Source organism: Hyla sarda, chromosome 2 (assembly GCF_029499605.1).
Source record: "Hyla sarda isolate aHylSar1 chromosome 2, aHylSar1.hap1, whole genome shotgun sequence".
Taxonomy (NCBI): domain Eukaryota; kingdom Metazoa; phylum Chordata; class Amphibia; order Anura; family Hylidae; genus Hyla; species Hyla sarda.
The window spans coordinates 252,303,739-253,457,171 of record NC_079190.1 but is presented as its reverse complement, the minus strand read 5'-3'; the positions used below and the strand labels follow the sequence as shown (position 1 = coordinate 253,457,171).

The 1,153,433-nt window shown below is 42.5% G+C and overlaps 2 protein-coding genes and 3 long non-coding RNA genes across 13 annotated transcripts in view; 3 read left to right on the top strand and 2 right to left on the bottom strand.

Moving 5' to 3' along the window:
• COL16A1 (collagen type XVI alpha 1 chain) overlaps positions 1-83,415 on the bottom strand; it is a 220,089-nt gene extending 136,674 nt beyond the window's left edge. The window contains exons 1-8 of the mRNA XM_056556974.1: positions 82,784-83,415; positions 76,592-76,706; positions 69,116-69,184; positions 45,212-45,329; positions 38,045-38,168; positions 37,168-37,443; positions 36,992-37,072; positions 36,252-36,395 (exon numbers count right to left, since the gene is read on the bottom strand). Of these exons, the coding sequence (XP_056412949.1) occupies positions 36,252-36,395; positions 36,992-37,072; positions 37,168-37,443; positions 38,045-38,168; positions 45,212-45,329; positions 69,116-69,184; positions 76,592-76,670 (891 nt within the window). The 5' untranslated portion in view covers positions 76,671-76,706; positions 82,784-83,415. The remainder of the gene's footprint in view (positions 1-36,251; positions 36,396-36,991; positions 37,073-37,167; positions 37,444-38,044; positions 38,169-45,211; positions 45,330-69,115; positions 69,185-76,591; positions 76,707-82,783) is intronic.
• Positions 78,253-82,773, top strand: LOC130356000 (uncharacterized). Of its 2 annotated transcripts, none has more exons than XR_008888729.1 (3): positions 78,253-78,485; positions 80,545-80,682; positions 82,002-82,773. It is a non-coding gene; the product is annotated as an uncharacterized LOC130356000 (long non-coding RNA). The 2 variants fall into 2 exon arrangements; XR_008888730.1 differs by lacking the exon at positions 78,253-78,485 and adding an exon at positions 79,444-79,721.
• A 108,840-nt stretch (positions 83,416-192,255) lies between the features above and the next one.
• ADGRB2 (adhesion G protein-coupled receptor B2) lies at positions 192,256-763,985 on the bottom strand. Of its 8 annotated transcripts, XM_056556966.1 has the most exons (31): positions 763,251-763,985; positions 552,364-552,485; positions 498,100-498,841; positions 392,726-392,812; positions 373,118-373,282; positions 344,911-345,069; positions 343,824-343,988; positions 339,939-340,040; positions 339,570-339,676; positions 294,847-295,041; positions 289,942-290,010; positions 283,595-283,703; positions 280,866-281,012; positions 280,574-280,752; positions 280,359-280,402; positions 275,511-275,637; positions 266,199-266,302; positions 259,971-260,073; positions 238,098-238,248; positions 230,222-230,291; positions 229,132-229,198; positions 227,994-228,079; positions 218,855-218,950; positions 217,745-217,916; positions 217,060-217,155; positions 211,525-211,603; positions 209,720-210,357; positions 209,360-209,431; positions 209,111-209,206; positions 208,218-208,274; positions 192,256-193,067 (listed from the first exon to the last, which is right to left on the bottom strand). In XM_056556966.1, exons 3-31 carry the CDS (start codon positions 498,824-498,826, stop codon positions 192,906-192,908), a joined length of 4,431 nt encoding a protein of 1,476 aa, XP_056412941.1. In that variant the 5' UTR covers positions 498,827-498,841; positions 552,364-552,485; positions 763,251-763,985; the 3' UTR covers positions 192,256-192,905. The 8 variants fall into 8 exon arrangements, with proteins under 8 accessions (XP_056412941.1, XP_056412940.1, XP_056412943.1 ...); XM_056556965.1 differs by lacking the exon at positions 552,364-552,485; XM_056556968.1 differs by lacking the exon at positions 552,364-552,485 and having other exon boundaries at positions 209,360-209,395.
• Positions 663,288-668,310, top strand: LOC130355998 (uncharacterized). The gene is made up of 3 exons (XR_008888728.1): positions 663,288-663,489; positions 664,817-664,884; positions 666,626-668,310. It is a non-coding gene; the product is annotated as an uncharacterized LOC130355998 (long non-coding RNA).
• Positions 763,986-947,179: 183,194 nt separating the features above from the next.
• Positions 947,180-956,508, top strand: LOC130357837 (uncharacterized). The gene is made up of 3 exons (XR_008889292.1): positions 947,180-947,364; positions 953,430-953,468; positions 956,197-956,508. It is a non-coding gene; the product is annotated as an uncharacterized LOC130357837 (long non-coding RNA).
• Positions 956,509-1,153,433: the final 196,925 nt, after the last annotated feature.

Sequence of the window (1,153,433 nt, the reverse complement as noted above, 5' to 3'; positions counted from 1 at the left end):
TGTGGCTAATGGAGGACATAACTGATCGCGGTGATGCCCAGCATTAACCCTTTAGATGCCGTGATCTAAGATGATTGTGGTGTCTAAATTGTAAATAGAAATTATCCCAGCAGCTCAGTGGAGCTAACCGAGACCACCGTGGTGCATGTAGTAGTCCCCTATGAGAACTAAAATATATTGTAAATAAACTTTAAAAAAGTTAATAAATGTGAATTTGCCCCTTTCCTAATAAAAGAAACTTCTCTTTTCCCAATATATATATATATATATATATATATATATATATATATATATATGTAAACAACAATAAACATACGCCACTTGCGTGAATGTCTGAACTATAAAAATATATTGTTAGTTAATCTGTTCAGGATGCAGGGCGTATGAATCCCGAGTCCCGTATGAATACACCCTGCATCCCGAGTCCTTAAGGACGTAGGGCGTATGGATACGCCCGTGGGAATTCCGGTCCCCGCCGCTAACCGGTTGGGGACCGGACCGGGATGCCTGCTGAAATCATTCAGCAGGCATCCCGGCACATCGCCGAGGGGGGTCCTGAGGAGAAAATCGCATGTTAATTCATATATATATATATATATATATATATATATATATATATATATATGTAAATATATACATGCTGCAACCACCTCCTATCCCCTGCCATTAGTCAGCAGTGAGTGCTGACCAATGGCACTTGAAGACGGGGGGTTGCCATGGAAACCCATCGCTCTGCCCACCCCTGGATGTTGGGCAGAACGGGGGGAGAAGATGGCGGCCGGTACCTGTGGAGAAGATGCCGTGGGGACCGCCGATCGTCGGTGACATCAGCGGAGATCAGCGGCGCAGGTAGGGAGGCGACGGCGTGGTAGATGAAGGGAGGTGGCAGTAAAGCGATCTTTACTGCTGCCTTCCTAGTGGAAGCCAAACTGCAACTCCCAGCATGCCCAGACAGCCAAAGGCTGTCTGGGCATGCTGGGAGTTGTAGTTTTGCAACATCTGGAGGGTCACAGTTTGGAGACCACTATTACAGTGGTGCCCAAACAGTAGCCCTCCAGATGTTGCAAAAAGGCATGCTGGGAGTTGTAGTTCTGTAACATCTGTCCCTTCAGATTTAGCAATTTTCATGAATTTTTTGAAAATTGCTGCTCTACTTTGAAGCCCTCTAATTTTTTCAAAAAGCAAAAATATGTCCATTTTATGATGCCAACATAAAGTGGACATATTGTATTTGTGAATCAATATAAAAATTATATGGAATATCAATTTTCCTTACAAGCAGAGAGTTTCAAAGTGAGAAAAATGCTACATTTTCTAAATTTTAACAATGTAACAATGAAAATTTACCACTAAAATAAAGTAGAATATGTCACGAAAAATAAGTAGAATATGTCTCAAAATCAGAATGATCGGTAAAAGCATCTTAGAGTTATTAATGCTTAAAGTGACGGTGGTCAGAATTGCAAAAAATGGCTCCGTCCTTAAGGTGAAAATGAGCTGCGTCCTTAAGGGATTAAACCACATGGACAATGGCGTATTTATAACAAAGTCCAGAATTGCGTATTTCTGGTCCATTTGTATATTCTCAAAAAATGTATAAAAAACAATCAAAAAGTCCCTTGTAAAAAAATTAACAAAACAGATCACAAAGCAAAAAATGAGGGCCCACACATCCCCATATATGGAAAAATAAAAAAGAGTTATAGGGGTCAGAAAAGGAGGTTTTCAAGCTTACAAATTTTTGTACAAAAAGTAATCTTATTTGACTTTTTTTTTTTTTTTTTTTTTATAAATTAGGACTTTTTGTAAGGCTATTAATATGCCTAACATTTCAATATCTGACCCTTATAACACTTAAATTTTTCCGAGCACATGTGAGGACTTTTTTGCGCTGGGATCTGTAGTTTTTATCATATTATATTATATTAATTTAGTTTAGTTTTTCTGGACATTATATATATATATATATATATATATATATATATATGTATGTATATATATATATATATATATATATATATATATATATATATATGTATTAATTAACATGAAACTTGTAACACATGTTACTTATTTGTCAACAACAAACATAGGATAGCTAATTTAACCCTTACTCACCCCCATTTGCCAGGGTTGGCATTTTTGTTTAAAGTTCCAAACAAGTCTATGGGAAATATATGTTATTGCATACCGTATGTACTCGAGTATTAGCCATTCCGAATATAAGCTGAGGCCCCTTATTTCACCCCAAAAACCCAGGTAAACCTATTGACTCCAGTAGAAGCCTAGGGTGGGAAATACATCATCCCCCCCGGTCATCATTCCCCCCCCCCCCAGTCATCATCCCACCCTCCTCTGTCATCATTCCTACTCCCACTGTCATCATCCAGACCCACCTCATCCTCCCATCATACAGATTCCCCTTACCCCCCATATCATTATCCAGATTCCCCTCATACCCCCTGTCATCATCCAGACCCCTCTCTCTTGTTCTCTACTCACCTCCACAGTTGCAGCTCTGTCGGTCCTTCCCTAGCAGCCGTCCAACGTCGCTGCAGGGACCGTCAAACTTCTAGTGGGGAGGGTGAGCCGGTTCGGGCCATTCAACTTGACCGAGAGGCCCTCTTCTCCGCTGCAGGCTGGCCCCGGACTAGTGATGCTGTATTGACGACGACGCGTAGGGACGCCCCTGACGTCACAGACATCCCTGCATGGCGGTGTCAATGCAGCGTCACTAGTCCAGGGCCGGCCAGAGCGGAGAAGAGGGCCTCCTGGTCAAAATGGACGGCCCGGACCAGCTCACACTCCCCATTGGAAGTCGGACAGTCCCTGCAGCATAGATGGGCGACGATGGATGGCCCAGCCCATCCCCTCACCACCCCCACCGGTATGCCTGCGATTTTTTTTCCCCATCACTCGAGTATAAGCCGTGGGGGACGTTTACGGCATGAAAAATGGTGCTGAAAAACTCGGCTTATACTCGAGTATATACGGTAATTTCCAAACGGCAGAAGATATTTTGATAATACTTGGTCACATGTTACATATATGTCCACTTAAAATATAGAATAGTCAATTTAACCCTTAACTACCCCCATTTGTGAGGGTTGGGGTTTTTGTCTAAAGTCCCATGCAAATCTATGGGAAATGTATGTTCACACATTACTTCCGTACGGCTGGAGATATTGCAATAATACCTGACACACATATTACTTATATGTCAAATAAAAATATATCATAGTTAAATTAACCCTTAACTACACCCTTATATAAAAGATGGATTTTTGTTTCAAGTCCCATGCACGTATATGGGACTTCTGTTACCTTACTCCACAAGCTCCGCTCTGCATCTCCTGGTGAAAGTGTAAGTCCGGCTTGCAAGTCACACCCCATGTCACAAAGACACACCCACTTTTTAAGTCCCACCCCTTTACTATCTACCCTTTATGTGCATCGGCCTGGCTTGCAAATCACGTCCAGTCCCACAAAACCATGTCCCCTTCTATTTTATATCTTCATCACAAATAAGTCCCACCTGAGGACAGGATATGAGGATGGGACATAAGGACGGGATATGAGGAAAGCATATGAGGATGGGATATGGGGTCGTGATATGAGGTTGGGATATGAGGACGGGATATGAGGACAGAATATGAGGACGGGATATGAGGACGGGATATGAGGTTGAGATAAGAGGATGGGATATGAGGACGGTATATGAGCATGGGATATGAGGTCGAGATATGAGGACGGGATATGAGGTCGAGATATGAGGACGGGATATGAGGTTGGGATATGGGGTCAGGCTATGAGGAATGGATATGAGGTCGGGATTTGAGGACAGGATAGGAGATCGGGATATCAGAACGGGATATGAAGACGGGATATGAGGATGGGATATGAGGTCAAGATAGGAGGATGGGATGGGAGGTCAGTATATGAGAAAGGGATATGAGGTCGGGATATGAGGTCGGGATATGAGGACGGGATACGAGGGCGGGATATGAGGTCGGCATATGAGGACGGGATATGAGGATGGGATACGAGGTCGAGATTGAAGGACGGGATAGGATGTCGGTATATGAGGACAGGATATGAGGTCGAGATAGGAGGTCGGGATAGGAGGATGGGATATGAGATCGAGATATGAGGATGGGTTATGAGGACAGGATAGGAGGTCGGGATATGAGGTTGAGATATAAGGATGGGATATGAGGACGGGATATGAGGACGGGATATGAGGTCGGGATATGAGGAAGGGATATGAGTTCGAGATATGAGGACGGAATATGAGGACGGGATATGAGGTTGAGATATGAGGACGGGATATGGGGACAGGATATGGGGTTGGGATATGACTACAATATATGAGGATGGGATTTGAAGTCAAAGGATTAGGGAGGATAAAACGGGAAACGCCAGGTACTCAGCTAGTATTTTAATAGTTCAGACATTATGCACGTGGTGATACCTCATATGTTTATTTTTGTTTACATTATTTTAATGGGAAAGGGGGTTAGACTTTTATTAGTGTGGGGCTTATTCACCTTTATTAAAAATATTTTATTCACTATTTTAGTACTAGTTTTGGGTCAGCTGCAGAACCATAGGCTGTGCTAGGGTAGTTCCTAACTACAACTCCCAGCATACCCTGATACAGTCTATGGATCTGCAGCTAACCTAAACTACAGCTCCCAGCATGTGGCACTATATGGTAGAATAGTATAGGTTATGGTGCAACATGCTGGGAGTTGTAGTTTTAGGTCAGCTGCGGAGCCATAGGCTGTGTCTGGGAATACTGGGAGATGCAGTTAGTAACTATAACTCTCAGCATGCCCTGATACAGTCTGCCGCCCCACTGCTCATCCAAGCAAAAACTAAAACTCCCAGCATTGCAAGGCCATAGGCTATGTCAAGGAATGCTGGGAGTTGCAGTTCCTAACTACAACACCCAGCATGTGTTCACCTTTATTAAAAATATTTTATTCACTATTTTAGTACTAGTTTTTGGTCGGCTGCAGAACCATAGGCTGTGTCAGCGTTGTTCCTAACTACAACTCCCAGCATGCCTTGATACAGTCTATGGATCTGCAGCCAGCATATTGCACTACCTAGTTATATAGTATGGTTATGGTGCAACATGCTGTTAGTTTTAGTTTTCGGTCAGATATAGAGCTATAGGTTGTGTAACGGAATGCTGGGAGTTGTAGTTACTAACTACAACGCCCAGCATGCCCTGATACTGTCTATGGCTCTGCTGGGGGGTGGGAATGCGCTGCGCTGGCTGGGTTGTGATTTAGATGGGCTGAATGTAAAAAAAATTATAATAATAAAAATGGTCCAGGCAGCGGAGGGCACCCCCTCAGGTACAGGCTCTCGGGCAATGCCCGGGTGCCCAACCTGTCAGTCCGCCCCTGGTGTACTTATGTGTGTGAATGGCTGAATTAAATAGAGTAGTGGAGCTGTGTGTATGGCTAAATTGTGTATGTGTGAGTAGTTGAGCTGTGTGTGGCTGAGTTGTATATGTGTGAGTAGCGAGGCTGTATGTGTAATGGGGCTTTGTAAGTGTGAGTCGCAAAGCTGTGCATTTGGAGGAGTTGTATATGTGTGAGTAGCAGGGCTGTATATGTGTATATACCGTAGTTAGCAGAGCTACCCAATACCAAAAGACAATAGGTATTTTGGGATTGTGCATAAAATGATAGGTACACTGAAGGCTTTCAATTATATATGTATCTTTATTGATAAAACTTGTAACTATTTACCATATATCACTTATAACTATATACTAAAGCCAATATTTCTTTATTGGGTTTTTTCTGGTGGTACATGGATGCCAGGAATTATTCTAGCATTCAGCTCATTGGTTTCCTTTCCCCACTCCAGTGTAATAATCTATGCTCTGAAGCACTGAAATTACATGAATCTTGCTTAATCAGCACTGAGTTGGATCAGTGAGTGGTAGATTCCCATCCAACACTCTCACCACTAATGGTTTTTGAGGTTTGCACAAAACCTTTTGGAAGCCGCACACTTTATATCATTGCTCTTTTATTTCCCTTGCATTTTCATTTTGCTTTCATGCTCATTTTTATATTCTGTGCCTCTTCACAATGCATTGAATCCCAGACAGTATGTTCCATACACGTGGCTTCTCGTAGGTGACATAAAAGCCTGAAAATCAAACACAAGCTCTGGAAGAGATCTGCATTTTCTAAGCAGCATATCTCTTTGCTCCATAATAATTTTCAACTGTAGCTGCATCTTGAGGATGTAAATACTGTTAAGTGTTAAGTGTTATGGAGGGCTGGTGGGGGCCTGGTGCAGAAGCACTGTTTTGATGCATCCAGGAGATACCTGACTGGAATTTTTAAATATTGATGGGAATGAGTATTAATCCTTACATATGATTTAACAGACAATAAAAATAATTATTTTTCTTTTAAAGGGATATTTCAGAGGTTTTCTTTCTATTTAAAGAGCACCTGTCATCAACAAAAACTTTTAATATGTTGTTCATAATAATTAATGAAGAGATATTGTAATATATATTCATTAAAAAATAATAATATTTATACCACTCTTCTATGCCTGGTCTGCAAGCAGCATCCTATGCTTTTCATAGTAAGGGTACAGCTTTTAGGACTAATGCTGAAGGGCACTGGTCCTTCCACCGGAAGTTCAGTACTCTCAGCTCAGGACTTGCTCCCAGCCTGTGAGCTACAAGGCTGCACATGCCTCTCATATAACAGCCAGTCACCTCCCCCTCACCATCACCACATGTTATCTTATACATTGTATTATCTCACTGCACTCCCTGCTCTGTGCCCCCCCCCCGACATTCATCCTAATTACTGCCTCTGCAATTGCTCCCTCAGTCCCTGGTTCTCAGCATTGACTTTTTAGTGCAGAGAGACACAGGAGAGAGAGAGACAGGCTGCCGTCCCTTCCCTGTACTTAGTCTGTATGCACACTGCAGAGCAGTGTTTCCCAACCAGGGTCCCTCCAGCTGTTGCAAAACTACAACTCCCAGCATGCCCGGACAGCTGTTGGCTGCCTGGGCATGCTGGGAGTTGTAGTTTTGCAACAGCTGGAGGTGCCCTGGTTGGGAAACACTGCTGCAGAGGGAGAGCAGCATACAGGAAGACTGGCAGAAGCAGAGTCCCGGCCAGGCTTCATATGACATCATGCCTGCTGGGACCCGCCTCCTTCCACCCAGAAATACAGTGTTCCTGAGCTAATGAAGAGGGATAAAAAAAAGGTATTTCCACAGCGTTTTAAACCTCAATAAACACAGGGATAGGCATAGTTAGAGAAGGGGACAGATGAGAAGGGGGATCAGGGAAAGTTTAGATGATGACAGGTACTCTTTAACTCGGCTCATGGCACAATAAAAAAAAAACTCTATACTTATCCTCCTCGTTCCCTTACAGCTGTGTCTGTATCACTTCCTGCTACAAGCATCTCCTTTTATACTTGTTGAGGTGGAACACAGCTGTGGCGACTGATTAACTAAGCGGAAAGGTCCTTGTGCCCACCCAAGGAAGTGCACCGCAGCAGGGACCAACACCCAAACACCAGCTGCGGCGGGAGATAAGGAGGGTAAATGAAGTTTTTTTTTTTTTTCTCCTTTATGTGCGCCCAGAGACAAGATAGATAGTGGAAAAACTCCATAATACCACTTTAAGCAATGTCCCTCCCCGGCCTGCAAGTAGCAAATTTGGTTTAGTCTTCAATGAACCGTAACAACAAAGGATAAAAAGAGAATAAAAAGCAAAGTAATTAGTGAGAATGAGAGTATTACACTTATTGCACTCTCAACTACCAATTAAAACTTCATCTCTAAGTTTATCTTTGGTGAAACTACATTAATACATTAAGGGAAACGTTAATAGGACTTCTCTAATATTATGTTATTATTAAAATTGTGCCCTTCAGCAAGAGGAGTGTTCTGATAAGACACATTAACTGATTCAGGTCCAGAATATTTAGCTTCTGTAGAACCAGATGCAGTTTAGCCTTTTGTTGTATGCATTAGCCTAAGGACTAACTTTATAATCTCTTGGAATGCTGATGCTATTTTTATTTGAGGGTTTTTTCATGACCAATGCAGTTTTTATTTTAAATAAATTTACACATCAAATTTGCATTTATTTTATTTTATAGGATGTCTAGGTTTATCATCTAAAAAAAAAATAATTAACATGTACATATAATAAGAAAAAAACAGGTTCAATTATATGAACAAAATAAGTGATAGACTTCTAGAGATAGACTGGTGGGCAGAAAAAACAAAAAAACTATAAAATAGCTTTAAATCATCATATTCTGACGGCTCTTGGAATGTGGCAGCACAAATATTCTTTCTTAAAACATTTTTACTGTACTAAAACATGCAAAAACTGTTCATTGCTAATCAACAATGTCCTCACGAGGGCAACACAAAAATGCTTTGTCTGTGGGGTGGTGTGGCCAGGGGCTTGGTCGGGCAGCAGTGGGGCTGCCTGGCCACTGGGTTGCTCCCCCTGTGGGCATGGTGTTGCGGTGGTGGTAGTTGCCACCCGGGACTGTGCCTATGTTGGGTTAGAAACCCACTCTAAATAGGTGGCCTTTACGTGGCGAGTGGGCTTGTACTTTTTGATCAAAATGTATACTAACAACCTGTTAGTGTTTGAATTTATGCTGAGAAGCAAGTAGATCGAAATACAAATTGTAGATGTGCAGCTGTGTTTATTTTTCTCTATATGTGTTTTAGAATTTTACATAGTGCTGCACCTGCATATAAAGAGAATGCTCTTTAACACCTCACTAAACTCTTCATACTTTAGTATTTCCCTCACACAGAGCTGGCAGAGGATACACCGAACTAAGGAAGGTAAGGAATGGTATGTGTAGATGATCAAAGGCATATTGGCACACTGACAGAGAGGAACTTGGCAGACTGCTGGAAGATAAGGAGTGATCAATGGAATGCATCTAAAGACACACGTGAGAACAAGTTTCACACATATAGCCTTGTACGCAAGCTGTCTTCTTTGATGCCTACTACCAAATGAAATCATCTTGTATTATAAATATGAAGCATCTGTAAAGCCAGTGCAAGCTATGAAGACCTGAAATGTGTCCAGCGAAGATTTACTTGAATTGGCCATCAGATTAAAAAGACAGGATTCTCTGCTTCTGTACACTAGGCTGGGTAGTGCACTCACCCCATCAAATGTCAAGAATATAAGTGGTGATGCATATAAGTGTTAACTGAATGGTGAAGCAAACCGTGTATTCCCGGCACCCTACAGACCCAGTGCTACTAAATTGATGCTACTTAACTCATACATGAGGTGTCAATTCATGGTTTATTTCACCAAGGCATGTTCACCGGTGTAACAGGGTGAAGAGAAAACAGAGAATGGTGTGATCGAGGAAGAATCTACACCACAAGGGGATGTGAATGTACATTACAAAAGGGTCAGAGAGGGATGTCATCAAACATTTATGTCATGCAAAGCTGAATACAACTCTAGTGCTCAAACTATTATATCTGAACGCACATCTCCTTGTTCTCTAACACAGATAGGCTACAACAGCGGTTGATCAGTTCCAATGCCATCTCTGTTACTGAAGCAGAAGGGTAAGGCTCTGCTTAATGAGTAGTGGAAAGACATTGCTTGGTCAGATAAACCCAGATGTCTGTTGCACCATGCTGAGGGGAGAGTCAGAATTTGGTGTAAGCAACACCAACTGTTAGGTGCAACAGTTGAGAAAGATGGAAGTCGAGTAATGATGGGGGTTATGTTTTTTGCCTCACCCTGGGTTCTCTGATTCCTGTATTTATGATTGCATTTGAGCATGTTTGGCCTTTGTTAATGCTATGGCTCATTTGCACTTTGTGGATTATCATGTAGTCTTAGCCGGTATACAGCACTTTTTAAAAAATACCTTTTGTAAATATGTTTTTATCAGGTATACTGAATACACTGCAGACCACCAACACATTAATAACAATGTTGTTCATACATGACCTAGACTGAGTTCAAGTCACTGCCTAATTTTGGTTTATTTTTTCTTATGATAAATACTGCCATATGTAGCTATTGTTTAAAGTCCAAATAAACAGGATGTTAAAGTATTTCTGTAGAATTGGAACATACCAATAACACATGGGATTATTTTGGAAGTGAAAGAATAAAGAATGTGGTGACACCATTAAGGAACTGAGCATATGTTCCCTCTATTAGGCTAAATTCACACTTCCAAAAATTTCCTAAAAGTTTAAGTTTTTTTTAAATGGCACATTTTTTTTCATGTAAAATAAAATACACCAGGAAATTTTACAAAGTGTTTCTGTGGTATATGTCACCAACCATGAAGAATGGGATAAAGTTGTATAACACAGCATGCCCCTGCTATTTTATTCTATGTGCTAAATGTAATCGAAAAGTGACTTGGGCAGCAATTATAAGAGAAAGGTTTGCCTTATCCCTATGCACTCACCAATATTTATTTAAACTACAGTGTCCTTTTATTAGCTCCAACCACAGATACTCTATACAGATACCACATCTTTTACCAGGGCTGATTATGGGGCAAGTGAACGTTCCTAGAAGCACCCATTCATATTATTCTGGCCTGTAAAATACCCAGGAAATGCTCATTCTTTGGCTGATTGGATCTTTTGTGCACCCTTTTTAATTATTGTTATCAGCCCCACATTACCTGTGTAAACAGAGGATGTGCATCTGACATTGATGAATTTAATGTGCCACATCAAGAATCCGGCTGGGCTACATGACTGAAAGAGCCTTGTGAAGGCTTAGCGCTGATCAGTTAAATTTATTATTTATTGCCTGCCTTCTGTTGGCCTGTCTAAATGGACCCTCATACATACTCACTTATGTGCACTATGATTACTTAAAAACATAAACTCATACAAACTTTGACAACTTACACAGATAAAGGCATACGTACTTTGACCACTTTCATGGACGCACTCATACACACTGTGACCACTTACATAGACACACTCATACATACTTTGACTACTTACACAGACACACCCATACATACACACTGTGACCACAAATGGATGCACTAATACACACTTTGACCACTAAGGCTGGGTTCCCATATATCAGGCATCCAACATAGTTTCCCTCTGACGTGCACCGGAGGGAAACTGGTGCTGGAACTGATCCAATTCATTTGAATGGGACAGTTCACAATCATCCAGTGTCTCAATTTTGATGCCAGATGGTTGGACACACCAGAGAGAAACAATGTCCGCCGTTCAGAAACAATGGACGCCAGATGCCATACAACTGATGACAACTTGTCATCAGTTGTGGCATCAGTTGCATCCAGATCTAGGCTGAGTTCACCTATGCCAGATGCTGAACATATGTGAACCCAGCCTTATACAGACACACTTATATGCACATTTATGACATACATGCACACACTTATGCACATGATCACCATAGTCATGGGGGCCCTGTCTATGATCAAATTGTGTTTTCAGTTCCCACAAAGAAAAGAGTATAGGCTTGCAAATGGGCCGAACGCAGACCCTTTTAGACTACATTCCATACATAGAAATGTGTTCCTCACATGTTCTTGTTTTGTGGCTTTTTTTTTTTTTGTTTGCTTAAAATTGCTTGTAAAACCCAAGTGTTGTTTAACAGTTAAGTTTTGTGGCATTTTTCTATTCATAAACTTTGTTACATGCATTTTCTAAGCAAAAAAAAAAAAGAAAGAAAGAAAAGTGACAACAAAAACGATGCCAGATAAAACACCACAAAGCAGGTTTTCATTACATAGTGTGAAGTATAGGACTGGCAATAATTTAGGAATAAACTAAGAGCAAATATGAGACAAGATGACCATATTCCCAACCAATTTCATGGGTTCAACATGTAGCCACCATTGTCAGGCTTCATAGCAGAATAACCCAGGTAAAGACAAATGTGGAGATGTATTAAACCTTATGCAAAGAAACGGTGAAACGGCTTCCCCTTTCACCGTTTCACCGTTCCTTTGCATAAGGTTTCATAAATATCCCCATATAGCCAAAAATGTCAAAACTAAATTATGAAGCGATCTAAAGGCTCATCCTTTATTTGTGAGATTTTATTATTGTTCTACTAATAAGTATTGGGGGACATTGATAACGCAAGAATAATGTCATAGTAAAAAAATTAAAGTATTACATAGAAATCAAGATCTGCATGTGGCAGAGTGGCAACACTTGTACTGATGTAAGTTAGCACAAGTGCCGTCCTTGATGTACACTGTTCTGAAGCTCAAGGGTAAGAAGTGTGTGTGCGGGAGCATTGATAGTCTCTTTTTATTTTTAAATAAACAAGATTATGGGATGTGTTTAAAGATCAAGGGAAGAGAAAAGTATTTAAGGAGATGAAAAGGGATTTTCAAAGGCAAAAAAAAACAGAACATAAAAAATTGACATTTGGGAAATCTGTAAAGCATTAAGCATGCTGTGCTCAACAAAGCCATCCCTTGCTTTTATTTGGGTCCCTTATGTATAAAAGCTACTTTGGATTAATCAATACCTCCTCATGATCAAGTGCGTTATACAACCAGTAACACAACATTGCTTAGATAAACCCTGAACAACATATCACACAGAAATTATTTTGGAGTAAAATTCTATTTCCGATTAACACTTTAAGATATTATTTCCCTTGCCTGTATAGCTAGACCACAAAAATCTTCAATCTGTTAAATAATTTATTCCTAATCCATGAACCTTAAAGGGGTACTACATTGGAAAACATTTTCTTTTAAATCAACTGGTGCCAGAAAGTTAAACATATTTGTAAATTACTTCTATTAAAAAATCCCAATCCTTCTAGTACTTATCAGCTGCTGTATAACACACAGAAAGTTCTTCTCTTTTTGAATTTCTGTCTGACCACAGTGCTCTCTGTTGACACCTTTGTCCATGTCAGGAACTGTCCAGAGCAAGAGAGGTTTGCTATGGGGATTTGCTCCTACTCTGGACAGTTCCTAAAATTAAAGGTGTCAGCAGAAAGCACTGTGGTCAGACAAAGGAAATGCAAAAAGAAAGGAACTTTCTTTATACAGCAGCTGATAAGTACTGAAAGGATTGGGAATTTTTAATAGAAGTAGTTTACAAATCTGTTTAACTTCCTGACACCAGTTGATTTAAAAGAAAATGTTTTCCAGAGGAGTACCTGTCACGATCACAACCTATCAGTCCAGCCAAGAAATTAGAGAGTGTGATGATGCAAGGGTTAAGGCCACCGGACCTCTGGGTATCCACTACTAGTCCCAGCAAGTCACCAAATTAACCCTTAGATAAACGTGTTTCCACCAGAGCTGCCTTCAGAAAGGTGAGCTCATATTTTTAGAGACCAGAGCTGATTAATTAAACATTTAATCTGATAAAAGGTATCACAGTGCTATATATATATATATATATATATATATATATATATATATATTATATATATATATATATTTATATATATATATATATATATATATACAGAAACAAATGACATACAGGTATAAAAATATATAAAAGAGTTTTGCAAGGCAAGTTCAGAAAACAAAAGATGAAGTTCTTACAGCATGATGATAGATATAGCAGTCCTTGTCAGTGAGAGTCCAGCTCTTGTCAGCTTTTGGAACAGCCTTGAACAACAGTTGAGTCCAGAATTTTAAGTCTTATCTCCTCTTTGGAGGGAAACTCCATTCCCCCCCTCCCCTCTGATCCCACCAGGTGGGGCATCTCTCTTCCTGACCCCTTATCTGTTTGATTATATGATGGGACCAGACGCATGACTTCAAAGGATATACCAAACAGCCATACCCGCAATAAAATGCAATACACAAACCCACAGTCTGAATGACCTCTCACCCCCAGGTGTTAGTTTATACACAGATACAATAAAAACTCATGTATGTTTCCATAATCAGGCCTTGGGCCTGACACCTCCCCCTTAAGATGGAGACAGAGAGATCTTGCCTCTCCAGGCTGATAGATCTGTCTCCCTTAACCATCTATTTCTTTTCTTGACACCACAGGCCCTGCATTCCCAGGCAAAGATGGCATTGAAGGGGCCTATTTCCGCATTTAGCTGCCTTTTCTTTGCAGCTAAGAGCTGTGGATTGATCTCTACATCCTGAAGGGATCCCTGGCTCTTAGTTTCCTCCACTAGGTCTAGTAGGGGATCACTACCCAGCCCTTCCTCTGGTGCACTACATACACTGAGTACCACCTTCTCAGGGTCATAGTATGCCATATTAATGTGGTACTGTCTCTGCCTTTGACCTTTCCCATCAAGGGCAACTACATATGTGGTGGGTTCTAGGCACTGCAAAATGGGGGAAGGGACCCTCCCAGGCAGCCTGTAACTTATTCTGCCTGATGGGGTTCAGAACCATTACCTTCTGTCCCACTTCATAGACCCGGTCCCTTGCATTGTGATCATACCAGTACTTCTGCCTGGACTGTGCTGCTATGAGGTTGTCCTGTACCAGCCCAGTCAATGCCTGCATCCTGTCCCTGAATCTCAGAACATACTCCACCATAGAAGTCTCTGGGGCATGTAGCCCCCTTCCCATTCTTCCCTAACTAAATCTCGGGGCCCCCGCACTTTGTGACCATATAATAACTCAAAGGGCGAGAAACCTGTAGGCTCTTGGGGTACCTTCCTGTAAGCAAATAACAGATGGGGTAAATACTTTTCCCAGTCTCTGCCCTCTGATTCTACAAATGTTTTTAGCATTTGTTTCAAGGTGCCATTGTTACCGGACAATCTGTCCAACCAATGTAGAGGGTTGTGATCAGTTATGACAGTAAAATCCCTGCCATACAGGTATGGCTGTAATTTTTGCAAAGCCCAGACCACAGCTAGACATTCCTTCTCTATGACTGCATAGGCCACTCCCAAATGTCCTGCCAGAGGGGTCTCATTGGCCAACCTCAGCAGCTCTTTCCTGTACTGCCTAGGAACCACTAACGGCCTTTCTCTCTCCTGGGCCCCTAGCATGCCTTTGGAAAGGGACTCCCAGTACAAGATATCATTTTCCCAATATACCCGATGCCCATCTTAGTCAACATCTGTATGTTCAGCACGTTGTCCCAGCCCTTCAAGGGAAGGGTCACTGCGCAGAGCTTCCCGGAAACGCTCATTTCCCTCCCCCCATCTCGTGGTATCAGGGAGCACATTTCCCCCAGGTGAACTAGCATCTCCACCTTCCTCTGCTGGGGCTTGCAAGTCACACAGCTTGCCCCTTGCATCACCATCCTCCCTTCCTGTTAAAGCTGCAGCCCTGGCATGCTGCTGATGCATTACCACTGCCACCATTGGTATGCCTCCCTGGGGTTTATCTTCCTCCCCCTCAGTTCCAGACATAACAATACAGGCATCATACACAGGGCTATCATTCCTTCCCTCCTCCTCCTTAGGCTCACAGGATTTGGACATATCACTTACTGCTGGTCCCTCATCCTTACATGTCACCAGGGGCACACCAACCCCTCCCCCTAGCCCATCTCCACTAGGTTTTTGCATTGGCAATGCATTCTCACCACTTTTTACAATACACCCCATTTCACTTTTGGAAAACATTACTGGTTCAGTCACAGGTAAACAATTATCAATCCCCTGCACTCCCTCCCAGTTACCACATTTTGCAGTGTCTCCCAAAGTCTCGCACAGTACCTCAGAATGAACAGGGCTCTCTCCTAGCCCATCCGGTGTGCAATTAGTGTCCTCTGGAGCATAATGACAGAGCATCCCACCCAAATCATTCCCCAGCAGAACATTAACAGGGATGTCCTCGGAGACCCCCACCTCCCGCAAACCTTTGCCTGTACCCCAATCCAGGTACACACGAGCCATGGGCACAGCAGGCCGCACACCTCCAATTCCTTTTAAAGCCATGGTTCTTCCAGGGATGATGTCCTCTGTATCCACCACTTCAGGCCGCACTAAGGTAAAGGAGGCTCCAGAATCTCACAAACCCACTGTCACCCGGTCACCCACAGTTACACTCTGCAGGTTATCCGCTCTTTTCTCCACCGCTCCGGACACCAGAAGAACGACTGTGTGTCCTCCAGCTACTGGTGGAGAATTGTTTTGTTGGGGCAAGTGGCACTCAGGTGCCCAATATTGTTGCATCTGTAACATCGGCGGGTGTCCCCCTGACCCAATGTGGCTCCTGTTGCTTTTGGGAATGATGGCAAGAATTTCCCGGCTGACCTGGTGGTGCTTTGTGGTTGTGTGGCTCCCCTCCAGGTACTTGCTCCAGCTTGTGCAGATCCGCACTTTGCTGCTGGCGCCCGGTTGTTGGCAAAGTCATCTCCTAGTTCTGCTGCTTCCATGGCTGTCTTGGGCTTGCGGTCCAAAATCCACTCTCTGGCTTCAAAGCTGCGTGTTTGGAGAAACTGATCCAGGGCCTCATAGGTAGTGACTTGTAGGCCCCCAGTCCATAGCCTGAATGCAGTCCTTAGCTGACCTGCATGTTGAGCGCAGCTTTCTGTGGCACTTTGTTGCAAAGTCCGAAACTTTTTCCAATAAGTCTCTGGAGTCAGATTAAAACTTTTGAGCAGGGCAGATTTTATTGCCTCATAGTCCTGGTCACTCTCAGAGGAAAGAGAAGCAAACACATCCAGAGCTTTTCCTCGCAACCGTGGGGTTAGATATCGTCCCCACCGTTCCTTAAGTAGATGGAACTGCCAGCAAACCTTTTCAAATCCCCTCAGGAACACATCCGGATCACCATCTTTCTCCAACATGGGGAAATGTTCCAAGCGGGGTTTGGGGTCTTCTTGATCCTGCACATCACTCCGTGCAGAAAAAGCATCCCCTCTCTGCCTCAGAACCTCCAGTTCATGCCTTCGCTGGGCCTCTCTTTCTGCCGCCTCTCTCTCTGCAGCTCGTATCTGTGCCTCTCTCTCTGCAGCTCGTACTTGTGCCTCTCTCTCTCTGCAGTTTGGTACTGGAGAAGCAGTTGGAGTTTCATATTGGCATCCACATTCCCAAGGTGTTGTAAGGCAGTCCGCATATAAGAGTCCAAAACCTCATGTGGAGTACTGTCCTGATGGGGAGTAATGTTGTATTCCCCAGGAGATATCAGTCCTTGGATGGCAGTTCCAGCTGTAGGACTTTGTCTCATGTCACTCAGCTCTTCTGCACAGGCATCATACTCCACAAGATCAGCAATAAGTTGTTCCTTGTTCTTTCCTGCAGTAGGGATGTCCTTTTCTTGGCACATTAGCTCCAGTGCAGTCTTGGACTGCTTGCGATATGCCTCCATTTTTCCGAGATGAGACAGAGGAGGTAAAACAGGAGATGGGGAGGACAGAACTGTCTTGCACTCTTTTTGTATGTCTTTTAAACCAGCACTGAGCTCTGTCTTTGGAATTTACACACAAGAATATGTATGCAATTTCTTTTTTAGTGCTCAGATTTCCTTACAGGTAAAATCCAGCAAGCACTAAAAATCTCTAAATATATCCCGATGCTGCCACCAGTTGTCACGATCACACCCTTTCGGTCCAGCCAAGACATTAGAGAGAGTGTGATGGTGCAAGGGTTAAGGCCACCGGACATCTGGGTATCCACTACTAGTCCCAGCAAGTCAAATTAACCCTTAGATAAACGTGTTTCCATCTGAGCTGCCTTCAGAAAGGTGAGCTCATATATTTAGAGATCAAAGACCAGAGCTGATTAATTAAACATTTAATCTGATAGGTATCACAGTGCTATATATATATATATATATATATATATATATATATATATATATATATAAATACAGAAACAAATGGCATACAGGTATAAAAATATATAAAAGAGTTTTGCAAGGCAAGTTCAGAAAACAAAAGATGAAGTTCTTACAGCATGATGATATAGCAGTCCTTGTCAGTGAGAGTCCAGCTCTTGTCAGCTTTTGGCACAGCCTTGAACAACAGTTGAGTCCAGCATTTTAAGTCTTATCTCCTCTTTGGAGGGAAACTCCATTCCCCCCTCCCCTCTGATCCCACCAGGTGGGGCATCTCTCTTCCTGACCCCTTATCTGTTTGATTATATGATGGGACCAGAGTGCATGACTTCAAACAGCCAGACCCCCAATAAAAGGCAATATACAAACCCACAGTCTGAATGACCTCTCACCCCCAGGTGTTTGTTTATACACAGATACAATAAAAACACACGTATGTTTCCATAATCAGGCCTTGGGCCTGACAGTACCCCTTTAATATAAGTAGCCACAAATATAGCTGATGCTAATAATATTACAAAATACATATGTGCAGTTCCAAAAACTGATATTAAATCCATCTGCAAGTCAATCTGCTGTACATTTTTTCTCCATCGGCAACTTATGTCCTCTACATGTACTAATGCATATGCAGATTCACAAGTACATTTACTTATCATACTGTATAGAGCTAGTCTAGTTTTCTAGTTTAGTATAAGTAGAAATAAAAAAGATAATATGGTTTTGAAACTCTACTCTACTGAAAAAAAAATTTTTTATCAACTGGTGCCAGAAAGTTAAACAGATTTGTAAATTACTTCTATTAAAAAACCTTAATCCTTCCAGTACTTCTTCTTAAGTTCTTTTCTTTTAGAATTTCCTTTCTGTCTGTTCACAGTGCTCTCTGCTGACACCTCTGTCCATTTTAGGAACTGTCCAGAGTAGGAGCAAATCCCCATAGAAAACCTCACCTGCTCTGGACAGTTCCTGACATGGACAGAGGTGTCAGCAGAGAGCGCTTCCTGTGGAACACAGTAGCCAGGAGCAGTTGTGTGTGAAGCAGCTTTGGGTGTGTCCCTTTTTGTGTTTCTCCAGAGTTCCAGAGGCAGAGCAGGTGATTCACCAACCTTTCCCAGGGGTGTGGCAGGCTCCTTGGGAGAGTTTTCCCTGCATGGAGCCCCTGGCCTCCACTCCCCGTTCTTCCAGGCTGGCGGGGGGTGGAGAGAAAACAGCGACAGCCATTTTTCCGGCCGGAGGAAGAAGATCTGGCAGAGTCTGCAGCAATGCAGGCTCGGCTCCTCCGGCAATGGGTGCCAGCCAGAGATCCAGTGGAAGGAAGGCGAGGAGGCAAAGTATTGAGTTGTGGGCTGAGAGAGGGCCCGAAGAATCCAGCGAGACCTACTGCTCCCGCATGACCGCACGGTTTGCGGAATACGACCGCTGCGGTAGGGAGCTTAGGTTGATGAGAGAGGACCTGCGTGGAGCCCAGAATCTGGCGTGCTCTGGGTCCAAAAAGAATAAACTGTAACAGAAAAAGAGGATTGCAGCCCTGAAGAAAGACATTGCAAAGATGGAGGAGAGGAGAGCAGAGATCCTGGAGGGAAGCGGTCTCTTCAGGGAGAAGATGGAGAACCGGGATCGGTTTGCCGCCATGAAATCCCCAGGTAAGGTGGAGGTGGATGATGGGGAGAGTAGTGGCGGTGAAGAAAGAGAGGATGGTGGTGTTGGTGTAAAGGAGGAGGAGGTGGAGGAGAAGAAGTTGGAGGAAAGTGTACAGGTTGTGGAGGATGATGTATTGCCTGACCCTACTCCCTGTGACACCCAGACCACTAAGACTCAGGACAGCTACATAGAGCCGGCTCAGGTGGCACTACCGCTAAGCGATAGTGAGGATGATGATGTGGAGAGTGAGGCTGGGGGATTGCTGAGGGCTATAGTGATGCAGGAGTCCCCAGCCCACCTCCAGAATTTTACATTTGGTGATGACCAGTGTGATGACACATTAGTAAAAAGAAAGGCAAAAAAACAGAAGACCCAGGAAACTGTGCATTATGTGTTCCGTCCTTTCCAGCAGTCTGGGCCAGCTGCAAAGCTGGTTCAGGCTGCTGGGTCCTCTAAACTGCCATTATTATTAACATTTGACCGCTAAGCGGTCACTAAGACCCTAAATTTCCCACCCAATATAAAACTTAACGTTTAATGAGCCGAGATTAAAATAACCTCACACATATTGATCCATGGTGCATTGATTGGCATGACACAGCATGCTATAGAAGTGAATTGAAAAAATAGACTGTGGCTGCAGTCCGCAGTCTATAGTGTGAGACAATTAAAAATCTAACACATTGCCCGCCCGCCCGACGTTTCGCCACAGGCTGTGGCTTTATCAAGGGCTAAGAGGCAAATGGCGTGCAAACAAGCCTTGCAGGGGTTTAAATAACCTCCTGTCTCTAACGTCATTAGAACATGTCACTTCCTGTATTAACATGACATCTCATTGGTTACAATCATATGCAGACTAATGATTGACCGCTTCCTGGCCAATGAGTTTTAGACCAGGATGCATCTTGCTATATTCGTTTGATTGACAGCATCCTTGACCAACCAGCTGAGAACAAACAAGCTTCTGAACTCCTCATTGGTGCCGGAAGCTGTATACGTATGTGCGCCATCGGTCCTGCGCTAACTAATAGCTTCCCGAACCTCCGATATAGGCGCATGCGCAGTACGGATGCGCAGAAAAACGTGCGCGAATACTTAGTCATATACAGGCACTGCTGGAAGCTGCGCGACAGGCATATGCGCCGGCACTTAGCCGATTTTTGACATATGATTCACTCATGGCTATTGTAATAGGGCTGTAATACACAATATAACCACTATTGTGAACAACGCGCCGGCACTTAGCCGATTTTTGACATATGATTCACTCATGGCTATTGTGATAGGGCTGTAATACACAATATAACCACTATTGTGAACAAGTGATAGGTTAATTCGAGAACACTAATAAGTTAGTATCTAGCAATATGGGACGGCCAACCTAGCAACGTAAGTATAAGATCAAAACAAGGAAATATTCATCGATAGAGGGAGGAGCAAATGCTCATCTATTCTGCATAGATGTAGTCATAATTAATTCATATCATCAACGGAAGTTTAATCATAAATATAATTAATAAAGGCTTATAACGGCTCTTCTATATAGTAACAATTGTAATAAGTGATTCCTGTCCTACAAGAAGGCTGCAAAGGTGAAGCCTTCATTCAGTCCATTTGGACTTTGGGATTTTAATCTCCAAATCCAACGGGCTTCTTCTTGAAGCAGTCTGGTGTTAAGATTGCCACGTCTCGGACCTAGTTTACACTGGGTAATGCCACAGAAACGTAATTCAAAGGGAGCATCATTGTGTACAGTCCTCATGTGCCTAGCAATTGGCGTATCTTGGTAGGTGTTAATAGTACTCATATGTTTTGAGATACGCCTACGCAATTGTTGAACTGTCTTTCCTACATAGATTTTAGGACAATTGCAAGTGGCTAGGTACACTACCCCCGTCGTTTGACAGGTGATGAAGTCCCTAATTTGATATTTCCGATTATCAATCGGATTAGAGAATTCTTTTGTACGTGGCATAAATTTGCAAAAATTGCACCGTCCACATGGATGTGATCCTTGAATTGATGATTTCAACCAACTGGATGCAGACTCCTCTGCATAAAAACTCCTAACTATTTGATTTTGAATATTGGGTCCTCTACGATAGGTTATAGAGGGGTGAGTAGAGATCACCTCCCTAAGGTCATTATCCACCTGTAATATAGGCCAATATTTCCTAAGTATATTCATGATTTTTTGATTGTGTTGATCAAAAGTTCCGATACACCTAATGATCTTTTGGCCACTATTATCTTTAGCCAATTTGTAATCACGTAATAATTCAGATCTTGGAGTAGCCCTGGCTCTGGCGAAGGCCTTGTGAAGGACTTTCTTAGGGTAACCTCTATTGGTGAAGCGTCTGTACAGGAGATCACATTCTTCTTGAAATTTAAGAGGATCAGAGCAATTCCTTTTGGCTCGTAGATATTGACTGATAGGGATACCTTTCTTCAATGGTACAGGATGATAGCTCTTCCAATTGAGAAAACTATTGGTTGACGTAGGTTTTCGATATATAGAAGTGTGAATGTGACCTAGTGAATCAATAGTGATAGTGAGGTCAAGAAAATGAAGAAATTTATCATGAATTTCAGAAGTAAAGTGCATATTAATATGATTAGTGTTAAGTGCTTGAACGAAGGATTGAAATAATTGTGTGGTGCTGTCCCAAAAAATCAATATATCATCTATATAACGACCCCAAAATAAAATGTGAGAGTTAAATTCTTGAAAAGTGTCAGAGAAAACGTGAGTGTCTTCCCACCACCCTAAGAATAAATTAGAATAATTCGGTGCACAAGGAGTGCCCATAGCAGTGCCCTTCAACTGAAAATAAAAGTGCCTATCGAAAAGGAAAAAATTGTGAGTAAGTAGAAAACGTAATAAGGTCAAAACAAATTTGTTGTGTGCTGTGTACTGAAGACCTTTAGTAGTTAGGAAATGTTGTACAGCATGAAGTCCCTGTTCATGTTGGATGTTTGTATAGAGAGATTCCACATCCAAACTAGCTATAAGGGTGCCTGGAGGGAATGTGATCTCCTGTAATTTCCTCACAGTGTCCTTGGTATCCTTAATAAAGGACGGAAGAGAGGAAACAAAAGGGGCCAAGAACTGATCTACATAGTGACTGATATTTTGTGTAATATTGTCACACCCTGAGACAATAGGTCTGCCAGGGATAGGGGAACTCCGTTTGTGCACCTTAGGAAGGGCGTAGAAAGTGGCTATTGTTGGCGATGGATTAAAGAGATATTTGAATTCTTCTTCTGTTATCAATTGGTCTATTCTTGCCTCTTGTAGAATTGTACGTAAATTCTGGTTAAACTCCTGAAGTGGGTTATGGTCAAGTTTACGATAAGTATCTTTATCATTCAACAGTCTCATCACCATAGCCTTATAATAACTTTTATCCATCAGGACGATGTTTCCTCCTTTATCAGAAGGTTTGCAAACAATCTCATTATTATGTTGTATTTCATCAAGTGCTCGGATTTCTTCCGTAGATAAGTTAGATGGAATATGGGGAGTCCTTGACCTTAGGGAACTGATCTCGTGTGTAACCATCTTAACAAAAGTATCGATATTAGAGTATTGTGACAAGGATGGTGTAAAACTTGACTTAGGTTTAAGATTAGAGAAGGGAGCTTCAACTGAGACAATTCCTGTCTCACTTTCTTCTTCTAGCTGTTCTAGCATAGTAACAACTTGCTGATCTTGTTGTCTGTTTACAGCAGGATTGGTAACAAGGTTTTTGTGAAATTTGTGTAGGGCGAGCTTCCTGCCAAATAAATTTATATCTTTAGTCCAAGTAAAAATATTACAAGGTTGTGTAGGGGTGAATGATAACCCCTTTTGTAATACGGACAGATGGTGTTCATTCAGAACTAGGGATGACAGGTTACAAATTTGCAATTGGTCACTGGTAGCATCAGTTATTGTCTGGGAATTGGATTGTATCCCCATTTGTCGCGATCCCTCAGTTGGACCCCTGGTTCTAAAAAAAGGTGAGGGGGATTCTGTGGTAATCCTCCCATATGAGTAATCGTTGGAATGCCAGGTGCCCGTGGGGCAGCTGTTGTTGCTGTAGGACCAGGTATCACTGGGGTCATATGTACCTCTGCAGGATTGGGTAAGGCAGAGGATAAAAATCCATGTGAGTGCATGGAGGGATGGCCACCTCCTTGAGTAGTATGAGGTGGGCATGGTTGTGAATGGCCTTGTGGTCTAGGGGTGTTCTCAGATTTAAAAGTACCAGTATTTTTTCTGTAGGGTTGACGTCTCTTATTGCTCCTAGATCGCGATCTGGGGTGAAACCTCTTAGGGCCACTCTGGACGTTAGTACTATCCTCAGTACCTGAGTATTCAGAATCCGAAATATCTGTATACCTATTACCCTGAAAATCTTGTTGTTGTGATTTTAAATAAATCTGTCCTGTTTCAAAATCCCTCTTGTCTCGTACGTATTTCCTGTGTTTCCTGTGGAAACACAGGAAATACGTACGAGACAAGAGGGATTTTGAAACAGGACAGATTTATTTAAAATCACAACAACAAGATTTTCAGGGTAATAGGTATACAGATATTTCGGATTCTGAATACTCAGGTACTGAGGATAGTACTAACGTCCAGAGTGGCCCTAAGAGGTTTCACCCCAGATCGCGATCTAGGAGCAATAAGAGACGTCAACCCTACAGAAAAAATACTGGTACTTTTAAATCTGAGAACACCCCTAGACCACAAGGCCATTCACAACCATGCCCACCTCATACTACTCAAGGAGGTGGCCATCCCTCCATGCACTCACATGGATTTTTATCCTCTGCCTTACCCAATCCTGCAGAGGTACATATGACCCCAGTGATACCTGGTCCTACAGCAACAACAGCTGCCCCACGGGCACCTGGCATTCCAACGATTACTCATATGGGAGGATTACCACAGAATCCCCCTCACCTTTTTTTAGAACCAGGGGTCCAACTGAGGGATCGCGACAAATGGGGATACAATCCAATTCCCAGACAATAACTGATGCTACCAGTGACCAATTGCAAATTTGTAACCTGTCATCCCTAGTTCTGAATGAACACCATCTGTCCGTATTACAAAAGGGGTTATCATTCACCCCTACACCACCTTGTAATATTTTTACTTGGACTAAAGATATAAATTTATTTGGCAGGAAGCTCGCCCTACACAAATTTCACAAAAACCTTGTTACCAATCCTGCTGTAAACAGACAACAAGATCAGCAAGTTGTTACTATGCTAGAACAGCTAGAAGAAGAAAGTGAGACAGGAATTGTCTCAGTTGAAGCTCCCTTCTCTAATCTTAAACCTAAGTCAAGTTTTACACCATCCTTGTCACAATACTCTAATATCGATACTTTTGTTAAGATGGTTACACACGAGATCAGTTCCCTAAGGTCAAGGACTCCCCATATTCCATCTAACTTATCTACGGAAGAAATCCGAGCACTTGATGAAATACAACATAATAATGAGATTGTTTGCAAACCTTCTGATAAAGGAGGAAACATCGTCCTGATGGATAAAAGTTATTATAAGGCTATGGTGATGAGACTGTTGAATGATAAAGATACTTATCGTAAACTTGACCATAACCCACTTCAGGAGTTTAACCAGAATTTACGTACAATTCTACAAGAGGCAAGAATAGACCAATTGATAACAGAAGAAGAATTCAAATATCTCTTTAATCCATCGCCAACAATAGCCACTTTCTACGCCCTTCCTAAGGTGCACAAACGGAGTTCCCCTATCCCTGGCAGACCTATTGTCTCAGGGTGTGACAATATTACACAAAATATCAGTCACTATGTAGATCAGTTCTTGGCCCCTTTTGTTTCCTCTCTTCCGTCCTTTATTAAGGATACCAAGGACACTGTGAGGAAATTACAGGAGATCACATTCCCTCCAGGCACCCTTATAGCTAGTTTGGATGTGGAATCTCTCTATACAAACATCCAACATGAACAGGGACTTCATGCTGTACAACATTTCCTAACTACTAAAGGTCTTCAGTACACAGCACACAACAAATTTGTTTTGACCTTATTACGTTTTCTACTTACTCACAATTTTTTCCTTTTCGATAGGCACTTTTATTTTCAGTTGAAGGGCACTGCTATGGGCACTCCTTGTGCACCGAATTATTCTAATTTATTCTTAGGGTGGTGGGAAGACACTCACGTTTTCTCTGACACTTTTCAAGAATTTAACTCTCACATTTTATTTTGGGGTCGTTATATAGATGATATATTGATTTTTTGGGACAGCACCACACAATTATTTCAATCCTTCGTTCAAGCACTTAACACTAATCATATTAATATGCACTTTACTTCTGAAATTCATGATAAATTTCTTCATTTTCTTGACCTCACTATCACTATTGATTCACTAGGTCACATTCACACTTCTATATATCGAAAACCTACGTCAACCAATAGTTTTCTCAATTGGAAGAGCTATCATCCTGTACCATTGAAGAAAGGTATCCCTATCAGTCAATATCTACGAGCCAAAAGGAATTGCTCTGATCCTCTTAAATTTCAAGAAGAATGTGATCTCCTGTACAGACGCTTCACCAATAGAGGTTACCCTAAGAAAGTCCTTCACAAGGCCTTCGCCAGAGCCAGGGCTACTCCAAGATCTGAATTATTACGTGATTACAAATTGGCTAAAGATAATAGTGGCCAAAAGATCATTAGGTGTATCGGAACTTTTGATCAACACAATCAAAAAATCATGAATATACTTAGGAAATATTGGCCTATATTACAGGTGGATAATGACCTTAGGGAGGTGATCTCTACTCACCCCTCTATAACCTATCGTAGAGGACCCAATATTCAAAATCAAATAGTTAGGAGTTTTTATGCAGAGGAGTCTGCATCCAGTTGGTTGAAATCATCAATTCAAGGATCACATCCATGTGGACGGTGCAATTTTTGCAAATTTATGCCACGTACAAAAGAATTCTCTAATCCGATTGATAATCGGAAATATCAAATTAGGGACTTCATCACCTGTCAAACGACGGGGGTAGTGTACCTAGCCACTTGCAATTGTCCTAAAATCTATGTAGGAAAGACAGTTCAACAATTGCGTAGGCGTATCTCAAAACATATGAGTACTATTAACACCTACCAAGATACGCCAATTGCTAGGCACATGAGGACTGTACACAATGATGCTCCCTTTGAATTACGTTTCTGTGGCATTACCCAGTGTAAACTAGGTCCGAGACGTGGCAATCTTAACACCAGACTGCTTCAAGAAGAAGCCCGTTGGATTTGGAGATTAAAATCCCAAAGTCCAAATGGACTGAATGAAGGCTTCACCTTTGCAGCCTTCTTGTAGGACAGGAATCACTTATTACAATTGTTACTATATAGAAGAGCCGTTATAAGCCTTTATTAATTATATTTATGATTAAACTTCCGTTGATGATATGAATTAATTATGACTACATCTATGCAGAATAGATGAGCATTTGCTCCTCCCTCTATCGATGAATATTTCCTTGTTTTGATCTTATACTTACGTTGCTAGGTTGGCCGTCCCATATTGCTAGATACTAACTTATTAGTGTTCTCGAATTAACCTATCACTTGTTCACAATAGTGGTTATATTGTGTATTACAGCCCTATCACAATAGCCATGAGTGAATCATATGTCAAAAATCGGCTAAGTGCCGGCGCGTTGTTCACAATAGTGGTTATATTGTGTATTACAGCCCTATTACAATAGCCATGAGTGAATCATATGTCAAAAATCGGCTAAGTGCCGGCGCATATGCCTGTCGCGCAGCTTCCAGCAGTGCCTGTATATGACTAAGTATTCGCGCACGTTTTTCTGCGCATCCGTACTGCGCATGCGCCTATATCGGAGGTTCGGGAAGCTATTAGTTAGCGCAGGACCGATGGCGCACATACGTATACAGCTTCCGGCACCAATGAGGAGTTCAGAAGCTTGTTTGTTCTCAGCTGGTTGGTCAAGGATGCTGTCAATCAAATGAATATAGCAAGATGCATCCTGGTCTAAAACTCATTGGCCAGGAAGCGGTCAATCATTAGTCTGCATATGATTGTAACCAATGAGATGTCATGTTAATACAGGAAGTGACATGTTCTAATGACGTTAGAGACAGGAGGTTATTTAAACCCCTGCAAGGCTTGTTTGCACGCCATTTGCCTCTTAGCCCTTGATAAAGCCACAGCCTGTGGCGAAACGTCGGGCGGGCGGGCAATGTGTTAGATTTTTAATTGTCTCACACTATAGACTGCGGACTGCAGCCACAGTCTATTTTTTCAATTCACTTCTATAGCATGCTGTGTCATGCCAATCAATGCACCATGGATCAATATGTGTGAGGTTATTTTAATCTCGGCTCATTAAACGTTAAGTTTTATATTGGGTGGGAAATTTAGGGTCTTAGTGACCGCTTAGCGGTCAAATGTTAATAATATTGGATTTACCCTCCACTCATAGGTCCCTCCTATTGCATTACTCTAAACTGCCAGACTCCGTTTCTGTGGTGGAACGGAGCCAGCATGGGGGATACAGCATGGCGTCAGTAAAAGCTGCAGACGCAATAGATGTGAAGCCCGCCCATCCTGCTGGTAGGGAGGGGCAGGATGGGCTCATGGTGGGCAGCGCGAGTTATGCCCCTGGGTGCTCGGGGGGCGGTTCCCCGAGTACTGTGGGCATTACCGGCACTGCAAGGCACTCCCCTGTGAGGGGGGGGAGTGTCCGGGCGCCGGGATTATCCACAGAGCCTGTGAAGTCGGGTGAAGCAGGTGCTGGCGCTGTGGGAGGAGCTGGGGTGCGCCCGGTGGGGCAGTCCCAGAATCAGGATGTGATAGCAGCCATGAAGGAGAAGCCATCGGCGTCGACCCCAGCAGCGGCTAAGCCAGCACAAAGGGCTTTACTAAAGCCAGCCATACTACAAGTCCCAGCCAGCCCAGAATTTGTTAGTCAGGACAAGAATGTAGGATGTGATATTGATGGGTGTAGTAGTGTTGTGGGTGAGAGGAGTGTATGTGGAAGTGTCAGTGGAGTGAATGTTGATGGGAGTGGTAATAGTATGGCTGGAAATAAAGAGGTTGAGAGTTGTGGTGTGAATGGTGTTGTAAGTGGTTCTGGCTCTGGGTCTGGTCCGGCTGCCCCCCCGGCAGTGACTGCTCCCAGGAGCTATGCTAATGTCGCTGCCGGGGGTTCAGGGGGGTCCCCGTCTCCGTCCGGCCCTGGGGGCCATTTGCAACAGCGCCTCCTGGAGGCTCTACGCAGGGGTGACAGGTCGATCCAGGTAGAGGGAAGGGGTGAGGTCGACCTGTCTTTCTGGATAGAGAGGCACGGTTTGGGGGCTTTCCGAGAGCGGAATGGGGAGGTGGTCTGGTCCCTCCCGACAACCGGGCAGGACAATAACCGTAGGAATGTGGTCCGTCTGATTTGGAGGGGCGAGGATGCGTGCCCACCTCGCGCTAAAGTGGTTGAGCTCCTCCTTCAGATGGAATTCAGGGCGAGTGACATCTTTGCCCTGATTCACCCCTACGGATCGTCTGAGTTTGACGTCAGTTTCGTTCGGCCGGAGGGGCTCGAACTCTTCTGGTCGAATTACGAAGTGGCAAAAAACGAGCCCGGCTGGCGGGATTTCGCCGTAAAGGCGATTTCCCGTCAGAATGCTGTCAAGAAGGTGACCGTTTTGACCCGTAACGAGTCACTTTCTTGTTATGACATCATGACCTGGCTCGGACGGTATGGGGATGTGACGGACATGCCCAAGAAAAACTTGGATGAGCACGGGATCTGGTCCGGGGCCTGGACGTTTTCCGTCAAACTCAAGCGTTCAGGGAGTACGGTTGCCCACATTCCGTCAGCCGCCTTCCTTGGACGTGATAGGATCCAGGTCTTCTACCAGGGGCAGCCTAAGGTCTGTCACAGGTGTGGCAGCCCCACCCACTTTAGTGCAGCCTGTACTGTACAGGTCTGCGCTTTGTGTGGTGGGGTGGGACATCTGGCCGCATCCTGTAGGCAGATCCGGTGCCACCTGTGTGGTGTCCTTGGGCACCCATTTAGCCGTTGTCCTAGCGCCTTCGCCCGTGCAGCGGCCGCTCCGGCTGAGGAGAGCTGTGAAGTTGCCTCGGCCGGGGAGGGTATGGGCAGGGATGGGGGTGCAACAGGGCTCGTGAGGAGGAAAAAGGGCCCCGCTAAACTAAGGCGGGAGGAAAATCGTAGAAGGAGTAGGGAGCTGGAGAGTGCCCAGGTGACGGGGGTAGCTCTGGCCTCTGCTCCTGAATGCGGCCCTGTAACCGCTGAAGCCCTGGAGGAGGATGTGCTGGATGGGGAGATCAGGAGGCTTCACAGAGAGGAAGGCAATATGGCCGACCCTTCCGATTCCTCCCACTATGAAAGTGTGGATGAGGAGAGTGGGGAGAGGCCTAAAAAGAAAGACAAGGGCAAAAGGAAAGGGAGAAAGAAGAGGTCAGAGCCCTCTGTTCCTTGTACTACGGGCCAGGTTCAAAACGGAAGCCTGACTGCCCCCCCTCTGGTTGACCTGTCAAACCGGTACCTCGTCCTCGATACCATCTCCTCCCCCTCCTTGGCTGGGGAGGGTGAGGGCGAGGTGCCTAGGGAGAAAGAGCCTCTGGGAGGAACTGGGCCCTGTCCTATTGAGGCACCTTCCTCAGAGGGCAGGGCTAGACCGGGGCCGGACGGAGACGGGGATAATATGGATCTATCTGAATCGAAAAAAAGATCCAAGAGTGGTCCTGCCCTCTCGTCTTCTTCGGGGGATGAGGGGGCAAAAAAGAAGGGAAAACAAAAGTAAAGGGTGTGGCCGTCTAATTTAATCACCCTGTATGGCGGCACTCACCCCATTGACGCTGGCATCTATTAATTGTGCCAGCATAAAGTCGGATACGGCTAGATTCGCAGCCTTTGATTTTCTTGGCCGCGTTGAAGCCGACATTTTCTTTTTACAGGAGACCAGGTTGTCAGATCTAGCCTCTCTGGTAAAAGCCAGAAGAGAGTGGAGGCGCGGTCCCTCCCACTGGTCTCTTGCGGCTGAGCCGTATAGTGGGGTGGCGGTCCTTTTTACCGCTCCTGTTGAATGCCGACGGGTTATTGAATTAGAAATGGGGAGGTGCCTGATCTTAGATGTCTTCATGAAGGGACAAGAGCTCCGGCTCATTAACATCTACGCCCCGCAAAGTAAGCGGGGCCGTAAAGATCTCTTTATGAGGATTAAGCCCTTTCTTTTTACGAGTCGGCAGGTGATCTTTGGAGGGGACTTCAATAATGTCACGAGGTCCCAAGATAGGAGAGGCTCCAATAGTCCGCTGACTTGCGATAGTGTGGCGCTGATTAGCATAGCTAGAGAAGCTCGCCTAGAGGATGCCCACATCCGGAGCCCCTCGGGCCAAGCGGGTTTCACCTATCATCAAGGTAGTCGCAGGTCTAGGATAGATAGGTTTTATTTAAAGGAGGAAGCCGTCTCTTCTGCAGTGTCCGTGGTTGAGGTGGAGTTCTCCGATCACTGTATGATTTTGTTTTCCCTGAATGTTTCAGAAACCCCCCGGATGGGAAAAGGTTATTGGAAGCTGAATTCGTCCCTCCTGGAGGAAGCGGAGATAAGACAGTCCTTTGAGGATTTTCTTCAGAGTCAGGTACCTTTACTGGGCCTATGTAGTAGTAAGTCAGAGTGGTGGGAGATATTCAAGAAGCGGGTTGCGGGGTTCTTCCGCCAGCTCTCGAGCCTCAGGTCCCTGAACAGGTATCGCCTGTATCAGGGTCTGAGGAGGAAACTCGAGCTTCTTGTCTCGACTGGAGGTAGCCAAGAGGATATCTCCAGAGTGAAGTCCTTGCTGATGAGGTGTCAGTACGATAGGCACGCATCTTTGGTTTTTGAGAGGGATTTCGGGAAGTACCGCTCGCCCGACCCTTACAGAAACTGTAAGATGTCAGTGAGTAGTAAAGTCATTTCAGGACTGATTGATAGTACAGGATCTCTGAATCGGTCCAGATCAGGGATCTTGGAGATCGTCAGATCCTTCTACTCTCACCTCTTGGGAAGGAAGGATCTGGATCGGGATGTGATGTCGGGTTTCCTGGCTGAAACCATTCCTGAGCCAGGGGTAGACCCCTCTCTTGGCGTTTTGGCAGAAGAGATCAGGGAAGAGGAAGTGAGACTGGCGATCGAGGGGCTTGCCCCCAAGAAGTCACCAGGTCCGGATGGCTTAACATCTGAGTGGTACAGGACCTTTAAGGAGTCTTTAGCTCCCCTCTTGACTGAGGTATTCAATGAGTGTCTCTCCTCGGGCACTCTGCCAAAGTCAATGAGGAGGTCAGCCCTGATTCTTCTCTCAAAGGGTAAAGATCCCAGCCGTATTGAGAATTGGAGACCCATAGCTCTTCTCAATACGGACAGGAAGCTTCTGGCCAAGATACTGTTTAATCGGCTGGTGAAGTTTGCACCCCGGCTCCTTTCGGAGGCCCAGCACTGCACTGTTCCAGGCCGAAGCACCTTAAGTGCTGTCCTTAGTGTCAGGGAGGCAGTGGAGCGGAGTAGTGCGGGTTTCTGGAAGGGGTACTTGCTGTCCTTGGATCAGGCCAAAGCATTTGATCGGGTGAACCACGAGTACCTCTGGTCCGTCCTCCTGAGATATGGCTTACCGAGTACTTTTGTTAATTGGCTTAAGATCTTGTATGCAGGGGCAGAGAGTTTCCCACTGGTGAACGGGTGGTCTGGCCACTCTTTTGGAGTGGGGTCTGGAGTCCGTCAGGGTTGTCCTTTGAGCCCGCTGTTATATGTGTTCGCGATCGATCCCTTCCTTAGGAGGGTGAGTTGCGGACCGTTGGTGGGAGTCGGGATGAGTTTGGCGGAGCCGGGGGCCATCCAGGGGGTAGTGGCGTACGCCGACGATGTCACTATTTTCGTCTCCTCGAGAGAGGGGGTTGATGTGGTGATGTCGGAGGTGGAACGCTACTCGGAGGCATCCGGGTCTAAGATCAACCGGGATAAGTGTGAGAGTCTCTGGCTGGGAGGGGGGGATCCCACGTTTGATCTCCCGGACACCCTTCCAGGGCCCCAAGAATCAGCAAAAGTCTTAGGCATCACATTTGGCCAGGATGATTATCCCACCAAAAACTGGGATGGTAAGCTCCAGGATGCCACTCAGAAGGTGGACCAGTGGAAGGGTTGGTCTTTGACCCTCAGGGAAAGGGTACACCTGATCAAATCGTACCTGCTCCCCTTGTTTATCTATCTGGGCAGCGTATGTATCTTGCCAGAGGCTTACTACACTAGGATCTACAGCCTGTTTTTTCAACTGTTATGGGGGAACAGGATGAACCTAGTCAAGAGGGAGGTTACGTACCGCACGAGGAGACTAGGGGGTTTATCTATGGTAAACCCTGTGGTGTTCTTAACAAACACCTTTTTAAAAGCTAACATCTCAAACCTCTGGTCAGAGAGGGCTCCTCCGTGGGTACTCTCCTGCAGGGAATGGTTTCGGCCTTTCTTCCAGGAATGGGAGACAGGAGGGCAAGTGAAGGACCTCCGTACGCCCCATGGATATCTTCCGGCTTACGCTACCCCGACTCTGAAGGCGATACGTCGGTGGGGTCTGGGAGTGTGGGAGATCAGGACCCAGTCAAGGCAGTTCCTTGACAAACGGGTTCTGTTGACCCACTTCCAGAAGCCTCTGGCACTCAGGGACTGCCCAGGTCGGGATCTGAGGGTGGGGTTGTACCTTTTAAACATGAAAAGGATCCCCCAGAAGTTTTGGGACTTGGCCTGGCGCTGCTTTCAGGGGAAGCTATATGTAAGGGACAACCTGAAGTGCAGGAACTCTGATGACCGGGGATGTCCCCGAGAAGAGTGTGGGGACACGCTGGAAAGCATGGACCATTTCCTGCTTCATTGTCCCTTTAATATAGGGGTTTACAACCGGGTGGGCGCTTCCATCGGCTGGAGTCAACTTGCCGGCCTTACCTATCCGGAGTGGGCTTATGGGGCATTCAGGACACTGGGTGGCCGAGACCGGGGCACTTTATTCTTAGTTAGTTTAGTGGTTAGGTACTACACGTGGAATGCACGGTGTTTAGTGTCGACCCAGCAGAAAATCCTCTCCGAGGTGGAGGTCTGTAGGAATATCACCGGTGACCTCGGGAAGATCAGGTCTTTGGAGTATGGCAGTCTTGGTACCAGTAGGGCTTCTCTCCTGTGGAGAGGGTTTTCTTTTGATGTGCCCTAGGTACTAGATCTTTTGGGTAGAGTACCTTTATTTTGGATAGGGGAAGTGTGATAGGGATAGAGATAGGGTGAGAGTAGGGTTAGCTTTAATGGAGGGATAGAATTAGGGAGAATTGTAGGGGGAGTTAGGAAAAGAGTTAAAAATTATTTTGGTGTATCAAGTCTGCCATCCTTCTTTCTGGTGGTGGGCTAATGCATGTGCACGCTAGCTTTTTTGTTTTGTTTTAAGCTGATATGGCATGAAGGGCTTACAGGCGACCAAACTTGGGCCTAAAGTGGGTTGTGGTTCAGTGTCTGTTAGTTAGTATGTATAAGTTTGTGTATAAGTTGGTTGGGTGGAGTGCTAGGTGGGGAGGGTGTATTTGTGGGTGGTGGTGTGTTTTCGTGTTTTTGGGGGACCTGACATGGGTCAGTTAAGGACAGAACTTTGTAAACTGTAGAGGAACGGTATGGACTCTGACCCATGTGCAGGAGGGGTGGTGTGGGTGAGGGCACAGTTCGAGTGTAGGGATTTCCTGTATTTTTTTTTTTTTTTTTTATTTATTTATTTATTTTTATTTTTTTTTTTTTTCTTTTTGTTGTAGGTTTCTGTAAATAGGGTGCATATATTTATGTTTATATACTATAATTTATTAATTTCTATTAGTGATTTTGTATCTATTTGGTTTTGTATCTACATCGTTTTATATTGTCTCATATTATAGTTATGGCAGTCGGACCAGTTGTTGTGTTATGTGTTTTTGTTTATTTATTTAGATTTTTAATTTTTATATTTTTTATTTATTTATTTTCCCCTTTTGTTTTGTTTCCCGAGTATGGATGGTTTTGAGTCACAGCCGGGTAGTGCTAATTTTATGTTTATGTTTAAGCCAAGTTGTGCTGTTTATTTTTATTTATTTATTTCTTTATTTTTATAATTATTATTTATTTATTTATTTATTTTTTTATTTTTTACCCCCCCCCGAGTATGGATGGTTTGAGTTACAGCCAGGTAGTGCTAATTTTATGTTTATGTTTAAGCCAAGTTGTGCTGTTTTTATGTTCATTTTTGGTATGTGTGTCAGTGTGTTTTTGTTTGTTTGTTTTCTTTTTGCTTTGTAAAGCTGGGCTGGCCGGTTAGGCAGGGTTTTGTTTTTGATTTATATTATAGCTGGTTAAGCTTGTTTTTTGTTGTATTGGATAAGTTTTGTATTTTTATAATAAAAAGAGTGTCAGCAGTGAGCACTGTGGTCAGACAGAAAATAAATTAAAAAAGAAAATAACTTCCTGTGGAGCATACAGCAGCTGATACTGTGCAGTGCTGGAAGGATTAAGATTTTTTAATAGAAGTAAATTACAAATATTTTTAACTTTTACTCTGGTACAATGTTTTGCAGTGGCGTACCCCTTTAAACAGGTTTCAAAACCATATTACCGCTTTTATTTCTAATCATACTACCTCTTTATTTCTACTTATTCTACCCCATTAAAACCTCCATAGATGTTAATTTGCAGAGAAAATAGAAACTATTTTGACCTTCTGAAATCAATACACAATCACTGTGCACAAGAGAGATGTTATAGCAGCCCTCAAATTAGGTGAAACTGGGCTACCATTGGTTGAATCCTCTCTTTTGGAGCAGCATGCCATAAATGAGTATGAGTTATGTAATCCTAGACAACTTTAGTTACTGTTGTCAGGCCTCTCCTACATAAGCTGGCTAAAGTTGGATAACTGCAATATTATTTATCCAGATTTCTGTCTGGAAGGCTTCTCCATCATCTCCCACTCACTTTTACACAGTATTAAGAGCTTTATATAAGCCAACTCTTCGCTTTTGTTCTGACATTAAGTATTAAGATTTATTTTTTCTTTAAAAGGATATTCTGGACAGTAAATTTTATATTTAAAACTACTCCTGGTAGGATGATAAAAAGAAAAAAAAAACACATACTCACCTGCTCATGTCCTGCTCCTGATTTCCCACTGGTGCAGCTTCTAGATGTCCAGCACTTCTTCTCTACCCTTGACACATAGGAAATAGTTGATAGTGATTGGCTGAGTGGGCATTTCCTACTTCCTACTTGTTAAGGGAAGAAGAGAGTGTTGGGCAACCAGGAGCTGCACCAGTGGGAAATCAGGAGCAGGTGAGTATGTTTTTTTTTCTCTTTATCATCCAATCAGGAGTACTTTTAAATATAAAATTAACAGTCCAGAATACCCCTTTAGTCTGACCTAACTAATAAGCAGGTACTTGTATTTAGAACTGCAATATAACTTGAAACCTAACCAGAGCAAAAAGAGAAGACTGATCGCAGAATAATTGTAGCAAATGTTGAGTATATATTTAAAAGTAGTTGTTTTACTGAAAGTTCTCATTTTTTTGAGTTTTATATAGTATTCTAAGAATGTCCAGTAACTGGGACTACTTGATAATCTGGTGCAACATATGGTTGTGCGATTGCCAGATTAAAATTTGTATGCATTAAACATGATATATACATTTATACATACATTATGACAGCTATGAAATTCTGATATTCATATGTCTAATATTGAGGTGATTAAATTCTTATTCTTACCATTTTACTCAAAGAATCCTCTAGACAGAAGCATCTTGTGTAACTCTGTTGCTTGGATTTGGTAGGGATTTCAATCAAGTTGGTGTTCGGTGCATTTTCAACCCCCTCTACATTGCGTCTTGTCTTTGAAGCCTCAGGGTTGCACTGTATTAGATTGTATAAACGGAAGAGGATAATATGATTTAATTTATTTAGCAATGTATATGTTTACTGAACTTACTATGGTCCACTGCTCTCAGTTAACAGTTTACCCTTTAGCACAATTACTATCTCTTAACAGAGATGTATTAATGTCATCAGAATTTACTGGACCGTTGTGGGTGAAGGTTCTAACAGACAACCCAGAACACTGCCCAATCTCTGAAACATGTATTGTTATTAGCAGTGAACCTCTGTGCCAATATGTCAGTTCAGACTGGGCACTCATGCGGAAACTTGCTTTCTATACCGGAAAAGACTCAGGAGGCTTTGGTTTGTCATTGAGTAATTATGCTATTACAATGTACACAACATACTATGCAGATGTGATCCATCTTTGCAAAAAGATGAGTCACATGATAATGGTATCATTGAATTTTAAGTGGAATCCTGTAAGCATGGTTCCACATTGGAATATCCTTCAATTTGTTGTTGTGGTGTTTGCTTTCTACCATAAAGCCACTAAGGATGTTTTACAGGGTTTAGGATGGTGAATCTATATGTGAATCCTACATAAAAAAAATAGTAAATCTCCAACTTACACCTGCAGGGAGGATCTCACAACAACCTTCTTGCATTGCCATTTGGGGATCACAGTATATAAGGAATTTCTGGATGTCAAACTACATGAAAAATAGATAAAAAGAATTAAGCTAAGAAGACTTACAATTCTACAATGAAAACATAGCTGCTATGGTTCATCTATAGTAAAACTTACATGTACTGGTTCTCCTTTGACCATGTCCAGCCCAATAAAAGTATGGCCTTGATTGTTTATAGGCTTCCTGGGCTCAATAGGTTTACTTGATATAAAGCTGCAGTCAATATGAATGGACACCACCCTCTCCTGTACACTCAATACAATCTTGTGCCATTGGTTGTCAAACAAAGAATACACTCCATGTCCAGTGAATGTGCAACCCACATATTCTACGTCACGACCGCCGGCACGGAAATCAAGGCTTCTGTCCTTGCCATTGATACCTAAAGAGAGCTACAGAAGATTGACATGAAGAGCTTGAGTGAATGTCACTTCCAAGAAAAACATTATTTACAAAAAGGGATGAAATCTGCTGTTTTTTTAAATTCAGATCAATGCAAGGCAATACAGACCACCTGCAGTTCTACTGAACAGAATGTCTATGGTTCAATAATCATCTTAGTCTGGTTCAGTAGAACTATAAAAAAAAGTATAGGTGTTGTGGATGTAACAGGGACACTAAAATGCACCACCTGAACCTGACTACAAAATGTTATTGGAACATGCACAGATTGTAAAATGTTCCCATGATAAACAAAACTTAACATAAAATACATTCTTATTTCAATTAATTTTGATTCTTAACTTATGTCTAAAACTATGGCATGAAATGACCAGCTTTTCACAACTTGAAGATTTCGTGGCACTTTGCCAGAAGATGTATTTACTGTGTTTGTCTATGTGTGGACAATGTAAATGAAGATTTTTGCATGGTCCCCATAGTGTGTCTACCTGGTTCCATTAGAAACTGGAATACTTAACTAAACCAAAGAAAAAGGTAAGGAAAAGGTAAGGGTGAAAAATCTTAGTAGGTCATGGACAAGATTCATAGTACCTGTGGGTATCCCTGTTGGTCATTGATTTGAAATAGATACCAGTCTTCATCAGTTGTCTGCTTCTTTATTAACAACGTCATCACTATTGTGAACTCATGGGGTAATCCACTGGGAAACACTTGTCTGTGATAAGGCAAATAATGCACCACGTTACTAATATTTCTAAGGTGATCTTCTAGAATAAGGTCTATCCAATAATGAAATAGAATGAAAAGTGTGTAGCACACAGTCCATAAAAGGAGCTTAAAGGGGTACTCCGCCCCTAGACATCTTATCCCCTATGAAAAGGATAGGGGATAAGATGTCAGATCGCGTGTGTCCCGCCGCTGGGGACCCACGGGATTTCCGCTGCAGCACCCCGCTTTCATTCCTGCACAGAGCAAACTCGCTCTGTGCATAATGACGGGCAATATATGGGCCGGAGCATTGTTACATCATGGCTCCGCCTCCTTGTGACATCACGGCTCACCCCCTCAATAACAGTCTATGCGAGGGGCGTGGTGGCCGTCAAGCCCACCCCCATAGACTTGCATTAAGGGGGCGGGCCGTGACATCACAAGGGGTGGAGCCATGACGTAACGATGCTCCGGCCCCTATATCGCCTGTCATTACGCACAGAGCGAGTTTGCTCTGAGCAGTAATGAAAGCAGGGTGCTGCAGCGGAGATCCCGGGGGTCCCCAGCGGCGGGACCCACGCGATCTGACATCTTATCCCCCATCCTTTGGATAGGGGATAACATGTCTAGGGGCGGAGTACCCCTTTAAATAAACGGAAGGACAGACTGTGAACACATCTCAATTTGCAGAAGATGGAAAGTATGCTTTGTTGAGTGTGTGACCTGTTGAAATTTATGGTCACGGATCTCTACTGAATATTCATTAAGAGATGAAAACTTCTTCTACTAAACAAGTAAGATATAAAATAAGAAAAGTGCAGACAGTTTGCACATTGCTGGCGTTTTATTGGAAGGAATAGCCAAGGATGGTGGTTTAATTACAGCTTAGAGAATAGCTAATTACGCTTGCAATCTCATTATCATGTTGAGAGGATTTGGCTCTAACTAGGCCTCCTGCCTCTGGGGAATTCTCTAATTTATTGCAGCCACTCCTGGCAATGAAAGGGTTGATCGTGTGTGACGGTAACTCCTGATTATAATAATAACAAGTTTTTCTTAGAGAGGACCTTCGGCCATTGGGGATTTGAGGTACATAAGCACAAGCATAATTTGAAATGCAGTTTTTTTGGCTCTGTATGGTAGCACCCTATCGTGCCCTGGTTTAACCCCAGAAATATATGGTTAAAGGGGTATTGCAGGAATTTTTTATTTTTATTTGAGTACACTACAGGGGCTGTAAAGTTAGTGTAGTTCATAATATAGTGTCTGTACCTGTGTGTGTGACGGTTTTCTCACAATTCTTCTGTGATTTTAACCGCAATATTTATTTTTAACAGCATACAAAATGACTGTTGTCTCAGATTTTTCCCAGGTTGCAATGAGGCCAAGACTTGACATCACTATTCAGCTGATGAAAGGGAGCCTGTCTGCTTCAATGGGTGGAGCGATCGCTTGGTAGGAGAGATCAACCTGCAACTAATTGCATTTTTGCAACAGCTGTAGGCACCCTGATTGAAAACCACAGGTCTTTTGAATGGATGCAGCTAATTTATGTTTAAATGGGTGGGGTGGCTGATGTGTGGGAGAGAGGACAATGGAATTCTGAGATTTGTAGGCAAAGAAGTGAACTCAAACAGGAAATACCAGTTCACAAAAAAAGCTAGCCACAGTGTTCTGGTAATCTCACAACATAGCCATTTAGCCCCAAGACAAGCACAGATACTTCCTAAGCATGTCCATTACTGTCTGCCAGGTACGTACTAAAATCCCCTTATGGTGGATAACCCCTTTAAATGTGGGACAGAATCAAAACCATGTTCTGTAAAGGACTGTAACGGTCTGGATAGGTGACTGGAGGGGGATTCACTGGACCAGAGGAGTGATGGCGTGGGCCGTACCCGGGGAATGGAATCTAAGGAGCTACTGGTCTTTACCAGAGCCCGCCACAAAGCGGGATGGTCTTGCTGCGGCAGGTAGCCCCCAGGTCGTTCCACCAGATATCGACTCAACTCCTCTGGATGCTGAGATAAGCGCGGTGCAGGAGGAACAGGCAGAAGCGTAGTCAGACGTAGCAAAGGTCAGGGCAGGCGGCACAGGATCAGAAGCAGTAGTCACTAGCAACAGGTCTAGGCAGGCAGCACGGATTCAGAGGCGGTGGTCACGGGCAAGGGTCGGCAACAGGCAGGGAAACACTTTATAACATGGAACGCTTTCTCTTGGCACAAGGCACGAAGATCCGGCAAGGACATCATGACGTGAAGATGCAAAATGGCGTAGATATTCCCCCAAGACTTGGTTCACGCGTCCACAAAGAGCTCTCCAGAATTTAGAAACAAATTGCACCCCACGATCAGAAACAATATGCAGAGGAAGACCATGAAGGCGGAAAATGTGCAGGAAAAAATGTTTCGCCAGCAGAGGCACAGAAGATAATCCTGGTAGGGGTACAAAGTGTGCTATTTTAGAGAAACGGTCAACAACGACCCAAATGATCGTCATACCCTGGGAAGGAGGAAGGTCAGTCACAAAGTCCATGGCGATGTGAGACCAAGGGGGTCTCAGGGACAGGGAGAGGTTGGAGCAGCCCAGCCGGCTTCTGATGAGGCGACTTGTCCCGTGCGCAGACTGTAAAGGCTTGAACAAACTCACACGTCCTTAGCCATAGTAGGCCACCAATATCTTCGGGAGATTAGTTGAAGGGTCTGTTGAACACCTGGATGACCCGCCAGCAAGGAATAATGCCCCCACTTAAGGACTTCCAACTGTTGGCTAGGAGGTACATAGGATTTGCCAGGAGGAAGAAGACGAAGATCCACAGGTGCCACGGCAATAAGGTGCTCAGGTGGAATTATATGCTGTGGAGTAACCTCTTCACCCACTACATCTGAAGAGCGGAAGAGAGCATCTGCCCTGATGTTCTTGCTCGCTGGACGGAAGTGGATCTCAAAGTTGACGCGAGCAAAGAACAGGCACCAGCGAGCTTGTCGTGGGTTTAGCCTCTGTGCGGGCTGGAGACAGGCAAGATTTTTGTGGTCCGTGTAAATGCAAAAAGGATGAATGGAGCCCTCGAGAAGATGCCTCCACTCTTCGAGTGCCAATTTGATGGCCAACCACTTCCTGTCTCCAATAGAGTAGTTTCTCTTAGCTGGGGTGAAGGTCTTAGAGAAATAGCCGCAAGTTAAGGTCTTGCCCCTAGATGATTTCTGAGTGAGAACAGCTCCGGCTCCTACGGAGGAGGCATCCACTTCTAAAGAAAAAGGCTTAGCGGGGTCAGGTCTGGAAAGTACCGGTGTGGAGGCGAAAGCGGCCTTCAGGGACTGGAAGGCCTCTTCAGCCTGAGAAGGCCAGGATTTTGGATTAGCCCCTTAGGAGACACCAGGGTGGAGAAGTGCGGAATGAATTGCCTGTAATAATTGGCGAAACCCAAATATCTTAGAATGGCACGAAGTCCAGAGACACGAAGTCCAGAGGGTGGAAATGATGTACCCTAGGAAGGGCAGACTGGACTGCTGGAAGAGGCACTTCTCGATCTTAGCGTAGAGGCGTTTTTTTCTGAGGCGAGACAGAACTTGGCGTACATGTACCCGGTGTAGATCAAGGTTTGAAGAGAAAATGAGAATGTCGTCAAGGTATACTACCACGCAGGTGTAAAGCAAATCTCTAAAAATGTCATTGACGAATTCTTGAAATACGGCAGGTGCATTGCAGAGACCGAAGGGCATCACCAGATATTCAAAATGGCCATCCCGCGTGTTGAAGGTGGTCTTCCACTCGTCACCCTCTCTAATTCGGATCAAGTTGTAAGCTCCTCTCAGATCCAATTTGGTGAAGATCTTGGCACCTCGAAGTCTATCGAAGAGCTCAGAAATGAGTGGAAGGGGATACCGGTTCTTAATGGTGATCTTGTTTAGGCCTCTGTAATGAATGCACGAACGAAGGGAACCGTCCTTTTTAGCAACAAAGAAAAAAACGGCTCCAGCGGGAGAGGTAGACTTCCTTATGAAACCTCTCTGCAAGTGTTCATGAATGTAGTCTGACATGGCGAGAGTCTCTGGTTGAGAGAGTGGGTAGATTCTACCCCGAGGGGGTGTAGTACCTGGCAGCAAGTCGATTGGACAATCATAGGGTCTATGAGGAGGAAGAACCTCGGCTTGCTTCTTGCAAAAGACATCTGCGTAGCTGTGGTAGGGCTCAGGAAGAACAGGTGGCGGAGGAGCTAAGGGGTCATGCTTAACAGGAGCAGACCGGAGACAGTGGCCAAAGCAAGAGGAACCCCAACTCTGGATCTTTCCGGAGGACCAATCCAGGACGGGGCTATGGCGTTGTAGCCAGGGCAGACCCAGGAGAAGTTCTGAGGAGCAAAAAGGAAGGACCAAGAATTCCAATCTCTCAGTATGCAGAATACCAATGTCCATCTGTAATGGTGAAGTGCGGTACTGCACTGTAGTAGTAAGTCTCTCACCATTAACTGTAGAGATGAAGAAGGGCTTGGGCAGACGGTGCACAGGAATCTGAAACTTGTCAATCAGAGAGGCGTGGATGAAATTGCCGGCAGATCCTGAATCCAAGAAGGCGGTAGCAGTGAAGGTAGACTTGGATGCACTGTGAGCTGTACAGATAATGTAAGACGTGGAGAGGAGGAATCCACACCTAGCAACGCCTCTCCCACATTCACTAGGTGCGTGCATTTACCGAACGAGGAGGACGGAGAGGACAGTCTCTAAGAAAGTGCTCGGTACAGGCGCAGTACAGACACAGATTCTCATTTCTTTGACGACTCCGTTCTTGAGTGGTCAAGCGAGACCAATCCACCTGCATGGCTTCCACGGCGGGAGCCCCAGAGAAGGGTTGCGGTGGACACTGAAAAACTCGAGCCAGCTGAGGATAGCGTCTTGGACGAGCTTTCTTTCTCCTTTTTCACGCAGAAGTTCCTCTTTTCTCTCCAGGAAACCTTTGTCAATCCTAGTGGCCAGCAGTATAAACTCACTAAGGGTAGATGGCATCTTACGTGCCGCCAGGACGTCCTTAATTTCACTGCATAATCCCTTCTTAAATGTGGCACATAGAGCATCATCATTCCAATTCAACTCGGAGGCAAGAGTGCGGAATTGGATGTCGTAATCACCCACGGTAGAGCCTCCTTTGGTCAGGTTCAGCAAAGCAGTCTCTGCAGAGGACACCCGGACAGGTTCCTCGAATACACTGCGGAACTCCTGGCAAAAATTCTGGACGGAGGTAGTGGCTGGATCAGAGCGGTCCCACAAAGGTGTAGCCCAGGCCAGAGCCTTCCCGGTTAACAGACTGAGAATGAAGGCCACCTTGGCACATTCAGACGGAAATTGGTCGGCCATTAATTCAAAGTGGAGTGAGCACTGCGACAGGAACCCACGACACTGCTTCGGATCTCTGCCATCCTTGTCAGTCCAAGGACAAGCGGATTCTGGAAGAAGAGACAGCTGCTGGCTGTGGTGGAGCAGCCGGCATAGGCGGAGGTGACGGCTGTTGCTGGTCAGGCAGGAGCTGCTGCACCATGGCGGTCAACTGGGCCAGCTGTTGACCTTGCTGGGCAATCTGCTGCGTCTGTTGAGCCACTACGGTAGTGAGATCCGCAAGGCTAGGAAGAGGTACCTCAGCGGGATCCATGGCCGGATCTTACTGTAACGGTCCGGACAGGTGACTGGAGGTGGATCCACTGGACCAGAGGAGTGATGGCGTGGGCCGTACTCGGGGAACGGAATCTAAGGTAGCGCTCCACCAGGTATCGACTCAACTCCTCTGGATGCTGAGATAAGCGCGGTGCAGGAGGAACAGGCAGAAGCGTAGTCAGACGTAGCAAAGGTCAGGGCATGCGGCACAGGATCAGAAGCAGTAGTCACTAGCAACAGGTCTAGGCAGGCAGCACGGATTCAGAGGCGGTGGTCACGGGCAAGGGTCGGCAACAGGCAGGGAAACACTTTATAACACAGAACGCTTTCTCTTGGCACAAGGCACGAAGATTCAGCAAGGACAGGAAGGGGCAGGGAACATTTATAGATAACTTTGGACCAGGCACCAATCAATTGTGCGATGGCCCTTTAAATTTCATGAAGCCTGCGCGCGCGCACCCTAGAGAGCGGGGCCGCGGGTGCCGGGGAACAGAGGAGCGACAAGGAGCCGCAGAAGGTAGGGGACAGTATCGGGATGCGGCGCGTGAGCTGGGACCTCCCGCCACGCTAACTGCATCCCCGTCGGGAATAACTCTGCGCTTCCGGTCAGCGTGTCTGACCAGGATGCGCAGGGACGCTGCGGGCCGGGACAGAGGATGTGAGCGCTCCGGTCTAGGAACGGGGACCATAGCGCACACTGTAACAAGGACATTGCCAGCAAATCGTTGAATTAATATCTACTTGGTCTTTCATTTATTTCAGGGCCTTAAATTTCCAAAAATTAAAACAGCAACACAGTCGTATACAGTTGGGTACAATATTTTCTTTGTACATTAATCACAATAATTCACTTACAAAGTACATATGATGGATTATGATGATCATATGGAATATTTTGGGAAAACATAATGGTCTGTACAATTTTCACAATGTTCTCACAAAAACCAATATGTATATTTACTCTAATTGGAAAACAGTATTTGTAGGCAGTATTTTTAGGCTCTAGGCTCCTTCGAACTGTGGTTCATCCATCCAAAGCCATCCGGGAAAACTGCCAAGATTAAAAAAATAATAAAAGCTTGCAGTTCTCTGTTGCGTAATGAGTTGGATAGGTGCCCAGGCTGATACTGCACCCGAGGCTCTCTTTCCAGGATTAGGAAGGGTTTTTATGAGACGTTCAAATAGCTGCCTTCCGGGTGTACACTTTAGGACTGTCAATCGAAACAGTAGCTATGTCACACCTGGGTACTAGAGGTGGCATTTGATTAAGACCACTTCAAACTGTTGCCTTGGACAGCATTACAATCCACATAGACTACTACTATTAAACCCCCAAGAAGACATATTACTAAGAGTGTGGGCATGGGACAATAAAATATTAGTTCTGTCTAAAAATTGGACTCACGCTGTCTGTTCCACAAGGCGAGCTCCTCCAAGTCGCATGATCAGAGGTCCTTTGAGGTTCCGAATCTTCTTTATAGAACTCATTTTCTGGAGAGAAAATCTCCTGATCAGATTGAACCCTAAATGACAAGTTAAAAAGATTATGTTGCACATTATAACAACTTAGTCTCTGTCTTAACAGTTTCCTTAAAATTAGAAGCAATTATTTCTTAGTGTCATTCCAGTGTTTCATGAGCTACATTTACCTCTAGGAGACTCACAATCAGCATGTGTCTGGTTACATTACAAACATGAATTAATGTCTCTCTGCAGGCTATACGTGTCAAGACAACGTTGCACTCCCCTCACAATATTGCTCCTATTTATCAGAGTTACAAGACAAGATCCTAGCGCACATAATACTGAGGCAAAAAGCAAAGCAAACTGCATAAACCTTTCCAGCCCAAGCTGTAATTATTTACTATGCCTATGAGGAAAAACCTTGTGTCACAAGGACTCTAAAGATAATTTGGAGCACGTAGACAAAACCTAGGGCCACAATGCCTTTCTGTGTGTATTTGGCACTTAGGCCCGTCTTCCTTTTTTGCATGACTATTCTATTTTAGCTCTTAATTTAAAACATAAGGTAATAAGGAACATTTGAGGACAGTTGTTTAGACTGGTGGACTGCTCCATGGTGTGCTAGAAGTTGTCGCAGCACCGTCTCTCCTGAAGTTGTACCCCTGTTAAAGGGGTACTCTCTCCCTAGACATTTATCCCCTATCCAAAGGGGGAAGGGGCTTCTATCTTCATGACGTCATGTCATGCCTCCTCTATTCATATCTATGGAAGGGAGTGTTATGGCTAGTACACAGCCCTCCCATAGATATGAATGGAGGGGGCGTGATGGCAGTGGTCGCTCGTCATCCGGCATGGTGCGGAGTTTGCTCCGTGCATCGGATTACAAAGTGCTCGCGGCCGGACTCCTCGTGATCAGACATGTTATTCCCTATTCTTTGGATAGGGGATAACATGTCTAGGGGCGGAGTACCCCTTAAAGAATATGGTGCAGGCTATGCAACAATGGTTATTCATTAGCACTTTTCTGTGAAGTGTCTCTGGTTGCAGACATGTTGCCTTTCAACTACAAAATAGATAGATTGCATGTAACATTTTGGTCACATTTTGACATGTAACATGTGACAAGATCACAACTCTAAAGTTGCCCTGGGTTCGGTAAAAAACTTTAAAGGGTTTAGTACTTGTCATAAGTGGGGCCCAATCAGTGGTATCTTACTATATAGTGCACCATTTTACAACACGTTTTTGGACTCTGGTGGTTGTGGCATAATGGATTACCTTGTAATACTTGACAGTCGCTTCACTTTCTCTGTTTTCTCCTGCTGCTTTCTCTGGATGTCTTCTCCAGGATTGCCTTACACCATAACAGAAGCTCTGGTAGGCCATGAGGCCATATTGATCTGCCACTGCAATCAACTAATATTTATCGAGAAGGATCATGTACAGGGGGTAGGTGACAACCAAACCAGAGCCAGACCATACCAAAGCTGCTAGATAGCCCAAACGGTCATGAAACTGTTATTTCTCATTTGTAAAGTGATGGTTTATCATAAGGATAGGCCATCACTTTATGATTAGTGGGGGCCAATCCTTTGGGGCACCTGCCGGTCCCAAGAATGAAGGAGCTGCAGCAATGTCGGAACTGTGCACTGCCACAGCCAGGCCTATTAAAGTGCAATTCTATGCATGGTCAATGGCTGGGACATGGATAATCCAGCACAGAAGCATGCAATTAGTGTTGCTCGCGAATATTCGCAATTCGAATTTTATTCGCGAATGTCGCATATTCGCGAATTCGCGAATATTCGCGAATATAGCGCTATATATTCGTAATTACGAATATTCGTTTTTTTTATTTTTTTTTATTTTTATTTTTTTCACAGTACACATCACAGTGATCATCCCTCTCTGCTTCCAGCTTATGTGGTGTAAGAAGGCTCTAATACTACTGTGTGAGACCGGTGTGCGAATTTTCGCATATACGAAAATTTGCATATGCTACTTTTCACATATGCGAATTTTCGTCTATGATAATTTTTGCATATGCCAATTTTCGCATATGCTAATTTTCGCATACGCGAATATTCGCATATGCAAAAATAAAACGAGAATATTACGAATATGCGAATATTCGCGAATATGACGAATATTCGTCCATATATTCGCGAATATTCGCGAATTCGAATATGGCCTATGCCGCTCAACACTACATGCAATCTCAATGCTTTATAAAGTATACCCAGACATCACAGTTCAGGTAAGACCAAAGGAAGTCATGTAATGCGTTTCAGGTGTTGCCACCCTTAATCGCTAATAATGAATGGATGGTATATACTAGCAATATGCCATCACTTCATGAGAAGAAAGTACTTCTTTAAATGTTTACTTTGCATACTCTTTGGATACTTTAAAATTTATGTAACTAGAAAATATTTTTTGTACATTATGTTTGGAGCTGAGCAATATTGTATTTTATATTTGAGCGGAATTAATAGACATCACCTAATTCTCATAAATAGTTTTTCCAGATTTTTAGACTTTAATAGGTTTTAATGCATAAGTTACAAAAAAAACAAGAGAACAAAGCCAATAATGATTTATGTAATACAATGACGCAAAGCCAAGGAAAGGTGGAATGTGCAATGAGCATGAAAATCTGATACATAAATAAATACTGAAACAGCTTAAGGAAAATCTAAGTTAAATAACATAGCAAAAACTTTATAAAAAAATGAAGGAAAAATAAAATGATGGTGGTAAGTGAGGCTAAAGAGGCTGTATTAAGAGGCAGAAGATAATAGGGAAACTACTTGTGCATGGTTTAGGTTCACACAGGGCTCTGCAGCATATATGGACACGGTGTAGCAGCACACTTAAAGTATGTATTTGCACCATTTAATGTATACGTATGCCTATATGCCATATTTTTTCTTGTTGCTTCTAGTTTGTATCTGTTTAAAACTAGATACAAAGACAATGGATTCAGGCAAGCACCAGTGTCAATTTGGATGCAAAGCCATCAAGGGGAACACCCAGTCCCCAAATAGGCATAGTTATCCATGACAAATAGTTATTTGTTACCTCTATGCAACATTTCTAAAGTTTCAAAATGTTTCTGAAAGTTAAAGATCCTGAACAAATTATGTAGTCTTTCACTTCTTACTGTATAAAATTAGAGTTACACAGGGGCCTACAGCAGCATACGAGCCCCCTTATTACTGAAGCATCCAACACAGGTATATAAAGTAGCAGTTCACTAAGCCTTTGTGTTGCTTCAACACCACATACGGTCCCTGCAGGGTGCCGCTGGAAGTGTCCTGGAATCTCTATGGTGGCCAGTTCTGTTCAGTACAGAGCTGCACATGTTAATGCTGAAAACCCTACTGACCAATTGGGAGGTAGAGGCGCCAGGCCAATAAGCTTCGGCCACAGCATTCACCTCCTGAGTGTGAGGTATTTTATTTGGGCAGCTGCTGCATTTATTTTGACTTAAAATTTCCTGACCCTTTCCTTCTATTTTGACAATTTTATTACCTGCAGAATTTGTACAATGCTACCCTCCTGGACTATCCTTTGCATGCTTGACTCTGATTCTGTACTGGGCAGGCCTTTAAGCATTAACTCTCTGCCTCATTACTAGTTAACCCTTTGCCATTTTTGTACTTTATCTGCCTGTGTGTTGATAACCTGGTTTGTCTGCCCTTTCTCTGACACCTTCTTGCACTTAGTCCAGTGTAGAGACCATTGCCCAGTTTGGGGCCCCCATTTAGTGTAGATCAGGGATCTCAAACTCAAATTATCTGGGAGCCACTGGAGGTAGAGGCTGGGTGAGGCTGGGCCGCATGCTTCCCTCCCATATAATGCCGCCATTATGTGCCCCTCACATATAATGCCCCCATCATGCGCCCCTCACATATAATGCCCCATCTTGCGCCCCTCACATATCATGCCCCCATCATGTGCCCTTCACATGTAATGCCCCCATCATGCGCCCCTCACATATAATGCCCCATCATGCACACCTCACATATAATGCCTCCATCATGCGCCCTTCACATATAATGCCCCCATCATGCGCCCCTCACATATAATACCTCCCTCATGTGCCCCTCACATATAATGCCCCCATCATGCGCCCCTCACATATAATGCCCCCATCATGACCCAGACAGGCCCCCAGATAGATTTTACCCCCCCATCAGATAGGGCTCCCCAGTAGGTACACAGGCCCCCATATAGATATGACCCCCATCTAGTAGGGCTAACCAGTAGGTACATAGGCCCCCATATAAATATGACCCCCATCTGGTAGGCCTCCCCAGGAGGTACACAGGCACGCAGATAGATATGACTCCCATCAGGTAGGGCTCCCAAATAGGTATAGAGGCCCCAGATAGATATGATCCCCATTACTGATGATGGTAACATCTATCTGGGGGCCTGTCTCCTACTGTGGAGCCCTACCTGATGATCAGGTAGGGGTTCCCAATAGGTGTACAGGCCCCCAGATAGATAATACACCTAGCAGGTAGGGCTCCTATTTAAACAATTATGCCCCCTAAGAAGATAGGTTAGCCCCTGGTGATAAGCAGGTCCTCCCTTATTAGACAAGTTAAGTTTCACAGCTACAGTACTTACATCTCCCTGCTGCAGCCTAAAATGAGCCTTCTTTGTGGGGATGCGTGCGTTAGGTGATGCCATCACATGCGTAGGACGTCAGTGTCCCGGCATCCTGCACTGCCAATGCGATGACGTCACCAATCGGGCACTTCCCTCCAGGAAGGCTCATTATAGGCTGCAGCAGGGACAAATAGGTACAGTAGCCGTGTGTGTCGATGTGTGTGAAGTCTTCCGGCATTTAGCGCTGCTTGCCCGAAGCAGGGCTAAATGCCTAAAGAAATCAACTGCCCGGCCCCCAGGCCGCAAAATTTCGTTCCGTGGGCCAGGAGATTGAGACCCCTGGTGTAGATCATTCAAATAGACAGGGACAGTTGCTTGGAACAAGCTCAGATCTGCACTAATCCTTACTTCAATGTGACACCTTGGTTGAGGTTTGAGGAGGATTTAGTATCCCTAATATGGTCTTATTTAATGAGTCACTACAATTACAAGAAACAGTTTATACTCCTTTGGTTGCCATGTTTCATTATGGAAAATCTATCTTGTCTAAAGGAAAGGCTTATGCAAAAACATCCTATGGAAAAAGTACTACTGTTAGGGAATTAATACTTTTGCGATATGTACTTCTTTAACAACAATTTAAAAATATAATAATATGCAGTAATAAAATACTCCTACATTGCTCCTGGTCATTACTATTGTTCTTCTGTCTTAACTACATCATGGTCATGTTATTTTACACCATTGAAGCCATCTGATTTAGTGCAATGAAGTGCGCTTGAGCTGAGATATGTGTCCCAGTCACACAGTTGCTGACAGTCGTAATTCTATAAATGGTATCTATTCAATCATGAATTATAATGACTTAAGTCATGGTAATAAATCATAGCTTGTGTCCATAGATTTATTCATAGACATAAAAATGCTTACATCAAGAGTCCTGGTTTGTTATTAGAATTAGTGCATTGTATGGATTGTATGGATGTCCTATAGTATTATCACTGGAGTTATGTGAAGCTCATAAATAACAGTGTACTTACCCCTAAACTAAACATCCAACTACAGCTAGGTTTAAACTAGAGTTTCTGTAGTAAGACATGCTCACCTTAACTCTATGTTTAACTGTATTATCAGATTAAGTTTCTAATATTAAATAGGATTTAAAGGAGTTTTTTATGTTTAATTTTCTAGGATAACCACAAATAATATTTTCTATAGATAAATAAAGAAATATAGATTTCTAGAATGGGGCTTCAAAATAATGTAAATACATCATAAATATACATGCCAAATACAGAGTTTTGTGGAGGTTTCTTTTAAAGCCCCTATGTATGAGCCCATTTTTTATGTGTTTATTTACACTGAACCACATTGCAACTAACAAAATAAATATTAAAAAAATGCATAATTGAAAAGTAATATCAGCCAAAATGAATACTGCTCCAGTTACTTTGTTTCACCCTTGGTCTACCTCAGTAGTATCACATTATGGTAAGATTTTAAATTATTTAGCTTTGCATACTAATAACTACAGTGAAATGTTTGTGAAACTTGTGCTCTCTCTCACCAAAGGGTTGTGCTCTCTCTCACCAAAAATAAATTAATAATAAAAAAAAATTGTAATAACTGCCCTGATCCCCCCTAATGATCCATATTGGACAGTTATTGGGTGAGCAGACACTTTCTGTGTGTGAAGACAAAAGCAGGAAACACTGCTCAGCTGAGACTGGGCACCATCAGGATGGACATGGCAGGGGATGGGGATAGTAAGTGTCTTTTTTTTTTTTTTTTTCATTTTTGTGGCAACCTCATCTGTAGCTGTACCTGCACTAGTGAAAAATAAACATGCAAATAGACACAAATTTTTGCTGCAGTTTGACTTCAAACAGGGATGTTTTTTTTTTTTTCACAGAAGCAAATACCGAACTTAAAAACTTTGGTTGCAGACTTTATATGTCCTTTTGGTACAGTATTCCCTTCGGTAGTTAAAGGGATACTCTTCGGCAAGACATCTTATCCCCTGTTCAAAGAATAGAGGATAAGATGTCTGATCGTGGGGGGGGGGTTCCGGCCATTGGGGCCCCCACAATCTCCGGCACGGCACCCCAGTCATCTGGTGCATGCAGCAAACTTCACTCATTGCCGGATGATGAGCGACCACAGCCATCACCCCCCCCCTCCATTCACGTCCATGGGAGGAGGCATGATTGCTATGTACAGTGGTCCCTCAACATATGATGGTAATTCGTTCCAAACGACCCATCGTTTGTCGAATCCATCGTATGTTGAGGGATCCGTGCAATGTAAAGTATAGGAAGCTGTACTCACCTGTCCCCGCCACTCCGGACCAGGTCCTCACCGCTCCCAATGCTGTCCAAGGGGCTCCCGATGCTGTCCCGCTGCTCCAGTGTCTTCTTCGCGATCCTCCGGCTTCTTCCACATCTTCTGCAGGGTCCGGGCCTCGCTTTCTGGTGACGTTATTACGCTGCTGCGCCGGTGCGGCGTGCATAGTGACGTAATAACGACGCCAGAAAGCGAGGCCCGGACCCTGGAGAAGATGCAGAAGACGCCGGAGGATCGCAAAGTGGACCCGGAGCAGCGGGAATAGGTAGGCGAACCTGCCCGGGATGCTTAAACTGCTATCCGACAGCAGCTTAAGCATTTTGCGCTGTCGGATAGCAGTTAATGCGATGGCCCCGACATATAAAAGCATCGTATGTCGATGCTGACATCGACATGCGATGGCCTCTGAGAGGCCATCGTATGTCGATTTTATCATATGTCGGGGCCATCGCAGGTCGGGGGGTTACTGTACTAGCTGTTCATAGACATGAATAGAGGGGGTGTGGCATGACGTCAAAAACACAGAAGTTCAAAGCTTCTGTGCTCACAATGCTGCGGTGCCGGCAAGGAGTTTGCGCGGAGCGGGGGGTGGTCTGGCTGCTGGGATCTTTGGCTAGAGGATAAGATGTTAAGGGGACAAGCCACAACAAACCACATCAAAATCATCACCAATAGAGCATCCAATAAAAAATCCATATAACAAAAAATCAACTAGCTAGCATCCAATAGCTGTGAGTAGAGGATAAATGTCTGAACGCGGGGGATTCAACCACTGGGGCCCCCGCAAACTCCAGAATGGGGACTGGCTACTCACCCATCCTTGGAGCAGAGGTGCTTCATCTTTGGAGAAGTGACAACCTGCTCATAAACTTTATTTATGAAAAGCTCATGATAATCACTTTGACATTGTAAGGGTGGTTTCACACCAGGTTTTGTACTTACGGTTCCCGTATACGGCTGGGAGGCGGGGGCTGGCATAATCGCGGTGCCCGCACTCAGCCGTATAGGGGAACTGTATTTAATGCATGTCTATGAGCCGACTGGAGAGAACCGCAGCCTCCGGTCGACTGCGTTTTCGGCCATATACGGTTTCCCGACCATAGGCAAAAACGCGGTCGACCACGTTTTTGCCTGCGGTCGGGAAACTGCATACGGCCGAAAACGCAGCCGGCCGGAGGCTGCGGTTCACTCCGGTCGGCTCATAGACATGCATTAAATACGGTTCCCCTATACAGCTGAGCGTGGGTGCCACGATTAAGCCCCACCCCCCCTCCTCCCAGCCGTATACGGGAACCGTAAGTAAAAAACGTGGTGTGAAACCACCCTTATACTGACAAACGGATCAGCATTCCTATTGGCTAAAACCATACAACATGTAAACTTCATTCTTTATGCATATCTTGTTTTGGTACTGTTGTATCTAACCTAATAAAAAGTACTGAAAAGAAAAAGAAAAAAAATCTGGTGGAATTCATAAAAGCATCCTTATTGTATGTTTACAAAAAATATAGGACAAATACCACTGTCAGCGTAGAATACCAGGATAATTTGCAAATCAAATCCAAAATAGAAACCTATATAAACAATGAACATCCAAAAACCTAGCAGTAGGCAACCAGCAATAGTAAAATGCATAACTGCGCAATTCGGTGTCTGCTACAGAACAAAAGAATGATTTTTTTCATTTTATTCCAATCTACATTCGCCCGATGAACCGGGATGAAGATGCTTCATGATCCGTATTACTTAGTATCTTTAATAACCAGCTTCTGCATAGATCTATTTTGCTTCATATATATACAGCGCTGAAAAGACATAAGTAAAACAAAATGTGTACTATGGCTTGACATCCTATTACTGTTCTCTTGGCATCAAACATTTGTGCCGAGTGGCATAAACCTACAGAGATAATGATCTACAGCAAGGCTAAAAAATACAGTTAAGAGCCAGCCTCAAGCAGCAAATAACGTTGTTGGTTAGCAGAGAATGCTCGCCTTTGCAATGATACATACATCACGGCATGTCACCTTCCAGACACCTACAAATAAGCTGCTGGGACTCCTACAGAACATTTGCAAGAGAAAAAGCTAAAATGAAGAAATCAGACACAGAGCAGACAAAACTCTGACAAAATTGGTTTACTTTCTGGAAACAAGCAGATAATTCAGACATACTGAAGGCCAGAAAAATGAAGGAACCTCTGCTGTGTTGGTACGGTCTCATATACACAAAAGTCCCCCATAGGGTACCTAGGGTATTTAATTCACAAATTCCAATTCCCTTCAGGGTCGGAGACCCATCCGGGACTAAGACCCCCAACTAGGGTCACCCTTTTAAAGGGTGACCCTAGTTGGGGGTCTTAGTCCCGGATGGGTCTCCAAACCTGAAGGGAATTGGAATTTGTGTTGGTACGGTGGCCCAGTACAGGAGTTGTCCTCCTGTACACCTGCCCGTCCTGTGTGCTGATTCCCTTTCAGTGTTCCCCTGGGTCCACATCCCTCCTACAGACTCTAAAGTGTTAATAATGTCTTATGTTATATGCTGGTTACTTTTTTGAGGTACTTGTGCCTTTAAATATTGTTGTTAAGACCTCTGTTACCAAGGAAGGTGCAAGTGAACAGGTGACTTGTTGGTGACCAATGGGACATCCCTAAATTGCTATCTTATATACCTGGGAGGAGTCAGCTTAGTTCAGTTCTGAGCAGTTGTTTAGCTTAGGTACAGCTTGAGTGAAGACCTGAGAGTTGTCTGGTGTTCCTGAAGGAGACCAAGGCCTAGTCACGCAGCCATGCATCCACCACCAGTAACTCCTGCATGTGAAAGTCAAAGCTTGATACACACAAATACAGGGGAGAAGTCTAGTCAAGATAGTCAAGTGTCAATTACTCAAATCAGCGTCGGTTGCATCATTCAGTCCAAGTCCACTACAAGTCCCAGCGAGCCAACAAGCTCCCTAAAGTACACTGAGCATCTCCTTGGACCTGAACTGAGCTGTAAAGACTTTAACCCCTTAACGACGTAGGACGTATATTTACGTCCTGCGCCGGCTCCCGCGATATGAAGCGGCGCGATCCCGCATCATATCGCGTCGGTCCCGGCGCTCATCAACGGCCGGGACCCGCGGCTAATACCACACATCGCCGATCGCGGCGATGTGCGGTATTATCCCTTTAGAAGCGGCGGTCAAATCTGACCGCCGCATCTAAAGTGAAAGTGACCCGGCTGCTCAGTCGGGCTGTTCGGGACCGCCGCGGTGAAATCGCGGCGTCCCGAACAGCTTGCAGGACACCGGGAGGGCCCTTACCTGCCTCCTCGGTGTCCGATCGGCGAATGACTGCTCCGTGCCTGAGATCCAGGCAGGAGCAGTCAAGCGCCGATAACACTGATCACAGGCGTGTTAATACACGCCTGTGACCTGTGTAGAAGATCAGTGTATGCAGTGTTATAGGTCCCTATGGGACCTATAACACTGCAAAAAGAAAGTTAAAAAAAAAGTGTTAATAAAGGTCATTTAACCCCTTCCCTAATAAAAGTTTGAATCACCCACCTTTTCCCATAAAAAAAAACAGTGTAAAAAAAAAAAAAATAAACATATGTGGTATCGCCGCGTGCGTAAATGTCCGAACTATAAAAATATATCATTAATCAAACCGGTCAATGGTGTACGCGCAAAAAAATTCCAAAGTCCAAAAAAGCGTATTTTGGTCACTTTTTATACCATTAAAAAATGAATAAAAAGTGATCAAAAAGTCAGATCAAAACAAAAATCATACCGATAAAAACTTCAGATCACGGCGCAAAAAATGAGTTCTCATACCGCCCTGTACGTGGAAAAATAAAAAAGTTATAGGGGTCAGAAGATGACATTTTTAAACGTATAAATTTACCTGCATGTAGTTATGATTTTTTCCAGAAGTGCGACAAAATCAAACCTATATAAGTAGGGTATCATTTTAACCGTATGGACCTACAGAATAATGATAAGGTATAATTTTTACCGAAATATGCACTGCGTAGAAACGGAAGCCCCCAAAAGTTACAAAATGGCATTTTTTCTTCGATTTTGTCGCACAATGATTTTTTTTTCCGTTCCGCCGTGCATTTTTGGGTAAAATGACTAATGTCACTGCAAAGTAGAATTGGCGACGCAAAAAATAAGCCATAATATGGATTTTTAGGTGGAAAATTGAAAGGGTTATGATTTTTAAAAGGTAAGGAGGAAAAAACTAAAGTACAAAAACGGAAAAAACCTGAGTCCTTAAGGGGTTAAAGGGGTTCTCCGGTGCTTAGACATCTTATCCCCTATCCAAAAGATATGGGATAAGATACCTGATCGCGGGAGTCCCGCCGCTGGGGACCCCCAGGATCTTGCCCGCAGCACCCCGTTTGTAATCAGTTCCCGGAGCGTGTTCGCTCCGGGTCTGATTACTGTCGATCACGGGGTCGGCGGCGGGTGAGGTCACGCCACCGCCCTCGTGTGACCTCACTCTCCATCCCTCAATGCAAGTCTATGGGAGGGGGCGTGGCAGCTATCACGCCCCCTCCCATAGGCTTGCATTGAGGGGCGGATCAATATGTCACACGGGGCAGAGGAGTGACATCACACGCTCCGGGGACTGATTACAAACGGGGTGCCGCGTGCAAGATCACGGGAGTCCCCAGCAGCAGGACTCCCACGATCAGGCATCTTATCTTCTATCCTTTGGATAGGGGATAAGATGTCTAAGCACCGGAGAACCCTTTTAATATCTGTCTGCATCAGTAAAGTGCCGTTGTTCCGTAACCTTGCAACGGCAGTGATTATTTGCCCTGCGCCTGGCCCAGGAACCAGTGGCCATACCTCGGGTGGTGTAGCGGATAACCATGCCCTGGCATTACAAACCCTAAGGGTTAATACCATCTACCCTAAGGGTTAACAATATCTGCCCTTCCAACACCCTCACCACAACTTTTGGAGTCCTACGAACAGGATACGGATGTGCGCCTTATTTGAAAATACCCCCCCAGTCTGAACTGTGTCTATATAAAATTTGCACGTCCGTGTGAAAGAAGTTGCACCCGAAATTGTACGGGACTTTGTCTGTGAAACTTCTATGTTGAGAGGCGCTTGTGAAATGATGTGAGTACTCCTATGTTGAGAAGCGCTTGTCTGATGTGAGTACATCGGCGAAAGCCGCATTCTCTACCCCCCTCCAGTCAGTCTAGCCCAGAGTCCACCCCCCCAGACCCAAAAGTCTACCGTACGTCCTTCCAGAGTGGGTATTCGGTGATGAGCCTCAACTCATCCAGTACATGCATCAGTACCTACTCCCTCTGCCCGGAAAAGAGCATCCCCCTATACCAGCAGCAGTGTCAGAGAGGGCCAGGCAGGAGGCCCAGATAGCTGCGATCGTGGAGGAGATGAGGGTGCAGAGGAGACGGGAGTACAGCCCAAATGTACTGCCCTACGAGCTGCGACAGGCCCTGCAGTCAGACACCAAGCACTTGGAGTGCCTGTACATTTGAATGTTGGACCACCCCAGAGCAGGAGAGCCATGGTAGTCAAGTTTACAGAGTCCGGGGGTTTGGCACCTTGATGGACTGCTATCATGGGGGCACCGTCCTAGTCAACAGGCGAGCAGTCAAGAGAGCGGGGAGCACCCCAGTCTGCAGTGCACGAGGAGAATAGACGGCAGCTGAGACTCGACCTAAGAACCCCACACTGCACCCCTTTGTCTACTTTCCCTCAGAGGATTGGGAGTTAGATCCCTTTGGTCTACTGCCTCCACAAGTCAAGGGTCAAATAATGGAGGAGGAGTTCCTGCCCGAGGTGCCCGTCATGGCACCCAAGTACCATCCAGGAACAATAAAGAAGCCTACAGATGTGCTCAGGCCTACTCCTAGCATTGAGGAGGTTTGGCCTACCCAACGTGCACCATCCAAAGGGCCTCAGCCTACTCCTGCTGAGGAGGAGGTTTGGCCGGGGCCCAACAGGCTCCAACATGTTGTCCCCCAGTGGCGCAAGCTGCTGCGGTTAAGATGGTGGTAACAGTGAGCCCCACCATCACTGATTCTGAGTTATCCAAGGTGTCATGGAACAACAGAGTCAGTCCCTTGAAGGGGGCACAGTCCCGTGGTCCCCGCTATATGTCTCAGCCCAGGAAGCACCCTGATATGTGAGGATAAATATCTGGGATAAAGACATATGTTCATTTATTGTTTTTCCTACTGTACAAGTTGTGGCAAAGCTATTGTATATATACTGTTAAGGGGGAAAGTAGTAGACATGCCGATGGGCCCTGTTAGCACAGGCATCAGGGTTGAAAGCCTCAGGCTGCCCGATTCACCCAAATGCAGTTACAAGATCACAAAAATCCTACACAAACTACAAATTTTCCATTTATCAGATCCTGTTCATTTCCCGTTTGTTTGAGCATGTAGGGACGTTTATTACAAATGCCACATGAACTCTGTCCCTGTTACCAGCCCTGTGAAGGACATTTGCACAATGCCCCAGGAACTGTCTTTGCTACTGTTGTTGCGTGGCCCCCGGTGGTCACTTCATCTCATCCGCCCTCCAGGACTATATGCCAAGGATGGCTTCTTTTAAGAGGGGGAGTTTGTGGTGGCCCAGTACAGGAGTTGTCCTCCTGTGCACCTGTCCGTCCTGTGTGGCGGATTCCCTTTCAGTGTTCCCCTGGGACCACATCCCTCCTACAGACTCTAAAGTGTTAATAATGTCTTATGTTATGTGCTGGTTACTCTTTTGAGGTACTCATGCCTTTAAATATTGTTGTTAAGATCTCTGTTACCAAGGAAGGTACAAGTGAACAGGTGACTTGTTGGTGACCAATGGGACTTCTCCAAATTGCTCCCTTATATACCTGGGAGGAGTCAGCTTAGTTCAGTTCTGAGCAGTTGTTTAGCTTAGGTACAGCTTGAGTGAAGACCTGAGAGTTGTCTGGTGTTCCTGAAGGAGACCAAGGCCTAGTCACGCAGCCATGCATCCACCACCAGTAACCCCTGCAGGTGAAAGTCAAAGCCTGGTAAGCACAAATACAGGGGAGAAGTCTAGTCAACATAGTCAAGAGTCAATTACTCAAGTCAGCGTGGGTTGCATCATTCAGTCCAAGTCCACTACAAGTCCCAGTGAGCCAATAAGCTCCCTAAAGTTCACTGTGCATCTCCTTGGGCCTGAACTGAGCTGTAAAGACTTTATCATCTGTCTGCCTCAGTAAAGTGCTGTTGTTCCGTAAACTTGCATCGGAGTGATTATTTGCTCTGCGTCTGGCCCAGGAACCAGTGGCCAAACCTTGGGTGGTGTAGAGGATAACCACGCCCTGGCGTCACGAACAATAAGGGTTAATACCCCCTGCCTAAGGGTTAACAACATCTGCCCTTCTAACACTCTCACCACATTGGTATTTTGAATATCAAATAACAGGGACCATATCAACAGGCACTTGACACACCGACCTTGATAAACACTGACTGCATGATATTACAATGGTATAGCAAAAAGACAAAAACCTGATGTTTACATCACTAGATATTTAGAAAATTCTGCTCATCCTTTAAAGCCATTGTAACTATTATATAGAAGGATTTACATGATAAATATTTCATAATATGCATCTTTTAAAGTGGAAGCAATGTGGGCAATAAGATGATCCCATTGTTTGTAATAAAAGAAGAATGGTCTCCCTCATCACCAACTACAATGTTTTGTCTTTAGAAGCAAGAGAGCTGTCAGGGTTGTAGCTATAAGGAGTGCAGAGATAGTAACTGTACCTGGGCACTGGAGCCACATAGTAGACACATAATGGCACATAGCGACAGGACACTGTCCTGAATACATCTACAAAGTATGATGTGCCAACTGTTTAGTCAGTGTGGGGCCAAGGACTAAAGCAGTAGGTGGCTCACAGACTGATGCAACTCAGGTTACAATATGTTACACGGGCAATTATTAAGCTCCTTCATGCTCTTCACCTTCATAAGAAATGTCGACTGCCACTACATATGATCAAGATAGGTGACTAGCAGCAAAGCAAGACAAGGGTATTTAATGTTAGCGGGCATCCCCTTTCCTTAATCTTGAGCTGAAGTAGGGCTTCCTGCTGGCAAGTAAAAAGAGCCTCAGATGCCATCCGCCTCCGAAGTAATGAAAGCCAATTATAAATAGTACAGTGGAAGGAGTCAGCAGGACTCCCGATCTAAGTGAATCTGAGCCTCTGTTAAATGGATATCTTCTGACAGTGGAGTCCAGCTGGCCGTGGATCATGGTTTACCAAAGGTGGACTAATTGGTCTTATATACCTGCCAGTTCTTCAACTGTGGAAAAACTATGGAATACGGACTGTGAACTAAAGCTGTTAGGGAGTGCAGTCATTTTACTTCACTGACAGCTTGTCAGATATTATAGTTGGAAAGTAGAAACAACCCTCAAGGGATTAAATTATGTAATTATAGGAACTTTATTGACACCTCCATAATAACAGACAAGGGTAGGCAATGTTTTGGGTTTGACACCATTCTAAAGTCAGCAAATAAATGCAGAGAGGCTAAAATCAACCCAAATTTAAAGTGTACCTGTCACCAAATAAACTTTTCTTAAAAAAACTCAGGCTATGTTCCCTAACTACTCCTAACTCTCCTCTCACCCTTAAAAAAATTCAGAGCTTTAAAAAGCTCTATATCATAGCTTTCTTCTTGCTCACATAGTGCAATCTCACAGCAGGAGAAAGTGGGTGTTTCCCAGAAGACATGACATCACTGAAGCCTGCTGGGAGACCACTTCTGCCCTCACATGGTTGCAGTTCTGTGATGAATAGAAGACATTAGAGATGAGCGAAATTTTGAAAAATTCAATTCAGCCGATTTGCCGAATTTCTCAAAAAATTTGGTTCCATCCGAATTTATTTGCGGTGAATCGCTATTAAAAACAGCTATTTATGGGCTACAGAGAGCCTCAATAGAGATGTAGAACACTTTGCCTTGTTGTAACACGCATAGGGAGTGTGCTGTGTTAGTGAAATAATAATGTTTTTCAGTATGACCTGCAGATTACAGGCATCCCTACTGGAATCACTGCCACAGAGTGGCACAATGACAAAGCCTGGTAATTGGAATGAGCAAACTTTAAATCCTTTTTTGTGGACCTAATGGAGGGCAAGTCTGGTGCCAGCAGCCGCAGTGATTCCAGCTCCAATATTGTATAATTGCTGCAGCGTATAAGTTGCTGCAGTGAAAAAGCTCGTAATTGTATCTTAAAATCGAGCTGGTGGTCCAACGGGAGGCCGGCTACCGCCTGTCCTAGCCCCTGCCTCTCAGCACACCCCATGCTCATGACTGAGTGTCCACTTGAAAAGGGAGGGACTACAGCACCAGCAACTTGGACAGGAGCACAGTCAGTTTCTGCGCCGTTGGATGAGTGGGCGCATACTGCTGTCTTTTGGACACGCTTTGTTGATGGATTGCTGCCGGAATGACTGACTCGAAGTAGGAGGAGCAGGAGAATCTGGACTGACAGAAGATGGGTATGACAGACAGCTCCCTTCGGCTGAGGTGGTGGAGCCTTGGCTGACTGAAACTGGGAGCGGTGTGCTATGTGATGCAGCAGGCTGGACCACTACATCGGAGCCACGGTTCTCCCAGGCTGCTTTATGGTGAAGCTGCATATGTTGACACAGGGCCGTGGTGCCAACATTGGGACCCTGGCCACACTTCATCTTCTGCCGACACATCTTGCATGTGGCCATGTTAACATCCTTTGGTTGCTTGATGAAAAACTGCCACACCGTTGATTAGCTGATTTTCCCCCCAACTGTACGCACTGACTGACTGCTACTGCCACCTACTCCAGGAACCCTTGTTCCACTACCTCCCGGGAAGGTAGGCTGACGGAAAGCAGGTGGTATACCCCAGGCACTTTTGGCTCCAGACTACCCACTGCTGCCACCATGCTGACTCCCAACCATGCTAGCACCTTGCTGGCTCAGCTGCTGCCTCACGGGCAACCTGCAACATTCTTCTCCTGATGATGATGAAGCCCCTTCTGCACCCGGCTCCCAAGTGCGATCAGCTTCATCTTCATCGAGTTGTGTCTGCACGTCACTGATGTCCTCCTCAGGTTCCTCAACAGAGTCTGGTACAGGAGCCTGAACGCCTGATCACCACCTCCCACACTACTCTCCTCATCACTACTTGCCCACCTAGCGGAGGAAGCGGCAGATGTCTCCTCCAAATCTTGGCTTGGTAGAAGCTGCTGACTGTCCTCTAGTAGATTGTCCTCACTAAATAGTGGAGCTGAACCCACAGCATACGATACTTCTGTGGAGAAAGGAACAGCATAGGACAGAGGAAATTGGAGAAAAGGGACTGCTACCGGGTCATGCCAACTGAGGGTTGTGTCTGAGGAACCCACCGACTGATGAGTGGGGGTGTCAGATGTCACTTGGGATGAAGTGGATGACCGTGTTAACCAATCAATGACGGCAGATGGGTTGCTGGTTGAGACACGACCACTAGCTGATAACGGTAGCTGAGGCCTCTCGCTGCGACTCCTGCTGCCACCCACCCCTATTCTGCTACAACCTCTGCCTGTGCCTGATGAATTTAAGCCTCTGCCACTCCTCTGTGCGCATCCTGGCACTTCTCTGCCTGACATACTTATACACCAGCTGAGTGCGTATATATTACACACTTATGAGGGGATAATACGCTCCACTATGCTTACAACTATATTAGGCTACAAAACTAGGTTTGTAGGTTTGGCTGGCCTTTCAGCATAACTGGCCAAAATGAGTTTAACAAGAAAAAAATCATACACCACCTATGTATATACAGGTTACACTTATGAGAGGAGGACAATACGCTCCACTACGCTTACAACTGTATTAGGCTACAAAGCGAGGTTTGTAGGTTTGGCTGGCCTTTCAGAGTACCTGGCCCAAATGAGTTTAACTGGGGAAAAAACGTACACCACCTATGTACGTACAGTTTACATTTATGAGAGGAGGACAATACGCTCCACTACGCTTACAACTCTATTAGGCTATAAAAGCAGGTGTGTAGTTTTGCCTGGCCTTTCAGAGTAACTGGCCCAAATGAGTTTAACAGGAAAAAAAATCGTACACCACCTATGTACGTACAGGTTACACTTAAGAGAAGAGGACAATACTCTCCACTATGCTTACAACCTGTATTAGGCACTAAAAGCTGGTGACTATGACTTTTAGTGCTCACCATAACTGGCCCATATTAGCTTCAGAGTTGTAGTACACCCCAGTGCACTAGTACAGAGTCGCTACATAGTAAAGCCCAGTACAGTATTATTAGGCACTAAAAGTTGGTGACTATGGCTTTTAGTGCTCACCCTAACTGGCCCCTATTATCTTTAGAGTTGTAGTACACCCCAGTGCACCAGCACAAAGTCACTGTGTAGTACACCCAAAAGTTTACATTCTCTTTCTCTCTCTTTCTCTCTCTCTCTCTCTCTCTCTCTCTTTTTCTCTCTCTCTCCCCCCTGTCACTGTTTTTGCAGTGATTTGGGTTTGTGGTGAATCGCTGCTGTAAAGCTTTTTTTTCTGTGGCACACACTGCTCTCTCTCTGCAGAAAAACGCTTAAATGCCTGGCTGCAGCAATGGCTCCCAATTATATAGGGCTGTGACATGACAGGGGTTGGCTGGCTGCTGATAGGCTGCATGCCACCATGTGATTCAGGGTCATCCGTCTGTCCCACCTTCCCAGGATTCCTTGCCCCATGTCCTCACTAGTGGATCTGCCATTTTAGCCCCCAGCCTGCAGATAATGGAGTCCATGAAGTGATTTGTTAAAACGAATCACGGCGATATTTGGATTTGTTACGAATCACAATTTTTTATGAAATTCGGAACGAATTCGGATTCGTCTTATTCGATTCAGTGATCTCTAGAAGACGTCAAGTTCTGTGCATCTTTCAGTGAGGCTCTATGCATGCTTCAATTAGGCTCTTTGCAGCTTTCAGTGAGGCTCTGTGCAGCTGTCAATCAAGCTCAGTGCAGTGAGAAGCACTTCCTGAGTTTGGTCTCCTGTCAGAACGGGAGGAGACCAAACTCACTGTATTAATTGTGGCAGGGAAAAGAACAAAGCCACCTAGTAGCTATTTTTACTTTTACATTTTATACATATTTATGTTGATAGTTTTAAAAGCAAGTGAACGGGAAAGTGTCTGATAATTACACTGCCATCTGCCATCATCGATTTGTTAACACGGTCATCCACTTCATCACAAGTGACATTTCTCACCCCCAGTCAACAGTCAGTGGGTTCCCCAGACACAACCCTCAGTTGGCATGGCCCGGGAGCAGTCCCTGTCCTCCCATTGCCTATGTCCTATGCTGTTCCCTCCCCCACAGAAGTATCTTATGCTGTGGGTTCAGCTCCACTATTTAGTGAGGACGATATATCTACTAGAAGAAAGTCAGCAGCTACTGCCCAGTCAAGAAATGGAGTAGGCGGACAAGTAGTGATGAGGAGAGTGGCATGGGAGATGGTGTTGCGAGCGTTCAGGCTCCTGAAGCAGGCACTGTTGAGGAACCTGAGGAGGACATCAGTGACGTGCAGACACAACTCGATGATGATGAAGCCGATCGCATTAGGGAGCCGGGTGCAGAAGGGGCTTTATCATCTTCAGGAGAAGAGGGTTGCAGGTTGCCCGTGAGGCAGCAGCTGATCCAGCAAGGTGGTAGCATGGTTGGCAGTCAGCATAGTGGCAGAAGTGGAAAGTCTGGAGCCAAATGTGCCCGGGGTAGACCACCCGTTTCGTGGCAGCCTACCTGCCCAGGAGGTAGTGGGACAGGGGTTCCTGGACTCGGCGGCAGTAGCAGTCCATCAGTGTGGACTGTTGGTGGGAAAATCAGCTACTCAGCAATGTGGCAGTTTTTCATCAAGCATCCGGAGGATGTTAACCTGGCCACATGCAAGATGTATCGGCAGAAGATGAAGCGTGGCCGGGGTCCCAATGTTGGCACCACGGCCCTGTGTCAACATATGCAGCTTCACCATAAAGCAGCCTGGGAGAACCGTGGCTCCGATGTGGTGGTCCAGCCTGCTGCATCACATAGTGGCACACCGCTCCCAGTTTCAGTCAGCCAAGGCTCCACCACCTCAGCCAAACGGAGCTGTCTGTCATACCCATCTTCTGTCACTCCAGATGCTCCTCCTACTGTTCCTACTTCGAGTCAGTCACTCCATCAGCAATCCATCGGTGAAGCCATGTCAAAGAGACCATAATACCAGTGGCAGCTGATTCGTGACACCTGCCGTTTGCTCAGGCCCTTTGAGGAAGCCACATTATTAGTCAATCACCAGGATTACGGGATGAACTACGTCCTTCCACTGCTTCATTTACTAAAAAACGTGCTGGGAGGGGCACAGTGGAGCACAGTTTAGGTTTCGTGAAATGGGCAGTTTTTGTAGTCATCTGACAGGAGAGGAGGAGCAGGAGCAGCCAGAGGAGCTAGAGGGTTATGTGGAAGGCAAGACAGAGGATTCAGACACACCGTGGCAGTATGCAGTGGAGATGGAGGCAGGGAGTTCCTCCAGGTCACTTGCACAAATGGCACAATTCATTCTCACTTGCTTGCGTAGTGATGCTTAATTGTCACCATTCGGCAGTGGGATGACTTCTGGCTCTCCCCCTTATTGGACCCTCGCTACCGGCACAAAATGGGAACCTTTTTTACACCCACTGAGAGGGAGGGCAAACTGACCTACTACAGAGACATCCTATGTAGTCAGTTGGCCGATGCCTATGTGCACCACCGTCCATCCTCTCGCAGGGGGGCCCTCGGCACTCACCTTCAACTGCGATGGCTGCTTGGGAGGGGTGGCAGGAGCAGTACCAGCTCCATCAGCAGCAGCCTGAGTCTACAGTTGCTGATGAGTAGCATTCTTCACCCACATAGTGAAGCAACTCATCAGCAGCAGGTAGAACTGGAGCAGGACCTGAACCAGCAAGCAGTGGCATACCATGACATGACCCTGCCAACACACCTTGAAGATCCGCTGGACTTCTGGGCAGCCAAACTTGATTTGTGGCCCCAACTAGCAGAGTTTGCCCTGGAAAAGCTGTCCTGCCCGGCCAGTAGTGTGGCATCAGAGCGGGTGTTCAGTGTGGCGGGGGAGGAGAACTCGTCTGTCTATGAAAAATGTGGAGAGACTGACCTTTGTGAAGATGAATCAGGCATGGATCAGCCAGGATTTCCCCCCACCAATGCCTGGTGCATCATAGTAGATTGACCATGGTGCCACACCAACACTTAACAACTATGGATAGTGCAAAACATATTTAAGGTGCTGCTCCCCAGTTACTGACATTCCTCGGCATCAGACCACAAGTAAGTATTGAGGATATGCATTAGCTAAAACTTAACTTTTCTTAGGATAAAATATATGGAACCAAATTTTTGGGGAAATGAAACAAAAGGAAAGATGTGCAAAAAACACCTGTGCCACCTACACCACCAAGTATTGATGTGATGCAAAGACCTCTAAAAGGTGGAAGGGAACAATGTATGGTTTACAGTATTGTAACCAGTGGGGGTAAAAACTTCCCATGTAAGGCCCTACTCTCGTATTATAAATTCCCTTCTTGGCAAGTGTTACTTACCCTAAAAATGGCGGCCCCATGTAACTATGTAACTATGTAACACCGGTTACACTGAACCATACGTTGTTCCCTTCCACCTTTTAAAGGTCTTTGCATCACATCAATACTTGGTGGTGTAGGTGGCACATGGTGTTTTTTGCACACCTTTCCTTTTGTTTGAATAAAAAAAACTTTTGGGTACATATATTTTATTCTAAGAATATTATTAAAAGTTAAGTTTTACGTAATACATATCCTCAATACTTACTTGTGCACACTAACACTTTTACAAACGAGACCGTTTTCTTCTGTCTATCTGCCTCAGCTACTTTTCTGATACTGCCACCCGCCTGATGCCACACATCTGATGCCAAGTTCTGCTTTTTTCACCCCACCTTCATCACCGGATACTGGTACTGCCATCCACCGCCCCACTATGTCACCGGGTCACTTTCAGGACTCCTGATGCTGCTGATGCCAACACCAGGCTGTCTCATTCTGCCACCATATGTTCTCCTCATGCTGCCACCAACTCCAGGCTGTGTCAATCAGCCACTATATGGTCTCCTCATGCTGCCGTCAACTCCAGGCTGTGTCATTCAGCCACAATATGGTCTCCTCATGCTGCCGCCAACTCCAGGCTGTGTCATTCAGCCACTACATGGTCTCCTCATGCTACCGCCAACTCCAAGCTGTGTCATTCAGCTACTATATGGTCTCCTCATGCTGCCGCCAACTCCAGGCTGTGTCATTGTGCCACTATATGGTCTGCTCTTGCTGACGCCACCTCCACGCTGTCATTCAGCCACTATATTGTCTCTTCGTACTGATGCCACCTCCAGGCTCTGTCATTGTGCCGCTCTGCGACAGTGATTCTAATAGCGACACTTCTAATCTGTATGTCATACTGAATAACAGTATTATTTCACTAACCCAGCACACACCCTATACGTGTTATAGCAAGGCAAAGTGTTGAGGCTCTCTTGAGGCTCTCGATAGGCCAGAAATAGCAGTTTTTAATACAGATTCACTGCAAATAAATTCAGACCAACCAAATTTTCCCGGAAAATTTGTCGAATCGGCCGAATCAAATTTTTAAAAAATTCGCTCATCTCTAAAGGTGATATCTGTTAGTGTTAGTAAAACTTGATTCCTTTTGACGTTTAAAGACATGGAGTAAATTACCCACCCTAGAAAGTGATGAATCTTCCAACCATTTCAAATCTAGTGGGAAATGAGGTCGGAATATAAGCATGGGATATGAGGTTGGGATGTGAGTTTGCAATATGAGGTTAGGATATGGGCATGGATTATGAGATCAGAATATAAGGTCAGGACATGAGAACATATATGAAGCCCCGGCAGTCTGCTGGAAAGGGGTGTGCCGACCCTGCACGGAGCGGCGACCGACATGACCCCTCCATATATCCCATAGAGGTTCATGGAAGGGGCATGTCGGCCGCAGCTTCCTGGGGGTGGAAACGACCACTTCTGACAGACTGCCAGGGTCCCGTTCAGGAAATTGCAGGGGGTCTCAGCAGTCGGACCCCCTGCGATCTATAACCTATCCCCTATCCTTTGGATTGGGGATAAGTTATTTTTCACTGCACTACTCCTTTAAACATCCTGCTGACTGTCCAGCAGGCAGGTGCAGAAAATAGTTACTGCAGGGGATATGAGGACAGGATATCAAAACGGAACATGAGGACAAAATATCAGGACACAAGAGTCATTGTTGCTTTTGCTCACCCAAAAAGGTTAGGTAAAAATACCGGACAATGCCGGGTACTTAGCTAGTCTACTATATATCCTGATTCTATAGTGGTGGAGCTGGGAGGGGAGGGGTATAGAAGCTAGCAGGAGGAGATTTGGTGGGTGAGCACGTCATCCTGTAGTTCACAGGTAGTGAGCTGACCCAGAACTGACATGCTGTGACACACATTAAGCATGGTAACTTTATGAGAGTCAGAAATGTGATCACACAAGTTAGTAGTTATAGTAATAAAAGACATGGATATAGCTGTGCTAGAATAAAACAAATGGCGCTGTACAACTAGTGAAGGCAAGTGTGCATGATATGAATAAAAAAAAAGGACCCTGGCGTAAATTATATGGGCAGCATTAATTCCTTATTTATTTAAGATTCCCCCATATATTATTAGTAGTCACTGAATGAACCCAACCTCTTTACCATATTAGTCTCAGTACTTTAGAAACCTACTAATGTTTTTTAATACTTGTAGGGTATTTCTATTGAAGTTCACATATACCTGTGTTGTTTTCGTTTCCATCCCCTCCAGTGCTGAGTCCTTCACTTAATAATGTTGGGCATCGATTATCTGTAAAATATAGAATTGTTATATTTCAGTGTTTTCTTATCTGCAATTGTAAATTGCTGTAGATTCAAGTTGTGAAAATATAAAAACAGGTATATGTCTGTACTATACCTCAGTCATGGTATATAGATGAAGCACAGACTATCTCTACTGTACAAGTAACAACAAGTTGTATGTAAATCTCCCATTGATGTCCATTTAACCCTAAAGCTATTTTCCCACATCTGTAGGACAAAAACCTCTATGCTCTTGTCAGGGTTCTCTAAGTCCGCTTATGTCCTTCATATTATCAAATTGTCCCTATCATACATAGCAATGTCTTTATTAATATTATAGTACTAGAAAACAGGCCATTGACCTCCAAAAACATTTGATAATGATAATGAAAATTTCAATAAAAGCAATGAATGATAAAGATATTTAGATTCCCAGCAATTCCCTGAGGATTTATTGACTATACTCTGCAAATTGAATGCAGACTACAAGCTGTCATAAATCTGAAAATATTCTATCAAGTTTTAAGCCACTAAACTGCTTTACATATGATCAGATGTCTTGCACATCTGAATGGAACTTTTCTGATAATATTACTGTATTAGAAAACTCCTATATGGGTAATTCTTGAAAATAGGTTCTGTGTTAATCTAAATAACATATAAACCATGTACTGAATAAAAAGCAGTAAATGTCATGTTAGCAAGAAAAGATCATATAAAATGTAAAGATACATTTCAAAAGGAAGAAATACTCGTTTGATGTGAGTTTAGGAATCCAATTATCTCAATGAATATATAATACCCAGAATGTTATCTGCATTTATGGTGTATATATATTTATAGGTAACCAAGAAAAAGATGGTATGATAAATGGAGAAATATACACTAACATCATATAGTGAAACACACATGAATTTGTTGAAAATCACAAGATTACTCATCCTGACCTAAACAAGGCAAATAAAGCAAAATAAAAACATCAGACAGACACAACACTTAGTGTTGAGCGGCATAGGCCATATTCGAATTCGCGAATATTCGCGAATATATGGACAAATATTCGCATATTCGAAACATTCTCATTTTATTTTCGTGTATGCGAAAATACCATATGCGAAAATTAGCATATACAAAAAATTGACATAAGCGAAAATTCGCACGCCAGTCTCACACAGTAGTATTAGAGCTTTCTTTACACCACACAAGCTGGAAGCAGAGAGGGATGATCACTGTGATGTGTACTGTGAAAAAAAAAATATAAAATAAAAAAAAAAAAACGAATATTCGTAATTATGAATATATAGTGCTATATTCGCGAATATTCGCAAATTCACGAATATGCGATATTCGCGAATAAAATTCGCATTGCGAATATTCACGAGCAACACTAAACACTTGTTACCTCCAAGGTACGAACAGGGCCCCTGTAATTGGGTTGGGGGGAGGGGGGTTCTCACCACCTGTAACCATAACTTGGAACATTCTGCTTTGGGCCCCAGCCACTTTAAATACCTAGTGGCCGCCAGGAGACAGCACAAGCAGGCATGTCATTGACAAGTGTGCCGTGCGCACATAGGAGCAGAGCAAAGCAGCGAGCGAGAGGACACAGGGGCCAATAGTTTTCTGCCTGTTAATCTATTGTATCCTGACCTGCTTCCCTTACTTCCCATATAATGTTTGTTCATTTGTTTCTGACTCTGCTATGCCCTGCACATTACTCAGCGTAGGGGCTGGCATCGTGTTGGGGCCGCCCTATTAAGGAATTGGACACTAGTGTTGCTCACGAATATTCGCAATTCGAATATTATTCGCGAATATCGCATATTCGCGAATTCGCGAATTTCGCGAATATAGCGCTATATATTCGTAATTACGAATATTCGTTTTTTTTTTTTTTTTTTTCACAGTGATCACATCACAGTGATCATCCCTCTCTGCTTCCAGCTTGTGTGGTGTAAAGAAGGCTCTAATACTACTGTGTGAGACTGGCGCGCGAAAATTCGCATATGCGAAAATGCGCATATGCGAAAATTAGCACATGCGAATTTTCACATATGCGAATTTTCGCGTATGTTAATTTTGTATATGCTAATATGCACATATGATAGTTTTCGCATACGCGAATGTTCGCATATGCGAAAATAAAACGGGAATATAACGAATATGCGAATATTCGCGAATATATGACGAATATTCGTCCATATATTCGCGAATATTCGCGAATTCGAATATGGCCTATGCCGCTCAACACTATTGGACACCCCAAAAGGCAGGGTCAGAGGTTTGGGTAAGCTTAGGGCTGCACTTTTCCCTGCCTGATGTGACAGTTTCACAGACCTTACCATTTCTGGTATAACTAGAATAGACATGGAATATTTATCTGCAGTTTGTTGACCACTGCCTGTTGTCAGGTAAAAATCTGTTTTTAGTAACAGCTAGAACAGGACCGAAAAAGCCTAAGCTGTGTACCTTCAAGGGCATCTGTTCTATCCCTGGAAGGTAAATCAAGGCCTTTTTCTCATGCTTCATCACCCATAAAGCACATGGAAGATGTCCCATGTGTAAATACTACTGTATCTACTATTGCATGTCAGCAGTGCTGCAGTGTAATTTCCCCCTTCTCCCTTCTCAGCAGCAGCAGTAGCAGCTCAATGTTTAGTGTTACCCCTTCCTTACTGTCACTCTGCTGATGCCGTTACCTTTCTGCTCACATACATAGCATTTTACAGACCAGTGCATTAGTATCCCCTTCTCTTACATGTCATCTAGCACTATACTTTGTAAATGATTAGCCAAGTGCCAGCCTCTTCAGTCCAATGTTCTCCGCCACATTACATGGCATAACAAAGAGGAGTATGTGCTTTGACTGGCCAGAGAAGTAGGGTAAAGGAAGAACCTGTGTACGTACTACTGACAAACAGTCCAGCTCTGGTCCCATCTCCTAAAAAAGATAGAATGAGAAATAGTTGTGCACAATGGAGGTGACTCCTAGGGTCCCATATCTATCAAGAGATTTATTAAAGCTGTGTTTAGATTAACCCCTAGAGGACAAGTGGCATACATGTAACTATATTGTGCTGCCTTTTATTTATTTTTCATAATACAGAGCCTAACAAAGCAAAAAGCACCTTCCTTACCACCCTCTCTGATCATTGAAGGTGTATACAACAGGTACATGGCTGCTCCTCCGGTTTTCTTGGTGAGGTGGGAGGAGGAAGCAGGTGAAAATGACCATCTTATCAACACAGCAGACTCATGTCTATTAGAGATGAGCGAACTTACAGTAAATTCGATTCATCACGAACTTCTCAGCTCGGCAGTTGATGACTTTTCCTGCATAAATTAGTTCAGCCTTCAGGTGCTCCGGTAGGCTGGAAAAGGTGGATACATTCCTTGGAAAGAGTCTCCTAGGACTGTATCCACCTTTTCCAGCCCACCGGAGCACCTGAAAGCTGAACTCAATTATGCAGGAAACGTCATCAACTGCTGAGCCGAGAAGTTCGTGACGAATCGAATTTACTGTAAGTTCGCTCATCTCTAATGTCTATTATTGCTCTACTAGTCAAATGGCACAATTAATGTTGCTGTTTGGGCAAATAGTACAATTGACCTGTGCCTATTATATACAGTACTTCCCTTATATAAAACAGCATATTATTGTGAAAGATTCAATGAAATTACTTGGTTATATTTGATTTCCTTTGATTACTGTGTACACTACTCTTTATTATGACATCACAGTCTACAATATATGTCTACTATGATATTACTGTGTGTCCTAGCCCTGTAGACCCAGGGAGACCAAGTATAAGCTTTTGTGAACATGCTGCTAAAAGTGGATAGGGGAAGGGTAGCCCAATTCCAAATTTTGCTATGAGGCTCCATGATTAGTTGCTATGCCTCTAGGTGCCATGGTCCTGCTTCTGTGCTCCATGAAATCACATGCTTCATCTGTGGCACCCTAAATGCTGTCCGATTGCAGCAGTAGGTGACAGACCTCACCATGTAGCCAAACCCCTAATGTTACCATAGTACACTCTATCTAACCATTTCTAGGGTTTCCCTGACATTTCTTTTTAAAGACCTTTTGCAGTGGGACTACTATATTGTTTCTTTTAACTGACAGCAGCAGGAAAATACAAATTTGCATTGTGTCCACCTGCCTGGGTAAATGGCAGCAGGGGAAAGTATTGGAAGGTTTTACACAGCCTTATAATGCAGGTTACACTTACGTTTTTTATTACTATTGACTGGTAAATACCATAATATTTGTTTTAAATTAGCATGAACACCATCCATCTAAGAACGTACCATATATATATATATATATATATATATATATATATATATATATATATACACTGTGTAGGATATTTACAACCCCAAGCAGTAATATACAATAGGCATAAGTGAGCATTGTAGTAGTTTTGTAGTAATGCTTAAAGGGGTTAGGCTAGTTTTCCACTTGCTTATTTTTTTTTTGGGCAAAAACTCCAATAAAATGTCCATTCTGCCGCATGGTGTTTTTTTTTTTTTTTTTTGTGAAAAAACGCTGCGGCCAGATGTTAGCTGCAAGTCAATAGGGAACTGGAAAATGCCATATCCAGTTGGTGTTTTTAAGTTTGGCGTTTTTTTAATCCTTTTGAAGTTTTTCTGCTATTTTGGGCTCCTTGGCAGTTTTTCAAAAATGAACTCTTGTTGAGACTTTGGCGTTTGTTCTTGAAAAACTTGGCATTTTCCTCCCATAGAAGTCTATGGTAGTGAAAAAATGCCAGAAAAAACGCCTTGTGGGTCTTAACTTTAGCGTTTTTTCAGGCGGTAACTTTGTTGTTTTTGCAGACTTCCAAAAAAAGTAATGGAGTTAGCTTTTTTAATAAAATTTCGTAGGGTACCATTAAAAAAATTATAATATAAAGATACAGAAAAAATTGTATTTAATGAAATTTATCTTTTTTATAACATTTTAATACTTTTTTAAACAGGGATCAATTTATGTGGGCGGGTAGGGCACCAAAAATGTAGCCGACAATAATAAAAATGTAGTGCGTGTGTTTTTTTACTTTTTTTTTAGGTAGTACTTCTACTCCCAGCATGGAACACACTGTTCCATGATGGGAGTAGTAGTACCTGTACTAATTGACAGATCGCCCCGTGTCTGTTGCGATCCTTCTGTATAATTTATAGATGCTTGCTGCCGCTCTTCTATGGTCCCCTGCACTGCCATATATATATATATATATATATATATATATATATATATATATACACCAATTCATATTTCCCGCAGAGAGCTCTGGTTGGCCAGATGGTTCCAGCTAATCACAACTCTCTGTGGGAAGTATGAATAGGTGTAAATATATGTCAGTGCAGGGGACCATAGAAGAGCGGCCACCCGCATCTATACATTATACAGGAGGATCACTACGGGTGTCAGAAGTGACACCCGCTGTGATCTGTCCCTTACTGCAGGTACTACAGTTCCCAACATGGAGCACACTCTGCTCCATGCTGGGAGCTATTGTACCTGCATTAATAGGCACATTGCAATGTGTGTCAGGAGTGACACCTGCTGCGATCTGCCTATTTATCATACAGAATATACAATCCTTTTAAAATACATAGCATGTGTACCATTTTATTTCTCACACAGAATATACGATCCTTCTAAAGTACATAGCGAATATACCATTGCATTTGGCTGCCTTTGCAAGTGGTTTTCATTGTGCATGATTGAACAGGCTGACATTACTATGTGCTCCGCACTCCGCACATACTGTTTGAATGTGTGGTTTAGTAAAGTGAACTGCTCCTTCAATGCTTCCCATCGTTTTATTTCTTCCCCAATCAGCAACATTTTTCTGACCTGATTAGAAAAGTCTATGATGGAAAGCTTCTAATCTATCCATGCATTCCTCCCCCATTCCTCCAGCAGCATGTAACAGGAATAGGCTCCATCTAGAGAACCGTGACCTCACAGAAAACATACTATGACTTATTATGATGATGACAACTCATCTCCATAGTCATCATGGATAATCCACAGCATGGAGGAGCAGGCAGTAATGTATCTTGTCAGTACCTTCTGTCCTGTGCAGTGATCATCATTACATCATTAATTACCAGAGGATAGATCCACAGATAGTTAGATAGATGGATGCTTTATTATTAGATAAGTGCTGGATTATTGGACTGACACTTGTTGTGATCTGCCTATTAATGCAGGTACTACAGCTCCCAGCATGGAACAGAGTGTGCTCCATGTTGGGAGTAGTAGTACCTGCAGTTAAGGACAGATCACAGCGTGTGTCACTCCTGACACTTGTCCTATCTATTGTAGAGATGCGAAGCGGCTCTAAACAGCGATCACATTTCTGCACTATACTCTGGCCAGTGATATGAATATAATTCACATCACTGATTCATATTTCCCACTGAGAGCTGTGATTGGCAGCCAATCCCCACTCTGTGCGGAAAATATGAATGAGTGATGTGAATTTCTATTCACATCACTGGCCGTCCGGAGTATAGTGCAGAGATGTGAGCGCTGTAGAGAGCTGCTCCCCCATCTCTACAATAGATAGGACAATCTCATTGGGTGTCAGGAGTGACACCCAGGGTGATATGTCTATAAGTACAGGTACTACTACTCCCATAATGGAACAGTGTGTGCCATGCTGGGAGTAGTAGTACTAACTAAAAAATTTTTTACAAATTTAAAGAAAAAAAGTTAAAAACACACACACACGTTATTAAACACATTATTAAAACATTTTAACAAAATTTACTATACAAAATATATTATTTTTACATTTAAATGGCCCCTTTCTACATATTTATTATTGTTGGCTACATTTTTAGTCCCTTGCCGCCCACATAAATTGATCATTGTTTAAAAATGTATTAAAATTTCGTTATAAACAAGATACATTTCCTTAAATACATTTTTTCCATCCCTACTGCATCCTTTTTTTTTTTTTTTTTTTTTTGGTACTTAACAAATTTTGAAAAAAAACGCCAAAGGTGCCAAGAAATGCAATTTCCACTCAAAGTCAAAGATGGCAGAAAAAACACCAAAAAAAAAGTTTTTCGGGCGTTTTTGGTAAAAAATAAATAAATAAACAAGTGGAAATCTAGCCTTAAACAAGTTTAGAAAGATATGGCTGCTTTCTTCCAAAAACAGCAACACCACATCTATGTGATTGATATGTTTAGTATTGCAGCTAAGTTTCATTGAAGTGTGTGGACAGAGCTACAATACAGCTCACAACAGTTACAGTTACAGAGCTACAATATTGCACAGTTGGACACTGTTTTTAGAGGAAAGTAAAACTTTTTATTCATATATACATATGTATATATATATATACATACACATATTAATCAGTTCTGATATTAGGCAGCAGTGGTACATTACCTGCTTGAGGTAGGATTCCTCCATTGCTGTACAAAATGCAACAGATCAAGTAAATGGCAGATGTCCAGAATAAACACATCTTTGCGGCCAGTGGATTTGGTTAGACCAACCGGATCTGAAATAGGAACAGAGGTTTACCACATTTGCATTTGTTAGGCACACACTGAAATAGTGGTTGTTTCTGGTTAAGGTTATGAATTACCCCAATAGTAAGATACTCTTTGTAACCACCTGACACTCTGAAACAATTAAATCCCTCTATTCATTGAGAATTACCTGATATGATATGGGAATGAGTTTTAAATATACACCCATTCACAAAAAACTAATACACCCAGTAAGAAATATCAGATTGCGGCACAACTTGGCATGGAGTTATATATCGATTACAGGTGAGATCTAATTAGACACTGGATCATGCCACACGAGAGTGTAAAAGTGTTTCCCCCACTGCCCTATAGAAGGGCGATGCATCATTGCATTCTGCACAAGTTTTTATCACAAATCGAGCATTATAGTGAGCAAGCTTTGGCAAGCGTGCAGGATCCACAGGCCTAGCTGCAACATCAGTGGCAAAATGTGCCATACAGAACCTGTAGGCCTCCATGCCCACATGTAATTCATCTTATATCGAGGCTAAAGTAGACTCAGCAGAATCCCCTGGTTGGACTTGATGGACGTATGTCTTTTTTCAACCATACTAACTATGTAACTATGTAACTAGAGCCTCCTTGACTATTAACTAAGGCAGTAACTTTGGGGGCGAAGGGGGTGCTAAAGTTCAGAAAATGGGTAAGTCAGTGTAGAATTGCACAAAAAGTTATGCCATTTTCAGATTTTCTTCTTAATAAATCATTCTAAAACTTATAAGCAAAAGAAATGACCTCCAACGTGTTGACTGGATTCAAGGCGCTGGACACAAAAGTGCAGGGATCTCAAGTTTATTCACGCATGTTGCAAAGAATTTCATAGTAAGACTGCTTCATCAGGCTTGATGCCTGATGAAGCCGTCTTACTGTGAAACGCGTTGCATCATTGGTGAATAAACTTGAGATCCCAGCACTTTTGTGTCCAGCACCTTGAATCCCATTGACACGCTGGACGTAATTTCTTTTGCTTGTATCTATTTGGACGTGGAGCGGATGCAGGCACCCAACTTTACTGCCCTTTTCCATTGTTACACTTGGTGGACTGTAACTTGATGTGGTAAGCACCACTTTCACAAGCTACACCGTGTGTAACAACGGTATCACAGTACAAAGCGCTGTCTGTTTTTTGCTTCAGTCTAAAACTTGTAAACCATGCTCACTTTACAAAGTTTTTTAAAACTGGCGAATGCGCAGAAAAGTTTCAAACGTCTGCAAAAATTAGCCATGGGCCAAGGTTTGCGAGCACAAAGCACAGATTATACCAGAAACATAATAAATATGGGCCATTCTTTCAAAGAGATGAAAAATCTGCCAAATTGACTTTGTATATATACACAAATATGGATTGAGTAATCTGCTATACAGCTCTCTTCAGATGTTCTGCTGGACATTGTTGGCCCTTATGTGGCAGGGCCCCATTACTTTGTCAAAACCTAATCCCTTGCATCCACTTTCCTTTTAGCACACAAAATAATAATGTAAAAGAACATGTGCCAATAACTTACTCAGATATTGAAGAATATTTCTTCCTGCCAATACGTCAGCGTTCTTTTTAGACATGCTATTTGACAGTTCTTTCCACCTCTGTATTGTGTGGAAGCACGTGGCACGCTCAGTAGCTCCCATTTATTTAATTGAGAAGAAAATGTGCATGTACACACGTGCCCACTACAAGACAGACTTACAATGGACCTATTCTCTAGATGCGCGTTAGTGCCAGAGCTTACATTGTAACATTGTTGTGGGTAAATGACTTCCCAAAAATGTTTTGGGTGACCTTACAGCCCCTGCAGAGGTTGTCACCTTGCAGTGCCTATAGCTTGTAAATTTTTAGATGTGTGACAGCCAGGGACATAGCTATAGAGGTAGCAGTCGCATCAGGGCCTAAGGGGGCCCCAAAACACATCTGTCCATAAGAGACCAGTATTTTAATTTGCATATGGGGCCCTGTTACAGAGGTCCAGAAGCTACAAGCTATGCCTCTGGTGATGGCCTTGGCTAGCTATGCGAAGGGATTGGCTGTATCTCGGGATAATTGAGCAAAGTCTAGAAAAGTTGGGTGACAACCTCTAGCGGAGCTGTCATGGTGACTATATACATTTTTACATTTGCAATACATTTTTCTATTAATAGATACAGCTATGCAAAATCTATATTAGTGAAAAATAGTGGGGGAGATTTATCAAAACCTGTCCAGAGGAAAAGTTGCTGAGTTGCCCATAGCAACCAATCAGATCGCTTCTTTCATTTTTCACAGGTTCACTGATTGGTTGCTATGGGCAACTCAGCAACTTTTTCTCAGCACGGGTTTTGATAAATCTCTCCCTGTTTTGAGTAAAAAAGACTTTCCAACATATTTCTGCTTTTAGAGATTTTACAGATTAAATCTCTATAGCCCCTGATATATTTTAATGTAACTAAAATGTTTTATTTACATAGTTTTATTTGAGAAAAACGCTTCTGGTTTTCATGGAAAGCCTCATTGGTTTATGCCAACTTTGCATTCAGACATGTGACCTCATTGTCTAGATGTACCGTATTTTTCGCCCTAGAGGACGCACCGGCGTATAAGACGCACCCAATTTATAGGTGCAAAATCTAAAAAAATAAAGATTTTGAACCCAATAGTGGTCTTCAACCTGCGGACTTCCAGATGTTGCAAAACTGCAACTCCCTGCATGCCCGGACAGCCGTTGGCTGTCCGGGCATGCTGGGAGTTGTAGTTTTGCAACATCTGGAGGTCCGCAGATTGAAGACCACTGCATAGGAGGTAATACTCACGTGTCCCCGCTGCTCCGAACCCGTCCCCGCTGCCCTGGATGTCGCTCCATCGCTGTCGCCGTGTCCCCGTCGCTCTGGAACGTCTCTGCTGCCGGCCGGGTATCCTCGCTCTCCGTCGCCGTCACGACAACGTGATGACGAGGAAGGAGAGCGCCGGCCATACAGGGGATCCCTGAATGGAGAAGACACCGAGGAGTCAGGTAAGGTCCCTCCCGGTGTCCTGTAAGCACTAACCCGGCTATTTAGTCGGGCTGTTCGGGACCGTCGCGGTGAAATTGCGGCGGTCCCGAACAGCCCGACTGAACAGCCGGGTTAGTGTCACTTTGGTCGCCGCGTCTGAAGGGTTAATACAGGGCATCACCGCGATCGGTGATGTCCTGTATTAACCGCGGGTCCCGGCCGTTGATGGCCGCAGGGACTGCACCGACTTTTGGGGTGTATTCGCCGTATAAGACGCAAAGACTTTTTCCCCCCAGTTTTGGGGAAGAAAAAGTGCATCTTATACGGCGAAAAATACGGTAATTGAGACCCTATTATAGAATGCATACATTATTCTAAGGACTAGCTAGAGAAACACCATCTACACAGGACAATCACACAGATTATCATAACACATTTTGTGTGTCAATTATCAATTTTCATCAACAGTAAAGGTTACTGTAAACATTGATCATTTTGTCCATTACACTGAGAAATGATTGATACGATGGCTACGACTCATTGTGATCGATACGTGGACGTGATCTTTAGTTGTAGCACAATGAACACTGCGGACGTCTACATACTAGAAGACTCACAGATTACTTTACAGTACACCTGGGAGAGAATAATACCAGTGTGGTATTTTATAATGTTTTCTCTAGACCTGAGGCTATAGAAAAGGAATGTACAGGAAATAAATTGGATCAGGATTCCTTGTGTACTTTCCATATGTAGTCATTGAATGATCTTAAGATCTGTATGACCTATATAAATAGAGGCAGCCAGTAAAATGGTTAACATAGCAGTTTTCTGTGTCACTAGGTGATGAGCCTGTGCCGACAGATCTCTCCCACAGTATCAACACAGACATACAGGTAAATACATGCTAGGATCTACAACATGCCCAAAGGCTCTGGGCCTATGACCTCTACTCATAAAATGTGGGAAAGGCATAGCAAGGTAAGAGATCAGATGAAGGGAACTGCATTGCTTCCAGGCTTACTCAGTGAGTGACTGACTAGTGACTACAATACGTTTCCCTACATGAGTAGAAATATTAAAGATCATACAACCTATAAGCCTGAAATGAATATGCTTGAAAAAAATCTCTCATAGATATATATATATATATATATATATATATATGATATATATGTATGCGAACCTTTCTGGAGATGCATATGGTAAATAGTGATCACAGGGGCAGACATTCTCCTGGCATTCCTGTTGGATATTCCACTACTTCACACTAAATGTTCCACTACTTCACACTCTCCCTAAAGCCCCATTCACATCATGTTTTCAGGGAACATGATGGTGTTTCTAGTATACTATAGGTTTATGTAGAATGTGAGAATAGTAGGCATTTATCCTGTTATTGACCTTGATTTCTACCTCTATTCATCTATCTATTCATCTATCTATCTATCTACCTATTCATCTATCTATCTGTCTATCTATCCATCTGTTTATTCATCTATCCATCTATCTATCTATCTATCTATCTATCTATATATATATATATTCATCTATCTATCTATCTATCCATCTATCTGTCTATTCATCTATCTATCTATCTATCCATCATTCTATTCATCTATCTATCTATACATCTATCTCATATCTATCAATCTATTCATCTATCTATCTATCTATCCATCTAGCACGAGAAAAGGTAGAGCAGCACGTCCCACAGTAATATGATGGCGGTGCAAGCAGCGAATAGAGCCCCAGTCAAGGCAAGTTAGACATCTAGGAAGGATGCCGCAGCACACGGAGGATTCAAGTGCAAAAACAGTGGTTTATTCCATGGTAATACAAGTTAGCAACGTTTCTGCTGCCAATAAAGCCTTTATCAAGGCTTGATAAAGGATGCATTGGCAGCAGAAACGTTGCTAACTTGTATTACCATGGAATAAACCACTGTTTTTGCATTTGAATCCTCCGTGTGCTGCGGCATCCTTCCTAGATATCTATCTATCTATTCATCTGTCTGTTCATCTATCTATCTATTCATCTATCTATCTTTCTTTCTCTATCTTATACAAGTTGCATATTAATCTTCTTGTAAAAGTCATTGCTCCTTTATATCTTTCTGGCCAGATTTATATTGCAATAATAAAATGCTGCTAATTATATTAATTTAATTGTAGCATTCTTATAATCCAAAAGTTATAGGCATTGCTTTATATCAGTGTTTCCTTTAAAGATAATTTATAATATAGCATAATATATAGTTATACATTTTATATCTCTTATTGAATCATTTTTATTACCAGGAAATCCCGGCAGTTTGTATGACACAGAGAAATGAGATGAATAAGGGGAAGGAATATCCAGCAATGCACACTGTGACCTGAGAATGAAGAATATCAAATATCCTGAGTTTCCTCCCTCCCTTTACTTGCACAGATCCAACAAACTGCAGACGTTTTACGGTTTTCCTAAAATCCATTGCGTTGGCAGGTCTGATGTAATTGTTTTAGCAGAGACTGTTTCTATAGGAGGATCTCCAGTAAGAGGCACATGAAGAGGTTACTTTGCAGGGCTTTGTTATACCAATAAGCATTAGCTCTCTGAAGAAAATAAAATGCTGTCTGCCTGACCAAATTCTTTTATAAAACCACCCGATTCTATGTGTGTAACGTAAAACATGCTCAAAAGCCATAAGCAAAACATACTGTATTATATAGTTTCTGTAAAAAAAAATATAAGGTGACGCACAGAGAAATGGGAACTATTATCAGTTTGTATTAAACACCTTGCAGTAGCTAGAATATTTTAGTGGCATGTATGGCAAAGCAGTATGAATTGTGAATGGGAGAAAAAGTAGCCAAGGCATATTACAAATAACATAGTAAATGCTGCTGTGTGAGAATTGGTGCTCCATAAATGCTCCTCCAGACAGCACTATGAACCAGGCACTTCACCCGCTGCTGCTATGAGTCTGGTGTCTTGAGGTTTAACATCTACAATCAAGTCAGGAGATGCTGCCAAGTGCGAGTATGGACACTGCCCTCTCCATCTACTAGCACAGAGGCCACACATCATTCATACTCACCGTCGTGTGGTGCTGACCTTCCTCAGATACACGATTTTGGATCCATTTTGCAAAAAAAGTTAGAAGCTAAGCAGTATTTCCCCTCTGTCCTGAAACTTCACTGAGACTCAGTCTTCCCTTCCCCTCTTGTCTCCTCCTCCTTTCTCAAACTTATTTTCCTCCCCTCTTTTCCTAAACTCTCATCCCCCTCAGTCATCCCACTATCTCTTAGTTTGTCCATCTGGCTTCCTTTTTTTCTTTTATCTTTCACTGCATTGCTTTCTTCAGTAGTCCTTCACCCATACCATAGTGTTCTTTGTCTCCAAGGATAACACAAGATAACTTCTTCACTTTTACTTGTAAACACTTCACTGAGAGAACTAAATATGATAACAATTTACAACTGAGAACAAATAATCCATCCAAGCAACATTGAATAATTGTAACTAACAAAGATATTGGGCATGAAGTGCCTATTGTATGAGGTCTGTCAATTGGCAACGATATGGTCCATACTCTGGTGCCAATGGTCAATGATAAGATTACTCGTTACTCGTGACAATGCTAATACTGATATGTACAGTAAATGATGCCATGCTGCATCTGTGGCTAGGTCTACTATTCAGATTTTAAAGGGGTACTCTGCAGGAAAACATCTTATCCCCTACCCAAAGTACGTAGCCGTCACAACTCCTCCCATAGACATGAACGAAGGGGGCGTGGTGGCTGTAATCGCCAGTCATCCCGCACGGAGTGGAGTTTGCTCCATGCACCGGATGACTGTGCCACAGCGGAGATCGCGGGGGTCCCCAGTGGCAGGACCCCACTGCGATCTCTGCTGTGGCACCCCAGTCATCCGGATGACTGGCGACTACAGCCGCCACACACCCTGCATTCATGTCTATGGGAGAAGGTGTGACATCATGAACACGGAAGCTCCAAGATTCCGTGTTCCGGATGCCGCCGCTGCCGGCCCAGAGATCGTGGGGTCCCCAGCGATGGGACCCCCATGATCAGACATCTTATCCCCTATCCTTTGGATAGGGGATAAGATGTTTTCCAATGGAGTACCCCTTTAAGGGTACATTCACAGAAACTAGAAACCCTGAACCAGGGACAGTGGGTGGGGGTGGGGGGTTAAAGGGAAGTGGGGTAGGTAATGCAATGCTTGCACTACCTGATAAAAAGGACTTTGTTACATTCATAAGGGCCATATACTGGGTACTGGGTTATAACGGTTCATATACTGAATTCATCCCAGTTTTCCCCATTAAATCTAATAGAATAGAAAAATAAGAACATAACAAGGCTCTAAGGTGGCCATACACTGTAGACTGCATTCACACCACATTGGGGGCATACGGCAGCCGGATCCAGCAGGAGGTTTTGAAAACCAGTATCCATGCCTTACCCCATTCATTTCAATGAGCCCAACAAAGAAATAGGCTACAGTCCAAATATTAGCTAACCGGAGTCTCAAGCTGACTCCGTCGGGTTCCTTGAAATGAATGGGGTCCAGCAGGGATAAGAGGGCAAATGTTTTTCTAATTTTCCTACTGAGCTGGCTGCCATATGCCCCATATGCAATATAATGGCAGCATTAGATAGCTGTTTTGCCAACAGTTTTTTTTTTCTTCTAATAGCCCCATATGAGCAAGCTACCCCAAGTCTGTTCATGGGAGATCATACAACAGGTGTGAGAGTTGCTTTCCTTTAAGGAACTGACACCATGTGTTAGGCCTAGTGCATGGTGTCCCTCAGGCCCTCCAAAAGCCATAACCAGGTGGGTCATTTTTTTTTTGTTTTGTTTTTTAATAAAAGATGAAAAAACTAATGTTGGTTTCAATTAAGCAACAATATATTTCTCATTTAGTGTTGGCAGACAGATTGTGAATATGCATAGTACAATTTTTAATATGTGTGATAGAAATCAATTAACAGTGTTAGATATAGATCTTTAATAAAATATTCTGACCAGTAGACAATAGAGAGTCTTTAAAGCCAGGCAACCTGGTAGTGATGTTTCTATATTCATGTGATCTTGTGCAAATAAATAACTATTAACAAAAATATCCGTTACTTAATAGACCATGGGAATAAGTCCTCCAGTCTAGTGGAAAAATAAAAGCAGACCACGATACCTCTATTAATGCTTTTATACCTTAGTATATATTCTGTATATAGACAGTTGAAAATCTAAATAGAGTAGCAGTGTAATGCCATTCTCATTAAATGACAACCTGACAGCCACTGACTGTCCGAGCATGTTGGGACTTGTAGTTTGCAACAGCTGGGGGCTCGCTGGTTAGGAAACACTAATATGAACACTTTACAGACAGTGACTATTAAAAAGAAAAAAATCTTCTAGTGCTGTTCAGTGTGTAAGTAAATGTTTTCTTGGAAACTGAAAAATGATTAAGCCAACAGGATGCACACTGCAGTGTCTATCACAGATACAGCTGTGCTCACTTTCTCCTGCATGCTGACTCAGTTCTTCCTAACTCGTCTTCCACAAGCAAACGATGCTGATGTAACAACTATACGTGGATAAGAAATGCATTGTGTACAATGTGTTTAGGTCAGCTGACAACTCGTCACCTTGATGCAAACACCAAACATACAACCCTTTGCAAAAATTCTGGAATCACCAGACATAAAGGATATTCACCCAGATTTTAACTCTACAGAAGTTGCACAAATAACAGACATTGACAGAATACAATGTTATAAAGCAGAACATTCTGACTTCATGAATCATACACTAAACACACAAGAGTGTAAATTTGTCTGCACTTACCAGAGCTGCTGGACTTCTAGGAATGGAAAGGATTATAAGACTCCTTCAAGATAGAAATCCGACACAGATTGTGGAAAAAATGTTGACTGTTCCTAGTTAACTGTGTATACAACTTGTGCAAGTACAAACAACATGGGAAGATTGTAAAAGCAAAGTGTATCAGAAGATCAAGGAAGAAGTCAAAGGATGGGGATAGAAAATTCCAAGATATAAAAAAAAAATTAAAACCAACACTAACACCTCAACAGAAGAACAAATGGTTACAGTGGGCTACAGAAAAGCAATCCTGTTTGAAGGACTAAATGACAGTGATATTCAGTGTTTTACCAGTCTGGATTGGCCAAGGAGATAACACTTAATGGGGTTATCCAACGTAAAATGACTTTAGTAATTAAGTGTCATACAGTAATGGACATGCTTACCAAGAATCTGTTCTTGTGTTGGTGGTAAATGGCCATATCCTATGTCCCCCATCATGCTGCTGGTTTGTTTTTGGGTACTGGCTACTTCCGGTTTCTGTGGCCTCCCTCAAAAAACAATACCCAGGATTCCTAATTTCAAGATCGAAGGTGACTTATTTCCCTCCCACACATAGGATGTCCCACCCATTGAAGCACAGCATAACCTGACACACAAGCTGTGGATCTGGGTGATGATGAATACACATACAGTACATGTGCATTGGTAATGTCATCAGGGGGCTGGCTTCACTCACAATAGAAAAAAACAGCCAAGCCCCGTTTAGCACCTGACTTGTGATGTATTGTCTCGGGCCGCACAGCAAGCAGGAAAAAGTCACAGTCATTTTGTAGGCTGCAGAAAATGAACTTCCAGGAAAAAGAAAGACAAAGAAATTTGATACCATTCACCAAACACATGTGAAGTATATTAGTGAAGTATATTAGTAAATAGACTAACATTGCTGCCCTTTTTTACATTTAAAGCACCAAAAATTCAGGAATACCCCTTTAAACCTTTGTATAGTTGTGTTTTAACAGACACTTTTCTCTTTTCCTCTATAGAAAATGATGACTAAAGAGAATCTGACAGCTAATTCACCCGCACTAAACCCAGTATATTGGGTTATAGTGTGGGTGAACAGCTGTAAAATAAGGGGTAACTCACTGAAAAAACAAGGAATTGTTTTTTCCCCCCCCCCAAAGTTGGTCATCTTCCCTTACACATCTCAGGATATGTCAAGCTAAGAGGGAAGGTAGGACACATCTATACACTACCACCAACTGGAAATGTAGATGTATGTTATAATGTATGTAGATAATGTATGTTATTTTGCTGCTTTTTCCAAAGACAAGGAAAAAACATGGCAGTTTTGCTATAATTCTGAAAAAGCATGCGGAAAACTGTGACATTATTACATTATCCCAATGTGTGAACACAACCTCCCCACCTATGACAACATGCATGGTTAACATCTGGATAGAAAATTATTCAAGTAATATTGTGGGTCTGAGACAGAATTGTGAGAAAGTGGTTATGGCATGTTATAGACATGTACAGTATAGGAATAGACTATAAAATAATATGTTGGATTGGATCATTTGAGGAACATCAAGCTTTTTAAACTGAAAATGAAATGTGGAATGTAAACCTAGATCTGGGGCACAATGCAACATATTTTCAGGTCGGTCCGGCCTCTTTGTCAGGCATAGGCCCTATACCTGAGGAAGAGATCAGACCAACCTGGAAACGCATTGCATTGTTACAATAGATATATATTAAAGATAACACAGAGTCTCATACTATTACTCTTAGCCTTATACCCAATTTGTACTGTTCAACTTATGAGATTTAGAGTCTTTTTTTGTTTGATAAATGTTTTGTAGGACATGGGGACAGGGGAAGCTGCACCAGGACCTGTTTGATTTACTATGTGTGATCCAGAGTTGTTCGCACATATGAAATTTGCAAAATGTGCTTTTATTATGTTCGATCTGGTAAGTGGCTTTTACCTGTCTTTCATCTGCATTGTAGTGGGATCTCTACATCATGGAGTGCTTTCATTATGTTTTTTTGGATTGAGATATGACACAGAGGCATTTTAAACTCTGTATCTAAACCATAAATCTAGACAGTTTTTAATAAATTTGCCCAAAGGTGTTTACATAGCCTGTATCCATATAGCAAATTAAATAGCTGTGCAGCTCAACAAGCCTTTCCTCCAGCATGTGCAGTTCTTAAGATCATTCAAGGATTGTATTTTACATTACAAATTACATGCATTTGTTGTTTCAACTATATGAATAATTCTTAATTCATAACTCTACATGGCCCTAAAAGAAAAAGAATATTTCATATTTATGAGGTCAGTGGTATACAAAGTTGAACTCTAATAAAAAAGTTACTAGATGCCATTACATCCACCATAGCCGTTGTCAGCAAACCTTGACTAATATACGTAGCTATAGGGTTATCTATATCCCCCAGGCAGATTTGTTATTTGTAGGGTTGGGTAAGCTGGTAATCCACCCTGAGAGAATAGAAATGACTGTCAAAGGGCATCCTTAAAAGCAATTACATTTGGACCTCTACCACCACATCTTAATAATAGGAACCATGGAATACTTTCTGCTTCACTGCCAGATACTGTTATTAATCTGTAAAACATTCACATCTGCTTTAATTGTTGTGTTTTTTATGCACTATATGTCACTTGGGAAGTTTATGGTGGTGCTAATTTATCTATGTAGTTATAATTTTTAATACTATTATTACTAGTTTAATACTATTTAATAGCATTTTAATACTGTTTAGACTATAATTATTTTTCTTAGGGGCTTTTAACCTGAACCTACCTTAGCAGGTGGCTAAACATAAAGTTTACAAAAAAAAAAAAAAAAAAAAGCTCATTTACTTAAAAATGAGTCTTGTGATCACAAAGTGTGGACATTACAGTGGTTGTAACAGGAAACGGGTGTGAACCCGCTGTGCCACTCAACTAGTTTGGATTTGAGCCACTCTCAAAGGTGACAATGCAAAGTAACAAATAAAGTGACCAAAGTAAAGCATAATTTACTCCGCCTTTTTGTCCTGTGAGATTTTGCTGCTTTTAGCCCGCGTGCAGTATGTATTTATTTATGTATTTATTTATTTACCGGTATTTTGCATCGCTATATATTAACCAAAAAGATATTTAGCCTTCAGAGGCTTACCACATACATGATGTAAAAAAGAACAACTGTGCCATTTTATAGGTAAAATAGCTACCTATTGATCAGATCGCTTCTTGTGGCTGTGTAATATTCCACGTATTACTAACAATACTTCCAGGGCAGACCAAGCGATTGCACTTCAAAAGAACATGTTTGACCACCTTAGTGGATTCTATAACGTACATCTACCCAAGGCCAACATGTTATCGAAACAAAGCAGCTACATAAAGAATTAGTAAGTATATATCCCAAACAGTACATTTTCAGAAATCATTGTACATCTTTCACATTATGCATCAATGCGGATCATTGAGTCACAAAATTAGTTTTATTAACAAAACTATATAGGATACAACCAGCAGGTCAATGGGAATCAAGTTCAAGAACCAAACAAGAACAATAATAGTACAATTACAAAGACATGCATCTTTTTTTCACAGAATAAAGCAAACAAAACATTATACAGATTTCAGAGAGGTTGTGTCTTTACCAATCTTTAGCAGATCTTGGAGACCTAGAAAGTATCCATTGCTGAACTGAGTCAATCTAACATATATTTCCAGTGATGTTATCCCTAGTAAAAGCGTGCAGGAGGGGGATGTGACGCTAGAGGGAGTAATGTATATCGACTGCGGTAGTTTTAAAAGTGAACGGGTTGCAGTATAAGATATGTAGCGTTGCTATACCTCCCTATTACACCTATTTATCTTGAACGACAAACCCCTTTAAATACACAATATGCTTATATGTGAAATTTAGAGCTCTGTTTCACAAGCGGAGCTCCGACTACTAAATCACTAGAGGATGTTTGACCTTAAAATTAACCATGTCAAACTATGTTAAAATTTATGCATTCACTATAACCCCCTTACAGTGTTATATAAGTTCTGCTTGTCCAATTGCCAATGCAGCTTAGTCCAAGCAGAGTTCATCCTGAAGCCCTAGTATGGGCACTGTCACTATTCCTGTAATACTTTGCCAGGACCCTGTTGCAACTGCAGGGAATCTGATCGTTGGCAGTGTTACCCCATAGATGTCTATGTCAATAGAGACTGTGGCATATAAGGGAATTAACAGAGTGAGGTGGCCCTGCAATCACAGATACTGATAATAGCCTTTGCAGTTGGGGCCTTACAAAATACCCCAGGTCACAGTCTATGGGGTGCTCAATCTCATGTAGAAACAACAGACTTTGAAGAAACAGCAGTTCAAAAGATGAACAGGAGGCATTGTCAACAGCTGTGCAAAACAACTTCTTTTATTGTACAAAAGGACATACAGGCTTAGTGAGACCAGGTATGCTACTGAACACTACAAAGAGGACAGCTGTTTCACTCCATGAGAGGCACTTCCACCATGTGCAGTGTTTAGTAACGCCCATGCCGTTTCCGGTTAAGCCTGTTTATCTTTTTTACAATGAAGGAAGAAGTTTTACAGAGCTGCTGGTGAGTACCTCCCATTCATCTTCTGAATTTCTACCATAGATGTATGCCTATTAGTATGCCTAATAAACTTCCTGTCACTGTAACACAGACAGACAATAATAGTATACCAAAGCATTGTATGTGCGATCAAATGATCACATTGTGAATTCTGCAAGAGGAACTGAAAATAAGAGTAAAATAATTGAATACAGTTTTTTTTTTTTTATAATTGTTTATTTTGGTGAAAGTTTTTCATTTTTCAGACAAGTACAGCATAAAGAAAAAAAGAGAAAAACAGTGTACAAGAGAATCTAAAGTATCAAAAACATATCCAAAATCGCTGAAAGCAATGTGTGTCAAAGTCTGATGGATTTTTTTTTCTAGAGAATATTCACACATAATAAAGAAAACGTATTTTACTTTTTCTGTTTGTTCTGTTTGTGAGTTTCCTCATCAGCAGCAGCCTACAGTCGCTGATGAGTAGTTTTCTTCACCCGCATAGTGAAGCAACTCATCAGCAGCAGGTAGACCTGGAGCAGGACCTGAACCAGCAGGGGGTGGCATACCTTGACATGACCCTGCCAACACACCTTGAAGATCTGCTGGACTTCTGGGCAGCCAAACTTGATTTGTGGCCCCAACTAGCAGAGTTTGCCCTGGAAATGCTGTCCTGCCTGGCCAGTAGTGTGCCATCAGAGCAGGTGTTTAGTGCGGCGGGGGCCATAGTAACCCCAAGGAGAACTCGTCTGTCCACGAAAACTGTGGAGAGACTGACCTTTATGAAGATGAATCAGGCATGGATCAGCCAGGATTTCCACCCACCAATGCCTGATGCATCAGAGTAGATTGACCATGGTGCCACACCAAAGCTTCACAAATATGTATAGTGCCAAACAGATTTAAGGTGCTTCTCCCCAGTTACAGACATTCCTCTGCATCAGACCACAAGTAAGTATTGAGGATATGCATTTGCTAAAACGCAACTTTTCTTAGGATAAAATATATGTACCCAAATTTTTTTTTTGTCAAACAAAAGGAAAGGTGTGCAAAAAACACCATGTGACACCTACACCACAAAGTATTGATGTGATGCCAAGACCTCTAAAAGGTGGAAGGGAACAACGTATTGTCCATTGTAACCGGTGGGGGTAAAAACTTCCTCTGTAAGGCCCTACTCTCGCACTATTAATTCCCTTATTGGCAAATGTTACTCGCTCTAAAAAGGGCGGCCCCACACAGGAGCCTCTCCCTATTTCCACCTAAAAACCCTGTGAAATGGCAGGGTTTGCAGCTGGAAATAGGGAGAGGTTACTGTGTGGGGCCACCCTTTTTAGGGCGGGTAACACTTGCCAAGAAGGCAGTTAATAATGCGAGAGTAGGGCCTTACAGGGGAAGTTTTTACCTTGCTCCCTTCCACCTTTTAGAGGTCTTTGCATCGCATCCATACTTGGTGGTGTAGGTGGCACATTGTGTTTTTTGCACACCTTTCCTTTTGTTTGATTTAAAAAAAATTTGGGGTACATATATTTTATCCTTAGAATATTATTAAAAGTTAAGTTTTACGTAATGCATATCCTCGATACTTACTTGTGCACACTAACACTTTTACAAAAGAGACCGTTTTCTTCTGCTTACCTGCCTCAGCTACTATTCTGATCCTGCCACCTGCCTGATGCTACACATCTCATGCCAAGTACTCCATTTTTTTTACCCACTTTCATCACCGGCTACTGGTATTGCCACCCACTGAGTGACTTTCAGGACCAGGTTATCCCACTATGTCACTTTCAGGACTCCTGATGCTACTGATGCCACATCCAGGCTGTCTCATTCTGCCACAATATGTTCTCCTCATGCTGCTGCCAGCTCCAGGCTATCTCATACTGCCACCATATGTTCTCCTCATGCTGATGCCACCTCCAGGCTGTCTCATACTGCCACCATATGTTCTCCTCATGCTGATGCCAGCTCCAGGCTGTCTCATTCTGCCACCGTATGTTCTCATGCTGATGCCAGATCAAGGCTGTCTCATACTGCCACCATATGTTCTCCTCATGCTGATGCCAGCTCCAGGCTGTCTCATACTGCCACCATATGTTCTCCTCATGCTGCTGCCACCACCAGGCTGTCTCATTCTGCAACTATATGGTCTCCTCATGCTTCCCCCACCTCCAGGCTGTGTCATTCAGCCACTATATGGTCCCCTCATGCTGCCGCCAACTCCATGCTGTGTCATTCAGTCACTATATGGTTTCCTCATGCTGCCGCCACCTCCACGCTGTGTCATTAAGCCACTATGTGGTCTTCTCATACTGATGCCACCTCCAGGCTCTGTCACTGTGCCGCTCTGCGACAGTGATTCTAATAGCTATGCCTCTAATCTGCATCTCATACTGAATTACAGTATTGTTTCACTAACCCAGCACACACCTTATGTGTGTTACAGCAAGGCAAAGTGTTCTTCACCCCTATTGAGGCTCTCTGTAGTCCAGAAATAGCCGTTTTTAATACAGATTCGCTGAAAATAAATTTGTACTGAACCAAATTTTTTGTGAAAATTTGGCAAATTTGCCGAATCAAATTTTTCAAAAAATGTGCTTATCTCTGCTGACAGGGAGAGTGGATGTTAGAATATATAATCGAGAATAATAATCACCAAATATCCCAGCAATCTGGTCAGGGTCATAAATAATATGTCCCCCAGTATTTTTTATACCAAATGGATTAGATTGGAGAGACTGGGAGTTGAGTTGTGAAGCTTAAAGAGTGTGGGTCTTATTTGCCCTAGCATAATAAGTGTGCTTTGTGTAAGTGACTAACTTTTCCGCTGCTTTGACTGCCTTATCTTTCAATCCATTACGTGTTTGAGTTATATTTCTCAAAAGTGCAGAGTCGGCATCCTTGCTTCTAGAGATCGAAGCTTCTTTTCCAGGTCAGAGGTGTCTTTCAATAATTCTTTTTTGATTCTGGAAGACAGCGCAATGCACTGACCTATGAACACAGTTTTATGCACTTCCCACAGTACAGAAGAGGACATGACAGACCCCACATTTTGCTCAAAGTATTCTTTTAAACATTTACCTAGCGATTCTCTGTGTACCTCTTTCTTCCAAAGAGACTCATTAATCCTCCAGTAGCACATCCTTCTCAGTGTCGAACCATCTTTCAATTCCAGCAAGACCGGAGAATGGCCGGATCACGTGATAGGGTATATCTTGGAATTACCAGAGAGTCGGAGAGCTAGTAAATAATTCAATACAGTTAATAAAATAATAAATGTACACAAACAAAATCACATATGTGGTATTGCCGCAATCGTAATTTAATGATCAAAGCTATCGTAATTTAATGAACAAAGCTATAAAGTCTTCAGTGAAATTGTGAAAAGGTAAAAAAATTATTTTTTTCATCCCACCTTCCAACAAAAAATAGGAATAAAAACCTTATATGGGAATATTTTTAAAAAGTGACATTTTGGGTTGGATAGTCCAGTTTTAATGTGACTATCAGGTGGTTATATGGTTTGTCACTGACTAGGGTGTATTACAGCTACAGCCAGTGACTGGCTGAGCAGCAGGACTGGAGCTATTGGAAGAGCACTGGCAGGGGATGAGAAGCAGGTGAGTATGTGTGTATTTCTTCTTCCTGCTAATCTAAGCACATTTAGATATTAAAACATTTAATTACACAACTCTTTTAAGGCAATTTTACAGTGTAAGTTAACCTGAGCTTGCAATATTTTACTTCAAAGGCCACATGCTGCTAGAAAGTAAAAGCTCATGCTGCACATCTTTGGTGTTTTAATGATGGTTTTGTCTTATTGACTTCAATGGTGATATGAGTAGAGAAGAAATATTTGAAAGCTTTAACTATGAACAGCGAGAATCAATGATGTGCTATTGATGGCGCTCTCAGCAGCAATGCTATTGCTACATTGGGAGAAGCTGTAGAGCATCTTATACATGAGATAACCATCTGAAGTAACTCTTGATCTGGACACGCTGTAGATTTCTTTCCAACCATTTTCTCTTAGTTTTCCTACATCTGGCATTCAATGATACATGTTTACAATCCAGTAAATGTGGGGCATACAGGAAAAATCACTGTAAATTCTGTAGGCGACACAGATTACACTTTTTAAAGGTATGGTGCACATGTTTAAAGAGCGCCTGCATAAAACTCACAGCTGTGCAGTTCTTGAAGGTTGTCACGCTACACAAGTTGTGTTTTACTAGGTGCCACATTAGATAATTTATGATTATAAAGATGAAGACATGAAACCGAGAGCACAAAATAAACATTACCCTCATGGAAACTCATCTCAACCTTAAGATGTTTTTTTACATGTGAATAATTTGTCATAAACGAAGGGGGGGGGGGGGGGTATGCCCTTAATGCAACCTGTAAAGTGGTATCAGGGTCCACTATGTAGGGGAAAGAATTGACACCTTAAAAATAGTTTGTTATGGTGTAGCAGATTACACGTAAGAGATTTAACCAAAGATTTTATAACTCAAAATTATTGGTAGATTGTTGGGGCCATAAAAGAGGGCTAAATGATGAGATACTGGAGAGAACTAGGTTCATGGACTATTCTTGCACGATGACCTTCCTCTTACTGTCTGTGATAATGTATTTGATTTTTCATCATATTGAAAGAGCACCTGTCATCAAACCATATTTTCTAAACTAACTCTTTCTAAAGATTATATTCCCTAACTATTCACTGACTACTCCTAACACCCCTCCTGCCATTAAAAAAAATATACAAGCTTTACAAAGCTGTGTATCATAACTTCCCCCTTGCTCAGGTTGTGTAAGCTCCCGGCAGGAGAAAGTGGGTGTTCCCCAGCAGGCGCAACACCACTTGAAGCCTGTGAGAGCTGTGCACTTTCTGAGTTTGGTCTCCCACTAGGCTGTAAGGAGACCAAACTAACTGTTTGACTTGCGCAGGGAACAGAACAGAGCCACCTAGTGGCCATTTTTTCAAACACAATAATAACATATAAAGGTTGAGAATTTTAACAGCAAGTAAATAGCAAAGTGTCTTATATTTACATATGAACTATATATTAAAAGTTTCGTTTGGTGACAGGTAGTCTTTAACCTTAACTTTTTTGTAAGGGTATGTTCGATGATGCTGATCTGCAACAGATTTTAAATACATTGTTTTTTGATGCAGAAATATTGCAGATTTTCTGTAAGTGTTCTGTAAGTGATACTGTGGTAGCCATGGGGTGTAAGGAGAAATACCTCATCACTTTGTGACGCCAGGGCACCATTATCCTATACATGGTCTGAGGTTGGAGACAGCTTCTCCTGGGCCAGACACGGGGAGTAAATGAACACACCATTGTCAGGTTACGGATAACAGTCTTTACTGAGCAGGGTGCACATGGTAATACACAGACAGTCTGGTGCTGGGTGAGAGGATGCAGTGTAACCCCTTGGAAGCCCTGTTGCCTTGCTGGGACTTGTGGTGCGTTCATCAAATGAATTAATACTGACTTGAAAGATGGGTATATTAATCCAGGTAGCTAGGGTTCTGTCAAGGTTTTGTAGCATCCTCCGCCAGGGCATGAACTTCCACCGTGCGTGTGATCCTTGCAGAATGATGGGATTGAATAAATTTGATCTGGGCCTTCCCTTGAGGCTTCTACACACAACACACTTGAACCACACTGTTGTTCAGACATAGGCTCAACTGGTGCAACTCCTTCCCCACTACACTATAAGGGGCAGAATTTGATTTGGGGGTTCCCATTGTCAGGCAGGGTCACATGGGGTTCATAATAACAACAATATATTAATTTCTTAATAAAGCGCAAACATAATTAATAGAACAAGAAGTACTTTGGTGGGCCCAACACTTGTGCTGTAATACTGGCCAAAGCATTCGAAGCCACAGGACAGCCATTGGGGCTGGGACACCACAATACGAATTGTGTGAACATACTGTACGCTAGAGCAGGAAATTATACTAACAAATATAAGTTATAACATATTTCACCATTCATATAGACATGGATGCTTGTCTCATCGTTTCTGCATTTTTCATTACCACTGTAATATTCCCTTAACTGCTTATTTTCCACTTTCTGCCTGAATAATGTGACAATCCTGACAACTACCACCTCTTCTGGGAGGTTACTAAAAGAACTGCAGACATTCCTCTAATCTCTTACATGTATGAGTTACCTTACAATCCTTATTTCCACTTATCTGAAATGTTTCACCACGTACACAGCTCTGAATGCTTAATGCCAAAATCTCCCATGATCATGAGTCAACAGGTCTGAAATACGCAAAGATATAATGCTCAGGTTTGACAATCTATGAAAAATAAAAGGAGTGGTTTGGCTACAAAATAAGAGTAGAAAGAGACGTGTGTAAATGAGGACCTTCCCTTCAGTTCATACCTCATCTAGTCTTCTGTTCTAGTTATGACTCAAATACACATCTTCCTGCTCCATTATGGGCTTCTGACTGTTTACATCTCAGCGTAAGATGTTGGCAGGAGCTGGAGCTCTTTTGGACGACGCAGATATTCACCCCTCCCTATGTCTGCTCCAGGGCCCCCTCTGTGCCTAGATCCAGATGTGTTTTATGCATTAGATTATTCTCCATAAACTCCCAGCTCTGATGTCAGGGGCTTTGTGTACCAAAGCTGCTTCAATTAAAGAATCCCAGCGTGGCACTGGTTTACTGCTTGATATCTGAAAAATAGAATCCTTGAAATGTAAAGACATATGCACTGTAAAAGTCTACGTAAAACACGTAAAAAAAAAAGAAAAAACAAAGTGATTTTACTTGAAGTAACTAGAGCCTGTCCAACTTCTACATCCTTAGTAGCTGAGTCTGAATGTGACATAGTCAAATAGGTTTTCAGGTTGTTGCTTTTTCCTGGCCCTTCCAGTTTCCAAATCAAGAACTATAAAAAGAAACTAAATTCAGACTGAGGAGTCCCTTACAGGATTTTACAGTGTGGTAATATGTTACTTACCTTGTGTACATTTGCATCATCCTTAAAGGGGTACTCCAGTGGAAAACAAATGTTTTTCAAATCAACTGGTGTCAGAAAGTTTAACAAATTTGTATATTACTTTTATTTAAAAATCTTAATCCTCCCAGTACTTATCAGTTGCTGTAAACTACAGAGGAAGTTGTGAAGTTCATTTCAGTCTGACCACAGTGCTCTCTACTGCCACCTCTGTCCACATCAAGAACTGTCCAAAGCAGGAGAGATTTGATATGGGAATTTGCTCCTACTCCGGACAGTTCATGCCACAGACAGAGGTGTCAGCAGAGAGCACTGTGGCCAGACAGAAAAGAACTATACATTTTCATGAAAAATTTGAAAATGTTGCATTTTTCTAACTTTGAATCTCTGTTTGTAAGGAAAATGGACAGACCAAATAAATTATATATTGATTCACATATACAATATTTCTACTTTATGTTTGCATCATAAAGTTTACATGTTTTTACTTTTGGAAGACATCAGAGGGCTTCAAAGTTCAGCAGCAATTTTCAAATTTTTCACAAAATTTTCAAAATCAGAATTTTTCAGGGACCAGTTCAGTTTTGAAGTGGATTTGAGGGGCCTTCATATTAGAAATACCCCATAAATGACCCCATTATAAAAACTACACCCCTCAAAGTATTCAAAATGACATTCGGAAAATGTGTTTACACTTTAAAGGGGTACTCCCGTGGAAAACTTTTTTTTTTTTTTTAAATCAACTGGTGCCAGAAAGTTAAACAGATTTGTAAATCACTTCCATTAAAAAATCTTAATCCTTCCAGTACTTTTTAGGGGCTGTATACTAAAGAGAAATACAAAAAGAAATGCATTTCCTGTGATGTCCTGGCCACAGTGCTCTCTGCTGACCTCTGCTATCCATTTTAGGAACTGTCCAGAGAAGCATATGTTTGCTATGGGGATTTTCTCCAGTTCCTAAAATGGACAACAACAAAAAAAGGGGTTAAAGGGGTTATCTACCATAAGGTATCTTTAGTATTTACCTGCCAGACATTAATGTACATGCTTAGGAAGGATCTGTGCTTGTCTTGGGACTAAATGGCTGTGTTGCGAGTCCACCATAATGCTGAAGATTTCTTTTTGTGAATTGGCCATTTCCTGTTGGAGTTCCCTACCTCCAACTACAAGTCCTAGGTGTGAGGTCACTTTTCTCCCTCCAACACATCAGCCACCCTACCCATTGAAGCACACTTCAATTCCCTGTAGCACTGTGGAGAATAAATTCCCCCCCACCCAGGGGTCATTCAGCTCATTGAAGTAGACAGGCTCCCTTTGAATACGTCTAGTGATGTAATATCTCAGGCCACATTGCAACCTAGAAAAATCTGAGGCGACACTTATTTTGTATGCTGTTAAAAAAAAACATCAGGGGAAAGATTACATAAGAATTGTGAGACAATCCATCAAACACAGGTTTTCATCATAAGGCTTAAAGGGGTACTCCAGTAGAAAACTATTTTTTTCATATCAACTAGCTCCAGAAAGTTAAAAAGATTTGTAAATGACTTTTATTTAAAAATCTTAATCCTTCCAGTACTTATCAGTTGCTGTATACTACAGAGGAAGTTGTGAATTTCATTTCAGTCTGACCACAATGCTCTCTGCTGCCACCTCTGTCCGTGTCAGGAACTGTCCAGAGCTGGATCAAATCTTCATAGCAAATCTCTCCTGCTCCCGACAGTTTGTCAGCAGAGACAGAGGTGTCAGCAGAGAGCACTGTTGTCAGACAGAAAAGAACAACTCAACTTCCTGTGGAGGATACAACAGCTGATAAATACTGAAAGGATTAAGATTTTTTACTAGACATAATTTACAAATCTGTTTAACTTTCTGGAGCCAGTTGATATTAAAAAATATTGTTTTCCACCGGAGTACCCCTTTAATGGGGTTATCCACCATAAGGTGATTTTAGTACGTACCTGGCAGACAGTAATGGACATGCTTAGGAAGGATCTGTGCTTGTCTTGGGGTTAAATGGCTATGTGCTGAGATTACCATAATGCTGCTTATTTCTTTTTGTCAATTAGCTATTTCCTGTTGTAGTTCCCTCCCTCCAATTACAAGTCCCAGGTGTGAGGTCGATTTTCTCCCTCTAACACATCAGCCACCCCACCCCTTGAAACACACCTGGGACAATTGCCTGTAGCCCTGTGGAAAATGATCACACCGTCTAGTGATAAAATGTCTCGGGCCGCAGTGCAACCTAAGAAAACCTGAGGCGACACTTATTTTGTATGCTGTTAAAAATCATCGAGGCAAGATTACATAAGAATTGTGAGACCATCCATCAAACACAGGTACAGACACTAAATTATGAACCACACTAAGTTTACAGCCCCTGTAGCATAGTCAAATAAAATCCTGGAGAATCCTTTTAAGGCTACAGAGGACAATATAATAACTCACCGATGAGAATATTTTTTTTCATTGTAAGACTCTTTGGCGATTTTTCATTTTTGCACTTTTGTTTTTTCCTCATTACATTCTAAAAATCATAACACTTTACATTTTCCACCTAAAATCAATGGGAGGGCTTGTTCTTTTTACTTCAATTCCCTGGTTGGACTTGATGGACGTATGTCTTTTTTCAACCATACTAACTATGTAACTATGTAACAATTTCCTTTGTAATACCATTAATAATTTCACCACAAAATCTACGGCAAAACCAGAAAAAAATTATTTGTGGGGCAAAATTTTAAAAAAAAACAGTGCAGTCTTCGGTAAAAATTGCACCTTATATTTATTCTGTAGGTCCATATGGTCGCAAGGATACCCAATGTATATAGGTTTGATTTTATTTTACTACTAAAAAAAAAATTATAACTGCATGCACCAATATTAATACATTGAAAAATGTCCTCTTCTGACCCCTCTAACTTTTTTGTTTTTCTGTTTAAGAGGCAGTATGAGGGCTCCGCGATCTGAAGTTTTTATCGCTACCATTTTTGTTTTGATCGGACTTTTTGATCCCTTTTTATCAAAATTTTTATAAAAATTTCCTCGCGCTTTGTGGTAACAAATCCCTTCATTCACTACACTTTGTGTGGGCCGGGGGGCTAAAATGGCGGCTACACGTGTGAGAACATGGGGTAAGGAAGTCTTGGAGGGAAGATAGGTGGGATCACCATGAATCACATGGCAGCATGCAGCCTATGAGCAGCAAGACAGCCCTGTGATGTCACAGCCCTGTATATTCGGCAGCCATTGCCGAAGATGTGCATTGTGTGAGAGAGAGCAGACACTGTGTGGTTACTAATCAGCAATACTGACAATACAGATCAGCACAGGGTATATCCATTGACCTCAAGCCAGCATCGCTGCAGGCAGACAGGCAGGGATAGTTTAGAATAGTCTGCCAATTGAGATCATCACAGGAAGCAATCCCCATTCAAAGACTGGAAGCAACCATAGTGCAGGCAGGGACAGTTCAGAGAGAGAAAGTACGCTTTTTTCCAGACTCTGTCATTGTGCCGCTCTGTGGCAGTGATTCGAATAGCGATGCCTGTAATCTGCATGTCATACTGAATAACAGTATTATTTCACTAACACAGCACACTCCCTACGTGTGTTACAGCAAGGCAAAGTGTTCCACACCCCTACTGAGGCTCTCTGTAGCCCGGAAATAGCCATTTTTAACAGTGATTCACCGTGAGTATACTCGGATAGAACCAAATTTTTGAAAAATTCGCTCATCTCTAATGCCCGGGCCTGCTTACTTGTCTCACCTGTTCCTCCTTCAACAAGTCCTTGATGAAGGCTCAGGTGGACTCATTTTATCAGGGGCCCCATCCCCCAGGCAGCCTTAATCTGTCCCTGCCTAAACCACTCCTGTGTCGTTTATGCTGAGTACTTAGGGTCATTGGGGGGAATTTATCATTGGTCTTTTGTGGTGTAGATTTTTCGCATGATTTGTCTCAGTTGCTGTTTAGAGACATTTCATTGCAACTTTTTCATTAGAAGCTTTCTCAAAAATTGTGTAGCTATGTCATAGTCTGATTAACTTTTTACAGTGGTCAGGAATTTATCATGTGTGATTTGTTGCACAATGTTTTGCAAAGCCCTTAGTTTGTCGCAAATCTACACCAGCCCTGACCTGGCTTACAAAACTGGCTATAGACAGCATTTGTAAAAAGTAGCAAATTTTGGTTTGGAGTAAGGGTTGAAAAGTTGCAGAAAGAATTTGTAGAGGAGGCAAAGTAGAGTACTGAAGTATTTATCACATGCCCTGCACCAATTCATAGATACATTTGGCGCATTTACACAGTTTCTACCTCACAAATGAAAGGTGTAAAAAAAATGTTCACCTACACGACCCTTGATAAATTACCCCCATTTTCTTGTTTAAAAGTGAACCTGTCTGAGGCCCAGTCTGAAGAGAATATATTTGTACTTTGCTCCATTTAGCTTTCCTTCAACCTTGAAAAGCACCCCCACAGCATGATATGGCCTCCACCATGTTTTACTGTAGAGATGGTATTGCGCAGGTGATGAGCAGTGCCTGGTTTTCTCCATGACACTTAGAATTGAGGGCAAAAAAACTTGGTTTAATCTTGGTTTAATCTGACCAGAGAATCTTGTCCTTTAGGTTCCTTTATGTGCCTTTTACTGATGAAAGGTGTCTTCTTGGTGGGGCAGACAGCTCTAGGAACAGTCCTGGTTGTTCCAGACTTCTGCTCTAGGTAACCTTGCATCACAGTTGGAAGCATTTTAATGCCTGCACCATTGAAGAAATGTATGCTACAACTGATAAGTTACCACTTACCTTTTTTTCTCTCTCAAGTTTTGATGTAGGAAAACTTACAGCAGCACACTGCTAGTGCTAAACTATATGTTTTAAATGAAACATTTTAAACTGCAGTTCTTCGCTTAACATTTGGCCAAATACTGTATACTGTCCCTCCTCAATAAGGTGACCTCATTTTGGAATGGACCCTACACTATAGATATGTCTCTCTTGGGCTAACACTAAGCCTTCTCACAATTTCTGGGCATGTAGGAACCAGCTATTCCCTCCTTAAAACCACCCAGGGAGACGGGCGGACTGCACATCCAACATGGAGGCACCCAAAACCCAACATACTATACAAAAAAAAAAAAAAATTGGTCAGCACATACCAGTCAGCACATACCAAATTTTTGCTGAATATTCCTAAAAAATCGGTTTGATCAGAATATATTCGCGGCGAATCACTATTGAAAACGGCTATTTCCAGGCTACAGAGAGTCTCAATAGGGGTGTAGAACACTTTGCCTTGCCGTAACACGAATAGGGAGTGTGCTGTGGTAGTGAAATAATACTGTTATTCAGTATGACATGCAGAATACAGGCATTGCTATTAGAATCACTGCCGCAGAGCGGCACAATAACAGAGTCTGGATGTGACAGAAGGGTCGGGAGACCATATGGTGTCACAATTCAAAAGATTAAAGAGATTTTTGAGATGTCAATTAAAGAGTTTAAAGAGATTAAATGGCAGCAGCATGATGAGACAATAGGGCGGCACAATGACAGAGCCTGGAGGTGGCAGCAGCATGAGGAGAGGCGGCACGTTTGGCTCCAGACTTCCCACTGCTGCCACCCTGCTGACTCCAAACCATGCTACCACCTTGCTGGCTCAGCTGCTGCCTCACAGGCAACCTGCTCCCTTCTTCTCCTGATGATGATGAAGCCCTTTCTGCATTGCTCTCATGTGCGATCGGCTTCATCATCATCAAATTGTGTCTGCACGTCAATGATGTCCTCCTCAGGTTCCTCAAGAGTGTCTGCTTCAGGAGCCTGAATGCTCACAAGACCACCTCCCACGCCACTCTCCTCATCATTGTCACGATTCGGCAGGCTGGAGGTGGATCCTCTGTGTCAGAGAGGGATTGGCGTGGACCGTGTCGGTGGACTGGTTCTAAGTAGCTACTGGTTTTCACCAGAGCCCGCCGCAAAGCGGGATGGTCTTGCAGCGGCGGTAGCAACCAGGTCGTATCCACCGGCAACGGCTCAACCTCTCTGACTGCTGAGATAGGCATGGTACAAGGGATAAGGCAAGAGCAAGGTCGGACGTAGCAGAAGGTCAGGGCAGGCAGCAAGGATCGTAGTCGCGCGCACAGGGACAACACAGACGGGGAACGGGTCAGGTACGGGGACCGAGATGCGCATCGCGAGCGGGTGCGTCCCGCATCGCGAATCGCATCCCGGCTGGGAGCAATATCGCAGCGCACCCGGTCAGCAGGTCTGACTGGAGCGCTGCGAATAAAAGAACGCTGCAAGCGCTTCGGGGAGGAGCGGGGACCCGGAGCGCTCGGCGTAACAGTACCCCCCCCCCCTTGGGTCTCCCCCTCTTCTTGGAGCCTGAGAACCTGAGGATAAGACTTTTGTCCAGGATGTTGTCCTCAGGTTCCCAAGATCTCTCCTCTGGGCACTTAACTACAAAGAGTCCAAGATAACGTGGTCCCAGATTAAAACTGGGGACACGGAAGCGGATATACTTGGTGGAGAGCCACACAAAAACAGGAGGAGTTCTTCTTTTTTCTTCGGCAAGCTTCTTCACCCGGGATGAGGCTAGTATGAGGGATTTTAGAATCTTTTTCCAGACGGTGGCGAAGCCCCGGGAAACCTCATCAACAGCGGGCACACAAGAAGGCGTGGGAGTGGGAAGGGAGGGAAGAGGGTAAAGCTTGGCACGGGGCAGAGTGTTAACAGGACGGGGGCTGTGAGGAGGAGACACAGCATAGTCCAGATAGGCCTTGGGGAGACCAGGTAAAGGAGGAGACACAGAGGTTTGACTGACGGGACTGGGAGCAGACGTGAGGCATTTTCTGTGGCAAGAAGCACCCCGGCTCTTGATCTCCCCGGTGGTCCAGACAAGGGTAGAGGAGTGGCGTTGGAGCCATGGCAGACCGAGGAGGACTTCAGAGGAGCATTTGGGCAAAACAAAAAGTTCAATTTTTTCGAGATACAGTTCCATGCTCAAGAGCAGGGGTTCTGTGGGGTAACGCACAGTGCAGTATAGAAGTAAATCTTTCTTTCTGCGGCGAGTCCTCTCTTCAGGGGTCAGGCGAGACCGATCCACTTGCATAGCCTCCTCGGCGGGAGGCACAGGGGTGGATTGCAAAGGATACTGTGAGAGAGGTGCTCCGAGCGGTGTGGCACATGGCAGGGCCTTCCCAGGCAGGAGACCACGGCAGAGTCTAGAGTCCCCATCAAATTTGTCCGGCAGGGACAAGCGGGGGTTAGGAGCGGCCGGTCGCTGCGGAGGAGTTGCAGGAGCCGGCGGAGGAGATGGTTGTTGCTGTTGCAGCTGCTGTGTCTGTGACTGAAGTTGCTGTATCTGCGGCAGCAGCTGCTGTATCTGTGACTGAAGTTGCTGTGTCACGGTGGTCAAGTATGACAGCTGGTGATTTCGTTGGGTGATCATTAAGGATTGCTGGGCGATCACCGTGGAAATGTCGGCAAGACTTGACAGCGGCACCTCAGCGGAATCCATGGCCGGATCTACTGTCACGATTCGGCAGGCTGGAGGTGGATCCTCTGTGTCAGAGAGGGATTGGCGTGGACCGTGTCGGTGGACCGGTTCTAAGCAGCTACTGGTTTTCACCAGAGCCCGCCGCAAAGCGGGATGGTCTTGCAGTGGCGGTAGCAACCAGGTCGTATCCACCGGCAACGGCTCAACCTCTCTGACTGCTGAGATAGGCATGGTACAAGGGATAAGGCAAGAGCAAGGTCGGACGTAGCAGAAGGTCAGGGCAGGCAGCAAGGATCGTAGTCAGGGGCAACGGCAGGAGGTCTGGAACACAGGCTCAAGGGCAACAAGATCCGGCAAGGGAGTGCAGGGGAAGTGAGGTATAAATAGGGAGTGCACAGGTGGAAACTAATCAGGGAGATTGGGCCAGGCACCATCATTGGTGCACTGGCCCTTTAAATTGCAGAGACCCGGCGCGCGCGCGCCCTAAGGAGCGGGGCCGCGCGCACAGGGACAACACAGACGGGGAACGGGTCAGGTACGGGGACCGAGATGCGCATCGCGAGCGGGCGCGTCCCGCATCGCGAATCGCATCCCGGCTGGGAGCAATATCGCAGCGCACCCGGTCAGCAGGTCTGACCGGAGCGCTGCGAATAAAAGAATGCTGCGAGCGCTTCGGGGAGGAGCGGGGACCCGGAGCGCTCGGCGTAACAATCATTACTTGCCCGCATTGATTGTCCTCACTGTATAATGGAGCTGAGCCCACAACGTACAATACTTCTCTGTCTGAGGGTACAGCATAGGACAGAGGCAGGTGGAGGACAGGGACTGCTCACGGGCCATGCCAACTGAGGGTTGAGTCAGAGGAACCCACTGACTCTTGACTGGGGGTGTCGGATGTCACTTGTGATGAAGTGGATGACCGAGTTAACCAATCAATGATGGCTGCTGGGTTGCTGGTCTAGACACGACCGCTAGCTGACACGGGGAGCTCAGACCTCTCGCTGCGACTCCTGCTGCCACGCTCCCCTACTCTGCTGCGACCTCTGCCTGCACCTGATAAATTTAGGCCTCTGCCACTCCTTTGTGCACGACCTGGCACTTCTCTGCCTGACATACTTGTAGAACAGTGGTGTGCATATACATTTTACCTTTTATAGAGCAATCCGCCCCTATACGGCTGCAACAGAGACTTTCAGAATACTCAATGTGAATATATATCCCTGCTTTTACACTAACAGGCCACTATACTCTTGAAACTGAAAACACGTACAATAGCAGAGTGTGTCTATATTTTACTTTTTATAGGGAAATACACCCCTATAGGGCTGCAACAGAAACTTGCGGAACACTTAATGTGTGTATATATATATCCCTTCTTTTACACTAAGAGACCACTATACGCTTGAAACAGAAAACACATACAACAGTGGAGTGCCTATATATTTCAGTTTTAACGTATACGTATGCTGGTACCCCAGTACAGTTGCACCAGAAATAAGCGTAACAATCTAGTGCTTAAGTCTTTTAGTGCTTTTTCACTCACTGCCCCCTATTAGCTTTAACCAGAAAAAACCTAGAACTGAGGAGTGCATATATATAAGCCCTAGTATGGTTGCAACAGAAAAACGCATACTCTCTCTCTCTCTCTCTGAACTGCCCCTGCCTCTCTCTGAATCTCTGAACTCAATTGGCAGACTCTGAAACAACTTCTGAACTGTCCCTGCCTGCACTATGGTTGCTTGCAGTCTTTGAATGGGGAGTGCTTCCTGTGATGATCTCAATTGTCAGACTATGAATTGACTTCTAAACTCTCCCTGCCTGCCTGCAGTGATGTGGGCTTGAGGAGAATGTATTCTTCGCTGTAAAGATCTGTATTGTCAGTAACGGTGATTAGTGCGCACACAGTGTCTCTGCTCTTTCAGCAAAATGCACGTCTTCGGCAATGGCTGCCGAATATACAGGGCTGTGACATCACAGGGCTGGCTGGCTGCTGATAGGCTGCATGCCACCATGTGATTCAAGGTGATCCCGCCTACCCTCCTTCCCAGACTTCCTTGCCCCATGTCCTCACACATGTAGCTACCATTTTAGCCCCCCAGCTCGCACAAAATGTAGTGAATGAGGCGATTCATTACCATGAATCGCGAAGAAATTCGGATTCGTTCAGAATCAAATTATTCATGAAATTCGGAACAAATTCGACTTCATCAGCTTCGATTCACCCATCTCTAGTGCTGACCAATCTTTGTTTTTTGTTTAGCTTGCAGTGAATGTCCACCTTTACATTGTGATATTTCTAGGTCCTAAATTCAGTGCTGATTCCTTTCTTTATAGCAGGCAGAGCTTTTCATTGTTGTAGGTGGGATCATAGGCATTTACTTCAAACTGAATATACATTCAACTCCATAAAACACTATGCAAGTTATATCTATGCAACCTCTGATGCTAACTAGAGGCAGGCTGAATGTTATGTTTTAAACCTAAGTTTATGCAGGAAAGTTGGAGAGTTCTAATAGAAAAATGGACTCCTACTCCTATGAAGATACCTTATGCTGTTAGGTGTCAATGGAATAAGATATATGTGGGGAAAACCATACAAGGAGTGCCATCATGCAAAAATAAGACACACCACTATCAAGCCACATGAACTTCTTCAACAACGGGGATCTCTCAACCTAAATTGGGTCCACAGAAAGGTAACCTGGACTACCTGTTGTTGAAAGAAGATACAAAATGGAAATATAGACTACAGAGTCTTTGTCCTATTTGCTTAAATGAAGGATTCTCTTTTGCTGCCTATCTTTAAATAGGGTGATTCTTCATAATTGTTTCTGATTTGTTGTGAATATTTTGTTATGATTTGGCAAAATGATATATAAATGACTTATATTTTGGGTCTGTTGGTATTGTTATACTTTCCTCATGGGGACCTGTAATATTATCAGAGAACTTATATTACTGATGGACTCCCTGCAGGTGTGGTCCTGGGTGGGATTTGAACCTGGGAACCCAGTGCTGCAGGGCTATCTACTGAGGCACCATGCTTCCCATAATATGAATGAATGATTGATTATAACCTACAATGAGAAGAATAGGACATCCAAGCTGCAGCATGTAAGACGGATGATGATTGGTCCGCTATGAGTACCTGGAAAAGAGGATGTGATGTCATAAGTTAACAATATTGATCATTGGTGACTAGAGTTGCCCATTCATAATTCCCAAGATGGGAATTATGAATAGCCGATGATATTCCTGCTATTGGTGAGGTAATTTGTCTAACAAGTCTGTTATAAGTGATTTCAGCTGCCAGGATGCAGACATAGTAAACAAGTCAATATGGGATTGGTAACAACATATAGTGACATATATTGAGTAATATTATTGGAGGCATTGGTTCCTTCCCTGTTGTTTTGATGTCACAGACAGAGGCAATATAATGCCAAACAGTCCCAGGGATGACAGCCATTAGCCCAGACTTCTGATGAAGCTCTGAGGAGCAAAACATGTCAGGGGGCTATTGTCTAAGTTTTTAATAAGCCTGTGTCACCGGTCTATGGACCGTGAGCCCAAATCATAGCAAATGCAGTGATAGTACATAGCAATCAGTAATTGGCAACAGGGGTGTTTTGAATTTTTGGTTATATAGTTACTGTTTCTAAAACACAAATAAAAGTTAAGTTTTAGGGTGGGGATATAAAGAAAGGGTATTATTGATCCCTGGTTAGGGATCTTGTGCTGTCTTCTATAAAAGGGGCTCCAATTGCCTGAATGTGCATGTAGAGATTTCAGTAGATGTTTGAGAACATGGTGACAGAAATTTTATGGGCTTCCTGTCTGTCTGTAAGCCTCTCCGGGCCTTAAAGGGGTACTCCAGTGGAGTTAAGTACTGGAAGGATTAAGATTTTTAAACAGAAGTAATTTACAAATATGTTTAACTTTCTGGCACCAGTTGATTTAAAAAAAAAAATTCCACTGGAGTACCCCTTTATATGGCTGCTTACAGGGGACACTAGGATGCATTTAACTGCCCACCACACTGTCACGATGCCGGCTGGCAGGTAGTGGATCCTCTGTGCCAGAGAGGGATTGGCGTGGACCGTGCTAGTGGATCGGTTCTAAGTCACTACTGGTTTTCACCAGAGCCCGCCGCAAAGCGGGATGGTCTTGCTGCGGCAGTAGTGACCAGGTCGTATCCACTAGCAACGGCTCAACCTCTCTGGCTGCTGAAGATAGGCGCGGTACAAGGGAGTAGACAGAAGCAAGGTCGGACGTAGCAGAAGGTCGGGGCAGGCAGCAAGGATCGTAGTCAGGGGCAACGGCAGGAGGTCTGGAACACAGGCTAGGAACATACAAGGAAACGCTTTCACTGGCACGATGGCAACAAGATCCGGCAAGGGAGTGCAGGGGAAGTGAGGAGATATAGGGAAGTGCACAGGTGAACATACTAATTGGAACCACTGCGCCAATCAGCGGCGCAGTGGCCCTTTAAATCGCAAAGACCCGGCGCGCGCGCGCCCTAGGGAGCGGGGCCGCGCGCGCCGGGACCGACGGAGAGCGAGTCAGGTACGGGAGCCGGGGTGCGCATCGCGAGCGGGCGCTACCCGCATCGCGAATCGCATCCCGGCTGGAGGCGGTATCGCAGCGCCCCGGGTCAGTGGATCTGACCGGAGCGCTGCAGTGAGGAGAGTGTAGCGAGCGCTCCGGGGAGGAGCGGGGACCCGGAGCGCTCGGCGTAACAGTACCCCCCCCCTTGGGTCTCCCCCTCTTCTTAGAGCCTGAGAACCTGAGGAGCAGACTTTTGTCTAGGATATTGTCCTCAGGTTCCCAGGATCTCTCTTCTGGACCACAACCCTCCCAATCAACTAAAAAAAAAAGTTTTCCCTCTGACCTTTTTTGATGCCAGAATCTCTTTGACGGAGAAGATGTCCGAGGAGCCGGAAACAGGAGTGGGGGGAACAAATTTGGGAGAGAAACGGTTGATGATAAGTGGTTTAAGAAGAGAAACGTGAAAGGCATTAGGAATACGAAGAGAAGGAGGAAGAAGAAGTTTGTAAGAGACAGGATTAATCTGGCACAAAATTTTGAAAGGACCAAGATAGCGTGGTCCCAACTTGTAGCTAGGGACACGGAAGCGGACATATTTAGCGGAGAGCCATACCTTGTCTCCGGGGAAAAAATGGGAGGAGCTCTTCTTTTCTTATCCGCGAACTTCTTCATGCGTGATGAAGCCTGTAAGAGAGAATTTTGGGTCTCTCTCCATATGATGGAAAGATCACGAGAAATTTCATCCACAGCGGGCAGACCAGAGGGCAAGGGGGTAGGGAGGGGGGGAAGAGGGTGACGGCCGTACACCACGAAAAATGGGGATTTGGAGGAAGATTCAGAGACTCTGAAGTTATACGAGAATTCGGCCCATGGTAGAAGATATGCCCAGTCATCCTGGCGGGAGGAAACAAAATGTCGTAAATAATCACCCAAGACCTGGTTAATTCTTTCTACTTGTCCATTGGATTGAGGATGATATGCAGAAGAAAAATTTAATTTAATCTTGAGTTGTTTACAGAGAGCCCTCCAGAATTTAGACACGAATTGGACGCCTCTATCCGAGACGATCTGCGTAGGCAACCCGTGAAGACGAAAAATGTGTACAAAAAATTGTTTAGCCAACTGAGGCGCTGAAGGAAGGCCAGGAAGAGGGATGAAATGTGCCATTTTGGAGAATCGATCAACGACCACCCAAATAACAGTGTTGCCACGGGATGGGGGTAAGTCAGTAATAAAATCCATACCAATCAGAGACCAAGGCTGTTCGGGGACAGGCAGAGGATGAAGAAAACCAGCGGGCTTCTGGCGAGGAGTCTTATCCCGGGCACAGATAGTGCAGGCTCGCACAAAGTCCACAACATCCGTCTCCAGAGTCGGCCACCAATAGAAGCGAGAGATGAGCTGCACAGATTTCTTGATGCCTGCATGACCTGCGAGATGGGAGGAGTGACCCCATTTGAGGATTCCGAGGCGTTGGCGTGGAGAAACGAAGGTCTTTCCTGGAGGAGTTTGCCTGATGGAGGCTGGAGAAGTGGAAATCAGGCAGTCAGGAGGAATGATGTGTTGCGGAGAGAGTTCAACTTCAGAAGCATCCGAGGAACGAGAGAGAGCATCGGCCCTAATGTTCCTATCGGCAGGCCGAAAGTGAATTTCAAAATTAAATCGGGCAAAGAACAGGGACCACCTGGCCTGGCGAGGATTCAGCCGTTGGGCAGACTGGAGGTAGGAGAGGTTCTTGTGGTCGGTGTAAATAATAACTGGAAATCTTGATCCCTCCAGCAGATGCCTCCATTCCTCAAGTGCTAATTTAATGGCTAGAAGCTCTCGATCCCCGATGGAGTAGTTCCTCTCCGCCGGAGAGAAGGTCCTAGAAAAAAAACCACAAGTAACAGCATGCCCGGAAGAATTTTTTTGTAGAAGGACAGCTCCAGCTCCCACTGAGGAGGCATCAACCTCCAATAGGAAGGGTTTAGATGGGTCAGGTCTGGAGAGCACAGGAGCCGAAGAAAAGGCAGACTTGAGCCGTTTAAAGGCGTCTTCCGCTTGAGGAGGCCAAGACTTGGGATCGGCATTTTTTTTGGTTAAAGCCACGATAGGAGCCACAACGGTAGAAAAATGTGGAATAAATTGCCTGTAATAATTGGCGAACCCCAAAAAACGTTGGATAGCACGGAGTCCGGAGGGGCGTGGCCAATCTAAAACGGCAGAGAGTTTGTCTGGATCCATTTGTAGTCCCTGGCCAGAGACCAAGTATCCTAGGAAAGGAAGAGATTGGCATTCAAACAGACATTTCTCTATTTTGGCATAGAGTTGATTATCACGAAGTCTCTGAAGAACCATACGGACATGCTGGCGGTGTTCTTCTAGATTGGCAGAAAAAATCAGGATATCGTCCAGATATACAACAACACAGGAGTATAAGAGATCACGAAAAATTTCATTAACAAAGTCTTGGAAGACGGCAGGGGCGTTGCACAGGCCAAAGGGCATGACCAGATACTCAAAGTGTCCATCTCTAGTGTTAAATGCCGTTTTCCATTCATCCCCCTCTCTGATGCGGATGAGATTATAAGCACCTCTTAAGTCCAGTTTGGTAAAGATGTGGGCACCTTGGAGGCGATCAAAGAGTTCAGAGATGAGGGGTAGGGGGTAGCGGTTCTTAACCGTGATTTTATTAAGACCGCGGTAGTCAATGCAAGGACGTAGAGAGCCATCTTTTTTGGACACAAAGAAAAATCCGGCTCCGGCAGGAGAGGAGGATTTACGGATAAAGCCTTTTTTTAAATTTTCCTGGACGTATTCAGACATGGCAAGAGTCTCTGGGGCGGACAGAGGATAAATTCTGCCCCGGGGTGGAGTAGTGCCCGGGAGGAGGTCGATAGGACAATCATAAGGCCTGTGAGGAGGTAGAGTCTCAGCTTGTTTTTTGCAAAAAACATCCGCAAAGTCCATATAGGCCTTAGGGAGGCCGGTTACAGGAGGAACCACAGAGTCACGGCAAGGGTTACTGGGAACCGGTCTTAGGCAGTCCTTGGAACAAGAGGGACCCCAACTCTTGATCTCCCCAGTGGACCAATCCAGGGTTGGGGAATGAAGTTGAAGCCAGGGAAGTCCAAGGAGAATTTCGGAAGTGCAATTGGGGAGGACCAAAAGTTCAATCCTCTCGTGATGAGATCCGATGCACATTAGAAGGGGCTCCGTGCGGAAACGTATGGAACAGTCCAATCTTTCATTGTTTACACAATTGATGTAGAGGGGTCTGGCGAGACTGGTCACCGGGATGTTGAACCTGTTGACGAGGGAGGCCAAAATAAAATTTCCTGCAGATCCGGAGTCCAGGAAGGCCATAGTAGAGAAGGAGAAGGCAGAGGCAGATATCCGCACAGGCACAGTAAGACGTGGAGAAGCAGAGTAGACATCAAGGACTGTCTCACCTTTGTGCGGAGTCAGCGTACGTCTTTCCAGGCGGGGAGGACGGATAGGACAATCCTTCAGGAAGTGTTCGGTACTGGCACAGTACAGGCAGAGATTCTCCATGCGGCGTCGTGTCCTCTCTTGAGGTGTCAGGCGAGACCGGTCGACCTGCATAGCCTCCACGGCGGGAGGCACAGGAACAGATTGCAGGGGACCAGAGGAGAGAGGAGCCGGGGAGAAGAAACGCCTCGTGCGAACAGAGTCCATATCCTGGCGGAGCTCCTGACGCCTTTCGGAAAAACGCATGTCAATGCGAGTGGCTAGGTGAATGAGTTCATGTAGGTTAGCAGGGATTTCTCGTGCGGCCAGAACATCTTTAATGTTGCTGGATAGGCCTTTTTTAAAGGTCGCGCAGAGGGCCTCATTATTCCAGGATAATTCTGAAGCAAGAGTACGGAATTGTACGGCATACTCGCCAACGGAAGAATTACCCTGGACCAGGTTCAACAGGGCAGTCTCAGCAGAAGAGGCTCGGGCAGGTTCCTCAAAGACACTTCGAATTTCCGAGAAGAAGGAGTGTACAGAGGCAGTGACGGGGTCATTGCGGTCCCAGAGCGGTGTGGCCCAAGACAGGGCTTTTCCAGACAGAAGGCTGACTACGAAAGCCACCTTAGACCTTTCCGTGGGAAACTGGTGCGACATCATCTCCAAGTGCAGGGAACATTGGGAAAGAAAGCCACGGCAAAACTTAGAGTCCCCATCAAATTTATCCGGCAAGGATAGTCTTAGACCAGAAGCGGCCACTCGCTGCGGAGGAGGTGCAGGAGCTGGCGGAGGAGATGATTGCTGAAGCTGTGGTAGTAGCTGCTGTAGCATCACGGTCAGTTGAGACAGCTGTTGGCCTTGTTGCGCTATCTGTTGTGACTGCTGGGCGACCACCGTGGTGAGGTCAGCGACAACTGGCAGAGGAACTTCAGCGGGATCCATGGCCGGATCTACTGTCACGATGCCGGCTGGCAGGTAGTGGATCCTCTGTGCCAGAGAGGGATTGGCGTGGACCGTGCTAGTGGATCGGTTCTAAGTCACTACTGGTTTTCACCAGAGCCCGCCGCAAAGCGGTATGGTCTTGCTGCGGCGGTAGTGACCAGGTCGTATCCACTAGCAACGGCTCAACCTCTCTGGCTGCTGAAGATAGGCGCGGTACAAGGGAGTAGACAGAAGCAAGGTCGGACGTAGCAGAAGGTCGGGGCAGGCAGCAAGGATCGTAGTCAGGGGCAACGGCAGGAGGTCTGGAACACAGGCTAGGAACATACAAGGAAACGCTTTCACTGGCACGATGGCAACAAGATCCGGCAAGGGAGTGCAGGGGAAGTGAGGAGATATAGGGAAGTGCACAGGTGAACATACTAATTGGAACCACTGCGCCAATCAGCGGCGCAGTGGCCCTTTAAATCGCAAAGACCCGGCGCGCGCGCGCCCTAGGGAGCGGGGCCGCGCGCGCCGGGACAGGACCGACGGAGAGCGAGTCAGGTACGGGAGCCGGGGTGCGCATCGCGAGCGGGCGCTACCCGCATCGCGAATCGCATCCCTGCTGGAGGCGGTATCGCAGCGCCCCGGGTCAGTGGATCTGACCGGAGCGCTGCAGTGAGGAGAGTGTAGCGAGCGCTCCGGGGAGGAGCGGGGACCCGGAGCGCTCGGCGTAACACACACTAGTCAATGAGATTGTAGGACTTCTATCTCTTTAAATAGGAAGAAATAACAGGAAGGATTTGTCTGTTCCTGAAATGCTCCACGTGGACTTCTTCTCAAATTGCTGACTGTTACAGCAGGAGAACATAATGAACACCAGATGCCCCTCCACGTCACTCGATGGCAGCACATGAGAATTAACCAGCTCATTTCACTAAGCATGTATAGGCAGCAAGTAAAAATGTTCTTCTTAGCTGCACTGTAAAGCCTTAATGTATGTAGTATATCACCCAAAGGATTTCTGCCTTATTTATAGTCTACATTATCTTTTGCTGTATATACAACCTGGTAAGCAATTTTTCGAAATGGCTCTGTTTGTAAATCACTACATGGTAAAAATATGTTGTACGTCTTTTTGTCATATTGCTATGGTAGCAGGTGAGGAGACATATGGCAAAAAGTACTTTTACTGTAAATTGCCCACTAAGGAAGAAAAAAAAAACATCATGAATGAAACATGATGTCATTCAGGAAGATTCTTAAGAGATAAAAATAGAAAGAGGCTGCAGGGTATCACCTAGGGAATTGTCTGGCTTTGTACAAAACTCAGAGATCCTTCTGGCCAGAAAGGAAGTTTTGTCCTTCATGAACAAAGTAATTTATTGGCAGCTTCCATTGAGTCTCCCCAGAGGCGAACAGCTGGGGCTGCAGCACTGTGATCCCAGCCGATATTCGGTGCGTGCAGCCACGGTACACACTCATAGTACAGAAAAGTCAGTGTTCGATCATGGCTTTACTAAACATAATGTTCACATAGTGGCACAAATTATTATGGTTGGACACAAGGTATATACGGAAATCGATAGGAGGATGCTTTAATATTCAGTGAGTAGCATGCATTCACCATGAGTTTCTTACAGACCCTATGGATGGTACTGACATTTGGAAGCATGTTTAGCACAAGCAGTGTTTTAGGCCTAGGGAATAAACAGTTGTGACAATGAATACTTGGTTTGAGATTTCCTATAAATGACATAGAATTATAGGACAATATTTATAGGAAATCTCAAACCAAGCATGTGTGGTGTCCCGGTACTGCATCCTATACGGTACCTGTTTATAGGTCCCCATAGCCAGAGTTCCTAGGACGTCGGGGTCCTTTTGTATAGTCCACCCCTAGTCACCTCTCACCCCTATAGTCATTGCTCTAATCATATGCTCTTTATTTGTGGAAGTCTAACTGCATAAAATGTATATAAATAGTTAATTACCTGTGAGAAGCTTAGCAGGACCTGCGGTCACGTGATCAGGTAAACTCTATGGTATTTCTGCTTGAGGATCTTTGGAGGTCCTTGTGACGTAATGCACTCATTTCCTTTGTGACGGTGAGTGACAGATGGCTGGACCAATCAAAACGACCCCACCCCTGCCCATATAAGGGTGCAGCGGCCATTGATCCCTCTCTTGGTTCCTGGCTGTTGACGAGAAAGGATCTGCGCTGCTGTCATCAGTGAGTCTAGGCCTTAGCCTTGCGGCGACGGCTATTCTTTTCCAAATTGTGAGTGTATCAATCCCGAAACACTCTGCAAGACCACCGGACCTTATCTATCCCCTAAATCCGGACGGATCTTCGCAATATACCCTGAATTCAGACACTATTGTCTAAAGTCAAGGTCCGCAACATCTGTCAGCCATTGAAGTATGTAGTGACTGTTTAATTGAGACTGTTACTACTCTGTGGATGTACCGCAAGCCGTTAAGTAAAGTTTATGCAAGTTCAAATTCAACTACCTTGTGGACCTTCAGTCTTTATTCTTATGCACCTATCGTTACTGGGAAGGGCGGCGATAGGCCGGAGAATCATCTCAGCATACTAGCCCTCAGCTTGGCGTCACGAACTATAGGGTTAACCCCTGATATACCAAAGCAAATCCCTGACTGTACTACCCCTACCCCTGAGGCCTACCACACATTCATTGTCACAACTGGTTATTAGTGTTGAGCGGCATAGGCCATATTCGAATTTGCGAATATTCGCGAATATATGGACAAATATTCGTCATATTCGCGAATATTCGCATATTCGTAATATTCTCGTTTTATTTTCGCATATGCGAATATTCGCGCGTGCGAAAATTTACATATGCGAAAATTTGCATGTACAAAAATTAGCATAAGCGAAAAGTCGCACATGCGAAAATTTGCATATGCAAATTTTCGTATATGCGAAAATTCGCACACCGCTCTCACACAGTAGTATTAGAGCCTTCTTACACCACATGAGCTGGAAGCAGAGAGGGGTGATCACTGTGATGTGTACTGTGGAAAAAAAAAAATACGAATATTCGTAATTACGAATATATAGCGCTATATTCGCGAATATTCGCGAATTCGCGAATATGCGATATTCGCGAATAAAATTCGAATTGCGAATATTCGCGAGCAACACTACTGGTTATTCCCTAGGCCTAAAACACTGCTTGTGCTAAACATGCTTCCAAATATCAGTACCATTCATACGGTCTGTAAGAAACAGGCAAGAAAGCCAGCTGGCACTTCACTTACTGACGAATGGCACTGCAGTGTGCAGGGTTGTTGTTAAGATGACAAGAGAAGCTGCCGAACATGCTGACAAATGGATGGAAGCGACGAAGGAACAAGACAAGATATGTATGTAACAATTACTCATACTTGTTCCCAATAAACAAAATTATCATATTCAGATTTAATATTGCTAAATATTTTGTGTATACAGAACATCAGAAGGACATTACATATTGCATGATTACCATAAAAAGAAGAGAAAAGTCTTTATTTTAGAACTTTCCAAAGTGTGCACATAGTTGCTCTATAGATACAATGGGCACCCACAGATAACTCACAGATTGTAAGTATATAGTTATATGTTATAAAGTCATAAGCATTCAATGAACTATATAGAAGCCTAAACGAAAGTGCTATGTTAATATGTGGGCTAATATGCCCTCTACTGTAAATCAGAAGAATATTTGCAGCCACCAAAGAGATGTTTTGCAGCAGCAATGGCACAGAATTGCTTACTACATGCTGCATCTGCTGAAGAACCACTTTAAAAAAAGCAGATGGAACATTTTATGTCAGTCAGTGGTTGACAAAGAAGAAGCCACTTTATGCGTAAGCAATCTTCAAGAAATTGCCTCTGCAGGAGATGAGCAGTATCTATGCACAAACTTGTCTGGAGAAACCATTTTGAGTTTACAAAAATGGGTAAGAATCTGCATCACTCTGTCCATAGACTGAGCCTGGAACTGCAGCTCTGTCCTATTCAAGTTGTTGAAGAAGTAGTACATCCAGCATTAGGAAGATAATAAAGCTATCAGACCAAACAGTTAAAGTAAATGCTGTTGACGTGGATTATTTATGACTGAATGTGGTTTGGCACAATGTTATTGTAAGTCAAGGACTGTACTACTTCAGTAAACAATTATTCTTTTATATAGCACTGGCTTCATAAGCATGAAACCAAATAAAATATATGACTGTTATATTTACTGTAATTTTTGTTGGATTTTTCTAAAATTTGATTTTTTTTGTACTTTCAGCAAATCTTCTGGAAAAAGAACTCACAGGTGGATATGTCTATTCATGATGTAGTATGTGGTCAAAGAAATGTAGATATTGAAATCTCAAATAAGTACCAATCTATTAAATTCAGTCCAAAACCACAAAGATCAATATGGAGCTGGTCCCTTTTTGTTACTATAACAATCTTTGGATCAGATTCTGGAACATATCTTTATGGCATTGCATACACTTTTGCAGCTCACAACAGTGAGGTCTGGTATGATGTTGAGCAATAAGACCTGGATCACAGGTGGCTATTTAGTTTACCCAAAGGGGGATTGTTTAGGTGCTGAATTTTCTTCCACACTCATGTTGGCAGACCATTTGTCTTTAAAAACCTTTAAAAGATCTACTGCCACAAAGTCTCTAGAAGAGTGTTTGCCAACCCTTTTCAGCTCAGGACACACCTAAGAATTTTTTTTTACCATGGGGCACAACCCCCATGTATGCAGTTTTCCTCCTGTAGGCAGTTTTCCCACCCCATGTAGGACCTCCTTTAGGTAGTTTGCCACCATGTAAGTAGTTTTCCCCCTGTAGGTAAGATTGCCCTGTAGGTAGCGCACCCTGTAGTATGCTCCCCCTTGTCGATAGTTTTTCCCCCGTAGGTAGTTTTCCCCAGTAGGTAGCATATCCCTTATAGCTAGTATGCCCCCTGCAGGTAGTTTGACCCCTGTAGTTAAGACTCCCCTCCTAAGAAGGTAAAACAAACAAACATATAGTTACCCTGACACCCCCCTCAGTCATGTCGTCCTCCACAATCACGTCTTCTGCAGTGTCTCTTCCAGCTTCTTTTTCTGCAGCCTCTAGAGGACATCGAACACTTCTCAACCTACAACGTGTGCATGATGACATCATTGTGCGTGTCCCAAAAAGTGACATTTGCACCAACAGATTGCATCACTAGAGGGCAGAAGCCCTTGGAGACCTCACAGCTAAGATGCACTAGGATCCCTGTGGTGGGGATATACCATAGAAATTCTAGTGTGTCCAGTCGCCATCTTCTCTACCGGATTGCTACGGCACACTAGGCGGGTCTCCGCGGCACCCTTGTTGGTAACCACTGATCTAGAGTATCATTGGTTGATCACATTAAGATTTCTCCTCAATAGAACAACACCAGATCATTAATAAATTATAAAAGCAGATTTGTTGTCGTGTCAATTCTTGAATAAGAGCAATGTATGATGCTAAAGAAGAGCAGCCTGGAGCTTATACATGACTGCATCTGATTACAGTTATGGCTTTCAATGCACATACATTTTGAGCAATTCTTGTCCGGGAACATGTGCAGTCTATCAGTGCACAGAGTAACTTTGCTGATCTACTGACTGTCGCTCATATTGGGCAATGGTTTGCATGACTGCAAGAAATCTTATTCACCAATAGTAAAGGGTTATAGCATCTATTAAGCTCTGATATGTAAGCAGTTATGGCAATAGAAATTGAATATTGCTATGTCCTTCTGCTTTCCCTTCCATTACCATGGTTGTCATCGTCTATGACTAGTTGGGGGCAGGAGTGTGACTATAGGGGGTGCAGTTGCTACGGGAGCCTGGTGCCTAAAATACTGCCCCATAAGAGACCAGTATTATTATTGGCACATGGGACCCTGTTGGAGATTTTGTATCAGGCCACAGAAGCTACAACTTACGCCTCTGGTTGGGGGTGCCTTGTTATAGAGATTACGTTGAGGCCCAAGGGCTTCAACTTACACCAAAGCATCTACATTCCTACAGTATATCATTGTTTACCTTAGACATTAAGAGAAGATTTAAGAATCATGGTGGAAAAATAATAGCCCATTTAGTGCATTGACCAAGATATGGTGAAAATGGAATTTCAGTGAGGATACAATTAAGACATATTTGTTGTTATTAATTTAGTTACATTCGTTTAGTTGTTATTAATTAAGTTATTAATTTATATTCTTTCCATAGAGGACAATAGAAATAAATGTATGTACTGGCGCCCTAGTAATTAATGCATCTGGACGTACATTTACGCCCTGAGTGGCTGTCCGTCTATTAAGCAAATGCCGGAGCTGTGCTTATTTTATAGACTATGAGTTGCGACTACTATCAGGACATTAGTGATCCCAGTTATATCTTTCACTAACCCTTTTAAGGCCCCTTTCACACTATACAAATTCATCCATAATGAACTTCCGTCATAAAAATGCACTATTTCTTCTGTTCATTCGCCCCTCACAAAATGACGTCCGTTATTAATAACGGGCGATAACTGGTTAAAATGGCTATTAGAAAAATCCCATAGACTATAATGGGATTTTCTAACGGCCGTTTCACGGACAATTTCCAGGGTTTTTATGACTGGCGTTTATAACGGAGGTATTTTTATAGTGGGAAAGCAGCCTAAGTGTACCTGTCATTTGCAAAATAAAAATGATCAAATCAGATAACATTAAATGTATATTTATAATATATATTAGTTTAAAAATGTGTACGTTATTATGTAAAAAAAATGCTGTCCCTGCAGCTATTGTCCGTGTGTTTCTGTGTGGAGACAAAATACAGGAAGTGTGAGCGGGATTAGCAGGGCTCTGTTCAGGCTCATGGCTTGTCAATCAGCCTGCTGTGTGAGCCAGGGGCATGTCACAGAGTCTTAGTGCACAGAGCCCTGCTTGTCCTACCCCCACTTCCTAGATTTTGTCTCTGCACAGGGTCAAGCAGCCCCATCGAAAAAAAAAGGGTACGATAAAAACTACAGACCACTGAGCAAAAAATGAACCGTCATACATATGGAAAAACACATTCTTATTTTTAAGATTACTTTTTTTTATCAAAAAGTTTGACTTTTGTTAAAAGTAGTACAGTACAAAAGCTATCTAAATATTGGTATTGTTTTAATTTTAATGACTCACAAAATAAAGATAGCATGTCAGCTTTACTGTTAAGTGCACTGTGTAAAAACTACCCCCCCCCCAAATGTTAAAATTGCTCTTTTTTCCTATTCCCCCCCCCTCCCCAAATGTATTGTAAGGTGTAATTATAAAGTAGCATTGGTCACACAAAAAAACAAGCCCTTGAATGGCTTTCTAGGTGGGGAAAAAAAAATTCTGACTTTTTTCCACACTGATCACCCATTCCCATCCCCTATTAGCCAGGCAGGAAGCTTCTGTTTGCAAAGACTGTTATGAACCGACAACATAACTACCCAAAGGGATAGGTACCCCTCCAATTGACAGCTATACATTTTATAGGGGTACATGATCAAAGCTCCCTAGTACGTGCAGTATCATTATCTCTCTATTGCAAACTTCATGTTCATATTACACCATTTACATACGCAGTCTTCATTATGCTAGATACAATTAACGACAAATTAAAAATCATGTAGCACCCCGTGTGGTCCAGCTCAGCTGCTACTTGAGAAAATGTGTAAGAGCACTCTGATAGGGGAAGGAGTCCTAGCAATACTGGCCATTGATATTGTCACAAGGTCCATTCATTAAAACTACTTCTCATAAGTTTGAACTTTTGTTGCCTTAATCTAGACTTTCCCAATTCTGATATCTTGAAGATATCCTCTTCTTCACAATGTGCATTCCATATTTCTTCTCAGCAGCTTTGATCCAGTCTTTTCTTCTTTGCTTTGTCTTGTGTTTCTATTTTGGGGTTATTATTATAAGCTGCACATTGTCTTGATAAGGGCTTTAGTGCTCCCCCCTTCTCTTTTATCCCCCTCCCGTTGATTACAATTGGGGTTGGCTGCACACTTTCCCTTATGAAGTCATATTGCCAGCTCTTCATTTAATTCGACTTACTGTAAGCAATATCAAGAGATCGAGCTCCATTCAAACCAGATGGGGTTATAGTGTCATGTAACAGAAAGACAGATACACTAAATCTTTATAAGGCTTTAGGTGTTTTGTCCTACATTTGTGCCATAATTAAAAAAAAAACTCTGTTAGACAGAAACCACATATGTCATCATATAACCTTATGAAGCCTGTTCATTAAAATATATTATACAAATTTCTTGTAGCAGTTCAATACATCATTGTCACTAAATGCTGCTAGTTAAAGCATCGGTCTCTGGAGATCCGATAATATGTAATATGTTATAAATCAAAGTAAGAAACATTCAGGTGGAAACAAACGTGCAAGCCCGTAAAATTAAACACAGAAGTGATTCATCTGCTTATAACGTTTTATCTTTACTGTATAAGTTATGTCCTTTTTTACCTTTTAAAGGAGTATCTTGAACTTGCAAGGTTATTCCCTATCCACTAGATAGGAAATAACAAGATCATTCAAGGGGGTCTACCAGCTGTAATCCTCACCTATCATGTGTGCACCATTCATTTGGGTCACGGCTTTCCTCTGTTCTCCTGACTGGTGGGGTTCCAGATATCAGACCACCATGATCAGTGTGTTATCCTCTATCCTGTGGATGGGGGATAACTTTACAGGTTGCAAATATGCCTTTAGACCAGCCTGACAAATTCTTCTACTATAACCCCATTTGGGCCTTAAAGGGGTACTCGAGTAGAATTTTTTTTTTCCAGATCAACTGGCAGCTGTGCGCTATTAACCCTTTAGACGCAGCTTTCAAAGTTGATCGCCACGTCTAAAGTGAAAGTAAACTACTCCCGGCAAGCTCAGTGGGCTGTTCAGGACCACGGGGGCGAAATCGTGGCATCCCGAACAGCTTGCAGGACACAAGGTGGATCCCTACCTGCCTCCTGTGTGTCCGATTGCCAAATGACTGCTCCGTGACTGAGATCCAGGCATGAGCAGTCAAGTGGCAGAATCATTGATCAATGTTATCCTATGGGATAGCAATGATCAATGTAAAAGATCAGTGTGTGCAGTGTTATAGCTCCCTATGGGGGCTATAACATTGCAAAAAAAAAGTGAAAAAAAAAAGTTCATAAAGATCATTTAACCCCTCCCGTAATAAAAGTTTGAATCACCCCCCTTTTGCCATAAAAAACAAAAAACTGTATAAATAAAAATAAACATGTGGTATTGCTGCGTGCAGAAATGTCCGAATTATAAAAATATATTGTTAACTAGAACGCACAGTCATTGGCGTACGCGCATTTTTTATATCATGAAAAAATTAATAAAATACCGCCCAATACGCGGAAAAATTAAGTTATAGGGGTCAGAAGATGACAATTTTAAGCGTATCAATTTTCCTGCATGTAGTTATGATTTTTTCCAGAAGTATGACAAAATCAAACCTATATAAGTAGGGTATCATTTTAATCGGATGGATCTACAGAATAAAGAGAAGGTGTAATTTTTACTGAAAAATATACTGCGTAGAAACGGAAACCCCCAAAATTTACAAAATGACACTTTTTCTTAAATTTTGTCGCACAATTATTTTTTTTCCCATTTCGACGTAGATTTTTGGGTAACATGACTGATGTCATTACAAAGTAGAATTGGTGGCGCAAAAAATAAGCCATCATATGAATTTTTAGGTCCAAATTGTAAAGAATTATGATTTTTTAGCAAGTGCAAAAACGGAAAAACCCTGGGTCCTTAAGGGGTTAAAAAAAATCTAACTTTTTAAACAAAATTTGTATGTTTTACATCGCCCTATTCTAAATCTTTTAACTCTCTCACTTTTCGTACACTGGGCTGTATGAGGCCTCTTTTTTTGCACCGTGATCTGTAGATTTTATTGGTACCCCTTTTGCTTATATGTGAAAAATGGTCAATTTAACTTTTTTGGGGGGGATGGGACTTTTTCAAAAAAATTTAAACTTTTTTTTAAACAATTTTTTGTATAATTTTTATGTCACCATATTGGACTATTTATAGCAATCATTCGATTGCTAATACTGTTCAGTGCTATGCTATAGCACTGATCAGTATTATCGGCAATCTTTTTCTCTGGTCTGTAGATATCAGACCAGAGAAGAATTTCCCTGGGAGAGCGGTGGAGACAGCGCCATCTTGGATGATTGTATCCCCGTGGCAGTGCCACGGGAGATCCGATCATCCATTCAAACGCCCGCATTGCCACAGATGCCTTGATCAAGGCATCTGAGGGGTTAAGAGTAGACACGTGCACGATCGCTGATGTCCCCCATTACTGATGGGTCCCTGGCTGCTGATAGCGGCCAGGACCTGCCGTGCATAATGCGGGCTCCTCTCCGGTGCTCATGTCATGTATAGGATGTAAATGTACACCCTAGTGTGTTAAGTACCACCTACATTTAGGTCCATTGTCTTTAAGGGGTTAAAGCATTCAAATTGAATGTCCATGTACTAGGAATATGTCTTGTCTTCTACTGCTTCCAGTTACATTCTAAAATATTCATCTTTCAATGTAGATGTTACAGTTAAAACTAGTTTTTAGTTAAAACTAGTTTTCCCTAGTGAAAACTAGGTTTTTACTAAATGCCTTTGTAAAAACTAGAATTGACTGCTTTTCACCCAGTGAAAACTAGTTTTAACTGAACGCCTTGTGAAAAATAGAATTGACTGCTTTTTTCCTAGTTAAAACCAGTTTTTACTGAACGCCTTTGTTTAAAAACCAGTTTTTACTAAACACCTTCGTACAAACTATAATATTTACTGAACGCCTTCGTGCAAACTATAATATTTACTGAACACCTTCGTGCAAACTATAATATTTACTGATCTCCTTCGTACAAACTAGAATTTATGCCTTTGTGAAAACTAGAATTGACAGTTTTTTGTATTTTTTTGGTTGAGGTTGTTTTCATCAGATTTAACCTTATTTACTTGCTAATCTTGCTCACAGTTTTTTCAATAATTTCAGATGGAGGGGGATAATATACAGTGATGTCACAGTACAGGGATAATATTCAGTGATGTCACAGTACAGGGATAATTAATAGGGATGCACCGATATATCGGCGGCCGATACATATCGGCCGAAAATAGCTATTTCGGCAAAATGCCGAAACAACAAAAAATGTGCCGATAATGACCATCTCCCCTGCCCGCCCACAGCACAAGTTACAAACACTGCCAGTGGCATAGGCACTCGTGGGGGGTGCAGGGGGGGCCGGCCGCAACATCTGGGGGGGGGGTTGCGCTCTCCGGGATAGGATTAGGAATACTTCTTTTTATGTGACCGGGCCGGCTCCTGTGTGTGGCTGCAGGCGGGGGCCGCCAGAGCATATAAAAACTAATACTGTATACTAAAAACCAGGGGGCCTCCAGCTGTTGTGAAACTACAACTCCCAGCATGCCCGGACCGGCAAAGTCTGTCCGGGCATGCTGGGAGTTGTAGTTTCACAACAGCTGGAGGCCCCCTAGTTTTTAGTATACAGTATTAGTTTTTATATGCTCTGGCCAGCCCCCGCCTGCAGCCACACATAGGAGCCGGCCCGGGCACATAAAAAGAAGTATTCCTAATCCTATCCCGGACATCCCTGTGTCCCGAAAAATCTTTTCGGGACATAAGGATGTCCGGCGGTCACTAACCATTTCCCGGCGTCCTCCTGCGATGCTCCTTCGGTCCTTCGCTTCTTCGCCTCTATGGTCGTACGCACGGGACGTCACTGACGTCCCATGCGTACAACCATAGAGACGCAGGAGGACCGCAGGATCGTCGCGGGAGAACGCACGCCGGCCGGGGCCTGGTAAGTGACCGCGTCATCTTCTTCAGTGTTCCGGTCACCGCTCCTTTGGTCCCGGCACCTACTGCTATGGTCCATGGGCCATAGCAGTAGATGTGACCCCGGGCCGGAGGAGCGGTGACCGGATCACTGTGGGGGCAGCAGTACAGACATACAGCCTCCAGCCATACACTGTATATGGCTGGAAGCTGTATGTCTGTGGGGTGGGGGAACTGCTGACCTAATGTGGGGGGGAGCTGCCTACAAATGTGGGGGGAGCTGCCTAATATTGGGGGGGGGAGCTGCCTAATATTGTGTGGGGGGGGGGGGAGCTGCCTAATATTGTGTGTGTGGGGGGGGGAGCTGCCTAATATTGTGTGTGTGGGGGGGGGGAGCTGCCTAATATTGTGTGTGGGGGGGAGCTGCCTAATATTGTGTGTGGGGGGGGGGAGCTGCCTAATATTGTGTGTGGGAGGGGAGCTGCCTAATATTGTGTGTGGGGGGGGGGGGAGCTGCCTAATATTGTGTGTGGGGGGGGGGGGAGCTGCCTAATATTGTGTGGGGGGGGGGGGAGCTGCCTAATATTGTGGGGGAACTGCTGACCTAATGTGGGGGGGAGCTGCCTACAAATGTGGGGGAGCTGCCTAATATTGTTGGGGGGAGCTGCCTAATATTGTTGGGGGGAGCTGCCTACTATTGTGGGGAACCTGCCTACTATTGCGGGGGAAATGCTGACCTAATTTGGGAACCTGCCTACTATTGTGGGGGAGCTGCCTACTATTGTGGGGGAGCTGCCTACTATTGTGGGGGAGATGCCTACTATTGTGGGGGAGCTGCCTACTAATGTGGGGGAACTCCCGACCTAATGTGGGGGAGCTGGCAATCTAATGTGGGGGAATCTAATCTAATGAGCGGAGCGCTGCATTTTACCAGAAGACGGGGAGAAGTCATTTTCGGTATCGGTATCGGTTTCGGTCGGACATTTTTTTTTATTTCGGTTTCGTTTCGGTTCTGAAATTTCCATTTCGGTGCACCTCTAATAATAACCCCAATGATGTCACAGTAAGGGATAATACACATTAGTAATGTCACATTACAGGGATAATAACCCCAATGAAGTCACAGTAAAGTGATAATACACGCAGTGATGTCACAGTACAGGGATAATGCACACAGTACAGGGATAATACACAGTGATGAGTGAAGTCACATTATAGGGATAACCCCAATGATATCACAATAATAAGATAATGCACACAGTGATGTTACAGTATAGAGTAAATATGCAGTGATGTTACTGTGTTGGGGTGGGGTAGTATAAAATGTCAGGGGCCAGGGCACAGTATTTATACTCTTACCTTTGTAACTTGATAATATTCTGTTTTCTTGCAGTTCCAAATCCTTCCTCTGACCCCAGCAGGGCTCTGTGTGAGTCTGAGATCACATGCAAAACAGGCGGCGGGGCAGAGAAGGGGGAGGTGCTGGGCAGACAGGCCAAGATTGCTGGGTGTATGCCAGTGTTTTCAAAGCCTTTGGCTTTCTGAGAATACTGGGAGTTGTAGTTTTGCAACAGCTGGAGGCACCCTGCTTGGAAAACACTGATATATGGGCTCACTCAACAGCTGACATTTGGGCCACATATCTTTTTATTCGGGGAACAAGTCAACGTCACATATCTTGTAAAGTCCTGCACTTCCCGTAGCTCTGTAAAATCCCACATCCGATCAGCTGTTTTCCTCCTGTGCTGAACTTCACCACAGAAAAGAAAGGAAAAAAAAACAGTAGCAAAGTACAAATATTTACAGAAAAATATAATGGTGTCCCTTGAAATGAAGCTCCACAAAAGTTTATGAACTCCTGGTCTTGTGCTGCAATCCTCAGAGGTTCCTAGCACTGATACTGTAAATTCATGCACGCAATGCTAGTCCCATCCACAGCTTTGTCCATCAGCCATCTCTTGTCCATGACTTGTGGACAAGCTGATGCTGCTGCAGGACTCGTCATTGTCCCAAGAGGTATGGGGACCCCTAGTAACACGATTTTCACAGACAGTTTTCTTTAACAAAATGCAATTTTTTTAAAGGAGTATATTAGAAAAACTGTTGTTTTTCCAAGATGTACAGCACATCATAAGTTTTGTTTTGGTACTTAGTGGACCGGTACTGTCACGTATGGGCAGGGAAGGAGTGCAGTACTGATCTCATCCACTCCCTCTATCCCTGCCTTCTTGCCTATCCGCCCTAAATAGCGGATCAACAACCACATTGACAATCCTTCCCTAAATATGTGAAGGTAGTCACTGATAACAAAATAAACTACACTACAGACACAGGTTATGATACAGTAGAGAAGCACACAGACTGACAGAAATAATATCTAAACAAACACACACACAATAAGTCACAGTCCACTAGCCAAGTCCATACCAGGAGTTATCAGAAGTGCCAAGTCGCAAAAACAGTAGAAAGGTCATAATGCCAAGCCAATAAGACAGAAATGCCAGAAGATCAGGAGCTACTAGAGAAACCTCTTTCGCAGGCAAAGCATGGATCTAAACTGCAGGTTTAAATAGGGAGTACACGGGTGAAAGCTAACGAAGTCAGAACACGGGAATGCGGAGTCAGGCGACATCGCACAACCAATAGGAATCATTCTCAAGCACCACGTGTGAGCTAGATGAACGCTGCATGTGTGAGCTAGATGAACTTTGATCTCAAGCGCCATTTGTAAGATAGATGAACTTTGACCTCTGTGGAAAGAGTTTGATCTGAGTCATTTTGTTAAAACTAGTTTTCTCTACTTTAAATCAGTTTCAATTGAAATTTGGTTTTTGATTAGCAGTAAATTTTTGTTTGTATGAAGGTGATCAGTAAGTATTCTAGATGGTATGAAGGCGTTCAATAAGTATTCTAGTTTGTACAACGACGTTCAGTAAGTATTCTAGTTTGTACGAAGGCGTTCAATAAGTATTCTAGTTTGTACGGAGGCATTGAGTAAATATACTACTTTGTAATGAGGTGTTTAGTAAAAACTGGTGTTTCAACAAAGGCGTTCAGTAAAAACTGGTTTTATCTAGGAAAAAACTGTCAATTCTACTTTTCACAAAGACATTCAGTCAAAACTGGTTTTCACTGGGGAAAAGCAGTCAATAGTAGTTTTTACAAAGGTATTTAGTAAAAACTAGTTTTCACTAGGGAAAACCAGTTTTACCTAAAAACTAGTATTAACTGTAACATATATACTGTATGTATGAATATATATATATATATATATATATATATATATATATACACTCACACACACATATCGTCCAGGAAAGCAGCACTCCACAAGTAAGGTGCACGGTTGCTACCGTTGTTAATCCGGGTCAGGGATCCCAATAGTTACCATATGAAGAAACAGTGGCACTCCAATAAGGTAAAGAAAGTGTTGTCTTTATTCACTCCTTAGTGAGCTACGTTTCGGCAACCTCACGCTGCCATTATCATGCCTTGATAATGGCAGCGGGAGGTTGCCGAAATGTAGCTCACTGCGTGCATAAAGACAACTGGAGTGCCACTGTTTCTTCATATGGTATACATACAATATATATATATATATATATATATATATATATATATATATATATATATATATAATGCCAAACCAGTAGCCATGTTTTTTCTCAAAGACTTCTCTATTAGGAGATTCTTGCATTAACCCTTTACCTGTTGTGGATAAGAAAGGGGGGCTTTTGTGCATGACCACTATCAGAGACTATGATCCAGCCATAGAGAGCATCTGTTGAGCGAGAAAATGAACATGTCTTGTAAATTTATAGTTTTCCCACATTAAATAAAGCTAAATCCTGCTACACAACTTTAAAGTCAGTCCAACGATATGGTCAAACAGGGGAATGGAGGTTTTTTAAACTTTATGCAAATGGAGCGGACAAACTTTTCAGCAGGAAGCTCTTCAGAAACTAAAGTCCAAAACGTGCCCTATGCATTTGGGAAATTGGATTGCATTTTCTTTCTGTCATTTGGAAACGTGGCCTAGGTTGATTGGCTCTGGCTACTCTTTCTGTGTGTAACATAGACGTCTACTTCACCGGTGATTTTAGCTTTTAGTGTTGGAGAATGCTGACGTGATTCAAATACATTTATATTTTCCATTTATTTTTTATTTTTTGCAGTAAAAAAAAACTCAGTCTACAACAGAATCCTTTACTTCCTGCACATATGAAGGTTTTTTGTTGTATAAGTGAAAGAGTACTGCAAAGCTAGAATAATAGGGCCCAAGAGCCCTGATGTGTGATAGCATCTTCATTACAGGAAAAAAAAAAATGCCAGGGCATTTCAGCCCTACAAATGTGGGTGTTTCTTAAGAGTAAGGCCCAATTATTTACACATGCCAAAATCTTATGCATACAAAAATGCTCTATATATGTGGTGCTTTTTGAAAAGGAAGGACCAAGGTGTTTTGGATGGCCAAAACATTGTCATTTTTTATACACATAAAATTTTGGCTTGGGTAAGTAATTTTTCTGCATGATGGCACTCACAATTTATTACACAACTTCACTGCTGAGATTAACTTCTTACTATGAGTGAAAAGACACTGAAACACTCATAATTAATTGAATAATTTTAATGCCATTTACTTTTATTATTATATTAGTTGTACATAATCATTACATACTGTAATATGGATATTATGAAGAAACATGACCCATCTAAGTATAGAAATAAATGTACCTTTTGCACATAAATATATTGGGGCAAGTTTACTATTGCAGATGGACCTGATTTTCAGCATAATATATACAAAAAAGCTTAAAGGGGTACTTCCCTGTAAAGAGGGGAATTTCCTTTCTATCTGACCACAGTGCTCTCTGCTGACACCTCTGTACATTTTAGGAACTGTCCAGAGCAGGATAGGTTTGCCATGGGGATTTGTGGCTACACTGCACAGTTCCTTAAATGGGCACTGTCACCAACTTTATTTTTTGATATGTTGTAGTACTTATGTACTACAACATATCTCTAATATACTTTTATTATTTTTTTTTTTTCATTAAAAAGGTTTAATTTACATTTAAAAACCGGCTACTGAAAAAGGACTGATTTTGGAGTGGCAATCAGTCCTTTTTCAGTTAGGCTGCACTCGCTCCCTGCCTGTCAATCAGACAGGCGGGAGTAAGCACATTGGCTCCCCGACCACTGGCTGGGAGGCCACTCCTCCCGCACATCGCCGTCGCCGCCTCGTTGCCGCCGCTGTCCCTGCATGCCCGCTGCCGGACTCTGCAGAAACTGCAAGTGTAATGAGGGAACGGGGTATGCGGGGGGGGAGGAGGGAAAGGGGTATGGTAACGGGCTAGCAAAAAAAAAGAAATAGGATGGTGGGAGCCACCCTTTAAATTAACAGAGGTGTCAGCAGAGAGCACTGTGTTCAGAGAAAATTCTAAGAAAATGTTAAACGAAAAGAACTTCCTGTGGAGCATACAGCAGCTGATAAGTACTGGAAGGATTAATATTTTTAAATAGAAGTAATTTACAAATCTGTCATTTAAAAATTTGAGGCACCAGTTGATTTCAATTTTTTTTTCCAGGGGAGTACCCCTTAAAGCTACATTCAGATCACAGGTTTAGGTATATGCCAAAAATTGGGTTTAAGAAATCTATGGGCCCACTGACAACTTGTCGTGCTGTGTGCTTACATTCTTCTTCAACATTTTGCCAATGGACAGCCCTATTTAAGCCTAAAAGTGAGGTCTGAATTCAGCCTTACACAACTTGTGCCACATTTATTATTACTATATTGTAGGCTCAATGCACTTTACCCCACAAAGGGTAAGGGGTCTCTGCATAAAATGTTACACAACGTACCAAAAATGTGCCTGGCTCAAGCATATAGTGCAGTTTAAGCCAATTAGTAGGTGGTCTAAACTTAGACTAGATAATCTAAGAATGCAAAAAAATGTATCAACAGCCTGATTTCGAAGCATTCTTAGACGATCTAGTCTAAGTTTACACTATCTGAGAATTAAACAGTTTTAGTAAATTGGGGCCATTGTCCCTTTTACATCTTGCCCTTTGTACTTTTTTATTCTCTGGTGCAGACTAATCCATGTTGTGCGGATGCAGCATCATCGTAACTTGCAAGTCAATGTACTTACCAACAGGATAAGCTTTCCAGCAAAAAAGATACACGATGTCTCAAGCTTTGCCCAGAGGCTTTACTCTTTAGTGTAACCATTTAATCAAGCTTCGTCTATGAAGTCTTTGAGACAGTCGGCATTGTCGTTCTGCTTTTCTGTTTCAGCCAGTGCCAGAACAGAGAATGTAGCTGATGTCTAGCCCCATCCACAGAAAATGGCAAGAAAAGCAGGAGGAATTCTCTTTATTATGACTCATTATGCCTGGCTATTAATAAATACAAGGACTGAATCCAATTGATATCCCCCCATTTCTAGCCCACAACACTTGGCACTCAGTTAACATGTATAGTAAATAGTAACACACTCTTCACAAAGCAGCCGTATGCAGAATCTATTGTTATTGGATAAAACAACAGAATGGTTTATTCATTAGAAAAGGAGCCCATGGTAGTCTGCTGATGTTGCAATGTAAACCTATAAAAAAAAAAAGCTAGAGATTGAGAAACTTCCCATAAACACATGGCTCCCCTCATTCTCGGAATGTGCTGTCCCTTCACCACTCCTTCTTCCCCACACAAGATGCATCACGTTTTTGTGACACAAAGCTAAGAGATTCCAGATGTTGGGGCCATGGTGTGATAAACAGAAGGGAAAATACTCAAAAGTGGCAACATTGCAAAGGCCAAAAACAGCAGCTGGATACAGGGTGCAGAACAGAGGGGACGAAAAGCAGAACCGGGATGAAGGAGACAGACAGAAATGTCAATGTTATGGTAGATTACTGTGTATCAGGGAAAATGAGCTTTCCAGGTCACGGTTACTGTGTGTATTCATTGGTGCTAAATATATCTCTCAATAATAAATGTAGAAATAAGCATGAATAGAGTTGGTGAGCCATAACCCCATCGATTAGTAGCTATGCATGGAGGAATCGTGACAGTAAGGAGCATTGAGCTTTTGAACAGTAAACACTATAGAGAGTGGAGATTTGCAGGGACACGTGGAAGTTGACACATAGAAAGCTGTTTACCAGTTACTGTTATTGCCATAGTACAGCACAAGGTGCTTACTTGTACGTGGCGTGAAGACCCGCTCAATGTATTCAATATGTTTGGCTGAGAGTACCGCAAGCTGGGGAAACATCTGCTAATGGGGGATCACAAAGAACATGTAAATGCCCTTTGTATGTTTGGTAAATATTGAGCTTTTGCTGATGTATTTTATTAAAGAATTATACTCCAACTAATGAAATATTAGACCATTAAACTTACAGATACAAAGCTCTGGAGAGGGAATCTATCAACAAGTACGCCAGTCTTCACTTATCTTTGTGCAGGCCTTGTTTTGTGTGAAGATTTTTTACTTTTTATCTGAAATCTACGCTAGTTCTTTGCTGGTGTAGATTTTGCTCTGAGAGGCATGGCCAGCGATGGATGCACCTAATTTATTTAGAGGTCTGCTCCTCTTATTTACATAGGAGCAGAGTACTGTCCGCAGATTAGCTTAAAGGGGTACTCAGGTTAAAAACAATTAACTGGCTCCAGAGACTCAAACAGATTGGTAAATTACTTCTATATAAAAATCTTAATCCTTCCAGTACTTATCTGCAGTTGTAAACTGCAGAGGAAGTTGTATAGTTTTTTTTCTGTCTGACCACAGTGCTCTCTGATGACACCTCTGTCCATGTCAGGAACTGTCCAGAGCAGGAGAGGTTTGCTTGGGGAATTAGTTTCTCATCTGGACAGTACTGGAAGGAATAAGATGTTTTAATAGAAGTAATTTACAAATCTGTTTAACTTTCTGGCACCAGTTGGTTTAAAAAAAAAAAATTGTTTTCCACTGCAGTACCCCTTTAAGAATCACCTTTTTTGAACCTTCTAAGAGTCATAGCGCCTTTATTTTACCATCAGAAAAGCCGTATGAGAACTTTTTTTCCTGCAACCTTTCCTTTTTGGCACCTAATGTTTTACCATATAATGTGTTGCAAAACAAATAATAACTACAACTCCCCTATTTTGTCTGGGTCATGGTAAAGATTACATGTTAACATTAATCTGTGGATCTGTACAATTACAGCGAAACCAAATATATATATATATATATATATATATATATATATATATATATATAGGTTTTGTTATGCTTGCTGTCAGATATTGACCAATAGTAACAGCTCACGTCACCACGTTACGTTAAGATTCAATATGATGCGCTAATTGATGGGCTTAAAGATACGTCACAAACAGAGTAAGTATAAGGGTGGAATCTCGATATTGCTGCCATTATCCGTACTCCCTTGATAAAGTCAGTGTTGTCTGAAGAAATGTCGGGGGGCAGAAGGCTAGTATCAGCCGTGATTGCCAGTTTGTCTGTCACACATGCATCCTTAACTACCAGTTACAATACATTCTTGAGAGACTCTATATATAGATGGACGCATAGTCATTTCTATCCGAGCATAGGTTGTGTTTTTAAAGCACCAGTTACACTTTTTGTCTAATCCTTTTAAAATTAATCAATAAAGCATTAAAGTTTTTAGGGGAGGATTTCTAGTTTAGGGCTAACCCCTTTAGGGGGTCACCCCTAAAGTTGTTGTGTAATAAATAAAGACCAGAGAAGAAGACCCCATGATGACGGCTGGAGCAGGTGAGGGGACCTCCAGCCGCGGGCGATCCGATCATCTATTCACACGCCTGCATTGCCACAGATGCCGTCATCTGTATTGATCACAGCATCTGAAGGGTTAATGGTGGACATCAGCAGGATTGCTGATGTCCGCCATTACCGGTGGGTCCCTGGCTGCTGATAGCAGCTGGGACCTGCTGTACATGATGCAAGCACTGGTCTGGTGCTTGCTTCATGTATAGGACGTAAATGTACGTCCTGGTGCGCTAAGTACCAGGACATACATTTACGTCCTGTGTTGTTATGGGGTTAAATAGGGCTGAGTTGCCATACCAGACGACACAACCTGTGGACAAGTGTGGTACGACATATGAAAGAGAGCAGACATGTTTTTCTAACCATGAACAACCTGTTAAAATCTGACACGTAACCTGCTTTTTATTTGAGCACCCAAAATGCAATGCAGGAAACCAACATAATTATAAATTTAACTTAAGATATAAATGTAGAAAAAAACAATTATCTAATAAATGAATAGACTGGTGGGTAATTCTGAAGGTAAGTATATTATTTTATCACTAGCTGAGTATCCGGTGTTGCCTGGTTTTTCCTTCCTAATCCTTGTTGTGGAGGAAAATCAACAGAGGAAGCTTTTGACTTCACATCCCGTCCTCATATATTGTTGTCATATCCCAACCCCATATCCTGACATCCTATCTCAACCTCCTATCCCGACCTCCTATCCTGCCTATCCAGACCTCCTATCCCATCCTCCTATCCCAACCCCTATCCCATCCACCTATCTCAACCTCCTATCCCGACTTCCTATCGCGACCTCCTATCCCGACCTCCTATGCCGACCTCCTATCCCGACCTCCTATCCCGTCCTCCTATCCCATCCTCCTATCTCGACCTCCTATCCCGACCTCCTATCCCGTACTCATATCCCGATCTCCTATCCCGACCTCCTATCCCATCCTCCTTTCCCGTCCTCCTATCTCAACCTCCTATCCCGACCTGCTATCCCGTCCTCCTTTCCCGTCCTCATATCTCGACCTCCTATCTCGACCTCCTATCCTGACCTCCTATCTCTACCTTCTATCTTGACCTCCTATCCCGACCTCCTATCCCGTCCTCCTATCCCGTCCTGCTATCTCGACCTCCTATCTCGACCTCCTTCCGTTTGGAAGTTATGCAGTAACATATACTGTATTTCCCATAGACTTGTGTGGGACTTTAAACAAAAACCCTGATCCTGGCAAATGGGGGTGTTATGCTAATTATTTATAGCATCACTATGTGTGTGGAGTTATCATATCAGCAAATTAGCTTTCACTTTCAGATTCATTTGCAGATTTATGGATTCCTGCATCTTACAGTTAATGTCGTTTATGAAATTACCAATTTCACAGTTCCTTTTTTCTTTTTCTTACCACAGCGTTTATTTTAGCTCTGATACTTTCAGTAAATTAATTTTAACTGAATGGGGTTGTCCAGCAAAAGGAACAACCTGTATATAGCATCAAAAAGTATAGTGAAACAACTTACTAATATAATGTTATTAGCCCTACTGCACAGATCTCTCCACATCAGCTAAGCTGTCTGGCTTGTAGCTGTGACGTCCTGTCGCACAGTTCCCTCCCTGCCCCTCCCTCTCCTACTGTTTTCTGAGGACCAGACCATTTATGTGAAGAGGGGGAGCTCATATATATATTTTTTAAGGCAGCAGGAAGCATTTCTCAGATAAGACAGCAGTGGGACTGTTCTGATTTTTATTTCAATTTTGTGCTCAAAAGTCTTCATATGTGCTTAAACAGGTATAGGTAATGCATCTTAAAATTATCTACTAAGACTTGGAAACAGTCAAACATGTAGGGAGCTTACACAGACCTATCTGCTGTTCACTAAATATTCCATTACATATAGTGCCATGAAGAAGTATTAGCCTCTGATTTCTTTATTAAATGTACTGAAGGAAGCAAGTTGTCTGACACAACTGTGAAAAGTAATACCGTGTAGTTACACCAGTATCCCAATCTCAATAGAACATTTCCAAAAGTATAAAAGGTCAAAACGGTTGTCAAGAAAGCATAAAAAGTCTTATTTGCTCTATCCCCCCCCCCCCCCCCATGTCTTGGAAGAATAGCTTCCGAGACATGAGGGTTCAGGTGGCAGTCGTGATCATCATGTGCATGCAAAACCAATAACTGCACAATATTTCATATGTTATTAACATTGTGCAGTTAGACTTCGGACGCAGAGAGGGCAGAAGTGAGTGCCAAGGAGAAGAACAAGAAAGACCTTTTCTGCTTCTTGTACAACCAGGAAGATCAATTTGGAGATGGTTACAAATTTAGTTCTAAGGTTCTAATACTTCTATGTGAGAAAACCAGCAACGAATCTTCCCAAATGGCCTGCTAAAATTCATCCAAGAACCCATTCAAGAAGTCAAAAAATAATCAAAACAGACATCTGTATTAATAAGACATATATAAACATATGTTGTACTGTGTGTATGAGAGGACACTAAAAAGAAGCAAATGGAAGTAAACTGCAATGCTTGTTGAAATTTCATTAAGAATATCTCTGCACTTTGCTCCATTCAGCTTTTCCCTAACTTGGCCAGTCTCCCTGTCCCAGCCGTTAAAAATATTACCTAGCTTACCAGGGTCCTTTTTTTTACCCGATTACTTATTTTGGTGGTGTGGCTAACATAAGGGTCCTGGTTGTTCCAAACTTCTTCCATTTAAGAGTTACAAAAGACATTGTTCTCTCGGTTACTTTCAGTGTAGGAGAAATGTTTAGTACCGTTCTCCAGATCTTTGCCACTATCAATCCTGCCTCTTAGCTCCACAGGGAGTTCTTTCCCCCTCATGGCTTTCCCCCCCCCGCTCTGATATGTATTGTCAGCTTTAAGTCCTTATATACAAGGGTGTGTCTTCCCAAATCATGTCCAATCAACTGAATTTAACATAACAAATGTAAAAAAAAGTTTCTAATTGCATTGTATACTGTGTCTAAAACTTTAAATGTATATTTTAAATACCCCCTCAACATCTTCACACAATATGATGTCTAGAAAAGTATTGGTGATCCAGTGAGCCAGTGCGCCATTATTTAACACACACACACACACACACACACTGTCCATGTATTTATTTTGTTAAGCTCCTTTCAATGGTGTTGAAATGTTCACCTATCCTATTCTTAAAGGGGTACTCCCATGGAAAACTTTTCTTTTTTAAATCAACTGGTGCTAGAAAGTTAAACAGACTTGTAAATTACTTACTATTAAAAATCTTAATCCTTCCATTACTTTTTAGGGGCTATATACTACAAAGGATATGCTTTACTTTTTAGATTTCTCTGATGTCATGACCCCAGTGCTCTCTGCTGACCTCTGCTGTCCATTTTAGGAACTGTCCAGAGCAGCATATGTTTGCTATGGGGATTTTCTTCTGCTCTGGACAGTTCCTAAAATGGACAGCAGAGGTCAGCAGAGAGAACTGTTGTCATGACATCAGAGAAATCTAAAAATATAAGCATTTCCTCTGTACTATACAGCCCCTAAAAAGTACTGGAAAGATTAAGATTTTTAAATAGAAGTAATTTACAAATCTGAGGAATGTAGACAAAGCGATCGGCACTACCTCATTCAGACCTACAATGGCACATCAGATAATGAGGGCAAATGTGAAGAGTCCTACAGAGTGGTTCACGAACTGCAGTGCACCAGTCACCAATCTTCGGTGCTCTAACCCCTTACGGACAGCATAACAAATCAACAATGAAAAGCAATGGAAAAGAGAAAGTAGGGGGAGCACTCACGAGAATCCGGTCTCAGTTGTGGTGCAAAATAATCCTTTATTCAGGTGCTGGTGAAAACAAGCTGGACGCCAGGGACCCGGTGTACAGGTAAGCTTTCACGCAAACGACTGGGCGCTTCCTCAGAACACACCTCTTCCGACACCTGACCCAGGTATATACACCTCTATGGTCACGTGACGGAAGGGGGTATCAACATAAATAGTTTAAAACATAGCCGGTATTCGGACACAATAGAATGTAAAACAATACCGCTAAGCATAACATTAAATAAAAACGCTCATATCCAACCTATCATTTAGCCCAAGGCTGCCTTGGGCATCGGTCTTCAAAATCCAGCGTCCTTCTTTTTGAAGGACGAGCCTCTTGATGTCCACTCCAACTGCAGGATAGACACTTTCAATGCCGAAAAACCTCATTGCGGTGATGTCACTGTTGTGACAATCCCGCATGTGCGCTATCAGTCGAGGCGATCCTTTGCCTGTCCTGATAGAATTGGCATGCTCTCTGAAACATACATTGATCGCATGGGTAGTGCAACCAATGTAGAAGGAGAAGCAAAGATCTACAGCGTTAAAATGTTTTAGTGGCTGACCCCATCTTCATAGGGTTGAGAATGGGTCATTCTGTAAGTAAACCTAGGCTTATGTAGAGGTTCTGCTGTTTCTGCTTCAGAAAATGCTAGTAAGAACAAATGACATGCAGATTTTTCTCAATATGGCAAATATTAGAGATCCTAAAGGGAATATCCAAATGGGTTTAGTGTGTGGTTCTTTCCGCTTGTTTGTCAAGAGGGATTTCCAACCCATATTATGCATTTCATGGATGATACATGGAACAATGGACCCACTTTATTAAGCTCTTTCCGACTGTGTTTCATTTTTTGGCACTTGCTGTTTGCGACATGTCAACACCAGGCTGCATCAGCATGCACCAAAAAAAATAAAAAAATCCACCAAACCCTACAAAATTTGCATAAGAAATCTACATGTTTATTAAAGGGAATCTGTCATCATTTAATAGAAGTAATTTACAAATCTGTTTACATTTCTGGCACCAGTTGATTAAAAAAATAATGTTTTCCAGTGGCGTACCCTTTAACCCTCTCTCTGCCTGCTAACACAGGTCCAAGATTGCCGTGGCTGTGGTACACCTGAAAGTGGTGCATGCGCAGATGTAGGCAGAACAAAGCAAGCAGACAGAGAGAGGGTTATGAATATTTATTAGCTGGTCGGAGTGAGGAACCAGCAACCGTGACGTCAGTGTGCTCATGGAGGATTGCGAGCAATGTCCCTGCAACAAGCAGCTGATTTTTATAAACAGAAAAAGGATAATGGTTGAACCGATGAATGGATGAGCTCGTGTTAAGTGTCCTTCTAATCAGTGCCATCCGCACTACAAGCCTATATCAACAGATTAGTGCGGGTGACACTGATAATAGATTCTCTTTAAGGTTTCCTCCTAAAAAAAAAAAAAAAAAAAAATTCTGTCGGGAAAATTGCTAACCACAAAATAAATGGTCTGAGAAAAAAAACATATAACACCACATTACCCTGTCCCTTCACTTCTAGCCCATTGGAATGTTTTGGGTTTCAAGGGATTTTGCTTAGCACTAGGTTCCTTAGTTATAATGTGTAAGTTGCCTTACCTTAATTTTACCAATCTCTCTAGGACCCCAAGATCTGATTTCATTGTATCATTTTATTTGGCTGGCAACATTGGTGTTCCCTCTCTTTTTTTATAAGAAACATATACAGATAAAAAATGTAGTTAAGTTTTATTTGTTTTGCCTTACCGCATCCCATTGCATGAGTTTCTCTTTACCTTTATAGCCTTGCGGTGAAAACATCCTGTTCTATAATTTAGGTGTGAGGGGATAACTAATGACTTAACATATAATAACAGCACCCGGACACCTCTAAACCCAGGATGATAGTAGAAAGTGTTTTTCCTCCTATTATTATCTCCGGTTTGGGGACAATAGTCTATCTTCCTCTCTTGGTTGACTTCCAATCAGTCTCACAGCACCTTTATGAAATCATAGAGGTGAAAATACAGTTTAAAAAGATTGATTCCTAACAAGAGCTTTCTTTTACTGATATAAAACCCTTCACTAGAATTATTCTATCTTCACTGCTCTACACAAACTACATATAGTTTATCGATTTTATGAAATGTTCCATGAGGAGGAAACACACTTAAAATCTTCTTTGGTTTCAAATAGTTCCTGGAGGTTTGGCATTGTTAAATGCCTGGTTGCTGCCTGTATGTGTGCACTACTTATTTACCTCAATATTAGTACAGCTTTGTGGTCTGTATTTTAAGCCGCTAAGAAAGTCTGTTTTTCATGCATAAAAATGGCTAAAAAAAACTCCCCCTTTTTACCATATGTTCCAATATTTAAAGGGGTACTCCACTGGAAAAAATGTTTTGCTAAATTAACTGGTGCCAGAAAGTTAAACAGATTTGTAAATTACTTCTATTTAAAAATCTTAATCCTTCCAGTACTTATCAGCTACTGTATGCTCCAGAGGAAGTTGTTTTCTTTTTTAATTTGCTTTCTGTCTGACCACAGTGCTCTCTGCTGACACCTCTGTCCATGTCAGGAACTGTCCAGAGCAGAATAAGTTTGCTATGGGGATTTGCTCCTGCTCTGGACAGTTCCTAAAATGGACATAGGTGTCAGCAGAGAGCACTGTGGTCAGACAGAAAGGAAATTCATAAAGAAAATAACTTCCTGTGGAAAATACAGCAGCTGATAAGTACTGGAAGGAATAAGATTTTTAAATAGAAGTAATTTACAAATCTGTTTAACTTTCTGGCACCAGTTGATTTCGAAAAACATTTTTCCAGTGAAATACCCCTTTAAGCCATTTTCTGCCCTTTTTTCATCCATTTTTAGACTTGTAAACAGGTGAATAAAATGACCCTGTACTTTACATTTGAGACCATAAAGTTACACACATAATTTTTCATTTTTCAACAGAACTTAAAACAACCAAAATACTGTAAATGAACCTAAATGAAGTTTTTGTATCATATTTTTTTACTTACATGTTGCTGACTTGCTTTGTCCCTAGAAATAATCTGTAATCTGTGGGAAAACTGGGTGGTAAAATGTCACTTTCCCTTCAGCGCTAACACAGCAGCATCAATGAAACATTACACAGTTCTCATTCAAATCAATGTGTTGTCCGTATAATGAAGGACAGAAAGGTCTAACAGAGCACAAGTAAATGGATCAAACAGCACAAGAGCCTTCAGAACAACTATTTCAACTACAAGCAGTAAATGTTTTGGGGTACGTTCACATGTACATGATTGACGTCAAAATCAGCAGCAGAAAATAAGCAGCACCGTGTGAACGTACCCTTAACCCCTTAAGGACCGGAGGTTTTTCCGTTTTTGCATTTTCGTTTTTTGCTCCTTGCCTTTAAAAAATCATAACTCTTTCAAATTTACACCTAAAAATCCATATGATGGCTTATTTTTTGCGCCACCAATTCTACTTTGTAATGACGTCAGTCATTTTGCCCAAAAATCTATGGTGAAGCGGGAAAAAAAATCATTGTGCGACAAAATTGAAAAAAAAACGCTGTTTTGTAACTTTTGGGGGCTTCCGTTTCTACGTAGTACATTTTTCGGTAAAAATGACACCTGATATGTATTCTGTAGGTCCATATGATTAAAATGATCCCCTACTTATATAGGTTTGATTTTGTCGGACTTCTGGAAAAAATCATAACTACATGCAGGAAAATTTATACGTTTAAAATTGTCATCTTTTGACCCCTATAACTTTTTTATTTTTCCGTGTATGGGGCGGTATGAGGGCTCATTTTTTGCGCCGTGATCTGAAGTTTTTAACGGTACCATTTTTGCATTGATAGGACTTATTGATCACTTTTTATTCATTTTTAAATGATATAAAAAGTGACCAAAAATGCACTATTTTGGACTTTGGAATTTTTTTGCGCGCACGCCATTGACCGAGCGGTTTAATTAATGATATATTTTTATAATTCGGACATTTCCGCACGCGGTGATACCACATATGTTTATTTTAATTTTTATTTACACTGTGTTTTTTTTTTTATTGGAAAAGGGGGGTGATTCAAACTTTTAATAGGGGAGGAGTTAAATGATCTTTATTCACTTTTTTTTTTCACTTTTTTTGTGCAGTGTTATAGGTCCCATAGGGACCTATAACACTGCACACACTGATCTTCTATGTTGATCACTGGTTTCTCATAAGAAACCAGTGATCAGCGATTCTGCCGCATGACTGCTCATGCCTGGATCTCAGGCACTGAGCAGTCATTCGGCGATCGGACAGCGAGGAGGCAGGAAGGGGCCCTCCCGCTGTCCTGTCAGCTGTTCGGGATGCCGCGATTAGCCGCGGCTATCCCGAACAGCCCGACTGAGCTAGCCGGGAACTTTCACTTTCACTTTTAGCCGCGCGGCTCAGCTTTGAGCGCGCGGCTAAAGGGTTAATAGCGCGCGGCGCCGCGATCGGCGCTGCGCGCTATTAGAGGCGGGTCCCGGCTTCACTATGACGCCGGACCCGCCATGATATGACGCGGGGTTACTGTGTAACCCCGCGTTATATCAGAAGAGCAGGACCAAGGACGTACCGGTACGTCCTTGGTCCTTAAGGGGTTAAAGGAATACTCCGGTGGAAAACAAATGTTTTTAAATCAACTGATCCAGAAAGTTAAACAGATTTGTATATTACTTCTATATACAAATCAGCTGTTGTATGCTACAGAGAAAGTTGTGTAGTTCTTTCCAGTCTGACCACAGTGCTCTCTGCTGACACCTCTGTCCATATCAGGTACTGTCCAGAGTAGAAGGAAATCTCCATAGCAAACCTATCCTGCTCTGGACAGTTAAGGTGTCAGCAAAGAGCACTGTGGTCAGACTAGAAACAACTTCCTATGTAGTATACAGCAGCTTATACATCTTGGAAGGATTAAAGGGCTATTCCAGATTTATACATTTTATCCCTCATCCAAAGATATTGGATAAGATGTATGATTGCAGGGGTCCCGCCGCTGGGACCCCTGCGATCTCAGTGCAGCCCCCGGCATTCTGTGCCAGGTGCTGCCTCCGAGACCGAGACGTGACGTCACAGCCACACACCCTTCATTCATGAATGGGGGCTGCACTGAGATTGTGGGGGTCCCAGAGGTGGAAACCCTGCGATCATACATCTTATGCCCTATCCTTGGGATAGGGGATAAGATGTATAAAACCAGAATACCCCTTTAAGATTTTTACATAGAAGTAATATACAAATCTGTTTAATTTTCTGGCACCAGTTGATTTGAAAACTTTTGTTTTCCACTGGAGTACCCCTTTAAGCACTGTAAATGTGCTCAATGTCATCTGAATGGTAAACCTACACCTGGGTATATTTAAATATTTATTTTTGATACAAAACCAGATCTGTGTAGAGGAATAAACAGAATATAGATCATGTGGATTAGAAAGGTTTCAAGGTTCATTTTAGGCAGCGATTTGTGGAAAGTTAAATGTTTAGCTGGGACAATGGAACTAGGAAGGGGGCTGTATCCGATTGGTTGTGGGAAATATTCCGAAGGGCGCTGTGTCTTAGATTTGGTTTATTGTTAGGGTAAAGAAAGGTCTGTGAGGGATAAAGTTGTTATAGTAAGCCGGCACCTCCAGATAATCTATCATTTGTCTTGGATGATTAACTTGTAGTTAGGTTGTTGACCTAGTAATGGATTTCCAATAACCACAAGAGATCCCACCCTCAGGGTCCTCAAGGTCAGGGCCAGGTTACATTTCATGCAATGGAAATTGATGCTTAAATGCCACTGGATAAAGTGATCTTGTGATGTCGCCATGCTTGACATGCCACTGGGAGCATTGGACAGGACATATCTTCATCAGTATAGGCTGTTTATAGGAGCTTATAATAAAGTCCATTTAAAAAAAACAACAACATAGTTTATATTCGAATTGTGGATGGAAAAAGCCAGTCTAGGGGAAGCATTGAACATACACATGCATTCCTACGTCTATGTATCTACATTGAATTATCAATGCCACATATAAAAACAGAAGTCAGCTCTTTATAGGCATGATTGCTTCATGAGTTATGTAATATAGTGTTTTCCAACCTTTTTCACTTCTGGGCACCCCTCAGGAAAAAAAATTCTACCTCAGTGCACCCCTACCAAATACTTAATAGGGGCTACAAAGAAGCAATGCACAATATACACAGTACATATCTTTGGTAGCTATGTACATGGCGTACTATGCAGTGACTCAAAGGTGACGTCTTTTCTGATTGGAGTCATTCGCTTTCTCTTTACTTCTTCATCCGACCAAGACCCCCATGATGATTTCTTCCAGCAACAACTCATCTCCGCAGAACCTGCCAAACATCTTAGACTTTTTAGCATCCTCCTCCCCTTTTCCCCACCTATAGGCCCCCAAATGGTAATAATTACGCAGTTTGGTGCCACGCAAAGTATAGTGGGAATACAGTGGGTTGGTGGGGATGGGTAGATTGATAGGGGAGGAGCAGGTTGGTACCCCATCCCATTGGGTAGGTGTTCCTATGAGTTAGGTACCTCCTTGTATGTAGGTGCCTGCAGTATGTAGTTTCCCTTACTAAGCTGCCTCCTGTGGGTAGTTTTAGGTAGTTCCGCCCGTATGTAGGTTCCCGTATGTAGGTAGGACAACCTGTTTTTTGCGTGACTAATTGTCCTTTGTAATGACATCACTCATCTACCATAAAATGTATGGCACAACCCAAAAAACAATATTTGTATGGGGAAATTAATAAGAAAATCGGAATTTTGCAATTTTTGGAAGGTTTTGTTTTTAGACTGTACACGTTAAGGTAAAAATGACATGTTTTCTTTAATCTGTGGGTCAATACGATTAAAATGATACCCATGTTTACATGCTTTTCTATTATTATTGTTTACATTCCCTCTATTTTGACCACCTATAACTTTCATATTTTTTTGTATACGGGGCTGTATGGGGCTCATATTTTGCACAGTGATCTGCAATTTGTAGTCTGCGTATATGTAACTTTTTAATTGCTCTTTATAAAAAATTTGGGGAATGTGATGTGACAAAAAACTGCAATTTTAGACTTTACGTTTACATAAATTATTTTTACATTTTATAATTTTTTTAAACATTTGTATGTTCCCATAAGGGACTATGTACATCAATCCTTAGATTGCAGATACTGAACAGTGCTATGCATATGCAAAGCACTGATCAGTATTATCGGTGTTATTCTTCCTTGGTCTGCTCGATGTCAGACCAGAGAAGAAGACCTCGGGAAGACAGTCGGAGCAGGTAAGGGGATCTCTGGCAGCCTTGTTGGATGATCTGATCCCCAAGGTCATGCCGCAGGCGATCCGATCATCCATTCAAACACCCGCAGTGCCGCAGATGCCATAATCTGTATTGATCGCAGCATCTGAGGGTTTAATAGCGGACATCAGCTTGATCGCTGATGACTGCCATTACCGGCGGGTCCATGGCTGCTGATAGCAGCCGGGACCTGCTGTGCATGAAGCGAGCACCGCTCCGGTGCTCGCATCTTGTACAGGACGTAAATGTACATCCTGGTGCGTTAAGTACCAGGACACCAGGATGTACATTCATGTCCTGTGTCCTTACAGGGTTAAGTAATAGGTTGAACACATGAAGACAAACCCAGACAGCAGGACACAACCCAAAAAGCATTGGAAATGAAGGCCTTCACTACGCCTCCATGCCTGTCACAGTAAATCTTGTAACACAGTCTGCTTCTGGCAGGCTCTTCTTATAGAGCATAGATTGAACTGATGCCTGTAATGTCTTATCACTGCATGGATTAATATAAACAATTTAATGGTTGCTTCTAAAAGTCTTTAAAAAAAAATCTGACACAGACTCCAATAATTTTTTGATTTAAAAAGGATTACTCAGTCCTCACTCTGTATCACTCAAGAAACAAGTCTAGGATTGATGTATGGTTCAATTGGGAAAGAATAATAGACTTCCAAACCAATAGGTAAAAGTGTATGATATAATGTCAAGAAAAATGATTTATTCAAATTAAAGTTAAAAAATCACAGCAGGGCCCTACGGCTGTGCGATGTAATAAGCACAAATAGGTAAAAAAATCTATCACCAGTATAAGCCTCAGGGAGTAAATGGTATTGGCATGTAAAAGTTTCACAACGATCGGTCATAGAAACAGTAGAATATTATACAATGTCATATGTAGCAATAATATGGAATGTAGCAATATGACAATATGTCTACTGGCAACTAAGCCGTTTTAAAACCTGTAAAAAGAAGTAACAGACAACTAAATATAACTGTTACGCCGAGCGCTCCGGGTCCCTGCTCCTCCCCCGAGCGCTCGCGGCATTCTCCTCTCTGCCGCGCCCCGGTCAGACCCGCTGACCGGGAGCGCTGCACTGACATTCACGACGGGGATGCGATTCGCATAGCGGGACGCGCCCGCTCGCGAGTCGCATCCCAAGCCACTTACCTGTCCCGGTCCCCGGCTGTCACATTCTGGCGCGCGCGGCTCCGCTCTCTAGGGCGCGCGCGCGCCAGCTCTCTAAGACTTAAAGGGCCAGTGCACCAATGATTGGTGCCTGGCCCAATCAGTCTAATTAGCCTCCACCTGCTCCCTGCTCATATAACCTCACTTCCCCTTCTCTTATCTGCCAGAGAAAGCGTTTTGTGTATGTCTCAAGCCTGTGTTCCAGACCTTCTGCTGTTGCCCCTGACTACGACCCTTGCTGCCTGCCCTGACCTTCTGCTACGTCCGACCTTGCTCTTGCCTTGTCCTTTTGTACCGCGCCTGTCTCAGCAGTCAGAGAGGTTGAGCCGTTATCGGTGGATACGACCTGGTTGCTACCGCCGCAGCAAGACCATCCCGCTTTGCGGCGGGCTCTGGTGAATACCAGTAGCAACTTAGAACCGGTCCACCGGTACGGTCCACGCCGATCCCTCTCTGACATAGAGGATCCACCTCCAGCCTGCCGAATCCTAACAATAACTATTGCCCTTAAGGGTATCAGCATTTGTCCTGAAAAAATTTGCAATAATTGTTGCCCTTAGAGATATCAGTGTAAAAATATGTACAATAAACGGAATGAGCAATAAAAGTTCTGTCACAGGGGCAAGATGGTAACAGATATCAGATGGGGAATAGTGAACTCCTGTTACGGGAATGAAAGTTAGGAAGTCCGTCTGAAAAGGACCTGCTGTGCCGATGTAATTCCTGTAAGGGGAAGACACAGGCACTTGCGTGCCACTCACCCACTCCGCGCTGGACCCGGTACCGTTGTATTTCTTTTAGTTTTGCAACAGTTAGGGCACACGGTTTGGAAAACATTGCCTTAAAGTTAGGCCACTGTTCAAAAGTATTATAGAACGCAAAATGAAGCACAACTCATGGCATTATGTAGCAGTATGGCAATCATGTAGGTTGGGGTTTATTTGATATGACTTTACTATGCTATGTGTTATGCTACTTTATTGTTTTGGTATACTGGATTTTATGAATTAACTCATGCCAATTACACCTGTGGGTTTATTGTTATAGTTTGGCTTACTAATTTATGTACACCAATTATGCATATCATACCATGCCAGTTGGGTCAATTTATCTTATTAATATAGTTATTATAACCATTTCCCCCATGTCATACTACCAATCTATACATGGTATTTTGCTGCTTTTTCTCGCTCCTTTTTACAATGGAGAATTCAGGAGGTTCCATAGGGTCATATGACCGTGGGTCTGGAGGCGTGGTCACCTTTGGATACTTACTATGGTTCATTGATCGTGGTGCCGTATCGGCCTTAACTGCTATATTGGTTTCCTTGGTGATCGCACCTCTGTTATCATCACATGACTGCTTGTCGTGTCACATGACCCTGAGATGTGATCACTTCCGCTGATGCGGACGGAGGTGGCGCCATTCTGACGCCATCTTGGTGGCGTCTGAGGACGCCGATTAAACTTATGGATGCCATGTTGTTGGAGACTTTGGTTACTTTTTAATGATGTCACATGATGTGGTCACGCCCCCGGGTGTCAGCTGATACAACAAGATGGCGTCCGCGGCGTGGTCTCCGTTGTCACACCTGCAAGGTATTCTCTCTATTTTTTGTAATTTACTTTTTGTATATAAGACACAGTGTTAGTTTACATCTCCACACTCCTGAGAAAGTCACTCAGTGACGGAACAAGTGGAGGTTCTTCGGACCTGGGCGTATGGGTGATATTTGTTCCCACCTTGTGCAGGCCTTGCCTCCCATCTGACCACATCTAGGCACTTTTTGCTGGCATCTCTAGTTCATTTGTTCATAATTATTGACTGTTTGGCAATTTATTTCTAGAGATTTCCTGTCATCTTTGATATTCATTGCGACACATCTGTATACAGGTTCATTCATTGTGCATATGCCACTTTATCATGTGCTTGTGTGATTTAGGTCAGGCGGGGGCATAGGGTATTATTATCACTTTATTTCTGGTAGGGGAATCACATTTCTTCAGCCCAGGTCCGGATGAGACAAACACTATGTCTCATCTGTGTGGTGTGGCCCGACATGGATCTTTTTAAATGGTTTTAATCATATTTTCTTTGTGTCTATCATTATTGCGTTGTGTTTTTTTGCTATGTAAATTATGTGCTCCCAATAAAGATTGTCATATTTTGTACTAATTGTATCATCTTTGGTGTGCTTCCATTTGTACATTATTTCTGGGTTTGTTGCAACTCATGGCATTACGCATGTTTACAAATAACCTTAGTATAAAAGCAACAAAGTGTTACATGCAGACTATACTATGGAGTCACAGTCACCACAGATCTCCTTATATTGAACATCTGCTGTTAAAATCTGTGAAAAATCCACAACAGACAATCGACACAGCAATTCACAGCAACTCTAAGGCCCCTTTCACCCTATAAGATCCATCCGTTTTAAAGACCTGTTATAATGTTCTGTTCTGAAAACCCTTAAAATCGTCCATTAAACGGCCGTTACAAAATCCCGTTATAGTCTATGGAATTTTTACATTATCCATTTTAACCCGTTATAGCTCGTTATTAATAACGGACATTATTTTGTGACGGAAGATAGTAACGGGAGAAATACTGCATGCACTACCGTATTTATCGGGGTATACCACGCACCGGCCTATAATACGCACCCTAATTTTACCAAGGATATTTGGGTAAAAGAAGGTTTTTACCCAAATATCCTTGGTAAAATGAGGGTGCATGTGTGTGCATGTGTATACCCCGATACACTGTTTCTGACCCTGCAGAAGCCCCCAGGAAAGGCAGGGGAGAGAGGCCGTCGCTGCCCGCTTCTCTCCCCCTGCCTTTCCTGGGGTCTAGAGCCCTGCTGCCGCCGCTTCTCTACCCCTGGCTATCGGCGCCGCTGCCTCATTGCTTCCGCGTTTTTATAATTACCTGTTGCCGGGGTCGGGTCCGTGATGCTTCCGGCTCCGGTGTCGCGTCTCCTGCGTCGTTGCTATGCGCTGCGAGGCGCAGTGACGAGTGACGTCTTCAATGCGACGTCACTCGTCATTGCGCAGCTCAGCGCATAGCAACGACGCAGGAGACTCGACACTGGAGCCAGAAGCAGCGCGGACCCGACCCCGGCAACAGGTATGTTACGCCTAGCGCTCCGGGTCCCCGCTCCTCCCCGGAGCGCTCACGGCGTCTTTCTCCCTGCAGCTCCCCGGTCAGTCCCGCTGACCGGGAGCGCTGCACTGTCATGGCCGTTGGGGATGCGATTCGCACAGCGGGACGCGCCCGCTCGCGAGTCGCATCCCAGGTCACTTACCCGTTCCCGTCCCCTGCTGTCATGTGCTGGCGTGCGCGGCTCCGCTCTCTAGGGCGCGCGCGCGCCAGCTCCCTGAGACTTAAAGGGCCAGTGCACCAATGATTGGTGCCTGGCCCAATTAGCTTAATTGGCTTCCACCTGGTCCCTGACTATATCTGACCTCCTCCCATGCACTCCCTTGCCGGATCTTGTTGCCCTTGTGCCTAGTGAAAGCGTTTTGTGTGTCTAAAGCCTGTGTACCAGAACTTCTGCTATCCTCCCTGACTACGAACCTTGCCGCCTGCCCCCGACCTTCTGCTACGTCCGACCTTGCTTCTGTCTACTCCCTTGTACCTCGCCTATCATCAGCAGTCAGAGAGGTGAGCCGTTGCTAGTGGATACGACCTGGTCACTACCGCCGCAGCAAGACCATCCCGCTTTGCGGCGGGCTCTGGTGAAAACCAGTAGTGACTTAGAACCGGTCCACTAGCGCGGTCCTCGCCAATCCCTCTCTGGCACAGAGGATCCACTACCTGCCAGCCGGCATCGTGACAGTAGATCCGGCCATGGATCCCGCTGAGGTCCCTCTGCCTTATATCTCTGATATCACCACGGTGGTCGCCCAGCAATCCCGACAGATCGCCCATCTAACCCACCAGCTGTCGGAAATGTCCACCATTGTGCACCAACTTCAGTCGCAACTTCAGCAGCAATCATCTCCTCCGCCAGCTCCTGCACCCCTTCCGCAGCGAGTGGCCACTCCTAGCCTCCGCCTGTCCTTGCCGGACAAATTTAATGGGGACTCTAAGTTTTGCCGTGGCTTTCTTTCGCAATGTTCCCTGCACATGGAGATGATGTCGGACCAGTTTCCTACTGAAAGGTCTAAGGTGACTTTCGTAGTCAGCCTTCTGTCTGGAAAAGCCCTGTCATGGGCCACACCGCTCTGGGACCGCAATGACCCCGTCACTGCCTCTGTACACTCCTTCTTCTCGGAAATTCGAAGTGTCTTTGAGGAACCTGCCCGAGCCTCTTCTGCTGAGACTGCCCTGCTGAACCTGGTCCAGGGTAATTCTTCCGTTGGCGAGTACGCCATACAATTCCGTACCCTTGCTTCTGAACTATCCTGGAATAATGAGGCCCTCTGCGCGACCTTTAAAAAAGGCCTATCCAGCAACATTAAAGATGTTCTGGCCGCACGAGAAACTCCTGCTAACCTGCATGAACTCATTTATCTAGCCACTCGCATTGACATGCGTTTTTCTGAGAGACATCAAGAGCTCCGCCAGGAAAAAGACTTAGATCTCTGGACACCTCTCCCACAGTCTCCACTGCAATCTGCGCCTAGGCCTCCCGCCGAGGAAGCCATGCAAGTGGATCGGTCTCGCCTGACCCTGGAAGAGAGGAATCGCCGTAAGGAAGAGAATCTTTGTCTGTACTGTGCCAGTACCGAACATTTTTTGGTGGACTGCCCTATCCGTCCTCCACGTCTGGGAAACGCACGCTCGCACCCAGCTCTCGTGGGTGTGGCGTCTCTTGATGCTAAGTCGGCTTCTCCACGTCTCACGGTGCCTGTACGGATTTCTACTTCAGCCAGCCCTTCCCTCTCAGCCGTGGCCTGCCTGGACTCTGGTGCTTCTGGGAATTTTATTCGGGAGTCCTTGGTGAATAAATTCCGCATTCCGGTGACCCGTCTTGTCAAGCCACTCCACATTTCCGCGGTCAACGGAGCCAGGTTGGATTGCACCGTGCGTTACCGCACGGAGCCCCTCCTAATGTGCATCGGACCTCATCACGAGAAAATTGAATTTTTTGTCCTTCCCAATTGCACTTCCGAAATTCTCCTTGGACTACCCTGGCTTCTACACCATTCCCCAACCCTGGACTGGTCCACTGGGGAGATCAAGAGTTGGGGCCCCTCTTGTTCCAAGGACTGCCTTAAACCGGTTCCCAGTACTCCCTGCCGTGACCCTGTGGTTCCTCCTGTATCCGGTCCCCCTAAGGTCGTTAGGGACTCTGCCTGCCACAGAAAATGCCTCTCCCCCCCTCCCAGTCCACTCAGGCAAGCCTCGGTGCCTCCTCATGGCCCTCGTCCTGGTGTCACACTGCCCCGTGCCAGGCCTCGCCCTCTGCCCTCCCTCCCCATTCCCACTCCTGCTGTACTGCCTGCCATTGAGGAAACCATCCATTCCTTCCCGGTGTCCTCATCCCAGGGGAGGCAGTCACCGGACAAAAAAAAGGGGAGACCTAAGGGGGGGGTACTGTTACGCCTAGCGCTCCGGGTCCCCGCTCCTCCCCGGAGCGCTCACGGCGTCTTTCTCCCTGCAGCTCCCCGGTCAGTCCCGCTGACCGGGAGCGCTGCACTGTCATGGCCGTTGGGGATGCGATTCGCACAGCGGGACGCGCCCGCTCGCGAGTCGCATCCCAGGTCACTTACCCGTTCCCGTCCCCTGCTGTCATGTGCTGGCGTGCGCGGCTCCGCTCTCTAGGGCGCGCGCGCGCCAGCTCCCTGAGACTTAAAGGGCCAGTGCACCAATGATTGGTGCCTGGCCCAATTAGCTTAATTGGCTTCCACCTGGTCCCTGACTATATCTGACCTCCTCCCATGCACTCCCTTGCCGGATCTTGTTGCCCTTGTGCCTAGTGAAAGCGTTTTGTGTGTCTAAAGCCTGTGTACCAGAACTTCTGCTATCCTCCCTGACTACGAACCTTGCCGCCTGCCCCCGACCTTCTGCTACGTCCGACCTTGCTTCTGTCTACTCCCTTGTACCTCGCCTATCATCAGCAGTCAGAGAGGTGAGCCGTTGCTAGTGGATACGACCTGGTCACTACCGCCGCAGCAAGACCATCCCGCTTTGCGGCGGGCTCTGGTGAAAACCAGTAGTGACTTAGAACCGGTCCACTAGCGCGGTCCTCGCCAATCCCTCTCTGGCACAGAGGATCCACTACCTGCCAGCCGGCATCGTGACAAGGTAATTATAAAACCGGGGATGGGGGAGGCAATGGGGCAGCGGCGCCGGCAATGGGGCAGCGGTGCCAATAGCCAGGGGGAGAGAAGCGGCGGCAGCAGGGTTCTAGACCCCAAGAAAGGCAGGGGGAGAGAAGCAGGCAGCGACAGCCTCTCTCCCCCTGCCTTTCCTGGGGGCCTCTACAGGGTCAGAAAAAATGGGGATGGGGAAGGCAATGGGGCAGCAGCACCGGCAGTCTCTGGACCCCAGGATAGGCAGGGGCAGAGAATCGGGCAGTGAAGGCAGGTCTCTGGACCTGCAAAAGCCACTGCAGTTCATTGATTTAAAGCGCCCCCTTAAATAATTGAATTGCAGCGGCTTATCGGCGTATAACACGCAGATAGACTTTAGGCTAAAAATTTTAGCCTAAAAAATGTGTGTTATACGCCGATAAATACAATATTTCTTCCGTTCTTTCTTCCGTCACAAAATAATGTCCGCTATTAATAACGGGCTATGACGGGTTAAAATGGATAATGTAAAAATTCCTTAGACTATAATGGGATTTTGTAACGGCCGTATGGGATTTTGTAACGGCCGTTTAATGGTCGATTTTAAGGGTTTTCAGAACGGAACATTATAACGGGTCTTTAAAACGGATGAATTTATAGTGTGAAAGAAGCCTAACCCATGTGAACCTTTCATGAATCAGAACGCTCACCATTTAACTACAAATTGTTTCATCTGAATACCCACAGAAGCTTTTATGAGAATGCTGTACGAAAGAAGGCATCGCGCTTTGACAAGATGGTAACTTTTTACGTACAAGTGTCAGGTGTATGTTCTATACATTAATTCATTCAAAAGTCATAAAGCACTTCCAAACCTGACCACTGGGTGGCAATGTGTGCCTGTGGAAAAGAATAATAATAATCCTAACAAACTCAGATGAGGTGTAAGTGCTGTATACCACCATACTTAGCGACGTTCGGCTGTCTTATTTGTCTAAGAATAAACTGTTGTTAGATCGAATCAGCCTCTATGTACGCATGGAATCAAGCTTCAATTTAGAGCTTTTACTGTGTCTTTCCCCTATTGTCTATTCACAGCCATGCCGGGAAGAGACAAATAACCGGGGAAACAAATACACATATCTGCTAAGGGTATTTTTACACTTAGCGAGTCCTTCTTTTATCATCACAAAGACAATGATCAGATCTGTTTATTAGCTCTCTATGATATCACAAGAACTCACTGATCTGTTTTGTATCCATGGGAACAATTTTTTCTGTAAAAAAAAAAAAAAGCAAAGCTGACATAAATATCCCAATAATAAAATATGAGAACATATTGTTCTGATTTAAGGCAAAAATCGGTTCTCGATTCTTCTTGCTCACCTTCTAGCAGGATAATATGATCTGTTATTGCTCACAATACTTCCTTTATAAAATATGCTTCCAGATCTAACATCTTGCCAAACCTCACATGTGGAATTAGTTCTAAGAAGAAAAAGTGTTGGTCTCTGAAGCATTTCATCCACTTTATATTTGATTTCCTGGTATTTATATGGCGCCAACGTGTTCTGCAGCGCTGTATCACTTACCCCAATTACATTCTCCAAAGAAATAACAATCTTATTTCTTTTAGTAAATTTATTGGCAAACAATTGAGATCCCCATACACCTTATTAAGTTACCTGGCCCAGGCTATGGAACCCTCCTAACTCTCCCTTAAAGATGATTTGGAAGGAGAGAATGGTAGGGCATACTGGGTTTCAACTACCCAACCCTTTTGTTTTTACTGCCAATGCCAGAGAGCGCATAACATCTCCTCTACTCTATTCACAACACATAAACATCCAGTCAATCTGAACGCTCATGTGTATGGTATAGAGACTGCTTTTCACCAAAAGAATGTTTGGCCAACAGCTATTGAAGGTGTATGGGCTACACTTTGACTTTTTGTAGAACTACTGACTGAATAAAACTATTCAATGACAGCTGCAGACCACAAGGTTGCATACAACTCAATGTTTGGCTTTGGACTGCAGCAGTACCTCAAAAGTTAAAACCAATCAGTAGCCCTACAAAAAGTTACAGAGGTGTCCAAGCCTTAAAGGGGTACTCCAGCGTTCTAAACATTTTGTCCAAAACACTTGGAGCCGGAGGTCGTGATGTCACAGCCACACACCCTCGTGATGTCATGCCACACCCCCTCTATTCGTGTCTATGGGAGGGGCGTGTCTTCCGACACCCCCCCTTCCATAGACATGAATGGAGGGGGCCTGGCGTTGACATCATGAGGGTTGCAGGTGTGACGTCACAACCACTGCCGCAGGAACCCGGCATTTGCTTAGAACGACGGGTGCTACGGGAGATCGTGGGGGACTACCGTGATCAAACATCTTATCACCTATCCTTTGGATAGGGGATAAGATGTCTAGCAGCGGAGTACCCCGTTAAACTATACATACATTTGGATTGCAGGGGCACAACATACACAACCACTACAGAGTTTGGGCTGGTGGCATTTAAACCCATTGCTAACCATAGTCTCGGTGATGCTTTTGAGTTGACATTCCCAACACATTTAGCAATGACACAGAATTCATCCAGTCCTGGAACAATCCTCTCCGGCAGCCTCTGATGGATGTTTTTACATACCCCATCAAATGAAATGGAGTAGTAGATTAAAAATAAAGAAAAAAAATCAGTTTAACTTTTACATCTTATTTCACTCGTGACTCCAGCTTCACAGTAGTGAGTATCATTATTCCAAGCAAACTCTTCCTCTTCAAGAGGCGAAGATTTACATTGTAATTCAAATAATCTAATCCGCACAGCATTGGGTAAAATGGCATTTCAAGGAGTACAAAGCGTCCCTCCCTGACTGAACTCAGCCAAATGAAAGCCTTCACCCTTTCCAGCCCAGAGCCTGTGATGTTTCTCTGCCTGCATGCATTTCGAAAGTTAGAAAGGAGCTGCCAGAATAGAAGCACAGATGGTGAATTATTGTGAGTCATACACAGCATAATAGGAGCAAACCTCTGCACACCCACTCCTGCCACAGTGTCTATGCAAAAGGCAGACAATGCGAGCCGGAGCGTTGCGGTGACAGGTGATCGAGACACAGCGCAAACGAATAGGTGAACTGCGCACTGCTGGCATGTGCATGGAAGAATAACGGGTTGGGAGCCTCATGTACTGTTTCTTCTAAGCAGTGCATTCTGGAAATGAAAAGGTTAAAAAGGCACCAATCCTCTAGACCGTGACATCTCTCATTAGAATGTTCTTTTAACATTTTCCTTTCTGTGGCACACAGCTTAGCATTCATGTCCCTAAAGAGACACGTCTAACAATCTGTGGCGCTAAATGGGGGGGGGGGGTGCTTGATGGGCAGAGAATTGCAGGCTTTGGTCACACTGCTTTTCTTGTCACCTCACGTCCCTCTCATTACTGCATCGCAAATCCAATCATCACAAACACACCACAACACAGAGTTATGGCTCCTCATTAAATTATACCAGCCGCCGCATAGAGTGGAAATTAGGCTGGGGATTGGTGTCAGTAAAGAGATGTCTGTAGTCCATATTCCTAGCCCTGTATCCCCTTCATTGATGTGCTGCCAGTAGGGTGGGCTCAGAGTTACAGAGCAATTTCTATTTTGTGGTTATTATATTCAGCACCGTGGACTCTGTGTGCTTGGCTCTGGGCAGGGGAGTATACAAGAGGGCCAAAGTTACATGGTTAAAACCTGCCCCCTGTGTCCTCCACCCTTCAGGTTCCTTGTGATCCTCCAGCTCACACATATTTATATTGGGTATGTAATGACACCCGCCATCTGCTGGTAAAAGAAGAACATAACTTGGGAGATGGTCTATTTTAACCAGCAGGTGGCAGTCAGCATTGCATGCAGACCACAGTCATACTGGAGGGCAGAGGGAGGTAAGGGGAGACATCATCACTGGTTGAAAAGGCCTGTCCTACTACGACCGTCCCCTTTTTTAACAATTCAGCAAAAAACATTAGGGTGTGTTACAGTGTAAATATGTTAATACAAATATATTTGATGTGTGTTACAGTGTGTATATGTGTATGTACACTGTTCAAAAAAAAATAAAGGGAACACTTAACCCCTTAAGGACCAGGGGTTTTTCCGTTTTTGCACTTTTGTTTTTTCCTCCTTACCTTTAAAAAAACATAACCCTTTCAATTTTGCACCTAAAAATCCATATGATGGCTTATTATTTGCGACACCAATTCTACTTTATAATGACATCAATCATTTTACCCAAAAATCTACGGCGAAACGGAGAAAAAAATCATTGTGAGACAAAATTGAAAAAAATAAACGCCATTTTGTAACTTTTGGGGGCTTCCGTTTCTACGTAGTAAATTTATCGGTAAAAATGACACATTCTCTTTATTCTGTAGGTCCATACGATTAAAATGGTACCCTAATTATAAAGGTTTGATTTTGTCGTACTTCTGAAAAAAATCATAACTACATGCAGGAAAATGTATACGTTTAAAATTGTCATCTTCTGACCCCTATAACTTTTTTATTTTTGCGCGTATGGGGCGGTATCAGGGCTCATTTTTTGCGCAGTGATCTGAAGTTTTTATTGGTACCCTTTTTGTATTGATCAGACTTGTTGATCACTTTTTATTCATTTTTTCATGATATAAAAAGTGACCAAAAATACACTATTTTGGAACTTGGAATTTTTTGGCACGTACGCCATTGACCGTGCAGTTTAATTAATTATATATTTTTATAATTCGTACATTTCCGCACGCGGCGATACTACATATGTTTATTTTTATGTACACTGTTTTTTTTTTTAAATGGGAAAAGGAGGGTGATTCAAACTTTTAATAGGGGAGGTGTTAAATGATCTTTATTCACTTTTTTTTCCCACTTTTTTTATGAAGTGTTATAGGTCCCATAGGGACCTACAACACTGCACACACTGATCTTCATCATTGATCACTGGTTTCTCATAGGAAACAGCCCTCCATGTGCTTGCCAGAGGTAGCCTGATTGCCATTAGGTACCAAGATGAGATCCTCAGACCCCTTGTGAGACCATATGCTGGGCGATTGGCTCTGGTTTCCTACTAATGCAAGACAATGCTAGACCCCGAGGCTGGAGTGGGTCAGCAGTTCCTGCAAGAGGAAGGCATTGATGCTATGGACTGGCCCGCCCGTTTCCCAGACCTGAATCCGATTAAGCACATCTGGGACATCATGTCTCGCTCCATCCACCAACGCCACGTTGCACCAAAGACTCTCCAGGAGTTTGCGGATGCTTTAGTCCAGGTCTGGGAAGACATCCCTAAGAAGACCATTCGCCACCTCATCAGGAGCATGTCCAGGCGTTATAGGGAGGTCATACGGGCACGTGGAGGCCACACATACTACTGAGCCTCATTGTGACTTGTTTTAAGGACATTACATCAAAGTTGGATAAGCCTGTAGTGTGGTTTTCCACTTTGATTTTGAGTGTGACTCCATATCCAGACCTCCATGGGTTGATAAATTTGATTTCCATTGATAATTTTTGTGTGATTTTGTTGTCAGCATATTCAACTATGTAAAGATGAAAGTATTGCATACGATTAGTTCATTCATTCACATCTAGGATTTATTATCTTAGTGTTCCCTTAATTTTTTTGAGCAATGTATATACAAATGTGCCCTTTCTTAACTTATCTCTATACTGAGATGTATAGTGTGAGATTACCAACTTTTGGCAACAACATGATCACAAGGGGGGAGATTTATCAATACATATCCAGAGGAAAAGTTGCTGAGATGTCCATAGCAACCAATCAGATTGCTACTTTCATTTTTTTTAAAAGGTCTTTGAAAATGTAGATAATTTTTGCGGCAAATTTTGGCGCAAAATATATTTTTTTGCCGCAAAATTCTTTGAAAATCTCCCCCATTATTTTTGTACATTATATAACGTGGATATGGCATGTTTAGGGTATGTTCACACTGAAAAATTGGCAAGGAATTCTCGCTTAAAAATTCCACTGTGGAATTTCCCTTTTTTATCTGCGCGGAATTGGCATGGAATTTCTGTGCAAATTCCGTGCACAGCGGCGTTGGACTAAAATTTTTTTTTATTGATTTCTATGGGACAAAGACACGGATTCCGCATGAAGAAAAAACATGTTCATTCTTCATTCGGAACGGAAATTCCTCAGTGTGAACTGAGGAGTGGAAATATAGTTAAACTCTATTGGGTTTTTCACTGCTGACTGAATTGGAGAGGAATAAGCGAGCGGAATTACTCGAGTAAATTCCTCTCCAATTCCTCAGTGTAAACAAAACCTTGGGGGTCTATTTACACATACAGTATTCTGCACAGATTTGACGCGCAGATTAGATGCGCAGGACTTGACAGAAGCTGTGTTCAGTCATTCAGTTTACATTGAAATCTGCAGCAGAAAATCCTGCACATCAAATCTGCGCAGAATGCTGTATGTGTGAATAGACCATTAATCAGTTTTCTGCTTTGCAAGCTTCAGTTAAAATGTTCTGTTTTCCTACAGCTAGTGGGTGGAGATCTATGTCACTATGCACAGCCTAAACAGCAGCTGCAGCCTGGAAGACATGATAAAGTGAAAAGTCTAAACTGTGCATAAAGTTCTGGGGTGAGATTTGTTTAAATAATTATTTTCTTTAAATAATTATTTAAACAAATCTCACCCCAGAACTTTGATGTCTCTCTGTATCTCTGCAGCTTGTGTTCCCAGGCACTCTCCTCCCATCTCCCCCTCCATGGACTTGTATAGCTTGTAATTTGATCCCTGAGTGAATTACAGGACATTATTACTGTACAAAATTGAGGTGATTTTTTGGGAGTGGATGGATTAGTGGGGAGAAGAGGTAAGAAACTTGATTACACCAATGGCTGGTGTCACCCGGAGAGGTAGAAAATTGTGTCACCCCCCCCCCCCCCACCACCACCACCACTACATCAATACACAATGATATCCGTGACTACAGGTGACATCTTTCATATAATGAGAATACACAATGATATCAGTGACTACAGGTGACATCTTCTCTATAGTGAGGAGAATACACAATGATATCAGTGACTACAGGTGACATCTTCTCTATAGTGAGGAGAATACACAATGATATCAGAGACTACAGGTGACATCTCTATAGTGAGGAGAATACACAATGATATCAGTGACTATAGGTGACATCTTCTCTATAGTGAGCAGAGTACACAATGATATCAGTGACTACAAGTGACATCTCTATAGTGAGTAGAATACACAATGATATCAGTGACTACAAGAGACATCTTCTCTATAGTGAGGAGAATACACAATGATATCAGGGACTACAGGGGATGTCTTCTCTATAGTGAGGAGAATACACAATGATATCAGTGACTACAGGTGACATCTTCTGTATAATGATGAGAATGCACAATGATATCAGAGACTACAGGTGATGTCTTCTCTATAGTGAGGATAATACACAATGATATCAGTGATTACAGGTGACGTCTTCTCTATAGTGAGGAGAATACACAATGATATCAGTGATTACAGGTGAGGTCTTCTCTATAGTGAGGAGAATACACAATGATATCAGTGACTACAGATGACATCTTCTCTATAGTGAGGAGAATACACAATGATATCAGTGACTACAGGTGACGTCTTCTCTATAGTGAGCAGAGTACACAATGATATCAGTGACTACAGGTGACGTCTTCTCTATAGTGAGCAGAGTACACAATGATATCAGTGACTACAGGTGACGTCTCCTCTATAGTAAGGAGAATACACAATGATATCAGTGACTACAGGCGAAGTCTTCTTTATAGTGAGGAAAATACACCATTATATCAGTGACTACAGGTGAAATCTTCTCTATAGTGAGGAGAATACACAATGATATCAATGACTACAGGTGACGTGTTCTCTATAGTGAGGATAATACACAATGATATCAGTGACTACAGGTGACGTCTTCTCTATAGGGAGAAGAATACACAATGATATCAGTGACTACAGGTGACGTCTTCTCTATAGTGAGGAGAATACACAATGATATCAGTGACTACAGGTGACGTCTTCTCTATAGTGAGGAGAATACACAATGATATCAGTGACTACAGGTGACGTCTTCTCTACAGTACAGGCTTTCTTTATCTAATTCAGTTGGTACATACCACAGGGACTTGTTCCAGCTAAATTCTCACTCTGTAGAACTTGAGCCCAGATGGCTCCTCATTGTGTCAGCAGATTCTGAGCCTCTATATGAAAACAATATTTAATATAACCCAATGATGATAATATAACCCAATACTGCCTCCCCCCCTGGCAGTAGCACCCCCATCATCCATCGGCAGCACCATCCTCCTGGAAGATGGGGGTGCTACTGCAGGAGGAAGATCCTGCCAATGGATGATGAGGGTGCTACTGGCCCCCTCCCCTGGCAGTAGCCCCCTCATCATCCATCTGCAGGCTCATCCTCCTGGCAGTAGCACCCCCATCATCCAGCGGCAGAACCATCCTCCTGGAAGATAAGGGTGCTACTGCAGGAGGAAGATCCTGCCAATGGATGATGAGGGTGCTACTGGCCCCCCTTGCAGTAGCCCCCCCCATCATCCATCGGCAGGATCATCCTCCCGGCAGTAGCACCCCCATCATCCAGTGGCAGCACCATCCTCCTGGATGATGGGGGTGCTACTGCCAGGAGGATGATCCTGCCGATGGATGATGAGGGTGCTACTGCCCCCCCCTGGCAGTAGCACCCCCATCATCCAGCTGCAGGACCATCCTCCTGGCAGCAAACTACCCCCCCCCCCCCCAGTAATAGCACCCCTTATCATCATTTATCTCAGCAGACCCCTACCCCCCCTCAAAGTCTAGAGCCCCCAGCACCCCATTTCTCTCTGGCAGTAGCTTATCAGGGTCTGGTGCAAGCCACTCTTCCTGGCTGGGTGGTTTGCTGGAAGTGCTAACAATGTCGGCGCCATCAAGCATGACGTCCCGTCACAATTTCGTGACTGGACGTCTTCGGCGGGAGGGCAGTGTTTGCTTGTCGGCAAACGGGTACAAGAGGGTGGCACATCTGAGATCTCAGGACGGGGGAGTTAGTGGACACTGATGATTCCAGGGGGTGGGGGTAAGTGCGCTAGCGGACACCAATGAGTCCCGGGGGGGGGGGGGGTGCTAGTGGACGCTGATGAGCCCTAGCGTAACACGTAACAGCTGGGGACAGGGGGCGCCGAGCATCGTGGTGTCACCTCATCAGGCTGGTGTCACCTGATGCGGTCCGCACCCCAGTTGCTATGCATAATAGCTTTGTCTTTATTAGGATATGCATTGTCTGCAGGGGATCAGGACTGGAGGTCTGGACTCGGTAGCTAGTTAACCCATTTGTGTATTGTAGAGAACACTGGGAAACCGAAGTTCCCTAAGGCTAAGTTTCTACTTTTTTTCTTGCATTTTTTCTGGCATTCTTTGCCTTCGAGGGAAAATTGCATTTTTTGCCCCTTTGACGTTTTTTCAAAATTTGTTGGGTACCAAAAAAAAATACAAAAATAAAAAATTTATTTAAAAAAAGGATGCTGTAGTGATGGGAAAAATGTATTTAACCAAATTTATATTTTTTTATAACAAAATTTTAATACATTTTTAAAATTTTAAAACAGGGATCAATTTGGGCGGGCAGGGCACTAAAAACATAGCCGACAATAATAAAAATGTAGCGTGTGTGTGTTTTTCCTTTTTTTTCCTTAATTTTTTATATTTTTAAGTAGTATTACTACTCCCAGCATGGAACACACTGTTCCATGATGGGAGTAGTAATTCCTGTACTAATAGATCGATCGTCCCGGGTGTAAAGCAGAGATGCAGAGCGGCTCTATACAGCGCTCGCATCTCTGCACTATACTCCGGGCCGGCCAGTGATGTGAATAGAAATTCACATCACTCATTCACATTTTCCGAGTGGGGATTGGCTGGATGGTGCCAGCCAATCCCCGCTCTCAGCGGGAAATATGAATGATTGAGTGGCCGGCCAGAGTACAGAGTAGAGATGCGAGCGCAGTAGAAAGCCGCTTTGCATCTCAGGGATGAAGGATGATCCCAGCGGGTGTCAGAAGTGACATCCCCTGTCATCTATCCTTAACTGCAGGTTCTACTGCTCCAAACATAGTACCTGCAGTTAAGGAAAGATCACAGTGGATGTCACTCCTGACACCCGCTGTCATCCTCCTGTATAATGTATAGATGCAGGCGGACGGACACTCTTCTATGGTTCCCTGCACTGACGTATATATACACCTATTCATATTTCCCACAGAGAGTTCTGATTGGCTGGAACCATCTGGCCAATCACAGCTCTCTGCGGGAAATATGAATAGGTGTATATGTACGGCGGTGCAGGGGACCATGGAAGAGCGGCCAGCCACATCTATACATTATACAGGAGGATCGCAATGGGTGTCAGAAGTGACACCTGTGGCGATCTGTCAATTAGTACAGGTACTACTACTCCAAATCCTGGAACTGTGTGTTTCATGCTGGGAGTAGTAGTACTATCTTAAAAATGTTTAAAAAAAAGGGAAAAATACACACACACTACATTTTTATTATTGTCAGCTACATTTTTTAGTGCCCTGCCCGCCCACATAAATTAATCCCTGTTTAAAAATTAATTAAAATTTTGCCATAAAAAAGATTAATTTAGTTAAAAACTATTTTTTTCCATGACTACTGTATCTTTTTTTATATTTTTTTAATAGTACCCTACATAACTTTATCTATGGGAGAAAAACGCCATGATTTCAGGGGAAAAAACGCCATAGGCTCAACATGCTGCGACTTTGCAAATCCACAAGGAGCTAAAAAAAGAGTGAAAAAATTGAAAAAGGCTTAAAAAAATGGCAAACTGAAAAACGCAACAGTGGAAAAAGAATTTAGAGATTTCTCATTGATTTACAGTTAACATCTGGCCGCAGCATTTTTTCAATGAAAAAAACGCCATGGGGGCCGTTTTGGTGTTTTTTTTTGGGGGGGGGGGGGGGAAACGCACACAAAAACAAATTGGAAAGTTAGCCTAAAAGAATCCTTGCAAGCACAGGTAGAACAAACCAACTAGATGTTCCCAATGTCAAATCTAAAGTTGTGCTGACCCTTTTTATTTCTTATTTATTTCTTCATTAATACAGTGATCCCTCAACATTCGATGGTAATTTGTTCCAAATGAACCATGGTTACTTGAATCCATCGTATGTTGAGGGATCCGTGCAATAAAAATATAGAAAGTTATACTCACGTGTCCCGGACGCTCCGGACTGTCACCGCTGCCCTGGATCGTCGCTGTCATCACGTCCCCGGGGTGTCCTCGCTGCTCCGGACCGTCACCGCTGCCCTGGATCGTCACTCTCCATCGCCGTCATCACATTGCTGTGCACGCCACTCCTATTGGATGATGGGATGGCGTGCACGGCAACAGGATGACGACAAAGGAGAGCGACGGCCATACAGCGGAGCCCGAAGAGGACGGTCCGGAGTGGCAGGGGCAGGTGAGTGACACTCTCTGAAGCACACGGGGAACCTTTAACGGCCATCCGGCAGCAGCTGAAGCAGTCTGCGCTGGCAGATAGCCGTTTATGCGATGGCCCCGACATACAAAAGCATCGTATGTTGATGCTGCCTTCAACATGCGATGTTGAGGCCATCGTATGTTGAAATTATCGTATGTTGGGGCCATCGTAGGTCGGGGGATCACTGTACTACATGGGGAATATATTTGATAAAAGCTATGAGACAATTTTTGTTCAGAGCAGAAGGCTTCATTTTTTACACATTCCATTCCTGAATAACACCCCACAAAGCCACTTTCTGTTTATTAACGTTGTGTTTTTTTTTATTATCATACTATGGAATGGAAAGGGGATCAAAATAAAGGCCTGAGTTTGTTCATCAATATTCATGCTTAAAGGGGTACTCCATTGAAAACAATTTCTTTTCAAATCAACTGGTTCCAGAAAGTTAAACAGATTTGTAAATTACTTCTAATTAAAAATCTTAACCCTTCCAGTCTCTTAACCCTTCTTTTGTTTTTGAATTTCTTTTCTGTCTGATCACAGTGCCCTCTGCTGACACCTCTGTCTATGTCAAGAACTGTCTAGAGTAGGAGCAAATCCCCATAGCAAACCTATCCTGCTCTGGACAGTTTCTGACATGGACAGAGGTGTCAGCAGAGAGCACTGTGCTCAAACTGAAAAGAAATTCAAAAAGAAAAGAACTTCCTTTGTAGTATGCAGCAAATGATAAGTACTGGATTTTTAACTAGAAGTAATTTACAAATCTGTTTAACTTTCTGGCACCAATTGATTTATTTATTTTTTCCACCGAAGTACCCCTTTAATACACTACATCGGAGATCAGTAGTGTCACTCACTGCACTCCAGAAGAATGGTGGTGTATACTGATTTTGTGTAGCCAAACTAAATCCAATATCTTACTAAAATAAAAGTGAGGGCTTCTAGTCTCCATCACTGCTGTCAGGATGTCTAGATAAGCAGTTACTGTTTTCTTAAACTGGCTAATTTAGAAATTGGCAAGGGATGACTAGCAAGAAGGCAAAACTACAGTATACTGCCATATAGAATCCCCCACACATCACCTCAGTTATTGTACAACCACCAAGAGAAAAGGCTGGGTTCACACTAGTGTTGAGCGGCATAGGCCATATTCGAATTCGCGAATATTCGCGAATATATGGACGAATATTCGTCATATATTCGCGAATATTCGCATATTCGTTATATCCTCGTTTTATTTTCGCATATGCGAAAATTCGCGTATGCGAAAATTAACATATGTGAAAATTAATATACACAAACTTAACATACGCAAAAATTCACATATGCGAAAACTTGCATATGTTAATTTTCGCATATGCGAATTTTCGTAGCCAGTCTCACATAGTAGTATTAGAGCCTTCTTTACACCACACAAGCTGGAAGCAGAGAGGGATGATCACTGTGATGTGTACTGTGAAGAAAAAAACAAACAAAAAAAAAAAAAAACGAATATTCGTAATTACGAATATATAGCGCTATATTCGCGAATATGCGATATTCGCGAATAATATTCGAATTGCGAATATTCGCGAGCAACACTAGTTCACACCTGTATTGGCTTCTCCCCCAGAGAAATGGAAATAAACCGTTATATTTAAATCCTGATTGATTTTAATCGGTTTTTATCTGTATCAGTTTGCATCTGTTCTATTTTCCATTTTTGAATGGACAAAAACATGCGGTGTGACTGACAACAGACGGAAAATAAACTTCTGTTATCATTTTTACATTGAAGTCTATGGTGATAGATGTAGATGGAAGAGTGTTCTATTTGCGTCTTTTTATGCCATCCGTTTTTTTAGGATCCGTTCATTCCGTTTAATGGATCTGTTTAAATAGATAACAAAACACAGATGTTACATCCATGCTTCCTCAGCAGGGCCATAAAGAGCTTTCTATATGAACACAGCTAGAACAGTGAAAAACTGCAACACTTTTTAGTGCCACATAGCCAAATTTCTGTATATTTCAGTGCTATATTCCAGTGACCTAGCTATAAGTGTCCCAGAGGTAGAAAGTGTACGTCGGCTCCAGGACTGGATAACTTTAGAACCTATAGTCACATAAAAATACTATATCTGTAATGGCACACCATTGACAAGGGGAAGCAGTAGGGGAATGTACTGTACAATCAGATAATGTGCCCCTGCATAGTGTGCAGCTAAATTGTCAACACCAAAGGTTGTACTGTTAACTTTTACTTCATGTTCCATATTTTCTGTCATACATTTTTTCATTTTAGACCTGTTCCGGAAATATGACATGTGGAACCTGACTGATTGGTATGAACAGCACTGACTTTTTGTGAAAGGAAATGTCCAGCACTTCAGGTGTACAGATAAAACAAAGCTTGCTTTATTGGAGTCTTGAGACAAATGTCACATACAGAAAGGCTTGTCTGACACATTTCGCACCTGACGGTGCTTAATCATAGAGTGAGTCTACGATTAGGCACAAGCAGGTGGGAAACGCGTCAGACAAGCTTTTCTGTATGTGACATTTGTCTCAAGACTCCAATAAAGCAAGCTTTGTTTTATCTGTACACTTGAAGTGCCGGACAGTTCATTTCACACGCTAGCACTGAGAAGCCGAGGGCAGGACCAGCGGGTCCGTAGCACAGGTGAACTGGAGATCAGCAGCAGTGGTGAGCAGATATAGCAGACACACTATAGCACTGACTTTTTATACAATGGGGTGCCCCAACCATGTTTTACCATCAAGCTCCATATTTTTCAATTTACGTATGATCTATTTAGAACATTTTCTGTCACATTTCATTTTAGAAAAATGGCAGCAAACACAAGGTCCAACCTTGCATTGTATGTACCCACAAAAAGTTCACCTACAGGGGGTGCATTCTATTTTGGCACATCACTTGCACAGTGGTCAAGTGAGGCACATATTTATGTTCTATTTGATGGCAAATGCATAATACATCCGTCTCATTGCCATGCGTCACATTTCTGGTGCAGTTGGAGCCAAAATTCTGGTATAGCAATCATAATAAATCTGGGCCCAAGTTCTTCATCCATACTTGCAGCTAAATCATGGCATTTTGCTGTAAACCTTCTGGGGTTTTTCCACATGGTTCTTGGCTGCATAGCATGTTGCAATCCCAGGCCCACAACGTTTGAATCCAGCCATTGGCTGTGTTCTTACATAATAGTGTGGTCAATATTTGGTCAGAATTTTTATGTTTTTAGCCAAAATCAAGAGTGGAACAGACCCAGCAAAAAGAATAACGGAAATATTTATACTTCTTGCTGTAAGTTGGACCCATTCCATGTTTTGGCTTAAAATAGAACATAACCTTAGATTGTGCTCACAGGGAACCAGAGGGTGGGGTGGGGGGAGTTTGTAGGGCGTATCCATAATTAGTATAAATATTAATCAAGAATATTATATTTTGCTTATAGAATTCCTAGATCATGGCTCTGAAGTCAGAATTTTCCTGTTTTCTGGGAGGTCTGGTTATAATGCTGACCTCTTTTGCAAGGTAGACAGATAATAAAACTTGTTTACCAGGAAAGTAATAACAATGGAAGTCCTAGTCCAGATGTCTGGAAACCCAATATAAGAGTTCAAAAATAAGCCCCTGTTGTTCTAAAAGGTCATCGGTGTGTATTTTAACAGGTTATTTAAAGTGCATGTTTGACCTGAAACAATACTTATCCTATGGACTCTGAGCTTTGAATAGCAAAACAAGTCTGCAAGGGAATTTTCAAACTGTCTTCCCACAAAACTACCAGTGAAATGTATGAACGGTGAAATGAATGTATGAACGGTGAAATGAAGGTCTTCTACTATGATCAATGTAATATTAATATGATTAACAAGATTGTTGTCTATTACAACTGATAGATAGTTATGCAAGATATAGCTAAACAATATATTTCATATAATTTCTTATGATATGGTTATAAGATATATCCCAATTGTAGAGAATATAGCTAGTTGTAGAGTCCATTTCTTATACTAGGTAGGTAAAGAAATCCCGGCACTCACAAATGATGCTTAATCAACTTGGGTGTTTATTCACACATGGAAAAAGTATTTGCGACTCACAGGACGCGTTTTGGCCAACAAATGGCCTTTATCAACTGATCTACCTGAGTAACAGGAACAGGAATATATATACATAGACGAAGCCATCCCCTTCTGGGTCACAGGTGGAAAACACACCTCTCAGAGAACCGGAAGACGTGTGCAACTTACAATAGTTATGACAAGTTCTCAAATAACCAAAAATGGGAAAGGGGAAGATAGGGGAGAGAAAGGGAAACCATCACAAGAAAATTATCACAATATTCACATAAAAAATAAAGCAATAGATCACTCCCAAGTAACACAAATGTATCAGGGTATACAACCTGTACTGAGGCTATATAGAGATTCATGAGGAATCATTCTGACCGTGCTCTAAGCTTGTAGAAGAAGGTGAACAGAGTATCGATGGTGTCTCAAAAAATAGAAAATGAAGAATGGTTAAAAACATGATAAACAATAAATAAATTCCCCAAATTTGATTCAATTCATAATCTCCGTTGAGACCCCTGGGTTCTATGGTTTTCAGAAGATTAATCCAAAAAGCCTCCTTTCTCAACAACTGTTTCTTGATGTTGACCCCCCCCCCCCCCCCCCCCCTCCACGAGGTTTCTCTACGTGGTCTATGACCTGAAACCTTAATTGGGCAATATTGTGACTCATTCTGTCAAAATGATGAGGTATGGGGAAAAGAAGATTTTTGCAGCGGGTAGTGGACTTATGTCTATTAATGCGGTCCCTTACTCACTGGGTGGTCTCACTCACGTATAGGAGACCGCATGGACATTTGATGAAATAAATGACATTCTTGGAGTCACAGGTATAAAAAGATTTTATCTTGAAGTTTTCTCCGCTATGGGGATGTTGTAGTTTGTCACCCTTGATTATGTTACTACATTGTGAGCAGTGAAGGCATGGGTATGTGCCATTCCTTTTACTTTGTAAATAGGTCTGATGAGAGATGGTATGTGGGGGGCCTTTATCTGCCCTGACCAATTTGTCTCATAGATTGGGGGCTCTTTTATTGCAAATCAGAGAGGGATTTTGGAATTCAGTAATATTGAGGAAGGAAATCTTGAGTAGGTACCAGTATTTCTTAACTTTATTGTCTACTTTGTAAGAGAGGGGGTGATAGTTCCTGACAAAAGGGATGCGAGATGTATTGGTGGAAGATCTGGTAGAGGGGGTTCCAGCATCCTGTATAACTGCTTCTGGATATCCCCTCTCACGGAATTTATCATCTAATTCCCTTAACCTTGTTTCTCTGAGGGGTTAATCACAATCCTTTCCACCCTTTGGTGTTGTGCTCTGGGAAGTGAATTCTTTACAGCCCTAGGGTGAGAGCTGGAGAAGTGGAGCAGGCTATTCTGATCAATAGCTTTTCTATAAAGATCTGTCTCCAAACCCTCATCCTCTTTCTTGATCACTTAGGTGTCTAGGAAACTAATATTAGAATGGCTGCATGTCATTGTGAATTGTAATTCGCTCCTGATGTTATTCATGAAGTCAAGAAATATGTCTAGGCTAGAGCGTGGCCCCTCCCATACGCAAAAGATGTAATCTATATATCTTTTCCAGCATGTCACATATTTATGATATAATTAATTTGTGTAGATGTAATTTTCTTCAAAAAATGGCCATATAGGCGTTTTGCGTAAGGATGGGCCACATTCACCCCCCATAGCCGAGCCACGTTACTGCAAGTAAAAATTGTCCCCATACATGAAATCATTTTCAAAAGGACTAGTCTGAGTAGTCCCATTAGAAAATCTTTTTGTTTGTCACTGTATGTACTTGTCTCTAGTAGCCATTTGGTGGGAGGTCCATACCTTTATCATGTTTAATGATGTGTAAAGGCTCACCATGTCAATCGTAACTAACCATGTCTCTCTTGTGGTATAGGTATTTATTTTAAGATATTGAGAAAAAGTGAAGTGTCAAGTAGCAATGCCTCTGTATTTTTGGCTAAAGGGGTCAAGCATTTTTCCCAATGTGATGGATATAGGTGAAAGTATGGAGTCCACTGAAGCCACAATAGGTCTGCTCGGGGGATTGATGGGGTCTTTATGTACCATGGGGAGGATGTAAAAGACAGGGGTAATAGGAAATTAGTTTTTGAGAAAATTGTGCATTTTTTGTGTCAATTACTCTCTGTTCCAAGGCTGCATTGAGGAAGGAGATCACCTTATGTGTTATTTCAGGTAAGGGGTCCCCAGTAAGTTTTTTATATGTAGTAATGTCTGAGAATTGTCTCTCAATCTCCTGTCTATATTTACAGGTATCACCACCAGTGAGGCCCCCTTGTCCGCAGTTTTAATGGTAATATTTTTATCATTAGATAGTTGTTTGAGAGCTGTGGATTCACTGGTGGTGAGGTTACGGAACACATAGTAATGACCCTGCTTGATTTCCTTACCCAGGGCTTTAACATCATTTTTAACTAACTGGTATGAAAGTTTCTACAGCATGGTTGGACCTAGGTGGGTTAAATTTACTCTCAGGCCCACTGAGTCTAAAATGAACATATCTGGAGTTAAATTACTTACATTACTTTCAACATCAGTATCAAAGGTAGAAGAAACAGTCTCTTTTTCCGCGAAGTACGTTTTCAACTTGATGGTCCGGAAGAAACGTTCTAAATCAATGTCCATGGTGAATGAATCAAATTCATTCACCGGGCTGAAGGACAAGCCCTTTTGTAATGTGCTCAGTTCAGATGCGGAGAGACATCGTGAGGATATGTTAACAACTATAGACTGTTGCATACCTGTGACCGGTGATCACCGTCCCGTCGGGGTCTCCAATAATGGTAACCCGCTCTCCTCCTGGGTCTCTGCGGCGTCCGCGTCTCTGTCTCAGAAAAGGGGGACGCTCCTGACGTTGTGACATCGACTGCTCGCTGCCGGAACTTGACAGAGAGCAGGCGTATCTTCCGTAGCCGCGGCGCTGCTGAAAGGATGTATCCTGCCATCGATAAACCTGGTTATTCAGGTAATCCTCTGTGTCACGGAGAAACTTCTTTCTTTTCCTCATTTCAATGTCCTCACAATAGGTCTTGAGAGACATGGTTAGTTACGATTGAAGTGGTGAGCCTTTACACGTCAATTAAACATGATAAAAGGTATGAGTCCCCCAAATTGCTACTAGAGACAAGTACATACAGTGACACACAAAACGATTTTCTAATGTGACTACTCAGACTAGTCCTATTTGAAAATTATTTCATGGAAGGGGACAATTTTTACTTGCAGCAATGTGTCTCGGCTATGGGGGCGAACATGGCCCATCCTTACACCAACGCCTATATGGCATTTTTTTAAAGAAACTTACATCAACACGAATTAATTATATCATAAACATGTGACATGCTGGAAAAGATATATAGATGACATATTTTGCGTATGGGAGGGGCCACGTTCTGCCTAGACATATTTCTTGACTTCATGAATAACATCAGGAGCGAATTACAATTCACAATGACATGCAGCCAAACTAATATTAGTTTCCTAGACACCTTAGTGATCAAGAAAGAGAATGGGGTTTGGAGACAGATATTTATAGAAAAGCTATTGATCGGAATAGCCTGCTCCACTTCTCCAGCTCTCACCCTAGGGCTGTATAGAAGTCACTTCCCAGAGCACAACACCAAAGGATGGAAAGGATTGTGATTACCCCAGTCTCAGAGAAACAAGGTTGAGGGAATTAGCTGATAAGTTCCGTGAGAGGGGATACCCAGAAGCAGTTCTACAGGATGCTGGAACCCCCTCTACCAGATCTTCTACCAATACATCTCGCATCCCTTTTGTCAGGAACTATCACCCCCTCTCTTACAAAGTAGACAATATAGTTAAGAAATACTGGTACCTACTCAACAAATCCTTCCCCAATATTACTGAATTCCAAAACCCCCCTCTGATTTGTAATAAAAGAGCCCCCAATCTATGTGACAAATTGGTCAGGGCAGATACAGGCCCCACACAAGCCATCTCTCGTCAGACCTATTTACAAAGTAAAAGGAATGGCACATACCCATGCCTTCACTGCTCACAATGTAGTCACAAAATCAAGGGTGACACACTACAACATCCCCATAGCGGAGAAAACATCAAGATAAAATCTTTTTATACCTGTGACTCCAAGAATGTCATTTATTCCATCAAATGTCCATGTGGTCTCCTATACGTGGGTGAGACCACCCAGCGGGTAAGGGACCGCATTAATAGACATAAGTTCACTATCCGCTGCAAAAATCTTCTTTTCCCCATGCATCATCATTTTGACAGAATGGGTCACAATATTGCCCAATTAAGGTTTCAGGTCATAAACCACGTAGAGAAACGTAGGGGGGGGCAACATCAAGAAACTGTTGTTGAGAAAGGAGGCTTTTTGGATTAATCTTCTGAAAACCATAGAACCCAGGGGTCTCAAAAGAGATAATGAATTGAATCAAATTTTGTAAATCTATTTATTGTTTAACATGTTTTTAACCATTCTTCATTTTCTGTTTTTAGAGACACCATCGATATTCTGTTCACAAGCTTCTTCTACAAGCTTAGAGCACGGTCAGAATGATTCCTCATGAATCTCTATATAGCCTCAGTACAGGTTGTATACCCTGATACATTTGTGTTACTTAGGAGTGATCTATTGCTTTATTTTTAATTTGCATATTGTGATAATTTTCTTGTGATGGTTTCCCTTTCTCTCCCCTCTCTTCCCCTTTCCCCTTTTTGTAATTTGAGAACTTGTCATTACTATTGTAAGTAGCACACGTCTTCTGGTTCTCTGACAGGTGTGTTTTCCACCTGTGACCCGGAAGGGGATGGCTTCCTCTATGTATATATTCCTTTTCCTGTTACTCAGGTAGATCAGTTGACAAAGGCCATTTGTTGGCCGAAACGCGTTCCACGAGTCGCAAACACCTTTTCCATGTGTGAATAAACACCCAAGGTGATTAAGCATCATTTGTGAGTGCCAGGATTTCTTTACCTACCTGGACTACTACCTGTCCGCAGGCACCACACTACGGAGACGGGGGCCGACTCCCTACTACCTCTATTGGATATTTCTTATCCTAGACTGTCCTCTGTGGTTAACCTTGGAATAACTAGGTCCCAATCTACATAGGCACACCCACCGAATGACATCATGTTTGTTATGGGTGGATAGGTCAGATAAGAAATAAGTTATAAACCTATGTCCATGTCAGGAGTATATCTCTCAGGGAACCTATCAGAAAATCTCATCACAAGACACAGAGCTCATCATAAGAAAATAACTTCCTAGCATACCATTACATTGGAGGCCGAAAACCTAGATATCTGGTAATGTATAGATTTTATTATCTGAAATATTGATAAATTAACTGGCTTGAAATTTTGTCGTGCCTTGCTTTATTGCGGAGGCACAGTGTTAAAGGAGCTACGTCAGTATTTAGTGCTATTCGGTAAAGATGCATATTACCGAATATTGCATCTAAATTGACTCGGAAGAAAATCTCTGCCCTGGAATCCATATTCTGGGTGACCATTTAGTCATCTGCCCTCTATTGTTGTCCTGGTGATAGGGTAATTAGTGTTTGAGAGCCATCTTGTGGCCAAATTTGAACATTGCATACATATATATTGTTATATGGTTTTGTGTCGATTAATTCAACTATATTAATATTGTGTAATATAATAAATCATCTTTATATTTTATCTAACTGTTAATAGTGGGTTTTACTATTGCACAACATAAATTACCTACAAATGTACTCTTTTTGAGGTGTTTTTTTTTTATGTCCATCTCATAGGATCAACCCTGTTGATATTTTTATTTGATCCTTCCTTTTCTATATAAAGCGCCTTGACATACCCTGACAAGTTGTGATACTTTCCAGCATTTCAGAATATCATTTGAGTGAGGGGGGAGGGGGGGTAGAAAATGGTACCTAATACTAAATATTGAGATATTGAGTGATAAATGAACCGGCTCCCAGAAAAACACAGTACAAATAAAGAATAATGGTCCCATTATATGATCCTGGTTGGGGTTTGTGCAGAACAGAAAACATTCGTTTTCAGACATTTCTGTATAGGGAGATGGAAGCTGTGATTTCCCAGAGGAAAAAGCATGGAAAATCAGAGTGTTCTTTAATTGGAGTCTTTTCCATAAAGAATCCTGCACCGCCGCATGTACCGATCAATGCATGAACAGGACCTTTTCCTGGAGAGAAAGACATGTTTTGGGCTGATGTAATTATAGAAAACAAAGCGTAACCCTTGGATAATACAATTACATGATTTTCAAAGAACTCCCAAGAATGAAAGACAGGAATACATTAATCACCACTTCAATTTATCAATCTTACTGGAAAAGCAAACCTGATTAGTGTGTATTAATATCACCGCCACATACTCTGACTACACAATCCTACAGTGCATATAATTAATACCCTAGAGACCTGCACAATTCCACAGAGTCCATATTCATCTGTCTGCTGCATAGCACTCACCAAATTAACTCATTCACAACCGGGTCCACACAGAGAAATAGCCTGAGAAATATATCTGCGGAGAAGCATTGAGTTGGGAATGTAATCTAACAGCATTTGGTTTGATATAGAAAAACAGCAAAATAATCATTTCAATACCGAGAACAGCATTTATGACACATGAGGACACATGGAACGATGAGGATTACAGTTAAAGCATTAGGCCTCCTATTTGCAGCAGTATTGTGGCTCCAAGAAAGTGCTGTAATACAGTTGATATTCTATGAAGGTTATCTATTCTTCATTGTGATACCATGTTGGTATGGAGGCAATTTTGTATGCACTCCGTATGCCACTGCAAGATCGCACCATGCTCCATCAGATGCCATATGGATAACAATTTCCCCCATAGAAGTCAAACTGAATAACTGCATCTATACATAGCAAGCCGTGTATACACCTTAGTACAAGTACTATATAAAGGCTTACTTCCTTAACCCCTTAAGGACCAGGCCCATTTTGGCCTTAAGGACCAGACCAATTACATTTTTGCATTTTCCTTTTTTCCTCCTCGCCTTCTAAAAATCATAACTCTCTTATATTTCCATCCACAGACCCATATGAGGGCTTGTTTTTTGTGCCACCAATTGTACTTTCTAATTACATCACTTATTTTACCATAAAATGTACGGCACAGCCAAACAAATATTATTTATGTGGGAAAAGGTTTTGTTTTCACGCTGTACTCTTTCCGGTAAAAATGACATGTTTTCTTTATTCTGTGGGTCAATACGATTAAAATGATACCCATATTATATCCTTTTTTATAATTTTACTACTTTAAAAAAAATCTCAAAACATTTTAACAAAATTAGTATGCTTGAAATTGCCCTATTTTGACCACCTATAACTTTCTAATTTTTCCGTCTATGGGGCAATATGAGGGCTCATATTTTGCGCCATGATCTGTAGTTTTTATCAGTACCACTTTTGCTTAGGTTTTAATTTTTATAATTTTTTATTAATTTTTTTGGGAATAAAATGTGGCAAAAAAGCAGCAATTTTAGACTTTTTTAATTTTTTTTACGTTTACGCCGTTCACCGTAATTAACAATATATTTTCATAGTTCAGACCAAATATGTGTATTAATAATTTTTTTACGCTTTTTTTGGGGTAAGATGGGAAAAAAGCCCCGAGTGTTGTCAATCCGCCCCTGGGAGGGGGTGTAATTAAGGGGGGGGGGGGGGAGGAGGGGGGTAAATAAAGGGGAGGGGGAAGGGAGGGGGGTGTAATTAAGGGGGGAAGGGTGTGTGGGGGGGTGCCAAACAAAGGGTCCGCCCCGGGTGCCAAATGCTCTAGGTACGCCCCTGCTAAGGACTATGTTACCAAGGGGAGGTATGCAAGGGGAATGCATTGTTGGTGACCAATGAGATCGCTCTAAACTGCCCCCTTATATAGTGAGGTCAGGGTTCAGCTCGCTCATTTAAGTTGTAGCTGAGGTACAGTGAAGTGAAGAGCTGAGGAGTTTGTCTGTGTGATCCAGAGGGAGGCCTGAGGCCTGGTCCTGCAACCACACTTCTACCTCAAGTTAACCCCTGCAGGTGAAAAACAAAGCCTGGCAGTAAGCACAAATACAGGGGAGAAGTCTAGTCAAGATAGTCAAGTGTCATTTACTAAAGTCAGCGTGGGTTGCATAAGTCAGTCCAAGTCCACTACAAGTCCCAGCAAGCCACTAAGCTTCCTGAAGTTCACCGTGCATCTCCTATGGGCCTGAACTGAGCTATAACGACTTTAACACCTTGTCTGCCTCAGTAAAAAGCTGTTGTTCCATAACCATGCATCAGAGTGATTATTTCCCCTGCGCCTGGCCCAGGAATCATCGGCTATACCTCAGGTGGGAAATTAGATAAACCATGCCATGGCATCACAAACACAAAGGGTTAATGCCATCTGCCCTAAGGGTTAATAAAATCTGCCCTTCCAACACCCTCACCACACACCCTCACCAGTGTGCACAAAAGCTGCTATATCTGAGTGAAGGCAATAATACCGTACTTATCGGGGTATACCACGCACTGGCCTATAACACACACCCTCATTTTACCAAGGATATTTGGGTAAAAAAAGTTTTTTACCCAAATATCCTTGGTAAAATGAGGGTGCATGTGTGTGCGTGTGTATACCCCGATACACTGTTTCTTACCCCACAGAAGCCCCCAGAAAAGGCAGGGGGAGAGAGACCTTTGCTGCCCACTTCTCTTCCCCTGCCTTTCCTGGGGTCTAGAGCCTTGCTGCCGCCGCTTCTCTCCCCCTAGCTATCGGCGCCACTGCCCCTTCTCTCCCCCTGTCTATCGGTGTCGCTTCCCCATTGCCGGAGCAGACAGACAGGGGGAGAGAAGGAATGTGAAAAAGACAAAAAACAACAAGGTGCGCTCCTAGTGTGGACGGTATAGCAGAGTGGCTTCAATGTGCACAAAAATTGAAGGCTTACCACATCGTGTTGTGCTAAGAGCACAACACCTCAGCAGGCATATAGACTTGCAGGAATAAATGGAGGTCAGCAGCCACGGTTTCCTTTCCAGGTTCCTCTCGGTCGCTGGATGGGCAATGAAAAGTGGTGGATAAAATCCAGGAAAACAGGAATTACCATACGGCGCTTTTACTCCTTGGACAGATGCAGGCAACAGTCCATATGACAGGTTAGTTCTTTATTGTGCAATAAAGAACTAACCTGTCATATGGACTGTTGCCTGCATCTGTCCAAGGAGTAAAAGCGCCGTATGGTAATTCCTGTTTTCCTTGATTTTATCCACCACTTTTCAGGGGGAGAGAAGGGGCAGTGGCACCCATTGCCGGCGCCGCTGCCCAATTGCCTCCCCCATCCCCGGTTGTATAATTACCTGTTGCCGGGGTCGGGTCCGCGCTGCTTCAGGCCTCTGGTGTGGCGTCCCCTGCGTCATTGCTATGCGCTGCGAAACACAATGACGAGTGATGTCACTCGTCATTGCGCCGCGCCGTGCAGCGCATAGCAACGATGCAGGGGACGCACACCGGAGGCCCGAAGCAGCGCGGACCCGACCCCGGCAACAGGTAATTATACAACCGGGGATGGGGGAGGCAACGGGCAGCGGCACCGGCAATGGGTGCCTCTGCCCCTTCTCTCCCCCTGTCTGTCGGCGCCGCTGCCCCATTGCCGGCGCCGCTTCTCTCATCTGGCTATCGGTGCCGGCAATGGGGCAGCGGCACCGATAGCCAGGGGGAGAGAAGGGGCAGCAGCACCGATAGCCAGGGGGAGAGAAGGGGCAGCGGCACCGATAGCCAGGGGGAGAGAAGGGGCAGCGGCACCGATAGACAGGGGGAGAGAAGGGGCAGCGGCCCCGATAGACAGGGGGAGAAAAGGGGCAGCGGCGCCGATAGCAGGGGGAGAGAAGCTGCGGCAGCAGGGACCCCAGGACAGGCAGGGGCAGAGAAGCCGGCAGCGGTGGCGCCCGCTTTAAATCACTGAACTGCAGCGGCTTATCTGCGTATAACACACAAGTAGACTTTAGGCTAAAAATTTTAGCCCAAAAATGTGTGTTATATGCCAATAAATATGGTAATAATTAGTGTTTCTGCAATGGTCCATTTTATGTGGAGGTGGAGTTTTTTTTGTGAAGGAAAGCATAAAAAGAAGATGTAAAGAGCGACAGGCATAAGAAACAGTCTGCATGAGATGAGGCATAAGGAACATGCTTTCTGTGGAGGGGCATCTGTAGAAGTATGTGAGAGATGGGGCATAAGGAGAACTCTGTCTGAGACGGGGTTGAGGAGCAGTCTATGAAAGGGTGACATAAATTATTGACTGCATATGAGATGGCATGAGAAACTAGGGGTATAAGTGAGAGAAAGGGTATTAGGAACACTCTGTCTGAAGGGGGCAAACACAGTCAGTAAGAGATGACACATAAAAAGCTGTCTGAGAGGGGGCATTAGTAGCCGTTTGGGAGAGAGGGACATAAGGTGTAGTTTATGAGAGATGGGGCATAAGCAGCTGTCTGTGAAAGAGGGGATATAAGGGTAAGTTTGTTGAGAGATGGAACATAAGAAGCACACTGTATGTATATGAAGAGGGATGTAAGTTACAGCCTGTGAGAAATGGTAGCATCTGAGGCAGTCTGTAGGAGATGGGTCACAAAGAGCTGTCTGAAGCAGTCTGTGAAAAATGCCATAAATAACAGTCAGCAAGAGAGGGGTGTAACATGCCCCTTATCCCCAGATTGAGTATCACCTTATTGACCTCCAGGCATCCAGAACCGTGCAACCCTTATGTCAACTTCCCTCAGAGAAGAGACACACATATGGGAACTCAAAACATAAACTGATTTGCTGAAGTAAACAACACTAACAAATCACCTTCTCCAAGGCAGGTCACATTCCATTGCCCTAATTCTATCTATATATATATATATATATATATATAAAACTCAACGTTTGTGTATGTATGTATGTATGTATGTTCCACAAAAACGTCCAAACGGCTAAAGATATTAACATGAAAATTGGCACACAAGTTACTTATATGTCAACAACATACATAGGATAGGTGATTTAACCCTTACTCACCCCCATTTGCCAGGGGCGGGATTTATGTTTAAAGTCCCATACAAATAATACTTGGTCACATGTTACTTATATGTTCACTTAAAATATAGGATAGTTAATTTAACCCTTAACTACCCCCATTTGTGAGGGTCGGGTTTTTTGTTTAAAGTCCCATGCAAATCTATGGGAAATGTATGTTGCCACATAACTTCCGTATGGCTGGAGATATTTCAATACCTGGTACACATATTACGGGTCGGGATATGAGGACGGGATGGGAAGTCGGGATTGGAGGTCGAGATAGGAGGTCAGATAGGAGGACGGGATATGAGGACGAGATATGAGGTCGAGATAGGAGGTCGGGTAGGAGGTCAGGATAGGAGGACAGGATATGAGGACGGGAAAGGAGGTCGGGATAGGAGGTCGAGATAGGAGGACGGGATAGGAGGTCAAGATAGGAGGTCGAGATATGAGGACGGGAAAGGAGGTCGGGATAGGAGGACAGGATAGGAGGTGTGACGAGACCAATCTCGCCACATTGCATTGGAGAAGCCTGGTTACCCGCCTGCTGCCTTTGGACTATGGCCCTGGGAGATTGGGCCCTTTAAAAACAGTATTCAGCCATACCAGAGTGTATGTCACTCATTCTGGCCCTTTAAATACAGTGGGGTCATACAGTACTTGCCCTGTGTGAGCGGTGATACCCCAGATAGTTATGCCATGGAGCCCATTCATATAATGAAAGACTATGGGAAAGAGTTTAGCTCCATGGTAATTGAACTGTATGTGTGTGGTCTGAGCACCATTTGATTATGTGCGCTCAGACCTAAGCTATCTGGGGATATGTTGTATGTATATGTTTTATGTAGTAATTGTGGCATTGTGTAGTTTTATGTCTTTTTGCAACCATGTGCTCAATGGACTCTGCCTCTATCCCTGGATATAATTGGATTATTTTCCCATTGTCTCCAGGACAGAGGGCTCTGTGGAACCAGTTTGAGCCAGATAGCCATGTGCCAGCCAGGGCCCAAAAGTACTTTACTAACTTTTGAACCTCTGGTCTGATTTTTTAATATGGTGTTCCCCTGAATGGATTGATTGTGAATATTTTTATGTGAATGTGATGTATGGTTTTAGAGTTATGAAAGTTGGGTAAAAAGTATGTTTTAACTGTATGTGTAATTGAGTTTCCTCTCAGGATAAGGGGAGGGAATGGGATATGTGGGATGTAACTGATATGTGATTGGTTGTTTTATACCTCCCTGTGGTCCTGTATTTTAAAAAAAGACTGTAATAAAAACCAGGCTGGGTGTGCCGACACCTCAGACCACTGCTTGACCCTCAACACAGAGCCTTGTCTCGTTCTTGGGGGGATTCACTGTATGCTGTTAGAGACTGATTGCCAGGAGTGTAAGCCGCTTGGGAGCTTTTCCTGTTCGTCTGTTAGCAGCTATTCGTGAGGTTCCAGTTTGGAGTGCTATTTTGTATCCAGTTCGGGAGTTTGGTGTTCTGCAGTAGCTGTGCCTGTGTTTCTGAAAAGGGGATTATCACCTAAACTGTTTTTAACCCCTTGTGTGCAGAAACGGTCCGTTACAGGAGGATGGGATGGGTCTGGATAGGAGGTCAGGATAGGAAGTTGAGATAGGAGGATGGGATAGGAGTTCGAGATAGGAGGTCAAGATATGAGGACGGGATAGGAGGTCGGGATAGGAGGTCGAGATATGAGGACGGGAAAGGAGGAGGGTAAAGGAGGTCGGGATAGGAGGACGGGATAGGAGGACGGGATAGGAGGACTGGATAGGAGGTCAGGATAGGAGGTCGAGATAGGAGGTCGAGATAGGGGATGAGGATAGGAAGTTGAGATAGGAGGTTGGTATAGAAGGTCGGGATAGGAGAACGGGATAGGAGGATGGTATAGGAGGTTGGGATAGGAGGTCGGGATATGGGGTTGGGATATGACAACAATATATGAGGACTGGATATGAAGTCAAAAGCTTCCTCCTTTGTTTATTTCCTTCCCCTATAAGGATTAGGAAGGAAAAAACGGGCAACGCTGGGTACTCAGCTAGTATATGTATAAAACTCAATGTGTGTGTATGTTCCAGCATCACGTCCAAACGGCTAAAGATATTAACATGAAGCTTGGCACACATGTTACTTATATTTCAACAACAAACATAGGATAGGTAATTTAACTCTTAACCACCCCCATTTGCCAGGGTCGGGGTTTTTGTTTAAAGTCCCATACAAGTCTATGGGAAATATATGTTACTGCATAACTTCCTAACAGCTGGATATATTTCCATAATACTTGGTCACATGTTACTTATATGTCCACTTAAAATACAGGATAGTTAATTTAACCCTTAACTACCTCCATTTGGGAGGGTCAGGGTTTTTGTTTAAAGTCCCATGCAAATCAATGGGAAATGTATATTCCCACATAACCTCCGTATGGCTGGGGATATTTCAATACCTGGTACACATATTACGGGCCGGGATAGGAGGTCGGAATAGGATGTCAGGATAGGAGGTTGAGATAGGAGGTCGAGATAGGACAAGATAGGAGGTCGGGATAGGAGGTCGAGATAGGAGGACGGGAAAGGAGGACAGGATAGGAGGTCGAGATATGAGGACGGCATATGAGGACGGGATAGGAGGTTGGGATATGAGGTCAAGATAGGAGGTCGAGATAGGAGGACGGGATAGGAGGTCGGGATAGGAGAATGGGATAGGAGGTCTAAAGAGGAGGTCGGAATAGGAGGACCGGATAGGAGGTTGGGATAGGAGGTCGATATAGGAGGTCGGGATAGGAGGTCGAGATAGGAGGACGGGATATGAGGAAGGGTCAGGAGGTTAGGATAGGAGGTTGAGATAGGAGGACGGGATAGGAGGTCACGATAGGAGGTCGGGATTGGAGAACAGGATAGGAGGTCGGGATATGGGGTTGGGATATGACAACAATTTATGAGGATGGGATATGAAGTCAAAACCTTCCTCTGTTGATTTTCCTCCACAACAAGTATTAGGAAGGAAAAACCGCTCAATGCCGGGTACTCAACTAGTAAGGCTTCATAAATAAACAAAATCAAGTGCAGCTGTTTTTGCCAGGCGGAGTCTCCACGCCGAGGATGGTGGGAGACAGACAATTTGTGACACACAACCATGGCGCACACCATGTAACAAGGGGATATACAAAGTAATCTGTAAGATAAAATGTCTGCCAGAGAGGGCAACAAAAGGAAAAGCCTGAGAGGAAAGGGGAAAAAAGAGTAGACTATGCAACAAAGGGGGCATAAGAAGTGGTCTATGACATAGGTTCAAGGAGAACAGTTTGTGAAACAGGGAAGCCATTTTGCCATACAGCAAGTATAGAAATAGATGCAGATGGGGCAGCAACAAGCATGGAATTGGTGGAAGCAGGTTTGATCTGGTTGGTAAAAGATAGGATTATGGAAAAACAAGATGACTAAGATGTCTGGACAGGAAACACTGCATAATCAAGTCATGGGGGAAAGATGTTTTCATGGCAGTTTGGCCTGGATGGAAATGTGAACAATGAGAGAAGATGTCACCTGTCACTGGATGTAACTATACTTTATTTACATATCCAGTCTGCAGTGTGCATGTGTGGGCTGTATATCCTCCAATATACGGTCACTGTATGGTAGTAATATCAGTCTTTGTGTAGTGTTTTTTTGTAACTGCATGGTAATACTATTAAGTTGCTATGCACTGGAAATAGTAAGGTATGGGTTAGGCACATATCTCTTTAGGCCATGGCTGTATTTACAGTTTGTGCTGCCCTAGAGACTCCGACTGAATATACCCCATTAGGGTGATTTCACAAGCAATGGACATCTAAAAGAAATACATGCAGATTTTGTTACAGATTAACCATGGCTCTCACCCCCATACATAGAATGGGAATAAATCAATTACAATCAAATTCACAACATAATAAGTGGCTGCAGCTGCAAATCAGCCTGTAAAATTTGTCACAGTTCTAAACCATGTGGATTCATCCAAAGGGGGAATGTTTCTTGTTTTCCAGGCCACAACAAAAGCTACACCAAATGCACCCCCCACCCCCTCACACACACACACACACACATTTTTCCAGCTATTGTCAACTGGATGGCAGCTAGCAACTAAAAGACTCTGCAGGTTATAATCATGTAGTGGACGTCTTGAGAAAGGGCTTGGTGCGAGTCCGAAACGCGTTGAATACTGCATGTAATTTCACTGTTCTTAATATAATCCAATATCATTTGGGAGATGAGCCAGGACTCGGGTGTTTTTAAGAGGTTTTTATCTTCTACTCAATATCTACAGCCTTAATCCAGAGGAGACCGGGAACTCCAGGGCTGCTGACACTTATGCAACCAATCAGAGATGTTGTGCTCTTAGCATAACCTACCTCGGTGAGCTAAAATGACTTCATCTTTACCTAATCATAACATAATTGTATTACACTAGGACCGCGCTTCAATCTTTTTATGTTTTTTTTTAAAGTTATCCTAATGGTTTCTAGATGTCCTTCTTTGGACCTCTTTTGGTAAATGCTTACCACTGAATACTGGTAGCCCCCCACCTAACCTGTCATTCCGGAGATGCTCTGACTAGTCATTTAGCCATCACAGTTTGGCCCTTGTCAAAGTCACCTTGCCCATTATAACTTCTTCCAACATATAAACTGTGAAAAATGTATAGACCTGTGAAAAATGAAAGAAGCTATCTGATTGGTTGCCATGGGCAACTGGGCAACTTTTCCTCTGGACAAGTTTTGATAAATCTCCCCAAATATGTTTTGCTCACAATAGTATATATATATATATATATATATATATATATATATATATATATATATATATTGCTTGTGTAGTTAATTTTCAGTGCAGTTAACATCTGCAAATTACTCCCTTAATCCCAAAGCTCTTAGACTGTCCAACTCCTTACTTTCATCCTGCCCCCAGGGTACCTCCTTCAACACCTTCTCACATCCTATATATGTATAAAAAAAAAAACACACTTCCAGAAATAAAACAAAAGTCCTGCACAGACGTCAGATCCAATCTCACTCATCTTTGGATTACCGCTACAAGAACTGACCCGGAACTAATACAAACAGATGGGAACCTCCATTAGGCTCTGTATGCTCCCCTCTCTTGCTACCTAATATTATTCTGTATGTGCTGAGCAGCCAGAGGATATTCAGCCTGTTACTGCTACCAGCTGCTGGCTGCGCAGGGAGCCATGCTGCACGAGCTCTTACTCCCACCTTTCCATTTATTTAACCTCAATAGATAGCAGGCTGGTAGATTTACTTTTTCCAATGTCATTTGGTTTAGAGGAGAAGCAAGTGTTAAGGTTAGAAAGGAAGTGAAGTCCAAAAAAAGATTTATTGTTGTGGTCATCATCAGGTAGCAACAAGGGAAAACCATGGAACAGTCAGAAGACTGTGGATAAAAGCAATTCAGAGATAAAAGGTTGAAAACCGGAGAAAACATTACCTATAATATTCACAGTATAATAGTGTAAATGGTAGCAGCACAGAAAGTACATGAAAGAGGTTTTCTGGCTTCTTGCTATTTACTAAAGTTTATGAAAAAGATAATAAGATGTTAGGCAACTTTCTAATGTACTTTGTGTTAACAAGATCTCTGCTTCATGTCAGTCAATGGAAAAGTTTTGCTTATATCCTGAGTTGAAAGACCTGTCCTAAAATGTGCGCTCATACAAGACTGCACTATGGGTCTGGTAGCATACTGAATTGTATGTGTTGCCAGAAAGGACAGTATTCTCTCACAGAAACATTACATTTAAAGAGTACCTGTCATGATCTTGATAATGATTTTTATCCGAGCAGTTCACTCCCCCATCATGATAAACCACCCCCTGCCTTTATTTTTATTATTTTTTAGTTTTCTACCTTGATATTGTGCTGAATATTCTGGTTAGTCTCAGTCAGCTCCACAGACTGGGAAGGGGCCTTCCCCAGCAGGCGTGGCATCATCTGAAGCCCTGCAGCAGAGAACTTCCTCCCTTACTCTGCTATGCTGCTTTGGACACACAGCCCAGTGTGTGATGAGCTGTGATTGGCTGAGACTGCACCCTCACCTCTGCACTGAACTCTAAAGTGTGTTGTCATCTCTGCCCAGCAGCTGCAAAAGGGAGCAGAAAAATCCAGCACCATGTTTAGCACAATATTTAGCACTATGCACTGAAGGCATAATGGGGGAGATTTACCAAAACCTGTCCAGAGGAAAAGTTGCCCAGTTGCCCTCGGCAACCAATCAGATCACTTCTTTCATTTTGCAGAGGCCTTGTTAAAAATGAAAGAAGCAAGGTGATTGGTTGCTATGGGTAACTGGGCAACTTTTCCTCCGGACAGGTTTTGATAAATCTCCCCCAATGACACTACAGCTCTCAGCATGCCATGATAGCCTTTGGCTGTTCAGATATGCTAGGAGTTGTAGGTTTGCAACAACTGAAGGCACCCTGGTTGGGAAACCCTGTTCTACAGTCTAGCTCAGCTCAAAGGGAAAATGAGCCGAAATATTCAGCTCCATACACTCAATACACTGTGCTGAGCTAAGGTCCCATCTGCATTTTCTGACTTTTGTCCCTGCCAGGCTGCTGCAGGAGACATTCTGCTAGCAGGAGTGCAGTCAGAACCAGAAGAAGGTGACAAAACTTTAAGGGGTTAAATTAACACATGAAGTTAAAAACATTTTATTAAGAAGTATATTAGAAAAGTAATTCAAATAGGCTCATCCATAATATATATTAAATTACATTGATGGTGACAGGTACAATTTAAGGAACAATGCCTCTGTGATTAGACATGCATTCCATTTAAATCTAACAGCACCTGATTTTTCCCCACAGGACAAAAAGGTCCAATGCTAATTTCCCTGACCCTTAGGGCAATACCCAATACCTCCCCCTCCTGCTTGCTGACAGCACAGTTTCCAGAGGAGAGGAGTTCTACACTGATTCTTACTAGTAGCAAAAAACGAATATAGGATCAACCAGGCCCTTCTCTCTCTAAGTGCCCCATAGCAGCTTCACGGTCTGCCTCTATGGTACTGTATGCATGACCTTGACTGGATGTCATTGGATGCACAGAACGTTTAGATACTAGCTCTATAAAGTTTTGTACTGCAGTTCACAGAGCTGTACACATGAATTCTACATACATGAGGTCTTATGGTACATGGACTGTAGCACAGTTATTATTGGGTACCTGTGGGGTCAGTATTGGGCCCTCTTCTTTTAAATTATTATTTTACTATCTTCAGACAAGTAATTAAAACTTTTTTTAGTTCTGACTGCATTGGTATTAGAATTTGCCTAGATTAGCTAAATGGCAAGGTTTAAAGAGTACCTATCAACAAATAAACTTTATTAAAAAAAACTCAGGCTTTGTTCCCTAACTACTCCTAACACCCCTCCTGCCATTAAAAAAAATTCAGAGCTTTTAAAAGCTCTGTATCTTACCCTTCTTCTTGCTCACATAGTGCTATTTCCCAGCAGGAGAAAGTGGACGTTCCCCAGCTGGCATGACATAACTGAAGCCTGCTGGGGGACCACTTCCGCCCTCACATCTTTGCAGGCCTCAGGCAGCTTTCAGTCTGTGCAGCTTTCAGGGAGGCTTTGTGTAGCTTTCAGTCTGTGGAGCTTTCAGTCTGTGCAGCTTTTAGTGAGGCTCTGTACAGCTGTCAATCAAGCTCAGTACAGCGAAGAGCACTTTCTGAGTTTGGTCTCCTGCCAGGCCGAGAGGAGACCAAACTCACTGTATTAATTGCAGCAGAGACCAGAACAGCGCCACCTAGCGGCCAATTTTTCTATTACATTTTAAACATATTTATGCTGATAATTTTAAAAGCAAGTGAATGGGAAAGTGTCTGCTAATTACACAAGGAACACTGTATTAACATTTTTATTTGGTGACAGGTACTCTTTAATGAACTACACTCAATAGCCGCTTTATTATGCTAGTACTGGGTTGGAGCCTCTTTTTCCTTGAGAACGGCTTTCATTCTCTGTGGCATACTTTCTACAAGTTGCTGGAAACATTCCTCAGAAATTTTGGTCCATATGGACATGATGGTATCACGCAGTTGCTCCAGATTTGTTGGCTGCACATCCATGATGTCAATCATCACATCTCAAAGGTGATCCAATAGATTGAGATCTGGTGACTGTGGAGGTCATAGAAGTACAACTCATTGTCATGTTCAAGAAACCAGTCTGAGATGATGTGCATTTTGCGACATGGTGCATTATCCTGCTTGAAGTAGCCATCAGAAGATGGGTACACTGTGATCATAAAAGGATGGGAATGGTCAGCAACAATACTCAGGTAGGTTGTCAAGTTTAAGCGATGTTAAATTGGTACAAAGGGGCCCAAAGTATGCCAAGAAGCTACAAGCCTAAACCGTTCATACACAGCAGGATGAATCTATACTTTCATGTTGTTTACACCAAATTTTGACCCTGCCATCTGAATGTCGCAGCCAAAATCAAGACTCATAAGAACAGGCAATGTTCCCCAGTCTTTCATTGTCCAGTTTTCTTGAGCCTGTGCAAATTGTAGCCTCAGTTTCCTGTTCGTAGCTGGAGTGGCACCCGATGTGGTTTTTCTATTCAAACCACTCTCTGTAAATCCTAGAGATGGTTGTGCTTGAAAATCCCAGTAGATTAGCAGTTTCAGAAATACTCAGACCAGCCCGTCTAGCACCAACAACCATGCCACGTTCAAAGTAACTTAAAGGACAACTGTAGTGGTCAAAAATCCCTGCCCAAATGTTCCCCAAACAAAAGTTATACAATTCAGTCAATTAGTCAGTCCTATTTACCTATATGCAGCCGTTTCTGAGATATTAGAGTTGCCAGCATAGCCGAGTAGTCCTGCGTCCGTCCCCTATTCATTACATTGCAGCCGCCATCTTGGGGACGGAGATCTCTTCCTCCCAGCAGTGTTTGTGCTCCCCCCCTAGCCTCTGTCAGGTCCTCCCTCTTATGCATATGCATGAGCGGGTGCTTTCTGAGGCAGCCATAGGCTCATCCTCAGAAACGCCCCTATCTATAAGATTCAAGCAGGGGGAGAATGAGGACGTCCACAGCTCCTCCCCCCTCCCCTGCTCTGTCTACATAGGACCTCACTTATCACGGGGAGGTTTCAAGTTTTCATGGGGGAAACACAGAGCAAACCACAGAGCAGGGAGGGGAGGACGTGTGTGTGAAGGAGACATATTACACTGCACGGGCTGGTGGTGTATAGACTACAGGGAATAAATATCATACTGGGGGGGGGGGGGGGGGGGACTACTGAATGACACATGCTGGGAGTTGTAGTCCCTGTTATGTGTGTGTGTGTGTGTGTATGCCAGTGTTTCCCAACCAGGGAATGCTGGGAGTAGTAGTTTTGCAACATCTGGAGGCACCCTGGTTGGGAAACACTGGTGTATGAACTACAACTCCCAGGTGACTACAGAGATACAATAGATGTGTTGGTGAACTACAACTCCCAGGAAACTACAGAGATACAATAGAGGTGTTGGTGAACTACAACTCCCAGGAAACTACAGAGATACAATAGAGGTGTTGGTGAACTACAACCCCCAGGAGACTACAGAGATACAATAGAGGTGTTGGTGAACTACAACTCCCAGGAGTCTCCTGATACAGTAGAGGTGTTGGTGAACTACAACTCCTTTATACACTCAAACAGCAGAAAGCTGACACGGCATGCTTGGATGTATAGTCTTACAACAGCTGGAGTCACCTCTGCAACTCCAAGCATGCACATACAGCAGAAAGCTGACAGGGCATGCTGGGATTTGTAGTTTTGCAACAGCTGGAGGCACCACTGGAATTCCCAGCATGCCCGAACAGCATATAAAATAACTGGGCATGCTTGGAGTTGTAGTTGTGAAAAAGATGGAGGGACCCCTATCAGGACAGTTTTATAGACAAACAATTATGTTTTTTTTTTCCATTTTTACTTTCACTATCCACTCTCCAGTGCCCACACTACAGTGAGCAGGGAGGCAGCTGTTTCATCACTGAACAGGAGGCAGCATGGGGAGGGGGAGATGAGCAGAAGGGGAGGGTGTATGCATAGGGAAGGGAGATGTGGGCGTTACAATATAATAATTTGCTCGGGGCGATAGAACAGGGGGAGGGCAGCAGCTTACAGGAAGTAAGCACAAGGCATGATGGGAGATGTAGTTTTTCTTTCACTTGTCCTCAGTAATTCATGTGCTGATAACGGGAGAACGACTGGGCCAATTTTGATGGGGGAGACATCGTTGGAAAGGTCTTTCAAAGACCTATTAAATGAGGTAAAAAAAGTTTTTTTTGCCCAGCACTGCAGATGTCCTTTAATTCCCCTTTCTTTCCATTCTGATGCTCAGTTTAAACTTTACCAGGTTGTCTTGACCACATCTACATGCCTAAATGCATTGAGTTGCTGCCTAGTTATTGGTGTTGAAAAGCAATTAAACAGATGTAAAGTGGCCAGTGAGCGTACTTGCTTTTAAATGATATAAACAATACCAGTGGATGCTAATCCCTGAAATTAGTCTGCTTCATTCTTCTTTCAGATTTTCATGGATATAACTACTGCTGTCGGCAATGCAAAAAAGCAATATAACATGTACATTGGTAAGGTGGTCCACAAGGTGTAACTGTGTCATTACCTTAATAAAGTCTTGGATGAGTCAAGAACGTGGGACAGAATAATAGAACAGTGGCCAATGCTCAAGAATATGTTTGCTTAAACAGGCCATCTCAATAGGAGAGTCCAATGTCCAAATGAAATGACTTTAGATCAAATAGACATCTTAGAGAAGAAACCCTTACTGAGCCAGGAATAAGAGCTGATCTGTTACAAGTGTGGTGTCCCAGTACTGGACTTGGTCCCGTACCTTTGTCGTACACACAGTCAGAGTTCCTCCATGCTTGTAGGGCTTTCCTGGTGGGTTAACCCCTAGTCGCCTCATAGTTCTATTCAGAAATGTATATATTTAATATATTTTGCTATAGTGTAAATACATGTACAGGACCTTAGGTCATGTGATCGTTAATAATTGTGTTGTGCTAAGGTTCAAGGACCTTTGGGTCATGTGATTAGGTCATGTGATGTACCATAATGCTTTCTACTATGATTGACAGGTTTGGGGACCAATAAGCTTTGATCCTGCCCCTTCAGTATATAAGGGCGCTGTATCCACTTAATCTCGCTCTTGTATCCTGGATATGAAAGAAAGCAGATCTGTTATCGCAGTGACAAGACAATCTAGGCCTGAAGCCTACCACTTCAGCACCTTGTTAAACCGTGAGTTAATCCAGCTCAAATCTCATCAATCCTACATGACTACTGAACCTAAACATACCCCTAAATTCAGTGCAACAGCGTACAAAAAGAATCAAAGCTTATTTACTACAAAGTCCCAGCCAACCTGTGAGGAGCCTAAGTCCCGGTCCTCTGTAAAGACTGTTTGTTGTTCATCCTGCATAAAATCTGCAGTAAAGTTATTTCAAGTTTATTACAAATCTGTCTGTGTACAATCCTTTATTCCTCCCTATAGTTCTCAGGACGGGTGGCGGTAGGACATATATATCTAGAGGAAGACCGCACCCTGGCGTCACGACCATCAAGGGTTAATGCTACACCCTGCACCACTACTCTGCAACACCCCTGTTCACCCTACATCCCCCCAAGCTCACCACACAGGGTTCCCTACTCAGACAGACTTGAGACATCCACGTATCACACTGATGGCATGTATCTGAATGGTGCAGGGTATATAACATTTTGGATTTCAGCTTCCATTAGCCTCAGTGGCTCTAATCTGAAATATGTAGGAATTAGACATCCCCTTTAATATCTATTATTTGAAAAACCTTACTTAATAAAATGTAAAACCATATATTTCTAAGCATGCAGTTAGAAAATAACAGGCTGAACGCTACAAGTAGTTCTCTTTTATGGTGAAATTAAATGCAGGCTATATCATTAATTACTATATACCATATGCCAAAACAGATAGAAATCCCTCAGATACTTCATTGTTCATTCAATACTAAAGGTTTCTCAATTATAAAACGACAGATGTGTAATTGTGGGAAAAGAGTATGCTGAGGATCTATCATCCTCCAAGGGCCCACTGCTCTACAGGGCCTGTGCAGTCTATTCTACAGCTCATCCTATCCTAGACCTGCTTTACATCTTCTCATCTCACAACCACTAGGGATGGTGTCTGCTTGTCAAAGAAGAAACAATCATTTATATCATCGCCCATTAATATTTCATGGTAGAGTAATAGATTAATATCATCTCCCATTAATATTACATGATAAAATGATAGATAAAGCACAGGCATATTTGAGTATAAATAATCCCTTGTTCTTGAAACCCTTATTGTTTACTAAAATGCCAATGCACAGAGATGCCGTAATACCCATTTGAGATTTTTTTATGTGACTATAATGTGTCTATAATCTTTTTTCCTTATATTGCAGCCAGTTGAATTGACTGTTGTTTTGCAGGGATGTGATTACCATATTTAAGTTGCACAAAAAAGACCAACCAGAAAAAATATCAACTTGGTGTGATCGGTAAACCAAGGAAGAAAAACAACTTACCTCATATCACGTTTCAAAAGATTTTTTTTTATTTTTTTTTCTCCTTTTTAAACAAATTCTAGGCATTTTTAAAACCCAGTGCCACCTGACCCCCTTTCTCCCTGCCCTGTAGTTCAGTAACCTCTGCATGGAGCACGATAGGCCAGTCCAGTCCAGTTTGGCTGACCTTTTTTAGATGTCCATCAAGCAAGGTTATGGCCATCTCCCCTGCCTGAATATGGCGGGAGGCAGAGTAGAGGGGGGAGGCAATAAAACTGGAAGAAAGTGGTCACTTGACAAGCAATGCCCAGGAAGCAGGACAGAGGAAGTTGTGTGACAGAACAACATATGTGTGTTTATAAAGAGAACAGACAACCTCTTGCTGCCTGGAACCTCCTTACAATAAAGTGAAAAACTGTTCCTGGACGTATTATCCTGAAATCAGAGAGATGCATCTCCAGAGAGTTTCTCAGTCCATTGGCCATCACCATTTCATTCGTTGGCATCATAACTTCTGACTTTGTTGTCTTATTTGGCATACATTCAGGTACATTTCCAGTGAGTACTCCAAGTGTAATCCTCTGTGGGCGCAGACCAAACACACCTTGTGACTGTTTCTCCAGTGTGTCAGGTAATGAAGAGGTTAATAAAATTAATAGGTAAAAGGGAAGATTGCCTTATACTTCAGTCTGATAGTCCCCATCTGACATATCCATAGATACACGTGGAGGCTGATCCCAATCCACACAACGCAGGCCCAATCGGTCATGGATCTGAGAAGAACGTGCTCTATAGCTATCCCAAACCTTTTGATGAGGGCCAGCCGGACTTGTCTTCTCCTAAGAAGCCAATACCAAACAGTGTAAGACATAGCATGATGAATCATACATTTTTATCCATATAACAACAAAGGTGTCATAGTGTTGAATAGTACTTACATTGCTCATCATTTTTTTTGAATCATACTAAATTGAACTGAATGAAAAATGGCCTACACGGGTATACTGAATTACCTTTGTATCAATATCACATATCCCATATCAATAATGCAATCTCCCCATCAGTAAAGTATTTGTGGAGACAATCTTACATGAAGCCGTACTCATGGGCATATATTACATTGTCTGTGGGTAAATGAGTTGCATGTATGCCATTGCATACAATAAATACACTTGTGTGACTATCGATTGTGGAGTCACTAGTGGATGAATCGATGACTCGATAGATGAATTTGATGATAAATAGAACTGTAAGGAAATCAATAAATGGAACTCATTTAAAAAAAAAAATGCATTTGACCTTAGGAAATTGACAGGTCAATCTGACCCTGACTAAGCTAATGGTTCCATCCTTCTACAATGACATCAATAGATGAAGTTAATTTAAACCTTGTATCTTACTTTGATGAGAGTATATTAGACATGTAGAATGCCATACAATCTCCCTAGCACAAAGACAGCAATAAACATTTATAATATAGAAGGACAACAAGGATGAATTAGACTTTTGGACAAAGGCAGGATAGTCCAAGTGGGGATGCTGATGGGCTTTTGACCTGATATCTACAGTATACATTAATACATGACAGTAGAGAATCTCCAGTATAATAAGTAACAGCTAAATAATTAAAAAAAGAAAAAAAACAAAGACATTTTGTATCACAAAATCAACAGATCTACAGAACTACAGAAAATTCTTTGTATTGACAAATGAAGCCTGATGGTGTTTTTTTCATGACACTTTTAATATGGACCTTCAGACATGTATACTTCTTTACATATTACTGGGAAAATATTATATTAAAACTTTATTTAATATGTAACTTCATAAAAACTTGATGAAGGCAAATTAGAGCTACATAATACCTCCTGGAATATGAGGGCAGTAGATCATTTCATAGTAGGTCTTCTATAATTGCTCTTTTTTGTAATTAAAGTAATCTCTGATTTGCATTAATATTTTATTATCTTCAGGAGACAGAAATTATACCACGCCACCTGCTTGAGCACTAAACCATTATTCTTCAGAATAGAAGTGTGTTTAAAGTTGTCTTTTCTATAAGAGGTTACTTTTAAAAAGTACCCTACTGGATGCTGATTGGCTGTTATACAAGAGACTGACTGATGATACCTATACAACTAAATGTAGCTGTTACCACAACTTGTGGCTTAAAATAAGTGTCACATGGTTTTCCAAAGCCATCAGCCACAAGGACATGGTGCAGTACTTCAGGGGAATCTATCAGCAAGTTAGAGAATCCTAACCTACTGGTATGGGCCAATAGAGATTTCAGAGCGGCCTTTAGGTACATTACTGCAGAGCGACAGATCAATAGTTAAGAGGAAATGTTGTTACCGGAGTGGTCGGGAGGGCTTATTGGTGCACCTAGGGGAAAAGTAGGTTTCCCACTGCACTAAGCTTCTTTATTTGCATAGTTATTTGCATTTTACAGAAAAAGAAATATTAAATTAAAGATAATCTTATGATCAGTGTGATGTGCCCAAATAGCCTATACCAGCAGGTTGGGATGATCTAAACTGCTAAAAGATTCCCTTTAAAGGGGTTGTCCCATCTCTTTACCTCCAGGTTTTCCGGCTCCTCCAGGTGGTTTGCAGCAGCCGGAGGTGTTCGGGAAAGCTGAAAGCAGCCGTAGCGTGAAAATGACACAATTTGCGTAACTGCCGTTGACTTTAATTCTGTAAGCCACCCTGTTTACTTAGCTCCCGTGGGGCTACGCCTGCTTTTGGCTTTTCCGACCACCTCCAGCCCCTGCTAACAGGCCGGAGGAGCTGGAAATTCTGAAGATGGGTCAGTCCATTTCAGCATCTCCCTTTATTCTAGAAGTATAAATTGATCATCAACCATATTGTGTCACAACCAATAGTAGCTATAGCAGTATTAATATAAAACAAAAATAGAGAAACAGAAACATAGCCGCACATCCACAATTTGTATTTTGATCTACTTGCTTCCCAGCATAATTTCAAAACCTAGCAGGTTGTTGGTATACATTTGATCAAAAAGTACAAGCCCACTCACCATGTCAAGGCCACCTAGTCAGAGTGGTCTCTAACAAAACAGCGGCATAGAGCCGGGCGGCAACACTGCCTCCGCGACTTCGAGCACTAGAGATGAGCAAATTTTTGAAAAATTCAATTCGGCCGATTTGCCGAATTTTTTTAAGAGAAAAACAATTAGATCCTAATAAATTTAAGCCACATTTTTATTAGTAATGTATTTTAATAATGTGTTTAATAAAGTGTGTGTGATTCACAATTTTTTTTCTCGATTTTACATTTTTTAGGTAGTACTACTACTCCCAGCATGGAACAGACTGATGGGAGCTACTCTGAAAACAGTCCTGTATTCCTCAGTATATAGCTCAATTATACATAGCTCTGCTTGACAGAACGGACTTAACAAGCAGTGAAACACAGCAGGTTTTTGGTTTGCGTGTAATGCCCTAACACCAGTATGGGATACATGAAGGAGGGAGATTATTTAGATAAATTTCAAGTACTAAAACAATCTATTATTTGTATAGCCCTGAGGTGGATGAACGTAATAACTGCCTATAGAATAAGCAGAGCTATGTATAATTTAGCTATATACTGAGGAACACGGGACTCTTTTCAGAGTAAGTCTCACCAGTTGTGAATGTGGTACTCTCCATCTTGAAAAGAGGGTGATATAAACCTCCACATATATATATATATATATATATATATATATATATATATATATATACATATACATTTTTTCTAGTGGACTACAGTTAATCTTTTTTTCCTGGCATCGATCTTGTGAGAACTTTTCACCAGAATCCCAGTAAGTGCCATTAATACAATAATTTTCATCCTCCATAGTGCCGATACACAGTTTATACGTTATATCTTATTAACCCCTTTGGGTGGAACTACAGGGATCCACCTTGTTGTATCAAGGCAGCTTGAATAGATATCGACTGCGCTGCTGTTATATTTATATATTTTTAATTATAAAAAAATATATAATTTTTACATTTAAATGGCCCCTTTCTACATTTTTATAATTGTCGGCTACATTTTTAGGTCCCTGCCTGCTCACATAAATTGATCCCTGTTTAAAAATTAACATTAACATTTTTTTTTCTTTTGTCTTTCAATTTTTGGGAGCGGGCAGGGACCAGAAAATTCAGCACTCAATATTAAAAATGAATGAGGAGTGCATTTCATAATTTTTTTTTCTACTTATCGTTCTAAATAATATTTTTTTTAATTTTTACTTTACTTTTTTAGCCCCATTTTTAATATTGAGTGCTGAATTTTGTGGTCCCCACCCGCTCCCAAAAATTGAAAGACAAAAAAAAAAAAAAAATGTAAATGTCAATTTTTAAACAGGGATCAATTTATGTGGGTGAGCAGGGACCTAAACATGTAGCCAACAATAATGAAAATGTAGAAAGGGGCCATTTAAATGTAAAAATAATATATTTTTTATAATTAATTTTTTTATTTTTATATTAGTAATGTATTTTAATATTGTGTTTAATAAAATGTGTGTGTATGTGTGTTTCACTTTTTTTTTTCTATATTTTATACATTTTTTTGGCAGTACTTCGGCTCCCAGCATGGAACAGACTCTTCCATGATGGGAGCTGTAGTACCTGTACTAATAGACAAATCACAGCAGGTGCGATTGTCCTTTCTATTGCAGAGATGGAGCAGCTTTCTCCTGCGCTCGCATCTCTGTACTATACTCCGGCCGGCCAATGATGTGAATAGAATACACATCACTTATTCATACCGTATTTATCGGGGTATACCACGCACCGGCCTATAACAAGCACCCTCATTTTACCAAGGATATTTGGGTAAAAAAAGTTTATTACCCAAATATCCTTGGTAAAATGAGGGTGTGTGTGTGCATGTGTATACCCCGATACACTGTTTCTGACCCCGCAGAAGCCCCCAGGAAAGGCAGGGGGAGAGAGGCCATCGCTGCCCGCTTCTCTCCCCCTGCCTTTCCTGGGGTCTAGAGCCCTGCTGCCGCCGCTTCTCTCCCCCTGCTGTCGGCGCCACTGCCCCTTCTCTCCCCCTGACTATCGGTGCTGCTGCCCCTTCTCTCCCCCTGCTATCGGCGCCGCTGCCTCTTCTCTCCCCCTGGCTATCGGTGCCGCTGCCCCATTGCCGTTGCCGATAGCCAGGGGGAGAGAAGTGGCGCCGGCAATGGGCTAGCGGCACCGATAGACAGGGGGAGAGAAGGGGCAGCGGCACCCATTGCCGGCGCCACTGCCCCGTTGCCTCCCCCATCCCCGATGTATAATTACCTGTTGCCGGGATCGGGTCAGCGCTGCTTCTAGTCTCCGGTGTGGCGTCCCCTGCTTCCTTGCTATGCGCTGCACGGCGCGGCACAATGACGCAGGGGACGCCACACCGGAGACCAGAAGCAGTGCGGACCTGACCCCAGCAACAGGTAATTATACAACCCGGGGATGGGGGAGGCAACGGGGCAGCGGTGCCGGCAATGGGTGCCGCTGCCCCTTCTCTCCCCTGTCTATCGGCGCCACTGCCGCTTCTCTCCTCCTGGCTAGCGGCACCGACAGCCAGGGGGAGAGAAGCGGCGGCAGCAGGGCTCTAGACCCCAGGACAGGCAGGGGCAGAGAAGCCGGCAGCGACGGCAGGTCTCTGCACCTGCAAAAGCCGCTGCAGTTCATTGATTTAAAGCGCCCGCTTTAAATCATTGAACTGCAGCGGCTTATTGGCGTATAACACGCAGATAGACTTTAGGCTAAAAATTTTAGCCTAAAAAATGCGTGTTATACGCCGATAAATACGGTATTTCCTGCAGAGAGCTGTGATTGGCCAGATGGTTCCAGCCATTCACAGCTGTCTGCGGGAAATATGAATAATAGGTGTATATATATGGCATATACTCATACTACAGTGGACCAAAGAATAGCGGCGGGCCGCCCGCATCTATAGATTAAGCAGGACGATCGCATCGGGTGTCAGAAGTGACACTCGCTGTGATCTGTCTATTAATGCAGGTACTACAGCTCCCAACATGGAGCAGAATGTGCTCCATGTTGGGAGCAGTAGTACCTGCAGTTAAGGACAGATCACAGCAGGTGTGACTCCTGACACCCGCTGTGATCATCTTATCTATTGCAGAGATGCGAGCATAGGAGAAACTGCTCGCATCTATACATTATACAGGACGATCGCAGGGGTGTCACTAATGAAGAAATTCGTTATTTCGAATCGAGTCGAAGTCCGGATTTGGTCCAAATCAAATCTTTCATGAAATTCGGAAATAACTGATTTTGATTCGATTCGCTCATCTATACCAAGCACACAGGGGGAATGACCCAGTGGCTGGGCAGTCCCACTGCTGCCCTACCAAGCCCCCGGCTCCAGGCCACACCACCCCACAGACAAAGCATCACAGAATCAATGGCTGCCACCGAGCACCACACCAGCGTGAATATCTACCATGTGCTTCCTAGGAGGAAACCCATATGCAGTATCCTGCAAATGAAAAATGCCTGGGCCAAATGGGTGGAGTGGAGTGCTGGCTATGAAAGAGGGGACAGACTACAAATGTAAAACAAAAATAGAGAAACAGAAACATAGCCATACATCCACAATTTGTATTTTTATTTAACAAGTCTGTTTTTATTATTATGAAATATAAACAGAATTACAAACAGTAACCAAAGAACAGGAGCCGAGCTCTGTAGTCATTTACAAGGAAATGTCATTTTGTAACGATAGTGGATATAGAGTCAAATACATGTTTGTATGATGCAACCTCTTAAAATAGACAGTAGTAATATAAAGTTCAAAAGAAGGCATCCTTTGCACTAACATTGAACATAACAAATTGAAATAAACAGTATATGTAAATCTAGGTTAGGTTGTGGGGCCTGTAACTCATCTCAAGAGTGTCTATTCAGATAGGGGCATGAGAGTAACATTTTACAGGCCCCATGTTATGCAAGGTGGGGGGAGGGGGGTGGGGTATGTGCGGCCAGGCAATATCACAGGGTTGGGGGAGGGGAGAGGGGAGTTAGAGGGAGTTTGGTTAAAGATAGGAAGAGAGATTCCATAAATTTAAGGGAAGTATTCCAAACCAGTTAGAGGGGTGTGACAAGGTGGTAGGTTGCATGAAGGTGTTTATAGGAGAGCCAGGTGCCCCGTAAGGCTTCAAATCTATCATGAGTAAGGGATTGCCAACTAGTTAGCTCCTCCATCCTACATATCTGGTTCAGTATCTCTAGCCACTGTGCCCTAGTAGGAGGTACCACCTGTCACCATAGTAGGGGAATAAGGGCCTTTGCCGCCGCCAACATATGAGTGGGCAGGGACTTGGTTGAGGGTTTAAACAAGGGTGTGAGTAGCGCCAGAGCGATAAGCGCCATGGAAAGTGAGATGGAGCAATTACAAACAATATTGATGGTGTCCTCAACATCATTCCAGAAGGACTGAAGGACAGGACACGTCCACCAAATATGAGTGAGGGTGCCCACTTCTCCCCCGCACCTCCAGCAAGACCTGGAGTTTGTTAAACCAAATCGGTACAGAATTTCAGGTATCTTGTACCATCTTGTAAGTAATTTGAAGTGGTTCTCTTGTAATTTAATGCAGCGGGAGAAGCCATGGGAACAACGTAGCACATGCTGGCGGAGGTCATCCGTGAGCTGAATATCTAGTTCCTTCTCCCATGAGTGTAGATACAAAGAGGGGTTAGAGGCAAGATCCTGCAATAGATATTTGCAAAATATTAACAACTTTAATTTGGCCCTATTGCCTGTAGTGTATAGTTCTTCTAACCATGTGAGGGACCCGGCAATGGTGAATTCTTTTAAGGAAGGAAATGCAAATTTGTCTCGCAGAATAGCCATGTAAGAAGGCAGAAGGGTGGAATCGCATCAGAGACTGGAGTAACTCCAGACAAGTTGGGTGGGGGGGTGTTGTTAGTTAAGAAATCAGCTAGAGTAGTCGAGGACAATAGTGGCCACAGTGGGTTCCCTGGGAATGTTGGGACATTCATCACTTGTGGGATGAGTGCAGCAGGAGCAACGGGAGCTATCGACTGTGGTGTCCGTTTTTTGGTGGAGAATTTGGGTTTCACCAGCTCAGACTCAGTTTGCTATTCCCCAACTGTTCAGTTTCTATATTTGGTCCTTGTAAGGTTCCAATATCCGAGACTAATTCCACCATGGGATGGGATGGATAGCGGTATAATATAATTCTGCATCAGGCAGTCTCAATACCCCCGTGTGCTTCTTGCACATCAAAAGAGAGTGGGCAAGCCTAGGTCTAGTTTTCTTCCTTAGGAGATGGTAGGGAAGAGAATAGAGCAGGGAGGAGGAAGAAGGAGGAGGAGTTGGGTGGGAGAGATGAAAAAGAAGAGGATGAGAAGAGATGGGGGGGAGACAGGAGTGTCACGATGCCGGCTGGCAGGTAGTGGATCCTCTGTGCCAGAGAGGGATTGGCGTGGACCGTGCTAGAGGATCGGTTCTAAGTCACTACTGGTTTTCACCAGAGCCCGCCGCAAAGCGGGATGGTCTTGCTGCGGCGGTAGTGACCAGGTCGTATCCCCTAGCAACGGCTCAACCTCTCTGGCTGCTGAAGATAGGCGCGGTACAAGGGAGTAGACAGAAGCAAGGTCGGACGTAGCAGAGGGTCGGGGCAGGCAGCAAGGATCGTAGTCAGGGGCAACGGCAGGAGGTCTGGAACACAGGCTAGGAACACACAAGGAAACGCTTTCACTGGCACTAAGGCAACAAGATCCGGCGAGGGAGTGAAGGGGAAGTGAGGTGATATAGGGAAGTGCACAGGTGTAAACACTAATTGGAACCACTGCGCCAATCAGCGGCGCAGTGGCCCTTTAAATCGCAAAGACCCGGCGCGCGCGCGCCCTAGGGAGCGGGGCCGCGCGCGCCGGGACAGGACTGACGGAGAGCGAGTCAGGTACGGGAGCCGGGGTGCGCATCGCGAGCGGGCGCTACCCGCATCGCGAATCGCATCCCGGCCAGAGGCGGTATCGCAGCGCCCCGGGTCCGTGGAACCGACCGGAGCGCTGCAGTGAGAGGAGTGTAGCGAGCGCTCCGGGGAGGAGCGGGGACCCGGAGCGCTCGGCGTAACAGTACCCCCCCCCTTGGGTCTCCCCCTCTTCTTGGAGCCTGAGAACCTGAGGACCAGACTTTTGTCCAGGATATTGTCCTCAGGTTCCCAGGACCTCTCTTCTGGACCACAACCCTCCCAATCCACTAAAAAGAAGGTTTTCCCTCTGACCTTTTTTGATGCTAAAATTTCTTTAACGGAGAAGATGTCCGAGGAGCCGGAGACAGGAGTGGGGGGAACAGATTTGGGAGAGAAACGGTTAATGATAAGTGGTTTAAGAAGAGAAACATGAAAGGCATTAGGAATACGAAGAGAAGGAGGAAGAAGAAGTTTGTAAGAGACAGGATTAATCTGGCGCAAAACCTTAAAAGGACCAAGATAGCGTGGTCCCAACTTATAGCTAGGGACACGGAAGCGGACATATTTGGCGGAGAGCCATACCTTGTCTCCAGGGGAAAAAATGGGAGGAGCTCTTCTTTTCTTATCCGCGAATCTCTTCATGCGTGAAGAAGCCTGTAAGAGAGAATTTTGGGTCTCTCTCCATATGATGGAGAGATCACGAGAAATTTCATCCACAGCGGGCAGACCAGAGGGCAAGGGGGTAGGGAGGGGGGGAAGAGGGTGACGGCCGTACACCACGAAAAACGGGGATTTGGAGGAAGATTCAGAGATTCTGAAATTATACGAGAATTCGGCCCAAGGTAGAAGATCTGCCCAGTCATCCTGGCGGGAGGAAACAAAATGTCGTAAATAGTCACCCAAGATCTGGTTAATTCTTTCTACTTGTCCATTGGATTGAGGATGGTATGCAGAAGAAAAATTTAATTTAATCTTGAGTTGTTTACAGAGAGCCCTCCAGAATTTAGACACAAATTGGACGCCTCTATCCGAGACGATCTGCGTAGGCAACCCGTGAAGACGAAAAATGTGTACAAAAAATTGTTTAGCCAACTGAGGCGCTGAAGGAAGACCAGGAAGAGGGATGAAATGTGCCATTTTGGAGAATCGATCAACGACCACCCAAATAACAGTGTTGCCATGGGATGGGGGTAAGTCAGTAATAAAATCCATACCAATCAGAGACCAAGGTTGTTCGGGAACAGGCAAAGGAAGAAGAAAACCAGCGGGCTTCTGGCGAGGAGTCTTATCCCGGGCACAGATAGTGCAGGCTCGCACAAAGTCCACCACATCAGTCTCTAGAGTCGGCCACCAATAGAAGCGAGAGATGAGTTGCACAGATTTCTTGATGCCCGCATGACCTGCGAGACGGGAGGAGTGACCCCATTTGAGGATTCCGAGGCGTTGGCGTGGAGAAACAAAGGTCTTTCCTGGAGGAGTTTGCCTGATGGAGGCTGGAGAAGTGGAAATCAGGCAGTCAGGAGGAATGATGTGTTGAGGAGAGAGTTCAATTTCAGAAGCATCTGAGGAACGAGAGAGAGCATCGGCCCTAATGTTCTTATCAGCAGGTCGAAAGTGAATTTCAAAATTAAATCGGGCAAAGAACAGAGACCACCTGGCCTGACGAGGATTCAGCCGTTGGGCAGACTCGAGGTATGAGAGATTCTTGTGATCGGTGTAAATAATAACTGGAAATCTCGATCCCTCCAGCAGATGCCTCCATTCCTCAAGTGCTAATTTAATGGCTAGAAGCTCTCGATCCCCGATGGAGTAGTTCCTCTCCGCCGGAGAGAAGGTCCTAGAAAAAAACCCACAAGTAACAGCATGCCCGGAAGAGTTTTTTTGTAGAAGGACAGCTCCAGCTCCCACTGAGGAGGCATCAACCTCCAATAGGAAGGGTTTAGATGGGTCAGGTCTGGAGAGCACGGGAGCCGAAGAGAAGGCAGACTTGAGTCGTTTAAAGGCGTCTTCCGCTTGAGGAGGCCAAGACTTGGGATCGGCATTTTTTTTGGTTAAAGCCACAATAGGAGCCACAATGGTAGAAAAATGTGGAATAAATTGCCTGTAATAATTGGCGAACCCCAAAAAACGTTGGATGGCACGGAGTCCGGAGGGGCGTGGCCAATCTAAGACGGCAGAGAGTTTATCTGGATCCATTTGTAGTCCCTGGCCAGAGACCAAGTATCCTAGAAAAGGAAGAGATTGGCATTCAAACAGACATTTCTCAATTTTAGCATAGAGTTGATTGTCACGAAGTCTCTGAAGAACCATACGGACATGCTGGCGGTGTTCTTCTAGATTGGCCGAAAAAATTAGGATATCATCAAGATATACAACCACACAGGAGTATAACAGATCACGAAAAATTTCATTAACAAAGTCTTGGAAGACAGCAGGGGCGTTGCACAGGCCAAAGGGCATGACCAGATACTCAAAGTGTCCATCTCTGGTGTTAAATGCTGTTTTCCACTCATCCCCCTCTCTGATGCGGATGAGGTTATAGGCGCCTCTTAAGTCCAATTTAGTAAAGATGTGGGCACCTTGGAGGCGATCAAAGAGTTCAGAGATGAGGGGTAAGGGGTAGCGGTTCTTAACCGTGATTTTATTAAGTCCGCGGTAGTCAATGCAAGGACGTAGAGAGCCATCTTTTTTGGACACAAAGAAAAATCCGGCTCCGGCAGGAGAGGAGGATTTACGGATAAAGCCCTTTTTTAGGTTCTCCTGGACGTATTCAGACATGGCAAGAGTCTCTGGGGCAGAGAGAGGATAAATTCTGCCCCGGGGTGGAGTAGTGCCCGGGAGGAGGTCGATAGGACAATCATAAGGCCTGTGAGGAGGTAGAGTCTCCGCTTGTTTTTTGCAGAAAACATCCGCGAAGTCCATATAGGCCTTAGGGAGACCGGTTACTGGAGGAAGCAGAGAGTTACGGCAAGGGTTACTGGGAACCGGTTTTAGACAGTCCTTGGAACAAGAGGGCCCCCAACTCTTGATCTCCCCAGTGGACCAATCCAGGGTTGGGGAATGAAGTTGAAGCCAGGGAAGTCCAAGGAGAATTTCCGAGGTGCAATTGGGGAGGACCAAAAGTTCAATCCTCTCGTGATGAGATCCGATGCTCATTAGAAGGGGCTCCGTGCGGAAACGTATGGAACAGTCCAATCTTTCATTGTTTATACAATTGATGTAAAGGGGTCTGGTGAGACTGGTCACTGGGATGTTGAACCTGTTGACGAGAGAGGCCAAAATAAAATTTCCTGCAGATCCAGAGTCCAAGAAGGCCACAGAAGAGAAGGAGAAGGCAGAGGCAGACATCCGCACAGGCACAGTAAGACGTGGAGAAGCAGAGTGGACATCAAGGATTGTCTCTCCTTTGTGCGGAGTCAGGGTACGTCTTTCCAGGCGGGGAGGGCGGATAGGACAATCCCTCAGGAAGTGTTCGGTACTAGCACAGTACAGGCAGAGGTTCTCCATGCGGCGTCGTGTCCTCTCTTGAGATGTCAGGCGAGACCGGTCGACCTGCATAGCCTCCACGGCGGGAGGCACAGGAACAGATTGCAGGGAACCAGAGGAGAGAGGAGCCGAGGAGAAGAAACGCCTCGTGCGAACAGAGTCCATATCTTGGCGGAGCTCCTGACGCCTTTCGGAAAAACGCATGTCAATGCGAGTGGCTAGGTGAATAAGTTCATGAAGATTAGCAGGCATTTCTCGTGCGGCCAGAACATCTTTAATGTTGCTGGATAGGCCTTTTTTAAAGGTCGCGCAGAGGGCCTCATTGTTCCAGGATAATTCAGAAGCAAGAGTACGGAATTGTACGGCATACTCGCCAACGGAAGAATTACCCTGGACCAGGTTCAACAGGGCAGTCTCAGCAGAAGAGGCTCGGGCAGGTTCCTCAAAGACACTTCGAATTTCCGAGAAGAAGGAGTGTACAGAGGCAGTGACGGGGTCATTGCGGTCCCAGAGCGGTGTGGCCCAAGCCAGGGCTTTTCCAGACAGCAGGCTGACTACGAAAGCCACCTTAGACCTTTCAGTGGGGAACTGGTCCGACATCATCTCCAAGTGTAATGAACATTGGGAAAGGAAGCCACGGCAAAACTTAGAGTCCCCATCAAATTTATCCGGCAAGGATAGTCGTAGTCCAGAAGCGGCCACTCGCTGCGGGGGAGGTACAGGAGCTGGCGGAGGTGATGGTTGCTGAAGCTGTGGTAGTAACTGTTGTAGCATAACAGTCAGTTGAGACAGCTGTTGGCCTTGTTGCGCAATCTGTTGTGACTGCTGGGCGACCACCGTGGTGAGGTCAGCGACAACTGGCAGAGGAACTTCAGCGGGATCCATGGCCGGATCTACTGTCACGATGCCGGCTGGCAGGTAGTGGATCCTCTGTGCCAGAGAGGGATTGGCGTGGACCGTGCTAGAGGATCGGTTCTAAGTCACTACTGGTTTTCACCAGAGCCCGCCGCAAAGCGGGATGGTCTTGCTGCGGCGGTAGTGACCAGGTCGTATCCCCTAGCAACGGCTCAACCTCTCTGGCTGCTGAAGATAGGCGCGGTACAAGGGAGTAGACAGAAGCAAGGTCGGACGTAGCAGAGGGTCGGGGCAGGCAGCAAGGATCGTAGTCAGGGGCAACGGCAGGAGGTCTGGAACACAGGCTAGGAACACACAAGGAAACGCTTTCACTGGCACTAAGGCAACAAGATCCGGCGAGGGAGTGAAGGGGAAGTGAGGTGATATAGGGAAGTGCACAGGTGTAAACACTAATTGGAACCACTGCGCCAATCAGCGGCGCAGTGGCCCTTTAAATCGCAAAGACCCGGCGCGCGCGCGCCCTAGGGAGCGGGGCCGCGCGCGCCGGGACAGGACTGACGGAGAGCGAGTCAGGTACGGGAGCCGGGGTGCGCATCGCGAGCGGGCGCTACCCGCATCGCGAATCGCATCCCGGCCAGAGGCGGTATCGCAGCGCCCCGGGTCCGTGGAACCGACCGGAGCGCTGCAGTGAGAGGAGTGTAGCGAGCGCTCCGGGGAGGAGCGGGGACCCGGAGCGCTCGGCGTAACAAGGAGATGGTAGGGAAGGGAATAGAGCAGGGAGGAGGAAGAAGGAGGAGGAGTTGGGTGGGAGAGATTCAAAAGAAGAGGATGAGAAGAGATGGGGGGGAGACAGTAGCGAGTAGTAATAGCAATATCAATGCACAACAATGTTGAGGAACATGCATAAGTGATAGCACTACAGGAATTAAACAAGCAATATGGACAACAAACAAGGTTTGAGATGATCCAAGCCAGGATGTCCAAAGCAGAGGCTTGGTCCAGCCGGGAGCTCAGGATTGTGGGGAGATCAATCAGGTCGGCAACTGCAGACCAATCTGAAATGTCTAGGTCATTCTGTCCCAGGGCCTCCAACGCTGAAGTCAGGTCTTGCTGTGTTCTAATGATGAACCGGTGGCCTTCCACATTGAAGGAGAGGCCAAAGGGAAACAGCCATTTATAGGAAATGTTTTTCGAGATTAGACAAGTAGTCGAAGCATATTCCTTTTTGATAAGGTGATTCTTGCGAGGTCCTGAAAAATGGATACCTGTGCATCTTTGAATGTCAAATTCGGGATATATCTCGCTTTTCTGAGAATGTTGTCTCTGACCGATGAATTAAAAAGGCGGCATATGACATCACGTGGGGGGTCTTGTGCTCTCGGCTTCGCTTTGAGTGCCCTGTGTGCACGCTCAATCAGGATCCCTTGTGGATAACTGTCCCCCAGAATGTGAATGAACAGCAATTTCAGACGGCTGCAGGGATCCAGGTAAGATTGTTTCAGGAAGTCCCTTTATCTGCAGATTATTGCATCTTCCTCAATTGTCCTGGTCCTCCAGTCAGTCTACGACCTTGTTAAGATGATTTTGGCAGGAGGTAAGAGCAGTTGTGGAGGCCGCAGTGTATGCAATGTTCTGTGATTGGGTGGATTCTAGTCGTTCAACTCTATTACCAATGTGTCACACTTAAGTTTTTAGTTCTTGGAGGTCCTGTGATATGGGTTCCAAGACAGATTTAAGTAGGTGTTTTTAATTAGCAGGAGACTGCATATGGGTTTCCTCCTAGCATTATCAAACTCTCTGGCAGGGAATACATGGAAGGTGTTCACACTGGTGTGGTGCTCTGTGGCAGCCATTTTTACTGTGATGCTTTGTCTGTGGGTTGTGTGGCCCGGAGCCGGGTGCTTGGTCGGGTAGCAGTGGGGCTGCCTGGCCACTGGGTCAGTCCCCCTGTGGGCTTGGTGTCACAGAGGTAGTAGTCGCCGCCCGACGCTACGCCAGTGTTAGGTTAAGGACCCACTCTGACTAGGTGGCCTTGAAGTGGCGAGTGGGCTTGTACTTTTTGATGAAACCTGTTAGTTTTTGAAATTATGCTAAGAAGCAAGTAGATCAAAATACAAATTGTGGATGTGCAGCTATGTTTTTGTTTCTATTTTTTTGTTTTACATTAGTAGTATTAATAAGCTACATTCTGTATATATACTGTAAGTAGACTCTACAATCTGTACAAGTTTTTTAAGGGTTTAAAGGAAACCTGTCAATAACCAGGGACCTAAGAGGTCGGGAGAACAACATCTTAACACTGTTCTCCTGAGCTTTCTACAATGCCGTAGAAAGAATAAAATTGACATTATTGGCAGCAGCTGTGACTGAATTCTGTTTTACAGTCACAGAAAATGGTTAAAGTCATGCTTACCTTGCCCCCTTCCACCCAGTCGGTGTTGATTGACAGCCTGCACTTAAGCTGTTAGTCAAGCAATTGGAACACTGCTCTTTTGACCTATCAGGTCTCAGGGCTAAAATGTAAGGCCCTGGGGACCTGAGAGGTGCCCTTTAAAGCTAAAGAGCTGCAGTGCAAGTAGGATCTAAAGGGGATAGCTTACAGATTCTTTATTGTTCATTATCACTATAATAATTACACACTTACAATTTTACCCTTAACACTTTTACAATGTTACTCACGCTAGCTGAGGTTCTTTCCACGGCTCCTCCTGAGGATATGCTCCAACGTTTGTCTCTCTATATTACAAACATGGAAAAGGGGTCAGAACAGTATTAGGCATGAGTGAGGGCAAAGATATAAGGTTAAGTACACTTATAGCCTATGCAATAATACTCATATCGATGCTGTATAAGAGGTCTACCTACCAGAAGAAAAAAGAGAAATATAGGCCTGGCATAAACATATTGTATAGATAGTAAAGGAAGGGCCAAAAGATGGGGAATGCACAAGATGATATTCAGGATCTGTATTACATGGATATCAAACATAATAGAAATGCATTTCGTTGAGGACCTGCATACCACATAATTTTTATATATTTTAGCATGATCCTCCCCTTGAAGCAATGGTTTAATGTTTCAAGGGCAATACGGTGCACAATGCAGCCCTCATCACAGAATAGCTCTGTCTGCTACTGTATTGTGCAGTATGTCAAAAGGCTGAAATGGTTGTGTGCATGAGCCATAAGAGATATCATGACTAATGGGAATAAAGGACTGCAAACATGCAGATACATATATATTAATAAGCTCATACTAAAGCATCACATTCTATGCGCTTCTTTCTGTCCTTAGAGTAATTTCATGCAAATATTCTTCCATTTTCTAGTGCTAAATTCTGAACTAGATAACTGCATTTCATTGATGTCTATGAATGCTGCTCCATTTACCATGGCCGGGCAAGCATATGACATTGTGGGCTCATAAATGATTCTTAAATGTCAATAGGCATAGAAATATTTCTTTGTGGAATAATTCACATTTCACTGAAGTCAAAAGGAAATTGAAAAAGTCCAATAATAAAGAGTTACTGGTGTCCTCTAGGAAGTAGAGTGAACAAATTGTTAGCGCACCTTTGCACTGGCATCCCGATACCTTTCCAAAGTGTGGAACTTGCGGTTCAATTCATGATAAAGCTCTGAATGTCTCTTTCTTGTGTGCATCACTTTCTGCAAAAAGTCAACTGAAGCATTAACACACTGCCACCCAAACCTACCAGCCCTTGTCATCATTGTAGTGTATATGCAGTGAAAATTATCATGCAATGCAGATCCCAGTGTTACCATGCGGATGTGGGGTTGAGTGCAGGTAAAAGTGCTCACCTCAAAGTCCAAATCTGAGTATCTCAACCGCTTCCGCTGAGGGAGAAAGACAGGGACAGGTTGGTGTGGTTTCTATGTGAGGAGGAAGAGAGAAAGGGAGGAAGATGGATTGAGAGAAGGGAGAAAGGTGTACATACAAACACTGAGACTGAGAAGTGCAACAAGGCAGGACCATACTTGGAACAAGAGGAGAAGGGAAGAGTTTTCTTTCTTTGTAAAAAACATAAAAGGAATGACAATGAAATGTGATGTGAGAAGGGGACAATAACAGGAAAAAGGATTTTTTGGAGAACAACAGACGACATACCAAGAAACGCAAGAAAACCAGACAGAACCTAAAATATTTCTTCCACCTCTCACCTCTAGAGACCCAGCACTCATAGATGGACCAGGCACCGTGCGAGGCATTGTACGACTCCGCTCATTCATCTCTGATGCCAGGATCTGGCGGACAGAGGGTGGTTGTTTAAATGGTAATCCATACTGATGCTGTGCTGGAACATAGGGTGGGGTGAGATTCACGTTAATGTGGTCCACTGACAGGAAATTAGGGTAACTATCCGTCTCACTTTGTTGGCGACCTTTTCCCAATTCGGAAAGCTTCATGTTGAATTTTCCTTGGTCCCGGTTAAAAGGTTTGAGACTCAAAGTCCGTCTGGGGAGAACCATATACTCACTTTCCAGTGATGGCTCCTGAGGAACATCCCCAAAGTCTAAAGGCCACAAATTTCCCTCTGGACACAAATAAAGGGGGCCACGCTCCAAATTAATTTCTTTTTTGGGAAGGGGTTCATTAAGCTCATTGACTTGATTGTGAGTTATTTTGGGCACCTGCAAAAGAATTCCTCCTGGAGAGGAGAGGTTCCCAGGAAGGTGGGAGAAGCTGAGCCCATCACCAACTTTGTGCAGCTTTAAGTCATCTTCATCATCTAAAGATATTCTCGATAGGGCTCCAGTCACACTGGAAGGGTGGCATGTGTTTAGTTCCTTGAAGAGAACTGAAACGAATAGAACAAAAATAAAATATAAGAGTGCCTAAAGACTATACTAAGGAATCCTTTTCCTGAGTGTTCCCCTGTGGTTCATTGTTAATCACTACTAAAGAATATATCTCCATTGAAATAAAGTATATGGTATAAATGTCTGGCACGTAGAGATTAAAGGGGTACTCGGGTGGAAAACTTTTTTTTTAATCAACTGGTGCCAGAAAGTTAAACAGATTTGTAAGTTACTTCTATTAAAAAATCTTAATCCTTCCAGTAGTAATTAGCTGCTGAATACTACAGAGTAAATTATTTTCTTTTTGGAACACAGTGCTCTCTGCTGACATTTCTGTCCATTTTAGGAACTGTCCAGAGCAGCATATGTTTTCTATGGGGATTTTCTCCTACTCTGGACAGTTCTTAAAATGGACAGATGTGTCAGCAGAGAGCTCTGTTTTCCAAAAAGAAAATAATTTCCTCTGTAGTATTCAGCAGCTAATAAGTACTGGAAGGATTAAGATTTTTTTTTTAATATAAGTAATTTACAAATCTGTTTAACTTTCTGGCACCAGTTGATAAAAAAAAAAAAGTTTTCCACCGGAGTACCCCTTTGAGTATTCTGGGATACAGTGATTTTACCCTTATAAATGATCTAATGTGTGCGGTATTTAGAGCGATGATTTACATCTTTAATTGAAGGAGGCAGAAAATCACTGAAAAAATTCCCATTGTGAAACCACATGTTATTCTGCTGTGGAAAATGAATATGAATAACTATAACAGTATTATACTGGTCACATTTCAGCTGTGGTTTTCCATAGTGAAAGAACTGCTGAGTACAGTTTGATCAATAAAGTTTGAACAATTCCAAGCCTTCTTTCTGCCACAGTTTTTTCAACTTTATCCTTGAACCACTGCCAAAAGTCTGTACTATGAATAACATTTGCCAAATAATTGTCAGATCCAATTAATTTTAATAGATTTTCATTGTACTTCATTGGTTTAAACACTAAGCAGAATATGAGAGAGGAATTTTAACCAAAGGCTTGTAACAGACCAAACACCTTCCTATAGATAATACGGATTTTAGCTTATAGCAATTTGACTGTGTCATGACGCACCATCCCCATTTCAAAGTCACATACTGTCGCATGGCACCAAAGTGAAAGATGAGATGCTCACCAGTTTCCCCGTGTGCTGTGTACCATGATCCTTTCTCATCAGACTGACAAGCCAGGTCAACATCCTTTTCAAATTCTGACTATTAAAGATGAAGAATTAGGACAAAAAGTCAGTGTGGACATGCATCAATACAACACTTTAAGGGGCCATCTTGGCACCAAAAAAAGGTTTATATTTGGCTGGGGACAGCATGAATGAATGAATGAAGAAACAACTAATAAATTCATTAATAAATAAATACATACACAACAAGACCTACCTCGATCCCCGGCAGATCCCGCTGTGAAGTCATCTGGCCACCCACTTGTAACTCCTCTTCCAGTTTCCAACAATGACTCAGGAGTAAAGGCCCACACAGCCAATCACTGACATCTTCAGTCAGGGATTGGCTGAACAGGCTATCACCGCCAAGATGAGTCAGTTTCAGAAGGAGAAGGTAGAAGGACCAGATGACATCATGACAGAAACTGTGTAGGGGAGTATGGATTTTTTTTTCATGCTGCCCCCAGCTTGAATGCCCTGCGGGAGCACTCTGACAGTTTTAGTTTCAAGCAGTATGATAAATCTGGGCTATCATTGTGTAAACTGTAAGTTCACCCACTTGTAAGTGCATGCAAACATACCAGGGCAGCATGGGACCTGGGACAAGTGAGTATTTTCAGGGTAGAGAGTGGCACAGTTTGGGGGCACAGTGGCACAGGTCAGTTAGGAGCACAGTTTGGGGCACAGTAGCACAATTTATTGGTACAGTGTAGGGGCAAAGATGCACAGTTTATTGGGAGAACAGTGGTATCAATAATTGTTTAGGGGAGGCACAGTGGCATAAATATATTTTTTTGAAGACACAGCATTAGGGGCACAACACGTGGCGGTATTGTATTTAGGGGGATAGCAAGTGGTGGGAATTATATTTAGGGGCACAACATCTAGCAGTATTCTATTTAAGAGGCACAATTTGTGGCAGTATTATATGTAGCGTGCACAGAATATGGCAGTAGAATATGTAGAAGTAGAAGTCTTCATAGCAATCTGGACCCAATGGAGAAGAAAAGGAAAAAGGATGGCTCTGATCAGAAAAGGTGTCACCTTTGAGTCCCTGGATTAAACTATATTTTGCCTCTGACTGTGTCTGATCAAAGCTAGGAAGGCCCAAACTGATCATTTTCATTAGGGCCCATGAGGCTTTAGCTACCCTCTTGGATATTAGCATGCTGAAGAAGGGGACTATGGGGAGATTTAATCCAACCTGTGCAGAGGAAAAGTGGAGCAGTTGCCCATAGCAACCAATCAGCTCACTTCTTTTATTTTTTGAAAGGTCTCTGCAAAATAAAAGAAACAATTTGATTGGTTGCTATGGGCAACTGGTTCACTTTTCATCTGCACAGATTCTTATCAATCTCCCCCTATATGTTTTCATCCTAGGTACATATGTCCCAATTCAGAACTTGTATCTCTGTCTATTAACTGATATGGCTTAATATTAACCCCTTAAGGACTGAGCCCTTTTTCACCTTAAGGACTCGGCCATTTTTTGCAAATCTGACCACTGTCATTTTAAACATTAATAACTCTGGAATGCTTTTAGTTATCATTCTGATTCCGAGATTGTTTTTTCTTGACATATTCTACTTTAACGTAGTGGTAAAATTTTTTGGTAACTTGCATCCTTTCTTGGTGAAAAATCCCAAAATTTGATGAAAAATTTGAAAATTTTGCATTTTTCTAACTTTGAAGCTCTCTGCTTGTAAGGAAAATGGATATTCCAAATAATTTTTTTTTTTATTCACATATACAATATGTCTACTTTATATTTGCATCATAAAATTGCTGAGTTTTTACTTTTGGAAGACACCAGAGGGCTTCAAAGTTCCGCAGCAATTTTCCAATTTTTCACAAAATTTTGAAACTCGCTTTTTTTCAGGGACCAGTTCAGGTTTGAAGTGGATTTGAAGGGTCTTCATATTAGAAATACCCCATAAATGACCCCATTATAAAAACTGCACCCCCGAAAGTATTCAAAATGACATTCAGTAAGTGTTTTAACCCTTTACGAGTTTCACAGGAATAGCAGCAAAGTGAAGGAGAAAATTCACAATCTTCATTTTTTATACTCGCATGTTCTTGTAGACCCAATTTTTGCATTTTTGCAAGGGGTAAAAAGGAGAAAATTTTTACTTGTATTTGAAACCCAATTTCTCTTGAGTAAGCACATACCTCATATGTCTATGTAAAGTGTTCGGCGGGCGCAGTAGAGGGCTCAGAAGGGAAAGAGCGTCAAATGGTTTTTGGGGGGCATGTCACCTTTAGGAAGCCCCTATGGTGCCAGAACAGCAAAAAACCCCACATGGCATACCATTTTGGAAACTAGACCCCTCGGGGAACGTAACAAGGGGTAATGTGAACCTTAATACCCCACAGGTGATTCACGACTTTTGCATATGTAAAAAAATAAAAAAAAATTTTTTACCTAAAATGCTTGGTTTCCCTAAAGTTTTACATTTTTAAAAAGGGTAATAGCAGAAAATACCCCCCAAAATTTGAAGCCCAATTTCTCCCGATTCAGAAAACACCCCATATGGGGATGAAAAGTGCTCTGCTGGCGCACTACAGGTCTCAGAAGAGAAGGAGTCACATTTGGCTTTTTTGAAGGAAATTTTGCTCTGGGGGCATGCCGCATTTAGGAAGCCCCTATGGTGCCAGGACAGCAAAAAAAAAAACACATGGCATACCATTTTGGAAACTAGACCCCTCGGGGAACATAACAAGGGATAAAGTGAACCTTAATACCCTACAGGTGTTTCACGACTTTTGCATATGTAAAAAAACTAAAAAAAATTACCTAAAATGCTTGGTTTCCCAAAAAATTTACATTTATACAAAGGGTTAAAGCAGAAAATACCCCCAAAAATTTGAAGCCCAATTTGTCCCGATTCAGAAAACACCCCATATGGGGGTGAAAAGTGCTCTGTTGGCGCACTACAGGTCTCAGAAGAGAAGAAGTCACATTTGGCTTTTTGAAAGCAAATTTTGCTCTGGGGGCATGCCGCATTTAGGAAGCCCCTATGGTGCCAGGACCGCAAAAAAAAACCACATGGCATACTATTTTGGAAACTAGAGCCCTCGGGGAATGTAACAAGGGGTTAAGTGAACCTTAATAACCCCACAGGCGTTTCACGACTATTGCATATGTAAAAAAAAATAAAAAATTTTTTTTCCTAAAATGCTTCTTTTACCAAAAACTTTACATTTTTAAAAAGGGTATAAGCAGAAAATACCCCCCAAAATTTGAAGCCCAATTTCTCCCGAGTACGGCGATATCCCATATGTGACCCTTAACTGTTGCCTTGAAATACGACAGGGCTCCAAAGTGAGAGCGCCATGCGCATTTGAGGCCTAAATTAGGGATTGCATAGGGGTGGACATTGGGAATCACTGGCGTAGAATACCCCTAACAGGGTGCCTCCAGCTGTTGCAAAACTCCCAGCATGCCTGGACAGTCAACGGCTGTCCAACAATACTGGGAGTTGTTGTTTTGCAACAGCTGGAGGCTCCGTTTTGGAAACCGTGGCGTACCAGACGTTTTTCATTTTTATTGGGGAGGGGAGGGGGGCTGTGTAGGGGTATGTGTATACGTAGTGTTTTTTACTTTTTATTTTATTTTTTGTGTTAGTGTAGTGTAGTGTTTTTAGGGTACAGTCGCACGGGCGGGGGGTTCACAGTAGTTTCTCGCTGGCAGTTTGAGCTGTTGCAGAAAATTTGCTGCAGCTCAAACTTGCAGCCCGATACTTACTGTAAGCCTCCGCCCATGTGAGTGTACCCTGTACATTCACATTGGGGGGGACATCCAGCTGTTGCAAAACTACAACTCCCAGCATGCGCTGACAGACTGTACATGCTGAGAGTTTTAGTTTTGCAACAGCTGTAGGCACACTGGTTATGTATCACGGAGTTTGTGACCTTACTCAGTGTTTCAAAACCAGTGTGCCTCCAGCTGTTGCAAAACTACAACTCCCAGCATGTACGGTGCATGGTGTAAGGTGACTGCTGGGAGTTGTAGTTTGCAACAGCTGGAGGCACACCGGTCGTGAAACACTGAGTTAGGTAAAAAAAAAACTCTAAGTTTCACAACCAGTGTGCCTTCAGCTGTTGCAAAACTACAACTCTCAGCAGTCAGACAGCCAACGGGCATGCTGTGAGTTGTAGTTATGCAACCAGCAGATGCACCACTACAACTCCCAGCATGCACTTTAGCTGTTTGTGCAAGCTGGGAGTTGTAGTTATACAACAGCTGAAGGTACACTTTTCCATAGAAAAAATGTGCCTCCAGCTGTTGCAAAACCATAAGTCCCAGCATGCCCATAAGGGAATGCTGGGAGTTTTGGTGGTCTGCCTCCTGCTGTTGCATAACTACAGCTCCCAGCATGCCCTTTTTGCATGCTGGGAGCTGTTGCTAAGCAACAGCAGGAGGCTGTAACTCACCTCCTGCTGCTGCTCCATCGCAGGCTGTCCCTCGCCGTCGCCCCTGGGGCCCTGATCCCAACATTGACGCCGGGGATCGGGGTCCCCAGCACCGGGGGTCGTCTTTCCGCACCCGCTCACGCCCTCCGGAAGAGGGGCGGAGCGGGTGCGGGAGTGACACCCGCAGCAGGCGCCCTGATTGGTCGGCCGGTAATCCGGCCGACGAATCAGGGCGATCGTGAGGTGGCACCAGTGCCACCTCACCCCTGCAGGCTCTGGCTGTTCGGGGCCGTCAGAGACGGCCCCGAACAGCCAGTAATTCCGGGTCACCGGGTCACTGGAGACCCGATTGATCCGGAATCGCCGCAGATCGCTGGACTGAATTGTCCAGCGATCTGCGGCGATCGCCGACATGGGGGGGCATAATGACCCCCCTGGGCGATATGCCGGGATGCCTGCTGAACGATTTCAGCAGGCATCCGGCTCCGGTCCCCAACCGGCTAGCGGTGGGGACCGGAATTCCCACGGGCGTATGGATACGCCCTGCGTCCTTAAGGACTCGGGATGCAGGGTGTATCCATACGCCCTGCGTCCTTAAGAGGTTAAATGGGTATTCCAGGAAAAAACTTTTTTTTATATCAACTGGCTCCAGAAAGTTAAACAGATTTGTAAATTACTTCTATTAAAAAATCTTAATCCTTCCAATAATTATCCACTGCTGAAGTTGAGTTGTTGTTTTCTGTCTGGCAACAGTGCTCTCTGCTGACATCTCTGCTTGTCTCATGAACTGCACAGAGTAGAAGAGGTTTGCTATGGGGATTTGCTTCTACTCTGGACAGTTCCCGAGACAGGTGTCATCAGAGAGTACGTAGAAAAGAACAACTCAACTTCAGCAGCTCATAAGTACTAAAAGGATTAAGATTTTGTAATAGAAGTAATTTACAAATCTGTTTCACTTTCTGGAGCCAGTTGATATATAAAAAAAGTTTTTCCTGGGTAACCCCTTTAATGCCACATCACCTAGCAAGATATTCATACCATACTTGCGAAACATTATTAAATCCTCGGCTGACTTACCATGATCTGGAGTTGACCATTCTTGCAGGAGTTTGGAGAATCTTCATTTTCATCACTACGGCACCCACCCATTTGGCATTTTACTACTTCTTGTACCTGTGGAAAAACGTGTAAAAACTATACTGAACAAGAAACATAGTAAAGTGAAACCACATCTAGTTAAGGCAATAATTTCCGTGAGTACTGTATACTTGTTTCTGTCCAGTATATGAATACACCTACCAATAAACTGCACTCTGAAATAATGGATATTTCTGGTAATATCACCCATTTTGCTACCAACATAATAACTACATTTACAGTAAAAATCTAAATTCAAGCCTCTTTACTCTAGAGAGGTAAGGGTACCGTGCTTGGTTTCCCTATATCCACCTCTATCTCTTGCAGCTTAGATATCCAGTACAGTCATTTGACCAGAACAATATTAAGGAGCTACATCCATGGTATTTAACCCCAATGTTGTAGTAAAGCTACTTTAATAATATAATCATTCGAATACAAATAATGGTGTGTGCATGCTGTATTACAAGATTATTTATCTAGGGTATTTTCTAGATCTCTTTGTATATTGCATGAAAACAGTATTCTAAGGTCCTATAACTGCTAATATTAGAAGCCACACAGCTTGATTTGTTATCAATACTTTTTGATGAAGTAGAAAGTAAGGAGTATTGCGAATTCTTACCTCCCGGCGCAGGAAGCAATGTACTGTAATGATCACACAGCCTTGAACAGAATTGAATACCGCAAACAGGACTTGGAAGAGGATGGATCTGCGGTCAGTCATAGCCAAAACTGCAGACATCCACGTGAGGGCGAGCAGAGGAAGGACCACGCAGGAGCTCCAGAGAGATGCCCTGTGTTAAGGGAGTGGAGACACGGTGCGAAAGAAGGGGTATAGAAAGAAAAGGGAAGAGATATAGAAATAAGATAGTGGTGAAAAGAAAGGAATGAGGAAAGACATGAATGGTTGAAAGATGATAACAACATAAGTAGAATGATTGGAAATAAAAGTATGTTAAAAACCAGAAACAATAGCAAATTTAAAAAGAAAAGGTGCAACATAATGCAGGAAGTAAGCAGTTACTCAGAAAGTATTGCACAGTAAGAATAGTTAGAAAGGAGAGAAAGGTTAGAGAAAATGGAAAGCCATGAAGAGCAAGCCAGCGGTCAGTAACACAATAAAATGCACAGCGGCATGAAAGGAAATGCAAGTGGTGTGTAAGAAGGAGAGATAAAAGATCAAGAATCCCAGGTTAGGTGTGTGCAGATGCACGTCACAATTTTCTCTTGTCAAGGCGTCTATGACTATATGGAATAACTTTCCTAGTCTCGGCAGAGTGTAGGGAGGCGGGAGAAGAGTTACCGTACTTGTCACCATGGGTGACATGCAGATAACATGGTGGAGAAGTATGTAGCTACAGATAAGCAGGTACGTGTGGGAGAACACGAGACTAGGGACAGGCACATTAATTCAGGACTTCAGTACAAGGAAGACATCACGCTGTGCAGGTGACAAATGACATATGGCGAGTCCCATACCAATACTTTGGGAAATGTTCCATTCTCAAAGGAGAATAAAAAAAGAAAACCTTTAATCTTTTAACGTAAATCCTGTGGAATGGAAGGCACCCTGTCTTCTACTTGTTTTAACTGTACAGTGCGGCAGCTGACATTGTATGATATAGGGAAAAGGGTTCATGTGTACACCTGTATGCTTCAGTATGTGTGTCATTTGTAATAGTTCTTTAATGTAACTGGAAGAAGGCAGAAAGAGAGAAAAAAAAAGACTAACACGGCATTGCTGGCAGTAGCTGCGGATAGATTTGCACTGGGCAGCACTCCGCAAGTGGAACATATCAGCGCCAGGTTCCTGCAGGATATCTCAATTCTGCAACACCACATCACAACAAGCCAAGACCATGCAAAATAGTGAGGATTAAGTGGAAAAAAAAAACAAAAAACAAAAGGTAAAATAGAAATATTTTATAGAAAGGTAAGGAATTGCAGGACATTGGGTCCGAAAACACGAATGCAAAGAGAGTGGCAGATAAGTAGAATTTTTTTTTAATATAGTAAAATAAAAAAAAGGTGATACAAAATAACACAAAGGCACATAACAAATATTGTGTGTGTTGTCATGCAAAAAGATATCATTTTTACGCATGCATAAAAGAAGACACATTTACACATCAATATAAAATCCATCATACAGAATTAGAGTACATGGGGGGATGAAGGAGGTCAGGTTGGCAGGGAAAGACAGGAAGGAGCAGATATGAGGAATACAGAGACAGAAGGGAAAAAGCCACAGGGAGGTATGGGGCACACAAGAAAGAGATAATAGAGCGAAGATGGGAGAGAGAAATAAAAGGAAGTGTGTTAGATCAGCTCTGGACTGGCAGGAAGGCAGAACCTGGTTAGCATGAGATGGATACAAGGAAGGGGAACCTCCATCACCTTTACCCCACATTTTGTATTTTGGCTTAGCCCATTTGTGTCTCTCTCCAGATGCTGTTCCCCCATATAACCAGTACAGTCATTCAACAATATCTGGAGAGCAACTGTTATACAGTACTTTCAAGTACGCAACTGAATTCTGCTTTTTGGATCAAGCGCACCTGCATAAATGACCTGCGATCTGTGACCCATGACTAGTGTTTGACTGGAGGGGGAATGGTACATTGCCTCTGCACACAGCAGCAAACATGAACACACAAACACCTTGAAGCCGGACACACATTTAACATCACAATATACAGTTTTTTTTGCAAGTGTGAATCTGCACATTTATTTTTGTAGCAGTACCATCTTGTTATACAGCGTATAGAGGGATGCGTACGGCACTGAGGCCGGAGGAAGTACAATCCCTGTACGAAACGGAGCTTTGTCGCCCTGATTCCCCCAACTGTATCTCTCCCTTCCTTTATATGTGAGTATGCTTTTTCTGCAATAAAGCATGAAGAATTGAAGCCCTGCTGAGTGCCGATTTTTTCTACATTATCTTTCATCTGCTGAACCATCTTGTTATACCACTGGAATATTTCCATTGTAAGCCCCAGTGGGACAAAGACCAATCTGAGTGATGACAAGCTCTGTATAGCACTGCAGAATATGTTGGCGCTATATAAATGAAGAAAAAATTAAGTAAAAAAAAATACTACTCACTACACTGCTTCACTAAGCACTATAACTGTTGGTGCCAGGGTATGAGGCACAAAGGGAGGCACTATTACTGTGTGGGGAGCAATGGTGGGGGCACTAAGCATTGTTTGGCACTATTTTTGGGAAAGAAATCGGGAAAAACAGCAGGATGGTACTGGTAAAGAGTAGGAGAATAGCAGAATGGGAAGTTTGCGAGAGGGCGAGAAATAACTTGGGATGTGCTGAAAAGAAGCCCTGCAGAAGCTATTCCTGGCCAGGAGAAGTTGTCTGCATTAAATGGGGAAGGGAAAGTGAAGCACTCCAGTCAGAGTATCTGTCACCTGTGAGTCACTGGGTTTGTGTCACCATTATACACAGAATAGTGATTAGGTGTATGATCATGGGGGGTCTGAACTTGATGGTAAGAAGAGCACTCCCAAAACCTTCATCTGATTGGATCAGTGATCGAGTATAGTGCTCTGCTACCATCTGCAATCCTATGGAGAATGAATGGAGTGGCAGTGCACATACCATTTAGACAGAGCCCTGGGAAAACAGTTCTCGAGTGATATACTGGTATATCGGTGATATATGGTCCAGGTGTGGGAATTAGTATTTGGTAACAGAATGGTGGTGTTATTCAGACACTATGCGGTGGTATGTGGTGATTTTATTCGGCACTTTCATAGGGGTATTACATGGTAACTGTATGACTGTATTATTTATAGACTGTGCACAGTGCAGTAGACTCTGCAGTGTAAAGAATTCAGCAGCTTTTCTCCCTGAACCTCAGCAGTCACATTCTCTGTTCAGCAAAGTGTGCTGTGCTATACACAGACTGCCCTGGCTGTCCTAGTGCTAGGAGAGATTATTTATTGACTACCGCTGTAAGTGTTATCTCCTGGCGGAGCAGTAGGACAGACAAGGCAGACTATGTACAGAACAGCACACTTTGCTGAGCAGACTGCTGCCAGTGTGTGGAGTGAAAGGATCCCAGTCTACTCTCCAGAAGCGGAGACTAAGAACTTATATTCCTGATAACCAGAAGTATCATGCACTCACTTAAACCAGGACAAGGAAATAACATGCATTATTCATTTTCTTAAAGGGGTACTCCGGTGGAAAACATTTTTTTCCAAATCAACTGGTTCCAGAAAGTTAGGCTGGGTCCACACTACGTTTTGTCCCATACGGGAGCGCATACGGCAGGAGGGAGCTAAAAGCTCGCGCTCCCGTATGTCACCGTATGCGCTCCCGTATGCCATTCACTTCAATGAGCCGACCGGAGTGAAACGTTCGGTCCGGTCGGCTCATTTTTGCGCCGTATGCGCTTTTACAACCGGACCTAAAACCGTGGTTGACCACAGTTTTAGGTCCGGTTGTAAAAGCGCATACGGCGCAAAAATGAGCCGACCGGACCGAACGTTTCACTCCGGTCGGCTCATTGAAGTGAATGACATACGGGAGCGCATACGGTGACATACGGGAGCGCGAGGTTTTAGCTCCCTCCTGCCGTATGCGCTCCCGTATGGGACAAAAGGTAGTGTGGACCCAGCCTTAAACAGATTTGTGAATTACTGCTATTAAAAAATCTTAATCCTTCCAGTACTGATCAGCTGCTTTATGATCCACAGGAAGTTGAGTAGTTATTTTCTGTCCGACCACAGTGCTCTCTGCTGACACCTCTGTCCATGTCAGGAACTATCCAGAGCAGGATAGGTTTTCTATGGGGATTTGCTCCTACTCTGGATAGTTCCTGACATGGACAGAGGTGTCAGCAGAGACCACTGTGCTCAGACTGAAAAGAACTACACAACTTCCTCTGAATCCTGCAGCAGCAAGTTCTGCAGCTCTGAAAGGATTAAGATTTTTTAATAGAAGTAATTTACAAATCTGTTTAACCAGTCGATTTGGAAGAAAATGTGTTCCACTGTAGTACTCCTTTAAGTATTTATAGGCAGTTTGTTGGGAAAGAAACCCATACGTAGAGTACTGTAAGATGCAGCCGTTATCTTTATATCATGCCTTCTTGGGACAGTAAGAATGTTATACAGGCAATCCTACATACTGCCATGACTAGCTTTAAAGTGTACCTAACATATTTTTTTCAATTTTTGTAAAAATGATCATGTGTTGCAATGCCTAAATGGAGATGCCATGTACAACTATGCATAAAGAGACTGAGCATACTGCTCCATCTCCATAGCATCTGTCTGTAGAGCGAGGCCCAGTGCTATGGAATCACATTACACGAGTCTTGCCGGAGACTTGTGCTGAGAGGCGGAGTACCATTTGAAGTTTTCTCAATGTTAGAGGTTTATTTCATGGAATTATGATGTAGCACAAGCTCAATACACACCGCGTCTGTGATACTCTGTATCTGTGTCAGGGGATCTTCCTGCCTAAAGTGCACCACAGATGTGCTCATAGATATTAGCAAAATGTATTATAAGGAGATTATAATTAGCTGATTTATAATAATGAGAGTAGGGGATGGCTTTGTACTGAACTGCTACCGCCAAGTGGTGAACATTTCCTATATTGCAACATCAATGAACAGAAAAAGCCAATTAGCACCTTCAACCCCATCCAAGGTTCTCACAGAGCTAACTTTATCGCCATTTACTGGAAGAAGATGGAAGGTGATAAGAATTAGAGTAATTAAGAGGGTTTTAAGGGACCTGATATAAAATAAGCCATACCTTTTATTGCTAATGTTATAGCTTACATAATAGATATATTAACATGCATTAAAACCTTTTTAAAATGCATTATGCTATCAACTATTTCCGTATTCCATTTGAAGTGGAAAAGCAAACACAGAATGGTATCAGATTATGAAAAATAAGAATAAAATAGTCAACTAGAAATAATGTAACAAAGGCACAAAAAGTTGCGGCCATTCAAAGTGCATCTGTCATGAAAAAGTAGAACCTACAACTTTGAGCAATGGAAATACTCTTAAAGAGCAGATATAGTTAGCACTATCCGCAGTGTCAAAAGGAAGTCAGGTCTTGGGTCAGCTGACTTCCTGTGAACTACAGGATGGCATCATTACTTAGTAAATAGGTAGTTCCTCCTAGCTCACAGACCCCTCTCCTCCCAGCTCCCATCTGTATACTGCTGCTGCTATCTCTATGGGATCAGGATATATAGTAGAGATACACCTCTCTTTGAGGCTGTGTTTACACATTGCATTTCTTGCAGCATTTTTTTCTTTGTTTTTGCCAAGATATTCAAAAGCGTGGCAAAACAAGGTGCTATCTTACTGTAGTTGTGTAAATAACAGTAAAAATGCGTCATTTTTACCATTATTTGGGGTAATCGCTGCAGAAACAGTCAAAATGCCTTACTTTTTTTTTTATTCAATGTGCAAACACAGCCTAAAAAACTTCAAATCTTTATAAAAAAAAATCTTCATTTTTTATTATAAGGCAAATCATTTTTGCCTAATGGCAATATAAAAATACACTTTAAATAATACCATGCATCAAAACTGCACATAGATGGCCAGGCACAGTGATTAAAGGGGTTGTCTTTTCTTGTGATGTGTGTATTCCTCCTTTCATTTTTTGCGTTTTTTACATTTTGATTAAAGGGTAGCTCCCACCATCCAATTTTTTTTTTGCTAGCCCAATCCCCTCCCCCCCCCCCGCTACGGCACTAGCCCGTTCCCTCCTCCCCCCCGCCCCGCATACCCCGTTCCCTCATTACACTTGGAGTTACTGCAGAGTCCGGCAGCGGGCATGCAGGGACAGCGGCGGCAACGAGGCGGCGGCGGCGATGTGCGGGAGGAGTGGCCTCCCAGCCAGTGGCCGGGGAGCCAATGCGCTCGCTCCCGCCTGTCTGATTGACAGGCAGGGAGCGAGTGCAGCCTAACTGAAAAAGGACTGATTGCCACTCCAAAATCAGTCCTTTTTCAATAGCCGGTTTTTAAATGTAAATTAAACCTTTTTAATGAAAAAAATAAAAATAAAAGTATATTAGAGATATGTTGTAGTACATAAGTACTACAACATATCAAAAAATAAAGTTGGTGACAGTGCCCATTTAAATAAATATATACCTTTTAAATATATATTTTGAAGTGCCTCCACATTTGTTTTTTGGAGATTGATAATTGTTTTAGGAGTTCACCACTTACTTGCTAGTGTTACCTTTAGGGAGCTACTATAGCATTATAGGGGTGGTTTAGGGATTGTACCCCCTATTATTTTCATTTGCCTATTCTTTTGGCCTGTCCTTTTTTGAGTGATTTTCTGTGATATGCAGAGAGAAGCCTCAATGTAAACTCACATCCTTGTAAACCACTGAACACACAGTGTTTCAATCAGCTGTAATTTACTGCGGTCTATCAGAACTCCGGTATACATCAGCACCTTGTGATCGAAGATTTAAGGGTCTGTCCCAGGTATGTAAGTTTACAGTGAGGCTGCTCTCTTCCTCAATGTACAAAAAGAAAAAACTTACCAAAAGCTACCCTTCTCTCTATGTCCTGACAGCAAAAGAAACCCTCCAACATGTCTAGAAAGTCCTGTAAAATTATGTATATATATATATTAATATATTTACATATATATATATATATATATATATATATATACACATGTATATAAATATGTACGCATGTATGTACATGTGTACATCATATGTACATACCAACTGCATCTAGGTACATGCCAAATATGCAATATTTGCAAATATATTTATGTATACATATGTATATAAATAAATATCTGAGTACATATGCATGCACCTATTACAGTGGGGGGAAAAAGTAAGAAAAAATACGAGAGAGGCCTGTAATTTTCATCATAGGTATACCTCAACTATGAGATACATAGTGACAAAAAAAATCCATAAAATCACAGTCTGATTTTTAAAGCATTTATTTGCAAATTATGGTGCAAAATAAGTATTTGGTCAGTAACAAAAGTTCATCTCAATACTTTGTTATATACCCTTTGTTGGCAATGACAGAGGTCAAACGTTTTCTGTAAGTCTTCACAAGGTTTTCACACACTGTTACTGGTATTTTGGCCCATTCGTCCATGCAGATCTCCTCTAGAGCAGTGATGCTTTGGGGCTGTTGCTGGGCAATACAGATCTTCAACTCCCTCCAAAGATTTTCTATGGGGTTGAGATCTGGAGACTGGCTAGGCCACTCCAGGACCTTGAAATTCTTCTTACAAAGTCACTCCTTCGTTGCCCGTGTTTGGGATGATTGTCATGCTGAAGGACCCAGCCACGTTTCATCTTCAATGCCCTTGCTGATGGAAGGAGGTTTTCACTCAAAATCTCATGATACATGGCCCCATTCCTTCCTTCCTTTAAATGATTAGTTGTCCCAAAGCATGATGTTTCCACCCGCCTGCTTCACAGTAGGTATGGTGTTCTTTGCATGCAACTCAGCATTCTTTCTGCTCCAAACATGACGAGTTGAGTTTTTACCAAAAAGTTCTACTTTGGTTTAATTTGACCATATGACATTCTCCCAATCCTCTTCTGGATCATCCAAATGCTCTCTAGAAAACTTCAGACGGGCCCGGACATGTACTGGCTTATGCAGGAGGACATGTCTGGCACAGCATGATTTGAGTCCCTGGTGGCATAGTGTGTTACTAATGGTAGCCTTTGTTACTTTGGTCCCAGCTCTCTGCAGGTCATTCACTAGGTTCCCTCTGTGTGGTTCTGGGATTTTTGCTCACCGTTCTTGTGATCATTTTGACACCACATGGTGAGATCTTGCGAGGAGCCCCAGATCGAGAGAGATTATCAGTGGTCTTGTATGTCTTCCATTTTCTAATAATTGCTCCCACAGTTGATTTCTTCACACCAAGCTGCTTGCCTATTGCAGATTTGGTCTTCCCAGCCTGGTACAGGTCTACAATTTTGTTTCTGGTGTCCTTCGACAGCTCTTTGGTCTTTGGTCATAGTGGAGTTTGGAGTGTGACTGTTTGTTTGATTTTGTGGATAGGTGTCTTTTATACTGATAACAAGTTCAAACAGGTGCCATTAATACAGGTAACAAGTGGAGGACAGAGGAGACTCTTATAGAAGAAGTTACAGGTCTGTGAGAGCCAGAAATCTTGCTTGTTTGTAGATGATCAAATACTTATTTTCCACCATTATTAGCAAATAAATTCTTTAAAAATCAGACAATGTGATTTTATGGATTTTTTTCTCATTATGTCTCTCATAGTTGAGGTATACCTATGATGAACATTACAGGCCTCTCATCTTTTTCAGTGGGAGAACTTGCACAATTAGTGGATGACTAAATACTTTTTTCCCCCACTGTATGTATGTACATAAGTATATATGTATATATATATATATATATATATATATATATATATCATCATCATGGATGAAAACACACACTCAATGGCTTTTTCTAGCCATCTGATATACAGCTGGATGGTTTTGATATTTTTATTTAGGCCCAGGAAAACCCCTTTAAACCAACCTCTCTGCACAGCCAGAGGGTTCACGGGAAATGTAGGCAGCATAATGAAGCCATTTTAGTAATTTACATCCAACGTAGAGGGCTAAATCAGTCACATTGGCTATAAGAGGTAAGCACAATGCATACACAAGAACCTCTACATTATTCTCTAATAGCATATGCTGAACAATATAGGCAGCATATGCATTTAAAATGTTAAATAATATAAATCCCAAAATGCTTCTTTAAAGATGAGTATGTTATGATTTCTGCTAATTGAACTACTGTTATTTTACTTTATTGAGTTACTGTTATTCCTATTCCTAGCCTGTCCATAGCCACAGGTCTTCACTTTAATTAATTGCATAGTCGGCATACATTTAAACCTCTATTCTGGCTATATACAGCATTCAGTATTATTGTAGCATTTGCTCATTACATGTAAATATTGTCCCGGTGATGCTGCCCTTTGTTAATGTCCATTTTCTCCTTTTTTAAATGTATGTTAAATGTATGTCTATTGATTGTTCAATAAAGATGAGTAGCTACATTTTTTGGGTGTATATTTATTTATTTTTTGGCCATACATATTTCCTTGTGTGGGATGCCTTGCAATATAATTTACACATTTGTATATAATATATTTACTAAAATTGGCATATTTTTTAGTTGCTTTCCCTCCACCTCAAAAAGGTTTTTTGTACATGCGGCTGGGGTTTCTTTAGTGATGCCCATAGTTGAAAGTAGACAGGCAGTTTGACCATAATAGTAGGAGATGTCGGCGCTGGATGAAGGAACCAGGAGGAGTGCAGCATAAAATCAAGCTGGGTTTATTGGATGCAACGCGTTTCGCTGCGCATGCGCAGCGAAACGCGTTGCATCCAATAAACCCAGCTTGATTTTATGCTGCACTCCTCCTGGTTCCTTCATCCAGCACCGACATCTCCTACTATTACGGTCAAACTGCCTGTCTATTGTCTGCGGATGAGGACACATTTACTTTCAGGCGCTTCCCATTGTTGTGTGTGTGCACACAACCAACTCTGGTAAGCGGCGTGGGATAGATCTACTCCCCTTCCCTACGGGCCTGACCTGCTGATCCCGCACATGGAGCGCCTTCTTTTTTCCTTTTAGATTACATAGTTGAAAGTAGACTTTTCTGGTGATCGAACAGTGCAGAGACACACAAGCATCACAGACAGACGCTAATGTTGGCAGGATACAAAAATGTCATCAATCAACACACTACAAAGTAGACCCATACACATAACACATGAAGAAATATGCCAGAACATATACAGCAGGATCAAAAATGCAGGTTTAATGCTTTTTTAAATCTCACCCTGCTCTCTGCTTTTTGGATTTGTCTGAGATACCGTCCCGAGACATTAGTTTGTTGAAGACAATTATGCCAATGAGCATGTTCACCTATGAGACAGCAAAAAAAAAAAAAAAAAAAAAAAGATTAAGGTATTTGACTGACCACCAATATCAAGTGACACCATTGTCCTCAATCCAAAAACTTCTGAGTTTTAGGCTTTAATACACCAAACTATGTTGGAGCATCTAGTGAAATGCTATTCCTGGTCTATTGTGGTAGAGGCCCTGTCGGTAGGTATGTAGGGTCGCTATGGCTGGCAGTAATTTGAAGAATCAATTAAACTTTTGTTGCCTTTTTCACAAACTTAGGTATAGTGAACATCTATATTGTTTGTCTGGATTGAGCAACTCTATGTGACATTGTGGTAGTTAGTTTGTAGAATTTCTAGGGGGATAGAAATGGCATTAGGCCCTTGTCCTCATTCCCAATAAGAGAATAGCAATAGTGGCCATTTTGGTTCATGGCAATCTATATAATAAAGTATGTATCCATACAGTGAAAAGGGCAATTCTGCATGTCCTTTTCCCTATATGGCCATTATATCTGTGCCACCACAGGTATGATGGGCAGCACTCCAGTCATCCGGTTCACAGAGTGAACTCTGCTTCGAGCCAGATGATGGGAGACCACAGCTGTCACTCTCCCTCTACTCATGCATATAGGAGGATTGACGGCTATGTATTAGTCATGAATGGAAAAGGTGTGGTGTGACGTCAGGAACATGGAAGCTCCAAGCTTTCATGTTCAGAATACCTTGGTGCCGGCATAGAGATCTCGGGGGGTCCGAGTGGCCGGAACCCTGGTGAACAGACAACTTATCCCCTCTTCTTTGGCTAGGGGATAAGATGTCTAGGGGCAGAGTACCCTTTTATGTCTCAATGGGCTATGAAGGCTATAAAAACCAGGTGTTAGACAGCTGTGATAAATAATCCAATGCTGTAGTCTAAGTTTACAAGATAAAAATAAACGCATAAAAACAATGTAACTAGAAACATGTTCAATGTATTGATTAAAAACTAATAAAATGTACAATGGATAGGGATTGTCCCATATTTTATAAGGTACAAATATAGTGTAACATGAAGAAAATGCTCCTTACCAGAACAATGACTGCTGCTGGTCCCACAAAGGCATAGAGAAGCCCCCCTTCCAGAGACAGCCAGCAGCTGGAAGTCATAGAAACAAAACAATGATAATGATAGTGGGCAAAAATATAGGAATTTTATGCAATTATGTTATTTTACCTTCATTGCTTTTAGAGCATTTTTTTGTCTATGTTTTGGTGCAGTTCAGGCGTAAGCAGCATATTTAGTGACTTTTATGCGTCTTTTGATATAGACAGGTTTACTCTTCTTGCCTACCCATAGAACTTTTTCTTTTTGACCATGAAGGTCACGTATTTATCATTTGCAACTTTTGTCAAAAGTCGCTATTTTGTGCGCAAAGGTACTTTTTAGGCACAAAGCTACATCACCTACCAGTAGGCGTGAGAATCACTTCTACCTTCCGCAATTCAACCTTTAACCTCTTGTGGACGACAGCGTTCCACTCCCCTTCTATTACACGTGCTCAGGAGCTGAGCGCAGGTCATAGCTTGGTGGTCCTGGCGGCTATCTGCCACCACGACCCATCTCTAATGCCAGACATCACCGATCACGATGATGCCTGGCTTAACCCCTTAGACACCACAATCAAATTTGATTGTAGCTTCTAAAATGCAAGTAAAAATGTCCCGGCAGCTCTGTGAAAGTAATTAAAAACACCTAACCTGCCAAATTCAGGACCCAGGAAAGTGTATATTCCCTCCCTCACAAACTTCGAGAAAAAGTGTATGTGGTAGTGCTTTTCCCACCACAGCAGAGCTGCGCAAAATTCATCATCCTGCTGCACCTTCTTGATAAATAGGATGAACGCTAGTCAAACCCACCACCCATATAAATGTGAGAAAATAGCTCTACTGTAGACATTCTTTCATAAATCTGGGCCATATTGTATGAAAAATGAGATTAGGAATTAATGTAATAGACATAATACATAAAGGTCAGCTACATCCTGTGTCATAGAGAAAGATGTGGTATGTATGTTTCCACCCAGACACTATTATCGAAATAATCAGAAAATAATTTTACTCTAGAAAGACTCAATAATTACAACCTACTGAAAACATCAGACGCAATGAATCAACTTACTAATGGGGCGTCCCGTATCCCTTTGTTCTCGTAAAGCCAACAGAAACTGCAACCACAAGTGCTGGTAACCCTGGGGAAGGGAACAAATCAGGGGAGAGGAAGGAATTATTATTATTATACTTAGCTAAAGTACTTAAAGAATAATGTAACTATGATTCGCAGGGCATATTTGTCAAGTATTTGTGCTAGACTTTGTATATATGCAACAGCCTAACTTGTGGCTCCTGGGTTTCAATGCAAAATCTGTAAAAAGGCCCCAGCTATAATGCTTTCCTTATAATACTAGACCTTACGGAACCACACCCTCTACAACCCTTTATTTCCACCCTGCAAGCCAACAATTGTAGATTAATGTACACATGGCATCTATTTCTCATTAATTCATCATATCTGGTTTTTTTTTTTATTACTTTATTCTAAAAGACTAAGGGGGCTTTTATGTTTTATTATTGTAATGGAAATTCTACATATGCCAGAACATTATACTTGCAAAATAACAAACTGGATAATTGTGAGAAAGTGTAAATTTTGACTAGGCAGTTTGCGCCATCTATTGGTGTATTTCAAGCCCCACCCCTTTTACAGAGGCCTTGTTCCCTTTTTAAGAAAGCGGTGCATGTAGCATAACAGGGTGACACTTGAAAATGTGGCACAATTGACACACGCCACTTTTCCAGTAAATCTTTGGCAATTTACACCATAAAAAGGAAAACAGCTCTGAAAATCCCCCAAAGCCATCTCCCCCCCCCCCCCAATGTGTGCTAACAAGCATTATTACAAGGTAGTCCTGTTTGTTGTAATAAGGCCCCTAGCTTGAGGTATACAAGGGTAAACATCAGTACATGCATCAGCGGAATTCACAGTAGGGTAACTGCTGAGGCGTATATCATAGTTACACAGTTATTGTGGATTACTAGATGCTGTTATCAACACTGATTGTGCTATCTGAGGGATTAAATGAGATTAAGGGTTTCTATAATGCTGGATGTTGCTGTGAGTCGAGCTGTCAATCATAGTGCTATTTATGCTCTGGTACAGGACGTGCTTTCCGCATGTAACAAATATATTAGCCTGTTGTATTTGGTGTCTGAAGACGAACAAATCCTTTTTTTTTACTTTTTCATACCTATAATTCTATATACTGTGCAAATACATGTACAAGGATGCTATAAATTTGAATTTGCACACCAATCGAAAAAGATATAGGAGCTTATAATTATTTTAGTTGCAGAGTAATGTTAATCAGCACACTATCAATACATGAACCTGTTAAAGTGTACATGTTGCTAAGAAAAACTTTTTATATAGTGAAGATAATAACATTATATGTATTTTTTTATATACATTGGTTAAAAAATATGTATATTTTTGTCCTTGCCGCTATTGTCTGTGTGTCTCTATGAGGAGTAAAAATACATTAAGTGTCCACCCGACAAGCACTGGTCTGTGCAGTGAGGACAAGCAGGGTTCTGTGCAGTAAGGACAAGCAGGGCTCTGTACAGTGAGGACAACCAGGGCTCTGTGCACTGAGATCAAGCAGGGCTCTGTACACTGAGAACAAGCAGGGCTCTGTACACTGAGGACAAGCAGGGCTCTGTACACTGAGATCAAGCAGGGCTCTGTACACTGAGGTCAAGTAGGGCTCTGTGCACTGAGGACAAGCAGGGCTCTGAGCACTGAGGACAAGCAGGGCTCTGTACACTAAGGACAAGCGGTGCTACGGTGTCCATTTTCGGACATCGTCAGTCATCAGTCGTCATCCGTACCTCTGTCCTCCATCAGGCAAAACAGCGTCCCGCCTCCTTCCTCGGACCAATCGTCGTCAGCCGCAACTCCGTCCTCCATCAGGCGAAATACGCATAGCAGAGCCAACGCTGCACAGCACTATATAGCAGAGCCGACATTGAATAGCATGTACAGCAGAACCCGTTTAGCAGGGAGCCGAGACTGACTCGGCTCTGCTACATGGCAGGAAGGTTTTTCGGCTGAGGGATGACTGAGTTTTGGATGAGAGACTTTAGCATGATGGAGTTTTGGATGAGAGACTTTAGGATGACAAAGGAGGGAGAAGGGAGATTGTCCCGAGGGAGGAGGCGGGACGCTGTTTTGCCTGAGGATGGAGGTACGGCTGACGATGTCCTAAAATGGACACCGTACTGTGCACTAAGGACAAGCAGGGCTCTTTACACTAAAGACAAGCAGGTCTCTGTGCACTGAGAACAAGCAGGGCTCTGTACACTGAGGACATGAAGGACTCTGTACACTGAAGCTCTGTGACATGCTTCTGGCTCACACATCAGATGATTGACAGCCAGGAGCCTGTACAGAGCCCTGCTTGTCCTGCCCTCATTTCCTGTATTTGGACCCCTCATAGAGACACACATGCAATAGCTGCAGGGACAGCATTTTCCCCCCCAAAATATACACTTTTTTTTAAACCAATGTATATCACAAATATTCATATAATGGTATTATCTACATTATAAAAGTTTTTGTTGACGAAAGGTACACTTTAGGTATATTCTACAATCTTTGTAATAGGTTTGCCTCATACATATCCATTACAATATAATCTGTTACAATATAGCTTTCTTTTGCTTTGTGCAAATTAGCTCTTTTCTAGAACAAAGAAAGTTATCTCTCTAGTGATACCCTGTAAGTAATGTCCAAACCTTTCTCATAAAAGTGACATAGTGTTCCCCACAAATAATCTTATCGCAGACAAGTTGGTGCTTGTTACATCTGTAATTTCATGTCACTGTAGGGATTGTGTTTACAGAGAGATAAAAAAAAAAAAAAAATTTGCTAAAGTGATATTTCCATCTCAAACATGTAAAGTATATCCATAAAATGCCATTAATGTCTGATAGATATGGGTAACACCTCTGGGACCTGCACATATCTTTGGAACATCAGCACCCCTGGCCCTGTCTGGCCAGGTTGCAATTGGTTGCAGTCTGGCATGCCATAAACATCTGATATAGGATAGTTCATGCTGGAAATAATTTATAAACCAATACAAATAAGTCCAAAATATTTAAAACTAAGAAGTGTTAATGAAGTAATAAAATTGTATTATTTGTTAATTTGTAACAAGGTGTTGTCTGACAAATCAATTGTCTAATAAATTAACATACATTGGTAAATTAATGTATTTAACTACATGTCTGTGGCCTTTCATGCTTTCCTTTTGCTTTTGGTGCAAACTGTCTGCTCTGTATTCTTCATTCCCCCACTTCCTTTTTGGTGTGCTTCCTATAACCGACTTCCTGTTCCTGTGTACACTGTAGCCAGGAATTCAACCAGCTCTATCATTCTCCTTCTATATGGAAAGGTTATAGTCAACAAGTTGTAATGAGAGGAAGATAGAGGTGGCTGAATTGCTGGCTAGACTGTCCTGACTAGACAAGACATTGGGCTAATGAAGACAACAGAGCAGACAGTTTGCATCAAAAGCTTGAAGGACCACAGAAAGTTAGTAAAATAAATTTATTTTCCAATATACATCCTTTTAATTAGCCAGTTGAAAACATGTTTTATTGTTTAACAACTACCTTAATGCCTGCACTTTTTGTAAGAGATTTTAAGATATAACTTCTGGTTGGTCATCAAAGTAAATGGCAATTTTAGAGATGAGCGAACTTACAGTAAATTCGATTCATCCATAAAATACAGGGTACTATACAGATGAAAGCTACAGAAAAAAGGTAGTGATACTGAATCCACAATGGTAGACAATAAGGACGGCAGGGATACAGTCCACAGATATCAAATTGCAACATGCCCATAAATGATAAAAATAAATAATGAAACATACATATAGTAAATGTATAAGGCTGGTATATGTCCTCGATAGGGCTATGAATAAAGTGAAAATGACTAATTGTATAGCACCTAGCCCTGTTCAGAGGTCAGTCAGCAGCATTATATAGTGAAAAAGAAGAGAGCATGAAAGACAGCATAAAGTAACAAATACCTGTCATACACCAATAGGGGAGATCACTACCTGTACCCCAACGCACGTTTCGCGTATGTGCTTCGTCAGGGGGCTTGTCTAGTACTAAAGGGCGTTCCTATTTATAGTGGTCCTCCTAACACAATTGGTTAGGGTTAGGTTGAGGGGCAGCTATTGCAGCCAATGGTCATGGGTGTTATGCAATATCACCTACTTGTAGATGCGCATCAATTCAAACAGCCTAAGTGATAGGACAGATGTCGTGTGTGGCGCTGGTGCCCACTGTCTCGGCGGGTGACGTCACTTCCTCCAGCGCCACATCCGGTCCGGCTCCCGATCACCTGACTCGTACGTAACCGAACTGAGATCACATGACCGATGCGCCACAGCGTCCCATGGCGCATCATACCCATGCGATCACAGTACAGCTCCATGACAGACGAGTCAGCCGATCACGTGATGTGCACAACCCAAGCGATCGTTGTCGGTGCCGGCCATACTACCAGGAAAGAGATCACTATAGTAACAATAGCTCATACAGTCACATGATAGCAGTCACATGACTAATATAGCCAAAATATATTCGTAAAAGATAATAATAAAAAAATAATAAATTAATAATAAGGAAACAATAAAGAAAACATCACCAGTAAGTGAAAAAAATCGATGAAAGGTGCTCAAAGTGCAAAAAAACAAACCTGATAATAGTGCAAAATCGATGAAAGTATATACTTACCAAATAGGATAATAATAATAAATGTAGTGTTAATCCCGTAAAAAATATAAATAAAAGCACAGCTCATAGATGCATCAGTTAACCCTCAAATCAAATCCTAAGAGACACATCCAAACAATCTAAAATAAGAATCAATATACATAATTACTGTAAAAAATATATATAAAAAATATATATAAAAATAAGTGAAAAGACAAAATGTAGAAAAAATTATTTATATGTCCCCGGTGAGGCTATATATAAGACAATTAATAATGTGCAATAATGTACTCTACAAAAGTTCATATTGTAGTGCGTCATATTGTAGTGAACTTTTGTAGAGTACATTATTGCACATTATTAATTGTCTTATATATAGCCTCACCGGGGACATATAAATAATTTTTTCTACATTTTGTCTTTTCACTTATTTTTATATATATTTTTTATATATATTTTTTACAGTAATTATGTATATTGATTCTTATTTTAGATTGTTTGGATGTGTCTCTTAGGATTTGATTTGAGGGTTAACTGATGCATCTATGAGCTGTGCTTTTATTTATATTTTTTACGGGATTAACACTACATTTATTATTATTATCCTATTTGGTAAGTATATACTTTCATCGATTTTGCACTATTATCACGTTTGTTTTTTTGCACTTTGAGCACCTTTCATCGATTTTTTTCACTTACTGGTGATGTTTTCTTTATTGTTTCCTTATTATTAATTTATTATTTTTTTATTATTATCTTTTACGAATATATTTTGGCTATATTAGTCATGTGACTGCTATCATGTGACTGTATGAGCTATTGTTACTATAGTGATCTCTTTCCTGGTAGTATGGCCGGCGCCGACAACGATCGCGTGGGTTGTGCACATCACGTGATCGGCTGACTCGTCTGTCATGGAGCTGTACTGTGATCGCATGGGTATGATGCGCCATGGGACGCTGTGGCGCATCGGTCATGTGATCTCAGTTCGGTGACGTACGAGTCAGGTGATCGGGAGCCGGACTGGATGTGGCGCTGGAGGAAGTGACGTCACCCGCCGAGACAGCGGGCACCAGCGCCACACACATCTGTCCTATCACTTAGGCTGTTTGAATTGATGCGCATCTACAAGTAGGTGATATTGTATAACACCCATGACCATTGGCTGCAATAGCTGCCCCTCAACCTAACCCTAACCAATTGTGTTAGGAGGACCACTATAAATAGGAACGCCCTTTAGTACTAGACACGCCCCCTGACGAAGCACATACGCGAAACGTGCGTTGGGGTACAGGTAGTGATCTCCCCTATTGGTGTATGACAGGTATTTGTTACTTTATGCTGTCTTTCATGCTCTCTTCTTTTTCACTATATGATGCTGCTGACTGACCTCTGAACAGGGCTAGGTGCTATACAATTAGTCATTTTCACTTTATTCATAGCCCTATCGAGGACATATACCAGCCTTATACATTTACTATATGTATGTTTCATTATTTATTTTTATCATTTATGGGCATGTTGCAATTTGATATCTGTGGACTGTATCCCTGCCGTCCTTATTGTCTACCATTGTGGATTCAGTATCACTACCTTTTTTCTGTAGCTTTCATCTGTATAGTACCCTGTATTTTATGTATGATTTTATAATGCACTTGAATAAAGTTTACTCACTATTTTTGTATTCAATCAGTATATTGGTATCTCTTTTTTTGGTGTAGTTAGGTTATGATAGGATCCAGTTTACGCAATTGCCTGTTAGCCAATTGTGTTTGTTTAGTGACAGTAAATTCGATTAATCACGAACTTCTCGGCTCGGCAGTTGATGACTTTTCCTGCATAAATTAGTTCAGCTTTCAGGTGCTCCGATGGGCTGGAAAAGGTGGATACAGTCCTAGGAGACTCCTTCCTGGGAATGTATCCACCTTTTCCAGCACACCATAGCACCTGAAGGCTGAACTAATTTACGCAGGATAAGTCATTGTTACGCCTAGCGCTCCGGGTCCCCGCTCCTCCCCGGAGCGCTTACGGCGTCTCTCTCTCCGCAGCGCCCCGGTCGGTCCCGCTGACCGGGAGCGCTGCACTGTCATGGCCGTCGGGGATGCGATTCGCACAGCGGGACGCGCCCGCTCGCGAATCGCATCCCAGGTCACTTACCCGTCCCGGTCCCCTGCTGTCATGTGCTGGCGCGCGCGGCTCCGCTCTCTAGGGCGCGCGCGCGCCAGCTCTCTGAGACTTAAAGGGCCAGTGCACCAATGATTGGTGCCTGGCCCAATTAGCTTTATTGGCTTCCACCTGCTCCCAGGCTATATCTGATCTCCTCCCTTGCACTCCCTTGCCGGATCTTGTTGCCTTAGAGCCTAGTGAAAGCGTTACTGTGTTTGTCCTTACCGTGTACTTGACCTCCTGCTATTACCTTATTGACTACGATCCTTGCTGCCTGCCCCGACCTTCTGCTACGTCCGACCTTGCTTCTGTCTACTCCCTTGTACCACGCCTATCTTCAGCAGTCAGAGAGGTTGAGCCGTTGCTAGTGGATACGACCTGGTCACTACCGCCGCAGCAAGACCATCCCGCTTTGCGGCGGGCTCTGGTGAAAACCAGTAGTGACTTAGAACCGGTCCACTAGCACGGTCCACGCCAATCCCTCTCTGGCACAGAGGATCCTGCCAGTCGGCATCGTGACAGTCATTAACTGCCGAGCCGAGAAGTTCGTGACGAATCGAATTTACTATAAGTTTGCTCATCTCTAGGCAATTTAAATCTAAACTATAGTCAAGGATGCAAAAATCGGGCAAACAACACACTGGAAAACTGTTTAAGTTTTTTATGTACCAGTAGATTTACAGTTACCAGTACATTTTTTACCTGCTAAACTGTATGGACTCTGCAGGGTAAATTTTTTACTTATTCCTGTAAAGCCATTTTTTACTGGAAAAATAATTCCATTGATGGCATGTGTGTGGACAGCAAAACACATCTTTCATACAGCAGCCGATATGTCTGCATTTAGGCCCCTTTGAAAATGGCTTCGGAGAAAGGGGAATATTGGGGAAGATTTTGTTGCCCATGGGAAGCGATCACAGCTTAGCTTTTATTTTACCAGAGCAATATGAGAAATTGTTCTTAGCCCCAGTCAAACCTTCTTTTTAGATTTTGAGTGAGAAAATGCTCATAGTGAAACCCAATATGGAAAGTGTACTTACCCCATCCCAGGCACAAAAAACGCTTACGGACCAGACGTGTCCTCATTTGCCCAATGACAGCCAGGTAGGACTGCCAAGCCTCTGTTAGCACCCAACAAAAAGAGGAAAGAAAGAAAAAGTGCAAAAAAGCAGCGATCAAAGCACAAACAGCCTGCAGGGAGACAGAGAGAGACAGAGAACAGTATTTAGTATTGGAGCAGATTAGGTTTGCTGGTTCATAGGCATTTTTCTTTTGTTTTGTCTATGCTGAAAGAGAAAAGGAGCTATAGAATTCTTTTTCATTTAACTTGGGCCCACGGCACTATTTCAAATGTTCTTAATGCAATCTTAACATCCATTCATGTGAAACTTAATAGTTTCCTTATTCTACTACAAGCTAATAAAGTCATCTGTTCATTTGTACAAAATGTGCACCAATGTTGTTCTCTTTAAAGAGACACTAAAGGTATTTTTTCACCATCTCTAGTCCTACAGCACCATTTGTTTCAGCACAACTGCATTTATGCATATTATTACTGTAACTTTGTTGTTTGATCACTAGTCTGACCCACAGAAAATCACAGTGCTTAATCTGTCAGATGAAGGGGTCTGTCCTGGGTCAGCTGGATTCCTGTTAAACTACAAGGGGACATCATCACCTACCTGATCCTTCTTATCAGCTCACAGACCCCTCCTCACTAAGCTCCATCAGTATACTGCTGCTATCTTTCTAGGATATGTAGTACATTTAAACATCAATTTAGGCTGTGTTCACACTTAGCATTTTAGCTGCATTTTGTCTAGGTTTTGCTGTGGTTTTCCAAAATACTAAAGTAAAATTAAACTATTTTACTGTGATTGCACAAATCATAATAAAATGCTTTATTTTCATAGCAATTTTGGAAAATCACAGGAAAGACATGATCAAAACGCAATACAAAAGCTACAGAAATGCAGTAAGCGCCCCCCCTCTAAAATACAATTTTTATTTTTCTTGCTTGACTTATATAGGTGCAAAATCCAAAAAATCTATTAGGGGATCAGAAGATAATGTCACCTTCCTATGGTCCAATTCTCACGTAATTCAACAGGACCTAATGGTCAATGCACTAAAATTGAGACATTCATGTTTTGAATTTTGAAACGTTGCTTTTCATATGCAGTGAGTTTTTTTTCTTCATAAAACATCTCAGGTGTGATTATAGGTCAAATCACTTTCTTCACATAGTGATATTTTATTACAAAAACACCCGTTGGAATAAGAAAATGAATCAAAACTGCACATAATGTGAACTGATCCCAACCTATTATATTGTCTAGCGAAGTTATTAGATTACCAGTTGATCCCTAGGCCCCATCCCCTCTCTGCATAGCCAGAGGACTCATGGGAAATGTAGGCAGGATTAGGAAATCATTCAGGGTTTGTCTAGGATTTGAAAACAGATACACTCCAATCTTGTCCACAGGCTTTGTCTAGTATTGCACAGCTTTATTCACTGTGTTACACTGTGTTAGGAAAAAGCACATACTTTTGGCAAATCCCGAGCAATCCTTCAAATGATTTTCCTCACCCTTCAGTCCAATTTTATAGTAATAAATGTTTTTAGAATTAGGATGAATTACTACAAGGATTGTACTTCCCATTAGACACAACCGGCCTGTGCCTTTAGGCAGCAAAGAGGCGGCAATTGATCAAAGTGCAGCTGTTCTGTGATAAGCCATGAAGAATATGAAGCCTTCATTCTGCTGTGTTAACAATTAGAAAAGCTGATAAATTTTAGGATAACAAGATTTATTATGAAAAGAAGGATAGGGAAATAGTGCCAAAGACTGTGCAGCTATTAATACAGAGGTAGAAATCTAGCCATGTTTACTACATAAGATATAGGACTGTATATGGAATTAGTTGTAGCATATTTATTAAAGGGGAGAACAAGAAACATGGGGAGGCAATTACTGTTCTGTAAACCAGTCTGTGATTTATAGCTTTATTTTTGATTCATAAACGATTCACAAGTGGTGGACACCAGGCGCACAGCTACGGGGAGAGTTGTGTCTGTGCGCCTGACATCCACCGCATGTAAATCGTTTATGAATCAAAAATAAAGCTTTGGGGATTAGAACACCACCGAGACCAAGGTAACTGATCCACTTCTGAATTAAAGCTGGGAGATAACCTGAACAGCTTGAGTACAAACGATTTCTATTAGAGCCAGTGCCGACTATCTGTGCTCTTAGACTGTGTTATATATTGAAGGGATTGCCCCAGTAAATGCCTGTTTAGCCAATCACTGGTCAAACTTTGACATTTTCTGGCATTTTCTTGTGTCGAGATGGGGACCAAGATGTGAAGATCAGCCGGATCCTGACACTGTCTGAATGACAATGGCGGGTGATTAGTGACTACTTGTTCAGTTTTTTTGTTTTTTTTAGGGGGTTATTTTTGTTCTACTTTTTCAACCAAATCTGCTCCCTGTTTTTTTTTCTTTCCATTCAGTAGAACATCCTTTACCAGTATGCTGATGGGCTGAACTTAAGTCATATCAATATACAAAAGACATAAGTACTATTACTCCAGAGAGTAGAACTTCCCCAGCAGGGAAATACTATGGGTGGCATTAGTGTAATATTCAGAAAAACAAATTCCCAACACCCTGGCTTTCCAAGCTACCCTTGTGGCAATAATAATGACCACAACGGTCCCATTCATCTTTCTGCTCTATGTGCAATAAACACAGAAAATACACTCCTGACATATCACCTCCCACTCCATCTCTAAATTGATTTCCCTTTCTAGTCCCCAGCATGGCAGATCTACTGTATTACTGAGCATGTAACTTAATACAAATATTGATTAAAGAGCTTTGGAGGAAAGAAATAAAAGCAAAGCCAGCATACAAAGATGTATGGGACCAGTGCGTTTGTAGGAATAATGCAGTGCAGATGTGCTCAAAACACATATGTATTATTTACAGGCTATTTCTGGATACCTCTAGCATACTAATAAAAATAATGGTACTTTTATGGATTGTCATTGCAAGTCAATAGCTCATGTGACTTATTCTACGGTGGAATTGTTTGGGGTCACTTAATTTTTTTTCTTTCTTTAATAAGGTTTAATTACATTGATCAATAATTATAGTCACTGCATTGACAATGTCATAATATGATTTCTAAATTTATATGAATTTTCTATTCATCAATCCTGACAATGACATTCATCAAATTATCCTCTGCTGGCAGCTTGTATAGCTTTGTAGATATTTGTCAATCATTTTGTCAGTTTTTGGAGCTATTTGGGGAAACAATCTTTTTAGATCTTGCCAGAGGTCTAAGTGGCTGTAGGTTATTACTTCTTAAAGGAGTATTCCAGAATCTATTAACTTTTAACTATCCTGCCTCTTATGCATAGTTATGTCAGTTATCCATTTACTTGTTGTATGGCTCTGCCGCGTATTGTCCACTTTTAGTTTTTAATATGGTCCAGCATTCCTTTGTTGTATGGATTACTGTCTCCTCAAGTCTTTCCCGCGATTCTGTTTGGCTCAAGGTGACAGCTGATCATAGGGGGCTTGGCTTCTTCTTGTCCTCGCTGACAAGCCAGCCCCCTGATGATGTGTATGCTCCATCTGGATGCTCCGATGTCAAGTGATCTTGGCAGTCTGCAGAGTGCAGGAACGCAGTGAACGCTGGCACATTGGGATAGAGTGCACGTGTCATCAGGGGGCTGGCTTGTTAGGGAGGACAAGAAGAAGCCATGCCCCCTGTGATCAGCTGTCATCTTGAGCCAAACAGGATTGTGGGAAAGTAAGTACGACAGTAATCTATACGGCAACGGAATGCTGAACCTGGGGGACTATATTAAAAACAAAATGTGACAATGGATAACTGATATAACTATGCATTACAGGCAGGATAGTTGAAAGTTTATAAATTCTGAAATACCCCTTTAAGAAGCAATAACCTACAGCCGCTTAGACCATATAAAGAACAAAAAGTGGACAATCCGTGGCAGAGCCATACAACAAGTAAATTGATAAATTACATAACTATGCATAATGGGCAGAATAGTTAAAAGTTAATAAATCCTGGAATACCCCATTAAAGTTATGGTCCAGGTTATCCCCCAAGAGCACAGTAGGTTTGAGATCTGGTAACTCTGCCAGCCAGGAATTTAAAGTAGTGGTGCAGTGAAAAATAGCTTAGTCCCTATCCAAAAGATAGGGGATAAGTTATAGATCGCGGGGGATCCAACCGCTGCCCCCCCCCCCCCCGCGATCTCTTGAACGGGGCCCCGGCAGTCTGACAGAAGCAGCTGTTCTGACCTGCAGGAAGCCGCGGCCGACACGCCCCCTTCATGTATCTCCATGGGATACATGGAGGGAGCGTGTTGGCCGCTGCTCCTTCCAGCAGACTGCTGGGGCCCCATTCAGGAGATCGCAGGGGTCCCAAGGGTGACCCCCCCCCCCCCTGTGATCTATAACTTATCCCCTATCCTTTGGATAGGGGATAAATTATCTTTCACTACACTACACCTTTAAAGACAGTACTGTAGCTTTATTCCTCACCAAATTGTTGCTCTATTAGTTATACTTATACATCTGTAAGATGTGTGTTTCAACAGAATGTAATCCACTTCTCTCTTCTTGCATTTGCATTTGCTTTTGAGGTTTTAACTTTTTTTTTTTGCCTGATATTTGTGCTCTCCTCAGCCATGTTAAGCCAATTACTAGGTGTCCCAGTACCAAAGGTGGTCCAGCTACTGTCCTTAAGAAGTTATTGTGCGGCTGAGAGAAGTTTTTTCTGAAAATTGTAGGTAGGTTTTTTTTTTTTTTTTTGCAATGGTAGTTATGTGCATTGCACCATATTTATTGCATACACTGAGGTATTACAAAAAATGTAAGGATTACCATTTGCATTAATATATTAGAAAAATTATACTATGGTCACATCTCTAGTCCAACCTCCTAGGAGAAGGGGTAGACCCTAACCCGTCTCTACTAGTCAGTTGAAGCTTTGCTCTTGTTAACACCACATGTGTATTCTAGCCCTGCTAATAATAGGCATACATACACCTAGACAACATATGTCTGCTATAGCTGAAATCCTGTTTACAATAAAGTCACTGGTCCTGTCCGTTCTTTAGAGATAAAGGGGGAGATTTATCAAAGGATTTAGAGCTCTTTTTTTTGCTTACAAAAGTCGCACAAAAAGTTGCATGTTGCAATTTTTTGTGCTACCTTTGGCTGTAAGCAAAAAATTACAGAAGAGCTTACCAAAGCGAATTTCAGTTTTAACTTTGCTGTGGTCAGGGATTTATCAAGTGCGAAAGTCGCACAAAAAGTCGTAACCGCCTTCAAAGCAGCGTAAATGTAAGCCAGCCCGGACCGGGCTTAGGCTGGGTTCACATCACATTTTCTCCCATACGGGAGCGCATACGGCAGGGGGGAGCTAAAACCTCGTGCTCCCGTATGCTTTCGTATGTGCACCCGTATATAATTCATTTCAATGAGCCGGCCGGAGTGAAACGTTCGGTCGGCTCATTTTTGCGCTGTATGCGCATTTTCCCCGGACCTAAAACTGTTGTCAACCACGGTTTTAGGTCCGGTTGTAAAAGCGCATAGGGCGCAAAAATGAGCCGACCGGACTGAACGTTTCACTCCGGCCGGCTCATTGAAATGAGTTACAAACGGGAGTGCATACGAAAGCATACGGGAGCACAAGGTTTTAGCTCTCCCCTGCCGTATGGGAGAAAATGTGATGTGAACCCAGCCTTACAAAACTTGCTTTGGAGTGCAGATTTCTTATTTCCCGTTGGGAGCTGAGATCACGGCTCCAACAGGAAATATGAAATCACAGCTGCATATAGGAGCCAGAGCACTTGCTCATATCATATCTCCCCTCCCACCACCCCCCTATAAATCACATATTCCCCCTCACTCATCTCCCCGTAATGTTAACCAGCTGCCGATCATCTCCCCCCTGCCCATCTCCCCCTGCCGAACCTCATCCCCCCCCCCTGACGCCCCTCAACTCCCTCCGCCACCCCTCATCTTCCCCCTGCTGCCCCTCATCTTCCCCCCCGCCACTCCTCATCTCCCCCTCCTTGCCTCTCATCTCCCCCCCTTGCAAATCCTCATCTACCCCCCTTGCCACTCCTCATCTCCTCCTTGTCACAGCTGCTCATCTCCCCCCCGTCGCCGCTGCTCATCCTCATCTGCCCCCCGCTGCCGGCGCTCATCTCCCCCCACCCCCCGTGCTCATCTTCCCCACACCACCAAGGCTCATCTCCCCCCGCAGCCACCCTTCTTCCCCCTGTGCTACAGCCACTCTTCTTGCCCTAGCGCTGTTGCTCATCTCACACCCGCACTACCTGTTGCAAGACTACAACTCCCAGCATGCCCTTACAGTCAGGACATGCTGGGAGTTGTAGTTGCAACTCTTGGGCGGATGGCTTATGCAGGCCGGTGGCCAGGGCAGCGGAGCCAGCCGGCTCCCAGAAATATGAAACTACACTGTAATTTCATATTTCCCGGGTGGTGCCGTGATTGGCCGCTTGGTCTCGGCCAATCACGGCACCGCCCGGGAAAAGGAGATTTTTTGTACTCACCGTAAAATCTCTTTCTCGTAGCCTTCATTGGGGGACACCTATACTGATGGGTATATGCTTTTGCCACTAGAAGGCGCTGACACTAGGAAAAGAAGTCGGCTCCTCCCTAGCAGGATATACCTGCCCACTGGAAGTGAGGTAATCAGTTTTGTCACAAAGCAGTAGGAGAAGCCAACAAAGAAATATGTCTGAAGGAGGACCCTAGGAAAGAAAAAACAATTACCCGGAAAAGAATCTGGACAAAAAATGAAGAAATGGGTGGATGCGGTGTCTTCCAATGAAGGCTATGAGAAAGAGATTTTATGGGGAGTACAAAAAATCTCCTGTTTCCGGTCGGTCTTCATGAAGGGACACCTATACTGTTGGGATCTACCAAAGCAGTGGGAATAATGATCACTAGCAAAAGGGAATTAGTCCTGAGACCGAACCCACTTTCTGTAAGGCCTGTGGACGAGACCCCAGGTTAGAGAAAACCGAGGCCTAGAAACAGAGCTCTCGGAAGATCCCCAGCCATGGAAATGGACTGGGCCGCCAAAGGATGGGACCGTCCTTTGCAGGGACTCTAAACCACCGGTCCTCATAGAGAGAACAGAAAAAAGTCGACTAGGAAGCCAGAGGGTCCGGAACCATCCCGGAAGGAGGTAGGAAATCAACTCTAAGGAACACAGAAATAGACAGAGGGCTAGCCTGGCTGGGAAACAAAAATGGAAAATGGCACAACAAAAGAAAAAGAGATGGAAACCGGCTCTAGAGAGACCTGGTGTGGAAGATCGAAGATCTGAACATTTGCAGACCCAAAACCCCTATTCAGGAGCCCGCCACGAGCACCTGGGAGGTGACATAGCTCAACTGGTGTAATCCGGACGATCGGAACACCCTCCATTTCGAGAGAACATGGGCCCTGAAGGAGAAAATGGAAGGTAATAATGTCCAGAAAAGGGGCATCTCGGAATACCAGAGCGACAGACATGGGAAATGGAGGTTCCAGAGTCACCTGGAAGATGGACACGGAAGAATAAACAGCCAAGAAAGGAGTTTAAGACCCTGAAAAGGAGTATCTGGAACACCAGAGTGACCGACATGGGAATTGGAGGTTCCTGAGTCTCCAGGAAGTCTTACACCCGAAGGGTAAGGAAACCCAACATCAACGAAACGCATCAGGGGACAAAGATCCATGCTGAGACAGAAGAAGTGCAGTACAGAAAGACTGCCCCATAAATAAGATTGCAGAGAAATCTGGGCAGAACCGCTAAACATGCGCAAGACCTCAACCATCACTAAGGCCCATGGAACCAGGAGGGCCGACCTAGAGAAGAAGGCACGTCCCAGGATAGTGGCCAAGACAAGGAGATCAACCGGTCCTGGGCCCCAGTGGTCTGAGTGGACCAGAGCACTCCGAAGCAACAACCCGTCAGGACGGGAACGGAGGGGGAACAAAAGGGAACCAGGCTGGGACTGTGGAGTCAGTGCAGCGCTACTGACACCGTCAAGGGAAGGAGGAGCACACCCTACCAGGGAGATTGTGCCGAGGGGGGAGGAGAGCAATGGCAGGACCCAAACGACAGACCGAGGCTAGACCAGCTGTCGCCGAGCCACACATGATAGCAGAAACCACTCTGACAAAAGGGAGTGCCAAGGCTGCTTGAGCAGCAGTAGATAACCAAGAAACAGGAAGAGAGCCAGGCTGTAATAGTGGGCAGTAAGCACACAGACAGAGACAGGGAAAAGCTCTTCTGAATGTTCTCAGCTAAAAATAAGGGCCCAGCAAGATATGCCACCTATAAAGTGGGAAGAGAGAGATGACTCGATCTCGGTAGTAGAAAGCGACCAGCAAAATAATCCCTCTAGTGGGGGGGGAAACAAGGGGTGGTGGAGATGAAAATCAGGCACTGACCCTGCCAAGCCCCCTGATCCCCGTACCCTCATGGAAGGAGGATTGTCAAAGTGCACCAGGCACTGTAGGAGCAGGGACAAGCAGCCCTGCGGCAACGGACAAAGTACTGGATGGACAAAGCCCCCAGGAACTCTGCGAGAACATATCGAGGAGCCAATTTGTGTCCCCAGAGTGATCGGAATCCTGGACACTGGAGCTGGGCAAAGATACAAAGACATGACTACAAATGCAAGGAAGAAGCAGACACACACATTAACCAACAGCACTGAGAGGAACACCCCATCTGGGTGAAACCCCAGGCATCAATGGAGCCAGTCTAGTCATGTGTAAGGCAACCGAACAGGCACCTGAGCCACTCTGCACAGGAATCCAGGAAGATACCTGGAGGCATAAGGGGGACCCTAAACTGTCTGTGATGCCCCACCAGGCCCCATGCCAGAACAAAGGTGCTCAACTGCCACAGACCTGTGGAAACAAGATTACAGGAAGGTCTGAAGCACACCCCACCGACAGAAGGGAAGGTGGGCTCTACATGTTCCGAGGGACCTAACATATGAAAGGACACAGACACAGTAGTGAGGAACCAAGATTGGAGACACAAAAGGATTCACAGACATCCAAGTCCGCAGTATGAAAGACAGGCTCAGCACCCAATGGTGTGTTACAACCATGCCCCAAGCAGACCAACATGGCCCTCTTAGAAAGGGGAACAGAGTGCTGCAGTTGCCGTGAAAAGCCATGGAACCTGTAGGAAACACCCCCAAAACCCATTTCCTAATGGTGCCCCACACCAGGACTGCTGTCGCAGATGCAAGAGATGAAGGAAATATGTGGGGCAGGAAACATGCAGAGACAGTCTGAATGGTATAACAGGTTCAATGAACCCGCAGAGACACACTCTGTGGAACTTCACACGGAAAGTGAGTTACTGGGATGCAGTGACGGGAGCGGCAGGAAAGGGGGAGGTGACCTGGTGGATTAGAAACCAAGCAGACACAGTCTGGCTATATGGCATAGGGACCATGGCCACACCTGTGAGAACCACACATTAAAAGTGGGTTACCAGCCTTCAGCCATGAGAATGGCAGACATTTTGAGAGGGACCTGGTAAAGCAGGGAACCCTGCGTACCAGTATGTGGTGCATTGCATAGGGCACATGGAGCAACATGGGTTGACTCACTCAGAACTACAACTCGGCAGTGGGATACCGGAACTTCCGTCCACGGACTGGGAAGTATATGGTAGTTGACCTGACATAGCAGTAAATCATGGCTGACCGGATTCCTGAACGCACAGGATCACTCCTTTGAACCCTCCCACAGAAAGTGGGGTATCGGAGTGCGGCTGATCCGATGGGCGACCTGGTGGTGCCGGAGACCATGCAGACAAAGTCTGGCTAACTGGCATCATCCCTGTGCACATGCAGGAACCCTCGTCCAAGGTCCTTCCATGCAGAAAGGTAAAACACCGCCAAGCACGTGGCAGCCCAGTGGATAGAATCCCCGTCATCCTGGAAGATCAGGGGAGGTTGAGGATCCCTGGATTGCATCCCTGCTGCCCTGAAAAGGGTCGATAGGACACGTAGGGTCACTTCTTTGGACACCACGCCATAGCAGTGGGACCGTAAACTCCAGAAGGGTCACTTAGAGGTGTAGGAGATCATGAAGACCACTATCCAGCTTACTGGCACAGGGCCCCCTTGTACCTATAACGACACCCTTCTTGACTCCTCACATTAGAAGAGGGATACAGGAACTCCAGCCAAGCACGTGGCAGCCCCTTGATGGGAGAATGGTGGTGGCAGAAACCGAGCAGACAACAGTCTGGCTTATCAATAGAGAACACCACCAGGCGCTGGTGCCCTATTGTCGCATATGGAGGGGCGGGGAGGCCTGGGGCCATGGATAGTATCCCTGTCATCCTGGGAGATCAGGGGAGGCTAAGGAACCGTGGAATGTATCCCCATCGCCCTTGACAAAATCCATTGTACACGCTGGGTCACTCCTTTGGACACCACTTGTTAGCAGTGGGGAGCTGTAATTTCAGCCATGGATGCGGCAGCTATGTGAAAAGGGACTGGCTGCAGAGGAAACCATGCAGACCACTGTCTGTGGTATTGGGTCCAATCAATGTCCACAAAGAAACACATGCTTGAAAACCTCGCACTAGAAGTGGGGGGTCCAGCACACTAGCCACAGATTCTGAAGACCTATAAGGACCTGTGGGAGAAAATTGATACCACTGCGGTTTCCCAGCACCCTCCCGGTAATAAAGTCCACAAAGTGGACACTTGATGTCTAAAGACACAAGAAAATGAAACACCTAGGAAAGACCCTTAACTAAGGTCAAGGATGTGGATGCATCTGCAGGGACATCCCACCGGTGTGGGAAGTGGATGGAATGCGGGTGTGGGCACTGCAGACATGTCATGGCAGAAATGCCACGCACAATATTCCTGAGCTGGCAATGAGACCTTTGCTTCTTCAGCTGATAAAACAGAGTGGCAGAAGCAAATATTAAAGCAGTCCCTAAAAATAACATTTAATATATGGTCCCCAGACCGGAAACCCAGCAAAATTAAAGCAGTAAAAAGCAGACATCTAAAGAGTGCAATAGCTGTCTTTCGCCACAAGGGGAAGCCAAACAAGGGGCCAGAAATTAGGGGCTGCTCTCTACTGAATGGCCACAAGAGGGGGTAAGAACATGGACTGAGAAACAAAATATTTTTTTTTTCAGGGTCCCTGTGCGCTGCGCAGGGACCCCAAGTTAAGAACCCACCGGACCCCCGGGAGAGAAAGGCAAAGAACTGCCGACGGAGAACCCCCGACCACTGCAGCATGCCCAGTCACTGCCGAGCAGGGAGCAGTGAATATCACGCTGTAGGGAGATGCCAGAGCCGAATGGCGGGCCCTGTCGTCCAAACGCTCGGCCTCCCGTCACCCCAGGAACAAGGTGAGGGAGAGGGGCGGAGCATGAGAGGCGCATAATGGCACTGATGAAAGGAAGTGAAAGTGTGGGCAGCGAAAAAGGCGGCCCGCAGAGTAGCAGACAAGGCTCTCTACATATGTACAGTACTGCTGTGCAGCAAGAGAATGAGCTGCCGCACAGCCACGAGCCCCCGCACCCGAGAGCCCCAATAAAAAATGTCAGGGATATCCCCCGACGACAACCCCCAATAATCCTTAGGAGGAGTTGCGGCGGGGGGAGATGAGCGGTGGTGAGGTGAGATAAGCGGTGGCGGGGAGAGATGAGTGGCGGCTGGTGGGAGATGAGTGGCGGCAGCGGTGGGTTAAGACTATGGGGAAGGGGGAGATGAGATGAGAGGCTGGGGCAGTGGGAAATATGAAATAAAAGAGTAGTTTCATATTTTTGGGAGCTGGCCGGCTCTGCTGTCCTGGCCACCGGCCTGCATCAACCACCCGCCCAAGAGTTACAACTACAACTCCCAGCATGTCCTTACTGTAAGGGCATGCTGGGAGTTGTAGTCTTGCAACAGCTAATGGGTTGATGGTAGATGCGGCTGGCATTTTAATACCAGGGTGCCTCCAGCTTTTTCTAAACTACAACTCCCATCATAGAAGTTGAAGTTCAGAAACAGGGTGCCTCCAGCTGTTTCTAAACTACAACGCCCGTCATGGAAGTTGTAGTTTAGAAACGGGTGCTTCCAGCTGTTTCTAAACTATAACTCCCATCATGGAAGTTGTAGTTTAGAAATGAGGTGCCTCCAGCTGTTTCTCAACTACAACTCCTGTCATGGGAGTTGTAGTTTAGAAACGGGGTGCCTCCAGCTGTTTCTTAACTACAACTCCTGTCATGAAAGTTGTAGTTTAGAAACGGGGTGTCTCCAACTGTTGCTAAATTACAACTCCCGTCATGGAAGTTGTAGTTTAGAAACAGGTGCCTCCAGTTGTTTCTGTACTACAACTCCCATCATGGAAGTTGTAGTTTAGAAACCGGGTGCCTCCAGCTGTTGCTAAACTACAACTCCCATCATGGGAGTTGTAGTTTAGAAACAGCTGGAGTCTCGCTGTTCCTAAACTACAACTCCTATCATGGGAGTTGTAGTTTAAGAACAGCGAGACTCCAGATGTTTCTAAACTGGAGGCTCACTGTTGCTAAATTAAAACACCTATCATTCCCAGACTGCCAAAGGCTGTCTGGAAATGCAGGGGGTTGTAGTTTAGCAACAACTGGAGGCTCACTGTTTGGAGCCCTCTAGCCCTATAAATGTACTAACGTATTTTTGTGTTTTTTTTCTTCTCGTTTCAGATCCATATATGCAGAGGACTACTTTGGATTCGGTGGACTACAATGATGCCCCCCCCCTTTTTTTTTTTTTTCTTAAATATTAATAAAATGGCTAACGAGGGCTGCTGGGGGAATGTTTTTTGGAATAAAAGTTTTTTTTTTTAATTTACTTTACAGGCTTAGTAGTGAAAGTTGTCTTATAGATGGAGTCCATTACTAAGCCAGGACTTAGAGTTAGCCTCAAAAACAGCTAGCGCTAACCCCCAATTATTACCCCAGTACCCACCACCACAGGGTTGCCGGGAAGAGCTGGTACCAACAGGCCTGGAGCATTAAAAATAACGCTCCTGGGCCTAGGCGGTAACAGGCTGGCATTATTTAGGCTGGGGAGGGCCAATAACAACGGTCCTCGCCCACCCTGTTAACATCAGGCTGTTGTTGTTTGGTTGGTATCTAGCTGTGAATAAAAATACGGGGAACACCACATATTTTTTATCTTATTATTTCCAAAAAACGCGTGGGGTTCCCTATATTTTCATTCTGGTGTTCTGAAGTTAATTATTGAATTTTGTTTATGTAATTTTTTCTTTTTTTCTTATGTAAGCCAAATGTATCAAATCCCTGTGAAAAAAAAATTACTTCAGAACTCGCTTATCAAAGCAAACAATGATAAATGTCCCCGAAAGTCTTCATCTTCTAGAAGGAGTGTTTTTCATCTTCATCACATCAAAGAGAATGAAGCCGGACAAGGGTCTCTCTACAATGCACTAATCTCTTTAGTGGCTTACAGTTATAGTTAGTGCTGGATGACATAATAAAAAATGTTCCTAAAGTTATAGGGGGACATTTATCAAGGTATTTAGAGCCTTTTTTTTTTGCTTACAAAAGTCACACATGCACCTAAGCACTTTTTTGTGCGACTTTTGTGGGTAATCAAATCGTTACAAACAGCTGTACCTAAGCAAATTTCAGTTTTCACTTTGCAGTGATCAGGTATTTATGATGTGCGAAAGTCGGAAACCCCCTTCAAAAAGTCCCAAGTCTGCTCCAGGGAGAGATGAGCGGAGGAGAGATGAGCGGCGGCGGAAAGATGAGCGGCGATGGCTGGGGACGGATGAGCGGCGGGGGACAGATGAGCGGCGGCAGCAGGGGACAGATGAGCGGCCGGGGCAGCAGAGTCGGCCGGCTCCCAGAAATATGAAACTACACTGTAATTTCATATTTCCCGGCTTGGGCTGTGATTGGCTGGTCAGTCTCGGCCAATCACAGCCCAGGCCGCTCCTTGGCCACCCGCCCGCAACTACCACCAGCGCACTAACTGTTGCGACTGTCCCCCTCCACTCTCCACATCTCCCACTGGAAAGGAATGCTGGAAGTTGTAGTCCTGTAACAGCTCAGGAAGCCATTAAGTAAACAAAATCAAATCTATGCAAGACCCTTTTCACACTGCCGCAAACATCCGTCAGCAACTTTTTTTTGTGCCTTAACAGACGTTATTTTTTGACGGGGCACAATGGAAAACAATGGGTCCCCACAGATGCCATTGACTATTATGGGGTATGTAGTGCGCCGTTGTTTTTTGATGGAATTAACGGGAGGAAAAAACTTTGCATGATGTATTTTTACTCCTGCTATTCTCCCCGGGTTTCCCATGGAGGTCACACTGTTGTGTCAAAAGGGCAGTGTGAAAGAAGCCTAAATTTGATATAATTTCAACTCAATGAACCTAGAGAGTATATAGAATGAATAATTTTTACCGAAAAGTGCACTGGGTAGAAATGGAAGGTTCTAAAAGTTACAAAATTGATTTTTTTCTTCGATTTTGTCGCACAATGATTTTTTTTCCATTTTGCCGTGGATTTTTGGGTAAAATGACTAATGTAACTGCAAAGTGGAATTAGTTACGTAAAAAATAAGCCATAATATGGATTTTTAGGTGGAATATTGAAAGGGTTATGATTTTTAAAAGGAAAGGAGGAAAAAATGAAAATGCAAAAACTGAAAAACCCTGCGTCCTTAAGGGGTTAAGAAGGTGAGGAGAAAAAACTAAATTTAAAAAATAAAAAACCATGTGTCCTAAAGGGGTAAAAAGAAAAATATATAAAAATATATATGTGTGTATATATATATCACATTTTTTTTACAGAAGAGAGGAGGTAGGGTTACAAATTGGTGTTGTGAAGTCATTTATTGTTTTTTGCTTATGTGAGCCAAATTTATCAACCCCCTGTGATAGTATGATAAATACGTCATACATAAGAAAAACCAAAAGCAAGAAAAAAATGCCTACAGAACTTGCTTACCAAAGCAACGATGAGAAATGCCCCCGATAGAGTCACAAACCAGAGTCACATTGTCACGATGCCGGCTGGCAGGTAGTGGATCCTCTGTGCCAGAGAGGGATTGGCGTGGACCGTGCTAGAGGATCGGTTCTAAGTCACTACTGGTTTTCACCAGAGCCCGCCGCAAAGCGGGATGGTCTTGCTGCGGCGGTAGTGACCAGGTCGTATCCCCTAGCAACGGCTCAACCTCTCTGGCTGCTGAAGATAGGCGCGGTACAAGGGAGTAGACAGAAGCAAGGTCGGACGTAGCAGAAGGTCGGGGCAGGCAGCAAGGATCGTAGTCAGGGGCAACGGCAGGAGGTCTGGAACACAGGCTAGGAACACACAAGGAAACGCTTTCACTGGCACTAAGGCAACAAGATCCGGCGAGGGAGTGAAGGGGAAGTGAGGTGATATAGGGAAGTGCACAGGTGTAAACACTAATTGGAACCACTGCGCCAATCAGCGGCGCAGTGGCCCTTTAAATCGCAAAGACCCGGCGCGCGCGCGCCCTAGGGAGCGGGGCCGCGCGCGCCGGGACAGAACTGACGGAGAGCGAGTCAGGTACGGGAGCCGGGGTGCGCATCGCGAGCGGGCGCTACCCGCATCGCGAATCGCATCCCGGCCAGAGGCAGTATCGCAGCGCCCCGGGTCCGTGGAACCGACCGGAGCGCTGCAGTGAGAGGAGTGTAGCGAGCGCTCCGGGGAGGAGCGGGGACCCGGAGCGCTCGGCGTAACAGTACCCCCCCCCTTGGGTCTCCCCCTCTTCTTGGAGCCTGAGAACCTGAGGACCAGACTTTTGTCCAGGATATTATCCTCAGGTTCCCAGGACCTCTCTTCTGGACCACAACCCTCCCAATCCACTAAAAAGAAGGTTTTCCCTCTGACCTTTTTACATGCTAAAATTTCTTTGACGGAGAAGATGTCCGAGGAGCCGGAGACAGGAGTGGGGGAAACAGATTTGGGAGAGAAACGGTTAATGATAAGTGGTTTAAGAAGAGAAACATGAAAGGCATTAGGAATACGAAGAGAAGGAGGAAGAAGAAGTTTGTAAGAGACAGGATTAATCTGGCGCAAAATCTTGAAAGGACCAAGATAGCGTGGTCCCAACTTATAGCTAGGGACACGGAAGCGGACATATTTGGCGGAGAGCCATACCTTGTCTCCAGGGGAAAAAATGGGAGGAGCTCTTCTTTTCTTATCCGCGAATCTCTTCATGCGTGAAGAAGCCTGTAAGAGAGAATTTTGGGTCTCTCTCCATATGATGGAAAGATCACGAGAAATTTCATCCACAGCGGGCAGACCAGAGGGCAAGGGGGTAGGGAGGGGAGGAAGAGGGTGACGGCCGTACACCACGAAAAACGGGGATTTGGAGGAAGATTCAGAGATTCTGAAATTATACGAGAATTCGGCCCAAGGTAGAAGATCTGCCCAGTCATCCTGGCGGGAGGAAACAAAATGTCGTAAATAGTCACCCAAGATCTGGTTAATTCTTTCTACTTGTCCATTGGATTGAGGATGGTATGCAGAAGAAAAATTTAATTTAATCTTGAGTTGTTTACAGAGAGCCCTCCAGAATTTAGACACAAATTGGACGCCTCTATCCGAGACGATCTGCGTAGGCAACCCGTGAAGACGAAAAATGTGTACAAAAAATTGTTTAGCCAACTGAGGCGCTGAAGGAAGACCAGGAAGAGGGATGAAATGTGCCATTTTGGAGAATCGATCAACGACCACCCAAATAACAGTGTTGCCATGGGATGGGGGTAAGTCAGTAATAAAATCCATACCAATCAGAGACCAAGGTTGTTCGGGGACAGGCAGAGGAAGAAGAAAACCAGCGGGCTTCTGGCGAGGAGTCTTATCCCGGGCACAGATAGTGCAGGCTCGCACAAAGTCCACCACATCAGTCTCTAGAGTCGGCCACCAATAGAAGCGAGAGATGAGTTGCACAGATTTCTTGATGCCCGCATGACCTGCGAGATGGGAGGAATGACCCCATTTGAGGATTCCGAGGCGTTGGCGTGGAGAAACAAAGGTCTTTCCTGGAGGAGTTTGCCTGATGGAGGCTGGAGAAGTGGAAATCAGGCAGTCAGGAGGAATGATGTGTTGAGGAGAGGGTTCAATTTCAGAAGCATCTGAGGAACGAGAGAGAGCATCGGCCCTAATGTTCTTATCAGCAGGCCGAAAGTGAATTTCAAAATTAAATCGGGCAAAGAACAGAGACCACCTGGCCTGACGAGGATTCAGCCGTTGGGCAGACTGGAGGTAGGAGAGGTTCTTGTGATCGGTGTAAATAATAACTGGAAATCTTGATCCCTCCAGCAGATGCCTCCATTCCTCAAGTGCTAATTTAATGGCTAGAAGCTCTCGATCCCCGATGGAGTAGTTCCTCTCCGCCGGAGAGAAGGTCCTAGAAAAAAAACCACAAGTAACAGCATGCCCGGAAGAGTTTTTTTGTAGAAGGACAGCTCCAGCTCCCACTGAGGAGGCATCAACCTCCAATAGGAAGGGTTTAGATGAGTCAGGTCTGGAGAGCACGGGAGCTGAAGAGAAGGCAGACTTGAGTCGTTTAAAGGCGTCTTCCGCTTGAGGAGGCCAAGACTTGGGATCGGCATTTTTTTTGGTTAAAGCCACAATAGGAGCCACAATGGTAGAAAAATGTGGAATAAATTGCCTGTAATAATTGGCGAACCCCAAAAAACGTTGGATGGCACGGAGTCCGGAGGGGCGTGGCCAATCTAAGACGGCAGAGAGTTTATCTGGGTCCATTTGTAGTCCCTGGCCAGAGACCAAGTATCCTAGAAAAGGAAGAGATTGGCATTCAAACAGACATTTCTCAATTTTAGCATAGAGTTGATTGTCACGAAGTCTCTGAAGAACCATACGGACATGCTGGCGGTGTTCTTCAAGATTGGCCGAAAAAATTAGGATATCATCAAGATATACAACAACACAGGAGTATAATAGATCACGAAAAATTTCATTAACAAAGTCTTGGAAGACAGCAGGGGCGTTGCACAGGCCAAAGGGCATGACCAGATACTCAAAGTGTCCATCTCTGGTGATAAATGCTGTTTTCCACTCATCCCCCTCTCTGATGCGGATGAGGTTATAGGCGCCTCTTAAGTCCAATTTAGTAAAGATGTGGGCACCTTGGAGGCGATCAAAGAGTTCAGAGATGAGGGGTAAGGGGTAGCGGTTCTTAACCGTGATTTTATTAAGTCCGCGGTAGTCAATGCAAGGACGTAGAGAGCCATCTTTTTTGGACACAAAGAAAAATCCGGCTCCGGCAGGAGAGGAGGATTTACGGATAAAGCCCTTTTTTAGATTCTCCTGGACGTATTCAGACATGGCAAGAGTCTCTGGGGCAGAGAGAGGATAAATTCTGCCCCGGGGTGGAGTAGTGCCCGGGAGGAGGTCGATAGGACAATCATAAGGCCTGTGAGGAGGTAGAGTCTCCGCTTGTTTTTTGCAGAAAACATCCGCGAAGTCCATATAGGCCTTAGGGAGACCGGTTACTGGAGGAAGCACAGAGTCACGGCAAGGGTTACTGGGAACCGGTTTTAGACAGTCCTTGGAACAAGAGGGCCCCCAACTCTTGATCTCCCCAGTGGACCAATCCAGGGTTGGGGAATGAAGTTGAAGCCAGGGAAGTCCAAGGAGAATTTCCGAGGTGCAATTGGGGAGGACCAAAAGTTCAATCCTCTCGTGATGAGATCCGATGCTCATTAGAAGGGGCTCCGTGCGGAAACGTATGGAACAGTCCAATCTTTCATTGTTTATACAATTGATGTAAAGGGGTCTGGTGAGACTGGTCACTGGGATGTTGAACCTGTTGACGAGAGAGGCCAAAATAAAATTTCCTGCAGATCCGGAGTCCAAGAAGGCCACAGCAGAGAAGGAGAAGGCAGAGGCAGACATCCGCACAGGCACAGTAAGACGTGGAGAAGCAGAGTTGACATCAAGAACTGTCTCACCCTTGTGCGGAGTCAGCGTACGTCTTTCCAGGCGGGGAGGGCGGATAGGACAATCCCTCAGGAAGTGTTCGGTACTAGCACAGTACAAGCAGAGGTTCTCCATGCGGCGTCGTGTCCTCTCTTGAGATGTCAGGCGAGACCGGTCGACCTGCATAGCCTCCACGGCGGGAGGCACAGGAACAGATTGCAGGGAACCAGAGGAGAGAGGAGCCGAGGAGAAGAAACGCCTCGTGCGAACAGAGTCCATATCTTGGCGGAGCTCCTGACGCCTTTCGGAAAAACGCATGTCAATGCGAGTGGCTAGGTGAATAAGTTCATGAAGATTAGCAGGCATTTCTCGTGCGGCCAGAACATCTTTAATGTTGCTGGATAGGCCTTTTTTAAAGGTCGCGCAGAGGGCCTCATTGTTCCAGGATAATTCAGAAGCAAGAGTACGGAATTGTACGGCATACTCGCCAACGGAAGAATTACCCTGGACCAGGTTCAACAGGGCAGTCTCAGCAGAAGAGGCTCGGGCAGGTTCCTCAAAGACACTTCGAATTTCCGAGAAGAAGGAGTGTACAGAGGCAGTGACGGGGTCATTACGGTCCCAGAGCGGTGTGGCCCAAGCCAGGGCTTTTCCAGACAGCAGGCTGACTACGAAAGCCACCTTAGACCTTTCAGTGGGGAACTGGTCCGACATCATCTCCAAGTGTAATGAACATTGGGAAAGGAAGCCACGGCAAAACTTAGAGTCCCCATCAAATTTATCCGGCAAGGAAAGTCGTAGTCCAGAAGCGGCCACTCGCTGCGGAGGAGGTACAGGAGCTGGCGGAGGAGATGATTGCTGGAGCTGTGGTAGTAGCTGTTGTAGCATAACAGTCAGTTGAGACAGCTGTTGGCCTTGTTGCGCTATCTGTTGTGACTGCTGGGCGACCACCGTGGTGAGGTCAGCGACAACTGGCAGAGGAACTTCAGCGGGATCCATGGCCGGATCTACTGTCACGATGCCGGCTGGCAGGTAGTGGATCCTCTGTGCCAGAGAGGGATTGGCGTGGACCGTGCTAGAGGATCGGTTCTAAGTCACTACTGGTTTTCACCAGAGCCCGCCGCAAAGCGGGATGGTCTTGCTGCGGCGGTAGTGACCAGGTCGTATCCCCTAGCAACGGCTCAACCTCTCTGGCTGCTGAAGATAGGCGCGGTACAAGGGAGTAGACAGAAGCAAGGTCGGACGTAGCAGAAGGTCGGGGCAGGCAGCAAGGATCGTAGTCAGGGGCAACGGCAGGAGGTCTGGAACACAGGCTAGGAACACACAAGGAAACGCTTTCACTGGCACTAAGGCAACAAGATCCGGCGAGGGAGTGAAGGGGAAGTGAGGTGATATAGGGAAGTGCACAGGTGTAAACACTAATTGGAACCACTGCGCCAATCAGCGGCGCAGTGGCCCTTTAAATCGCAAAGACCCGGCGCGCGCGCGCCCTAGGGAGCGGGGCCGCGCGCGCCGGGACAGAACTGACGGAGAGCGAGTCAGGTACGGGAGCCGGGGTGCGCATCGCGAGCGGGCGCTACCCGCATCGCGAATCGCATCCCGGCCAGAGGCAGTATCGCAGCGCCCCGGGTCCGTGGAACCGACCGGAGCGCTGCAGTGAGAGGAGTGTAGCGAGCGCTCCGGGGAGGAGCGGGGACCCGGAGCGCTCGGCGTAACACACATGAGTAAAGAAAGTTTACATTTAGCACCACAGTAGTCCAACCTTTAAAGACTCTCATCAGTAGTTTTAGTTAATTGGACTGTGAACATTAACATCTGTCGGCATCTGCATTAGTCATTACATGCTAAAAAGAATCTCAGAGAATACTAAATTCAGTAAAATCTGCTGTAAAAGCTTTATATAAAGGAATAGTGACCAACATCCATCCATCTGACTCAAGAAGCTGTAACACTCCAAGCTGTGCCAACACAACTGCAGTATATTGGATTTGCCCAAAAAGCTTAGTAAAGTTGTTTCATGGAATTCTAGTGTCCAATACTAGGTCTCATTCTTGCACTATGGGAACAACTCATATTACAAAAGATCAGTGGGGATCACAAGAGAACACTTGAAAGGTACTGCTATCAGCTAGCCTTCGGTGTCACACTCATCTCTAGTGACAACTACACTACAGCAATGGACACTGGAGTAAATGACTACTGAAAATGTGGCTACGATATCATTTGTGAATGCTACAATATCAATCAGTCATTTTGGGCATTGGTATTTTTTTTTTTTAACATTAGCAGTATCTGGTCTATACAAATCAATGTGACCAGTTTTACCCTCTCTGCTCTACACTGTACCATGGTGTTATCAACAGAATGGAAGATCCAAGGCACCATAGTCAATATGTGCTTTATTCAATAATCCATATCATAAAGCAACATTTAGGGCATATATGGCCTTTACGAAGTCATTCTTGCCTTGATGATAGCCATATGTTTCTGAAATGTTTCTTATGGATTATTGAATGATGCATGTGACTTTATTCTGGTGCCTTGGATTTTTATTCTGTAGCTGAATTATATTTTTAAATCTATTGTTACCTTATTATTTTTACATTTTTAAACAGAAATAATGTTTTTAAACCCAAAATAGAATATGGATAAAAAACGGAAACTTTTTTGGTAAACAACCATGTAAAGGTATGTCTGTCTACGTTTGTATTTATACCTCCTGTATCACTGATAATGGTTACAATAGCCATATCACATTTCAGTTTTATAGGTGAAGTGACTGAAATCTTCCATGTGTACAGCATTGATATTATCCTTAAAATATATATATTTTTCAATTGTTAAACCAGCCAGATACAATGCATTTTCTCACTTTGCTGAGGGCTTGTGATTGTCCAACCAGAATCAGAACATTAGAAGCAAGAATGGACAAACAGAAATTGAGTAGGATGATTGAACGCTCAGAACGAATGAATCTGGAATAGAAAGCAAAAAGAAATGCATTAAGACTGGGAACTTTACAATCCATCAGAACATTTGTAAAGAGTAATACAAATACAAGTTAAGTCATAAAAAATCCCCCTGGCAAACATGGCATAATAAAATGTCTAAGGGCAGGTGCAATGAGTTATACTTTAACAACAAATGATCATATGACTTTTCCACAAATGTAAAATCTTCAAATACTGCGATAAATACAAAGTTTGATCTAGGAGCCATGCATTGGTCAACAGATTGTTCATCTGTCGCGTATAATTGGTTGCAAAACCCATCGTAGACATTTCCGCGCATTCATACATTTTGTATTAGGCCACATGCACATGGCAGCACTTACAACAAGGCCTCTGTTTGCTTCACGGACTGGTTGAACTATCATTGGCAGTATTTTCCTTTATGTACAGTATAATGCAGATATTACCTTTTTTATTATTTTTTATTTCTAGTCAGAACAAGCAATTAAGTGGCTGCCTCTCCATAAACCAAATAATAGATAATACATGGCTGATCTCTTAGGGCCCCAGCACTGGGACCCCAACTGGTCAATAGAATGGAGGTCTCAAGCCCCCACTTGAGGATTTTGAATTGAGCAGAACTTAGAGCTCCGTTACACTGCCCATCTATTGAAAGACTATGGAACTGACAAAGACAGACGAGTACAGCCCTCAGCTATCTTCCTTAGTAGCATATTCTGCAAACAGAATGGCAGCAAACATTCTCATCCACCGATTCCTCCTCCCGGTTGTCCTGCATTGATATGCAATAGGGGACAGGGATTCCTGTTCTAGTGAATGGTAGGGCCCCTAGCAATTAGACATTAATCACTTCCTTATGCAGTGGATCACTGATATATATTCATTGTGGGTGTATACTGTAAAAAGGGATCTGTCAGCAGTTTTATGCTATCAAAACTGCCGACAGCCCTATACAGAGGTGATGGAGGGAAGTGGAGACCTATACAGAGGTGATGGAGAAGAGTGAAGCCCTATACAGAGGTGATGGAGGGGAATCTCAGTCATGCAAGCTTGCATCTCAGAGAAAAAGATGTATCAGAAAGCATCTGGCTACTGCTGCTATAAATGTCCAGAAGGCGGGATTTACTTGTGAGGTGCCCAGTGCTGTCTGTATTGAAAATATTCTTGGTCCCTCTTTTCAACTATGACTCATTCCACATGCTTCCTGGATATTTGTGGCAGCGGCTGGGAGCTTAAACAACATGTGGCATGGCTTCCCTCCTCTCTCGAATTGTTAGCTATGTTTTGAACTATTCCCTTTAAATCCAAGTTATTGATGCTTCAGCTCCAATGGAAAAAAAAAAACTAATACATTTATTTTACAGAAATTGGAAGTTATAGAAGATGGGTTAATTTCCTGTATCTTGTGGTCCATGTAATTCCGAACACGCCGGCATCTTTTTTCAGTTGAGAAGCAAGTCTTGATCTTCTCAGTGGTTTGCTTGAGGTCATTATCTTGCTTCTTGAATTATTTTTTCTCAATTAAGATTTCCCAGAGGTTATTCCATTTAGTATTACCATTGATCAGCATTCTTGATGCCCTCAATCAAAAACATCACTGAATAGAGATATTGTTATAGATCCTCACACTTGCACAAATCTCCCGCTTTGTGTTACTGACAATTGTAGCCATGGTTCAGAGCAGCTTTCACTGATTCAGCGGGATACATACTGACTTTCATTACTTCCACAGATGCCAAATTTGGCCTCATTAAATTCTAAAGCCTCACCCACATCTCCATTGTTCAGTTTCATTGTTCTAGAGCAGTTTCTTATTTTATTTATTTATTTTTGGTTTTATTCACTTTTTCCAGCAATGGTTTTTTGACAGCTACACATATTTCAGTCCCATAATATTGAAACCCTGGTTTTCGTTCAGGTTTGAAGCAACACTTTTTTTTAAATTTTTTATGGTAACCTATGATATTTATTCAAAAAAGCTGTCTCCATCCCTTTTTTAGATTGCTTAAGAAAAAAAAAAAAGCTTGCACAATGTTAAAAACCACGTTTTTAATGGCGTTTTTTTTCACTCCCATAGGAAAAAAAAGGTTTTCGTTTTTTCAAAAACTGCCACTGACTTCAAAAAAAGCTGAAAAATTTCCCTATTGACTTGCAGCTAAAATCTGGCTACTGTGTTTTTTAAGGAACAGATAAGAGGGGTTCTCTAGAGGAAGATATGTGAATAGAGGGGTAACCAAGCAAGGCCCATATTATATCCATAAGGAAGGGATAGTACATCTTAACGTAATTGTAGGAACTCTGTTTTTTCCCACTATACTTAGTATTGACGTCTTTTGTCTATTTTTCTGATAAATTTTTTCCCTGCATTCATTCTGACACTGAAAAATGAATAACTTGTACTTAATGGCTGTTTTTATTGGAAATTAAATAAATGACATGGTGGTCTCTGACTTTTGCACAGTACTGTATGGTGGATGGCCAGGCTGACAAACAGCTACAATTATTTCTAAAATTGTTTCTAAATGATGGGAATTTATCACATCAGCCATGAAATGTATAAGCAAATGCATTGTGTAATGACAAGCAGTTTTTATATTTAGATAGTGAGAATACAGCATTGAAAATATTCCATATTGTGAAAATGATATCTCTATACTGAGCAGATTATGGAAAATTAAAAAGGTTTTTTAAATCTGTATTGTTGAGTAATTGAAAAAGACAAAAAGTAGCAGATTGCAAATTAAACAAAAATAGATAAGGTCAAGACGTGTATGGGATTACTTTGATAAAGGGATTTAAAGGGAACCTATCACCAGGACTTACACAGAGGGGGACACAGAGGGGGCCTAACCACTATATAGGGGTACGGGGGGGGGGGTCTATCTACTATATAGGGATGCAGAGGTGGACCTTTTACTACATAGGAGTAAAGAGGGGCCTAACTGCAATATAAGGGCACAGAGGGGGCCTAATATTAAATGGGGGAACCGAGGGGCCTAACTACTATATGGGGGCACAAAGTGGGTACTAGTACTGCGTGGGGCAAAACATATAGGCCCTGATTTATCAAAATGTGTGAGAGAAAAACTGAGGAGATTTTTCCATAACAACCAATCACAGCTCTGCTTTTACTTTACCAGAGCTCTTTAAGACCGGAAAGCTGAACTGTGATTGGTTGTTGTGGAAAAATCTCTCCTATTTTTCTTTCACACATTTTAGTAAATCAGAGCCAAATAGTTTGTATAGAGGTGAGGAGGGTGCTTGAGCAATAAGCTTAAAATGTTGGCCTGGCAGATTCTGAGGAGAGTTGTGGCCAGGAGAAGTCTTCACGAAGGCCTGGGCCGGATGGAGAAGAAAAAAGAAAATAGAAGGACTCCAATCAAAAAAGACATCACCTGTGAGTCACTTAGAGAAAGTGTCACCTCGGAGTCTTTGGATGTAAATATAACCACGTATACAGTCTGCAGAGGCTGTGCACTGCTGGTATCTACCAGGGATTGGTTTTGACATATTTTGAGTTGGGAATGAATTTTCCCCCAGGTAAGGGGCAGTTGATATCAGCCTAATAAGGGTTTTTGCCTTCCTCTAGATCAACACAGTAGGGTTATAGATTGAACCTGATGGACTCTTGTATTTTTTTAAACCTTATGAAGTATGTAACTATATGTCACTGTATTGGGTATATATTGGTCTATCGTGGATTTTATTCAGTAGCAGCACACTTCAGTGAGGCCTTCATTCAGCCCTTGGCTTTATCAATCAGGAGACTGAAGCTCATGCTAAATCCAGATTGGATAATTTTTTTTTCTGCATTCGGTATGTGACATCAGATGTCTGCTTGTGCACCAGAGACAGTGAGTGCACAAGACTTGTGAAGAGTGGAGTGTCGAGGTGGACCAGCATGACAGCAGGAGTCTAAGTGGCAGGCAGTTAGTGTCCAGACAAGTAGCCAACCAAACAAGGATTTTAGCAGTGTGTTATAGGCTGTAGTCAGTACCATGTATTATCTATTGGTTCTCCTCTTAAAGAAGAAGTCTCATGTACGACATTACAGAAAAATGTATCCCCTATCCGCAGGCAATGTGGCCCCCTGCGATCACCTTATGGAACCCCGGCTCCAACAAAGAGTGGGCGCGTCACGACCCCCGCCCGAAGCGGGGGCCACCACGCCCCGTCTATATATCTCTATGGGAGAGACGTTCGGCAATCTTTGGCTCTTCCATAGAGATATATGGAGGGGGCGTGGTGGACTCCGCATGATCTAAAACTTATCCCCTATCCTGCGGATAGGGGATACGTTTTTCTGTAATGTTGGACATGAGACTTGTCCTTTAAATAAAGCTAATTCTCCCCTCTCACATTCCTAGTAATAATACCTTTAACCTAAATGAAGTTTATTCTGACCCCATCCTTAACATCTAAAAGTTTGTACTGCTTTGTGCCCCCACAACATATTGATAACAACCTTAACCTCTGAGTAAAGTTTGCACTGCCCAGTGCCCCCACATCCTACTTATAAATAGTGTTGGGCGCGAATATTCGCAATGCAAATATTTATCGCAAACATTGGATATTTGCAAATTCACGAAAATTGCAAAAGTAGCGCTAAATATTCGCAATTACGAATATTCAAATTTTTTTTTCACAGTACACATCACAGTGATCATCCCTCCCTGCTTCCAGCTTTTGGTGTAAACAAGGCTCCAATACTAGTTACTGTGTCAGACTGGCGGGCGCCCGAAAATTTGCATATGCGAATATTCATATATGTGAATTTTCGCACATATTGATACCCCCTTCTTTTAGCTCATTGATCCCGTGATATTGCGCATGCAAATTTTATGGTGAATGCGCATGAGAATTTAATGGCGCATAGTAAAAAAAAGGCTGCAAATATTGCGAATATTGCGAATATATGACGAATATTCGTCCATATATTCGCAAAATATCGCAAATTCGAATATGGCCTATGCCACTCAACAATACTTGAAATAGGTCCTCCCTTTTTTGAACGTCTAGAATGGACCTTTAGGTTACTTATATAACCATGCCCATCAGGAGGGACCCACAACAAACCTGCACTTAGGCATCCATGACCCAAGGCTTGACCCTGAACAAATTTGGTATGCATTGGTACAATCTTATTAATGTTTCTATTTTTTTTACAAGACCAGATTGCCTTTAAAGGGGATTTCAATCACAAAGATGTATGACACATCTCTATGATTGATTGGAGCCCCTAACCAGTCGGAAAATAATGGCATATCCAAGAGATGCATTATAAATTTTTGCAAAGAAGACTCTCTTTAAAACAAATACCTATTCACCTAATCATGGTGATATTTAAAAGGCTAGCCATGCACTGAGATGTCTACCCAACAACAAGTCTATGTTCACATAGGGGAAATTTATCAAAACCTGTGTAGAGGAAGAGTTGCTTCTTTCAGTGTTCACAGGCCTCTTTAAAAATTAAAGAAGTAATCTGATTGGTTGCTATGGGCAACTGCACCACTCTTCCTCTACACAGGTTTTGATAACCCCCCCCCCCCCCATAGTTTTTTAGGAACTATTTTGAGGCATAAAAAAAATTAAATTTTATGTCTCAAAAAATTTCATTTTTTCCTATTCAATGGAACATCTATCATGGTCATGGGTCATGGGTGCATGGGTCATTTCATTGTAGGTCTGTAACTATTATAGACATAAAGTTAAGTGCATGAGACTACTTTTGGCCACTTTTGTCCCAAAAAAATTAATTTTTTAAAAATGTTTTCGACAGCTACAGCAAAAAAAAAGTGAAAAATAGCTGAGAAATAACAGATCGAACATGCAAAAAGCAGCTTTAACAAATTTTGTTTGAAAACCCATCAAAAGGTTTGAGACTAATTTCTCCTGTACTTGACTTCTAAAATGAGTCTCAAAATACTCTGTACGCACATAGCCTTATGGCTACCCAGCACAGACTTTTATGGTGGCAATTCATTCCCAGCTTACAATTTACACATTACTTATATACAGTAATCTCCAGCCTGGGTAAAAACTGGACTAGCCATAAATTCTTTCCAACCTCAATGTTCAGGTAAGCTCTTTTATTTTTATAAGACTTTGTTATCTATGTTGTAACATACCTCCAAAATGCTGCGTAAACAGCAAGAAGAATGAGCAAAGCCATGCAGGATACAGCACAGCCAATCATCAAAGGGACCGACGGAGAACCAGAGATATCCATTACCTGTGGAGAGGACAATATATAAGATTTTCTTCAAATATTTCTCATGACATGGTTCATAGATTTCTTTTACACTGGCTTTTTTGGACAGAACACTTGATTCAGAATTCACTTTGAACATTCAGCTTTATATCCTGTAAGAACAACATGAACTAAAAACAAGATGTTCTCATTTGCCGTACTTCTTGAGTTAAATATACATACTATATTAGAATTGAGTTCTGTGATTCATACATTACTGTCTTTTTTGGATCACAACAAAAGGCTTAACCCCTTAAGGACTCAGGGTTTTTCCGTTTTTGCACTTTCGTTTTTTTCCTCCTTATATTTTAAAAATCATAACCCTTTCAATTTTCCACCTAAAAATCCATATTATGGCTTATTTTTTGCATCGCCAATTCTACTTTGCAGTGACATTAGTCATTTTACCCAAAAATGCACGGCGAAACGGAAAAAAAATCATTGTGCAACAAAATCGAAGAAAAAACGCCATTTTGTAACTTTTGGGGGCTTCCGTTTCTACGCAGTGCATATTTCGGTAAAAATTACACCTTAAAATTTTTCTGTATGTCCATACGGTTAAAATGATACCCTACTTATATAGATTTGATTTTGTCGCACTTCTGGAAAAAATCACAACTACATGCAGGAAAATGTATACGTTTAAAAATGTCATCTTCTGACCCCTATAACTTTTTTATTTTTCCACATACAGGGCACTATGAGGACTCAATTTTTGCGCCGTGATCTGAAGGTTTTATCGGTATGATATTTGTTTTGATCGGACTTTTTGATCCCTTTTTATTCATTTTTTAATGGTATAAAAAGTGACTAAAAATGCGCTTTTTTGACTTTGGAATTTTTTTGCGCGTACGCCATTGACCGTGCGGTTTAATTAATGATATATTTTTATAGTTCGGACATTTACGCACGCGGCGATACCACATATGTTTATTTTTAATTTTTTTACACTGTTTTATTTTTTTTATGGGAAAAGGGGGGTGATTCAAACTTTTATTAGGGAAGGGGTTAAATGACCTTTATTAACACTTTTTTTAACATTTTTTTTGCAGTGTTATAGGTCCCATAGGGACCTATAACACTGCACACACTGATCTCCTATGCTGATCACTGGCGTGTATTAACACGCCTGTGATCAGTGTTATCGGCGCTTGACTGCTCCTGCCTGGATCTCAGGCACGGAGCAGTCATTCGCCGATCGGACACCAAGGAGGCAGGTAAGGACCCTCCCGGTGTCCTGTCAGCTGTTCGGGACGCCGCGATTTCACCGCGGCGGTCCAGAACAGCCCGACTGAGCAGCCGGGTCACTTTCACTTTCACTTTAGAAGCGGCGGTCAGCTTTGACCGCCGCTTCTAAAGGGTTAATACCGCACATCGCCGCGATCGGCGAAGTGTGGTATTAGCCGCGGGTCCCGGCCGTTGATGAGCGCCGGGACCGACGCGATATGATGCGGGATCGCGGCGCGATCCCGCTTCAAATCGCAGGAGCCGGCGCAGGACGTAAATATACGTCCTGCGTCGTTAAGGGGTTAAAGGGAATCACAGAGCTCTTTAAAAGTGTACCAGTGTTAATAACATTATTTGTAGAGATGAGCAAACTTTTGAAAAATTTGATTCGGCCGATTTGCCGAATTTTCCCCAAAAATTTGTTTCGGCTTGATTTTTTTTTTGGCGAATCTATGTAAAAAACAGCTATTTCTGGCCTCCAGAGAGCCTCAATAGGGGTGTAGAACACTTTGCTTTGTTCTAATACGCATATGGAGTGTGCTGTGTTAGTGAAATAATACTGTTATTCAGTATGACATGCAGATTACAGGCATCGCTATTAGAATCACTGCCGCAGAACGGCCCAATGACAGAGCCTGGAGGTGGCACCAGTATGAGGAGACCACATAGTGCAGTGTTCGGCAACCCCTGGCATGCGTGCCACTCATGGCACGCAGGGTGCATCTGAGTAGCACACGAGCGAGTGCCGACCTGCAGGTAGTCCCGGGACACTGTCACTTTAAACAGCTGTTAAAAGATCTGGCCCGGGATGGAAGATGTATCCCTCCCTTTCCCTCTCCCTGCCCGGTTATTGCTGTGCTGCCTGGGGATTGCTGAAGCATAAGGAGACCATATAGTGGCTGACTGGCACAGTCTGGAGTTTGTGGCAGCATGATGATACCAAATAGTGGCTGAATTGCACAGCCTGGAGTTGGCTGAAGCATGAGAATACCATATAGTGGCTGAATGAGACAGCTTGGAGGTGGCAGCAGCAGCATCAGGAGTCCTGAAAGTGACCCTAATGCAGAGGAATTTCTGAAACTGGGGACCAGCACCTTAATTATGTTTTGCAGTATCCATGGCAGCACAAGGAGAGAGCCTGGAGGTGGTAGCATTAGCATGAGGAGACCATAGAGCAGCACAATGACAGAGCCTGGAGGTGGTAAAATTAGCATGAGGAAACCATAGAGCAGCACAATTAGAGAGCTTGGAGGTGGTAGCATCAGCATGAGGAGACCATATGGTGGCACAATGACAGAGCATGGAGGTCGTAGCATTAGCATGATGAGACTATAGAGCAGTACAATGAGAGCCTGGAGGTAGCAGCATCAGCATGAGGAGACCATATGGCGGCACAAAGACAAAGCCTGGAGGTGGTAGCATTAGCATGAGGAGACCATAGAGCAGCACAATGACAGAGCCTGGAGGTGGTAGCATTAGCATGAGGAGACCATTGAGCAGCACAATCTTGAGGTGGCAGTAGCAGCATGAGGGCCATGCCAACTGAGGGTTGAGTCTGAAGAACCCACTGACTGTTGACTGGGGGTGTCGGATGTCACTTGGGATGAAGTGGATGACCGAGTGAACCGATCAATCACGGCTGCTGGGTTGCTGGTCGAGACACGACTGCTAGCTGACACCGGGAGCTCAGCAACTCCGACTGCCACGCGCCCCTACTCTGCTGCGACCTCTGCGTGAGCCTGATGAATTTAGGCCTTTGCCACACCACAGTGCACGTCCTGGCACTGCTCTGCCTGACATACTTATTGCGTATATGAGGGGAGTACAATACACTTCAATACCCTTAAAACAGTAATTGTCTAGAACAGCAGCAAGTGTGTACTATTGGCTGTCCTTTCACAGTATATAGGCCCCTGACAGATTAACAGGTACAAAATAGTACACTACTTAGATGTAGGTATGTGGCATGCACTTATGAGGGCAGAAAAATGTGCTACAGTACACCAAAAAAAGTATCTGAATACAACACCAGCCAGTGATTACTTTTGCCTGGACATTCACAGTATCTAGGCCCTTGATAGATTAATAGGTACAACATAGTACACCACTTAGATGTAGGTATGTGGTATGCACTTATGAGGGCAGAAAAATGCGCTACAGTACGCTAAAAATAATAATTTTTGCCCACAACACCAGCAGTACACAACAGTGCTGCAGCACACAGTCACTGTGTACTAAACCCACAATTGCAAAAAGACTCTCTCTCAAATACTATTAGGAATGGACTGCTGGGTATGGATTATACCGTCTACAGACTAGAATAACCAGCAGACCAGTTGTTGTAGAACAAAGACACAGATTTGCCTAAAAAATTATTTCTCCCTCCTCTGAAAACCTTTCTGCTGCTGAAGCAACACACAGCTCTCTGCCCCTCTCTGTAATACAATGCTGTTCACAGTGACTGAGGGGTTAATTGCAGTAAGAATTAATTTCTGTGCAAAAACACTGTGCTATGTGTCCAACAGAAGGCTGAGGTGACTAAGAGGTGAAACGCCACTGCAACAAGCTTTACTGTGCAATGTCTGTTCTATCTCTCTGCAGTGTAACGAATGAAATGACGAGCCGGAAAATGGCTGCCGAATATACAGGGCTGTGACATCACAGGGGTGACTAGCTGCTGATAGGCTGCATCCTGCATGTGATTCAGGGTCATCCTGCCTACCTGCCTTCCCGCCTTGCCTTCCCGATTTCCCAGCGTTCCTTGCCCCATGTACTGACATATGGATCCGCCATTTTAGATGCCCTGGAGCCTGGACCGCAGTAAATAGAGTTTAATAAAGCGATTCGCACAATAAAATCGCTGCGATATTCGCATTCTTGCAAAATGACATTTTCTTGAAATTCGTAACTAATTCGGGTTTGTCAGCTTCGATTCGCTCATCTCTAATTATATGTATATTTATTATATATACATTGGTTAAAAAATGTGAGTATATTTTTAGGTGAAAAACTGCTGTCCCTGCAGCTATTGCCTGTGTCTCTATGAGGAGTCTAAATACAGGATGTGTGGGTGGGACAAGTAAGGCTCTGTGCAGGCTCCTGGCTTGTCAATCATCCTGATGTGTGAGCCAGGAGTATGTCATAGAGCCTAAGTGCACAGAGCCCAGCTTGTCCTCACTGCACAGAGCCCTGCTTGTTTTCTATGTACAGAGCCCTGCTTGTCCTCTGTGCACAAAGCCCTGCTTGTCCTCAGTGTATAGAGTCATGCTTGTCCTCAATGTACAGAGCCCTGCTTGTCCTCAGTGTACAGAGCCCTGCTTGTCCTCAGTGCACAGAGCCCTGCTTGTCCTCAGTGCACAGAGCCCTGTTTGTCCTCACTGCACAGAGCTCTGCTTGTTCTCAGTGTACAGACCCCGCTTGGCCTCAGTGTACAGAGCCCTGCTTGTCCTCAGTGCACAGAGCCCTGCTTGTCCTCAGTGCACAGAGCCCTGCTTGTCCTCAGTGCACAGAGCCCTGTTTGTCCTCAGAGTACAGAACCCTGTTTGTCCTTAGTGTACAGAGCTCTGCTTGTCCTCAGTGCACAGAGCCCTGTTTGTCCTCACTGCACAGAGCTCTGCTTGTTCTCAGTGTACAGACCCCGCTTGGCCTCAGTGTACAGAGCCCTGCTTGTCCTCAGTGCACAGAGCCCTGCTTGTCCTCAGTGCACAGAGCCCTGTTTGTCCTCAGAGTACAGAACCCTGTTTGTCCTTAGTGTACAGAGCTCTGCTTGTCCTCAGTGTACAGAGCCCTGCTTATCCTCAGTGCACAGATCCCTGCTTGTCTTCATTGTACAGAGCCCTGCTTGTCCTCGGTGTACAGAGCCCTGCTTATCTTCAGTGTCCTGCTTGTCCTCACTGCACAGAGCCTTGCTTGTCCTCAATGCACAGAGCCCTGTTTGTCCTCAGTGCCCAGATCCTTGTTTGTCCTCAGTGCCCAGATCCTTGTTTGTCCTCAGTGCACAGAGCCCTGCTTGTCCTCACCGCACAGAGCCCTGCTTGTCCTCATTGCACAGAGCTCTGCTTGTTCTCTGTGTACAGAGCCCTGCTTGTCCTCAGTGCACAGAGCCCTGCTTGTCCTCAGTGCACAGAGCCCTGCTTGTCCTCAGTGCACAGAGCCCTGATTGCCCTCAGTGTACAGAGCCCTGCTTGTCCTCAGTGCACAGAACCCGGCTTGTCCTCACTGCACAGAGCCCTGCTTGTCCTCAATGCACAGACTCCTGTTTGTCCTCAGTGCACACTCTGCTTGTCTTCAGTGTACAGAGCCCTGCTGGTCCTCAGTGTACAAAGCCCTGCTTATCCTCAGTGCACAGAGCCCTGCTTGTCTTCGGTGTACAGAGCCCTGCTTGTCCTCAGTGTACAGAGCCCTGCTCATCTTCAGTGCCCTGCTTGTCCTCACTCCAAAGAGCCTTGCTTGTCCTCACTGCACAGAGCCATGCTTGTCCTCAGTGTACAGAGCCCTGCTTGTCCTCAGTGTACAGAGCCCTGCTTGTCCTCAGTGCAGAGCCCAGCTTATCCTCAGTGTACAGAGCCCTGCTTATCCTCAGTGTACAGAGCCCTGCTTATCCTCACTGCACAGAGCCTTGCTTGTCCTCACTGCACAGACTCCTGCTTGTCTTCACTGCACAGAGAACTGCTTGTCCTCACTGCACAGAGACCTGCTTGTCCTCAGTGCTTATCCTCACTGCACAGAGCTCTGCTTGTCCTCAGTGTACAGAGCCCTGCTAGTCCTCAGTGCACAGAGCCCTGCTTGTCCTCAGTGCACAGAGCTCTGCTTGTCCTCAGTGTACTGACCCCTGCTTGTCCTCAGTGTACAGAGCCCTGCTTATCCTCAGTGTACAGAGCCCTGCTTGTCCTCAGTGTACAGAGACCTGCTTGTGCTCAGTGCACAGAGCCCTGCTTGTCCTCAGTCTACAGAACCCTGCTTGTCCTTAGTGTACAGAGCCCTGCTTGTCCTCGCTGCACAGAGCTCTGCTTGTTCTCGCTGCACAGAGCTCTGCTTGTTCTCGCTGCACAGAGTTCTGCTTGTCCACCCACACTTCCTGTCTCCTCACATACACTCAGACACACAGGCAGTAGCTGCAGGGACAAAATATACACATTTTTTAAATCAATGTATATTACAAATATACATATAATGTTATTTTCTACATTATATAAAAAGTTTTTGCCAATGACAGGTACACTTCAAAAAGAACAGAAGTTTATAGTAGTTGAAGAACAGAATAACAGAACAGAAGTGTATAGAAGGTTATGCATTGACAACCAACCATGTTTGGTGGAAAATAAACCTGGCAGTAATATGATTGCTTCGAGCCATGAGGCCCTTTTTTTTAACTTTAATATTTGAGGTACTGGGTGTTTCAGTAATATGTCCGTAATATACACCTTGGCCGGTGGCAGATAATGCCATAAAGTAATATACATGATGCTGAATCTCTGTTGATTTGAGCCTGTTCCTGTTGGCTAAGTTGCATATAGTGTGCCCAGAAGCAACCTAACTGTTACTAACATTATTCCCTTAGGGTCTAATCACACGTACAGTTTTCTGCGCAGATGTGATGTGCAGATTTGATGCGCAGGATTAGAAGCGGTGTTCAGTCATTTAGTTTACATTGAAATCTGCAGCGGAAAATCCTGTGCATCAAATCCTACGCATCATATCTGTGCATCAAATCTGCACATGTGAACAGACCCTTATTGTGTAAAAAATAAGTGTAAACTAAGTCAATCATGTAGTATTGATTCCTTCATACATACAGCTAAATAATGACTAGGGGTTTGTGATCAGTTGATGGAGCCTATTAATTTCTATGGGACCCAAACTAATACCAGCATTTCCTTTTCTTTTTTTACATGATCAGTTTATTTTCTCTTACCAGGTTTACTATAAGGACAATAGGTGAATAAAAAAGGTATGGAAACAGTGGCAGTTTCAGACTTAGAAATACAAGGGTTTGGTACCATGTTCCAGTAGAAAAAGTTTATTGCTCTCAGACAAAGAAAAAAATCACAATCTTGCAGTTTTAATACCTTTTATCGCCTAACAAAAATAAATCAAATAATGTTACCTTGCGAGCTTTTGAACCTGCTTGGAGTTCTTTTTCTGGTTATACCATACCAGAAGAAGAACCATAAACAAGTTCAAAAGCTCGCATGGTAACATCATTTGATTTATTTTTGTTACACAATAAAAGGTATCATAACTGGAAGACTGCAATATTGTCTCTCTCAGAGAGGAATACTGAGATAAAAAAAGGCATACTGCAAACATATGAACCTTGCCTTATTTCAGCCATGGTACAGCAGCTCTGCTTTCCCCCTTTCATTGACCACTGCTTCCTTTATCTTCACCTTGATCTCCAGGAATAAGCACATTGCCAATCTATGCTGTATAAAGTTACCATGCATTGTGCAGTATTATGATAGATATGATAATAGGGCCTAGCATCAGGCTGAGTGGTGAGGATATAACAAGTAAGGGATAGTGCCCATCGCTCAGGGGGTCAGGTAAATTTTTCAGTAATCGACACTGTTGTGATACATCTTCCTCTCTATGGCCTTCTAAAAAGGCTCTATCTGCTATATAATGATATTTATGTCTTCTGAAATGTCACAATTTTAAGCAAGCACATTAATCACAAAAGCTTCATGGTGACCAGACACTTATAGTATAAAACTATTAGCAATAGAAAGTGTCACTTTTTTAACACATGAAACAAATAGATGATAGTATCACATTTGTCTATCTCTCCTTTCACCTCTACGCCTGCTTCGCTAGGCTGTTGAAAGCTGTGCCCATATGAATCAAACTCACAGAAGTCACTACAGGAAGGGATAAGAATGATGGATTGTTCTATACTCATTTAGGTTCTTATCTGATCAACCACTCAATAGATTGGCAATATAAACTGCCATGAATCTATGGTGATATAGACTGTCATATAATGCGTATTCAGCAGATAAACCCCTATATCCAGATGTTTGTGCATCCTGTCATGGCGGATCATAGAAAGATTTTCTTAGTCAATGTACTTAAACTTGACCAAACACTATTAGTATTTAGAGAGTTTTAGAGAGTTTGGATTGGACCAGTGAATGTAGAAGCACACCTAAACATCAATCCTATTCTCTTCAATCCTATGGTAAATACTGTATTAGCACTTCAAATGACCAAATATGAATACTCATGTATGAGTAAGGCCAGCACCTGGCCGAAACGCGTCACATCCTGCCTTGCACATGTGTAGCTCTATGTGAATAAAGACAACTATTGGATCTGTAATCGAGCTGGAGTCTCCTTGTCTTATGTATGAAATTATAACAAAAATGTAATCTAAAATAATAAAAACAAAATGCACAGAGGCTTCTAAAATGCACTTAAGTCAATTATACTAAGGATCATGCATTATACATATCAGCTGTAGATCTGTCTCTTCCAAATAGGAAATCTCTCTATAGGGTTAGACAAAAATATACTTACTTAACTTTTATAACATGTTTAATTCTTAACAGAACTAATCTCCCTCACATAATTTATGACAGGAATCCATTATCACACGGCCCAGTGTTTTTACAGTGAAAATGCACAGTCAGCTAAATAATGTGCAGTCTGTTATGTTGAAATATGCCCATGGATTTTACATAGGTTAAGTGTGTAAGTGCTATAATGGAAGATTAGTGGGTTCTAGTTCTCTGCTTCCTAATAGACAAGCAAAATAAAGCACTAAAAATACCCATTAAAGACTAGCAATAATGTCTATGCAATAATAACCACAATAACACAACGATAATTAAAAAGAATAGGCCTCGAATGGTCAGTGGAGTGGAGTTCTTCCTTGATCAACCAGCAGTTAGCCTTGGATATCACATAGTACCGTAATTGTCATGTGCAAAACCTCCAGGCCTATATAGTTTCCTATACTTACCAACTCCTTGGGAAGTTGTGCCAAGACTGCAAAGGTGGAAAGCTGGTTGCAAAGGCATTTGGTGTGAGATGGATGGGTTGGTAGGGTCTGGCAGCTTTCAGTGTCCCAGGTTCCACTGGATACATCACTGGTGATCAGAAGAAGAAATATGAAGCCAAAACCTGAAAAAGTACAGCTGGCAGCAATACAGATTCCCTGTATACTAGGACACTAGGAAAGCTGTGCATATCTGGAGCAGACACAGCAAGCCTGCATCACTTTGCTGGAGCCTTGAATATCAGTGTGTGTGGGTGAAACCCAGGGAGAGAAGTGAGGCAGGGAAAAGAAGGAGTGTGGGGGAGAAAGAAAGGCAAAATGAGGGGGAGAAACAATGGGGAGGATGATGATGTGAGAGAGGGAGAATGGCAATGACAGATGAAGAAATAATGTGTGGGGATAGACTGTGCGGTGGTACTACTAAATGTGTGACATGCACAACGTAAGAGCTGAAAGGGCAACACAGAGACTCAAAAAGGGAGAACAGCTGGTAAGGCATCAGAGAGAAAACACGTAGGACATAAATGGAATCTACAGTGAGTGTGAGCAATGGGGAAGAGATAACGTTATGCGGTAAGACATTATTCTCCAGGGATTACACATGAAAAGGAAAAGACTAGAGGAAGAAAAGCATATGAAATATTGAGCCAAGAGAAAGAAAAAAAAGAGCAAAAGGGATCATATTCTGAATAGTGATGAATGATGCAGCTCCTAGGCTTAGAGGGTGTCTGAGGTTTAAGCTGACATCACAGCAATCCTTCTTACCTCGCTGTCACTCCTTCCCAGGTGCTTCACTACCCTACATCCCACCTTAGCTAAACCTTCAAAAATATAACTATGTCTAAATATATTCTTCATACATTCCTGGTTACTGGGCCTTTTACAGTGTTATAAGCAGCGGACCTTTTTATATTCCACATGTAAAACAACTCAAGTATATAAAACATCACATATACTTCAAAAATCGTGCCGTTTCAGGAGCATGCAAAGTGCTGTCCCTGATTACTATTATATTCCTACATTTCTATGAACTAATGCTAGGGGTCCAATCTGAAGAATATCAGATGGAATACAATCTGTACTATATATCACTATATCTCGCCTCATTCATTCACGTTACTCTGGCAACCATAGAAAATCAACTATAGGAATAAGAAATGGCAAGGATGAAGGTTTCTCACACTCCTTCACACCCACACATAAACACGTACACACCTTTTATTACTCAAACATGTAGCAAGCGTCTACCATGTGACAAACTGAAACAACCGTATCTGGTCTGGAAACATACATACAGTAAGAATAAGTCTTTTCCAACAAGTGAGCCTCCAGCTGTTGCAAAACTATAACTCCTAGCATGCCCGGACAGCCTTCGGCTGTCCGGGCATGCTGGGAGTTGTAGTTTTGCAACAGCTGGAGGCACACCGGTTGGGAAATACAGATTTAAAATACATTATTTTTTTTGGGGGGGTGGGGGGTGGGGACTGAAACCATTCAACTGAACCATTAAGGGGGTACTCCCGTGGAAAACTTTTTTTTTTTAAATCAACTGGTGCCAGAAAGTTAAACAGATTTGTAAATCACTTCTATTAAAAAATCTTAATCCTTCCAGTACTTTTTAGGGGTTGTATACTAAAGAGAAATCCAAAAAAGAAATGCATTTCCTCTGATGCCATGACCACAGTGCTCTCTGCTGACCTCTGCTGTCCATTTTAGGAACTGTCCAGAGCAGCATATGTTTGCTATGGGGATTTACTCCTGCTCTGAACAGTTCCTAAAATGGACAGCAGAGGTCAGCAGAGAGCACTGTGGTCATGACATCAGAGGAAATGCATTTCTTTTTTTGGATTTCTCTTTAGTATACAGCCTCTAAAAAGTACTGGAAGGATTAAGATTTTTTAATAGAAGTGATTTGCATATCTGTTTAACTTTCTGGCACCAGTTGATTTTAAAAAAAAGTTTTCCACGGGAGTACCCCTTTAATGGTTCAGTTGAATGGTTTCAGCCCCCCCCCCCCAAAAAAAAAATAAATATATATTTAAAATCTGTATTTCCCAACCGGTGTGCCTCCAGCTGTTGCAAAACTACAACTCCCAGCATGCCCGGGCAGCTGAAGGCTGATTTAAAAAGACTGATTTAAACTCCCAGCATGCCCGGACAGCCGAAGGCTGATTTAAAAAAAAAAAAAAAGAAAGTTTTCCATGGGAGTACCCCTTTAAGATAAATAAGACAACTCTGCAGTACCTGGCAAAACTGCTATTATAGATCCTTCCTACATCTGTCATTGTGGGAGACAAGGATCAGGCTGTTGGACGAACTTGCCCAACCCAATTGTTTTCAGGGTGAGAAAAGGCACCAGAACTGTCTGGCAGCAGTTTAGTTCCTCCTACCATACAGAACACATGCATGCTTAGCCAAAATGAGCATGCCACAGGCTGTCCAAGCATGCTGGGAGCAGTTTTTTTTAACAGGTAGAGGCCCCCTGGTTGGGAAACACTGGTATAAGAGGTAGAGTTAGAGTGGCACATGCTTCTAAACCTGGTCATACCCTTCATCTAGTTGTCAGCAAAACATAGTTTCTCTTACCATACAGAACACATACATGCTTAGCCAAACTGAACATGTCAAAGGCTGTCCGGGTATGCTGGGAGTTATAGTTTTTTAAGCCCATAAGGACCACAGGTTTTCTCATTTTTGCGCTTTTATTTTTTCCTCCTCACCTTCTAGAAATCATAGCCCTTTCAATTCTCATATAAGGGCTTGTTTTTTGTGCCACCAATTTTACTTTGTAATACCATCAATCATTTCCCTACAAAATTTACATTTTTACATTTACAGAACAGAATTGCCACCAGAAAAAAAAATATTTGTGGGGCAAAATTGAAAAAACTAAAAAAAAACAACACACCATTCTGTATTTTTGGGTGCTTCCGATTGTAGCAGTGCACCTTATCTTTATTCTATAGGTCCATATGGTCGCAAGGATACCTAATTTATATAGGTTTTATTTTATTTTACTACTTAAAAAAAATTATAACTACATGGACCAAAATTAGTATGTTTAAAATTGTCATATTCTGACCCCTATAACTTTTTTATTTTTCTGCATTCGGGGATGTATGAGGACTATTTTTTTGCGCCATGATCTGAAGTTTTTATCGGCACCATTTTTGTTTTGATGGGACTTTTTAATCCCTTTTTTCATTAGATTTGTTAGGGTATGCAAAATGATCAAAAATTCACAATTTTAGACTTAAGAGGTACTGTCCAGAGCTGGAGAAAATCCCCATAGCAAACATATGCTGCTCTGTACAGTTCCTAAAACTGACAGCAGAGGTCAGAAGAGAGCACTGTGGTCATGACATCAGAGGAAATGCATTTCTTTTTGGATTTCTCTTTAGTATACAGCCCCTAAAAAGTACTGTAAGGATTAAGATTTTTTAATAGAAGTGATTTACAAATCTGTGTAACTTTCTGGCACCAGTTGATTTAAAAAAAAAAAAAGTTTTCCACAGGAGTACCCCTTTAAAGTGGCACACACTTTTAAACCTGGTCGCACACTTCATCTAGTTGTCAAGAAACACTTGTTCAACTAACAGCTATCTCTCCCAACCTGCCATCCTATGCATGCTTGGCTAAGTACGGACGTGTTATGTATAATGGGAGGAACTATGGGTAAAGGCTGTTTGGGCATGCTGGGAGTTGTAGTTTTGAAACAGCTGGAGGCACACTGGTTGGAAAACACTGATTTAGAGAGAAATGGTAAGAATAATTCTTTGTGGTTCTTTGTAACAGACAGAGCCATTCTGTTTCATAAACAGATTTCCAGCATATACCCTGACATTGTGAAGAAAAGGAGAGGCAAACGCTCAACATGTTTAAATCGAAAACTTCAGCAGCTGCAAAAAGTCCTGGCGCCATCTGCTTTACACAATAACAAATTAAATATGATTGTAATACATATTTTTTTTATTTTTTTTAAAGCCCCATTTTGTCTTTTGGAAATTTCATGTCCTGTTTGACAATTAGACAAATCTCTTCCGCGCACAGCAAGGAAATCAGCTGCGGGGGTCTTTTCATTCCCACTGACATCAACACAATGTAACGTTATGATGCTGATTGGTCAATGTTTAAGAAAAAAAACAAACAAAAATCAGGAAAAAAAATATAAAACAAACAAAAAGCCTCCAGCGTTCCGAGTCAGTACAGTTTCAGCACTTCTAAATCTGGACAGCTCCGGGTCCCAGACTTGGAAAAAGCTTTGAAAGGCTTTCAGCAATGATACTGTATTCTCCGTACAATCTTGTACAGGTATGGGACTAGCAGGGAGAAAAAATAGCTGCCATTATTTTATTAGTGGCGACTTTCTTATTGTATCGAAAAAGAGAAACTTTCTGCCGTCACATTGTCTCTAGCTCTGAAGCGACTCTCCGCCGCTTGGTGATAAAGGACAGAGAAAACTATGCAGGAATTAGCTCTCATTTCCAAGGTCAGCCACAATAGTTTATTTTATTGGAAACAGATATGAAAAAGACACGTTCTGCTACAAAAGGGAAAGAAATCAACTGTTGGAATAAAGGAAAAATCAGCTGCTTGAATAAAAGTCTTTGACACAATTGTACAAGACTTAGGCATAAGATGTAAAGCATTGTGGTAGAAAATTAACCTTTGTAAGAATAGAAGAAAGGTTTTAATCATATATCATCCAAATACGGTGTAGGAAGCATACTTAAGCAACGTGATAGAGGAACATTGTCATCTTTTCTTGTTTCTAGTGTTCAATCTACCTCTGAACTGATTGAGTATACCAACCTTTTAGAGTAATCCCATACAGCGCACTGGGGACTTGATGTGCCCTGTTAGATAAGAAGACACGCTTTATTACAACAATTCTTTTTAGTTTTAAGATGTATAAAGACATATGATGTACTAAAGGGATGGGAAATGGGCATAAAGCCCCAGACTGGCACCAAAGATAACAGCATTCCAATGTAGACTAGATCATGGATGTTCCACAAAGTACTTACATTGATTATATGTGATAACTCTACCACCACTAGCTGCTCTACAGGTTTGGTGAGAGGACGGACAGTGACAGTCAGAACCTTTGAACTGACAGCTAGGGAATTACTTGGAGGAGGTAAGATGAGCCCGAGAGTACGGTAAAGCACTGCACCTATCACAAAGTACGCAGAGTCCTCCGTCTCTGCAGTTCAAAAACAAGAAAAGATTAGATAAGTGTTTTACATTCACATTCTGCACCACTGCCCATTCATGCAATACATTTCCTACATATGTTAATACCCATCAAATGTTTACCTGCTTGGGGCAAAGAGAGAACTTCTTTGGGAATGAAAAGTTTATCCTCAGAGTTTCTAGCCCAGTCATTCATCCCGCGACGACCTTTCATGGGGAAGTTAATATCACTGGAAACCGCTGAGACAGGTTCCCTCTGGATACTAATAACTGTGTGACACATAACATGAGAAGGCTTAGCACATATATATGCCGTCATTTAAAGGAACATTACAGAAAAGATTGTCCAATGGGGTCATTGATATCTTGAAATCTGCCTCACACACTACACAGCATGAAAGGAATGCCTAAATACTTTAACTCAAAGGGTGCCATAAAGTTATATAACTTACCACACATCTTTGCATTGAAAGAAAAGTTTGTGTGCCAATAAAAAAAAAAATTCTACTGTCAGCTAACTACTGGGCAACTGATCATGTGACCATGGTTAGCTGAAAGGAAATGGCGAATCACTGCTTAGCTAGTGTAGATTGTAACTGTTTCCCCAGCATGCACTGTTCGGCACTCTGATGCATGTGCTGTAGGCACAGCTGCGATCTATGCTAGTTTAGCTGGATCCAGTTGGGACCACTATATTGCAGGGCCGGCTCTGCCTATAGGCAAAATAGGCAGCCGCCTAGAACGCCCTTTCGAACCACTTGCTATACCAGCTCAGCCAGAAGCACCACCATAACCCCCCCCTATGATTATTGTCACCCCAGTAAGGTAATTATTAAATAAGGGCAGGTTTGTTACAGTGTGTCCCCCAAGTAGTAAGGAGATTACATGAGGTGGAGGTTTGTTACAGTGTGTCACACCAGTAGTAAGCTAATTACATGAGGAGGGGGCTTGTTACAATGTATCACCCTAGTAGTAAGGATATTTCATGGGGAGGAGGAATTTTACAGTGTGTCTCCCCACTAGTAAGGTGGAGAAGGGAACAGCTGGAAAGAGGGCAGCCTGACAGGGCTGACCTGTGGATCAGGGGGAAAATCCAACTATTTGGCTCCAAAGGCGTACTCCAAGAGACTTCAGATTTGTAAATCAATGCCATCTTTATTGGGTCACGAATGGCAGTTTACAGCAAGGACAACGTGTTTCAAAGTTTATACCTTCTTTTTCAGGTCCAGTTCAGACTGGACCTGGGACTGGACCAGAAGAAGAAAGTGTAACCTTTGAAACGCGTTGTCCTTGCTGTAAACTGCCATTCTTGACCCAAAAAAGACGGCATTGATTTACAAATCTGAAGTCTCCTGGAGTACACCTTTTGAGCCAAATAGTCGGATTTTCCCCCTGGTCCAGAGGTCAGCCCTGCCAGGCTGCCCTCTTTCCAGCTGTTCCCTTCTGCATCTGCATCGCTGCCTCAGCGGGACCGACGGCCGGCTGCCTGCTGACATTGGAACATTTTTACAAGCGCTAATCAGTGATGTGCCTGCCCACACAACACATTAAGGTGAGGATAATTTACCTACATCCTAACCAGCATCCCATATCATCTGGGATTAACTTCCCTATCAGTGCCGTTTCTGATCTTTTCTCCCTTTCTCTAATCAGTAGTAAGGTGAGGAATGTCAAAGGGGGGCTATTGGGCAGAGTCAAGGGTCAAGGGGCAAATTAGCTTTTGCCTAGGGTGGCAAAAATCATTGCATCAGCCCTGCTACACTGTACCAGTCCCCTATAGCGTTTCAGGCTCTGTTTGGTCACATGGTCACTGTGAAATAGCCAATGGCAGTTGTTCACTAAAGAGGAGATGATTAAGCAGTAGGAATGATGAAGGGGTATGGCTGCAAGCCTGGCACACAAGATGGCGATGCCCCTTTTTTCTCCTGCTCAGTATAGTTTCTGACACATATACTGTATAGGTTTGATCAATGAGCGCTCTGTCAAAATAAACACAATTATAAAACTTATGCTGGATCTTTCAGTAGCTAAAATAACCAATAAAATGGCTGAATTTTTAATGAAGACAATTTAGTGAGTTATACAACTTCACGGTGCATTTTGTATTAAAATGAACATGTCACAGTAAAAATACAGCCTAATCTGCAGGCACCATGTTATAGAGCAGGGGGAGCTGAGCAGATTTACATATTCTTTTATAGGAAAAGTTCCAGGATCTTCATTTATTCATGTCAATCTCTGCACGTTCTGTGCTAATGAGTCATGTGGGAGGTTCTAGCCAATGACTGACAGCTATCTGTGTATAAGTATACATATAGAGATAGCTGTCAGTCGCTTGGTAGCTCCACTCCTTTCACTACTTGGCCAAGAATGAACAGACATTTCCATAAATAAATGACATGTTATCTTGGAACTTTTCCCACTAAACTATATATTAATCTTCTCGGCTCCTGCTGTTCTATAAGATGATGCCTGTAGATTGGACTGCATTTTTAATGTGACAGATTTCCTTTAAAAACAATTGTTCTTATAATTGGGAACACTCCCTTAATAAACTGCAAGCAAGCAATATTAATATTAAATATTATTAATTCAGGAAAAACAAGCCTACATCAAGTTTTCCTTCGGACAATTTTGGATTCTGTAAATATTTTTCCTTTTTAACCAAAAATAATTACAATCTATAGAATTATGGGCTGTGTATTCTCATTTAAGGAAATAGAGACATTTTATTACATGTTTTAGAAACAAAGTGCTGAGATTTCCTCAGATCATGAGCTCAAGTACGTGACTAGAGTATGTAAAAGAGTATTATACAACATTTTGTTATTAAGAAATAAGTTATCTCATACCCAGATTCTCGGTGACAATAATGGAACTCTGGAAAGGCTTTAGCGCATCTCCAACCAGGTGGATGTAATCTTCAAGCACCTTCATAAGGAGAACTGAGCCTGGGGCCACCTAGGAGACAGATGGTGCTTACTTTAATTACACATCATGCTGAAATCATAAAAATGCCAAGTACCTTAATGGCTGGATAAAGTTTTACTAGGAAATTCTATGTACAAACCATGTTCCTTAAAGGTATGAACATTCAAAACGAATGACAAATAAGTTAAAAACTAGAAGTAAGTAAGGTTTCCATTTTGTGTCAAAAGTCAATCATCCCCATTATACACTGCTCAAAAAAATAAAGGGAACACTTAAACAACACAATGTAACTCCAAGTCAATCACACTTCTGTGAAATCACACTGTCCACTCAGGAAGCAACACTGATTGACAATCAATTTCACATGCTGCTGTACAAATAGAACAGACAACAGGTGGAAATTATAGGCAATTGGCAAGACAACCCCAATAAAGGAGTGGTTCTGCAGGTGGTGAGTGACCACAGACCACTTCTCAGTTCCTATGCTTCCTGGCTGATGTTTTGGTCACTTTTGAATGCTGGTGGTGCTTTCACTCTAGTGGTAGAATGAGATGGAGTCTACAACCCACACAAGTGGCTCAGGTAGGGCAGCTCATCCAGGATGGCACATCAATAGGAGCTGTGGCAAGAAGGTTTGCTGTGTCTGTCAGCGTAGTGTCCAGAGCATGGAGGTACTACCAGGAGACAGGCCACTACATCAGAAGACGTGAAGGAGGCCGTAGGAGGGCAACAACCTCCGCCTTTGTGCAAATGTGTATGTGTCCACTCAAACGGTCAGAAACAGACTCCATGAGGGTGTTATGAGGGCCTAACGTCCACAGGTGGGGGTTGTGCTTATAGCCTAACACCGTGCAGGACGTTTGTCATTTGTCAGAGAACACCAAGATTGGCAAATTTGCCACTGGTGCCGTGTGTTCTTCACAGATGAAAGCAGGTTGATACTGAGCACATGTAACAGACATGACCGAGTCTGGAGGCGCCATGGAGAACATTCTGCTGCCTGCAACATCCTCAAGCATGACCGGTTTGGAGGTGGGTCAGTAACAGTGTGGGGTGTAATTTCCATGTGCTTGCCAGAGGTAGCCTGACTGCCATTATGTACCGAGATGAGATCCTCAGACCCCTTGTGAGACCATATGCTGGTGCGGTTGGCTCTGGGTTCCTCCTAATGCAAGACAATGCTAGACATGATGTGGCTGGAGTGTGTGAGCAGTTCCTGCAAGAGGAAGGTATTGATGCTATGGACTGGCCTGCCCGTTCCCCAGATCTGAATCCGATTGAGCACATCTGGGACATCGTGTCTTGCTCCATCCACCAATGCCACATTGCACCACAGACTGTCCAGGAGTTGGCAGATGCTTTAGTCCAGGTCTGGGAGGACATCCCTCAGGAGACCATCTACCACCTCATCAGGAGCTTGCCCATGCATTGTAGGGAGGTCATACGGGCACGTGGAGGCCACACACACTACTGAGCCTCATTTTGACTTGTTTTAAGGACATTACATCAAAGTTGAATCAGCCTGTAGTGTGGTTTTCCACTTTGATTTTGAGTGTGACTCCATACCCAGACCTCAAAGGGTTGATAAATTATATTTTCATTGATAATTTTTGTGTGATTTTGTTGGCAGCACATTCAACTATGTAAAGCGGAAAGTATTTCATACGATTAGTTCATTCATTCAGATCAAGGATGTGTTATCTTAGTGCTCCCTTTATTTTTTTGAGCAGTGTATGTATGTTTTATTCATAAACTTTGGTCTATGAATGTACTATAACCATGTGAAGTTAAAGGGGTAATCAGGTGGAAAACAATTTTTTTTATTAACTGATCCCAGAAAGGTAAACAGATTTGTAAATTACTTCTATTTAAAAATCTTAACCCTTCCAGTAGTTATTAGTTAGTTATTAGTTATAGAGGAAGTTATTTTCTTTTTGAATTTCTATTCTGTTTGACCACAGTGCTCTCTGCTGACATCTCTGTCCATGTCAGGAACTGTCCAGAGCAGGAGAGGTTTGCTATGGGGATTTGCTCCTGCTCTAGACAGTTCCTAACAGGGACAGAGGTGTCAGCAGAGAGCACTGTGGTTAGACAGAAAATACATCCAAAAAGAAAAGAGCTTCCTCTGTAGTATACAGCAGTTGAAGTACTGGAAGGATTACGATTTTTTAATAGAAGTAATTTACAAATCTGTTTAATTTTCTGGCACCAGTTGATAAAAAAATAAATAAAACAATAGAAAAATAAAAACTGTTTTCCACCAGCGTACCCCTTTAAGGTTGTTCATCTACTTTATTGTAAGTGGAAAAAACATTTCAAACACACTTCTGTTTTTGGCTTAAAGTGCATCTGTAACATACAAAACATTTGTTGAACTGGTCACACATTCGAGCAGGGCTTTACAAATATAATGCAGGCATACCTTTGTTCAGCATTTAAGGTGCTTTATATCCATAAAAATAGGTGTATTAAAGGAAAACTGTCAGTAAACTTTCCCCACACTAACCAGAGGTACTGGCTGGTAGTGCGGGGGACGCTAATCAATTTGCTGCCGACCATGCCCAGATATGTCCCACCGTTCACCCGTTATCTTCTTTTTTGTGGATATGCAAATGAGCTGCAAACTGGCATGGGTGGGGTTACAAGGCTCCTTCTGGCACTCTGACGTCAGCACCGCTCGTCCACCGCGCCGCCCGGCTTATGAATATTCATCCCCTCCCTCCTCAGTGGAATCCAGTACAAAGCGGGGAGGGGATGAACAGTCAGGGGAGGGGATGAATATTCATAAGCCAGGCGGAGCGGCGGACGAGCGGCGCTGATGTCAGAGTGCCAGAAGGAGCTTTGTAACCCCGCCAATGCCAGACACACAGGTGTGACAGATGTAAATTAACAAATTCTATGAACAAATACACACAAATACTCAGACTACACAGACTTTCAAGTACACTAAAACAGCCTGGAGAAATATTACACAAGTGCAACAGCCAGTTTCTTTAAAAAGACATGTGATCTCTACTAAAATGTCTGTTTTAGTAGATACTTGTACAATTCTGAAACATTGGGGGAGATAAACAAAAATAGTTTCTTGTAATTGATATGTCATTTCTCTGTTCTTACAAGAAATGTATGACTAAATAGCCAACTGGATCTTGCCAATGAGGGAGGTGTGGGGGAGGGGGCGTGTCTCTAAACTGTTAGGGTTTATTCACATGGCAAAGTTTCTTATTGTGGAATTCAGCCTGCGGAATTCCACCTCAGTTAAATCCCATAGACTTCTATGGGATTCGGCACTCCCATTCACACTTCTAAATTTCCGCAAGCGGAAATTCAGAAGTGTGAATGGGAGTGCGGAATCCTATAGAAGTCTATGGGCTTAAATTTGAGGAGGAATTCCGCAAGCAGAAATTCTGCCGTGTGAATAGATCCTTAGATGCTATAAAATCAAATCCTAACAGTGCCAGACTGTGTAGGGACCCCCCCCCCCCCAACTGTTTACACCCAGTTGTCTATTGAGTCATACATTTTTTAGTAAGAAACAGAGGAACACCACAACAAGAAAATACATATTCCAGAATTGTTATTTCATATGGAATACAAGGATTTAAAACCATACATGTCAATAGAGGCCGCAGGTCATTGAAGTGAGTTCAAATGGAATAACAATGCAAAGGAAAAGGTTCTTAGTGGATCTATCACTTTGCACAACAAATATTTGAAGCTTGCTCTGTATAGGGTTTTTTTTTTCCATGTAGTGTACTGCACTGTGTTGTAGAATTTCAGTGTGGAATGAGCACAAGCTTAACCTGGAATAAAAAAATGAAAATCACTCCATAACCAAGCAGGGGTTAGGGTCACCATGCAAGCATACCTTTATATTCAATTGTGTGTCTTTATTCTGAAAAAAACACTCTGCACTAAAACCCTCCTATTGATTTTTTGAACTGTCTAGGGATTTCAATACATGCGCAGTGTGTCAGGCCGACACAATCACTGCGCGTGCGCAAAAAAACCTCAGTGCTGCCTACGGCAGGCAAGCCCTGTGAGTCAATCAAAGCAGCGTGACCCTGACCCTTTAGCATGAAATTAAAGTTTTTTCTTAGAATAAAAATACACCATTGAATAAAAGAGGTAACCACAAACCCCTGCTAGGCTATGGAGGTGGTTTCATGTGATGACTTTATGTGACAGATGAGCTTTAAAGGCAGCAGTAATGCACTGGCTTGGTTAGCATAAGCGGTTGGAGCGCTTTTGTGTACTTCCTTTATAACTGGAAATTAGATCCATTGAATGCACATAATTGTATCACGTGCTGTGCTATTTGGGACTCTCTATATAAGTACAAGATGTAACGGTAAAGGCTTATTGTGTTTTTTTATTTTTTAATCCAATGTAATTTAGAATATCAAATCTAATGTATACATGTATAATAAACTCTTCTCACTGATCTTATAACAATGCAGAAGTCTTTGTAAAAAGAATGGTACAGCGTGGATTAGTCCTGCGTAATGCCTCAATAGGGTAACGGAATAGGACTAAACATGACGTAAGTATTGTGACCCTCATACGCCATCTCTTAACTAAATGTGGGGGGGGGGGCTCATAAGACTTTCGGCATGTTTAGTCCTTTTCATTTAGTGTAAAGAAGTATCACACAGAACTGATCCATGGGCAATACTATTCTACTGTGCAGACAGAAGTCAACCGCAAATATATTAGAACATTGTATGATTCCCTTTTCTATACATAACAGCAGGCAGCAAAACTAGTGCAGGCAGCGCAATCCCAGCACACTGTGATTTACTCTCAGTGTTTCTGAGTAATCATGGTTAAAAATTCTGCCTGGACCTAGGTAACTTGTCCTTGGGGAGGGTCCCAGCGGCTCTAATAATAATCATCATTTAAAAAAAACTGGAATATTTCTTTAAAGAGAATCTAACAGCTATTCACCTGCACCTGCATCTGACAGGTAATTCACCAGCAAAGAAAACCCAATATACTGGGTTATAGTGCAGATAAATAGCTGTAAAAAGAGGGATTACTTACATTTTTAGGTTAGTTATTTCCTGAGTTCTGCCCGTTACAATCTTGTTGCCATTGTACTCCAGCATGCAATGGGGGTGGGGAGCCAGCTTGCCCAGCTCCCCTGACTTATCAATATTTACTCCCTTTTCTGCCCCCTTCTGTAACATGAAAACCTGCATGGGTGGGGGGGGGGGGGGGGGTGGAGATGGATGAATATGAGTGCTCTGCTCCTAGCTACACCCATCTCTAAAGTCATGAAAGGAAGGGGCAGGGGAGTAAATGAGGCAAGGGCACTGGGTGAGTCAGCTCCCCACCTCCATTGCCCACTGGAGCACAATGGAAATGAGATTTTAACAGGCAGAACTCTAAAAAATATCTAACCTAAAAATATAAGTAACCCCCTCTTTTTACAGCTATTTACCTACACTTTAACCCACTATACTGCTTTTTTTGCCAGTAAATTAGCTGTTAGATTCTCTTTAAAACTAGACTTGTTTATCTAGCTTATGCTCTACTTAGGATGTAAATTCTACTGCCAAGTATGAAATAATTTGGATTCCTCTAAAAATCATTGTCCTATCATGAACTCCGCAGTTCAACACATTTTCAGAAATTTAAGCTGTGCCTATGATTTTTTTTTTTTTGCAGAATAACAGTTTTCTTTCACAGGAAATCAAGCATGTAGAATCCCCTGAGGATGAGCTGATTTTGGGGTTCCCACTGCTGGCTCTCCTGGTGATCAGCTGGTATTGGCAGGGGAAAAATGCATTACATCCCATTGATATCAATGATTCAATGATTGAATCCAAAGTATGCATGCAAAACTTTATTTGGATTTCTTCTTGATATTACAAAACTATGCAGAAATTAACTGAGCACTGCAATATATATATATATATATATATATATATATATATATATATATATATAAATATATATATATATATATATATATATATATATGGAAAAAAAATCACAATACATAGTAAAATTGTCATGCACATCTTCCTAGATCCTATATAGAAAGGACAGCAATGTTAGGTTATTGCTTCCGGCTAAAATTGTCTTCCATTTCTTGACTTTTAGGAAGAGGATTATTATCTCCTCCTCCTATTGTACTGACAATCTTTTACATTGCACTTGTGCATTATCCCCCAACTGTCACACAAACGCACACACATCCGTCCCCCGCTGCAGACACACGTGACACATCCACAGCTCACGCTGCATCATCAATGCTCCCCACCTGCTGAGCGTCCTCCCACTTCTCTCTATTATCTGCATCCAGGATGTGGCTGACAGCATGGAAAAACTTCTGTATATAAAGAGTGAGGAGGGGAGAAGGTAGGATTATGCAAGTAGATGGAACAACAAAAAGCATTTGCTGTAATAATGAATTGTATGCAAAAGAAATGCAGGTCGGTAATCTAGTCACAATAGTCATAGGGATGTAAAATTCCTTAATAAGATAAAATTAATAACGTGTAGGTATTTTGTGGTCCGAGTGTAGGGAAAGTCTATTGTAAGTACTCCTTTTTGGAATAATCCAGAAGTAGCATTTAGGTCCTGTTCGCATTATGTATTTGCTTTCTGTTAAAAAGCATTGTTTTTTGTTTGTTTTTATTTTTTTAGATAAGAAAAAGGGGTGCTCCAGGATTTTTTTTTCTTCAGTGATTGACCCCATGATGCCAAGTTATAATGCTGTGTATTATGTTTCTTTTAACTCCGTGCACTGCTTTATTCCGTTTTCATGCATGGGACACACTGAAGTGCTGTAGTATTTTTATTTTATTAATGACATTTCCCAGCATTTTATGCAGCCAGAGACTATGTCATGTAAGTCACATGGTCTGTAGGGGGGTGAATAGTAGGGTTGAAGGGGTTTACTGAAGTAATGCTATCCACCCACCCACTGCAGCATAGCTACATTGCCTGGAGACCATGTGACATATTGTCTCCGGCTGCATGGAATGCTGGGAAAGCTGGGAATGCTGATATCAGAGACAGCAGTAAAAGAGAGACTTGTACTACAGTCCTTCCAGGCATGGATCCAGTGCATGGAAATAGGTCAGAGTGCTGCACAGAGGTAATAGAAGCATATTACACAGTATAATAACTAAGCACCATGGGCCTGTTTCTTACTGTTGCCAGTGACTTCTATGTTACAAACAGCAAAATCCATGTGGATCCTGCTCTTGGAACTGAACAAGGAGCCTGCATCTATTTTAACAGTACATTCTCTTTCAACAGGATTCAAAAATGTTGCATGGACCTAGCCTAATATCTTTAACTAGATTTTAATGGAAAAGGTGGTCAAGAAAGTGGTTTCCAATCAGGGTGCCTCCAGCTGGGGGCAATCGGGTTGGGAAACACTGGTATAAGAGGTAGAGTTAGAGTGTCACATGTAGTGCCTTGTAATGGGGTTATCTGATCTTGTATATGCAGTAAGTTATCTGCCCTTGTATATGCAGTAAGTTATCTGCTCTTGTATATGCAGTAAGTTATCTGCTCTTGTATATGCAGTAAGTTATCTGATCTTGTATATGCAGTAAGTTATCTGCCCTTGTATATGCAGTAAGTTATCTGCTCTTGTATATGCAGTAAGTTATCTGCTCTTGTATATGCAGTAAGTTATCTGATCTTGTATATGCAGTAAGTTATCTGCCCTTGTATATGCAGTAAGTTATCTGCTCTTGTATATGCAGTAAGTTATCTGCTCTTGTATATGCAGTAAGTTATCTGCTCTTGTATATGCAGTAAGTTATCTGCCCTTGTATATGCAGTAAGTTATCTGCCCTTGTATATGCAGTAAGTTATCTGCTCTTGTATATGCAGTAAGTTATCTGCTCTTGTATATGCAGTAAGTTATCTGCTCTTGTATATGCAGTAAGTTATCTGCTCTTGTATATGCAGTCAGTTATCTGCTCTTCTATATGCAGTAAGTTATCTGCTCTTGTATATGCAGTAAGTTATCTGCTCTTGTATATTCAGTAAGTTATCTGCTCTTGTATATGCAGTAAGTTATCTGCTCTTGTATCTGCAGTAAGTTATCTGCTCTTGTATATGCAGTAAGTTATCTGCCCTTGTATATGCAGTAAGTTATCTGCCCTTGTATATGCAGTACGTTATCTGCTCTTGTATATGCAGTAAGTTATCTGATCTTGTATATGCAGTAAGTTATCTGATCTTGTATATGCAGTAAGTTATCTGCCCTTGTATATGCAGTAAGTTATCTGCTCTTGTATATGCAGTAAGTTATCTGCTCTTGTATATGCAGTAAGTTATCTGCTCTTGTATATGCAGTAAGTTATCTGCTCTTGTATATGCAGTAAGTTATCTGCTCTTGTATATGCAGTAAGTTATCTGCTCTTGTATATGCAGTAAGTTATCTGCTCTTGTATATGCAGTAAGTTATCTGCTCTTGTATGTGCAGTAAGTTATCTGCTCTTGTATATGCAGTAAGTTATCTGCTCTTGTATATGCAGTAAGTTATCTGCTCTTGTATATGCAGTAAGTTATCTGCTCTTGTATATGCAGTAAGTTATCTGCTCTTGTATATGCAGTAAGTTATCTGCTCTTGTATATGCAGTAAGTTATCTGCTCTTGTATATGCAGTAAGTTATCTGCTCTTGTATATGCAGTAAGTTATCTGCTCTTGTATATGCAGTAAGTTATCTGCCCTTGTATATGCAGTAAGTTATCTGCCCTTGTATATGCAGTAAGTTATCTGCTCTTGTATATGCAGTAAGTTATCTGCTCTTGTATATGCAGTAAGTTATCTGCTCTTGTATATGCAGTAAGTTATCTGCTCTTGTATATGCAGTAAGTTGTCTGCTCTTGTATATGCAGTAAGTTATCTGCTCTTGTATATGCAGTAAGTTATCTGCCCTTGTATATGCAGTAAGTTATCTGCTCTTGTATATGCAGTAAGTTATCTGCCCTTGTATATGCAGTAAGTTATCTGCTCTTGTATATGCAGTAAGTTATCTGCTCTTGTATATGCAGTAAGTTATCTGCTCTTGTATATGCAGTAAGTTATCTGCTCTTGTATATGCAGTAAGTTATCTGCTCTTGTATATGCAGTAAGTTATCTGCTCTTGTATATGCAGTAAGTTATCTGCTCTTGTATATGCAGTAAGTTATCTGCTCTTGTATATGCAGTAAGTTATCTGCTCTTGTATATGCAGTAAGTTATCTGCTCTTGTATATGCAGTAAGTTATCTGCTCTTGTATATGCAGTAAGTTATCTGCTCTTGTATATGCAGTAAGTTATCTGCCCTTGTATATGCAGTAAGTTATCTGCTCTTGTATATGCAGTAAGTTATCTGCCCTTGTATATGCAGTAAGTTATCTGCCCTTGTATATGCAGTAAGTTATCTGCTCTTGTATATGCAGTAAGTTATCTGCTCTTGTATATGCAGTAAGTTATCTGCTCTTGTATATGCAGTAAGTTATCTGCTCTTGTATATGCAGTAAGTTATCTGCTCTTGTATATGCAGTAAGTTATCTGCCCTTGTATATGCAGTAAGTTATCTGATCTTGTATATGCAGTTAGTTATCTGCCCTTGTATGTACAGCATATTTTGTCCGCTCTGCTGCCTGTCTTTCTGAACAAGACTCTTATGCACCCGCAGCAAACAGCACCTGGCTTAGATAACTTCCAGACCAGGTTTATATCAGGAGGGTGAGAGTTATATTACGCAGCTCGCCCTGATTGACTTCAAAATGAGTGGGAGAGGAGAAAATCAAGCTGGGATACCATGGAAACCCTGACTTTATCCTTGCCCACACTAAATCATATATATAGCTATGTGTGAATATCTTCACAGTGAATAAATATCCCAAAGCTGGCCATATATATAGAGCAATTTACTCAGGATGTGAAGATGCGGCTATAATAATAATCATCTGAGGTTGTTTTCGCGTCCCATTTTTGGTTTTCTATTGCAGTAAGGAGATATTAAAATGCATTGCGCTCCATACAAATGTTCATTCTTCAGAGGGGTACTAAAACCATAGGTAAGGATTATACAATAAATGGCGAGATCATGACATTGTTCTTGAATCCCAAAATAAATCACTGCAAATGTTCAATGTCTATGTATAAATAAGTGGATTAAAGCAAGTGTGCCAAAGGAAAAGGAGGAGACCTAGATTGCTGTGCAGAACAGAGACGTTATTGCTCAAAAAACATAGACAATACTGGGAACAAGATATTCTTCAAAAATGCTGGGGGAGAAAAAAAATTACAGGTAAAAACCAAGAAGAAGAAAAAAGAGCAAAAATGGTATGTGGAGGATTAAGAAAGTGGGCAAGAGAATAATGAGAGAGAGCAGCCTGCAAAGCAGTGTGCCGGCCGTAATATCACATTATACACAACATGAGCTCTGTTAACAAGCAAAAGAGCCTTTTATGTGTGCTACAACTCACTGTGACAGCACTTTCAGGCTCCGTCTGAATGTTACACATGGAAATACAAGGCTGCTTCTGCATCCGAACTCATGGTAAAATGTATTGCAGACAGGGAGACATGACGAGCCACTTGGCGGAAAAAAGCTGGGGCGTAGGCTATGTTATCATTTACATATGATAAGAACCAGAGGACAAAGCAAGGAAAAGAATCAATATACGTGAGTGGCAAAAAGTCAATCCAATTACTGCACCTTCTAAAGAAAACTGTGATCTAGCAATAGGAAATACATACTTTACTGTAGAGTTGATAGTCAACCTTCATTAGGTTCGGGGCTGTCACAATATATTTCTTTGCTTGTTTAATCTATAAAATCTTAGTTTGTTTTTAGGCTGATTCCTCGCATTGAGAGTGTGGTGAAGCCGAGGTGTAGCTGGGATGCACCTCAAAGGGTACATCCTGGGCTTTTATGAAAACGCCCTTTGGTTTTGACTTTGAATATCACTATGCATTATGAGATAAAGAACCCCGCTCTGTCTCCATATCACCAGCACAAGACCCCGCAGAATGTGATTCTACAGCACTGGGTCCTACACTGAAGATGGGGGCTATGGACACAAAGAAGAAAGCTCCATCTTGTAATGCAGACAGACAGTGGGGAAAACAGGTGCCTGGAAAACGCCTGGGGGAAAGTGCTGCCCCACACCTGCATTATGTAAATGTATGTATCTTGACACTTACCTGTATGTCCTCAAAGGAGGGTATATAAGTGGCTCTCTTGTATGTATCAGTTACATTGCGCAAGATCTCAACACAGAACAGAAGGTCTCCACTGTAGTAGTTCTTAGCTGATACCAATTCCAACATGCTCCGTACTACCTGTGTCATCCCTTGACCCGCTAATAGGCGCTGACCTTTTGCCAAGTGTTCGCGGAGCTGTAGGACAAAACAAAATATGGATTGATATAGAAAAAAATGATAATTGACATTAGGATATGAATATCTTTGCATTGTTATCTTATTGTTCATTTGCTACCTAGATACAAAATTAAGTAACTTTCCAACTAGAGTTCATTAAAATGTGTCTCCAAGTATTTGCAACTTTCCATAAACCATTAAAGAGTACTTCTCATCAAATTTAAAAAAAATATTTTATAGCTTAATCTATATAGATCAATTTTGCAATTGGATTCCTAATCCTGATTCCTTTCCAACTCTGGCCACTAGGGGTCTCCCTAGGAGTCCCTGTTTCAGTGATTTCGGACTCATGCCGGCCTGGCTTTTGAGTATGAAATCCAGACTCAGCGCAGCTCCCCGCCTGTCAATCAGCTCTGTTTTCAGACGTTCCTCCTCACTATATGGCACATGTAAAGCCAAACAGAAGCTGCTGTCCCGCCCCTGTACTCAGCCTGTATGTGCGCTCCCGAGAGGGAGCGCCGCATACAGGAAGAAGGGCTGATGCGAGCCCCGGCCAGGCATCAGATAACGTTGCGCCTGCCGGGCCCCGCCCACTTCTTCCGCTTGTACACAGCACCATACTGAGCTACCGAAGATGGAATAAAAAAAGGTATTTATAGGGGGTACTGAATAAAAAAAAAATGTCAGGGATACAGTAAGTTAGAGTCAGGGACACATGGGGAGGAGGATTAGGGAAAGTGTAGTTGATGATAGGTGCTCTTTAAGATAAGTGAAGATAAGAAACTATGAGGGGCACAGACACAGAACTGAAAATCCATTTCCATTGCCTCGCATGTACTGAATTCAAAGTCAGTGATCAGTGCAAGAGGCCACGGGGATGATAACTTAAACATCTCAGGCATAGGGAGAAGAGATTCTAAATTCCTCACAGGCTGTAGAAGGAGAATCCAGATTATGAATGAAGCTGTGCTGATACACGGGAACCACACATCTACTCTATCTAACTGTCCAGTTGGTTCAGTATAACTCAAAATGTGTGTCACAACAGGACTAGCTTATAAAAAGAACGCAAGCCTGATTATGCAATACTACTGAGAGGTGTGTATGCTATGTGTGTCTATGTGTGGCAACTAGGTGATTGTGAGCCCAATGGCAGTGGGTTAAGGGGTTTTAGCATTGTAATACTGTTTTTAATTTGTGTATGAAAATGGGATTCTTTGTGTAATAACTTTTGTTGTCCCCCTGATGCCGCTGGTATTGCTCTTCCGGTGGGGTTTTTCTTGCTTCTTGGGATCTACATGTAACACTGCAGCTTAGCTTATCGCTGGTCACAGAGATGTCCTGCCTCGACAAGTCATAGACTGAGAAGTAGTGTGATGGACCTGGGCCCGGCTTTCTTCCTTGTACCCAGGCCAAATAGGCAACACTGCTGCTCAGCCAATCACCGGCCAGGATGTGACACCACTGTGGCCAGCAGGTATCTAAGCTGCCTTCAGAAAAAAGACCACTACGGGGGATGGGAGAACGATACAGGCAGCAGAAGTAAGTCAAAGTATATTATTTTAATTGTAGCAGCCTGGGCTTATTTTTTTTTATTTATTCTTTACCAGAATATACCTTTATGACAGCAGCACTTAGGACATTCATCATGATCAGCATGTATTACTAGCAGGGCAGGGATACACTCACATGATATAGTATAAAGCTAGGACCAGGATGCAAAATGCATGTCAAGGGTTCAGAAAATGAGTGAAGGAATTAAGACTGCAGCCTTGTTTTACAACTTTGTTTTAACTCATTGGAAATACTGACTTGTGGAAAAATCAATTTCCCCATGTCAAAGGTGTCCATAGCCTTTATACAGTCATACCATTGTAGTATACAGTTAAAATATTGTTGTTGGGTTTGTTGGATTTTCAAGTTAACATAGCATCTTTCTCTTTCCCTGTCTTTATCTGTCTTTCTTAAAGAATCCATTACAAGATTTTTTTTTCCCCTAAAAATATCTTAACTGCAAGGGGCTTTGGAAAATCCTGTGGAGCAGTAAACCAATTGCCATTTCTGTGCAAGCGATTTGACTGGTTCTATATTTGGATCCGAATCTCTTCCTGGGTTAAACTTGGCTCAGTAAATTACCAATCCTTTTTATGGGACCTGATTAATGAGACCCAGGTTAACTTGCAAAAAGTGCCAAGTCTGGTAACAGATGAAAACCCCAGCACAGGATGAATTACACTGATGTCCTCGTAAATTGAGAAATTAGCATACTTTCTAGCCATCATGAAGCGTCTCTGTAACTAAGCGCCTGCAGAAGTGTGATTATAATCAATACAATTTACTCTTTTCAGGCACTGACAGATTTATATTAGAGGAGACTGCAGACACAGAACTTTTTGCCATGTTACATTTTGTTCATGAGCTGACCCTGCTAAAAACTATGCCCATTCATTCCTACTTTCAGAGGAGCTGTAGTTCACAATAAGAATACGGTATAGGATGTCCAGTTCATAGTGATTGGCTGTACTATCTGTGTTCTGTCCTTGTCCGGTAACCTACAGCAATCTGATTAGAGGCAGTATAGAAAATACTTTATCATTATGATCCATCTTATTGTTTGCTTCCCTCCATTATCTATATGGCTGAAGTTTTATTAAGTCATCATATATTAAATGTTCTTGTCAGATCTAATGAAAGAGGGGGATGAAAGAATTATAAAGAGCCCCATGTCAGTCCTGCATTCTACAAACATCTCTTGCACGTTATGATATTGCATTGCACTTCTAAAGATTAAATAAGTTACATAGCAAAAAAAAAAAAAAACAAACAGACATGGGCACTCACCCTTAAAACTTAGCCTTTTTTCTTCTGTATTAAAAAGACTCCGGCTGCTAGAGTCGTTTCTGTTCCCCTGTCCATACGCGCTTTTTAATATGGAAGAATAAAGGCATGTTTTAGGGGTGAGTGCCCATGTTTTTTTCTCTATTTTTGCTATGTTTTTATTGTGAAGTATTGTTGGGCTATATTCACAAGTGAGCACCACCCCATGCGTTTTTTTGTAGCTCTGCCTTTACCCAGTAGTATTTTGTGGTTCTATCTTCAGTGAGTTACACACAATAGTGCCACCCCCATGTTCTTCTGTGCATAGTGTTTATTAAATAAGTTACCCTAAGGCCTTACAGAAACCTGAATTAAAGGCTATGTTCACATGGCAGAAAGTTTGCTGAATGTCTGGCTGGGAAAACATGGGCGGACCTTCAGAAAATTTGGATGTTCTGCTGGTGCTAGAACCGCTTGGAAATGCGCCGTTTTTATATGCATTTGAGAGCAGAATCTGCAGAAACAATGAACATGTTCAGACTGGAATATATCCACTGAATTTTGCACGGAAATTCTGCTGTGGGAACAAACCCCTAACACTACTCCTCAATTAATGTCCACAGAATGTATTAGATTGTTATCAGCAAACCTTTACAGAAGGTAATAAAAGAATAAATAAACTTCTTGATGTACCCACCTTCATAATTTTCATTGTTCCCTACTGCCACTGTGCAGGTTCCCTGCCACATCTCTGTTTGCACTCCGGCATGACGACATGATATCCATAGGGATGACAGGTCACATAACAAGTAACCTCACCGACCCGTGACTGCCTGGCTCGCAAGCCATGTCATTACACAGAACAGAAGTGGCAGGGGACCAAAACAAAAGCTTAAAGGGAATGTTCAAGAATTCTTAAGGTATGTATATTAAGAAGAGCATTATTTTGGCACGTAGCACACTTTTTATGTCAAGAAAATGTCTAAGGCTGTAAAGAATAAGAAAACAACCTACATACATCTCATTATATCAAGTAGTAAATAATTGATTGAAGTGAACAACAAAAAGATTTTATTTTTCAGTCTAATCCAGGGTCTCAAACTCCCGGCTCGCAGCCCCTTCCCCGCTGCCCCCCGTACTCATCTTTTTGTTCAGATCCGGCAAAGCAGGGGTTGGCGTGACGTCAGCGGCCTTGGGTGGTGCCGCCGACGTGACGTGCCGTCCGCACTGATCTGGTGCGACTTGTCTGCTCTGGTGCACCTGACTGACCCTGGTAAGTCAGTACTGCCAGGGAGAAAAAGGGGCGCTGGGGGGTTCTAGCCTTTGGTGGGGGGGGGGGGGTAGTAGTACCCCCCCCCAGCAGTAGTACCCCATCATCTGTCAGATGATGCTGTTATCACAGTGGAGGTGGGGGCGGTGTTGCTGGTGGATGATGGGGGTGCTACTGCTGGGGGGGGTTGCTGGTGGATGATGGGGGTGCTCCTGCTGGGGGGGGTTTCAGGTGGATGATGAGGGTGCTACATCCCAATCATCCAACAACACCCTCCCCAAAAGTAGCACCCCCATCATCCACCAGCAACCCCCCCCCAGCAGTAGCACCCCCATAATCTACCAGCAACACCCCCCCCCCATTCCCCCTACCCCTCCGTGGTAATAGCATGAGCTGACGGATGATGGGGGTGCTACTGCTGGGGGAGGGTGCTGTTGGAAGATTGGGATGCAGTAGCACCCCCATCATCCACCAGAACCCCCCCCCCAGCAGTAGCACCCCATCATCTACCAGCAACCCCCCACCCCAGCAGTAGCAGGTGCTACTGCATCCCAATCATCCAACAGCACCCTCCCCCAGCAGTAGCACTCCCATCATCCGTCAGTTCATGCTATTACCACAGTGGTGTAGGGGGAATGGGGGGGGGGGTGTTGCTGGTAGATTATGGGGGTGCTAATGCTATGTCCACTTAAAATATAGGATAGTTAATTTAACCCTTAACTACCCCCATTTGTGAGGGTCTGGGTTTTTGTTTAAAGTCCCATGCAAATCAATGGGAAATGTATGTTTCCACATAACTTCCGTACGACTGGAGATATTTCAATACCTGGTACACATATTACAGGTCTGGATATGAGGACGGGATATGAGGACGGGATAGGAGGTCGGGATAGGAGGTCGGGATAGGAGGTTGGGATAAGAGGTCGAGATAGGAGGATGGGATAGTAGGTCGGGATAGGAGGTCGGGATAGGAGGTCGAGATAGGAGGTCGAGATAGGAGGACAGGATATGAGGACAGGATAGGAGGACAGGATAGAAGGGCGGGATAGAAGGGCGGGATAGGAGGACGGGATAGGAGGACGGGATAAGAGGTCGGGATAGGAGGTCAGGATAGGAGGTCGGGATAGGAGGTCGGGATATGGGGTTGGGATATGACAACAATATATGAGGATGGGATATGAAGTCAAAAGCTTCCTCTGTTGATTTTCCTCCACAACAAGGATTAGGAAGGAAAAACGGGGCAACGCCAGGTACTCACCTAGTCTATATATATAAAACTCAACGTGTGTGTGTATGTTCCAGTATCACTTCCAAACTGCTAAAGATATTAATATGAAACTTGGCAAACATGTTACTTATATGTCAACAAAAAACATAGGATAGGTAATATAACCCTTACCCACCCTCATTTGCGATAGTCTGGGTTTTTATTTAAAGGGGTACTCCGGTAAAAACTTTTTTCTTTTAAATCAACTGGTGGCAGAAAGTTAAACATATTTTTAAATTACTTCTATTAAAAAATCTTAATCCTTCCTGTACTTATTAGCTGCTGAATACTACAGAGGAAATTCTTTTCTTTTTGGAATGCTCTCTGATGACATCAGGAACACAGTTTTCTCTGCTGATGTTATTATTATAATAATAACAACGCTTTATTTATTGTTGTCCTTAGTGGGATTTGAAACCAAGTCCCTAGCACTGCAAGGCAGCAGTGCTAACCACTGAGCCACCATGCTTCCCTTAGCATGCATCTGCTATGCATCTGCTATGCATGGTTGCTAAAATGGACAGAGATTTCAGCAGAGAGCACTGTGTTCGTGATGTCATCAGTGTTCCAAAAAGAAAGGAATTTCCTCTGTAGCATTCAGCAGCTAATAAGTACTGGAATGATTAAGATTTTTTAATAGAAGTAATTTACAAATATGTTTAACTTTCTGCCACCAGTTGATTTAAAAGAAAAAAGGTTTTCACCGGAGTACCCCTTTAAAGTCCCATACAAGTCTATGGGAAATATATGTTACAGAATAACTTCCAAACAGCTGGAGATATTTTGGTAATACCTGGTCACATGTTACTGATATGTCAAATAAAAATATATAATAGTTAAATTAACCCCTAACCTGCCCCCATATGTGAAGGATGGAGTTTTTGTTTCAAGTCCTTAAAGTCCCAAGTTTTGTTTCAAGTCCTAAGCTCCGCTCTGCTTCTCCTGGTGAATGTGTCAGACCGGCTGGTAAGCCACACCCCATCTCACAAAGGCACGCCACCTTTTAAACCACACCCATTTTATTTATAGCTTACAATATCTTTACCACAATGCAGTCCCACCTGAGGACGGGATATGAGGAATAGCTATGGGGACGGGATATGAGGAGGGGATATGTGGAAAGGATATGAGGACGGGATATGAGGTCGGGATATGAGGACGGGATATGAAGTCAGGATATGAGAACGGGATATGGGGTCGGGATATGGGGTCGGGATATGTGGTCGGGATACAGGGACAGTATATGAGGTCGGGATATGAGGACGGGATATGAGGACGGGATATGGGGTCGGGATATGGGGATGGGATATGGGGACGGGATGTGAGGTTGGCATATAGGGACAGGATATAGGGACAGGATATGAGGAGAGGATATAGGGAAGATACATGAGAACAAAATATGAGGACAGGATATGAGGTCGGAATATGAGGAGGGGATTTGGGGTCGGGATATTAGGAGGGGATATGAGGTCACGATTTAGAGACAGGATATGAGGACAAAAGCTTCCTCCTTTGTTGCTTTTCCTCCCCCACAAGGATAAGGTAGGAAAAACTGGGCAGCGCTGGGTACTCAGCTAGTAAGAAATAAAGAACACATGAAATATACAGTGCAGTATTGCACAATTCCACCGTTGCTCAGTGGCTAGCTTTGATGCGTTGCAACATTGGAGCCTCCGGATTTGGTCCAGCCAAAGCCAAACTTGCAAAGAGTTTGCATATTCTCCATATCCTTTACTCTGCTCCAATCCATATTACAGATAGGCCATTCTTACTCTCAAACATTCAAACCAAAATACAAATAATAAATGACAGTAAACGAACAAACAATAGACATAATATTTACATGCATGCAGGTGGTGTGACATGTTTCCACTCAGGAAACAGGGTAGATACCAATTTACACACACAAAGATCCAAATGGGCCAACAAAAACCCTTTTTTAAATCCCTGACCGATTAAAAAATAACTTTAATTAACCCCTTAAGGACCACAGATGTATGAGTACGTCCCTGCGCCCTGGATCTTAAGGACCAGGGACGTACTCATACGCCGTGGGAATTCCGTCCCCTGCCGCGCGCCGGGCGGGGACCGGACCGGGGTGACTGCTGATATCGATCAGCAGTCACTCCGCGCAAATGCCCAGCAGGGTCATCAGACCCCCCCATGACGGCGATCGGCGCAAATCGCAAGTGAATTCACACTTGCGATTTGCGCGATTCCGAGACATTACGGGTCTATAGTGACCCGGTGACCTGGAATGTAAGGGGGATTGCGGGTGTCTAAGACACCCAGGATCCCGCTGAAGCGATAGGAGTGAGGTGGCAGGGTTGCCACCCCTCCTATCCCTGCTATTGGTGGTCTAGACGCGACCACCAATAGCAGATCAGGGACGGGGGGGTTAACTTTCGTTTTCCCCGTCCTGCCCACCCACAATAGGCGGGGTAGGACGGGAAAACGACGGGGACCGGCGCCGAAGATCCACTTACCGATCTGGGCAGGTGACGGAGGCTGCGGGCGACGGAGATCAGCGGGCGGCGATGACGTGCGGCTGGATCCGATGGAAGCTGGTGAGTTGCCTAGCAACATCTGGAGGGTACAGTTTGAGACCATTATACAGTGGTCTCTAACTGTAGCCCTCCAGATGTTGCAAAACTACAACTCCCAGCATGCCCAGACAGCTGTTTGGGCATGCTGGGAGTTGTAGTTTTGCAACAGCTGGAGGGCTACAGTTTGAGACCACTATATGGTAGTCTCTGAACTATAGCCCTCCAGATCTTGCAAAACTACAACTCCTAGCATGCCCACACAACTGTTTGCTGTCTGGGCCTGCTGGAATTTGTAGTTTTGCAGCATCTGGAGGGCCAGTTTGCAGTGGTCTCTATACTGTAGCTCTCCAGATGTTGCAAACCTGCAAATCCAAGCATGCTGGGAGTTGTAGTTGCGATCCCTCCAGCTGTTGCATAACTACATCTCCCAGCATGCACTTCGGTGATCAGTACATGCTGGGAGTTGTAGTTTTGCAACAGCTGGAGGCACACTGATTGGAAAATATTGAGTTAGATAACAGAACCTAACTGAAGGTTTTCCAACCAGTGTGCCTCCAGCTGTTGCAAAAGAAAAACTCCCAGCCTGCATGGTCTGTCAGTACATGCTGGGAGTTGTAGTTTTTAAACAGCTGGAGGGTTGCCCCCCCATGTGAACGTACAGGGTACATTCACACGGGCAGGCTTACAGTAAGTTTTCTGCTTCAAGTATGAGCTGTGGCAAATTTTTCGCCGCAGCGCAAACTCCTAGCAGGGAACTCACTGTAAACCTCCGCCAGTGTGAATGTACCCTAAAAACACTACACTACACTAACACATAATAAAGAGTAAAACACTACATATACACCCCCTTACACTGCCCCCCCCCCCCCCAATAAAAATTAAAAATGTATTGTACGGCAGTGTTTCCAAAACAGAGCCTCCAGCTGTTGCAAAACAACAACTCTCAGCATTTCTGGACAGCCACTGACTGTCCAGGCATTCTGGGAGTTTAGCAACAGCTGGAGGCACCCTGTTTGGGAATCACTGGCGTACAATACCCCTATGTCCACCCCTATGCAATCCCTAATTTAGTCCTCAAATGCGCATGGCGCTCTCACTTTGGAGCCCTGTCGTATTTCAAGGCAACCGTTTAGGGCCACATATGGGGTATTTCCGTACTCGGGAGAAATTGCCTAACAAATTTTGGGGGCTTTTTCTCCTTTTACCCCTTATGAAAAGGTGAAGTTGGGGTCTACACCAGCATGCTAGTGTAAAAAAATAAATTTTTTACACTAACATGCTGGTGTTGCCCTATACTTTTCATTTTGACAAGAGGTAAAAGGGAATAAAGCCCCCCAAAATTTGTAATGTAATTTCTCCCGACTACGGAGATACCCCATATGTGGGCGCAAAGTGCTCTGGGGGCGCACAACAAGGCCCAGAGGGGAGAGTGCACCATGTACATTTGAGGTGATTTGCACAGGGGTGGCTAATTGTTACAGCGGTTTTGACAAACGCAAAAAAAAAAAAAAACACATGTGACCCCATTTCGGAAACTACACCCCTCACGGAATGTAATGAGGGGTGCAGTGAGCATTTACACCCCACTGGTGTCTGACAGATCTTTGGAACAGTGGGCTGTGCAAAAATTTAAAAATTTTGTACAGCCCACTGTTCCAAACATCTGACAGACACCAGTGGGGGTAAATGCTCACTGTACCCCTTGTTACGTTCCTCAAGGGGTCTAGTTTCCAAAATAGTATGCCATGTGGGGGTTATTTTGCTGTCCTGGCACCATAGGGGCTTCCTAAATGCGACATGCCCCCCCGAGCAAAATTTGCTCTCCAAAAGCTAAATGTGACTCCTCTTCTGAGCATTGTAGTTCGCCCGTAGTGCACTTCAGGTCCACTTATGGGGTACCTTTATACTCAGAAGAGATGGGATTACAAATTTTGGGGGGTATTTTCTGCTATTAACCCTTGCAAAAATGTGAAATTTGGGGGGAAACACACATTTTAGTGAAATCTTTTTTTTTTTTTACATATGCAAAAGTCGTGAAACCCCTGTGGGGTATTAAGGCTCACTTTATTCCTTGTTACGTTCCTCAAGGGGTCTAGTTTTCAAAATGGTATGACATGTGTTTTTTTTCTGCTGTCCTGGCACCATAGGGGCTTCCTAAATGCGACATGCCCCCCCGAGCAAAATTTGCTCTCCAAAAGCTAAATGTGACTCCTTCTCTTCTGAGCATTGTAGTTCGCCCGTAGTGCACTTCTGGTCCACTTATGGGGTACCTTCATACTCAGAAGAGATGAGGTTACAAATTTTGGGGGGTATTTTCTGCTATTAACCCTTGCAAAAATGTGAAATTTGGGGGGAAACACACATTTTAGTGAAAAAATTATAATATTTCTTTACATATGCAAAAGTCATGAAACACCTGTGGGGTATTAAGGCTCACTTTATTCCTTGTTACGTTCCTCAAGGGGTCTAGTTTCCAAAATGGTATGGCATGTGTTTTTTTTTTTTTTTTTGCTGTTCTGGCACCATAGGGGCTTCCTAAATGCAACATGCCCCCCAAAAACCATTTCAGAAAAACGTACTCTCCAAAATCCCCTTGTCGCTCCTTCCCTTCTGAGCCCTCTACTGCGCCCGCCGAACACTTTACATAGACATATGAGGTATGTGCTTACTCGAGAGAAATTGGGCTACAAACTTAAGTATACATTTTCTCCTTTTACCCCTTGTAAAATGAAGATTGTGAATTTTCTCCTTCATTTTGCTGCTATTCCGGTGAAACACCTAAAGGGTTAAAACACTGACTGAATGTCATTTTGAATACTTTGAGGGGTGCAGTTTTTATAATGGGGTCTTTTATGGGGTATTTCTAAGATGAAGACCCTTCAAATCCATTTCAAACCTGAACTGGTCCCTGAAAAATAGTGAGTTTGAAAATTTTGTGAAAAATTTGAAAATTGCTGCTGAACATTGAAGCCCTCTGGTGTCTTCCAAAAGTAAACACTTGTCAATTTTATGATGCAAACATAAAGTAGACATATTGTATATGTGAATAACATTTTTTTTTATTTGGAATATCCATTTTCCTTACAAGCAGAGAGCTTCAAAGTTAGAAAAATGCAAAATTTTCAAATTTTTCATAAAATTTTGGGATTTTTCACCAAGAAATGATGCAAGTTACCACAAAATTTTACCACTATGTTAAAGTAGAATATGTCACGAAAAAACAATCTCGGAATCAGAATGATAACTAAAAGCAAACCAGAGTTATTAATGTTTAAAGTGACAGTGGTCAGATGTGCAAAAAACGCTCTGGTCCTAAGGTGTAAAATGGCCTGATCCTTAAGGGGTTAAATCCAGATTAAAAGTAGAAATAATATGTGTAGAGTGATCCATAAACTTAAAATATACAGAGGTCACCAGATAAAGTAGTTCATTAAAATATCAGTGGACTGTCTGCTTATGGCTTATCTGTAGCCTGTTTTTCCGGAAACATCCTGTATACATTAGACATCCACTATTTAATATCAAATTTTTGCTGTCTGCAGTACAGCAACATATGATCTGATGATCCGTGACTTAAAGTGTACATGTTGTTAACAAAAACTTTTTATATAATATAGATAATATCATTATATGAATATTTGTAATATACATTGGTTAAAAAATGTGTATATTTTTGTCCCTACCGCTATTGTCTGTGTGTCTGTGAGGAGTCCAAATACAGTAAGTGTGGGTGGACAAGCAGGGCTCTGTACACTGAGGACAAGCAGGGCTCTGTACACTGAGGACAAGCAGGCTCTGTACACTGAGGAAAAGCAGGGCTCTGTACACTGAGGACAAGCAGGGCTCTGTACACTGATGGCAAGCAGTGCTCTGTACACTGAGGAAAAGCAGGGCTCTGTGCAGTGAAGACAAGCAGGGCTCTGTACACTGAGGACAAGCAGTGCTCTGTACACTGAGGACCAGCAGGGCTCTGTACACTGAGGACAAGCAGTGCTCTGTACACTGAGGACAAGCAGGGCTCTGTGCAGTGAGGACAAGCAAGGCTCTGTGCACTGAGGACAAGCAGGGTTCTGTGCACTGAGGACAAGCAGGACTCTGTACACTGATGACAAGCAGGGCTCTGTACACAGGGGACAGGCAATGCTCTGTGCACTGAGGACAAGCAGGCCTTTGTGCACTGAGGACAAGCAGGGCTCTATGCACTGAGGACAAGCAGGGCTATGTGCACTGAGGACAAGCAGGGCTCTGTACACTAAGGACAAGCAGGGTTCTGTGCATTGAGGACTAGCAGGGCTCTGTACACTGAGGACAAGCAGGGCTCTGTGCATTGAGGACAAGCAGGGCTCTGTACACTGAGGACAAGCAGGGCTCTGTACACTGAGGACAAGCAGGGCTCTGTACACTGAGGACAAGCAAGGCTCTGTGCACTGAGGACAAGCAGGGATCTGTACACTGAGGACTAGCAGGGCTCTGTACACTGAGGACAAGCAGGGCTCTGTACACTGAGGACAAGCAGAGCTTTGTGCAGTGAGGCTCTGTGACATGCCCTGAGCTCACACAGCAGGATGATTAACAAGCCAGAAGCCTGCACCGAGTTCTGCTTGTCCTCATTGCACAGAGCCCTGCTTGTCCTCAGTGTACAGAGTCCTGCTTGTCCTGCCTTCACTTCCTGTATTTCGACTCCTCATGGAGACACACAGGCAATAGCTGCAGGGACAGCATTTTTTCACCAAAAAATAATACAAAAAAAAAAATGTAATTTATGTATATTAAAAATATACATATAATGGTATTATCTACATTATATCAAAAGTTTGTGTTAACGACAGGTACACTTTAACACAACAACACACTTAGCCTCCCTGACATGTTTCAATTCCTAGAGCTCCGGAAAGTCTTGGTTTACCACATTTTTGAGAATGGGAACCAAGACTCCTCTGAGAACAGAGTTTGCAAGTACAGCCTCACTATTTATTCTCTAGGGGAACTGCCAACAATAGCGAATATGTACACACACACACACACACCAATTTTTTAAATAGGTTGGACAATTTAGTTGTATGTATGTTAATATTATCAATGTATCTCTAAATATTTGCTATGGGCAACAACAAAAAATCTTTTTATGGCCCACGTGTACGTCTGTTACAAATTTTAGTTTGTAACTAGATTGAAAACTGGCTTAAGGACTGTACCCAGTGAGTGGTGGTCAATGATTCGTACTCTGATTGGTCCCCGGTTATTGGTGTACCTTAAGGTTCAGTCCTTGGCCCACTTTTGTTTAAATGGGCACTGTCAGATACAAAAACTTTTGATATGTTGTAAAGCATGCAAAACCAATAGGTTTTGCAAATGCTTTCATTAGAAAATGTTCAGTATTTCATACTGAAAAAGCCAGTCAAACAACTGCCCCCTCTGCCTGCTTGGACAAATACTAGTCCTGCTGTGTCCATGCATCATCACCTATGTCATGGACACACTTCCTTGACTGACAGCTGTGAGCGCAGGGTTCACAGCTGGAGGAAAAATCCTCCCACTGTCAGCTTGTGTCCCGCTACTGTCAGTGAGGACAAGCTGGGAGTTGTAGTTTTGCTATTACCTGGGGAGATGTGATCAGACAGCATACTGAGGGAGGGGGGGAGACCTGCAGAGTGAGGCCACGCCCCCTCCCTTTGAGAGGAATTCAGACTAGTGAGCTAAATTAAAAGTGTAATAAAAAAATAAATAAAAGGTGCTAGACACATTATTAGACACATTATTAGATGCACATGGTCAGGATTAGGTACTGAGTGATATATTTTAAAAAAATGTATTGGATCTGACGGGCACGCTTTAACTTATTTATTAATGATATAGAGGATTGGATTAACAGCTCTGTTTCTATCTTTGCAGATGACACCAAGCTTTGTAGATCGGTAAAGTCTATGGAAGACGTGCATAAATTATAATCTGACATGGGCACAATGAGTGTTTGGGAATCCACTTGGCAAATGAGGTTCTTAGGGTAAAACAGAGAGTCACTGGTAGAAAAGGATCTGGGTATACAAGTAGATCATAGACTATAGAGCAGCATGCAATGTCAAGAGGCTGTTTCTGAGGCCAGTAGGATTTTGTCATGTTTCAAAAGAGGCATGGACATCACAAAGGTGGAAAGAGATGCGCAACTAATCTAATAAGGGGCATGAAACATCTTAGGTATGAGAAAAGATTCAGAGAATTACATTTGTTTAGACTTGTATGATCAATATATATAGAAATATGGGGGAAAACTGTTCAAGGGGCACTCCCTCTGTTTGGAGATAAAAACATTTAGAAGGAGATTTATCAAGCTCTGTAGTAGATTTTTTTGCATAAAAAAGTGCTGTGACTTATAGATTTTTGCTTATTTCAAAGCACATTTCTGAAATCTGCTTACGTAGTAATTTTTTACTTTGCAGTGGTGATGTATTTATCAAATGCGATAGTCGCTTTTTATGAAGAAAATAAGTCGCATCTCCATTTAAAAGTCGTATATGTATTCCAGGTCCAACCTGGCTTACAGAAAGTGCATACATCCGCAGAAAAGGACATTAACACCCACTTTAACAACTGTTCTTGTTCTGCATCATGAAACAAAGCTACTACATTAATGTTAATTACAGAAAAAATGTATTATATAACTAATAACTATTAATTTTAAAGTTGAAAATACACACTGCACACTTTGTAAATTTTAGAACACATACATGCTGGCGTACCCACTACATTTTAAAATTAATGTTGTGTTAAAATAGAATAAGGCACAAAATAATTGTGTAAGAATTTTTACAGACTATGTAAATAACTCATATGTGCCACAAAAATTTTACCTTAAAAAAAAAAAAAAGAAACATCCATAGCAATACAACTTCAAGCACATTTTGGGATGGGTAACGCACCGAGCTGTTTTTTTTTTTTTTTTGTGGCTACACTATTGTTTATGTGCCTGTTGGTGCTGCGCTGTCTTCCTTCCTGACGTAAACTCCGGCCTCAGCGCAGGGACGCAAGACTCCGCCACCCAACGTCACAAAATGTGGGCTTAAAATTAAACAAGAAAGCCTCCAGAGTACGGATATTCATGGTGCAGCATAGTATGTTTTTTTATATTTTTTAATTTCTGAGGGTGGATGGGTTGTTGCGGGATAGTTGGAGTGCAGCTATTTAGGGCCAGGCAGGCCAGTCAGGGTGTCACCCGATACGGTACGCCCCCCCCCCCTTCCCGTCACTCTCTAGCAACGCTACTGGTAATAAAGGGTAGATAAAGAACTTTGGCTATTAACATAAGGGAAAACTTTTCTGCTTTAAAAAATGCTTTTGTAAGCGGGTTTCCCGGGTTTTGCTTACGTGCTGTTTATTTATCAAGGTCGTGTGACTATTTGATAAATAGGTTGCACGTAAGCAAAAGTAAGTTAAAAAAAATTGTCATATTAAAGCCATACGTTTGAAAAGAATGATAAATCTCCTTCTTAGTCCCCAGAGGTAAATAGCCTTCTTTATCATAAGAACTGTGAATTTATGGAACACTCTGCCTCAGGAACTGGTTACAGCAGTAACAGTTAAGGACTTCAAAACAGGGTTAGATACATTCCTAGAGCAAAATAACATTAATATATATGTAGAAATATAGCATCCCCTTCCCTTTGTTCACCCATACCAAATTCCCTTCACCTCCTTGGTTAAATGGACATGCGTCTTTTTTCAACCGAACTAACTATAGAACTATGTAACTACAATAAGTCAGCTTGAGAAATCTTATTTAAAATCCACAGCATATCCATCCTTTTTGAACATACCCTTAGGATACATTCACATTGTGTCTTCTGTGGATTTTATGTTAAGGATTTGATGCTGTGTAAGGCATTTATTTACGATGATTTATACAGCATAACATTTGCAGCATGCAATCTGCATCAAACACTGTATGTGTAAAAGTACCCTTATATCTGATACTCCAGACGGCAGGAAAACATACTGAACTGGACATACAGTAAGTGCTGAAATAATAGGCATATTTTGATCTGGGTCTACGAGTATAACTTTATATCAAGATACCGTAAGCTTCAATACTTTGCAGTGGTTTCTGTACGGATTTCTGCATGAAAAATAGGCAGTAAATTCCACAGTATGTAATTCCTGCAGCGGAAATTCTGCAGCAGAAATTCTGCTGAGTGAATGGGACAGCAGAATCCCATTGAAGTGCATTGGTTATAAATTCATGCAGAATTTTCATGCGGAATTCCATGCAGGAATTCTGGCGAACATAGCCTTACTATGTGTTCAGTCTCATTTGCTGAGGATTCCAGGAAGTATGATGCTATTACTATTTTTCTTCTGTTATTTCTTTGTGCAAAATGAATTTTTAAGCCAAATAAATGGTGTTATTAATTGCGCCATAAGCAGCTGTCAACTCTTATTCAACCCAGGGCTGGACTTAAAACAATGGGGCAGCAGGATTTTAATGAAATAGCACATTGTGATTAAGCAAACTGTCCTATAATATTTCTCCTCCGCTAGAGTCAGACTTTTTTTTATCAAACCCCACAGAGGCTTCTTTACAAATGAAAATTACACTCACACTGTACAGTGACCCCCCCGACCTACGATGGCCCCGACATACGGCCTCTCATGTTGAAGGCAGCATCAACATACGATGCTTTTGTATGTCAGGGCCATCGCATAAATGGCTATCCGACAGCGCAGACTGTTTCAGCTGCCACCGGATAGCTGTTTACGGTTCCCCGTGTGGTCCGCTGACGATCACTTACCTGTCCTCGGGGCTCCGGCGCGTCCTCTTCGGGCTCCCCTGCATCGTCGGCGCTCTCCTTCGACGTCATCACGTCGCCGCGCACGCCGTCCCGTCATCCAATAGGAGCAGCGTGCGTAACGACATAATGGCGGCGACGGAGAGCGAGGATGCCGGGGAAGCAGAGGCCTTGCCGGAGCGCCGGGGACACGGCGACAGCGATGGATGGCGACATCCAGGGCAGCGGTGACGAGCGGTGACGGTCCGGAGTGGCGGGGACACGTGAGTATAACCTCCAATACCAGTGGTCTTCAACCTGCGGACCTCCAGATGTTGCAAAACTACAACACCCAGCATGCCCGTACAGCCGTTGGCTGTCCGGTCATGCTGGGTGTTGTAGTTTTGCAACATCTGGAGGTCCGCAGGTTGTAGACCACTGTCCTATACTTTACATTGCACGGATCCCTCAACATGCGATGGTTTCAACCAACAATGGTCCATTTGGGACGGATTACCATCGTATGTTGAGGGACCCCTGTATTAGTTTCCCAGTCTAGAATGCAGTCAATGTTGACAATGGCCAGTCATGATCATTTGGCAGCCATCAATATAACAGTTCAATTAACCCTGCACAAAATGACTGGGGAAGCTTTCCTACTGTTCATGGGAGAATTAACCCCTTAACGTTCCTTGACTTTAAACACTCCATAGAGTACCCATGCATTTTGCGATATTCACTACCAAAAAACACTATTAGTTAAGTGCTAGCTTGTGCCTGAGGCCTTTTACCTAGATCCTGTAATAAATTGAACATCTAGGCACTTAAACAATGAATCTATGATGTTAAAACGCAACAGTTAGTAAAGCAATCACCGCAACATGATAGATCCAGCAAGACATAAATTAAATCACTCCAAAATGAATGTCATATTTCCTACATCTGAATAATAGCTTGGAAGGTCACACACACCCACACACCGACTCGTGTATTGTATGTATGTACCAGTCTTAATTTATTCATGATTGCTTCACTCCTGAATCCGAATGGCTTGAGTGTTATTTATGTGTGTGCAGCCTATGTACAGACATAAGTCATTTACATTGTTGGCCTCCACATACCGAACATATAAATTTATAGCATAGCTTCATGATGGGTAAGAGCATCCATGCTTTCTGGCCTATGATCCTTTTACATTGTGTGTTGCGTGACAAATATTTTAATAAAAAAAAATAGATCTGCAATGACAATCAAAGCCAATCCAGAGTTCTCCCTCACCTTCACCTTATTCCTTTTATGCATTTCAATTACAACTCCTAATGCGGCAATATCAAATATCTTTTAATAAGAAAAGGGGGATGATTTTAATTTTTATTAGGGGAAGGGCTTTTATGTATCTTTAGTATCTTTAGAAAAAAATTTAAGTCCCCATAGGTGACTTTTATAAGCAATCATTTAATAGCTTGTACTGTTCAGTGTTATGCCATGCATAACACTGATCAGTACTACCAATGCTCTACTTTTACAGTCTGCATGAGGTAGACTTTATAAGAAGCTCAACGATCAGCAGTGCAGAGGTAAGGTGAAGCCCTCCGGCCACCATTTTAACAGATCAGGACTGCCATAATACACTGTGGAGGTCCTGTTTAGTCCCTTGAGCCCCCTGGCAACTGTCACTTCAATTTTAAGATGCCAAAATTGGCATTAATTGCAGTATCTAAAGGGTTAATGGTGGAGCATGCAGGGGATGAAAATATATGTCCTTTGTTTTGAAGGGGTTAAAGGGAATCTGTTAAGTTGACCAAGCACTCTGATCTACCTGCATTGTGTTAAAAATAAGGAGCAGGGCACATTGGTATTAATAGTAAAAGATTCAGTATAAATTGTATCTCTGCTCACTTCTGGCTTAGGAGTCCAGTGGGCAGTCCTTATCAGTGACTGACAGCTGTCTGTGTTTGCTAGAGAAATATCTGCTCATTCCAGGCTTAGGAGTGGGTGGTCCTAATCAGTGACGGACAACTGTCTGTGTTTGCATGATCTTACAGAAAGGAATCTTCGTGAATAAAAGAGACTGCCCACTGGACTCCTAAGCCCTGAATGAGCAGAGCTTTTTTTTTATCAAGTTACACGCTATCTTGAATGTTAACTAAATACTACAGATCAATCTGCCCAGCTACCACTGCTCTAAAACATGATGGACTACACTTAAAGGGGTACTTCCCCCTGGACATTTGTTTGCCTATCCAAAGGATAGGGGGATAAGATGCTTGATTGTGGGGGTCCCGCTGCTGGGGACCCCACGATCTCCCTGCTGTACCCGGCATTCATTTAGAGCATCGGGTGCAGCGCCGGAAGCTTGTGACATCAGGGTCATGCCCAGCTCATGACATCACAGTCATGCCCCCTCAATGCAAGTCTATGGGAGGGGGCATGACGGCATTCACACCACCTCCCATAGACTTGCATTGAGGGGGCATGGTCGTGACGTCACGAGCAGCGCTTGACCGTGATAACACGAGCCTCCACCCTGCATCGCCAGTCATCCGGCACGGAGCGAAGTTTGCTCCGTGCACTGGATGTCTGGGGTGCCACAGCAGAGATCACGGGGGTCCCCAGTGGCAGGACTTCCATGAGCAGACATCTTATCCTCTATCCAAAGGATAAGGGATAAGATTTCTAGGGGCGGAGTACCCCTTTAAATAGTGGCAGGTTCTCTTTTAAGTGAATGTGTGCATCATATGGAATCATCATGGAATAATGGAATACATCATTAAAAACCTAGAGGCACAGTAACATTGGATTGACTGAAGGAGAAATGATGCTAAAATTTCATATTTTGGAATACTATTCAAATGGTGTTATAATCCTCAATACTTTCAACAAAACATTAGAACTATTTTACCAACAGGACAGAAACACTAATTCAAAAGAGGCAACCAATATGGCTGCATAAAAGGTCTGAAAAAATGTCAACCATAAGAAGAAGGAAACATACCAAATCTAAACCATGGCAGGCACTGACTTTTTATTGACTAAAATATGTCCTTTTTGGTGTAAAAACATGTATAAAGTATGTGAAACAATTGGTTGTACTGTAGAATCTGTAAGAATTTATATTTACGTAGCAGCCGCTCTCGCTCCATAAATAGACATTCCTGTTTACGAAGGAGAAACATATTTTAAAGATTATCAACCACACGCAGCCTTTCCGAAGCATCTGAAATCCAGTTCCAGCCTCATCTTTTCTTCTCAGGGAAGTCAAGCACAACACATTGTTTCGCTGCCCTCCATCTGGCTAATTGTGCCCAGGCAACGGTCATTACACTATAAACCCTATCACTTTAAGACAGGGAAGCATTCTGAGGAATGTAATTCTTGTCTATGTGCTGTTTAAAGGGCTACTCCACTATATATATATTTTTTTTAAATCAACTGGTTCCAGAAAGTTAAATAGATTTGTAAATTACTTTTATTTAAAAAAAAAACCATAATCCTTCCAGTACTTATCAGCTGCTGTTATGATCCACAGGAAGTTCTTTTCTTTTTGAATTTCCTTACTGTCTGACCACAGTGCTCTCTGCTGACACATCTGTCCATTTTAGGAACTGTCCAGAGCAGGATGGGTTTTCTATGGGGATTTGCTCCTACTCTAGACAGTTCCTAAAATGGACAGAGGTGTCAGCAGAGAGAAAAGAACCTCCTGTGGATCATAACAGCAGCTGATAAGTACTGGAAGGATTAAGATTTTTTAATAGATGTCATTTACAAATCTGTTTAACTTTCTGGCACCAGTTGATTAAAAAAAATGCTTTCCAGTGGAGTACCCCTTTAAATGGTACGCAATAGACCCATCATTATCTTACCAAGCATTAACCTCTAATGTTCCAATGTAACATGAACATCAAGACTCCCCCGGAGCTCTGAGAAAAGGGGGGCAGAGGGGGAGCCCCTACATTCTTTCCTGCATTATGATATAGATTTGAGCACAAGGATTCTGCTGTAAGATGAATAAGTATATGTTTGCCCAGTGTATTACTATTAGTACGAAGGGGTTTAGCAACAGATGTAATTTCCTGTCTAATTTTGCACAGGGAGATCTGGTAAATACATTTCCCTCATTCCATGCCTATTTTAATCTTTATTCTCCAACTGTTCATCTATTGCCTGTATAATGATGCATACATTATTGTATTTCTTATATGTTTGATATTTTTATTTTATATCTGGTTCCATGTACAACTCTCTTGGTGCAGGAGGAGGATTCTTTGAGGATTTGATAAGCTTACCACATTTTTTATATACTTTTTCTGGGACATGTAGTTTCATGTTATACATTCATGGCATTGAGTTATAGAAATAAATGGTATATTTTATACACCTTAACAGCTTTGGTTTGGCAGTTCAGAAGTCAGGTGGAAGTTGCAGGTATGTTGTGGTGGACTGCTTTTAGGTAAGTTTCCACTTGTTTTTTTTTTTTTTTGGGGGGGGGGGGGGGGGGTTTGCCCCGAAAAACGCCAAAATGGCAAAAAAAAACAAAGTTAAACGGAACACACTGTATCATGATGGAAGTAGTAGTACCTATACTAATTGACAGATCGCCCCGGGCCCGTTGCGATCCTTCTGTATAATGTATAGATGCGGCCGGACACTTTTCTATGGTCCCCTGCACTGCCGTATATATACACATATTCATACACCCGCTGCGATCATCCTTCATCCCTGAGATGTGGGGCGGCTTTCTCCTGCACTCGCATCTCTGCTCTGTACTCCGGCCAGCCACTCAATCATTCATATTTACCTCTGAGAGTGGTGATTGGCTGCCACCATCCGGCGAATCCCCACTCTGGGCGGAAAATATGAATGAGTGATGTGAATTTCTTTTCACATCACTGGCCGGTGTATAGTGCAGAGTTGCGAGCGCTGTATAGAGCCGCTCCGCATCTCTGCTATATTATGGACGATCACATCGGGTGTCAGGAGTGACACTCGGGGCGTTCTGTCTATTAGTACAGGAATTACTATTCCTATCATGGAACAGTGAGTTCCATGCTGGGAGTAGTACTACATAAAAAATATTTAAAAAAGAAAAAAACACACACACACTACATTTTTATTGTTGTACACATTATTGCTACATTTTTAGTGCCCTGCACGCCCACATAAATTGATTCCTGATTAAGAGTTTATTAAAATTTAGTTATAAAAAAATATAAATTTCCTTAAATACACTTCTTTTTTCAAATATTGAAAAAAACTCTTAAGGGCCAAAAAATGCAATTTCCACTCAAATGCAAAAACGGCAAAAAAAAAATGCCAGAAAAAACGTCAGACACAAGAAATTGCACTGGCGTTTTTTCTGGCATTTTTTTAACACAAAAAAACGCAGGAAAAAAAAAAAAACAAGTGGAAACTTTAACTTATAGAGGATGTTAAACATTGTGGTGGTGAATAGGCTAAGCCACAGAAGTGACAAGCCTTAAAGGGGTACTCCGGTAGAAATTTTTTTTTCCATATCAACTGGCTCCAGAAAGTTAAACAGATTTGTAAATGACTTCTATTTAAAAAAAAAATGTATCCTTCCAGTACTTCTCAGCTGCTGTATGCTCCAGAGGAAGTTCTTTTATTTTTGAATTTCTTTTCTGTCTGACCACAGAGCTCCCTGCTTGACACCTTTGTCCATGTCAGGAACTTTCCAGGACAGGAGCAAATCCCCATAGCAAACCTATCTTGCTCTGAACAGTTCCTGACCCAGACAGAGGTGTTAACAGAGAGCACTGTGGTCAAACATAAAAGAAGTACTCAACTTCCTCTGTAGTATACAGTAATTTACAAATCGGTTTAACTTTCTGGCACCAGTTGGTTTTCCACCGGAGTACCCCTTTAAGGATATCATTATGCTAATGTCATCCAGGGGCAGACACAGTGGGTAAGCAAAGGAGGAAGGATCTTCAGTAGGGTCATTGATGCCCTAAAGTTTGCTGCTTTTACTAGAGTCACACACCAGAGTGTGCGGCACCTTTTTTGCTGTCTGGCAGTTGTGGATTCCCAGTATTCGTAAATCCCAGTGGCCTAACACTTCACTTTTTGTTCTGTGATTTACAGAAAGTTTTGGCCATTTTGACACAGAAAAAGAGTTTTATGCATTTATTTTATAATCTGTTGTTTTAAGGGATACCAGGGTCCAGGTAAAGGTATACCTCCACAGTAACATGATACCTTCACAGTATATATGATGTATGAAAAATAGTTCTATCTTGTTCCTATATTGTAGTGTAACCAATCTGACTTTTATATCAAAAGTAATTTAAGCAAAAACACCCTTGTTATGCATTAGCAGTGTAACAAGTAGCCATTGGGCTCCATAGAAAAATTGCCATTGAGCCCTCCACTGTGACGAACAGCAAGTTCAGGACTAGTGTTGAGCGGCATAGGCCATATCCGATTTTGCGAATATTCGCGAATATAATGATGAATATTTGTCATATATTCGCTAAATTCGCATATTCGTAATATTCTCGTTTTATTTTCGCATATGCGAAAATTCGCGTATGCAAAAATTAGCATATACAAAAACTAGCATAAGCGAAAATTAGCATATGCGAAAATTTGAGGCCTTTTAAAAAAATGAAAGAAGCAATGTGATTGGTTGCTAAGGGCAATTCAGCAGTTTTTCCTCTGGACAGGTTTTGATAAATCTCCGCCATAAAACATAAATAATCATCTATGTAAGGATAATCTTCTATATGAGGTTGCAGGTTTGCAGCACAGGATGTATACAAGTACTGTACAGTGATTCCTCAACTTACAATGGCCTCAACATACAATAGTTTCATCATACAATGGCTTTTCTGGACCATTGTAACTTGAAACCAGACTCAACATACAATGCTATGGAATCTGTGACCAATCAGAATGGACATTTCACTGGTAAAACCCCTGTATTCCAAAAGTGCATGCACTGACTGGTGTCTGGTAGCGCCTCCTACAGTACAGGGAGGTATTACATGTTCTGTACTCTACCTGTGCCAGGGTTAGCTGCTCCTTTGGACACCAGGTGAGGGCGGCTGCATTTTACTATTTTTAGGACATTGCGTGTTCTGTACAGGACCCTGAAGAAGCTTCTGTCCTCTACATAGACCAGCGTTTCCCAACCAGGGTGCCTCCAGCTGTTGCAAAACTACAACTCCCAGCATGCCCGGACAGCCGAAGGCTAATTATCTACTTATTTATCTTTAACCCTCACCTTTTCCTACTTTTGGATGACATTTTGGTGGCTTCAGAACCAATTACCAGGTTTCCATAGAGTTCTGGTCTCAACATACAATGGTTTCAACATGCAATGGTCGTCCTGGAACCAATTAATATTGCAACTTGAGGGACTACTGTAATGATGTCACAGTACAGCATTAATGCATGCCATCATTTTATAGCACAGGAATAATGCACAATAGAGGAAAAAACTCTATAATGATGTCACCTGCAGGTATAATGCACACATGATGTCATAGCAAAAACAATAATAATGCAAAAAGTATTCTTGTGAAAAGGGATATCGCACCCAGAAGGGATAACCCTGGGACTCCATAATACAAGTTTATATGGGCCACATTCAATTTTCGACAGCCCCATTCATCATCCATAGTCATCACTAACTGCAGCTTATATAGGGGAGGAAATGTGCCCATGGCTTTTTGTGGCCCCATAGCAGCTGCTATACTTTCTACTCTGGTAGTTGAGCCCATGTTCTATATCATGGCCAGCCTTAGCGCAGATGGCACCAAGCGCAGGATGTGTTTTTGGCAATAGTGTTGCTTGCGAATATTCACAATGCGAATTTTATTTGCGAATATCGCATATTCTCGAATATTCACGAATATAGCACTATATATTCGCAATTACGAATATTCCTTTTTTTTTATTTTTTTTTTTCACAGTACACATCACAGTCATCATCCCTCTCTTCTTCCAGCTTGTGTGGTGTATAGAAGGCTCTAATACTACTGTGTGAGACTGGTGTCCGAATTTTTGCATATGCAAAAATTTGCATATGCTAATTTTCACATATGCGAATTTTGGCTTATGCAAATTTTTGCATATGTTAATGTTTGCATATGCGATTTTTCGCTTATGCTAATTTTTGCATATGCGAAACTAAACGCGAATATTACAAATATGCTAATTTCGCGAATATTTGACGATATATATGTTCGTCCATATATTCGCGAAATATCGCAAATTCGAATATGGCCTATGCTGCTCAACACTATTTGGCAAACTCAACCCCACCCCTACCTCTATAAAATAAGGCAGCAAAGTCTTCACCTATGAAGGAAATATTTACATTGCCACAAAAATGTAATACATTAGCCGCACTGAATAGCTAAATTGATGCATTTTAAGCATATACTGTACATTATTTACCCATAAGGATTATTAAAGCAAAATTGCAAAGCAGGCAGAATATTCTGGTACTGGCTTACGCTCATTATTCACAACATCCAAGAGGGACACCCAGGATCAGGTTTACTCTGGTTCATTCAAATGACTATAGTCAGACATGGTGCAAAGCAACAGTGGGGAAGATGCCTGTATCAACCAATCATATTCCAGTTTTTAATTTTAAAAAGCCTTCTGAATGGTTTCTATGAGCAAGTGGTCCGGGGTTAACTTGTACAAGGCTTGTTACATCCCCCCCCATTGTTCTCACACATAGGGTCAGATGTACACTCGCCTGACACAGTCAAGGTCAGCTGGACGTGCGCTCATCCCCGCACAACTGCAGACGGGAATATACTTGCTAAGGCCATGGTTGTACACCATTCTACATATTTATAGACAGCAGTTGGAGCGTGATAGAGTTAGAAGAATCCAGTACCAGTGGAAAAAAGGGTAGCAACTCACTAGAGGAGGCTCGCCATAATCTATACTGCTGCACCTCTTCCTGGATGCTAGGCAATATGAGTATGAGTATATGTTCCTTCACAGACCCTAATATGACAACCCAATGAAGATTAACCACTGTAGATGGGGAGAGATAGGCGCATTGCAGCATCTCATTGCTTGGGTTTTCAGTGTCCTAACTGACCTACAATACATGTCCAACACCAGCTCCATAAGAGTTACCTTCCTTTCATCATAATCTTTGTACTACAAGGTGCAGTCTTCACTCGGCCAACCAATCACCCTTCTTCTAGGAAGAGGTTAACCTTATTCAGTTGCCTGCATTCTGCAGAGAAAAGTTGATTGTAGTGTAGTGTGTGCAGAGTGCAGAGGTTGTGAGTCCCTTCCCCAAGCCTTGGGTTCCATAGGTTAATGTTATAGTGCATAGTATTATGGTCCAATGAGCATTATACCCAGGTTGACAGTCCTTTCTAAAGGAGTTCCTACATTCAAGTTAAGCTGTATGTTTAGTATACTAAAATCATAACCAATAATTTCTTAAAGGGGTACTCAGGTGGAAAACATTTTTTTTAAATCAACTGGTGCCAGAAAGTTAAACAGATTTGTAAATTACTTCTATTGAAAAATCTTTACCCTTCCAGTATTTTTTAGTAGCTGTATGCTACAGAGGAAATTATTTTCTTTTTGAATTTCTTTTTTGTCTTGTCCACAGTGCTTTCTGCTGACACCAGATGCTCGTATCAGGAACTGTCCAGAGCAGGAGAAAATCCCCATAGCAAACCTATGCTGCTCTGGACAGTTCCTGACATGGACAGAGGTGTCAGTAGAGAGCACTGTGGACAAGACAAAAAAGAATCTCAAAAAGAAAAAAAATTCCTCTGTAGCATTCAACTGCTAAAAAGTACTGGAAGGATAAAGATTTTTTAATAGAAGTAATTTACAAATCTGTTTAACTTTCTAGCATCTGTTCATTTAAAAAAATAAAAATAAAAAAGTTTTCCACCGGCGTACCCGTTTAAGACAATAAGGTGATAACCTAAAAGCTTCTGGCAAGGCCTGGTCAAGTAAAGAGTGGAAGGTAAGGCTACAAAGGATCTACATCCCACAGTTAGGAACTGTAGAATTCTAAAGGAACTCAAAGTGGAACATCCTATCGGAAGCAAACCGACAAAGCAGCTTGTGCCACTTTTGGAAGATAGTATTTTATAATCCTCCCAGTTCACTGCCCCATCATGATAAAGCACCCCCTGCCTTTATTTTTTTTAAATTATTTTTTTAGTTTTCTACCTTGATATTGCTCTGTCTTTTCTGCTCAGTCTCAGTCAGATTCACAGACTGGGAAGGGGTGTTACCCAGCAGGTGTGACATTATCTGAAGCCATACAGGGGATAACTTCCTCCCTCACTCTGCTACACAGAGCCCAGAGCAGTTCAGTGTGTGATATGAGCTATGATTGGCTAAGGCTGCACACACCTCCTCACCATTCCAGACTGCATTTCCTGAGTTTGGACTTCTGCCAGGCCAGCAGGAGTCCAAAGTCTGTGCAAGAGATGGGGGGAAATGTGCTCTGGACAAGTAGGGAGACACCTAGTGACAGTTTTTTTCTAAACAAAAATAAAACATAGAAAACTTTTTTTTTTAAACAAAGTACATTAGAAATATGTTTTCTTTACCATAAGGAGTGCAATAGCAAAAATGAGTTTCAATGAGAGTGCCCATTTAAGGGATTGTGAATAATTTTAACCCTTTACTGGCAAATAGGAGAAGCTAAGAAGATAAGACCCTTAAAATGCCCTTGCTCTAGTCAAGAACTTCTGCATGTTATATATTCAAGATTGTGAAATGTATTAATTTAATGCAATCTGTACTGTGAAGAAACCTACATTTATTTAAGCATTTTGGACAGCACCTGTCCCCAAACTCTGCACCCTACTACTACTTCAGTTTTCATACAAACTGCAGCAGACCTGCTAGAGCCCACAATAGGGACCACACACACACACACCATTAGGGACCCTTCATGCCTGTGAGTGAAAAACTTCAAAGCTAAGCCTGCCTACAGGTGCCTTGTCACAAGTTGCATACCACCTGGCTGACTGCCTAATCTTGTCCAGATGGAGTTGCAACATCAGTTAACTGGAAGATCTGATTTTGAGACACAGACATTGTAATAAGGCAAAGTGCTGCTGGTATTCACCAGAGCCCGCCGCAAAACGGGATGGACTTGTTGTGGCAGGAGGCACCCAGGTCGCTACCCCTAGCGCGACTCGTCCCCACAGGCTGCCGAGTTGACACATGGCACTGGAAGGATGAAGTAAACTCGTAGTCAGGAAAAGCAGTAGGTCAGGGCAGGCGGCACAGGAGCGTAGTCAGGAACGAAGCAAGGAGATCAGAACACAGCAAGGCTATACAGAACAGGAATGCTTTCTCTTGGCTAATGAGCACAAAGATCCGGCAAGGGGAAACATGAAGTGCTGACACTTATATTGAACAATTAAGGGCATACTGGCCGTTTAAATTGCAGAGAGCCGGCGCACGCACACCCAAGAGGGCAGGTACACACATGCCAGCGACCTGGGACAGAGGAGGAAGCAGGAGGTGAGTAATGGCCCGGCATTCACATGCGGGCGCGTCCCATGATGCGAACCGCGGCACCACCGGCAGAGGAGGATGAGGCAGAAGTGCGCTCGCGGCCAGCGTGTTAAGGTACTGCTGGAGTCAGCAAAGCATCTGACCCTGTAAGAGATATTTAAGTCTTCAAATGGCATGGGTGTATATAAAACTCAGAACAAAATATTTGCTGATGGAAAATAACTGCTAAAAAGGACTGATCAACTGTCAGAAAACTAACAATTCAACATAGAATCATTTAATGCAAATTTTTACAAGTGAAGGTGTTCAGAAGTAATAGGAAATGACATTTTCCATTTAGCTCAATTCATACACAAATTATTTCCATTGAGACTTTTAGGACTTTTAAGTGCTAAATAAGCAAAAATTAAATAGGCTATGAACTTGCGGTATCCTGAGGTGCTAACTCCTGGCTGCACAAATAACTTTTGGAGAAGCATTTCTTATTTTCTCCATTCATTAAACACTTTTTGGGGGAATTTCTCATTTTGCCAAATTATTGAGGCTATAAAAGGTCAAAATTTTCCATTATACATGGCACCAGGATATTTAAGCTGGGATCATACAGCATACTTCTATTCCGTCACTGTCAAAGTACATGGCTTTCCACACTTTTCAGCAGAAAATTTAGCTACATGTTATATCTGGTACTATAAGTCAATCTATTTTCTAGTAAAATTATGAGAGATGTCTATTTGACTGTGTATTAGACAATCCTACAAATTCTAATTTCAAATGTTCCCAACATAGTAACAGTTTAAAGGGGTATTCCGCCCCTAGACATCTTATCCCCTATTCAAAGGATATGGGATAAGATGTCTGATCGCAGGGGTCTTGCCGCTGGAGACCCCCATGATCTTGGCTGTGGCACCCCAGACATCCAGTACACAGAGCGAACTTCGTGCCCCCTCAATGCAAGTCTATGGGAGGACGTGTGAGGGCTGCACCCAACACTCTAAATGAATGCCCGGCGCAGCAGGGAAATCGTGGGGGTCCTGCCGCTTGGAACACCCACGATCTCTCCATTCATCCCATATCTGAATTCATATTTGAATAGGGGATAAGATGTCTAGGGGCAGAGTACCTCTTTAAGGATGATACTACTGAAAATGGACCTGTCGGATCTTCTCGCATGCCTTTGTTAGAAGATACAGGTGCTACCCATGGAACTGATATTCTAGAAAATCATTCCTTTGAACACTGTGTTGCGCTTTAAGTGGAAAAGTTATATTGTAAATTCCAGGAGGAATAATAGGGGAATAAAAAATGCAGAGATCTCAAAAAGATTGTTGTGCTTCAGATTGTTCTTTATTTGGTTGTTATTGTATTCGCTTAAACAGGCAGGCCAGGCGAACTGACTGAGAACACAACATACTTTGAGGCTATATAACAAAATAGTTTTCTGAAATGGATGCCGACTGTGTGACATACTACTACATTCCTCTATGACACCTATGACATCCTGTCAAAATGTATTCACGCCACAGGAGATAGATAAGGATGAGCTGGGAAGTGAGTGACTGCGCTGTCCGTGTAATAGTCTGATCCAGCTCACTGAAGTGTACTATACAGTATAATCTGTCAAAAATTCAAGGACTGACATTTTTAGTCATAAAGCAGTTAATAACATTTTATTGTTCATCTGCATTAAAGAGAATCTTCACCAGGGACAATATGAAGTCAGATCCCCACTGGCCCCATTCATAAATGAATAAAAAGAGAGAAAAGAAAAATCACTTGCTTCCAAGTCCTTACATAGTTGCCTGAAGTGATGGGAAAAGGCAGACATCATGGTCCATTTTTGAGGATGAAGACCTAGAACTATGTGTCCATACATGATGCCAGCGCTTGTAGTTATATGGGTATACTATGAAATATATATAGGAGCATAGCTGTTTGTCAGGCATATAGTCTGAATGCTGCACAGCAAATGGCAGGGCCAAAAAGTGATTCATTACAGAGACATCTGGATTCTCAAATGACTAAATACTAAGGAAAGCTTCAGTTTCCATTACTATCAGTTATTATTCACTATAAGACAGACTTGTACACTGCCATGTGCACGTCATGTACATTATGGCATATTTCTCTTCTCGTTTTAATGGGGTAGCCCAGTGCAGAAGAGTCCTGGTGCTTTAAAAAACATAACAAAAAAAAATAACATACTTAACTGCCCCATCTCCACATTCTAATGGTGTTGGTCCCTACTCCTTCTGACATGTCCCCCCCGCAGGGAATCTTTGGCCACAGCTGTGACCTGCTTTAGCCAATGGCTGGCTAAACAGGCATTTCTTGCAGGGTTGGCATGTCAGAGGAAGCAAGGAACAGAGTGGACTCAATTGTCAGAATAGGTGGAGTGATACAGGTGAGTTTGCTTTTTTTTTTTTTATTATAAAGCAACCTGTCTTAGTTAAAAAAAAATAGCTAAGCTGGAATATCCCTTTAAGCAGCAAACTTTATAAGTTCAATATACAGTATATATTTATATGTTTCATGGACATGAGGTTAAAGTTATTAATAATAGTAAAAAGAAAAGGTAGATGTATTGTCCATAGCAACAAATCAGATTACTAATTTAGTATAAAAATAAATAAAAACTTCAGAGGCTGTGTGCAAAAATAATTTTATTCTAGTTGTACAGTTACTGTATATAGCCAGGCTGAAATCAGTCCCCCTCTAGTGTTATTTGTAGTTTCTTATTTGGTAATAGTAAATGGATGAGCTGGACTGACTTAATAATATAAAGTTATTGATTATTTGTGGATCATTTACAGTGTTTTAGTGTACTTTACTTACTCCCGCATTACATTCCCTACTAGGGATGAGCGAATCGAATCTGACAAATCCAAATTTGTTACAGTCCAGGCTCCAGGGAATCTAAAATGGCAGTTCCACATGTGAGGACAAGGAGCAAGGAACTCTGGGAAGACAGCAAGGGATGACCCTGAATCACATGCAGCATGCAGCCTATCAGGAGCCACCCCTGTGATGTCACAGCCCTATATAATCGGTAGCCATCTTGCGGCCAGTCACATGAGCGTTTTGTTTCAGAGAGAGCATTTCACTGCAGGGAGAGATAGAGCAAAGTGTGCTGTGCACAGAAAAACAGCTTTACAGCAGTGATTCAGCACAAGCCCAAATCACTGCATAAAAGCACTGACCGAGAGAGAGAGAGAAAGAGAGATAAAGTACACTTTTGTAATACACAGCGACTCCACTGCTGCAGTGGTGTACAGCAACTCTAAAGCTTAAAGGGGCCAGTTAGGCAGAGCACTAAAAGTCATTGTCACCTGCTATTAGTGCCTAATAATACAGTACTGGGCTCTACTACACAGCAATTCTGTACTGCAACTGTACAACAACTGTAAAACTAACAGGGGCCAGTTAAGGTGAGCACGAAAAGCCATAGTCACGTGATTACAGTGCCTAAGACAGGTTGGGTAGAGGAGCTTATTGTCCTCTCATAAGTGTATCCTGTGCGTACATAGGTGGTGTACTTTTTTTTTTCTTCCTGAAAAATTAATTTTGGCCTAGTTACTGTGAAAGGCCAGTCAAAGCTACCCACTTGCTTCTGTAGCCTTATACAGTTTATAGTGGAGCGCATAGTCCTCCTCTCATAAGTTTAAACTGTACATACGCCTACGTGGTGTCGTTTTTTCCCCTGAAAAACTCATTTGGGCCTATTTACTGTGAAAGGCCAGCCAAAGCCTTGTTTCTGTAGTCTAATATGGTTTTAAGCACAGTGGAGCACATTGTCCTCCTCTCATAAGTGTAACATATACGCACTCAGCTGATGTATAAGTATGTCAGGCAGAGAAGTGCAAGAACGTGCACAAAGTGGCAGAGGCCTAAATTCTTTGGTCGCAGCAGTGTAGGGGTGTGTGGCAGCAGGAGTAGCAGTGAGAGGTCTGAGCTCCCGATGTCAGCTAGCAGTCATGTCTCGACCAGCAACCCAGCAGCCGTGATTGACTGGTTCACTCAGTCATCCACTACATCCCAAGTGACATCTGACTCCCCCAGTAAACAGTCGGTGGGTTCCTCAGACTCAACCCTCAGTTGGCATGGCCCTCATGCTGCTGCTGCCACCTCCAGGCTGTGTCATTGTGCCACCATATGGTCTCCTCATGCTGTTGGCACATTAAATTAAAATAAAAAAAAATTAATTTATATAAAAGCTTTAATTTAAATTTTACTAAATATCTTTAATCTTTTCAATTGTGAGGCCCTATAATCGTCACCATATATTACCTGTGGAATTACCACAAGAATCCAATGAAACAGGTTGGAGCGGTAACAATGAACCATAACTGATTAAATGAAACATTCGCACTTTCACAGTCATGGGGTGCTGAGAGGCAGGGGCTGGAACAGGTGGAAGCTCGCCTCGCAGAGGACAGCCAGCACGATTTTAAGATACAAGTATGAGCTTTTTCACTGCAGCCACTTCTAGCTTTATGCGCCCACTTATTTAACGGCACAGAAGCTGAATGTGCTCCTGTCCATGTTGCTGGTACTGCAGCCCCTGCCTTTTCAGCACTGAGCACTGAGAGGCAGGGGCTGGAACAGCCGCCTCGATGATCACCTGAATAGGTCCTCAAAAAGGATTTAAAAAAATTCTAATAAATTAAAATTAAATAAAAATGTTATTAAAAAATCTTTTTAAAGGAGATATCCAGTGGTGTAAAACTTTTCCCCTATCCTAAGGGTAGGAGATAAGTTTCAGATTGCGGGGGGTCCAACTGCGGGGGCACCCCGCAATGTCCTGTATGGGGCCACGACAGCCTGCGGGAAGGGGGCTGACACGCCCCCTTAACACAACTCCATGGCAGAGCCGGAGTGCTGCCTTCGGCAATCTCCGGCTCTGCCATAGAGTTGTATTGAGGGGGCGTGTTGGCCGCCACTTCGTGCGGTGGTCAACACGCGCTATCTGGCCAGCAAGCCGGGGCCCTGTACAGGAGATTACGGGGGCCCTCAGCAGTCGGACCCCCCACGATCTGAAACTTATTCCCTATCCTTAGGATAGGGGATAAGTTTTTCACCACTGTACTACCCCTTTGATCTCTTAAATTTTGACACCATATGGTCTCCCGACCCTGCTGCCACAGCTAGACTCTCTGCAACAGTGATTCTAATAGCGATGCTTGTAATCTACATGTCATACTAAATAACAGTATTAGTTCTGTAATCCAGCACACTCCCTATGCGTGTTACGGCAAGGCAAAAGTTTTCTACACCCCTATTGAGGCTCTCTGTAGCCCAGAAATAGCCATTTTTAATAGCATTTTGCCTCAAATAAATTTTGGGGGGAAAATTCGGTGAATCGAACGAATGGAATTATTCAAAAAATTCGCTCATCTCTATTCTCTAGACTTAATATTGTTATTTCTGTGTTTACTATGAAGGTGTGCTGGTGCTGTTCTACTTTATTTCCTATAGCTCATTTATTCAGTATGTATAATTCACATCTAGAGGGTTACAGGCTGCGCTTTTTATTTAACAACCTTAAACCACCATACTGCAGTAATATGTTTATAACTACAGACGCATAGAGTTACATAATCCAGCACTAGCCAGCTTGCTGCATCTTCAGATATGTACATTTCCTCATGCTTTATCATCTTTACAATGGTTTCACCTTCACGGAAGGGTAAAAAAAAAGCTGCAGTGTCGAACTAATCTACAAACAAAAAGTCTTCTGAGAAGCAGCGAGCTCACTGACTCCAAGATTCCTTCTTACAGTTTGGAAAGTCACACGCACAGATCTGCAGCACAAACAGAACTATTAACCACGAATCTCTATTATTCAGTGACTCAGAAGTCTAATAAATCTAGGAAAGGTCAGGGAGAGGTTTTTCAAGTGTGTTTAATGCACAACTTCCACTCCAGCTGCGTAGTCTCGGTGCTCCCACTTTATGCATATCTTTATCTCCCCCCCCCCCACACACACTTAACAAGAGATGATTTACTTCTGGGATGTGTTCAACTGGGGCAATGGCGGCGACATTGACCTTTCCCTCGCTTGGAGGCGGGCAGCGACGCATGTAAAGGGGCGAGATACATACGCCTGCGGCTGTTCCCACTAATGAGAAGCTAATTGGTGGTGTGCGCAAGAATAAAAAGCAATGTCATTTTATCCTGACTATGCCTCTCCCACGCCTGGCATGCATGCCAAGCTTGTCACCGGAACTAATGGGTATTTAACGATAACAGGGGTCCCCGTGCACAGAACCCCATCCTTCCGGAGGGGAAGGGGGGGTGATAGTGATTCTCTGGATGTGAGAACGGCATATTGTTTAGAGCAGTCATTAGGAATCAGCACAGTTTAGCTGCTGTCCTAGTAACGCGGGAAGAATCTGATCTCACTTACTGATCTTTAATGAATCGAAGGAATGATACCGAAACCCAGCCCTCTCCTCCTCTCTGGGTTATTATAGCGTGAGAAGTAGAGGAGAAAAGGTTCAAGACAAAAGACCATAGGAGGCTGGGAAAGAATTAAAAAATCTGTATATGAAGACTACAAAACAGATGGCATAGGCAACGATGCTATGTTTAGCCTGGCCATGAAAAAGAAGGGAGAGGTGCCAAAATCAGCAACTAAGGGGTTAGTAAAGAGGAAATGGACGATATGGCTGGAGAGGAGGAGAGGGAACACAAGGGGAAAACTATAGGGACGTGTTGAGACCTTCTCATAGAATAGGAGAGTGAAAAAGAGACATAGGAGAGAAATGAATGAAGATCTGTGACTGACAGAAAATATAGCAGAGAGTAAAACCATGTAAATGAAGGCAGGGATATACAACCCGGCATCTGACAGGACATTCAATGTTAATTCACTTTTGTCAGTTACTTATAGCTTAGGGGAATATGCTCAGAATCAAAACAGGAATTTGGCAGCTTTCGAGCGATCCCGATCAGAATTTCCGTTCTCTTGTTCCTTCAAATTCTATCAACTGGTTTCTTAGAAGCAAAACTCATAAAAAATCAATTTTACTGAAATTAAGACTTTTTTTTCCCCTTCATGGATTCTGCCAAAATACTTGAATGAGTTTTGACAAGTAGAGAGTCTACAGAAGGAGAAGCTTCCATAAAACTGCATAATCTTAGTCAGTTGGGTAACTTACTTTCTGCAAGGGTAATGAACGGTGTCACCAGACATTATTCAGCCTCTGAATCTATTCTGGGTACTCAAATTCTGAACGTAAGGTGCAGAACTACCGTATTTTTCGCCCTATAGGGCGCACCGGCATATAAGACGCACCCAATTTTAAAGGTGCAAAATCTAGAAAAAAAAGATTCTGAACCCAACAGTGATCTTCAACCTGCGGACCTCCAGATGTTGCAAAACTACAACTCCCAGCATGCCCGCACAGCCAACGGCTGTGCGGGCATGCTGGGAGTTGTAGTTTTGCAACATCTGGAGGTCCGCAGGTTGAAGACCACTGGATAGGAGGTAATACTCACATGTCCTCACCGATCGGGACCCGTCACCGCTGCCCTGGATGTCGCTCCATCGCTGTCACCACGTCCCCTTGGTGTCCCCGACGCTCCGGACGTCTTCTTCCCTGGGATCCACGCTCTCTGTCGCCGTCATCACATCGCCATCATCATGTCGATACGCACACCGCTCCTATTTTATGTCGGGACAGCGTGCGCAAGGAAGGAGAGCGCCGGCCATGCAGGTGATCCCGGCACGGAGCAGACACCGAGGAGGCAGGTAAGGTCCCTCCCGGTGTCCTGTAAGCTGTTCGGGACACCGCGATTTCCCTGCGGCGGTCCCGAACAGCCCGACTGAGCAGCCGGGTTAGTGTCACTTTCCCTTCAGACGCGGCGGTCAGCTTTGATCGCCGCGTCTGAAGGGTTAATACAGGGCATCACCGCGATCGGTGATGTCCTGTATTAGCCGCGGGTCCCGGCCGTTGATGGCCGCAGGGACCGCCGCGATAGGTGTGTGTATTCGCCGTATAAGACGCACCAACTTTCCCCGCCCCCTCCCCCAGTTTTGGGGAAGAAAAAGTGCGTCTTATATGGCGAAAAATACGGTAGTTTGAGGCTAAATACATTATTGATATAGTTATCTATCGCAAGACTGGTTATAGTAGCAGCAGAAAATGTACAGAATAGGTAAAATATCATTTCAAGAGATATTCAAGTCTGCATAGTATATTCTTTGCATCACCGGTATCTAGTTCTTACAAATGTTCCCGAGGAAGGGCTGCCACCTACTGGATTCTAGCCTCAATTTGGATTAAATGAATTCTAAGACTGAATGAATTCTAAGTTGCATAAAAGATGCATTGATAATAACGTGGTAAAAAAATAAAAATAAAAAATATATCCATTATGATTGTTGCAACATTATACATTCAGAGATTGCTTGTTCATTACAGGGGTATTCAACAGAAATATGTGACTGTGGGGCCCACATCTGGAATCAACACTTTTTGGGTTATAAGCGTCATGTGACCTGGGCATAGGTTGTGCCTGTACAAAGGAGAGCAGAAGCAAAAGAAGACTTAACCTATAATATACTGTAATTGAATTGTTGGTGACAAACAGTTCATTCAAAGGGGTTATTAGAAGCAATATTTTAAATCCAAACACACTTGTCCTCAGATAGTGTGTGGCATTACAACTTGTCTCCATTCACTTAAATAGAACTGAGCTGCAATACCACACATAATCTGAGAATAGGCGTGGTGCTGTTTTTGAAGGAAAGCATTGCTGTTTTCCTCAGTTTCTCTTGTTTTTTCTTGGATAATTCCCTTTAAATCTCTTAGAAACTGCTAATCTCCTGAGATTTCTATGCACAACCAGTGTGTAGAATATACAGAGAATCATCTCCAAACCAAAAACATTCAATTTTGTTGGCAAACACCCTCTTTGACAATCGAAAGGGCAATGTCCACACAGGCCCAAGCTTTACATGTGTCTTTTTGGCCAGGAGGTTTGTTAATTGAGCACTATTTTGTTATCGGTATACTATATCTGTGTACCACATATCTTGTGTACATATAATTGTGTGCCATATATCTTGGTATTTTCTGACTTTGTGGAGTTATTTGGCATAAGATAAGATTTAATTTATGCTGCCTATACCTTATTGTTAGGACTGTGTCTGTGGGGGTAAACTTTCAGCCTAAGGACCCAGGGTTTACAGGTACGCCCTGACGTCCTGGGACTTAAGGACCCAGGGCTTACCTGTATGCCCATGGGAATTCGGGTCCCCGCTGCACGCCGGGCGGGGACCATAACGTGATGCCTGCTGAAATCATTCAGCAGGCACCCCGTGCAAACTCCTGGGGATCCGGCAGAGCAGCAGCAGGAGGTAAGGCCGTGCTTCTTGCTGTTGCCTAGCAACAACTCCCAGCATGCAATAAAGGGCATGCTAGGAGTTGATGTTATGCAACAGCAGAGGGCACAACTACAACTCCCAGCATGCCCTTTGGTAGTTTGTGCATGCTGGGGGTTGCAGTTATGCAACAGCTGGAGGGACATTTTTTCTATGAAATGCACTACAACTCTCAGCATGCACTGACAACCAAAGGACATGCTGGGAGTTGCAGTAGTGTGCCTCCAGCTGTTGCATAACTACAAGTCCCAGCATGCCCTTTGGCTGTAAGTGCATGCTGAGAATTGTAGTTTTGCAACAGCATAAGGCACACTGGTTGCGAAACAAAGAGTTTGTTACCTAACTCAGTGTTTCGCAACCAGTGTGCATCCAGCTTTTGCAAATTACAACTCCCAGCATGCACTGAGCATGCTGGACAGCTGGAGGCATACTGGGTGCGGAACACTGAGTTACGTAACAAACTCTCAGTGTTTTGCAACCAGTTTGCCTCCAGCTGTTGCACAACTACAACCCCCAGCTTGCACGGACAGCCAAAGGGCATGCTGGGAGTTGTAGTTTTGCAACAGCTGAAGGTTTGCCCATCCCCCCACACACACCAAGTGAATGTACATGGTACATTCACACGGGCGGGGGTTTACAGCGAGTTTCTCGCTGCAAGTTTGAGATGCAGCAAATTTTCCGCTGCAGCTCAAACTCACAGCGAGAAATTTGCTGTGAACCCCCGCCCGTGTGAATGTACCCTAAAAACACTACACTACACAAAATAAAAAGTAAAACACTACATATACCCCTACACAGTCCCCTTCCCCCAACCCCCCCCCCCCCCCCAATAAAAATTAAAAACATCTGATACAGCACTGTTTCCAAAACGGAGCCTCCAGCTGTTGCAAAACAACAACTCCCAGTATTGCCGGACAGCCATTGACTGTCCAGACATGCTGGGAGTTTTGCAACAGCTGGAGGCACCCTGTTTGGGAAACACTGCCGTAGGGTAATTTTAGTATCGAAGGCATGTGTCATTCTTGCATCCGGGTCCGTCCCTATGCAAATCCCGAATTTAAGCCTCAAATGCGCATGGCACTATCTCACTTCGGAGCCCTGTCGTATTTCAAGGAGACAGTTTAGGGCCACATATGGGGTATTTCCGTACTCGGGAGAAATTGCCTAACAAATTTTGGTGGGCTTTTTCTCCTTTTACCCCTTATGAAAAGGTAAAGTTGGGGTCTACTCCAGCAAGTTAGTGTAAAATTTTTAATTTTTTACACTAATATGCTGGTGTTGCCCCATACTTTTCATTTTCACAAGAGGTAAAAGGAAAAAAATATCCCCAAAATTTGAGTATGGAAATACCCCATGTGTGGACGTAAAATGCTCTGTGGGCGCACAACAAGGCTCAGGAGGAAGAGCGCACTATGTACATTTGAAGTGATTTGCACTGGGGTGGCTGATCATTTCAGCAGTTCTGACATAAATGGGAAAAGACACCCATTATGTGACCCCATTTTGGAAAATATACCCCTTACAGAACAGAACAATGGATATAGTGAGCCTTAACACCCCACAGGTGTTTGAAGAATTTTTGTTAAAGTTGGACGTGAAAATTTTATTTTTTCACAAAAATGCTGGTGTTATCCCAATTTTTTTACTTTTTTACAAGGGGTAATAGGAGAAAATCCCCCCCATAATTTGTAACACCATTTCTTCTGAGTATATAAATACCCCATGTGTGGACGTAAAGTGCTCTGCTGGCGCCTACAGGGCTCAGAAGAGAATGAGCGCCATTGGGCTTTTGTAGAGAGAATTTGGCTGGAATTGAAGGCCATGTGCATTTACAAAGGCCCCATGGTGCCAGAACAGTGTGACCCTATTTTGTGACCCTATTTTGGAAACTACACCACTCAAGGTATGTAATAAGGGGTGCAGTGAGCATTTACGCTCCACTGGTGTCTGACAGATTTTTTGCATATGACTCTCACTAAAAAAATTCATATGCCTATCTCACAAGCACACAAGAAAATGAGTCTTATGGACTGTAACCTGTTTATTACCAGTCCATACCACTGTTATGCAAAAATGTCATGTACTAATATGTTCTTTCTTATCTCTACATGTTCAGGATGCTTTTGTGGCCAGAAGGTATTCCTGCAGCTAACTAAAAAATACATGTATACAAAAAGGTAACAGTAAGTGTAATTATTATCTAGATCCAGAAGTTCTAGGGGTAAGTGTGCAGTACCGATAGACCCTAGCAGCTAAGGCATTGGGCAGAAAGCCTCAGGCAACCCAATCCGCAACCAGTGTATAACAAAGGAAATAATGAGTGGTATAATATTAACTGCATATCAATGGAAAAAAATAATAAGTAACAGTGAGATAATGTCAAGAATGTAGTAGCATTGTAGTCATTATACATACTTTAAACAAATGAAAAATGTCAGTTATAGTCAAATGTCAAATGTCAGTCATAGTAAAATGTCAATAAGATTGTTAGCTATAGTCAGATGTGATAGCTATTCATAATTCATGCATAGTCATTAGAGATGCATTATCAAATAAAATAAAATAAATATGGCTATGCTAAAGAAAAAGGTATTGAGATACAACATAACATAATAGTCCTGTTATTGAGGAATGTTAATATTTAGTGAGTCTTAAGGAAAAAGTATTTTCCTTATCATCCTGTTTACAAGTTCCAGAGCATGTAGGGACATTATTCATATGTACAGAGACTCTACATTGTTTTTTCATCTTTTTATTGTTCTTCAGCCTGAAATGGGACATTGTGATTAAATGATTCAGGACTGCATCCGGCCCTATGGCCATTTCGTTCCTCTCCCTATGGGGACAGACGTTGAGGACGACTTTTATTAAGTAAGGGGGTTTGTGGTGTCCCGTTACAGGACCTAGTCCTGTACCCTCCCTAAGTCCCCTCAGGAAGAGTCCCTGCAGTCCATAGGGCTCTCCTGCAGGGTTCTCCCCTTTGCTCCCCTTCTATTGTCTCATATAAATGCATTGTATATATTGTGTATGCATTGTCAATATGTATAAAGTTTGTACAAATGTGTACAGAAGTGTTAGTCATGTGAAGCACTGTCATGAGATATACACAGAGTTCCTTGGGTACAGGACCCACAGGCTTTGCAACCAATGGGCTTTAGTCCAGCCTCCTTAGTATATAAGGGGCTGTAGTCTCTAAACTCGCTCTCTTATCTCCTGGATTTCAGCCAAGCACAATACCTGTACTATCTAATTTCATCTCAGCTAGGCCAAAGCCTAAAGAACCTGCAGCCACTTCAAAACGTGAGTTACCAAGCTCCCTACAAATCTAGTGATTACTAAAGAATATATTAGTAGCTCAGTGGCCTGCATAGATAGGCTCAATACTACAAGTCCCAGCACGCCTGCGAGGTATCCTGTGTCCCGGTTGCCTCTAGAGGAACTGCATAACTGTAAAGACTGTTTCTTAAGAATTACAAGTAAAAGTTACAGTACTTGCATAATTCCTGCTGTGGACATTCCTTTATTGAAAACCGCTTTGGGTTGGTTGACGGCGGTCAACAACATCTTGCAAGACACTGCTACACTATAGCAACACCCCAGCTCACCACAGGTTATTACAAATACTGGCATTGATACCATGTTTTAATGTTATTTTAACTAATTTTACTCTCTGTAGCAAGGGCCCTGCGCAGATACCAGACTAAGTGTATTATAATGATATTTATTTAATAAATCACAGATTTAAGTTGTCATCAGTTGTATGGCATCTGGCATTCATTTTTTCTGCAGCGTGTCCATCCATCCGGCGTCAAAATTGAGACGCTGGATGATTGTGAATTGTCCCATTCCAATGAATGGGATAAGGTCTAGCATCAGTTTCCCTCTGGTGGACACAGGAGGGAAACTGTGCCAGACACCTGATATATGTGAACCCAGCCTTATATATATATATCCAGAAAGACTAAAACTCCTAGTTGACTTGGGTAGCAACTGTCTCTGTATACATTCATTTGTCCGTTTTTGTTAATATTTTAAACTATATACAAACTGTAAAAAAAAAGTATGCCAAACAATACTTCACTAATATACATATATAAGGGAAAAAACGTATACCACAGCATATGATTTTTTTTGTGGTACAGAAAAGTAGTGCATGCAGAACCTTTTTATCCTACCAAATAGGGAACTCAAACATACAGGGGACAAAAAACGGTCCAAATTGACATGTTTTTGGCAACTTTTACATAATGGAAGCCTATGGGTATACCATAGCATATGTTTAGGTTCCTTTAAATGTATCTCCCGGGATACAACTCTGATATAGATGAAAACAAGCCCATATCAATCTATTACACTGCAGATTTTTTTTTTATATTCAGCTCTTGAAAAAATAAAGCTGTGCTGTGATTAGTTGCTGTGTTCAGCAAAGGCAGTTTAGCTTTAAAGGGGTAACACCAACCCGCAAAGTTATCTCCTATCCACAGGGCGTTATACCCTATGCACAGCAGAGCGTTCGGCTATGTCCACAGCTCATATAATGAATGGTGGGGTGATGCAAATGCGGGTCCCCTGCACAATTCTGTTGAGAGATTGGGATTCTATTCTTGACATCACAGGGGGTCCCAGCACTATTTTTTCTCGCGATTAGATAGTTATACCCTATCCTGTGGACAACCCCATTAAGACAGTTTTATATATCCTGACCATGATGTTTTTATTTAGGCTTGTATACTATTCATTAGTTTATCTATCATTTATATTGCAGTTCTGATAAACCACTATATTATCATGTAGCTTTTACTTCCTACTCCATATTATACAGCATGTGTGACAACTACTGTCTACATCTGCTTTTATAGCAATTTCTTAATGAAGACCTATAGCGGATAAACCACGTTCAGTTCTAGAGCTGGCTGGCAGCTGCAGGAATTCTAAATTCTGCTTCCTACATTCCCATTTTGCTGTTTGCAAAGTAGATTAAAGGGTACCTCTCATCAAAAAAAACTTTTGATATATTATAGATTAATGTATGCAGAATAACTTTACAATTGCATGTTATTAAAAAATATGCTTCTTTCTATTTAATTTTCCACTTTGAAGAAATGACCACTAGGGGTCTCCCTACCAGTCCTGGCAGCAAGCATTTCAGACTCATGCTGGAGTCCTAAACACTACGAGCTGCCAGTCTGCTTTGTTCACAAAGGAGAACACTCAGAGCTGCCAGCCTGCTTTGTTCACAGCCTGTTTGGCTGTGAACAAAGCAGGCTGGCAGCTCTGAGTGTTTAGGACTCCAGCATGAGTCAGAAATGCTTGCTGACAGGACTGATCGGGAAAAATACAATAGAAAGAAGCATATTTTTCATTAACATGCTATTGGAAAGTTATTCAACATTCATTAATCTATAATATATCAAAAGTTTATTTGATGAGAGGTACCCTTTAAATAACCTGCTGTGCACTATACAGAAAGGCTGCACACAAGTAGTAAATGCAAATGTCATTTAGAAGCAGCTTCATCTTTGGCGAACCTGCACTTGTTTATTAAAGAACGGTGTTATTAACAATTCCCTAACATACTCCTATTACATAAATCACATTTGCAAGAGCAGCGCAAGTAGAGAATAGGGGAGATCAGTCACAGGGCAATTATATTCCCTGCGTCTGGTTTTTCTAGTATTGTCATCAATAACTTGGGTATCATGACAGCAGTCATTCTGTCCCCCTGTATGTTGCTGACAGTACCAGTAAGAGCAGCTATGGGAAATCTGATTTCCCTGTGGTTACATTCCACAGGAACATGATTCAGTCCCGCCTGTAAATGGAGCAAATTCATGCTTAAATGCATTTCCCTAAAGTAAAGATTACATTATGATGGTGATTTGACAGAGTTTGCTACAGATCCACAGTGAATGTATGAATCCACAATGAATATACAACATTTTCATCATCAAATCATTAAAATTAATCTCATTAACTAGATGATGGTTCAAGAATATTATACAGGGGGTATCATACTGAATGTCTTATGAAAGAAATATTAAGAAGATTTTTTTTTATTTTATTATTAAGTAATCCAGAAGAAGCTCTTGTGTGCCTTATGTACAGTGGGGATCAAAAGTTTGGGCACCCCAGGTAAAAAATTGTATTAATGTGCATAAAGAAGCAAAGGAAAGATGGAAACATCTCCAAAAGGCATCACATTACAGATAAGACTTTCTTATAATATGTCAACAAAAGTTAGATTTTATTTCCAACATTTACACTTTCAAAATAACAGAAAACAAAAAAATGGCGTCTGCCAAAGTTTGGGCTCCCTGCAGAATTTCAATATTTATTTCAATATTCATTTCAATATTTAGAGGATTTCCAACTAAAAATGAATAAAGTACAAAACTTTATAAATGTGTCCAAATTTTTTGTCTTGTGGACTTCACCATTTGCCATAGCAAGTCATCAGAAAATGGGCACATAATAAATATACCTGGCACAATCTGGGGAGGAATTCTTCCACTGTGTCTGAACTTACCCTTATGTTTTCTGTAATTAGTTTGGTTACTCAACCTTTTCCTTCTGTTTGCACAGAAAAATATTTGTACTTATGCCAAGGAATATTTTATGCACAATATTCAGTACAGTGACAAGATGTTCTCCTCCAAAATCACTGTTAAGTGAACACTTTGATACTTAATCCCAAAAAAATGATATTGAACTGGAGAGATATGCTATTGCGTATTGATATAATCCACTAAAATGAAAGCAGCAGAACATCCTAAGACATCAAAATCAACCAAATGTTTCACGCACTTCATCAAACAAATGCATCTGCCCTGTGTGTAGTCCTATGCATTTAGTAGGCAGTGGCAAGCCTCCTGTCTGCAAGGAGCTCATTTTCTAAGTCAGAGCCAAGCTAAGTTAATAATGATAGACCGGCATATGGAATTTTACGGCTTCCAGTAAATAAACAAATTGCAAACAATGCGGTAAAGTAAGAATAACTTGTAATTACTGCAAGGTGAAGATGTCTGTAGTCATGCGAAACACAACGGGCAAAACTCGGTGAGCTCCAGTAGGCGACACCCTGGGGACTGATCAGACAGCGACGACTAGCCGATCCTGCAGGGAAAATAGAGATCACTAAGTGAACCAAAAAGGCAGAGTACAAACAGAAACAGAAAGTTAAAAAAAAAATCTTAGAATTAGGAAAGTGACAGAGCACAAGATAAAAAAAAATCTCAAAGACGAAAATACAGGTCACGAAAGGGGAATAAAATAAAGGAAATAAAACATAGGAGAAATAATGAATCACACAAAGTAAACAGACAAGACTGAAAACATACAGTCAGGTGTTGACAAGGTAGATCTGAGAACTACTGACCTGTGGCATTTGGAGGACACTTGTTGTACACGATTTCGCCTGCAGCTGCTTTCTTCCAGGTCATGGATAAGACATACTCATCTTTGCACATTTCATGTAACGCTGTGAGGAAGGGAAGCAACTATGAAATAACTACTTAGAAAGTCAACTAGAAGCTACTGCCCAGCCCAACCTTATCTCACAGATGATCAAATCCTCCAGATGAGATCTCACAGCTTCCAGTCATGTTATACACCTTGTTATCTGCCCTGGGATGCTAAGAACAGTGTGATGGCATGACCTTTCTCTGGTAACCTCACAATACATGGATTAATATGTGTAAATAGCAAGCTGTGACCTTCCCATGAAACATGAGCATTCATTGCTATTCCCTTTTTTGTGAACCCACTAGCCTGTCAGCAAGAGCCCGCAAAATGAAGCAGGCACGCTGAGAGGATGAAAGGAACGCAAGAGAAGACTAAAGAAACAAAAGCAGAAAGAACATGTGGAGAACAAGAGGAGATATGCAAGAGACCTGACATAGAGAGCGCAGGAGCGGTGCAGAGGTGAAGAGGTGGTGGTGGTGGTGAACAAAAAGTGCAGTCAGAATGGGTTTTAAAGCAAGACAAGGAAAAGGCAGGAGGAATCTGGAGCAGTCTGTGTGGTAGCTCAGCGTGACAATTCATTCTATAGTGTTGTCTTGTACACGGTCTCAGGAACTGTAACCAACATCATGTGGAAACTAACAATATTAGAAGCTGTAAGATATTGATCAGAGTGGAAATACAGAGGTAACGTCTCAATGATGAAGGTTAGAAGAACTATTTTATGACTTCATATACAGATGTAACTATAAAAACTCTTAGGCACATGTATACTGTTTTAACAGAAGACGTTCAGGTTCTTGCTAAAGGTTTCGAAATACAACTATTGTAAATATAATTTAAGGTACCGTAAATTGTCTGTAATGTACCTGGAATCTATCATCTACTGAATTATGTAGATATTTTCAGAAATATGTCTGAAGAAGGAACGATGAATACAGCACAGTCCTTGTGCAGTTTCAAGACTTTATTTGAACACCAGTAGAAACAGGATAAAAGTAACGCATTTCAGTTAGGTAACCTAGCCTTACACATACTGATAACAAATGTGATCCATTGGGATCCATTGATCGTAAATAGGCGGAGAGTGAGCAGGTGCACCTGGATAATCCAGGGTCACATGTCTAAAGGAGTCTCCTCCCAGGACCAATGTCTCATAGATCAATCATTTTAGGTTGTTTGAAAAATATGCCAAACTTGACTTCCAGCCATATGAAGAGAAAAACTGCTTTATGTATACCTGACTTCAGAAAATGAGAGAGTTTGTGATTATGGTGAGCATATCCAGGTTATCCTCACCATAACATTGGCTGGCAGATTCCCTATCCCATCTACTAAGGGGGAACTTATTAATAAGCTTAACCCCTTAATGACAATGGACATAAATGTACGTCATAGTGCCGTGGTACTTAACGCACCATGACATACATTTAAGCTCCGCCATGACCGACATACATTTACGCTCCGTCACGTGCGGCAGGTCCTGGCTGCTATCAGCAGCCAGGGACCCGCCGGTAATGGAGGAGATCCGCGATCGCGCGGATGTCCGCCATTAACCCCTCAGATGCCGTGATCAATACAGATCATGGCATCTGCGGCAGTGCGGTACTTTAAATGGATGATCGGATCGCCCGCAGTGCTGCCGCGGGGATCCGATCATCCTGCATGGTAGCCAGAGGTCCCCTTACCTGGCTCCGGCTCTCTCCCGGGGTCTTCTTCTCTGGTCTGAGATCGAGCAGACCAGAGGAGATCATCGATAATACTGATCAGTGCTATGCTCTATGCATAGCACTGAACAGTATTAGCAATAAAATGATTGCTATAAATAGTCCCCTAAAGGGACTATTAAAGTGTAAAAAAAAAAAGTACAAAAATAAAAAAGTAAAAAATGTGAAAAATCCCCTCCCCCAATAAAAAGGTAAAACGTCATTTTTTCCCATTTTACCCCCCAAAAAGCGAAAAAAAAAATAAAATAATGAATACATATATTTGGTGTTGCCACATGTGTAAAAGTCTGAACTTTTAAAATATATTGTTAATTATCGTGTACGGTGAAGGGCGTAAACGTAAATTTTTTTTTAAAAAAGGCCAAAATTGCTGCTTTTTTGTCGCATTTTATTCTAAAAAAAAAAATTTACTAAAAAATTATAAAAAGTAAAACCTATGCAAAAGTGGTACTGATAAAAACTACAGATCATGATGCAAAAAAAGAGCCCTCATACCGCCCCATATACAGAAAAATTAGAAAGTTATAGGTGGTCAAAATAGGGCAATTTCAAACATTAATTTTGTTAAAATGGTTTGAGATTTTTTTAAACGGTACATTTATAGAAAAGGATATAAAATGGGTATCATTTTAATCGTATTGGCCCACAGAATAAATAAAACGTGTAATTTTTACCGTAAAGTATACAGCGTGAAAACAAAACCTTCTAAAATTTGCTAAATTGCGGTTTTCATTTCAATTTTCTACATAAATAATATTCGTTTGGTTGCGCCGTACATTTTATGGTAAAGTACGTGATGGAATAACAAAGTACAATTGGTGACGCAAAAAACAAGCCCTCATATGGGTCTGTGGATGGAAATATAAAGGAAGTTATGATTTTTAGAAGGCGAGAAGGAAAAAACGGAAATGCAAAAATAAAATTGGTCTGGTCCTTATGGCCAAAATGGGCCTGGTCCTTAAGGGGTTAAAGGGGTACTCCGGTGGAAAACTTAAGTTAAACAGATTTGTAAATTACTTCTATTAAAAAAAATCTTAATCCTTCCAGTAATTATTAGCTGCTGAAAACTACAGAGCTAATTATTTTCTCTGTCCATTTTACCATTTTAGGAACGGTCCAGAGCAGCATATGTTTGCTATGGGGATTTTCTTCTACTCTAGACAGTTCTTAAAATAGACAGAGATGTCAGCAGAGAGCACTGTGCTCGTGTTGTCATCAGAGAGCTCTGTGTTCCAAAAAGAAAATAATTTCCTCTGTAGTATTCAGCAGCTAATAAGTACTGGAAGTAATTTGCAAATATGTTTAACTTTCTGGCACCAGTTAATTTAAAAAAAGAAAGTTTTTCACCGGAGTACCCCTTTTATATATATATATATATATATATATATATATATATATATATATATATATATATATAAATAAAACGAGGGGCCCTCAAATATTTCACAATAGGGCAGCTTAGTTGGATTGCCCTGAATTGGCTTAAGCATGTTTGACTAATGGACAACCATTTCCCTTGCTTTCGTTGTATATTTAGTATTTTTTTTTTCAATAAGTGTTTTACCATGTGAAACAGATTATATGTTTTAACATATGATACAATATGCTAATGTCTACTTCACTAGTGTGAAATTACTGTGCTATTTATTTCTGGTAGTTGTACTGAATGAATATATGTAATGTATGGTACTATGTATTCCGATGTGCTATGTTTATGTTTGGGATAATCTTGGGGGATTGGGATGGACAATTTTTTCTATTTGGGTGACAAATGACAATAAAAATTACTTTATTTAAAAAAGAAAATAAAAACTATTGTGTATATTCCAGTCAAAAACAGATAAAAGTTAGGAAGCAATAGCACTATTTTTTTTGCAAAGCTTTGATGTAAACCTAGATGTAGGTTGATGTTACTGGTAACTGCCACTATTCATATGTATTGTGTGTTGTATTATATATATATATATATGAGTAGTTTTGTGATCTGCCTGTTTTACACAGGAGGAGACAAGCCCTAAGCCATTTTAAATAGGCATCTCCACTTGGCACACATGGGAGATGTATTAGGTGGATACCTGGGCATTTCTTTTCATTGCACGTCCTGACCTCGTCCCCGGAGCCCTCGCACGGATATCCTTGCAATCCTGTTCCCTGACACATCCGGTAGCGACGCTGCCAGCCACTGTCACATGTTTTGGAGCACAAGCTCCAATGATTCCACGGGCCCCATTTTCCATCCCCTAGAGAGTGTGAAGGGGCAGGAAGCAGAGAAAATTGTAAAGAAAAGGGAACACAAAAGGGTGTAGAAACAGGGGAAAGGGCAGAGGAAGGTTAAAAAGAATAAGAGGGGAGAAATTAGAGAATGTAGCAAAATGTGGAGAGAAAAAATAAAGAAAAGAATAAAGGGGAGCATAAAGCAGTGAGTAAAGAGAAATAAGGCAAGAGTATGAGGTGTACAGAAAGATCTATGGAACGTGTAAAGCTATAGTGTTAAGGTATAAGGGCCATAAAGCAGAGAAGGTGATGTGTAGTGTGAAGAATAGAAAGCTCCCGGGCCTGTAACACTAGTTAAAGGGAGATAATTACTAAAATTATAAAAATAAAAAAAATTATAAAAAAAAGAGAAGCTTATCTGAAAATAGAACTGAGAAGAAAAAAACCACGGGTACCTGGATGGCATGAAACAGAAAGAAGTTCAAGAGGTGGAGAGCCAGAGGCACATAATGTAAGATGAGAGAGCAGTTAATGTTGGGTTCTATGATCAGAGAAAGATGACAGAGATAAAGATAGACAGAAAAGCTATAAAGAGATTTCCAAAAAATAGGCTAGATGATAAGATATGAACTACCTGCTAAGTCAACAGCGGGCAAACTGGTAATCATAAAAGAATCAGTTCAGGGTGGGCTGTGTATTGTCAGATTATTAGTAAGGATACATCTAAACATGTCTAGCCCTAACTGGTTTCAGTGATACCGCTACAGACCACCTACTCCTCTGGGCAATTACTATATTCAGGAATATTATACATGAGTATTATAGTGGCGAATGGGGTCAGTCTTCATTCTATAAAAAAAAAACATGCCTTTTGTGGTTCCAATTAAACAGGAACGAAGTGGCAGAGAACAGGTGTCTTGGTCTGTCCATACCCCCGTCTTAAATTACCTGGGCATTCAAGGTTGGGGCAATCCCTGGTGTCTGTTTGTTGCCCTCTGCACTCTCCTCCAGCCTGGCTGCCGCACTTTCTTGTCCTCTGTTGAGTTCCATTGGAACATGTTACCGAGCATCTTCCCCATGGGCCCCAATCCAGCCATATCCCTTCCACTACGAGAGAGAGAATGAAATGTTGAGTGAATTTAGCAACCTCTGACAAACACACCATCTGTGCCTCCTTCCCACCGGAAATAAATGCACAAAGCTACACGCAATAAATAATATTTAGTGTGCGATTGCCTCCTCTAAGTGGAACCTCATAAAAAAATCCTAAAGCAAGAAATCTTCCAACCTCAGTGGGGACATCCCTTGACAAGGACAGAAGGAGGTAGCAACTTTTCCAGTGAATGAGATGAATTAATCATGTGCACCTAGGTAACCAGTGATAGATGGGGTCAGGGTTCTGGAACAGTGGCTCTTAACCCTTTTTGACTGCTGCGTAAGGAATTCATTGCCCTGTATTGCTCTCCGATCTCAGGGTCCTCAGAAAAATGATGGAATACACTGTCTGGAGACCAGGACACATGGCCTGAGAATTGAGAAATAATAATAGAAATACAGACTGTTATAGTGAGGGTACCTTGTCCCATCCAGCCTTTACCAAGTCTCTTCTCCATATATTATGAAGAAAGTGCCGGCTATTTAATCATATAAAACATATAATATATATAAAACATACGTAGCCAACAAAATTCTAAAGAGGACAAATGTATAGAACATCTGCTCATATAGGGGGGGTATTTATCAATTTTGCCTGTTGATTGACCGTTTCTTTTTACCCTTCTTTTTTTCACTTTGGTTTTCGAGGACATGCACCAAATTTATCATTTGGTGCAAGTTGTTAGTAATTTTGGTGAAATGTTGAAATCAGCTGTTCACAGCGCCTTTTACACAGAACTTACCGCCACAGAGGACGCGTATTTTACCCTGTAGAGCAGACATTTTGGAGTCCCTCCCGCAGTATATCAGCAAGCGATGTGAGTTATTTTCTTTTGTGGGGTTTATAGTCACCATGTGAATTGGATTTTATTTTCAACTTGGGTAGTTTTCTTTTGTTGTTACTTTAGTGCAGTGGTCTTCAACCTGCGGACCTCCAGATGTTGCAAAACTACAATTCCCAGCATGCCCGGACAGCCGTTGGCTGTCCGGGCATGCTGGGAGTTGTAGTTTTGCAACATCTGGAGGGCCACAGTTTGAAGACCGCTGCTTTAGTGCTTACCTTTCCTGAACCTGTGTGGCCATGTCCAATGCTGGCTCAACAGAGGGTGAAGGTCCCTCAGAGACAACTACGTTGCAGGATAGTATTGCGCAGCCCCAGAGGTGTCGATGCTTTCACAAACAAAAATGTTTAATGTATTTTGACGCCTTTACATTTTCTGACAGTGGTAAGTGTGTTTTCCATGTGCAAAATTTCTTGGCGGGGATTTGCGCCTCAAAAAAATGAGATTTGCGCCAAAATTGCGCCAAAGATCGATTGGCGCAAATGATGAATTACTGACTAAAGTTAAAATCACACACAGGACCGTGTGATTTTGAGAAAGTTGTAAAAATGACAGTGGAGAAGATGCGCCAAACTTTGGCGCAAAAAGACACTGCCCCAAAGTATTGCGCCAAAGTTGCGCCAAAAATGACAGTGGAGAAGATGCGCCAAACAAAAAGACACTGCGCCAAAGTGTTGCGCCAAAGTTACGTGAAAAAAACCCACATAAATCCTTTGATAAATCCCCCCCATAAAGATTCTATTTTCACAGGTACCGTAGTTTAGTGCTAAGCGGTACATAAGGGGTTAGTGCGCAGTCTCAGCATTGGTGCCCCAGATACACTATGGAGAGCTTTCCACTGCACATAAAGTTCAACATGATTAATGTGTTTAAGTACCTGAAGAGACAATATACAGATTAAGGTCAAACATTATTGTGGGCAGGTTTGGAAAGTCATACGGGAGCCCATAAAGAGAAATAGATTGAGGGTGAATTTCCACATAAATCAAAGAGATCCACATTATTGCACAGGAGACATCCTAGTTATGATAGTGAGAGATGAGCCAAGTTTCTGTAATTCTTACAAGATGTCTGGGCATACAGATTAGTGAGTGTGATAGGGGATCCAGGCGGCAAGTAGCTGCCCACACAAAGATAGATAGATAGATAATAGATAGAGAGATAAAAGATAGATAGATAGATAGATAGATAATAGATAGATAGATAGATAGATAGATAAAAGATAGATAGATAGATAATAGATAGATAGATAATAGATAGATAATAAATAGATGATAGATAATAGATAGATAGATAGATAATAGATAGATAGATAATAGATAGATAGATAGATAGATATGAGATAGATAGATAGAGATAGATAGGTGATAGATAATAGATAGATAGATAATAGATAGATAGATGATAGATAATAGATAGATAGATAATAGATAGATAGATAGATAGATAGATAATAGATAGACAGATAATAGATATATAGATAGATAGATAATAGATAGATAGATAGATGATAGATAGATATGAGATAGATAGGTGATAGATAATAGATAGATAGATAATAGATAGATGATAGATAATTGTTAGATAGATAATAGATAGATAGATAGATGATAGATAATAGATAGATAGATAATAGATAGATAGATAGATAATAGATAGATGGATAATAGATAGATTAGATAGATAGATTAGATAGATAGATATGAGATAGATAGATTAGATAGATAGATAGATAATAGATAGATAGATAAATAGATAGATAGATAGATGGATAATAGATAGATAGATAATAGATAGATAGATATATAATAGATAGATAGATTAGATAGATAAATAGATAGCTAGATAATAGATGTATAGATAATAGATAGATAGATAGATAGATAGATAGGTAGATAGATTAGATAGATGGATGGATAGATAGATAGATAATAGATAGATAGATTAGATAGATGGATAGATAGATAGATAATAGATAGATAGATAGATTAGATAAATAGATAGATAGATAGATAGATAGATAGATAATAGATAGATAGATAGATTAGATGGATGGATGGATGGATGCATAGATAGATAATAGATAGATAGATAGTAATCCAAAGAGAAACAGCACTCCCTTGAGCTCAATATCCGTGGGTGCACGCAGAACCAGACCTTGGTCAGGGGTCCCAATTCACAGAAAGTTCATATAAATCCGCAGCACACAGGTCCAATATGGTGAAAAAGAAAAAACTTTATTCCATCATGTGAATGTCATACAGCGCATGACATTCACATGATGGAATAAAGTTTTTTCTTTTTCACTATATTGGACCTGTGTGCTGCGGATTTATATGAACTTTCTTGGATAGATAGATAGATAGATAGATAGATGCAAACAAGAATAATCAACTTCTTTGGCACATTTTGTGGCATATAGACACTTCAAGCTTAATATATTTTCGTTTTATTAGGAGTAAATTGTGCAAAAACTATAAAGAAATTTGTAAATGTTTTAAATGTATAATTCTTCATGTATTAAAAAAGAGTTACCCATTTTGTTAGTCGTTTCAATATGAAATGTTTTGGGGTCATAAAGGGGAACCCTTGGGGGTGTTTTATGATCCTAGCGACCCCCTGCAAACCCAAGTGGGTTATACCAATAGTGACGGAATAAGAGATCCGGACACTTGTTTACCTTGCAACCAATGGGAAACGTAACATTTTATCCAAAACCAAACAAAATACCATCTCTTTAGCACTGAGTTGCAGGTTACAGGTTTAAGTAGATGGACAAAGAATTGGTGAGAGTCCCTTTAAAGGGGTATTCCAGTAAAAAAACATTAATTTTTTTCATATCAACTGGCTCCAGAAAGTTAAACAGATTTGTAAATTACTTCTATAAAAAAAAAATATTAACCCTTCCAGTACTTATCAGCTGCTGAAGTTGAGTTGTTCTTTTCTGTCTGACAACAGTGCTCTGTACTGACACCTCTGTCCGTGTCAGGAACTGTCAAGAGCAGGAGAGGTTTGCTATGGGGATTTGCTCCTACTCTGGAAAGTTCCTGAGAGAGACAGAGGCATCAGCAGAGAGCACTGTTGTCAGACAGAAAAGAAAAACTCAACTTCAGCAGCTGATAAGTACTGGGAGGATTACTATTTTTTAATAGAAATAATTTAAAAATCTGTTTATCTTTCTGGAGCCAGTTGATATGAAAAACATTTTTTTTCACTGGAATACCCCTTTAAGTGGTAGCAACCAATCAGATAGCTTCTTTCATTTTTAACAAGGCCTTTGCTAAATGAAAGAAGAAATCTGATTGGTTGCTATGGGCAACTAAGCAACTTTTCCTTTGCACAGGTTTTGATAAATCTTCCCCAATGACCTCACAACGTGGACAACCTTTTGTGTGAAACCCTCCAAACTCTGCACAATGCGGTGATCACTGTGCACCTTACCCAGATCGGTCTCAGGTTAAATTGTTCCTCTAACTGGAACAGGAGCTGGAATTGCTTGTAGCAGGCTTTAGCTTATGTAAATTCATAAAGAGACCTGGACTGGATGTAGGAGATACACTATAATTAGGTTATGTACTTTTCGGTGACTGATTAGTCTGCCTAGCATGAGCAGAGCTAGTAGAAGTGCTTTTGTCTGGCCTGTGTCAGACGTCACTGACTAAGCTGATCTACCCAGCAGGAGCAGAACTGGGAGGCCTCCTCAAGCTACTCTGGCAAGACAAGCTGTTTTTTGGAGAAGGGTCGGACTTGGGACTCCGCCCTCACCCACATGACAACTTCACATATTTGTAACTTGGACACTGGTATTAAGACACTGCACACTTGGGCATTTCATTATAGGAGATGAGAACAGACACAACCTTTTTTGAGAAGTGGCAATAGTTCTGGATTTCATTATGTGGTGTCACAGCACCAAAGCATGTCCTGTGGGCTAAAGATTGCCTCAGGCATCCTTGCTGTCTATATGTTGGGCCCACTGCTCCATTGCCTGACCTGTCATAATGTAAAATATTGCTGTGTCATGTTATGTGTTAATTTATGCTCTGTACCTTTAAGGGATTGTGGCAGAGGGACCAGGTGACCCTGACACCCAATGGGAGGCAACCAACCCTAGCCCTTAATGTAGTGTAGGGGGGAAGGACAGTGTGTTCCTGCTAACAAGCTGGGGAGAATTTTTGGAAGAAAGTCTACTAAATTACATAGCCATGCCAAATCTCAGGAAAAGACCCCGGCGCTCAGGTGAATTGTCAAAGGCTAGCGGTAAGCAAAGCTTTTGGGGAAAATCTCTACTTCAGTCAGTCAGTCAAGTTAAGTCTTTCAAGGTAGCGAGTTCTGCTACCTTTAGCAAAATAAACAGACAGTTATCCGTAACCTGGTATTGGTTTATTCATTATCCCACACCTGGCCCAGGAGAAGCTGACATATCCTTGGACTGTGTAGGTTAATGGTGCCCTGGCGTCAGGAAGTGATACATCTAACCACCCCTATAACATTAACCCCTTAAGGACCCAGCCAATTTTCAGTGTAGGACCCGGCCATTTTTTGCACATCTGACCTTTTTCACTTTAAGCATTAATAACTCTGGGATGCTTTTACCTTTCATTCTGATTCCAAGACAGTTTTTTTGTGACATATTCTACTTTATGCAAGTGGTAAAATTTTGTCGATACTTGCATCATTTCTTGGAAAAAATTCCCAAATTTTATGAAAAAATTGAAAATTTAGAATTTTTTTTTTTTTACTTTGAAGCTCTTTGCTAATAAGGAAAATGAATATTCCAAATAAATTATATATTGATTCACATATACAATATGTCTACTTTATGTTTGCATCATAAAGTTGACATGTTTTTACTTTTGGAAAACATCAGAGGGCTTCAAAGTATAGCAGCAATTTTCCAATTTTTCACAAAATTTTCAAAATCCTAATTTTTCAGGGACCAGTTCAGTTTTGAAGTGGATTTGAAGGGCTTTCATATTAGAAATACCCCATAAATTACCCCATTATAAAAACTGCACCCCTCACATTCTTCAAAATGACATTCAAAAGGTTTGTTAACCCTTTAGCTGTTTCACAGAAATAGCAGCAAATTGAAGGAGAAAATTCAAAAACTTCATTTTTTTACACTGGCATGTTCTTGTAGACCCAGTTATTGAATTTTTACAAGGGATAAAAGGAGAGAAATCTTTCTAAAATGTATAACCCAATTTCTCTCAAGTAAGGAAATACCTCATATGTGTATATCAAGTGTTCGGTGGGCGCAGTAGAGGGCTCAGAAGGGAAGGAGCGACAGTGGGATTTTGGAGAGTGAGTTTTTCTGAAATGGTTTTTGGGGGGCACATCACATTTAGGAAGCCACTATGGTGCCAGAACAGCAAAAAAAATAAAAAATAAACAAAACACATGGCATACTATTTTGGAAACTACACCCCTCAAGGCACGTAACAAGCATTCCAGTGAGCCTTAAAACCCCACAGGTGTTTGACGACTTTTCATTAAAGTTGGATGTGTAAATTTTTTATAACATTTTTTTTCACTAAAATGCTAGTTTTCCCTCAAATTTTAAATTTTTACAAGGGAAAATTGGACAAAATTCCCCCCAAAATTTGTAACCCCATCTCTTCTGAGTATGGAAATACCCCATGTTAGGACGTAAAATGCTCTGCGGGCGAACTACAATGCTCAGAAGAGAAGGAGTCACATTTGGCTTTTGAAAAGCAAATTTTGCTGAATTGGTTTTTGGGGGGCATGTCCAGGACATGCCAGGACAGCTGTCCATGGTTCCAGGACAGCAAAAAAAAAAACCACATGGCATACTATTTTGAAAACTACACCCCTCAAGGCACGTAACAAGGGGTCCAGTGATCCTTAACACCCCACAGGTGTTTCACGACTTTTCGTTAAAGTTGGATGTGTAAATTATTATTTTTTCACTAAAATGCTAGTTTTCCCTCAAATAGGACAAAATGCCCCCCAAAATTTGTAACCCCATTTCTTCTGAGTATGGAAATATCCCCTGTGTGGACGTCAAGTGCTCTGCTGGCGAACTACAATGATCAGAAGAAAAGAAGCGCCATTGAGCTTTTTGAAAGAGAATTTGTTTGGAATGGAAATCGGGGGCCATGTGCATTTACAAAGCTCCCCGTAGTGCCAGAACAGTGGACCCCATGACATGTGACCCCATTTTGGAAACTACACCCCTCACAGAATTTAATAAGGGGTGCAATGAGTATTTACACCCCACTGGCATTTGACAGATCTTTGGAACAGTGGGCTGTGCAAATTGTGTAAAATTTTTCATTTTCACGGATCACTGTTCCAAAAATCTGTCAGACACCTGTGGGGGGTAAATGCTCACTGCTCCCCTTATTACATTACATGAGGGTTGTAGTTTCCAAAATGGGGTCACATGTGGGGGGGGGGGTTCTGGCACTATGGGGGCTTTGTAAACACACGTGGCTTTCAATTCTGGACACATTTTCTCTTCAAAATCCCAATGGCGCTCCTTCTCTTCTGAGCATTGTAATTCGCCCACAGAGCACTTTAAATCCACATATGGGGTATGTTCTTACTCAGAAGAAATGTGGTTAAAAATTTTGGGGGCTTTATTTCCGATTTTCCCTTGTGAAAATGAAAAATTTAGGGTAACAACAGCATTTTTGTGAAAAATGTTTTTTTTTTTTTTCATTTTCCCATCCAACTTTAATGAAAATTCGTCAAACACCTGTGGGGTGTTAAGGCTCACTATACCCCTTGTTACATTCCGTGAGGGGTGTAGTTTCCAAAATGGGGTCAGATGTGGGTATTTATTTTTTTTTTCGTTTATGTCAGAACCGCTGTAAAATCAGCCACCCCTGTGCAAATCACCAATTTAGGCCTCAAATGTACATAGTGAACTCTCACTCCTGAGCCTTGTTGCACCCGCAGAGCTTTTTACATCCACATATGGGGTATTTCCGTATTGCGCATTTGAGGACTACAAAGGGATTGCATAGGGGTGGACATAGGGGTATTCTACGCCAGTGATGCCCAAACAGGGTGCATCCAGCTGTTGCTAAACTCCCAGCATGCCTGGACAGCCAGTGGTTGTCCGGAAATGCTGGGAGTTGTTGTTTTGCAACAGCTGGAGGCTCCGTTTTGTAAACACTGCTATACAATACGTTTTTCATTTTTATTGGGGGGACAGTGTAAGGGGGTGTATATGTAGTCTTTAATTTTGTGTTAGTGTCGTGTAGTTTAGCGTTTTTAGGGTACATTTGCACTGGCGGGTTACGGTGAGTTTCCTGCTAGGAGTTTGCGCTGCCGCGAAAAATTCGCCGCAGCTCAAACTTCACGCAGGAAACTTACTGTAAACCCGCCAGTGTGAATGTACCCTGTACCCATGATGCAGTCAGTGGTTCACATGTTGTACTTCTTTTTACGAACTTTAGTGAATGCCAAATACCTCATACAGGGTAAACCACACAAAACCTGCTGTTTTGAAGTTGCTCTGACTAGATAGCCATCACAATGTGGCACTTGTCAGAGTTGCTCAGATCCTTATAGATGCCCATATTTCTTGCTTTCAACACATCAGCTTCAAGAACTGACTGTTCATTTGCTGCCTTATATATCCCACCTCACAAGCATAATTGTCACAAGTTTATCAATTCCATTTATTTTTTTAATGTTATGAGTGATCGGTTTATGTATTATAAATTATGATGGTTTTATGTACTCATACAAATATGTATTACATGATATATTATACTTAGTGCTAATAGGAGATGCAATTGTGGCAAGTATATGGGCCACTAAAGAGAACATTACTAATTCATTCTAATCTATACTGCATGATGGTTAAATCAAAGGTTGGTCTTTAATAATAAGTGAATGAATGTTCATGTCACACTACATGACGTACTGTATGAGCTTGTTTGACAGACATTAACACATATTCTCTTTCTTTACTTATGTGCAGAGAAAATGGAACATTTTGGTACAGTGTATTACTTGGCTGCACATTACTGCCAAATGATCACATCCTTAATTGGAGCGATGATGTGAGTGTCGGTACACTGTTCTCAGATGTAATACATTAACTTGGCAGATTTGGTGTTAAACTGTTACCTCATCGGAGCAAATTTACATGGCAGTATAATGGTGATAAGCTAGATTGGGTGAGAATAATGTGCAGTGTTTATAGGGTGTGAAAACAGGAGTCCCCAATGCATAGAGTAATGTGTGCACTGTAATGGTCATAATTATTCACCATTTACTTACTAATTACACATCAATTATTATGTCAAGTTTTGCACAGTTAACAAAGAAACTTTCAAAATAAGCTAGATATCCAGACACACTATTTTGTTGAGCAAACATTTATAAACTGAGCCTGAAAACATCAGACTACTTGTTGTAGGTGCATTACATAAAGCAAGCAATTAGCTATAAGTAAAGCAAAGCAAGACAAATGGAACAACAGCATCCTCTGGCCCCTGTCTCAGTTATATCAAGTCAAATGGACATACAGTCATGGCTGTAAATGTTGGCAGCCCTGAAATCTTTCAAGAAAATGAAGTATTTCTCACAGAAAAGGATTGCAGTAACACATGTTTTGCTATACACATGTTTATTCTCTTTGTGTGTGTCACGTCTGGGCAGGGGAGGAGTGCACACTATTATCGCCCACTCCCCTGTTCTTGCCTACTTACATACCTGCCCTAGACGACAGGTCTGTTACCACGGTGACAATCCCTTCCAAAATAAGTGAGGGACAGTCAAAAAGTTAAAACAATAAACTACAAAAAAATGGGGATGACGCATTTCGGGAGGTGCCCTCCCTTCCTCAGGTCAGGGATCCTGATCTGAGGAAGGGAGGGCACCTCCCGAAACACGTCATCGCCATTTTTTTATTTTCTTTGATTCAATAAAAGTGGTTCCACTGTGAACCTTTTAAAAAATATATCCAGTCCATTTCCTTCATTTCCAAGGAAGCCGCAGCGCCATCTCTAAAGGTATTTTTTCTCAAGCTTCTCCTCCAAAAGGTCAGGAAAGGCTAGAAGTACACGAATAACAGAAAACAAACCTAAACACGAACACACAAAAATATGTAGTCAGAGGGCCGAGTCTAAACCTGGAGAGCACGAAATACAGTAACAGAGTATCAAAGGGAAGTCAAAAGCCAAGCCAAAAGTCATAAAACCAGAATAAACAGAATGAGTACAGAGATAGCTAGGTAAGTTAATAAGAACTATCACAAGCAGAGAATGAGTGAAAATGGCCTCCTTATATATGCCTGAGCTGCAACCAGGAGGACTCTAATTGGCTCAGCAATTTAAACCACACCCAGAAGCACAGAGGCATCGTCCCAGCAACCAAAACAAACAACAGGGCTAGAAATTATTAACCCTATGGGTTCTGGCAGAACCAGTTATCACATTGTGTATTGGAACTAAACCAAAAAAGGGAGGGAAAAAAAGCAAACTGGACATAATGTCACACCAAACTCCAAAAATGGGCTGGACAAAATTATTGCCACCCTTTCAAAATTGTGGAAAACTAAGATTGTTTTAAGCATGTGATACTCCTTTAAATTCACTTGCGGCAAGTAACAGGTCTGAGCAATATAAAAATCACACCTGAAAGCAGATAAAATGGAGAGAAGTTCACTTAGTCTTTGCATTGTCTGTCTGTGTGTGCCACACTAAGCATGAACAACAGAAAGAGGAGAAGAGAACTGTCTGAGGACTTGAGAACCAAAATTGTAGAAACATATCAACAATCCCAAGGTTACAAGTCCATCTCCAGAGATCTAGATTTACCTTTGTCCACAGTGCGCAACATTATCAAGAAGTTTGGAACCTATGGCACTGAAGTTAATCTCCCTGTGCGTGGACAGAAGAGAAACATTTTGAAAGGTGCCAACACAGGATAGTCCAGATGGTGGATAAGCAGCCCCAAACAAGTTCCAAAGATATTCAAGCTGTCCTGCAGGCTCAGGGAGCATCAGTGTCGGCACGAACTATCCGTCAACATTTAAATGAAATTAAACGCTATTGCAGGAGACCCAGGAGAACCCACTTCTGACACAGAGACATAAAAAATCAAGACTACATTTTGCCAAAATGAATTTGAACAAGCCAAAATCCTTCTGGGAAAACGTCTTGTGGACAGATGAGACCAAGTTAGAGCTTGTTGGTAAAGCACATCATTCTACTGTTTACTGAAAAACGGAATGAGGCCTACAAAGAAAAGAACACAGTACCCACAGTGAAATATGGCGGAGGTTCCATGATGTTTTGGGGTTGTTTTGCTGCCTCTGGCACTTGGTGCCTTGAATGTGTGCAAGGCATCATGAAATCTGAGGATTACCAACGGATTTTGGGTTGCACTGTACAGCCCAGTGTCAGAAAACTGGGTTTACGTTCGAGATCTTGGGTCTTCCAGTAGGACAATGACCCCAAACATACGTCAAAAAGCACCCAGAAATGGATGGCAACAAAGCGCTGGAGAGTTCTGAAGTGGCCAGCAATGAGTCCAGATCTAAATCCCATTGAACACCTGTGGAGGAATCTTAAAATTGCTGTTGGGTAAAGGCCCTTCCAATAAGAGAGACCTGGAGCAGTTTGCAAAGGAAGAGTGGTCCAACATTCTGGCTGAGGGGTGCAAGGAGCTTATTGATGGTTATAGGAATCGACTGATTTCAGCTATTTTTTCCAAAGGGTGTGCAACCAAATATTAAGTTAAGGATGCCAATAATTTTGTCCAGCCCATTTTTGGAGTTTGGTGTGACATTATGTCCAATTTGCTTTTTTTCCTCCCTTTTTTTGGTTTAGTTCCAATACACACAAAGGGAATAAACATGTGTATAGCAAAACATGCTTTACTGCAATCCTTTTCTGTGAGAAATACTTAATTTTCCTGAAAATTTTCAGGGATGCGGCCATGACTGTAACTGATAAAGGATAGTGTTAGGGCCCAACAAAATAAAAAAGTAGCAATGAACTCACCCTTCTTGAAGGCTTCTTGCTTTTATTGAGGAACTGTGCTGTACATCTTATTCAAGGCATTGAGCATACAGAGTCCTCATACAGGTATAGCGGTGCAGCGGGAGGGTAGTGGCATAGGGGGGGGGGGGGGGGGTGGGGGAGTGTGAAGAGACTACAGCTGTTTCACTGACGCTTCTTCCGGAAGACCTTAATCTATCTTCACACTCCCCTCCACGCCACTACCCTCCCCTTGCACCGCTATACCTGTATGAGGACTCTGTATGCTCGATGCCTTGAATAAGATGTACAGCCCAGTTCCTCAATAAAAGTAAGAAGCCTTCAAGAAGGGTGAGTGCATTGCTACTTTTTTCTTTGTTGGATTCTATACATGACCCTTTATACGAGCAGTAGCACCGCCAGCTTAATAGCGGATATCCACAGCAGGGATTGAATTCTGCAGTACATAACCCTTGCAGTCCCAGGTGCACTATTACCTTTTTATGGTTGATTGTTTACTGTTAGGACCACTGACACATATTTTGCATTCTGGCAAGCACTGACAACTCATTTCAATTATATAATTTGCTCGACTCAGATAACGTCCAGGTTTTTGCCAACAAGTCTAGGTTTTGGAAAAATGTTTTTTTTTTTGTCTTGTGAGATCAAAGGGGGGATTTATGAGGGTCTGTATCTAGCATATACAAAGTCTTACATTTTTACACAAAGCAATTGGTTTGAGCATCATTTTGTCACTCTTTACTAATCTGTGCCACTCTCACCAAGTGGAAATGGTGTAACTCTAAATGGTTGTGGATTTGAGCAAAGGGGCCATAGCCACCCCAGTTCCCCAAATTTACCCCAATTTACATCTGCTAGCAGGCGTTAAATATAGTGGAAATCCATAGCAGCTTCTATCTGCTCTAGATTTACGAGGCTGCTGCACGGGCAGCCTCAGATATGTCTCGATTTTTCAAGGATAAATCCTGGGCAATGCAACACTGGAGGGTGTTTACTGAAAACTGCATGAAACGCCAGTCTTTCCCCCATAATGTTTAAAGAGAACCTGTCCGCTCTCCTGACATACAGTATCTGTTTTAGTACTTTCAGTCCCCATACAATAACAGTTGTGGAGCATATTTTTTAGCATCTTTAATGGTCCATTTCCTTTGTTAGGCTAGGTTTGCATCATGTTTTTGGCCTCCATGTAGCTTTAACGCTGGGAAATAGAGGCTGTGACAGATGCCTAATAGTGGTTTCTGTCACCCATAAGCTAAAATGTTATCGGTTTAATAAATATGTTTTTGAAATGTTGCTGAGGTATAGAATATTAGTCTACTATACTATTCCATACCAATGTATACCAGCCAGATGGAGGCCAAAAAGAGGCACAGTTGGCCTCTGTATGACAATGTACCCCTCTGAACATGTTTCACATGTATGTCAGGATCTTTCTTATATACTGAATAAAGGGCAACACATGATGTGAACAGATACCTATTTCTTCTGATACTTCAGAGCTATCATGGTTCTGTTACAAATGGTTGAATCTCCAACCATTAGCTAAACTGGGACTACTGGTATTGAGGAACCACAGGTATCCACTACAAATTAAAGGCTATTTCCATTGTGGTTTCCCAGTAAAAGCAAGGCCTCCCAGCATTACGATTGCCCACTCTCTCAGCCTGGATTCACGACAACTGAAAACCGTACTGGGAATGTATCTATCTATAAAACAATGGCATGTGATAAACCTATCTCCATTTGGTATGCCAAAGGTCAGGTTTGCAACACAGTAGTGACAAAAAAGTGACATTTACAAAGTTCTTATAAAAGCTCTTAGTTAACATCAATATAGACCTGAAGTAAGAAAGGAGCCAGAGGTCTTTTAACAAAAAAGGTGACAAATCTGAATGAAAGGCTCAACATTTGCATAAATGTCATAAATGTCATGCACTTGGTGAATGGTCTATTCATATTCATATTCTGTCATTTGACTAATGTGTAGTGTGCCTGAGAGCAGCTTATAAAACATCTAATACTCTCCAGTAAACGCATCTTGTTGATGTATATGTTTTGCTCTACTCTATTTATATAGCAAATTGTGTATTACCGATGACTGACCCATCGTCTGGCTATAATAATACATTGGCTATAATAATAATGTACCACAAATATCTCGCAACTTAAATCTACAACATGATGTTATGTGCATAAAATTCCCATTTTCCATTATTCAGTGGAGGAGAATTGGTTTCTATGGTTCATCTGCCATGCATTCCCTGAAAATAGTAACAATAAAAAACATTGGCTATATGAATGTCTCAAAGCACACAGAGGCAGTATAGAGGGACATGGAGTCCCAGTAGCCCTGTCTTGCAGAGCCATAAGCACTCCTGACGCACTGTAGTGTTTTATACAATGTTTCCTCTGGAAGCAATATTTTTGGGGGTGAATACCTCCATAATAGAGCCTGTGGGGGAACCATGAAACTATATGACACAAACAGGGAAGTTATCAGTTATACAAATAGCACATTGTATGTTACGCTCCTATAGTAACACTGATCTGACCCATTGTATGAACATATTAAAAATAAGACACCACCAATTACATTTAGCTAAAAACAACTAATAAAACAAATAATACTTAGTAAATGATGTATCTTATAAAAAAAAAATATATATATATATATATATATATATATATATATATATATATATGCAAATCAAAAAATGTTGCAGTATCTTGTAATACCTTTTTTATTGGACTAACAGCATTTTGTAGAGACAAGCTTTCGGGATTTCTCCCTTTATCAAGTCTAAAGCAAATCTAAGCTCACAAGTAGAAGACACAGGTTACATCTCACAAATATGCAGGGGTTAAGACATTAGATGTGGAGAATTCACACTAAGATGGGCCATAAATTGTCCTGTTATGGGAACATCGACTAAATAGATAAGGATGAGAAAAAAGGGGAGGGAGGGGGGAGCAGGGGATAGATTGTAATTAAGCAGGACAAAGTGAGATGCAAAAGAGAATCCAGTACAGTACAGGTTATAAGAGAATCCAGAATAGCACAGGTTACAGTGACCCCCCGACCTACGATGGCCCCGACATAGGATCATTTCAACATACGATGGCCTCTCAGAGGCCATCTCATGTTGAAGGCAGCATCAACATACGATGCGGTCGGGGCCATCACATAAATGGCTATCCGGCAATGCAGACTGCTTCAGCTGCCAAGGATAGCCGTTTACGGTTCCCCGTGTGGTCCGCTGACAATCACTAACCTGTCCTCGGGGCTCCGGTGCGTCCTCTTCGGGATCCCCTGCATCGTCGGCGCTCTCCATCATCGTCATTACGTCGCTGCGCATGCCGTCCCGTCATCCAGTTGGAGCAGTGTGCGTAGCAACATGATGGCGGTGACAGAGAGCGAGGATGCCGGGGAAGCAGAGGCCTTGCTGGAGTGTCGGGGACGCCCCAGGAACGCGGCAACAGCGATGGAAGGCGACATCCAGGGCAGCGGTGACGAGCGGTGACGGTCCAGAGCGGCGGGGAAACGTGAGTATAACCTCCAATACCAGTGGTCTTCAACCTGCGGACCTCCAGATGTTGCAAAACTACAACATACAATGGTTTTAACAAACGATGGTTCATTTGGAATGGATTACCATCGCATGTTGAGGGACCACTGTATAAGAAATTTTGATAATGAGATAAAAAGCTCAAATCCACATTGAGTCCCCTGTTTTTGGAATAAAAAAAACAGTATCATTTTAGCTTCAAATGTCTTTCTCTCTTGTGTGTTTTTGAAATTCTCTCTACAAAATTCTGTAGTGAATTCTCCACATCTATTGTCTTAACCCCTGCATATTTGTGAGATGTAACCTGTGCCTTCTGCTTGTGAGCTTTAATTTAGTTTGGAGTTGATAAAGGGAGGAATCCCGAAAGCTTGTCTCAACAAAATGCTGTTAGTCCAATAAAAAAGGTATTACAAGATACTGCAACATTTTATGATTTGCATCTGCATCACTGGACTAATACGGCTACTCAAATTTACTTAAAAAAAAAAGAAAAAAAAAATATATATATATAGATCAATGTAGGCAGCAAACCAAAATGAGTGCAAAATTCAAGTGTTTATTCCAGGGATAGGTGACAACGTTTCGGCGATCTCACACCGCCATTTTCAACTTGAAAATGGCGGTGTGAGATCGCCGAAACGTTGTCACCTATCTCTGGAATAAACACTTGAATTTTGCACTAATTTTGGTGTGCTGCCTACATTGATCTATATTTACTGCGGACCGGAGCACCGAGGTTCTAGGGCGTGCACCCGACCTTACTCTTCTCAGGAGGTGCCGCTTTCATTTGGATTGTATATATATATATATATATATATATATATATATATATGTCTCTTACATCTATATGTGTAAGCTGAGATAACATGCACCCAGTAACCCAGTCTATGCTCACATTGTAGAAAGACATTTTATAAAGAAAACCATGAATGTCTTGACAACAATGATATTAACACCATAAAATAATAAAGGAAAACAAATGGATAAAAAATCGCGAACCTGTGCATCTCAGGACATAAAAAGCCTTTCAAAGTTTATTAGCCATATGTTCTAGTTATATCGCATTTCTGAGAAAAAAAATCCTTCATCAGATAAATACGGGATAATACATCAGAAATATGATATAGTTCTTCTTTTGACCACCATTTTACCATTTGTAAAGCAAATTAATTTACAAAAAAAAATATGAGCCCCTTTGCAAACACTTTGCTTTACTGAACCAGTTGTACCATATTCCAGAACAGAATTCACAGCTGCGCTGGCTTCAGAGCTGAAATCTTTGTGATACTTTGGGCATGTCTGGCAGTCTGTATGGAAGTTTCTAAACGCAATTCATAGAATTGTGAAATGCAGCTCGAAACCATAATATAAGCCATAACCCAGGGTAACAGGGTAAAGGCAAAAAAAAATAATAAAATTGAACATCTAAAATTGTAAACATGAAACTTGAATTTGTTTACAAAATACTTTATGTATTTACAAAAGTGACTTCATAGCATTTATAATGTATATACAGCATATTTATTAAAACCATTGCCAACAATTTTCTTTACATTTACCTCTGGATGGTTGTTGCTACCTGGTATATGTGATCCCACTGCCATGTATTCTGCAGACACTCCTTCTCTTACTTGCCCAAGTGCCCTATATATATATGTACTAGCTAGGAGTTGCACATTGACCTCAAACTTTTGCTTTTTTTTATTTTCAAGGAATGTACTCAAGCACCCAAGTGCAAGAAAAAGTGCAAAGCATGTTCATGAGGCTGGTAACTATCATCTAGCCCCTCTAAATGACAGCGCACCTTTCAGGTTCAAAGTCCCCCATCGCCTAAGCTTAGAAAGGACCAACAATGCTTCCAGTATGCACCTGGGCATTAACCCAAGTTTTAACCAGGGAGCCAATAAGTTGGCATCCCTGTCTAAGCAGGGACTGATTAATAGAGTGACACACAACATGCAAATGTGGCACAGTGACAAATAATTTAAATAAAAAAATAAATGAATGCAGTGTATAACTGCCTGGATTTATAAAAAATTCTCTGACCCTAGCCAGAAAAACAGAAATAAAGAAGTGAGTGCCAAAGGGGAGAGTCTGTAGTGCCTGTGCCAACACTCATTGGAAACCACCACCCACTAAGACAAGGCACTTCAGGGTCACCACTTCCCAAGACACAAAGTATCACAGCTGTTCACCCCCTGGCACAAAGACCAGACCCGTAGGGAACAGGTGTCATCAAGGCAGCTGTTGGGCTGGTCACAGAACCAGTCCCAGAATGCCCTGGTACACCTGCCCCCTTAATTGCTTCTCAGTGGCTGGACTAGACCACTTATAAGAACAGATACAATACTTGATATTAGACAAAAGGTCGAGAAGCGATTGACCTCAGACACAACATAAGGACTACATGTCCTGTTCACAAAGAATAATACTCTATACATGACTGGAATAACCATTTCTTCACCTGGACTGTTGTAAGTTGTTGATAAGAACAGGGGCATAACTATAGAGGTAGCAGAGGTAGCAGTCGCACTGGGGCCCTGGTGCCTAAGGGGGCACCAAAACACATCAGCCCCATAAAAGACCAGTATTATAACTGGCACATGGGGCGCTGTTGCAGATTTTGCATCTGGGCCCAGAAGCTATAAGCTATGCCTCTGGATAAGAATCAACCCTTGCAGATGTACCCTTTTGGATGTTGCACCTTGAGATTGATATGAATCTTGGACAGTCTGAGTGTAGTTGCCAACAATCTTACTTCTACCAACTGCAAGGAACAATTGTCATTGCTAATTCCATTATATTTATCATCTATGTTGGAAATATTCAAGGTCTCCTGGCCATTTTATTACTTTCCAATTTTTTTCTCCATCTGTTTTCTCTTCTGCTCACGGCTATTAAAACATACATTTTCCTTTAAATGGTAACTCTCATTAAAACTTATTTTTGCAGCTGCACTCCTTATGGTAAATAAAAAATGTTTCTAAAAAAAAAATTAAGTTTTCTATGCTTTATTTATTGAGCACATTTTCCCCCATCTCATACATAGACTTTGGAGCAAAGCCCAAACACAGGAAGTGCAGCCTGGAGTGCTGGGGGGGGGGGGGGGGGTGTCCAACCAACAGCATATGGCAGTTATGTGTGAGAGGAGCTATGATTGGATGAGGCTGGACACACCCCCCTCAGCACTCCAGGTGGCACTTTCTGTGTTTGGGCTTCGGTCCTAAGTCTGTGTATAAGATGGGGGAAAATATGCTCTAGAGCTTTTTTAAGCACAAGTAAAACATAGAAAACTTCATTTTTTTAAACAAAGTATATAAGAAATATTTTTTATTTACCATAAGGAGTGCAATAGCAAAAATGTGTTTTAATGAGAGTTACCCTTTAATTCTTTTAAATTCTGATATACAATATTTTTTTGCAAACTCAGGGTCCAGGAATTTTCATCCAGATATCTTTGAAGGAAAAATGCAGTCCAGTCTGCGGTAACAATAACCCAGATTTGTCAATCAGCATGCAAGAAAAAATGTATCTGAATTGCCCATAAGAACCAATTACATCTTTTTTTTTTATTAGAACTTTTATTAGAGCTTTTTAGGATATAAAAGCTGAGCTGTCATTGGTTGTTAGGGGGAATTTGGACACTTTTTTTCTTGCATGCAGACCAATCTCTGGCTATCACTGTGTCCAAGACAAAAGCTAGACTGCGAAGAGGATAGACCTCCATTCCATCCTCCATTGCCATCTTATTCTAATGATCACATTTAAAAGCAGTGGTGTGAGGTCGGTGGAACATCTGAAGCTGGACCTCTGGCTTGTACCTCTGTTGGTTTGTATAGACACTGTTTGACACCCTGGGCATGGTATGTTGTGATATCCAATTTTACTTGAGATATAGAATGAATCACTATGTGCCATTCTACTAATCTGATGATCTGTCCATGCAGAGGTTTACCTCAGTGTAGCCGTTCATCTTTCAACCACTGGTACACGCAACGTTCAACAGTGCTGACATCAAGTTGTGGCAGGTGGTAATAACTAGCATGTGCGCAAACAGTAGGCATTGCACAATCATATTGTACTGACTTGATCTGATTTATGAGGTTTCATGTGGCTAAAAAGAAACGTTTTATCTGGTTTCTATCCCATCATAGCCCCTCCAACATGCCACAGATTGAATTTAGGCACTTAAAAATTTGCAGATCTTAGCAACACTTTCTCTTTCCTAGATCTAAGTAACCTTATTGCTTGTCTTTCTTGGGGTTACTTTTTCATTGTTTAGGTGTGTATTATTGTGAGTATCAATTAAAGGGTAGCTCCCACCATCCTATATATTTTTTTTCTGTCCCTGCCTATTGCCAATCTATCCCTAACCCCCTCCCTGCTTTTAATTTTTCTTTTTATTATATTAAAAATAACTTTTTGTCTGCCTGGCAGTGTGCTCGCTACCAGGCAGAATTCCCCAGCAGGCACCACGTCACTGATGCCTGCTGGGGACAACACTATCGCCCTTAGTGTATCAACACAGGGTGCCTCCAGCTGTTTCACCACTACAACTCCCAGCTTGCCCTGACATCTATTGGCTGTCAGGGCATGCTGGGAGTTGTAGTAGTGAAACAGCTGGAGGCACCCTGTGTAGGTAGATAAACTATAAGTTAGTGCCATGCGGCGCTATGGTGCAAGCCCGTTCCCTCCGTCAGACCCCCATACCCCGTTCCCTCCATCACCCCGTTCCCTCCATCACAAACCCCCCCGCCCGCATATCCCGTTCCCTCCATCACAAACCCCCCGCCCCGCATACACTGTTCCCTCCATTCTGATACCTGCAGAGTCCGGCAGCGGGCGTGCAGGGACAGCAGCGGCGACGACATGTGCAGGAGGAGTGGCCTCCCAGCCAGTGGCCGGGAGCCAATGCGCTCGCTGCCGCCTGTCTGATTGACAGGCATGGAGCGAGAGCAGCCTAAATGAAAAAGGACTGATTGCCAGGCCAAAATCAGTCCTTTTTCAGGTGTGATGTCACGCCAGGCTGCAGCCGGCCACTAGGAGGGTGACCCCTGGTGGCCGGTTTTTAAACGTAAATTTCACCCTGATAATCCCAAAAAAAAAATTGTGGCAATATATTAGACATAAGTACTACAACATATCAAAAAATAAAGTTGGTAACAGTGCCCATTTAAGTATATTTCATAATTTTATTCATTAAAACCTCTGCCCATTCAAAACTAAGGAGTCTAGAGGTGGCCCTATCGAGTGATTGACAATGATCTCCGTGTGCACACCTATACCCCTAAGGCTGTCAAGGACCGATCAATGCCCAGAATCAGCAGAGAGTTAAATGAATAAATAACTAGTTATACTGAATCTTTTTCTACAAAACTTATATATTAATCTGTTCAGCTTCTCCATCTCTATTACAGATTGCCTGCAGATTAGACTACATTTTTAACTTGACAGGTTCCTTTGATGTCTGAATATCCTAATGGGAGGAATAATATTCCATGCTCGTGATTTTTCTATTACAATATACATTTGCAACAAAGGGAATTTTTTTTTAAAGGAAATGTGTTACTTGGGTGTTACAGTTTATTTGTCAGCCATACTGGAGACAGTCCATGAGAAGACATCTTGCTGGTGTAATTCCCTTGCAATTGGTTTGCTTTTCTATGTCACTACTGAATTAACCCCTTAAGGACTCAGCCCATTTTGGCCTTAAGGACTCAGACAATTTAATTTTTACGTTTTCATTTTTTCCTCCTCGCCTTCTAAAAATCATAACTCTTTTATATTTTCATCCACAGACTAGTATGAGGGCTTGTTTTTTGCGCGACCAGTTGTCCTTTGTAATGACATCACTCATTATATCATAAAATGTATGGCGCAACCAAAAAACACAATTTTTGTGGGGAAATTAAAACGAAAAACGCAATTTTGCTAATTTTGGAAGGTTTTGTTTTCACGCCGTACAATTTATGGTAAAAATGACGTGTTTTCTTTATTCTGAGGGTCAATATGATTAAAATGATATCCATTATTACATACTTTTATATTATTGTTGCGCTTAAAAAAAATCACAAACTTTTTAACCAAATTAGTACGTTTATGATCCCTTTATTTTGATGACCTCTAACTCTTTTATTTTTCCGTATAAGCGGCGGTATGGGGGCTCATTTTTTGCGCCATGATCTGTACTTTTTTTGATACCACATTTGCATATAAAAAACTTTTAATTAATTTTTCATAATTTTTTTTTAATAAAATGTATTAAAAAAGTAGGAATTTTGGATTTTTTTTTTTCGTTCACGCCGTTCACCATACGGGATCATTAACATTTTATTTTAATAGTTCGGACATTTACGCACGCGGCGATACCAAATCTGTCTCTAAAAAACTTTTTTTACGCTTTTTGGGGGTAAAATAGGAAAAAACGCACGTTTTACTTTTTTATTGGGGGAGGGGATTTTTCCCTTTTTTTTACTTTTACTTTTATATTTTTCTACAATTTTTTAACACTTGAATAGTCCCCATAGAGGACTATTCATAGCAATACCATGATTGCTAATACTGATCTGTTCTATGTATAGGACATAGAACAGATCAGTATTATCGGTCATCTCCTGCTCTGGTCTGCTCGATCACAGACCAGAGCAGGAGACGCCGGGAGCCGGACGGAGGAAGGAGAGGGGACCTCCGTGCGGCGTTATGAATGATCGGATCCCCGCAGCAGCGCTGCGGGCGATCCGATCATTCATTCAAATCGCGCACTGCCGCAGATGCCGGGATCTGTATTGATCCTGGCACCTGAGGGGTTAATGGCGGACGCCCGCGAGATCGCGGGCGTCGGCCATTGCCGGCAGGTCCCTGGCTGCGATCAGCAGCTGGGATCAGCCGCGCATGACACGGGCATCGCTCAGATGCCCGCGGTTATGCACAGGACGTAAATGTACGTCCTGGTGCGTTAAGTACCACCTCACCAGGACGTACATTTACGTCCTGCGTCCTTAAGGGGTTAAAGGGGTACTCCGGTGGGGAAAAAAAAAATGAAATGAACTGGTGCCAGAAAGTTAAACAGATTTGTAAATTACTTCTATTTAAAAATGTTAATCCTTTGAGTACTTATCAGTAGTGTTGAGCGCGAATATTCCAAATGCAAATTTTTACTGCGAATATCGACAGTTCGCGATTTCGAAAATATTTAAAATATATATTAGTAATGATGAATATTTGTTTTTTCTTCTTTGCGAATATGCAAATATGCGAATTTGCAAATATTTGTGAATATGCAAATATTCGTGATTATAGGCACTTCCAGTCAGAGGACACTGATCCCTTCCTTCTTTTAGGAGAAATATATAATTGCTCATGCGCACTATGCGAATTTCATTAGGAATTTTCGCATGGAAAAAAAGAGAATGAACATAGCGAATATGCGAGATTCGCAAACATAAGACAAATATTCGTCCATATAGTCGCGGAATATCGCAAATTCAAATATGGCCCCTGCCACTCATGACTACTTATCAGCTGTTGTATACTACAGAGGAAGTTAATTTCTTTTTGAATTTCTTTTCAGTTTGAGCACAGTGCTCTCTGCTGACACCTCTGTCCATGCCAGGAACTGCCAGAGCAGGATATGTTTGCTATGGGCATTTGCTCCTGCTCTGGACAGTTCCTGACATGTACAGAGGTGTCAGCAGAGAGCACTGTGGTCAGACTGGAAAGAAATTCAAAAAGAAAAGCTCCTGTGGAGCATACAACAGCTGATAAGTACTGGAAGGATTAAGATTTTTAAATAGAAGTAATTTACAAATCTGCTTAACTCTCTGGCACCAGTTGATATAAAATAAATAAATAAAGTAAATGTTTTCCACTGCAGTACCCCTTTAACCTCTTAAGGACGCAGGGCATACCTGTACGCACTGCGCCCGATTCCGGTGTTTAAAACGGAGTCACGCCGTGACCCTGCATCACACCGGGTCAGTCCCGGCTGCAATTCATAGCCGGGACCCTGGGCTAATAGCGCTCGGCACTGATCGTTGTGCAGCGCACTATTAACCCATCACACGCAGCGATCAAAGTTGATCGCCACGTCGAAAATGAAAGTTGCGATGTCCCGATCAGCTAGGACGTGAGCAGAGGCCCCCTTGCTCGGTCGCGTCCAATCGGAGTTTGATTGCTCCAATCCTGAGCTACAGGCTTGAGCAATCAACCCCCTATTACGCTGATCCATGCAAAGCTATGGCTTTGCAGGGATCAGGGTAAAAGATTAGTGTGTGCAGTGTTATAGCCCCCTATGGGAGCTATAGAACTGCAAAACAAAAGTGAAAAAAAAAAGTTAATAAATGTCATTTAACCCTTTCCTTAATAAAAGTTTGGATCACCCCTCTTTTCCCATAAAAAAAATAAAACTGTGTAAATAAAAATAAAAATAAACATATGTGGTATCGCCACGTGGATAAATGTCCGAATTATAAAAATATATAGTTAATTAAACCACACGGTCAATGGCGTACACGCAAAAAAATTCCAAAGTCCAAAATAGTGTATTTTTGGTCACTTTTTATATCATAAAAAAATGAATAAAAAGTGATCAAAAAGTCCAATCAATGCAAAAATGGTACCGATAAAAAATTCAGAACACGGCGCAAAAAAATTAGCCCTCATACCGGCCCGGTATAAAAAAGTTATAGAGGTCAGAAGATGACAATTTTAAACTTATACATTTTCCTGCATGTAGTTATGATTTTTTTTCAGAAGTACGACAAAATCCAACCTACATAAATCATTTTAACCGTATGGACCTACAGAATAAAAAGAAGGTGTCATTTTACCGAAAAATGCACTGCGTAGAAACGGAAGCCCCCAAAAATTTACAAAATTACATTTTGTCTTCAATTTTGTCGCCCAATTAATTTTTTTTCCGTTTTGCCGTGGATTTTTTGGTAAAAAATGACTAATGTCACTGCAAAGTAGAATTTGTGTAGCAAAAAATAAGCCATCATATGGAATTTTATGTGCAAAATTGAAAGCGTTATGATTTTTAGAAGGTGATGAGGAAAAAATGAAAATGCAAAAACGGAAAAACGCTGAGTCCTTAAGAGGTTAAAAGAAATCCTGAAATCCTGCATTTTTCTTTCTGGATGCTACATTATATCTCTAGTCCTGCATATTTCACTCTAGCATCCATATCATCACAGGCAGAATTACAGTAAGACTTATTTATAGATAATACAGGAACCATCAGAGCTCACTCTCTTCCCCTCCCCATACACTTACCTCTGTACAGGTCACAGAGCATGCTTTTTAAAAGTCTTTTAAAAGTAGCTCTGGCAAAATGAGTGCCCCATAATAATGAAGGGAAAGTACAATAAAAAATTTTTTTTTTAAACTATAATCAAAAAATAAAAATAGATAAGAAGAAAAGTGATGTATCACTATCTTGTTTTAATAAGTAAATAATATAGGAGCAGCAGATGGCACACGCTCCACGCATTATCTATGGGAGCACTGGAGATTGGAGATACCCAAGTTATGTACTCCATGCAGCAGGTAGTGATGGGGTGCCATTCTGGAAATTGTGTGCAGGGAGGTTTTGGGGGATTTGTCCTAGTGATCAGTAAAGGCTTTATGTCTTGTCTGAACTTGAAGCCTGTGCTTTACAGGGACCACAGATCACCATGTCTATTGGTACACCTGCCCACTACTATGAAATGGTGAAGGTACATTTTTCAAGGACTGAAAGTTGTTGCTGGAATGCTCCAACAGTGTCCAGAATGGCATTTTGCCCCTGTAGCTGTGTGTTCTGATGGCCACTAGAGGAAGGGGAAGTCTATAAAAAGTATTTCTGTTTGGGTGCCATTAACCCCTTAAGGACCCATGACATGTGCGTATGTCTCCGCAGCCTGGGCTTTAAGGACCCATGACGTATGAGTACGTCATGGTGTTTTCCGGTCTCTGCCGCTCACCGGGCAGAGATCGGAACGGCATGCCTGCTGAAATCCTTCAGCAGGCATGCCGTGCAAATGCCGAGAGGGGTCCCGGGGCCCCCCCCATGTTGGCGATCGCAGAAAATCGCATGTCAATTCAGACATGCGATTTTCTCCTATTCCGGGCTGATCGGGTCTCTGGTGACCCGATCACCCGGAAAATTGTGATGATCGGAGCTGTCAGTGACAGCCCTGATCATCTTGCAGGGTAGGAGTGAAGTCACAATGCTGCGATCTCCTCCTATCCCCTGCCATTAGTCAGAATTGATTCAGACCAATGGCAGAGCAGGACAGTGGGTTGCCATGGCAACCCTCCGTTCTGGCCACCCCTGGATGTCGAGGGGATCGTGGGAAGAAGATGGAGGCCGGGTACCTTACCTGAAGATGCCTGGGAACAGCTGATCGTCGCTGGAGACTGCTGGATCCTTGCTCAGGTAGGGAAGCGACGGTGGGGGGGATTGAAAGTGAAAGTAAAGTGATCTTTACTGTGGCAGCCACTAGGAAGGCCAAACTGCTACTCCCAGCATGCCCAAGCATGCAAGCTGTTACAGTGGTGCCCAAACGGTAGCCCTCCAGATGTTGCCAAACTACAACTCTCAGCATGCCTAGACTGCCCAGGCATGCTGGGAGTTGTAGTTCTGTAACATCTGACCCTTCAGATTTAGCAATTTTCATGACATTTTTGAAAATTGCTGCTCTACTTTGAAGCCCTCAAAAAGTAAAAATATGTCGATTTTATGATGTCACAAGTAGAGAGCTTCAAAGTTAGAAAAATGCTGAATTTTCTAAATTTTCATGAAATTTGGGGATTTTTCACCAAAAAAGGATGCAAGTAACGCTGAAAATTTACCACCAAAATAAAGTAGAATATGTCCCGAAAAAACAGTCTCAGAATCAGAATGATAATTAAAAGCATCCCAGAGTGAATAATGTTTAAAGTGACAGTGGTCAGATGTTCAAAAAATGACCGGGTTCTAAGGTGTAAAATGGCTGGGTCCTTAATGGGTTAAAAGGGAATTCCAGGAAAAAACTTTTATATTAAAAAATCTTAATCCTTTTTGTACTTATGAGTTGCTGAAGTTGAGTTGTTCTTTTCTGTCTAAGTGCTCTCTGATGACACGTGTCTCGGGAACCACCCAGTTTAGAAGCAAATCCCCATAGCAAACCTCTTCTACTCTGTGCAGTTCCCGAGACAAGCAGAGATGTCAGCAGAGAGCACTGTTGCCAGACAGAAATAAACAACTCAACTTCAACAGCTGATAATTATTGAAAGGATTAAGATTTTTTAATAGAAGCAATTTACAAATCTGTTTAACTTTCTGGAGCCAGTTGATATAAAAAAAAAGTTTTTTTCCTGGAATACCCCTTTAAGAGGTTGTGAACCAGCAGTAGTGAAGCAGAGCAGTGACTTTTGTTGAACTGCAGTTCAGTAGCAGTGTCAAAATTAGGGGACAAAGTGTATCAGGGATCACTGAAATGTAGGCCTGGAAAGCATATGGGGATTGTTGGCAGCTGAGGGATTCCTGGAAGGTTGAGCCTGAGTGAAGCAGGTGCCCCATCTTGCTCAGCCTTGAATCTGTTTGGTATGTAAGTCAGGTAAGGCTTCTTTCCCACTGCCGTTGCGCCCCGTTAAGAATGTCTGTCAAATTCTCTTTTATTTTATTTTTTTGAGTTTCACGGCCGTCATTTTGATGGGCAAAATGGGCAACAGCGGGTCCCGATGGACCCTATTATAGTCAATGGGGTCCATCAGGTGCAGCTGTTTTTCAGGGGGAGTAGCAAGAGAAATAGTGCAAGCAGCATTTTTTCTACCCCTATTTTCCCCGGCAGCCCCGAAAGTCACACTACTGTGTAACAATGGTGAAAAGGGCCTTAGAAAGAGAAACCCCTCTGGGAAGCCTGATCCTTAGCTTAAGAAATCATTGAGAAACAACTGCAAGGCAAAGGCGCCCATTGCAGCCTGAGCCTAAACTGTTAGATAATGGGTCCAGCCACCAAGTTGATGTGGACTATTCTAACGGGGAGTTTGTGGAAGAATGCATCATGCCATACTCAGATCCTGAGGATAAAGCGACACTGCTCGGAAGAGACCGGGATCTTAAAACTGTTGAAGAAACTGAGGCAGACTTTACGCCACTGAATTATAGAGCTGAATTCAGCTCAGAAATTTAGCTCAGAAATTCCGGTAGAAGAAAAGCGATGTATCACTATCTTGTTTTAATAAGTAAATAATATAGGTTATACCGCGCCTTTATCTAGGGGCTCCTACCTGTAGAGCATGAATTTCCTTTGGTGCTTTGAAGTATCAAACCAAAACATGAAAGTTAACGGATGGAAGACTAAGCAAGATACACTTTGATACTGATCTGTCTAGCCTGCAAGAATAACTTATATATAATAACTTATAGTCTTTGTGATTGGGTTTTCCTAAACCACCCACCTAAAGTGTGCCAGTTAACTGTTTGTGCAATGTAAATTATAGAAGAAAACACATTATTGTTACATTTATACCCTCACTTCCACCACAGAAACATACTGTACTGCTGGGAAATTAGAGAAAATGGTGCAATAGATTATGTTTGTTTATGCATTCTGTAAAAGAATAAAAGAACAGTGTATACCAGGGCAAGTAGCTGTGTTGTTGCAAGTCCGTGTTTCTCTCAATGGACCGCTGCACAGTGTCCCATAAGGAGAAGATACACAGGAGCGGGTGCGTACTTGAGTGCCTTGACCACATGTTATCGAGCAAACTCCCCATTGTGACCATCCTTCAGCAGCAGGGTCTCCTGAAAGAGAAAGGAGGAAATGCAGGGTTAACTGTTGGCAGAGTGATGTACTTCACCTCTATAATTTCGTCTTTGTTAAGTATGACATTTGTCGATTAATAATAAGGTACATTCCAGTACATTTCCGGTGGAAATGTTTTATTTATTTTTTTAAATAAACTGGTGCCAGAAAGTTAAACAGATTTGTAAATTACTTCTATTAAAACAAATCTTAATCCTTCCAGTACTTATTAGGAGCTGTATATTACAGAGGAAATTATTTTCTTTTTGAATTTCTTTTCTGTCTGTCCGCAGTGCTCTTTGCTGACACCACTGTCCGTGTCAGGAACTGTCCAGAGCAGCATAGGTTTGCTATGGGGATTTTCTCCTACTCTGGACAATTCCTGACATGGACAGAGGTGTCAGCAGAGAGCACTGTGGCCAGACAGAAAAGATATTCAAAAAATAAAATAATTTCCTCTGTAGTATACAGCTGCTTATAAGTACTGGAGGGATTAAGATTTTTTAATAGAAGTAATTTACAAATCTGTTTAAATGGGCACTGTCACCAACTTTATTTTTTGATATGTTGTAGTACTTATGTACTACAACACATCTCTAATATACTTTTATAATTTTTTTTTCATTAAAAAGGTTTAATTTACATTTAAAAACCGGCTACTGAAAAAGGACTGATTTTGGAGTGGCAATCAGTCCTTTTTCAGTTAGGCTGCACTCGCTCCCTGCCTGTCAATCAGACAGGCGGGAGCGAGCGCATTGGCTCCCCGGCCACTGGCTGGGAGGCCACTCCTCCCGCACATCGTTGCCGCCGCTGTCCCTGCACACCCGCTGCCGGACTCTGCAGTAACTGCAAGTGTAATGAGGGAACGGGGTATGCGGGGTGGGGGGGAGGAGGGAACGGGCTAGTGCCGTAGCGGGGGGGGGGGGGGGGGTTAACGAGCTAGCAAAAAAAAAATTATAGGATGGTGGGAGCTACCCTTTAACTTTCTTGAGCTAGCTGACTTACAAAACACCTAAAAAAAATTTTTTACCACCGGAGTACCCCTTTACTCTTTTTTTCTGTATTATTTCCCTAACTATGAAGTATTTTGCTAAGGCCAACATTTTGTCGCTGGTAGATTTTATGCTACGTCTATCTCAATTAGCCAGGCTGACAATCTGCTTTATTCTTTCCTCATCTTTGTGCAGCCCCCAGAAAGTCTGAACAGCCTTATAGTGACAATACACACAAATGTGAAGTAATCGAATTGCCAGTCGGGAATACCATAGGAGAATCATAAAACAACGGCTGAGAGTTTGCCAAGAGTTAGACAATGGCTAAATCCCCTCCTTCTGTGGGTGGAATATATTCATTTTCCAAGAATAGAAATGTGTTGCAGAGGCGCACACACAAACAAACACACACACAGAACACACAAAGCTCTGACATAAGGGCATTATTAGCAGCCACATAAATATTCATATAAGCAGGCTCCCTTTCTCTACTCAGATGCTTTCTGTCATAAGCGTCCTTGGACTTCATCAATCTCCAGCCGAATAGTAGAAGTGGACTCATAAATCAGAGGGGCTGGGACCACTTTGTGCTGGAATCACAACCAGGAAAATGCTGAATAAATAAGTATAAACCATAGAATAAATAGATCCTTGTCCTCCCCTCGCAGTCAGCCTCATAGCCTTCCGGGGAAAATAGGTAAACACATAAATTCTACAAATGATTTAGAATATAAGGACAGGCACTTGGTAAGAGAAAGAAGGCTCAATTTATATGTAACATTCCCAGTTGCGTCACAAGACCGCTAAGAGACAAGCCAGAAATGGGTATTTCCCCTGTCTACTTATCTGGGGAATAATACAGGTGCCAAACATAAAGCTGAAAACAAATAATGGGAGTGTGAAAGCTTTCGTGTTGTACCCCTCGGGTATACAATGTGGCAGGCCATTTTTTAGAAGGCAAAATTGGAGAGCATGAGAAGCTTTGAAAACCTAAAGAGATGATTCTCATGAAACCTCTGGAGCTACACCATCTACTACTCACGTAATGTTTGCTGCTTGAATACAGTAGAAAGTAACAATTTATCACAATGTATCATTATTCTTAGTGGGCTGATTTCTGAATAAATAAGCCAATTTGTTTCTGTAAACCAGTAGTGTTGAGCATGAATATTGGTAATGCAAATTTTTATCGCAAATATGGGCACTTCATGATTTTGCGAATATTTAGAATATAGTCCTATATATTCGTAATGATCAATATTCGTTTTTCTTTTTTTTTTCACTTGCAAATTTTTAGGCTGATTTTTATGCGTATTTTCCATGCAAATAGGGGTCTATCACATGGGTCTATCATGTGGGTTTTGTTTTTTTTTGTCTTTTACATGAACATTTTTATGCAAATTTTCCATGTGAATTTTCACATGGAAAAAAAGTGAATGAACACAGAAAATATGCAAATTTCGCATAGGACAAATAATCATCATTATATTTGCGAAATATCGTGAATTCGAATATGGCCCCTGCTGCTCATCACTATAAACCAGTTAATATCCAGAAAATTACCATTAAAAATAATGAATCATGATACTCAGATAAGAGTATCGGCTCTGAAATAGTCAAAATGTAGTTCCTGTTTGTACATTAAAGTTAGTAGAGACATAAATATACGCACTTTAGAACCTAATCGCAGAGGGTACAACTTCTGGGTTCCCTTGTAATCTCCAGAACAGGACCCCAGCTTTCCCTGCTGCATGGAGCAGCAGATGGCACACACTCCATGCATTATCTATGGGAGCATTGGAGACACCCAAGTTATGTACTCCATGCAGCAGGTAGTGCCGGGGTGCCATTCAGGAAATTGTGAGCAGGGAGGTTTTGGGGGATTTGTCCCAGCGATCAGTGAACGCTTTATGTCTTGTCTGAACTTGAAGCCTGTGCTTTACAGGGACCACAGATCACTATGTCTGATGGTACACCTGCCCACTGCTATGAAGTGGTGGTGGGAACTAGAGATGAGCAAACTTTTGAAAAATTCAATTCAGCCGATTCGCCACATTTTTCGAAAAAATCTGGTTTGATCCGAATTTATTTGCGGCAAATCTATATTAAAAACAGCTATTTCTGAACTACAGAGAGCCTCAATAGGGGTGTAGAACACTTTTGTTTTGTTCTAACACGCATATGGAGTGTGCTGGGGTAGTGAAATAATACTGTTATTCAATATGACATGCAGATTACAGGCATCACTTTTAGAATCACTGCCACAGAGCGGCACAATGACAGAGCCTGGGGGTGGCATCAGTATGAAAAGACCATATATTGACTGAATGACACAGCGTGGAGGTGTTGGCAGCATGAGGAGACCATATAGTGGCTAAATGACATAGCTTGGATGTGGTTGAAGCATGAAGAGACCATATAGTGGCTGAATGACACAGTGTGGAAGTGTTGGCAGCAGGAAGAGATCCATATGGTGGCTTAATGACACAGCCTGGAGGTGGCTGCATCAGGAGTAGACCCTATAGTGGCTGAATGACACAGCCTGGAGTTGGCTGAAGCATGAGGAGACCATGGTGTATGAATGGCATATAGTGTCTGTCACTATGCAAACAAGTGAACATGCATCGTGCGATTTGTGCAAGTGACTCGGAGAGACTCCCTGCTCCCTGCCTCCATCTCCACTGCATCTTCCTTATAACCCTCTAGCTCCTCTGGCTGCTCTTGCTTCTCCACTTCTGTCAGATTACTAGAAAAACTGCCCATTAGAAAAACCTAAACTGTGCTCCACCTCCTCCAGTTCAGCCCCCACAGGGCTCATGTGGCCGTGAGTTATAGGCGCCACGTCTCCAGTGCCCTGCCCAGCGATCGTTTCCAACATATATTGTAAGAAATGAAGCAGTGGAATGACATCGTTCATCCTGGCAATTTACTAATAATGTGGCTTCCTCAAATTGCCTGAGCAAACGGCCAGTGTCACATATGAGCTGCCACTAGTTCACATTGAAGTTACACAGGGGTGTACCCCTATCCGCTTGGATCATCAAGAAATCGATGATGGCTATTCTCTGCTTGTACAGTTGGTCCAACATATGGAGGTTGGAATTCCAACGTGTGGCAGCGTCACAAATCAGACTATGTTGGGGGATACCGTTCTGATGCTGCAGCTCAAGGAGGGTTTGCTTTGTGGTGTACGAGTGGCTGAAGTGCATGCAAAGTTTCCTTCCCATTGTTAGGATGTCTTGCAAATGGGAGGAACACTTCAGGAACCGCTTGACAAACAGATTGAACACTTGTGCCATGCAGGGCGCATGGCTCAGCCTTCCCAGTCGCAACACATGCAAGATGTTCTTCCCATTGTCAGTCACCATGGTTCCCATTTCCAGTTTTCGTGGAGTAAGCCATGCTCTGATTTCTTTACAAATGACTTTTAGCAGTTCCTCCCCTGTGTGACTCCGTTCGCCAAGGCAAACCATGTTAACAACAGAGTGACACCGCCGTGCCCTGCACACATGGTATGCTGAAGGGCCACTGAGACTTGTCTGGGCAGTGGAGCCTGAGGACACGGTGGAGGATGTGGAGGCAGAGTTGCACACTGTCACAGAACCAACGGTCTGAGAGTGTGGAGGAGGAAGCGGCGTGACCTGTCCAAGTTGGTGTTGTGGCTGTGCAGGAACCACATTCACCCAGTGAGCCGAAAAGGACATGTATGACCATAGGTACAGCTCCAGACGTCGGCGCTGCCATGTACTTTGGTACACACCGACAGACTCAAGGACTGGCCCAGCTTCTCTTCCACAAAATTGTGCAGGGCTGGTACTGCCTTCTTCGCAAAGAAATGACGATTTGGCACTCTCCACCTCGGCTCGGCACAAGCCATCAGTTCTCTGAAAGGTGCAGAGTCCACCACTTGAAAAGGGAGGGACTGCAGCACCAGCAACTTGGACAGGAGCACATTCAGCTTCTGTGCCATTGGATGAGTGGGTGCATACTGTTGTCTCTTGGACCTGGCTTCGCCGATGGATTGTTGGCGGAATGGCTGACTAAAAGTAGGAGGAGCAGGAGAATCTGGAGCGACAGGAGGGTATGACACACAGCTCCATTTGGTTGAGGTGGTGGAACCTTGGCTGGCTGAAAGAGGGAGCGCCGTGCCACTAGGTGATGCAGCAGGCTGGACCACTACATCGGAGCCACGCTTCTCCCAGGCCACTTTGTGGTGGCGAAGCATATGTTGACGCAGGGCCTTGGTGCCAACATTGGGACCCTGGCAACGCTTCACCTTCTGCCGTGGCCTTGTGAAAAACTGCCACACTGCCAAGTAGCTGATTTTCCCACCAACAGTCCGCACTAATTGACTGCTACTACCGCTGTCTCGAGGAGCCCCTATTCCACTACCTCCCGGGAAGGTAGGCTGCCGTGAAGCAGGTGGTCTCCCCGGGCACATTTGGCCCCAGAATTTCCACTTCTGCCACCATGCTGACTGCCAACCATGCTACCACTTTGCTGGCTCAGCTGCTGCCTCATGGGCAACCTACAACTCTCTTCCCCTGGCAATGATGAAGACCCTTCTGCACCCGGCTCCCAATTGCAATCAGCTTCATCATCATCAACGAGTGTCTGCACGTCACTGATGTCCTCCTCAGGTACCTCAACAGTGCCTGCTTCAGGACCCTGAACCCTGGCAACACCGCCTCCCAGGTCACTCTCCTCATCACTACTTGCCCGCCTAGGGGAGGAAGTGGCGGATGTCTCCTCCACTTGTTGGCTGGGCAGTAGCTGCTGACTGCCCTATATTAGATCATCCTCAGTGAATAGTGGAGCTGAACCCACAGCATAAGATACTTCTGTAGGGGAGGGAACAGCATAGGACAGAGGCAATGGGAGGACAGGGACTGCTCCTGGACCATGCCAACTGAGGGTTGTGTCTAAGGAACCCACCGACTGTAGACTGGGGGTATCAGATGTCACTTGTGAGGAAGTGGATGACCGTGTTAACCAATCGATGACGGCAGATGGGTTGCTGGTTGAGACACAACCGCTAGCTGATACTGTGAGCTCAGGCCTCTCTCTGCGACTCCTGCTGCCACTCGCCCCTAGTCTGCTGCGACCTCTGCCTGATTAATTTAGGCCTCTGCCACTCCTCTGTGTACATACTGGCACTTCTCTGCCTGACATACTTAGTGCGTATATGAGGGGAGCCCAATATACTTCACTACGCTTAAAACAGTATTTGTCTAGAACAGGAGCAGGTGTGTACTTTTGCCTGGACTTTCACAGTATCTAGGCCCTTGACAGATGAACAGGTACAAAATTGCACACTACTTAGATGTAGGTAGGTGGTATGCACTTATGAGGGAAGAAAAATGCGCTACAATGAGCCTGAAAACTCTGTAATTTCAAGAGTGAATGCCAAATTGAGAGTATTTCACTATCTTTATGAAGCGGACAAGCCTCTAGTGATAGATATGATGTACAGTCATGGAATTTTAGGCTGGCATACATTTTTCCACTGATCCCTATGATACCTAGGGTATTAATGAAAACGAAGATAAAGCAGGATCAGGCCTCTGTAATAGCAATAATTCCATTTTGGCTGAAGAGATCCTGGTTCTCCCTACTCATATTAATGAGTCAAGGAGTATACTGAAGATTCCCCCCTCCCCTGGCAAAACCCGGTCTCATACAGCTCTCAGCTCTGCCACAGTCTGACAACCTTTTACCTGACAGCCTGGAGATTCATAGATCCTTATTAAAAGGCAATGGCTTTTCTGGAAGAATTTTGGATTTGCTATCTCAGTCTAGGAGTAAAGCGACCAATAGGATGTACGCTAGAATCAGAAGAGTAGAGTAGGCCCTTCAGCTTCTACAATTCCAGAGATTTTGGAATTTTTGACAGGACATGTTTGACAAGGGACTAGCTCTCAACTCTATTAAAGTACGGATTACAGAGTTTTGTAAGAGGGATCTGCAGACTTTACCAAAAAAACAAGCCATCCAGTCGCTGCCTGGGATTTATCCTTGGTCTTAACAGAACCATGTGATGCACCCTTTGAACCTAGTGGAGGTAGGGCAAAAAATTCCTTACCCTTAAGTTACCTCTGTTGACTCCGGCAGTAACTACGATCAAATGGGTTAGTGAATTGTAGGCTTTTCTGTTTCTGTTTTGTGAGCCGGACAAAGTATTGTTAAGACTATTACCATATTTTCTTCCCAAATGCCCATCATTTGCAAACGTTAATCAAACTTTTATTCTTCCCAAGTACTCTCCTGAATCTTACTCCGATGACGCCAATATAAAGAGTATGGATATGTTGAAAGCTTTGAGAATTTATTCACAGACAACAGGTTCTCTTTGCAAGGATAAATATATTCTTTTTCTCTACCAAGCAGTAAAGAAGGGGAAGAAGGCTTCTGAGCCTTCCATTTCAGGGTAGATATACGAATGCATAAAATGGTGTTATGTCTCCGCTAACTTGCCTTCACCGGAGTTTACAAGAGCACATTCCACCAGAACTGTATCTACATCCACATGAGGTTTCTCTTGAACAAATTTTCCAGAGTGCAAATTTTCATTGACTACTCTTTTTTCAGTCACTATCATGTTGCTACTTTTTTTTTTGCAAAAACCTTTCTGAATTCTGCTAGGCAGAAAGAACCTCTCTAAATGAGGGTAACTACATGCGAAATCCACATATTTTGCTGCTGAGGAAGAAGAGGGACACAGATTTAAGTAGTTAATCTGTTTTCCCTTAGTCGTCTCAGCAGCACGTTCTTACCTCCCTTTATGTTTTTTTTTTTTGCTTTATTTTATAAAGACTTAAGGGGAGATTTATCAAAACCTTTGGAGAGTTACCCACAGCAACCAATCAGCCTGCTTCTTACATTCTTAACAAGGCATCTGGAAAATAAAAGAAGCAAGCTGGTTGATTGCTATGAGCCTTGCCTCCCCACAGGTTTTGATAAATCTCCCCCACAGTGTCCTAGGGTGTGCAATGAGTTTATATTGGCCGGGGGAAGCACTTTGAATGGATTATTTAATTGAATTATTAATATTCCTCTGGTCCAATGAAGCTCCCAGGGGGCGAAGCCACCCGATAGTATGCTGCCGATGGGACTAAGGGAAAACACATTAACTACTTAAAGGGGTACTCCGCCCCTGGCATCTTATCCCCTATTCAAAGGATAGGGGATAAGATGTTAGATCGCTGTGGTCCCGCTGCGTGGGACCCCAGGGATTGCCGCTGCGGCACCCCGCAATCATTACTGCACAGAGCGAGTTCGCTCTGTGTGTAATGACGGGCGATACAGTGGCCGGAGCAGCGTGACGTCATGGCTCCGCCCCTCATGACATCACGGCCCGTCCCCTTAATGCAAGTCTATGGCAGGGGGCGTGACGACCGCCACGCCCCCTCCCATAGACTTGTATTGACGGGGGCGGGCCGTGACGTCACGAGGGTCAGAGCTGTGACATAACGATGCTCCGGCCCCTGTATTGCCCATCATTACGTGCAGAGTGATCTCGCTCTGCGCAGTAATGATAGCGGGGTGCTGCAGCAGCGATTCCCGGGGTCCCCAGCAGCGGGATAGGGGATAAGATGTCTAGGGGCGGAGTACCCCTTTAAAGGGATACTCCGGTGGAAAACTTTTTTTTTTTTAATCAACTGGTGCCAGAAAATTAAACAGATTGGTAAAGGACTTCTATTTTAAAATAGTAATCCTTCCAGTACTCATTAGCTGCTGAATACTACAGAGGAAATAATTTTCTTTTTGGAACACAGTGCTCTCTGCTGACATCATGACCACAGTGCTCTCTGCTTACATCTCTGTCCATTTTAGGAACTGTCCAGAGCAGCATATGTTTTCTATGGGGATTTTTTCCTACTCTGGACAGTTCTTAAAATGGACAGAGGTGTCAGCAAAGAGCACTGTGGTCATGATGTCAGCAAAGAGCTCTGTGTTCCAAAAAGAAAATAATTTCCTCAGTAGTATTCATCAGCTAATAAGTACTGGAAGGATTAAGATTTTTAAATAGAAGTAATTTACAAATCTGTTTAACTTTCTGGCACCAGTTGATTAAAAAAAAAAAAGTTTTCCACCGGAGTACCCATTTAAATCATTTACATTTACTTACTATTATTATTTTCTAGTTTCTGTTATTCATTTAAAAGGAACTGAATCTGCTAGCTTGCTAAGAGCAGTTATTCCTATGGTAAGACTGTGGCTATTATCACTTGACAGCTGAAAAGAGAACACCTGACCTTTGGTTTTTATGGGTTAGGAAAGCCAATATGGCTTATACAATATAATGAGTATATGACCTGAACATATTTCCACTCCATGTTCCATCAGCAGGCAAAAGGTCAGCTGCTTGCTTCTGGATTGTTAAATGCTAAAAAGTACTAGGGCTGTGTGGTCTTAAATAATTACACCCTGACCAGCACCTATTCTTACATCTCTTGTCACTCTCTTTTAATAGAGGTTATCCAGGATTAGAAAATCAGAGCTGATTTCTTCCACAAACAGCCCCACACCTGTTCTTTAGGTTGTGTGTGGTATTGCAGCTAATTTCCATTGAAGAGAATACAGTGGTCCCTCAACATACGATGGTAATCCGTTCCAAATGGACCATCGTTTGTTGAAACCATCGTATGTTGAGGGATCCGTGCAATGTAAAGTATAGGACAGTGATCTACAAACTGCGGACCTCCAGATGTTACAAAACTACAACACCCAGCATGCCCGGACAGCCAACGGCTGTCCGGGCATGCTGAGAGTTGTAGTTTTGCAACATCTGGAGGTCCGTAGGTTGAAGACCACTGGTATTGGTGGTTGTTCTCACGTGTCCCCGACGCTCTGGACCGTCACCGCTGCCCTGGATGTCGCCGTCAATCGCTGTCGCCGTGTCCCCGACGCTCCGGCAAGGCCTCTGCTCCGGCAAGGCCTCCTCGCTCTCCGTCGCAGCCATCACGTCGCTACGCACGCCGCTCCTATTTGATGACGGGACGGCGTGCGCAGCGACGTGATGATGACGATGGAGAGCGCAGGGGATCCTGAAGAGGACGCGCCGGAGCCCCGAGGACAGGTAAGTGATCGTCAGCGGACCACACGGGGCACCGTAAACGACTATCCGGTGGCAGCTGAACGGATAGCCGTTTATGCGATGGCCCTGACATACAAAAGCATTGTATGTTGATGCTGCCTTCAACATGCGATGGCCTCTGAGAGGCCATCGTATGTTGAAGTGATCGTATGTCGGGGCCATCGTAGGTCGGGGGGTCACTGTAGATCCAAGTTGTAATACCATACACAACCTAAGGACAGGGGTAGCTCTGTTTTCCTATGCCTGGATAACCTCTTTACCGTCTGTCATAGCAGCATGTCAGGCTACAATTTCAACTCCCCAATTTATGTGATTCTGTGCTGGATTTAGCATTTAAATCTTGCTTTAAATGGGATGTTATACTTTAAGTGGAAATGCTCGAAAAATCTATACAATTACCCAGAGACAATTTTGAATTTTATGTAGTCGAACCAAATGAGTCCTGAATATTTTATGTTACGTAGAGAATGGAGAACTATTAGCTATTGTTACATTGCATATTCCTGCTTGCCAGATATATTCCTTTTAATATCTTCTTGTCTTCAGACCCATTATAGAAATATATTTGATCTATAGCAAACATTTATATAACAATCTTATCCTCCTCTTTATCCACTTAGTAACCAACCATACATGTTTTTACTGCAGTTCCCAAGTTACCGAAGACCTTAGGCTAGGCTGCCACCTTTTTATGTGTCAGGATTGCAAAAGCTGGGCTTCCAGCACTAACTACCTGGACCGACCCTCCGATTCTGGCAGTTTACCACCCTACATGCTGTGGTCATATCATGACTGTAAGGAATCTGTCGAGCTCTGTGACTCCATCAACAATGTATCCAATGGCTGTATGCAATGCTATCAGTGTGTTACATGAGCAATCGGAAGCTTGTTGGTGAAAAGGGACTAGTTAAAATAAAAATAAAAAGTTTAATTAAATATTAACCCCAACACATCAAACATAAAATCCAATAATTTCCATTAAAGAATATATTTTTGTATAAAACATACCATCATTTAAAAAAAAAACTATATATATTTAGTACTGCCATCTCGATATCGATTGCCTAAAAACATATAATTATTTACCCTGGATAAACAATGCAAAAATGGCGGTATTTTATTAATGCGCCTCCACAAGAAAGCAAAAGATAGTGATTAAATGTTGTGTGTGCATGAAAAGATACCCAACTATAAAAAAATTTAAAAAATTAAAAACAGATGAGTAGTTTTATTGTGCCAAACTTCTAAAACATTAAAAACAACAACAAAAATATAAATTTGGCATTACCATAATCGTACTGACCTAGAGAATAAAATTATAATGGTGTTTTTATTAAACATTGATTGGGCTAAATTTTTAATACATAAAGTTAAAGATAAAATAGCAATTTGTCTTCTCAAATAATAATAAAAAATGATCAGTAAGTTATATGTACCCCAAAATGGTGATATTAAAAAGTACATTCAGTCCTGCAAAAAAACAAAACAAAATACGGTAAGTCCTCATATGGCACAAACTAAAAATAAAGGTATAATTGTTAGAATGCGACAATGTAAAAATGAAGAGAACTGGACAATGAGGCTCATATTGGTTTGGTCACTAAGGGGTAATATATAAATAACTGTCTGGGAAAATAGTTTTTGTTCCCGCTCTGAGCACTAACAGGTTATATAATTGACAGAAAAAGTTTCTAAACTTTGTGACGGTATTGTCTTATGATGAGTTACAGCCTCTATTACAATCCAGGACTGCCTGCACAGTTCTTCTGGTTGTCATTGGAAACAGTCTAGAAATAAGTTATCGTACACATCCTTAAAAGCTCAGCTGAGCCTATACTATGTGGTAAAGCAGTCATTTGTTCCTACATTAGATTACTGTACAGTACATTGCCTGGCATGAAGATGTCACTTTCCGGAATGCAAATCATCAGTGCATGCTTTGTGCCAACACTTAGTCAACAAGAAAGCAAGCGATTTCTACTCTGAAGCCTGCAGAAATGTGAATGCAGCTGTAGACTATAATACAGGCTGTAACAGGACCTTCATTATATAAGCAGGGGAAGAACATGTGTGCCAATTGGGTAATGCGCGCATGTCTCAGTGGTGTACGCTTTTGTGCATCATTTATGATCACACAAAATTGGTCAAATCCCACCCTACTGACCCCTGACCGCACACAGTTTTGCTGTGTAATTAGGGAAGTAGTGATGCACGTAGTATCGCCACTTACCTCCACTGGCCATACATTATACAACACTGCATAAAGCCCAGCTATGTACTGTAAAGGAGCCTGGACCCCCATCACTTTAATGACAGGATTCCATGATCAGTGCTATTAAACTCTTTTGGGACCAGACAGTAAACAGCAATCTTTATAGATTGCTATTTACTTACCTACCTACTCGCTGGGCTGGGTTGATCCGCCCGGGTCCAGCAGGGAAGGGGTAAGTAGCGCACAGCTTAGTAGATGCACAGATGCACAGCATCGCTGTCACGATGCCGGCTGGCAGGAGGTGGATCCTCTGTGCCAGAGAGGGATTGGCGTGGACCGTGCTAGTGGACCGGTTCTAAGTCACTACTGGTGTTCACCAGAGCCCGCCGCAAAGCGGGATGGTCTTGCTGCGGCGGTAGTAACCAGGTCGTATCCACTAGCAACGGCTCAACCTCTCTGACTGCTGAAGATAGGCGCGGTACAAGGGAGTAGACAAAAGCAAGGTCGGACGTAGCAGAAGGTCGGGGCAGGCAGCAAGGATCGTAGTCAGGGGCAACGGCAGGAGATCTGGAACACAGGCTAGGAACACACAGGGAACGCTTTCACTAGGCACAAGGGCAACAAGATCCGGCGAGGGAGTGCAGGGGAAGTGAGGTATACATAGGGAGTGCACAGGTGAAGACACTAATTGGAACCACTGCGCCAATCAGTGGCGCAGTGGCCCTTTAAATCGCAGAGACCCGGCGCGCGCGCGCCCTAGGGAGCGGGGCCGCGCGCGCCGGGACAGGACCGAGGGAGAGCGAGTCAGGTACGGGAGCCGGGGTGCGCATCGCGAGCGGGCGCCACCCGCATCGCGAATCGCATCCCGGCTGGAGGCGGTATCGCAGCGCACCCGGTCAGTGGATCTGACCGGGGCGCTGCCGTAGTGAGAATGTTGCGAGCGCTCCGGGGAGGAGCGGGGACCCGGAGCGCTCGGCGTAACAGTACCCCCCCCCCTTGGGTCTCCCCCTCTTCTTGGAGCCTGAGAACCTGAGGACCAGACTTTTATCTAGGATATTGTCCTCAGGTTCCCAGGATCTCTCTTCAGGACCACAGCCCTCCCAGTCAACCAAAAAAAAGGTTTTTCCTCTGACCTTTTTGGAGGCCAGTATCTCCTTTACGGGAAAGATGTCCGAAGAACCGGAGACAGGAGTGGGAGAAATAAGTTTAGGAGAGAAACGGTTGATGATGAGTGGTTTAAGAAGAGAGACATGGAAGGCATTAGGAATACGAAGAGAAGGAGGAAGAAGAAGTTTGTAAGAGACAGGATTAATTTGGCACAAGATTTTGAAAGGACCAAGATAGCGTGGTCCCAATTTGTAGCTGGGAACACGGAAGCGGACATATTTAGCGGAGAGCCATACCTTGTCTCCGGGAGAAAAAATGGGGGGAGCTCTTCTTTTCTTATCGGCAAACTTTTTCATGCGCGAAGAAGCCTGTAAGAGAGAATTTTGGGTCTCTTTCCATATGGTGGAAAGATCACGAGTTATTTCATCCACAGCGGGCAAACCAGAGGGCAAGGGAGTAGGGAGGGGGGGAAGAGGGTGACGGCCGTACACCACGAAAAATGGGGATTTGGAAGAAGATTCAGAAACTCTGAAGTTATACGAGAATTCGGCCCATGGTAGAAGATCTGCCCAGTCATCCTGGCGGGAGGAAACAAAATGCCGTAAGTAATCACCCAGGACCTGGTTAATTCTTTCTACTTGCCCATTGGATTGAGGATGATAAGCAGAAGAAAAGTTTAATTTAATCTTGAGTTGTTTACAGAGAGCCCTCCAGAATTTTGACACGAATTGGACGCCTCTATCCGAGACGATCTGCGTGGGCAACCCGTGAAGACGAAAAATGTGTACAAAAAATTGTTTTGCCAACTGAGGCGCTGAAGGAAGTCCAGGAAGAGGAATAAAATGTGCCATCTTAGAAAATCGATCAACGACCACCCAAACAACAGTGTTGCCACGGGATGGGGGTAAGTCAGTAATAAAGTCCATACCAATCAGAGACCAAGGCTGTTCGGGGACAGGCAGAGGATGAAGGAGACCAGCAGGCTTCTGGCGAGGAGTCTTATCCCGGGCACAGATAGTGCAGGCCCGCACAAAATCAACAACATCCGTCTCCAGAGTCGGCCACCAATAAAAACGAGAGATGAGTTGCAAGGATTTCTTGATGCCCGCATGGCCTGCGAGATGGGAGGAGTGACCCCATTTGAGGATTCCGAGGCGTTGGCGTGGAGAGACGAAGGTCTTCCCTGGAGGAGTTTGCCTGATGGAGGCTGGAGAGGTGGAGATCAGGCAGTCAGGAGGAATGATGTGTTGCGGAGAGAGCTCTACTTCCGAGGCATCCGAGGAACGAGAGAGAGCATCGGCCCTAATGTTCTTGTCGGCAGGGCGAAAGTGAATTTCAAAATTAAACCGGGCAAAGAACAGAGACCACCTGGCCTGGCGAGGGTTCAGCCGTTGGGCAGACTGGAGATAGGAGAGATTCTTGTGATCGGTGTAAATAATAACTGGAAATTTTGATCCCTCCAGCAGATGCCTCCATTCCTCAAGTGCTAATTTAATGGCCAGTAGCTCTCGATCCCCAATGGAGTAGTTCCTCTCCGCCGAAGAGAAGGTCCTAGAAAAAAACCCACAAGTAACAGCATGCCCAGAAGAATTTTTTTGTAGAAGAACCGCTCCAGCTCCCACTGAGGAGGCATCAACCTCCAATAGGAAGGGTTTAGATGGGTCAGGTCTGGAGAGCACGGGAGCAGAAGAAAAGGCAGACTTGAGCCGTTTAAAGGCGTCTTCCGCTTGAGGAGGCCATGACTTAGGATTGGCATTCTTCTTGGTTAAAGCCACGATAGGAGCCACAATGGTGGAAAAATGTGGAATAAATTGTCTGTAATAATTGGCGAACCCCAAAAAACGTTGGATAGCACGGAGTCCGGAGGGGCGTGGCCAATCTAAGACGGCAGAGAGTTTGTCTGGGTCCATTTGTAGTCCCTGGCCAGAGACCAAGTATCCTAGGAAAGGAAGAGATTGACATTCAAACAGACATTTCTCCATTTTGGCATAAAGTTGATTGTCACGAAGTCTCTGAAGAACCATGCGGACATGCTGGCGGTGTTCTTCTAGGTTGGCAGAAAAAATCAGAATATCGTCCAGATACACAACAACACAGGAATATAAGAGATCACGAAAAATTTCATTAACAAAGTCTTGGAAGACGGCAGGGGCGTTGCACAGGCCAAAGGGCATAACCAAATACTCAAAGTGTCCATCTCTAGTGTTAAATGCCGTTTTCCATTCGTCCCCCTCCCTGATGCGGATGAGATTATAAGCACCTCTTAAGTCCAGTTTGGTAAAGATGTGGGCACCTTGGAGGCGATCAAAGAGTTCAGAGATAAGAGGTAGGGGGTAGCGGTTCTTTACCGTGATTTTATTAAGTCCGCGGTAGTCAATGCAAGGACGTAGGGAGCCATCTTTTTTGGACACAAAGAAGAATCCAGCTCCGGCAGGAGAGGAGGATTTGCGGATAAACCCCTTTTTTAAATTTTCCTGGATGTACTCAGACATAGCAAGAGTCTCAGGGGCGGGCAGAGGATAAATTCTGCCCCGGGGTGGAGTAGTGCCCGGGAGGAGGTCAATAGGACAGTCATAAGGCCTGTGAGAAGGTAAAGTCTCAGCTTGTTTTTTGCAAAATACGTCAGCATAGTCCATATAGGCCTTAGGGAGACCGGTTACAGGGGGAACCACAGGGTCACGGCAGGGAGTATTGGGAACCGGTTTAAGGCAGTCTTTGAAACAAGAGGTACCCCAGCTCTTGATCTCTCCTGTGAACCAATCAAGGGTTGGGGAATGGCGTTGAAGCCATGGTAGTCCAAGGAGAATTTCGGAAGTGCAATTGGAGAGGACCAAAAACTCAATTTTTTCGTGATGAGGTCCGATGCACATTAGGAGGGGTTCCGTGCGGTAACGCACGGCACAGTCCAATCTTTCATTGTTAACGCAATTGATGTAGAGGGGTCTGGCGAGACTGGTCACTGGGATGTTGAACCTGTTGATGAGAGAGGCCAAAATAAAGTTTCCTGCAGATCCGGAATCCAAGAAGGCCTTAGTGGAGAAGGAGAAGGTAGAGGCAGATATCCGCACAGGCACAGTAAGACGTGGAGAAGCAGAGTTGACATCAAGGACTGTTTCACCTTTGTGCGGAGTCAGCGTACGTCTTTCCAGGCGGGGAGGACGGATAGGACAATCCTTCAGGAAGTGTTCGGTACCGGCACAGTACAGGCAGAGATTCTCCATGCGGCGTCGTGTCCTCTCTTGAGGTGTCAGGCGAGACCGGTCAACTTGCATAGCCTCCACGGCGGGAGGCACAGGAACGGATTGCAGAGGACCAGAGGAGAGAGGAGCCGGGGAGAAAAAACACCTCGTGCGAACAAAGTCCATATCCTGGCGGAGCTCCGGACGCCTTTCGGAAAAACGCATGTCAATGCGAGTGGCTAGATAAATGAGTTCATGTAGGTTAGCAGGAATTTCTCGTGCGGCCAGAACATCTTTAATGTTGCTGGATAGGCCTTTTTTAAAGGTCGCGCAGAGGGCCTCATCATTCCAGGACAATTCAGAAGCAAGAGTACGGAATTGTATGGCGTACTCGCCAACGGAAGAATTACCCTGGACCAGGTTCAGCAGGGCAGTCTCAGCAGAAGAGGCTCGGGCAGGTTCCTTAAAGACACTTCGAATTTCCGAGAAGAAGGAGTGTACAGAGGCAGTGACGGGGTCATTGCGGTCCCAGAGCGATGTGGCCCATGACAGGGCTTTTCCAGACAGAAGGCTGACTACGAAAGCCACCTTAGACCTTTCAGTAGGAAACTGGTCCGACATCATCTCCAAGTGCAGGGAACATTGTGAAAGAAAGCCACGGCAAAACTTAGAGTCCCCATCAAATTTATCCGGCAAGGATAGTCGTAGGCTGGAAGCGGCCACTCGCTGCGGAGGAGGTGCAGGAGCTGGCGGAGGAGATGATTGCTGAAGCTGTGGTAGTAGCTGCTGAAGCATCACGGTTAGTTGAGACAGCTGATGGCCTTGTTGCGCTATCTGTTGTGACTGCTGGGCGACCACCGTGGTGAGGTCGGCGACAACTGGCAGAGGAACTTCAGCGGGATCCATGGCCGGATCTACTGTCACGATGCCGGCTGGCAGGAGGTGGATCCTCTGTGCCAGAGAGGGATTGGCGTGGACCGTGCTAGTGGACCGGTTCTAAGTCACTACTGGTGTTCACCAGAGCCCGCCGCAAAGCGGGATGGTCTTGCTGCGGCGGTAGTAACCAGGTCGTATCCACTAGCAACGGCTCAACCTCTCTGACTGCTGAAGATAGGCGCGGTACAAGGGAGTAGACAAAAGCAAGGTCGGACGTAGCAGAAGGTCGGGGCAGGCAGCAAGGATCGTAGTCAGGGGCAACGGCAGGAGATCTGGAACACAGGCTAGGAACACACAGGGAACGCTTTCACTAGGCACAAGGGCAACAAGATCCGGCGAGGGAGTGCAGGGGAAGTGAGGTATACATAGGGAGTGCACAGGTGAAGACACTAATTGGAACCACTGCGCCAATCAGTGGCGCAGTGGCCCTTTAAATCTCAGAGACCCGGCGCGCGCGCGCCCTAGGGAGCGGGGCCGCGCGCGCCGGGACAGGAGCGAGGGAGAGCGAGTCAGGTACGGGAGCCGGGGTGCGCATCGCGAGCGGGCGCCACCCGCATCGCGAATCGCATCCCGGCTGGAGGCGGTATCGCAGCGCACCCGGTCAGTGGATCTGACCGGGGCGCTGCCGTAGCGAGAATGTTGCGAGCGCTCCGGGGAGGAGCGGGGACCCGGAGCGCTCGGCGTAACAATCGCTACTTAACCCCTCAGGAACCATATAGTGGCTGCTTACTGTATTCTGTGGGGACAGAGCTTTTACCTCTCCAGGCTCCTCACTATGATCTTCTTCTGTAGTAAAACTTCTAGGTACCCTCACATGATGGTCTCTCCAGGCTCCTCACTATGATCTTCTTCTGTAGTAAAACTTCTAGGGACCCTCACATGATGGTCTCCCCAGGCTGTACTGCAGCAGAAGATCACAGCCAGGAGTGTGGAAGGGAGAGAGTTGGGCTGTAAGGACCTCCTGAGGGCTCCTGATTCGAGTCCGCTCAATACCTGGCAACCTCCAACTATTTTAAGTAGCTGGGGGCCAAAGCTAATAGCTGACATGATTGACGTAGCCGGCTATTAACACTTTAAATGTCGCTGTCAAATTTGACAATGGCATTCAAATGCAGGTTACAAGTACAGTTGGGGGTACGGTGCTGTCAGGAGATCCCTTGTCCTGGCAGCTGGAGCTCTTACCTGAGTTTCTTTGGCTGCCGATCTGCTCCAATTGATAGAGCCTTCTGGGGCAGGCTTTCTCAATAGAGCGCAGATTTCATGAATCAACGCAGTACAACCCCTAAAATATCTCACCTTTAGAAAAAAGCCCCCAAATTTGCACAATTGCATTTTTTTTCAATTTCATCTCACCTCATAAAGTATGTTTAATGAAAAAAAAAATTATGAGGAAATCATTACAGTACAGTTAGTCCCTTAAAAAACAAGCCCTTATATGAATGTGTAGCTAACAACTATAAAACAGTTATGAGTATTAAAAGGCAAAGAGGAAAAAAAAAAAAAAAAAAAAAAAGCCCTGTTCTTAAGGGGTTAAATGACAGTAATGCTTTATTAAGTGCTGTCTCATTCAGAGTGCTGTTGTTCTTCAGCAGGTTTTTTTTAACCTATGTTTCTTTACCTTGTATTCCATCTCATTTTAGCTAAACATTTTTATTATTTCTCTCTTTTATTCTGTTAATGGCTGTTGGATTGCCTATTGGTCTTAATTTTTTTTTATACATTAATATTATTATTATACAGTAATTATGATTCATTGCCTGACGATCAACATATAGCATTCTACATTAATACAGTCTATACAAAGAAATATCTTTATCTCGTGATCCAGATTACACTGCATTGAATTGCATGTAACATATATTTGTTAAGACATTAATACAAAGTCGTAATATTGTAAAACATTGTAGGCTTCATCTCACCTGTCTGTGCCATGTAGATAGCAGGCTCATCTGCAGATCGTGGCCTCTGGGTTTTGACCTTCTGATTCTCTTCCTGTTCATCTTCACCTTAAAAAAGGAAAGAAAAAAAGGTCATTGACTAAGGACTCATGCTATAATATTCATAAATAACTTGGGTTGAGCAGGAAATAAGTTTGGAAGATTGTAGGAATTGAAATATCTGACAGCAAGTAAGTGCACTTTGCAATTTCGCATCTTATGAATATAGATATCTTTATAATAGAAAATCAAAATGAAGTAACCTACCAAACTAGTGACCTTGAATAGAAAGTAATTGCCCCTTAGTTATTTAAGTAATGAAGTAACACACTTTAATAGATAATACATTCAGCTGGTTTGAGATAGCCAGCCCGGATTCTTCATCAAATCCTCTCTACATATTGAACCTTGGCACAAGAGTGACCCCACAGTTCCTACAAGGACAAAGTGCTATGATCAAAGGAAACTCCAGAGGAGGTGACAAAAGAGCTGTACAAGTATGTTCATCTGGAAAGAGTAGCACAGCGTCTGAAACTCTAAAGCGTTATCTCCAACAGGAGCTGGTAAAATAGCAAAATATTTCAGTGGCTGGTATCCAAAAGCGACAACAATATTTTGTTTAAAGGAGTTACCCAGCCTTGTAAATTGATGGCCTATGTTTGGGTTTGGCCATGAATATTTGATCCGCGGGGATCAAACTTCTTGCACCCTGCAATTAGCTTTTAGGAAGGGTCCCATCGCTTGTGCTGTAGCCTTCTCCATGTTAATTAGCACTTGGCCTAGCATAACTGTACTAGAAGTAGCAGGGGTACAAGGTACTGCAGTGTTGCCCCAGTTAAGCCAACGGGGCAATGGTCCAGTACCAGAGGCATAGCTTGTAGCTTCTGGGCCCCGATGCAAAATATAAAACAGGGCCCCATATGCCAATTATAATACTGGTCTCTTATGGGGCAGATGTACTTTGGGGCCCCCTTAGGAACCAGAGTCCCGGTGCAACTGCCACCTCTGCTACCTCTATAGCTACGCCCCTATGCAGTACCTAATATTGCTGCTAGTACATTGTTACTCCTTCAGTCAGAAGGTCATGGTTCAACAGGTTGGTTGTCAAGAATGGATCTCCCAAATAATCACTTATACTGCATGCTTAAAGACAATATACATCAAATCCCCTATCAAACCATCTTATATTGAATGCCAATAGCAGACAAAGCTGGCACCTAAGTGGTGTGTCACCACATTGGCACCCCACCATTGTGTCTTGTGGGGGGTTTACATGTCATCTGCGGGCCTGATAACGTTTAACAGGTATATTAACTTTGTATGCCTTAAAGGCGCGGCCTCTGGCAAAACATTTTTAAGTTCTTTTATGTCGGAAATAATAAAAGTAATAATTAACAAAATACATTTGTATTGATGCATCTGTAAAACAACCTAAACAATAAAAAAAACTATGCGTGGGCCAGGGACTATTCATAGGATTCAGATTATTGGGCAGATTAGATGGGCTAAATGGTTCTTATCTGCCGACACATTCGATAATGCCACAATTGCTATTTTTTGGACATTTTGCATCTGAACAAAAGGAATAAAAAATGATTAAAACAAGTGTTTTATTTACTACGACAAGTGTTTTATTGTGCATAATTCTGGTATCGCTGTCATTGTACTGACCCACAAATTAAAGTTAAAGGGGTTATCCAGGAAAAAACTTTTTTATATATATCAACTGGCTCCAGAAAGCTAAACAGATTTGTAAATTACTTCTATTAAAAAATCTTAATCCTTTCAGTACTTATGAGCTGCTAAAGTTGAGTTGTTCTTTTCTGTCTAAGTGCTCTCTGATGACATGTGTCTCGGGAACCGCCCAGTTTAGAAGCAAATCCTCATAGCAAACCTCTTCTACTCTGTGCAGTTCCCGAGACAAGCAGAGATGTCAGCAGAGAGCACTGTTGCCAGACAGAAAACAACAACTCAACTTCAGCAGCTGATAATTATTGAAAGAATTAAGATTTTTTAATAGAAGTAATTTATAAATCTGTTTACATTTCTGGAGCCAGTTGATAAAAGTTTTTTCCTGGAATACCCCTTTACCATGTAATTTGTACAGCATGGTGATACCATAAAGATGAAACCCAAAGATATAAAACACAAAAAATGGCAGATTCCCCCAAAAATTCATAAAATGGAAGTTTTTGGTGCCGTATGAAAAAAAGTTACAGCTGGAAATAGCTACAGAGCCAAAGAGATAAAGATCAGAAACTATTCAGAATGCAATAATAGTGGACATCCAAATGGGTCAAATGCTTTTCTTATTACTTTTGTCACATGGAATAAAGACATCTGTGGTAAATGCAATGCTTGAAAGGCAGGTACTACCCTTCTTAAAGCAATGAACTGGTAAATGCTACAAAGGATCCAAGTCTTATTCTGACAATCAACAACAATATATTACAATGCATTTGGAAAGTTTTTAGACCCTTTTACTTTTTTCACATTTGTTTTTACAGCCTTTTTTCCCATCATTCTGCGCTCAATACCCCATAATAACCAAGTGAAATCGTAACTTTAGGAATTTTTGCAAATCTATTAAAAAGGGAAAATGTAATTGACATAGATATTCAGACCCTTTATTATGACACTTAAGCTCCCAGGACCCCCATTTCTCTTTGAGATGTTTCTACGTCTTGATTGGAGTCACCTGTGGTACAGGTGATTGAACAGGATTTTAAAAGTCACAGCCCTGTCTATATAAGGTCTCACAGCTGACAATATATATCAGAGAAAAAAACAAGCAATAAGGGGGTAAGAACTGCCTGTAGAGCCTAAAGACCGGAAAGTCTAGAAGCCCTTGATCTGAAAAAGGGTAAAAAAAAAAACTGTCTTGAGTCTTTAGCTTGCTCCCCCCCCCCCCCCAAACTAAGTATTTGGGGGAAAGGGCTTTGGTAAAACAGGTGATCAAGAATCCAATGGTTACTCTGGTTGAGCTCCAAACATCCTGCATGCAAATGGAAGAAACTTCCATCACTCCGGCACTTCACAAACCTGGGCTTTATGGAGTGCCAAGAAAGAAGCTCCCCAGTAAAAAAAAAAAAAAAAAAAAAAAACACAAAAGCCCACCTGAAGTTTGCATAAAAGCACCTACAGGACTCTCAGACTGTGACAAACAAGACTCTCAGTTCTGGTGAAACCAAGATTGGACTTTTTGGCCTCAATTCTAATTGTCATGTCTGGAGGAAACCAGGCACTACCTATCATATGCCCAATGCCATCCCTACAGTGAATCATAGTGGTGGAAGAATGAAGTTAGACTGAGACTGGACTGTACTGTAGGTTCACCTTTCAATGGGGGAGATTCATCAAGACCTGTGTTGAAGAAAAGTTTACCAGTTGTCAATAGCAACCAATCAGATTGCTTCTTTTATTTTTCAGAGGCCTTTTCAAAAATGAAACAAGCAATCGGATTAGTTGCTATGAGCAACTGGTTGACCTTTCCTTTGCACAAGCTTTGATAAATCTCCCCCAATGACCATAAGCACACAGCCAAGACAACACAGGAGCAGCTTAGAGACAACTGTAAATGGCCATCCACTAATGGTCCCCAACCTGACTGAGCAGGTTGAGAGGAACTGCAGAAAATAAAGGCAGAAAATCCCTAAATTCTGACGTGCAAACCTTGTGGCATCATACCCAAAATGATTGGAGGCTGTGATCACTGACAAATGTGCTTCAACTAAATACTGAGTAAGGGTGCATCCCCACCTGGCGTATACGCAGCGTATTTCACGCTGCACAAAATTTACGGCAGCAGCGGGAAATATGCTGCGTATTCCTTTCTCAATATACACACAGGGCTTTCCGGTGGCAGCCCTATGCGTGTAGTGAGTTTTGGAGGCGGAGGCGTCACAGTCACGCCGGCTCACTACACGCATTGGGCTGCCGCCAGAAAGCCCTGTGTGTATAGTGAGGAAGGAATACGCAGCGTATTTCCCGCTGCTGCCAGGTGCGAACGCACCCTAAAGGGTCTGAACACGTATATAATATTATATTTTAGTTTTCCTTTTGCTAGCAAAGATTTATTTTATTTTAACACTAGGTTATAACTATGCATTGTACATTGTCTCTATTATAACATTATATGGTGTCAATATAATTGTACCAAAGTCCAGTGAAATGCCGTTAAAGGGATCCAAATAAAACTGCTGTACCATGCTGTCATTCTGAAGCCAATATTTGGCCGGATAATATCATCATATGGAGTCCACACAGCTAAAGTCACCATGAGTGCCATAGATTTCAGATACTACAAGAAGTATTTGTCTCAGTTTCAGTATCAAGGTCTTATAAAGCGGACCTTGGAAGAACGTACATTCTTTTTATCTGGTTTGACAAATGAAAGTCTAACCTTCTCTCTATTTCATAATTCAGAAATGCTGATGAAACTGAGTTTGACATCATCAGAAAAATAATGCTAATTTGGAAAGCTTTCCCCTTTAATAGTGCATCGGAGGGACGGAGAGCTGCTTGCTAAGCCCTGCACGATAGAGTAAATCTGCCCCTTCCTGGAGAAATCCTAATTAGCTAATAGGTGCACAAATAAAGAACACAATTCATGTACCTCACTTTAAATTCTAGTCTTCAATGTACAGCCTTCAAGACAGGGCCCTAGATGTATGTTTTCTGGTGCAAAACATGAATCATTTCCCCTTCTGGGTATAATGCTTGCGTGATTAAATATGCATGGTACGTCTTCCACTGGGAAGATGAAGCTAAAACCACGCTGCTCTGGATCTGTACGAGTTGGAGATTTTTGTCTGTACTGAGGTGAAATACATCTTTTCACCTTAGGTACTGTCAAGGACATAAATTGAGTGCACAGAGCACAGACAATGAGGAATAGCTTCTAAACCAGAATATAAAGGAAAAGAGTGATGCTGCCCATAACGACCAATCTAGACTATAAAGGTCATCTTTCCAGAGCAGTTAAAACCTAAAGCTAGTCACTTGCTATCCTATGCATCAATACTTCAATAATAGTTTAATCTGTTCAATTTGAGCCTATTAGGAAGAGATCACCCACAGTGCCCAAAGATATACACCAGGTTGCCTTGCTTTTATATACTGTTATTCTCTATGACCAATTCTGGTCCCAGAACCATCACTGATCAGCCATAGAATAAGAACCACTTGGCTAATGTACGTCTTTATACCTCCAAAATAGCTCAGATCATTAGTTAAGATGTTAGTTGTTAGTAGCAGATCATGTAAGTCCTGTACATTGGGAGGTGGGGACTTCATGGTCTGAACTTTGTTTTTCTAACATATCCCACACATGCCAATTGGATTAACATCAGAGGAACTTGGAGGACGAATGAACACTTTGAACTCTTTGTCTTGTTCCTCAAACCATTCTTGAACATCATTCTAAAAGAGGCCATTGTCTTTAGGGAATATTGTTACCATTAATGGGGTACTCCCCTGGAAAAAAAAATGTTATCAACTGGTGCCAGAAAGGGAAACAGAATTGTAAATTACTTCTATTTAGAAACCTTAAAGGGGTACTCCGGTGAACAACTTTTTTTTTTAATCAACTGTTGCCAGAAAGTTAAACAGATTTGTAAATTACTTCTATTAAAAAATCTTAATCCTTCCTGTACTTATTAGCTGCTGAATACTAGAGCGGAAATTCTTTTCTTTTTGAAACACAGAGCTGTCTGCTGACATCATGAGCACAGTGCTCTCTGCTGACATCTCTGTCCATTTTAGGAACTGCCCAGAACAGCATATGTTTTCTATGGGGATTTCCTTTTACTCTGGCAGTTCCTAAAATGGACAGAGATGTCAGCAGAGAGCACTGTGCTCGTGATGTCAGCAGACAGATCTGTGTTTCAAAAAGAAAAGAATTTCCACTGTAGTATTCCGCAGCTAATAAGTACAGGAAGGATTAAGATTTTTTAATAGAAGTAATCTACAAATCTGTTTAAATTTCTGGCACCAGTTGATTAAAAAAAAAAAAAAAAAAAAGTTTTTCACCGGAGTACCCCTTTAATCCTTCCAGTACTAATCAGCTCCAGAGGAAGTTATTTTCTTTTTGAATTTCCTTTCTGTCTGACCACAGTGCTCTCTGCTGACACCTTTGTCCATTTTAAGAACGGTCCTGAGCAGGAGAGGTTTGCTATGGGGATTTGCTCCTACTCTGGACAGTTCCTAAAAAGGACAGAGGTGTCAGCAGAGAACACTGTGGTCAGACAGAAAGGAAATTCAAAAAGAAAAGAACTTCCTCTGGAAAGTACAGCAGCTGATAAGTACTGGAAGGGTTAAGATTTTTAAATAGAAGTCATTTACAAATCTGTTTAACTTTCTGGCACCAGTTGATAAAAAAAAAAAATATATATATATATATATATATATATATATATATATAAAAAAAAAAAATATATATATATATATATATATATATATATATATATATATATATCTATCTATGTTTTCCAGTGGAGAACCCTTTTAAGGGGCATACTTGGTCTGCAACACTGTTTAAGTAAAGAAAGGGGGAAAAAAAGAAAAGATAAGCACCCCTAGTGAAATATGCAAAGACACCAATATTCTAAAATATGCCAGATAAGCTCACTCACCCGGCACAGTTGCGCTAAGAGCACAGTATCTGCTTGCATATTGTACAATATGTGGTCCTGCAGCTGTGTCCCTCCAGGTACCAGCTGGTCCGGTGTAGTGATAGGAGAGTAGGTAGCAATATAGGAACTTGGTACAGTGCTGGCTCCAATCCAAGAGTAATCACTTTTGACATAAAACAGTATATAAACTGTTTATTTAAAGGCCCATATCAGCTCGTTTCTATCCCCGGAAAGGGCCCTTCCTCAGGATAAGGTGCTTAGGTCCTTTTAGAAATGCTATGTCCTAGTCATCTAACCAATTCAGTGTGACCCTTATCAAAATAGCTCAGATCTGTACCACTTAGATCCATGCCCTTGCCCATATTTTCTGCTTTCAAAAACACCAAAATTAAGAGGCAACTGTTCACTTACTGTCTAATATATTCCACCCCATGAGATGCACCATTGTTATTTGATAATCAATATTATTCACTTCACCTGTTAGGCTGGGTTCACGTCACGTTTTTACTAATACAGGACCGCATACGGCTGGGGGAGCTAAAACCTTGCGCTCCTGGATTTCTGCCGTATGCCGCCCGTATGTAATTCATTTCAATGAGCCGGCCGGAGTGAGATGCTGACTCTAGTCGGCTCATTATTGCCCCATATGCGGTTTTCCACCTCAAACCATGGTTGACTACAATTTTAGGTGAGGTGAGAAAACTGCATACGGGGCAAAAATGAGCCGACCGGAGTCAGCGTTTCACTCCGCGTTACAGACAAGGCTGTGTTAACACTATAGAAACAGCCACAAAGCAGCGCTCATACAATAATGTCAGTCAGTGCCCATACAATATATGGTGTCAGCAATATCCTTGTTCATACATTGACCATACAGGTCTTACTGCTTTCTTCCATAACAGTCAGAAAAGTTCAGTGATATCAGCCTCTCAGATGGTACTATGCAGTAGTTTCCTCTTTCTACAGAAGAAATCTCTTTAGTCAGGTACTATACCCCTTAAAGGGGTATTCCAGGATTTTTTTTTCATTTGATTATGCTGCAGGGGCTGCAAAAGTTAGTGTAGTCAATAATATAGTGTCTGTACTTGTTTGTGATAGTGGTCTCGCACTTCTTATGTGATTTTCACCCCAATATTTATTTTAACAGCATACAAAATGACTCATGTCTCGGGATTTCACAGGTTGCAGTGTGTCGAGACCCGACATCACTAGTCAGTTTTGCGAAGGGAGCCAGTCCTGCTTCAATGGGTGGAGCGACAGAGAGATAATTTAGCAAAAGCTGTAGGCACCCTAATTATTTGTGCTGCAACGAGTGGGGTGGCTGATGTGTGGGAGGGAGGAGTGTAACTTCACACTTACAAGCACGGAATTATGGGATGTGTAGTTTAAAGGGGTACTCTCGTGGAATACTTTTTTTTTTTTTTTTTTATCAACTGGTGCTAGAAAGCTAAACAGATTTGTAAATTACTTCTATAAAAAAAATATGAATCCTTCCAATACATTTTATGGGCTGCATACTACAGAGGAAATGCTTTTCTTTTCAAATTTATCTGTGGTCATGACCACAGTGCTCTCTGCTGACCTTTGCTGTCCATTTTAGGAACTGTCCAGAGCAGCATATGTTTGCTATGGGGATTTTCTCCTGCTCTGGACAGTTCCTAAAATGGACAGCAGAGGTCAGCAGAGAGCACTGTGGTCGTGACATCAGAGAAATCCAAAAAGAAAAGCATTTCTTCTGTAGTATATAGCCTCTAAAAAGTACAGGAAGGGTTAAGATTTTATAATAGAAGTAATTTACAAATCTGTTTAACTTTCTGGCACCAGTTGATTAAAATCGCCATATGGGGGATAACCCCTTCAAGAACACAGACCAATTTGGTCATGAGAACACAGCCTGAAATATTGTTGTTTTTTCCTCTTCACTTTTTAAGAGCCATAACTCTATTTTTTCCAACCTCAGAGCCATATGAGGGCTTGTTTTTTGCATGATCAATTGTACTTTGTAATTACATCTTTCATTTTAACATAAATTGAACGGCCCAATTAAAAAGAAAACTGCATTTCTTTTTTAAGCTTTGGAGGGCTTTGTTTTTACACTGTGCACTTAAAAGTACAATAAAACCTTATTGTGTATGTTTAACCCCTTAAGGACCAAGCGTTTTTCTGTTTTTGCACTTTCGTTTTTTTCCTCCTTACCTTTTAAAAATCATAACCCTTTCAATTTTGCACCTAAAAATCCATTTTTTTGCACCACCAATTCTACTTTGTAATGACATTAGTAATTTTACCCAAAAATCTACGGCGAAACGGAAAAAAAAATAATTGTAGAAAAAAATTGAAGAAAAAACACAATTTTCTGTTTCTACGCAGTACATTTTTCTGCAAAAATGACACTTTATCTTTATTCTGATAAAATGATACCCTACTTATATAGGTTTGATTTTGTCGTACTTTTGAAAAAAATCATAACTACATGCAGGAAAATTTATACATTTAAAATTGTCCTCTTCTGACCCCTATAACTTTTATATTTTTCCACATACAGGGTGGTATGAGGGCAAATTTTTTTGCGCCGTGATCTGATGTTTTAAACGGTACCATTTTTGTTTTGATCGCATTTTATTCTTTTTTTTATGGTATGAAAAGTGACCAAAAATATGCTATTTGGGACTTTGGAATTTTTTCGCGCGTACGCCATTGACCGTGCGGTTTAATTTATGATATATTTTTATGGTTCAGACATTTACGCACGCAGTGATATCATATATGTTTATTTATATTATGTTTATATATTTTTTATATGGAATTTGGGAAAAGGGGGGTGATTTAAACTTAATAAGGAAGGGGTTAATGCGTGTTTTTAAACTTTTTCTTTTTACACTTTTAGTCCCCTTAGGGGACTTTTATGAGGAATCATTTGATTCCTCACACAGATCAATAGGATTACATGCAATCCCTTTGATCTGTGTGCTCTGTGCTCGATTGATAAAGCCTGGCCCTGTTCGTCGGTTATCCTCCTTATTAGGGCAGCAGGCATGCTGATGTCACCACTGCAGCTTCCTCACTTGGCCTGGCTGTGAACAGGCTTGAAGAAGCAGCAGTGATGTCCACGTGCTCATGGAGCGCCACCCGTGCACCAAGCCTATGGCTTGAAAAAGGAAGATAACAGGCGAACAAAGGGATGGATCGGGGGTACCTGCCTGTACCAACAGTTTATTGTGGGTGTCAATGATGAAGGATTCCCCCAGTGTAAATCTCAGTGCAGGGGCTTTGCCAATGAGATATTGATAATCTATCTTGGGGTATGCTATTAATCAGTGACCTAAAACCTCTTTTAGGCATTGATTATTAAGATATACATAGGCTAACGAAGATTTATAAAAAAAAACTAGTCCTAAGTATATGTAGATGTGCTGAACAAAACAACCAATTGGTCTACATATTACAGGGTGACCAGTTCTCTATCACTGTCCTGTAACACTGATAATGTAATACACGTGATACAGGTCAAATGATAAAATGGCTATGTTAGATATCCTCTGATATATCAATTCATAAAAATATTTCAGTGTTTGTATGTGGTTATGAAGTTTCACATTACACGAGAACATTCAGATGTTTTTTGGAGGGAGCGTTCCAATTCCCTTCCCCCGAGTCCCTGAAGTCCCCTTGTAGAAATGATATGTTCAGGCTCCTAGCTGTCCTGTTCTTTGAGCGGATCTTGCTGCTGGTGCTGAGCACTGTAATTATTAATAATCTGATGTGTCACGCGGCATTGTTATAAAACAAACACGTCTCACTATGCTAATTCTACCGCTCTGTTATTGGAATGTTACAAAAGACAAATTAAAGTCCTTGTGGACATGTTGTCCTAGTGGGCGAAGCAAGTACATCCCACACTGATGCAGGAAGGGTACGAGAAGAGGAGGAAGCAGCAAGCCAGGTATCCCACAGTTATCATTATGTTGCTACTGGGTGGTCCTGTCACGTCCTGGAATCCTCCCAAACTCTTAGTGAAAAGCAGGTTCTCAGCGCTCCCCCATCATTCCCCATGCCTCTTACATCCCTGCGTTGCTCTGGTAACCAAGATTCCAGCTCCCCACACATTCATAAAGAACAGAAATGACTGCGTGCCCTGAACACATGCATACACGCCGAGGCACACGTAGACTGAATTCCAACACATATCCATATTATCGGTGCACACTGTTCTCTCGCATGTATTGATTATAGCGTATTATAGTAAATTATGTGCCCATTAGTTCCAAGACTCAAATGCTCTTTACCCTGTTCTCTCTGTAATCGTAGCAATGATTTTGTGAGCGATCTGACTCATTTCTGGAGTAGGCTGCGTTCTTCTCGGAGTCTAAGTAGCCTGCGGCGTCTTCAATTGACGACAACTGTTGCAAGGATAAACATTTCTGTCATTATACTCTCCCCATCCCTGCATGTGAATAGAGACGTTTTAGGTTGTCAGAAGAGGAATAAATGATCTCATATTCTCAAACTCTGAGCCCTGTTACAAAGGATTCTTTTTTATCGTAGCAGAAAATTGCTGTGTGTAAATGCTCTTTGTACAATCAAACCCAATCATCCTAATAATCGGATTAAAAATCAAAGCTCTGCAGAACTTTATGGTGCAAACTCAGCCTTACAGTGATAAAATGAAGGTGTATGAAGTAGAGGTGAACACAAAGCACTGCAATTCAGAGAAACTCAACTACACTACCACACACAACCTATGGACAGGGGTGGTGTCGTTTTTCTAATTAAGGTTTAGGGTAGGGTCACACATGCTGTATTCTGCTGCATATTTTATGCAGATGATTTTGCTACCCATTGACTTCCACAGGTAGGAATATACTCAACGCCAAATACACAGCAAAATACGACACATGTGAGCCTACCCATAAGGTTCTGTTCATTTCATGTTTGTGCTGTACATTAGGGGTAGGAAAAATCTCCAGAAATATATTCCAAATGTAAAGCCTAAGTTGCTTACATTTCTGATTGACACCTACTGTAAAAACAAAAAAACAGAAATAATATATCTGCCCTGATTTACTTTTAGAGGTGGGTATTCTGTTTAGTTTACTTCCCTTACAGACTTGCTGTTTTAACTGTATTTACTATTCTGGAGCACACTGTGGAGCAGGCTCAATTTTGGTGCATGGAGACAAAAAAATCAGACAGAGTATATTTCCTTTCCTGTCCTGTGGAGAACTGCAATAGCCATGAGTTAATGCTGAAAAGGACAGAAAAAAATTGAAAATGGTACTGAGGAAATTTCTGAAGCATTTTAGTATTTCTCAAAAACATTATTCCCCATGAGGATGATGCCGGTTTAATCATTCGGTAAGTGCCTCAACATTTTTTAACATGAAAAAAAATATATATATATTATATATTTATTTTTTAAACATCATGAAAAATCACACACTGGACTTCTCTCTTCTGTTCAGAGCAGGAGGGTGGGTGCTGCTCTCAGAGAGTGAGCTGGCTGGCAGAGCACAGCTGCAATGATTGCTGGGAGATGTAGGCAAGGGAAGAGAAAGATGGCAAAGAATATCAAGCAGCCAGAGAAGAGAACAGAAGCGACGGGAGCCATGCATATCAGACCGGATGGTTTACAGGGAACACATCCAGGAAGTGTGGAGGCTTTGGAACTTATATGTATAAATATATATATATATATATATATATATATATTTGATGACCGAGTACAGAATCACATGTTCTTCTGTACTCCCGCCCATCCTGTGTGGCAATTGCTGCTCAATGTCCATCATGTATCTGTTGCCTTAAATCTCTTGTTGCGAAGGACCTTGTAGTTAAGGAGAGTATGCAGATCACGGCATCTGCAGCTGTGCGGTACTTTGCACGGATGATCGGATCGCCCGCAGCGCTGCCGCAGGGATCCGATCATCCAGCACGGCGGCCGGAGGTCCCCTCACCTGGCCGTCTCCCGGGGTCTTCTGCTCTGGTCTGCGATCGAGCAGACCAGAGCAGAAGATGACCGATAATACTGAGCAGCGCTGTGTCCTATACATAGCACTGCACAGTATTAGCAATCAACTGATTGCAATGAATAGTCCCCTATGGGGACATAAAAAGTGTAAAAAAAAAAGAGTAAAAAAATGTAAAATAAAAAAGTAAAAAAATTTGAAAAATCCCCTCCCCCAATAAAAAAGTAAACCGTCCGTTTTTCCCATTTTATCCCCAAAAAAGCGTAAAAAAATATTAATACACATATTTGGTATCGCCGCGTGCGTAAAAGTCTGAACTATTAAAATATATCGTTAATTATCCCGTACGGTGAACGGCATAAACGTAAAAAAAAAAAAAAAAAGTCCAAAATTGCTGCTTTTTTGTCAAAAAATTAATAAAAAGTAAAACCTAATCAAAAGTGTTACTGATAAAAACTACAGATCATGGCGCAAAAAATGAGCCCTCATATCGCCCCATATACGGAAAAATTAGAAAGTTATAGGTGGTCAAAACAGGGCAATTTCAAACATACGAATTTTGTTAAAATGGTTTGAGATTTTTTTAAGCGGTACAATTATAGAAAAGCATATAATCATGGGTATCATTTTAATTGTATTGATCCATAGAATAATGAAAACATGTAATTTTTACCGGAAAGTGTACAGCGTGAAAACAAAACCTTCCAAAATTTGCTAAATTTCTGTTTTCTTTTAAATTTTCCCACATAAATAATATTTGTTTGGTTGCGCCGTACATTTTATGGTAAAATAAGTGATGACATTACAAAGTACAATTGGTGACGCAAAAAACAAGCCCTCATATGGGTCTGTGGATGGAAATATAAAGGAAGTTATGATTTTTAGAAGGCGAGGAGGAAAAAACTAAAATGCAAAGATAAAATTGGTCTGGTCCTTAAGGCCAAAATGGGCCTGGTCCTTAAGGGGTTAATTACACAGTACGCCATCCGACACCACATATATATATAAAAGGCTGCATGCCAGCAGCCGAAACGTTACTTTGTGCACCTTGATGGAATAAAACTACCTTCACAGTTTTTTCACCTGTATCCTGGAGTGCTGCAGTATTCTTTGTGTTTCTTTGTGTTTCTATATATATATATCTATATATATATATATATATATATATATATATATACATATATATATTTTTTTTTTTCCTGGAGTACCCCTTTAAAATGAATACATTTGGTATATGCTGATGGTTTCCTATAAAGCATAGATAGATGAATCAAAAGCATCCCACATACATCATGTAATGGAGTAGAAATGGGGGCTGTTTTATAGGTAATAACTTACATCATTGTTCTGTTCTTCTGCCCCATTGATCTGATCACTTCCTAGTTCCCCTTGCTTTCCTGGTGGAGATTACTACCAATAATTCTCCATGATGTGGGATTACCAGCCTTTTATAACATGATCTCCAGACACTCTATTCATACCTCCAAACCATACCAGATTCTGTGGGACATTCACACTTTTGGGGTGATGTCCCACCTTCCCACAATGGCAGCCATATTTCCTGCATTTAACTGTAAATGCTTCCTTATACGACACCTACAGCTAAATGTGGCACTCAGTGAAAAGTTCTGACAGTGTGAAGAGCCATTGGCTCCTCACCATGTCAATCACTCTTGTACTGACACACGACTGATGTCATCAGATGTTGGAGCACAGAAGAAGAGGAAAGAATAGAAAAGGCTGTGCTCTGGGAATCTCAGAAAACAACAAGAGAAGAGGAAAAAAGACAAGAGAAAAGCTGCAGGAGGTAAGTATGCCAGATTGGTTGATCATCTACATGAGCTGGGGGTATCTACTATCTACCTACTTACCTGACCTGAGGGATATCTACTATCTTGCTAACATGGGGGATACCTACCTAATATGGGGATATCTACTACCTACCACCTACCTAATATGAGGAAAACAATCTAGTTGATTTACCTACAGGGGGCCGCTAACTTTGGGGGGAGCTACCTACATGGAGCACCTATATGATGGAGGTATCTACCCGAAGGGACCTGTCTACCTTCTGGAGCGGCCTAACTATGTAATGAGAGACCCTACCAACTCTTCTACCACCAACGTATCTACTCACTCTACTGTGTGGGACACGAAGGGAAGCATTACTACAGTTTAGGGCACTCTAGGTCTTGAAAAAGTGCACAGCCAAAATAGTTTTTTTTTCCCAGCAGGTCCTGGAGAGCATGGATTGAGAAAATAAGGAAAATGAACAACTCTAATCAGAAAATATGCCGCTTGTGAGTCCCCAGATGTAATTGCACTGTAATAACTTATATGGTCTGTCGGGGAACGAAAGTGGTTGTTGTCAGTCTGTCACTGTCTGTGTATAGGAGGTCCTCTTAATAACAGACTGACAACATTATTGCTGTTTAAAAAGTATTTGCCATTCTGCATGTGTGGGTGTAGTTAGGGCATGGCTGAGGGTTTGGCTACGGGAGGGGCATGTCCATCTCTGCTCTCAGCAAAAGTCAGGAGATACGTCATCGATAAGAGTACAGTACTGTGCTTGTCTATAAGTGGACACTCAAAGATTGATATGATAGCTTGGAAATTGGAATCCAAAAATACACTGTAGGAAATGTGAGGGCAGACACATCTGCATGCTATGAGATATTCTTCGAGTATAGGGTGATCGTGGTGTAAACATAGTCTGATATTAATACTTATGTGCTATTCATGGTTCTATAAACAGCTCTTTCCCAGACTGAAAAGTCTATATTTAGTTACTTATCATATAGGAAAATGAGATGCAGAAGGTAGGACAACACTTCTTCCAGGAACCGCCTAATAAATTATATGACATGCAGGAAGTCTCCAATGAAAACATTTACAATATCAATAATATTATTTCAATGTCAGACTGGTACAGGGGCTCTTTTCCTATTATACTTCAGATCAAATCTATAGATTTGTCACTGACTTTCACAATGTAATAGCCATGGAAGAAGTTCAATATTGCATTAAAATGTTTGAGTTATGGGCCAGCAGAGGAAGGTTTAACCCAACAGTGACCTTCCTATATTAGGGCTTAAATATATTTAATTTTTCTAATCTGTTTCCATTTTTTTGTTGTACTTTTTGTATTTCATTTATTGTGCATAATCATGGGAACAGTATGACGCCCATACCCCCGGGTCTGAGTCCTCAGCCGCCTAACAAATTAATGCCACTGCTGCTTTAAGACAGCAGTGGCCTTTAGGAGCCAGGGTGCAGCGCTCAGCCAGCAGGGCCGGTCTTTTAGAAGACAGCAGGGCCACAGCACTTTCCTCCGGGCCTCTGCTCCTCTCAGGCTGCTTCCTCTGCTGTCCGCACTGAGGGGAGAGGAGGGGCTGAGAGCAGGAGAGCCCATGCAGAGGGACATGGCTCTACAACTGGAGGCTTAGGGTGGGTTCACACCACGTTTTTGCAATACAGTTCCCGTATACGGTTTGAGCGTCAAAACCGTATGGAACCGTATTGCAAACCGTACTCATTGACTTTGTATTGCAAACCGTATGTTAACCGTATCATGCGGTTGCATACGTTTTGTATCCGTTACGGTTAAAAGCGTTTAATTTCCCGTACTTCAAACCGTAGTCTACTACGGTTTGAAGTCCGTTTGAAAAACCGTATTTAAACCATATCCGTTTTTTATATAATGGTGGTCTATGAGAACTGTCTTCAACTGGATACACTTACGGTTACATCCGGTTTTCACAATATGGTTTACGAATCTGCACATGCGCAGTTGGCTCCGAAAGTTCCACCAGCTTCTAGAATCTTCTATCTGGGAGTGTTTTTAGTGTAAAACCGTATGCAACCATATACAACCATATATCCGTTTTTTATTATAATACGGTTTTTACGTTTTTAATCCGGCATATACGGTTTAGTACGGTTTTTAGCAATACGTTTCCTTCAAAAAAACGTGACACAGGAACTGGATTGCAAAAACGTGGTGTGAACCCACCCTTAGTAAGTGGCGATGTGTGTGTGTGTGTGCAGTGTTTCCCAAGCAGGGTTCCTCCAGCTGTTGCAAAACAGCGGCAAGCACCCTACTCGGGAAACTGTGTGTGTGTGGATGTATATACATGTGTGCATATTACTGTGTCTATGTAATATGCCTATTTGTGTGTAAATCCTGTGGATGGGTGTATTTAATGTGTGTGTGGGTGTCTGTATAAAGTGTTTAAATGTATGAAATGTGTACAGTATGTTTGTTTTGTGCATATGATGTATATGTACAGTCAGAGGTGACTCTTCTATGAGGCCAAGGAGATCGGCCTCAGATAGGGGATAAGTGTCTATGGCTGCATTTCTTTGGCTGTTGAGGACCTCATTCTGGCAAGTAGTGTACATCAGCGTCCTGGTCCAATAAACCCCTGTGATACTTTGTGCTATGGGCAGGCCTGTCTGTTATGTCCCTTCACCTCCCCAGGCTGCTCATCAGAGAGGGGCGTAGGGGAGAAAACAGAGTCTCCTCTGCCACTGCCTCATCACTCCTGCCACCTGTCCACTTGCCTGTTTCAGGTGTGTTCCTCACCAACCCGTGTTCGTCACGCAGCCTCCACTATTCTGCAGCAGCCAGTAAGCAGTAATAAGGGAAATAAAGTACCGACTGTGCCCCTGTGCTGGCCCATGCTATATGGCCTACTATTACTACCCCCATGTGCACAGTGCCATGACAGCAGTTGCAGTACACTCTGTACTGTGGCATCACTATGTGTATTATCCCTGTGCTGTGAAATCACTGTGTATTATCCCTGTACTGTGACATCACTGTGTATATTATCCCTGTGCTGTGACATCACTGTGTGCATTATCCCTGTTTTGTGATATCACTGTGTATATTATCCATGTGCTGCGACATGACTGTGTGCATTATCCCTGTTTTGTAACATCTCTGTGTATATAATCCATTTGCTGTGACATCACCGTGTGCATTGTATCCCCTATTAACTATACTACACAGCGCAATTTGGAACATTTATAAAAACTTTTATTTCTACCAATCATAATCAGGGTGTCACTGTGTGTATTATTGCACGCAAAAAAGAACTAGATAGTCACACGCACAAAACGATCTGTTCCGGTTGCCTCAGCCTCACACCACCATACCCGCCTGTGCTTCATTGGACTGAATAAAGCGACTATCTGGTTAGTGATTGCAGTCTTCTAGTCACAGTACAGGGATAATACACACAGTGATGTCACAGTTCAGGGATAATATACAAAATGATGTCACAGAATGTGGGGGAAAATATAATGGGGAGTTTGGTGCTATAGAAAGGTACCTAAAATGTTTGTCTGGCAGATTCTGTAGAGACTTGGCTGGGGGGAGCCATTATCGTGGTCTGGACGAGATAAAGAAGAAGAGGAGAAGTGAACGACTTTGATCAGAGAAGACATCACCTGTGAGACACTAGATGTAACTGTAACCTCTATGGTCTGCAGATCGCTTGTGGCCAGCTGGTATCTACCACTACATGGTAACTGTATGGGGGAATATTGGTCTTTGTGTAGTGGATTTTATGCAGTAACAGTATGGTGGTGCAAGTCAGGCATTAGTTAGTTGCAATGGAAGTCATGTTGTGGTAGTAATATTTGTTCCTCGCCAGTAACACAGACCACCATTAGTATGCACCTGTGCTCGTATTTCATTTTTGTTTCGAGTTGCTTACCCTTTTTAGTTTATTTGTACTGGTATTATTGGTCTCAGTATACAGGTTTTGGTCAGTAACACTGAGTGTGTGCATGCAGGCCTGTCTGTGTGTCTGAGTTTGTATAGGCTTCTTACTTTCCCCCCAGATAAGGCATTAAAGGGGTTAACCAGGGTTAGAAACACAGAGCTGATTTCTTCAAAAAGCAGCACCGAACCTGTCCTCAGGATGTGTGTGGTATTGCAGTTCAGTTGTATTGTAGTGAATGGACCCAAATTGTAATATCACTCGCAACCTGGGGACAGGTGTGGTGCTGTTTTTGGAAGAGATTAGCTCCCTTTAATACAGGGCGTGAGGGCGTGAATGGAGGGGGGGGGTGTGACTGAGGGCATGGTTAGGGGCGTGGCTGGGACTATGGGCTCTAGTCCTGGGTGTTTTGGAGACCTAGCAATGCCCCTGGTAAATACAGACATGACATGCTGCAGACATGCTATACAACAACAAAAATGGGGGAAAAAAGAGAGGGAACACAAACGACTAAAAAGTCAGGAACAGAGAGAAAAGAAAAGAGGAGATGGGTCACGTGGGTCCCCCAGCCACAAAACTATCCCAGGGGTCCCAAACATAAAGGAATTTCGGGACCGTATTGTTCAGAGAAGCAGTAAGGTACTCGAGAGAACGGATCTCCCGCACCCTCGCCAGAAGGTCATCCTCAGAGGGAGGAAGGGGCAATTTCCAACACTTCGCTATCAGGGTCTTAGCTGCCAGCATTATGTGTAGAAAGAGTTTAAAGGGGTATTCCAGGCAAAAACTTTTTTTTATATATCAACTGGCTCCGGAAAGTTAAACAGATTTGTAAATTACTTCTATTAAAAAATCTTAATCCTTCCAATAGTTATTAGCTTCTGAAGTTGAGTTGCTGTTTTCTGTCTGCTTTCTGATGACTCACGTCCCGGGAGCTGTCCAGCTCCTATGGGGATATTTTCCCATCATGCAAGGGATATTCTCCCATCATGCACAGCTCCCGTGACGTGACATCATCATTGAGCAGTTAGACAGAAAACTTCAGAAGCTAATAACTATTGGAAGGATTAAGATTTTTTAATAGAAGTAATTTACAAATCTGTTTAACTTTCCGGAGCCAGTTGATATATAAAAAAAAGTTTTTGCCTGGAATAGCCCTTTAAGTTGCAGTTTAGACAGAGCCTTAGAGGACAAGTGGAGCAGATAGACTTAGGGATCCAGGGGGAAGTATGGTGATTATTTATTATGCAGTGCAAACTGGGTATGTATTTCTATTTACTATCTGCCTGGATGCCAATGGGAACCTCTTCTATGAGCTGCTGATGGTTGTCCTATTTTTATTCTATATTTTTAATTATTTTATCAGGTTGTCACATTGAAGGGGTAAAACAAATGTTTTTAAATCAACTGGTGCCAGAAAGTTAAACAGATATGTAAATTACTTCTATTTAAAAATCCAGTATTTATTAGTAGTGATGAGCGGCATAGGCCATATTCGAATTTGCGATATTTCGCGAATATATGGACAAATATTCGTTATATATCCGCTAAATTCACCTATTTGTAATATTCACATTTTATTTTTGCATATGAAAAATTTGCATATGAGAAAATTTGCATATGCAAAAATAAACATAAGCAAAAATTTGCATATGCGAAAATTAGCATATGGAAATTTTTGCATTCGTGAAAATTCGTACGCCAGTCTCACACAGTAGTATTAGAGCCTTCTTTACACCACACAAGCTGGAAGCAGAGAGGGATGATCACTGTGATGTGTACTGTGAAAAAAAAAAAAAAGAATATTCGTAATTGCGAATATATAGTGCTATATTCGCAAATTCGCGAATATGCGATATTCACGAATAAAATTCGCATTGCGAATATTCACGAGCAACACTATTTATCAGTTGCGGTATGCTCTGTAGGAAGTTATGCAGTTATTTCCAGTCTGACCACAGTGTTCTCTGCTGCCATCTCTGTTTGTGTCAGGAACTGTCCGGAACAGTAAAGTTTTGCATAGGGGATTTTCTCCTACTCTGGAAAGTTCCTGATATGGACAGATGTGTCAACAGAGAGCACTGTGGTCAGACTGGAAAGAACGACACAACTTTCTCTGGATCATACAGCAGCTAATAAGTTCTGGAAGGAAGAAGATAGAAGTAATTTACAAATCTGTTTAACTTTCTGGCAACAGTTAATGTGAAAACATTTGTTTTCCACCGACATACCCCTTTAATATTGTATTTAAAATAGCTAGTCTGCTGCAAGATTTGTTTGTGGGCATACAGTATTTCAATTTGGATTAGTTGCTTTTAGTAGAGTATACTTTACTGTAATTTGTGCATGTAAAAGGGTATGGGATAGGATATACACCCTTACATTTAGACATCTCTTTTCACACTGTGTTATCGGTTTGAGGTGTTCACACATTATTATTATTATAAGTAGTAGTAGTATAATACTTACATTTGTCTTTAGTAACAGGTGGTTTATGCTGTCTTGCAATGCATAATTTGTGTTACGCCGAGCGCTCCGGGTCCCCGCTCCTCCCCGGAGCGCTCGCTACACTTCCCTCACTGCAGCGCCCCGGTCGGTTCCACGGACCCGGGGCGCTGCGTTACTACCTCCGGCCGGGATGCGATTCGCGATGCGGGTAGCGCCCGCTCGCGATGCGCACCCCGGCTCCCGTACCTTACTCGCTCCCCGTCAGTTCTGTCCCGGCGCGCGCGGCCCCGCTCCCTAGGGCGCGCGCGCGCCGGGTCTTTGCGATTTAAAGGGCCACTGCACCGCTGATTGGTGCAGTGGTTCCAATTAGTGTTTACACCTGTGCACTTCCCTATATCACCTCACTTCCCCTTCACTCCCTCGCCGGATCTTGTTGCCCTAGTGCCAGTGAAAGCGTTCCTTGTGTGTTCCTTGCCTGTGATTCCAGACCTTCTGCCGTTGCCCCTGACTACGATCCTTGCTGCCTGCCCCGACCTTCTGCTACGTCCGACCTTGCTTCTGTCTACTCCCTTGTACCGCGCCTATCTTCAGCAGCCAGAGAGGTTGAGCCGTTGCTAGGGGATACGACCTGGTCACTACCGCCGCAGCAAGACCATCCCGCTTTGCGGCGGGCTCTGGTGAAAACCAGTAGTGACTTAGAACCGATCCTCTAGCACGGTCCACGCCAATCCCTCTCTGGCACAGAGGATCCACTACCTGCCAGCCGGCATCGTGACAGTAGATCCGGCCATGGATCCCGCTGAAGTTCCTCTGCCAGTTGTCGCTGACCTCACCACGGTGGTCGCCCAGCAGTCACAACAGATTGCGCAACAAGGCCAACAGCTGTCTCAACTGACTGTTATGCTACAACAGTTACTACCACAGCTCCAGCAATCATCTCCTCCGCCAGCTCCTGTACCTCCTCCGCAGCGAGTGGCCGCTTCTGGAATACGACTATCCTTGCCGGATAAATTTGATGGGGACTCTAAGTTTTGCCGTGGCTTTCTTTCCCAATGTTCATTACACTTGGAGATGATGTCGGACCAGTTCCCCACTGAAAGGTCTAAGGTGGCTTTCGTAGTCAGCCTGCTGTCTGGAAAAGCCCTGGCTTGGGCCACACCGCTCTGGGACCGCAATGACCCCGTCACTGCCTCTGTACACTCCTTCTTCTCGGAAATTCGAAGTGTCTTTGAGGAACCTGCCCGAGCCTCTTCTGCTGAGACTGCCCTGTTGAACCTGGTCCAGGGTAATTCTTCCGTTGGCGAGTATGCCGTACAGTTCCGTACCCTTGCTTCAGAATTATCCTGGAATAATGAGGCACTCTGCGCGACCTTTAAAAAAGGCCTATCCAGCAACATTAAAGATGTTCTGGCCGCACGAGAAATCCCTGCTAACCTACATGAACTCATCCATCTTGCCACTCGCATTGACATGCGTTTTTCCGAACGGCGTCAGGAGCTCCGCCAGGATATGGACTCTGTTCGCACGAGGCGTTTCTTCTCCCCGGCTCCTCTCTCCTCTGGTCCCCTGCAATCTGTTCCTGTGCCTCCCGCCGTGGAGGCTATGCAGGTCGACCGGTCTCGCCTGACACCCCAAGAGAGGACACGACGCCGCATGGAGAATCTCTGCCTGTACTGTGCTAGTACCGAACACTTCCTGAAGGATTGTCCTATCCGTCCTCCCCGCCTGGAAAGACGTCCGCTGACTCCGCACAAAGGTGAGACAGTCCTTGATGTCTACTCTGCTTCTCCACGTCTTACTGTGCCTGTGCGGATGTCTGCCTCTGCCTTCTCCTTCTCTGCTGTGGCCTTCCTGGACTCTGGATCTGCAGGAAATTTCATCTTAGCCTCTCTCGTCAACAGGTTCAACATCCCGGTGACCAGTCTCGCCAGACCCCTCTACATCAATTGTGTAAACAATGAAAGATTGGACTGTACTATACGTTTCCGCACGGAGCCCCTTCTAATGTGCATCGGATCTCATCACGAGAGGATTGAACTGTTGGTCCTCCCCAATTGCACTTCTGAAATCCTTCTTGGACTTCCCTGGCTTCAACTCCATTCCCCAATCCTGGATTGGTCCACTGGGGAGATCAAGAGTTGGGGGCCCTCTTGTTCCAAGGACTGCTTAAAACCGGTTCCCAGTAAACCTTGCCGTGTCCCTGTGCTTCCTCATGTAACCGGTCTCCCTAAGGCCTATATGGACTTTGCGGACGTTTTTTGCAAAAAACAAGCTGAGACTCTACCTCCTCACAGGCCTTATGATTGTCCCATTGACCTCCTCCCGGGCACTACTCCACCCCGGGGCAGAATCTATCCTCTGTCCGTCCCAGAGACTCTTGCCATGTCTGAATACGTCCAAGAAAATTTAAAAAAGGGCTTTATCCGTAAATCCTCCTCTCCTGCCGGAGCCGGATTTTTCTTTGTGTCCAAAAAAGATGGCTCTCTACGTCCTTGCATTGACTACCGCGGTCTTAATAAAATCACGGTTAAGAACCGCTACCCCCTACCCCTCATCTCTGAACTCTTTGATCGTCTCCAAGGTGCCCATATTTTTACCAAACTGGACTTAAGAGGTGCTTATAATCTCATCCGCATCAGAGAGGGGGATGAATGGAAAACGGCATTTAACACCAGAGATGGACACTTTGAGTATCTGGTCATGCCCTTTGGTCTATGCAACGCCCCTGCCGTCTTCCAAGACTTTGTTAATGAAATTTTTCGTGATCTACTATACTCCTGTGTTGTTGTATATCTGGACGATATCCTGATTTTTTCTGCCAATCTTGAAGAACACCGCCAGCATGTCCGTATGGTTCTTCAGAGACTTCGTGATAATCAACTCTATGCCAAAATAGAGAAATGTCTGTTTGAATGCCAATCTCTTCCTTTTCTAGGATACTTGGTCTCTGGCCAGGGACTACAAATGGACCCAGATAAACTCTCTGCCGTCTTAGATTGGCCACGCCCCTCCGGACTCCGTGCCATCCAACGTTTTTTGGGGTTCGCCAATTATTACAGGCAATTTATTCCACATTTTTCTACCATTGTGGCTCCTATTGTGGCTTTAACAAAAAAAAATGCCGATCCCAAGTCTTGGCCTCCTCAAGCGGAAGACGCCTTTAAACGACTCAAGTCTGCCTTTTCTTCGGCTCCCGTGCTCTCCAGACCTGACCCATCTAAACCCTTCCTATTGGAGGTTGATGCCTCCTCAGTGGGAGCTGGAGCTGTCCTTCTACAAAAAAACTCTTCCGGGCATGCTGTTACTTGTGGTTTTTTTTCCAGGACCTTCTCTCCGGCGGAGAGGAACTACTCCATCGGGGATCGAGAGCTTCTAGCCATTAAATTAGCACTTGAGGAATGGAGGCATCTGCTGGAGGGATCAAGATTTCCAGTTATTATTTACACCGATCACAAGAACCTCTCCTACCTCCAGTCTGCCCAACGGCTGAATCCTCGTCAGGCCAGGTGGTCTCTGTTCTTTGCCCGATTTAATTTTGAAATTCACTTTCGGCCTGCTGATAAAAACATTAGGGCCGATGCTCTCTCTCGTTCCTCAGATGCCTCTGAAATTGAACTCTCTCCTCAACACATCATTCCTCCTGACTGCCTGATTTCCACTTCTCCAGCCTCCATCAGGCAAACTCCTCCAGGAAAGACCTTTGTTTCTCCACGCCAACGCCTTGGGATCCTCAAATGGGGTCACTCCTCCCATCTCGCAGGTCATGCGGGCATCAAGAAATCTGTGCAACTCATCTCTCGCTTCTATTGGTGGCCGACTCTAGAGACTGATGTGGTGGACTTTGTGCGAGCCTGCACTATCTGTGCCCGGGATAAGACTCCTCGCCAGAAGCCCGCTGGTTTTCTTCATCCTCTACCTGTCCCCGAACAACCTTGGTCTCTGATTGGTATGGATTTTATTACTGACTTACCCCCATCCCATGGCAACACTGTTATTTGGGTGGTCGTTGATCGATTCTCCAAAATGGCACATTTCATCCCTCTTCCTGGTCTTCCTTCAGCGCCTCAGTTGGCTAAACAATTTTTTGTACACATTTTTCGTCTTCACGGGTTGCCTACACAGATCGTCTCGGATAGAGGCGTCCAATTTGTGTCTAAATTCTGGAGGGCTCTTTGTAAACAACTCAAGATTAAATTAAATTTTTCTTCTGCATACCATCCTCAATCCAATGGACAAGTAGAGAGAATTAACCAGATCTTGGGTGACTATTTACGACATTTTGTTTCCTCCCGCCAGGATGACTGGGCAGATCTTCTACCTTGGGCCGAATTCTCGTATAATTTCAGAATCTCTGAATCTTCCTCCAAATCTCCGTTTTTCGTGGTGTACGGCCGTCACCCTCTTCCCCCCCTCCCTACCCCCTTGCCCTCTGGTCTGCCCGCTGTGGATGAAATTTCTCGTGATCTTTCCACCATATGGAAAGAGACCCAAAATTCTCTCTTACAGGCTTCTTCTCGCATGAAGAGATTCGCAGATAAGAAAAGAAGAGCTCCTCCCATTTTTTCCCCTGGAGACAAGGTATGGCTCTCCGCTAAATATGTCCGTTTCCGTGTCCCGAGCTATAAGTTGGGACCACGCTATCTTGGTCCTTTTAAAGTTTTGTGTCAAATTAATCCTGTCTCTTACAAACTTCTTCTTCCTCCTTCTCTTCGTATCCCTAATGCCTTTCACGTCTCTCTTCTTAAACCTCTCATCCTCAACCGTTTTTCTCCTAAATCTGTTCCTCCCACTCCTGTTTCCGGCTCCTCGGACATCTTCTCTGTCAAAGAGATTTTGGCCTCTAAAAAGGTCAGGGGAAGAACTTTTTTTTTAGTGGATTGGGAGGGTTGTGGTCCAGAAGAGAGGTCCTGGGAACCTGAGGACAATATCCTGGACAAAAGTCTGATCCTCAGGTTCTCAGGCCCCAAGAAGAGGGGGAGACCCAAGGGGGGGGGTACTGTTACGCCGAGCGCTCCGGGTCCCCGCTCCTCCCCGGAGCGCTCGCTACACTTCCCTCACTGCAGCGCCCCGGTCGGTTCCACGGACCCGGGGCGCTGCGTTACTACCTCCGGCCGGGATGCGATTCGCGATGCGGGTAGCGCCCGCTCGCGATGCGCACCCCGGCTCCCGTACCTTACTCGCTCCCCGTCAGTTCTGTCCCGGCGCGCGCGGCCCCGCTCCCTAGGGCGCGCGCGCGCCGGGTCTTTGCGATTTAAAGGGCCACTGCACCGCTGATTGGTGCAGTGGTTCCAATTAGTGTTTACACCTGTGCACTTCCCTATATCACCTCACTTCCCCTTCACTCCCTCGCCGGATCTTGTTGCCCTAGTGCCAGTGAAAGCGTTCCTTGTGTGTTCCTTGCCTGTGATTCCAGACCTTCTGCCGTTGCCCCTGACTACGATCCTTGCTGCCTGCCCCGACCTTCTGCTACGTCCGACCTTGCTTCTGTCTACTCCCTTGTACCGCGCCTATCTTCAGCAGCCAGAGAGGTTGAGCCGTTGCTAGGGGATACGACCTGGTCACTACCGCCGCAGCAAGACCATCCCGCTTTGCGGCGGGCTCTGGTGAAAACCAGTAGTGACTTAGAACCGATCCTCTAGCACGGTCCACGCCAATCCCTCTCTGGCACAGAGGATCCACTACCTGCCAGCCGGCATCGTGACAATTTGGCATCACCAACCCCAAGACAAGCAACCATACTTGCTTCCACCAAAAACGCCAAAAAAAAGTGTGTGTTTACATCCTGTTTTTACTTCATGCTTGGCATATATTTCCGGTAATCAGTCTCTTATACTGAACACGTCCATGGGCTCCCATGTATCCAATATAAGTCGAAACTTACTTACAGAACTTATAAACATACTTTTTCTATTAGTATATAGAAAAATGTAGCCTATGATTTTCTCCACCGAGGGCAGCCATACAGTATCAGTTTTTTTGTTTTAAATATAGCCAACGTATGCTACTATATGCTAATGTGAGAAGTAGAGAGAGCCTTATGTACATAAAGGCTGTTAAAAAGCACAAAGAGCCCTGCGGTTCCCTACTATGGAGCAGAAGGAACGCTGTGTGCCTCCATATGGTGCGCTGTCCAGCACCATATTCCTGAAATATTCTCCTGAAGAAACATAACATCTAAATGGGAACACTTCTGTAATGCAACATGACCCCATGCAACTTTGTACAGATTTTTAATATGCTAGAGTGCTTGAGGCCGCTAGACAGAATAAAATCCAGGACTTTCTCAGTGAAATCTTACCACTAGCAGGATTGTTTATGGGGATCTGACTGTGAAGTTTAGGTACGCTGGTTAGCATGCTCCATGCATTGTCAGGTTGTGCCATGGGTATATACATATCTAATTGTTATTTTATGGCGCATTAGAGCTTAAATGATTATGCCTATGCCACGTTAATATGCATGTCATCCATTCTCCTGCTGTGCACCTATCAAAACTACAATGCTGCAAGCAAATATATGTGCGTCTTCAGGCACAGAACAGTGACAGGGAACAAGAAATCTCCACTGATTTTATTACTTTTCCTTCTTCTTGACAAAATGAAATAAATAAAAACACCATAACGATTTTTCCAAAAAATGTAAAAACATGCCCTTTTTCAACATTTCCTGTCACATATGCACAGCACCGGAACACATGCTATGTGCCAGCAACCCACGCACCTTCTTCACTCCTACACAAGCGCACACAAAGACATCCCTCTGCCTACACATTCTGCAAGCAGATCACTTCATGCTAGAGACAAATACACATGCTGTCCACACACACAGATAAAAAGAACGAGAGATAGCTGCATGCAAGTGGACATTATAAGTCCATTGATTCCTCTATTATCAGGTCAAACACAGTAGACAAAGTTTAGAGGTCATCAGGTGACCTTCACTTCTCTTTCTGTAGTCCGTTATCATATTGTAAAGGGCATAACAAGCATAAGACAGCATTCCATGTGCAAAGTTCTTTTCAATTTGCTTATTCCCTGAAGGATATAAACCACGAATGACTAGTAATGGGGTGACCTGCAGCAATACTTATATAAAGCTCCTTCCAAACTGAACAGTGACCAAGATTGACTGTGGGCACTTGTATGTAACAAGAATTCTTAGGAGGGGGCTACATGTTTTCCCATATAATTCTTCTTTGTGCCTTAAAGGGAACTCTGCCACTAGACATCTAAAGGATAGGGGATAAGATGTCTGATCGCGCGGGTCCCACTGCTGGTGACCCCCGTGATCTCTCCTGCAGCACCCCTGTTCATGAATAGCATGGAGCAAAGATTGTGGCTGATGAAGGGCGATACAGGGGTCGGAGTATCGTTAAGTCACATCTCCGCCCCTTCGTGATGTCACACCCCACCCCCTCAATGCAAGCCACACCCCCTTTCATAGGCTTGTATTGAGGGGGTGGGGCGTGATGAGGGGGCGGAGACATGACATCACAACCCCACCCCTGTATCTGCCACTGGGGACCCCGCGTTCATACATCTTTTCCAGTATCCTTTAGAAAGGGGATAAGATGTCTAGGGTTAGAGTACCCCTTTAAAGAACATTAGCAATGATCACTACCGCAGCCCCCACTGCCTCCTATTGGCATACCAGTCACATCGGCTACATATAGGTTTAAGAAAAAGCCACTGATGTGTAGTTGAACTGTACAATTTACCGAGTGCTCGATAGGAAAATATGAACTTCCATAAAAATGGTGTAACTGTAAACACAATACAAATCGAAGCAGTATACGACGATGGAAGGAGATAGGAAGATGGTCAGACAGCAACATTCTCAGGCTGACAGGAGATCTTGCCTTGCAGGGAATCTCAAAAGAAAGTAGTGAAAGAGATTGATATGTGCAGTTCAATGCTGTGTGCCCTCCTGTTCACCTACAGTTAACACTTCCAAGGCATCAAATGCGGAGTCTTGCAATGCTTGACTGCAGTGTGGCATACAACCCTCTAACCTCTTCCACACACTGACCCAATACAAAAGGAAAGCTCTGTGTCAGTTTTAGCCTTCAGAACAAAGAACAAGTTGTTTCCCCAAATTCATTCTATGAGGATTGCAAACAGAGTGGTGCATGAAAGTTTATGAACCCTTCAAAATGTTGTAGATTTCTGTATAAATGTGACATAGAACTACATCAGATTTTTAAAAATTCAAAGTTCAAAAGGTTAGATAAAGAGAACTAAATCAAAGAAATGAGTCAACATTTTAGACTTGGTCATTTATGGAGGAAAATTATCCAATATCACATATGTGATTGGAAAGGTATGGGAACCTTAAGGATTAGCATTTCATTTGAAGATGAAATTTGAGTTAGTTTTTAAATTACCCTCTCCAGGAGTGGTCGACCAACAAAATCCCAAAAAGTGCATAATAGTCCACGAGGTCACAATGGAACCTGAGGTAACATTTAAGCTATTGAAGGTCATCCTCACATTAGCTATTGTTAATGCTCATGGGTCCACCATCAGGAGGACACTGAACAACAATGGTGTGCATGGCAGAATTGCAAGGAGAAAGCTGGTGTTCTTCAAATACAACATTGCTGCCCATCTGAAGTTTGCTAAAAGTCACCTCAACAAATCATGTTTTTTTGGCAGATGAGACCAACATAGAGGTTTTTTGTTTCAATGAGAAGCAGTATGTTTGGAGAAGGGAAAAACACTGCATTCCAGCATAAAATATCATACTAACTGTAAAACATGGTGGTGGTAGTATAATGGTTTGGGCCTGCTGTGCTGCCTCTGGACCAGGATGACTTGTCCTCATTGATGGGACAGTGGATTCTGAATTATTCCAGCTAATTCTAAAGGAAAATGTCAGGGCATCTGTCTGTCAGCTGTCAATGGAACATGGGTCATGCTGAAAGACAACGACACTGAGCACACAAATCATTCTACCTAAGAATGGTTAAAAAAGGATCAAGTTAAAATTTTGGAGCAGCCAGCTAAAAGTTCTGATCTTACTTCAATAGAATTATTGTGGAAGGGCCTGAAGTTAGCAGTTCATGGGGAAAAAAACACCAACTTAAAAGAACTGAATCAGCTTTTTACTGATTTTCTTTATGTACTTTTAAGCAACTCTGATGTTTTAGGTCAAATGTATGCATCAATATAGAAAATTCTGAAGGGTTCACAAACTTTTAAGCACACTGCAGGCATTATGCAGCTGATATTCATCACTGCTGTCCAATGTATACCAATACAGAGAGAACACTACAGAATAATATTCTCATTCGTGTTCAGGATTCTTAGGTGAAGACATTTCAAGTGAACTGGTGAACATTAACATTTATCCAATGAGTGTTTAATGTCCCGCTCACTTTAATAGTTTACTAAATTGAAAAGCATGGCTCTTTTATTGATAAAACACATGGAATAAAAAGTTGAAAATAAGGAGAACAACAAATAAATAACATTGATTTGCAGGATGGAAGCTTTACAATTCAGACATGCAAGACAGAACACAAGGCCCTTTGCTAACAATGTTGTTTGGCTCGTCATTATTGAGTGTCAAAGAATATGGGCTTTAAAACTAGAGACACAGCAGCAGATTGGGACCAATAATAAGACAATAATATAAGACAAAATAATAACTTGTTCCATCCCTTTCCATTAATTTCCTCTCTAACAACATTTATGTGCACCAGCCAGTCCTTCTTGCCAATGTGTACAACAATGCCCAGGCACTATTCTTTAATCAGATCTTGCATTAATATGTTCAGCATATATATATATATATATATATATATATATATATATATATGTGTGTATACACTAGCTGAGTACCCGGCACTGCCCGTTTTTTCCTATCTTATCCTTGTGGGGGAGGAAGCTTTTGTCCTCATATCCCATCCTTAAATCCTGACCCCATATCCCCTCCTCATATCCCAAACCCAAATCCCCTTCTCATATTCTGACCTCATATACTGTCCTCATATTTTGTCCTCATATCCCGTCCCCATATGTCGTCCCCAAATCCTGACCTCATATCCCAACCTCAAATATATATAAAAGTCCAATAGAAACAGCACATCCAGAAAAATGTGAAAAAGGAATTGGGGTGCACGTATGTTGTGAACCTTGGCCCACTGGTTCTTCAATCCATAGAAAAAATGCAGGCAGCACACAACGACTTGTATCCAAAAGGAGTGAGTTTATTCCATGATGTAAGAGAGACTACGTTTCTCCAGCCTCAGCACTTGAGAAAGCCAGCGTGAGGGTGGAAAAACGTAGTCTCTCTCACATGATGGAATAAACTCACTCCTTTTGGATACAAGTCATGGTGTGCTGCCTGCATTCTTTCTATATATATATATATATATATATATATATATATATAGATATATATATATATATATGTGTGTGTGTATATATATATATATATATATATATATATATATCAGTTAAAACTGTGTTTTTTTAACTGGTTTTCCCTAGTGAAAACCAATTTTCACTGAAAGCCTTTGTGAAAACTAGAATTTACTGCTTTTCACTAGTAAAAACAGTTATACTGAATGCCTTTGTTTAAACTAAAGTGTTATTGCTAATAAAAAAATGTTGTATCCTATATGTTACACCGAATATTGTTGCCACATCATAGAAATGAGTTCAATTCCCAATTAACACTTTTTCAATTGGTTTTTACTGATTCTCTAGTTAAAACTAGTTTTAAAACATTCAACGATACATAGCCGGCTAATACCTCCTCTGAGTCATCTAATACCTCTGCATTATAAGATGCCCGACTTTCTTCAAGTATTATGTCATGACCGGGGGTGGACAGGGAGAGTGAGCCCTAAGCTGTCCCTAAAAACACTCTAATTGCCCATCCGCCCTAAACAGTGGATCAACAACTTAGAGCCGGTCCCTTCCTGTGCTGAAGCGCAATGGGCGTAAAGGTACACAAATAATACAGTACATAGTCCTGGACAGGTCAGAAACATAACGGGAAAACAACCAAACAACCAGATAAACCAGGCAGGATATAAATATAGAAAAAGGGCAGGATATAGCGTGCTAACATACAGTTCAGAAACCGGAATCAAGATTAACAGCAGATATGAATAAATTAACAAGACTAGATATGGAATAAGTATACAGCAGAAATCAGGAGATGCAGGGGATGAACAGATGAACTGAATGTCAAACACTAAACAGGTCAGGAAAAATGGAACACAGTTCGCACTGGACACTGAACAAAGAAATAAACAAGACTCCCCACTCCAAACATGGAGGGACAGCAATACCAAAGCCAAATAGACTACTAGCCAGGGGCACACTCCACTGTGTGATCAAGATACTGGCCTAGAAGGAAACAGAAATATAATACACAGAACACTGGACTGAGAACCAGATGAATCTGAACAGACTTCAGAGAAAACTACAAATGCCAAACTCCAAAACATGGAGGAATACAAGTCAAGACTCTAAACAGGAATACTAAATACAGATCACGGGTACAAGCACAAGACTAACAGTGTGAACACAGACTAAGATATAACAAAGTTAAAGTAGAACTGAAATAGGAAATTCTAAAAACCAACAGATGTATTTAAAACTAACCAGACTAAAATCTATATCATAACAGGAATCAAGCCATGGTTAAAACTCAGATATTAACAGGAAGACTAAAACAGTCATAGTCAGAGTAGGAACTAATCAACAGCCCAGGGTTCAAACAGAGCTCTGGTTTTAAAACCACACCCAAGCTGTCATAGGCTCAGAGCATTAACTATTTTCTAGCCAGGGAGAATAGCACAGAAAACTGCCCTGACACAAACCCAGTGTCTGAACAGACCCTAAAACAGAGAAATGCAAAAATACAGAATTGGAAATTACATATTACAGTCATTTTATTCAAACTAGTTTTCTCAGTTTTAACTGGGTCATTTTGTTTAAACTCGCTTTCTCCAGTTTAAACCAGTTTTAACTGACATTCGAGTTGTTGATTAGCAGCAAATTCTAGTTTCCATTAAGGCAGCCAGAAAAAAATGGTTTCAACTAGGGAAAAGCAGTAAATTCTAGTTTTTACAAAGATGTTCAGTAAAAACTGGTTTCAACTAGAGAAAAGTAGTAAATACTAGTTTTCACAAAGGTATTTAGTGAGAGCTGGTTTACACACACACATATATATATATATATATATATATATATATATATATATATATATATATTGGCTAGATGGTTGACAATGCTGATTTCCATGTACAGTATCATGCTGTGGTTCCATTCTACAATACCTTGTTGCAGTACTATAAAATGGTTTACACTTCGGTACTATCTCAGTTCCTGAGTTTACTCTGCATTTTTTTAAATCAAGTCATGAAAACTTGCTTTCTCCAAGATGAGAAAGCCGTATGGATCATTAGAACATATTCAGTCTTTTTTTGTAACTTTTGTAAGACAGAAACAGGAATGACGATCAGTGATTTCTATATTTCTGGAGGATTCAAGGAAGTTTACATATAAGGAAAGCTGGATGAGATGTGTGAAATCCAGGGTAATTTAATCATAGCTTGCTGGCAATTGGTAAATCTTGTTTATGACCTAGATTTTATGGAATGGCAGACGGGTAGTAGGGCCTTCCATTCCCATCCTGACCCAGGTGCTGGAGGCCAGATAGGCATCAATTATTGCTATAAGGTTTGCCAGAAATACTGTTGGAGCAAAGAACATTTTACTCTGGGGGGGGGAAACAAACTTTCATTTTTTATGCCTGGTCCCCCTCCCCACATCCACCATTCATCAGACTTCAGATCGGCTCTACTGGGGGAGGGGTCTGTTGTAAAAGCAGGCTCTGACTAACCAATGGGGGAGCCAGTAAATTCACCAATGGGCCCCAAACCAAGATTCTACCCAGAGAGCAGTGAGTTTTATCTATAGTTGCTGTATTACTAAAGTATTTAGTACGTAATGTATAATAGTAAAAGTTAGTTACTGTATAATGATATTATTGATGACCTTGTATTTGTTTTATTACTGTTTAAATCACAATATACTGGTATTATTCAGTTACTAAATAGTCATATTCTGTCATGATATGATGTTCTTAGTGATTATAGGGCAGTATTTTTTAGTAGACACTTTAGTAGACACTTACCATTGTGGTAATATTTCATTATGAAATAGTAATCAGTCAATGTATGGCAGCAATATTTCGTCATAGTTTAGTAAAATTATTGATTTTGATATGGTGTCGTTATTGGTCACTGCCTGTTGGTATAATTCAGTCACGATGTGGTAATATTAATCAGTCAATGTATTGCAGCATTATTTAGTTACAGTTTGGTAGAATTATGCATCATGCAATGGTGTTATAATGATGTAATTATATGTTGGAATAATTTATTCATGGTAGTGTTAATCAATCACTATGTGACGGTTGTGCTTGTATAGTGGTATTTTTTGTTCTTCTATAGTATTATTCACTTTGAGTATTTTATTATTAAAATCCACCTGCCTCAAAACACCTCTGAATTTAGCTCTTCTTTTGAAGTGTCTATTAGAGAGGAGCAAAGTTACAGTGATTCGATTCGGCACGAACTTCTCGGCTCGGCATTTTCTGACTTTAGCTTGCGTAAATTAGTTCAGCTTTCAGGTGCTCCGGTGGGCTGGAAAAGGTGGATAGGAGACTCTCTCCTAGGACTGTATCCACCTTTTCCAGCCCACCAGAGCACCTGAAAGCTGAACTCATTTATACAGGCTAAAGTCATCAACTGCCGAGCCGAGAAGTTCGTGACGAATCAAATGACTGTAACTTCGCTCATCTCTAGTGTCTTTTCAGGTGTTTTTTGTTTTCTTTTTTACGCTCTCAATTCAGTGTGAGCTTCCTAGCGAAGTGCTGTTTTTGCAAACACATGCTTCTTTGAAGAGTCCCCATGGTAGTCAATGGGAGCTAGGAACCATGTTTTTGGGATGTTTTATTTACTTATTTATTTATCTCATGTGTACATACCCCTAGTGTTTATGCATTATTCATTAGTTTTACATTATAACATGTATATTTGTGTTGGAGCAAATAATGTTTATTTATGGATACAGATTTCCAGCTTCAAAACATAAGCTCGGTGGGATACAGATCACTCTAGTGAACACCATGACTGAGGAGATCTTGTTCATTGTTACTTTTCCAGGGGAAAATGTAAGAGGAATCTAAAGTGAATCTAAATTTAAAAGAATGCAATTCCTTCTTTTCCAGTCAATTTCTAACAATCCAGAAAAAATGTTGTATGTCAGCAAAAGCAGTGAATGCTATTATTTTAGTGCACGTTTGGTTCAGTGCCTAGGGCAGCCTGAGCTATAAATACCGTATAGTAGGACTTTCAGAATACCAGGCATGACCACCATACACCATATACTTTGAACTCAAAATCTTGTTGAAGATACAATGGCATATCCAATTATTTGTATTTGTAAGTCAAATTCTACTTACATACTGTATGTTCATTTACAATACATGAATTTTGTGTCTGGCTTTCTAAATACTCATGAAATGCACATGGTGTCCCATGCCCACATCACCACCCTATGCCAGATGACTGTATTGGCAAAAAATCTAGACTATGTAATTTTAACTGTACAATACATAGCCATTAAGCTGTCTTCCGAAGTATACAACACTTTTCATGTAATATAATTACAGGTAGAAAATGAATCATGCATATAGTAACCTGCTGTGCAGGCAAAATTCTAGTGAAAGCCACCATTAGAAATATTTCACTTCTTTCTCCCCTAGAATGTGAAATAGGAGATCATGCATAATAAATATGGAAGATGACGGCCCCTGTTAATTTTTTGCCCTGAAGGAAAAGCAGAAATACTGTTGCATTGAGATACAAGCTGTTAAAAAGCTTAAAAACTACTAGCCACATGCTGACACAACATCACTAGTCACAGGTTCCCCTCCACCTTGCAAACAATGTGCCACCTAAACCATTCCAGGCCAGACAACTGCTTTGCTTTCCTTAAAGGGGTACTCTGGTGGGAACATTTTTTTTTTTAAATGAACTGGTGCCAGAAAGTTAAACAGATTTGTAAATTACTTCTATTAAAAAATCTTTATCCCTCCAGTACTTTTTAGCAGCTACAGAGGAAATTCTTTTCTTTTTGAATTTCTTTTTTATCTTGTCCACAGTGCTCTCTGCTGACACCTGATGCCCGTATCATGAACTGTCCAGAGCAGGAGAAGATTTTCATAGCAAACCTATGCTACTCTGGACAGTTCCTGACACGGACAGAGGTGTCAGCAGAGAGCACTGTGGACAAGACAAAAAAGAATCTCAAAAAGTAAAGAATTACCTCTGTAGCATACAGCTGCTAATAAGTACAGGAAGGATAAAGATGTTTTAATAGAAGTAATTTACAAATCTGTTTAGCTTTCTTGCACCAGTTCATTAAAAAAAAAAAAAAAAAAAAAGTATTCTACCGGAGCACCCCTTTAACAGTGCCTGCTATATGATCCCTTCAACACTGACAATCACATGCTCCTTTCCGCCATGCTATTCACATGATCTCAACAGTCTTAGCCATGTGCCGGTTTAATAGCGAACACCCATGGTGCAGTTGCCCATAGCAACCAATCAGATTATTTTATTTATTTTTAAAAGAGGCCTGTGAAAAATAAAAGAAGTGGTCTGATTGGTTGCTATGGGCAACTGCACCAATTTTCCTCTACACAGGTTTTGATAAATCTCCCCCCATATGCCCCCTAAATTGTGTTGTTCACATACATTGCCAGTCACATACCCCTCAGGAGAGAGAGTCCTCTTTTAAGAGGTTCACACTCAATAGCACCCAACTGATGCAGTTGAAGTCCAACATGCTTGATCTTTATCTCCCCAACATCATCTGTTGGTAGAGAGTTGGGGCGCCCCCCGTACAAATTAGATAGTTATCTGGCACCTATGATATTAGGAGGTTCAGCCTCCATTTATCTGATTTGTGTGAATGAACACACCAAGGGTTCACAACCATCAGCTATGCATCTTACCAACAGATCTATGACTTTATGCAGTGATTGAAATATGTCATTTACATAGAATCTTTTCCATTCACATCCTAACAAACAAAGGACCAATTCGGATAGTATAATGAATGTATCAATAATGAATGTATCATATGTTACATCTTCCAAATGCTTCATTTCATGTACTATATTTCTCCTTTTTTTTTTTTTGTGAGTGCACTGAATTTGAGTCACAAATTTCAAATGGTAGGGTATACCATTGTATATTTAACCCCTTAAGGACTCAGCCTTTTTCAGTTTTTGCATTTTTGTTTTTTTCTCCTTACCTTTTAAAAATCATAACCCTTTCAATTTCCCTCTTAAAAATGCATATGATGGCTTATTTTTTGCACTACCAATTCTACTTTGTAATGACATCAGTCGTTTTACCCAAAAATCTACAGTGAAACAAAAAAATAATAATAATTGTTTGACAAAATTAAAGAAAAAAAAAACCTATTTGGTAAACTTTGTTGGCTTCCGTTTCTACGCAGTAAATTTTTGGGTTAAAATGACACATTATCTTCATTCTGTAGGTCCATATGATTAAAATAATACCCTACCTATATAGGTTTGATTTTGTCGTACTTCTGGAAAAAATCATAACTACATGCATGAAAATTAATACGTTTAAAAATGTCATCTTCTGACCCCTATAACTTTTTTTATTTTTCCCTATATGGGGATGTATGAGGGCTCATATTTTGCACTATGGTCTGAAGTTTTTATTGGTACACTTTTTGTTTTGATCAGACTTTTTGATCGCTTTTCATAAATTTTTTTATGGTATAAAAAGTGACAAAAAATACGCAATTTTGGAATTTTGCTTTTTTTTTTGCTTGTTTGCCATTGACTGTGCGGTTTAATTAATGATATATTTTTATCGTTCAGACATTTACGCACACGGCGATACCACATATGTTAATATTTATTTTATTTACTTAGTTTTTTGTTTTAAATGGGTAAAGGGGGTGATTAAAACTTTTATTAGGGAAGGGGTTAAATCACATTTATTACACTGATCAATGCTTTGCCATAGCATTGTATTGATCAGTGTTATCGGTGATCAATTGCTCAATCCTGGATCTCAGGCTTGGAGTAATCAATCGCCGATCGGATGCACAGGAGGTAGGTAAGGGACCCTCCTCGTGCGTCCTAGCTGATCGGGGTTTCACCGCGGTGGTCCCGACTGAGCAGCCAGGAATGCTTTATTTTATTTTTTTTACTTTAGACGTGGCTATTAACTTTGATCGCCACGTCTAAAGGGTTAATAGCGGACATCACCGCGATTGGTGATGTCCGGTATTAGCCCCGGGTTCCAACTACCGTTAGCCACTGGGACCAACCCGATATGATGCGGGGTCACAGCCCTGCATCCTTAAGGAGTTAAAAGGGTACTCAGAGGGAAAAACTAAATTCAAATCAACTGGTGCCAGAACGTTAAACAGATTTGTAAATTACTTTGCTACTTTAAAAATCTTTAGCTTTCCAGTACTTATCAGTTGCTGTATACAACAGAGGAATTTGTGTAGTTCTTTCCAGTATGACTACAGTGCTCTCTGCTGACACCTCTGTCCGTGTCAGGAACTGTCCAGAGCAGGAGAGGTTTGCTATGGGGATTTGCTTCCACTCTGGACAGTTCCTGATACGGACAGAGGTGTCAGCAGAGAGCACTGTGGTGTAAATATACTGAACACTTTATGAATAGTGATGAGAGGCAGGGGCCATATTTGAATTTGCAATATTTCGCAAATATATGGACGAATATTCATCCTTTGTTCGCGAAATTTGCATATCCGCTGTTTGTTGCCCTTTTTTTCCATTCGAAAATTCTTAATGAAATTTGCATAATGCACATATGCGATCATATCTTTCACCTAAAAGAAGGGAGGGATCAGTGTCCTCTGGAAGTGCAGATATTCGCGAATATTTACATATTCGCATATACAGAAATATTCGCACTCCACACAGTAAATAACTTTTGGACCATAAGCTGGAAACATGAAGGGATGATCATTTTATTTTTAATTTTTTTTGCACAGTACACATCATTGTTGTGATGTGTACTGTCAAGAAAAAAAACGAATATTCGTCATTACAAATATATATCGCTATATTGTAAATATTCGCGAAAACACAAAGTGCCGCTATTCGCTGTGAAAATTTGCATTTCAAATATTTGCGCTCAACACTATTTATAAACTCAAATTTATAATGAAAATCGGGTCACAATGATGGAGTGATAGCAGTGAAAGCATATCCAAGATAAGAATTGCCGCGCTAGTCTTTTATAACTTCAAAATGCCACCAAAACACTATGGGAAATGTTAATATAGAAAAAAAAATCATCCTTGTGAGAAAGCCAAGTGTTGAGAAATATTTAGCGGAAGTTTTACAAGGAATGGCCCATTGAGTTCAGTATTTCGAAGATGAACGATTTAACTACACGCCTTATTTAATTTTTTTTTAAATGAACCTGGTGGGTCTAGGGGAAAACTAAAATGCTTTTCACTTTGTTAAAGACTACAAAATGTTCTAGGAAAATAATTGTAAAACAAAGGACAACACAGTGATTGTTATTTCTTTTTCTCAGCTTTAAATCTGGGCAGAATTGCTCAATTTAAGCAATTTTACAAGGAGGCAATTGTAACATATAGAATATTATTTTACAGTCATAAGATAAGGTGCCCTCGCCAAGTTTTCGTCCATTATTCTCGTAAAGAAAATAGCTGGGGAAAAAATTGTCTACCCACCATCATTTTTTCAACATGAGCATGCTGATTCTATATTCAGTGCAAAATAGTGTTCTCATATATACAGGGTTCTAGTTTTATTATTAAAGGGTACTCTGCCCCTGGACACCCCAGCATTCTGAACAAAAATGTTCAGAACACTGGGGTGCCGCCCGGAGATGGCAAAGGGATAACAGCGGCTGGACCCCCGTGATCAAACATTTTATCCCCATCCTAATGTGCATTTGTCAGCAGTTTAGTCGTAGTAAATCTTTTGACAGCCCTTAAAAGCCACATGGAGGGTCAGTGCATGTTTACTGTAGCAGTATGGCTGCCACTAAAATGGTAAAAACAGGCTTTTCTCCTATAAAGGTTGGGTCTAAGGATGTTGGACTTGGGAAGAGTAGCTTCTGTGGTGACCCAGTACAGAATAAAGTGTTCTTCTGTATTCCTGCCCACCCTGTGTGGCAGGTGCTGCTTCAATGTCAGTCTTGGGTGCACACTACTCAGGACTTTATATCATGCAAAGTTATGCAATGGTTAATGTATTGGTATTTTCTATGTTACTATAAAGATCCTATTGTCATGGACCTTGTTGTTAGGGGAGCATGTAAAGGTGAACCAGGTGACTTATCTGGCCAATGGGACTCCTCTAAATTGCTCCCATATATAGTGTAACCAGAGTTCAGAGTTAGTTAATCCCTTAAGAACGCAGCCCTTTTTTACCTTAAGGACTGAGTCCTTTTTCGCAATTCTGACCACCGTCACTTTACAAATTAATAACGCGAAAACGCTTTTACCGAATATTCTGATTCTGACATATTCTACTTTATTTTGGTGGTAAATTTTCGGCGTTAATTGCATCCTTTTTTGGTGAAAAATCCCAAAATTTCATGAAAATTTTTAAAATTTAGCATTTTTCTAACTTTAAAGCTCTCTAATTGTAAGGAAAATGGATATTCCAAATAAATTTTATTTTTCTTCACAAACACAATATGTCCACTTTATGTTGGCATCATAAAATGGACATACTTTTGCTTTTTGAAAAAATTAGAGGGCTTCAAAGTAGAGCAGCAATTTTCAAAAATGTCATGAAAATTGCTAAATCTGAAGGGACAGATGTTACAGAACTACAACTCCCAGCATGCCTGGGCAGTCGAGGCATGCTGAGAGTTGTAGTTTGGCAACATCTGCAGGGCTACTGCTTGGGCACCACTGTAACAGTGGTCTCCAAACTGTGACCCTCCAGATGTTGCAAAACTACAACTCCCAGCATGCCCAGACAGCCTTTGGCTGTCTGGGCATGCTGGGAGTTGCAGTTTGGCCCCCCTAGTGGTTGCCACAGTAAAGATCGATTTACTTTCACTTTCAATCCCCCCCCCCCCCCCCCAGTCGATTCCCTACCTGATCAGGATCCTGCAGGCTCCAGCGAAGATCCCAGGTCCCCAGGCATCTTCTCCTGCAGGTACGGCCTCCATCTTCTTCCCAGAGCCCCTCGACATCCAGGGGCGGGCAGAACGGGGGGTTGCCATGGCAACCCCCTGTCCTGCACTGCCATTGGTCAGAACTCCGTTCTGAGTAATGGCAGGGGATAGGAGTAGATCGCAGCTTTGCGATCTCACTCCAATCCTTTAGGCTGATCGGGGGTGTTGCTGACAACTCCGATCAGCCCTATTTTCCGGGTGATCGGGTCACCAGAGACCCGATCAGCCCGGAATTGGAGAAAATCGCATGTCTGAATTGACATGCGATTTTCTCCGATCGCCGACATGGGGGGGTCTCAGGACCCCCCTGGGCGATGTGCCAGGGTGCCTGCTGAATTATTTCAGCAGGCATCCGGCTCCGGTCCCCAAACGGCTAGCGGTGGGGACCGGATTTCCCACGGGCGTATGGGTCCTTAAGGACTCGGAATGCAGGGCGTATCCATAAGCCCTGTGTCCTGAAGAGGTTAAGGCTGAGATACAGTTGAGAGAAGTCTGAGGAGTCTGTGAGGTGATTCTGAAGGAGGCCTGAGGCCTAGTCCAGCAACCACGCATCTTCTACAAGTTAACCCCTGTGCCTAGGAGAAAGTGAGAGACTGGTCGTAAGCACTAAAGTCTTCGGGATCCAATTCAAGTAAAGTCCAGCATGTCAGTCAAGTTAGTCTTTTAATTAACTACAGTCCAGTGTGGGTTGCATACAGCAAGTCAGTCACACTATCATACCACTACAAGTCCCAGCAAGCCAATACACTTCTCAAAGTTCACCCTGCATCTCCTTCATACTAATCTGAGCTGTATCGGATTGTACCACCTTTCCAACCTCAGTAAAGCCAGTTATCCATAACCTTGCATTGGAGTAATTATATGCCCTGTGCCTGGTACAGGAGAAGTTTGTCTACCTCAGGTGGTGTATAGCATAACCACGCCCTGGCCTCACGAAAAGGTTAATTTAGACATTATCCTCACCCGACACCACACTTCCACTCCAGCTTCATTCCATTCCTGCTAGGAGTTAATTTGGCTTGTTGGAAGCCCCTTAAGAGACCTCTGTGAGGAGAAGGCTTAGTCCCAGTGTGAGACACTGAAAAAAGCAGCAGGCAATATTATCCACAGAACAAGCATATACCAGTCCGGAGGACAAGAAATACAGTGGGGCAAAAAAGTATTTAGTCCGCCACCAATTGTACAAGTTCTCCCACTTAAAAAGATGAGAGAGGCCTGTAATTCTCATCATAGGTATACCTCAACTATGAGAGACATAATGAGAATAAAAATCCATAAAATCACATTGTCTGATTTTTTAATAATTTATTTGCAAATTGTGGAGGAAAATAAGTATTTGGTCAATAACAAAAGTTCATCTCAATACTTTGTTATATCCCCTTTGTTGGCAATGATAGAGGTCAAACATTTTATGTAAGTCTTCACATGGCTTTCACACACTGTTGCTGGTATTTTGGCCCATTCCTCCATGCAGATCTCCTCTAGAGCAGTGATGTTTTGGGGCTGTCGCTGGGCAACACGGACTTTCAACTCCCTCAACTGCCCTTGCTGATGGAAGGAGATGGAACGACTGTTTCGATACCAAATTGCTTCCTCAGGGGGCGCCCTGAGGAAGCATTTTGGTAGCGAAATGGTCGTTGGGGCTGTATAGGTATGATCTGGCACCCTATATGATACATGTTTTATTCTTGTCCAGGTTTACTTTCAGCTTTGCTCTGCTTATTGCATGCATGTCTATTATGTATTTGTACCTGGCATTCTTTGCAACAATGTGTTATGTCCTATGGGTATAGCCTACATATCTATTTTCTATATGTGTTCTGGTGCCTTTGTGTGATGTCTATGACTGTATGTATTTAAGTCTTGTTATGTTCGATTAATAAAGATATGTATTTTTCTTAATCTTGTTGTGGTGCACAAATCTCTTATATAGGTGTAGCATTTTCAATGTGCACCTTTACCTACAGGTTTTTGTAGGGCTTTGTTAGTTTTTTACTGACGATTAGTGTTGAGCGGCTTAGGCCATATTCGAATTCGCGATATTTTGCGAATATATGGACGAATATTCGTCATATATTCGCTAAATTAGCATATTCGTAATATTCACCTTTTATTTTCGCATGTGCGAAAATTCGCACGCCAGGGATGATCACTGTGGAAAAAAAAAATTACAAAAAAAAACAAAAACAAACAATATTCGTAATTACGAATATATAGTGCTATATTCGCGAATATGCGATATTCGCGAATAAATATTCGCGAGCAACACTACTGACGATATACTGTAATGTTACATGTTACATGGTTATTTGCCTTACTTATAAATATTGAGAATTAGTACCATCCAAATTACTTTAAAGGGGTACTCCAGTGAAACACTTTTTTTTTTTAGATCAACTGGTGCCAGAAAGTTAAACAGATTTGTAAATTACTTCTATAAAAAAATCTTAATCCTTCCAGTACTTATTAGCTGCTGAATACTACAGTGGAAATTATTTTCCGTCTGAAACACAGAGCTGTCTGCTGACATCATGAGCACAGTGCTCTCTGCTGACATCTCTGTGCTTTTTAGGAACTGTCCAGAGTAGGAGAACATCCCCATAGCAAACATATGCTGCTCTGGACAGTTCCTAAAATGGACAGAGATGTCAGCAGAGAGCACTGTGCTCGTGATGTCTGCAGACAGCTCTGTGTTTCAAAAAGAAAAGAATTTCCGCTGTAGTATTCAGCAGCTAATAAGTACTGGGATGATTAAGATTTTTTAATAGAAGTAATTTACAAATCTGTTTAACTTTCTGGCACCAGTTAATAAAAAATAAAAATAAAGTTTTCCACCGGAGTACCCCTTTAATACAATATTGATCAGTATTATTTTTATGTGTATGGTTCAGGATAGAGATGAGCGAATTTTTGAAAAATTTGATTCGGCCGATTCCCCCAAATTTTCCGAAAAAATTATGTTCGGTACAAATTTATTTGCAGCAAATCTGTATTAAAACAACTATTTCTGGCCTAGAGAGAGCCTCAATAGGGGTGTTGAACACTTTGCCTTGCTGTAACACGCATAGGGTGTGTGCTGGGTTAGTGAAATAATACTGTTATTCAGTATGACATGCAGATTAGAGGCGTCGCTATTAGAATCATTGTTGCAGAGCGGTGCAATGACAGAGCCTGGAGGTGGCATCAGTATGAGGAGACCATATAGTGGCTGAATGACACAGTGTGGAGGTGGTGGCAACATGATGAGACCATATAGTGCCTGAATGACACAGCATTGAAGTAGCAGGAGCATGAGGAGAGCATATAGTGGCGGCAACACAAGGAGACCATATAGTGGCTGAACTACCCAGCTTGGAGGTGGCAACTAGAGATGAGCGAACTTTACAAAAATTTGGTTCGGACGATTCGGCAAATTTTTCCGAAAATGTTATTTCGGGTTGAATAAATTTGCGGTGAAACTGTATTAAAAACGGCAATTTCTGGCCTACAGAGAGCCCCAATAGGGGTGTAGAAAAATTTGCCTTGCTGTAGCACGCATAGGGAGTGTGCTAGGTTAGTGAAATCATACTGTTATTCACTTTGGCATGCAGATTACAGGCATTGCCATTAGAATCACCGCTGCAGAGCATCTGTGTGGCAGCAGGGAGACCATAAGGTGTCAAAATTGAAGAGGAAAAATAGATCTTTAATGTCATATTTAATGTAATTTGATGGGAAAATGTAATTTTTACATTACCCATTCTGGCAAGCATTGAGCTGGTGGTCCTCCGCCAGGCGAGATACCACTTGTTCCAACCCCTGCCTCTCAGTCCTCCCCTGATTATGAAAGTACAAATGTTTTATTTAATCAGTTATGGTTCATTGCTCCAACATGTTTTATTGGATTATTGTGATAATTCCACAGCTCATATGACGTCGAGGGGCAAAGGGCCTCAGTCTTGAAAAAATTACAACCCGTAAGATTAAAAGATGAATGTTGAAAGATTACTGAAAAAATTACAACCCCTAAAATTGAAGATGTATGTTAGCTAGTGCTACCATCAAACATTTTTTGGCCCAGTCCCAGCAGCAACAGTAAGCCAAGTAGTTCCTGAAACACACAGAGTGGAGCAGGAAGCAGAATGAGTACACAAGAGGGGTTCACCTAACCCCTAACATTAAACGGTGAATGTTTAAAGGAAAACTCTCAGATATTTTCTCCCGCACTATCCACACTACAGGTGGATAGTGTGGGAGACGCTGATAAAAACGAGCCGTACCTTACCCAGATCTGCCCGGCCGTTCTCCCGCAATTGTAGTTTTAATCTATGTGTATATCTTGCTGTAACTGGCATGGGCGGGGCTTCTGCAGGTTAACTGGCACTGATGTTGGCGCTGATTATGAATATTCATCCCTCCTCCCTCCAGTTAGGAGCGGCGAAGAGAGGGAGAATCACAGGGAGGGGGATGAATATTCATAAGCGGCGCTGACGTCAGTGCCAGTTAACCTGCAGAAGCCCCGCCCGTGCCAGTTACAGCAAGATAGACACATAGAATAAAACTACAATTGCGGGCGAACAGCCGGGCGGATCCGGGTAAGCTAGGGCTAGTTTTAATAAGCATATCCCGCACTATCCACCAGTACCTGTGGATAGTGCGGGAGAAAATATCTGACAGCTTTCCTTTAAATCTCTATTGAAGATGCATGTTAGCTAGTGCTACCCTCCAAAAATTTAAGACCCAAGTCCAGAAGCATCAGTAAGCCAAGTAGTTCCTGAAAGACACAGGAGCAGTCATGCGTAGGCATCAACAGTACACCCGAGAGTTTCCTAACCCCTTACATTGAAAGATCAATGTTGAAATCTCAATTAAGCATTTATGTTAGCTAGTGCTACCATAACATATATTGAGTTAATATCCCAGTCCCAGCAGCACCAGAAAATGATATATTGGCTGAATGACACAGCCTGGAGGTAGGGAAAGCATAAGGAGCCCATATAGTGTCTGAATGGTACAGCCTGAAGGTGGCTGAAGCATGAGGAGACCATATAGTGGCTGAATGGCAAAGCGTGGAGGTGGCATCAGCATGAGTAGACACTAGGCCTTCACAATCCCTAAGATTAAAAGATGAATTCAGAAATGTAAACCAAAGATTTTGGATAGTTGGTGCCTACCTACCATAACAACATTTTGATTCCCAGACCCAGGCCCAGCAGCAGTATCAGTAAACCATATATTGCCTGAATGACACAGCCTGGAGTTGGCTGAAGCATGAGAACACACTAGGGCTTCACAATTAGTGTTGCCGGCGAATATTCACAATTCGAATTTTATTTGCGAATTTGGCATATTCGCGAATTCGCGAATATTCGCAAATATAGCACTATATATTTGAAATTACGAATATTCGCTTTTTTTATTTTTTTTTCACAGTACACATCAAAGTGATCATCCCTCTCTGCTTTCAGCTTGTGTGGTCTAAAGAAGGTTCTAATACTACTGTGTGGGACCGCCGGGCAAATATTCGCATATGCGAATATTTGAAAATATTGATCCCTCCCTTCTGCTGCTTCTATCAAGTAACACTGGTATACTTGCTATAAAGTTCTAACATTTTCACATATGCGAATTTACGCATATGCGAAAAACCGAGAATATGCGAATTTAGCGAATATATGACAAATATTCGTCCATATATTCGCGAAATATCGCAAATTCGAATACAGCCCAACACTATTCACAATCCCCAAGAAAAAACAGAAGAATTTTTGAAATTTAAAATGAAGATTTTGGATAGCTAAGTTGGCTGAAGCATGAGGAGACAATTGAAATGTATGATTTTTTTATTTAAATTAAAGATTTTGAAATTTAAATGAATGATTTTGAAATTGAACTTTTAACTCCCAAGTTTTTGTGTCCCAGACCCCGGCGTGTGGGTACAAAGGGCCAAACCTAACAAGCCCCCACAGGGCTCATGTGGCTGTGAGATGTAGGTGCAACATCTCCATTGCCCTGACCAGCCATTGTTTCCAACACTTTTCACCAAGGCAAACCATGTGAAGAACAACGTGACACCGCTGTGCCCTGCACACATGGTATGCTGAAGGGCCACTGAGAATTGTCCGGGCAGTGGAGGCTGACGACACGGTGGAGGATGAGGAGGCAGAGTCGCATACTGCCACAGGACCAACGAGATGACAGAGTGGAGCAGGAAGCAGCATGAGTACACAAGAGGGGTTCACAACCCCTAAAGTTAAAAGGTGAATGTTGAAATCTTTATTGAAGATGCATGTTAGGTAGTGCTACCATCCAAAAATTTAAGGCCCAAGCCCAGAAGCATCAGTAAGCCAAGTAGTTCCTGAAAGACACAGTCAGGAAAAGGCATCAGCAGTACACAAGAGGATTTCATAAGCCCAACAATTGAAAGATCAATGTTTAATTCTCAATTAAGCATGTATGTAAGCTAGTGCTAAACATCCAAAAATGTAAGGCTCAAGCCTTGAAGCATCAGTAAGCCAAGTAATTCCTGAAAGACACAGGAGCAGTCAGGAGCAGGCATCAGCAGTATCCAAGTGGGTTTCCTAACCCCTTACATTTAAAGGCCAATGTTGAAATTTCTATTAAGCATGTAATTAGCTAGTGCTAAACATCCAAAAATGTAAGGCCCAAGCCCAGACGCATCAATAAGCAGTAAGTAATGAATGACTTAAAGGAGCACTCCGGTGGAAAACTTTTTTTTTAATCAACTGGTGCCAGAAAGTTAAACAGATTTGTAAATTACTTCTATTAAAAAAATCTTAATCCTTCCAGTACTTATTAGCTGCTGAATACTACAGCAGAAATTATTTTCTTTTTGGAACACAGTGCTCTCTGCTGACATCATGACCACAGTGCTCTCTGCTGATATATCTGTCCATTTTAAGAACTGTCCAGAGTAGGATAAAATCCCCATAGCAAATATATGCTGCTCTGGACAGTTCCTAAAATGGACAGAGATGTCAGCAGAGAGCACTGTGGTCATGATGTCAGCAGAAAGCACTGTGTTCCAAAAAGAAAAGCATTTTCTATGTTATGTAGTATTCAGCAGCTAATAAGTACTGGAAGGATTAAGATTTTTTTATAGAAGTAATTTACAAATCTGTTTAACTTTTTGGCACCAGTTGATTTTTTAAAAAAGTTTTCCACCGGAGTACCCCTTTAAAGCTTACTGGAACTGAGGAACCTCAAAATAGTAAATCTACCACCTGAGATAGTCAGTCAATTCCAACAGCCAGTGGTCAGTATCCACAGTTCCCTGTTTCTGCTAGTCCTTGGCAATATTCCTTTTATTACTGGTCTGGTATGAACATGGCAATAATGCTGGGAGAGTAACTCAAGAATAGCCAGACGTTTCCTACAATACACAGTCAATATATGGAGACCATATAGTGGCTGAATGACACAGCCTTGAGGTGGCTGTAGCATGAGGAGACAATAGGGCCTCACAATCTCTCAGAATAAAAGATTAATTTAGAAATTTCCATTGAAGATGTATGGTACCTAGTGCTACCATAAACATATATAGGTAATGCCCTAGGCCCAGCAGCATCTAAGATTGAAAGATCAATGTTGAAATCTCAATTTAGCATGCATGTAAGCTAGTGCTCACATCCAAAAATATAAGGCCCAATCCCAGCAGCATCACTAAGCCAAGTAGTTACTGAAAAACACAGCCTGGAGCTGGCATCAGCATGAGTTGACAAGAGGGCTTCCAAATCCCTAACATTAAAATGTTAATGTTGAAATCTGTATATAAGATGTATGTTAGCTAGTGCTAACACATCAAAAAGTTTTAGGCACTGGCTCAGCAGCATCACTAAACCATATAGTTGCTGAAACACACAGCCAGGAGTAGGCATCAGTATGAGTTTACAAGAGGGCTTCACAACCCCTAACATTAAAATGTTAATGTTGAAATCTGTATACAAGATCTATGTTAGCTAGTGCTAACCTCAAAAATTTTTAGGCAGCATCACTAAACCATATAGTTGCTCAAACACACAGTCTGGAGCAGGACTTCAGCCATCGGCTGTCCGGGCTTGCTGGGAGTTGTAGTTTTGAAACCTCTGGAGGTCCGCAGGTTGAAGACCACTGCGGCCTTCGACATCATCCAGCCCCCTCTCACCCCCTTTAGTTCTGTACAGTACTTGCCTCCGCTCTGCGCTGGTCCGGTGCTGCAGGACTGTCCGATGAGGAGGTCGTCCGGTGGGATAGTGGTTCCGGGCTGCTATCTTCACCGGGGGCGCCTCTTCTCGGCGCTTCGGGCCCAGAATAGAGGCGTTGCCTTGATGATGACGCAGAAGTACGTTGGTAATGAACGTACCTCTGCGTCGTCGTCAAGGCAACGTGACTATTCTGGGGCCGGGCCCGAAGCGCTTAGAAGAGGCCCCCCGGTGAAGATGGCAGCCCGGAACCACTATCCCACCGGACGACCTCCTCACCGGACAGTCCTGCAGCACCGGACCAGCGCCGAGCGGAGGCAAGTACTGTACAGAACTAAAGGGGGTGAGAGGGGGCTGGATGATGTCGAAGGCCGCAGTGGTCTTCAACCTGCGGAACTCCAGAGGTTTCAAAACTACAACTCCCAGCAAGCCCGGACAGCCGATGGCTGCCCGGGCTTGCTGGGAGTTGTAGTTTTGAAACCTCTGGAGGTCCGCAGGTTGAAGACCATTGCGGGTGGGGAGTTCACTCGAGTATAAGCCGAGGGGGGTGTTTTCAGCACGAAAAATCGTGCTGAAAAACTCGGCTTATACTCGAGTATATACGGTACTTTTATTATTTGGCTTTCCTGTATTGTATGATGTACTTATGTTCTTCCAATATATTCATCCGTACTTACCTTATTTAGAGAGAGGGTAGCTGCGTAGAATAATTAACATCTATGTTACAATAGTCTGCAAATGGTTATCCTGTTGGTTACCATATGGAATAATGAAGTGTATTATGTTATTTTATACTAAAAAAAGTATATAGATGTTTGCTGGGCCATTGACTTCAATGGTAGCAGCCATAAAGGTACCCATGTTCTGTGGAAATCAATTGCAATGGGATGCCACTGTATACAGTATATTTGCATCCCCCTGTAGCAGCATACTTTATTTGGAGTGAGCAGTTAATGGGTAAATGGGTAAAATCATAGTATGAACTAACTCAATGACCCTTTCTAAGCACTTCAGAATACATCCTATAAACTATAAAACATTTTCAATAACTGTTCTAACCGATGGAGCCCATTTCTATCAGTCTGAACTGTTTTAGCAAAATTCACATAAGGATAATCATTAGGAAGTGAACAAACTCTTCCCATAATCCCTGATAGTTAAAGGGGTGTACCAGAGCATATAGCAAAAAGAACGTGTTGTATTTTCTACAGTGTGTCCATCAGGATGCATGAAGCAGTTCATCTCAGTACACTTGAGGTTTTATATGCTGTACAACAAACTTCCTCTCCATTATTTATTCTCCATGTCTATAGTGCACCAACTTTTTTACACTGCTCAAAAGGAATTGTCATCACTCACAGCAGTTCTTGTCCCCTGGGGTGCAGGCACTTTTATTTGCTGCAAACAACTATATTTGCTTACCTCATGCAAAGACACATGTGGTGACCCACGGTGATGGCAGGACCATGGGGTGTAGCGGTGTAGGTGGAGGGGGCAAGATGGTATTAACCCCAGGGGCAAGGTGTTTTTGGTTGCCGAAACCACAGAAATGGTATCTCCGCTATTCCAATGGCTAGGCAGTGAAAGGAGAGTCCACAACCAGGTTATAGTTTAACAGAGGCTTTACTGAGTTAAGACAGGTGTTATTATTTTCACAGCTAAGCCAGAATCCCAGAGAGGTGGCCAGGAACACAGAAGGACCTCTCAGCTTGCTGGGACCAATTAGACTTGTAATAGACTTTAGAATCTTGACTTTAGGCTATAGGTAGCAGTGACAGGAGACATAGACTTGACTTACATGACTATAGGTAGCAGTGGCAGGAGATATAGACTTGACTTACTGGAATGACTGTAGATTTGAGGCCTTCCAGGTGCTGGTCACTAGCACTGAGATCTCTGGTGTTTGCTGGTCTCAGTAAAGTGATGGAAGAGAGAGAATTGTGATGGCCACCCCTTATATAAAGGGGGGCTGAGCCAAAGCCCATTGTTCAAGGTGCAAGTCGTGTTAAGCTTGTTCCCTCTGGGTAACATGTGATAAACATAACATCTGACATTTTACAGGTCCTTTAAACATTTACTGGAGTCCTCCAAAGGTCCTTTATACTGACTATACATTGACATACTGACTATTATCCTATTACATTAAATAACACAATAATAACAGCAGGGAAGACACTGCAGGAGAGCCCCCAGGTCACCGAGGGACTCTACCTGACAGGGCCTAAGTGTAGTGCAGGACCATGTCCTGTACTGGGACATCCCAAACCCCCCTACTTAACACAAGTCACCCTCGACGCAGGTTCTGTTAGAGTTGAGGGTCAAGGTGGCCCTGGGGCCAGATGCAGTCCTGAGGCATCTTCTGCAAACAAACGTCCTTCCCATAACATAAGAGTATCTGTAATATTTCCCATACATGCTCTGATTTTTGGTTGCTCAACTGAGAACAGGATTAGTGAAGACTATGACTAGTACTAACAACTTGACTTTAAGGACCTATAATTATGCATTTGATGACTTGACTATGTATAACAGTTGACTAGACATAACATGACATTTTTTGACTATGCAGGTAATATTCTATACACTTGGTACTAGAGATTCGCAGATTGGGTTGCCTGAGGCTTTCTGCCCAATGCCTTGGCTACTGGGGTTTCTTGGCATTTAAAACACTTCTCCCCAGAACACTATATTTAAGTTTGTGCTAGACAATTTTATGCTAGACATTTTATGTTGATAACATTTGACATTTCTGTTACCTTAGACTTGATTATGTGCATTATTTAGTATCAGGAATACCTTCTGTCCAGGAAAGTATCCTGGTAACGGACACAAGAACATATGACATTAGACATTTGAGATATGACATTAAAGTAGACTGTGTAATTTTGAGTGCTACAGTACTAGTGTATGTGACTTGAGGTGTACATTACTTGTACGTGTACAATGTGTGTACATGGCTGTGTACTTTTAGGTGTACATTATGTGTAGTATACTACTGTTTATGATATATGATGCTTAGTCTTTATATCTGGCTGGTATTTGCCCTTGCGTGGACCGTTGGGACCTACGCAGCATCATCTCTTGGGACTCAGGAATGTCAACTACTTCAGCAGCTCTTGACTCCACTGGACTTACGACAGGATCCTCCCTTTCAGCAACCGAAGTAGGTTTTAACTCAGGACTGGCAGGACCTGAGGGTTCGTACGTTGGGTGAAGCAGGTGGTCTGGAGACTGGAGTATACTCTTGCATCAACGGTGACAGAACTTGAGCTGGTGTGGTGACTAGAGTTGGTTGCAAAGGCCCACAGGTTATCATGAAACCGAAGGTTGCAGCTCGGCCAGGAGGGAACATGGGGACATCCATGGACGGGTGAATTCCCTCTCCCGACAGATACTCCCTCGCAGGTCTGACTGGTGGTGAGGGAGGCGCAGGGAGCACAGGCAGATCTTCCTTGTGACACAGCTTGATCCGATTACGATGAAAGACTTGCAGTTCATACCCTGACTTCTGGATTGCATACACCTCTGAGTATGGATAAGGTACGGCGGTCACCGTATAGGGCTTTCTTTCCCAGATGGAGTTCAGTTTGTGGGTTCTCGGGAACTTTCGCAGCCAGATCTTATCGCCTATATGGAGAGGTTTGGCGGAGGCATGACAGTTGTAGTCTTGCTGCGGCTTCTAATGAGCCTCACCCATCTTTCTGCTGACAATCTCTCTTGCTTCCTGGATCCTTCTCTGGTGGTCGGAGAACCACCCCATGGAAGCTTGCGGAGAGTTATTGAATGGCGCTTGAAGTCCAAACGTCCGATCCTTTTGCAGCTGGCCGTTTCGGTCCATCATCAAATAGAACAGGGTGTATCCATTGGAACAATGCACGGTGTTGTTATAGATTTCTAACAGTTTTGGTAACAACCGGAGCCACTATTCGTGTCTGGACACTACGCTGCTCGCAGCATGTGAATGAAAACTTGATTAATTCGCTCACAGAGCCCATTCCCTTGAGGATGATAAGCAGTCATCCGGAGTTTCTTGCAGGAATGAAATTGACACAGCTCCTGGAAGAGTTAGGCCTCAAAGGCCGTTCCTCGGTAAATGAGGACAGACTCTGGATATCCTAGGATATGCACCCAATGGGAGTAGAACATCTGGGCCGTGGTCTTGGCTGTGAGATCTTTAACTGGCACGACAACAACCCACCATGGTGAGAGCAGGAGACAACTTGACATGGTCTAGCGCAACCTCTGGTTGGATGGGGGGGGTGCTCTGGCATCCTTGCACCCGTTCTTGGTGAAGTTGCAGACGCACCGTACCACTTCTCAATGTCGCTCCGCATCCCGATCCAGTAGAACCTTTGCCTAACAGTAGTTTCTATCTTGTGGACTCCAAAGTGTGCCAACTGATCATGGTAGGCGTTGAGGACCATCACCGCATCCCTTCGGTGAACCAGGATCTGATGAAGTCGTTCCCCTGAAACCGGATCCAAAGAGTTTCGGTACAACAGTCCCTTGTGTACGAACAGTCGCTTCCTCTGTCGCCACAGACTCTTCAACACATAGTTGCTCTAGGCCTGGCATAGACAGGTTGGTATCTTTTTCAACAGAAGGTAGTCCAACAGATCCCCCATGACACGGCTTTCGTCCTGCAGAGTCTTCCAGGTATATAGGTCTTCCTGGACCTTCTCGGACCTGGATCCACCCTCTTCAGAGATGGTAGCAGCATTCTGACTTACAGATCTCTGGTAGAATGGGAGCATCTCCACGTCTTCCCACTCGTCTTCGACAAGTGGTTATTTGCCGGGGGGCCATTCGGGATAGTACATCAGTGTTGACATTCGACTTGCCGCTTCTGTACTTGATGGCAAAATCATAATTGGCCAATATGGAAGCCCAATGTTGCTCAATGGAACCCAGTTTGGCTGTGTTCAGGTGGGCTAACTGATTATTATCTGTGTAGATAGTGAAGGGCCTAGAAGCAAAATAATCGTTGAACTTCTCAGTCACAGCCCAAACGAGGGCGAGGAGTTCCAGCTTGAGGGAGCTGTAATTGGCATCATTCTTCTCTGCACCTAGCATAGGCTATCACTCGCTCTTGTCCCTCCGGGACTTGGGATAGGACTGCCCCTAAACACTCAAAGCTGGCATCAGTGTACAACCGGAATGGTTAAGTGTAGTCTGGATACGCCAGGATGGGGGATTCTGTTTACAGGTGCTTCAGGGCTTAGAATGCTGTCTCTTGTTCCTTGGTCCTCTCCACAGGAAGCGTCCAACTGTAGTTCTCCTTCGCCATACCCCGTAAGAGAGCTGTGAGGGGTTCTGCAATATGGGCGAAGTGGGGAATTAAGCGACGGTAATAGCTGGCAAATTCATCTCCCACTTGAAGTTGTGCCCATCAGGGCTCAGGTGGACTTTCAGTAGAACCATGAGTCACTTGGGCTGTCTGTTGCTGAGCCACCTTGCATTTTGATAGGATGTCACTTGACTCTAGAAGATACAACTGGGCGACCGGAGTGTATTTCGGTAAGACGGTAGCCACACTGGACAAATTGACTAGTCGGACAGGAACTCTCCCGTTGGTAACTGTGACCAGACTTCTTGCTGCTCGATTAAAGGATGATCTTCTAACTCTATAAGCTCTAGCAGGGCTTGGTAGTCCTGGTTCCTCAGTCCACGGCACCAGAGGACAGTCTCTGTGTTGGGTTGCAAGGTTACCAACCTGATGTCTTGAATCTGCACTTTGCAAACTCCTCCTTGACGATTGGCAAACTTCTGCTCTACTTGGAGAACCTTTAAGTGGTGCTGCGCAGCCCACTGGCCTGAGGAGGACAGGTAGGGGAGAGAGGCATGCAAGGAATCCACAATGTCAGCGAAACAGTGTTTCATGATATTCATCCCCAATATGAATTCTGCAGACCCCTTGTCAGACACATCAGTTATAATCACTCCCTGTCCCCTAAGTACATGTTTCCCCAACTGGATGGTGGACTCCCAATATCCATGTCTGGGTATTGGTTTCCCATTACCTGCCACTACTCTGAAATTAACATCGTCAGGTTCATACAACAAATTAGCATTCAAGTAAAAAACATCTTTGGTTATAGTGGACACTTGTGACCCTGTATCTATCAATGCCTACAATTGTACACCTTCTACAATTACTTTTACATAGGGGCAGGAGGCAACATAAAGGGATAGTTCTGACTTCAGGCGTTCTGGAGTTGTGACTGCTGGCTGTTTTCCTGGGGACTGGTCCTTGAACCCAGGGGAATTCCATTTAAACCCCAGCAGTGAATTGTCCGGTCCAGACTTGTTACAGTGAGTACAGAAGGGTCTATAACTCCGAGAATACCTAGTGGGTGAAGGAGCACAGTAACTGGGATTACATCGGGCAGGAATAGAGGGGGTTTCTCTAGGCAAGGATTTCTCATGGGAGAGTGGAGCAGGCCGGTTGGCGAGCTCCCTGATAACCTAAGTCAATTGTGCAAAATCATGTTTAATACTTTGTACGAAAGAGGAAGAATGTCCAGCGCACACACGTGTAAAAGGAGCTTCTTTATTCGGTTGCCATAGGATACATCAGGTACTCAGGTAACGTGACGCGTTTCGGCCCGCAGGGCCTCAGTCATACAAAGGTTACTGACGGTAAGATCATTTATATATGCCAGGTGGGGGTGTCCTGGGCGGAGCGCGAACCGCTCCACGTCACGCCACACCTGCACACATAATTACAAACAATGTGAAAAAAAATGCGAATTCTTTATTTGTTTCACATATAACGAAAGAAAAATTATTGTTGTATAAAAAATACACATTGTAAAATGCAGTATGTATCGGTAGTGTGCACATTGTTACATCTCCACATTTTGTTGAGTATATAATACCATTCATATTGCTCAAATGGATGTATGTAATATTTTGTAGAGAAAAAAGAGAGAGAAAGAACAAGTGCACACTCCATATATGTAAGAAAAGGATGTTGATTCTGGAGCAAAGTTACGCACATGATTAAGGAAAAAGAAAAACAGACAGGGTATATAGGTACATATGCATATTTTCATTTAAATAATCCAATCTATATAAATAATCCATGCATCAATACTATAGATAATGAATTCTAGGTAAAAGTGGACTGAACAGCGACTGGAAATCCACTTAATAAAATATTTTCAAAATAATGCATTTTTTATATATGATTTGACTGAATCAATAATGTAGGATAGTATCCAGTCTCCTGTTCAGACCTTGTGGTACGCGTGTATCAAGGGTGAGGATCCAGTAAATTTCCCGATCCAATACTTTTTGTCTCATGTTACCACCTCTGAGAGGTTTTTCAACCCTTTCGATACCTTGTACCATCAAGTATTTCCATCGTGTACCTCAGCACAATGTTTGCTGACCATGGATACGTGCCGTGCCTGAAAATATGCAATATCAGATAAATGTTTACGTACCCTAATTTTTTGTGGGTTGATAGTACATCCCACATATTGCACACTACAGGCACGGCACGTAAAGAGGTACACTACCCCGGCTGTGTTGCAGTTCACATATTGTTTAATAGTAAACGTTTTGTTGTTACTAGTAGATGTAAATGATAGTGAATTATTCTTGTAATTGCAGCAAATGCATTTTCTGGATCCACATTTATATGAACCCAGACAATTCAGCCAGGTAGGAACATTTCTCGGAGAATTCGAAAAGAGACTAGGGGATAATTTTTGGCCCAATGTTGGAGCTCTTCTTGATACACATCTAACACCCCCATTTAAGGCTTCCCGAAATTCAGGGTCAGTGTATATAATAGGCATATTGTTTTTAATAATATTACTGACCACCTTAAATTCGGTACTGTATTGGGTTGAAAATATTACTGGTGAGTCCTTCCTGCAGGTTTTTTTGTCATTATTTTTGTAAGTTTTTACTTTAATTAAGTCTAAATGACTCTTGTTGCTAGCGATGGTTTTAGCTTTTTTGATAGTCCAATCAGGGTAGCCGCGTTGCTTGAGTCTGTTGCCGATGGCAACCATTTCACTCAAAAAATCCTCATCGAGCGATCAATTTCGGCGTGCCCTGATCATTTCCCCCAAGGGTAAATTTTCTGTTTCATGTGAGGGGTGGCAGGAACCAGCATGTAAAATAGAATTAACTGCAGTTTGTTTTCTGTAAGTAGAAATAATAATATTGCCGGTATCGCTGTGACCCCGTAATGTATGATCCAATAAGTTAACAATGTTAAATTCAAAACAAACTGTGAAATAAAGATTGTGTCTATTGGAGTTCATAAAGTCATTGAACTCCTGCATGGATGCCACATCGGACCCCCAAATATATAGGAGGTCATCGATGTAGCGGCCATATCACAGTAGCTGGGAGCTGAAAGGATTTGTGGGGGCGAAGAGGAACCCCCTCTCCACCAACACATATAAATGTTAGCGAGAGAGGGGGGAGAACTTCGCCCCCATTGAAGCTCCTGTAACCTGAGGCCCATTGTGGCGGGCATCTCGTCATTAAACGAACGATTATGTGAATGGGTCGACTCCTTATTACAGCCACTCATACCAAAGATGCCTGGCCACATAAAGGATACCAAGCACCTCCTTGGTATGCTGGATTCTGTGCGATGGCGGCTGGAGTACAGGTGGGTCACAGCAGACGTGACCTCCCTGTACTCAGTCATCCCCCACGGACTAGCTACACGTGCCTTGACATGGTTTTTAGAAACGTATTCATACTATCCAGCCCATCTACGTGAATATATATTGTTGGTCGTTGAGTATCTTGGTCACAACTTTTACATGTTCAACGCAAAGTTTTTCCTGCAGGTTACAGGAGCTTCAATGGGGGCGAAGTTCTCCCCCTCTCTCGCTAACATTTATATGTGTTGGTGGGAGAGGGGGATCCCCCACAAATCCTTTCAGCTCCCAGCTACTGTGGTATGGCCGCTACATCGATGACCTCCTATTTATTTGGGTGGTCCGATGTGGCGGCCATACAGGAGTTCAATGACTTTATGAACTCCAATAGACACAATCTTTAATTCACAGTTTGCTTTGAATTTAACATTGTTAACTTCTTGGATCTTACATTACGGGGTGACAGCAATACCGGCAATATTATTATTTCTAATTACAGAAAACAAACTGCGGTTAATTCTATTTTACATGCTGGTTCCTGCCACCCCTCACATGTAACAGAAAATGTATCCTTGGCGGAAATGATCAGGGCACGCCGAAATGTCTTGCTCGATGAGGATTTTTTGAGCAAAATGGTTGCCAGCGGCAACAGACTCAAGCAACGCGGCTACCCTGATTGGACTATCCAAAAGCTAAAACCATCGCTAGCAACAAGAGTCATTTAGACTTAATGAAAGTAAAAACTTACAAAAATAATGACAAAAAAACCTGCAGGAAGGACTCACCAGTTGTATTTTCAACTCAATACAGTACCGAATTTAATGCGGTCAGTAATATTATTAAAAACAATGGGGGAGATTTATCAAAACCTGTGCAGAGGAAAACTTGCCCAGTTGCCCATAGCAACCAATCAGATCGCTTCTTTCATTTTTCACAGGCCTTCATAAAAATGAAAGAAGCGATCTGATTGGTTGCTATGGGCAACTGGGCAAGTTTTCCTCTGCACAGGTTTTGATAAATATCCCCCAATATGCCTATTATATACACTGACCCTGAATTTCGGGAAGCCTTAAATGGGGGTGTTAGATGTGTATCAAGAAGAGCTCCAACATTGGGCCAAAAATTATCCCCTAGTCTCTTTTCGAATTCTCCGAGAAATATTCCTACCTGGCTGAATTGTCTGGGTTCATATAAATGTGGATCCAGAAAATGCATTTGCTGCAATTATATGAATAATTCACTATCATTTACATCTACTAGTAACAACAAAATGTTTACTATTAAACAATATGTGAATTGCAACACAGCCGGGGTAGTGTACCTCTTTACGTGCCATGCCTGCAGTGTGCAATATGTGGGATGTACTATCAACCCACTAAAAATTAGGGTACGTAAACATTTATCTGATATTGCACATTTTCAGGCACGGCACGTATCCATGGTCAGCAAACATTGTGCTGAGGTACACAATGGAAATACTTCTACTTTGATGGTACAAGGTATCGAAAGGGTTGAAAAACCTCTCAGAGGTGGTAACATGAGACAAAAAGTCTTGGATCGGGAAATTTACTGGATCCTCACCCTCGATACACGAGTACCGCAAGGTCTGAACAGGAGACTGGATACTATCCTAAATTATTGATTCAGTCATATCATATATAAAAAATGCATTATCTTGAAATATTTTATTAAGTGGATTTCCAGTCGCTGTTCAGTACACTTTTACCTGGAATTCCTTATCTATAGTATTGATGCATGGATTATTTATATAGATTGGATTATTTATATGAAAATATGCATGTACCTATATACCCTGTCTGTTTTTCTTTTTCCTTAATCATGTGCATAACTTTGCTCCAGAATCAACATCCTTTTCTTACATGTACGGAGTGTGCACTTGTTCTTTCTCTCTCTTTTTTTCTCTGTAAAATATTACAGACATCCATTTGAGCAATATGAATGGTATTATATACGCAACAAAATGTGGAGATATAACAATGTGCACACTACTGATACCTACTGTATTTTACATTATCTATTTTTTATACAACAATATTTTTTCTTTTGTTATATGTGAAACAAATAAAGAATTAGCATTTTTTTTAACATTGTTTGTAATTATATGTGCAGGTGTGGAGTGACGTGGAGCGGATCGCGCTCCGCCCAGGACACCCCCACCTGGCATATATAAATTATCTTACCGTCAGTAACCTTTGTATGACTAAGGCCCTACGGGCCGAAACGCGTCACGTTACCTGAGTATCCTAGGGCAACTGAATAAAGAAGCTCCTTTTACACGTGTGTGCGCTGGACATTCTTCCTCTTTTGTATGCATTTGGACTAGCCCTGGTCCTGTCTGTGCGCACTATTTCTTGGGGTGAGCTGGATCTACTTGTCTGTGCTCTACTTAATACTTTGTAAGTCTGAATACGTAGTGACTGTATAGGCCTGACTATCGCCCCTGAGGGCTCCTGAGCAGGTGTAAGGGGAGTGCAAACATATTTAGACTCAGTCCCGGGCTCAATTACTTGAATAGCCAGTCTTTTAAAAGCGGGGAAGGACAGACTGGGGTTCTGAACTGCTAGCATTCTCAACTGGGCTTTGTCCCACTTATTATGTGCCCCATCAATAAACCTGTTCATTTACAATTTGTTGCCCTGCTCGGGAGTGATAGTTTTTGAACAGTCTCTAGGACATTTTGCAAAGCTACTGCATAAGCTCTCAGAGTCTCACCTGGCTTCTGCCATCTCTCAATCGGAGACATACCTCTGATGGAGAATGTAACTCAAATGCCTGGTACAACCCTTCAAAGATCTGCTCTACCGTTGACTTCTTGGAGGCGGGCCATGTGCGGACTTCCTCACGTGCTCGTCCCTGTAGTTGTCCTGTGAGCAGCTGCACCTGTTGATTAGGAGGGAGAAAGTAAAAAAACAAACAAACTCTGGATCTTCTCTTCTTGAAATCCCTCAGGGGGAAGGGGTCTCCATTGTAGGTAGGGAGGACAGGATTCCCCAAAAATACTGTTGCTGACATCTTGTAGACTTTTTGAGTATGCCGTCACTTTAAGATGATTTGAGTGTGCCATCACTTGAGTGCGCTGTCTCTTTAAGATGCTTGGCAATGACTACAGCGGTTTAACTCTTGAATAGCAGGAACCCTCTTGGCAGCGTTCCCCCCCCCCCCCACTATGCAGCAAGTTCCCGTTGACTTCGTTGGGCACTGAGGGGTTAATACTAACTGTCACTGGTGCTGGACACTTGTGACAGAGGATCGTTGGTTTGTGCAGAGTCTGCGCTGCAGTGGGTGCTTGTCGGTAAATTACTGAGCTGGACGCAACACCCGGAAATCGTGCGCAGCTGCGTCCAGGGATCTTCTTGCTTTAATCCCCTCAGCAACGGGCTCTGGTTCCATCTTGAGACTCCCGGTGCGCATGGATCACTGTGACTGCTCTCTTCCAGCGCTTCCGGTAGACTGAAGAGGTAGGGCTCTACCTTTTATTTCTCTCTCCAACAAGATGGCCACCGGCCGGAAGGATGTAGTCAGTGGGGCCTGGGACCGGAAGCGACTCAGCGGTGCATCCTCTTCATTCGCCCTCCTGGCAACAAGGGCCAGACCTTTCAAGATCCACTTTGGGCTGGACACTACAACATGATCTCCACACCCGGGGGTGGGACGCTGGCTCTGGCGGGAACCTTTGTCACGCTTCTTGACCATCAAGTTAACCCTTGAAGGTACAGTAGACATTTTTGCGCGCAACATGGCCTCTGTTCTAATCTTGCACATAGTCCAACTTTTGCAGACTTCTTTACATTAAACAGCACAGTTTTCTTCACCTCCCCCCTTACATTTTCAGCGCCAGTATAACAACAAATTTCAATGACAAAGTCACGTACACTTTTGTGGCGCACACTCTTTGGCATCTGCATGCGATTTTTCACCTGGAGACAATTCAGACTGGGGGGAAGGACTTGCAGCATTTTGCTTATGGCACACACCCGTATATTGTTAATGGGTGGCCTGACTTGACTTGGTGGTTAAATGGTTAAGGCACACACCCGTATCCTGTTCGTGATGCCAAGATTGTGGTGACTCACGGTGGTGTAGAGGTGTAGATGGAGGGGACAAGATGGTATTAACCGAAGGAGCAAAGTGTTGTTAAACCCTAATGTTCGTGATGCATGAGTGGTTTTTGGGTACCTGAACCACACAAATTATATCTCCGCTATACCAATGGCTAGGCAGTGAAAGGAGAATCCACAACCAAGTTATGATTTAACTGCGGTTTTACTGAGTTAAGACAGGTGTTATCTTCACAGCTAGGCCAGAATCCCAGAGAGGTGGCAAGGAACACAGAAGTACCTCACAGCTTGCTGGGACCAATTAGACTTTTAATAGACTTTAGTATCTTGACTTTAGGCTGGACTTGACTATAGGTAGTAGTGACAGCAGACATAGACTTGACTTACTGGAATGCCTGTAGATTTGAGGCCTTCCAGGTTCTGGACACTAGCACTGAGGTCTCTGGTGTTTGCTGGTCTCAGTAAAGTGATGGAAGAGAGAGAATTGTGATGGCCACCCCTTATATAAAGGGGGGCTGAGCCAAAGCCCATTGGTAAAACTGCAGGTCATGTGTTAAACTGGTGCCCTCTGGGTAATGTGATAACATAAACATAACATGTTACATTTCACAGGTCCTTTAGACATTTACTGGAGTCCTGCAAAAGTCCTTTATACTGACTATACATTGACATACTGACTATAATCCTATTACATTAAATAACACTATAATAACAGCAGGGGAGACACTGAAGGAGAACCCCCAGTTCACCAAGGGACTCAACCTGACAGGGCCTAAGTGTAGTACAGGACCATGTCCTGTACTGGGACATCACACATGGCTTGCTACTTGCAGTTACTTAGTAACTTAGTAAAATATACTTGGCAGTTGTAGGTATGCTAGAGGGGAGTTATTTAAAGTCTGTGGCTGATGCAGATGGACAAGAAGTTGCCATTGTTTTCCAAAACCTTGATTTGCAAAGAACTTTTAGGACTTTTTGCTGATTTGCACCAGGCAGCCTCAGGTTTTGTCTGAATTTATCAAGATGCATGTGCATGATTGTACCATTGAGTCCAGTTACTTAAAGCATACCTGTCATATGACAGAAAAAAAATAATGCTTATATGTTACTCACTAGGTCATGCAGATGCTTTACATGTCTTTTTATGTGTCTTGCTTTTTTTATTTGGCTCACAAAGCCCTCTGTTCTGCTACTCACTAAATCTGACATCCACTACTCAGGAAAGGCAATGTCCGAGGCAAGCATGCCCTCACTCACCATGTATTCACTTTCTCCCTGAGTCTGCTGTGTTGGGTAACTCCCTCCTCTCTGTTTTCATTCTGCAGTCTAATATTCACTTTTTAGACTTTATCGCAGCCTGTGCCTAAGCAGAGACAAATATGATGCTGCAGCTGGACAGGATTTTGTTCTCCTTGTTATGGGGACCCCTAGTGGTCTTTTTCATAAGTCATGATTTCTATAAAATGAGCTTTGTTCTTACAGTGCCCAATTAAGAATGGTGCATCAAATGTCGATGTTAGTCAATTCCCCCCATTGAGTCAGAAAAGTGTAAGTTTTCTAATGAGGAAACCTGTTTTATCTTTACAGCCAACTCTATCTCCCTCACACCGTGTAGGAAGTTCCTCTGGGTGTAGTAGGTGATGTTATAGAAGGTATAGTGGATGGCTAATAGAGTTGACTGAATTCAGGAAGTCCATTAAAGCAGTGATCCCCAACCCAGTCCTCAAGCCCAACAACATTCTTAGTTTTTTCTAGGGATGTCCCGATACCATTTTTTTAAGGCCGAGTACGAGTACCGATACTTTAATTCTAGTACTGGCTGATACCAAGTACGAGTACTTTTATTTTAAAGGGAATATGACACCAGGGTGATGCGGTTTCTGGCACTGCTTACCGTGCTGATACGTGGGTTCTTGCTGTGTGCAATGGAGGCGGCTGCTGTAGCATCAGCCAAGATTTCTCTCCATTCCATTGGACAGAACAGGGAATTTGCATTGGCTGCGAGACCATTGTCTCTGGAACGATTGCGCTGATGATCACATGGTGAGCAGCGGTAGAAACCGGGTCACCTGCACTATCTATCTATAAATTCAAGTTAGTGCAGGTGACTCAGCTGTAAGATTGCCTTTAATAGTAGGTAGTATCCCCTTGTAGGTTGTATAGATAGTTGCAGACATTAGTAGCAGCCCCCCTCTAGACCGCAGCCCCACCCCTGTAGACCGCAGCCCTCCCTTGTAGTCAGCGCTGCCCCCCTTGTAGATAGCAACCCCCTCTTGTCCCCCTTGTAGACAGCGCCCCCCAATGTCCCCCTTGTAGACAACAGTCCCCCCCTTGTAGACAGTGCTCCCTCTTGTCCCACTTACATACAGCAAGCCCCCCCTTGTAGACAGTGGGCCCCCTCCTTGTAGACAGGGACCCACCCTTGTAGACAGCAGCCCACACTCTTCTTGTAGACAGTGCTCACTTGCGGCTGTCCTCGGGTGTTGCCGCTCCACTGTCTCGTTCTCCCGATCGCTTCATGGTGTCCTATGGGGGAGCAGGTGACATACACGTCACTGCTTCCTCCGTAGCATTACGCTGGGCGCAGGGGAGGAGTGATGTGTGTGTCACATGCTTCTCCATAGGACGCCATGATGTGATCGGGAGAATTGGACAGCGGAGCGGGGCTGCACAGCAGCAGGTATCGGACATGGTATCGGGGACATTAAACGAGTCCCCGATACCATGCAAATGCCAAGTATCAGCACAGATAACGATACTAGTATAATATCTGTATCGGGACATCCCTAGTTTTTTCCATTGACACCATTGAAACAGAACAGGGAAAATTTCTAATCTTGGACTGTTGGTGGGCATTGAGGCAACAGGGCAGACAGTTTGCATCAAAAGCAACAAATGAAAAATCACAGCTATGTAATAAAATACATTTATTTACCAATATATGTTTATTTTAAATAGGTGTTATTATTGTATGACTCCTCTAACCCAGTTTTTTAAAAATATTTTATAACTCTGTTAACAGTTGCAGAGCTAACAGTTTTCTCTTTTTATGGGTTTTTATAAGCAACACAAATTCTGTGGCAGGACAGGCTTCACCTAAATTGGCTGATGGCTACTGCCCAGACCATTTATGTCATTATGGATCAAAGGGAGACCTCTACCAAAGCATGCCTTCCTTAACAGATTTGATGCAGAGCTGCATCAGCCACTGTGATGTTGCTCTGGCGTTAGGCCACTATCGTATTTAGGAATGACTTTCTGACCACTCGCAGCAGTAAAATGTTAAATTATGTTCTAAGGATGATGCCTAAAATCCTACATTTTATTAAAACAGAGGAATCCCAAATATGAATTCCAGAGGTGAAATGTGGAGCCTACTTCTTGCACCACAATTATTTATGGTGCGTGGGAACAGCTGATACTCTTAAACACAATATAAACACATACACATGGCTTAACTGTTTAATTTGTAAATACTTTGTTTATTATATCATTAATGGCTGAGGTTGGTAAAATATGCTTTGCTAGGATTTTTCCAAATACTGTAACACATATCTGAATGATATGTCAATTCTATGATACTGCAGTAAATCTAATCCCCTGTGCCGCTTAACAGCTCTTGTAATAACATTAATGTCTCAAAGTTCTGGGCTCCTAACTAAATGTCAGATCTAATTATCAGAGTCCCTGAGACCGGCCTGGAGAGATATACACCCTCCTTTCAGCCTCCGGAGCTGGCAGGGCGGATTCAACTCCTCTTAGAAGCAGCAGATTGCATTAAAATCCCCAACTGTGATCAGGCGTAACAGCAGTCTGTTTGTCTTACATTTCCAACATATTACATTCAGCTCATATGCATAGCAAAAACACCCCATCTTCCTCCATTCTTGCATGTGTCACATTCACACCACCAAAGCAATATATATATGACACACAATTATTTGACTGTTTGGATTTGTTACATGAGGATACCGTAGTCCCTGCAGATGTCGCATGTTTTATCGCATCTTGGTGGAAGATAGGTTACATTACTGTGAAATGAATGAAGGCAGCAAGACCTGTTCTTATATATTAAGGCAAAGGCAAGACACAGCTAGAGGTCACATCTGGCATTCATAATGAAATACTTTAGCATTGTGCAATGATTATGATGTATCTGAGTTTACACAGCTGAGTGATCCGTGGCTGGACCAGTCAATCACACTTTAACCTTCTGAGGGAAAATACTTTATCACAGCGGTGGCTGGCTACCTGCCTTTTCACAACCACAGCAGTCACCAATAATAAAGAGTTAAACAACCTATCCAAAGCTCACATTTGTGATGCAGATCTCTCTGTCTTCCCAGTTCATAGGTTGTATAGTGAAGATGCACATATTACGATTAGATCAACTAAGTCCCTAAGGACCACGCTAAACTAAAGACACCCTTAATAAATCAGATAAAACTCAGCTCTTATTGACACTAAAGTTAAAATGTTATGTAACAGTGCTCTTAGGTACCATTTGTGACAGTGTTTCAAAATTCCGTGCACTAACTCATGTGATTACTTTTTGTATTTTATCCCATTAAGGACATAACATTTTTCCGTTCTTGCACATTCGTATTTTCCTCCTTACCTTTTAAAAATCATAACCCTTTTCATTTTGAACCTAAAAATCCATATGATGACTTATTTTTTGCACCACCAATTCTACTTTATAATGACCTCAGTCATTTTACCCAAAAATCTACGGCAAAATAAAAAATAAAAAAATAAAATCATTGTACAACAAAATTGAAGAAAAACTATCATTTTGAAACTTTTGGGGGCTTTCTTTTCAACGCAGTAAATTTTTCTGTGAAAATGACACCTTATCTTTATTCTGTAGGTCCATACAATTAAAATGATACCCTACCTATATAAGTTTGAATTTTTCTTACTTCTGTCAAATATCATAACTACATGCACAAAAATGAGTATGTTTAAAATTGTCATCTTCTTACCCCTATAACTTTTGTTTTACCGCATGCAGGGCAGTATAAGGGGTTAATTTAAGTTTTTATCGGTACCATTGTTGTATTGATCAGACTTTTTAATTGCTTTTTATAATTTTTTTTTATGGTATAAAAAAGTGACCAAAAATAATCTATTTTGGACGAAATTTTTTGGCGCGTAAGCCATTGACTGTGCGGTTTAATCCCTTAACGAAAATGGACGTAAATGTACGTTATAATGCTGTGGTACTTAACGCACCATGATGTACATTTATGTGCTGCCATGACAGCGAGCGCAGGACTGGTGCTCACGTCATGCGTGGCAGGTCGCGGCTGCTATCAGTAGCCAGGGACCCGCCGGTAATGGCGGACATCCGCGATCACGTGGATGTCCGCCATTAACCCTTCAGATGCCGTGATCAATACAGATCATGGCATCTGCGGTAGTGCAGTACTTTGAATTGATGATCGGATCGCCCGCAGCGCTGCAACGGGGATCTGATCATCCAGCATGGCAGCCGGAGGTCCCCTCACCTGGCTCCGGCCGTCTCCTGGGGTCTTCTGCTCTGGTCTGAGATCGAGCAGACCAGAGCAGAAGATCACCGATAACACTGATCAGTGCTATGCTCTATGGATAGCACTGAACAGTATTAGCAATCAAATGATTGCTATAAATAGTCCCCTATGGGGAATATTAAGGTGCTAAAAAAAAATAAAAAAAATGTGAAAAATCCCCTCCCCCAATAAAAAAGTAAGACGTCCAATTTTCCCATTTTACCCCCCAAAAAGCGTAAAAAAATAATTAATACACATATTTGGTATCGCTGTGTGCATAAAAGTCTGAACTATAAAAATATATTTTTCATTATCCCGTATGGTGAACGGTGTAAACATAAAAAAAAATCAAAATTTCCAAAATTGCTTCTTTTTTGTCACATTTTATTAAAAAGAATTAATAAAAAATTTATAAAAAGTAAAACCTAAGCAAAAGTGGTACTGATAAAAACTAGAGATCATGGTGGTGGTCAAAATAGGGCAATTTCAAACATACAAATTTTTTTGAAATGGCTTGAGATTTTTTTTAAGCAGTATAATTATCGGGGATAGGGGATAAGATGTCTGATCACGGGGGGGCTTGCCGCTGGGACCACCCGCAATCTCCCTGCAGCAGCCTGCATTCTATGCATAGCTGCGTCTGCAGTTTCGGAAACTGCCGGGTTTCCGAGACTGGGACGTGACATCACGCCACGCCCCCTCCATTCATGTCTATGGGAGGGGGTGTTGCAGCCGTTACGCCCCCTCCCATAGAAATGAAAGGAGGGGGCATGGCATGATGTCACATCCCTGTCTTGGAAGCCCGGCGGTTTCCAAAACTGCAGACGCAGCTACGCATAGAATGTGGGCTGCTGCAGGGAGATCGTGGGGGGGGGGGGGGTCCCGCGATCAGACATCTTATCTCCTATCCTTTTGATAGGGGATAAGATGTTTTTGCCCAGAATACCCCTTTAAGGTCAAAATGGGCCTGGTCCTTAAGGGGTTAATTAATTATATATTTTTATTGTTTGGAGATTTAAGCACACGGCGATACCCTATATGCTTATTTTTATTTACATGTTGTTTTTTTAAATGGGGAGGGGTTAAATAATTTTTATAAACTTTTTTTTCACTTTTTTTTTTGCAATGTTATAGCCCTCATAGGGGACTATAACATGCATTATACAGATTGCAGGCACTGATGAATGCATTGCTATAGCATTGATCAGTGCTATCGCCGCTTGACTGCTCCTGCCTAGATCTCAGGCACGGAACGCGTTTTACTGCGGTGGTGCCGATCAGCCCAACTGAGCTGCCGGGAAGCTTTCACTTTAGATGCGGTGATAAACTGTTGCGGGTATGATGCGAGCTCAGCTCCTGAGCTCGCTTCATAACCCTGCCGAGCCGCAGCGCCATTTAGAAACTGCGTTTTGCGGCAAGGGGTTAATCTCTATCTGAGATTCACTGTATAATGGTATCATCAAGTGCAAGCTATTCTTTAGCATAGATCTATGCTTTTTCCCTTGTTTGGGAATAACTGCACTTGAATATGTCAAGTTCTTGTGATTTCACATGAGGTGCCGATGCATCACAAGAGGTTGACATATTCAAATGCAGCTATTCCCAAACAAGGGAAAAAGCAGAGATCTATGCTAAAGAATAGCTTGCACTTGATGATACCGTTGTACAGTGAATCTCAGATAGAGATTAAAATACAAAACGTGATCACATGAGTTGGTGCACGGAATTTTACAAACACTTTGTCACGAATGGTACCTAACAGCACTGTTTTATATAACATATTAACTTTAGTGCCAATAAAAGCAAAGTTATATCTTATTTATTAAGGGTGTCTTTAGTTTAGGGCGGTCCTTAGGGACTAGTCTCTAAAATAGTGTGGATTTTCAAGTTGCCTTGAGATCCCTATGGGAGTTCTTTGGTACACATTAGTGTTGCTCGCGAATATTCGCAATGCAAATTTTATTCACGAATATCGCATATTCGCGAATTCACGAATATTCGCGAATATAGCACTATATATTCGTAATTACGAATATTGTTTTTTTTTTTTTTGTATTTTTTTTTTTTCACAGTAAACATCACAGTGATCATCCCTCTCTGCTTCCAGCTTGTGTGGTGTTTGCATATGCTAATTTTCGCCTTAGCGAATTATCGCTTATGCTAATTTTGGTTTATGCTAATTTCCGCATATGCTAATTTTCGCATATGCGAAAATAAACCGCAAATATTACGAATATGCGAATTTAGCGAATATATGACGAATATTCCACCATATATTCGCGAAATATCGTGAATTCAAATATGGTCTATGCCGCTCAACACTAGTACACATTACGATTAGGACTTGTCACTTATCACTATTCCCCCATCTTGTTAGTAAACGTCTGATGACACATTCTTGTCACACAGCATAAAAATATAGTTATTTGTGGGACATCCCCTCTAAAGTGCTCCTTGAGTGAGCCACTTAATTATCTATTATACTTTTGTTAGACGTCACAAAACATTTTTAAGTGGAATAAAAGATGTGTGTGTTTTGTTGGTTCCTTATTAGAATGTCCTTACTAGAGTGTTGATGGACACAGATGCTCAGTAGCTAAGTTTCACTCTACGTATATTTTTCTATACAGTTGTCTTGGTAATTCCTACCATTGTACAGACAACCAATAAGAATCATTGTATGAGAAGCTATTTCTTCCCACCAGCACTGAACACAGTACATTGATATCCTGAGAAAGGAATACTAGGGGATGCCAAAGAAAGTATTGACAGCAATTACTAGACACGAGTATTATTTTTAATGATTCCAATTAAAAATTGCTGTATTTTGGGCAATCTAAAAACATTATATTTTATTGTTGGGCATCCAATTTAATTACCTCCTCTTATCTCTACAGGCATTTAAGTCAATGGGTAGCAGTGGAAAATCGGCAAGCGAAAATTCAGCTGCGGGAAAACTGCAGCGGTTTATTTATGTGTGAGCATACCCTTAATCATCATCCAAACTGTTCATCATGTCGAAGGGACAAGGGCAACTTTAGGTTAGACAGTGGTGTTTTATATTTATACATGTTTAAAAGTTTAAAGAGGTAAGACTATTACAAACAAGGCGGCTGGAGACTGGTCGTGGGACCCCTGTTCTTGATATAAGTGCAGGTCTCAGAGGTGAGGCCTATATCTATTAGACATTTATGGCATATTCTATGTTTTATTTTTTATATTTTTTTTTAAATACACTGACACTGTCCCTTATTACACATACTGTAAATGTCAAGATTCACTAGCCTGAGGCCAATGTCAAAGAAATAGAGAAATACTCACCCAAGTGGCCCTGATCAAAAGTGAACATACCTTTGAATGCTTGGCCTTGTTACAGACACACAAGGTGGCACATAGGGGTTAAAGCAGTAGTTAAAGGTTAACTTTTCGCACCTGTTGCATTTAAAATTGCAATTAGTGCTGTGCATAAATAGTCAATAAGTTTGTTAGCTCTCAAGTGGATGCACTGAGCAGGCTAGATACTGAGCCATGGGGACCAGAAAATAACTGTCAAAAGATCTGACTAACAAAGAAATGTAATTTTATAAAGGTAGAAAAGGATATAAAAAATATCCAAAGCCTTGAGAATGCAGTCAGTATTGTTCAATCACAATAAGTGGAAAATGTTTTTATCTCTTGATACCAAGCCACGGTCAGGTACAGAAAGAAAGATACCAGCCACAACTGCCAGAAGGATTGTTGAGGACACAAAGTAAAACTCATAGGTATCCTTAGGAGAAATAAAGGCTACTCTGGAAAAAGACGGCGTGGTTGTTCTAAGGATTACAATTAAACAATACTTTAACAAAAATTAGCTGCATTGCATGATTGAGTTGCCAGAAAAAAAAGCCCAATAAAAAAATATGCCCAACAACATCTAGACATGCCTCACGGCTTGAGGAACATTGTAATTTGAAATGACAAGACCAAAGTAGAGTTTTATGATCACAATCATAAGTGATATTTTCAGAGAGGGGTTAACAAGGTATGTAGTGAACATGACTACCATCCCCACTATGAAGCGTGGAGGTGGGCTACTGATGTTTTTTGGGGGTGTGAGATCTAAAGGCATGGATAATCTTGTGTAAATTGATGGCAAGTTGATGTCCTCAGAAAATACTGGCACACAACTAATGAACTTATTATAGTGCCACCTATTGTTTGTGCATTCTCCTTGTACTACAGTCTCTTTACCAAATATAGTAAAGTGTGTTTCTAGCATCTCTGCTTGTCAGATAAGATTCAAAACAAAAGCAATAACATTCTACTTCTCTGACAAGCAGAAGGGATACTGCATAATCGCTTTTTCAGTGAGGGCAAAAGGATGGACATGCCATAGAATACAAGGGAAGGAGTACTTTGTATGCAGTTCAGGCTTCATCAGTACAGGACCACACTGAAAGGGACAAAGATTGGCATTTGGTATAACATCCGCACTCTAGGTACGGTGCAAAGAAACCGTAATGAAAAAGTAATAAAATAAAAAATGTATTGCTATCCGACAGCAGCTGAATAGTTGCTTATACCAAGAGATGCACAAACTCCTGTCTTTGACTTTCTCCTGTACTGAATTAATACAAAACAAATCCCTCACTTCCCTAAAAAAAAGTTAATCAGATGTGGACAAATACATTTGATTTGGAAAATCAGGAATGAATGTGTTTCGAATCATGTTGCTTATCTCTAGTTATAGACCATTCAGCCAATATAGCACATATCGTAGAGCCAACATATATTGCACACTTTTAGGACAGAGAGAAAAATGAGTCATTATACCTGAAACCCTGCAAGCAGGTGCACACACACAGGGGGAGTATATGTTCCTTGTATTTCCAGTCCCGGCAGAAGAAAAACATGAATTGAATGCTAAAATAATTTCTGCAACTACTAGAGGGAGCTCACTGCATATAAATTTATTATTGCGTCCAATGGAAGCAGCTCAAATCTCTAGGCAATAAGCGCCCTGGTTTGAAGGCAGATAGAATTTTATTATGTTTCTCTAGGACTGTATAAAGGGAGGCAGGGAGTTTTAAATAGAATTATATTATAGGCACACACTACTGCTGCACACACTACTGCTCTAGACCATCACCATTCATCCCATCACCATCGTAAACTATATAGCAATGGCCAGATAGGGTAATTGAGCCATACCTTCACAGTAGGCCACCAGATGTTAGTTATTAAAGGGGTATTCAGGCCTTATACATTTTATCCCCTATCCAAAGTATAGGGGATAAGATGTGTGATCACAGGGGCCCTGCTGCTGGGACCCCACGATCTCGGTGCAGCCCCCGGCATTCTGTGCATAGACATGAATAGAGGGGTGTGGAGTGACGTCACGAGGGGGCATGGCCGTGATGTCATGTCTTGGTGGCAGTGGCGGGACCCCCGCGATCAGACGTCTTATGCCATATCCTTTGGATAGGGGATAAGATATCTAGGGGCGGAGTACCCCTTTAATGTTGTTCATCCATAACCATTCTCAATTAGGTGTACCATTGGCTGATGCCTGTTGGAATAACCATTCCTAGCCCAGTGGTTCCACTGTTCCTCTCCTGTTTTCTTTAATCCTACAATGCATTGATTAGAGCCTATATGCAATATATAGATAATCCTAATTCATTCTATATAAAAGTGTTCATCATCAAATGAAGTTCTTAAGAATGTCATCTGCTTTAGCTCATTATGTATAACAGCTATTGACACCAAAAACGTAGTCTAAAACCTAAAATCATGAAAAGTAAATACAATTGATGTTTGGTTAATGATGGTCTAAGACAAAAAAATTTCATCCACCTAAGTTCTCACCCCAATAAACACATATTGGTCACAAGTGGAGTTAGTAAATGTAGTATCTCCAATTCGTGATGTCCCTGCCAGGTGTGTGCTACTCTACCCATAAGCTATTTTAGGTGGCTGTCTCCTAAACACAAAAAGAGTATGCAAGTGTCTATAACCTGAAGACTAGATTTTTATTAGGCAAAGGAAAGCCTATGCCATTACTCTCATAATTGTACCCACTTATGTATTGTATGTATAACCAATGACAATTTCTGCATAACAATACATGCATAACAAAAGTACAAATAACAAAAGACTCAAAAACCAAATCTGAGTGTTTTTGTTTATGTTTTCATTTGTTTTCCAATATATAACCAGCTCTTGTATGCTATGCTGTTGCAGTGCAAAAACACAATGAACAGCCAGAATGTGTCTCCATCAGCCAGTTCTTTATGAAGGTCCCACCAGCAACACACCGGACTAAACCTCCTTCAATCCTCTCTGACACATCCAGTTCAACTTCCACCACATTCAAAAGTTTCAACTGACATATTAGGCAGTCATGTGAAATGCTTGTTTCCATAAAAGTTTTATCTTTTCTTAACGGCCAGCCAAATATTGTTCATTTAAAGGGAACCAATCACATAGGTTCGGTATCCTCCACTAAGAGCAGCATATCATAGGGACAGACAAGCTGTGTTGAGCAGTCTGCCATTAACACCATGGTATAGTGTTGGTTAGGAGAACCAACACTCAAAAGCACACAGCATGTACCCAGAAAATAGTACCCAGATAATAGCAGTATTGAGATCCGGAGCGGCAGATTGGCTTGGCAGACATACTGAGGGTGCAATGCCCAAACCAACAGATTAAAAAACAGATGTACTATACTTGTACTTTACTCTTATGGCTGCATGTTTTTGAGTGTAGGTTCTCCTAACCTAAAGCACATAGCAGAGTAAGGGAGAGACAAATGTAAACAGTGTTCCTGTCCCTATGACATACTGTCCTCAGTAAGATTAGCAGAACCTATGTGACAGGTTCCAAATCTCCTTAAAGGGGTACTCCCCTGGAAAAAAATTTTTAAACAACTGGTGCCAGAATGTTAAACAGATTTGTAAAATACTTCAATTTAATAATCTTATTCTTCCAGTACTTATCAGCTGCTGTATGCTCCAGAGGAAGTTCTTTTCTTTTAAAATGTCCTTTCTGTCTGACCACAGTGCTCTCTGCTGACACCTCTGTCCATGTCAGGAACTGTCCGGAGCAGGATAAGTTTGCTATGGGGATTTGCTCCTAGTCAGGACATGGACAGAGGTGTCAGCAGAGAGCACTGTGGTCAGACAGAAAAGAAATTCAAAAAGTAGAGAACTTTCTGTAGAACATACAGTAAATAAGTAATTTACAAATCTGTTTAACTTTCTGGCACCAATTGATTTTAAAAAATGGTTTCCAATTGAGTACCTCTTTAAACAATCAGTCAATAGCTAGTTCACTTACAAGATAGGTTACACACATTTCATACCATTCCATCAGATAACTTTAACATTTCTATTAAATGGAGAAATGATGGCTTTTCAATAAATTCTGAGAAAAGGCCCAGCTTTGGTCGCACTGCACCTAAATGGAGGCCGTGCCCCAAGCAGGACTTCAGCTGAAGTAGTGACTGCATATACGATCATATATATATATACTTTTCACATTACATTTAGGAGTCTAGAAACCTGGATCCATCAGTGGTAAGTGAGTAGTGGTCAGTTCCCTAAAGAATATGCAGTTTGCTGTGGATTTTCACCTTCGTGTACGGTAGAAATTGTTTTATTAAAATTTTATGACATCATAACATTTTTTCTACCGTATACGTTGAACAAATAAGTGAAGACTCCTAAATGTAATGTGAAAAGTAAATATATCATCGTATATACAGTCACTACTTCAGCTGAAGTCCTGCTTAGGGCAGGGCCTCCATTTAGGTGCAGTGCTGCCAAAGCTGGGCCTTTTCTCAAAACAATTGTTTAAAAAAAAATAAAAAAAAAATTGGGAACTAAAATGCAGATTGTATTTTCAACTGAGATTTATCTTTTTCAGTCAGCCTTATGTTTGTTATCCTGTGGTTACTGCAATAAATAATACCTTTTATGTTTGAAGAATGATTTATAGTGCTTAACACATCAAACGTATCTCCGCAGTATTGGGAGAAGAAAACTAAAAACATATTTTTTTGGAGAAACAACAAAGAAGAACCTGATTTGGAGAAAAAAAGTTGTGACATTAAGTAAGGGAATAAGAAAGTACCTTTTAATACAGTTTCTTCTGTGTACATACCTGCTTCTCTCTCCATCAAAGAACACCCATTGCTCAGAGGTTCTCCACCATTTCAGCTAATATCTTTGAAGTCCATCTTGCTCTTGTTGGGAAACATTGAATTCCTAGTAGTGACGCTTTATGTTTTATTAGACAAATAATATAATAGAGTTCATGCCTACAGCAGGCAGGTTGTAACAAATTTACATTTGTCACAAAAATTGGGGTTTTCTGGCTTCTAAAATCTATGTTGTGCAGTCAAACAAGTTGCTGCATAAAAAAATAAAGGTTAAAAGAGGACTTATGACCAACCACCAAGAAATGACATTGCATTGCTTCATTAAATGGCTTATGGTGCTCTGATCACACACCTTTTTACAGTTTCGTAATACTCTCTTCCTTTCCTGAGATATGAGGTTTTCTGATTTGTCTGACAATTCAAGGAATCAGTCAGATAGGCGTGAACTTATTTTTAATAATGGGAGTGACTCACCATTGGGTTATGAGGGGGATTATACAGTCAGTAGGTGTATAATAGGTGTACATGCTCCTCAATGTACAATATTTACAGCCCTGAATGTACAATCCTGCCCATCACTGTTACTCCACTAATAATCATTTTAAAATCTAATTGGGGGGGGGGGGGGGGGGGGGGGTTGGCCACAGGTCCTCTATAACAGGGGCACTGTGGTTTGGTGCCAAAAGCTATGTTGAGGTTCTTGACAATGAACTAGGATCTAGACATGCTGGAAAATGACCTGTAAAAAGGTAAGTCTGTGGACAGACAGTGGTTTACTTAAATGGGCACTGTGAGATACAAAAACTTTTATATGTTGTACATCTTGGTAAAACATTAACCTTTCTCTCCTGTCTGATAGTACTCCTCTGTGCTCTCTCCTGTCTGATAGTACTCCTCTGTCCTCTCTCCTGTCTGATAGTACTCCCCTGTGCTCTCTCCTGTCTGATAGTACTCCTCTGTGCTCTCTCCTGTCTGATAGTACTCCTCTGTGCTCTCTCCTGTATGATAGCATTCCACTGTTCGCTCCTGTCTGATAGTACTCCTCTGTGCTCTCTACTGTCTGATAGTACTCCTCTGTGTTCTCTCCTGTCTGATAGTACTCCTCTGTTCTCTCTCCTGTCTGATAGTACTCCTCTGTGCTCTCTCCTGTCTGATAGTACTCCTCTGTGCTTTCTCCTGTCTGATAGTACTCCTCTGTGTTCTCTCCTGTCTGATAGTACTCCTCTGTGCTCTCTACTGTCTGATAGTACTCCTCTGTGCTTTCTCCTGTCTGATAATACTCCTCTGTGTTCTCTCCTGTCTGATAGTACTCCTCTGTTCTCTCTCCTGTCTGATAGTACTCCTCTGTGCTCTCTCCTGTCTGATAGCACTCCCCTGTGCTCTCTCCTGTCTGATAGTACTCCTCTGTGCTCTCTCCTGTCTGATAGTACTCCTCTGTGCTCTCTCCTGTCTGATAGCACTCCTCTGTGCTCTCTCCTGTCTGATAGTACTCCTCTGTGCTACCTACTGTCTGATAGTACTCCTCTGTGCTCTCTCTTGTCTGATAGTACTCCTCTGTGTTCTCTCCTGTCTGATAGTACTCCTCTGTTCTCTCTCCTGTCTGATAGCACTCCTCTGTGCTCTCTCCTGTCTGATAGAACTCCTCTGTGCTCTATCCTGTCTGATAGTACTCCTCTGTGCTCTCTGCTGTCTGATAGTACTCCTTTGTTCTCTCTCCTGTCTGATAGCACACTTTTGTTCTCTTTCCTGTCTGACAGTACTCCTGTGTGCTCTCTCCTGTCTGATAGTACTTCTCTGTGCTCTATCCTGTCTGATAGCACTCCTCTGTGCTCTCTCCTGTCTGATAGCACTCCTCTGTGCTCTTTCCTGTCTGATAGGAGTCCTCTGCACTCTATCCTGTCTGATAGGACTCCCCTGTGCTCTCTCCTGTCTTATAGCACTCCTCTGAGCTCTTTCCTGTCTGCTAGGAGTCCTCTGCGCTCTATCCTGTCTTATAGTACTCCTCTGTGCTCTCTCCTGTCTGAAAGGACTCCTCTGTGCTCTATCCTGTCTTATAGCACTCCTCTGTGCTTTCTCCTGTCTGATAGCACTCCTCTGCACTCTTTCCTGTCTGATAGCACTCCTCTGTGCTCTCTCCTGTCTGATAGTACTCCTCTGTGCTCTCTTCTGATAGCACTCCTTTGTGCTCTCTCCTTTCTGATAGCCCTCCTCTGTGCTCTCTCCTGTGTGATTGTACTCCTCTGTGCTCCCTGCTGTCTGATAGTACTCCACTGTGCTCTCTCCTGTCTGATAGTACTCCTCTGCACTCTTTGCTGTCTGATAGCACTCCTCTGTGCTCTCTCCTGTCTGATAGTACTCCTCTGTGCTCTCTTCTGATAGTACTCCTTTGTGCTCTCTCCTGTGTGATTGTACTCCTCTGTGCTCTCTGCTGTCTGATAGTACTCCGCTCTGCTCTCTCCTGTCTGATAGCCCTCCTCTGTGCTCTCTCCTGTGTCATTGTACTCCTCTGTGCTCTCTGCTGTCTGATAGTACTCATCTGTGCTCTCTCCTGTCTGATAGCCCTCCTCTGTGCTCTCTCCTTTGTGATAGTACTCCTCTGTGCTCTCTGCTGTCTGATAGTACTCCTCTGTACTCCCTCCTGTCTGATAGTACTCCTCTGTGCTCTCTCCGGTCTGATAGCACTCCTCTGTGCTCTCTCCTGTGTGATAGTATTCCTCTGTGCTCTCTCCTGATAGTACTCCTCTGTGCTATCTCCTGTCTAATAGCACTCCTCTGTGCTCTCTGCTGTCTGATAGTACTCCTCTCTGCTCTCTCCTGTCTGATAGCACTCCTCTGTGCTCTCTCCTGTGTGATAGTACTCCTCTGTGCTATCTCCTGTCTGATAGCACTCCTCTGTGCTCTCTCCTGTCTGATAGCACTCCTCTGTGCTCTCTGCTGTCTGATAGTACTCCTCTCTGCTCTCTCCTGTCTGACAGTACTCCTCTGTGCTCTCTCCTCTATTGTCTGATAGCCCTCCTCTGTGCTCTCTCCTGTGTGATACTACTCCTCTGTGCTCTCTGCTGTACTATCAGACTCTTCATAGACTATAATGAAGTGTATCGATTGGATCAGGCGGCTGGCCATTGAGTGAGGCAGGCTTCAGTCAGCTAGGAATCAGGCTCAAAGGAGGTCTCAGGACTGAGACCTGGTGCAATCTAAACTCTTGAAACTTCTGGACGATACATTAAAATTTTATATAAGTGACATTTATGCTTAAGCCAGGCACTTTACAGTTATCTGATGTAGGGAAATTAGACTTTTCCATTACATTATGGTAGTCAAGATAAAGCTGTCAAATGCTGCTATTTATATATTTACAAAGTATTTTATGATAGACGGAAATTATATATTTTATGAGAACTGGCTTCAACTAAGGACAACTAAAATATATAAGGTTAGTATGCCCAAATGGCATTTTATTCTGTCTACTTAGATCTAGAGGCCTAAGGATTATATATATCAAAGTCAAAACTCTGGTTTAGACAACTGCAGTGTTAGCAATTCTTTAGTGTCATACTATAGGAAGCCATTATAAAATGCACACAATTCAAATAATACAAAAATATGCTATACAGGTACCTAAAATAATACAGGTACCTAAAATAATATTTAAAGCTGCTTAATACTGAAAGAACAATTGTGGCGGCCTATGAGAAATATATTCACAGTAAACAGGCTAATGTAAATAGCTGACCCACCTTTGCTACTTAAATATGCCTCTTTTTGAACTGATTAATATATTTGTATTAATAAGTGTATAGATTTTTGTAAAATGTATCTGTCTGGTTTCTAAATGCACAATAAATTCCAAGATTCCACAATTTAATGCATTGTATAAGGAAAAAAAAGTTCTTTATAGGGACAACTGGGCTAGATAGATATACTGTAAAACCTCCCGAGAACATCCCCACCTCCCCCCGATAAGATCCCTCCCATTTAGGTAGATTTATTTCTGTAACCAATTTTCCCCTCATTTAAGTCTATCAAAGCTGCCCCCTATAAACGGCCACTAATTCTCTGACCATAGGCCACATTGTTAGGCATATTTTTCAGTGGGGACAACTAGAAACACAATGCAATTGTATGTGCTCTGAATTACGTGGATGTACAGGGTGGGCCATTTATATGGATACACCTAATAAAATGGGAATGGTTGGTGATATCAACTTCCTGATGGGTAGTGACCATGACGGCCATTTTGAAGTCGGCCATTTTGAATCCAACTTTTGTTTTTTCCAGAGGAAGAGGGTCATGTGACACATCAAACTTATTGGGAATTTCACAAAAAAAACTAACTGCTTGGTTTTAACGTAACTTTATTCTTTCATGAGTTATTTACAAGTTTCTGACCACTTATAAAATGTGTTCAATGTGATGCCCATTGTGTTGGATTGTCAATGCAACCCTCTTCTCCCACTCTTCACACACTGATAGCAACACCACAGGAGAAATGCTAGCACAGGCTTCCAGTATCCGTAGTTTCAGGTGCTGAACATCTCGTATCTTCACAGCATAGAAAATTGCCTTCAGATGACCCCAAAGATAAAAGTCTAAGGGGGTCAGATCGGGAGACCTTGGGGGCCATTCAACTGGCCCACGACGACCAATCCACTTTCCAGGAAACTGTTCATCTAGGAATGCTCAGACCTGACACCCATAATTTGGTGGTGCACCATCTTGCTGGAAAAACTCAGGGAACGTGCCAGCTTCAGTGCATAAAGAGGGAAACACATCATCATGTAGCAATTTTGCATATCCAGTGGCCTTGAGGTTTCCATTGATGAAGAATGGCCCCACTATCTTTGTACCCCATATACCACACCATACCATCAATTTTTGTGTTCCAGCAGTCTTGGAGGGATCTATCCCATGTGGGTTAGTGTCAGACCAATAGCGGTGGTTTTGTTTGTTAACTTCTCTATTCACATAAAAGTTTGCGTCATCACTGAACAAAATCTTATGTGTAAACTGAGGGTCCTGTTCCAATTTTTGTTTTGCCCATTCTGCAAATTCAGTGCGCCGATCTGGGTCATCCTCGTTGAGATGCTGCAGTAGCTGGAGTTTGTAAGGGTGCCATTTGTGAGTAGCTAATATCCGCCGAAGGGATGTTCGACTAATGCCACTCTCCAGTGACATGTGGCGAGTGCTACGCTGTGGGCTGTTGCTGAATGAAGCTAGGACAGCCACTGATGTTTCTTCATTAGTGACAGATTTAATGCGTCCACATTTTGGCAAATCCAACACTGAACCAGTTCCACGACACTTAGCAAGCAGTTTGCTAACTGTAGCATGGGAGATGGGTGGTCTCGTAGGGTGTCTTGCATTGAAATCTGCTGCAATGACCTGGTTACTGCGTTCACCAGACATCAACGCAATTTCTATCCGCTCCTCGCGTGTTAACCTCGACGACATGTCAATGGCTGTAAACAAAGAGAAACTTGTAAATAACTCATGAAAGAATAAAGTTACGTTAAAACCAAGCACATCATTGTTTTCTTGTGAAATTCCCAATAAGTCTGATGTGTCACATGACCCTCTTCCATTCAAAATGGCTGACTTCAAAATGGCCGCCATGGTCACCACCCATCTTTAAAAGTTTCCCCCCTCACATATACTAATGTGCCACAAACAGGAAGTTAATATCACCAACCATTCCCATTTTATTAAGGTGTATCCGTATAAATGGCCCACCCTGTAGATCAACACTCTGCTGCATCACCACACTGGCACTAGATAGAGAAGGAGACATTAAGTAACACCAAGGGAGAGGTGCTGGATTATTGGATTGGAGGCAGGACATTTGAGGCTGTCAGACATGAGGAGGGTGTAGCTCACATAATTTTGCACTGGGGAGAGGAGCAATGCTAGTGACTAATAATGGGATGGTAAGTCATGCTAGGTAGAGATGGAAGAATCGAAGCTGACAAAGTCAAATTAATTCTTAATTTCATGAAAAATTCAATTCTGAATATTTCCTTGCGCTTCGTGATAACAAATCCCTTCATTCACTACATTTTGTGTGGGCCGGGGGGACAAAATGGCGGCAACATGTGTGACATGGGGCAAGAAAGTCTGGGAAGGCGGGATCACGCTTACTCACATGGCGGCATGCAACCTATCAGCAGCCAGCCAGCCCTGTGAGGTCCCAGCAAAGACTGTGTGTGCGCACAAATCAAAGTTACTGACAATACAGATCTTTTACAGCGGCGAATCCATTCACCTCAAGCCCGCATTCATTCTGGCTAGAGCGAGAGCTGACACTGTGTGGTCACTTATCAGCGCTACTGACAATACAGATCAGCACAGGGGAAATCCATTGACCTCAAGCCTGCATCACTGCAGGCAGGCAGGGAGAGTTTAGAAGTTGTTTCATAGTCTGCCAATTGAGATCATCACAGGAGGCACTCCCCGTTCAAAGACTGGAGGCAAACCATAGTGCATCCAGACTCTGTTATTGTGCTGCTCTGCGGCAGTGATTCTAATAGCGACGCCTGTAATCTGTATGTCATACTGAATAACAGTATTATTTCACTAACACAGCACACTCCCTATGCGTGTTACAGCAAGGCAAAGTGTTCTACACCCCTATTGGGGCTCTCTGTAGCCCGAAAATAGCTGTTTTTAATAGCAATTCAACGCGAATGTATTCGGATCAAACCAAATTTTTCAGAAAATTTGACGAATCGCTCGAATCGAATTTTAAAAAATAATTGCCCATCTCTAATGCAAGGGACCAGAAAAAGAGATGGGGAGCTATGCTGTGGACCAAGTTTGCGATGGGGTGCCAGGCTAAGGGCCAGAAAAGAAATACGGAGTCAACCTCGGGAGTCGAGACCAAAACTGAGAAAAAGAGCCATGCTGGGAACCAGAAAGAATATGTGGAACCATGCTGAGAAGAAGGAATGAGATTCTGGGTGCAGAACTGAAATTGAGAGCCATGCTGAAGACCTGGAATGAGATGGGGAGCCATAAAGCCAGTGGTGCAACTTGAAAGTCCTGACCCCAATGCTAAATATATAGCAGGGTCCCTGCCTTAAAACACTGGTGTTTTCTAAAGTAGCAGAGTTAAATTTAGAGAAAATATTTTACAAATCTAAATACATTGTACCTCTCATAAAATCCTTTTTGTACATGGAATTGTTTTGAACCTCTTTGCTTACATTTGCTAGACTCTATAATGAAACGATTTGATCTTAAATACCAGTTTTCCTTTCTAACTTCTCTATCTCCCTCACCCACACCAACTCCGTCATGCGCTTGTGCGTGCCAATCAGTGCTCTTTCTCGAAAATGTCACAAAAGACTGTTTTTATCATAAAACTGGGTGCACAACGTAATATAAATCGGTTAACTGGTGCATTCGCCAAATAGTGCACTTTATGGTATTTTTAGACAGTTCTCCTTTATGTAGTTTGATAGATAAGCCCCTCAGGATCTTTTAGTGTTTCTGGCTTGAACAGCAGCAGTGGTTTTCGATTGCAGCACATCCTATTACAACAGATACTAAAAAAAAAAAAAAAGGGAGGCTGTGTGAAAATTTGCTCGTTCTCCATTCCCCCTGCAAGGCTCAGGACTCTGCAGGTAGCTAATAAAATGTTATTAATAAAGTCAGTCGAGGCGATGTGTCAGCTGGGAGGGGAGAGGAGCCTGTTGCTTTTATAAAGCCTGAAGTTATTGCTGCAGCTGCTGTACTTGCTCGGTCTTGCGTTTTATCATCTCGCCACATCTTTGGAAGAATTACTGCGTTTCTGGGCCAGTTAGAGAGAGATCTGGTTACCTGCTTATGCTGCTGTCTGCTTATTCTTTAGGACTAGTGAGAATGCAATGACCTATGAAGCTTTCATGTTGAAGTGCATTTTAAATGGAAGCTGCCAATATGCAATGAAGATTTGTGACCCCATCTTCTTTACATTTCCGTACCGGAAAACTATCTACCTGCCGCTGACTCTAGGAAAATTGTGTTTGTTTGAAATGAGTTCCATAGGTACAGAGCGACAGATGCATATTAGTGCCAGCAGGGAGTGTGGCAGGCTTGTGCGATAAAGAAATCTAGTAACCAGCAGACCACCTGTAAGTATACAAGAAGCCATTCCTGTCAAAAGGAAATTACATGGAGAATAGTGGGGAGACTATGATGATAGGTGGGCGGCACAGTAAAAAAAAAACCTGTGTAAGAAATGGAAAAACTGTGAGTAAGCCCACTGTAAATGAGAGGCAAAGAAAGAGCGGGCTGCAGAGAAGGGAGACAGCAGAGCGCAAATTAAATAAGAGTAACAAACACTTGAGCTGATCTACTGTGCACAGCGGAAATGGATTTCAGATTTATTCGCTGAAATTTCCCATGAAGACATTAAGCTCCTCGGCTGAACACTCAAGTGCAATAAAAAGGGAAAGAAGGGAGAAAAAAAAGAAAAAGAAAATGTTGAGGAGAAACGGCTATGATCAGCAGTGAGCCCCGAGCTGCACAACATGCTACCAATTATGGTAGCCCCATGCCATGAAAACTATGTTTTACTTTACAATTAATCTGTCGGAATCTTTTGACCAGAATGTGTAAACGTTAGACCAGGAGGGACTGGTATAGAGTTAACATGTTAGCAGTGTGGTGTTCATTTTGGATACCCCCTACCCTTCATCTGCGATAGTGTCTAATAGTATTTTAGTCAGTATTTAGAGCTCATTATAATGAGTATATTTTGCCAAAACTAGGAATGGGTCCAAAAACAGGTGCAAATATTACCATTATAGTTTTTCTCTTTGTCAGTTCCTCTCCTGATTCTGACTTAAAATAATTGTGGGAATTTATGAAACGTTTACACCTGCATTTAGGTGTACGGCATTGAATTCCTGTCAAATTTGTGAAAACATATGTCTGCAAATAGGTATAATTTGAAGCTGAAATTCATGCCGGCTCCCAGATCGTGTAGACTGCTGACAGAGGTGCACAGGGCAGTCATGGGTAGGCCAGATTAAATAAGAGGTGTATATCTAAAAAGTGTCTAAGACAAATAATATAGTAATTATTGCAGATTTGCAATAGTAAATTTGCCCAATGAATAAAGGAATAAAACTATATCTGTCTTAGGTGAAAATAGGGAAAAAAATAATAATTAAAAAAGGCCAAATACCATGTGTAAACACATTAGAAAACCAGCCAAAAGGTAATGTATTCTGACATATTGCTGTGTATCCACGTAGTAAATATACTGTAGAGATGACTGGACCAATCGTAGTCTATTTGTGACTATGCTTGGTCTGTTTCACCACAATATACATATAATTTGTGGGACAGAATAGTGTAGTTTACTGATGTCAACATAGCCTAAGGTCTACTTATAACTCAGTAAGAACATTATGAAGAACATTATGTTGTTTTTCATTCTAGGAATTGTACTTGAACAAGTATAACTTCAATCTGGTGGCTATTGTCATGGACCCCGGTTAAGATTTGACAAATCAATCACTTTTAAAATAGTTCTATGTTGGAGAACAAAACAGGACTGAATCCACACAATATATGGCTCTGCACAATGGTGGATATAGTGTAGTCAGGGCCTGAAGATGATGGATGCAATGGTTCAATAAACAAGGACAACACGGATAAGGGATCACACCAGGGCTCATGACCCACTTTGAAACAATGTCACACTCCACAACGATCAATTTGTAATAACAGGCCTTAGAATCTTCCGCCTTCGTACACCATTGACGTCATTCCACTTAAAGAAATCCCCTTTACATTTCTTTCCTCTAGGTAACTCAATGGGTGCGCTATTTCTCATAAAACTTTCTTTTCAGCATCCAGGCATACTCATCATAAATCTGTTAATACAGAAAGCTTTTAACTTTTAACATTTTAGGTGTTTTTTTTCTACATTTAAACAAACAAGCTAGGAAAACTACAGTGATAGTCATGGGAAAGTGTTCTCAATCATGAGGTTACTGTACTTCTTGATTCTTTACTTTAACCAACTAATATATTTCTGTCATTCCGGCTAATAGGAGAAAAGAACTGTATTTGTAAGATGTTGATTTTTCCTGTGCCATTTAAAAATGTAAAAGTCCCCAGAGCATCTGTCACCATAATGCTGTATCTCTGTGTCTTTGGGACAATAATTATATTATCATCTTATAAATCTATTCTCCACTATGTTATTGCAATTTTCTTTCAGTGACTTTTAGTGCTGCTGTGCTAAATATTATCCATGATATATAAAAATATGGCTGAGAATAAATATTATTTGAGCAGTTACTCCCTTATTCAGCCATTTTTTTCAGTAGCCTCTTTTGTTCCTCATATTGCCCGAGGTACTACATTGAATCCTCACTACTGCCCCGGCTCTCATTCAGACACAAGCCGACCTAAAGGCATGAATTCCACTGAGGATTTTTTTGCAAAAACGCGGAAAAAAAATCAAATTTTCCCGCATGGTGACGCAGCGTCCAGATGTTAGCTGCAAGCAGTGGCGTTGCTAGGGTTGGTGTCACCCGGTGCGGTAGAAAAGGGTGTCACCCCCATACCTACCCCCACCCCCCAGTAAGTTTTTAGCCTGTTGTGACAGACACCACTGTTGTAGCGCATTGTGAGAAATTCCAGTATAATAATCAGATATACCAGTTGCCACAGAATAGGAAAGTGTTAAAGAAGTTTTCACCATTTAAATATACAGCTCCCAGAATTACTTAAAGGGGTACTCCACTGGAAAACATTTACTTTTATATCAACTGGTGCCAGAAAGTTAAACAGATTTTTAAATTACTTCTATTTAAAATCTTAATCCTTACAGTACTTATAAGCTGCTGTATGCTCCACAGGAAGTTGTGTAGTTCTTTCCAGTCTGACCACAGTGTTATTTGCTGACACCTCTGTCAATGTCAGGAACTGTCTGGAGCAGGATAGGTTTGCTATGGGGATTTGCTCCTACTATGGACAGTTCTTGACATGGACAGAGGTGTCAGCACAGAGCACTATGGTCAGACAGAAAAGAAATTAAAAAAGAAAATAACTTCCTGTGAATCGCTTATACAGCAGCTAATAAGTACTGGAAGGATTAAGATTTTTAAATAGAAGTTTTCCCGTAGAGTACCCCTTTGAGCAGTGGTGAGGTTATGCTGGGAGTTGTAGTTTCACTGACCTAACTGTAGAACTGACAAGCGACTACAGCTCTGATAGGACATAGAGAGGAGAATACACAATGATATCAGTGACTACAGGTGAATTCTTCTCTATAGTCTTCCCTTATCTAATTCAGATGGTACATACCGCCAGGACTTGTTCCAGCTAAAACTTCTCTCTGCAGAATGTGACGCCCAGACGTATCCCCACTATGTCAGCGCATTCTCATCCTCTATATGAAAACAAGTATTATTATAAACCTGCCAGACACTGTATCCTCTAAATATAATACTACTATACACTACACTCTTTGATTATAAACCTTCCATACACCGTACCCACTGAATATAATAATACCACACACTGTACATTCTGAATATAATACCAACACATACTGTACCCTCTGAATATAATACTACCACATACTGTACCCTCTGAATATAAATCTGCTACATACTGTACCCTCTGAATATAATACCGCCACACACTGTACCCTCTGAATATAAATCTACCACATACTGTACCCCTGAATATAATACTGCCACACACTGTACCCTCTGAATATAATACTACCACCCACTGCACTCTCTGAATATAATACTTAGAGATGAGCGAACTTACAGTAAATTCGATTTGTCACAAACTTCTCGGCTCGGCAGTTGATGACTTATCCTGCATAAATTAGTTCAGCTTTCAGGTGCTCCGGTGGGCTGGAAAAGGTGGATAAAGTCCTAGGAGACTCTTTCCTAGGACTGTATCCACCTTTTCCAGCCTACCGGAGCACCTGAAAGCTGAACTAATTTACGCAGGATAAGTCATCAACTGCCGAGCCGAGAAGTTCATGACGAATCAAATTTACTGTAAGTTCGCTCATCTCTAATAATACTACCACAAACTGTGCCATCTGAATATAACGTTGCCATACAGTGCACCCTCTGAATATAATACCACAACTGAAGTAACACCCCTCAACATCCGTTAGCTGATGCTATTACCACGGGAGGTGGGTACTGGTGGTGTTGCTAGTGGATGATGGGGGTGCTACTACACGGGGGGTGTTGCTGGAGGATGATGAGGGTGCTACTGGCCATCCCCCCTGGCAGTATCACCCCCATCATCCATCGGCAGGATCACCACCATCATCCACCATCAGGATCTGCTGAAGGAGGTGCTACTGCTGGGGGGGGGAGGAGTGTCGCTGGTGGATGATGAGGGTGCTACTGCCAGGGGGGGAGCATTAGGTAGGCAGCAGTTCCCCCACATTAGGTAGCAATTTCCCCACATTAGGTAGCACAGATTCCCCACATTAGGTAGCAATTTCCCCAAATTAGGTAGCACAGATTCCCCACATAAGGTAGCATATACTCCCCACATTTGGTAGCACAGAATCCACACATTAGGTAGCATAGGCTCCCCACATTAGGTAGCATAGACTCCGCACATTTGGTAGTAGTTTCCCCATATTAGGCCGCAGGTTCCCTTACAGGTTCCCCACAATGGGTCAAAGTCTCCCCACATTAAATCACTGGTTCAAACCACACACACCCACACACACACCAAAAAAAAGACACATACAACACAGAGAGACACACACACAAACACACACACAGTCAGAGAGACACACACTCACACACAGACACACACACAGTCCCACACACACATAGAGTCACACAAACACAGAGTTGCACAAACACAGAGTCACACAGTCACACACACACACAGAGTCACACAGTCACACACACAGAGTCACACAGTCACACACACAGAGAGTCACACAAACACACACAGTCACACACACACACACACAGAATCACATACACACACACACAGAGACAAACACACACAGAGTCACACACAGACAGAGATAGAGAGAGACAGACACACACACACTCACCCATCCAGCACAGCGATCCTTCTCACCGGGCGCCTTGCGAGTGACGTAACTGACGTCCTCCTGCGCGGCCATGCGGTGTGACGTCAGGCCGGCGCAGACATGGGAGCGGAGGCCGGGCACATTGCTGGTGAAGGCGAGGGGGGGGTGTTGACGGACGGGCGCACAGTGCAGGTGAAGGCCGGGGGGGGGGAGCTGACGGACGGGAGGCCGGTCGGGCATAGATGGGGGGGTGCTGCGGTGCGTCTTTGTGTCACCCCATTAGGTTGGTGTCACCCGGTGCAGACCCCCCACACCCGGGTCGCAACGCCACTGGCTGCAAGTCAATAGTAAACTGCAAAATGCCAGATCCACTTGGCGTTTTTCAGTTTGTTAGTTTTTTTTATCCTTTTGGCGTTTTTCAGCAATTTTGGGCTCAGAGTTACCTAGTTTGGCGTTTTTTTTATAACAAAATTTTTATAAATTTTTAAACAGGGATCAATGTATGTGTGCGGGCAGGGCAATAAAAATGTAGCCAACAATAATAAAAATATAGCGTGTGTGTGTTTTTGCCTTTTTTTTTACATTTTGTGGGTAGTACTACTACTCCCAGCATGGAACACACTGTTCCATGATGGGAGTAGTAGTACCTATATTAATTGAAAGATTGCCCGTTGCGATCCTCCCGTATAATGTATAGATGCAGCTGGCCGCTCTTCTATGGTCCCCTGCACTGACATATATATACACATATTCATATTTCCCCCAGAGAGCTGGGGGGGGTGACGTCACAAGGGGGCTGGGTGATCCCTGAAGCCCGCACCCAGTGTTTGAACCTAATATTTTAATCCTGCCCTCCTTCCCACAAAAATAAAAACAAGATATATATCCCTTAAAATGTATGAATAAATAAATAATATTTCAAAATGACTGAGGTAAATAGTTCTGGCCCTAGAGTGTTATATATATTAGCATCTGTAGCATGTATCAGGAACATGTTATCAAATGGTTCCAGCCAATCACAACTCTCTGTGTATACATCATACAGGAGGATCACAGAGGGATCTGTCTATTAATGCAGGTACTACAGCTCCCAGCATGGAGCAGAGTGTGCTGCATGTTGAGAGTAGTAGTACCTGCAGTTAAAGGACAGATCACAGTGGGTATCACTCCTGACATCCGCTGTGATCGTCTTATCTATTGCAGAGATGTGGAGCGGCATTCTCCTCTGCACTATACTCTGTGCAGACTTGCCCCCGCTCCTCCCCTCAGCTCTCCGAAGTTAGAGCTGGGTAGAGGGCAGAGCGAAGGCAGAGCAGGGGGAAAGAGGAGGTCCATTCCCCCCTCATCTCCCTGCTCTGCCTTCGGAGGACACAGGTCTGCACGGGAGAAAGAAGACAGAGCAGGGGAGAGAGGATGTACACATCTTCTCATCTCCCCTCCCCCTGCTCTGCCTGTGTTCATATGGAAAATATGAACAGTGATGTTCTATTCATATCACTGGCAGGAGTAAAGAGCAGAGATGCGAGCGCTGTATAGTGCCGCTCCGCATCTCTGCTATATTATGGACGATCGCATTGGGTTATAAAATTTTGTTATAAAAAATAAAAAAGTTTATTTAATAACATTTTTTCCATCCCTACTGCATCCTTTTTTTTTTTTTTTTTGGTACCCAACAAATTTGGAAAAAAAATGCCAAAGGGGCCAAAAAAGGCAAATTCCACACAAAGGTAAAAACGCCAGAAAAAACACCAAAATGCCTAAAAAAAAACACAGGGCAAAAACCTCAGTGGAATTCTAGTCTAAGACTGAAAATCCAATCTTGAAAGAAGCCAGCACTCAACTTAATGTGTTGCTCATGGAAAAGAAGATGCTCGATGAGAAATAATAGAAGATAATTTCAGCATTCACTCACTGACAGCACTCTTATCCTTTACTCAAAGGTCCAGCTTATGTAAGCTGACAAAGCAAGGCAGAAAATAGCAGTAAGTAACTGTTCACATACACACACACACACACACACACACACACACACTGTTGTTTGAGCTGTAATCTGTTTTTCAGCCAAAAATGTCTGAAGGCTTTTATTAAGGTTTTTTTTTTTCCATTTGGATCATTTTTGTCCTGTGTTTTTCATTATATTTGAGGTTTGTTTTTCACCTGTATTTTGAGTCACTTAGTTTTGGGCTGTAGCTGTAAATAAGCCAAGACATGAGCCAAAATACAGCCCTTCTGATTTTGAGTCATAAATGGCCAAAACAAGGGCCTGACACCAACAGTATTTTTACGGCAGTAACAATAACAGCTTTGAACAGGGCCGGACTGGGACCAAAAATAGGCCCGGGCATTTAAATATAAGCAGCCCATTTTTTTTGTGGGAGTCCAAATGCTTGGACCCCCACCGATCACCTAATTTCAAGTGATTCTCCAGCTGTTGTAAAGCTAGAATTCCCATCATGCCTGGAGAGCCTCAGGTATTATGGGAGTTCTAGTTTTACAACAGCTGGAGAGCCACATTTCTGATTGGACAGTCAGGATCTTCTCTGCAGGGTCTTTAGCTCCTCACTTTGTCAGCAGATCTTCATCCTCTGTATGAAAAAATAAAGCACTGTAACACTGTCACACACTGTGCCACCTGAATATATGTCCCTGACACAAATATGTACCCATATTACTAATACTGCCACACATTATTTTTTCTTAGTTCGTCTGAATTCTATCCCTGCACTGTCCTCCTTCGTCTCCCTCCTCCAGAACCCTCTTTCTTCCTTCGTCCTCAAGACCCCTCTGTCCTCCTCCATCTTCCTCCTCCAGACCCCTCTGTCTTCCTCTATCCTCCTCCTCACAACCCATCTGTCCTCATCCATCCTCCTCCAGACCTCCTCTGTCCTCCTCCATCCTACTCCATACCCCTATGTCCTCCTCCAACCTCCTTCTCCCCCACACCCCTCTGTCCACCTTCATCTTTCTCCTCCTCCAGACCCCTCTGTCCTCCTCCTCTTCCAGACCGTTCTGTCCTCCTCCTCCAGACCCCTCTGTCCTCCTCCGGACCCTTTTGTCCTCCTCCAGATCCCTCTTTTCTCCTCCATCCTCCTCCTTCAGACCCCTCTATTCTCCCCCATCCTCCTCATCCAGACCCCTCTGTCCTTCATCCTCCTCCTTCAAAACCCTTTTTCCTCCCTCTCCAGAACCCTATGTCCTCCTCCATCATTTCTTCGGCCCCCTCTGTCCTCCTCCATCCACCTCTGGACCCCTTTGTTCTCCTCTATCCTCCTCTTCCAGATGCCTCTGTCCTCCATCCTTCTTCTCAAGACCCCTTTATCCTCCGTTAGAACCCTCTTTTCCCTGCTTCTCCACACTCCTCCATCCTCCTCCTACAGAACCCTTTTTCCTCCTTCATCCTCCCTCTCCAGAACCCTATGTCCTCCTCCATAATTTTTCTCTGGACCCCTCTGTCCTCCTCCATCCACCTCCAGACACCTTTGTTCTCCTCTATCCTCCTCTTCCAGATGCCTTTGTCCTCCTCCATCCTCCTCAAGACCAATCTGTCCTCCTCCATCCTCCTCCTCCAGACCCCTCTGCCCCTCTTCCATACCCCTCTTTTCCCTACTTGTTCAGACTCATCCATCCCCCTCCTCCAGAGACCTCTGCCCCCCACCCCCGACTCCTTAGGCCATAGTTATATGCAGAATGTCCGCACAGAAAACACATGTGGACATTCCACACATTGAGGCACTAGGACTGCTCAGAAATGCACTCATTGCGTTTGGCAATGAAATCCGCAAAAGAATAGATGTCAATTCTTTTAGCAGATTCCAGAATTGGGATTTCTGCAGCAGAAACATCATGTGCGCAGTGCAGCAGAATCCCATTTAAAGCAATGAGACTCTGCGGAATATTCCTGCGTTCACATTCTGCCATGTGAACATACCTGGATCCTCTGTTACACTTCCCACCCTCAACCCAAATCTCTGCCAGACTTCTCTGTACCTCCACCCAACCGCTAACTAATTCCTCTCCAGGCTCCTCTGTCACCTTTCCCTAGACCCCTAAGTATAATATATTTGTATATGATTGGTGTATGTATGATAGATGTGTGTAAGTTTGATAGATGTGTGTATGATATTCACAACTATCATACATACGTACACACATCTATCGTATACACATCTATTATACATAAATACATCTATTATATATACACACATGTATCATACATACACTCCTCTATCACACATATACACACAAACCTATCATACACACATCTATTATACATACACACATCTATTGTACACACATCTATCATGCATATACACAACATACATACACACATCTATCACACACATCTTTCACACATACGGTATATAATACATACATACATACACACACATATGTCATACATACACACATAAAACACACATCATACATACATAACATCTACATAAATAATACATACAAAATGCATAAAAAAGCGAAAAAAGTGTAATTTCGAATACCAGGTTGGATGCTAGGTGGGTGCTGTAGTAATTTTGAGTATATTTGCTGGCAGAAGAGCATGGACTGCAGAAAGTGGGCTGTGTCCAGTGTATCAGAACAAAGTAAAAAAGAAAGTTGCCGCCAGCTCTTCCATGGAAAACGGTGCTTGTAGTATTAAAACATCAAATGTTTAATCTGTATGCATAAAAAATTGAAAAAAGGTGTACATCAATCACAAAAGAAAAGTGAAACTCCACCACGTTTCGAGCTACATGTAGCCATGATTAAGAGCTACATGTAGCTTGAAACGCGTTGCCGTTTCACTTCTCTTTTATGATTGATGTCCACCTTTTTCTTGTTTTAATGTATACAGATTAAACATTTGATGTTTTAATACTAAAAGCACCGTTTTCCATGGAAGAGCTGAGGCAACTTTCTTTTTTCCTTTATTCTGATACATACAGTATATAAACACGTATCACATACATACACACATCATACATACATAACACACACACACACACATATATATATATATATATATATATATATATATATATATATATATATATACATATACATTTATATATAATAAATGAGAAACAATAGTTCCGAGCACTCACCTCTAAAAGCTTCACATTTTATTCGTTAATGTTAAAATGCAGGCTTGGTCTTGGCAGGTGAAAGAGAAGAAAAATGCTGCGGCATAGCCGGGCGTGAGCATAGCCGGGCGTTTTTTTTCACTTTCACCTGCCAAGACCAAGCCTGCATTTTAACATGAACGAATAAAATTTGAAGTTTTAAGAGGTAAGCGCTCGGAACTATTCTTTCTCATTTATTGGATCACAGTTCTATGCTATTTTTCTCAGCTCCTTGCAACCCTCAATTTTTTGCTGTGACTCCCTAATTTTATCTTGTATTGTTCATTGTTTAGCCTAGCGTCCAGTGGTGCCACCCGCATTTTTCCTCTATTTGTGCCTATATATATATATATATATATATATATATATATACATACACACACACATCATGCATACATAATACATAAATACAAACATACATACAAACACACACATCAAACATATTTAATACATACATACATCATACATAATATATACATACACACATCATACATAATACACATAATACATACATCTATCATACATCCCACCCCCCTCCTATCTTCAGTCGCCTTAATCTCATTCCGCGCACTCACCTCACCTGCGGCCGCCATGTTGTGGTCAGAGGCAGGGTGCGCTGACTCCCTTCTGCTGTGGTGTGTGCTATGCACTGGCCTCCACTTTTTCCTCACGCCGAGGTATGGCCACTCGGTGCCAGGAGTTGTGGGCAGGGCCATCTCAGGGGTGGAAGCAGACTTGCGCACCTGCATGGGGCACGTCTGTTTACAACAGACATTTTAGCAACTGTGCAAGCAAAGCCGAAGAAGGGGGGGGAGTGTCAGAGCAGCCGGAGAAGGGGGGCAGAGTGGCTGGAGCTGCACACACACACACACAAAAAAAACATATTTTAACATTGCGCCGAGACAGACAGCCTACTGGATGGCCCGGTCCACCAGGCAAATGCCTGGTTTGCCCGATGGCCAGTCCTCCCCTGGCTGTGAAACTAAAGGGATTATTTGGCCAAAAATAATAATAATAATAAATCCACTATCCACGTTTACTTAGGTATCACTTGCACTCCCATAGACCCATGCATGGAGCACCAGATGGCAAGTGCTGGTGTGATCCATACAGAAAATTCTGGAGATTGTGGGGGTCCCAATGTTCCCAAACAATTACGCCCTATATTGTGAATAGGGGAAAAGTTATTTTTGAATGGAGAACCTCTTAAATGCGTGTTTGTAAATTAACAGCTGTTTTCCCAATTAGAATCAACAGTACCCATTTTTCCCCATTTTGGGCCATGCAATGCATGTGTTACAGCCCAGAAAAACAACCTCTGTGGCAACAAGGCCTTAGAGTGCTGGAAGACATATGAGGTCTTCTATTATCATTCTTTGATAATAACTGAAAAATGACACTAAAAGAGATACTAAAAAAGTAAAAGAGGTAATACCGTAGCTCATAAAGTGATACAGATTAGGCTCCTTTCACACTATAAAGTTGTTCTGTTAAAAGATCTGTTATAAACATCCATTAGAAAAGCATTAATAACGGATGTTAAACGTCTGTTACAAAATCCCATTCAAGTCTATGGGATTTTTTGATTATCCATTATGACCTGTTGTAGCCCGTCATGAATAACGGACGTATGCGCTGCTGATAGATGAATAACGTCCCTATGTGGTGCTGATAGATATACTTTTCATTCATAGTTTTGCAGGGGTATATGTATATAGATGCGGTGAGGGGGCAGACATATAGCACTATCTGCCCCCCCAAAGCGCTTCTACAGTGGTCCCTCAACATACGATGGTAATTCGTTCCAAACGACCCATCGTTTGTCGAATCCAACGTATGTTGAGGGATCCGTGCAATGTAAAGTATAGGAAGCTGTACTGTCGCCGCCACTCCGGACCAGGTCCTCACCGCTCCCGATGCTGTCCAAGGGGCTCCCGATGCTGTCCCGCTGCTCCGGTGTCTTCTTCGCGATCCTCCGGCTTCTTCTGCATCTTCTGCAGGGTCCGGGCCTCGCTTTCTGGTGACGTTATTACGCTGCTGCGCCGGCGTACGTAGTGACATAATAACGACGGCAGAAAGCGAGGCCCGGACCCTGGAGAAGATGCAGAAGGCGCCGGAGGATCGCGAAGTGGACCCGGAGCAGCGGAAATAGGTAGGCGAACCTGCCCGGGATGCTTAAACTGCTATCCGACAGCAGCTTAAGCATTTTGCGCTGTCAGATAGCAGTTAATGCGATGGCCCTGACATATAAAAGCATCGTATGTCAATGCTGACATCAATATGCGATGGCCTCTGAGAGGCCATCGTATGTCGATTTTATCATATGTCGGGGCCATCGCATGTCGGGGGGTTACTGTATATACATATGCCGCCGCAGCGATATGTATGAAAAGTATTTCTATCATCGGCCAGCTGCTGGCACTATGCGCTGCTGATAGAAATACTTTTCATTCATAGCGCTGCAGTGGCATATTATGACAAATGCGCTGCGTGGGGTATATATTTATATATATATATATATATATATATATATATATATATATATAAATGCGCTGGTGGGGGTCATATGTTTATTAATGCGCTTCAGGGGTATATATAAATGCGCTGGCGGGGTCATATCTTTATTAATGCACTGCGGGGGGTAGATTTATAAATGCGCTGGCGGGGGTCATATGTTTATTAATGCGCTGCAGGGGCATATATATATATATATATATATATATATATATATATATATATATAGATACATAGGCTATATGTCTGCCCCCTGCAGCGCTATAAATCTTGCCCCCCACAGAGCTTTCAATATACATATGCCCCCCCTGCCACTCACAATGTTCATTTTAAAAACCCCGCTCGGGGGCCCTGAATGGCTCCTCTGTACCGGCCACTCAGGGCTCCCCACAAGGGATTTAAAAATACACACAATACACACAATACATCGCAGGGTTGCGGACAATGCCGCCCGCTCCCCTGCTTAATAACTTCTGATCGCATTGGGTCACAGAAATAAAACCCGGTGTGGTCCCTCAACCCCTGTACTACAAACCCCATCATGGAACAGAGTCTAGTAGTAAGAAAAATGATGTAGCCTCCCCAGCTGTCGGCAGACTCCAGCAGCCAATGAATTACTACTCCCATCATGGAAAAAGTCTGTGCCATGATGGGAGTAGTAGTAGTCCCGGCTTTGGGAGTCTGTAGGCAGAGATGTTAAAACGGCCGTACATGAGGGATGTTATGACGGGTCTTAACGGATGAATATTTATTCAGCCGTTAGCACCCGTTATTTCTTCCGTTATTATACATCCGTTTTTACACAGAAAACGGACATTTAATAACGGATGAATGCTCATAGTGTGAAAGGAGCCTTACAGTGCTGAACATAATGATAGTAATTGTCAGATGCATACAGCAAGGATGGCCATATCCCAGGAGTCAGGTAGCCAATGCACCTAGGCAATTGCGGTTAGAGGCTACATTTAGTTTTTTTGTCTATTTTGTCAATGCCTGGCTGCCAAAGATATAATTGGCTCCTGAAGTTCTTCCTATGGTTTATTGTACTGCTCATTGATTTGTCACGCCTACCTCCTGGCCGAGCAGATGGATAGTCCATGAATAGATAAATACCACCTTCATCCAGGTAACACTTTTATTCCCAGAGCCAATCCCTCTAAAGAAGACCATACCACAACTAAATACCCATGTCTATCCTGGCATGACTCTTTTAAAGTAAAGCACATTTACAGCAGATTATAGCAATAATGTGATACCGAGAGTGCAGAGCAGAATCTTGTTATGGTTACAAATAGGCCAAAATGATAAACCAGAGGAAGCATATGAGAAACAGGATCCCTGGGTTACTCGCAATGACTGTCTTTATGCGTTGAATAATGCAGTGCACAAGATGATTTCCCCTTCAGATAACCTGTTGTTATATTTCACCACAATGTGATTAGAGAAGGTGCCATATTCATCATTCCTGAAGAAATTGTATATTTTGAGATTAAAAAGTGTTAATATAAATGACATGTTATTTGTACTCACTCAATAATGGCTGATGTGATTAACCTTCATTTCATTTCCTAGACCTTATTATACAGGCAAGTTAATCTATTCCTGTGTGCAAAGACGATCGTACTGTAACCCTTAACTAGCATTGCCTAGGCAAGGGGTTTACATATAGGAATGCAGAATATCATTCAGACACTGCTCTTAAAAAAAACACAGCATTTTCATATACAGGAACTGCATCATGTAGCCTGATTCCAGAACATATAGTATAGAGATATAGGACTGGAATTTTTTTGTCATTGCAGTTTTAGGACATTTTTGCATGCCAAAAAGAGGAAACCCTGATAGATTCCTTTGAAGTCAATTGGATTTAACATGCTAAACCTGACATAAGGCAAAACCGTAACTACCTTAAAATAGCAAATCTACTTAAAGAGGACCTGTGGCCTTTTCTAAAATCACTATTTACTGGTATGTTTACATTCTTTGGGGGAGGGCTGTCAATTTGCCCTAGCCAACCCCCCGCCCCCTGAATCTGTTTCTTGAATGTGTCAATGTGTCAGATGGGTGTGCAAATATAAGTATAATGTGCTGGAGCTGTAGGTTGACGTTTTGGACCGGGGGCGTGAATAACTTACTTCCCTGCAGTACGCACTTCTCTCGCTTCCAAATGACATAGAAGGCATTCCCTTAAGCCATTCCCATAAGCCTTCCTATACCTCAAGCACATCATACCATACTTATACTTGCACGCCCATCTGATGGATTCAGAAATGGCAATAAAACACCCTATAACTCCGGAATGGGAGGGGGAGATTGACAAACCATAAAAAGGTATGTGATTAGCCCTCCCTAAGGAATCTATACATACCAGTACATAGAGATTTTTTAAATGGCCACAGGTCCCCTTTAATACACTTTTTAGGGACAATTACACAGATCATATGCTACAATGGTTAGATTTCCCATTGGAAACACTTATTTTAATAGTTTTTTTTTTTTACACTTTATTAGACTTTTAGGAGGAATCATTAGATTCCTCATACAGATCAATAGAGTTCTATTGAACTCCATTGATCTGTGTGCTCTGCAATCCATTTATAGAGCATAGTCCAGCCAGGCTCTATCAATGACAGAGCCACGGGACAGCAGGGAACAGAGGTAAGCCCTCCAGCTACCTCTATAGTGGATCTCTGCAATCGTGCTACGGGGGGGGGGGGGGGGGGGAAATCCACCCCACTAGCCCACCAGGGAGCATTCACTTGTCCCTCTAGACGCCGCTGTCAGCTTTGACAGCGGCAATCTAAAGGGTTAATAGCCAGCCGCGGTGATTTCCGCATGCTAGCTATTAGCGGCTGCCCCCAGCTACTGAGAACAGCCGGGGGCTGCAGAATATGGAGCGGGTAGGAGTCCGGAGCGCGCTCCATATAGACTGCTAGATTTTTCCCCCTAAGGGCCGGAAAAATTTAACTGCCCGGAGCCCGGAACTGCATGTCCTGGGCATCGGACGATAGGAATTCCACATCCCTGGGTATAAATAATTCAGGGCACCAGAATAAACCCATTATTTCAAAAGCCTGGTTAGAAAAGCATTCAGACAGCTTTTGAACATAAAAAAGACAATGGTGGAATTTATCATTGTTTGTGTAAATGAAGTTCTTTTTGCCTCTGTTTGCCTGGGCATACATCGGCCCTAATTTAATATTGTAAACCCGACCTTTTTGTCGGGTTGCGTGCTTAAAGGGGTAGTCCAGTGGTGAAAAACTTATCCCCTATCCTAAGGATAGGGGATAAGTTTGAGATCACAGGGGGTCCGAGCGCTGGGGCCCCCTGCGATCTCTCTGTACGGGGGCCAGGCTCTCCGGCCAGATAGCGGGTGTCGACCCCCGCACGAAGCGGCGGCTGACACGCCCCCCTCAATACATCGCTATGGCAGAGCCGGAGATTGCCGAAGGCAGCACTCCGGCTCTGCCATAGAGTTGTATTGAGGGGGCGTGTCGACCGCCGCTTCGTGCAGGGGTCGACACGCCCCCTTCGCGCGGGCTGTCGGGGCTCCGTACAGGAGATCGCAGGGGGCCCCAGTGGTCGGACCCCCCGTGATCTGCAACTTATCCCCTATCCTTAGGATAGGGGATAAGTTGTTCACCACTTGTTCACTACTGGACTACTCCTTTAAATGTGCCGCATTGCACCAAAATTGTGTCTGCGCCAGAATTTGCGCCAGAATTCAAAAAACCCGACCATCTCTCCATTTTACTTAGAAAACCCTAAAAAAGGAAAAGGGGGCATGGCTGACAAAAAAAGGGGTGTGTTACCGACATTTTCAAAAAATCCCAACATATTTACTTATGTTTCCACAGAAAATGGCCCTCATTTACTAAGCTAAAACCAACTAGTTTTTGCCAGGTTATTTTTGGAACATAGGCCCTGATTTACTAAGAGAGGAGTGTAGTTTTCTTTGTGGTTTTTTTTCCCCCCACAGGTACTTTTCCACAGTATTTACTAATGTTTCCCTGATTTTGGGACTTTTCCCTACATTTTGCTTTTTTTTTACAACTGCTCTGAGCTATCTGGGTTTCCAGGGTTCAAATCCACAAAATTCTTTTGAAAACATTAGTAAATATGTTAGGATTTTTTTTAAATGTCGGGAACACATGGTGGCCATGTCCCTTTTCCTGGTGACTACACCCCTTTTTCGGGTTTTCTAAGTAAAATGGAGAGTTGGTTGGGTTTTTTTAATTTTGGTGCAAATACTGGTGCACACAGAGTTGGGGCGCAATGCAACACATTTTGGCACACAACCGGTGTGATTTACAAAACAGGTCTGATTTACAATAGAAAATCAGGGCCATAGTGCCTCTGACATGTCTGCACCAGTGTGCACAAGGAAAAGTCGACAAACCCGACATTACATTGTGAAATGCCAAAAAAGTGGTCTGCTGAAAAGGGGGCATGGCTGGCCCAAAAAAACAGGCGTGGTTTCACAACTCGACCTATTTACTATTGAATTCACAGAAAATCCTGTCAATAAATGGCTGGAAATTTCCACCTAGAAAAAGCTGGTCAGAAAATTCTTCTTACTTGTAAATCTGTGAATCCCCATAGTAAATAGAGAGGAATCCTGCAAGTTGGAAACAAAACTACGGTTTTAGGTCCGGTCCAAAACCGCATACGGGTCAAAACTGAGCCGACCGGAGTCACCGTTTGACTCCGGTCGGCTCATTAAAGTAAATGGAGTCACGGGCTGATCCGGGTAGGGTACCGTAGCGCCCTGTTTGCCCCTCCCCCCCGCCAAATCCGGCACCCATATGTAAAAAACGTGGTGTAAATGCAGCCTAAGAAAACTTCACTCCAGTCTTAATAAATCATGTGTACTTTCCCCACATTTATTAATGAGGTAGTTTAGATGTAAACGATTACGTTTGTTAGTATTGTCCTCGCTCGTCTATGTTTGCAACCACTGCATGAAGCTAACCATGCTATGCTACATTCAAGTTATTTTCTTGTAAGAGTCTAAATGACTTTTTGACCCATTGCGCAAAAATTGGGTCTAAACGTTGATCCAAACGTAGAATAGACAGAGCAAACTTAGAATAGACAGTCAACCGATGAACCCGATTTTTCGAACAGTGTGAGCCACTGGGAAAAATATGGTGCATATAAAGATTGCTTAAGTATTAGACATTGCTGCAAGTAAATACTGGAGAAAAAATATGTTATAGGGAACTAGAAACAGGAAACACCTTAAAGAGGTTTATGCCGAGATTAAAACTTATCCATAGGACCCTCCTAGGACTCCAAACAGTAATTGTGTTGAGGAGAGACATTGGCAAAGGCTGAAATACCATATTTAAAAAAAAAAAAAAAATAAGGAAACACAATAACCATCAATCATCCCCAAAATTAATCAACCAGCTGACAGGATTTCAAATCAAACCAAAAATAAGTAACAACTGAAATCACATAGTGGATCCAGTCTGCATGATTTCATTACAGCAACTCTGAAAGGGGTTATCCAACATAAAGTGACTTTAGTACTTACCTGCCAGATAGTAATGGAGATGCTTTGGAAGGATCCATGCTTTTTTGTCCCTAAATGGCTGTGTTGTGAATCCACATAACGTGTGGCTTTCTTTTTGTGAAATTGCTATTTCCTGATGGCGTTCCCTCCCTCTAACTACAAGTCCCAGGATATCTTTTTTGTATGTGTGAGGTCACTTTTTTCTCTCCCACACATTATTCACCCCACCAATTAGCTGAGCTCCCTGTGCTGTGATTGAAAGTACAATTCCCTGCAACCCTGTGGAGAATGATCTCTCTTCCACCCATTGAAGCATTGCAATGCTCCCTTTTAACACCTGACTAGTGATGTAATGTCTCAGGCTGCACTGTAACATGGGAAAATCCTGAGACAACGCTCATTTTGTATGCTGCTAAAAATGAGCATCGGAGCAAAGATCACATAAGAATTGTGAGACCAGCCATCACAAACAAATATGGACAATATATTATAAACTACACTAACTTTACAGCTCCTGTAGCCCAGTCAAATAAAAAAAAAATCCTGGAATACCCCTTAAATGTGACTCAGTAGTGTCTATGTACCCCTCTTGCTTTGGAGAATTTTCTCCAAACCCTATATCAGGGCATAATTTAGCACCTGGACAGCCTGTAGCATTACTTGGTGGTATTGAATGCCTTTGTCATCCAGTAACTGCCTATGCACATCAGCCACTTTAGGCCAGGCTCTGTACTGCACTAGAAGAAACCCAGGGCCTGCTGCTTCAGCATAAAGTCTGACAATGGCTCTGAGGATTGTATCCCAGTATCTAACAATATTTAGGGTACAGTTGACCATGTGGAGGTTTGTGTGATCCTCTAAGAATATGCCTTCCCAGATCGTCACTGACATTGGACCCTCATGTAAACCCCATAAAGTTTGTTTCTTAAAATTTGCTCAGTAAGATGCATATCAGTTGCCCACTGGAAGTAATTTTGTAGGGATCTGACAGTGCTCCTCCTTTTCCTCTTCAAACAAAGAAAAAGATACAGGTCATTCTGTTGAGTTCATGTCTTTCTATATCTTGTCTAGCTCTACTCATGCAACAGCCAATGTCTTGGTATCTGCTTCTTAGAAAGTTATCTTTTAAGTGCCTAAACTTGAATCTGGGTATTGTATGTCTAACCTGGTTAACATCTTTACTGCCACCACTGGGGGATTACACACAGGCTGACCATACATCCCAGTACTTGTGATGAGTGATGTCCCTGACCTTGCACACTGAGGAGTGAAGCAGGAGGATCTCAGGGAAGCCTGCCTGAACCTTTGGCCCTGGTGTGTACCCTAGATTGGGCACTAGGACAGTAACTAACTACCGCCTGGGTCAGCTGCATTGCTCTACTGCTCCTTCAGGCGGGGACCTATAGCAATGACACAGCCATAGCAGTAAGTCCTGATGCTGGACCAGAGGAACAATAGAGCACTGAAGCAGTGGGGCAAGTACCCTTCTGCAAAGACATAAAGAGGTTACCTGGCAGGAGTTTCTTTTTTTTTTTATAACTGTGCCCATTCTATAACCCTCTTCTCACCCCCTAGTGCTTTCAAGGTGCCTCCAGTATCCTGCTTTCGTCCTGGTGTGATCCCAATACGCCACAGTGCAACTTAGGGAATCATTGCCCGTAGTAGTATCCCATCTTGGCTAGTAATTGGCTGAGGAGGAGTGTGATGTATTGGGCCTGGATATTAGGAAATAGACCGCTGCCGCTCCGCCCATCACTGGCTGAGGTGGGACACTGCAGTGGCCATTGATTCACTGAGCTGCAACATGATGTATTGGGACTGGGAAGCAGGAAGAAGACTGTACCGAGGCATGGAACAGGATACCAGAGGCACTGTGGGAGCACTGGAGGTGGGAGCACTAGAGGTAATTTTTTTTTTTTTCTGACAGAATGGGCATAGTTAACAAGAAGAAAAAAAAAACAACTTGCACCCCATAACCCCTTTAACTCTTTCTGGACTTTCAACCAGAATTAATTCTGCATGACTTACACATCACAAATGTCTTTATCTTATTCTCTGCAATATAATAACTTCAACCTTGAATACAAGTCTTCTCAAGTGTATCTTATTCCAGTCAATCTGGGAAGACCCCTTATGGTAGAGATTTATCTAAATTGGATTCTTTCGATAATTACTAGCAACTCTAAAGTGTGGTAAACCCTATTTTACACGTTACCTTCGTGTCTGGAGTAATTATTTTGCACACAGCAGCAACAGTACACCATCAGACACGTCACCGAAGTGTACCACAGGGTCAAGGACTACCACCTATTGCACACACCCCTAGTTATAAAAGTTGCAAAGGCTCATAGGAAGACCTACAAGGTCAACCAACTTTTACTTTTATAGCAGTATTACAGTTAAAAGTAGAAACATAGGCTAGTACATGTGGAGGCCAACATTGGAAAACTATTGGCTGTACTAGGAATGCTGAAAATACGCTTGCCATTATTGACTTCCAGTGTGCTATTAGTGCCCACTTTACCTCCAGTTTACATCCTACTTCACAGGACTCAACAATTACACAGTAAAAAGGAATACAAAGGACAGCCATTTCTCTAATGTGCAGTGGATAGATATGAGGTTGGTGAACTTTAAAGCCAGAAGAACACATTTGTTGGTCAGAGATAAGGAATAACATCAAAAGCCCATTTACCCAAAAATATAAGCCAAAGTAAAATTATTATGGCCACAAAAGCCAACTAACATGAGGATCAGTGAAAGGTGGGACACTTTATCTCATGGCAACAACAGCAGCTTTGATGTTTGACTATAATTAAGATCCCTGTCTCTTGCAAACGCACAAAACTATGAACATTCATCTTCTTACATTTTAGCTTCTGTATCTGTATTCATAATTTAATATTACAATCTCTCAGTACAAAAGACTTATAGAGCACATTATCTTCTACAAACAGTTTCACAGGATACTGGAAAGTTCAGCCCACTGGCTGTTCGTGTTCCTTTGTTATATAAGCTGCTCTGTAGTTGACTACATAATGGGTATAGTTTAGGACAGTATATATATTTTCTGACACACAGTAGCATTAAAAATAGAATCAACTACTTCATTACAGTTCATAAAAAAGTATACCTCCATTTACAAGTCAAATATGCCAAAATGACATTCTTTTGTCATATGAATATACAACGTTTCCAACCATGTAGGTGCTTGACTCAAAAGGAAAGTAAGGGTACGTTCGCACGTGTGAATTTTTGCTGCAGATCTGCTGCTGCAGACTTTGCTTCCCATTGACTTCAATAGGTAGCAAAATCTGCTACAGCAGATCTGCAGTAGAAAAAAACTAATGTGTGAATGTACCCTTATACGTTTTACATCAATATGAATTTCTACTCATCTACCCAAGTGTAGAATGAACCTAGCCCAACAACACTCAAAGTGTAGAGAGATGTGCATACGGCATATATGGTGACTGCTTTTAAACTTAGGTGCTTTAGATGTTATTGGCTATATTTAACTGTTTTAGCATTCATTTGCACATGAACCACAAATGAGATAAATCAACATACCATAAGGTATTGGGCGGGGGTATTGGGCCTCGTTGCTGCTTCCAGGGAGTAGTTGTGTAACGCAGCAGTCACTATTATGTCCTGCAGGAATGATGGAATTGGAGACTGAATCGTTTCGTCCACGGGCTGCTGTTTCAGGGCAGGTACAGCCAGTCTGTGTCAATCCACAAAGTACACCCCAGTCACGAGCTCTTAAGCACTCCTCAAACCATCGGCATAGTACTCCACAGGCAAACTGACTAGAGTTATCGTGGTTGACTAAGAGCACCTCCACAAAGCGAAAACTCAAGATAGAGTCAGGTAGTAGCTGAATGGACAGGGGTTGCTCAGACAAACATATCCGAAGGAAATTTTTGTCAAAATGAGAGAAAGTAAAAGGTGATCCAGATATACAAAGTTCACGAGCTTCTTCTGCTCCCTCTTCAGGATGGTTGCAAGTGTGGTTGGGAAGATAATGATCCAAAGGTTGCACCATGGGGGATAAATGAGAGCACACTTGCTCCTCGTGTGTGAACTTCAGGTACAATGTGTATTTTGTTGGGTCTGGATTTTCCAGGGTCCAAGAGCAGCCAGGGGAGAAAACAGGAAATAGGTCCTTAAGAGAAAAGGCTCCGTACAGAACTCCAGAAGCCAAAGCCGAGCATGTGCTCGGTGTGGGGTGAGAACCCCAAGAGCACAAGACAAGAGACGATATCACAGATAGTAAGAGGGGACAAGCAGTGTTCATCCTATGACATGGGCCCTAAAAAAAGAAGAACAGAATATAAGTTTAGTAATGTAAAATTCACAGAGTGTTAGCAATGTATGCATACTGAATAGTCAAATGAAGAGAACAACAATCAGCAACATTGTTATTAATTCATCACTGGGTTTTTGTCAAAGCATGGAAAAAGTTTGAGATATATCTTGAAGCTCATGGGCCCTGATGCAAATTCAGCACCAGGTACCCCAAATGGCAAGTGCAATAACTTTCTAGAACTATGAGATGCATAAATAATGTATGAATAGCATAACAGTAGCATAAAACAAAAATAAATCAGGATAATGGATGGTATTTTCAAAGTGTAAATACATGTACAATGTTGTTGCAGTGGCAGAAAACACATTTAGGGTATATTTACACGTACAGTATTCTGCACAAATTTGATGCGCAGGATTTCAAGCTGTGCTCAGTCATTCAGTTTACTTTGAGATCTGCAGCAGAAAATCCTGCACATCAAATCTGCACAGAATACTGTACATGTGAATAGACCATTAAAACTCCTGGCAACTCCGAAACCCACCGCTAGATGTAGTGATATACATAATTGCTGGAAGTCCCATGGACTTGCACGGGACTTCCTTAAGGACCAAGCCCATTTTAACCTTAAGGACCTGGCCAATTTTATTTTTGTGTTTTAGTTTTTTGCTCCTCTCCTTCTAAAATCCATAACTCCTTTATATTTCCATCTATAGACTCATATAAGGGCTTGTTCTTTGCGTGACCAATTGTACTTTGTAATGAAACCTCTCATTTTACCATAAAATGTACGGTGAACCCAAACAATTATTTTTTTAGGGAGGAAATTTAAATGAACACCACAATTTTGCACATTTTGGAGGGTTTAATTTTCACAATGTACAATTTACAGTAAAAATGATGTGTTCTTTATTCTGTGGGTCAGTATGATTAAAATGATACCCATGGCTAGATATTTATATATTTTTGTACCGCTTGAAAAAAATCTTTTTGTACAAAATCAGTAATCTAAAATTGCCCTAATTTGACCACCTATAACTTTTTCACTTTTCCGTATATAAGGCGGTATATAAGGCGGTATATTTTTGCGCCATCATCTGTACTTTTTATCGATACCACATTTGCATATATAAAACTTTTAGATAATTTTTAATTAATGTTAACGTTTACGCCATTCACCGTACAGGATCATTAACATTATATTTTGATAGTTCGTAAATTTACGCACGCAGTGATGCCATATATGTTTTTTTTTTTACACTTTTTATGTCCCCATAGGGGATTGCTAATACTGTTCAGTGCTATGCATAGGGCACAGCACTGATCAGTGTTATCAGTGATCCTCTGCTCTGGTCTGCTCGATCTCAGACCAGAGCAGAAGCTGCCGGGAGATGGACGGAGACAGGTGAGGGGACCTCTGTCCACCATTACAGATGATAGGATCCCCCTCGGCAGTCGGGGGAATCGATTATCTATTTTAACATGCACATTGCCGCAGATGCCGTGATCTGTACTGATCACGGCATCTGAGGGGTTAATGGCGGACTTCTGCGCGACCTCGGATTTCGGCCATACCTGCCGTGTATGATGCGAGCACCGCTCCGATGCTCGCGGTCATACACAGGATGTTAATGTAGGTCCTTGTGCACTAAGTACCGCCTCACCAGGATGTACATTTACGTCGGTGGTCATTAAGGGGTTAAATTCAGTAGGCCGCACACTTTAGAAGCAGGCTACCACGTCAACAACCTTGCTCATGTATTACAATGAATGCCCATTCATCTTAATGGTTACAATCTTCCAACTGAAAAATCTGCTGTTTACTAGGGATGTTGTGATCTGGATCCATGGTGATCAGATGATTTTTTTTTAGAGCTTTATGTAATGGAACAATCAGTATAATGTACTTATATTAAAAGGAAGTTCAACAAATAATGCCAGTTATTGGCTTAATTGTGGTATAGCTCATGCAATGCTATAATAACAAATTTCAATGTATCCATGCATCAGTAATAATTCATTCAAAGCAAAATACGTTCTGTGTTGCTCACTATATATTTTTCCATACTTCATTCACACAACCAATGTGTTAAAATAAAAAATGAAGCCTTACTGCAGTCTGCAACCATCACTCGGGGAAGCATAGTAGGACAGAAAGATGTTTTATTGAAAGCAAATGGAGCTGTAGAAATGATATTCATTTCTACAGTAATCTCCCCCTTGTAGCGTATTCTCTTACCTGATAGTGGAGTAAATAGAAACAGTGGATTTAGAGCACTGAATGGTGCAGTGGATGTTATGAATAGTAGATATTACACTTAATAACCAGGTGCACCACTTCTATTGGAATTAGATGCAGCCAAGCATTTCCTAATATTTCCTATCAGCCTCTGCAGTTGTGAATTCTTCTTTGCAGAAGTGGGTACGTTCTGAACTCAGTTCTAGCCCTGCCACATCACTATCGTGTTAAAACAAAGCTGTTTGATTCTAGATCATTGTCTTGCTGCATATCCCAAAATATTCTTCACCCTCCAACTAGGGTTGCTACCTTTCTTGCATAAAAAATACCGGACATACTAATTTGCATAATTAATTATATATGCGTGACATTACAGGATACATATGTGCAGGGGAAATTTTGTCCTATTCTGACCCCTATAACTTTTTTATTTCTCCTTATACGGGGCCTGTATGAGGATTCATTTTTTGCGCCCCGATCTGTAGTTTTTAACAGTACCATTTTTGTTTTGATGTGACTTTTTGATCGCTTTTTTTTAATAAATTCGGAAGTTGCAGTTAGTTACTAACTATAACTCCCAGATTGCTCTGATACAGCCTGTGGCTCAGCAGCTGCCCCAAACGAAAACTACAACTATCAGCATGTTGGACTATATAGTAGTACAGTGTATAGTATAGGTCAATGTTTCCCAACCAAGGGTGCCTCCAGCTGTTGCAAAACTACAACTCCCAGCATGTTGGGCTATATAGTAGTATATAGTATAGGTCAGTGTTTCCCAGCCAGGAGTGCCTCCAGCGGTTACAGAACTACAACTCCCAGCATGCCCAGACAGCCGACGGCTGTCCGGGCAGGCTGGGAGTTGAAGTTTTGCAACAGCTGGAGGCACTCTGGTTGGGAAACACTGGTATAGTATATGGTGCAACATTCTGGGAGTTGGAGGAATGGTTGGATAAATACCGGACATTGCATTGCCGGTACTTTTAATATAAACATACCGTCAGGGTGGCCAAAATACTGTATGTGCCGGTGAAATACCGGCGAGGTGGCAACCCTACCCCCCAACCTGAAGAATATATAGAATGAATGAGAATCCTGTGAAATGGTCCACGTTCCATAGTAGAAATGGCTCCAAACACCATCACCCTACCAGTTTTAAGAGATGTTGCTACTGCAAAATGCTGCATTTGCTTTGTTCCAGACAGATCAGATTATAATGGCCTCCGACATGAATGGAGAACCTTAAAGCGTACCCATCAGATCCAACAAAAAAAAATATATTACTCCGTACCTAATCCTGACCATGTACATCAAATATTTTTTTTTTTTACACTTTTTTTTTTATTACACTTTTAATTTAGCTCACTAATCTGAATTCCTCTCAAAGGGAGGGGGCGTGGCCTCACTGTGCAGGTCTCCGCCCCCTCCCTCAGTATGCTGTTTGCTCTCATCTCCCCTAGAATTAGCAAAACTACAACTCCCAGCCTGTCCTCACTGACAGTAGAGGGACACAAGCTGACAGTGGGAGGATTTTTCATCCAGCTGTGAGCCCTGCGCTCACAACTGTCAATCAAGGGAGTGTGTCCATGACATAGGTGATGATGCATGGACACAGCAGGACTAGTATGTGTCCAAGCAGGCGGGGGGGGGGGGGTTCCAGTTGTTTGACTGGCATTTTCAGTATGAAATACTGAAAATGTTCTAATCAAATCAATTGCAAAACCTATTGGTTTTGCATGCTTTACAACATATCAAAAGTTTTTGTATGTGACAGTGCCCATTTCACTCTCATAAATGTTCCCAGATGCTTTGTGAACTACTTAATGAGTTGTCAGAGTAGTTACTTTGCTGGCCTCTCTTGGGAATAGTCACCACTGTTTGAAGTCTTCCTCATTTTGATAATAGCTTTCATGCTTTTCCTGATATTTACAATGACTCTATAACCCTTTTCAGACTGATACATTTCAACAATTTTGGTTAATTTCTTCTGGACTCCAAATTAGCAGTTCAGGGACAAACCTAGAGAGATGTCTAAATTACAGTACTGCAATGAAAAGAATGCTAACATTTCTAATTAGTAATGTCAAAGACTGATATCATATCGCAGGCGGCATGTGGGCGAGCAATATTTTTACTTACAGTACTGAAACCAGTTATTACGTTCGAGGGACAATTACATTTTCTTGTTAGTAATGGATACTTTTGTTCCTTAAAAAGTATATTGTGTTTACTCGAGTCTGTACCATCTAATAGTAAAAAAATGTAAATGGTAAAAACCATAAAATATTGTAAGGGCAGATTTATGCAATGTACAGTCATGGCCAAAAATGTTGGCACCCCTGAATTTTTTCTAGAAAATGAAGTATTTCTCACAAAAGAGGATTGCAGCAACACATGTTTTGCTATACACATGTTTATTCCCTTTGTGTGTATTGGAACTAAACCGAAAAATGGAGGAAAAAAGCAAATTGGACATAATATCACACCAAACTCCAAAAATGGGCTGGACAAAATTATTGGCACCCTTTCAAAATTGTGGAAAAATAAGATTGTTTCAAGCATGTGATGCTCCTTTAAACTCACCTGGAACAAGTAACAGGTGTGGGCAATATAACAATCACACCTGAAAGCAGTTAAAAGGAGAGAAGTTCACTTAGTCTTTGCATTGTTTGTCTGTGTGTGTCACACTAAGCATGGACAACAGAAAGAGGAGAAGAGAACTGTCTGAGGACTTGAGATCCAAAAGTGTGGAAAATATCAACAATCTCAAGGTTACAAGTCCATCTCCAGATTTCTAGATTTGCCTTTGTCCACAGTGCGCAACATTATCAAGAAGTTTGCAACCCATGGCACTGTAGCTAATCTCCCTGGGCGTGGACGGAAGAGAAAAATTGATGAAAGGTGTCAACGCAGGATAGTCCAGATGGTGGATAAGAAGCCCCAAAAAAGTTCCAAAGATATTAAAGCTGTCCTGCGGGCTCAGGGAGCATCAGTGTCAGCGCAAACTATCCGTCGACATTTAAATGAAATGAAACGCTATGGCAGGATGACCCAGGAGGACCCCACTGCTGACACAGAGACATAAAAAAGCAAGACTAAATTTTGCCAAAATGAACTTGAGTGAGCCAAAATCCTTCTGGGAAAATGTCTTGTGGACCAAGATAGAGCTTTTTGGTAAAGCACATTGTACTACTGTTTACCAAAAACAGAATGAGGCCTACAAAGAAAAGAACACAGTACCTACAGTGAAATATGGTGGAGGTTCAATAATATTTTGGGGTTGTTTTGCTGTCTCTGGCACTGGGTGCATTGAATGTGTGCAAGGCGTCATGAAATCCGAAGATAACCAATGGATTTTGGGTCACACTGTACAGCCCAGTATCAGAAAGCTGGGTTTGTGTCCGAGATCTTGGTTCTGTCAGCTGGACAATGAACCCAAACATACGTCAAAAAGCACCCAGAAATGGATGGCAGCAAAGCGCTGGAGAGTTCTGAAGTGGCCATCAATGAGTCCAGATCTAAATCTCATTGAACACCTGTGGAGAGATCTTAAAATTGCTGTTAGGAAAAGGCACCCTTCCAATAAGAGAGACCTGGAGCAGTTTGCAAAGGAAGAGTGGTCCAACATTCCGGCTGAGAGGTGTAAGAAGCTTATTGATGGTTATAGGAAGAGACTGATTTCAGGTATTTTTTCGAAAGGGTGTGCAACCAAATATTAAGTTAAGGGTGCCAACGAATATTCGTCCTATATTTGCGAAATTTGCATATTCACTATGTTCGTTCTTTTTTTTTCTTTCATGCGAAAATTCATAATGAAATTTGCATAGTGTGCATGCATAATTATATATTTCATCTAAAAGAAGGGAGGGGTCAGTGTCCTCTGACTGGAAGTGCCGATATTTGTGAATTTGCATATTCGCATATTTGCATGTATTCGCATATTCACCCCCCAAAAATAAAAAGAATATTTGTCATTACGTATATATATATATATATATATATATATATATATATCACTATATTCCAAATATGCGCAAAATCGTGAAGTGCCGATATTCACGGTAAAAATTTACATTTTGAATATTGATAATCAGCAACCCACTAATATATTTGGTGAGCATTTAAAACATATTAAGGTGTTGCACAGGGGCACGTAGGGAAATCAAAAGACACCATAGCAAAATTGAGACAGGGCTCCCAAAAAAGTATGTCCCTTTCATTTTCACGGATAAGGTTTCCTAAAATCTAGACGGATAACAAGATCATTAAAAGGTCATTAAAAAAAAGTGGATATTTCTCATTACTTGATGTACTGGCCATACTTTTTTTTTTTTAAAGCCTGCTTCCATAACTGGATTGGACCTGCTTACTGATCCAATCTAACAGAAGCACCAAGCCACCTATTTACCATCACTGTTACTTATGCACAAGTCTCCTCATGTCCATCAAATATACGCACACTAGACGGTATAATCACACATAGGAGAGCATTTATCAAGTCACACCAGTGGCACAGATACTCCAATGTCGCACATTTCGCACCACTTGTGACAAGGGGGTGTGAAGGTGGAAGATTGTTCTGCCGCACACGGGGGGGGGGCATTGTAATGTATCAATAATGGTGTTGCAATGTGTGATTTTATGTATGTTTTTTTTGCGTCAAATGGAGCACAGTTGCGCCAAAATTAGCAATTGTCACACGCAAGTTTTGTAATTTTGGCACAAATGCAGCCCTACAAAAGGTGCAGACTCCTGCCCCAGAATTCCAGGCAGAACTTTCTGACTGTGCGGCAGTTAAATCTGACCTTGGTACTTTAGCTGGTTTACGGAGGTAAAGCTTGCACAGCCAGGGCCTTTTTTGCTGTTTTTAATTTGTGCATTAGGGGGAATATTCATGCAGACCTCTACCTTGAAAAAGTGTTACATTTCCCCCTAGCACCCAATCAGGTTGCTTCTTTTATTGTTCAGGGTCCTTTTTCCACTTTCTGGTTGGGCACTGTTTAAATGTTCTACATTCTATTGTTGTAGCTATTTTTTCTGTCATTTTATTTTTGGTGTGGATTTGCGCCTTAATGATGGTATTTGTGCCAAAAGTTGCGCCAAATTGAAAAGTTGCAATTAATGAATTCCAAACCAATGCATGATTTCAACTGAAATCACGACAAACACCGTCAAATCAGTGATAATGTTCTAAACCATTTGGCGCAACTGTTTGTCGCAAAAAGTAACATAAAGGAAAAAGCGACAAAACAGTAAAAAAAAACTGTGTAAAAGCCTTCATACATTCCCCACAATGGCAGCCATGGAGCATGCACCTATTAGTAAATCAGGGGACCAATAGTGAGTAAAGCTTTACTCATGTGCGGAGCACCTAAAACCTAAAGACAATAAATATCCCCCCTTATGCTTTGTTCACACACCGTATGCACTGTGGTTTCTGTTTATAATGGAAACCACAATGCTGTGCAGAATCTGTCTTGACAGATATCAATAGTGCCCGATAGTCTCTATTAATGTATAAGGGGGTTCATCAGAATAGATTATGGTGTCTGTCAGTTAAAAAGGAGTCAATGCTGCCAAATTATTCTAAAACAATGGATTTTATGATGGAGCCTTCTGCCGGATGCAGATGTAAACAGAACCTAAAACCACCCTAGCAAACATTGTAGAAATAAGACGTTTTCAGAGTTTACTATATATATATATTTATATATATATATATATATATGGTAACTAGCTTTGAAGTTAGTGGGCATGTTCACCTTCATTAAGTATTCTGCCTGTTGTCTCTTATAGATGTGTCCAGAGTCATGTGATGTTAGATACCTACAGTAGTCTTAAAGGGGTACTCCAGGGAACTAAACCCATAGCCAATCCTTTCCCTCTCACCAACCTACAGTATGTATTTGTCTAAATATCATTAATTAGCTATATAGAGCAGTTTCCCTCTTTCAGCGGTCACTTGCATGCAGCAAGTGAGAGAAAAACATAATTTTTAGATCCACTTTGTCTCCTCAGTGACAGTGTCTCCCTTCAAGACAACACCACCTGATTTCTGTCTGATTTCTGTTTGGTCTAGAGCTCTGGCTGTACAGCCACACCTCCCCTCCCCCTCCCCTCCCTGTGTGAGGAGCTTGTGAGCTGTGAGAGAAGAGCAGTGAAGATTCTCAGTCACAATTGAGCACTTAGCTGCTGTTTTTCTGCTGAAAACCTAATAACTGACTTCTGCTATTCAGAGCACAGCATGATTTATTGCTGGGGGAAGAATAGTCTGAAAGAAAAGACATGTACAGTGTGTGAGCTTCAGTGGGCTGGCAGCCATTACACATAGCTGCACTGACTTCTGGGAGTTGTAGTTTGTGCTGTTAACAAAGAAAACGTTTTTAGGAGACATCAGGGTCCAAAGGAGCTGCAAAAACCACATGGATATCTACAGAGGACACAGAACAGGTATTGTGGTGGCTTTGGGGCATTTTCATGTTTCTTAATTTCCCTGGAGTACCCCTTTAACATTGTGAGCGCACATTCATTTAGGTAACTTTTAATAACTGTGATGAGCTGAACAAATTATTCATCCTGAAATACTGTATATTTTACTTACGGTACATCACTTTAATTGATGCAATGGTAATATTATAGTAAAATGGAAGCCCTCATTTATGACATCCATTGCTCTTGGGAGACGTATGAGGCAAAGAAATGTGACTGCAAAAAGCATTATGTAGCCAAGAAGAGGTTTAATAGGCTTCTTTCTGGTCCATGACTTCAAAGTGTGTAAGGGGCCAAAATTTCTGATGGCAGCCATGCCAGCTAGTACTGTCAATGATGGTGCTCCTGGTATACAGGAGCCCATTGCCACCACTGAATGCCTAAATGCTCCTATGAGGTCGCAGGGGGAGCGAGGCACTGGCACTGAAGACATCTCTCTGTATACACATACACACCAGTGTTTTCCAACCAGGTGCCTCCAGCTGTTGCAAAACTATATTTGGGTAATCAGGGGGTTGTAGTTTTGCAACAGCTGGAGGCACCCTGGTTGTGAAACGCTGATATGTATACCATTATAAAAAAATTAGGTTTTGCCTAGGGTGACAAAAATCATTGAACCAGCCCTGTATGGCTTCATTTTTTGATGGTCCCACTACCAGGACCCCCACTCATTCTGTGAATAAAAAAGAAGCTCTACTTAGCTTTTGACCCTTCAAGGATTCTCTTCAAAGTGGTACTCCCAACACCTGCTATACAAAGAACTACAGTACAATATTCCCTTTGGCTTGCCTGATTCTGTGTTGCAGTTTACTGCATAGCGGATGGTCAGGTGTGCCATTACGCTGAGAATAACTGTGAAGGTGCAACAACACCAAATGGATGTGGCCCTTCATTTATAGCATCAGTGAGGGTCCCAACTCTTGGAGCCTCTTCAATCAGAAAGTGATGGTATGTCTTAACAATATGCCATAGTTTTACTCCTTAAAGGGATAAAATGGAAAACATTTTTTTAAGCACCTGGTGCCAGAAAGTTAAACAGATTATTAAATTATGAAGAAAGCAGGTAGATGCCAGCGATTAAGAAACTTCACCTTTATTGGAACCACATAAAATCATCGACATGGAGAGAATTCAGTAAGACAAACATTTAAAATTCCAGGAGTCAGCGCCAAGCATGACGCGTTTCAGGTCATGTGACCTTTCATCAGATGCATGATGCATCTGATGAAAGGTCACATGACCTGAAACGCGTCATGCTTGGCGCTGACTCCTGGAATTTTAAATGTTTGTCTTACTGAATTCTCTCCATGTCGATGATTTTACGTGGTTCCAATAAAGGTGAAGTTTTTTAATCGCTGGCATCTACCTGCTTTCTTCATATCCTTGGAGGATTATATTGCCGTGTGGTGGCCGGGTGAGCTGACTATCTTCCTACTTTGCTCTAGATTATTAAATTACTTCTATTTAAAAATCTTCATCCTTCCAGTACTTATCAGCTGCTGTATACTCCAGAGGAAGTTATTTTCTTTTTAAATTTCCTTTCTGTCCAACCACAGTGCCCTCTGCTGACATATCTGTCCATTTTAGGAACTGTTAAGAGCAGGAGCAAATCCCCATAGCAAACCTATCCTGCCCTGGACAGTTCCTAAAATGGACAGAGGTGTCAGCAGAGAGCATTGTAGTCAGACAGAAAGGAGATTCAAAATGAAAATAACTTCCTGTGGAGTATACAGCAGCTAAGAAGTACTGGAAGGATTTCAATTTTTAAATATAAGTCATTTACAAATCTGTTTAACTTTCTGGCACCAGTTGATTTAAAAAATGTTTTCCAGTGCAGTACCCCTTTAAATACCCTGTGTGTCCTTCTAAATGTCATTTGGCATAACAGTAATATATTGCATTACAAAATGTCTATTTAAATACCTAACATACTTTATATAATAACCCAATTGTATTTCTCATTTGGGCTTTGGCCAACATTAACATTTTATGAAAAAACAAAACAAAAGAGTGACAAAAATGTTCTTATATTAGCAAGATATTATTCTGCAAATACTTTGACCTTAGTCACAAATTCATGAACATTTTAGAAAACGTATGTATGCCAAAAATGACTTTTTTTCTGTCCATTATGGAACGTCCAGAAGATGATATAAAATGAAGTCTACCATTAATTGCAGTAAGAAGACTGTGAGTGTTCAGTGAGGTTAGATCAATATTTGTATGTTAGGAGCTGCTGTGAACTTAAGTTCTTTTAAAGTCATTTCATGTATTACTCATATTTCATGGCCACTACTTAAGTATACTCAAATGGTACTGTTATAATATGCTATTCATACTCCTACAGGTTTCTCAGGCTGTAAATTGTTGCTTGATGGAATAGCACTATGTCTGAATTATCACCTGAATTCTAAAAGCAAATTTAAAAACCACATTTCTTCCTCCTAAACGCAGGGTGATTTACAGTGGCATTGCAAACACCTATAAATAAGCTATGTATTAATAAATGCACAGTATGCCAGGTCTGAACGTGTAATTAAAACATTTACTGCGCCGACATATTAATTAGCAAAATAAAAACACCTTCCATGGGAAGACGAATCTCAGGGTAGTAATGTAGGCAGCTATCATCTTAAGTAGAATCATAATAATTCTTATTAATTACTATCTTGAAAAGCAATCTGGCCCAAGAGTGCAACAGTTCATGCTATCATGCTACCATTCTATATTTAAATTGAGAAATTCCTAGGATAAAGCAAATTTTTTAACATTCATAAAATCAATATTTGGACATTTAAAAGGGTACTCCAGTGGAAAACTATTTTTTTCTAATCAACTGGTGCCAGAAAGTTAAACAGATTTGTAAATTACGTCTATATAAAAATCTTAATCCTTCCACTACTTATCAGCTGCTGTATGCTGCCGAGGAAGTTATATAGTTATTTTCTGTCTGACGGCAGTGCTTTTTGCTGACACCTCTGTCTGTGTAAGGAACTGTCCAGAGCAAGAAAGGTTTGCCATGGGGATTTGTTCCTGCTCTGGACAGTTTCTGACATGGACAGAGGTGTCAGGAGACAGTAGTGTGGTCAGACAAAAAAGAACTACATAACATTTTTTTTAGAGCATACAGCAGCTGATTGGAAGGATTAAGATTTTTATACAAATCTTTTTAAACAAATCTGCTTAAAGGAGTACGCCACTGGAAAACATTTTCTTTTAAATCAACTGGTGCCAGAAAGATAAACAGATTTGTAAATTACTTCTATTAAAAAAATCTTAATCCTTCTGTAATGTCCTTTTATTTATTTTTTGTATTTTTTCTGTTTAGGTGTGTATTCACACACTAGTTTGTTCAGAGCAGTTTGCTATTTTACCTAGATAGGGAATAGTTAATGCTCTGAGCGAATGAGAACTCGGGTGGAGTTATTTATCCAGAGTTCTCCTGCATTCTGGTGCTGGTTATTGAGTGCTATACTACTAGGTCTGTTTGTGCTATGTTCTGACTATGTCTGCTTGAGCATTTACCTTGTATTTATCTTGCTTTTTTATCTGGGTTTTTAGCCATAGTTATATAGCATGCTCCTTTTATTTTAGTCTGTGTTACATTAGTCGGTTTTAGGATTATGTTTATTTGTTCTGCTCTGTCTGTGTTCTCTGTGTCTGAGTCTTGCTTGTACCCTGTGTATTGTATGCTATATTCCTGTTTGGTATTCTGGAGTCTATTCAGACTCATCCGGTTCTAGTCTGTATGTTATATTCTTGTTCAGTATTCTGGATTCTATTCAGATTCCTCCGGTTCTAGTCTGTATGTTTTATTCTTGTTCAGTATTCTGGAGTCAATTCAGACTCATCCGGTTCTAGTCTGTATGCTATATTCTTGTTCGGGATACTGGAGTCTATTCAGACTCATCCGGTTCTAGTCTAGTGTTTCATGTATTATATTTTTGTTTCCTACTGGGTCAGCATTTTGTCCACACGGTAGAGTGTGTCTGCTTACCAGTAGCTTATTTGGCATTATTATTAATGGCTACTCCTATAGTGGGGAGTCCAGTTTGTATGTTCTGTGTCCCAGTGTGAACAGTGTCCTATATCTATATCCTGTTTGGTTGATCTGATCTTTGTCCTTTGTACTTTTACCTGTTTGTGAACAGTGTTCTATTTTACTTGTTCAGTTTAGTTTTTTAGCTCTCAGTTCTTCTGTTTATCCCCTTCCTCTGCTGGATTCTGCTGTATACTCATATCATGCCTAGTCTTGTTCATTTTATCTTCCGTTTATCTGATATCCGGTTTATGAACTGTTTGTTAATTCACCATATTCTGCCATGTTGTTGTTTGTATTCTGTCTGATATATCTGGTTGTCTAATAGTTTTCTGTTCTGGTCTTTGACCGACTATGTGTTTTTACACCACTGCACTTTAGTGCAGGAAGGGACGGTGCCCAATTGTTGATCCATCGTTTAGGATGGATGGGCAAGTAGGCAGGGAGAGATGTTTTAGGGGCAGTTTAGGGCTCACTCTCCCTGTCCCCAGTAGGTCGTGAAACCTTCCTGCACTTATCAGCTGCTGTATAATACAGAGGAAGTTCTTTTCTTTTTGAATTTCCTTTCTGCATAATCACAGTGCTCTACTGACACCTCTGTTCATTTTAGGAACTGTCCAGAGCAGGATAGGTTTGCTATGAGGATTTCCTCCTACTCTGGACAGGTCCTAAAATGGACAGAGGTGTCAGCAGAGAGCACTGTGGTCAGACCGAAAAGAAGTTTAAAAAGAAAATAATTTCTTGATGGAGCATACAGCAGCTGATAAGTACTGGAAGGATTAAGATTTTTAAATAGAAGTAATTTACATATCTTTAACTTTTAGCACCAGTTGATTTAAAGGGGTACTCCAGTGAATCAAAATGATTGCTAAACTAACAGTTTTTATGAAGTTATACAGATTTGCAATTTTTCTCTTAAAAATGTTTCTAATTTTCTTGTAGCTCAAGGTGTTCCTGACTGCAGGGGATCATGTGCAGAGGATCAGATGGTAGCAGTGTTAAAGCATGCAATTGCTAATCCCCTGCTTTAGCACTGGAACACACTTGTCCCTGCTCCAACACTGCTGCATGCCAATGTCCTGTTAGACACAGTGATCCTCTGCAGACAGGATAACTCTGTAGCAAGGGATCCCTGTGCATACAGTAGAAGGGGATCGACGTGTAGCACAGATAAATAACAGCAAGCTTGTTAAGGAGATTGTGCCAGTGGGGGGAGCAGGGAGACCAAGTTGGGGCTATCTGCACTAGAAAAGGGTATGGTAGCAGAGAGCTACTAGATCAGTTGCTACATTTTTTATAAAGATACTTGTAAAACATCTAATGTAAAAAAAAAAAAAACATCTAATGTAGAAAGATAAATGTAAAAAAATCTATATTCTCATGAGTACCCCAAATAGACAGGAAAAATCCCAAACCCACACTATAAATAAACCCTACTCCTTTTGTCATCCAGCTCACGGAACTATCCCACAAAAATCAGGACTATTGGCAAATATGGACATGCAACCTTCTTACATGTGTAAAAAGTGCAAAACAGCACAAGGAAATTTGCAAGTGACAAGAAACTTATTTAGGAGGAAAGATTAAAGGGAACCATGGACAACATGAATCACTGACAGATATCTTAACCATATACTTTAAACTATAAACCTATAATTCACTTTGAACAGCTGTACCTTTCAGAGAAATGATGGTTCTATTTTCAGCCAGTAACAAGTACATATAATTCACACAGGAGTTATTGGAATTTTGGCGTCCGCACTGCCAGTCGATGGATGATGTCAGGCTTGACCAGGGGGGTAAGAAAATTTTTTTTTATTAACACACAACGCGTTTCTGGGCCGAGCCGGCCCTTACATCAGGCGTGCACACCTGATGGAAGGGCCGACTTGGCCCAGAAACGCGCTGTGTCATTAAAAATCTTTCTTCTGATGCATGCTTGATGTAAGGGCTGGCTCGGCCCATAAATGCATTGTGTGTTAATAAAAATATTTCTTCTTACTCTCCTGCTCAAGCCTGACATCATCCATCGACTGACAGCACGGACGCCAAAATTCCAAGATCTCCTGTGTGAATTAGATGTACCTGTTTGCATGCTTAGTCTGGACAGGTCATGGACAGGACATGAATATCATCTGTGATCTGCGCTTACTTTGCACAACCTGTGAAGGTCAGCGCATATGAGCACCAACACTACCCATTTTGTATTTTAACTGGTCCTACACACAGGAGCGCTTTGTGTCCCTCTTCTTTTCTTCAGCCAGTAACAGGGCTACGAGTGAAGACAAAAAGATCTGTCAAAGTGGGGAGTGCCCCCAATGAATTGTTGCCCTCTTCCTGTTGACATATACAACTATGGCTCATTTAAAATAGCACAAATGATTGTGATAGGGAAGCCTTTCAATGCAGCATGTTGCCCATGGTTTGGACAGCAACAACCTAGTGACAGAGTTAAAAAATTACTTGGAGAAGAAGTGTTTAACCTCTTAAGGACGCAGGACGTACCTGTACGCCCTGCGCCCGATCCCGGTGTTTAAAATGGGGTCACGCCGTGACCCCGCATCACACCGGGTTGGTCCCGGCTGCTATTCATAGCCGGGACCCTGGGCTAATAGTGTGCGGCACCGATCATTGTGCCGCGCGCTATTAACCCTTCAGACGCGGCGATCAAAGTTCATCACCGCGCTGAAAATGAAAGTAAACGCTTCCCGACAGCTCAGTCGGGCTGATCAGGACTATCACGATAAAATCGCGATGTCCCGATCAGCTAGGACGCGAGCGGAGGTCCCCTTGCCTTGCTCCGTCACGTCCGATCGGCATTTGATTGCTCCAAGCCTGAGCTACAAGCTTGAGCAATTGAGACCCTATCTCGCTGATCCATGCAAAGCTATGGCTTTGCAGGGATAATGGTAAAATATCAGTGTGTGCAGTGTTATAGCTCCCTATGGGAGCTATAACACTGCAAAAAAAAAGTGAAAAAAAAAGTTAACAAAGGTCATTTAACCCCTTGCTTAATAAAAGTTTGAATCACCCCCTTTTCCCATTAAAAAAAAAGTGTAAATAAAAATGAAAATAAACATATGTGGTATTGCCGCGTGCGTAAATGTCTGAACTATAAAAATATATAATTAATTAAACTGCATGGTCAATGGCGTACGTGCAAAAAAATTCCAAAGTCCAAAATAGCGTATTTTTGGTCACTTTTTATATCATACAAAAATGAATAAAAAGTGATCAATGCAAAAATGGTACCGATAAAAACTTCAGAACATGGCGCAAAAAATTTGCCCTAATACCGGCCCGTACGCAGAAAAATAAAACAGTTATAGGGGTCAGAAGATGACAATTTTAAACGTATACATTTTCCTGCATGTAGTTATGATTTTTTTCAGAAGTACGACAAAATCAAACCTATATAAGTAGGGTATCATTTTAACCATATGGACGTACAGAATAAAGATAAGGTGTCATTTGCACCAAAAAATGCGCTGCGTAGAAACGGAAGCCCCCAAAATTTACAAAATGAAATTTTTTCTTCAATTTTGTCGCACAATTAATTTTTTTTCTGTTTCGCCGTGGATTTTTTGGTAAAATGACTAATGTCACTGCAAAGTAGATTTGGTGGCGCAAAAAATAAGCCATCATATGGAATTTTATGTGCAAAATTGAAAGTGTAATGATTTTTAGAAGGTGATGAGGAAAAAATGCAAAAATGGAAAAACGCTGAGTCCTTAAGGGGTTAATATGTCTGGCAGATAGAAAAATACTGTGAGCTGTAAGAGAGTCAAATCAAAAGAGGGCATCCTCTACATCTAGAGGGGCTTCAATATCCAACACTCTTTACTGTATGAGCTGCATATTTGTGGAACATAGCAACTGGTTTGAGTAGATGATCACTGCAAGAAAGTATCTAAGCCTATTCAAAAGTAACATATAGTTTGAACATGTATGATCATCTCTTGGGATTACAAAGAGTCATTTGGCCCATACCTGATATTTTCCCCTAGAATAAAAAGAAGCTCAAATTCCATTTTCCTACCTCCCCTATTTCACTCTCCAGAAAGTAGGAAATATGTATTTTTTTTTACACTAACTATATATGTAAGTAGGGTTTTATATTGAGCCACCTGTACTGCATATTTTGCTGTTTAACAAACCAAAGGGCAGATAAACATAATTTAAAATATAGTTCACCATCAAACGTGGTATATGCAGTATGTTGGCTTCCTCTGTTGCTATGTTAACATTTCAGAGTACGGTATAAATTGTGATGCTGTCACAGGGATCACATTGTATTCATAGCTATAAGTCAAGCAAAAAAGATCAGAATTCTTGAGAAAAATCTGAGTAGAACTTTGTGCTGATCACTAAAAACCTGCTTGCTCCTCCAAAGCCGAAATACTGCTTGAAGCTAGTCCAAGAGAAGTTGTCTCTGTTTGCAAAGCAAAGTGTCAACAAGTTCACAAGTCCTTCGGCTCTGAGCCCAAACTCTTCGGGCACTTGTTTATGCTAACGTTCTCCCACTGTCTCCTCTGGGGGATTATGGTGAGAATAGGGAACAGACATTCAGTTATTTGTGCTCTGGAGCATGGAGAATCTATTCCATGCACGTCCCTGTCACAAGCTCAGGTGGGAAAATGAATACTCTAAGACCACTACAGATAATTTATCACCTGGGCAAATCTTTCATAACAAATGCCCTTTCCATACATCTTCTCCTCCGTCTCATTGTCTTGTTCTCATCTCTCCTCCCCTGTCAGACTGGAGTAACAGCTGTCAGCTCTGGCGTGAATCTGCCTTTCCTTTGATCCCTTTCAACTTAAGCATCATCTTTCCCTGTCTTGGGGACTTCTAGGAAAATTACATGCGGTATTATAAATAAAACACAAAACAAAAGCGAACATCCATGGTCCCTGCTGAAATATGGCCTGCTTTATAGCCTCGAACAGTGAATTGAACAGGGAAACATGGTGCTTCATGAGCGAGAGGATTATGAGGTGTGAGAGGAATGGTAAAAAGCCATTTTATTTATGCAAAGTGTACAACAGGCTGTCTTCTTCCACTGCCGTCTATAGCCATCAGATTCCACAGCGCTGGAGGGACACTTTCACATCAAGAGAGCTTAGACGCATTGACAAGCACGTCAATAAGACAGAGAAGTTGACTGCATATAAAAACACTTGGCGCACCTCATCTGCTTTTTTCCCTGACATGACATAAGCTGTGTGCCTTCGATGTTTGCTTTTAGTTTTTACTTAAAGTGATCCAGAAAAAAAGAAAATAAGAGCCTTCATGTATTAAGATATTTCTTAATCTAAGGGTCAGGCATGGATTCTGCTTTGAAACCTTTGTCAAATCTGATGACAATGCACCTCCAAAGAAACCATTATGAGGTTTTCACAATGCGGCTAATCCTCAGGTAGATCCCTGGCAGTGCAACGGGGTCATTCATGGGGCATTCTTGACAGAAACTTTAGGGTTTTAATCTGGTTTATGTCATGCAAATACATGTTGGGTTATCCAACATATGAACATATAAATTCCCAGTAACAAGATTAGAACAGGACACAAAAGGTCACATCCCTGTATACTTTCCTAGTAAGTGATTATTATTATTATGGCCTGTTTTGATGACCTGTTTCGTAGTAGGGGCTAATCAATTACCAACACTCTGCACCTTCTTATAAACAAAGGAAGGTGCAGGTGGAATGAAGTCCCCCACTACTTTATCCCTCTATAGGATGTTCCAATGAAGTTTTACTATTTTTTGTTTTATATTTCCAAAAATAGTAAAAAATCATTGGGACATCCTATCGAGTGATAAAGTAGTGGGGGACTTCCTTCCACCTGCACCTTCCTTTGTATATAAGAAGGCACAGAGTGTTGGTAATCGAATAGCCCCTACTACTAAACAGGTCACCAAAAGTATGGAGGCCACAAATACAGCAGTTAACTTCCTTCCTGTTAAAAAAAGGTTTTATCCATGCAAACTATGCATTGCGTTCAAATCCATGGGGAACACTCTCCCTACATTGGAGGTGGAAAAAACTCAGTATAAAATTAAAAACCACTTCATTGCAAGACCAAGGGGGTGATATATGCTATCTGCTGCCCATGCAAAAAAATAAAAAATAAAAATATGTGGGAAGCACTAAAAGACAATTGGGGATCAGAATAAAAGAACACATTTATAATATTCAGAGAGGGTATGATGGACACTCCCATGTTGTCATTATAACATTATAAACAAATGCACAACCAATCCACTAAGGGGTCCACTTTTTTTTGGGATTGTAAAAGGTCATCAGAATCGAAATGGATCTTTAATCTAAATTCATTAATCCCTCATGGACTTAACACTGAAATTGAACTATTTGGCTTCCTATAAAAGGATATAATGGACAATATTGCTCGGCTACATAAGGTTGCATGTTATGCATTACAGGCATTAACAACATCAAAGGGTCAATTCTAGGTGGGATCCAACTAAAAGAACTAACTACAATCCAACAATACTTTGATGAAGGAAACCAAAGTATTGTTTACGAAATGTGTCGAAAACCTTTGCGGAACTCAGGAGCAACCATAGTGACGTCACTACTCACCGCTACCAACAACGAGCAGCTTTGAAGTTGGATGCAGCTTGGTTGAGACGCCACCGGCCAGGGCGCTCTCCCGCTGCTTTTTGCGCTTAGAATACAGAAACAGACTCCTGGAGAACAACAAGAGCCGTCTTGCATCAGAACAACTGAGGATTCGCTGCGAACATACATAGAATCACCAGCGGGGGAAATTCAGGTACCCAGCTCTGCGGTTAAAGGTTGCAGAGTACTTGTATTAGGAATTCGGTATGTGAGAGCCAAACTAACAACTCTTTTGTATATATAATGCCGGCAGTGCAACCTGTAGAACTCCGCTATACCAGGCAGAATCTGTAAAACAAATTTTACGCCAGCAGCACGGCTCATTAGATTCCACGTAAGAAGCAGTGTGTATTAATGCCAAAGCACACCACTTCTGTACGGACTTTCTATCAAGTATTACGCAATAGATGGTCTAACAGCATTACTTATGTTTATTGTAGTAATATCTCTAAACCTCTCGCTACAAACTCTACTATATTCCTGTCACACATGAGGATTTACATCTAATTGTATACAGGTATGCTTATATAGATATATGTGGTTGCTATTGGATACAACATCTGCATATTCAAGTCCCACTCAGCGCTCACTATTATTGATTTTTTTTAGTACATTTTCTACACAGTACGAGTACACAGGGAAGCGTACATATAGTTAAGCAGCAGATTGGGTCAAATATATACATATCCACATCCAGCACTTGTGACCATATTTTATATAGATTTGTAAATTACTTCTATTAAAAAATCTTAATCCTTCCAATACTTATCAGCTGCTGTGTGCTCCACAGGAAGTTCTTTTCTTTTTGAATTTCCACAGTGCTCTCTGCTGACACATCTGTCTGTCTCGGGAACTGTCCAGAACAGGAGAGGCTTGCTATGGGGATTTGCTCCTGCTCTGGACAGTTCCTGGCATGGACAGAGGTGTCAGCAGAGAAAATAAATTCAAAAAGAAAATAACTTCCTGTGGAGCATACAGCAGCTGATGAGTACTGGAAGGATTAAGATGTTTTAATAGAAGTAATTTACAAATCTGTTTAACTTTCTGACACCAGTTGAAGGCTGGTCCTTCAGGACTCCTGCTAATGGAAATGGTGTTCCTGCTGTGGAAAAAGTATAGGAACTTAGTTTCTATGTGTTCCTGTAGTCCTCATAGATAATAAATAAATAATATTAGATAATAATAATTATCTTTTCACATAAGTCATTGATGGAGACAAGTAGAGATGAGCGAATCGAAGCTGATGAACCCGAATTTGTTACGAATTTCAGGAAATATTCGATTCACAACGAATGCGAATATCGCTGCAATTCTATCACGCGAATCGCTTCATTAAATTCCATTTACTGCGGTCCAGGCTCCAGGGCATCTAAAATGGCGGTTCCACATGTCAGTACATGGGGCAAGGAACACTGGGAAGGCAAGGCGGGAAGGGAAGAAGACGGGATGGCCCTGAATAACATGCAGGATGCAGCCTATCAGCAGCCAGTCACCCCTGTGATGTCACAGCCCTGTATATTCGGCAGCCATTTTGCGGCTCGTCATATCATTCATGACACTGCATACAGATAGGATGGACATCACTGTGTGTGTTACACAGAAAAGCTCATTCTACCAGCGTTTCACATTCTAGTCATATCAGCGTTCTGGTTGACAGAGAGCAGTGTTTTTTTTCACAGAAAAGGATTTTTACTGCAGCCATTAGCCTCCCAGTCACTTTCTTCAGCATTTTATTACAGAGAGGGGCAGAGAGCTGTGTGTTGCCTCATACATTTCAACAAGCTGCCTTAACTTCATAAACCTTAGCAGAGGAGGCCGGAATAATTATTCATCGCAATTCTGTGTCTTTGTTCCACAACAAATCATCTGCTGGTTGTACTAGTCTGTAGATAATATAATACCCAGCAGTCCATTCCTAATAGTCTGTGACAGAGAGCAATTTTGTGTTTAGTACACAGCTTTTTTGTGCTGCAGCACTGTTGTGTACTGCTGGTGTTGTGCAAAAGTAAGATTTTTTAAAGCGTACTGTACCGCATTTTTCTGCCCTCATCAGTGCATACCACATATGTACATCTAGTATTGAGTGAGTTAGTGTTAGCGTCCCATCTGATATGAGGCCACCTCCGCGTGGTGGATGGGGGAAACACGTTTTGATCAAAAAGTGCGTTAAGAGCCTCCATTTTGTTGGCCAAGTGTGCTGCTGCCATTTTCTTTTTTTACATGTTTTGTACTTGTCACAGCAGTATGCACCCGTGTATTGGGTTTAGGTGCTGGCTACATTTTTTGTTTTTTTTGTTATTGCTGTGCAATTTGAGGGGAGTGGACCCCTCTGTAGCCGTGTATCCCCTCCCCTATTTCACAGGAGGTGGTTTGGATTGATAGTGGATCCAACATGTCATCCAGTCAGAGGCTGTATGCCCAGCAGAGGTGAGTTAGTGTTAGGGTCCCATCCGATATGAGGCCACCTCCGCGTGGTGGATGGGGGGGACACGTTTTGATCAAAAAGTGTGCTAAGAGCCTCCATATTGTTGACCAAGTGTGCTGCTGACATTTTCTTTTTTTTACATGTTTTGTACTTGCCCCAGAAGCATGCACCCGTGTATTGGGTTTAGGTGCTGGCTACATTTTAGTTTTTTTGATTTTGACATACATACAACTAAGTAGTATACTATTTTGTACCTGTTAATCTGTCAAGGGGCTAGATACTGTGAAAGTACAGGAAAAAGTAATCACCGGATGGTGTTTTATTAAAATACGTTTTTTTAAGCGTACTGTACCGCATTTATCTGCCCTCATAAGTGTATACCACATACGTACATCTAAGTAGTGTACGATTTTGTACCTGTTAATCTGTCAAGGGCCTAGATACTGTGAAAGTCCAGGCAAAAGTAATCACCGGCTGGTGTTTTACAGAAATACAGCGTTTTTAAGCGTACTGTAGCGCATTTTTCTGCCCTCACAAATGCATACCACATACCTACATCTCTAAGTAGTGTACTTTTTGTTACCTGCTAATCTGTCGTGGACCTACATACTGTGAAAGTCCAGGGAAAAGTAATCACTGGTGATGTTTTACAAAATTACATATTTTTACGCGTACTGTAGCGCATTTTGCTGCCCTCATAAGTGCATACCACATACCTACATCTCTAAGTAGTGTACAATTTTTTTTACCTGTTAATCTGTCGTGGGCCCACATACTGTGAAAGTCCAGGCAAAAGTAATCACCGGCTGGTGTTTTACAAAAATACATATTTTTAAGCGTACAGTAGCGCATTTTCTGCCCTCATAAGTGCATACCACATACTACATCTCTAACTAGTGTACTATTTTTTACCTGCTAATCTGTCGTGCGCCTATATACTGTGAAAGTCCAGGCAAAAGTAATCACTGGCTGGTGTTTTACTAAAACACATTTTTTTAAGCGTAGTGTACCGCATTTTTCTGCCCTCATAAGTGCATACCTGATAACACATACCTACATCTAAGTAGTGTACTATTTTGTACCTGTTAATCTGTCAAGGGCCTTTTTCTGCCCTCATAAGTGCATACCACATACGTACATCTAAGTAGGGTACTTTTTTGTACCTGTTAATCTGTCGTGGGCCTACATACTGTGAAAGTCCAGGGAAAAGTAATCACTGGCTGATGTTTTACAAAATTACATATTTTTAAGCGTACTGTAGCGCATTTTGCTGCCCTCATAAGTGCATACCACATACCTACATCTCTAAGTAGTGTACAATTTTTTTTACCTGTTAATCTGTCGTGGGCCCACATACTGTGAAAGTCCAGGCAAAAGTAATCACCGGCTGGTGTTTTACAAAAATACATATTTTTAAGCGTACAGTAGCGCATTTTCTGCCCTCATAAGTGCATACCACATACTACATCTCTAACTAGTGTACTATTTTTTACCTGCTAATCTGTCGTGCGCCTATATACTGTGAAAGTCCAGGCAAAAGTAATCACTGGCTGGTGTTTTACTAAAACACATTTTTTTAAGCGTAGTGTACCGCATTTTTCTGCCCTCATAAGTGCATACCTGATAACACATACCTACATCTAAGTAGTGTACTATTTTGTACCTGTTAATCTGTCAAGGGCCTTTTTCTGCCCTCATAAGTGCATACCACATACGTACATCTAAGTAGGGTACTTTTTTGTACCTGTTAATCTGTCGTGGGCCTACATACTGTGAAAGTCCAGGGAAAAGTAATCACTGGCTGATGTTTTACAAAATTACATATTTTTAAGCGTACTGTAGCGCATTTTGCTGCCCTCATAAGTGCATACCACATACCTACATCTCTAAGTAGTGTACAATTTTTTTTACCTGTTAATCTGTCGTGGGCCCACATACTGTGAAAGTCCAGGCAAAAGTAATCACCGGCTGGTGTTTTACAAAAATACATATTTTTAAGCGTACAGTAGCGCATTTTCTGCCCTCATAAGTGCATACCACATACTACATCTCTAACTAGTGTACTATTTTTTACCTGCTAATCTGTCGTGCGCCTATATACTGTGAAAGTCCAGGCAAAAGTAATCACTGGCTGGTGTTTTACTAAAACACATTTTTTTAAGCGTAGTGTACCGCATTTTTCTGCCCTCATAAGTGCATACCTGATAACACATACCTACATCTAAGTAGTGTACTATTTTGTACCTGTTAATCTGTCAAGGGCCTTTTTCTGCCCTCATAAGTGCATACCACATACGTACATCTAAGTAGGGTACTTTTTTGTACCTGTTAATCTGTCGTGGGCCTACATACTGTGAAAGTCCAGGCAAAAGTAATCACTGGCTGGTGTTTTACTAAAATATGTTTTTTTAAGCGTACTGTACCATATTTTTCTGCCCTCATAAGTCTGCTTTACACTATATGGTCTCCTCATGCTTCAGCCAACTCAAGGCTGTGCCACTCAGACACTACATGGTCTCCTCATGCTTCAGCCAACTCCAGGTTGCACCATTCAGCCGCTATTGATAAGGATGACCATTATGATTTTGATTACTGATCAATATATATATATATATATATATATATATTAAAATAGATATATATATATATGCTAATATGCTGCAGAAAAACATTATTTTCCTCATGAGACATATCAGCTTGCTATTTGCTTGTGACTAAGATGAAGAACTTGGGATGAGGCCAGAAGACGCAAGATAAAGAAGAGGTTGGAAGTTGAAGACAAAACAATTGAAGAAATATAGGCTGTGCAGAAGGACAGATACATCCGGAATTTTCTGGTAAACATAAGGCAACATAAGTGAACTATGGCCAAGAAAGAAATGAATGCTTAATATGATAATATATACAGATACTCAAATAACCAATGATAAAATAACATGATGATTTTGACATGATAACTAACCTCCCCTTTTTGTCAAATGTAAAAACCAATGTACTTCTGTATAATAAAGATAACTCCCTGGGTCAGCTCCTTAGCCAGTATGCTGAGAAGGAGATATATACCAATATTTTGTCTGGTGTTTATTTCTTGTGTCGACACTCAGCAGTATACAGCGGCAGTCATGCACAGTTTAAGGCCTAATCAGCAGCCAGCCTTGACACTATATGGTCTATTCATGATTTAGTAACCTACAGGCTGTGCCATGAAGCCACTATAGGGTCTCCTCATTATTCAGCCACCTCCAGGCTGTGTCATTCAACCAATATAAGGTTTACTGATGTGCTGTGCCTGGGCCTAAACATTTTTATGGTTGCACTAGCTACCATAAATCTGCAATAAATTGCAAACTTCATCTTTTAACCACTCCCTTTCTATAACATCATAATAGCGGGTCGGGCCCGGCCTCTAACAACGGCGTGGACCTGTGGCTAATAGCGCGGCACTGATCGCAGTGGCGCGCGCTATCAACCCTTTAGATGCGACTTTCAAAGTTGAACACCGCATCTAAAATGAAAGTAAACTGCTACCGGCTAGCTTAGTGGGCTGTTCAGCAGGACCTTCCTCCTCGCTGTCCGATCACTGAATGACTGCTCAGTGCCTGAAATCTAGGCATGAGCAGTCAAGTGGCAGAATCATTGATCAATGGTTTCCTATGAGAAACCATTGATCAATGTAAAAGATCGGTGTGTGCAGTGATATAGCCCCCTATGGGAGCTATAACATTGCAAAAAAAAAGTGAAAAAAAATTGTGAATAAAGATCATTTAAAGGGGTACTCCGGTGCTTACACATCTTATCCCCTATCCAAAGGGATAGCTATCATGCCGCCGGCCCTGCGGTCGACCGTAATCAGTCCCGGAACGAACATGCTCCGGGGACTGATTACAAACGGGGTGCCGCGTGCATGATCACGGGAGTCCCCAGCTGCGGGACTCCCGCAATCAGGCAACTTATCCCCTATCCTTTGGATAGGGGATAAGATTTGTAAGCACCGGTGTACCCCTTTAACCTCTTCCCTAATAAAAGTTTGAATCACCCCCCTTTTCCCATTAAAAAAAATAAACAGTGTAAGTAAAAATAAAAATAAACATATGTGGTATTGTCGCATGTAGAAATGTCCAAATTATTAAAATATATCGTTAAGTAAACTGCACGGTCAATGGCGTACGTGCAAAAAAATTCCAAAGTCCAAAATAGCGTATTTTTGGTCACTTTTTATATCATGAAAAAATTTATAAAAAGCGATCAAAAAGTCTGATCAGTACAAAAATGGTAAGAACTTCAGAAATGAGTCCTCATATCGCCCCGTACGCAGAAAAATAAAAAAGTTTTAGGGAGCCCCCAAAAGTTACAAAATGGCGTTTTTTCTTAAATTTTGTCGCACAATGATTTTTTTTCCCACTTCCCTGTAGATTTTTGGGTAAAATGACTGATGTCATTACAAAGTTGAATTGGTGTCGCAAAAAATAAGCCATCATATGGATTTTTAGGTGCAAAATTGAAAGGGATATGATTTTTAAAAGTTAAGGAGGAAAAAATGAAAGTGCAAAAACGGAAAAACCCTCCATCCCCAAGGGGTTAATCTTAGTGATTGTGAAGCCCTAGCGTCTACTCATGCTGCCTGCTCCAGGTTGTGTAATTCAGCCACTATATGGTCTCCTCATGCTGCCAACACCTCCACGCTGTGTCATTTAGCCACTATATGGTCTCCTCATGCTGCCAACACCTCCACGCTGTGTCTTTCAGCCACTATATGATCACCTCATGCTTCAGCCACATCCAAGCTGTGTCATTCAGCCACTATATGGTCTCTTCATGCTGCCAACACCTCCAGGCAGTGTCATCCAGCCACTATATGGTCTCCACATACTGATCCCACCTCCAGGCTCTGTCATTATGCCACTCTGCGGCAGTGAATCTAATAGTGATGCCGGTAATCTGCATGCCATACTGAATAACAGTATTATTTCACTACCCTAGCACAAAGCAAAGTGTTCTACACCCCTATTGAGGCTCTCTGTACACCAGAAATAGCAATTTTTAATATAGATTTGCCACAAATAAATTCAATCCCAAACTATTTTCTTCGGAAAATTCGTAGAATCGGATCGAATTTTTAAAAAGTTCATTCATCTCTAATGGAGAGTCAGCAGTAGCTTATGTCATGTTCTCCCAAATGCTGCATTTTAGAAACTACCCTGATATTGTATAGAGGTCTGTTTGGCTCATACAGTTAGTGAATGTAAATGTTATTGTATGCGTCCTCTCTGCAGCTGGTCTGTAGGCACTTGAAGCATTTGCCGAAAGTGTTTGAGAAATCCACTGAAGTGAAACTTTGTTTAAAAGCCATTTTATAGTTGGAAAATGCATTGGGAGTAATACTTTATATAATAATTTTATCAGAATTGTTCTGATAAGGAATGAACAGCAATTTTAACGATAGAACTGTGGTGAGGAAATCAATTTCCTCATCACTCCCCTGTAGGCATTGTTAGCAGAATACAGGCATCATGTCGGGCAGCCTGTATTCAATAAATGTTATGTAGGGTTGTTGGATTGTGCCAACTGTACCTTCAGAGTACAAGCACTTCACCTAAAGCTTGGTTACTCAAATTGCTTCTGCCTATAAGGCGAGTAATACTATTATAGTAGGGAATTAATAATAATAAAATGTCTAACTATTAAAGCCAGGGATGAACAAAACACTGTAGACAGAGCTGGTAAAGCTACTTTAGGAGGCTAAACAAACCTCCTATCTATATTGGCACACAAAGTAATAGGTCCCGATTTGTAGTCCCTATATGGTAGATAGGTCCCTCTGTGCTCCCATATAGTAGTACGTCTATGCCCACATATAGTAGTTAGACCCCTCTGTGCCCCATACATTAGTTAAGTCCCTTATGTGCCCCAAGTAGAAGACAGGCTACTCTCTGATCCCATATAGTGTATGAAAGCTCACTGTCAACTGTGTGTACATCATAATGATAAATACAAAGTTGAAAGCAGTGATTGCCTGGGGATCCGGGATGTGTTTCCCGGGACTCGGGTGGATCTTTGTTACATCCCTGCTGTCTGTAATCACTGTAATGCTGTGCATGTGCAGTGCAATGTCACAGTGCCTGAGGAGAGCACCACTGAACACAGACAGCTGGCCCATAGTGGTGAAAGGGGCCTAGTCGCAACTGTGACCCTATTGCCTTTGCAGCTTAATAAAATACCACCGTTCTTGCATTCTTTATTGTAGACAATGCAGAATAACTAATAAAATACTTTTATATTTCAGGGCCTTACAATTGTGGCAATACCAAATGTGTATAGGTTTTTATATTCTTTTGTGATTTATAAAAAAAAAAGTTATTTAAGAATTTTTAAGTAGAGTAGAGCATGTGTTTGTGTTTGTGTGTGGGGGAGTGTTTCTATTATTTTAATAAGTAGGGGACCATTTTTCATTTCCTGTCAATACAATTTTATGGTGACCCCAGCTCAGGGAGGGAGTGAGGTATGGATGATTTCCTATGGTTCAAAGTGATCTCAATGGATACCATATAAATCTCATATAGGCATTTCCTAATGAAAAAATAAAATTATTTCGGGTAAACTGAAATTAATTTAGAAAAAAAAAACACTTTAATTTTCTCATTACTATATCCCCCTCAAATACAGTTCAATTAATAGGGTACACATTTAATTAGACATCATTTCAACAAATATATAAAGCAATTTCTTCCTGATTTTAATATCTGTTTAGTTCTAAGGGTTGTATGAGGAACAAATATGCATTAATGCATTAATTATTGCTTGCTCTATTCTACATTTTGGGATTTGAATAAGAATGGCTTATCATTTCCAATTATGCATTAAGAAGATTTCATTTTTCTAATAAGCTTTACAAATGTAGTGCAACCAGTGAAAAAGACTGCTTATGTAAAAAACTATGAACTTTACAGCTTTATCCGCATACAGATACCTGTATTCCTTACATCAGAAAAACAGAACAACAGATATATCATGCAAGAAAACTTAACCCCTATCCATGGATAGGGGATACATTTTAGATTGTTTGTGGGGGGGGGGGGGGGGGGGTAGGGGGGTTGTGCGACCGCTGGGAACCCCCGATCTCCTGCACAGACCCGTTCGGCTATCTCAGACTCTCCGATAAAGATACATGGAAGGGGTGTGTTGGCCTCCGATTTGTGCGGGTGTCATCATGCTCCATTCTTGGGGAGAGTCGGGGAGATTATGGGGAAGAGCGGTTGGACCCCCCTCAATCTAAAATGTATCCCCTTTCCTTTGCATAGGGAAACGTTTTCTTGCATGATACTTCTTTAAAGAGTACCTGTCACCAAATAAAACTTTTAATATAGTGTTCCTTGTGTAAATAGCAGACACTTTCCCATTCACTTGCTTTTAAAACTATCAACAGAAATATGTTTAAAATGTAATATAAAAAATGGCCACAATAATACAGTGAGTTCGGTCTCCACCCAGCCTGGCAGGAGTCTGAACTCAGGAAGTGCTTATTTGCACTGAGCTTGATTGTCAGCTGCACAAAAAGTGAAAGCTCCACAGATTCTCACAGAATGCCACCGAGACTGACAGCTTAAGGAGAGCCTCACTGAAATCTGCACAGACTGAAACATGCACAGAGCCTGAGGTCTTCTATTCATCAGAGTGCTGCAACAATGTGAGGGCAGAAGTTGTCCCCCAGCATGCTTAAGTGATGTCATGTCTGCTGGGAAATGCCCACTTTCTCCTGCTGGGAAATGGCACTATGCGAGCAAGAAGAAAGGTATAATACACAGCTTTTTAATGCTCTGAAATTGTCTTTAAAGGCAGGAGGGGTGTTAGGAGTAGTTAGGGAACAGAGCCTGAGGTAGTTGAGAACAGTTTAATTGGTGGCAGTTACTTTTGTTTTTTGTTTGTTTGTTTTACCTATATGTAAAATCACCATCACTATTCCTACAGTGCCATTTGTTATATACGAGGACAGCTGAATTAATGTGTTTTAGTAGTCTAATTTGGTCGTATGATCACATTCCTGACTCCTCAAATTTTTCAGTACCTAATGGTTGCAACAGGATGTCACATGCCATATCAGCAAAAACAGATAAGCAAAAAGTTTACACAAAAATATCTACTTTATTCTGTAATAATAGCCTATGCTGCACTATAGAAGCAACAAAAAAAAATGTCTGGAATGCTTTATTAACCATGAATAGAGGATGAATTTTGGCAGTTTTACCTTTTATGTTTGTACATTCTGAATTGTGTGGCTTTAATTAGAAAGGCTTACCATTCCCAGCTTTGCATTATGATCATATTATTTTTACAATAAGCTTTATGACTGCAGCAGAGCAACTGAAAGAAAAGCCAATATTCACTTTAGACCCTGAGCGTACTGCTTAAGTGAGCAGAAAACAAGGACAGACTATGTGATGACAGGCTATAATTGACTTGTGCCTTTAATTTCATGACATCATAGGATACAAAGATACAAATAATATAATCTCAAATTACTTTAAAGCTTGCATCCTTTGTCACTATGTTAATTAGATTTTTACACCATGACACAATGTTAAAAAGGGCAAGGTTCTCTAGGGGCACTTGTTTTATTCTATTGGATGATGGCACCGAAACTAGAAAATTACTAGCGTCTACCATTTTATCCGGGGTCTGTGCCTTAGGTGATAGTAGACAAAAATGATATTAAAATACAAATGAAAGTATAAAAAAAAGTATATAAAAAAGATTAAGTGTCATTCTGTCCCTTCTGGAATGACACAGTCTATGGATAATTTGGCTAAACACATAAAAGCCGATTGGACAGACTTTCAAGTCATTCATTTAGTGTGGATACAATATTTCCTTTCAAAAAAGACAGAAAGCAAAGATCATTGCAGATGCTGGCCAACAAAATTCTGCTCTGGAAAAAAAAAATTATGTTCCATCTGCTCAGTTTTTGGTTTGGACAGAGAAATAATTTTGGGCTTGGAGATCTCAAGATTGGTGGCCACCTTGGCCAAAATGGAAGCATATAAAAAACAAAAAATGTATTTGTGTTGTTAGTTGTAACGACATGTAACGGTTTTATATGAATACGAGCGTGTTACACAATGTACAATGAAGTAAAAATAGATCACAACAATTATTTTAGTTTTATATTGACTGTAAAGTATATTAAATCGTAGGAATATAAAAAAAAAAACCTGCTGGTGGCTACATTTGTACCTTTTCCTACACTCTGCACATTTATTTTTTCTAGCATTTTTAAGAGTATGTAAATAACTTTTCTTTTGTATAATACTAAAATTATTAGTAATGACAATATAATCCCACTCTGATTTATTTAATACCCATGTCATAGAGTGGGATTATATTTTCATTACTAATCATTTAAGTATTATAAAAATAAACAGTTTATTTACATAATCTTAAACATTTTTGCAAATAAGACCTGTTTACATCTCATTTTTACGTTTCTTACAATAAAAAGCTTCCGCTTGTTAAATAAAAAGCACAGGGAAACCTAAGTAAACACCTTACACAGTTTGTAAAGGAGAGATTTACACTAATCCTTTAATATCTGTTTTGGGAAATATTAGCATTCCCCATAAAATTTTGGAGTGTGGTCCTAATAACTTGTCATTGTGCCACTACCATGTTACTCCTTCTAAATATTTAAAGCAGCCGTCCGTTTGATCTTTAAGTAAATAAATATATCTTACTGGTATATGCTTCAGCTGTGACCCAATCTTGTTATACAAGAAGCCCCATCCATCTCTGTAGTGCAGATGGTGATCCCCTCCATAAGGCTGACCATGCAGAAGCATATGACCATGCACCTTGATAGGCATCCTCTACTTTGCTATGTTTTCTGGGTACAGTGATGCTGAGTGATGTGTATGTCACGTGCCCCTCCATACTGAGCTACCTTATAGACAGGATTGCAATCTAAAGTGCAGAGAAGTATGGCATGGCAAAGGGGCAGGGCTTCTTGTATGTAGAGAATGACGTTCTTGTGAAGCTGTTCCTCTTGTCAAAAGGACCTGTCTCTACATTGTCTACTGTCAGCATTGAATGGACAATGCCAAAATATACAGGGTGTAAAGTGTCTCCAAAATGGTGTAGGGAGTCTTATAGGCCATTCAATACTCATTAGAAAAAAAAAGTTTGCAAAGTACAGTATTGTTCATGGCAGTATCAACATAAAAATTAAAATAAAAGGAAAACATCTCCATGGTATGGAGTAGAATTCTATAGACCAATAAGTAAAAAGTGACACTCTATGGTCAACTGTAAGTCTTACTGGGTTGCGCTAAAGAAAATAGAAAGAACATGACGCCAACAGTCAAGCATTGCCATGGTTATATCATTTTGTGGGCAACCTTTGCTTTCACAGGATCCAGACAACTTCAACCATTGACCCTACGCTGAACTGGAAGACTTGGAGAATGTCTGGTGATCTGTCCATACGGTGATGCTGAAGCACAACTGGGTTCTTTCTGTAATAGAATTATTTATCAGAGAAAACTATGTTTTCATCTGAAGGGTTGAAAAGAAACAAAAAAAAGTTTTAAATTGGCCTTGAGAAATTCCTGACTTCAATATAGTCGAGATGCTGTGGCAGCACTTTCATGGAGCCCTTTATGTAAGAAAGCCCACTACTGCATCTGAATCTAAGCCATTTACAAAAAGGGAGATAATGCTTCTCAGAAAAATTGTGAAATAAGTAATAGGAACTTTTTGCCTGATTTTCCTAAAAAGAATTCACCAAAGGCTTTCTATGCTGTAGATGTAACCAGAAAGGTTTCCATTTCCTTACATAAAAAAAGAAAAATTAAAGGGGTTCTCCAGGATTAAAAAAAAAGCTGATTTTTCCCAAGAACAGCACCACAACTGTCCTCAGGTTGTGTGTGGTATTGCAGCTGAGTTCCAATACAGTGATTAGAGCCAAGCTGTAGAACCAGATATACCGTAACCTGAAGACAGGTGTGGTGCTGTTTTTTGGGGGAAAAAATGCTCTGGTTTTCTATTTCTGGATTCATTTTTTACTTTTCCAAAATTGTTACTGCTTACTCCTTACTCTAAAGTTTATTTATTTTATATTTTTTTACATGTAAAAAATTGTCAGTATGCCAAATACGCCATATAAGAAATTATACTGTATTATGTGGTTACTATAAGTTTTATTTTAATGTTATATGGTAGTATTATATCAGTACTATATGAGTAGTATGTGAACATTGTATATAAATATAATTTAGGCACTGTATGCCAGTACATTTTGGACACCTAATGGCAGTTTTGGACACCTAATGGCAGTTTTATTTGGTCATAGAATAGCTGTAGAGAATAGGCAATATATGCCAGTGCTCTGTTTGGAATGTAGTATTGCATTTGTGTTAAAAGAACATATGCTGAAGATTATGGAAACATAACTTTTTTTTAATAGAAAAATCTTCATGAACGTTCATGAGTAGAATTAAAAATTCTCTGGAAAAAATTGAATGTTTCAAGCTTTTGCAGCTTGAGTGTTTTACTATTGCTATTGCCTTTTTAATGACTCTCTTGGACTTAAAAAACAAGGGCCTATGTAATATACAGTCCAATTGCTTTATCTAAACTTTGGTTTGACTGTTTTATTAAATTCTGAATATCATAATTTATGGACCTGTGTACAAGATGTATTATGTTTTGCTTAGAAGCATTAGCTTCACAGTATATTACATAAGTACTGAAGAAAATAAAATTTGAGCTTTATGTCAAATGGACAATATACATGGACAAAGCAGTAACACCCAATGTGAACTGGACCCACGCATTTTGATCACTAACACGTGATCTAATTCATTGGAACAAGTTGTAGATAGAAAGCTCATTTAAATGCCAGACACAATAATATAAGATCCTAGGATCTACAACTTGTAGCCATGATTAGGATCATGTGTTAATGTTCGAAATGCGTAGGTCCAGTTCCCATTGTGTGTTACCGATTTGTCCATGTGTATTGGATCACATTCATCTCACTGGACTGTATTTTTCCATAGTGCTTCTGCACAGCTCTGGTTGTAGCTACATGCTTGAGGAGAAGGTATTACTTACCTGGGGTTTTGTGCTGCATTTTTCTTTGTATTATTTATTTTTGTATTAAGTGCTGGTATGACTCTAGAGGAAGGTGAGTTACAGAAATAAGAGGGTAAAGTCCTAAATCTACTTTTCAAGTAAATGCTATTGTTAGACAAAAAAAAGGTGGAATAGTTCACAAAGTTGTTAACATCACAAGGGATTCCTCCGCAGGCAGAGATTCCTTTAATTGGGATAAGCTAAGACTTCTTCGCAGATGTTGTTTGCTGATAATCTTTCAAGAATACATATCTAGGGCTCCCCGTTGGGCATATAAATTGAAGGTAACAACATCAGACACATCCCAGGATGTAGCTGGAAGAGTGTTTCTATAACCTGATAAGTCCTGGTGGGTTTCCGTCTAGGTTTTGGTGGGTTGTGAATGAGTTTTTGGAGGGTTTTTATGATGTTGCTAATAGCAAACTCTATGACTTTTATCAGGTGCACAGCCAGAATTTCTTGTATAAATCAAACACTTGCAGATTCTGTAGAATAATTTGTAAGTTTTAATAATAATAATAATAGATGTTTCCTATGCGTTCTATGACCACATACATTCAGCACCTCAGAAGTCAAATGAGATGTTCTGATTAAAAAGCATTACATTTCTAGAAACTACAATCTGTATCATAGGATCCATATGTAGCTCTTATGGCTCCCTCCATGTGGCTCCCCATTTGTCGGCAGCTGCTAATAGTGCTGTACACAAGTATTACCAGGGAGATCAAATTCAAATCCATATAGGCAGGTACCTTGGGGGTGAAAGCAGTTTTTATTTCTTAATAGTGACGCCTATGTTAACCTATGTTAATTTTAAAAAAGCATTTCTTTTATTTGTAAATTTTGATGTCCACAATGCCCTACCAATATTAGTTACATAGTTGTCCATAAGAAGTTATGGAATATTTGCATTTTCTACATGTGTTATTTACATAAAAGTCAATTTAAAACCAACCTGCATGTAAAAAAAATAACAGTTGGATTTATTATAGTATTGTAAAAATTATTAACAGAAAAACTCACGTTTTCTAAACATTGACGGAGGAGGACGCAGCACTCATGCAATTGCTTTAGCTGTTTTCCTATGCTTGTCCTTGCAATTGATGTAACAGCAGTATAGTATAGTATATAGTATAGTAGCAGTGGTGCACAGTAGAGCAGTGTTGTCCCATTTAAGTTGACACCATGGCTACTTATCAGCTGCTGTATACTACAGAGGAAGTTGTATAGTTATTTTCAGTCCGACCACAGTGCTCTCTGCTGACACCTCTGTCCATGTCAGGAACTGTCCACAGCACCAGAGGTTTGCTATGGGTATTTGTTCCTGCTCTGAACAGTTCCTGACATGGACAGAAGTGTCAGCATAGAGCACTGTGGTCAGACAGAAAATAACTATACAACTTCCTATAGAGCAGTGTTTTTCAATCGTGGTCCTCAAGACCCCCCAACAGATTATGTTCTCAGGATTTCCTTAGTCTTTCACAGGTGATATAACTTTGGTGATGCCTGATTCACTGAACAGAATTATATCACCTGTGAAAGGCTAAGGAAATCCAGAAAACATGACCTGTTGCCCCCTTCTTGAGGACTGCGCTTGAGAACCATTGCACTAGAGCATACATACTGATAGGATTAATATTTTCAAATAGAGCTAATTTACAGATATGTTTATCTTTTTGGCACTGGCTAATTAAAAAAAAAACTAAAAAACTTGTTTTCCACCGGAGTACACCTTTAATATCTGCCTACCCACTGGCCAGCTAAAAGAAATGTATTAAGTTGAATATGGTCACCAAGTATAATGGCAACCTATTAGCTCTCTTCTTCTTTTACCATCTTATCTAAGCAAGCAAAATGAAAGCTGGATATTGATTGGTTGCTATAAAGACATGAGGTTATTTTAATAAAAAAAAGAGCTACCAGAGCACATATAGCAAACAGAACTTTTAAAGCGTACCTCTCATTTGCTAAATATTTTTATATTACATAGATAATAACATTATATGTATATTTGTAATATACATTGATTACAAAATGTATATATTTATGGGTAAAAAAACATACTGGCTCTGTGCAATGAGGACAAGCAGGGCTCTGTACACTGAGGACAGGCAGGGCTCTGTACACTGAGGACAAGCAGGGCTCTGTACACTGAGGAAAACCAGGGCTCTGTACACTGAGGAAAACCAGGGCTCTGTACACTGAGGACAAGCAGGACTCTGTACACTGAGGATAAGCAGGGCTCTGTACACTGAGGACAAGCAGGGCTCTGTACTCTGAGCACAATCAGGGCTCTGTACATTGAGGACCAGCAGGGCTCTGTACACTGAGGACAAGCAGGGCTCTGTACACTGAGGACAAGCAGGGCTCTGAGCACTGAGGACAAGCAGGGCTCTTTACACTGAGAACAAGCAGGGCTCTGTGCACTGAGAACAAGCAGGGCTCTGCAGTGATGACAAGCAGAGCTCTGTGCAGTGATGACAAGAAGGGCTCAATGCAGTGAGGACAAGCAGGGCTCTCTACACTGAGGACAAGCAGGGCTGTGTGCACTGAGGACAAGCAGGGATCTGTGCACTGAGAACAAGCAGGGCTCTGCAGTGAGGACAAGCAGTGCTCTGTGCAGTGATGACAAGCAGGGCTCTCTACACTGAGGACAAGCAGGGCTCTCTACACTGAGGACAAGCAGGGCTGTGTGCAGTGATGACAAGCAGGGCTCTGTGCAGTGAGGACAAGCAGGGCTCTCTACACTGAGGACAAGCAGGGCTGTGTGCACTGAGGACAAGCAGGGCTCTGTGCATTGAGAACAAGCAGGGGTCTGTATACTGAGGACAGGCAGGGCTCTGTGCACAGAGGACAAGCAGGACTCTGTACACTGAAGACAAGCAGGGCTCTGTACACTGAGGACAAGGAGGGCCCTGTGCACTGAGGAAAACCAGGGCTCTGTACACTGAGGAAAACCAGGGCTCTGTACACTGAGGACAAGCAGGACTCTGTACACTGAGGATAAGCAGGGCTCTGTACACTGAGGACAAGCAGGGCTCTGTACACTGAGGACAAGCAGGGCTGTGTACACTGAGGACAAGCAGGGCTCTGTACATTGAGGACCAGCAGGGCTCTGTACACTGAGAACAAGCAGGGCTCTGAGCACTGAGGACAAGCAGGGCTCTGTGCACTGAGAACAAGCAGGGCTCTGTGCACTGAGAACAAGCAGGGCTCTGCAGTGATGACAAGCAGGGCTCTGTGCAGTGATGACAAGAAGGGCTCAATGCAGTGAGGACAAGCAGGGCTCTCTACACTGAGGACAAGCAGGGCTGTGTGCACTGAGGACAAGCAGGGATCTGTGCACTGAGAACAAGCAGGGCTCTGCAGTGATGACAAGCAGGGCTCTCTACACTGAAGACAAGCAGGGCTGTGTGCAGTGATGACAAGCAGGGCTCTGTGCAGTGAGGACAAGCAGGGCTCTCTACACTGAGGACAAGCAGGGCTGTGTGCACTGAGGACAAGCAGGGCTCTGTGCACTGAGAACAAGCAGGGCTCTGTGCAGTGATGACAAGCAGGGCTCTGTGCAGTGATGACAAGCAGGGCTCTCTGTGCACTGAGGACAAGGAGGGCTCTGTACACTGAGGACAAGCAGGGCTGTGTGCACTGAGGACAAGCAGGGCTCTGTACACTGAGGACAAGCAGGGCTCTGTGCACTGAGGACAAGAAGGGCTCTGTGCACTGAGGACAAGTAGGGCTCTGTGCACTGAGGACAAGCAAGGCTCTGTACACTGAGGACATGCAGGGCTCTGTACACTGAGGACAAGCAGGGCTGTGTACACTGAGGACAAGCAGGGCTCTGTGCACTGAGATCAAGCAGGCTCTGTGCAGTAAGGACAAGCAGGGCTCTGTGCAGTGAGGGCAGGCAGGTATCTGTGCAGTAAGGACAAGCAGGGCTCTTTGCACTGAGGGCAAGCAGGGCTGTGTACACTGAGGACAAGAAGGCTCTGTGCACTGAGATCAAGCAGGCTCTGTGCAGTAATGACAAGCAGGGCTCTGTGCAGTGAGGACAAGCAGGGCTCTGTGCACTGAGGACAAGCAAGGCTATGTACACTGAGGACATGCAGGGCTCTGTACACTGAGGACATGCAGGGCTCTGTACACTGAGGACAAGCAGGGCTGTGTACACTGAGGACAAGCAGGGCTATGTGCACTGAGATCAAGCAGGCTCTGTGCAGTAAGGACAAGCAGAGCTCTGTGCAGTGAGGACAAGCAGGGCTCTGTGCAGTAAGGACAAGCAGGGCTCTTTGCACTGAGGGCAAGCAGGGCTGTGTACACTGAAGACAAGAAGGCTCTGTGCGCTGAGATCAAGCAGGGCTCTGTGCAGTGAGGACAAGCAGGACTCTGTGCAGTGAGGACAAGCAGGACAATAACTCTTTAAGACTTGTTGCTTGAGACAAACTCCTAAATAGGTAGATTGAAAGGCATGGAAGAATGTGGGACTGAAAGTTCAGACTACAAAATACAAGGAATGGGGCAGGACATGCAGGACTCTGTGCAGTGAGGACAAGCAGGGCTCAGTGCAGTGAGGACAAGCAGGACTCTGTGCAGTGAGGCTCTGTGACATGCTTCTGGTTCACATCAGGATGAATGACAAGCCAGGAGCCTGCACAGAGCCCTGCTTGTCCTGCCCCATTCCTTGTATTTTGTTTCTGCACAAAGACACACAGGCAATAGCTGCAGGGAAAGCATTTTTTTTTCACCCCCAAAAAATTTATAAAACATTTTAACCAATGTACAGTATATTACAAATATACAAATAAATTATGTAAAAAGTTTTTGCAAATGACAGATACACTTTAAGGCCCATTCAGATTGCCAAAAATGGCAGTTTCAATAACTCTTTAAGACTTGTTGCTTGAGACAATCTCCTAAATAGGTAGATTGAAAGGCATGGAAGAATGTGGGACTGAAAGTTCAGACTACATAGAATTTATTTGTAGTCTGCAACTGTGGATACAAATAGACACTGAATTAAAGATGATTACACAAGAGTAGAGGCTTTTTAAATCAAAACTATTTGCTTTTGTCTATATTCTAGGTGCATTCGAAGAGTCAAATATATATATATATATATATATATATATATATATATATATATATATAAATATATATATATTTTTTTTCTTTCAAATCAGAAATATTGAGAAAGGATGTTTAAAGCTTTTGGAAGGACTGTAATAGCTGCTTACAGAATGAATTAGTAGTGGTTCACGGTTCACCAGGCTTCACAGAGCAGCGCTGTTAATGAATATATTAGATAACAATTAATGTTGCTAATAGCCTGTGTATTACTGTCCACACACTGCTATGAAATTGTAAGATGACATAATGCCACAATTATACCACAGACCAAACTCCTTTTTAAAGGTGCAGCACATTTATATCCTCTATTATTTAGTACATAGTTAAATGAATTTTGGTTCTTATAAACCATTTTAACGCTCCTTAATTCTATTCTGGAGAATTACATTAAAGGATAAAAAGGGGACAGATACATTGTGGATTGTTTCTCCTGCTGCAGATCTCCATGTAAGCTAATATTGGTCCCTTGGCTGAATGTTGTACTTGTATGGATCTGGCTCTGTTCAGAGAATCGTTCTGTTACTATGCTCTATTGATTTTACAGAAAAACAGAGAGACATGCCTTGTTAATGGTCCCATTGTTTCTAATGGTATTTTTCTGGAGGCAAATGCCATCAGATGGCTTGAGTTAGCATCCACTGTGTTAGTTATCTTTTATGACTATGATAGTATACATTGCTCTGCTTTACTCTTCAAATCTACAAGAACCACAAATGCAAGAACCACATTTATTAGAGAGTGAAGTCAGATGATGTATACAAAGCCTAAGAAATGTTCCAACAAACTACTCTCTTCCAATAATCTACTCTCATATCAGGGGTACTCAACTACTTTTAGTGTGGGTCCGCTTATCCAGGTCTGCCATCAGGTGAAAGTCTGAGCTGAGCACTAAGACCTGGTTCACCTAGCAGCCACAGTGCCATGAAAGAAATAGGCGCTGCCTGTTGTAGAACATTATTATTACACAGGGATAAAATGTGCGAAGTGTGGAGGACGTAAATCTACTATTCCCTATATGACCTGAATACTGCCACACACTGTGCCCCTGGTATTCTTCTGCCAAATACTGTGTCCCCTGGTATAATACTGCCACACACTGTGTTCTCAAATTGGTTACTGCCACACACTGTGCCCCTGGTATAATACTGCCACATACTATGCCCCCAAATATATTACTGCCACACACTGTGCCCCTAATTATCCTACTGCCACACACTGTGCCCATGGTACAATACTGCCACACACTCTACCACTGGTATATTTCTGCCACATACTGTGCCCGAGTATAATTCTGCCACACACTGTGCCACTGGTATATTACTGCCATACACTGTGCCCCGGTATAATACTGCCACATAATGTGCCTACAAATAAATTATGCCACACATGGGGAAAATTATTGCTTTTTACCAATGAGACTCCCCGTCCCAGCTTCTAGCGCTGCTCCGATGCTCTGGCTTCTTCTAGTCAGGCCTGTTGAGAGCAGATGATATAAGCAGCATTAATTATGCTGCCAGCATCAGAGAAAAAGCATCGGGTGGCCAGGCAGGGAACAGAGCGTTCCCTTGCGCCGGGTTGCAGCTAATCATTTGTATCAGTGTCTTAAAGACACCGATACAAATGAATGAGGGGACAGCCGCCGGGTGGTCCGGATAACTGGCAGCTGTAGTTCGTATCTGGACAGGGGTCCGCCGGCTGAGTTTCTCTGCTCTAGAGCAATAGCCCACAAATGTGTTACTTCAGCTGTTGTAAAACTACATTTTGGCTGTCAGGGCATGCTAGGGGTTGTAGTTTAACAACAGCTGGAGAGCCACAGGCTTGAGAAAACTGTAACAGCTATTTCTTGTATAAAAAAAAATATTTGAACATTTTTGAATAATTTTCTCGAAGGTTCTGCCATGTAAAAGTACATGTACTAGAGTGCCAAATCGAAGACAAATTTTTTAATATTTCAGTACAATCACAGCATGAGCTTCTTGGCTGAGGCTTGGTAAGTATATGTCTTTATGGGTTTCACATTAAAAAGCATAATATTACAATGGAACACGCTTTGCACTATGAAATATATTAATTTTAATATTTATATTGAAGAAAAGGCTTTGTTAGCAAAATACTGTATACAGATTTCAGAAGAAAAGCTAATGCCTGGTATATCTTTAGCTTAATCTGCTATCTCTTTTAAGTTTTCTAATAGCCTCTATTTTACATGCAACATATTTTTATTCAATTTCTGCAAGTCATTAGATTTGTTCCAAAAGCTCTACTTTCCTTCTTCTGGCAAAAGTATACTGTATTTTTCACCATATAGGACGCTCCGGCATATAAGACGCACGCAATTTTAAAGGAGGAAAATCTAGAATACAATGTAAAGTATAGGACAGTGATCTTTAACCTGCGGACCTCCAGATGTTGCAAAACGACAAATCCCAGCATGCCCGGACAGCCGTTGGCTGTCCAGTCATGCCAGGAATTGTAGTTTTGCAACATCTGGAGGTCCGCAGGTTGAAGACCACTGGTATAGGAGGCAATACTCACATGTCTCCGCCGGTCCGGAACCGTCACCACTCGTCACCGCTGCCCTGGATGTCGCCCTCCATCGCTGTCGCGGCGTCCCCAGGGTGTCCCCGTCACTCCGGAACGTCTCTGCTGTCCGGTATCCTCGCTCTCCATCGCCGCCATCACTATTGGATGATGGGGCGGCGTGCGCGACGACGTGATGACGACGAAGGAGAGTGCCAGCCATGCAGGGGATCCCGGCACGGAGCAGACACCGAGGAGGCAGGTAAGGTTCCTCCCGAGGCAGCCGGGTTAGTGTCACATTTGCTTCAGACGCTGCGGTCAGCTTTGATCGCCGCATCTGAAGGGTTAATACAGGGCATCACCGCGATCGGTGATGTCCTGTATTAGCCGCGGGTCCCGGCCGTTGATGGCCGCAGGGACCGCTGCGATAGGACAGGATTTTAATGTGTATTTGCCGTATAAGACGCACCAACTTTTCCCCCCCAGTTTTGGGGAAAAAAAAGTGAGTCTTATACGGGGAAAAATACGGTAGATTAGAAGGTAGATTTGTGACAGAAATGTCTTTTAAGGGGTTCTCCGGTGCCTAAACATCTTATCCCCTATCCAAAGGATAGGGGATAAGATACCTGATCGCGGGAGTCCCGCCGCTGGGGACCCCCAGGATCAAGAACGCGGCACCCCGTTTGTAATCAGTCCCCAAAGCGTGTTCGCTCCGGGTCTGATTACGGGGGACTACAGGGCGGGCGGCATGTGACATCACGCCTGCGCCGGCGTGTGACGTCACGCTCCGCCCCACAATGCAAGCCTACGGGAGGGGGCGTGATAGCTGATTCACTGATCTTTAGTTGCACAAATCTGCCATGTGTGAATGTACCCTTGACCATTGTTTAAAGGTCTCACCAAGATAACCCATATTTACAGTACAATGAAGCCAGCACAGCGATTGACATTTTGATACCCTAATATTTGACTGTTATCATTGACAGAGGGCACATCTCATCACTAATCCCAAGTTCTGTAGAGGAGGAACATAGCATTGCATGCCTTCCATTTAAATATATAGCCATTCATGTAATGCATAGATGGAGTGGTCAGCAAAAGCAGGTGCTGCTCTAATACAGAAGCTGTAAATTCAGGCTAAGTTGAGGAACTCCCTATGTGATGTCCATACCAGGATTCTCTTTACAATTCTTTATTTTAATGCATTTTAGTGCATATTACAAGTCAAATTATGTGCACATATTCTATTGATTCCAATAGAAATATGTGCCACAGTTCACAAAGCGAACAGCAGCGTGCATTTTATTTGGCGTACATTTTTGGATGCAGACCAGAACCCAGACCCCAAATGACACCAGAAGACAGAAGGAAACTATGGGCTGAGAATTTTGGGCTATGAGCTAAGCATTTTGGCAAACCAGCTGACATGCGGACATTTTGGTTGACATCCTATAGTAGGAAAAGGAGACTTGCTGCTGGCATGAACAAATTTTGTCAGGAGAGGGGGCAATGTAACAGGCAATGAGGTGTTTATGGCAGGAATGTGAGCATTGCAGCTGTATTATTGATACTCATCTCTCCCTGTTCCTGCACTGCATTTCAATCTTGCTAGGGCCATCACCAGGTTGGTGTATACTTTGGCAGCTGTGCCCTACGGTGAAGGGAAGAGCAGAAACAGGGAGAGGTGAGTATATTTGAAAAATGCAGCACCCAGGAGATTTGCTAGTTATATTGTGAGTTTCGGAGACTTGCCCCTTGCCCAGAAGTGTTGGAAAATATGTGTGTCTAGGTTTTATACCTACATCCCTGATGCTCTTCGTCTCCAATGCTTCCTCTTCTAATAAACAGAAATACTTCAAGTATTTTAAAATGACTCAAAATAGAAAAAAAGAGAGAAAAACAATGCATCAACAATTTATGTTAATTCCCTCTCCACGCCCCAGAAGAGATTGGGGAAAACAGTAAAACGCCAGATGAATCTTAATAGGCTAAAGAAGAAAAACCTAGGGTGACCTCATGTGATTGTTCGTCCAATCGACCAGCTTTTAATTAAACCTCCCGCATGTATCTTTCAATGTTCTGTCAGAGCTGATGGAGTGGAGCGGAGACGTGATGTGGAGCAGAGAGGACTGAAGAAGGAGGGAGAAGACTTGACGTAGAAGGGAGAAGGAACTGTCTGTAGGTTTAATGGATGCAAAGTGTTTCTCCGAGCCTGTCTCTCTGTGCCTCATTTGCTAAGGCAGCAATTCAAGTGTTTTTAAATGGCTGACACTCACAAGCAGTAATGTGTTGGTTTTCACAGGCTTACGTCTGAATACACATGTCAACCTCAGATCTCCACATTCCAGCTACTCGCAGCCTGGTTAAGCCCTTCTCAGTTATAGCTGGGTAAATTGGGAATTGATCGGTTGTGACTTGGATCTCGCAGCTCACAAGATCATCACAGCTCGTGCAGGGTGTGCAGAACTGGTACAAATCGTAGAAAGAAATTCCCGCCGTGTTGAGATTGTGAGCTCTTGTGGTGCATTTCCAGGAGCAGCAGCGGTGAGGATAATACTAAGTAATTGGATTTTCCTGGCAGAACCTGCGTTTAATATTTCAAGATTTGGTCTTGTGGTTGAAAATGAGATTAACTACAGAGAAAGTAGAAAATGACAACAGATAACACCCATTTTTCCTATACAGGCTGTCATTTTACTAAGTGCTTTAAATCCAATTTGATTCTTGCGCTACTGTTATTTTCAGTATGACCTATTGCATGTCCTGAGTATTGCTGAATAGCCTCTGTTCTCCCTGCTGGCACAATGTTCGGTAGGCAGTAAATAAGAAACAACCAAAGAAAACAGAAATACAAGGGAATTATAGGAATTTTCACATACATAAAAGGCTGTTCAACAAAATGAAAATGAAAGGCCAACCAAAAACCCCAAGATAGCAACAGCATTACCTTATTAGTGGAAATACAGTATAGCTTATGTAGTAACCCTGCTATGCAAAAGTAACACCCACCATAACCACAATACCACATAATGTATTACCCCTTCCATAAGGTGACAATACTATATATTTTTCTGAAATTATAGTTTTTATCAATTAATAGTTTCATGCTTGTTTGACCAGCATACAGTTACAGAATGGTATACAAATGCAATGCAAGTACAACAGGGTATGACCAAATCAACTAGGACCACTTTCACCACTTTATTCGGTTTAGCCAGTTACTGTATCTTTCTGACAAAATGTGAACATGAGCATACTTTTCAAAAGTTTGATTTTGTAGATTTGCCGGTAAAAAGTTCTGGTTCTTATTGAACTAGTTCAGTCCGAACCTGTCCTTCTGCCATAGCCCAAAAATGTGTGTATCAGCCCTAAAAGCCCTGTGTAGCATTGTTATGTCACCTAGAGGTGTATCTATGTACTGAGCTATTTATGAAGGAGAATTCCAGTCAAATTGAATTACCTTCATATTGCTGCATATGCTATACAACTTTGTAATGTACAAGTGTAATCTTTGCTGAGCACATACCCTGTTTCTCTCAGCTTTTCCTCCAGGCAGGAAGTAGTAGTTTTTAGCACACATACAGTGGGGATCAAAAGTTTGGGCACCCCAGGTAAAAATTTTTTATTATTGTGCATAAAGAAGCCAAGGAAAGATGGAACAATCTCCAAAAGGCATCAAATTACAGATTAGACATTCTTATAATATGTCAACAAAAGTTAGATTTTATCTCCCTCATTTACACTTTCAAAATAACAAAAAACAAAAAAATGTCATCTGCAAAAGTTTGGGCACCCTGCAGAGTTAATGTCTTGTACTGCCCCCTTTGGCAAGTATCACAGCTTGTAAACGCCAGCCAAGAGTATTTCAATTCTTGTTTGAGGTATCTTTGCCCATTCTTCCTTACAAAAGTCTTCCAGTTCTTTGAGATTTCTGGGCTGCCTGTCATGCACTGCTCTTTTAAGGTCTATCCATAGATTTTCAATTATGTTGAGGTCAGGAGATTGTGAAGGTCATGGCAAAACCTTCATTTTATGCCTCTTGATGTAATCCTCCGTGGATTTCGAGGTGTGTTTAGGATAATTATCCATTTGTAGAAGCCATCCTCTTTTTAACTTCAGCTTTTTCACAGATTGAATCCATTTTTCGTTTTACTCGTGAGATGTTCCCTGTGTCACTGGCTGCAATACAACCCCAAAGCATGATAGATCCACCCCCATGCTTAACCCCTTAAGGACACATGACGTACTGGAACGTCATGTGTCCACTCCCGATCTATAACGCGGGGCCACGGCGTGGCCCCGCGTCATAGCGGTTCGGGCCCGGCCTCTAACAACGGCCGGGACCCGTGGCTAATAGCGCGCGGCATTGATCGCTGTGCCGCGCGCTATTAACCCTTTAGACGCGGCGTTCAAAGTTGAACGCCGCGTCTAAAGTGAAACCGAAAGCATGCCGGCTAGCTAAGTGGGCTGTTCGGGATAGCCGCGGTGAAATCGCGGCATCCCGAACAGCTGACAGGACAGCGGGAGGGCCCCTACCTGCCTCCTCGCTGTCCGATCGCCGAATGACTGCTCAGTGCCTGAGATCCAGGCATGAGCAGTCATGCGGCAGAATCATCGATCACTGGTTTCTTATGAGAAACCAGTGATCAATGTAAAAGATCAGTGTGTGCAGTGTTATAGGTCCCTATGGGACCTATAACACTGCAAAACAAAAAGTGCAAAAAAAAAGTGAATAAACATCATTTAACCCCTTCCCTATTAAAAGTTTGAATCACCCCCCTTTTCCCATAAAAGAAAAAACACAGTGTAAATAAAAATAAAAATAAACATAAATGGTATCGCCGCGTGCGGAAATGTCCGAATTATAAAAATATATCGTTAATTAAACCGCACGGTCAATGGCGTGCGCGCAAAAAAATTCCAAAGTCCAAAATAGTGCATTTTTGGTCACTTTTTATATCATGAAAAAATGAATAAAAAGCGATCAATAAGTCCTATCAATGCAAAAATGATACCGTTAAAAACTTCAGATCACGGCACAAAAAATGAGCCCTCATACCGCCCCATACACGGAAAAATAAAAAAGTTATAGGGGTCAGAAGATGACAATTTTAAACGTATAAATTTTTCTGCATGAAGTTATGATTTTTTCCAGAAGTGCGACAAATTCAAACCTGTATAAGTAGGGTATCATTTTAATCATATGGACCTACAGAATAAAGGTAAGGTGTCATTTTTACCGAAAAATGTACTACGTAGAAACGGAAGCCCCCAAAAGTTACAAAATGGCGTTTTTTTTTTCAATTTTGTCTCACAATGATTTTTTTCCCCGTTTCACCGTAGATTTTTGGGCACAATGACTGACGTCATTACAAAGTAGAATTGGTGGTGCAAAAAATAAGCCATCATATGGATTTTTAGGTGCAAAATTGAAAGAGTTATGATTTTTTAAAGGCAAGGAGCAAAAAACGAAAATGCAAAAACGGAAAAACCCCCGGTCCTTAAGGGGTTAACAGTTGGACACAGGTTCTTTTCATTAAATTCTGTTCCCCTTCTTCTCCAAACGTACCTTTGCTCATTCCGGCCAAAAAGTTAAATTTTAACCTCATCAGTCCACAGAACTTGTTTCCAAAATGCATCAGGCTTGTCTATATGTTCATTTGCAAAGTTCAAATGCTGATTTTTGTGGTGAGGATGTAGAAGAGGTTTTCTTCTGATGACTCTTCCATGAAGACCCTATTTAACAAGTATCCCTTTATAGTGGAATAGTGTACCACAACTCCAGTGTCTGCCAGATCTTTTTGGAGGGATTGTGCAGTCAAACGTGGGTTTTGAATAGTTTTTCTCACAATCCTGCAAGCTGTTCTGTCTGATATTTTTCTTGGTCTTCCAGAATTTGCTTTAACTTCCACTGTTCCTGATGACTGCCATTTCTTAATTACATTCTGAACAGAGGATATTGACATCTGAAAATGTTTTGCTATCTTCTTATAGCCTTCTCCAGCTTTGTGAGCATCAACTATTTTCATTTTCAGATTTCTAGACAACTGCTTAGAAGAACCGATGGTGCTGATTGTTGGGGCAAGGTTAGATGAGTCTGGGCATTTAAAACCTTTGAGATTGACATCACCTGGTCTTCCCAGATGATGATTGAGAACAATCCATGACACTGGCAGGTCTCAGCTTTGCAAAGGGGGCAGTGCATGCTATAAATTCTGCAGGGTGCCCAAACTTTTGCAGACGCCATTTTTTTGTTTTCTGTTATTTTGAAAGTGTAAATGATGGAAATAAAATCTAACTTTTTTTGACATATTATAAGAATGTCTTATCTGTAATTTGATGCCTTTTGGATATTTTTCCATATTTCCTTGGCTTCTTCATGCACATTAATACAAATTTTTACCTGGGGTGCCCAAACTTTTGATCCCCACGGTAATGACTGTCATTTCCACTTTGCTGAGTGTGGACAACACTTCACTTTGCAATGTCCCACTCCCTTCTCCTCAGCTCTCAGAGAACAGAGAAAGCTTCAGTGTGTGGTTGACTGAGGCTGAACACACCTCCGTCGTCTATATTCACTGCATGGACTAATGGTCTTTGTAGTCTTCTGCACCTCTCAGCTCCCTGCACAAACCAGGAAATACCAAAGGCTGTATATAGGTGCTATGGGGATCCAGTTTTGATACAAATCAGTTGGGATGCCTTGTTGAGTCTTTGCCATCCAATCCAATGGAAATCCATTGCAGAATCTTTGAGGGCACTACTACAAGCACCATAGGGGCACTTGATGTCTATTGATCACCCTGTTGTCTGGCACTAGCCATTTAGATGCAGTGATCAAATTTCACTGCAGCATCTAAAATCAGCAAAATGCATTTGCCGGACCTTTGGATAAGCTGCAAACGTGAGGGGTCCCGATTTGCTGCCGGCACGGGGTTCCTATCTGCCTTTATCCCCTCTCAGGCCAGTGAATGGTTGAGCAAGCTGTAACTCCTGCTCATCTCAGAAGGTAAGGGCTGGATCACTACAAGGACAGTTTAGTTGCCAGGCCCGTACATGATATTTCAGGGGGTTCCAGAAGTTGGCCCCTTTAAGATCAGGAACGTATCCCCTATCCTGTGGACAGATGAAATTAGGGAACTTTACAGGAGACAGTTTGTTGGTGGCATGTGTCATGCAGTGAATCAGAAAGCATTTCTGAGAACAGGAAGAAGCTAAGAAGAAAAAGAGAGAGAGAGAGAGAGTGGACCTCTAGAAACATAGTCTTGGAGCTTAGTTGTAGTGGGGCCTACATTCTAGAGATTATACTACTGGAAGTGCTGTGACCTGTGTGTCTTGTCTAATGTGCTATTCCAGTAATGTGCAGCTTGATAAGTGAATTTTATCTGCTATAACCTTATTAGTAAATTGTCTGTTGAAGCTGTAATTGGAAAATTGACTGTTGTGTATAGTGAATTATCAGAGCTGGACTTAAAGGGGCATTGAAGTCCCACTCACTTGTTTAAACGTAAACCCTTTGAAACCTTAAGTGATTAGGTCAAATTCAAGCAGGATGATCTGATCTGTTGTCATCTGACTGCAGCAGTAAAGCTTTTTCTTTAAAGTAATATTTCTCATAATTCCAAGCCCTCATACAAGTCTTATTTCGCACGGAGGAGAACAGTAGAAAGTAGCAAGTGAACACTTAGATGCTTACGGTTTCTGAAAACTTCTGACATGTCATAGAGATATGTCAAACGCTTGGATTGATGGGGGTCTGGGTGTCAAAACTCCCACCTATTGCTAGAATGAAGGAGTGGAGTGAGCCCTGTGTCCCTTTCTCTGTGCTCAGCTTTGATTGGAAAACTAAGCACAATGTACAGTTGCAGTGAAAGGTCTTATAGACAATCAGCACCTGAACCCCCACCAATCCAAATTCATGAGTGACATATCTCTATATTATGTTAGAAGTTTGCAGAAACCTTTAATGTTGACAGCAGTAAACTATCAGGGAAGATAGAAATGTTTATAGTACAAAACGACTCAGAAACAAACAATTATACCATTAAATTACCAGGAGTTTACCTATTATGGGGTATAATTATAAAGTCAGGATATTGTAGCATCTTATTGTTAGTTTTACATCACAAAGCCAGCAGGAGATAAGGGACGCAAATAAGTGGCTCAGATACTGGTGTGGGAAGAAGGGTTTTGACTTTATGGAGGAAGGGTTTAGGTTTATAGAGAACTGGGCTGACTTTTCTGTTGGCTACAGGTTTTATGGTAGATCGGGCTGAAACTCAATGGGGAGAGTGCAGCTATGTTTGGGGACAAGATGGCCAGGATGAAGAAATGTTTAAACTAGGGATTGGGGTATGGAAATCACAAAAGTAGAGGACAAGAGAGTATGGAACTGGGACCAATTAATGTACCCAGGGGGTGGAGAGGAGAAAAGGGATAGAATAGTTAATAGGTATAATATTCATAGAAAAAAAAACCATATACACCTCTAAATTGTGGCAAATAAACAAGGTAGAAAATCAGAATGAGGTGGTTATTATAGGACTTTAACTATCCTGATATAAACTAGGAAACTGAGACCTGTGAATCTCATAAAGGAAACAGATTTCTGACTACAACTATAGATAGTTATCTGTCCCAAATGGTGTAGGACCCGACCAGAGGTGGTGCCCTACTGGACTCAATATTAACCAACAGACCTGACAGAGTAAATTATGTGCAGGTAGGAGGACACCTTAGAAATAGTGACCACAATATAATATGTATTTTATATGGGAACCTTTCGAGGAGCCACAAAAACAATGAACTTTAGGAAGGCAAAGTTTGCTCATCTCAGAGAAGCCCTTAACAATATAGATTGAAATAATGTCCTCAAAAACAAGAGTGTGGACACTGAGTGGAAGACTTAAAAAAAAATATCTTACATTTTAATTGTGAGAGGTACAGGGATGGGCATGGAAATAAATGAGTCAGGAACAGTAAAAAAATGTGGAGCAATAAAAGGGGGAATAAAGGACAAAAAATAAGCTTCTTAAAAAGGAGCGAAGTGATAGCATAAAAAATTTATAGGGGAAAAAAATTAAAATGTTACAGGTAAAAGCAATAAAAGTGGATACAGAAAGACAAATTATTACTAAAGAGGGTAAAACCAACCCAAAAATGTTCTTTAGCTATATAAATAGTAAAAAGGTTAAAAAATGAAAGTGTTCAAGAAAATCACTTTTACTTGTTCTCCAGATGGTACAGGATGCCAGAGCTCCTCCATCATTGGGGACTGTCCCCATCAATTGAATGCTGGAGATGTTGCAAACATTTGGAGGTACTGCCCTATGGTTACCAAGAAATTCCTCTGTAGTATACAGCCGCTAATAAGTACTGGAAGGATTAAGATTTTTTTAATAGAGGTAATTTACAAATCTAAATAATAAACTATTTGGTTAGTGTAGCTCACAAATGGAATAGTACTTACACCTCAAAAAAGTACAAAATTTAAAGAGAAAAGGAAAAAAAAGGGGGATACCATAAGCCTCCAGACTAATACCAGGTATCCTGATACATGATGACTAGATTAAATGGAACTGTGCTTCATATTAACGATGAAAAAATAGATTTTTAATTCTACAATAAAAAACAATTTATTATAGGTAGTAATGATAATAATGACAACCTCCTAACACAGGGCCCTTGTGGGGAGGTAGTTATAAAGCATGTAATAAAATACAATAAAATATAATAAAAAGCCGCTAAATGTGCATTAAAGGAGTAGTCCAGTGGTGACTCAGTGGTGAGCAACTTATCCCCTATCCTAAGGATAGGGGATAAGTTGCAGATCGCGGGGGATCAGACCGCTGGGGCCCCAACAGCCCGCAGGAAGGGGGCGTGTCGACCTTCGCACGAGGTGGCGGCCGACACGCCCCCTCAATACAACTCTATGGCAGAGCCGAAGCGCTGCCTTCGGCAATCTCCGGCTCTGCCATTGAGATGTGTTGAGGGGGCGTGTCGGCCGCCGCTTCGTGCGGGGGTCGACACCCGCTATCTGGGCGGAGAGCCAGGGCCCCGTACAGAGAGATCGCAGGGGGCCCCAGCGGTCGGACCCCCCGCGATCTCAAACTTATCCCCTATCCTTAGGATAGGGGATAAGTTTTTCACCACTGGACTACCCCTTTAGGTTCCACTTATCCGGCATCTGAAGGACCGGCAAAGTTCACAATAAGTGATTGTATGTTGCAGTCCACATAGATATATGATAAATGGATTTTTTTGCGGGTACACCATTGACCGTGCGGTTTAACTACCAATATATTTTTATAATTCGGACATATATCGGCACACGGCGATTACACATATGTTTATTTTTATTTACACATTTTTTTTTTATGGGAAAAGGGGGGTGATTCAAACTTTTATTAGGGAAGGGGTTAAATGATCTTTATTAACTCCCCCCCCTTTTTGCTATGTTATAGGGGGCTATAACACTGCACACACTGATCTTTTACATTGATCAATGGTTTCTCATAGGAAACCATTGATCAATGATTCTGTCGCTTTTCGGCAATCGGACACAAGGAGGCAGGTAACTGGACCCTCCTCGTGTCCTACAGCTGTTCAGGGTGCAGCGATTTCACTGAGGTGGTCCCGAACAGTCCCCTGAGATAACCAGCATTAGTTTACTTTCACTTTAGACACGGCGATCAACTTTGAACGCCGCATCTAAAGGGTTAATAGCACGCAGCACCGCGGTCAGTGCCGAGCGCTATTACACTGTGGCCCTGCGTTATAGAAAGGGAAAGGACCCAGGACGTAAAGGTACGCTCTTAGTCCTTAACAGGTTAAGTCCTTTTTCATGTCAGTCGTCCCCAGTATTTTCCCTTTTAATTCATATTCTCAGCATTGTTTTTTTTTTCCCATACACATAACCCTATATTTATCTGCGTTGAAGCTCATTTGCCGCTTCCCAGCCCAAGCTTCTAACCTATCCAGATCCATTTGTAACAGTGCACAGTCTCTGTCTTCTATTGTGTTAAGCCCATTACACAGCTTGGTATCATCTGCTAAGATCGATACTTTACAATCCCTTTACAGGGTCAATAATAAATATATTAAAAAGAATAGGACCTAAAACTGACCCCTGTGGTCAGTAGTAACAGTCACCAAATCCAAGTATGTACCATTAATTACCCCACTCTGTTTCCTATGACTGAGCCAGTTACTTTCCCACTTACACACATTTTCACTAGTGATTAGTGCCACATCACACACCACTACCCCAGTGTCAAACTCTACCCTGGCCCATGCTGAAATCCACACCACCTTCTGCAAGCTGAAAGCCAGAAAACATGTTCTTTATGCCCAGGGATTCTTATAGGGTATTAAGATATTACCACACACAGCAGCAGTCCAGGCTCATCAGTGATTAAAGGAGTTATACAGTATCAAAAAACGTATCCCCTATCCCATTGGTCAGACCATCTGCAATCTCCTGCCCATCGCCCCGGCTCTCTGCACGAATGAAGTATGTCGACCACAGCATGAAGCTGTGGCCGACACGTCCACTCCATGATTCCCTATGGGAGAGCTGGAGATACCTAAATGCTCTATCTCTGGCTCTCTCACAGAGATGTATAACGGGGGGCATGTCGGCCACAGTTACGTGACATCTAGCAGTCGTACCCTCCTGACAATTATACCCTATCCTAGAAGATGCGTTCTTTGATACTGGACTACTTCTTTAACAACCAATGACTAACATGCACAGAACAAAACAACACTACATTTAATGTAATACATCATGGCAACAACAACAATAAACTTCTTCAAGTAACATATATATGTACAATTTTGTGCAAAGGGGGGTTACTCCCCACACCTAACATAGGTATCAGCTGGTAAGGAAATATCTATTTGACTAGTTCAGGCTATGCTTACCCTGACTTTGGGCTTCCGTTTTAAATTTGATCGAATCACAAAGTATAACAGATGCCTTCCATTTTAATCCATTTCTTCATTGACATTCTTTTACAGGGTAGAGTATTGCAGCAGGCTGCTATCTGCAAAACAAGAGTGGATGCTAACTGATGGCATTTGATTAATGGGGAGGTAAAATAGCAAAGTAAAAAAAAAGATATTCAAATAATCATCCATCTAAACCTTCCTCAGTTTAACAAAGTGTTCGAGTAAGGCCATGTTTAGAGTATTCTTTATGTCTGCTTATTTATTTAAAAGCAAAAAAGCAGGAAATTGTGCATATCTGAATATTTGATACTGAAAAACTGAAAGTAAAGGAGTTATCTTATAAGTCTAGCTTTCCTATTTAGTAGATATGGAAACATTCATATATGCTATGCTACAAAGTCTTAAAAGACAGTATATGGTATCAGACTCAAGATGACAATATGTAGATGAAAAGATCATGTTTCATGCATTCAAACTATTCTTATTACTAATACATCTTAATAATAAAGTCTAATTGGTAACTTTATTGATAATGTGGTGAATTCCAAGACAAAGTACATGGCAGGAATCTATTTTATTTTGAGTTCTGTTTAATTAAATCCGTTTCCTTTTGTGTACGTTCGTGTTCTTAACTTATGGCTGTGTCTTTGGTCTACATGTAGTTACAACTTATTGCCTGCTTTTACCTTAGAGATTTTTCTGACCAGAAATTGGGCTCATACTATGCAGGTAGTTATCCATTGTATATTGTTGTCTTGCCCACTACATTTTTGTCTGCAAGTATACCATGGTGCCTTACCCTATTTATGCCTTTTTATATGCATTTTATGTGTCTTGTTATTGAGCAAAGTTTATTAGTCTGGCTCAGCAACATGTAGATGTTCTGTAAAACAAAAATAGAGAAACAGAAACAGCCACACATCCAAAATTTGTATTTTGATCTACTTGCTTCTGAGCATAATTTCAAAAAACTAACAGCTTGTTGGCATATATTTTTATTAAAAAGTACAAGACCACTTGCCTTGTCAAGGCCACCTAGCCAGAGTGGGTCCCTAACCTAACGCTGGCAGCGACAGGCGGTGATCACTGCCTCCGCAGCACCATGCCCACAGGGGGAATGACCCGGAGGCCAGGCAGTCCCACTGCTTCCCAAACAAAGCCCCCAGCTCTGGGCCACTCCACCCCATGACAAAGCATCACAGAAACAATGGCTGGCACAGAGCATCACACCAGTGTGAACACCTTCCATGTGTTCCCTGCCAGAGGGCCGGCAGAATGCTAGGAAGAAACCCATATGCAGTCTCCTGCTAATTAAAAACTCCTGGGCCAAATGGGTGGAGTGGAGTGATGGCCATGAAAGAGGGACAGATCAAAATGTATACTAATAACCCGTTAGTTTATGAAATTATGCTGAGAAGCAAGTAGATAAAAATACAAATGGTGGATGTGTGGCTGTGTTTCTCTATTTTTGTTGTACACGTGGAAATGTTCTAGATGCCCTATTTTTTAAAGTTTAATTTTTAATTTCACTTTTATATAATATGGTTCCTGTTGTGACAGGGTCTAGTTAAAGGGGACCTGTCACTATGACAATGCTGTCCAATTTATTGGCATCATGTTAAAGAGTTGCTGAGTAGACCAATATATATAGTGTTGTGGACAAAAATTCAGTGGAACTCTGAATTTATCCAACACCTTTGCCCATTTTGGACATTCAGTGGGGAGTACAAGTATATGATGCACTGCCATCTTTGCAGGTTTTTCTACTTAAAAAGCATGTAGAGGTCTGTAATTTTTATCATAGGTACTCTTCAACTGTGAGAGACGGAATCTAAAACAAAAATCCAGAAAATCACATTGTATGATTAAAAATATATATATATTTGTAATCTATTGCATGACATAACCAGTAAAAATTCCGTCTCTCACAGACCTTATTTTTTCTTTAAGAAACCTTCCTGTTCTCCACTCATTACCTGTATTAATTGCAACTGTTTGAACTTTTTACCTGTAGATAAGACACCTGTCCACATACTCAATCAAACAGACTCCAACCTCTCCACAATGGCCAAGACCAGACAGTTGTGTAAGGACATCAGGGATAAAATTGTAGACCTGCACAAGGCTGCAATGTGCTACAGGACAATTCCCTCACCTTCCACAATTATTAGAAAATGGAATAAGTTCAAGATGACGGTCAATCTCCCTCGGTCTGGGGCTTTATGCAAGGTCTCACCTTGTAGGGCATCAATGATCATGAGGAAGGTGAGGGAGCAGGCCAGAACTACAGGGCAAGACTTGGTCAATGACCTGAAGAGAGCTGGGACCACAGTCTCCAAGAAAACAATTAGTACACACTACAACATCATGGATTAAAATCCTGCAGCACACGCAAGGTCCCTCTCCTCAAGCCAGCACATGTCCAGGCCCATCTGAAGTTTGCTAAAGACATCTGGATAATCCAGAGGAGGAATTGGAGAAGATCATGTGGTCTGATGAGACAAAAATAGAGCTTTTTGTTCTAAACTCCACTCGTCGTGTTTGAATGAAGAAGAAGGATGAGTACAATCCCAATAACACCATCCCAATCTTGAAGCATGGAGGTGGAAACATCATTCTTTAGGGCTGCTTTTCTGCAAAGGGGACAGGACAACTGCACTGTATTGAGGGGGGGGGGGGGGTGGGTGGATGGGGCCATATATTGCGAGATCTCCTTCCCTCTGTAAGAGTATTGAAGATGGGTCATGGCTGGGTCTTCCAACATGACAACAATTCAAAACACACAACCAGGGCAACTAAGGAATGGCTCCATAAGAAGCATCTCAAGGTCCTGGAGAGGCCTAACCAGCCTCCTGAACCCAATAGAAAATCAGGGCTGTCCATATTGCACAGCGACAGCCCAGAAACCTGAAGGATCTGAAGAAGGTCTGGAGTGGACCAAAATCTCTGCTGCAGTGTATGCAAACCTGGTGAAGAACTACAGGAAACGTTTGAGCTCTGTAATTGAAAACAAAGGTTTCTATACGAAATATTAAGTTATGTTTTTCCGTCTTTGATTCCATCTATCACAGTTGAGGAGTACCTGTATTATGATAATAATTACAGACCTCTACATGCTTTGTAAGTAGGAAAACCAGCAAAAACGGCAGTGTATCATATACTTGTTCTCTCCACTGTAGGAGTCCAGTGGGAAGTCCTACTCAGTTATTGGCAGCCTTTCCTGTAAAAAAATGATACATATATTAATTGTTCATCTTCTTCTAATCTGCAACATGACGATGGCAGATTAGATTAAATGTTATTCCTAGTCCCTTTATAGACTACTCTGGGTCTTTCCCTATTATTTTAAGGTAAAAAGGTGTTTTTAATGGCAAAGAGTGAACACAGCTAACAAAATAAGGAGTCATCGAGTGAATTGTAACAGGGCCCCTGGTGCTTCTGAATGCCAATGGGTTTCCAGTAACAGCTACCCTAATGGATACATTAATACTATTCACCATACAATGCTCACATTTCAAAATATCTTCAATTCATATACTTTTCAAAGGAGCCTTGCATAATAAAACTCCTGGAAAGATGAGTCTTAACAAGTCATTCCCTGCCTCAGCATAAACCTACATACTTTAGGTAGAAAAAATAATCCAGATCAACTTTAATCTATCCAAAAGTATAAAAAAGAGAGAAAGCCAGTGTAAGACAAAAGCTCAGACACCATCACTGAAAGAGGATCAAACTGAACTGAAACAAATCTTACTTTAAAAAAAACCTTATTTCAATTAAAATCACACTACTTTTCTCTTTTTCTAAAGTTTAAAAGAAGTTTTATCTATTATATGGGATAACACATTTTTTTATAATAGGCTTTTGGATTTTCGTGAATAATACATGTATACCAGGTCAAAGGCCACAGAATGTTGTCCCCTCTGGGATGTTTTCTGGATGACCTAAGGAAGAAAGTGACAGAGCTCCCCGTCTGCCTATTCATCCACAGACCAGATAAACTATCAGCACTGGCCAAAATTAGATAGTATTAGAGTCTACAGACAAGATTATGGACCTAAGTAGGCATGATAGCATTTTCTAAATCAGGTCAAATACTCTTTACTCACATGAGGTATTTGCAGTTTGTCATGAAATATGTTTAAGGTGACAAAGTTGCTTTTACGGTACTGAAGTCCAGGGTTTATATCCAACCAAGGTCATGAAGCTGGAGCTAGTTTCCTGCCACATAGGCAGGCGAGGTAACCTCCTTTAAAATTGGCCCTAGTGTGAGATAGGAAAATGAGGTTGTCCGGGGGTCAAAGGTAGCAGTGTGTCGGAATGAATGGAGTCTTTTAGTTGATCTGAAATCTGAATTTACTTTGGTGTTGTTGGTGAAGTACTGTATTCATTTTGTGATTTTGTATTTAACCCCTTGGTGACATCCTTCATACACAGCAGGCATTGGCTGCTATCAGCAGCTGACACTTGCCAATAGTGACTGGCATAAGACCTTGCTTCAACCCGAGTCATTTGATCCCCTAGATTTAATAGTGACTGAAACAATTACCGTATTTTTCGCCGTATAAGACGCACTTTTTCTGGGGGGGGGGAAGTTGGTGCGTCTTATACGGCAAATACACATTAAAACCTGTCCTATCGCGACGGACCCTGCAGCCATCAATGGCCGGGACTCGTGGCTAATACAGGACATCACCGATCACGATGATGCCCTGTATTAACCCTTCAGATGCAGCGATCAAAGCTGACCACCACGTCTGAAGCGAAAGTGACACTAACCCGGCTGCTCAGTCGGGCTGTTCGGGACCGCCGCGGTGAAATCGTGGCGTCCCGAACAGCTTACAGGACACCGGGAGGGACCTTACCTGCCTTCTCGGTGTCTGCTCCATCCCGGGATCCCCTGCATGGCCGGCGCTCTCCTTCGTCATCATCACGCATCATGTCTTCGCACACGCAGTCCCGTCATCCAATAGGAGCGGCGTGCGTAGCAACGTGATGGCGGGGATGGAGAGCGAGGATACCGGGCAGCAGAGAGACGTTTTGGAGCGACGGGGACACCCCAGGGACGCGGCAACAGCGATGGAGGGCTTCATCCAGGGCAGCGGTGACGAGCGGTGACGGGTCTGGAGCGGCGGGGATATTACCTCTTATTACCTCTTATACCAGTGGTCTTCAACCTGCGGACCTCCAGATGTTGCAAAACTACTACTCCCGGCATGCCCGAACAGCCAATGACTGTCCTGGCATGCTATGAGTTGTAGTTTTGCAACATCTTGAGATCCGCAGGTTGAAGATCACTGTCCTATACTTTACATTGTATTTGGTTCAGAATCTTTTTATTCTAGATTTTCATCCTTTTCATCTAGATTTTCATGCGTCTTATATGCCGGAGCATCTTATATGGCGAAAAATACGGTAAGTGGTTAGAAGCTGTACCCATCCAGTCTACAATCGCTCCCATATGACATAATCAGATGTCATGGCTGCCAGGGGCTTTCTAAAGGTCTCTGTGGCTGCCATGATAGTACTAGGAATAGATTGTAATAGCAAGGTTAAAAAATAAATGTAAATATATAACTAAAAATAATAGTAATAATAACAAAATGCCCCACCTTACAAATTCAAATCACTTTCATTTTACAAAGAAAAATATTGAAACTACAAAAACAATTAAAATAATTTTGTGTGACTATTGAAATATAATGGTATTTATCAGACTACTTCAGTTAAGTATAGTTATGGGGGCCATGGTGGGGTGTAGGGAGCCCAAGTTTTGTGAACAATCCAGAGTTTATGGTTCACTTAAATTCCCTCTGCACATGATATTCATAAAAAGTTTATGATAAATCAGTACCTTTGCCTGCCCCCCCCCCCCCACTAGATGATATATTTGAATTTTTAATTTCCCAGGTAAATTTACCTTGTGTATACAAGTCATATAGACGTTTTAATTGAAACAGCCATTCTTTCAGATCCATCTCATATTCCGTTAATCTCCTCCAAAATCCTCCTTTCAGATTATTAACCTGTGATAATAACTCATAATACATATTTACTCTTCGACAAGTAAGAGACAAAAATCTAAACATAGAAAATAATGTATCCATGACCAATAACAAGAAATGTTTTGAGCTAAGATTGCCTTTTAGGCATTGAATGACACTAAGGCTTCATGCACAAAGCAAGATTCTGTGCAATGACACCATCTGCCTCTTGTCACGAGGAACCAAATCTCTAAGCCCGAGAAATGCAGGTGCTTGGGAACATCCTAAGGAGAAAGCCGTCAGCTCGATGCACTTGCTCATTTGGAACCAATTATGCGTTGCAGTTATATTACTTTTTAATGAGATTTATTGCACCGTATGGAGATTACTGGCCCACGTGTAAATCATTTAATCGGAAGGTAGCATGTGTGTGAGCCTCCTGGGAGACACCATCTCTTTGCAGAAAATCCTCATAAGAAAGTATGCACCCATTCTCTTAGAAATTATGCTTTCTATCTAGATTCCTAAAAGAGGTTTTTCAGGATTAAAAAAAAAGTTGTCTATCTTTCAAAAACAGCTCCACACTTGCCCACAGTTTGTGTTTGGTATTGCGGCTAATTCTTATGGATGTGAATAAGATTAAGCTGCAATAGCACACACAAACTGTGGACAAAAAGCTGTAAAGTTATCCTGATCCTTGAAAACATTTTAATGCTATGGAAAGTAATATGTAAAGACAGCTTTTGGACATAATTAATTTTAGCCCACAGGCATCTGCTACATAAAGGGGGTTTTCCAGGGAAATGTCAACCTTTAATATATGCCTCTCCCGGAATTAAAACAATAAAAGCTGGCATACTCATCACTCATGCTCCCCTGGAGCTGCTGCTGTCAGATCTTCTGGTCTGTGGTCCTATACAGTTTTTCCTCCTTCTGAGGACATCCCACTCACCCCATAGCCAATCACAGAGCATAGAGACAGCAGAACATCCATCAGAAGCTGGCAGAAGAGAAGTGCAGCACAAACCGAAAGATCTGACAGTGAGGGGGTATGGGAGATAAGTATGCATTTTTTGTTTAGTTATAATGCAAGGAGGAGGTCACATATTAAAGTTTGACATTTCCATGGAAAACCAATTTAGTAAACCATAACTGCAACTGTTGTGCGATTAAGGCTTGTGACCACATTTTTTCTACTGAGTTGAAGAACTTAGTATTAATAATTTTTAAAGCTTTTGGGTGCAGTAAAAAAAAAAATTGAGACTTAGGTAGAAATGTATCAAAACCTGTGCAGAGGAAAAGGGGTGCAGTTGCACATAGCAGCCAATCAGATAGCTTTTTTCATTTTTAGAAGTCATTTTTAAAATAAAAGAAGCAATCTAATTGTTTGCTATGGGCAACTGCACTACTTTGCCTCTTCACAGGTTTTGATAAATCTCCCTTTTCATGGATTTCAAAGGCTGCAAACCACATTTTAGCACTGAATTAGACACATATTGGACTTCCAATTCATACAACCCCTTTAAACCTTGTGTCAGACACAAAAATAACTTGTCTCTATTAAAGGGAACTTGTCACCTGTTTTTTTGGGACACTAAATCACCAGGATGTCTTTATACGGTTGGCGTTTAGTGTCCCCAAACTGTTTTTATAAAGATGCCCGCCCAATCCCTCTAGATTAATGTATTGAATAGTTTGCTCATTGGGATTAGAGTCTCAGACTTGAATTCATGAGTCCAGTACATGCACATTAAGCTGATGAAGCCTCCATACTTTGTGGCTTTTTTTCCCAGTGAGTAAAAAAGGAATACATTAAAATAATTGAACTGGGACAGCCATCATGGAGACAGTTATAAAACACTAAACCCCAGCAGGTTAAAGATGTGATGGTTTAGTGTACCCACGTATTTAGGTGGTTGGCGTTCCCATTGCTCCCTGGCAGTGTTTGATACTGTTGTGTTGTGTTGATACTGTAGTGTTGTACTTTGCTGGCTCTGGGCTAATTTTTATTGCACTTTATGTATTTTTGTATTTAGAATATTGTGCAATAGCTTTACCATCTATAGTTAATTACTCTTCAGTGGCATTAGATAGCACCATTTATGCCACTATTATTACTTGTCAACTTTTATGTTATTCGTACTGTTTGGGTTACTATGTGAGTGCACTTCCTTCTGTTGCTGATGCTCTATTTTTTAGCATTCATTGTCTGTACACTAGCTGTCGTCATTAAAAAAATGTATTGATGTTTAAATATATATTGAGAATGCCCCCCCCCCCCCGCCCCCACCCCTGTGTTCCAAGCTACTGATTAGCATGTGAAGAAAAAAAAAGTGTATCTATAAAAGGAGAAACAGATAGGGGATCGGTAACTATCACCTGCACTAAATGCCTATACCAATAGTAGAGTGGGCGATACTGATGACAGATTCCCTTTAGTTGCCATTTTAACCTGTGTTTTGTCACCTTGTGGATCTGGCCAAACATTCGAGGGTATGTAAACTTTTGATCAGGACCAGCTGGGTGATTCTTTTTATCATTATTGTTTAAAAAGAAGCAAACCAACCATATGATAATAAATGGCTTCATATGATCACTTTCCTTATATAAAAGACAGTTAATTTTAATTCACTTTCCCTCCATCTACTTCTTTGACCTCTGTCCAACTTTAAATTGGTTCCAGATGTCCTTTAGTAGTAAACAAAATTAATCAATACATTTCCTCTTACAAAAGTTTTTGTTTATTTTTTAAATTTAAACTTTAAAATGTGAACAGAAATAAAAAACACTGTCTTTTTAAAGGCGACAATAAAAAAAATAAAGAAAATTCCTGTCCTTCTATGCAAATATGCCTTTCTCTCTATTGATCAGGGGGAGGTGATGACTTCCGTGTTTTATTGTAGGCTGGGAATCCCTTTGTGGCGACGACCGATCCAACCATTACCATTCTTACCTGTTCTCCTCCTTTGTATGCATTATGATTTCAGTGCAATTACTATTGTATGCTGATCAGTTATTTCCTCCTAGTTATGTGTTGTAACTGTTCTCTTTGTTACCATGTATCACACTGCCCGCACGGGCGTCCATACCTATCATTTACGTCTTGTATATCGCTACCTGCTCTTTTCAATAAAAGACTCTTGGTTTGACTGTTAAAAAAAATAAAGAAAATTGCTTTATCATGAAACGGTTAAATGAATTATGAGGAACAAAGAAAGGGTAAATAAGTACAGCAGAGTTATACGAAATCCCAGTGTTTGTGGTACTAAGCTGAACGATTAAACTATGTGTATGTGACCTGATGTACATTGCACTAATATGTCACAATATTACTTTCAGAAGTGACACCCCAACAGGCCATAAATATAGAGGCATAGTCTCTGGGGTCAGCCCACAGCTTCCTTCAATTTCATTTTTCATTAATTTTTCCCACTCTTGACCTAACACTTATAAATTACACATCCTGGGATCGGAAATTACACTTCACTCTGTGTAGCAGCTACATGGTCTGTGAGGGGTCTTTAAGGTGACATTCTTATTTACACATCAGCTCCGCCAACGTTTAGGCCTTTTACACTATACGATTGAAAATAATTTGTGGATTTATACCAGAGTAGAAATGCACAGCACAGCAAATCTTCTTCATCTGTTTGTCCTTGTCAGCAAAGATATGAGCGGCTCCACAACAACTGCCAACCTGTTTCATCTCTATGCTAATGGTACCCAAATTCACCCCCCTCCCCTGACCTGTCCCCCAGTCCTCAGCCAGTGGAGCACACTGTATTTCATCCATCTCTGACAAAACTAAATGCTGAAAACTAGAGATTGTTTATCCAGCCATATCAGGGAAAAAACAGCATGCTATTTGTAGAGTAAACCTGGGGAAAATCCGGCATTTGCCTTGGAGTGAATATATATTTGTATGTTATGTATTCAGCCCCTCTCGTTCAGCCCGTGCTTAACCCACGTCCCTATGAGTGCTTGCTTGAATGCATTATAGGTAGTTGCTATAGCAACATTTTGTGGACTCTGTCAGGTTGAATGCTGATACATTTTGCACCATAGTATTGTTACATTACTCTAGAGAAAAATTATTTCTCTCCTTTTGCTACAGTGGAGGAATAAACTTATTCCCAACAAGTTGTTCTTTATATGTTCCCTTCAATTCATTGTAAAGAATTTAGAGGGGTATTTCGGCTTTACACATCTTATCCCCTATCCAAAGGATAGGGGATAAGATGTATGACTGCACAGGGGTCACACCGCTGGGGACCCCTGATATCTCGGTGCATCCTCCGAAATTCTGTGCCGGGCGCTGCCTCCGAGACACGGACATGACAGCCTTTAGATAGGGAATAAGATGTGTAAAGCTGGAATACCCCTTTAAAGTGTTCCTCTGATGCTTTTTTGACAAATGACAATAGTGCAGCACTGTGCATGAAAGCTTCCCGCACCATCTTCACAGCACCTATCTCCAGCATAATGGCATTCTATGGTGCTGGGTGAATGCGCAAGCTTTGTCTCCTCATGCATGGTTATATATGGCGAGGAGCACCATTCTAATATGCCAATGAGTATGCATCATGACGAATGGATTTGGAATTGTTTTCATTTTTGATGCACTGCTGCACTTTTTTTTATATATTTGTATTAAAGACTTAATATACACTGCTCAAAAAAATAAAGGGAACACAAGATAACACATCCTAGATCTGAATGAATGAACTAATCATATGAAATACTTTTGTCTTTACATAGTTGAATGTGCTGACAACAAAATCACACAACAATTATCAATGGAAATCAAATTTATCAACCCATGGAGGTCTGGATATGGAGTCATACTAAAAATCAAAGTGAAAAACCACACTACAGGCTGATCTAACTTTCATGTAATGTCCTTAAAACAAGTAAAAATAAGGCTCAGTAATATGTGTGGCCTCCATGTGCCCATATGACCTCCCCATAATGCCTGGGCATGCTCCTGATGAGTTGACGCCTCCATGCTCTGGACACTACGCTGACAGACATAGCAAACCTTCTTGCCACAGCTCACATTGATGTGCCATTCTGGATGAGCGACTTATGTGGGTTGTAGACTCCATCTCATGCTACCACTAGAGTGAAAGCTCCGCCAGCATTCAAAAGTGACCAAAACATCAGCCAGTAAGAATAGGAACTGAGAAGTGGTCTTTGGTCACCACTAGCAGAACCACTCCTTTATTGGGAGTGTCTTGGTAATTGCCTATCATTTCCACCTGTTGTCTGTTCCATTTGCACAACAGCATGTAAAATTGATTGTCAATCAGTGTTGCTTCCTGAGTGGACAGTGTGATTTCACAGAAGTGTGATTGACTTGGAGTTACATATCAGACAGGAGGCTCGTATCTTGCATTAATCTTTCTTTATTAATGCCCATAGCAGAAAAATTAAAACTTTTATTTTAATGTATTCAAAGAAAACTTTCTCGAAACTACAACTCCCAGCAGTCCCTTTGAGGTCTCAATAGCCAATCATAGCCAAGTGGCTCATATAAAGGGGCTGCAGTGTCATAACTCCTCCTCTTTCTTTCTGCTCATAGCGACAGATAAGTATAGATTTTCACTCTCTTATATAGGTGTACATTTTATCTATTATTACCTCATCTTATTGTTCAAGTATATATACTAACTTACACTCCTGACCTCTCTCCCTGCTAGTGATTGCACCTGCGATCATTGGCTGGGGTCAATCTGAGGTCAGCTTTTTCTGACACGGCACTTGTTGCGACAGTGTTTTCCCTTCCTTTTCCCTGCGCACGTCGGCCTCGCGGTCGCTCTCTGCGCCCTCTTTCCCCATCTAACCTTTTTCCATTGGCGCCGTCTTTTCGGCGCCATATTGCGGCTTCTTCTTCCCCTCAGGTTGCCGTTCCCGCCGCTCGCGGCCTTCCCGCGCAGCTGACGCGCGCGGAGGGGGCGGCGCGTTCTAGGAGCGGCACCTATCTACCAATCAGAGACCCGGAGAGACGTAATCTCGCGAGATTTCGTCTCTGGGTTCACAGGCTCCACTGTACCTCCCACCGAAGTGCTCAGTTCAGCGCCAGCGGTGAGGAGAATAGGAGCCTGAACGTCACTGAGCATATATATACATATACAGGTTTTTTCCCCTCTTTTATTACAGCGACTACAGGCTATAGCCTCTTAGTGCAGGTTAACCCTCTCCTGCCCTCTCTCTCTGCAGTTCAGGGTTATATATACCTATAATATATATATATATATATATATATATATATACCTATAATCTGATTTTTAGACAAACTCATTATCATGTCTGAGGAAGCCAATGCCAGTTCCCTACCGGGGCTGAGCTCCCAACCTGAGACCACGCAGTTTATGACAGCTGCGCAAATTCAAGACCTGATCAGCAAATCGGTCCAAGCGGCTCTTGCATCCGCTGTGCTACCATCAGGGTCTCATCAACCTTTACCACCAATTCCGTTGTCACTTACTAATGATCCGGTGACTAAAAGAGGGAAAGCCTCACACAAGCGTAAGCACACAGTGCCCGCTTACGACTCCCCGGCAGTGGAAGATACATCCATGCTCCGGGCAGCCTCTACCACGGCCTGCCAACCCACACTACCTCCAGACTCTCACCGACCCTCGGGCCTCGAGGAGAATACAACTAAGAGACATAGGTCTGCCAGGCGGGCAAAACCAGACTCCTATGTGGACTCCTCTGATGAGGATACGTCCGATGAGTCTGAATCCTCTGCAGAGTCTGAATCCCATGAGGAGGAAGGTGGGACTACAGCGTTGCCCAACAACGCTACCCCTGAGACCCAGGGCGAAACCATACTTGACTCTCTCGGAGAGCCATTCTTCGACCCGGATGCGATTTCTCACCCCCGCTCCGGAGATTGGGCTCCTCTCCCACAAGTCTCTAATTTCATTGAACATTGGACCCGTAGGTCCCTGGAGAAGTCGAATAGAAACAAACTTAAGGCAGAATGCCCTAGACCCTCGATCCCGAGGAAAGTGACCGCTACCCCTGAGGTAGATCCTGTCCTCGTGAAATATCTCACAAAAAATGGTAAATTCCCTAAGAAAGGCATTGAACGGTCCTTTAGATCGATACAAGACCGTATCCTGGACCTCCTGGGACCTTTAACGAAGATCCTAAACCTTTCTGAACAGGCAGCTGCATCCAGCCAGCCTGTAGACCTCAACCAACTTCGAGGTTGGGCCCAGAGGGCCATTTGTATGCTTGGATCCACCAATACTACCTGTTCGAATTAAAGGCGGAGATCCATACTGATGAGGCTGGATCCTCAACTATCACATCTGGCTGAATCCGAACCAGGTCCCTCAGCCGAGGGCATGCTTTTTGGTGATACTCTTATAAAGGATATCAATAAATTTGTAGGTTTATTTACCTCTCTGGACAAGGCCCAAACGTCCTTAAGGAAATCCGGATCCTCAAATAAGGTTTTTGCTAAGGCCGGCAGAAATAAGGGCCGCTCTGCAGGCCGGTCTCATGCCTACAGGCCACCACCTAGAGCCAAAGCTCAATACGCACAGGCTCCTCCATCCTACCCGCTCCCTGTGGCGCAACCCGCGCCGTTCTTCCCTCCCAGAGGTAGACCTTGGAGAGGACGTGGTGCCAGAGGCTATCCCCGTTCCCGTCCATATACCGGTGAGTACTCCTCTTCACACACACTCGCATATCCCTGTGGGGGGCAGACTGCAGTCTTTTACCCACGCCTGGTCTGCGATTACGGCAGACTCATGGATTCTCAACACCGTAGCAGGGTATCAAATAGAATTCCACTCACCTCCGGAGTTGGACATAATCCCACCCCCATAAGATTCTCAAATCTAAACACTGCCCTCATAGACAACGAATTACAGGATCTCCTGTCCAAGCGAGCAGTGATAGAGGTCAACCCGTCATCCCAGGGGTTCATCAGCAACCTCTTCTTAGTCAAGAAGAAGGGTGGCGGATTCCGCCCAGTTATAAACCTTCGCAATCTGAACCAACATGTAGTTTATCGACACTTCAAAATGGAGGGGATCCACTTCCTTCGGGACCTCCTGTGGCCAGGGGATTGGCTGATAAAGGTAGACTTAAAAGATGCCTACCTTACCCTACCCATTCATCCCTCATCTCAACATTTTCTCCGCTTCCTTTGGAGAGGTCGAATGTGGCAATTCACTTGCCTTCCCTTCGGCCTATCATCCGCCCCATGGTGCTTCACCAAACTCCTGAAGCCCGTGGTTGCATCCCTGCGCAGCAGGGGAGTAAGGATGATCATATATCTGGACGACCTACTTATCATGGCTCGATCCAGGACTCAAGCCATTACTCATATGGATTGGACGATTTCTCTGTTAGAGGGCTTGGGTTTCCTGATCAATCACGAAAAATCTGTGCTCATCCCGGCTCAGGAAATGGAGTTCCTTGGCTTTTTGGTAGATACCAAACAAGCGGTTCTCCGCCTCCCCAAGTCCAAGCTAGCCCTTATTCGCAAGGAGATCAGGGCTGTACTTCGGAAGGGTCATGTATCACTACGTGTCCTTGCGCGTCTGGTGGGTCTACTTTCGGCCTCCATCCAGGCTATCTTTCCGGCCCCACTCCATTATCGGGCCCTCCAGAGGCTAAAAACACTGCACCTTCAACAGGGCCTCAAATATGCAGACGAGGTACCCCTCTGTCCAGAAGCCGCGGAAGAATTACAATGGTGGCTTCGTCATGCCGTCGAGTGGAATGGCAAGACCATATTCAACTCCAGCCCGGACGTCATCATAGAGTCGGATGCGAGCCGACAGGGCTGGGGTGCTCGGTGCGGAGAATCCTCCACAGGAGGGACGTGGTCCACAGAAGAGTCTCTGTTACACATCAACGCGCTGGAACTCTTGGCGGCATTTTTCGCCCTCAGAAGTTTCTTACCACACGCATACAACTGCTGTGTGTTATTGCGCATGGACAATGTGACGGCGGTTCAATATATCAACCGCCTGGGAGGTTCGAGGTCCAAAATCCTGGCGGATATCGCGAAGGATTTTTGGCACTTCTGCCTTCTCCAAGACATCATACCAGTGGCGGAATACATCCCGGGAGTTTCCAACTCGGTGGCGGATTGGAATTCCCGCTACCTGATCGATGCAAGCGATTGGAAGCTGGATCGCTTGGTTTTCCTGGCGTTACAGCGGATTTGGGGTCCATTTCGGTTGGACCTATTCGCCTCACGCCTCAACCACCAGCTGCCCCAATTCTACAGCTGGAGGCCGGACCCAGAAGCTCGCGCAGTCGACGCGTTTCGACAACACTGGCCGGCAGGGACACACTATGCGTTTCCACCGTTTCCAATGATTCCCAAGGTTCTCCTTCATGTGATGAACCAGAGAGCGACAATCGTGCTGATCACCCCCTGGTGGCCGACTCAACCGTGGTTCCCTCTCCTACTTGGGATGGCGATCGATTATCCACGGTTGCTCCCTCACTTCCCTCATCTCCTCACCAATCCAACCAAGGATCTCCATCCTCTGGTACGGCAGGGCAACCTGCCTCTCCTTGCGTGGTTGGTTTCGGGGTCTCAGAATCAGATAACGAACTTTCAAGATCGGCTAGGGACCTCCTCGCCCTGGCCTGGGCCCCCGGGACACGATCGGCATATCGATCAGCCTGGGGACTCTGGGTTCGTTGGTGTGATCAACGACAGGTTGATCCAGTTCACGCTCCTGTGTCCGTAGTGATCAATTACCTAGCGGACTCCTTTGAGTCGGGAAAATCTTTTAGTTCTATCAATGTCTACCGCTCGGCCATCTCAGCTTACCATTGTCCAGTAGACACTTTACCCATCGGCAAACATCCTCTGGTTTGTCGAATCCTGAGGGGCATTAAGTTTAAACGGCCCCCGCGTCCCAAATACCAGGCCACTTGGGTCGTCTCTAAAATTCTAGCCTTGTTCTCCGCATGGGCGGAGAACGATGCCCTTCCTTTACGATTACTATCCTTTAAGCTGACCGTTCTTTTATGTTTGGTCTCCATAAAACGGATATCAGATGTGAAAGCGTTGGATGTCTCCAGGCGTCAATTCTCGCCGGATGGCGTTCGATTCTCCGTCGTTCGTAGGACCAAGACCGGGATTCACACGGTCTTTTATCCTTTCTTCCCTGATCATCCCCGGCTCTGTGTTGTTCGTTGCCTACAGGCATACGAATCTCTGACGTCGGGCTTGCGGTCTCCAGATTCCTCTCAGCTCCTTATTTCCTATGTCCGGCCCCATTCACCGGTGTCATCGGCTACTTTAGCCCGATGGGTTCGGTCCGCCATGGATATGGCGGGGATAGACGTCTCCCTGTTCGGCGCGCACTCCTCCAGGGGTGCCATGGCCACTAAGGTGGTTACTTCAGGGGGCTCTCTGGCGGATCTGCTCTTAGCTGCGGATTGGTCGTCGGAGACGACTTTTCGCCAGTTTTACTTCAGACCGGAGTCTCATGTATCCATGTCGGTCCTGTCTAACGTGGGTTAAACCCAACTGCTGATTTATATCGTATTGAAATGTTTGTTAGCTTTGAACTTGCAAGATACGAGCCTCCTGTCTGATATATAAATCGAGATTTTCCTAGCTAATGTGACGGAAAATATAAGTTATATGAAGACAGGAGGCGAGTATCTTCCCTCCCAACCCAACCCTATCATGGTGTTCTTTTCTTCTCTGTTTCAGGATACTGACGATGGCCTGTGTCTATGTGACGGCGGCTGAGTTGTTCCTGTTGTCCCCGTTGGGACGTTCTTTCTTCAGTTCGGTTATCTGGGAGCCAGCGGTCTGGAGACTGCTCATGCATCGGCGTTCCGGTTCCAGAGGTCCGTCGTGGAGTCGTGGAGTCAAGAGGAAGTCCATGTCCGGTTATCCTGTGTCGGCTATGGCGTCGAGTCAAGAAAGAAGAGGAGTTATGACACTGCAGCCCCTTCATATGAACCACTTGGCTATGATTGGCTATTGAGACCTCAAAGGGACTGCTGGGAGTTGTAGTTTCGAGAAAGTTTTCTTTGAATACATTAAAATAAAAGTTTTAATTTTTCTGCTATGGGCATTAATAAAGAAAGATTAATGCAAGATACTCGCCTCCTGTCTTCATATAACTTATATTTTCCGTCACATTAGCTAGGAAAATCTCGATTTACATTGTGTTGTTTAAGTGCTCCCTTTATTTTTTTGAGGAGCGTATACATCTAGCAGATGTTATGCTAGAATACTTTTACTTTAGACAAGTGTGGGAGATCCAGTCTGGGGTACTCCAGGGCTAAGACATCTTATCCCCTATCCAAAGGACCCCCGTGATCTTGCACGCAGCACCCCGTTACAATCAGTTCCAGGAGCATGTTCGCTCCGGGTCTGATTATTGGCAATCGCGGACTTGCATTGAGGGGGTGGAGCGTGATGCCACACGGGGGCGGGGCCGTGATGTCACAATGCTCCGGCCCCGTGATTGCCAGTAATCAGACCCGTAACGTAGTGCTGCGTGCAAGATCATGTGGGTTCCTGTTACACCGAGCGCTCCAGGTTCCCGCTCCTCCCCGGAGCGCTCGCAGCGTTCTCCTGTTCACAGTGCCCCGGTCAGACCCACTGACCAGGAGCGCTGCGATAATGTCCCTAGCCGTGATGCGATCCGCGATGCGGGACGCGCCCGCTTGAGATTCGCATCCCGGCCCGCTTACCAGACTCGTTCCCCATCTGTGCTGTCCCGGCACGCACGGCCCCGCTCCCTAGGGCGCGCGCGCGCCGGCTCTTTAGGATTAAAAGGGCCAGTGCACCAATGATTTGGATTTCTCCTTCTGCCAACTCCTCCTTCTCAGCTGTGGCCTTCTTGGACTCTGGTTCTGCGGGAAATTTTATTTTGGCCTCTTTTGTTAATAAGTTCAACATCCCTGCGACCCGTCTCGCCAAGCCGCTCTACATTTCCTCGGTCAACGGAGTAATATTGGACTGCACTGTGCGTTATCGCACAGAACCCCTGCTCATGAGCATTGGACTGCATCACGAAAAAATTTAACTTTTTGTTCTGCCCAACTGCACCTCTGAAGTCCTCCTCGGTCTGCCATGGCTCCAACGCCACTCTCCTACCCTTGACTGGACCACCGGTGAGATCAAGAGCTGAGGTGCTTCTTGCCACAAAAAATGCCTCACGTCTGCTCCCAGTCCCGTCAGTCAAACCTCAGTGTCTCCTCCTTTACCTGGTCTCCTCAAGGCCTATCTGAACTATGCTGTGTCTCCTCCTCATAGCCCCCGTCCTGGTAACACTCTGCCCCGTGCCAAGCTTCACCCTCTTCCCCCCCTCCCCACTCCCACGCCTTCTGGTTTGCCCGCTGTTGATGAGGTTTCCCGGGACTTCTCCACCATCTGGAAAGAGACTCAAAAATCCCTCATACAGGCCTCATCCCGGATGAAGAAGCATGCCGACAAAAAAAGAACTCCTCCTGTCTTTGTTCCTGGAGACAAAGTGTGGCTCTCCGCAAAGTATGTCCGCTTCCGTGTCCCCAGTTATAAACTGGGATCAAGTTGGACCCTTTAAAATCAAGTGCCAAATCAATCCTGTCTCCTACAAACTCCTTCTTCCCACTTCTCTCCATATTCCTAATGCTTTTCATGACTCTCTCCTTATACCGCTTATCCTTAACTGCTTCTCTCCCAAGGTTGTTGCTCCTACTCCTGTCTCCGGGTCCTCAGATGTCTTCTCGGTTAAAGAAATTCTCGCGTCTAAGACGGTCAGAGGTAAAGAAAAATTTCTTGTAGATTGGGAGAATTGCGGCCCTGAGGAGAGGTCATGGGAACCCGAGGATAACATCCTCAACAAGGACCTAATTCACAAATTTTCAGGTTCCAAAAAGAGGGGGAGACCCAAGGGGGGGGGGGGGGGGGGTACTGTTACGCCGAGCGCTCCGGGTTCCCGCTCCTCCCTGGAGCGCTCGCAGCGTTCTCCTGTTCGCAGCACCCCGGTCAGACCCGCTGACCGGGAGCGCTGCGATAATGTCTCTAGCCGTGATGCGATCCGCGATGCGGGACGCGCCCGCTCGCGGTTCGCATCCCGGCCCGCTTACCAGACTCGTTCCCCGTCTGTGCTGTCCCGGCGCGCGCGGCCCCGCTCCCTAGGGCGCGCGCGCGCCGGCTCTTTAAGATTTAAAGGGCCAGTGCACCAATGATTGGTGCCTGGCCCAATCTGTCTAATTAGCCTCCACCTGCTCCCTGTCTATTTAACCTCACTTCCCCTGCACTTCCTTGCCAGATCTTGTTGCCATTGTGCCAGTGAAAGCGTTCCTTGTGTATCCCAAGCCAGTGTTCCTGACCTCTTGCCGTTGCCCCTGACTATGATCCTTGCTGCCTGCCCTGACCTTCTGCTACGTCCGACCTTGCTCTTGCCTAATCCCTTGTACCACGCCTATCTCAGCAGCAGTCAGAGAGGTTGAGCCGTTGCCGGTGGATACGACCTGGTTGCTACCGCCACTGCAAGACCATCCCGCTTTGCGGCGGGCTCTGGTGAATACCAGTAGCAACTTAGAACCGGTCCGCTGGCACGGTCCACGCCAATCCCTCTCTGACACAGAGGATCCACCTCCAGCCGGCCGAATCCTGACAGTTCCCCAGCAGCAGGACCCCCACGATCAGGCATCTTATCTCCTATCCTTTGGATAGGGGTTATGATGTCTTAGTGCCGGAGTACCCCTTTAATAAATCCCCTTGGAGTTTTTATGTTGTTTGGTATTTCTCAAAGTTTCTTTTTGCACCAAAACATTTAAATATGGTATTTGGCTTCCATTAAAACTAGCCTGATTATGTACATTGGGGGAGATTTACCAAAAGCTGTGTATAGAAAATGTTGACTTATTGCCCATAGCAAACAATCAGATTGCTTGTTTCATTTTCATAGAGGCATGTAAAAAAGGAAAGAAGCGATCTGATTAGTTGCTATGGGCAACTGCACCACTCTTCCTCTACACAGGTTTTGATAAATCTCCCCCTTTATGTGTTTAAGTAAAGGAATTTAGATTATGATCCACAGTGGGGACAATAGCTGATGTTATGACAGAATTTGTACTGTGCTTCATGAAATGTTTAACCCCTTAAAGCTGTATAACCCCTTGAATCCGGAGTCCATAGCGACCACAACATGAAAGGGGTTTAATAGAAAGTGGGTCTCTTTCTGAGAAACACATTGGTACAATTGCAACTTATTGGCACCATAAGATTTGATGGGATTCAATAGCAGCCAAGGCCCTAACAAAAGTTTAAAACAGTTTTTAGAAAAATAAAAATAAAAATCTAAAACAATAAAACTTTTTTCCCTCTACAAAGGCCTTTATGAAATAAAAAAACACAGCTTTGTGTGCCATATTAGTACACATATAAACTCTAGAAGGAGTTTGGCTGAAGACCACTTTCTATGACCACATTGAGACTTTAAGGCCTTGCACCTTTCTTCTTTTTATTTTATATTTTCTCTCTCTCCTTTCTCCAGCCCCAAGGTTATGGGGACTTTGTAAGTATTATTGGTTTGTAAGTGTGGTGAAACAAAAAAAAACAATAAAAATAGAATTAAAAATAAATATAAACTCTAAAATGACATCCCCAAAATATGTAATCCCCCTCCAAGAGGGAGAGAATGTTGCTTAAAAAGCCAGAAGAGATACAGTGAACAAGTGATCTTCTGCATCTACTGGATCCTTGGTGGACTTGTGGCCGGAAGCAGTGCTTTATGACTTCTATACCACTAATCTTATTACTCTACACCCTCCGATAGACCATTATAGTGAGCAAAAACTTAAGTAACTTTAAGGGGTTATCCAGGATTAAAAACATAGCCGCTTTCGGGCAAAAACAGCACCACACATGCCCTTAGCTCCATTCTTTTTAATGGAACTGAGCTGGTGTATCACACAAAAACTAAGGACAAAAGTTTGGCTGAAAGCAGCTATGTTTTTCTAATTCTAAATAACCCTTTAGAGGCTACTAAACTGTTTGCTAGCACGGGAAGCCAACCTGTGAAGGTCCTTTTGCAGAAGAACATTTATTTGTATTTGTCTTGTTTAACCCTTTTAAAAGCTAGAGTGAATTCAGTCTTATCCCCCCCTAGAGACTTTAAACCTGTATTGAAACTACAAACGAATCAATACCTTCTCTCCTATGCAGAAAGAAAAGTTGTATTGTGAACTACCTTCCGTGTGCTTACAAAGACTGTGGGGGAGATTTCTCAAAACCTGTCCAGAGGAAAAGTTGCTGAGATGCCCATAGCAACCAATCAGATCAATTCTTTCATTTTTGAAAAGGCCTCTGAAAAAATGCTAAAATTGCTATGGGCAACTCAGCAACTTTTCCTCTGGACAGGTTTTAATAAATCTCTCCCTGTGTGCTTATAACCGTTTACGCAGAGAACCACCTTAGTAGTTTACAAGTATGTCTGGCTAATATTTATACCACACCCGTACTCAGACACTACTGTACATCCATACATTGCTCCTGGGTCATGGATTATTTCCACAAGTGCAGACCCCATTTACAAAAGATTGCTGTGGTCATGAGATAGGTGCCCAGGGTTCAGCCACTGTCCTCCAGTTACTGTGATACTCTATCTGAACAAGTACATCCACCAGCTGGACTCCCCCCCCCCCCCCCCCCCCTCCATAACACCTTCAACCTTTCCCCATCAGGGTAGAGACCATGGAATCTAAGCAGATGGATAAAAGGTGCCTGGCTTGTCACTCTGCTGCCATCAACATAATCGTATCACCTGAATGAGGCGTAACTTGCCTTAATGTGACATAGTGTTTCATACAAGCGTCAATGGATGATGACATAGACCTAGGATATCTGTAGGCCAAAAAATTGTTCAAGTGTTAGTTATCAGTCCTGATTCCTCCCAAAATATTCAAGTGTGTCATGGTAGAACATGCCTGTCCTTTAAATACACCAGACGGAGGGCTCAGGTAAGAAACTGCTAGACACCTTTGAAGCTGCTAATCTCTGCAAGAAACAGATGATCCAACAGTAATGACATGATGGAAGCTCTCGGCAAAGAATCCAGCCCAAGAGACTGTTGACTAACATGGTTGAAATCGGCCTTATCTCCTAAATATCTGTAAAGTGCATCAAGTCTCCGCTGATAAGTATCGTATTTATCGCCGTATAAGACGCACTTTTTCTTCCCCAAAACGGGGGGGGGGGGGGGGCAAAATATGGTGCGTCTTATATGGTGAATCAACGGCCGGGACCCACAGCTAATACAGGACATCACCAATCGTGGTGATGCCCTGTATTAACCCTTCAGACGCGGCGATCAAAGTGACACTAACCCGGCTGCTCAGTTGGGCTGTTCAGGACCGCCGCGGTGAAATCGCGGCATCCTGAACAGCTTACAGGACACCGGGAGGGACCTTACCTGCCTCCTCGTTGTCTACTCCATGCCGGGATCCCCTGCATGGCGGCGCTCTCCTTCGACGTCATCACGTCGTCGCGCATGCCGCCGTCCCTTAATCCAATAGGAGCGGCGCGCATAGCGACGTGATGACGGCGACGTGATGACAGCGACGGAGAGCATGGATCCCGGGGAACAAGACGTCCGGAGCGTCAGGGACACGTGAGTATTACCTCCTATCCACTGGTCTTCAACCTGCGGACCTCCAGATGTTGCAAAACTACAACTCCCAGCATGCCCGGTCAGCCAACGGCTGTCCGGGCATGCTGGGAGTTGTAGTTTTGCAACATCTGGAGGTCTGCAGGTTGAAGATCCCTGTTGGGTGCAGAAACTTTTTTTTCTAGATTTTGCACCTTTAAAATTGGGTGTGTCTTATATGCCAGTGCGTCCTATAGGGCGAAAAATACGGTAATAAATTGATAATTCTGAGGAAAAAACGACATTCGGGAGAGTAGGTTATTCCCAGGACAGAAAAGTGCTGTGGGAAAAATAAAAAAAAACAAAAACCTAGGGACTGTGAAGATGTGAAGAATGCGATCGATAATGTAATGCTATTAAGTCACGGTTACAAACAGAAAATCATCACACAACATCAGACAAGAAAGTGCTCCCATTTTGCTCCCCCAATGAATTTATACTATTACAGTATTGATTGGGTTTTTCACAGAGTGAGCAGTGATTATCAAGTCTTTGCTCTCCCACACTGATATATAATGATAGAAATAACAAAAGGGAGGTTCCATTCGATTTTTAGGCCTCTTTTAACCCAGCTTTGTTGAGCACGAAATCCCAGACTGCATCAGGAAGAACAGAGAGGAAAGCAAATGCAATGTATTTTCTAGCTGTTTAGTGTGATAACACAGGGCTTTTCTGTGTGCTGAGAGGCCCATGCTGACCTTCCCAATAATGCCTCGACTCAAAGCATTCTTCCAGCAAACACTTTCACAAGACCTTTCTCGAAATTGTAAATGTTTAATTATCAATTCTTTTAGTAGAATTCCCTATCTAATCCTCCGCTAAACCTTCATGTTCCTAATTCTATATTCATGTCTCCATTGCCCTCTCGATGCTTTAACTTTGTCCTTCTTCTTTCTAAGATAACTATTTTTATATTATGCCTTTTATTGGATTTTATTATGCTTGGGCACTGATATGGTATTCAGCATTTCTTTCTCTTCCTTAAAGGGATTGTTCTTTTTGGCAAGCCTTTTTTACATACATATAATAGGAATGGGGATCCTCTTTACAACCACAAATGGCAATTATTTAGTTTCAAAGAACTGATCATGCTATGAATTATATGGATAGCCCATAGATTTTATGAGATGTGCTGCTTCATTTTACCTGCAGGGGCAGCATTCAGTTCATAGCCACTCCCACCAACTCACAGCTATATTTGGTAGTTAAAGGGGTATTCCAGGATAAAACTTTTTTATATATATATCAACTGGCTCCAGAAAGTTAAACAGATTTGTAAATTACTTCTATTAGAAAATCTTAATCCTTTCAATAATTGTCAGCTGCTGAAGCTGAGTTGTTGTTTTCTGTCTGGCAACAGTGCTCTCTGCTGACATCTCTGCTTGTCTCGGGAACTGCACACAGTAGAATAGGTTTGCTATGGGGATTTGCTTCTAAACTGGGCGGTTCCCGAGACAGGTGTCATCAGAGAGAAAAGAACAACTCAACTTCAGAAGCTCACAAGTACTGAAAGGATGAAGATTTTTTAATAGAAGTAATTTACAAATCTGTTTAACTTTCTGGAGCCAGTTGATATATAAAAAAAAAGTTTTTTTCCTGGATAACCCCTTTAATGCAGATCATTACTGAAAGCGGTTATTTTAAGGAAATTTACCTTTACATAAGAACATTACTGAATTACTTTGGGTTTCAGAAACATTGAGCATACTTGTCATTTCAGGTGGCTTTTCAGGATAAGCTGCCCTCTGTGCGTACAAGAGGAACAGCTTTATTTTACATGGCATTTATTTTACAGGCTTTATCTCTAATTTGTAGCTCTCCCCTTCCCACCTAATAGACTTGCATGTTTGTCTTGCAGACACAGGACAAAGCTGAGATGATTTTCAGTGAAGAAGATTGGAACACTAGCTGAGGAAAGGGATACATTTTGATAACAGGAGAAGGAAGTATTTTTGTCTATTAAGATATATTACAAAGTTTCTTATATTGTACTATTAAGTTATACAAAATTTCCTTTAAAGGACGGTGGGGGGGGGGGGCATTTACTAAGATGTGTGTGATTTAGTTCATTTTAAAGTTCTTTTTTTTATTTATTTTTTTGTCTGTTTATTTTTTGTTACACGCCCCCTCCCATAGACTTGCATAGCGGGGGCGGGGTTGACGTCACATGGGGGCGGAGTCGTGAGGTCACGATACTCCAGCCCCGTGGTCGCCACCCGGCTGTTTGTGAGCTGGCACCGCAGTGTGCAGCTCAAACAGGTGGGTGGCGAATACAAGATTGCGGGGGTCCCCAGCAGCGGGAGCCCTGCGGTGAGATATCTTATCCCCTATCCTTTGGATAGGGGATAAGATGTCTCAGGGCTGGAGTACCCCTTTAAGGGCGGTCCCGCTGTTCTGGCTCCATGGTAGCTCTGTAAATGCTAAAGGCCCCTGACAAAAATTCTTCAAAAGCTGAATGGTGCTCCTATTCTTCTGAGACCTGGTGTGCACCCGCAGAGCAGTTTACATCCAAATATGAGGTATGTCCTTACTTCTAAGAAATTTAATCACAAAATTAAGGTGATATTTTCTCTTATTACAACTTGTGAAAATGAAAAATTTGTGGTAACCCCAGCATTTTAGTGTAAAAAAAATTCCTTTTCACATCCCACTTTAATGAACATTTATCAAACACCTGTGAGGTGTTATGGCTCACTGTCCTGCTTGTTACGTTCCTTGAGGGGTTTAGTTTCCAAAATAGTATGCCATGTTTTTTTTTTTTGTTTGTCTTATTTTTTTTTTGCTGTTCTGGCACCATAGGGGCTTCCTAAATGTCACATGCCCCCTAAAAACCAATTTCAGCAAATTTTGCATTCCAAAATCCAATTGTCGCTCCTTCCCTTCTGAGCCTCTACTGCGCCTGCAGAACACTTTATATCCACATATGAGGTATTATTTTTGGGCTAACAATTTTGGGGGGAATTTCTCTCCTTTTACCCCTTGTAAAAATTCAAAAACTGGGTCTACAAGAACATGCGAGTGTAAAAAATTAAGATTTTGAATTTTCTCCTTCACTTTGCTGCTATTTCTGTTAAACACCTAAAGGGTTAACAAACTTTCTGAATGTCATTTTGAATACTTTGAGGGTTGCAGTTTTAATAATGGGGCCACTTATGGGGCATTTCTAATATGAAGGCCCTTCAAATCCACTTCTAAACTGAACTGGTCCCTAAAAAATTTCAATTTTGAATTTTTTGGGAAAAATTGCTGCTGAACTTTGAAGACCTCTGATGTCTTCCAAAAGTAAAAACATGTCAACTTTATGATGCAAACATAAAGTAGACATATTGTATTTGTAAATCAATATATAATTTATTTGGCATGTCCATTTTCCTTATAAGCAGAGAGTTTCAAAAAATGCTACATTTTCTCTCTATGCTCTGGTCCTTAAGGTGAAAATGGGCTTTAAGGGGTTAAAGTTCATAGGAAGAAGCACATTCTGTGTGAAACGGGCATTGCTTGCTTGTGTTAGTCTGCACCATGCACCTTTGTGTGTCCCACACAATGTTTATTGCTTGATTGTCAGTACTCCGGTGAGCTGCCGCTTCTTCTTTCTCTTGGAGTTTTAAAGTTCATCTTTACCTTTAAACTCTGAAATTGCATAAACTGTGGAAATGTATGGTATTATTGTAGTAATCCTAAGTTATAGCTTGTACTGATGCCAGAACTGCATTCATAATTCTGCTTTATTTATAACGAAAATCTCTCAGCATGCCTTACTGGCTCAATGTCTGCACAGAGCTCTCTCTGGTGATTTGCATTCTGGGAAATGACTTTACAATCATCTAATATAGAAAAAACAAAAGCCGCCCAAAGAAGTTATGATGATTCTGGTGATACCCACTGATGCACATTGGACAGTTATATTGGATTTCTGATTATTAACTGTCACACTCTGCGCTCCGGCCGCAAGCACCGGCAGTGGGCACATTGTCCCTGTGTCCTCGACTGGTGGCGGGGCTGACATTCGAATTGCGGGACGCGCCCGCATACGAACCCCAGCCTGTCACTCAACACTCTCCGCTGCTGCCTCCTCCTCTGTATCTCAGCTCCGGCACGTGCATCCCTGTCTCCTAGGGCGTGCGCGCATGCCGGAGCTCTGAAATTTAAAGGGCCAGTACGCCCATAATTAGTTGTTACACCTAACAATACATTATAAAGTCCCTGCACCTCCCACACTTCCCTGCCATCTCTTCAGTGCCCCTAGCCTGAGATTAAGCATTCCATATTGCCTGTTAGCCTTGCCTGTGTATCCAGACCTTCCCGCCACATTATTTGACTTCGCACATTTGCCCCCTGCCTTGACCTTCTGCTACATTTGACTACGCTACTGTCTCATCCTTCGGTACCTTGCCCAGCTACCTGTGTGGTCGAGCCATGTCGGGGGTAGTGACCTGGGTATCTCCTGCCGCAGCAAGCCCATCCTGCGGCGGGCTCTGGTGAAGACCAGCGGCACCTTAGACTACGCTCCCCGATACGGTCCGTGTCATCAGCCACACAGGTTAGAGGATCCACATCCTGCTCCGCAACATTAAAGGGGTACTCCGGTGGCCAATGTGTTTTTTCAGTTTCTACTTACCCTTGCAGGTGAGTTTTCTTCTTATCTCTGGTCTCGTGCTTGCTCTTTGTTTGTCTTTCTTTACCTTTCTTTGCACAAGTGTGTCATGTAGTATAGCATCTAATTCCGTTTTGCCTTTGCTTCAGAAACTAGAGCTCCCAGCATGCCTTGTAGCCTGTCTCCTCTTTCAGTGCCCTGTCCAACTTGTTTTGCATTGTCGCTCATCCCTGTTTGTGGGCGTTATTTTTTTTCTTCCCCTTTAGCACTCCCTTTCCCCACCCTGCTCATTATTAAAATCCTCCCACCCTCACTGTCAGCTTCTTACCCCACAGTAAGATAAGTCAAGGTGTAAGGTGTAAGTATAAGGTGTAAGACCCAAGCCAAAGTGAACCCATTGGTGAGCCAGAAAGACATCTTGGACTGTAAAGCATGGGATAAATGAAGAGTACTTGCACAGGAGAGGACTATCACTCATGGACAAAAAGGACAACCCTCCACAGTTCTGCAGTGTAACTGTGTGGGTGGGGCAATAGAGGAATCTGTGCAAGTTCCAGCAAAAAATTTAGTTTTAACAGGACCAGCCTTAGTCTGCATGGTGCTTGAGCAAATATGCCCCTCAGTGTTTCTACCCCATTGTGTAATGTTGCCATTTTTTCTCAGTTTCCACAGGACACATATGGGCAGGACACAACCGTTAATATTCTTGGAAATAGATTGAAACTGTGTTCTATGTGATTTTATTAATCCCTTTTTATAATTCGTTTCTGGAATATGGGGTGATCAAAATTTTTCATTTACCAAATTCATTGTGTGAAATAAATAACAATATATATTAATAGTTTGGATATTTCTAAATGCATTAATGCGATTTATGTGATTTTTCATATTTTCTTGTACAGCACATTGCAATATTTAAATATGTATACTGATATATTGCAGCGCACTAGCATTTTGCTGTTCTCCTATTAAATTATTTTTTTTATTTTTTTTGCCTATGCTTAACATCCACATTGAAATTCAAGTAGGGAATATAAAAGGCAATAAATGGAAAACGGGCACCAAGGTGGCACTGAATTTCAGGGCCATTTACCATTAATTAATGTAGTAGTGCCGCTCCTTTAGTGCCCTCTTTCTGCCCAGGTGCCATTTATTGTTTCCTTTAGAACCCTTTTGTTTCAAAGGGCAGAACACTGTCCTGATCAGCCCCCCTGAGCTATCTGGCAGATGTGTTTTATACTGCCTTGACTAAAGGGCAGGGGACATGTTCTGCTTCATTCAAGATTGGAGTCTCCCTTACTTGAGATGCTAACAAATGCCAAGGAAGACTGGATATATTGGTTGCCACCTTTTGTAGTTTTCCAAGATCAGATATCGTTTAGAAATGACTATAAATATTTATTTTTAGAACCTGAAAGAAATGAAAAAGTTAAGGACCTATATTTTCAGTTTTTACCTTACAGGGAGAATATTTTTAAACCACTTTTACTTTTGGCACTTCTACAAACTGCTGCTATTTTAATCAATAATGCATGCTCACATCTGCGTTCAAGTTTTCCATAGGGGATTCATCACTTTTGAAGGCAAGAATAGTGCAGCATGCAGCAGTATTCCTCCTATCTAAACCTTGATTTAACCCTGATGGACCTAATTATAAGTCCTTGGGGTTTGTTGGGCGCCACTTGGATTCTTTGTACAATGGATCCTACACAACGCCCTGGCTTTCTTGTAAAGGGAGCCTACTTGAGCAGCCCAAACTACAATGCAACAATTTGGTAACAATGAATTTCCACCTAAAATGATGCAGGAGTGGGATTGCAACTTCCAGTCACGTTTAATAAAGTATTTAGGATTAGCACGTAGGATTTGCGCAAGCAAAGCCCATGTGGTTCTCACTGCCTATAATATTTTAGCAGGAACAGTAGTCTATTTAAACATAGAGAATACAGTCTGAAGCACTAGGGAAATGTGCAATAAAAGAAGCAAGTTACTAATTAGTTATAATAACTCTACCTACTGTATATACATAATAACCACAGCCTGAAAAGATATGAATGACATTTGGAAAGAATTCATTACACTATATTCATGAATGCACAACCAGTATGTATCCCTGTGACACTGTCTCATTAATACATGGGTTTGGAACAATATGGTTGACGTCTTACAGTGCTAGAAGAGTTATTATGAAATGGCTATAGAAAATAAGAACTTGAGTTATTATTTAGTGAGGTGGGCAGGGATAGGTAATTGATTCTCAAACCTACCAGGATTCCACAGCCTGTGTCAAGACAGGCCCAAAGTGTTCAATTGACTTTGAAATGATAATAAATTCAATAAAATAAGTATAAATGGGTATATTTTGGATAATGTATGCCACAGACAGTATGTACAGTAAACCAATAATGGCCCATCCTCCAATTCCCTACACAAACTCATTAAAGGTAAGCCATCCTCATAACAGCTGTGAATTCACTTTAGAGCTGGGACCAAATTAAAGTGACTGTCATATTTGGGTCACAATGACCTTCTAGACACACACAGTCCTTAAAGACAAATAAAATGTGCAGATATGCTATACACCTTAGTAAGCAAATTATTAACAAACTGGCAATTTTATACAATCAGATAAAAAAAATGAATGTCCTGCTTATATCTTTTTATTGTATTAATGCAGTACTTTATGCAGGCTGGTTTTTATGGGACAAATGATGTTGAATATGGGATACCATTTTAAATACTACTATTTCCATTATCCCTAAAGCTATTCAAAGTTCTCAATACATTCACTAGTTATTATGAGGCAATTGAAAGAAAGCCTTAAAGAATACCTGTCACATTTGGTTTTATTAACATTTTACATAGAGCCTATTTAACATTTTATTTAGAGGCTTTTCAAATGTACAAAAAGAGTAATAAGATTATAATAAAAATGCATAAAAACGCTGCATATCAGAGAACAAAAAGGAAATCCAATATGGGGCGACTTTGATTGCATGTAATTGTATTATAAGCAATAAATATGTCAATATAGGTTGTCTAAAATAGACAACATCGTTCTCTCCCCAAAGGACAATGTTGTTTTTGGACCATGAAAGAAAAGCAAATTTTTTTAGCTTCACTACCATCCGTTTATTTATTTATTTATTTTTTTTTTTTTTTCCGTAATATTAGACAACAAACACAGGACATCATTTGCACTACTGAAAACAAAGAAATGCAGACACGAGGAAAAAAAGGGCACTCTGTTTGGTTTTTAAGGTTTCACTTTGCAGGACATATTAAAAATTGTCTTTAGAATGTCTTCAAATAAGGTACATTGAACCTCATATAAACAACAACACACAGCAGTTTCTGCCATGTCATTATTTATAAAACAAAACACAGGCCAAAATGAAAAAGCAGTAAAAAGTACACTCTTACTACTTTAATAGGAATTAAGAGGGTAAGTAGGAGCCAGGTGCTGTTAATCAAATAATAAATGGTTCATCAGCCAGTGTGACCACCTTTATAAAATCATAAGTTCTGGCAGTTTGTTGGTCTGGAGCTATCAGGCTCGTGGTAACACAATGCCAAAGAGGAAATACATCTGCAGTGATCTTAAAGAAGCAATTGCTGCCCATCAATCTGGGCAGGGTTAAAGGGGCATTTCCAAATAATTTGAAGAACATCATTCTACAGAGAGAAAGACTATTCACAAGTGAAAAACATTCAAGACAGTTGACAATCTACATCTCAGACTCTACAGACATCAGATAACCCTTGTGTTACCTTGCAATGACAGTGTCACTGGAGAAAATACAATAAGGAAGACATAAGTGTCCATTTACCACCCAGACTAAATCCTGTTGTGGGACATTACACATCCAACAGTGTGAGATCATTGCACATGGTCATCTGGGTTCCATGCCAGAGATTTAAAGGGGTTGTCCCCTGTAGACAACCCCTTTTCCACAAGAGCTTGCCGGTTTTGATTACTTTATTGCTGCATGTCACCCCTGTGGTATAACATGACACCCATTTAAATAAGTGGGTAACTATCAAATGGGAGCCACACTATCAGGCTAATAAAGCCTATAGACAGGGTTTGTTCTAATGGCTATGAAAACGCCTTTCCCACCCAGTCCTAAAAATAATTAACTATACTTGGTTTGAAATGTATCGTCCTACACTATTCATAATACTTTGTACAACATAAAGATCTATTATGAAGAAAAAGGATGTAGATGGATTTAAAGTAGTCTTAATGTTATCTTCAATCACTTCATATCGCCAAGTACCAACATACTCCCTCCCTTACAAATAACACTCCTTCCCAACTTGTACTCAGTTGGCAGATTTCTACACCTTTGAATGTAAATGGTCGCCTTCTCGATGAGTCCCTTAAGTGTTTGAAGATTTCAGGATGTAAGGATTCAGAAGATTACATCGCTCTTCTGTGAAATCCTCTTTTGACCGGAGGAATGTCATGATGACGGTTTTGGGACATCAAACTCCCAGTGCCCTAGTAAAAGTTCACCTATTAAAGGATAACTATCATCAATCTTTTAATGTTTTATGTAAAGCTAAATATAATTGATCTTTGGAGATACATGCATCATTTTAATTACGTGATTTGTAATGAATCTCCTTCACAAAGAGTAACTGTAAATGGAGAGCAGCACCTGCAGGAGAACAGGAGTCATAACATATACAGGCACAAAATTTTCTAAAAACATATATTTCTACAACTGAAATTACTTAATTAATTAATGATCTGAGAACCTTTGAACATATATTATGTAAGTATAGTATATTCATGAGGAGAGCACTCCTCTTGCGACTCTCCACCTCCCCAGCTACTTTTGGCGGTGAATGACAGCTGGCTTAAACCCCTTAATCTCAGTAGGGAAGGCGGGAAGCGTTCCCCTCCTCATCAGACTAGACTCATAAACTTTGTCTTCAGTATATTCCCTGTTCACTCAGATTGGTCAATGGCACAATATATTTTGTTCTAATAGGAGAAAAGACCTGTCCCTGTTTAATGCAGCAATTCTTCATGTCACCATCTACATATATGTTTAAATAAAATGACTGAAAACTTGCAATTACAATGAAAGCTTGGAGCAGATAACACAGGATTACACCACTAAGAAGAGGTGACGGACAGAGCTCACCACCTACCACCTACTGGACAGTGACCTCTACATGAAGGAGAATCCATCTCGGTGTGCGATGCAATAGTAACTTTATTAGGCTATATTCACACAGCTGAGTTCTCCAGTGGAATATTCCACTCTGAAATTCTGCTGTAGCAGAGTCCCATCGATATTAAGGGGATTCTGCTGCACTGTGCAGACATTGGTATTTCCGGGGCAGATTTGAAGCTGTGTTCATTTAGTTTACATTGAACTTTAGTTTACATCAAACATGCGCAGGACACTGTACGTATGAATAGATCCTTCTAAATCCTTTTTTTAAAGAAGGATACCATAGGTCCCCTACAGAAATGTGCCTTAGTCTATCCTTTCAAATAATAATACTGCACTTAATAAAGTGCTTACTCCATGTTTACTGCACATACAAAAACAACATTCCATATACATTTTAAAGGGGTACTCCACCCTAGACATCTTATCCCCTATCCAAAGGATAAGGGATAAAATGTCTGATCGCAGGGGTCCCGAAGCTGGGAACCCCCCGTGATCGCGGCTGCGGCACCCCAGACATCCGGTGCATGGACATCCGGTGAACTTCGCTCTGTGCCAGATGACTGGCGATGCAGGGCGGAGGCTCATGACGTCACGGTAACGCCCCACTCGTGACGTCGCGGCCATGCTCCATCAATGCAAGTCTATGGGAGAGTGCATGACGGCCATCAGGTCTCCTCCCCTAGACTTGCATTGAGGGGGCTTGGTCATGACATCACGAGCGGGGCGTGACGTGACATCACGAACTCTGGCGCTCCGGCGCTGCAACAGATGCTCTAAATGATCGCCGGCTGGGTGCAGGAGGAAGATCGCGGGGGTCCCCAGCAGTGGGACCCCCGGGATCAGACATCTTATCCCCTAAGATGTCTAGGGGCAGAGTATCCCTTTAAGAAGTATTGTTAGCCTTTATTTTAGAGGTAGTACTGATGTTTTATTGTTTAAAGAATATGTTTAAAGAATATGTAAAAGCAATTTGTCAATAGATCAATTTTAGTTAAAAAAAGAATCACTTTTTTGGTTGATATTCATTTATTTTTATTTTTTATCTACAACAAAGCTAAGAGTCTAGCCATTACCAGTTGTTATAATTTTAACTTAGACTTGGCCTGAGGCATTATGATGTTCTCAAGGTCTTGGATATGGGAGGAATATCTGGCAAAATAATTAGGCAAATTAATGACTCTGTTTTATTACTACTTATTGATTCTATATCTTTATTTGGCATGCCTGGTGAAGTGCTGCTATATCAATTAATCTAATTACATCTAAATATCCAGATAAATTGTGCTGCTGCTTTAATTATTATTTATACAGAAGATTCAATTACTCTCCTCAGTATTGCCTGACAGGTTCCTATAAAGCTTTTCTGTTGATGAGGCAGATTTTTTATTTTTTTTGGATTAGACCGAGTTCACACAGTGTGGCTACAATCTGCATGACCCCTACTTTTGCTGTTGTAGAAAGACTGGTTAAATTTACTGCCTTTCTGTGGATTTTAATTTCTGAGGACCTAAAGCCTATACAGATTATTTTCCCAGCATGTGAACGGGGATTAAAAGATGCTTGTTTGGCTTTTGTTGGCACTTTTGCTTTTTTTTATTTAAAGAAACACAGATGTTTTGTAAAGATATGTCTAAGATAAATGCACGTCGGTGGAGAAAGCCATTACACCTGGAGTGTGATTTATTAAGATACAACATTTTCCTTATTCTAGTACCGTATTTATCGGCGTATAACACGCACTTTTTAAGCTAAAATTTTTAGCCTAAAGTCTACCTGCGTGTTATACGTTAATAAGCCACTGCAGTTCAATGATTTAAAGCGGGCGCTTTAAATCAATGAACTGCAGCGGCTTTGCAGGTGCAGAGACCTGCCGTCACTGCCGGCTTCTCTGCCCCTGCCTGTCCTGGGGTCTAGAGCCCTGCTGCCGGCCCTTCTCTCCCCCTGCTATCGGTGCCGCTGCCCATTCTCTCCCCCTGGCTATCGGAGACAAGCGGCGCCGGCAATGGGGCAGCGGCGCCGACAGACAGGGGGAGAGAAGGGGCAGCCCACTGCCGGCGCCGCTGCCCCGTTGCCTCCCCCATCCCCGGTTGTATAATTACCTGTTGCCGGGGTCAGGTCCGCGCTGCTTCAGGCCTCCGGTGTGCGTCCCCTGCGTCGTTGCTATGCGCTGCGAGACGCAATGACGTCACTAGTCATTGCGCCGTGCAGTGCATAGCAACGACGCATGGGACACACACCAGAGGCCTGAAGCAGCGCGGACCCGACCCCGGCAACATGCAATTAATTATACAACCGGGGATGGGGGGGGCAACGTGGCAGCGGTGTCGGCAATGGGTGCCACTGCCCCTTCTCTCCCCCTGGCTATCGGCGCCGCTGCCCCATTGCCGGCGCCACTTCTATCCCCCTGGCTATGGGCGCCGGCAATGGGGCGCTGGCACCGATAGTCAGGGGGAGAGAACGGGCAGCGGTGCAGATAGCCATCGGGAGAGAAGCGGCGGCATCAGGGCTCTAGACCCCAGGAAAGGCAGGGGAGATAAGTCGGCAGCGACAGACTCTCTCCCCCTGCCTTCCCTGGGGGTGTATCGGGGTATACGCATGCACACACACACACCCTCATTTTACCAAGAATATTTTGGTAAAAACTTTTTTTACCCAAATATCCTTGGTAAAATGAGGGTGCGTGTTATAGGCCGGTGCGTGGTATACCCCGATAAATACGATATTTAGAGATGAGCAAATTTTTAGAAAAATTTGACTCGGATGATTTGCCGAATCTTCCCCCAAAAATTTGTTGTTATGAATTTATTGGTGGCGAATCGCTATTAAAAATGGCTATTTCTGGCCTACAGAGAGCCTCAATAGGAGTGTAAAACACTTTGCCTTGTCCTAACATGCTGTGTGCTGTGTTAGTGAAATAATACTATTATTCAGTATGGCATGCAGATTACAGGCACCTCAATTAGAATCACTGCCGCAGAGTGTCTGGATTTGGCAGCAGGAAGACCATATAGTGTCAAAATTGAAGAGAATAAATAGATTCTTTATGTAATTTTTATTTTATTTTATTTACATTTTTTGAGTACCCATTCTGGTGAGCATATTGCAAGCGGTCCACCGCAAGGTGAGCTACCACCTATTCCAGCCAGTGCCTCTCAGTGTGGAGGTGGCGGCAGCATGAGGAGACCACATAGTGGCTGAATGACACAGCCTAGAGTTGGTGGCAGAATGAGGAGAACATATAGTGGCTGAATGACACAGCCTGGAGTTGGCAGCAGATGAGGAGACCATATAGTGGCTGAATGACACAGCGTGGAGATGACAGCAGCATGAGGAAAAACATATAGTGGCTTAATGACACAGCCTGGAGTTGGCAGCAGCATGTGGAGACCATATAGTGGCTGAATGACACCTTTTGGAGGTGGCGGCAGCATGAGGAGAACATATAGTGGCTGTATGACACAGCATGGATGTGGCGGCAGCATGAGGAGAACATATAGTGGCTGTATGACACAGCCTGGAGTTTCCGGCAGCATGAGGAGACTATATAGTGGCTGAATGACACAGCATGGAGGTGGCAGCAGCATGAGGAGAACATATAGTGGCTGAATGACATATACTGGAGTTTGTGGCAGCATGAGGAGAACATATAGTGGCTGAATGACACAGCGTGGAGGTGGCAGCAGCATGAGGAGAACATATAGTGGCTGAATGACACAGCCTGGAGTTTGTGGCAGCATGAGGAGAACATATAGTGGCAGAATGAGACAGCCTTGAGGTGGCGACAGCATGAGGGGAACATATAATGGCTGAATGACACAGCCTGGAGCTGGCATCAGTATGAGGAGAACATATGGTGGCAGAATGAGACAGCCTGGAGGTGGCAGCAGCATCATCAGGAGTCCTGAAAGTGACCCGGTGACAGAGTGATGCGGTGGGTGGCAATACTAGTACCCGGTGACGAAGGTGGATGAAAAAAGGAGAACTTGGCATCAGATGTGTGGCATCAGGCGGTTGGCAGGATCAGAATAGAAGCTGAGGCAGGTAGGCAGAAGAAAACGGTCTCTTTTGTAAAAGTGTTAGTGTGCACAAGTAATTATTGAGGATATGCATTACATAAAATGTAACTTTTAATAATATGCTTAGGATAAAATATATGGAGGGTGGAATTCCAACGTGTGGAAACGTCGCATATCAGACTATGTTGGGGGATGCCGTTCTGATGCTGCAGCTCAAGGAGGGTGTGCATTGCCGTGTATGAGTGGCTGAAGTGCATGCAAATTTACCTTCCATATGTTAGGATGTCTTTCAGATGGGGGGGGAACACTTCAGGAACCACTTGACAACCAGATTGAACACGTGTGCTATGCAGGGCGCATGTCTCAGGCTTCCTTGTTGCAGTGCAGACAAGATGTTCTTCCCGTTGTCAGTCACCATGGTACTGCCTTCTTTGCATAAAAATGACGGCTTGGTACTCTCCACCTCAGCTCGGCACAAGCCATCAGTTCTCTGAAAGGTGCAGAGTCCCCCACTTGAAAAGGGAGGGACTGCAGCACCAGCAACTTGGACAGGAGTACATTCAGCTTCTGCGCTGTTGGATGAGTGGGCGTATACTGTTGTCTCTTGGACATGGCTTTGCCGATGGATTGCCTGGTGGAATGATTGACTCGAAGTAGGAGGAGCAGGAGCATCTGGAGCGACATAAGATGGGTATGACACACAGCTCCCTTCGGCTGAGGTGGTGGAGCCTTGGTTGGCTGAAAAAGGGAGCTGTGTGCCACTGGGTGATGCAGAAGGCTGGACCACCACATCAGATCCACAGTTCTCCCAGGCTGTTTATGGTGACACTGCATATGTTGACGCAGGGCCGTTGTGCCAACATTCTGACCCTGGCCACGCTTCACCTTCTACCAACACATCTTGCATGTGGCCAGGTTAACCTCCTCCGGATGCTTGATGAAAAACTACCTCACCGCCGAATAGCTGATTTTCCCACCAACAGTCCGCACTGTTTGACTGCAACTGTCGCCGACTCCAGGAACCCCTGTTTCATTACCTCCCAGGAAGGTAGGCGGCCACGAAGCAGGTGGTTTACTCCGGGCACGTTTGGCTCCAGACTTTCCATTTCTGCCACCATGCTGACTGCCAACCATGCTACCACCTTGCATGCTCAGCTGCTATCTCACAGGCAACCTGCAACCCTCTTCTCCTGATGATGCCCTTTCTGCACCCGGCTCCCAAGTGCAATCGGCTTCATCACCATCTTCGAGTTGTGTCTGCACGTCACTGATGTCCTCCTCAGGTTCCTCAACAGTGTCTGCTTCAGGAGCCTGAATGCTTGCAACACCACCTCCCATGTCACTCTCATCATCCCTACTTGCCCACTTAGCGTAGGAAGCGGCAGATATCTCCTTCAATTCTTGGATGGGCAGTAGCTGCTGACTGTCCTCTAGATCTTCCTCACTAAATAGTGGAGCTGAACCCACAGCATAAGATACTTCTGTGGGGGAGGGAACAGCAAAGGACAGAGGCAATGGGAGGACAGGGACTGCTCGCGGGCCATTCCAACTGAGGGTTGCGTCTGAGAAACCCACCGACTGTTGACTGGGGGTGTCAGATGTCACTTGTGATGAAGTGGATGACCGGGTTAACCAATCAATGACAGCAGATGGGTTGCTGTTCGAGACACGACTACTAGCTGATACCGGGAGCTCAGGCCTCTCGCTGCGACTCCTGCTGCCACTCGCCCCTACTCTGCTGCAACCTCTGCCTGATAAATTTAGGCCTCTGCCACTCCTCTGTGCATGTCCTGGCACTGCCTGACATAATTAGTGCGTATATGAGGGGAGTACAATAGACTCCACTACGCTTAAAAAAGTATTTGTGTACAACACCAACCGCTGAGTATTTTTGCCTGGCCTTTCACAGTATGTAGGCCCTTGAGATTTATTTATTTTTTTAATCAACTGGTGCCAGAAAGTTAAACAGATTTGTAAATTACTTCTATTAAAAAATCTTAATCCTTCCATTACTTATTAGCTGCTGAATTCTACACAGGAAATTATTTTCTTTTTGGAACACAGAGCTCTCTGCTGACATCTCGAGCACAGTGCTCTCTGCTGACATCTCTGTCCATTTTAAGAACTGTTCTTAAAATGGACAGAGGTGTCAGCAAAGAGCACTGTGTCATGATGTCAGCAGAGGGCTCTGTGTTCCAAAAAGAAAATAATTTCCTCTGTAGTATTCAGCAGCTAACAAGTACTGGAAGTATTAAGATTTTTTTTAATAGAAGTAATTTAAAATCTGTTTAACTTTCTGCTACCAGTTGATAAAAAAGAGGTTTTCCACCAGTGTACCCCTTTAACAGGTACAAAATAGTATACCACTTAGATGTACGTATGTGGTATGCACTTATGAGGGGAGAAAAATGCACTACAGTATGCTTAAAAAAGTATTTGTGTACAACACCAGCCAGTGAGTACTTTTGCCTGGCCTTTCACAGTATTTAGGCCCTATAGACTTTACCAGGTACAAAACAGTACGCCAATTAGATGTACGTATGTGGTATGCACTTATGAGGGGGAAAAAATGCGCTATAGTATGCTTAAAAAGTATTTGTGTACTTTTGCCTGGCCTTTCTCAGTTTCTAGGCCCTTGAGAATTTAACAGGAACAAAATAGTACACCACTTAGATGTACGTATGTGGTATGCAGTTATGTGGAGAGAAAATGCACTACAGTACGCTTAACAAAGTATTTGTGTACAACACCAGAAGTTGAGTACATTTGCCTGGCCTTTCACAGTATCTAGGCCCTTGAGACTTTAACAGGTACAAAATATACCACTTAGATGTACGTATGTGGTATGCACTTATGAGGGGAGAAAAATGTGCTAAAGTATGCTTAAAAAAGTACTTTGTACAACACCAGCTGGTGAGTACTTTTGCCAGGCCTTTCACAATATCTAGGCCCTTGAGACTTTAACAGGTACAAAATAGTATTTTTCTCCCCTTATAGTACACTTATCAAGGGAGAAAAATGCACTACAGTACGCTTAAAAAAGTATTTGTGCACAACACCTGAAGTAAACACCAGTGATGCAGCACACAGTCGCTGTGTACTACACCCAAAATTGCACTCCTCTCTCAGTCTCACTCCCTTTCCTATCAGTGCTTCTAGGCAGGATTTGTGCTTGAGCTGAATCATTACTGTTTTGTGCAACACATTGTGCAACACACTGCTCTCTGTCCCTCTCTGTAATAGAACACTGTAGACAGTGACTATGAGGTGAATCACTGCAGTAAGAATGCTTTTCTGTGAAACACACACTACTCTGTCCCTCTCTCTGTGCAACAGAACGCTGACTTGACTAGGAGGTGAATCGCTGCTGGAAAAAAGCTTTTCTGTACAACACAATGCACTGTCTGTCCTCATCTATCTCTCTGCAATGAAAGGCTGAAGCGACTGGCCGCAATATGGCTTCCGAAAATATAGGGCTGTGACATCACAGGAGTGACTGGCTGCTGATAGGCTGCATGCTGCATGTGATTCAGGGTCATCCCGCCTACCCGTGTTACTGCCTTCTCAGGATTCCTTGCCCCATGTCCTCACATGTGGATCCACCATTTTAGATGCCCTGGAGCCTGGACCACACAAAATGGAGTTTAATGAAGCAATTTGCGCTATACAATCGCGGTGATATTTGCTTTCGTTGCAAATCGAATATTTCCTGAAATTCGTAACAAATTTCTAACTTTGTCTGCTCTAGTAGTGTGTATGCATAGCTACAGTGTAGGGGTTGTGCAATTATTCTCAATTTTGGTAAGTGATCTTGGCAAATGATTTTGCTAAATAATGTGAGCCAGAAGGGTCTCACGCTTTCTAAAGATCCCCAAACCCACTGTTTCATAAATCTTCCCTTGCTTGTAGCCTTCTTCCCATGTGCATCCATCCTGACTCTATTTTAAGGAGCAGCACATAGCATAGGTCTTTGGATATTTAAGCCCTGCCCCCACGCTCATTTAGAACCACCCTTAACCTGCCAGGAAACACCCACAAAAATCTGGGAATGCCCAAACCCCACCCAAACTCAATCCCTTGAGGTTGGCCCTGGCCCCTTGGACTGTTGGCAATTATGATTTGTGATGTACTCTGCTCCTATTATATATGCACGCTAGCTGAGTACCCAGCGCTGCCCGGTTTTTCTTACCTTATCCTTGTGGGGGAAAATCAACAAAGGAGGAAGCTTTTGTGCTCATATCTTGGCCCAAAATCCTGATCCCATATCCCCTCCTCATATACCGACCCCAAATTCCCTCCTCATATTCCAACCTCATATTCTGTCCTCATATCCCGTCCCCATATCCTGGCCTCATATCCCATCCCCATATCCTGTCCCCATATCCCAACCTCATATCCCATCCTCATATGCCAACCTCATATCCCGTCTCCATATCCCAACCTCATATCCCATCCTCATATCCCGACCTCATATCCCGTCCTCATATCCCGACCTCATATCCTGTCCTCATCTCCCGTCCTCATATCCGTCCCCACAGCTAATCCTCATTTCTAATCCTCCTATCCCGTCCTCAGGTGGGGCTGCGTTGTGGTAAAGATATTGTAAGCTGAAAATAAAAGGGTGTGGCTCAAAAGGTGTGTGTGTCTTTGTGAAATGGGGTGTGGGTTACCAGCTGGACTGACACGGAGCTTGTGGAGTAAGGCACCAGAAGTCCTAGGTATATACTTGCATGGGACTTGAAACAAAAACCCCATGCTTCCCATATGGGGCAGGTTAGGGGTTAATTTAACTATTATACATTTTTATTTGACATAAAAGTAACATGTGACCAAGTATTATTGAAATATCTCCAGCTGTTTGGAAATTATGCAGTAACATAAATTTCCCATAGACTTGTATGGGACTGGCGATCTCCCTGCAGCACCAGCATTCTATGCGGGAGCTGCGTCTCCAGTTTCGGAAACCTCCGGGTTTCGGGGACTGGGGACGTGACGTCACGCCACGCCCCCTCCATTCATGTCTATGGGAGGGGTTGAAACTGGAGAATGCGGGTGCTGCAGGGAGATCGTGGAGGGTCCCAGCAGTGGGCCCCCATGATCAGACATCTTATCCCCTATCCTTTGGATAAGGGATAAAATGTTTTTGCCCGGAATACCCCTTTAAATAAGAACCCAGACCCTGGCAAATGGGGGCTGAGTAAGGGTTAAATCACCTATCCTACGTTTGTTGTTGACATATAAGTAACATGTGTGCCAAGTTTCATGTTAATATCTTTAGCCCTTTGGACGTGATTCTTGAACATACACGCACACACACATACATACACACACACACATGTGATAGCCTGGAGGATGTAGGGTATGGGGAGCGTAGCTGTGCGGTAACTAAAGGGTGCTTGTTAACCCTTGCAATTCGTGATGCCAGGGTGCGGGCTCCTCATTAATGCTTGTCCTACCGCCACCCTTCCCAAGAGCAATAAGGAGGTATATAATAATAGATTGTCCACAACCGGAAAGATTTCTGAAACAGGATTAACTTTTACTGAAGATTTTCTGCAAGCTTCAATAACAGAACAGTCTCTAAGCATAACAACTGCTTTCCTTGGAGATTGACAAAGGTTGGGACTTTAGCATTTAGAGTCTTTAAATATTGTGTGCTGTTCCACTGGATTTATGGGATTTAGTTGCGGTCCAGTAATCACGCTAGCATTAGCGGGGGTTTAGATTAGAACTCCACACACATTTGGGAAGATTTATGAAATCCAGTGGAGATGAAAAGTTGACCAGTTGCCCATAGCAACCAATCAGATCACTCCTTTCATTTTTCAGAGGTCTTGTTGAGAATGAACGAAGGGATCTGATTGGTTGCTATGCAACTGTCCAACTTTTCCCTGCACGGGTTTTGATAAATCTGCTGCATTGAGTTTTTTTATATATGTATATATATATATATATATATATATATATATATATATATGTAGATACATATTTCTTCCTCTAACTACTGCACCTTGTGTATACAGACAGAAGAGAAGAGCAGCAAATAGATGACTGCATTCTTGTTTGTGGTCAAAATTAATTAATGTTTGGGTTCTGATGAGTGCTACTCTTGATTTAATATATATATATATATATATATATATATATATATATATATATATATCATTTATTATTTTTTTTTACATAATTTTTGGCTTATTTGTCCAGACCAGAAATAAGAGAGGAGTGGAAACAATGTCCCCAGAGCACTCTAGGGGAAATTTCTCATTAGCAAACAATGCAAAACCTGCTGCACAGGTGTGCGGTTTTACCAGTTGCTTAACAGAATGTATTATGTGGTGCACGTCACATCATAAATTTGCGCAAAGGAGAGGAAGCCCTTGGATAGCCAGCTGATTACTGGATTAATTCTACGCAAACATAATTTTTGTGCAAGTGATAAATTCAGCGCATCATCTAGGGCATCTGCTAACCACACCCCTTAGAAGTTCACAAGAAAAATTATGCAGCCAACGCAGACAACATAAAAAATATCACAGAATTCGATATTAGAAAATTTAATAAAAACACACTGCACTGCATTTTGCAGGTGCCTGCAAGTTCATAAATCCCCCCCCCTCTGTGTACCTAGGATGCGCAAAGAGACTTCCACTGACAGTTACTTAGCAACACAGTATGACAACAAAAGGCAGTGTGAGTACACGTGACAAATAACAATACAGTAATCTAGTTTCAACAAGTTTATTGTCTAACCTGATGAAACACTCAATCTGTTCTCGTCCTTCAAAGTCGCTCATTAAAGCAAATTTCCAGTAGTTTTTTCAACATTTCTTTTAGAGCGGTGACTCGGGGGACTCTTTTATTCACTATATTTTTCAATAAGCTTTTTTTCTAAGCTATTAATTTCAGGCTGTGACCTCCATTGACATAAATGTAACCGTAAGCCAAGGACTTTGCATTGCTAGCTCCCAGCCTATGTTCGCACAATGCAGCAAAAACAATGAGGGAATACCAAAATAACAAAAGTAGACTTCTTCCCTTTCACATGGCACGGTGTGTTTATACTGTACCTTAGACGTTTCAGTAGCACTACAGAGGTGTTCTTACGGGAAATAGGAATTTACCTAGTGTTTACGTAGTGTCCTAGTAAACTAAGGCTATGTGCCCACTTGTGTTGTGGCTTTTGTTCATAATGGAAGTCAAAACTTTTTCCAGGAACATTTATCAGATGTATACCACCAATCCTTAACAGAACCCATTGACCTATATTGTGGTCCATCGGGTTCTGGTGTGGGGTGTGTGGTTTTGATGTGATCATGTCCTAATGTCTTGAAAATGTAGAGAAAGTTATAGAAACGTGCCACAGACATATCTGTTCATGATGTCTACATAAAACTAGAATCCTCCTTCAAAACTTAGCTTTTTAGACACTTATCCCCTATGTGTGGCACAGTGTCCAACTGCGCGCTTGGGGGGGGGGGGGGAGTTCAACCACTGGGACCCCCCAGTCTCCTATATGGGACCCTAGCTACTTACGCGTCCTCCGGTGCACTCCGGTCCCACTTTCCTGAATGAACATTGGTAATGATGAAGGCAAGACATTGCTGTGGCCGGTGAATGGCTGCATGGGCAGTCACTTGCATTAGTCCAGGAAGGTGAGGCCTCTGTTCCGAGGACGTGGAAGTAGCCGGGAGCCTGTACAGGACATTGCAGGAGGGTAAACGTTGGTTGTATCCCCCCCCCCCCCCCCGATCAGACACTTATCCTCTATCCTGTGGATAGGAGATAAGTGCCTAAAAAGTTCTGTTTCCTGGACTTCCCTTTTAATAAAGTAAGCCAATGTCATTAAATATCTGAAAATGTTTCTGAATGACAAATTACCTAGATATACAGTATGTGCCTAACAACTGGAGTGACAATATAAATCGATGAAAAGAAGAGGCTTTTAAAAACATTATTTGGGCAGTTTAATGATCTTCTATGTCTAGTTAGAACGTATTTCAGTTTTTCCACAGCCTACCCTCGAATCATTATAATGCATTATATGTCAAAATGAATTATTAATGCAGTTCATTACAGCAAATGGAAAATCAGCAGAGAATTTAGGACAATTCTGTACAATGAGTTAAACGGATCATATATAGAGGTATGGTTGCCTTCTTTCCTTGGCTATTGATGCTCTCAATTCTATAATTCAATACAATCTTGAAATGCCAAGCAATTCACTATTTCATCAGGGATGTGACTTGGGGATAAATGTGAAAATATGTACAAGAAGGGAGCATAAAAGATTGTTAAGGTCGGCAAGACAGGATTCTCTCATTCTCCTCATCTATAAGACTGTTCTTGGGATCAATAGTCCTGAGCATAAACTTGCAATAAATGGAAAAGTGGGCCTCCAACACAACCCAGCGGGAGATTCATTGGATTGTCACAACTCGATTGAACAAAAACTGCAAAATTGGCAATGCTGAAAATAAAGAGGAGTTGACAAATCAATAGAAAGGTCTTTGCCAGTCAATGGTTCGATGCTGTCCTTGTAACCTCTTCATAGCCACATAAACTATGCCTAAGCTTACTTTGAAGCCCAGTATAAAAGAACAAACTATGGAAGCATGGAACACCGTAGAAGAAAACTGAATAAAAAATCGCATGAAAATACAAATGACACACTTTAATATGCCAGCACATTGTACAGGACAAATAACAATATGCCAGCACATTGTACAGGACAAATAACAATATATATTGAGTATATTGAGTATTGCTAGTGTATTTCAGTATGAAATATTATATTCATATTTGTATAGAATTACGTCACTCTCTAGAAAGTCGTGGGTACTGAAGTAGGAATCCCAATCCTTTACAACATGTAGACAAGACACAATATTCGTAACGTTTCAGTCCACACTGGATTTTCATCAGACCGGATTGCTGCAGAAGCTGGAAAAAAATAAATCGAACTATAGCCATGATGCAGAGCGCAAGGAAAGGCGACCTATAGTCGCTAGTAGACTCTACTAACAGCTATAGGACACCTTTCCATGCAACTTACATCACGACTATAGCCCGATTTCCTTTTTTCCAGCCTCCGCAGCAATCCGGTCTGATGAAAATCCAGTGTGGACCGAAACGTTACGAATATTGTTTTTTGGATTACAAATAAAAATGTACATAATTCAACCATAAGTGGTGAGCCAAGTTTTGTCTACCTGTTACATTCATATTTATCAACATGGTGCACATTCAGGGATACTACACAGCAACTGAACTATGGTTAGTTGTGCAGAAAAAGTAGCACAATGGGATGAAAGGGTTAATAGCGTGCGGCACCGTGATCAGTGCCGCGCACTATTAGAGGCGGGTCCCGGCTTCACTATGACGCCGGGCCCGCCGCGATATGATGCGGGGTTACCGTGTAACCCTGCGTTATATCACGGGAGTGGGACTAGGGGCGTAAGTTTACACCCTTGGTCCTTAACAGGTTCATTTTTTACCTTAATGACAGGCTCTTTTTTTTCTTTTTTTGACTGGGTCTCTTTAAATGGTGATAACTTTAGAATGTTTTTTCTGAGCAGAGCGATTCTGAGATAGTTTTTTGGGACATATTATCGTATTTATCGGCGTATAACATGCACTGGCGTATAACATGCACCCCCATTTTAACAGGGTAATTTAAGTAAAAAAATAAAATTTAAAATAAATGACTTGGACTAAATGCCACATCATCCCCCCAACTTCCTTTTCTTCTGCACCTCAGTTTGGTCCCGTCCCCTCCAGTGCCACATCATTCCTTCCCTTTTATCAGTCCCTGTGCCACATTTACCCCTCTCATCGCCACCCCCCATGTCTCATCATCCCCCCATGTCTCATCATTTCCCCCTGTCATAGACCACCACTAGCCATACAGACATTAAGCCTTTAATGCCTCCCCCACCATCATTTTCCCCTGTCTCATCATCCCCCACCCTGTCTCATCATGCCCCCATCATTCCCCCCTCATCATTTCCCTGTCTCATCATCCCCCACCCTGTCTCCTCATGCCCCCATCATTCCCCCCCCTCGTCATTTCCCCCTGTCTCATCATCTCCCCACCCTGTCTCATCATGTCCCCCATCATTCCCCCCCCCTTATCATTTCCCCCTGTCTCATCATGTCCCCCATCATTCTCCCCCCCCCCTTATCATTTCCCCCTGTCTCATCATGTCCCCCATCATTCCCCCCCACCTTATCATTTCCCCCTGTCTCATCATGTCCCCCCATCATTCCCGTCTCATCATCCCCACCCTGTCTCATCATGTCCCCCATCATTCCACCTCATCATCCCCCCACCCTGTCTCATCATGCCCCCCCTGTCTCATCATGCCCCCATCATTTCCCCCCTCATCATCCCCCCACCCTGTCCCATCATCCCCCCACCCTGCATCATCATGCCCCCCACCCTGTCTCACCATGTCCCCCATCATTATCCCCCACACCCTGTCTCATCATGTCCCCATCATTTCCCCCTCATCATCCCCCACCCTGTCTCATCACCCCCCCTCATTCCCCCCCTCATCATTTGCCCCTGTCTCATCCCCCCATCATTCCCTCCCCCCTCATCATTTACCGTTGCATCATCCCCCCAGTGGTCTTCAACCTGCGGACCTCCAGATGTTGCAAAACTACAACTCCCAGCATGCCCGGACAGCCAACTGCTGTCCGGGCATGCTGGGAGTTGTAGTTTTGCAACATCTGGAGGTCCGCAGGTTGAAGACCACTCTTCCCCTTTCCTTACCTGTCTGCACTTCGGCAGGTCAGGTGGGGGGGTCTTGCGGGCTGCAGTCAGTGAAGCTGATGAGTGACTTGCCGCCTTCTCTGCGCGCCATCACGGATCTCACTTTTCGGCGGCGACTACAGGAAGTGAGATCCGTGATGGCACGCAGAGAAGCCGGCAGAGGAAGTCACTCATCAGCTTCACTGACTGCAGCCTGCAAGACCCCCACCCCCCCGCCTGACCTGCCGAAGCGCAGACAGGTAAGGAAAATAAACAAATCTATAAAAAGCAGGCAAAAGGGGGAATGATGAGGGAGGGGGAGGTAGGGAAAAGGGGGAATGAAAAGTGAAACTCACTTGTTTTCTCCCGCACATCCACAGGAACTGGTGTGGTGGATAGTGCAGGAGACGCTGATTAAAAGGTAGGGCAGATCCGGACAAGGTAGGGCTCAGCGTCTCCCGCACTATCCACCACACCAGTATCTGTGGATCGTGCGGGAGAAAACAAGTGACAGTGCGGGGAGGAGACGCCGCTGGTCACTGATTTAAAGTGGCCGCGGCCGTGCTGTTAATACTTAACAAGCAGACACTACTGTCGCCGCTTTAAATCAGTGACCAGAAGACTTATCGGCGTATAACACGCAGGCAGACTTTTTGCCTTAAATTTAAGTTTTAAAAGTGCGTGTTATACGCCGATAAATACGGTAATCTTTATATAAGTGGTGCATTTTTGTTGACACATGCAGCATTTTTTGTAAAAAAAAAAATCCAAAATATTGTGAAAAACTGTATTTATCAAACTATATTCATTCTGTGTGTCAGTATGATTATGGTGATACCCATTTTATATAGCTTTCTATGTTCTTTTTCCTTTTCTGAGCAAAATTCTTTTTCTGCCATTCATTTTCCAACAGCCATAACTTTTTTTTATTTTTGGTCTGACGCCATTGAGTGAGGGTTTATTTTTTGCGGTATGAGATGTACTTTTTATTGGTATTATTTTTGCAATACATGCTACCTTTTGATCTTTTTTATTCCGCTATTTGTACCATTTGCGCTTTTTTGTTGTTGTCTTATTATGGCATTCGATGTGAGGGATAATTTTCATTATAGTTTTATACTACACTTCATTACGGATATGGCAATACCTATAAGCAGATAATGGTGCTATTATTCTTAGCTAACTGTAGATACACTATCATATATTTGGATACATTGTTTGGATGCATCAAGCACATATCAAAAGGATTTATAAAGTGTGTGAACTTTTAGGCCCAACTACATAGTTTACAATTCAGTTTATAAATAGCTATATATGCATACTAACTATAGCACCCAGGCTGATATATTGATTTCCATTACATTGTGTCTGTATCTGAAATTTAATGAAATAGAATTTGCATACCTGATTAAGTCTTTGGTCAACATATGAATATATGATAATAGGAATATTTTGCTGGACGTGATTGTATTTAATTCACATAAATATAGAACCCACAAATATTCACTGCAGTTTCTTATCACAAGCTAATAAATAAAGAATACTGTTTAACCTACCTATTAGAGAAAGACTGGGTCTTTAGAGGGGCTTGAGGTAGCCCTTCGTGTAATAATTGTCACAACATTTAGTCTTCTTAGAAAATCCAATACTGGAAATAGGGTTGCTCAGCTTTGGGGACTTTTTAATGTTTTTTCTAGTATATTATATTGATTGTGTGGTGAATCATTAAAGACTTTGCTGTTCTTGCACTTTTCCTGTTAGTTCCTGGAATTAGAGGGGGCTTCCATATGATAATCGAACGAGAAATCCTTTGAGTGCCAGATTACTGTCCAGTCCAAGTCTTTGACATGGGCTGCTGCCACGAACCTTCTCTGTGCACGCCGCCTGCTCACTGGAAGCATTCCGCACAGCTAAGAATGATTTAGGATAAAATGCCACTTTAGAACTTACAGGGCATTGAGCAGATTTCTCCTGGTGGAATATGTGCTGTCATATCACAAGCTTGCTCATTGACAGGATGGGAATATTGCCAGGTTCTTGCATAGGTGCCATGTCATTTAACACAGTGCAAGGCAGGCAATGGGGAATTTACCATCTGCATAAGCATATAAAAAAGAGGTAAGCTGATTTGGGTCATACTGGAGTGGTATTACAGGACAAGCTTTACATGTAAATGACAGCAAGAGTCAATATACTTTTGCAAATCTCTAGGTATGTAGTAAAGTGAAATCTTTGGGAAAAAAATGGATACATTTCACATTGGATAAAAAATAATATGACTGAAAAAGAACTGGCCACTAAATATGTAAAATATTGTCCATCTTAAAGGGGTATTCCGTTGCTAGACATCTTATCCCTTACTCAAAGGATAGGGGATACGATGTCCGATAGACCTTGCCACAGGGTCCCCCACGATCTCTGGCATTTTTAACCTTTATGCCGTGCTAGACTTTGGGGCGGCCGGTCAAGTCTCCATTCAAGTCTACGGGTGAGACGGAGATCTCCCATAAAGATATATGGAGGGGGCGTGCCGGCCAAAGCTTGGGGCTATGGTTGCCTGTAATCCGGCACAGAGCATGTTGATTGCTGGATCACCATGCAGAAGATCGCAGGGGGTCCGGCCGGTAGGATTAGACACTTATCCCCATCCCGTGGATAGGGAAAGAAGATACCTAGGGGAAAAGTACCCCTTTAATATATATAGTTTTTTTTTCCCCCTAGAATACCTCACCTACCAGCTATTATGGAAAAGCTACAATATGAACTAGTTCTGATATGTCAGTATGTATGGAGCGTGGCCGCGTTGTTCCCAGCATTGTTCACTACCATTACTGTGGCTTTCATACCACTATTTTAATACACATACAAAACATGCATCAGAGATATATGTTCTGGTCAAGTATATTTCATAATGTCAGCAATATGCATTTAGTTACAATAGTGGAAATGTTTTTAAGTGTACATAAATATTAAAAGGCGTATTATATCAGCTCTAACTTATAAGTGATGATAATGCTGTAGGATCAATAAAGAAAAGATGCAAAAGGTAGCAAACAAAATATGTAAATGTATGTTCATCACTTGAGCAGTTCCTGGTGTGCACTTTAGGAGCCCAAAATGTAAAGTGAGAGTCTCCCATTAACTCTTGGACTTGCCTCGTAGGTACACATGGGCAAGCTGTGCAGTCCTGGGTCCATGCTATTTCTGATGAGATGTTTTATGCTAGCGGGTGCCAGCTTCTCTGCTGATGTCTGCCAAAATCTAATTATCATTGCCTTGTGATGTGCTAGTGTAAAACCATTTCTGTGTGATGCTAAATGAAAAGCAACGTGTTTAACATTCATACATACATTATGACACCACATAGGGCAACATTTACGTATTGCTGTGGCATCTGGTTACGTTCGCTTAGTTCCTTCATATAAAGGTAGAAGGATAATGTTGTAAAGAGAGTAAACGTTAGGTATGCAGCACAAAATTTTGCACATGGTATAATAATGTCCAACTGTTCCCAATTGCAGTTGTGGTCCTAAACATACGGCTTAAGCTTCATGCAGTCCTCATTCAGATATGAGCTGTATTACCCAAGGTTGAAATTTTAAGATTGCACAATACACTGAAATATACATGTATACTATATCCTTTCTAACAACTTTCCTCCAGTTGATAGTATATGTGTTTTATTGACTTATTGTTAAATTGTGTTATCTACTAAACATTCACAACAATTTTAGGGGAACCCCCCTAGGGGAACCCTAAACTAAATACCCCCCAATTAAAATATACCTTTTATTATTCCATCTAAAATGTAGATTGTGATGCACATAATTATGTGATTCTGCAAGTGGATGTAATGACACCACCACTAACTTTTAAAACCACAGTTGCCACCGTACTCCTTGACTCCTGTACTTGTCTTTTGTAAGCTCCTGAGTGCTACAGAGTGAGCGTGGGTAGCTCAATCTCCTATCTATTGGGAGCCCGTGGCTACTGCTTGTTAAAATCACCAAAATTTAGCCCTCCCTTCCAACATTTCACTGGCTCCCCAGCTTCGTCAGGAAAGTATGGCGGCTAATGGCCAGCGGGCGTCTCATACTGCCTTTTATATCATCGCGTCTGACGTTGAATGTGACGGCCGCGGCATGTCATCCAATCAACGGCCGGCTTCAGATAGTTCTGCGTTTCGTTATGATGGCCGTTCGTCCTATCATAGTCTCAATCGTTGGTCATGTGAGTAAACATACTAGACGTCACTAATGGGCGCCCGCATGTGATTGGATATAGTAGTATTCCTAAGGGAAGGTCCATGGCACATGCGCCAATCTCGCGCATGTCCGTGAACTTAGACGTGTCTTATGTTCTTTGCATCTCATGCGCAGGCGCCGGTTCCTGCGCATGTCATTGCACTTAGAAAATATCCTCTACTATGTGTTACTGACTGCGCATGTCAGTGGACTTAGACATATTGTCAAATTGTATCCTCCAATTCAATTATTAAGCTGGTTCCATCCTGGGTAAGTATCCTTTAACTAGATAGGGTTTGTATCCAATCTTGTGGCAGGTAATATTTACATATGCCACTATTCTGTTGGAATATTTTCTGCCAGAAAAATCTGTAATGCAACAGGGGGGGAGGGGGTTTATGACACTACGAACTTGCCTATTATGTCATCTCCGCTCACTCCCCCTACAAGATACTGTCTTAGATGGACCATGTCAGTCTTAATATCCATTAGTTTGCCATGACGTCCGTATCGTGTCATCAGAAACTATATAATAAAGTTCCCAAATATATATTGTTGTTAATATACATTTATGTGTGCACTTATTGTAGTCAAAATGGCAGATATAAATGAGACGCCCTATCGGGTGGTGTAATTATTTATAATCTTGATATTTATTCTAAAAACGCGTGATATGAAAATCCCTCATTTAACCCATGAGGGTGCCTGCAATTAAGTCGGTAGATCCATCTCGCTTCCTCTCTCAACAGGATACCATCAATGTCTCCTTTCCTTGGTCCCAATTTCATCTGGCGAATACCCCAGAAGGTAAGTTCTTTTAAATTATTTTGATGTTTATCTTTCATATGTCTGGCTACAGGTGTGTCCGTAAATGTTCTTATAGTACTCACATGTTTGCCAATGCGACGCCGTAATTCCTGAGTAGTTTTGCCTATGTAGATGAGTGAACATGTACATTGAATCGCATAAATCACGTTTCTGCTAGAACAATTGATGAAGTCAAAAATTGTGTAATTTTTCCCATTTTGAGGATCACTGAAACTTTTAGTCTTGCGTGTATATTGACACATGGTACAGTGACCACAGGGAAAGGATCCTTCTGGTTTATTTGGTAGCCAACTGTTAGTACTAACAGTCTGTTGTGTCAGATGGCTATGAACCAGGATATCCTTTAGGTTAGGACCTCTCCTGTATGTAATGTTTGGTCTCTGGCCTAACCTTTCTTGAAGATCCGGGTCTGATCTAAGTATATGCCAATGACGTTCTAATATACTTTTGATCTGTGTGGTATATGCATCAAAAGTGCCAATACATCTGATAGCATTATCCGGTGTAGGAAAAATAGGTTTGGAGGATAGTAAATCTGTTAAGCCGTTGATGCGTTTAGAGTTAGGACAGATTTACTATCCTCCAAACCTATTTTTCCTACACCGGATAATGCTATCAGATGTATTGGCACTTTTGATGCATATACCACACAGATCAAAAGTATATTAGAACGTCATTGGCATATACTTAGATCAGACCCGGATCTTCAAGAAAGGTTAGGCCAGAGACCAAACATTACATACAAGAGAGGTCCTAACCTAAAGGATATCCTGGTTCATAGCCATCTGACACAACAGACTGTTAGTACTAACAGTTGGCTACCAAATAAACCAGAAGGATCCTTTCCCTGTGGTCACTGTACCATGTGTCAATATACACGCATGACTAAAAGTTTCAGTGATCCTCAAAATGGGAAAAATTACACAATTTTTGACTTCATCAATTGTTCTAGCAGAAACGTGATTTATGCGATTCAATGTACATGTTCACTCATCTACATAGGCAAAACTACTCAGGAATTACGGCGTCGCATTGGCAAACATGTGAGTACTATAAGAACATTTACGGACACACCTGTAGCCAGACATATGAAAGATAAACATCAAAATAATTTAAAAGAACTTACCTTCTGGGGTATTCGCCAGATGAAATTGGGACCAAGGAAAGGAGACATTGATGGTATCCTGTTGAGAGAGGAAGCGAGATGGATCTACCGACTTAATTGCAGGCACCCTCATGGGTTAAATGAGGGATTTTCATATCACGCGTTTTTAGAATAAATATGAAGATTATAAATAATTACACCACCCGATAGGGCGTCTCATTTATATCTGCCATTTTGACTACAATAAGTGCACACATAAATGTATATTAACAACAATATATATTTGGGAACTTTATTATATAGTTTCTGATGACACGATACGGACGTCATGGCAAACTAATGGATATTAAGACTGACATGGTCCATCTAAGACAGTATCTTGTAGGGGGAGTGAGCGGAGATGACATAATAGGCAAGTTCGTAGTGTCATAAACCCCCTCCCCCCCTGTTGCATTACAGATTTTTCTGGCAGAAAATATTCCAACAGAATAGTGGCATATGTAAATATTACCTGCCACAAGATTGGATACAAACCCTATCTAGTTAAAGGATACTTACCCAGGATGGAACCAGCTTAATAATTGAATTGGAGGATACAATTTGACAATATGTCTAAGTCCACTGACATGCGCAGTCAGTAACACATAGTAGAGGATATTTTCTAAGTGCAATGACATGCGCAGGAACCGGCGCCTGCGCATGAGATGCAAAGAACATAAGACACGTCTAAGTTCACGGACATGCGCGAGATTGGCGCATGTGCCATGGACCTTCCCTTAGGAATACTACTATATCCAATCACATGCGGGCGCCCATTAGTGACGTCTAGTATGTTTACTCACATGACCAACGATTGAGACTATGATAGGACGAACGGCCATCATAACGAAACGCAGAACTATCTGAAGCCGGCCGTTGATTGGATGACATGCCGCGGCCGTCACATTCAACGTCAGACGCGATGATATAAAAGGCAGTATGAGACGCCCGCTGGCCATTAGCCGCCATACTTTCCTGACGAAGCTGGGGAGCCAGTGAAACGTTGGAAGGGAGGGCTAAATTTTGGTGATTTTAACAAGCAGTAGCCACCGGCTCCCAATAGATAGGAGATTGAGCTACCCACGCTCACTCTGTAGCACTCAGGAGCTTACAAAAGACAAGTACAGGAGTCAAGGAGTACGGTGGCAACTGTGGTTTTAAAAGTTAGTGGTGGTGTCATTACATCCACTTGCAGAATCACATAATTATGTGCATCACAATCTACATTTTAGATGGAATAATAAAAGGTATATTTTAATTGGGGGGTATTTAGTTTAGGGTTCCCCTAGGGGGGTTCCCCTAAAATTGTTGTGAATAAATTGACCCTAGTATCCCCCCTTGGGGTTTTTGTTGTTTATCTACTAAACATGACTCCATATCCCAGAACCACTGCTCTAAAGACTTAGCTGCTAGAGGTCTTCCTTTCCTGCAGTTTGTGATTCACTGCCTGCTCTTAGGGGAAATCTGTCTTTAGTAACAGAGACAGAAGGATGGAACACAGGCTTTGGAATCTTTTGCTGTGTGCAGGAGAAATGGAGAGAGAGTCCATGTGCTGTGTCCATGTAAGCTAAGGCTTTCTCCATCTTCCAGAGGATCTGCACTGTCCCTGATAAGTAAATCAAGCCTTTATTATTATCTCAGTATCAACAGTAGCAGCAATTGAGTGCTAAGTTTAACCTCTACCTTACTGTGCTGCTGTATTTTATTTCATTTCTGCTTACTTTGCACCTATCAAAGAGAGTATACCAGTAACATGTTTTCCCTCCATATGGAAGCTATAGTAATGTATTGTAAATCATCCCCTAGCACAATACCATTCTGCTTAGTCCAGGGCACTTGAACCACCACTATTTCAGGGCATTATCATAAGGAATAGAAGTTCTGCTATATTTACATGTGACTGGCTAGACATGTAAAGGAGATAGTAAATGTGCACACACTTGCAAACAGACCTGTTCTGGTCTGGCCCCTGGAAAGAATGAGAAAAAATGGAGCACCATAAAGGGGGGCACTCAGGAGCTCAATTCAGTAATAGTAGTAAGAACACTAAAATCACCTTTTCATCAATCTGAAGGGTTAATATACACAAACCAGGCAGGTTTTTAAAAGTCTTTTGAAAGTACAAGTATGCTTTGCTTTATTATAGCAGGGGACATCAGGATTAAATTCATCCAGTATGTTGGTTAAATAAGGTTTATATGAGATACCATATCAAGGTGGAACGCTTCAGTCTTACAACCTTTAACAATCGGTAAGGATCACAAATGTAGTTCAGGAGAAAACAGAAAAAAAGGAGAAATCCCAGCATCTCAGCTCCTGCACACATCTGCAGGAGCTGGACATTTTGCTAATACTGCGGTCCTCAGCAATTGTTAAAATGTTATCTGCAACAGTTTTTTTTCTTTTCTTTACTGAGTGTATTTCCCACAGTTGCCCTGTGTAGAAATTCAGGTACTGCAGCTAAGTCTAATTCACTGTATGGGGCTGTGAGGCACTCCTCGGCACGCCATCTGGTCAGGAGCCATATTTTGTGGTGCTTGTTCTAGTGGTTGATAGCAACCCTGATGTCTATGTAAGAGGCTATAACTAGCGCCTAGTTTATCAAAAGTCACACACAGTGATAAACATGGCGCACGTGCACGTAATAAATTTGGTGCTCCTACACATTACCAGCACACAAAACAAAGGTGTAGAAAAATGCTTCACTTACACCTACAATGATAAATGCCGCCCAAAAAGTCTCACAAAAATTAGCAAAATCATCGATGTGCCAAATTTGTGCCTTTTTACCACACCAAAAGATGTGGTAAATGCTTGATAAATTCCATCTTAGCTGTTTAAACCTCATTCTTGTGACAAGATTTCCTGAGAATCTTTAGCATTCTTGTTATTCTGCCGTCCATCACCTTGCATTGATGTGAAATAAAACTGTTACTCTTAATTGACTCGTCGCATATTAATTGAGGAACATTCTGTCAACAAGTGAGGATCTCTAAGGAATTGTCAGGAATCACTGTCTTTTTTCAGCTCATAGAAACCCTATGCCACTCACACCCAAGGAACATATGCACGTGAAGTAAGATGTATTGATTTTGCTTTTGTAACTTAAAGGGGTACTCCGGTGGGATTTTTTTGTTTTTAAATCAACAGATTTATATATATATATATCAGGGATCGACCGATTATCGGTATGGGCGATTTTGGGCATTATCGGTATCGGCAATTACCTTGCCAATAAGCCGATAATGCCCCGCCCCCCGCACCGCTCCGCGACCGCCCCCCCGCGTCGCACCCCCCACCGTAGTGCTGGGCGGTATACCGGTATGGATTTTTGCCCATACCGCTATACCGGTCGGGCCCCTCCCCCACCCTCCGAGTCAATAAAAAAATAAAAATAAAATAAACTTACCCATCCCGGTCCGGGCCATCCATCCTTCCTTCCTGTAGTGTCCGGCAGCATTCCGGGTGAAGGGTGCTCTTCTCCACTCCGGGCAGGCTCCGGCCTAGTACGCTGCATAGACGCCGCTACGCCGTGACGTTAGGTGCGTCGCTGCGCACGGGCGTCACTGCGCAGCGGCATCTATGCAGCGTACTAGGCCGGAGCCTGCCCGGAGTGGAGAAGATGACTGCCGGAAAGAAGGAAAGCCCGGACCGGTTCACCCTCCACCCGGAATGCCGCCGGACACTACAGGAAGGAAGAATGGATGGCCCGGACCACCCTGACAGGTAGGGGGAGAGAAGCGGGTGGTGGCGGCGGCCAATGGCACCGCAAAAGCCACTGCAGTGCATTGATTTAAAGCGCCAGCTTTAAATCAATGACCTGCAGCGGTGTCGAGGGGGGATAAATAGCCGATAACTTATACTGGAATATCGGTATAAGTTATCGGCTATCGGCCCTAACCTCCACCGATTATCGGTATCGGCCCTAAAAAAACGATATCGGTCGATCCCTAATATATATATATATATATATATATATATATTACTTCTATTTAAAAATCTTAACTCTTCTACTTATCCACTTCTGTATGCTTCACAGGAAGTTATGTAGTTCTTTTCAGTGTTGAAGTGTTGACCACAGTTCTTGACAAGGACCGAGGTGTCAGCAGAGAGCACTCAGGTTAAACTGGAAAGAACTACACAAGTCACTCTGGAGCATACAGCAGGTGATAAGTACTAGAAGGTTTAAGATTTTTACATAGAAGTAATTTGCTAATTTGTTTGAGAGTACCCCTTTAACATCTTAAGGATGCAAGGCGTGCCTGTATGCCCTGCGCCTGCTCCCCTGCTATGATTTGGGGTCACAAGCTGACCCTGCGTCATACCATGTAGGTCCTGGCGGCTATAAACGGCCAGAACCTGTGTCTAATGCCGTACATCCCCGATTGTGGTGGTGCCCGCAGTAACCCTTTAAACGCTGCGATCAAAGTTGATAACTGCATCTAAAATTTAAAAGAAAGTATTCCCGGCAGCTCAGTCGGGCTGATCGGGATCAGCTTACAGGATGACAGGAGGGCCCTTTTTTTCAATTTTGTCCTATTTTTTTCGGTTTCACCATAGATTTTGTGGTAAAATGACTGATGGCATTACAAAGTAAAATTGGTAGCGTATAAAGCAAGCCCTTATATAGGTCTGTAGGTGAAAAACTAAAAGCGTTATGATTTTTAGAATGTGAGGAGGAAAAAACTAAAGTGCAAAAATGGAAATGGGGTCCTTAAGGGGTCAGGGTTTAGACTTTTATTAGGAAATTGATTTTGATTTACACTGTTATATGATATAGATGTTTAAGTTTTTATGCTGGTTATGTGTACTATCATATCACTTGTGGTGTTCCGTAGGATTGTAGATAACAATACAGTCCCATGGAGTTAAAAAAAATAGTGACTTCATTACAGACAAAACTTTTTGTACAGATGGCAGCAACTGGCATTTCTGGTCATGTGACTTTGGCCATCACGATATTGCATTGCAGTCATAATGTTAAAGCAGTGGGTAGGCACATGATCAAGCGAGAACTTGAAAGGTAGGTAGGTATATTTCAGTGGAGGACAGCTTTATGGGGTTTTCAGAAAACCTATTTAAATGTAAATCTGTGCTTGCATGCAAATAGAAAAGGCTTACGCAGAGTTGGTAGGACTGGCAAAAATAGTTTTCAGGTCAAACTTCCCCACTAGCAAGCCTCTTAAAAATGTATTATTGCAAAGTTTAACGGGTATAGACACCTTTTGATTTTTTTTCTTTGTACTCATTAAGGTACAATATACAGTATATTTTCTCCATGGGTGTTTATTAAAAACTTATTTTCACATGTATTGCTAGCTGTTGTTTGTTGTTCCTAGCAAAATCAGGTTTGATTTTATTTGTCAAATAATATTGCCTCTTTTAAATATATTATATATAAAGAGTTGATCCTAACTATATGGATGTGCTTTGTTGCTTAACACATACACATTCATATATTACATATGCATATTAAACAAATTTTTTTTTATCTGAGAGCCCCCTTTAAAGCCTAGGAGAAGCTTTTATGGAGGAGAATTGCTATGTCATACATAAAACTGCAGTTTCAAATAGGTATCTCTGTTACCGATTTCTATCCCCTCTGTTAAACCCATCCACATGATCTGTGTAATTTAGAGAGTTGTCTGCTTCAAACAGGCCGGCCGTGTGAGCACAGAACAGCGTCAGGCCATTAAAGATTTGAGGAACCCAGTGGCCGATAACAATGTAGCGCAGGAAGATAAACAGTGACCGAGCCACTGACAGTGATGCTGAGAGCAGATTTGGATACAGCAAGAATAAAGCCGCATAAGAGAAGTTATGTGAACGATACATAGCACATTAGAGTATGAGCATCAACAAAATATGACAGTTTAATGGGCTCCCCTGACTAAAGTAAGGGTGTTGTGTCATACTGAAGTATATAGAACTATACTGTCACTTTGATATGTAGGTTTGTGAATAAAATAAAATGTTTAGAAGAGTTATGAATGTGGGAAAGGGATGGAATCTAATATGTGACTGGGTGGCGCAGCTGTCTAGCTGTAATGTGTTACAATAGTATGAGTGACAGTAGAGTAGTGAAGGTGTGAGATATGAAGTGAGCTATGGGCGGAATGAGCACAAAATCTGACTTGGTTAGCATTTTCATCCGGTTGCTGACAGTGCTGTGTATCTATATTCTTCTTTATTTACTGTGAGTCCATTTATATATGACAAAACAGGAAAAGTCCAATTCTACTACATGGCTGTTAGAATATCAGAGTAGAAAACCATCCCCAGTTACAGAGACAATGGGAGAAATTCATCAAAGTGAATTTGTCTAAATTTGTTGCATAAATTGTCGCAACTCGTTTCTGTGCGAATTCTCTGCAACTTTAAATTTAGAGCATTTTAGAACTATAACCATGTTGTGGACTGCTTTAGAAGAGTTTTTGCATTGGCTAGTTATTTATCAAGTGCAGCTTTTTGAAACACTAACTCAAACTAAGCCCTACACCAGCCCTACAAAAGCATTTAAACTGGCACCATGCCGAGGTAACTTGGCTGTGAAACTAATTTATCAAGTGGCGTTCAACATTTGATGAATTTGTTGCCGCACGTCTAAATCTCTGCGACATTTGTGTTCTAAACCTGCACGGAGAGTAGACCATAAATGATAAATACCCCCCCTTAGGGCTTTAAACATTCATATTCTTCTCTGTACCAACAAGAGGCTGGAAAACCATGAAACATTCTTAAAATGTATATAAATATCTTAAATAGACTGCACATGTAGGAACACGTTCAGTATATACACAATGCGTAAAGAAATAGGTAGTGCACTAGAAAATAGAAAGTCTTTGTTTGCCTGTACTTAAAAAAGGATCTTGCAGAAGAACATAAAGGAGAATGCTTCCCACCTTATTCACTACAAAAATGTAACTTCCTACACGTTTAAAGGAGCAATCACCCTTACACAAGGATGAGGAAAAGATCAAAAGGGAGAAAATGATGGAAGTGAAGTCAAATTATAGAGGGTGTTAATATGTAAGGGCTGTGGGTGAGGGAAGCCTAGGCTGATATGACGGGAAAGTAACATTTGGAGACTGATGGTAGAGAGTAGGCAGGAGTAGTGCTGGGACTCTGAGCCAAGACAGAAGGCTTCCTATAGTCTTGAATAAAGAGATATCTAGAAAGCAAGTCAAATATTCATGACCTGTTTAATTGGGGCATATAATGCAATGTGAAAGTGGGGTGTATTTCATTTCCAAAAGGAAGTAATGATGCTCAAGGCAGCTTGTAACAAATGTGTGATCAGTTGTTTAAGATATATTTAAAGGGGTTTGCCCCCCTCCCCTTAAAAAAAAAGTGCCCTTAATCGTGTCTTACATAGAAAATTTATTTGTTTCACCATTGGAATTAATCATGTAAAGTGTACATCCAGCGATGCTCCGGCCACATAATATCTTTTTTTAAATTCCCAGGCAACTTTCGACTTTGAGACTTGCACAAGACTATCGTGATCTGGATATATACCATATTTGCTGGAAGTCCCATTCAAGTCTATACTGATTTGCATGGGACTTCGAGAAAATAAGTTTCCAGATCACAATAGTCTTGTGCACGTTCAGGCTCTAAAATTGGCTGGGAATAGTAAAGATATCCTGCCGCTGGAGCATCGCTGGATGCATGCCTTAAATTACTTTAGTAGATAAAAGGGGGAGATTTATTAAAACCTGTCCCGAGGAAAAGTTGCTGAGATGCCCATAGCAACCAATCAGATCGCTTCTTTCATTTTTGAAAAGGTCTTTGAGAAATGAAAGAAGCAATTTGATTGTTGCTATGGGCAGCTCAGCAACTTTTCCTCTGGACAGGTCCTGATAAATCTCCCCAAAATCCCTATAGTCCCATGTCGTTACTGCCTTCTGTTACTTGCTACCTGTGTGCCAAGAAAGACAAGCATGAACAGTAGCCATGGAAGGGAGGCACTTCATCAATGGCCCTGGCATAGGCTCTATGACATCTAGAGCCTTGATCTTGGACTTAAAACAAGCATACAGCTCAAGCTAGAGCCATTGGTAAAGTATCTTTCAGGCAAGGGATAGTTTGGCTGGCTATCCCTACATGCAGAGTATTGTATCCTCTCCTTCACTAGTAGCAGCATTGGAGGAGACTACACAGAGAGATTATCCAGCTAAGGAAGGGTCCATCTTTGGATATTATGGGATAACCCCTTTAAGGGGGAGTTCAAGGAGACAAACCAAGGCTCTAAGAGGGCTATATATGTTTCCGCTAAAAAAAATGTATTACAAGGTATTTGTAGGCCTAAAATATGTGAATTGTTCTACATATTCTAGTCCTACCAGAAGCAACCTAAACACATATCGAGTGCTTTAGGGTATACTTTAAAACTTCTGATGTCTCATGTACGATAACAGTTTTCTTACTAGGCATAAAAACGAAGGTTTTATGCATTGTGTAACCAAGTCAAAATAACAAGATCTGCCCCTAGGACCATTTCCCATTGTTTCATGTTGGGTTTTGACATGGAGATCAAGAGTGGTGAGGACATTATTTTATCAAAACAATATTTTCACACTATATATTTGATACCTTTTAAGAACAAATTCAAGGAATAACTGTAGTTAAGCAGTGAATTTTTTTAATGTTTTTCCAATGTGTTAGTGTCCCTAGTGACAAAGCCCACCTGCTATACCACATAAAGGCCTCCATGTTTACCTTGGGGCAGCTCCCTACATTACCAACAACTTGTCCAGTTGAAGCAAAGGGTCCACCAAATGTTCTACTGAAGTGATGCACTAAAATTACTTCCTTTGTTGCATATTATATTTATAACAGCAATATTTCAACCACACATGGCCTCATATGTATTTTGGCTTTATAAAGGCCAGCTGAGGGAGAATTTTTTTTAAATGTAATCTGCATTAAAGGAAGTGATTTTAGAGGAACACTTAACCTCTTTATGTTAAGATGTGTATATATCTTTGTAGCAAATGGCAATTTATTTTGCAACACAATCATGTACTTTCAGTTCCAATCTTTACTATAAATGGCCAACTCAGATTTCAAATTGTTGAGTTGTCAGCCTGTTTGACGTCAAAGTCTATTCATGGAAGCCAAAATCCGATTTAGCCATTACTTATTATAGTTCTCGAAGTAAGTAATGTCCAGCTCCCTTCCCAACCCTGCAGCAAATTTTATTGCAATAAAAGCACCGTTCTGCATCTACATGTGCTGGACATCCTTCTGTTTCTGCATTCATATATTTAGGCTCTGACCACACCAGACCGGGCGCAGCGCCCGGACTGGCGTGGGCAGCGCCTGTATATATGAATGCAGAAACAGAAGGTTGTACAGCGCAGGTAGATGCAGAATGGTGCTTTTATTGCAATAAACCTTCACAACATGATAGACATGGACAGGTGACGCGTTTCGGCCCTATCGTCGGGTCTTAGTAATACCGCTAAGGCCCGACGCCAGGGCCGAAACGCCTCAACCGTCCATTTCTATCATGTTGTGAAGTTTTTTTGCAATAAAAGCACCATTCTGCATCTACCTGCGCTGGACATCCTTCTGTTCCTGCATATCCTGCATTTATTGTGAGTATGTGTAAGTCATGTACTTTTTATGTGTAGATACTAGTACAGAGTAACTGAATGTTGGCCGAAATGTACTTTAAATGAAAAAGAAAGTCTGGCTTTACCAGTTCCTTTCAAGCTGAGTCATTTCAAGTCATTTCATTTTGTTAGTTCAAAGAACCATTTGCTGTTCTTTATTTCTCACCTACATAACTGAAATGACTTTCTTTTCTTATTTACAAGAAAAATCTAATGTCAGGTATGGAGCAGAGCTTTCTATATAAGTGTTGATGTAATATCATGCCATTGGGCAAACAGGGGCATTAAGGTGGCACAGTGCTGAACCAGGATATTGGATAGTAATTTGCTTGCATTAGTTTCTTCTATGCAGTCTGCTTCCCTTTGCACAAGTAGGCGTGCAAACATGTCCACAGTATTACTGGCTTCCTATTCATGCCAGACTGAAAGAATCGGAATGTGAGCCCCATGTTTGCGAAATCTGTCTACTTTCAAAGAGCTTTCACATTTGGATTATTACAATTCCAATATCTGTAAAGCTCAGGGTGTGTTCACACAGTCAGGACTACATTGTAATTATTGAATACAAAGCCAGTAATGGATTTGAAAACATGAGAGGTCTTATTCTTTCCTTTATTTGTGTCCTCCATTTATGATCTGTTCCTGGCTTTTTATTCAATAATTGCAATTTAAAACATGAGGATGTGAACACACCCTAAAGAATTGTACATTGACAATTGTCTCAGTAGAGTCACCCTTAATTAATTTGACCTTTGGTTTTACTAAAAATACTGCCGACATAATCTTTATTTATATATTTTCAGCCTTAACATTTAACACTATATAACTAGGGGATTTTACAGAGCCAGATAGACTGGCCAAGGAGCACTTTTGAGTTTCCTCCCATCTTTACAATGCTCCTAATTATATATATATATATATATATATATATATATATATATATATATATATGTATATATATATATATTTATATTTAGTATCATCATAATAACTATATATAACTATGAAGATATATAAAAGGAGATTAGCACTCTAAACAACATTTTCTATTTAGAAGAAGCACTGAAGGTGGTTTTAATGTTATGGCTTCTCTATGTATTTCTTCTCATATTACTTTCTAGAGGATTAAAACACATTCTCCTTCCATTCATTAAACTAGAGGAGCTACACAATCTTATGAAGGTGCTAGTACTGCATTAGCATACTTGTATTACAGTGATGCTATAAAAATCTCAATAAGATGAAAAAATAGAATAAATTAATTTAATTTGTCATTTATACTGCTAATAAATGTCAATACTTCTATCATTGCTAGTAATAAAGATAATTTTTTTTATATTTGTGCATATAAAAAACTCAATAGCAATATTCTTGCAGTGTCATTTGTTTCATCCCAGTCCAGCTACATAAATATATTACATTTTTGAAGCTGAGTCATGTGACCATCTCTCAGATCTACATACATTACATGCTGTAACTGTTACGTTATGTGCTCCGGCCGCTGCTTCCACCGGGGTGGGGATTCACATCGCGGGACGCGCCCACATGCAAATTCCAGCCCGTCACTCACCTGGTGCTTTTCCTGCCCCCGCCTCTCTTCTCCGTCACGCGTGTCCCCGTCCCCTAGGGCACGCGTGCCGTAGCTTTAAGAGTTAAAGGGCCAGTGCGCCCATTAGTGAAGTAACACCTGTTGCTCATTGATAAATTCCTCCATCTCCCACACTTCCCTGCTGGATCTTTGTTGCCCTAGAGCCTTAGAGAAAGCATCCCTGTGTATTACCTTGCCGTGTATCATGCCTTTGCTCCGTGACCTGACCTTGCTGCCTGCCTACTGACCGTTTGCTACGTTCCTGACTACGCTACTGTGCCGCCTGCCCTGACCTCCTGCTATCCAGACCATGAGTTGCCTAATCCCACCTATGCCTCTAATCTCCTCAGCCGCTTGTGTGGTCGAGCCGTGCCAGGGGTAGCAACCTGGATGCCGCCTGCCGCAGCAAGACCATCCCGCTTTGCAGCAGGCTCTGGTGAAAACCAGTGGCACCTTAGACTCCGCTCCCTGGTATGGTCCGAGTCATCTACCACACAGGTCCAGTGTGGTAGATGTGTTCCAGTCTACTGAAACGTGAGTGTTACAGTAACATGTAGTAGGAAGTGGTCTGTCTTGTGTTAATGATTTCCTGTGAACTGCATAATTACATTACCATCTTTGATATCACTCTTGGCAGCCTAGACATCCTACTCTACCACCTCCTTGTTCATCTGAATGCTATGTATGCCTTATCTAAGAAACCAGGAGTGAAGTGATATAGTAGGTGAGACCAAACAATCATTAGCTGCAGTTATACAGCTACCCTAATACTGCCTGTCTCTAAATCGAGATGGCAGACAACCCATAATTGGCACATCACCAAAAGCAGATATACACTACAACATCTACTTTATTCCTTAAGAAAAGCCTATTCTGAGCTATATCAGTAAAACATAAATTTTTTGTATATTTAAATGCATCCTAAAGTAGAGAATAATAGTACTCAGCCAGCTCTGGGTCAGAAAAGGAAAGAAGTTGTACCTTGTCTATATGGATGGCTGGTTTTAGACTAAGTGTGGCCCTGGGCAAAATTAAATATGAGGCCCCCGAATTGCATGAACAAAGATTTTCCTGGTTTCCACTGTTTTGTGATACAGAATACACAGCACTAGGTTACTGATCACGCACCATGTGAATATGGCCTGAGATCCCAATAAGGGGAAAAAGTGATCAAAAAGTCACATATATGCAAAAGTGAAAACAATGAAAACTACAGATAACAGGGGTCAGAACCAGTACGATAATAGTAAAGCATGTAACCATGGGTATCATTTTAATCATATTGACCCACAGGATAAAGAAAATATGGACTTTTTAATGTAAAGCGTACTGCTTAAAAATTATACCCCCCAAAAGCAATTTCCCCACAAAATAAAAGAATTTTGGGTTCGCTGTACATTTTATGGTAAAATAAGTGATGTAATTACAAAGTACAATTGGTCACGCAAAAAAACAAGCCCTCATATGGGTCTGTGGATGGAAATATAAAAGTTATGACTCTCAGAAGATGAGGAGGAAAAAACAAAAATTCAAAAATAAAACCTGGCTGTGTCCTGAGTGGTTAAAATATTAAATCACACCCCCACTCCCCATTTCTAAGGTGTAACTATACACTGCTCCCTATGGCACCCTCCTTATCCCTTCCCCTTACCTTCTACTCTCCTCTCCTTAGTTTGTTAAACCTATAGACAGCATACACAGACTTACTATGTATCTTCCAAGACCTGGGATCACTCCTATTGGCTTAGAGTCCTGATGACATCACCAAAGGTCCCAGAAGATCCAAATTAAGTGAGTATGCTGTCTATGGGCTCTGTGTGGCCTGGACAACTCTCGGGCTATATTCTCACTACTGTATTCAGGGACGGACTGGGAATAAAAACCAGTGCTGGAAATAATTGCAAACCAGCCCTACAGCCACTGGCATCGGGGCACAGACATATTCCTCTTTTTTTGTGTGTGGATAAATTAGACCAATCTTACCACCACTAATACTAGTATAATTAGCAAGAGGATTGCAGCCAGGGACCGGAGTGGGATATCGGAGGCACTGCAGGAGTGCTGGGGGTATGTAAAGGTTTATTTTTTTATATATATATAATATAGAATGGGCATTCTTCTAGAAAAACAAAACCCTCCATCTGGATAATCCCTTTAAGCCCCCTATGCTCCATATTCATCACACCAGGACTATATAACACCACCTTGCCATGACTAAATTACGCCAACATTCAGTGATTCAGGTAAAAACAACTGTAGGAATACCAATATTGCCACCATACTGAGACTTGATACACATACAATATATCAATATCAGATAGCACATGTTGGCCTGTAGAGTCACCACAATCATTGCTGAATAAATATATATATTTCTGATCAGGCAAATGCAGAGGCAGAATAACTCTGTTAGGGTCTATTTACATGTACAGTATCCTGTGCTTATTTGATGCACAGGGTTTGAAAATGTAGATTTGAAGCTGTATTCAATTAGTTGACATTGAAATCTGCAGCATAAAATCTGCAGCTTCAAATTATGTGGATCAAATAAGTGCAGGATACTGTTAGTGTTAATACTCCCTCAGGAGTTATTTTCTTTTCCCATCTTCTTACTCCACCCCAAACTGCCATGATGACTTCAAAACCTCTGAGTTTGCAAAAAGAAAACAAAATAATATATTTCCACACTGCAATACAGCCAGGGAACCTCTATACCAGAGAGCACCCATAAAAGTCAATTAGGCAATCTCTATACCAGAGAGCACCCATAAAAGTCAGCCAGGGAACCTCTATACCAGAGAGCACCCATAAAAGTCAGCCAGGGAACCTCTATACCAGAGAGCACCCATAAAAGTCAATTAGGCAATCTCTATACCAGAGAGCACCCATAAAAGTCAGCCAGGGAACCTCTATACCAGAGAGCACCCATAAAAGTCAGCCAGGGAACCTCTATACCAGAGAGCACCCATAAAAGTCAGCCAGGGAACCTCTATACCAGAGAGCACCCATAAAAGTCAGCCAGGAAACCTCTATACTAGAGAGCACCCATAAAAGTCAGCCAGGGAACCTCTATACCAGAGAGCACCCATAAAAGTCAGCCAGGGAACCTCTATACCAGAGAGCACCCATAAAAGTCAGCCAGGAAACCTCTATACTAGAAAGCACCCATAAAAGTCAGCCAGGGAACCTCAATACCAGAGAGCACCCATAAAAGTCAGGCAGGCAATCTCTATACCAGAGAGCACCCATAAAAGTCAGCCAGGGAACCTCTTTACCAGAGAGCACCCATAAAAGTCAGCCAGGGAACCTCTATACTAGAGAGCACCCATAAAAGTCAGCCAGGGAACCTCTATACCAGAGAGCACCCATAAAAGTCAGCCAGGGAACCTCTATACCAGAGAGCACCCATAAAAGTCAGCCAGGGAACCTCTATACCAGAGAGCACCCATAAAAGTCAGCCAGGGAACCTCTATACCAGAGAGCACCCATAAAAGTCAGCCAGGGAACCTCTATACCAGAGAGCACCCATAAAAGTCAGCCAGGGAACCTCTATACCAGAGAGCACCCATAAAAGTCAGCCAGGAAACCTCTATACTAGAGAGCACCCATAAAAGTCAGCCAGGGAACCTCAATACCAGAGAGCACCCATAAAAGTCAGGCAGGCAATCTCTATACCAGAGAGCACCCATAAAAGTCAGCCAGGGAACCTCTTTACCAGAGAGCACCCATAAAAGTCAGCCAGGGAACCTCTATACTAGAGAGCACCCATAAAAGTCAGCCAGGGAACCTCTATACCAGAGAGCACCCATAAAAGTCAGCCAGGGAACCTCTATACCAGAGAGCACCCATAAAAGTCAGCCAGGGAACCTCTATACCAGAGAGCACCCATAAAAGTCAGCCAGGGAACCTCTATACCAGAGAGCACCCATAAAAGTCAGCCAGGGAACCTCTATACCAGAGAGCACCCATAAAAGTCAGCCAGCTGGCACTAACTTGGTAGTGCACTTAATTCTCACAGAAGCCAAGTGGGTAATGCTGAGCCTTTTAATCCCACAGAAGTTAAAGTGCAGCAGAGCCACAAGTTAACTTTGTATTTCAGAGTGTTAAAATGTACCTCTAGAGTTATTTTTCACATATGACTATGACGCAGCACTGTGCATGATACTCATTTGTCTAAATATGATTTATTTTAAAATCACTGCCTAAAAAGCCAAACAGTAAGATTTCTTCTGGATGCTTTCAGCTGCACATTGCTGTGCCGTATAAGAAGATGTCACCACTGTGTCTCTATAGGACCCATCTCCAGTGATGAGAACCAGCATAATGTAATTCTACGGCACTGGGTCTCATCACTGGAGATGGGTCCTATGGAGACGCAGTGGTTGCTTATTCTTACATGGCACAGTGATATACAGCTGAAAACATCTAGGATTAAAGCTTACCGCTTGGCTTTTTAGGCGCTGATTTTAAAATATATCATATATAGACAAATGAATATCATGCACAGTGCTGTGTCATAGTCATATGTTAAAATGAACTCTAGAGCTACAATTTATTATACAACATAGGACTACAACTCCCAGTGTGGTCTCCCTGTCTGTGCCTCCTCCCCCAGCCTTAAGGGATGTGGTGAGTAATTACATAGACCACACAGAAAGACCACACTGGGAGTTGTAGTTTATATTGTACATTTACAGTCTGGCAAGCAACATTAACATAAGGCTCTGCTGTACTGTAGCTCATGTTGGACTAATAGACTCAGCCTGATGCGGCAGGCTGCTGGGAGTAGTAGTACTAGAAGGGCTGTCAGTGTGTCCTTCCCTCCCCATAAGGACAATTTTCTTACATTTAATCACAGGCAGACAGTGACAAGTACATTCATCCATCACTGTCACTGCCTGCAGTCCGGGTTCTTTGGTGTGGGGGCAGTTCTCACACTTCCTCCTCAGCGGTGCCCGTGTTAGCTGACAGGATGATGGCACTGGGTAACTTGTAAAGAGCAGATAGAGATTTGTCATCTCCCTCTTGCTCTGCAGGTTCTCCTCAGCATTACTCTCTTCTTCGTGTCTCCCCACAGTCTGCACAGGCTGGTTTAGACCTGCAGTCTATGAGACAGGGGGAGCACGCTGGTGACCTCTGAGATCTGACACAGAGGGTGCAATGAAGAGATTACATCCTGCTGCCTGTGTCGGCCCTGTGATGTCATCAACGCGCTCCTGCAGGTCCAAACCAGTCAGTGGCATAGAGCATAGGGATGTAAGTGCGGCCATGGGTCTCATAGCTGCTGCCAGTCAGGGTTATAATCGGCCCTGCCAGTGCCTGAAAAATGACAAATCCGGACCTGACTGTATTTTGTCGCGATTTGCGCAAAATCGTGGTACAAACGTGGTGATTTTACCACAATTTTTCACAAATTGCTGCAAAATACAGTATGAGTATGGATGTAAATCAGAATGCCCTCTTTTGGATGGGGGCCCTGGTCAACTGCCCAGGTTGTACGGCCCTAGCGCCGGCCCTGTCAATATGGCATCAATAAGCTCCTTTTTTCATGACACAACATGTTTCCTGTGGCTATTGTATTGATTTATGAATCATAATAGTGCTGATTTCAGCAAGAGCAAATATTGGCTCTTTAGTTTGGGTAGAATTGAAAAAGTAGAATTACATGCAAAAGAGTACATGTAGCGGAAATAGGAAAAGTATTAAACAATTGTATTGTTATACCATTTCTTAGAGGGGTTATCTGCGCTTTAAAAAAAATAATGGCTTATACTCTGAATAGGCCATCAATATAAGATTGCAAGGGGTCTGACTCCGGACGCCCCCCAATCAGCTGTTTGAATCATTCAATGTTTCTATGTGATCATCCTTCTTTTCGCTGTACTATTAATTGTCACGATGCCGGCTGGCAGGAGGTGGATCCTCTGTGCCAGAGAGGGATTGGCGTGGACCGTGCTAGTGGACCGGTTCTAAGTTACTACTGGTGTTCACCAGAGCCCGCCGCAAAGCGGGATGGTCTTGCTGCGGCGGTAGTAACCAGGTCGTATCCACTAGCAACGGCTCAACCTCTCTGACTGCTGAAGATAGGTGCGGTACAAGGGAGTAGACAAAAGCAAGGTCGGACGTAGCAGAAGGTCGGGGCAGGCAGCAAGGATCGTAGTCAGGGGCAACGGCAGGAGGTCTGGAACACAGGCTAGGAACACACAAGGGAACGCTTTCACTAGGCACAAGGGCAACAAGATCCGGCGAGGGAGTGCAGGGGAAGTGAGGTATACATAGGGAGTGCACAGGTGAAGACACTAATTGGAACCACTGCGCCAATCAGTGGCGCAGTGGCCCTTTAAATCGCAGAGACCCGGCGCGCGTGCGCCCTAGGGAGCGGGGCCGCGCGCGCCGGGACAGGACCGAGGGAGAGCGAGTCAGGTACGGAAGCCGGGGTGCGCATCGCGAGCGGGCGCCACCCGCATCGCGAATCGCATCCCGGCTGGAGGCGGTATCGCAGCGCACCCGGTCAGTGGATCTGACCGGGGCGCTGCCGTAGCGAGGATGTTGCGAGCGCTCCGGGGAGGAGCGGGGACCCGGAGCGTTCGGCGTAACAGTACCCCCCCCCTTGGGTCTCCCCCTCTTCTTAGAGCCTGAGAACCTGAGGACCAGACTTTTATCTAGGATATTGTCCTCAGGTTCCCAGGATCTCTCTTCAGGACCACAGCCCTCCCAGTCCACTAAAAAAAAAGTTTTTCCTCTGACCTTTTTGGAGGCCAGTATCTCCTTTACGGTGAAGATGTCTGAAGAACCGGAGACAGGAGTAGGAGAAATAAGTTTGGGAGAGAAACGGTTGATGATGAGTGGTTTAAGAAGAGAGACATGAAAGGCATTAGGAATACGAAGAGAAGGAGGAAGAAGAAGTTTGTAAGAGACAGGATTAATTTGGCACAAGATTTTGAAAGGACCAAGATAGCGTGGTCCCAATTTGTAGCTGGGAACACGGAAGCGGACATATTTAGCGGAGAGCCATACCTTGTCTCCGGGAGAAAAAATGGGGGGAGCTTTTCTTATCAGCAAAGTTCTTCATGCGTGATGAAGCCTGTAAGAGAGAATTTTGGGTCTCTTTCCATATGGTGGAAAGATCACGAGTTATTTCATCCACAGCGGGCAAACCAGAGGGCAAGGGAGTAGGGAGGGGGGGAAGAGGGTGACGGCCGTACACCACGAAAAATGGGGATTTGGAAGAAGATTCAGAGACTCTGAAGTTGTACGAGAATTCGGCCCATGGAAGAAGATCTGCCCAGTCATCCTGGCGGGAGGAAACAAAATGCCGTAAATAATCACCCAGGACCTGGTTAATTCTTTCTACTTGCCCATTGGATTGAGGATGATGAGCAGAAGAAAAGTTTAATTTAATCTTGAGTTGTTTACAGAGAGCCCTCCAGAATTTTGACACGAATTGGACGCCTCTATCCGAGACGATCTGCGTGGGCAACCCGTGAAGACGAAAAATGTGTACAAAAAATTGTTTTGCCAACTGAGGCGCTGAAGGAAGACCAGGAAGAGGAATAAAATGTGCCATCTTGGAAAATCGATCAACGACCACCCAAACAACAGTGTTGCCACGGGATGGGGGTAAGTCTGTAATAATGTCCATACCAATCAGAGACCAAGGCTGTTCGGGGACAGGCAGAGGATGAAGAAGACCAGCAGGCTTCTGGCGAGGAGTCTTATCCCGGGCACAGACAGTGCAGGCCCGCACAAAATCAACAACATCCGTTTCCAGAGTCGGCCACCAATAGAAACGAGAGATGAGTTGCAAGGATTTCTTGATGCCCGCATGGCCTGCGAGATGGGAGGAGTGACCCCATTTGAGGATTCCGAGGCGTTGGCGTGGAGAGACGAAGGTCTTCCCTGGAGGAGTTTGTCTGATGGAGGCTGGAGAAGTGGAGATCAGGCTGTCAGGAGGAATGATGTGTTGCGGAGAGAGCTCTACTTCTGAGGCATCCGAGGAACGAGAGAGAGCATCGGCCCTAATGTTCTTATCGGCAGGGCGAAAGTGAATTTCAAAATTAAACCGGGCAAAGAACAGAGACCACCTGGCCTGGCGAGGGTTCAGCCGTTGGGCAGACTGGAGATAGGAGAGATTCTTGTGATCGGTGTAAATAATAACTGGAAATTTTGATCCCTCCAGCAGATGCCTCCATTCCTCAAGTGCTAATTTAATGGCCAGTAGCTCTCGATCCCCGATGGAGTAGTTCCTCTCCGCCGGAGAGAAGGTCCTAGAAAAAAAAACACAAGTAACAGCATGCCCAGAAGAATTTTTTTGTAGAAGAACCGCTCCAGCTCCTACTGAGGAGGCATCAACCTCCAATAGGAAGGGTTTAGATGGGTCAGGTCTGGAGAGCACGGGAGCAGAAGAAAAGGCAGACTTGAGCCGTTTAAAGGCGTCTTCCGCTTGAGGAGGCCATGACTTAGGATTGGCATTCTTCTTGGTTAAAGCCACGATAGGAGCCACAATGGTGGAAAAATGTGGAATAAATTGTCTGTAATAATTGGCGAACCCCAAAAAACGTTGGATAGCACGGAGTCCGGAGGGGCGTGGCCAATCTAAGACGGCAGAGAGTTTGTCTGGGTCCATTTGTAGTCCCTGGCCAGAGACCAAGTATCCTAGGAAAGGAAGAGATTGACATTCAAACAGACATTTCTCCATTTTGGCATAAAGTTGATTGTCTCGAAGTCTCTGAAGAACCATGCGGACATGCTGGCGGTGTTCTTCTAGGTTGGCAGAAAAAATCTGAATATCGTCCAGATACACAACAACACAGGAATATAAGAGATCACGAAAAATTTCATTAACAAAGTCTTGGAAGACGGCAGGGGCGTTGCACAGGCCAAAGGGCATGACCAGATACTCAAAGTGTCCATCTCTAGTGTTAAATGCCGTTTTCCATTCGTCCCCCTCCCTGATGCGGATGAGATTATAAGCACCTCTTAAGTCCAGTTTGGTAAAGATGTGGGCACCTTGGAGGCGATCAAAGAGTTCAGAGATAAGAGGTAGAGGGTAGCGGTTCTTTACCGTGATTTTATTAAGTCCGCGGTAGTCAATGCAAGGACGTAGGGAGCCATCTTTTTTGGACACAAAGAAAAATCCAGCTCCGGCAGGAGAGGAGGATTTGCGGATAAACCCCTTTTTTAAATTTTCCTGGATGTACTCGGACATAGCAAGAGTCTCTGGGGCGGACAGAGGATAAATTCTGCCCCGGGGTGGAGTAGTGCCCGGGAGGAGGTCAATAGGACAGTCATAAGGCCTGTGAGGAGGTAGAGTCTCAGCTTGTTTCTTGCAAAATACGTCAGCATAGTCCATATAGGCCTTAGGGAGACCGGTTACAGGGGGAACCACAGGGTCACGGCAGGGAGTACTGGGAACCGGTTTAAGGCAGTCCTTGAAACAAGAGGTACCCCAGCTCTTGATCTCCCCTGTGGACCAATCCAGGGTTGGGGAATGGCGTTGAAGCCACGGTAGTCCAAGGAGAATTTCGGAAGTGCAATTGGGGAGGACCAAAAACTAAATTTTTTCATGATGAGGTCCGATGCACATTAGGAGGGGCTCCGTGCGGTAACGTATGGTACAGTCCAATCTTTCATTGTTAACACAATTGATGTAGAGGGGTCTGGCGAGACTGGTTACCGGGATGTTGAACCTGTTGATGAGGGAGGCCAAAATAAAGTTTCCTGCAGATCCGGAATCCAAGAAGGCCATAGTAGAGAAGGAGAAGGTAGATGCAGATATCCGCACAGGCACAGTAAGACGTGGAGAAGCAGAGTTGACATCAAGGACTGTCTCACCTTTGTGCGGAGTCAGCGTGCGTCTTTCCAGGCGGGGAGGACGGATAGGACAATCCTTCAGGAAGTGTTCGGTACCGGCACAGTACAGGCAGAGATTCTCCATGCGGCGTCGTGTCCTCTCTTGAGGTGTCAGGCGAGACCGGTCAACTTGCATAGCCTCCACGGCGGGAGGAACAGGAACGGATTGCAGAGGACCAGAGGAGAGAGGAGCCGGGGAGAAAAAACGCCTCGTGCGAACAAAGTCCATATCCTGGCGGAGCTCCTGACGCCTTTCGGAAAAACGCATGTCAATGCGAGTGGCAAGATGAATGAGTTCATGTAGATTAGCAGGAATTTCTCGTGCGGCCAGAACATCTTTAATGTTGCTGGATAGGCCTTTTTTAAAGGTCGCGCAGAGGGCCTCATTATTCCAGGATAGTTCAGAAGCAAGAGTACGGAATTGTATGGCGTACTCGCCAACGGAAGAATTACCCTGGACCAGGTTCAGCAGGGCAGTCTCAGCAGAAGAGGCTCGGGCAGGTTCCTCAAAGACACTACGAATTTCCGAGAAGAAGGAGTGTACAGAGGCAGTGACGGGGTCATTGCGGTCCCAGAGCGGTGTGGCCCATGACAGAGCTTTTCCAGACAGAAGGCTGACTACGAAAGCCACCTTAGACCTTTCAGTAGGAAACTGGTCCGACATCATCTCCAAGTGCAGGGAACATTGTGAAAGAAAGCCACGGCAAAACTTAGAGTCCCCATCAAATTTATCCGGCAAGGATAGTCGTAGGCCTGAAGCGGCCACTCGCTGCGGAGGAGGTGCAGGAGCTGGCGGAGGAGATGATTGCTGAAGCTGTGGTAGTAGCTGCTGTAGCATCACGGTCAGTTGAGACAGCTGGTGGCCTTGTTGCGCTATCTGTTGTGACTGCTGGGCGACCACCGTGGTGAGGTCGGCGACAACTGGCAGAGGTACTTCAGCGGGATCCATGGCCGGATCTACTGTCACGATGCCGGCTGGCAGGAGGTGGATCCTCTGTGCCAGAGAGGGATTGGCGTGGACCGTGCTAGTGGACCGGTTCTAAGTTACTACTGGTGTTCACCAGAGCCCGCCGCAAAGCGGGATGGTCTTGCTGCGGCGGTAGTAACCAGGTCGTATCCACTAGCAACGGCTCAACCTCTCTGACTGCTGAAGATAGGCGCGGTACAAGGGAGTAGACAAAAGCAAGGTCGGACGTAGCAGAAGGTCGGGGCAGGCAGCAAGGATCGTAGTCAGGGGCAACGGCAGGAGGTCTGGAACACAGGCTAGGAACACACAAGGGAACGCTTTCACTAGGCACAAGGGCAACAAGATCCGGCGAGGGAGTGCAGGGGAAGTGAGGTATACATAGGGAGTGCACAGGTGAAGACACTAATTGGAACCACTGCGCCAATCAGTGGCGCAGTGGCCCTTTAAATCGCAGAGACCCGGCGCGCGCGCGCCCTAGGGAGCGGGGCTGCGCGCGCCGGGACAGGACCGAGGGAGAGCGAGTCAGGTACGGAAGCCGGGGTGCGCATCGCGAGCGGGCGCCACCCGCATCGCGAATCGCATCCCGGCTGGAGGCGGTATCACAGCGCACCCGGTCAGTGGATCTGACCGGGGCGCTGCCGTAGCGAGGATGTTGCGAGCGCTCCGGGGAGGAGCGGGGACCCGGAGCGCTCGGCGTAACATTAATAGTCAGGTGCAAGATATTGCTGTGCTGTACTGATCAAGTGACCAGGAAAATGCTGTACTGGGCACCATTGCTACTAACAGTACAGAGATTGCAAGAATGATTATGATGCTGCAGCAGCACGCACACAAAGGATGCCGCCCCTTCAAACAATTTAAGATTGAAAGTCTATCCTGAGAATAGGCCATTCATTTCTATAACCTAGATAACCTCTACAAAGGGGTATTCTAGCAGAATAATAATAATAATAATAAGAAATAATAATAATAAAAAAAAAAAAAAAACATACCCATGCTGCCTGCTTAATTGAAAAAACTGTACTTACCTCCCACCACCCATCCCACTCCCCCCAGTGCCTCCAGTTTTGCTGCTCCTGGTCTCCACTATGCTTTACTTTCTGATGCTGGGGGCAATACATAGATGGATCATTGGTGAAGGTAGGACTCTGCTGTGGCCGGTGATTGACTCAACAGCAATGTGATGTATTTACCACAGTCCCAGTCTCAGCCACACTTTTTTATTTAGTTCTTCCAGAGGACCCCTTTAACACACAGGACATGCCTATATAATATCTTGTATTGTAGCACATTTTTTCATCTTTGAACTACATTAAATTAAAAATAAGCCATAATACAACCTTTTCAGTGGAAAAATAGAAATGTTATGGGTCCAAGAAGGTGAGAAGAAGAAAACATAAGCCAGAAATAAAAATTTGGGAGGTCGTAAGGGGTAAAGATGCATTTTCCCAAAACAACATATAGACTTAAAAAAATGAAAAAAGGTTGTATATCTATATCTCTATATATATATATATATATATATATATATATATATATATCCCCAATTTGAATTGAAAGTAGAAATGTTAAACTGAGATCACAATTTTCTGGCAAGCCAGTTTGAATTACAGGGAGAAATCTGCAATGATCATGCAAAGCATTTGCACAGATGGACCATAAATATGCTGTTTGAACATCCAATGTCAATCTCTTTTAGTTTGGGCAGGAACTGAGAGGGAGAATTAAAGGGGTACTCCGGCCCTAATACATCTTATTAGATGTCTGATCACGGGGGTCCCGCAATCTGTTATTGCGCACCCACTCTTGTGAGCTCTCCACAGCGCTGGAGACTCCAAATGTGTAGTGTGACGACCACCGGGCCGGAGTATCTTGACATCACGACCAAAATCTAGTGAAATTTTCCCTAAAATGTAGATGGGTGCTGCATTCTCAATCACACACCTTTTAAACATCTCTTTACCCAGATCTTTAAAGGGGTGGAGACTCTATGAAAAGGTAGTAGGGCTTAATTGTGCCAGATATGCACCAAAAATGACGACAACCTATAGAAAGTACAAACTAGACAGCCAGAAAGTTGCACCAGCTTTTTAAGCAGCAGGAGGCAGTGTTATAAATCGAGAGCATCCTTTCACAAGCTAAGAATTGCACAGTTATTATTTATTCCCTCTTGTGTGTTTTTAAAACTCATGGAAGGAAGATGTTTGGATTCTAAGGTTCTATTCCTATGATTAATATATTAATGCTGGAGTCCCCTTCTATTTGCTCAGAGTAGCAGCAAATCTTAAGAAACAATGCCGGACATCAGCTTTAAAGGGGTACTCCCGTGGAAAACTTTTTTTTTTTTTTTAAATCAACTGGTGCCAGAAAGTTAATCAGATTTGCAAATTACTTCTATAAAAAAATCTTAATCCTTCCACTACTTTTTAGGGGCTGTATACTACAGAGGAAATGCTTTTCTTTTTGCATTTCTCTGATGTCATGACCACAGTGCTCTCTGCTGACCTCTGCTGTCCATTTTTGGAACTGTCCAGAGCAGGAGAAAATCCCCATAGCAAACATATGGTGCTCTGGACAGTTCCTAAAATGGACAGCAGAAGTCAGCAGAGAGCACTGTGGTCGTGACATCAGAGAAATCCAAAAAGAAAAGCATTTCCTCTGTAGTAAACAGTCCATAGAATGTATTGGAAGGATTAATGGAGTACTCTGGTGCAGAGTACTCCTGCTCCGTCCTGCCCGGGCTGCAAAAAAAATGAAAATAAACCATCCCTCACCTTCTTGGGTTCCCCCGAAGCGCCACTACAGCTGATCGGTCCTCCGGTCCATCCTCTTCATACTTCCGTGTGAACGAAGCATCACATGGCGCTCAGCCTGTTATGGGCCAAGGCTGAACATCGTGGCGGCCGGCGATAGGCTGAGCTCCATGTGACGCTTCGTTCACACGGAAGTATGAAGAAGATGGACCGGAGGACTGATCAGCTGTAGTGGCGCTCTGCGGGAACCCAGGAAGATGAGGGATGGTTTATTTTCATATTTTTTTGCAGCCCAGGCAGGACTTAGCAGGAGTACTCTGCACTAGAGTACTCCTTTAAGATTTTTTAATAGAAGTAATTCACAAATCTGGTTCAGTTTCCGGCACCAGTTCATTTAAAAAAAAAAATGTTTTCCACGGGAGTACCCCTTTAAGGTGCTGCAATATATGGGATTGTGAATTTCTTTTTATTTTACATGCTTTGATATCTAATCCATTTTTAGCCTTTTTCCACTAAGTGTATAAAAAAAAATCTGAAAAAAAGAAGAAGATTAAAATATGACTTAATGTAAGTATAAAAAGGATGGCACTGTCCTTGCTATGGAAATAAAAGGGAGATAATACCTTGTACGGATATAAATGTGTACCGCCATCTGACCTGCGCTGATACTGCTGCTAAAAGACAAAACCTTATTCATTGACACAAACAAAGGAGCACATTACTATAATGAATGTAGAACGTGAGGAGCGAAGAAGTTCTAAGCGTTAGTATGAGGAGATCTAGGAATATATACGAAAAGGAAATAAAGAGGAATTGATGTGCTATGGCTAGGGTCATGCAGAATCAATACAGTGAGATGTATGGCCAGACAGCCTGTGTGACAGGTACTTTGTAGTCACTGGAGGAATAGGCAAGGATTCGGTTGGGCTCCCTGTCCTTCTGTCTCTTGCATTCCTCCTGTGTTCAGCAAATGTTTGCATACTGTTGCTGCGGAACAGAAAAGAACCAGACAATTTCCTAGTGAACCTATCGCTGGCGACTTACAACCACAGGAGATTTCCCATCCAACTCTGTTTTTAGGGTTGCCATTCACTAGAACCATGTTGTTTTATTACGGCACCGGTATTTATCCTGCTGTTTGTTCTGTTACAGTAACCGAAAGGTTTTCAAAAGAAACATTGTACAATTGATATTCTAATGCAGGCGATTTGAAATAAACATTGTGATTTTTCTACAGGTGAAAGCGGTAACGGACCTATATGGCTGAATCTGTAAGCCCATTGTTATTTAAAGTTATATAAACCAGAAGTTGCCGAGCTTGAAGACGATGAGAAGCATAGTGGAAATTGAATGCAAGAATGGGAATGGCACTGACATTTTATGTGCAAGGCTTGCAAAGTACAAAGATATAGAGCAAACTGTGAACCTTAAAGGGGTATTCCAGGCCAAAACATTTTTATATATATTAACTGGCTCCGGAAAGTTAAACAGATTTGTAAATTACTTCTATTAAAAAATCTTAATCCTTCCTATAGTTATTAGCTTCTAAAGTTGAGTTGTTGTTTTCTGCGTCCCGGGACGTGACATCATCATTGAGCAGTTAGACAGAAAACTTCAGCAGCTAATAACTATTGGAAGGATTAAGAATTTTTAATAGAAGTAATTTACAAATCTGTTTAACTTTCCGGAGCCAGTTGATATATATAAAAAAAGTTTTGCCTGGAATACCCCTTTAAGCTGTTGCAAAACTACAACTCCCAGCATGCCCGGACAGCCGATGGCTTTCCGAGCATGCTGGAAATTGTAGTTTTGCAACAGCTGGAGATCCACAGTTTAAAGGGGTACTCCGGTGGAAAACTTTTTTTTTGTAAATAAATTGGTGACAGAAAGTTAAACAGATTTGTAAATTACTTCTATAAAAAAATCTTAACCCTTCCAGTATTTATTAGCTGCTGAAAACTACAGAGGAAATTATTTTCTTTTTGGAACACAGTGCTCTCTGCTAAATCACGAGCACAGTGCTCTCTGTTGACATCTCTGTCCATTTTACGAACTGAGCAGCATATGTTTGCTATGGGGATTTTCTCCTGCTCTGGACAGTTCTTAAAACGGACAGAGATGTCAGCAGAGAGCACTGTGCTCGTGATGTCACCAGAGAGCTCTGTGTTTCAAAAAGAAAATAATTTCTTCTGTAGTATTCAGCAGCTATTATTACGGCACCGGTATTTATCCTGCTGTTTGTTCCCCCGCACCCTGCACCCCCGCACCCCCGCACAAAGCGACAGCCAACATACCCCCTCCATGTATCTTTATGGGAGAGCTGGAGATACCCAAATGCTCCCTCCCATAGAAATATATAGAGGGGCCATGTCAGCCGCGGCTTCTCGGTCCCATGCAAGAGATTGCAGGAAGTCCCAGCGGTCTCCTTTAAAGACCACTGACATACTGTAGAGTATCGTAGGTCGGCATACCCAATCAAAATCATGGAGTGCCCATTTCAGGCGTTCCATTAATTTTGTGGAATTGTATGCATGGTTGGTCACACAGTATATCACCTTGGTGGGTAATTTATACTAAAAGTGTATCATGGTACTCTAGGCAATACCGTATTTGATAGTAATGTGCATGAGCCTTTATCTTGCTATATTCATTAGCAAGATCTTTTGTAACTATATACCCACTTCTTAATTTGTGTGTAGTATCCTTATGTCAGTGTTTATTATTATTATTATTATTATTATTATTATTATCAATTTACCTGTTATTGGGTGCCTAAAAAGATGACAAATGGCTAGCTTTCAAAATTACCTAGATCGCTTCAACAGGCTTGGTACACCACAAAATCTGAAGAGCAGGGGTGTAACTATAAGGCTGCATTCACATCACGATTTCTCCATCCGACCTGAGTACACGATTTTTATAACTTAAAATCGTATGAAATCGTATATAAAGTCGGATCCATTGACCTCCATTAAAAAATCGGATCCATTAAACACATCCGATTTGATCCGCATCCTATTTCACACGATTTTTGTTCAGGTCTGAAATCGTGGTCAACCCCGATTTCAGACCCGAACAAAAATTGTGTGAAATTGGATGTGGATCAAATCGAATGTGTGTGATGGATCCAACTTTTTAATGGAGGTCAATGGATCCGACTTTATATACGATTTCATACGATTTTAAGTTATAAAAATCGTGTACTCAGGTCGGATGGAGAATGCAACCTAAGGAATGCAGAGGTAGCAGTTGCATCAGGGCCCTGGTGCCTAAGGAAGCCCCAAAGCACAATTGCCCAATAAGAAACCAGTGTTATATTTGGCACATGGGGCCACTGTGCAGATTTTTCATCGGTGCCCAGAAGTTACACCTTCTTTATAGACAAAAGACATAGTAATAATGAGGAGAATAAGACATGTCATGTAAAGCAGACACATCAATATGAGGCGGGCAGTATACAGTTGGGGCAGTAAATAGTTTATATAGGAGTGTGAAATTATTTTTTTCCTCTGATTGATATAATCTCTCTAGTGGTGGTGCTTTGAGGGGGGCATTCCTTAAAGGGGGTGTCCCATGACAGCCTTTACTCTTAAACTATCTTAAAGTGCTAGGAATAGTCAGAGTAGTTTCTGTAAGAAAACAACCAGGTTTTTCAAATCATGGATAACCATTTTAACCTATTTTGTTCCTAAATGGTCTAGGTGACTCCTAAAATATTTCTAAATCACTGAAATAATGAAAAAATAATTTCTTTCCCAAGAAAAAAGAAAAACAAATATTTTCCTGCAATCTTGTGTCCACTGCTTGTTTTAAGGAGAAATCTGTCTCTAGTAACAAATAGATAAAGACAGAACACAGTAGCTAGGAGTAAGGTGTAGCATGTGCTCCGCTTTGGAGATAGGAAGAAAGAGCCTGGACTGTGTGCATGCCAGCTGAGCCAGGCTGTTTGCTGCTGACAATGATCCACAAAGGTAAATTAAGGTTTCCCTTTTACCTCTGATCACACAAAAAGTCCAGGACACCTTTCTGTAGAAAGGAAAACAAAGTTCTGTGTGAACTCTACTACAAATAGTCCAGCTCCGGTCATGATCCCTGAAATGGAGAGAATAAGAAATAGACGGGCACCCTGGAAGGGGCTTTCAGGGACAATCCACCTTGTCACCACGCTAAAGGCTTAATCTAACAAACCATGCAAGTTTTTTTCTTGTATGGGCCAAGAAAACTTTTTTTTGTTCTTGGATTCAGAACTTTTTATGGTTACATAATATTGTTCAGGTTACTACATGGTAGTCTTTTATCTTACATACATGTTTATGCTTAGGCAAATGCTTATGAACAATTCTGCCATAAATTTCTTCCTTGTATGAATTTTTTTTATATTTTTTTTTTTTTGTTGTCTTATTTTTTTCTTTTTCTTTTTTCAGTATTTCTAGTCCCCTTAGGAGACATCTGCTGTTAATATTAACTAATGTATAAATTATGTAAAATGCCGAGGCATTTACCAGGGGATTACTGAGGTATGCCCTAACAAATATACTACATAGACAGCCCTAGTGGGAAAGCCTTTAGTAGCCCTAGCCACAGCTATTTTGATTAGCTATACATCCCAGGGACTGACAGGGACAGGGCAAAGGGCGTCCTCTCTCCTTTTCCATAACACAATTGACATTGATTGTAATGCTTAAGTAGTTAAATGGCACTTAAGGGTGACCATCAATAAGGGTGACCATCAATAATAGTTGCCGCTGCAGACCATTCTATAGACACAACATATGTGCTATGCACAATCATAAACACATACATGTACATCAGGATGGGAAAAAAGAGCCCTTCTTTAATGAACATGTATGTGAGGATTCGGGAAGGGAGTAAACAATAGGAACTAAATAAACATTTAAGCCCAGATTTATCAAACTGTGTGAGAGAAAAAATAGACAGATTTTCCCACATGAACCAATTACAGCTCAGGTTTCACTTTACCTCAGCTAGTTACCTGAGCTGTGATTGGTTGCTGGGGGAAAATCACTCTATTTTTTTCTCTCACACAGTTTGATAAATCTGGGCCTTAGTGATTTAGGACAGGCATGTCCGGACAATGCTGTAAACTTTTTTTTTTACATTACTGAGATGAGGACAGTCACAAAGTGTCACTGTAAATGTAAATAGACACTGTAATATGAACAAACTTTGCATTGATCAATAGTACATGTGAATATGAGAAACTTTGAAATGTATTATTACGCAAAACATTTTCTTTCTCCTGTTATCAAACTTTTCCCCTCTCCTTCTGCTGCTCAAATCTCATTTTCCAAAAAATCAGCTCAGCTTTGTCTCGTGTCTGCAAGACAATCAACACAAGTCTTTGAAAGGGGAGGAGAGCGCTCCACCTTCCAACTCTCGTAGTACTGAAAATTAGAGATGAAGCCTGCAGAGCAGAAATCTGCTGGAAAATACTGTATTCAACTTATATAATGACCAGACATAGTGCTACTCCTCACGTACACACAGGGCAATTTATCATGAAAAGATACTCAAAACGACAGATTTAATGAAATTGCATTCAGTTTCTTGACTTTCTATTGATAGAATAGAAGCTGTATCTAAGCCAGTAGTTGTCTTTAGAGTTTGTATAGCCTCATTTCATGCAAACTGGATACTATGCACAGTGACAAAATTGACAGCCCCTATATCTATCACTAGCTTTTTACATAACTGTAGCTGAATCATTTACAATAGAACATAGCAGCAACATCATTTATAGACATATGAACAGCCCTAAGGACACATTAACAAGGTCATTTTATAAGAAATGTGTTTTTTTCCCCCTATCGTGCACAGATCCACTTTAAATGCTGCCATCTCCACCTTCAGTTTCATAGAAATGTACAGTACTCAGTATTCAGGTCCCATCTGCTTCTTCTATCCACCTCCTCATGCTTGTAAAGATGCCAGTAACATCATTTTGGCCAGCAGCAATAAGCGGCTTCATAAGTACGAGGAGCCGAGCTGCTGCTGTCTGTACGGAGGATGGAAATAGCTGAGCTCTAGGTTATTATCACATTTTCACTTGCAGACCCAACACTATTTTCTGGGACAACTGTCCTAAGAAAATTTTAGGGACCATGTATCGCCATGTAGTGCAGACAAACCGCGGTTGTGCCCATGGCGGCTGACCAGATGCTTCTTTTCATTTTCCGTACACTTGTGCATTGAAACAAATGAAATCTGACAGGTTGGCATGAGCTACACCATTATCCCTATCTGCTTCTTTTCTATACATGACCTCCACTAGATAATCAAACACTTAGCAATAACCTACCAACACTGCAGAACAGTCGTCTCCACACTGTGGCCCTCCAGATGTTGTAAAACTGCAACTCCCAGCATGGCCAGACAGCTGTTGGGAGTTGTAGTTTTGCAACATCTCCACAGTTTGAAGACCACAGCTGTAGAACTAGAGATATTCAGGATGCCCACAAGTCACCTTCTGCAAATAGCTTTAGATACTTTCAATACATTAGCTACATCACATATTAAAAGGTGACATGGGGTCTGGGCAGGGCTGGTGCAAAGATTTTTAAAACCCTAGTCAAAAGCCTCCCCTTGACCCCACCCTTTGACATGCCCCACCTTACTACTGGGGAAACATACTGTAACAAATCTCCTCCTCATATTATCTCCTTACTGCTGCGGTGACACACTGTACCAAATCTCTTTCTCGTGTAATCACCTACTACTGGGGTGACACACTGTAACAAACCCCCTCCTCACATGACCGTGGTTCTGGCTTGGCTGGTGCTTCGGATGAGCGGTAGGTGCTTCAAATGCTGGCTGATTACTAACTTTTTTTGCGGCAGGCAGAGCGGCACCCTTGTTAACCCCTTAAGGACGAAGGGTTTTCATTTTTTCCTCATCATCTAAAAATCATAACCATTTAAATTTTGCACATAAAATTCCATATAATGGCTTATTTTTTGCGCCACTAATTCTACTTTGCAGTGACATTAATCATTTTACCCAAAAATCCATGACGAAATGGGAAAAAAATTCATTGTGCAACAAAATTGAAGAAAAAATTTTATTTTGTAAATTTTGGGGGCTTCCCTTTCTACGCAGTGCATTTTTCAATAAAAATAACACCGTATCTTTATTCTGTAGGTCCATACGGTTAAAATGATACCCTACTTATATAGGTTTGATTTTGTCGTACTTCTGGAAAAAATCATAACTACATGCAGGAAAATTTATGTTCAAAATTCTCATCTTCTAACCCCTATAACTTTTTTATTTTTCCGCGAACGGGCCGGTATGAGGACTAATTTTTTGCGCCGTGTTCTGAAGTCTTTATCGGTAACATTTTTGTATTGATCGGACTTTTTGATCGCTTTTTATTCATTTTTTCATTATATAAAAAGTGACCAAAAATACACTGTTTTGGACTTTGTAATTTTTTTGTGCATACGCCATTGACCGTGCGATTTAATTAATGATATATTTTTATAGTTCGGACATTTTCGCATGCGGCGATACCACATATGTTTATTTTTATTTACACAGTTTTTTTATGGGAAAAAGGGGGTGATTCTAACTTTTATTAGGGAAGGGGTTAAATGACCTTTGTTAACTTTTTTTTTTGCAGTGTTATAGCTCCCATAGGAACCTATAACACTGCACACACTGATCTCCTATGCTGATCCCTGCAGAGCCATAGCTTTGCAGGGATCAGTCAGATAGGGGCTCGATTGCTCAACGATCGGACGCCGCGGAGTAAGGTAAGGAGACCTCCGCCTGCGTCCCAGCTCATCGGAACATCGCGATTTTATCGCAATGTCCCGATCAGCCCGACTGAGCTGCCGGGAAGCGTTTACTTTTGCTTTCAGCCACGGCGGTCAACTTTGATCACCACGTCTGAAGGGTTAACAGTTAACAATGATCGATGCCGCGCGCTGTTAGCCCAGGGTCCCGGCTATGATTAGTAGCCGGGACCGACCCGGTGTGATGCAGGGTCACGGCGTGACCCCGTTTTAAACACCGGGACCGGGCGTAGGGCGTATAGGAACGTCCTACGACCTTAAGGAGTTAAAAGAGCGCTCTTGGCAGCTGCCTATTTTGCCTAAAGGCATAACGGGCTCTGGGTCTGGGACTGTCTTGATCTACACTGCTTCATCATATTAAGAAGATTTGGAAGTCTTGGAATCGATTTATTCTTTTCACAATGCAAATTAATGTAAAAAAAAAAAAAAAAAGAATCCAAGCTTCCCATAACATTGGATTCATACATATTCATCAAGTTTAAGCAAGGAGGTGAAGGGAAGGGGTATATACATTTCTATATAAGCATTAATGTTATTTTGTTCTGGAAATGTATCAAACCCTGTTTTGAAGCCCTCAACTGTTCCTGTTGTGACCAGTTCCTGAGGTATACTATTCCATAAATTCACAGTTCTTATGGTAAAGAAGGTATGTCGCCCCTTGAGACTAAACTGTTTTTTTTTTCTCCAGAGGGAGGGAGTGCCCACTTGTCTTTTGACAGGGTTTTACCTTGAACAATTTTTCCCCATATTTTTGTATGGGCCATTTATATACTTAATTAAGTTGATTAAATATAGGCATTAGTAGGCATTTTTCTGTTAGCTAGCAGTAACACATCTACCTTCGCTTGTTTTTTGTTTTCCATTATTATTCTACTTCCATTTATTTTTATTTTTTATGTTTATATTGTGGTGTTTAGCATTTCCATTTAAAACATAAGGCAGCCTGTAGGATATTTATCTGTCATTGTGGGAAAATGTTCGCTTTACGACAGGGAATGCTGGAAAAGAAAACTGTATGTGAAAAGACTACTGAGCGTCTCTGCAGTAATGCTTTCTGTCATTAACAAGCTGTAAGAAAACGGCAAGGTCTTAGCATTTTTGCAGCCTTGCACGATAAAGACAAATAAGTATATCATGCTGTAAATCCACTATTGCTCTTCAATTGTCAGGAACAGCCATAGCCTCCATGCATATACTGTATGCAGACCAAAAAGGCACACGACATGTTGTTCCAAATAGCCCTACACAAGATTATTACTGCAGTGCTTTAAAATTTTCATGTGCATTATAAATATTTATAGGGTGACGGGGTTTCTCCTCCACTGTTGCGCATTTCCCGGGAGAGATCTAATAAATTAATACAGCCCCCCCTCTTTTTCCCTCCGACACTGAGAGAAGTTCAAAGCTGTCACATAATTCTCAGGATAAACTGTACCCACCTCCCAGACACTGAGCTGATAGGTGCAGATGTGTCCTGCAGCTGATTCGGTGTCTGCAGAGCATTGCACCTAAGTCATTACACTGTAGCGATGATGCAGAGGCTTGTCCTTTCATTATACTGTACATGGACTAACAGCTAGTAACAGGTTTTATCTTCTTACACCAGTGTTTCCCAACCAGGATGCATACAGGTGTTGCAAAACTACAACTCCCAGCATGCCTGGACAGCCAAAGGCTGTCCAGGCATGCTGGGAGTTGTAGTTTTGCAACATATGGAGGCACCCTGGTTGGGAAACACTGCATTACACTATAATACTTAGAGCACATGCCATACATAATGCCTTCTAGTGCAGTGCTACACGATTGATTTCTACTGATTCCGCTGCATGGCGCAGGATATTTTACTTTTACTTAGGCAGTGATGAATATTTAATATCCATACATTAAACGCTGTGTTGTCTGGCAGTTACAGAACCGCACAAATATCCAAATATTATTCAATTTGATCATTAACAGCTTTGTGGATTTTCTCATTGACCACTTGTCCTTATATGAAGTGACATCAACCCTCCTTATCCTATAGAATTTGACCCTCACCTCCCCAGACAGCATTATCAGGAATCACAAGAAAACCACTTTTAAAGGGATTGATCAGGGTTAAATTATTCATATATGTGTATATATATATATATATATATATATATATATATAGATAGATAGATAGATAGATAGATAGATAGATATATAGATATATACAGGGTGGGCCATTTATATGGATACACCTTAATAAAATGGGAATGGTTGTTGATATTAACTTCCTGTTTGTGGCACATTAGTATATGTGAGGGGGGAACTTTTCAAGATGGGTGGTGACCATGGTGGCCATTTTGAAGTTGGCCATTTTGAATCCAACTTTAGTTTTTTCAATAGGAAGAGGGTCATGTGACACATCAAACGTATTGGGACTTTCACAAGAAAAACAATGATGTGCTTGGTTTTAACGTAACTTTATTCTTTCATGAGTTATTTACACGTTTCTGACCACTTATAAAATGTGTTCAATGTGCTGCCCATTGTGTTGGATTGTCAATGCAACCCTCTTCTCCCATTCTTCACACACTGATAGCAACACCGCAGGAGAAATGCTAGCACAGGCTTCCAGTATCCGTATACACTGCTATATACTACTATATACACCGCAGGAGAAATGCTAGCACAGGCTTCCAGTATCCGTAGTGTCAGGTGCTGCAGAATGGGCAAAACAAAAATTGGAACAGGACCCTCAGTTTACGCGGTAGATTTTGTTCAGTGATGAGGCAAACTTTTATGTGAATGGTGAAGTTAACAAACAAAACCACCGCTATTGGTCGGACACTAACCCACATTGGATAGATCCCTCCAAGACTGTTGGAACACAAAAATTGATGGTATGGTGTGGTATATGGGGTACAAAGATAGTGGGGCCATTCTTCATCAATGGAAACCTCAAGGCCATTGGATATGCGAAATTGCTACATGATGATGTGTTTCCCTCTTTATGCACTGAAGCTGGCACGTTCCTTGAGTTTTTCCAGCAAGATGGTGCACCACCACATTATGGGTGTCAGGTCCGAGCATTCCTAGATTAACAGTTTCCTGGAAAGTGGATTGGTCATCGTGGGCCAGTTGAATGGCCCCAAAGGTCTCCCGATCTGACCCCCTTAGACTTTTATATTTGGGGTCATCTGAAGGCAATTTTCTATGCTGTGAAGATACGAGATGTTTAGCACCTGAAACTACGGATACTGTAAGCCTGTGCTAGCATTTCTCCTGCAGTGTTGCTATCAGTGTGTGAAGAGTGGGAGAAGAGGGTTGCATTGACAATCCAACACAATGGGCAGCACATTGAACACATTTTATAAGTGGTCAGAAACGTGTAAATAACTCATGAAAGAATAAAGTTATGTTAAAACCAAGCACATCATTGTTTTTCTTGTGAAATTCCCAATGAGATTGATGTGTCACATGACCCTCATCCTATTGAAAAAACAAAAGTTGGATTCAAAATGGCCGACTTCAAAATGGCCACCATGGTCACCACCCATCTTGAAAAGTTTTCCCCCTCACATATACTAATGTGCCACAAACAGGAAGTTAATATCACCAACCATTCCCATTTTATTAAAGTGTTTCCATATAAATGGCCCACCCTGTATATATATATATATATATATATATATATATATATACTGTGCACAGTCATCGCCGTAAATGTTGGTGATAAGGATGACCCTTATGATTCTAATTTCTGATCAATATATTAATACTTATATGCCTTTGCTAATGCTCCAGAAAAACATCATTTTCCTTATGAGACATATCAGCTTGCTATTTGCTAGTAACTAAGATGAAGACCTTGGGATGAAGCAAGAAGATGTAAGATAAAGAAAAGGTTGGAAGCAAGAGTCAAAACATATGAAGAAATATAGACTGTGCAGAAGGACAGATACATCCATAATTTTCTGGTAGATCAGGGAAAAGGCAACATAAGTGACCTATTGCTGAGAAAGAAATTAATGCTTTATATGCTAATCTATACAGATGCAAAACTCAAATAACCAATCAAAATATAACATGATGATTTTGACGTGATAACTAACCTCCCCTTTTTGTCAAATGTAAAAACCAATGTACTTCCATATAATAAACAGAACTCTTTGGGACAGCTCTTTAGCTTCCTGCTGAGAAGGTCTGGTGTGTATTTCTTGTGTCGACACTCAGCAGTATACAGCAGCAGTCACTCACATTTTAAGGCCTAAACAGCAGCCAACCTTGACATTGGCACCCTTGAAATTTTTTAAGAAAATTAAGTATTTCTCACAGAAAAGGATTGCATTAACACATGTTTTGCTATACACATGCTGATCCCCTTTGTGTGTATTGGAACTAAACCAAAAAAGGGAGGGAAAAAAGCAAATTGGACATAATGTCAAACCAAACTCCAAAAATGGGCTGGGCAAAATTATTGGCCCCCTTTCAAAACTGTGGAAAAATAAGATTGTTTCAAGCATGTGATGCTCCTTTAAACTCACCTGGGGTAAGTAACAGGTGTGGGCAATATAAAAATCACACCTGAAAGCAGATAAAAAGGAGAGAAGTTCACTTAGTCTTTGCATTGTATGTCTGTGTGTGCCACACTAAGCATGGACAACAGAAATAAGAGAAGAGGACTGTCTGAGGACTTGAGAACCAAAATTGTGGAAAAATATCAACGATCTCAAGATTACAAGTCCATCTCCAAAGATCAAGATTTGCCTTTGTCCACAGTGCGCAACATTATCAAGAAGTTTGCAACCCATGGCACTGCAGCTAATCTCCCTGGGCGTGGACGGAAGAGAAAAATTGATGAAAGTGTCAACGCAGAATAGTCTGGATTGTGGATAAGCAGCCCCAAACAAGTTCCAAAGACATTCCAGACATTCAAAACTGGGCATTACTGCAGGAAGCAGTAATTAAGAGGGCCAGTAGTGTAGGAGCGAAAGCTGCAGGGGATCAGGATGAGTGAGTATGGCTTCTTTTTCATTTTATTTTTTCATCACCCGGCTATATAGATATATATTGTATATTGTATCTGCAGAAAACCCTATTAATGCCTTGTACTACAAGCTGTGTAAGGGATTTATTGTGACTTCCCCTTGTTAAATGTTCTCTGTAAATATCACTGTCCATCACACACAAGTCAGTATACTTGTATCACTGATAGATCCAGCTACTAGAGATCAGCTCCAATTGTCTACCAGACACCAGATAGAGAATGTACTATGGACCACGAGCCATGCCCAATAAATCATTAATACCTAGCATTGAAAGCTGAATATATATAAATCAACCACCTCTGTTGAACAGATACTACTCACAGTTTGTGCATGGTACATTGGGGAAGATTAATCAAAACCTGTGCAGAGGAAAAGTTGATAATTTGCCCATAGCAACCAATCAGATCGCTTCTTCAATTTAAAAAAATGTCTCTGAAAAATGAAAGAAACAATCAGATTAGTTGCTATGGGCACTTTTTTCCTGCACAGGTTTTGATAAATCTCCCCCAATGTCTCTATAGAAAGACAAGGAAAACAGGCGACACCAGCCAGAGCTCAGCCAAAACTCTACGACAATAGAAAAAGTTGAGCTGCCACTGCTATTTGGAAGAACTGAATACATTTGTATAACAAGGCCATAGTGATAAAAATAGCTATAAAAAGGACTGTGTGCATAACTAGAAATAAGATGCAACCTGGATAGAAGTATGCAGTACTGCTTCTTTTTATGTGAAAACCACTGAAGAGCCTTTGCCCATACCTGGGAACAAAGAACCAGTGGAAATATTCAGAAAAGATGGCACTTCTAATACTATCATATTGTTGTAATTGTAATTTCCTAGCTCTAAGCATTTAAAGGTGCATTCCCAATACAGTGACAGTCAATTTATTAAAAAAAATATTTATATGACTAAAATATACAATATATGTGAACCTTGGGCTCCCAATAAACTAGTTCCTGTATCTCCCGGCCAGGTTCTTAGGCACAAGCATTGCATATGCATGTGAAGAAGCTCTCTGACTGCCCACCTAAGTGCCAATCGAAATGAATAGAATGGTTACAGGCATGCTACATGTATGTATTGTAAAATTGCACCATAATGTTGGTGTGTAGAATATTAATGTAAAGCGAGCCGATCCACAGTTGGTGTAAAACGTCTACACACCCATACAGCATGAGCCAATGTGAAATATTTGGCACATTCTGGAATGTCTAGAAATTGCCCTAATACAGTATATTACATATATGTAGAGAATCATTTTTAGGACCATGATTGATGTGATGTTACCTTTTGTTCCTATGAATGCCATCAGCTGGAATTCTTCAGTTCTGTTGCTGAGCAGTCATAGATTGGAAGCCCACCTACTGATCAGGAAGATAGGCCTTCGGCAGGGATCCAATATTTCTTTTTACAAATATGCCATGGTTGACATAGGAAAACCTTTTAAATGGAATATTTCATCAGGAAAATGACCTGTTGCTTAAATCCAGTTTTTATATTAAACAGATTTTTTAGGATTTTTTTTATTTTACTATAAAAATTCTATAAAAATGTTGCAGGGGGTCACATGGTCAGATATCAGAACTATGGGAGACAGTTTATTCTTTCATCACAGCACATATGGACCAAAGTGTGCAGTGACGCAAGAAACAGCTGTCGCCCATTGTTCTGATATTTGACCATTTGACCTCAAATAAAATTCCCTCTGTGGTGAGTACCGCTATTATCTTTTCCCTTGTGAATTTGGATTTCTTCCTGTCCTGTACAGATGACTTCCCAGTAGTGCTCCTCTTCTCATCACAGACAGGAGTACATTGAAAGGTGACACCAGTAAAGAGATAACAGAGGTACACATAAAGCTGTTGCTTACAGCTCAGCCTCCTCTTCCCTCTGGGTATGCCCAGACACTTTTCCCCTTCATCTGAATGGGACAGCTTTATTCTATTGTTACCTATGTCCATAGGTCCTGCTGTAAACCATAACTCTAAACTAAATTGAAAAAGGCTTAAATCCAGATGGTACCCCCATAATAATTTATAAAACATGAAATAAGAAAATTACAATACAAGAAAATAACCCCAAAAAATGACCTAAAGGTGCAACATATTGGTGATAACAATAATGTGCAGAATGTACACAAAATGTACACAAATATCTAATATACATACATATCTACTATACTGTACATACCATGCGTTAAAAAAAAAATTACTTATTGTTTCACAGGTCATAACTCAATAATACACACAGAAAAAAGAACGAAAGAAACTAGACTCATGTATTTGTTCCATGAAGGCACAGACATTAGACATTAGTAAGGTAGTGAAAGGCACGCTCATATTTTTATGCACTGTCAGCTGGTAATTTGCTCTTTTGAGCTGTTAACGGATGTAGCAGTATAGAATTGTGTTTAATGGGATGTTATGTATAAGGCAATATATGTTATGTTTGGTGTATTGCAGTCAATTATGGATAGAGGAGCAGCTATGAAAAACTGGCATCAGTGCACAGTAATATTAATAATGCATTAAAGAGTCTATGAGCAAATATTAAATCCACATGACATGCACTATGTACTTTCTTACATTCATGTATATCACTTAATGGTGCCTCATGTCTCATATCTATGTTCCTAATGGAATAGTAAATATGAATCATAAATAATCTCCACTGAGTAATACATATACATGTAATATCTAATACATGTTATTTTTAAGATAACTTCTGTGGTATACACACTCACACACAGATATATATATATATATATATATATATATATATATATATATATATATTATAGAAGTTTTCTTAAGAATAACATATATGAGGTGCTGTGTTAAGTGTTTGGTATAGTAAATAAGCATTATGTTACATTAAAAATGCATACAAAATACTGAAGGAAAAATCAATATCCTGTCTTTTTTCTGTTGTTTTGTCCTATAGTTTACTTACAGTATGTAGTATTATATTACAATATTACACTATTTTCTGCATCTGGGGAAAACTGAACATCCCACAGCTAGTCCTGTAAGATGTAATGTCAAATGCCTTGTGTAACATTGATTTAGTGTGTAACCTATGGCATCCTGGAAATTTAAGTTTAGCAACAGGTGAAGGGCAACAGGTTAACCAACATTGCTGGATTAAGTAATGTATTATGCCATTTAACACATTTTATTTTTCATGGAAAAATCCCAGGGGTCAAGACCAGGGAAAAAAGTGTGAGAGCTCATCCAAGATTTCCTCTCAAGGGCTGGTCCTGCAGGACTGCTGCTAATAGGAAAATTTTTTCTGCTGTGGAAATAGTGAAGGGACTTAGTTCCCATGCGTTTCTGCAAGACTTAAGAGCTTTACTTTGGGGTACGCTGATCATCCCCGCCCCCCAGTATGCAGTTTGCACCCTGTAGGTAGCTTGCCCCGTGTAGTTAGTACCGCCTGTAGGTAGTTTGCACCCTGTAGGTAGCTTGCCCCATGTTGGTAGTACCGCCTGTAGGTAGTTTGGCCCTGGTAGGTAGCTTGCTGCCTGTAGGAATATTACCCAGATATATATAGTGTGCCCCCCATAGGTTGCCCTTTGTTTCCTGTGTGTTGGCTGGTTTCTTGTCCATATAATGCTGTCCTATGGAGAGGCAGGTGACAATAAATGTCACTCTGCTTCACCCATAGTGTTACATTGTGCAGGCACAGTGGAGGAGGCAGAGTGATGTGTATGGTCACATGCTTCTCCATAGGATGCCATGATATAGACAGGCAAACCTGCCAGCACACTGGAGAATGGGGGAGCAAAGCTATAGTTTAACAGAGCAGTGGAGTAAGTTCGGTCAGCTTATGGCACACCTTGCCGCAGCATACTGGTAGGAAAACACTGATGTAGGGGTGGACTATGCTGTGACTTATTTGTAGCGCTAATAACTTATTTCAACTATGGTTCTACAGATACAGTCCAAAGCAATACTGCATTGGACTGTATCTGTAGAATCCAGGAGCAGTGCTACATAAAGTTACAATGTAGCCCCGGCCTTACACTGTCATTACATATCAACATCCATCTTCTTCCGATCTAGCTAAATATAGGACCGAATGACATTGTAATGGAAAATGTAATGAAATAGTACTGGTTAAAAGCAAAAGTTTGTAAAATGGAGCTACTAGGGCCATTTAATATTCTAAAGCTATTTCTTTTTCTCTGGTACCTCAGATGCATGTTTTTAAAGAGCTGTGTACACCTCAGGGTCTTAAAGTGGCAATCTCAAGATTATTACTTAAAGGGGTACTCTGGTGCTTACACATCTTATCCCCTATCCAAAGGATAGGGGATAAGATGCCTGATCGCGGGAGTCCCGCAGCTGGGGACCCCCGTGATCATGCACACGGCACCCCATTTGTAATCAGTCCCCGGAGCGTGTTCGCTCCGGGACTGATTACGGTTGACCGCAGGGCCGGCGGCGTGTGACGTCACGCCCCTGCCCCCGTGTGACGTCACGCTCCGCCCCTCAATGCAAGCCTACGGGAGGGGGTTTGATAGCTATATAGCCGGCCCTGCGGTCGACCGTAATCAGTCGTGGAGCGAACACGCTCCGGGGACTGATTACAAACGAGGTGCCGCGTGCATGATCACGGGCGTCCCCAGCTGCGGGACTCCCGCGATCAGGCATCTTATCCCCTATCCTTTGGATAGGGGATAAGATGTGTAAGCACCGGAGTACCCCTTTAACTCCTTTCCTTAGGATAGGTGATTAGTGACTGTTCTACGGAGGGCCTGACTGCTAAGACCCCCACTCACTGCTGGGTTTCTTGCCCCCCAAGTGAGTGGAGTAGCTTCGAACATGGGCCCTACTCCTCCATTTATTCATCATAGGCTTGTCGAAGATATCCGAGTGATATACTCACCTATCTTTGGCAGTGCCATGGAGAGGGACAAGGATTCTACGTTTTTGTGATCAGCCCCCCACCAATCAGCTACGTGGCACCTATCCTGTGGATAGGCTATAGGTTATACTCCTGGGATAACACCTTTAGTGATGCAGACAGTACCAGAAGAGTTGCAAATTACTGGGATGTACAGAAGATATAAAAAAATAAAAAAAAAAAAAGGTTTTCCCTAACTTTATAGTATAGTATGTTTGCAAAGGCTACTGCTGCTGAAACTTAGTATTTTTGTTAAAATAAAAAGAACTCCAGCTTTTGCACAAGATCCTGAGCCTTTTTGGTGCTGTGATTCCTTGGACTTTTGTTTTCTAACTTTATATTAGCTGATTCCGACAGCATTCATTTAAGGGACCAGAGCAAAAGAACTACTAGACCTGCTTTGTTAAAGGGGGTACTCCGGTGGAAAACTTTTTTTTTTTTAAATCAACTGGTGCCAGAAAGTTAAACAGATTTGTAAATTACTTATATATATATTTAAAATAAATTATTACACAGGATTTAGGCTTAAAGGGGTAGTCCGGTGAAAACCTTTTTCTTTTAAATCAACTGGTGGCAGAAAGTTAAACATATTTCTAAATTACTTCTATTAAAACATCTTAATCCTTCCAGTACTTATGAGCTGCTGAATACTACAGAGGAAATTATTTTCTTTTTGGAACACAGTGCTCTCTGCTGACATCATGAGCACAGTGCTCTCTGCTGACATATCTTTCCGTTTTAGGAACTGTCCAGAGCAGCATATGTTTGCTATGGGGATTTTCTCCTACTCTGAACAGTTCTTAAAATGGACAGAGGTGTCAGCAGAGAGCACTGTGCTTGTGATGTCAGCATAGAGCTCTGTGTTAGAAAAAGAAAAGAATTTCCTCTGTAGTATTCAGCAGCTAATGAGTACTGGATGGATTAAGATTTTTTAATAGAAGTAATTTACAAATCTGTTTAACTTTCTGGCACCAGTTTTCAGCCACCGCTTTAAGTGACACAATAGACCTATCTTTATTATATTTATATTATGTGCGTTGATTTTTGTTGTTTTAGAAGGAGAATATTTGATAAAAGTGTAGAGGAAAAAAGCTTTCTTGCATTTTTTATTAGCACAGACCGACTGTTGTCCTCTCCGCCATATGCAGAACACAAGCTGCTTTAAATGCACAACCATATTGGGAATTTGTGTCTAATAAAGAAAGTGTTTGTGATAATTGATATCTTTTAGGAAATGTAATTTGGTAAAGGACATATTGGGGGAGATTTATCAAAACCTGTGCAGAGAAAAAGTTACTGAGTTGTCCATAGCAACCAATCAGATCACTTCTTTCATTTTCAAAAGGGCCTCTGAAAAATGAAAGAAGCGATCTGATTGGTTGCAATTGGCAACTCAGCAACTTTTCCTCTGGACAGGTTTTGATAAATCTCCCCCATGATCTCCATATTTCCCTTTTATGCTCCATTTAAACTTAAAATATACACATTTACCCAGCACAATGAATATAAAGATGTGCGTATGATGACAACAACAATTGCTATTGCTAGAAGAGAATGAAATAAGGTTATCTGAAAGACACTGTAGATTATTTTGGCACAGGCAGAGCAGCTGCGTTCATGAAGAACACCTATATGTCCCGTGGGTATTAGTTTTTTATCTAGTTTTGCCTGAATGGACCCATGATGATAATTCACAAAAACAACACACTACTGTCAGCTCGGGGTAGGATTACAGCATCCTCTCTACACTACATGTGACTGGGGGAAGGGAGAGAGTGGATGACTGAAGCTGGTGTCGTGAGGCACTCTGTAGGAATAGGAAATAATTAAATCTCAACAAAGGAGAAAAAAAAGATGTCAAAATCCCCATTCTATTTTTATACTATCCGTATACTTATAAAACAATTGATAAAGGTCACACGGAGTGACTACGAAAAGGAAGATGACATTTCCCGCTGGCACATGTCTTTCTCCTCATTACCAGGTATGTTTAAACACACTTCATTATTTCCATTCACTTTGCTCCTCACTAGTATAATGTATCCTGGCTCTGCTAGAAAGCGCACACATGCCACACACTCTAATGACACTGATGCTACATGGCACTTGTTATCTTGCAGCACTGCTGACTGTCATCCACTAGGGTTCTTTAGCCCAGCAAAGCTACATCTCTCTGCTCATCCCGCAGCAGTTCAGCTTTGTGATATTATCTTCAAACAACACCCGTGGGGTTAATTTCCAGAAGGCGGTCTTGCATCAAAGAAACAGCTTGGATGGGCCGCACTTCAGAACCAGCCAAACACACTAAAGTTTATGAACTAGCAAATAAAAAAACGTAAACATGGCATCTGCCCTGTCATTCCTTAACCATGACTGTGGCTGAAGCTTGCTAAGCAAGGGTTGGTCAACCTTGTAGTAGTGATGCCCTACATCCCGCCGCTGGGAATCTTGCACATCTGGTGCCAGACAAAGGTCACACACTTATGTCTTCTCATTTCCAGGAGCATATGTTCTGCTGGCATGCTTGAGCCTCAGGTCTTGGCACTAGGGCATGGCTCACTGTCAGTGTGCACAGTGCTGTTTTTTTCTGTTTTGTATTCACACAAAATTATCAAATGACTTTTTGTCAATATTTAGTTTTATGAATCATTTATGATGTTAAAAATAGCAGAACATTACATCTGCTTGAAAACTCAAGTGAGAAAACATCTATATGTATAAATGAGGTCTCCGAGGTGGTTTTGCACTAATAGTAGCCTATCCAAGTGCACCGGTTTAGGTTTATAGGACCAAAATGTATAAACATAAGCCACCAACATCACTGGAGCCTCTTTTCCTGATATTCTGAATCAACTGGATAAGCACATTAGGATTATAGGTTAGATATTCTTTCTACTGCCTTATATAACTATAATGAAACTATCTAGTCTTGCTTTTAGTATTGTTCTTTTTATCTCACCTTTTATTAGTGATGAGAAGCAGGGGCCATATTCAAATTTGCAATATTTCGTGAATATATTCACAATTATTTGTCCTATATTCGCGAAATTCGCATATTCGCTAGCTTCATTCACTTGTTTTTTCTATGCAAAAATTTGCATTGATAATTCACCTAAAAATTTGCATAAAAATTAGCATGTCAAAAAAAAAAAAACGAATATTCATTATAATGAATGTATAGCACTATATTCTAAATATTTGTGAAATTGCGAAGTGCCGATATTCGCAATAAAAATTTGCATTAGGAATATTCGTGCTCATCACTACCTTGTATAGTATAATTAAACTATATTATGAAACATAAAGTAGCCACTATTCTGGTCTTCTGCAATAGACACCATATCATAGGAAGATTTCTCGAAATTTTGTTGTTACTGAAAAAGCGTCATATACCAAACTTTGCTGTAGAAATGCACCCATTATTCTTCTGTTGTAGTATGGTAAATATTTTCTGTAATAGCAATGTTATACAATGTCCAAACAATACTGCTATATAACTTGTGTGAAAATTTGGGTAGTCACAAACCTAGAATGCTAGACTGTGCACTGAAAGCCAACACCCAGTAACCTTTTTCTCCTTTGAATGCTTCTGAGCCGACATCCTGGGAAATTCAGAGCATTGTAAAAAAAAAAAAAAAAAATCAACACTGAAAAATGTTGGTGTCTGGGGCTAGGAAACTAAACTTACATTTATGTACTATCTAATAAAACACTCACGAAAAGCATATTTGAGATACAGTCAAAGCACGTAAAAAGCCAAAGCACATAAAATCATGGGATGCACCAACAGAGGCATAGATGCTCATGACAAAAACAGTTTTTGTCTCTATACAAATCATTTGTCATATTGAATATTGTCTACAATTTTGGGCACCTGTATATAAGATGAACATGTCTGAACTGGAGAGGGTATGAAGGAAGGGATACTATGGTTATTAATGGAATGGGTGGATTACAGCGCCCTGTATAACACTGTTAGGTCACCTAAGAGTCGTTCTATGCACTTCTGAGCTGATTTAAGTCAAAGTTAATTTTAAAGTTATGGCAACATGTATGGCTATAGGTAAATGTTTGGTACATGGTGGTATCTATCAGGTTGAATAAAAACACACTAGACTGGCAGATTTTTAATTCTTTTTAAAATTTATGTCCAAAAATAACCCTTTTTGGAGGCAGATGTATCGAAAGAAGCAAATACTTTTTTTCAAGTGGCCCAAAACTATCCCATTTTGTAAGTAGCAATAGGTTTTGTGCCTGAAAAATATTGAAGCAATGGCTTTTTACAAGCTGTTAAAAAAGTGATTCCCATTTTGGGGCATAGCAACAAGTTGGACCTCCTAGAAAGTGCATAAAAGTAACACAAAACCCTCTATGCTGCTTTTTACAATATGTGTAAAACAAAAAGCTGTCTCACTTAAGTTCCAAGAAAAGCAGATTTTGCACTCATAAAACAGATGCAGAATGCTTCCTGCTGCTTTACTACACTTATTACATATGTGTGGTCCTACTCTTATTTGTGTTGTTTACTGCTTAGTGTCCCTCACAGAGATCTTCACCTAACACTTGCTATCTCTGAAATGGCTGTTGAGGATAGGCACATAGGGGGTTATTTATCATTGTCTTCTATTGCTTTTTTTGGTCTACATTTGAAATTTTATAAACATTTTTGTGCTAATTGCTGGGTTATTCTTTCTTTTTTTTTTCAAGGTTCTAAAATCCGTCATTTTGACCTTTTGGTGTTGCTAGACCATTTTTTAAAGTGAAGGATGCAGTGGTCACAAATTTATTATCTGCGTGTTTTTTATTTTTGCCCAAATTTTGCTACAAATAGAGCAAAAAAAAAAAAAAAAAGCAAATCTAGACCACCTCCTGACCAGGTGTAAAAAAGATTACTACTCCTGCCTTTTTGCCAAAAATAAAAGATCAGCCAGAGTGAAAGAGACAGAAAAAGGAAGGGAGAAAGATAGAGAGAATAAGGTAGAGATTAAGAATGTTTAAAGATATAATAAGTAAAACTTTTTAAAAAATGCAAAGGAAAAATAAGGCAGTTGTCCATATGAAACAATCAGATATATTTTTTAAGGTACAAAAAAGGAATGGTAAAGATGTAAGAAACAATAAGATTGTTAGCAATGGCCAACATCACACAATTTCATGTGCCCAAGTTTAAAAAAAATATTCGACAAAGTGATGATAACATTATAAAAAAGGTGAAAGGTAAAAAAAAAAATACCTGTTCAACTAAAACATCCATCTCTCGAACGATAGTTATTTTTTTTTCCTGGCCTGCGGCAAGGTAAACTACTACTCATATGTGAGGGAGACTCTCTTTGCAGACCTTCTTTTATTAATTTGCCTTAAAATTAAAACTAAAACAAATAAAGCCAAACACACAGACAAACAAGCTCCTCAAAAGCAGGGTAGAAAATGATCTGGGTGCAGATCTGCACGAAATGTATCATGGTCACTGCGACAAAATGATAAATTTGGAGTAGCACTGTGGGAAAAAAAAAACGCATCTAGACAAACAACAAAAATTATCTAGCCAAGACCATTATTAATAAATAACCCCCATAGGCTTTTACAGTCATGGGGCTTTGATATCACCCCTATAATGCATCTTGATTGCCTGTTTAAGATGCATTATGGGATTCCCTGAGGTCATGTGGTCCCTCCACCTTCTCTTTTCTGCCACGTGGAAGACGTCATTTTAGTAGCTTCTTCCAAGCATTCTGAAATTTGAGTTCATCCCAAACCAAACTTTTAGCAAAGATCGGACCCAACTAAGGTTCTACATGTTTGGTTTGCTTCTCTCTATCCATAACCTATTTGAAAACAGAAAGTTTATTTTCAGAACTTTAACAGTTAAATCACATAACTGTGTGGATCGCAAAAGCTATGGAGAGGATGACAGATGGGTGGGGGGCTTCAGTAAAGCAAGACGACGGCTGTTTCATGCCAGCGGGCCAAAAGAAGAACCTGCCGGTGTGAAACAGCCATCACTTCGCTTTACTGCACTCCTACATTCATCCATCACCCTCTCTTTTGCTTTTGTGATGTTATTTAATAAAGACGAAAAAGAAGTAACAGACTGGTTCATCTTTATTTTAGTTTTTAAGAACTACAGTGTGTTTTTTTTATATTTACGAATAAAAACAAGTGCAAACTGATAGAGAACAGCATTTGACAATCCCCCTAAAAATATGTATAGGCTTGTAGCTGGCAAAAATGAATTCAGAGTGATCCTATCCATCCTGAGTGAGTACCCTGCATATTCACATCACTTTTGGGATCCCGCTGCTTGCAGTTTGTCAGGTTGCCTGTATTTTATTGCGGGTAATAAATCAGTGCGAGGGTCAAATGGATCTTCTTTTTTATAACCTGGATAAAGAAGAGCCAGCCAAGTGACTAAAGCTGTTCATCAATATACATTTCTAGAAATGTAGTGGAACCATGCCGCAGTTTTTCTACATGACCTCTATTCGCAGCTTCTGTGACACTTCTTGATTAGCGGATGCGGCTCGCCTCTCGTGTTCCCATTCAGCACAGTAGACCATACTTCTCGCAGACTTTAAGATTAATGCATTCTTGTACTCTTTCTCTCAGCTTCAAAGGCTCCTGCTCTTGTATAATTGTTGTTTACAATGTCAGGGTAAACAAGAGACACACAAAAAATGGAAATTACCATAACAGGGGAGGTTTTTCATTTTGAGATGTGTGCATTTCTCAGCATGACGGCACGCACAGGGAGACGAAAGTGCAGGAAAATAAAGCGGTGGAGCAGGAAGGAGGAATAATCTTTTTTTATTACAGGTCCTATAACTCTGCGTCCAACATGCAATGAGATAAAGTGAACTGTGTATGGGACAGTAATTCATCTTTTATATCAGGAGCAGATTCACTCTGCTTTGTCCCTAGTTCCTGGCAGCTAATTTATAGACCTGCTTATACTTAAGGATGAACTTTTGAACAAGATTATGATCTTTCTTCTATCTCATAGATTTGGTTGTATTTCCCCATGTTTTCATTACTGGCTTCTCAGTGATACAGGGATTTATGGATGGATCTATAATACGCTGTGTGCAAGAAACTAGATGGATTTTTTTTTACAGTGCCGATCCTCCAATATCTATGTTTTCAGTCTGGTATTTTATAGATACAATAAAACTCACTTTTTATTAATGTCAAGCTCCTTTTTGATTATCCAATACTTTATGGTAAAATTTAAATGATAGTCATTGCAATATTACTCTACTACTTAAGTGTTTGCATTTTACGCTGTTTTCAATTAATTTCAACACAAGTTGTAAAAATAATATATATATATATATACATATATATATATATACACGTGTAGGTAGAGATGGTATGGACAGCATCAAACAAACACAAATGAGTCTATGTGAATATGTATCCAGCGAGGTGTCTGCCTCAGCTGAGCCAATCAATTAGAAACAGGCCGGGTAGCGGTGCTAGGACAAACAGAAAGGATAGCTAGCAAGATCATATGTCGGAAGAAGGTAAAGATATATCCGCACTCATCACCGGGTTCGGAGTAATTCGTTCCTATGTGGGGAAAGCCACGGGATCAGAGAGACGATGTAGCTTTGTGCACTGAGAGGCGATAACCGGCTATTTCGCGCATGTGCGCGAAATAGCCGGTTATCGCCTCTGAGTGCACATAGCTACATCGTATCTCTGATCCCGTGGCTTTCCCCACATAGGAACGAATTACGCCGAACCCAGTGGTGAGTGCGGATATATCTTTACCTTCTTCCGACATATGATATATATATATATATATATATATATATATATATATCAATCTGTTAAGACAAAGTGCTGTCCTTCTATAAATAGAGTTAGTTCTTTTTGTAATTCATACCATACCTAGATCCATCAGTGGTATGTAGCATGCTTGCTGATGGTTTCCAGGTAAGGAACATTTTTCTTTCTACATTAGACAGATTAAATTGGTGCAAATAAAATATGGAAATATAAATATGTGACAGATTTGTTTGATTTACATTTCTTTACTGTATGGCGCACAGATAAGTCGATCATTTTCATAGCTAAACAGTAAAGTACATCAATAAATCCAGATAGAGCAGTTCACCACCCTAGCATGCGCTAGACCAATGGTGCACAACCTTCTTTTTTCTCTTTATACATTGTCAGATTGTGCTGCTTCAATGGCCAGAATAGAATTTCTAGAGGCTTGGTTCATACCTTTTGACCTCTCGATTGGGCAGCATCCACACTGGCATTCAAGTGAGTTATTAATGGCCAGGGGATGAACCGCTGTTTAGCTGCAATACCATTAAATATGAAATTGCTTGCAATGAATTTAAGTGGAAAACTGGCCTGGCCTGAATATCAGTGTGGGTTTAGCTACATCGCTGCTGGACCTTGTGTTTTTTCATTATTATTTTTTTTTGTGCCTGGCTTTTTCACTGTTAGCAATCTGGATGGCACTGTTAATAATAGGAAGGACTCTAATAATGGAGAAGACAGTCTGCTGGCACTAAAAATAGGGGCACTGCTGATTCTATTAACAAAAGGGCGACTTTTTGCCACTATTAGTAATAAGAACACTTTGCTTGCAATAATAATAATAAGGACATTCTGCCTGCCCTATGAATAAAAGAGTACTCAGTCTGCACTATTAAAAACGCTCTCTGGGTCGTTTTATTTTTTTGACCATATCATGCACACTCCACACCATATTATGCCATGCACAGTACATGCCATATCATATCATGCGCCCTCCACACCATATCATATCATGTATACTACACGCCATATCATATAATGTATACTAAACACCATATCATATCATGCACACTACACACCATATCATATCATGCACACTAAACACCATATCATATCATGCACACTACACACCATATCATGCACCCTCCACACCTTATCATATAATGTATACTAAACACCATATCATAACATGCGCACTCCACACCATATCATGTATACTAAACAACATATCATAACATGCGCACTCCACACCATATCATATCATGTATAATAAACAACATATAACATGCGCACTCCACACCATGTCATATCATGTATAATAAACAACATATAACATGCGCACTCCACACCATATCATATCATGCACCCTCCACACCTTATCATATAATGTATACTAAACACCATATCACAACATGCGCACTCCACACCATATCATGTATACTAAACAACATATCATAACATGCGCACTCCACACCATATCATATCATGTATAATAAACAACATATAACATGCGCACTCCACACCATATCATATCATGCGCACTCCACACCATATCATATCATGCGCACTACACACCATATCATATCATTCGCACTATACACCATATCATATCATGTGCACTCTACATGGTGCTTTTTTGTCAGTTTTTTTCAGTTTTTGCCATAATATTTCAAAAAAACATAAAAATATTTCATTTTTTACATACATTTTGTCTAATTGCAGCAATAAAAAGGCCAAAAGCCACAAAAGTGTGGGGAAACATGAAGACTTTACATCTTTGATTGAATAGATTTTTTTTTTAAAGAGTGCTCTCTATCACCCAAAGTGCAAGAAAAAGTGCAAACGTGTCATACTAAAAAAAACGTGCACAAAGGATGAGGTCTATAGCAACAGTAGAGAGGCCCCCCAACAAACCTACCCTTCACCTCCAGGCCAAAAGGCACCGGCAAGGATCCAAGTGGCATCTGGCACTGTTCACATAGTCACCATCAGTGTCCATCTGCAAACATTTTGGAAACAGAGGAGTTAAATCTGTCTTACTCCACCCTGCCTGGCTGCAACTTTACCATCCACAGCATCGCATAGCCTCATCTCCTGCTTCCACGTGGGACCCCAATCCCGGACCTTCCACCGCTCCCGGCGTACCATCATCGCCAGACCCGTTGTAACACCCAAGCCGACTGACACTCCTGCCGGAGTGCCAGACTAGTGCCACCTGTCTTAAGCCGGCCAGCGAACGAGGTCTCCAGCGCTGAAACTGCTGCATGCTCCTCTGCCACCGAAGCTCACGGTATGCTACATTCATTTGCGCCCCCCTGCCAACGGGGCTGCTAAGGGAGACATACCAACTTGTGCCCCCTTCCATCTATTGGGGCACACAAGGAACATAAGGCTGCAACCTAACCATCATCATTTATCAAGCCAGAAGCAGTGGTGAGAGATACTCTGTATCATCCATTCATCAACTTTTTTATTGACTTCATGTTACAATTATTTTGCCATAAACCCAAACATCTATCCACACCTTTTGCGGATTTATTTTATTTTTATTTTTTATCTGCAGATTTATGGACTCATTAGAACATCAATTTATTCATATATTTTGGATATCTCACTAGGGCCCAGTGAGATTTTCATTAGATAGTGCCAGTGTAATGTGATATTTTGATACTGTTTTATACATTTATATATTATATTTTATAATCTGAATTAAAAAACAATTTCTGAGCAAACACTGTTACATCTATAATTGCCCACACCATTATGCACCATTGGTGAGGTCCTAGAGGCATAAGCTATAGGTTTTCATTATTTTACATTATTGTTGCCGGTGGGGTCCGGCTTTAGCTTTAACTGCCTCGGTCCTTCTGTTGTGAGCTGCACCTTATTTTAAGTTATCATAGGAAATATACTGTTTGAGAAAATCATTTCTGCTCTAAAAGAAACACAAAAATGGCTGAAAACCCATGCCTGCCACATCAGCTAAAACAGGTAAGCACAAGGCATACACAAGAATCTCCACATAATTCTCTAAAAAAGCTATGATGCACTGCATAAGAAAAACATATCCTGGAGTGCTTCTTTATTATTGTCTCTATTTATCTGCACAATTGTGAATGCAAATTTGGACTTTAAAAGATTAACTATGACATTCTGAGATAATGGTAGAGGTGAGCGCAGGGACACACAAGGGAACTGAACCAGGGAACAAAAAACATTGTGATGCTGGTATTATATTTGAATGCACTTCTGGCATCACAACCTTTTGAAATACAATCCACGAAAACTGTGTGACATAAATGTATATGTGTAACAGAAGATACTTTCCCCTGACTAGAACTTAGAGAAAACACCTATTACTGCAATGTGTATTTTTACCATGAACCAATAATTAGAAGGATCTCATACAGAATGCAGAAACTATAGATAGATATCCTATATACCAGGCTTTATTTACCATGATTGCTTAATGGGGCATGTGACATCAAGTGCTGGGTTAAGTTCATATTCATTGTTGGCAGAAATGTTGATTCCCAGTGACCCCCCCAACCTACGATGGCCCCGACATACGATCATTTCAACATACGATGGCCTCTCGGGGCCATCGCAAAAACGGCTATCCGGCAGCGCAGACTGCTTCAGCTGCCACCGGATAGCTGTTTACAGTGCCCCGTGTGGTCCGCTGACGATCACTTACCTGTCCTCGGGGCTCCGGCGCGTCCTCTTCGGGCTCCCCTGCATCGCCGGCGCTCTCCATCGTCGTCATCACGTCGCTGCACACGCTGTCCTGTCATCCAATAGGAGTGGCGTGCGTAATGACATGATGGCGGCGACAGAGAGCGCCGATGCTGGGGAAGCAGAGGCCTTGCCGGAGTGTCGGGGACACCCCGGGGACCCGGCGACAGCAATAGAGGGCGACATCAAGGGCAGCGGTGACGGTCCGGAGCGGCGGGGACAGGTGAGTACAACTTCCTCTACCAGTGGTCTTCAACCTGCGGACCTCCAGATGTTGCAAAACTACAACTTCCAGCATACCTGGACAGCCGTTGGCTGTCCGGGCATGCTGGGTGTTGTAGTTTTGCAACATCTGGAAGTCCGCAGGTTGTAGACCACTGTCCTATACTTTACATTGCACGGATCCCTCAACATACAATGGTTTCAACAAACGATGGTCCGTTTGGCACGGATTACCATCGTATGTTGAGGGACCACTGTATTCTCAATAGCAGGAATTGAATGGACAGTGGACAGTGTATATTTGTTGTATAATTACATATATAAAGCATGGACATTCTATGGAGAGATGAGGTATTCTAAAGGGGTGTCAAACATATTAGCACATAATTCTAAATATTGCTTTCCCTGTCATCTGTCATCATTTGACATTGTACCCACTGTATTTGCGTGTTCTTTATGTGTAACATACATTTTTCGGTTATGTCAGTTTTGAAAAAAGACTATAAGACGTTTCCTTTCCACTCACTCTTTTAGAACTTAGTTTTCTATTTTTGGAAACCCTTCTTTCGGTCTAACACTTTTGCCCGTAGCTTTGTATCATCAGCCATGTTTGTGCTTTAAATCCATTACCATTTGTGATTTCATTTAAATAATTCTAAACAAATGAAAACTGTGATTGGTCTCATCTATCCCAGTCCTAATGAGCTATTACATAGCGGCAGAAATCTAAGTAAATAATGCTGTAAAACAATGCAAACAATACCAGAATACTAAAATACTTCTTCCCCAAGTTCTCCATGTTTTGAGGTTAACACTCTTTTTTCAGTGGTGTTTTTTATGTTTGACGCTGAAATATATATTTGAATAGGATTTACAGGACGTAAATCCCATTAAAATTTATATTTCAGTGTCAAACATAAAAAACACCACTGAAAAAGAGTATTTACACAGAGAGGAAGAAGCATCAATATAGCCGATCAATTTGCCAATAACAAATTGTCACAGTACATTTCTCAGCTTTATCCATGTAGAGAACCTGCTATAGTTCAATGTGACTGGTTCATTTCTTAACCCCTTAAGGACGCAGGACGTAAATGTACGTCCTGGTGAGGTGGTACTTAACGCACCAGGACGTACATTTACGTCCTAAGCATAACCGCGGGCATCGGAGCGATGCCCGTGTCATGCGCGGCTGATCCCGGCTGCGATCTCGCGGGCATCCGCCATTAACCCCTCAGGTGCCGGGATCAATACAGATCCCGGCATCTGCGGGAGTTCGCGATTAAAATGAACGATCGGATCGCCCGCAGCGCTGCTGCGGGGATCCGATCATTCATAACGCCGCACGGAGGTCCCCTCACCTTCCTCCGTGCGGCTCCCGGCGTCTCCTGCTCTGGTCTGTGATCGAGCAGACCAGAGCAGGAGATGACCGATAATACTGATCTGTTCTATGTCCTATACATAGAACAGATCAGTATTAGCAATCATGGTATTGCTATGAATAGTCCCCTATGGGGACTATTCAAGTGTAAAAAAAAAATGTAAAAAAATGTAAAAGTAAAAGTAAAAAAAAAGTGAAAAATCCCCTCCCCCAATAAAAAAGTAAAACGTCCGTTTTTTCCTATTTTACCACCAAAAAGCGTAAAAAACATTTTTTATAGACATATTTGGTATCGCCGCGTGCGTAAATGTCCGAACTATTAAAATAAAATGTTAATGATCCTGTACGGTGAACGGCGTGAACGAAAAAAATTTTTAAAAGTCCAAAATTCCTACTTTTTTAATACATTTTATTAAAAAAAAAATTATAAAAAATGTATTAAAAGTTTTTTATATACAAATGTGGTATCAAAAAAAAGTACAGATCATGGCGCATAAAATGAGCCCCCATACCGCCGCTTGTACGGAAAAATAAAAAAGTTATAGGTCATCAAAATAAAGGGATTATAAACGTACTAATTTGGTTAAAAAGTTTGTGATTTTTTTTAAGCGCAACAATAATATAAAAGTATATAATATGGGTATCATTTTAATCGTATTGACCCTCAGAATAAAGAACACATGTCATTTTTACCAGAAATTGTACGGCGTGAAAACAAAACCTTCCAAAATTAGCAAAATTGCGTTTTTCGTTTTAATTTCCCCACAAAAATAGTGTTTTTTGGTTGCGCCATACATTTTATGATATAATGAGTGATGTCATTACAAAGGACAACTGGTCACGCAAAAAACAAGCCCTCATACTAGTCTGTGGATGAAAATATAAAAGAGTTATGATTTTTAGAAGGCGAGGAGGAAAAAATGAAAACGTAAAAATTAAATTGTCTGAGTCCTTAAGGCCAAAATGGGCTGAGTCCTTAAGGGGTTAAAAGCAAGATATATAAAAAAATATTGTAATTGTTTATTCCATCATTTCTGTATATTATAGATATATCTGTATTTGGGAAAGCTACAGAACAACCATCAACATCAGTTCTGCCTAGAGAAGTGGATGTGTAGCAGAAGGAGGCAGATTTGCATTGCACAGTTAAAGTTTTTTTTTTTAATCAACTGACACCAAAAATCTTAATCCTTCTAGTACTTATCAGCTGCTGTATGCGCTACAGGAAGTTCTTTTCGTTTTGAATTTCTTTTCTGTCTGACCACAGTGCTTTCTGCTGACACCTCTGTCCATGTCAGAAACTGTCCGAAGCAGGAGAGGTTTGCTATGGGGATTTGCTCCTGCTCTGGAAACTTCCTGACATGGACAGAGGTGTCAACAGAGAGCACTGTGGTCAGACAGAAAATAAATTTAAAAAGAAAAAAACTTCCAGTGGAGCATACAGCAGCTATAGCAACCAATCAATGTGAATCTTTCATTTTTTTAAAGGCCTGTGAAAAATGAAAGAAGCGATCTGATTGGTTGCTATGGGCAACTCAGCAACTTTTTCTCAGGGTAGGTTTTGATGAATCTCCCCCTAAGAGTTTTCAATAGAAGTAATTTACAAATCTGTATACATTTTCTGGCACCAGTGTATTAAAAAAAAAAAAAAAAAAAAAAAAAAGCTTTTCCACCTGAGTACCCCTTTAAGTACATTGGGGGAGATTTATCAAAACCTGTGCAGAGGAAAACTTGCCCAGTTGACCATAGCAACCAATCAGATCCCTTCTTTCATTTTTCACAGGCCTTCATGAAAATGAAAGAAGCAATCTGATTGGTTGCTAAGGGCAACTGCTCCACTTTTTCTCTGCACAGGTTTTGATTAATCTTCCCTAAAGTGTATATTTTTAGTGATTTATAGGGTTGTGAAACTAAGCTTGATATATTCATCAAGTGGCTGTAATAGAAACTCCCTTAAAAAGAAAAAAACTTCCCCAAGGGCTTATCATCTACTCTTTTAAAAGAACCTTTTTAACCTGTCTACTGTATGTTGTCACATCTTCTAGAGAGGATGACCTTATCAGTAAGTAATGATGGCTGGTATGATGGTTGCTTATCTGTGAACACATGCTCACTCCAGTACTCACCGACTTCACTAGAGATGGCACAAAGGATGACTAAGCCATGCTGTAACACACAAATGTCTCTACTTTTATCTTTCCCTAAATTTACTTTATATATATATATATATAATAGAATATTGTGAAATTATGTTTATGTAATGAGCTAGTCATCTTGGCACACATGTTAGAATATAATAAAGGGAAACTGACAGCCAATTCACCTTCACTAAACCCAATGCACAGGTTAATAGTGTGGGTAAACTGGATTACAGTAAGCTATATCTGTGGTGCAGTTTCCAGAGATACCGATTGTATTAGCCTTCATTGCTAATAGTCGGCTTTATGCAATGCGCAAAGTCGGCTATTAGCAATGGAGGCTAACACTCATTCGGGTAAATGATATCTCATTGTAATCCGGTTCACCCACACTATAACCCTGTGTATTGGGTTTAGTACGGATGAACCGGCTGTCAGTTTTCATTCCCGTCATGTTGGGAAAGGGAGAAGCGCAACCCTGTTCTCACCCAGAATCACTTTTCTTTCCTCCTTATGTATCTGCCCTAGATAGTGGATCCAAAGCTGGACAAAAGTCCCTCTGCTGGAATAAAGGGCAGGGTATAACACAGTGTGGGTTCCCAGCACAAGTGGCTATCCCGTGGTTGAGGACTGACTCGGGCTAGCATCATAAAGTGTTGGACCCGCTAACGTTCTGTATATATTAAATTATTTCTATGTTGTAAGATAAGAATAATATATTTTTGTATGTACATGTATGTACATTAATGTGTTACTGTGCCTTTAATGTGTGAGCAGCAGGCCCTATGTGACCATGTGAGCCAATGAGACCCCAAAAGATCCCTCTGTATAGTGAGGTACAGGGGAGGAGTTAGTCAGTTGAGTCTAGTGCTGGACATTGTTCAGTAAAGTACCATCCAGACACCTGAACAACAGCTAAGCTCAGGTGTGCTGAGTCGTGTGTCCTAAGCTGAGGCCTACTTCAGTTTACTACTGGTCATCCTACAAGTGTCACTCGCAGGAGAACTATATGTCCCTGCAGAATCAGTTACAGTGCTTTGGAAGGACCCTAGCTACCAGAACCTCAAATTCTACAATTCCATCTTGTGAAAAGCACCACAAGTCTCAGAATGGCAACAAGGTCGCAAGGGGTACGCTGCACTCTCACACCAAGGCCAGCTGTTTGTGTTTTACCAACTTCACAAGCTCAGTAAGAGCAGTTAACCATAACCAGATGTGAGTGTGTTTATTGACTCATCATGTCTTTCCCAGGAAGACTGCTTCCCACCTTCGGACCGTGGTACGGACAAACGGTGCCCTGGCGTCACGAAGTGATTGAGGTATGTCTTACTAACACCCAATGGCCACCACAACAGTCCAATTAAAATAAACAAAAAAAAAAAAAAGGGATAAACAAACAAACTGAAGTAGACTGAAGCTTTTTCCCTGTCTGGAGATACTAACAAATTTGGGGTGTGTGTCATGATGATCCTACATGACTATCTGTATCTGTTTGGTGAGATGCATAAACAACAACTATTCAAATATGACATCTGTATTTAAAGGGGTACTCCGGCGCTAAGACATCTTATCCACTATCCAAAGGATAGGGGATAAGATGCCTGACCGCGGGAGTCCCGCCGCTGGGAACCCCCGTGATCTTCCACCCCGCACCCCGTTAGAATCAGCCACCAGAGCGTGCTCGCTCCGGGTCTGATTACTAGCAGTCACAGGGACGGAGCATAGTGACATCACGTCTCCGCCCCGTGTGACACCATGGCTCGCCCCCTCAATGCAAGCCTATGGAGGGGGCGTGTCACGCCCCCTCCATAGGCTTGCATTGAGGGGGCGGAGCGTGACATCCCACGGGGCGGAGCCATGACGTCACTATGCTCTGTCCCTGTGATCTCTAGTAATCAGACCTGGAGTGAGCACGCTCCGGGGGCTGATTCTAACAGGGTGCGGCGTGGAAGATCACGGGGGTCCCCAGCGGCGGGACCCCTGTGGTCAGACAACCTATCCCCTATCCTTTGGATAGGGGATAAGATGTCTTAGCGCCGGAGTACCCCTTTAATGCTAAGAGCTGCAGACATCATTGTATAGTGGTTAGAGTATAAAAAAGAAAACTGTACCTTTCCTGAAGCTGCTGGAGGTTGCAAAACGTATATCAGCCAAGGGTCAAGAAGGTGGTGCCGACCTGCTCAAGTGCTACAACCTGATATGCCTCCTGGCTCGCCCTGTACATCAGTAAAGGAAGGGCTTGGATATCATAGCTAGTGAGGAGGCATGCCATACTGTGGCATCTTGGTAGCTTGGCTCCACCTCCTTGACATTTGAGAAATAAAAGAGTGATTATATATGGCTGGCAAACACTATAAGCATAAGAAAAGGCACAACTTGCTTTTATATCAAAATAGCTATCAAAAGTGTTTGCAGCTCTTAGCAGCAATACAGCCAATAGATTGCCTTTAAGGCTTTTAAGGCTGTAGTCTAATACTACATTGGCAGGAAATGTGACAGCAAATTGTCATCTGAATGTAACTTGCGTGTTTATGTTCATTGTGGGGTAGTGGGTAGGGAAAAGGAACATCAGCAGGACAGGGAAAAAGTGGCTAGGCCAGTACTGTATACCCTGCAGGTGTCCCCCCCCCCCCCCCCCCCAGCCAAAAAGAGAAAGTCAAATGATGGATTCCGTAACCCCAGTTTCCATTGTGTCTTGCTTTTACCATGGTCTGCATCCTGTCCATTTTTAACATTTCTTTCAGTGTCAACCATCCTTGAAAGAGACATATCCAAAAACACAACAGGACATAGTCATTACACAGCCAGCAAAATGTATCAATATTGCCGATTGATTCTCTCCACTGCCTTCCGCCTGATTCCTCTTGTGCATAGCGAGTTGTCACAATACATTTCTTAGCTTTGCCCATTTAGTACATCTCCAGCTTGAAGCTCCTGGTTAATTGTATAAAAGCATACCGTACTAGACAATTTACAGGGAGAACATTGTTATGTGTTTATTTATCATTTTGCATATACATCCACTGACAAAAGCCTTGTGTTTGTTTTTCAAATCTTTAGAAATAATAATGTGAAGAACTACCTGAAAACCAGACGGCAGAAGAATACTTGTTTGGATAACCGCGCTGATAGCTATCAACATTTTACCAGTTTTTAACATTTTACAAATGTGAGCCCATTAAATGGCCTATGTGAGGGAGATGTGACATAATGAATGCCTTCTGGCGTAAATGAACAGGATATTTATAGATACAATCTACATTGTAAATGCACTTCTTCTTCCCTTGTTTTTCATAACAACCAGCAGAATCATGAAGGCAGCTCTGGATTAGGCTGCAATACATCAAAATGACGCAAAGAACTTATTTAACTTTTTATTTATGTAGACTAAAGATTAGATTTTTTTTCTCTGGGATTAGCAAAGTGGCTAGAAAGCTTCCTAAACCAGTCAAGCATAGCCATATGCTAAAAAATGCTCTGCTTCCCACTGCCACTTTGTCCAGCTCTGCAGAAGTGACGGTGCTTTCTATAGCGAATGATTGACCTTGCTTGACTCCTACGCTTTTTTTGTTATGTCTGCAAACAACAGCAACAGATGTGGTAGAGGGTGTGATGAGGGCAGAATGAGAGGCCCTAGAGGCAGATGACAATAACCCCTTGTGTTTGTGATGCCAGGGCATAGTTTATCCTCAGAACCACTCAAAGGTATACTGCTGGAACCTGGGCTAGGCACAGGGGCAATAATGACTTTGACCCCAAGTTACGGAACCACGGAAGCTCTACTGAGTTAGACAGGTGGAATAGTCTATACAGCTTAACTAGGCCCACGGAGGTGACCAGTGACTTCAGAGACCCTAGGGGTTGCTGGGACTTGCAGTGGATTGGGACAATTTTGATGCAGGCCAAGTTGACTGAAGACAGGTTTACTTTGACTTGACTGAGACTGACTATACCCCGTTTGTTGCTTACCAGACTCTGACTGGGACCTGGAGGGTGTGGACTTGTAGACTTGTTGCTGCGTGGATGACTTGAGGCCTCCTCTGGACTCCAGACACACTTTTAGGACTTGACTGCAATGGACCTCAGCAAAGACTTAACTGGAAATCAAAAGAGCGAGCTAGCTCCTCCCAGGGCTTATATAGGGGAGACTAGGAGGGGTCCCATAGGTCACCATAAGGTCACATGGTAACTGATACCTCACTGGGTTACAATCACATGACACTGGTTAGTCACATGTCAATGGTTCTTAAAGACATAACACTTTTACAATACAAGGGGAACAGGTGCAGGGGCCCACGGAACACTGCAGGGAGGCTGTCTGACAGGGCAACTAGAGTACAGGGGTACAACTCCTCTACCGGGCCACCACACAGGGCTTCGCTCTCCCCGCACTCCCATAGAGAATGCATGGAGGGGCCACCATTCTGGAGATCATGGGGGTCCCAGCAGTCAGTCTCCCCTGCTATCAGACTCCCCTATCTTGTATATAGGACATGAGTTTTAATAATCTGGAAAACCAATTTATTTGTCTTGTGTGAACATATCCTTAAAGGGGTACTCCACCAGTAGACATCTTATCCCCTATCCAAAGGATGGGGGATAAGATGTCTGATCGCGGGGGAGTCCTGCCGCTGGTTACCCCCGCGATCTCGGCTGCGGCACCCCAGTCATTCCTGCACAGAACGAACTTCGCTCAGTGCCGGATGACTGGCGATGCGGGGCGGAGGCTTGTGATGTCACGGTCATGCCCCACTCGTGACGTCACGGCCATGCCCCTCAATGCAAGTCTATGGGAGGGGGTGTGATGGAACTCCCATAGACTTGTATTGAGGGGGCATGGCTGTGACATCACGAGCGGGGCACGGCCATGACACGTCAAGAGCCTCCGGCACTGAATCTGACGCTCTAAACAAACACCGGGTGCAACACAGAGAACGCGGGGGTCCCTATCCCTATCTATCCTTTGGAAAGGGGATAACACTCTCTGTTCTGTTGCACCAAAGAACATGTACTGTATTATACCAGATATAATCCAGATGAATAAACAAAGTATACTATCAGTGTAATGTATTAGAGGACAAAACTTTATATATTTTTCAGCATAGCTGTTAGAGATATGTCAGGCAGAGTGCTGAGAGATTATATGTGTGAGCCAGATGAATTTAGAATTTAGCTTTGAATGTAATGGAAAAGAGAACATTACATAGTTCAAAATGAAATGAAATAAGTACTGTATATCTAGGAGAGGCTATGGTGGAGATTTATAAAAACCTCTGCAGAGGAAAAATGAAGCGATTGCCCATGGCAACTTTTAAGCAACATTTTTTTTCAGAGGCCTTTTTTTAGGGTGTATTCAAATATACAGTGTCCTGCGCAGCATATTTGAAACAAGCTTGTGAATGTACACACAATGGAAGAAATATTAGAGGTTTTTTATTATCCCAATAAGTTGCTAAATATATTGTACATCACTGTAATATTCTAATTTACAATGTAAAGGCCCAATGTCATGATATGTGCAACTATGAATAGCAATAAAGGTAACACCAGCTACCTCTTCTGTAGGTAATGAATGGACTATTAAACATAATGATACATAGTTGCAGGGCCGAACTGGGGATAAAAACCAGCCCTGGAAATAATTGCAGACCATCCCCACAACATTTGGTCAGCCATGCACATATTTATCGCTTTACACTACACTATATATCTATCAAGAAAATACATTGTCACTGTATTTAACTATATTGGAGCCATTTTACTTTTTCATATGTACATTAGTAAACATTATTATTTACCAAGTAATATTACCACCATACTGTTACTTGACAAATTCTTAATACTAAGACCAGTGTTACCAATAATACCAGTATATAAGGAGGGATATTATTACCATACATATTACTTTCATACTGTTACTGACCAAATCCTTTATACTGAGACCAATATTACCAATAATACCAGTATACATGGAGGAATATTATCACCATACATATTACCATCATACTCTTCCTGACCAAATCCTGTATACTGAGACCAACATTATCCGTAAACAATGGACAGATAAAACTGAGACACCATGACCACTACCACCACAGAATGACTAAAATCCCCACACTGCTGTTGAATAATCCGTTATACTGGATATCAATATTTCCCCCATACAGTAACCATATACAGGTAGATACCAACACTACACAGGATCTGCAGACCATATAAATAATTACAGTTACATTCTTCAAGTGAATCAAAGGTGATGTCTTCTGTGATCAGAGCCCTTCATATTACTTTTCTTCTCCATCTGTCCTGGGCATCATGAAAACTTCTTCCAGCCAAGACTTGTCGCTGCAGAATCTGCCAGACAAACATTTTAGGCTCTTCGCTTCAGCAGCATCCAAACCTCTATACAAACTTTCAATCAATATTGCCTCACATACTAATTGTGTCCCCATATATCAGTTAGCAGCATAGAGCAGTTAGGCACCCCGCTGTACCCCCATATAGCAGTTAGGCCCCCTCTTTGCCCCCATATAGCAGTTAGGTTCCCTCTGTGCCTCATTTAGTAGTTAAGCCCCCATATTAGCTAGGTAGATACCCTTCCCCACATTAGGTCAGTTGACTTCTCTCTCTTCCCCCGTATTAGGTAAATTGGTAGTTAGGTAAGCTCCCCTTACTGCGCCCCTAGATATCTTATCCCCTATCCAAAGGCACTTCACTCTGTGCCTGATGACGAGCGATACAGGGGCTGGAGTATCCTGACGTCATGCCCACCCCATAGACTTAATATAGTATTAATGGGGCAGGGAGTGACGTCACAAGGGGGTGGGGCCGTGAAGTCACGATACTCCAGCCCCTGTATTGCCCATCATTAGGCATGGAGTCAGGTTTGCTCCGTGCAGCAGATGACACAGGATGCTGCAGGATGCTTTGGATAGGAGATAAGATGTCTAGGGGCAGAGTACCCCATTGAAAGGGTATTCCAGGAAAAAAAACTTTCTTTTTTTTATATCAACTGGCTCCAGAAAGTTAAACAGATTTTTTAATTACTTCTATTAAAAAAATCTTAATCCTTCCAGTAGTTATCAGCTGCTGAAATTGAGTTGTTCTTTTCTTTCTGACAACAGTGCTCTCTGCTAAAACTTCTGCTTGTCTCAGGAACTGTTCGAAGAATTAGAGGTTTGCTATGGGCATTTGCTCCTACTCTGGACAGTTCCATGAGACAAGCAGAGGTGTCAGCAGAGAGCACTGTTGTCAGACAGAACAACAACTCAACTTCAGCAGCTGATAACTACTGGAAGGATTCATTTTTTTAATAAAAGCAATATACAAATCTGTTTATGTTTCTGGAGCCAGTTGATATGAATAAAAAGTTTTTTCCTAGAATACCCCTTTAATATTAACTAGTTTAGAACCTCTCCCCCCCCCTTGCTTATGTCAGATTGGTAAGCAGCCCTCCCCCCCCCCTTCCTATTTCAATATTAGCTAAGCAGATCTTCTCCCCCACCCCTTATATAAGGTAGGTAGGTAGGCAGGCTTCTCCCCTCCCTCCTTCTATGTTAGCTAAGTAGATCCCCTTCCACACTCTTATGTAAGGTAGGAGGCTTCTCCCCCTTATGTAGATAGACAGGAAGGTTCCCCCCTCTCAAGTAGGTATGTAGTTGGCTTTTCCTTCCCTGCCCTTAGGTAGGTAGGTAACTTCAACTCCCCCACCTTAGGTAGGCGCTATGACAGACATTCTGCACAGCCTCCTGGTGTGCAAGTACTGGAGTGAGTGGCTGGGCTAGGAGCATATAGCTCTTAGCTCTGCCATTCTGAGGCCGCTGCACACAAGGTCCTGACATTAAAGTCATGACCTTGTGAGCTTGTGTGAGTGAGCGTCTGCCGGGTGGCCGCACATGGGCCAGCCACTGGCCCACCTGGAGTTTGGCCTACAGGAAATTTTCCTGGTATCTCTGTAGGCCAGTGCGGCCCTGAGCAGGCCTTCATCCTGATTTTGCTACAGTTATTAAACAGTATAGTACTTCAATAGTATAATACTGTCAATAATGAAACAAAATGCCATCCCTTGTAAGTCTGTATCTCTAACACAATCCCAGTTTTGTGATTTAAAAGTGTAAGTACTGTCAGAAATGTGACTATATAGTTGTGTGTGAGAATACATATATCATCCCACCCATCATCCAGGGTAAAACAAAAATGCTCTTTGGAAGTCAAGAAGACCTTTCGATATGTGCACAAGGTGTAACCCAACAAAGTTGTGGTAGATTAGCTGTGTGTCAGCAGTGCCCTTTCTTACTTTGCATTTTGTAAATGACAGCAACAGTCTCCATCCTAACCACAGAATGCTTGTAAGTCTATGCCTGGTTATAAGGCTCACCACTAACTATGTCATCTTCCCTGGCAGCCAATCACAATTAAACAACCAAACCATACAGTATCAATAACAGTATCAACCATACCTATCAATTTACAGGCACATAGAAGTGTCTTTATCCACAAAGCTTCTGGCTATGTCAATCAATACAGTGTTAATAGCTTTTGGACCTATTCCATACATCATAAATCGTTCAATCTTTATTTTAAACTTTGCAAGGTGTGTTCTCACAATCATGCCGTGTTTTAAAGCCAAAGCCAAGAATGGATCATAAATTGAGGACATTGACACAAGGCTGTTACTTTTTTTCAATTCCATTCCTGGCTTTGATTTCAAAGATTGCATCAAAAATCCTGAACATGTAAAGAAATACAAACACTTAAATAACAAGGATAATATGATATAATTTCCAGCAAATGAACGAACCATCATATAACAATGATATCATCAAGGGAGGGAATAACTGCTTCCACTTTGATTTCACATGGTGATTCTTTTTTGCTGAATTTTTTTCCAATGTTTTTTGCGACAAAAACATTGAGGAAATCCAAAAACAAAGAGGTAAAAAAGATAAATCAAATCATTGTATTGCAGAACAATTACAAAAAGACACAGACATTTAAAAACACTTAAAAGGCTCAACACAGAGCCCCCCTACAAGACAGGGGGAAGCCAATATGGCCCCTTCCTGGACTACCGTACTGTATACAATGTAAAAGAAAACCCACCCTCAAAACAGGGAACCACTAAGATGAATAAAGTGCCTATACACACATATGGTGAACAATACAAAAAAAAGCAAAAATTATTGTGTGACAAGCAAATCAAACCATATCAAATTAACATAATAAGGAAAAAAGTATATGCATGAAGTGAGATAAGGTAATGCTGCCCTTAAGCAGCAGATACCAGCAATAGAAGAGAGGGTTAGGTCAAATATCAAGATAGTGGTCAGAGGTACGGTGTCCACTAAGTCCCCACCCGTTCCGTTGCCTACATGGAAGTTGCCATGTAGACAACGGTACGGGTGGGGACTTAGTGGACACTAATATGTGTGTATAGGCACTTTATTCATCTTAGTGGTTCCTTGTTGTGAGGGTGGGTTATCTTTTTATTGTATACAGTATGGTAGTCCAGGAAGGGGCCATATTGGCTTCCCTCTGTCTTGTAGGGTAGTTCTGTGTTTAGCCTTTTAAGTGTTTTTAAATGACTGTTTCTTTTTGTAATTGTTCTGCAATAAAATTATTTGATTTATCTTATCTCATTTTGGGTGTGCACATTTGTATGGAAACTGCTTTGTTCTTGGATTTTCTGTAGTATGTTTTGTATACTATTGTAGCACCCCACTTTAAATATTAGGCTGAAACCCCCTTTCTTCTTTGTTAAAAACATTGAGGATGCAGCAGAAAGAAAAAAAAAACACAGCGTTTCCACATATCGTAATTATAACATCTGAACGAAGTCCTAATGCACACCCCATGACATATCAAGAATGTTTTTTGTCTAGATCAGGACTTCTCAGTCTTTTTCTACTGGGACTTCATCAACCTTCGCTATTGGCCAATGTTCAAGGCAAATATTCTTAAAAGATAAATTGTCACCAGTTTCACCCGTACTAGCCTGTTTGTACAGGTGTGTAGTTCAGGTGACACTGATTATAACGATACTCACTTGTCCCCGTGGACCCATTCAATTTCCTTGATTGGGCTGCATGCTTGGATGTCACTGCTGCTGCTTCCCTAGCGAAGAAGCAGCAGCGGTGATGTCAGCATGCTTACAAAGCTCTGCCAGCCCACCAAGCCTGCCGTACCAGTGAGATAGATAATGGGCAATGGGACTATGGATCAGGGACAGGAAAGTATGGTTAATAGGGATGAGCGTATCGAATCTAAAGAATCAGAATTTGTTATGAATTTCAGGAGAAAATTGATTTGTAACAAGTCACATCAGCGTTCTATTACAGAGAGAGAGGGACAGAGAGCAGTGTGTGGTGCACAGAAAAGCATTTTTACAGCAGCGATTCACCTCCCTGTCACATCAGCATTCTATTACAGAGAGAGAGGGACAGAGAGCAGTGTGTTGCACAGAAAAGCTTTTTTACAGCAGCAATTCACCTCAAGCCAAAATCCAGCCTAGAAGCACTGATAGGGAAGGGAGTGAGATTGAAAGAGTAAGTGCAATTTTGGGTGTAGTACACTGTGTGCTGCAGCACTGGTGTGTACAACAACTGAAAAGCTAATAGTAGTCAGCAAGTTAAGGTGAGCAGAGCACTAAAAGCGTATTGTCCTCTATTAAGTGTAACCTGTGCGTACATCTAAGTGTACAATTTTGTTCCTGTTAATGTCTTAAGGGCCTAGATACTGTGAAAGGCCAGCCAAAAGTGCACACCTGCTGGTGTTGTAGACAAATATTATTTTAAGTGTACTGTAGCGCATTGTCCTCCCCTAATAAGTGCATACCACATACGTTCATCTAAGTGGTGTACCATTTTGTTCCTATTAAAGTCTTAGGGCCTCGATAATGTGAAAGGCCAGACAAAAGTACACATCTGCTGGTGTTGTACACAAATACTGGTTTAAGCATACTGCAGCACATTGTCCTTCCCTCATACCACATATGTATATCTAAGTGGTGTACTATTTTGTTCCTGTTTAAGTCTCCAGCCACCTCCAGGCTGTCTCATTCTGCAACTATATGGTCTCCTCATGCTTCCACCACCTCCAGGCTGTGTCATTCAGCCACTATATGGTCTCCTCATGATGCCGCCAACTACAGACTGTGTCATTCAGCCATTATATGGTCTCCTCATGCTTCCACCACCTCAAGGCTGTTTCACTGTACCGCCATGTGGTCTCCTCATGCTGCTGGCACATTAAATCAAAATTTTAGGTTCATCTATTTGAAATCTTCAATTTAAATGTTAAAAAATATCTTTAATCTTTTCATTTTTGAGGCCCTATGGTCTTGTCCGGCTGTTGCCACCTCCAGGCTGGGTCATTTAGCCACTATATGGTCTCCTCATGGTGCCGCCACTTCCACGCTTCGTCAATCAGCCCCTATATGGTCTCCTCATGCTTCCACCACCTCCATGCTGTGTCATTCAGCCACTATGTGGTCTCCTCATGCTGCCGCCACATCCACGCTGTGTTATTCAGGCACTATTTGTTCTCCTCATGCTGCCGCCACCTCCATGCTGTGTCATTCATACACTATATGGTCTCCTCATACTGATGCAACCTCCAGGCTCTGTCATTGTGCCACTCTGCGACAGTGATTCTAATAGTGACGCCTCTAATCTGCATGTCATACTGAACAACAGTATTATTTCCCTAACCTAGCACACACCCTATGCATGTTACAGCAAGGCAAAGTGTTCTACACCCCTATTGAGGCTCTCTGTAGGCCAAAAATAGCCATTTTTAATACAGATTCGCCGCAAATAAATTTGGACCGTACTGAATGGTTATCATTAGTTTCACCTGCACTGCGGACCTGTACCAACAGGTTAGTGTAGGGAAAACTGATGACAGTTTCCCTTTAATGAGAGCAAGAGTAAGCACAAAAGGAGTAAGTTATTTTTGGTAAACCAGAAACTGTACAAAGGCTTGGACAGTGTAGGATCACTTCTGTTTAAACTGACTACCCTGCTGTGCCTCATCAAAAAATGGTTGGAACTTTAACAGTGAAGAATGCCTGGTAGTGGCCTAGATCACTGAAAAAACACGTTAAGGGCATGGTTACATAGGGCATGTCCACAGCATATTTCACACTGAAGATGCACCGGCGGCAGTCACAGAGGGACTGCAGAGTGAGCTCACAGCAGCGGCCGGGTAGCTCTGTGTGTCTGCTTCTAGTGGCGGATTTCCCGCTATGGAACTCCGAGGCTAAAAGCGGACACGCAGATACCTTGTCGCAGCTAGGAGCTCACTCTTCAGTCCCTTTGGGACTGCCATCAGCGCATCCTCAGCATGAAATATGCAGTGGATGTGCTCCGTGTTACCCTGCCCTAAGGGTAAAATGTACATGTAAAATATTTTCAATAACTGTCAAATGAACAGTTATTTCTCTTTAACTTTCCATGCCCATAAACATTCAGCATGGGTGAACATTCATGTTTCCACTAGGGGAAAGGGTTACTCCACAGCTAGACTGCTCTGCAGGTATATTATCTCTTTAGAACAATAGGGTTAGGAAGTGAAAATCCAACATTCTCGCCACCAAAATAATTTACCACTTTAGACATTCGGGCAAACCTGCTGTAGTCTAAGGTGTATGGACACCTTAAGATTAATGGTCTATTAAGTGATGGCCCTTAAGTACAGCAACTCTGGCTGGATCCAATTGTATGGCTGTGGTAAAGACCCTCCACCAACTAACTGCCACTGAAAAATACTTTACCAGGCATTAAGTGTGCCTCATAGCTAGGGCCATGGTATGTTGGCCATAAGAGGACACACCTTATTTAATACCAGCACAAAGGGGACTGAATGTGTGGTACTCAATGAAGGTCTGATGAATGGGAGGAAACATTGCAAAGAAACAGCACTGTCTCTTTAAGGGCTAAATTCCCATACAGCACATCTGTTGAAGAAATTTCTGCAGCTGCAAACCAGTCCCATGAACGTGGTTGCTACTAGGATGCGTAAAGATTTCCGTAAGTCTTTTTCAGATGAATGGGACAGTCACAGAAGCCAGGATCTAAGAAATTATACCCTTGCCTAATACTTGTAATGAAAAGAAAATGTCAAAGGTGCCTTAGGTCTCCAAAAATACCGTAAGTGATAAACAAAGCGAGAGCACACAGGGCCTGTTATGTCAGTATATTACTTATTTATACATCTGCCCAATCTAGTGCTTAAAGGGGTACTCCACTGTAAAACATTTTCTTTTAAATGAACTTTTAAATTACTTCTACTAAAATTGTTTAATCCTTCCAGTACTTATCAGCTGCTGTATACTACAGAGGAAGTTCTTTTCTTTTTGAATTTCCTTTCTGTCGGACCACCTGTGTTCTCTGCTGACACCTCTGTCCATTTTAGGAACTGTCCAGAGTAGGAGCAAATCCCCATCTCTTGCTCTGGACAGTTCCTGACATGGACAGAGGTGTCAGCAGAGAGCACTGTGGTGAGGCAGAAAGGACATTCGAAAAGTAAAGGACTTTCTCTGTAGTATTCAGCAGCTGATAAGTACTGGAAGCATTAACATTTTTTAATGGAAGTAATTTACAAATCTGTTTAACTTTCTGGCACCAGTTGATTTAAAAGAAAATGTTTTGCAGTGGAGTACCCCTTTAACAAAAATAACATTTTTGGTGCTTGGCTGGAGAATCCCTTTAAGCTTTTGAGATAGGCTTTTCCTTCTAGTCTCTTGAGGTGGGACTAACAGGAACGATGTTCTTTTATGCAGTAAGTTGTTTATTTTCCAGAATGCCAGGCGAGCACTAAGTTTGTGTTCTCTGGACTTGTTGAAGTAAATCAAATAAGCAGCTAAATTCCCAAATAACTTTTTTTCCTTCCGCCTGGTTTCACAGACTTGATTTTTAAACTCCATTTGCTTTTTATTTCTTCACGTCAAGAGTTGCCAAAGCCGATGCAGGTCTCTGTGTGGCTATTCTTTTCATATGCTGACATTTAGTATGCCCCTCACTACTTGGCCTATTATATTTGTTACTATTTTTCATGTCGATACACTTTGTTTTTACATTTACATTGGTTTTAATGGACATTATGTATTTTTCCACATGAGCAAAGTGTTTTAAAGAGACAACACAAATACAATTTGTATTGGGGTGCAGTTTGTAATGCCTAATGGAATGTAATATCTTCCGTATTATGTGTTTGCATTACTTCAAAGTTTTGCATTTATATTTTGCCAGAAATAAATCACATTGATAATAGTAACAACTATAATAATGCCTATGGAAAACATCTGTCACAGCAAAGTGATGACAAGTGGTACTGCAAGCAACAAAGGGGACATAAAAGTAAACTCATGTTTAATAGGTGCAGCCCCTCGAAATGGAATGCTCTGAAGATTCACTTTATAGACTAAAGACTGTAATGTGCAAAGAAGTATGTAAATGCATAGAAATACCTGTAAAGAAATATGCCAGCCATTCTATCAGTCACTCCTATGTGATAAGAAATGTCCCCTCACCTGGTCTGTTAGGATAAAGAATCTTTTCTCAGATTTAAAATCCCTTTTCCAGTAATAGTATTCTCCAGGATATGCCACCAATAATACGTTTTGCTCCCTCTACTACCTCATCCATTCTGTCTCCTTTTCTGATAGTATTAAACAGTAGTGATGAGCGGTATTGGCCATATTCCACATTAAGCGAATATATGGACGAATATTCGTCCTATATTCGTGAATTTCGCATATTCGTTATATTCGTTGTGTATTCGCGTATTCGTTGCATATTCGCGTAATCCCGAATTTGCGTATTTGAGGAAGAAAACAGCGAGGGGGTGGGCAACATTACTATTGGTTGCTAGGGATGTTGTTGATAACCTCTGACAAGTGTATTTTCATCATTCTCATTGGCCCACAAGCTAAAAGAAGGAATATGCGAATATGCACATATGCAAAATATCCGCGCTCCACAGTCTCACACAGTAACTAGTATTGGAGCTTTATTTAGACTACAAGCTGGATGTAAGGAGGGATGATGATCACTCTGATGTGTTCTGTGCAAAAAAAAAATAATGAATATTTGTAATTTTGTGGTCCGGGAGCACACTTGTACCCACAGCATGGGTGAGTTGTAATAGCGTTACATATGAGCGTTGTTTTCCATGTACTAGCCTATTTATATCTTGTGGAGTGGTTTAGGGGGTACAACCCATAGTGGTTTAATTTGCATGTACCTCGACCTCCCCTTGTGCCTTAAAGTGACACTCTATTGTTATTGTACTCATAGATGAAGAAACTACTATTGTTATACATTTGCATAGCAACTGCTATATCCCCATTTTGTGGTGGTCCTAGGTATTACCACGATGCTGCTTTATATGCTTCATATGGATTATTCAATAAAAATTTTATATTTTTTATATGCAATAAATTGTTATCAACTGTTATTTTCTTGGTTGTTAGGATTCGGCAGGCTGGAGGTGGATCCTCTGTGTCAGAGAGGGATTGGCGTGGACCGTACCGGTGGACCGGTTCTAAGTTGCTACTGGTATTTACCAGAGCCCGCCGCAAAGCGGGATGGTCTTGCTGCGCCGGTAGCAACCAGGTCGTATCCACCGGTAACGGCTCAACCTCTCTGACTGCTGAGACAGGCGTGGTACAGAAGGACAAGGCAAGAGCAAGGTCGGACGTAGCAGAAGGTCAGGGCAGGCAGCAAGGGTCGTAGTCAGGGGCAACAGCAGAAGGTCTGGAAAACAGGCTTGGGACATACACAAAACGCTTTCACTGGCACAAGGCAACACGATCGGACAATGCTGGGAAGGGGAAGTGAGGTTATAAAGGCGTGGAGCAGGTGGGAGCTAATTACACTGATTGGGCCAGGCACCAATTAGTGGTGCACTGGCCCTTTAAATCTTAGAGAGCTGGTGCGCGCCATAGAGAGCGGAGCCGCACGCGCCAGGACGTGACAGCCGGGGACCGGAACAGGTGAGCAGATTGGGATTCGAACCGCGAGCGGGCGCGTCCCGCTATGCGGATCGCATCCCCGCCAGCAGTGTCAGTGCAGCACTCCCGGTCAGCGGGTCTGACCGGGGCGCTGCAGAGAGTAGAACGCCGCGAGCGCTTCAGGGAGGAGCAGGGACCCGGAGCGCTCGGCGTAACATTGGTATATGTAATTTCAGATATATAGCAAATATATTCACAATATTTGCGAATTCGCGATATTCCACTTCTGACCAAATATTCACGTACTGCTGACAGGGATACAAGAGTTTCTCTCCAACTTATACAAGCTTGATTTAAACTTTGCTTATTAAGAAACATCAGGGCCAATGTATCCACATCACACTCCCAGACACGTCAACTTGAGAGATTTCAAACTGTATTGGCACCATGGTTGGCCTTCATGTCCTCCCTATAGATTGAGAGCTTACATTCAGATCATCACTAACCACCTTACTGTTCTACTTTTATTTCAGCTGCATATCATTTCTCACCCCCCCCCCACCCCCCTTTGTCACATATAGTACCTATCTACTGGGAACGAAGGTGATGGAGGACCTTGACCAGTCAGTAAGAACGACTTTCTCCCTGCCTGCATAGCTCTCTTTTTCCTTCTATCATTGTTTCTTGACTATTTCCTCTCCTCTCCTTCCTTTTCAACTCACCTTTACTCTTACTCTTACCACCATATATTATTCCCTACCACCCCCCCCCCCATGTTCCCTCTCATGCTCCCCCTCTTTTCAACCAGACTGCTTACACAGAAGCCTATCTGAATGGAGATATGATATCACAACTACTCTCCATACAGTTTATATTATGTACCTATTTGTTCATTGTAATATTTAATAGTGGTGGACAATCGTTATGTTCTCCTATGCTGTTGTTTCTCCATAACAGTCTCATATTTAACTGTTTTGAGGATGTCTCATCCTCTCTGCCTTCTGTTATACTATTATTGTTTCTTGCTTATTGTTACTGCTATTTTGAAAACCTTAACAAATAATACTTATTGAGAATAACACGATAGTGTTATTCATGCCATCTGTCAGTGGTTTTAACATTATGGTTTATTAGTGCACATTCTATATTGTATGCTGGACCGTCGTACACATTTATTCATCTACTCACCATTGTGAATTTTAGATTTATCATTGTGATTATATAAGTCTTTATTCCTGCACCATAGAGAGAATAATATTCACATTAATAGCACTAGGAAATTGTCATATTTGACTGGAGAGGAATTTCATACAAGGGAAATCTGGCAGTTATTAGCTGTAAATTAGTACAATGATCTTTTATCCAATGTTCACATATTTTTCGGAAAACTGCACAATTTGTACATCTTGGAGTTATTGTTTGTTTTCTTAGAAAAGATTAACATACAGATCCCTTTGTGTAGAGAGGCCTTTTGACTATATTTATACTTTCATTTCAACCAAATAGGATTTTGGACTACTATTGTACGTGACGTATTCTTTTTGTGTACTTTGTACTTACTGTCCTACCATGTACCCTATTTTTGTTATAAGAGCCGAAGAACATGCTCAATTCACCCAAGTGCAAAAAAATTTGCAAACATGTAACCCTAAAAACGTGCACAAGGATGTAATCCATCGCAAGCTCTCCAAAAAGAGAGAGCCCCCCCAATAAACCTTTTCATCCGCTCTGGGCCAAAAGGACCCTGCAAGGGTCCAGGTTCAATGTCCTCCTAGGTGATAGCCTAGGTTTCTTTTTTAAAGAATGGCGATTTTTTGGCTGTTTATGTTGTATTACCTTTAAATTGTTGTAAAAGTTAAAAAAAAAAGCTGTATAATAAAAAAAATTATAAAATAATAATAATAAACAAGCTGACATAGTTTTGTCTAAGTAGTGCAAACCTAATTGATGAATGCAAAACATACCATCTTTGTAATCTGACCGATTGTATATATGATTTTAGCCTATGGTTTATTTGTGTGAGTCTCTTTGCATACTTATCTATTCACAAAAGGACAATCCTTCCAATATGAATGCAAAAATCACATAAGCATCCAATCTTCACAGACAGCCAAAAAGGAAATAATGTTGTTTCTCATTTTTAATTATTCAAAATGATTTGATTATGATAATGCTTGTTTGACAAAATTGTGCCTTGTGAGTGTTTGTGGTGTTTTTGGCATTCTATACAGTAAATCAAACAACTACTCTACACTGCTAAATTGCATTTTTTGGCAGAAATACTTAAAATTTGTATATCTGTATTTTTTGACATTTATGTTTATAGATGTCGCCCAGTGTATTTCATTGTAAGATGCCAATTTAATCAAATTCAGTATCACGCAGATGTAGTTAACTACAAATTTGCTTTTGACATACTCGAAATGCCATTAAATTACAGTGTGAATTGTAACTTTATACACATAGTTCACTCCAATGGTGTGTTAAAATCTCTCTTTAGAATATGACATTTAAAAAGATTAACCCTTGGATTTCTGCTGTGGATGTACAGTTTGCAGTGCCACAAATCAACATGAGGATAACATAACATTATTGTTTAATGTGGTGAATCCTTTACTTTCCTGTACTGGGTCCAGGGAAAAACATGCTACTTATTTCTGTAGTTTTTTTTTATTTTTTTTATTTTATTTTAGGGAGGCACCAATGTGAGTAAATTGTGTTGGCTGTAGGGTTGCAGAAACCTCATTTACGCAGGGTTGGGATTGTACCTGGATATAGTATGGATTTTAATGTGGAATCCAATGACAACTTCAACATGGGGGAGTGGACCTAACAGTGCTGACCACAGACACCCCAGAACTGAAGTAAGATTACAGCACTGAAAGAGAATGGCCATTGAGCTATCTGAATTTTTCTGATGAGCCTGTTTCATAATGTAGAAGTCAGAGGAACATTGGAAAATTCAAGATTACAAAGCATCAAACATAATAAGGGGCAAACACAGGATATTTGAAGTGGGAAGAGTGTTTCCAAACTGGCGACCAATGCTGACAGCCACTGTTTCCTTGTCATTCCTAATAGGATGTAGAGGCTGAGAAGGAGCTCTCTCTATACTGCAGTCTGCCCTAACCTGCTCCTTTCCTGCTCCACCGTATATTTATGACGGATGCCAATTAGTGGCATCTGCAATACATAGATTTAAATGTAAAAAAAAATGAATAGAATAATGTAAAGGTCTGCTCAATTCCATTAGCAATGGAATTGAAAACATATGATTTTAAGCCAAAATGACACTTCTGCATGAATCAGATACATGGAGTAAATTGATAGTTTTGCTGTCTGCCTTGTGATATTTCTCCATGTCTAAGACAAGCTGACGCCACATTCATTGCGTGATAACCTTCTCCAAGCCCATAACCTTCTCCAACCAGACAATTCCTTCACACAGATCCTTCTTCAACCTCTAGATACTTATCTAACACCCTTCTCTTTCTCTATTACCTATCTTTATTATCTGCCTCCCAATTTTTATGAAACCAGTTCCATAGATCTTCCTCCCCTAATGATTTGGACCAGGAATACTCAATATTGGTGATGCCAAGTAAGTTCTGCTTTGCTCAGCTAATCACACAGACAGGGGTTCTTTTGTTAAACATATAGTGCTGCTGGGTGCCCTTGCTTTGATGTTCCCCTTTGGTTTTGGGAGCTGCTGCAACCTCACTGATCACATTAAAGGGTACTCCAGTGGAATTTTTTTTTTTTTAAATCAACTGGTGCCAGAAAGTTAAACAGATTTGTACATTACTTCTATTAAAAAACCTTTATCCTTCCAGTACTTATTAGCAGCTGTATGCTACAAAGGAAATTCTTTTCTTTTTGAATTTCTTTTTTGTCTTGTTCTCAGTGCTCTCTGCTGACACTTGATGCCCATATCAGGAACTGTCCAGAGCAGGAGAAAATCCTCATAGCAAACCTATGCTAATCTGGACATTTCCTGACACGGACAGGTGTCAGCAGAGAGCACTGTGGACAAGACAAAAAAGAAATTCAAAGAGCATATAATTTCATCTGTTGCATACAGCTGCTAATAAGTACTGGAAGGATAAAGATTTTTTAATAGAAGTAATGTACAAAAGGTATATGGAGACCTTACATCAGCTTCTTTTATTTCAGCCCTGCAAGGGGATTTTTGGGCAACTGAAAGATTTGCAAATGTAAGAAGAAACATATTCTTTTTAACCCCTTAAAGACTCAGCGTTTTTCAGTTTTTGCATTTTCATTTTTTCCTCATCACCTTCTAAAAATCATAACGCTTTCAATTTTGCACCTAAAAATCCATATGATGGCTTATTTTTTGTGCCACCAATTCTACTTTGCAGTGACATTAGTCATTTTACAAAAAAATCCACAACGAAACGAAAAAAAAATCATTGTGCGACAAAATTGAAGAAAAAATTTCATTTTGTAACTTTTGGGGGCTTCCGTTTCTACGCAGTGCATTTTTCGTACCTACTTATATAGGTTGGATATTGTTGTACTTCGGAAAAAAAAAACTACATGCAGGAAAATTTATATGTTAAAATTCTCATCTTCTAACCCCTATAACTTTTTTATTTTTCCGCGTACAGGCCGGTATGAGGGCACACACTGATCTCCTCTGCTGATCCCTGCAAAGCCATAGCTTTGCACAGATCAGTCAGATAGGGGCTTGATTGCTCAAGCCTGTAGCTCAGGCTTGGAGCAATCAATCGACGATCGGACGCCGCGGAGTCAGGTAAGAGACCTCTGCCTGCATCCCAGCTGATCGGAACATCGCGATTTTATCGCGATGTCCGATCAGCCAGACTGAGCTGCCGGAAATGGTTTACTTTCGTTTTCAGACGCGGCAATCAACTTTAAAGGGTTAATAGCAGCAATCAACATCTAAAGAGTTAATAGCGCGCCACACTGCGATCAGTGCTGCGCACTATTAGCCACGGGTCCTGGCTGTTGTTAGAGGCTGAATCTGACCCGCTATGACGCGGGCTCATGACGTACCGGTAAGTCATGAGTCCTTAAGGGGTTAAAGGAGTACTCCGGTGGCAAAAAAAAAATTTCATTCAACTGGTGCCAGAATTAAATAGATTTGTAAATTACTTCTATTAAAAAAAATCTTAATCATTCCAGTACTTATCAGCTGCTGTATGCTCCAGAGGAAGTTATTTTCTTTTTTAATTTCTTTTCTCTCTGACCACAGTGCTCTCTGCTGACACCTCTGTCCATGTCAGGAATTGTCCAGAGCAGGAGCAAATCCTCATAGCAAACCTATCCTGCTCTGGACAGTTCTTGATATGGACAGAGGTATCAGCAGAGAGCACTGTGGTCAGACCGAAAAGAAATTCAAAAAGAAAAGAACTTCCTGTGGAGCATACAGCAGCTAAGTACTGGAAGGATTAAGATTTTTTAATAGAAGTAATTTACAAATCTGTTTAACTTTCTGTCACCAGTTGATTTAAAAAAATATTTTACACTGGAGTACCCCTTTAAATTTCAAATACAATATGAATAGATGATTTATACTAGTGATTTTGGTGACATATGTACATGAAGAAAGAGTTTAAGAAAAAAAAGCATAGTGTCTTCTCCACAAATAGTGTCTTCTCCACAAATCCCAACCTTGTTATCCACCTTGCTTTCAAATACTGTGTTAACTTTTTGGGCCTTGTAAGCTCTGAATGACTAGAATGCACCTAATAGGCTTACATGTAAGACGGTTGACATGCTTCTGAACAATTCCAGCACAAGCATAGTCTTTTATCAAATATTAGGCTTCATGATCTTACAGGAATGCGTAACTCAAATCCAAAAGTTAAGAGGATTTTCTCATCCTTTTTCAGCTCTGCACAGAGCCAAGCCTCCTTTTACTTTCTGCTTTCAGCAGGGAGGGCTCCTGCTCTGTGATTAACACCTGCATGACCCACTGACACAGTACAGCTTGCACACAAGCAGAAGAGCATGTATGTCAGTGATTATGTTTACATAAAGATATGTTTCCAGGCAGGGGAGATGACATGTATGTGTAGCTATGTGCAAAAAGGGAGAGAGTGTCAGAAGCAGTCTGTCCATTGCTTCTGGAGTTAAGTGTAATCTAAACAGAAAGCAGTACAAGATAGGCAAGTTTGAAAAGTATATATTTATATATTTACAAAAATGTCTAACTTTACAAGCCCTATAATTAAAAAACTGATTGTGGTGATGGAAATATCCCTTAAATTATTCTGTTCATATAAGTACAAAATTATATTATAGCCTTAAGGTGCCAAGAAAGAACAATTAGTAAAGAACAACTTAATATAAGCTTTAAAAGGACCATGAATTGTTAAACATGGGGGAATCTGTCTATTTTATAATGATAAAATACATACAATTGGCATAATTTACATTCATGTTTTGTACCAAAAAGAACATGCACACTCTGCATCTAGGACAACCATAAAATATATATACGGTATACATGTCCCCATTCATTTTATAAGGTGCATATGAAAGGTGGAGTTACCACCAGCTTAAATAAACTGGTCTAGTGTCACCATTAGAGATGAGCGAATTTTAGAAAAATTAGATTCAGCCGATTCACCAAAGTTTCCCCAAAAATGTGTTTCGGTACGAATTTATTCGTGACGTTTCACTCCGGCCGGCTCATTGAAATGAATTACATATGGAAGCGCATAGAAAGGCATGCGGGAGCGCAAGGTTTTAGCTCTCCCCTGCCGTATGCGCTCCCGTATGGGACAAAACGTGATGTGAACCCAGCCTAAGGTTGTACAACACTTGTAACACGTATAGGGAGTGAAATAATACTGTTATTCAGTATGACATGCAGAATACAAGCATCGCTATTAGAATCGCAGTCGCTGAGCATCTGGATGTGGCAGCAGGGAGACTATATGGCATCAAAATGTAAGAGATTAAAGAGATTTTGTATGTAATTTTTATTTAATTAAATTTGAATTAATTTTTTTCTTTGAGTACCCATTCTAGCGAGCATCGAGCTGGCGGTCTGCCGCGAGGCAAGCTACCACCTGTTCCAGCCCCTGCCTCTCAGCACCCCTGTTCTGTATGGAACTGCAAATGTTTCATTTAATCAGTTATGGTTCATTGTTATTGCTTCAACCTGTTTCATTGGATTCTTGTGGTGATTCCAGAGTTAATATATGACTACGACTAGAGGGGAGTGAATTTTTAAAAAATGAGCGATTTGATTCGCTCATCTCTATCGAGGACCCATTGGAGGGCAAGTCTGGTGGCAGCAGCCGCGGTAATTCCAGCTCAAATAGTGTAAAATTTGCTGCAGTGTATAAGTTGCTGCAGTGAAAAAGCTCGTACTTGTATCTTAAAATCGAGCTGGCGGTCTGCCACGAGGCCAGCTACTGCCTGTCCCAGCCCCTGCCTTTCAGCACACCCCCATGCTCATGAATGAGTGTCCACTTCAAAAGGGAGGGACTGCAGCCCCAGCAACTTGGACAGGAATAAGTTGAATAAGTGGGCGCATAAAGCTAGAAGTGGCTGCAGTGAAAAAGCTTGTACTTGTTTCTTAAAATCGAGCTGGTGGTCCTCCGCCAATCGAGCTACCACCTGTTCCAGCCCCTTCCTCTCAGCGCCCCCCTCGACTGCGAAAGTATGAATGTATCATTTAATCAGTTATGCCTCATTGTTATTGTTCCAACCTGTTTGATTGCATTTTTTAAATTTAAATGTCAGCTTTTGATTAGATTCACAAGTTTAATGCCCCGAGTACTTGCAGCATTTACTTTGAACTAATACTGTATGACCACAAAACCCAATATAACAAAAAGTCACATGGCAGCACAATGATAGAGCCTAGAGGTGACAGCAGCCCGACGAGATCATAGGGCCTCACAACAGAAAATATTAAAGATTTCTTGAAAATTTTAATTGAAGATTTTAGATAGATTAAAAAATGTTAAGTTTAATTTAAGCTGCCAACAGCATAAGGAGACCATATTGTGGCAAAATGAAACAGCCTGGAATTGGTGGCAGCAAGAGGAGACCATATAGTGGCAGAACTACCCAGCCTGAAGGTGGCAACAGCCTGACGAGATCATAGGGCCTCACAATAGAGAAGATTAAATATATTTTAAACATTTTTAATTGAAGATTTTAGATAGATTAAAATTGTAAAAGTTTAATTTAAGGTGCCAACCATATGATGGCACAATGACACAGCCTGGAGGTGGCAATAGCATGAGGAGACAATAGGGCCTCACAATTGAAAGGATTAAAGATGTATTTTCAAATTTAAATTGAATATTTTAAATAGATTACCATAACATTTTGTAGGTTATGTCCCAGCAGCATGAGGAGCCCATAGGGCCTCACAATTGAAAAGATTATATATATATATATATATATATATATATATATATATATATTCAAATTGAAATTTTAAATAGATTATCATACATTTTTTAAGGTAATGTCCCATCAGAATGAGGAGACCACATGGCGGCAAAATGACCCAGCCTGGAGGTGGCACCAGCATGAGGAGACCAAAATGTGGCAGAAATGTGCATGTGGCCATGTTAATATCCTCGGGATACTTGATGAAATGCTGACTCCCAACCATGCCACCACCTTGCTTGCTCAATTGCTGCCTCATGGGCAACCTGCCACCCTCTTTTCCTGATGATGATGAAGCCCCTTCTGCACCAAGCTCCATCGGCTTCATCATCATCGGTTGTGTCAGTATGTCACTGACGTCCTCCTCAGGTTCCTGAATTCTCCCAACACCACCTACCCCGCCACTCTCCTCATCACTACTCGCCCACCCTCTTTTCCTGATGAATGAAGCGCAGGAAGCGGGGCATGTATCTCCACTTCTTGGCTGGGCAGTAGCTGCTGACTGTCCTCTAGTATATATTCCCGACTAAAAACTGGAGCTGAACCCACAGCAAAGGATACTTCTATGGGGGAGGAAACCGCATAGGACAGAGGCAATGGGAGGACAGGGACTGCTCCTGGGCAATGCCAACTGATGATTGTGTCTGAGGAACCCACCGACTGTTGAGTAGGGGTGTCAGATGTCACTTGTGAGGAAGTGGATGACCGAGTTAACCAGTCAATAACAGCAGATACGTTGCTGGTCGCGACACGACCGCTAACTGATACCAGGAGCTCAGGCCTCTCGCTGCGACTCCTACTGCCACTCGCCCCTGATCTGCTGCAACCTCTGCCTGTGCCTGATGAATTTTAGGCCTCTGCCACTCCTCTGTACATGTCCTGGCACTTCTCTGCCTGACATACTTAGCACGTATATGAGGGGAGTACAATACACTCCACTACACTAGCAGGTGTGTACTTTTGCTGGCCTTTCACAGTATCTAGGCACTTAAGACTTTAACAGGAATAAAATGGTAGACCACTTAGATGTACGTATGTGGTATGCACTTATGAGGGGAGTACAATGCGCTCCAGTACAGTTAAAACAGTATTTGTCTACAACACCAGCAGATGTGTACTTTTGGCTGGCCTTTTATAGTATCTAGGCCCTTAAGACTTTAACAGGAACAAAATGATACACCACTTAGAGGTACGTATGTGGTATGCACTTATGAGGGGAGTACAATGCGCTTCAGTACACTTAAAACAGTATTTGTCTACAACACCAGCAGGTGTGTGCTTTTGGCTGGCCTTTCACAGTATCTAGGCCCTTAAGATTTTAACAGGAACAAGATGGTACACCACTTAAATGTACTTATGTGGTATGCACTTATGAGGAGAATACAATGCGCTCCACTATGCTTAAAACAGTATTTGTCTAAAACACCAGCAGGTATGTACTTTTGGCTGGTCTTTCACAGTATCTAGGCCCTTAAGACTTTAACAGGAACAAAATGGTACACCGCTTAGATATACGCACAGGTTACACTTAATAGAGGACAATACCACCCTCTTTTCCTGATGATGATGAAGCCCCTTCTGCACCCAGCTCCCAACTGCTATCAGCTTTATCATCATCAGGCTGTGTCAGTAGGTCACTGATGTCCTCCTCGGGTTCCTCAACAGTGTGTGATTCAGGAGCCTGAATTCTCCCAACACCACCTACCTCGCCACTCTCCTCATCACTACTTTCCCACCCTCTTTTCCTGATGAATGAAGCGAAGGAAGCGGGGGATGTATCCTCCACTTCTTGACTGGGAAGTAGCTGCTGACTGTCCTCTAGTAGATAGTCTTGACTAAAAAGTGGAGCTGAACCCACAGCTTAGAATACTTCTATGTAGGGACTGCTCCGGGGCCATCCAAAGGATAGGGGATAAGATTAGAGATAAGCGAATAGAAGCTGATGAACTGAAATTCGTTACGAATTTCATGAAAATTTAAATTCGCAACGAATGGGAATATTGTCGTGATTCTTTCACGCAAATCGCTTCATTAAACTCCATTTAGTGCGGACCAGCAGCTCAGCAGCCGTGATAAATCAGTTCACTCGGTCATCTACTTCATCCAAAGTGACATCCAACACTCCCAGTAAACAGTAGGTAGGTTCCTTAGACTCAACCCTTAGTTGGCATGGCCCTCATGCTGCTGCTGCTGCTGCCACCTCAGAGCTCTGTCCTTGTGCTGCTCTATGGTCTCCTTATGCTAATGCTACCACCTCCAGGCTCTGTCATTGTGCCGCCATATGGTCTCCTCATGCTGATGCTGCCACCTCCAGGCTCTGTCATTCTGCTGCTCTATGGTCTCCTCATGCTAATGCTACCACCAAAACGATCTGTCATTGTGCCCCCATATGGTCTCCTCATGCTGATGCTACCCCTCCAGGCTCTGTCATTGTGCCACCATATGGTCTCCTCATGCTGATGCTGCCACCTCCATGCTATATGGTATCCTCATACTGATGCCACCTCCAGGCTCTGTCATTGTGCCGACATGTGGTCCTTTGTAACCACACTCCGGGGCCAAGGACACTAACATTTTTGAATGTTTGCTTGAAATCTGCTTGTCATACTGAATAACAGTATTATTTCACTAACACAGCACACTCTCTATGCGTGTTAGAACAACAAAAACTGTTCTACTCCCCTATTGAGGCTCTCTGTAGGCCAGAAATACTAGTTTTTTTATACAGATTCGCCACAAATAAATTTGACCCGAAATGTATTTTTTCAGAAAATTTGGTGAATCGGCCGAATCAAATTTTTCAAAAGCTCACTCATTTCTGATCGTGGGGGGCTTGCTGCTGGGGACCCCCGCGATCCCCCTGCAGCAGCCCGGTACTTCAGCAGCCCGAAGCTAAGTGTTACGCCTAGCGCTCCGGGTCCCCGCTCCTCCCCGGAGCGCTCACGGCGTCTTTCTCCCTGCAGCTTCCCGGTCAGTCCCGCTGACCGGGAGCGCTGCTCTGTCATGGCCGTTGGGGATGCGATTCGCACAGCGGGACGCGCCCGCTCGCGAATCGCATCCCAGGTCACTTACCCGTTCCCGTCTCCTGCGGTCATGTGCTGGCGCGCGCGGCTCCGCTCTCTAGGGCGCGCGCGCGCCAGCTCCCTGAGACTTAAAGGGCCAGTGCACCAATGATTGGTGCCTGGCCCAATTAGCTTAATTGGTTCTCACCTGTTCCCTGGCTATATCTAGTCTCCTCCCTTGCACTCCCTTGCCGGATCTTGTTGCCATCGTGCCTTGTGAAAGCGTTTTGTGTGTTTAAAAGCCAGTGTACCAGAACTCCTGCTATCTCCCCTGACTACGAATCTTGCCGCCTGCCCCCGACCTTCTGCTACGTCCGACTTTGCTTCTGCCTACTCCCTTGTACCTCGCCTATCTTCAGCAGCCAGAGAGGTGAGCCGTTGCTAGTGGATACGACCTGGTCACTACCGCCGCAGCAAGACCATCCCGCTTTGCGGCGGGCTCTGGTGAAAACCTGTAGTGGCTTAGAACCGGTCCACTAGCGCGGTCCTCGCCATCCCTCTCTGGCACAGAGGATCCACTACCTGCCAGCCGGCATCGTGTCAGTAGATCCGGCCATGGATCCCGCTGAAGTTCCTCTGCCAGCTGCCGCCGACCTCCCTACATTGGTCGCCCGACAAGAGCACCAGCTGTCGTACTTGACCACCATGACACAGCAACTCCAGTCGCAGCTACAGCAGCTCCAGTCACAGCAACAGCAGCAACAGTCACAGCTACAGCAAGTTCAGTCTCAGCTTCAGCAGCAACAACCATCTCCTCCGCCAGCTCCTGCACCCCTTCCGCAGCGAGTGGCCACTCCTAGCCTCCGCCTGTCTTTGCCGGACAAATTTAATGGGGACTCTAAGTTTTGCCGTGGCTTCCTTTCGCAATGTTCTCTGCACTTGGAGATGATGTCGGACCAGTTTCCTACTGAAAGGTCTAAGGTGGCTTTCGTAGTCAGCCTTCTGTCTGGAAAAGCCCTGTCATGGGCCACACCGCTCTGGGACCGCAATGACCCCGTCACTGCCTCTGTACACTCCTTCTTCTCGGAAATTCGAAGTGTCTTTGAGGAACCTGCCCGAGCCTCTTCTGCTGAGACTGCCCTGCTGAACCTGGTCCAGGGTAATTCCTCCGTTGGCGAGTACGCCATACAATTCCGTACTCTTGCTTCTGAACTATCCTGGAATAATGAGGCTCTCTGCGCGACCTTTAAAAAAGGCCTATCCAGCAACATTAAAGATGTTCTGGCCGCACGAGAGACTCCTGCTAGCCTTCATGAACTCATTCATCTAGCCACTCGCATTGACATGCGTTTTTCTGAGAGGCATCAAGAGCTCCGCCAGGAAAAAGACTTAGATCTCTGGACACCTCTCCCACAGTCTCCACTGCAATCTGCGCCTAGGCCTCCCGCCGAGGAGGCCATGCAAGTGGATCGGTCTCGCCTGACCCTGGAAGAGAGGAATCGCCGTAAGGAGGAGAATCTTTGTCTGTACTGTGCCAGTACTGAACATTTTTTGGTGGATTGCCCAATCCGTCCTCCACGCCTGGGAAACGCACGCTCGCACTCAGCTCTCGTGGGTGTGGCGTCTCTTGATGCTAAGTCGGCTTCTCCACGTCTCACGGTGCCTGTTCGGATCTCTACTTCAGCCAGCTCTCTCCTCTCAGCCGTGGCCTGCCTGGACTCTGGAGCTTCTGGGAATTTTATTCGGGAGTCCTTAGTGAATAAATTCCGCATTCCGGTGACCCGTCTTGTCAAGCCACTCCACATTTCCGCGGTCAACGGAGCCAGGTTGGATTGCACCGTGTGTTACCGCACGGAGCCCCTCCTAATGTGCATCGGACCTCATCACGAGGAAATTAAATTTTTTGTCCTTCCTAATTGCACTTCCGAAATTCTCCTTGGACTACCCTGGCTTCAACACCATTCCCCAACCCTGGATTGGTCCACTGGGGAGATCAAGAGTTGGGGTCCCTCTTGTTCCAAGGACTGCCTTCAACCGGTTCCCAGTAATCCCTGCCGTGACCCTGTGGTTCCTCCTGTATCCGCTCCCCCTAAGGTCATTAAGGACTCTGCCTGCCACAGGAAATGCCTCTCCCCCCCTCCCAGTCCCATCAGGCAAACCTCTGTGTCCCCTCATGGCCCTCGTCCTGGTGTCACACTGCCTCGTGCCAGGTCTCGCCCTCTGCCCTCCCTCCCCATTCCTACTCCTGCTGTACTGCCTGCCATTGAGGAAACCATACATTCCTTCCCGGTGTCCTCATCCCAGGGGAGGCAGTCACCGGACAAAAAAAAGGGGAGACCTAAGGGGGGGGGTACTGTTACGCCTAGCGCTCCGGGTCCCCGCTCCTCCCCGGAGCGCTCACGGCGTCTTTCTCCCTGCAGCTTCCCGGTCAGTCCCGCTGACCGGGAGCGCTGCTCTGTCATGGCCGTTGGGGATGCGGTTCGCACAGCGGGACGCGCCCGCTCGCGAATCGCATCCCAGGTCACTTACCCGTTCCCGTCTCCTGCGGTCATGTGCTGGCGCGCGCGGCTCCGCTCTCTAGGGCGCGCGCGCGCCAGCTCCCTGAGACTTAAAGGGCCAGTGCACCAATGATTGGTGCCTGGCCCAATTAGCTTAATTGGTTCTCACCTGTTCCCTGGCTATATCTAGTCTCCTCCCTTGCACTCCCTTGCCGGATCTTGTTGCCATCGTGCCTTGTGAAAGCGTTTTGTGTGTTTAAAAGCCAGTGTACCAGAACTCCTGCTATCTCCCCTGACTACGAATCTTGCCGCCTGCCCCCGACCTTCTGCTACGTCCGACTTTGCTTCTGCCTACTCCCTTGTACCTCGCCTATCTTCAGCAGCCAGAGAGGTGAGCCGTTGCTAGTGGATACGACCTGGTCACTACCGCCGCAGCAAGACCATCCCGCTTTGCGGCGGGCTCTGGTGAAAACCTGTAGTGGCTTAGAACCGGTCCACTAGCGCGGTCCTCGCCATCCCTCTCTGGCACAGAGGATCCACTACCTGCCAGCCGGCATCGTGTCACTAAGTTTTCTCTGAGGCTGATGACGGGCAGTGCAGGGGACGGGGAATCGTGATGTCACGGCCCTGCCCCCTCGTGACGTCATGTCCACCCCCCCTCAATGCAAGTCTATGGAAGGGGATAGGGGATAAGATGTCTAACAGCGGAGTACCCCTTTAAAGGGAATCTGTCAGTTCCATACCATATATTCAGCTGCAGATCTTGACAGTTGTTCGGGAGATATAACTGAAAGTACCAGCTGCTGATCCAGTGTTTGTAAACTTTTAAAGTTGTCCTATCAAAGATGAAGAGAAGATGATTATGATCGGCCAAGGGCAGACCATTACTGAGACTATTGTGGCAAATTAGAGAAGGCAAAGCTCCACTTCCTGACCATGTACGACCAATGCTTAGAATGAATGGCTGAGACCAAATACCTGATATTTTATTAGGAAACTTCCAGAGAAACGCTTCAATGAGCTAGTCAGATCAACAACCCGCTCACAACAGTATACTAGACTGCACTCTCTTGATCTCAAAATAATAAACAGAGAAACATAATCAGAAAAAACTGACCTGTCAACAGCAGCTTATTGATGCTATCCCAGTAGAATCCAATTTTGTTTTCTACAGTGTGTAAAAATGAACTGAAAAACACAGGCTCTGTTGTGTAGGTCTGACTTGTTGCATATATGGGTACATTAAAAACCTGAAAGTTTTTAAGCATACTGGTGGAATACTGACTGATATATATATATATATATATATATATAGATAGATAGATAGATAGATAGATAGATAGATAGATAGATAGATAGATAGATAGATATATATAGATATATATATATAGATAAATAGGTAGCGGAGATGATCATAAATTGGTAATGGTACATGACTAAGGGATTCTGTCTTTTCGGTGAATTACAACCCTCTTATTTTTGTATTTTCTTTTTATTATTAATATATGAGGAAATTTAGATTTATTCTATAGAGTCAACAGGTAGGAATATCGAAGGATATAAATAACCCAGTCAAGGCACAGTATTAGATTGCCATGTATAGCTTGATGTCTCTTACAAGAAACTGTTGCTAGGAGCTTGTTCTAGGCACAATATCCTTTTTAGCTGCTCTGGTCTCTCCCCAAAGCTCATCATTATGGTTTCTGTACAGTTCTATGCTGCAATAATGACACATGGCAAACATTCGATTCTGCCTGGATTTTCCATTATAATTCTCCTCAGAAAGACAGCATGGTTTCCTGTGATCTTCAGGACAGAATACACCTTAGCTGCTCAGTACAGCATCTAGCTCAACAGTATCATACCTTCCCTTGGATCCCTTTTATCTGCTCTAGAGAGAGGTCTCTGTGCAGTGTACACATACTCCCAAGTCTTGTTTTATGAGCCAGGACCCCCACAGAGGACACATTCTCAACTGTGCTATGACAATTAATATCCCCTTTACAGACATCAAGCTTGCAGCATAGGCAGCAGCGTGACAAGTGTCAGTGCATAGGAATCATAGCAAAGCAGTTTTTCCTATGTAGTCACAACAATAATACAGTAAACTGTCCTACACCCCTCACATTTTATAAATATTTTTTTATATCTTTTTATGTGATAACACTATTGATGGGGAGCAGGTGTCTTACATTTGGTGTTATCGCTCTTACACTCTCTAATACTGGTCACTGGAAGTTTAATGTGGCACCTCATGGTAAAGAACTCTGTAAGGATCTGAAAAAAAGTATGGTTCCTCTACACGAAGATGGCCTAGGCTATAATAAGGTTGCCAAGACCCTGAAACTGAGCTGCAACACCATACAGCAGTTACGCAGGACAGGTTTCACTTAGAACAGGACTCACCATGGTAAACCAAAGAAGTTCAGTGCCCATGTTCATTGTCCTATCCAGGTGTTGTCTTTGGAAAATAGATGTATGGGTGCTGCCAACATTGCTGCAGAGGTTGAAGGGCTAGGGGGTCAGCCTGTTAGTTGTCTGCATGGCTGTCATCCCAGAAGGAAGTTTTTTCTAAAGATGATGCACAAAAAAGCCAGCAAACAGTCATGGTATGATGTATTCATTACCCCAATCCATTCAACCATTCCCGAGATATAGCACAATCTAGCAATATGCAAATTAACTCTTAACTGCACTGGTGGTGGGTTTAAAGACTAACTGCACTTCTGACACTGTCCTTTAGTTACTGTTCACTCTACCCCGCTCATCGTGGAGACATTGGAGAAACATGGAAATAATATTGATCAGTGACCCAAGGAATGACGTCAGAGGTGTAGATAGTCTTCAAACCCACCTCCAGTGCAGTTAAGAGTTCATTTGCATATTGTAAGATTGTGCTATATCTCAGGAATGGTTGAATGGATTAGGGTACAGGATCAGTCACACTAACCACCTGTATGTTCAGTTTAGTGGGGTTCATCCATTTGTCAGTATCTCTTTAAAGCACTGTAACAGATCTGGTTATCACCCACATTTGACTGGAGACAAATTATCCTTTAGACTATTCCTTCTGACCAGCAAATGTTCTTGTTTCTAATTCTTTATTTTCATGCAGTACCTGACATTACTCATATTCTTAAAATGTGGGCTAACAGGTTGTTAAACTGTACTCCTCATTTCTTTATATGACCATCTGCACTTTTACTGAACTATTGCATAATGCTTCCTTTATTTCCTCATACATTTAGTAAAATCAAAAAAAAATTTTTATTGCCGTTGCGCAGACGACAATTTATTGTTAATAACTTCCATCAATTTATAGATTAACCTCTCAAAATAATATTTGGTCAAATATTTTTTTAACATAAAAGGAATAAGCTAGTGGTCTCTTTGATATGACTTAATGACCCTATTCAAAACAGTCAATAGTAATGCGCAGGAAATAAAATACTTTACTCCTTTTTATATAGCTACAAGTAAAACAGAAATTGTACAAAAATGGCATAATCTAGACAACATCAACTGTAAATGTGAACAACAAGTAGTTTCCCACAGCAATGCTAAACTTACGAACGGTTCCTGTTTCCAAATATAGCCCCCTTCAGTTTACAGTTCCCAAGTCGATTCTAAAGAAAGGTGGTAATATACCTGGCTCTAGAAATATACAAAGAAAGTTCCCTGTGGTACGGTTATATGGATGATGTTACTGTTGTTTGGTCATCTTGTGTATCAGTTGATCATATAGTGGAAAGAGATGACATTTTCTACATAATGATTAACACAAAGACACAATATGATGATAAAATGTATTACTATTATCCATTAAACTAACAGCAACCTTACTTTTTCATGTAGATTTTTTGGGGGAGGAGGTAGTAAACTTTTCTTAGTGTCTTTTACATAGATAGAATATTTTTTTCATTTAAGGTTTAGTTTTTCTAAATAAGTCAGCAGCTGTGCAGAATTTATTGGAGAATTCATGGAATACACTAAAGCAAGGATGGAAAAATCCTGCTTCTGCCAACTTTTTTCAGTTTTTTCTAATGAAGAAGGAAAACTTGCTATTAACTGACTTTTTGAGCTGCTTTTTATTAGAAGGGATTCTTGTCTGGCTACTAAAACAATAAGCAAAATGACTCCAGGAATTCGGTAGCCGACTTCCAAAATCTAAAGTGATTGTCTACTGCTGCAATAATATGCCCTTTCACCCACAGAAAACCCCACCATTAAACATTGCACAAAAGGAGGTAATTGACATCAATAATGGGTGGAAAAATGGTTCAAAACAGTGAAGCAAGCATATTCCTTTTTACCAATAACAATAAATATACAACACTCAGGTACTATACTGTATAGAGAAACATAGCAAATAGACTAGATGGATACATTGAAAGCAGGAAATAAAAAAAAACTTCCTTCATTGTTTTGTAATGTCAGTGTGTGGCTCCCAGTGTCTCTGCTCATACTATCACTGTGGGTTCTGAGGGATACTCTGGCATCATGTAAAAAAATTAACTGAGCAGCATATAACATTGTTTATCTGTCTGCTCTGATTCCACACCCACAACACTCATGCCAGTTCCCCATCCAGAGATATTACAGAACATCTAATTCACAGCAGACATTGCACAATCAGTGAGGTTGCAGCATTCATTTCATGTCAGCTCCTCTTCCTGTGGCACTGCTTAGCCCTAGGCAGTATGCTATAAACACACCTAATTCTTCCCTAAATGTCTCAGAGACAAGATCCAGCCAAACCTACTGAGACAGAAGAGGATGATGCCTCATTTTGAGAAAGAGGGAGGGACATGGGAACTGCTGAGACAATGCCACATTAAAAATGAAAGACCTAAACAACTTCATGACAAGGTTGAATCACACAAAAGAACGCTATATTAGTCAGTTACATATTTTGGGGTGATGGTCTTAAAAACAACACAGTCTTAAAAACTAAGAAATACCCCTTTAATGAAACTAAACTTGCCAATAATGTCAATGGTCTTGACAATGAGATAACAATATCATATGCCTTATATAGCTGGAATTCCTCTAGTTTTTTTTACTGGAAAAAAAAAAATATTTACCAATTTAGAGTAGATTACAGAAACTCCTATCCCTCTGTTGGTAAAATAAACACATCAGTATTTGAAGGAGAGGATAAAAAAAAACTATAACTACTACAGAGTGAAGAGGTTAATAGCATTTTTATGTCTAAAATATAACTTTTGATAACATGGAAAAATTTTGACTAGTCATATTGAGTTTAACCTGTTGGGGACGGATGGTGTACATATACGCCCTCCGCCCACTCCCTTTCTATAACGCGGGGCCGCGGTGTGGCCCATACACAAAAAATCCCCAAGGTGGGTCGGGAATCACAATAATTCAACAAACTTCCAATAACCCAGGGCAGAAGCCCGGGGCACAAGATTCCTTTCAAGAAAAAACCCCTATAAAATGTATTGACAATGTTAAAATTTAACTTTTATTAAATTATAATTAAGATAATATAGGATTGACTACTGTTTAATATTGAGGCAATATTATTCCAGACATAAATCGCTCCTAATGGGATAAACCCATATATAATTAGTCACTAGGGGTCTGCAGTACCCCTTATAATGGATTTAGTATGACAATTTAAAAACCACCATTTGCCGTCCTCTACTAGTTTTGGTGCATCAGCACCGTCCTCAGGAGGAATAACTGACAAACATGTCAGAATTAGTGAGCAGCAGAACACAGGTGAGCCAGATAAAAAAGCGAGTCACATAAACATGTAAGGCATCTGCATGACCTAGTGAGTAACACATGTAAGCAGTTTTTTTGTGTGATATGACAGGAATGCTTTAACTATTGAAACTTCTCTTATGACGGTAGGGGACAGTAATAGATGCTGGGCATGACATCAGTAACTACAGTATGCTGTATCAGCACAGCTTATTACAGTACTGATTTCCCCTTCTCCAGCCGATAAGGGATCTTCTCCCCTCTGTGCTGACATGCAGTAATTCTGAGGTTTGTGTGATTTCCCCTACTTCTTTAAATAATACACAACCTGTATGTTTCACCCCTCCTTCTTCAGACTGTCCTATGTGCTCCTTCCCATCTATGTTCTGATACTGTCTGTGTGATGTACCTTCACTGAAGACTTGGATGGTTTACGGGTTCTCCAGACTCTGTTCTGCTGTGTACAACCATGTCCACCTCCCTGAAGCTATTTATACCGTATATACTCAAGTATAAACCGACCCGAATATAAGCCGAGGCCCCTAATTTCAGCCCAAAAACCCAGGGAAAGTTATTGACTCGAATATAAGCCTTTGGTGGGAAATACATCATCCCCCATGTAATTATCCAGCCCCCCGTCATCATCACCCCCCCCCCCCCTTTATCATCACCGCCTTTCAATTTCTTCATCAGTGGTCTTCAACCTGCGGACCTCCAGATGTTGCAAAACTACAACTCCCAGCATGCCCGAACAGCCATCGGCTGTCAAGGCATGCTGGGAGTTGTAGTTTTGAAACCTCTGGAGGTCCGCAGGTTGAAGACCACTGCGGCCTTAGTCATCATCCAGCCCCCAACCCCCCCCCCCCTTTTGTTTTGTACTCACCTCCCATCGGTGGGAAGGGTGAGCTGGTCCAGGCCATCTATGCTGCAGGGACCGTGTGGTGGGGAGGATTAGTCGTTGCGGGCTGTCCATTTTCACCAGGGGGCCTCTTCTCCGTGCTTTGGGCCTGCCCCGGACTAGTGACGTTGCCTTGACGACGACGCACAGGGACGCTCATGCGCAACGTCCCAGTGCGTCGTCGTCAAGGCAACGTCACTAGTCCGGGGCCAGAGCGGAGAAGAGGCTCACCATTCCTTCCCACCGAGGGGAGGTGAGTACAAAACAAAAGGGGGGGGCTGGATGATGAATAAGGCCGCAGTGGTCTTCAACCTGCGGACCTCCAGAGGTTTCAAAACTACAACACCCAGCATGCCCGGCAGAGCTCCCACAATGCAAGGAGCAATGTGCAGTCTGTGTCAGAAGTAACAGTCATACTTTTCTATTTAGGAAGCAAACAAACAATACATATATTATAGTACACTTACAATGGGGAAAGGTCTACTCTTTTGGCCAATATAATATATAACAGAGCCTAGTAATAAACCATACAGTGGACTCAATATTTACGAGCCTACTACATTCATTAGATGAATGCTCCTCCTCTCTTTCAAGTGATGGCTGCATTTTATAGAACTGTACATTTAGTTTTTATATACCGGTAATTTTTTACAATTGGAAGAAATTGTCATGAGGAGTTTAGGGAAGTAGATGGTGGCAGACATCGTTTCACTTAATAAACTATGGTTACTTTGCATGTTGGGCATGTCCTAAAGAAATGGCATTAGCCAAAGCGACTGTAACGCTAAGTGCTGTAAAATGGACTGTAAATTGACTCCAAAACAGCCGCTAAAAAAACAAACTAGTAAATGCTGTTGAACTCTTTTTTTACACACATATTTATTTGTCCATAAAGTGTAAGGGCCATTTTTCGGCTATTTACATGCCAAAATATGGCAACAAATATGTCCCAAATGAAAATAGCTTTAGAATTTGATTGAGCCAAACAAACTGTTGAAAATATGCCCCAAAAATGTATTTTATGTCTGACAAACCATTCCAAGAAAAATATCTGACAGTTTCATACAATATTTGCTTGAAAAAAACAAGCAAACAAACAAACATTTTTAACAGCTCAAAAACATTGTGTGCACAGAGCCTCAGAGGACTGGTTTGTTGTAGTTGTTCATCAGTTGGCTACACATACATGCGATGGTTGGTGTGGTGAAAAAAAAACTTAAAAACCAAGAAATACAGGTGAAAAGTAGTTCACAATAGATTTGGCTTCATGTAAGTTCTCTTTAACAATTTAATGCATTTTTTTTAAATTCACATTTTCCTTACCTGCTGCTCATACACATGGTCAATGCATATGGTTTCCATAAAGCAGGTCATTACAGGGACTGTAACTTCTGTTTTGCAGTTTTTCCTTCACCTTCATACCATTTAATTTACACATCATTTAACTTTATAGCAAGCAAGAAAGATGCTACAGACTTTATTAACAATCATTATATTATACTGTACAAATAAGCAGCTATGGTTGTTTAAAGGGGTTACCGGGCAGCAAGGCTTTTATGCATCTTCTCATGGAATGGATAGTTAAAGGAAAACGGTCATCATGTTCATCCACACTAAACCCAATCCATCGGTTATATTGCGGGTGAACAATATACATACCTTCTGTCTGGTTCCCGGTCCCTCTAAAGATTCTCTTCAATCTTCACTGAATTGCGAGCTGGAGGAGGGCCTGCCGGGTAAATTTGAATACTCCTGGTTGCTGGTTATGTGAGCACTCTGTTAGGCACAAGCACTCACGTGACCAGCAACCGTGAATATTCAAATTCAGCCAGCGAGCCCGCTTCCATCCGTGGAATTCAGCAAAGATAGAGGAGGATCTTCAGAGGGATCAGGCTCCAAACAGAAGGTATGTATATTAGTCAGAGACCCCACATCGGTCTCCTGTTCACCCCCACTATAACCTGGTGTATTGGGTTTAGTGTAGATGAATAGTATGACTGTTTTCCTTTAATTAAAAAGCTTACTTTCTTCACTGCCATTGATTGGCTAAGTGGGCTTGTGACATCACGTCCCTGAACCCGGAAGCACCCCAAGCAGGGACTGGAGCTCTGGATTATCGATGGCAGCATGGGAGTGAGCAAATGCATGATAACCTTGCTGCCCAGATAACCCCTTTAAGATAAAGTACAAGCCTGTGAAGTTGTGCTATGTGTTTTGTGCTATGCTTGTTAATAAGGACAAATAATCGTTCACACGTACTCAGATTTGATGTGCAGGATTTGATACACAGGATTTTTTGCTGCAGATTTCAATGTAAAATAAATGACTGAGCACAGCTTCTAATCTGCAGTTACAAATCCTGCGCATTAAATCTGCACAGGATCCTGTACGTGTGAACGTACCCTTAAATGGTATTCAGATGCAAACTCATGAATAAATCCTAACCACAATATGAACAGGGCCAAAGAATGGTTAAATCAACAGATCAAGGAAACATTTGCAGCTCAGGGACTGATGAACAAAATAATATACACCTATAGGCATTGTTCGCTTGGAATTCTCTTATTTTCTTATATATTCTATTTATATGTTTGTGACAAAAAGTTAGTTACTCAAAGGATAACTGCTGATCACTAAATGTTTCCAGCAGCTAGACCACACTATTACCAGATGATCACCTGGAAGGCTACTTGACCCCAACATTCTTGGAAGCCACGTGCTTATGTGTGGGCTACATGGAGACTTCATCTGTGACACCTGTCACGTGGTCAAAGATCGCTGTATTGCACTGCATGGACTGTGCTGCATAGCGGCTGATGTCATTGAATCGGGTCTCATTGTGACTGCAACCTAACAGTCACAAGAAATTGATCTAGGTTGATTTTTTGGTGACTGGTCACAGTTGTGGCCCCTTGTGGGCCACAATGCAACCCCATTTATTTAATTTAGCTGTGAAACAGCACAATTACTGCAGTTCAACACAGCAATCCATGTCAAGGCCAAAGTTGGCTATTTAGCCCTAGCCTCAGGGGCATACTTATTAGAGGGTGGGGGGATGGGGTCCACCTCAGGTTCCACTGACCTGGGGGGTACCAAGTTTTCCCAAGCCATCTGAACAAATAATGTAGACTGTTTGGATGAATGTTCAAACTGCTCACATTATCTTCGGGGAACGAAGCGTGACCTCTGCCCTGGCACAGATGGTGACATCAAATGTCATTGCTGCCTGCACCAGAGCAGATGAGGAGGGAGGCAGTTCAGCTGCTGCTGCTCTATGTGGGAGGTAAGTATGTATATTTTTTGTGTCCTGCTACTGAGAATTACTGCATACCTGTGGGGGATTACTGCCTAATTGTGGGGGGAGATTACTTCTTACTTGGGGGTGGTATTACTGCCTACTGGTGAGATGGGATTACTGCTTACTTGTGTGTGTGTGTGGGGGGGGGTTACTGCCTACTTGTGGTGGGATTACTGTCTACTTGGGGGGATTAATGCCTACTGGGGGACCTACCTGGAAATTGGTGGGATTACTGACTTCTGGGGGAGTGGAATTACTGGCTACATGGGAGGGAGGGGCTAAATGCAAAATATTGGATACACAAGGATGTACGGAAACTTGTAGAAATTACTGAATGGGCACATGGTTCGCAACTGAGAAAAAAAAAATGAATGCATTAAAACCAAGAGGGAAAACCCATATAACTTCACAGCAAATTCACAACATGACGTGCTGTGGATAACAAATATGCACCTCAGGTCAATATCCACACAAATTTTGCGCATATTTTTACAGTTTACGGTTGAGAGTTTTAAAATTGACTTTGCTGCTACTGTAAATGCTGTGGAAAATCATAACCAAATATACCACTTGTGGAGATACCCATAACAATGAGAGTTTATTTAACATCAACAGTTTGATTTTATTGAATAACCCGTTTTACTATGTTGTGTAATATGCAACATGTCAGTCACTTTATTATAATAGATTTTAATAAAGTATTGTATAAAATTTTTATAATAAAATAAATAAAATAAAAGTAAAAAAGTAAACAAAGAAAAATAATTTAAACACTTTATCTTATTTCTTTCCAAAATAGTTACAATAACAATAATTGGTAAATGAATGGAAGTTGAATAAATTACGATTAAAGGTCTTAGGAAATGTAATTAAGTAGCTTACTCAGAAGCTCAAGATTTACCATCAAATAAAGAATGCTTGTCTTCATTGGAGTGAGGAGAAGCAATAAAGGGAACGGGAATGACAAGGTAATTACCTTTTGCTGAGATGCTTGTTATCTGCTTTGGTTATTGCAAAGAAAAAAGACAAAACAAGTATTTATGTTAATACATAATATTAAAGGGGTTCTCCGGTGCTTAGACATCTTATCCCCTATCCAAAGGATAGGGGATAAGATGCCTGATCGCGGGAGTCCCGCCGCTGGGGACCCCCGGGATCTTGCACGCGGCATTCCATTTGTAATCAGTCCCAGGAGCGTGTTCGCTCCGGGTCTGATTACCGGTGACCACAGGGCCGGCAGCGTGTGATGTCACGCCTCCGCCCCCGTGTGACGTCACGCTCCGCCCCTTAATGCAAGCCTACGGGAGGGGGCGTGATAGCTGTCACGCCCTCTCCCATAGGCTTGCATTGAGGGGCGGAGCGTGACGTCACACGGGGCGGAGGCGTGACATCACACGCCGCCGGCCCTGTGGTCGCCGGAAATCAGACCTGGAGCGAACACGCTCCGGGAACTGATTACAAACGGGGTGACATGTGCAAGATCACGGGGGTCCCCAGCAGCGGGACTCCCGCGATCAGGCATCTTATTCCCTATCCTTTGGATAGGGGATAAGATGTCTAAGCACCGGAGAACCTCTTTAAGGTAAAATAATCATAGTATTGAGGTAAAATAATCGGCTATGCTTGCCAATAGTTATCTAGGCTTACTGAGGATCTGTCACAAGATGTATGCTGCCCTAATTTAGGGCAGTATAAACCTGGTGGCAGGGATCCTGAGCAGGACACTGTGTTAGTATTCTTCATTTCTGCAGTACAACTCGTCCTGATTTCTGAGTGAGAACATGTTCAAAAGTCATCAATATTCATCACGAGCGGCTTCTCTGGTCCGCCCACTCATCCGTAATTGGCAGCATTCTGTCAGTGCTGGTTATGGACAGAATGCTGCCAATAACTAGCAGGTGGTCAGGCCGGATTAGTCGCTCACAGGGGTCAAGTCCTGGCAAAAAAGTGTGGAAACTCACCCAAGGTTTCCGCTCTTGGGCAGGTCCTGCAGGACTCCTGCTAATGGGAACAGTGGGGGAAATTTATCAAAACCTGTCCAGAGGAAAAATTGCTGAGTTACCCATAATAACCAATTAGATCGCTTCTTTCATTTTGCAGAGGTCTTTTTAAAAATGAAAGATGCGATCTGATTGGTTGCTATGGCACTCAGCAATTTTTCCTCTGGACAGGTTTTGATAAATCTCCCCCAGTGTTCCTGCTGTAGAAAAAGGGCAGGAACTCCGTTCCCCTGCGTTCCTGCAGGACTTGAGCCCTGACCACTCTTTTTATTATCACAGACTACTGTGCACTCTCAGTAGTCCATTGTGATTTTATCATTTGTACTGCTGCTATGAAGAAAACTAAGATAGTGTCCTGGGTAGGGTTCCTGTCACCCGGTTTATGCTGCCCAGCAGAAATCTGGTGACAGATTTCCTTTAAGGCTGGCATTGCATATATTAATTTTTGGAAAACCTACACTAAAGTTTTTATATGTGGGTTTTTGGGGCGAGGGCAAAAGGGGATCCAGCAGGGGTGAGAAGTATAAATCCTTACTTTATTGTTCCCATTTCTTTTAATCCACTTCTGGCTCTGGCTCAAGCAGTTAGCATCTTAGCTGAGTGCTTGAACTTGAAGCACTCTTGGACGAAATAGCTTCTGCACATATATGTACAGGGATTTAAGGTTTTATAGCTCTGTAGTTAGCAACCAAATTACTGAATCTACTGGACAAGTATCCTCACAAGTGGTTAGCCATAGCTAACCTTCCTCCACCAGAGCTACTGCCTGCTTTTCCCCCATTGACCCTTTAATGAATATGTCTCCCCCTAGCCACTTAAGTCCCCAGCCCACTTGCATTAATTCCACATCCCTAATTGTCTCCAAACTTCAACTGCTTTGAGTTTCCAATGTGTTGAAGTTTGCTTGTTGCTAAAGATCCTATGAATAAAGTCCTAAATGGGCTGTAGTGGAAATGCAAAGCCTACTGAAATTGAATGGATCACAATTCTTAACCATCTGTAGATGTAGAGAATGAAAACAGGTTTGATGCTGGATAGCTCCATACAAGCATAGTACATTACTACACCCCCTTTAGCACATACCCTGTTGTTTTTGGGATAGTCACTCAAAGTGTACCTTAAATGTAATGCCTTTTTTAAAACATGAGAGAGGACAAAAAAGTGAAAACCTTCAGAGTACTTGTTTAATGGTGATAGGTACAATTCATTAACAGGTAGGCAGCCTTATCAACTAAGTCAATAGTGTTGAACGCGAATATTGGAATAGCAAATTTTCATCGCGAGTATCGTCACTTCGCGATTTCGCGAATATTTAGAATATAGCTAAATATATTCATTATGACGAATATTTGTGGGTTTTTTCACAGTACACATCACAAAAATGTGATAATCCCTCCCTGCTTCCAGCTTGTGGTCCAAACAAGGCGAATATGTGAAAATGTGGGAGTATTGTCACTTCCAGAGGACACTGTTCCCTCCCTTCTTTCAGCTTGTGGGCAAATGAAAAGGATGAAATACAGTTGTCAGAGGTTAGCAACATCCCTAGCAATCAATAGAAAAGTAGTTAGTTGAAAGATATAATCGCACATGCACATCTTGCGAATTTCATTGCAAATTTTTTATGGAAAAAAGTTAACGCATATGTGAAATTCGCGAATATAGGACAAATATTCGTCCATATATTTGCAAAATATTGCAAATTTGAATATGGCTCCTGCCGCTCATCACTATAAGTCAACAGGAACTAACCGGAATCTGTCATGTATTGTGTATTGATTATCCAGGTCAGACCCTGACATTGAACCTTGACTGAAATCATTCCTTTCTGACCAATGATAAGGGTGGTTGGTCCGGCTAAAGCAATTATTAGTCACTGGTAATTACCATGCAGATCTAAGGAGTGAGCCGGGAAATCCTCCGTAAATCACTGCTGGTCTGGGTATCAGAGAAAAATTATGTAGGATTTTTCCAAGTTAGTTCCAAGTACACCAAGTACACCTAAGCTTCATAAATCACCTCTCATCAACATTATAAAAACATAGAGATCACACAAATCCTGATTATTTAAAGTACTGTGGTTTTAGCAGAATGGCAGACATGGAGCAAACAGAACAGACTCAGAGTCTCATAGTCAGGACAGAGCAGAAGACCAATAACGGATGATGAGGTCAGTGTTACAGAAGAAGACCAACTGATGTGAAAGACCAGAGACATGCCTGATCATAATAAATATAGTAAGTATTAACAGAAAGAAAAGCTTGGGAAATATGTTTTCTTTCTGATCTAGAGGATTTTACAAGTACGGTGATCCCTCAACTTACAATGGCCTCAACATACAATAGTTTCAACATACAATGGTCTTTTCTGGACCATTGTAACTTGAAACCAGACTCAACATACAATGGTATGGAATCTGCGAAACGCGTCAATGGCTGGAAGAACAGATTAATCAGAATGGACATTTCACTGGTAAAACCCCTGTATTCCTAAAGTGCATGCACTGACTGGTGTCTGTCACGCCCCCTATAGTACAGGGAGGTACCAAATGTTCTGTACTCTTTACCTGTATTACTGAAGTGCATGCACTGACTGGTGTCTGGTAGCGCCCCTACAGTACAGGGAGGTACCAAATGTTCTGTACTCTTTACCTGTATTACTGAAGTGCATGCACTGACTGGTGTCTGGTAACGCCCCCTACAGTACAGGGAGGTATTACATGTTCTGTACTCTTTACCTGTACCAGGGTTAGCTGCTCCTTTGGACACAAGGTGCGGGCGTCTCCATTTTCCTTTTTTTTTTAGGACATTGCGTGTTCTGTACAGGACCCTGAAGAAGCTTCTGTCCTCTATATAGACCAGTTTTTCCCAAAGAGGGTGCCTCCAGCTGTTGCAAACTACAACTCCCAGCATGCCCGGACAGCCGATGGCTGTCCGGGCATGCTGGGAGTTGTAGTTTTGCAACAGCTGGAGGTGCCCTGGTTGGGAAACACTGAAATAGACAGTGATTACAGCTCCCAGCAGATCTTTCTTACTTTTATATGTAAAGATTTGCTTTATCTATATTAGTTATCTATTTATTGTTCTTTAATCTTCACTTTTTCCTATTTTTGGATGACATTTTGTTGGCTTCAGAACCAATTACCAGGTTTCCATAGAGTTCTGGTCTCAACATACAATGGTTCCAAAATACAATGGTCGTCCTGGAAGGAATTAATATTGTAACTTGAGAGACCAGTGTATAATGGTATATTGGTATGAGCTATATAGAGAAGGATTAGAATTAGAGATGAGCGAATCAATTTGTGCAAATCAGATTTGGTCCAAATTTCACCGAAAATGAGTCATTTGTTTCAGATTTGTCTTGTCCCTGCTCTTGTGGCCTAGAGGTAAGTGGCGATGCAGTATGCAGCTTCCCCTCGATTTTCTGGACTGGGGTACTGTACAGAGCTAGAGATTCCTTGCTCTTGTACATACTTTGCATACTTTTGCAGGGCAACTGGCGCACGACTGAATCAGATCCCGATCCCGAATCCTGAATAAGTCAGATTTGCTGTATGAAACCCCAAAAGAAGCTTTGGAGATTTGTTCATATTTTCTCATAATATTTCAGTGAGTAACCAAATAAAGGGCCTGAAGAGTTGTACACTGCATCAATTGTGAGACAATTCTTGGGGTTCCCATGGGGCTGCGGAAGATAAAAAGGGAACTTCGGGTCCACTAAGCAACAAGGGAGACAATAAACAGGATAAACAGAGGTCATGTGGGATATCATAGGATAATAGGAAGCTCTTGCTTTATTGCACTCTTGAAAAGAGCACTTATTATGAGCGGCAAAATATGACTGAACAGCACTCCTTTCCATTTCTAGATTAATATTTCTAATATATCCATCACTTTTCACTATGTCATAAGCCTTATTTACAGTGTTTTAATTAATAAATGCACAAGTAGCACAAACAATAAAAGGGAACTAAAGAAACATTTTAGCAAGACAAATTATAAAAAACAAACCAACGTGACATTTCTGGCGCAAGTGAGCTCGTTAACCAAACACCAGCTAATTAATCCATCCAATAAATAAAAAAAAAACACAAAGAAAACAAAATGTTCTCATTATTTCACAGCTGCCGTCACTACATTAATTTCCCCCGTTCCTCTTCCAAAGCTATCTACCAGCTTCTGTGCTGAAAAAAAAAATCCCTTCCTGCCATCAACTCGAAGAAAAAAAAAAAAAACACTAACAGTAATGGCATAAAATGCGGTTTCCATTAAATAATAAAATGCTTTGAAGTGCATTTCATGCTCATGCTAGATACAGGATGGATAAAATTGAATGCTGCAACCTTCCATTAAGGAAAACAAATAATCCTATGAATAGCCAGAACGTTTTATTTACAGGTAAAAATATGTCAATTGAAGCTTAGTAATCCAGTAAATATATATTATATATAATATATTGTAAGTTTATTGCCATTCTATTCCTTAAGTAGATCACACTCCATTGGTATTCTGTTTTCCTCTCTACTTAAAGGCAGGTCAGGGGGGGGGGGGGTATGGTATTCCCCAAGCGCAGCTTTGTAGCTGAAACTGCTGTATCCTTTAAAACCCTACGATTCTAAGGCATTGGTAATTAATTGCCGAACTGTTAGCAAAGAAGTTAACAACACTCATTAAATGCTTCTTTAGGTATCCTTTCTAGACAAAGAATAATGAATGGGTGTGCACCCCTCTAAAATTTCTCTACACATTTTAAACCCCAACCCCGCAACTAATAATCCAAATTTTTATTTATAGGGTGCACATACTCTCTTCATTGATTTATAATGAGGGTGCCCATACATGTAGTGGGCCCGCAAAAAACACACATGATTTTTTAAAATGAACTGCGGCAGTTTGACAGTAAATTGCTGTGGTTTTTACTATATACTTGAAACTAAATGTTTTATCTACACAAGCTGTGTAGCTGAACATTGTCACATACGTCACACACACCACAATATGTTTATGTGAAGGAACAAAAATGTAATATAGCAATTAAGTAGAACAAATAAAAAAAAACAAGACAAAAGGAGAAAGGTTCATGCCGATAAAGCTGACAATCCAAATTCAGGACTTTAAATGGATCAAAATAATAATATGAGGCTAGGCCGAATCGGCAACTTTGGAAACCATATGGTGTGCGTTATATCACGTCTAATGTTACTGGGGATGCATTGTGAGGCACAAGTGGTCATGACCAGAAGTCCATCCTGTTGGGTCACAATCGCAGCCACTTGTGGGTCGCAACACAGCCCTATTCACTTACAGTAGCTGCAATACAGCACAATGTAGGCAGTGCAACATAGCAATTTATGGCTGCACAACTCATGTCGACTTAGCCATAAGGGAAAACTTACAGGTCCTCTTTAACCCCTTAAGGACTGAGCCCTTTTTCACCTTAAGGACATTTTTTGCACATCTGACCACTGTCACTCTAAACATTAATAACTCTGGAATGCTTTTAGTTATCAATCTGATTCCGAGATTGTTTTTTTCGTGACATATTCTACTTTAACATAGTGGTAAAATTTTGTGGTAACTTGCATCCTTTCTTGGTAAAAAAAATCCCAAAATTTGATGAAAAAATTGAAAATTTTGCATTTTTCTAACTTTGAAGCTCTCTGCTTGTAAGGAAAATGGATATTCAAAATAATTTTTTTTTTATTCACATAAACAATATGTCTACTTTATGTTTGCATCATAAAATTGACGTGTTTTTACTTTTGGAAGACACCAGAGGGCTTCAAAGGTCAGCAGCAATTTTCCAATTTTTCACAAAATTTTGAAACTCGTTTTTTTTCAGGGACCAGTTCAGGTTTGAAGTGGATTTGAAGAGTCTTCATATTAGAAATACCCCACAAATGACCCCATTATAAAAAACTGCACCCCCCAAAGTATTCACAATGACATTCAGTCAGCATTTTAACCCTTTAGGTGTTTCACAGGAATAGCAGCAAAGTGAAGGAGAAAATTCACAATCTTTATTTTTTACACTCGCATGTTCTTGTAGACCCAATTTTTGAATTTCTGCAAGGGGTAAAAAGGAGAAAATGTTTACTACCCCACAGGTGTTTCACGACTTTTGCATATGTAAAAAAAAAATTTCTGCCTGCTCCCCAAAACAGCGCAACTCTTCAGGTTGTGTAGGATTACTGCTCAATTCCACTGAAGTAAATGGAGTACAGTTGTTATACCACACACATCCTGGGGACAGGCATGGCTCTATTTTTAAGAAGAGAGCAGCTATGGTTTTCTAATCCTGAATAACACCTTTGAGTAGCAAAGCTTTTGGGTAAAAGTAGATCACAAGTATAAAACATGGGGAACAATGGAAAGTTTTTTTAGGTTTGGGAAACCTACTGTATAATCTATATGTCCCATTGGACATGTTATAGAATAAAATATTCATCGAGGCGGTTCCATTTTATGAAGGATGCCTGATAAACACGTGCCTGAAGTATGTGAGAAGATCTTATTTTCTATATTACCTCTATATAGACATCTTCTAGATCTTCATATTTGAATGCAATTTGACTAATGACAGGTGCTCTTAAAAAAAACGTTTTCTCTTGTGGTGTTCACTATTGTAGATGTTTTCTTTTTTTCAGATTTGTTTTTCTCATTAGGCCATTTTTATCAGAAGGTTACTTACTGAGATTTCTAAAGTCTGCAGTAAAACCATAGCAACCGATCATACTTTGATTTCCTTAACTTTTAGTAGACAGATGAAAGCTGATTGCCAGTGGTTGATGTCATTTTACTGTAGCTGAAAGATAACTACATCCTCCTACATCACTGCACAACTGGTGGTTACAACAAGTGGTTCCCATCAGTATTGGCTGTTGGCCCATGTTTCTTATAGCTGGTGGCAATGAGGTTAGAAATTCGGAGATGCCATGTTTGGATTTCCTTGGTTTAGACAGGATGACTGCAGCCATAGAAACAATTTACAGCACATTAAGATAATCCGTGATTTAATGAACAAAGTATAATAATTTTCTATAAGTGTCCTTAGAAACAGTCTTACAAATTGGTACTAATCTCATAGTAAGAACATGCTGTTCCTGCACACAAAAATGGTAAAACCATTTAAAGGTTATTTTATATATACTGGATAATTTAAGGTTATTACAGAAGCTTATATAAAAAGAATTTGCTTGCTGCCCATCACTAAATAAGGATTGACACATCTCTTGTACTATACTCTGATATGTTGGGTAACTTTCCAATAAAGGGGTTGTCTAGAGAAAAAAAACTCTTACCCTTTATCTACAGGATAGGAGAGAAATGGATGATCATGGGGGAGGGGGGTACGACCACTGGGACCCCTCCTGTGATCTCTAGAACTGGGCTCCGGCTCTCAGAGAGTGCGCATTTTGTAGACGGTACGTTCCCCATTAATTTCTATAGTATCGCTGAAGATACCCGAGTATAGTACCCAGACATCTCTAGCACTTTGATTCTATTAACCTACTAAAGTTTTTTTTCTTACTTTAGTGTTAACTAATGTGTGATAGAAGTCTAACGAAATCCTGCTATTGCCAAGATACTTCCTTTATGACACCACTCTTTGCTAGTACCAAGCTGAAACACCAATGACATAGGTCCCAGGATAATACTAAGTATTACTTATAATAAGGTAAATGTTGAGTTTCTATTGGGTGAATCTTATGGCTACAAAATTATAGGATTAAGCTGGCATAAAAAATAAATAAATAAATAAAAAGCTTATCTGACGGTGACTAGACCTGGTCTTGCAGAGCTTACTACTTCTATTCCGACATGCAGAAAACAGGGTTTCCTGCATGTCGAAATGGAAGGAGCAAGTGCTGCCCAACCCAGACCTGGCATCATAGGGACAGAAGGGGTGGAGGGAATAAGGCAGAAATAACTTTTTCCCCCCTTTCATGGCAGCCTGAGTCCTTACACAATCATTTAAAAGAAATAAAGATATAAAAATAAAACAGAATCAGATACTGGATTGTTTGAGGACCATTTTAATGTAAAGGGTTCCGTAATGAGTGAGGCTATACTGTGCTTTCCTTTCACCTATTTATAGACTAGGTGAACAGCGCCTTATCGGGGGAGGGGGGGGGAGGTCCAACTACTGGAACCATCACTTATCATGAGAACAAGCATGTACACTGCTGCTTTATTTAAACTCCACAGAACTGCTAGAAACAACAGCAGTACTATACAGCACTCAACAGTCCCATTAAGTGGATGGAATGACAGACCCATATTCGACTGTCGCTTTATTCAAACTATGCATTTTGGACTCATCTTCTCAAGATCTCTGGGGGTCCCATTTGTTGGACCCCCACCTAAACAACTGTTTATATACTAATTTGTAATGTAAGCGTTACCAATTACCATAATCTACCCTCCTAGGTTCCCTACTACTATCTATCTATCTCATGTATTTCTATCTATCTCATATCTATCTATCTACAGTATACATCCATCTATATACTGTCTATCTATCTATCTATACATCCATCTATATACTGTCTATCTATCTATCTCTCTATATCTTCAGAAGGCAATAAAGGGTAAAAGGGAGCAGCATAAATCAGGTGCCTGCCATTCCCAAAAGCCAGGGCATTCAGCCCATAAGCTTAATCAACAAACCACAGCATATTTAACATGCACATAGTGTAACCACGCTCTCGTTCTCTGGGTGAGATGCAAAGCTGTTCAACTGGCACAATGAGGACAGAGAGTAAGGTTGTTTTAAAATGTATTGTCTAACCATAAGTCACGGTGCCTGCACCTGAAAAATCTGGGAAACAGCAGGATCCAGGGCATGGAACGATGACTGATAAGCTGTCAGACTGAATCCTCCTCTCTCTCTAGTGGTAAGCATGGGCTGGATAAAGTGCAATCCTTTTTTATATCAATAAAGTGCTCACATTGTAGAATACTATCCCACATACTCACACAAAACCCATTTATTCAGGTGAATGCAGCTTAGCCAGGTTCCCACACACACAGAGCTAAGAGAAGACAATGGGGAGATGGATTGTATACACAGCAAGTGCTCTTAGCATACTATTCACTAGTCAAGGGTCTTGTGAGGGTTGTATGTGTGATTGTGTGTGTGCGTGGGGGGAGGGGGGGCTTAAAGGGTTTAAGATCTATGCAATATTGTTAACCTAATAATTGGCCTTTGTACTTTAATGTGCAAGAACACATTGATGTGGTTTGACTTTTTTTTTGAAGAAATGATGTAATGAAAATCTGTTAATACATTAATTGCAAAACGGATAATGGAAAGGAAGGTAGGAGTTAGGTTCTTCCAAATACGTTTTTATCAATACATCAGTACTGTACAATACACTATAATATGATGTCATGTGTGTCACATTAGATATGGACATGGACACAAAACTAATTCTATCAGGCTCAGGGACCATTGAGGGAAACCATTTTCAGATCTCTTCAGAGATGTTATGTTGGGTTCAAGTCAGGGCTCTGGCTGGGATATTCAGAGGGTTGTCCATACTGCCTGCCATTCCTGTGCCTAAACTGTGTGCAAAGAGTCATTGCCTTGTTGGAAGGTAAATCTTCAGCCCAGTCTGAGGTTCAGAGCACTTTGAATTAGGTTTTCATTAAAAATATCTAAAAAAAAATATCTATTTTTTAATTCAGCTTTCCCTCAACCCTGACCAGCCTCCCTGTCCCAGCCACTTAAAGGGGTACTCCGGTGGTCAACATGTTTTTCTGTTTTTGACTTACCCTATATGTTCTGTTTCATTTCTATTCTTGTTGTTTAGGCAACTCTATTTCCGTTCTTTGTTGTCTTTTTATCCCCCACTTTGTTTTCCTATCTTTGCTTCTATTTCCTGTTTCTTGATGTTCTGAAAACTACGAATCCCAGCATGCCACATGCCTTGCTGGTTTGGGGCAGCTCTTTTTTTTGTTCCGCCCTTTAACCACGCTGCTATTTTCCCGGGTCGGCCCCCTTATACACAGCACACTAATATAATCACCCCTGGTTGGGATACACTGGCATACACACACAAAAGGGACTACAACTCCCAGCATGTGTCATTCAGGAGTCTTCAGTCTGTGGTATAACACCAGCATGCTGCCTCTGTAGTCTCCTGGGGGTTGTAGTTCACCACACCTCTATAGGGCATACACCATTGTTTCCCAACCAGGGTGCCTCCAGGTGTTGCAAAACTACTACTTCCAGCACGCCCGGGCATGCTGGGAGTTGTAGTTTTGATACAGCTGAAGACACCCTGGTTGGGAAACAATGCACTTTGTTTGTAATATACTGAATAGGCTAGGCCAGTGTTTCCCAATCAGTGTGCCTCCAGCTGTTGCAAACCTACAACTCCCAGCATGCCCAAAGACTGTCAGGGAATGCTGGGAGTTGTAGTTTTACAACAGCTGGAGGCACACTGGTTTGGAAACACTGGTGTAACATGATGTGTATGCTGAATAGGCTAGGACAGTGTTTCACAACCAGTGTGCCTCCAGCTGTTGCAAAACTACAACTCCCAGCACGCCCAAAGTCTGTCCAGGCATGCTGGAAGTTGTAGTTTTACAACAACTGGACACTAGAATACACACACATAACAGGGACTACAACTCCCAGCATGTTTCTTTCTGGAGTCCCCCGTCACCCCCCCCCCCCCCCCCCCCGCCCCTGTCCTTCACACATAGAAATCATCCCCAGTCGGAGATTTATTCCCCTGCAGTCCATACATCCCTAGACCGTGCACCTTGTTATCCTCCCCTTCACATAACACTTATCTTCTCTGTCTTCTTTCAGGGCAGACCTGCATCCTCAGAAGACAGTACAGGGGGAGGTGAGATGAGGAGCTGTGTACGTCCTCTCTTTCCCCCTGCTCTTGCTTCTTGCTCTCATGCACACCTGCATCCTCCAGTAGGGGGAGATGAGGGGGCGTGGCTTATCTCTGTCATGCACACCTGCATCCTCCAGTAGGGGGAGATGAGGGGGCGTGGCCTATCTCTGTCATGCAGTTCTGAAAGAACAGAGAAAAAAAGCCATGACATGTTGTCCACAGCCTAATCCTAACATGTGGACAACAGTAAGAGATCCAACACAGAACTACAGAACTTCCTGGCCCACAAACAGGTAAGAAAAAAAGACACATGCTACACAAACATATAATGCATGTCAATTGCAAAAAATATTAACATTAAAAGAAGATGCAATATAGCCAAAAATCTTAACCACCAGAGTACCCCTTTAATAAGAACACAGCATAATGCTGCCACCACCAAGCTTCACTGTAGAGATGGTACCAAATATTCCAACGTATAAGATGACTTTTTAACCCCGACTTTTTTTTCCGGAAAAGTCGGGGTCGTCTTATACACTGGGTATTGGGGTCCGGGATAGAAAAACTTATGACTATCTGCCCGGACCGGCTCCCGTGTGCGGGAGCCAGCCAGAGCAGATGAAAACTAATTACTGATACTAAAAACCAGTGTGTCTCCAGCTGTTGTAAAACTACAACTCCCAGCATGCCTGGACAGCATTTGCCGATCCGGGCATGCTGGTAGTTGTAGTTACACAACAGCTGGAGGCACCCTGGTTTTTAGTATCACGGGAGCAGATAATCAAATCTTTTCCTATGCCGGACATCCCTGTGTCCCCAAAGATCTTTTCGGGACATAGGGATGTCTGCCGGTCACTCACTATTCCTCGACCGGCGCGCATCCTCCTGCAGTCCTCCTCCGCTTCTCCGCCTCTATGGTTGTATGCATGCATAGAACCAGGAGGACCAGGAGGACCGCAGGATCATCGCAGGAGGATGCGCTCCTACAGGCCCGGGACTGCTGCTATGGTCCATAGCAGTAGATGGTGACCGAGGAGCGGTTATCAGAACACTGTGGGGGCAGTACAGACATACAGCCTCCAGCCATACATTGTATATGGCTGGAGGCTGGATGTCTGTGAGTGGGGGGGGGGGGGGGGACTGTCTACTAATGTGGGGGAGCTGCCTACTAATGTGGGGTAACTCCCGACCTAATGTGGGGCAACTCCCGACCGAATGTGGGGGAAGCTGCCTATTATTGTGGGGGAACTGTCGACCTAATGTGGGGGAACTGCTGACCTAATATGGGGGGAGCTGCCTACTATTGTGGGGGAACTGCTGACCTAATATGGGGGGGAACTGCTGACCTAATGTGGGGGGGAACTGCTGACCTAATGTGGGGGGGGGCTGCCTACTATTGTGGGGGAACTGCTGACCTAATGTGGGGGAGCTGCCTACTAATATAGGGGAACTGCAACCTGATGTGGGGGAACATGCTGCCTACCTAATGTGGGGGAACTATACTGCCTACCTGATGTGGAGGGAACTACAAGGTACTGTACATCGCGGTAGGAGGGGTAGTCTTATACGGCGAGTATATCCCAAACTCTATATTTTAACTATAAAAGTTGGGGGTCGTCTTATACGTCCAGTCGTCTTATACGCCGGCATATACGGTACTCTGGGCAGGTGATGAGCAGTGCAGCTTGGAGGCATGGGGGGTGGGGGGGATTGATCAAACTGTTTACTCTGTTTTTTTTTAGACTAAACTTGTCTCATAAATTGTCGCAGGCAGTTTCCAAGCAACTTTTTATTTAGAGCATTTTAGAATCATGTTGTGGACTGCTTTATAAGAGTTTTTGCAGTGGTTAGGGATTTATCAAGTGCGACTTTTTGCAAAAATGTGCTAATTTGTTGCACATGACCTCTTTTACACACAAATTCAGACTAACGTCCACCAATTCTACTAAAGCATCTAAACTGGCAGCATGATTTGGGCATATGACAAATTATCTAGTGCTGTGTAACATTTGATGAATTTGTCCCACGCACATCAATATCACCCCAACATTTGTGTTCTAAACCTGCACAGAGAGTAGACCATAAATAATGAAGTCCCCCCCATAATGCTTAGAATCTTGGTTTCATCAGATCAGAGAACCTTGTTTCTCACAGTCTGAGGCTTCTATAGAAGTTTCTTTTTGGAAACTCTAGGCTGACTTCATGTACCTCTTAGGGTATATTCACACGGTAGAATTTCCGCTCATCCGCCCCAATTCCGCTTGTGAGGATTTTGTGCTGAATTGGTGCGGAATTGGTGCGGAATCCAAGCGGAAATTCTGCAGAAGTGTGAATGGGAGTGTAGACTCCCATAGAAGTGTATTGGGCTTTCATTTGAGGAGGAATTCTGCTTGAGGAAATGCTGCCATGTGAATAGAGCCTTACTGAGGAGAGGCTTCTTTCTGTTCACTCTGCCATAAAGCTCAGATTGGTGATGTGATGCAGTGATGGTTCAGCTTCTTGAAGTTTCGCCCATCTGCACACAGGATCTTAGGATCCTTTGTCACCTTTCTTACCAGAGCCCTTCCCCTCTAATTACTTAGTTTAGTGGGACAGCCACCTCTTCAAGCATCTTCCGTTTAGGAATAATGGAGGTGTTTTAGCCACTAGGGAGAATGATGATTTGTATACTGGGGGTTATTTATCAATAATGGTCTTGGCTAGATAATTTTTGTTGTTTGTCTAGACCCATTATTATTTTTTTATTTTTTTTGGCAGTGCTGCTCCAAATTTATCATATTGTCGCAGTAACCATGATAAATTTCGCACAGATCTGTACCCAGATCATTTTCTACCGTGACTTTCAGATCATGTCTACCCTGCCTCTGAGGAGCTTGTTTGTCTGTGTGTTTGGCTTTATTCGTTTTAGTTTTAATTTTAGGGCAAATTAATGTCTAAAAGAAGGTCTGCAAAGAGAGTCTCCCTCACATTTGAGTAGTGGTTTACCTTGCCGCAGGCCCAGAAAAAGAGAAAAACTTTATTGTTCAAGAGATGGAGGTTTTAGTTGAACATGTATTAATTTTTTTGTACCTTTCACCATTTTTTTATTTTGTTATCATCACATAATATTTTTTTTTAAACTTGAACACATGAAATTGTATCTTACATCTTTACCATTGCTTTTTTGTACCTTAAAAAATATGTCTGTTTGTTTCATATGGACAACTGCTTTATTTTTCCTTTGAACATTTTATTAATTTTTAACTTTTTATGCCTTTAAACATTCTTATTCTCTACCTTATTCTCTCTCTCTCTCTCTCTCTCTCTCTCTCTCTCTCTCTCTCTCTCTCTCTGGCTGATGATTTTTTACTTTTGGCAAACAGACAGGTGTAGTAATCTTTTTTAGACCTGGTCAAGAGGTGGTCTAGATTTGCAGGGTTTATTTGCGCCATTTTAGGTAAAATTTGCACAAAATAAAAAAAAAACATGCAGATAATAAATTTGTAACCACTGCATCTGTCCCTTCAAAAAATGGTCTAGCAACACAAAAAGGTCAAAATGACGAATTTTAAAACTTTGAAAAAAATAAACGCAAAAAAAACCCTGAAATTTAGGCAAAAATAACAGAAATTCGCAAATGTAGCCCAAAGAAAGCAATAGAACACAATAGTAAATAACCCCCACTGAGTCTAGTAGAATATGTCACATGGCAGAGTGTTACTAACCTAATATTCCTCTTTTGTCAGTGAAGCTGTTTATATATACCATGCACAGGAATGACCTTCTGACGCTAGATTTCCTCTAGTCAAGGTGTAGAAACATCTCAGTTGTTGTCCAGTGTGTAGTTGAAAACTCCTTCATGATGAGCAACAGATCTGCATCCCTCAAATAGAAATCCAGGCTAGGTCACAAATAAGGGCAGAAATCGATGGGTGATTTGTCATTTTAAAGGGGTACTCTGGTGAAAACCTTTTTTCTTTTAAATCAACTGGTGGCAGAAAGTTAAGCATATTTGCAAATTACTTCTATTAAAAAATCTTAATCCTTCCAGTACTCATTAGCTGCTGAATGCTACAGAGGAAATTCCTTTCTTTTTGGAACACTGATGACATCACGAGCACAGTGCTCTCTGCTGACATCTCTGTCCATTTTAGCAACCATGCATAGCAGATGCATAGCAGATGTATAGCAGATGTATGCTAAGGGCAGCATGGTGGCTCAGTGGTTAGCACTGCTGCCTTGCAGGGTTCAAATCCCACTAAGAACAACAATAATTAAAGCGTTATTATAACAACGTCAGCAGAGAGAACTGTGCTCGTGATGTCATTCCAAAAAGAATTTACAAATATGTTTAACTTTCTGCCACGAGTTGATTTAAAAGAAAAAAGGTTTTCACCGGAGTACCCCTTTAACTTAAAACATTGTTATGCAAGATGGAAAAATTGAAAGATAAATGATAAATCTTTCAAAAAATCACCACCTGAAATCTTTACTGTATGGCCAGTTTTATCCTGGGAAAAGGAAATACTGAGGTAATGAATTGCTTCCTGAGTGCTTCCTATGTATATCTATCAGGCCCACATTGACTATGACAATAATATTTTGCTATCAGTAGGCACAGATTTGGAACATAATTTTCTCATTTTCTACCTAATAGATCTGGTGTATAGAATGTCTCCATTAAAAACCACGTACTCGTTATCTATCACTTGCCAAATTTGTTGAACAATAAAAAAGTAGTAGCAGTATTTTCAGCCTTAAAAAAACAGCCATTGCATGAATGCTGGGATTAACATACCAGGATGTATATTTATGTCCTAAGCGTTAATCTAGCTATAAAGTGTGCTGGATCTGCAAAAAACAGGTCCGGGCATCTGAAGCAGTTGTGTTTCTAGCATTCACTCATCGGACAATTGTGGGGGTGTGATGAGTGAAAATGATGGCCATAACTCAGTCAACCAGGTTGACTCTTAAAAGGCAAGAAGGAAAAACAAAAATGCAAAAATGAAAATTTGCTGTGTCCTCAAGGCCAAAATGGGCTATGTTTTAAGGGGTTAAAGGCTGCATATACTGAAAAAAACTTATATTTTTCAACAGTGAACAGCTGAAAAAAGGACATGCCACTTAATTTTATAGCTGTTCAAATGTAGGTTGTAAAACAAAAAAGGCCATATCAATATTGAGTTCAATAGAACTTAAAAATGAAAAAGGGTTATTTTTTACATATTTTTTGAGCCATAAAACAGGCAATTTATGAATACTTTATGGTCTAGAAAATGGCAAAAAACGGTGTGTGAACATATTACAAAACTGCCCAATAAATCTGGGCCTAAATGGTGTGTACATGTGCACTGTGTGTATATCTGTATTTGGACTGAAGCATGTTCGATATGTAAACATCTGAAATTTATGAGCATTAAGAAAGTATTTGCACTGTACAGGTTAATGACATATCCATAGATCGGATTAATATGCCATTCATGTCTGTGGGAGAATACCTCCTTATAAGAACGTAAAAGAGAAAATACACAAATAATAAATCTATCATAGCAATCATTTCTATGTCTTTGATATTGAAATGAAAACTGCAAACTATTAAAGATTTCAGGAGATTAGTCATGTCTCTTCTTACTCCTCCCTTCTTCTCCCAATCCTTTGTCTGGCTGTAAGACAACTGGCTGCAGCATGAACCTCCCCCCACTGGTCTGTATGTAGTAGTACATACAGATTGTTTGTCCACCACCCTTGGATGAATCCAGTCCCTCATCAGTTTACCAGCCTAAAATAAAATATATAGCAGGACATGCACCCCTGCAAACTCCTAGCGGGAAACTCACTGTAAATCCCCGTCTGTGTGAATGTACCCTAAAAACACTACACTACACTAACACATAATAAAGGATAAAACACTACATATACACCCCCTTACACTGTCCCCCCCCCCAAATAAAAATGAAAAACGTATCGTACGACAGTGTTTCCAAAACGGAGCCTCCAGCTGTTACAAAACAACAGCCACTGACTGTCCAGGCATGCAGGGAGTTTAGCAACAGCTGGAGGCACCCTGTTTGGGAATACCTGGCGTAGAATACTCCTATGTCCACCCCTATGCACTATGTACATTTGTGGCCTAAATTGGTGATCTGCACAGGGGTGGCTGATTTTACAGCGGTTTTGACATAAACGCAAAAAAATAAATACCCACATGTGACCCCATTTTGGAAACTACAACTCTCCCTGAACACAACAAGGGGTATAGTGAGCCTTAACACCCTGCAGGTGTTTGAAAAATTTTCGTTAAAGTTGGATGGGAAAATGAAAAAAAAATTTCAACTAAAATGCTGGTGTTACCCTAAATTTTTCATTTTCACAAGGGAAAATAGGAACCCCACACCCCCAAAATTTGTAACCCCACTTCTTCTGAGTAAGAACATATCCCATATGTGGATGTAAAGTGCTCTGCAGACGAACTACAATGCTCAGAAGAGAGGAAGCGCCATTGGGCTTTTGGAGGGAAAATTTGTCTGGAAGTGAAGGTGACGTGTGTTTACAATGGACCCCCCCACATGTGACCCCATTTTGGAAACTACACCCCTCACGGAATGTAATAAGGGGTGCAGTGAGCATTTATGCCCCACAAGTGTCTGACAGATTTTTGGAACAATGGTCCGTGAAAATGAAAAATGTAATTCAGAAGAAATGGGGTTACAAATTTTGGGGGGCATTTTAAACTTGTAAAAATTTAAAATTTTTGGAAAAACAAGCACTTTAGTGAAAAAAAAAATCATTTACACATCCAACTTTAACGAAAAGTCGTCAAACACCTGTGGGGTGTTAAGCACCCCTTGTTACTTTCCCTTAGGGGTGTAGTTTCCAAAATAGTATGCCATGTGTTTTTTTTTTTTTTTTTTTTATTTTGCTGTTCTAGCACCATAGGGGCTTCCTAAATGAGATATGCCCCCCAAAAACCATTTCTGAAAAACTTACTCACCAAAATCCCATTGTCACTCCTTCCCTTCTGAGCCAACCCAGTCCTCAAGGCACACAAACAGTCCAGGATTTTAATTTTTCCCTGTTCTATTCCAATGGAGTAACTGAAAAAACCCGGAATGTTGGCGTGCCTTGAGGACTGGGTTGGGAAAGACTGCTCTAGTGCACCCACAGAGCACTTGACATACACATATGAGATATTTCCTTACTCGAGAGAAATTGGGTTACAAATTTAGGGTGATTTCTCTCCTTTAAAAACTGGGTCTACAAGAACATGTGAGTGTAAAAAAAAAGATTTAAAATTTTCTCCTTCATTTTGCTGCTATTCCTGTGAAACACCTAAAGGGTAGACACACTTACTGAATGTCATTTTGAATACTCTGAGGGATGCAGTTTTTATAATGGGGTCATTTATGGGGTATTTCTAATATGAAGATCCCTCAAATCCGCTTCAAAACTGAACTGGTCCCTGAAAAATTCTGATTTTGCAAATTTTGTGAAAAATTGGAAAATTGCTGCTGAACTTTGAAGCCCTCTGATGTCTTTAAAAAGTAAAAACATGTCAACTTTATGATGCAAACATAAAGTAGACATATTGTATATGTGAATCAAAATATAATTTATTTGTGATGTCCATTTTCCTTATAAGCAGAGAGTTTCAAAGTAAAAAAAAAATGCTAAATTTTAAAATTTTTCATCAAATTTTGGAATTTTTCACCAAGAGATGATGCAAGTATCAACAAAATTTCACCACTAACATAAAGTAGAATATGTCAGGAAAAAACTATCTCGGAATCAGAATGAAAAGTAAAAGCATCCCAGAGTTATTAATGCTTAAAGTGACAGTGGTCAGATGTGCAAAAAAATGGCCAGGTCCTTAAGGTGAAAATGGGCTGGGTCCTTAACCCCTTAAAGACACATGACGTACTGGAACGTCATGTGTCCACTCCCGATCTATAACGCGGGTCGGGCCCGGCCTCTAATAACGGCCGGGACCCGTGGCTAATAGCGCGCGGCATTGACCGCTGTGCCGCGCGCTATTAACCATTTAGACGTGGCGTTCAAAGTTGAACGCCGCGTCTAAAGTCAAACCGAAAGCATGCCGGCTAGCTCAGTGGGCTGTTCGGGATAGCCGCGGCGAAATTGCGACATCCCGAACAGCTTACAGGACAGCGGGAGGGCCCCTACCTGCCTCCTCGCTGTCCGATCGCCGAATGACTGCTCAGTGCCTGAGATCCAGGCATGAGCAGTCATGCGGCAGAATCATCGATCACTGGTTTCTTATGAGAAACCAGTGATCAATGATAAAGATCAGTGTGTGCAGTGTTATAGGTCCCTATGGGACCTATAACACTGCAAAAAAAAAGTGAAAAAAAAAAGTGAATAAACATCATTTAACTCCTTCCCTATTAAAAGTTTGAAAAAAACACAGTGTAAATAAAAATAAAAATAAACATATATGGTATCGCCGCGTGCGGAAATGTCCAAATTATAAAAATATATCGTTAATTAAACCGCACGGTCAATGGCGTGCACGCAAAAAAATTCCAAAGTCCAAAATAGTGCATTTTTGGTCACTTTTTATATTATGAAAAAATGAATAAAAAGTTCAATAAGTCCTATCAATGCAAAAATGGTACCGTTAAAAACTTCAGATCACGGCGCAAAAAATGAGCCCTCATACCGCCCCATACACGGAAAAATAAAAAAGTTATAGGGGTCAGAAGATGACAATTTTAAACGTATAAATTTTTCTGCATGAAGTTATGATTTTTTCCAGAAGTGCGACAAATTCAAACCTGTATAAGTAGGGTATCATTTTAATCGTATGGACCTACAGAATAAAGATAAGGTGTCATTTTTACCAAAAAATTTACTACGTAGAAACGGAAGCCCCCAAAAATTACAAAATGGCGTTTTTTTTTTTCAATTTTGTCTCACAATGATTTTTTTTTCCGTTTCACCGTAGATTTTTGGGCACAATGACTGACGTCATTACAAAGTAGAATTGGTGGCGCAAAAAATAAGCCATCATATGGATTTTTAGGTGCAAAATTGAAAGAGTTATGATTTTTTAAAGGCAAGGAGCAAAAAACGAAAATGCAAAAACGGAAAAACCCCCGGTCCTTAAGGGGTTAAGATCCCTCATGGAGACATTTTTTTAAATAGATAAATGTTTATCCATTCATGTTACTCTGGATTTACCAACCTCATCTGCTGTTAGTTTATACCAACCATCCACAATTCTTTCAGTAAAATAATATTTTCTCACACTGCTTCTGAGATGACTTGTTTTTTGCAAAGTTGTTGGCTTTATTGCTATCATTTGGGTGTACATATTATTTGCAGATTGACTTTTATTCATTTCCTTGCAATATTTTTTTTACACCTTTTACTGTACAGTATAAATAATGTGTTAACTTCATTCCACAGTCAATATGGAGATACCAAATTTTTTATGTTTTAGTATTTTTGACCAATAAAAACATGTTTTATGGAAATAAAAAAAATAGTGTCACCACTTTCCGAGAGCTATAACTTTTTTTTTCTACCAACACAGCCATATGGGAATAGTTTGTAGTTTTTATAACATAATATATTGGTTATCTTTTATATACATTTTTTTTTCTGGTAAACGACAATAAAATATCAAAACAAAAATGTTTTGCCTTCTATACGTACATACACACCCACACCCACACACACACATATATATATATATATATATATATATATATATAATTAAAAAAACCTATAACAACATATCAGTTGTTATGATTGCACCAGTACTATTTTTATTGTTCACTATTTCGAACAGTAAAATAATTTTAAATGAAAAAGTGTTCCTATGTAAAATAAGTTTTTTCCTGCAGTCACTATTGACCGCAAGTCTATGGCTGCAAATAATACTAGCACTCTCTCTGTGATCCAGTGGGTATACTGGAGGGAGATACATGCGTTGCTGATGAGTGGTCGGATATATCTATCACAAGCTGTTAAGGGGTTAAATTAACACTAAATTGTGCAAAAAATTGAGGAATGGAGGGTATTAATGGAGCTCTGTGTGGGGGTTCTAAGTGGGCATTATGTGGTAGTGTTATTCATGGAAACACTATGCACCAACATTGACTTACGAGTGACATCAACTTTTTCCTGTGTTGCCTTTTATACCCATTACATTTCATTACAATTACAGCATCACCATGTTATATGCTGACAGTTGGGAACATTTGGGTGTATAGCTTGGGGGTACTTGGTTAAAATTTCTTTAAAGGGAATCTAGTAGCAGGGTCCCCCAAACTAACTTGAGTACATAGGTAGATAGTGTGGGTGACAATGTTTCTAGCGCTGCTTACCGGGCAAAAATCAATGCAGCTGTTCCAGAGATATTTGTCTGTTTGGTAATACATTAATTCTTTCTGCACAATGGAGATGGGCTACTGCTATAAAAGTAACACTTTCTCTGGCCCACTCTGCTGGAAGTCACTGGCCCCCTCATGCAGTAAGATTGAAGCAGGGAAGAATATTCATGACGGGGGCAGTAACATCGACTGAAGCAGGTGAGTATAATCGTTGCTCATACAGCAGCGGCCTGCCTCCATTACGCAGAAGAAAGAATTAACATATTATGAACCAGACAAATATCTTCAGAACAGCTTCCCCGATTTTTGCCCAGTAAGCAGAAATTGGAAACAGGGTCACCCGCATCTAACTGTATATTCAGGTCAGTGTGGGTGACCCTATTGTAATATTCCCTTTAAGTGATAATAAACAGGTTCAGAAATAGTGTATTTGTAAGGTTAAGGTAATAGGATATAAGCAACCTGTTTAGGCTCTGTTCACATTAGTAATAGAGCCTCTGCTACAATTTCCATCATGACCAACCCTATTGTAAGTCAATGAGGTCCGCGAGGCACTGCTGGTATTCATAATACATCAACTCTGGCAGTACATAGAGGCTTCCATTATCGATGGAAGCCATAACAAAGATGTGAACAGACTTGTCATTTGTACCTAGAAAAAAATCTACCCAAAAAATCTATTGAGTGGTGTTTTCCAAAATGACATATATTTACAGACAGTATATTCATTCATCCCACAACCCTGCCATCAGATAGGAGTTCAGGGAACATGAGCAATTTACTGAATACATATATCAAGTGTACTAGAGGCTCTAGGGACAAAACCTCATTTACAATGTACATATATCATGTATACTGGTGGGTAGAAGTCCAGAGAGATGAACAACTAATGTATTGTGAACATATATTGTATTGTCTACTAGTGGGTAGGGGCATAGGAGATTGAACATCTTATTTACTGCATTCAAACATCATGAAGTTCATATATCAAGCAGTGGCAGGGGGGCCATGTAACAGTGTAGTCAAAGACAGGAGGGGCAGTAGTCAGAGAGCAGTAAGGTTGAGAGGCTAAAACTAGGAACAAGGAATAGCTTCTGGTCCATCGTAAGTATAATAGGATCTCAGTCAAGTGCTACAGTAGACAATTTGCTAAAGATTTAGGGGGAGATTTATCAAAACCTTTGTTAAGGAGTGGCTCCTCTCAGCCTGTACAGAGGAAAAGTTGCCCAGTTACCAATAGCAACCAATCAGATCACTTCTTTCATTTTGCAGAGGCCTTGTTAAAAAATTAAAGTGGGCAAATTGGTTGCTATGGGCAACTGGGCAACTTTTCCTCTGGACAGGTTTTGAAAAATCTCCCCCTTTTTCAAGACAGGTCTATTGATGTATTTTTTGAGGCTTAGATGCCCATTCAAGCCACCCTAAGAAATACACTGTTTAGAGCTCCCTTGTCACAAAACAACTCCTTGTCATAGGCCTCAATGGTCTGATGACATAAGTTTAATTTTCAGATTATTTGTTCACTTCTGGACACAGTGCCTTCTAGATAAAGTTGTATGCAAGAAAGACAGAAGATTAGACCTGTTATATGCCGTGACAATGAGAGTAAACAACTCAGACAGCTGACATTAATGCATGAGCGAACATCACAAAAAGAAGCCAAAGAGCAAAGCAAACGAAAAAGTGTATACAGTCAAGTTTTAACTTTGGTTATATGCTGATCAGCCATAATATGAAAACCACCTGCCTAATACTGTCTACGTCACTATTTTATATTTTGCATAGAAAAGCACAGCCGGCTGTTAAAAAGGTATACCAACATATACTAGCCCAAAAGAGGAGAGAAGTACACTCTTCTGGCCTCTGTGCGGTGAATGGAGTCCTATAGACACATTTGATGCATGCATTGGGAGCTTTTCGAGTGCAGACAACAAATTGACACTGCAGAAGTGAGTTTGAAAGCAGACTTTCAAGAACATTCCCCATATCTTCCGGTGTCTCTGGCCACTTGTATAATTTGGGATTCATTTCATATGCAAGAGCAAGGGCTCCTGTCAAAGAGAGAAGTATTTATTGCTGCTCTTCACCCAGCCCAATGAAAATGTTTGGCCACCAACAGGTAAGCAGTAATGCTGTATTCCACAATGATATTGTAGGGAAGGTACCATTTTAATCTTTAGGTGCAGCCCTCGAGCAAGCCAGTAAGTACTAATCCATATACAAAAAGAAGAGTAAGAAGGAATGCCAACAATGCTGTATCACACTAAATTTTTTGGGACGGGTGCTAATGTGGAAGTTAACTGAATGACACTCCTTTGAAAGTTATGCATCGCTGCTAAGTGTACAGGACAGGGACTCCTGTAATACATCAGGTCACCAAGAGATATACAGTGATGCTGTATGCTTTACAATTTCTACTCACTACATTCCCTAAGCTGCTGTTTGCCTCACCACTCAGTACAAAAGCAGGGACTCATGTCTTTTAACAGGAGTTCCTGCTCCTGTACAAATCGGAATTGGCTGTCAAATCGCAAAAACTTTTGATGGCTGATTCAAGAAAATCCTTATCTCTAATAATGACTAGACTACTGAAATATTTATCTACAGAACAGAAAATGCCAGGCTTTAACTAGTCTTAATGGCCATAATTAAAACTGCAACATATCAGGTTTATCAAAAATATACAAAGTTAAATAGAAGATTAGAAAAAAACAAAAAAAAAATATTAAATCAACAATTCTTTAAAAATATGTTTAACATTACAGCACAGTCTAACTCCATTTGAGCATCTTTGCATGACCGTGACACGTGACTCGTGACCTCGGCATTCCATCTCCATCATATACGGCCTACTGTTGTCCTCCTGTTCAGAGTCCCTCCTGGCTTTTTGCACCGCATGGGAGTCCGAGTTGGGTAAATCCTTCTCCCCAGATCAATGGGCTAAATATTTCTTCTTGACCTACAAGGCAGTGATTGCAATGAAAGTTTAAGAAACAAGCTACAAAATTTTGCCAAGGTAGTATCAGGTTCCTGTAGCCCTCCACTGTTAGCTCAGTACTGAGCAAGTGTTGGAGATATGAATTGGATGAGGGCACAATGAGACATGTCTGGTGGGGGTGCCCTAAAATCACCTCTTATTGGCATATGGTGCTGCAGGTGATCTTTGAAGTGATGGGTGTTTGGGTCCCTAGTTCCCCTGAAATGGCCCTGTTATATATGTTTCCCATGGCTCGATCAAAATACAAAAAATCTCTTGCACGCCACCTCCTTTAGACTGCCAAGACAGTTATTCCCAGAAAATCGAAAATGTCCAGACCCTCTCTCCCTGGAAGAGTGGGTCTCGGAAATAGCCCATATACAACACATGGAGGAACTCTTTTCTGTCCTCCCCGGGTCCCGATCTCAGAGATGCTCCCCCTTCCCATATCTTCTGGGGTTTCCACGCTTTCTCTTCTTTTTCTTTTCAGTCAATTTCCCACCTGCTTTCTTTTTCTCTCTCTCTCTGCATTTTGTAGTCTTTCTCATGTGCAACAACAGTCTTTGTAGTTAATTGTCAGAGTACCCGAGTAGGTCATGATTAGTAGTAATTGCGGTATCCTGCCTGCCTGCTTTGGATTGCCTGCATGGACCTGCTCTATCTCGTGTTGCCCTCTTCATTATATCTCATGTTACAGGTTTCTGCTTGTTCTTTTCCTAACGTCATGCTCTTTGCCATATTATAGTGTTGTTATGATTCTTTGTATCTCACGTTCCTGTTGTACTTTATTGCTGACCCACTTTGTTCTTGGGCCATTGGGTCTATTTTGTTCATCTTGACACCTTTGTATTGTATTGCATGTGATCCAATAAATAAATTATTTGAATTTAAAAAATATTCTTTGAATGAAAAAAATATTAATATAATATTTAACATAAACAATTGTGAATCTATCACTTAGAGAACTCGCACCAAACGGCTCATACTGCCTATTTATGTTTACATAAAGGAAACTGGTCATATTTTTATTTAGGCAGCTCATTGCTTTTATGAAGAATAAAAAAACACTTTATTGCAGTGTAAAAAAAAGGTCCACTGTGCCCTCAGACCCTGTCAGCTCCCTGTTTGATACATAAACAGAGCTCGGCTCCCAGTGCCGAGCTCTGCTAAAATTTCACACACGCGCCATTGATGCAAAGTCTAAAACATGAACAGTAGGTAGGAGAGGCCAGTCCTCGACCTGGATAAAGTACTGTAGGTGGGCCATACTCTGCATCAAAGGCACATGGCTTTTTCAGCTAAATAAAGCAACAAGATAAATAACGGTGTGCCCAGATTCCTTTATGTGTGCAAGTTTTCCAGATTAGCTGTTTTGGAAATGTTGGAAAGTTGCTGAATTATTCACGTTTGTATAGGAGTATGCCTTCAATATTAACCCCTTAAGGACCAGGCCCATTTTGGCCTTAAGGACCAGATCAATTTTATTTTTGCATTTTCGATTTTTCCTCCTCGCCTTCTAAAAATCATAACTCTCTTATATTTCCATCCACAGACCCATATGAGGGCTTGTTTTTTGTGTCACCAATTGTACTTTGTAATGACATAACTTATTTTACCATAAAATGTATGGCGCAACCCAAAAATATTATTTATGTGGGAAAATTCAAAAGGAAACCGCAATTTAGCAAATTTTGGCAGATTTTGTTTTCACGCTGTACACTTTCCGGTAAAAATGACATATTTTCTTTATTCTGTGGGTCAATAAATTTAAAATGATACCCATCTTATATGCTTTTCTATAATTGTACCGCTGAAAAAAAAATCTCAAACCATTTTAACAAAATTAGTTTGTTTGAAATTGCCCTGTTTTGACCACCTATCACTTTCAAATTTTTCCGAATATGGGGCGATATGAGGGCTAATTTTTTGCGCCATGATCTGTAGGTTTTATCACTACCACTTTTTCTTAGGTTTTACTTTTTATAATTTTTTTATAAACATTTTTGGGAATAAAATGTGACAAAAAAGCAGCAATTTTGGACTTATTTTTTATTTTTTTATGTTTATGCCGCTCACTGTATGGGATAATTAACAATATATTTTCATAGTTCAGACTTTTATGCACGCAGCGATACCAAATATGTGTATTAATTATTTCTTTTACGCTTTTTTGGGGCTAAAATGGGAAAAACGGACGTTTTCCTTTTTTATTTTTCAAATTTTTTTACTTTTTTATTTTACATTGTTTTACTTTTTTTTTTTACACTTTTTATGTCCCCATAGGTGACTATCTATAGCAATCATTTGATTTCTAATACTTTTCAGTGCTATGTATAGGACATAGTACTGATCAGTATTATCGGTGATCTTCTGCTCTGGTCTGCTCAATCTCAGACCAGAGCAGAAGACCCCGGGAGACTGCTGGAGCTAGGTGAGGGGACCTCCGGCCGCCATGCTGGATGATTGGACCGCTGTAGCAGCGCTGTGGGCTAACCGATCATCCATTCAAAGTACCGCACTGCCGCAGATGCCGTGATCTGTATTAATCACGGCATCTGAGGGGATAATGGCGGACATCCGGGCAATTGCGGATGTCCGCCATTACCGGCGAGTCCCTGGCTGCTGATAGCAGCCGGGACCTGCCGCACATGAAGCGAGCACCGCTCCGGTGCTCGCGATCATGGTGGCGCGTACATGTATGTCATAGTGAGTTAAGTACCACGTCACCATGATGTACATTTACGTCCATTGTCAAGCTGCATCCACGGCTGCATGGATTAACTGAAGAAAGATAATTTCAAACAAATGTACTGTAATTGATTTTTTTTACTATATAACTAAAGTGATGGATCAACTGTAAATATAGGCTACCAAGACAGCAGAAAAGCTTTTGGCAATTCATATGTTATACTCTTTGAGCCATATGAAAAAACATCAATGAAAACACTATAGGCTGAAGACAAATTGCAGCCTGTGACAATCAATATACCCAACTCTGTTACTGTTAGGGTATGTATTATCTTTCAGAGAATGTGGGTGACCAATTGTGAATTCTGACATATGTTATCTATGGAAATGCCATTGTTTTGTTTACACTGAAAAATATTCATGGAATTTTCTTTGCCAAATATTTGTCTAATATTGGCACACCAAAAAAGTGTTGTGATTGGTTCTACTGCCTATACTGCAAAATTGTCAGCATGAGACTAAAAGGCAATAATTAATCATCACAATATTGGCTAATATGAGAGATTATGATCTGTATATAGCATTAGGTAATATGTTGGTGCTGTATATGTAATGTGAAATAAAATTACAATTCTATGAGCTATTTGTGGCATAGCTAGAAGTGAAAGCTGCTGAATATCACATATAGCCAGACTGATATGCTATTTACAACCTCTTTACCTTACTGCTGGTACCTCTAACACTGGGCTACTAAGAATTATTGAGGGATAGAGCAGAAAGAGGTCGGAAGAAGTGTGCTCTCAGATGTATGCCAAAAGCAGCAGCACTGTTGATGTATTTGAGTTGTGCAAGCTGTAAAATAACAAAATGTTATTGTTAATGTTAAAATAAAGACTATCAAGAATATGTCAAATTATGCATTTAGGAAGCAAAAGAATAAACAACAAAAATCATTGTAAGGGAAGGGTCACACACAGCACATCCACAGCATATTTCACGCTGCGGATACACTGCTGGCAACCACAGAGAGACGGCAGAGCAAGCTCCAAGATGCGGCTGGTTAGCTCTGTGTGTCTGTGGCGCATCCGCAGTGTCAAGTACGCTGTGGATGCACTGTGTGACCCCACCCTAAACGTATTCACAACATTTCATTGTTTCTTTGTGACTCTAAAATAATGGAATATATCTGAAGAAAAGACAGTTTGGTTGCTATGGATTCATTGTTTTGGACATTATTTTTAAAATTTTTATAACCCACTGATAAGTTTTTTTTTTTTTGTGGAACTTATTATTACTCAAACAAATACTATGAAATATTAACATATAGCAATACAAGTTTTTATAATTAGGAATTTAGTACCTACATACCGTATTTTTCGCCCTATAGGACGCATCGGCATATAAGACGCACCCAATTTTAAAGGTGCAAAATCTAGAAAAAAAAAGATTCTGCACCCAACAGTGATCTTCAACCTGCGGACCTCCAGATGTTGCAAAACTACAACTCCCAGCATGCCCGGACAGCCGTTGATGACGTCGAAGGAGAGCACCGCCATGCAGGGGATCTCGGCACGGAGCAGACACCGAGGAGGCAGATAAGGTCCCTCCCGATGTCCTGTAAGCTGTTCGGGATGCCGCGATATCACCGCGGCAGTCCCGAACAGCCCGACTTTCACTTCAGATGCGGCAGTCAGCTTTGATCGCCACGTCTGAAGGGTTAATACAGCGCATCACCGCGATCGGTGATATCCTGTATTAGCCACAGGTCCCGGCCGTTGATGGGCCGACCCGATAGGTGTGTACTCGCCGTATAGGACGCACCAACTCCCCCCCCCCTATTCATATTATATCCTTCCTTGATAGATTTGTGTCTTTATTCAACATGCAACCATGAGCAACAAACAGGTACATAAACAACTTTAGTGTAACTTTAATTTTTGACTATTATATTAGAGAATTGCATTATGTGCTATTGCTTAAAGTGAGGAAAGTACTTGCAATCAGGCATTGGGTTAGCAGTATAATCAGAATTATAGAATTATTACAGAACTCTGTTTATTAGTGGTGTTTTATATAAGCTGTAGCCAATGTGAATGCTCTTATTCAAGCTGCCATTCACAGTATACAGGCAGTCGCTGTCAAAAGCTCTCCTCCAATTAGTGCTCCTACAAAAGCTCTCGGTAACACAGAGTAGGCACACACTGTTTAAAGGCTATGGACACCTTTGCACTGATTTTTTTTATTGTTATTCATTGTTGATTTGTTTCCTAAATGCAAAATGAAGCAACTTTCTGAATAGACTTCATTAGAATTCTCCTACCGTTTAGCTGCTATTCAGAGAAAGATAAGTCCTTCAAAATCAGACAGACTTTCTGCTTTTTTATTGTTAGAGATAGCGGGGGATGGAAGGGGGGATTTGGGTGGGTTATATAAGAGACAGAAGACAAAGGAGCAGGGGGGAGAATTCTCAGAGAAAAATTTTTGTTTTGTTTTTTTGCAACAAGTACTGAGCAAGTATTAAAAAATAGCTCTTAAAAGGTGTTCATAGCTTTCAGTAGAATCTAATTTTAATATTTAAGTGTTTTATGCGAATAAAGGGGTTTTATGGAGCTCTCAAAGGGCTCAGGGTGGCTCAAAAATAAGGTATGCTCACCTATCCAGTTTACCATTGCCACTATTCTGATGGGGTCCGGTCACTGCTGATCAGCGTTTTCCGAGTCCAGAGGAAATGCCCACTAAATGCTATAAGAAAGCTGTACCACTGCACCCCTTTTGTTAAAATAATGAAACTATTCCAAAATCCATAATACATGCAAGTCCTCAATTCCCTAGTTGCAAAGCTGCTGCAGAAAAAAATAAGCATTACATTGTAATAGGGTCACAATATACCAAAAATATACTTTGCGTGTAAGACGATGTGGCCACTGGTCTGCCCATCATCTAGCGTAAACATAGATTGAGCTGTATGAACTGTGTAAACACAGATAAATATATATATATATATATATATATATATATATATATATATATATAACTGCTTCTGGGAAGGAACCGGCACTGTGATAGGGACTCCGGGTCCACGTGGGTGCTCAGCTCCTAGGGATGTGACACAATATCCCATGACTTGAAGATCCATAGAAGAAGAAGCGGGTATCCAATTAAATTGTGATAAAGTGGATTTATTCACCCATCAAGTCAAAGAGATGCTACGTTTCGGTCTACACAATGAGACCTTTTTCAAGGTTTGAAAAAGGTCTCATTGTGTAGACCGAAACGTAGCACCTCTTTGACTTGATAGGTGAATAAATCCACTTTATCACAATTTAATTGGATACCCGCTTCTTCTTCTATGGATCTATATATATTTTCCTCTGTTCATTTGTTTTATTTATTAAAGAAGAAGTCTCATGCTCAATGTTACTAAAAAACGTATCCCCTAGTTTTAGATCCGAGGGAGCTGCCCTGTGATCGTCTGTACGGAGCCCCTGCTCTCCCCCAGAGTGACGCATAACGACCCCACTCCCCCCCAAGCACAGGGCAGCCACACACCCTCCATATATCTTTATGGGAGAGATGAAGATTGGGGTCGGAGTATTAATGATTAAAACATCTGATATGTCACTGTGACAATGGATTTTAAAATGATACCATTTAATAAAGTTAATTAAGAAAAAAATGTTACATAAGTATGTTAACCCCACAGTAAATGACATACAAAATGCAAAAAACTATTATGGAAATAGGAACCAATGTTTGTGACAGGACTGTAAGAAACAGACTACTTAAAATGGGATTTACATATAAAAAAAAGACAAATCAAAATAAGCACTAACACCTTGACTGAGGATAAAAAAAAGTTACAGAAGACTGCAGAGAAGCCATAATGGCTAAAAATGTGATATGCAGTGATGAATCTACATTGGCCGAGAAGATGATGATAATACTTTTGTCTGGTGTTAGAAATAAACCATACACACATGTCGCCTGAAGAAAACACAATTTTTTTCTCTCCTTTATGATATAGAGTTACATGTCAGGTAAATGACATGGGGAGTTGGCGACCATTACATTAACAGTCAATTCACAGGTGAACATATACATTTCGGACACTTGTTAGTTGAAAATAGATTTGATAATAAAGTCACTTTTTGTGACATCTCAACTCCAGCAAACACAAAAAGATGTCCACAACAGCAACAGATCACCAAAGTAGATGCAAGATGCTGATCCCTGGATCCAGTGAGACCTCAGACAGTCTTCTTCATACGGAGTAATAACATTGAATTATAGGTTCCACAAGGAAAAACATAAATCCTTTATGGTACAATAAAATACAAAGTTTTACCCCCATAAGGGTCTTTGTCAAGTCTACAAATAGTATTGTATTGTATAATGAAAAAAGGGACTGGGAGGAGGGGGGGACGGGGCTTAATCACGGCGCGTTTTTGCCTACGGTCGGGAAACCGCATACGGCCGAAAGAGCAGCCGTCCGGAGGCTGCGGTTCACTCCGGTCGGCTCATAGACATGCATTAAATACGGTTCCCGAATACGGCTGAGTGCGGGCGCCGTGATTAAGCCCTGCCCCCCCTCCTCCCAGCCGTATACGGGAACCGTAGTTACAAATCGTAGTGTGAACCCAGCCTAACCCCCTTAATGAAAACCTGATCCAGAGTCTGGACCTTAACATGATCTACAGGAAAGAATTTCAGGAAAGCCCCAAATCCACATGAAACAACCTTGTGAGGGTGCATTCACACCACATTTTTGCAATACAGTTCCCGTATCAGGTTTTTGATGAAAAAATTATTCCTCAAAACCGGACTAAACTGTATAAAAATGTGTGTACAAATTTTAACCCGTATACAGTTAAAAACGGTTTTCAATACAGTTCCATACGGTTTTCACCTTGAAAACGTCTATGGGAACTGTATTGCAAAAATGTGGTGTGAATGCACCCTGATAATCATACCCAAGAGGAATGGAGGCTGTAATTAAGGTAAAGTACTAAGTAAAGGGTATGAATACTTATGACAATTCCATATTTTCGTTTTTTCTTTTCAAAAAATTTGGAAAGATTTTTAACATTCTGTTTTTATTTTGTCATTGTACTGAGTGCAAAATGATGAGGGGCATAAGTCTGCAACATGTTAAAACTTTCTGAAAGCACTGTATATACACTATTTGGAGAAAACTATTGGTGTTTCCTTCAGTCCCACTGCCACAGGGGTATAAAATCCAGCACCCACCAATGCAGTCTGCCTTTGTGAAAGAATGGTTTGTTCTAAAGAGCTCAGTGAATTCCTTCACTGTAATAGCAGTGCCAACACTGAAACAAGTCAATTCATGACATTTCTTATCTCCTTCCACAACCAACTATGAATGGTATTATTGAAAAGTAGGGATGTCCGGATACCATTTTTTTTAAGACCGAGTACAAGTACCGATACTTTAATTCTAGTACTCGCCGATACCAATTACGAGTACTTTTATTTTAAAGGGAATCTGAAACCAGGGTGACGCGGTTTCTGGCGCTGCTTACCGTGCTGACATGAGGGTTCTTGCTGTGTACAATGGAGGCGGCTTCTCCATTGGACAGAACAGGGAATTTGCATTGGGGGCGAGACCAATGTCTCCGGAGCGATTGCGCTGATGTTCACATGGTCAGCAGCGATAGAAACCGGGTCACCTGCACTATCTACCTATAAATTCAAGTTAGTGCAGGAGACTCTGCTGTACGATTGCCTTTAATAGTAGGTAGTATCCCCTTGTAGGTAGTATATATAGTTGCAGACAGACAGCAGGACCCCCCCTTGTAGCCAACAGGACCCCCACCTGTAGACAGCAGTCCACCTTTGTAGCCAGCAGGGCCCTCCTTTGTAGACAGCAGGGGGCCCCCCTTTGTAGCCAGCAGCCCCCCCCCCCTTTGTAGCTGCTCACTTTCCTGTGTCTCCGCTCTGCAGCCCCGTTCTCATCACTGCCGCTGCCCCATTCTGCCGTCCACATAATGGCGTCTTAAGGAGGAGCATGTGACATACACGTCACTCTGCTTCCTCCATAGCGTTACGCTGGGCGCAGTAGAGTGACGTGTATGTCACATGCTCCTCCATAAGATGCCATTATGCGGACAGCAGAACGGGGGCAGCGGTAATGATGTGAATCGGAGGACGGGGCAGCGGAGCACTCCACCAGGTATCGGATTTGGTATCGAGGACATTAGATGAGTCCCAGATACCATGCAGATACCTGGAATCGGCCCCGATACCGATACTAGTATCGGTATTGGGACATCCCTATTGAAAAGGGGAGGTAATAAGCTGGTGTTGGAAGGAGGGGTTTGGGTTCTTGGAGAACTGGGCCAACTTCTCTGTCTGATACAATCTCTATGGTACAGGCGGGCTGCACCTTAGTTCGGAGGGTGCAGCTGTGCTTGGGGAGAAGATGGCCAGAAGGGTGAAGAAGTGTTTAAACTAGGGAATGGGAGAGGGAATCTACAATATAGAGGGTGAAGATAGTGTAAATAGAGAGCTGGAACTTATTAATGTACCTAGGGGGGGGGAGCGGAGGGAGGGGTTAGAATTGTTAATAGGGATAGGCTTCATAGGAAAAACTTCACACTCCGTTGAATTGCATATTGACTAATGGCAGTAGTCTGACCAATATAACTGATGAACTGGAGTTGATAATGTCTGAGGAGAATTATGACATAGTGGGTATAACAGAGACTTGGTTGGACGATAGCTGTGACTGGGCGGTCAACATACAGGGTTATAGTCTATTCAGGAAGGATCGGACAAAACGGAAAGGGGGAGGAGTTTATCTTTATGTAAAGTCCAGTCTGAAGACTGCACTGCGGGGGAATATATATGGGAGGGAAATGATAATGTGGAGTCATTACAGGTAGAAATATACGGCAATAAAAAAATAATTGATAGGGGTTTGCCCACCAAATGTAATGAAAGAGGAAAAAGAAGAACTACTGAGGCAAATAAATAAGGCAGCAAATCAAAATGAGGTGGTAATAATGGGGGACTTTAACTATCCTGATATAAACTGGGAGATTGAGACCTGTGAATCTCCTAAAGGAAACAGGTTTCTGACTATAGCGAAAGACAATTTTCTGTCCAAAATGGTGCAGGGCTCGACCAGAGGGGGTGCACTACTGGACTTAATATTAACCAACAGACCTGACAGAGTAACTAATGTGCAAGATGAAGGATATCTAGGAAATAGTGATCATAATATAATACATTATAACTTGTTCTTCAATATGGGAATCTCTCGAGGGGCCACAAAAACAATGAACTTTAAGAAAGCAAAGTTTCATCAGCTCAGAGAGGCCCTTAATAACATAAACTGGGATAATGTGCTCAAATATAAGAATATATAGACACCTGAGACGTCTGCAGCATCCTGCACACTACTCCCGCACTGGCTGCTAGGGTCTTGCTTGTAACTACACTGCTATGAATAAAGAAGTTTTCTCTGCAATTGGATGTGGTGAGTGCATCTTTCCTCTTTTTATCAGTCAAATATAAGAATACTGACACTAAATGGGAGACTTTTAAAATATTTTAAATTCTGACTGTATATACCTTATGGGAATAAAAGGGTCAGGAATAAGAGACAACCAATATGGATGAATAAAAATGTTAAGGGGGCAATAAATGACAAAAAAAAAGCATTTAAGCTACTAAAACAGGACAGAAGTGAAGAAGCATTAAAAAGCTACCCAGAAAAAAAGTAAAATATGTAAAAAAGAAATAAAAAACAATAAAAAAAAGTGATTAGGAAGAAATGATAGACGGGGATCAGGAAAAAGCAAATATATTAAACACTTTCTTCTTTACTGTATTAACCGATGAAAATGAAATGCCAGGTGAAATGCAGTGAGATAAGGTAAACTCCCCAGTACAGGTCATCTGTCTAACCCAGGAAGAAGTACAGTGCAGCCTACAAAAAATCAAATAGACAAATCGCCAGGTCCAGATGGCATTCACCCCCGTGTTTTAAAGGAATTAAGTAATGTAATAGACAGGTCCCTATTTTTAATATTCAGGGACTCTATAGTAACAGGGACTGTTCCCCAGGACTGGCGCATGGCATATGTGGTGCCAATATTTAAAAAGGGGTCAAAAAGTGACCCCAGGAATTATAGACCTATTAGTTTAACCTCAGTTGTATGTAAACTGTTTGAGGGTTTTCTAAGAGATGCTATTTTGGAGTTTCTTGATAAAAATAAATGTATGACTCCATATCAGCATGGATTTAGGAGGGATCGGTCCTCTTAGAGCCAAATCTGAATCTATGATGTGAAGAGAACTTTACATCACAGCCAAGTAGAGTGCCGGGTAGAGGAGCGGAGAAGGGCAGCCGGACGCTTCTCCAGATTATAAAGGATGATCGCAACAGGTGTCAGGAGTGACATCGGCTGCGATGTGTCTATTAGTGGAGGTACTACAACTCCTAGCATGGAACAGTCTGTTCCATGCTGGGAGTAGTAGTAGTATCTAAAGAATGTTGGAAATATATAAAAAAAGATGAAAAGTTGTAAAAATCACGCACACTTTATAAAACACATTATTAAAATACATTAAAAAAAAGTTTCACAAAATTAATTTAAAAACTATACCTTTTTTTTTACAATTACATGGCCCCTTTATCCCTTTTTAACCCCTCTGTCCATTTTAAGAACTGTCCAGAGTAGGAGAAAATCCCCATAGCAAACATATGCTGCTCTGGTCGGTTCCTAAAATGGACAGAGATGTCAGCAGAGAGCACTGTGCTCGTGATTCAGCAGAGAGCTCTGTGTTTTAAAAATAAAAGAATTTCCTCTGTAGTGTTCGTTAATTGAAGTAATTTACAAATCTGTTTAACTTTCTGGCACAAGTTGATTAAAAAAAAAAAAAGTTTTCCACCGGAGTACCCCTTTAAGGACCAAGCCCATTTTGACCTTAAAGCATACTTGTCAGATCCATAAAAAAAAAACATTCTTTTTAATATATCACTCAGTACCTATTCCTGACCATGTACATCTAATTATTATGTGTCTAGCACCTTTATTTTTTTTTATTACACTTTCAATTTAGCTCACTAGTCTGAATTCCTCTCAAAGGGAGGGGGTGTGGCCTCACTGTGCAGGTCTCCGCCCCCTCCCTCAGTATGCTGTCTGCTCACATCTCCCCTAGCATGAGCAAAACTACAACTCCCAGCTTGTCCTCACTGACAGTAGCGGGACACAAGCGGACAGTGGGAGGATTTTTCCTCCAGGTGTGAACCCTGCGCTCACAGCTGTCAATTAAGGAAGTGTGTCCATGACATAGGTGATGATGCATGGACACAGCAGGACTAGTATGTGTCCAAGCAGGCAGGGGGGCAGTTGTTTGGCTTTTTCTGTATGAAATACAGAAAATTTTCTAATGAAAGCAAATGCAAAACCTATTGGTTTTGCATGCTTTACAACATATCACAAGTTTTTGTATCTGACAGTGCGCATTTAAGGACCAGGCCAATTTTATTTTTGCGTTTTTGTTTTTTCCTCCTCGCCTTCTAAAATCCATAACTCTTTTATATTTCCATCTACAGACCCATATAAGGGCTTGTTTTTTGCATGACCAAGAGTGCTTTGTAATGAAGACTATCATTTTACCAAAAAATGTATGGTGAACCCAAAGAATAATTTTTTTAGGGAGGAAATTGAAATGAAAACCACAATTTTGCACACTTTGAAGGGTTTCGTTTTCACACTATACACTTTACTGTAAAAGTTACATGTGTTCTTTATTCTGTGGGTCAATACGATTATAATGATACCCATGGCTAGATACTTTTCTATTTTTGTACAGCTTAAAAAAAATATCAAACATTTTGTACAAAATCAGTAATATAAAATCACCCTATTTTGACCACCTATAACTTTTTAATTTTTCCGTATATGGGGTGGTATGAGGGCTCCTTATTTGTGCCATCATCTGTAGCATTTTTGGCCATTTTTTTTTAATTTTCCGCCGTTCACCGTGCGGGATCATTAACATAATATTTTGATAGTTTGGACATTTATGCATGCGGCAATACCAAATATGTTTACAAAAAAAGAAATGTTTTACGTTTTTTGGGGGTAAAATGGGAAAAACTGTAAATTTTTTATTTTATTGGGAGAGGGGATTTTTTTTTAACTTTTTTAAAAATACTTTCTTCAACTTTTTTTTTACACTTTTTATGTACCCATAGGGGACTAGCAATAGCAATCAAAATTGATTGCTAATACTGTTCAGTGCTATGTATAGGGCATAGCACTGATCAGTATTATCGGCTGTCTTCTGCTCTGGTCTGCTCGATCTCAGACCAGAGCAGAAGATGCCAGGAGATGGCCAGAGGCAGATGAGGGGACCTCCGTCCGCCATTTCAGATGATCGGATTCCCGCGGCAGTGCTGCGGGCGATCCAATCATATATTTTAACATGCGCATTGCCACAGATGCCGTCATCTGTATAGATCACGGCATCTGCGGGGTTAATAGCGGACATCCGCACGATCGCGGATGTCTGCCATTACCGGCGGGTCCCCGGCTGCTGATAGCAGCTGGGACCTGCAGAGTATGACGTGAGCACCGCTCCGATGCTTGCGGTCATACAAAGGACGTAAATGTACGTCCTGGTGCGCTAAGTACCGCCACACCAGGACATACATTTACGTCCGTGGTCGTTAAGGGGTTAATATTGCCAGCTACATTTTTATGTCCCTGCTCACCCACATCATTTTTTTTTGTTTTTAATGTTAACCTAAAAAAATTTATAAAAAAATCTAACTCCATCCCTTTTTTGGATCGCTAAAGTCAGAAGAAGAATGATAACCACCCACAAAAACGCCAATGTTAAAACCCACATATTGTTTTTTTCTGTGTTCTATGGGAGAAACACGAGATTTGCCACAAAAAAACTCCAAAGTCTCAACATATATATATATATATATATATATATAAATATATATATATATATATATATATATATATATATATATATAAAACTCAACGTGTGTGTGTGTGTGTGTGTATGTATGTATGTATGTGTGTATGTTCCAGCATCACGTCCAAACGGCTAAAGATATTAACATGAAACTTGGCACACGTGTTACTTATATGTCAGCAACAAACATAGGATAGGTGATTTAACCCTTACTCACCCCCATTTGCCAGGGGCGGGGTTTATGTTTAACTCCTCAGGGACGGAGCCCATTATAACCCTAAGGACGGGAGCATTTTTTGCACATCTGACCACTGTCACTTTAAGCATTAATAACTCTGAGATGCTTTTACTTTTCATTCTGATTCCGAGATAGTTTTTTCGTGACATATTCTACTTTATGTTAGTGGTAAATTTTTGTCGATACTTGCATCATTTCTTGGTGAAAAATTCCAAAATTTGATGAAAAAATTGAAAATTTTGCATTTTTCTGAATTTGAAGCTCTCTGCTTGTAAGGAAAATAAACATTCTAAATAAATAATATTTTGATTCACATATACAATATGTCTACTTTATGTTTACATCATAAAATTGACGTGTTTTTACTTTTGGAAAACATCAGAGGGCTTCAAAGTTCAGAAGCAATTTTCAAATTTTTCACAAAATTTTCAAAATCGGAATTTTTTAGGGGTCAGTTCAGTTTTGAAGTGGATTTGAAGGGTCTTCATATTAGAAATACCCCATAAATTACCCCATTATAAAAACTGCACCCCTCAAAGTATTCAAAATGCTATTCAGTAAGTTTGTTAACCCTTTAGGTGTTTCACAGGAATAGCAGCAAAGTGAAGGAGAAAATTCAAAATCTTAATTTTTTACACTCGCATGTTATTGTAGACCCAGTTTTTGAAATTTTACAAGGGGTAAAGGGAGAAAAATCCCCCCAAAATTTGTAACCCAATTTCTCTTGCGTAAGCATATACCTCATATGTCTATGTCAAGTGTTCGGCGGGCGTACTAGAGGGCTCAGAAGGGAAGGAGCGACAATGGGATTTTGGAGAGTGAGTTTTGCTGAAATGGTTTTTGGGGGGCATGTCGCATTTAGGAAGCCCCTATGGTGCCAGAACAGAACAACAAAAAACACATGGCATACTATTTTGGAAACTACACCCCTCAAGGCACGTAACAAGGGGTCCGGTGAGCCTTAACACCCCCCATTTCTACAAAGGGTAATGGGAGAAAAATTCCCCCAAAATTTGTAACGCAATTTCTCCCGAGTACGGAGATACCCCATATGTGGCCCTAAACTGTTGCCTTGAAATACGACAGGGCTCTGAAGTGAGAGAGCGCCATGCGCATTTGAGGCCTGAATAAGGAATTTGTAGTAGGGGTGGACCCGGTTACAAGGATGGGGCTTGTCTCCTCCAAAACCCTACAGCAGTGTCTCCCACAGGGTGCCTCCAGCTGTTGCAAGACTCCCAGCCTGCCAGGACAGTCTATGGCTGTCCGGAAACACTGGGAGTTGTGGTTTTGCCACAGCTGGAGGCACCGTTTAGGAAACACTGCCGTATGAGACATTTGTTATTTTTATTGGGGGGGGGGGGGCGACGTGTAAGGGGGTGTATGTGTAGTGTTTTACTTTTTATTATTTGGTAGTGTAGTGTAGTGTTTTAGGGTACATTCACACAGGCGGGGGTTCACAGTAAGTTTCCTTGAAGGAAACCCACTGTAAACCCGCCCGTGTGAATGTACCCTGTACATTCACATGGGGGGGGGGGGCGCCCCAAGGGGGGGGGCACCCCAAACCTTCAGCTGTGGCAAAATGACAACTCCCAGAATGCACTGACAGACCGTACATGCTGGGAGTTGTAGTTTTACAACAGCTGTAGGCACACTGGTGGGGAACCACTGAGTTAGAAAACAGACTCTAGCTCAGTGATTCCAACCCATGCGCCTCCAGCTGTTGCAAGACTACAACTCCCAGCATGTACGGTCTGTCAGTGCACTCTGGGAGTTGTAGTTTTGCAACAGCTGGAGGCACACGGGTTGGAATCACTGAGTTAGGAAACAGACTCTAGCTCAGTGTTTCCCAACCAGTGTGCCTACAGCTATTGCAAAACTACAATTCCCAGCATGCCCGTACAGTCAGGGATGCTGGGCGTGTAGTTCTGCAATATCTGGCCCTTCAGATGTTGCCGAACTACAACTCCCAGCATGCCTGGACAGTCTGGGCATGCTGGGAGTTGTAGTTATGCAACAACTGGGGAAGTAGCAGTCCCCAAACTGTAGCCCTCCAGATGTTGCAAAACTACAACTCCAAGCATGCCCAGACTGTCCAGGCATGCTGGGAGTTGTAGTTCTGCAACATCTGAAGGGCCAGATATTGCAGCACTACACGCCCAGCATCCCTGACTGTCTGGGCATGCTGGGAGTTGTAGTTTTGCAACATCTGGAGGGCTACAGTTTGGAGACCACCATATAGTGGTCTCCAAACTGTGCCACTTCAGATGTTGCAAAACTACAACTCCCAGCATGCCCAGACAGTCAGTGCATGCTGGGAGTTGTAGTTTTGCAACATCTGGAGGACCACAGTTTAGAGACCACTACACAGTGGTCTCCAAACTGTGACCCTCCAGATGTTACAAAACTACAACTCCCAGCATGCCCAGACACCCTTTGGCTGTGTGGGCATGCTGGGAGTTGTAGTTTTGCTGCTTTTAGAAGGCCACAGTGAAGATCACTTATCGCGATCTTCACTGCAGCCTTCTCCGCCGCACTTTCCAGCCGTCGCTCTTCCTCCTGCCGCCGCTGCTCCTGGATGCCGCCGCCTCCGCAGGTCCGGGTAAGCCGGGCCATGTCCCCCCACTCGCCGCCCGTGTTCTCCCGCTCTGTACCGACTTCGATCGGTGCGCAGAGCGGGAGGAAATGAACTGTAACCCCCCGCCCCCCTCCTGCCATTGGTGGTCAGCCTGACCGACCAATGGCAGGGGATTGGAGAGGGTGGCAACATTGCCACCCCACTCTTATGCTTTAGGCTGGTCGGAGCTGTCTCTGACAGCTCCGATCAGTCTTATTTTCCGGGAGATCGGGTCACCAGTGACCCGATTTTCCCGGATCGCGGCAAATCGCAGGTCTGAATTGACCTGCGATTTGCTGCGATCGCCGATATGGGGGGGTCTTAGGACCCCCCTAGGCATTGCCAGGGGATGCCTGCTGATAGATATCAGCAGGCATCCCGGTCCGATCACCGTCCCGCGATCGGCAGTGATCGGAAATACGGAGGGCGTATGGATACGCCCTCCGTCCTTAAGTGACGGGACGCGAGGGCGTATGCATACGCCCTTCGTCCCCAAGGAGTTAAAGTCCCATACAAGTCAATGGGAAATATATGTTACTGCATAATTTCCAAACGGCTGGAGATATTTTGATAATACTTGGTCACATGTTACTTATATATCCACTTAAAATATAGGATAGTTAATTTAACCCTTAACTACCCCCATTTGTGAGGGTCAGGGTTTTTGTTTAAAGTCTCATGCAAATCAATGGGAAATGTATGTTCCCACATAACTTCCGTATGGCTGGAGATATTTCAATAACTGGTACACATATTACAGGTCGGGATAGGAGGTCGACATAGGAGGTCGGCATAGGAGGTCGGGATAGGAGGATGGGATAGGAGGATGGGATAGGAGGACAGGATAGGAGGACGGGATAGGAGGTCGGGATAGGAGGACGGGATAGAAGGACGGGAAAGGAGGACGGGAAAGGAGGACGGGAAAGGAGGACGGGAAAGGAGGATGGGAAAGGAGAACGGGAAAGGAGGACGGGATAGGAGGATGGGATAGATGGACGGGATAGGAGGACGGGATAGGAGGACGGGAAAGGAGGACGGGAAAGGAGGTCGAGATAGGAGGACGGGAAAGGAGGTCGAGATAGGAGGACGGGAAAGGAGGACGGAAAAGGAGGACGGGAAAGGAGGTCGAGATATGAGGGCGGGAAAGGAGGACAGGATAGGAGGACGTGATATGAGGACGGGATAGGAGGATGGGATTGGAGGTCTGGATAGGAGGTCGAGATATGATGACGGGATAGGAGGTCGGGATATGACAACAATATATGAGGACGGGATATGAAGTCAAAAGCTTCCTCCTTTGTTTATTTTCCTCCCCAACAAGGATTAGGAAGGAAAAACCGGGCAACGCCAGGTACTCAGCTAGTATATATATATATATATATATATATATATATATATATATATATACAGAATCCATGTATTTAATGTTACTTTTTTTATGGCATTACGCTTTTAGATTCAATGCCAAGCTGAGATGTATATGTTCAGAAGCACAGTGCCCACATGTTTAATACTTACTCTTCATTTGTTTACTAATTGAAGCCATAAATCAAAAGTTACCCCTGGTGTCTATGGAAAAGATGCTGTGGGTTATGTAATTTAGATTATCTCTGTTTATAGAGCTGTTATACCAGTGGAAATATAAGGCTGGTTCAACACTATAAAGCTAATTAATGTTTACCTGTCATGATCTTGTTAAATTTTATAATCCTCCCAGTTCAATGCCTCCATCATGAGGTTGGGAGAGATGGAAAGGGGGCGCTCCCTTGTAGCGTATATTGACTCAGTGTGATCCCTCCACCATACCTAAGTGATATGCTCACCTATAGGGTGATGACTTTCTGATCCACAGCTTTTTGGCGGTTGTCGTTGTCAGGGTACAATGAGATGTGTAGAAATAGGGCTGCTGCACTCGGACCAATTCTGGACTCCCAATGGGGGACCAGCGTAGAAATGCAAGAAATAGTAGGAAAAAGGCAGTCTTGGAGGAGCTGCTCAGGGGTGTTCAAAGTAAGACGGACTCAGGCCGGCACAGGACAAGAAGGGACCTGATGAAGGCACTTTGTAAGTGCCAAAACGCGTTGTCCGTATTGCCAAATAAAATATTTATTGTCCTGCGCCGGCCTGAGTTCGTCTTAAAGTGAAAACCCCGGAGCAGCACCTCCAAGACCGCCTTTTTCCTACTATTTCTCGCATGCCTCCATCATGATAAACCACCCCCTGTGTGTGTGAGATGAGCTCTGATTGGATAAGGCTGCACACACCCCCCTCACCACTCCAGACTGCATATCCTGATTTTGGACTTCTGCCAGGCCAGCAGGATTCCAAAGTCTGTGCAGGAGATGGGGTTTTTTTGTGCTCTGGACAAGTAGGGAGACACCTAAAGGCAGTTTTTTTAAACGCAAATAAAACATAAAAACGTAATTGTTTTTTAAACAAAGTACAATAGAAAGATGTCTTATTTACCAAAAGGAGTGCAATAGCAAAACTTTGTTTTAATGATAGTGCCCATTTAAGGTCTTAAAGGGGTACTCCACAGGAAAACATCAACTGGTGCAAGAAAGTTAAACAGATTTGTAAATGACTTTTATTTAAAAATCTTAATCCATTTAGTACTTATCAGCTGCTATATACTACAAAAGAAGTTATTTTCTTTTTGAATTTCCTTTCTGTCTGACCACAGTGCTCTCTGCTGACACCTCTATCCATTTTAGGAACTGTCCAGATTAGGAGCAATTTCCCATAGCAAATCTCTTCTGCTCTGGACAGTTCCTAAAATGGACAGAGGTGTCAGCAGAGAGCACTGTGGTCAGACAGAAAGGAAATTCAAAAAAGAAAATAACTTCCTGTGGAGCATACAGCAGCTGATTAGTACTGAAAGGATTAAGATTTTTAAATAAAGGTAATTTACAAATCTGTTTAACTTTCTGGCACCAATTGATTTAAAGAATCTTTTTTCCAGTGGAGTACCCCTTTAAATAAAACTGTTGGATTTTGGGTTAAACTGCATCACAAATAATTAAGGAATTTGCTAACTATGGCTAAAAATATCTATAGAATAAAGGGTTACATGAGTACTTTTCTTAAAATAAATAATAAAACAAAGACCTATACTGATGAATGTTCAGTTCACCTTCTCAGAGCAGACCAGTAGTGCCGCATGGCAGAGACTGTTACACTGCTGGAAACTTTGTGTCAAATCCATTGGCCTGCCATTTATCATCCCACTGCTGTGTACAACTCCACAGTGCTTTCTGTATGTACCATCACCCAAATGTATCCTGAAAAGAGTGACATATGGCAACCAATACATTTTTACAAAGGAAATTGTCTATTGGTACATTATACTTTATTAGTAACACAGATATGGGCCAAAAATTTTTATAAATAAATAAAACTAAACAGGGTGAAAAACAAGATTCCAAATTTCCTTAACAGGCCAAAGTACAGTAGCACCAACAAATGTCACATGCTAAAGACCACACCTGGTATATGTACAGTGTATCCTTTTTATAGCCTACTTATTCTGGATCCACTGTTAAGAACCTTTACCTGGAACTCTGTATGTATCATATATGGTATATATGAACTAATCTGCTGAATGAACTACATATTTCTGAATGAATCATCTTCGGAAATGTCTACTGACAGCTATCATCTATTTTAGTGCTAGAAAGGGGCAGTGACATAGAAGTATGTAATCCTGCATATTCACCAAAGTTCTAAGGAACACACAATTATGATTAATTCATACGTCACTGTTCTGTAAAGTGCACATATTCTGTGTTGGTTGACATGAATACACATCTAACAAAATCAAACAATTGACATATACCATTAGTTAATGAGATATATTACTATAATTAATACTTTATCAGTGTAGAGGGCCATTCACACCATGTTTACGACCTCCATATAAACTCTGCACTGTGATGTATACATTTAATGGAGGCCATGATGGATGCCATACAGTGACATCCATCATTCCTAGGGACCTGTTGTGAAAAACTTATGTTTAACATATACTAGACCAGTGGTTCTTAACCTGGGTTCGATCGAACCCCAGGGGTTCGGTGTGTCAGTCCCGGGGGTTCGGTGGGGGAGGTCGCAACAGAACAGGCAAACCAAGCAATTGCTTGGGGCCCCGAGCAGAGCCGGTGTTTGCCCGTCCTGTAGCGACGGGGCAATTCCCCCCCATCACTATTAACTCCCTGCTGCCCCGCGTTAAGTTTAAAAACGCAGGGCCGCCGGGACATAGCGCACGCCGGGACATCACTGACGTCCTGTGCATGCGCCTATGGAAACGAAGGCGCCGAGGACCGGAGGATAGAGAAGGAGAAAGACGCGCGCTGGCCAGCTTGGTAAGTGACCAGCGGCACGTCATCTTCGGTGCTCCGACAACCGGTCCCGAGACCTACTGCTATAGCCGGAGCGGTGGTCGGAGCACTGAAGTGGGCAGTACACAGGCATACAGCCTCCAGCCATACACTATATATGGCTGGAGGCTGTATGTCTGTGGGGGAACACTGCCTACATCAGTGGTCTTCAACCTATGGACCTCCAGATGTTGCAAAACTACAACTTCCAGCATGCCAGGACAGCCGTTGGCTGTCCGGGCATGCTGGGAGTTGTAGTTTTGCAACATCTGGAGGTCCGAAGGTTGAAGATCACTGGCCTGCCTAATGTGGGGGAACACTGCCTGCCTAATGTGGGGGAACACTGCCTGCCTAATGTGGCGGGAACACTGCCATTGTTGCGATAATGACATGAGAGCGGCACTTGCCAAGGTAAAGCCGCGCATTTCTGAACTGGTCTCTGAAAGACAACAGCAGAAGTCACACTGATTTGCAGTAAATATTCATTATGTTTTTGTGCGAAAATCATGTTTTCATGGTTTTGTTCTTTGTTCTTAATGGTTTTGTTCATTTTGTGCACCTATGTATAAATATATACTTAAATATATACCTCCTATGATTTGAAAAAATAATATTTTATTTTTCCAATTAAGAAGGGTTCGGTGAATGCGCATATGAAACTGGTGGGAATCAGTACCTCCAACAAGGTTAAGAACCACTGGACTAGACTGTGGGATTCTTAAAGGGGTACTCTGGGGAAAACCTATTTTATTTTAAATCAACTGGTGGCAGTAAGTTAAACATATTTGTAAATTACTTCTATTAAAAAATCTTAATCTTTCCTGTACTTATTAGCTGCTGAATACTACAGAGGAAATTCTTTTCTTTTTGGAATGCTCTCTGATGACATCACAAGCACAGTTCTCTCTGCTGATGTTATTACAATAAAAATGCTTTATTTATTGTTGTTCTTAGTGGGATTTGAACCCAAGTCCCCAGCACTGCAGGGCAGCAGTGTTAACCACTGAGCCACCATGCTGCCCTTAGCATACATCTGCTATGCATGGTTGCTAAAATGGACAGAGATGTCAGCAGAGAGCACTGTGTTCGTGATGTCATCAGTGTTCCAAAAAGAAAGGAATTTCCTCTGTAGCATTCAGCAGCTAATAAGTACTGGAAGGATTACGATTTTTTAATAGAAGTAATTTAGAAATATGTTCAACTTTCTGCCACCAGTTGATTTAAGAGAGAAAAGGTTTTCACCGGAGTACCCCTTTAAGCCTAACTCCTGTCTAATAATTCATTTTAAATATAATGTTTTGTATTTAACTTATGTAACTAATTTCTTTCCAAAATAAAGCATTGGTATCACAACACAACAAATGTAGAGAAAATTTTAAATCTAAAAACTCTGCAAAACCATTTCAAAGTTTTCAAGGTCAGCTGCCATTTATTAGGTCATGACAGGAAGGAAAAGGAGAAGAGAGGAAACTTGATGACTTTGAATTTTGGTCACAGACTCATTTTATTTCCTATCCAACTGTTTACCACATTAAAGTCACACATCTCAACAGCTCTTTAAATGCATAATAAAAAGAAGAAAACAGCAGTAGAATTTCAAAGTTGTGGCTATGCCCATCATAAAACAAATGAGTGAAAGCCCTTAGCTCCTAATATGAGAACGCTACAGCAGTACATTGAGCAGAATCACCGACATTCTATAAGGTACGTATTGAAACATAATATTTAAATTCATTGCATTAACTGTTTGAAATTCATGGAATGAAGAAGAGTGTTGGGAAATATTGCCCGGGGTAGTTACACTGACAATTCATGCACAGCATTACAATGATCTAGAAAATGCACAGTTTAAAGGCGTTAGCCCACTCTGCACAGAAGCCGGCCAGAGCTTCTTACATGACAGTGGGCTCAGCCTATCACTGGCCAGAGCGGGACATGGCCAGAGCAGGCTATGGCCGGTCATAGGCTGATGGCTGTCCAGCGTACCAGTCCCCAGCCAACGGCTGTCCGGGCATGCTGGGAGTTGTAGTTTTGCAGCATCTGGAGGTCCGCAGGTTGGAGACCACTGTCGTACAGTGAGTTCCAGTGCCCGGCGGCCCCCAACAAAGAGGGCAGTGCTTGAACGTGACATCTGTGAGTAGTACCCCGCTGGGCTGATCATTAATTGGGGGGCAGAACAGTGCTGGCGGGTCACATAGGATTAGTTCCCCCGATGTGGGGACAGCGCTGCGCTTGGCTGATAATACATTCCCGATGGGGAGGGGCCCAACCAGTATTGCGGTATGGGGGAAAATTCATATCGTGCAGCCCAAAAAATTCGGTATTCGGTATGAACCGGTATACCGCCCAGCCCTACTTGTTAGTCATTCTGACTGTCATGTGATATACATAATCACATAAACCTTTTTTTCTCCTCACATAGCATCATTCTCTGCTGCTAAAGCGGCTGAGCATTTTAATGATTCATTTATATTCCCATAGTAATTAATATCATTTATTTATACATTCATGTCACACAAGCCATTAGAAACCCTACTAAGTCTGTATTAAGGCAAAACAAGCAAACCTGCCAGTATTAGTCCAGTATAATTAAGCATACTTTGAAATATTAGGAACTTCACGGATCCCAATATTAAAAGGATCCTCCTGGAGCATCATGTTTTATACCCGAAAATACAACAACCCATAATGAACCAAATAATATCCAGGCTCTGTTCACTTGGAGTTTAGGGCAAATGTTTCACTATTTTACAAACTAAAAATTCTATTAGCTGCTCTACAATAATAAAACTTCCACTCACTTATTCATCAAACTTCTTTATACGCTTCAGTTTTTATCTCAAAAGTGACAACAAATATGGCTGCTCTCATTATCTAACTGGGGTGCCTAGGGCTCAACAGTAGAAATGAATCTGGTGTTCACCTAAAGTCATATAAAACTGTTACCTTTTTAGAACCTCAGGATGCTGCAGAAACAAAATAGGGGTCATTTATTTAAAGGAAAACAGTCATCCTCTTCACCCACACTAAACCCAATACACCGGGTTATAGTGCGGGTGAACAGCAGACGGAGGCAGGGTTTCTGACTAATATACATACCTGCAGTCTGGCGCCTGGTCCCTTTGAAATTCGTCTTCAATCTGTGCTAAATTGCGTGCTGGAGGCGGGCCTGGCTGCTGGCTTTGAATATTTATGGTCTCCGGTCACGTGAGCGCTTGTGCCTACTGAGCACTCACGTGACCAGCGACCAGGAATATTCAAATCCAGCCGGCGGGCCAATTCAGTGCAGGTAGAAGCCGAACTTCAAAGGGACTGGGCGCCGGACTGCAGGTATGTATATTAGAGACCCTGCATCCGTCTCCTGTTCACCAGGGTGAATGGGATGACCGTTTTCCAGTAAACATACCGCGAATGGCCAATGTAGACAGAAAATCTGCCTTCGCCACATTTATTACCGTATTTGACTTTTGGCACACAAACCTGTGATTTGCGCAACCTGCACAAGAGGGCATGTTGGTTGGGCAAAATGGGCTTGGTTTTGCATGGCAAATTCCACGTCAACCCTGACCATTAGTACATTACTAGATCACTAGTACCTAACTGCTTAATGTTTACTTTAATGTAAACAACCCTGTTAACAAAGAGAATCTGTGACTTTTGGTTTAAAGACGTTGTCCCCTATCCAAAGAATAAGTGCTTACGTGCTGGATAACCCCTTTGAGGCTGTATCTATGCTAAGTTCTGCCGCACAATTTTAGTTAATAGTGGTGAAATTGTGGGGTAACTAGTGGCAGTACCACTATCAAATCCCCCCTGTGAACGTAGCCTAAGGTAATTCATCAGCAACTTCCTTTTCTGAGTTTAGTAACATGTTCACACTGTAGTAGTTTCCTGGGATCTGGGGCTTGAACACCCTCTCCAGTTTCCAAAGCCTCCGTCCCATAGTGACTTTTCATAAAATGGGCTAATAATTTTGCCAATTTTGCTTGTTTCTCACCCATATCTCTATCCTTGGAAGGTGTATTATCTACGCAAGGTGCAAAGTTTTGTGTACCAAACAGCAACATAATGTCACATTTTACAATTGATTATAATTTATTACAAGCCCTATCACATAATTCTGGCCTGCTATTAGAGGGTGAAAATTTTCCAGAATTTGTGCACCATGTCGCATTAAAACACTGCATATAGTTAATGTCCCCAATGTATTTACTGTGATTTGCTCAAAAACTATGCATCTTTGCTATGATTTTGTGCAACTGAAGCAAAATGTAGAGACATGTCTGTGTGATATTCAGGAACCCTCTAGGGAACCCACCTATTCCTCTGTGGGCCGGGCTGCTCTTCTAGTTGTTATCTTTGCAAACATAGCCCCCTCAACAAAACCAAAAAATTTCAACATGTAAACAAAAACAAAAAAACATAACTACTGATTTTTGTTTTCTTTGCTACTTTACTTGAACTGGTAAACAAGCAATCTAGCAGAATCCATTAAAGGGAAACTGTCATGAACTTGTGGCTATATAACCTACACACAGCCTTTGTACTATGTGAAGATTGTGTCTACAATAATGTTTTTACCTTGGTTCTCTCTGCTTTTATCACCCCAAAAAACATTTTTGATAGCAGCCACACACAGACAGACAGATCAGCAAGGTTTGCTATGCCCCGCCACCAAACGCCTATCCCCTGTACGTCAGCACTGGAACCGCACTGAGGAGGCAGGCGGCGGGAGGATAACTCACTGCGGCACGCACGGGGGATAAGCTAAGATGCGCATGCATTGGGACCTGTGCGTCAATCACACATCGGTCCCATCGCTGATATACAGGGGATAGGCGTGTCGGCGGCAGGGTATAGCAAACCATGCACCATGCCACGCCATGGGACTGATAAAAGCAGAGAGAACTAAGGTAAAAACACTACTGTAGACAGAATCTTCACACAGTACAAAGGCTGTGTGTAGGTGATATAGCCCCAAGTTCATGACAGTTGCGCTTTAACATAGATTTTATGTAATTCTGTTCAGTACTGCGAGTGCACGAGGGTGTACTTTTCTAAATGGACCATGAGCCCTTTTAGAATGATACATTATTCTACAGCAATACATAGAGACTTAGAATAAAATACCAATATAAAATCTGAGTTTAAGAACATTCAAAAACAAATAGAAAACAACCTCAAATATATATATATATATATATATGTATATATATATATATATATATATATATATATATCCATATCCAAAAAAGTACACTTTTTAAAGACATCTGACAGGAGTTTTGAGGCACTAAAATTGCTGATAGGCACATATAGACATTAGAGAAGGTAGTTGAAGCCTATCTGGTATATTCTTCTGTTTATCTCCCTAGCCTTCACCTCCCCAAGGGTCCAAGAGGTGGTGCCTTCTTGTTCTATGCACAGAGCTCACTGTATTAGCAGCTTTTCTAGAAACCCCCCATCATCTCCCCATGATTGGCAATTGCAACCCTAGCAGTCTATTAATTGGACCCAAGTGCTATAAATCATAGCTGGGGGCATAGGCCATAAATACAGTCCTGCCTGCTGGGGCATTAAATGCTTTTCTTAGTTGTGGAAGCTTCATGATAAAGACTTCAGGAATACTTCCACTCCCCTCGCTGACATCTTTATGGAGCTTTCAGCAGTTCTGACACCTCAGAATTGCTAACAGATTCTCTTTAGTGCAATTTTGGGTGGTCAACTTAAGGAGGCTTTACTGTATTCACGTATCCCTTTTGTATTATTTGTTTGTTTGAACATTTTGGCTCCAGTGCAATGTCTCTCACATCAATCTTGAGAGAAAAACAAAGCCTTATGAGGTTGTCTTCACATTTGTGTCATGGTTTCCATTGTACATAGAAAATAAAACACAGAGCTCAATCCAGTAAATGGTGAACACAGGAGGAGCCCTTCTGATCCCATAGACTTATAATGGAGTCTGTTAGGCACTGTCAAGGTGTTTGTTAAAAAATACATTTTCATGGCAGAATTTGCAATGGAGGAACGGATATGAACAATACCTTATCCATAGTAAACAATCAAAGTTTTGATTCTGTTGATGCAGTACTAAAACATGAGGCCCCCAATATGTCCTAATGGCAATTTGTATAAAATGCATAGTTTTCATGTAAACAAGTGTTACACAAATCTTAAAAAGCACATGGGGGAGATTTATCAAAACCTGTCCAGAGGAAAAGTTGCTTAGTTGCCCATAGCAACCAATCAGATTGCTTCTTTCTTTTTTGAAAAGGCCTCTTAAAAATGAAAGAAGCGATCTGATTGGTTGCTATGGGCAACTCAGCAACCTTTGCTCTAGACAGGTTTTGATAAATCACCCATAATCCTGAAGTTATACTTGAGTTCTATCCACTTTCCATATGATTCCATTCTTCAGCCATGTTGACACGGCCGATTCTGTGCGGAATGTCTGCCCTGAAAACACGGGAGGATATTACCCACATCTGCATGATCCGGCCAGAGCTAGGAGCGTCAGAAATGTGCTATCTCGTAGACGGCAGTGCATTTCCGAGCGTATTCTGCAGAAAGAATAGATGTGACTATTCTTTCTGTGGATGCCGGAATCGGGATTTCTGCGGCAGAAACATCTGATGTGTACACAGTGCAGCAGACTCCCATTGAAATCAATAGAACTTTGTACAGCGGAATATCTGTGCAGAATTTTTTTTTAAAGAAATTCTGCATTGATATTCCGCTGTGTGAACAAAGCCTTCTACTGCCCTGCCTGCCTTAGTGTAAGTTCTGTTTTTTTTCTCTAGGGAAGTATTCACTAGAGTGGACTAAACATGGTCAAAACAAGATACAGTATGTTTGGTCAATTAAATTCTATGGCCACGCCACAGACACACTGTATAACATCAGAATACATCTTTTAAGGTGTTTGGTGTGTAGCCATGGCGTACAGCCTAAACATGCACATTCTATTATATGGTTGGAAAAGTTGCTTACAGGGTATGTAGAACCAGTATACAGTCAGATGATGTGTTAAAAAACAATGTTATATCATTTCTACATATCTCCAGTATATAGCCTATATCTAGGACCATATGTTACAAAGTATCATCTCCATATGGCACTTACATAGGAGTTAACAGATTACAGTTCTACATAGTGTTCATCTAATTTTGCGCTACAGTTTAACAATAATGGCACCATACAGTGCTACAAAATACTGCCATATGGTTTTTACACAACAGTGAAATATAGTGTCTGCATACAGTAACAAAATATTAGAGAATCAAAATAAAATCACAATAAACAAATAGTAGCATTACACAAATATTGTTGTTGAAATAATTCCTCCATTGTATTCCCTCAAATAATGTCACCATAAAGTGTTTGATGAATAAATGAATATATTATTGTTTTAGATTATTTAAGAAAACAGTTTGGTCTTGTTTGTGTCCTTTCATTTCTATAGTGTGTATATAGCTTGTAGAAATGGGATATATATATATATATATATATATATATATATATATATATCAGGAAAAACTAAGAAAATAGTTGTTTTGTATCTAAAATAGTTTTGTTTTATTCTATAAACTACTGACACGTTTACTCCAAGCTCCAATTAAGAATATTGACATTTACAGTATTAAAGAGGTTATCCAGGAAAAAACTGTTTTTTATACATCAACTGGCTCCAGAAAGTTAAACAGATTTGTAACTTACTTCTATTAAAAAATCTTAATCCTTTCAGTACTTATGAGCTGCTGAAGTTGAGTTGTTCCTTTCTGTCTAAGTGCTCTCTGATGACACATGTCTCGGGAACTGTCCAGTGTAGAAGCAAATTCCCATAGCAAACCTCTTCTACTCTGTGCAGTTCCCGAGACAAGTAGAGATGTCAGCAGAGAGCACTGTTTCCAGACAGATAAGAATAACTCAAATTCATCAGCTGATAATTATTGGAAGGATTAAGATTTTTTAATAGAAATAATTTACAAATCTGTTTAACTTTCTGGAGCTAGTTAATCTAAAAAAAAAATGTTTTTTTCCTGGAATACCCTTTAATTTGTAGAAAACAAAAACTGGTCAAGAAAACAAAACAAAAAAAGATGCATTGTTTTTAGACCCTTAAGAAAACAAATTTATATTCAACTTCCAACAACAAAATACTAATGTTTTATCTTGGGAAGAGTTCAGAAATCAATATTTGGTGGATGAAGCCTGACTTTTAACCACAGCTTTCATGCATCTTGGCATGCTCTCCACCAGTATGTCACATTGCCGTCGGATGACTTGATGCCACTCCTGGCAGAAAAATTCTAATAGCTTGGCTTTGTTTGATAGCTTGTGACCATCCACTTTCTTCTTGATTAAATGCTAGGCCATGTCAGGCCGTGACAGGCTATTGATCTGATGGTCCTCCATCCACACCTTTAGTTACCTGGCTGTGGTGCATGGAGCAATTCTCATAGTTAGGGATCATTTTCACAGCAGAAGGAAGCATGTACCCTTCCAGGATGGCATATCGGATATGTTAGGATATGGGTTCATCTGATAAGCAGGAACTTCAGCAAGCTGCCATGTTTTGCTTAGTACTGAAGAAATAACACTTGTATAGATTTTCAGCTCCGCTCACCACCACTGGGGAAATCCGCACCACCTGTGCACGGACGTGCCGGTCCCGCCTTCGGCCAAGTACTAATATACAAAAAGGAAGTATCGTCCAGCACTCGGGATGCAATAAAAGAAGTTTTGCTTTATTCAAGGATCATCAGACAATAGTCACAGACAGAGAGAAAGCAACTGACGCGTTTCGCACTTGCGTGCTTAATCGTAGATTAGGTCTACGATTAAGCACCCAAGTGGGAAACGCGTCAGACGCTTTCTCTCTGTCTGTGACTATTGTCTGATGATCCTTGAATAAAGCAAAACTTCTTTTATCGCATCCCGAGTGCTGGATGATACTTTCTTTTTGCATAGAAGTAATAACAAGTATGTAAACAGGGCCTCAGAAACTGTATGCATGTACACATACTTATTTTGACTTCCATATTGAGGTACTAGCACTGGGATTCTGGTATCTTACAGGTTTGTATTGGAGGAACAGGTGAGGAACTGAGGAGGGAGTTCAAAAATGACTTAGGTAATGTATTAAAGGGGTATTCCTGGTTTATACATCTCATATACGTCACTGGGGACACCGGTAATCTCGGTGCAGCCCCCGTTATTCTGTGCCGGGCACAGCCTCCAAGACGGGAACATCACACCACGCCCCCTCCATTAATGTCTATGGGAGGGGGCGTGATGGTAGCCACGCCCCCTCCCATAGACATGAATGGATGGGGTGTGGCGTGATGTCACTAGAGGGCATGGCCGTGACATCACGTCCCCATCACCTGGAACAGAATGCCGGGGGCTGTGCTGAGATCACGGGGGTCCCTGCAATCATACATTTTACCCCCTATCCTTTGAATATCTTTCAATATATCCTTTGCATAAGGGTGCATTCACACCACGATTTGTACATACGGGTGCCGGATCCGGCGGGGCAAACCGGGCGCTGCCGTACCCCGGCCGGATCAGCCCGTGACTCCATTTACTTTAATGATCCGACCGGAGTCAAACGGTGACCCCGGACGGCTCAGTTTTGACCCGTATGCAGTTTCCTGACCGGACCTAAAACCGTAGTATACTACGGTTTTAGGTCTTGTCCAAAACCGCATACGGGTCAAAACTGAGCTGACCGGAGTCACCGTTTGACTCCGGCCGGATCATTAAAGTAAATGGAGTCACGGGCTGATCCGGCCGGGGTACGGGAGCGCCCGGTTAGCCCCTCCCCCTGCCTGATCCGGCACCCGTATGTACAAAACGTGATGGGAATGCACCCTAAGATTTATAAATCGGAAGACCATTTTAATAGGTTTGAGTTCAGGAGTACTGGCCTATCATGCATTAAACCAAGCTCTGGATTATATGTAATACAAAAATTCGGTGGATAAAAGACAAAAAAATGAATAAATATATTTATTTTTTATACAACAAAACTTGCCCAGAACAATACCGCGTCTTGAACTGCAATCTATAGGAGCCTTCTAGATAGCCGTTTAACAAACAAATGTCCCAGCCGCTCTCCATGTGCATTCATCAGCTCTATCTGAGCCACAGTATCTCTACCAGCTCAGCAGTACTGAAGGTAATAAATTTGAGCATGTTGGGGGAGTTAGTAAAATGAATCCAGGTTCACATTAATAAATGCACCAAATGCAAATGGCCAAAAGGAGCTGGTCCAAAGAGTTTATAGGTGTTGTATGGAAATTAGGCTGAGATTAATGAAGCCAGTACATCACATACTTATGATGTTTACAGAAGCCATAAACATGTCGGAATTTAATGGGCATGGAGTTCGATTCCAGATAGCTCTTCCTGTACAGTACAGTAACTGCAAATAAAATGTTTTCCTCCTTTTGAGGTACAGGTTACTTATATGACGGTACCATAAAAATAAAGAATTGTGCAAATAAAAGTGAATTATTAATTCACTATTAGGGGCCCAATACTATACATCTTGGTTGGGCCACTCTGGTTCTGACGGATTTCCTTTCTGCCTGTTATTACTATGCCATGCAAGAATGCACTGGACAAGATCTTGAAACTTGCCCCAACATTTTAAGAATAAATCCGTTTACTGTCCCTGGTGCCAAGTCCTTTATAACATCATATATAGTCCTTTTCCCAATGGTCCTCCAGGAAGTCATAGTTGATCATTACAGAAAAACTGGCCACTGAGACTACTGATTTTGCTGGGTAAAAAGCTGCTTTTAGCTACTCATTTTTCCCACAGCACCACCACAGGGGACAGATAGTATTACATCTGCCCATTTAAATGAACAACTACTTGGGCTGAGTCCACACGAGTAGGGGTCCCTGCCTCCTCTATGTTTTGGCACATGGAGGGTGTCCAGAGGGGGGATGCCCCCTTCTACAACATTCATATGCCCTAAGAGCCCATTTGTAAAGGGGTTGTGGGTCAACCTCTTTAACTGTTGACATGCTGACTTGAATTTATGTCTGTATTGATGCCATAGATTTTGTTGCATGTTGCACTTTAAACCACAGATATTCATAGCATCCTATAATACTTTTGTCAGCACATTAAATATCTCCATTAAAGGCCTCCAATGTAAGGCAATTACCCTCTAGTGACCTAATCTTAATCATTCATTCTTCACTGTAAAATAAGAAAAAAAAATCAAGTTTCCTTTGTCTGAAGCAATTACGTGAAGGTACCTTTGGCACAGTATAAGTAGATGTAGATGACTGTGCCCGCCATACCATTTTACTTATGTGGTTGAGAGACCTTGGATGGATAAAAGCTTCCATTAATAAACTGTGCTGGGGGACCTGCTGCACATTACCAGACACTAAGTAGAAAGATCTCCAAACCAGGCTACAGGAGTCACCCTTGTGTACGACGGACTCAGCATCACTGCTGCTCCCAGAATCATCACGTATAATACAGATAATGCTCAGAAGTAACACACACATGGAACTGCAACAATACAAGATAATGCCATCAAGAGCAGCAACTGGCAGTTTCCTCGATGGATAGAGATATATATATATATATATATATATATATAGGTCTGTAGAAGGAGTTAAATAATAGAGCAAAGATGGATAGATAGATAGATAGATAGATAGATGGATAGATAGATAGATAGATAGATAGATAGATAGATAGACAGACAGATAGATAATAGATAGATAGATAGACAGATAGATAATAGATAGATAGATAGATAGATAGATAGATAGATAGATAGATTTCAGAGGTAGACAGACAGACATACAGACAGATAGATAGATTAAGCATTCGGGATAGATAAACAAGCTGATACATGAATGAATAATGTAGATCAATTAGTTAGGCACATGATAGATGGAAAAAAAATAATCAGATAGACTGGAGAAACATAACTATGGACATGATAAAGGTTTAAAGACAGATAGGAAATAGATGATAGATATAGATAGATGATAGATATAGATAGATGATAGATAGATAGATAGATAGACGATAAATAGATAGATAGGAGATAGATAGATAGATAGACAGACGATAAATAGATAGATAGATAGATAGATAGATAGATAGATAGACAGACGATAAATAGATAGATAGATAGATAGACAGACGATAGATAGATGGATAGATAGATAGATAAATAGATAGACAGACAGACATGAAGGTAAATAGATGATAGCTGGATAGACAGTGTAACTCCAGGGATAGATAGACGACACATGTCCCTGACGGGTCTGTAGGATTATGTGTCCCTACAGTTCCAGTCACACAGAGCGGTAACTATTAAACGTTAGGTTTGGGTTCGTGAGCGGTAAAACTAGCGAAGTGTTCTGAAGAGCTCTGCATTCTCTGCACTTTACACGGCGCTGCCGGCAGATGAATAGTAATGGATGTTGTGTGACAGGACTGAGGCCACCGCACTGTCTCTCATGTCCTCCTCTACATGCATATGAGGTATCAGCAGTGCAATGACGGCGGGAACCATTCCCAGAGTGCTGCCCATCCGATACCACTGACCAGAACCAGGCTCGGCCTCAACCTGACCCGACACGTGACAAAGTCTATGTCTGAGCCAAGCTCAGTGGTCACATACACCTCATGTAGAGACAATCCTGACAGAGGATGAGCAGCGCGCCAAGACACACGACCCTGCTCCGCACTGGGCACTACAAGAATCAGAGATCCACTGCAGATATGATGGCAGCTCCACACCACACACATGCTGTCCATTGCCTGGCACACGTAATGAGCCACCTTGCCCGGTGCCAGGCAGGGGGTGCTGCTCTCTTACCTGGTCGCTGTTAGCAGTACTTTATAAAGGGGGAGGCTTTATCCTGCCGCCTGGGATGTCCCATGATCTGGGGGTCTTCCTGTGCTTTTCTCTGTCACATCTCCCTGGATAAGTTTATTCCTGTGGCTTCCAGCTGCCTCCTTGTGTCGGGATGTGCTCGGGGTGTGAGGAGAGGACGTGTGCAGGGGACAGGTCCTTCTCTACCGCATAGAGCTAGTGCATTGTATGTGTACCAGGCTCAGTGTATCTTCTCCTCCATCTCTCGGCTCTGGATCCCTTCTCCCTCCTTCCCCAGCCTCTCGCTCCCTGCTCCCCCCTCACTCCTCTCAGTGCCTCCTCCTTAACTCAGTGCTTCTCTGCATCCTTCACTCACTTCCATCTCTTTGGCTTTTTCTCGTTCCCCTGCTTTCTTACAGTGTAGTATTATGTGGCCGGGTATGTCTCCAGCAGACGATCCCAGGGGCCTCTGCCAGGTGACGGAGGTTGGGCACAGTCTGATACTCTGTAAGATTCCGGTACAATATGCGATGCGTATACCCAGGTCTGATGTGCCAGCTGTGCCGGTGCTGTCCCTGGTGCCTATGTCTCGCTGCCTAATGCCAGTCCTCAGTCCACAGGCTGTGATGATGCTTGATATCAGTGAAGGATAGAGCAAGCTCCTGTCTGTTCTACACTGGCAGCTGTGCCCCCACTGAGTGTACCAGGCTCAGTGTATCTTCTCGTCCATCTCTCGGCTCTGTATCCCTCCTCCTCCAGTCTCTCCCTCTCTATCCTGCTCCCCCCACTCCCTCTCTTCTCTCGGGGCCTCCTCCTTAACTCAGTGCTTCTCTCCATCCTTCACTCACTTCCATCTCTTTGGCTTTTTCTGGTTTTGCAGCTTTTTATCTTAGATTTTTCCTCCATTGCGTCTTTCATAGTCTTGAACACATTATCATGTAGGCAATCCATGACACTTCTTGACCCCCATGTCTCAAGTACAGTGATCCCTCAACTTACAATGGCCTCAACGTACAATAGTTTCAACATACAATTGTCTTTTCTGGACCACTGTAAGTTGAAACCAGACTCAACATACAATGACAATCTGGACAAAGACAGTCAAGATCTGTGAAACTTGTCAATGGCCGAGAGAACTGACCAATCAGAATGGGCAATTAACTGGTAAAAAATCTGTATTACTGAAGCGTATGCACTGACTGGTGTCTGGTAGCACACCCTACAGTACAGGGAGGTATTACATGTTCTGTACTATTTACCTGTACCAGGGTTAGCTGCTCCATTGGACACCATGTTACTTTTTTAGGGCATTGGGGGAGATTTATCAAAACCTGTCCAGAGGAAAAGTTGCTGAGTATCCCATAGCAACCAATCAGATATCTTCTTTCATTTTTGAAAAGCTCTGTGAAAAATGAAAGAAGCAATTTGATTGGTTGCTATGGGCAACTGGACAACTTTTCCTTTGCACAGGTTTTGATAAATCTTCCCCATTGTGTGTACTGTACAGGACCCAGAAGAAGCTCCTGTCCTCTACATAGACCAGTGTTTCCCAAGCAGGGTGCCCCCAGCTGTTGCAAAACTTCAACTCCCAGCATGCCCGGACAACCTTCGGCTGTCCGGGCATGCTGGGAGTTGTAGTTTTGCAACAGCTGGAGGCTCCCTGCTTGGAAAACACTGACATAGACAGTGATTTACAGCTCCCAGCAGATCTTTTATATGTAAGGATTTGCTTTATATATATTAGTTATCTACTTATTTTTCTTTAATTCTCACTTTTTCCTATTTTTGGATGACATTTTGGGGCTTTAGAACCAATTACCAGGTTTCCATAGAGTTCTGGTCTCAACATACAATGGTTTCAACATACAATGGTCGTCCTGGAACCAATTAATATTGTAACTTGAGGGACCGCTGTATTACAACAAGTGCCTGCACCTCTCTGATCTAGCCATCTTAGGGGTGTCTTCAGAGTAGAGGGGGTAACAAGCTGGCACAGTAGATCAGCCTCACCATCCCATTTATATTCTAATAGTGGATTGTGCCTGGAGACAGAGAGCTGTACCCAGATCCTTGTTCATTCATTTTTGATGAATTAAGCTGGTCACAGACATAACAATAGCAAAAACACCAGAAACAGTCCAGTCAACACCAAGACCATCTCAAAATCTGTCTATAACTACAGCATGACTCAGTACATTAATACTTAAAGGAAATCTGTCATCAGAATCACCCGCAATAAACCTGTTACACAGGCTTGTAGTGCGGGTGATCCTGATTAAAACACTCCTTACCTGGTTAAAAATGGTTCAGCGCTTCTTAAGATATCTATATTTTTAGTTTTCTGTTATTCCCTGGCTTGGGACTCAGTGGGAGGTGTTATCATCTGGGACTCGGCCACACGTAATTCTAGCTGGGCGGAGCTGCCGCCCGGCTCATGAATATTCATGAACTTATCCTCCTGGTCTAATTCTTCTTTCTCGGTCTGGTGTGGAGGGCCGCGCATGCGCCGTGTTCCGTACACCCGGAAGCGGCATTCTCCCCCCGGCTTCACTCAAGCTGCAGCCCTATATGGAACATAAAAAGACCTAAAAGTACCTAAAAATATCAATTCACACACTAATCTTATCAAAAAGATTGGGGTAAAGTGGTTTCCCCATAATAACAACTTATCACCTATCCACAGAATAGTTAAGTATTTGATCAGTCGGGGTCCAACTCCTAGGACCCCTGCTGATTGTGAGAATGGGGTCCCCACCACCCCTGTTTAAACTGGATGGAATTTAAGTATGTGCACTACTGCTCCATTTAAACTCTATTGTCTGCAGCTGATTTTGCTACCCATTGACATCAAAGGGTAGGGAAATACGCAGCAGCAAATATGCAGCAAAATTCAGCATGTGTTACCCTACCTCAAAGGTGTATTTACACAGTATTACTACAGTATGCTGCACATCTTTGCACTGCACATTTTATGCTGCAGATTTCAGTGTAAACTGTCAAGGATACTGTATGTATGAATAGACCCTAAAGGTACGTTCACACGGGCGAATGTACCTGCGAATTTCCACAGCATATTTGCTGCAGAAAATCTGCAGCAGATTTTCTACCGTTGACTTCCGAAGCAAAAATCTAACCAGCATATACAGGTAATCCGCCCATGTGAAGGTACCCTAACAAATGTACGGCAAATTTGACTGAATGGCGGCTCCAATAACCAGCTGCCTCATAGGGGTGCTCTAAGAGACACTGTCGGCTGCGGAAAGCGCTCAGAAACTACCGACCAAACCACCACCACCGTTTTTATGGGGCCCAATAAAGAGGAAGAAGAAGAATATCTGTACAACGCATTAGTCAAAGATTCATACGAACCCATAAAGGCACCAACCAGAGCAGTATCCACATTAGAGAGATCCAGGCTGATCCACCATGCCGCATAACACCAGCTGAGAAGCAAGGTAGTTGAACATATTTGGAGCTGCAAGTCCTCCCCTCTGCTTTGGCGTCTGGAGAAGAGCCTGACCCATGTTACGCCGAGCGCTCCGGGTCCCTGCTCCTCCTCGGAGCGCTCGCGGCATCCCTCTCTCTGCAGCGCCCCGGTTAGCGCTGCACCGACATTGCCGGCGGGGATGCAATTCGCATAGCGGGACGCGCCCGCTCGCGAATCGCATCCCAAGTCACTCACCTGTCCCGGTCCCCGGCTGTCACGTCCTGGCGCGCGCGGCTCCGCTCCTTAGGGCGCGTGCGCGCCAGCTCTCTAAGATTTAAAGGGCCAGTGCACCAGATTTAAAGGGCCAGTGCACCAGCCCAATCAACCTAATTAGCTTCCACCTGCTCCCTGTCCATATTACCTAACTTCCCCTGCACTCCCTTTCCGGATCTTGTTGCCTTGTGCCAGTGAAAGTGTTTAGTGTTGTCCAAAGCCTGTGTTCCAGATCTCCTGCTATCCTTATTGACTACGAACCTTGCCGCCTGCCCCGACCTTCTGCTACGTCTGACCTTGCCTCTGCCTAGTCCTTCTGTCCTACGCCTTCTCAGCAGTCAGCGAGGTTGAGCCGTTGCCGGTGGATACGACCTGGTTGCTACCGCCACAGCAAGACCATCCCGCTTTGCGGCGGGCTCTGGTGAAAACCAGTAGCAACCCTAGAACCGGTCCACCGACACGGTCCACGCCAATCCCTCGCTGACACAGAGGATCCACATCCAGCCTGCCGAATCGTAACAACCCAATTTTGGTGGCCTGCCCTGCCAGTAGAAAGATCTCAGAATACCATTCAGTTGTTTGAAAAACCGTTTTGGAGGGATAACCGGTGATAGGTGAAAGAGATACAGAAACTTGGTGAGCTAAATCATCCTAAAAATTTTGACTCTGCCCGCTAAAGATAGGGGTAAAGAAGACCAGGACTTCAAACATTCATCAGTACCAGTCAGGAGAGGCTCAAGGTTAAGGGACAAAAAAATCACCCAAGGAGGCGGAAATTTCCACCCCCAAATAGCGAAACCTATCTACCACCCGGAGGCCATTGAAGACAGAAGGCGGTAGAACCATATTCCCAAAGAGAGGCATCAAGGATGATTTGGCCAAGTTTATCTGCAAGCCCAAGAAAGAGCCAAAGAGGTCAAGGAGGTCAAACAGAGCTACCATAGAATCCTCCAAATCCACATCATTGGCATATAGGGAAACCTTCTCCTCCAGGGTCCCTACACAACCCATGAATGGACTGGGAGGCTTGTGTTGCCGCCGCTAAGGGTTCTACTGCTAATGCAAACAGAAAGGGAGATAAAGGACATCCCTGCCTCTTACCCCTACCCAGAGAGAATGAGTCTGAAACCCCCAGATTGCTACGGAGGTCTATCATGAAGCAATTGAACCCAAGCTCTAAATTTAGGTCCAAATCGAAAGGGGTGTAACAGACACCAAATATATTGCTACTCTACATAGTCAAAGGCCTTATAAACATCCAAACTGGTGACAAAGCCTGCAGATGCAGCACCCTCTGATGCGGAAATATTAAGTTGAAGCCTCTTAACATTGATATCAATAGCCCTACCCAGCATAAAAACAGCCTGTTCAGGATGAACAAGATAGGTGGTAACCCCTTTAAGTCTTATCGCCAGAATTTTCTGCATAAGGTTAATATTAACATTGAGAAGGGAGATTGGGCAATAGGAGTACAGGATTGTCAGATCTTTCCCTGGCTTTAGTAAAATTACAATCAAAGCCTCTTTCATGGAATGAGGAAGAGCCCCCGATTCAGAGGCCTACATTAAGAATGAGAATACATGCTGAATGGTTTGAGATCCCCCTACTAGTGCACAAAATATTGCTTATCGCGGGCAGCAGATCTGCTGAGGCAAAGGCCGGGTCTATCCGAGAAAATGATTTATGCACGGAAGAGTAAAAGGAGAATACAGAGTCAATCGGATGTTTCCATCGCCAGACATCAGTGAGACTCTATGCCAGGTGCCAGGATGTGAGCCTGGAGGAGCCAGGGTCCGCGGCACTGGTACGATCAAGGGAAGGATCTGGAACCGCATTGAAGTCTTCCGTAAATAATACAGGATCAGTAGGTAAAGAAAACATTTAAGCAGTAATCGCATCTAACACCTCCCTGCGATAAGGCGTGTAAACCTAAATGAGTGGAAAGAGCAGTGCAGTATGACAAAACGTCTGAAATGGTCACAAGCAACTTGAGATACCACCAGAGCTAGTGACTTAGAACCAAAATAGACACCCCCCTTGCAGATGTAGAATAGGAAGAGTGATAGTCCCGTGCCACCCAAGCCCACTTAAGAGCCAAATCCTTCTGTCCCATAAAATGAGTTTCCTAAAGGCAAATAAGATGAGAAGAATGTCACTTAACCAAGTCTAGACATAAAGCCCTCGTAAATTTAGAATTAAGATCCCAGACCTTCCAGCTAACAATTCTAAGGGACCCCATCATGAGCCTATAAATGAAGAACCCTAGGAGAAAGCACGCCTAGCACACAAGGCAGGTAGGAGGAGGCTCCGGAGCACACCAAACAAACATTCACCACACATAAAGACAAACAGGGCACAGGTACATAGAAGAAACAAAAACACATCCCCAACAATTCCCTGTCTAACAGTAAAGAAAAATGTGCAGACCTATACCCTAAACTATCTCAAACTCGGGCTATGGCAAGAATTCTACCCAAACACTATAACAATCCCACATCCCTCCCACCTTCCTCGCAAATAACCAGAGACATAAAATAACTAAATAACAGTTAAAAAAAAAATAAAGAAAGAAAGAAAACTTGATCAAAACCAACTAAAGGATAAGCCCCATCTTTGAGGTTCCAAAGGTGTGGAGATACTTGTACCTAGGTGAACCCTAGATTGCACAGCTTCCTTCACTGACTATCCAGGGGGCCACAGTCCCACTCCTCAAGACAGGATCAGTCCGGGGGAGGTGCCAGAGGAGCCGCATCCACCCACTGCAGGGCCTCATCCGGAGAGGTTAAGAACTTTGTGGAGGCTCCATCCACCACTCTCCATGCCTGAAACAACATTGCATATTTGTAGCCCTTGGTGCACAGTCTCAGGTGAGCTTCATTGAACCTGGTCCACTGCTTCCGCAACTTCACAGAAAAGTCTGCATAAAAGGCCACTCTGCTCTCATTGAACTGCACCTCACCCTTAATGTGTACAGCTCTCAGGATGGCATCACGATCTTTAAAGTGTACCGGCTTAGCCAGAAACGGTCTAGGTGGACCACAAGGTGGAGGCAGTCGGCGCTCTCTCCACCGTGAAGTAGGAAGAGAAGGTGTCAGCAGACAAGAGTTCTTTCCTCTCACATTAGTTCTTATCTATGCTGCTACACAAAAAAGCTGGTTGACATTGACTACCTACATCCATGTCCATTATATCTTTTTTGAGCCCACCCAGTCATAATGAAAGTTTATGTGTGATTTACATGGTTTTGTCTGCTTGCATTGTATACTGCAACTTTTGTTTGGATAACCTGCAGCAAACAGTAGCCCAAGAGACTTAGTACAGCACTGCAAATATGAAGTTACTGTTTACTACGTCACCTTACAACACTGGAACCCTGTTCCCTTCTATAGAATTCTGATACACTAAAGGGTGACATCCCATTCAAGTCTTGACCTATAAGGCCATGTTTGATGCCACCAGGGATTATGGCATATGCACCACCCTAACCCAGGCAGAAAGAACTGCCAATTTGTCTTCTTCACTTTGGGACCAGAGTGCCCCTTACATCCTGCTGCTTCAGAAGAGCCTTTGACTTCAAAGGAGATGTAAACAAACAGCCAGACCCCCAATAAAATGCAATACACAAGAAGGATACACCGTCTGAATGATCTCTCACCCATGTCTTGGATAATACCTAGATACAGGTATAATTTATAATACACATATAGGATTTTAATAATCAGGCCTTGGGCCTGACACCTCCCCCTTAAGATGGGGACAGAGAGATCTTGCCTCTCCAGGCTGATAAATCTGTCTCCATTAACCATCTATTTCTTTTCTTGACACCACAGGCTCTGCATTCCCAGGCAAAGATGGCACTGAAGGGGCCTAGTACCTGATTAAGCTGCCTCCTCCTTTTATCTGAGAGTTGTGGATTGATCTCCACATCCTGAAGGGATGCCTGGCTCTTAGCTTCCTCCACTAGATCAAGTAAGGGATCACTACCCAGCCCTTCCTCTGGTGCACTACATACACTGAGTACCACCTCCTCAGGGTCATAGTATGACTTTAGCATATTAATGTGGTACTGTCTCTGCCTCTGACCTTTCTCATCAAGGGATACTGCATATGTGGTGGGTTCTAGGCACTGTAAAATGGTAAAGGGACCCTCCCAGGCACCCTGCAACTTATTCTGCCTGATGGGGTTCAGAACCATTACCTTCTGTCCCACTTCATAGACCCGGTCCCTTGCATTGTGATCGTACCAGTACTTCTGCCTGGACTGTGCTGCTGTGAGGTTGTCATGTACCAGCCCAGGCGATTGTCTGCATCCTGTCCCTGAATCTCAGAACATACTCCACCACAGAAGTCTCAGGGGCATGTAGCCCCCCTTCCCATTCTCCCCTAACTAAATCTAGGGGTCCCCGCACTTTGCGACCATACAATAACTCAAAGGGCGAGAAACCTGTAGACTCTTGGGGTACCTCCCTGTAAGCAAATAACAGATGGGGTAAATACTTTTCCCAGTCTCTGCCCTCCGATTCTACAAATGTTTTCAGCATTTGTTTCAAGGTGCCATTGAACCCGGGCACTCTGTCCAACCAATGTAGAGGGTTGTGATCAGTTATGACAGTAAAATCCCTGGTATGGCTGTAATTTTTGCAAAGCCCAGACCACAGCTATGCATTCCTTCTCTATGACCGCATAGGCCACTCCCAAATGTCCTGCCAGGGGGGTCTCATGGGCCAACCTCAGCAGCTCTTTCCTGTAGTGCCTAGGAACCACTAACTGCCTTTCTCTCTCCTGGGCCCCTAGCATGCCTTTGGAAAGGGACTCCCAGTACAAGATATAATTTTCCCAATATACTGATGCCCCTCTGTGTCAACATCTGTATGCTCAGCACGTTGTCTCAGCCCTTCCGCTTCCCGGAAATGCTCATCTCCCTCCCCCCATCTCGTGGTATCAGGGAGCACATTTCCCCCAGGTGAACTAGCATCTCCACCTTCCTCTGCTGGGGCTTGCAAGTCACACAGCTTGCCCCTTGCATCACCATCCTCCCTTCCTGTTAAAGCTGCAGCCCTGGCATGCTGCTAACACGTTACCACTGCCACCATTGGTATGCCTCCCTGGGGTTTACCTTCCTTCCCCTCAGTTCTAGACATAACAATACAGGCATCATACACAAGGCTATCACTCCTTCCCTCCTCCTCCTTAGCCTCACAGGATTGGGACATATCACTAACTGCTGGTCCCTCATCCTTACATGTCACCAGGAGCACACCAATCCCTCCCCCTAGCCCATCTCCACTAGGTTTTGGCACTGGCAATGCATTGTCACCACATTTTACAATACACCCCATTCCACTTTTGGAAAACATTACTGGTTCAGTCAGAGGTAAACAATTATCAATCCCCTGTACTCCCTCCCAGTTTCCACATTTTTCAGTGTCTCCCGAAGTCTCGCACAGTACCTTAGAATGAACAGGGCTGTCTCCTAGCCCATCCGGTGTGCAGGTAGTGTCCTCTGGAGCATAATGACAGAGCATCCGACCCAAATCATTCCCCAGAAGAACAATAACAGGGATGTCCTCAGAGACCCCCACCTCCTGCAAACCTTTGCCTGTACCCCAATCCAAGTACACACGAGCCATGGGCACAGCAGGCCGCACACCTCCAATTCCTTTTAAAGCCATTGTTCTTCCAGGGATGATGTCTTCTGTATCCACCACTTCAGGCCGCACCAAGGTAAAGGAGGCTCCAGAATCCTGCAAACCCACTGTCACCCGGTCACCCACAGTTACACTCTACAGGTTATCTGCTCTTTTCTCCACCGCTCCGGACACCAGAAGAACTGCTGTGTGTCCTCCAGCTACTGGTGGAGAATTCTTTTTGTTGGGGCAAGTGGCACTCAGGTGTCCAATATTGTTGCATCTGTAACATCCGCGGGTGTCCCCCTGACCCAATGTGGCTCCTGTTGCTTTTGGGAATGATGGCAAGAATTTCCCGGCTGACCTGGTGGTGCTTTGTGGTTGTGTGGCTCCCCTCCAGGTACTTGCTCCAGCTTGTGCAGATCCACTCTTTGCTGCTGGCGCCCGGTTGTTGGCAAAGTCATCTCCTAGTTCTGCTGCTTCCATGGCTGTCTTGGGCTTGTGGTCCAATATCCACTCTCTGGCTTCAAAGCTCTGTGTTTGGAGAAACTGATCCAGGACCATCAAGTCCTCTAGGGCCTCATAGGTAGTGACTTGTAGGCCCCCAGTCCATAGCCTGAATGCAGTCCTTAGCTGACCTGCATGTTGAGTGCAGCTTTCTGTGGCACTTTTGTTGCAAAGACCAAAACTTTTTCCGATAAGTCTCTGGAGTCAGATTAAAACTTTTTAGCAGGGCAGATTTTATTGCCTCATAGTCCTGGTCACTCTCAGAGGGAAGCGAAGCAAACACATCCAGAGCTTTCCCTCGCAGCCGTGGGGTTAGATATCGTCCCCACTGTTCCTTAGGTAGATGGAACTGCGGGCAAACCTTTTCAAATCCCCTCATTAACACATCCAGATCACCATCTTTCTCCAACATGGGGAAATGTTCCAAGCGGGGTTTGTGGTCTCCTTGATCCTGCACAACACTCCGTGCGGATGAAGCATCCCCTCTCAGCCTCAGAACCTCCAGTTCATGCCTTCGCTGGGCCTCTCTTTCTGCGGCTTGTGCCTGGGCCTCTCTTTCTGCGGCTCGTGCCTCTCTCTCTGCAGTTTGGTACTGGAGAAGCAGTTGGAGTTTCATATTGGCATCCACATTCCCAAGGTGTTGTAAGGCAGTCCGCATATAAGAGTCTAAGGCCTCATGTGGAGTACTGCCCTGATGGGGAGTAATGTTATATTCCCCAGGAGATATCAGTCCTTGGATGGCAGTTCCAGCTGCAGGACTTTGCCTCATGTCACTCAGCTCTTCTGCACGGGCATCATACTCCACAAGATCAGCAATAAGTTGTTCCTTGTTCTTTCCTGCAGTAGGGATGTCCTTTTCTTGGCACATTATCTCCAGTGCAGGCTTGGACTGCTTGCGATATGCCTCCATATTTCCGAGATGAGACAGAGGAGGTAAAACAGGAGATGGGGAGGACAGAACTGTCTTGCACTCTTTTTGTATGTCTTTTAAACCAGCACTGAGCTCTGTCTTTGGAATTTACACACAAGAATATGTATGCAATTTCTTTTTAGTGCTATTGGTCCAGCCAAGACATTAGAGAGAGTGTGATGGTGCAAGGGTTAAAGCTGCAAGACCTCTGGGTATCCACTACATGTCCCAGCAAGTCACCAAATTAACCCTTAGATAAACGTGTTTCCACCAGAGCTGCCTTCAGAAAGGTGAGCTCATATATTTAGAGATCAAAGACCAGAGCTGATTAATTAAACATTTAATCTGATAAAAGGTATCACAGTGCTGACTATATAAAAATACACAAACAAATGACATACAGGTACAAAAATATATAAAAGAATTTTGCAAGACAAGTTCAGAAAACAAAAGATGAAGTTCTTACAGCATGATGATATAGCAGTCCATGAGTGAATTCCAGCTGTTCTTAGGATGGTCTTGTCAGCTTGTTGCACAGCCTTGAACAACCTGAGTCTAGCATTGATAAATATTATATATCTTCCTTTTTGGAGGGAGACTCCATCCCCCCCTCCCCTCTGATCGCACCAGGGGGGCACCTCTGTCCCTGGCCCTCTTATCTGGTTGATTATATGATGGTACCAGAGTGCCCCTTACATCCTGCTGCTTCAGAAGAGCCTCTGACTTCAAAGGAGATGTAAACAAGCAGCCAGAATGCAATACACAAGAAGGATACACCGTCTGAATGACCTCTCACCCATGTCTTGGATAATACATAGATACAATTATAATTTATAATACACATATAGGATTTTAATGATCAGGCCTTGGGCCTGACAGTCTACTTTATGTTGGCATCATAAAGTTAACATGTTTTTACTTTTTGAAGACATCAGAGGACTTCAAAGTATAGCAGCAATTTCAGAATTTTTCAGGGACCAGTTAAGTTTTGAAGTGAATATGAGGGTCTTTATGTTGGAAATCCCTTATAATGGACCCCATTATGAAAACTGCACCCCTCAAAGTATTCAAAATGACATTCAAAAAGTTTGTTAACCCTTTATCTCCATTTTTTACACTAACATGGTATTGTAGCCCCATTTTTTTTTTCATTTCTACAAGGGGTAAAAGGTAAAATGGCCCCCCAAAACTTGTAATTCCTTTTTTCCGAGTAAGGAAACACCTCATATGTGGATGTAAAGTGCTCTGTGGGTGCACTAGAGGGCTCAGAAGGGAAGGAGAGACAACTGCATTTTGGAGAGTGAATTTTGCTGAAATGGTTTTTGGGGGGCATGTCGTATTTAGGAAGCCCCCATGATGCCAGAACAGTAAGAAAAAAAAAACCACAAGGCACACTATTTTGGAAACTACACCCCTCAAGGAACGTAACAAGGGGTAAATAGAGTCTTTATACCCCACAGGTGATTGATGAACTTTCGCTAAATTGGGACGTGGGGTAACACTTGGGGTGTTACCCCAAGTTTTTCATTTTCAAAAGGGGTAATAGGAGAAAATTCCCCCCAACATTTGTAACCCCATTTCTCTTGAGTAAGGAAATACCTCATATGTGGATGTAAAGTGATCTGCACGTTCACTAGAGGGCTCAGAAGGGAAGGAACGACATTGGGCTTTTGGAGAGCGAATTTTGCTGAAATCGTTTTTGGGGGGGCATGTCGCATTTAGGAAGCCCCCATGATGCCAGAACAGTAAAAAAAATAATAATAAAACACATGACACTCTATTTTAGAAACTACACCCTTCAAGGAATGTAACAAGGGGTAAAGTGAGCCTTAACACCCAACAGGTGATTGACGAACTTTCGTTAAAGTGGGACGTAAAAGTTAAAAAAAACTATTTTGCAATAAAATGCTGGTGTTACTGCAAATTTTTCATTTTCACAAGGGGTAATAGGAGAAAAAGCCCCCCAAAATTTGTAACCCCATCTCTTCTGAGTATGGAAATACCACATATGTGGATATAAAGTGCTCTGCAAGCAAGCTACAATGCTCAGAAGAGAAGGAGCACAATTGGGCTTTTGGTTAGAGAATTTGGTTGGAATAGAAGTCTGGGGCCATGTGCCTTTACAAAGCCCCCGTGGTGCCAGAACAGTGGACCTCCCCCACTTGTGACCCCATTTTGGAAACCACACCCCTCACGGAATGTAATAAGGGGTGCAATGAGCATTTACACCCCACTGGCGTTTTACAGATCTTTGGAACAGTGGGCTGTGCAAATGAAAAATAAAATGTATCCTTTTTTCAGACGACTGTTCAAAAAATCTGTCAGACACCAGTGGGGTGTATATTCTCACTGCACCCCTTATTACATTAGGTGAGGGGTGTACTTTCCAAAATGGGGTCACATGTGGGGGGGGGTCCACTATTCTAGCACCATGGGGGCTTTGTAAACACATGTGGCCTTCAATTCCGGACTAATTCTCTCTCCAAAAGCCCAATGGCGCTCCTTCTCTTCTGAGCATTGCAGTTCGACCGCAGAGCACGTAATATCCACATATGGAGTATTTCCTTACTCAGAAGAAATAGGGTTACACATTTTGGGGGGCATTTTTCCTATTACCCCTTGTGAAAATGAAAAATTTGGGGTAACACCAGCATTTCAGGGGAAAAAACTAATTTTAAATTTTCATGTCCAACTTTAACGAAAATTTGTCAAAGACCTGTGGGGTGTTAAGGCTCACTATACCCCTTGTTAAGGTTCGCCCAGCCAATAGCAGCCAGCAGGGGAGGGATTAACTGCATCTTCTTGCAGCTCTGCCCATTAACTGAGTTCAGTCAGCAGGCAAAGCTGCTCGAAGGTGCCAGGGACCCCCCCTCTGTGCGATCAGAGCCCCCTCAGGGAAGAAGATCTGCAGGGACAGAGCAGGGAAAGAATACACTCCAGGGCAAGGTAGGAGTGAGTGTAAAAAAGTAAAAAATTTAAAAAAATCCCCCCCCGACCCCCTAATAGGTCCCCAAGGGTCCACCACACATTTTTCAGTGTGACCCGGGCCCTATTAGGGGTTCAGGGCGCTGCATGTTCCCCCCCCATTTTATTTTTTGTCCAAAATTATTTTTCCCCCCTTATATAACGGTGTGTGATTTCTAATCACACACCGTTATATCTAATAGTTACACCAAGCACTCACTACATACATCCCCGCCCCCCCACACACACACACCCTGCCCCCTCCCCCCCCCCGCCACCGTAGAAAAAGGCGATGGCTCACCAGGCATTTTCGGCAGTGGAGGCATACGCTTTTCTTGCCTCCGACTCAGAATCTGTCAGTGAGGACCATGAAGATCCAACATTCCCGTGTTCTTCATCGTCCTCCTCCTCATCTAGCAGTGATGATGAGCCCCCTGCACGGCGGCGGAGACGCCGCCAGGCGAGGCCACGCACCCCCCATGAAAGTGTCCTAGTGGCCGGCACTAGTACGAGCGACAATACCGCTCGTACTAGGAGTCTGACCCCCCAGGGAGCCCCCTTCCGGTGAACCTGTCTGGAGACCCCCAGAGGGTTATCAGCCATGGATTCCTGAGTTTGTTGGAGACTCCGGAATCCGGATTGACACGGCTGGGTTCACTGAATTTGACTTTTTCAGTAATTTTTTTGGTGACAGCCTGGTCAATCTAATGGTGGAGCAGACGAATCTGTACGCCAGGCAGTTCATCGCCCACCACCCTAATTCTTTTTTGGCCAGGTCCAATGAATGGTACGCCGTCAGTGCAGCCGAAATGAGGACATTTTGGGGCCTCGTGCTGCACATGGGCCTGGTCAAAAAGCCAAGTGTCAGGCAGTACTGGAGTGGGGATGTCCTATACCAAACCCCGCTGTACAGTATGGCCATGGCACGGAAGCGGTTCAAAGCCATTCGGAAATGCCTTCATTATGCAGATAATGAGGCATGTCCACCCTGAGGTGATCCCGCCTATGACCGGCTTTACAAAGTGAGGCCGGTCATCGATCACTTTGGGGCCAAATTTTTGGAGGCCTACGTACTGCTTAGGGAGCTCTCTGTAGATGAGTCTCTCATCAGTTTTAAGGGGAGACTCGTATTCCGCCAGTATATTCCCTCAAAGCGGGCGCGGTATGGCGTGAAGCTTTATAAACTTTGTGAGAGTACCTCCGGGTACACTTACAAGTTTAGGGTGTATGAGGGACGAGATTCCCGTATTGAACCCCCAGATTGTTCCCCCACTCTGGGTGTTAGCGGGAAAATCGTTTGGGACCTTATGTACCCATTGCTGGATAAGGGTTACCACGTGTACATGTAAAAAAAGAAAATGGCAGCAGCACACTTGGCCAACAAAATGGAGGCTCTTAGCGCACTTTTTGATCAAAACGTGTCCCCCATCCACCACGCGGAGGTGGCCTCTTATCGGATGGGTCCCTAAACACTCACCTACCTCAGGCTGGGTGACATGTTGGATCCACTAACGATCCAAACCACCTCCTGTGAAAATAGGGGAGGGGATGCATGGCTACAGAGGGAGCCACTCCCCCCAAATTTGCACAGCAAAGAAAAAAAACTGAAAATGTAGCCAGCACCTAAACCCAATACACGGGTGCACGCTGCTGTGGCAAGTACAAAACATGTAAAAAAAGAAAATGGCAGCAGCACACTTGGTCAACAAAATGGAGGCTCTTAGCGCACTTTTTGATCAAAACGTGTCCCCCATCCACCACGCGGAGGTGGCCTCTTATCGGATGGGTCCCTAAACACTCACCTACCTCAGGCTGGGTGACATGTTGGATCCACTAACGATCCAAACCACCTCCTGTGAAAATAGGGGAGGGGATGCACGGCTACAGAGGGAGCCACTCCCCCCAAATTTGCACAGCAAAGAAAAAAAACTGAAAATGTAGCCAGCACCTAAACCCAATACACGGGTGCACGCTGCTGTGGCAAGTACAAAACATGTAAAAAAAGAAAATGGCAGCAGCACACTTGGTCAACAAAATGGAGGCTCTTAGCACACTTTTTGATCAAAAAGTGTCCCCCATCCACCACGCGGAGGTGGCCTCTTATCGGATGGGTCCCTAAACACTCACCTACCTCAGGCTGGGTGACATGTTGGATCCACTAACGATCCAAACCACCTCCTGTGAAAATAGGGGAGGGGATGCACGGCTACAGAGGGAGCCACTCCCCCCAAATTTGCACAGCAAAGAAAAAAAACTGAAAATGTAGCCAGCACCTAAACCCAATACACGGGTGCACGCTGCTGTGGCAAGTACAAAACATGTAAAAAAAGAAAATGGCAGCAGCACACTTGGTCAACAAAATGGAGGCTCTTAGCGCACTTTTTGATCAAAAAGTGTCCCCCATCCACCACGCGGAGGTGGCCTCTTATCGGATGGGTCCCTAAACACTCACCTACCTCAGGCTGGGTGACATGTTGGATCCACTAACGATCCAAATCACCTCCTGTGAAAATAGGGGAGGGGATGCATGGCTACAGAGGGAGCCACTCCCCCCAAATTTGCACAGCAAAGAAAAAAAACTGAAAATGTAGCCAGCACCTAAACCCAATACACGGGTGCACGCTGCTGTGGCAAGTACAAAACATGTAAAAAAAGAAAATGGCAGCAGCACACTTGGTCAACAAAATGGAGGCTCTTAGCGCACTTTTTGATCAAAACGTGTCCCCCATCCACCACGCGGAGGTGGCCTCTTATCGGATGGGTCCCTAAACACTCACCTACCTCAGGCTGGGTGACATGTTGGATCCACTAACGATCCAAACCACCTCCTGTGAAAATAGGGGAGGGGATGCACGGCTACAGAGGGAGCCACTCCCCCCAAATTTGCACAGCAAAGAAAAAAAACTGAAAATGTAGCCAGCACCTAAACCCAATACACGGGTGCACGCTGCTGTGGCAAGTACAAAACATGTAAAAAAAGAAAATGGCAGCAGCACACTTGGTCAACAAAATGGAGGCTCTTAGCGCACTTTTTGATCAAAACGTGTCCCCCATCCACCACGCGGAGGTGGCCTCTTATCGGATGGGTCCCTAAACACTCACCTACCTCAGGCTGGGTGACATGTTGGATCCACTAACGATCCAAACCACCTCCTGTGAAAATAGGGGAGGGGATGCACGGCTACAGAGGGAGCCACTCCCCCCAAATTTGCACAGCAAAGAAAAAAAACTGAAAATGTAGCCAGCACCTAAACCCAATACACGGGTGCACGCTGCTGTGGCAAGTACAAAACATGTAAAAAAAGAAAATGGCAGCAGCACACTTGGTCAACAAAATGGAGGCTCTTAGCACACTTTTTGATCAAAAAGTGTCCCCCATCCACCACGCGGAGGTGGCCTCTTATCGGATGGGTCCCTAAACACTCACCTACCGCAGGCTGGGTGACATGTTGGATCCACTAACGATCCAAACCACCTCCTGTGAAAATAGGGGAGGGGATGCACGGCTACAGAGGGAGCCACTCCCCCCAAATTTGCACAGCAAAGAAAAAAAACTGAAAATGTAGCCAGCACCTAAACCCAATACACGGGTGCACGCTGCTGTGGCAAGTACAAAACATGTAAAAAAAGAAAATGGCAGCAGCACACTTGGTCAACAAAATGGAGGCTCTTAGCGCACTTTTTGATCAAAAAGTGTCCCCCATCCACCACGCGGAGGTGGCCTCTTATCGGATGGGTCCCTAAACACTCACCTACCTCAGGCTGGGTGACATGTTGGATCCACTAACGATCCAAATCACCTCCTGTGAAAATAGGGGAGGGGATGCATGGCTACAGAGGGAGCCACTCCCCCCAAATTTGCACAGCAAAGAAAAAAAACTGAAAATGTAGCCAGCACCTAAACCCAATACACGGGTGCACGCTGCTGTGGCAAGTACAAAACATGTAAAAAAAGAAAATGGCAGCAGCACACTTGGTCAACAAAATGGAGGCTCTTAGCGCACTTTTTGATCAAAACGTGTCCCCCATCCAACACGCGGAGGTGGCCTCTTATCGGATGGGTCCCTAAACACTCACCTACCTCAGGCTGGGTGACATGTTGGATCCACTAACGATCCAAACCACCTCCTGTGAAAATAGGGGAGGGGATGCACGGCTACAGAGGGAGCCACTCCCCCCAAATTTGCACAGCAAAGAAAAAAAACTGAAAATGTAGCCAGCACCTAAACCCAATACACGGGTGCACGCTGCTGTGGCAAGTACAAAACACGTTAAAAAAGAAAATGGCAGCAGCACACTTGGTCAACAAAATGGAGGCTCTTAGCGCACTTTTTGATCAAAACGTGTCCCCCATCCACCACGCGGAGGTGGCCTCTTATCGGATGGGTCCCTAAACACTCACCTACCTCAGGCTGGGTGACATGTTGGATCCACTAACGATCCAAACCACCTCCTGTGAAAATAGGGGAGGGGATGCACGGCTACAGAGGGAGCCACTCCCCCCAAATTTGCACAGCAAAGAAAAAAAACTGAAAATGTAGCCAGCACCTAAACCCAATACACGGGTGCACGCTGCTGTGGCAAGTACAAAACATGTAAAAAAAGAAAATGGCAGCAGCACACTTGGTCAACAAAATGGAGGCTCTTAGCGCACTTTTTGATCAAAAAGTGTCCCCCATCCACCACGCGGAGGTGGCCTCTTATCGGATGGGTCCCTAAACACTCACCTACCTCAGGCTGGGTGACATGTTGGATCCACTAACGATCCAAACCACCTCCTGTGAAAATAGGGGAGGGGATGCACGGCTACAGAGGGAGCCACTCCCCCCAAATTTGCACAGCAAAGAAAAAAAACTGAAAATGTAGCCAGCACCTAAACCCAATACACGGGTGCACGCTGCTGTGGCAAGTACAAAACATGTAAAAAAAGAAAATGGCAGCAGCACACTTGGTCAACAAAATGGAGGCTCTTAGCGCACTTTTTGATCAAAACGTGTCCCCCATCCACCACGCGGAGGTGGCCTCTTATCGGATGGGTCCCTAAACACTCACCACGTGTACATGGACAACTTTTATACCAGCATCCCTCTCTTCACATCCCTTGCCGCCAGATCCACGTCCGCTTGTGGGACCGTGTGGAAGAATCAGAGAGGCCTCCCTCTAAATTTTCTGCAGACACCTATGCCCAAGGGTGAGTCCCGTGCCCTTGCCCATGAAAACCTGTTGCTGGTCAGGTATAAGGATAAGAGGGATGTCCTTATGCTGACCACAATTCATGGCAACGGCAGCTCACCTGTCCCTGTGCGAGGTACCACAACAACAGTCCTCAAGCCAGATTGCATTCTGCACTACAATCGGTATATGGGGGGAGTTGATCTTTCTGATCAAATCCTGAAGCCATATAACGCCATGCGGAAAACACGTGTATGGTACAAGAAAGTTGCGGTCTACTTGGTACAGGTTGCCATGTACAACTCTTTTGTACTGTACCAGAACGCTGGCAGCACAGGGACATACCTCCAGTTCCAAGAAGAAGTCCTAAAGGCCCTGATCTTTGCTGACCGGGAAAGAGCAGGCCGGAGTTCAGAAGGAACTGAAGTAATAGGTGCCAGGATCGTCCCAGGCCAACACTTTCCAGGTGAGAGCCCCCACACTGGAAAGAAGGGACGAACCCAGAAAAAATGCTGAGTGTGTCACAGGAGGGGGATACGGAAGGATACCACCTATCAATGTGACACTTGCCCCGATCATCCGGGCCTCTGCATTAAAAACTGCTTCAGGGAGTATCGCACTTCCATGCGGTACTAAATTTTCCCTTTTCATTTTAATTTTCCATAATTTGACCCCAATGTACCAAGTCCAGAGTACATTCAAAATTTTAACCCCATAAAACCACTAAATTGCCCCCAAAAAATTTCATCAAAAATAAATAAATTAATAAATAAACTGATAAGACCTCTGGGGGTCATGAGTCACTGAGTCACTATCATCGGGAACTTTTTATATTGCCTCAAATGCGCAGCGCTCTCTCTTCACCTGAGCGGGGTGCGCATTTGAGGCAACAGGTTAGGGACGGCCACACACATCACATTCCCAGAATGATGATTCAGAGCATAGGGTTTGGGGTGGGCATATTCTTTAGTTTTGGCTATGCTCTGGGTCATCATTCTGGGAACATAACCTGTTTTATAATTTTATGTCCCACTGTACCCCATTTTAGTAACTTACCCCATGTAACGTTTATTAATTACCCCATGTAATGCCCCTTGAGGGGGGGGTCCCACTGCTCTGGCTCCACAGGCAGGTATTTCGAAGCTCAAGGCCCCTGACTGCACTCCTGTTCTTCTGTGACCGGTCCAAATATGAGGTATGTCCTTATTCCAAAGAAATGTGTTTACAAATTGATTTTTTTTTTGCTGTTCTGGCACTAAATGTGACATGCCCCCCATTTCAGCAAAATTTGCAAATGTGACTCCTTCTCTTCTGAGCATTGTAGTGTGCCCGCAGTGCACTTGACGTCCACACATGGGGTATTACCATACTCAGAAGAGATGGGGTTACAACTTTTGGGGGGGGGGCATTTCTCCTATCACCCCTTGTAAAAATGTAAAATTTTGGGGAAAACCAGCATTTTAGTGACATTTTTTTTTTTTCATTTACACATCCAACTTTAACGAAAAGTCGTCAAACACCTGTGGGGTGTTTCGGCTCACTGTACCCCTTGTTACATTCCTTGAGGGGTGTAGTTTCCAAAATAGTATGCCATGTGTTTTTTTTTTTTTACTGTTCTGGCACCATAGGGGCTACCTAAATGCGACATGCCCTAGAAAAACCATTTCAGCAAAATGTGCTTTCCAAAAGCCAAATGTGACTCCTTCTCTTCTGAGCATTGTAGTGCGCCCGCAGTGCACTTGACGTCCACACATGAGGTATTACCATACTCAGAAGAGATGGAGTTACAAATTTTGGGGGGCATTTTCTCCTATTACTCCTTGTAAAAATTTTACATTTGGGGGAAAACTAGCATTTTAGTGAAAAAAAAAATGTATTAACACATCCAACTTTGACATAAAGTCTTGAAACACCTGTGGGGTGTGAAGGCTCACTGTACCCCTTGTTACATTCCTTGAGGGGTTTAGTTTCCAAAATAGTATGCCATGGTTTTTTTTTTTTTTTGCTGTCCTGGCACCATAGGGGCTTCTTAAATATGACATGCCCCCCAAAAACCATTTCAGAAAAACTCACTCTTCAAAATCCCATTGTCGCTCCTTCCCTTCTGAGTCGTCTACTGCACCCACCGAACACTTGACATACACATATGAGATATTTCCTTACTCGAGAGAAATTGGGTTACAAATTTTAGGAAGATTTCTCTCTTTTTACCCCTTGTAAAAATTCAAAAACTCGGTTTCCAACAACATGCGAATGTAAAAAATGAAGATTTTGAATTTTCTCCTTCACTTTGCTGCTATTCCTGTGAAACACCTAAAGGGTTAACACACTTACTGAATGTCATTTTGGATACTTTGAGGGGTGCAGTTTTTATAATTGGGTCATTTGTGGGGTATTTCTAAAACGAAGGGCCTTTAAATCCACTTCAAAACTGAACTGGTCCCAGAAAAATTCAGATTTTGAAAATTTTGTGAAAAATTGGAAAATTGCTGCTGAACTTTGAAGCCCTCTGATGTCTTCCAAAAGTAAAAACATGTCAACTTTATGATGCAAACATAAAGTAGACATATTGTGTATGTGGATCAATGTATATTTTATTTGGAATGTCTATTTTCCTTATACGCAGAGAGCTTCAAAGTAAAAACAAATGCAAAATTTTAAATTTTTTCATCAAATTTTGGAATTTTTCCCCAAGAAATGAAACAAGTATCGACAAAATTTTACCACTAACATAAAGTAGAATGTGTCACAAAAAAAACATTCTCGGAATCAGAATGAAAGGTAAAAGCATCCCAGAGTTATTAATGCTTGAAGTGACAGTTGTCAGATGTTCAAAAAATGTCCGGGTCCTTAAGGTATATTTGGGCTACTCCGGTACTACTAAAGGGGTACTCTGGTGAAAACCTTTTTTCTTTTAAATCAACTGGTGGCTGAAAGGTAAACATATTTGTAAATGACTTCTATTAAAAAATCTTAATCCTTCCTGTACTTATTAGCTGCTGAATACTACAGAGGAAATTCTTTTCTTTTTGGAATGCTCTCTGATGACATCACGAACACAGTTCTCTCTGCTGACGTTATTATAATAATATTTATTGTTGTCCTTAGTGGGATTTGAACACAAGTGCTAACCACTGAGCCACCATGCTGCCCTTAGCATGCAACTGCTATGCATGCAACTGCTATGCATGGTTGCTAAATTGGACATGGAGATGTCAGCAGAGAGCACTGTGTTCGTGATGTCATCAGTGTTCCAAAAAGAAAGGAATTACCTATGTAGCATTCAGCAGCTAATAAGTACTGGAAGGATTAAGATTTTTTAATAGAAGTAATTTACAAATATGTTTAACTTTCTGCCACCAGTTGATTTAAAAGAAAAAAGGTTTTCACCGGAGTACCCCTTTAAGCAAAATTTCAGTGACACAGACTATTAGATGCCTTATAGTTTCAATAGCCGCTATTGAACAGTCACTTAAAGTTGCTAAATATAGACACAAGTAGGTGGACTTCTACCCACCAAACAACGCTCAAAATCAGTGGTCTAAATTTAGCATGTACCACTTCCTTTCACTCAGTTCTCTCTGTCAGTCACTTTCCCTAATATGTAGACTTATTGATATAAAGAATTGCTGTGATTAAGAGGTATCATATGAGCCCTGTGGGTGCTTGTGAAGACAACTAAGTGACATGACGAAAAGGCTCTTTGCTCTAAGTGATAATCTACACAGGGGTGATTAGTGGATTCAGAGCTCATAGATATTTCCCAGGTCCCCAGTGTATGCATCCAGACACACAGTTTATATTCTGTTTATATGTTGTAAACACCCTCCAACCCCGCAGTCCTCCGTTCCTCCCCCCCCCAGCACTGTCTCCTGTATGGGCCCTCATCCTCGTAGACAAGTGCAATGGACGACCCATTCAGCCAATCATCTAGGACGGTCGTGGTCAGAACATACTGGAGATATACAGGAGATTTCAGGGGGGTCCCAGAGGTTTCCCAGAGTGCCCCTTTAAGCCCATGTGCCACAAATGAATTTCCAAGTTGAATTCAGTGGAAAAATTCAGCAAAAAGGGGAAAAATTAAGCATTAAGAAATGTCATTGCAGCAAAGTCCCATTGCTTTCAATTGGATTCCGCTTCACTGTTTACATGGCAAAATTTCTACCTCAACTCGAGATGAGCAAATTTTTGAAAAGTTTCCCCAAAAATTTGTTTCGAGTCGAATTTATTTGCGGTGAATCACTATTAAAAATGGCTATTTCTGGCCTACAGAGAGCCTCAATAGAGTTGTAAAAACTTTGCTTTGTCCTAACATGCCTAGGAAGTGTGCTGTGTTAGTGAAATAATACTGTTATTCAGTATGACATGCAGATTTCAGGCATCACTATTAGAATCACTGCGGCAGAGTGTCTGGATGTGGCAGCAGGGAGACCATATGTCTAAATTAAAGAGAATAAATAGATTTTATTATGTAATTTTTATTTAATTTATTTTGAATGTATTTACATTTTTTGAGTACACATTCTGGTGAGCATCGAGCTTGCAGTTTGCGAGCTACTACCTGTTCCAGCCCTTGCCCCATGCACCCCCCTCCCCCACTGTTTTACTCGTTGTGGAACTGCAAATGTTTCATTTAATCAGTTATGGCTCATTTTGATCGCTCCAACCTGTTTAATTAGATTTTTGTAGTAATTCTACAGCTATTATATGATGTCAAAGACCATAGGGCCTCAGTCTCGAAAAGATTACATAGATTTTTTAAATTGAAATTTATGATTTTGAAATTGAAATTTAAGATATTGAAATTAAAGATTTTGAGATTGAAATTTAATATTACAATCCCAAGTTTTAATGGCCCCGGCGTTTACTTTAAATAAATAGTTTGGTTGCAAATGACCAAATTTAACAAGGAGTCACATGTCACATGGCGGCACAATGACAGAGCCTAGAGGTGGCATCAGTTTGAGGAGACCATATAGTGGCTGAATGACACAGCCTAGAGTTGGCCTCAGATGAGGAGACGATACAGTGGCTGAATGGCACAGCCTGGAGTTGGCAGCAGATGACTAGACCATAGAATGGCTGAATGGCACAGCCTAGAGTTGGCGGCAGCATGAAGAGAACATATAGGGGCTGAATAGCACAGCCTGGAGTTAGCGGCAGCATGAGTAGAACTTATAGTGGCGGAATGGCACAGCCTGGAGTTGGTAGCAGATGAGGAGACCATATAATGGCTGAATGACACAGCCTGTACAATGGGAATCAAAAGTTTGGGCACCCCAGGTAAAAATGTGGATTAATGTGCATAAAGAAGCCAAGGAAAGATGAAAAATCTCCAAAAGGCATCAAATTACTTATTAGACATTCTTATAATATGTCAACAAATGTTAGATTTTATTTTCATAATTTACACTTTCAAAATAAGAGAAAACAAAAAAATGGTGTCTGCAAAAGTTTGGGCACCCTGCAGAGTTAATATCTTGTACTGCCCCCTTTGGCATGTATCACAGCTTGTAAATGCTTTTTGTAGCCAGACAAGAGTCTTTCAATTCTTGTTTGAGGTATCTTTGCCCATTCTTCCTTACAAAAGTCTTCCAGTTCTTTGAGATTTCTGGGCTGTCTGTCACGCACTGCTCTTTTAAGGTCTATCCATAGATTTTCAATTATGTTGAGGTCAGGAGATTGTGAAGGCCATGGCAAAACCTTCAGTTTACGACTCTTGATGTAATCCCCCGTGGATTTTTATTGAATTTTATTGAATCCATTTTTCCTTCCTTCCCTGTGCCACTGGCTGCAATACAACCCCAAAGCATGATTGATCCACTCCCATGCTTAACAGTTGGACAGAGGTTCTTTTCATTAAATTCTCTTCCACTTCTTCTCCAAACGTACCTTTGCTCATTTACGGCCAAAAAGTTAAATTTTTACCTCATCTGTCCACAGAACTTGTTTTCAAAATGCATCAGGCTTGTCTATATGTTCATTTGCAAAGTTCAAATGCAGATTTTTGTGGTGAGGATGTAGAAGAGGTTTTCTTCTGATGTCTCTTCCATGAAGACCATATTTGTACAAGTATCTCTTTATAGTGGAATAGTGTACCCCAACTGCCAGATCTTTCTGGAGGGATTGTGCAGTCAAACGTGGGTTTTGAATTGTTTTTCTCACAATCCTGTGAGCTGTTCTGTGTGATATTTTTTCTTGGTCTTCCAGATCTTGCTTTAACTTCCACTGTTCCTGATGACTGCCACTTCTTTATTACATTCCGAAGAGAGGATATTGACATCTGAAAACGTTTTGCTATGTTCTCATAGCCTTCTCCAGCTTTGTGAGCGTCAACTATTTTCAGTTTCAGATTTCTAGACAACTGCTTAGAAGAACCCATGGTGCTGATTATTGGGGCAAGGTCAGATGAGTCTGGGCATTTAAAACCTTTGAGATTGACATCACCTGGTCTTCCCAGATGATGATTGAGAACAATCCATGACACTGGCAGGTCTCAGCTTTGTAAAGGGGGCAGTGCATGCTATAAATTCTGCAGGGTGCCCAAACTTTTGCAGACGCCATTTTTTTTTGTTTTCTGCTATTTTGAAAGTGTAAATGATGAAAATAAAATCTAACTTTTGTTGACATATTATAAGAATGTCTATTCTGTAATTTGATGCCTTTTGGAGATGTTCCATCTTTCCTTGGCTTCTTTATGCACATTAATACAAATTTTTACTTGGGGTGCCCAAACTTTTGGTCCCCACTGTAGTTGGCGGCAGCATGAGTAGAACATATAGTGGCTGAATGGCACAGCCTGGAGTTGGTGGCAGCATGAGTAGAACATATAGTGCCTGAATGACACAGCCTGGAGTTGGCGGCAGCATGAGTAGAACATGTAGTGGCCGAATGTCATTGCCTGGAGTTTTCGGCAGCATGAGGAGAACATACAGTGGCTGAATGGCACAGCCTAGAGTTGGCAGCAGCATGAGGAGAACATATAATAGCTGAATGGCACAGCCTGGAGTTGGCAGCAGCATGAATAGTACTTATAGTGGCTAAATGAAACAGCCTGGAGTTTGCGGCAGTATGAGGAGAACATATAGTGGCTGAATGGCACAGCCTAGAGTTGGCGGCAGCATGAGGAGAACATAGTGTCTGAATGGCACAGCCTGGAGTTGGTTGCAGCATAAATAGTACATATAGTGGCTGAATGACACAGCCGGGAGTTTGCAGCAGCATGAGGAGAACATATAGTGGCTGAATGACACAGCCTGCTGTTGGTGGCAGCATGAGGAGAACATATAGTGGCTGATTGACACAGCTTGGAGGTGGCAGAAGCATGAGGAGACCATATAGTGGTTGAATGGCACAGCCTGGAGTTGGTGGCAGCATGAGTAAAACATATAGTGGCTGAATTGCGCAGCCTGGAGTTGGCGGCAGCATGAGGAGAACATATAGTGGCTGAATGGCGCAGCCTGGAGTTTCGGCAGCATGAGTAGAAAATATAGTGGCTGAATAACACAGTGTGGTGGTGGCGGCAGCATGAGTAGTCTCTATAGTGGCTGAATGGCACAGCCTGGAGTTGGCGGCAACATGAGGAGGCCATATAGGGGCTGAATGAGACAGCCTGGAGGGGGCAGTAGCATCAGGAGTCCTGAAAGTGACCCAGTGACAGAGTGGTGCGGTGGGTGGCAATACCAGTACCCAGTGACAAAGGTGGGTGAAAAAAGGTCTGTTGCGGAGGAATGTATGTAACTGGGGAGCAGCGCCTTAAATCTGTTTGGCACTGCCCATATATGTGAAGTGTTGGTGTGGCACCATGGTTAATCTACTCTGATGCATCAAGCACTGGTGGGTGGAAATCCTGGCTGATCCAGTCACTCCACCTTGGGGTGACTGTGGCCCCCGCCACCCTAAACACCCACTCTGATGGCACACTACTGGCTGGGCAGGACGGCTTTTCCAGGGCAGACTCTGCTATTTGTGGCCACAAATCAAATTTGGCTGCCCAGAAGTCTCTTCAAGGTGTGTTGGCATGGACATGTCAAAGTATGCCACCCCCTGCTGGTCCAAGTCCTGCTCCAGGTCTACCTGCTGCTGATGAGTTGCTTCACTATGCGGGCGAAGAAAGGTACTCATTAGCGACTATAGACTCAGGCTGCTGCTAATGGAGCTGGTACTGCTTCTGCCACCCCACCCCACCACTTCCTTCCCCAGTAGCCATGGCAGTAGAAGGTCCAACATGTAGAGGGTGGAATTCCAACGTATGGCATTGTCACAAATCAGAATGTGTTGGGGGATACCGTTCTGAAGTTGCAGCTCAAGGAGGGTGTTTCTTCCCATTGTTAGGATGTCTTGCAAATGGGGGGGGACACTTCAGAAACCACAGGGCAGGGCACATGGCTCAGCCTTCCTTGTCGCAGCGCATGCAAGATGTTCTTCCCGTTGCCAGTCACCATGTTCCCATTTCCAGTTTTCGTGGAGTAAGCCATGCTCCGATTTCTTTACGAATGATTTTTAGCATTTTCTCCCCTGTGTGACTCTGATCGCCAAGGCAAACCATGTGAAGAACAGTGTGATACATGGTATGCTGAAGAGCCACTGAGACTTGTCTGGGCAGTGGAGGCTGAGGATATGGTGGAGGATGAGGAGGCGGAGTCGCACACTCTCACAGGACCAACGGCCTGAGAGTGTGGAGGAGGAAGCGGCGTGACCTGTCCAAGTTGGTGTTGTGGCTGTGCAGGAACCACATTCACCCAGTGAGCCATAAAGGACATGTATTGTCCCTGACCATAGTTACAGCTCCAGACGTCGTCACTGCCATGCACTTTGGTACACCCCGACAGGCTCAAGGACTGGAGCACCTTCTCTTTCACAAAATTGTGCAGGGCTGGTACTGCCTTCTTCGCAAAGAAATGACGGCTTGGCACTCTCCACCTCGGCTCGGTACAAGCCATCAGTTCTCTGAAAGGTGCAGAGTCCACCACTTGAAAAAGGTGGGACTGCAGCACCAGCAACTTAGACAGGAGCACATTCAGCTTCTGTGCCGTTGGATGAGTGGGCGCATACTGTTGTCTCTTGGACATGGCTTTGCCAATGGATTGCTGGCGGAATGGCTGACTAAAAGTAGGAGGAGCAGGAGCATCTGGAGCAACAGAAGGAGAGTATGACACACAGCTCCCTTCGGCTGAGGTGGTGGAGCCTTGGCTGACTTAAAGAGGGGCTGTAGTGCTAACATTGGGACCCTGGCCACGCTTCACCTTCTGCCGACATATCTTGCATGTGGCTATGTGAACCTCCTCCGGATGCTTGATGAAAAACTGCCACACCGCTGAGTAGCTGATTTTCCCACCAACAGTCTGCACTAGTTGACTGCTACTGCCACCGTCTCCAGGAAACCCTGTTCCACTACCTCCCAAGAAGGTAGGCTGCTGCGAAGCAGGTGGTCTTCCCCGGGCACGTTTGGCTCCAAAATTTCCACTTCTGCCAACATGCTCAATGCAAACCATGCTACCACCTTGCTGGCTCAGCTGCTGCCTCATGGGCAACCTGCAACTCTCTCCTCCTGATGATATTGAAGCCCCTTCTGCACCTGGCTCCCAATTGTGATCATCTTCATCATGATCAACAAGTGTCTGCACGTCACTGATGTCCTCTTCAGGTTCCTCAACAGTGTCAGCTTCAGGACCCTGAATGCTGGCAAAACCGCCTCCCACACCACTCTCCTCATCACTACTTGCCTGCCTAGCTGGGCAGTAGCTGCTGGCTCTCCTCTATTAGATCATCTTCACTGAAAAGTGGAGATGAACCCACAGCATAAGATACTTCTTTAGGGAAGAGAACAGCATAGGACAGGGAGGACAGGGACTTCTCCCGGGCCATGTCAACTGAGGGTTGTGTCTGAGGAACCCACCGACTGTTGGGTTCTGGTGGTATCAGATGTGATGAAGTGGATGACCGTGTTGTTAACCAATCATTGACGGCAGATGGGTTGCTGGTTGAGACATGACCGCTGGCCGGAGCTCAGGCCTCTAGCTGCGACTCCTGCTGCCACTCGCCCCTAGTCTGCTGTGAACTCTGCCTGATGAATTTAGGCCTCTGCCACTTCTCTGTGCACGTTCTGGAAGTTCTCTGCCTGACATACTTAGTGCGTTTATGAGGCGAGAACAATGCGCTTCACTACGCTTAAAACAGTATTTGTCTACAACAGCAGCAGGTGTGCACTTTTTGCTGGCCTTTCACAGTATCTAGGCCCTTGACAGACTAACAGGTACAAAATAGTACAATACTTAGATGTAGATATGTGGTACGCAATTATGAGGGCAGAAAAATGCGCTACAGTATGCTTAAAAATACGTATTTTAGTAAAACACCAGCCAGTGATTACTTTTGCCTGGACTTTCACTGTATCTAGGCCCTTGACAGATTAACAGGTACAAAATAGTACACTACTTAGATTTAGGTATGTGTTATGTACTTATGAGGGCAGAAAAATGCGCTACAGTATGCTTAAAAATACATATTTTTGCACAACACCAGGAGTACACAATCGCTGTGTACTAAACCCAAAATTGCATCCTCTCACATACTATTAGGAATGTACTGCTGGGTATTATACCGTCTACAGACTAGTATTACCTGCAGATTTGTCGTGCCTCCTCTGCTAAGGTTTATGAAGTTGAGGCAGCTTGTTGAAATGTATGAGGCAACATACAGCTCTCTACCCCTCTCTGTAATACAATGCTGTAGAAAGGGACTCGGAGGTTAATTGCTGCAGTAAAAATAATTTTCAGTGAGAAAAAAAAGCACTGCTCTCTGTCCACCAGAACACTAATGTGGCTAGGTGAAACGCTGCTGTAATAAGCTTTTCTGTGTAACACACACACAGGCTGTCCGTCCTATCTCTCTGCAGTGTAATGAATGAAGTGAAGAGATGCAATATGGCTGTCGATTATATAGGGCTGTGACATCACAGGGGTGACTGGCTGCTTATAGGCTGCATACTGCATGTGATTCAGGGTCATCCCGCCTACCATCCTTCCCGCTTTGCCTTCCCAGTGTTCCTTTCCCCATGTACTGACATGTGGATCTGCCATTTTAGATGCCCTGGAGCCTTGACAGCACTAAATGGAGTTTAATGAAGTGATTTGCAGTATTATGAAGTATTCATCTGACTCACAGGTAATATCCTTCTAGTAGGCCGGGCGAATACCTGTGCCATACCTGCAATGCTCACAACTTGATTCACACTGTGTATTCAAACTTACGGATTTAACAAGACTTTGAAAACCTATATATGCGCATTACACTGGACATTTAAACTGGCACAAAACTAGATGGCATTATCTGTGTATGTATCATATCATAAGTTTATGCAACTATATTTTACCATATTTGAGTTAAAGGGGTACTCTGGTGAAAACTTTTTTTCTTTTAAATCAGCTGGTGGCAGAAAGTTAAACATATTAGTAAATTACTTCTATTAAAAAATCTTAATCCTTCCTGTACTTATTAGCTGCTGAATACTACAGAGGAAATTATTTTCTTTTTGGAATGCTCTCTGATGACATCACGAGCACAGTTCTCTCTGCTGACATTATTATAATAATAAAATGCTTTATTTATTGTTGTCCTGTGTGGGATTTGAACCCAAGTTCCCAGCACTGCAAGGCAGCAGTGCTAACCACTGAGCCACCATGCTGCCCTTAGCATACATCTGCTATGCATCTGCTATGCATGGTTGCTAAAATGGACAGAGATGTCTGCAGAGAGCACTGTGCTCGTGATGTCATCAGTGTTCCAAAAGAAAGGAATTTCCTCTGTATCATTCAGCAGCTAATAAGTACTGGAAGGATTAAAATTTTTAATAGAAGTAATTTACAAGTATGTTTAACTTTCTGCCACCAGTTGATTTAAAAGAAAAAAGGTTTTCACCGGAGTACCCCTTTAACCACATTTTTTTATTATATAGTGAAAGTACTATATCTGTAGCAAGGGCCCTGCTCACATAATAGGCAGTCATATTTTATCTAAATAAAGCATAATTCATTTTGTGCAACCAGCTACATCTCCAATCTCACTTCCATTCCCAGTTCCCCCTATACCTTGAGGTCTGAATCCTAATACTTTTTTATCCTTTCATTTTTGGCACTACGGATATAGTGCACCTCAGGACATCGGTATAAGGCATACCATCAATGATAGTGTGTAGCCACCAAAACTCTCAGCTTTTTCTTAAGTAAAACAATCTGAACTAAAAAAAATAATAAATACATTTTAAGTTTCAATGTATGTGGACATTTTTTTAGTATGAAATTAAAATAATATTGTGTATTCATGTGTGTATTCATGTGTAGTCCTGTGGTTGGACACAGATATAGCTGAAACTATCCTATCCAGATGAGCAAAGGGGCCTTTGTGAACGCTTTTCCCTTCTGACTAGATCTCCTCCTTCGTGGAGACAGAAAACATAGATCACACTTTCAGCAGTATATTTGATACTGTAGATGCTGTGCAAGAACTGCAGTAGTTTCTGGGAGAGTTAGGGTCTATTCACATGTACAGTGTTCTGCGCAGATTTGATGTGCAGGATTTCAAGCTGTGCTCAGTCATTCAGTTTACATTGAAAGCTGCAGCAGAAAATCCTGCACATCAAATCAGCACAGAATACTGTACATGTGAAAAGACCATTAAGCTCTTTGCAAGAGTCTTCGATATCTATGTGCACACCCAGGCAAGCTGACAAGGAAGCCTTAGAGCCTAGCTGTGGAGAGAGAGCTGAGCTAGGCACATCCGCACAGCACAAGTTCTGGCAGCTACTTTGAGCACATGGCACTGACTAATGGAAAGTCAGCCCTCTGCTAGGGAGGCAGGGCTAGGAAGGCTCCATGGATGTGAAATAGTTTAGGAAGCCTTCTGCATAGGCAACTCACAGTACAGAGATTATACAACATTATATACTTCAATGAAGGCAGGACTTTGTACTGGGACGCCGCATAAGCAAAAGAATCGCTGTGGCCCAAGGAACTTCTGGGTTGAAAAATTGAAGGTGCCTAGGGACTCACCACATGAAGCATTAGTCACTACCAGTACCTTGGTGTCCCAACTTGCCCTATCAGGCGCCCAAAGACCCCTTTCCTCTGACTCCATATAAATTACCTCTATTTAATCCTCTTTTTATTGGAGACACATTATTCATTACGGGAAATACACACATTCATCATTCTATGTAGGAAGTCATAAAGGGTGCCAGTGTACACTGATAGAATGTTCTCTATTTCCTCCATTTAGTGATCTTTACCTATACAGTAGGTCTGGCTCTATATTGTGCACATGTGTCTACCATCTCACACTCACTTGGCACTTCAGTAAGCATGGATTGACACTGGTGTGTGCAGTTTGTAATACGTATGTCTTGATATTTAATGTGAGTGTTAATTAGTTTTTAGATCTCATTTAAATAATTGTATTCACCTAATTAGAGCATAGTTGGCGGTGTGCCCGGCACTGTATATGGCTCTGGTCATGGTGCATACAATCTGGTGACTCACTAGACATACTTTAACACCTACACATACAGGTAACTCTGCAGATGCCTTGGGATGCTTGTCTAGTGCATGTTCATTAAAAGACCTATGACACTAGTGACTAGTGGGAAGCCAATATAGTTTGACTGCATATATCTCCACTGGGTAATCTGCTGTTTTTTGAAGGCTGGATATAGTCTGAAACTCTATAGGAGTCGCTGCCCGAGTCCTCAGTCCACAAGTTCTGATGGTTGATATTAGTGAAGTATAGAGAGGGGCATTGTCTGACCGTTACTGGAATCTGTACCCCTCTTCTTGCCCATCTCTCAGCTTCATATCCTCCCTCTTTTCCACTCTGTCTTTTAAAACCCCTGATTCCCCACTCGCTCCTTGTCCTCTCTGTGTCTCCTCCATCCATTACACTCTTCCATTTTGTTGGGTTTATCTCATTTCCCTAATTGTTATGTTCAGCTTTTCCTCCACTGCATCTTGCCTAGTCTTGAACACATTAAAGGAAGTCTAACAGATTGACAGATCTTTCACCTGCACTAAACCCAATAAACAGGGTTACAGTGAAGGTGATCCGTGGTCTGGTTCCAGAGATAAATGGAGCATTAGCCTCCCTTGCTAAAATGTTAATTTTCCCCCTGTGCGCAATGGAGGCAGGAGCCAGCTTCCCTGTCTTCTTCCCCTCTGCTACCTCATTAATATTCATATATAGCGTCCTTTCTTTCGGGGCATTTAATAAAGTCTAAAATACATAATACAAATACAGGTACAATGTTCCCTTACAATCTACAGGGAGAGGGAAACAGAAGGTGAGCAGGTGGGGAAGTAGCCATTCAAAGTGCAGTGCAGTGGAAGCAGGGTAAATGTAGGTCATAGGCTTGCTTGAAGAGATGAGTCTTCAGGTTGTTCTTGCAGGTCTTGTTGGTAGATCATAACCGGATATGTTCGGCGAGTGAGATCCAGTGTATAGGGAAGAAGTCTTGGAGATGGTTGTGTGCGGATAAGTGGAGAGCACAGACCGAGATCTTTAGAGGAACGGAGATTGCGTGAGGGGCCGTATTAGGAGATAATGTCACAGATGTAACAGGGGGATATTCTGGGCAAAATGTAGCCAGTAAAGAGATTGGCACATAGGAGAGACAGAGGAGAAGCAAGATGAGAGTTGGATTAGTCAAACAACAGAGTTGAGGATGGATTATAGGGAAGCAAGAGTGTTTAATAGAAGCCCACAGAGGAGTATGTTGCAGTAGTCCAAGCAAGAGTTGATGAGGGCATGCACCAATAGTTTAGTTGAGTCAAATTAAGGAATGAGCAAATTAGAGACATGTTTTTGAGGTTAAGGCGACAGCAGGTGGTAAGGGTCAGGATATGTGGTTTGAATGACAGCACAAAGTCGTAGGGTACCCTCAAGGCAGCGGACTTGTCGGACACGACAGAGAGTGCAGCCATTGACAGTGAATAAGAGATTCGGGGGGATTATAAATTAAATTTTTCCATGTTGAGTTTGAGAAAGCTGGATGGAAAGAAGTAAGAAATACTGTAGCTCACAGATATGAAGTGACCAAAAATCTGCAGTTCTAGACTTTGGTATATGCCATTTACCATGTGGTTAAAATAACATTATATTTTAATATTTGGACATTTCCACATGTGGGAATACCAAATATGTTTTTTTTTTTTTTTTTGCATAATTTTATTTGAAGAATGGGAAAAGGGAGATGATATAAACTTTTTATAGAGAAGGGGATTAATCCCATTTATAAACACTTAGTGGGGAATTTATCATTGTATATAGAGCTTTTTTTTTGTCTATTTTTTTATGCAAAAATTTGCACAAGAGTTTGTTTGCTTTGTTTTTTTTGAAAAATCTGAAAGAATTCTTCATAGCCATGTCTACGGTTAAGTTTACCATAGAGCACTCTCTACTGTAGAATCGAATTTATTAACTGCATTTTTTTTTTACCCCAAAAAATGCGCAAAAGCACTTTTCTTGCTCCGCATTTATTAACTGTAAAAGCCAGTAGCACAAGTGGCTACACTGCGCTCCCGGCTGGGAATGCTATATACAGCTGTCATCATTCATAATCCCTGCTGCCGGAAACTGGAGCTCTGATTGGTGAAAAGCTATTCACCAATCAGAGCTCCTGTCTCCCGGCGGTGGGGATTATGAATTATGAGAGCTGTATATAGGAGCTGGTGGGGAGCCAGTGGAGCCGCATGTAATGCCTGCTCTGGAGAATGACCTGCTGCAATCTGCCCCTCAGCCACTGTACTATAACTCCCATCATTAACAGAGTCTGTCCCATGATGGGAGTAGTTGTTGTACGGCAGCGCTGAGGGATGGCACTTGCACATTCCCTAGCTGCGGGACATTTAGGACTACTGCTCCTATCTTGGACATACTCCATCCATGATGGGAGTTATAGTCCAGGGGCTTAGGTGCAGATCGCAGCATGTCATTCTCCAGAGAATGAATAGCAATTCACCAGTCAGATCTCCCGTCTCCCGATGGTGGTGATTATGAATTATGACAGTGTATACAGGAGCTTGGAGCTGGCGGGAGTGCAGTGGAGCCACATGTGTGACCGGCTTGTTAACTTAATAAATGTGGATCGCTGCGGGTCTCTGGAGAATGACCTGCTGCGATCTGCACCTCAGCCCCTAGACTATAACTCCCATCATGGATGGAGTCTGTCCATGTTGGGAGTAGTAGTTCTAAAAGTCCTGCAGCAGGTGGATGTGCAATTGCCATCCCTCAGCGCTGCAATACTGCAACTACTCCTATCATGGGACAGACTCTGTCCCAAAATGGGAGTAGTAGTCCAAGGGCAGAGGGACAAATCGAAAGGGGGTCTCACTTCTGAGACCCCTTGCGACTTTACAGCTCCGCCCCCTAGTGATGACGTCATTAGCGGCGGAGCTACACAGTCCAGGCCTGACTGTTCCCATTATACATTTTTGCATAATGGGAACAGAGTCATTCTGGCAGTGTGTTCCCAAACAGGGAGACTCCAGCTGTTGCTTAAATACAGCCCCCCATGATGGGAGTTGTAGTTTAGCAATAATTGGATTCTCCCTGTTTAGGAACATGCTGCGTTATGTGCGCTCTCCCCAAATTTTGTAACCCATATTTCTTGTTTTTCTTTTCTTCTTATTTCAGATACGTGAATATGGAGGACTATGTCAGATTCGGTGGACTGCAACGATGACCAGTGTTTTTTTTTATTCCAATAAAATAGTTAATGAGGGCAGTGGGGGAGTGTTTTTTTTTTTAGTAAAAATGTTTTTTCCAATGTGTCATGTTATTTATAATTGCATTTTCAGGCTTAGTAGTGGAAGCTGTCTTATAGACGGAATCTATTACTAAGCCGGGGCTTAGCATTAGCCCCCAAAACAGCTAGCGCTAATCTCCAATTATTACCCTGGCACCCACCGCCACAGGGGTGCCGGGAAGAGCCAATACCAACAGGCTCAGAGCATCAAAAATGGCGCCTAGGCGGTAACAGGCTGGCATTATTTAGGCTAGGGAGGATCAGTAACAATGGTCCTTGCCCACCCTGGTAACGTCAGATTGTTGCTGCTTGGTTGGTATACTGAAAATAGGGGGGAACCCTGTGCATTTTTTTTTCTTATAAATAAAAAAAGTGGGTCCCCAATTTTTTCAGTATCAGCCAGATACCAACCAAAATTCATTGAGAATCTCCCCCTCTGTGTACTTTATAAAGATTTATGATTTTACTATTGTGCAGAGTTTTGTTCGGCACACACTGCTGCTCCAGCACTTCTAGCTGTGTGAGCAGTGTAGCATGGGAGGTAGAGAAGAAGTGCACGGTAGAGCGAGGGGGGCGTTTCTATATTTGCACAAAATTTATTAAAGGAGTGCACACCTTTGTAAATTGTGAACAAGAGTATAAATTAGACAAGCAGAGTAAAGGGGTAATCTGCTAAGGAGGCTAGAGAAGCAGATTTAAGATCGGATGGCACAGAGGCAGGTAGGGACTCTTCAGCCACCATGTAGGCTGATCAGGACCATGTGATCCTAAATCTGTAGTTAATGATTTTAGATGTTCCCTTACTCTATGATAGAGGGGTCGTATAGTCTTTCCCACGTAATAATGCCCACATGCGCAAACCAGGCAATAGACCAAGTAATTTGGCTTGCAGGTGAGAAACTGTTTCAACTTAATGCCATGCCCACCTAACTTGACTATGTTACGTGGTCTATTGCCTGGTTTGCGCAAGAAAGACTATTAGACCCCTCTATCATAGAGTAAGGGAACATCTAAAATCATTAACTACTGGAGTAGGGGCTCCCCGTCTTATCGCCCACATGCGCTCACACCATAACAGTAACCCTGACAAGATTAAATTTGCCGGAATAGAACGTGTAGAAAACGCCCCTAGAGGTGTGAACAGACACCAACAACTCCTAAGAAGTGAAGCCAGGGGGATCATCCGGACGGATGCCACTGGTCCCCTAGGACTTAACGAAAAACAGGAGTATGGTGCTCTTATAGTAGTTAACAACATAATACTGTTAGTTCGCATAATAGGAAGTTGCTTGTTTGTATAACATGTTTTACTATACACTTTTGTATCCATGTTAAGGACCAATGACCTGCAGTTCACCTGCAGCATCATCAGGATTTACCTGTTTTAAAGCACTCCCCTTCCTGTGACCTCACTATCCTGGTTTGACGAAGCACTCAGGCGCCAAACGGTCCCGTCACCGAGTGGATACCCCCGCGTCCCGTCCTCACTCTCCCCTGCTTGTCTTCCATGTTTGAAGCTTTGGAATAAAGAACCACTTGCATAGAATACCTGGGTCGGTGTGGTGAGTTGCTCCGTTTCTACCTTCTTCTATTGCTTTTAATTTACAAATCTGTTTAACCTTCTGGATCCAGTTGATATATATATATATATATATATATATATATATATATAAAGTTTTTTCCTGGATAACCCCTTTAATGATAGTATTGACCCTTGTTTCTTGTCTGTTTTGTATATTTTTTTTCGTTTTGTTGCTGAGGGCAGGACATTGAGTGCTCAAGGCAAAGACTGACATCAATATTCTTTTCTGGTTGTTGCCAGTACATCTGGAGAGTTTTCATTTGCTAGGTTGCCAAAAAAAGTTTTTTTTAATGTTTACCACTGTCTACCCATGGGTTGCCTCATTTCCTCCTCCTTTTTTTTTTTTTTTTGAAAAGTTTAGTTTGTTTGTTGAGTGGTGTGTCAAGGAGGTATTGGGCTTTGATTCATCACTTGGATTATTTTTTTTCTGCATGGGTCATCCTCAGTCACAAGTCTGTTTCATGCATTTACATACTATTGGGAACGTTAATTGGGATTTCTGAAAAGACAGAGGGTCTGGCCACAGTTATGGATTTCTTGGGAATTGAGCTTGACTTAGTCATCATGGAATGCAGGCTCACAGAGAATAACTTGGTTGACCTGCTGGGGACAGTGAGGAGGTTGGCAGGTTGTAAATAGAGATGTCGTGAATTGTTCGCCGGCGAACAGTTCCCTGCGAACTTAGCATGTTCGCGTTTGCATCGCCGGGCGAACATATATGAAGTTCGATTCGCCCCCTATACTTTAACTTTGTGGTAAACTTTGACCCTGTGAGTCAGAGTCAGCAGACACATTACAGCCAATCAGCAGCAGTCCCTCCCTTCTAGACCCTCCTACCTCCTGCACGGACGCCATTTTACCTTGATTCAGCATGCTGCAAGCTTAGAAAGTGGAGGGACAGAGAAGCTGCTCCTGCTGTAATAGGGAAAGCGATAGCTAGGTTGCTGCTAGGTGGTGTATTCAGGGTCCACTTTACTCCTAAAGCACTAGTCTAACATTTGCTTTAAGGGCAGCACCCAAAAAAGCCCTTTTTAGGGCTCAAATATCAGTCTGTGTGTCTTGCAACAGCTGGAGGCACCCTGGTTGGGAGGGAACCACTGGTTAAAAGGGGTAATCCAGAATAAAACTTAAGTTCCTTCAAGCAACTAACTACAGCATTAAAAGGGCTGAAAGATATCAGTCCATGTGTCTTGCAACAGCTGGAGGCACCCTGGTTGGGAGGGAACCGCTGGTTAAAAGGGGTACTCCGGTGTAAAACTTAAGTTCCTTCAAACAACTAACTACAGTATTAAAAGGGCTATAAGTTCAGTCCATGTGTCTTGCAACAGCTGGAGGCACCCTGGTTGGGAGGGGACCGCTGGTTAAAAGGGGTACTCCAGTGTAAAACTTAAGTTCCTTCAAGCAACTAACTACAGCATTAAAATGGCTATAAGTTCAGTCCGTGTGTCTTGCAACTCCTGGAGGCACCCTGGTTGGGGACCTCTGCTTAAAAAGGGGAACTCCGCTGGCAACCTTTTTTGCTCATTGTCACACTAGTGCAAATCACATTTGGTGTGACAGTTGTTCAAATAAAATAAAATAAACTTTTTGGGCTGTGAAATAAAACCAGTGCTGCCTAAAGGGGGGCTCTAACTATTTGCTGCCTAATATGGGGGAATCTATGTGCTGCCTAAAGGGGGATCTAAATATGTGCTGCCTAAAGGGGGCTCTATGTGCTGCCTAAAGGGAGGCTCTAACTATGTGCTGCCTAAAATGGGGGAATCTATGTGCTGCCTAAATGGGGGCTCTATGTGCTGCCTAAAGGGAGGCTCTACCTATGTGCTGCCTAAAAGGGGGCTCTAACTATGTGCTGCCTAAAGGGGATCTAAATATGTGCTGTCTAATATGGGGGAATCTATGTGCTGCCTAAAGGGGGGGCTCTATGTGCTACCTAAAGGGGGGTTCTAACTATGTGCTGCCTAACATGGGGGAATCTATGTTCTGCCTAAAGGGGGATCTAACTATGTGCTGCTTAATATGGGGGAATCTATGTGCTGCCTAAAGGGGGAATCCAACTATGTGCTGCCTAATATGGGGGAATCTATGTGCTGCCTAAAGGGGGTGATCTATTTTCTGCCTAAAGGGGGGCTCTAACTATGTGCTGCCTAACATGGGGGAATCTATGTGCTGCCTAAAGGGGGATCTAACTATGTGCTGCCTAATATGGGGGAATCTATGTGCTGCCTAAAGGGGGGATTTAAATATGTGCTGCCTAAAGGGGCTCTATGTGCTGCCTAAAGGGATGCTCTAACTATGTGCTGCCTAAAGGGATGCTCTAACTATGTGCTGCCTAATATGGGGGAATCTATGTGCTGCCTAAAGGGGTGCTCTATGTGCTGCCTATGGGCGGCTACCGCTGGCTACCTTTGGGCGGAAGCTCGGCATCACGCTGGGTCAGGGGGTGTGCCACTCACTGACTGTTGGCCTCTTTCGGGGGCCAGTAGTCAGTAAGCAACTTCATGGTAGCATAAGTGAGACAGGGGCTGTGGGCTGGCTGTCCACAGCAATATCTTTGGGGGAACTGTCTGGTTCTGTCTGTTGTTCCCGCCAGCTTCCGGCGGTTCGGGGTTGGTATTCGGGCCTGGTGTATTGGTGTCCCGCAAGTAGCAGAAGGGAGCACGGGTCGGGCTGCGGCAATAACTGTGGGTCTCCACTGTTTTTATGTGATCCAGCCGGGTGTGCTCCGGGTCGCGGGACAACCAGCGGGAGCCACCCGGGCTGGTTTTAAATTTACTGGGCTCACAATTATATTTCCTTTCTCAGGAATCACTGAAGGTTAAAATTACCAGGGGCATACAGCATTATCGTTTATTGTCATCTAAAGCACCTACTGAGTAGTAGTTTTATGCTGCTGATAGATTGTATTGTTAAAAATTAAAAAAGGAGAGATTTTACACTTTGTACTATTGCCCTGTTAGCAGGTATGCGTCCAGAGCATTTCTCTGCACATACATTCATTTCATTTATACTAAAATATTCATTTATACGCTCATAGCATTAACGCTACTCTTAAATACACTGCATTATACTGCTTGTATACTCATTACAATCATACTGCACGTATGCTAATGCATTCATACAGCACACACGGTCATGCATTTATACTGCACTCACGCTCATAGCATTTATACTGCACATATAGTCATACTGTTATACTGCACTCACGCTTATAGCATTTATACTGCACATACAGTCATAGCAATTATGGCACATACGGTCATGCATTTATACGGTACTCATGCTCATAGCATTTATACTGCACATATGGTCATACATTCAACTGCATATACGGTCATGCATTATACTGCACTCACACTCATAGCATTTATACGGCACTTACGGTCGTGCATTAGACTGCACTCACGCTCATAGCATTTATACAGCACATACGGTCATACATTAGACTTCACTCACGCTCATAGTAGTTATTCTGCACATACGATCATGCATTAGACTGCATTCACGCTCATAGTAGTTATACTGCACATATGGTCATGCATTAGACTGCATTCACGCTCAAAGTAGTTATACTGCACATATGTTCATGCATTATACTGCATTCACGCTCATAGCATTTATACTGCACATACGGTCATGCATTTATACTGCACTCACGCTCATAGCATTTATACTGCACATACGTTCATGCATTAGACTGCACTAACACTCATAGCATTTATACAGCACATACAGTCATGCATTAGACTGCACTCATGCTCATAGTAGTTATTCTGCACATGCGGTCATGCATTAGACTGCATTCACGCTCATAGTAGTTATACTGCACATATGGTCATGCATTATACTGCATTTATGCTCATAGCATTTATACTGTACATACGGTCATGCATTTTATCTTGCACTCACGCTCATAGCGTTTATACTGCACATACGGTCATGCACTATCCTGCACACATGTTCATAGCATTTATACTGCACATACGGTCATGCATTTATACTGCACTCACGCTCATAGCATTTATACTGCACATATGGTCATGCATTATAATGCATTCATGTTCATAGTATTTATACGGCACATAAGGCTATGCATTATACTGCACTCACGCTCATAGCATTTATACTGCACATATGGTCATGCATTATAATGCACTTATGTTCATAGTATTTATACGGCACATATGGCTATGCATTATATTGCACTCACGCTCATAGCATTTCTACTGCACATACGGTCATGCAGTTATACTGCACTCACGATAATAGCATTTATAGTGCACATATAGTAATGCATTATACTGCATTCGAGCTCATAGCATTTATATGTAACAAAGAGAAATGACCAACTGGCACTACTATAATATCCCAGGGATATAGCAATCCCTCGATCTAGAGTGTAGCACAGTCACTTTTTTCAGCCTACAGTGGTGCTCAGAAGTAATGTCCAGGCATAAACTTTCAGCAAGCAAAGAAAGAAGACAGCGGCAGCTCACCAAATAAATGTAAGGCTTATTTATTTCCAGCGGGTGTACATACAGGTGCAAATTTCACAATAGCAGAGCGATGTCCGTTTCACACTAAATCGTGCTTCTTCCGGCTTAACCTCATAGCTCAAAGCATTTATACTGCTCATACGGTCATGCATTTATACTGCACATACAGCTATGCATTATACTGCACTCACGCTCATAGCATTTCTACTGCACATACGGTCATGCAGTTATACTGCACTCACGCTCATAGCATTTATACTGCACATATGGTCATGCATTATACTGCACTCATGCTCATAGTATTTATAAGGCACATACGGTCATGCATTTATTCTGCACTCCCGCTCATAGTATTCTTGCTGCACATACGGTCAAGCATTATACTGCACTCATGCTCATAGCATTTATACTGCACATACGGTCATGCATTTATACTGCACATATGGTCATGCATTTATACTGCACTCACGCTCATAATGTTTATACTGCACATACGGTCAAGCATTATACTGCACTCATACTCATAGCATTCATACTGCACATACGGTAATGCATTTACACTGCACATATGGTCATGCAGTCATACTGCACTCACGATCATAGCATTTATACTGCACATATGGTCATGCATTATACTGCACTCATGTTCATAGTATTTATAAGGCACATATGGTCATGCATTTATACTGCACTCCCGCTCATAGTATTTATAAGGCACATACGGTCATGCATTTATACTGCACTCCCGCTCATAGAATTCTGGCTGCACAAACGGTCAAGCATTATACTGCACTCATGCTCATAGCATTTATACTGCACATACGGTCATGCATTTATACTGCACATATGGTCATGCATTATACTGCACTCATGCTCATAGCATTTATACTGCACATACGGTCATTCATTTATACTGCTCTCACGTTCATAACGTTTATACTGCACATATTGTCATGCATTATACTGCACTCATGCTCATAGCATTCATTCTGCACATACGGTAAAGCATTTACACTGCACTCACGCTCATAGCATTTATACTTCACGTACGCTCGTAGCCTTTTTCATTTGTTGCTAACAACATTGATACTGCACCTACCTCCCTAGCAATTATATTGCACTTAAGCTCATAGCATTTATACTGCATGTTTGCTCTTAGTTTCATTGTACTTACTCTTATAGCTATAATGCACGTACACCCATAGTATTTCATACTGCTCTTAGCTTTTACACTGCACACTCGCTCATAACTTTCATAACGCATGTACACCCATAACATTTATACTGCATTATGCCCATAACATCTATTCGGCACGTACGCTCACAACATTCATTCCGCATGCACGCTCATAACATTTAAGGGGCATGCATGCTCATAGCATTTGTATTGCATGCATTCTCATAGTATTTACACTGCACACTCATAGTATTTATACCGCACGCTCGTATTTATACTGCACGTACCCTCATGGTATTTACATTGCTCAGCATTTATACTGCATATGCTCATAGTTCTGTTATTGCATTTATGCTTATAGCAGTCATTCAGCATATACACTCACAGCGTTGATACTGCTGCACACTCTCAGCACTTAAACTGCACGTACGTTCATAGCATTCATACTGCACATTTTCACATAGCGTTCTTGTTGCACTTATGCCCATAGCATTTATACTGCATGCACGCTCGTAGCATGGCCCTGTATCATAGTTTTCATAGTTTTATACGGTACATATGCTTGTAGCATATTAATGCACATATGGTCATAGAGTTTATACTGTACATATGTTCTTAGCATTTATATGGCACATAGCATTCATACTGTACGCACGCTCATAGCATTCAAACGGACACTCATGCGCATAGGGTGGAGCGATACATAAGTACATAGTTTACACGGGTCATAGGCTCATAACATGGGTGCTGTGCGTAGTGCATAGTATTTAGGTCGGGCTTACATCCAGAGCTTCCATAGGGTACATATATTCATAACAGTCATTCTATTCATACCCTCATAACATTTATTGGTCATACACCAGTAGCATAGGGCACACACGGTCGTAGCATATTTAGACTGTACACGTGCTTGCAAGGTTCATACGCTCATAGCATCTATTCTGTACATACGCTCATAGCATTCATACTATACAAACGATTTGTTAGCATTTATACAGCACATGAGTTCATAGCATTCACATATAACTTTATAAAAAAAATATATATAAAAAAATGTAATCATTTAAGCCTTACATAACTTTTAAACATACTCAGAGGTTTGTCATACATGACAGCATACATGTCAGGCCTGCCAAGCCTGCAGTGGGAAGCACTGTGTAATTATTGTTTCTTACACGCCTTCAGAGCAAGAATATAACGACTCATAGACGGTAGTATACCCAATATGCCTGGCACGTCTGCAGGGGGATGCACTGCGTAATTATTGTTGTTTACACTTTCAGAGCATAACATTAGGAAGCATAGGCTGTAGTATACCCGTTATGCCTGCCACGCCTGCAGGAGGATGCACTGCAATTGTTGTTACTGGCGCCTCTTCAGAGCAATATGATGGCTCATATGCGGTAGTAGATCTGTTACACCTGCCATGTCCGTAGGGGGATGCACTGCGTAGTTATTATTGACACATTCAGAGCATGACTTTATAAACCATGGGCGGTAGTATACCCGTTATGCCTACAAAGCCTGCAGGGGGATACACTGCAATTGTTACTGACACCTCTTCAGAGCAATAATATCACGACTCATATGCAGTAGCATATCTGTTACATCGTCTACGTCTGCAGGGGGATGCACTGCGCAATTATTGTTACTGACACGTTTTCAGAGCAATAATATCACATCCTATATATGGTAGAATACTGGTTATAAAGTCCAAGTTTTCACAGCATTGGTAAAACCATTCGTTTGAAATTCCATATTGAAATTCCATTAAAATCGAAAAGAAACAAAAAAAGGTGCACACCGGCATCTTCGAGGTAAAAACCTTCCCCTCTGACGTGTTTTCGCCCTACTGGGCCTTAATCATAGATACAAGGGATAGTACTGCCAAGTATTTAAGGAGCATATAGCTCCACCCCTATTGGGAATGACTAAAATAAAGTAAAAACGCAAAGCAATACATAAAAAACATAGAATACAGGAAAAAAGTTCAATAACTCATTACTAGGTCAAGCCTATGATTCATGCCTTTCGGATATGAGGTATCGAATATAAGTATCCAATAACCTTCTCGGTTCAGTAATTTTGAACTCCTGTCTCCTCCTCGCTGTGGCTTTGTAACCTTTTCTATTCCAGAGCACTAACATCACCTGCATGAATGTGTGAGAAGTGTTTCGAGACATTCGAAGGATTTCTGGTAATGTGGGTTGCACTGTATAAATGTTCTCTAAGTCTATCTTTAATACGTCTACTTGTGCAACCTACAGAACCTAAATTGCAAATGGTACACTGTATATAATTAATGGCCCATGTAGTATTGCAATTTATGAATGAGGAAATGATATAAGATGAACCCACAATTGTTTCATTTAGTTCTTTGGTTTGTTTCATAAATGCCAGCAATTACAACCGAAGCGATTACTGCCACATCTGAAACATCCCTTCAAATTCAACCAAGTATTATTGGTATCATTTTCTTGTAAATGTGAGAGTGCCAGTATGGATTATAGGTTGGGTGGGCATTTAGCTGAGAATCTGCAAACGTCGTGAATTATATTTTTAAGAATGTTATCTTGTTCTAATACAGGAAGATATTTTGTAACAATATTTCTGATTTTATTATATTGTTTGCTGTATGTAGTTACAAAGGTAACTAGTTCCTTAGATGCACTATTATTGTTTCCCAAATGTTTTTTTTTGTTCTTTTTGAATTTTCTATGATCAGATTTCTTATAAGATTTTTATCTCGTAGTAGGTCTTCCCTATTTAATGCATGTACTTTGTCAATGGCAGAATTAATCAGACCTTTGGGATAATTTCTCAATTTTAGTCTTTCAGACAGGTTTACACTTTCTGCCTCAAAGAGTTCAACCGGAGAGCAATTTCTTTTGCTTCTGATAAATTCCCCATATCGCAAATTTTTAGTAATGTGTTTTGGATGACACGAATTTGCGTGCAATACTGAATTGTAAGCTGTATGCTTCCTAAAAGTTGATGTGACAATCCTTTGATTTATGATCTCCAGTTTAACATCCAAATAATTAATAGTGGTAGGGTGAAATTCATAAGTAAATTTTAATGCACAGGGATTGCTATTGAGATACTGTATGAATTGTGGTATGGCCGCTACATCAGATGCCCAAATAATAATAATATCATCTATGTAGCGGCCGTACCACAAAATATCAAGAACAAATGGGTTAAGTGAATCAAACAAAAATAACTAGATAACTTAGATAAATTTCCTTTAAACTGTTCTACATTTTGGGTGTTAGCTTTCATCTCTCGATAAAGTGTGGCAAGTTCATCATATATTAACCCTTGAAACCGATCTAAAGCCTCACATCTAGACTGTATTGGATAAAATGTTGGATTTATAAAGTCCATTGATCTGCACTCTTCTATTTTGCCTTCATTAAATGCTTCGTCATTTAAGGACAATAGAGAGTTCAGAACTATACAATCTTGAAAGGAAAGTGAATTCAGTTTTTCAGATGTCATTTCTGGAGACAGTTCAGATAGTGAAGGGACTGTGCATTATCTTCAAAAAAATGTCTCTTTACTGTAAGGAGCCTAGAGAACCGATTGATATCTTTGATGGTCTGATAAAGATCAAAATTATAAGTAGGAACATAAGAAAGACCTTTGGACAGTAAGTTAATTTGAGCATCAGGCACAATATAAGATGACAGATTGACCACATTTATCTCTGTTTGTATTTCCCTTTCACCAGTTGGGAATACCTTCTTACAGTCTTTTCTGCCTCCTCGTCTTGTGCGTTTTTTGAAGGCTTTCTTTTCATTTGGTTTCTTCACATGTTTAGGTTTAGACTTAGAATAATAGGACGTAGCTTTAATATTTTTTGTTACAGCTTCATTATCCGTCGATGCATCCGAGATCAGGCTGTGGTCATCTGTTGAGTCATCTTCTGTTTCGGTCTGACTAAATGTGACGTTTTTGTGAGTAGTGGATTTTTAATAATTTCTACATTGGTTTTTAGATTGTTTGAGAATCGACCTGGGTTGGAATTTTTCCCATTGTCCCCATTCATAGGTCATATTCGTAGAAAAATCCACTGAGTCACGTTCAAATTTACTAGTTTTCACCTTGACGATAATATCTTCAATTTCTGTGATTTTTTCTTTATTAGACATACCAAAATCTTGGCAGGTTTTATTTGCTTCATAGCATTGCAGTTGTAGCTTGTAGCTTTTTAATGTCAGTGCGTGTATTTCTCAAAGCCTCCTCCTCAAATTCTGTGATAAGTTTCATTAAACGTAACGAGGAGTTTGTTAGAATATCATTCCATTTCTGGATAAAAATTTCTGAATATATGGTAGTGGGCATTTTCTTTAAGCACAGACATCTCGGTACTAAACTGTGTTCAATATACTCTTCTGTCATACTGAGGTTCCACCAAATACGCAAATCTTTTTCAATTAGTTTTTCTAACTCCCACATTTGTTTCACCATATCAATATCTGGACGTCTGGACATCTTTTCTTTTAATAAAATCCTTTAGTTTGGAAGTTCTGTCTGTACAATCATCCAAATTTTTAAGGATATGTCCAGAAGCCGTAACATACCAGAGTTTACTTTCCCCCTTGATGTCGTACAGGAGGGCTAGGAATTTAAAAGATAAACTGGTCAAGGCTGATGTCTCATTAAAAACAGGTAATACACAATGATACATTACTGTTAAAAAGAAAGGGAGTTAACCCTGTAGAGCTTGCGTTCATTGCAAGTACATGCAAAAAATGTGAGAAGTTCACACGTCCAAAAACTGGAATAGAATATCAGATTAAATATTACCTAATTTGTAATTTCTCCTATGTCATTTATGCATTGTGGTGCCAATGTGGTCTCCTGTAGATAGACCACATGGGACATGAAAACGAAGTTGAACCAACATAGGTATACAATTAGGAAGAATAAAGTAGACCTTCCTGTACCAAAACATTTTGCTGATATGGGACATGCTGAAAGTGAATTACGGTTCATGATAATTGATCATGTTCCCCCGCTAAAGAGGAGAGGAGATAGGTAGGCCCTACTTAAAAGACAAGAGCTAAAATGGATTTTTCAATTTGGTTCACTAAAACCTAATGATTTAAATGTAGATTTTAAAATTTCTTCAAGTATAGTGGGAAGGTAGAGGCCTATGGCATAGCCCGATATGTTGTTGCATTTGTATCTGCATACTCAGTATACATTCTGAAATAGGATAAATGGATATTTCATGATATTAATTTCTGTTGGTATCTTGCTTTTTACAGTGACAAATTGGGAGAAGACTCACCGGACCGAAAATGAATTATTTAAATTGTTTATGTGATAAAGTATAAATAAATATTTTACCGCTATAAGCATGTCAGTTGCGGTGATATGGTCAGATGGGAACGTGTATAGGAGTAGTCACTTTTTCAATTTTTTATCTTCATTTATTTTCTTTTATATAATTTTTTATATCTCAACTTATTTATTTTTATATATAGGTGTAGCTGTGCGCAGCCGCAGATGGGCTACTCAGCTTGTAAACAATGCATTTGCGCATGCGCGTCGTGCTGTTCTGATAGCGTGATTGCATGTCTATTGCGTCATGTCCGGTGGGACCTTTCAGTTAAGGGAGCATGTAGGTTGTCACGCCCCTTTTTCGGGTTTGGGAGAATCCACATCGGGTCCGTCGGGAAAAAATGTCGCATCGTGTCGCAGACTGGCGCAGGATGTCTGCGACATGGCGCAGACAAAGATGCGACAAAAAAACCCGACAAAAGAGGTCGGGTTTAGAATAGTAAATGAGGGCCCATGTGTGTTTACAAATCCCCCATGGAGCCAGAACAGTAGACTTTCCCCACATGTGACCCGATTTTGGAAACTACACCCCTCACACAATGTAATAAAGGGTACAGTGAGCATTTACACCCCACAGGTGTCTGACAGATTGAAATTTTCTTCCTTCCATTTGCACAGCCCACTGTTCCAAAGATCTGTCAAACGCCAGTAGGGTGTAAATGCTCACTGCACCCCTTATTAAATATTGTGAGGGGCATAATTATCAAAATGGGGTCACATGTGAGGGGGTCCACTGTTCTGGCATCATGGGGGCTTTGTAAACCCAAATGGCCCCCAACTTCTTTTCCAACCAAATAGCTCAATGGCACTCCTTCTCTTCTGAGCACTTTAGTTCGCCCACAGAGCAAAATGTGACATGCCCCCCAAAAAACATTTCAGCAAAATTTGCTTTCCAAAAGCCAAATGTGACTCCTTCTCTTCTGAGCATTGTAGTGGGCCCGCAGTGCACTTGATGTCCTCACATGGGGTATTACCATACTCAGAATAGATGAGTTTACACATTTTGTGGGGCATTTTCTCCTATTACCCCTTGTAAAAATGTAAAATTTGGGGAAAAACCAGCATTTTAGTGAAAAAAAAAAATGAATTTTCACATCCAACTTTAACAAAAAGTCGTCAAACACCTGTGGGATGTTAAGGCTCACTATACCCCTTGTTACGTACCTTGAGGGGTGTAGTTTCCAAAATAGTATGCCATTTGATTTTCTGTTCTGGCACCATTGGGGCTTCCTAAATGAGATATGCCCCCCAAAAAACATTTCAGAAAAACTCACTCTCCAAAATCCCATTGTCGCTCCTTCCCTTCTGAGCCCTCTACTGCGCCCGCAGAACACTTTTCATACACATATGAGATATTTTCTTACTCAAGAGAAATTGGGTTACACATTTTGGGGGGATTTCTATCCTTTTACCCCTTTTAAAAAATCTAAAACTGGGTCTACAAGAACATGCGAGTATAAAAAATGAAGATTTAGAATTTTCTCTTTTACATTACTGCTATTCCTGTGAAACACCTAAAGGGTTAATACACTTTCTGAATGTCATTTTGAATACTTTGAGGGGTGCAGTTTTTACAATGGGGTCATTTTTGGGTGTTTATAATATGAAGGCCCTTCACATCCACTTCAAAACGGAACTGGTCCCTGAAAAATGCTGATTTTGAAAATTTTGTGAAAAATTGGAAAATTGCTGCTGCACTTTGAAACCTTCTGATGTTTTCCAAAAGTAAAAACATGTCAACTTTATGATGCAAACATAAAGTAGACATATTGTATATGCGAATCAATATATAAGTTATTTGGTATGTTTATTTTCCTTACAAGCAGGGAGCTTCAAAATAAAAAAAAAATGTCATGAAATTTTGGAATTTTTCACCAAGAAATGATACAAGTATCGATGAGAATTTACCACTATGTTAAAGTAGAATATGTCAAGAAAAAACTATGTCAGAACCAAATTCATAAGTTTAAGCATCCCAGAGTTATTAATGCTTAAAGTGACAGTGAACAGCTTACATTGACATGGTCTGAAATGGCAAGAGGCGCTTAACCACAAGTGCAGTTGTGCACTTACGCTGGGGTGGAGCTCCTGCACTTGTGGTCCGTTGCAATGGGCGATCCTCAGCATAATATGCATACAATGGAGGATGCCTGCAGAGGGTCACAAGTACCACAATGGCATCCTACACCAGATAAACGTGTGGATGCGTGAAATTTAAACATTAAACAACTACATTGATGTGGTCTGAAATGGCCGGCGGTCCTCAACCCCCAAGTGCAGTTGTGCACTTATGCTGGGGTGGAGGTCCTACATTTGTTGACCACAATATAGGTTCACTACTGTGGTAGATGTAAACAATGACATTAACTAACCCTCAAAACTTATGTAAAATTGAGACAGTAGCCAGTATATCCTTATGTGAAGTACATACCTGCACTTGTCACTGCCATTGTATGTGTGCTTAGTCACACTGGAGGTAACCTGGGAGCAGTCTACAAGTCAGACCTAATGCTGCTGTAATTTGGTTCCTGGTTTTGCTTATCCGGCACAGGTAGGTTAGTGTTAGGTTCTGTACCACTTGAGAAACCTTGACGTTGGTGTGCGGGCTCAGGTATGTCCTTCATATAAGGATATACTGGCTAATGTCTCAATTTTACATCAGTTTTGAGGGTTAGTTAATGTCATTGTTTACATCTACCACAGTAGTGAACCTATATTGGGGTCCACAAATGCAGGACCTCAACCCCAGCGTAAGTGCACAACTGCACTTGGGGTTGAGGACCGCCTGCCATTTCAGACCACATTGATGTAGTTGTTTAAAGTGACAGTGGTCAGATGTGCAAAAAATGCTCTGGTCCTTAAGGTTAAAATGGGCTTGGTCCTTAAGGGGTTAATGTAATACACTGCTCAAAAAAATAAAGGGGGCACTTAAACAACACAATGTAACTTCAAGTCAATCACACTTCTGTGAAATCACACTGTCCACTCAGGAAGCAACACTGATTGACAATCAATTTCATATGCTGTTGTGCAAATGGAACAGACAACAGGTGGAAATTATAGGCATTTAGCAAGAACACGCCCAATAAAGGAGTGGTTCTGCAGGTGGTGACCACGGACCACTTCTCAGTTCCTATACTTCCTTGCTGATGTTTTGGTCACTTTTGAATGCTGGTAGTGCTTTCACTCTAGTGGTAGTGTGGTGAGCCACCGGTGTTATAGCGGGACTACGGGTGTAGCGGTGTAGGTAGTGGAGCCAGATGGTATTAACCCCGGGGGCAAGATGTTGTTAACCCCTAGTGTTCGTGACGCCAGGATGTGGTTGTTTGGTGTAGGGCACCGCCGGCAACCAACCCAAAACGGCATATAGTAAAGGATAGTCAAAAGCAGAGTTTTGATGCAACTGGAACTTTACTGAAGGAGGCATAAAACAGTCTTTACAAATAGCCAACTTCCACAGAGGTGACCGGGACACAGGGAACCTCTCAGGCTTGCTTGGACTTGTAGTTGCAGTAATAATGATGCAGACCACTGTACTACTGTTATGACTGTGGTAGGGACAGTAGAGACTTGACTAGTACTCACAGATTTGATGTGGCTGCAGATTGATAGGCTTTGGCCTAGATATGCTGGACTTGATTTGCACAGGACGTGTGCTTGCTTTCTTGAACAGGTCTAAAGAGAGAGAATGTGGAGACTACAGCGGAGTGTGGAGAATGTGGAGACTTATATATCAGGGGCTGGATTAAAGCCCATTGGTAGCTGGTTGCCTGTGCCCATGGAACTGTGTATATCATGTGATCACACATCACATGACATATCACATGACCTTAGGAAGGTCCTATACAGGGTAAATATCCTAACAAGCTTTGTATACAGCTTACATTCACTGTACAATACTTATAATAGATGTACATACTTAATATACAACATAATATAATAGAACACCATATAATGACTTAGGGGGACCCTGCAGGAGAGCCCTGTGGACCTGAGGGACTCTACCTGAGGGCACTTTAGGACTGGACAGAATCATGTTCTGTACTGGGACACCACAAACCCACTTACTTAATATAAGTCACCCTCGACATCTGTCCCCTTAGGGAGAGGAGCGAAATGGCCACTGGGCCATATGCAGTCCTGAAGCATTACATAAAACGTCCAATTCCAGGCAGATGAAACGCATATGAAAACTGATGAACGGGTGATAAGAATCTCTGTATATAATGTCCATACATGCTCTGCAAATCTGATGAACAGAATAACTCTAGGACTTTCTTGACAAGGATTCATTAGCTTATGAACATACCTATGACTTTAACAACATGACTTATACTTATGACATAGCTTTTTTTTGTAGGTATTACTATGGACTATGCACAATTAGTGTCTATGCATATAACAGACATAGCTGACTATACATTTCTGACTGACTAGGACATTTTATGACATTAGACTATATCTGACATTTTATTATGATTATGACATCACATTTTATGAGTACTGCAACATTTGATTAGTACTATGATATATTTGACTATGACTGACATTTGTCTGACTATTAGACAATTAAACTTTGTATGCATGGTAACAGCAATGCTTATACATACACTTTGACATTATACCATAAAGTTATTAGACATTATACCACTTGTTTATTTTTGCTGTTAGACATAACATTATACCACTATTTATTTTTGCTGTTAGACATTGGTAGCGGATTGGGTTGCCTGAGGCTTTCTGCCCAATGCATTGGCCACTAGGGTCTATCCGCATTACACACTTACCCCTAGAACACTTTATTCTAGATAACATTTGACATGCTGTTACCATACTTTTGTACGTGATTTGGTTAGCTACAGGAATACCTTCTGGCTAGTAAAGTACCCTGGACACGCAAATACAAGAAGAAATGACATTAGTTATTTGACATTTTAGTGAATAACAGTGGTGTGGACTGATATAAGAAGGTTACAGTCCCTAATGTATATTTGACTGAAGTTTATGACTGATGTACATGACTTTTATGATTTATGTGTACTGAATTTATGTGTGTACACTATTTAAGTCAGTCTAGATATCTGGCTGTGTTGTTACGCCGAGCGCTCCGGGTCCCTGCTCCTCCCCGGAGCGCTCACGGCGTTCCTCTCTCTGCAGCGCCCCGGTCAGACCCGCTGACCGGGAGCGCTGCACTGACATTGCCGGCGGGGATGCGATTCGCATAGCGGAACGCGCCCGCTCGCGAATCGCATCCCAAGTCACTCACCTGTCCCGGTCCCTGGCTGTCACGTCCTGGCGCACGCGGCTCCGCTGCTTAGGGCGCGCGCGCGCCAGCTCTCCAAGATTTAAAGGGCCAGTGCACCAATGATTGGTGCCTGGCCCAATCAGCCTAATTAGCTTCCACCTGCTCCCTGTCCATATTACCTCACTTCCCCTGCACTTCCTTGCCGGATCTTGTTGCCTTGTGCCAGTGAAAGCGTTTAGTGTTGTCCAAAGCCTGTGTTCCAGTTCTCCTGCTATCCTCTTTGACTACGAACCTTGCCGCCTGCCCCGACCTTCTGCTACGTCTGACCTTGCCTCTGCCTAGTCCTTCTGTCCCACGCCTTCTCAGCAGTCAGCGAGGTTGAGCCATTGCCGGTGGATACGACCTGGTTGCTACCGCCGCAGCAAGACCATCCCGCTTTGCGGCGGGCTCTGGTGAAAACCAGTAGCAACCCTAGAACCGGTCCACCGACACGGTCCACGCCAATTCCTCGCTGACACAGAGGATCCACATCCAGCTAGCCGAATCCTAACATGTGTGAAGTGTTAGTGTGAAGGTTGTTTTTTCATCTCTCCCAGTGGAGCTGGGACAACACCTATATATGAACACCTTTATTCAACTCTATACACGTGTACAGTAAACCATTTACAGTTTATTACATTTTATTAAGCATAACTTTTATTGCCTAGAGATGCAAGGTTTAAGTACTACCAGCAAGATAACTGAGATGATCAGGTTAGATCCACCTGATATTAAACCAATCAAAAATAGGTAGGAAAACCTCATCAAATATTATGTATTGTGACTACATATAGATATAGCCCAAAAGGTAGTACACACCACTATAAATAAATACCACAAAAGGAAAATAATTAATTGATAATTTTATTGAAAGACAGAAAAACCCACATAGACACTACCCATAAAATAACATACATCACACAAGACATATAAAATCATTAATTGCGGTGGGGGAGTGGGACATAAATATAAAGGACAATGCCTAGAGGCAAATATGACCAAAGTGCATGCAAATGGAGATAGGCTAAAGTGCAAATGCCTGATGGATTAACAACAATCCATGGATATCTAACGGCAGCATAACATTGTAAACATTAACCTCTCTGTAAACGTATTTAAATAAATCAGGGCAGATTGTATACCCAGAAAACTCAAAGCCCCCTAGTAAGGTGCCTGAGATGCTAGCTGCCAAAATTAACTATCTACATACCTACTACATCCAATCTGCATGTGTAACTAAGGTGCTGAGTAACATAAAGCAAAATGCAATGCCCCAATCCCTGACTCCCCCCACCTCACTGTTCGACGCGTTTCGCCACTGCTTCTTCCAGGAGGTGAGGTGGGGGGCATCAGCAGACCTTATATACCCCAGAATGGCTATCTCACCTGCCGGAGCCATTATCGGGCGCTTCCGGTGCACACACACGAGGACGTGACAGCCAGAAGTGCGTATTCCAGGCGCCGGCGGGGACGCGTTATGCGCATCATTGCCGGGCCTTTACTCATGCACCACCTGACCTGCCGCCCCCCCCCCGCGCGCATGCGCCCGAAAGCGCTCACACTCCGGCGGCCATCTTGGTAAAGGGAAAGCATTGCCCACACATTAGCAGCATAAAAAAGAGAAGTAAGTATAAATCACCATGATATGTAATATAGTTCGATATATAAACATGATTACAAAATGCCCAATGTAGGAGATAACGACATGATGAGGTACAAGACATGATTAACCCCTTAAGGACTCAGCCCATTCTGGCCTTAAGGACTCAGACAATTTAATTTTTACGTTTTCATTTTTTCCTCCTCGCCTTCTAAAAATCATAACTCTTTTATATGTTCATCCACAGACTAGTATGAGGGCTTGTTTTTTGCGCGACCAGTTGTCCTTTGTAATGACATAACTCATTATATCATAAAATGTATGGCGCAACCAAAAAACACTATTTTTGTCGGGAAATTAAAACGAAAAACGCAATTTTGCTAATTTTGGAAGGTTTCGTTTTCACGCCGTACAATTTATGGTAAAAATGACATGTATTCTTTATTCTGAGGGTCAATAAGATTAAAATAATACCCATTATTACCTACTTTTCTATTAGTGTTGCGCTTAAAAAAAATCACAAACTTTTTAACCAAATTAGTACGTTTTTAATCTTTTTATTTTGATGACCTCTAACTTTTTTATTTTTCCGTATAAGCAGCAGTATGGGGGCTCATTTTTTGCGCCATGATCTGTACTTTTTTTTGATACCACATTTGCATATAAAAAACTTTTAATACATTTTTTATAATTTTTTAAAAATAAAATGTATTAAAAAAGTAGCAATTTTGGACTTTTTTTTTTTACGTTCACGCCGTTCACCATACGGGATCATTAACATTTTATTTTAATAGTTCGGACATATATGCACGCGGCGATACCAAATATGTCTCTAAAATTAATTTGTTACGCTTTTTGGGGGTAAAATAGGAAAAAACGGACGTTTAACTTTTTTATTGGGGGAGGGGATTTTTCACTTTTTTTTTACTTTTACTTTTACATTTTTTTACATTTTTTTTTACACTTGAATAGTCCCCATAGGGGACTATTCATAGCAATACCATGATTGCTAATACTGATCTGTTCTATGTATAGGACATAGAACAGATCAGTGTTATCGGCGATCTTCTGCTCTGGTCTGCTCGATCTCAGACCAGAGCAGGAGACACCGGGAGCCGGACGGAGGAAGGTGAGGGGACCTCTGTGCGGCGTCCTGAATGATCGGATCCCCGCAGCAGCGCTGCGGGCGATCCGATCATTCATTCAAATCGCGCACTGCCGCAGATGCCGGGATCTGTATTGATCCCGGCACCTGAGGGGTTAATGGCGGACGCCCGTGAGATCACGGGCGTCGGCCATTGCCGGCGGGTCCCTGGCTGCGATCAGCAGCCGGGATCAGCCGCGCATGACACGGGCATCGCTCCGATGCCCGCGGTTATGCACAGGACGTAAATGTACTTCCTGGTGCGTTAAGTACTACCGCACCAGGACGTACATTTACGTCCTGCGTCATTAAGGGGTTAAGTACATAGTTGGTAATAATGCATATAAACAAAAAAGAAGAAAGAAAAAAGGAAAGTTAAGAGACAATATGCACATTTATATACATTTGTCCATGATTATTGTAAATGTAATAAAAAATATTAGAAAACAATGATTGTGTAAATTAATCAACATGATAACTCATATTTCATATCTGTGTCAGCACAATGGACAATTTTTTACATACTAAAATTATACCAATATAATACATCACCATGATGTAGGGTTGCTATATTTGGCAATATTCATGTACACTACTAATAGTGTTTGTGTATAAAGGTGAATATGCAAATATTGTGACAATAATCAAATTAATAAGTGAATGAATGATGATGAATAGTGATGAAATAATGAATAATCGTGAGAATTGGTGCTAAAAATAATTAGTAAAAATAAATAAAAATTATTAGAGGATATGTGTGAAATGAAGAATAGTATAACAGTGTGTATAAATATATATGAAAGTGTATAATGGGAAGTAAAAAGTGATGAACACATATAAGTGAATAACGCTATAATTCATATAAAAAAACGTGAACAACAATGGGTGTGTATGATAATGGAGTGAATAACTGTTTAGGTAATTGAGAATGTTGTGGATGTTAAACTAATGAGTGATTGTTGCGCGAAGTAGTGAGTGAACAATCAGTTAGGAGTGTAGTGGATATTGTACGTGAAAAAGTGATGAATGACCTGATAGAGTGTAGATATAACAAAATACAAAAGACCTGAGGGACTCTACCTGAGGGGACTTTAGGACTGTACAGAACCATGTTCTGTACCGGGACACCACAGTAGCATCAGACGGAGTTTACAACCCACACAAGTGGCTCAAGTAATGCAGCTCATCCAAGATCAATGCGAGCTGTGGCAAGAAGGTTTGCTGTGTCTGTCAGCGTAGTGTCCAGACCATGGAGGCGCTACCAGGAGACAGGGCAGTACATCAGGAGACGTGGAGCAGGCCGTAGGAGGACAACAACCCAGCAGCAGGACCACTATGTCTGGCTTTGTGCAAGGAGGAGCAGGAGGAGCACTGCTAGAGCCCTGCCAGAGCCCTTCAAAATGACCTATAGCAGGCCACAAATGTGCATGTGTCCATTAAAACTGTCAGAAACAGACTCCATGAGGGTGGTATGAGGGCCCGACGTTCACAGGTGGGCGTTGTGCTTACAGCCCAACACCGTGCAGGACGTTTGGCATTTGCCAGAGAACACCAAGATTGGCAAATTCGCCACTGGCACCCTGTGCTCTTAACAGATTAATTCTGGTTCACACTGAGCACATGCGACAGACGTGACAGTGTCTGTAGACGCCATGGAGAATGTTCTGCTGCCTGCAACATCCTCCAGCATGACCGGTTTGGCGGTCGGTCAGTAATGGTGTGGGGTGGCATTTCTTTGGGAGCCGCACAACCATTAGCCATTAGGTACCGAGATGAGATCCTCAGACCCCTTGTGAGACCATATGCTGGTGCGGTTGGCCCTGGGTTCCTCCTAATGCAAGACAATGCTATACCTCATGTGGCTGGAGTTTGTCAGCAGTTCATGCAAGAGGAAGGCATTGATGCTATGGACTGTCCCGCCCGTTCCCCAGACCTGAATCCCATTGAGCACATCTGGGACATCATGTCTCGCTCCATCTACCAACACCACATTGCACCACAGACTGTCCAAGAGTTGGCAGATGCTTTAATCCAAGTCTGGGAGGACATCCCTCAGGAGACCATCTGCCACCTCATCAGGAGCATGCCCAGGCATTGTAGGGAGGTCATACGGGCATGTGGGGGCCACACACACTACTGAGCCTCATTTTGACTTGTTTTAAGACCATTACATCAAAGTTGGATCAGCCTGTAGTGGCGTTTTCCACTTTGATTTTGAGTGTATCTCCATATCCAGACCTCCATGGGTTGATAAATTTGATTTCCATTGATAATTTTTGTGTGATTTTGTTGTCAGCACATTCAACTTTGTAAAGATGAAAGTATTTCATATGATTAGTTCATTCATTCAGAACTAGGATGTGTTATCTTAGTGTTCCCTTTATTTTTTTGAGCAGTGTAGAATATGCAAATGTTGAACCCATACACGGCTTCAAGACCTAAGTGTATACTATTATGGCAATGTAATGTACAAAAAACTGTTATGCAGTTTAATTCACAATACCCCACACACAAAAATCACCCCTCCCCTTTCTCATTTTACAAATAGAACATATAAACAAAACCAAAAAAACATATCTGATACTGCCTTGCAGAATTGTCCGAGCTATTAAAATATAACATTATCGATCCCGCATGTATTCAGGGTATATGATGCATCTTATACTAAATTTCAGGGTGTACAGTATGTATTATAATATTATAATACATTTCAGGGTGCACACTGTGGGAGAGATTTATCAAAACCTGTCCAGAGGCAAAGTTGACCAGTTGCCCATAGCAACCGATCAAATCGCTTCCTTTATTTTAAAAAGGGCCTCTGAAAAATGAAATAAGCGATCTGAGTGGTTGCTATGGGCAACTGGTCTACTTTTCCTCTTGACGGGTTTTGATAAATCTTCCTCTGTATCTTATAATGGGTGTATAGTATAATAAATTTCAGGAAGCACAGTGTATATTATAATCAATTTTAAAAGGTATTATATATGTTCTAATGCATTTATGGGGTGCTATCATGGCCATATCTGCCATGATGCAGTCCCAGGGGTAACATGTTCTATGGAGTGACCATAAATCATACTGTGTAGCATCTTGTGCTATACACCACTGGCTCCATTGACCTAGTGCAAATGATGGCTCGGCACACGTATAGGATGGAAGCAGTCAGGACTAGGAATGCAAACACTTTTCTGGTGTTGTTATATGCTTCAGACAGAAAAAGTGAGCACTTGCCCATTAAATAGTACACAAGGTGTCATGGTAGTATGACCGTGAATAAGCTTTCTATGAACTGTAGAAACACATTGGCCCTCATTTACTATTGCAAATAAATGTTTTGTCGAGTTGTGCGCCGGACTCTGTCGCATTGCGTCATAAATTCTGTATGCGCCAGATTCTGCTCCATAATTTGCTCCAGAATTGAAAAAACCCAGACTAACTCTCCATTTTGGTGAGAAAACCTGGAAAGGGGGCGTGGCCACAGGGAAAAGGGACGCGGTCACCAAAAAGGGGCGTGTTCCCGACATATTCACAAAAACCCAACATATTTACTAAGGTTTCCACATAAAATTTGGTGGATTTGTGCTGAGGAAAACCAGACAGTTCAGATCATATGTAAAAAAAAAGCAAAATGTAGGGAAAGTAGAAAATGTAGGGAAACCTTAGTAAATACTGTGGAAAATAAATTGTAGGGAATTAAAACCCACAAAGAAACCTACACTCCACTCTTAGTAAATGAGGTCCATTGTTTTGACTCTTGTATATGTGAGGTGCATCCATTCTTTTTTTTTTTTTTTTTTTCAGAAAAGCAATAGTGATTGAAGAATTTAATACCACACTTAGAGACCTTAGGTGACATAGAAACTTTTTTTTGGCCTTGTCCTCACAAGGACGGGAGGTTATGCTTAAATACAGCTATTTATGGGTAAACTGGAGTGTGTGCATGCACTTATTGTTAAAATGAATTCAGACAGACTTCAGGCCCTTCAACTTTTTTCACTTTTTTTATGTTTAGACCTTGTGCTAAAATAAAAAATATAGGTTTTCCCTCAGCATTCTGCACACAATATTCAATAATGACAAAGTAAGAACAGAACTTTAGAAATGTTTGCAATAAGAGAAAGAAATAAGCATTTTTGTTATGGCACTTGAATTTTAGCTCTGAGAAACCTCCAAAAGGTCAACCATCACTGCACCATCTGGGCTTAAAGGGGTACTCTGCTGGCTCTGCTGGAAAACCATTTTTATTTTTTTTATTTTTTTATTTAAATCGACTGGTGCCAGAAAGTTAAACCGATTTGTAAATTACTTCTATTTAAAAATCTCAATCCTTCCAGTATGTATCTGCTCATGTATGCTCCAAAGAAAGTTCTTTTCTTTTTGAACTTTCTTTCTGTTTGACCACAGTGCTCTCTGCTGACACCTCTGTCCATGTCAGGAACTGTCCAGATAAGGATAAGCTTGCTATGGGGATTTCCTCCTACTGTGGAAAGTTCCTAAAAGGGACAGAGGTGTCAGAAGAGAGCACTGTGGTCAAACAGAAAGAAAGTAAAAAAAGAAAATAAATTTCTTTGGAGCATACATCAGCAGATACATACTGGAAGGATTAAGATTTTTAAATAGAAGTGATTTACAAGAGCACTGTGGTCAGACAGAAAACAAATTCCGAAATAAAAGAACTTCACGTGGAGCATGCATCAGCTGATAAGTACTGGAAGGATTAAGAATTTTCAATAGAAATAATTTACAAATCTGTTACTTTCTGGCACCAGTTGATTAAAAATTTTTTTCCAGCAGAGTACCCCCTTAATGGCATAGAGGCCAAAAAAGCCTCAATTGCCCAATACCATCCCTACAGTGAAGCATGGTGGTGGCAGCATCATACTGTGGGGGTGTTTTGTCAGCAGCTAAAATTGGGAAACTGGTCATGGTTGAGGGAAAGCTGAATAGAGTACAGAGATATTCTTAATAAAAACCTAATCCAGGGTGCTTTGAGTTGAAGATTCACCTTCAAACAAGACAATGACCTTAAGCACACAACCAAGACAGCACAGCTAAAACTTAGAGACAACTCTATGAATGTCCTTGAGTGGCCAAGCCAGAACCCTGGCTTGAATCCCATAGAACATCTCTGGAGAGACTTGAAAATGGCTACCACTGACAGTCCCCATCCAACCTGACAAAGCTTGAGAGGAGGGGCAGGGAAGATTGGCAGAAAATCACAAAATCCAGCTGTACAAACCTTATGACTTCATACCCAAGAAGACTGGAGGCTGTAATTGCTGCCAAAAATGCTTCAACTAAGAACTGAATAAAGGGTCTGAATACTTATATCAGTGCAATATTTTAGTTTCTCCTTTTTTTTTATAAATTAACAAAGATTTCTAACATCACTTTTTCACAGCAGAAGAAAATCTACTCAGGGTACTGTGTGTCATATAATTAATTTTAGGGTGCATGGTCTATATTATAATGCATTTCAGGATAATGTGTAATCTATTTCAGGGGGCATGTGTATATTAAAATGAATTTCTAGGGGCACAGTGAATATTAAGATAAACATCACAGGATACGACGAGTAATAGAATACATTTCAGGGAGCATGCTTTGGGCTTCTGCGATCTATAGTTTTTTTATGGTAAAAATTTCTTTAGAGCAGTAACTTGACTTGGCAAATGTAAAATGTTATTAATAGAGTAATAATAATTCATGTACATAGATCTTGTTATGTAACATTATTTTTAATGTTGTTTGAATGGTCGGGGGAAAACATTTTTGAAATCCACTCTTTTGGCCAATATATGTAGAAACGGCTCTTGACCTGAGAATAATGTTTTGTGAACTCGTAAGCAATAGAAATCCTCTTGACTCATTGAGCAATTCTACCAAAGATAGCCAGATAAACCAAGTCAACATCATTCAACGTTCAACAGCTGAAAGGAAAGAATAATATCAGGATTATGTTGTTTTTCTTAGAATTGACCATTAGTGGCTATTGTTTCACTTTGAAGAATCGGGGCTTCAATTCCCATAAGCATTGTTTGATAACTTCAAAGTGGGCTATATTCAATACAGAAAAGGAAAATAATTGACTATTTTATACTCCATGAATAGCCTAGGCACAATGGTATTTGGTGATTATATACAAGACCACAATCGCACTTTGCTGACGCCTCAGATGCCAGTGCCATATTGTTTTTTTTATATTCTGAATTATTATATTTCACACACATAAACACACAAAGCATTATACATTCTATACATTAACACTGTAGCGGAGTAAGAAGAATTAAATAAAATTTAAAAAAGACAGAAAACAATCAACAAAAGGGGAAATCCGGCTACTTCATGACGGCAGTGAGCTGGCAATTAATTACCCATAAGTTCTCTATATTTGCTAGAGTTTTAAAATTGCTACCACTGAAACCAGGTTTTCCCAAACTTGACAAGCCCTGGGAGTGAGCCATAAGTTCGTCCATCTGATATATTTCTTCAATTTTATGGATCCAAAATTGTAATGTCGGAGCCTCAGGGCGTCTCAAAAGGGTGAGAATACAAGCTCTTGCTGCATTTACTAAGTGCGAAGGAGCAAAGAATAGTCAGCTTTAACTAGAATATTGGAAAGATGTAACAGGAAGAAGGCCGGGGTGTGTGGAAGCACATTATCAGGAAGGGTAGATGTAATCCACCTCACCTCCTCCCAAAACTTACTCAAACATGGGCACTCCCAGAAAATATGTAAAACTGTTCCTAACTGGCCACATCCACACCAGCATAGGGGTGACACCTGTGGGTACATCTTTTGTTGATGTACCGGGACCTTATACCGATGTATGAGTATTTTATACCCTCATTCTTGGTATCTGCATGAAATGGATGACCTAATTGACCAATATAAGTTCTCTTTTTGGCTTAATGAAAATGTCATCCCTAAATCCTGTTCCCATGATACAATCTGGGGAGGGTCCTTCTGACCAGGAGAGGAGATCAGCATGGCATATAATTTCGAGAGAACGTGATTAACCAATCCCACACCCAAACAAAGTGATTCATAAGGTGTTTTTAACTGAGAAAATTGGTCAGGAGAGGGAAAAGAGAATAAAAAGTGACTCAACTAAAGGGCACGCCAACAACCCAGAGCTGCTGGTGCCTCAATAGTGATCAACTCTGATATGGAAAACCACATACCCTCTTTGATAAAGTCCTGAGCCTGAGATTTGCCCAAGCTGGCCCATTGTCTGAAACAGGGATCGGTCAAACTCTGGGTTACCTAATATCGGGAACAGTGGATACAGAAATGGACCAAGATGGTCATTGGCAACAAATTGGTTACAAAATTTGTGTAGCAGAGTTGAGATGCTGTTGAGATTGTGATTGTTTAGCTTGAGGTAACCAAGTGAGGGCCACTAAGGGCCCAACCGACAGAACATTCTCTACGGTGACCCAGAGTTTTGAAGTAGAGTGACGATGCCAGTTAATTACTCTAGTCATTTGGGAAGCTGCATAATAACAATATGGGTTCAGATTTCCTAGAACACTTTCCAATTTGGGTCTATACAGGAGATGTCACGCCACTCAAGGTGCTTTCTTTGGCCAAAAAAAAATTGAAAAAAAGTGACAAGGCTGAGGAGAAAAAAGACCATGACAAAGAATTGGTAAAGTTTGAAACAGACACAAGAGGTGTGGAAAAATGTTCTGTTTAAGAATAGAGCATTGTCCAAACCAGGTGAAAGAATTCTTGTGCGATTGTTCTAGGTCCATTTTTATGGAGCTTAGCCAAGGGGTAAAGTTTGCCTCACAGAGGCCCCAATCTTCAGAGTAAGATTTTTGCCCAAATTTTTTATTAAAGATGCAGACCACCAGAAGGAGAATGAAGAAGATAGAGATGGCACCACGGATGAGGGAAGCAAAATGTCTAAAGCCTATGATTTTTAGGGTTAGTCACAAAAAATAAAAATTAATTTGTATCGGCTTGTAGAAGCCAAGAGGCGTGCGAAACAGTGTTGTCCCGAGACCCCTATCCTCTCTACCCTGTCCGTTGAACATATGTTGATGCACCATATCCTGCAATAAAGACCCCTCGATGGCGAGTGCTGGCTACTGTATTTCTTCATTGAACAGTCATCACTTTCTTTGTTTGGCATTGTTCACTGCCGCAACCTGGGGAGGTGCGTGAAGTCTGGCAACTAATCTGAGTGACCAGTGTGATTACTAGTAGTGGAGGTACCGGTGCTATCCTTTCTTATTGAACAAAATATAAAAGATCTGCATATGCTGCCACCTCATGTTCCACCTGACCCACTTTGATTCCTGAAATGTCTTTGTACCTACGCACTTGTCTCAGAAATGGTTCAAGAACAAGAGTGAAGATCAGGGGGGAGAGTGGGAATCCCTGACGGGTTCCATTCAATATCGGAAATGGGGATGAGAGTACTCCGTTCACTAAGGATTTGAATACCAAGCTCCTCTCCACTGATGCATATTTGGGCCCAGACCTATATATTCTAGAGTTGCAAATAGAAATGGCCATGCAAGTTGGTTAAAGGTCTTTTTTTTTGTGCTGGTGGTTAGTAACATAGCAGGATAGAATGAGTAGAAACATAATGAATAAGGTTTAGGGCTCTGATCGTGTTGTCCCTTGCCTCCCGGGTTGGTATAAAGCCCACTTAATTTAAGTGGTTCATCCCTGGTAGGTAAGGAACCAGATTTTAGAGAACAATTTAAGGTCAATGTTCAATAATTAAATTGGCCGAGAGCTTGGGCATAGTGCTGGGTCCTCACCCCCCTTTGGGATCACCACTATGTTAGCCCATAGGGCATCACTTGGTAGTATAGCCCCAGGAGCTATAGAGTTTAAAGAGGCTAACAGGTGGTCCTGCAAAGTTGGAAGAAAAGTCTCATAGTAGGAAAGAGTTAATCCATCTGGTCCGGGGGCTTTCCACATTTAAGGGCTTTCATTAACTCTATTTCTGAGATAGGCTTCTCAAAGAGAGAAACAACATCCTCTGGGAGACGTGGAAGATCTGCTTCTTCCAGATATTCCCTAATTTTTTGTGTGTGACTACCAGAGAGGTTTGATTAAGGGATTGCCCCAAATTGTGCAATGTGGAGTAATATGAACGGAATGTTTCAGCAATTTTAATGGGAAGAACATTTTTTCCTCCATCTTGTGTTTGCACCCCCGAGACAAATGAGTGTGAGTGTTGCAAACGAAGGGCTGGATTTATTTCCTAATACATTTTGCAATGGGTGCTTTAGCTTTATCGAGAACCAGATGTCGGAGCTTTAATCTTAAAATCAACTGCCAAAGAGCATTTGTTTATAGTCTCTAGTTCTTGAATACAAGTGGTCACTCGTAACATACAATCTCATTTTTTATAGGAGGTGATTTTGATAAATGTACCCCTAATGTAGAACTTATGTGTCTCATAGATAACTGAAGGGCTCAAATTTGTAGAGCAATTTCTGGAGAAGAAGAAGTCCAAATCTTTGTGTATAGATTCCCTCCACCTCAGTATCATGCAATAGATTTTCATTCAAACGCCAACTCCAAGGTTGGTGAAAGGAGATAGAGAGATCAAGCACCAAGGTAATCATTACATGATCTGCGAATGTGATGGGATCTATTCGCGCTGTGAGAAGGGAAGAGAGATGTGCATGTGACAGTAGAAAACTGTCAAGCCTAGAAGAAGAGTCATGAAGGTGTGAGTAGAATGTAAAGTTTTTGTCAGATGGAAATAAAAACCACCAGGTGTCAATTAACTGAAAAGAAAGCAATGTGTTTAGCTCTGCGTAGAAAAGAAAATGAAAGTGAAGATATACCTGAAGAGGTGTCTGTCACGATGCCGGCTGGCAGGTAGTGGATCCTCTGTGCCAGAGAGGGATTGGCGTGGACCGTGCTAGTGGACCGGTTCTAAGCCACTACTGGTTTTCACCAGAGCCCGCCGCAAAGCGGGATGGTCTTGCTGCGGCGGTAGTGACCAGGTCGTATCCACTAGCAACGGCTCACCTCTCTGGCTGCTGAAGATAGGCGCGGTACAAGGGAGTAGGCAAAAGCAAGGTCGGACGTAGGAGAAGGTCGGGGCAGGCAGCAAGGATCGTAGTCAGGGGCAACGGCAGAAGGTCTGGAAACACAGGCAAGGAACACACAAGGAACGCTTTCACTGGCACTAAGGCAACAAGATCCGGCAAGGGAGTGCAGGGGAAGTGAGGTGATATAGGGAAGTGCACAGGTGAACACACTAATTGGAACCACTGCGCCAATCAGCGGCGCAGTGGCCCTTTAAATCGCAGAGACCCGGCGCGCGCGCGCCCTAGGGAGCGGGGCCGCGCGCGCCGGGACAGAACAGACGGAGAGCGAGTCAGGTAGGGGAGCCGGGGTGCGCATCGCGAGCGGGCGCTACCCGCATCGCGAATCGCATCCCGGCTGGCAGCGGAATCGCAGCGCCCCGGGTCAGAGGACGTGACCGGAGCGCTGCCGCGGGGAGAGTGAAGCGAGCGCTCCGGGGAGGAGCGGGGACCCGGAGCGCTCGGCGTAACAGTACCCCCCCCTTGGGTCTCCCCCTCTTCTTAGAGCCTGAGAACCTGAGGAGCAGACTTTTGTCTAGGATGTTGTCCTCAGGTTCCCAGGATCTCTCTTCGGGACCACAACCCTCCCAGTCCACTAAAAAAAAATTTTTCCCTCTGACCTTTTTGGCAGCTAAAATTTCTTTGACCGAGAAGATGTCCGAGGAGCCGGAAACAGGAGTGGGAGGGACAGATTTGGGAGAAAAACGGTTGAGGATGAGTGGTTTGAGAAGAGAGACGTGAAAGGCATTAGGGATACGAAGAGAGGGAGGAAGAAGAAGTTTATAAGAGACAGGATTAATTTGACACAAAATTTTGAAAGGACCAAGATAGCGTGGTCCCAACTTGTAGCTAGGGACACGGAAGCGGACATATTTAGCGGAGAGCCATACCTTGTCTCCAGGGGAAAAAACGGGGGGAGCTCTTCTTTTCTTATCCGCGAACTTCTTCATGCGTGATGAAGCCTGTAAGAGAGAATTTTGGGTCTCTCTCCATATGATGGAAAGGTCACGAGAAATTTCATCCACAGCGGGCAGACCAGAGGGCAAGGGAGTAGGGAGGGGGGGAAGAGGGTGACGGCCGTACACCACGAAAAATGGGGATTTGGAGGAAGACTCAGAGACCCTGAAGTTATACGAGAATTCGGCCCATGGGAGGAGATCTACCCAGTCATCCTGGCGGGAGGAAACAAAATGTCGCAAATAATCACCCAAGATCTGGTTAATCCTTTCTACTTGTCCATTGGACTGGGGATGATATGCAGAAGAAAAATTTAATTTAATCTTGAGTTGTTTACAGAGAGCCCTCCAGAATTTAGACACGAATTGGACGCCTCTATCCGAGACAATCTGCGTAGGCAACCCGTGAAGACGAAAAATGTGTACAAAAAATTGTTTAGCCAACTGAGGCGCAGAAGGAAGACCAGGAAGAGGGATGAAATGTGCCATTTTGGAGAATCGATCAACGACCACCCAAATAACAGTGTTGCCACGGGAAGGGGGTAAATCAGTAATAAAATCCATACCAATCAGAGACCAAGGCTGTTCGGGGACAGGCAGAGGATGAAGAAAACCAGCGGGCTTCTGGCGAGGAGTCTTATCCCGGGCACAGATAGTGCAGGCTCGCACAAAGTCCACAACATCCGTCTCCAGAGTCGGCCACCAATAGAAGCGGGAGATGAGTTGCACAGATTTCTTGATACCCGCATGACCTGCGAGATGGGAGGAGTGACCCCATTTGAGGATTCCGAGGCGTTGGCGAGGAGAAACAAAGGTCTTTCCTGGAGGAGTCTGCCTGATGGAGGCAGGAGAAGTGGAGATCAGGCAGTCAGGTGGAATGATGTGTTGCGGAGAGAGTTCAACTTCAGAGGCATCCGAGGAACGAGAGAGAGCATCGGCCCTAATGTTCTTATCGGCAGGACGAAAGTGAATCTCAAAATTAAATCGGGCAAAGAACAGAGACCACCGGGCCTGGCGAGGATTCAGCCGTTGGGCAGACTGGAGGTAGGAGAGGTTCTTGTGGTCGGTGTAGATAATAACAGGAGAACTTGATCCCTCCAGCAGATGCCTCCATTCCTCAAGTGCTAATTTAATGGCTAGAAGCTCTCGATCCCCGATGGAGTAGTTCCTCTCCGCTGGAGAGAAGGTCCTAGAGAAAAAACCACAAGTGACAGCATGCCCGGAAGAATTTTTTTGTAGAAGAACAGCTCCAGCTCCCACTGAGGAGGCATCAACCTCCAATAGGAAGGGTTTGGAAGGGTCAGGTCTGGAGAGGACGGGAGCCGAAGAAAAGGCAGACTTGAGTCGTTTAAAGGCGTCTTCTGCTTGAGGAGGCCAGGACTTGGGATCAGCATTTTTTTTGGTTAAAGCCACGATAGGAGCCACAATGGTAGAAAAATGTGGAATAAATTGCCTGTAATAATTGGCGAACCCCAAAAAGCGTTGGATAGCACGGAGTCCGGAGGGGCGTGGCCAATCTAAGACGGCAGAGAGTTTGTCTGGATCCATCTGTAGTCCCTGGCCAGAGACCAAATATCCTAGAAAAGGAAGAGATTGGCATTCAAACAGACATTTCTCAATTTTGGCATAGAGTTGGTTGTCACGAAGTCTCTGAAGAACCATACGGACATGCTGGCGGTGTTCTTCTAGATTGGCAGAAAAAATTAGGATATCGTCCAGATATACAACAACACAGGAGTATAACAGATCACGAAAAATTTCATTGACAAAGTCTTGGAAGACGGCAGGGGCGTTGCACAGTCCAAAGGGCATGACCAGATACTCAAAGTGTCCATCTCTGGTGTTAAATGCCGTTTTCCACTCGTCCCCCTCTCTGATGCGGATGAGGTTATAGGCGCCTCTTAAGTCCAATTTAGTGAAGATGTGGGCACCTTGGAGGCGATCAAAGAGTTCAGAGATGAGGGGTAAGGGGTAGCGGTTCTTAACCGTGATTTTATTAAGACCGCGGTAGTCAATGCAAGGACGTAGGGAGCCATCTTTTTTGGACACAAAGAAAAATCCGGCTCCGGCAGGAGAGGAGGATTTACGGATAAAGCCCTTTTTTAGATTCTCCTGGACGTATTCGGACATGGCAAGAGTCTCTGGGGCAGAGAGAGGATAAATTCTGCCCCGGGGTGGAGTAGTGCCCGGGAGGAGGTCGATAGGGCAATCATAAGGCCTGTGAGGAGGTAGAGTCTCAGCTTGTTTTTTGCAGAAAACATCCGCGAAGTCCATATAGGCCTTAGGGAGACCGGTTACTGGAGGAACCACAGAGTTACGGCAAGGGTTACTGGGAACCGGTTTTAGACAGTTCTTGGAACAAGAGGACCCCCAACTCTTGATCTCCCCAGTGGACCAATCCAGGGTAGGGGAATGAAGTTGAAGCCAGGGAAGTCCAAGGAGAATTTCCGAGGTGCAATTGGGGAGGACCAAAAGTTCAATCCTCTCATGATGAGATCCGATGCTCATAAGAAGGGGCTCCGTGCGGAAACGTATGGTACAGTCCAATCTTTCATTATTTACACAATTGATGTAGAGGGGTCTGGCGAGACTGGTCACCGGGATGTTGAACCTGTTGACGAGAGAGGCCAAAATAAAATTTCCTGCAGATCCAGAGTCCAAGAAGGCCACTGTAGAGAAGGAGAAGGCAGAGGCAGACATCCGCACAGGCACAGTAAGACGTGGAGAAGCAGAGTAGACATCAAGGACTGTCTCACCTTTGTGCGGAGTCAGCGTACGTCTTTCCAGGCGGGGAGGACGGATAGGACAATCTCTCAGGAAGTGTTCGGTACTAGCACAGTACAGGCAGAGGTTCTCCATACGGCGTCGTGTCCTCTCTTGAGGTGTCAGGCGAGACCGGTCGACCTGCATAGCCTCCACGGCGGGAGGCACAGGAACAGATTGCAGGGGACCAGAGGAGAGAGGAGCCGAGGAGAAGAAACGCCTCGTGCGAACAGAGTCCATATCTTGGCGGAGTTCCTGACGCCTTTCGGAAAAACGCATGTCAATGCGAGTGGCTAGGTGAATAAGTTCATGTAGATTAGCAGGAATTTCTCGTGCGGCCAGAACATCTTTAATGTTGCTGGATAGGCCTTTTTTGAAGGTCGCGCAGAGGGCCTCATTATTCCAGGACAATTCTGAAGCAAGAGTACGGAATTGTACGGCATACTCGCCAACGGAAGAATTACCCTGGACCAGGTTCAACAGGGCAGTCTCAGCAGAAGAGGCTCGGGCAGGTTCCTCAAAGACACTTCGGATTTCCGAGAAGAAGGAGTGTACAGAGGCAGTGACGGGGTCATTGCGGTCCCAGAGCGGTGTGGCCCATGACAGGGCTTTTCCGGACAGAAGGCTGACTACGAAAGCCACCTTAGACCTTTCAGTGGGAAACAGGTTCGACATCATCTCCAGATGCAGGGAACATTGGGAAAGAAAGCCACGGCAAAACTTAGAGTCCCCATCAAATTTATCCGGCAAGGATAAGCGTATCCCAGGAGCGGCCACTCGCTGCGGAGGAGGTGCAGGAGCTGGCGGAGGAGATGACTGCTGAAGCTGTGGTAGTAACTGTTGTAGCATAACGGTCAGTTGAGACAGCTGTTGGCCTTGTTGCGCTATCTGTTGTGACTGCTGGGCGACCACCGTGGTGAGGTCAGCGACAACTGGCAGAGGAACTTCAGCGGGATCCATGGCCGGATCTACTGTCACGATGCCGGCTGGCAGGTAGTGGATCCTCTGTGCCAGAGAGGGATTGGCGTGGACCGTGCTAGTGGACCGGTTCTAAGCCACTACTGGTTTTCACCAGAGCCCGCCGCAAAGCGGGATGGTCTTGCTGCGGCGGTAGTGACCAGGTCGTATCCACTAGCAACGGCTCACCTCTCTGGCTGCTGAAGATAGGCGCGGTACAAGGGAGTAGGCAAAAGCAAGGTCGGACGTAGCAGAAGGTCGGGGCAGGCAGCAAGGATCGTAGTCAGGGGCAACGGCAGAAGGTCTGGAAACACAGGCAAGGAACACACAAGGAACGCTTTCACTGGCACTAAGGCAACAAGATCCGGCAAGGGAGTGCAGGGGAAGTGAGGTGATATAGGGAAGTGCACAGGTGAACACACTAATTGGAACCACTGCGCCAATCAGCGGCGCAGTGGCCCTTTAAATCGCAGAGACCCGGCGCGCGCGCGCCCTAGGGAGCGGGGCCGCGCGCGCCGGGACAGAACAGACGGAGAGCGAGTCAGGTAGGGGAGCCGGGGTGCGCATCGCGAGCGGGCGCTACCCGCATCGCGAATCGCATCCCGGCTGGCAGCGGAATCGCAGCGCCCCGGGTCAGAGGACGTGACCGGAGCGCTGCCGCGGGGAGAGTGAAGCGAGCACTCCGGGGAGGAGCGGGGACCCGGAGCGCTCGGCGTAACAGTGTCTAATCACAATTCTCTCTAAGAAATCCTCAACTCCTGTTAGGGACTGTTCTAAGGCAGCGACTTGTATTAGGGAGATATTCTGTGCCCAATGTGAAAAGAACCCCTAATATTTTCTCCTTCACAAAAAAGCCATCTACCTCCATATTCTGATCTCTGATCTGAATACTCTCATTAGACCGTGTTTGCGACCAGAATAAAAACTACCTTCACTTTAGCATCCCTTCAACAGCTATGGAAAATCTCAAGAAAATTACGACTTGACAGCCGGGGTATCTGGTCTTGTCGGAAACGTGTCTCCTGAATAAAAGCTGTTGCCAATTTCTTACTGGACAGAAGAAGGGACGTACATTTCTCGGGTATATTTAAACCTTGGGTATTCAAAAGAAAAAAAAAAAGAAAAATAAAACGGTGTAATCACACCTGGGGCATGGAAAGAAAAAGAGAAGAAGAAGAAGAAAAAAACACGACCTATTCGGGAGGTTTCAAGCAAAGAGAAGACAATCAGGAGAAAAGTCTGGAGCTCAGGCAGCCTACAGTTTAGGGATTAATCTACGTAGCCTTCAAGACGCCATCAGTTCACCATGCCTATCATATTGTACAGTACATTATCACTTCAAATTGTAACATATGGGGAGTGTAGATGTGATTCTATCCGCTTTCCTATAAGTTAACCCTACTACAATAACACATAGTATAGCACTATGATGTAATGGAATAGCAAACTGCGATTGTTAGGCCCTGGCTGAACTTTACTAGAATATTAACACATGACTTAAATATTAATAACATGGCTATTATTGTCTCACCTGGTTATACTAATAATGATGCCACAATGTACTAATGTGCAATGCTCCTATACTTACAAAATTAAATAGTAGCGGAATCTGTAGGCGCTATATAAATAAAATTATTATTATTAAATAGTATTACCACTCCGCAGACATAAATTAGGTATTAGCATCATTGGCTAATGCTGCACAACTGTCCAAAAAAAAGTGCCACAACTCTATACACAAAAATAATGCCTCCATACAGTACTCAAAGATATAAGCCTCCCTACTTGGAATGAAATTATTGGTGAAGGATTGCTAATTTTAAAAGCCTTTCCCAAGGATCTGATGGACATGTCCATCAGGAACATCCTCGCAGACTGCAGTAAAGAAACTCCTTCTCGCCAAATGAGGTATTGTTGCCTAGAGACAACTCTTGCAAATTTCTGTGTAAATGTTAATGTCACTATGAGCAGCATATATATATATATATATATATATATATATATATATATATATATTCTAATAATGCCCCTGGTAATTTTTACAGTGACACGATTGATTAAGATCAATGAGAAAAGACTTATATGCTTTTTTATTGATCTTTTACTTAATTTCTGCAAATCAATTACAGTTATTGTTCGCAAATGAGTGGATTGTAAGTAAATGGCCAGTGTCAACTTGTATTGATGCTGTCATGGACTGCACAAAATAAAGTTATATTTAAATATTTCCATTTCCATTTCCCACTGCTGTCTGCTTCTTCCTGCTTCTGGGGAGGTTTTGCTTCATTGGTAAACTTTGGGGGAGATTAATCAAAACTTGTCCAGAGGAAAAGGTGCTGAATTGCCCAAAGCAACCAAAAAGGCCTCTGAAAAATGAAAGAAGCAATCAGCAACTTTTCCTCTAGACAGGTTTTGATCTCCCACCATGACTAGATGACAGTAAGTCATCATGACTCTTAACATACTTTTTTTCAGTGTGGCAAGAGCCCAGGTAAGTCCAGCCCCTTTATATCACCATCCTGTGGCACGCTTGCATCCACCTACCTTGTTTTACAGACAGGTAAAGGATAAAGAGGAGATGGGCCTGATCTAGCCATGGGCTTATTTATACCCCTATTTTCCTGCTGACAGGTCCACTTTAAGCAAATATGCTAGTTAAGCACTTTTCTTCAAGTAAAAGAACAATGGCACACCTTCTTATTGCATAGCCTTCATATTTCAGTTACATTTCTGATATCACACACTTGTGCGTATACTGTATTGAATGTACCTGACATACTGGGAGTTAAATTATAACACAATTGTTTTGACTTGCGCTCATGATATGCAGCTCCTACAGAAGGTTTCTCCGAAACAGCCACATATTCTCCAGTGACAGGTGACAACGTCACATTAGCAAGATGAATAATGTGTCACGTTTGTTTCTGAAACTGTTCCGCTGACATGACATTTTGCTGCATTACGATAACAATGTTATCTCAGCAAGAAGGGCCCTGGAGGGGTCATGCCTCATTATGTCTCTCAGAAGTAAATAGGTGGTCCCTGCGCTGTGGTAGGAGTGACAGGAGGCGCATCTCATAGGTCTTTTAAAAGGTCTTGATTTGCAAAAGACAACATAGTTTCATGGCTGTATAAGTCCTACAGAAAAGAAGATTATGTTGCACATTTCAAAGGAACGAGCAACACAAGAAAGTCTCATTGTTTTTTAATGACACTAAAATCCCCTGATCTTGTCATCATCTAGATTTCTTCCTTGTCCCAACGTCTCATGTCTTCATAACCTAGAAAAACATGCTACTTGGTGAAGACCTTTAAGTAGGATAATCTGAAAACTCATGGGAGAGATTAAACTAACTGTAATAAGATGGAAAGCTTCCACTGACGGAGAGTAAAACCTTTACTTGCTCCATGCTACTCTAAGGGCCATCACTTTCCTGATGACATTACTTTACGCACTTTAATGAATCAGATCAATTTATTGTGAAAGACGTATAAAGTAAGATTGGTTGGTAATGTGTTTCTGAATATATAGAGGTAGATAAAAGTGCTTCAGAACGTTTCATGGCCACTTGGTAACAATTCAAATAGTGTTTTAAACATGTTAAGGGTAGTACATAAAATATATATTTATATGCATTAGCTAATGTAAACATGTATGAGACGATTATAGTTTTACTTGATTTAGAGGGCAAAGTCAAAGCTCTCTTAAAGGTGTGGATGGGCCTTTAATTTAAATGTACTTAAGCTATTTGGAATATTCTTACAGCCTCTATTAGATTCTTGGATAGGTTCAGATTTCAATCTAATGCTAGAGTTGGAAAGAAGAGTGCAAGTCAGTAAAACATAAATCAGCTTATAGAATATCATATAAATGTTTCTCAGGAGTGCCATAGTGCAATCTATTCAGTAGGCATCTTTGTTTTAATAACTTGGACTCTATTGTTTGTAGGCCTCCAAGGGCATCATGCAATAGCGATTAAATAGAATTTCCACTTGAAACATTAAAATGCCTATGTATTAGTGAAGCAAAAAGGAGAGCAAGTCTTGTTTTTTTAAATGATTTATTTTGCATCTACAGGAATCTTTGCATATGTTTTCCGGTGATGTTTCTGAAAAAATAAAGTGCATCCATATCTATTATTTACATGTTATTTTTTGGAAGCAAATATACATCTGTCACTTGTTTAGCATATACAGTAAACCTCATAGTGACATCATCAGTTACTTACTGTAGGCACTAATTCATATGTGACAGTCAATATGGCACTGGAAGTCACAAAAAAGCCCAAACAAATAGAAAAATATCATTATTTGTGTGAGCAATATACAATAATAAAAGCTTGATCTCTTTCACTGAGGTGGGGACATTTTTGGATGGAATCCACGTGAAAGGTTTATTTTCATCATATATAGATATTACATACTGAGAGTATGTGGTGGCCCAGTATGGGAGGTGTTACCCCGTACCCTCACTGCCCTGTCAGGCAGCATCCTTCAGTGTTCCCAAGGCCCCCTGCATTAGTTTCCCCATTGTAAATATGTTGTACTGTATAAAATGTGTCATCACTTTAAGAGTTATACCATGTGATATGTCATGTGATTGTTACCCAGGAGGTATCAGTGACCAGCTGACCCCAAGAGTGACCTATTGGCTCCCTGCTAGCCTCCCCATATAAGCCCTGGGTGGAGCTAGCTTCTTGCCTTTTGCACCAAGTCTTTACTGAGGTCAGTCGTGCCTAGTGTGTGTGTCCAGAGTATTGGAGGCCTCAAGTCAAGTCCTGCAGCCACAGTCAAGTGCAAGTAAGCTAAACATGCATCATTGTCCGTCATCAGTCAAGTCAAGTCAGTCTCTGTCAAATTGTCAAGCAACATGGCTTGCACCAAATTGTCTACTCCTACTACAAGTCCCAGCAAACTCTTAAGGTCTCCGAGTCACTGGTCACCTCCTTGGGCCCTGGCTGAACTGTATAGACTTTACCAACTGTCTACGCTCAGTAAAGCTACCGTTTTCCGTAACTTGGCGTCAGAGTCTTTATTGCCCCCATGCCTAGCCCAGGATCCAGTGATATACCTTCGGGTGGTTATAGGCTATACCATACCCTGGCATCACAAATACAACGGGTTAATGCTATCTGCCCCTAGGGTAACAACATCTGCCCTGCGCCACATAACCCTCCACCACAAGCACATGGCACTGCTTCCATATCTTCATATAGTATAGTTGAGAGTGCTTGTGCAGCTACCTCTTCTATGCAGATTAAGGGCAGAGGAGCCCATTCTCTGACCACAGAGGTCAGACTTTATATGCCTTATATGTTTTTTTTTTATGCTTTAATATGCCTAATATGTTTTTTTAGACGGGGCAATTCCTTCAGGGTTCATAAAAAGGACAGGTGCCTTTATTTTCCTGCAAGGTGGGAGTTTTAGTTGAATTCCCTTATATCTGACATTTATGGTAAATAGTGTCAATGTCCCATGAATTTCTAAGATGGCATATCCCATAATTGTGGCCCATGAGACTTGTGTCATTACAAAAAAAAAACTTTAATCCAAATAAAATTTTGCCCTTAAATATTTATACTTAGGAGCCTAAGGCATCCAAGTTATTTTTCTTGCTTAAAGCCCTTCTACATAGACATAGATGTAAATACAACATGCTGGCTGCCTGCAGCAACCACTAATAGGATCTTGGAAGCTTACTGCATAGTATGTTATTATAACAGTATGTAGCTATATCCTATGCTTTCTGTACTGCTGGCTGCAGGCAACCAGAATGTAATTTTAAATTTGGCACCCAAATATGTAATTTGGCACCTAAATGTTTCGACTTAAAGTCAAAATGTATGTTTCAGGGACTTTTTTTTTCATCCTGATGACCCCCAAACCCCCCCCCCCCCCCCCACACACACACACACACACACACACCACACACTTTATGATGTCCATATACCTTAATAGTCAAATTCACCGTACAGTAAAAGCTAAGTTTGCATGTAAATAGAACCTGTTAAGAAGCTCTACTGTACCGCAATGTTTATACAGTCAGTAGATAAATGAATAACAGGGCTAAACAGGATTATACCACATTGGGCACTATTCACATGATTAGGTACCTGTTAACTGTTGATTGAGTGATTGATTGACCATTTACATTATGGGGCATACAGATTTCAGTTTTCATGATGGGACGACTTTTGTAGCCCCTCAGCTTACCATTAGGTGTTAAGGGAGTATTAAAGGGGTATTCCGGGTTTATACATCTTATCCCCTATCCAAAGGATAGGGAATAAGATGTATGATTGCAAGAGTCCCACCGCTGATGACCACCACGATCTCGGTGCTCCCTCAGCATTCTGTGCTGGGCGCTGCTTCCGAGACGGGGACATGACATCACGGTCATGCCCCCTAGTGAAGTCACACCACGCCCCCTCCATTCATATCCATGGGAGGGGCCGTGACAACCATCACGCCCACTCCCATAGACATGAATGGAGAGGGCGTGGTGTGATGTGACATCTCTAGGGGGGCGTGACCGTGACGTCACGTCCCCATCTCAAAAGCAGCACCTGACACAGAATACCGGGGGCTGCGCCGAGATTGCGGGGGTCCGCAGCGATGGGACCCCTGCGATCATGCATATTATCCCCTATCCTTTGGATAGGGTTGTATAAACCTGGAATACCCCTTTAAGCAGGCTTGGGAGCAGGTTGGCTCCATACTCAGTGACTACTTTCTGCAGCGGATAATAGCCAGCACATAGCGATTTCCATGAGACATATTTGACTGTTTAGATGCTACAGTCAAAATTTACATCAGTATTTAAACAGTTATGCGCCAAAGCCAGGGCCAGACTGGCCATTGGGCACACCGGTTATTTCCGTAGGCTGGGCCATCCTCTTGCCCTGTACAGTAACACGAGCCAGACTGGCCTATTGGGCAACCAGGAAATTTCCAGGTCCGGCCGCTTGCCGACCGAGCGTCAATACGCGGCAGCCGGCTGACGTGCATAGATGTGCAAGCTCTTATCTGGGGGAAGGTGCTGCCCTGAATCCCCGACAACTAGAAAGGTACACACCGGGGGTGGGGGGTTGTCTAATCTGGGGGTATTACTTGCCTATTTGGGGGGTTAATCTGGGGGAACTACCTGCCTACTGGGGGGGGAGTTAATCTGGGGGTACTACCTGCCTACTGGGGGGGTTAATCTGCGGGGTACTACCTGCCTACTGGGGGGTTAATCTGGGGGCACTACCTGCCTACCAGGGGGGGGTTAATCTGGGAGTACTACCTGCCTACTGGAGGGGGGGGGGTAATCTGGGGGTACTACCTGCCTACTGGGGGGTTAATTTGGGTGTACTCCCTGCCTACTGTGTGTGTGTGTGTGTGTGGGGGGGGGGGTTAATCTGGGGGTACTACTTGCCTACTGGGGAGGTCTAATCTGGGGGTACAACCTGTCTACTGGGGGTTCTAATCTAGGGGTACTACCTGTCTACTGGGGGGGTCTAATCTGGGGGTACTACCTGTCTACTGGGGGGATCTAATCTGGGGGTACTACCTGTCTACTGGGGGGGGTCTAATCTGGGGGTACTGCCTGCCTAGTGGGGTCTAATCTGGGGGTACTACCTGCCTACTGTGGGTGGATAATCTGGGGTACTACCAGTCTACTGGGGGGGATTAATCTGGGGTACTGCCTACTGGGGGGAGGGGGTTGATTTGTGGTTACTACCTGTCTAGGGGAAGGGGTTAATTTAGAGGTACTACCTGTCTACTGGGGGGAAGGGGGTTAATCTGGGGGTACTACCTGTCTTCTGGGGGAAAGCGGTTAATCTGGGGGTACTTCTTGCCTACTGGGGGAAAGGGGTTAATCTGGGAGTTCTACCTTCCCACTGGGGGTGGGGGTAATCTGGGGATACTGTCTGTCTACTGGGGGGGGGGTTAATCTGGGGGTACTACCTGTCTACTGGAGGGATCACATCTGGGGATACTACCTTTCTACTGGAAAGGTCTAATCTGGGGGTGCTACCTGCCTACTTGGGAGAAGGAGGTTAATCTGGGGGTACTACCTGTCTACTGGGGGGAAGGGGGTTAATCTGGGGGTACTACCTGTCTATTGGGGGGGGTTTAATCTGGGGTTACTACCTGTCTACTGAGGGGAGGGGGTTAATCTGGGGCTACTATCTGTCTACTGGGGGGGGTCTAATCTGCGGGTACTACCTGAATACTGGGGGGGGTCTAATCTGGGGTACTACCTGCCTACTGGGGGGGGTCTGATCGGGGGGTACTATCTGCCTACTGGGGGGGGTTAATCTGGGGGTACTTCCTGCTTACTGGGGGGTTAATCTGGGGGTACTACCTGTCTACTGGGGGGGGGGTTGATCTGGTGGTACTACCTGTCTATTGGGGGGAGGGGGTTAATCTGGGGTTACTACCTGCCCACTGGCGGGTTTCTAACCTGGGGGTGCTATCTGACTGCTGGTGGGGTGTCTAATCTGGGGGTACTACCTTCCTAGTGAGTGGGCTAAACTGGGGGGACTACCTGCCTACAGGGGGAGGGGGTCTAGTCTGAAGGGACTACCTGCCTACACACCATCCAACCGAACTACCAGGAGATGAGACATGGGGGAGGAGAATGTGACATGGGGGAGAATGGGACATGACATGGGGGGAGAATGTAGCGTAAAATGGACATGTGACATAGGGGGAGAATGTGACATGGGCTGTGGACATGAAATTGGGGAATAGATGTAAAACGGGGGGAGATTGGACATGAACTGGGAGGATTTCACCATTTGTTTATTATAACGAAATCTTAATATTTAGGTCCATAGTCGCAATTGCACATTTTCCCCATATCATGCAGCCAAACTAGCTATGTACCTGGTTACCTACATCCTACATCAGTGCTTCCCAACCAGGGGGCCAAACTAATATTCCACAGCCAGAGGCCGTCTGGGCATGCTGGGAGCTGTAGTTTTGCAACAGCTAGAGGCGCCATGGTTGGGGAAATGGTAACCTACCTACATACCTGGCTACCTGCCCTTTTACTTAGTGGGACACCAAGGGGGCATTGTTACAGGCCTATAGATGGGGAGATTGTGTAGCGTTAAGGAGAGCACTAGAAAATGCAGATTCTAAGATGTTTGTTCGGCAGATGAAGGGAGATCAAGTTTTGGCTGAAAGAAGACATCATGGCGGTCTGAGTCAGATGGGGAAGAAAAGGAAAGAGGATGACGCTGATCAGAAAAGACGTGGCCTGTGAGTTCCTTCATGTAGTTGTAATCACATATATGGTATATATCCTGTTTACAGCTGCTATATACCTCTATATGGTCCTGTATATAATCACTTATATGGTGTATATCCTGTGTAAAGCTGGTATATACCTCTATATGGTCCTGTATATAATCACTTATATGGTGTACAAATTCAGTGCATAGGTGGTATCTACCTTTAAATGGTGGGGATATTGGTCTTTTGTATAGTCGATTTTATGCAATAACAATACAGTGGTATTAGTCAGTGGTAGTGGTGGTCATGGTGTGGTGGTATTATTTGTCCCTTACTGGTAACACACAAAACTAGCACTTAATGCTAATTAATTAATAAACTAGCACATGCATTTAATTTTGTTTGGAGATGCAGACCATTTTTTTTTTTTTTACTGGTAAGATAAGTAAGTATTATTGGTCTCAGATTTTTTCAGTAACAGTATGATGGTAATATGTTTGGTGGTAATATTCCTCTTTGTACAGTGGCATTATTGGTAATATTGGTCTTAGTATACAGGATTTGGTAAGTAACAATATGATGGTGATATGTATGGTGATAATTGTCCTCCTTGTATACTGGTAATATTGGTCTCAGTATACAGGATTTGCTCCGTAACAGTATGATAATAATATGTATGGTGATAATATTTCTCCTTGCATACTGGTATTATTGGTAATATTGTGTATAATGTGTGTGTGTGTGTGTGTGTATATATATATATATATATATATATATATATATATATATATATATATATATTTTTTTTTTTTTTTTAATTATGTACACTATCATAACCAACTATGATTGACATGTGGTCCCTCCCCTTTTTGGCTCCACCTTCACATAGCCACAACCGTGACCGATGTGGGCTGCTTAATCTAAAATGCCTGGGCCTATTTTCTGTCCCAGTCCTGCCTTGACCATACCTTTGGTCATATAGGAGGCTGTATTGGCTTTGATTTCATTTATGATTGTTGGTACAATATTAGCATGAAAGTAAAGGTTTATTGTGGAAAACTATATCATTAAAAGGAGGCTTTGATATCCTGTTGGGCTGCCCCTAGCCTGGATTTAAGATGAGATATGATTGGGCATGGAGGCATACAAGTTCTGTTTGGCCACCTGTGGCACATTTATCCTCAATTGTTGCGGCTGGGCCTGTGGATCCTCATAGATAAATGCTATAACTGCTTAATTGACAGTAAATCTGGCAAGCAGGAAGGCCAAAGAAGTGTTTCAATCTGTTGTAGATATTCCTGGGAAACCCATGCTGTGTGTGCGAGAATTATTCTGCTAAAAAATGCTTGTTGGAAGCCCTGTCATAAGAGGCAATGCATGTGGCCTCAGAATCGCTTTTAGTGTCCCTCATATCACTACAAAGGGTGACCAGTTGTTGCATGTGATAGCTCCCCAGATCATCACACCAGCAGTTGGGCAGCATGTAGCTCTACAGCTCCACCAGTAATAGGCTATAGTTATTATTTGATATCCGCTGTGCTGATCCTTTTTTACTGTGTGGCTTTATTTTCCCAAAATGATGCTGTTCCAGTCCCACTGTCTTCCCATGTGACTGACTCTGTAAATATCAGAATCTCCCACTGCCTGCTGTGCGGACCGGAAGTCATTTTCTCTGCATCTCTATGAGATGCTCAATGTAAGTCTCAAAGAGACTAATAGAGAAAGTGACTTCCGCCAGAATTCAGATGAGTAAGCAGATACCAGAAAATGATGGTGTTGTTGAAATAAATCTGCCCGGTAAGAGAAGGATGAACTTGTTTGTTTAACTACAGCATGCTAATGCATAAAATCAAAAATAGCCTGGAGTGCTGCTTTAAAGGGAATCTGTCAGCTATAGATTATTCCCAGAGCTCAAAGCTGACAGATTCCCTTTAAATCCAATGATTCAAAGTTGATGGCTTCTGCGATTGCAGTTATTCACATTTTTTTTTATCTAGTCCAGACCACTATTAAACTATTTCTAGCTACTGTATAATGTATTTCTGCAAATTACTGCAGTTTACCTTGCAGTAAATGTTTACACCACATGCCCTATGACAGCCAGTTTGCCCTTGTTAATAACCATGGATTGCACCTCATGACAATGAAGATGCCCCAGATAACAACCACAAGGGCTTGCTTTACCACCAACACAAGAAGAATTGTGTAAAATGGTGAAATCAAGCATAATAGTCACCATAAAGATACTGCCCCCTCTCTTCTGGACATGTTCTAAGGTCTGTTTTTATGGCATGTATACCCATAGAGTGCAGTAGGAAAATGTTCGGTGTTATGTAATGTTGACTGAGCATTTTGGTTGAGACTAACACTATCTAGTGTAGAAGGGTGGCTAGATTTGTTCTTCAGAAGCATTGAAACTGATATATGGTTCACATATAATTTTTTTATACAGTCACTAGACAAGATTGACAACTTAATTGTTACTGTAGCTCACTCTTCCTTTCTTCCTAGTATATGTCATATGTAACATAATTCTTCACTTTATGGGGTTAAACCTGATTGTAGATAAATGTTGCACGTTACCCTGGATACCTGCATTGAGTTATTTCCTGCCTGCTCACTTGTTCCTATCTTTTTATTTTATTTCAAGGTTTCCTTGCTATGAGCACAAATCACATTTATTATATATTTCTTGATAACGCCTGTTAGCAAATGATTAATTTGAGATTTCCAGACTCACAATTCAAGAATATATAAATCTTGATCAGACAGCTTACAATCTAATTTCAGTTTGTTGTATGGTAGGAAACGCATCACTTTTTAATGTCTTTTTTTGTGTGTAAAATGTTGGAAGGTTGCTAACTCATCCTTTAACCTAGCCTGCTATTTATTTAATGTATTTAAGTAGAATGCATGAACCTTTATGTCATTGTCTACTGTCAGTTTCCAAAAATTCTATTTAGTTGTTTGTAGACTTATTAAATTATTCTTAGCATAATTTCTTCCAGGAACAGTGCCACACCTGCCCCCTGTCCACAGTTTGTGTATGGTATTGCTCTACTGAATTGAGTGAGGCAATCCTGCAATACTTCACATAAACTGTAGAGCAATATACAAGAAGAACGTCCAGCATCCAGCTTGAAGTCAAAATCAGGGTATTTCTTTATTTGAAAATTTGCATGTACACAATAAAAACTCTTAGAGTTTTTATCGTGTATATGCAAGTTTTCCAATAAAGAAATACCCTGCTTTTGACTTCAGCTTTGATGCTGGACGTTCTTCTTGTATATTGCTCTGCATTGAAGCTGGAGGCAGGACCAGCGGGTCCGTGCACAGGTGTGAAGCCTGATCAGGGTGAGCTGTCACTACTTTATGTTTTACACATAAACTGTAGACCAGTGGTTCCCAACCTTTTTCGGCTCAGGGAACCCCTTTTTTTTCAGAGGGGTTCCCTGAGCCGAAAAAGGTTGGGAACCACTGGTCTACAGTTTATGTTCCCTTCTCATAACGATTTCTTCCAGCCCCAATTCTTTACCGTTAAACCTGCAAAACAAACCTATTAGGCTCCGAACTTTTCCTGCATCAGCCACCAGATTCCCCTTTTACAAGTGAAGAGGAATACTGGGGCGTATAGGTGAAAAGAGGTAACAGAGGGGTGTAGAATAGTGTACATGGGTGGCAGAGGGGTGTAGAATAGTGTACATGGGTGACAGAGGGGTGTAGAACAGTGTACATGGGTGACAGGTGTGTAGACTAGTGTACGTGGATGACAGATGATTGTAGAGGAGTGCACATTGGGGACAAAGGGCTGTAGAGGAGTGCACATGGGTGAGAGAGGGGTGTTGAGGGGTATACATGGGTGACAGATGGTTGTAGAAGAGTGTACATGGGTGACAGAGGGGTGTAGAGGAGTGCATATGGGTGACAGTGGGGAGTAAAGTAGTGCACATGGGTGACAGGTGTGTAGAGGAGTGCACATGGGTGACAGAGGGGTGTTGAGGCTTGTACATGGGTAACAGATAGTTGTAGAAGAGTGTACATGGGTGACAGGGGGCGTAGGGGTTGACAGGGGTGTACATGGGTATATATGGGTGACAGGGGGGTGTAGGGGGTTGACAGAGGGGTGTACATGGGTGTAGAAGAGTGTACATGGGTGACAGGGAGGCATAGCGGTGACAGAGGGGTGTACATGGGTAACAGGGGTGTTGGGGGTGTAGAGGAGTGTACATGGGTGACAGAGGGGTGTACAAGGGTGTAGAACGGTGAACATGGATGACAGGGAGGCGTGGGGGTTGACAGAGGGGTATACATGGGTAACAGGGGTGTTGGGGGTGTAGAGGAGTGTACATGGGTGACAGAGGGGTGTTGAGGGGTGCACATGGGTGACAGGGGGTGTAGGGGGTGACAGAGGGGTGGACAGGAATGACAAGGAGGTAACAGAGGGGTGGACAGAGGGGTGGTGAATATGGGTGACAGGGGCAGACAAGGTGGACATGGATGACAGGAAAGTGGACAAGGGTGAAAGGGGGTAACAGATGGGTGACAAAGGGGGGTGGATAGGGGTGACAGAGGGAACAGGGTGCATTACCTTAATTAATCTGAGCTGTTTTTCAATGTCCTTCTGCAGGTGGCCGGGAAGATGGTCCTTGGGCCCTGGAGGAAGGTCCTGGGGCCAGGAGGATGGATGGTCCTGGGGCCGGGAGAATGGCCGGTCCTGGGCCCGGGAGGATGGCTGGTCCTGGTGCCGGGAAGATGGTCCTGGGGCCAGGAGGATGGTCCGGTGCACCATCCCCATTACATATATCCCCTTCCCGGCCTACGCGCCTGTGACTCACTCACCCACGGCGCTGCAGGGGGAGAAGGATGCTGTGTACGCAGTGCGCACACAGGCAAGCAGGCTGGGCAGGAGATTTTAAAATAAAAAAATTGCCGGAGTGTCACAGTACCCTGAGCAGGGCCTGACGGGACCCCGGTCGGGAATCACTGCTGTAGACAGATGTAGCACTGTATCTGTATCCTGTACAATCTCTTAAAAGAAGATGTTAAGTGGTAAGAAATGTACCCCCTATCCGCAGGATAGGGAATAAATGTCTGATTGTGGGGGGTCCGCAGTCTCTCGTATGGGGCCCCAGCTCAGCCACAACTCTACTCAAGGAAATTTTGCACCCAGCATGTCAGCTGGTGGAAGCATGCCCCTTCTATTCATCTCCCAGTGAACAGATAGCCCGTGATCAGTTCTTTATCCCTTATCCTGTGGATAGGGCATAAATTTCACTGCACATCTTTCAAATAAAGAGGCCAGTAGAGTATCCAATAATTTTTCCAGAAAGATTCATGAAAAAAGAGAACGTATTAGTTCTTATGCTTGAGATCATAATATCGACAGTTTCAAACATGTCCACCTAAGGGAAGGGTAAGCATGTTCTCAGATGAAAAACAGGCTCGAGAGTAGAGGGTAGTGGCATGAGCTCAGAAGCATCTTGTAGGCTGTTTCAATAACAAGAATATTGAAAGAGCTAAGAAAAATATTGGACCTCGCTTCTTTCTTACTCAAACTACATATCTAGTGAAGAAAGAATGTAAAGTGTGTAGAGTGTTGTGATTTAATGCATAATATTAATATTCATATTTCATATTGTACAACATGTTTACACAGATTATAATTGGTAAGCAATAGGTGGGGATCTTGGGCAGAGCAAGGTGTATATTGAGTGCTTCAACGCTATACTTACTCAATATAGTTCAAAACAGGTATGTCAACATATGTCAGCCAAAAACTTAGCCAGGCATTGTCTGAAAAGGAACTTTTTGTTAGGGGAAAACGTTTCCCCAGGAACCAAGAAGCAGCGCTGCCGCAGCTGTGGGGGATAGGGGTAGACTTTTCATATGCATATTTTATTTTTTTATTTAAGTTTTTGCCCCTAGACAATCTCTTTCAATCTGATAGATGTCTTTTGATTTAGATTTTTAGTAGTTACATATCTATAACTTTACCAAATGGTTAACAATTTCAGTCATATGAGACGATACCAAATGATGAAATCTACAGTTCGGTCTCCCTTTCTAGAACATTAATCCCCCCTCCCCCAGAAGGAAGAGCTTGTACCCTCATGACTAATCAAGGGTAGGCTGGGAGAAAATCAACTTTGGAAGGAAATGCCCACTGCTCTTTAGAACCTCTTCACATTACATTTTGCTGGCTGATTTTGACATTTTGAGATGCAGTAATTGAAACTTTAATTTCCATTTCATAAATACACATATTTGCATTTTTTATATATATTGATGAAACACTGTCTTTCCATTAAAGAATACTAATATTTCCAGTGTTTACTTAACTGGTGATCCCATTCACTTGCACAGGACAATGCTGCAGTACCTTGCACCACTAAGGTGATTGAAGATACAAAGTATTTGTAGAGTAATTGCAGACCCTGCTAAAGGGACCACCGCCAACCTAATATTAGTGGCCTATCCTGAGGCCCAAATAACTCCTTTAATCATATGGCTCAGTCTCAGATAGGCAGCCTTAGTGTACAGTCAATACAGGACTTCTTTTGGGGTCGAATGCAATATATATACATTCAATGTCACTTGTATCCAGGTATATTTTTTTGAATATTTAAAAAACTAATATATTTTTTACATCTGTGTAAATAAGTAACATGTTACTTATTAACACAGATGGAAAAAAATACTTCAGCTTTCTCATAGTCTTACATAGAGCACATTAAAGGGGTACTCAACTGCTTGAAATCTTCTCCCCTATCCAAAGGATAGGGATAGGGGATAAAATGTCTGATCACGGGGTCCCACTGCTGGGCCCCCCCTGTGATCTCCCACAAACACTGTGTTCCTGCAGCAGTTGTCACAGCCATGCCTCTTGTGACTTAACACCACATCCCCTCCATTCATGTCTATGGGAGGGGGCGTGACGTCACGATCATTGGCTCCAAGCGTTCTGTACAAAATGGTAATATTAAAAATACATATTAAATTTTAAAGTAATTTTGCAGTCACATTGTTTTACTATAAAATATGTATGTGAGCCTATCCTAAGGAATATCTCAATTCTTTACCCTTATCCCCCACAAGAAGCATCTTTACTTTTATCAGATTTCCAGATTGAAGTTTCTGAATGGTGAATGATTGGCAGCACATGCACTGTAGTGAAGAACTTGTGTCAGAAGACAGGCCAGAAATCAATACTGAATTAAAACCACAATTATCAGGTGACAATTCAAAAGATGAGATACTAGCATAATCTGGGGAAAATGTCAGGGTCAGGATCAGACTGAAAAAAACAGAGTTAATATAGTAACAGGAAAAAAAGCTAGGCAAGTATACACCTTGATCTTCAGGTAAGGAATCCATGGCAGGTTCTTCAAGTCTTATGTCATCAGTAACACCAGTCACCATGACCACTCAATATGGCTAGTGCATTGAAGCAGGGAGCCACGACTATGTTAAAATAAGATGGGAAAAAGAAGGATGGACATGATTGACTGCTTTTTGACCGTACATGAATGAAAGCTAGAACAGCAGCCACCCACTGGGCTTCACTGCTGGAATCAAGCAAGGTGAGTAAGGCTATATTCACACGGGTGGTCGTAATAATTCCAGGAAATTAGATACTGTAATAGAGTTTCTCATGGACCATCTCACAATCCAGAATTTTGTATCCTCAAGATCTGATAAGGATTCGAGAACAGAGACAGAAGTTTTGATCATTGTAATAAAACAATACTGAACAGAGGCTTAAAAATGACCAGAGGCTGAAACAGTAAAATGAGTGAACCATTGGAAAAGAAGGCAACAATTTTGGCAAAATTTAACTTGGTAAATTAGCCTGTCAGTACCTTTTTAAATTTAAAAATCCTCCCAGTTTGCTGCCTCCATCATGATAAACCACCTGCCTTTATTGTTACGGAGCAGGATTTGGATCCTCTAACCTGTGTGGCTTATGACTCGGACCGTATCGGGGAGCGGACTCTAAGGTGCCGCTGGTCTTCACCAGAGCCCGCAGGATGGGCTTGCTGCGGCAGGCGACACCCAGGTCGCTACCTCCGACACGGCAAGAGTCCGACCTGCATTGACAACGGTTCTGTGCGATATAGCATGATACAGTCTAGTTCTTCTCCGTTGACCGTAGAGATGTACAGAGGCTTTAACAGGCGGGACACAGGCAGATGATACCTATGTACTAGAGAGGCATCAATAAAGTTTCCCACTGAGCCAAAGTCCAGAAAGGCAAGAACGGAGATTATCTCTTTGGATGGTAGAAAAGCTGGACCGTAAAATTTAAGCATGGAGAGGTGGCATTCACACCTAGGGAGGCCTCTCCCACAAACCCTAGGTGCAAGCGTTTCCCTGAGCCGGTGGATACAGAGGGCAATCCTTGCAGAAATGATCTGCACTGACGCAGAATAGGCATAGATTCTCATTTCGTCAGCGAGTTCTTTCCTGCAGGGTCAGGCGAGACCGATCCACTTGTATAGCCTCCACTGCGGGAGGCAACATAGAAGTTTGCAGTGGTTGCTGGAAGACAGGTGCCAGATGAGGAAGGCGGTGAGGTCGTGCAGACTTCCTTTCTTGGCATAGTTTCTCACATCGCTCAGAGAAACGGATATCAATCCGGGATGCCAAGTGTAAAAGTTCATTCAGGTTAGATGGCAATTCCTGGGCAGCGAGGACATCCTTGATATGACTTGATAATCCTCTCTTGAAGGTAGGGCAAAGAGCTTCATTATTCCATGACAACTCCGATGCCGGAGTACGAAATCGTATGGCATACTCGCCCACAGAGGAGTTGCCCTGAGATAGACTCAGCAATGCTGACTCAGCAGAGGAAGCTCGGGCTGGTTCTTCGAAGACACCTCGATATTCCGACAGGAATGCCTGGAGATTAGTAGTGAGAGCATCACTGCAATCCCAAAGTGGAGTTGCCCAGGCCAAAGCCCTTCCAGTTAAGAGATTGATGACGAAGGCCACCTTTTCTCGTTCCGTAGGGAACTGTTCCGCCATGAGTTCTATGTGCATGGAACACTGAGTCACGAAAACATGACAGGACTTGGGATCCCCCTCATATTTCTCTGGAAGAGACAAGCAGAGTTTCGATATGGAGACAACTGCAGGAGGAGGCTGTGGCTGTGGCGGTTGTTGTTGAGCAGTGAGTAACTGCTGCATCATGGTGGACAACTGGCTCAACTGCTGTGCCTGCTGGGTCAACTGCTGTGACTGGAGCACCACGATGGAAGCGAGATCCAGATTATCTGGCAGAGGAACCCCAACGGGATCCATGGCCGGATCTTGCTGTTACGGAGCTGGATGTGGATCCTCTAACCTGGGTGGCTGATGACTCGGACTGTATCGGGGAGCGGAGTCTAAGATGCCACTGGTCTTCACCAGAGCCTGCCACAAGGCAGGATGGGCTTGCTGCGGCAGGCGACACCCCTGACACGGCTCGACCACACAGGTAGCTGGGCAAGGCGAAGTACCGAAGGATAAGGCAGTAGCATAGTCAGACGTAGCAGAAGGTCAAGGCAGGCGACAAGGGTGCGAAGTCAAATAAGCTAGCGGGAAGGTCTGGATACACGGATAAGGCAAACAGGCAATATGGAATGCTTAATCTCAGGTTAAGGGCACTGAAGATCCGGCAGGAAAGTGGGGGAGGTGCAGAAACTTTATAATGTAGTGACAGGTGTGACAGTAATATAGGCGTACTGACCCTTTAAATTTCAGAGCTCCGGCGCACGCGCGCCCTAGGAGACAGGGATGCACGTGCCGGAGCTGAGGCACAGAGGAGGAGGCAGCAGCGGAGCATGGCGAGTGACAGGCTGGGATTCGCATGCGGGCACCTCAAGGATTCTCATACTGTGAGAAACATTCTTTGCGCTGATGAAACCAAGAGTGAACTTTTTGGTCTCAAATCTAAGCATCATGTCTATAGAAGAGACTACTCAAAACATGTCTAATACCATCCCTACAGTAAAGCATAGTGGTGGTAGCATCATGCTGTGGGTAGCTGGACATCACACAAGTAAAGGGCTAAAGGTTCACCTTCCAACAAGCCTTTAGCACACAATAGCCTTAAGCACACAGCCAAGACAACACAGAAGTGGCTTAAATACAACTCTGGGAATGTCCCTGAGTGGCCCAGCCAGAGCCCTAACTTGAAACCAATCGAACATCTCTGGAGAAACAGGGCGGGATCATCATTGGCGCTCATGGAGCGCCTGCTCCGGGCCCGTGCCCGCAGGGGGCCCCGGTCACATTCGGGACATCTCTGTGTCGCGAAAAATCTTTTCAGGACACAATGATGTCCCGGCAGTTACCTCTTTGTGGCGGCCCCCACATTAACTTTAAAAATGCAGGGGCCACCGGGAAGTAGCGCATGCAGGGACGTCACAGATGTCCCGTGCGTGCGCCCATAGGAGAAAAGCTGAGCGGAGGATCGAGGAGGAAGCGCGCATATGGTAAGTGACCAGCACGTCATCTTCAGTGTTCCGACCTCAGCTCCTACGGTCCCAGGGCCTACTGCTATGGCCCATAGGCCATAGCAGTAGATCGTGACTCCGGTCCCCAAGGTCCCCGGACTGGTGGAGCGGTGGTCGGAACACTGAAGTGAGGCAGTAAACAGGCTTACACCCTCCAGCCATATACTGTATATGGCTGAAGGCTGTATGTCTGTGGGGGAACTGTACTGCACCTAATGTGGGGGAACTGTACTGCACCTAATGTGGGGAGCTATACTGCACCTAATGTGGGGAACTACACTGCACCTAATGTGGGGAACTGTACTGCACCTAATGTGGAGGAACTGTACTGCACCTAATGTGGGGAACTATACTGCACCTAATGTGGGGAACTATACTGCACCTAATGTGGGGAAACTATACTGCACCTAATGTGGGGAACTATATTGCATGTAATGTGGGGAACTATACTGCACCTAATGTGGGGAACTATACTGCACCTAATGTGGGGGAAACTATACTGCACCTAATGTTGGGGAACTGTACTGCGCCTAATGAGGAGAACTATACTGCGCATAGTGTGGGGCAACTATACTGCGCCTAATGTGGGGAACTATACTGCACCTAATGTGGAAAACTATACTGCGCCTAATGTGGAAAACTATACTGCACCTAATGTGGGGAAACTATACTGCACCTAATGTGGGGAAACTATACTGCACCTAATGTGGGGGAACTATACTGCACCTAATGTGGGGGAACTATACAGCACCTAATGTGGGGAACTGTACTGCACCTAATGTGGGGAACTGTACTGTGCCTAATGTGGGGAACTATACTGCACCTAATGTGGGGAACAATACTGCACCTAATGTGGGGGAACTATACTGCACCTAATGTGGGGAACTGTACTGCACCTAATGTGGGGGAACTATACTGCACCTAATGTGGGGGAACTATACTGCACCTAATGTGGGGGAAATGTACTGCACGAAATGTGGGGGAACTGTACTGCCAACCTAATGTGTGTGGACTTATACTTCCAACCTAATGTGCGGGACGTATACTGCCAACCCAATGTGTGGGGACTTATGCTGCCAACCTAATGTTGGGGAACTACAACCTAATGCGGGGGAACTATACTGCCAACCTAATGCGGGGGAACTATACTGCACCTAATGTGAGGGAACTATACTGCACCTAGTGTGGGGGACTATACTACACCTAATGCGGCGGAACTATACTGCACCTAATGCGGGGGAACTATACTGCACCTAATGTGGGGGAACTATACCGTACCTAATGTGGGGGAACTGCCGGGGGGGCATCATAATGAACTGCTCCGTCTTCCAGGCAGCCTTAATCTGGCCCTGGGAGAGACCAAAAAATGTCTGCCCTCCCAATGGTCCTCATACAATCTGACAGAGTTTGAAAAGATCTGCAGAGAAGAAAATCTCCAAATCCAGGTATGCAGATGTTGTGGCATCATCACCAATCAAACTGGTGGCTGTAATTGCTGCCAAATGGGGCTTCTACTAAGTATTGAATAAAGGGTTTAAAGGGGTACTCCGGCGCTTAGACATCTTATCCCCTATCCAATTCCTGATTGCGGGGGTCCCGTCCCGTTTAAAATCAGTCCCCAGAGCATGTTCGCTCCGGTTCTGATTACTGTCGATCACGGGGCCGGAGCGTTGTGACTTCAAGGCTCCACCCCGTGTGACTTCATGCTCAACCCCCTCAATGCAAGCCTATGGGAGGGGGCATGACAGCTGGCTTGCATTGAGGGGGCGGAGCGTGACATCACACGGGGCAGAGCCTTGATGTCATAACTCTCTGGGGACTGATTTTACACGGGGTGCGACGTGCAAGATCACAGGGGTCCCCAGGGCTGGGACCCCCTGCGATCAGGCATCTTATCCCCTATCCTTTGGATAGGGGATAAGATGTCTAAGCGCTGGAGTACCCCTTTAAATGCCCAAGTAAATCTAATATGTTAGTTTATCATTTTCAATAAATAGTGAAGATGTCTATCAACTGGCATTGCCCGGCCTTCCTCCCTAACCCTTGTGGCAGAGGAAAAGCATCAATGACATTCTCATACTCATATCCCCTCCCCATATCACGACTAGTGTTGCTCACGAATATTCGCAATTCGAATATTATTCGCGAATATCGCATATTCGTGAAATTGCGAATTTCGTGAATATAGCGCTATATATTCGTAATTACGAATATTCGTTTTTTTTTTTATTTTTTTTTAACACAGTACACATCACAGTGATCACCCCTCTCTGCTTCCAGCTTGTGTGGTGTAAAGAAGGCTGTAATACTACTGTGTGAGACTGGCGTGCGAAAATCCGCATATGCGAAAATTCGCATATGCTAACTTTGTATATGCTAATATTAACATATGTTAATTTTCGCATACGCGAATTTTCCCGTATGCGAAAATAAAACAAGAATATAACGAATATGCGAATATTCGCGAATATATGACGAATATTCGTCCATATATTCGCGAATATTCGCGAATTCGAATATGGCCTATGCCGCTCAACACTAATCACGACTTCATATCCCATCCTCAGATCCTGTCGTCATATCCCAACCTAATATTCCAATCTCAAATCATGACCTCATATGCTGACCTGATATTACGTATTCATATCCAGTCTCTCACACTAACTATTCTATGCACCTTCCTGACAGACAGTCAACAGGATGTTTAAAAGTGGGCAATCTCTGCAGCCCTGGACTAACATGATCAGCAAATGTACCGGAAGTACCAAAGACTTGCATTGGACTTTGGAAAAAACCCTCTCATAGAGGTGGGTTAGGGTTGATTTAACTCTACTATAGTTTTAGTTTACAGATAAGTAACATATGTAACAAGTTTAGCAAAATATCTCCAGCCATTTGGAGGTTATATTGGAACATATATTTCCCAATAGAACTTCTCAGGACTTCAGACAAAAAAAAATAAAAAATGTGGTGAAGTAATGCAAGACCATGCATACATGCAGAATGATGGAGAAAACATGAATTTCATTTTTATTTTAGCACAAGACTAACATAAGAAAATGTGAAAAAAATTGCATTGAGAATATATATATATATATATATATATATATATATATATATATATATATATATATATATATATAACAATTCCATCAACATTTCTCTCCATTGTTTCCAATTGATTAAACTTGGATGAATTCTGACTGTCTTTCCTCTTCCCAAGTCTGTTGTTTTATGCGTTTCTATGATTGTGTGTTCTCTGCTCTTTGCTTCCACCTGCATTTCACTGGTAGCGGAGATGAAATTATAATAGGAAGTCTTCTTTCTGCTGCTGATGAGTTGGAAAGGTTTATGGTCACTTTGGCCTCCGAGAAGCTATGTAATCAAAAATGATTTACACATTTATTTCATTTATTTATTTATTTTTTGCAAATTTGATGACCCACTGCCAGTATACAAAAATGCTCAAAATTCACTGAAAGTCAGGTTTACAGATAATTATTTATGAGGACATCCATTTCCATTTTTAGCTGAATATATATCTGTTACCCACTGCATATATATATATATATATATATATATATATATATATATATATAACATTCTCTCAAGCTTAACCTCCTACAGCTCATTTAAATACTTTGACCCTTTTATCGCAAAGCTATGTGCTTCACTACACCTATTGTACAGTTATGAGAAAGTCTCCAGATTGGCAGTATGAGTATTTCCTTGAGAAGCAAACACGTGACAATTACATTTACTTTCGTGATTTCACAGGGGGATTTATTAGTCTTCTTTCCTTAAAAGTTCTTTTAATGGCCAGGCCTCGGAATAGGATCCAGACCCATGGCTGCAACCTATGGATGTAGAAGGATCATGTCCAGAGACTTCATTTGTAGCTTCTGGGCCCCAATGTAAACTTTTTGACAGGGTCCCATGTTGAATGGTGTTTATTAGGCCTGTGATTGGGCTGTGAAAATGGTTAGGTCTGGATTCTTTAAAGGGGTTATCCAGCATAAGGTGATTTTAGTACATACCTGGCAGGCAGTAATGGACATGCTTAGGAAGCATCTGCGCTTGTCTTGGGGCTAAATGGCTATGCTGTGAGATTACCAGAACACTGTGGCTAGCTTTCTGTGAACTTGTATTTCCTGTTTTCAGTTTTCTTGTTTACCTACAAATCCCATGATACCATTTTCCTCCTTCCCACACATCAGCCACCCCACCCATTGAAACATAAATGAGCTGCAGACCTGTGGTCTTCAATCAGGATGCCTCCAGCTGTTGCATTAGTTGCAGATTGATCCCTCCACCCATTGAAGCAGACAGGCTCCTTGTCATCAGCTAACTAGAGAGTCAGGTCTCGACCGCATTGCAATCTGGGAAAAATCCGAGACAGCAGTCATTTTGTATGCTGTTAAAAATAAATATTGGGGTTAAAATCTCATAAGAATTGTGAGAAAACCGTCACACACAGGTACAGACACTATATTATGAACTACACTGACTTTACAGCCCCTGTAGCATAGTCAAATAAAAAAAAAATCCCGGAATAACCCTTTAACTAAATGAAAGGAATGTAATGCTGGAGACATTATTAGTTTTTTTTATCTCTAATTCATATGAATCCACTCACTTGCACTATTAACCTATGAAATACAGTTAAAGACCAGAACTTGGTTCACAGGAGGAAAAGTAAAAAAAGCAGTGGCATATTTACATTTAGTTGACATTGCAGGCAGGGGGTGCAGCTGGGGGTGGGTGGTAGCAGTAAGATAAAGACGTGGAAAGGTGCACAAAATGAAAGTGTTTTGAGGTCATGTCTTCCTCCTCACTTGCTTGCTTGTGTTCCTTTCAGTTACATCAGCCAAAGCTTTTTGTTAGGTGTTGTAACTTGAAAAGGGTAGCAGGACTGTCAGATGGACAAGAGAAGGAGGAGAATGGAGAATGCTGATCAGGTAGAGAACAGCAGACTCTACTTAAGATCCCTCTGAATTGCTGTGATGTGACAGCTCTATGGTAAGGTAAGTATGTGTGTGTAAGATGTATGCATATGCATATGTATGTAACATGTATGCGCATATGATTTGTGTAATAAATATGCATGTGTGTGTATGTGTGTGTAATATAAATGTAAGTGTGTGTGTGTATATGTGTGTAAAAGAAATAATAGTGTGTGTAAGTAATGTGTAAACATGTGTATAATATGGCAGTACACTATATGTGTGCATAAGAAAAATACAATGTTTGTGCACAGTAGAGCATTGTGGTATAGTATGTGTGTATGTACAGTACACCCTTCATATTTTTAAATATTCTATTATATCTTTTCATGTGACAACACTAAAGAAATGACACTCTGCCAGAATGTAATGTAGCACACCCTACATAACAGTGTTTAATGTTGCTGTTCCCTCTAAATAACTCAACACACAGCCATTAATGTCTAAACCTTGGGAACAATAGTAAGTACACCCCTAATGAAAATGTCCAAATTGGGCCCAAAGTGTCAATATTTTGTGTGACCACCATTAATTTCCAGCACACCCTAAAGCCTCTTGGACATGGAGTTCACCAGAGCTTCACATGTTGCCTGGAGTCATCTTCCACCTCTCCACCATGCCATCATGGAGTTGGTGGATGTTAGAGACCTTTCGCTCCCCCACTTAACATTTAAGGATGCTCCATAGGGTCTACAGATGTTCCTGGTCAGTCCATCCCCTTTACCTTCAGCCTCTTTAGCAAAGCAGCAATCGTCTTGGAGGTTTGGGGTCATTACCATGTTGGAATGCTGCCCTGGGGCCTAGTCTCCGAGAAGAGGGGATCATGTTCTGCTACAATATGTCACAGTACATGTTGGCATTCATGGTTCCCTCAATTAACTGTAGCTCCACAATGCCGGCAGCACTTATGCATCCCTGGACCATTAATACCCAAACGGACAACTAAGACCTGGGAGAGAAAAATTATGACTATGCAGTATGTAAGTGGCCGAGCACTATCGATTAATCCAGGTACTAGTGTTGGCTATAGGTGTGTGAACTACAAACAGAATTAGCAAATAACAAGAAAGAAAAAAACAGAGTCACTTATAAAACATATATCATTTTATTAATTCCATAGAATGTAAGTACATAAAAAAAAAATATATATATATTGATTAAAAGTGCTATTTTTCAAAGAGGAATGAGGCTAAAAGGTGGTGTCACCGGCTCTCCAATGAAAGCTGGGTTGTATATAGTGTATATATTACTGGGTCCACCACAATGAGATAGAGATGATACAATAATCTTGCACACAAATTTGCACAAACAAAGTGTTTAGCAGCATGTAGAAAACATGTATATAAATCTCAAAGTGAGAGCAAAAGATATTGCATGCCAAATAAAGTGCAGTGTGCATGTAAACAAACATAACATTGCAGGGATACAAATCAGTATAGCGATATACCAGAGTACAACAGCAATCAGCAGAGACCGGGACAGCACTACTCCAACGTACGTTTCGGTACGCAACCTTCGTCTGGGCGTACCGAAACGTACGTTGGAGTGGTGCTGTCCCGGTCTCTGCTGATTGCTGTTGTACTCTGGTATATCGCTATACTGATTTGTATCCCTGCAATGTTATGTTTGTTTACATGTACACTGCACTTTATTTGGCATGCAATATCTTTTGCTCTCACTGTGAGATTTGTATACATGTTTTCTACATGCTGCTAAACACTTTGTTTGTGCAAATTTGTGTGCAAGATTATTGTATCATCTCTATCTCATTGTGGTGGACCCAGTAATATATACACTATATACAACCCAGCTTTCATTGCAGAGCCGGTGACACCACCTTTTAGCCTCATTCCTCTTTGAAAAATAGCACTTTTAATCAATATATATATATATATTTTTTATGTACTTACATTCTACGGAATTAATAAAATGATATATGTTTCATAAGTGACTCCGTTTTTTTCTTTCTTGTTATTTGCTATTCCTGGACCATGAAACTTCCACCACCATGCTTGACTGTAAATAAGACACACTTGTCTTTGTATTCCTCACTTGGTTGCTCCCCCACACGCTTGACACCATCTGAACCAATTAAGTTTATTTTTGTCATGTATGGGCAGGAGTGCAAAACTGATCTCACCCACTCCCTCTATCCCTGCCAACTTGCCTATGCGCCCTAGTGGATCGACAACCATGGTGACAGTCCCTTCCTAAATATGTGATGGAAGTCACTGTCAACAAAATAAACTACAAAACAGACAGAGGCTGGAAAACTGTATGGAACAACACAAAATAACAGAAATAAACTAAACACACACTCACACAATAGTCAAAGTCCACTAGCCGAGTCTTAACCAGGAGTTGTCAAAAGGTGCCAAATCACAAATACAGGAGAATAGTCAGAATGCCAAGCCGGAACGTCAGAAATACCAGATGATGAGAAATAAAAGAAATGATGCTAGCTACTGGAGTAAGCTCTTTTGCAGGCAAGGTCTGGAGGCATAATGCTGTCTGACGCAGCCCAGACAGACTGTCTGGGCGTAACCCAGCAACCAAAACAAACAAAAGAAACTTCAGAGCTAGAAAGATTTTACCCAGCAGGTTCTGGCAGAATCAGACATTACAGTACCCCCTCCCCCTTTAATGAGGGGCCACCGGACCCTTAACAACTTGGGAGTACGGAGGTACGGGCTTGGACACAGACGGAGCATCAAAATCCTCATCTGTATCTTCGTCTTCAATGTCACACCACTCTTTAGTGTCCTCCTCGCTTATCACAGATTCAGATGAAATTATATTAACTGGCTTATTAGTAACTTTAGATGGCAAATCAGAACAGACTGCAGAAACATTAATGCCACCCAAAGAAATACTGCCAGGCTTAGGTGCCTGTGTGGCGAGACATACCTTTGCATCCAAGTGGCGTCTAGGATTACCACTTGGACGCGGACCCTTGACACAAGACCTGATGAAGTGTGTGTCTTCTCCACAATAAAAACACAATCCGTTGACTTGACGGAATCTCCTGCGCTGTTCTGGGCTACAGATGGAACCTATCTGCTTATGTTCATCCTCAGGCACCGATTGATGTTTAGAAACAGAAGAGGAGACATGCAAAAAAGGAGAGACAGAGGAAGAACAACATTTCTGTCTGCCTTCAAGTACCTATCTAAACGAACTGCTAGAGTCATAGTTTGGTCCAAGGTGTCAGGAGAGGTGTAGGTCACTAACATATCCTTCAGGATATCAGATAACCCCAGTCTAAATTGGCAAATCAAAGCTGGGGTGTTCCATCTGGAAGCCACACACCACTTTCTGAAGTCTGCACAATACTCCTCAACAGGTCTGCGCCCTTGCTTTAATGTACGCAACTGAGACTCAGCGTACATAGCACGGTCCGGTTCAGCGTACAAGAGACCCAATCCCGCAAATAAAACGTCCACTTAGGACAACTCCGGAGCATCAGGATCAAGGGAAAATACCCAATCCTGGGGACCCCGTTGCAGAAGAGACATAACAATACCTACTCTTTGGGCCTCAGAGCCAGAAATTTAAGGTCTTAACCTAAAGTATAATTTGCGTCTCTCATAGAAAGTTTTGAATCTTTTCCAGTTACCAGAAAATCGATCCAGAAGACTAACTTGTGGCTCTAAAGGAGTTGAAGGAGGAGAAGTAGGAACAGTAGTGCATGATGACTCAAGCTCCAGGATTCTGGCCAGCAACCTCTGAATCACCTGTTCTTGGTGTTCCAACTTGTCAATCAAGTCCTGGTTTACTCTAGACTGAGATTTCTCTTGCTGCTGTACCTTCTCAGCTAAATCCTGGACCAACTGGGTAAGGTTCTCCATCTGACCTACCAGAGCTGTCATGGGGTCCATGACTAACAACTAAACAGATGCAGTAGTTGGGCCTGCGAAAATGTCGTGTATGGGCAGAGATGGAGTGCAAAACTGATCTCACCCCCTCCTTCTATCCCTGCCTACTTTCCTATACACCCTAATTAGCGGATCAACAACCATGGTGACAGTCCCTCCCTAAATATGTGATGGAAGTCACTGTCACCAAAATAAACTACAAAACAGATGAAGATCAGGAAACTGTATGGAATAATACAAACTAACAGAAATAAACTAAACACACACTCACACAATAGTCCAAGTCCACTAGCCAAGTCTTTACCAGGAGTTGTCAAACGGTGCAGTGTCACGAACACAGGAGAATAGTCAGAATGCCAAGTCAGAAAGTCAGAAATACCAGATGATCAAAAATACAAGAAATAACATTAGCTGCTGGAGTAAGCTCTTTTGCAGGCAAGGTCTGAAGGCATAACAAAGGCTTAAATAGGGCCCTACTCAGGTGAAAAGCTAACGAGGTCAGCGTAACCCAGGCGTAACCCTGCAACCAAAACCAACAAAAGAACTTTTAGAGCTAGAAAGATTTAACCCTGCGGGTTCTGGCAGAACCAGTTATCACAATTTTGTTCTCTTCAAACCACAGTATATGGTTCCAGTAATCCTTACCCTTAGTCTGCTTGTCTTCAGCAGACTGTGTGGGCTTTCCGGTGCTTCATCTTTAGAAGAGGCTTCCTTCTGGGATGGCAGTCATGCAGACCAATTTGATACAGACTGACTCCCCCCCCCCCCCCCCACCCCTTCAACCTCTGGAGAAATACTGGCAGTACTAATACTTCTATTTCTCAAAGACAACCTCTGGATATTACGCTGAGCACATGGACTCAACCCCTTTGGTCAACCATTGTGAGGCTTGTTCTTAGTGGAACTCATTTTGTGAAACATGGTATGGTCTTGCTGCAGCTCAGTTTCGGAGTCTTGGCAATCTTCTTATATCCTTGACCATCTTTATGTAGAACATCAATTCTATTTTTCAGATCCTCAGAGAGTTCTTTGCCATGAGGTGCCATGTTAAACCTCTAGTGACCAGTATTAGAGAATGTGAGAGCGATAACATGAAAGACCTGAGAACTCTAGTGAGTCACATGGCTTATTGGGTCCAATTGGACATTTCCTCTTAGGTGTGCACTCATTTTGGTTGCCAATGTTTAGGCATTAATGGCTGTGTGTTGAGTTATTTTGAGGTGACACAACATTAACAACTATTATACAGGCTGTGCACTCACCACTTTACATTGTACCAGAGAGTTATTTCTTCAGTGTTATCACCACATGAAAATATATTATAAAATATTTTAAAGGATTAGATACATTCCTGGAACAAAATAACATTAATGCTTATGAAGAAATATAAAATCTCATCCTTCCCCAATATCGCGCCACACCCCTACCCCTTAATCTCTGGTTGAACTTGATGGACATATGTCTTTTTTCGACCGTACTAACTATGTAACTATGTAACTATGTAAAGGTGAGGGTGTACTCACTTATAAGAGTTACTGTATATGGGGCAAGTGTCAGGTGAACTACGATAAATCTGTGCCCTGGGTGAAGAAGTGCCTAGCTACAGTTCTGTTGGCAGGCACTAGCATGGGTGTACCATATTATTTAGATATCCTCAATATGCTCTAATCAAAGTGCAATGTAAAATTGTCTTAGTTGTGTTCAGAACAATTAATTCTGCCAAGTGAGATTGGACAAATAGTAGTTGTCTGCTCTCACATTCTGCTGCTCTGTTTCCTTGTGTTGGTTTAGGAAGGAAGTCTCAACAGCATGGTTATACTGTATATGAGAGAAGAAAGACTGATGTGAATAAGGAATGATGGCATATAACATAGGAGGGGAGCAAAGAATATGTGGAAAATAGTAAAATGCCATTTCACCGATTAAGTAATATTTAGCACAGGTTTACCATAAATAGCATACAATTTTGATATATATTATATGATGTTTAAATCATAGTGGGATGTTAACATCCAAAGTTTTATTATTATTTTTTTTTACAATTTTTTTTAGGTTTGTACATTGCACATATTCCATTCTAGTTATAGCTGCTTAGCAGCTTAAATTCCTTTGTCACCATGGCAATGTGAGATAAAGTCATATAAGCTTATGCTTTTTACTTATAGAAATGCTTTTAAAATAATATACAACATACAATTTATTTCAAAGGACAAATCGGCATACACATTGTGTAGGAAATATCAAGGTAACTGCAGTTAACACAAGGTAGCATCAATATTGCTAGAACACTGTACTATACCAGGTGATTAGATAGATAGATATATACTGTATACATTTATATTGTGTATGGACTATATAGTATTGTACAGTATCTTTTTGCATTAAAATACACAGTTTTTAGACATAGTGTATGTAAATTTTGCTTTATTAATGTATAACATATACTCACCAATGAGTATTAAAACAGTGACAGGACAGTGACATACATACCATATAAACACTCCAACAAGAATGACATGTAAGAACACTTCCAGCACACATACCTCTCAAAAGTGGAATCATACAGTGTCTAACAACAGAATAACATAAATGTTGCAAAATAAATGGAATGTCACATATCACTTACAACACCAACTCAGCAAGTGACATTTCACCCTTCTACTCTCTTCAACAGCTTAGACCTATGGTTAAATGGGTGACAGTACTCTGTTCTTTGAAACGTTACACGTGTTCTCTACATGAAACCCAGGGCTGTACCATTTTTTAATGCCACATGCATCATTAGGAAATCTTTAGCCAAGTGTGAAAGTGGGATAGTCAAGTGGTAGTTGAACCTTAAATACTGTACATATGGTGTATACGGGTGATCTATGTAATAATTCACATTTATCCCATGAAATATTCACACCACTTGTTCTTATGGCCTCTCGCCATCTTCACACTACTTGATCTTATGACCTCCCGTTATCTTCACACGACTTGATCTTAAAGCTTTTTTACTTAATTTACAAGCAACTTGCAAACTTGCTAAATGAAGAAATTGGCAATAATTAACAGTTTACTATTTGTGTATGAATTGCAGTCACCTCTAATCTACACTTTTTTTTTTTTTTTTTTACTATATACCAGCGATTTGTAAGTGCACACTCATTAAATTAATACATTTTAAATAATTGTGCCTTTCCCATGACTAGGATATAATTTCCAGGCCCTGTCTTCATTTTCTATCTGTACATATGGTTTAATGTATGATATCTACATTCACTGTGATGTATGAGATAAGGTCACCTTTACTAGCAACTGTAAACAATCATAGTTAAAATGATAAAATGATCACAGTCAATGCAAAGTGCAGACTTTTATAGGAATCGTTGAGCCATCTAGTAACTTGCTGAAAATATATGGTCTTTTTCTCCTGCTTTCAGTGCACCAAAACATTTGCTCAGTGCTTTCTGATATACATACATGATCTGTTTTAGCACATTGAGGGAGAGTTCTGACTCAAAATATTGGTGTAGCATAAGCCATCCAAGAAGTATAAGAAAAGCATCTGACATGTTATAAATTTGGTCCAATTTCTGTCTGGTGTAATTCTATCCTTTCTTACTTAAAGGGGTACTCCGGTGAAAAGCTTTTTTTTTTTTTTTTTTTTAAATCAACTGCTGCCAGAAAGTTAAACATATTTGTAAATTACTTCTATTAAAAAATCTTAATCCTTCCTGTACTTATTAGCTGCTGAATACTACAGTGGAAATTCTTTTCCGTTTGAAACACAGAGCTGTCTGCTGACATCATGAGCACAGTGCTCTCTGCTGACATCTTTGTCCATTTTAGGAAGTGTCCAGCATAAAAGGAAATCCCCATAGCAAACATATGCTGTTCTGGACAGTTCCTAAAATGGACAGAGATGTCAGCAGAGAGCACTGTGCTCATGATGTCAGCAGACAGCTCTGTGTTTCAAAAAGAAAAGAATTTCCGCTGTAGTATTCAGCAGCTAATAAGTACAGGAAGGATTAAGATTTTTTTAATAGAAGTAATTTACAAATCTGTTTAACTTTCTGGCACCAGTTGATTTAAAAAAAAAAGTTTTTCACTGGAGTACCCCTTTAAGGACAGAATTCAGAATTGTCCAACATTTTTCTCAGCTGGTACTCATGTTCCAGCTACCATACATCTAAAGCTTTTGTGTAACTTAGATAAAACATCTGCTACCTGCATTCATCTATGTAGGGGGTACTCTTACAAAACTGTTTTGCATTAATACCACTTCCAGAAGTTCAAGGGTTATATTTGCATACTGCTGTGTATTAGATGGATGCTTCCCAGCTCGTTTCTATGCAGAATCTTCTACAACAGCTGTGGGAAGATTCCCTAGTTCAGCCTCTTTTTCCAGAGTGGACTGGCCACATAAACCAGTCAACCTTGGTCTGCTTGAGGCCACAGCGACATCTCTCCTAGATATGCTCCTGCTACCCATATATACACCAGGCAAGAGTGTTACTTATAGGTTTAGTTACCATCAAGCCAATCCTGCTCTGTAATCTGTTCCAGGCTTCATCATCTGAGACACATGTGCTATGATCATTGCACTGTAGGGAGTTTAGAAGATTTTGCCCAAAAGGTTATCTCCAGTCGATGCAGTAAAGTCTCAAGTTTCCAGGTCCAAGAAGGATTATATTTTAGTCAGAGGATAAAAAAGCTGAACAAGGATCTCTCTGCTTACAATAATCTATTTAGTCCATGTGTGTGTACTGCCAACAGACAGCCCAGCTTTGGTCCTGTGCCTTGCAATGTAGAGAATGAGAAATAGCTGTGCACCATAAAGGTAAGCTCAATAACAACAATGAGAGGAGTAAAATCACCTTTAACTGGTTAAGACAAAGGACGTGTATACATGTCGTTGTGCCATTAACAGGGTATGGCGTGGGCTTCCAACTCGAGCCCGCACCATACTGGCGGGTCCTCAGCTGATTCTTGTTAGTGTTGCTCGCGAATATTCGCAATGCAAATTTTATTCGCGAATATCGCATATTCGCGAATACGTTTTTTTTTTCTTTTTCATAGTACACATCACAGTGATCATCCCTCTCTGCTTCCAGCTTGTGTGGTGTAAAGAAGGCTCTAATACTACTGTGTGAGACTGGCGTGCGAATTTTCGCATATGCAAAAATTCGCATACGCTAATTCCCGCATATGTTAATGTTCGCTTATGTTAATTTTCGCATATGCTAATTTTCACATATGCTAATCATCACATATGCAAATGTACGCGTATGTTAATTTTCGCATATGCTAATTTTCGTATATTCGAAAATAAAACACAAATATTACGAATATGCGAATTTAGCGAATATATGAAGAATATTCCTCCATATATTCGCGAAATATCGCAAATTCGAATATGGCCTATTCCGCTCAACACTAATTCTTGTAGCTGAGGGCTGACGTTAATAGCCGACATGCGGTGATCACCGCGGCCGGCTATTAACACTTTAGATCGCTGCTGTCAAAGCTGACAGCGGCATCTAAAGGAACCTGCAAATGCTCCCTGGAGGATAGCCTCCCTCCACCCCTCCCTCTCCCCCTCCCGCTCCGGGTCTGATTACCGGCGACCACAGGGCCGACAGCGTATGACGTCACGCCTCCGCCCCAGTGTGACGTCACGCTCCGCCCCTCAATGCAAGCCTATGGGAGGGGGCGTGATAGCTGTCATGCCCCTTCCCATAGGCTTGCATTGAGGGGTGGAGGCGTGACGTTGCACGCTGTCGGCCCTGTGGTCGCCGGTAATCAGACCCGGAGTGAACCTATCCTTTGGATAGGGGATAAGATGTCTAAGCACCGGAGAACCCCTTTAAAGTCCCCTAAGGGGACTAATAAAGTGTAAAAAAAAAATTTTTTTTAAATAAAAGTAAAAAAAATAAAAAAAAACATTAACCCCTCCCTTATTAAAAGCTTAAAACACCCCCCCCCCCATTTTCCCAAATTCCATATAAAAAAAAAATCATAATACAATTAAACATATGTGTTTTTTTCTGGTTTCACCGTAGATTTTATGGTAAAATTATTGATGTCACTACAAAGTAAAATTGGTGGCGCAAAAAACAAGCCCTCATATGAGTTTGTAGAGTATAAATAAAAAATACAAAGATAAAGACTGAGCAGTCTTATAGATGCAAAATGCCTAATTAAGGTGACAGGCAACTATCTGTAAAAAGATATATGGGAATGCTTCTTAAAACCTGAACAGAGGAAAAGTTGACCAGTTGCCCATAGCAACCAATTAGATTGCTTGTTTAATTTTTAAAAGGCCTCTGAAAAATGAAAGAAGCAATCTGATTGGTTGCTATGGGCACCTACCCCACTTTTCCTCTGCACATGTTTTCATAAATCTCCCCCATAGCCATGATGGGAGAATGATCAGTTTATTGCTTACAACCCTCATGTGCCAGAACACACGTGTTAAACAGATTTTTAAAACAAAGTCAAAATAATCAAAGTCAAATACAAAGTCAAAGACAAAATAATTAGTTTTGCACCATGCTCAGGAAGGGGGTGAGGCTTAGTGAAAAGTGAGTGTGGTTTAAAAGGAGTAGGAGTTTACATGCACCTTCAATATACCACTTTTGGCATGCATTTTTTACTTTAAAGGAAGCCAGATTTTCTAACAGCCCGAGACACTGTTTAAAATCTAGCGCACTCTTAGAATAATCTGGAACATAATTCCACTTTGGAATTCTGATAGGAAATTCAGATGCAACAGAGTCTTATTACTGTCCTATTACTGTCAATGGGGGAGATTTATCAAAACCTGTGCAAAGAAAAGTTGCCCAGTTGCCCATAGCAACCAATTAGATTGCTTCTTTCATTTTACAAGAGGCCTGTGAAAAATGAAAGAGGCGATCTGATTGGTTGCTATGGGTAACTAGGTGATTTTTCCTCTGCACAGGTCTTGATAAATCTCCCCCAATGTGATTCCGCTGCACAGAGCACACTACAGAATTTTAGCGGAGGAGCTTTCTGCTGCCATAATTTAACCAAACAAAAAAATGAACATGTTGATTCTTCAGGTAGACTGTTGAGCGGAATGCATTGCTGGCTATGAAGACCAGTAATGCCCATGTAGTCCCAGGATCTCCACCAGGATTTTATGTGGGTGGAGATTCTAAAGTGTGTATGGACCCTTAGACGGTCATGTAAAAATTAAACAGTCTAAGAACCAGTCTAAGAACAGTTTTGGTTTATCTCCCCAATGTTGCGTAAACCCTGTATTCATATAACAGAACCTAATTTTTACATGTTCAGCCAGTTTTACTCCTATGCTTTTGTAATTCTATGACAAACATAAGAGACATATCTTTCTATACGTAGGAAATGAGAGCTGGAAGGATGAAATGATTCATTCTATTTGTTAGCAGCTACCACGGATTGTTATTTAACATGTTTATGCAAATTATCCATAGATCTTAACCCCTTAAGGAACGGGGTTTTTTCCGTTTTTGCATTTTCGTTTTTTGCTCCTTGCCTTTTAAAAATCGTAACTCTTTCAATTTTGCACCTAAAAATCCATATGATGGCTTATTTTTTGCGCTACCAATTCTACTTTGTAATGACGTCAGTCATTTTGCCCAAAAATCTACGGTGAAACGGAAAAAAAAAATCATTGTGCGACAAAATTGAAAAAAAAAAACGCCATTTTGTAAATTTTGGGGGCTTCCGTTTCTACATAGTACATTTTTCGGTAAAAATGACACCTTATCTTTATTCTGTAGGTCCATACGATTAAAATGATACCCTACTTATATAGGTTTGATTTTGTCGGACTTCTGGAAAAAATCATAACTACATGCAGGAAAATTAATACGTTTAAAATTGTCATCTTCTGACCCCTATAACTTTTTTATTTTTCCGTGTATGGGGCGGTATCAGGGCTCATTTTTTGCGCCGTGATCTGAAGTTTTTAACGGTACCATTTTTGCATTGATAGGACTTTTTGCGCGCACGCCATTGACCGAGCGGTTTAATTAATTATATATTTTTATAATTCGGACATTTCCGCACGCGGTGATACCATATATGTTTATTTTTATTTTTATTTACACTGTGTTTTTTTTTTTTTATTGGAAAAGGTGGGTGATTCAAACTTTTAATAGGGGAGGAGTTAAATGATCTTTATTCATAGGGACACTGCACACACTGATCTTCATCATTGATCACTGGTTTCTCATAAGAAACCAGTGATCAACGATTCTGCCGCATGACTGCTCAGGCCTGGATCTCAGGCACGGAGCAGTCATTCGGGGATCGGACGGCGAGGAGGCAGGTAGGGGCCCTCCCGCTGTCCTGTCAGCTGTTCGGGATGCCGCGATTAGCCGCGGCTATCCCGAACAGCCCGACAGAACTAGCCGGCAACTTTCACTTTCACTTTTAGCCGCGATCGGCGCTGCGCGCTATTAGAGGCGGGTCCCGGCTTCACTATGACGCCGGGCCCGTCGTGATATGACGCGGGGTTACTGTGTAACCCCGCGTTATATCAGGAGAGCAGGACCAAGGACGTACCGGTACGTCCTTGGTCCTTAAGGGGTTATAGGGGTACTGCACTGGAGAAAAAAAATAATTCTAAATCAACTGGTGCCAGTAAGTTAAACCGATTTATAAATTTCTTCTATTTAAAAATCTTAATCCTACCAGTACTTATCAGCTGCTGTATGCTCCACAGGAAATTCTTTTCTTTTTGAATGTCCTTTCTGTCTGACCACAGTGCTGTCTGCCGACACCTCTGTCCATGTCTTGAACTGTCCATAGTTGGAGCATATCCCCATTGCAAACCTCTCCTGCTCTGGACAGTTCCTGACATGGACAGATGTGTCAGCAGAGAGCACTGTGGTCAGACAGAAAGTAAATTCAAAAAGAAAAAAACTTCCTCTGTAGTATACAGCAGCTGATTAGTACTGGAAGGATCAATAGTTTTAAATAGAAGTAATTTACAAATATGTTTAACTTTCTGGCACCAGTTGATTTAGAAAAAAATGTTTTCCAGTGGAGTACCCCTTTAAGGATTTGAAGCTCACAGTATTGTCCACAATATTTAGAATAAAATTAAGGGTTTTGATATTTTGGACACTTGATCTCATCTGAAAACCTGACAGTACCAATTGTTGGTCAATCAGTTCATCAGGATCCGTCTGGATCCATTCTAAAACAATCCGGCTTGACTTTCATGGCTCTGTAGTGTGACAAAGCCATGATGCTAATGTCAGCAGAGCCTTAGACATAATAAGCACTTGCATGTACTTTTGACAGATTTGTTCACCGACCCTAACTATCTCCACCAAAAATCACATGAATAGCTAAAATGTTATTTACTTCTTCAACAGCTATCTAAATTTCTGCTGATAGGAAACACATATACCTACAGTTAGGGTACGTTCACACGAACGGATCCCCAGCGTATTTTACTGTATGTTGCTTTTACATGTGCCTGCTTGGAGTGGCAATATGCCGCTTCAAGCAGACACACTGCGATGTGCGAGTTGCAGAGCGCATGCGCAGTATACTTGCACATCGCGGCAGCTCTCGGCCTAGCTCATAAAGCAGGGGTAGCGGCTGCGATGTGTGGGAGTAGCGACTCGCACATTGCTTCAGTGTGTCTGCTCCTAGTGGAGTATTGCCGCTCCAAGCAGGCACATGTAAAGGCACCATACAGCGGTCCTTTAGCAGCGGATCTGTAGTGTAAAATACACTGGGGATCTGCTCGTGTGAGTGTACCCTTATACTAAGTAGCAATTGCAGATAGAAAAGTGTAGGACATGGGTGTCAAACATGCGGCCCGCATGCGAACCACAATGAATATCTCTGTGGTCCGGCAAAGATATTAATTGCTCTGGTCAGGGCCGGATCAACATTGGCGCTCTTGAGAGCCTGCACCATGCTCCGTGCCTGCAGGGGGCCCCCGTCACTGACGTCCCATGCGTGCCCCATAGGAGAAGAGCGGAGCAGTGAGGAGGACACGCGGGTATGGTAAGTCACCACTCACCAGTATGTCATCTTCGGTGTTCTGACCACCGCTCCTCAGGTCCCGGGACCTACTGCTATGGCCATATTCATAGGCCATAGCAGTAGATCGTGACCCCGGACCAGAGGAGTGGTGGTCGGAACACTGAAGTGGAGCAGTAAACAGGCATACAGCCTCCAGCCATACACTGTATATGGCTGAAGGCTGTATGTCTGTGGGGGAACTGTACTGCACCTAATGTGGGGGAACTATACTGCACCTAATGTGGGGAACTATACTGCACCAAATGAGGGGAACTATACTGCACCTAATGTGGGGGAACTTTACTACACCTAATGTGGGGGTACTGTACTGCACCTAATGTGGGGGAACGATACTGCACCTAATGTGGGGGAACTGTACTGCACCTAATGTGGAGGAACTATACTGCACCTAATTTGGGGGAACTGTACTGCACCTAATGTGGGGAACTATACTGCACCTAATGTGGGGAACTATACTGCCAATCTAATGTGGGGGAACTGTACTGCACCTAATGTGGGGGAACTGTACTGCACCTAATGTGGGGGAACTATACTGCACCTAATGTGGGGGAATTGTACTGCACAGTCTTGTGCAGGGGGCAGGGTCTTGTACAAAGGGGGCATGGAGTGTTGTACAAAAGGGGCATGGGGTCTTGTGAAGGGGGTCATGAGGTGTTGTGCAGGGGGGCATGGGGGTCTTGTGTAGGGTGGGCATGGGGTCTTGTGCAAAGGGGGCATGGGGTCTTGTGCAGGGGGGCATGGGGTCTTGTGTAGGGGTGCATGAGATCTTGTGCAGGGGGGCATGGGGGTCTTGTGTAGGGTGGGCATGGGGTCTTGTGCAAAGGGGGCATGGGTTGTTGTGCAAAGGGGACATGGGGTGTTGTGCAGGGAAGGCATGTTTTTTTGTTTTTGTTTTTTTATGCTGCCCACATAAAATTAATCCTTGTTTTTTTGGCCCATGTCAGCATTTGAGTTTGACATGCTTGGTGTAGGAGGTAACAGCACAACAAAGTATTATTTGTACTGCACAGAGATGCTGAATCAAATACAATATAATGTACAATATCTTAGAGTTACATTATTAACCAGATTGTTCCATGATACAAATTGCATGTTACTTCTCATCCCACAAATGTTTGATTATTAGCAACTGCAAGCCACTTTGCTAGGCATCACATATAGTCAACCAACCAGTAATGGCTAATGACTACATCGGGGCCTTATGCGTCATGGCCTTACTTCATCTAATGACTCATAGCTATACCATGTATATGAAATACATTTACCAGTAATATTCAACAGCAGAATGTACTGCATCATCATAACGGCATAGCCACTAAGAGCTTTAGTGGAAACGGCAACCTGGTTTGATTGACCTAATAGGGTTGATTATACCCATTCCATAGTTGGCAAAGCTCTATGTATTTTCTAGTTTTGTGTCTTAAGGAATTATCTTGAGTTAATAGATATTGACATAATATGACAAATACAACACAATTACAGGGTGATGGCCAGGCTAGTAACAGTGTTGTGATTCCCAGTAGAATTTGAATTAGCACTACTTGATGCAAATTGCACAATATTGCCAATAGAAAGCAAGTACATAATTTGCAATGTTCCTTAGGCATACACTAAAAAAATGATACATTTAATCTAGTTTTCTGTATACTATTCAAGTGAAACATGAGAAATTTGAAAAAATCTGAATTAGGTTTTACTGCAGGTTTTCTACATTCTTAGTGCAAATACAGTATAAATGCATGAGCTGCATTTGGTTGGCATTAACCTTTTATTGTTTTTCCTGGTTGATAAGAAATAGCATGATAAAAACATGTGGGCACTGTAGATGCAGCTCTGGTACAAGTAACCACACTCACAGTTTTCATCACTGACACTTTGACTAGTTTCTGGATGTGGTTGCGAAATTCCCAAATGGAAGACTGTCCGCCTTTACTGAGCTCAAAATGTTTTAGTTGTATTAAGGATGTTTAAAGGCACATCAGAATAGTCAGGCAACATACAGGCAGATAGGTACAAAATCCTAAACCAGAGGCAGAGTCAGGACAGGCAATAGGTCAAACCTATAGTAGAGAGTGGCATAGTTCAAAATCAAGATCAAGTCACAGAAGGTCAGCATGGCTATGCCGGCTATGCAACTGATTGGACTAGCACCGACACCTCCTTATTGGCCAGGACTAGCTGCATCACGAACGGCACTGCAACAACATCCTGACAACAAACCCAGAATTTCCAGTGGTTTACCTCACTAAATCTAAAATCACTTAAAATGTTTTTACACCAATAAACTGACATTGACACATACTGTAAGTTTCATACTTTTATGTTTGCCCACTTACTAACTTGGGTCTGGTAGCTTAAAAATAATAAAGACCTAGCACACTACGGTGAGAGAATCTGGAGCTTTATAATAAGGTGCCCTTAGCAATATGGCAAGCATTGGATAGTGTGTGTTAGAAATGCTTGCAGAACTGTATTATAAAAGGTTTAATTCCCAGCCATCTGTCCCAAGGAGACGCTAAATGACCAAATTCTTTGCAGACTTTCTGAATTCAAAGAAAACATGGAAAATGACAGCTTGTAAACTAGATGCTATTTTTCTACAGAAAGAAGGCATCATCACAACTGCTACTTTAAAACCTGGCAAATAATCCCACTGCCAATTCGCTCCATTGCCAATTATCTTTGAATCCAGTGCTTTCTCAGGAAGGACTGGGAAATATTTGAAGTGCCCAGAGAAAGTAAAGAAATGCTGAGAAGAATTTAAGTTAAGGTTCTGAACCTAATGATATCTCCCATGTATCTAATCTGTATGATGAGGAGATGGTTATTATATGGATGTCATGGCATCATTTACTTACAATTGCATATGGACCAATTTGTAGATGTTCAAGAGTGGATACGATATAAGGACATTTTGAAAGGGGCCTCTGTATATAAGTGGGACATTCACTGACTGCAGGAATAGGGTTTGAAAGGGTTAACATTTGGGTAGAGGGAAAGCTCTCACAATATTGTTCAGGGGTTAGTAAGATGTTCCCTTCCTAAGTTTTATATTGCCACTTCTGATTTGAGTGGTTCCATTTCTCCAAAAATACATAAGAAGAAGTGTAATGCCCCAATGGATGTGGACCTGCTGTACCACTTACTGGTTTCGCACAGGGCCAAGCTTGGGAGTGGAGTCTAAGTGGTTTTTACCCTTTATCCCGCTCCAGGATGCAGAAGCTGGTCTTAGCTCTTAGCTACAGAGGAGACACCAAGTCGCTTCCGCAAGAGTGGTCCCAGTCTAGCTGAGCAAGCTAGAACACTCCAGAGCCTAGCACCAGAGATACATGCAGGGGAGAGCAAACTGACACTGGAGGTGGAAGATCACAGCAGCCTGAGTCAGAAACAGCAGGTCAGGTCAAACAAGAAAGCTGAATAGCTCAGGTGCAGCTGGGTGGAACAAGCTGGCTGGCAGAGAGAGCCAGTCAGGAAACTGATAAACAGGAACACAGCAGACTTCGCTTTCAGAAACTACAATATTGCTTAGGCACCACAGGAAGGGAGCAGAGGGGAAACTGCAGCAATGGCTGAAGCAGCAGTAGAGAATCCAGAGGAGGAAGTTCAGAGTTCACAGGAGAGAAATGGCACAGAGCATGTCGCCTGATGCAGGTAATAGCCAGGACACATAGTACGCCAGTGGAGTTACAAGAAGATTGCTGTTTTTGTTTTCTGTGCTGTTTTATGTAATTATTTTATATCCAAAGTAAATGCAAAAAAAAAATTTGCATTGAAAATTTTGAAATAATATTTATTAAAAAGAACCAACAATGTGGTTATTACTCACCCAACATTATCACATAATGTATAAAAACTGAGGCCCAAAGGAAAGACTTTGGAGATTCCTTGGCAGTCAAAAAGTCCTGTGTGAAGGTACATCATTCAAACAATGCTGAAAATTTCAGTGGGATATGGTGTCCATTTTAGGACAGCATCAGCCGTCAAGCTGTACCTCGCTCATCCTTCAGCCAAAACGGCGTCCCACCTCCTCCCTCGCTCATCCTTCAGCCAAAACGGCGTCCCGCCTCCTCCCTCCTCCGTCAGGCAAAACCTTTGTCATCCTTAAGTCTGTCATACCTCAGATGAAAATGAAAGTACTGAGTCAGCAGAGCTTCGGCAGACCTGCTAGCACAGACAGTGTGTGATTGGCTGCTGCCAGCAAAGATACTGTGATTGGTTGATGGGAGCGTAGGTGTGTGCAGTCCTGCTCCACTGTTTAGACACATTTCTTTACAAACCCTAATCCTCTCATGTACCCAGCTTTCCCCTATTCCTGCAAAACAAAACTGCGCTAATCCTCTCATGTACCCAGCTTTCCCCTATTCCTGCAAAACAAACCTGCGCTCACTGTGATTGGTTGATGGGAGCGTAGGTGTGTGCAGTTCGGCTCCACTGTTTAGACACATTTCTTTACAAACCCTAATCCTCTCATGTACCCAGCTTTCCCCTATCCCTGCAAAACAAACCTGCGCTCTCGGCTTTTCCCCTATTCCTGCAAAACCTACAGCTATGCTTTTAACAATTCCTGATAAACCTACAGCTGACTACATAACTGTAGGTTTTGCAGGAATAGGGGAAAAGCTGAGAGCGCAGGTTTGTTTTGCAGGAATAGGGGAAAGCTGGGTACATGAGAGGATTTGGGTTTGTAAAGAAATGTGTCTAAACAGTGGAGCGGGACTGCACACACCTACGCTCCCATCAACTAATCACAGTATCTTTGCGCTCCCATCAACCAATCACAGTATCTTTGCTGCCAGCCAATCACACACTGTCTGTGCTAGCAGGTCTGCCAAAGCTGTGCTGACTCAGCACTTTCATTTTCGTCTGAGGCATGAGAGAGTTTAGCTTGACAAAGGTTTTGGCTGACGGAGGAGACGGGACGCAGTTTCGGAGGAGGCGGGACGCAGTTTTCATTGAAGGATGAGGGAGGTACGGCTTAAAACTGACAGCGATTTGTCTGAGGGAGGAGGCGGGACGCCATTTTGGCTGAAGGATGAGGGAGGTACGGCTGAAAACTGACAGCGATTTGTCTGGGGGAGGCGGCGGAGGATGAAGGATGAGCGAGGTGCGGCTGATGGCTGATGCTGTCCTAAAATGGACACCGTAGTGGGAGATATGTCTCTTTCTTCACAAGTAAGGCCTTCATCACACCTGCTTCCCTTATGAGCCTCCATCGCAGATTATGGCAAACATCTTGGTCAAAATAGCAAGGCATCATTTACTATTTCGTCTTATAAAATTCTGGAAACATGATGCAGATTATATACATTCGGTGTGCAAGCAATTTTCACATACTTTATGGAATGTAAAGAATATATGTGGCTACAAGTGGTGGGTGAATATGTAACCTTGTACAATGCTAGGTTATATAACCTTGTCAGAAGCTTGAATTGTTTGGGAGTTTCGAGTGGACCAAGAAAGTGAATTTCAGAGAAGAGGAGTGTCACAAGAGAAGTCCTTGATACCAGAGAGTGAGAAGGTGATGAAAGTAGAAGAGTGGAGTTCAAGGATAGAGTAGAGGTTGCATGTATAATGTCTCTGGAGATAAAAGGAAATGTAAGCAGGAGCAAAGTAGGACAGGGCTTGTAGACTGCGGCAATAATTTAGGTTCCATGGTTAACACTTAGGTTCCTGCGCTCAAATATGACCAAGGACAAAATCTGCATGGAGTTTGGATGTTCTCAGAATGTCTGTGTTGGTTTTCTCTATTTTGAAACAAAAAGAACATACTGGTACATACTTCTAGAAAATGACATAGCGAGCATCACTAGGGAGTGATGACCATGCCGCTAAATAAGTGCTGCTGAACATTTCTTACTATATTCGCATTACTAATCAATAAAATAAGACCACTGAGCTCAGTTCTCAGGTCTAAACAATGATGGCTACCTTCAGAACTCTCAAAATGGTGGTAGTGGGCAGCATCATCTATGTTAGACAACAGGTCCATCCTTTGCCGTTGTTATCGTCTTTTTACAGGCTAATTGTTTATGAGGAAGTGAGAGCGATGCTTAAGCTTTTCAGTGAAGCTATCATGCAGTTCTCTGAGGCTTTTAGCGGAGAGGATTTACATATTTCTTGGCGTCTTCACCTACTTTCTAAAAGCAGAAATCCACTCCACCCCAATTTAAAACAGATTGTTTCTTTTAATCCTGCCAATTAACAAACTCCCATTTTATGAATTCAGCAGTACCAGTATTGGCAATGGGAAACTTGTCCCCGACAAACCTTTCTTTCCCTGAGGTGTTGCAGAATGTGTGATAATTGAAGATTTTTTTTTTTTATTCTAAACATTGTATCTAAGGAAACTTTTAAGAAAGATTCAGTGAGTTGCTCTGTGTTCTGTAAAAATCAATTGAATCACTTCTAAATCTAAGCTAAAACTACAAACAATAATGCTGAATGAACCTAGTGTTAACTGCGCACAGCAAATAATTGGAATGCTGTTAACTCCTTGTTTTGATGTTTTTATTTCTATATATAAAAGAAAGAGTAATACAATCATTGAAAGTGTATTAAACAACAAACACATTAATTCAATAATATACCTTTTCTATAAAAATCTGGATTAAAACCAAATCCTTATTTATATCATGCTTAAAATGATTGTTATTTTCGATCAGCAAAAGAGAAGTGTACATGAATGCAAAGAACACTATTATACCTATATTCATTAAAAAAAATGTTAAGAGGGGAAATACTATTAGTGGCAAATTTCTATAAAAAGTTTACTGTAAACTGTGTTTGAGTCTTAAAGTGTACCTGTCATAAACAATACATAAAATGCGTATATATGTTACTCACTAGGTCATATGTCTTGTTATGTGTCTAGCTTCTGTATTTGGCTTACAAATCCCCTTACAAATGCTCACTGATTCTGGCATCCACTGCTCAGGAAGGGGCGTGTCCCAGGCAAGCACTAAGCCCACCCTCACTCACCATGCCTTCACTTCCTCCCTTAGTCTGATGTGCTGTGCTCGGTCTCTTCATCCAATCACTGTAGGCTGCCCTGTAACCCCCTCCTCTTTGCTTTCAAACAGGCATCTAATAAACAGGACAGGAGTGAGCACAGAGAAGTGCTAGTCCTACCCTCACTTATTTGACTTTGTCCCTATCTGTGCTTCAGTTGGAGCCAGACAGGATTATGTGCTGGATGGTATGGAGACCCCTAGTGGTCTTTTCTGTAAGCCACAATTTCCATAAAAGGAGATGCCTTTTTATGAAGTATATGGAAAAGTAAATGTTTTGCCAAGATATTAAAAATTTAATTCTGACAGAGCCCATTTAGATTTGGCCCTCAATTTGGTGTATAAAAGCTCCCAGTGTAAAAAGGCAAACATTTCCATAAAGCATTATTTCCACTTCCATTGCTATAAATCAACATAATTATTTTTTTTCAATTGTTTGGGAAGGTGGACCAAGCTGAGCAGTTACATCCAGTGACTCACAGGAGACATTTTCTCTAATCATTCTTTTTTTTTCTCCATCTGGCTCAAACCACCACAATGACTTTCTCCATCATCGACTCCTGTAGAATTTGCCATGCAAGCATCTTACTCTCCAGCACCCCCCCAAACTCTCCATCATAGTCCCTAAATAGTAATAATGCTCCCCTTGGTGCCCCCACAGTAAAAGTGGGTAGAGTATATACTGTAAGTAGGTTCTCACATTAGAAAGATAGGTTTCCCATTTAGTCTCCCACTGCAGCCAAGGTAGTTCCCTCATTAGGCTGTTATGTCTCCCCAGTAGACAGGTAGTCCCCTCAATAGACAGGTAGTCCCCCAAGTAGACAGGGAGCCTCTGGGTAGGCAGGGAGTCTCCCCTATTTGCTATAAAACTATCCCTGTAGTCAAGTTGTCCTCAGATTATCTCAACAGTAGGCAGGTAGTCCTCAGATTATCCCCCTAGTAGACAGGTAGTCCCCAAATTAGCCCCTTCAAGTCCCCTCCCCCATTAGGCAGGTAGTCTCCAGATTAGCCTCCTCCCAGTAAGCACTAATTCCTAGATTAGCCCACCCCCTTTCCCAAGTAGGCAGGTAGTCCTTCTTTACCTACGAAAATATTAATTAAAAAAACATACTTACATCCTCTCAGAACACTTTGGTAGTGATATATTTTACAGAATATACAAGCATACACAATCATGAAACCATTTTGGCAGGTAGTTGGTTACATTTACTGCATGTGAGACAAGATAACTGTTTGTCTGATATGGTTTAAGAGGTGATACAAGATTAGAAAAGCATGGCTTTGCTCTTTTTTGGAAACTGACACTCCTGTCATCAAGTTACCAATGGTATTGGATTTCAGTCCCATTCATTTCAATTAGCCAAACTGCAGTACCTGACATACCCACTGACATGTTAAGCACAGTTTCTAGAAGAAGGCAGTAGATGTTATTTTTCTATTCTTTGACAAGCTATTCAATAATGTTGTTAGCATCCTTGATCACTGCACAAGCTTAAAATAACTGTTAGGTTGCACCCGCTGTAGGGGATGATTTTAATGGTATCAGAAGTGTTCCAGTGTTCAAAGTTGTGCATTTGCACAAGGTAACATCAAGAGCTCAGTGAACAGTTTGAAATGAATAAGTAACTTTCTACAAAGTTTAGACTTCTGGATACATGAATACACTGTAACATAGCAAGGTTAAAAGGCATTAAGTTCAACCTACAGTATATCCTGAAGCAAAAAATTATTCTTCTAGACTCCAAAAATAGCAATATTAATTCAATTTCAAATCAACCTTCCATCTTCAGTAATCTAGTAAAATACACTGATCAACCATAGCATTAAAACTAAACATTATGTAGTACCCCTTGTGCTGCCAAAATAATTCTAATCCATTATGCCATCACATTCACAGAGCCATTTCCCATTCCCATCCACATTAACATGATATAAAAGATGTTTTTTTTTTTTATTTTTTTCATCAGAGCGGGCCTTCTTCTCTGGCCATTGTTCAAAACTCCAATTGTTAAGTTCATATGCCAAATGAGGACACTGTCACTAGTCGTTGGGATATACATTTGCAATCCTACATAATATAGTTCAATGGTTGTCTTGACCACTTTTGTTAGTTTCTAAACACTATGCACCAGGAAGACCCTTAAAGACCGGCAATTTTGGAGATTCTCTGCTCTAGCTGTCTAACATTCCTAATTTGTTCAAAGTTGCTCTGATTTTTACACTAGTCTGTTATTTCTGCTTACACATCAACTTCAAGAACTGACTATTCTTACTAATATATTCCACCCATCTGTATTTCTCATTGTAACAAGATAATTAAAGGGGTACTCTGATATCAGGTAAAAACTATAACATTGCATACCTGTCTACCTCAGTTCTATAAACACCAAGGAAGGACTTCTATGAGCTGTTGCTCATTACTACAATTACCAGAATGCAATGCTTTCCCTCAGATCTTTATCAACATCCTCCCACACTGCCTACTTCCTCCCACAGTACTTCTGCCATTTTTTTGCCCAGAGCTGGGCAGGAAACATAAACTTGTCATTTGACAGTAGACCATCTATACTATTGCACAGTGTGATAGGCTGCTGTCTCGTTTGATAGCAGAAAATCTGTCGCGTTAGTGAGGTTGCAGGTCTCAGAGAAAAGAATACCAGTATATACTGCATCAGACATACAGACTGAGCATGCATAGAAATAGCTTACCAGGCCCTCATCGTTATGATGACATCTCTTGTGACGCCCCATGCATGGGAGGTACAGGAAGTGGGAGCATCACAACAAAATGCTAGATTATTGGGCAGTTTGTCGTGTAACCCACACTGAACTTAAGGAAGATTGAAAAATAAGAAATAGAAAGTACCGTAAGTGAAAAATATGTAAAATATCAAAATCATCACAACATTAGAAGTTTTATAAGAAGGAATCTATGGTGAGGTTAAACCATTCCTATTGGTGCATTATTATAAATGCACTGAAAAGAAATGAGCCCCTCCCATTCTTAAAGGGGTTACCCGGCAATCTATTAAAAAAAGAAAATCCTTACACTTGTGTAAATGTTTGAGATATAAATAGATGCTCCCAATGTGGTTTTATTGAAAAAATAATAATAATAATAATAATAATATTTAGGACCTGTTGTGCTATCTCTCCCTGACACAGACTGTAGTCCATTCTTCCTTACAGTCTTTCAGCCCTGTGCTAAAGTCCTTTCCCCCTTTTTCCTTCCCCCATCCACCTAATTCTCTGCATAGTACTTAGTAAATGCAGAGTACATGGTAAAAGATAGCTGTTTATTTATTTACACTGCTCTGGTACCTCAGTCTAGCAGCTGCCTCTTCTGTTATACTGTCAGAGTGATATAGAGCTCTTAAATACGGCTGAAGCAGCTGAAGTCAGCTCAGGGGCTGGCTTGAATAGTAAAGCCAAGCCCACAAAGCACAACATGTGATAATATGTTTTAAAAGGGAGGGGCGGGGTAGTAGCAGAGTGCAGATTACATAAAAAAGAAACAATCTGAACATCAGAGCTTCCTGGGGATGGTAAGCATATAGAGGGAGATTTATCAAAACCTGTGTAGAGGAAAAGTTGCTGAGTTGTCCATAGCAACTAATCTGATTTCTTTTTTCATCATTCACAGGCCTTTACAAAAAAGGAAAGAAGCAATCTGATTGGTTGCTATGGGCAACTCAGCAACTTTTCCTCTACACAGGTTTTGATAAATCTCCCCCATAGTGACTGGGAAAAACCTTACATCTCAGCTAACTGAAGATTATTACAAAGGTACATAACTTTTTGATATCCAATTGATTTAGAAATATATTTTTTTGCCAGACTACCACTTTAACCCCTTAATGACAATGGACGTAAATGTATGTTATGGTGCCGTGGTACTTAACGCACCATGTTGTACATTTATGCCCCGCCATGACCGCGAGCACCGATCCGGTCATGTGCGGCAGGTCCCGGCTGCTATCAGTGGACATATCGCGTGGATGTCCGCCATTAACCCCTCAGATGCCGTGATCAATACAGATCACTGCATCTGCGACAGTGTGGTACTTTAAATGGATGATCGGATCGCCCGCAGCACTGCCGCGGGGATCCGATCATCCAGCATGGCGGCCGGAGGTCCCCCCACCTGGCTTCTGCCGTCTCCCGGGGTCTTCTGCTCTGGTCTGAGTTCGAGCAGACCAGAGCAGAAGATGACCGATAACACTGATCAGTGCCATGCCCTATGCATAGCACTGGACAGTATTGGCAATCAAAGGATTGCTATAGATAGTCCCCTATGGGACTATTAAAGTGTAAAAATTAAAGTAAAAAAAGTATTAAAAAAAAGTTTTAAAAAAAGGGAAAGATCCCCTTCCCCCAATAAAAATGTAAAATGTCCTTTTTTCCCATTTTACCCCAATCAAGTGTAAAAAAAAATATATACACATATGTGGTATTGCCGCATGTGTAAATGTCCGAACTATTAAAATATAATGTTACTGATCCCGTACAGTGAACGGCGTGAATGTAAAAAAAGAAAAAAGCACAAAATTGATGCTTTCTTTTTCATATTTTATAAAAAAAAATTATAAAAGTTTTATATACACAAATATGGTATCAATAAAAAAGTACAGATCATGGCACAACAAATGAGCCCAAAAAAGTTATAGGTCATCGAAATAGAAGGATTTTAAACATACTAATCTGGTTAAAAAGTTTGCGATTTTTTTTTAAGCGCAACAATAATAGAGAAGTGTATAATCATGGGTATCATCTAATCGTATTGACCCACAAACTAAAGAAAACATGTCAATTTTACCGTAAATTGTATGGCGTGAATACAAAACCTTCCAAAATTTGCAAAATTGCGGTTTTCTTTTTAATTTCCCCACACAAATAGTATTTTTTAGGTTACGCCATACATTTTATGACAACTGGTCGTGCAAAAAGCAAGCCCTCATACTAGTCTGTGGATGAAAATATAAAAGAGTTACGATTTTTAGAAGACGAGGAGGAAAAAACGAAAATGCAAAAATGTAATTGGCCTGGTCCTTAAGGTCAAAATGGGCTTGGTCCTTAAAGGTTAAATGCTTTTTCATGAAAACTAAAATTAATTATCCCAAAAGTAATACTCAAACCTAAGCTTTGTGATATGCAAGATTAAACATGTTTGTGTATATATGGGGGGGGGGGGGTTGTAAAAACTGATAAACTGTACTGTACATGTGCTTTACAGTGGAGCACAGACACACAGAGTAGTCAGAACCTTTCTCATAATGTCAGTTGTACTTATTTTTTAGTTTATCCACCAAATAATGAATTTAGGCAACATTCATATCACATTTCAGAGCTATGCCCTAAGGTATATGTTCAACCGAAAATATTCTACTAGTGACTAAATTTAATCTTTTTCATGATTATATACATGTTATGGGACTCAAAAGCATATTCCACCATATGCCTCAGACATAGCTCTAAAACATCACAGGAATGCAGCCTTACTTTAAAAGAAAAGGGTAAATAAAACTTCTGACACATCATGGTAGCTCTCCAGAAGTTTTGATTAGTGAGGGTTTGGGTGCTAGGACCCCCGCTAGGAGTGGACATGAGCACTCAGCTGAGCCCTGTACCAGTTCATTTCCTCTTATTAGTTGGCCCTTTTTGAGAAGCTGAGCGTCAGAATTATGGATTTATTAAAAAAAAAAGTCTTGTCAGGTTGGTGAGTGTTTCAACACCTGGTCCCAAAACTTCTGACATGTTACTATGAGATGATGATTGAGAATCTGTAAAAAAGTGGTCAGTCTGTCGAGGTTCCTACATTTTAAATTTTTGTATGCTGACATAAAGTTTGGATTTTGATCTTTACAAAGTGAGCTGGATTTTTCATACATGACATATGGTAGTTACTCTTTACTTCTTTTATTCCTCCTTCATTGTTCCTCAATTTACAGATTGGGCAAATTCAAGCAAGAGCAGTGGACAGACGCTGGGTACCCATAGAAGCCTGCACAGAGTTTAATTCTAAACTAGCGTATTGTGTTTTTACCTGAAAAAGAACTCATTCCAAGTCCAAAACATGTAGTTTTGAGAAAACAAATAAAATACTCTTATCAACTGTGAAGTTGTCTTTAAATTGACTTGTAGCAGCACTGAAAGAAACAGGGATTACTGGGAGGCATCAACAGAACAATTGTGCAAAAGACCACCGTGTAAACACTTATGAGTATTGTGACGTTCTGCATTAGGAGAGTTTAGAGACCACTTTGAAAATGCTTCAAACAGTAGAACCAAATCTCTTTAAACACACTACTGAAGACCCCAGAAAAGTGTACTGATACAGTTACTATCACCTTTCAATAGGGGGGTACTAGGACATTTTCCTTTTACAAAAAATACATAGGGATCTATAGGTTTGAGAGGTCGAGTCAAGTTGATCAGGTAATGTTAAAATTCACCATTTATATGTTGGTCATTTAACTTTTCATTTTTTTTACATGCTCATAGAATAGTTGCAGTCATGAGTGTACCTTGACCCATGTCATCATCTATGACTAAATGGTCATTATATTTCTCCCCTGTTGTACTATGACTGTATTGCCTCTTATTTCCATATGCCATCTATGTGATGTGCTGATTGTTTATGTTTAGTTGCTACTATTGTGTGTCACATCTTTTTGTGACGATCCTTGCTGATTTGATCTTAAAGGGGTTTAATGATCTGTGTACACTTAGTACTACCATGGATAAGACCACCATTTGTCAATGATGAGACAATGTTTATAATAAAAAACAAAAAACTAGGGAGCGCTGCTAACCAGTATAACCAAAAAATATAAATTTGGGAAGTGATGATTTGGACTCACCCGGTGCGGGTGGTGTCCTCCGCTAAGCAGAATTCACCACAAACACCACTGAAGTCACGTCAACATCAATTATTTAAATCTTCCCCCATCATAAAGGTATCCATATAGGTCAATAGGAGGGCGCAGATATTCACATCCAGATATACACCAGGTACATCCGTATAAACAAACATGGAAAGGAAAAGAAAACATATATATCTGCGCTCAGAGGAATGATCCTTATCACAGTTTAGAGGAAACCAGCAGTTTGCTGCCACTTACTCCACAGTGGGGGGGTTGTATACTTCTTTTTACACCCTCCCCCCCTCCAAGTAGTTATTTCTCATTGCCATCCAGGGCCGCCCAGGTTTAGGTTTTCCTCAACATTCAGACATTGACTCCAATCCTTATAGAATAAAGGTTTATTTTCGACATGTTTCTGAGGTTTAACAGGCTATTTTCCACCTCCTTCATCAGGCTTATTAAATAATTAAAATGCAAACAGTTTATATACATTTGTTTCTTACCCAGTCTCCCGCCAATGGTCAATGTGCATTCATTCCGGCTGCATCGCACAATGTCTGACGAACTTACGGTCAGAGTCCGATTACGTGATATGCTATGCGTTCCAAGTGATGTCACTTCCTGCTTACGGGGGAATGCATTGTTAAATCAGATGTCCGGAACCAGAAGGGCCATACAGTGGGAATTAAAAAACTGCAAATATTATCATATTAAGTTAGACAATAGTAATGTCACTTCCTGTTTACGGTGGAATGCATTGTTAAATCGGATATCTGGAAGCGGAAGGGTCATACAGTGGGTATTAAAAACTGCAAATATCTTTTTTCCTGTTGTTTTTATTTAGGATTGTGCATGTGAGTTCTATCAGGAAAGTGGTTAAGGCTTATCAGGTGTGATCTGGGCATTATCATGTAGTCATTTTTGCCCAGAATCACTGCTTATTGGCGGGGAATTGGAAAAGGCAGGTCTTGTATCTCTGTGAACTGCTGCAATGTTACCATAGTTGGGGGGCATTCCTTGATGTAGGAGCTCGATGTGTGCTAGTGGAGGTATGTTTCCTCACCCATTGGTTGGCAAATGAGCATAACTATGCTGAGAGGGGGAGCATTCTTCTAATGTAAAGAAAAACAGGGTAGTGCAAGAAGCTCACATTTATGCCATTGTGGTAGCCCTTGGGGGGTGTATGGTAGTGGTGGTATGGAATCGGTATAGGAGGGGTTAATGTTAACCCTATAGTTCGTGACGCCAGGCTGAGGGCTGGTATGCTGAGTCAATGCTCCGGCCTATCGCTGCCCTTCCCAGTAACGATAGGTGCATGAAATGACTGAAGGTCCACAAAGAGATTGAACTTGAACTTGAACAACTTTACTTAAGTGCTTGCAGTATCCAAGGCACAGTAACAGTCTCATATAAACAGTCCTTATCTTGCTTAGTGACTGGCAGTTGTTGCGGACCTTGAGCTAGTCAAGTACAGTCTCTGAATTTAGGGTAGATATTTGCAGATCCGTCCGGATTTAGGGGTATTATTAGGTGCGGTGATGCTTAGATGACTTAGAATTGTTCAGCCGTTGCCGCAAGGCTTGGGCCTAACTCACTGCGTTAGTTGCTGCACAGATCCTTCTCTCATGATAGCCCACGAGGTAGGAGAGCGAAACATGGCCGCCGCTCCCTTATATGAGCAGGGGGCGGGGCAAATCCGATTGGTCCGAACATCTGCCATTCACCATTACAGAGAGTAATGGGATTGCTTACGTCACAGGGCCTCCAAAGGTCGTTAAGCTTAATATCATAGAGTTCACCTAGTCACATGACCCGCAGGTCCTCCAACGCTATGGCACAGGTAATTAACCATTTATTTACAGATATATAATTATATTTACATTAACCTTATATAGACCACTGGTCTATTAGTAGAAATAGAGGCGACAAGGGGTTAATTGAGTGACAGGAATCCCTACATCCTAGGGACTCTGGCTATGGGGACCCACACATACATAGGTACCGTATAGGATGCAGTACCGGGACACCACACCATCATCTCTTTCATAATGTTTTTCATACAGAGAAACTAAGCGTGAGGAAATATGTCTGGCTGAATAAAGGAAGAACATGCTCTGTTTCCCTCCCAAGCATGTGATGTGGATGAGACTGCAAGTGGTCATTTTTCTTTACCTCAATTTTACAAACACCTTCCCTTCAAGTAGGAAAATGAGCAGAATTACACTCCAGCACAGTCCGCACACACACCGTAGTTGCATAAAATGCAAAAAAGTGATATGTCTCCAATACAAACATGCACACACAAACTCTTTTAGTGCATACATAAACTTAAAGTTTTAATAGAAAAAAAGATTCAGTGCTTACAAAAAGACAGATGAGACAAAACAAATTGACATACAAAACAAGAAAAATAAAATAATAGGGAGGAACAAAAAATACCCAAAATATTTGGTAGCTATAGAAACTTTTCAGTTTTTTTCAAGGGCAAGAAAGATTAAAAGGGTTCAGAGTTCAGCCTTCTGAAAATACCTCCTCCACCACAATGGGTAATTGGGCACTACCAACACCAGACAATAATGGGTAAGATGTTGCAACTAAATAATGAGTAAGATGCTGCAAATAATATGCTTTATTGGAACATGTACAACATTTTTCAGGATCGCTTCAGCCCCTACCACAGCTGAGTAAAGAAGGGGCCGCACTGGCCCTAAAACACCGTAATACAATAAAGCATACATGTTTTTTACTGTGAAAAATCTGAAATAAATGTTAAAAAATATATTAAAACCATGTTAAAAGTAAAAAATATATTAAAGAACATAAATCCTAAAATATCAAAATGGAACTTTCATAAAACTTTAAAACTTTAGTTATTTTTAATGAACCCCTTAACGACGCAGTACGTATATTTACGTCCTACGCCGGCTCACGGGATATAACATGGGGTTACACCTCTGTCACACCTCCTCCCATAGACTTGCATTGAGGGGGCGGGGTGTGACATCATGAGGGGGCAGGGCTATGATGTCACGAGCTCCCAGCGCCAGCTCCAGCGTTCAAAAAGGTTTGTTCCAAATGCTGAGCAGCGGAGTATCCCTTTAATGACGCAAGATGTATATTTACGTCCTGTGCCAGCTCCCGCGATATAATGTGGAGTCAAGTGGTGACCCCGCGTCACATCGGGTTGGGCCCGGCAGCCATTAACAGCCAGGACCCGTGGCTAATACTGGGCATCACCGATCAAAGTTGATTGCTGCGTCTAAAGTGAAAGTAAAACCTTCCCTGCAGCTCAGTCGGCTAATTGGGACCAACCTACCTGTCTCCTCGTTGTCTGATTGTCAGTTCACTGCTCCGTGCCTGAGATCCAGGCAGGAGCAGTGGAGCACCGATAAAAATGATCAATGTAATGTAATATTGGTAATTAAACCGCACGGTCAATGGCGTACGTGCAAAAATATTCCAAAGTCCAAAATAACGTATTTTGGTCACTTTTTATATCATGAAACAATCAATAAAAATCAATCAAAAAGTCAGATCAATACGAAAATGATACCTCTAAAAACTTCAGAACACAGTGCAAAAAATTAGTCCGCATACATGCCTGTATATGGAAAAATAAAAAAGTTATAGGGGTCAGAAGATGACATTTTTAAACATATAAATTTTCCTGCATGTAGTTATGATTTTTTCCAGAAGTACAACAAAATCAAACCTATATAAAAAGGGTATCTTTTAATTGTATGGATCTACAGAATAAAGATAAGGTGTAATTCTTACCAAAAAATGCACTGCGTAGAAACAAAAGCCTTCAAAATTTACAAAATGGCATTTAAAAAAAAAAATTTGTCGCACAATGATTTCATTTCGCCGTAGATTTTGGGGTAAAATGACTGATGTCATTACAAAGTAGAATTGGTGGTTACCATTTTCTCTTTTTCTCTAATATGTGGCTTTAGGAATGAGGCATAATATGAGAAAAAGCATTACACAATTAGTTTTTCTAGGGTATAGAATAATTAATATGTGGTCCTAAACTGCTGTCTGAGTACAAGGCAGTGCTTAGAAGGAATGTACCCTCTTTTTGCTTTTGGAAAGAAGATTTTGCTGCAATGGTATTTGGGTGCCATACTACATTTTAGAGGCTTTGGGTGAGATTTATCAAAACCTGTGTAGAGGAAAAGTGCTGCAGTTGCCTACAGCAACCAATCAGATTGATTCTTAAATTTTTCTCAGGCCTCTTTAAAAATGAAAGAAGTAGTCTGATTGGTTGCTATGGGAAACTGCACCACTTTTCCTCTACACAGGTTTTGATAAATACCCCCTTTGCATTTCAGAATGTAGAAACCAGTTTACTTTCAGCAAGAGTGGTCCCAGTTAGGTGACAGTTGGCCATGGCAAGGCAACAATGATACTTACAGGAGGGGTGAGCTGACACTAAGTGGTATTAGCACAGCAAAGCGTGGCTCAATTTGGCAGAGCCGAGAAGCGTAGCAAAGTGGTGCAGGCATGATGAAAGCACAAGCATGGTCAGCAGTCCAGGTCAGGCATTGGAGGTCAGGGGCAGAGTCAGGCTTGAGTCTTACACAGGATCACACCAATGACTGACAATTGCTGGTGTTGTGTTACGCCGAGCGCTCCGGGTCCCTGCTCCTCCCCGGAGCGCTCACGGCGTCTCTCTCCCTGCAGCGCCCCGGTCGGTCCCGCTGACCGGGAGCGCTGCACTGACATGGCCGTCGGGGATGCGATTCGCACAGCGGGACGCACCCGCTCCCGAATCGCATCCCAAGTCACTTACCCGTCCCGGTCCCCTGCTGTCATGTGCTGGCGCGCGCGGCTCCGCTCTCTAGGGCGCGCGCGCGCCGGCTCTCTGAGACTTAAAGGGCCAGTGCACCAATGATTGGTGCCTGGCCCAATTAGCTTAATTGGCTTCCACCTGCTCCCTGGCTATATCTGCTCACTGCCCCTGCACTCCCTTGCCGGATCTTGTTGCCTTGTGCCAGTGAAAGCGTTTAGTGTTGTCCAAAGCCTGTGTTACCTGAACTCCTGCTATCCATCTTGACTACGAACCTTGCCGCCTGCCCCGACCTTCTGCTACGTCTGACCTTGCCTCTGCCTAGTCCTTCTGTCCCACGCCTTCTCAGCAGTCAGCGAGGTTGAGCCGTTGCTAGTGGATACGACCTGGTTGCTACTGCCGCAGCAAGACCATCCCGCTTTGCGGCGGGCTCTGGTGAACACCAGTAGCCTCTTAGAACCGGTCCACCAGCACGGTCCACGCCAATCCCTCGCTGACACAGAGGATCCACTACCTGTAAGCCGAATCGTGACATGTTGCACCCACACATAATCTTTGGTCCTCTTTGGTTTTCCTCTTGCCTGTTCCTCCCACAAGGGGTTAACTCCAAGGTGCAGTGCATATAAAAAAGTCTACATCCCTGTGTCTAATTGATGCGCTCCACTGCTATCATAAAGGGCACTCCACTTTCCTATATTTCAAAGGGTGTGCCGCTGGAAAAGACTTTTCGCACCCTCAATTTAACCCCGTTTCAACTGTGAAGTGGACCCATTGGACCTCCAGTTACCACACACTTAACCCCTGGGCTGCCACACAGGCAACAAGCAGAAGCTTGAGGTTTGCAACAGAATCCACGAATGCAGCAGTAAAACGTGGCCTGCAAATAACAATATAATTATCTTCTTTATGGCTAATTTGTATGATGCTTTACAAAAAGGAACTCATCTTATACAGTGTTAACATTTTATGCTTTAGAATAAGTAGTGCCGTACCAACATCATGCTGTTTTATTCATCTCTGCTTAAATGCCGGAAGCTAGCAATGACTAACGCTTTTGGCATGTTACCTATTCATGCTGCAGGATAATAGATTCAACCAGATGGATGTTTGCCTGTTTTTAAACCGCCTATATAACTAATACACAAAATGCATCAGTTATGGAAGTCAATTGCATTATAATACCACACAAATCTGATAGGAGCAGCTTTAAAAATCTATTTGTGTACATAATAAAAAACAATGTTTGTAGAATTTGAGTTGAATTGGGACATCTTTTCCAATGATTCCTATTTTGTAAATAAGTGGTGTTAAGCATTTGTCCTAAATCCACAGTGGAACATTCCTTTGAGCCTTTGCCACAGTATCTCTAACAAAATGCTATGTGCATGAATAACATTACACTGATCTGAATGCGTTCTTTAATTATCTGTCATCATAGTCTCTGGGGCAGGGATCTACCCTTTTGTCTCTGTTTGCAGATTGAAAGGAATAGGCTACAACCCATTTACACTCTTTTATTTCACCCCCAGAAACAAAATCACAAGGGAAAGCAAGCAATAATTAAATGAGAAAACGATGTAGACTATCGTGTGCAGTGATGACTCCAACCTGATACCGTGGGCATCCCTTGTGTTTATTAAAGTAATAAACCCCGGGTGTACAGTGTATGAATTAGATCTTACATGGCAGCATATTTTATCATGTGCTTGGTTTTTGGACATTATCCCAGACCTTGGCCTCGGCATCCTTTTTGCATTTCTTTCCATGTCTCTGTCTCATTCTGAAGCTGTGTTTTTCAACGTTTTCCTTAATTGCTAATTAAAAAAGAAAGGTCTCAAATTGGAAGCAGGTACCAGAGGAAAAGAAGCTGAAGTTCTTTTTTTCTTTACTCCCTTCTCCCGCCTTTCTATCAGGAGGAGATAGAGCAGGCTTTTAGGAGGCTGGAAAATAAATAAATAAATTCAGGCTTTCGTCATTCTGTCCATGGTTTCAAATAGTTTGCCAATGCAGTATCTGTTTCCAAAGGCATGTGCATGGAGACAGCCCAGAATACTAATGAGAGAACGAAGCTGATGGGGATGGGCCAAGCATGCACAGTAGATGACAAACGTGATTTAAAGCCCTCTGTCCCCGAGAAATCATTTAAACTCTTTCTGAAAGGTGTTAGGAGGGAAATGCTACACTTTGCGGTGCCCTTCCATCTCTTTGTTCTTGTAGATACCAATTGCATGGTTAGAAAAGCCATTTTGATTAAGGTCAGGGAGCTAGTGCACAAATTTTACATCTACTAGATTTCTGCATGTTGTTTATGGTAGCTTCTTATGAGAGTGTTAAAAAGGAACACACAATTACCAATTCCCCATGGATGGAGAAATAGTAAATAAAGTATTACTAGGTGTTAGAAGTTGTTTTTCTGTACTTGTTGAGCTGATCCAGTTAGAAAAAACTAAAAATGCTTTTATTTTCTTCCGTCCTAGGAAAGTGCCTTTCCTACCGCTAAAGTTACACTTACTCAAACTTGTACCTCTCTGATTCACAGATCAAAGAAGTCGTGACATGGACGGCTACTTTATTGTGCTTTATGTTGAAGTCTTGTGCAGAGGCTGTTATGAGCTGCTCAGGAACCTGTACAGTAAATAGCTCTGTTCAGGAGAGACTTATTTCTTGTATTGGTTCCTAGGAAGCTTATGACAACTCCTACTCAGAACCACTAAATGCAAATTGAAAAAGGGAACTAATGTCAACCATAACTAAGCAAACTGTATACCTGCATCAAGATACATACTGGCTGGTTAACTAACGAGTGTAGTTTAAAGGGGTATTCCAGCTATGAAACTTATCCCCTAGGGATAAGAACAGGGTCTGTCTCTTATCTCTGAGCATTCCTGCCCCATCTTCAGAGAGGAATTGGTCTCAGGAGTGACAGCCCGCACCATCAATCAATTACTGTGGTGGGACATCAGGTAAGAGACAGATCCTTTTCTGGAGATTTTGGACAATTGATGGCTGGACCATAGTACAAATCCAACACTATAACTCACTATTACCTCTTATGTTACCTCTACTTCTACCTTTTTCCCATGCATTGCAAGCTCAGTCAGGCAGGGCCCTCATTTCTCTTGTATAACCACTTGTAGACTTGGCCAGTTTCTCTTCTTCAGGATAAAATACATTTTTTGTTAGTTTTTTTGCATTGCAAAGTGAGGGAGAGTGGCTACATAGTCATGCATGAATCCTGAATGTCACCCAGTCAGAGGCTATTGCCTAGCAGAGGAGAGAAAAGAAGAATATATTTGCTTTGTATTTCTTTTTCCACTTTATATATTTTTTATTTTACATACAAGCATATCCCAACCTCATATCCTGACTGCATATAAATGTATCCCCCCCCCTTACCCCTTGTGCCACATCACTTTTCCCCTTCCCTCCTCCCCCTGCTGTTCTTCTTACTTGGTCAGCAGGCTCAGGTGCAGGGGCTCTTAGGGGAATTGACATTCTTCTAAGGTCCTCTTCGCTGCACTTGCTGAGAGAAGCAGCCGTGGCTGTGGACACTGACAAGTGATGTCAGGAGCTTCACTCGTCAGTGGCCACAACCGCCGCTGCTCACAGCCTCTCAGAAAAAAAAAATACTTACACACTTAATATATACTTACACACATATTTTAGATAAATAGATAGATAGATAGTGCTGTTATAAGGTTATAAAAAAAACTTTTGAGGGACCTATAAAAATTACAATATTTTTTTTATTTTTTATTGCTGATTTCTGTAACTGGGGCTGCTATATTGACCCACTTACAACCAGAACACAGCCCCTGACATTCACTGAAGAACTGATTTGGATCTACAAAAACCAAGTATCTTCTGCAACTACTTGGCACAGTGATCACCAAGATAAAAAGCAGCAAGCCTTATGGCTACCTGCTGAGCTGTATACTTAATGAGGTTTCAGGAAGGCAGGGAAGATAATAACACATCCTCTGCTTTCATGGGCATCCGCAGAAATTTTTCCATGGGGGCATAACTTTAAAGGGGTACTCCAGTGGAAAACTTTTTTTTTTTTTTTAAATCAACTGGTGCCAGAAAGTTAAACAGATTTGTAAATCACTTCTATTAAAAAATCTTAATCTCTCCAGTACTTTTTAGAGGCTGTATACTAAAGAGAAATCAAAAAAAGAAATGCATTTCCTCTGATGTCATGACCACAGTGCTCTCTGCTGACCTCTGCTGTCCATTTTAGGAACTGTCTAGAGCAGCATATGTGTTACGCCGAGCGCTCCGGGTCCCCGCTCCTCCCCGGAGCGCTCGCAGCGTTCTCCTGTTCGCAGCACCCCGGTCAGACCCGCTGACCGGGAGCGCTGCGATAATGTCCCTAGCCGGGATACGATTCGCGATGCGGGACGCGCCCGCTCGCGATTCACATCCCGGTCCGCTTACCAGACTCGTTCTCCGTCTGTTCTGTCCCGGCGCGCGCGGCCCCGCTCCCTAGGGCGCGCGCGCGCCGGCTCTCTGCGATTTAAAGGGCCGGTGCGCCACTGATTGGCACCTGGTTCTGATTAGTATGTTCACCTGTGCACTTCCCTATATAACCTCACTTCCCCTTCACTTCCTTGCCGGATCTTGTTGCCATTGTGCCAGTGAAAGCGTTCCTTGTGTGTTCCAAGCCAGTGTTCCAGACCTCTTGCCGTTGCCCCTGACTACGATCCTTGCTGCCTGCCCTGACCTTGCTCTTGCCTAATCCCTTGTACCGCGCCTATCTCAGCAGTCAGAGAGGTTGAGCCGTTGCCTGTGGATACGACCTGGTTGCTACCGCCGCTGCAAGACCATCCCGCTTTGCGGCGGGCTCTGGTGAATACCAGTAGCAACTTAGAACCGGTCCACCGACACGGTCCACGCCAATCCCTCTCTGACAAAGAGGATCCACCTCCAGCCTGCCGAATTCTGAGAGTAGATCCGGCCATGGATCCCGCTGAGGTCCCGCTGCCAGTTGTCGCTGACCTTACCACGGTGGTCGCCCAGCAGTCGCAACAGGTAGCGCAACAAGGCCATCAGCTAACTCAACTGACTGTTATGCTACAGCAGCTTCTACCACAGCTTCAGCAACCATCTCCTCCGCCAGCTCCTGCACCTCCTCCTCTGCAGCGAGTGGCCGCATCCAGCCTCCGTTTATCATTGCCGGACAAGTTCGATGGGGACTCTAGACTTTGCCGTGGTTTTCTCTCGCAATGTTCCCTGCATTTGGAGATGATGTCGGACCAATTTCCAACTGAACGGTCAAAGGTGGCGTTCGTGGTTAGTCTCCTGTCTGGGAAGGCCCTGTCATGGGCCACACCGCTCTGGGACCGCAATGATCCTGTCCCTGCCTCCGTACACTCTTTCTTCGCGGAGATTCGAAGTGTCTTCGAGGAACCAGCCCGAGCTTCTTCTGCCGAGACTGCCCTGCTGAACCTGGTCCAGGGTAATTCTTCAGTAGGCGAGTACGCCATCCAATTTCGTACTCTCGCCTCTGAATTATCTTCGAATAACGAGGCCCTCTGCGCGACCTTCAAAAAAGGCCTATCCAGTAACATCAAAAATGTGCTGGCCGCACAAGAAATCCCTACCAACCTGCATGAACTTATTCATTTGGCCACCCGTATTGACATGCGTTTTTCCGAAAGACGCCAGGAGCTCTGTCAGGATATGGACTTTGTTCGCACTAGGCGGTTTCTCTCCCCGACTCCTCTCTTCTCTGGTCCTCTGCAATCTGTTCCTGTGCCTTCCGCCGTGGAGGCTATGCAAGTAGACCGGTCTCGTCTGACACCACAAGAGAGGATACGCCGCCGCAATGAGAACCTATGCCTGTACTGTGCCAGTACCGAACACTTCTTGAAGGATTGTCCTATCCGTCCTCCACGTCAGGAAAGACGCATTCCGATCCCGCACAAAGGTGAGACAGCTCTAGGTGTGAACTCTGCTTCTCCACGTCTTACTGTGCCTGTGCGGATTTCTTCTTCTAACTCCTCCTTCTCAGCTGTGGCCTTTTATTTTGGCCTCTTTCATTAACAGGTTCAACATCCCAGTGACCAGTCTCGCCAGACCTCTCTACATCGCCTCAGTTAATGGTGAAAGATTGGAGTGTACTGTGCGTTACCGCACAGAACCCCTGTTAATGTGCATTGGATCTCATCACGAAAAAATTTAATTTCTGGTCCTCTCTAACTGCACTTCTGAAATTCTTCTCGGACTGCCTTGGCTTCAACGCCATTCTCCTACCCTGGACTGGACCACCGGGGAAATCAACAATTGGGGTACTTCTTGCTACAAAAAATGCCTCATGTCTGCTCCCAGTCCTGCCAGTCAAACCCCTATGACTCCTCCTATTCCAGGTCTCCCCAAGGCCTATCTGGACTATGCCGATGTTTTTTGCAAAAAAACAAGCAGAGACTTTGCCTCCTCACCGGCCTTATGACTGCCCTATTGATCTCCTTCCTGGTACTACTCCACCTCGGGGCAGAATCTATCCTCTGTCATCTCCTGAAACACAAGCCATGTCGGATTACATCCAAGAAAATTTAAAAACGGTATTCATCCGCAAGTCCTCCTCCGCTGCCGGAGCAGGGTTCTTCTTTGTCTCCAAAAAAGACATTTCCTTACGGCCATGCATTGATTACCGCGGTCTTAATAAGATCACTTTAAAAAAACGCTATCCCCTGCCTCTTATCTCGGAACTCTTTGACCGCCTATGTGGCGCTAACATCTTCACCAAATTGGATTTAAGAGGTGCATATAATCTCATCCGCATCAGGGAAGGGGATGAGTGGAAGACTGCATTTAACACCAGAGACGGACACTTTGAATATCTGGTTATGCCCTTTGGGCTCTGCAACGCCCCTGCTGTCTTCCAGGACTTTGTAAATGAAATTTTTCGTGATTTATTATATACCTGTGTTGTGGTCTACTTGGATGACATTTTGATTTTCTCTTCTAACCTCGAAGAACACCGCCGTCATGTCCGCCTGGTTCTCCAGAGACTCCGTGACAATCAATTATATGCCAAGATGGAAAAATTTCTCTTTGAATGCCAATCTCTTCCCTTCCTAGGATACTTAGTCTCTGGCCAGGGACTTCAAATGGACCCAGACAAACTGTCAGCCGTGTTAGATTGGCCACGCCCCTCCGGACTCTGAGCTATCCAACGTTTCTTGGGGTTTGCCAATTACTACCGACAATTTATTCCACATTTTTACACCATTGTGGCCCGAATTGTGGCTCTAACAAAAAAAAACGCCAACCCTAAGTCCTGGCCTCCTCAAGCGGACGAGGCATTCAACCGTCTCAAAACCGCCTTTTCTTCTGCTCCCGTACTCTCCAGACCTGATCCACCTAAACCCTTATCACTGGAGGTAGACGCCTCCTCGGTGGGAGCCGGAGCTGTACTCCTACAAAAAAACTCTTCTGGACATAACGTTACTTGTGGTTTCTTTTCTAGGACCTTCTCTCCGGCAGAGAAAAATTACTCAATTGGTGATCGAGAACTGCTGGCCATAAAACTAGCCCTCGAAGGCACTTGCTGGAGGGGTCCAAATACCCAATTATCATATACACAGATCACAAGAATCTCTCTTATCTTCAGTCTGCCCAACGGCTGAACCCACGCCAGGCTAGGTGGTCGTTGTTTTTTGCCCGTTTTAACTTTGAGATTCATTTTCGCCCTGCTGACAAGAACATCAGGGCTGACGCCCTCTCTCGTTTCTCGGATGCCTCCAAAATGGAATCCCTCCTGCAACACATTGTTCCTCCTGAGCGTCTGATCTCCGCTTCCCCAGCTTCCATCAGACAAGCTCCTCCTGGAAAGACCTTCGTCCCTCCACGCCAGCGCCTCAGGATCCTCAGGTGGGGACACTCCTCACACCTCACCGGCCATGCTGGCGTCAAAAAGTCCATCCAGCTCATCTCTCGATTCTATTGGTGGCCTACCCTGGAAGCAGATGTTGCTGATTTTGTTCGGGCTTGTACAGTCTGTGCCCGGGACAAGACTCCTCGTCAGAAGCCTGCCGGTCTCCTTCATCCTCTGCCTGTTCCTGAGCTACCATGGTCTCAGATTGCCATGGACTTTATAACAGACCTGCCTTTATCCAATGGCAACACAGTCATTTGGGGGGTCGTTGATCGTTTCTCCAAGATGGCACATTTTATTCCACTTCCAGGTCTTCCTTCTGCGCCACAGTTGGCGAAATAATTTTTTGTGCACATTTCTCGCCTTCACGGCTTCCCGCGCATATCGTCTCGGATAGAGGCGTTCAATTTGTATCGAAATTCTGGAGGGCCCTCTGTAATCAACTTAAAATCAAATGAAATTTCTCGTCTTCTATCATCCCCAATCCAATGGGCAAGTGGAGAGAGTTAACCAGGTTCTTGGTGACTATTTGCGACATTTTGTTTCCTCCCGCCAGGATGACTGGGCCGATCTTCTACCCTGGGCTGAATTCTCGTACAATTTCAAAGTCTCTGAATCCTCCGCTAAATCCCCGTTCTTTGTGGTGCACGGACGTCACCCTCTTCCCCCCTTCCCCACTCCCACGCCTTCTGGTTTGCCCGCTGTTGATGAGGTTACCCGGGACTTCTCCACCATCTGGAAAGAGACTCAAAAATCCCTCATACAGGCCTCATCCCGGATGAAGAAGCATGCCGACAAAAAAAGAAGAACTCCTCCTGTCTTTGTTCCTGGAAACAAAGTGTGGCTCTCCGCCAAGTATATCTGCTTCCGTGTCCCCAGTTATAAACTGGGACCACGTTATCTTGGACCCTTTAAAATCAAGTGCCAAATCAATCCTGTCTCCTACAAACTCCTTCTCCCCCCTTCTCTCCGTATTCCTAACGCCTTTCATGTCTCTCTCCTTAAACCTCTTATCCTTATCCTTCTCTCCCAAGTTTGTTGCTCCTACTCCTGTCTCCGTGTCCTGAGATGTCTTCTTGGTTAAAGAAATTCTCGCGTCTAAGACGGTCAGAGGTAAAAAAAAAATTCTTGTAGATTGGGAGAATTGCGGCCCTGAGGAGAGGTCATGGGAACCCGAGGATAACATTCTCGACAAGGACCTAATTCACAAATTTTGAGGTTCCAAAAAGAGGGGGAGACCCAAGGGGGGGGGGGGGTACTGTTACGCCGAGCGCTCCGGGTCCCCGCTCCTCCCCGGAGCGCTCGCAGCGTTCTCCTGTTCGCAGCACCCTGGTCAGACCCGCTGACCGGGAGCGCTGCGATAATGTCCCTAGCCGGGATGCGATTCGCGATGTGGGACGCGCCCGCTCGCGATTCGCATCCCGGTCCGCTTACCAGACTTGTTCTCCGTCTGTTCTGTCCCGGCGCGCGCGGCCCCGCTCCCTAGGGCGCACGCGCACCGGCTCTCTGCGATTTAAAGGGCCGGTGCGCCACTGATTGGCGCCTGGTTCTGATTAGTATGTTCACCTGTGCACTTACCTATATAACCTCACTTCCCCTTCACTTCCTTGCCGGATCTTGTTGCCATTGTGCCAGTGAAAGCGTTCCTTGTGTGTTCCAAGCCAGTGTTCCAGACCTCCTGCCGTTGCCCCTGACTACGATCCTTGCTGCCTGCCCTGACCTTCTGCTACATCCGACCTTGCTCTTGCCTAATCCCTTGTACCGTGCCTATCTCAGCAGTCAGAGAGGTTGAGCCGTTGCCGATGGATATGACCTGGTTGCTACCGCCGCTGCAAGACCATCCTGCTTTGCGGCGGGCTCTGGTGAATACCAGTAGCAACTTAGAACCGGTCCACCGGCACGGTCCACGCCAATCCCTCTCTGACACAGAGGATCCACCTCCAGCCTGCCGAATCCTGACAATATGTTTGCTATGGGGATTTTCTTCTGCTCTGGACAGTTCCTAAAATGGACAGCAGAGTTAAGCAAAGAGCACTGTGGTCATGACATCAGAGGAAATGCATTTCTTTTTTTGATTTCTCTTTAGTATACAGCATCTAAAAAGTACTGGAAGGATTAAGATTTTTTTAATAGAAGTGATTTACAAATCTGTTTAACTTTCTGGCACCAGTTGATTAAAAAAAATGGGCTACTCCACCACTTTAAAACATATCCTCAATCTGCAGGATAGAGGATATGTGTCTGATTGTGGGATTCAGACTGCTAAGACCTCCGGGGGCCCCATCTCTCCCTGCGCATTGGGTGAGTAGAGTGTCAGCACACATTTCATGTATTCTCTATAGGAGAGTCGGAGGTAAACAAGCACTGTACTCAGGTATCTCTGACACTCTGATAGATAGATAGATAGACAGATAGATAGACAAAAAGACAAATATATGGTAGGTAGGTAGGTAAATAGATAGCTAGATGGACAGACAAATATATGGTAGATAGATAAATAGATAGATAGATATGAGATAGATAGATAGATAGATAGTTGGAGAGATAGATGAAGACTCTGCAAGGACATTAAGAAATTTCCTTGCAGAGTCACTTTCAAACCAACCAGACATTTTGAGATATTCAGTGGTCAGCAAGTACCGTAGTTAAATTGTTCAGCACTCTACTTTCTGATTTTGGTCATATATGTACTGTAAGGCCCTTATTTGTCTGAGTTCCTGTGAGGCTGATCTCCAGTGTCCGTCTCTTTACAGCATTGCTAGTGTATTGTCCCAGGGCAGGATCACCTTGGGCTATTTAAATAGATGGAGCTCAGCTTCCCCTTTCCTATGGATTGACCTTTGCAAAGGTCACAGTGTATGCCCAGTAACATTTCTCATTCATGTGAATGGGATAGCTTCTGTCTATTGTTGCCTATATCCATGGGGTTTGCTCAGGCAAGATGACAGATGCCATAATAATGTACTAAAAATAAAAAGTAACCATCAAAAAATATAAAAAGAGTAAAGAAAAAGAACATGTTTTAGTATCTGAAAGGTGACACATTTTCTTTAACTTCTCATAACCTCACAGGCCTTATCCAAAAGGATTTTTTTCTAATTCTGTATAATTTTACTGGGCTTAGAATATTTCACGGAAAGCGCCTGTATTTGTTAACCTTCCATATGGCCAACAGGTGCAATTATCTTATACCTGTTGGCTAACTACATGCAATGCAAATGAGCATAAATGCTACTTACAAAAGGCAAGGTTATTATACAAAAAACTGAGCAGAGATGGCAAAAACAGCAGAAACTAAAACCTACAACCCCTTATGAGTGGGGTATACATCGTCACGGTTGGTATCAATCTTCATTAAATATGAATTATATAGAATATATACTATGACAGGGAGGCAATGTAGATGTATGGCTACCCTTGAGAAATTCTGTTACATGATTAAAAATAAACATACAGGTTAAGACAAAGACTGCAGACCTGGGAGTTTACAAATAGAAACCTTGGGTAATGTACCTAAAAAATGTGTAATATGCTAGTTAAAGATTAATAACCTCATTAATAATCAAATCCCCGCAGTCATTGATTGCATATCACATTATCTGCTGCTCAGTCAGGAGATATGAACTTGTTAGGAATTTCTCCACCCTAGAATGAACTGAGTTATCAATCAATTTCAGAATACGCATCTTCTATTAACATTCGCTCTTGTTTTATTTTTCTTTTTTTCTGTAGAAGCTCATTATGCTAAAATCCCAGTTCTGGTCGGAGATTTCCTCTGGGCATGGGAAATCAGATGCCAATTTATAATGCAGAGTGAGACGGTGCCTGTCTACATTCCTCTTGCAGTTCTCTGTTTCACTGTACACCTCTGCACCCCCAGTAATTCTCTCTATTACTTTTTAGGTAATATTCCTATTGTATACATTTCCTTTGATTTGAATGTACAATTTCGAAAAAGTAGTCAAAGGACATACCGCCATAAAATAGTTGTAAAAAATAATCTTCACATTGAAAAGTCAGAAATGAATGAAAGGAATGTGTAATGCATAACAAGTGACAGTAGGCATGCAGAATGATGCTTTTTCCTAGAAGGTGTGCAACTTGCAAAAGAGGAGTAGGTCATAGGGGGTCATTTACCAAAGAGCGGCACAGTTGCCCATAGCAACCTTTCAGATTTGTTTTTCTTTATTTTTTCAGAGGCCTTCTTAAAAATAAAAAAAGTAATCTGATTGGTTGTTAAAGGCAAATGTTCCAACCTTACTCTACACAGGTTGTGATAAATCTCCCCCCATAGTTCTTAACCCCTGCCCCCCAAGAGCAATTTCTGGCACATTTTGAAGTACCTCATATTCATTTTTTCTTATCTATGGAGATGTGTTGCGGCTCTTTTTTTGTGCTGTGATGTGTACTTTCATTGTTACCATTTTGGGGTAAATTGGACTTTTTTGAAAAAGTTTTATTCCAATTTTTCTGGGATCTGATATGAGGACAAAACAACAATTCAGCCATTTTTTTCTTTTGTTTACACCATTAACCATTACGTTCAAATGACATTATATTTTAATAATTCAGAGATTTCCATAAGTGGAAATCTCCATATGTAGAAATTTAATTTTTTTTATTTCTTAAATGGACAAAAGGGGGGGGGGGGGGGGGGTTGGGTAATTAACATTTTTTAGTATGTGGGTATTTATATATATATATATATATATATATATATATATATATATCTTTTTATTGTGGGGTAAAGAAATGCTTTTTTTATAAACACCTTTTCTGCCCTTTTAGGGGACTTTCATAAGCAATAATTAGATTGCACTACATTGATCAGTAAAACCAGTGCTCTGCTAATAGGGCCTGCCTGAAGCAGACTTCATACGTAATTTTGATAGTCTACATTGCAGACAGAGGCCTTCATTAGGAGATTGTGTTGCAGGGGTGCTAATCGGGACACTGACAGGTACAGCACCTCTACTTGTCTTGATCGCAATTGAGCATGGAATGTAGAAGGTTAGACTGCCAGCACTGAGTTAAAGGGGTACTCCGCCCCTAGACATCTTATCCCCTATCCAAAGGATAGGGGATGGATGTCAGATCGCCACGGTCCCGCTGCTGGGGAGCCCCGGGATTGCCGCTGCGGCACCCCGCTGTCATTACTGCACAGAGCGGGCGTAATGATGGGCAGTACAGGGGCAGGAGCATCGTTACGTCATGGCTCCGCCCCTTGTGATGTCACGGCCCGCCCCCTCAATACGAGTCTATGGGAGGGGGCGTGGTCGTTGTCACGCCCCTGCCATAGACTTGTATTAAGGGGGCAGACCGTGATGTTTGAGGGGCGGAGCCATGACGTCACACTGCTCCGTCCCCTGTATCGCCCGTCATTACGCACAGAGCAAACTCGCTCTGTGCAGTAATGATGGCGCGGTGCCGCAGCGGAGGTCCCGTTGGTCCCCAGCAGTGGGACTGCGGCGATCTGACATCTTATCCCCTATCCTTTGGATAGGGGATAAGATGTCTAGGGGCGGAGTACCCCTTTAAAGTCCGATGCTGGGCGTCATGTGCCTGCTGTAAGATGCTTTTTGCTGCCCAAAAAAACGCCCCAAAAAATTACAGAAAAAACGCCACAGCATTTTCCTGTGTTTGGCGTTTTTTTCTTGCATTTTTTTGCCTTTGAGTGGAAATTGCATTTTTGCAGTTTTTTTTTTAAATTTGTTGGTTACTAAAAAAAAAAAGGATGCAGTAGTGATGGAAAAAAATTTATTTAACTAAATTTATATTTTTATAACGATATTTTAATACATTTTTAATAAAGTGTGTGTTTCACTTTTTTCCCCTCTATTTTTAATTTTTTTAAGGTAGTATTACTACTGGGAGTAGTAGTACCGGTACTAATAGACAGGTATATTCTGACACCTGATGCGATCATCCTATCTATTGCAGAGATGCGGAGCGGCTCTATACAGCACTCGCATCTCTGCACTATACTCCGGCCGGCCAGTGGTGTGAATAGAAATTCACCTCACTCATTCAGAGTGGGGATTGGCCGGATGGTTGCAGCCAATCTCCGCTCTCAGTGTGAAATATGAATCAGTGATGTGAATTTCTATTCAGATCACTTGACCGGCCGGAGTAAAGTGCAGAGATGCGAGCGCTGAAGAGAGCTGCTCCGCATCTCTGCAATAGATAGGACGATTGCATCAGGTGTCAGGAGTGACACCCACAGTGATCTATCCTTAACTGCCGGTACTACTACTCCCAACATGGAGCACACTCTGCTCCATGCTGGGAGCTGTAGTACATGCATAAATAGACAGATTGTTGTAAATCAACTGGTGGTAGAAAGTTAAACATTTGTAAATTACTTCTATTTAAAAACCTTAATCATTCCAGTATTTATCAGCTGCCGTATACTGCAGAAGTTGTATAGTTATTTTCTTTCTGACCACAGTACTCTCTGCTGACACCTATGTCCTTGTCAGGAACTGTCCAGAGTAGAGTAGGTTTGTTATGGGGATTTCCTCCTGCTCTGGACAGTTCCTGACATGGACAGAGGTGTCAGCAAAGAGCACTGTGGTCAGACAGAAAATAAATTAAAAAAGAAAAGAACTTCCTGTGAAGTATACAGCAGCTGATACATACTGGAAGGATTAAAACCTTTAAATAGAAGTAATAAACAAATCTGTTTAACTCTCTGGCACCAGTTGATAAAAAAAATTATAATAATAATTCCACCAGAGTACTCCTTTAAGGTATATTTGTTGTTCTCAGACTTGCATATCTGTGATTGTCCAATTCATCTGTCTGGGGATAGAAGAAATCAAATTTTCCCTACAAAAACAATAAATTTCATATGTATGAGGAGAAATGTCTGCAACTAAGTTACTAAGCATATACATACACGTGGGAGAAGTCCCCAAAAGTATTGAACTTAAAATCCTTTTTAGTGTACGTTCACACCTACATAGATTTGTTCACATGTACGCACGATTTTCTGCTGCAGATTTTTTTTTTTTTATATATTTTTATTAAACATTTTTTCCAATAAACAAAAACAGAAAGGCTTCAAAGAGAATTCAATTATAAGGCATGGAGCATCTGGTAAAAGTGCATTATGAGTAGATAACACCCATATACAAATGTACAACAGCTCCCAAAAACATCACTCCCTATCTCCCCCCCCTCCTCCCCCACCCCTGACAGATCCCTTGCAGTAGGACGACTCCCGAAGCCGTCCATGGAAGACCTCGCTGAGCGGTCTAGTATGTACCCGATATCAGTTACAAAGTAGATGCCAACGTAGTCGAGAGACACACCATGTACATAGATTAAAGCATATTAAGAATGCCACCCGACTCCCAAGGGATCCAGGGTAAGAGCAACTAAGTTCTCAAATAACAGGAGATATATTAGGAATCCGGCAAGCGCAACGCTCCCAGAGAACCTCTTAGGGATTCTACACAGTACCAATTGGTATATCGGAAAGGTGTCACTATATTTATGATCCCCTGAGAGTCGAAATGGGCTACAATAAAAGTTTTCCACTTTTGAAAGAAGCACCTGGTGCTGGAATCCATGTGTCGCTCTGCATCCAAGCGATCCACTTCCAAAAATTATTTCAACTGAGCGATCAGAAAGGGCAAGTCTGGAATGTCCACCTCCAACCATTTAGAAAACAGACATCTTAAGGCCACCAAAAGGATTACATGGACAAATTTTGGATACCGCCCTTCCCCCTCCCCCTCAGGAGGACGCGCCTGATGGAAAATCAGTGTTTGTGGAGTGAAAGGAATCCGGACTCCCCAATTATCCCTAATGTAAGATTGTATAAGACGCCAAAAGTCAGCCGTGTGAGAGCATTCCCATATCCCGTGGTACATGTTAGTAAGTGGTAGTTTGCATTTAGGACAGTGGGTGATCCTGTCCGGGAAAGTGGGTGATGGCATCTTTCATTAATCACGTTCTTTCGCACCGCCTCCCACCCTTGTAGTATTACTTCAGTAATGTCTGCGTCACCTGTCCACCTCTCCCAAGTTCTAAAAACATGCTTAGGATCAAGTTTAAGGAAACGATTTCTGAACGCTGCATACAAGTCTGAGATCGACCGTCTTTGGGGTTCACTGCCTATAATGTCATCTAGAAAATGAGTCGTGGCCTCCCTTGAAGGATCACGCAGTCTGGATGAACAAAAGGCATAAACTTGATTGGCGTAGAAAGAGTGAGACTGTGGCAGATCGTACTGACGGAGAATCTCACCAGGTGAAAGCCATCTACGGTCCACATTATGCATTAAATGTCCCGCCGTGTATACCCCTTTACCATGCCATAGACGCAACCATGAGCAGGATCTACCTTGGGGAAATTCCGGGTGATCATGTAAGGGCATTCTTTTGGACAGGAGAAACGGAAGACCAAAGATTCTCCGCACCTCCTTCCATGACATTATGGTGTCCCGTAAAAGTATCGAGCCTTTAACGTCCCGCCGAAGGTTAGTATACTTGGTGTGTAGGAGTGCCGGCAGCGACCATGGGGCGGCGAGCGCTCTTTCTACCGCTAAGTTTGAAAAATAGGTGGAGGAGTGCAGCCAGTCAAGCGCATGACGGAATAGGCACGCTATATTATAACCTCTTATGTTTGGGAAATTGACCCCCCCTTCTGTTTTAGATGGTATGAGTTTCTGTAAAGATATACAAGGGCATTTTCCCTGTCAAAGGAATCGTTGGAAGGCTGAGTTTAAATGGCGAACATCAGTGTGCTTTAGGAGGAGTGGGAGTGTTTGCAGGGGATATAATAAGCGAGGAAAGCTGATCATCTTAACAAGATGGCATCTGCCCAAAAAAGATAAGGGCAACGATTCCCATCTCTTAAGTTCTGTGAGTATGCGTTGGAAGAGCGGCGTGTAATTGAGGGAGTATAATGTGTCAGGTGTCCTCCCTATACGGATACCCAAATATGTTATGTAGGAGGATGCCACCTTTACACCCAGGTCCGGGCCCTCTTCAACCCACCGAGGAGGGGATGTCCCTAACGGTAGTAACATACTTTTAGTTGCATTAACTCTGTATCCTGAAAACCCTTCAACTAGAGAGAGAAAATGTAATATCTTTGGGACAGCTTCTTTGGCATCATGTAGGTAGAGAAGCACATCATCCGCAAACATGGACAATTTTACCTCTTGATCCCCCACACGGTTGCCTTTATAAAGATCAGATGTTAGTAAATGACATGCCAGCGGCTCGATCGCTAGGTCAAACAGCAGGGGTGACAAGGGGCACCCCTGTCGTGTACCCTTTGACAATGTGAGGTGAGCTGATAGAATACCTGGGGTGTGTACTCTAGCAGTTAAACCATTGTAAAGGCCCCCTATGAAAGCGCTGAAGCGACCCTCTATCCCAAATTTGGTCAAGACCAATCCCAGCCAGTCCCAGCGAACGTTGTCAAAGGCTTTCTCAGCATCAAGAGTAAGCAGAGCACACCGGTTTGCTGTCTGGGACTGGCCCCTAACACTATCCATCACCGCCAGCACCTTTCTAATGTTCGTGACCGCCGAGCGTTTCTTAACAAAGCCCACCTGATGGTCACCCACTAGAAGCGGCAGAAATTTGGCTAGGCGGTCTGCTAGAATTTTAGACAATAACTTCACATCCTGACTAATCAGGGATATAGGACGGTAGGAGCTTGGATCCAAGGGATCCTTGCCCTACTTGGGTAATACATTTATATAGGCCAGTTTTGCCGCTGGAGATACTTTGCCCGTACGTAAAATGTCATTAAAATAGGCCGTTAAGGGAGTTGTCACCTGGTCTACCAGGGGCTTGTAAAATTCTCCAGTGTATCCATCCGGTCCCGGTGCTTTCCCATTCGCTAAAGCACGAATGCTGGCTTCCACCTCCTCCCTTGAAATATCAGCATTGAGTTCCTGTCGCTGCTCTTCTGATAAAGAAGGGAGAGTCAGACCTTCCAGGAAGCGCAACCCTTCGTCAGTCGGGGCTGGTCGAGACGAGTACAGAGCTGAAATGAGATCTATAGACCCTTTCTTTTCTGTCAAGCCATAACTCATAGGAGGATTTTGCCTCCTGCCATTGGCATTTATGTTGCGAAGTGGGGGTGTCTAGGAAGCGGGCATAGGCCTCTGCTAAGGTAGTACTTGCTTTCGCATGGCCAGCTAGAGTATTGTGTTTGATCCTATTGCTATAAGATAGTATTTTACCCCTGAGCACTGCCTTTGCGGTATCCCAGTAAAGGGAGGGGTTGTCCATGTGTGCAGCGTTATCCGTTTGGAATTCTAACCACCAGCCCCTGAGAAGACTCTGGAAGGATTCGTCTTTTGCTAAGTAAGATGGAAAACGCCACAAAAAGTCCAAACCCTTGGGGCAGGATGGTAGAAGCTCCAACAAAACTGGCGCATGATCCGAAATGACTATGTCCTGTATAATCACCTCCCGTAATCGTGAACTCAAGGATGGACTAACCAGGAGATAGTCAATGCGAGACCAGGAGTCTTGAGCATGTGAGAAGTGTGAGTACTCGCGACCATCAGGGTGTAAATGTCGCCAAGAGTCTAGTAAGCCCATTTGTGCCAGGAATGGAGGGAGAACCTTATCACTCTGGCGAGTAGTGGTGGGTGTTGTATTCGATCGTCTGCGGTCCAGCAGTGGGTCAGCAACAGTGTTCAAGTCACCTCCCAATATCGTCAGTGGTCCGCTAGTACTATTTACTGAGTCGGCTAAAGAGCAGAAGAAGGAAGAATTATCCCCATTAGGTGCGTAGATGTTATAGATGTGGTATGTAGAGCCATTGTGCACTAATTGTAAATGAGAGAAGCGTCCTTCACCATCATTTTCATGTGAGAGAACCTTATGTACAAAGGATTTGTTAAGTAGAGTAACCACTCCAGACTTGCCTTCCACCGCTGGGCTGCCCAACACCTGGCCCACCCACAGTTTCTTCAGTCTCTGAAAATCCTGTTCCTGTAAATGAGTTTCCTGTAGTAGGACTATATCAGGACGCAGGCGTTTCAGAAAACGAAGGATTTTCATACGCTTATGAGGGGAACGTAAACCTTTGACATTCCAAGATATAACCTTACACATTACTGGGCGATAAACCCCTGGGGGTCAGGGGAAAGGATTCCCATTCCGACCAGACTATACACAGAGAGGGAACAGCAAAGAGAAAACAGTGAGGAGAAGATTCAAGGCACATACCAGAAGAGAGGAGGAAGGGTCGAGGAACGGATCCGTCAGTGCTCCAGGGCCTACAACCGATGTGGATCCCAGATAGTGAGAGCGACGGAAATAGAGTGGAGGATAGCCCAGATGCAGAGACAAACAAGGACAACAAAACAGAAAAAAAAGAAAAAACCAGCAACAACATAAACAAAAACATCCCCAGATGGCCGAAACCCCATGATGGAAAGGGGATGGCCAGACAATGGGTAAGGGACTTCACTTTTTTCAGGCATGTGGACAGCCAGAATTCCCATCTGCTGCAGATTTTAATGTAGACTAAATGACTGAGCACAACTTCTAATCTGCAGTTACAAATCCTGCGCATCAAATCTGCCCAGGATCCTGTATGTGTGAACGTACCCTTACACAGCTTACCAGTAGTCATAGTAGCAGAGCCTTTCAGAAAACAGATATAGCGGTTATTATATGATTTAAAGGGGTACTCCGGTGAAAAACTTTTTTTTTTTAATCAACTGGTGCCAGAAAGTTAAACAGATTTGTAAATTACTTCTTTTAAAAAATCTTAATCCTTTCAGTTCTTATTAGCTACTGAATACTACAGTGGAAATTCTTTTGCATTTGAAACACAGTGCTCTCTGCTGACATCTCTGTCCATTTTTAGGAACTGTCCAGGGTAAAAGGAAATCCCCATAGCAAACATATGCTGTTCTGGACAGTTCCTAAAATGGACAGAGATGTCAGCAGAGAGCACTGTGCTCGTGATGTCAGCAGACAGTTCTGTGTTTCAAAAAGAAAAGAATTTCCTCTGTAGTATTCAGCAGCTAATAAGTACAGGAAGGAGTAAGATTTTTTAATAGAAGTAATTTACAAATCTGTTTAACTTTCTGGCACCAGTTGATTTAAAAAAAAAAAGTTTTTCACCGGAGTACCCCTTTAACATGCACTACATAAATAGCACATAGTGCTGACCAGCTCATTCAGTCAAAGGTTTTATCTCACTGAATGTTCATTTTGTATTTGCAACTTCTGTAAGTTTAGATAATATTTTTGTATGCATTAACTTTAACTGTATGAAAAAAAAAATCAGTTGATAATGCTTTAAATACAACTGTATACAAAAAATGATATACCATCTGGTGTATGTTTTCTTAGCGTGTCAGTGTCAGATATATGGCAGGTATTGAACTGTGCAAGTATCTGAGGCATGCATTCAGTGAACTATTTTAAATGTAATAACTAACTTTGGTGGGAATCAATTCTATAGAAGTTCATACACATTAGGCTAGTGTTGTCCAAATCTGCTAATTTTAGCTGGCCCAGCCGATCATTTACTGTGTATGGTAGTGCCCTGACTCTCCAGTGACAACAGATGAAGAATAGAGCATGTGTCTGAGGTATCTGATAGCGGTTTTCTCCCCTCTGTGGAGGAAAATAGTGGTCTGGTCTGGCAATTATCCAAGGTAAATGGTTACCTTTAGCTAGCTGAATTCTCATTGTAAAATGACCATAATTAAATTTCATGTTGCGCAAAACCTGCGTTTTTTGCGCCGGTGTGAATGTAAGTCAAGGCCCTGCCTCCAAACGTCACTGAAAACACAAGGCTGCTGCTGGGTACCCCTCTGTGAATGCTCATCGGAGAATATGCAGCGTAATTCCTGCTGCACAGCAGATTTTGCGCAGTGTGAAATACACTGTGTAAGCACTACATGAGACCATAACCTTTCAGATGAATATCCACATGTAAAAGAAAATACGTCACAAATTATTCCACTGTGTGAACCACTCTGTACTCTGAATTAATTGTTGACTGCAGCGTATTCCTTTCACAATAGACATAGTAACATAGTTCATAAGGTTGAAAATGCATCCAGATCCCTTTTCAACTCTTTTACAGAGTTCACCATGACCACCTCCTCTGGCAGAGAGTTCCATAGTCTCACTGCTCTTACAGTAAAGATCCCCATCTGTGCTGGTTTAGAAACCTTCTTTCCTCTAAACTTAGAGGATGCCCCCTTGTTATAGATACAGTCCTGTGTATAAATAGATCATGGGAGAGATCTCTGTACTGCCCCTTATATATTTATACATAGTTATTAGGTCTCCCCTAAGCCTTCTTTTTTCTAAACTAAATAACCCCAATTCTGATAATCTTTCTGGGTACTGTAGTCCTCCCATTCCCCGTATTACTCTGGTTGGTCGTCTTTGAACCCTCTCCAGCTCCACTATATCTTTCTTGTACACTGGTGCCCAGCACTGAACACAGTATTCTATGTGTGGTCTGACTAGTGATTTGTACAGTGGTAGAATTATTTCCTTGTCGTGGGCATCTATGCCCCTATTGATGCACCCCATGATTTTATTTGCCTTGGCAGCAGCTGCCCATCACTGGTCACTACAGCTAAATTTACTGTTAACTGAGACTTCAAAGTCCTTTTCCACATCAGTGATCCCAAGTGTTCTCCCATTTAATACATAATTCCAGCCCGGATTTTTCCTCCCCATGTGCATTACCTTACATTTATCAGAGTTGAACCTCCCAGCCCAAACCTCCAACCTATCCAGATCCATTTGTAACAGTGCACTGTCCTCTATTGTGTTTACCGCTTTACAGAGTTTAGTATCATCTGCAAAGATTTCTACTTTACTATTGTACCCCTCTACAAGGTCATTAATGAATATATTAAATAGAATAGGACCCAAGATGGACTCCTGTTGTACCACAATAGTAACAGTCACCCAATCAGAATAAGTACCATTAATAACCACCCTCTGTTTCCTATCACTGAGCCAGTTACTTACCCACTTACACACATTCTCCCCCAGCTCAATCCTTCTCCTTTTATGCACCAATCTTTTATGTGGCACCATATCAAATGCTTTGGAAAAATCCAGATATACGACATCCAGCGATTGCCCCTGGTCCCGTCTGTAGCTCACATCCTCATAAAAGCTGATCAGTTTAGTTTGACAGGACCGGTCCCTCATAAAGCCATGCTGAAATGGGTCATACATTTATTTTTATTAAGATATTCCAAAATAGCATCTCTTAGAATATCTTCAAACAATTTACATACAACGGAGGTTAAACTAACAAGTCTGTACAGTACTTCTTCCTGGGTTAGACAGGTGACCTGTACTGGGGAGTTTACCTTATCTCTTTCATAGTAAATTTAAATAATTATTTTATACAAGGCCGATATGAAGTGCTGTGTGTAGCACACAACAGGTTTTACCCTGAATCCTTAGAATGGTTAGGTATCTGCATCCTTGGAACGAATGTCTTTTGTCATAGCTTTCCTATTGCCTCCTACATTTGTATCGGGAACTTTTTGTGTAGCTTGTTCTGCTTACGGCATTCAGAGTTATAAAACCTAATTTTTCCACACATACATTTACATGGGGGGCAACTACCACGGTATAGTAGCACTGCAATGGCTAACTAAAAGATAAAATAATATGCTTTTTCCTTAATTTATTATATAAATTTCATATTTGTCCCTTACGCATGAAAAACAATTGCAGAAACCAAGTCTCATTTTCTCAGATGACACTGTCTGTTATTATAGCATCTGGAACGTGAAGTTCCTGCTATAAATAGCACAGTCTTACCTTCCCAGTTAATATAAAATAAATTTGCTCTCTGCTCAACTTTATTTCATCACAATTTCCCCCTTTTTTTTAAGTGAAACGTTTATATAAAACTAAACTTTCATATAAGTGTAAAAGTATGAATAGGATGAATACATCACATAAAATATATTTTAATAAATATATTTAAATATTTAAATATCTAAATATTGGTCCTTGGAATTTTCCTTAGTTAAATGTTGTTAGTGGGAGAAACCTAGAAGACAACTGGAAATCCAACATTTTATACAGCTTTGGGAGATACAACTATGTAACAGTAGCCAGTAGCAAATTCAATATCTTAGAAAATAGCAGAGCGAAGAAGGATGTCTTTCGAGTGGTGATCCTATCATATACCGTATATACGCAAGTATTAGCCGTTCAGAATATAAGCCGAGGCCCCTAATTTAACCCGAAAAACCTAGGAAAAGCTATTGACTCGACTATAAGCCTAGGGTGGGAAATACATCATCCCCCCCATGTCATCATTCCCCTGTCATCATCACCCCCGTCATTATCACCCTCATCATCATCACCCTGTCATTATCACACCATCATCATCACCTTGTCATTATCACCCTCGTCATCTCCCCCCTCGTCATCTCCCCCCTCGTCATCATCCCCCTCGTCATCATCCCCCCGTCATCATCACCCCCGTCATTATCACCCTCATCATCATCACCCTGTCATTATCACCCCGTCATCATCACCTTGTCATTATCACTCTCGTCATCTTCCCCCTCGTCATCATCCCCCTAGTCATCATCCCCCTCATCATCCTCCCCCCTACATCATCACCGCCTGTCAATCCCTTTGTCATCATCCAGACCCCCCTTTTGTTTTCTACTCACCTCCTGTCCATCTTCACCGGGAGGCCCTCTTCTTCACTCCAGGGCGGCCACAGACTAGTGATGTTGCGTTGACGACGACACGCAGGGACGTCCCTGCGCATGAACGTCGCTGCGCGTTGGCGTCAATGCAGTGTCACTAGTAGGGGGGCCGGCCCGGAGCAGAGAAGAGGGCCTCCCGGTGAACATGGACAGCCCACAACAACTAACCCTCCCCACCAGATGATCCCTACAGCATAGATGGCCGAAGATGGATGGCCTGGCCCATCCCCTCACAGCTAAGCCAGAAGTGTTTTTTGTTCACTCGAGTATAAGCCGAGGGGGGCGTTTTCAGCACGAAAAACTCGGCTTATACTGGAGTATATACGGTAGGTTGTTTCTATATGAGATCATATAAATTATTGATAATATTTAGTGATGAGCGAAGTTACAGTGATTCGATTCGTTGCGAACTTCTCAGCTCGGCAGTTGCTGACTTTAGCCTGCATAAATTAGATCTTCTTTCAGGTGCTCCGGTGGGCTGGAAAAGGTGGATACAGTTCTGGAAGACTCTTTCCTAGCACTGCATCCACCTTTTCCAGCCCACCGGAGCACCTGAAAGCTGAACTAATTTATGCAGGCTAACGTCAGCAACTGCCGAGCCGAGAAGTTCATGACGAATCGAATTACTGTACGTTCGCTCGTCTCTAATGATATTGCATCTACCTAGAGTCTACTGTAAGAGCACGCTGTATGATATACTGGCACAGTTGCTCATTAGATATAACCAATTCACCGCTGAGTAGATATTTAGGGTTACAGAAATCTTAGTTCTAGGCATATGTATCATTAGGTATGACTGTTATTATTATTATTTCTACATCACCTAGACTTTTCTTCTGCTCTATTAGCTTGCTGGTTGCCTTTTCTTTTGACTTCTTTTGACTGATTTACTTAGTTTATGCTACTTTCCTCTGCAATGTGGATGGACATCCAGAGTAGAACAGCTGAAATAAACAGCTTGACAAGACCTCATCCAAAGTGATGGCTTTAAATCATCTAGAAAATTGTTTTTGTTGTATGAATATGTTTTCTTAGAGACAGTCAGTCTGAAAAATTCAGCAGCTCTTGCCGAGACGTGAAGTTTGTGAATTTGGAATTTGTATAAAGTAAGAGTTTTACTCAATATTATGTATTCTGATTTATTTATAAAAATAGAAATACTATATAGTAAGTGAGAAGTGAGGTTTTCAGAAAGATGATAATGTTCAAAATGGTTTGTTAATGACAGGACCGCAATGCTCTGAAGCATCATATTGTAATATCCTTAGTGCCAGCCTTTTTAAATAATGCAATGTAAAATATGTTACAAATAAGATTTCTACATAGCTGGACATACACAATGCATCAGGAGACCTCTCAGTTATGATATATAATATACTAATGTCCAACATTTTACCATGCCTTACCTAATAATATGGTTAGGTAAAGAAAAGAGCCATCTAAATGCCAAAAATGTATCCTAGGATAACAATCTGGGTACAATGTGATGGTGAGGCTCTGTAAACTTTGCTGCTTAGTTTAACCATCTACAAGTCTAAAAGTAAACTGGAGAATCCATTACTACAGCATCTAGGTAGGCCTTGTAACACTGATTTATGATTTGTACGCCATATAACTTCCATGTAAAGTCATATATAATGCTATACAGTATTACTACCCCTATGCACTACCAAAAATAATATACTATATTTTACAGTTCATAGGTAACACTAGGTCTACATTGCACTGGCATAACATAAATATTAATTATCTTAGTAGGCAAATGATTATTCATAATATTTTTGACAGTCTAAGCTGTATTAATGGTTCAAGCTGGTCTAGTGTGATTAAGAATTTACTATTCCATTCTATGGTTATCAGGGGTTAATTTTTAGTGGTTTATGGTATGGAAAGACTTAAAAGGGGTATCTGCTTTAGAAATCCAAATAGCATTTTATGCTAATAGAAAGGAATCTCATTCTGATCCCTTATCTACTAGAGTGGATCCTGTCTCTTGCATTGAAGAACGTAATATGTCGATACATTTGGCAGATAACCCATTGATTGTTTGGAGAAATTTGAAATAAATAACAAATAAAAAAAAAACTTACAGCGGTTGCATCCACAATTTTGGATAGCTCTAACCAACATTGTCAACATTTCAACATTGTCTAAAGGGTGATGCACATTTCAATACCTGTTGTTCTGAGGTTGTGAAAGCATTAAATCTGTAGTATCCACTGAAAAACCCAATGTCAATATGCCAGTATGTCTGCTCAGGAACAGGTAGAGAGCAAAATAGTAGGCAGGGTAAAGGTAGATAGCAGATGGGACCTCACAATGTTTCAGTAATTCCCTATCCATAACTAGGCCCTACCTAGCAAAAGCAGGACTGCCAACCTGATGCAGGAACCAAACCTAGACACCCTATTAAAACCCTACTTTTACATAACCTTGGGATGAAAAGTACAGTGTAATGGGTGTAGTTAGGGTAGTGACCAATGTATTTAAAAACTGATAAAAAAAAATCTTCCAACACATTTTCCTTTGAATTTTAACCATGGTTCATCAGGAAAGATACTATGATGATAATGCAGCAATGGTGGTAAAGCCACATGAGACACATAAAAAGGGAAGCAGCGATAATTATGGTGTGCTCATACATAAAGTTTAAAATCAACAACCTATGATGCAAAAAGAAACAATTGGTAGATACAGTGGTGCAGTTATATGTGTGGATTATGATATGCAAAAAAGGAAATGTCATACTGATGACTAAGGCTTACTAGACGGGGTGAAATGCGTCACTTCCATTTGATCTGTTGTATCTTGTGTGTGTACAATAAAGAAGAAAAGTTCGCTGCGCTAGATATTTACTTTTTTGCATAGTGCAATTACAGTGAATCCACACCGGTCCGTGCGGCTGTGGGATGAGGGGGTGAGCTGGTTTACACAGCTTGGGCTTGTGGATTATGATGATACTGGGACACTTTAGCTACGAATGACCCTTTAACATGGGCCCATGGGCAAAGGATAGCAAGAATAGATCTTGATGATCAGAACTTGACTGCAGACCCTTTACAAGGCTTGTTCAATCTTGTGGACTATTCAATTGTCAGCCACACATTCCCTGACTACACAGGGCAATGGACATCTGACAATGACAATTTAAATAGCCTGACAAAAGACTCAATCAGCCGGTGAAGGAGCGTTTTCTCCTTTTATCGGATGATTGCTGGCCATTTTACATGCGCCAATTATCGGGAACGATCATTCATAGGATTGAGATAGTTATATTGCCCATCTTGTTCATAAATATAATGCAGAAAAGCATGATTGCCATAGGGAAAATACTTGCTTGTCCCAATATAGCATACTATAGTGTGTGACCACTTGTTGAAACCCAGTGAGACATTGTCATCACACTTTTATTTAGAACACTGGCCTGGGTAGGACAGGTGAACTACCATGCCAGCATTCATTGTGTGATGACAGCATCTTACTAGAACTTAATTATATCTCTTACATCTTACCCCACATTTGAGGGTTATCTTCATGTAGGGTTATAATAAGGTCTCCTGGCTAGGTTCCTGTGGAAAATCTTCCTCATCAGGGAAGCAGTCCTGACGCTGCTAGGTAAGGCCTGGGAATACCAACAGGTTCCACTTGATATCAAATCAATAGGTTCCACTTGATATCAATCTATCAGCCTACAACCCTCACCTGTATTACATTTCACATAGTCATTTTGTTGAATTGTTCTGAAGTTGTGCATTGCTTGATGCCCACAGAGATAGGTTTTTATTGGGATCAAATAAAGCTTAGGTTTTAAATGAAATTGTATTTACTTTTTGCTTGTCCTTTGGAACAAATCTAACAAAAACAATGGCAAAGCTGCTGTTTTTATTTTACCACCCCCCCCCCCCCTCCTCCAACAATACTAAAAGTTATGCAGTACTGCTCTGAAAAATATATAAGGAGAACATTTAGATGAAAATTCAAAACACACAAACAAATAAAAAACACGCAAATAAATAAACAATGCTGCATTATTAAGGCCACACCCTTACATAGTTAAAGAGACCAGACAATTGTCTGCTAATTCAAGTTAGCTTTTGTGTTTGCACAAAGACCTTTTTGGAAAAGCAAATATCACCAGTTCAGTCTTGTCAATTCACTCAACAGTTTATTGGTAAGAAAGTTCGGAAAATACAATTAGAATGAAAAACAACCTTTTATTTCTTATTGTGCAACTATTATTCCTATATTTTTCAGATGTCTGAATCCAGTGTAAGCCATTCCATGCAACAATTGCATAATCTCTCATGGGAATTTGGCTGATAGGTTGCATTAGTTTGTTCAGTTTTTAGAGGTAATGCATCAATATACGATGGTAGAACAATGAGTGTGACAGCGCCTTCTCATATTAACATAATTATGCAGAGAAATACGGTTCTCTGTGCATAGTAACTAATGCTTATTTCTATTACAAAGCTCTTTTTTTGCTATATCGAACAAAAAACAAAAACATTGCTTGTAAATGTGATATGTTTTCCTTTTACCGCAGTGTTGTCCTAACCACTCCTCTAGGGACATGACCCTGCCAGAGTTATAGGAATTCAGTTACAAAGCCAATCAATCAAGACTTGTATAGATCGCTAAGATAAGTTTTTGAGGGCATTAAAATCCTGGCAAAACCAGCTTTGAGTTTAAGTAAGCAGAAAGAAATGTGCAACACGGCATAAAAAGCTAAACACTTGCAAAGTACAAAATGCACTTTTTGATAAGCTCACATGATTGTTGATACCCTGATGACATTTTCAGTATATGCCCTAATAAATGACATGTATGCCTATAACCTGGGCTATTTTGACATGGCTATAATATGCCTACATGCCTACATTTTAAGGTCTATATTATTACCATAACACCCAGATCTCAAATGGTTCTACAAAAGGCATCTTTGGCCTTCACTGGGCTCTTATTTTAAGTAGCTATGTTGTGGTAGCATCTGTCCTACTAGAAAGTTGTTTGGTGACTGAGTGTATAATGGTTTGCTGGATGCATATTGTATATATCAGGTGCTGGAAAATCTTGCAAATGTATATCTTTTTATTACATTTAATTCAATGCATACACTAAGGTCCTACAGAGTTCTAAGGGTTAATTAGGTCAGATGTCATCTAACCACTAAAGAGAAATAATCCTGGGTAATCCTCTTCTGTAAAACTGGGTAGACCTAAACCTGTTCTAGCTAGTTTTTCCCTAAATTTAGCCAGAGCCACATGTGTCCTTCAGCTCTGCCCTTCCTGGAGAGATCAAGTGAGATAGTGTTCCTAGGTTTGCTAATGTTAGGCATACCTGTTTCATACTGCGATCATACATTCTACTATATTTTAGCTCCCAAAAGAGAAAATATAATCTTTTCAAGATAAGAGAAATTGTACAAGGACCTCTCTATATCACTCTCCTTTATTTTATTTTTATTTAGGCCAAACGGTTTAGTCAGTGCTGTCTGTTTGCCAAGTCAGGGGGACTTCCCTGGATATGCCTTTCTGAGTGTTGTGTCACAACCAAACTGTGAAGATTCTCATTCAGTAGTTTCAGTAATTCAGATTGATTACTTGAGAGCAGGGCCGCCTTCAGGGGGGTACCCCAGTAAGGGGCCCGTGCTGCCACAGGGGCCCAGGCCCCAGGTGCACCCCCCTGTGGCAGCCCCAGCACAAAAGCAAAAGACCACTGTTTAAACAGCGGTCTCCTGCTTCTGTACGTACATTACGCTAATTGTGCAAGTAATGTACATACAGGATAAAGCAATCTCCTGCTCCTGTACTCAGATTATGCAAATAGTGTACGCAATGTATGTACAGGCTGCATAGACTCTGCTGCAGGCCGCGTGATGACGTCATTTCATCACGCGGTCTTCCAGTGCATCCTGTTCCGCTCTGGAGGATCCAGGGACCCCGGCAGTCACGCAGGATCAGCGGAAAGGTGAGTGGGATTTTTGTATTTTATTTTTAAGAGAACCTATATGGGGGCAATTTGTAGTGGGGGCCCTATCTACATTGAGGCTTAACCTTCTGGGGACATCTCCTACCTGGGGGGCACTATTACTGCAGTAATTACATACCTGGGGGGCACTACCTGCTGGGGGCCTCTCCTACTTGGCTGGTGGGCACTACTTGCTGGGGGCATCTCCTAACTGGCTGGGGGGCACTACCTGCTGGGGGCATCTCTTACCTAGCTGGGGAGCACTACCTGCTGGGGGCATCTCCTACCTGGCTGGGTGGCAATACCTGCTAGTGGCATCTCCTACCTGGCTGGGGGCACTACCTGCTGGGGGGATCTCCTACCTGGGTGCACTACCTGCTGGGGGCCTCTCCTACCTGGGAGCACTGTTATTGGAGGCACTATCTACTGGGGGCACTACCTGCTGAGGGGCATCTCCTACTTGGGAGCACTATTACTGGGGGCACTATCTGTTAGGGTCACTATCTACCTACAACCTACCTGGGGGCATTTATTACTAGCGGCACTATCAATTAGGGGCACTATCTAGTAGTGGCACAACCTATCCGGGGGTATGATCTTCTTGGGGACACTATCTGCTGCGGGCATGAGCTACCTGGTGGCACTGTCTTCTAGGGTCGTTATCTACCTGGGATGAACTACTTACTGGGGTCATTACTTATCTGGAGGGCACTACCCACTGGGGGCATTATCTACTACCTACGTATTGGGGGTACTACCTACCTATTGGGGGAGTTATCTATGACCTACCTAGGAGCATTTCCTATGAACTACCTTGGGGCATTGCCTACTACCTACTGGGGCCATAACCTACTACCTACCTCCTGGGGGCATTACCTACCTAGGACATTACTGGAGGCATTATCCACCTACCTACTGGGGTATTACTGACCTACAGGGGGCTTTTACTGTATAGAAGGCATTCCCTATGTACCTACTGGGGGCATTACCTAATAGGGGAGGGGAAATTACCTACCCACCACCACCCAATTCCCCTATCCTTTCCCCCCAACTCACCCCAAGAGGGGCATTGAGAGTGGGGAACAGGTGGGGAAAGTGCTGAAAAAGTGTGAAGGATAATATGTGCAGTGGGCAGTGAGCAGTGTAAGGGGACCCAAAATTTCTGATGGCAGCCCTGCATGAGAGATGGAGAAACTTAACATCGATATATAGCTGCAGCAGACATTTCATGTACAGTGGCTGAAGCCCCTCTAATTTCCTAAATTTAGCATTGCTGCTAAACAAGTGCTAATTTAATTACACATTAATTAAAAGGGACAGTGACAACATTTCTATACTCTTGACTCCAAAGCTGTATTTAACAAAACTATATTAAAGGACCTGCATTCTACTGGAATTGCAAAATGAGTTCAGCAAGTTGTGTCACGGAATGCCAGTTTTAGAAGTCTCATTTCTGTGCTTTTTGTTCAAAGACTGTTGTATTGACAAAAGGTTGTGGGTCACAAAAAAACATTTGGTAAGTTATTAGATACATCAGGGACTACTATACCTAATATAACCCTTATCACTCTCCCTAGTGGCTACTACAGTGTTAAACTGGCCATAAGTAGACAATGACCAAGAATGATCCTAACCTTGACTGCATTCTTAGTACAGCAACTCAATAACATAGCTCCTACTTATGAAGCAGGAAAGATATAGGAAAACTTATTCTGCATGGTTTCATTGAAGCCTTGCAGAAGGCTTATGGCAAAAATTTGCCTGTATTCTGCTGATGGTCTTTCTGGGAAATGGCAGACTCCTGATGCTGGCTTGCAGAAAGCTATTACAATAACAGAAGTGTGCTAGGGAATTGTTATTTATATGTATTTACTAGGAATGTCCCGATACCATTTTATAAAGACAGAGTACGGGTACCGATACTTTCATTTTAGTACTGGCCGATAACAAGTACGAGTACTTTTATTTTAAAGGGAATCTGACACCAGGGTGACCCGGTTTCTGGCGCTGCTTACCGTGCTGATATGTGGCTGCTGTAAGTATGAGCCAAGATTTCTCTCTTCTCCATTGGACAGAACAGGGAATTTGCATTGGCGGTGAGACCGATTTCTCTCGAGCAATTGCACTGACGTTCACATGGTGAGCAGTAGTGTTGCTCGCGCGAATATTCGCAATTCGAATTTTAATCGCGAATATCGCATATTCGGGAATTTGCGAATATTACGAATATAGCACTATTTGCGAATATAGCACTTTTTTCGCATATGCAAAATTTTATGCGCATTTGCGCATATTCGCAAATATTGAGTCCTCCCTTAATGCATGGTATAGGGAACTGTGACTAGAGCCTTAACTCTGTGATTTTTTGCCCATTGAAGCCAATAGGCTCATTGTGGTCTATGGGGATCTCACAGCATGTAAAACAGTAAGCTAAACAGGACTGTCTTGGCAGCACAGTGGATGAGAGACCACCACGGGTATGAGTCCTGGGGTGGGACAGAGCTTTACAGTGTTGAGGCTTAACTTTACTTTCCTAGAAAAGCTGCTGAGTTGCCCATAGCAACCAATCAGATTGCTCTTTAATTTTTCACAAGGCTTCTGCAAAATGAAAGAAGCAAAATGAAAGAAGCAATCTGATTGGTTGCTATGGGCAACTCAGAAACGTTTCCTGGAAAAGTTTCTGAGTTGCCCACAGCAACCAGACTACTTCCTTCATTTTTCAGAGGCCTTTTCAAAAATGAAGGAAGCAATCTGATTGGTTTCTATGGGCAACTGCACAACTCTTCCTCCACACTGGTTTTGATGAATCTCCCCCATAGAGGGAGATTTATCAAAACCTGTTCAGAAGAAAAGTTTCTGAGTTGCCCATAGCAACCAATCAGATTGCTTCCTTCATTTTGCAGAGGCCTTGTGAAAAAAGCGATCTGATTGGTTGCTATGGGCAACTCAGCTGCTTTTCCAGGAAAGTAGTTAAACCACAGCACTGTAACACTCTGTCCCACCCCAGGATTCAAAGCCATTGTGGTCTCCCATCCACTGTGCGGCCAAGACAGTCCTGCTTAGCTAACAGTTTTACATGCCGTGAGATCCCCATAGACCACAATGGGCCTCTTAGTTTCAATGTGCAAAAAATCACGGAGTTAATGCTTCAGTCATAGTTCCCTATATCATTAAGAAGGGAGGACTCAATATTCGCGAATATGTGGAAAACCAGTGTAGAGGAAGAGTTGTGCAGTTGCCCATAGCAACCAATCAGATTGCTTCCTTCATTTTTGAAAAGGCCTCTGAAAAATGAAAGAAGCGATCTGATTGGTTGCTATGGGCAACTCAGCAGCATTTCCAGGAAAGTAAAGTTAAGCCTCAACACTGTCCCACCCCAGGACTCGAACCCATGGTGGTCTCCCTCCACTGTGCTGCAGAGCCGGTGCTGCTTAGCTTACTGTTTTACATGCCATGAGATCCCCAAAGAGTTAATGCACTAGTCACAGTTCCCTATACCATTAAAGAAGGGAGGGCTCAATATTCACGAATATGCGCATATATTTTCGCATATGCGCAAAAAAACGAATATAACAAATATGCAAATTTTGCGAATATATGACGAATATTCGTCCATATATTTGTGAAATATCTCGAATTTGAATATGGCCTATGCCGCTCATCACTATTGAGCAGCGGTAGAAACAGGGTCACCTGCACTATCTACCTATAAATTAAAGTTAGTGCCTTTAATATTGCCTTTAATAGTAGGTAGTATCCCCTTGTAGGTAGTATAGATATCTGCAGACATTGTAGCCAACAGGACCCCCCTTTTAGCCAGCAGGACCCCCACCTGTAGACAGAAGCCCCCCTTTGTAGCCAGCAGGACCCCCCCTGTAGATAGCAGCCCCCTTTGTAGCCAGCAGGACCCGCCTTGTAGAGAGCAGCCCCACTTTGTAGCAAGCAGGACCTTCCTGTAGATAGCAGCCCCCCTTTGCAGCCAGCAGGACCCCCCTGTAGATAGCAGTCCCCCTTTGTAGCCATCAGGACCACCCTGTAGATAGCAGTTCCCCTTTGTAGCCAGCAGGACCCCCCTGTAGTTAGCAGTCCCCCTTTGTAGCCAGCAGAGTGACGTGTATGTCACATGCTCCTCTAAAAGACGCCATAATGCGGACGGCAGAACAGGGCAGCGGCAGTGATGAGAATGGGGCTGCGGCAGGGATACGAAGGACGGGGCAGCGAAGCACTACACCAGATATCATATTTGGTATCGGGGACATTAGACGAGTCCTCGATACCATGCAGATACCTGGTATCGTCCCAGATACCGATACTAGTATCGGTAGCGGGACATCCCTAGTATTTACTAATATACATGTGCAGGTTTACCTTCGGTTTAGCATAGGTGGAAAGAAAAAGAAACATAAAATTAATTAAAACTACAAATTTAAAGCTATTTAACCTTATTTCACAATCTGGGGTATAACTGGTGTATCATCATAGAATTGGAAAGCTAAAGCATTACTGTCCTTTAAACTAATATTTGACATGTCTCAGAAACTTGTTAAAAGTTATGATTGGTCAGGGTCTCAGTGCTAAGACCCTGTCCGATTGTTAGTTACAGCCAGGCAAAGTATAGAGACAGGATCCATAGGCTTTAACGGAGCCAATCTCACACCATATTTGGGACACACAGCAGCCAGATCCAGCAGGGTAATTTTAAAACCGACTCCTGCTGTATCCCTGTGGGACCTATGCCATGCCCTATTCATTTTAATGAAGTGATTGGAGGCAGATATGAGATTTCCTTGCTGGATCTGGCTGCTGTATGCCCCAAATGAGGTGTGCATGCAACACAAGATGGGACAAAGTCAAGTAAGTGAGGGTGGGGCTAGCACTCCTCTGTGCTCACTCCTGTCCTGTCAGACTGCAGCATAAGAACAGAGAGGAGGGGGTTACAGAGTAGCCTGAAGTGATTGGATGGAGAGACCCAGCCCAGCAAAGCAGATTCAGGAAGGAAGATTAACCATGCAGAATGAGAACATGCCCCCTCCTAAGCACAGAATGGCAAAGCAAATGAGCAACAGATATGAGGTATTTATGAGATAAATATAGATGCTAGATACAGAAAAATTAAAGGTGCATGAGCAAAAGTAGGTACCATATAAAAAACATTTGTGGGATATGACAGGTACTCTTTAAGGGCCACTTCTATGTGACCTATATGTGTGCCCGACAGCATTGTGTTTTTTTATTTTTATTTGTAAAGCTATTGCCTTAATACATTTTTTTTAAACCTTTTCTTGACCCTTCTGGTTGACTACTTATCAGGGGCGTAGCTTGTAGCTTCTGGGCCCCAATGCAAAATCTGCAACAGGGCCCCATATGCCATTTATAATACTGGTGTATTATGGGGAAGATATGCTTTGGGGCCCCCTTAGGCACCAGGGCCCCAGTGCGACTGCTACCTCTGCTACCTTTATAGCTACGTCCCTGCCACTTATACTATATATCATAAACACCAGTAGTTGTAGTGATTATATGCTTCTAGAAAACTATTGGGTTCATTATCAAAATAATAATTACCTTAACTTCAGGCACTATAGTTTTTAATAAAGTCTGAATGTAACTGGCAGCTAATAAAAATCCTTTGTTAGTTCTAATAGAAACAGAATTAGAATTTAAAAGTGCTTGTTCTGCAAACTGCTTTCCAATTGGATGCTCTTCCCCTCGGATGATGTAATGAGAGAGAAGAAAAGAATTAGTGGAGTACATCATTAATTCCTTTCTTCCTCCTTTTAAGTTTAATGTGAAAACCATCTTTAAATTATCACTGCATGCACACCCTTCTGAGGGTATGCGCTTGAGCAATTTCTCACCCTTTTTGGGTTAATTGTACCATTAATATAATCATTTTTATATAAGGTGTGATGGAATCGGAGATGGAAAGCAGATGTGCACACTTTCACACTACTTGGTACATTTTAGGAATTAGCTAATTTGAAGATTGGTTACAAGGTTTACATAATAGGTGCACTAGTCATTCAGTAACCTACTTTGAGAAATATTTAAAGCAAATATTAAGCATTGTAAAACATGTAAAGATACAAAGCAAAGGTCTAATATTGATCTGAATGCTTGCATGAAAGACCTGCCTAATATATACATAAAATAAGTATATCTATCTCATATCTATCTATCTACCTATCTCATATCTATGTATATATTTAGTCCAAAATATAAGCAGCACATCCAGAAAGAAGGTAAATGGAAGATGGATGTAGGCACATATGGAGCCTTGGTGTCCTGGATCCAACTTATCTAAAGTAGATAAAAGGCAGCACTCCCATTTGAAGTGAAGAAAAAAAAAGGTAGTGTTTTATACCATGATGCAGACAACGTTTTCTGCCTCATGGAATAAAACCCTAAGTTTTTTTTCACTTCAAATGGGAGTGCTGCCTTTTATCTACTTTATCTGTATATATTTAGAAATAAAAATGTCCAGCAGCACTCCCAATAAGTAAGGTGCAAAACACAAAGGGGGAGATTTATCAAAGGATTTAGACTGGTTTTTCCTGTCTAAATTTGTCGCACAGAAAGTCGCAGTCTAAATATGTGCGACTTTTCTGTGACTTTTTCTGTAGAGGATTTTTAGAACATGATGCATTCTAGTCTATTTTAGAAGGAAATGCATTGGAAAATGCATTGATGCTGAATTTATCAAGTGCAACTTTTGTGCGACAAGTCGCATCTGCCCAAAATACGCTAAAATGTCAGACCATGTTGGAGCAGGTCTAAATGCAGTTTAAGCCTGAAGTCTGAGCACAGAATTTATCAAGGGCTAGGAGACCTTTGATAAATTAGGAGCACAATAGACAGGAGACTACCACATACGCTGGTCTATAAGCATACCCAGAATAGACTAGATTAGTAAATGTCCCCCAAAGTGTTTTATTGTCCCATGTGGATACAACGTTTCAACGGCATCAAGTTGAAATGTTGTATCCACATAGGTCAATAAAACCCTTTGGCCCTCATTTACTATTGCAAAACATGTTTTGTGGGGTTGTGCACCAGATTCTGTCGCATTGCGCCAGAAATTCTGTCTGCGCCAGATTTTGCACCAGAATTTGCGCCAGAATTGAAAAAACCCAGACTAACTCTCCATTTTGCTAAGAAAACCCGAAAAAGGGGCGTTTCCGGGAAAAGGGGCATGTTCCTGACATTTTCACAAAAACCCAACATATTTACCAAGGTTTCCACATAAAATGTGGTGGATTTGAGCTGAGGAAAACCCTACAGATCAGAGCATGTGTAAAAAAAGCAAAATGTAGGAAAAGTGGAAGATGTAGGGAAACCTTAGTAAATACCGTGGAAAATAAATTGTAGGGAATTAAAACCCACAAAGAAATCTACACTCCACTCTTGAGGGTCTTTGTGTTTTGCACCTTACTCTTTGGGAGTGCTGCTGGACATTGTTATTTCTGGACTGCGACTGGGACAGTGATTCTCTGCTGGCACCCCGCAACTTCACAATGTCTTTGCTTTGGTTGTGCTGCCTTCTGCATTTGTGTATCTATCTATCTATCTCATATCTATCTATGTCTGTCTCTCTATCTTTTTTTTTATCTACTTATATGTATATCTAACATCTACTGTATTTATCTATCTCTGCCTTTCTAGTCCCTAACATCCAGTGTGTGTATCTACTAGAGATTTTTACAATATGTATGTTTTACTGTGGGATGTCAGGATCCCAAATTGCCCTTGGAAAATATTCAACTTTTTCACATGTCAAGCATACAGTTTTCAAATAAAAAAGAAAGAAAGTGATTACTATGACACCGTAAGTTCTTCTTCTTCCATTCATTGTAAAGTGTAGGTCTGGCCGGTCTGACATCAGTATATATCAAATGATGTGCATTGCTGAGTTGAATAATATACTTGAATTTACTGAAGGATTTACACTTAACTAAATAGATCCATCTTACTCTCATTGATTTTTTCTGCAGGTAACCATGTTAGGAGAGAGGTACTTTCACAGAAGAGACACACAGTGAATTACAGGTTCTCAGAGTAGCTTTGGAGAAAGGAACTCTGAATCGACAAATACATGAAAGGGGCTAAAACATCACAGAAAGTCAAATGGCTGTATTCTCAGGTTTTTGACCTGTGACAGATTGTAATAGGTTACTGTCCCAAAGTTGTGGGAGGATCATTAGCTTCCTATGTGGGGAGATGCATTTGTAATAATTATATTTTTGCTTGTCATATTATTATTTTAGGTTATATTGCTTCTTCATGGCCTGTGTCTTGTATAATTCAGTTTAAGTGCTAAGTGTTTTTTTAATCAATTTTAAAAGGAAGCTCACTGGTCACTAAACTTTATTGCAGTAACGTAAAAAACAAAATGCAAATGTTTCATGTTAGTAAAGAAAATATTGTACCCTGTTTAATCCCTTAAGGGCCAAGCCCATTATGACATTAAGGACCAGAGCATTTTTTTGCACATCTGACCACTGTCATTTTAAGCATTAATAACTCTGCTATGCTTTTCCTAATCATTCTGATACCGAGAAAAAATTTTCGGGAAAAATTCTACTTTAACATAGTGGTAAATTTGTGTTGATACGTACATCATTTCTTGGTTAAAAATTTAAAGATTTCATGAAACATTAGAAAATGTAGCATTTTTCTAACTTTGAAGCTCTCTGCTTGTAAGGAAAATAGACATACCAAATAAATTATATTTTGATTCATATACAATATGTCTACTTTATGATTGCATCATAAAGTTGACATATTTTTACTTTTGGAAGACATCAGAGGGCTTCAAAGTTTAGTATCAATTTTCCAATTTTTCCAAAAATTTTAAAAATCAGAATTTTTCAGGGACCAGTTCAGTTTGAAGTGGATTTGAGGGGCCTTCATATTAGAAATACCCCATGAATGACCCCATTAAAAAAACTGCACCCCTCTAAGTATAAAAAATCACATTCAGAACGTTTTTTAACCCTTTAGGTGTTTCACAGAAATAGCAGCAGAGTGAAGGAGAAAATTCAAAATCTTCATTTTTGACACTCGCATGTTCTTGTAGACCCATATTATTTTGGAAACGTAACAAGGGCACGTAACAAGGGGTACAGTGAGCCTTAATACCCCACAGGTGTTAGACAACTTTTCGTTAAAGTCGGATGTGTAAATGAATTTTTTTTTTTTCACTAAAATGCAGTTCTTTTTCCAAATTTACCATTTTTACAAGGGGTAATAGGAGAAAATGCCCTCCATAACCCCATTTCTCCTGAGTATGGAAATACCCCATGTGTGGACGTAAACTGCTCCGCGGGTGCACTAGAATGCTCAGAAGAGATGGAGTCACATTTGGCTTTTGGAAAGTAAATTTTGTTGAAATGGCTTTTGGGGGGCATGAACAGCAAAAGAAAAAAAACACATGGCATACTATTTGGGAAACTACACCCTTCAAGGAACGTAACAAGCAGTACAGTGAGCCTTAACACCCCATAGGTGTTTGATAAATGTTAAATAAAGTTGGATGTGAAAAGGGGAAATTTGATTTTTTTTCACTAAAATGCTGGGGTTACCCCAAATTTTTCATTTTCACAAGTGGTAATAAGAGTAAATTCTCCCCAAAATTTGTAAATTCATTTCTTCGAAGTAAGGACAAACATAAATTTATTTTGGTTCACTACTGTGGTAGATGTAAACAATGACATTGGCTAACCCTCAAAATTGATGTGATGTATAATTGAGAAATTAGCCAGTATATCCTTATATGAAGGACATACCTGAGCCCCCACACCAACGCCAAGGTTTCTCAAGTGGCACGGGACCTAACACGAAACCTTCCTGTGCCATATGGGCAATACCAGGTCCTTCCGTATCCCCCTCTTGCAACACACTCTGCATTTTTCCTGTAATCGTCCCTTCTTTCCAGTGTGGGGGACCTCACCTGGAAAGTGTTGGCCTGGGACAATCCTGGCACCTATATTTCCAGTTCCTGAGGGAACTCTGGCCTGCTCTTTCCCGGTTGCCAAAGATCAGGGCCTTTTGGACTTCCTCTTGGAACTGCAGGAATGTCCCTGTGTTGCCAACACACTGGAACAGTACAAAAGAGTTCATGGCAACCTGTAGATGTAGACCGCAAGTTTTTACCAAGTTTTTACCATACCCGTGTTTTCCGCATGGCATTATATTGCTTGAGGACTTGATCAGAGAGATCAACTCCATCCATATACCAATTGTAGTCCAGAATACAATCGGGCTTGAGGAGCGGTGTTGTGGTACCTCGCACAGGGACAATGGTGCTGCCGTTACAGAGGGATACTAGAATAAACGTTATCCCTTATCTAGCAATGGGTGCAAAAGGTCCCAAATTATTTTCCTGCTAACACCCAGAGTGGAGGGACATTCTGGGGGTTCAAATCGGGAATCTCGTTCCTCCCATAGTCTAAACTTGTAAGTGTACCCGGAGGTACTCTCGCAAAGTTTGTAGAGTTAAACGCCACACCTCGCCCGCTTAGTGGCAATGTACTGGCGGAAGCTGAATATCCCCTTAAAACTGATAAGAGACTCATCAGCAGAGAGCTCCCTTTGGGGGACCTAGGCCTCTAAGAATTTGGCCCCAAAGGGATCTATGACAGGCCGTATATTGTACATCACTTTGGGATCACTTTGGAGGGGACACATGCTGCATTATCTGCATAATGCAGGCATTTCTGTATGGCCTCAAACCGTCTCCGTGTCATGGCCATACTGTAGAGTGGGGTCTGGTAGAGGACGTCCCCACTCCAGTACTGCCTGACACTGTTTTTTTTTTTTAACTAGGCCCATATGCAGCACAAGGCCCCAAAACTTACTCATTTTGGCTGCATTGATGGCGTGCCATCCATTGGGCCTAGCTAAAAGCAAATTTGGGTGGTGGGCGATGAACTGTTGGGCGTACAAGTTTGTCTGCTTCACCATTAGATTCACAAAGTCGTCACTGAAATAATAACTAAAAAAGTCTATTTCAGTGTATCGACTATGTCAATCTGGATTACTGAGTACCCAACAAACCCAGGAATCTGAGGCTGATATTCCTCTGGGGGTCTCCAGTCTCCTGAAGCCCTAATAGGGCCCGGGTCACACCGCTAACTGTGCAGCGGACCCTCAGGTGGGGGGGGGGGTTGACTTATTTTTTTTAACTCTCTATATATATTTTTTTTACAAACCTACCTGTCTCTTTAACTCTGCTGTCCCTAATCTTTGAAGGTGGCTGAGATCAGCACAGATCTGGCTGAGGAGGTCCCTGGCTACCTCACTCTGCTCTGCTCGCCCCTGATCACCCTCTTATTCCGGGTCATCAGGTCACAGGACATGGGATGCCTGCTTGGTCCCTGCAAGGGCGTACCTGTAAGCATTTGGTCCTGAAGAGGTTAAACATGAAAAAATTTATATAAAAACTGCTTTTATTTTTACCTTTTTCCTGCATCCAGATCTCAGAGGATAGATCGCCATGGATATCCATAACAACTATCATGCATTTAACTTATGTAAGGGCAGTCAGACATGAGTGACATCCTTGAAGCAGTTAAAGGGAAACTCTGGTACATAATTCTTATCCCCTATCCATAGGATAGGGGATAAGTGTCTGATAACTGGGGATCTGACCTTTGGGACCCCCACAATCTCCTGGCTGGCACACTGGTTCTCTCTCGGTGCATGAGAAGAGCAGGGATGTCGGGCAGGACCAGGTAAGGAGCAGTTCTATGTGTGGGACAGGTTTACAGCTCAGATAGGAGTAGGACCACTCCACTACTACAATATGCCAAAGCAGTGTACAGAAAGCAGCCTTAGGCAGCGCCTATTTATCGATCGCCGAAAACATAGATCAATGTAATGCATTAGCATTACATTGATCAATATAAGCCATCTACTAATGGCTTATGAAAGGCCCCCAGGGGGTGACCAAAAAAATCTGTATAAAAAAAAGTTAAAAAAATTATAACCCCCCCCATAAAAGTTCAAATCATGCCCTTTTTCCTTTTTTCAATAAAACACTGTCAAAAATAAAGAAATAATAGTAATAAACATATTTTGTATTGTCACTTGTGTAATTATCCAAACTATTAAATTATGATTAGTGTTGATCCCTCTCTGCTCCCAGCTTGAGTGATGTAAAGAAGGCTCTAATACTTCTGTGTGAGACTGGCATGCGAATTTTTGCATATGTGAAAATTTGCATATGCTAATTTTCATATATGCGGATTTTCGCTTATGCTAATTTTTGCATATGCTAATTTTCGCATATGCTAATTTTCGCATATGCAAATTTTCACGGGAGTAAAACGCAAATATTACAAATATGCGAATTTAGCGAATATATGACGAATTTTCGTCCATATATTCGCAAAATATCGCGAATTTGAATATAGCCTATGCCGCTCAACACTAATTATGATGTTCGTGATCCTGCACAGTGAAAGCCATAAATGTAAAAAAAAATAAATATATATATATATATATATATATATATATGTGTATATAAATTCCAAAATTGCTGACTTTTTGGTCACATCCCGACCCAGAAAAAGTGTAGTTAAAAGGTGATCAAAAAGATATATATGTATATATATATATATATATATATATATATATATATATATATATGCGCAGTGGTACCATTTGAAACTACAGCTCATGGCACAAAAAATAATCCCTAACATAGCTCTGCAGGTATGTAAAAAAGTTATAGGGGTCAGAACATGAGATTGAACAACATTTTTTTTTCTTTTTCAAGTTTTCAATGATTTTTTATTTCTTTTTCACCTTAAAACAAAACAAAATGTTTCCAAATTTGGTATAATTGGAATCGTACTGACCCAAAGAATAAAGTTAGCATGTCATATTTATCGTATTGTGAAGCCTGAAAAAAATTATTGCCCCACAAAATTGAATAATCCCATATATTTTTAGGTGTTGACAAGCAAAGAAAAGCAAGAGCGGCGACACCACTTCGGATATAACTGAATACACACTGCTAGGACTAAACTGCTCGCTGACCCGGTTCCAGATGTGGGGTGAGAAGACAGATCCAATGTGACATGTATGCAAAAAGAGAGAAAAGAATCGCACTCACTGGTCCAGGAAACACAAGCGTCTTTATTCGGAAAATGCACGGCATCAGTCGTCATGCAGGTAACATTCCATTCAGCGTGGGGTCAGGGGAGCAGGTGAGTGGAACACAGGTGTGGGGCGTGTGCAGTAGGGAAATGAATTGAAGTAACGCTTCACCAGGGAAATTCCCCCTCAGAGAGGCCGGATGAAGTATCACTCATGACGTGTAACGATTCGTTGCCCTACTGCACACGCCCCACACCTGTGTTCCACTCGTCTGCTCCACTGACCCCACGCTGAATGGAATGTTACCTGCATGATGACTAATGCTGTGCATTTTCCAGACTAAAGCTGCTTGTGTTTCCTGGACCGGTGAGAGCGATTCTTTTCTCACTTGTCCCATATATTTTGAATTTTGCCTTACATATATTTTTTTCTGGCTTTGTAATACATTATTATGGTATAACTTGCCCCACAAAAAAGAAACCCTAATACAACTTTGTCAGTTGAAAAATAAAAAAGGTATGGGTCTGAGAATTTCGGGAGCAAAAAAAAATAAAAAAAATTGTGTTTTTGTTTTTTCTTTCTCACCTTTTGAGAGCCGTAACTCTTTTATTTTTCCAACCATATGAGGGCTTATTTTTTATTTAAATTCTTCTTTATAATGACAACCCAAAAATATTATTTGTGGGGATGGGATTGAAAAGAAAACCGCAATTTTGCAACATTTGAAGGATTCATTCTTACGCAGTGCATTTTATGGTAAAATGTTCTCTTTATTCTGTGGGTCAATACGAACACTATGATGCCCCTGGTTATACAGATTTCTACTATTGTACTGCTTTTTAAAAATTTCTTTTACAAAAAATTTAGTTAAAAATGTCCCTATTGCGACCCCTTTTAGTGCATAGAAAGCCTTTAAATGCTAATACTTTTCAGTGTGAGGGTGCGTTCACACGCTTTGCTTTTGCGGGTTTTCCGCAGCGTATTTGAAAGGGGCGGGCTCTTCTCGGCTGTCCATAGCAGATTGTCCGCGGCGGAATTTATGCATATTTTTGCCTAATGTTCATGCGCTGGGCGCATACAGAGACCGGGACTTGGGAAGTCACTGGAGAGCGCGTTATGAAACAGCGCACTTCCTGACTTGCGCACCCGAATTGTTTACAAACAGAGGACGCATGGGTGAAGTAGCGAATCAGAGGTGAGACACATCAATTTGAAGGTGAGGGACCACCTCCTTGGATGACGTGTATATTTGTTTACATGCCGCACTTATTGGTATATATTTGTGGAAATGATGATCGGCACTTGTATATGTTGTATATGGATATTGCATACTCTTGTAATGTATTTATTGAGACACTAATGTATTTGTACACTTGTTTGTACATGTATTTGTATGTTGCACTATTTAATTGATGCAAATGAATTGATGATGTCACTACTTCCTTCTGATGATATATAAGGAAGTGATGTAACACAGATACACTGCTTGAGAAAGGCCTCATTGTGAGGCTGAAACGTTGCATTGACTTTATGGGTGAATAAACACACTGCTTTTTGCAACTTGGAGTGCCGCTTCCTTCTTTGGAATATATATATATATATATAACTCAATGGCCCTGATTTACTATTGTAAATCCAACATGCTTTGTTGGGTTGTGCGCCATAAATTCTGTCTGCGCCAGAATCTGCACCAGAATTGTAAAAAACCCTGACTAACTCTCCATTTTACTGAGAAAACCTTGTAAAGGGTTGTGGCAATCAGGAAAAGTTGGCATGGTTGCCGAAAAGGGGCGTGTCTCCTTCATTTTCACAAAAATCCAACATTAGAGATGAGCGAACTTACAGTAAATTCGATTCGTCACGAACTTCTTGGCTCGGCAGTTGATGTCTTATCCTGCGTAAATTAGTTCAGCCTTCAGGTGCTCCGGTGGGCTGGAAAAGGTGGATACATTCCTAGGAAAGAGTCTCCTAGGACTGTATCCACCTTTTCCAGCCCACCGGAGCACCTGAAAGCTGAACTAATTTATGCAGGAAAAGTCATCAACTGCCGAGCCGAGAAGTTTGTGACGAATCAAATTTACTGTAAGTTCGCTCATCTCTACCCAACATATTTACTAAGGGGGGGAATGGGGGGACTGCGGGGACTGGGGGGATAGGGAGAGTGAGCCCTATGCTGTCCCTAGTGACACTTTCCCTAGATAACTTGGAGCTGGTCCCTCCCTGCGCTACAGTGCAGTGGCGTAAAAACAAATAATATACATAGTCGGTCACAGGCCAGAAACAGTAACGGAAAAGTACCAGACAGTGTACAAATACAAACAGGGCAGAATATAGTGTATAAACAAACAGTTCACAAACAGGAATCCAATTAAACGGCAGACATGAGAAAATGAACAAGACTAGGTATGGAACAGGTATACAGCAGAATCCAAAAAAGGCAGGGGATGAATGAAAGAACTGAGAGGTCAAACACTAAACTGATCAGGTAACACTGTTCACACTGGGACACAGAACAAACAAAATGGACACCCCACTCTACAAAAGGAGTATACGGCATAATTAAGTCAAATAAAGTACTAGCCAGTGGGGCACACACCACCGCGTTATCAGGATGCTGACCTAGTAGGAAACAGAAATATAAAAACACGAAACACAGGACTATAACCAGATGAGTCAAAATAGACTCCAGGATATCAAACAGGAATTATAACATACAGAGCATAGGTAGCAAGCAAGACTAAAAACGGAGGAGTCTGAACAGACTCCAAGATACCAAACAGGAATAATTACATATAGAGCACAGGTAACACTAGACAAACACAGTGTGAACACAGACTAAGCAGAATGGACATACTAATTCTAAAACCGACAAATGTAACACAGAATAAAATCTACAATAAACAAGACTATTTAACAATGGCTAAAACTCAGATAAAATCACAAGATAAATATAAGGTCAATTCTTAAGCAGACATAATCAGAGTATTGAGCAAACAGACATCATAGTAGCATTATTGCACAAAATAACCAGCAGAAGATGCAGGAGAACCCTGGCCAAAATAGACACACCCGAGATCTCATTGGTTCTGAGCATTAACCATTCCAAATCCAGAGAGAACAGCAAACTGCTTAGAACAAACTAGTGTGTGAATACACACCTAAACAGAAAAATACAAAAACGGACATTATAGTTGCCACAGAAAATGTAGGGGATTTGAGCTGAGGAAAATGCGACAGATCAGAGCAGGAATAAAAAAAAAGCAAAATGTAGGGAAAAGTGCAAAATGTAGGGAAATCTTTGTAAATACTGTGGAAAAAAAATTGTAGGGAATTGAAACCCACAGAGAAAACTACACAACACTCTTAGTAAATCAGGGCCAATGTGTGTATGTATGTATATGTGTTTATGTTCCGGCATCACATCACAGCCGATATTAACATGAAACTTGGTGCACATGTTACTTCTATGTCAGCAACAGACATAGGATAGGTAAATTAGCCCTTACCCACTCCCATTTGCGAGAGTCAGGGTTTTTATTTAAAGTCCCATACAAGTCTATGGGAAATTTATTTTACTGCGTTACTTCCAAACAGCTGGAGATATTTTGATAATACTTGGTCACATGTTCCTCATATAGCAAAAACACAAAAAAGAAAAATAGCCAGCACAACTGCCTAATACATGGGTTCACGCTGCTGTGGCAAATACAAAATATACAAAAAAGAAGGTTGCAGCAGCACTCAAAAAATGGGGCTCTTAGCGCACTTTTTGATCAAAACGTGTCCCCCATCCACCATATAGAGGTGGGCTTGTGTTGGATGCGCTAAGAGCCTCCATTTTTTGACCAAGGGTGCTGCTGCAACCTTCTTTTTTGTATACTTTGTATTTGTCACAGCAGTGTGCACCCGTGTATTAGGTAGTTGTGCTGGCTATTTTTCTTTTTGTTTTTGCTGTCCAATTTAGGGGGAGTGGCACCCTCTCTAGCCGTGCACCTGTCCCTGTTTCACAGAAGGTTTTTAAATTGATAGTGGATCCTGCATGTCACCTACTCAGAGGCCATATGCCCAGCAGAGATGAGGGGATTAAGCATGTTAGGGAACAATCCGACAAGAGGCCACCTCCACGTAGTGGATGGGGGACACGTTTTGATCAAAAAGTGCGCAAAGAGCCTCCATTTTTTGACCAAGAGTGCTGCCTCAACCTTCTTTTTTGTATACTTTGTGTGTTCCACAGCAGCGTGCACCCGTGTATTAGGTAGTTGTGCTGGCTATTTTTCTTTTTTGTGTTTTTGCTATGCAAGTTAAGGGGAGTGGCCCCCTCTCTAGTCATGCACCCCTCCCTGGTTCACAGGAGGTTTTCATATTGATAGTGGATCCTGCATGTGACCCACTCAGAGGCCACATGCCAAGCAGAGATGAGGGGATTAAGCATGTTAGGGTCCCATCCGACAAGAGGCCACCTCTGCGTGGTGGATGGGGGACACGTTTTGATCAAGAAGTGCGCTAAGAGCCTCCATTTTTTGACCAAGAGTGCTGCTGCAACCTTCTTTTTTGTATACATGTTATTTCTATGTCCACTAAAAATATTGGATAGTAAATTTAACACTAACCTACCCCCATTGGGGAGGAACTGGGTTTTTGTTTAACCCCTTAAGGACCAAACCCATTTTAACCTTAAGGACCAGGCCAATTTTATTTTTGCATTTTCATTTTTTCCTCCTCGTCTTCTAAAATCCATAACTCTTTTATATTTCCATCTACAGACCCATATAAGGGCTTGTTTTTTGCGTGTCCAATTGTACATTGTAATGAAACCTCTCATTTTACCATAAAATGTACGGTAAATCCCAAAAATTACTTTTTTAGGGAGGGAATTTAAATGAAAACCAAAATTTTGCACATTTAGGAGGGTTTCGTTTTCACACTGTACACTATATGGTAAAAATGATGTGTTAATTATTATGTGGGTCAATACGATTAAAATGATACCCAATGCTAGATACTTTTATATTTTTGTACCGCTTAAAAAAAATCAACATCTTTTTGTACAAAATCAGTAATCTAAAATTGCCTTATTTTGACCACCTATAACTTTTTCATTTTTCCGTATATAGGGCCGTATGAGGGCTCATTTTTTTGCGCCGTCATCTGTACATGTTATTGATACTCCATTTGCCTATATAAAATGTTTAGATCATTTTTTATAATTTTTTGGGGTATAAAATGGGACAAAAAAGCAGCATTTTTAGACTTTTTTTATGTTTACGCCGTTCACCGTATAGAATCATCAACATTAAATTTTGATAGTTCAGACATTTACGCATGTGGCAATACCAAATATGTTTATAAAAAAATTATGCTTTTTGCGGGTAAAATGGGAAAAACGGACAATTTTCATTTTTATTGGGGGAAGGAATTTTTCACTTTTTTTTTTAATTTTCATTTTTATATTTTTCAACTTTTTTTTTAAACACTTTTTATGTCCCATAGGGGACTATCTATAGCAATCATTTGATTGCTAATACTGTTCAGTGCTATGCATAGGACATAGCACTGATCAGTATTATTGGCTATCTTCTGCTCTGGTCTGCTCGATCTCAGACCAGAGCAGAAGACGCCGGGAGACAGATGGAGGCAGGTGAGGGGACCTCTGTCCGCTATAACAGATGATCGGATCGCCCCGGCAGCGCTGCAGGTGATCCAATCATCCATTTTAACTTGCAAATTGCCGCAGATGCCGTGATCTGTACAGATTAAGGACATCTGAGAGGTTAATGGTGGACATCCGCGTGATCGCGAATGTCGGCCATTACCGGCGGGTGTCCGGCTGCTGATCGGAGCGGTGCTCGCGGTCATGCACAGGACGTAAATGTACGTCCTGGTGCGTGAAGTACCGCCAAACCAGGACTTACATTTACGTCGGTGGTCGTTAAAGGGTTAAAGTCCAATGCAAATCTATGGGAAATGTATGTCCCAGCATAACTTCCGTATGGCTGGAGATATTTTGCTTGGTCACATGTAACTTATATGTCAAATAAAAATATATAATCATTAAATTAACCCTAAAGGATGGGTTTTTTGTTTGTTTCAGAGGAGGAGGATCAAAGTGAACATCAGCCCTGCCGTGCTGTGCTGCCGACACAGGAATCTCAATGGTGGGTTTACACAAATAATCAAGCAATAATGGCCCTGATTTACTAAGAGTGGAGTTTTCTTTGTGTGTTTTAACACCTTAAGGACCAAGCCCATTTTCACCTTAAGGACCCGGGCATTTTTTGCACATCTGACCACTGTCATTTTAAGCATTAATAACTTTGGGATGCTTTCACTTTTCATTCTGATTCCGAGACAGTTTTTTCGTGACATATTCTACTTTATGATAGTGGTAAAATTTTGTTGATACTTGCATCATTTCAAATTTCAACATTTGATGAAAAATGTGATTTTTTTTTTTACTTTGAAACTCTCTGCTTATAAGGAAAATGGACATCCCAAATAAATTATATATTGATTCATATATACAATATGTCTATTTTATAACTGCATCATAAAGTTGACATGTTTTTACTTTTGGAAGACATCAGAGGGCTTCAAAGTTCAGCAGCAATTTCCAATTTTTCAAAAAAAATTCAAAATCTGAATTTTTCAGGAACCAGTTCAGTTTTTAAGTGCATTTAAAGGACCTTTATATTAGAAATACCCCATAAATGACCACATTATAAAAACTGCACCCCTCAAAGTATTCAAAATGACATTCAGTAAGTTTGTTAACCCTTTAGGTGTTTCACAGGAATAGTAGCAATGTGAAGGAGAAAATTCAAAATCTTCATTTTTAACACTCACATGTTCTTGTAGACCCAGTTTTTGAATTTTTACAAGGGGTAAAAGGAGAGAAATCACCCTAAAATGTTTAACCCAATTTCTCTTGAGTAAGGAAATGTCTCATATGTGTATTTCAAGTGCTCAGTGGGTGCACTAGAGGGCTCAGAAAGGAAGGAGCGACAATGGGACTTCGGAGAGTGAGTTTTTCTGATTTGGTTTTTGGGGGGCATGTCACATTTAGGAAGCCCCATATGGTGCCAGAACAGCAAAAAAAAACACAAAAAAAAAACAAATGGCATACTATTTTGGAAACTACATCCCTCAAGGAATGTAACAAGGGGTCCAATGAGCCTTAAAACCCCACAGGTGTGCCTTAACACCCCACAGGTGTTTGATGACTTTTCGTTAAAGTTGGATGTGTACATTTTTTTTCCACAAAAATGCTGTTTTTCCCCCAAATTTTACATTTTTACAAGGGGTAATAGGAGAAAATGTCCCCCAAAATGTATAACCTCATCTCTTCTGAGTATGGTAATACCCCATGTGGAGACATCAAGTGCACTGCGGGCGTACTACAATGCTCAGAAGAGGAGTCACATTTGGCTTTTAGAAAGCAAATTTAGCTGAAATAGTTTTTGGGGGGCATGTCACATTTTGGAGGCCCCTATGGGTGCCAAAGCAGAAAAAAAAAACACATGGCATACTATTTTGGAAGCACCCCTCAAGGAACGTAACAAGGGGTACAGTGAGCCTTAACACCCCACAGGTGATTGATGACTTAAAGTTGGATGTGTACATGAAAAAAAATGTTTTCACAAAAATGCAGTTTTTTTCCCCAAATTGTACATTTTTACAAGGGGTAATAGGAGAAAATGCCCCCAAAATTTGTAACCCCATTTCTTCTGAGTATGGAAATTCCCATGTGTGTGGACGTCAAGTGCTCTGCTGGCATACTACAATGCTCAGAAGAGAAGGAACGCCATTAAGCTTTTGGAGAGAAAATTTTGTTGGCAATCGCCAACATGGGGGGGTCTCAGGACCCCTCCAAGGGTTTGCATGGGGTGCCTGCTTATAGATAGATATGCCCTGGGTCCCCAAGTGGTTAATTCCCTACAATTTTTTCCACAGTATTCACTAAGGTTTCCCTACATTTTGCTTTTTTTTACACATGCTCTGATCTGCTCAAATTCACTACATTTTTTTTTCACATGCTCAAAGCTCAAATCCACTACATTTTTTGTAGAAACCTTAGTAAATATGTTGGGTTTTTATGAAAATGTCGGGAACACGCCTTTTTAGGTGACCACTCCCCTTTTTCCCCCATGGCTATGCCCCTTTTTTCAGGTTTTCTAAGTAAAATGGAGGATTGGTCGTTTTTTTTATTAAATTCTGGTGCAAATTCTGGCGCAGATAGACTTTATTGTGCAATGCGCCAGAATCTGGTGCACAACCCAACAAAACATGCCAGGTTTACAATAGTAAATCAGGGCCAATATCTCTATTTTTCATAAATGTCAAAATCATGCTGAATATATTGCAGAGTTTGTGAGTAATTTGTGCACTTAGGAATGCAAGGAAGACCTTGATCAGAGTGTGCTGCTGGCTTGTAAACAGAAATGCTGCTGATACTGTTTTCACTATGAAGCCCTGTCCATACCCTGACAAACAGTGCATGTGGCCACCTCTGTCTGGAGAGAGGGGCAGGGACATGCAAATGAACCTGGCTGTGCAGAGAGCTCGCTCTCCCTGTCTCATACAAAGGTGGAGAGCGAGTGCTATTCACTGCCTATGGCCAGACCACACTTCCTGAGTTTGGCCTCCTGCCAGTCCAGCAGGAGACCAAAGTCTGTGCTTTTGAGCAGACAGAATGTGGTCTAGACAAGAAGAGAGACCCCCCAAAGGCCAGTTGCATAAGGTCATGAAAGTGACACAAAAATAGAAACAAAATTTACAGGGAGTAAATTACAAATCTTATTTACTTTATCTGCTGTATCATATGCAAAAAAAAATTATTTTAATGACAGTGCCCATTTAATATAATATGCCTCCATTGTACTGCTGTATAACATACTTACCCATGAATGATGAAGAACCAGCTGAATCCCAGCCCTGCTTGTTCTCTCCCAGCCTTGTGCCAAAACATACTCATATGTGGCCATCTCAGGGAGCATGCACAGAGTTGGGAGAAGTAGTGCTCAGCAGCATGCTTCTGCCTACTAGTTTTACTGATAGTTCGGGATTTGACCGTCCAAACCCAAACTGACCAACACCTTTGGCATGTCGCTAGAACTTTGCAAAGTTTTCTAAAAGCTCAGATATATTTTAACCTCTGATACATTTAACCCATCACATGCCATTCTCCGTTGCTCTCAGCAGAAACTGCAGACAGAGTTAATAGGTTGCACACCTTGTGTGTTTACTAGAATCAGCATGATCTATTTAGGTCAGCAGAGCTTTCATACGATGACAAAATACCAGGAGAGAAGACACACATCTTATTGACATGAGATTCTAAATTATGGACCCCCCACTGACTCATCTAGCAGTCTCACGTACGCTATGCTTTCTGCTACCTCAGACCATTGAGGGAGTGCACGCTGTCTCTCCTGCTGACTGAGAATTGAATTAACTTGATTAGCTGTAAAATTTCCACCATATTTGTCCTTCTAGTTCTAATCAATTTTAATCAATTCCCCAGAAAAAAATAATTGAAATGCTCCAGAAATCGCTCTTCCTCCAGCAGATAAATTGATAGAATTCTTGGTGCTATTGTATTCAGGCCAACTGAGCAGTACAGAAAACAAGCACTATTAATTCTTTGGTTCTGTGAGAAGAACAATAAACAGTTCTGTAGAGATTTATAAATGGAATCAAGAAAAGGAAGATTTCCGCAGCTGAGGGAATAGATCGTAAAGCCATAACTGGCATGCAAAATGTGAGCCATAATTGAGCATTACATATATCCAAAAATAAGTATGCCTTGGCCTAGGTCAGTCGTATTAAGATGGTATCAGAGAGAGAACTGTGAATGAACTATCTTGTCTTTGTACATCATTCCAAGTTGACAACTGAATCAGTCAAAACCCCAGACTTAATAAAAGGACTGCATAACTGGTTAATACACTGCTGAATTGAATGGCATAGAAATTCAGAGATAATGTTATGGAGGTTGCTATAGCTTTATGTGATGCCATATATTCATTAGGGTATACTTTTATACCTACTTTGTGTTGAGATTCCAAACACATTTTCCCCAAATTTCCCTCTGTATGATGCCCTGATTATAACAAAATAGGCATGTGCTTGATGTCTTATGGAAAGTACAAGCAAAATTAGTTAAACAATAGGCATTATGAGTATTGATGAACAAAAAGCTACAACAGGAACCAATTTCACTCCTAAATTCTTCCTAAAATTGGAATAATCTGAATCCAAAATATAGCGGATTCACTTTGGGAGAGTCCTGAATAGAAGCAGGGAATACTGTCAAAGGCAGGGGTCCGTGCTCCAATACACTGGAGTGGTAAGGTATACACTATATGCCTCTATGCTCACTTCACATTTTCTATGGACCTGGATAATCAAATATATACACCCACTGAAAGTAAGTGTACTACATTCACTGAGCCAGTTGAAAACACCACAAAAAGTATGCACATTAGTAAGGGCACTTGTACATTGAGTAGCAAATCATACAGAATATGTCTCACAGCTCAGGTAAGCGTGTTTAGCAGGGGGTAAGGGGGGGAGTTGTATGCCTCACTGCTCATTGAATAGGAGCTGGGAATTTGGCAGAAATCCTGTTCGGATCTGAATCGATTGTAAAATTAGAATTGAATCTGACTTGAGCAATACCTTCTGAAAATAATTTTGGACAGGCAGCGAGAATTGTCATCCGGCACTGCTGCCCAACAGCAACCGATCCCAGCAAACAATGTGCAAACAATTCACACAGTCACAGTGTGGTGTCGGGGGTGCAATCCACAAGATAGTAGAGACAAATGTTCATCAAGAAGACAGAAATGAAAGGATGCACTCACCTGGGGGTCTTGATAGCAGAAGACCTTATTACACCAACGGTGTGACACGCAGGCGGAGCAACCTCACAGAGACAAGCTGTTTCCTGCGCACAAGGCGCACTTCTTCGGGCTGCTGATCTGCGCAGCTGCTCACAGGTGCGTATTAAATAGACAATCGCGGAGTTACCATGGCAATGTCTAAACAAATACAAACGACAGACAGAACAAAGTGAAAACCAATCACAGGAATGGACTGAGATCATTCCGGTCATTTAGACCGGCTGGTCCCAGGGCTTCAAGCCTGAGTATCCAGCGCGCCTCGTATTGAAGTAACTTTTTATGTCTATCCTCTCCATTTTTCGGACATTCCACTCTTTCCAGTCCAGCAAACTTTAAAACTTTACCGTTGCCACCGTGAGATTTGTTTATGTGGGAAATTAACTGCGGGGCACCTTTTCCAGTCTGAATGGATCTAAGGTGCTCACGAACACAAATGACAAGACTTCTCATGGTTTTCCCCACATAAACGAATCCACAGGGACACACCAAAATGTATACTAAGTATGAAGTTCTACAAGTAATAAACTGGTTAACCCCATGATTGTAACCATGTACAGATATATTCCTTTTTGCTAGATTTAAAGTGCAGAATGAACACTGCTTGCATGCAAAATTCCCTTTTGGAAAGCTGGCAGTCAGCCAATTTCTTTTAATCATATTAGTATCTTGATTACTTTGTCTTGCATTTTTTCTGAAGACATCTCCCAAAGTGGTACTTTTTCTGAAAGTGATTAAGGGTGGGCTGAAGGCTACATACAGATAGGTGGTACAGCCATGGGGACTCCAGTCTCTTGCACTTATGCAAACCTCTTTCTCTCTATTTTTGAGAGGAGGTTTATTTTTTCCAACAAAAATCCTTTCTGCAGTAACATCAAACTTCTATTGCGTTATGTGGATGATGTTCTGGTGGTCTGGGAGGGAGGTGAGGACTTGTTCTATGGATTTGTTGAATATCTCAACAGATCCAATGATACGAACATGTTCTTCACCTCCCTCTTTGGAGACCGAGAGATCAACTTTCTGGACGTTAAAATCCAGATTTTGCAAGATAGAATAGTCACATTCTATCCTTCATTTTGACAGCTCACATCCCTTACATATCCGTAGAAGTATTCCCTACAGCCAATTTTTGCGGCTAAAGAGAATTAACAGTGATGTTAACAATTACTATAAACAGGCTGAAGAAATGAAGGATAGATTTTTACAGAGCGGCTATCCCAGAGACCTTGTTAACCGCTGCTTTGAAAGAGCTGAAAAGGTAGATAGATCTTCCCTTTTAAGATCTAAAAAAAGAGAGAATTCTAATTCCGGTCAGCAACGTTTCACGTTTGCCTTTGCTAATAGCAACATGAACGAGATAATCAGTACAACGATCAGACGTAATTGGTATATGTTACAGAGAGACCCCATTTTAGGGAAAGTAGCCGTCAACCGACCCTTAATCACTTTCAGAAAAAGTACCACTCTGGGAGATGTCTTCAGAAAAATGCAAGACAAAGCAATGAAGATACTAATATGATTAATAGAAATTGTCTGACTGCCAGCTTTCCAAAAGGGAATTTTGCATGCAAGCAGTGTTCTTTCTGCACTTTAAATCTAGCAAAAAGGAATATCTGTAGGTGGTTACAACCATGGGGTTAACCAGTTTATTACTTGTAGAACTTCATACTTAGTATACATTTTGGTGTGTCCCTGTGGATTTGTTTATGTGGGGAAAACCATTAGAAGTCTTTTCATACGTGTTCGTGAGCACTTTAGATCCATTCAGACTGGAAAAGGTGCCCCACAGTTAATTTCCCACATAAACGAATCTCACGGTGGCGACGGTAAAGTTTGAAAGTTTGCTGGACTGGAAAAAGTGGAATGTCCGTAAAATGGAGGGGATAGACATAAAAAGTTACTTCAATGCGAGGCGCGCTGGATACTCAGGCTTGAAGATACTCAGGATCTCAATCCATTCCTGTGATTGGTTTTTACTTTGTTCTGTCTGTCGTTTGCATTTGTTTAGACATTGCCATGGTAACCCCGTGATTGTCTATTTAATACGCACCTGTGAGCGGCTGTGCAGATCAGAAGCCCGAAGAAGTGCGCATTGTGCACAGGAAACAGCTTGTCGCTGCGAGGTTGTTTCTCTGCGCCTACCCGACTGCGTGTCACACCGTTGATGTAATAAAGTCTTCTGCTATCAAGACCCCCGGGTGAGTGCATCCTTTCATTACCATCTTCTTGATGAAAATAATTTTGGTTTATTAGTTTCTCTCTAGTTTTAAGGCTATACAAGGGGGCATGTTTAGTGAATGGTTGCAATGAGCCAGCAGGATCTCCCCCTTCATTAACCCAAGCCCATTTTTACCTTAAGGACCAGGTCAATTGCTTTCTAAAATCCATAACTTTTATATTTTCATCAACAGACCCATAGGAGGCTTATTTTTTTGCATGACCAGTTGTACTTTGTAATAACACCTCTCATTTTACCATAAAATGTACGTCGAACCCAAAACGTTATTTTTTTTGTGAGGAAATTTAAATGAAAACCACAATTTTGCTAATTTTAGAGGGTTTCATTTTCACACTGTACACTTTATGGTAAAAATGACATGTTTTCTTTATTTTGTGGGTTAAAATGATACCCATGATTACATACTTTTCTATTATTGTACCTCTTTACAAAAAATCTCAAACTTTTTAACCAATTAGTACATTTAAAATTCCTCTATTTTGACAAACTACAACTTTTTAATTTTTTTCCATATAAGCGGCGATATGAGGGCTCATTTTTTGCTCCATGATCTGTAATTTGCATATATAAAACTTTTTATTATTTTTTATTATATATTTTTTTTAAATATGATGTGACAAAAAGCAGCAATTTTGGACCTTTTTATTTATTTATTTTTTAAGTTTAAGTCGTTCACCGTAGGGGATCATGAACATCATATTTTGATAGCTCAGACATGTACACATGCAGCGATACCAAATATGTTTATAAATTATAATTTTTTATGCTTTTTGGGGGTAAAATGGGAAAAAGGGTCAATTTACATTTTTATTGGGAGGGTATTTTTCAAATAAAAAAATATATATTTTTAACCTTTTTTATTACACTTTTTATGTCCCCTATCTAGAGCGATCATTTGATTGTTAATACTGTTAAGTGCTATGCATATGGCATAGCACTAATCAGTGTTATCGGCTATCTTCTACTCTGGTCTACTCAATCTCAGACCAGAGCAGAAAACCCAAGGAGACAGACGGAGGCAAGTAAGGGGACCTCCATCCATCATTTTAGATAATCGGATCCCTGCGGCGCCACCGCAGTCGATCCGATCATCCATTTAAACATGTGCATTACTGCAGATGCCATGATCTGTCATCTGATGTGTTAATGGCGGACATCAGCATGATCACTGATGTCCGCCATTACTGGTGGGTCCCTGGCTGCTGATAGCAGCCAGTACCTGCAGTGCATGACTCGAGCATCGCTCCAATGCTCGTGGTCATGTACAGGACATAAATGTATGTCCTGGTGCGCAAAGTACATTCGCACCAGGACGTACATTTACATCCGTGTTCATTAAGGGGTTAAATATGCACGCTACAGTCAACACGCAAACACAGCCCATTTTATGATAACGTTTTCCCCCCTCTGACTTGATTGTTACTCTGTAAACAGGTATCTAATCAATGCCCCCCCCCCCCCCCAAGATATGTAATGGTTACTGCCACAGTTCATCTATAAAGGGGATTATCCCACTATTAAATATCATATTGTAAAGATCATAAACAACTGATATTGTTTTCAAATCTAAGGCAGGACTGTGTAATTTACTGACACAGTATGGCACAACCTGGGACTTGAAATATATAACAATGTGCATATCCATCTAATAAGCCAAGTTCTGGCGAACACACTTGCTCAGTCTCTGACCCTACAGTCAATTCTCTACATAGTGATCCTCTGTGTACTGCACAGTAGATAATAGTTTTCTGTGTCAGGAAAGGGGCAGAGCCTCTGCAGTAGCATGGCAATATTGACTCCTTCTTCAGAAAATGTACATTGTTAGCTGCCAGAGGGGAAGGAGACTGATTTTGTTCACTGTTCACTCTGGGTAGCGCTAATTTGCACCTGCACTAATGTGATGAAAAGAGCATTTACTTCTGCTAGAAACATAGCAAATGACTTTCAGGCAGCTATTATCATAATACAGCTCTCAAACTAAGATATCTTACGATAAATCATACCGTCAAACAGCAGCTTTATAGAGGCCTGGGAGGCCCTGACTTGTAAGAATACAGATGTACCGTAAATAAAAAGACTTCTCTATAAAAACAGCTCCTCTATGTTTTGCTTATCTCTAAGCTCTCATGAAGAGTTGTATATCAGGAGAAAGGATCAGAGTTGTATTATTGGTTATTCTAATCATTTTCTTTTCTTCTGCTAGGCAAAGATAGATTTTTAGCTAGAAACAATCACGTTACTACATTCTCAGTATTATATTTTTGGGGTCTAGACAAAATAGTTAATCCATTCTGAACATGTTCAACAGAACCTTTTTATTTTATTTTTTTACATTTTTTGTATCTTGGTTTAACAGTATTACATTGCATTTTGTGCATAAATTAATCATTTTCCTACATGTTGCGTAAAAAAAATGTTCTTTTGCCCAAGGGCTCAGCGATAGCTTGAGATGAATCGAGAAAATCTTCAGGGATCAGAACATAGAAATGTATTTTTGTCATTGCTTGAAGACACTGTTTAGTAGTAATACCTTACAACATCATCTTTCCTCTTTTAGAAGATAACTAGTGCAGCCCATAATTAACTAAATATCATTATCATTGTCATCGTAGTTTAGGATCTACCTTTTTACATTTTGTAAGGGGGCTGGACATTAATGTTGAGCTTTGTGGAGCATAATTCTACCCGCTTCCCAGCTTTTAACTCGAGAACGCAGTGGGTCTCAGGACAGTTTTGTTAATCCCAATACATTTGTGACCATTACCGCTCCCGATAAATTTCTGTCCATTACTACTCACTCCCGCAAGTGTTCCCCTCACTTTGGCTCCTGCAGTGTGTGTGTGTGTGTGTCTAATCCCATCTGTTCCTGCAAATATTCTAAATGGTATCTACTGCCTAGGTATAAAGTGATAAAGGAGCAGGCAGCTTAACACTATGCCCCAGCTTTTTCAGGCTCCTAAAGGGGACATCTGTTTAGTACTGCAACTAGAGATGAGCGAACTTACAGTAAATTCGATTCGTCACGAACTTCTCGGCTAGGCAGTTGATGACTTATCCTGCGTAAATTAGTTCAGCCTTCAGGTGCTCCGGTGGGCTGGAAAAGGTGGACACAGTCCTAGGAAAGAGTCTCCTAGGACTGTATCCACCTTTTCCAGCCCACCGGAGCACCTGAAAGCTGAACTAATTTATGCAGGAAAAGTCATCAACTGACTAGCCGAGAAGTTCGTGAGGAATCAAATTTACTGTAAGTTCGCTCATCTCTAACTGCAACCAACATGGTCACTAGTAAATTTCAGGGACTGTTATATAAGATTTGAAGTTTGCCTGTGCATAAACTGATAGAGCTATAAACAGATATGCCATTTAGGAGGAGCATAGAAAATGTGAGAATGTCTGTCCTATCTTTTTCATGCTCCTGAATGGCATATCTGCTTATGGCTCTATCACTTTTTTGTACAGACACACTTTAAATCTCATATAATAGTTCCTGTTATGGTGTCAGGGCTGTGCTAAGCAGGTATGCCATTCAGGAGCCTGGGGAATCTGTGTGTGAGAGTCAGACCTTGTAATGACTCATGACTCTGTAATCACACACAGCTATAAGCAGATATGCTTATTAGGAGCCTGGGAAAGGATATTATCACCCAAACATTTTTATGCTCCTGAATGGCATGCATCCTATGTACATAGATATAGCATGCAGTACAATACATGTCATTATGTGTGCACAGGGTACTGTTGGGCACTAATTGGGCACAGTATATGGTGGCATCCTCAAGTATTACATAGTAGAGGACATAATGCTTACACAGAGCACTGATGAGCACTAAGCGGCTGTGTTCTACATGGTCTTTGAGTATACTATTGACAAAAGTCGTAACCTTTTGGGGGTAACCCCCAGTAAGTGAAACCTCATGCAAAGATGTTTTCCTCGAATTAGTGCTCAGGGACCTGAGATTTGAAATCCCCCGATGTCGAGGTCAAGTTGACAATTTAACCTATCCTGAGAGACAGGCTTTAAAACAACTTCAGAATAATGACTAATTGATCATTAAAGCCTCAGATAAAGGTGGAAATATTGTTGTACTTGATAGACCGAAATACATACGCATGTGGAAGAAATTGTTGGAGGATCAGGAGACCTATGAGGTCCTCTCCAGAAACTCTACAACTCAATACAGTAAAGAACAATCCTGTATCCTTAAAGATGCATTCGACAAAAGACTGATCAACTCTAAAGAGCTGGAATATTTAACACTTCTCCTGTCATTCCCATGTTTTATGCATTGCCAAAAATACACAAAGGCCTTATCCCATTGAAGGGCCACCCAACAGTGTTGGGCATAGGTGGCATTGCACAAAACATGGGCATATACCTTGACAAAATCTTGAGAGAGCTTATATTTACCCTTCCATCCAATCTAAGGGACACTCTTGACTTATTGAAGAGAATCAATGGAATTTCAATTAGTGAAAACCCCATTCTAACAAGCGTAGATGTTGAAGCTCTATATTCATCCATACACCACAGCGTTGGATTACAGACAGTCAAATATTTTTAGCCACTAGGGGTACACACTTTGTGGAACATAATGCCTTTGTCCTCAAACTCTTAAAATGTGTCCTAGCAAGAAATTATTCTCTTTTCAATGGCCAAATATACCACCAACTCAGGGGAACCGCTATGGGAAGCCCTAGTGCCCCCAGCTACACAAATCTTACCCTGGGTTAGTGGGAGGCCACTATCTTGTTTAGTGACAAGAGGGCGAAATTTTCTGACATGTCATTAATTTGGCTGCGATTTATAGATGATGTATTCGTACTTTGGAATAGCACCAAATGTGAATTTGAACAACTCATCAAATCTATAAACTCCAACGCTGTGGGCTTGTTCTTTGCCTTCGAAACTCATACCAGCAAGTTGACATTCTTGAATGTAAAAACCTTTAAAGACAGTGATGGAGTGTTCCAGAGCACTATCCATCGTAAAAAGATCTCCACGAACAGCCTCCTGAGGTGAGAGAGCTGCCACATGGGTCCCCTCAAAAGGGAGATCCCTAAGGGGAAGTATCTCCACCTCAGGAGGAATTGTTCATGCCTGGAGGACTATAGAAAGGAGACAAAGGATATGAGGCAGAAATTTCAACAGGGAGTCTATCACGATCATATACTGTGCCAGGCATACCGTGAAGCATCCACCAAGGCATTAAATGATCTTTTGATTCCCAAGGTATCCTTGGACAGTCCTAAAACCATGAGGATTGTGGGCACTTTTGATATATATTCCCAACACAAACGGAAGATCATTACCCAGCATTGGGAAATCCTGAGAATGGATCCTGACCTACATGACGCTGTTGACTTGACCCCACAGATAACATACAGGTGGGGGCGGAGCCTAGGAGACATATTGGTCTAAAGTCATCTACGACCGGAGCCACCTATCCAAACTTGGCTGGGCAGGCTAGCCCCCACCACAGGCTGCTAAAAATACAGGAACTGTAGGGCATGCCAATACATCACAAAAAGAACTACAGTACCGACAAAAGACAGTGGCAATTTTGATGAGATGTGATACATCCTTGGGGCAGAACTTTTCCCTTACAGGCAGCTGGACCATATAAACTGAATCCTAGGGAAAGCCTCTTCTTTACAGGATATTTGCTATTGCCCATGTTATTTCCTTTACAGGTTGAACATCTATAACCCTACTGGTTTCTTTGGTCTATATTCTCTATTATCTGACACCTCCCTGATGACACCACTTGCAATAAAGTGGTAGAAACGCATTGGTGGTTTCATTTTCTATATATAGACAGCACTATTGTGCTGGCTGGGCCCTGCAGAGCCCTCTCTGTGCGGAATATTGATGGTGTTATGACCATAGTCTGTATATTAAGTTTTAAATAGGTGTTGGGATCACATGCACACACCTGTTCTTTCCTTTTTGCTAAATTTTATTTGAATAGATTAAAAGTTACTTATTAAGCTAACCCTGATTACCTTTTGAATCTTTTGGTTTAGTTCTTTTTCTAATTCTGCAAGATGGCCCGGCACTACAAGGTGGGTAGGAGATTGATGGGGGGTGTGAGTATATACTGCAATTCTGACATATGCCGGTGCTCTGGTTCCAACAGTAATGCATCAATCACATGTAGACAAGAGAGGAGAAGAAAAAACAACGACTCACCAATCTGCATCTTCCAACTTCTTTTGTTGGGTAAAATACTCACATATATTCATAGGGAAGGGACATACACAGGGGGGTACATAGAGGCCTTTCTGTATCCCCCCCTGTGTATTCCCCTTCCCTATGAATATATGTGAGCATTTTACCCAATAAAAGAAATTGGAAGACGCAAGATTGGTGAGTCACCGTTTTTTCTTTTCCTCTCTTGTCTACATGTTATATTAGCACTTTTTCTACTGAACCTGTGAAGCTCAACACTGCGGCAATATTACTTAGGTACCACCTCACCAGCAAGATGACGTGCACATATGACCAGGGGGTGGTAAAGGCTGCACAGCATGACTTTATTGTTCAACTAGTCTCAATTATTTTTGCTGCTTACCAGAAGATCTTGAATTAAGGGAAAGTGATTTCAGGCTAATCCGGCCCTTGTCCATAACTGTTCTGTTTTTGTCGTAACATATAAAGAGTACCAGAGTAACTTGCTGTTACAAGCAGGTAGTGCGGGTGACACTGATGACAACCATACTTACGTGTTCGCAATTCTTGCTCCTGGTATCTTTATCTGTTCCCTCCATTCGGCTGGCAGGCTTGGGGCACGGGCAGAGCTTTGTGAGGTCACTGCTGCTGTTTCCCTAGGCTTGCTGGCAACAGGGCCCAGCGGATAAACAGCAGTTGGGAAGTCACAAAGCCCCGCTCATACCCCAAGCTGCCAGTGGAATGAAGGGAACAGATGAAGATACTGGAAAAATGGAAGCATGGATCGCGGACACGTGAGTATGGTTGTCATCAATGTCACACACATTACCTTCCTGTAACAAAAGGGTAGTGTGATGACACTGCTGACAGTTTTCCTTTAATAGTAAAAAAATAAACACAAACGTTGTCAAATATATTAATTACAGAATTCTAAAATATTTGATTGTCAAAATTGTAAAGAAACTGTTAATTTGAGAGGCATAATGTAATATTTCAAAACTACGGGTGGAAAACAGATTCTTTAGATAGGGTAATGCCTAGAAAATAAAACGCCAGTGGGCTGACCCGGGAAGAAGAGAAGAAACTACCTACCCGTGCCTAAGGATATAGAAATGATAGCCTTATTCACATCAAATTACATAAGTTGGAGACCTAATAAGATTGGATTTGTGAACATGTTCTCACATGTTTCTGAGAGCAAAAAACCTTACCACCCAGAATTTATTAGCATTTCTATTTCTCTAATTTAATTTTTTGTAACTGTTTTTGTTCATTGTGCATGTTGTTGTTTTTTACTGAACGACTAGGCACTGTACCTTTGTATTTTAAAGTGTTCACAGAGTATACATCGTAGCTTGTTTATTGACTGCTAAAGTGTAGATGTTACCAATGAGTATGTAAGGACATGTATTTTGTTCAATGTGTAGCCTGAGTGGGGGGGGGGGGGGGGACTGTGAGACTGAGCCATAAAGTTTAGCTCTTAAAGGGGTATTCCATCTTTAAACTTTTCATCCTCTATCCAAAGACCTCACGACCCCCCCCCCCCCCCCGCGATCTCCCTGCAGCACCCGCATTATGTGCAGAGCTGCATCTCCAGGCTTGGAAACCGGAAGTTTTTGGGACTGGAGACATAACGCCACACCCCTCCCTTCATGTCTATGGGAGGTGGCATAATGGGCGCTTTGCCCACTCTCATAGACATGAAGGGAGGAGGCGTGACAGGACGAGGTAGTGTGGCATTACGTCACGTCTACAGTCCCGAAAACCTCCGGTTTACGAGCCTGGAGACGCAGCTCTGCACTTAATGTGGGACATCCTTGGGGCTCCAGCGACGGGCCCCCCACGATCAGACGTCTTATTTCCTATGCTTTGGATAGGGGATAAAATGTCTAAAGTGGGAATACCCCTTTAAGGTTGGGGAGAGGGCCTTCCATTACTAAAGGCAAGTAGTGGAAAAATGTGTTATCTACTTATAATACCATAAAGTAAACTTTTTAAAGACAATCAGGGAGATTTTTTTAAACGTGTGAATAGGGAAAGTTGACTAGTGGCCCATAACAACCAGTCAGGTTGCTTCTTTCATTTTTTGAATGGGCTCTGAAAAATGAAAGAAGAGATCTGATAGGTTGCTATGGGCATCTGGGCAATTTTTGATAAATCTCCCCCTATGTGTCAGGTTTGATACTAAATAAATAAAAGACCTCTGTAATATTATTATAAAGCAGTACATCCCTCAAATTTTATTAAGCCCTCTTGGCATAACTTTTATTGTGTATGACTGTAATTGAAATATTTGGCTAGAATAAAAATGAAAAAGGAGGTTGGCAATGTTGTGTATGTTGTAGGAGATAAACAGTGAGATAATTATATATAAAAGCTTTTTATTTGAATAATATATGCCCATAATTTTTTTTTAACATGGGAGGACCCCTTTAATGTGAATTTTTTAACACCATTTTTCATTTGTATATAAATAAAGTGCAATTAATGATGTGTAAATAAATACAAATGTTCTGTTTTAAGTAAAGCAACTTACAACCCTGTACTATTCTTTTCTCCTATGGATCAAATCACTTCCTGGCTTCGCTTCTGAACTGTGACCCTGCTGTTGCCAAGAAACAGACTACACACGTTCCCACAATTCTCCTTGCTCGCATACATTGTACAGATGAGGAGATTGCAGTTGAACTGCGCATTTTTTGACTGTTTCAGAACCCTAAAAATTTAACAAGGGGATACGTTGTTTATAGTTATTAACCCAAGACCCACCAGGACCCTTTTTCTTTAAGAACCCTAATAAGGACATGACCAAGGGTAACAGGGCAAAGCAAACAAAGTAGGGATTAGTAAGCATATGTATAGCATAAGTATCTCTTAAGGGATTCTTGTACATTTCAGTTTATACCTCTGTAGATTTGTGATTAAAATAACCAATTGTGGGAAAATATTTCCATGTGTCTTAAATTGATATAAATTACTGTATATTGTGAGCCTTCTGAAACGTATCTGTTCCTAAAATGGAAAATTATATATCAATCATATGAGAGGAGACAATTATTCTGGCTATTTTATTCTCCAATACAAGATAGGATCTTTCTTTGTATGTTGGAGATATAAAAACATTGGAAACTGCTATATTTAATACCCATTAGGGAAAGGTCTCATTATAAAATCAAGGGAAATTGTAACAATCTGATGTCATTGAATTCAAACATTTGCGGCAGGGGCAATAGAGGAATGTCCCAACTCAATTCTAATTCCTCAGTTCTAAGAATATATGTCCCGGAATTGTGATTATTTAGTGAAATAGACATTTGAGGAGAGTGGATCAGTCCTTTTCTTTAAAGATTCACACGTTCCCTGCCTTTCTTCTTTCTCTATTGCAAACACCGTATGTACAGTTGTATTCTGGTCAATATATTGTCCCCTCTAATGAATTAAATATTGTAAATATTGTTCAGAACAGGTATTTAAGGAGTTACTGTAAACAGCAACAAGAGGTTTCTTTATGAAATTTAAATGCAAAACTGATGTTCTATCTGATCCATTATTTTTTGCCAGAGAAAACTGCTGTGCCAGACGTGCCAACATGACAAAGGAGAAGAGTTTTTTGATTTTTCAATGTAGCATTTTCCTTTAATGCTTATAAAACTTTTTATTTGGGGAAAGTTTCAGCATAAAAGGAATTTATCTTTCTACAAATAGTGAATTTATTCCAGAAGATGAGATAAATGATACATATGATAAATAAGTAGCTACATCGGTTATAATGGTTTAGGCATGTTGTGAACATCTCACTGAACACTCAGAGATAGCCATAAGAAAATACTAAAGTGGAAAGATTTTCCATAAATTTCATCTAGAGATGTGTGAGAGAATGGTCACCAATGATGCTTTATTTATTCATCCATTTTCACATCTTCAGAATTAGATGGAAACATGTATATTCTGTTCACTCTGGTTTAGATTTTTCTTATCGAAGTAACCTTTATTGAGAAAGACAGTCCATTGGTGGCTTACATTATATCTGTTAATTGATATAATAATAATAATAATAATAATAACTACATATAACAGAATAATTAATATAGGCTAAACATTATAAAAGGTATTGGATTAGTGCTGTGAGACATCCCTAGATATAGCCAGGTGAAGAGCCCGCTTAGACAAATCGAAAGGTAGGCCAGCGATGAGTGAAATCTACAGTTTATTGAGGAACTTCTAAAAGTCACATGCAAGTGACTACCAGGGTAAGAACAGCAAACTTGCAAGGAGAACGCTGTGATAATGCGCTTTGTATCCAGCGACACTTCTACGAAAGGAGTACCCGTAGGAGTGTTGCTGGACATGAAACGCGTTAACACTGCATTCTCCTTGCAAGTTTGCTGTTCTTATCCTGGTAGTCACTTGCATGTGACTTTTAGAAGTTATTTAATAAACTGAAGATCTTACTCATCGCTGGCCTACCTTTCGTTTTGTCTGTTGCTGTTGGCAATTGGGCTGTGCAGATTGGAGTCGGTGAGCGGATCTTCCTGTCCATCTTCATGCCCGCTTAGTATACTCACTTCTAGCTCTGTATCATGTGACTAAGGCTGTGTTATGTCACATAATGTAAGTCTATTAGGACCGTCTCACATAAACACAGAGAAGCAAGAGAAGCACAGGGTGTTTATTCGATCCCCGACGCCGCGCTCTTCCGGGCTCGTGTCCAAGACTGCCAGTCATGTGATTCATCATGTGACACCGGCGGCTCATACGCTATGCACCAACATGGAGAGAAGGTGGCGTACATCGTAACTAACAGGTGTGCAGCATTATTTACTCTAATACTCCTGTTTCTGATTGGTACGTGCCCCATATAAATAAGATCTGCACTGAGAGGATGCCATCCTCAGAATGAAGGACCTTACCGAAACGTATGTTGGAGTAGCGTCACTCCTGCTCCACATTTTGTATTGTTTTACTATTGGGTATGTATTTCATGCTTGTATTTATGTATGTTTAAGGCTATTGCCCATTTACTCTTTATGCAAGCACAGTTTTCACCCTTGATTTGCACATGTGGTAGCAGGTAGTGTCGCCCTTTTGTCTAGTTCCCCCGTGGGAGTTTCTTTTCCAGTATTTTTTTTATGCTTTATACTGTTTTTAATGGATATAATAAAATTCTATTTTAATCTCAGTAAATGACTCCATGGTGTGTGGTTCTATATTTGTATAGGAGGTCATGTATGAAGTCCTAATCTAGAAGGCCCCTCATGGAATAAATACATTTTGTAGGGATTTATTTACAGAAACACCTTACCATTCATTCATATATAATACTAGTTGAGTACCCAGGGTTGCCCAGTTTTTCCTACCTTATCCTTGCATGGGAAAATCAACAAAGGAGGAAGCTTTTGTCCTCATATCTGTCCCAAAATCCTGACCGCATATCCCCTCCTCATATCACGACCCCAAATCCCCTCCTCATATTCCGACCCCATATCCTGTTCTCATATTTTGCTCTCATATCCCGTCCTCATATCCTGTCCTTATATCCTGACCTCATATCCCGTCCTCATATCCCATTCCCATATCCCGTCCCCCATATCCCGACTCCATATCCTGTCCCCATATCCTGTACCCATATCCCATCCCCATATCCTGTCCTCCATATCCCATCCCCATATCCCGACCCCATATCCCTTCCCCATATACTGACCTCATTTCCTGACCTCAGATCCCGTCCTCATATCCCGACCTCATATCCTGACCTTATATCCCGTCCTCATACCCCGACCTCATATCCCATCCCCATAGCTAATCCTCATTTCTAATCCTGATATCTCGTCCTCAGGTGGGGCTGCGTTGTGGTAAAGATAATGTAAGCTGAAAATAAAAGGGGTGTTGCTTAAAATGTGGGCATGTGTTAGTGAGATGGGGTGTGGCACCAAAAGTCCTATATACTTGCATGGGACTTGAAACAAAAAAACACTATCTGGACTGCTCTGGACAAGTAGGGAGACACCTAGTGGCAGCTTTTTAAACACAAATAAGACATAGAAAACATCATTTTTTTTAACAAAGTACATTAGAAAGATTTTTTTATTTACTATATGGAGTGTAATAACAAAAATTAGTTTTAACATCAGTGCCCATTTAACAAGCGCTGCATCACTGCAAACTGTACTGATAATGTGATCTGTGTTATAGCTTTGGAAGTACTTTGCATGGCTCTTTTTCTGGTAGGTGAAGAATTATTTAGAAAGGGTATATACCTCATTTTACATGGGATGACTGTTACATATATTATAAAATGCATTCAGTTGTGTTTTGCCTTTGAAGTTTAACAAAACTTCGTAGGGATCAGAGAACACTTTGAACTCATTAATGATAAAAGGATTTGCTGTATTTCCATATTTATATTCCCCTTTTTTGTACATTGGGTGTGTGACCATTAAAGATGCAACTATAATAGTTTAGCTGTATAATGGATAAGCAATTTCGTGATTGATTACATTCTGTTTAGAACCATTTTGGCAGGAACTAAGACACTTAACTACACTTGAATCTAAGTCATATATGGGTAAATTGTATTGATATCTATCTATCTATCTATCTATCTATCTATATATATATATATATATATATATATATATATATATATACCTTAAAGCATAGCTTGGAAATAACATGCTGTTTCTTCCCCTGGTCTATGACAGTGTCTGTACAAATAAACAGAGCGATAATGCTTCAGGTTTTATTGCAATCTTTGCAAGCTTTAGAATGTAAGCTCATATCCTGTCACTTTTCTTTAAAAATATGTTTTTTACTTGTCTTGTAATGTAGTGGATACTTTATTAAGTTGCTATCATGTTGCTCTAACGTTCTTCTTCCCTTCAAGCTAAAACATCACACTTGCTGCAGTAAAACCACAGATTGGAATAATTTAGCAGCACTGAATTTAGCCGGATTTAGGACAGGCTGCTGATTTAATAAACAGATGCTCGTCCCTACATTTGACATGTCCTGTCTTTACACAATTTTTTTTTTCTCTCGAACATGTTCATTGCTGCTATTATAGGAACAATCATCTCCAAATGTTCTGCACTTTCACTTGCAGCCAACATTACAATCCAAAATGATTTCTCCCAGCTCTCATGGACACTATATTTAGTATCCTGTGCAGGCCCTCGTGTCAATTAGTGGGAGGAATTAAATATTTTATACAAATTAGGCTGTCAAAATGCCCAACATTTAACAAAAAGCTTTGAGGATTTTATTAAGTATCCTACTTAACAGTGGGGGCTGCTTCGTCAATGAGACACAATAGAATAGAATAGAATGCAATAAAATAAAATATAATGTAGATAAGAATAACACAGCGCTTACCTTTTCCACCCAGAAGGTTAAAAAAAAATGTGTAAATGATCCAGTCAACAAACTGAGTATATATTCAGGTGTTTAGAAGAGCCAATAAAGGTTAGAAAGCAAGAACTGGAGATGAGCAAATCGAAGCAGACGAACTCTAATTCATTACGAAATTCAGGAAAATATTCGATTCGCAACGATTGCGAATATCTCTGCGATTCTATCGGGCGAATCGCTTCATTAAACTCCATTTTACAGCTTTCCAAGCTCCCGAACACCTAAAATGGTGGATCTACATGTCAGTACATGGGGCAGGGGATGTTAGGAAGGAGGGAAAGCAAGGTGGGAAGGGAGGTAGGCAGGATGACCCTGAATCACACCCCTGCCAATTTGCTGCTGCTCATTTCATGCCATACACTGCAGAGAGATAGGACCGACTGCATGTCTCTGTGTGTTACACAGACACACTGAATTGATCATACCGCAGCGTTCCACAGCCAACTGCTAGTCACATCAGCGTTGTGGACAGAGAGCAGTGCAGTGCTTGTTCTCACTGAGAAGGATTTTTACACCAGCCATTAAGCTCCAAGTCACTTTATTCAGCATTTTATTAGAGAGGGGCAGATAGCTTTTCATTGCCTCATACATTTTAACAAGCTGCCTCAACTTCATCAACCTTAACAGAGGAGGCATGAATGATTTTTCAGCGCAATTCTGTGTATTTTTTCCACAAGAAATCATCTGCTGCTTATACTAGTCTGTAGATGGTATAATAACCAGCAGTTCACACCATTCTTAATACTGTTTGACAGAGAGCAATTTTGGGTTTAACCTCTTAAGGACCCATGACGTACCGGTACATCATGAGTCCGCTCCCGATCTATAACGCCGGGCTATGGGTCTAACAACGTCCGGGACCCGTGTATAATAGCACGCAGCACTGATCGCGGTACCGCGCACTATTAACTTTGAACGCCGCGTCTAAAGTGAAAGTAAAACCATGCCGGTTAGCTCAGGGAGCTGTTCGGAATCACCGCGGCGAAATCGCGGCATCCCGAACAGCTTACATGACAGCCGGAGGATCCCTATCTGCCTCCATGCTGTCCTTTCGCCGAATGACTGCTCAGTGCCTGAGATCCAGGCATGAGCAGTCAAGCAGCAGAATCATCGATCAGTGGTTTCTTATGAGAAACCACTGATCAAAGTAAAAGATCAGTGGGTGCAGTGTTATAGCTCCCTATGGGATCTATAACATTGCAAAAAAAAAAGTGGAAAAAAAGGGGATAAAGATAATTTAACACCTCCCCAATAAAAGTTTGAATCACCCCCCTTTCCATATAAAAAAACAGTGTAAATAAAAATAAAAATAAACATATGTGGTATCGCAGTGTGTGGAAATGTCCGTATTAAAATATATTGTTAATTAAACCGCACGGTCAATGGCGTACTCGCAAAAAAATTCCAAAGTACAAAATAGTGCATTTTTGCTCACTTTTTATATCATGAAAAAATAAAAGCGATAAAAAATGTCCTATCAATAAAAAAATGGTACCCCTAAAAATTTCAGATCACGGCGCAGAAAATGAGCCCTCATACCGCCCCATTCACGGAAAAAAAAAGTTATAGGGGTCAGAAGATGACAATTCATGCATGTAGTTATGATTTTTTTCCAGAAGTACGACAAAATCAAACCTACATAAGTAAAGGATCATTTTAATCGTATGGACCTACAGAATAAAGAGAAGGTGTAGAAAAATTTGTAGAAACTGTGTAGAAACGGAAGCCCCCAAAAGCCCCCAAAAGCTACAAAATGGCTTTTTTTTTTTCCCACAATGATTTTTGGGTAAAATGACTAACGTCATTACAAAGTAGAATTGGTGGCACAAAATATAAACCATCATATGGATTTTTAGGTGCAAAATTGAAAGAGTTATGATTTTTTAAAGGTAAGGAGGAAAAAATGAAAATGCAAAAACGGAAAAAGCCCGGGTTCTTAAGTGATTAATACACATTGTTCTTGTGCTGCACTGTTGTGTACTGCTGCTGTTGTGCAAAAATATGTTTTTTCAGGTGACTCTAGTGTATTTTTCTGCCCTCATATGTGCATACCACAAACCTACATCTAAGCAGTCTACTATTTTGTATCTGTAACAAGTCTAGATACAGGGAAAGTCCAAGCAAAAGTAATCATCGGCTGGTGTTTTACGAAAATACGTTTTCCAAGTGTACTGTAGCGCATTTTTTTGCCCTCATATGGTCCTACCACATACCTACATCTAAGTAGTGAACTTTTTTGTACCTGTTAATCTGTAACAAGGCTACATGCAGTGAAAGGCGAAAAAGAAAAAACAGACCAAAAGATAGGAGAAAAGAGTAGGTGTGTGATAAAAATAAGATACCACAGTAACACCCTCCCTGAGTAAATTAAACCCGTAAATATGACTCCAAACTAAACAGTACAAATAGAAAGCAAAAAGCCCCAAAAAGAGTCACTTGTTATGTAAAAGTAAAACAAATTTTATTGGTATGCACTAAAATTAGATACCCACATAAAGAGAAGAACAATGCATCACAAAAGTCGGCAACGCCTGATACCCTGAAGAGAAGATGGTAGTGTGGGGGTATTGCACATAGGCCAGTAATCAGACAGTACATATAGATACAGACACCATTCTATGTAATAGCAGCATGTTTACAGACAATAAAAAAAAGTGCAAAATGCAAGTAAATAAGGTGCTGTATGTTGAGGTGTATGGACAACCTATACACAAAAGATAAAGTACATAGTGATAAAAGTCAAAGTGTGCATAATACCCACAAAGAGTAAAACAGAAACAGGAGAACTGCAGGGACCGGGATGCCGCCACTCCAACAAGCGTTTCGGCACGCTGACCTTCATCCGGGAGTGTATCTATATGCACTGTCTGATTACTGGCCTATGTGCAATACCCCCATACTACCACCTCCTCTGCAGGGTATCCAGCATTGCCGCCTTTTGTGATACAGTGAAAGGGCAGGGAAAAATAATCATTGGCTGTTGTTTTATCAAAATACGTTTTCCAAGTGTACTGTAGAGCATTTTTTTGCCCTCATCAGTGCATACCAGATACCTACATCTAAGTAGTGTACTATTGTGTACCTGTTAATCTGTCAAGGGCCTATATACTGTGAAAGGATAGCCAAAAGTAATCACCAGCTGGTGTTTTACAAAAATACAGAGTTTTTAGGGGCATTGTAGCGCATTTTTCTGCCCTTATAAATGCATACTGCATACATACATCTAAGTGGTGTACTATTTTGTACCAGCTAATCTGTTAAGGGCCTACATACAGTGAAAGAACAGCCAAAAGTAATCACAGGCTGGTGTTTTACGCCAATACTTTTGTAAGTGTACTGTAGGACATTTTTCTGCCCTCTTAAGGGCACACCACATACACACATCTAAGTAGTGTACTATTTCGGACCTTTTAATCTGTCAAGGGCCTAGATACTGTGAAAGGCCAGGCAAAAGTAATCACCGGCTGGTGTTTTACTTAAATAATTTTTAAGCTTACTGTAGCGAATTTTTCTTCCCTCATGAGTGCATACCACATACCTACAACTAAGTAGTGTACTATTTTGTACCTTTTAATCTGTCAAGGGCTTAGATACTGTGAAAGGCCAGGCAAAAGTACATACCTGCTGCTGGCCAGGCAAAAGTACACACCGGCTGATGTTTTACAAAAATACAGAGTTTTTCATTTTTCTGCCCTCCTAAGTGCATACCGTATACATACATCTAAGTATTGTACTAATTTGCACTTGTTAATCTGTCAAGGGCCTACATACTGTGAAAGTCCAAGCAATAAGTAATCACGGATGGTGTTTTACAAAAATACAACATTTTTAGGCTCATTGCAGCGCATTTTTCTGCCATCATAAGTGCATACCGGATATGTATATCTAAGTAGTGTACTATTTAGTACCTGTTAATCTGTCAAGAGCCAACATACTGTGAAAGTCCAAGTTAAAGTACTCACCGGCTAGTGTTTTACAAAAATACAGAGTTTTTAGGCGTATTGTAGTGCATTTTTCTGCCCTTATCAGTGCATACCGCATACCTACATCTAAGTAGTATACTATTTTGTACTTGTTAATCTGTCAAGAGCCTAGATACTGTGAAAGGACAGCCAATAGTACACACCTGCTGCTGTTGTAGACAAATACTCAGTAAGTATGTCAGGAAGAGTATTGCCAAGACGTGCACAGAGGAGTGGCAGAGGCCTAAATTCATCAGGCGCAGGCTGGGGTTGCAGCAGAGTAGGGGTGTGTGGCAGCCGGAGTCGCAGCGAGAGGTCTGAGCTCCTGTTGTCAGCTAGCAGTCGTGTCACGACCAGCAACCCAGCACCGGTGATTGATCAGTTCACTTGGTCATCCACTTCATCTCAAGTGACATCCGACACTCCCAGTCAACAGTTAGTGGGTTCCTCACACTCAAGCCTCAGTTGGCATGGCCCTCATGCTGCTGCCACCTCCAGGCTCTGTCATTGTGCTGCTCTATGGTCTCTATAGAGTAAAAATTAAACGCCACACACAACTTTCTTGCTTTTCTGCTCTATGGTCTCCTCATGCTATTGCTACCACCTCCAGGCTCTGTCATTGTGCCGCAATATGGTCTCCTCATGCTGATGCTGCCACCTCCAAGCTCTCTAATTCTGCTGCTGTATGGTCTCCTCATGCTAATGCTACCACCTCCATGCTCTGTCATTCTGCCACCATATGGTCTCCTCATGCTGATGCTACCACCTTCAGGCTCTCTAATTGTGCTGCTCCATGGTTTCCTCATGCTGATGCTGCCATCTCCAGGCTCTGTAATTGTGCTGCTCTATGGTCATTGGCACTGTCATTGTGATGCCATATGGTCCCCTCATGCTGATGGTGCCACCTCCAGGCTCTCTAATTGTGCTGCTCTATGGTTTCCTCGTGCTGATGCTGCCATCTCCAGGCTCTGTAATTGTGCTGCTCTATGGTCTCCTCATGCTAATGCTACCAACTCCAGGCTCTCTCATTGTGCTGCCATGGATACTGCAAAACATAATTAAGGTGCTGGTCCCCAGTTTCAGAAATTCCTTGCATTAGGGTCACTTTCAAGACTCCTGATGCCACCTCCAGGCTGTGCCATTCAACCACTATATGGTATCCTCATGCATCAGCCACCTCTAGGCTGTGCCATTCGGACACTATATGGTCTCCTCATGCTTCAGTCACCTCCAGGCTGTGTCATTCAGCCACTGTATGGTTTCCATATATTGACTGTATAGTGTAGGAAACATGTGGCTATCCTTGAGTTACTCTCCCAGCATTATTGCCATGTTTATCCCAGACCAGTAATAAAAGGAATATTGCAAAGGACTAGCAGAAACAGGGAACTGTGGATCCTTTTTCAAGCGAACTGAAGCATATTGTACTCCCCTCATGTACGCAATAAGTATGTCAGGCAGAGTAGTGAAATTTCAATTACTAAATCCATTATATAAATTTCAAAATCTTAAATGTAAAAATCATCGATTTCAATTGTCATTCTGCTGCCAACTCCAGGCTGTGTCATTAACCCCTTAAGGACTCAGGGTTTTTCCGTTTTTGCACTTTCGTTTTTTCCTCCTTACCTTTTAAAAATCATAATCCTTTCAATTTTCCACCTAAAAATCCATATTATGGCTTATTTTTTGCGTCGCCAATTCTACTTTGCAGTGACATTAGTCATTTTACCCAAAAATGCACGGCGAAACGGAAAAAAAAATCATTGTGCGACAAAATTGAAGAAAAAATGCCACATTGTAAATTTTTGGGGCTTCCGTTTCTACGCAGTGCATATTTCGGTAAAAATTACACCTTATCATTATTCTGTAGGTCCATACGGTTAAAATGATACCCTAATTATATAGGTTTGATTTTGTCGCACTTCTGGAAAAAATCATAACTACATGCAGGAAAATTTATACGTTTAAAAATGTCATCTTCTGACCCCTATAACTTTTTTATTTTTCCACGTACAGGGCAGTATGAGGACTCATTTTTTGCGCCGTGATCTGAAGTTTTTATCCGTATGATTTTTGTTTTGATCGGACTTTTTGATCACTTTTTATTCATTTTGTAATGGTATAAAAAGTGACCAAAAATGCGCTTTTTTTGACTTTGGAATTTTTTTGCGCGTACGCCATTGACCGTACGGTTTAATTAATGATATATTTTTATAGTTCGGACATTTACGCATGCGGTGATACCACATATGTTTATTTTTATTTTTTTTACACTGTTTTATTTTTTTATGGGAAAAGGGGGGTGATTCAAACTTTTATTAGGGAAGGAGTTAAATGACCTTTATTAACACTTTAAAAAAAAAAAAATTTGCAGTGTTATAGGTCCCATAGGGACCTATAACACTGCACACACTGATATTTTACACAGATCACAGGCGTGTATTAACACGCCTGTGATCAGTGTTATCGGCGCTTGACTGCTCCTGCCTGGATCTCAGGCACGGAGCAGTCATTCGCCGATCGGACACCGAGGAGGCAGGTAAGGGCCCTCCCGCTGTCCTGTCAGCTGTTTGGGACGCCGGGGTCCCGAACAGCCCGACTGAGCAGCCGGGTCACTTTCACTTTAGAAGCGGCGGTCAGCTTTGACCGCCGCTTCTAAAGGGTTAATACCGCACATCGCCGCGATCGGCGATGTGTGGTATTAGCCGCGGGTCCCGGCCGTTGATGAGCGCCAGGACCAATGCGATATGATGCGGGATCGCGGCGCGATCCCGCTTCATATCGCGGGAGCCGGCGCAGGACGTAAATATACGTCCTGCGTCGTTAAGGGGTTAAAGGGGTACTGCGCCCCTGGCATCTTATCCCCTATCCAAAGGATAGGGAATAAGATGTTAGATAGCCGCAGTCCCGCTGCTGGGGACCCTGGGGATCGCCGCTGCGGCACCCTGCCATCATTACTGAACAGAGAGAGTTCGCTCTGTGCATAATGACGGCCGATACAGGGGCCGGAGCAGCGTGACGTCATGGCTCCGCCCCTCATGACATCACGGCCCGTCCCCTTAATGCAAGTCTATGGCAGGGGGCGTGACAACCGCCACGCCCACTTCCCATAGACTTGTATTGACGGGGCGGGCCGTGATGTCACAAGGGACGGAGCCGTGACGTAACGATGCTCCGGACCCTGTATTACCCGTCATTACGTGCAGAGCGATCTCGCTCTGCACAGTAATGATAGCGTGGTGCTGCATCAGCGATCCCCGGGGTCCCCAGCAGCGGGACCGCGGCGATCTGACATCTTATCCCCTATCCTTTGGATAGGGGATAAGATGTCTAGGGGCGGAGTACCCCTTTAAGCCAATATACAGTTTACTGATGCTGCTGGGCCTGGGCCTGAAATTTTTTTCATAGTAGCACTAGCTACCCAAAATGTTCAGTTTTTATTTCAAACTTCGTCTTTTTTTTTATAGGGATTGTGAAGCCCTGGGGTCTCCTCATGCTTCAGCTAACTCCAGGCTGTGCCATTCAGACACTACATGGTCTCCTCCTACTGATGTCACCTCCAGGCTCTGTCATTGTGCTGACATGTGACTCATTGTTAGATTAGGTCCTTTATACCCACCTTCCAGGGCCCGGCACACTAAAACTTGGGCGTTAAAAGTTCCATTTCAAAATCCTCAATTTCAAAATCTTAGATTTCTATTTAAAATTCTTGTATTTCAATGGTCTCCTCATGCTTCATTCACCTTCAGGCTGTACCATTCAGACACTATATATGGGCTCCTTATGCTTTCCACACCTCCAGGCTGTGTCATTCAGCCAATATATCATTTTGTGATGCTACCGGGACTGGGATATTAACTCCAAATATGTTAAGGTAGCACTAGCTAACATAAATGCTTAGTTGAGATTTCAAGCTTGATCTTTCAATGTAAGGGGTTAAGAAACCCTCTTGGGTACTGCTGATGCCTACTCCTTATTACTCATGTGTCTTTCAGCAATTACTTTGCTTACTGATGCTTCTGGGCTTGGGCCTTAAATTTTGGGATGTTTAGCACTAGCTAAGTACATGCTTAATAGAAATTTCAACATTGATCTTTCAATGTAAGGGGTTATGAAACCCTCTGGTGTACTGCTGATGCCTGCTCCTGACTGTTTGTTTCAGGAACTACTTGGCTTATTGATGCTTTTGGGTCTTACATTTTTGGATGTTTAGCACGAGCTAAATACATGCTTAATAGAAATGTCAACATTGATCTTTCAATGTAAGGGATTATGAAACCCTCAGGTGTACTGCTGATGCCTGCTCCTGACTGCTTCTGTGTCTTTCAGGAACTACTTGGCTTACTGATGCTTCTGGACTTGGGCCTTCAATTTTTGGATGTTTAACACTAGCTAAATACATGCTTAATAGAAATTTCAACATTGATCCTTCAGCCGGGGGCTGGATAAAACTGCAAAGGAGAGAAAATTCCTAAATTTATTGCAGGATAATTTTATGGGCCAGTTTGTGGAGGACCCAACAAGAAGTGATGCCTTGTTGAATCTGATCATTTCCAACAACGCAGAGCTGGTTGGTAATGTAACTGTGCGGGAAAACCTTGGTAATAGCGACCACAATATAGTTACTTTTGACTTAAAATGTAGAAAACAAAGACAGACGGGGAAGGCAAAAACATATAACTTTAAAAAGGCAAATTTCCCTGGGCTGAGAGCTGCACTACAGGACATAGACTGGCGGGAGGTGTTCTCAAATACTGATACAGAAGGTAAATGGGACATCTTTAAATCAACTCTAAATAACTATACAGCTAGATATATACCAAAGGGGAACAAATATAAACGATTAAAACTTAATCATACATGGCTGACAAATGATGTTAAAAGAGCAATAAACAACAAAAAAATTGCCTTCAAAAAATTCAAATCTGATGGGTCAGCTATAACATTTAAACAGTACAAGGAGTTTAATAAAATCTGTAAAAATGTAATAAAAACAGCAAAAATTCAAAATGAGAGACAGGTGGCCAAAGAAAGCAAAACTAATCCTAAATATTTTTTTAGATATAAAAATACAAAAAAACCAAGGACAGAGCATGTAGGACCCCTTAATAATGATAATGGGGAGGTTGTCACGGGCGATCAAGAGAAGGCGGAGCTACTGAATGGGTTCTTTAGTTCTGTATACACTATGGAAAAAGGAGCTGACATTGGCCAGGTCAGTGCTGGTAACACATCATGTAATGTACTGAACTGGCTTAATGTAGAGATGGTACAAGTTAAGTTAAGTAAAGTAAATGTAAGCAAATCTCCAGGGCCGGATAGACTACACCCAAGAGTTCTTAGAGAGGTAAGTTCAGTAATATCTGTACCCTTGTTCATGATATTTAGAGATTCTCTGGTGTCTGGTATTGTGCCAAGGGACTGGCGCAAGGCTAATGTGGTGCCAATCTTCAAGAAGGGCTCTAGGTCTTCCCCAGGAAACTATAGACCGGTAAGTTTAACATGCATTGTGGGTAAATTGTTTGAAGGACTTATAAGGGATTACATACAGGAATAAATAGGGGATAATAATATTATAAGTGATAGCCAGCATGGGTTTACTAAGGATAGAAGTTGTCAAACCAATCTAATTTGCTTTTATGAAGAGGTAAGTAGAAGCCTTGACAGAGGAATGGCTGTGGATATAGTGTTTCTGGATTTTGCCAAAGCATTTGATACTGTCCCTCACAGACGTCTGACAGGTAAGTTAAGGTCCTTGGGCTTGGAAACTTTAGTTTGTAACTGGATTGAACACTGGCTCATGGATCGTACCCAGAGAGTGGTGGTCAATGATTCGTACTCTGATTGGTCCCCGGTAATTAGTGGTGTACCCCAAGGTTCTGTACTGGGCCCGCTGTTGTTTAATTTATTTATCAATGATAAAGAGGATGGTATGAACAGCTCTGTTTCTATCTCTGCAGATGACACCAAGCTTTGTGGCACGGTACAGTCTATAGAGGATGTGCATAAGTTACAAGATGACTTGGATAGACTAAGTGTCTGGGCATCCACTTGGCAAATGAGGTTCAATGTGGATAAATGTAAAGTTATGCATCTGGGTACTAAGAGTCACTGGTAGAGAAGGATCTGGGTGTACTTGTAGATCACAGACTACAGAATAGCATGCAATGTCAGGCTGCTGCTTCCAAAGCCGGCAGGATATTGTCATGTATAAAAAGAGGCATGGACTCGAGGGACAGGGACATAATACTCCCCCTTTATAAAGCATTGGTACGGCCTCACCTGGAATATGCTGTTCAGTTTTGGTCGCCTGTTCATAAAAGGGACACTGCGGAGTTGGAAAGGGTGCAGAGACGCGCGACTTAACTAATATGGGGCATGGAACATCTTAGCTATGAGGAGCGATTAAAGGAGTTACAATTGTTTAGTCTTGAGAAAAGACATTTAAGGGGGGATATGATAAACGTATATAAGTATATAAATGGCCCATACAAAAAATATGAAGAAAAACTGTTCCAGGTTAAACCCCCCCAAAGGATGAGGGGGCACTCCCTCCATCTGGAGAAGAAAAGTTTAGTCTAAAGGGGCGACACGCCTTCTTTACCGTGAGGACTGTGAATTTATGGAACGGTCTACCTCAGGAACTGGTCACAGCAGGAACAATTAACAGCTTTAAAACAGGGTTAGATACATTCCTGGAACAAAATAACATTAATGCTTATGCAGAATTATAAAACTACATCCCTTTCTCTTATCCCCTTACACCCTTCACTTCAATTCCCTGGTTGGACTTGATGGACGTATGTCTTTTTTCAACCATACTAACTATGTAATGTAAGTGGTTATGAAACCCTCTTGTCTACTGCTGATGCCTTCTCCTGACCGTGTGTTTCAGGAACTACTTGGCTTATTGATACTTCTGGGCTTGGGCCTTACATTTTTGGATGTTTAGCACTAGCTAAATAGTTGCTTAAATGAGATTTCAACATTGTTCTTTCAATGTAAGGGGTTATGAAACTGTCTTGTCTACTGCTGATGCCTGCTCCTGACTGTGTGTTTCAGGAACTACTTGGCTTTGTGATGCTGCTGGGCTTGGGCTGCAAATTTTTGGATGGTAGCACTAGCTAACATGCATGTTCATTAGAGATTTCAACATTCACCTTTTAATGTTAGGGGTTGTGAATCCCTCTTGTGTACTCATGCTGCTGCCTCCTCCTGTATGTGTCATTTATCAACTACTTGCTTTAGTGATGCTGCTGAGCCTAGGGCATTACCTATATATGTTTATGGTAGCACTAGGTACCATACATCTTCAATTGAAATGTCAAAATTAATCTTTTATTATTAGAGATACTGAGGCCTTATTGTCTCCTCAACTCCATGCTTTGCCATTCAGACACTATATGGTCTCCTCATGCTTCAGCCAACTCCAGGCTGTGCCATTCAGGCAATATATGGTTTACTGATGCTGCTGGACCTGGGCCTGGGAATAAAAACTTTTGTTATGGTAGTACTAGCTACCCAAAATCTTCACTTTAAATTTCAAATTTCGTCTTTTTTTCTTCGAGATTGTGAAGTCCTGGGGTCTCCTCATGCTTCAGCTAACTCCAGGCTGTGCCATTCAGACACTTTTTTGTCTCCTTCTACTGATGCCACCTCCAGACTCTATCACTGTGCTGCCATGTGACATGTGACTCCATGTTAGATTAGGTCCTTTGTACCCCCACGCCGGGGCCCGGAACACTAAAAGTTGGGAGTTAAAAGTTCCATTTCAAAAACCTCAATTTCAATTTCAAAATCTTAGATTTCTATTTAAAATTCTTATATTTCAGTGGTCTCCTCATGCTTTTGCCAACTCCAGGCTGTGTTATTCAGGCAATATATGGTTTACTGATGCTGCTGGGCCTGGGTCTCGGAATAAAAATTTTGCCATGTTAGCACTTGCTACCCAAAATCTTCGGTTTAAAATTCAGAATTCATCTTATAATCTTAGGGATTGTGAAGGCCTAGTGTCTTCTCATGCTGCTGCCAACTCTTGGCTGTGCCATTCAGACACTATATAGTCTCCTCATGCTGCCAATACCTCCACATTGTTTCATTCATTTAATCCTTGACGTCCTTACTCTGGTTGTTTTATTGTTTTTGACTTTGTTAAGCCTGCACTTTACTCAGAGTAAAGATAGTGACCAAGTTGGGGGTCCGTCATTTAGGGCGGATCGTCAAGTAGGCAAGGTCAGGGTTTGTGGGTAAACCTCGGGTTGCACTTATCCCTGGTGAATGTGTAATGATAATATTTTTGTTTACACGGTTATAACAGGGTTTTAAAGAAAATAAAAGTTATTATACACGTCTGTAACCCCCTGCAGCTGGTGATTTGACTATTACCTGGTTGCTGCTGATCTCTTCCTGGCCCTGTCTTAACACACACAAAGTTCCCACTCACCAACTGAGGCAGGTCACTGCTGTGGCCAGTGTTTGCATCAGAAAGCTGGCATGTCAAAATGGGATCAGGAAGTGAAGATCAGCTGGGATACAGTGAGTGTCAGAATGAAAGCTGTGGGGAATAGTGGAAATTAATAGTGCTTATTTTTTTCTTAATCTGCTCTCATCTGCAAAAAATATTTTTCTTTTCAACCCTTTAAGAGCATAGCCAAATAAAGGGTTTGTCCTCTCAATATGTGGATACCCCTGTTCCAAATTTTGCCTTGGGGGAGTTAAAAGTTATAATGTATATAGACACTTGGACTCTTACTTGGGATTCCCTTCTATGAGTCATAACTGATGAGCCATTTATAGCTTAATTATGTATATTGATGTAAATGATCCTCAGTATTTAGGGATATATAGTGTCTATATTTTAATAGTGGAAATCTTGTTTAAACAAAATACAATTAACTAGAGTTATAGGTAGCATTTTTCTTTTACAGTATAATGTGTAAACTGCTAACGCACACATTCAATATTTCTTTATTTTTTTTTTTTTTTTTTATTATATATCATGCAAATTGTTTCCAAAGTGCAAAATGATACTTGAATTCTCTCGGGCCTTAATTTTAGAGCTTACAGCCCTAATTCTATTACCAGGAGAGTGTTTTATCAAACTACAAAACAAATCTTTGCTCACTTGTGACCTCATTTAATGGATCTACATATCAGCAGTGATGGGAATAACATTGTACAAAGAAGAAGTGTTATTTTAGGTAAAACAGTACCAATAAACATGTGTATAAATCAGCCAATATCATCCTCTTCTTGCTGACACAATACTTGTTCAAAGGCAAGATGTTACACACAGTATATTAACTTACAGTGGGGCAAAAAAGTATTTAGCCAGCCACCAATTGTGAAAGTTCTCCCTCTTTAAAAGATGAGAGAGGTCTGTAATTTTCATCATAGGTACACTTCAAATATGTGTGACAGAATGTGGGGAAAGCATACAGGAGATCACATTGTAGGATTTCTAATGAATTAATTGGTAAATTCCTTGGTAAAATAAGTATTTGGTCACCTACAAACAAGCAAGATTTCTGACTCACAGACTTGTAACTTCTTCTTTAAGAGTCTCCACTGTTCTCCACTCCTTACCTGTATTAATGGCACCTGTTTGGACTTGTTATCAGTATAAAAGACACCTGTCCACAACCTCAAACAGTCACACTCCAAACTCCACTATGGCCAAGATAAAAGAGCTGTTGAAGGACACCAGAAACAAAATTGTAGACCTGCACTAGGCTGGGAAGACTGAATCTGCAATAGGCAAGCAGCTTGGTGTAAAGAAATCAACTGTGGGAGAAATTATTAGAAAATGGAAGACATACAATACCACTGATAATCGGGGCTTCACGCAAGATCTCACCCTGTGGTGTCAAAATGATCCCAGAACAACACAGGGGAACCTAGTGAATGACCTGCAGAGAGCTGGGACCAAAGTAACAATGGCTACCATCAGTAACACACTGCGTTGCCAGGGACTCAAATCATGCAGTGCCAGACGTGTCCCCCTGCTTAAGCTGGCCGTGACCGGCTTTATCAAGAGTCAAGGTGCTAATGACCGTTAGCACCTCAACCCTTGATAAAGTCGGTCATGGACAGCTAAACGTCGGTGGTGGGGGGGGGGGTTGTGTGTTTAATTTTAACAGCAGCATTGGGACAGCCAATATAATATAATTACCAGAGCTGGATCTAAAAAGGAAATCTATCCAATAAAATTAAGAGTGGCAACCATATATGAGGAGGCATATATCCAACTAACTGAAAATTATAAATGGGAATGAATAACAATAATCCCAACCTGACCCAATGTCTATGGTTTTAATCCACTATTTTTGATTTTTCATTGCATTCACTACTTTTAATTGAGATAAATAAAAGCTAATTTTTATAATATAGTGTTCCCGAGTTTTGGGAATTTAGTCCCAGGAAGGCGTAAGCCTGAATGGGAATATGAGAAAGTGTCATATATCCCTGGGAGACACCTTATGGGTAATTTGGAATTATATATGTTTCATGTTTAGACCCACTCCTAGCCAAAAAGGAGTTCTCTAAGCTAAAAACCCCCTCACAGCTTTTAACCCCCGCTTTGCCCGGGCTGTAAAACTATACATAATAAACTTTCACTTACCTGCCTACGATCCCCCGTTGTTCCTATATTGCCGTCCCGTTCTCCGGTCCAGGCCTCTTCCACTTCCTGCGGGTCGGTGACTTCACTATGCGCTCAGCCTATCAGCAGCAGTGTCCCGTCATGGCCGCTGAAAGGCTGAGCGCAGAGTGAAGTCACCGACCCGCAGGAAGAGGAAGCTGACATGGACCGGAGCACAGGCGGCGAAATGTACTGGAAGGATTAAGATTTCTAAATAGAAGTATTTTACAAATCTCAAAGCGAAGATGTGATATTCGGCACTGCTCCTACTGGCTGAGCTGGACTGCTAGACGGGTGTACGACAAGGACAAACCAATAGAGATGTGGTGGTGCTCTGACGTAGTAGCAAAGTTCAAATCTTCAGTACAGTAGAGAATTAGAAAAACATCGGCACTCACCAGTCTTCTCTTAAAAGCTTCTTTATTGGTACATACTCACAACATGAAATGCAGTAAGGGAGAGGGATCTGTGCAGGGGGGGGTAAGTAGTAGGCAACAGACTCTGTTTCACTCGTTACACGAGCTTCATCCGGCCATACAGTTATTTTCATACATGTTTGGTACTATTATTTGTTAGGTAGCACTATATTTATAAGTTAATTTATATTTAACCTTATCTGTTACTCAGGTAATTCCCTCATTCCAATTTGTTAAACTGTAACCAGCTGCTTTATTTATTTATTTTTTATATATATAGTTCTACAATTTCATGTGTTTTGCATAATTATATGATTGTTTATGTTAGAATGTCTCCATGTGTTCAAGTGCCATTCTCCAAGATTACTTTTACTTTAGTCCTATTACTGTTTATTTTATGTTTTTATATGCTTAAAGCGTACCCGTCAGATCCAACAAAAAACATTTTTTTGAATTCGGGTAGAAAACAGACATGGTGCACATCTACAATCTTGTATAATGATCTGATTGCTTCTCAGCATAATATCAAAAACTAACAGGTTGTTAGTATACATTTTTGATCAAAAAGTACATCCCTAGCATAAAATGGCGTAGCACTGGGCGGCCACCACCGCCGCGACACCAGTGCCCACGGGGGGGAAACGACCCACTGGCAGAGCGGCCCCAATGCCACTCAAACCAGTCTATGGGTCGCACCTCCCCGCAGACACGGCGCCACGACAGCAACGGACACCGCCCTGCACCACACCAGTGTGAACAAGGTGTAACTGCACACTTACCATGCTCTCCCAGTCAGACTGGGAGGCTGCTAGGAAAGAAATGGCCCTTGTGTAGCTAACTACTACTTATATAGGGTTGGGCTGAGGGGGTGGGGAAGAGTGCAGCACATGTTAAAACAAAAAAAAAGGAGGGAATAGAAAACAGTGTGAATTCTGGTAGAAAACAGACATGGTGCACATCTACAATCTTGTATAATGATCTGACTGCTTCTCAGCATAATATCAAAAACTAACAGGTTGTTAGTATACATTTTTGATCAAAAAGTACAAGCCCACTAGGGGCTAACTAGGGGATAACTTATGTTTTACTACATTACTCCTTTAATACAAAATAAATCTAAGTGGTTTTATATCTATCTGTTTGTAAAGGGTTAAACCTTCTCTACCCCGATGTGTCCTGGGTTGATTAGGTTCTGAAAACTCTTTGTACGGCTAAGGGTGAATCACTTCTGTCCTACCTGTGTTCCTGTATATGTCTTTGTGAAATGCCCAGCTGGAGGGATATGCAGCACAGTGTTGGATTACTGTGAGAATAACTTTTTGGTTCCTTGGTCAGAATTTCTCTTTTTGCTTTAGAGAAATTTGTGTTTATTTAAGATGTTTCATGTGCTGCCGATCTATGTCCTGTTCAGCAGATGCCTATTTGCCTTTATACCCCTAGCGGTTAGGTTCTGAATTACTATATGGCCAGTTAGTTTGTCTAGTCCAGTATCTTCTAACAAAACCAAAACTCCCACCATGCCCGGAAATGGAAAGCCTTTGGCTGTCCAAACATGCTGGGAGCCACAGCCTCGAAACAGCCAGAGGCACACTGGCCAGAAATACTGGCCCAGTCCTTTTCCATTAGGAGAAGGAAATTATCAGTTCAGAGGAAATCTGCTATTCCTTGTCACATGTAACAATTTTTTATGCTTCCTTGTGGTTTGTTCCTGAACTATAGGAGTATTTAGCTACAACAGGGAAGTTGCAGCATCTGTTTTTTTCTAAATGTAAATCTAACCTAATAAAGTATAATTTTTTTTACCCTTTTTCTAAGACATCCTAGTGTATAAGAAGTAGTAGGATTGGTAAGGATGACCTACAATTAAATAATGTATGGGAAAATATATAACTTAAAAAAATAAAAAAGCATAGACTGTTTGGGACAAGTGGGTTCTAGATCCATTGTCACATTTTATTTGTTTTTCCCTAAATGCTTTGCTTTTAATAATAAAAGAGAGTACATAAATTACGGTTATGACTAAAAGCTTACAATAAATCATAGGACAAAGTCTGTAGGTCAAAAGGTTGTCGATTTGCAAAAGAACATGGTTGAGCTTGGCTTCTGCTATGCTTATAATTCAGTAAATTGATATGATGCTCCTTGAGGAAAATAAAAAAATGCTTAAGAGCCTGAGGCAGAATTTTCAAACAAGACTTTGCTCTCTTGTAGGAACATTTACTGAGCCTGGTGGAACAGGAATGTATTTTCAAATAAATGCACTAAATGTGGTGAATCACATGGGTCCTAGAAATCTTTCACTTGTCTTACCCTTTAACCCCTTCCTATTTTGTTCCCTGATAATATGATGTTAGCGACTAATTCCTGCAGATCGCTGCACTAATAAAGGGCAAAACTGGCGTAGGCAAGAACTATGTCTGCACCATCAATAGCAGGTAGCAACTGTATTTTAGCTGTATTGAACTAAATAGAAAAAGAGCTTTTACAAAGTAAAAACATGAAATATTATTGGTATCTGTAATGAACCATATAATAAAGTAAACATGTTTTATGTTATTTATCCTGCACAATAAACAAAAAACAAAAAAGAAAATAAGATATGGCTTTTGAGTGACCAAAAAACTTGTTCTGCTCTTATAGGAAATGTCAGAGTTATAATTGGCAGCTCTGCACTTATAATGGTGGGCATTAGAAGTGCAGGTCTGCCAATTATAACCCTGACAGTATGGCTAGAGAGGTTAGACATCTACCTAAATGCAGCAATTACTGTTGACTGTGGATTTTAGGGGGTTAAATGACCATCAACAGAGTAATGTATTGGTAAATAAAGCTATGTTACTACTTCTACTTCTACTACATCTGCTTTTCATTAAATCTGCCAGCATTGTCTTCATTAGCTCAACTTCCTGTCTGATGTCTTCCAGTTCCTGTGTACACTCTAGCTGTAAATTTGTCCAACTCTATCTCCCTCCCACTATACTGTATGACTTGGCTATAACTCCTCCACTACGGAATTTCCGACCAGAATTCCGCTCAGGAATTTCTTTTGGAAAATCCGCTGCATGAAGCTTTACATGCAGGTGAAAGGGTTTTTTGTGAACTCATTCCACACTGAAATTTTCTGGTCAGAATTTCTTACAGAAAATTCTGCGCAAAAAATTCTGCCAGAACATTAAACCTGCTCAATGTTCTGGCAAAATCCGCTCCACAGACATTGCTGTGTGTTGGGATGGCAATAACTGTGCGGTCCTAGCGCCTACTGATTCAGTCGGCACTGGCCATGCTTGAAAGCTCCATATGGAAGTTTTTCGTCCGGCGCTTCTCAAGTGTGACCTCGGCCTTAGGGTGAGATTAATTTAAACTTGTGTTGAGGAAAAGTATATTTACCAACAGGCCCGGCGCCATAATAAGGCGGGACAAGCAGTCACTTTAGGGCGCACAGACTATTCAGCTGAGGGGGGGGGGGGGGGTGGGGTGGAAAAATAGGTACATGCCTCACTCGCTTACAGAGTGGCGGCACGGCAGCAGCACGCCTGATTAGTGTGGTACTGGAAGACTGTTGCCACCGTGGCTGCGGGCGGCAGAGCTGCGCATAATAAGCAGGAGGCCAGCACCACAGAGGACATGGTTGGCAGCACAGATGTGTCAGGGGGCCAGGCGGAAGGAGTGAGAGGAGACAAGTCAACTAAATTACCTGCTGGTGCAGCTCTGCCTGGACTCTGGGGGATCACACAGCAAGCAGGGCAAGGCCGTTAGTGGACCGGGCTGTCTCCCTGCCTTACTAAAATACTCTGAAGCCGCAGCCTGAGACTGCTGCCTTCAGAGCTGCAGCTGGCACTTTAAGAGCTCCGCATGTCACAGTGAGGGTGGGAGGCCGAGAAATCTCCTCCCTCAGTGAACACATGGACAGAGGGAAGACACAGCCTCTGAGGGGGCCGCAGAGCAGGGCTGTAAGTTACTATGGTCCTTTCCTTATCTTTTCTTTTTCTCTTCATGGAGGAGGAGGAGGCTCTTGTAATCCACAGAGCTGTGAGGTAAAATCATCATGGCCCAGGACAGGATCCCATTACTGGGGACTCCTGTGTTCTTATCAGGAAGGTTTATTTATTACATTTTTCCTGTCTGCAGAACACATATGGAGGGAACAGGTAGGCTGCAGACGGTATAAAGTATATGCCAGTGTTTCCCATAAAGGGAGTCTTCAGTTGATGGAAAACTACAAATCACAGCATGCCCTCACAGCCTTTGACTGTCTGGACATGCTGGGAGTTGTAGTTTTGCAACAGCTGGAGGCTCCCTGTTTGGGGAACAGTTATATACTGCACTATATACAGCCTGCAGCTTACCTGCTCTCTCCATATGTGTTCTGCAGGCAGGAAAAATGAAGCTAAAGCTGGCCTGCCCACATGCATGGTGTTCTTAGGTATATACTATATATCTCTAAATGTAATACCTCCTGCATGTGGCCACAGAATTTTTTTTACCTGACCCCAGGCAGCTATTTCCCCATGAGTCGCGGTCGTCCGGGTAGCTCTGGCAGGTGGGCGGCCGACTGATACTGTAGACAGTGAAGCACTGAAAATGAAGGGCAGCCCAGTGCACACTCTCCCCCGCTCTGCTGCTGCTTTGCTCCTCTTTGGTGGCCAGCAAGAAGGACACTGCAGCAACAACGTCAGGAGCATGTCAGAGGACATACCGCATGCTCAGACAGCACTGCTCATAAGGTGACAGAGCTGTCTAAAAGTGACTGCTGGTGGCTGCAGACCTAAAGTGAAGATGGGCTGGGTGCGGGGTCTGGAGCAGAATCTCCAGGATCACCAATATTAAGCCTCCCCTTGCTAAACCCGTACATTAATCTGATTCTGGCTGGTCTCTACATAGATAAAGGCAGGGTAATAAAAATACGAGCTGTGCCCCATCTCCCCCCCCTTAGTCCTCCAGACCCTTCTCTCCAACCCAGACCCCTCTGTCCATTCCTGACCCCCCTGTACTCCTTAAGACCCCTCTTTCCGTCTCTGATCCCTCTGTTCTCGTCTAGACCCCTCTGTCCATCCCTGACCCCCTGTACTCCACCAGACCCCTCTGTCCATCCCTGACCCCCTGTACTCCACCAGATCCCTCTGTCCATCCCGGACCCCTCTGTACTCCACCAGACCCCTCTGTCCATCCTGGACCAACCTGTACTCCACCAGACCCCTCTGTCCATCCTGGACCCCTCTGTACTCCACCAGACCCCTCTGTCCATCCCTGACCCCTCTGTACTCCACCAGACCCCTCTGTCCATCCCGGACCCCTCTGTACTCCACCAGACCCCTCTGTCCATCCCGGACCCCTCTGTACTCCACCAGACCCCTCTGTCCATCCCGGACCCCTCTGTACTCCACCAGACCCCTCTGTCCATCCCGGACCCCTCTGTACTCCACCAGACCCCTCTGTCCATCCTGCACCAACCTGTACTCCACCAGACCCCTCTGTCCATCCCTGACCCCTCTGTACTCCACCAGACCCCTCTGTCCATCCCGGACCCCTCTGTCCTCCACCAGACCTTTCTTTCCATCCCTGAGCTCTCTGTCCATCCCTGACCCCTCTGTACTCCACCAGACCCCTCTGTCCATCCCAGACCCCTCTGTCCTCCACCAGACCCCTCTGTCCAAACCTGATATATATTCTGCTGGAAGACTCAGGCTATGTTGCCACAGCAGTAAAATGTGCAGAATGTCACCCGTAAAACACAGGTGGACATTATGCAAATTTGAAAGTTCCTGCAGGTTCTTTGACCGCTTGAAAATGTGCTGTCTCATAGACGGCAATGCATTTCCGAGCTAAATCAGCAGAAATAATAGACAAGTCTACGGACGCTGGAATCAGGATTTCCGTGGAAGAAACATCTGCCACTTAATTTCCACCATGTGCACAGTGCAGCAGAATCATATTGAAATCAGTGGCACTCTGCTGCCAGAATTCTGCAGTCATTTTGCTATGTTTACATACATTACATTACTTATCCTGTTTTGTACTGATCCTGAGTTATATCCTGTAAATCTTTTTTATTAGAAAAATATAAATCATAACAAACCAAAAACCAGCACAACTTTGCCATAACTGAAAACAACAACATAAAATAACATAAACCCAAACTTTACATTTCAAATAAAAGAACCGGCCAGCTCAGTTTTCCCTAGAAAATACTAGAGACGCACCTTACATAACCAAATATCTTACAACACTCACATACATACTCAACTTGCATTACCAAAAAAGAAACATAAAAATAGCACTATTTAGCTGTAACTCAAAAACACCCAAACTTGGGAAAACACACACAACAAGCACTCCCACTACACCCAATTAATTTCATATATATATATATATATATATATATATATATATATATATATATATGTATATTGTATATATACACATACTTATTTTTTTTCCTCCTAATTATTAAGAAAGAAAATTAAATCTATAACTCAAAAACACCCAAACTTGGGGAAAAGAAGACCTAGACCAAAGAAAAACGAAATCCACTACAGGATACATAAATACCAAAGAAAAATTGCTACAAAAATAACAACTGGTTCGACTGCCATAATATAAGATAAACAAAATTATAACATATTATACATATAAACTATATACACTATATACACCTAAATATACAGAAAACACACCTACAAATACAATAAAACAACCTACACTATACTGTCCCTTCACCCACACCACCCGCCCTCCTGTACATGGGTCAGAGTCCATACAGTTCATAGTCCTCAATGTCCAGTTCATAACTGACCCATGCCAGGTCCACCAAAAGAAAAGACCACCACCACCCACAAATATACCCTCCCAACCTAGAACTCCTCCGGACGAAGGGGTCGATTGTGAACACGTATAAAAGCGGGCTCAAAGGACAACCCTGATGGACTCTGGACCCCACCTCAAAAGAGTGGCCAGACCAACCGTTCACCAGCGGGAAACTCTCTGCGCCTGTATACAAGATCTTAAGCCAATTAACAAAAGTACACGGTAAGCCATATCTCAGGAGGACGGACCAGAGGTAGTCATGGTTCACCCGATCAAATGCTTTGGCCTGATCCAGGGACAGCAAGTACCCCTTCCAGAGACCTGCACTACTCCGCTCCACTGCCTCCCTGACACTAAGGACCGCACTTAAGGTGCTTCGGCCTGGAACAGAGCAGTGCTGAGCCCCCGAAAGGAGCCGGGGTGCAAACTTCACCAGCCGATTAAACAGTATCTTGGCCAGAAGCTTCCTGTCCATATTGAGAAGAGCTATGGGCCTCCAATTCTCAATACGGCTGGGATCCTGACCCTTTGAGAGAAGAATCAGGGCTGACCTCCTCATTGACGTCGGCAGAGTGCCCGAGGAGAGACCCTCTTGAATACCTCAGTCAAGAGGGGAGCTAAAGACTCCTTAAAGGTCCTGTACCACTCGGATGTTAAGCCATCTGGACCTGGTGACTTCTTGGGGGCAAGCCCCTCGATCGCCAGTCTCACTTCCTCTTCCCTGATTTCTTCTGCCAAAACATCAAGAGAGGGGTCTACCCCTGGCTCAGGAATGGTTTCAGCCAGGAAAGCCGACATCCTGTCTCGATCTAGATCCTTCCTTCCCAAGAGGTGCGAGTAGAAGGATCTGACGACCTCCAAGATCCCTGATCTGGACCGATTCAGAGATCCTGTACTATCAATCAGTCCTGAAATGACTTTACTACTCACTGACATCTTACAGTTTCTGTAAGGGTCGGGCGAGCGGTATTTCCAGAAATCCCTCTCAAAAACCAAAGATGCATACCTATCGTACTGACACCTCATCAGCAAGGATTTCACTCTGGAGATATCCTCTCGGCTACCTCCAGTCGAAACAAGAAGCTCGAGTTTCCTCCTCAGTCCCTGATACAGGCGATACCTGTTCAGGGACCTGAGGCTCGAGAGCTGGCGGAAGAACCCCGCAACCCTCTTCTTGTATATGTCCCACCACTCTGACTTACTACTACAAAGGTCCAGTAAAGGTACCTGACTCTGAAGAAAATCCTCAAAGGACTGTCTTACCTCCGCTTCCTCCAGGAGGGACGAATTCAGCTTCCAATAACCTTTACCCATCCGGAGGGTCTCTGAAACATTCAAGGAAAAAGAAATCATACAGTGATCGGAGAACTCCACCTCAACCACGGACACTGCGGAAGAGACGGCTTCCTCCTTCAAATAAAACCTGTCTATTCTAGACCTGCAGCTACCTCAATGATAGGTGAAACCCGCGTGGCCTGAGGGGCTCCGGACGTGGGCATCCTCTAGGCGAGCTTCCCTAACTATACTATTGAGAGCTATGCTATCATAAGCCAACCGATCATTGGAGCCTCTCCTATCTTGGGATCTCGTGACAGTATTGAAATCCCCTCCAAAGATCACCTGTCGGCTTGTAAAAAGAAAGGGCTTAATCCTCATAAAGAGATCTTTACGGTCCCACTTGGTTTGCGGGGCGTAGATGTTAATAAGCCGGAGCTCTTGCCCCTTCATGAGGACATCTAAGATCAGGCACCACCCCATTTCTAACTCAATAACCCCTCTTCATTCAACAGGAGCGGTAAAAAGGACCGCCACCCCACTATACGACTCAGCCGCAAGAGACCAGTGGGAGGGGCCGCGCCTCCACTCTCTCCTGGCTTTTACCAGGGAGGCTAGATCTGACAACCTGGTCTCTTGTAAAAAGAAAATATCGGCATCAACACGGCCGAAATCAAAGGCTGCGAATCTAGCCGTATCAGACTTTATGCTGGCACAGTTAATAGATGCCAGCGTCAATGGGGTGAGTGCCGCCATCATGGGTGAACGAGTTAGACGACCCTAACACCCTCATTTCTGCTTTTTCTTCACCCCCTCTTCCCCAGACGAGGAGGCTTCCTTCTCTTTGGACCGTTTTTTTGATTCTGACAGGTCCATTTTTGAATCCCCATCTCCACCTGGCTCCGGTTTGGCCCCATCCTCTGAGAAAATTGCCCCATCAGGACAGGGCCCAGTTCCCCCTGGAGGCTCCCCCACTTCAGGCACCCCATCCTCGACCCCCCTCCTCTGGAGGCCCTCATGCTGGAGAACCTCTCTTCATGAATTAGCTTCTCACCAAGAAACCCAGCACCCTCCACAATGTCCAATCTCCTCCTCACAAGCTCCTCCACCTCTTTCCTCAGAGACCTCACCTTGGTGTTGAATGCTGATCTCTTTGCCTTAGGTGCCTGATCCGCTTGATAGATGGCAAACTTTAAATCTTCTCTGAGGCCACGAAGCTGCTTTCCAAGCTGTTTATATTCAGCCATCTTCGTCTGGATTCTTGATCCAAAGGTCGCCAGGTATTCTCCGTTCCCCTTTACCCCCCATTGCTGGGGTTCAGAGGATCCAGAGACAGCTGCCTTCACTGCACTCCTCTGCCTGGAAGAGCTTCTTTTCCTTGCAGGGCTTTTGCTGGAAGCTTTGCAGCTCCCAACTGAGGACGGGGGAGGGGGCACCACATTACTGTGAGCCCTGGTTGTTCTCCTAATTCCGCCCTGATTACTGGCCATGGCATTTTCCTTGGCACCCCTCGCCGGCCGGGTACGGGGAGTGCAAGATGAAGCTCCAGATCCCCTGGGCTCCATAGCAGGAGAACCTACCCAGGTGTATGCAACACACCTGGGGAGGGGCGAAAGGAAATCACTGCTTCTGGGGAAGTCTCAGGAGCTCAGCAGAACAAAACCTCTCTCCAGAGCTGTACTCACTATTCTGCTGGTGGAGTCACTGTGTACATACATTACTTTACTTATCCTATACTGATCCTGAGTTATAGCCTGTATTATACTCCAGAGCTGCACTCACTATTCTGCTGGTGGGGTCACTGTGTACATACATTACATTACTTATCCTGTACTGATCCTGAGTTATATCCTGTATTATACTCCAGAGCTGTACTCACTATTCTGCTGGAGAAGCAACTGGGTACATGTGCTACACTGTGGTCTGCTCTGCTATTACAAACTGCTCCATAGAACATTGCCTGCCAGAGGTGCCACTGACATAACAAGGAAGGTGAGAGAGACTGCCACAAGCACAGATTTGGAGGTACCACTATTAGATAGAACTGTAACTTTGTTGTAGAATGGTGGGAAGCTCAGGACATTGCTGCTACACACTGACTGCACTTACTAAACAGTATGATGGTAATATGTACGGTGATAGCATTCCTCCATGTATACTAGTATTATTGGTTATATTGGTCTCAGTATAACAGGATTTGGTCAGTACCAGTATGATGGTAATATGTATGGTGATAATATTTCCTCTTGTATACTGGTATTATTGGTTATATTGGTCTCAGTATACAGGATTTTGCCAGTAACAGCATGATGGTAATGTCAGGATTAGGCAGGCTGTAGGTGGATCCTCTGTGTCAGAGAGGGATTGGCGTGGACCGTGTCGGTGGGCCGGTTCTAAGTTGCTACTGGTTTTCACCAGAACCCGTCGCAAAGCGGGATAGTCTTGCAGTGGCGGTAGCAACCAGGTCGTATCCACCGGCAACGGCTCAACCTCTCTGACTGCTTTAGATAGGCGCGGTACAAGGGATTAGACAAGAGCAAGGTCGGACGTAGCAGAAGGTCAGGGCAGGCAGCAAGGATCGTAGTCAGGGGCAACGGCAAGAGGTCTGGAACACTGGCTAGGGATACACAAGGAACGCTTTCACTGGCACAATGGCAACAAGATCCGGCAAGGAAGTGCAGGGGAAGTGAGGTAATATAGGGAAGTGCACAGGTGAACACACTAATTAAAAGCCATGCGCCAATCAGTGGCGCACTGGCCCTTTAAATCGCAAAGAACCGGCACGCGCGTGCCCTAGGGAGCGGGGCCGTGCGCGCCGGGAGAGCACAGACGGGGAGCGAGTCTGGTAAGCGGGTCGGGATGCGCACCGCGAGCGGGCGTGTCCCGCATCGCGAATCGCACCCCGGCTAGGGACATTATCGCAGCGCACCCGGTCAGCGGGTCTGACCGGGGCGCTGCGAACAGGAGAACGCTGTGAGCGCTCCGGGGAGGAGCGGGGACCCGGAGCCCTCGGTGTAACAGGTAATATATATGTTAATAAAATTTCTCCTTGTATACTGGTACTTTTGGTAATATTTAGAGATGATCGAAGTTACATTAATTCGATTCGTCACTAACTTCTCGGCTCGGCAGTTGCTGACTTTAGCCTGCATAAAGTAGTCCAGCTTTCAGGTGCTCCGGTAGGCTGGAAACTCTCTCCTAGGACTGTATCCACCTTTCCCAGCCCACCGGAGCAACTGAAAGCTGAGCTAATTTATGCCGGCTAAAGTCAGCAAACGCTGAGCCGAGAAGTCAAATCACTGTAACTTCGCTCATCTCTAGTAATATTGGCCAGTATACAGGATACTGAGGCTGGTGTGTGTGTGTTTGGGGGGGCGCCAGGGGGCATCATTTTGGAGATCACGGGGGGTCTTAGCGGTTGAACACCCATGATCAGACACTTATCCCTATACTGTAGATACATGCTGGATATCCCTGTTTAAGTGCAATGTTTTCATGTTTTAAGTTCTAGTTATATATTCACTTCTGGGTTTGGGAGTATGTGCTTCTTTAGTTAAGTCATTTACAGCATCTCACATCAGTGAGTCCACCCTTCACATTTTTGTAAATATTTTATTATATCTTTTCATGTGACAACACTGAAGAAATGACTCTGCTACAATGTAAAGTAGTGAGTGCACAGCCTATATAACAGTGTTAAATTTTTTTCCCCCTAAAATAACTCAACACATGCCATTAATGTCTTGGCAACATAAGTGTTTTTCATCACATTAAAAGATATAAGAAAATATTTACAAAAATGTAAGGGGTGTATTAAATCATATGAGATACTGTATATTACCATACATATTTACAGCCCTTTCTTTCATGGGTTATTTTATATTATTGTATCTACCTAAAACCTCCCAATTTTTTGCCATGGATGTTCTTTGTCCTTTTACGCTCTACCTTACAGAAGTAAGTGATTGTGCCTTGTTTACAGCACCTTATTGTAGCAGCTTGTTACTGTTATATATTGTCCATGGTGAAAGATTTTTTTTTAAATGTGCCCTTGGGTGATACAGGGTTTGTATGTCTGGTTTCACGTGAAATTCAGGAAATACTTTATGTACACGAGATGCTCTTATCATAGTTTTTGTTGTGCATTATAGGAAGTAGAAAATGCCCTTGGCTTTCATCATCTACTGGCCACCATCACTCTCCCAATTATGTGTCACAATGCCTTCACTTTTTTTTTTATTGTTTTTTAGTTGGTGTGTTACATTTGATTTAGATTTATGCTATGTAAGAGATTCTGAAATAAGTCAACATTTGTTAAAACACGACTAAGACATGTAGAACTATTTAAAATCCTGAGCTTGGCATTTTTTTACTTTGCGATTTAAAGAGATTCTTTATTTTACAAGGTCAAATAAAATCAGACTGGTGTAAATGATGTGCTTTTGCTTTATTTAAGAGTTCTGCTGCATTCTCAGAAAATTAAAAGGTGCCATAGGGAGGTTAAATAACTATGAATATTGAGTGGGAATACAATCTCTTTTGTTGTTTGCACCATGCATATGTTTTTAAGTATGTGCGTGATGCAAACTACAAAAGAGGTGGCAAAAAAATATTAATATGATAGTTATCAGCTGAATATTCTTTGGCATAATACTTTAATATGGTGGAATATTATTTTAGCAAATGGAAGCCTACTGGGCCTGGTGAGGATGACTAGTATCTCTCTGTAGAGAGGTACTGGGGATTAACTTTCCCTTAGTGAGGGAAATCACTCATCACAGCTTTATCTACTTTATGATGTTTATGCGACGCCCTGATTGCATGGCATTGTTTAATAAAGGCAATCCAACGATCGCTTATATTAGTCCCCTATGAGGACTTAACCCCTTAAGGACATGGCCCACTTTGGCCTTGAGGACACTCTTTTATTTTTCCATATGAGGGCTTCTTTTTTGCACGACCAATTGTATTTTGTAAAGACACCTTTCATTTTACTATTAAACATATGGCAAAACCAAAAACTATTAATTGTAGGGGGAACAATTTTTGGGGTGTTATGTTTTTTCACCCCATTATTCTATAGGTCAATGCGATTAAAACTATATCCAACTTATATAGTTTTTCTATTATTTTACTAGATTAAAAAAGGCAAACTTTTTTTAAACAAAATTAGTATGCCTCAAATTGTCCTTTTCTGATCTCTAATGTTTCCGACTCTCCTCTGCCATTTTAGCTCATAGTATTATTTAAGATGCTGTGATCACATTGTCGAAAGGTTCAATGAGGGTCAGTGGCGGGATTTCCGCTTTAGATGTGAGTGGTCTGGCTTCTGCCAGTAGCTAACACTCATTGCACAGCTTCTGTGCTTGCTTCAAAGTAATTTAACGCTCCAGGTCATACAGTTACACCCTTCTGCATTAAGGCCTAGGTGGAAAGGGCATATCTGTGCACCTGATGTCCCCATTGGGTTAAAAAGTATAAATAAATTAGTAACAAAATTGTTAGTAAAATTATAAAAAAGCTTCTCCCTTAATAAAATTTCTAATCATCCCCTTTTCCTATTTTTCTAATAAAGAAATAAAAAAATGAACATATTTGGTATTTCCACATGCAGACTTGTTTGATTGAATAAAATATAACCTATTGGATCCTGTATGGTAAATGTCGTAAATAAAAAAAATAAAAAATATTTAATTGAAAATAGAAAATGCACAACAAAGCAAATAAAACTAATTAGTAGAAATAGAATTCAACTTGTGGCAGTCCTGTGAGAATCTGGCTAAATTAAAGAGGGTTTGCGCACAAAAAAGCCAAACAAAAATCAGCACTAACATGTAAGCACAAGAAAACATTGGGCTAAAGAGAAGCAATCCTGTAGTGTACATACATATTTGTTGGTAGCCTTCCATTAAAGACAACTATAACTACTCCCTGAAATAACTTGAAACTGACAAAAATAATAATTAATAAAAAATGTATAAAAATTTACTGAAGTAAATCAGACATTGCTTTTAAATTGTGGTTCAACAGATTGATTTTGAAAAACAAAATAGTGAAACTGGTCTGGACAAAAATGATGTTACCCTAAACTTAAATCGTACCTGTCGTATTAAAGAAAAAACAAAACAAAACAGGGGCTATTGAGTACAATGACAACCTCTGTACATTGCTGTGGAATATTTTAATGCTATACAAGCTACAGTAATACCTCAACTTAATCTGCGAGTTGCAGGAGACAGAGAACCAGCACTGTAGCGTGATGAGCAGTCTTGCAAATTATGAGGCTGACTGTGGTGATGGAAGACGGGTGGTGCAGCAGTGTCGGGATGTGTGCTTATATGGAAAAAAGTATGCAACATAAGTTTCATGCCAAAGAACAGTTTCTTTATTCCATCACTAGCTGAGTACCCGGCGTTGCCCGTTTTTTTCCTTCCTAATCCCTGTTGGGGAGGAAAATAAACAAAGGAGGAAGCTTTTGACTTCATATCCAGTCCTCATATATTCTTGTCATATCCCAACCCCATATCCCAACCTCCTATCCCGACCTCCTATCCCGTCCTCCTATCTGGAACTCCTATCCTGACCTCCTGTCCTGACCTCCTATCCCGTCCTTCTATCCCGACCTCCTATCTCGACCTCCTATCTCGACCTCCTATCCCGATCTCCTATCCCGATCTCCTATCCCGACCTTCTATTCCGTCCTCCTATCTCATCCTCCTATTCCATCCTCCTATCTCGACCTTCTATCCTGATCTCCTATCCCGACCTCCTATTCCGTCCTCCTATTCCGTCCTCCTATCACGTCCTCCTATCCAGTCCTCATATCCAGTCCTCCTATCTCGACTTCCTATCCCGACCTCCTATCCTGTCCTCCAATCTCAAGCTCCCATCCCGACCTCCTTTCCCATCCTCATATCTCGACCTCATATCTTGACCTCCTATCTCGACCTCCTATCCTGACCTCCTATCCCGACCTCCTATCCCGACCTCCTATCCCGACCTCCTTTCCTGTCCTCCTTTCCCATCCTCCTATCCCGTCCTCCTATCCCGACCTCCTCTCCCGTCCTCATATCTCGACATCCTATCCCGACCTCCTATCCCGACCTCCTATCCCGTCCTCCTATCCCATCCTCCTATCCCGACCTACTATCCCAACCTCATATCTCGTCCTCATATCCCGTCCTCCTATCCCGTCCTCCTATCCTGTCCTCCTATCCCGACCTCCTATCTCGACCTCCTATTCCGACCCCCCATCCCGTCCTCATATCCCGACCCATAATATGTGTACCAGGTATTGAAATATCTCCAGCCGTACGGAAGTTATGTGGGAACATACATTTCCCATTGATTTCCATGGGACTTTAAACAAAAACCCCGACCCTCACAAATGGGGGTAGTTAAGGGTTAAATGAACTGTCCTATATTTTAATTGGACATATAAGTAACATGTGACCAAGTATCGAAATATCTCCAGCCGTTTGGAAGTTATGCAGTAACATATATTTCCATTGACTTGTATGGGACTTTAAACATAAACCCCGCCACTGGCAAATGGGGTGAGTAAGGGTTAAATCACCTATCCTATGTTTATTGTTGACATATAAGTAACACGTGTGCCAAGTTTCATGTTAATATCTTTAGCCGTTTGGAAGTTTTTGTGGAACATACATGCATACATATATACATACACACACACACACACAGACTTGAGTTTTATATATATATAGATATACATCGGGAACAAGGATTCGGGTCGGGGAGAAGAAAACTTGAGCTCAGCTGAGCTCGTGGAACAACGGTCCCGTTTTATGGGTTATCCTGCTTGGTCACACCCACAGATGATGCTAACAGTCTCGGTTAAATAACCTACTGCCGTGACCTGAGATCAGCTGATGTGCTGTTGCCTGGCAACATGATGCTACAATCCGGCGGCCGTTAAACGCTTTCACCTCGGACTATAATGATCAGGAAATTGCTTTTATGGAGATGTGGTTGTCTCCATAGAAAACTCAGAACTACAGACTGCGGGGTACAAAAAACCCTCAGCCCCCTTACTCTATCTTTACCATGACTCTTACCACCCAACACACACTAAGAGATCACTTCCGTATAGCCAGTTTTTGCGGCTGAAGAAGATCAACAGTGATTCCTCTTCCTTTAAAGAACAGGCAGATCAACTCAAATCCCATCTGATTAAAAGGGGTTATCAGACGTCATGCCTGAATGCAGCCCTCAATAAAACCAATGAAAAATCGAGAGATAAACTTCTTACAAAACCTAAGTCCACTTTTCCCCCTCCTCCGAAATGTTTCAATTTCTTCTTTAAACATAGTGAAATGTCCATTGTGATCCGGAAGGCTATCTATCGCCATTCTCACATCATTGAGGTCGAGCCCCTATTAAAGGAGATAGCTATAGAAAAACCGTTGATCGCACACAAGCACTCCAGAACATTGAAATATGAGTTGGAGTGCAGTACATTCACCTCCGAACCTGCTTCACCATCTACCTTGCTTAACCTGTTTAGGACCCAGGGCGCACGGGTACATCCTGACACCCTGGTACTTAAGGACCCAGGACGTACCTGTACGCCCGTGGGAATTTCGGTCCCCGCTGCGCGCTGGGCATGGACTGGGGTAACTGCTGATATCGATCAGCAGTCATCCTGCGCAAATGCCCAGGGGGGTCATTAGACACCTCATGTCGGCGATCGGCGCAAATCACCGGGGAATTCACACCGGCGATTTGCGCTGATTCCGGGTCATACGGGTCTATGGTGACCCGATGACCCGGAAAATAAGGGGGATCAGGGTTGTCCAAGACACCCACGATCCCCCTAAAGGGATAGGAGTGAGGTGGAAGGGGTGCCACCCCTCTTATCCCTGCTATTGGTCATCTAGAGCGACGACCAACAGCAGATGGGGGGCGATAACTTTCGTTTTCCCCATTCTGCCCACCCACAATAGGCGGTACAGAACGGGGAAACCGAAGGGGAATGGCGCTGACTACCACTTATCCATATGCGGAGGCTGCGGGTGATAATCGATGTCGATGTCGTGCGGCTAGCTCCCTGAATCCTACTGAAGCCGGTGAGTTGCCTAGCAACATCTGGAGGGCTACAGTTTGAGACCACTATACAGTGGTCTCTAAACTGTAGCCCTACAGATGTTGCACAACTACAACTCCCAGCATGCCCAGACAGCTGTTTGGGCATGCTGGGATTTGTAGTTTTGCAACAGCTGGAGGTCTACAGTTGAGACCACTGCACAGTGATCTCTAAATTGTGGCCCTCTAGATGTTGCAAAACTGCAACTCCCAGCATGTCCAAACAGCTGTCTTGGCATGCTGGGAGTTGTAGTTGCGTACCTCCAGCTGTTGCATAGCTACATCTCCCAGCATGCCCTTCAGAGATCAGTACATGCTCTGAGTTGTAGTTTTGCAACAGCTAGAGGCACACTGGTTGGAAAATACTGAGTTAGGTAACAGAACCTAATTGAAGGTATTTCAACCAGTGTGCCTCCAGCTGTTGCAAAAGAACAACTCCCAGCATGCACGGTCTGTCAGTACATGCTGGGAGTTGTATTTTTGAAACAGCTGGAGGTTTGCCCCCCATGTGAATGTACAGGGTACATTCACACTAGCGGGTTTACAGTAAGTTTCCTGCTTGAAGTTTGAGTTGCGGCAAATTTTTCGCCGCAGCGCAAACTCCTAGCGGGAAACTCACCGTAACCCGCCAGTGCGAATGTACCCTAAAAACACTACACTAACACATAATAAAGGGTAAAACACTACATATACACCCCCTTACACTGTCCCCTTCCCGATTAAAAATGAAAAACGTATTGTATGGCAGTGTTTCCAAAACGGAGCCTCCAACTATTGCAAAACAACAACTCCCAGCATTTCTGGACAGCCACTGACTGTCCAGGCATGCTGGGAGCTTAGCAACAGCTAGAGGCACCCTGTTTCGGAATCACTGGCATAGAATACCCCTATGTTCACCCCTATGCAATCCCTAATTTAGTCCTCAAATGCGCATGGCACTCTCTCACTTCGGAGCCCTGTCGTATTTCAAGGAAACAGTTTAGGGCCACATATGGGGTATTTCTGTACTCGGGAGAAATTGCACTTCAAATTTTGAGGGGCTTTTTCTTCTTTTGCCTCTTATGAAAAGGAAAAGTTGGGGGCTAAACCAGCCTGTTAGAGTAAAAAAATTAAAAATTTTACACTAACATGCTGGTGTTGCCCCATACTTTTTTTTTTCACAAGCGTTAAAAGGAAAAAAAAGACCCCCAAAATTTGTAACGCAATTTCTCCTGAGTACAGAAATACCCCATATGTGGGCGTAAAATATTCTGTGGACGCACAACAAGGCTCAGGAGTGAGAGCGCACTATGTACATTTGAGGCCTAAATTGATGATTTGCACAGGGGTGGCTGATTTTACAGCGGTTCAGACATAAACTCAAAAAAAGAAATATCCTCTGTTACGCCAAGCGCTCCGGGTCCCTGCTCCTCCCCGGAGCGCTGGCGGCGTCTCCCTCTCTGTAGCGCCCCGGTCAGACCCGCTGACCGGGAGCGCTGCTCTGACATTGCCGGCGGGGATGCGATTCGCATAGCGGGACGCGCCCGCTCGCGAATCGCATCCCAAGTCACTTACCCGTCCCGGTCCCCGGCTGTCATGTTCTGGCACGCGCGGCTCCGCTCTCTAGGGCGCGCGCGCGCCAGCTCTCTGGGATTTAAAGGGCCAGTGCACCAATGATTGGTGCCTGGCCCAATCAGCCTAATTAGCTTCCACCTGCTCCCTGGCTATATTACCGCACTTCCCCTGCACTTCCTTGCCGGATTTTGTTGCCTTGTGCCAGTGAAAGCTTTTAGTGTTGTCCAAAGCCTGTGTTCCAGATCTTCTGCTATTCCTATTTGACTACGAACCTTGCCGCCTGCCCCGACCTTCTGCTACGTCTGACCTTGCCTCTGTCTAGTCCTTCTGTCCCACGCCTTCTCAGCAGTCAGCGAGGTTGAGCCATTGCCGGTGGATACGACCTGGTTGCTACCGCCGCAGCAAGACCATCCCGCTTTGCGGCGGGCTCTGGTGAAAACCAGTAGCAACTTAGAACCGGTCCACCGACACGGTCCACGCCAATCCCTCGCTGACACAGAGGATCCACATCCAGCCTGCCGAATCGTGACAGTGGATCCGGCCATGGATCCCGCTGAGGTGCCGCTGCCAAGTCTCGCTGACCTACCCACGGTGGTCGCTCAGCAATTGCAGCAAATTGCCCAACAAGGATAGCAGCTGTCGCAGTTGACCGCCACGTTACAGCAACTTCTGCCACTGCTACAGCAGCAACCATCTCCTCCGCCAGCTCCTGCACCTCCTCCACAGCGACTGGCCGCTCCTAGCCTCCGCTTGTCCCTGCCGGACAAATTTGATGGGGACTCTAGACTCTGCCGTGGCTTCTTATCTCAATGTTCCCTACATATGGAGATGTATTCGGACCAATTTCCTACAGAACGGTCTAAGGTGGCGTTCGTAGTGAATTTTCTTTCTGGAAAGGCCTTGTCTTTGGCCACACCGCTCTGGGACCGCAATGATCCTGCCACAGCCACAGTCCAGTCCTTCTACGCTGAAGTCCGTAGTGTCTTCGAAGAACCAGCCCGAGCTTCTTCTGCCGAGACTGCCCTGCTGAACCTGGTCCAGGGTAATTCTTAAATAGGCGAGTACGCCATCCAATTTCGTACTCTCGCTTCCGAATTATCTTGGAATAACGAGGCTCTCTGTGCAACCTTTAAAAAAGGCCTATCCAGTAACATCAAGGATGTGCTGGCCGCACGAGAGATTCCTGCCAACCTGCAAGAACTTTTGCCACCCGCATTGACATGCGTTTTTCTGAGAGACACCAGGAGCTCCGCCAGGAAAAAGACCTTGATCTCTGGGCACCTCTCCCACAGTATCCTTTGCAAGCTACCCCTGTGCCTCCTGCCGAGGAGGCTATGCAAGTGGATCTGTCTCGCCTGACCCATGAAGAGAGGACCCGCCGTAGGGAAAAAAATATTTGTCTGTACTGCGCTAGTACCGAACATTTCTTGGTGGATTTGACCTATTCGTCCTCCACGTCTAGGAAACGCACGCACCCAGCTCACGTGGGTGTGGCGTCCCTTGGTACGAAGTGTGCTTCTCCACGTCTCACTGTGCCCATGCGGATTTCTCCTTCTGCCAACTCCTCCCTCTCAGCCGTGGCCTGCTTGGACTCTGGTGCTTCTGGAAATTTTATTCTAGACTCTTTGGTGAATAAGTTCTGCATCCCGCTGACCCGTCTCGTCAAGCCGCTCTACATTTCTTCGGTCAACGGAGTGAAGTTGGACTGTACTGTGCGTTACCGCACAGAACCCCTCTTAATGTGCATTGGACCCCATCACGAAAAGATTGAATTTTTCGTCCTTCGCAACTGCACCTCTGAAGTCCTCCTCGGTCTGCCATGGCTCCAGCATCATTCTCCCACCCTTGACTGGACCACCGGGGAGATCAAGAATTGGGTTTCTGCTTGCCGTAAGAAATGCCTCACATCTGCTCCCAGTCCCGTCTGTCGGGCCTCAGTGTCTCCTCCTGTGCCTGGTCTCCCCAAGGCCTATCTGGACTGTGCCGTGCCTCCTCATAGCCCCCGTCCTGGTGACACTCTGCCCCGTGACAAGCTTCACCCTCTGCCCCCCCTCCCCATTCCCCCTTCTTCTGAACTACCTGCCGCTGGTATAGCTACCCAGGACTTCTTTTTTCAGAAGGAGACTCAAGAGGCGTCCCCTATGTTCTCATCTCTTTTGAAGGGACAAGGAGACAAAAAGAGGGGGAGACCTAAAGGGGGGGGGGGGTACTGTTACGCCGAGCGCTCCGGGTCCCTGCTCCTCCCCGGAGCGCTCGCGGCGTCTCTCTCTCTGCAGCGCCCCGGTCAGACCCGCTGACCGGGAGCGCTGCACTGACATTGCCGGCGGGGATGCGATTCGCATAGCGGGATGCGCCCGCTCGCGAATCGCACCCCAAGTCACTTACCCGTCCCGGTCCCCGGCTGTCATGTTCTGGCGCGCGCGGCTCCGCTCTCTAGGGCGTGCACGCACCAGATCTCTGAGATTTCAAGGGCCAGTGCACCAATGATTGGTGCCTGGCCCAATCAGCCTAATAAGCTACCACCTGCTCCCTTCTCAGCAGTTAGCGAGGTTGAGCCATTGCCGGTTTATACGACTTGGTTGCTACCGCCGCAGCAAGACCATCCCGCTTTGCGGCGGGCTCTGGTGAAAACCAGTAGCAAATAAGAACCGGTCCACCGACACGGTCCATGCCAATCCCTCGCTGACACAGAGGATCCACATCCAGCCTGCCGAATCGTGACAATAGATCCGGCCATGGATCCCGCTGAGGTGCCGCTGCCAAGTCTCGCTGACCTACCCACGGTGGTCGCTCAGCAATTGCAGCAAATTGCCCAACAAGGATAGCAGCTGTCGCAGTTGACCGCCACGTTACAGCAACTTCTGCCACTGCTACAGCAGCAACCATCTCCTCCGCCAGCTCCTGCACCTCCTCCGCAGCGACTGGCCGCTCCTAGCCTCCGCTTGTCCCTGCCGGACAAATTTGATGGGGACTCTAGACTCTGCCGTGGCTTCTTATCTCAATGTTCCCTACATATGGAGATGTATTCGGACCAATTTCCTACAGAACGGTCTAAGGTGGTGTTCGTAGTGAATTTTCTTTCTGGAAAGGCCTTGTCTTTGGCCACACCGCTCTGGGACCACAATGATCCTGCCACAGCCACAGTCCAGTCCTTCTACGCTGAAGTCCGTAGTGTCTTCGAAGAACCAGCCCGAGCTTCTTCTGCCGAGACTGCCCTGCTGAACCTGGTCCAGGGTAATTCTTAAATAGGCGAGTACGCCATCCAATTTCGTACTCTCGCTTCCGAATTATCTTGGAATAACGAGGCTCTCTGTGCAACCTTTAAAAAAGGCCTATCCAGTAACATCAAGGATGTGCTGGCCGCACGAGAGATTCCTGCCAACCTGCAAGAACTTTTGCCACCCGCATTGACGTGCGTTTTTCTGAGAGACACCAGGAGCTCCGCCAGGAAAAAGACCTTGATCTCTGGGCACCTCTCCCACAGTATCCTTTGCAAGCTACCCCTGTGCCTCCCACCGAGGAGGCTATGCAAGTGGATCTGTCTCGCCTGACCCATGAAGAGAGGACCCGCCGTAGGGAAAAAAATCTTTGTCTGTACTGCGCTAGTACCGAACATTTCTTGGTGGATTTGACCTATTCGTCCTCCACGTCTAGGAAACGCACGCACCCAGCTCACGTGGGTGTGGCGTCCCTTGGTACGAAGTGTGCTTCTCCACGTCTCACTGTGCCCATGCGGATTTCTCCTTCTGCCAACTCCTCCCTCTCAGCCGTGGCCTGCTTGGACTCTGGTGCTTCTGGAAATTTTATTCTAGACTCTTTGGTGAATAAGTTCTGCATCCCGCTGACCCGTCTCGTCAAGCCGCTCTACATTTCTTTCGTCAACGGAGTGAAGTTGGACTGTACTGTGCGTTACCGCACAGAACCCCTCTTAATGTGCATTGGACCCCATCACGAAAAGATTGAATTTTTCGTCCTTCGCAACTGCACCTCTGAAGTCCTCCTCGGTCTGCCATGGCTCCAGCATCATTCTCCCACCCTTGACTGGACCACCGGGGAGATCAAGAATTGGGTTTCTGCTTGCCGTAAGAAATGCCTCACATCTGCTCCCAGTCCCGTCTGTCGGGCCTCAGTGTCTCCTCCTGTGCCTGGTCTCCCCAAGGCCTATCTGGACTGTGCCGTGCCTCCTCATAGCCCCCGTCCTGGTGACACTCTGCCCCGTGACAAGCTTCACCCTCTGCCCCCCCTCCCCATTCCCCCTTCTTCTGAACTACCTGCCGCTGGTATAGCTACCCAGGACTTCCTTTTTCAGAAGGAGACTCAAGAGGCGTCCCCTATGTTCTCGTCTCTTTTGAAGGGACAAGGAGACAAAAAGAGGGGGAGACCTAAAGGGGGGGGGGGGGTACTGTTACGCCGAGCGCTCCGGGTCCCTGCTCCTCCCCGGAGCGCTCGCGGCTTCTCTCTCTCTGCAGCGCCCCGGTCAGACCCGCTGACCGGGAGCGCTGCACTGACATTGCCGGCGGGGATGCGATTCGCATAGCGGGATGCGCCCGCTCGCGAATCGCACCCCAAGTCACTTACCCGTCCCGGTCCCCGGCTGTCATGTTCTGGCGTGCGCGGCTCCACTCTCTAGGGCGTGCACGCACCAGCTCTCTGAGATTTAAAGGGCCAGTGCACCAATGATTGGTGCCTGGCCCAATCAGCCTAATTAGCTACCACCTGCTCCCTTCTCAGCAGTCAGCGAGGTTGAGCCATTGCCGGTGGATACGACTTGGTTGCTACCGCCGCAGCAAGACCATCCCGCTTTGCGGCGGGCTCTGGTGAAAACCAGTAGCAACTTAGAACCGGTCCACCAACACAGTCCACGCCAATCCCACGCTGACACAGAGGATCCACATCCAGCCTGCCGAATCGTGACATCCACATGTGACCCCATTTTGGAAACTACACTTCTCACTGAACGTAACAAGGGGTATAGTGTGCTTTAACACCCCACAGGTGTTTAATGAAAATTCTTCAAAGTTGATTGGAAAAATGAAAAAACAAAACATTTTTCACTAAAATGCTGGTGTTACCCTAAATTTTTCATTTTCTCAAGGGAAAATAGGAGAAAAGACCCCCAAAATTTGTAAGAACATACCCCATATGTGGATGTAAAGTGCTCTGCTCTGCGAGCCTACAAGGCTCAGAAGAGAAGGAGCGCCATTGGGCTTTTGAAAAGAAAATTTGTCCGGAATTGAAGGCCATGTGTGTTTACAAAGCCCCCATAGTGGCAGAACAATGGACCCCCCTACGTGTGACCCCATTTTGGAAACTACACCCCTCACATAATGTAATAAGGGGTACAGTGAGCATTTACGCCCCACAGGTGTCTGACAGATTTTTGGAAAAGTGGTCCGTGAAAATAAAAAATGTAATTTTTCATTTGCACATTTGCAAAATGTTGTGAAAAATTGGAAAATTGCTGCTATACTTTGAAGCCCTCTGATGTCTTCCAAATGTAAAAACATGTCAACTTTATGATGCAAACATAAAGTAGACATATTGTATATGTAAATCAATATATAATTTATTTGGAATATTCATTTTTCTTATAAGCAGAGAGCTTCAAATTCAAAAATACAAAATTTTCAATTTTTTCATAACATTTTTGAATTTTATACCAAGAAATGATGCAAATATTGACAACATTTTACCACTAACATAAAGTAGAATATGTCACGAAAAAAAAGTCTCGGAATCAGAATGAAAGGTAAAAGCATCCCAGAGTTATTAATGCTTAAAGTGACAGTGATCAGATGAGCAATTCCCACACTTGTGGTTTCCCATAGGATGCAGGTCCTTAAAGGGGTACTCCGGTGCTTACAAATCTTATCCCCTATCCAAAGGATAGGGGATAAGATGTGCTAACACATCTTATCCCCTATCCAAAGGATAGGGGATAAGATACCTGATCGCGGGAGTCCCGCAGCTGGGGACGCCACACGCCGCCGCCAGCTCTGCGGTCGAACCGTAATCAGACCTGGAGCAAACACGCTCTGGGGACTGATTACTAACGGGGTGCCGCGTGCATGATCGCGGGCGTCCCCAGCTGCGGGATTCCCGTGATCAGGCATCTTATCCCCTATCCTTTGGATAGGGGATAAGATTTGTAAGCACCGGAGTACCCCTTTAAGGACCTGCATCCTATGGGAAACCACAAGTGTGGGAATTGCTCATTTTATGGCCAACTGAAACAAGGGAAAAATTACCATCCAGGTGGAGAGAATGTGCATGTTAATGATCTCATCAAATGTAGAACTAAGTTTGTGGTCTACTGTATAAAATGCCCCTGTGGCTATTTTTACGTCGGTTACACCATCCGCCCATTTTTTGCTCGGTTCAGGGAACATATCCGACTTTCCAGGAGGGAAGAAGGGGTGCCCAGACTTGCAGAACATCTGCATATCAAACACAATGGCATCCCCGCAATACTAACTTTCTTCGGTCTGGAAACGTTCATGAACACTCCTATGGGTCTCACCAGACAGATCTTTCTGCAACAAAGGGAAGCATGCTGGATCTCCTGGCTTAGAGCCACTGGACCTCTAGGATTTAATGAATTCAGCACATTCATATGAGGACCAATGTTTAATGGATATATTTCCCCTCTTTTGATTTTTTGCCCTGCCTATATCTCTCCTTGTCTCCTTTGTCTTCCCTCTCCCCCCCCCCTTCTCCTATTCTGTATTCCCTTGCATACAGAACCACCTTCTGTGGTTCTCCCTTCACTTAATCTCATTGCAGAGGGATGCCATGTACCGGGCACATCTGGAAGATGCATGTAACTGCCCTTGGCAGTGCTGGAGGGCAGTGTTTAATGGCTGCCGGATTATAGCATCATGTTACCCGGCAGCTGATCTCAGGTCATGGCAGTAGGTTATTTAACCGAGACCGGGAGTATCATCTGTGGGTTTGACCAAGCGGATAACCCTCAAAACGGGACCGTTGTTCCACGAGCTCAGCTGAGCTCGTTTTCTTCTCCTCGACCCGAATTCTTGTTCCCGATGTATTTGATGGAATAAAGCAACTGTTCTTTGGCATGAAACCGGTTGAGTGCAACATTTTTTTCTCCTTCCTCTTATGCCTCAACTTAATCTGTCAATCTAAATAAATTTTTTCCTAAAAATATGGCTTAAAGGTTGTCCCGGCACCCAGGGGTGGACTCATAAAAGTAACTGATGGGAATCCCCTACCAGCCTGCTGCTGTCCTTCTCCAGTATCTGATACTTCAGTATCAGTGTAGTGCCCAGCAAATGACCCATCTTTCTACCAGCCCCCTTAAGGAATAAGCCTCAAGTACAAATACATATAATAATCAACATCAAGCCTAACACTTAAAGCCTAACAAACTAAAACTATCATATATCCAGCACCAGAACCAAGCTCATAACATGAATACAGCACTAGAACCGAAGTCATAATATACGGTAGTGAGTACACCCCTCATTGTTCTGTAAATATTTTATTATTTCTTTGAGTGCACAGCCTGTATAAAAGTTTAAATGTGTCCTCTCAAAATAACTCAACACACAGTCAATATTGTCTAAACCTTGGCAGCAAAAGAAAGTTCACCCCTAAGTGGAAATGTCCAAATTGGAGGCTAGTGTGTCAGTCATGCCTTACACTTGAAAAAGGAAAGATTTTTCCACGTCTGTTTATTAAAGTTGTCTTTAGATAAAATCATGAAGCGGTGAAAAATTTCTGGTGATTATAAGAAGCTTGCTTACGATTCAAGGAAATCAAATCAGCAAATAAGAAAGTGCCTTATAGGAAAAACAAAACCCAAAGCTGGAAATACATAACATCTCAAATGTATTTCAGTGATGAAATATTACCTTCTATTCATTGCTTGCATTTATTTAAAATTAACCAATTTAGACACTCATACACTGTTTAGGGACTACATAAATCACAGGATTAAAAGGGAAGCTTCATGATTTCAAATGAATCTCTGGTAAGTCCATGGGCTATTAATGTATAATTTCCAATTTGTTCATTTAATATAGAGATACATTTAAGATGTGAGATCTTATTAGAATTAGAAAAGTTAAAGAGGTACTTTTTTTATTTTTTTTTTTTTATTTTTTTTTTATGAACTGGTGCCAGAAGGTTAAACAGATTTGTAAATTACTTCTATTTAAAAATCTTATTAACAGCTGTATGCTACAGAGGAAATTATTTTCTTTTTTAATTTCTTTTTTGTCTTGTCCACAGTGCTCTCTGCTGACACCTCTGTCCGTGTTAGGAACTGTCCCGAGCAGCATAGGTTTGCTATAAGGATTTTCTCCTGCTCTGGACAGTTCCTGATATGGGCATCAGGTGTCAGCAGAGAGCACTGTGGACAAGACAAAAAAAGAAATTAAAATAGAAATTAAATTGCTCTGTAGCATACAGCTGCTAATAAGTACTGGAAGACTGTCATTTACAAATCTGTTTAACTTTCTGGCACCAGTTGATTTAACCCCTTAACGACCACGGACTTAAATGTACATCTTTGTTTGGCGGTACTTCTCACATCAGGACGTACATTTACGTCCTGTCTATGACTGCTCGCATCGGAGCGGTGCTCGCATCATACACAACAGGTTCCGGCTGCTATTAGCAGCCGGGGACCCGCCGGTAATGGCCGACATCTGCGATTGCATGGATGTCCACCATTAACCCCTCAGATGCCATGATCAGTACAGATGATGGCATCTGCGGCAATGCGCATGTTAAAATAGATGATCGGATCGCCCACATCGCTGCCGTGCCGATCCAATCATCTGTAATGGCAGACAGAGGTCCCTTCACCTGCCTCTATCCGTCTCCTGGCGTCTACTGCTCTGTTCCGAGATCGAGCAGACCAGAGCAGGAGATAGACAATAACACTGATCAGTGCTATGTCCTATGTATAGCACTGAACAATATTAGCAATGAAATGATTGCTATAGATAGTCCCCCATGGGGACATAAAAAGCGTAAAAAAAATTTAAAAATTTAAAAATAAAAAGTAAAAAAAGGGAAAAATCCCCTCCCCCCACAAAAAGCTTAAAACTTTCTAGAAACATATTTGGTATCACCGCGTGTGTAAATGTCCGAACTATCAAAATATAATGTTAATGATCCCATGTGGTGAACTGCGTAAATGTAAAAAATAAAAAAAAGTCAAAAAATGCTGCTTTTTTTCACATTTTATTCCCCCCAAAAAATTATAAAAAATAATATAAAAGTTTTATATAGCAAGTGTGGTATTGATAAAAAGCATAGATGATGGCACAAAAATTATCCCTCATACCGCCCTATATACAGAAAAATTTTAAAGTTATAGGTGGTCAAAATAGGGTGATTTTAGATTACAGATTTTGTACACAAAGTTTTAGATTTTTTTTAAGCGGTACAGAAATATAAAAGTATCTAGCCATGGGTATCATTTTAATCATATTGACCCACAGAATAAATAACACCAGTCATTTTTACCGTAAATTGCACAGTGGGAAAACAAAACCCTTCAAAATGTGCAAAATTGTGGTTTTCATTTAAATTTCCTCCCTAAATTTTTTTTATTTGAGTTTGCTGTCCATTTTATGGCAAAGTGAGAGGTTTCATTACAAAGTAAAATTGGTCACGCAAAAAACAAGCCCTTATATGGGTCTGTAGATGGAAATATAAAAGAGTTATGGTTTTTAGAAGGCGGGGAGGAAAAAAGGCAAAAATAAAATTGGCCTGGTCCTTAAGATGAAAATGGGCTTGGTCCTTAAGGGGTTAAAAAAATGTTTCCCACCGGAGTACTCCTTTAAAATTTATTAGGGCTCAAATATATGGTCATGACTTTTATTGTATTTTTAATTTAGAGGCAACATTTGCTGGGTAAAGGGTAGCCAGTGGACTAGTAGAGGGGAAAGCAGAAGAGGAATGAAGGGAAATGTCAATTAACTACAAAGCACAGTAGACAGTGGATTGGAGAGGCACTAGAGTGTTAGATGGTAGGCCACAGGGAATGCTGCAGAAGCCCAGGGGAGATGATGAGGGCATGCACTAGCATAATTGATTAATCAAATTTGAGAAAAGAGCATACTTGAGAATTTTTTTGAGGTCATGTAGCAGGAGCTAATAAGTGCTTGAATGTATGGTTGGAAAGACAACGTGGAAACAAGAAATACCCCAAGGCAGCAAACATGTAGGACTGAGAAAGGGTAGAGACACGGACAAGAGATAAGAAAATCTATAATTCAAAGGAACAGTAAACTGTGTTGAAGGCAGGAAACAGGTCAAGAATAATGATGGAAGGCTTTGACCCGGGTTTAGTCAGTTTCAGTAGAGTGGTAGGGTCAGAAGCCAGATTGCAGATGGGGAAAAAGTGAGCTGAATGAAAGGTGGGAAGACAGTTTGAGTTAAAGGGGTTCTCTGGTGCTTACACATCTTATCCCCTATCCAAAGGATAGGGGATAAGATGCCTGATCGCGGGAGTCCCGCCGCTGGGGACCCCCGGGATCATGCAAGCGGCACCCCGTTTGTAATCAGTCCCCGGAGCTCCGCCCCTCAATGTAAGCCTATGGGAGGGGGCGTGACAACTATCATGCCCCCTCCCGTAGGCTTGCATTGAGGGGCGGAGCGTGATGTCATACGGGGCAGAGGCGTGACGTCACACGCCGCCGGCCCGGTGGTCGCCTGTAATCAGTCCCGGATCGAACACGCTCTGGGGACTGATTACTAACGGGGTGCCGCGTGCCTGATCCCGGTGGGACTCCCACGATCTGGCATCTTATCACCTATCCTTTGGATAGGGGATAAAATGTGTAAGCACCGGAGAACCCCTTTAAAGAGGTGGGTAAGGGCTAGGATAAAGACAACTGCAAGGTTGCTGATAAATAAGCTGGGAGGAGATTGGGTTAAATGCACAGGTAGCGATGTATGAAATAGGAAATACTTTGGGAAGCTAAGCACCACTAATGGTGAAGAAGAAATGTATGAGAAAAAAGAGCTGAGCAGTTGAGTAGATGGGTTGTGGGCACTGTACTGTAGGTTGACACAGGGTTGTCGGGACATAGGCACAAGCTGTGTTGATGGGTTGCGGGATCTGTTGGTTGAAGTAACAGTATGTATAACATCACTGAAGTCACCAAATTATCATTGTTTTCTTTAATAAATTCAACTGAATGAACATATGTCACACATTTCGGCAAATTTGGCAAATTTTTATATATGACTTTGTAATCTGTGCAACTTGAACCAAATCTACAGCTGGGCCTTTAAAAAGGTTTGATTAACTGTAAAATAGCCACCAAATTGTGTTGTCAGAGAATTTTTTTAAATGCAGTGGTAATAACAATATTTACTCATCTGCCACCCCACTGCTGCTATTCCAACATAACCAAATCCCACTGCATAGGCTGAAATTTTTCTGACGGATTGGGAGGGTGGGCATAACTTTAATGGGGTACTCCAGCACAGGATAGGTGATAAGTGTCTGACCGCAGGGGGGTCCGATTGCTGAATCCCTCTGTGATCTCAAGAATAAGCAACCGTCTCTCACTGTGCATGGAGCGGCTCACTGCATGCATTCTCTTTGGAAGAATTAGAGATGCACGGGAGCTGTACTCGGGTATCTCCGGTGCTCCCATAATAAACAAATGAATAGATAGTGGCTAATCAATTTACACAGCAATACAGATCTCACTCTAAAGTGATATTGCTCGAGAAAGACTGGATAAGCCAGTCGAAATGTTGCCTTTTAAGGACATTTGTTATAAGGAATAAATTCCACTTAATTCACTACGTTAGAGTGCTGCAGTGAGCTCTATATTGCTAGATAGATAGATATGAGATAGATAGCAGATATATAAATAGATAGACCATTTTCCAATTCTTAATATTGTTTATTAGCAATCCTTAAAGGGTTACTCCCATGTAAAACTTTTTTTTTTAAATCAACTGGTGCCAGATAGCTAAACAGATTTGTAAATCACTTCTATTAAAAAATCATAATCCTTCCAGTACTTTTTAGGGGCTGTATACTAAAAAGAAATCCAAAAAAGAAATGCATTTCCTCTGATGTCACGACCACAGTGCTCTCTGCTGACCTCTGCTGTCCATTTTAGGAACTGTCCAGAGCAGGAGAAAATCCCCATAGCAAACATATGCTGCTCTGGACAGTTCCTAAAATGGACAGCAGAGGTCAGCAGAGAGCACTGTGGTCATGATATCAGAGGAAATGCATTTCTTTTTTGGATTTCTCTTTAGTATACAGCCCCTAAAAAGTACTGGAAGGATTAAGATTTTTTAATAGAAGTAATTTACAAATCTGTTTAACTTTCTGGCACCAGTTGATTTAAAAAAAAAAAAAAAAAGTTTTCCACGGGAGTACCCCTTTAAACATAGTTGTTGTTTCGATCAATACATAAGACTTCCTTCAGATTATCAGATTTCTGTAAGAAGTTTGTGGGGATGAGTTGTAAAGTGCAACCTGCACTTTAAATACATGATGGAATAAAAATACAAATGGTAAATCCAGCTCACCTTGATCGGGCAGACTGCAGCATGAAAGGTGCAGGACTTTACCATTATAATATGAAAACAAGATGCAGAATCAAGCACAGCATAGTGGCTCAAAAACTTGTGTTTCTTACATTAACAGCAAACACATCAGGACATCCTGTTTCATTGTCCTGATGTGTTTGCCATTTATAGAATACATCTATATTTTTTGAGCAACTATGCTGCGCTAGATTCTGCATTTTGTTTTCGTTTGATGGAATAAAGCTACTCATCTCTCAACAGAGTGCTGCAGTAATTCTTCTCGGCCTAGATAGACAGACAGATAGATATAAAATAGGTAGGACAGATAGATATTCTCTTACCTGTCACAGATGAACAGAAGCAGACCTCTTATCTTCCCAGTACTGAGCACAGGAGAGGAGGTGCAGCGTGTAAGGCCTGTGTACAGCCAATAAAATATTCTCCAATGGAATTGATAGCGGTCATCTTTGCCCCAAGCAAGAAAAGGAGCAGGAGGAGCCAACATAGTTGTTGGGTAACAGCTGCTGACTGTTCCTTGCTCCCTGTCTGTGTCATTATAAACAGCATTTTTCAGAGGGATGAAGACAAGTGCTACCCCTTGCCCCCCTCGGCGGATGCCTATGTGCTCAGCCAATCTGTGGCTGAAGAGGTCACTACTGTAGCTAATGATTGGCTTAGGAGGTACTTTCTTGCGTCGAGACTGAGACCAGGAGGTTGTCAAAGTGGTGACAGCAAGAGAGCGTGGCAGGTACATACAAATTGTTTATTGTTTTTACTACAGCCTATTGCACATAAAAAAAATCACTCAACTCCATTAGGTAACACTTATCAAAATAATTTCACACAAAAAACTGTCTATGTTGACTGTATGAACTAGTCACAGAAAAACATAAATCTCAACTTTAACTGGTTGCTATGTGCAACAACGTCAGATTTTCTATATTGTAAGTGGGCAAAGGTTTGCATTGTCCCCGTACAATGCTTAAATAAATAGTTCCCCACTATGCTTGCTACAAGTCTAACCAAGGTCTTTATTTGTCAAGAGGAGTAAATAAAAATGAGCAACGGTGATACAAGATTAAAAAATAAAAGAAGTCACATGTCTGCCTTTTATTCAAATACCTTCATGGTGAAAAAGGTTTAAATCCACTCTTTCAACTACTGAGGTATCAGCGTAAAATGGCTTTCTCTGAACCATGCTTCTGTGTAGTTCTTCTCTTTCCTCAGTTTACATCTTCTTTCTTCTCTCTCCATCACTTGTCCTGTATATAACGATTATTATTTCTCTCTATCTCTGAATTGCCGCTTACATTCCCAATCTCACCACAAAAATCCTCTCTTATGACAATAAAGCTCCATTCCTTCTTATTTGCAACTTTTATTTTGCTCATTGACTTTGAGCAGAGTGAAATGATCACATTCTCCTGCGTAGCAGAGTCCATAAAACTAGTGTTATATTCATGCTTAAATCTCCATTAATATACATGAGAATAGCGGACAGATATTCTTATAACCAGAGGCCAGGCTTCCCCTCTTCAGTCCTGTTTTGAAGCACAGCAGTAACAGGAAAAGGGGTCTGATATATGTTTCTAGTGAAATAAAAGGCAATAAAACCAAAGTGTTTTATTTAACAATATGAAAAGACTGCACTAAAACTCAGTCGGGGCCCTACATTCAAATATTCTTACTGTGAGTTCTGAATAAATTAGAAATAAGTTACGAAAAGTGTATACAGAGTGATCTTAACAAATCACATTTTCTGCACATTTGGATAAATATTGAATGTTGTCCCTAATGGCGGTGGGAAGAAATGCAACATAGTTACTTTACAGGAGAAAAAAAACACCTTAAATTCCATTTGTATTTTTAAATAATTTTTTTCATATTTAGAAACATACATGGTGGCTAAGTAGTTAGTGTCTTGGGTTCAAATCCAACTATGGATATCTTCATGGAGTTTGGTTGTTCTCCCTGTGTATTTTTTTACACTGCAAAGGCATTCTAAGGGTAAGGTCGTATTTTGCTGTGTATTTTCTGCAGCTGATTTTGCTACCCATTAACTTCAATAAGTAGGAAAATACACAGCAGAAAATACGCAGCAAAATATGTCATGTGTGTCCCTACACTCACTGAAGGGTTATTTACCTTCCTGTAAAATAGTTTTTGAGTGTCTTTGACATAGCAAATTTAGATTCTGAGACTGGGGACAGAGACTGATGTGAGTGTTAGAAATCTCTGTATAGCACTGCACCAGTATTATAATAAATACATATGTATGCCAATATATTGTGTATATAAATGTCTTCACCAGCTATGCTTGTTGTTAGTCAAATGTTCTTAATAAAACAGAAAGGAAAAAAAAAGAGAGGAGCAAGACTTGAAGTGTACATCCGACTGTGTAACAAAAAACAACCAAACATTCTTGTGTAGACAAATGAAACAAGCCCTTATTATCCTACCCTGGTTATGTATTTGCAGAGACATGTGCTTTATTCCCTCTGATATATTTCAATGCAGAATCTCTCCCTCTTCCCAGACATGGCTCAACGACTATGTTTTTGGCCTTTAAGCACTCTCCCTCTCCCATGCTGCCTTGTGTGCTTACATTAATAAAAAAATCATGCAGAGAGAATATGTAGTATAAATAGATAAAGGTTCCAATTACACTGAGTGCTGAATAAACTTGAGTACAGCAGAAGCGCTCAAGCTGACCTGCTTGTAGATTCACATGCTAGAACTGTCGTGTGTGGCATCTGGAGCGCATGTGTAATTGTGGGCAAAGCAACGATATGTAGGTTGAACTAGAGTCCATAGACTCAGCAGGTAAGAAGAGGCTTCTAATTCTGAAAATTGCACAATACAGCAAAAATAAGTATATTACAAAGTTGTTTAGATACCAGCGATCAGATGAGGAAAGAAAACTTGATAAATGTTAAAGTTGCACTTTAATTTAAGCCAGCACTCCACCCAACGGTAAATCAACTAGCTAACAGAGTCATGAAAACACTAAGGGAAATTCCCAGTTTGGAAGCTCTGGATAAAAAAATTGCGTACAGAGATTCCACATGCTCCCAGTTCCAACTAAATAAGTTGGCGCTAGGACCATGCGGACATTACTGTCCCCGTAGACAAAGCTCATTCTTTTAGCAGTGCAATTGTCGTGGCTAAAATTCCTTATTGTGTATGGTGTAGCAAAATTTCCAACTGAAAATTCTAAGCAGAATCGGGAAGGAAATTCCGTAGTGTGAACCTAGCCTAACAATATTTTGCCAATGCCAAGTTTTTGTGTTTCTAAACTATGTATTAAATGAACTAAATTATGGACCTTAATAGATAAAAAGGTAAACATGGAAGAAAAAAAAACTGAAAGAAAAAAAAATACAAAGAAAGGGGTGTGTGAAAGAGAAAAGAATTTAAAAAAAGGCAACATTGAGAATTAACAGAGGATGGTTAAAAAATGGTATAATAAAAATAAAAATGAGGCTAACCATACATTGCCTTTAAAAGGTTCTGAATGTTATATAAAAGATTCCTTTTTTTTAATGAACAGTTAGAAATAACTATAGTTACATAGTAAGGCTGGGTTCACATATGTCCGGCATCCGGCATAAGTGAACTCAGCCTAAATCTCGACGCAACTGATGCCAAAACTGATGACAACTTGTCATCAGTTGTGTGGCATCCGGCGTCTATTGTTTATGGGCAACTGACAGGGGAACGCAGCAAGCTGTCCAGTGCCCTCTGGTGTGTCCAACCATCCGGCGTCAAAATTGAGACGCTGGATGATTGTGAACTGTCCCATTCAATGAATTGGATCAGTTCTAGCATCAGTTTTCCTCCGGTGCACGCCAGAGGGAAACTGTGCCGGACGACGGACATATGTGAACCCAGCCTTACACAGTTTGTAAGACTGAAAAAGATATACGTCCATCCTTTTCAGCCTGTTGAACCTGAGGAATTTAAAGAAAAACCATGACATAATTTAAGGAGAAATTGTGGGAGATTAATTCCTTCCTGATTCCAAATTTGGCAATGAGAACAAATCATCCTTTGTCTATTAATGCACATAAAAAGACTAACTTCCAAATAAAGTTAGCTCATTGTTGATTCACGTCTGTGTATACGTGTGGTCCCTCAGTGTAGCTCCTGACTAGTCAGCAAATATCTCATTGGTTTGGAGCCACACCTGAGATCAATAGCCAAGATATTTCTCTATCATCTATTATCTTGTTGTCCTCCACCAAAAACACATTGTAAATATTTACTTTGTTAACATATTATTTTCAATTGCAATCAAATTGCTTATTTCTTTTCTTTTTTTTTTTTCAAGCTGGAGAAATTCAGATTATATCAAATACCTATTTACTAAGCTTTCCTAATAAGTATGTCAGCTGCAACTTCAAAGACTATGCTCCTTTGATAAACTTGGCATTGCTTCACTAGACTGGTATTTACCAGTGTCGAACAAATCTGCATTATGATGATAATGTTTTGCGTCTGTTGTTTTCACTGGTTGTATTGTGGGAACACTCCATTGAGAAAATGACCCTGCAGGTACAGAAGCCTTCCATGTAAGAGTACTAGAGATGTCAATATGGAGCAGAGGACTGCGAGCACTTTTGATTAGACAGAGTTGTAATCATTAGTGTATAAATGCCTCTCTAAAAGGGCCAGGGGGTTAATCAGCTCAAGATTATTGAGATCCTTTGTGGAGAGGGAGAAAAGAAACCAGGTTTTCTAATGAACAGCACTTTCACATACTCCAATCCTGCCAATTTCGATCATAGTTATTTTTGATACTACTTCTTATTTTCTATTGTTGCTTTAGTAGAGAAATATAAAAAAAATTATAAAAAATAAATAAATTAATCAGCAAATTAATCAGACGGCTGGGACAATAAGCAATAGCCGCTATAAACAAAATGTTGTTCAGTTATAATGCAGTTTCATGGGAACCCTTCACAAAAAGTCTTCGCGTTTAATCCTGTTAACAATAAGTATACTTACTGGAATTTACAATATAATGTACTGGTTGTTAAATGTATAATATAAATGTTTAAATGGTCACTAACCTTCTAAACGTAACATAAATCAATAGCACAAGCTAATAAAATAAGTTATATAATATTTCTTATTAAAGAAAAAAAAATTCTCTACTTATTATCCCATAACATCACTGAGAAATTGAGTTACATACTGCCCCTAAAAGTCTAAGGGGGTATGCAGCTGTAGATTGGGACAAATGCAGAGAAATACATACAAAGAAGCTGCTAATAGATCTAATAAAACATTTGTCTTAACCTAGTGCTTGATTTACAGAATACACTGCGCAGTACTGCTCTCTAATGTCCTCCCTATTGCTGCTTCTGAGGTTGTGCTATTAAAATATTGAAGAGATATAGAATAGCAATATATAATTTTCTGTATATGTCAAGTCTAAGGGAGACATCATATCAGCCAAACAGTAGCACAGGGACAAATTAAAATAATAATGGAACCTGCAGAGTGGATAATCAATATATCATATAGAAGTTTTATATTCACAGAAATGCTCTAGAATTGGCATAGCCTACCAAAAGGTATGCCTTTTATCCTTAAAAATATCTAGACTAGAACAAAGCTATGTCCTGACAAATGCAAATGGTAAAACATTTTTTAACTTTTATTGTCTATTCAAACTTAAATATTTTCTTGACCAAAGTGTCAGATCAGTACAGTGGTCCCTCAACATACGATGGTAATTCGTTCCAAATGACCCATCGTTTGTCGAATCCATCGTATGTTGAGGGATCCGTGCAATGTAAAGTATAGGAAGCTGCCGCCGCTCTCCACCAGGTCCTCACCGCTCCCGCTGCTGTTCCAAGGGCTCCCAATGCTGTCCCGCTGCTCCTGTGTCTTCTTCGCGATCCTCCGGTGTCTTGCGCATCTTCTGCAGGGTCCGGGCCTCGCTTTCTGGTGACGTTATTACGCTGCTGCGCTGGCGCGGCGTGCGTAGGGACGTAATAACGACGCCGGAAAACAAGGCCCGGACCCTGGAGAAGATGCGCAAGACGCGAAGTGAACCCGGAGCATCGGGAATAGGTAAGCGAACCTGCCAGGGATGCTTAAACTGCTATCCGACAGCAGCTTAAGCATTTTGCGCTGTCGGATAGCAGTTAATGCGATGGCCCGACATATAAAAGCATCGTATGTCGATGCTGACATCGACATGCGATGGCCTCTCAGATGTCGGGGCCATCGTAGGTCGGGGGGTTACTGGGGGTTACTGTACATTACTTCATTACAATTATAATATCTTAACCTGTTAACGCTCTTCTGTTGTACATATTGGCGGCTAGGTGTAAGGTGAATACGAAGCCATGCCTGCTCCATACCTGGCAGATGACAGCTCAGACAGAATGTATCAGTAGAGCGCCAGCCTACTAGAAATGCATATGTATCACCTTGATATATAGTGGCAAAAAAGTGATTTCTTTTAAATATATGTTTCAGGACAGGAATGGGTTAACGCCCCACTGAGTATTAATACTCCCACCGTGCTTCCAATCTGTATTAAAGGGGTTATCCAGGAAAAAACTTTTTCTTATATATCAACTGACTCCAGAAAATTAAACAGAATATTAATTACTTCTATTAAAAAATCTTAATCCTTTAAGTACTTATGAGCTTCTGAATTTAAGGTTGTTCTTTTCTGTCTAAGTGCTCTCTGATGACACATGTCTTGGGATCCGCCCATTTAAGAAGAGGTTTGCTATGGGGATTTGCTTCTAAACTGGGCGGTTCCCGAGACAGGTGTCATCAGAGAGCACTTAGACAGAAAAGAACAACCTTAACTTCAGAAGCTCATAAGTACTGAAAGGATTAAGATTTTTAATAGAAGTAATTTACAAATCTGTTTAACTTTCTGGAGCCAGTTGATATATATATATATATATATATATATATATATATATATATATATATAAAAAGTTTTTTCCTGGATAATTCCTTTAAGACCTCTCAGCTGGCCTGGGGGGGGGGGGGGGGGGCACCATGGACAACAGTGGTGCTGTTTATACATTAAACCAGCTGTTTTTTTTTCATTCTCGAATAACTTTTTGAACCTTTGTTTGAAAGAAAGATGTAATAATTCTAGCAATGATTTTGAAATCAGGTCTTCAAATAATGTTCTGCTATCCATTCTTTTTTTTGTGGAAGTGACACATCCTTTAAAACTAAAACATATCATTTCTGATCACAATGCAATATGCAGCGGCGTGCATTATCTGCTGACTGCTTCCCTTTCAAATTCTACATCTGAAGAAGAGAGTTTGATTTCTTCACTCAGCATAAATCAGCGTCCCAGACTTTAGGCTTTCAATTACAGCTCTGGCATTGTTTATAAATCAAAATGATACCAGTTAAGAGAAAGCGGTCTCCAGAGACACATATCACCCTGGCTGGAATTGCAGGAAATGGCTGGTTAAGCTCTGACAAAGAGAGAGATATAGCAGTGTTAAAGAAGAAGAGAGTGCCTAGACAGACACCACAAATTTACACTAATGGACTAATGTTAATTAGGAGTCTGTACAGGTCAATTACACCAGTTATATCCCAGCTGTTTTACTTCTTTTCCATCATCTTGGAGGAATATAAGAAGACTTAATAAACATATAATTAGAGTATCATCTGTAAACCACAGATTCCAGTTATTTCCATGATTTCTTCATGGGACCTTTACAGCGATAGCAGCAGAGTAGCGTGAAACATGTTGAATGAGGTTTCAGAAGGGTTATCACTGCCATTTAGCTAGGTCCCTCTGTTTGTATAGCATTGTCTATAAATTGTAAAATAACCTTTTGAGTTGCTATAAAAAATTGTAAAATATTGCCTAAACAGCAATTTCTTATCCCTTTCCTGTAATGTCACATGTGTGATGGGATCGGTAAAAACATTCATCATCTTAGTCATTTATACACATCTACTCTGTGAACCATCAGCATCACTTTCCTATCACTTACTTATTTTATGCTAAGAAAAGGGGAATTCACAAAGGTCTGCAGGGCATATCTTAGAGATGTACAGATGTCTGCTCATTTTATTCATGGTCAATATTATAATTACATATGGACATACGACATTGCAATATAGCTTGTAAAGTCTTCTAATAAGAGAGTGTTAACATGATTATATGTAAATTAACAATTTATCTCTTTTCTATTAATTCTGCTCCTCATTCTGCTCCTCATTTTCCTGTATTTTGCTCAAAATCTGAAAGTGTTGTGCAGAAATGTATGACTTTTTAATGCCAGCTTTCTGGTGTAAGCATTTATAAATTCCATATCCTGAAATGTATGGTAACAGATTACCAGATTTTCACAACAACATGATTTCATGACATGTTGTCACTAGATGTGTGGACATCTAGTTAATGATATGTAAATTAAGTCTTTTGACTTATTTAATGAAAAATGTGAATCTCAAATTGTAGGTAAGGTAAGTGTGGTCACATCTCTTTTTCCCCAAAACTGATACAGTAGATTAATTAAAGATAGTTATTGCTATATGCATGAAGAGTTATTAAAATACTGTTTTTCTTACAAGAATTATTAAACTCTGTGGCCTTGCATTCACATGCCTCTTAAGAAATTTCTACTTTATTGACTCTCTTTTAGATTACTTCAATTCATAATTTTCTACTCAAACTCACACAACAGTAGCTCAAAGCTCTTTTCCTTTTCTGTAAATTGAAACTGCTTTTTAATCCAGGGCCATGACTCAGCAGATAGAAACACGTTTCATCAATTCCAAGCTTCATTTATGTGTTAGTACATCAGCCCAAGCTGTAATAACCCAATGTCACATGACTCTTCATTGATGGATCGGCAGTTACAACCTTCCCATCTTCTTCTTGACCAATCAATAAGTCTTTCAATAATGTAGACACAATGTGGTGATGTCAGTAACCTGCATATGACCAGCAGCTGTACTGCTGCACCATCAGATTATAATAGACAGAAATAGTGCAATTCTCTTGTAGCCCTACATGTGAAAGGTCCAGCACACCAAAAATGACTTTTAAAGTACTTTTAAATTTTTCAGTTTGGGCATATGGACAGGGGCCCGAACAGAGATCCTCATGTCATGTAGACATGAGTTGTCTTTAATCAAGTTTGTGATTTAACCACTTTAACAAGACATCAAAGTCACTTCTACTTAACACATTTGGTAATATATGAGATGTATGTATATATTCATATTTATCCAAATGCTTAAGGAGAACCTTTCATGGTGATTAACCCCTTAAGGACTCAGCCCATTTTGGCCTTAAGGACTCAGACAATTAAATTTTTATGTTTTCATTTTTTCCTCCTCGCCTTCTAAAAATCATATTTTCATCCACAGACTAGTATGATGGCTTGTTTTTTGCGCGACCAGTTTTCCTTTGTAATGACATAACTCATTACATCATAAAATGTATGGCGCAACCAAAAAACACAAACACTATTTTTGTGGGGAAATTAAAAAGAAAAACAAAATTTTGCTAATTTTGGAAGGTTTCGTTTTCACGCCGTACAATTTATGGTAAAAATGACATGTGTTCTTCATTCTGAGGGTCAATACGATTAAAATGATAGCCATTATTACATACTTTTCTATTATTGTTGTGCTTAAAAAAAATCACAAACTTTTTAACCAAATTAGTACGTTTATAATCCCTTTATTTTGAGGACCTCTAACTTTTTTACTTTTTCTGTATAAGCGGTGGTATGAGGGCTCATTTTTTGCACCATGATCTGTACTTTTTTTTGATACCACATTTGCATATAAAAAACTTTTAATAAATTTTTTAGAATTTTTTTTTATAAAATGTATTAAAAAAGTAGCAATTTTGGACTTTTTTTTTCGTTCACGCCGTTCACCGTACGGGATCATTAACATTTTATTTTAATAGTTCGGACATTTACGCACGCGGCAATACCAAATATGTCTATTAAATTTATTTTTTACGCTTTTTGGGGGTAAAATAGGAAAAACGGACGTTTTACTTTTTTATTGGGGGTGGGGATTTTTCACTTTTTTTTACTTTTACTTTTACATTTTTTTTTACACTTGAATAGTCCCCATAGGGGACTATTCATAGCAATACCATGATTGCTAATACTGATCTGTTCTATGTATAGGACATAGAACAGATCAGTGTTATCGGCGATCTTCTGCTCTGGTCTGCTCGATCTCAGACCAGAGCAGGAGACGCCGGGAGCCGGAAGGAGGAAGGTGAGGGGACCTCCATGCGGCGTTCTGAATGATCAGATCTCCGCAGCAGCGCTGCGGGCGATCCGATCATTCATTGAAATCACGCACTGCCGCAGATGCTGGGATCTGTATTGATCCCGGCACCTGAGGGGTTAATGGCGGACGCCCGCGAGATCACGGGCGTCGGCCATTGCCGGCGGGTCCCTGGCTGTGATCAGCAACCGGGATCAGCCGCGCATGACACGGGCATCGCTCCGATGCCCGCGGTTATGCACAGGACGTAAATGTACGTCCTGATGCATTAAGTACCACCTCACCAGGAAGTACATTTACGTCCTGCGTCCTTAAGGGGTTAAACAGCCTTCACTGAGAGCAGCATAATATTTTGTCCAACACGCTGTTCCCAGTGTTTTTTTTTACTTGTGCAGATACGACTAGTTGTTCTGAAGAACTTACCCACATAGAGAGCCCAGTACTGTGAGAGATGAGTCCCCTGTATGTATTAGGCGCCATTGCCTCCACCTGCCTGCCAATGATTAACAGTAGAGATGAATGGATTTTTGAAAAATTCGATTTAGCCGATTCGCCAAATTTTGTGAAAAAATTTGGGTTGGCTCGAATTTATTTGCGGCGAATCGCTATTAAAAACAGCTATTTCTGGCCTACAGAGAGCCTCAATAGGGGTGTAGAACACTTTGCTTTGTCCTAACATGCATAGGGAGTGTGCTGTGTTAATGAAATAATACTGTTATTCAGTATGACATGCAGATTACAGGCATCGCTATTAGAATGTAAAGGAAAGTCCAGCTCACCCACATGGAATTGTGCTCAGATCCTCACTCAGGCTCAGCGTGTCCAACAATAAAAAAAGACGAAATGATCCAGCACTGACAAAATTCCCATCTTTATTCAATCCTCTATAAAAACAGCATGGCAACACACATTTACAAGGTCTGAGCAATCTTGACGCGTTTCGAGTGCATGCGCACTTTGTCAAAAGATACGTTCTATGTAACCTGGACAAAGAAATAGGTAGTGCTCCAGGTGTATTCCTTTAATTAAAATGACTCCAACATAGGAGTTGAAATAGTTACAACATGGGGTTAAAACCAAAGATAGAACCTCCAATCCAAATCAAGCAACCTCGTTGGACAAATACAAAATGTGTTGTAAAAGAAAAGAACCAAAAGTTATTTTTTGAACAACGAAATAATCATAACAGGAAACAGTAGATGATGAAATACGGATACAAGTGATAATGAGGTACAGTAAATATGTGAATGTGCTCATTTTTTTAGAAAAAATTGTGTATAATGATGTTGCGAAAAAACGCAATATGTAACGCACCATATGAACTTTAGTCTAATGCTTATGAAAATGTTATGTTGATAATAAATTGGTTTGATAGATAAAGAAATTTTCAAAGCATAATATGTTTGGAAAGAAACATGATCAATCAAATACAGTATGATTTATAATATATGTTATGATCATTATATTATGTCATATTTAAGTATTCATGTATTATTGATTTTTCAAAATAGTGCTGGTGATTCTATTAATGGAAAAGAAATTCTCTCCTTAAATTCAGATCATGAGGCATCCTGGAATTCAATGTGAACTGCCAGAATGCCTCTCAGTCTATGAGTTTGCGCTGTATATCTCCACCTCTGATATTCATGTGTACTTTCTCTATAGAGAACACTCGGATGGACTGTATATTCCTGTTGCGTTCTTGTATGAAGTGTAGCGAGGTGCTGGAGCGATTTCTAATGGAAGTGTTAGGGATGCCATTTACATGCTCCAAGAATCGAGTTTTCAATGTACAACCAACATATTGCTTGGAGCATGTTTGACACTCAATAATGTAAATGCAATTGGTTGTATTTCAATTCAAATAAGATTTGATTGTATATAGTTTGTTTTCATCAGCATTATGAAAAGTCTTGCACACTTTGACAAATTTACAAGTGCGACATACAGTGGAGCGGCAATGAAAAAATCCTGTAGGGCTTAACCAATTAGAAGTTCCCTGGGATTGGGAAGTGACCATGCTAGGAGATAGTAGGTCACCCAAAGTAGGGGCTCTTTTTGACACTATGTGACAACACTTCTTGAGTATCTCTGACATGCAATGATCATCTTTTAAAAGATGTAAATTATTTTAAATGATACGTTTAACATCCTTAAACTGGGGCGTGTAAGTGACACTCAGAACCGGGATGGGCGTATGTCGAGGAGTGCAATTCCTAGTATGATTGGAGGTGTAATTTCTACATAGCAAATCATTCCTGTCTTTTTTGATAACTCGTTGATATGCGGTTTGTAAATGTTTATTTGTGTAGCCACGTCAACTGTATAGACTCTTGTTCAAATTCATTGATGTCAGAACAATTTTGTCTGGTCAATTCTCCCGTTGGGATAGCTTTTACTGTATGTATTTATGTATGTATGTATGTATTTATTTATTATATGTATGTATGTATGTACCGCACGTAATATGGTGTTACCTGAAAGAGGCAATGGGGAGACCGATAGTGCCTTGCAAGTCCAAGAATGCCGCACTGTCAGAATGGAGCTCAAATGTAAATGTGCCAAAAAGTGGCATGGGAGAGACGTCCCCCCTCCAAATGAGGAGGAGGTCATCTATGTACCTCCCATACCACTTTATGTGACCATAAAACGGATTAGAAACCGTATAAATGTACAACTCCTCCCAGTGCGACATTGTTAGATTTGCAAGTGAAGGGGAATGTCGGGCCCTCATTGAAACTCCACTAGATTGTAAGAAAAAAAAAGTGAAAAAATAGTGTGTAATCAGTTGTAATCAGAAACCAGGTTACTTTCAGAATACAACAAGTCAGATCTGAGGTGTAATGGCTATATTTAAGCAAATGAAATTTAAGGGCTTCCATGGCAACCTCCCACGGAATACTCATGTATAACGATGTAACATCACAAATCAGCCAATGCCAATCTGGTTGCCACACGAGTTCGTGGAGATTGCCAAGGATGTCCTTAGAGTCCTGGGGATATCCTGGTACTCTCTTAACCAAAGGTTGAAGTAAAAGATCAAGCCATGAGGACAAACACTCGGACATCAATCCAATACTCGAGACAATGGGTCTCATGTTTAAAGGATCTAGGCCCTTATGGGTTTTTGGTTAGGCATGCATTATAGGAATTTTAGGATATTCAACAATTAAGTATTCGGCTTCCTTATCTTTAAAAATTCCACTTGTTACTCCTTCTGTGAGTAGGGCCTTTAATTCCTGTTGGAAGGATTTGGTGGGATCATTTTTTTGTTTACAATAAACTGTATTATCTGATAACAATTCCTGTATTGCGGATATATAATTACTTTTATTCATAAGTTACCAGACCCCCCTTATCAGAAATTTTGATGGTTATGTCATTAAAGGATTGTAGCTCCTTCAAGGCAAAATGCTCCTGAGCATTCAAATTATGTTTGTGTAAAAGTTGTGAATTTAATTTTTGTTTTAAGTCCACCAAATCCTTTTCAACTTGATTTTTAAATGGATCCATACCCTCAGTCCTGGATTGTATAGGATAGAAGTATGGGTTTTTGGTGATATATTTACTATTGTGGGACACTGATGGAGATGTGTTGTCCCCCTCCGCCAGATCCCACAATGCCACCAGAGCTTGTTGTGCATGGAAATCCATACCCATATGTTCATTGAATTCCTCCAAAGGGGATTCCGTATTAGCAGATTCTGAATAAAAAAAATGTTGTTTGACAGTAAGTATACGTACAAATCTGTTTATATCACATAAAGTTGAATAAACATCCAAAGTATTTGTGGGAGAAAAATTTAAACCAAGTTCCAACAAAGAAATCTGGTGTTCTGTAAGATTTTTAGAGGACAGATTTAATACACCCCTAGTTTTTATAACTGGAGAAATGTCCTGTAAGTCCCTTTCTGACTATCCCATATTTCGAATGGATCTGGAATGTTTGCAACACCTCTTCTTATTTTCTTTTTGGTTTTTATTTTGCATAGGGATTCTTGGCTTTCCGAAAATGAGAGATCCTACTATCCTGATTTGGAGAAGGATTATCAGATTCAGAGCTCGCTCCCGCTTCAGGCTCATGTTCAGATGAGCTGAATGTCACATGCGGTTTTTCAGCAGATTGGGTTTTTTTTTTTTCTTGGTTGTGAGGATAGATCTCAGGTTTTGTCTGGTTTTTCCCAGCGTCCCCATTCATATCCTTGATTTAAAGCATAGTCATTTAAATCTCGTTTGTATTTGATTTTCTTGGTTTGCACGATGTATTCTTCGAACTTATCAATGTTATCGTTTGTTTTTTGCATAAGTTCCTCATAATCACTTAAGTTCTTGAATAATGAAGCTTCCTCTTGCAATTTAGCAATTGTTATTTCTATTTCTTGTAATTTGTTCATTTCATATTTTTGTATAATATTCATTAATTTGGAAGAACATATGGCGAGCGCTTCATTCCATTCATCAATCATCTCTTGGTAGAAAATGGTAGTGGGTATCTTTTTTATTCTTAATCCTCATGGGATAATGCGTTTTTCGAGAAGATTTTTCCTGATCATTTAATGTTTCCTGATCCCACCAAATACGTGTCTCCTGGTTCAGTAACTTTTCTAGGTCATGCAGCAGTACTTTAAAGTCCACTGATGTGTTTGCTCCATTTCCTGAGCCAGAAAATAGTTGGGCTGCTTTATGAGACCTATTCCGCCCAGATTGAGACATGTCAGTGGGAAGTGTGGCTGCTTGAATGAACCCGACCAAATAGTGTGATAGCCAGCTGAAACAAAATGTGTAAGAGGAGATGCTGTATCAGTAGGGAGCTCGGTGGAGCCTATGTCATGCTCAACATGCAAGAAAGTAAAGGAAAGTCCAGCTCACTCACATGGAATCGTGCACGGATCCTCACTCAGGCTCAGCGTGTTCAACAATGAAAAAAGACGAAATGATCCAGCACTGACGAAATTCCTAGCTTTATTCAATCCTCAATAAAAACAGCATGGCAACACACATTTACAAGGTCTGAGCAATCTTGACGCATTTCGAGCACATGCACTCTTTGTCAAAAGATACATTCTATGTAACCTGCACAAAGAAATAGGTGGTGCTCCAGGTGTATTCCATTAATTAAAATGACTCCAACATAGGAGATGAAATAGTTACAACATGGGGTTAAAACCAAAGACTTAAATTTCATTTGCTTAAATGTAGCCATTACACATCAGATCTGACTTGTTATATTATAAGTAACCTGGTTTCTGATTACACATAATTTTTTCACATTTGATTCCAAATTTTTCTTACAATCTAATGGAGGTCCAATGGGGGCCCAACATTCCCCTTCACTCGCGAATCTAACAATGTCGCACTGGGAGGAGTTGTACATTTATACGGTTTCTATTCTGTTTTCTGGTCACATAAAGTGGTACGGGAGGTACATAGATGACCTCCTCCTCATTTGGAGGGGGGACGTCTCTCCCGTGCCACTTTTTGTCGACTATCTCAACTCCAACTCTTTTAATCTCAAATTTACCTTTGAGCTCCATTCTGACAGTGATGCATTCTTGGACTTGCGTTTGAGGGGTACTGTCGGTCTCCCCATTGCCTCTTCCACTTTTCGCAATACTCTTTCAGGTAACACTATATTACGTGCGGATTCCAATCACCCCCCACATACAGTAAAAGCTAACCCAACGGGAGAATTGACCAGACTTAGACGAAATTGTTCTGACATCTATGAATTTAAAAAAGAGTCTATACAGTTGACATCTAGACTACAATTACTTGGCTACACAAATAAACATTTACAAACCGCATATCAATGAGTTATCAAAAAAGACAGGAATGATTTACTATGTAGAAATTACACCTCCAATCGTACTAGGAATTGCACTCCTCGACATACGCCCATCCCGGTTCTGAGTGTCACTTACACGCCCCAGTTTAAAGGGGTTCTCCCTTGTTTATACCGTTTTTTGTTATTATGTTTGTGTGTTATGTGTGTATAAGTATGTGTTTTTTTATGTGTGTTGTGATTATGTATATATGTATTTTCTTACCTTTTGTGAAGATCCGGAAGCTGGCCCCTTTTTCTTCCAGTGGCTTGCTGCCTCTGCCATGTTGTGTTCGGTAAGTGGGATGTCGGGGGGTGTTTTCTTGCTACTGTCCTTCCTATCTTCTGACGTCTGAGGCAAATCTTTTCTTCCTGTTTCTTCCATGGCTCAGCGACGAATCTGCAGCTTCTTCCGGCACATGTGCAGGTAGTTTTTAAAAATTTTTTTTTACCAATAAAGTTTTTTTTGTCTAATTGACAAACTGTCTGCGCATGCGCGAGTATGCAAGTGCTACGCTAACAGCATAGCGTACGTTAGGTCTATGCTAATAGCGTAGCTTTGCGCAAGCGCAGACAGTTTGTCAATTAGACAAAAAAAACTTTATTGGTAAAAAAAAAAAAAAAAATACCTGCGCATGCGCCGGAAGAGGCCGCAGATTCGTCGCTGAGCCATGGAAGAAACAGGAAGAAAAGATTTGCCTCGGACGTCAGAAGATAGGAAGGACAGAAGCAAGAACACACCCCCTGACATCCCACTTACCGAACACAACATGGCGGAGGCCGAGGTGCACAGCAAGCCACTGGAAGAAAAAGGGGCCAGCTTCCGGATCTTCACAAAAGGTAAGAAAATACATATATACATAATCACAACACACATAAAAAAACACATACTTATACACACATAACACACAAACATAATAACAAAAAACAGTATAAGCAAGGGAGAACCCCTTTAAGGATGTTAAACGCATCATTTACAATAATTTAAATCTTTTAAAAGATGATCATTACATGTCAGAGATACTCAAGAAGTCTTGTCACATAGTGTAAAAAAGAGCCCCTACTTTGGGCGACCTACTATCTCCTAGCATGGTCACTTCCCAATCCCAGGGAACTTCTAATTTGTTAACCACTACAGGCTTTTATCATTGCGGCTCCACTGCATGCCACACTTGTAAATTAGTCAAAGTGTCCAAGACTTTTCATAATGCTGATGATACCAAACTATATACAATCAAATCTTATTTGAATTGAAATACAACCAATTGCATTTACATTATTGAGTGTCAAACATGCTCCAAACAATATGTTGGTTGTACCACACGTAAACTGAAAACTCGATTCTTGGAGCATGTAAATGACATCACTAACACTTCCATTAGAAATCGCTCCAGCACCTCGCTACACTTCATACAAGAACACAACAGGAATATACAGTCCATCCGAGTGTTCGCTATAGAGAAAATACACATGAATATCAGAGGTGGAGATATACAGCGCAAACTCATAGACCGAGAGGCATTCTGGCAGTTCACATTGAATTCCAGGATGCCTCATGGTCTGAATTTAAGGAGAGAATTTCTTTTCCATTATTAGAAACACCAGCAGGATTTTGAAAAATCAATAATACATGAATACTTAAATATGACATAATATATAATATAATGATCCTAACATATATTATAAATCATACTGTATTTGATTGATCATGTTTCTTTCCAAACATATTATGCTTTGAAAATTTCTTTATCTATCAAACCAATTTATTATCAACATAACATTTTCAGAAGCATTAGACTACAGTTCATATGGTGCGTTACATATTGCGTTTTTTCATAACATCATTATACACAATTTTTTCTAAAAAAATTAGCACATTCACATATTTACTGTACCTCATTATCACTTGTATCCGTATTTCATAATCAACTGTTTCTTGTTATGATTACTTCGTTGTTCAAAAAATAGCTATTGGTTCTTTTCTTTTACAACACATTTTGTATTTGTCCAATGAAACCAGGTTGCTTGATTTGGATTGGAGGTTCTATCTTTGGTTTTAACCCCATGTTGGAACTATTTCAATTCCTATGTTGGAGTCATTTTAATTGATTTAATACACCTGGAGCACTACCTATTTCTTTGTGCAGGTTACCATAGAATGTGTCTTTTGACAAAGTGCGCATGCGCTCGAAACCCATCAAGATTGCTCAGACCTTATAAATATGTGTTGCCATGCTGTTTTTATGGAGGATTGAATAAAGCTGGGAATGTCGTCAGTGCTGGATCATTCGTTTTTTTTTTCATCGCTATTAGAATCACTGCCACAGAGTGTCTGGATGTGGCAGATCTTTTATGTCATTTTTATTTAATTACATTTTAATTTATTTTAATTTTTTGATTACCAATTCTGGTGAGCATCAAGCTGGCGGTCCACCGTGAGGCCAGCTACCACCTGTTCCCCTGCCTCTCAGCGCACCCCCATACTCTGAGTGTCCACTTGAAAAGGGAGGGACTGCAGTACCAGCAACTTGGACAGGAGCACATTCAGCTTCTGTGCCATAAGTGGATAAGTGGGCGCATAAAGCTAGAAGTGTCTGCAGTGAAAAAGCTTGTACTTGTATCTTAAAAGCGAGCTGGCGGTCCACCGCCCGTGGAGATACCACCTGTTCCAGCCACTGCCTCTCAGCGCCCCCCTGACTGTGAAAGTACGAATGTTTCATTTAATCAGTTATGGTTCATTGATATCGCTCCAAGCTGTTTCATTGGATTCTTGTGATAATTCCACAGTTAATATGACGTCAACGACCATAGGGCCTCAGTCTTGAAAAGATTACATCGATTTTTTTTAATTTAAGCTTTGTATTAAATTCCCAAGTTTAATGTCCCAGTGTTTACTTTGAACCAATACTGTATGACCACAAAACCCAAAATAACAAAGAGTTACATGGTGGCACAATGACAGAGCCTAGAGGTGGCAGCACCATGAGGAGACCATAATCTGTTAGAATGACTCAGCCTGGAATTGGCAGCTGAAAGAGGAGACCATATAGTGGCTGAATGACAGAGACTGGAGTTGGTGGCAGCATGAGCAGACCATAGGACCTCACAATTCCTAAGATTAAAAGATGAATTTTTTAATTGAAATTGAAGATTTATGGTAGCTAGTGCTACCATAAAATTTTTTAGGTAATGTCCCAGGCCCAGCAGCATCAGTAAACAATATAGTGGCTGAATAACCCAGCCTGGAGGTGGCGAAAGCATGAGGAGACCAAATAGTAGCTGAATGACACAGCCTGGAGGTGGCGGAAGCATGAGAAGACCACATAGTGGCTGAAACGCACAGGCTGGAGTTGGCAGCAGATGAGGAGATCATATAGTGGCTGAATGAGACAGCCTGTAGGTGGCAGCAGCATCAGGTGACCTGAAAGTGACCCGGAGACCAGAGTGGTGCAGTGGGTGGAAATACCAGTAACCACTGACGAAGGTGGGTAAAAAAAAGGTCTGATGCAAAGGAATGTTTGTAACTGGGGAGCAGAGCCTTAAATCTGTTCGGCACTATCCATATTTATGAAGTGTTGGTGTGGCACCATGGTCAATCTTCTGTGATGCATCAGGCAATGGTGGGTGGAAATCCTGGCTGATCCATGCCTGTTTCGTCTTCACAAAGGTCAGTCTCTCCACATTTTTTGTGGACAGACGAGTTCTCCTTGGGGGGACTATGGGACACGGTGGAGGATGAGGAGGAGGAGTCACACACTGTCGCAGGACCAACGGCATGAGAGCATGGAGGCAGCAGCAGCGTGACCTGTCCAAGTTGCTGTTGTGGCTGTGCAGGAACCATATTCACCCAGTGGTCCGTAAAGGACATGTATTGTCCCTTACCATAGCTACAGCTTTACACAATGGTGCTGCCGTGCACTTTGGTACACTTTGGTAGAGTGGGGTGGTGGGTGTTAATACCAGTACCCGATTAAAAAGGTGGGTGAAAGAAGGAGAACTTGGCATCAGATGTGTGGCATCAGGAGGAAGGCAGGATGAGAATAGTAGCTGAGGCCATTAGGCAGAAGAAAACGGTCTTTTTTGTCAAAGTGTTGTCTTGTTTTGTCATGTGCCACCTACACCTCCAAGTATTGATGCGATGCAAAGACCTCTAAAAGGTGGAAGGGAACAACGTATGGTTCATTGTAACAGGTGGGGGTAAAAACTTCCCCTGTAATGCCCTAATCTCGCACTATTAATTATCTTATTGGCAAGTGTTACTCGTCCTCAAAAGGGCGGCCCCACACAGGAACCTCTGGAAACAGGGAGAGGTTCCTGTGTGCAGCTGCCCTTTTTAGGACAAGTAACACTTGCCAAGAAGGGAATTAATAGTGCGAGAGTAGGGCCTTACAGGGGAAGTTTTTACCCCCTCCTGTTACAATGGACCATACGTTGGTAGCATCAGCATGAGGAGACCATAGAGCAGCACAGTGAGAGAGTCAGGAGGTGGCAGCATCAGCATGAGGAGACCATAGAGCAGCTCAATGAGGGATCCTGGAGGTGGCAGCATCAGCATGAGGAGACCATATGGCGGCACAATGAGAGAGCCTGTAGGTGGCACCATCAGCATGAGGAGACCATATGGCGACACAATGACAGAGCCTGGAGGTGGCAGCAGCAGTATGAGGGCCATGTCAACTGAGAGTTGAGTCTGAGAAACCCACCGACTGTTGACTGGGGTGTTGGATGTCACTTGGGATGAAGTGGATGACTGAGTTAACCCGATCAATCAAGGCTGCTGGGTTGCTGGTCAAAATACGACTGCTAGTTGACACAGGGAGCCCAGACCTCTTGCTGCGACTCCTGCTGCCACACGCCCCTACTCTGCTGTGACCTCTGCCTGCGTCTGATGAATTTAGGCTTCTGGCACTCCTCTGTGCATGTCCTGGCACTTCTATGCCTGACATACTTAGTGCGTATATGATGGGAATACTATATGCTTCACTACGCTTTAAAAAGTGTTGGCGTAAAACACCAGCCGGTGATCACTTTTGCCTGTACTTTCACAGTATATAGGCCCTTGACTAATTAACAGGTACAAAATAGTACACTAATTAGATGTAGGAAAGGTTTCTCCAGCTGAGCCAGCTTGTTCAAATGTATGAGGCAACACACAGCTCTCTGCCACTCTCTGTAATACAATGCTGTAGAAAGTGACTGGGTGGTTAATCGCTGCTGTAAAAATTATTTTGCATGAAAAATGCATTGCTCTCTGTTCACCAGAACACTGACATGACTAGGAGGCAAAACACTGCTGGAAAAAGCTTTTCTGTGTAACAAACAAAGCGCTGTCCGTGCTATCTCTCTGCAGTGAAAGGATGAAGTGACTAGCCGGAATATGGCTGCCGATTATATAGGGCCGTGACATTACAGGGGTGAATGGCTGCTGATATACTGCCTCCTGCTTGTGATTCAGGGTCATCCCGCCTACCCTTGTTCCCGCCTACCCAGGATTCCTTTCCACATGTCCTCACATGTGGATCTGCCATTTTAGATGCCCTGTAGCCTGGACCGCACTAAATGGAGTTTAGTGAAGCGATTTGCACGATAGAATCGCGGTGATATTCGCATTAGTTGCGAATCAAATTCTTTCATGAAATTCGTAACAAATTCAGATTCTCTATGCACAGAGACCAGTGACTGGGAAAAGTCATTGTCAAGCGGAGTCAGCAGTGCCTATAAAGCATATCTCCCACAGTGGCTGGTGAATGCTGCAGTCTTCAGTTTAGTTATGTCATTCTGCCCTTGTCAAAGGTTCCATTTAAATGGCTTAAATTCCTCAATACAATTTTTCATCACTGGCTAAGTCTGTTAAAACTATGGGCCTTGAACGAAGAACACAATACTCTAGGCAGTAATTTTAACAAGAGACAAGTAAAGGTGGGTGAGGAGTTAATATAATTGGTAGTCCTTTTTAAGTCCATTTAGGTATTTTTTATAGGACCTTACCTATAAGGGCCCATAAAAACCTAAAATAGACTACCAATTATATTAACTCCCCACGCCCACCCACCCCCCTTCACTTGTCACCTGGAGCTAGTATAACAGACCAATAGAGAAGTACATGCAGTCACCTCACTCCTTCCTAAAAGATCTAATTTTCTTAACTTTCACAACCTCTTACCTGTGGGGGTAAGCATTTACAAGGACTTCCTCCTAGCATTATTCTGGTACCTGAAGGAGGACTCCAGCCAGGAATGCTACATCATGTCCCCATTCAGACCTGCATCCTGCAATAGCAAACTGCAGATCAAAGCACTACAAGTTCTACAAGTTCTTTAATATTTAGTTACATAAAATGTACATCATTTATTTCCTTGTTTATTTGAATGTCCACCAAGTAAGGCATTTCTGTAGCTTTCCTGGCAATGGAAGCTAGACTCATGGTTATCCATTTACAGAGCTATTGTCTTCATGAGACATCCCATGAATCAGAGAGAAAGTAAATAGAACCTATCATAAATATCCTTTTTATTTTATCCAATTCTGGGGAAAAAAACAGAACCAGCGCTGCACTGTTTAGAATCACAAAAATTTTCAAACATTGAGAAACATTGAAAGGATGAATTCCATATCCTTTCAAGGACAACATGTAATTCATCATGCATTCAACAGCACAGAGAAAAAATGTAAAAAAAATCTAAACAAAGAAATAAATAAAACATTTGATAGACATAGTGATGGCAGGTCAAAGTCACTACATCCTGTGTTAATAACAATGTACAATAGTTTCCACTTTCAAAATATTTTTATGTTTAACCCACATATGCTTAAGACCACATACCTTAAATGGATGAGCTTGTAACCTGCAATAGAAATATACGGCACAGATTTAAAGGGGTACTCCGGCACTAAGACATCTTATCTCCTATCCAAGATGCCAGATCGCGGGGGTCCTGCCGCTGGGGACCCCCGTGATCTTGCACGCAGCACTCCGTTCTAATCAGTCCCCGGAGTATGTTCGCTCCGGGTCTGATTACTGGCGATTACGGTAATGCAAGAATATTTCTCCCCCCCTCTTTTTTAGGGGGTCCCCCCCCCTCGTTTGTGCAGTGGCCATTTGGGCCTTTTTTAATTGGTTTTAATTGTATTGTCTGCGCTTTGTAATATTTCTATGTAATAAAGATATTTTTTGGATTACAGCTACCGTGGGTGTGCATTATATTGCGTATTTCTTTTTCTTTTTTTTGTGTAGTAATTGTTGTTTGGTACGCTTAATAGCACCCCTTTCTATATGAGGCTGAGCCCGCCTGTCTTTTACATACATAGTCTATGGGAGGGGGCGTGACACAAAGCGGCTTGCCTATTCCAGATTTTTGTCTTCCCAGCATGGTGCAGGTCTACAATTTTGTTTCCGGTGTCCTTCAACAACTCTCTGGTCTTGGCCATAGTGGTGTTTGGAGTGTGACTGTTTGAGGTTGTGGACAGGTGTCTTTAATAGTGATAACAAGTTCAAACAGATGCCATAAATACAGGTAACGAATGGAGGACAGAGGAGACTCTTAAAGAAGAAGTTACAGGTCTGTGAGAGCAAGAAATCTTGCTTGTTTGTAGGTGACCGAATACGTGTTTTCCACCATAATTTGCAAATAAATTCTTCAAAAATCAGACAATGTGATGTTAAGGATTTTTTTTCCTCATGTTTCTCATAGTTGAGGTATACCTATGATGAAAATTTCATGATTCATCCCTTTATCAAGTCAAAAGCAAATTTTTGGATTTTGCATATGCATCACTGGACTAATCCGGCTACTCAAATTTAGTACAGTGGTCCCTCAACATATGATATTAATTGGTTCCAGGAGAACCATCATATGTTGAAACCATCATATGTCGAGTACATATGTCTATGTAAAAATGGTAATTGGTTCTGGGGCCTTGGAACCATTGTATGTTGAATACATATCTCTATGGGAAACTGCTAATTGGTTCTGGGATGACCATTGTATGTGGAGTGTATGGGGAGTGTTTAACAAACCAGGGTGCCTCCAGCTGTTGCACAACTACAACTCCCAGCATGCATGTACAGCCATTGACTGTCTGGGCATGCTGGGAGTTATAGTTTTGCAACAGCTGGAGGCACACTGATAGGGAAACATTGATGTATGGGGTGTATAGTGTGTATATGTATTGTATGTGATGTGTGACATCGCATACAGTACTGTACAGTTCTTTAAATACCTTCAGGGGAGACAGAATGTCTTCCATTACGATCCTGTCGACTACAGCTCTATAGGAAAGGAAGGGGAGCAGCTCATTGGATGCCTGCAGCAAGATGCTGCAGGCTATTGGCTATGGCTGCACTGGGGGGGCGGGGCTTACACAGAGCTCACAGTGGAAGCCTCCGTGAGTTAGCAGGACAGCATGTGAGTAACAGGAGGCAGAAAGGGGCACACGGGGCATATTAAACAACTATCTGTCAGTTGCTGAAGTTGTCAGCGCTGTCAGATAGCTGTTTGTATGATGGTCCCGACACACAGCAGCATCATATGTCGAGGCTGCCTTCAACATACGATGGGCTCTGAGAGGCCATCATATGTTGAAATGATCATATGTCGGGGCCATCATAAGTCGGGGGATCACTGTATATAACTATAAGGGTATAGGGTATCACAAAAAAGGCATTAAAAAATTCAATAACACAATAACCCACACACACAAAAAAAAAAAAAGAATTGAGGGCCATTAAACTACCGCAAGTTTGTTACAAACCCTCTAGTCATTTAGGATCTCCATGCTGTGAGGCCGGAAGAAGCAACGCCAGGATGTGAAATGATCTGCTGCCTGTATACCTGCTCTCTGCTCTTCAGCTCTCCCTGCTGTAGTCACACCATCTTTGAATCATTTCGATATTGTTTGAACTTTTAAGAAACTATGATACAGAAGATTTTATACTGACCTTAACGGTGAGTGTTATGCAGTTTTTCTTCTCTTGTTATGATTAGAGATGAGCAAACTTTTAAAAAATTCGATTCGGCAGATTTGCCGAATTTTCCCGAAAAGTTTGTTTCGATCCGAATTTGTTCGCGGCAAATCGATATTAAAAAAGGCTATTTCTAGCCTACATACAGCCTCTATAGCGGTATAGAACACTTTGCTGTGTCATAAAACTCTTATGGAGTGTGCTGGGGTAGTTAAATAATACTGTTATTACACAGTTACATAGTTAGTATGGTTGAAAAAAGACATACGTCCATCAAGTCCAACCAGGGAGTTGAAGGGAAGGGTGTAAGAGGATAAGGGGAAGGGATGTAGTTTTATACTTCTGCATAAGCATTAATGTTATTTTGTTCCAGTAATGTATCTAACCCTGTTTTAAAGCTAGTAATTGTTCCTGCTGTGACCAGTTCCTGAGGTAGACTGTTCCATAAATTCACAGTTCTTATGGTAAAGAAGGCGTGTCGCCATTTAGACTAAACCTTTTCTTCTCCAGACGGAGGGAGTGCCCCCTCGTCCTTTGGGGGGGGGGGGAGGGGGGTTTAACCTGGAACAGTTTTTCTCCATATTTTTTGTATGGGCCATTAATATACTTGTATACGTTTATCATATCCCCCCTTAGACGTCTCTTCTCAAGACTAAACAATTGTAACTCCTTTAATCGCTCCTCATAGCTAAAATGTTCCATGCCCCATATTAGTTTAGTCGCACGTCTCTGCACCCTTTCCCGCTCCGCAGTGTCCCTTTTATGGACAGGCGACCAAAACTGAACAGCATATTCCAGGTGAGGCCGTACCAATGCTTTATAAAGGGGGAGTATTATGTCCCTGTCCCTCGAGTCCATGCCTCTTTTGATACATGACAACATCCTGCCGGCTTTGGAAGCAGCAGCCTGACATTGCATGCTATTCTGTAGTCTGTGATCTACAAGTACACCCAGATCCTTCTCTACCAGTGACTCTGCCAGTTTAATCCCCCCTAAGACATACAACGCATGCATGTTATTAGTATCCAGATGCATAACTTTACATTTATCCACATTGAACCTCATTTGCCATGTGGATGCCCAGACACTTAGTCTATCCACGTCATCTTGTAACTTATGCACATCCTCTATAGACTGTGCCGTGCTACAAAGCTTGGTGTCATCTGCAAAGATAGAAACAGAGCTGTTAATACCATCCTCTATATCATTGATAAATAAATTAAACAACAGCCGACCCAGTACAGAACCTTGGGGTACACCACTAATAACCGGGGACCAATCAGAGTACGAATTATTGACCACCACTCTCTAGGTACGATCCATGAGCCAGTGTTCAATCCAGTTACAAACTAAAGTTTCCAAACCCAAAGACCTTAACTTTCCTGTCAGACGTCTATGAGGGACAGTATCAAACGCTTTAGCAAAATCCAGAAACACTATATCCACAGCCATTCCTCTGTCAAGGCTTCTACTCACCTCTTCATGAAAGCAAATTAGATTGGTTTGACAACTTCTATCCTTAGTAAACCCATGCTGGCTATCACTTATAATACAATTATCCCCTATGTATTCCTGTATGTAATCATTTATCAGTCCTTCAAACAATTTACCCACAATGCACGTTAAACTTCTTGAAGCCCTTCTTGAAGATTGGTACCACATTCGCCTTGCGCCAGCCCCTTGGCACAATACCAGACACCAGAGAATCTCTAAATATCATGAACAAGGGTACAGATATTACTGAACTTACCTCTCTAAGAACTCTTGGGTGTAGTCCATCAGGTCCTGGAGATTTGCTTACATTTACTGTACTTAACTTACCTTGTACCATCTCTACATTAAGCCAGTTCAGTACATTACATGATGTGTTACCAGCACTGACCTGTCCATTGTCAGTTCCTCCTTCTTCCATAGTATATACAGAACTAAAGAACCCATTCAGTAGCTCCGCCTTCTCTTGATCGCCTGTGACAACCTCCCCATTATCATTATTAAGGGGACCTACATGCTCTGTCCTTGTTTTTTTTGTATTTTTATATCTAAAATTTTTTTTAGGATTAGCTTAGCTTTCTTTGGCCACCTGTCTCTCATTTTGAATTTTTGCTGTTTTTATTAAATTTTTACAGATTTTATTAAGCTCCTTGCACTGTTTAAATGTTATAGCTGACCCATCAGATTTGACTTTTTTGAAGGCAATTTTTTTGTTGTTTATTGCTCTTTTAACATCATTTGTCAGCCATGTAGGATTTAGTTTTAAGCGTTTATATTTGTTCCCCTTTGGTATATATTTAGCTGTATATTTATTTAGAGTTGATTTAAAGATGTCCCATTTACCTTCTGTATCAGTATTTGAGAACACCTCCCCCCAGTCTATGTCCTGTAGTGCAGCTCTCAGCCCAGGGAAATTTGCCTTTTTAAAGTTATAATTTTTTGCCTTCTGTCTTTGTTTTCTACATTTTAAGTCAAAAGTAACTATATTGTGGTCGCTATTATCAAGGTTTTCCTGCACAGTTACATTACCAACCAGCTCTGCATTGTTGGAAATGATCAAATCCAACAAGGCATCACTTCTTGTTGGGTCCTCCACAAACTGGCCCATAAAATTATCCTGCAATAAATTTAGGAATTTTCTCCCCTTTGTAGTTTTAGCCAGCCCCCGACTCCAATCTATATCTGGATAGTTAAAATCTCCCATTATTACCACTGTACCTGTCCGGGCAGCCCTCTCTATTTGTTTATGCAGCTTACCTTCTATCTCCTCAGTGATGTTAGGGGGTCTGTAGATTACACCAAATACTATTTTTTCAGTATTTCCCTCCTTTTGTAATTCTACCCACAATGATTCCACATCCTCAAAATCATCACACACTATGGCATTGTTCACACTCACTTTCATACCACTTCTAACATACAGACAGACTCCACCACCTTTTCTGTTCATTCTATCCTTGCGAAAAAATGTAAACCTCTGCAGATTAACAGCCCAGTCATGCGAGGAGTCCAGCCATGTCTCAGTGACCCCAACTAAATCAATATGTTCCTCCAGTATCAATGCCTCAAGCTCCCCCATTTTATTTGCTAGGCTTCTGGCATTTGTGAACATACACTTTACATTTCCATTAAGTTTTACACATTTAGTCTCACTAATGGGATTTTCTGAGTTATTGGGGTTAATGTTATTATTTGAGTTATAAGGGCTAATTGTACTATTTAAGTTATTGGGGCTAATGGGATTTTTTGAGTTATTGGGTCTAACGTTATTATTTAAGTTATTGGGGCTAATGGTATTTTTTGAGTTAATGGGGCTTATTGTAGTTATTGAGTTATTGTGGCTAATGGAATTTTTTTGAATTATTGGGATTACAATTTTTCGGGCTACATTTATTTTTACGGCTGGTTTGTAACCCATGGATCTCCTTATCCACTGCTCTTAACCTCCCCCCACAGGACTCCTCTCCACCCACCATTATGTCCTGACCCCTCTCTAACCTATCCATCCCACTGTCTGCTTTCTTTGCTTTATTATCCTCCCCCCACTCACCTAGTTTAAATACTCTGCCACCCCTTCCAGGATTCTCTCCCCCAGCACAGCGGACCCCCTTCCATTCAGGTGCAAATTATCCGTAGAATAGAGTTTGTACCCCAATAAAAAGTCAACCCAGTGCTCTAAAAACCCAAACCCTTCCCCCTTACACCACGACTTAAGCCATGCATTTAACTCCCTAAGCTCCCGCTGTCTTTCCTGCGATGCGCATGGCACAGGAAGTATTCCAGAGAACATAACCTTAGAGGTCTTTCCCTTCAGCTTGGCACCTAGTTCCTTGTAATTATTCTTCAAGGACCTCCACCTACCATGTATTCTGTCGTTGGTTCCCACATGGATCACAACAGCTGGGTCATCCCCAGCCCCCCCTAGTAATTTGTCCACCCTTTCCACCACATGCTGAACCCTGGCACCAGGGAGACAGCAAACCATTCGGTTGAGGTGGTCTTGTCGACAAATTATTCTATCCATCTTCCTGATTATAGAATCCCCTACCACAACTAACTGTCTTGGCCTACCTGCGTTACCATCCCCCACACTACTAGTTGAGCTGTTCCCCCGGCTGTTAGGGAGACCAGTATCCACTAGAGTTGCCATCTCTGATACTGAGGCCCTCGCATCATCGCCCAACTTGGCAATTTTACTTGGGAGATCAGAAGCAGAAGTGGCCTTCCTTGCCCCCTTTCCAGTCCCTCTAACTATATTAACCCAGCTCCCTACTTGGGCCTCCTGGCTAGTTTCTCCAACCTCCATTTCTACCCCCTAACTGCTTGCTCTGTAAGTAGTATGCTCCTTTCAAGATTGTCAATCGCCCTCAATGTTGCATTTTGCTCCTCTAGATCTCTAATACGAGCTTCCAGGTGGGCAGCATGCTCACATTTGTCACAGCGGTTTTCACCCTGAAGCTGCTGCTCCAGAGATGTATACATGTGGCACAATGTGCACTGAAGAAAATCCCCAATCCTTCTGTCCATATCCTTGGACAGCTGTTATTAACTATTAAGAATAGCATGCAGATTACTGGCATCGCTCTTAGAATCACTGCCGCACAGCAGCACAATGACAGAGCCTGGTGGTGGCACCAGTGTCAGGAGACCATATAGTGACTGAATGACATAGCGTGGACATGTTGGCAGCAATAGGAGACCATTTAGTGGCTGAATGGCACAGCGTGGAGTTGGCTGATGCACTAGTACACTACACACCAGGGCTTCACAATCCCCCGCAAAAAAAACAACACAATATATGACATTTTTGACAAAGATTTCTCATTGGTAGCACCCGCTATCCAAAAATTTGAAATTAACAGACCCAGGCCCCACCTCTGCGGCATCAGTAACCCATATATTGCCTGAAGGACACAGCCTGGAGTTGGCTGATGCACCAGTACACACCAGGGCTTCACAACCCCCCCCCCTCCAAAAATAACACAATGAGAAATTTTTGTCAAAGATTTCTCATTGGTAGAACCCGCTATCCAAAAATTTGAAATTTCCAGAACCAGGCCCCACCCCTGCGGCATCAGTAACCCATATATTGCCTGCATGACACAGCCTGGAGTTGGCTCATGCAAGAGTACACACCAGGGCATCACAATCCCCCCCAAAAAACAACACAATATATGACATTTTTGACAAAAATTTCTCATTGGTAGCACCCGCTATCCAAAAATTAGAAATTTCCAGACCCAGGCCCCACCTCTGCGGCATCAGGAACCCATACATTGCCTGAAGGACACAGCCTGGAGTTGGCTGATGCACCAGTACACACCCGGGCTTCACAATCCCCTCCAAAAAACAACAACATTTTAGAAATGTTTTAAAGAAATACCTTTGTGTAAGAACAAACGCATATCCAACAGTTCACAAGACTCTATAATGCAGGACGGTTGACCACTCAAAGACATTCTTCTCAAAAATAATAAACCACACAATGTTGGAATTTTTTTTACAAAAACAAATTCAATATGTGTGTAAGTGCATCTGTCACCAAAAGATCAGATCACCAAAGGACGTTTTTCTCCCAAAATGATGAAGCAGAGTTAATCCCTGTCCGTTTTTATTTTCATAAAAAAATCACACACAACAAGCGTTCCGTTGTGTAACGATTAGCATTATGGAAAATTCAATTTTATTACCGATAAAATTATCCTAAAATAAAAAAAAAAAACACTACCCAAGAGTGTTTAATTACCCCATACATTACACCAGGAGCAGTCAGGAGTAGGCCTCAGCAGTACCCAAGATGCTTTAATAACCCCCTACCTTTGCACGATCAATTGCGAGATCGAGCAATACCAGGTGTGTTATGCCCTCAGATTTCCAGGGCCGCAGGCACGCTCCACTGCACGGATTAACATGTCTCTATCTTTCATCGACCAGTGCTGGTAACCCGCTAACTCCCGGAAAGGTAAGCTGCCGCGAAGCAGGTGGTCTCACCCGGGCACATTTGGCTTCAGAATTTCCACTACTGCCACACCACACTGACTGCCAACCGTGCTACCGCCTTGCTGACTCGAGGGCAAACTGCAACTCTCTTCTCCCGATGATAAACCCCCCTTCTCCTGAGATCGAGCAATAACAGGTGTGTTATGCCGTCAGATGTCCAGGGCCGCAGGCGCGCTCCACTGAACGGATTAGGGTGTGTCCATCTTTTTTGGTAGCACCCGCATTCCAAAAATGTTTAATTTTCAGACCCAGGCCCCTCCTCTGCGACATCAGGAACCCATAGATTGCCTGAAAGACACAGCCTGGAGTTGGCTGATGCACGAGTACACACCCGGGCTTCACAATCCACCCAAAAAAACCGCAAAATTTTATTGAAATTGTCTGACAAAATACCTGTTTTTTAAAACAGCAGTACAGAAGACTCTATAATGCAGGATGGTGGACCACCAAAAGACATTCTTCTCAAAAATAATAAACCACACAATGTTTGAAATTTGGTTAAAAAAAATTATTACATGTGTGTAAGCACATCTGTCTCCAAAAAATCAGATGACAAAAGGATTCTAATCGCCAAAAATGATTAAGCAGAGTTAATCCCTCTCCATCTATTTAATATTTTACCCTCACTTACTGGTAATTCCTCGTTTTAAGGTTAAATAATTGCAATCCCTATCACGAACTGGTTTCAGCATGCAACACCTTATTAGACCCTCGCTACCGGCCCAGAAGGGGGGCCTTTTTTACACCCACTGAGAGGGAGGACAAACTGACCTACTTCAGGGAGCTTCTATGTAGTCGGTTGGCCAATGCCTATCGGCCACATGGTCCATCCACTCGCAGGTCTGACTCGGGGGGCCCTCTGCGCTCACCTTCCACTGCCACGGCTGCTGGGGAGGGGAGGGGTGGCAGGAGCAGTACCGGCTCAATCAGCAGCAGCCTGAATCTACAGTCGCTGATGAGTAGCTTCCTTCAGCCGCATAGTGAAGCTACTCATCAGCAGCAGGTGGACATGGAGCAGGACCTGAACCAGCAGGTGGTGGCTTACCTCAACATGACCCTGCCAACAACCGTTGAAGATGTGCTGGACTTCTGGGCAGCCAAACTCGATTTATGGCCGCAACTAGCGGAGTTTGCCCTGGAAAAGCTGTCCTGCCCGGCCAGTAGTGTGCCATCAGAACGGGTGTTTAGTGCGGCCGGGGCCATAGTCACCCCAAGGCGAACTCGTCTGTCCATTAAAAATGTGGAGAGACTGACGTTTGTCAAGATGAATCAGGGATGGATCAGCCAGGATTTCCAGCCACCAATGACAGATGGGTCTGAGTAGATTGACCATGCTCTACAACAAAATTTTCTCTATTGTGGTTGGTTATGAAACCCTCTGGGGCAGACCTGGGCATTGTTCTGCCCGCTTGCCACATACGGCCCTTTGATTGGCTCTGACAGGGCCCGCGCTGATTGGGGGACAACTATGCTGCCTAATCTGGGGGACAACTATGCTCCTAATCTGGGGAACATCTATGCTGCCTAATCTGGGGGAAATCTATGCTGCCTAATCCGGGTGACATCTATGCTGCCTAATCTGGGGGACAACTATGCTCCTTATCTGGGGGACAACTATGCTCCTAATCTGTGGGACAACTATGCTCCTAATCCGGTGGACATCTATGATGCCCAATCTGGGGGACAAGTATGCTCCTAATCTGGGGGACATCTATGCTGCCTAATCTGGGTGACATCTATGCTGCCTAAACTGGGGGACAACTATGATCCTAATCTGGGGTACATCTATGCTGCCTAATCTGGGTGACATCTATGCTGCCTAATCTGGGGGACAACTATGCTCCTAATCTGGGGGACATCTATGCTGCCTAATCTGGGGGACAAGTATGCTTCTAATCTGGGGGACATCTATGCTGCCTAATCTGGGGGACAAGTATGCTCCTAATCTGGGGGACATCTATGCTGCCTAATCTGGGGGACAACTATGTTCCTAATCTGGGGGACAACTAAGCTCCTTATCTGTTGGACATCTATGCTGCCTAATCTGGGGGACATCTATGCTGCCTAATCTGGGTGACATCTATGCTGCCTAATCTGGGTGACATCTATGCTCCTAATCTGGGGACATCTATGCTGCCTAATCTGGGGGACAAGTATGCTCCTAATCTGGGGGACATCCATGCTGCCTACTCTGTTATTCAACCTTAAAACGAGGAATTACCAGTAAGTGAGGGTCATAAACTGGCGTTGATTAGGTCCCTGCCCTTTGTACACACCGCCCGTCACTATAAGCGATTGGATTAGTTAGTGAGTTGGTTAGTGAGGTCCTCGGATCGGCCCAGGCGGGGTAGGAGAAGGCCCTGGCAGAGCGCCGAGAATTTAACGATCATTGTGGAAATTTGCATTAAGCATGTATTTAGCTACTGCTAAACATACAAAAATGTAAGGCCCAAGGCCAGAGGCACCAGGGAGGCAAGTAGTTCCTGAAAGACACAGAATGAGTCTGGATCATGCATTTGCAGTACCCAAGAAGTTTTCATAACCCCTTACATTTAACCCCTTAAGGACCGAGCCCTTTTTCACCTTAAGGACCGGAGCGTTTTTTGCAATTCTGACCACTGTCACTTTAAACATTAATAACTCTGGAATGCTTTTAGTTATCATTCTGATTCCGAGATTGTTTTTTCGTGACATATTCTACTTTAACTTAGTGGTAAAATTTTATGGTAACTTGCATCCTTTCTTGGTGAAAAATCACCAAATTTGATGGAAAAAAATGAAAATTTAGCATTTTTCTAACTTTGAAGCTCTCTGCTTGTAAGCAAAATGGATATTCAAAATATATTTTTTTTGGGTTCACATATACAATATGTCTACTTTATGTTTGCATCATAAAATGTATGAGTTTTTACTTTTGGAAGACACCAGAGGGCTTCAAAGTTCAGCAGCAATTTTGACATTTTTCACAAAATTTTCAAACTCGCTATTTTTCATGGACCAGTTCACGTTTGAAGTGGATTTGAAGGGCCTTCATATTAGAAATGCCCCATAAAAGACCCCATTATAAAAACTACACCCCCCAAAGTATTCAAAATGACATTCAGTAAGTGTATTAACCCTTTACGTGTTTCACAGGAATAGCAGCAAAGTGAAGGAGAAAATTCAAAATCTTCATTTTTTACACTCGCATTTTCTTGTAGACCCAATTTTTGAATTTTTGAAAGGGGTAAAAAGGAGAAAATTTTTACTTGTATTTGAAACCCAATTTCTCTCGAGTAAGCACATACCTCATATTTCTATGTTAATTGTTCAGCGGGCGCAGTAGAGGGCTCAGAAGGGAAGGAGCGTCAAATGGTTTTTGGGGGGCATGTCACCTTTAGGAAGCCCCTATGGTGCCAGAACAGCAAAAAAACACACATGGCATACCATTTTGGAAACTAGACTCCTCAGGGAACGTAACAAGGGGTAAAGTGAACCTTAATACCCCACAGGTGTTTCACGACTTTAGCATATGTAAAAAAAATTATATTTTTTTTACCTAAAATGCTTGGTTTCCCAAAAATTTTACATTTTTAAAAAGTGTAATAGCAGAAAATACCCCCCAAAATTTGAAACCCAATTTCTCCCGATTCAGAAAACACCCCATATGGGGGTGAAAATTGCTCTGCTGGCGCACTACAGGTCTCAGAAGAGAAGGAGTCACATTTGGCTTTTTGAAAGCAAATTTTGCTCTGGGGGCATGTCGCATTTAGGAAGCCCCTATGGTGCCAGAACAGCAAAAAAAAACACATGGCATACCATTTTGGAAACTAGACCCCTCGGGGAACGTAACAAGGGGTAATGTGAACCTTAATACCCTACAGGTGTTTCACGACTTTTGCATATGTAAAAAATTTTTTTTATTTTTTACCTAATATGCTTGGTTTCCCAAAATGTTAACATTTTTAAAAAGGGTAATAGCAGGAAATACCCCCCAAAATTTGAAGCCCAATTTCTCCCGATTCAGAAAACACCCCATATGGGGGTGAAAAGTGCTCTGCTGGCGCACTACAGGTCTCAGAAGAGAAGGAGTCACATTTGGCTTTTTGAAAGCAAATTTTGCTCTGGGGGCATGCCGCATTTAGGAAGCCCCTATGGTGCCAGAACAGCAAAAAAAAAAAACACATGGCATACCATTTTGGAAACTAGACCCCTCGGGGAACGTAACAAGGGGTTAAGTGAACCTTTATACCCCACAGGTGTTTTATGACTTTTGTATATGTAAAAAAAAAAAATTTTTTTAACCTAAAATGCTTGTTTTCCCAAAAATTTTACATTTTTAAAAAGGGTAATAGCAAAAAATACCCCACAAAATTTGAAGCCCAATTTCTCCCGAGTACGGCGATACCCCATATGTGGCCCTAAACTGTTGCCTTGAAATACGACAGGGCTCCAAAGTGAGAGTGCCATGCGCATTTGAGGCCTAAATTAGGGATTGCATAGGGGTGGACATAGGGGTATTCTACGCCAGTGATTCCCAAACAGGGGGCCTCCAGCTGTTGTAAAACTCCCAGCATGCCTGGACAGTCAGTGGCTATCTGGCAATACTGGGAGTAGTTGTTTTGCAACAGCTGGAGGCTCCGTTCTGGAAACAGTGGCGTACCAGACGTTTTTCATTTTTATTGGGGAGGGGAGGGGGGCTGTGTAGGGGTATGTGTATATGTAGTGTTTTTTACTTTTTATTTTATTTTGTGTTAGTGTAGTGTAGTGTTTTTAGGGTACAGTCGCACGGGCGGGGGGTTCACAGTAGTTTCTCGCTGGCAGTTTGAGCTGCGGCAGAAAATTTGACGCAGCTCAAACTTGCAGCCGCATACTTACTGTAATCCTCCGCCCATGTGAGTGTACCCTGTACGTTCACATTGGGGGGGGGGAACATCCAGCTGTTGCAAAACTACAACTCCCAGCATGGACGGTCTATCAGTGCATGCTGGGAGTTGTAGTTTTGCAACCGCTGGAGGCTCCGTTTTGGAAACAGTGACGTACCAGACGTTTTTCATTTTTATTCGGGAGGGGAGGGGGGCTGTGTAGGGGTATGTGTATATGTAGTGTTTTTTACTTTTTATTTTATTTTGTGTTAGTGTAGTGTAGTGTTTTTAGGGTACAGTCGCATGGGCGGGGGGTTCACAGTAGTTTCTCGCTGGCAGTTTGAGCTGCGACGGAAAATTTGCCGCAGCTCAAACTTGCAGCCGGATACTTACTGTAATCCTCCGCCCATGTGAGTGTACCCTGTACATTCACATTGGGGGGGGGGAAACATCCAGCTGTTGCAAAACTACAACTCCCAGCATGTACGGTCTATCAGTGCATGCTGGGAGTTGTAGTTTTGCAACAGCTGGAGACACACAGGTTGTGAAACACCGAGTTTGGTAACAAACTCAGTGTTTTGCAACCAGTGTGCCTTCAGCTGTTGCAAAAGCTACAACCCCCAGCATGTACGGACAGCGGAAGGGCATGCTGGGTCTTGTAGTTATGCAACAGCCGGAGGCATACTACATTGGCTGGGGATGCTGGGGATTGTAGTTATGCAACAGCTGGAGACACACTGGTTTACTACTTAACTCAGTGTGCCTTCAGCTGTTGCAAAACTACAACTCTCAGCAGTCACCGACAGCCAACGGGCATGCTGGGAGTTGTAGTTATGCAACCACCAGATGCACCACTACAACTCCCAGCATGCACTTTAGCTGATTGTGCAAGCTGGGAGTTGTAGTTACACAACAGCTGAAGGTACACTTTTACATAGAAAGAATGTGCCTTCAGCTGTTGCAAAACTACAAGTCCCAGCATGCCCATAAGGGCATGCTGGGAGTTGTGGTGGTCTGCCTCCTGCTGTTGCATTACTACAGCTCCCAGCATGCCCTTGTTGCATGCTGGGAGCTGTTGCTAAGCAACAGCAGGAGGCTGTCACTCACCTCCAACGATCCAGCAGCACAGGTCAGTCCCTCGTCGTCTCCGCCGCCGCCGCTGCTCCTGGGGCCCCGATCCCAACAGGGGCGCCGGGGATCGGGGTCCCCAGCACCGGGGGTCGTCTTCCCGCACCCGCTCACGTCCTCCGGAAGAGGGGCGGAGCGGGTTGCGGGAGTGACACCCGCAGCAGGCGCCCTGATTGGTCGGCCGGTAATCCGGCCGACGAATCAGGGCGATAGTGAGGTGGCACCAGTGCCACCTCACCCCTGCTGGCAATGGCTGTTCGGGGCCGTCTCTGACGGCCCCATTCAGCCAGTAATTCCGGGTCATCGGGTCACTGGAGACCCGATTGACCCGGAATCTGCCGCAGATCGCTGGACTGAATTGTCCAGCGATCTGCGGCAATCGCCGACATGGGGGGACATAATGACCCCCCTGGGAGATATGCCGGGATGCCTGCTGAACGATTTCAGCAGGCATCCGGCTCCGGCTCCCCTCCGGCTAGCGGTGGGGGCCGGAAATGCTCAGGGCGTATCCATACGCCCTCGGTCCTTAAGGACTTGGAAACGGGGGCGTATGGATACGCCCTATGTCCTTAAGGGGTTAAAGATCAATGTTTACATTTGCATTAAGCATGTATTTAGCTACTGCTAAACTTCAAAAAATTTTAGGGCCAAGGCCTGAGGCACCAGGGAGGCCAGTAGTTTGTGAAAGACACAGAATGAGTCTGGAGCAGTCATTCGCAGTACCCAAGAGGATTTCATAACCCCTTAAATTTAAAGATCAATGTTGACATTTGCATTAAGCATGTATTTAGCTACTGCTAAACTTCAAAAAATTATAGGTCCAAGGCCAGAAGCATCAGTTTTCCCCATATTAGGAGCATAGTTGTCCCCCAGATTAGGCAGCATAGATGTCCCCCAAGTTAGGAGCATACTTGTCCCCCAGATTAGGCAGCATAGATGTCCCCCAGATTAGGCAGCATAGATGTCCCCCAGATTAGGCAGCATAGATGTCCCCCAGATTAGGCAGCATAGATGTCCACCAGATTAGGAGCTTAGTTGTCTCCCAGATTAGGAGCATAGTTGTCCCCCAGATTAGGCAGCATAGATTTCCCCCAGATTAGGAGCATACTTGTCCCCCAGAGTAGGCAGCATAGATGTCCCCCAGATTAGGAGCATACTTGTCCCCCAGATTAGGCAGCATAGATGTCCCCCAGATTAGGCAGCATAGATGTCCCCCAGATTAGGCAGCATAGATGTCCACCAGATTAGGAGTTTAGTTGTCCCCCAGATTAGGAGCATAGTTGTCCCCCAGATTAGGCAGCATAGATTTCCCCCAGATTAGGAGCATACTTGTCCCCCAGAGTTGGCAGCATAGATGTCCCCCAGATTAGGAGCATACTTGTCCCCCAGATTAGGCAGCATAGATGTCCCCTAGATTAGGCAGCATAGATGTCCCCCAGATTAGGAGCATATTTGTCCCCCAAAGTAGGCAGCATAGATGTCTACCAGATTAGGAGCATAGTTGTCCCCCAGATTAGGCATCATAGATGTCCCCCAGATTAGGAGCATACTTGTCCCCCAGATTAGGCAGCATAGATGTCCCCCAGATTAGGCAGCATAGTTGTCCCCCAGATTAGGAGCGTACTTGTCCCCCAGATTAGGCAGCATAGTTGTCCCCCAGATAAGGAGCCTAGTTGTCCCCCAGATTAGGCAGCATAGATGTCACCCAGATTAGGCAGCATAGATGTCCCCCAGATTAGGCAGCATAGATGTCCCCCAGATTAGGAGCATACTTGTCCCCCAGATTAGGCAGCATAGTTGTCCCCCAATGAGTGCGGGCCGGTCAGAGCCAATCAAAGGGCCGTATGTGGCAAGTGGGCAGAACAATGCTCCAGGTCTTCCCCAGAGGGTTTCATAACCAACCACAATAGAGAAAATTTTGTTGTAGGAGCATGGTCAATCTACTCAGACCCATCTGTCATTGGTGGCTGGAAATCCTGGCTGATCCATACCTGATTCATCTTGACCAACGTCAGTCTCTCCACATTTTTAGTGGACAGACGAGTTCGCCTTGGGATGACTATGGCCCCGGCCGCACTAAACACCCGCTCTGATGGCACACTACTGGCCGGGCAGGACAGCTTTTCCAGGGCAAACTCCGCTAGTTGCGGCCATAAATCGAGTTTGGCTGCCCAGAAGTCCAGCGCATCTTCAACGGTTGTTGGCAGGGTCATGTCGAGGTAAGCCACCACCTGCTGGTTCAGGTCCTGCTCCATGTCCACCTGCTGCTGATGAGTAGCTTCACTATGCGGCTGAAGGAAGCTACTCATCAGCGACTGTAGACTCAGGCTGCTGCTGATTGAGCCGGTACTGCTCCTGCCACCCCTCCCCTCCCCAGCAGCCGTGGTAGTGGAAGGTGAGCACAGAGGGCCCCCCGAGTCAGACCTGCGAGTGGATGGATCATGTGGCCGATAGGCATCGGCCAACCGACTACGTAGAAGCTCCCTGAAGTAGGTCAGTTTGTCCTCCCTCTCAGTGGGTGTAAAAAGAGGCCCCCCAGGTGTATAAAGTGTGGTATAACACTGAATTTAGCACAGAGACAGAAAAAAAGGTGGTATATGGTACATTATTTGCTTGTATGTAGGCCCTTTGTAATGATAAGGCCACTGAAAAAGCGTATTTTTCTTTCATACACCGGCAGGTGTATAACGTGTGGTATAACACTGAATTTAGCACGGAGACAGAGTAACAAGTGAAAAATGGTAAAAAGGCACTAAAGTCCACACTGATATGACTTATTTCTGAACAGTAGCAGGACCCAACAGTGCAGCACCACAAAAAAAAAATCCAGGGATTAAACGCTAAATTGCACTCTGAGCAGCAGAAGATTTGTGGAGCAAAAAAAAAAACTCAATTGGGCTGAAAAATGAGGAGATAAGATGCTTCAGAAAGTTCAGGCAGCTTGGAGATCTGTATGAGGCAGCTGACAGCTATCTGCCCCTCTCTGCTGCAATGCTCAATAACGTGAATAGGAGGTTCAGCAATCAATGATCCTTCTCAGAGTAACAGCACATCACTCTGCACTCCTGCCTTTCCCTAATGCTGATGTGACTAGCAGTTGCAGTGTAACGCTGTGGTATGAGCTATTCACACACACGCAGTCCCGTCCTCTCCATCTGAGTGCATAGATGAAATGAAGAGAGGCAAGATGGCTGCCGATTATATAGGGGCTGTGACATCACAGGGGTCAGTGAACACTGATAGGCTGCATCTCACATGTGGTTCTGGGTCAGCCCGCCTACCTTCATTCCCGCCGCTGTTTCCCGCCCTCCCATAATCCCCTGCTCCATGTACTCTCATGTCGATCCGCCATCTTTGGTCTGCAATAGCCTGGAACGCTGTAAAATGGAGTTTAATGAAGCGATTTGTGCGATAGAATCACGGCGATATTCGTATTCGTTGCGAATCAAATTTTTCATGAAATTCGTAACAAATTCGGGTTCTTCAACTTCGATTCGCTCATCTCTAGTTATGATATCATTTTATTAACTACCTCTAATAAAACTTAATTAAACTCAAAAAGATTAACAAAAATAAATACATAAAAAAAATTCTTCTTTAAGAGTCTCCTATGTCCTTCACTCATTACCTGTATTAATGGGACCTATTTGAACTTGTTATCAGTATAAAAGACACCTGTCCTCAACCTCAAACAGTCACACTCTAAACTCCACTATGGCCAAGACCAAAGAGCTGTCGAAGGACACCAGAAACAAAATTTTAGCCCTGCACCAGGCTGGGAAGTCTGAATCTACAATAGGCAAGCAGCCTGGTGTGAAGAAATCAATTGTGGGAGAAATTATAAAAAAAAATGGAAGACATATAAGACCACTGATATAGTGGGGATAAAAAGTTTGGGTACCCCAGGAAAAAATTTGTATTAATGTGCATAAAGAAGCCAAGGAAAGATGGAAAAATCTCCAAAAGGCATCAAATTACAGATTAGATATTCTTAAAATATGTCAACAAAAGTTTATTTTTCCAGATTTTATTTCCATCATTTACACTTTCAAAATAACAGAAAACAAAAAAATGGCGCCTGCAAAAGTTTGGGCACCCTGCAGAGTTAATATCTTGCACTGCTCCCTTTAGCAAGTATCACAGCTTGTAAATGCTTTTTATAGCCAGCCAAGAGTCTTTCAATTCTTGTTTGAGGTATCTTTGCCCATTCTTCCTTACAAAAGTCTTCCAGTTCTTTGAGATTTCTGGGCTGTCTGTCACGCTGTCACGATTCAGCTAGCTGGTTGTGGATCCTCTGTGTCAGCGAGGGATTGGCATGGACCGTGCCGGTGGACCGGTTCTAAGATGCTACTGGTGTTCACCAGAGCCCGCCGCAAAGTGGGATGGTCTTGCTGCGGCGGTAGCAACCAGGTCGTATCCACTAGCAATGGCTCAACCTCGCTGACTGCTGAGAAGGTGTGGGACAGAAGGACTAGGCAGAGGCAAGGTCAGACAGAATGCTTTCACTGGCACAAGGCAACAAGATCAGGCAAGAAAGAGCAGGGGAAGTGAGGTCATATAGCCAGGGAGCAGGTGGAAACTAATAGGCTAATTGGGCCAGGCACCAATCTTTAAGTCTCAGAGAGCTGGTACGCGCGCGCCCTAGAGAGCGGAGCCGCGCGCCAGCACATGACAGCCGGGGACCGGGACGGGTAAGTGACTTGGGATGCGATTCGCGAGCGGGCGCGTCCCGCTATGCGAATCGCATCCACGCCGGCAATGTCAGTGCAGCGCTCCCGGTCAGTGGGTCTGACCGGGGCGCTGCAGAGAGAGAGACGCCGTGAGCGCTCGGGGGAGGAGCAGGGACCCGGAGCGCTCGACGTAACAGTACCCCCCCCCCCTTAGGTCTCCCCCTTTTTTTGTCCGGCAACTGCTTCACATGGGACGAGGACACCGGGAGTGATTGTAGGGTTTCCTCAAAGGCAGGCAGTACAGCAGGAGTGGGAATGGGGAGGGAGGGCAGAGGGTAAAGCTTGGCACGGGGCAGGGTGTCACCAGGACGGGGGCTATGAGGAGGCACGGCACAGTCCCGATAGGCCTTGGGGAGACCAGGTGTAGGAGGAGGCACTGAGGCTTGCCTGACGGGACTGGGAGGAGAGGTATTTCTTGTGGCAAGCAGAGCCCCAATTCTTGATCTCCCCGGTGGTCCAGTCAAGGGTGGGAGAATGATGCTGGAGCCATGGCAGACCGAGGAGGACTTCAGAGGTGCAGTTGGGAAGGACGAAAAATTCAATCTTTTTGTGATGGGGTCCAATGCACATTAAGAGGGGTTTTGTGCGGTAACGCACGGTGCAATCCAATTTAACTCAGTTGACCGTGGAAATGTAGAGCGGCTTGACGAGACGGGTCACCGGGATGCAGAACTTATTCACCAAAGAATCCAGAATAAAATTTCCAGAGGCACCAGAGTCCAAGCAGGCCACGGCTGAGAAGGAGGAGTTGGCAGAAGGAGAAATCCGCACGGGCACAGTGAGACGTGGAGAAGCAGATTTCGTACCAAGAGACGCCACACCCACGTGAGCTGGGTGCGTGCGTGTGTTTCCCAGACGTGGAGGGTGAATAGGGCAATCCACCAAGAAGTGTTCGGTACTGGCACAGTACAGACAAAGATTTTCTTCCCTACGGCGAGTCCTCTCTTCCTGGGTCAGGCGAGACCGATCCACTTGCATAGCCTCCTCGGCGGGAGGCACAGGCATAGATTGCAAAGGATACTGTGGGAGAGGTGCCCAGAGATCTAGGTCTTTTTCCTGGCGGAGCTCCTGGTGTCTCTCAGAAAAACGCATGTCAATGCGGGAGGCCAAATGGATAAGTTCTTGCAGGTCTCGTGCGGCCAGCACATCCTTGATGTTACTGGATAGGCCTTTTTTAAAGGTCGCGCAGAGAGCCTCGTTACTCCAAGATAATTCGGAAGCGAGAGTACGAAATCGGATGGCGTACTCGCATACTGAAGAATTACCCTGGACCAGGTTCAGCAGGGCAGTCTCAGCAGATGAAGCTCGGGCTGGTTCCTCGAAGACACTACGGACTTCAGCGAAGAAGGACTGGACTGTGGCTGTGGCAGGATCATTGCGGTCCCAGAGCGGTGTGGCCCAAGACAAGGCCTTTCCAGAAAGAAGGGTCACTACAAACGCCACCTTAGACCGTTCTGTAGGAAATAGGTCCGACAACATCTCCATATGCAGGGAACATTGAGACAAAAATCCACGGCAGAGTCTAGAGTCCCCATCAAATTTGTCCGGCAGGGACAAGCGGAGGCTGGGAGCGGCCAGTCGCTGCGGAGGAGGTGCAGGAGCTGGCGGAGGAGATGGTTGCTGCTGTAGCAGTGGCAGAAGTTGCTGTAATGTGGCGGTCAACTGCGACAGCTGCTGTCCTTGTTGGGCAATTTGTTGCGATTGCTGAGCGACCACCGTGGTAAGGTCAGCGAGACTTGGCAGCGGCACCTCAGCGGGATCCATGGCCGGATCTACTGTCACGATTCGGCTAGCTGGTTGTGGATCCTCTGTGTCAGCGAGGAATTGGCGTGGACCGTGCCGGTGGACCGGTTCTAAGATGCTACTGGTGTTCACCAGAGCCCGCCGCAAAGTGGGATGGTCTTGCTGCGGCGGTAGCAACCAGGTCGTATCCACTAGCAACGGCTCAACCTCGCTGACTGCTGAGAAGATGTGGGACAGAAGGACTAGGCAGAGGCAAGGTCAGACGTAGCAGAAGGTCGGGGCAGGCGGCAAGGTTCGTAGTCAATATGGATAGCAGGAGATCTGGAAACACAGGCTTTGGACAACACTAAACGCTTTCACTGGCACAATGCAACAAGATCCGGCAAGGAAGAGCAGGGGAAGTGAGGTCATATAGCCAGGGAGCAGGTGGAAACTAATAGGCTAATTGGGCCAGGCACCAATCATTGGTGCACTGGCCCTTTAAGTCTCAGAGAGCTGGCGCGCGCGCGCCCTAGAGAGCGGAGCCGCGCGCCAGCACATGACAGCCGGGGACCGGGACGGGTAAGTGACTTGGGATGCGATTCGCGAGCGGGCGCGTCCCGCTATGCGAATCGCATCCCCGCCGGCAATGTCAGTGCAGCGCTTCCGGTCAGCGGGTCTGACCGGGGTGCTGCAGAGAGAGAGACGCCGTGAGCGCTCCGGGGAGGAGCAGGGACCCGGAGCGCTCGGCATAACACACGCACTGTTCTTTTAAGGTTTGTCCATAGATTTTCAATTATGTTGAGGGCAGGAGATTGTGAAAGCCATCGCAAAACCTTCAGTTTACGCCTCTTGATGTAATCCCCCATGGATTTCAAGGTGTGTTTAGGATCATTATCCATTTGTAGAAGCCATCCTCTCTTTAACTTCAGCTTTTCACAGATAGCATCAAGTTAGCATCCAAAAATTGCTGAAATTTTATTGAATCAATTTTTCCTTATACTCGTGAGATGCTCCCTGTGCCACTGGCTGCAATACAACCCCAAAGAATGATTGATCCACCCCATGCTTAACAGTTGGACAGAGGTTCTTTTCATTAAATTCTGTTCCCCTTCTTCTTCAAACATACCTTTGCTCATTGCTGCCAAAAAGTTCAATTTTAACCTCATCAGTCCACAGAACTTGTTTCCAAAATGCATCAGGCATTCAAACGCAGATTTTTGTGGTGAGGACGTAGAAGGTTTTCTTCTGATGATTTTTCCATGAAGACCATATTTGTACAAGTATCTCTTTATAGAGGAATAGTGTACCCCAACTCCAGTGTCTGCCAGATCTTTCTGGAGGGATTGTGAAGTCAAACGTGGGTTTTGAATTGTTTTTCTCACAATCCTGCGAGCTGTTCATTCTGATATTTTTCTTGGTCTTCCAGATCTTGCTTTAACTTCCACTGTTCCTGATGACTACCATTTCTTAATTACATTCCGAACAGTGGATATTGACATCTGAAAACTTTTTGATATCTTCTTATAGCCTTCTCGAGCATTGTGAGCATCAACTATTTTCAGTTTCAGATTTCTAGACAACTGCTTAGAAGAACCCATGGTGCTGATTGTTGGGGCAAGGTCAGATGAGTTTTGGCATTTAAAACCTTTGAGATTGACATCACCTGGTCTTCCCAGATGATGATTGAAAACAATCCATGACACTGGCAGGTCTCAGCTTTGCAAAGGGGGCAGTGCATTCTATAAATTCTGCAGAGTGCCCAAACTTTTGCAGATGCAATTTTTTTTGTTTTCTGTTATTTTGAAAGTGTAAATGATGGAAATAAAATCTAACTTTTGTTGACATACTATAAGAATGTCTAATCTGTAATTTGATGCCTTTTGGAGATTTTTCCATCTTTCCTATATTTATCTTATTTATCTTCTTTATGCACATAAATACACATTTTTACCTGGGGTGCTCAAACTTTTGATCCCCATTGTAATCTCCCTCGATCTAGGGCTCCACGCAAGATCTCACCCCATGTTGTCAAAATGATCACAAGTACGGTGAGCAAAAATCCCAGAAGCACATGAGGGAGACATAGGATGACTAATCCGTGAGATTTTGAGTGAAAACCTGGTTCCTTCAGCAAGGACATTGAAGATGAAATGTAGCTAGGTCTTTCAGAATGACAATGATCCCAAACACCATGCCCGGACAACAAAGGAGTGGCTTCGTAAGTAGCATTTTAAGGTCCTGGTGTTGCCTAGCCAGTCTCCAGATCTCAACTCCATAACCTTTGGAGGGTGTTGGAAGTCTGTATTGCCCAGATACAGACCCAAAACATCACTGCTCTAGAGGAGATCTACATGGAGGAATGGGCCAAAATACCAGCTAGTGTGTGAAAACCTTGTGAAGACTTACAGAAAGCTTTTACTTCTGTCATTGCCAACAAAAGTATTGAACTTTTGTTATTGACCAAATAATTATTTTCAACCATAATTTGCAAATAAATTCTTATGTCTCTCATAGTTGAGGTATACCTAAGATGAAAATTACAGGTTTCTCTCATCTTTTTAAGTGGGAGAACTTGCATAATTGGTGGATGACTAAATACTTTTTTGCCCCACTGTATTTCTATAAAAGTGTATTACAAAACAAACAAAAAAGAGACTGCAAAGCCTCTTGTCGTTTATTTGGACCCCCACGCTGTGAGGTTGGAAGAAGCATGGACAGGATGTGAAACAGTTCATTGCCGCTATCCCTGCTCCCTGCTCTTCATCTCTCCCTGCTATAGTTACACAGCCTTTGTCTCGTTTCGATTTTGTTTGAATTTTTAAGAAACTACCATAAAGATATTATACTTACCTTAATGGGGAGTGCTACGCTATTTTTCTTCTCCTGTTATGATATTTTATTAACTACCTCTACTAAAACTCAAAAAGATAAAATAAAATATATATTTCTATAAAAGGGTACACAAAAACAAACAAAAAAGACAGAAAAATTATTTCAATAAAACACACACACAAAAAATGAGGGCCATTAAACTACCACTAGTGCAGAATTGTTACAAAGCCTCTGGTCATTTAGGACCAAAAGACTCGAGTGGTTAAGGGGTTAACCGATAACTTGAAGCTATAAATGAGATGAAATTTACTTGCAGGCTATTAGACTGCTGAAAACACAGCTAGACCTAATTCAAACACATTTTAGTGATAAAATGATATTGACTCCAAGTAATTAAAATCATTTCCATATTCAAATAGGGGCTGATTGAGGAGAAATTACCTGCCTTAATTGCCTGAAAGAGAATTATCAAGACTCTGTGTTAGCAAGAGAGCAAACAAAACTGCGCTTGACCGGTTTGTAACAGTTACAACATGAAATAAAAGAGCGAGGAGGTGGGAGGTAGGCTGAAGGGCTTAGCTGGAGTCTCGAAGCCAAAAGCATTAAGCAGAATTTTATAGAAAGTAAGGGGGCGAGAAAATTAAATAGTACTTGATTCATAGAGGGAGTATCCAACAGAGATGGTAGAAGGTGATACAATAGTGAAATTAAACAATGGGTAGAATGAGAAATCTGCTTATTTGTGACATAGAGGGAAATGACAGTCAAATAAGGCACGAAGGCAAATAGCAGGAAGCAATAGATACAACCGGGGTCTAAGTTTCGGGCAATTAGTCATAAAAACACTATAACTAAATATCAATTAAAAATGCATTAAACAAAAGGAAAATGACAGCAATTAAAAGCAATGTTGAAATAAATTAATACAGTATATGCTTTCAATTTTGCACTTTAGCCTGTTTAATGAATTCATTTATTTTGGCGATACTGCTTTTCATATTGTTTTTTTTATGCAGGGTTTCTTTTTTATTTGACTGTGGACAATTCCCGTTGAAAGAATTTCTCCCTTAGGGCAATTGCTTATGAAACGCAAAGCAATTGATACAAGGGATGATTCCATTTGGGAAATTAAACAACTGTCTCTCCACACTTTCCAATGTCCGCTTCAGGCAAGAAAAGTGTAATGTGAGAAAACAAGGCTAAGAATTTAACTGCCAAAGAAGGTAGACTTGATTTAGGCAGCAGAATGTTAGAGGCTCATTGAAGGCGGGGTTCTACTATGGATGCAACAAGGACAAGAAGGAAAGGTACATCTGATGAAGGGTTACACTTAGATAGACATGTTTTGTGTAGACCTTGCCACACGCAGACACAACTTCTGTGCTTCAGCTCTTTATTTAGATCATTTATTTGAATAAAGCAACTTTAACCATTTCAAGCAAAAAGGGCCTCTACTTCAGCCTAGTGAACCTTGTTCTCCATGGAAGATCCCCTGGTTTGTCTGTGCCTAGACATCGAGTGCATCAGAAAATTTCTGGGGTCTGCATTCAATACAAAATTCTGTAGGTCCATATGATTAAAATGATACCCTACTTATATAGGTTTTATTTTGTATTACTTCTGAAAAAAATTCATAACTACATTGTCATCTTCTGACCCCTATAACTGTTTTAATTGTCTGTGTACGGGGTATGAGGGCTCATTCTTTGCGTCGTGATCTGAAGTTTTTATCGGTATCATTTTTGTTTTGATCTGACTTTTTGATCGTTTTTTAGACATTTTTTATGGTATAAAAAGACCAAAAATACGATATTTTGCACTTTGGAATTTTTTTGCGCGTACGCCATTGACCGTGCGGTTTAATATATTTTCATAGTTTGGACATTTTACGCACGCGGCAATAATACATATGTTTATATATATTTTTTTTTAAATGGGTAAAGGGGGGTGATTTGAACTTTTATTAGGGAAGGGGTTAAATCACATTTATTAACTCTTTTCTTACACTATTTATTGGAATGTTATAGCCCTCATAGGGGGCTATAACATTCAGTACATTGATTGCCAGCACTGTTCAATGCAAAGCCATAGCATTGCATTGATCAGTGTTATCGTGGTTGATTGCTCAAGCCTGGATCTCAGGCTTTGAGCAATCAATCACCGATTGGATGCGCCGAAGGCAGGTAACAGACCCTCCGTCCGTGTCCTAACTGATCGGGACATCGCGATTTTACTGCGGTGGTCCCAATCAGCCCTACTGAGCTGCCGGGAATGTATTTTTTTTTTACAGTTTAGACGCGGCGATCAACATTGAACGCCCCGTCTAAAGGGTTAATAGCACACGTCACTGCGATCAGTGATGCACAGTATTAGCCCTGTGTCCTGGCTACATTTAGATGCCAGGACTGAGCCGTTATATCGCGGGAGCGGGATTCAGGACGAACAGGCACGCCCTGAGTCCCCAAGAGGTTAATAAAATAATGTAATAAAGAATTAAAAAAAATCATATGTGGTACCGCCGTGTGCGTAAATATCCGAACTATTAAAATATATGGTTAGCTAAACCGCATGGTCAATGTCGTACACATAAAAAAAATACCAAAGTCCAAAATTTAGCATTTTTGGTCACTTCATACACCATAAAAATATTAATAAAAAGCTATCAAAAAGTCTAATCAAAACAAAAATGGTACCGATAAAAATAAGAGATGACGGCGCAAAAAATGAGCTCTCATATAGACCCATATATGGAAAAATAAAACAGTTATAGGGGCCAGAAGATGCCAATTTTAAACATACAAATTTTGGTGCATGTAATTTATCATTTTTTTAAGTATTAAAATAAAATAAAACCCATATAAATTGGGTGTCCTTGTAACTGTAACCAGTTTTTTACCTTTTTTACGCCCTGGTCCCGTTACCGGCCTGGTTCCCACCAGGGTTTCATACCCAGTTGGTCGCGGATGCTACCAGCAGCCAGGAACCTGAGTTAATGCCCAACATTGCCGGTCGGGCCGATGCCCGGCATTAACCTTTTAGACGGCGCAATCAAAGTTGATTGCGGCATCTGAAATGTTAAGAAAACTATCCCGGTAGCTCAGTGGTGCTTATCCGGATCATTGTGGTTAAAACACAATGTCCTGGTCACATGAGAGGTCAGCGGGAAGGCCCTACCCTGCCTCCTCGCCGTCCAATAAGTTCTCTAATGTCCCCATACAGCTATGGCAGGCTGGAGCAGCAGAGCACCGATAACACTGATCAATGCTGAGCCAAAGCTTAGCACTGAACAGTGTATGCAATCGAAAGATTAATAAATGTAAATCCCCAAAAAGTTTGAATCATGCCCCCTGTTGTGGCAGTCTATTTTGGTGGTCCTTTACCAGAAAGCCACATGGATTTAGTTAGACAAAGGCAAGATGGAGTCTCTTACCTGGGGTCTCCTAGGCATGTTTACAGGGGACTTTTGTAACATTAGTTAAAGACCACCTGTGGGCTGGATAAGGGGTGGAGAAAACAACATAAAAGGCTTTGCAAGGAGAATGAAAGTCTCTTTTTCTTCCGGGCCAGCAACGATAACACCTTCCATTCAACTTCGTAGTGGGACACCAACTCCATTTCAACTTCCTGTTTGGGCCTGATCCTGAGACAAAGGACTGCAGTTACTCCCATGCCTATTTTTGTTGCTCATACTTGCTGTAAAAGTTCCCCAAAGCTAAGTATTTTCAGGTATATTGTTTTGTGTGTTTTATATATAATAGTTGTACAGATTAAGGAAAATCCACCCAAATAGCCAACAGATAGTGTTTCTATAATTGTGTTGCTATAATTGTTGTATATGTGTTTCCTTACACTGCAGATTTAAGTTTCTAGCTATTAGTATTATCTTTTTTCTCTCTCTTAGAGTGTGTTTAGTTAGTTGTATATTAAACATCTTTATTTCTGCCAGTATTTGGGTGTGTAGTGTTGATTTGTGCATTGGATATTAGGATATAAGGCTTTATTCTTTTTTCTGGCAGTTTTTGGATATCTGCCACTGCAGTTTTTGAGCCAAAGTCAGAAGTGGATCCATAAGGGAAGAGAAGTATAAGTCCTTTCTTTATATGTCCAATTCCTTTTAAATACACTTCTGGTTTTGGATCAAAAACTGCAATGGCAGTATTCCAGAAACTGCCAGAAAAAAACCAAGGGGAAACTTAGCCTTACTCTTCCAAAATTCCTAACAAATAGGTTGGTCAGTGTGGTGCTATGAATGCATTTGGCCTCCAGTAATTCTGCTAAGTGAAGTGTCTATTGCACCTGGTCTGTGAATATATTGTATTCACCAGACCCCATGGTGGCAGCCATCTTGTGTCTCAGCATTGATGAGCTCAGATGCATGGTCTGCAGATGTTTTATAACCTTTGGAGACAAATCTAATTCTACCCCAAAGCCACAAACCACAAGCCCCCCCCCCATTTCCCACAACGTAATAACAATTAAACATAGACATATGTGGTATCGCTGAGTGCGTGAATGTCCAAACTGTTTAAATAACCTATCAGGTTAGTTGAACAGTGATGGGAGTCAGAAGAGGACAACTGTAAACATAATAATTGTGGTACATGTGGTAGTTGTAATTTAAAAGTAGTAAAATAAAATCAAACCTACAGAAATTGGGTATCCTTGTAACTGTATAGACCTACAGAAAAAAGATAAGGTGTCATTTTTACCGAATTGTAGAAACAGAAGTCCCCAAAATTTACAAAATTCCAGCATTGAAAGGAGAGGATAGGCGTGGCGGTGGTGGGACATTGTAGTAGTCTTGGGGGCTAAAAACTCATGACAGTTGCACTTTAATCCTTCCAGTACTTATTAGCAGCTGTATGCTACAGAGGAAATTATTTTCTTCTGGGGTTTCTTTTCACGACCACAGCACTCTCTGCTGACACATCTGTCCATGTCAGGAGCTGTCCAGAGCAGGAGAAAATCCCCATAGCAAACATATGCTGCTCTGGACAGTTCCTAAAATGGACAAAGGTGTCAGCACAGAGCACTGTGGTCATGACAGAAAATAAATCCCAAAAGAAAAGCATTTCCTCTGTAGTATGCAGCCGTTAATAAGTACTTGAAGGATTAAGGATTTTTAATAGAAGTAATTTACAAATCTGTTTAACTTTCTGGTACCAGTTGATTTAAAAAAAAAAAAAAAAAGAAGCTTTCCACTGGAGTACCCCTTTAATGAAATTCTGACCTTATTCTTTGTAAGGGGAAGAAATTCAATGGCAAACACCATCTTCTCTGCTTTCTAATGCAGTAATAACCTGCTGACACAATGTACTACATTAAACAACAGCTTGTTGTTACTAGCTTGAGTCATTGGATTTGCACATTATGTTAAGGCATTGTCACCAGCCATTCACATCTTTTGACAATTTGTCTTTACTGACATGTAAATAGCTGAAACTGTAGCTATTAAGTTCACACCTTTAGGACTATTTCATGGCATTATTAAGTACAGACAACAGTGCCTTCTGCAGGTGTTTATTATGACAGGGAGGACAGAAAGGCATGGATTTTACACTACACTGACACCTTTTTTTTTTTCTAATATTTTTTGGCTAATTAGCTCCCTGCAGCAATTACTTTATCCCACCACCACCACCATCACTTCTCTCCTTATGCATCATCTTTGAAAAATGCTATAGAAAAGCATCAAAGCATTTCATGTAGGCAAAGGAATAATACATGTGCTTAGGGTATATAAGAGTTATAATGGATATAAACAAGAATGCCATTATTTGCGGTGAAGAAGAGTGAAGTGTGAAGAATATGCTGTTCAGCTGAGATATAGGAGACTGCTCATTACAATAGTGTGCATGCAGTTCATGGAGCCCAGGAGGATGGTACCCTGGCATTAGCTCATCAGAACCACAGATGCATGCTCCAGCACAAGAGTCTTCCGCAGAGAGCCACCGGCTTACCAATGTAATTACCATGTCAGTGACGGCTGATTACCAGGAGCTGCTCAAGGAAAGATTTTACAAAAGAGAACTTGGTTTGGAGTGAGGATTTCATGTTTACCGTGAAGAGAGAATGGCACTGAAGTGGAATACAATGAAATAATAGATGCTGTCAACAGAAACACACAGCACCGATATATTCTGAACATATTATCTAGGGACTTGGAACAGTACAAAAAACAAAAAAAGTCTCATAAAACACAGTACATTGGGATGTGATGATGGGAACAGGTTGGAATCTGTTAACTCAAAAATGACACTAATGACAAAATGGATACAATAAAGCGGGAACACGTTATCACCAACAGATTAATCTAAAGAACATACTCTCTAAATTAGTACTTAAAGGGGTACTCCATTGCTAGACATCTTATCCCTTATTTAGAGGATAGGGGATAAGATGTCTAATCACGGGGCATCCAGCCGCAGGGCCCTTGTTATTTCCGGCTCAGCAGAGATACAGCATTTGCATATCTCCGTACCTCCCATAGAGATCTATAGAGGGGGCGTGTTGGCCACAGCTTCGGAGCCACATAGGGGATAAGATAGGGGATAGGATGCCTAGGGGGCAGTACCCCTTTAAATAGCAGTAATTAAATACAACCGCTATTAGAATCCAAAATCTTTATTTCTGTGAGATAAGGATTCAAGCGACATAACAAAAACAACAGATGATCTACATACCAGCCTTAAAAAGGCTGTAACAACTTTATCAACTACCCTACCTACCCTTTAGTCTAAACCAGGGGTAGGCAATCTTCAGCAATGAAGATGTTTTGGACTGAATCTTCCATGATGCTTTGGCAGAATTATGGCAGTAAGAGCATCATAGAAATTGTAGTCTACAACATATGCAGTGGCTAAAGTTGCCTACCCCTGGTCTAAATAACATAACTCAAGGGATAGAGGTTATGAGCATTAAGCACACGGTGGTGAATTTATACAATGGCTGACAAAAATGATCTAAGCACCACACTGAGGCTAGGTTTACATAGGGGTCAGAGACTCTGTTTGTGGCCTCCAGAAGTGCAGGAGTACTATACATTACTGCAGGTACTACTACTCCCAACATGGAGCACACTCTGCTCCATGCTGGGAGCTGTAGTACCTGCATTAATAGACAGATTGCAGCGAGTGTAACTTCTGACACCTGTTGCGATCTGTCTATTAATGCAGGTACTACAGCTCCCAGCATGGAGCAGAGTGTGCTCCATGTTGGGAGTATTAGTACTTATAGTTAAGAACAGATCACAGCAGATGTCACTCCTGACACCCGCTGTGTATAATGTACAGATGCGGGCGACCGGCCGCTCTTCTATGGTCCTCTGCACTGACGTATATACACACCTATTTATATTTCCCACAGAGAGTTGTGATTGGCTGGAACCATCTGGCATATCACAGCTCTCTGTGGGAAATATGAAGAGGTATAAATACAGTAAGTCAGTGCAGGGGACCATAGAAGAGCGGCCGGCCGCATATATACATTTTTAGTGCCCTGTCCACACTCATAAATTGATCCCTGTTTAAAAATGTATAAGAATTTTGTTAAATATTATTTTTTCCATCACTACTGTATCTTTTTTATTATAATTTTTTTAATGGTACCCTAAAAATTTTATTAAAAAAGGTATCACTTTTTTGGATCGCTAAAGTCCAAAAATAATTAAAACCGCCGGCAAAAACACCAAAGGAGAAGTAATTTTTTTTAGACCTTGTCAGGAGGTGGTCTAGATTTGCAGGGTCTTTTTTGCACCATTTGCGGAAAAATTTGCGGAAAAATTAAAAACACGCAGATAATAAATTTGTGACCACTGCATCCGTCACTTTAAAAAATGGTCTAGCAAGACCAAAAGGTCAAATGACGGATTTTAGAACTTGTAAAAAAAATACGCAATTTGCGCAAAAATAAACAAAATTTGTAAATGTAGACCAAAAAGAATAGAACACTATGATAAATAACCCCCTTAGTTTTTTCTTTTATATTTGTAAAAATTTAAATAAAATAACTTTGAAACGTGACTAAACTATTCAGTTGCAATGCAGTTCTTCTAGGCCCCTGTATATGACACATGAATATGCAGCAGCAATTAATAGCAAAATCTCAACATGATTCACGGGAGTATTGGGCAAAGAACACATTGTATCATTCCTGTGTCTTATTCCAGCGCTTAGGCTGAGGATTCTTGTTTGTCTTCCAGCACTGTGGGGGCACTGAGAAAATGTTGGGTTGTAGGAAAGGCATGATTGTGTCATTATGAATTCAGTCTCCAGAGTGAAAGGAAAGAATGAACCTGCCAGTAAGAGTCTGATTTCCAATAATCCTTCTCATAGTCGGCTGCATTTCAAAAGCTGAACACGGCCAATGTGGGGAATTGGGGAGGATCTGACTGACAGGTGGAGGCAATGACGGGGAATCACACATTGCTTCTTAATGGCTATGGCAGGATTTCACCACACACATACCTGGGAATCCCTAGTATGCTTCAGTGGCCTTTTGTAAGCTTAGGAATTTTCTATTTCTTTTTGTCTCATTCATTCTATTTTCTGTAAAGAAATATTTTTTTTGTATCGGAGCACCCCACAAATGAGAGGGATTGCTTTAGGGATTTCAAAACATAGACTGTCCGACATAGTCACACAAGAAGAATTATAAGAGATGAGGTCCCCTGGAAGCTTTGCTTGTCTCTCTTCATCTAAACCTTCTCCTGTTCTGTATTATCACACAATGTGTGCCTGCAAACAGTCATCCCCAGAGCTGCATGTCATAATCTATTATTTACCAGTTTTCACTATGCCTGTTTCTACCTCTTGCTCTGTCGGTCTGTCTCTGCTTCCTTTTGCCTTTTTCTCTCTCTATCTGTAAGGGTTGCCAGGTTATTGAGCTAACATCTTTGAATCTTTGAGTCATTGAAATGAAATATATTATACTTGAAAAATAAAACCCCTAAACTATAGGAACCTTGATAAAGTGTAAATCTCAGAAACATTTAAAACAATTTTTAACCCCTTAACCCCTTAAGGACGCAGGACGTAAATGTACGTCCTGGTGCGGTGGTACTTAGCGCACCAGGACGTACATTTACGTCCTAAGCATGACCGCGGGCATCGGAGAGCTGCCCGTGTCATGCGCGGCTGATCCCGGCTGCTGATCGCAGCCAGGGACCCGCCGGCAATGGCCGACGCCCGCGATCTCGCGGGCGTCCGCCATTAACCCCTCAGGTGCCGGGATCAATACAGATCCCGGCATCTGCGGCAGTGCGCGATTTGAATGAATGATCGGATCGCCCGCAGCGCTGCTGCGGGGATCCGATCATTCATAACGCCGCACGGAGGTCCCCTCTCCTTCCTCCGTGCGGCTCCCGGCGTCTCCTGCTCTGGTCTGTGATCGAGCAGACCAGAGCAGAAGATGACCGATAATACTGATCTGTTCTATGTCCTATACATGGGGACTATTCAAGTGTAAAAAAAAATGTAAAAAAAATGTAAAAGTAAAAGTAAAAAAAAAGTGAAAAATCCCCTCCCCCAATAAAAAAGTAAAACGTCCATTTTTTCCTATTTTACCCCCAAAAAGCGCAAAATTTTTTTTTTTATAGACATATTTGGTATCGCCGCGTGCGTAAATGTCCGAACTATTAAAATAAAATGTTATTGATCCCATACGGTTAACGGCGTGAACGAAAAAAAAAAAAGTCCAAAATTCCTACTTTTTTAATACATTTTATTAAAAAAAATTTATAAAAAATGTATTAAAAGTTTTTTATATGCAAATGTGGTATCAAAAAAAAGTACAGATCATGGTGCAAAAAATGAGCCCCCATACCGCCGCTTATACAGAAAAATAAAAAAGTTAGGGGTCATCAAAATAAAGTGATTATAAACGTACTAATTTGGTTAAAAAGTTTGTGATTTTTTTTAAGCGCAACAATAATATAAAAGTATGTAATAATGGGTATCATTTTAATCGTATTGACCCTCAGAATAAAGAACACACGTCATTTGTACCATAAATTGTACGGGGTGAAAACGAAACCTTCCAAAATTAGCAAAATTGCGTTTTTCGTTTTCATTTCCCCACAAAAATAGTGTTTTTTGGTTGCGCCATACATTTTATGATATAATGAGTTATGTCATTACAAAGAACAACTGGTCTCGCAAAAAACAAGCCCTCATACTAGTCTGTGGATGAAAATATAAAAGAGTTATGATTTTTAGAAGGCGAGGAGGAAAAAATGAAAACGTAAAAATTAAATTGTCTGAGTCCTTAAGGCCAAAATGGGCTGAGTCCTTAAGGGGTTAAGGACGCAGCCCATTTGGGCCTTAAGGACGCAGAAAATTTTATTTTTATGTTTTCATTTTTTCCTCCTCGCCTTCAAAAAATCATAACTCTTTTATATTTTCATCCACAGACTAGTATGAGGGCTTGTTTTTTTGCTCGACCAATTGTCCGTTGTAATGCCATCACTCACTTTACCATAAAATGTATGGCGAAACCAAAAAAAATACTATTTGTGTGGGGAAATTTAAAAGAAAACCGCAATTTTGCTAATTTTGGAAGGTTTCGTTTTCACGCCATACAATTTATGGTAAAAGTGATGTGTTCTTTATTCTTTGATTGAAATGATGCCCATGATAACATACTTTTCTATTACTGTTGCGCTTAAAAAAAATCACAAACTTTTTAACCAAATTAGTACGTTTAAGATCCCCCTATTTTGAAGACCTATAACTTTTTCATTTTTCCGTATAAGCGGCGGTATGAGGGCTAATTTTTTGCGCCGTGATCTGTACTTTTTATTGATACCATATTTGCTTATTTAAAACTTTTAATACATTTTTTCTTGATTTTTTTAAAATAAAATGTTATAAAAAAAAGCAGCTATTTTGGACTTTTTTTTTTTTACTTTCACTCCGTTCACCGTATGGTATCATTAACATTTTATTTTAATAGTTCAGATATTTACGCACGCGATGATACCAAATATGTATATAAAATATTTTTTTAACACTTTTTGGGGGTGAAATAGGGAAAATGGGGCAATTTACGTTTTATTGGGGAGGGGGTTTTTCTAATTTTTTTTTCTTAATTTTTTATATTTTTTTAAACTTTTTTTACTTTTATTTTTACACTTTAATAGTCCCCATAGGGGACTATTTATAGCAATTAGAGATGAGCGAACTTACAGTAAATTTGTCACGAACTTCTCGGCTCGGCAGTTGATGACTTATCCTGCGTAAATTAGTTCAGCCTTCAGGTGCTCCGGTGGGCTGGAAAAGGGGGATACATTCCTAGGAAAGAGTCTCCTAGGACTGTATCTACCTTTTCCAGCCCACCGGAGCACCTGAAAGCTGAACTAATTTATGCAGAAAAAGTAATCAACTGCCGAGCCGAGAAGTTCGTGACAAATCGAATTTACTATAAGTTCGCTCATCTCTAATAGCAATCACTCGATTGCTAATCCTGTTCAGTGCTATGTATAGGGCATAGCACTGATCAGGGTTATCGGTCATCTTCTGCTCTGGTCTGCGGGAACGCAGATGAGAGAAGAAGACTCCCGGAAGACAGCGGAGGCAGGTGAGGGGACTTCCGGCTGCCGTGCTGGATCACCACGGCAGCGCTGTGGGCGATCCGATCATCCAATTAAGTGACCGCGATGCTGCAGATTCCATGATCGGTATTGACCACGGCATCTGAGGGGTTAATGGCGGACATCCGTGGGATCGCGGGTGTCCGCCATTACCGGCGGGTCCCTGGCTGCGATCAACATCCGGGACCTGCTGCGCATGATCCGGGCATCGGAGCGATGCCCGCGGTTATGCTTAGGACGTAAATGTACGTCCTGGTGCGTTAAGTACCGCATGACCAGGACGTACATTTACGTCCTTCGTCGTTAAGGGGTTAAAGGGGCTATTCACTATAAGGCAATTTTAGTACGTACCTGGCAGACAGCAATGGATATGTTTAGGAAGGATCTGCGCTTGTCTTGGGGCTAAATGGCTATGTTGTGAGATTACCATTATGCTGAGGCTAGCTTTTTGTGAACTGGCTATTTTCTGTTGGAGTTTGTTCCCACAAACTGCAAGTCCCATGATTCCTTGTTTGCAAGTGTAAGGTCAATTTCCTCCCTCCCACCCATTGAAACATACCTGTGATCCCTTCCATGCAATAGACCAGTGTTTTCTGACATGGGGGCTTCAAACTGTTGCAAAAATACATTTCTTGCAGAAGGATCTCCCTCTTGCCCAGCGGTCACCTTACCCATTGAAGCAGAGACAGGCTCCCTCTGAACACCTGACTAGTAAGGTAATATCTCAAACCTCACTGCAACCTGGGAAAAGCTGCGACAACACTCATTTTGTATGCTGTTAAAAATAAACATTGGAGCAAAGATCACATAAGAATTGCAAGACCACCATGAAACACAGGTACAGACACAATATCATGCACTACACTGACTTTAAAGCCCCTGTAGCATAGTCAAATAAAAAAAATCTTGGAATGCCCCTTTAAGTTCATATGTTGGAATGAACCTTACTAGATACACCATTTTTGTTCTCGGTAATGCCCTAGGCATAGTCCCCACTACCAGATGGTTTTAGGTTTCATCAGTGGATACACTGTGTGGTGTATGAATGCTACTTCCCAATAAAGCCTAGCAGTATCATGGCAATGAATAGTGTCTGCGATGTCAGAATGCGTATCTTGCACTTTCTCATCTCGCTAGCTTGTGCTGCTGATGCTATGATCCCTGCTGTCAGCCAGGACACTAGAATTTCCTTTGCCTCATGGAACTGAAAAGAATGAGAATATCTCTCAATCACTGCTATTCTGTGAGCTACACGGAGGAAATGAAGACGTTTAGAGTGCCAGCTGGTATCAGGGGGCGCATGGCCCCTAGCATTGCCTACAGATCTTTAGTCATTGCAGCCCTATGAGGTCTAAATAGTATTTTCATATAAATCTTAACCAAGTGTGTGTCGCTTTGGGGTATAGAAGAGGAGTAGACAAGAAAAAATTATATAATTGAAAAAAATGAAATGAAATACAACAGTATGTGAAGAAACTATGATGCGTGTGTTTTTTGTTGTTGAAGGTTTTATGTGTACTTCTCTCTGTGTATATTAATATTTAAAGATATTGTGAAGTCACCTCAGTCACCTCCTTGTATGAAAACACGCAGCCTGCAGTTCCCTGCTGTTGCACGGTCATGAACCTCCTCTTCGATTCCAATGTGTATAACATTTACACAAGTGCTTTATCATGTAGATTTACTTTTATGCACATGTAGTTCATATAATGTAGATTTGCTTTTACCACATGTAGTTCATATAGGGGGAGATTTATCAAAACCTGTGTAGAGGAAAACTTGCCCAGTTGCCCATAGCAACCAATCAGATCGCTTCTTTCATGTTTATGAAGGCCTGTGAAAAATGAAAGAAGCGATCTGATTGGTTGCTATGGGCAACTGGTCAACTTTTCCTCTGCACAGGTTTTGATAAATCTCCCCCATAATGTTTACTGAATAACATAGAGATTTGTCATTCAGCTGTATTTAAAGGGAACCAATCATCATATTTTACCCTATATAATGCTTGGCACCGCCGCCGCCATAAGTAGTCACCTGGGCGGGGAGCTCTTCTCATCTACTCCCGTTCTTCGGCCGGGAGCGACGCCCCCTCCACTTCATTGATGGGCCGCGTTATCGCTCTGCTCCGTCTGTTCAGTGAGCGGAACAATGACGCGGCCCATCAATCAAGCGGAGGGGGCGTCGCTCCCGGACGAAGAACGGGAGTAGATGAGAAGAGCTCCCCGCCCAGGTGACTACTTATGGCGGCGGTGACTAGTTTATAACTTCATATCTTCACCATCCCTGGGGGCAGGAGCATCCCCCGGGAATGGTGAAAATAAAGATTTTACCCTATATAACGCTTTGCCAAGCGTTATATAGGGTAAAATCTGATGATTGGTTCCCTTTAATGCCTCCTGATGATTTTTGTATCCCTTACATAATAACAAGGTAAGTCCATTTATAGCATAGGCTGGTTCTTATCCTAACATGTAGTTTCCAACTGCAGACCAGTGTAATATAAATAGATGAGTTTACTAAACTTTCATAAAAACAGTGGTGATCTTAGTGGTTGTAATTCTAGATTGAGGTACCAAAGGTTACTGGCTATTATCACTCCTGGTGGCACTTTTACTTAATGTGTACCTTTCCTTTGCAAAAACTAAAACTTTTGATATAATGTAGATACTACCATTATATGTATATTTGTAGTAAATTGGTTAAAAATGTGTATATTTTTGGGTGAAAAATTTCATCCCTGCAGCTAATCCCTGTGTGCCCCTGTGAGGAGAGCAGGACAAGCAGGGCTCTGTGCAGGCTCACAGCTTGTCAATCATCTTACTGCAGGAGCGAGGGCGGGGTGGGGGCAGTGCACAGAGACTTGCTTGTCCTCACTGTACAGAGCCCTGCTTGTCCACCCATACTTCTTGTATTTTGAGACACCAAGATTACTGCTGCAGGGACAAAAATATACACGTTTTTTTATGTTACACATATATAGGGGGAGATTTAGCAATCAGCCATAAACCCTAATTGTCTAGTTTTTCCTATACCAACTAATCACAGCTTAACTTTCATATCTTAATGAGCTCTTGTAAAATGAAAGATAAGCTGTGATTGGTTGCTATTGGAAAAAACAGACAATTAGGGTTTCTGGCTGATTGATAAATTAGGGCCATAATGTTATTATCTTCATTATACAAACATTTTTAGCAAATGACAGGTACACTTAAAATGTTACTAGGAAACATTATGGTCACTATTAATTAGTGAGGTTTTTTTAGGCTCCTGTTTTCTTTGCAGGAGCCCATCCATTGATCTATGCTACTTCACAAAGGTCAACACTTTCCTTAGTAGCCATCATCTAGCTTTTATCTCTGATCTACTTATCGGTAAGTTTGGTGGGAAACTATTTGGAGGTCAGAGGATTTATAACCCAAAGCCTAGGTTTTAAAGAAGATGTCCAGTGGAAAAAAATGTATACCCTATCCGAAGGATATGGGATATGGAATAAATAGCTGATCACGGGGGTCCGACTGCTGCGCCCCCCCCCCCCCCCCCCCCGGGATATCCCGCATGGGGCCCTGGCTCGGCCCCGACTCTGCTTCACTAAAGCGCATCTCATACCCAGCATGGAAGCAGGTCAAAACACGCCCCCTCCATTTATCTCTATGGGAGAGGATGAGACACAGCATTTGGGTGTCTCAACCTCTCCCATAGAGATGAATGGAGGGGGAGTGTTTCCAGCTGACATGCTGAGTGCAAAACGTTATCACAGCAGCAGAGCCAGAGCCGACCCGGGGCTCCTCACTGGAGATCACAGGAGGTCTCAGCGATCGGATACGTTTTTTTCTGCTGGACATCTTCATTAAGTCTCCTGACCTCCAAAGATTTTTCCAACAAACTTACTGCTCAGTATGTTTCCTCCTTCGACTGACACCACAAGGTCTCACTATAGCTTGCATGAGCTCTTTAAACAAAATCCTTTTTATGGTAACCTATAATATAATTAGGATGATAATGAAATCATGCAAGAAGTGAATAATTTGTTGCTATTAAAGAAAAGATAAATTTCTTCCCATAAATGCTTTTCTCAGTTCCATTAAAAGGCTGGAATATACATTTTATGGTAAATATGTAAAGCAAACCTAAACCCTGAAACATAAATATGTAGCAGCTTTTAGAAGATGGAACTCACAAGTATGTGATGTGGCATCCTCCGAAGCATTTCAATTGGTAAGATTCTTGGTCAGAGAGACTTTATAACCAAGAACCAAACTGGTTCTAAATGCTAACATGTTTATACACCGTTTCATCTTTTACATTTTTTTTTTGGGGGGGGGGGAGTTAGCATTGAACAGTGAATGGCACAAAAGTAGGAATGCAAAAGGAATGCACAGTAATATCCGGCACAGTAAATACATCAACTCATCTTTTTATTTTCAACTATTTAAGTTTAAAAGGTTTTATCAAATGTAGTAAATAACACATTTTTTTTTTATGGTTTACTCAATTTCTTTTGAGTTAGAAACCAACCCATGCACCCAGCAATCAAAACATGTGGACAACTACAAGGAGCGGTACAGTGGGGGCATCTTTTTACCTTTATATACCTGTATGTCAATGGAATCTAGGTCATTTAGTATGGAGTTCTTTACAAATGACAATTCCATTAAGAAAAATAATGTGCAGACATTTATAAACTATATATATACAGAGGGATGGGATGGAATATACCACTTTTGTATATCTGACACTAATTAAATAGGCTCTAATGAAAACTTAACTATACTTTAATATGTTCATTCTTCAACCTGGGTTCGGTCTGAAAGAGAAACTTCGGAGGGAAATATTTTTTTTTAAATGAACCAGTGCCAGAAAGTTATACAGACTTGAAAATTGCTTCTATTTTAACATGTGAAGCCTTCCAGTACTATTCAGCTGCTGTATGCCTCAGAGAAAGTTGTGTAGTTCTTTCCAGGCAGACCACAGTGCTCTCTGTTGACACCTCTGTCCGTTTCATGAACTGTCCGGAGCAGGAGAAAATCCCCATAGCAAACCTCTCCTGCTCTGTCTCTTAGGTAGTTCATGCATGCCCACGACCTGTGCAGAACCTGGTACTGCTCCTGGTGCCCCTTTGTGGACAAAACATCTTTGCACATGTTTTGGCAGTGCTCCTTTGCGCAGGGTCTGTTGGATGCGCTGGAACACGAACTCAGAGACTCTGTACCCAGGAACTGCCAAGTGTACCATTCGGTACTTTACAGTCTGTTCCCTGGGACACACGACGTGGAGGCCATCCAAGAGGCCTGGCTCCTTAGGAACTGTGGCTTGCCGGAGGGATCAACAGGGAGAACATGTCTGTCTGGGACTGCCGCAGGTTCATCCGAAGCCTGCTCAGAGACTATTCCATCTTTGACAGGCCGGCCGTTGATGAAGAAGAGGAGTGAAGACCCCACTCCTTCCCCCATGTCCCCCTGATGTTATAGCCCAGTAGTTTGGCCCTGTGATCTGCCCTCTCCCTGCCCCCACATAGTGCCCACTATGTTGAGGGGTGTACACTCCCCCATGTTGAGGGGTGTACATGTGTGACAGAGTGGTGTAGAAGAGTGTACATGGGTGACAGGGGGTGTAGGGGGTCACAGGAATAACAAGGAAGTAACAGAGGGGCGGACAAGGAGGACATGGATGACAGAAAAGTGAACAAGGGTGAAAGGGGGTAACAGAGGGGTGATAAAGGGGGTGGATAGGGGTGACAGAGGGAAGAGGGTGCCTTACATTAATTAAGCTGACCTGTTTTTCAATGTCCTTCTGCAGGGGGCAAGGAAGATGGTCCTGGGACCGGAAGGATGGTCCTGGGGATAGAAGGATGGATGGTCTTAGGGCCGGGAGGATGGTCTGTCCTGAGGCCGGGAGGATGGATGGTCCTGGGACCGGGAAGATGGTCCTGGGACTGGGAAGATGGTCCAGCACACCATACCCATTACATATATCCCCTCCCCGGCCTGCACGCCTGTTACTCACTCATGGTGCCACAAGGTGGAGGGGGAAGCTGTGTTCGCAGTGTGCACGTACACACAATGCGCACGCAGGCTTCCCTTCCCTCCCTGTGCCGCCGTGATTCACAGGTGCGCAGGCTGGGGTGGAAGATTTTTTTTTTTTAATTGCTGGAGCGTCACGGTACCCCGGGCAAGGCCTGACAGGACCCCGGTTGGGAATTTACAGGTCTGAAAGGTCAATGACTGTCAGCCCTGGGATCGCCGCTGCCTTCCATTAGCAGTGAGTGTCCGGCTACGGATAGTAGCTGACACTCACTGTTTTGTTGCAAGAGCAGCTCCTGTGCTCGATTCAAAGCCGCTTAAGCATTCAGGACATACAGATATGCCCTTGGTCCTTAAGTACCAGGAGGCAAGGGCGTATCTGTACTCTCTTGGTCCTTAACAGGTCAAGAAACAGCATAGGAAATGCTGCATAAGTAAATATGCCCATATGTGCTTCAGATTTCCAAGTCAGGGCCAAAAATAATATTAGAAAATGGATTGATGGATGGATTTAAATGGGTATTCCTGAATTTTTATTTCTTTAAATGTAAGACAGGGGCAGAAAAGTAAGTCTAGGTACTAATATACTTCGATTACCTATGTTAGTTGGTTGGTATCAAATTTACTTGTCTTTCTTTTCCCGGAAGTTCATTTTCTGCAGCCTACAAAATTAGTGTTGTTTCCAACCCTTCCCAGCTTGCTGTGAAGCCCGAGGCAATACATCACAAGTCAGGTGCTGAAAGGTGGCTTGGCTTCTTCATATGTTGTGTGTAAAGTCAGCCCCCTGATGATGTTAGTGGGGCACCTGTGCGTGCATTCATCATCCCACATGGATGTGGATGGGTGGGGAACCCTGCCTATCTAATATAAATGGCTCAGGATAACCCTTGTTAAAAAATAAATAGATGCCACACAGTTTTCATGATACAGTAAGCCATCAATAAAAGGCTTTAGATTGGTCCTTAAAGGGGTACTCCGGTGGGAATTTATTTTGAATCAACTGGTGCCAGAAAGTTAAACAGATTTGTAAATTACTTCTATTAAAAAAATCTTAATCCTTCCAGTACTTATCAGCTGCTGTTTACTACACAGAAAGTTATTTTCTTTTTGAATTTCGCAGAGTATCCCTTTAATGCAATTAGTTATTAAAGACATATTAATGTACCCATGCAGAAGAACTTGTACAAACATATTTTAACAGTGAATATCAATCCTGCAAGGTATTAAAAATCAATGCAAGGAAACATTTTATTTTCTTATACAGTACATCATAAGCTATTATTAGAGAATAATGTACAGATTTTGGTGTATGCGTTCTTCTTACCTGTTTTAGCTGATGACATGGGTTTTAGCCAGGCGATTTTATTTCCAAACTGAAATGATTTTTTTAGTGCTGCCTACATTTCCTATGAACAACCTTATCACCTGGCTAGACTCTAGAAGACTCTAAAGTGGGTTTGAGTCAGTTCACATATGCACAGTTGTGATGTGTTTTCTTATTTAAAGCACAATGCTGTCTCTGAGCTCTATCGGCAGCATTTCTCACCTCATGGCTCAATTCTTCCTCTGACATACATTATCAGCTTTGACACATTATATGGACAGGGCTGTGTCTTTCCAAATCGTGTATAGTCAACTGAATTAACCATAGGTGACTCCAATCAAGGTGAAGAAACATCTCAGAGATGATCACGAGAAATGGGAGGATCCAGTGCTAAATGCCAAGTTTCAGAATGGGTCGGAAAAATCTTATTTCTCCATTTTTAATACATTTGGAAAAATTCTAAAATTCAATTTTCACTCACCGCAACACTAAACTGACGTGAATTCCATCAAATGTGAAATATTGAGGTTTTGGTTCTCTCCCAGAACCTGTTTCAAACCTTTTTGTTTTGACTGCTGCAGTGAATTTCTTTTGTATTGAATTGTACAGAGGTCAGGTTTAATCTGTCAGTCATCTGTTCTATACAGTCTGGTCCTAGTTTGATCAAGAATAGTATAAAATTCTATACATTTTCAGAAGCCATAATGTCATTATAAAAATCAAATGTTTAACAACTTAAATAGTTTTCTTGAGGTGTCTAACTTCTGGACAGCACCAGCAGTAGTCTATTACAGAAACCTTTTTTCAAACAGACTTTTTTGCTGCATACGATAACTGACCCTCTGATAGCGCATCATAATGTATCAGATGAACCACCAATGCAACAAAACCTTTGTTATCTCAAGATATATTGACAGAAAAGCCTTTTTCACACACCTTTTGCTACCACTGGAAATCACTGATGATACTGAAATGCATGGAAGTGCAATGCAATGAAATACAGTAAAAGTATCATGTAAGTTGGAATGCTTGAGTGCACTATATTGGAGAGAAGTTTCATTATTTCAATTATTATTCCATATATTGGAAAGAGTGTCACAATACCTAACACCAATGAAAAAGCCATCTGGAGACCTTTGTGGAAGAACTCCTAAATGGATAGTAAAACTGAACTGGTTTAATGGTCATTCTGCTATGCTGCATGAAATCAGAATTTTACAGTAGCAAATAATTGGCCCTATTTCCTACTTACATGAAAATCATCTATCTATCATGACAACTTAAAGATGAAATAAGTCTGAACATTTTATGTATTTCTTAATGTGGATGAAGCACTTAATAAAAGGAAATAAAAATCGTTACCCAGTAAGGGTCACCCTACAGATGATAATTGAAAAGATATCTCTATTAAGATTAGAGCATCACTGTCATATTTTACCTACATATTTAATACACACGCTACTTATGAACATGGCTGTTGTTTAAATCCTAGCATAAACTAATGTTTATTATAGGTAAGATATTGTTCATATCAGGCAAGATATAGAAAAGAGGAGAAAATCGGTAGTTTGTTGGAGGGCCAGAACATGGATGATACAGGTACACTGTAACATGACAATAAGTAATATCAATCACAAACATCTGTGCCTAGAGAATGCCCATTGAAATCAGTGGGCCTGGAGAAGCTCGGGATGACTGAGTGTAATTGGCATCCCAACGTACTGATAAGCTAAGCAGCCCCACTATCAGCAAAGCTACCAAATAATGCCAAAAGCACCATAGAATATATGGAGTTATGATCCCCACCTAAACATGGCAGTTAATAAATTACAGTGATTTGACCATGAATTGTCAAGGTTTTCATTGTTGCATTGTTTATTATTGATAAATGTAAGATAATTTTTAGCTCACCTCCCTTTTGGTCTTGCACTGATCCAACCATGGCCAAGCTTCATACATAGCAGTAAAGAACAACGGTGGACGATCCAGCAATTCCTTTAAAACTTCAAAGCTTTATTCCACAACAGATTAAAAGTTGCAGGAGATACAAACATCACACCACCTAGCCGGTAACACACAAGACATGTTTGATTGTTTATTATTATCATGCAGGATTGATATTCACTGTTAACCTCTTAAGGTCGCATGTTGTACCTGTATGCCCTGCGCCGGGTCCCGGTGTTTAAAACGGGGTCATGCAGTGACATCACACTAGGTCGGTTCCGGCTGCTAGTCATAGCCAGGACCCTGGGCTAGCAGCGCGCGGTACCGACCGTTGTGCCGAGCGCTATTAACCCTTCAGAAGCGGCGATCAAAGTTGATCGCCGCGCTGAAAATGAAAATAAACGCTTCCCGGTAGCTCAGTTGGGCTGACAGGGACTATCGCGATAAAATCATGATGTCCCAATCAGCTCGGACGCGAGCGGAGACCCAGTACCTTACTCCGTCTCGTCCGATCGGCATTTGATTACTCCAAGCCTGAGATATGGCTTTGCAGGGATCAGGGTAAAAGATCAGTGTGTGCAGTGTTATAGCTCCCTATTGCACTGCAAAAAAAAGTGAAAAAAAAAGTTAACAAAGGTCATTTAACTCCTTCCCTATGAATATATCATTCATTAAACCGCTCGGTCAATGGCGTACGCGCAAAAAAATTCCAAGGTCCTAAATAGCGTATTTTTGGTCACTTTTTATATCATAAAAAAATGAATAAAAAGTCTAATCAATGCAAAAATGGTACCAATAAAAACTTCAGAACACGGCGCAAAAAATTAGCCCTCATATCGGCCCATATACAGAAAAATAAAAGAGTTAAAGGGGTCAGAAGATGACAATTTTAAATGTATACATTTTCCTGCATGTAGTTAGGATTTTTTCCGAAGTACGACAAATTCAAACCTATATAAGTAGGGTATCATCTTAACCGTATGGACCTACAGACTAAAGATAAGGTGTCATTTTTACCAAAAAATGTACTACGTAGAAACGGAAGCCCTCAAAAGTTACAAAATGACATTTTTTCTTCAATTTTGTTGAACAATGAATTTTTTTTCCGTTTCGCTGTGGATTTGTTGGTAAAATGACTAATGTCACTGTCTATGACTGTGGCGCAAAAAATAAGCCATCATATGGAATTTTATGTGCAAAATTGAAAGCGTTATGATTTTTAGAAGGTGATGAGGAAAAAATGAAAATGCAAAAACGGAAAAACGCTGAGTCCTTAAGGGGTTAAAATATTTTTATACAAGTTCTTCTGCATGGGTACATTAATATGTATTTAATGACTGCTTGCAGTAAGGACCAATCTAAAGCCTTTTACGAATGGCTTACTTTATCATATACTGTGTGGCATCTATATCTTTTTTAATAGAGGTTTATCTTGAGCCATTTTATATTAGATTAGCAGGGTTCCCCACCCATCCACATCCATGTGAGATGATGAATGCACGCCGCTAACATCATCAGGGGGCTGGCTTTACACACAACATATTAAGCAGCCAAGCCCCCTTTTAGCACCTGACTTGTGATGTATTGTCTCGGGCCGCACAGCAAGCTGGAAAAGGTCTGAAACAACACTCATTTTATAGGCTGCAGAATCTGAACTTTCATGGAAAAGAAAGACAAAGATATTTAATACCATTCACCAAACATAGGTAATCAAAGTATATTAGTACCTAGACTTATTTGCCCCTGTCTTACATTTAAAGAACTAAAAATCCTGGAATACCCCTTTAAATCCATCCATCAATCCATTTTGTACTATACACCCATTCAGTAAGCCACACCTGTAGAAAAAAAGAATAAAACAGCTTGTTATTCAGTTATGATCAAGCCTAGAAAAAGCCTATAAATTATGCAGTGGAAGTGACAAATCACCGCTTAACACCTATATTATTGAGCTATGTTCCTCACAGTGCCAAAATCATTATTTTCTTTAGTTGTGAGTATTGTCTTGAATTTAGACCTTACTGCTGGATCTCAAACGCCTACAGAGTTAAAGAAAAATAAATAAGAGGTTATGATCAACAATATAGGAAAAATGGATTTTGGCAGGTCAAATAGTGCTTATGTCCCATCCATTTGTTATGTTTGCAGAGCTGCTCCTGAGATGTGAACACTGGAAATTAAATCACGGTGTATGGATCAGTACACCTAATCCTTTGTTTCTGAACAAAACTTTTTTGTTACAATTTCTGCAGGTGAATTGAAAACCTATGTTTACAAATAAAGAAGTTTTAAAGATTAAAGAAGGTAAAATGACTACAATTATGGGAGGGGCCTTATTTGTTTACACATTTGTTTGCTTAGTCTAATGGGGCATTGAGGCCAGCCTACTGAGGACTGAGAAGTATGTGATAGAAATGTGATTGGAGAAATAAAGAGGGTTGGTTGCGTCCAGACAGTCATCAGCAGAGAGAAAAGTCCAATGGATAGTATGAAATGTAATCCCTAGGGGGGAGATTTATCAAAACCTGTGCAGAGGATAAGTTGCCCAGGTGCCCATAGCAACCAATCAGCTTGCTTCTTTCATTTTAACCCCTTAAGGATGCAGGACATAAATGTACGTCCTGGTGAAGTGGTACTTAACGCACCAGGACGTACATTTACGTCCTGTGCATAACCGCGGGCATCGGAGCGATGCCCGTGTCATGCGCGGCTGATCCCGGCTGCTGATCGCAGCCAGGGACCCGCCAGCAATGGCCGACGCCCGCGATCTCGTGGGCGTCCGCCATTAACCCCTCAGGTGCCGGGATCAATACAGATCCCGGCATCTGCGGCAGTTTGCGATTTAAATGAACGATCGGATCGCCCGCAGCGCTGCTGAGGGGATCCGATCATTCAGACTGCCGGACGGAGGTCCCCTCTCCTTCCTCCATCCATCTCCCGGCGTCTCTTACTCTGGTCTGTGATCGAGCAGACCAGAGCAGGAGATGACCGATAATACTGATCTGTTCTATGTCCTATACATAGAACAGATCAGTATTAGCAATCATGGTATTGCTATGAATAGTCCCCTATGGGGACTATTCAAGTGTAAAAAAAATGTAAAAAAATGTAAAAGTAAAAGTAAAAAAAAAGGTGAAAAATCCCCTCCCCCAATAAAAAAGTAAAACGTCCGTTTTTTCCTATTTTACCCCCAAAAAGCGTAAAAAACATTTTTTATAGACATATTTGGTATCGCCGCGTGCCCTCATACCGCCACTTATACGGAAAAATAAAAAAGTTAGAGGTCATCAAAATAAAGGGATTATAAACGTACTAATTTGGTTAAAAAGTTTGTGATTTTTTTTAAGCGCAACAATAATATAAAAATATATAATAATGGGTATCATTTTAATCATATTGACCCTCAGAATAAAGAACACATGTCATTTTTACCATAAATTGTACGGCTCAAAAACAAAACCTTCCAAAATTAGCAAAATTGCGTTTTTCGTTTTAATTTCCCCACAAAAATAGTGGGTTTTGGTTGCGCCATACTATTTATGATATAATGAGTGATATCATTACAAAGGACAACTGGTCGCGCAAAAAACAAGCCCTCATACTAGTCTGTGGATGAAAATATAAAAGAGTTATGATTTTTAGAAGGCGAGGAGGAAAAAATGAAAACGTAAAAATTAAATTGTCTGAGTCCTTAAGGCCAAAATGGGCTGAGTCCTTAAGGGGTTAAACAAGGCCTCTGCAAAATGAAAGAAGCAATCTGATTGGTTGCTATGGGCAACTGGGTAACTTTTCTTTGCCCAGGTTTTGATAAATCTCCCCCTAGATCCCTATTCCATAAGTGTAAATGTATTTAACCCTTCCCAAACTGGAGAATGAAATTTGGTTTTAACTACTCACCTTATAAGACCCATCATTTTTCTATTTTTTCCACCAGTAGCACCCAGGGGAGGTTGTAGTGCAGGCTAGCTGGGAGCAAAAGTCCTTTGGGGATGTATATGTGATGTCACGTGGCAGGGTGATATAACTAACCTGAGGATTCCCTGTAAGCCTAATTTCTCTTTTGTCAAATAAATTGTCCCCTTAGTATAAAGTGCAGAAAAAGAAATCCAGACACTTGTGTAACTTGGTGACAAATTGGAACTTCACTAAATGTTCTGTTTGAATTTAAGCAAGATACACTCTCTTCAGCACAAAGTTGAATGTTTAGGTAGATGAGTAAAGAGTTAGTCACTGTCCCTTTAAAAAAAACGCCTCACTAGCAGATATACTGACTAGAGAGTCTCTAATGCACTCTAATACATTTTGAAGGCGTTGCTAGTGGAAATGCAAACAATACAGTCCAGTTAGTTGTAACTGTACTTTGAAAAGCCTTAACAGTTTGGATTACTGTGGAGCTTTTAAACTTTTACTCGCTGATTTGCGGCATGATAACCTACAGTATATGTTGGGCGTACACTAAAGAAACTTCTGTGACATGTAACTGACTGTAGGTCAATAATGAAATTAATGTACAGTGGGGCAAAAAAGTATTTAACCCCTTAAGGACCCAGACCATTTTCACCTTAACCCCTTGGGGATGGAGCCCATTATAACCCTAAGGACGGGAGCATTTTTTGCACATCTGACCACTGTCCCTTTAAGCATTAATAACTCTGGGATGCTTTTACTATTCATTCTGATTCCGAGATTGTTTTTTCGTGACATATTGTACTTCATGTTAGTGGTAAAATTTTGTTGATACTTGCATCATTTCTTGGTTTAAAATTCTAAAATTTTATGAAAAAATTTAAAATTTTGCATTTTTTTAACTTTGAAGCTCTCTGCTTGTAAGGATAAAAGACATAACAAATAAATTATATATTGATTCACAAATACAACGGCCCTCATTTACTAAAAGTGTCGGGTTTATCTCTGAGTGTTTCTTCATTTACTCCGTGTATTTCTGTCCCTGATTTACTAATGTGTCGCATGGGAAAAAAATTTGCACGGTAAATTGTATATATGCCCCCAGCACAGCGCTATCATATACCCACTGCAGCGCATGTGTGTGTGTGTGTGTGTGTATGTGTATATATATATATATATATATATATATATGTCAATACTTTCCTCAGGGAGAGGACACCTCTTCAGGTGTAATGGAGATTCAGGTTAGGCCATTTAGCACTCCGCAGGCATTCTGGGTAGGGGAATATGCAAAGCAGCTCGTTACACAACCTTTTCAGGTAGTGTTCCCTGGTATCAGCTTTTCAAGCTTTTTCAGCTTATCAGCTTTTTTTTCAAGAGTTCGTCAATTATATCTTCCGTGATCTTCTCTACACCTGTGTTGTCGTATACCTAGATGACATCCTGATCGTCTCTTCCAACCTAGAGGAGCATTGTACTCATGTTCGTCTGGTTCTTCAGCGACTTCGGAAGAATCATCTCTACGCCAAACTGGAGAAATGCCTGTTCAAGAAATCTAGCCTTCCGTTTCTTGGCTACATTGTCTCTCAACAGGGCCTGCAGATGGATCCAGATAAATTGTCTGCAGTATTGTATTGGCCTCGTCCATCGGGCCTACGTGCTATTCAACGCTTTCTGGGATTTGCTAACTATTTTCGTCTGTTTATCCCACATTTTTATCCTTGGTTGCTCCTATTGTGGCTCTCACTAAAAAGGCATATAATCCTAAATCTTGGCCTCAAGGGGCTGAAGAGGCCTTCTCCCATTTAAAGTCTGCGTTTGCCTCTTCTCCCTTGCTTACAAGACCTGATCCGGAGAACCCCTTTGCTTTGAAGGTTGATGCCTCATCTTTTGGAGTAAGTGCCGTTCTCATCAGAAAAATGCCAAGGGCAAGAGTGTAACTTGTGGGTTCTTCTCCAAGACATTCTGTCCTGCTGAGAGGAATTACTCCATTGGAGATTGTGAACTCCTCGCTATCAAGCTAGCTTTGGAAGAATGGTGACATTTATTGGAAGGTTCTTCTTATCCAGTCAGCATCTACTCGATCATAAGAATCTTCTATACCTTCAGTCTGCTCAGCGTTTGAACCCTTGCCAGGCAAGCTGGTAACTGTTCTTTTCTAGGTTCAACCTCTTTATTCACTTCCGTCCAGCAGATAAGAACATCAGGGCTGATCCTCTCTCCAGGTCCTCTGACATTATTGGTTTGGACTCCACGCCTAGGCATATTATTCCTCCTGATTGTTGGGTTCCTGCCGCTCCTGCCGAGATTCAGCAAGTTCCTCCGGGAAAATCCTTTGTTTCCACCAGATTGAGACGCAAGGTCCTGAAATGGGGTAATTCTTCCTTGGCAGCAGGACATCCTGGAATACGCAAGACTCTACTTCTTATTTCCCGGCACTACTGGTGGCCTCATGTTGAACGTGATGTTTCTGATTTTGATCGGTCCTGTGTAACATGTGCCCGTGACAAAACTCCTCGGCGAAGACCTGAAGGACTCTTACAGCCTTTCCCCATTCCAGAGACTCCCTGGTCCCATATTGCAATGGATTTCATCACCGATTTGCCGCCTTCTCATAATAACACTGTCATCTGGGTCGTTGCAGATCGGTTTTCCAAGATGGCTCATTTCATTCCTCTACCAGGTCTTCCTTCTGCCCTGCAGCTGGTAAAGTACTTCTTGTTGCATGTGTGGTAGCCCTTGGGGGGTGTATGGTAGTGGTGGTATAGTATCGGTATATGAGGGGTTAATGTTAACCCTATAGTTCGTGACGCCAGGCTGAGGGCTGTTATGCTGAGGCAATGCTCCGGCCTATCGCCGCCTTTTCCAGTAACGATAGGTGCATGAAATGACTGAAGGTCCACAAGGAGATTGAACTTGAACTTGAGCAACTTTACTTAAGTGCTTGCGATACATCCAAGGCACAGTAACAGTCTCGTACAAACAGTCCTTATATTACTTAGTGACTGACAGTTGTTGCGTTCCTTGCTATTTAGACAGTCTCTGAATTTAGGGTAGATATTTGCAGATCCGTCCGGATTAAGGGGTTATATTAGTTACATAGTTAGTATGGTTGAAAAAAGACATAAGTTCATCAAGTCCAACCAGGGAATTGAAGTGAAGGGTGTAAGGGGATAAGGGAAAGGGATGTAGTTTTATAATTCTGCATAAGCATTAATGTTATTTTGTTCCAGGAATGTATCTAACCCTGTTTTAAAGCTGTTAATTGTTCCTGCTGTGACTAGTTCCTGAGGTAGACCGTTCCATAAATTCACAGTCCTCACGGTAAAGAAGGCGTGTCGCCCCTTTAGACTAAACCTTTTCTTCTCCAGATGGAGGGAGTGCCCTCTCGTCCTTTGGGGGGGTTTAACCTGGAACAGTTTTTCTCCATATTTTTAGTATGGACCATTTATATACTTATATACGTTTATCATATCCCCCCTTAAACGTCTCTTCTCAAGACTAAACAATTGTAACTCCTTTAATTGCTCCTCATAGCTAAGATGTTCCATGCCCCATACTAGTTTAGTCGCGCGTCTCTGCACCCTTTCCAACTCCGCAGTGTCCCTTTTATGAACAGGCGACCAAAACTGAACAGCATATTCCAGGTGAGGCCGTACCAATGCTTTATAAACGGGGAGTATTATGTCCCTGTCCCTCAAGTCCATGCCTCTTTTTATACATGACAATATCCTGCCGGCTTTGGAAGCAGCAGCATGACATTGCATGCTATTCTGTAGTCTGTGATCTACAAGTACACCCAGATCCTTCTCTACCAGTGACTCTGCCAGTTTAATCCCCCCTAAGACATACGATGCATGCATGTTCTTAGTACCCAGATGCATAACTTTAAATTTATCCACATTGAACCTCATTTGCCAAGTGGATGCCCAGACACTTATTCTATCCAAGTCATCTTGTAACTTATGCACATCCTCTATAGACTGTACCGTGCTACAAAGCTTGGTGTCATCTGCAAAGATAGAAACAGAGCTGTTAATACCATCCTCTATATCATTGATAAATAAATTAAACAGCAGCAGGCCCAGTACTGAACCTTGGGGTACACCACTAATTACCGGGGACCAATCAGAGTACGAATCATTGACCACCACTCTCTGGGTACGATTCATGAGCCATTGTTCAATCCAGTCACAAACTAAAGTTTCCAAGCCCATGGACCTTAACTTACCTGTCAGACGTCTGCGAGGGACAGTATCAAATGCTTTGGCAAAATCCAGAAACACTATATCCACAGCCACCAGAGATTACCAGGCACAATACAAGACACCAGAGAATCTCTAAATATCATGAACAAGGGTACAGATATTACTGAACTTACCTCTCTAAGAACTCTTGGGTGTAGTCCATCAGGTCCTGGAGATTTGCTTACATTTACTTTACTTAACTTACCTTGTACCATCTCTACATTAAGCCAATTCAGTACATTACATGATGTGTTACCAGCCCTGACCTGGCCAATGTCAGCTCCTTTTTCCATAGTGTATACAGAACTAAAGTACCCATTCAGTAGCTCCGCCTTCTCTTGATCGTCCGTGACAACCTCCCCATTATCATTATTAAGGGGTCCTACATGCTCTGTCCTTGGTTTTTTTGTATTTATATATCTAAAAAAATATTTAGGATTAGTTTTGCTTTCTTTGGCCACCTGTCTCTCATTTTAAATTTTTGCTGTTTTTATTACATTTTTACAGATTTTATTAAGCTCCTTGTACTGTTTAAATGTTATAGCTGACCCATCAGATTTGTATTTTTTGAAGGCTATTTTTTTGTTGTTTATTGCTCTTTTAACCTCATTTGTCAGCCATGTAGGATTTAGTTTTAATCATTTATATTTGTTCCCCTTTGGTATATATTTAGCTATATAGTTATTTAGAGTTGATTTAAAGATGTCCCATTTACCTTCTGTATCAGTATTTGAGAACACCTCCCCCCAGTCTATGTCCTGTAGTGCAGCTCTCAGCCCGTCTGTCTTTGTTTTCTACATTTTAAGTCAAAAGTAACTATATTGTGGTCGCTATTACCAAAGTTTTCCCGCACAGTTACATTACCAACCAGCTCTGCATTGTTGGAAATTATTAGATCCAACAAGGCATCACTTCTTGTTGGGTCCTCCACAAACTGGCCAATAAAATTATCCTGCAATAAATTTAGGAATTTTCTCCCCTTTGTAGTTTTAGCCAGCCCCCGGCCCCAATCTATATCTGGATAGGTCCGGTGATGCTGCTGAGTGTCTGGGAATTGATACACTCTATATTCTGGATTACTCAGCCGTTGCCGCAAGGCTCGTGCCTAACTCACTGCATTAGTTGCTGTACAGGTCTTTCCACGTCAGGAGTACAGGAGCAAGAGAGAGAGAAGATGGCCGCCGCTCCCTTATATGGGCAGGGGGCATGGCGAATCTGATTGGTCCGAACATCCGTCACTCACCATTACAGAGAGTAATGGGATTGCTTACGTCACAGGGCCTCCAAAGGTCCTTAAGCTTAATACCATAGAGCCTACCTAGTCATGTGACCCGCAGGTCCTGCAACGCTATGGAACCAGTAACTAACCATCTATTTACATATATATTACTGTATTTACATTTCCTTTACATAAATTACTGGTCTACAAGCTGGAATAGAGGCGACAAGGGGTAGACTACATCACAGGAATCCCTACGTCCTAGGGACTCTGACTATGGGGACCCACACATACATAGGTACCGTATAAGATGCAGTACCGGGACACCACAAACCCCCTTACTTAAGATAAGTCGGCTTCGACGTCTGTCCTCTGAGACAGAGGGACTAGGACTAGAACAGGATGCTATATAACAGGATGATCTGTACTTTTGCTATACATCCTAAATAGATTAAACACATTTACATTCTTTTGATACCTTTCCTAGTATCTGGGTTAGGCAATTAGAAATCTATTTAGACATGTAATGCTATCTAGACATTTAAAGAAGCTATCTAGACATTTAAAGAAGCTATTTAGACATTTAGCTTCTAGCTTCCTATACAACTTTATCTTTATATAACTTTATATAACTTATTATACATTTGAAGCTTACTAGACAATTAGGCAGCTATCTGACATGTAGTTGCTAGCTCCTAAGACACTTTATTAGCTCTCTATACATTTTTATGAAGCTAAACTGAACATAAGCACATACTTCTATACATAAGGCCAACTAGACATTAGTACAGCTCTCTATACAGTTAGCTTCAAGCTGACTAGGCATTTGTATTATCTCACACATTCTATTTGCCAACAATAAGTTACCTGTTACTTAGTACACGAACGGTATACTGGCTAGCCGGAAGCTAGGTCACAGTAAGGGTGGCTGCTAGGGTCTATAGACTACACGCTACTTATCCCTAGAGCACTTTCAAAACAACCTATTAGGTTATTCTTAGAATTACGTGTTTATTTTTGTATTTGCAAGAGCGCCTACTTGCCAGGCAGAGCATCTCACACACGCAATGAATAAAGAAAAAAAGAAGTGTACCTAACAGTGGCAGGAATTGGGTATCAATATGCTACAATTCCTTAAGTGTTTTTCCTTTAAGTGAGATATTTATTTTGATGTATGTACTAAAGAAATTTTGAGTCAGTACATTTAAGTGAGTAACCTAGGGTACTATGTGTACAAGTACTAGTTTAACCCCTTAAGGACTTAGCCCTTTTTCACCTTAAGGACTCCTTAAGGCCGTTTTTTGCAATTCTGACCACTGTCACTTTAAACATTAATAACTCTGGAATGCTTTTACTTATCATTCTGATTCCGAGATAGTTTTTTCATGACATATTCTACTTTAACATAGTGATAACATTTTATGGTAACTTGCATCCTTTTTTGGTGAAAAATCCCAAAATTTGATGAAAAAAATGAAAATGTTGCATTTTTCGAACTTTGAAGCTCTCTGCTTATAAGGAAAATGGATATTCAAAATAATTTTTTTTGTTCACATATACAATATTTCTACTTTATGTTTGCATCTAAAATTTATGAGTTTTTACTTTTGGAAGCCACCAGAGGGCTTCAAAGTTCAGCAGCAATTTTCCAATTTTCCACAAAATTTTCAAACTCAATATTTTTCAGGGACCAGTTCAGTTTTGAAGTGGATTTGAAGGGTCTTCATATTAGAAATACCCCATAAATGACCCCATTATAAAAACTACACCCCCCCCCAAAGTATTCAAATGACATTCAGTCAGTGTTTTAACCCTTTAGTTGTTGCATAGGAATAGCAGCAAAGTGAAGGAGAAAATTCAAAATCTTCATTTTTTACACTCACATGTTCTTGTAGACCAAATTGTTTAATTTTTGCAAGTGGTAAAAGGAGAAAATGTTTACTTGCATTTGTAGCCCAATTTCTCTCGAGTAAGCGCATACCTCATATGTCTTTGTAAAGTGTTCGGCAGGCGCAGTAGAGGGCTCAGAAGGGAAGGAGCGACAAGGGGATTTTGGAGAGAACATTTTTCTGAAATGGTTTTTGGGGGGCATGTCACATTTAGGAAGCCCCTAGGGTGTCAAAACAGCAAAAAAAACACATGGCATACCATTTTGGAAACTAGACCCCTTGGGGAATGTAACATGAGATAAAGTGAGCCTTAATACCCCACAGGTGTTTCATGACTTGCAAATGTTAAAAAAGAAAAAAAATACCTAAAATGCTTGTTTTCCCAAAAATTTCACATTTTTAAAAAGGGTAATAGCAGAAAATACCCCCCAAAATTTGAAGCACAATTTTTTCCGATTCAGAAAACACCCGATATGGGGGTGAAAAGTGCTCTGCTGGCGCACTACAGGTCTCAGAAGAGAAGGAGTCATATTTGGCTTTTTGGAAGCAAATTTTGCTCTGGGGGCATGTCGCATTTAGGAAGCCCCTATGGTGCCAGGACAGCAAAAAAAAAAACACATGGCATACTATTTTGGAAACTAGACCTCTCTGGGAACGTAACAAGGGGTTAAGTGAACCTTTATACCCCACAAGTGTTTCACGACTTTTGCATATGTAAAAAAAGAATTTTTTTTTTTTTACCTAAAATGCTTGTTTTCCCAAAAATGTTACATATTTTAAAAGGGTAAGCAGAAAATAGCCCCCAAAATTTGTAACACAATTTCTCCCGAGTACGGCGATACCCCATATGTGACCCTAAACTGTTGCCTTGAAATACGACAGGGCTCCAAAGTGAGAGCACCATGCACATTTGAGGCCTAAATTAGGGATTTGCATAGGGGTGGACATAGGGGTATTCTACGCCAGTGATTCCCAAACAGGGTGCCTCCAGCTGTTGTAAAACTCCCAGCATGCCTGGACAGTCAGTGGCTGTCTGGTAATACTGGGAGTAGTTGTTTTGCAACAGCTGGAGGTTCCGTTTTGGAAACAGTGGCGTACCAGACGTTTTTCATTTTTATTGGGGAGGGGAGGGGGCTGTGTAGGGGTATGTGTATATGTAGTGTTTTTTACTTTTTATTTTATTTTGTGTTAGTGTAGTGTAGTGTTTTTAGGGTACAGTCGCACAGGCAGGGGTTCACAGTAATTTCTCACGGGCAGTTTGAGCTGCGGCAGAAAATTTGCGCAGCTCAAACTTGCAGCCGTACCCTGTACGTTCACATTGGGGAGGGGGGAACATCCAGCTGTTGCAAAACTACAACTCCCAGCATGCGCTGATAGACTGTACATGCTGAGAGTTTTAGTTTTGCAACAGCTGTAGGCACACTGGTTGTGTATCACTGAATTTGTGACCTAATTCAGTGTTTCACAACCAGTGTGCCTCCAGCTGTTGCAAAACTACAACTCCCAGCATGTATGTTGCATGCTGGGAGTTGTAGTTTGCAACAGCTGGAGGCACATCGGTCGTGAAACACTGAGTTAGGTAAAAAAATAATCTGAGTTTCACAACCAGTGTGCCTTCAGCTGTTGCAAAACTATATCTCTCAGCAATCACCGACAGCCAACGGGCATGCTGGGAGTTGTAGTTATGCAACCAGCAGATGCACTTTAGCTCAGTCCCTCGCTGCTGCCGTCGCTCCTGGGGCCCCAATCCCAACATTGACGCCGGGGATCGGGGTCCCCAGCTGCCGGGGTCCTCTTCCCGCACCCGATCACGTCCTCCGTAAGAGGGGCGGAGCGGGTTGCGGGAGTGACATGAATCAGGGCGATCGTGAGGTGGCACCAGTGCCACCTCACCCCTGCTGGCTATGGCTGTTCGGGGCCGTCAGAGACGGCTCCGAACAGCCTGTAATTCCGGGTCACCAGGTCAAAAGACCCGATTGACCCAGAATCCGCCGCAGATGGCTGGGCTGAATTGTCCAGCGATCTGCGGCCATCGCCGACATGGGGGGTCATCATGACCCCCCTGGGCGATATGCCACGATGCCTGCTGAACGATTTCAGCAGGCATCAGGCATCGGGCACCGGCTCCCCTCCAGCTAGCGGCGGGGGGCTGGGATTTGACAGGACGTACTCAAACGTCCTGAGTCCTTAAGGACTCGGAAAAGGGGCCGTTTGAGTACGTCCTGCGTCCTTAAGGGGTTAAGGGGAATTCTCCCTACTATTTTTAGTTTAGACAGGTGTTAGCAATGGGCGTCAGCAAGAATACTACCCTCGGAGGAGCCGAGGTGTCCCCTATTAAGTTACCTACTAAACACCTTTAGCATTCTATACATTTATATGTACAAAAATTAGTTTTTAGTGTTGAGTGTACACGTGCAGTACGTCGATATTTTCTGTGTACAGCTCTAACTTACTTTTCATGTACATAGACATTAAACTATTTTCCTATGTACAACCTTTACTTACTACTTATTGTATATGTTTGTTTATATATATATATATATATATATATATTTTGTATATACATATGTATACATATGTATATATATATATATATATATATATATATATATATATACAATGTATACATATGATACAGATATGAGGATACCTTGCAGTGTACAGAACCATACACATATTTACTATACATTTATCAACACTCCAACATGTTTCAGATGCATTCATCCGATAAGTGCAACATTTATCATAAGAGTTCTTATGAAGCTGCTGGTATATACATAAAGCAGACGTGTAAGGATCAGCAGTCCACTTACACCAAGAGTCCAAAGAAAATTTACAAATTGGCGTGTAAGGATCAGCAGTCCACCTACACTAGGAGTTCATAGGAAGGGAAAGGTAAACACGGCCTTAACCACAACTCAGCCGTGTACAGTCCTTAATGAATCTCCTACAGGCTAGGAGTCTCTTGACTTAATAGTCAGGCACAAGCTTAGTGGTTACGTTGCTGAACTTTGAACTGGAACAACTTAGCACAGTCCTGCTAGGCACAATTCTTGAACTTGGTTACTGTAAGACAAAAAATGGTTAGACAGAAAAACAACATGACATTACTTTAGAGTCTCTTTAGAAGATGTTCTTCTTTACTCTTGTAGTGCCTCTTCTGGTTCCTCTATATCTGCCAACATCAGGGGGAGGGTTAGAATTAACATAGCTTTGCCCCACCACATTGGTGAGGATGGAGTTGTGGAAGGCAGCTTGAAAAGGAGTTATAGGCTTACTAGCTGGGATCACAGTGGGGCAATAGGGCTTGAGCACCATCTCCAAATTAGGAGCAACCCATGACCCTTTTGTTGGTAACCTGGAAGCAGGCAAACTCTCCATGTCAGAAGAGGGCCTTGGTACATACGTTGGTACCTGTGCAGGAGGCAAACTCTCATTGCTCCGAGAGGGCCTAAGTACGGTCTTTGGTGCCCGCAATTTGGGCTTGCTTTCTTGAACTTGAGCAGGACTTGAATCTCTACGATCTGTAGAAAATGAAGAACTTGACTCTTTACTGTACATAGAAGACGATGAACTTGACTCTTTGCTGTACATAGAAGATGATGAACTTGACTCTTGAAGCTCCTCCTCCTTGGGTGCGCTGGTGGAGGCTTTAGGAGCAGACCTTGTCGGCCTCAAGTTAGAAGGGATCGGACTCCCAATCTGTCGACGTGAAATATTTGAAAGGAAGCTGTGTTGGGGCTGCTGGTCTGGTGACCACCACAGCCGATTCTCCATGAAGGCTCTGGACGGGGTGTACTCCACAATTTCACCCACCTCCAAGGTATAGAATTTCTTATGGAGATATGGCCTTTGCACTGCTCACTGGTTTATGAGGATGGTCTGCCCAGTGTGGCAGTCAAGGAGTGTCCCATAACCTCTTACCTTGTCGAACTTGGCCACAGTTGCTCTTCTTCTTTCTAATGGCTCCTCCCCTTCTCGGGGGTGATCCCATTTACGGATGTACAATGCCTCCATTTCTTTGGTATTTTCTTGATACCGCACTCTTTCTTCATAAGGCAAATGTACTTGCTTTGGAGCGTAGAGTTCTTTGTATCGGGCCTTTAGCTTCTCCATCAATTCTGCCATCTCGGCTTCTTGACGGGCCCTTTCCCTTTCTGCAGTTGGGATTGGTGGGAGTGTCTTCCCATGTACTCGATCAGCTCCGGCTCATCTCCGAACACCCATTGCGGCAATTTTGGTGAGCACGGTCGTGCACTTGGCAAGCTTGATCGAGGAATAACCTCAGGGCTGGAGAAGTAAGAATTGGCCGCCTCTGGCGGGGTACTCACAACAGACTCCTCCGACGGGATCTCGGCCCACGAGCCCCAGGTTCTGTGGTGAGGGGACAATCTCACCAGTGACGCACCTCCAGGTGTCCCTGCACTGTTCGCTGGAGGTGTCTCTGGCCAATCGTCGTCATCATCAGGTAGTGGGGGAAGATTGCAGGCCCCCACTTCGTTAGGGTGCATGAAATGACTGAAGGTCCACAAGGAGATTGAACTTGAACTTGAACAACTTTACTTAAGTGCTTGCGATACATCCAAGGCACAGTAACAGTCTCGTACAAACAGTCCTTATAGTCCTTATATTACTTAGTGAGTGACAGTTGTTGCGGACCTTGCTATTCAGACAGTCTCTGAATTTAGGGTAGATATTTGTCATAAACAGGTTCTCTCAGAAGAATCTTGTCCTGACACCTGGCTCATCTGACGTCTACAAAGTTAAACAGATTCTTGCTGCAAAAACTGTGAGAGGTGAAACATTTTTTGGGTCGACTGAGAGGGTAACAGTCTTGAGGAGAGATCTTGGGAGCCTGAGGAGAATATCCTCGACCGTGACCTTCTCAGGAGTTTTCTCTCTCGTAAAAGGAGGGGGAGACCAAGGGGGGGGGGGGGGGTTTGTTACGTTATGCGCTCCGGCGACACACGCTGACCGTGAGCACATGACCCCTTACCTTCTGCTGCCGACGGGGCTGGGACTTGCATCGCGGGACGCGCCCGCATGCGAGCCCCAGTCCATCACTCTCCGGGTGTTTCTCCTGCCTCTGCCTCTCTGCTCCAGCATGCGTGTCCCCGTCCTGTAGGGCCCACGCATGCAGGAGCTTTAAGATTTAAAGGGCCAATATGCTCATTAGTGTAATCCACCTGTGGCTCATTTATAAATTCCTCCACCCTCCTCAGTTCCCTGTCGGGTCTTTGTTTCCTTGTGCCTTTGAGAAAGCGTTCCTCAGTATTGCCTTGCCATGTATCAGATCTCTTGTGACTTGACCTTGCTCCTCTGCTGCCTGCCTACTTAACTCTTGCTTCACTCTGACTACGCTACTGTGCCGCCTGCCCTGACCATCTGCTATCCAGACTATGAGTTGCCTTATGCCTCCTGTGCCTTGCATCTCCTCAGTCGCCTGTGTGGTCGAGCTGTGCCAGGGGTGCGGCCTGGGTGCCGCCTGCAGCAGCAAGTCCATCCCGCTTTGCGGCAGGCTCTGGTGAAAACCAGCGGCACCTAAGACTCCGCTCCCTGTTACGGTCCGAGTCCTCTGCCACACAGGTCCAGCGGATCCACATCCACCGGGGTTCTTGTCTTCAGAAACGTGAGTGTTCCAGAATGCTGAGTTGCATCCAAAGAACACCATGCCTACTGTGAAGCATGGGAGTGGAAACATCATGCTTTGGGGCTGTTTTTCTGCAAAGGGAACAGGATGACTCATCCGTGTAAAGGAAAGAATGAATGGGGCAATGTATTGTGAGATTTTGAGTGAACATCTTTTTCCATCAGCAAGGACATTGAAGATGAAACGTAGCTGGGTCTTTCAGCATGACAATGACACTGCCCGGGCAACACAAACATACTGCCCGGGCAACGAATAATTGGCTTCATAAGAAGCATTTCAACGTCCTGGAGTGGCCTAGCCAGTCTCCAAATCTTAACCCCTGTAGAAAACCTTTGGAGGGAGATGAAAGTCCATGTTGCCCAGCGACAGCCCCAAAACATCACTGCTCTAGAGGAGATCTGCATGGAGGAATGGGCCAAAACACCCGTAACAGTGTGTGAAAATCTTGTGAAGACATACAGAAAACATTTGACCTCTTTCATTGTCGTCAAATGGTATATAACAAAGTATTGAGATGATCTTTTTTTTTATATTGACCAAATACTTATTTTCCACCATAATTTGCAAATAAATTCTTTAAAAATCAGACAATGTGATTTTATGGATTTTTTTTCCTCATGATATCTATCATAGTTGAGGTATACCTATTGTTACGCCGAGCGCTCCGGGTCCCTGCTCCTCCCCGGAGCGCTCGCGGCGTTTCTCTCTCTGCAGCGCCCCGGTCAGACCCACTGACCAGGAGCGCTGCACTGACATTGCCGGCGGGGATGGGATTCGCATAGTGGGATGCGCCCGCTCGCGAATCGCATCCCAAGTCACTCACCTGTCCCGGTCCCCGGCTGTCACGTCCTGGCGCGCGCGGCTCCGCTCCTTAGGGCGCGCACGCGCCAGCTCTCTAAGATTTAAAGGGCCAGTGCACCAATGATTGGTGCCTGGCCCAATCAGTCTAATTATCCTCCACCTGCTCCCTGTCTATTTAGCCTCACTTCCCCTTCACTTCCTTGCCGGATCTTGTTGCCTTTGTGACAGAGAAAGCGTTAGTGTTTGCCTTACCAGTGTACCTGACCTCTTGCTGTTGCTATTGACTACGAACCTTGCCACCTGCCCCGACCTTCTGCTACGTCTGACCTTGCCTCTGCCTAGTCCTTCTGTACCACGCCTTCTCAGCAGTCAGCGAGGTTGAGCCGTTGCCGGTGGATACGACCTGGTTGCTACCGCCGCAGCAAGACCATCCCACTTAGTGGCGGGCTCTGGTGAATACCAGTAGTGTTGAGCGGCATAGGCCATATTCGAATTTGCGAATATTCGCGAATATATGAACGAATATTCGTCATATTCGCGAATATTCGCATATTCGTAATATTCTCGTTTTATTTTCGCATATGCGAATATTCACACGTGCGAAAATTACCATATGCGAAAATTTGAATATACAAAAATTAACATAAGCGAAAATTCGCATATGCGAAAATTCGCACACCAGTCTCACACAGTAGTATTAGAGCCTTCTTACACCACATAAGCTGGAAACAGAGAGGGATGATCACTGTGATGTGTACTGTGAAAAAAAAAAAAAACGAATATTCGTAATTACGAATATATAGCGCTATATTCGCGAATATTCGCGAATTCGCCAATATGCGATATTCGCGAATAAAATTCGAATTGCGAATATTCGCGAGCAACACTAAATACCAGTAGCAACCCTAGAACTGGTCCACCGACACGGTCCACGCCATTCCCTCGCTGACACATAGGATCCACATCCAGCTAGCCGAATCATAACAGTTGATCCGGCCATGGATCCCGCTGAGGTCCAACTGCCAGTTGTCGCTGACCTTACCACGGTGGTCGCCCAGCAGTCCCAACAGATTGAACAACTTGGACAACAGTTCGCCCAACAAGGACAGCAGCTGTCGCAGTTGACCGCCATGCTACAGCAACTTCTGCCACAGCTACAGCAGCAACCATCTCCTCGGCCAGCTCCTGCATCTCCTCCGCAGAGAGTGCCCGCTCCTGGCCTCCGCTTGTCCCTACCGGACAAATTTGATGGGGACTCTAGACTTTGCCGAGGTTTCCTGTCACAGTGATCCCTACATTTGGAGATGTTGTCGGACCAATTTCCTACAGAACGGTCGAAGGTGGCTTTCGTGGTTCCGCAATGATCCTGTCACTGCCTCCGTACAGTCCTTTTTCGCTGAGATTCGAAGTGTCTTCGAGGAACCAGCCCGAGCTTCTTCTGCCGAGACTGCCCTGCTGAGCCTGGTCCAGGGTAATTCTTCAGTAGGCGAGTACGCCATCCAATTTCGTACTTTCGCCTCCGAATTGTCTTGGAATAACGAGGCCCTCTACGCGACATTTAAAAAAGGCCTATCCAGTAACATCAAAGATGTGCTGGCCGCACGAGAAATTCCTGCCAACCTGCATGAACTTATCCATTTGGCCACCCGCATTGACATGCGTTTTTCTGAAAGACGCCAGGAGCTCCGCCAGGAAAAAGACCTTGATCTCTGGGCACCTCTCTCACAGTATCCTTTGCAATCTACCCCTGTGCCTCCCGCCGAGGAGGCTATGCAAGTGGCTCGGTCTCTCCTGATCCATGAAGAAAGGACTCGCCGCAGAGATAAAAATTTATGTCTGTACTGCGCTAGTACCGAACATTTCTTGGTGGATTGCCCTATTCGTCCTCCACGTCTGGGAAACGCACGCACGCACCCAGCTCACGTGGGAGTGGCGTCTCTTGGTCTGAAGTCTGCTTCTCCACGTCTCACTGTGCCCGTACGGATTTCTCCTTCTGCCAACTCCTCCTTCTCAGCTATGGCCTTCTTCGACTCTGATTCTGCGGGAAATTTCATTTTGGCCTCTTGTTAATAAGTTCAACATCCCTGTGACCCGTCTCGCCAAGCCGCTCTACATTTCCTCGGTCAACGGAGTGAAATTGGACTGCACTGTGCATTACCGCACAGAACCCCTGCTCATGAGCATTGGACTGCATCACAAAAAAATTTTACTTTTTGTTTTGCCCAACTGCACCTCTGAAGTCCTCCTCGGTCTGCCATGGCTCCAACGCCACTCTCCTACCCTTGACTGGACCACCGGGGAAATCAAGTGCTGGGGTGCTCCTTGCCACAAAAATTCCTCACATCTGCTCTCAGTCCTGCCAGTCAAACCCCTATGTCTCCTCCTATTCCTGGTCTCCCCAAGGCCTCTCAGGACTATGCCGTGCCTCCTCATAGCCCCCGTCCTGGTAACACTCTGCCCCGTGCCAAGCCTCACCCTCTGCCCCCCCTCCCCATTCCCACTCCTTCTGAACTGTCTGCCGTTCATGATCATACCCAGGACTTCACTGTCCCCCAGAAGGAGACTCTACAATCGCTCCCAATGTCCTCATCCCATGTGGAGCGACATCCGGACAAAAAGAGGGGGAGACCTAAGGGGGGGGTACTGTTACACCGAGCGCTCCAGGTCCCTGCTCCTCCCCAGAGCGCTCGCAGCGTTTCTCTCTCTGCAGCGCCCCGGTCAGACCCGCTGACCGGGAGCGCTGCACTGACATTGCCGGCGGGGATGCGATTCGCATAGCGGGACGCGCCCGCTCGCGAATCGCATCCCAAGTCACTCACCTGTCCCGGTCCCCGGCTGTCACGTCCTGGCGCGCGCGGCTCCGCTCCTTAGGGCGCGCGCGCGCCAGCTCTCTGAGATTTAAAGGGCCAGTGCACCAATGATTGGTGCCTGGCCCAATCAGTCTAATTAGCCTCCACCTGCTCCCTGCTCATATAACCTCACTTCCCCTTCACTTCCTTGCCGGATCTTGTTGCCTTTGTGCCAGAGAAAGCGTTACAGTGTTTGCCTTACCAGTGTACCTGACCTCTTGCTGTTGCTATTGACTACGAACCTTGCCGCCTGCCCCGATCTTCTGCTACGTCTGACCTTGCCTCTGCCTAGTCCTTCTGTCCAACGCCATCTCAGCAGTCAGCGAGGTTGAGCCGTTGCCGGTGGATACGACCTGGTTGCTACCGCCGCAGCAAGACCATCCCGCTTTGCGGCGGGCTCTGGTGAATACCAGTAGCAACCGGTCCACCGACACGGTCCACGCCATTCCCTCGCTGACACAGAGGATCCACATCCAGCTAGCCGAATCATAACACCTATAATGAAAATTACAGGCCTCTCTCATCTTTTTAAGTGGGAGAACTCTCACAATTTTGTTTGACTAAATACTTTTTTGCCCCACTGTATGCAGAACCCTTGTTCAGCTTCTTTCCCTTCTGGTTAGTAGATACTCCTTTTTGGAGCTGAAATTTGATGCTCGATACCCTCACAGAGTTTGAACAAACTTTGAACAGTGCTTTGAGCACTGCCCACATGGCCCAGATGTTACTTTTAACCGGGAAAAGACTTGCGACTTGCTTGTAGCAGGTTCTGGCTTGTACAGGACTCTGAAGTGGCTGAAACTTGACGGGGGAGGTACTCTCGACTAGTTGATCTATCTTATCTTGCCTAAATTGTACTAAGCCCAGAAGATACACTAGTGTTGCTTGCGAATATTCGCAATGCGAATTTTATTCGCTAATATCGCATATTCGCGAATTTGCGAATATTCGCGGATATAGCACTATATATTCGCAATTACGAATATTCGGTTTTTTTTTGTTTGTTTTTTCACAGTACACATCACAGTGATCATCCGTCTCTGATTCCAGCTTGTGTGGTCTAAAGAAGGCTCTAATACTACTGTGTGAGACCGCCGTGCAAATTTTTGTATATGCGAAAAATCGCCATATGCGAATTTTCGCATATGCAAAATGTTTATATGCTAATGTTTGTATATGAAAATTGTCGCATATGTAAATTTTCGCATATGCAAAATTTCGCGAATGCGAAAATAAATGGCTAATATTACGAATATGCGAATTTAGCGAATATATGCCGAATATTCGTCCATATATTCGCGAAATATCGCGAATTCGAATATGGCCTATGCCGTTCAACACTAAGATACACACGAACCAGGAACATACTTCTTAACCCCTCAAGGACCGGGGGCTTTCCGTTTTTGCATTTTCGTTTTTTGCTAATTGCCTTTAAAAAATCATAAATCTTTCAATTTTGAACCTAAAAATCCATATGATTGCTTATTTTTTGCGCCACCAATTCTACTTTGTAATGATGTCAGTCATTTTGCCCAAAAATCTACGGTGAAACGGAAAAAAAAATAATTTAATCCGTAGAGAAGAGAAAAAGAAACCAGGGCAACTCACCAATTACGTAAACTTCAAGCTTCTTTATTGATCCATGAAGGGTATAAACTGTGCAAGACACGGGTGGACAGACAACAGGGGGACGTTCGTTCGGGGCTACGGTGCCGTTTCGCAAGATATGCTTCAACTGGCCCACAAAAAAAAATCATTGTGCGACAAAATTGAAAAAAATACGCCGTTTTGTAACTTTTGGGGGCTTCCGTTACTACGTAGTACATTTTTATTCTGTAGGTCCATACGATTAAAATGATACCCTACTTATATAGGTTTGATTTTGTCATACTTCTGGAAAAAATCATAACTATATGCAGGAAAATGTATACGTTTAAAATAGTCATCTTCTGACCCCTATAACTTTTTAATTTTTCCGTGTATGGGGCGGTATGAGAGCTCATTTTTTGCGCCGTGATCTGAAGTTTTTAACGGTACCATTTTTGCATTGATAGGACTTATTGATCTTTTTATTCATTTTTAAATGATATAAAAAGTGACCAAAAATGCACTATTTTGGACTTTGGAATTTTTTTTGCGCGTACGCCATAGACCAAGCGGTTTAATTAATTATATATTTTCGGACATTTCTGCACACGGTGATACCATACATGTTTATTTTTATTTACACTGTGTTTTTTCTTTTATGGGGAAAAGGGGGGTGATTCAAACTTTTAATAGGGGAGGGGTTAAATGATATTCATTCACTTTTTTTTTTTCACTTTTTTTTTTGCAGTGTTGTAGCTCCCATAGGGACCTATAACACTGCACACACTGATCTTTATCATTGATCACTGGTTTCTCATAGGAAACCAGTGATCGATTATTCTGCCGCTTGACTGCTCATGCCTGGATCTCAGGCACTGAGCAGTCATTCGGCGATCGGACAGCGAGGAGGCAGGCTATCCCGAACAGCCCACTGAGTTAACCGGCAGCTTTTACTTTCACTTTTAGCCGTGCGGCTCAGCTCTGAGCGCGCGGCTAAAGGGTTAATAGTGCGCGGCGTCGCGATCGGCGCTGCGCACTATTAGCGGCGGGTCCTGTCTTCACTACGATGCCGGGCCCGCCGTGATATGATGCGGGGTTACCATGTAACCCCGTGTTATATCACGGGAGCAGGACCAAGGACGTACCTGTACGTCCTTGCCCCTTAAGGGGTTAAACTAAACACAGGAGATAAAGGTTAGACTAGGTACAGACAGTTTTCACTGACTGACTGGTCTACTTAGTAGGAGTAGAGCTGGAGGATGTTGCTCTGGCAAAAGCCAGGCTCAGACTGAACAGTTTTTTGGGTCCAGTTCTTTGGGGGAGGGGCTGAACTATCTTGGGAATGTAGCATGCGATCAATAACTAACTCAACTGATACTATATGCAAATATTTAACTCTTGCACAGCTATGAGACCCTAGTGTATGAGACCTTGATTTTTTTGCAAGTGAACTTACACAGATTTTAGTAGCTTAAAAAAGGGTTTTCTCAGCCACATGACAACTGCTCATAAATTGTAGCTGGGAAATTACACACAAACATATAGGAGTATTTATGTTTTGTTGTGATTTTTATTGGAACCCTACATTTTACCATATAATGCATTAAAAAAACAATATGGGATGGAATTGAAAATAAATTGCTAAATGTTGTGGACCAATAATTTTTTAGTTTGCTATACAGTAAAACTAATGTTAACTTTAAATGGAATGAATCACCTATAGATTTTTCCTTAACAGAGGCAGATACTGAAACATGTTATTTTTATCTAATTAATTTCTGTGATTGTTATTATATTCCTTTTTTTGTACATTATGGGGGCTGCCATTTTGTCTGAGCTCTTCTTAAAAACAGGAAGTCTCAGCTTAGTTTTAGCCCTATTGGCCAGAATAAAAATGGCAAAATTCTATGATTATTTTTTTTTAAAAAAGATAGTAGTATGCAAAATTGGACAAAAAAACATAACCAACAAGTTCTTTAAAAACCTGATTTAAATCTGATTTGGTCTTTTTTGATGACATTCTCTTTAAAAAAATAAACAATTCAGCAATTTTTTAACTTTTTTTTGTTATGCTTTTTTGTTTCCCTAAGGGACTTGTATAAGCAATCATAAAGTTACATTGAATTATGAAATTGCCATTCTGCAGATCTGTCATGAGTATAAAAATTACATAATTTTATTGAGTATGCATTAAAAAGTTAATTTTAAATCACAAATAGGGAGAAGCATCCACAAAGTGGAGAGACACAGGCATTGCTCACAGACAGATCCACAATAATAAGTTGCATAAGGAAAAGTAACATGGTGCATAGTCACACATGTGTGCATTAACAGCACATATATAGGCAAAACAATGCCTAGGAAGAAGGACTCGCCGAAACGTGCGTTGGGGTGGCGTTGCTCCAGCAGACCCTGTTAGGAACTGGATGTTACAGTTTGGTATGTCTATTGTCTTCACTGTGTGCATTGTACTGTATGATAGTTAGAGCATTGTTTTGCCTATATATGTGCTGTTAATGCACACATGTGTGACTATGCACCATGTTACTTTTCCTTATGCAACTTATTAATGTGGATCTGTCTGTGAGCAATGCCTGTGTCTCTCCACTTTGTGGATGCTTCTCCCTATATGTCATTTTAAATTAACTTTTTAATGCATACTCAATAAAATGATGTAATTTTTATATTATAAGTGTCTCCATTCTCTTTTTCTGCTGCGATATTTGTGTAGGAGCGCACAATAGGTTGATTGTAATAAGTACTATCTTGATATATTGATACAAAATGTTGTTTGCTGTTGTACTTAGATCTGTCATGAGTTACGGAGGTCTTCGGAAGACAACCAATCAGCACCTGTGATTGCTTTGCCTAATAACTAACTAGAAACAGCAATCACTATTGATTGTGGTATCTAAACCGTTAAATGACCAACATTGGATTGATCTCTGATGCAGATCATTGACGGCAGATGTTAGCTGCAGATAGCAGGTGACCCCAGCCATATATTGAGTGGGCTCAGTTCCTGAGTCCATGCAATACTATACCCACCTGGTCCATGATGTACATGTTCATCATGGAATGGGGAGGGATAAATTATCTTGCCGACTATAATTTGAAAAGCTATGGTCAATAAATGAGAAAGCAAAACATATACTGATGCGTTACATGAATTAGATTAGTTTCTCCTTGAGGAGAGTGTTGTGAAAGGGAAGGCTACTTGAAAACATAGATATCTTCCCATAATTTAGATTTTTTATTATTGTTTATTTAAAATTAATAAACAATAACAAAATATTGTCTGAACTACCAATACTGAAAATGCTTGTTGGCCTTATCTTTTTATTAAGCTTCAAGTGTTGCAACAGAAATCTCCTCTGGTAATGCAAGGGAGTGACTGCTATGTTGTAAGTCTTGCAATAAGAGGCAATAAAAAAAAACAACATTTGCTGCTTACTTTGGTATTTTTTTTCCCTGTGACATCTGCATTTGAAGACCAACTTAAAGGGGCACTGAGTCAAGTCTTCCTATGCAATGTTTATTTCCTATGGCAGGTCATCAAAAGCTTTTTGCCAGAAAACCCCTTTAACCCCTTAAGGAACAAGCGTTTTTCTGTTTTTGTACTTTCGTTTTTTTCCTCCTTACCTTTTAAAAATCATAACCCTTTCAATTTTGCACCTAAAAATCCATATGAGGGCTTATTTTTTGCACCACCAATTCTACTTTGTAATAACATCAGTCATTTTACCCAAAAATCTATGGCAAAATGGGAAAAAATCATCATTATGCGACAAAATTCAAGAAAAAACACAATTTTGTAAATTTTGGGGCTTCCGTTTCTACGCAGTACATTTTTTGGAAAAAATTACACTTTGGCCCTCATTTACCATTGCAAACCCGACATGTTTTGTCCGGTTGTGCGCCAAATTCTCTCGCATTGTGCCAGAAATTCTGTCTGCGCCAGATTTTGCGCCAGAATTTGCGCCATAACAGAAAACACCCAGACTAACTCTCCATTTTTGCCAAGAAAACCTGAAAAAGTGGTGTGGCCGCCGGGAAAAGGGGGCGTGGGCATGTTCCCGACATTTTTACAAAAACCCAACAAATTTACTAAGGTTTCCACAAAAAACTGTGGTGGATTTAAGCTGAGGAAAACCCTACAGATCAGAGCATTTGTAAAAAAAAAAAACTAAGTGTAGGGAAAGTGGAAAATGTAGGGAAACCTTAGTAAATATCGTGGAAAATAAAATTGTAGGGAATGAAAACCCACAAAGAAACCTACACTCCACTCTTAGTAAATAAGAGCCATTATCTTTATTCTATAAGTCCATATGATTAATATGATTTTGTCGTACTTTTGGAAAAATCATAACTACATGCATGAAAATTAATACATTTAAAATTGTCCTATTCTGACCCCTATAACTTTTTTATTTTTCCGTGCATGGGGCGGTATGAGGGCTACTTTTTTGTGCCGTGATCTGAAGTTTTAATCAGTACCATTTTTGATCAGATTTTTTGATCGCCTTTTTATTCCTTTTTAATGGTATAGAAAGTGATCAAAAATACGCTATTTTGGACTTCGGATTTTTTTTTGTGTACGTCATTGACTGTGCGGTTTAATTAATTATATATTTTTATAGATTGGACATTTATGCACATGGCGATACCACATATGTTTATTTTTATTATGTTTATATATTTTTTATATGGAATTTGGGAAAAGGGGGGTGATTTAAACTTTTAAGGAAGGGGTTAATGTGTGTGTTTTTAAAAAAATTTACAACTTTTTTTGTTTTTTACACTTTTAGTCCTCTTAGGGGACTTTTAGGAGGAATCCATTAATTCCTCATACAGATCAATGTGGTTCTGTAGAACCACATTAATCTGTGTGCTCTGCACTCGATTGAGAAAGCCTGGTTCTGCCAGGCTTTATCACTCTGAGCGCTGGTGTCGGCAGTGAAGCAGAGGTGAGCCCTCCACAGTGGATCGCCGCCCCCCCCCCCCCCACGATTGCGCTGCAGCGGGGGGGATCTACCCCACTGGATTACCAGGGATGGGATAAAGACACCTTTAGAGGCCACTGCTTTGACAGCAGCGATCTAAATGGTTAATAGATGGCTGCGGCGATCACTGCATGTCGGCTATTAACGCCAGCCCCCAGCTACAAGAATCAGTTAACGGCACATGGACGAGCATGGTCGTTAACGGGTTAAGGTAAGTGCACAAGTGGAATATTTGATCCAAAGATGTCTATGTCTCATTATCTGAAAGGAATTTCCGGGAATACATGCATGTGCTTCAGAAACAATCCCATTCAGTTGTATCAAAGATCTTTCCATCACAGACATTTCTACCTTGGGTGAATAAAAAAAGTAATAGACGCCATTTTTAACCAGCAGGCTGCATTGTTAACAGTTTCCTTGGTAGGATGGAGGTTGGAGGTGGATCAGGGGACACCAGTTATGAGGTATTTAACCATAGAAAGGATCTTAAAGGGGTACTCTGGCCCTAGACATCTTATCCCCTATCCAAAGGATCAGGGATAAGATGTCTGATCGCGGGGGTCTCACCGCTGGGGACCCCCACAATCTCGGCTGCGGCACCCCAAACTTCCGGTGCACTGAGCGAACTTCGATCCGTGCTGTATGACTGGCGATGCAGGGCAGAGGCTTGTGACATCACCATCACGCCCCACTCGTGACGTCTACGGGAGACTTGCATTGAGGGGGCATGGCCGTGATGTCACGAGCAGGGCGCGGCCATAATGTCACAAGCCTACGCCGCTGCACCCGATGCTATAAACGAACTCTGGGTGCAACAGGAAGATCGCGATCAGACATCTTATCCCCCTATCCTTTGGATATGGGATAATATGTCTAGGGACAGAGTACACCTTTAAGTCTTCAAACTGGAAAACTGGTGTTTTTGCATTTTTTATGTATTATTTTCATAATTCTGTTTTAGCATAAATTACCACAATTTTTGCAATTGTACTAAAGTCATGCCATTTTGTGCCCTAATATTGTCAAAACCACAGCTGAATCTGTGAGAAATATGCATCAAAATGTGGAAAAACAGCACAATGTGAACACAGCCTAAGTGTTAACTTGTTTAACCCCTTAACAACCACGGACGTAAATGTACGTCCTGGTTTGGCGGTACTTCCCGCACCAGGAAGTACATTTACGTCCTGTGTATGACCGCGAGCATCGGAGCGGTGCTCGCGTCATACACGGCAGGCCCCGCAAATAATGGCCGACATCCGCGATCGAGCGTATGTCCGCCATTAACCCCTCAGATGCCATGATCTGCACAGATCACAGCATCTACGGCAATGCGCATAATAAAATAGATGATCGGATCGCCCGCAGCGCTGCCGCGGCGATCCGATCATCTGTAATGGTGGCCGGAGGTACCCTCACTGGGTTCCGGCCGTCTCCCGGTGTCTCCTGCTTTGGTCTGAGATCGAGCAGACCAGAACAGGAGATAGCCGATAATACTGATCAGTACTATGTCCTATGCATAGCACTGAACAGTATTAGCAATCAAATGATTGCTATAGAAAGTCCCCTATGGGGACATAAAAAGTGTAAAAAAAAAAGTTGAAAAATGTAAAAATAAAATAAAAAATTGTCAGTTTTTCCCATTTTACTCTCAAAAAGCGTAATTTTTTTTAACAAACATATTTGGTATCGCCGTGTGCGTAAATGTCTGAACTATCAAAACATAATGTTAATGATCCCGTACGGTGAACGGCCGAAATGTCCAAAAATGCAGCTTTTTTGTCACATTTTATTTAAAAAATTTATAAAAAAATTATATAAAAATTGTATATATGCAAATGTGGTATCAATAAAAAGTTCAGATGACGGCGCAAAAAATTAGCCCTCATTCTGCCCTATATACGGAAAAATGAAAAGGTTATATATAGGTGGTCAAATTAGGGCGATTTTAGATTACTGATTTAGTACAAAAAGTTTTAGATTTTTTTTTAAGCGGTACAAAAATATAAAAGTATCTAGCCATGGGTATCATTTTAAATGTTGACTCAGGTCGGCTCATTTTTGCCCCGTATCCGGTTTTCTGACCAGACATAAAACCATGGTATGCCTGACATGGGGCAAAAATTTGCTCATTGAAATTAATTAGATATGGTCCGGGGCCGGGTCCTGTACAGTACAATCGTAGTATGAACCCAGCCATAGAAGATGTTTTCATACATAGCACAAATTGTTCTGAACTTACTATAAAACTTCGAAAATTCTGTGCCAGACAGCTGGAAGACAGACAGGACTGAATAGTTGACCTGGCGGAAAGAAGAAACAGACTAGGGCTTCTTATAAGTGTTTTGTCTATTTGATAAACAATTACAGTCATCCCCCGACCTACAATGGCCCCTACATACGATCATTATAACATACGATGGCCTCTCAGAGGCCATTGCATGTTGAAGGCAGCATCAGCATGCAATGCTTCTATATGTCGGGGCCATCGCATAAATGGCTATCCGGCAGCGCAGACTGCTTTAGCTGCCACCGGATAGCCATTTAATGTGCCTCGTGTGCTCCGGTGAGTGTCACTCACCTGTCCCTGACATTCCGGACCGTCCTCTTCATGCTCCGCTGCATGGTCATCGCTCTCCTTCGCATGCCGTCCCGTCATAATGATGTGTTTCTCACAGAAAAGGATTGCAGTAACACATGTTTTGCTATACACACGTTTATTCTCTTTGTATGTATTGGAACTAAACCAAAAAGGAAGGGAAAAAAAGCAAACTGGACATAATGTCACACCAAACTCCAAAAATGGGGTGAATAAAATTATTGTCACCCTTTCAAAATTGTGGAAAAATAAGATTGTTTCAAGCATGTGATGCTCCTTTAAACTCACCTGAGGCAAGTAACAGGTGTGGGCAATATGAACATCACACCTGAAAGCAGATAAAAAGGAGAGAAGTTCACTTAGTATTTGCATTGTGTGTCTGTGTGTGCCACAGTAAGCATGGACAACAGAAAGAGAAGAGAATTGTCTAAGGACTTGAGAACCAAAATTGTCCAAAAAAATATCATCAATCTCAAGGTTACAAGTCCATCTACAAAGATCTAGATTTGCCTTTGTCTCTAGTGCGCAACATTATCAAGAAGTTTGCGTCCCATGGCACTGTAACTAATCTTCCTGGGTGTGCATGGAAAAGAAAAACTGATGAAAGGTGTCAATGCAGGATAGTCCGGATGGTGGATAAGCAGCCCCAAACAAGTTCCAAAGATATTCAAGCTGCCCAGCAGGCTCAGGGAGCATCAGTGTCAGCGCGAACTATCCATCGACATTTAAATGAAATGAAACGCTATGGCAGGATGACCCAAGAGGACCCCACTGTTGACACAGAGACATAAAAAAACAAGATTACATTTTGCCAAAATGAACTTAAGTAAGCCAAAATCCTTTTGGGAAAACGTCTTGTGGACAGATGAGGCAAAGAAATAGCTTTTTAGTAAAGCACATCATTCTACTGTTTACCGAAAATGAATGAGGCCTACAAAGAAAAGAACACGGTACCGGCAGTGAAATATGGTGGAAGTTCAATGATGTTTTGGGGTTGTTTTGCTGCCTCTAGAACTGGGTGCCTTGAATGTGTGCAAGGCATCATGAAATCTGAGGATTACCAACGGATTTTTGGTCGCACTGTACAGCCCAGTGTCAGAAAGCTGGGTTTGTGTCCGAGATCTTGAGTCTTCCAGCAGGACAATGACCCCAAACATACGTCAAAAAGCACCCAGAAATGGATAGCAACAAAGTGCTGGAGAGTTCTGAAGTGGCCAGCAATGAGTCCAGATCTAAAGCCCATTGAACACCTGTGGAGAGATCTTAAAATTTCTGTTTGGGAAAGGCGCCCTTCCAATAAGAGAGACCTGGAGCAGTTTGCAAAGGAAGAGTGGTCCAACATTCCGGCTGAGAGGTATAAGAAGCTTATTGATGTTTAAAGGAAGCCACTGATTTCAGTTATTTTTTTCCAAAGGGTGTGCAACCAAATATTAAGTTAAGGGTGCCAATAATTTTGTCCAGACCATTTTTGGAGTTTGGTGTGACATTATGTCCAATTTACTTTTTGCCTCCCTTTTTTGGTTTAGTTCCAATACACACAAAGGGAATAAACATGCGTATAGCAAAACACGTGTTACTGCAATCCTTTTCTGTGAGAAATGCTTCATTTTCTTGAAAAATTTCAGAAGTGCCAGCATTTACGACCATGACTGTATGTAGTTTCCTGAGTGTTCCAGACTAAATAATGCTCTTCTGGCTGCAGCATAGCAGAACCCCACCAGATATGTCTTGCTGTGCTCTAACTCAAATGAACTCTGTGCTACTTATTTCTTCCCAGCATGTAGCTCCTGCTTATCTCCTTCAGCAGTTTTTTCTAACTTTAGTGCAAAATGAAAATAATCGAAAGATGAAAGAGTTAGTGGTGTTGTTGGTCAGCGAGAAGGTAAAGGGATGCTATAATAACTAGAGACGGTAATCATTTGAAGCATAAATTGAAAATATCTTCTACAGTATGTGCAGTGCAGAGTAGGGTCTGCATGCTTTGAAACTGACCCCTAACTGTGCTGTAATACATGAGTCACTTTCACTCTTTCATGTACAGAAGGAACATGGCAGAATGTTCTGAACTCTTGTTGAAAGTGAGGCAATTTGCCTTGACTGAGTAGCTGAGCAGATAAAGATTGATGGAATGAATGAAACATGCAGATGTTTAAGTGTGCTTTTGGTTGAAAATAACTCTTTATAAATAAACACTATATAAATGATATACTGTATACATTTTATATAAACCGTACAAATATTTCACCAATGGAAAGGAGGGTTGCACTTTTAAATGCTTCAAGAGTACCTGTCATGAGCTTGATACATTTTTTTATTCTCCCAGTTCACTCTCCCCATCATGATAAACCAACCTGCCTTTGTTTACATTTTTTTCGTTTTCTACCTTGATATTGCTGTGTATTTTCTGCTCAGTCTCAGTCAGATTCACAGACTGGGAAGGGGCATTCCCCAGGAGGCATGACATCATCTGAAATCCTGCAGAGGAGAACTTCTTCCCTCAATCTGCTAAACACAGCCAAGATCAGTTCAGTGTGAGATGGGCTGTCATTAGCTAATACCTTACACACACCACTCAGCTCTGCACTGAACTCTACAGTGTGTCAGCTCTGCCCAGCAGCTTTCAAATGGAACAGAAATATAATAACATTTGCCATATATTTTATGATAAAATGAAAGGTTTCATTACAATTGATTATGTAAATAAATTCTAATATGGCTATGTAGATGGAAGAAAAAAAAGAGTTATAGCTTTCAGAATGTGAGGGCGTCCTTAAGGGATCAAGGGTAATATGAATCCAAGATGTGGTTAAAAAGTCAAATTTTAAACAAAGAAACAACTTTCTATTTCTAATATTATAAGTGGTTTGGTGAGTCACATCCTAACTGTTTAAGATCTCTAATCCAACAAAATGAGTTGTAGTTCTCCCCTAAATTTCTGATTTGTGGACAGCCAAAAAATAGAAGTTTATGGCAAATACTTTAAAATCCTATTACTTAAATCCTATTATGTGCAGACTGTGTGGGATTAGTAGATCCCTCTAGACAGATTCAACAGTATGTAAAAAGTTAAGCCATGTCCTTTTGCCATGCATTGGCATTATTCACAAAACTAAACTGGCACAACTCTCTGGCTTACATTACTAGGAGCACTGACTATATTTCTGGAGAGATGGCTAAGCTAGGTGTGTGACGGAAGCCTTATACCCTAAATGGGTAGCTCTGTTGGACCCCACACCATGTGATCCAGACACACAGTTTTCCTCCTATATCCTGTTTTTATCCCAGCTCCAACACAAGTCTGAATTTCCTGTTGCATTACTCTGGGACCTCTTGTGAAGATGAAGTGGGGAACATAAATCATGTCACTTAGGGTCTTCCCAAGGAATCTTGTCCACAAACAGAGTAATAGTTCAGTTTTCCCACTGTCTTTAGTACTAATATGGCCCTAATTGGGCATTGGATCCCCAAGCGACACCTCTTTGTTGTCACCCTGTACATGTAACAGATATAGGGGGACTTAAACATAAATCGTCTGAAGGAAAACACTCTTACCAATCCAAAGAGCATATATAATACTTTGTTGGTGTCCCACAAAGGGCAACGATGTATCCAGCTCCTAGGCCCCTCCAAAAAGAAATGTGATGGATTTTGCATTAAGATCACGCTAGAGTTATTGACAGATTTGCGTCCTACAACGCATAGTAACGTCATTTTGCATTACCAGCCTTTGAAGCGAGGAGCTGAGTTCACTTCAGAGATGGTGAAAAAAGGGCTGCTTATGGTAGCAAGGGCACCTCTAATTGTCACGATTCGGCTGGCTGGAGGTGGATCCTCTGTGCCAGAGAGGGATTGGCGTGGACCGTGTCGGTGGACTGGTTCTATGTTGCTACTGGTTTTCACCAGAGCCCGCTGCAAAGCGGGATGGTCTTGCAGCGGCGGTAGCAACCAGGTCGTATCCACCAGCAACGGCTCAACCTCTCTGACTGCTGAGATAAGCGCGGTACAAGGGAGTAGACAAAAGCAAGGTCGGACGTAGCAGAAGGTCAGGGCAGGCAGCAAGGATCGTAGTCAGGGGCAACGGCAGGAGGTCTGGAACACAGGCTAGGAACACACAAGGAAACGCTTTCACTGGCACAATGGCAACAAGATCCGGCAAGGGAGTGCAGGGGAAGTGAGGTATAAATAGGAAAGTGCACAGGTGAAGTTACTGATTAAAACCCATGCGCCAATCAGTGGCGCACCGGCCCTTTAAATCGCAAAGACCCGGCGAGCGCGCGCTATAGGGAGCGGGGCCGTGCGCGCCGGGACAGCACAGACGGGGAACGAGTCTGGTAAGCAGTTCGGGATGCGCATCGCGAGCGGGCGCGTCCCGCATCGCGAATCGCATCAAGGCTGGGAACATTATCGTAGCGCACCTGGTCAGCAGGTGGGAATGGTAGAACGCTGTGAGCGCTCCGGGGCGGAGCGGGGACCCGGAGGGCTCGGCGTAACAGTACCCCCCCTTGGGTCTCCCCCTCTTTTTGGTACCTGAGAATTTGAGGATAAGGTTCTTGTCAAGGATGTTGTCCTCGGGTTCCCATGACCTCTCCTCTGGGCCGCAATTCTCCCAATCAACAAGAATTTTTTTTTTACCTCTGACCGTCTTGGATGCCAGAATTTCTTTCACCGAAAAGATGTCAGAGGACCCGGAAACAGGAGTGGGAGCAACAACCTTGGGAGAGAAGCGGTTAAGGATGAGTGGTTTAAGTAGAGAGACATCGAAAGCATTGGGAATACGGAGAGAAGGAGGAAGAAGGAGTTTGTAAGAGACAGGGTTGATTTGGCACTTGATTTTGAAAGGACCAAGATAACGTGGTCCCAGTTTATAACTGGGGACACGAAAGCGGACATACTTGGCGGAGAGCCATACTTTGTCTCCGGGAGAAAAAATGGGGGGAATTTTTCTTTTTCTATCGGCATGTTTCTTCATCCGGGATGAGGCCTGTAGGAGAGAATTTTGAGTCTCTTTCCAGATGGTGGAGAAGTCCCGAGTCACCTCATCAACAGCGGGCAAACCAGAAGGCATGGGAGTGGGAAGGGGGGGAAGAGGATGATGGCCGTACACCACAAAAAATGGGGATTTAGCGGAAGATTCAGAGACTCTGAAATTGTACGAGAATTCGGCCCATGGTAGAAGATTGGCCCAGTCATCCTGGCGGGAGGAAACAAAATGTCGCAAATAGTCACCCAGAACCTGATTAATTCTTTCCACTTGCCCATTGGATTGGGGATGATAAGAAGACGAGAAGTTTAATTTGATTTTAAGTTGATTACAGAGGGCCCTCCAGAATTTTGACACAAATTGAACGCCTCTATCGGAGACGATATGCGTAGGAAGCCCGTGAAGGCGAAAAATGTGTATAAAAAATTGTTTCGCCAACTGAGGTGCAGAAGAAAGACCTGGAAGAGGGATAAAATGTGCCATCTTGGAGAATCGATCAACGACCACCCAAATAACTGTGTTGCCATGGGATAAAGGTAAGTCAGTAATAAAGTCCATACCAATCTGAGACCATGGTCGCTCAGGAACAGGCAGAGGATGGAGGAGACAAGCAGGCTTCTGGCGAGGGGTCTTGTCCCGGGCACAGACTGTACAAGCCCGCACGAAATCAACAACATCAGCTTCCAGGGTAGGCCACCAATAAAATCGAGAGATGAGCTGGATGGATTTTTTGATGCCAGCATGACCTGCGAGGTGTGAGGAGTGTCCCCACTTGAGAATCCTGAGGCGCTGGCGTGGAGAGACGAAGGTCTTCCCTGGAGGAGTTTGTCTGATGGAGGCTGGAGAAGTGGAGATCAGACAGTCCGGAGGAATAATGTGTTGCGGGGAAGCTTCCACTTCAGAGGCATCCGATGAACGAGAGAGGGCGTCAGCCCTAATGTTCTTGTCAGCAGGGCGAAAATGAATTTCAAAGTTAAAACGGGCAAAGAACAACGACCACCTAGCCTGGCGAGGGTTCAGCCGTTGGGCAGACTGAAGATAAGAGAGATTCTTGTGATCAGTGTATATAATAACTGAATATTTGGATCCCTCCAGCAGGTGCCTCGATTCTTAAAGCGCCAATTTTATGGCCAGTAGTTCTCGATCACCAATGGAGTAGTTTTTCTCCGCCGGAGAGAAGGTCCTAGAAAAGAAACCCCAAGTAACAGCATGCCCGGAAGAATTTTTCTGTAGGAGTACTGCTCCAGCTCCCACCGAGGAGGCGTCTACCTCCAGCGAGAAGGGCCTAGATGGATCAGGTCTGGAGAGTACGGGAGCAGAAGAAAAGGCAGTTTTGAGATGATTGAATGCATCTTCCGCTTGAGGAGGCCAGGACTTAGGGTTGGCGTTTTTCTTGGTTAGGGCCACGATAGGGGCCACAATAGTGGAAAAATGCGGAATAAATTGTCTGTAATAATTGGCAAACCCCAGAAAACGTTGGATAGCACGGAGTCCGGAGGGGCGTGGCCAATCCAATACGGCTGATAGTTTGTCTGGGTCCATTTGGAGTCCCTGGCCAGAGACTAAGTATCCTAGAAAGGGAAGAGATTGACATTCAAAGAGACATTTTTCCATTTTGGCATATAATTGATTGTCCCGAAGTCTCTGAAGAACCATGCGGACATGCCGGCGGTGTTCTTCTAGGTTAGCAGAAAAAAATCAAAATATCGTCTAGGTAGACCACAACACAGGTATATAGAAGATCACGAAAAATTTCATTTACAAAGTCTTGGAAGACGGCAGGGGCGTTGCAAAGCCCAAAGGGCATAACCAGATATTCAAAGTGTCCATCCCTGGTGTTAAACGCAGTCTTCCACTCGTCCCCCTCCCTGATGCGGATGACATTATATGCACCTCTTAAGTCCAGCTTGGTAAAGATGTAGGCGCCTCGTAGGCGGTCAAAGAGTTCCGAGATAAGAGGTAGATAGCGTTTTTTTACAGTGATTTTATTAAGTCAGCGGTAATCAATGCAAGAACGTAAGGAGCCGTCTTTTTTGGAAACGAAGAAAAATCCAGCTCCGGCAGGTTGAGGAAGACTTGCGGATAAACCCCTTTTTTAAATTCTCTTGGATGTACTCCGACATGGCTTGTGTTTCCGGAGCAGACAGATGATAGATTCTGCCCCGGGGTGGAGTAGTACCAGGGAGGAGGTCAATAGGACTGTCATAAGGCCTGTGAGGAGGCAAAGTCTCTGCTTGTTTTTTGCAAAAAACATCAGCATAGTCCAGATAGGCCTTGGGGAGACCAGGTATCGGAGGAGCCACAGGGTCTTGACTGACAGTACAGGGAGCAGGCTTAAGACAGTTCTTGTGGTAGTACCCCAGTTGTTGATCTCCCCGGTGGTCCAATCAAGGGTTGGGGAATGGCGTTGAAGCCACGGTAGTCCAAGAAGAATTTCCGAAGTGCAGTTAGAGAGGACCAGAAATTCAATCTTTTCGTGATGGGGTCCAATGCACATTAAGAGGGGTTCCGTGCGGTAATGCACAGTACAGTACAGTCTTTCATTATTAACAGAGGCGATGTAGAGGGGTCTGGCGAGACTGGTCACCGGGATGTTGAACCTGTTGATGAAAGAGGCCAAAATAAAATTTCCTGCAGATCCGGAATCCAAGAAGGCCACAGCTGAGAAGGAGAAGGTAGAAGAAGAAATCCGCACAGGCACAGTAAGACGTGGAGAAGCAGAGTTCACATCAAGAGCTGTCTCACCTTTGTGCGGAGTCGGAGTGCGTCTTTCCTGACGTGGATGTCGGATAGGACAATCCTTCAAGAAATGTTCGGTACTGGCACAGTACAGGCAAAGGTTCTCCATGCGGCGTTGTGTCCTCTCTTGAGGTGTCAAGCGAGACCGGTCAACTTGCATAGCCTCCACAGCGGAAGGCACAGGAACGGATTGCAGTGGACCAGAGAAGAGAGGAGTTGGGGAGAGAAACCGCCTCGTGCGAACAAAGTCCATATCCTGGCGGAGCTCCTGACTGCTTTCGGAAAAACGCATGTCAATGCGGGTGGCAAGATGAATAAGTTCATGCAGGTTAGCAGGGATTTCTCGTGCGGCCAGCACATCTTTGATGTTACTGGATAGGCCTTTTTTAAAGGTCGCGCAGAGGGCCTCGTTATTCCAGGACAATTCGGAGGCGAGAGTACGGAATTGGATGGCGTACTCGCCAACAGAAGAATTACCCTGGACCAGGTTCAGCAGGGCAGTCTCGGCAGAAGAGGCTCGGGCAGGTTCCTCGAAGACACTTCGAATCTCTGTGAAGAAAGAGTGTACAGAGGCAGTGACAGGATCATTGCGGTCCCAGAGCGGTGTGGCCCATGACAGGGCTTTCCCAGACAGAAGGCTGACTACGAAAGCCACCTTTGACCTTTCAGTTGGAAATTGGTCCGACATCATCTCCAAATGCAGGGAACATTGTGAAAGAAAACCACGACAAAATTTAGAGTCCCCATCAAATTTGTCCGGCAATGATAAACGGAGGCTGGATGCGGCCACTCGCTGCGGAGGAGGTGCAGGAGCTGGCGGAGGAGATGGTTGCTGAAGCTGTGGTAGAAGCTGCTGTAGCATCACGGTCAGTTGAGACAGCTGGTGGCCTTGTTGCGCTATCTGTTGCGACTGCTGGGCGACCACCGTGGTGAGGTCAGCGACAACTGGCAGCGGGACCTCAGCGGGATCCATGGCCGGATCTACTGTCACGTTTCGGCTGGCTGGAGGTGGATCCTCTGTGCCAGAGAGGGATTGGTGTGGACCGTGTCGGTGGACCGGTTCTAAGTTGCTACTGGTTTTCACCAGAGCCCGCCGCAAAGCGGGATGGTCTTGCAGCAGCGGTAGCAACCAGGTCGTATCCACCAGCAACGGCTCAACCTCTCTGACTGCTGAGATAAGCGCGGTACAAGGGAGTAGACAAAAGCAAGGTCGGACGTAGCAGAAGGTCAGGGCAGGCAGCAAGGATCGTAGTCAGGGGCAACGGCAGGAGGTCTGGAACACAGGCTAGGAACACACAAGGAAACGCTTTCACTGGCACAATGGCAACAAGATCCGGCAAGGGAGTGCAGGGGAAGTGAGGTATAAATAGGGAAGTGCACAGGTGAAGGTACTGATTAAAACCCAAGCGCCAATCAGTGGCGCACCGGCCCTTTAAATCGCAAAGACCCGGCGCGCGCGCGCCCTAGGGAGCGGGGCCGCGCACGCCGGGACAGCACAGACGGGGAACGAGTCTGGTAAGCGGGTCGGGATGCGCATCGCGAGCGGGCGCGTCCCGCATCGCGAATCGCATCCCGGCTGGGAACATTATCGCAGCGCACCCGGTCAGCAGGTCTGACTGGGGCACTGCGAATGGGAGAACGCTGTGAGCGCTCCGGGGAGGAGCGGGGACCCGGAGCGCTCGGCATAACACTAATGCTGGGAAGGAGTGATGTAAGCTGTAAAATTTCTGGTGCCAGTGTTTTTTTTTTTTTTTTGGGGGGGGGGGGGGGTGATCGAGACCACCATGGGGAAATCGTGGGTCCCAATTAGGTTGGATGTCAGACAGAGGCCGCTTACCCAGCTTTGAGCTGTCCGAATGCTTCCCCAAATATGCAGGCAGCCTCAGAGCAGGATAAAGTCCCCATAGCAAACCTCTGCTGGTCTGGACAGTTCCTGACATGGACAGAGGTGCAGAGAGCAATGTGGTCAGACAGAAAAGAAATTCTAAAATAGAAGAACTTCCTTTGGAGCATACATCAGCTGATAAATACTGGAAGGATTAACAATTTTAAATACAAGTCATTTACAAATCTATATAACTTTCTGGCACCAGTTGATTAAAAAAATTGTTTTCCACAGAAGTACCCCTTTAAATTTGCAGCTTCAAATCCTAAGCATCAAATATGGGCAGCCTTAGGGTGACATGTCAAAAGTTTTGAATATTGAGAGGCACACTTAAGCAATCCCTGCACAAGTGTGCTTTTCTGTCTCCCATTTATTTCCTAAGTACATCCTATGCCCCTACAGTACCACACACAAACAAATATTATACACATCCACATGCAGGGGATGCAATACAGGAGAAGAGGGGGCACAGTACAAGAAAGGAGGGGGGCACAGTACAGAAAATGAGGGGGCACAGTACAGGAGATGTGGAAGCACAGTACAGGAGAGGAGGGGGCACAGTATAGTAGAGCAGGGGGTACAAGTGAGAAGGGGGCACAGTATAGGAGAGGAAGGGATCACAATATAGTGGAGCAAGGGGTACAGAAGAGAAGGGTGCAAAGTATGGGGTACAGGAGAAAAGGGGGCACAGTATAGTAGAGCAGGGATATATAAGAAGAGGAGGGCACAGGGCAGGGGGTACAGTTGAAAGGAGGATGGGGGACAGCATAGCGGGGGGGGGGACAAAATAGTAGAACAAGAGGCACAGTACAGAGGAGGACTGTAGATGGAGTTTCTCTTTGCCCGTACCAGCTGTTGCTGAGGCTGTAAACCCTGCTGCCACTCTCTCTGCTCCTGTCTCAAATGCCTTTGATACCAGCAGTGAGGAGGAAGAGCAGACTAAAAGCTGGTTTCAGTGTAGGGATTGGCCATGGAGAATGAAGAAGGCGAAGAAGCTGCAGATACTGAAGTTTAGAGGCCCCTGCTCCCTGTTTTCTGGAAGTGACAGCAACCCCTGTACTCAGGAGGACTTAAGGCCAGCCCTGCTCACTATACTACAGTCCCTCACAGACTAGTCACTGCAGCAGCCTGTGAAGAAGGGGCAGTGTGCCATGCAGGGGGTATACATAAAGAAGAGGGGACCAGCCCACACAGGGAACTGACCTATCTTGCATTTGTTAAAGAAGCCAAATGGCTAGTCCAAGCTTGGCCAGAGGATTCTGGACCATTTACCATGGTCTATAAAAACAATATTTATGCATTTCCATTCTAATGAAATGAAAAGGGAAGACTATATTATCATAAATCATATTTGTCTAATGACAACATACTTACATGTATTACATTAGGAAGAATAATTAGAATTACCATTAATCTGGAATTAAGGTGGCCAAATGATGTGTACGCTGTGGATTTATTTTTAACATATTTTAGAGAGCATTACATAATGCCTCAAAAAGCTGTATGGGAGTGCTGGAAGTTGCCATTTTGCAGCAGCGGGAGGCTTCATGTTTGAAGGGTCTGTTCACACTAAACATTTATAACATGCCTTTTTTTTTTTTTTTTTTTAACAAAAGAAGGTATGTTTCTTTCCATAGCTCTGGCATCACTAGAGGTGGGGCTGCACCCGACAGGTGGGATCAGGAACAAGGTGAGTATATCAACTTCTGCTCACTGTTAACAAGTGTTGTATAGCTGCAAGCAGATCTCAGCCTTGCTAGGAACTTCTGCTATACATGCTAATCTATACAATGTATATCTCCTGCCCAGCATGGCAAGTAATAGATGCTGAAACTATGACATTTTTGCTGGAAGAAACCACCATAGTCTCAGCATGCTGCAATATAGGAAAACTGTCACTATCCCAAAATTCCTGAAAAACGCCTGAGATTCAAAAATGCCAAGTGGGTTTGGTGTTTTAAATTCCCTATTGATTCCCTGCAAACATCTGGCCACTGGGTTTTTGCCACAAATAAAGGCTGTGCGGAAGTTTGGGCGTTTTTTTAGGGTGTCTTTGCTCAGAAATGCTAAGTGAAAACTTAGCCTTAAGGTGAGATCTACTGACACTTTCAAGGCTTGTAATAAACCGTATATTTCCACCGCCCACTAAACGTCCTCCTTGCATTCATATGTGAGTAACATATATTTACACAGTTTTCTCACCAAGAGATCCTGCTTCCAGTCCTAAGAAACATAATAGCAATGTATTGCTCCACTCCCACACACCAACTGTAACATCAAGTGCGTGGGATTGAATTTTATCTTGTGTATGAGACAATTATCATTACTATGAGAACCTTTATAAAAATCAAAGATTGTGCCTGTCTATCAAACGATGTTGGAAGTTGTAGTCTAGCAACAAGTACACATGTCGCCCTATGTCAGTAGGTGTCTATTCTACTAAAAAGACATTTCTGACTAATAATTTCAAAAATTACCAAGCTACAGTATATATGAGACTGTCATGTCAAATATAAATGAATTGGCTTCTGGTTTTCTGAATATCATTTCTTTTAAAACTTGGCAGTAAACTATGTCCCATCTGGTGTTTTGAACAACCTCTCACCGGACACTGTTAGCAACAAGACTATGCCTTTGACCAATAGTGAGTTACAGTATGTTAACACTGCTCTAACGCACCTGAAAATCAACAAGGAATTTGGTGTGCGGTTTTTGGTACAAATTTTGATGTGTTTTTTGAAAATCACTTTTTTTTTAACCCTTGAAAGCAAAGAGAAAAGCTTTAAGTTTTTGGGCACGGCTTTTGGCACATACTCTTTTGTTCACACGTTGGAAAATGTGTGAAATGTCCGCATAGAAAACATGTTCGGACATTCCGCATATTTAACTAATCCAGCGGGCGCTAGGACCGCTCGAAAATGCACCATCTCATATATGGTAATGCATTTCCTTATGGACTCTGCAGAAAGAATCGGCATGTCTATTCTTTCTACGGACGCCAGAATCAGAATTTTTGCATTAAATTTTTCTGTCATGTGAACTGTGAGACTCACCGCAGACGGCAGGTACCCAGGAGGTAGTAGATCCATAATTCCACGTTGGTCGAGAGCAGGAGATGTAGTAGATCCACTGATGCTGTGGGGCAGATGACGCGGGCCGTACCAGGGAGCGAAGTCTGAGGTGCCGCTGGTTTTCACCAGAGCCCGCCGCAATGCGCGATGGACTTGCTGCGGCAGGCTGCACCCGGGTCGATACCCCTGGCACGACTCGACACCACAGTCGGCTGAGGTGAAGCGGGGTACAAAAGGAACAGGCAGGACGTAGTCAGGCAGGCAAGAGGTCAGGGCAGGCGGCACATGAGCGTAGACAGTAGGGAAGCAGAAGGTCAGTAGGCAGGTGGCTAGGAACACGGTCAAGTCACGGAATGCAAGGTCTGGTACACGGCAAGGAACACTGTAAAACTGCTTTCTCTAAGGTGCTAGGGCAAACAAAGATCCGGCAAGGGCAATAGGAAGGGGCTGAAACTTATAAGAGAGGTACAGGTGTGTGACTAATTACGGGCGCACTGGCCCTTTAAATTTGAAAGCTCCGGCACTGAGCTGAGGCACAGAGACCGGGATGGAGGTGAGTGAGGGGCTGGGAATCCCAGCCCCGCCGGCCGTGGACAAGGAGGAGAAGGTGCGCTCACGGCCGGTATGTCCGGCCTGAGTGCCGTGCATAACATGAACAATGCGCATTTGGTCAGATCCTGATGGACTCTCATTTACACAGTTTGACTACGGTTTCAATTCCTATTGTCCAGAAAAGACCATTGAATGTTAAAGGGGTATGCCAGCTAAAGACATCTTATCCCCTATATAAAGATGTCTGATCACAGGGGGCCCGCTGCTGGGACCCCCCGCGATCTCCGTGCAGCACCTGCATTCTATGCGGGACTGGAGATGTGACGTCACGCCATGCCCCCTTGTGACGTCACACCACACCCTCTCCATTCATGTCTATGGGATAGGGGATAATATGTCTTTGGCCGTAATACCCCTTTAAAAATATTGTAACCTGAGGAAATGGTAACTTGAAGGACCACTTTACTTTCATCTCTACAAGGACCTGATGGAACAATATTCGTCTTATACAAAATTCTGCTGTAGTAGAAATCATCTCAGTGATATAAAGTAAAAGTATGAAGTAAAAGACCAAGAAAACAAATAAAAAATTAAGACTTTCTATCATTCCCAATTAACAGACCATACATTACTTGCCATATCTATGAGAAAGTTTTAATAATGCTGCAGATTTTCTTTGCCTTGCCATCATATTTCTGCACAATATGCACACATACAGCCTTCCTTATCACTGTGTGATTTAGTCTTGACACATGCAGGAAAGAAAAGCAATAGCTTTGTGTGGTACCACTCATTCTATTTTTAAATCTAGCGATGGAAATTGCTACTTCTCTGTACAATATAGTGCATACAACACTGAGCTTGAATGTACCATACTGCCTTCAGTTTGTCAGGGAAAAACAGCTAATGGTCGGTTAGGAATGACACTTTCAGAATAGACAGGAGTGGGATGGAAACCTGGCAATTTTAAGCATTACCTTTTCAGTCTAGGTATCATTCTCACTCAATCACCAATATTCAGGGCACAGTGCTCTCGTCTGACTGTTCAACTCTAGGGGAAGGGAAGGGGGGGTTTCACCATCTTTCCCCACCGTTATTCTTTAACTACATTACAAGAGAAAAGTAGAGAAAGAGGGGGTGGAAGAGGAACATATCTTAAAGTGTATATATACTACAGTCTAAGCAGAAACATCCTTATATTTTACAGTCAACATCACATATACATTTATTAGGAAATAAAAGGTTAGAAATTGTGCCCTTATCTACATGTCATAACTGCTTCAGCATTATTAGAATAGAATTCTCTGTAACACTGAGCCCGCTTGATCATTATTAGCAATACTAATAAATATATATCTCAAGAATATAATGAGGATGCCAAAGCTGTATTGTGCCAAAGGAATGCTACTGACACATAACAGCTTTAAATACAGGCAAATGTGTAAAGGGTTTTATTATCACAACTATCTCTTCATGTCAGATCATTGTTAGTGTATCAATATCAGGAAAAAAAAACAATACAATTATTAATGAATATCAGTTTATTCTATGGATTAGAATGTTATTGTAACTATACAATCTGGTTCTATTTTGTGTTCTATAATTTAGCTAAATGTACAAATGTCATACTCTACAAGAGGGTCCATAACCCAGCGCAATAGAGCATTAAGCTTCTTTTGTCTTGGTGGTCAGTAGTACTCTATCAGGAACATCTTGTTCCTGGTGGTCAGTGTTTCATTTAACAATATTCTCCTGTGCCCTTGAACTTGTAACCTGTTATTATTGTTTCATTCAGATCCCTGTTGATACATTTGATCCTTATCTGTCCAGTGGCCTTGTTATACCTGGGGTGGTTTCGTGCAGTGGTCGCCAACCCGAGTATGTTAACCCCCAGAGGAACCTAGAAGTTCTTCTGGAGATATGTGAGTAAAAATCTGTAATGGTGGCCTGTGCAGCCACTGGTCACTGCTTCTAAAGTGTCCATGGCCCATGCTACCCGATCTTAAAGTGGCGCCATGTCATTTTAAGAGAAGTGAGCAGTGGCTCACTAGCTGACATCACTGTCCTTATGAGTGGAGCAGGAGTACAGTAGAGGAGAGATGTGGGCACAGGGCTGCTGTAGATGGTAACTTTTGTGTTAGCTTTGGTGCTCCACTGTTTCTTCAGACTGGGGAGCCATTGCTATGGGCCATAGCAGTAGGTGGGCAGTGTGTGGGCCTACAGTTATACAACTATATGGGACAGTATGGGGACATTCAACTATATGGGGCACAGAGGGGGCTACAACTATATGGGGACAGACGCCAACAACTATATGGGGGCATAGAGAAGGCCCACATCTATAAGGGGGCAGTGTGTAGACCTACAACTATATGGGACAGTTTAGAGACCTAGAACTATATAAGGCACAGAGGGGATCTACAACTATATGGGGGCACAGAGGGGATCTATATGAGTGCACAATAGGGACCTACTACTGCATGGGGGAAGCCAATTACTATATGGGGCAGTGTGGGGTGCTACAACTATATGTGGGGCACTGAGGGAGCTTACAATTATATGGGGGCAGTATGGGGGCCTACAGTTATACAATGCAAATAGGTAAAAAAAGGGGAAATTTTTCTTTCAGCGCTGGTTCCAGACAGTTGTAAAGAGACAAGGCTCTTAAAGAACATAATCAAATAGCATTTATTAAAAGCATGTCAACGCGTTTCTGGCCCGCAGTGGGCCCTTCCTCAGGACAGCCCCCTGTCCTGAGGAAGGGACCACTCCGGGCCAGAAACACGTTGACGTGCTTTTAATAAATGCTATTTGATTATATCCTTTAAGAGCCTTGTCTCTTTACAACTGTCTGGATCCAGCGCTGCAAGAAAAATTTCCCCTTTTTTTACCTATTTGCACTATGACTACCGATGACTCCAGTGAGCGTTCAGAGGGATTGCTAACTACTGGATCCAAAGACCCATTTTACATGCAAGTAAAGGTGTTGTGCTCTGAGCGCAACATCACATGGTGAGTGAGATTCACACCGTTTTTCATTATTATATTGCTCTACTGTACTTCATTAGGGGAGCATTCCCTGTTTTTTCCTTTATTTCCTATACAGTTATACAATGACACAAAGGGGACCTACTACTGTTTGAGGACAGTCTTTCATTCACTAGGATGTGTCCCAGACTACAACCATTCAAAAGTGGCTATACCTAATGTTGCAATTCGTCCCTCATCACTTCGATGAGACAAGTTTCAATACTCGGTATAGACACACAGTGCCAAATGTCAGTAGCTATGCCTGGAAAGCAGTGAAGAGTCTGCTGAATTTACATGAGCATTGAGCTGATCATCAGAGGTACTGTTTACAGATAGTTGGGCAGGATAAAGAAGGGGGAGTGGAAATGGCATACAGCTCAAGCTAAAAATATATTAATTTTTGCTTAGCATGTGTGTTTATTTACTTTATTGTTGGTGCTTTTATATGTATTCATTTAATAATAATAATTTTAAAAAAGCCAGCGAATACTTAAGAAGAAAAAAACTAAAATTAGGGATTATGTATGCAAATTTTAAAAATTATGTATGTAAAAAAAAAATCAAAGAAAAAGTCATTTAATATTATATTTATAAATCTAAAGATTGGGTACAAGATAAAAGTGGACCTACAAATAGTTAAAACTCCTTTTAGAAACTAGAACTAATATTCAATTTCCTACTAGTAAAACTTCACCCTAAATGAAGTCACTGTAGTATTTTGCTCTAAGCTTATCCAGCCTTCAAATGAATGGAATTTGTGTCCCTATAGCTATATATGCAATTTATTAGGCAGTGTGTCTTAAAAATGATGTTTGTAACAGTTATTCCCGCTAGTATGGAAGGAACCATTTTCTCTGCCACTCTTTTCTTATGAAAGCTGGTAATGATTGCAACACAAGAGATAAGAGCAATATTCACCATAATGGGTGTAAACAAACTGACAGCTATAATCTTCCTGTAGAAAACAAATGGAGATGTGGGAAACCACTTGACAATGATTTTTCAGGCACTGCCTTTTCTATAGCATATATACACATATTTTACTTTATTCAATAAGTTACATGGTAACAGAGGAGGCACATAATTTAATAACGATTATTCATATGCTGCTTATTTTGTAGAATTTTAGGCATGATTATGGGCACATTTTGAACCATTCTTTTTATAATGTTTTTAGTAAAACAGCAACATATAACTGGAGATCATACATAAAAGAAAGACTGAGACTCCTCCTCTTTTCAAATACATTTCTGGTTTTGTATTCCATAGTTGCAATTCGAAATGTAACACGTAAACACACCCAATTATTATTATTATTATTATTATTATTATTAATAATAATAATAAATACTTATATAGTGCCTATATTCTGTAGCTCTTTACAATTCTAAATTACATACTCAAACGAAAGTCAGATATTACAAAATGTTACATTAATATTCAAACAAGAGGATTGAAAGCTTAAACAATCTTTAAGGAAAAGAGGTGAGTATAAAGCAGAAAGTAATTTATGCGCTCATTGCGTTTCTCCTTTTTTTTTTACTTTTCATAGTTCTTTTTTTTCCTTATAAACATGAATGTGTTTATACATGTCTTGAATCTTTGTCAGTTTTAACCCCTGGACAACACAGGGTGTATATCTACGGCCTAGCCACCTAGTACTTAAAGGGGTACTCCATCCCTAGACATTTTATCCCCTATCCCCCTACTTGCATTGAGGGTGTGTAGCCGTGACATCACGAGCTGGGCGTGACTGTGACATCCTGAGCCCCAGGTGCTGCATCCAATGGTCTAAACAAATGTCAGGTGCAGCAGGGAGATTGCAGAGGTCCCCAGTGGGGGGATCCCCCCGATCTTCCTGATGCACCCGGCATTTGTTTAAAGCATTGGGTGCACTGCCGGAGGCTTGTGTTGTCACGGTCACTCCTCGCTCGTGACGTCACGGCCACACACCCTCAATGAAAGTCTAAGACATCACAAGTGGGGAGTGGCCTTGACATTACAAGCCTCCTCCCCGCATCACCAGTCATCTGGCACAGAGCCAAGTTTGCTCCGTGCACCGGATGTCTGGGATGCCGCAGCCGAGATCACGGAGGTCCTTAGCGGCGGGACCAGACATCTTATCCCCTATCCTTTGGATAGCGGATAGGGGAGATGGACTGTTGTATGGCTTCTCACACTATCCCCTTTTTCCTTACAGGATTATTGGTGACGCCACTATGTTGTGCCATCGGCTCTAATCCACGAGTGCATAAACCTTATACTGTAGTGCAGCCATTGTTATTACATTTGTTATATATAGTGGTCCGGTTATTTATAGAAATTCTCTATACATATACCTCCCTGAGGACGTTGTCTTTAATCTGGCAACAGAAGCGCATGGTGGTATGTGACTATATTTAAGGGATGAGCCCTGGGAGCAGGCGTGGAGTATTCTTATTTGGAGATGCAACTATAACATCCTATATCTGTGACCACCATTGTAAATAGTATTTCTGTAAATTTTAGGTGGGAGCACTATTTTCACATTTTTCTTATATGATTTTATCCTCTAAATGAATAATAAAAGTTATATTTTAGTTTCTCCCCTCTGACACTTTTGGTTGATGTTGATTTAGAATTCTCACATTATCACACCAGAAGTTAGGGCAGCAAAGGGCATTATTGACGTGCTCATCATAAGGACTCCATACTCAGATCCCAAACAGAACTTGGATAATATTTTCCAATCTGTACCACTGTAAACCAGGGTGAGGGTGGCTGCTGTCAGTGCCATGACACATGATGGGTACTGTGACACCAAATTACTTTCTGCTTAGCACCTGCAAATGGTCATGGCAGAGACAAGGCTATTTAATAGAGGTGCCACCTGTATCTAAATGGTGGATAAGGAAATGGTAGGAGTTGCTCATGCTTTTTGGGTGGTCAAACAATCCTCTTTACTGGTGGTCTGTATGGGCTTTCTGAAGATCATTTTCTATGTGTGCGTCCTCACACTGCTCCCAACACCTTCTAACAGCTTTTGAGTGTAGTTCAGCCATCTTTTATAAATAGGGTAGATCACATAAAGATGGATGAGCCAGTCACCAACCAATGTATTATTTATTGATTAGCACTTATTAAGAGAGTGCAAATATATACTATAGAGAAATATAGAGAATAATCTAAAATAATTTTCCTTTTGTGTTGAAACTAAGAATCTAATTTCCCTTTCTCATATACACACATTGTATAAGTTATAGGAGGCAGGGCCACTATCAGGACAGCGTTGGTGGTACTGTCATCAGGGGCTGATGCAAAAAAAAAAGCCTGAACTACTACTACAGATGTGATTGGCCTAGGCGTCGTAACAGCAATGAATGATGCTTCAGCATATCACCAGAAAACTTAAAGGGGTACTCCGCTGCTATGACTTTATCAATACATTTGCCCATTGTGTAAAGTTGTTTTACTCTCTAATATGCTTGCTGTGTCAATAATGCATATTATTTCCTTTATACTTACTGTTCCTATGTGCAGGAAGTAGTGTAGTTTTTTGGTGCTTTGTGACTGCTGACAACGTTTGCGGCCATGTTGTTGTCAGCCCGCCCTGCAGTGTCGGCGTTGACGTCCGCTTACAGCGTAGTGCTAACATCGGCTACGTCAGTAGCATAGCCCTGCACATGCGCAGTAATCCTTACAGATAAGGGCTTACGTTAGTAGCGTAGCCCTGAGCTGTAACGACAACTGCGCATGCGCAGGGCTACGCTAGGAACGTAAGCCCTGAACTGGAAGGAGAACTGCGCATGTGCATGGCTACGCTACTAACGTATGCTATGTTAGCACTACGCTGGCAGCGTAGGGATGCGCAGGCGCATATTTCTCTACCGAACAGTGGAACATAATGGGCGTGGAAAGAAGAAACAAGGGGCGGAAGCTAGGACGCCTATGGGCTGAAATAAAAAAAAAAAGAGGCATGCACATAGGCGTGAACAAAAAAAGGATGGGCGGAATAACAAGGAAAAATTGGTGGCACCTAAGCGCATAATCAGGCCGCAAAGTATTAGGGGAATGGTAGTTTTCAGGGACCGAACAAAAGGAAATAAGCAACAACGCGGGCCAGACAGAACGCCAACTAAGGGAATGACAACGCTAATGGATAAGGCGCATACAGTACAGGGGTGTTATGTGAAGTCATCAAGTAAGAGGTAAAAAGTTGGTGAAATAAGCACTAGGCAGTGGAGTACCCCTTTAATCTTCTGCCAGAACCAGGTTAATTCATGACAGTTAAAATATGTAAAATAGTTCTCCTACAAGATCGAAAAAGACTTTCTGCCACTTACTGAAAGTCCATCCATCATCCACAGCCCCATAGAGTGTGAATGAAGAAGCAGCACACATTCATGTTAGCTGTTCAATTCAAATAGGAACACTTGAGATCCCTGACACATCTTGATGCTATCCTAATTGTACACATTAAAGTCCAACAAACAATGCGGATACATTCAAGAAACAATCCAAACTTGATGACTTGTGAACTATGATTGCTAATTGAAATCTATGGGTACACCACTGGTATGCCATGGTATACGTCAGAATACCTATTTAAAGGTATAAAAATCTAATTTGAATGAGGCCTAAGAGGTAGCTAGCATGTAAGCTTCAATCATTAAATGTATTTGTGGAGTAATGCATCAGGCAAACCGATTGTATGCACTGGTATTATATGGCATTTGTAGTATGAGAAAAGCATAAAAAGATAAACACTCCACACAGAGATAGAAGATATTTGAGCTAAAAATGGATGCAGCTTGTGTGCATTTATGGTTTAATATGAAAAGCTTTTACTCTGCACTTAACCAATCCCCTTCTACAGCCTGGCTGAGCTCCTTTTCCTCTATGAGAATCTTGTAGGGTACACGATTAACATATAAATACACAGGAGTGAGAATGCCAGAAAGTTCAATTATTTCACACTCAATCTCCCTGAGATTGGACCTCTCTAAACCTATTTCTGAAAACCTTTCCATCATTTGGAGACTTTAAATCACTCTCTGCTCATCACTGCCTGTCTAACAGGGCCTGGCACTTTAACCCTTCACTTTAAAAAAAAAAAAGAAATAGTACTGTAAATGCAAACTGAAGAAACAAATTTTAGTGACAACAATGCATTTCTTTTGTGCATGCCAAGTTACAACATAAAACATAATTACTGTATTTATCGGGGTATACCACGCACCGGCCTATAACACGCACCCTAATTTTACCAAGGATATTTGGGTAAAAAAAGTTTTTTACCCAAATACCCTTGGTAAAAGGTGGGTGCATGTGTGTGCATGTGTATACCCCGATACACTGTTTCTGACCCCGCAGAAGCCCCCAGGAAAGGCAGGGGGAGAGAGGCCGTCGCTGCCTGCTTCTCTCTCCCTGCCTTTCCTGGGCTCCCCCCCTGGTTATCGGCGCCGCTGCCCCATTGCCACCCCCATCCCCGGTTTTATGATTACCTGTTGCCAGTGTCGGGTCCACACTGCTTCTGGCCGCGGTCCGCGGTGCTTCTGGCTCCGGTGTGGCGTCTATGCGTCGTTGCTATGCGCTACGTAATGATGAGTGACGTCGCGTCACTCGTCATTGCGCCTCGCAGCGCACAGCAACGACGCATAGACGCCACACCGGAGCCAGAAGCACCGCGGACCCGACCTCCGCAACAGGTAATCATAAAACCGGGGATAGGGGAGGCAATGGGGCAGCGGCACCGACAGCCAGGGGGAGAGAAGCGGCGGCAGCAGGGCTCTAGAACCCAGGGAAGGCAGGGGGAGAGAAGCGGGCAGCGACGGCCTCTCTCCCCCTGCCTTTCCTGGGGGGTTCTGCGTGGTCAGAAAAACCGGGGGGAAAGGGGAGGTAATGGGGCAGCAGCGCCGGCAGTCTCTGGACCCCAGGACAGGCAGGGGCAGAGAAGCCTCCAGTGACGGCAGGTCTCTTGACCTGCAAAAGCCGCTGCAGTTCATTGATTTAAAGCGCCCGCTTTAAATCATTGAACTGCAGCGGCTTATCTGCGTATAACACGCAGATAGACTTTAGGCTAAAAAATTTTGCCTAAAAAATGTGTGTTATACGCCGATAAATACGGTATCTTATATTTTCTTCTTTCCTTATACCAAGATATTTCATGGGTTATGCTGTGTTATGTGGAACAGCCTGTGGCTATGCCACAAAAAAAAAAAAAAAAAAGTTTATCTTTCACTAAACTTTTTACTTTTGAATATAATTTTTTTTCTAAGAATGGTCTAAAACCCACAGTATATACAGTAGTAGTAAAGTGAGTATGATTTATAAAAATCTCACCCACAAGTATGACAAATGTATTTTCCATATCTATTTTGGTGGCAGATTTGCGGCACATTATATGTTGATTTTTTCCGACTTTAGTGGGAAAATCTAAATATGCAGATCATGGATTTTGCTACAGAACCTCTGCAACCAAATCCCAAACTGTGGATTTTAAAGCATTCTTTATTAGAGATGAGTGAAGTTACAGTGATTCGATTCGTCACAAACTTCTCGGCTCAGCAGTTGCTGACTTTAGCCTGCATAGATGAGATCAGCTTTCAGGTGCTCCGGTGGGCTGGAAAAGGTGGATACAGTCCTAGGAGAGTCTCCAGCCCACCGGAGCACCTGAAAGCTGAACTCATTTATGTAGGCTAAAGTCCGCAAACGTCGAGCTGCAAGGTTCGTGACGAATCAAATCACTGTAACTTCGCTCATCTCTATTCTTTATATTTCATTTGCACAATCTTTGCCCCAATGTTTATTTTTAAAGCAAACATTGTTTGTTTGTTTTTTAAATCAACTGGTGCCAGAAAGTTAAACAAATTTGTAAATTAGGAAGAATTTAAAGCAACCATCACCTCAAGACTAATACCAGATAGACTGATACTTGATGAATTTATACAAAAATAAGGAACCGTGCTTCAAATTGATGATAGCAAAATAAATTTATTAAAGCATATAAAAAGCCTCTTTACACAGGGCCCTTGTGGGGAGGCAGATAAATGTAAGATATAATAAAACAGTTATACCCTTCTATAGGAATCTCAAGAAATCCACTAATCCGGAATCTGTTAGTCCGAAAATAGTAACAGTCCACAATTATGATGCATATAAATGGGTATATATTAAATGTTCCATATATAGACAGCCACATTAGAAATGTATATTTACCAGCTGATGATATTCAAAGTGTCAGAGTTATCCAAGATCCATATATGTCCGAGACTTGTGAGACTTAGTGCGCTGTATTAGGCACTGGCGTGCGCTCCTGCGGCTGGTCTGCCTGCCACAGACCAGGTGGAAAGCCGCTATTTATGGGGATGGAAAACACAGCTAACGGAGAGCTTGGTAGGCTGTAATGAATGCTGGCTGCCACAGACTGGATGGGAAGCCGCTGTTCACAGTGGCCACTCTTCACAGAGAGGTAAAGCTGAAAGAATAATACAGTCTCGTGGAAAGTCTCGGCGTCTGACGTCAGCCAGGTGATAGGGCTCACCAGCTACTGCCAGTCATCCCAAGTACCAAGCTGCTAAGAGAACACAATTTTCAATCCTGCTGGGGATTTTCTGTGAAACCAATTGTTACTAACTAAAAATAATTGCCCAATACGCTGAGTAAGCAGTGATACTCTGCAAGGAATAGTTATTGCATCCTATGGATACTTCCCCAAGATGGGAAAAAAGACACCTCCATCTCTCACTCCAAGCAACACATTACCTGATGCCAGGCTCTGCAGTCTTGTTGTTTAGAAGTCTTCATAGTTGATCAACAGTCTTGTGGATGCATGCTATAGTATCCTTTCTATTAAAGACCAGTCATTCATCTCACTAGACATCAGGCTTCTCATTACCTTGAGGATGGTGGCATGTTTATTCCCCTCTACCCAAAATTTCCTGACTGCGCAGACCGGTATACTGCTCATCCAACCAATGCACCCCCTCCTGTCCCATGCTTTTCACTGTCTGCAATGATACATTGTGCTGATTTTAAGATTATTTTGGACTTTCTTATTACTCACTGCATCACGGTTTACTAAATGTAATCCACGTATTGATCTCTGTATACATCTGTATGTATCTGATATTTCCTAATGGGTCCACAACCTCTGTATATTTCTTATAACACAACTAAGCTTTTGGTTGTCTTTTTGTTATGCTGGTTTGTCATATTAAAGACATGCCATATACATTAGTCATTTTTTGCCCCTAACTCTAAGCAGCATAAATATATTATGAATGTTCTTTCTGTGATTAATAGAGTAAAAACAAGGCTCATTAATAATAGTCTGGAATTCTAATAAGGTTCTGTGGCCTTCTGTGTATTCACTTTCTCCATTTTTGACTTCTATTTGCCAATAGCCAATACACTTTACCAACACCAACTCTATGACATCTGGAGACTGAAACATCATAGAGAGCGAAATTTCTTCTCGACAAAAAAATTATACAAGGATTGACTATTTCACAGTAAATCAGTTATTGACTTCTGAAGTGGTCTCTTCTAAAATTCATACTTTTTAACATGGTCAGACCCTACTAATGTCTCCATGGTGCTACATGAGGCTCCGAGTTGTTCTGCTGATAGTATGAAGTAGGAAGATTGGATACTTTTATTTTGCACCATGCCAAGTAATCACTTCACACTATACAAGCCCTATCTGACTATTTCTTTATTAATGATGATGGGCAGGTCAGTGATAAAACTCTTTGGGGTGCCCATAAAGCCATCATATGAGGTCACTTCATTTCTCAAGTCGCTCAAGCTAAGAAAGAACACAAAATTTCTTAAAAATATAATCCCAAGTAAGCAAACTTCTTTAACTCCAGTTGGGTTAAATATTTTTTTTTTCTTTTTCTCACCAACTTTACAACCTCAACCTGTACAAATATGATCAAAGCTCTCGGCAAATAAAAAATGCAATACTATTGGCAGGGCAATAAGCCTGGGGCACTACTAGAGAGACTCATTAAACACAGAGAATATAAAATAAGAATTACTTACTCAAATAAGCCTGATAACTCTTGAGCTGTTGACCCTAAGGGTATAGTGGATACCTTTGGTGTTGCTACGAATCAATATATAATTTACAGTATGACACTACCACTCCCCAGCCGACTCTGACAGACATTCAATCGTTTCTAGACACAATGCAACCTTCCCCTGATTTCTCTTTCAAAATTCCAATCGCTCTTCGAACCTCTTTTGTAAACTAAAGTCTTCTTGGATATTGAATCCATGAACTCACAAAAGACAATTGGACTGGATGGTCTTCCAAAAGAGTACTTCTGAGCTCATAAACTAATTTTACCCGCATATTTAAGTAAAACGTTTAACTATATTATTTCTAGTGGGAGTTTTTCTTTAAAAACTGCTTAAGACTCTCATTAGCTCATTGCCTAAACCAGGGAAAACTCCAGACTTACCTTTAAATTTTAGACCGATTTCCTTATTCAATTGGGATCTTGACCTTTTCTCTAAAATACTAGTCTTTAGGCTAATGGATAACTTACCTCAAATCTATATTAGATATGTCGCGAATTGTTCGCCGGCGAACAGTTCCCGGCGAACTTAGCATGTTCGCATTCGCATCGCCGGGCGAACATATGTGAAGTTCGATTCGCCCCATATACTTTAACATTGTGGTAAACTTTGACCCTGTGAGTCAGAGTCAGCAGACACATTACAGCCAATCAGCAGCAGTCCCTCCCTTCCAGACCCTCCTACCTCCTGCACGGATGCCATTTTACCTTCATTCGGCAAGCTGCAGGCTTAGAAAGTGGAGGGACAGAGAAGCTGCTCCTGCTGTAATAGGGAAAGCGATAGCTAGGTTGCTGATAAGTGGTGTATTCAGGGTCCACTTTACTCCTAAAGCACGAGTCTAACATCTGCTTTAAGGACAGCACCCAAAAAAGCCCTTTTTAGGGCTCAAATATCAGTCCGTGTGTCTTGCAACAGCTGGAGGCACCCTGGTTGGGAGGGAACCGCTGGTTAACCCTTTAACGACGCAGGATGTTTATTTACGTCCTGCGCCGGCTCCCGCGATATGAAGCGGGGTCGCGCTGCGACCCCGCATCACATCGCGTCAGTCCCGGCGCTCATCAATGGCCGGGACCCGCGGCTAATACCACACATCGCCGATCGCGGTAATGTGTGGTATTAACCCTTTAGAAGCAGCGGTCAAAGCTGACCGCCGCTTCTAAAGTGAAAGTATCCCGGCTAGTCAGTCGGGCTGTTCGGGACCGCCGCGGCGTCCTGAACAGCTTGCAGGACACCGAGAGGGCCCTTACCTGCCTCCTCGGTGTCCGATCGACGAATGACTGCTCCGTGCCTGAGATCCAGGCAGGAGCAGTCAAGCGCCGATAACGCTGATCACAGGCATGTGAATACACGCCAGTGATCAGCATAGGAGATCTATGGGACCTATAACACTGCAAAAAAAAGTAAAAAAAAAAGTGTTAATAAAGGTCATTTAACCCCTTCCCTAATAAAAGTTTGCATCACCCCCCTTTTCCCATATAAAAAATAAAACAGTGTAAATAAAAATAAAAATAAACATATGTGGTATCACCGCGTGCATAAATGCCCGAACTATAAAAAATATATTGTTAATTAAACTGCACAGTCAATGGCGTACGCGCAAAAAAGCCAAAAAAGCGTATTTTGGTCACTTTTTATGCCATTAAAAAATGAATAAAGAGTGATCAAAAAGTCCGATCAAAACAAAAATCATACCAATAAAAACTTCAGATCACGGCGCAAAAAATGAGCCCTCATACCGCCCTGTACGTGGAAAAACAAAAATGTTATAGGGGTCAGAAGAGGACATTTTTAAACGTATAAATTTTCCTGCATGTAGTTATGATTTTTTCCAGAAGTACGACAAAATCAAACCTATATAGGTAGGATATCATTTTAACCGTATGGACCTACAGAATAATGATAAGGTGTCATTTTTACCGAAGTATACACTGCGTAGAAACGGAAGCCCCCAAAAGTTACAAAATGGTGTTTTTTCTTCGATTTTGTCGCACAATGATTTTTTTTCCGTTTCTTCGTGAATTGTTGGGTAAAATGACTGATGTCACTGCAAAGTAGAATTGGTGATGCAAAAAATAAGCTATAATATGGATTTTTAGGTGGAAAATTGAAAGGGTTATGATTTTTAAAAGGTAAGGAGGAAAAAACGAAAGTGCAAAAATGGAAAAACCCTGAGTCCTTAAGGGGTTAAAAGGGGTACTCCAGTGTAAAATTTAAGTTCCTTCAAGCAACTAACTACAGTATTAAAAGGGCTATAAGTTCAGTCCGTGTGTCTTGCAACTGCTGGAGGCACCTTGGTTGGGGACCTCTGCTTAAAAGGGGAACTCTGCTGGCAACCTTTTTTGCTCATTGTCACACTAGTGCAAATCACATTTGGTGTGACAGTTGTTCAAATAAAAAAAATAAAAAAAACTTTTTTGGCTGTGAAATAAAACCAGTGCTGCCTAAAGGGGGGCTCTAACTATGTGCTGCCTAATATGGGGGAATATATGTGCTGCCTAAAGGGGGGCTCTAACTATGTGCTGCCTAACATGGGGGAATCTATGTGCTGCCTAAAGGGGGGATCTAACTATGTGATGCCTAAAGGGGGATCTAACTATGTGCTGCCTAAAGGGTGGCTTTAACTATGTGCTGCCTAATATGCAGGAATCTATGTGCTGCCTAAAGGGGGGATCTAACTATGTGATGCCTAAAGGGGGGGGGGGCTCCATGTGCTGCATAAAGGGGGCTAAAGCACTTTATTCCAAAGAATTTAGGAATAATATGTGATTTATGCCCTTTATGGATTAAAACCAGACTCTGCATCAACTATGTAATTTTCCATGGGTGTTTTACCATGGATCCCCCTCCAGCACGCCACAGTCCAGGTATTAGTCCCCTTGAAACAACTTTTAATTCACTATTGTGGCCAGAAAGAGTCCCTGTGGGCTTTAAAATTCGCCTGCCCATTGAAGTCAATGGCGGTTCGCCCGGTTCACGAACATTTGCGGAAGTACACGTTCGCCGTTTGCGAACTGAAAATTTTATGTTCGCGACATCACTAATCTATATATATAAAACTCAATGGCCCTCATTTACTAACATGATTCTGACTCTTTTTGTCGGGTTTTGCGCCCAAATTCTGTCCGAACGTGCAACAGAATGTGCGACAGAAAAAACCCGACAGAATCTGAATCACTCAGAGTGAAAAAAAAAACCTACAAAATGGGCATTGTTTTTGGGAAAAAGGGCGTGTTCCCTACATTTCAGCCCAAATCACTTGTCTGTTCCTAAAACCACTCTGAAATTCATATGAATAATCTGGGGAGATTTTTGCCTCACCAATTGTACTTTGTAATTACATCACTTATTTTACCATAAAATGTACGGCGCAACCAAACAAATATTATTTATGTGGGAAAATTGAAAAGAAAACCGCAATTTAGCAAATTTTGGAAGGTTTTGTTTTCACGCTGTACACTTGCCGGTAAAAATCACATGTTTTCTTTATTCTGTGGGTCAATACGATTAAAATTATACCCATGTTATATGCTTTTCTATAATTGTACCGCTTAAAAAAAATCTCAAACCATTTTAACAAAATTTGTATGTTTGAAATTGCCCTATTTTGATATTCTATAACTTTCAAATTTTTCAATACATGGGGCGGTATGAGGGCACATTTTTTTTATCAGTACCACTTTTGTTTAGGTTTTACTTTTTATAAATTTTTCATAATTTTTTTTATAAAATGTGACATAAAAGCAGCAATTTTGGACGTTTTAAATGTTTTAACGTTTACGCCATTCACCGTACAGAATAATTAACAATATATTTTAATAGTTCAGATTTTTACACACGTGGTGATACCAAATATGTGTATTAGTTTTTTTTTTTTTTTTACGCTTTTTGGGGGGTAAAATGGGAAAAACGGACGTTTTACTTTTTTATTGGGGGAGGGGATTTTTCAAATTTCTTTACTTTTTTATTTGACATTCTTTTAACTTTTTCTTTAGACTTTAATAGTCCCCATAGAGGACTATTTATAGCAATCATTTGTTTGCTAATACTGTTCAGTGCTATGCATAGAGCATAGCACTGATCAGTGTCATCAGTGATCTTCTGCTCTGGTCTGCTCGATCTCAGACCAGAGCAGAAGACCCCAAGAGACAGCCGGAGCCAGGTGAGGGGACCTCCGGCTACCATGCTGGATGATCAGATCCCTGCGGCAGCACTGCGGGCGATCCGATCATCCATTCAAAGTACCGCACTGCCGCAGATGCAGTGATCTGTATTTATCACGGCATCTGAGGGGTTAATGGCAGATCGCGGATGTCCGCCATTACCGGCGGGTCCCTGGCTGCTGATAGCAGCCGAGACCTGTCCCGCATGACGCGAGCACTGATCCGGTGCTCGCAGTCATGGCGGCGCGTAAATGTATGTCATGGGGCATTGTTGTTAAAGGATTAAGAAAGGTTTTAGCTTTATTAACAAATTTTTTATGAGTCTTTTCACCACTTTTTTTTCCCTATCGTTTCATTAATGATGGTGATTCCCAAAAGAAGAAAAAATATATACTCATTTAATACATCTATCTATATGTGTCTCCCTCCTTCCTCAGGTCCGAGTTACAGTGTGTGGATACAGTACTTCATATATATATATATATATATATATATATATATATATATATATATATACACACATAATTCCATGAATACATTGACCCATTAAACATTTGAAGTTTGCCAGGTCTGAATGCCATTGGAGGCTAAGTCAGCCTGTGTATAGGAACGAATGGGCTAGATCTATAGCATTGTCATTTTTTGCCCATTGAAATCAATGCGCCCACTGAAATCAATGGGCCCACTGAAATCAATGGGCCCACTGAAATCAATGGGCCCACTGAAATCAATGGGCCCACTGAAATCAATGGCCCCACTGAAATCAATGGGCCCACTGAAATCAATGGGCCCACTGAAATCAATGGGCCCATTGAAATCAATGGGCCCATTGAAATCAATGGGCCCATTGAAATCAATGGGCCCATTGAAATCAATGGGCCCATTGAAATCAATGGGCCCATTGAAATCAATGGGCCCATTTGTGGTCAATGGAGATCTTGTGGCAAACGGGGTAGAAAGCTAAACAGCAGGGTCCTAGTAGCAATGTGGATGGGAGACGCTGGTGTAGGTTCAATTCCTGGGTTGATATACAGTGTTGAGATCATACTTTAATTAGGATAGACATATATGGGTCAATTGATAGTGGGTACTAGGTCAATTGGATACCATAAATGGGTGACTAGGTTAATTGAAGCAGGAGGTAATGTGTGGTATCCAATTGACCTAGTTCCCATGGTTCAAAAAAATCATATCTATCCTAATTAAAGTATAATCCCAACACTGTGTATCAACCCAGGAATTGAACCTACACCAGGCTCTCCCAACCACATTACTACCAGTACCCTGCTGTTTAGCGCTCTACCCCATTTGCAGAAAGATCTCCATAGACCACAATGGGCCCATTGATTTCAATAGGCAAAAAATCTGGCATTCTGGCATTCAGACCCGGCAAACTTCAAATGTTAAATGGGTTAATGCATTCATGGAAATATGTAAATATAAAGTACTGTATCCACACACTGTAACTCGGACCAAAGGAAAGAGGGAGCCCCTCAGAAACGCGTAGTCCAACCATGAATTGCCACTTTTTATGATTTTCAATAAAAAGCAATTACGAATCCTGTGTCACCACGCCGGTGTAGTGCTCCAGTGCTGAAGTCGGATATTCACTGGAAGGTCAAGGAAACCACGGCTGGGATTTCCACCTCCCACATCTGTACTTCTTTAGAAGAAACCCTGCAACAGAAATAAACCTACCTGCGTCAAAATTTTACAGTGAGTCAGAAAACTCAGACGGAAATTACCGTGCGACAGAACCATGCGACAGAAATTACCATGCGACAGAACCATGCAATAGAAATCACCGTACAAAATATTGGGAAAAGTGCAACAGATTAGTAAATACCCAGTGAAAAAAAGGTTGAAAACACAAAAAAAAAAAACAGAGACCGACACTCCACTCTTAGTAAATGAGGGCCAATGTGTGTATGTATGTGTATATGTTATAGCATCACGTCCAATCGGCTATTAAGATGAAACTTGGCACACATGTTAGGCTGGGTTCACACCACGTTTTGTAACTATATGGCTGGGAGGAGGGGGGCGGCGCTTAATCGCGGCGCCCGCACTCAGCCGTATAGGGAACCGTATTAAATGCATGTCTATGAGCCGACCGGAGTGAACCGCAGCCTCCGGTCGGCTGCGTTTTCGGCCGTATGCGGTTTCCCGACCATAGACAAAAACGCAGTCGATTAAGCCCTGCCCCCCCTCCTCCCAGCCGTATATGGGAACCGTAGTTACAAAACGTGGTGTGAACCCAGCCTTACTTATATGTCAACAACAAACATAGGACAGGTGATTTAATCCTTATCCACCCCCATTTTCCAGGGTTGGGGTTTTTGTTTAAAGTCCCATACAAGTCTATGGGAAATATATGTTACTGCATGACTTCCAAATGGCTGAAGATATTTCCATAATACTTGGTCACATGTTACATATATGTCCACTTAAAATATATCATAGTTAATGTAACCCTTAACTACCCCCATTTGTGAGGGTCAGGGTTTTTGTTTAAAGTCCCATGCAAATCAATGGGAAATTTATGTTTTCAGATAACTTCCGTACGGCTGGAGATATTTAATTAATACCTGGTACACATATTACTTATATGTCAAATAAAAATATATGATAGTTAACTTAACCCTTACCTTCACCCTTATATAAAAGATTGTTTTTTGTTTTAAGTCCCATGCAAGTATATGGGACTTCCAGTACCTTACTCCACAAGCTCCCCTCTGCATCTACTGGTGAATGTGTTGGTCCAGCTTGCAAGCCACACCCTATCTTACAAAGACGAGATGGGATATGGGATTGGGATATGGGGACAGGATATGGAGTTGGGCTTTGAGGTTGAGATATGAGGATGGGATATGGGGACGGGATATGACAACAATATATTTGGGTGGGATAGAAGTCAAAAGCTTCCTCCTTTGTTGGTTTTCCTCCCGAACAAAGATTAGGAAGGAATAACCGGGCAACGCCAGGTACTCAGCTTTTTGTAAATAAAGTTCAGGTTGGGTTTGCAAAAAATAGGCAGACACTGGATTATAGATTTAATAGCAATGGCAGAGACCTGGAAAATGCCTTCTCTGCTCCCAACATTGGATGCAGAGGAGGCATTTGGCCATGTACACCGAGGGTAACTGAGATCTGTTCTGATGCCTCTTTATACTAATCCATCTTGTCAGGTAAACACAAACGCCCCCATTTCCAAAGAATTCCACATTACTAATGGCTCCTGTCAAGGTTGTCCTTTATCTCCTATGATTTTGTGTTAGTTATGGAGCCTCTTTCACAATGTATATGTTCCTCTTTGGACATTAAAGGTATCTTAATTTAAACTACTGAGCACTGCCAAAATGTGTTTTTGAAATTTACATATATATGGGGCCTGTGTTTGGGTGTTCTCTGTTTAATCTTTCTATAACAGGTATGCCTGTGATATTATACTGTTGTATACTACTTTTCACAATGCTATACTGTTTTGTACTGCTTATATTGTTGTAACTGTGAAGTACTAGGCATGGTTTATAGCCTAAAGGGTAAACACACACACACAACTAGAGGAGGAATGAGGAGTTTGTTCAGGTCTAGCCTCTCTACTGAGAGGAAGCAGTTTAGTCAGTTGGAGTGGATGAGTTCTAGCAGCTTCTCTGTCATGGGGTTATTGTAAGAAACCTAAGGGTTTTATTTACAGAATTTTACATGCTGTATACGTGACACATTATGTGCCTGTGATATTTATGCTGTTGTATACTCTTTTTCACAATGCTATACTGTTTTTACTGCTTATATTGTTGTCACTGTGATGTACTAGGCATGGCTTAGAGCCTAAAGTGTTAACACACACACACACAACTAGAGGAGTAAGGAGGAGTTTTTTCAGGTCTAGCCTCTCTACTGAGTTGGACTAAATAAGACAGGATGTGTTAGATTGGTATTCTCTGTTGAGAGGTTATTTTAAGAATCCTAAGGTTTTTTTTTTACAACATTTTGCATGCTGTATAGGTGACATGTTACAATGACACATTATTTATTAAGGTGGAATGACAACCGAATCAACTCAGGAGAGCTACCAATTTTCAACACTACTCTGGCTAGCAGAATCTAAGAAAACACATATAGGCAATATTAGCAGACATGGGGTTACAGGTATACAGTTCAAACAGTCAGAGGCCAGAAAAGCACACTCTCAACTAGAACGCAGTAGACAGAGCTTAGAGCGTACTTGACTTACATGCACCTACTCAGTGTAAGTGCCTGTTTAAAATATACTGCCGAGCACCAGGATCGGACACAGAACCCCCATAGGCTCAGTTTCCTCTTCTGCAGATAGGCCTATCAGCCCTCCTCAATGTGAGGCTGGTGACCATGTTAACCCTACGTCGCCAATTCCCAGAGCCGGATAAGAGCAATAAGATAGATGCCACAAAAAATAATCTAAACTGGAACCAAGACATATAAGTCTCTCACTGATACATTTTTGTTTACTACCACAATTAACTTTTATTTTTACTAATAACAAAATAATAAATTATAATGCCATATTCTCAGCTTTGATAGCTTTTTAAAATGTTTTATGGGGCTGTATTTTATATTGGTACTTTTTTGGGGTAGACACGACTATATGGTCACTTGCATTGTTTTTCTTTTCTTGTTTACAATGTTCACTTTGCACAATAAAAAAAAACATTTTATAGTACTGGTCATATGGACGTGATGATACCAAATATGTGTAGTTTTTTTGTGCACATAATAGGCCCTCCCTAAAGCAGGCCCTGATAAGTGCACATACACAAATACAGGGGCATTTATTAGGCGAACAGCTGACACGATAACCTGTTTACAAGTTGGCGACAGGGGTGTTGCTAGGTCTTCAAAAGATCCGGAGCGCAAGCCATGGGCGTGGCTTAGGGCGGATCTACAAAAAGGAGGGGCCACGTGGCGGGTCAGTCAATGTTGCTTTAGCCTACAAAATTTTGCCAGAGTACACAAGCACCAATGAGGAGTATTACAGCCAGAACATGAATATATTAGGTGAGACCTCCACGCCGGGATGACATATTGTGACTTATACCATCATACTGCTATTAAGTAAAAAAAAAAACACTATACAGAGCCCACAGTACAAGGTCAAATTGTGCCATGCCATGGCCACCATATAGTGACTTGATATTACCATACTGAATAAAAAACACTATACCAGACCAGACAAAAGGCCAAAAACTGAAATTGCGTGTGAAAAAACACACAACAATTGATTTTGTTGGATAACTTTTAAGCTATGTGAGGAATGTCTGCCGGAAAATATGGTGGACATTCCACACATTTGAAAATTCCGGCAGGCGCTAGGACAACTCAGAAATGCGCTGACTTATAGAGAGCAATGCATTTCCTTGCTGACTCAGCAGAAAGAATAAACAAGTCTATTCCTCCTGCAGATGCCAGAATTTCCCCAGTAGAAATATCTGGCGGGAAAATTCTGTCATATGAACAGTGCAGCAGAATCCCATTGAAATCAAGGGGACTCTTCTGGTGTGGAATCTCTGTGCAGATATTCTGCACAAGTTCCGCCCATTTGAACATACCCTCACAATATAATTCACACACAGGAGAGTATACAACACAGACAACTCCTAGCATGTTGAACTATATAGTAGTATAGTATAAGTCAGAGTAACATGCTGGGAGTTGTAGTTGTAGTTTGGGTCAGCTTCAGAGCATAGGCTGAGTCAGGGCATTCTGGGAGTTGCAGTTTGTTACTAACTAACTACAACTCCCAGCATGCCCTTACACAGCCTATTGCTCTGCAGCTGAACCAAACTACAACTATAACTTCCAGCATGTTACTCTAATTTATATTATACTACTATATAGTTCATTTGTTGTGAAGCACTGCTTAAGCTGAGAAGTGGCTGGTGATTTCTGGACCCTGCATACACCACACCTGACATAGTTAGCTCTGACAAACTCATTGCTGTAAGTGAGCTCCAATAGGAGTGCTCACCTCTCAGATCTTTGATGCCTGTGATGGATGATCAGCACTAAGACCCCGAGGAGGCATCCACTGGACGATCAGAACAGGTCAGTGCTGCTTCAGAGCATTTGGTAAGCAAAGGATCTCCCTGCAGCTCTGTGCACACCATACGTCCCAAAGTTTTCAACTTTATCAGCGTCCCATCAGCGTCCTAAGAGATAGTGTTGCTCGCGAATATTCGCAATGCAAATTTTATTCGCGAATATCGCATATTCGCGAATATTCGCGAATATAGCACTATATATTTATAATTACGAATATTCGTTTTTTTTTTGTTTACAGTACACATCACAGTGATCATACCTCTCTGCTTCCAGCTTGTAAAGAAGGCTCTAATACTACTGTGTGAGACTGGCGTGCGCATTTTCGCATATGCAAATTTTAATATGTAAATTTTCGCATATGCGAAAATAAAACATGAATATTACCAATATGCGAATTTAGCGAATATATGACGAATATTCGTCCATATATTCATGAAATATCGCAAATTCTAATATGGCCTATGCCGCTCAACACTACTAAGAGACGCAGATAAAGTTAAAAGCTATTCTGCTGTCTTTGCTGCCATATAATAGCACCAGCCCTGTGGATGACACAGAGAGCAAAAACTGCCACAGCTGACATTCGGGGCACCTGTCTTCAATGTTTTAACCTAGTGACGTCCCTGGGTGGCAGTGAATTATAGAGGGAGCTCCCACATAGATGCCACATTCACCATTGACTATGGCATCACGGGGGTTAAAAGGCTGTGATTAGAATTAACTCTGATCATGGCTGTAGCAACTGAGGCACAAATGTATACTACAACAAACTCTTTACTGTGGTTGGCATGGGCACAGCTGCTAAGCCCATGGCACATAAATGATGGAACTGTAGGTTGAATCACTGATAATCTAAAAACTCAACATTCAGTTATGGTGTTTTGCAGAAAGTGGTTAAATAGAGGCCTAAAGTAGGTTATGATCTGTTCTAAATTGCCATGCTGATCAACACTTCCATAGTCAGGGCTGGTGCAAGGGTTTTTGCCACCATAGTGGCAAAAGCTAATATTGTCCCCCCCCCCCTTGACTCAGCCCATTGGCTCTGCCCTTTGATACACCCCACCTTACTACTGGGGTGACACACTGTAACGAACCCCCTTCTCACATATTCACCTTACTACTGGGGCAACACAGTTGACAGAGAGAGTGTGCAGTGCAGTAACTTTCTTCTGGCTGGTTGAGCTGCATCCCCATTGAGAGTGCGCGCTAGGTGGCTGCCTCTTTTGCATATAGGAGGCTCCGTCCCTGTCCGTAGTCCCTGTGAACATGTAGACAGCAGAAAAGAGTCCTATAAGTCGTTGCCCCTCTTCTAGTTAGTGGTTCCTAGTATTCTGAATAATAGGAGAAGGAGCATCTAGGGTTTGTTACATAAAGTATGCATTTGGCTGATTAGTTGCTAGATGCTATAACAGAAAATAAAACTAACAAGAAGTTGCTTATTTTATAGAAGAAAATGAAGGTTTGAGAAGTTGGAAACACATATTGCTAAAATTGCAAATGGAGCATATTTACTGCAGAAGGATTCACAAGCACCATCAAGTTTTCATTTTTGGCTGAAAGTAATTCTTAAAGAGTCATTTTCGGTTGATCGCTCCAAAAAACTTGATTAAATCCCCAGTGACTCATTGTTTTTAAATGTTAAAATATTAAAATGTTCACAGGGTGGGTAAATACCTTGTATATGCAGTACATATTATGTTCTTTGAAGTCGTTTAACATAAATAAAGGAATTTTTACATATTGCAGTCTCACTGCTTGTGTTTTGAGGCTTGCAGGTGTCATTCTTTTTTATATGCTTTTTAACTTATACTCTGTTGTATACTGTGAATCTGTGTCTTTTCCTTGACCTTGCACCTACATTCTGCTTCTTTTACAACTGCTCTGAGGTGTAGGGTTTGCCAGAGCTCAAATCCACCACATTCTCTGTGGAAACATTAGTAAATATGTTGGGATTTTTGGAAAATGTTGGGGACATGCCTTTCCGGTGGCCATTCCTCCTCCAGGCTCCTCTCTCCTCCCAAACACCCTGAATCTTCCTTCTGGCTCCTGTGTGATACATACACACATCTATCATACACAGGTCTATCATACATACACAAATTAACCATATGCACACTGGCTGTGGGCCAAACTTTATATATATATATATATATATATATATATATATATATATATATAGATAGATATATAAAGGGGCTAGCTGTAGTGGGTTCCCCCAGACTGGCTGAGGGCCCCTACCTTAAGGGGGCCCCTACTAAACCACTTATGGAATTTGCCCTGGAGGACATTATACCAGCTACACTGTCTATACGGCCTCCCTGTCACTGTGCCTGCCCACAAAAGTGAGAGAATGTCTTGTGGAAACCCTCATGCCAACCTGACAAGAATCATGAAAAGGCTGCAAACCATTACTACCACTCCCCGGCTTCCCATTGTAGTAATATATGTGGTTTCCACTGAGCTGCAGCATTTGTCAGTGTTTACCTTTTGTTTATGTTTACCATTTGTTGCCCTAGAATGTGTACAGGCTCACATGCCTTAGTAAATGTCCCCCATTGCGTGTACAGTATTGTGATACTGTTACGGTGAACGCTCCGGTCCGGTGCTCCAACCGTGAGTGCTCACCTCCCCGCTTCTCGCCTGCCTCCGCTATGGCCCTGTCTCCTGCTGCAGCCGGCGTGGCTGGGATTCGCATTGCAGGATGAGCCCGCATGCGAATCCCAGCCCGTCACTCACCACATGCTCCTTCTGCCTCCTCCTCTGCTTCTCTGCTTTGGCGCGCGTGTCCCCATCCCCTAGGGCGCACGTGCGCCTGAGCTCAGAAATTTAAAGGGCCAATTTGCCCAATAATTAAGTAATCACCTGTGCCTCAGTTATAAGTTCCTCCACCTCCCACATGTCCCTGCCAGATCTTCAGTGCCCCTAGCCTGAGATTGATTTCTTATTGTCTGTTTGCCTTGCCTGTGTATTTTGACCCTTCAACTACGTTATTTGACTACGCACCTTTACTGCCTGCCTTGACCTTCTGCTAAGTCTGACTACTCCTATGCCTCATCTTTCTGTACCTCATCGGGGGTAGCGACCGGGGTGTAGCCTGCCGCAGCAAGTCCATCCTGCCTTGCGGCAGGCTCTGGTGAAGACCAGCAGCACCTTAGACTCCGCTCCCTGATACAGCCCATGTCATCTGCCACACAGGTTGGAGGATCCACATCCAACAGTGCTACTACTACTACCGTGAGCATTACAGATACTACAATCGTATTTGAATTCATACTTCCCTCTACACCAAATATATAGAATAAATTAGCAGAGGGAATGGAGTGTGACTGTAGGATCATTCTACAAGGTGGGCCATTTATATGGATACATCTTAATAAAATGGGAATGGTTGGTGATATTAACTTCCTGTTTGTGGCACATTAGTATATGTGAGGGGGGAAACTTTTCAAGATGGGTGGTGACCATGGCAGCCATTTTGAAGTCAGCCATTTTGAATCCAACTTTAGTTTTTTCAATGGGAAGAGGGTCATGTGACTACGGATACTGGAAGCCTGTGCTTGCATTTCTCCTGTGGTGTTGCCATTAGTGTGTGAAGAGTGGGATAAGTGGGTTGCATTGACAATCCAACACAATGGGCAGCACATTGAACATATTTTATAAGTGGTCAGAAACTTGTAAATACCTAATGAAAGAATAAAGTTACGTTAAAACCAAGCACATCATTGTTTTTCTTGTGAAATTCCCAATAAGTTTAATGTGTCACATGACCCTCTTCCTATTGAAAAATCAAAAGTTGGATTCAAAATGGCCGACTTCAAAATGGCCACCATGGTCACCACCCATCTTGAAAAGTTTCCCCCCTTACTAATGTGCCACAAACAGGAAGTTAATATCTCCAACCATTCCCATTTTATTAAGGTGTATCCATATAAATGGCCCACCCTGTATGCAAGACTTGTTTGTAGTCTTTTTCAAAGGAAACATATCGGTCTGATCATGAACAGCACTGTCAGTGCTATTTTCACCACTCCTTTTTCCAGCATCATCCTCCTTGGTCCACTCAATGTATGTGCCACACATAAGCACCATATACCATAAACATCTCCACATAGAGATGTGAACTCATATTTTCTTTTTGATAGAGTCAACCCATGACATGCATGTTAGGGAAGGTCATACATATCTGCATGTTTTTGTCTACAACCTTGGGTACTATGCTACTCCGACTAGGATGCTACACTTGGTACTTGAAGTACTGGTCCTGGTCCTAACTTCTGCCAAGACCTGATTATGTTCCTGTCTAGACCCTAGAATATTTAGCCAGGTGCCTATAGTGATAATCTTTGTTTTGACCAGCCTGGCCTGGATTATGTCTTGCCTACTCCTGGTGTTTCTTGTTCTGACTCTTAGTCTGTGTCTGATCTGTTTTTAGTTTGAGCTCCTAGTCATTTCCTATTGCCTGTCCATGATATCTCTTGGATTCATCAGAAGTGTATTCCTGGTTGTTGCTCCTGGTGTTCCTAATTTTGGCCTGTTACTGGATTCTGATCATAGTATCATATAGTTCTTACTAAGACCTGTCTCTAGATTTTGTTCCTGGTATCTCTTGGTTCCAGGTCCTGGTCAATTCCTGATGTTCATGTTTCTGGTTCTAGCTCCAACCTGTCCCTGTATGTTTTGTGGTCCTGTCTAGAGATTAGCAAATTTTTTAAAAATTAAATTCGGCCAATTTGCCGCATTTTCTGAGAAAAAAATATTGGTTTGGTGCGAATTTCTTTGCGAAGAATCACTATTATTCGGCTATTCCTGGACTACAGAGAGCCGCAATAGGGGTGTAGAACATTTTGCCTTGCCATAACACGCATAGGGAGTGTGCTGTTAGTTAAATAATACTGTTATTCAGTATGACATGCAGATTAGAGGCATTGCTATTAAAATCACTGTCGCAGAGTGGCAGGAGGTGGCATCAGTATGATGAGACCATATAGTGGCTGAATGACACAGTATGGAGGTGGTGGCCGCATAATGAGACCATATAGTGGCTGAATGACACACCCTGGAGTTGGCGGCAGCAAGAGGAGACTATATATGGTGGCTAAATGACACAGCCTGGAGGTGACGGAAGCATGAGGAGACCATATAGTGGCTAAATGAAACAGCATGGAGGTGGCGGCAGCATGAGGAGACAAATATAGTGGCTGAATGACACAGCCGGGATGTGGCATCAGCATGAGGAGAACAAATGGTGTCAGAATGAGACAGCCTGGAGCTGGCATTAGCATGAGGAGAACATATGGTGGCAGAATGAGACAGCCTGAAAGTTGCATCACCATGAGGAGAACATATGGTGGCAGGATGAGACAGCCTGGAGATGGTATCAGCATGAGAAGAACATATGGTGGCAGTATGAGACAACTTGAGCTGGCATCAGCATGAGGACAACATATGGTGGCAGTATGAGACAGCCTGGAGATGGCATCAGCATGAGGAGAAAATATGGTGGCAGGATGAGACAGCCTGGAGGAGGCATCAGCAGCATCAGGAGTCCTGAAAGAGACCTGGTGTAATGCAAAGACCTCTAAAAGGTGGAAGGGAACAACGAATGGTCCATTGTAACCGGTGGGGGTAAAAACTTCCCCTGTAAGGCCCTACTCTCGCACTATTAATTCCCTTCTTGGCAAGTGTTACTCGCCCTAAAAAGGGTGGCCCCACACAATAACCTCTCCCTATTTCCACCTACAAACACTGCCATTTCCCAGGGTTTTTAGGTGTAAATAGGGAGAGTTTCCTTTTGTGGGGCCACCCTTTTAAGACGAGTAACACTTTCCTTGAAAAGGTGGAACGGAACAACGTATTGTCCATTGTAGCAGGTGGGGGGTAAACTTCCCCTGTTAGGCCCTACTCTCGCCCTAATAATTCCCTTCTTGGCAACTGTTACTCGCCATAAAAAGGGCGGCCACAGGAAACTCTCTCTATTTCCACCTAAAAATCTTGTGAAATGGCAATCTTTGTAGGTGGAAATAGGGAGAGGCTCCTGCGTGGTGCTTCCCTTTTTAAGGTGAGTAACACTTGCCAAGAAGGGAATTAATAATGTGAGAGTAGGACCTTACAGGGGATGTTTTTACCCCACCGGTTACAATGGACCTTACCTTGTTCCCTACCACCTTTTAGAGGTCTTTGCATCACATCAATACTTAGTGGTGTACATGGTGTTTTTTGCTCTCCTTTCTAAGATATAAAAAAAACTTGGGGTCCATATATTTTATCGTGAGAAAAGTTAAGTTTTAGCAAATGCATATCCTCAATACTTATTTGTGGTCTGATGAGGAGGAATTTCTGTAACTGGGGAGCAGCACATTAAATATGCTTTGCACTATCCAAATTTGTGAAGTGTTGGTGTGGCACCATGGTCAATCTACTCTGATGCATCAGGCATTGATGAGTGGAAATCCTGGCTGATCAATGCCTGATTCATCTTGACAAAGGTCAGTCTCTCCATATTTTTTGTGGATTCCTTGAGGTTACTATGGCCCCCGCCACACTAAACACCCGCTCTGATGACACACTACTGGTGGGTCAGGACAGCTTTTCCAGGGCAAACTCTGCTATTTGTGGCCATAAATCAAGTTTGGCTGCCCAGAAGTCCAGCGCATCATCAAAGTGTGTTGGCAGGGTCATGTCAAGGTATGCCACCACCTGCTGGTTTAGGTCCTGCTCCAAGTCTACCTGCTGCTGATGAGTTGCTTCACTATGCATGTGAAGAAAGCTATTTATCAGCGACTGTAGCCTCAGGCTGCTGCTGATGGAGCTGGTATTGCTCCTGCCACCCCACCCCTCCCCAGCAGCCATGGCAGTGGTAGGTGCCCCCCAAGTCAGACCTGCGAGAGGATGGACGATGGCGCAGATAGGCATCGGCCAACTGACTATGTAGGATGTCTCTGTAGTAGGTCAGTTTGTCCTCCATTTCAGTGGGTGTAAAACATGCCCCCATTTTGTGCCAATAGAGAGGGACCAATGAGGTGGAGACCCGCTGCCGAATGGTGACAATTCGGCCATCACTACGCAAGCAATTGAGCATGCATCGTGCCATTTGTGCAAGTGACCTTGCCGCCATCTCCATTGCATACTGCCGCTGTGTGTCTGGGTCCTCTGTCTCGTCTTCCTCATAAGCCTCTTGCTCCTCTGGCTGCTCCTGCTCCTCCTCTCCTGTCAGATGACTATAAAAACTGCCCATTTCGCAAAACCTAAACTGTGTTTCACTGCCCCTCCTCCTCTTCCAGTTCATCCCCGACAGGGCTCATGTGGCCGTCAGATGTAGGCGCCACATCTCCAGTTCCCTGATCAGCCACTGTTTTCAACACGTGTTGTAGAATTGTGGTTGTTAAACGAAGCAGTGGAATGACAACGTTCATCCCATAATCCTGGCGACTGACTAATAATGTGGTTTCCTCAAAGGGCCTGAGCACACGGCAGGTGTCACGTATGAGCTGCCACTGGTTGACATTGAAGTTACACAGGGGAGTCCCCCTATCTGCTTGGATCATCAAGAAATTGGTGATGGCTTTTCTCTGTTCGTATAGTCGGTCCAACATATAGAGGGTGGAATTCCAATGTGGGGAAACGTTGCAAATCAGACAATGTTGGGGGATACCGTTCTGATGCTGCAGCTCAAGGAGGGTGTGCTTTGCAGTGTACAAGTGGCTGAAGTGCATGCAAAGTTTCCTTCTCATTGTTAGGATTTCTTGCAGATGGGGGGAACACTTCAGGAACCGCTTGACAACCAGATTAAACACTCCTCATCTTGGCTGGGTAGTAGCTGCTGACTGTCCTCTAGTAGATCGACTAAATAGTGGAGCTGAACCCACAGCATATAATACTTCTGTGGAGGAGGGAACAGTATAGGATAGAGGCAATAGGAGGACAGGGACTGCTCTCGGGCCATGCCAACTGAGGTTTGTGTCTGAGAAACCGACCGACTGTTGACTGGGGGTGTCAGATGTCACTTGTGATGAAGTGGGTGACTGAGTTAACCAATTGATGACGGCAGATGGGTTGCTGGTCGAGACACGACCGCTAGCTTAGACCGGGAGCTCAGACCACTTACCCCTAGTCTGCTGCGAACTCTGCCGGAGCCTGATGAATTTATGCCTCTGCCACTCCCCTGTGTACATCCTGGCACTTCTCTGCCTGATCTACTTAGTGCGTATATGAGGGGAGGACAATATGCTCCACTACGCTTAAAACAGTATTTGTCCACAATACCAGCAGGTGTGTACTTTTGGCTGGCTTTTCACAGTAGCTAGGCCCTTAGGATTATAACAGGAACAAAATAGTACACCACATAGATGTAAATACGTGGTAGGCACTTATGAGGGGAGAACAATGCGCTCCACTATGTTTAAAACAATATTTGTCTAGAACAGCAGCAGGTGTGTACTTTTGGCTGGCCTTTCACAATAACTAGGCACTTAGGACTATAAAAGGAACAAAATGGTCGACTACGTAGATGTACATATGTGGTATGCACTTATGAGGGGAGTACAGTACGCTCCACTACACTGAAAACAGTATTTGCTAGAACAGCAGCAGATGTGTACTTTTGGTTGGCTTTTCACAGTAACTAGGCCCTTAAGACTATAACAGGAACAAAACGGTAAACCATTTAATGTACGTATGTGGTATGCACTTATGAGGGGAGCACAATATGCTCCACTACACTTAAAAAAGTACTAGAAGTAAACAAGAAACAACAGTGGCACCGATACCTTAGGCCTCCTAAGACCACGAGATGGAGACGGCGTCCCGCTAGACTGGAAATCCACCCTGGCAGCGGAGGTGCTAGGACAATAAAGACCGTAGTCACTAAATTGTAGTAAATAAAGAAAAAAGGTGTCCTGCACTCACCGCTTCTATCCAGGTAATCCTGCTCCCATCTCGGGTCACGACTCGAACACGGAGGACATGGGTTGTGGAGCGCTCAGAGGCGACTGCCGGCGGTTTCACGCATAGGAATGCGCTTCATCCGGCCTCCATCCGGATGAAGCGCATTCCTATGCGTGAAACCGCCGGCAGTCGCCTCTGAGCGCTCCACAACCCATGTCCTCCGTGTTCGAGTCGTGACCCGAGATGGGAGCAGGATTACCTGGATAGAAGCGGTGAGTGCAGGACACCTTTTTTCTTTATTTACTACACTTAAAAAAGTATTTGTCTAGTAACCAGGCCCTTAGGACTATAACAGTAAAAATAATGGTACACCACGCACAAATTCTCTCTCCAAAAGCCCAATGGCGCTCCTTCTCTTCTGAGCATTGTAGTTCGCCCGCAGAGCACTTTGCATCCACATATGGGGTATTTCCATATTCAGAAGAAATTAGGTTAAACATTTTGGGAGGCTTTTTCTCCTATTACTCCTTGTGAAAATGAAAAATATGGGGTAACACCAGCATTTTTGTGAAAAAAATAAAAGTTTTCATTTGGAGTGTGGGGTGTAAATGCTCACTGTTGCATTTGTTACGTTCCTTGAGGGGTGTTATTTCCCAAAAAGTTTGCCATGCAGGGCTTTTTTTGCTGTTCTGGCACCATAGGGGCTTCCTAAATGCAACATGCCCATCAAAAACTATTTTAGCTAAATTTGTTTTTCAAAAGCCAAATGTGACTCCTTCTCTTCTTAGCATTGTAGTGTGCCAGCAGTGCACTTGACATCCACACATGGGATATTTAAATAGTCATATGAGATGGGGTTACACATTTTGGGGGCATTTTCTCCTATTACCCCTTGCAAAAATGTAAAATTTGGGGAAAAACCAGCATTTTAGTGGAAAAAAATCACTGTACCCCTTGTTATGTTCCTTGAGGGGTGTAGTTTCTGAAATAGTATGCCATGTGTTTTTTTTTTTTTTTTGCTGTTCTGGCGCCATAAGAGCTTCCTAAATGCGACATGCCTCCCAAAAACCATTTCAGCAAAATATACTTTCCAAAAGCCAAATGTGACTCATTCTCTTCTGAGCATTGTAGTGCACCCGCAGTGCACTTGACGTCCACACATTGGGTATTTCCATACTCATAAGAGATGGGGTAACAAATTATGGGGGGCATTTTCTCCTATTACCCCTTGTAAAAATTAAAAATTTGGGGGAAAAACTGCATTTTAGTAAAAAGAAAATTAATTTACACATGTGACTTTAACGAAAAATCGTCAAACACCTGTGGGGTGTTACGTTCAGGGTGTTACCCCTTGTTACGTTTCTTGAGGGTTGTAGTTTCCAAAATAGTATGCCATGTGTTTTTTTTTTTTTTTGCTGTTATGGAATCCATGGAATAGTGGCTTCCTAAATGTGATATGCCCCAAAAAACCATTTCAGAAAAACTCACTCTCCAAAATCCCATTGCCGCTCCTTCGCTTCTGAGCCCTCTAGTGGATATGCAGAGCACTTGGCATCCACATATGAGGTATCTCCTTATCGAGAGAAATTGGGTTACATATTTAAGGGGGATTTCTCTCCTTTTACCCGCTTGTAAAAATTCAAAAACTGGGTCTACAAGAACATGCGCGTGTTAAAAAAGAAGATTTTGAATGTTCTCCTTCACTTTGCTGCTATTCCTGTGAAATATAAACAAAAGTCCCACTAGACCTTTAGTGCAATTAATGCTATGTAGCCACCTCATAGCGGGTCTAGGCATAATGATAACCTCCTGATTCCTGTGAAATACCTAAAGGGTTAACACACTTTCTGAATGTCATTTTGAATACTTTGAGGGGTGCAGTTTTTATAGTGGGGTCATTCATGGGGGTATTTCTAATATGAAGGCCCCTCAAATCCACTTCAAAACTGAACTGGTCCCTGAAAAATGTTGATTTAGAAATTTTGTGAAAAATTGGAAAATTGCTGCTATACTTTGAAGCCCTCTGATGTCTTTCAAAAGTAAAAACATGTCAACTTTATGATGCAAACATAAAGTAGACATATTGTTTATGTGAATCAATATATCATTTATTTGGGATGTCCATTTTCCTTATAAGCAAATCATTTCAAAGTTAAAAAAAAATGCAACATTTTCAAACTTTTCATCAATTTTTTTTATTTTGTACCAAGAAATGATGCAAGTATCGACCAAAATTTACCACTAACATAAAGTAGAATATGTCACGAAAAAACTATCTCGGAATCAAAAAGGAAAAGTAAAAGCATCCCAGAGTTATTAATGCTTAAAGTGACAGTGGTCAGATGTGCAAAAAATGCCTTAAAGGGGTTATCCAGGAAAAATATTTTTTTATATATCAACTGGCTCCAGAAAGTTAAACTGATTTGTAAATTACTTCTTTTAAAAAATCCTAACCCTTTCAATACTTATGAGCTTCTGAAGTTAAGGTTGTTCTTTTCTGTCTAAGTGCTCTCTAATGACATGTGTCTCGGGAACCGCCCAGTTTAGAAGAGGTTTACTATGGGGATTTGCTTCTAAACTGGGCGGTTCTCGAGACACGTGTCATCAGAGAGCACTTAGACAGAAAGGAACAACCTTAGGTTCAGAAGCTCATAAGTACTGAAAGGATTAAGATTTTTTAAAAGAAGTAATTTACAGATCTGTTTAACTTTCTGGAGCCAGTTGATATATATAAAAAAAGTTTTTTCCTGGATAACCCCTTTAAGGGGTTCATGAAGCGATTTGTGTGATCAAATTGTGGCGATATTCAATTTCGTTGAAAAGCTCATCCCTAGTCCTGTCCTTTGATTGTGATCATGTTTACTGTTTAATTGGGTCGTGTTTCAGTCCTTTCATCTGGGAATCTTCCTGCAGCAAAATTCATACCAACTTTTAGGGGTTAAGGATTCTCTTATTTTCCATAACCCAGTCTAGTTAGCACAATATGATTTGCAACGAAAGTACCTATTTTTTTTTTTCCAGAAAACCATAACTGGTGAGACAGATAAGCTGTAGTCATAAAATGGTACATATTTAATCAAGACTTTTTACAAATTGCTTGTATTTTTTACTATAGATGCAAAGCAAGGTATTTTGTTTCAATGCCTTAAAGGGGTACTCCGGTGGAAAACAATTTATTTTAAATTAACTGGTGCCAGAAAGTAAAACAGATTTGTGAATTACTTCTATTTAAAAATCTTAATCCTTCCAGTAATTGTCAGCTGCTGTTTACTACAGAGAAAGTTATTTTCTTTTTTAAATTATTTTCTGTCTGACCACAGTGCTCTCTGCTGACACCTCTGTCCGTGTCAGGAACTGTCTAGAGCAGGATAGGTTTGCTATGGGGATTTGCTCCTGCTCTGGACAGTTCCTGACATGAACATGACATGAGGTGTCAGCAGAGAGCACTGTGGTCAGACAGAAAAAAAATTCAACAAGAACTTCCTCTGTAGTATAATATACAGCAGATAATAAGTACTGGAAGGATTAAGATTTTTTTATAGAAGTCATTTGCAAATCTGTAAAACTTTCTGGCACCAGTTGATTAATTAATTAATTAATTAAATTAATTGTTTTCCACCGGCGTACCCCTTTAAGGCTCTAAATGTAAGGAAAACAACATTGGGAAATATGTCTGAAACACATTCTGGATGCATCAAGATATTATGTGCTCTCCATTAAGGAACCAACTATTCTTTGTGATATTTTTAATTGAAATGAGGTGCAGGAAATGCATTTCCGATACGTTCTCTTTTACTAGAAAGAAAACAGAACAGACCATTCTTTGTTGTCCCTGACCTTGGAGGCATCAGAAATTAGCTGGAAACTGACATTTAATGCTTCCTGGTGCACATTATGCCAGATAAATTGGGGTCCAAATGTCTTTTCTCTATTAAGATTAATATGAGATACATATTTATAATATAATATAAGCATAGAGTGACAACTAGGTTCACTAGAATTTAAATATCTCGGTTATATGTGATAAAAACTGGGTATACCGTTTTTCAGTATTTACAGGTGTTTTTTGAACTACAGTTAAAGCTTTAACCAAAAAAGCAACAGTTTACATCCCGAAATATGCCCAAAAATATGTACCAAAATGCATGCTAATTTAGGCACATAAACTGCGGAAAAATGGCCCCAACTCTTAACTTCATGGATTTAACAATTATGGACATAAAATTAATATCTGTGTGTGCATTTCAATTGGATCCAATGGGAAAAAGGATTTTGGGATGTTTTTTGAGCTGTAAATTTCATGCTTTTATGCTGTTTTATGGCCCAAAATGAACACAAAAAACGGTGAGCATAACATTAAAGGGGTACTCAGGTGGTTACTTTTTTTGACTACCGGTACATGGCATCTTCTTTGTAAGTTTAGTTTTTTTGCAATATACATGTGTTATATGTTTTGGCAGCATGTATGTGTTTTTCTTACATGTTTGTTGGGCAGGAAGTTCTGTAGTTCAGAAGAATTTCTTTTACTGTTGTCCACAGTTCTCAGTCTGTTGTGGACAAGATGTCACAGCTTTTTTTTTTTTCTCTGTCTGCATGAGAGGAATAAGCCACGCCCCCTCATCTCATCCAGCTGAGTACACAGCTCCTCCCCTCCCCCCTGCTCTGTATTCTAAGGACACAGGTCTGCACAGGAGAAGGAACACAGAGAAGATAAGTGTTATTTGAAGGGGAGGATGAGAAGGTGCACGGGCTGGGGATGTATGGACTGCAGGGGAATAAATCTCA

Bases quoted from the DNA above. Each gene is read 5' to 3' on its own strand.
- ADGRB2 (XM_056556966.1), bottom strand. From the start codon at position 498,826: ATGAACACTGCTTGTCCCCTCTTACTATCTGTGATATCGTCTCTTGTC. The intron at 340,041-343,823 runs GTATCCACCTAA...CCTTCCTCACAG, and splicing joins CAATGAAAAGAAATGCCCAG to CGTTACATGAAATGTGCAAA. The intron at 238,249-259,970 runs GTGAGAAAATGC...GTCTCCCTGCAG, and splicing joins AATCACAAGCCCTCAGCAAA to GCTGTTTGTGCTTTGATCGC.